Below are 917,500 nucleotides of genomic sequence, written 5' to 3'. Positions count from 1 at the left end.
ATTTTTGACTATTGAAAAGAAAAATGTCTTTTATGAGGATGTTGCATTTTAAAAATACATTTATGACACAGGTCCAAAACACAAACAATACTTTCTTATGACCTATAAATGAACCCATAAATCATTTGTCTTTGTATGTTTTCTAATGTGTTATTTAGAGTATGGCTTAATCAGCAATGCAAACACTTCATTTCAGCATGAGGTGGAATATCTTGACCGTGTCACTGTGCAAGCATCCAAATGGGCATTAAAAATCTTTGCTTTTAGATTGGGTCATTTACCTTTTGTCACAGAAACATTATCCAAACAGCTGCATGACAATTGTGCCTCCAAACCACGTAGTTAAAATAAACAGCCATTTTAAAATATTGTGTTTCCCATAACACAGGAATAGATATTCTCACCCTGTGAAGATCAGTGCTATGCCATAGCTCGATGGCAGTCTGGTTACTGTGTGTGCTTCTTGTATTTTTATTGATTTAATATTAGGCCCCACAACACAGACCCCATTTATTTAATTAGAGTGCCCTTACATTCCTCTTCGGAGGCGTGATTAATTGAATGTACACTGTATGAACTCGTACTATGATTAATGAAGGCCACACAAGACCAAAACTTTCCACTGTTGCCAAGCTGCCTTCAAATTTAAGGTAATCTGGGTTTTGTCTGGAAAGCAGCTTTGGTGCTATTTTCATGTCATTGTTAAAGAGACTTTTATTTAATTTTAATTTTAATCATTTTGTCAGATTTTAAGCAGCCAACATACTGACCAAAAAGGTTTTAATCTTGAACATGGTAACGGAATTTAGTGGACAGTACCAACCATGAAAATATTTGTCATTTACTCAAAATGTCATTTCAACCCTATATTATATTCTTTTTTTTTCCATGCATGAAACACAAAATTAGATGTTTGGCACAATGTCCAAGCTGCTCTTTTACACACAAAATGTGTGAATGGAGAGTTATGCTGTCCAAAATGGACAATGATGCACAAAATGTGTCAACTGGTGTCAGCATGCTACTGAGGAAGTTAAAATGTTAATTTTTGGATGAACTTTGTTTTTAAAACTCAACATTTGTTCAGGGCAGATCTTGGTTGTCCTTTTAAATTCAATGACCTGTATTTGCTCTGTGGAGTCAGTATCAAAACTGTTCTAAACTTCAGAAAGTCCTGGGTAGCATTACAAGTATCAGTAAAATGGCTGAGCTGACACTAATACTGAGAAGCATTGTAGGGGAAAATCTAGCAGGATTCCGGAACAACAAGGCCGTATCTGGCTGTCCTCTCAGCTTTCTTGTGGCAGCAAGATCACTATCTGAAATGCAAATGTCAGTACAGTTCTATTGCACAGGCCTTGGTTGCCCAGAAATATCAAAAGTTATTAAAGAAGTAAGTTAAGAGCGTACAAAGTAAATTACGTTGAGAGAGCAATGTACCAGCCAACACTCCCAAAAATCTAGGGTTGTTAAAAATATTGCAATACCATGAAAGAGAGTGTTGGCTGGTACAAGGAAAGGATGGTGGGGTTAAAAAGTAAAGCCAAAGGTTTATCCTGACTAGCAAGATCTACAATAATAAGATTTATCCTGCCATTAAATGTAACCATAAAGCTAAGATAAGATTATGAGCAGCAGACTCTGATGGTGAAATGGAAAACTATATTGTGATTGATCATCTTTAGTTTAAAGCTAAGTAATATCTTTAAGTTGGGTCCTCATGAAGACTAATTGATGTTTTTAGACGTGCCAGCCAATAATGTGCAAACTCCATTAAACAACCCCAAAAGTTCAGTAGAATTAAAGGCTTCAGACCAATATTAAAGAAATCAGTGATGGGCAATAAATAAGAAGTAGTGACTCAAGTAATTTTTTCATTTACACGACAATGCCGTTTTGGGGGCCTGAAAATTCAAACTTTTGAAAAAGGGAATCAAAGTGCAAGTTTTTGAAAACAATACAATTATCATCTCCGTGTAAATTACAGAAACTTCTGTACTCTGAAAACGCAAAGGAAACACTTTTCCATTTTTAGTACATTGTTGTTGTGTAAACATACCCTCAGTTTTTCCCAGTTCATTTTATTTTTATTTCAGTTACCAAAAATATTTCATTTTCATTTCAGTTTTTCTCAGTGGTAATAACAGTGAAACTGCAATGGTCAACATGTGTATGTGAAGTCCACCAAATCATCTAAATAAGTCTAAAGTTTCAAAAGGGTGCTCAAGAGTGCCCCCTATGTGGTCGTTATGTGCCCTTGATGCATGCTTTTACCTAATCTATAGACTAAATCAGTTAATGTAAATGAATCATTTAAAAAACAAAAACTGATTCATTTGCACATAGTGTCTGTGTGACATAGACATTTTTGCAGTAAAATATTTAATATTTAATTCTGTTGTTTGCCACTATGTTTTGCCACAGTGCTTTTAGTTGCATTCAGGGCCGTCCTTAGGGTGGTACAACTGGTGCGACCCACGATCCAGAGGGCCCTGCGTCAAACAGACCGAGGGACAAAGGAAAGTGATCACAAATGGACCGAGGGGGAACCACACACTCCGCACACCCCCCCACCCCCACTCCCCCGGAAAGCAATCGCGAATGGACTAAGGGGGGCCCTGCTTCCTCTAAATCGCACTGGACCCCTCCCCATACTTGGGATGGCCCTAGTTGTATTTAGTGAAAATTTACCTTTTCAAGGTACCTTGATTATCATATTAACTCCTCTAAAACTGCAGAATATTTTCCATGGAAGAAAAAGGAAAATTAATACATTCAAATTCGAATAGCTTGTGCTCCCTGTAAAATGATTTTAGATTTTCTGTCAAACTGTTACCTACTATAACCCAAGCCTCCTCCTTACTTTAAAAGACAAGTGTTCTCAGTGAAGTCTGTTGTGCTGGCAAATCTTTTATCAAAAGAAGTTCAAAATCTTCCAAGTTTCAAAAAGGAACAGACATCTACACAGCCCCCAGCTCACGACTGAACCGCCTTATGTTCAGAAAAATTCTTAAGTGTCTTTACCATGCCCGCTGGGAAATTTGCAAAAACCATCCCGACAAAAAGAGAAAGAGGATGAGCGCAGAGAGTAAAAGCACAACAAAGTAGAGGGGGTTAGACAATCAATAAATAAATGCTTCAAAGGAGATACCTGGGAGAGAGGTGGGATCGCTTTAAACAAGAAAAAAAAGGGATATAGAGAAAGGGAGAGAGAGAGAAAAATTGATTTTCTGTAATGGTTTCTGTGCCACACTCTGACACGATTATGATTTAGCTTCTCTTATTGGCACGGATTCAGGCCATGGTCAAAGCTCATCACTCACATTAATTAAACTACACAATCAATTGCTTGTTTAAGAAAATCACTATTATACAGCATTCATATTCCTGACAGAAGCTTCATAAAGGGAGTTTATTATCTTTTAGCATATGCTACAGATGGGATTTCATCTCTTGAGTCTCAAGCCTTGCCTCAAAGTCATCTGTCTTATGCGCTAAAGGATTTGGTTGACAAATATATCAATTCCAGAGAATTCCAGAGTCAGATTACGCTGTTTGACAGGTAGAAGGCGTGATAAACCCGAAGTGAATAACATCTGCTTATGGTGCAGTCTGCCTCCTCCGTTGTTTACTTCTTTGACATTCTTCTCATGGGTAACAATTCAATCTAAAAGCCCCTGTAACCCCTCACCTTGCCTAAGGACACCCACTGCACCTTCGCCCAGGAAGCGGCTTCGCCCCTCGGGCTGCTGGGTTTTTTCAATCAGGTTACTCCTTTCCCTCAGACATGCCAACATGACAGCTGACCTTCACAAAAGTATAGCCTTGGCCTTTTTCTCGTCCGAAAGTGGTTTTACTGTTATCCGGTGATGGAACGCTTTAGCCTCCGAAAAAGGAAAAGCGGAATGGACTTAGACGAGGGGGGAAAGAGCACGAGAGAGTGACACAGAGAGACAGATAGATGGAGAGAAAAAAAAGCGGTCTGGAGAATGATTATCCTAAAACCGGATTCCTTTTTGGGCAAAATTGGTCTTTCGGAATTGCACTTTTCTCAAATTGCTTGACAGCCACTTCTTCCCTGGGAGAATTTGTTTTGAGAGGAAAAATACATCGCACAGTTGGCGCTTTTGGCAAACTGCTGTAATTGTACACCAAGAGGCCTTCTGTTTAGAGTGCACATATGACAATAGGTTAAACACTGTCTTGCAGTTGAGGGCCAAAGGCGGTGAATTAACTAAACAGTTGAAAAACCCTGCATCTTATAACCAGCCTAACGTAGAACATTCTCAATCATTTTCAGTGTAAACACACCTCCTTGCTATGCAAATTGGGCTCATTATAGATGCTTTATCCACAAAACACAGCCTGGAAGAGGTAATGTTGCACTATTAAAGCAGGTGGTAAACAACTTCTTTTTAAAATATTTTCAATTAATAATGGTGTCAGTATTTCATCAAATGATGCTCAAACCATTTATCCTGTGGTGGAAATTACATTTTATTTTGTATTTATACATGTTTGTGACAAGCAGGGCAGGGCGAGAGCCGTGAGGGAACGGCGCGAGGCCGGTGGCATGATTGCTAAAGAGCGTCACCTGTGCTTGGCACCGGTCTCGTATCTCTCACGGAGGAGCTCCGGAAGCATAAATGGGGGAGCGATGACAGTGAAGGACGAGAGAGGACCAGGCCTGGACTTTATGTTATGTTTTATTATGTTTGTGTGGCCGGCAGTCGGCCATGAGGGACTGCCAGCATTTTACTTTCATTTTGTGGTTGTTTATTTTATATTGTTATTAAAGTTTGTTGAACGCTCGCCGGTTCCCGCCTCCTTCTTCCCATAACAACATACCTTGTTACAATGTTCTTTTAAATAAAATGGCCATCTCTTTTGTCTTGCTATACATAATTTTATGGCTAGCATTTTATGTATCCTAAATATACACAATTAAAAAATATTGTCACACTTTATGTATAATTTGTCAAAATTTAAGCTTGATTAGAAATAAAATGCAATTAAAATATTGATACTTTTCTCATATAATATGTCACATTTAATCTTATAGAGTTCACTCAAAAAATAAAATTCATCTTTTACTCAGTCATGACATTCCAAACTTGTATGACTCTCTTTCTTCTGCAAATTACAAAAGAATATTGAACAATGTTGGTAACCAAACCATTGGTTATCATTAGCTACATTTACATGAACCCAAATAATCAGTTAGTAATTAGATTGATGACTTAATCGATCGAAAGGCCTTCATGTAAACACCTCAGTCAATCCGACTGAGCTTGATTCAAATAAAATTTAAATCAGATTGAAAGGAATGGTGTGGACCTGAAATAACTGATGAATAGGGGGGAAAAACTAAGCTTTGAAAGGTGGGATCAATAGATTTTGAAAAACGCTGTTGACATTGTTGATATTTAAAATCAACCCAAACAAACCCACCCCTTTCTTCATTGCTCCACCTCCAAAACTCACACACTCCAATCCTAACCACACTGCTCCGAGTCAGTCTCGAACCCCGGCTCGATCGCTGCTGGCAGGCAAGGCGAGTGCACTAACAATGACACTAAACACCACATTCTCTAGCAGTTGTCAGTGCGCAGTGGTTTACCTGCACAACTCTCACTAGCTGGCCTCTGTTACACACGCAATGCGAGTGGATGTCTGTTTATCACAGCTGACGAGCAACAAAATGTTTCACAAAAAATAAAGCGCAGTTGATGAATAAACAAATGAACGTACAGTACACAAGAGTAAATACAAAGTGTTCGTTGCCAACAGCACAGAAGCTCCAGACAATCAAAACCCAGTATTACTCACATGTGAAGCGGGATGAAAGCAGCCTTCGCGTCTGTTTTCAGGCCTTCCCACTTAGCTCTCTCCAGCGCTGGAAAGCTTTTCTAATATAAACGCGGGTCTTAAAGCGCTTGCCCAGTCATAAACCTTCATTCCAGTGATATTCTTTTGAGCTCTTTTGGATTGTGTCCCATCTCTCGTTCTGCATTTTTCCCCCCTTATTTTCAAATCTCCCTCTTTTTAGTTCTCTCTCCTCGAGCGTCATACACCCCCTAATGCGGAGTGGTTACATGTTTGTTGTTGGTGTCGGCCCGACTAACTTCCAAACAGTGTTTTTGAAATTCTACTGACTCCACCTTTAAAGGATTAGTTCACTTCTAAATGAAAACTACCCCAAGCTTTACTTACCCTTAAGCCATCCTAGGTGTATATGACTTTCTTCTTTCTGATGAACACAATCTGAGAAATATTAATAAATATCCTGATGTATCCGAGCTTTATAATGTCAGTAATCTTTACCAAACGAGTATGAGCTGAAGAAAGTGTCTCCATCCACATCCATCCATCCATCCATCATAAACATACTCCACATGGTTCCGGGGTGTTAATAAATGTCTTCTGAAGCGAAACGATGCGTTTGTGTAAAAAAAAAAATATATATATATATATATATATATATATCCATATTTAACACGTTATGAAGTAAAATATCTAGCTTTCGCCAGACTGCCTTGCGTATTCAAATTACAAAGAAAATGTAAACTTCCGTAAGTTGAATAAGGAAGGCATAGGATGTAGCATAAGCTTTTTGAACTGCAAGAGTTTTACAATTTCTTCATAAGTAGAATACGGAAGGCGGTCTGGCGGAAGTCATATACACCTAAGATGGCTTGAGGGTGAGTAAAGCTTGGGGTAATTTTTTTTTTGAAAGTGAACTAATCCTTTAAATGCTTGAATATGACTATCTTCTCAAACAGATTAAAAAATACCTTGCTTGATAAATGTCTTGATGTGCATGTTTACCGGAGCCCTATTATAATTAGGTCTGAAATTGGATTATATTCATTTAGAGTGATGAAAATTTGTATATGTAAACAAAACTACTTACAGTGTTACAAAAAAAAAAAAAAACATTTTCAAAGTATACAGTTTTTCTTTATAAGAGGGCAAAATTGTTGCTTGTGGCAGAAATTTCACTACGACTGTTAAGTTGGCCAGATCGCGGTAGTCTCCACAATCTAGAGCTCAGAAATGCAAGTTCAGGAACTGTAGCATGCAAATTACATTCAGCAAATATTTTGTCACTAAAACACCAAAGACAACGTAGCAAATGATCTGATTTTAGCAGCCACAATTCATTCAATTAACCCCCCACCCCCACAAGTTCTTTTTATAGCTATTATAGTGTGCACTGTAATGATCTCACCTCGCAGGGGTCCTTTATTTTCATCAAATGCCAATGCTACAAAAGAGGAGTATATGGATCTCTCTCACAGTGGACACTTGTTAGGGATTAAACAATCTATAGCACTCCAGATGTGACCCTAGTAGTTTCTGTCAGGCGGCAATTCCTGTGCAGAAGATTAAGGCTCTCAGGAAAGCATGTCAGTGTAAGGTCAATCGAATCCATCTCCAAAACACACTTACTGTCGCTTAATATCACGCTGAAGATATCAAAACATTGCTCGCAATCTATCTCGGCAGATGTCTGCTTGTGTTTTGGTTCAGTACGGGGTAGTGGAAGAACGCAGATAATAAGCTTAACTGAAATGACAGCACACATTAGGTTCAGCGGCTGCAGACTTTGGAAAGTTTTCCATATGTCTCAGCTAAATGTGCATTCAGTCTAGAACTAAGGGAAAACCGATGCAGGCTGTCGCTTTAGTACAAATATGGGCTGTTACTCATGAAGTTCCCCGTTGGCTATACTTCATTACTGACCTAATGAGCCCAAACAAACGAGTAGAGAGCTCTAGCCCCGCTAACAACAGAGCACACTTTAGCCTCGCAGTTGTGCACCATGCTGAACGCTGTATGACTGTAGTCCATGGTGACTGAGCTGACTCAGGTTGCTGTTTCTGCAAAATTTGGTTGGCCTTATTTACACGTTTTGGATTTGTTGGCATTCTAGATCCAGGAACACCTCAAATGGTCAGCATTTAAATAACCTTTGAAATATTATTAGAATTGTCATTAAATACCGTTTTTTGTGAGCTAAGATATCTTGCTATATCTTTACATATTGGAGTAAACTGTTGAAATTTTGCTGGGCTACACTTGCCACACTTGCTAATTGAACTTATACTCTCAATCCTTTCTTCTTCTTTCTTTTACACTTCATTCAAATTAGCACTACATTTACGTTAGCATACTTGGTGTGTATTGATCTCAGAATCTAATATGCACCAAACACGCAGCATTCCAGTACAGTAATTTTGAATAAAATAAAGGCAGTGAGAAAGTGTTGATACTTCTGTATTATTAAGTTAAATTAGTCCCAAGTGTGACACAAGATGCAAATTAGTTCCAAGTGCACAAGATCCAAAATTTATGATTACGACTGAATAAGGTCATAAAAGACAATTCATATAAGTTAAATTAATTTTTATATTAAAGGATTAGTTCACTTCCAAATGAAAATTACCCCAAGCTTTACTCACCCTTAAGCCATCCTAGGTGTATATGACTTTCTTCTTTCTGACAAACACAATCGTAGAAATATTAATAAATATCCTGAGGCATCCGAGCTTTATAATGGCAGTATGCATTACCAAACGAGTATGAGCTGAAGAAGGTGTTTCCATCCACATCCATCCAACATAAACGTATTCCACACGGCTCCAGAGAGTTAATAAAGGCCTTCTGAAGCAAAGCGATGCATTTGTGTAAAAAATATCCATATTTAACAAGTTATGAAGTAAAATATCTAGCTTCCGCCAGACCGCCTTCCGTATTCTTCAAAAAGCTTACGCTAATTGTTCTACACCTTCCCTATTCAACTTACGGAACCGATGCGACGGCGGTTCCATTTTTTCCCGGAAGCTAGATATTTTACTTCATAACTTGTTAAATATGGATTTTTTTTTTTACACAAACGCATCGTTTCACTTCAGAAGGCCTTTATTAACTCTCTGGAGCCGTGTGGAATACGCGTTAGGTCAACTCAATTAAATTGAGTTGTCGATTTCCCCATTACTAAATAGAACTGAGGGAATCACTTTCCTCAAATCATTTGAGTAGTCTCAACTTATTAGGGTTTACAAGTGTATATATTATATATATATATATATATATATATATATATATATATATATATATTATAAATAAATAAATACATAATTAGTATTATATAAATACACATGGATGTATTATATACACTGGTATATTACATGAACATTTTAATTCATATATATATATAGAAACACTTCAGTATGGGCAACAATTATCACTTTTATCACTACAACAGCTAACTTACTAACTATTAATAAGTAAATTAGTAGTTTATTGAGGGATATATAATCCTCTAATATGAGCTCAAACCGTATTTATATTTACAGTCAAACAGTTTTATTATTATTATTATTATTAAGATATTTACTGTCTGGAAAATATTTATATTGAAATGGCTTGTATTTATTTCTCTCTTTATTCAGATTATGATTTTTTTTAAATGTTATGATTCATAATTTTTATGATGGATTTTCATATTTCATGATGAGAAGTCTGGGATGAGAGTAAATAATAAAGGCATTGTAAAAAGTTTAATCTTTTAACCATAGAAACACATCTACTAGTAAAACTAGCACAGCACACCTTTTGACAAAAATGTGTCTTCGAAATAAATCTAAATCCAGCTCCACCTTGGCATAAAATAGCTTGTGGGAACGTTTTCTAAGAAATTATTGTCAGGCACCTCAAATTCATAGCTCAGCTAGCCTATACCCAGCCCACATCCCATCTCAGATGTTCCCTTCTTTCTGTTCAAGCTCCCAGAAATTCTTTGAAAGGGCTGTCGTTTCTCTAGTTCTGCTGCAGCAAACTCACCCTCTGCTCAAACACCGTATTAGCCCAATTGGCATTACCCTCAATAACATGAAGTACAGTGATTCATGCAAAGGCAGTTTTTCAGTGGGACATGCCATTGCCAACTCTTGTTAAAGCTCAGATATTTTTAGTGGTTCCTTTTTTCATCTTGACACAAGCCAGTTGAGGGAAAGACTCTCGTGGCAGATGTTGGCTACATTAGAAACAAACTGAGATGGTGTCAGTTGGAATGTAATGACAAAAGTTTGATGACATTTATAATTTAGGCCTGCTTATGAAACATGCACAGAGATGGTAATGAGCTTATAACAGTATCCTGAATTTTTGCTTATATGTTAGTCTTTCAAAATATGATGTTTCCTCTAGTGATTGTGTCAACTGAATTTGTTGGCTTGACATATTCTAGCCTCATTTGGCAATAAGTAGGGAACAGCTCTGATGTTTCCATTCATTCATAAACTCAGTACTGCCCTCTGGATTATGTGTTCACATCTAATTCCACTGACAAACTTTATTGCACTGCATATGATTAGGAACACTGTAAATATTCGCATACACTTATGTTCCAACTAATTAAATGTAATTTAATAAAATAAATAAAATAATGAGAAAAAGAATTAAATATAATGTAAATTTTATATGTGAAATATATGCATTCGTGTGCATATTTTGTATACATGTATGAATAATTGTAATTTTTAATTAACATTGTTTTATAATTGTGTTATTGTTTTATGTTAAATAATTTGTTTAATGAATCAAGCTTCCTAGCTTCTTAATGCAGCTCAGATGTAGCGTAAATACATTTACACTGGAGTTGCAATTGCATAAATTATGAGATTGTTTTAAATTTTGAATATACAAATATAAAATGATGAAAAAATGAAGTTCCCTTAAGATGTAAAATACTGAAAATTATAAGGTGACGTCAAGTCTTAATGAGTGAGTCACTGAATCATTCATTCAACAGATTTGTTCAAAACAGTTGATTCATTCAGTAATGAAGAAGGTGAATAGGCTTGTTTGAGATGCATCAGTGCTGTGCAGACCAATCGGCGTATGATATCAAAGTACCGCGAGAGCGATTGGAGAGCATATGACTCCTCATGCTTTTCATGCTCTTGTGGCGTATACTTTGATGTCACGGGGATCGGCCTGCACAGCGCCGATGCATCTCGAATAAGCCTAATTTCTTCATGAATAGGCCATTGAATCATTCACTCAAATTATTAATTTAACAGATTAATTCAGTAACAAAATACCATTGTGTGTTGCTCAGAGATGTGCAAAGCTTTGGTGTGTGGCTTTGTTTAAAACTATTTATGTTCAATGCAAGTCACTTAATATTAACCACTTTTATTAAACTGTTGTACAAAATCCATATCACATTCGTAACATCATATATATATATATACAGTGGGTACGAAAAGTATTCAGACCCCCTTAAATTTTTCACTCTTTGTTATATTGCAGCCATTTGCTAAAATCATTTAAGTTCTTTTTTTTTTTTTCCTCATTAATGTACACACAGCACCCCATATTGACAGAAAAACACAGAATTGTTGACATTTTTGCAGATTTATTAAAAAAGAAAAACTGAAATATCACATGGTCCTAAGTATTCAGACCCTTTGCTCAGTATTTAGTAGAAGCACCCTTTTGATCTAATACAGCCATGAGTCTTTTTGGGAAAGATGCAACAAGTTTTTCACACCTGGATTTGGGGATCCTCTGCCATTCCTCCTTGCAGATCCTCTCCAGTTCTGTCAGGTTGGATGGTAAACGTTGGTGGACAGCCATTTTTAGGTCTCTCCAGAGATGCTCAATTGGGTTTAAGTCAGGGCTCTGGAACAGTCACGGAGTTGTTGTGAAGCCACTCCTTCCTTATTTTAGCTGTGTGCTTAGGGTCATTGTCTTGTTGGAAGGTAAACCTTCGGCCCAGTCTGAGGTCCTGAGCACTCTGGAGAAGGTTTTCGTCCAGGATATCCCTGTACTTGGCCGCATTCATCTTTCCCTCAATTGCAACCAGTCGTCCTGTCCCTGCAGCTGAAAAACACCCCCACAGCATGATGCTGCCACCACCATGTTTCACTGTTGGGACTGTATTGGACAGGTGATGAGCAGTGCCTGGTTTTCTCCACACATACCGCTTAGAATTAAGGCCAAAAAGTTCTATCTTGGTCTCATCAGACCAGAGAATCTTATCTCTCACCATCTTGGAGTCCTCCATGCGGGCTTTCATGTGTCTTGCACTGAGGAGAGGCTTCCGTCGGGCCACTCTGCCATAAAGCCCCGATTGGTGGAGGGCTGCAGTGATGGTTGACTTTCTACAACTTTCTCCCATCTCCCGACTGCGTCTCTGGAGCTCAGCCACAGTGATCTTTGGGTTCTTCTTTACCTCTCTCACCAAGGCTCTTCTCCCCCGATAGCTCAGTTTGGCCGGACGGCCAGCTCTAGGAAGGGTTCTGGTCGTCCCAAACGTCTTCCATGTAAGGATTATGGAGGCCACTGTGCTCTTAGGAACCTTAAGTGCAGCAGAAATTTTTTTGTAACCTTGGCCAGATCTGTGCCTTGCCACAATTCTGTCTCTGAGCTCTTCATGCAGTTCCTTTGACCTCATGATTCTCATTTGCTCTGACATGCACTGTGAGCTGTAAGGTCTTATATAGACAGGTGTGTGGCTTTCCTAATCAAGTCCAATCAGTATAATCAAACGCAACACCTGAGTTAAATATATGAGTGTCACAGCAAAGGGTCTGAATACTTAGGACCATTTGATATTTCAGTTTTTCTTTTTTAATAAATCTGCAAAAATGTCAACAATTCTGTGTTTTTCTGTCAATATGGGGTGCTGTGTGTACATTAATGAGGAAAAAAAATGAACTTAAATGATTTTAGCAAATGGCTGCAATATAACAAAGAGTGAAAAATTTAAGGGGGTCTGAATACTTTCCGTACCCACTGTATATACTGGATCACTGGATCTCCCTATATATATATATATATATACAAACCAAAATTTATTCAGACACCTTGAACATTTCATTCATTAATACAGTTTATTCACTATATTTAAAAAAAAAAAAAAAAAAACGGGACTAAATTTGTTACAATGTTGCATTTTCTTCTTGGCACGGTTTGCTTTCACATGGCAACATTTCAAAGGTACCAAAATGCGTTTACGCAAGTCATATGCGAGTACAACTGTCCTCTTATTGGTCAGAGTTTTCTCTGCATCATCCACCAAAATGATTGACAAGTTCGCTCCATGAGCTTATTGTGGCTTTATTTGTAACTGTCGACACACACACAACACTATATGAATGTAGCTGTCATTTCCGCTGTTAAATCATATACTACATTCATATTAATGCTGCGACAAATTCAAACTGGATCTCCCTGTGCTGTCTATAGTAGACTGTGTCTGTCTGTCGAGACCATATATGAATGTTATAATAATGCAGAGCGGGAATCAAGGTTTCGTCAGGATAGCATTCTTGCACGGAGAAGTGCAATTACACAACATTTAAGATGAAGAGGCGCTCTTTGGTTTTCAATTATGATAACTAATGTGCTCACTCACAGAATCAGACACTACTGTTTTTTATATAACACATTTCCATTATGAATTATAATATTGGTTCGTTGGGTCGGATTGCTTTCACATCTCAATGAACCACTCTAGAGTTCGTTTGAAAGTGTACCGAGACCACCTCTTCAAGGAGGTCTCAGTACGCTTGTTTGGTCCGCTTTTTGTGCACACCCGAGTGCGATTACTGTATTCACATCTGCCCAAACAAACCGCACCAAAGGGAATAACGAACTCTAGTGCGATTCAAGCGAACTAAATGAGGCAGGTGTGAAAATTATGTCAGATAACACTTAACATGCAAAACATGGTCAGGTCAAAGTGTCTGAATAATTTTTGGTTCCAAATTTTTATCAATTTTACTGGTAGTCCACTGTATGAAGAATTTTTCGGTATAATATGTCACATTTTACTTTATTTTGCTATCCTCACTTACATAAATGAAAACTTTTAGTGTGTCAATACTTGTTCATGTTGTTTTCCAAAACACTAGTGCTACTATTGAGGTGGGATACGGGTAAGATTAGGAACTGGTTTAGTGGTAGGTTTAAGGGTGGGTTAAGGGATTAAGGGGTAAGGAAAGGGTCAACAGTGTAATTAAATGATAAATAGATGTTATTACATAAATGGATTATAGATGTAATATGCAGGCATCTTTTTCAAAAATAAGTACAATGTAAAACACACACACACACACACACACACACACACACATACACTATATTGCCAAAAGTTTTGGGACGCCTGCCTTTACGTGCACATGAAATTTAATGACATCCCATTCTTAATCCGTAGGGTTTAATATGGAGTTGGCCCACCCTTTGCAGCTATAACAGCCTCAACTCTTCTGGGAAGGCTTTCCACAAGGTTTAGGAGTGTGTTTATGGGAATTTTTGACCATTCTTCTAGAAGCGTATTTGTGAGGTCAGGCAGTGATGTTGGCAAGAAGACCTGGCTCACAGTCTCCGCTCTAATTCATTCCAAAGGTGTTCTATCGGGTTGAGGCAGAGATGTTCACAAGTCTTTAAGCTAGAGTCCGAGTCAAGTCTAAAGTCTTTATCACTGGAGTCTGAGTCAAGTTTGGAGTCTTTTGTCACGAGTCTGAGTCAAGTCTCGAGTCATTAAAAAAAAAAAAAAAAAGAAATCTCATACTCAAATCCTACTTTTTATCCTAGTTGTATTATATTGAAAAAATAATATGATTTTTCTATCATCTGTTATGTTTGTAATAAAGGTCCTATGATGTAAGGGATAATGTACATCCAGCTTATTATATCGTCCTGGCAACACGAGTAGTCATTTTCAATACAGTCAGTAAGTGGATGCAAGATGGCGCCAGTGAGTCACGGTTTGTTATACAGCAGTTTGTTTTACAGCTTCGTTGTTATTGACAACAGTCATTATAAAAAGTCAATGTAAAACTGTACGCATGCTGATTGTGATATGTTAAAATATGAGCTTTAAGTAATAAATGGATTAACATCTCTTTCTCTCTCTCTCTTATGGACACACATTAAGAAAGAGAAAAGCTGCACTATGAAAAAAATTATAAAACGAAGCACTAGGTTTAAATATTTTAACAGACTGGTGATCCAAAAGAGCCATGCAGCTACGCCACAGTATAATAGCTAGCTGTGTCAGTTAATGTGACTAACCTTTTTGGATGTGATGTCTCATAAAATTTGATGATGTTGTTCCGGTGTCTTTAATTGTTTTCCCACATTTTGTGCATCTAGCCGATCTGACATGTTAATAAACCCAAACAAAAGAACACAAGGCACGGTGGCTCCCATCATGTTTCATATGAGACTCTTATGACATATCGGAGTTTACGCGCAATACATGGACATACATAATCAAATTCTATGACAAGAGTCCGGTCTACCGCGACACATAGGGAAATATATGTGATGCAGATATTATAAAACCATTCAAACAAAACACAAATTCTTTATTTATTATATCAGTAGTTAAGGGTAAAAGACTTGAGTTGTTTTTAAAATATTTACGAGTCTTTTGTGTCGAGTCGAGTCAAGTCAAGTCTGAAGTCATTTAAGGTTGAGTCCGAGTCAAGTCTGAAGCCTATTAAAATGCGATTTGAGCGCGACTCGAGTCCGAGTCACTAACTCGAGTGCCCATCTCTGGGTTGAGGTCAGTCAAGTTCCTCCACACCAAACTCACTCATCCATGTCTTTATGGACCTTGCTTTGTGCACTGTGCACAGTCATGATGCAACAGGAAGGTGCCATCCCCAAACTGTTCCCATAAAGTTAAGAGCATGAAATTGTCCAAAATGTCTTGGTACGCTGAAGCATTAAGAGTTCCTTTCACTGGAACTAAGGGGCCAAGCCCAACCCCTGAAAAACAACCCCACACCATAATCCCCCCTCCACCAATCTTTAAACTTGGCACAATGCAGTCAGGCAAGTACTGTTCTCCTGGCAACTGCCAAACCCAGACTCGTCCATCAGATTGCCAGACAGAGAAGCGTGATTCGTCACTCCAGAGAACACATCTCCACTGCTCTAGAGTCCAGTGGTGGTGTGCTTTACACCACTGCATCCGACGCTTTGCATTGCACTTGGTGATGTAAGGCTTGGATGCAGCTACTCGGCCATGGAAACCTATTCCATGAAGCTCTCTACGCACTGTTCTTGAGCTAATCTGAAGGCCACACAAAGTTTGGAGGTCTGTAGCTATTGACTTCTGCGCACTGTGCACCTCAGCATGCGCTGACCCCGCTCTGTGATTTTACGTGGCCTACCACTTCGTGGCTGAGTTGCTGTTGTTCCCAATTGCTTCCACTTTGTTATGATACCACTAACAGTTGACCGTGGAATATTTAATAGTGAGGAAATTTCATGAATGGACTTATTGCACAGGTGGCAACCTATCACGGTACCATGCTTGATTTCACCGAGCTCCTGAGAGTGACCCATTCTTTAACAAATGTTTGTAGAAGCAGTCTGCATGCCTAAGTGCTTGATTTTATACACCTGTGGCCATGGAAGTGATTGGAACACCTGAATTCAATGATTTGGAGGGGTGTCCCAATACTTTTGGCAATATAGTGTATATTATATATATATATATATATACACACACACACACACACACACAATAAGTGCATTGTATCAAATTATTAATTTAAATGATATGGTACATGATAGTTAAAGACATTTAATATAAAGTGGGACTGAGGACTCAGCATGACACAGATATTTTAATTTAAAATTCTAAACTCAATTAAAGGGATAGTTCACCAAAAAATGAAAATTATCCCATGATTTACTCACCCTCAAGCCATCAACCATGTAATTCTTTATTTAAACCAACAAATAATAGGTCCAAGTGAACAAATGGCTGAAAACTTGATTGTGAATCGTTTTGTACTGAATGCATTTACTGATACACTTGTATTATTATTTTTCTGTCTTTAGAACTAAAATCAGATGCTAAAGATACTAAATACCTGGCCTATAGAATGCAATAATTATAAATTAATATGAATAAAATACACAACCAAATATTATTAATAATGTGTTAGGCACTGTAGACTCTCTAAGGGTTACTTTGCTAATATTTCACAATGAAATTAGGTATATAGTATATTTACAAATATTTGTCTGTACCACCTGACAAAAAACACTTTGAAATGTTATTTAACAATTAAAACTTGTTTAAACATATTTCTGTCATGACAGCTCTCGGAGTGGGTATGACAATGTAGATGTGTTTGGTCTTGGCGGAATAGATCTGCTACGCTGCTGCTGCTTTATTGCTGCTGCTGCTGCAGAGCAAGTATGGGACTTGCTACTGCCAATACATACACGACACGCTGCTGTGAGCAAGCAAGACATGCTGCTGCTGAACAATATAGCATACATGAATAACCCATAGCAGATCTATACAGGTGGAATTGGGGAAGGTGGAGGGTTTCTGAAGCGTGCTACACTGCTAAGCAAATGCTAACTCATGTATTTAAAGATTAAGCACGCAAGCTCATTGGCTACTAATACAGCAGGAACCAATCATCTGTGTCCTATAGATAATGATGTAATTATGAGCAGGTTGAGTTAGCTAATAGGACCTATTAGCCTGCCCATTAGAGTTTCATGCCAGAATTGTATTGTTCCTGACTCAAGGAACAATACCTGTGTGTGTGTGTGTGTGTGTGTGTGTGTGTGTGTGTGTGTGTGTGTGTACTACTATGGTTGCATTGAAAATGTCCATCACCCATATCATTTAAAAATCATTGCTCTTACAATGACCTATATGTTATCGGTTAAAATTTTACGGTCCAGTTTGGTGATGGACTAATCTCCCAAGCTCCACTCCCATGCTTAGACTTTCATCTCTACTAGACATCTCCCCTTGCCAAGCAGATACAAAGAAAGAGTTGGCCGAAAGACTCTGGCCCAGAGGAGGCCACTGTCAGGATGCGTTAACCTCACAGAGGTTGTTGGCTTTTCTTTGCTCTCAGAGGTGAAGCAGCTTTATGCCGCAGATATAGTTCTGTTCCTCTGTACATTTAATGAAAAATCTTACTCCGACAAAAAGCACAGTATTGCATTTCAGCCTACCCCAGAATCGTGAAACTGGGAAATAAAATCATTGAAGCTACTGAAGAGTGTAGAGCACATTACATACATTCAGGGGGGATTTCACTAGGAATGAATTGCAGCCACTGAGAGTGTAATTTTAGCAACTGATTAACAAAAGAAATTATGTAAATGAGATAACCGTGAAAATGACAAAACAATTTTTTTTTTTTTTTTCACAGTTTTTATTAAAGTGTTCATGAAACATAAGTTGTGACTGTCTTGTTTTCCCTATTGAGATTCTTGAACAAGAAAAAATGTAGGAAGGGACTAGATTCTGTCCATTGGGAATTGAATGGAAAAGATGTCATTGTGAGGGGGAATGGAATTTATTTGTGTTGTAGATTATGAGGGCATTTAAATTTTGGTTGCACTTTATTTCGATGGTCCACTTTAGACACTTTACTAACTATATAACTTTGCAACTATGTTAACTAACTATCATTAGAGTATTAGTAGACTGTTAGTAGACTGTTAAAGCCCAAAGTATACTTTAGCCGTCTGCATTCTGCAATGGTCTGCGCACTGATGTGTGACATAACGTGTGACTATTTTCAGATAGATCAATCATAATAAATAGCAATATTCCATAATTAGAATAGAATAGAATAGAATAGAATAGAATAGAATAGAATAATTCCATAAATAGAAATTGTCCATTTTGATTTTATGACTTTAATATTTTATTGATATAATTTTAATTAAAACGCATATATGTATATATTTTGCCCATTCATGCATGAGTATAAAGCTCTCAAATTTTTATGTTTTAAATTTTTATTAATATACAGTTTGTCACTTGATACAAATCAAGTGATACACACTCAGTTTGTTCTTGATACAAATACTGTTCTGCTCTATGTGTGCTGTATGTCCCTCGGCTGTTTGTCAAAGTTTTTATTATTATTATTATTATTATTATTATTGTTGTTGTTGTTATTATTATTATTATTTATTGTGTTCTGGGCATGAGCAAAAAGTACCAATAAATATATGAAAAAGAACATTATGTTTTAGAAACCCTTGAAAGAAGAGTCGGGAAAATGGATAGTCTTTAGGCCAACCATGACACAGCATGAGCAGGAATTCAGTGGTGGTATAAACGGATTCTTCTTTTACAATTTATGCTACAAGTGTTTAAAGAAGGTAAGGTGATCTCAATGCACCCACCACCTTTGTACTGTATGAACGAGAAAGAGAACGGCAGGAGAGGTGTATGTAAAGCAAACACACACACACACACACACACACACACACATCTCAATCCCAGGAAGCGGTGCATGAAATATAGAGCCGTCCTACTTTCTAAAGGTTGTAATTAATGTAATGCCCCATCCGCGATCCTCCCCGCGCCATTTCCACCCGACAAACGGGAGGATCCTGTTAGCTCTCCACTAATCCAGCTCAGGGTGGCACGGTTCCCAGATCATCAGAGTGGTCGGACACAGAGAGATTACCGCTAACTGAGGAAATGCGGGCCAGGCCTGTGACACGGGCGCTTTTTACACACATTCACGACTTCTTCTACAGCCTAACGCCATCCTTACACCGTGTCCCAACCAGGCTCTATGTATGCGACAGCGGTCTTTCACCTCAAATCACTAAATAATGAATATCTTCCCGTCACTTAGTCATCATTAAATGCTGTCAGTCTTCAGACAGAGCGGATTCAGACACTGTTTCTTTACAGCTAAGTGTTGTACATTTTGACACTCTTATGTTACAACTGTGCTTTCATCAGTTCATTTCACAGATCTTTTTTTATGCTTGATGTTTTTTCACGTTAGGCTTTATACATGTTTTACTTAAGTGAAGGAGGTTGTGTGAAGACATTTAAGTCCGAAGACTCTTAGAACAACCAAAGTGCTTTTATTTTTTTACTCCCCTGCATGTTGTGAGGACTTTTCCCTATATGTAATGCAGTGATACATAATTCTGCACTACTAGAGATGGTTTTGCAGCAGTGAGGTGTTTTGCACAGTCATAAACTCACCATAAAATATTTTCAGGGTTTGATTTAAAAGTAACTAGTTACAATGAAATGCTGTATTTGGCATACAATATGAATGCAAAATCAGTTCAGGCCTGACCATTTTCTGACATAAGACAAGAAATTACTATAAAAAATGACCATATTTCATTACTGTGTTTCATTTGATGTCACCATTATGATGATTAGCGTTCCCTTTAGCTGGGAGGTTGGACCTGATTTACTTTTAATTTTCAAATTCTCCCAGGCGGTGTAAGGGGCTATTCATACAGAACGTTTTTTTCCTTTAAATTGCGAGACGCAGGAAAGAGCATGCATGAGCCACTGCAAGAGACAAAACACAAGCACAGTAGTCAAAAGACATGCGACAAGTGCATGTTTACATAGAAAGACAATGGAAAAGCAGTGCAGTGGAATACAAAAACATGTTCTGTGTTAAAGGGATAGTTCACCCAAAGATGAAAATAATGTCATTTATTACTCACCCTCATGTCATTCTACACCCGTAAGACCTTCGGTCATCTTCGGAACACAAATTAAGATATTTTTGATGAAATCCGATGGCTCAGTGAGGCCTCTATTGCCAGCAATGTCACTGAAGATCCAAGATCCAATAAATGACATAATTTTGGGTGAACTTTAACTAATAGTGTTGAAAAACAAAGTTGGTTCCACTGTGATCCATGGAGGAAATAAGATGATTGACTCTTGAGTCAATACATAACTTGCAGTCAACTAATAATGCACAATATATTGGTACCCATATCGATTATTGTTTGATATTGAATTGTATTCAATTATATTGCATTGATACGATATTTAATTGTGCATTCTGGGAGGGTTATTTTTTAAAATGTATTCTGTTACAGTTACAAATTACTTCATGAAAAAGCATTCAGTAATGTAATCCAAGCACCACAATATGAAAGTAATGTAATCTGATTACTTTTGAATTCCTTCAAGGTCACATACAGTACGTGAATAATATCAGGTAAAAAGCAATATCATCAAAGTATTTAATTATCAATTTAAAAATAATAAAAACTATTAAAACTAAGCAATTGTATCTTGTTTCACTAGAGATTACAAAGCCCCATATATATGTATATATTAATATAAAAGGCTATACAGACATCTAGTAGCTACAGTATGGTATTACAGATGGTTTTATTTTTTATTATTATTTCTTTAACATGTACAAGGAAAAAAATAATTATAGTTTATACACAACATTAAAAAAGTATACACCATCTATATATTAGTCTATTTTAAAATACACGTTGCAGTGGGAGTTCCCCATTGTGGGGATTCTTTCTACATTTCCAGCTCATTTTCTTCTAAAGGAAACACAACAACAATCATACAAACTATGGAACTAACAAACACTAAATTTTAGCTAACATGATTTCTGTGCTAGTCATAACTGCAAATGTTTAAGTTGAATGTAGAGTCCTTTGTTTAAGACAGCGTCTTCATAGCTGGAAGGCATAATTTACGCCGTTCAACCATGTTGTTTCCTTTTTCCCCTTTGAAAACAAAATAACTGTGAAATTTCCAGACATGAAAACATTTTTCCCCGCAAAGCGTCGTAATTAATAGGCTTGTTCAAGATGCATCACGCTGCGCAGACCGATTGGCATATGACATCAAAATACCGCAAGAGCGTTTGGAGAGCATACGACTCCTTATGCTTTTGAATCACTCTCGTGGTACTTTGATGTCATACGCCGATCGATCTGCACGATCGCCGATGCATCTCGAATATACCTAATAACTTAGCTGTGTCTCAACCTGCGTCTGAGGAGAATGATTAGACCGGTGTTATTTGCACCAAAGTCCCTTTAAGACAAGTCATTTCACTCGCCAGCCATCTTTGAAACACCCCTCGGGCTTTCAAGTGCAGCTCTTTGAATGGGGAAACATCAAATTCTCAAAAAATGTTCGCCAAGCTTATGATTAAATTTCATATTTGAAATTACCAATGAAATCTGACAACAACTGTCTCATACATTTTGTTTCTAAATGCTTGAATCATAACAAAAAAATGCTTTTTTCAGGCTAGACCAAGCTAATGCACATGCGCAGTTTCTAAAGCAACCGGAGCTTCTAATAGCTGCAGTGACTCGATGACTTTACCAATCAGCGACTGGCTCTTTTATTTAAAGGGCGGGACTTATTCCGTCATATCTTTCTGTATATAGTCTTTGTTTGCGCATGCACCAGCAGGAGTCATGACTGGCAACAGAACCAGGAACTATAATCATTCAGTGCTTAATATAGTGTTATTATCTTAAAATACTAATTTATTTCTTCTTAAATGAAACCATTGTAATGCTGATAATATTCCCATTTTTTACAAAATGTAACTGTATTCTGATTACTGACCTAACTGTAACAAATTACAGTTAAAAAGTTTTTTTGTATCCTGATTACGTAACGTTGTTACATATTTTCCGTTACTCCCCAAATCGAGCGCAGCGTTAGTTCAGTCAGGCCACGTAGGCATAGTGCTGCGACCAGCTGACGCGGTCAGCTGTCAAATCGCTCCAATCACTACCATTCTCCTATTAGACACGGGACATATATACGTGGCATTACTGCTCGGTAAGTATGCTTAAACTGCTCGCAACCCTCCCTCCCTCCCCATTATAAGCATGAGTATATTACTGTGCACCTTCTGGTTGTCGTCTTCTTTTGTTTCAGATCACTGAGGCTTTCAAGTCCCGGCTGGCATGGACCTCACTGCTGAGAGACACTCATCCTCATAACCAAGCTACAGTATAGACATCCCACTGCCATATCTACACGATTACCATGTTCGCTTTTAAAGACATTACTAAGTGTCTTAATTGTCTATGTATTTCCAAGCTGATGGTTCCGGGGGGTTAATGTTAAAGCTCTTGTATGTTCAATTAATTCTGGAGCAAGCGCCCCCATAAGGAACCATACCGACAAAGATAAATTGTGTTTCAATAAACTCAAGTAACTTGTATATATATAGGGGTTCACCAAGCAGTAATCACAGAAACTGAGAAGTGTGTGTATATATATATATATATATATATATATATATATATATTATACTTATATATTATACTTATATATTATACTTGCGCATTAGCTTGGTATATATACAGTATACTGTATATACACCAAGCTAATGCGCATGTGCAGTCCTAAGCACTCGTCTCAGAACACTGACTGTTTTTATAGCAACCGGTGCTTCTAACGGCAGTTGCAGTGACGCATAAGTTGCGTCCCAAATGACTCACTATACACTTTGTACTTATGCACTATGTACTCATCCGTGTAGTGTGTGAATTTTATCAAATTATTTTGTGTAACATATCTGGAACATTTACTGGAAATTCAAACTAAAACTTTGGCAGACTGAGATGCCTTTATTCATTCTTGTCTTTTTGCAACCTCTCTGTCTTTCCATTTCATTCTCAGTCTTTGTTTTTCTTTTTTAAATTTTTTTGATGCCCCTTGTATTTATCATACAGTATTTTATACAGCTACTTGAAGGCACAACAGTAACCACAGAAACTTTTTCAAACCTATTTCTTGATTTTATCTCTGTCTTTTTTCTGAGAGTGTCACTGACTTAAGAACATTTAATAGAGGTTTTTCATTGCTTGTTCTTTGTGGCTTTTTTTATTCCACAGGTTTGCTGTATAATTACTGTATGAAGGTTATATATATTAAGTATAATATAAAATAAAAATATTTTAGCTGATATAGAGCAGCAAAATGTAAAATAGCAACCTTACACTGATATTCAGGCAAACAAGTGTGGCTTCTGTATGTCTGGTGTGTTTTTTTTTTGTTGTTGTTGTTGTTGTTGTTTGTTTTTTTTGTAATGAAAGGAAAGCTCATGGGAAATTTTCTACCAAACGTGATTCTGTTTTTTCTTTAACCCTGTGTGGTAAGAATTATGTTGGATGTATATTTATGCTACAAAATATCTCTAACAATTAAAATCAAAATGTAAAAAAAAAATGGAAAGGGGGTGGGGTGCATTAATAATTATGGGGTGGGTGAGTGTACTTGTCAAAGAACCACCCGACGCAAAGCAATGCAGCTTTTCTCTCTACTAAAAATGAAGCTGTGAGTTTAATTACTTCAAAAACAGAAATGTTACCCCCTTGTTGCTGGAAAATACAATGTAGCGATTCAGTAGCGAGGCTATTTTATTAATAGCAGCGCTGATATTTTTTGTGCTCTCTCTTGCTCTCTTTCTCTCTCTCTCTCTCTCTCTCTCTCTGTGTGTGTACATATATGTGGTCCTGGTAAACTCTATGTTATTGGGGATAATACAGTATGTCCCCTCAAAGACAACAATATCTGAAATCCTTGTCCTTGTGGGGATGAGGAAAAAGCTTATAAATCATACTAAGTGATGTTCTTGAAAAATCTGTGATGGGTAGGGTCAGGGTTAGGTGACAGAATATACCGTTTATACAGTATAAAAATCATTATGTCTCATGTATGTAACTATTTTATTATTAGCAGCATTGATAACGCAGCATGTGTGTGTGCAGTGCGATCTCTCTCCATCTGTGTGCATGTGCACGTGTGTGTGTGTCTGTGTGCTTGTGTGCTTTAATATATGTGTGCTTTAATAAGAACAGTGATTAAACTGAGTGGAACTACCTGTGCATTAATGGTTTTAATTGACACCTTCAAGCCAGTCAGAATCAAGTATTCAGACAGACCATGGTATAATTCAATATAATAATTATATAGTTATATAGAACTACAAAACTGAGTGAAATATCATATTTTACCTAAAGCAAACTTTCTCACTGTTGTCAATTGGAACAGCTGTGTGTGCACTCATCTTGCCATTACCATAAAACTTGTTCATTTTGTTTGAGAAGAACATTGAAAAGCGCATTTTCTGTAAAGCTGTAAAATGAAGTTAAAGGGGGGGTATCACACACTGTTTCTGCCAATCTCATGTTAATCTTGAGTACCTATAGAGTAGTAGTGCATTCTTTATATCTCCGAAAAGTCTTTAGTTTTATCATATTTATAAAAGATAGATACGCTGTACCGAGTCTTTCCGAAAACAGCCGAGTGCCTGGAGGCATGCCATGTGAGCGGAGCTAAAGAGTGACAAGCACGCACAGCTTTTACGTAGCGATTGTCTGCAAGCTATCAATGGTCGGCTAAACAAATGTATTTAAACACACACAATACACCATTGCATTATCCCTGGATAACTTCTGAATCACAATAATGAATATAGCATATAGTGAATGACGAATAATGAATTTATGAATTCACTACGTTTGTGTTGTTTACATTATATGCACTTAGGCGCCTATTGTCAACAGAACAGACATTTGAAGCAGTTTTACTCACCACCTGCGGTTCTGACTCATGACCGGGATCATTACCGCTGTGACCGCTCCATCTTTCAGTTTCAAACGATCTGTAAATCCAGCGTAAAACAGGGCCTTGTTTATGAAACCATAAGTGCCGATCCTGAGGGCTCAAGCAGCCATGGAAAAACACGAGATATTCTCCATTCATTTTAACCAATAAAAAAGTGATTGCAACTATTTTTCTATGGTTATTTTAATAACAAATATCGAGAGCGCATCAATGTAATGCATGAGCACAAAACTTTCAGCTCCACTTAACGCTGGGTTCTTTGGGAAGCAAGGTTATCTTTCCCTCACAATCAAAAACACACTTCTTTGGCGACATTGTTGATTTCATGAAGTCCTGTGACCTGTGCAGCACTGCCGATGACTTCTGTAAAGCCGAACGCGTGTTGATGGGTGTGCTCTTGCTCTCTCGCTCTGGTCGACATGTGCGTGCACTCTTTTCCGGGAGAAGTGCCCATACAAGGAATTCTGACCTTTCTGATGTCACACAGGCACATACTCGAAAAAAAGACTGCAAAGTTTATGAGTATTTGGAAGAGTATTTTTGGCACAGAAATACTCTGTCATATGTCCAACTCATGTTTTGATACTTTGCCCATGTTAAGCATGAGAATCCAACTCTTTAACAGTGTAAATAAGCCCCCCTTAATCAGTTAGCAACAACATCTAATTATCAAAATGGAGCAAAAAAACAATGCCAACAAGTGTTTAACAGAGCACTATGTGGAGTACTTGCAGGGGTCTTCTCTGTAAAAGCATCCCCAGAAAAATTATTCTTAAACAGGAAATTCAAAGGTAATGTGGCTTAATAACAGCATAGTTACTTGAAAATGTGACCTTGGTATTGACCAATCAGAATCCAAGACCAAAGCAATCTGTTTTATAATTCTCTATATTCCCATAAACTCTCCTTTCTTTATTAACCAGGTTCTTTCTAAAGGCAGCACGCTATATTTTTCCATTACACACACAGGACAACCTTGAAATTAAAAGAAAATAAAAGAAGAGAAATCAGTAAAGTCAGCCGAAGACAAGCTGGAAACATCACAAGCCTGCACAGCACGAAACCTAAGTGTTAGAGGAGGTCTTCCTTGCCAGCCCGGCTGTGAGGTGTCGTAATCAATTGAATGTTCCACTGAGAAGAAACCCCCGAAGGCCCTCCATACCCAGCCAGAAGTAGGCCGCTGTGAACTTTCTGCAACGCTGCCCTCGAAGACATGTGTCTTAATTAAAACCTGGGAGTTGTTAGGTCCTCCAACTTTCTCCTTCTCTCCCCCATTGGCAGTCTAGTGCAGCACAGCCTCTCTAAGGGCCTAGAAAAGGTGCCTCTGGAGGGAACACTCTGGTCTGAGTTTGCCAGTGACAGGAAGCTGCTGTATTTCCAGTCCCAGTAATCATCTGCTTTCGTTTGCAAAAAACTTCACATGAATAAACTAAAGAGGATAAGTTGATAAGATCCACTGCTAGAGGTCATTTGGTCTTATGTCTTGTAGCCAAGCACCTCTTTGCAGAACCAAGTGAAAAGCAGAGGTCAAGCTTTCCAAGATGGCTGAGGTCAAATACACTCTCTTTTCATTTGCTTTATGAACTTGAAAGCAATAAGTTCCTCTGTGATGACCACAGCTCTGCATGCTGCTAGGATAAAAGAACACATAAATGGAGGCAGTGATGTTAAATCAAGTTGTCAGCAGACATAAAGTTGCCTCTGGTGCTTGAATGAGCCCCAGGCGCTTTTGTTGTGGATTTGAAGAGCTCGCTATCTCATTTGCTAGCTTGTTAAGTTGTACTCTACAATTCACCAATCAGTAAAAAGTTCATTGGCATTGAAAGATCATTTAAGTCCTGTTAGACGATGTAGGTGTTCGGTATCGTTACTGTGACTAAAGGACTTTAAAGCTTTGGCTTCTGAAGTCACTGTTCAGATTATCAAATCCAATAGGTCAATGCACCACACAGGGTCCTTTTTGCTTTTGTAAAGCAGTTTGAGCTGTCAGGAACTCATAACGCTCTTTTATCCCTGGAGATTTTTATTCAGGAGGCTTTCCATAGCAATTAGTCATTCATTAAAAGTATAAGCAATTCCTGATGAGACAAGCTTTGATTTTAGTTCTTTTGAGGGGCTTCTTTTTTTACCACAGTTACTACAGCTGTTGCATGTAGATTCAAAACACAGGCCTGTTAATGTTTTGGGAGCTGCTTTAGGTTATTACCGTCAAGCAATTTATGACTTTAATGTGTGTTAGCCCCGTCATTTTAACATGTAAATTTACTACAAATAATGATTCATTTTTAACTACTAGACAAACACATTAAAATTCTGCAAAACCAATTAAAAATACAATATATTGACTAAAGACACTTTTTGTAGGATTTTATACATTTTAATTATAATAATGTAATGTATTTTTTTCTTACTGAATATTTATTTAATATATATTTGTATTATTTTATCATTATTTTTCTTAATAATTAGATTAATATGTCATTAATTTGATTACATTTTCTTTTAATTGACAGGTGTATATTATCTCTTGAGTGGTGTTGTATCAGGTCTTCAGTATCATTTGTTCTAAAAATGACTTTGTTTGCTTTATTTAATTAAATATATACCTGAATCTGAATTACTTTGACAAAGTCTTTTTTATTGTTTTCATTTTGAACAATTTGAACAATTATGAAACTCAGTGACCTATTCTGTATTATTTCGACATGAAAATAATTAATCACCAGTGCAAATTATGGTTAACAAAGACTTCCAGTGATGCAAGTCTTTTAATTACAGGGTTGTGGAAACATGCGTTCCACATTAGTGCAGCAATATGGAATTAATTCAAGCATATTTATCAAAGTGATAAGCCATGATTGGTTTTAATTGGTTTCACAGCCTTCCTCATCTCTTTCCCATCTTCCAAACATCCCAAAGCGGCGTTCCAAGAATAACTCAAGGAGTTACAACAAACAACAGAAGATTATAATTGATACAATGATTATATGTTTGATTACAGGACCACAACACTTATTTGACAGAAAGAAGAGAGGATTTAAATAAGAATGTTAACATTTCCATTTCTTTTTTGCTCATTGTTGCTGGATCCATTATTTGGTGCCATGATGTGAGGAAAAACAAATAACCATTTCCTTCTATTTCAGAGTATAAGATGCTACAACAGCAAGAGTGAGGATTGGGTCACAAGCCGCACTGATTAAAAGTCAAAAAGGTCCCTCCATTCTGATTGGACAGCTCGCAGGTGATTAGCAAAACATTCAAGAAGCTCCTGTTTGTTGGCTGCACATCAAACAGCCATGAAATTCATCCGTTTCCTTGTCCACATAAAAAAAGAGACTGAGAGTGACATTGCCAAAAAATATCATTAATAATAACAACGACTTGGTGAAGGAGATCAGCTTACGGCCATTTATCTAGAGATGACAGCCGAGGAAGCGCTGAGGAACATAAGTTTTATGAGCCTGGATGGTATTTTTACGCAGATGCTACTTGACATGCAGTTCACGGTGAGGGTTAGCCCCGGACCATCAAATTATGTGGCTATTCTTGTAATCTTCAATTTCTTCACGCTGCCATTTCTGAAAACATGTCATATTCTTTGTGTCTCGAGCATGAAGACAAACCTGTGTGCAGTTTTAAAACAGGCAGCTGAATTCTTAGTAATTTCACTAGCATAATGAGAAATTATCCAACAGCGTTATCAATGACGCTCATATGTGACATATGCCTTCCTTTATCTGTGGACAAATCATGATTGCTCACCAATGATTTTCAGTTTAATCCCGTAATCCATGAGGTCACATGGGTCACTGATAATAATTGAAGCTCCTTCAGAAGCATACAAAGGATGTAGATGTCTAATTGTCCTGATATAAAATAAAAAAAAAAAAAGAGTTCACCGGTCCAAGCCTTAATTTCATTTTGATGATGTTACGCCACTCTTCTCGTTTGTGGTCTTAACACAACAAGTCTTTCTTTGGTGATGCTGGAAGTTGCACTGATAAGACTTTCCTCCAGACACAAGGGAATAGATATGGATCTCTCCTCCTGGTATTTAGCTTTTAGCGGAAAAAGGGATTACCTGCCGTGGCCCAAAAGCTCTCAAGCTCTTCAGAGTGATTCCCCTTCTAATCGTCCAAATTGAAAAAGTATTTATAGTCAATCTGGCAGCCTGTCTGGGACCAGATAATCAGATCTGGGACGTGCTTTTGTTGCAATTAGTTTTAGGTTGAAGACCCTTGTGCACATGCACCTGCTAGTTTGTATTAAGTTGGAAATTTTTACGGAAATTTACTGCAGAGACTGAAGCTGCAGTGAGTTCATGCTGAATAGTGGATTAATTAATAAGATCGCAGACTCCCTGAAACACCTGTTAGCAGGTAGAATTAAAAGGACCCCAATTGTCATTTAGTGCAGATGTGATTTTCTGAAGAAGATCTGAATAGTTAAAGGGTGTTCTGTTTGCTATGCACTTCTAGGTGGTTACTAGGGTGTTACTGAATATCTGCTTGTTGACCTGAGTGATACAATTCGCCATAACATTCTGATGCCGAGATATGATCCTTCTGATCCAATGATTTTTTTTCTCCACCTGATTTTTCATAGTTCTTATCGACAAGCTGAGACATATACATGCAGAAATGCAATGATTTGTTCCAGTAACATCAACAATCAGGTCGGTTAACATTGTAAGTCTAATAGCTTAGAAAAGGAAAAGTAAAAACCATTACAGTTGCAAGAAAAAGTATGTGAACCACTTGCAGAATCTGTGAAAATGCTAATAATTTTAACAAAATAAGGGAGATAATACAAATAATACCCCATTAATAAGTATGTGAACCATTGATCCTTAATACCATGTGTGGTTACCTGGATGATCTACGATGGTTTTTGTGATGGTTGTTCATGAGTCCCTTGTTTGTCCTGAGCAGTTAAACTGAGCTCTGTTCTTCAGAAAAAATCTCCAGGTCCTGCAGATTCTTCAGTTTTCTAGCATTTTTTGCATATTTGAACCCTTTGCAGCAGTGACTGAATGATTTTGAGATCCGTCTTTTCACACTGAGGACAACTGAGGGACTCAAACACAACTTTTAAAAAAGGTTCAAACATTCACTGATGCTCCAGAAAAAAACATGATGCATTAATAGATGGGGGGTGAAAACATTTGGAATTTGAAGATCAAGGTAAATTGTATTTAATTTGTCTTTCGGGAAACATGCAAATATTTTCTGTTGCTTCCGAAGGGCAGTACTAAATGAAAAAAAAAATTATATTCAAGCGAAATAAGAAAAATTTGGACCTCTTCATCCTGTTCAAAAGTTTTCACACCCCGATTCTTAATGCATCGTGTTTCCTTCTGAAGCATCAGTGAATGTTTGAACCTTTTTTAATAGTTGTGTTTGAGTCCCTCAGTTGTCCTCCATGTGAAAAGATGGATCTCAAAGTCATTCAGTCACTGTTGTAAAGGGTTCAAATATGCAAAAGATGGTGGAAAACTGAAGAATTTTTGGGACCTGGAGATTTTTTCTGAAGAACAGAGCTCAGTTTAACTGCTCAGGACAAACAAGGGACTCATGAACAACCATCACACAACAAAAAAACAATCGTAGACCATCCAGGTAATGACACACAGTATTAAGAATCAATGGTTCACAAACTTTTGAACTGGGTCATTTTAATAAATTCAGCTATTTTTTTGTCTTATGGATTATATGTAAACATCTTTTATGTAAAATATCTTACTCAGGACAGTACTAAATAAAAAATAACATGCATTTTTTTATGATCTCTCTTATTTTGTTAAAAATTTCACAGATTCTGCAAGTGGTTCACATTCTTTTTCTTGCAACTGTATATAGGTTTACTGTTTAAATTAAAACATGGACAAAAGTTGTGATATTCCTTCAAAAAATGATGTATTATTGTTATTATTATGAGAAGTACTCTCTACTGTAATATATTACTAGTCATAATTTCTTCACGTTAAAACTTTTGTAGTGAAGCCCTTTGAGTTTCTGTGTGTATCTTACAATAGTTTTATCAGATGAAATATTAAAATGTCCATATGGGAGAAAACATTTATTTGTGAGCAGGAGAAGAATGTTTACCAGCTTGTTTACAGTGGAGTATGTGGACAATTTTCTTTGTAATCATTCATTCTGTATTCATATTCAAGCAATAACATGTTAAGTGTTCTGTAATCTCCACCTACACATATCACCTCTCTGCACTCATAGTCAGATGCTGGACAATTTCTATGTTTCTTTATATGGTCTACACTCATTATTTACACTGCCATGTTCTCCACATTGTCCTTTATACATTATATCATAATTATTCAGCGGGGTGACTAAGTGGAGCCACAGAGCTCCCTCTACAGCATTGGCATGCAAATTTGTATGCTTGGTTCTCTTTAAGTTATTGTTGGTTAAGAGATTTGTTAAGGGAAGTCTGCTTTACATAACATGCCAGCTGCTTTTGTTCATCTGTCTGCAGAGCTTAAATCAAAAACCCTTGAGTGGGGGTTCGCAGCAAAATGACCTATATATATATATATGTGTGTGCTTGTTTTTGTTTCAATGATAAAATTAGCTGTTCCCGTTTCTTTATTCAAATAAAATTGGTGGGGCTTAAAACAGAAGTGTATCAAACTAAATGAAAAGCTCATTTTAGATCCCTTTTCCTGTAGCAGATATGCCTTGTATAATCCATAAAATTATGTATTTTTTGATACATCCATTATGTAAAATTAACCTGTATGTAAAATGAATGCGTCTTCATTTCAGCATGAAATGAACATTCACCTTGTTTTCAAAATGCATACTATATGTGCACAATTCATCCTAGTAGGCTTCATTTTAAAATGAATTTTTTCTTTTTTTTCAAAATGTCAAAACTGGGTCTTCAGATGAAAATGACAAACTTCTCTCTTATGATGTATGCCGGACTTCTCCAATCATTTAGTCCGCTTTGACCCCACCGCTCCACAATCGACTGCAAGCTCGTATTCACTTTTGAGTGCAACGCCACATCTCAAAATGCAATCAACCAATTGAACCAGAGTTTTTTATTTTTTTTTGGTAAGACATTGTGTTGCACTCAGATGTACATCATAATACATAAGAAAAGATCTGTTGCTACCTCATTTTCATCAGATTGAAAAGAATCATTCAGATTCATTCACTGACCTTTTCGACAAATTACATTTCGACATTTTTTACACCACAGTTCTGCGCAAGCGAGTCATTGAGTTATTCACTTAACTGATTTGTACAAAATATTAAGCTGTTCACAAGTCTGAGTATGTGTTCAGACTTGGCAGGTTTAGTTCAATTAAAACAATCTCTTGTGCGATTGCTCTGTTGGTGCAGTTCATTTGAGTAAGTGTTAAAGGGTTAGTTCACCCAAAAATGAAAATTCTGTCATTAATTACTCACCCTCATGTCGTTCTACACCTGTAAGACCTTCATTCATCTTCAGAACACAAATTAAGATATTTTTGATAAAATCTGATGGCTCAGTGAGGCCTACATCGCCAGCAATAACACTCCCTTTTTCAATGCCCAGAAAGCTACTAAAAACATATTTAAAACAATTCATGTGACTACAGTGGTTCAACCTTAATATTATAAAGTGACAAGAATACTTTTTGTGCACCAAAATAACAAAATAGCGACTTTGTTCCACCCATCTAATGATGGGTGATTTCAAAACACTGCTCCATGAAGCTTTGAAGCTTTACGAATCATTTGTTTCGAATCAGTGGTTCAGAGCACCCAAATCCCATGATTTCAGTAAACGAGGCTTCGTTACGTCATAAGTGTTTTGAAACTTCAATAGTTCACTTGACTCTGGCAGTTTGATACGCGCTCCGAACCACTGATTCGAAACAAAGGATTTGTTAGCTTTGAAGCTTCACGAAGCAGTGTTTTGAAATCACCCATCACTAGATATTGTTGAACAAAGTCGCTATTTTGTTATTTTTGGCACACAAAAAATATTCTTGTCACTTTATAATATTAAGGTTGAACCACTGTAGTCACATGAACTGTTTTAAACATATTTTTAGTAGCTTTCTGGGCATTGAAAAAGAGAGTGTTATTGCTGGCTATGCAGGCCTTACTGAGCCATCAGATTTTATCAAAAATATCTTAATTTGTGTTCCGAAGATAAATGAAGGTCTTACGAGTGTGGGACAACATGAGGGTGAGTAATTAATGACATCATTTTCATTTTTGGGTGAACTAACTCTTTAACCTTCTAACCTCCACCAAACAAGCGGACTGAGGCCCATATTTTCAGGGGTGTGGTTCTGGTGCAGTTCCACACGGACATCTAAAGGAACACTGCACCGACAGACACTGACCAACACGGACAATCACCAGATTACGTCACTTCTCAGACATTCCACAACCCGATAAGCACCAATTAAAAATGTTCAGTCGGCGAAAACAAGCTCCAACGGATGCCGTCTGTCAGCGTCTGTCGGTGCAGTATGAGTTGGCCTTAAGACATCTAAATGAACCAGAAACAGGAGAGAAAGAATGCTCAAGCATAACTGTTCATATTCTTGTCATAAGAGCTACATTGCCCATTACAGTTCGGTACAGGCAGCAGATCTTTGTTTGTGAGCAATTCCTGACGCTGTTTTGACTCCTTTACATATTTTATAAGCTCTTTGCGAGTTCTCAGCAGGTAAAAATACCATCATATAAACACACACAATGAGCACATTCAGCCAAACACACAGCATTGTTTTGGATGTTGTTCAGTAAGTTCTGTCACAACATCATAACGTCATAAAAGCTGTCCAGTCAGGTTGTGACCGTATCCTTTTCTGTGTTAAAAATGTGTGTGAATGCTAAGCGAACCAGGACTTAATGTATTGTTATGTTTTTTGGTACGAAACCAAGAACCAAGAGAACAAGTGTAAACTCACCCTTAAGTAATATCCTTTATTAAAAACATGCAAGCAAATGGCGGCCCGGGTTCAGGCTAACCTTGTTTTTGCACTTACCACGAGGAGCTCCGGGTTTTCTTTTACCTCATTTACATAAAAAGGGATAATGAGGCGATGTCATGCTGTCAATTAAAGGCCTAGTTATCTTCTCAATTGGCTACTCGTGGCGTAGCCGCAAGCCCAGTTGTTTAATGCACCCGTGATCGTATTAATTCTCTTGAGAATGCAGGACCACTGCGGAGGTATTCTAAGAATAACGTCTGAATAACCCTCAAGCTCCAGCCATTGTGCTTCGTGCTCGTCTAAATGCACACGGCCATGACCGCTTTTGTAAGCGTGTGCCCAATCACCATGGCAGCCAGGGTGTTTTGTCTCCAAATGCAACCTTTCTTCTCGCATTGCCAGATAAAGGACATTAAAGTGGTAGTTTGTGTTGCTATGACGATTAGATTCCAAGCACTCGAAAAGAAGACTAATATAGGGGAAAGAAAAACATGAAAGCTTCGCAGGGGAGATCTGGGGATGCTGTCGAAAACGCGCTTCTCCACTTTGGACCTGGGGCCATTTTCCCAATTACGCTGCCATCCCCTCTAACAAACCCAAACGAATTGACAAGGATCTTGATGGGCAAGGTTTAATTAAGCTAACGCAAGCTCATTAGGCAGCCAGGCTTAAGCAACGGCAAAGCTCTAAAGGACCTGGAATCGACAGGAGATTTGGAAGTATCCACAACGTCTTTTGAACTGCCTCCATTTTTGCAGGGCTCATTTTAAAGACCTGCTGTCTGACTAGCAATGCCTTGCTACTCCCACACATAGCATGCCAGGAAATTGAGCTCTTGGAAAAAAAAAAAAGAATCTGATGAGAGCGTGGTGAAATTGAAATCACTGTTGTATCAACCCGAAACGACTCCCTCCCGTTGCTTTTGCATTATTCCCTCGATAAAGCAGCAGAATAAGTTTCTACACACGAAACTGTGCTTTGATCAGTAACTTTAAGCTATGTGATCCCATCTTACATCTCTCCTGGATTGTTTTATGTGAGAACGGATGTGCGAGGAATCCACGCAAGCCTGGCGCGAGTATTTTTCGCGTGTCGAGGGACGTCCCCTCTGTCGCCCTCTTGGCTGAGAGCAGCGTTGCAGCGGCACCGTATGTGTGTGTGTCATTGTGTTACAGCGAGTGGTGATTAATCACACAGTGACTCTTGGTCCCACAGCTGCGCCTGCTCAGGGTCTGCTGGGGGTGCAGCAGGGTTCCTGGGGACGTCCATAGTGGCCGAACCTAGTCCATTTGACATCAAAAGATAGCGGCCAGACACCTCACTTAAATCCCAGCTGTCACTTCCAGTCTCCTCCGACAAGCCACTTCCCCACACACAGCTTTGACAGGTCCAACACAATGTCTTACAACAAGCTTTTAGGGAAAAACATATCTTTCAGAGCAAAAATAACATTGAATGCAGAACCATCCTCTCGCTAGGTTACTTCTTATCATTGCTGCATCTTATCTAGGCTAAACGCTAAACTGATGTTTGAATATACTTTTTAATAACGCCTCAGGGCACACAACAGCAGGTCCTTGAAGAGATGCTATGGGAAGGCAAAATAAAACTATGCAATGTCAAAGGTTTAATACTCTCCTCAAGCTAGATAAGCAGAACCGAACGACTGGAAATAACTGCGTACGTGATGTCTATATGCGCCAAGGACATCGCCAAAGTACTGTCATTTCAACCTGATTGTTGATGTTACTGGAACAAATCATTGCATTTCTGCACGTATATGTCTCAGCTTGTTGATAAGAACTATTTTATATTACCCAAAAGAGGGAATACTACACAGTGTAGCTCAAAAATCAGCCTGATCTCAATAGTATTTATAGGTAGGCTATTGCTTGAATATTGCTTGTTTCTTAGCTAGCCTGCATGAATGCTTTAAAGGCCTGCTGAAGTGTCTTGGAACGTGCAGCATTATTCGATATGTTGACATCATTTCAACTGAAACAGGAAGACAGGGCGATATATCGAACAGCCCCGCCCCCTTTTTGAAATAGCCAATAGCCTTTTGTTTATATCACAGCTCGGCCAGAGCCGTTAAACTCAGTTTCCTTTTAATATCTTACCATCTAACTCATCCTAATCTCCTCTATATCACTTTAAAATATAGCATTCTGTGCAGAATTTAAATGGGTCCGATACCTTTCGTGGTCTGAGCCGACTCGCGGATATGATCCTCTCTGTGCTCTCGTGTCCCTGGGCCATAGCAGACTGTGCTCGCGCTTATACTAACGTGAAAACGGACTTCATTCGCGTCAATGGAAAGCATATTTACACTGTCTGAATCGTTCCCTATCCCCTATATAGTGCACTATGTGCACTTTACCATGTAGAAACTAGTAAATGTGTGAACAAATGACCAATTTCAGCCGCAGCTTCATTGTCTGTTGATAGTGTAGGAGGGGGCGGGACTTCAGATTCTAGAGAGCATTTGATTGGACAGAAGATTTGATGAGAAGTGCGATGTGATGTCATGAAAATTCGTGATCCATTTTAGCGGAAGTGAGAGACTGTAAGTTTTGAATGCTTATATCTCCTAAATGCGAATTTTGTCATTGTTTTGGAACACACCGGCTTATTCATAACATTAAGGCTAACATTTTCATATTGAAAGCTAAAAAACTTTAATGTGAAAGTATGTGCCTGTACAATATGGGGAATATTCTGTAGTTTTAAACTTAAGTGACAGTTGTGTAGCAGTATGTGTGATTTAAGCTTTTAAGACCTGTTAGCAGACTGATAATTACAAGGTTGCAACTTTCCAGGATCATACTAACACTAAGGCAAATGTGAGCAGGGTCTCAAAGTTGGCTGCTTTATGATATGCGCTGCATGTGATTGTGTATGTTATTTTTGCTGCCTGACGCTCACACATAGGACTTGTGAAGTGTTGCCTGTAAGTGTGCAGATATACACGGATTAGCAGGTGGTCATAAGAAATTAATACTTAGACCAAGTAATAGAGTGATGAAGAAAAAATCATAGCACTTTCATAGTAGTTATATTTTATAAGCATCAATTTTTGTCACATATTATTCTTCCAAAATTCCTTATAGGAATAAAAATTAAAATGGAAGCAAAAGAAGATGAAGAATTTGACGTGAAATTATTTCATATTCATCTTGACTTCATATAGAATTAATGAAAGAGTTTGCATTAATATCTAAGGCTTTTGACTGCAGATCTCTGAAACTTTAGACTTTGTGTCTTGGGTTCATCTTTTGGAGGCAGTGGTTTCGTCATTAATCTCTTCGTCCATGGTGGGGAATGAACTCATTAAAGCCTGTGTTTTCTTTTGTGCTGGCACATCCTCCGAATTATTAATGCTAAGCCTGCCCCGTGGCACACAGCAAAGCTTGCCAACAAACTTACCAGTTAATCTAGCATCATTTGCTTGCTAGTTACAGTTTTTGTCCATTTTTGGAGTACTCATTTGGTATAACATGTTCCACAAGTGTCTGCAGTGTTGATTGGGACTAATTTTATTTATTGGGCCCTTTGGTCCATGGAGAAGGGTGTGCTTAATTATAATGATTTATTGTGCAGTAATCAGTGGTTTTATGGGCTAGCTGCAGATATATTTCTATTTTATAATTATGCATTATATTCAAACCATCCTTTGCAACATCTTCATTTGTTTGGTTGCTGTCGTCTTTTTTTTTAAATATGATCATTCATTGTGTATTGAGATATTTACTATACCTGACATTATGAAAACAGCTTTGCGAAATATGATGAAAAATGTACAAATGAAATTAATTATTAATAATAAATTAATAACTTGAAAATATTTATTTATTTATACATTTATTTACTTACACTTGTCCACAGATGATAACTAAATACTATATTTATATGTAAGAAAAACTGAAATATTATATATCTTTTAAGGAATCATTGCTACTATGTCTCGGAAGATTAATTTTAAAATATACCTCATATTCATGAGAACAAAATCAAATCAGGCAAAATCAGTGTTGGCATCTTTCCATGATTCATACAATCTGGTGATTTTTTTTTTTTTTTTTTTTTTTTTTTTACATATAATTTAAGTAAATGTGGTTATAGTTTCTGTCATAACCATTATATGCCAACCTAGTTTGTAAATAAATTATTAAATTGATTTAAATCATTTCTCCTGAAACCATCCTGTAGTCTCAGTTTATTCATGAATGATTATGTGCTATAGAATATCTTAAACAATTATCTTCAACCACAAACATGAATGCTCATTCCTGAGCCTAAAAAAAACAAACAAAAAAAAATAGAAAAAAATTCAATAGAAATAACGAACCCCTCGGAGCCGAAATTAATCCCTCCATTTAAAATGGAGCGGCTATTAACAGCTTGAGGGGATTTGAACTGTGAGATGACTTAATGGTTGATTTATTTGTTGTGTGTCTCAAACAGCCTGACAATGTTGTCATCCATTTTCAAAAACCCACCTGCCTCACTGTTCCATTCTGTGGGGCCTTGCATTATATGTCGAGCAGAATAGTGTCACGCTATCTGATAGTTATTCATTTAAGATGTTCCACTGGACAGTCCCCTCCCTCCTCCTTTTCTCTCCCCTCCTCTCTTGTTGGAGACCTGTCCCGCTTGCTAAATAGAACAGAATTCAGTTTGTTCCGCTATGGGAACCCGCCATCAAATCCCCTTCTCACCATCCACATGGCGGAACTATCGGACAATAGCACTCTATTCAAGGGAGCTTGGGCAAAGTGACACAAAAATGGTTTCAATGCCATCAAATTGATTCACCAAACCTGGAAAGCTCTTAAGAGGGATATGGGAGACCATGTCAAGGTGTTTGGGTGAGAAGACACAAGTGAGGGAAAGTGGTGGGACAGTATGTGTTTGTAACATAGTAGGCCACTTTTTTCAGCTAAGATGCAGAGTTAGCTAGCTGGGTTTTCATAAAGCCCCTTTAACGAGCGCCATTATTAGCCATCATGTGGCAGCCCCCACACCTGCCACTCCAAGCATCCATGCTAGCCGGTCACGCAGACGGAGAGTGGGCGGCTAATAACAAGAGGTGACAGAGAGGCTATGTGAAGTGCCTGCTAAAGCTGCGCCATTTACATTTTCAATGCTAACCACCAATCTGAAGTGCTAACTTTGGCGAAACCTCCACCACCACATGGATTCTTACTAATAGTTTGTTTCAGCCTACGAGCTGAATGGAATGGTAATTGTAGGAAAAATTATTGCTTTGAATCGTGGTGCGATTTATGGGGGTGTTTGCGGAGGGTCTGACCCCTTAATTAAGGCTTGAACCACCCGAAAAGAAGTCAGAACAAAATTATTTTGTGCATAAAAATAGGCCCTCGTGTATATATTTCAAATGTTTCATTATAGCGATAAAAGTATGTTTTCACCTGTTGCTAATTAAACACGAGCAAACAGAAGTCGCATTTGCCTCAGGAGGTAACTATACCAACAGCATGTTGCTCTCACAGTTTACATCATGTGATCAGTTTTGGCCGGTATGTCGACAAAACATGGCATGTGGTGACATTCACTATAAAATTACAAATATATCACTAAAAACTGTATAATATTTGATATTTTTCTAACTGTGCAAGTGAGATGTGCTATAAGAACCTCAACGGATTGCAAATGTAAATTCGTTTCATATGGTTTTGAAAACTTTTAGACAATAATCAAGGAAAAGATTCATTTAAAGACATAGAAAATATTAAAATTTAAAAGTAATATAGTTTTAAATATTAATGTTTAAAAAGTTGTTTTTTTCTCTATACCTTGAATAGTGTACACTACTTTAATCATTATTTTCAATCATTTTTAAATATGTTTTGTGAGTAGCATCATAGAATTTTTTTACAGCCTGAACGAAACAGTGTTAATAAGCAGTGAAGCACTTCCGCTAAAATACTTTTTAAAGAAATAATAACAAAAAAAAAAAATTATATACAGTCAAACCAAACTTTATTCAGACACCTTGAATATTTCATTCATTAATACAGTTTATTCACTATAGTTTAAAAAAAAATGGTAATAAAATATGACAAGATCTCAGAGTTAAACTGTGTCAGAAAAAAATAATCTTAATTATGTCAGATAACACTTAAGCAAAACATGGTCAGGTCAAAGTGTCTGAATTATTTTTGGTTCCAAATTTTTATCAATTTTACTGGTAGTCCACTATATGATTGTTTAAAAACAGCCGATGATCAGGGCCGATTATATCCTGTCAATCAAAAGGGTGCGGAAAAACGTGTTCAGACTGCAGCTTATACATACTGTGTGTGAAGAAAATCACTCTTGTGTTGAATTTCTTCTTCTTCTTGGCGGTTTGCAAACCAGCTTTTGTGTTGAATTTTAAAGCATTAACAGTTTACAGTCTTTTTGACCCTATGAATCACCCGTATTTCAAGCCAGGGTTGCCAGGTCTGCGTTTTTATTTTTATTTTTTGCTACATCAAATATTATTTTGTAGCGCCTCCCATCCAATAATCGCAAAAGGCTTTCTGCTTTGTTACTTCTGATAAGAATAAAAGTTTCAGTTTTCAAATTCTGTCCATTTTATCATGAAATTCAAACAGTAAATGGCGTTTTGACGCTCTTAAATGTGACATATCAGATCGCTGTAATGCCTCAGCTCAGGCGGCAGAGCGGAGTGCGAGTCTTTTCTTCCTCTTCAATACAAGTTATATCTCGAAAAACATGCATGATCATCAGATGAATGTTGAAAGATATAGCCTAGTACAACTTACCAGAATGTATCACGTCCCATGTAATCACTTTATTTGTGCTTCAACCGCGGAAAGACGTCAATAAAACAGCTTGTGAACAATATGTCACATCATGTCACATTTACCTCAGGAATGTTTTCCAATGTTCACAGTTCCTTAGCTATCTATATATAAAAAGCACTAAAGAGGAGCTTATTTACTGTTAATTATGTTTGTGTAAATTTGCCATGAAGACAACAAGTGCTTATGAAAACTACCTTATGTGATGCTAAGTTTTATACAAACATTTCAGTTTTTATTTGAGTGCAATTATTATATCTGAAAATAAACAGCAGCTGAATAATAAACTTATGTTGTTAATTGTAACCTCTAATATTGTAGTGTACCAGATGAGAGCCTTACCTGTATAATAATATATATATATATATATATATATATATATTCAGGAATGAAAAACATGCTCATCATTCAAGAGATGTATTCAGAACATTATGTATGAATTACATTTTGAATGTATTTTATTTGTCACTGCCCTTGAGTCATGATTAGTTTGTGAAAGCAATGCTTAAAAACACTTTTTGTTCCCTCTCTTCTTCAAGGTCTTCTTCTGTTTAGATCCTCAACTACATGCACAGAAAACTCGAATGAAGAGCTTCCTAAGCAGCAGATGATAAGCCAGGCTTTTTCTGCAAGTCTGTCCCTCTCAGGCACAGAAAGGCTTAGTAAGAGAGAAGATGTAGTCTCTGACTGCGTAACAAGATCAGGACAGAGTTTATGATCCTGTGGGACTCCCCTCATTCCTGTCAATGACGCGGAACGCTTGATCCCGTGGCATTAGACCTCCCTGTTTGAGTTAATACCCCGGGAAAAGCTGTTTTATTCTAGCCTTAGAGTATAATGCTTCCGCAAGTGTGTGAGGTTGAGTTGTGGAGGCCTGGGACCACAGCTGGTCATCGAATCTGCCCTTTGTAATCCTTTGTATCTGTTTTATCATCAAATAAATATACTCCTAGGGGGAAAAAAATAAAGAAAGGCCAAGCCCAAAATGGCTAAATACTAAGCTTTTATTGTTTTAACCACTAATTATTGGTCAGGAAATTAGCTAAATTTAAGCCAATGTACTACTTAAAAAGCCATTGCTGTCTCAGAAAAACATCAAAGACAGAATGAAGTTTTTGTGTGGAGCGATGAATCACAATGAAACACGAGTTGCATGGTGATGCTCCAGAGCGGTGTCTTCGAAAATCTGCTGAGAAATATAATAATAAATGCATCTCTAGCACAGTGAAGCATGGAGAAAGAGGTGTCATTGTGTAAGGGAGCCTTTTTAGCTGCTGGTGTTTGTGAGCTACTTCACTGTGAAAAGTCATTTAATGCTTTGCAGTACAGGAGAATATTGCAGAATGGCTTGCTTCCCACAAATGAAAAGTTGCTATCTAAAGAGGAATGATCAGATGTTATTTTTTAACAAGACAATGCTCCTGGCCAAATTGCAAAGACAGCCAAGAAGTGGCTTGAGAACCATCAGTCCATCAGGCTCATGTTTTGATCCCTATAGTGAATACATGGTCTCACATTAAACTTAAACAAACTGGGAGACATTTTTCAACTCATGAACTGTCTGAAGCTATTAACATTGAGTGGAACAACACTGACTGATTTTCCTGTAAAAAGCTGTTGGCAAGTTGGGGAAGCCTATTCCGTGCCAAATTGCTTTATCTACAGTATTTGTGCAATTCTTGCTAAATTCCTGACCACGTGACCAGTGATTTGTTATTAAAATAGTTAAAACCACTAAATATTTAAATAGGCTATTATATATATATATATATATATCAGTGTTTGTGAAACTGTCATGGTTTTTAATGCATCATACACAGAGGGGTCCATCTGGACCTTGGTTTGAATGGCAGGTGATCCCTGCATGCTCCTGCCACACATTTCCCCTCCCATATGGATGTGGTTGTGGCTCTTTGAGAGAGTTCACACAGTGTTTTGGCTCTGTGACTTTGCTTTGGAGAGAATGGCATCAACTCGAGAACTCAACTTGACAAGCTTGTTTTGTTTGCTATCAGAGAGACCATTAATGAGATGGAAGCCACAAAAAGGCTTGAGATCATGCATTTGTGGGTGAGAATTTACAGCATCACCCCAATGGATTGAGAATGTGTACAATGCATGCTTGCATTTGAAAGTGCGTGTGTGTGTGTGCGTGTGTTCACTCTTAAATGCCGCCCAGTAAAGGCCTTTTTGCAGAGTCAGACCCCAGTCAATTCACCTCCAATTACTGACAGTCTTTACCCTTTGCAAGGAAAATGTCACAGTATTGACTCAACATTGTTTCTCCCTTGTGGGTTGCCGGGCAGATTTTCAAAAGCACTTTAATTTTTCTTCTCCTCTTTTAAAAGATACATAGCATTTATTAAAGTTATGAAATATAAATTAGAATGGCTATTCCAAATGGATTTATGTTTTGTCTTTTTCATGATATGCATCCTGCAGTAACCCGTTAGGACACGCAGAGCCCTGTCGGTCATTAATAATAGTGTTATTTGCTCATCACTTAATGTTAGAGGAAGTTTGGGTAGTGAATCTTTGGGTCACTCAACTGTAACATAAAAAACTCAATTAAATCATCTAGATGCACATAAAGTAGTCTAAACCATATCAACATAAAAACAGCCAAAATATGGAACATATAAGAGCCAGGGTGCTTCCACAGGGACACAGCATCATGTCTGACCTGTGTCAGGTACTATTATTTCCATTCTGTCATCTCTCTCAAACTATTTTTATTTCTCTCTCCATTGTTCTGTCATAAAGTCCATTTGACATTTCTAAGAGCCCTTCAAAAGAGATCACTGACAAAAGCACTACTAAAACATAATTAAATATTTCATTTATTTAGTGAGAATACACTTCTGTTTTTCAATGAATTTTAAAGGTAGGGTAGGCAATTTCAGAGAGGCTAGAAATAGCAAGCTAGCTTTAAAAAGCATTAGATCCCACCCTCCCTTCAGAGCGTTCTCTAAAGCCACGCCTCCTCCAAAACACATGAACGCACACAACAGAGTCTGCAAAGTGTCACTAGATAAGAGACAGCGTTAAATTACCTCATGTCTCAAAGCACATAACATTACAATAATAATGAACGTAAACAACTTACAGAGCTCTTACTTGTACCACCTGACTGCTGCAGATTCATTTCGGCGTTGATAGTGTTGACATAGAAAAGCATAAATCCAAGTCTGAGGACATGAACAACTCCGGATAGAATGTCACTGGTTGCCATCTTGTAATTATGGTTACGACATGGCGTGAACACAGCATAAGCTTGTAGTTTTGGTTCAAGAGGAACTGTAAAAGGCGGCTGCTGTTTGTGGTGCTCGGTGACTGTCTGTCTACAACTCTGCATAGGCTTACGGAACGCGCTGATGACGTGTGATGTCTGTGCGGGCAGGGTGCGCGGAGGTATGAAAATACATATGTTGACAGGCAGGTACTGTAGGACCAAATGCAATGATTGGACGAACATTTTTTGGTCCTGAGACTTCCACAGAAGATATATGTACATTTTAATATGTAGACCACTTCTATTATTGATTGCTATCAGGATGTGAAGAGAGTTTCAACCAGAACAACAAAAAGTGTTTATGAAACAAATTTTAATGTTACTTTTAATGAAGTAAGATGCTTTTTTTCCCCAGAATGGTGCAGTTACGACATTTACCAGCAGGGGCTAAGTGAACTAGGAGGGCTGACGGCTGGAGGGGCCACTCTCATTTATTGGTTCTTAACCTTGACTCAAAGTCTCACACCTCAACCCTATTGTGCAACATAATATTCAAAGCCACCATATAGATACTTCAGGATATTTCCAGTTTTTAACATAAAAAAAATGACTCACATCACCATCACCCTAAGTGTTGTATCAGAGTGATGTTTGCTAAAATTTGTTGCCAGTTATCTACCAACACTATACCACTGTATCATGTTTCACAGATAAGTGCACTGGTTTTGTGGTTTTCAAGTGTTCTGGGAGCTGTCTCTCACTACAGGAAGTAGACTTGTAGCACACTAAAGAGTGAGGACGACTGACCTGAAGCTCTAACCAAAAGTGCAAAAGTTCACCAATCGAGTGCACTTGTTCATCTTCACCCCAAGAATATTTATGACATTGGCTGCTCTCTTGGTTCTCACGCTTTGTAGATTTTACTTGGCAACAGTAAAGTCTAAAGTGATTCTGTCTGCATGTTTGCGCGCTGACAAGAGCACTGGAGCCAAACAAAACATGCCCCCTCATGATTCAGAGCTGTAAAAAGCGAACAATTTACAACAAATGATCTGAGCCACTGCGATCTTGTTAACATGCACCATCTACTTAGTCCGGTCACGATTCCGGCCTGATTAATTCGTCACTCTAAAAAGAGAGGATGGGGAAAAAAAGAGACAATGATGAGGGTGGGGGGTATCTCACTGGAGATGTGACCCAAGATGAGGAGACGGGTCACCACTGCGCTAGTGATAGTTACGGTATCCTTGGACAAACTGCGAAGGACAGAGGACGGTTGTCCTTCTGAAGAATCCTGAAAGACATAGGCTTTTAGTTTCTCCAATAGTCCTCTTCTATTTGAAGTGCACAGTATTTGAGACCATCTAAATGCTAATGTACTTCTAAATGTTGATTTGACATTGATGACTCATCCTGCACTAAATTTTTGTCCAATAAAATGCTCCCTCTTCTTATACTAAGTAGAGCACAAAAAGTATTCTCGTCGCTTCATAGCATTAAGGTTGAACCACTGTAGTCACATGAACTGTTTTGAATATGTCTTTAGTACCTCTCTGGGCATCTGAAAGTGTTAATTATATTGCTGGCAATAGAGGCCTCACTGAGCCATCGGGTTTTATAAAAAATATCTTAATTTGTGTTCTGAAGATTAACGAAGGTCTTACGGGTGTGGAGCGGCATGAGTGTGAGTAATTAATGACAGAATTTTCATTTTTGGGTGAACTAACCCTTTAAATAGAATTCAAATTGCACACTGTACTTCCTTATCCTTCTAGTAATAGGACAAACTTGAGAAGGACAAGAGAGGACAGTTAGTCTCTCTGAATCCTGACAGACATAGGCTGTTAACTTCTAGTTCTATATGTAAAGTATGCAGGTTTTTTGAGGTCGTGGCCTAACAGACAATGATTAATGACCTGGTGCTGTGTTTGTGAGAGGATTTTCAGTCAGCTCTACTCCTCGCTGTCTCTCTTGCGCGCTCTTTCACTCTTTGTCCATCAATCTGTCTGAGCTCCTTGCATGCACAGTCTGACTAAAACTTAGCTAAAGGTCTGAAAGAACAAGACAGTGGCCTCGGTAACAGATCACAAAGGTGACAGTTCCATAAAGATCAGTTCCCACAATGTTTTTATCGCCCCACATTTGAATAGTGCATGGATTCTTTGTAGAAGTTTGCTTCAAGTCAAAATTAACTATTTACTTTGTTAGTGCACATTACTAATCTTGTGGTAAACAATTAATCCATGCAAGTTAATCCACAGAAACAAAAAAGTTTGTCTTCATAATCTTTGGTCAGAATCTGAAAATTTGCATTCCTTCTCTAATGACGTCAGTTTGACAGCCTGTCCTCTATTCAGTATTCTGTTTCACTTTGAAATGTGTCACAATAATGAAGTCAAGTCACAGCTTTTTTTTGCATGGACTTTAAACTCAACTTGGGCCCCAAAACGCCATGTGGGACTCACATTTCATGCAGTTTGCTATATTTTCATGATTCATTTTCATTACTCTATGAATAAAAATAAAAAAATCTTTCACACAATTAAAAAGCACTGAAAGAAAAGTAAACATCTGAAAACAAGTATAACAAATAGTATCAAAAAATTAGCATCTTAGCAAGCTAGCCATTGCCTTTTTCAAAGACTTCAATACCATCAAAAGATTGTAACTTTTTACACACAAGTTTGCATTGAAATGTCTTCCTCATTTCTGACAATTTTAATAAAAGCGAGAGAAAGAAACTTTGCGCTTTTACAGGGGTAAGTAGGAATGATAACCTTAGCAAGGAGATGCATCTCTTCAGCAGCTCACAGCATCTCAGAGGATTGTGATATCTTAATCTTTGCATAGCACTCATTACTAACACAAACAGCTATTCAAAGATGATGTAGCAGAGTGATATCATCATAAAAAAAGCCTGATAGCACTACTCAGTCCCACTTGGTTTTGTGAGTCAGTCACAGTAGCATAAATGGTGCCAAAAGTGGACTAAACAGAAAATGTTTTATTTGAACCATTTCAGTTATTCTAACTAAGGGAGTAATTGCTTATCAAGTATATCAAAACCTCATTATAATCTGAATAATCAATGCTGGATGTCAAGTTCAACTGCAGTTTTTCTTCATTTATTTTTTTTTACTGATATGGCAGTCCGCTTGGACTACTGACACCTAGTGGCGTGGATGCAGCATCATACAACGGTTTTCAGGTACTGATGCCTTTGTTTTTAAATGTGCTTTTAAAAGCAAATCTTGATTTGACTAGAAATTCACATTAAGCCATGATCAATTTATTCAATGAGCAAAAGGGCCCAAAACATGGGTATTTATTAATTTACTGAAATGAAGCTAGAAGTATTTGACTGGTCATGTGATCTCAACATGTCCTAAAAACTGCTTTTATTAGGCTACTAATTTGGCTGGAGTCTTCATTTCATATAATTAACAATTAGTAGAAAATGGGGTAAGACTACTGGTGTATAATAACTCTTTTCCAGGAGCAGGAATCCACCCAGGGAAACCCAAGTGACGTATGATATCAATTTTAGTAAATTATAATTTAATAGAAGTTGTCATAATTGTAAAATATCTACATTTATCCACAATTTATTATTTTTATTTTCTTGGTCATGGCTTATCTTGCATATAGGACATCAAGTGTACCACGACTGCCAGAGATGGGCAGTATTTTAATTAAATGTATTTAAAATATGTATTCAATTACTTTTTAATTTGTATTTTCCTTAAAAAAAGAAAAAATCAAATGTAATTAGTAATTAAATACTTTGAGAGAAAGTATTTTGTATTTTAAATACTAAAAATACATTCAAATATGTTATTTTACTCTTGCATACAATAACTTTCATTACCAGGCTTAAAGGTAGGGTAGGTCATTTTCGGAGAGGCTAGCAATAGTGAGCTAGCTTTGAAAGCATAAGATCCCACCCTCCCTTCAGAGTGTCTCCAAAGCCACACCTCCTCCAAAACACTTGAACGCGCACAGCAGGGAGCAAAGGTGTCACGAGAGACGGCATTAAATTACCACATAACTCAAAGCACATAACATTACAATAGTAATGAACAAACAACTTAAAGAGCTCTTGACCAGCACCTGGCTGCTGCAGATTCATTTCAGCATTGGTACTGTTGCCATTGAAATGCATAAATTCGAGTCATGGACCGCTCCTAGTATAACTTCACGGCTTGCCATCTCTTAATTAAGGTAGTTATGGTGTGAATGCAGCATAAACACACGGGGAGTTGGCATCAGTGCTTGATGGAGGGCGTGTCTGAAGCTTGGTGCTGACATGACTGTCATAGTGACAACAGCCAATCACATTACTTTCCGGTGTTGCATGACTGCAATTGGCTAGCGTCTGCGCTAGGGTATTTGCATAAGGTGATCTGATTGGCTGACATTTGCGTTGGCGTTTGAAAAGTTGAGAAATTTTTAAGCTTGTTCGAGATGCATCGGCGCTGCGCAGACCGATCGAAGTATCGCGAGAGCAATTGGAGGGCATACTACTCCTTATGCTTTTGAATCGATCTCGTGGTACTATGATGCCATACGCCAATCGGTCTTGCGCAGCGCCGATGCATCTCGAACAAGCCTTTTAACTTCTGCCATGAGCAACGCGAGTGAAGCGACCCACAATTCAGTTCGGCAATGCATGACGTCACCCATTCAAAGTAAATGAGAAGCGTTAACGCCAATGCCCTGTGTGAATGCACCATAAAAGGTGGCTGCTGTTTCGGTTGCTGAGCTTGTGACCGATGTCTGTCTTACTTTGCATAGCAAGGTCAGAAGAAGGTAAAGAATCTGCTTTTGTGCTCAGTCAAACTGCTAAAGTATCTAGTAAAATGTACTATCAGATATTATTCACTGAATGTCTTTATAGGACAGAAGATTAGCGCAAATGGCTAGAACTTGTGAATTGACTTGCTAGCTAAAGCATGACGTGTGCTGTCTATGTGCAGATCGCAGTTATATCCGCGGGCGCTGCAGATAATACCCGTGGACTGGTAGGTCAAGTAATAATAATAAAAAAAATTAAAAAAACATTGATTAATTAAAAACACAGTCAGTCGTGTCTGAAACGAATGTAACCATAAGTATATTCGGTCTGTGCGTTCGTTATTAAAGTGACAGCAGCCTAATAAACCAGCTGCTGTCTGTCATTAATGTTAACCAAGCAACAAAAGAAAAAGACAAAATCACTCACTGCTCCTGACTGAATAACTTTAGCATCTTTATAAGGATCATCAATCTATATTTAATTGTTACAGTGAGCACTTCAAATGATTGTGTACATTTTGTTTGTATTTTTGTATTTTCAAATTACAATTTACAGCAGTATTTTGTATTTTATTTAAATACATTTGATGAGTAAGTATTTGTAATTTGTAACTAAATACTTTTTGATGTATTTGTGCCCATCTCTGAGGACTGCTCCTGGTGCCTCTTCAAAAAACACAGGTGCTAATGGATGGTTTAAAAGAGCAAGGATTACTGTTGTGAACCCAAGAACTCTTTCTACACAAAAAAAAAAAAAAAAAAAAAAAAAAATCAAAGACACCCACATGCACACAGCAATCAGAAATGCAGCATGTGATAACAAATTTCTGTTAAACCTGTTATTAAGGTCACAAAAAGTCTGCTTTGTATTTTGCCCGTGTGAGTGTTTGCAATGGAGTGACTCATGTTTGCGAGGCGTCTTAAGCGGGAAATAAATATCGCTCCGTGAGGAGGCAGAGAAGTGAGCATTTATTTATTTATTTTGGTTTATTGATTTAGTCTGAAGAGGAAGAGCTCAGCTTCCAATCATCCCTTTGAATTATAATGAAATGCGGTGGATTGGAGCGTGCAGCCAATCGCCAAGAACTACTAAACGAGGGCAACCATTGAGTGATCAAAGTAATAAATTTAACCAGAAGAGCGCTTCTCGTTCTCACTCACCCTTAATTCACCCAGCCGACACTCACGTAAATGCATTTTCAGAACGTGACTTAAATGAGCGCTATGCCGTTTTGTCCCAAATCTTATCAGTATGCACAAAAGGCCACAGTGTCCCCCTGCGCGGAGTATGTAAAGAATCCTGCATTCATGGATACTCTTCCAGCAGTTTAGCGATTCAGACCAGCTCCTGTGGGAATGGGTTAGCCTACAGCTTGCTATGCAGAAGGCTGCTGCATTAAGCAGTAGGATCCCTTCATTAAGCACAAAGGTTCTTTTATATGGACATACATTTTAACGTAATCTGGTTTGTACAGGTTCCGCTGCTCTGTTAATATTTAGGTGTAATTTAACCTCTGTGTTCACATGTGCACTCAATGTGGTGCCTGTTTTGTGTCAAACGGATCTGAGATTGATGTTTTCATTCATTTTAATTGCAAAGGCAAACAATATTATTATAATTGTGCACACTTCACGATACTTATGGATTCCTAACTCTAAACTTTCATATGTAACTTGACCCATAGAATACCTCTCAAATCATGTAAAAAGTGCACTATTACTTTTTTAAATGAATACCTGGCAGACAATATCCATGCAACAGCCTAGCATCAGGGAAACACCCTCATGTCGATCCAAACCTGCATGACTTTCTTTCTTCCGTGAAGTCATTTAATTCTGTCGCTTTGCCCACTTTGGATAAGCATTTAAGATGCTGAACTTAGAAAATAAGTGCCATGATTTGTTGGACATGTTTAATTTTCATCAAGAAGACTTTGTAGCTTAATTAATCTCTCTGGCTCGCAACTCACTTCCTCGCACCCTGTCACTTCCTCCAACCAAACACAAACGTCTATTTGTTAAATCAATTATTCCAGGGAGGGAAATGAGGCATTTCACATACACATAAAGTCAAGAAGGAGAATGGGGATGTGTTATATGCAGGGCTGTCAATTTAATGTGTTAATTTAGTTAATGGAAGAGAATTCATGGGCATTAAAATGTAGTATAAATTTGGTGCTCATGGCATGAGTTACTAAAAATGTCTCTGCATTCACCTATGTTTAAACTGACAAACAATGAAAACTTAAGTCGACCTGACAAGGAAATATAACAAACAGTATTTTGACATTTAAAGCAACCTTATATCTATTCAATGATTCACTTGTCTGCCATAATAATATAATGTGTTAAAGTGCACTTTCATTTTCTCATAATATACATTACACATCACCACATTTCTCAAAGAGTCTAAAACGACTCATTCGAATATTCAGTCTCACTAAACCCCTCCTTTCCGTGAGCCTACTCTGCTCTGATTGGTCAGATGGCCCAGTCTGTTGTGATTTGGTCTACTGCTTACAACATGTGTCAGAAACGAAACGCCATTTACCATATCTGAATTGCTACGCCGAAAGCTTCCTCAATCCTTAGTAATTTGACACACTGTAAGGACAGTAACGATGGCATCGTTTTTACGATATCGATTTGAGTGATGATGAAACATTGGAAGAACTAGTTATTCAACCAAATCTCCATCGCAAAGACGTCTTGAGCAGAACATTTCTCAGTGGTAAGTTTTTACTCAGTTTGTCATACATTATAAGATGTTGCAATTGTTGCTTTAACAAGTGTCCATCAACAAACCAATTTGTATATTTCTAATTTATTGAGGTGCACATGTGGGAACTGTATTATTAACTGTATCAATAATAGTGCGTACGTTAGCCGAGCACTAACATGAATGACTGATGTAACATTATAGATTTTGAACACTCAGTAGAAAATAAATTTTAGGGCTTTTCTCAGCAAATATTGATATATAAATGTAATTAATTAAACTAAAATGGATTAATAGTGCTTGTTGAGTATAAGTGTTTGTGAAGTGTGGAGTGGAGTGTGAGTGTGCCTCTTCTCAGGGCAGATAGCCACATGAAACAGAGAAACAAGCAGCATGGATTAGAAAAGGAAACTAGGAAATGTGGGATTTGCCCCATGGAGCTCTGGAGGAGAATTTGTAAACACCAGTGCTCTCGAATGTTGTCCTTGGCCCTTTCTCCCTCTGTCAGTGCAAACACAGCCTTAGGCCCCCCAGGAGACCTCATCATCACACAAGGAGAGACACTAGGAGAAAGAAAGAGGCGTGTAGCAAAAAGTCCTAAGCATAAAAAAAGAATAAAGAGTTTTGAGTAGAATAGTAATCAGTGTTAATATAACAACAAAATTACTGATGGAAATGTCTAATGGCAAATGTTTTTTGTTGTTATTGTTTTATATAAGGGCTGTCACATTTAACCCACTTGCCCCACCCTACGTAGGTCATCTGACATTTCATACAGTTGATTGATGATGAATATGATGTAGGGCAACAACTCACTGCATGATGGAGCCTATAGAATGTTGTTAGAATGTCCCTAAAATTCATGACATGGGGGAAAAAATGCTTCCCTTGAGCTAAATTGCTACATCATTTGTCTTGATTGTTTCGTCTTGTTTGTGTCTTGTTATATTGTTAACCCTTGTGTATTTATACCCCAGTGCTTTCCCATGTTCTTTGTCAAATCTTATCCTTTGTGGATGTTTTGTTGGTGTGCTCTGTTCGGGTTTCCCTTGTTTTTTTATACTCTCAAATATATAAGTGTCTATAAGTTCAAAACGAATTGAGATATTTTAACCAAAATTGGCACACATATGTATGGACACACTCTGAGGGCACCTAAAAAAAGTAGTGAAGATCGGGCAATAGGTGGCACTATAACTGTCAAAAAACCTTTAAAAAACATATTTTTCCTTAGTAAATTGCCTGAAACTGTCATTTGGTGCCACCAGATGGCAGTAGAAGGCCATTGATATAGTTCAAGGTTTCAAGGTTTCAAGGTTTTGTCATTTAAAATCCCTTTTAAACTATATAAATCCTTATTATAACATTACTATTCACATTTTATCAAGGTTTACCACTTCATTTGTTTTGCAATTATATAACATTACAATTACATTGAGACCTGAAAATTATGATTTGTAAAGGGGAAACCTGAAATAAGCATTTTCTAACCTATCATTGATTTCAGATATCCATATCTGCAACAAAATGTGTGTGTAATTAATGAAGTTTAATTAGTGGAGTTAACATGGAAAATGTGCTTCAAACAAAACAGACACTTTTAAAATGAAAGTGAGCCAATGACTGGTCCTCTGCTGCCACCTGCTGTTTAAAATAGTAATTTTGTCATACTACTCACTAATATTGTTCTATAATTCATATTTAGACTTAATAAAGTCATTATTTAAACATTTACTATCACTTTTTTGTCAAAATTCGTCATTTAATTTCCATTTGAGTATTAGTTTTAACAGTTGTGCCACATTATAAGTAAAATGAAACCTGAAAATGACGTTATACTGAGATTTGCAGAAAACATTGTTACCCATCATGTATTTCAAACACTGAATCTACAAGAAAATGTGTGTGTCTGTGTTTATGTATGTGTGTTTGTAAGCATGCTTAGTGTGTATCAAGTATTATTGTTTAAGCCTTTTCTTTCTCTCTGTTTGTTTTAACATATATCATAGCTGTTCCTCTATGATTTAAGTGGATACATGTTTGCTAAATAAAACTTAATATCTTGTTATGCATATGTGCGTAAAGGCCTTAAATGCTTGAACCCCGGTAAATGCTTCTTGCAGCTTTAATTATTATTATTAATAATAATAATAATAATAATAATAATATTATTTATTGCTCTCCTTCGTTTCACCTAGCATTACAACAGCATAAATACTTCAATATATTCATTTTGTGCTATATCCTTACAATAGGGACTGTATTCACTTGCTATATCAAACATATAAAAGATTCAACATAAAAAATTCCTGTGTAGATTATCATCAACTAAAAAGTTATTTTTGTTCATTAAAATTATATGCCATCTCAGTCAGAGTTATTGTAAAATTATACTATTATAAAATTATACTATATCTATTTAAAATAAAATAAAAATTTACCTTAAAATGTATCTGTCACGGGTTCACCAGGCTCCTCTGTCAAGCACATCCAGCGCTAACTCTCACCTGAGTTCTGATCACCTACACCTTCATCAGCACACCAATCAAGAACAGTACAAGAGCACACACCTCACAGTCACTCATTGGCTGCATCCAAAAACTTAGGCAGCTGACTTGTTGCTTCGCTGCCTTATAGGCAATAGGCTTGTTCGAGATGAACTACACCAGCCTGCCACCGGCTGGCGAGATCTGCCAGTTGCAGGCGGGGGAGGAGTACAGAGACGGACATCAGGTTCGACAATTCATGCTTTCCGTAGTGTGCTGAAACAATGTCATTCATGGCAGACCACGCGATTTTTGCATTGATTGTAGCCGAAGAAGTGGATGTGATTGAAATTCCCATGTTTTGAATATCAGATATTCAATATCAAGATTGGTTAAATACAGGAACTTGTCGCCCTTGTAATCACAGAATCTGACCAATGAGAATAAAGTGTGTCGTCATCAAGGCTTTCACAGCCGACTTTGCAACTTTGAGCGCCTGACCTGGGTGGCTGATCTTGTTTTGCTCTCACAATACTTTGATGGCACATGTGATCGTAAGGCGGCTGCAGCGCCGATCAAAGTTGGAAACATTTTTTCTAACCAGAATGCATTGCTTTTGTCAGGCGGCAGCCGATCTTTGTGGCACCGCATGAAGTCGATCAAGCCTAATGACTCTGCAGGCAGCGTTTGCAGACAAAGGTACCTCACGAAACTGATTTCTGACAAACTTCTGAGGCAGCGTAACAGTTTAATGATCTACAGCAAAATAGAGCGAGCTTTGTTGAGAACTAAACAGATATTTAATTACTACAAAGTAATGTCTCGCTAAAAATGACATCAGAAGTGGAAAACGTTGGTCAAAAATGTACATTTACACACAAACTGACCAGAAACCGCAACTTTCAGACACCATCTTTTCTTTTTCTAGCTCAGCTGTCATGAATGGAATGCATAGGATTGTGGGATATCAAAGGCAGTGAAGGACACATCTATGCTGCCTTCAAAAATGAAGATGAAGGTATCTCAGGAGATAGGAAGTGAAGCTAACATTGGATTCAGACATGCCTTGATGCCTTCCTACCTTAGAATGCAGCCTCTGAAGGCAGCATTTTTAAGTTTTCGGATGCAGCCATTGAATGGTCTCCAACTTGGATTACCGACTCCTTACCTACTCTACTCACATTAGAAGTCTCCTATTATTTCCTAGTGAAACGCCAGCGATCTCCTAGTAAGAATCCTAATATCTACCTGTGATACTCCAGCGATCTCCTGTCCTGCTCTATAATTTATTACTTAAGCTATAATTTATAACTTGTTTACTTACCTGGTTACTTACAACTGTTATTGCAGAGGTGTGTGCTCTCCCATGCCATCATGCTCCAGTCACTGTATCATTGAAACCTGGTAAAGAAAGAAAGTCTCTGACTCAAATCATCTCAGACTTCTCCATTACATCATCTGTTTCAATAAATACCTGTTTGGGTTGAACTAACTCTAGTTCTCTCAAAATCAGTATCAGGGTTTCCAAAATATTAAACACTGGTCATTCTATTTTTTAAAAGCCCAACTTTAAACATAACCATTTGTGGATCTTTATTTTCATTCTTTATTTCTCACAATTGGTGCAAAAAATTAGCCAAAAGTGTTCTCTCCTTGATCTGTGTGTCTATAAGTGTAATTGTATGGAGCAGAGCTGAGGTCATTTCTGTCCTAGTTGGCATTTTTAGACAGTCGTCCCTGATGACCATGTTTCAGTGACATTTAATCATTCATTTATTTTTCTTCACAGGCTGTCATTCACACAGGGAATCCATTGGAGAGCTAAGCTGAGGACATTAAGACTAAATGAAAATGTTCTCTGCATTTTTCTTATTTCTTTTTTGCCTGAAAACACATAATATGATAATGTTTCCCCAGCCCTGGGGGCCAAATTTGATGCTGCTTGATGGTGGAGCACGTTTTCTGACAGGTGAATTAAAATATCAAAGCTGTATTCACGATGTTGCGTGTGCGTTATTGTCGCCTGTTGTTTTTTGTACTTATTAGAGAGTGTATTCAAATATCTAACAGCTTGTCAAACATGGAAAGCAATTTTCATTTACTTTATCTAAATATTATGCAGAATCAAGTACGTGATGTACACTCTGAAGTGGGGAAATAGACAATTTCTAGGCTCATTTGAGGTAGAGGAAGGCAAGCCTGGCTGGTTCAGTTTAAATCACTTTGCTCTATCTTGTCATGGGACACATTTCATTAAGCAGACCAGCTGGGGCAACGGCGTGCGATGCATCCGCTGATCCGTCACACAAATACATCTCTCTCTCTCTCTCGCTCACTCACTCGCTCGCTCTATTTCTCCCACTGACAGAGTGTGAGTGATCGGTGTCGATCCGTCTGATGAGATGACTGACTGCTAGGACATATTTATTTCCCTCTCACCCTCCTACTCTCACCCTCCACCTTCTCTTGGCTCTGTTTATTTGTTCATCAGACTCATATGTTCCAGTTTCAGAGCCTAAGTCAAGCATACAAATGTCCTTTATACACTGCTCAAAAAAATTAAAGGAACACTTTTTAATCAGAGAATAGCGTCAAGTCATTTAAACTCCTGGGATATTGTTCTGGTCAGTTAAGTAGCAGAGGGGGTTGTTAATCAGTTTCAGCTGCATTTGGTGTTAATGAAATTAACAACAGGTGCACTAGATGGGCAACAATGAGACGACCGCCAAAACAGGAATGGTTAAGGCCACTAACATTTTTTTTCCCCTACTCATCTGTTTTTTTTTTCACCAGTTTTGCATTTGGCTTGGGTCAGTGTCACTACTGGTAGCATGAGACGATACCTGGACCCTACAGAGGTTGCACAGGCAGTCCAACTCCTCCAGGATGGCACATCAATATGTGCCATTGCCAGAAGATTTGCTGTGTCTCCCAGCACAGTCTCAAGAGCATGGAGGAGATTCCAGGAGACACGCAGTTACTCTAGGACAGCTGGACAGGGCCGTAGAAGGTCCTTAACCCATCAGCAGGACCGGTATCTGCTCCTTTGTGCAAGGAGGAACAGGATGAGCACTGCCAGAGCCCCACAAAATGACCTCCAGCAGGCCACTGGTGTGAATGTCTCTGACCAAACAAACAGAAACAGACTTCATGAGGGTGGCCTGAGGGCCTGATGTCCTGTAGTGGGCCCTGTGCTCACTGCCCGGCACCGTGGAGCTCGATTGGCATTTGCCATTGAACACCAGAATTGGCAGGTCCACCACTTGCGCTCTGTGCTTTTCACAAATGAGAACAGGTTCACCCTGAGCACATGACAGACGTGAAAGGGTCTGGAGAAGCCGTGGAGAACATTATGCTGCCTGTAACATCGTTCAGCATGGCCGGTTTGGTGGTGGGTCAGTGATGGTCTTGGGAGGCATATCTATGGAGGGACGCACAGACCTCTACAGGCTAGACAATGGCACCCTGACTGCCATTAGGTATCGGGATGAAATCCTTGGACCCATTGTCAGACCCTATGCTGGTGCAGTGGGTCCTGGGTTCCGGCCTCGTGTGGCGAGAGTATGCAGGCAGTTCCTGGAGGATGAATGAAATTGATACCATTGAATGGCCCCCACGCTCGCCTGACCTAAATCCAATAGAACACCTCTAGGACATTATGTTTCGGTCTATCCAACGCCACCAGGTTGCACCTCAGACTGTCTAGGAGCTCAGTGACGCCCTGGTCCAGATCTGGGAGGAAGTACCCCTGGACACCATCTGTCATGTCATTAGGAGCATGCCCTGATGTTGTCAGGCATGTATACAAGCACATGGGGGCCATACAAACTGAGTACCATTCTTAGTTGCTGCAATGAAGTTTCAGCAAAATGGACTAGCCTGCTGCATCATTTTTTCACTTTGATTTTCGGGGTGTCTTTAAATTCAGTCCTCTGTAGGTTGATAATTTTTATTTCTATCAAACGATGCAGCATCCTTTCTTCCTAACACATTACCTAGTCCATATCAGTATAGATATCCAGCATGATATTTTTCCCCATTGAGATCTGATGTGTTTTCAGTGTTCCTTTCATTTTTTTGAGCAGTGTACTATTATTAATAGTCTTTTCTAAGACAAACATCACTACTCGTTTTGCTTACTCTAGGCTTAGTTGTTTGAAAAAAAAAAATAACCTTATGATGCATAATTCCAATTTGTGCTACAGACATGGATGATGCCTCAAATCATGTGGTTTGCTGTGAAGAGGTGTGCTATTACTTTTTTAAGCAAAAGGATATACTGGTTTCGTCTGTAGGACAATGTAAATTCCCAATGCAACAAATTCCCATAATCCAGGGTTTCTAACCTGAAGTCACTACCCCCACCAGGGGTCACCAAGATCATAGTTGCAATCAAACTTTTTTGAAAAGAGAAGAGTAAATGAGCGTCCATGTAGGGCATGTTCTTGCAATACTGAATATTTCAGTAGTTTATACATGCGTCAGAAGGGCGTATTTGGTCTTTGTGTCATGTATTGCTGTTTATTTCTCTGTGTAAGACACTGTATTAAGTTCAAAGACAGTTCAACTGTGAAAAGAATGTCTTGAGACTGCTGTGTTATGTTCCATTCCACTGCACTCCGTCTGTTTCAAATGCAAGAAAGTGTCTTGTGTGAATGGACTCTAATAGATCAAAAAGCCATGACTAAATAGCAGGCAGAATTCAGCCCCTGCCACATAAAAAATACTCTGGTTTCTTTCTATGAAAACTTGGCATGCAAGAGGAAATTGATCTAGGGGGAAAAATATCAGGTGTGCGCCATTCAGAATTGAATTGAAAATGTCTTTGAAATTCCAGTATAAATTCTTGAATTTGAATTGAGGTATAGCAAACAGGATGCAGAATTGCAATTTGAACTTAGGATAGGATTATAGGCCTTTATTGATATTTATAGGATAAATGGATAGATGGACTGAAAAACAGATGGATAGACTTTTTTTTTATTACGTCTTATATTATATCTTATATTATTTATATTACGTCTATTAAATTTTTAAAAGACGAAGGGCGGAAGAGCACTTAATTTCCCAGAATGCATTACTTCTTCATTACGTCATTCAAATTCCAATTCAGCATCCTGTATGTTGCAGACAATTTAATTAAAATTCACACTCATGAACTGAAAGGTAGCCATTTTGATAATTCTGAATTTTGAACAACCTGGTCATCCACACAGCAACATGCTAATGTGTTAGCTCATGTGCGAACACGCTGGACACCTTACTACACAGCTGGTGAATTGTGATGATGAGTTTTCCATGGAGAAGCACCACTCAAATTTTCTTTTAAAGCATAATTTCAGTGGTAGATACTATAGCTCCTCTTTCATTCTTTTTAGTACTAGCTCCGATGACTTAATTTAGTCTAATTGGAACAGGCCAGCAGCAGGAGGTGGATGAATTTAAGGCCCATAGCTAAGAAAGGTCAGAAAAGGTGAGTAGACTGGTACATGAATGAAAGTTTTATGGTTAATAATTAAAGGGAATGCTCTGAAGCAAATTTAACATGAGGCACTTCTTTCATCTAGTAAGTCCTTATACATGAAAGGCCAAATATGTTTGCGACAGTTTGCATCTGTAAATTGTGCACAGGTATCTCAACGGAATATCTGTTTCCAAGTCTGACATATAACAAGGGTTAGTGTTTATATCTTAAGAGATGTCAAATATCCCTCTGAGGGAGAATAGGAAATTATATTCCGCACCTTCTGCTCCCGCGGGAGCAAATACACAATGAGCCCTACCATTTCAAAAAGAATAAGCAATGATTTCCCTCAAGGAATCACCTCCTGTGCTTTTCCTTATGGAGGATGCTATGCTAGGGGACATATGGAAGGGGGAATATAAACAGAGAAGAGAGAACATATGAGTCACAAGCTCACTAGAAGAGAATTCTGTCAGAAGGAGGGACAGGGGAAATGGGAGAGGAAAGGGTGAGGTGAGATGAGGAGAAAATGAAATTGGAAGTAAATTCCTCACCAGGCTGGCATGTTACAGGACAGAAGAAGAGGAAGGGTGGGTGGGACAAATAGAATGAGGAAAGAGGAGGTGTGTGATCGAGAGATGGTGGCGAGACTGTTCCCTGAGCCAGCTGTGGAGTTAATCCGTTTAGGGGCCAGGAGATCAGGGGAATTGCGTAGAGGTGTGTCTGGGTCAGGGAAAGGCTTCTGCAGCGGTCCTGCAGGTCTCCGACACGCTCCGGTCCAACATGACACTTCTGCAAATTGATACCACACTGCCCAGACTCCAAACTGAAGACCTGGCGATCTGAGGTTTGCGTGTGTGTGTGTGTGTGTACTGCCCCTGACCCTCTTTAGCGGAGTATAATCCAAAAGCCTCAGTGGGTCGACTCCTCAACAGCACCAGATGTGAGCCTGAAACCCGGCTGATACTCAGCAACCCGCTAACCACTCACGTGTTAACTGACTTTTAGAGGACATCCAATCAAATGGCAACATCTAGGTTGATTCTGCCAGTAGAGTATCTGTCAAAATAAGCCAGCTGCATCAGTGAGTCAGTGCTATGTGAAGTCCAAGCACACAGGCTGGTATTGACGCAGGGATAGTCCACCCAAAAATGAATATTCTGTCATCATTTACTCACCCTTATGTCTTTCCAAACCCGTGTGACTTTCATTCTTCTGTAAAACACAAAAGAAGATGCTGCAAAGAATGTTTTTTGTCCACACAATAAAGGTCTTTCATCATAGGAAAAAAACCCTGATACATTTCTAACTTCTTTATGTTCCACAGAAGAAAGAAAGTCACACAGATTTGGAACACAGATTTCACTCAATGGTGGCTCAGTGGGTAACAATGTCGCCTCACAGCAGGAAGGTCCTCCGTTCAAGTCCCGGCTGAGGCAGGTCACCTTTCTGCATGGAGTTTGCATGTTCCTCCCCATTTTGGGCTGGGTTTCCTCTATGAGCTCAAGTATCCAAGTGGTGCTTACTGCTGAGCCAAATGACGTCCAGCTCTCTCTGGATAAAATGGGTGGAGCTTGACCTAATTAGGTTTAGGGACAGGGTAAGGTTAAGGTGTGGCTCCACCCATTGTCAGGCTCCACCTATTGGCTCAGCAGTGAGAAGCCTATTCATGTATTACCCAAAATCCAGAACTTGTGGCCTGAGATGCTGGGATAGGTTCCAACATTCTCAAGACCCAACATAGTACAAGCAGATGGATGGACTAATGGATGTTAGTATGTATGTATGTGTATATTGGGAAAATATGCCAGACTGCAGAAGTAAAATGGGTTGCATTGCAATAGCATTTCACATTGACTTCAGGAAAGCTCAGCCCTCATTGGTCCTGTGCTGCAGGGTAACGTTAAATCAAAATGTACTGCCGAAAATGTATTTACCATTGAACAGACAAAATTGGCCGCAGAGAGTGTCTGCTTAACGTTATAAGTGAGGATGAAGCGATCACTGGGGGTAATTGTGAAAACATCTAAGGCCAGTGGTGTTTAATGGACATACACCACTGGCCTATGCATGAAAAGCTAGCCTTGCTCATTTGCAAAATCTCTCTCTTCTCTGGTTTGCTGTTTACCCCCGAGGTGCCACATTGCTCCCAATCTGGTTGTCTTAGTCTAGGGTAAACCCTATTAAAGGCATTCAATACCAGAGGGAATGCAGAGCTCCCAGTGTGCTAACACACAAACTCAAACACAGACACAGCCAGACAGCAGGCTAAATCTCTCAAACACCTCTACTCACCAGCCGGGCTGTAGCAGCGCAACATCCTATTCAGTTGTTTTGACACCGCTGTCAACATACGGTTAGTCCCACTGTGAAACTTTGACAGTAAATATCATCACGTGGGTAGCAAAGAGGTCCCGAAACCCATTCCCTATAATTAACATGTGCTTTGTCTTGGTTAGCAACAGTGGTCCACAAAGAGTAGATTGTGCTAAAGGAACAAGTCAACACACATGACATATAAACTGAGCAGAACTGCGGCGAGTGATGAAAGAATTATTCGGTATGTGTGGAATTATACTGATAAAATCTGACGAAAACAGCAGCAATTTTAAAAGATTACACAGGGGAGTGGGAGGTCTTTATTCACGATGGGTTAAAGCAGGGCTGCCAAAAACCGGGGGGAGCGGTTGGGTCTAGGAATGGTTAGAACAATTCCATGATCAGAGAGCCAACACCCCCAGAACGCGATTTTGAAAGGGCCCTGAGGCAATAAGCTGTCCAGGGGGCCCAGAAAACCTGTTGGCACCCTTGGGTTAAAGGATAGATCACCCAAAAATAAAAATTCTGTCATCATTTATTCACCCTTGTGGTGTTCCAAACCTGTATGACCTTTTTTCTTCTGCTGAACTCACAAGAAGGCATTTTATCATGTTTAAAGGTAGGGAAGGCATTTTTTATATAAACACTTTTTTTTTTATACTGGATGAAACTCTCTTCACATCCTGATAGCAATCAAAAATATTGATTGCTATCAGGATGTGAAGTATATGGTGTTCTAAATATTAAAACATGTACTGTACATATATCTTCTGTGGAAGTCCTACTTACCTGTCAGCATATGTGTTTCCATACCTCTGCGCACCCTGCCTGCACAGACATCACACGTCATCAAAAATTGAATAATATTTCAACTTTTTTGTTCATACAATGAAAGTAAATTAAGTCCAGTGTTGTTTTAAGGCAGGAACACCAAGCCGACTTTGTCGAACTAGTGGCGACGAAAGCAGACGGCGGGGTTGGCTCACATCGGCAACGTCTGGGTCCAGAGTTGCCCTGACACTAGGGCTGTGACGGTAGGCATGACAACCACACCACCGCGGTGGTGAAGATGCCACCGCGGTCATGCAGTGTTACCGGCGGTAGTGTGACGTATATATATATATATATATATATATATATATATATATATATATATATATAAAATATTTTTTAGCAGTGACGGAAAAAATCTGCAGCCTGTCCGTCATTTTGACAGATTACTGAGGCTGATGTTCCCTGAATTCCCACCCCTGTCCAGTTGGTGGTGAGTGCATTCCAGTGTGGCAGCAGAGCGCGAGTTCAGTCTCCAGAATAAAATGAAAATGATACACACAGGCGAGCACCCAGTTTAAGTCCATTTTATAATAATAAAGTTATAACACTTATACTTACTTACATAATTGAGTTTTGACTGGCTTTTCTGAGGTTTAATGTTACGTGACATTGTTGGCAACACTTGATTGAACTGACGTGATACAGATTTCGGTAAGCTACTGTATCTTTCAACATATTTTTTGATTTTCATTCATGTTTATTTCGTTCTGTACAGTAGTAAAGAGGAAAGGATGATCGCATTCACTCACGATCCTCGACAAGTGTTCAAGATGAAAAGTGACGCAGTCTTTGATCAACTTTCTTTTCATAACATAAATAAATGCATAGCCTTTGCCTATTTGCTTATCCTGTAAGTTCGTGAATAAAAATGAAAATGTGGACGAAATCAGAAGCTATTAAATGTTTTATAAATATAAAAATTAAAATATTTGATTATGACGGATTTTTTTACGATCCTGTCCATCAAAATGATGGCGAAACGCAAGTCTAACACAACCTCAGATATATATATATATATATATATATTATATAAAAAACCAACCCGGACCCCATCACCGCAACACGGGACCTTGTTGGTGATTTCCCACTGCGGTAGTAAAAAATTGCCACCGTCACAGCCCTACCTGACACACCAAACCGATGCTGGACAGCCGACGGCCAAGTAGCAATGCCTTTCCGTACCAGCAGGTGGCAGTAGCTGAACAGCCAATCAGAATGATCAGATGACCCGACGAGCTCCGACGCCAATTCAACATGTCAAATCGGCTGAAAAAAAGCCGACGAGGACCAAAAACTGCCCGACGGCCGACCGTTGGCTTGGTGTGTTCCTGCCTTTAGACCTCACTCAAAAACTTGGGCCCGCCCACTTTCATTGTATAGAAAAAAGCAGTGTGAACGTTTTGAGAAACTTCTTCTTTTGTATTCCACAGAAGAAAGAAAGTCATACAATGTACACAGTGATTTGGAGATTTTATTGCTGCTTACCTACATTTCCTTGGAAAAGTCTCTTTTGAGATCCTTGAGTTGAGTTCTTTTACACATAATAGGGATGAACTACAAATTTCACAGTCTTTTTCTCAAAGGAAAATGGCTTGTGTGATTGGAAAGAAAACTCATCTCAGCTCGCCAGCAGCCCTATGGTGGAAGGTCAGGTCTCAGCCAAAGCAATCCCAAAGACTGAGTTTGGCTCATCATCTCGAAACACAATCGTCAAATAAGCAAGGGTCCACTATTGCGGTTTATCTCTGCAATGACCAAAGTCATCATGACAACGGGCTAGGAAAAAAAACGTATTTACGAATCCAATTACTTAAAGAATACTTTCTTTCAAGAGGTGAGGGGTTGCGAAAGTGGTCCCAGTTTGTGGTAGAATCAAAGTGGACGATATTCATTCCTGGAGCCAATTGCATTTTCAAGTCAAAAGTTCTGCGCCAAAGACTGCTGCTGGCCTGGGTGAACAATCACTTGGCATGCTTGTCCTATGACTGATAGCTATGAATCATTGTCTTCGGTCTTTGGATAGTCAGTGCATTTGTCACACATAATGACCACACCTAATTGGCCTGGGCTGCTATGCAACAAAATGAGTCATAGCAAATATATCTAAAGCCATTGAGAACATACGGTTTAGTTTAAGAACATTAGCAAGACATTACCTCCTAGTACACCTTTCCATGTATTCACATTTTCAGAAGAGCATGTCTCAGCCTTATAGTGCATCATGTGATGTAAAATTGCAAAAAGGAAAAGTACATCATTAAAAAGGGTTGCGAGGTACCGAGGACTTTCTTTGTGCTCTGAATGACTGATATGTGCTCACAAAAGAGCTCTTTGACATGAATACCATGCTTTCAGTAACAGCAAGAAGAATTTTCTTTCTCTTATTCTATACCTTGACTCACTTTTGCTGTCTAGGTGTATCGATGTACTATGAATCATCATCAGGTGCTGCATGTAACTGCTATGATTGCCTGGCTACAGCCGTGATTGGCATGTTAAGGACAACATACCTCCTGTTGTTCGCTACATAGATCAGGTCTGATTAACCTTGGCAGGTTGCCAATTTTCAATATAAGTCATAGGACCTTTTTAAATTAGCTGACAGACAAACCAATCCCAGACTGAGTTGTAATCCTTCTTTTTGGTAAAGTCTAAGGGTTTCATTGTTGCCTAGTACATATTATGTGAGCACATGGCCTTATTGTGTGGTTTAAACAAACTAAATTGAAAGGAAATTAAATACTTAGAGTCCTTTAAGATGTTATTTAGGTTCATGTCACTGTAAATGTGTCATAAAACACTTCAAAACTTTCAAAACTTAGTGAGCTGCCAACAGGGGCAGCATTTTAAGGCATCACAGTTGTGCTCCCGACACAAAATCTGTCACAAAAAGTAGGCGTCTTGAGTTATGCCGAATTTGAAGGCAGTATTGCTTATGTCCTTCATATTGCTACCAGCTACAGATGGCAGAAAGGATTTGTTAAAAAAAAAAAAAAAAAAAAAAAACTGTTTTTATTTCTTTCTCTAGAGGTGTCCAGTCCTGCTCCTGGATGACCACTGTCCTGCAGAGTTCAGTTTCAACCCCAATTAAACACACCCGAACCAGCTAATCGTGGTCTTACTAGGCATACTAGAAACTTTCAGGCAAGTGTGTTTAGGCAAGTTGGAATTATGGAAAATTATGTTGCTTTGAAATACAAACCCGATTCCAAAAAAGTTGGGACACTGTACAAATTGTGAATAAAAAAGGAATGCAATGATGTGGAAGTTTCAAATTTCAATATTTTATTCAGAATACAACATAGATGACATATCAAATGTTTAAACTAAGAAAATGTATCATTTTAAGGGAAAAATAAGTTGATTTTAAATTTCATGGCATCAACACATCTCAAAAAAGTTGGGACACGGCCATGTTTACCACTGTGTGGCATCCCCTCTTCTTTTTATAACAGTCTGCAAACGTCTGGGGACTGAGGAGACAAGTTGCTCAAGTTTAGGAATAGGAATGTTGTCCCATTCTTGTCTAATACAGGCTTCTAGTTGCTCAACTGTCTTAGGTCTTCTTTGTCGCATCTTCCTCTTTATGATGCGCCAAATGTTTTCTATGGGTGAAAGATCTGGACTGCAGGCTGGCCATTTCAGTACCCGGATCCTTCTTCTACGAAGCCATGATGTTGTAATTGATGCAGTATGTGGTCTGGCATTGTCATGTTGGAAAATGCAAGGTCTTCCCTGAAAGAGACGACGTCTGGATGGGAGTATGTGTTGTTCTAGGATATACCTTTCAGCATTGATGGTGCCTTTCCAGATGTGTAAGCTGCCCATGCCACACGCACTCATGCAACCCGATACCATCAGAGATGCAGGCTTCTGAACTGAGCGCTGATAACAACTTGGGTTGTCCTTGTCCTCTTTAGTCCGGATGACATGGCGTCCCAGTTTTCCAAAAAGAACTGCAAATTTTGATTCATCTGACCACAGAACAGTTTTCCACTTTGCCACAATCAATTTTAAATGAGCCTTGGCCCAGAGAAAACGCCTGCGCTTCTGGATCATGTTAAGATATGGCTTCTTTTTTCACCTATAGAGTTTTAGCCGGCAACGGCGAATGGCACGGTGGATTGTGTTCACCGACAATGTTTTCTGGAAGTATTCCTGAGCCCATGTTGTGATTTCCATTACAGTAGCATTCCTGTATGTGATGCAGTGCCGTCTAAGGGCCCGAAGATCACGGGAATCCAGTATGGTTTTCCGGCCTTGACCCTTACGCACAGTGATTGTTCCAGATTCTCTGAATCTTTGGATGATATTATGCACTGTAGATGATGATAACTTCAAACTCTTTGCAATTTTTCTCTGAGAAACTCCTTTCTGATATTGCTCCACTATTTTTCGCCGCAGCATTGGGGGAATTGGTGATCCTCTGCCCATCTTGACTTCTGAGAGACACTGCCACTCTGAGAGGCTCTTTTTATACCCAATCATGTTGCCAATTGACCTATTAAGTTGCAAATTGGTCCTCCAGCTGTTCCTTATATGTACATTTAACTTTTCCGGCCTCTTATTGCTACCTGTCCCAACTTTTTTGGAATGTGTAGCTCTCATGAAATCCAAAATGAGCCAATATTTGGCATGACATTTCAAAATGTCTCACTTTCAACATTTGATATGTTATCTATATTCTATTGTGGATAAAATATAAGTTTATGAGATTTGTAAATTATTGCATTCCTTTTTTATTCACAATTTGTACAGTGTCCCAACTTTTTTGGAATCGGGTTTGTATTCTATATAAATACATTTTGCCATGACTTGACTAAACATACATATAGTTTGTTCAATACTGAAAAGTATTGATAAAAATAAAGTTAAAAATAATTAAAACAGTATCTGACCCAAAATATCTGTGTGCCATGTATATTAATGCAAATAAAAGATTCATGTTGTGTCACATTTAAGCTCTTGGCAAACATGCAACAAGGGATAATATTAACTTCATGAGCAGTCGCAGCTGATGTATTTCTTTATTTACTAGCAAACCATTTTCTTTGGAAAACTTACAGGTCCTCTGGCATGATCCCTGTTTTGGTTTTCTGTGAGAGCCCCTTGTGAAGCTCCTTTAGGAGACTCTTAATGGAGCAACAGCTGTGCTGTAGCAGTTCCTCATTTAGATCACTTAGGGCCTGTTTCCTCTCTCAGCCCTTGAGTAAAGCACAGCCTAGCTGTTCTCTCACTGTCTCCTGCCCCCTGACCTGATTGCCAAACTTTTGTAAATAGTAGAAAGTAGATTATATTCTTCTTCATTTGTCATGTTCCTGCAATAATGAGGACACCATCTAATACACTACTGAATAAGGGTTGGTCAGGCCTGTCTAAGTGAGTAATTCAGTTCTACTGTAGCTACTCAAGTGGTTCATACATTTTGTTTAGTGTAGTGGTTCACATGCAAGAGGCCGGAACCCATTTGGAGGCTCCAGAAAATGTACCAGGGGCCACAAGATGACTTATGAGGATTTAAAGTAAGTATTTTTTAAATTTTCTCACTTTGGTGAAAATATAGCACCAAACTTTCTAGCAGACCATTTAAACCTTTTTCACTGCAGCATAAAGGTCTGTACAGACTGATTTTTATAGACTACTGTGAATCTCATTCCACACCTGCCCACTCCCACAGAGCGGTACACATGGTCCCTGCTCACAATGAATTTGTTCCTGGCTGAACCTGCTAATTTTAGGTCCCATTACTGTAATCCTGAATTTTATTATTTATTTCTTTTCAAAAAAATGTCAGTAAGACTAGTGGCCTTTAGTATTGAAAGCTACACATTTTTATAGCCTTATATTAAATCTTAAAAAAAAAAAAAAAAACATCCTGATTAGTCTCAGCCTCATACGTCAAGCCCACAGACCGTTGGCTGAACGTCTGATGTATATGGCCCACTTAACTGGAAACACTTTTCGAAGTTTCGATTTTCGAAGTTGTCATCTGGTTGGTTGAATTCTACAGGATGTCCGAGAGACGTGTGTGTCGCGTTCTTTAATGGTCCGCCTGGAAATAAATGCTGTGACTCCAAACCTCCTCGTGGAAGAAGAATGCCGTCGTGTTTACAACTGTGACAATGAGTGCCACCAGGCTTAACTAAACGGTGGATTTTCAAAAGTATGTGAAGTTCGCGGCTCCATTGTTGCAGTAAACTTGCACAACGTTCTTGAATTAATAATTTATTAGATGCACACTAGTTTGTTATTGTAGGGACATCGACTTTACATTTTCACGCCCCTAAACATGACGTGGAACAAAACAAACTGTGACTGGTTGTGTTACATGTCAGACAAACAACCTCTTGGGTGGTCCCTGCGATAGAGTCTAGACTTTCTGCCATCAGTCTGAAGGTCTGGCTACGCGAGACTACATCCTGATAGCAATCAATAATAGAAACGGTCTAAATATTAAAACATGTACTGTACATATATCTTCTGTGGAAGTCTCAGGACCAAAAAATGTTCGTCCAATCATTGCATTCGGTCCTACCTGCCTGTCAACCTATGTATTTCCATACCTCCGCACACCCTTCCCGCACAGACATCACACGTCATCAGTGCATTCTGTGAGGCTATGCAGAGTTGTAGACAGACAGTCACCGAGCACCACAAACAAACAGTAGCTGCCTTTTACAGTTCCTTCTGAACCAAAACTACAAGCTTATACTGCGTTCACGCCATGTTGTAACCATAATTACAAGATGGCAACACGTAATGTTCTACCCCGAACTGTTCACATCCTCAGACTCGGATTTATGCGTTTCTATGTCAACACTATCAATGTTGAAATGAATCTGCTGCAGTCAGGTGGTACAAGTAAGAGCTCTTTAAGTTGTCTATGTTCATTATTATTGTAATGTTATGTGCTTTGAGGCATGAGGTAATTTAATGCCATCTCTCATCTCATGACACTTTGCAGACTTTGCATTCATGTGTTTTGGAGGAGGCGTGGCTTTGGAGACACTCTGAAGCGAGGGTGGGATCTAATGCTTTAAAAGCTTACTTGCCTCTCCGAAATTGCCTACCCTACCTTTAAATTGTAAATGTTTAAATTAAATGTCAGAATTGCAGTCTGTTTGTTTGTGTGGCTCAGACACAATAACATGCAGCAGTTATCACATTTGGGAAGGGGGCTTGTGACCACTCATAAGTAAAAATAAATAAACTTTTTTTACAATGATTGATGTATTTTAAAATGAATTGTGTCTGTCCCTTTAAAAAAAACATCAGAAAAAAAAATTAAACACCACTTACCGACAGTGCACAAAGGATGTCATTACAGAAGCCTGTTATCAAGTATTGTTGAAAGCCATTTTAAGGGATTGCGCCCACTCGTAGAAAATGAATTGTGTCCTAGAGCTGCAGATAACTTGTTCCAAACAGCTCTCTGTTATACATCCCTCCCCGCCATCCCCTCTCACTTTTGCAGTTGTGTGTCTGCCGATGGGAAAAGTCTCCTCACCTGTTAGAAGGGGGAATGAATGTTAACGTGAATTTTAATGTATAGTGCTGTACAACGGATGTCAAGTTGAATTGCAATATAAATCCAACCAAATGACCACTGGCTACCTTGTTTATTAAAAAAAAAAAAAAAAACAAGAACAACTAAACATCATATTAACTGCTAATTGATTGGATGATTGGTTGACTGACTGACTGACTGACTGATTGATTGATTGATTTAGAATTGTGTTATCTTTATTTAAATATCGGACTTAAAATTTTCAAGTAATCATTTATATTCATTTGGTTTATTAAAAACTAGACCAACTAAACAGTATAAAATGCTGATTTTTATTTATTTATTTACTTCTTTATTATAATGGACGCATCACTTTGCTTCAGAAGGCCTTTATTAACCCCCTGGAGTCGTATGGATTACTTTTTTTTATGGATGGATGCATTATTTTTGGCTTCAAAATGCGGACCCCAATTCACAACCATTATAAACCTTGGAGGACTAAGGATATTTTTTAATATATTTCCGATAGTGTTCGTCTGAAAGAAGATAGTCATATACACCTAGGATGGCTTGAGGGTGAGTAAATCATGGGATACTTTTCCCTTTAAGTGTGATAATTTGTATACTTCTTTAAATTTTTAAGTGATCATTTATATATATTTTTTTTTTTAACCAACATATTAAATGCTGCTGTTTTTATTATTACCATTACTATTAAATTTAATAGTATTTAAGTGTGATCTTTATATGCATCTTTGACTAATATATTAAAAAACTTTTTTTTAACAAAGAATATTCATTTGGTTTATTAAATTTGGTTAATTTTATTTTATTTTATTTGTGATTATGTATATATCTTTGACTTGCAATTAATTTTAAGTATTGCACAGTAATTTATTGAATGTTAGTGGGTTGGTTGGAATATGTCTCATCTTAAGAGACTGGTAAACATAAGTTTTTCATACCCATATAACCTCTAAAAGTGTGGGTGGATAAATTTGCATCACCCCATGTTTTTCAACCAGCCTAATTTGGAAGAAAAATGATTGATGGACCTGTCCTTGCACGACACTATAAATGCCCATGACTATATAATATTAGTATGCCATTCACGGATTTATCACCCCCTAAAGTGTAAACATTGAGCATCCCATGCTCCATCAAAACATTGAGAGCAGTCCGCTCAGATCTGTCATTCTCTTTCCAGCTCAACCAATGGCGTAGGTTTGGGGCGTGGCTACTGTAGCAGGCGGAGACCATAGCTGATGTGTTACGTGGGAAAACAAATTCAGAGTCAGTGAAATCAGATATGGAAATAATCTAATGTGCTCAAATGAATGTGACTAGCACAAACAAACAGAACAGAATTCAGTGCCATTAGGACAAAACCGATTAGGCAGAATGATTGAGGTATTTTCACCATAAGAATAAAAATCCAAGCCAAAACCAATTTCTTCTCTATACTTCTCTGCACTCAGCCTTTTCAGCTCCAATATGAGCGTAGGAGACTCATGGCCCCTACTGAGGGTCACCTGGGCCTTTAGTCAGAAACCCTCAACCGCGATTTCATTCACAGCCCTTGAACACAACCCGCAGTTAGCACTCAATGGCAGTCACTCAACAGACACAAGGGAAGTACCTTTAGAAAGAGCTTTCACACTTTCCAGTTGTAAATGGTAGGAACTTCTGTTCCTCCTTGACTTTTTCTTTGGTTCTGTTTTAACCTCAAGCCCACAGAGTATCTCAAAAACCATTGTAAACACCAGACTCACAGCAGAGGCTGCTCAGTGTGCACAAAAAGGAAGTATCGTACATCTGCCAAAGTCCGATTAGCACATTTGTCACTTCATCAGCAGCCCATATGTTCTTATGCAAATGGATTTATGTATATTATCAGTCCAATAATGTTATAATGAAGATTTGTAAATGGAGGTTTGCCCATAGGAAGCAGCTGGAAAACTACCCCTGAATGATTCCTATCGAATTTCAGTTTCCAATAAACAACTCTCTCATTTCTCAAGCAATTAAATGCTTCATCATTTAAAACCAACAGAATGTGATTTCAATGATATTATTAAAAATCGAGATGAAGTTTCTGGTCCCTCTGGTGTTGAGATTCATTTTGAGATAATCTCATTACCTTTCCATTTAAACCTTTGAAAAACTCTTTGTATGAAGGCAAAAATTGAAAGATATACCTCAGGGGATGAAATAAAACCAGGCTTTGTTGAGTCTGGAAGTTGTCATGGCTGAAGATAGGCTTCACAACTAGCAATGGAGTGCTAAGCACTATTTGCTGATGCAACTTATTACGAGTGCTGTCCTCCTGGAGCAACTTGAGGTTAAGTGCCCTGCTCGAGGGTTCAATGGTTCATAGATCAACTCTTGCGGGGTTTGAACCTACAGCTCTTCTGTTAGATCATTAACCGCTAGGCTTTGTTAATTTCTTTGACCTGTCGCTATGTTGGCATCCCGGTGCTGCTAATATAGCATAAAAGGAAACTGTGATGTAAGATTTCCTTTCAAACAGAAATGATCAAACAGCTGCCAAGGTTTACATAAAGAGTGAGGGAGTAAAATGAGCTGTGATTTCCCAGAGTGCTCCGCTAACATGCTAATGAAAGGCAAATTCAAAATGGCATACTATTTTCATCCTCAGAAAGCACTGCAGTTTTCAGACAAGAGCAAACAATGGAATCACTTCATAGAGGGCCCTTCGACAAAGTCGTACAGACGTAATTGCTTTAATGACCAGCTGAAAAGAGCAGTTGCCTTTCCTGCATTGACTTGCTTCCTTTTAAAACAGGAAGTTAGGGTCAATAGATATATTACAAAGGTAAACTGTGTTTTCTACTTGCTATTGTTAGTTATGCAGTTCATATTAGTGGGAGGGGCATTTTCATAGCGAGCATTTGATTGGACAAAAATGTGGACACACCCACAAGTGACTCATTTTTAGGTGTTCGACTTGGAGCGGCGCTGTGCAGACCAATCGGTGTATGACATCAAAGTTCGAAACGATTCGAAAGCATAAAGAGTCATCTGCTCTTTAATCACTATAGCGGTACTTTGATGTCATACACGATCGGTCTGTGCAGCGCCGCTTCAAGTCGAACACACCTAATATTTTTGGTCTGTTTCCAGGAATAGAAAGACATTTTAAATGCATATATCTGTCATATATCTGTTTTTGTTTTTTGTAGTTTTGAAGGTAATATGTAACATTTCAAATTAAAAATGACAGTGAGATTATATGGCACAGGGTGTACCAAATGTGGAAAAAAAAAAAAAAAAGGCACATGTCTCATCTTTGGGAAACAATCAGTCTAGATGCAGCACAGCTGTGACCAAGGGAGGCAAGGGATTTTGTTTTAGCGTTTCAGCAGGTTCAAATGTACCAAATGATGGCTTCAAACTCTTTAATGCCAGATTAAATAAGTTAAAAAAAACTGCTTTAACCAGAATTACTTTCCTTTAAGGAGTCAATTGAAGCTTCACAATTTTATTATGTCAAGTTCACACATGGGTATGTGGTTCACTTGGGAAAATGCAGGTGAACCTGTTTGCAATGGCTTCTTATTTTAATCTAATATATTATGCAATCTCAAGCATAAGCTTTTCCAGCATAAATCCAACATAAGCTAACCACCTTTTTTGTTAAATAAGGAAATGGCTAGTTGTACCTTCCAAGACAATAGCAATAAAGCCTCACTCTTCAGGTTCTATCACTTACCACTTATAATATCACAGCATTTGAATTCAGTCCATGATGTTCCTGTGAACACACCTGTGCTGAACCTCAAAGATTTGATCCACTTTTCACAGGGTGCTGCAATCAATCAACTCTTCCATCAGATCTATTCTCTAAAAATGGATCACATAACACCGTTTTCCTCCTGTGAGGTATTATTTTGCATGGCCAGTTCCACAAGCATAGGTAAGCATATTTAAGCCTTGATTAAGATGGTATAGTTTAATGGTAGTTTATATTGTGCTTTCTGTACTGCACTGCAGATTGAAAGTGAGTGTGCACACTTAAAAGTTATCTGGTGCTTTGCTGCCATCATGTGGTTACACATTGTCATTTTTTGGTTGTGAACACATTGGCTTGCTTTTTATGGGTTCATGCAACAAAGATGCTGAAGCCCTATTGTTTTTGCTCCGATTTTCTTATTCTTTAAACTCTTAAAGTATCTGGGCATCAGAAACTATAGATTTAGAGAAACTTGTTTTTATCACCAGCAGGGTGGACTATTGTAATGGACTCCTTGCTGGCCTTCCCAAAAAAGACCATAAGATGGCTGCAGTTCATACACAACGCTGCTGCCAGGATTCTGAGCAGAACCAGAAAATCTGAACATATCACACCAGTCCTCAGGTCTTTACACTGGCTTCCAGCTACATTTAGAATTGACTTTAAAGTCCTATTACTTGTTTATAAATCACTACATTGCAGATACCTGTATGCTCATTGAATGTAAACAGATCACTCAGATGATTAGGATCAAGTCAGTCAGAAAAAGGGTTGGGAATCGAAAATCCAATTCTGAAATCAGATACTTGTTATAAAATTAAAATTTTGATTCCTCTTCTCAATTCCTTTGTGTGCATTTTAATATGACTTTAGACCCACGCACTGTATTCTGTGCTGCACCTACATCCAAAGCGCTTGCACAGAAAGCCGCCTCTCATACTGTATAGTGACATCCTGAACGAGTTCTGATACTGATACTGAACGAGTTCTCATTCCACATCTTTTTGCACTTAAACAGACAAATATACACAAAAATATGTCAAAACATCCTGGTAACATTTTACAATATGGGTGCAATATAGTTCATGCTTAACTAATGCACAGATAATCATGTTTTAATGTATGACTCATGAAGAACTAAACCATTAATTAATGATTACTGCATCAGCAACTAATAAAGTTTCTATATGATTAATAGATTAAGTAATATATGAATTGTTATTAATTAAATGTGTCATTATGTAATAATTCCTTAATACATATTTTTATTAACTAATAGTGTAAGTTAATGTGTTAATTACCACAATGGTTTGAAGCCATATACTTCAACTTCCAGTTATCTGCTTTAATTAATCATTAACTAATGATTTGCAAATCTATCATTATATTATAACTTTACTTGTTGAGGCACATGACTATTAACTAATTGTTAGCTAATATGTCATTATGGTTTTGACATCTACACTAAGCCATGGATTTCAATTTCCAACTATCTACAACTGTGATTCCACTGATGAACTGCTGCATCCAGAACCTTGTTGTTCATGGCACAGGAATGTGTCACGTTAAGCTTGAGGTCTAGTATTCAAAGGTGGAACACTGAGAACATGTGGCTGGACACTGCTATTTCGTAACACTGTGTCAAGACCGGACAAAGAGAATAGAACCCATTATAATCAGTGATAGTGATGCTACACTGGATGCGGCACGACGCAACACAACACAACACAACAAAACGTCACTTCTGTTATGAAGGACAAATGGACTTGCAATGGTTTGTCATGTCCAGTGTAAACAACTGTTGCGGTACAACTCAATAATGGTCGCGACCAGTTTAAACACAGTGTAACAGCGGTCAGTAGTTCAGATTCTGGTGTGCTGATATTTGTGTGCTGCCCAACTTACCCATCCTTCAAACACATTCTCTGACATTACACTCACTGCATGTGCAACTGTCAAAACACATTAATTACATATTAGCTAACAATTAGTTAATAGTCATGTGCCTCAACAAGTCATAACATAATGATATATTTTCAAATCATTAATTAATGATTAATTAAAGCAGACAACTGGAAGTTGAAGTACATGGCTTCAACCCATTGTGGTAGTTAACACATTAACTTACACTTTTAGTTAATAAAATATGTTATTAAGACACATTTAATTAATAACAATTCATATATTACTTAATCTATTAATCATATAGAAACTTTATTAGTTGCTGATGCAGTAATCATTAATTAATGGTTTAGTGCTTCATGAGTTATACATTAAAACATGATTATCTGTGCATTAGTTTAGCATGAATTAATGCATATCAGTGCACCCATATTGTAAAGTGTTACCAACATCCTTGTAAACACAGTCGGTTATGTCTTAAAGGTGCAGTGTGTAAATTTTAGCAGCATCTAGCGGTGAGGTTGCGAATTGCAATACAGAGAAGCTACGGTGGCCAACACAGGACACACATGTCATCGTCTGAGACAGCAGAGAGTAGCTAGTCAATCAAACGCACTATGTAGAGCAGTTTGTCCGTTTAGGGCTACTGTAGAATCATGCCGGTGCAAAATGGTGACTTAACATTAAAAAGGACCCACATGGTGTGCATAGATAGAAATGGCTCATTCTACGGTAATAAAAACATTACGGTTCATTATGTAAGGTCTTTATACACCACTGAAAACATAGTTATGTATATTATATTGCATTTCTGTCAATAGATCCTCCTAAAATTTACACATTGCACCTTTAAGTTAACGTAAACTGTTGACAAAGAAAACGCATGTATATTGGATCCGTGCAGCTCTTAAAGTGACAGAAGCCTAATAATCCTGCTGCCGTCTGACGTTAATCAAACAACAAATGAGAGAGAAAATTCACTTGCTGTTCTTTACTGAATAACTTTTGTAACTATAATTGTAATGTATATTTTATTTATAAAGTGCAGTTAATTTACATTTGAATACAGTTTCTGTACCTGAATATCTGAAAATCTAAAAAACACTGTTTATTTCAATCGTATCTTTGTTCAGTTGTATTTATTTGTGCGATAGCTAATTTATTTGGGGGTTTTTTTAATTAGTGCTTATGTCTTTAATAATGCTTGAAATTTATATTAGTTAGGCTAGTTGTTTTTGCTATGGTATTTTTAAACCATAGCCAAAGTTCCTTGTGTAAGTGTTCTTTAGCCTGTTCATTTTTGTTCATGGTATTCAGCTACAATGAAATGTTCTGCAATAAGACTTAGAATAAATTTGAATTTTTAACCTTAATGGAATCGAAATGAAATCCAAATGAGCACTGTGCTACTGTACGTCTGACTGATTGCACTGTATCTTATCTGTGTTTTATAACTGTTTTAATACATTTTAAATCTGTTTTAATCGTTTTTATTCTTTGCTTTTATTGTTATTTCTTATGCATTTGTTGATTTATTTTATTTATTTATTTTTTTTTTAATGTAAAGCACTTTGAATTACTGTTGTGTATGAAATGTGCTATATAAATGTGCTATATAAATAAACTTGCCTTATCTTACCTGTCTAAAAGCTGTTAAAAGACTTCTTATTCATTGATTAGTTTGGCAGATTAATGATTTTTTTTTTTTTTTTTATAATCGGCATGGCCCACATTGAGTGAATTTAATTCCGAATGCAACAATCAATCTTTTTGGACATTTTGAGAGCACACAACTAATTTTGTCAAATTCTACCTAACATCGATCTAACTCTACAGCTGTTTAATTGAGACACTTTATATTCACCACTCCTGATATGGTGTTACCAATAAAAAAGAAAGTGGAAAAATGTTACATAACCTGACCTAAAACGCCTTCCTAGACAACCAGTTCTGCATAATCATCCACATTCCAGATTTAGGAGTGATAAACCAAGGCCTAATTATTCAGTTATATAAATTAGGCTACATTCTTGTCAAGTCTTTGTAACAGGGAAATACTGATAGCTGTACCTGATATAAAAAGTAGTTTCAGAAGAAGAAAGTTTTGCAGTGTATGACATTATAACACAACACTAATGTGACGCTAATATGTCTTTAATTCAGTTGCACAACATGAACACAAGGGAAAGCATTAACCTTCCCATGTTCTTTCTCTAGCCTAACTGGGAGACTGAAACCGATCAAAGTGTGCACAAAGGTCCAGCACCTGCAAAGATCAATGCAGAGATTAGTAGCGGAATTGGAGAGCAGAGATGGTGACATTTGCTTTGCCAGTGCTGCCTTTCCAATAAATGAGAATTCCCAGATAACAGTCTACCTGTTGAGGAGAATTGATCACCTGAGTTTGCTGAGGCAATCCTTATTGATTTCGTTCAATCAGCACACATGCAGTGGTTTTACAGACTAAGATGATAGATTCAGTGAAGTCCACACAGCCAATTACTACTTCTATTAGGTGTGTGTGTATGAGAGAGAGATTGCTGCAGGAAGGTTGAGGCACATATACAGTAGATGCCAACCTGAGAGAAATTACAAGATGCACAAAAAAACAATGATGAATGTTTCATAAAAACCAAGCTAACCTAATTATGCTGATAGACAGATGCAAAAACATACAAACAGTGGCACCAAAGAGTATTTGGTTGCTTAAACCACTTTTAGCCGTTTATCAATGTCATTACACACAAAATATCAAACCAAATGGCATCCAGATCTTATGACAATATAACGTCAATTGGGAATTGAAAGTGATCTGCATTCCAAAAGGGTTACAAAACAAAAAGAGCTATTTAATTCTTTTGTGTGTAAAATGCAAAGGCTGTTGGATCATCAGAAATCATAAGGAGTGACTGAAACTTGTTGGGTGGGAACTTAGAGCTCTTGGTTGCACAACCATATGCAAGATCCACCTAAACTACTGCTTCACCCTATTATGATGTTATGAAACAAGAATGTACACACCCCTACTGAAGTCAAAGCTTTTGTTTTGTTGTAAATAAAGGCAAGTTATGCCGGACAATTTAAATAAGAGCATGAAAAAATCTGCTTTCAAATATTTCAGTTTGAAATCAGCTGTATGCAATTTTGCATTTTATGGAAAATGTTTCTTCAATAATTGTCAGTCTTGGATCTTAGATGTTTCTCATATTTACAGAGCAAGTAGCTATGGCCACAAATGGGTTCTACAGCCTATCATCTTCTGCTTTAAATAATTTAGAACAGGTTTTTTTGTTGTTGTTTTTTTCTCTCAAATGTGATGATTTCTTAACCCCCTTCCTAAAATATATAAGCATAAATCGACAAATAAAGACCTATTTATATTGTGTAAGTATAAATTGTGAGCATACATTTTAAATTAAATTACATAAACCAGTATATGTAATTGTTTATTTATATATTTTGTTTTTATATTTTTGCCATGGTACTTTTTTTTTTAATACTTTTATAAGGATGCATGAAATTGATCAAAAGTGACAGTAAAGACATGGAATAATGTTACAAAAGATTTCTATTTCAAATAATTGTTTTTCTTTTAAGCTTTCTATTCATCAAAGAATCCTGAAAATAATCAGTTTCCAGAAAGAAAAAAATAAATAAATAAAATAATCGATAAACGATTTTCAAAATCGATAATAAGAAATATTTCTTGATCAGCATATTAGAATGATTTCTGAAGGATCATGTGACACTTTTTCTTTTTTTTTTACTGTATTTTGGTCAAATAAATGCAGCCTTGGTAAGCATAAGAGACGTCTTTCAAAAAATCTTACCAACCCCAAACTTTTGAATGGTAGTATATAAACCTGTAAATATATAATATAATATACCTATATATTATATTTAACCTAAATATATAAACCTGTAAATAGGCTGTGGCCTCATTCAGCAGGATAATGCGCCCTGCCACAAAGCAAAAATGGTTCAGGAATGGTTTGAGGAGCACAACAATGAGTTTGAGGAGTTGTCTTGCATCTGTGGGATGTGCTGAACAAACAAGTCCAATCCATGGAGGCCCCACCTAGCAACTTACAGGACTTAAAGGATCTGCTGCTAACATCTTGGTGCCAAATACCACCGCAAACCTTCAGGGGTCTAGTGTAGTCCATGCCTCGACAGGTCAGGGCTGTTTTGGTAGCAAAAGGGGGACCAACACAATATTAGGAAGGTGGTCATAATGTTATGCCTGATCGGTGTATGCTAGCTTACATCCTCCAGTGAGCAACCTTCAGTAGATGACACAATCTGTTGCTAATTCAAGAACCCTACAGTGAAAACAGTTCAGAAGTGAGTTCTTGTAATAACACTAACGCTGCACATTTTATACAGCATGTCTCCCTACACACACTGATTCAGCTCAATGAATCAAATTTCCCTTTTACTGACACAATGTAACAGGATGATTTCACCATGTTTACAGATGCCGCAATAATACTTGCAATATGAAGTGACACCACATTAATCATGTTTCTGTGGAGCTATCCTCAATGTCTTTCTAATACCAACCTATTTTAGCCAGAAACCCTTGTGACGGCTTTGATTATGTGCAAAAAATGTAAAGGTCTTGGTTTCTTCCTTTTTTTTATATGTAGATTTTATCAGCCAATCCATGCTTAAAATGTTAAATAGAAACTTTGTTTGCGAGTGTCATATAAATAAAAAAGAAAAAAGTGAATTTTATCATTATCATTTATCATCAACATGCTTTATTGTAGAAATTAGCTTCTTAGTTAACTAATCCCTAGTAATGTGACTTACATTCATGCATTTCTTTTTTTTATCTTAGGGGCCATTTACATGACACCATTTCCAACTAAAAACATAAAACTTTTTATGGCTTTTGGCCTTTCATTTACACGACAACAGCGTTTTGGGGGCGTGAAAATGCAAACTTTTGCAAATTTCAAAGTGCAAGTTTTTGAAAATGATATCATCTCCATGTAAACTACAAAATACGAATTTGTGAAAACCGTGATGTCATGTGCATGTGAATTACGTGTTCACTCTATAGGCACGTATGTTTTTTCAAAAAGTGACCATTTTCGCCGATCCGTGTGAACGGGAATAATTTTGACAACATTGTCGACTATACACCAAAAATGCAAAGGAAAAACTTTTACTTTTTAGTAGGCCTACATTATTATCGCGTAAAGGTACCCTTAAGCAACTTACACTGCATTCAGTGCATACATTTTATCCATAACCTTTACGTTGCTGGCATCAGGGTCCACTGTGTGAGCTTTTGAAAATCGCAAACACAAGAATTCAATGTAAGACTTGCTGTTTACATTTATTAAAATATTTATATTAGCTTATTATAAGCATTAACTGTTTGCATTGCATTTGAGCATGAATCTTGTTAACAATTATTATATAATCAAAACTTAGCAACCAGTCCTCACGAATTGCAGAAAAACAATGGAAAAATTCAGAGTAATTAATGTTTAGGTCATCAGACTATGTTCTCATTCTATTAGGGCGAGGTTTTTTTTCCGGAGATTTAGAGGACTTTGCTTGTGCAGGTAACTCAAATTCTCTTGCCAGTAGATCACCTAAAATTTATAACAAGCCTATAAACTGAAATGACCTCATTTCGAACTCCAAATATGCAACAGGTCTTATTTAGCTTGTGATCTACAGTATAAGTAAATTTAATGTTTCTTAGAAAATGACAACCCATTGCTTGTGACCTCAAGTGACTTTAAAAGGACAGTCAATTATATTATTATACACATGTACTGTACATGCTTATCTGCATTTTACAGTGACCTCAAATGTAGCTCATCCAAACAGAATTGTATCATCCAATCAAAATGAGATCTATCTTTTTTATAATAGTTTAGTTTGTGCTAATACAAATTATGTAATGTTATGCAATCATGCATTGTGTGTAAAACTATTGGCCTATTATGCATCTGAAAAGTCAAGAGCAGTCATTGTTTTAAATATAGCCAAAGAATTCTTTCACATACTTTGTTCACATATGGGTTTCTTTGGGGCACTTTAATGTCAAAGGGGTTGTTTTTTTTTGTTTGTTTTTTTTTACTGATGATCTAAACAAAGAATGAACTAATTTTAAACCATTTTATTGAGTGAAAATTACATAAAGTTGCAATTGTTGTGACATTGTCCTTAATGACCAACAAATTTGCACCCCAACAAAGTTTTTAAAATGTAGCGTGTAGCTTTTCGCCAAGAAGACAACAGAAGAACATTCCTGAGATGGAAAAAATTAGATGTGAAGTGTGAAGAAAACAAAGAAAAATCAAAGTAAATATATGTTAATACATAGTTCATTCATGAAACCCTAACACTGTGTCTACTCTAGACCCGACTTGCATCGCGCCGCGCCGCATCCAGCGTAGACATTATCACTGATTATAATGGGTTCTATTGTCTTTTGACGCATTGCGTCACACCGCTCGCGTCCGGTGTAGACACGTGCTGTGTTCGAAATCGCCCCCTATACCCTCATTCACTATTCCCTACATTACTCCACTAATATAGTCCACTTGAAGGAGTGAATGAAACGAGTGAGTGAATTCGGACACTGAGTGCACCGGAAGGGCTGCCGATTTGGCATAGTTTGTGCTGCTGTTTAATAATCTTTTGAAATGTAGCAAACTGGCAGCTCCAGTAGTAATGAATATTTATGTTGAACTAGCATGTTCAAACCTTTTAAACGATTTAATGATTAATTAAAAATGAATTGATACCTGTATGATAATGCTGGACCAGCGCGGTTTGGAAAATGAATGAATGATTGATTCAGCTGCGGGCGCCATCTCCTGGTAAGACGCGGGAATTCATTCAGCGCGCGACTCTCAAAGTGCATTATGGGTATTCTCTAGCTGTTGAGCGTGCATCGGTTGTACACTCGTTATTGCGGTGCATTGTGGGATTGAATGAGTGCATTCAACATCGTCCACTATGGTTTCGGACACCACTACAAATGGCTGTCCCCTCAAATAGTGCCCTATTTAAGGGTATAGGGCCGATTTCGGACACAACCACGGAGTAACAGAGCAGAGACTGGTTCTTCTAACGCTGTGGCGTTAGCCAATCAGGCGTACTTCCTAATCCACGTAACCATATATTTTTACCTTAGCCTGTGATCGCCTTGCTGCTCGATTATGAAAACTTCTCCCCAGCACCACCTGTAGAGATCTGCTATGGGGGTTCTTATATATTTTCTTGCATCAGCATATCCTTTATATATGTTTTTTTAACTAAGCTGTTTAAATTCTTGTATTTGGTAAGCAGTAACGTAGCAAACCTTGTATGCCAAAATCAAGCATATGTACATTCCATGCCCCTGGTTAAAAAATCCATTCCGAGAGTTGTCCTGATAAATATTATTATAATATTTCCAAGCACGAAAGCTATAATTTAGTCAAATTATGAGAATAATAAAAAAGTTTTATTCCAGCCATTTTATTAAAATGTTCATGATTTTCATAAAAAACAGATTTCTCCTGTGATCCATGTTCACTGTTGGACTTTTTAAGTAGTCAAATTAACAAAAAACTAGAGACAGTGTGAAAAGAAGAGTGTTCACAACACACATATTCAGCTAAATGAGTGTGTCAGGTAGGGGTTATTTTCTGTTTGGTGTTTTATATAAATGATACAATGTCACAGAACAATTTTGCCTACAGTTTACAGATGTTGCAATAATATTTGCAATATGAAGTGACACCACGTTAATCATGTTTCTGTGGAGTTATTCTCAATGTTTTCTGTAATAACAACAGATCTTAGCCAGGGTGGCCCGGGGCCAAGAAACCTTTGTGACAGCCCTGTTAGTGTGCAAAAAAGTGTAAGCTCCTTAGTACAAACCTTGCAAATAATAATAATAATAATATTATTATTTGGCAATTTTTAATCCAAAGTAAGTTATATTGCATTCAATGTATTTTATCAGTTGGAAATATACTGGAAATATACTTTTGTTTCAACATTTAATTAAAATAATATTTCCAAATGTGCATGATGCTCATAAATAAACTCAGAGAATTCTCTTGTTATTCATGTTTACTGTTCACCTTTTTAAGTAAATTATATAAACTAGTTAGAGTGTGAAAAGTCATGACTGTTTTGTTTTCTCATTCCCTCGTTACTCATTCAATGGAAAATAATCAAAATCAATTTGAACTAACGGATGGTGTAACGTAACACGTAACGCTTCTTGAAGTTTGCAATACTTTCGTTGAAAATGAAAATACGTCATTCATGTTCATTCAGTACACCCTGTGCTTTGAGCCTTGAACACATGCTCTACAGAATAAGCTCCACCCTTTTGAGAGTGCTTTAAAAACCCCTGAGAAACAACACAACACTAGAACACATGCTTTTGTTTGAGTAGGGTGAGAGTGAAGGTTTGTTGGATGGCAAAGAGTGATGTTTACTTCTCATAACTACTTCTACCACGCATTTATTTGGCCTTGACCACGTTTCTACATTCAAAAGTTCAAGGAAAATCCATTTCATCGCGTCTTTCATTGACTGGTGAGTGAAGGGCTTTATCATTCTGCATGTTTTAACACTGAAGACTACTAACCATCTGTTGTTTTGACCTGACACTTTTATTAAAATGAATCGTTTTTAGTAAATAGATTCACCCAAAAGTCTAAGATCATTCTTCTTTCAGTGTTTACTTCAACTTTTACTTAGGTTTTTTTTTTCTTTTCCAGCAGACATTTCACTATCAACAATCATTTTCATCCGACGTTCACCTGACTGTTCTCCAAAAATGAACATCACAAAGTAAGTTGAGTAGTTCAATGCACAACAGAATGCATGTGATATTACAGAAAGTAAGCTATTTGCTTTACTTAAGTTACAGTGTAAGATCAAATAAATTTGGGGATATTTGATTACAAAACTTTGTTCCACATTGTCAGAGACCACTTGTGAAAATGCTTTATTTTGCGTTTTTAGAATTTTAATATAAATTCATTGCATTCTTTATTATAAATGTTATACTATAATTATGAATGAAATTCATGCTAATTGAAAAACTCTGAACTGTCGACTTGAAAATGTTTTTTTGCAAACTTAAAAATAAAGGTTCCAAAAATGTGTTTTGCAGCAATGTAATAAATGTATAAAAATTATTTACACCCCAGATTACAATAAATAACCTTTATTTTTAAGAGTGCATAGTTAATATATAATTTTTCATAACAAATGAGTGCAGAATTTCCAGGTTTAAATTAGATTTGATTATATTTTTAATGTCACTTCAGACTTTTTGAACCCATTGTATGTCTTTGTATTTTCAAGAACCCTATCTTCTCTGTAATTGTCTAACATAGCTTTTTCTCTGTGTGTTTTTACAGACCATATGGATTCAGCAGTTACTCTTTCCCTGAGCATGTGATGCCAGTGGAATTGGCCATGCATGCGCAGGTTAGCCCACCGGTGTCTCAGCTCCTTGGCATGTCCGCTCTCAGGTCCTCTTCATCCAACATATCCTCACCGGAGCTTCAAAGAGCAAGACTTTCACCTCCTTCCCCATCATCTTCACGGTCTTCCTCCAGTTCTAGCAGCTCCCTGTCCTCGTACTCTCCTGGCCGCGGCACACTACGCAAGAAGAAGCAAGTTGTATTTGCTGATGCTAAAGGTCTCGCTCTTGCCACCGTGCGCATCTTCACCACTGACCCTTCGGAGACGGAAACTGAAGATGCCCCACAACCAGAGGAGAGCGTGAAGGCTAGAGCACCCATGCAGAGTGCGAGACTGCGACTGAAGCTTGGTTTTCCACAGCCTATTGCAGACCGTGCAAGCTTGAAGGAAACCTTAGTGCAGTTGGAGAGCTGTAGCTTGACCGAAAGGGTGTTGAGCGGAACTGTACGGGTCTGCAACATTAAGTTCGACAAGACTGTCGTTGTCCATATAACTTTTGACTCATGGCGAAGCCACAAAGAAATTGCATGCACTTATGTGAGGGAACCACATGCAACTTTGGAGACCGACTTGTTTGCTTTTAATGTGTCTCTACCATCTGAGCTGGACCCAAAGGAGCGCGTGGAATTCTTAGTGGTGTTCCGACCCGGCAATAGCAATTTGAAACTTGTAGACAATAACAAAGGTAAAAACTACCAGATTCATGTGGAAAACATGGCACCGGAACCTCAGCTAATGACGCCAAGCAGGCGGAACGTTGTGGAAAACGTGGCACCAGAACCTCGGCTAGTGACACCAAGCAGGCGGAACTTTGTGGAAAACGTGGCACCAGAACCTCGCCTAGTGACACCAAGCAGGCGGAACTTTGTGGAAAACGTGGCACCAGAACCTCGCCTAGTGACGCCAAGCAGGCGGAACTTCGTTATACGAAGTCCTCAGCGTCTTTCAGCATGGCCCGGGGTCAAAAGTCATGATCTACAGAAGATGAAAATCCTGCCATGCAAAGGCCCACATTACCCGGACCGTCTGGTACTCAGGACCTGGGGAAGAATGGCAAATGTTGCTCCGTTGTGTTAAGATGGGACTGAGACACATGTGCCGTCCACATTTCTACTTGATCTCTATTAGATTTAATTGCGAATTCAACGAAGTACAAAAATGACTTTTTTGCACCCCAGTGTTGTACATATCCCTTACTTGAATGGACTATCTTGTTCAGTGCTTGCTAGTTTGCACATGCTGCTGAAGAAGTGAAATGTGAATGTTTACTATGATACTTTTATATAAGTTTGAATTAGTTTTAATTTGCACATTACACTTAATAATACAATAACAGAAGTTTTATGGGACTCTCTTTCCCTATTGTCACCTGCCTTTCCTGTGTCTGAAGAGGTAAATTGATATGTAAAAGTGAAGCATAAAAGAATCCTTTGTATATATGTATATATAATTATGTATTTATTTTGAAGTCTCTCATTAAAAAGAAACTGCTTTCCATGAACTTTTGTATGATTTTTTTGCATGATTTATCTTACACTGCAGGAAAAAAAACTGCAGGAACTGTGTCATTCTGTCAAGAGTTGTTGAGCAACATTGTAGCAAAAACAAATGTTGGGTACAAGTTAGTATGTGCCTGAGGCTTTTCATGCCTAAACTGGTCTCATAACTTAATGTATTATATCAAGACACTCCTCGGGCCTATTATCTAACTGAAACCACACCTAGCAACCAGCATAACAATTAGTGTGAAAGAATGTTCCAGATGTTCTCATGGAATAGAACATTTCATACCTTCAGTTCTATTGAGAATGTCAACAACAGCTTTTACACATGACTCCTGTCAGATTAACAATGTAAGTTAAATAATAATATATTAGGTTACACTTTATTTCAATAGTCAACTTTAGATATTTTACTAACTATTAGTAACTCTGCAACTACATGTCTACTAACTCTTATTAGAGTTTTAGTGGGCTGTTAGGTTAAACAGTACAAACAATAATAATGTGAAACATTATTACAATTAAAATAACTCTCTTTTCTTTTCTAATATATATTAAAATGTAATTTAAAAGCTGTATCTTCAGCATCATTACTCCAGTCTTCAGTGTCACATGATCCTTCAGAAATTCTAATATGCTGATTTGCTGCTCAAGAAACATTTATTATTATTATTATCATCAACGTTGAAAATAGTTGTGCTGCTTAATATATTTGTGGAAACCATGATATATGATTCCTTGATGTATAAAAGGTTTAAAAGAACAACATTTATATGAAACAGAAATCATCACTTTTTGAATGTTTATTCAGTCATTGAGTCAAATGTTTATTTATTAACTGTTATGATGGATTCAGCATGTAAAGAATCTTTTCACTGACTCAAAGTGAGTTCAAAACAAGTTTTTGAGTGCAAGTTTAATTAGCCGTGCAGGCAACAGTCAGTAAAAGATATTGCTAGATCAATATCTTTGTTGTTTCTGGAACTACATTCTAAGGGAGGTTAGAGTTTATATTAAGTTTAAAGTTGAAAGAATGTTGTTAGGAGGTAGGAAAAAAACTATTAAATGTAAATTAATCAACTGACTGCTGTGGTTGCCAAAAAAAATAGTTTAAAATATGGTGACAATGTTTCCATGAAAGGATGTTAGTGCCTGTATATTTTACGGTTTCTAACCATCATGTTTAGAGGACCAGCCTAATTAAATCTGTCTTTTATCTTAAAATAACCACTATAATAACACAGCTGGTGAAATTGAAGTCCATACCCTTGCCCTTTGAACTCAAGTTCATCAAAAATGTATACAGCCTTATCTAACCAAGCATAAAACACCATATAACTAACAAAATAATGCAATAAACATTATCTAGACAAAATAACTAACACAAAACACCATTTCTGTCAGAACCACTATCGTCAAAGATGATTGACAATTCCCACAGTTTGGATTGGAGGTATGGTTCTGTTCTGGGCAACAACTCCCTGCCCATCCATGCAGCCTATGGATAACCCCTCTTTGGGTAAACAGAACAGAGGCCAAGTCCTGACTGGACGAGAGGAGGAGCTGGGGATGGAGGAGGGTAATTAGCTCCTGAGCAATGCGATAAAGCTGCTGATACTGAATGGACCTTATATATAGGATGCTGTGATAGGCATCATATTCCTATAGGTAGACACAGATCAGCTGAGAGTCAGCTGATGCGAGTTTGACTTCATGACCTGCCAGAACTAACGCTAAGATTCATAATGTGAAAAAAAATGAAACATGAATATTTCAGGTGCTGTCGTCACTCACAGTAAAAATCAATGAATTTTCCAAGATGCCACAATATCGCGCAGCCTCTGGTTGTAAGATTTAAATTCCCAAATAAATGGTACAACCTTCACAGGTAAGAATGTGTTGGGGTTTTTTTTTTTTTTATATGGCCCTATATAGTTTAGTCCCATAGATATGAGGATCTCAAAGCAGCACCATGTTCAAATTGTTAAATTTTACCCATTTTCAGTGATCAAACCAAATGTGGTTCACTTTGCACCCAGCTGATACTTATTGCATTTAAAGATGAATGTCTGAAGAATAAATAATGTTTAAACTAGAATTGTATCTTGTTTCCCTCTATCAAAAGAATTGTATAAAACATAACTCTCTGAGTTCCAAAAATCCACTGGAAATGGTAAAGTTGGTTGCACATTAACTTGCTCTTAAAAGTGTATTTATAATAATCTATATTTGAATCAGTTTTAGGGATATCTGGAAGAATGGTATAACCTTCACAGGTAAGAATGTGTTGGTTTGTGTTTTTATATGTATTAACTTATTATTACAGGTTTTTATACTATGGTAACTTTTTTTAATTCGTGTTAGCTGACACCTTTGTCTTGTTGTATTGTGTTTAGAAAAATCACCTGCTGAAGTCAGTTGCAGGTGATTTTCATACATGCATATAACTAGGTTGCAGACGCACGCCCTGATTTCCTGAGTTAGACGCGTTCCTGGGTCAACATATTTTGTTGATTCTGGTGCAACATTCCTGTCTGAAAATTTAGTCCTAACCTTATAACTACTCCTAAATATAAGGTATCCCTAAAATCAGAGGGAAACGATAGGGGAATAACACTGATATAAAAGCACCTAATCCTGGTTATAAGCCTAAACTTGATTTAAATTCTAAACTTGTCCCTCAAATCTGATTGGTTGATTGGAATGTTGTTCCAGGATCAACAAAGATGATGATCCAGGAACATGTTGTACTTGGTGAAATCAGGTTCTGCATTGCCACATACAGTCAACTTGCTGTAGAGTGTTCTAATGTTTTTGTGCTAAAATTGAGAACATTATCAAAGACCAGATAACTTTGAATGAACATGAATGTTACTGGAATAACGTTTGTTCATAACTTTGAGAGAACCTTGCAAGAATGTTAGCCAAAGTTCTGAGAACGTTCCCTGTTAGCTGGTTACCTTTTACAAATTTTCAAAGAGGGACCCATTTATACAAAAAAAGCATAATTTTAAAATGAGTAAAATTGAATTTATTGTTAAATGAATTTTTCACTCTATATAAGGTAACTTGCAGTGAAATAATTACTGCAGCATTTTTGCAATCTTTTCCCATTAAAATGACTAACATTTTTACAATGTTATAATTGTTACAATGCATTTCCTCACACAATACGTTCAATTAGGGCTGCATAATCCTATGGTCCTCTTAAAGGATTAGTCCACTTTTAAATTAAAATTTCCTGATAATTTACTCACCCCTATGTCATCTAAGATGTCCATGTCCTTCTTTCTTCAGTCGAAAAGAAATGAAGGTTTTTGAGAAAAACATTCCAGGATTTTTCTCCATATAGTGGACTTCAATGGTCTCCAAATGGTTGAAGGTAAAAATTACAGTTTCAGTGCAGCTTCAAAGGGCTTTAAACGATACCAGACGAGGAAAAAGGGTCTTATCTAGTGAAACGATCGGTCATTTTCTAAAAAGTTTTTAAATGTATGCGCTTTTTATAAACAAATGGTCGCCTTCGAGTGGTTCCGCCAAAACCGCACTTCCGTATTCTTCAAAAAGCTTACGCTGTATGTCCTACGCCTTCCCTATTCAACTTACGGAAAAAATGGAACTGGCGCCGCGTTAGCTCTGTAAGTTGAATAGGGAAGGCGTAGGACATACAGCGTAAGCTTTTTGAAGAATACGGTAGTGCGGTTTTGGCAGAACCACTTGCAGGCGATCATTTGTTAAATATAAAGCGCATACATTTAAAAAAAATTTAGAAAATGGCCGATCGTTTCGCTAGATAAGACCCTTATTCATTGTCTGGTATCGTTTAAAGCCCTTTGAAGCTCCACTGAAACTATAATTTTTACCTTCAACCGTTTGGAGACCATTAAAGTCCACTATATGGAGAAAAATCCTGGAATGTTTTCCTCAAAAACCTTCATTTCTTTTTGACTGAAAAAAGAAATACATAAATATCTTGGACGACATGGGGGTGAGTAAATTATCATGAAATTTTAATTGGAAAGTGAACTAATCCTTTAAGCAATGGATGTCCTGAGAATACCTCTGAAATGGGTCTTCCCTCCTTCACATTATTTCCTCTCCTACATGTTCTGTGCTTCTGTGCTTTAGAAATATAGAATAAGAATTTGAGGTTGAGTTGCATGAGTGTATAGCAGTGAACACCACTCTCTGTTCTCCACCTCAACTCCAGCCTTGATTTCGTGATATCATTTTTTTTTTCTCCGAATGGTCCAGCCCAGAGGACTGGAATGCTGTAGGCGTGACAGTCTGTCATACAAACCTGTCCCTTGTATTTCAGAGTGTATTATGAAAACCTGTTTGCACTTGAATGATGTAAGAAGCTAAGCTAATGGAATCCCTTCACAAAGGTCCAGACATCAAGCCTGTTAGTGAAGTTCACTGTGCACAAACAGTGAAGCTCTCCAGGGCCTTGTGATCAGTGGTGTAAAGCATTTGAGTAAATGGGTCATTCCGTGTCAAATCAACCAAAGTTCGGAAACTTCCCCAGCTCAAATTTTTTATTTTGTTAATTTTTTTTCCTGTAGAAAGACAAACACAATTAAAGCTGCAAGCAGTGATGAAAGGACCCTCGCACCCGGGGCCACTGCCACCTGGTGGCCTTAGAAAAACAGTGAACAGTGGGCGACATGCATGTAAGCGAGTAAATACAGGAGAAATATGGCAAAGTCATTTCGACGTGCCACACTTCCTGCTTCCAACAGGTGGTGCTTTGACTATAACTGAATATTGCCATGTAGAGGTCTTCAGGCCAGGACTATTATCAAACATGTGACATCTGGAGCAAATCGGACATTGTATGCCTGAGTTCCAACAACTTCCTTTTTCGTGTCGTTAACTGCATACATTAGCACTTAGCCAAGTGTTGCATGATTTAACGTGTTTCTAGTATGTTTGGTACTTCATCGCGTATACAAATGTGTTTCTGGGAGTGAATCACAGTGTAAAACATGACATTTCCTGTTCCCACCGGTGGTGCTATGACTGTAACTGAATATTGCTAGGTAGATGTCTTCAGTCCAGGACTCTAATAAAGGCTGTTTCTCAATATGCGATCTTGTGTCCTTGCTCTACCTCATCATCAACCGTTGAAGTTCAGTTACAATACTCAAGAACGCAAGAACAGAGGACGCATGAAAGTACCCAGATGTGTTCTTGATATCGAGGATGCATCGAATGCAGACTTGAGAGAATCGAACCGTTTAAAATCCCAGAAGACGCTGCGGGCGGTCGACATACGGAAGCCTGCAGGCTTTAAAGTTCTCGTTCTCACTTATGAGATTCCCGCTACAAGCTCGCATATACGTGACGGCTCGTGAAAATAAACATTTGTCCGTTTGTTTTGCTTAATTTTAATAAAGTGATAACCTGAAGAAAGCCTGCAGTATTTTTATTGGAATATAAAAAATAATCTTAACATTGACAAAGCATGTAACACAAACGCTACTCATTTTCATAAATACACGCGGTAAAATAAAAAGATAAAATTATATGAAAACAATGTCTATAATAATATGAAAGAAATATTGTAATAGGCTATGGCATTTGTTTGTGGTGTTATGTTGTATTTATTGTGCATTAGCCACTTATAAGATGCTGGGACGGTCAGTTGAGCAACAGTAACGTTATAACATCATTTTCAACACTCTCAAATGTATCTAATATGATAAACAGATCTGCATTACCTCATACTCATGACCGGAAAAGCGGAAGCGGCGCCGGCGACTGTGGCATAATAAAAGTTCCGCTGCTCGCGAGGCGTGTGTTGCGCAATCGCTCCAGCAGCCTCGTTCAACTCCCACAACACTCGGTCCTGCTCTGCTTCATACTACAATAACGTTAACAGTCGCATCCATGAACATGATTTCTTCCCGAGTCCTATCCTTATTCTTTTGCACCGTCCGTTGAGGGGAAGTCCACATGTCCCAAGATTCCGCGCTCAAACTTGGCGTCATCAAGCTACGCCTTTGTTTTGAATAGGCCTCTAGCAGACACAATTTTTACATATTGTACCTTTAAAAATCCCAGAAGACGCTGCGGGCAGTCGACATACGGAAGCCTGCAAGCTTTAAAGTTCTCGTTCTCACTTATGAGATTCCCTACAAGCTCGCAAATATGTGACGGCTCGTGAAAGTAAACATTTGTCCGTTTGTTTTGCTTAATTTTAATAAAGTGATAACCTGAAGAAAAAATAAGTTATAAAAACATATAAAAAATAATCTTAACATTGACAAAGCATATAACACAAAGGCTACTTATTTTCAAATACACGCAGTAAACAGATATAAAATTATATGAAAACAATGTCTATAATATTATGATAGAAGTCTTTTAATAGGTTATTACATTTATTTGTGATGTTATATTGCATTTATTGTGCATTAGCCACTACTTATAATATGCTGGGATGGTCAGTTGAGCAACAAGGTCATCTCAATTCTCACAAGGATGCGTTCTGTGTCCTCGCGTCCTTCCGAGTTCGTTCTTTCAAGGTCGCCTGGCAAGACCGGACTCCACGAGAATGCAAGTCCGTTCTCTGCATTCTTGGAATTGAGAAACAGCCAAAATGTGAAGTTTGGGGCAGATTGGACATTGTATGCCTGAGTTACTTCCTGTCAGGCCGCCACAGACATGCCCTTCAGCGAAAACTCAAGATCTTCGCAATTTAATGTCGCAAGGGCCTTTAGATTAGACTGACCAAATATGATGTTGATCTTATTAAAGTTCTAGGAGGAGTTATTTAAAGTACAACATCTGGAAATGGCAAAAACTGCCAAAATTTTGCAGAGAAAATTCAAAATATCTCACCTCCTGTTGGGTTTTCAGATTTTGCACCTTTTTGTAGGTATTGGGCTATTGCATGTGTCTACCGAATTTCATACTTGTCCATGAAACATAGAGCGAGGGGTGCTTAATTGAAATTTTGTAGGTGGCGTTATCGAGCCATTTTGCCACACCTAATTCTGAAACCCATATCAGATGTAATTTTCACCACTTCAGATGCTTGTGTAAAGTTTCATGACTTTTCAAGCATGTTTAGGCCCTCAAAATTGTAATTCATTTCGGAGAAGAAGAATTGACTGAGCAATTACAATAGGGTCCTCACACCATCGGTGCTTGGGCCCTAAATAGTGACGAAAGCCAAAATTTTAAATGTCACAAATGTATATTTATTGAGTAATTCACATTTTGTAGAGGGGTGTAAAAATTACTTTAGAAAGATGGCATTGTTGTTATTTTATTTTTTTTCACAGATATTGGTAGGTCTATTAGTAAAATCTGTTGACTTTATCAATCTTTGTTTCATTATAATGCCAACGGTGACAGTTCAAAAGTGGCAAAAAGCACTTCCTGTGCTTGATGGTTCAGTCCCAGAGATATGGAGATCTTAATGCGGTTCCATGAGTAAATTGTACACATTTTCCAGTGTTTTCCAGTGTTTTTCCAGCATTTTCCAGTTTTTGGATGAAGCCACTCATTACATTTTGCATGGCACCTAACTTTTTCTGTAGCAGTTTATTTCTGCTACAAAAGAAGTGATATCGCCATCTACAGGGCATTGAATGTACTAGGTGTTTTATATTTGAAATGAGGACATAGCTGCAGCCACTTATTATGACTATTTAATTTTACTTCACATTATTTTACTTATCCATCATATTGAAGATACCTTTTTGAAGGATATTGGTTTACTTATGCCCTTTTTGAGCACTTGAGCTTAACTGAGACTTGAGTGTTTGTAGACATTTAAGAGGCTGTTGCGTTAACCTTGATTTATTGCGATATTGAGGTGTTTAATCCTTTTTGATTCCTCACAAATCAACCGTTTCTTGTTTTTTACTGGCATGTCTCTTTGGTGTTGAAGACTAGTGCATCTTTGAGTGTACATTCAGTATGAGTAAATTAAGTATTCTTAAAATTAGATACTCTACTGCCTGGTTTCACAGACAAGGCTTAAACTAATCCCAGACTAAAATGCATGCTTGAGCTGTTTTAAATTAAAGCAACTTGCACTGACATATCTTAAAATATGTCAGTGCCATTGTTTTGTCTCAAGGTGCATACCAGGTATGTTTATAAAAGCTACTTAAATGTATTAATTGAACTAAGGCCTAATCCTGGCTTAATCAAAAAAAAAACCCTGTCTGGGAAACCAGGCCTAAGACTACTCAAGTCTGTAATTTTAATCAAGTAGCCTATGATTTTCAGGTAATCTTTACACCTCTGCTTGTGATTATGGGGCCCACTAAAGTTCTCCATACTCTACCCCACTTATTGGGCCTGCAGGAAGTGAACCCTCACATTGGATATGTGAATGTAAGCAATGGCCCTGAGTACAGATAATAGCCTTCATAAATCAGTGGCAATTACTTAGAGGTCATTCAGTTTCGTCTTAAACTTCAGATTTAAAAACATTCAATTGAGCTTACATACAGTGAATCCAAAATTTTGAAACAACATAGAAGATATGATTAAAAATAAAAATAAAATTTAATTTTATTATTTTAAAGAAATAGTATTCAAATAATCATATTAAAATAAAATATTAAAAATATTGTTATATATATATTTTTTTTACTTTACTAATTTAGTTTAATTTAATGTGTGTGAGAGAGAAAATATATTAAATAGTAAAAATATGAAATAGAACAATTTATTATTATTACAATTTACAATTTTATTATTGTTATTATTACAATTTATTATTAATTAGTAATATTAAAATAATCATTCAAATTAAATAGTTTTTTTTTATTTGTCAAAGTAACAATTTTAAATTGTCAAAGTGACATAAGAATGACGTGGCGATTATGCATTTGAATGCATAGGCCATTGTAAATCTCACTTTCAGATGGAATTCACTATATGATTTTTATGATGTGATTCATTCTTACAGAAATTAGTGAAGTGACATGTGAAGTGACATGTGACATGTGGCCAAGTATGTTGACCCATACTCGGAATTTGTGCTCTGCATTTAACCCATCCAAGTGCACACACACACCGTGAACACACACCCGGAGCAGTGGGCAGCCAATGCTGCGGCGCAGTTGGGGGTACGGTGCCTTGCTCAAGGGTCTCACCTCAGTCGTGGTATTGAGCGTGGAGAGCGCTGGACATTCACTCCCCTCACCGACAATTCCTGCCACTCGAACCCATTACCTTTGGGTTACAAGTATGACTCTCTATCCATTAGGCCACGACTGCCCCAACTGCCTGTAATTCTGAGCAGAATTACAGGTTCTGCTCAGCAGTCACTGGTCTTCTGACATTCCTACTGTATAAACCATCACCTCTGATTATATATATAAGTGAGTTCTTAGACAGGCCAAACAGTCGACAACACCTCATTTACTGGGAGAGTGTTTTAGCATGAGAGCAAACAAATCATGGTCACCACAGTAACCCATACACATTTAAGGACAAACTGAAAATAAGCAACTAGAACATATGAAATTATATATATATATATATATATATATATATTTCTGGTTTCCCATAGCCTGTTCATTGTCTTGTTTCATATTCATATACTATTTTTTTCTCTCAGTATATGCCACAAAAAGCCCCCAAAAAAAGCTTCTTTTTTTTTTTAAGTTTTGCATAATAGCTAAAGCTACTTGATATTATCCTTCATTCTTCCCATAGAAATGAAAGGGTATCTATGGTCACCGTATGGACCACCCACATGTGGTCTTTAGTAGAAAAGGAGAAGCCTTTCACACGAGTCTTCCCTCTTTCTTCTCCTGCACACTCTAAAACAGGGACAGGGGAATCATTGTGGGACCAAGCCACCCGGACTGAAGCAATATTGCGTAAATAGATACCGCAGGCATTAAAGTAAAAGGTTTCATGCCTGGATGGTGTGAATCGAGTTACAGCAAGTATAAGGCAGGGAAAGCCACTATCTATTCTCCACCTCCCATGGCTCCAGCCTTGATTTCATGACAAGTTATTGTGATTCGTTCAGCCCAGGGTAGTGAGGCGAACACACTGGAATGTCCTTGTATCTGTGGGAGTTTGTCATTCACACCTGTCCCTTGTCATCTGCGGTGATTTATGCATTTCCGAAGTGTCTCCCCCTCTAGCAGTTTATGTTTGTAATGATGTCAGAAACAAACCTGTTTTACTCCCAAACGACCTGCATCAACAACCACCTCATTCTACTCACAAACTCACATGCCATCCTCTATTTGGGTGTGTATTTAGTTGTCGGCACATATTGTCCCAAGGACACACTTAAAACACTTTCTTTTTTTTTTTTTTTTACATCATTCATTTAAACAATGTCTAAAAGTGCACAGAAGAATTCTGTCATTTTTCAATAAAACATCATGGACATTTCCACCATATTCATCACAAATACATATTTGGTATGATTATATTCTGAACTTATAATTAGAACTTATACATTTTTGACATTAGCATTATCGGCAACCTAAATAACACACAGCTAAATAATATTGTCAAACTTCATTTGTGTAATTTACAAAATTTCAGCTTGATTGGAAATTATGCTCAAAAACATTCAGATTTTTTTCTTCATGTCGCATCTCAAGTGCTTCACTAATAATGTTGTGCTGAGAAAAAAATCTGTGTAAAAAGTTATAAAATATAAATCACAAAAATATGTAATTGTTTATGCTTATTTCACTCTTTAGATTATAGAAGTTTACAAAATATATATATATATATATATACTACTTTCACACTGTCAGTTTTTGGGATTGACAACCGCATTTATTTACAGGTGTGAGTCTCGAAATGTCCCGTTCACACAGCAACTTGCAGTAGCATCTCAAATAGCCTGTCTGTATGAATGTGTAACTAGAGTCAAGCCCTTATTCTCTTACCAGTAACCATAGCGACAGTGACCAAAGTAATATCAAAGATGGCGACGTCCATAAAACTGAAAATTCTTTTTGACACAACAAGTGTCCAATTGAACCACAACTCGAGTTCATCTGTCAAAATTAATTAACCGACAGAAGCTTCAATGTAAACACGCGCCAACTGGACGCATTTAATCGTTGCACTCGCAGTGTCTCGTGCATGACATGGCATTTGAGTCACACATAGAACACAAAACTGACGGGAGCTGCTCAGGTGAAGAACAGTGACTGGATCTAAAACCTTCAGATGACACACAGCTCATATCTCCATCGCAGTAAGTTACCAAAAGTGAAACCACACACACGAAACCCCCTTAGCATACCGGCTGTCTCGCACTGTATGCAGGGGCGAACTTAACCAATAAGCGAGGTAAGCAGCCGCTTAGGGCCCCGGGGAATTAGGGGGCCCCCGACAAATACCAAGAAGCCTATATAAATCATATATTACTTATTAGTTTTCTATCATATATTGTATGGCCTGTATATAACCAACAAGATTTTAACGTTATTATATCTGCTCGTAGACGTAGAGAAAGAGCGCGCAAGAGTAAGAATTTGCAAGCAGAAGACGAGGTTTAGAAATTAGACAATGAAACGCAGCTACTAAAGTGAGCAGGATATATTAAAATGTAGCACATGTCATGGATTCGGCAGGTATGTATTCATGATACTAAGTGGGGCAGACGGTCTCAGAGCCCTCCCTAGCTCTACAGCGCCCCACAAGTTTCCAATGTAAATCTGTGGTGAAAAATGGAACTGCGGCGCCCTCATATAGGGAGCCATTTGGTGAGATTTCTGGCTGCCCCGCTTATTTCCACGTGACGTTACCTCACGTAAACCTCGCTCCAGATCAAGACGATATCAGTCCGCTTCAGATAAGTGTCTGCATCAGGTCAGTAACTAGTTGGCTTGTCTGTTCTTCCTATGTGGAGTAGCGTATTAAATTAATTAGAGTAGGCCTATAAATCCTTTAGTTTAAACGTGCTCATGTGAATAGCTTTTATATACAGTAGTTTTGTTGTGTTTGTGTTTTTCTGAGAATAGACATGACTGTTTTCTTCACTGGAATTCCTATATTACTTGAAATATTCTAAAACAACATTCGGAGGCAATGAACACTACATTAAGGCGATCAGCATTCTATGCGTTTGTCGTGTGTACTAAAATCTGCCAATCATCATTAGAGCGCCACCCTCAGGCTGAATAACGCAAGTACATTAGACTTCTGCCAAAAGTGTTTCTAATGTGTTCAGCAATTAGAATACAAAGCTTACAAAATGTTTATTATAAACTAGCGCTAAGACCCAGATCTGCCCTACCTAAATTTACGGTAAAAATATATATAGAAAAAGAGTGTTTTAAGTTTGAAGTTTGACTGTTGGACCCCATACCTGGACTCGCGTAGGACCCCCAAATCACTAAGTCCGCCCCTGACTGTATGACGTGACAGACAACTAGTTGTCCACTGCGGTTCCGTTCACACAGCAGCGCATGTTTTCTGAGAATGCGGTTGTGAGTTCGAAATAACCGCACTGTATGTGAACGTAACGGTATTACGGACTCACAGGTCGGAGCGTAATGAATCAGCGTGTCGAATCATGATTAGGATCCCGTGTCAAACCGCCAAACTGCTGAAATCACATGACTTTGGCGCTCCGAACTACGGATTCGACACGCTGATACTTTATGCTCCGAAGCTTCCTGAAGCAGTGTTTTGAAATCGGCCATCACTAAATAATTTGTTATTTTGTTTTTTTTGGCGCACCAAAAATATTCTCGTCGCTTTATAATATTAATATTGAACCACTGTACTCACATGAACTGATTTAAATATGTTTTTAGTACCTTTATGGATCTTGAGAGAGGAAATGTCATTGCTCCCTATGTAGGCCTCACGGAGCCATCGGATTTAAACAAAAATATCTCAATTTGCGTTCCGAAGATTATGAAGGTCTTACGGGTCTGGAACAGCATGAGCGTGAGTAATAAATGACAGAATTTTCAGTTTTGGGTGAACTAAGTTAACCCTTTAATTTTTGTTTTAAATACATATATTTTCTTAATATCGATAATAAAAACTGTATCTTGAGAAGCAAATCAGCATATACGATATATAATTAGCATACAGACCCCAAACTTTTGAACGGTAGTGTAAGAATGCTCAACAGAGATTTGTGGATTTGGACACTGTATGTAATCTCTCTCTGTAATCTCATCCTCTCATGCTAAACCTCTGATTCATATGATGATGTCTTATCAGCAGCTGTATTCATGGGAACAGATCGCCTACCTACAAACATCTCGTCTGCTCTCATTGTGTGAAATTGTTTTTTTTTCAACGTGGATCAGCCATCATCTGCATGATGAAATATTACTATACGTCATGTCTTCTCACAGCAGGGACGAATATGGTGAAATGCTGCATGCAAACAGTAAAACACTTACTATCTGTAAGACATTATCACGTCATACAAAACACTCTATAATGCTTTGTTTCTCATTCAACCATTATGCCGTTTTAATTTTCTAGTCCCGAGATACCACAATCATGTCAAGGAAAGCCTCTCATTCCTCCACCTCCCTGAACTCTGATTTCAACACAAGTTTTGGTGATTTATTCAGCCTATGAAGCAGGCAGACTGGAATGTCTTTGTGTGACAGTTTGACATTCATATCTCTCCCTTGTCATCTGAGGTGATTTATGTAATTCAAAGCATTTCCCCTCCCAACCAGCTTGCATTTTTTAATGTTCGGTCTCTGTGTGGACTGCCTTATTAAATATTATATATGACTCATCATCATACTTGGTGTCTTAGCACCAGCTGCACAGATACAATGAGTAATACCGTTCTTAGACAGGGCTTCATTCTGACAGAATGATATATTACGTTATGTCTTCAGGAGAGGAGGAAAATTGCTGAAGATTCTCAGGTGTATTGGGAAGATCATAGGTGCATGCTGGGATGTTGATGTTCCCTGAGTTTAGTTAAACTCCCCAAAGGCTTCTGGCTTAGTGCCATATCTTCTTTTGCTCTTGGCAAACGTGATTCCCTGAATGAGGCTTCTCTGTGCTTTAGGAATTTCTATGAAAAGAAGAGACAAATCTCACGTGTTCAGATTCAGTAACCTGATAGCACAAGGGAATTGGGGGCTTTGTTGTCATGGATGCAAACAGGAAAGGAGAGGGACAGAGGAAAGGAACAGTAAAAGCACGTTTGTTTGTTTTTTGGTATGTCCTTTAGGCTACACACATGTTCTTTGATGCAGGAGGTAATGTATTATATTGCCAATACAAAATGTGTCACGTTGTAACACCTGGTAGTCAAAGAATTACTGAAACGCCAATGACCTAACCAAGGACACATGCAATGTTTTTAGACAATGTTACAGTACAGTACAGACAATGTACTGCTCAAGAAACATTTATTGTGTACAATTGTGCAAAATATTTGTGTACAATATATATTTTTTCAGGATTCTTTGATGAATAGTAAGTTCAAAAGAACAGCGTTTATCTGAAATATAATCTTGTGTAACATTATAAATGTCTTTACTGCATCCTTGCTGAATAAAAGTATTAATTTCTTTAATTTCTTTTCAAAAAAACAAAAATAGATAAAGATAAATGCTGTTCTTTTGAACTCTCTATTCATCAAGGAACCCTGAAAAAACGTACACAACTGTTTTCAACATTGAAAATATTAAGAAATGTTTCTTGTGCATCAAATCAGCATATCAGAATGATTTCTGAAGGATCATGTGACACTGAAGACTGGAGTAATGATGCTGAAAATTCAGCTTTGCCATCACAGGAATAAATTACTTTGTAAAATATATTCAAATAGAAAACAGTTATTTTAAATTGTAATAATATTTCACATTACTGTTTTTACTGTATTTTTAATTAAATAAATGCAGCCTTGGTGATATTGATCAATATACACATATGTATATAAAGCAAGCACTTTGTCATACTTGTCCATGGCCAAACTGAAGGAGAGTTATATGAGTCAGAAACTGTTGCCTCGCCTTGTCTTTTTGTTATGGGATGGTATCAGTTCTATTTTCTGTCCGTTGCTGGAGAACTGCCTATTCTCCACCTTTTCTATTAGAAACTCATACATTCACCCTCCTTTAGAATTCCACTGACGCAGATAGAAAGGTTATTCATAAATTCACATTCTTTTTAAGGTCAGGACATTTACTTCTGGACAGTATGGTAATACAACATGACCTGGCTAAATGGCGTATAATCTCGTTAACGCTACACATATGCAATCTTGCAACTAATCAAACCAAGTTTAAAATGTTACCAAAGTGAATAATAATATCTATGTTTTGGCAGTATCTTGCAATAATCAAGAAGGTATTCCTTTTTCTTTTCTTTTTTTTTTCAAACTGTTCTGTTAAAAGTTGCATAGATTTTGGTAGCATAATCAACAAATTTTAATCAATAAACGATTATAATTAGCACTTATACATTTTTGAAGAAATCAAAAAAGATACCAGTTTGTCAGCTGATTTGGAGATTTGTGATGTACACGAGACTTTTCCCACAGAAGTAGTCCTATTATTTTTCTAAGTGGATGTCTGGAGAATACCTTAAAACGAAGGTAAAGTTCATGACATGTATCTGTCAGGCTGATGTGTGAAATCAAGCATAGGTCCCGCCAAAATCTCAAGAAACTTGACTCAATTTCAAGACAGCCTCAGGTGTATTTTAAACTCCCGGAATTATCAGAAATATCTGGTTAACTGCTTCTTGAAATAAAATTTAGTTTATAATCTTGTTTAGTTTAAAAGTAGATATATTTTGTCTCTTTTTCGTCTTTGCAAGTTCAAACAAATATGTCAGACCATTGTTTGCAATTAATTCATTTTATCATATCATTGCTTTTAATAAATTATTACATGACAATGCTGAATGGATAAATATGTTATTTTCTTCAATAAGTTAGGCCTAAATATTGCATGAGATTGTAAACCTTCCTTAAAACCTTCATATGGATAAAGTTTATTAGAGCGTCTCCTAGTGGTGAACTTTTAGATTACAACAGCTATGATGGAACCTAAGAATTTGTTAACCTTAATTGTTCACAAAAATACTCAAAATATATCTCAAGAAATTTCCTCAGAACTGGAAAACTAGCAGCAAGCAACATTTAATCATGAATGTTAGCTTGACCAATGCATGATATCCAGAGTTTGACTGACATCCACAGACGTACTAACCTGATTATACACTGAAGATAAAAGGATTTCTCAAGTTAAACCTCACACTTTCAATTTTAAATGAGTCACAAATGGCTACAAGCAAATTATGTCCTTGGCAGACACTTCTGCCAAATTGACCTGCAACAAAGCATTTAAAGAAACGTCATTTAAAACATTTGAAAACAAAAGGTTTGAATGTTCTGGAATCCAAACATTCCTGCTGATTTTGATGTCTGTTGTTTTTCCTGCTTTTTAAGAGCATTTTAAGACATCAATTGCATGTGTTTGTGGCCTCATTAAGCTAATAATGAGGAAATGGCTTATAACGATTATGTCCAGATAGCCGTTAAACCTTCAAACAGATCATATTTACCTCTTTATTTAATACTTAGGCCTACTATCCTACAACTTCTCATGTCTTATTGGTTCACAGAAAATAGAGGACAAGGACATCCATAATCAGGTCGTTCCCTGTCTGTGCTTTTCAGCAGGTGTCAGGAGGACGTCTGGTACATTGAGTCCCAAATCTTGTATAGTGGTGAGGTACTGACATTTTTTCTGAACAAAATTTGAAACAATTTCATCTGTTAAAAGTGAAAGTTTTCAGCCAGCAGATCCAATGTGAAAGGTATTAATTTTTTGTTTGCCAAAAAGTAAGTATTGATGCTTGTCAAAGAAAAATTTAGCAGCTGTATATGAATCAAAAGACATGACACCTACAGTACATCAATCAAATGTTTGGACACATTTGACTAAATTTATACAGTATTTCTCATGATTTTAACAACCTTTGATATAAAGGTTATGCGTGATGATAAAGAAATATTTTGTAAACAAACATTAAATTATTTATTTTGTCAGATATGAATTTCTTTATTATTTTTTATTTACATTTAAATTGCTTAATATACACTCTTAAAAATATGTGGATGATGCTAAATACAGGTTTAAACGGGGTCTAAAAAGTTTTGAGCTGGTCCACGATCTAACACTTCCAGAGATAGTCGAAAACACATTCGACCAGATTGCTTTCATATAGGCCCTGTTTCCACCTGGTCTTAACATGCATTTTGGTTGATCAAATTACAAGTGGAGGAGGGAGACACATACTAGTTTACACCTAGTATTAGAATCCGTCTCTTTTGTCCACTTTTAACCACTTCTGTCCTGATTTCTTCAAGGGGAGGGTAAATATGCGGGTAAATGTATGGGTTTTTTCAGATCTTTTGACCTAATGGACAAAATAAGCTCACACAATTTACATATGAAAGCTACCGGAGATGATGGAAAAACATATGGAAAGTATCATCTTTCCTTTCTGCTCTGACAGCCGCAAGACTGGCCATGAGTGCATGTTAGAATTCAGGAATGGTGAGAGAACATTGTGCTTGGTACATTTATTGTCTTCAGACCATACTTGGGTCTTCAGCCGACAAAGTTGAAATCCCATCTGGCTAGCGCCCTTCCCATAATGTTTACATTAGGTCAGTAGGCGGAGAGTAGGCGGTCTTTAGTGGCTGTTCGAACACATTCGACCACATGAGCATTTCCACTACGAAAGCAATCCAGTTGAATGCATTTTCGGCTACCTCTGGAATTGGTCGAATGTGGCTCATGTAGTCGAATGTGTTCGAACAGCCACAAAAGACCACCTTCTCTCCGCCTACTGACCTAATGGGTCCTGATGTAAAAAAAAAAAAAAAAAAAGGCATTGAAATGTGCGTATGCAATTTTCCATGCACATATTGGGATTTATAAAAAAATAAACTATCAAACATATTAAATATGTGCACACCGTATGGACATTCAGCTATGCTGCCATTCTGGATTGCAGAAAAATAAGAAAAGTAAAATAATGAAACACAAATGTAATGTTTATCTAAAGTCATTTTTGTTTTTTGGTATGGTTGAATTGGATCATCGAATGTCAGCAGCAAACACAATGGTTAAAGTGAGATTAAATACATCAAGTATTTCACCGTTTTTATTAATTTTGAGGAAGCTTGCGTTACTTATCTTAAAAAACGAACTCATATAATTTGTTTTAAATTTAAAAGCAATGCGTTACTTTACTTTATTAGGTACTTAAAAAAGTAATCTGATTACGTAACTCGCCTTATTTGTAATGCATTAGCGTCAACAGTTAGTTAACATTAGTTAGCTGTTATGCTGTTAGTTAAAGTGAACATTAGTGAGCAATGCATTTGTTACAATATTTATTAATCTTTATTAACATTTGTTAATAAAAATACAACTGTTCATTGTTAGCACAAGTCTATTAATTAATACAACTTGATTTTAATAGTGTTGACGCAGATGTTGAAAATAACATCAACTAAGATAAATGCTTTACAAGACTTTTTCATTTTTAGTTCATGTTAATTAATGTAGTTAACTAATGTTAACAAATAGAACCTTATTTTAAAGTGATGCCATATTTTGTCAAGAACATTGTTAGGATATTGATCCTATTTACTGACAAAAATTTTTAATTTGTGCTATTAAGCCATGCACACATGCACACAAACAATGAATAATGCAGCACTATGTAGCCTGATTGGAGGTTTTGCATCAGCACTCCTATAAACTGTAATTTTCTTTTTTGAAATACACCTACATTGTAGTCAGACCTGTCTGCACTGAGTACTTTGCGTCATGAGTGACCTAAAAATGAGTAATTTATATCCATCTTCTGTGATAGAAGTTCCAGAACACATTATGGTTGTAATTTACTTAAGCCTTTATATGACCGTGTAATTATATGAGTAACTACTGAGTAATAACATTGTTTTCACTTGAATATTTTCTAACAATGTGATAAGTAGGCCAAGCAATGACCTTCTTTCCTGGCTTGTCACAGTTGTAGGCATAGGGTATGTTGTATGGGTGGTCCAGGATGGACTAGCATTTATGCATTGCATAATCTTGTGATGAATTTGACAGCATCTGTGAAAGAAATTGATCAAATGTTAGAATGCTTATTAGCCAGTTAATGATAACCAGAGGCTTATGCAACAAGAGTCTGATCCTGCGAGATATGACTGTAGTCCTCAACATTATCATGGAGAGGGATTATAGTGGCCCTATAGAGTACTTCAACACTCAGTTAATGCATGAATTTCAGTGCATTAGAAATCAAATACCATGGCATCTGCAAACAAATTGTGCTTTATCTAACTTCACTTTTCAGAGTTGAAATTACACAATGAATTTTAATCAACTGGTCTCAAGGTGCTTTTTAGTGGATTTATGCAGTCAGTTTGCCCAGGTGTTGTTCATCACAGTAACTAACAACTATGACAACCGTAAGTGCCCTTGAAAACTTTTCAGAGCGATGTCAACTGAAATAGATGCAACTAAAAGAGATGCTCTATCAGTTCTCAAATGTTTTATACACTCTTTAAAAAAAAAGGTTTAACCCCCCCAAAAGGGATTTTTCTCAGTGATGCCAAAGAACCTTTCGGTTAACTTTTTTAAAAAATATTTTAACCCTCTACAGCACAGCATTGCCCTCAGGCAACGGAAAGTTTTCTTAAACCCTATGTTTAGTAAAAAAAATTTTAAATGATTACAACCAATTAGAAAGGTCGAGAAAGGTGTGGGAGTCACTATCAAGCACCATTTAAAGGTGGGACGTCCTGTTTTGACACCATGGTCACAGGAGCACATGGTGTGAGAAGGCGGCAAGATTATTTGCTTTAGTAATCTTATTTAAAATGACATGAACAGTACATAAAAAATATGTGTGTGTGTGTATGAAGGTGTAGAGAAGACTTTTGTCAGGTTTTATGAATTTTTTTTTTATTTTGCATGTTCAGAAATTCAGTTTTTCTTTTCGTTGCCTCAGGGGCAATAAGGGGTACTTTTCGAGGATGTTTTGGACAATACCTCACATTGGCCATAATGTGTTATAAGAAGGAAAGATGCAGGGTTCCTGGGTGTGCAGGAACACCCAAAGTGAAGTGAAAAAATTGTAACATACACCTCTATTTCACAGCAGAGAAGAAGTGCTTTTTGAAGTTTCGCATGGAGTGAAATCTTATTACATGAAGTACATTATATGGCATGACCTATGCATGTATCAAATTCAATATATCAATGTCTTTCAAGTGTTTTTTACTTAATGATTTCTTGACATTTTTTAAAAAAAAATTGATTTTGATGATAATTTTCTCTATGATTCTGTATGATTAAAAAAAAATTATCAATAAAATGTTCCCAAATGAACCAAAAAATGATGTGGAATTTTTTTTTTTTTTTTTTCATGTGCCATCAACGTGTGCAGTAGAGGGTTAATAATCTAAAAAAATAAATAAATACATAAATATTTCACTATAAAGAACCTTTTGTGCAATGGAAAAGTTCCATGGATGTTAAAGGTTCTTCAAGGAACAATGCTTTATTTTAAAGAGTATATTATTAAGGGGGATATTTTGGTCTACCTAATATCCTGATGACTTTGAAGTATTTTTGGAAGGTCCCGAGAATTTGCATATGCTGCAGTACTTAATGTCCAAAGCCAGAATGAAGGGCATTCATGGTTTCAAGAGCATAAAATTGCCACAACTCAATCCACCCTAATGCCATTGTAAATGCGATAATGAAACAGAACCAAAATTGGTGGAATCATTTATTAAATATGATAATTTCAAAGAACATAAGACAGATTAAAAGTTAAATCAATATATTTGCAATATTTATTTTGTTCTGTTCTAATAAAAATGTAGAAGATTAAAAGATGGATTTAAAAGATCAACTTTTTCATGAAATTGAAAAAAATGGATTTAGTTTCTTGAGTGAAACATTTTCTCAAACCCTGCAGTTTTTCTAGATTTGGGTCTCCAACGCAAACTGCTGATAACAGGGCCTTTTCTGGCTGATAATCAATATGCTTCCTAATAATATATTCATATTTATCTACACAACTATATAATTTTTAAACACTGAACTAAACAAAATAATAAACATGTCAAGCTCTATTTACACTCATTTTCACATTCAAAATCACCTCTTCTTGTCCATATACTGGTTTAGATTCAGTCAATTTGGCCCAGTTCCACCGAGTAATGGTTTTTAAAAGTGTAAAAGTAAAAGTACAGATATGTCCTGTACCTCTAAGCTATTTCTATGTTTCTGGTTAGTCTATACCCAATAAGGTGGGATTTTTCTCTAAAGTGCATCTCTGTGCATCCCTATTTACAATAATACATACTATGTAAGATATATCAGAGGTCATATAAACTGAGTGTTTGAAATGGCCATGTTTCTCAGATTGGCTTGTACAGCAGGGTTGTGACATATTTCTTCTTATACCGGTGGGTGGCACTCAGAACCATTACGCCATCCTGTCAGAGAACCAGACAAGATACAGAGTCATCACAACAGACTTGAAATCAATACCGGTTCATCTCACAGAGCTCTTTAAGTTGATTTTTTACCTTAATGGACAGAGCATACAGGTGATTAAGCATGACGTGATTGGGCTCAGGGAGCAAAGCTGGATCACACTGTTAGAAAACAAGAACATATTTCCATTAGCCTGAACTCATTTCCATTGGCAGCATCTATTTTGAACCTTACAATGCAATTATGCAAATGAAACACTTTTAAGTAAAGCATAAAAATAAAATTAAAACAATAACTGTAATTACATCAGGGTTTCCCAATCTGGGTCTCGATCCTCAAAAGGGGGTCATCTGGACTACTTAATTTTAGTAATTTATAATGGGAGTCTATACATTTTTTGACAAATTAAATAACATGATTTTTTTATATAAATTTTCCATGCCTTTTTCAATAATTCAAATTCAAATCAATTTGCCAGTTAATCATTTGATTGTGATCAATTGTGAACCACTGAAAAGAAAAGAATGACTCACATCACTATGACTTGCAAGCAAGTTTTATGGCCCGTTCACACCAAGAACAATAACTATAATATAAAGATAACTATAACGATAACTACATTAGCATCCACACCAGTGGACGATATCGTTCTGTTTATTCTAAGTGCGCTGCAGTTTTGTCGTCTGTCGCTTTAAATGCTCAAGCTCTTTAAATCAGGATGGATGCTGATATGTTGTCAATGAATGTTTTATCGTTCATCAGCTGGGAAAAAAAAGCTCTGACAGTGATTCTAACAATAGCATTTCTCTGTGACGTTATAGTATTGTGTGGACTGTGCTATTCTTTTATATTTAGAATGATTTTTGAACTATATCTTTATTGTTATAGATATCGTCCTTGGTGAGAACGGGCCTTTTCTCTATACAAGAGCAATATCAGTAGATTAAATATTTTAAGTGTACATAATGTTATCAATTCTAAAGTTATAGATAGAATTATGTATATTTAAGCATAATAAAAATACTTATTAAAAACAAAATCAATTAATTAATTTTCATAACTTTTCCAGAGTTGAACATTTTATTTGTTAATAATATCTACTGATACTTTTAGAGTGCAATGAAAACTAATTATACATTTTTTTCCCCTAAATTCTTTGTTGTCTGGTTTATTTTTTTCTGGTTTCTGTGTTTTATGATTTAACACAAATTAGCTTATAAAACTTTGGTTTAATTAATCTTTAAAAATGTAATCCAACTCCTTTTTTTTTTTTAAGTGCTGCACGTCTTGCACTTTTACTTTAAAAATTACAGCAAGTATTGAAAAAAAATAATCTTTTAGTTGTGAGATATTCCTTAAGAATAATTTTTCAATAAATTGTATTATTATTATTATTATTATTATTATTAACTATTATTATTATTAAGAAGTAAATTTTACTACACAATAGTAATACATTTCTGTCGTAATTTCTTCACATTAAACTGAACTTTTTGGCGGTTTGTAATGAGTTTCTGTGAGTATGTGCAGTAGAAAAAACACAGATCGTGTCGACTTCATATTATTTAATAATGTGATTTAGTAATCACAGACACTAGTCCAAATATCACGATTTGAATTTTATTAAATGTAAAGCCCTACTTTTGATATATACATTCCTTGAAATTCCTTAAAGGTCACCTATTATGCTAAATCCACTTTTACAAGGCGTTTGGATATAAATGTGTTAGCAGTGTGTGAACACAACCACCCCACAATGATAAAAATCCACCCACTTTTTTTTTAAATCCCCATTAAACCGAAGCAGTCTAATTAGACAAGCCGTTTTGATTCTCTGAGTAATGTGACGTCACATTACTCATGCCCCGCCCACGGCCGCTGATTGACAGTCCTGTATTACCATGGTTGTACGCTGTCCGCCATTTTCTCCACGGTAGAGCAGCTGTATTGACAACAATGTCTGGTAAGTAATTGAGATGTTTTGTTGTTGGATGTAAGAGTGAATATAACAATCTTCATTTACTGACATCTGAGCCGCTGAACGCAGTGGATTAGTTTTATTTTTGAAGGGAATGCGCCACAGATCTAATATGCACATACGATTTCTGTAACGTTGCCTGCTATTTACGTTCACAGACATAACTGGCTGTGTTTATGTGAACTGTGTGTTTTTGACAGAACCTTGTGTGTATTTGACAGTTTAAACAAAACAAAAAATGTGAAAGAGAAGTCACTCACGAGACTTGACGTCTGACAGCTGTGTGTGTGCGCTTCAGATAAGTGCGCTCAGCAAACAATCCATTAGAAGTTTAAACTGATATCGCTTTAAAACTCGTGGAAATAATAAACTTTAATGATGAAAGAAAAACTGCTATCCGTGAGAGTGATCGCGATATAGATGATAATCAAAACCAAGCAGATGTCTTGTTAATATTTGGCAGAGAATCCGATTGAGGCAGTAACTGTGATCGTAGAGAGGGGGCGGGGCACAAAAGCTCATTTGCATTTAAAGGCACATGCGCGAAAACAGCCTGTTCGCGACTGTAGTCAGAAATGGGTATTTACAACATGGATTTATAAAAGATCTGTGAGGTATTTTAAGCTGAAACTTCACAGACACATTCTGGGGACATCTGAGACTTAAATTACATCTTAAAAATGGGCATAATAGGGGACCTTTAAATTTCAGTAAAAATGGAAATTATGACATTAATTCCACAATTTTCAGTTTTTTCAGAGTTTTCAGCATAGCAGAGATCATAGGGCCTTAAATCAAATCAAATACTTTAGTAGAGAATGGTACTATGATGGTAATCTAATCTGTAATTTTTGCAGGCCTAATGCAAGGTATTTTGCAAATACTCACTGAGATGCCTGTGTCCTTATTGAGGATGACCTGTAGGAGATGAGGGGGCAGGATGGGGGGAGATTTGAATTTCTCTTCCTGTTTGGGGACATAAGAGTCCTGATGGTACGGCCCAGGAGGAGAGCTGGACAGATCTATAATCAATAAAGACAATGTGTCACAACAACCCATGACTGACCGTTTTGGTCATTTTCAGTTTTTTGTGATTAAACAGCGCTAAGATATGATGAAATGAAATGTGGAAATGGTTGTGTTCAAACCTGACATGTCAGAGCATTTCTGTGAATCCACCATGAGTGCATCAAACACCTCAAAGTCTGTCTTCTTCACCTGGATGATATTGTTGACCGTGCCGAGCTGGTTGGTCACCACAGGCTAAAGAGAAAAAAAAAGGTCATTATGCTGGTTTTATAGTACTAATGGACGATGATGACTGATGTCTCTGTCACCTCTGTTGGGTCATGTGTCCACTGTCCATCCACGAAGAATTTATACTGGTGTTCACCCTCAGGCAAATCTACAATTGCCACAAAGTTGTTTTGACTATTAAAGAAACAGAGGTAAAAGAAAAATAATAATGTTAAATGAATGGATTTGAAGTTTATTCTAAAGAAGAAGACTTCTCCACTTGTTACGTACCAGTGTTACATTAGTATTATTTCTGTCATGACAACTCTCAGAGTGTTTGGCATTGTAATGGATATGACTATGTTGATGTTTTGTCTTGGTGGAATAGATCTGCTACGCTGCTGCTGCAGAACAAGTATGGGACTTGCTACTAACAATACATACAAAACACACTGCTGTGAGCAAGTCAGACATGCTGCTGCTGTACAAAATAGCATACATGAATTACCCGTAACAGATCTATACAGGTGGAGGGTTTCTGAATGCACACTGCAAGTGCTACAGTGAATGCTAACCAAGTATTTGAAGGTTGATAGAGCAGGAACTAATCAGCTGTGCCCTATCGAGAATATGTGATTGCAAGCTGAATGAATTATAAGGACCTATCAGTCTGTGCCATCTAGAGTTTCATGACAGAACTTTGTACTTATATATATTAATATTAGCTATATATTTTAATATTTAGTTTTAATTTTATATATTTATTTTTTTACTTTTTTAATAGTTATAGACAGGGCTTGACATTAACTTTTTTGCTCACCAGCCACTGTGGCTAGTGGTTTTTCCAAAGTTACTAGCCACTCAGCACTTTCACTGGCACAATTTTGCTGCTGGGAAATTACATTTTATATGATTAAAGTTGACTTTGGCATGCTTAAATTACTTGATTTTGAGTCATTTTACTTGATTTAAAACCCTTTCCAACTTTCAAATGCAGACTGATCACCCAAAGCAAGACTACATGGTATCAGCTGGTATGTACAGGTGGGCAAGAGGTGGGTAGTATGACCATAATATGAGAAATTTTATAAGTTATTTTTGTTAGGCTATATAAAAAGAACAAAGAAGCAAATTAGCAAATTACAAATACAATAGTAAATTAAAAAAAAACCTTTTTTTTCAGAGACAGTAGGTTAATTTAACATGTATACATTTATTTAACATCTTTTGTTGTTTGATTAACATTAATGACAGACATATTTAATTAGGCTGCTGAATGCATGGATGTAATATACTGACACATATCCAGTTTTTACCCACCTGTTTACGTCCACTTAAGCCATAACCGACTGTATTCACACGAGATACTCCACACGATGGACATTTTGACATCTGTGTGTGCATGTATTTGACTATTCAGGCGCAAGGAGAACTGATCGTGCGCGCGACACAGAGAGAGAGAGCGCACGCGAAAGAGCACTTCTGTTGTGTGTCATTTAGCGCAATTCCGCCTATCCTGCCTTCACTAACAGCAAGTTAATCAATAAAGAATTGTGATTGAAATGTAAGTTTATGATACGACGAGCTTGGCTACCTTTCATCTGGCTTTAGACTGAAATTATATTCAGCCCGCCAAAGTGGCTAGTGGGAGTGGCTGTCTTACCCGCCACAGCTGAAATCTACCCGCATTTGGCAGGTTGGCGGGTGTTAATGTCAAGCCCTGGATATAGATAATGTTAACTGTTATGTACCTCCTAATCAAAGGAATCTTATTGGTCCAATTATTAAAAGAGCCAGAAATATAGACTTCTTTTCCAGCTCCTGTCCACCGAAACACAGTGGGTCGATCTAAAGTGAGGACCTTTTCACTGGTCTCCAGGTCTGGTCTCCAGTCAATAAATTCCTCTTTTTCTAATGGTGCCTAATAGAAAATTAAAGACAGAACACATGGTCATCATATCTGGATCATGATATCTTCATAAGCGAACAGATAATGTGAGCCAACACGCACTTTGATGTCCTCCCCATGAAAAATATCTGCATCTTCTGGGCTGTCCATCAGGATTTTAGGACGGTCTCCTTCCTTTGTTCCTCGACTGTCCCTTCTGTGGGACTTTTCCTGGCCCATGCCCGCCCTCTCACTGCTTGTGTTCCCCATAGTGCTCTTAACAAGCCTTCCCAGAGGTCACACAGGGTGAGCAGCCAGCTGGTTGTGCTCAAAATTATCTGTAACCCCAAACAAACACCACAATAGTTTAAGAAACATGGTGATCTTAATGTCATGCATCACTAATCCTATATGTGACCCTGGACCACAAAACCAGTCATAAGTCGCACGAGTATATTTGTAGCAATAGCCAACAATACATTGTATGGCTCAAAATTATCGATTTTTCTTTTATGCCAAAAACCATTAGGATATTAAGTAAAGATCATGTTCCATTAAGATATTTTGTAAATTTCCTACCGTAAATATATCAAAAATCTATTTTTGTGAGTGGATATGCGTTGCTAAGGACTTCATTTGGACAACATTAAAGTTGATTTTTTTTGCACCCTCAGATTCCAGATTTTCAAATAGTTTTATCTCGGCCAAATATTGTCCTATCCTAAATCTCAATTTCAAAAACTTCACCCTTATGACTGGTTTTGTGGTCCAGGGTTACATATAACACATGGATTTCCCCAGCAAACATGGAACATTCTCAGAACTTTAGCTCATGTTCTGGCAAAGTTCTCTCAAAGTTATGAATAAACATTCTTCCAGTAACATTAATAGAACATTGATCAAAGTTATCTGGTCTTCAATAATGATCTCAAAACATTATTTATACTTCGTTCATGAGCATTTTTTCTGATTTGTTTTAGTTGGATGTTCGTCTAATGTATTTAAACATTGCTACTTACTACTTGTTTCAGAATGTTCAGAGAACATTCAAAAGTAACATTTCCATAATATTTGCAAAATTATATAATGGAATGTTTCTTTAAAGTTAAGCAATATCCAAGCAAAAAAAGTTTTTAAAACATTTAAAATACTGGATGTTTTGAACATTCAGGGAATATTTAGAAATAACATTTTTGTAACTTAATGGGAATGTTAGCAAAATGTTCTTAGAACATATTTTTGTTAGCTGACTCTTTATAGTTCTGAAAGTCAAGCTTGGTTCTGAATTCACTTTTACTGCTTTTTCTACACACTTTCTTCTGCAGTAAATTCAACTTAACGTACAGACTCTGATAAGTCTGTCCCCATTAAATGGCTTGATAAGAGAAAATTTTCTTTCTGGCTGTACTGCCTATTAAAACAGGCCAATTTAATTAATGTCACAGCAAAATCATGATTTGCTTCTTGCTAACGTTAATCAGTTGCAGGCGAAATTTGTAAGTTAGGAAGAGAAGCATTATCATTCTTTTGGAAAATTTCATTGGACAAAGATTTTGTATATGCCCATGATGCAAGATACATTCAACATCATCAAATTTGCAGTAAGTCATCAATGTTTCAGGTCCATTTTGCCATTAACATAAACAGCAAATAGACATGAACTAAAACCAACCATTTAGATTTCATCTTTGATTGGGTCTTTAGGTGTGCTATATAGGTTTTTAGATTTTAAAACATTACACTTTAAAATCTTTGTTGAATTAAACTGAAAAAAATGCTGTCAGGTTATTGTAATTTCTGCATACTAACTAGTGATTGGTCTTAATCAAACATCTGAGTTCGTAGTCCCATGTGGTATGAAAGTGTTTTTAGGTTATTTATCTTGCAAGCAATGGCATTTCTCCTTCTTTAAATATGCAAAACGAATTTACACTTACTCAACAAAACAATATTTTGACAACGTTGGCAGCACCATTAATTTAACTGCGTATTTCATTGCTGAAGCTGGAGACCTCAGGAACCTCGAGGCACAATTTCTATTGCTGTATTTTTCCACATGGTTTTAGAAAACCTTACTCTACTGCAAGGTCACACGCTCTCAAATGAAGTCTGGCAAAAAAAAGATAAAGGAGAGCCAGTAACTTAACCTTCAGGTTCAAACATATGAAAGAAGATGCATCGTCCTAATATAAAAAGCAAACCAATCGATTTGCATTTAGTGGCAGCCTTCATCTCAATTTCAATATCAGTCTTTACTATGATGGAAAAATAATGCAGACGCTTTGACTGTGAAACTATGTAAATCCCGTTATATTGATATTAGAAACAACCATACGCTGTCGCGCGCCACCCTGCAACAACACTGTAGTAGTGCTATATAGTTAGCCGCATCGAGCATTCTTATCGATTGCAAGATTGCCACAAATTTTTCATTTTTGAAATAATTTAATCACGGTTGCACAATTCTAATGCGACAGGACTTACATTCTCTTTTGCGCAGTACCGTATGAATTCGCGACCGCTACTTGCCCTCGATCACAGTTATTTCGTCATTTTTTCATTCACGTTGCTTATCGTCACACACTCAACATCCTCGCATCCACTCCGCCCACCGCGGACTATAACTCCACTCCGCATGCGCAGCTTCAACTACGGCCGCTAGGGGGAGAGAAGCAGCTGTTTCTCTGCGCATGCGCGTTTCTTACAACAAACAAAAGCTAGTGGAACACACAAATACAGGGCGCTCCTTATTCTCTAGAAGCTAAATCTTTATGAAATTTTGCAGTCACAAGTGTGCATCAGTTATTACATTTGTTTTGTTTTTTTCCATGAAAGGTCTTTTTGTTTGTATTCATGGCATTTGAAACGAAATATACCTCGGTATTGTCCATATTGTCTATGGGAATATGTGTAATGTCTATTAACCGCCACTGGATGGACACATTTAACCATCACTTCACCACCTGACCGCAACCACTTTTCCAAATGAAAGATCAAAAGAGATGGTGGTCTCGAGAATTAAACGAACCCCCCATGTTCTTTTGTCTTTTTATTTAAGAACTCAAAGATCTCTATATTGAATGTGTAGCCTACATAATAACAATCTTCTCGAACGTAGAGTGTGCATGGCGTGTACATATCCACATGTGTACATGTAAGTTTTCTGCAGTTAATGCTTTTCTTCAGTCTCAGTGTGTCATCAGATTCATTGTGAGTGTCATGCAAAGTGTAATTACTCCCCCACTGGTTTTCCCTCTGTCATAGTCAGTGTTACAGACCAACCACCACACACACACACACACACACACACACACAAATTCGTTCTCCTCTTTCTCACCCTCCCACTTAAACATTCAGTGAAAAAAAATGCTGTTCTGAGTGTATTAAAAAGGAACATTGCTGTGCAAAAACAAGAATGTATAACATCTTTTACTTTGCTAGGCATTTGCTGTGCTTTTCTGGGTGGAGCAGTCGACTTACCAGGCAACATTTGAATATCAGAATTTGCATTTGTGATCCCCTTCAAGTTCATCCTATTAGACAGCACACCGTTTTGCTCATACACAGACACGCACCAGAAAAGACTAGTGGGAGACAAGTAGATATCAAACCAACATGGCTTCAAAGTCAGGAAATGTAGCATTTTGAGGTGAGATGTCTATGTCTCACTTCCTTTTAGACATGCTCTACTGGAGCTATTTACATCATTTATGATGATAACCTAGATTTACATCAGTATATAGTCTACCCATTATTTCTCTTTGTTTTGGCCATACAATAGCGAAACAGATGTAGTGAAATTGACTGATGAGATAGCCTACTTTTGGTCTGGTAAATGATCTAATGCAGCTCTTGAAGTAAAACCAATAGGTGTCAAATGATTCTGCGTAAAGAAGGAAATTATAGACAGAACTCTGTGGCACTGAATTCATGATCAGCCTGTGAAGGTCAGGAGTATTTTTAAGGTTAGTGCGTCATATAGACAAAAGGAGGTCAAGAGAGTGCCTTATAGCTGAAAACGCTGAAAGAATTGGTTGAATATTTCATGAAATGTGCTTTTAAAAATAGAGACAAAGATGCAAGGCTAGACCACCAAGACTCCATCAGCTGCATCTCCTGCTCCATCTGATTAGTGTGTGAAACTAAATGTAGTAAAAAGGAAACTGGATTTTCATCTCACATACTATATATATATATATATATATATATATAGGCCCTATATATGAATGTATATGTGTGTGTGCGCGTGTGTTTTTGTGACATATCAGTACACAAATTTGTATAATGACATGGGTATGGCGTATTACAAGGAGAGGGTGACTTATGAGGACATTACCCCATGTCCCCATTTTTCAAAAGGCTTATAAATCATACAGAATGAGTTTTTGTGAGAAAGTAAAAATGTGCACAGTTTCCTGTGATGGGTAGGTTTAGGAGTAGGGGTAGTGTAGGGCGATAGAAAATACAGTTTATACAGTATAAAAACCATTACGCCTATGGAATGTCCCCACAATTCACAAAAACAAACCTGTGTGCGTGCTTGCGTGCGTGCCTGTGTTTATAGAAATATATTACAGGTATATAATTTATAATGTATATTACATCTTAATGGTCCTAAATTAAGCTTAGATTTATTAATTGGCATACATTACATGTATGTTGTATATATACAAGAAAAAAAAAACTGTATTTGTGTTTTGGTAGAAATAAAACCCCTCAGTAAACATATAATAAGGGCAAAATAATAAGCTTAATTGCAATGAAAATGCAAAATATTTTAATGGACCTAAATCAAGCCTAATTTCCTTAAAAATTATGTGCAAAATATAAGTTTTTTATTTTTTTCTGTTGATTTTTGACCTAAGTGTTGTTTTTAATAAACCCTGTTGGTCTTTTGTAGTTGATGCTATGTTGAAAGTTGATGTTTTATTTATATCTTCACTTCAAAAAATAAGCATGACAAGTGTAATGCTGCTTTAATTTTTCTTCTTACTAGGATTTAGGCTACTCTAACAACAAATTGACTTCTGCTCTTGAATCTATAATTCACCTACTGACATTCCAAGCTGGTCTATGAGAGCATCAGATGGGTGCAGAGGAGACACTGATGTCCGACTGTAGAGAGTGATAAGGATCGGCCTTCTGCCAGACTGTCCTCCTTCTCATCGTCTGAGCAGCTGATTGATGCCATCTACCGCGCTGTGATACATCTTCACTTCAATGGATCATTGCTCATGACACTTCGGAATCAAAAGAAGGTGCTATCAGGAACTGCGGCGAGTGCCAGACTCCAGACTGACATCATCATGAGTTTACACTATTTAATGTGAATCCAGACGAAGGAGCATCTCGGCTCATATAGGGTAATATATATTAAAAAAACAGCAACGTAAGCTCAGTGTTCGCTTGAAGTTCTTCAACATAACGTTCCAAATGGTACTCTGATATTTTCAAGAGAATGTCAGATGCAGGACAGGCCCCATGGGACAGAGCAGAGACAGTGACGCTGTGCACTCACAGATGTGTAAAAAGCTCCCTGCCAGGGGCCGTGCCTGTCACATCTGCTACTGCAACTTCCCTTAGTGCTCTGAGCCGAACTTTTATTAGTTTTATTAGGACCATCACCATTTTCAGCTGTTTCATTCCGACGAATATTTTGTACATCATGAGGACATCAAAATTGTGAATTTGTTTTGAATTCCCTATAGTAAAGAGCATATAGATGGAAGTGAAATTTACTAAGCAATTTGTTATCTTTCTATCTAGGGTGCTTGTTGGCTGTCTAGGGTGCTATGAGTGCTGACAGACAGACAGATAGATGATAGATAGATAGAGTTCTCAATAAATGACTCAGACCCACACAAGTGTAATTTTTTGGAGTTAACGTCATGCATTTATTTCCAGCGCTACCAGCAAAACTTGAAGTATTGCACAGTCCCTTGAAATAACTGCCTTGCACAATCCAATACAAACGTTCTATAAGCAAATACAGTGGATATGACCATATAAACGAGCGGATATGTTTCATACCCCTCAAACAGTTCGATATAATGAGTGTTAACCCAGGTGCCATTTTACAGGAGTGTGCATGATTTACGGCTGAGAATATAAAAGGTTTTAGATATTAGAAAGTGTTTTCATCTGCACCAGATCTAAGAACAATTTCAACGTGATCATACTACAAACATAAAGGGAGAGAGGAAGGAAGAAGGGAGGAAGATCTCTGAGTCAGTTTTGTTTAGGCAGTAAGTTCTAAACCTGATTGTGAAGATTTTCAGGGCTCTTAACATTTCAATGAGTCTTTTGGAAGATTGTACATTTGCATCAGCTATTTTAGGTAAACACTGAGTAAAGTCACCTCTACGGGTGTTACGTTTTTTACAGACCCAGTAAAATATAATAATTCTGAAACTAGTGAGTTAAAGAAACATCAAATGAAAAATAAAATAACAGGTCATGACACAAAGAATGCAAAGAAGGATTATGGTCTTATGATGCAATTCTTATTAAGCAAATTATAAAATGAGATCTTATAATACCTTGTAATTGCAACTTTACATTCTACAATTGAATTATTTTTCATTATTTAGACTTTTTTTATCAACCTAGTGAGATGCTTTGCTATATATTGCCTACATAGGTAGGACAGAATCCTGAAATGAAACCTTAAAAGTGACCAATTTGAATTGCTTTTCATAGCAACTATGATGATTGAATGAAGCACACAGCTTAGACTTGACTGACAACTGATTTCAACAGTCAGGTATTAGCATGTTGCTAAGCTAACTATACCAATAGGTATAAAAATATATAACTTAAATATTGGGTAAAATAGTATTTTAATTAGATCTTTAATTAGATTTCATCAGTATTTTATTATTGAAATAATCGTACCTATTTTAAGGAAAAATTAAGTAGGTCTGCCTTAGAAAGAAGCATAATTATGGTGAGACTTGACTGATTTCAATGGAGTTTGAAATTAGCATGTTGCTAAGCTAATGACATAATATTCTTAAAACTATGAAAATACATATAATACACAGATACTGGGTAAAATAGTTAGATCTTTACTTAGATTTTTTTTTTAATTTGTGTTCTTGAATCGTGATTTTTGTCAAAATTATGTATCTTAGAAAGTTTCATAATTATGATAAGTTTGGATGTTGCTAAACTAACAAAGAAATATTTTAATAACTATAAATATACACAAACAAATACCGGGTAAAATAGTCCTTTTTAAATTAGATTAAAATATTTTTATAAACTTTTTCATATTGATTTGCTAATTTGCTGCCTGTACATTTTGGAATAGATTTTGCATCAGAAACATGCCTATGGTGCCTTAAAATACTGCCTAAGTCGGCAGCTCGGTTTTAGAAACGAACCAGAGAGACCTTATTTCACAATCCAATCAATTCCCCATTGTTAGACATCAAGTTCTGCCCCAATTTTCCACATTACATATCCTGTTCACTCAGAAATACAATATGGAAGTAGAAAATTAAGAATGACAACTTCTCATAATTCTGACTTGTCAAGTGACTGAAAACTCGAACTGATGTCGATCTTCTTACTGTAGTATCTTAATTACAAGTAGCATTTGTCTGTCAATAACAATTTTACATTTCCTTTGTTTTCACTTGACTCAGCTTAAGGCCCCTGGCAGTCTGGAAGCTCCTTGGCCTGCATGGTCCATGATCCATCCCTGAATGTATGTGAATAAATACAAATACAATATTTCGTATAATATATATGTATACTGTATATAGTATCAATATATAGCATCTCACTTTGATTCTTGTGTGGCACTATTGTTGCCCACCATATTCACTATATATTCATATTTTATGGTGACTGAAATTAGATCAGCAATGATCCGACAATTGCTCACATAATGATCCCACAACTCATTCAGCTAGAGCCACAATTCGAAAATGGTACAACACGTCAACATCGAAACACTATGCAAACACTGTGGTGCTGTAATTTTGCTAATGTGTGACTGTTTCTCACAGCAGTTTCTCTGATTGAATTTTCAGTCACAAAAATCAAAATCATACAAGTTCGTGAAAGCTGTATTCTGAAGTGGTGACAGATGTGCTATTGTTCAAGAGCGTTGAATTTGTCAGTGTGTCGCTAGATTGTGTCGTTAGAGGAAAAATCCATCGATGGCTTGTACAGTCTTTGAGTGTGGTGGCGTACTCATTTGCTTTCTTCATTTGACACTTATGTAACTCTAGGTTTAGTCCTCTGTACCTCCTACTCGTGAATCTGGACCCGGGAAGCCCCTCTGGAAGTCTCAGGCTATGTGGCCGTGGTTAGAGTGGCAAACGGATGTGCATGGCTGAGCTGTTGGGCCTGGCGGCCAGGATATAGATAGCGCTCTCCCTCAGGAAGTTGTCCCAGGTAACTGGTCTGGAACACATAATGGTACAATTAGTTAACTGAGAAAGTTAAAACCATTATTAAACCACTTATAAAAGCCAAATCTTGACACCTGGGATAATTATAGACCTATTTCAAACCTTTCTTTTATGTCAAAAATTCTAGGAAACTATGTGTCCGTCCAATTCTCCTGACAGAGACATGAAGAATTCCAATCTGAGGAGTTATACTAGTGGTTGCTATGCTGTTGCTAGGTGGTTGCTAAGGTGTTCTGGATGGTTGCTAGGGCTTTTGTGCATGGTGCCTCGGGTGTCCTATAGGTATAGAGTTCTGGTTGATTGACAGAGCACTGTTAGGAGGTTGCTTGTGTGTTCTGGATGGTTTCTATGCAGTAGCTAGGGTGTTAGGCATGATAGGGTGATTTAGGTGGTTATTAGGGCAATCTGGGTGGTTTCTATGCTGTTAGGCAGGTGTTTAGCAGTTTCTAACATGTACTTGATGGTTTCTAGGATATTTCTATGTGGAGAGTTTCTACTAGAGAGTTCAGATTGATTGACAGGGCATTGGGTGGTTGCTATGCTGTTGCTAGGTGGTTACTAAGCAGTTGCTAGGTGTTCTGTATGGTTGCAAGGACATTTCTATTAGGTGCCTAGGATGTTCTAGGTGGTTACTAGGGTGTTCTGAGTGGATCTCTAGGGTATTACTAGGTGGTTTACTAGATAGTTCTGGTTGATTGACCGAAGTCCATTTAAGACAAGTCATTTCACTCGGCGGCCATCTTTGAAACGCCTCTCAGGCAAGCAAATGCAGCTCCTATCTCTTTGAATGGGGAAACATCATATTCTCCAAAGATGTTTGCCAAGCTTTCAATTAATTTCATATTTAAAATCACAAATGAAATCTGACAACTGTCTCATAAATTTTGTTTCTAAACACTCAAATTATTCGGGCTGGATCAAGCTAATGCGCATGCGCAGTTCTAAGTGCATGTCTTTATAGGAAGCGCACGTCTGACTGTTTCTATAGGAAACGGAGCTTCTAACGGCCACCGCAGTTTACCAATCGGCGACTGGCTCTTATTTAGAAAACGGGACTTATTCGCCATATTGCACATTGCACTTTCTCCCGAGTGATGCGTCTTGTGTTATTCTATAGTCTTTGGATTGACAGGGCATAGCTAAGCAGTTGCTAGGGTTCTGGATGGTTGCTAAGGCATTTCTACACAGTGGGTGTAGAAGTGTGTTCCACGTGGTTGCTGGAGCATTGATAGGGGGAACTAAAGAGTTCTGGTTGATTGATTTAGCACTTCCAGGTGGTTGCTAGGGTGTTCTGGCTGGCTTCTTTGCTTCTTCTAGGTGGTTGCTAAGTAGTTGCTAGGGTGTTCTGGATGGTTGTTAGGGCATTTCCAGGTGGTGCCTGAGTGTTCTAGGTGTTGAGTTTTCTGGGTGGTTTCTATGCTGTCGCTAGGCAGTTGCTAAGCTGTTGCTAGGCAGTTGTTAAGCAGTTCATAGGGTGCTCTATGTTGTTGCTAGGGCATTTCTAAGTTGTTGCTAAGGGTTGCTTAGCATGTTTTAGGTGGTTCCTAGGGTGTTCTGAGTGGTTCTCTAGGACATTGCTAGGTGGTTACTAGATAGTTCTGGTTGATTGACAGGGCATCGCTAAGCAGTTGGTAGGGTGTTCTGGATGGTTGCTAGGGCATTTTTACACAGTGCCTAGGGTGTTCCAGGTGGTTGCTAAGAGCAGTGATCAGGGGTTACTAAAGAGTTTTGGTTGATTGACTTAGCATTTCCAGGTGGTTGCTAGGGTGTTCTGGCCAGTTTCTGTGCTGTTGCTAGGTGGTTGCTAAGCAGTTGATAGGGTGTTCTGGATGGTTGTTAGGGTGTTTCTAAGTGGTTGTTAGGCAGTGCTTAGGATGTACCTACATGGCTCAGATCCCTCCTTTATTGTAAGTTAATGACTTGGGATGAGATTTGATTATTATGGGAGCATAGTTTTGCAGTGTATATTGGGTGTTAGACCATCTACATTGTAAGCGAACACACACACCAACCTGTTATCATTCTCCATGGCTTTATCTCTGCTTCTCTCGCTGCTGGAACTGGCAGGACTGCTCTCAGATATTGGACCAACATGGCTGATACTGCAGATGAAGAAAGCAAGCTGAAACACACGCTTTTTCATTCAGTCTCTCCCACACAGACACACACACTACTGGACAGCTCACAGCAGGCAGCACTTCTACCGTCTCAGGGTTTTCACACTCTAATTTGTTGTTCTCACAACACCTCAGAGCCCAGAAAGACGATATACCCAACCACCGGCAAGACAAAACTAGTCCACTCATGTGCAGAAACATGCATTCAGGACTTGAATTGAAATTCAAAATGCATTCTCAATTCAATTCTGAATGGCCCACAACCCTTGTATATACAGTGGTCTCACAAACTGTAGACTTTGCGTGCCATTCAGTACACTGAAATGATCTGACAAACTTAATTGATTGAAATAAATTTATTGAAACAAGAAATTCTGGTAATTAAGTTTAATAACGTGTGAAGTGCAAGTGCAACCATGACCAGAGCCTTGAACAGTGACCCAAACATCTCCTGCAGAACTGGGACCGCTCAGAGTCAATACTGTCTGCTTTGATCTCAAGCCCTCAGTTGATTTTAATGAGCGAAAATTAGGATGCAAGCTTAGTCATGCCATGAATGAGCCAAACATACACACAAACACCCACAACCCCATGCACCCGCACACTCAGGCCTGCTGTTCCCCTTAAAACTGATGAAAAATATCCTTAAGGGTTTCTCTGAGGGGAACAAAAGCCCCTCTTTTGATCTTGATAATGGGAGGACAAGATCTCATTTAATACAGCCATTACAGTCAGAAAATACACTGTTTAGCTTTGATATTTTTAGCCACTGATTCCTTGGCCTCCATTATGGAATATTTAGTAATTGAGGTGATAATGATTATAATGAGAATGATGGTGATGGCAGGGAATGTAAGGTGTTTCCAGGGGAGGCCCATGCAGATCGAGCGACTTACCCCATACTGAACAAAGGGGAACACAATCCCATGAGTCTGCAGGGCAAATGGACATTCAGCAGTGGTGAAAAGGATGGGATGATTGATGAAAAAAAAAAAAAGCATGGAGGATGATGTCAAAACAGACTGTCCAAATACTGAATTCACAGATATGTTGATAAGTCAATCAAAATTCATGTTTAGAAAAGTAAATAAATTAATCAAAAGTGACTGTAAAGACATTTATATGTTACAAAAGATTTCTATTTCAAATAAACGCTTTCTGTTCACCAAAAAATCCTGAATAAAATCGTATCACAGTTTCCACAAACATATAAAGCATCACAATTATTTTGTTTTATAGCTCATTAAAAAAAAAAAAAAACATAAATCCATTAAGTATCAACCTTGTCTCAAATGTTTCTCATAAAATTCATCAGGAGAAATAAAACTAGGCACAAATGAGACAATTGTTGACATACAGCACCACTTAAAATGAAATTATATCATTATAAATTTAATTCAATAAATATAATTATACATATATAAACTTAATGAAATGTTATAATTAAAAATTATAAATAAAAAAAAAATGAAAAATTTGGTTTAACCTCTCCATTTAACCTAACTTCTGTCTAAGAGAAAGATTCTAAAGACATTAAAGACATCTCATTTGTGATATTTCTTTCTGGGTGATGGCGCTTGAGGAATGAAGGATTCAGAAGGACAAATGATCCATTTGAGGTACCTGGCTCCATTTTCCCCCACAAATCTCTGCAAAAATACATCATTCTGACTTTTGGGCTCTCAGAGCGAGGTTTGAATTATGATATAACTGGCAAACTGTGCTCTGTCAAAGTTAGTCCTTGATTTTAGCCTGTCATTGAGAAACTTTTTCCTTTCCACAGATGACTTCCACCACCGGTTATATCATCTAATTTACGTTATGCATTAATCCCAAAGTCAGAACTGTCAGCAAATGCACTGCTTAAATGATTCATATTCCCTTGGTAGAGTTCCTGAATGCAAAGTTAGCCAGTAATTCAAGAGAAGAGATGGGGGATACATGCTAATAAAGTGAGAGCAGTTAGCATTGGCTAGCAGCTCGTGGAGGCATTGGCAGCTTGACATTGCTATAAAAACTGCCAAGCTTCATCTGATTTGTTGCTCCCAGAGGCCAGGCAAATTGGACGAGTCCCTGAAATGATTTTGAAGTGTTTGTCTCATTGTTGATTATGTAAGTGGCTGTGATTGAGAGCCGTTCAGAAATGTCCCGCTAACTATGATTAGCCTCAATGACTCTCATATAATTGGCTCACCTGACATTGCAGGACTGTGATTCTTTGTTAATCTTGTGAAACCAGGAGGTTTGGGCTCTTCTGGCTTCTCCGGCGGTAATGATCCCATCTTTGTCCTGGTCTACACTCTGGAATATGGCCCGTGCCCGATCCCTCTCCTTCGCTGTGAGGATTCTCACCAGCGAATTCTGGATTGAAAAAAAAAACAGAATAATTTCCATATTGCTTTTGGTTGATTTCTTTATTGTTTGTTATAATTTTCTATAATCTGAACATTAAAAATGCTTATAAAACAGATAGATACGCTTGTAAATTCTGATTGGTTGTGCCATGTGTAAAGCTGTTTATTCTTATAAATGCACACCTCGCATGTTAAGTTGCTACGTTGTTTGGTAAACGTAAACACAATTAGCAAGTTAGGATAATGAGCTATATTACTCACAAAGGATTAAATGTTTCTTGAGCATCAAATCAGCATATTAGAATGATTTCTGAAGGATCATGTGACACTGAACACTGGAGTAATGATGCTGAAAATTCAGCTTTACCATCACAGGAATAAAATGTTATATATATATATATATATATATATATATAGGAGTTTTGGATCAGTCACTGATGAACTTGCGCTATTTGATTGACAGCTCCAGCACATGCTGTTTGATTGACAGTTCTAGCTATTGTAAAGGGAGCGTTCTTTGATCGCTTTCTATATATAATTTGATCACTGTTTAAATAACAGATTATTTTCATCCTACTAAGAGAAACAACGTGAAGTTGACCGTTCAGTCACTGGTTTGATTTACTGACACAAAGACAAAGAACATCTGACTGTACATGAAAAATTACATATCAAATCAGACATTAGAATGAACTCAGTTACTTACATGTTCCTGCATTACAGTCGAGTCCATATCGTAAAAGTCTATTTACAAAGCCTGCACTGAAATTTACTAAAGAATCCACAGTAAAATGTACCGAATACAAATAAATAAAGCTCAACTGAGACATTCACATTGGTGAAAATAAATAACCATATTCCTAGCATTAGGATCCTTTGAAAGTTAATGTTATTTTTAGTCCTGTATCGCTCTTCTCTCCTCCCTGTCAATCCTCCCACACACCAGTGGGCGGGGCTAACGTTGCAATGATGAAATAGACATTTTTTCCTCATTCAACTATGATAGATAGGCACATTCCAGGATCAGTCATTAGCTGGGTCTGGTGTCATTAAAAGCTTTTATTGGATTAACAAACTAAAAGTTTTCAGTTCTGAAACTCACAGGATATTCTTATAGTACGATGACCTCTTATATAGTCTCACGTAGCCAGACTGATGGCAGAGGTCTGGACTCTATCACAGCTTTCACTGGCCAAGGACCGCCCAAGAGGATGTTTGACTGACATGTAATGCAACCAATCGTAGTTCGTTTTGTGGGGCGTGAAAATGTAAAGTCGATGTCCCTACAATAACAGACTGGCGTGCGTCTAATAAATTATTCATTCAAGAATGTTATGGAAGTTTACTGCAACAACGGAGCCGCGAACTTTCACATACTTCACATACTTTAGAAAATACAGTGTTTAGTTGATCCTGGTAAGCGCTCATTGTCACAGTTGTAAACACGACGGCGGTTCTTCTTCTACAAGGGGGTTTGGCGTCACGGCATTTGTTTCCAGGCGGACCATTAAAGAACGCGACACACATGTCTCCCGGACATCCTGTAGAATTCAACCAACCAGATGACGACTTCGAAACTCCTGAAATGTTTCCAGTTAAGTGTGCCATATGCATCAGATGTTCAGACAACAGTCTGTGGGCGTGACGCCTGAGGCTGAGACCATGATGCTGTTTTGTTCATAATTGTTTATGCAATTTACTAAAATATATTTGATATAAACATTAAACGTTATGCACTTTTTTTACAGACAGTCATGATAATTAATTGCTTTGAATATACAATTTAATGCACTGCAATAATATTTTGCTCATTGCGCCCTCTTGTGGCCTTGGAGGACAAGCCAAAAGCTTTTTTTCCCTAACTGAAATCATGCCTTTTAAATTCAAATATAATTAGAATATTAGTAGCATTTGATTAAAACAATCGAATTTAGTTTTTTTAGTCATTTTGACAGCCCTACCTCAGTCCGGAACTTCTGCAGCACTGAAAGTGACTCGTGGTAGAGGAAGTCAGACCACTCAATCTGACCCTTCTTCTCTGGATCCAAAGCTGCAAACTGGGCCAGAACTTCCTCTTCCTCCTCATCGGTCAAGTCTCTTTCAAAGAGCTGCTTGGTCACAAAGTGCCTGTACTGCAGGAGTTCATCTGACACCAGGCACGACTCTGAGCAGAAAGTAGGTGAGAGGGAAGTTACAGCATCATCAATCAATGGAAACAGTTCAGGCCTAATTACAGTACTGATGTGATAAATTAGTAAACTTTTAATTAGCTTCCAGTTTACTCCACAAAGTCACGTATTTAAAGCACAATTTTAACAAAGAGGCTGTTAAAATGAGACTGAGAAAAACACCTGGAATGATCTTGCACTGCTTGAAGGTCTCCATCAGACTGTACATCTCTTCTTCAGTAAGCAGCAGGTTCACATTATCCTGAGGGATGAAGAGGAAGAGTCTTTCAGTTCTGGTAGAGCAGGCACTTCACTTTAAACAGAATATTACATTACACTGCTTCCTTTCTTGTGTACTAAATGTTGAAACATCTGTTTCAGCAGGAAATTCATTTTTAATACTAGTAATAAAACAATAAGATAAGATGAGTGTACATTCACTGCTAAAATGTAAGATATTTAGAAATGATTTTAGCATGTTTAGGATGATGATGCATAATCCAATAAAATAATAGTAATAATAATAATAGTATTAAGTGAAATAAATTGAAACATTTGCTAATTTAGTGACTGCACAAAATTGAAAATCATGAAAAGGTAAGATGGGGCAAAAAGCCCTCTGACTATAACAGCTGACATATATATATATATATATATATATATATATATATACATACATATTCACGGATCAGTATTATTCAATGGCAAATCATATAATTTAAACTCAAAATGAAATTAAATAAATCTCACAAATGTTGATGTTCAGTTAAAGTACAGTTGACAATTGATTAAAATTTTCAATCTATACTCACAATATCAGGGTTATTAGTTAACTAAAACCAAAATCATAAAAAAAAAAACAATTTTCGATATTTGAAATATATTAACTGAAATAAAATAAAATAAAATGAAAAAAAAAAAACATTTTATTTCAGCTATAAGGCAACATTTCTCATTTTCATTTAGTTTAACTTGATGTACTAAAATAACCAAAACTGAAATGAAAATTAATAAAAACTATATAGACATTTTAAAGCAAATATGTTTTAAAAATAATGGGGGGAAAAAACTCACAACAAAATTACCAAAATATCAACTAAAATTAAAATGAAAATATAAAACTAAAAACTCAATTCAAAATATTAATAAAAACTATAATAGTATCTCAATGATACTAATACTGTGTAACTGAATATTTACTAATTAATAATACTAATCACATACTATATATCAATATTTGCTGCAAAAAGCCCATTATCTGCAGGCAGATTAGTAAATCATGGGCTGGATATTACAAAAAGTGGTTTATTTGATTAGAATTATTCTAATTTAACACATTCAATCGACAACCCTTGTAAAAAGATTTTGAAAAAATGACTTGAGAAAAACATCCTGCACAAAGCCTCTAGGCCCTTCAGACTGAGCCTTAAAAACACTGTTACATTAATTATCTTCAGCAGCAGGTGATTCAATCTTTCTCTCTCCCTTTATCTTTCTAAAAAGGCGAACAATCTCTGAACTAAGGGTAATGAATGGTCTGACTAACTCGGCTCTTAAGGAAACCTAATGAGTTTGAGGTGTAAGAGGTGCAGGATGAAGCTCTCAGTGATCAAATGACAGCTTGTCCTTTCATATCAAATTCAGAGCGAGATTTCTTTCCTGGCTCAAGCTCTGCCTTCAAACAAATGCTGTCAAAGCCCAGTAGCACTGGGAGTAGCTGTATTTTCAATCAGCTTTTCTCAGCCTGATGAGAACTCATCTGCACAATGGCACTAGAGCAGATGGGGAGGGTAAATCTCAGAGGTTCCTCCATTTCCTGTCAGCAGTGACTGTGGGATACACTCCCCTTCTGAGGATGATCATTGAAATGAGATTGGATTTCATGTGTGTTGTGTTATCAACGACCAATTCTCAACAGACACCGGTCAGAGACCCCAAAATGAAGAACAGATGTTACAAAACAATGCTTAGTGAGAGGTGGGATTTACTGTCTCTAAGGCCATAAACATACTCTGTGCAGGTACACAGATGCAAATGTTTGGCAGCCCGTTGTTCATATCTGAGTGGTAGCTTATCTGATCCTCTGGAAGTATGTGATTTGAAATATGCCGTTTTTGCTCATGGGTGATCAAATTTGCACTTTTTTGTAGCCAATAAATGCCAGGTGACTATGGAGCCACTGACTGGCTGAACGTGAGTTCTTGTGGTGTCACTAGCGGCTACCCTAAGCTGTGACGATAAAAGCAGTGTTTAAAAAAACTCGTATTCAGACATGCCTGACACTCAGCCTCGAAATGAGCCAATTTCCCAGAGTATATGATTACATGATGCCAGTTTTTGCCAACTCATTCTTAGCACCGCTCCAGTCACTCTAACAATATACGTTGAACTGAGTAGTCTCTTTTGTACATGTCCAGCATGCTAGTGAATTGGTTTTTCCAACCGGTACATTGAAGCAAACTGTCCAAAAGAATCAGACTTCCCATCACTACTAAATAGCAAAACCTTGACACCGGACTGAAATATCGCCATTAAACCAGATATTCATATGTACTTAACTGTGCGGTCATGATAATGAAATGTCTGCAAAATTTCATGGACAAAAAGGTCCATTGTCTATTGTCAGTAGTGTGTTGATTTATGAAGCACACCAAGCAGCTTCCTGTTATAAGTCTAATCATAACTCTCGCACATTCACGGAAAATAGCTTACTTCCACATTGCAAAGTAATTTGGATAAAAGAAGGTAGTTTTTACTGCCCCTTGTGGCAAGGTTGAGAATGCAACATACATTTTGAAACAAAACAACAATATATATTCAAGCTTGCATATACAGTATATTCCACAGAGGAAAGTTATATGGATTTGGAACAACATGAGGGTGAGTGACTGAGTGATTGATGACTGAATTTTCATTTGTAAGTGAACTATCTCTTTAGACCTTCATGTCTGCTGAAACTCCAAGACCTGGTTTCACAGACAGGGCTTAGATTAAGCCAGGATTAGACCTTAGTTCAATTAGGACATTTAGGGCCAGATTTACTAAATGGAGCAAATTAGCGTGAGAGCGCAATTCCACAAAGGAGCCAATGGAAGTGGCGAGTTTTGCGCGTGATCTACTGCTGACGTGCAAATTAAAGAACACAGTCAAAACGCAATCTACCAAAAGCAGTGCAAATTAGCACTGGATCGCAAATAAGCAGACCTGATGCTCATCAGGTGCAGGTCGACACAGGCGCAACTTGTTACATGTAATATACGGTTAACGCCTTCCTCTGGCATTCCAAAGAAATTAATATGAGTGGAAAATATTTTCTCCCTTCTACCACATGCTCTTTGTTCTCTGCAGTGTCTCCTCCTAGCAGCAACAAGTGCAGCCATGTCGCAAATGGGTTAAGACATGCTTTTTTGGGCGTTAAATAATGGCGCAAATACCAGTAAACTGACTAGCACAAACATTAGTAAATCGCGTTGCGTGATTCATTTAAATACTCTCCTCCCATAAATTTTGCGTCTTAAAGGGAAACTCCTACAAATGCATATGCAATAAAGTTAGCCTCAAAAACAACTCAGTCCACGCCTTTTCAGCGCTAATTTTGAACCGTGTCTTTAGTAAATCCCGAAAGTAGTTTTTTAACGCCAAAAGAGGGTTTGCGCTGGCGCAAGCTGTTAGTAAATCTGACTCTTAAGTAGCATTTATAAGCATGCCTTAGAATAAAAAACATTACTGGTGTGGTTTTTGAGACAAACCAGTGGCACTGACAAATTTTAAGATATGTCAGTGCAAGTTGCTTTCAGTTAAATCAGCTCAAACATGCATTTTAGTCTGGAACTAGACTTAAGCCTTGTATGTGAAACCTTGGGCAAGAGATTTAAATTCTTCTGGTAGTCCAAAAGATAAAACCAGTGTAAAGAACACAAGCACAGCTGGACTGGCCACAAAACAGAGAAAGAAAACAATCCAGCAGTTTCAGCACAATGCATCACTGCTGGGTGACATTTTCAAACCACAAACCTCGAAAGATGTTAGAACAAGAGGAGGAAAAAATTATTAATTATGTCCTTGCAGAGGGTTCAGCTAGCTAGCAAGACAATACACAGCTTATTCTTATTCCTATCCTTATCCCATTGTGTGTACATGTTGCTTCAGCTCACAGTTTTCAATCTTGATGTTCCCTATCATCAATGACTTTTGAAGTTCTTTATAAGCATATCTCCACACCAGGTGCATGTCATATCAGTTGGAGCTTTTATTGTTGTTTTTGAGCAAGGAAGGGCTGTCATTATCTAAATTGTCACACGGCTAATCACAGTGCTGATTCTATTGAATGGCGAATCCCACATTTGACGCCAAGTGCCAAAATCAGTTTGACAACCTGGACTGGACTCTTAATTAATTTTCCACCACGGTCTTCTTGTTAACACTTACTGATGTTAAATTTCATGCTAAGAGTTCCCTATGGCGCTATCATTTCACATTAAGCCCTAATTTGTCCCAGTGCACTGAAATACACTTGAAAATATTGAATGGTATTACATGAAACAAAACATTTGTGTCCCTTGAAAGTTATACGACAGCGTAATCCCCAGTTTTAACATCTCTAGTCCTCGACACACACACACTCACGCACACATGTGGATTAGGTTGTAGCGAGGGCAGAGTGAGAAAACCAGACACATAAGCTGTGAATTAGCCCTCCAAGTAAATACGCGCCAGACACTTCGCCAACAACAAGCCGCTTCACATATTGTTTCGAGGGTTGTGTCCACAGCTGTTAATGTTTGCAATGCAGCATGGGATACAACCCATTTGATGGTGTGAGTCTAGCTGGAAAGCAGCGAGTGCATCTGGAGTGTGTAGCAGCAGCCTCAGAGTGCTACAAAAATGTCTTACTCGCTCAACAAATGATTTAAGCATCAGCAGGCTGTGCGACTAAGATAAGCGCTCTACTTCACTTTGAAGGATGCTTGCACGCTTTGACAGCCCACTTTGTAATTTTAGTGCCAGACTCCTCTGACGCTGGGAGAAAGAGCACTTTGAACCGAGCCCAGACTCTCTAGCATAACACAATCATCTTGACATGCTCATCTCCAAGCTGACCTTTGGGAGGAGCTGCACAGGTTAAGGATCTTTGAATATATGTTGGGCAACAGGTGGTCTATATACTTGATCACTTTATCAGCACTTTTTGAAAAATAAATAAAAGAAGCCCTAGTTCATCCCTGGTCCGTATAAATGCTTCACAATAAATCATTATTGTGCCTCTCAACTTTGCTCTTCTGTTGACACATCTATAGGTGCGGTCTTATAGCAATATCATTCCATGCAACCAGAAATTTCTAATTTCTAATTTCGGGTTTAAAGGGTTAGTTCACCCAAAAATGAAATTTCTGTCATTAATTACTCACCCTTATATAGTTCCAAACCCGCAAGACCTTCGTTCATCTTCGGAACACAAATTAAGATATTTTTGATGAAATCCGAGAGGTGTTTTATCTCCCATAGAAAGCAATGAAATGACCACATTCAAGGTCCAGAGAAGTAGTAAAGACATCATTAAAATAGTCAACGTGACTACAGTGGTTCAGCCTTAATGTTATGAAGCAATGTGAACACTTTTTGTGTGCAAAAACAAAACAAAAAATAACGACTTTACTCAACAATTTTTCCTCTTCCTTGTTAGTCTGTTACACAGTTGACGCAGTGAACGCAGTGCAGAGCTTCCGTGTTTACGTCAGAACGTAAATGTACGTCAGAATCTATCTATCTATCTATCTATCTATCTATTTAATGTAACTGAGTAAATGGCCCAATCTAATCAAATCCCAAAGAATATATTCAAAGTCATTCATTACCTCCCTCTGAATATTTCAATTGGAAATACATCATGTTACAGAAGTGGCATGCACTGTGAATGCTATTTCATAAGGCATTTTAAAGGAATAGTTCACGCAAAAATGAATATTTTGCCATTTTATTACTCGCCTATTGTTCTAAACCTGTGCGATTTGTTGTTGTTGTTGATGTTTTTTTTACTGGAACACTGAAAAGTTTCTAAAGAATCTATATGAATCTTTTCCATACAATGCCAGTTCATAGTGACCAAGTCTCTTGATGCATTCAAAGCACTGCTTCCTGGGAAGTTCGTATTAACGAGGTAGGAAGTCATGTTTACAACGTCAGGTGCATTCAAGTCATTTTCAGCGGTGAACTTTCTTTTAATTAACTACACAAAAATACAACTCCATACTTTTAGAAAATAAAGAACAAAGAACGTGCATCAAATGTTTTTTTTATGTTTTTAATTAATTTATGAAGTCACTGTAAACTGTAAACTTTGTTATATTAATTTGATATATTACAATGCTATCATATTTTAAGCAGGCAATTGGCTTACTTTGTTGTAAATAGAAAAGCCTGAGGATATCACTGCTACATACCTTTAAGTATTGTGGTATTCCACAATGTTTATCACTGACACAGCCCCAACTCGTAAATATCAGGGCTAAAAAAAATCCTGAGCTTCCCACTCGTATTAACAACACTGTGCAAAAATACGATCTTTCTGACTTGAACATACCATATGGCACAATCATGTTGTAATTTCTGAGTAAACTGTTCCTTTAAGACAGCCGCACAGATAAATATAGGCTAAATATGCCACTGATTCCTGCAGAATGGATCATTGTTACAGTCTGAAAGACATATACTGTGCAGTAATATCTTGGAAACAATTTCAAACAGCCAGTGAGTGGAAATGTGCTTGTAAATATGTTTGTATGTGATTTTTTATGTATGTATTCATGAGAAAGGGTTGAGAGAACTCACGCAGTAATAGCAGCTCCAGCCAGGTGGTGGTGTGGGCTGTCTCTCTCATTTCCTGCAGGGCTTCAGTGCTCAGGCAGCCCATCTCCTGCAGACAGCCATCGTGAAAGACCCGCGTGCACGTCCGACAGGGGAACAGATCATCTGCCGTCCAAACCTCACAGACCTCACACATCTCATCATTGACGGGCTGATCGCAAAACAGAGGGAGAGAACACAGATAAATCATTCCTTACTTAGCAATGAGACTGTTATTGATTCACTGAGAAAAAGGCCCTAAAGCGCATTGAAAATGCATAAATACACATGACAGGAAGTGTAGTGACTCATCAATAAGTGAACACTTCTATAATCAAATTTCTATACCTCCCTGCATTAGTTACTTTCCATTAAAGGTCACCAAATATAATAATAATCTCACTTGACATTCACTGCTCATTTAAAGTCTCCCATGGTGCACAGGGCTACAGCATCTGAATCTGCATGAGGTTTACTTTCATGTCATGATATAAGGACGTCATGCTGGTTTCGATGAATGCAGCACAAGATAATGTTTTATTGGTCCCAGGAGATAAATTTATTTAAAGTGTTATAAATACTAAACTGTGATAGAATACAATACAATACAATACAATACAATACAATCAGTTTGCTCTTTTAAAATGGTTGTCCCTTTATCTTTACTGCTTTAACTAGCAGTACTGGGGAACTGCAGTATTACTAAAGTGTTGTTATTGTTAACTAAAACTATTAAATATCATTTTCATAAACTGAAATAAAGCTTACATAAAATAAATTATAAATATTAGTTGAAAAACTTAAAATTAAATAAACTACACTAAAATTTGAAATGCTGTCTTGGCAACTAACTGAAATAAAATAGGTTAAATTTGAAGGTCTAAATTTACTAAAAGCAAAAACTGAAATAAATTAAAGCTAAAAAGAAATATAAAACACTAATAATGACAAAAGGACTAAAGCACAAAACCTTATCTAAAAATCTAAATGAAAACTGAAAATATAAAAATAAAAGCTAATTGAAAATATTAATAAATACAATAATAGTTGGCAGATTATTATACAAGATGGCAGTTTAGGAACATACTGTAGCTTAGCAGTGGTTAACATAGCTTGTTGTTTGCACTATTTCCAAAACAGCGCTTCTAAAAATGTTCTTAAGTTAGGAGAGTTGTTACATTAGTTGCTTTCCAACAGGTATAATGGGATAGAATCTACATCTTCTGAACTGTCTGCATCTTGCATCATCTTATTTCATTCTGCTCATCTTTGCTGTATAGCGTGCCACCCATCTAGAGACAGACTGTGGAGACTGGACATTATTGACAACCTGTCACATTAATGCAACTCAGGGTCAGACATTTTAAAGCCTTGGAAACATGTAGAGACAAAACTGTAGTTCAAAGTTTATATAATTTTTAAGGTCTTTTGATGCAGACCCAAGTGTCTCTACAGGAGTTTAGTTGGTTTGAGAGCTGCTTTCATGATGAGTCACTGCCCAGTTAGAGCACTACTGCTGCTAGTTCTGGAATTGGTATGACGCAAATGTACAATCAGAGCTAAATATTACAAAGTGAAAAGAGACCTGGAAAAAGGGGAACTGAAGGAGGTGGAACTGATCTCTTGTTCGTACCAATCAGCCAAACCAAGCATAAAAAAGTAACACGTACACACAAAATTTGCTTTTCTAGAACCACCCCTCCAGAACCATTGCCAACTAATAAGCTTAAGTAATTAGTTCCTTTGCTTATCAAATATAGGAGCATTACACACTTATATATATATATATATATATATATATATATATATATATATATCGTGGCACTAGGAGACCAGGGATCAAATACTTGTCAGGCATTCCAAATGACAACTTTTCCTATTCTTGCATAGGTACCAGACACACTTGCTCTTCAGGTTGTGACATGTGTCTCTGAGGAGAGTGATGATTGTGATATGAGCGCGGGGGAGAGTGCTGTATTTAGAACCGGGATGATCAGAAGAGCCAAAGGACGTCACCTTGCCAGTGTGCCTCTGAATCTGACTCAAGCTCTGCATCAGTATTCTGAGTCTGATTGGTGTTTAACTGCTGGAATGGTAGTGGACCTCTACTCTCCATTAAAGGGTTAGTTCACCCAAAAATGAAAATTCTGTCATTAATTACTCACCCTCGTGCCGTTCCACACCCGTAAGACCTTTGTTAATCTTCGGAACGCAAATTGAGATATTTTTGTTTAAATCCGATGGCTCAGTGAGGCCTGCATAGGGAGCAATGACATTTCCTCTCTCAAGATCCATAAAGGTACTAAAAACATATTTAAATCAGTTCATGTGAGTACAGTGGTTCAATATTAATATTATAAAGCGACGAGAATATTTTTGGTGCGCCAAAAAAAACAAAATAACTACTTATATAGTGATGGCCGATTTCAAAACACTGCTTCAGGAAGCTTTGGAGCACAATGAATCAGTGTATCGAATCATGATTCGGATCGCGTGTCAAACCGCCAAACTGCTGAAATCACGTGACTTTGGCGCTCCGAACCGTTGATTCGATACGCTGATTCATGATGCTCCGAAGCTTCCTGACGCAGTGTTTTGAAATCGGCCATCGGTATATAAGTCGTTATTTTGTTTTGTTTTTTGGCGCGCCAACAATATTCTTGTCGCTTTATAATATTAATATTGAACCACTGTACTCACTGTACATGAACTGATTTAAATATGTTTTTAGTACCTTTATGGATCTTGAGAGAGGAAATGTCATTGCTGGCTATTTTGTTAAGTGAAATAAAACTGAAATAAAATTAAAAAATATATATATAAATATTAGATTAAAAACTTTAACTAAATGGAAATTAGAAATGTTGCATGCAATTGACTGAAATAAATTTAAGTTAAAGCACTAACTGGAAGTAAATAAAAACTAAAACTAAAATAAATTAAACCTAGTAATATTTAAAAATAACAAAATCTAATTAAAATGACAAAAGCACATAGCAAAATTACTAAATAATAAACTAAAATTAAATATATGTGAATAATATGTGAAAAATCCTGTGCTCGAACAAATGAGTTGAAATTAGCAAATTTTCAAAAATGAGTTATTTTCATTACATTCTCTATTAAAGAACCTTCAAAATGATGTATGATTTGTTGGAATAGGCTACTACACCTGTTTGAATTTGATAGAGTCCGCAAAGTCAATTTTAAGAAAAATCGTGTTAAAGTTTTCTGAAGGTTCCAACGCAAAATTACCTAGCAACCATACCTTAAAATCCCTGGCAATAACATCAAATTTGGTACACACTAAGTCAAAACCAAATATCTATGGGAAAAATATATATTCAACTTTTTTTCCATGATACCACAATTATTTGATTAACATTAATGAAACAGACCTACTGTACCGCACAGATCTAATATAATGTTACACATCAGATGTTTTTCCCCAACAGGATCACTAGATGAGGGCTTAATGAACTTAATGAACATAGCATGCTTTATTTAAAAAAAAAAAAAAAAAAAATTAATCTTACAGTTTCTCGGTAGACAATCATTCATAGACTTACATTGAATGATTGTCAATAAACGTTTAGAAATTCACACTCCAACCATCAAACTATTTAAATATAAACACACATAAGAATATGTTTATTCTGTTCTTATAATTACCTAGCAACGTCATAGCAACCACCCAGAACACCCAGCAATGACATAGTTAACCACTTTTAGGCCATTAGCAACCAGTTAGGGACACTCTAGCAACCAATTCAAAACTCTTAAATCTCCTGCTTCTCAGATTTTTCTTCTGACAAAACGACCCCTGTAACCGCAGATATCTCAAACTGTGCTCAGATTTACCAAGATATCAAATCTGCAATCAAACGTTAGAAATTGCACTATGAACTCAAACATTTCTCATCAGATTCTTCCAAAATCAAATAATCTGATGCTAAGTATTGTAGTTCTTTACTCTTATGACAAAAAAGGTCTATTTTTATTTCTCCTAAGGTGATCTAGGATATAGTTTATTCCCCTTTGCCAAAGTAAAAGCAAAGTTTTTCCTTTATCACAATTACATTCACCAGCTGTTCTGTTTTTCTTTCATGGCAGTTCTGTCTGTTTGTTTATTCATTTTCCTGAACCATATTTCAACATCAGCAAATGCATCTAGACATAACTCACAAAGACAATCCAAATTGCATCTCATTCTGCCTGCTCTTATGTCTTTTATATCTGCAGAGAGAGAGACTGGAGGTAATCAAAAGCGTTCTGTTGAGTGGAGTTGTGTGGAGTGGCTCTTCGCTGGCTCACTATGAGGCATGGCCCCATCGCCGCAAGCTCCAGTGACCCCAATTAATTTCGGACTGATCCCAGACGCCACTGCAGCTCCCCCAGCCAGGTTTTTCCTTCACAGCCTATACCCGCTGCCCACACACTGTCAACAAACCTGAGCTGCCATTTAGGCTGAGCTGGGATCAGCTTCCCTAACTCATAATCTTGACATTTTCTCGTGTATATGCGTCACAGAGCAGGTTACAGCTCAGAATGAACCTCCACCAACCCGCCCTCCACTATTTTAGTTGAGTTATTCATTCTCATAAAGTTATGGAATTTTCATGGAGTAAATAACCATATATGTACGTCAAGAGAGGTTGTGCTTGAGGTGTGGACTCCTGTTTGAAGATTGTTGCTATAATGCCTAATTTTTAAGCATGGTGTCCACTACAGTCGAAAAAAATATATAGGAAAAACTAAACAAAAAAAATGTTAATGCAAAATAAATGAAAGACTATGTAAAATAATAATAATAATAATAATAAAAAATAATAATACAAATACAAAAATTTTATTATAATAACAATAATATGCAGTTATCATTATAAATATATTTAATTATCCATTCATTCATTTTCCAAACAGCTTAGGGTCGAGGGGATATAATAAAATAAATAGAATTTTTAAAATATTTCTAAAGCAATTATTAATCTTAGTTAATGTTAGTTTCAACATTTCTTAATAAATTATAGAAATCAAAAGTTGCATCTGTTAATATTATTTATTTAAATATTTTATTACCTAACAAAGATGAATAAATACTGTAACAAATGTATTGCTAAGGATGTTTATATATTAAATAAACGAGAAATTTTTTACAGTGAACACACTTATAATGACAGATGAACAGGAAAGCGGGCAGCACCATAAAGAAACTAAATTAATCTTTTATTATTATTATTATTATTATTATTATTTACAAATATGGATCCTTTCAGCCATTTTACCTGCTCTGTTTGCCCAAGCGAGACGTCTACCGGTTGATCGTCGTTGACCTCTCTCTTTGGCCGCACAAACGCCGGAGGAGTGAGCTGATGTGCCTTTTTTAGATCCTCAGGCTCCACCCCCTTCCCATCACGGAGACGCCCCCAAGCCTCCTGATTGGCTTTATGCTCCTCTATGGACGAAGCTGAGGCCTGCTGATTTGGTGATGACCCTGGTTTGCTGTCCATGTCTTTCTGTTCAGTGTGGTCTTTGTTAGCCTGGTGGGATCCTTCAGCAGATTCATCCCCGTTCTCAGGCTATGACCTCTTCAGTCTGGGCCGCAGCTGCTGGGGCCGCCCGATCCTTCAGACCATCTTTAAATGCTGACACCACCACGCTGCACTTCTGCACCTTCTCCACCTGCTGCTTCTTGGACATCAGCACACCCATGGCTGCAATATAGTGACACAACATTAGGCATTATTATATCATATCAGGCTATGCACCTATGCTGATCTTTTCAGCAGGGTAAGCTGCAAATCCTACATTATATTAATATAGTAAAGAGAGGCAGACTTGCTGCATCGCTGTTAGCACCCTGTTGCATAACAAATATTAAGGTTGAAAACAAGACATGTTCTATCGACTTTGTCTCTAAACCATTGCTGTGGCAAAATACGCCCACATGCTGGATCAAGCAGATTTTGTGAACTACAGTGAATGTGTTGCAAACCACCTCGCTAGCGCTTTCCTCACACAGATCTCTCATATGACTGATCACTGGATAGATTTTCATATTGATGTGCTGCAATCACAGTTCATCATATTAACCACAGTAATGGCAACCTGTGGATAAGTATATATAAATTCTATAAATATATAAATAATATATATATATATATATATATATATATATATATATATATATATATATATATATATAAATAATATATATATATATATAATTCTACACTGCAACATTTTTTCTTTTGTCAAATCAACTTAGATAATTAATGTGGTTCAGATAACATAATATTTTGAGTTTCAGTTGATTAAATCAATTGCCTTCATTGTATTAACTCAAATTTTTCATTTCAATGAACTGAAAATTTCAAGGCAACCAGGTAACTTACTTTTTTTAAGTTAAACCGACAATTCTTTTTTTTACATTGTAGTAATTACCATTTAAAAAAAGTATCTTATGCTCACCAAGCCTGAGCAAAAATACAAGATACAATTTAAATGAACTGTTTTCTATTTTAATATATTGTAAAATGTAAGTTATTCCTGTGATCAAAGCTGAATTTTCAGCATCATTACTCCAGTCTTCAGTGTCACATGATCCTTCAGAAATCATTCTAATATGATGATTTGCTGCTCAAGAAACATTTCTTATTATTATCAATGTTGAAAACAGTTGTACTGCTTAATAGTTTCATGGAAACCGTGATATTGTAGAATTCTTTGTAGAAAGTTCAAACGAATGGCCTTTGTTTAAAATAACATTTTTGCATAACAATGTAAAATCTTTAATGACTTTTCTTCCAAAATCAAATTCAACTTCCTTTGGGGTGCATCCATTTCAATTCCGATTCACACTTGTTTTACTTGTTTTGCAATTAAGTATGGATTCACAAATTCACACTTAATTGCAAGTGAGCCAATTCTCAAATTCTGAAGTTGAACCCTCCTCAAAACAAATTAATAATGTGCTAAAATGAATTTGAAGTGTTTTGCTTGGTCCATTCCATCCTTATGTTGGACACTGAGCTGAGATTTAGCTTGTCCAAAGCAGACATCACATAATCTTGAATGCTAGCTCCTTCTATTCAGCCTTTAATCAGGGTAATGGTGTGAAACTGCTTCAGTTGGCATTCTCTCACCTTCTAAACTCAAAGCACAGCATGCTTGTGAATTTCAATAGATATTTCCTTCTCCCATTTATTCTTAACTATCAACCCAAGCTTTGACCCATCACGTTCTTCTCTCTGTGTACCCACCTAAATAAGCCACACTGTAATATCGCTGTTGTCCCTGTAGGCACCGTACAGAGAATGAACTTTAATTATGAGTGAAATCAAGGAGGCGTTCCTGAGCCTCATCTCATCAAAGGCCTGGGAGTGATAGAAAATTTTGCAGTAATTACCGCTGGCTTTATGATGTATTTTACCCTGTTACAGCTCAGTGTGTTCTGGCACTCGGGCTGATAGATGTCACATCAGCTGGCTGAGGGAGGTGTGGTTTAATGTCTTGTCACTGAATTAATTTATGTGTATCTTTTAGGCACAGTTTCAAAGCTGTCAATAAACAGCATATATTACTGTCTAAGAATAACATTATTTTTCTCTTAAGTCAATGAAAAACTGCAATCTATCTACCCATGTTGAGGAAGCTACTTTAAAACTGTATCTTGTCAAACAAACAATTTTGTTTTCAGTGGTTAAATTACAGTCAGGCAACCGTTCAGAAAACAATCAAGATTCCCAATTAGGTGACAGAATTAAACAGCATTTATTTATTTACATGAAATACCAATACAGTAAATTAGTTCGCATTTAGCTTATTTATTTACATTTGTATTGTAAAATTGATGATTAAATATCTTATTATTGTATGCTGCTACAACGAAGAAAATCAATCAAATTAATCAGTATTTTTTTTATTTTTAATTATTATAAATTAAAAAATGTTTTATATATACATTTATTTATACGTTTTTGTTTAGTAATGTTTGTTATCTGATTTATTTTGAACTGGTTCATTTAAATAAAGTGACTAGAATTAGACTTCACAGAGCTTCATATGTGGGCATTTTTTGAAAGTCTGTGCATTCAATAATGTTACCAAAATAGCAATGTTTTGATATTACAAAAATGTCACAATGTTACAAAAATTGTGAAGGATGAGTTGTCTCATTACACTGCATGTCAGTGTTGGGGGTAACACATTACAAGTAACACTAGTCATGTAATCAGATTACTTTTTTCAAGAAAATATCTGAGTTACTTTTTCAAATAAGTAACAAATGTTTTCCAATTTATTGACTGAAAGCTCTCCTGTCCCCATGTTGAGTGAAATCATTAGTAAGTGCAGAGACGTTGTGTGCGCTGGGTAAACATGATGGTTATTGTAGTTCTAGACTAAATGTGAACATCCATGTACTCAACTCACTTGCACAAAACTGATTCAGTATTCAGTATTTTCAATTACCATGACCCCACCACTTAAGAAACCCACTCTAAATCCAGCACTTTTAGAAAACTACAGACCGGTATCCCTTCTTCCATTCATTGCTAAAAGATTTGAACGAGTCATGTTCAACCAAATCTCTACCTTTCCTACACAGAACAACCTTCTGGACAACAACCAATCTGGTTTCAAAAGCGGCCACTCAACTGAGACTGCCCTGCTCTCGGTTATTGAAGCTCTGAGACTGGCCAGATCCTCCTGTCAACCCTCTTGATGAAGGGCTTCTCAGGAACCGCACTCCAATGGTCTTACCTCTCAGGTAGATCCTTCAGGATGTCGTGGAGGGGTGAGGTGTCTAATTCGCAACATCTATCTATGTGGGTGCCTCAGGACTCAGTGCTTGGACCACTTCTCTTCTCCATCTACATGTCATAATCTGTCCTTCAGATTTTTTTTTTCCTATCACTGCTAGGCTGATGACACACAACTCTACCTCTCATTCCAGAAAGCTTCTCATTCTGAAGCGTCAGTTACGCTTTTCTCAAAAGTTGAATAAGGAAGGCGTAGGACGTAGTGTAAGCGTTTTGAACTGCGAGAGTTTTACACTTTCTTCATAAGTTGAATACTGAAGGCGGTCTGGCAAAAGCTAGATATTTTACTTTATAATTTGTTAAATATGGATTTTTTTCTTACACAAACACATCGCTTCACTTTAGAAGGTCTTTATTAACCCCCCAGAGCCGTGTGGAGTACGTTTATGATGGATGGATGCACTTTCTTCAGCTTCATACTTGTTGGTCCCGTTCACTGCCATTATAAAGCTTGGATGCGTCAGGATATTTATTAATATAACTCTGATTGTGTTCATCAGAAAGAAGAAAATCTTGTAAATCTTGGGGTAATTTTCATTTTAAAGTGAACTAATCCTTTAAATAACACAAATATAATTTTTGTATTAACCAATGTTTTGGCTGCTGAACTTCGATGATCCAATTCAACCATACAAATAAGAAGTTGATTCACACCATTCTATATGCTTGTATGTATGCTTGGACTGTTAAAAAATTAAATATAAACAGATATTAAATATTCATATTCATATATTTATATTAAATCTAAAATATTAAAAAAAATACAAACGAAAATGATAACAATACAATAAACTATAACTGTGTTAAAAAAAACTGTCAGCTTAAGGTAGCTACAAGTATTAAATGCAGTTAAATATCAAAATATCTCCAATATCATATACTAGAGTTGTGTGGGGTGAGGGTCAATTCAACACAACCTGCTGTGATGTCACAATCGTGTTGCACTGTGGTCTATGGATCTGCTTGAAGGGTATATGTTGAGTAGACTCGCTCCCTCAGCCAAAATCGAGAGGTCGAGGGTCTGTCCAAATAAACTTTTCTCGCCCACTTGACGAAGTTGAATGCACTTCAAAATGGCGGCGGGGATTCCCCGTGGGCATGTGCTTGGGGAATTTGACAAATCTATATCTATAAGTGTGAAAGGGCCTTTACATTTGCCAAAATAGAACTTTTTTTATTATTATTATTAAAAAACAAACAAGCAAGCCCAGCCCAGGTGAAAAAGAAAAAACCCACAAAAGTAACAATGCATTACTTTCCATAAAAAGTAACTAAGTAACACAATTAGTTACTTTTTAGGGAGTAATGCAATTTTGTAATCCATTACTTTTAAATGTAACTTTCCCCAACACCACTGCATGAAGCCTGGTCTAGCTTATGTAACGAAACCAATGACAGCTTATTTTTGGTGATGCTCATAGGTGCATACATCTGAAAAAAATACGTTCCTTTTCAAAAGTACTCATTGTATCAGCCTGGAAAAGTGTAAATGCAATTTTGTTTCCCGGCAGACCTGCACACCCCGACAGGCGGATATTGCATAGAAGCCAGGCAATCAGTTCATGGAACTGGTGATTTCAGCCGGCAATATGCATCAGTGCATGAATGGTCTGAGGCTAGAACAAAAACTGTGACTTAGATGTACTCTATGACTATACAGTGGCAGATGAAGAGTCCTCAGAGACAGGAGGCAGAGGAAGAAAGAGGTCACTGCAGGTCGCTTCTTGGAGAATAAAAGATGAGAATCTCTCGAGCTACAGAACCCCTGTAATAACGTCTGAGTCAATCCCTTTGTGAAACTCTTATGAAAATGACTTCTGGCTAGAAATCCCACTGCATCCGAACTCTCAGCACAGATTATAACATGTTCATTTCAGTGATGACTGGTGCTTTCAGACGCAGGGGAAGCAATTACTGCTGAATTACTAAATGAAAATAATTGACCAGACTCAAATTACATTTTTTGTTTATTTCTTATTCATTTTTGTTCATAAATGATTTTAAAATTGATTTTTACACATTTTTATTTTTTCTCTCTCTTTATAAATCTAATGTAAAGAACTTTAATTTAAAATAAAGTTGCCTTGCAAAATAAATTATTATGAGCAGAAATGTATGTCATACTCACAACAGACAAGAAATCAAAATAAAGCTATACAAAGCTAATATACCTTTGTATTATAATAATATATAAAAAAAAAAGTATGTATCCAAAATAATGCTAAAATACCTCTAACATATGTTACTGGTATTGTCATGCATGCTTCATAAGTGCATGTTATTTCAAAGAAAAAAAGTTCTTCCTTCGGAATCATCAGAAAGGTAATAATTTGCTCCACATTTGAAACACCTTTCCTTTTTGACCAATGTCACGTCCACTTTTCACAATCCAATCAATTCCCAGTGGATAAAAAATTAAGTCTGACCCTAGCTTGTTTCTTGTTAAAGGGTTAGTTCACCCAAAAATTATTCCATGATTAACTCACCCTCAAGCCATCCTAGGTGTATATGGCTATCTTCTTTCAGACAAACACAATCGGAGATTTAAAAATATCCTTAGACCTCAAAGGTTTATGATCGTAGTGAATGGGAGCCCACATTTTGAAGCCAAAAAAAAATGCATCCATCCATTAAAAAAAAGTAATCCATACGACTCCAGGGGTTAATAAAGTCCTTCTGAAGTGAATCGATACGCTTGTGTAAGACAAGTATCCTTATTTAAAACTTTATAAAGCAAAATAACGAGCTTCTGGCGCGACAGCCATGCGCATTCGACGTACGTCCAAAAAGAGTTAACTTCTGCGACGTAGTACACAATGACATGACATACTACGCATTGTATGTTGATTCACTTCAGAAGGCCTTTATTAACCCCTGGAGTCGTATGGATTACTTTTTTTTAATGGATGGATGCATTTTTTGGGCTTCAAAATGTGGGCTCCCATTCACTACGATCACAAACCTTTGAGGACTAAGGATATTTTTAAATCTCCGATTGTGTTCCTCTGAAAGAAGATAGCCATATACACCTAGGATGGCTTGAGGGTGAGTAAATCATGGGATAATTTTCATTTTTGGGTGAACTATCCCTTTAAATATACTGTTTCACTCAAAATCACATCAGATTATAGAAATAAAATGCTTTAGGAAGCAAAATGACCAGTAAACAATCTGGTTCTTAAATCTTTGCCTGAATTTTGCGAAAAGACGCCATTTGTATTCTGAGCCAAACTTGTGAATTTTAAATAAAAGATCTGCTAATGTTCCATTTTGTGGTGAATTGACAGAGCTGTAACCACTTATTCAGGATTGGGGAGGATGAAATGTAATAATTAGAGAATCAGCCATTGAAAAACCCATATTGGTGGACGTCTCATTTGAATATGGAGGTTTTTCCCTCGATGTCTCTGGTGATTGACACCTGAGAAAGTGCTTTTTTCTGTAACAGATGGGCTTCCATATGTGATTCGGCAGATGGATTTTATTAAATAGACCTAAATGTTTGTCCTATATCCAATACCTAAGATTTTAAATGTATCTGTTGAATATTAAGATGTTTTACTAATGAAAATAGTGCATTACTATAGCTGATGCAGGCTAGATATAATTAAAAGCACCTAATGGCTTAAAATACCTCATTAATAGTTTTAAAGGTCTTATAAACAGAAACAGGTAGTATGTAACACCTCAAGGAATACATTAAATAAATTATTCTTTATTAAAATCCCTGCACCTAAAGGATGCACAAAGTCAGCAATCTCACAGAAATAAAAGAGAGGAATAACCTTCCCATAAGCTCGAAGGATGCGGTGTAGTTTTGGGCAACAGCTGTCTCGCCAGCACAGCTTACTAACAGGCCAGCTAGACTTCCCTGAAAAATTTAGATGACTCGACTGAAAAAGAAATGAAGTTGGGGGAGGCGGGGAGACGTATGAAAACTCACAAATGCAAAGCCTTATGTAAAGGGCTCTGCTATATCTGTCTCTCTTTACATGGCATTTGACACAGACTCAACACTCACATTATGGTCCTGAAATTAAACAGTGATTTGTGACACTTCATCTAAATTAACTGGTTGAGTATTTCTATATAATAAAGATTTTTTTCAATCACTTTGGCTCAATTCTCAAAACAATAAGATCAGATCTCTGAACTATTAGCTTGTTGTTCACATCATATTCGAATTTGTTATTGTTTTAAGCAAATTGCATATGTTTTGGCATGTGTGCAAGTAAGTAAGTACAATTGTTTGTGCAATAACTAAATGCACATGATAGTTTAATCAAAACTAATGAGTTGATTCTCAGTGAAATTGTCAAGTTTGTAAGCATATATATGGAGTTTGCCGAGCAGATTCACTACCATTTTTGAACATGGAGGAACGTCAGCAGCATCTACATTTGTATTTATACAGTACATTTATTTTTTTAGAAATGTGTCACATGAAAACTGAAAATTCACAGTTGCTTGTTGTGGAAGAGCAATAAGAAGATACATAAGAATGTGTGGTTGCATTTGTGGAAGACATAATAGAGTGTGTAAAAATGAACAAGCAACTGTGAATTTTCCGTTTATATGTAACACGTTTCTACAAAAATAAATAAATAAAACATTTCATTTTCTTTTTGTGTACTACAGAATTGACTTTTTTACATACTGTATCTCAAATGCTCAATATGATACACAAGCATTTAGCTAGACAAAACTGACAGTCTTGTATAGTATAGAAAGCAGTCAGTGTCAACAAAAAAAAAGTTGAACAAACATGAAATTTGTATATAACAAATATTTCCATGGTGAAAAAAACATCTAAACATTTTGACCAGTGTGGTTCATGCGATAACAAAAACACTTTTTATTTTGGTGGTATTAGCCAATTTACTGACACATTAACTAGGTTTTGAAGCATGAATTAAATGTAATTGAATGTTAAGACTGTTTCAAAAAATGTGCCAAATGCGAGAGAGAAAAACTGTATTATACAAATTAAAAAAAAAAATTGAGAGATTGTGGTCAAGAATTATTGGCACCCTTGGTAAATATTATCAAAAATGACTATAAAAATAAATCTGCATTGTTTATCCTTTTGATCTTTAATTCATAAAATTAGCAAAAATCTAACCTTTCATTAAAGGAAAAGAATTGAAAGTGGTGGGAAAATCAATGGCTTTAGTTGATGGTTAAAAAAAAAAATTTAATTGGTAACAACCTGTAGAATTGTGGTTGATTAAACTGGTTAAATTTAGGTATTTGAACAAATATGCAGATTCAAGTAGATTTTAATAAGGTGATTATAAAAACTACATTTATTTCATTATGTGATTCCCCCCACCCCTTCAATTCTTTTCCATCAATGAAAGGTTAGATTTTTGCTAATTTTATAAATTAAAGATCAAAAGGATAAACAATGCAGATTTATTTTTACAGTCATCTTTGGTTATATTTACCAGGGGTGCCAATAATTCTGACCATAACTGTATATTCTATACTAAACATGTCATAGAAGAGACATGTTAGTACGTTTTACTTTTGTTTTACTAAACATACAGGGGGATAGATGGACTGAGACAGATGGATAGATAGATAGATAGATAGATAGATAGATAGATAGATAGATAGATAGATAGATAGATAGATAGATAGATAGATCCTTTACAATTAAATTAAATTACATTTATCTTGAGAAGGATTGGTTATTATCTTGCTTTTAATATCATGTTGACATTGCTTTTAATATCATATTGACATACGTGTACTGTGTGAAATCATATCTCATAAAGTGAGGCTGTGAATTGGAGTTTATAGCCAATTTATGTGAAGGCACCGGGGACACCTTGGCGTCTAATTATCATTCTGTGTGAGGCATCTGTCTGCACAGATGTTCAGCAGAATAGTGGCTATGGTTTGCTACATTTAATTCATATAGAGACAACCCTTGCTTCTTAAGTGTTCAATTAAATTACATTTTTTGGCATACTTATTCTCTCTCTCCCTCTCTCTCTCTCTGAGGAAATAATCAAAGAAGATCAAATAAAATATCCACCCTGTCTCTTGCATATGTATTAAACTTGATTCATTTTATTGAATCAATTCATTTAAATGAAGCAGCTCGAAAACAGATTAACTGACTCCCTGCACAGACATTTGAGTGGCATTATACATCTTTTTCCAATATACCAAATAGGATCAATAAAAAAAAATAATAATAATAGCTTCAATACTGTTAGCCTTTTATTAGTAGCTTGCAAATTAAATATTTTTTCAAAACGTTAGCGAGCGCAGTACAGATGCCGATTTGTGAACAAATAATTATTTTGAGTTCTTTTTAGTTTGGTTCAGAAAGACAGTCTGAATGAATCATTCATGAATCGGACTGATCCAGATCTCGATGATCTGGGTCCTCTCATGATCCATAAATTAATTCAGAAGCACCAGTCACCAAACAATTGAAAAAATAACTTGCATGGAAAAAAACAATGTACATTCTTGAAAATATCTACATTTTTGCAGAAAGAAATTCATATGGCAACACATGGGTGACTAAGTTAAAGGGTTAGTTCACCCAAAAATGAAAATAATCTCATTTAATACTTACCCTCATGTCGTTCCACACCTGTAAGATCTTTGTTCATCTTCGGAACACAAATTAAGATATTTTTGATAAAATCCGATGTTTCAGTGAGGCCTCCATTGCCAGCAAGATAATTAACACTTTCAGATGTCCAGAAAGTTACTAAAGACATATTTAAAACAGTTCATGTGACTACAGTGGTTCAACCTTAATGTTATGAAAAGACGAGAATATATTTTGTGCGACAAAAAAACAATATATAGTCAATTTCAAAACACTGATTCTAAACTAAAGATTCGTAAAGCTTCGAAGCTTCATAAAGCAGTGTTTTGAAATCGCCATTCACTAGATGTTTTTGCATAAAGTTGCTGTTTTTTTTTTCCCTTTATAATATTAATGTTGAACCACTGTACTCACACGAACTGCTTTCTGGGCATTTGAAAGTGTTAATTATCTTTCTGGCAATGAAGGCCTCACTGAGCCATCGGATTTTATCCAAAATATCTTAATTTGTGTTCTGAAGATAAACGAAGGTCTTACGGATGTAGAACGACATGAGGGTGAGTAATAAATGACATCATTTTTATTTCTGGGTGAACTAACCCTTTAAGACATTTTTGGTTGAACTATCCCTTTAAATTAATTTAAGTGTTGAGCTAAGGTTTCAAAAATTCAAACATTTCAGAAGTTACACTTGTTTACTGTAGCAAAACATCAGAGTTTGTCTGAATGTCACTGTTTCAGATGCATTGCACCTACATGTTCACCAGCCTTTGTTTTTCCCTTTAATATTATTGTAATACCATGTTTCACAAATCGGCTTCGCACTGTCAAGTTGTCGCTGACTTGAATCCCAACAATCCCTGCCTTTCATGCACTGCTCCTGTGGGGAACCGTTCTCTGAATAGGACGGCGACAAAGCATTCTTTTTTCCATGGGAATGCTTTCCATTGATGTGAATATCCCATCCCCAAAGGCCTGGAACTAATCACGCTAACGAGTTCACTAAGGCCACCTTCTGCCAGTGATTGGAATCACAAACACCCACCGAAAAAAAAAAAGCAGCCAAAAATTAAAAAACAAAATCGCCAACGCTCTCTGTAAAGGCTAATGAGTAATGTGTAATGAGTAAAGTGATAAAACACATAATCACGTCTATCTATGCAAAGAAAATTTATGAGTGCATATACGCTTTTGTATGCCATTTCATCCCATAATGCCTGACCTTGGACACTCGGTGGCCCAAAAGTAAAGTACGCTGGCCAAACTATGAGTATAGGGAGTTGAAATTCCACTCGCACGCCGGCCTATGGGCATGGAGGCGTCGCAATGTGGAGGAATTTGAATGTAAATGCCTCTAGAGAGAGGAGCCCCCACGTTGGCATTCAGTTGCTGTCAGGCACAGAGTCTGTGCCAGGCAATCTTCTGAGAGGAGTTGACAATGAGCACTGTGAGAGAGACGAGGGAACCTAGAGTGTCTGCAGGGTTCCAAAGCTGACACTCATGGTGCATTGTGGGTAGAAGGGTAGACAGGAGAGAACCAAAAGGTGGAGGTCTTGAAGTGCTAATGTCAGAATTTATGTCAAATAGATCAGCTGAATCAATGCTAATACTGAACCATTACTAATAGAAAACACATAACTAGAAAGGCCAGAAATAGAATATAATGAAATATATCAAACGTTAGATAACATTTAGTCCCGAACACGCATTAATTGTTATTATCAATAATATAGTTTCTTATATGAACAAAAAAAAAAAATCATTGTTATTATTATTTATTTATTATTTTTATTTTCATCAACAAGATCGGGGGGGTATTCCAGAAAGCAGGTTATGTGACATACCAGGTTATATTCCAGGGTTAGTTTGCTTAAGAGATATTCAGATGCGTGTTATATAATTAATATAGTAATGTTAATGTAACTAAATGATATATATATATATATATATATATATAGAAAAATTTGAAAAATATATAGATTGAAAAATGATTGCACAGACACCAAATAGGTGGCGATGAACATACTCCGGGTTGGCTGAACTTACTCCCGGATGTGTTTTTGAAACCAGCATACCTAGAGTAAGCATTTTTTATTAAGAAATAAATTAATTCAGCAACACAAGGGTGACTAAATAAAAGCAGATTTTTCTTTTTTGAGAATGAATTATCAATAGTAGCAATAATAAACTATTATTATTGGTGGTAATGATGATAAAAATACTTGTTGTTGTTGTTATAATTTGTATTGATAGTAATAAGAGTATAATAATACCAATTAATATTAGCATCATTATTATTATTGTTATTGTTATTGTTGTTGTTGTTGTTATTATTATTATGCAAGTAGTACTACAATAACATTGCTCCTTAATTCTAACATAATATTACTTACAATATTTATTAAATTATATTACACTTATTAATATAATACATTTAAAATAATATTACTAATTATTAATATTAATGATTAAAAATATTGATATCTAAAACAAATAAACAGCATTATGAATGAATGAATGACTATCAGTTGAAATTCTGTAAGATCTACATGATCTTCCCTAAATTTGGACTCAGTCCATCGCCTCAATGACTACATAACACTCCTGGGCTGTGACGTCAGAGGTGATGCACAAGGGTCTTACAGAGAGACTGCAATTGATCCAGCAAACTTACCTCTGCAGTGCTGCTCAAAAGAGCATATACACTTCATCACGCACAAGTTATCATGTGCAACGAAATCTTAGGAAAATTTCACTGCATCCACTACCGTACAGCAAATATGTAACGTATAGCAAAAGTTATTGCGTAAAGTCTGGCTATAAAAACAGCCTCATCTTACATTTCACAGTGGAAAATGATGCAATATAATGCATGGCTCTCTCATCCACACCCGTCTAACAGCTCTGACCTAGATCGGATGGTATAGCTACACTGGGTATTTTTCTACACCCACACAAAACTGATGCATGAATGATCCGTCTCGTGATATTTACGTCCATGCACAGTAAGTTGCGTGCGTTTATAACCAGCATGTTATGAATCCATGTTAATATTCTATGTTGCTTACAATGCACGTTCTGCAAGATTTGCTAATTGGTGTTAAATGTGGACTGTGAAAATCACAATAGTCTTGATTTACTTAGTAGCCTAGCTATAGTTAGAAAAGAACTAAGACTAACCTGGAGGAAATTGGACGGTGTTCCGGTACTTAGGACTCGATTTCTTCTGCTCCTCTCACGCGCTGACAGCAGTCATTTCAAGCGTTGCTTTCGTCAGTGAAGGCTATAATCGCGGCGGTCACTGTACCACAGCCTACTGATGTGTGTAACCCGGGCAAACAAATACCCCGCAGCCGAGAAAATAGCGTTGGTTGTGAAGCGCGAGCTGAAGGCGCGGAAGCTGGACAGCTCCAGTGCTGAACTGTGGAGTGAAACTTTGCTCTGGAGACCGTACAGCTCGTGTAAATAAACACAACCCGGGCAAAAAGTTGTCTGCTGCTTCAGCTGACTAACCCACTAGATTTGCGAGGGGCCAATGTTCTTCGAGCCTCTTCATGGAACTTGTTTTCAGCCTGCAAATGGAGACGTTTCATTGGTCTGTTCAAATGACGTTGGCACTGGGAGATGAGATGAGCCAATACACGAAATGTGCATGCAAAAACAGCTTACAGCTTACAAATGAACATATATTACCTCGTTGATTTTACGGTTGTAATCATTACATTACTTTATTATAAATATTCAATAACAAATATGCCTACCTAGAAAACAGGATGTACAAGCTATTAATTTAATAATCATATACGGTTAATTTAACCCATTTGTGCCTAAATTTTTCTGAATGGTTTCATGCATATAGTCCTGTTAATAGTGTCCTATGTGAACATGTTCTGCATTTATTTTCCTCAGGTTGTTTTTTTTTTTTTTCTTCTTCTTAAAAATCGTATTTGAATGTGTGGCAACTATAGTTGCCGGTGGGCAAATATGTTGTATGCACCCCTTCAATGTCAAATTTGAATAGGAGGAGAACATTTGGCATCTAACTCGAAATAACTGCTTTCAACAGATCAACAGATCAATCAAAGTCAAAGAACATTCGGTGTAAAGCCAAAAAAGCTGCATCTAGCTTATAATCTCATGAATATGAAAACACAACAACCAACAAATCCATTTGTCTTAAAGTGGTGGAACATAGTGCAGACCAAAAAGTGCAGCCATTAATTTGCCCCAACAGGGCATTGTGAATCAAAAAGTTAAATTACATTGTTCATTAGAAAAAATTACATATATATATGTGACCCTGGACCACAAAACCAGTCATAAGTCACACAGGTATATTTGTAGCAATAGCCAACAATACACAAATTATATATTTTTTTCTTGTATGCCAAAAATCATTAGGATATTAAGAATCATGTTCGTGAAGATATTTTGTAAATTGTCTACCGTATATATATCAAAAATTTCATTTTGTGAGTGGATATACATTGCTAAGGAGTTCATTTGGACAACTTTAAAGGCAATTTTCTCAATATTTTGATTTTTTTGCACCTTCAGATTCCAGATTTTCAAATAGTTGTATCTCAGCCAAATGTCCTATCCTAACAAACCATTCATCAATGGAAAGCTTATATATATTCAGCTTTCAGATGATGTATAAATTTCAATTTCAAAAAATTGACCCTTATGACTGGTTTTGTGGTCCAGGGTCACATATAACAAAAAATAAATAAATAAATAAAAATAAATAAATAAACAAATAACAATATATATATAATATATAACAATATTACATATAATGAAAGCAAAAAGCACTAAACAAGACCAATAACCTTGATTTATTAACCCATTACACACAGTATACCCCATTTCCCCATGATTTATGTACTTACAAGTCATTTGCCCACCGGCAACTATAGTTGCCGCTTGGACTTTTGACTAAGTATACAAAAAACTATAGATCTCTTGTAAGATTTGTCTTGTTTGGATGATTCTAGAGACCTTCATGATTATGTAGATATATATATATATATATATGTCAACAAAATTAATTATTAGTAACATGAAAATTGCCTTTCTTTGAGAGGGTTGCTTCCTGGAAGTAGAGGTAGGAAGTTGACAACCTCATGTGACAGGAAGGAAGAGAATACCTTTTTTTTGTTCTTGAAATCCTTTATTTGGTTGTTTGCTTGCATGTCATTGAGACATAAAACATGAATAACATCTAGAAAAATCCTTACAAAAGGATAGTTGTCATTTAAAACTATACACTGCGGCAACTATAGTCGCCGGCGGGCTTAAACGGGTTAACACACTTATGCCCAATAATGGCCATCAATTTGTCTTAAATATCCTAATATATTCAGCAAAATTTAAACAGTAAAACAATTATGCAAAACAAAATTAATGACTAAAATAAAAAGGTAAAAGTTAACATACAAAAATATCAAAACATTGTTTTGGTGAATAGATATTGTAAATTATTAAAATAAATGAGCAATATCACACGACTAGCCATGCGTTTATCAGCTCGGCTGTATGAGATGCCGCAGGCCAAGTGCCGTAGGTAATCACAGCGTGCTGATATACAGCCATATCACACGGCTACGAGTGTGATATTGCATTTACACGACAGTTCGACGGCACGAGTGTGTAAATAAATAAAAAACAACAAAACATTGTCTTTAAAAACCCTCTTTTGTGAGGAACTACTTCCTTCCGCCATGGAAATAAATCTCAGTAATAAAACGAATGGTTCCGGCAATTGATTCTGATTGGTTGAGCCGCATTCGAAGCCGTTGTAAAATTGGCGAAAACATACAGCTGACTGCATTACAAGAATCGCTGCGTATGTATGTTGCTGCGTCTGTCTTAGCAACCACTCTTAGCAACATAAACATATGTTTGTTTACTGCATTATGTAGAAGAGTATTGTGAGAGAGATATCGAGTGACCGATTGTATTACCTGCATTCAGATTTAGCATTTTCCTTCAGGTCAGTCCTATGTTCATAATAAAAAACCCATTTGAATTTGCTGTGATCTTGTCCTTTTAACATTTAATGTGTTTTCCTGTGCCCTGCTGACACTGACAGTCAAAGTTTTTGTCATTTGCGTCTTGTTCCGTGTTCACAACAAATGTCAATATAAAAGTCTTTGCCACTGAGTGACTCGCTCATAAAGACAGTCTTTGCCTGCCATCTAATGGCGTAATAAGTGTAACTTTTGTTGCTGGTCAGGGACTATTTTTTCCAGCGGAAGGAAGCCTTTTTAATGATTTTACTTAATCAAAGTTGCATTGATACATATTTTTTGGCTGTAATATTTGTATTGTGTGGTAACCGTTTTATAAAAGCAATAAGCTTTTTGCTTTAGTTGACAGTTTAACAGTTGAGCCCAACTCTCCGTTACTAATTCTAAAACGTCACTTTAGAACTAGTAACGAAGGAACGTTGAGTCGCTTCATTGAAACTCATAGTAATGTGTAGAGTAGAGTATTATGAGAGAGAGATCGCCTGAGTGAGTGCATTACCTGCATCTAGCTGATATTCTTCAGGTCAATCTTATATTCATAATCACAAAATCAGTTTGAATGTCCGCTGAGGAAAGCGATCTTTGTCCTTTTAACATCAGGCTGTCATCACTCCCATGACAGCGCTATTCAATGCATTTGTCAATTTCATCTTGTAAGATTTTGTTTAAAGTAAAAACAATATCCTTGTTTCCTTGTTTCAGTCCATTTCAATATAAAAGTCTTTGTGACTGACTCACTCATAAAGACAGTCTTGGCCACAATCTAATAGCATGTTAATGTAACTTTCACTGAAGTCAAAATCACTAACGGACTCTTTTTCAATACCAAAAAAATATGGCATGTTATTTTTATAAAATATTATTTATTGAAGAATAATATTTAAAATAACAACAATAGCCATTATAACAGTACAAGAAGTAAAATAGGAAATAAACACAAACAGTTCAGTCAAACGTACAAAAGCAGCGCTCTAGTTAGTACAGGATTTAATTTCAATGTAAATATAAAGTTATGAAGCTTAATATAGCCTTTAAGTCAAATCTATTAGCTCTGGAACAAGTAATAGATAATAAAACCAAAGATTGCCTGTTTGATATACCCAAAACGAATTATACCTCATGTTTAAACACTATCCATATAAGAGCCAGCGACAATTTCCCGAAGATGAAGCTGTTCTCTGTGGGTACATGAGCGCTGAACAGTCGCTGACGGCCTGGAGCTCGCTTCTCCAAAAGCATCTAAACAAATTTTCAAACAGGCACTATGTTTACATATAAATCGCATATCTGAGGTCTAAACAACTATGTTCTAGCCTAAAAAACTCTTAAAACATTACAAAATAACAGTAGTATCTATAAAAATACGGTAAGTTGACTCATCCGCCATGACACTCGCTGCGAGAATGCTGACAGTGGAGTGATTCAAACGGTGAAACATTCCTGTGGCGATACTGGTAGAATATCGCATGGCTGGAAAGACTTCTCAGTCAATCAGATTCGAGAACCAGAAAGAACTGTTGTATAAAATTATATAACATATGAAGATATGTGACAACTTGCCCCAAACTTAAACATATTAAAAATCCCCCAGTTCATTTAACTTTTCAAAACAAAATAAGTATGTTCATTATAGATTTTAATGAGAGACCTCAAACTTAATAAAAAAAAATAAAAAAAAAATCATAATATTGTATTAAATTGAAGGTTTATTTTACAAAACAATTTACAAAATTTATCATCTAATCTTTAAACTTTTGTTGATGGGTCAGTGGGGCACAGGTAATGTTGATGATAATAAAAAATAATCAAGATTTTATATACAAATTTACATATATGTATAAGGGAAGTGTATAATTTAGGATCTGTAACTGTAACCTTTTTTTCAAATTAATTTTGAAAAGTAATCCATGTCTTGTTACTAATTTGAGGTCATACATCTCCATGTAGGCCTATAATAATTATGAAATGTATATCAACCCAACAGTAATAATTATCATGAACAAAATTAGGTTGAGGGGTTATCACATTAGATTTGAATAATAAATTATCCTAACACCTCTAATTTGTCACTTTTTCCAATTTTGTTCTTGTTTGTACAGGTAATAATTATGACCACCAAAAGTTCATGGGTTATTTTTGAATCGATAAATGTTTCCATACACCTTCATCAAGATCCCAAATACAATGTCTCATTTTGATCCTGCGTAGGCAGTTATGTCCAACACTTCCCAGTATGTGGTCCCAGTGCACGCTGGGTCAAATGGAGACACATACATAATTAATGCTGAGGTAAATGTACATTGAACAATGGATGCCCTAGGGATCACTACACCTTACTGACAAAAAGGAAATCAAAGAGAAGATTGTGAGCTCATAAATTAGATCCTGTAACAAGCCCAAACTCATGTTCAAATGAATATTAAGTTATTGATATAAAAGGAAACATGTAGAGGCTAATGATGCTAATGAGGCTTTTTGTGGGGACATTTTAGCTGATAATTAAATGGCATCTGAGGTCAATTGGTGTAAACAATTTGTGTTTTTAATTGAAGGAATATTCTGGGTTCGATACAAGTTGCGCTCGATCAGCAGCATTGTGGCGTAATGTTGTGGCATAAAAAGTTGAGCTTATCCCTCATTTTTTTTAAAAGTAAAAACTGAGGTCACATAGAATGTAAGTGAATGGGGCCAGTTTTTCAAGCATCTAAAAGCTGAAATGTGAAGTTTATATTTTTAAGCACTAACATTAAATATTCTCATAAAATGTGTATTAATAGATATAAAGTTGTTCTCGTCATTTTTATGGTTGTTTAAGAGTTTTATATTGTCATGGCAACAGAAAATTGTAAAATTGGATAGAACTTTACACCAAAAGGTTAGTAAGCAATGTTTTAAACTAAAATAATCTTAACCAGTGCTGGGGGTACTGCATTACAAGTAATGTTACATTACCATTTACATAATCAGATTACTTTTTTCAAGTACTAGTAAAGTAACACATTGCTTTTAAATTTATAACCAGTGTTGGGCAGTAACTAGTAACTAGTTACGGTAATAATATTACATTTTCCAATAACTATGGTGTAGCTAATTACCAGGCTTGGGAGGCTTACTTTAAAAATGTATTCCGTTACAGTACAGTATTCAGTAACGTAATCCAAGTACCACAATATGAAAGTAATGTAATCTGATTACTTTTTGATTACTTTTGGATTACTTCAAGGTCACGTGTATTAAAAAAAATTTAAATGTAATTTTAATTATTTCTTCTCAATTTCTGCAAGTTTTTAAATTTTACAAGTTCCATACTTTTGAATGGGTCTCAACAATAAAAATATTTTAAAAATCTGATAAATTTTCTATTGCAATATTATTATCATTTTCTTCTTTGAAAACAAAATAGCAGCGAAATTTCTATGAATTGAAAGCGTTTTCCCCGCGGGCAGCATCGTTTCAACTAGCAGCAGTGATTCAGTCTGCGTCTGAGGAGATCGTAGACGGGTGTTATTTGCGCATGCACCAGCGGGTGGCTCGCGCGAGTCATCACTGGCAACAGAACCAGGAAATACTGTAGCCTATAATCAAGCAGCGCTTAATACGTGTTATTATGGTAAAATAATGATTTATTTCGTTTTAAATGAAACGATTGTAATCCTGATAGTATCCCCCCTTTTTTCAAAATGTAACTGTAATCTGATTACTACGTTTTTTGACGTAACTGTAACGAATTACAGTTACTGGATTTTTGTATCCTGTTTACGTAACGCCGTTACATGTATTCCGTTACTTCCCAACCCTGCTAATTACTAATAAGATGGTTGCACTTTATATTACAGTACGTGTACAAACATGTACTTACACAGTCATTACCTAAGAAAGTACTGGTTAAGGTAACTACATGGGTTAAGGTTAGGTTTAGGGGTAGGATTAGGGTTAGTACATAGTTATTACCACACTATTGTAATTACTATAATAAGTACATAGTATGTCCATGGGGAACTGGACTGTAAAATAAAGTGCTACCAATAAGATTTCAGTAATAATATTACAGTTACCATCCATAAAACAGCTTGTTACTTAGTTACTTTGATGCCTCAACCCCTACTGATTTGAAATCCAACAATCCAATAATTCCTAGATGTATTTACATAATTTTCAGGAATCGCACAGGCACATGAAGTCACCAGTGCAGCAGGAAGCTTGGAATATGGAAAAGCTTACATTAAGCAGATGGAAATATTGCCATTACATTGATTTTGTCAGGAGAAAAGATGATCTGAACACCATTGTGTAAGTTGTGGCATTATGTAAGTTGTGGCATTACTTTACTCTGGCATTAAATGGCTTGCCCACCCACATCCCTCTGATCCCAATATAAATTATATTAAAAACCTTTTTGGAAAATGAACTTATGTGATTTCTTTTGATCAAATAGATCATGAATTATAATCGTATATGGATAACAGAGAAATTAGCTACAATTAGCTTCAAGCTACACATGACAATTAATGAGATTAATACAACACTTTTACTTAAAAGTCACTATCAATCACCATTGAGTGTTTGTAATAACTTCTGACTGCGATCCAATGTGGATTCTGGTCAAATGATGAGCGAGAAATATGTTGTTAGTAACATTTTAGTAGAATTTTGTTGGGGAAAATACACAATTAGATCTTCTGTGGGGTGTGAAGGAAAAGTACAACCCGAATTGGCCTTTGCAATTTGACGTTGAGGAACATTGTTTTTTTTCCACAATCTTTTTACGCACTCTTTCACAGCTCTGTTCATCTTTACTTCTGAGAGACCCTCTCTAAGACATCCCTTTTATAGCTAATCATCTTACAGACCTGATATCAATTAACTTAATTAGTTGCTAGATGTTCTCCCAGCTGAATCTTTTCAAAATGTCTTGCTTTTTCAGCCATTTGTTGCCCCCATGCATACTATTTTGAGTCCTGTAGCAGGCATCAAATTTGAAATGAGCTCATTTTGTGCATAAAATTGTAAAATTTCTCTCTTTAAACATTTGTTATGTTATCTATGTTCTATTGTGAATAAAATATTGGCTCATGTGATTTGAAAGTCTTTTAGTTTTCATTTTATTCAAATTTAAAAAAACGTCCCAACATTTCTGGAATTTGGGTTGTAATATAACTAATAGTGTAACTAATTACTGTTGCTAGAAAGTAATAAGTAAAGTAATAATAATACTTTTAAAAGGAGTAACTAATGAGTAATAGATTACTTTTTTTGAGTGACTAGCCCAACACTGTTTTTAACAAAATATCTGAGTTACTTTTTCAAATAAGTAACGCAAGTTACTTTGTTTTCCCATTTATTGATTGACAGCTCTCTTGTTCCTATGTTGAGAGAAATCGGGAGTAAGTGCAGAGGCGTTGTGTACGCTGTGTAAACATGATTGTTATTGTAGTTCTAGACTAAATGTGAGCATTGCTTATTCATTTCACTTTTGGTGTGAAAGAGCACTTATATTTGCCAAAAATAGAACTTTTTGTCATTAAAAAACAAATACGCAAACCCGGCCCAGGTGAGAAAAAATAACTCAAAAAAGTAATGTAATGCATTACTTTCCATAAAAAGTATTAACACAATTAGTTACTTTTTTAGGGAGTAATGCAATGTTGCAGTGCATTACTTTTCAAAGTAACATTCCTCAACACTGATCTTAACACATATTTTTTCACTTCTGGTGGCTAAACTATTAAAACAATGAATATTTTAATGTTTACAAATTGGCCCCATTCACTTACAATGTGAGCACCTCACTGTAACCTAGATTTTAGCTTTTTTAAAGAAAAGGAGAGAAAAGTGGTAATTACTTTTTGTTGTCATCAACATTATGCCAAACGGTTTACTGATTGATCTTAAACTGATAGCATATAGCTTGTATATTTTAGTCGAAAGTCACTGTTTTTTGTCATGGTAAGTGCATAAAATTGAAATTTTGTCTTTGTATTTGCTTCATTTTAAAACATGACACACGATCAATAGCTGGTTATAGTTCAGGACAGGTTATGTTTTTGTTTTGGCTGGCGGCAAAATGCTACATCTTTGTCAAGTTGTGAAAAGATGTCATAAATGCAGCAAGGGCAGCCAAACTTCAGTCTTTCAACAAGTGCTTCATGAGCCCTTTAATATAGACAAATGTTCCTGACAAAAACACAGGCACAGTGGAGCCAGACACGGTGCTTTCACAATGTATCACAGGGAAGACAGCAGTTGCACTAGCTCCATCACCATTAGCAGCCCATCCACAGCGTGATCTCTCGACCATTAGTGTTCATTTGGCGGGACTCTAGGGAGGAGCTCGCCATCAGGCTCTCCGCTAACAACCAGATGAATGAGAATGCAGCGCCAACAGACACTAGTAATGGAGACTTCTCTTTTGATGGCATTTGTTGTGGACTGTATATGCCATGGTTCTGACCCAAAAGATAAATATGACACACTGTGGTGTTCTAGCCACTGTTATAAACATTAATTTGCATCACTATGAAAATATGGCTCTAAAAGGATGTTTTAGTTTCTCTAAGGTTAGAAAGCAGAATAAATCTCCATTATGTTCTTCAAAAAATATCCATCTGAACTTTAAAAACAACCAGCATGACATTTTTTTTACCGATAACTATAAACCTATTTTTTTACTGTTAAATATAAACTCATTTTTTATACAAATTTCATGTCAAATTAATGATGTGACATTGTTAGTGCCACATTCCACCAGTAGAGCTACAGGAAAAATGGAATAAAACAAAATATCTATATGCAAAGTTCACACAAAATTCAAATAATCTATCATCATTTACTCACCCTTGCAATTTGTTCAAAAGAATGGGAAATTGCTTTATGATGTGCACAAGTGACTAGATGATGAGGAGGCTGAACAAGTAGTTTTGAGTATTTCACTTGTGTTCTGAGAAATGCACCATAGCGACTGAGAAAACTGTAAATAGCAAAACATTTAAATAGGCCTAGTTTTTGAAGTCAACCACCTATTGTGATGTAACTTCTTGAATTATATCCAAACTACCAGACCTTAAAGGTACACTATGTAACTTTTGGCCATTTAGCAGTTAAAAAAAAAAAAGAAAAGAAAAACATTGTTTTGCTTGTGCTTCGGCTTTGTGCGGATGAATGTTTAAAGTTCAGGGTAGAAGGTGGTAGGAACCGGAGAACGTTCAACAATAATTTAATAAATAAAATAAACAAACAACAAAATGAAAGTAAAGAGGCAGTTCCTTACGGATGACTGTTGTATAAAAACACAACATAAATAGTCCAGGTCTGGTCCTCTCTCATCCTTCACTGTCATCACTCCTCCTTTTATCCTCCCAGAGCTCCTCCGTGAGATTTGAGGCACTCATTAGCACTCACGTCACTGACCTCACTCCATTCCCAGGGCTCTCGGCCCCACCTTGCTTGCCAAAATGATCCTTCACAATAATGCTTTACAATGAACCCTGTTAGAGAGCTACATAATTTATCTGTTCAAAAATATACCTTACCTGTTGAGTAATAAAACACATCTCTGCATCACTTTTACAACATTGCAAATCCCTAATCTCCAAAATGTTGATTTTCTCTGTCGCATACTCTTTTTGCAATTAGACTCCTCTTTTCTGCTGTTTTTTTTAAAACGGAAGTTAGAAATTTAGCATGCTCCATGTTAACCTTTTTCACTCGTTACAACTAACCTATACCACTCCCACACCATACACGTGTCAAAGTAGTGTGACGAGACATGCATGGGCGAGTGACTTATGAATGCAATTTCCCTCAAAAACAATCCAGCCCAGTCTAAAATATAAACACTTTTGATAGGCTTGGTGAATCAGGGTAAGAAAAAAACATATTTTGGAAGAAGGGTTGATGTATTAACTATTAATTATTTTATTAAATTTGGTTAATTTTGAAAAAAAAAAATTACATAGAGCACCTTTAACCCTTTGACACATATGATCACATTGACACATATTTCTAGGAAAGGCTGGATGACAACCGCAAACAGTGTGGTGACAACACTGTAAAAAGTAATATGCTATATCTACTCAATAAAATTGTAGCAACAGATTACAAGCAATATTATTAATTAAATTCAACATATAAGAATTGAGTTAGAATTAATCAAATCAATTCCTTAAAAGTCAACCATTTAAAATGTGTAAAATTAGCAAACACCATTACAAACTGACATAAAAAGCAAAGAGTCAAACTGCCCAACTAAATAAAACACTGATCACCATAATAGTGATCAAACATTTTCAATAAAATAAACATGACACAAGAACACAAGAATCAACATCAACATCTAAACTTCTGTTAATTCTTGTGTTTCTCTTTCCTTCAGTGATTCTGCTTATCATCATCAGGTGTCTTCAATGTTGGCAATAAAAAATAAAGAGTTCTTAATTCATCTTTGACACTGTCTGTTATTCAGATATTTTTGTTTAAATTTTACTTAAATTTTACTTATTTTAAATGGTTGACATTTAAGGAATTCATTTGATTAATTCTAACTCAATTCGATTTGTTGAATGTAATTAATAATATTGCTTGTAATCTGTTGCCAAAATTTTATGGAGTAGATATAGCGTATTACTTTTTACAGTGAACTGGAGAGACAGTGGAAAGCATGGAAAGATGGCAACCTGGGGCAGTGAGGATTAGCACCCCAAACTGCAGCCACACAAAGCTACAGAAAAGCCCTTCTGAGATCACCCAGCTCAGGAAATAGCTGAAGTCTTTAAAACACAAGTACAGGAAGGCGAGAGAGTAGGATGGACAAGCTCTCAGGAGCTTTAGGACATCCTAAGATGAAGCTCATCTCTGAGATTCACTCAAGGTTAACCAACATCTCAGTGACACATACAGCAACAGTAGGAGGGAGGAACACCTTGCCCACCGCAAAGAGTTAATTACACCACCTGAACCCTCCATCCTGTTTAACATCAAGGAGCCCACCCTGGTAGAAGTCAGGGATACAGTTAGAGGAGCGCTAAGTTGCTCAGATCCATGGCAGAGTGGAGTGCCATACAAAGTGTAAAAGCATTGCCCGAGATTCCTGGAGAGGCTGTTGAGACTCATCAGGGTAGTATGGTGGAGGTAGCCAAGCAGTGGAGACATGCAGAAGGTGTCTGGATACCAAAGGAGGAGACATCATGCAGTTCCGCAACATCTCTCTGATCAATGTGGAAGGCAAAATCTTTTTTTAAATTCTTGCTAACTGCCTGACAGTGTATCTCCTAAGCAGTGTTGGATGTAACGCATTACTGTAATTAAATTACTTATCCACTGTAAAAGTAAAGTAAGGGATTACTGTTCATTTTAGGTAATTTAATTACAGTTACTTACAATGTACTTGCGTTACATACTGTAAATTAGTTCTATATAAATCAATATTGAACTTAAAATCTAAATTTGTCATCTAAAGGTAAAAGTGAATGCTGCCTCTTTAAAATCGTTAGCTGTAGTGCAGTTGAGCGCACCAGTTGGCTGCATAGTCGCTGTCTGAAGGTGTCGGCAGAAGCGAGTGGCTGTTTTGCAGAATGGAAATATTCCAATTACTTCACTTTTTGACACAGGTAGGAAAGAACATTACGGTAAAATGTCCTAGAGAGAAAAAACTACTCGCGCACTCTCTGAGAGACGGTCTTCAGTCAGTGCGCTCTCAACCAAAGCGCGCACACATAGTGGCCTCTCGCGAGTGTCAGATTTTCGCGGTTTATTACACATAAACATTAAAATACACACACAGTTATGTCAAAATTTGCGTTGGTTATGTGAATGTGAACAGCATGTGTAACAGCATATTGTCTCCGTCCATTAGGTCTTAGTGACAGCAGCCTTTAAAACATGCTACTGTCTACTATTGGCTGTCTGTATTATAAATGATAATCAAACAACAAAAGAAAAGCTTTAATAAGGATTAATCTATATTCATTTTATACAGTTATGACTATGCAGAGTTATTTTATATTTGTTTATTCAATTTCTGTGGAATTTTTACTTACTAGCCTACTATTATGCCAAAAATATAGGCCTATAGCATTGTTTTATTTGTCTCTTTAAATGTTTTTACCGTGGTATCGACTTTGGTACAACATACTATAATACTTAAATTTTTTTATTAACAAATAGGGATGTTAAGATACCAAAAATGTAGTAGTCGTTACCGATACCACCAAAAGTGCACAATACACGATTATTGTGCACTTTTGGTGGTATCGGTATCGAATACTAGATTTTTGGTATTGTGACATCCCTATTTGTTAATAAAAAATTTTAAGTATTATAGTATGTTGTAATAAAGCTAAAATGTTTTAAAAAGCTATAAAAGGCTAAACTATTCCATGTTTGACTTATATTTAAATTATTAAAAGAGTTTCCTTTGTCTATCTGGTCAAGGTTTATATGGATTTTAAGAAGTAATTAGTAATGAGTTGAATTACTTATTGAGTAATTAAATTACTTTTCAGACAGAGTAATTAGAAAAGTATTTTAAATACAACATTGATGATGTAATTAGTAATTAGTAATTAATTACTTTTTTGAAGTAACTTATCCAACACTGCTCCTAAGGAATTCCTACATTGATATAGTGCAGAAAGGAGGAGTCCCAGATATGCCAGGCTGTATAAAGCACACAGGAGTGGTTACAAAGTTCATCCTGCGAGGCAAGGGAAAATAAAGGAGACTTGGCAGTAGTTTGGCTAGACCTTGCCAAGGCCTATGGATCCATTCCACACAAACTTGTGGCAACAGCACTGACAAGATACAAGAGAGGATTAAAGACATACTGGATTACTACAATAGTTCAGTTTGAGGTTCACCTCTAGGACAATATCTGCATGGCATCGCCTAAGGAAAAGCATCATCACTGGTTGCACCATATCAGTGTCCTTGTTTGCCTTGTCAAGTCAGCAGAAGTGGAATGTCCTGATCTGGCAAGCATCAACCTCCGATCAGAGCCTTCATGGAAAACCTGACTGTCACAGCAACATCAGTGCCAGGATGCCGATGGTTCCTCCAAGGGCTGGAAAGGCTCATTACATGTGCGAGAATGAGTTTCAAGCTGCCCAAATCCAGGTCCTTGGTCCTGAGGAAGGGAAGAGTTCCTTCACAGGTGGCTGGGCCTACCAAAGAGCCTGAGCAGCATTGCACACCAACAAGCTGCAGCTTCCTTTCACCAGCCTGACAGAAGAATTTAGGGGGTGCGTAAGATCTTACTGCACGTAAGAGCACCTTGGCAGAACTTTGGAAGTCAGAACCAGCTAGACTCAAGTTTCTGATTAATTTATTGTATGATGTCCTTCCATGCCCATCCAACCTCCATTGCTGGGGTTTAGCTAATACCCCAGCATGCCCACTGTGCCTGGCAAGAGGTTCCTTAGAGCTCATATTGAGCTGCTGCCCTGAAATCATTGGGAGAGGGAAGGTACCGCCATGAGCCGGTGCTGAAGGCAGTAGCTGATACCATCTGCATCGCAATCCAACAGCTCCCAACAAGGCACAACGTCGCATTTGTCAGGGCGGGAGAGAAACCTCAGGTGAAGTCCAGGGCCTCAACTGGGCTGCTAGCCTCAGCTTGTGATTGGTAGCTGAAGGTTAACCTAGGGATGCAGGAAGTTTCCAGAACACATTGCAAGGACAACACTCAGGCCAGATTTGGTCTTAACATTTGACTGTTCCAAGCAAGTGGTCATGTTGGAACTTACTGTCCCTTGGGAAGACTGGATAGAGGAGGCCCAAAAGTGCAAGAAGGCCCAGTATCTTGAACTGGCAGAGGAATGTAGAAGGCATGGGTGGAAGGCCCACTGCAAGCCCATTGAGGTGGGCTTTTCAGGACAGTCTCTATATCGGACACTCAGTCTCCTTGATATTCGAGGGTTGCAGGAAAGAGGAGCCATCAAAGAACATCATAGAAGCTTCAAGGGGGCTGTGGATCACCCCGATCCATGGTGTAGTTGCTACTTGGACACAAGCCAGGGACTGATCACCCCCGGCTGGGTTGCTCAGGCAAGGGTGTCTGATGATCTAAGATCCGAAACACCCTACGACCCTGGGTTCATCACTAATAATGTGTCCAAGTTGCACCACTGGGTGTTTCAGAAACCTGCTTTTACTCTATTATTCTCCCGGTTCACTGGCCACTTACTTTCATGTATTTCAGGAGTAGTGGATGAATTTACATGTTGTAAATCCGACAGATCCGATTCTCTGAATTGTGGTGCAAACTAATATGGCGGCATCCATCGCACATTATTGATCAACTAATATGATCATTAAAAAGGTGTTTAAATGACAAAACACATTCACTAAATATCAGAATATCAGATATTTCATAACATAGTTTACAAGTTTGTTACAAGTGAGTATTCTGAATAAAAAAGGAAAAATGAAATAAAAGCGATAGGCTACAACGTTCATACAGCTCTATTGTGGCTGCGGTGTGTCTCATGACAAACTCAAAAAGGCCCACGTTCTAAAATAACGGTCGCTTTAAAAAACCTCACGCTGGGGCTTCAGCTACAATATTTTAAACTTATGTGTGAAATGGTTAAATATGAATATCATTACTGTATTCAGCTTTTGATATTTCTCGCTTTTTGTGTGTGTGTGCCATCTGCGCAATATAAAGGACAGTGACGTTTTACCATTTTCCTCATTGGATTTAAATTTTGAATGTCACTATAAAGAATCAATTCAGTGACATTTGGTCTTCACTGTATATGGCTAATTCTACATGCATAATTAAGATATTGATGTTTAATTCTGCCCTACACAACACCACGAAACATCAATAAGATTTTCAGACAAAATACCATATTATGCATTCATCATCTTGTATAGTATATTTGTGAAGTTTTCACTTCTAGACCCTCAGGCCCTATGAACAGACTACAGGTCTCATCCAACTTGAAATCCTATAATTACTACATGAGGGAATTTGTGCAATGTTTAGAGTTTTGAATACTGAAAGTACAGGCCAAAACCTCTTTCTTAACACCTAACAGCAAGAGAATGGGTTAAAGGCTATTTCAGTTCACTGTTCTGTGTATTTATCGATTTCATGAAGTGACGTCATGGATGCTGTCTGTGATTATGGTGAAGAGTGGCTAACAAAAAGCTTTGGCAGAGTTAAAGTAACAGAGAACAGCACAGTTTTGAAGAACAACGAAAACAAAATACAATCTAATGTTTAAGGCATCTGAAAATGCACAACCTCTCTGTTTCTTTAAAAAAATTTTTTTTTTTTTTTGCTTGTGTGGTTGCACTGTATTTATCCTATTTTTATTTTTTAGGTGTCAGCTGAGCCAAATCTGCCTTGCATTAATTTGTCTCCTGCTGTAATGTTTTACCGCAAAAAGGAAAGCAGGGCAAAACTGTAACGAAAAATGAATGAATTCAAATCTGGCACACTGTGAGGCATGCTGAAAAAAAGCATGATTCTGATGCCAAGTTTGTTGCCTAGCAACTCACTCCCTCTCTCTCTTTCTCTCTTCCTGAGTTTAATTCTGTCCCATTTGTGAAAATAAATAGACAAAAAAAAATCCTTTGCATTTTTCGCGTGATGTCAAAACGATCCCTGTTCACACGGATCTGCGAAAATTACTAAAAACGCTGTATTGTGCATGACAGGCCAGTAGTTGGCGATGTCACTTTGTAAAGAAACTACTCACCTATAGACTGAACACATAATATGTATGCGCATGATGCCAAATTCACATTTTTGTAGTTTACACATAAATAATAACCATATCGTTTTCAAAAACTTGTACAAAAGGACATTGTCATGTAAATGATTGGCCAAAACGTATAAACGTTTTCCATTTTTAAGTTTTGTAAATGCCTCCTAAAGCTCATTTCTCATGCTGTCCTTGCTGGAAGATCCAAGTTAATATAGTAACTAGTTTCCAGCTGGTCATTAGTTGGTTGACCTGACAAGCCACCATCTTTCTAAAACCAGCCCGACTACTATGACTAAGCTGGTAGCTGGTTTGAGTTGGTTTGTGACCTGCTAGAAACCAGCTATAAATACCAGCTACCACCAGGATTTAATGTCACAAGTTAATATTCAACTCACTGCATCCTCAATGTTTGGCCTCTACCAATAAAAGTCCAATTAAAATGCACAAAATGTAATTTGTTTTCCAGTACTTTTTTTTAATTTGAGTATCTGTGTCCAATTGATTTGTTCAATGTATTTAAATTAACAACAACAACTAAAAAAAGTTATCAACTTTTGGCCATGCAAAAAAGAAACAAAATAAAAAGTTTTATGTAACGGGCAGTGCAGTTTCCCTGCATTTTCAGAAGCAGGATATGCCTTCCTGCTTGGCATAATCAAATGACTTTGTAATTGTATTACAGCAGCATGCTGAAATTTGATAGAGACAATGGCAATATTTCCTCCTTTTCCTCTTCATCCTGATTCCTGCAGCAGCAGTCCAGTAGTACAAAAAACTCTTATGCAGAGACGCTTTGGTGAAGCCACAAAATTTCCATTAAGAATTTATAGTCAGAGGCAGTGTTGGGGGTAACGCATTAGTAACTTGAGTTACGTAATTAGATTGCTTTTTTAACTAGTAAAGTAACACATTACTGTTAAGTTTAAAAAATACCTGAGCTACTTTTTCAAATAAGATTCAGTATTACTCAAAATTAATAAAAACAGTGAAATGTAATCTCAGAATATTATACAAACCTGCAGTAATTAAATATATTAAATCACACAAACATACTTTATGTATTTAATCTCACTTTATTAACCAATGTATTTGCTGCTGACCTTCGTTGATCCATTTCAACCATACTAATAAGCAAAAATGACTTTAGATAAACATCACATTTGTTTATTTATTTTTTTGCTGAAATAAGTGTTAAACTTTCTTCTCCTGCATCTTATTCATCTTCAATCCAGAATGGCAACACACCTGAAAGTTTTTTTAAACTGTGAACTGTGAACACCCAGCCCAGGTGAGAAAAAATAATGCAAAAGTAATGTAACACATTACTTTCCATAGTAACGCAATATGTTACTTTTTTAGTTAGGAACATGATATTGTAATGCATTACTTTTAAAAGTAACTTTCCCCAACACTGGTCGGAGGTACGTTGCTTTGATTTGATAGCCAATGGATATCACACAAGAAGCAATGTGCAAACTTTGCGGAAAAGTTATGCCGTTAAAAGCTTAACCTCGGTCAGTATTCAAAGTGAAAGTAAAAGTGACGGAGCTGCCTGACGCTGCATTAACGGAGCATTTTCTCTCAGAGACGAATTTCAACATAATACGCTGATAACGGTATATAATTGTCTTAATTTATTCCATTATTTCTCTTGTGGCCCGTACATATAGTGAAACAAATGAGAAGAATGGTATTTCGTGTTAAACAGCTTGTTTTTTGTTTTGTTTTTTAAGTTGGTGCTTGAGTAGCCTAAGCTGCTCTTAATTTTCATTTATGACTGCAGTGTTAGGAAATATTATAGACTGTTAATAATTTTAATTATAGGTCTAATTCATTGAATAATAGACCTAAAAAATGTTTAAAACATTTTCAAAGAGGAGCTGATAGCCCAATCTTTTATTATCCTCACAGCACATCAGTTATGCGGTGATGCGCTGTGAAATTATTGCGGGGCACATTTATTTTTAATATTAATTTAATAATAAAAGTAGCTTACCTAATAGTAATAATAATAGACTAGAAGAATGTAACGGGCTTACATTAATTGGAAATGCCAAATCCTCTTAATATTGACAATATTTGTCGGAGTAACGTAGCCCTCAATCACGCTGCAGTGTTTGTGAGAGCTGCCGCCTTCTCCACCCCAAGCACAGAGTGAAATTCTCCGACTCCGATACAGGAAAAATAAAACAGAACTTATAACATTGGGGCTAATATGTTAGCAAGCAAGCTGCTGGTAGTTCTGGACTACAGTCCTTAAAGTTAACTACAAGTAAGCGAACCTTCAACCAGCTGTAGCATTATGCCAGTTCCTGACGGTTCTATGCTATCCGTTGTTTCTTTCACTAAGTGAAACAACACTTCATAGTTTACTAGTAATATATAGTAGGCTAAATATATGGCCATAGGACTTTGAAATATCAGAATTTAAGCCTTAGGCTACCTTTATCTCCCAGGACTGTTGTTGAATCTTCCAAAAGTTTCAATTCACATGCGGCAGCAGCACATTCCACCGCACCAATAACACAGGTCTGCCCGCGGACGTGCCTGGCTTTAAATCGGCGCTACTAAACACGGATATCGGCCGATGTCGATATATTAAAAAAAGACAAATATCGGCCTGATATATCGGTCGACCTCTAGCTCGAACAGCCAAAAGTTGATAGCTGACCAGCCGACTCCTAAGCAAGTGAGATGGCCTCGACCACCCACTTGCTCATCCTCTGCTTAGATGCAGGGTAACCTTTCCTTGGTGACCCGAAACAAATGAACAGCTGTTCTAATTTTCTTCACAACACAATCACACAGAGGCATTCCCACAGCGTTTCCGACGCAGCTCGAGTTCCCTTGAAAGGGAACCACAGATATAGGAGGCAGATATGTGACAATAACCCTTAATCAATATGATTTAGAATTTAAATATGAAAAAAAAATAACCATGAATTATATGATTTATATGCTGATTGATTCCTATGCCAAAAACTAATATTAAAAATTAAAAATTGTGTGTCAATTATAAGATGCTATATTGTATGAGAAAACCTTGCCGTCACTTGCCACCAACATTTTTAGTCTCTAATATCATGGCAACACATTATACTATCATGTTTCTCAAGGAAGTTTTTCAACAGATAATTCAAAGACTGTCTTGGGAATGAAAAACCAAAGTTGTTCCGTGAGTGGGCGTTTGTCAGTGACTCATTCCAGAGATAACAACCAGAAAACCTTTAACATTTATTTATTTATTTAAATATGCTGTTGAGTTCGTGTTTACAAGGTATTATGTGGCACATTATTTTCCTCAGAGTAATTGGGGGCAGATGGTTATATATCGGTTATGAGCCCAGTCTCTAATTGAGACTTTCCCATAAGGTTTTTAATTTTAAGACATGTTTATAAGACTTCAGACATGGTATTGATTCATTCAAAAAGGTGGAAATGACAACAAATATCATCATTGACCCATTTCCTTGAGCTGCTAGACTACCCCATGTGTGTTTCCCCCTCAGTTCAATCTGGCAGAGTGTTTTATTTGCACCTCTGGAGGTGGAAAGCTGTTTATAAACTCTCCAGCACAACTGCCTCCATCTGCCGCTCCCCAACCATCCACTATAGATCAAACCCAATGGATCTGTCTGCAGTGATTTGATTGGAATGGTGACATAAGCTGGATTTGGGAATGTATGACCTTGACAGAATTTTATGCAGAGCTTAAATGCAAGACAGTTTGGCAAGATGAGCTGACATTCAGCCAGTGTGGAGCACAGATATCCATTAGAGGTGTTAGAAAGGATGGCAGGCTGAGTCTCTGTCAGCAGTCCGGTCAGTTCCTTTTTTTAATTATATGTCTGTGATGGCCATACAGTTATAGTACTAGAAAACATAGCAGCAGCATAATTCATATATATATATATATATATATATATACCCTTAACCTGCAAGACATTTTGATGCTGAGAACAACATTTTATGAAAACAATTCATCAAAGGCATCAGTAAACTATTATACAAAGTTTATTACTACACATTTGAGTGACTCTGAGAATGTAAAGTTGATGAAAAATGAAAAAAATCAAACTGGCTCTAAACATTCATGCACAAAATTATTCAACCCCCAAAAGTTAAATTTTGTACAAAATCTTTTATTCTTTATAACCTCCAATAAATGCTGCCTGTAAGTGCTTAGAAGCTTCTGTCACCTCTCTACTGCAATCTTGGCCCATTCCTCGCTTGAAAAAGCTTCCAGATCACTGATAGTCTTTGGTTTCCATGTTGCCACTGCTTTCTACAAATTCCACCAAATATTTTCAATGAGATTTCAATCTGAAGACTGTACAGGCCACTCAAGAATATTCTACGACTGATCCCTGAACCAAGCTTATGTGGATGTATACTTAGCCTATTGGCTAAGAATGCAAATACAAGACTCGTGTATATATATATAAATATAGCCCTTGGCTGTCTCCACATTTTCACAGAAGATGGTCATGGTGTTGTTGGGGGTGTATCAAAGCATTTCTGCAGGATTTTAGATTACTGCCTTGGGCTGACACTACTTCAAAAATAGTCATGCTCTGGATGTTTTCACAATCCTTACCTAGAGGCAGATATGTGGTTTTCGGCTCATATTTAAATCTATGGGCTTTTAAATGTATTTTTGGTTTCACTCACTGCCTCTGAAATCAGATATGGGAGAATGGGCAGTGGGTAAGATGTGCCAGTTGTCCATCCCCCACCCCCACCCCTAATGTAGCAAACTACATAATTTTTGTCACATCACCATACATTCAAAATGGAACATTTTTAAAAAGCTGCCTGTGATCAAGAGACGCACATGAGTGATAAGCATGCTAAAAATGTTTTGCTAAAAGGTTTTTGTTTTGTTTTGTTTTGTTTTGTGCATTGGAGTACATTTAATCTAGGTCTAAAAAACTATTATGTTAGATTGCCAATGTATAAAGCCAAGAATTACATAGCTGAAGAGTAGACATGAAATATCAAAGCATATGGCATAAATCAAGTCAGATGATTTTGAGTAAACTGTGTCACTGGCTCAGATAGCTACTTAGTCCAAACAATTTCTTATTTTGTAAAGACCACATCAACTAAATTAAAATATTAAATCTTTGAAAGTATTCCTATTTTAGTTTTATAAACACGTGTAACATTTGTAACATTTTACAACAGTTGCAAGGCAAGTTGTCATGTTGCAGATACCCTGAAGTATAATTATCCAAATCAATTTTTACTTAGGTAAAGGCGACGAAAAACTTAGTTGTAAACTAGTCATGTACTTAGTTTAGTACTGTTACACTTAAAGCATACTTAAAAGTATACTTTTATACACTAAAAGGTACACCAATTATGCTAAGTAGTATTGAAACAGTACACTTACAAGTACACTACTAATACATTGATATTAGTATTCTTACTACATAAAGTATACTTAAAAATATACCTAAACTTTACTTAAGTATACTTAATAAAATTAACTTGAAGTATACTTATTTTTTGTAAGGGGCACTTTTACTTAAAAAAAAACCTTTCTATTGTTTTTATTCCGAACTGTGTTAAAGTGCCCCTATTATGATTTTTCGAAAATTACCCATTCATGCAGTGTGTAATATAGCTGTTTGCAAATGTAAAAGGTCTGCAAAGTTTTAAAGATCAAAGTGCACAACAAAATAAAGTTATTGTCTCCTAAAAGAAAGAATCTATTCTGAACTGCGGAAACAAGTCGTCAGCAATTCAGTTTCACTTCTTGTTACATACCTATGTAATAATGTAACAAATTTGCATAATGGAACACGCTGTAAGCAGCAGACCAGTCACAACAGACTGGGCCATCTGACCAATCAGGGCAGAGTAGGCTGGTGGTATGGGGGTTTGGATAGACCGAATCTACGAACAAACTGTTTTCAGGCTCTATGAGAAATTAGGTGATGTGCAATGTATATTATTAGAAAATTAAAGTGTTTTCTGACCTTGGATGCTATTGTAGGAGGCCTCCAAAACAAAATTATGAACCTTTAAAATAGCATAATAAGGGCACTTCAAAGCAAGCTGAAAGTGGTATTTCAACCAGCATGCTACGAAAGGTGTCTCTTAGCAGCACAGGATGAGGAGACTGAAAACCAGACACTGTCATAACCTACTTGTGCAGCCCGGGCCTCTGAAGACGTGCATGAGCTGATTAATTAGAAATGAACTGACAAGGAAGACAAATCCATTCTCATCCGTGTGGGCCTGAGGAAGGGCTCTCGCTTTGTCTGTGGCTGAATCGAAGTGAAGCTTGCACATAAATCAAAACTCAATCAACATTTTATTCTCAGGGAAATATGAATTTTAAAACACCCCTTAATAATGCTAAGGTGCCTTTTCATCCTTTTGGGTATTTTACATAAAACTTATGCTGTCTGCATCTTTAATTTATCATGACAGCACTTCACAAAGCTTACAGTTTTAAAACAGGAGGTGCTCTTAAAACTTTAAGTGCATAATGGAGTGAAATGCAAGAGGGGAGGGAGGGAGAAGGGAAAGAGAAATGAGGAGAGACATCAACAATCATAAGCTGACGTCAATACCTCAGACAGTTTACTGTAAGACACATCCCTATCATAGTTCGGCTAAAAGCATATCTGTAATATTCATATTAAGAGCTTTCTTTCAAAACTATTAGACTACTTACCTAACACAGAGCATAGCCATACATTAAAATGAGAGACTGCCACTACCTAACTCTTTTTAAACATCTTAATGACTGATGACTTTGTATATATGCCTACATCACTGTAATTATAAAGATGTGTTTTTATATATCCATCCTATTATAAATCGTGTTTTTCACTGAGAAAATTTCCTCTGTTTTCCATATAAAAGTGGAAAATACCTGACAATGCTCGGTCGGTGAAAACCACAGCTACACTACTGGACCAAACAAGCGGAAAATACACAATTAAGCTGATCTCATTTCCACCTCCGCACATCCTCAACAATTAGGCTACACAGCGGATGTCCCCGGAGATGACTCGACGCTATTGCAGTCATCATATACTTCACTGTGGCAAACTGACGGGAAGCTGGAAAAACACTGAGCGGATTGAGTTTTAACGGCACATTATAACAGTACTGGATGCAAATATGTTGTGATGAAGGTAATCAGACACGCTTAGGGCTTGAGACGTTCTGAAACAACAGATAATAAATAGTGAGACATCAGCTGGAAACCAGAGGACTGTGGTGCACTTCAGTTTTAATGACGGTATATATTATTCATTAGTTTTATTCATGAATGAGATTTGGTTGTGTTTCTATTGAGTTTAGCCAATTTTGGCAGCCAATTATGAGCACTAATATAGGTTACTCCCTGATAAACATTAAAAAACACAGAATAATATCATGGGAATGACTTTGAAGCTCAAGTAGCTAAACTGAACATGGAAGTGAACATTTGGTGGGACAGTTTTTTCACAAGGTCTTTTTGAAGACCCTGTGAAATCACTTTGTGTGCTGTTTTTTCCTGTTGATGTATAGAGAGTGCAATTTTTTAGCGGCCTTAGTTCTATTTGTATTGAGTATGAGAACCAAACCCACCAGCTATGAGGTGAATAATGACATTACTAACTTTTATTAGAAGCAAAAAAGTATTTTATAATTGGACAAAAAGGTACAAGACTGCATACTTTATGCTTTAATGAAAGAAAGAACTACAATCCCATGAAGCATTGCGAATGACATAATTAAATTAAAAACATGGTAAAATATAAAACTATTGATATAAAGATGTAAAATATGCATATACACAAAAATATTTAAGTAGTTTGAGAGTGTAGATAGACTGACACAATTACGTCATTTTCACTGGTGCTAAAGATTCTTCTTTGCAGAATCATGGGTAATGTAGTTTTTCATCCAGAATCCTGCTGTTAAGTATGATTATTTAACAAATGAATTAAAAACAATGGGGGCTGATGGCTTCAACAAAAGCATTAACCATTGTTAAACAACATTAAATTGTCTTAAAATTAATATAGATGACCTCTAAACTAACACCCAAATTAAAAGCCACAAAATGGCTCTTCAAAAGCAGGATTGAGAAAACACTGCTTGCGAAATATACATACTTGTTGGGGCATTACAATTTCTGATCTCAAGATAGTCCTATTCTTGCTATATAGAAATTCCATAGAAGATGGAAAATAATTATCTTTTCCCAGGGCGTGACAAAATTACTGGATATCATGTTTTTGTTTCTTATGGCTGTTTCTTGAGAAACTGAAAACTGAAAATCAACCAGGAAATCATTTCCAAGATAAAGGCTAGAAGCACTGAAAATTACACCTCTTGATTTACCTGCAAAAATACACCAATAAAACGCTATTGCAATAATATGTATTTTAGAAAACTGTTCATGATTTTTCACAGAAAAAAAAAAGTATTTTTAGGGAGGCTGCTATTAATTTACAGCCTAGTAAAAATTTACTTAGAATGTCTACTTTCACAAAAGTTAAAAAAGTATTGGTAACACTTTACATTAAGGTTCCCTTTGTAAAGGGTTTATAAAGGTGTTTGTTAATGAGTAATAAGTCATTTACAAATGCATTATAAATCATTAATAATGCAGTTATAAATGCATGAATAAAAAGGGCGACTTTAATGCAATACCTGCCAAATAGTGAGCCGTTTTTAACTCACATGTTATAAATGCTTAATAAATGTATTTATTCACACTTATTTAACTCAAAACCAGATTAACCTGGTTAATTTCATGATGCAACAAAAATTGACTATCATAATTAGACTGAAGGGTGTTGTATTTGTGCTTTTCTTATTAATATCTCATGACTGCCACTTGTCTTACTATGTTGCTTACCAGAAGTTTCTGTCTTACCCATGATACTCTCCAAAAAGGTCCTGATGCCTATCCACAGCAGTGTATAAAAACTGATTTCTTGTTTTTTAAAGATGAAATTCCAACTTTATTTTGAAAATAAAACAAAAGATAATAACCATAACTTGATTAGATATTAATAATGAAAAATTTAATTTCAGTATTAGTTACCTGTAAACCTTAATGTAGGGTGGACACTTGTGAACCATTTATTCATGAGTTATGAACATTAATAACCTGTGAAAGTGAACCTTAATGTAAAGTGAAAACCTGTGAACCATTTATTAATGAGTTATAAACATTAATAACCTGTGAAAGTGAACCTTAATGTAAAGTGAACACATGTGAACCATTTATTAATGAATTATAACATTAATAACCTGTGAAAGTGAACCTTAATGTAAAGTGGAAACCTGTGAACCACTTATTAATGAGTTATAAACATTAATAACCTGTGAAAGTGAACCTTAATGTAAAGTGAACACATGTGAACCATTTATTAATGAATTATAACATTAATAACCTGTGAAAGTGAACCTTAATGTAAAGTGGAAACCTGTGAACCACTTATTAATGAGTTATAAACATTAATAACCTGTGAAAGTGAACCTTAATGTAAAGTGAACACATGTGAACCATTTATTAATGAATTATAACATTAATAACCTGTGAAAGTGAACCTTAATGTAAAGTGGAAACCTGTGAACCACTTATTAATGAGTTATAAACATTAATAACCTGTGAAAGTGAACCTTAATGTAAAGTGGAAACCTGTGAATCATTTATTAATAAGTTTCAAAAATTAATAACCTGTGAAAGTGAATCTTAATGTAAAGTGAACACATGTGAATCATGCATTTATTAATTATTAATGTACACACAGAAGATAGTATTTTTTTCTGATGAAATATTTTATTTTTGATGCATGTATTAGTAAACAACTTTAAACTTGAAACAAAAAAGTTTAAACTTTTCTTTTACAGCACAAAATTACAGAGCATGACTTCTCATGAAAAGTGGCTTATGCAAGTAAACTGAAATTAAAACATTCAGAGAAGCAATCAAGTATTCCAAAAAAGACAATAAGCATCACATCTATAAGCCAAACATATTTGATACAAGCTGAATAAAGGCACCTAAATATGTATTATTTTATTTAACAGTTGTGTAAATCATTAAATCAATGACCAAATGCACCGTTAACAGAACATTAGCATATTTGATGATGATATCATGATAAAGGCCACCATAACTTGAGGATATTTGGCTTTGGCCATCCGCACTTGCAGTAACGTACCTGCGCGGGAGCGCCGGAGCGCCGGAGCGGTTATAACACAGCGATTACACAAATAACATAAACACTAGAAAAACATAGTCTGCGATTTCACCTCAGTTAGCTAACCCATCAAATCAGTAAACACAAAAGGTCACATCACTCTTTCAGGGTTACATCACTAAGCATGCGTGTTCTGGCGTGTGACAGGAGTTGGCGCTAGTGAGCATCCAATAAAGCCTTGCCACTTTCATGAGAAGAAGTGGCGCAGTTACCAGTATTGTTACGACATGCTCTGAAGTGAAATTTTGTGTTTTACGTTACTGATTTGATGGGTAAGCTAACTGAAGTGACATTGCAGACTATGTTTTTCAAGTGTTTATATTATAATCGCTGTGTTAGTTTGTATATTATATGTGTAATCGCTGTGTTAGTTTGTAGTTATATTAAACAAATAACCGCTCCGGCGCTCCCGCTTCTGTCGCGCGCAGGTACTGTATGAATGGCCAAATACTAAAGTTACAGTATCCTTTATCATGATATCAAGAATAATTATGAACTGCTTATTAATATTTCAACAATAAAGTATGTCACCAGGGGGGAAAAAATGATCTTCTGTGTGTGCTTTAATAAATACATGATTCACGTGTTCACTTTTTACATTAAGGTTCACTTTCACAGGTTATTAATGTTTATAACTCATTAATAAATGGTTCACATGTGTTCACTTTACATTAAGGTTCACTTTCACAGGTTATTAATGTTTATAAGTCATTAATAAATGGTTCACAGGTTTCCACTTTACATTAAGGTTCACTTTCACAGATTATTAATGTTCATAACTCATTAATAAATGGTTCACAGGTTTCCACTTTACATTAAGGTTCACTTTCACAGGTTATTAATGTTAATAACTCATTAATAAATGGTTCACAGGTTTCCACTTTACATTAAGGTTCACTTTTACAGGTTATTAATGTTCATAACTCATTAATAAATGGTTCACAGGTTTCCACTTTACATTAAGGTTCACTTTCTCAGGTTATTAATGTTTATAACTCATGAATAAATGGTTCACAGGTTTCCACTTTACATTAAGGTTCACTTTCACAGGTTATTAATATTTATAACTCATTAATAAATGGTTCACATGTGTTCACTTTACATTAAGATTCCCTTTCACAGGTTATTAATGTTTATAACTCATTAATAAATGGTTCACAGGTTTTCACTTTACATTAAGGTTCACTTTCACAGGTTATTAATGTTTATAACTCATTAATAAATGGTTCACAGGTTTTCACTTTACATTAAGGTTCACTTTCACAGGTTATTAATGTTTATAACTCATTAATAAATGGTTCACATGTGTTCACTTTACATTAAGTTTCACTTTCACAGGTTATTAATGTTTATAACTCATTAATAAATGGTTCACAGGTTTCCACTTTACATTAAGGTTCACTTTCACAGGTTATTAATGTTCATAACTCATGAATAAATGGTTCACAAGTGTCCACTCTACATTAAGGTTCACAGGTAACTAATACTGGAATTAAATTTTTCATTATTAATATCTAATCAAGTTATGGTTATTATCTTTTGTTTTATTTTCAAAATAAAGTTGGAATTTCATCTTTAAAAAACAAGAAATCTGTTTTTATACACTGCTGTGGATAGGCATCATGACCTTTTTGGAGAGTATCATGGGTAAGACAGAAACTTCTGGTAAGCAACATAGTAAGAAAAGTGGCAGTCATGAGATATTAATAAGAAAAGCACAAATACAACACCCTTCAGTCTAATTATGACAGTCAATTTTTGTTGCATCATGAAATTAACCAGGAATCTGGTTTTGAGTTAAATAAGTGTTAATAAATACATTTATTAAGCATTTATAACATGTGAGTTAAAAACGGCTCACTATTTGGCAGGTATTGCATTAAAGTCGCCCTTTTTATTCATGCATTTATAACTGCATTATTAATGATTTATAATGCATTTGTAAATGACTTATTACTCATTAACAAACACCTTTATAAACCCTTTACAAAGGGAGCCTTAATGTAAAGTGTTACCAAAGTATTAATTAAAAGTTTTGATATTTTATTGATTTTTCCTAAATACATGCATAATAGCTGTAAACACCCATTTAAGCACACATCCACACAATAGATGGCTTGGCTGGGATCACTGGCACAATGTTTGACAAGGGCAGAGGAAACTGAGCTTCGAAAGGAATAACATTCCTAGAGGTATTTCCTATACAGACAAAAGAAAAATGTCCCAAAACCATTATCCAGCTTGATTCAATGCCCCAGATGTCATGTAAAGCCTGCAGGCACACTGTCTAAAGACAGCCAGATTGTGCCCACTGAATGCCACAGCTCACCCTAAGGATATGTCTAAAATAAAACAAACAACCACAGCCCTATAAATACTTTACCAGAATAAAACTTTTATAATGGCTTTCTTATTCATGATACAGTGCTTTTAAATAGACATAAAACTACTGACTGCTTGCCTGTGACGCTCAGGGATCTTTTGCATTGTTTTCCATTATATCCTCTAATGCAAACTGTTTATGTTTCTGGGAACTCAAAGCATAATAGAAGCCATTGAGATTTTTAATGTGGTCTGCAAGTTCACACCCTATTTCTTCAATTGAACATTTGCTTTACTACCATATCTTTTATTCAGTAAATATTTAGAGTGTTTATTGATCAACACCCTCTTGTCCTTTGCAGTAGAACAGACTGACCTTTTCTCTCAGGCATCTCTGGCAGCTCTCTCTATGACTTCCTGCTGTGTTAAATCTTGTGGACAGATTTGTGAAACTTTCCATCCAAATTTGCGAATTTAACTTATGCACAAAACTGGAATATCACATAAAACATTTTCAAATAAAGCACCCTTTCCTTCTCATGTGTTCAAGAGAATGAAACTATCACTTCCTGAGAAATTGGTGCAAAATATCTGTAATATAAATGGAAGTTGCTGCAATCGAGGAAGCCACTGTGGCTCTTTTTTCCTAAATCTTAAATGACTTGCGCCTAGGAGCATGCAGATGCAACGCAATAAACACTGTCATGGTGTTTTGGTGTTCTGGGATGTCATTAAACCAAAATCATTTTGATGACAGACTTTGCCTCAGGCATTAAGAATGATCAAACCAACATTCGAGATGCTGTGCAATAAGATCTTTTGCTGGTTAGTCCAGATATCCAATCACATTCTCTGTTGAGACAATGTTTTTTGTTACAAATCGAGGGATTTTTTCAGTAAACATATATCCATCGTAGTTTATGCGCATGTCTTCTCATTGGATAAAAAATGCATATGCCTCAATTGAGCACATTGGTTTTTATGCACATTTCTAGAATTTATGAGCATCGTGGCATTTCTATCCAGCGATTTTTATCCGATATCCAAAAATGTGCATAAAAATAGGTGGATGGAAACAAAGCTAGTGTGCCATTATATTTTTTAAGTCACCATTAAATAAAAATTGACAACTCTTGTTTGTTTTTTATGGAATATTGCAGTATTTTTTTATAAATGACTTATCTATGGACATAATTTTTTTAAAGTCATGTTCCCTCATAATCTTTAATCAAAATAAGTTCCAAAATAACATCACATGATTGTTGACATACCATTAAAGATGCAATATGTAAGAATTTTGCAGTAAAATATCAAAAAACCACTAGGCCAGTGTTATATATTTTGTTCACTTGAGTACTTACAATATCCCAAATGTTTGCAACTATTTGTAAATCGTGAGAAAATTGCAATTTTAACCAAGGCTCCAGGACGTGTGAGGAGTCGCCAGTCAATGGCGTCATACCCGCGTTACCCTCGGTTTCTCGGTTTTATTTTGTAGAAACCATGGAAACACCAAAGACAATATTTACATATTTTAATAGGCAAGGGAACAACTGTTTTGATATATTTACAGAAAACTAATTGTTGTTATATAGCTCAGCACGTTTAGTCGTATTGTTTAAATCTAATTTTCTTGATTTTTTTCGAGTACCATGCTTTACCATGCCTCAGAGAAAAACACTATTTTGTGAAGTAGCTAACATTGCATAAGCAGATGCAGCTTTATTTTTAGTAACAGTAATACAGCATTTTCTCCATCATACAATATGTTTTAAAATTAATTGCATGCCATTTATCAACACAAGCCATCCAGCATTTTATATGATATTCTAAAATCGATTTAGCTTACTGCAGTGTGCAACAGTGTCTCACAGCAGCCTCCGAGAGAAACGCTTAGAGTAACGTTATAACATTTTCAACACACTCAAATGTATCTAATATGATAAACAGAACTGCGTTACCTCATACTCATGACCGGAAAAGCGGAAGCGGCGCCGGCGACTGTGGCATAATAAAAGTTCCGCTGCTCGTGAGGCGTGTGTTGCGCAATCGCTCCAGCGGTCTCGTTCAGCTCCCACAACACTCGGTCCTGCTCTGCTTCATACTACAGTAACGTTAACTAGATGAGTAAAGTTCGTAGACAAACTTTAAGTTGGCTTGAAAAAGCCTAGCCAGAAAGTTCGGAGTAGTTTTAAAAGCTTGAAGTTTGAAGGTTTTCAGTTTGAAATAGTTTAAGTTTTAGTTTAGTAGTTTAAAAGCTAGATATGTGTGTGTGAGTGAGTGAGTGTGAGCATGTGAGTGTGAGTGTGTGTGTGTGTGTGTGTGTGTGTGTGTGTAGTTAGTTAGTTAGATAGTAAGTTAGTTACATAGTAAGTTAGATAGTCAGTTAGATAGGAAGTTAGATAGATAGATAGATAGATAGATAGATAGATAGATAGTAAGTTAGATAGATAGTTAGTTACATAGTTAGATAGATAGTTAGTTCATTAGATAGTTAGTTTATGAGTTTAAATGGTTTATAAATAGTACATAGAATGGCAGCTTCATTGAGTCTAATGGGCTTCAGTTTGTTTTGATTTGAATTTGTGACAGTTGGAGGTTGATGGAATGTTCAGATTTTCAGTGTAAGTCTATGGGAGTTTTCCCGAGTTTTGATCAGCATTTTTAGGAAAACCGTAAGTCGGATCAGTTTGAAAAGATATATAGCAACCCGAGTCAGAACAGTCTGAAGGTCTGAGCCGAGTTTGGTGGTTGTAGCTTTAAAGCTCTAGGAGGAGATACTGTTCAAATTTTTGGTCAGAAGAATAATAATAAGTTTATATAGCAGATCAGTAAGTTGGCTTTTTCAAGCCAACTTAATAATCTCATCCATGAACATGATTTCTTCCCGAGTCCTATCCCAATTCTTTTCCACCGGCCGCTGAGGTGAAGACCATGTCCCAAGATTCCGCACCCAAACTTGGCGTCATCAAGCTACGCCTTTGTTTTGAATAGGCCTCTAGCGACCTCTAGCGGACAGAAAATATTACATATTGCACCTTTAAATCCCATGATTCAATGCTTATTCAAACATATTCCATTGGTATGGTACATCATTAGTTTCTACATGAGAAATAAAAACGATCGTTTTGCGTATTTAGTTGAACTTTGTGTAAAAATGTCTTACCTCTTGATAGTCCAGTGAATTAACAAGCTAAATACACTTCGGCTGGTATAACTTCCGGTCAGGGCTTGGCAACAGGTGGACTAAGGTGGGCACTGAAAAAAGTCTGTCTGGCCTCCCATTAAATCATTGTTCACATCTTTAAGATCACTGCTAGTAAAACAAGGTCACCGTGCTATTAGCATGCTATTAGCTGGCTTTGACTGTCCTACAGCTGCAGCCACAGATGAAGTCAATAAATATGAAGATAAAACATGTCTTCTTATCTATGTCTTGAACATTTTTCCTCGTCATTCCTTAGTTATCATAATGACATTGGGTAGAAACACCATATGGTCAGGCACTTCAGTTTAAATGTCACTCTTTGTCTGTAGAAAGTTCTCAGTGTGGCTTGACAACAGTTGTAATAGCACAGGATTTATTTTGGGCTTCTTGTTTTAAATCTCGAAGCCTGATATGTTACCTAAAGACCCCTCTCATGTAGATGAAGTTTGAGAGGAAGTTAACCACAAAGCTTTATCTGAGATTATCGAGAGTTGTGCCTTTTTTCCGCAGGGGTGTGTAAATTCATTTTTAATGGTTGAATTATCTTGTACTATACAGTTAGAGCAAGATTTCACTGTGGGCAGGACTACCGTAGTCTACCGTAGTCTAACTAGTTAAGAGCAGTTATGTCTGTTTATATATTTATATACACTACGCTATACAATTTTGGGGTCAATAAAATTTGTTTTGTTTTGTATCTTGGAAGAAATTAATACTTTTATTCAGCAAGGATGTATTTCATTGATCATAAGTGACAGCAAAGCCATTTATAATGTTACAAAAGATTTCTATTTCAAATAAATGCTGTTTTTTTAACTTTCTATTCATCAAATTATTTGAAGGGGAAAAAGTAGCACAAAAATATTTGTTACATGTGCAGAAATATTTGTTACATGTGCCCTGGGTCTGTGTTCATCAATGTTTTCATATGGACTCCATTTCCCACAATTCCCTATCTAGAAACTAATCACACACTCACACCTGTTTCTCATCAGTGACCTTTATAAGCTGCATTCCAACACACACACAACTGAGTATTGTTTAGTCTAATGTTCGGTATGTGTTATCCTTGTTTCTTTGCTCTGTCTTGCCTAGCTGGTGTTTTTTGACCCTGGACTGTTTCCTTGTTTTTGATTGTTTGCTGCCTGCCTTGACCATTGCCTGTATTTTTTGGATTACTTTGGATTTCCTTGCCCTGCCTGTTACTGTTTGCTGGTGATTGACCTACTGCCTGTTTGACTATGCTCTTCTTGTTAATAAAGCCTGCACATGAATCCACAACTACGTTGTCATGCTCCCCTATGTTACAATATTAAGCAGCGCAACTGTTTTTCTCTTGATCAGCAAATTTCTGAAAGACCATGTGACACTGAAGACTGGAGTAATGATGCTGAAAATTTAGCTTTGCATCACAGTGTTACGTGTAGCCAAGGCATGGAAAAATTGAGAGAGGAGGATCCAATTGTAGCACTCTTAAACTTTTATTAAAAAACGAAACAAACAACTGAAACAAACTGAGGGCTTCAATACACAGGCTAAATAAGGACCCAAACAAGACCCAGGTGAACATAATGGCTGAATCCCAAATGACAGCCTAAACCCTCACGATCTTCCTCTGAGTTCACACTTTCGTGACGTAATGAATGCTGGGTAAAGTCCTCTGCGTAGCTCGCAAACTTGTGGGCTCAGCTGAAGTGTAAATCGAGGCCGCATAGCGGCTGCAAAAGGAGCACTCGCGGGCACCCTTCTGAAACCTAAAATGATGAATGGGACACCCTACGGTTTCATGGACTTAAGGGACACGTGTACGCAGCAGCCATTGTAAGTCCACAAGACCGAAAGTGAATAGAAGTGTGCCATTTGGGTTTCAGCCAATATGAAACCAAGCAAACAGGAACTAAACACAGGAAGGAAACCCAGGAACCAAAGGAAACACAACATAAGAGTACCCAAACAGAACATAACCATTAAACACAGTAATAAATTACATTTTAAATTAAAGCTGCAAGCAGTGATGAAAGGGCCCTCGAATCCATGCCACCGCCACCCAGTGGCTTTAGGAAAACAGAGCACGGTGGGAAATATGCATTTAAGTATATAAATATAAGAGGACAACATCAGTCATTTGTATTTGCCACACTTCCTGCTACCAGCTGGCGGCAATATGACTATAACTACATTTTGGCATGTAGATGTCTTCAGGCCAGGGCACTTGTCAAACATGTGAAGTTTGAGGCAGATTGAACATTGTATGCTTGAGTTACAACAACTTCCAGTTTCATGACGATAATAGCAGGCGATATCTATGGACTTTTAAGGTAATCAGCTAACCTAGCTAGTTCTTTATATTTTATTAATTTTAAATATCTAAATATTAGTGAAAAGAAGAAAAATCAAAAACTTTCGATATCAATGATCATATGCGATGGACAACGGTTATGCTCTGAAGGTATCTTGAGTAAAATGGCTCTATATTTAACAAAGCACATACAAAAGACCCTACAAAGGATTCTTTATCACAAAAACCACACATTCATTTTCTAATCCAAAGCCTATAAAACATGTTTTTTGTCAGTTAAGGCCTAATTATGGATTGTAGTCACATTTTAAACACATTTCTGTGTTTAAAAAAAAAGCCATTAAGGCGCAAGATGGATGACACAAAATCCACATAAATACAGCAAACACCATCTCATCTCCTTGCTCTGCCATTTCAGGGTTCAACGATGCTATAAATTTCTCACCATTATTGATCTCTTGTCTTTTTCTCAGGAAGTAAACTAGAGCAGGAAAAAAGGCTCTCACTGTTCCTCAAGCCTATAGTCGCTTTGAGTAGTTTGTGTAATGGCACCTGACGGATAAAGAGTTTTAGAGAGCCACTCTCACAACGTGTTTTGTGCTCCTCCACTCCACCATCAATAAGAACAAAGACACTCTTGCTAATTCTACTATCATCACTTTGCTTTTGTAAGGTTTCCAGGGCTATATGTACATCTGCATGGCACTTAAGGGAATTACAGGAGATGTAGGGCCAATCAGAGAATCTATTCTACTGTCATGAGACTGCAGAGTGTCCATCAATAAAACTGCATCAATTAGACAGGAAACTTAAAGGAACAAGTCACCTAAAAAAAAAAAAACTTATCCTCATGTCTTTCCAAACCTGAATGGATTTCGTTCAAATAGATTTTTTTAATGACAAAAATGAAAGTGCATAAGGACTGAAGCTGTCAAGCTCCAAAATAACAAAACAAAACGCACCTCAAACAAGTATATTTCCAAACAGCAGCTTTGAAGAACACACCAAAATTTAAAGGGTTAGTTCACCCAGAAATGAAAATTCTGTCATTAATTACTCACCCTCATGTCGTTCCACACCCATAAGACCTTCGTTGATCTTCGGAACATAAATTAAGATATTTTTGATAAAATCCGATGGCTCAGTGAGGCCTGCATTGCCAGCAAGACAATTAACACTTTCAATGCCCAGGAAGGTACTAAAGATGTATTTAAAACACTGTGACTACAGTGGTTCAACCTTAATGTTATGAAGCAATGAGAATACTATTTGTGCGCCAAAAAAACAAAATAACTTTATTCAACAATATCTAGTGATGGGCGATTTCAAAACACCGCTTCATGAAGCTTCGAAGCTTTACGAATCTTTTGTTTTTCAAATCACTGGTTCGCAGCGTGTATCAGACTGCCAAACTCATGCGTTCAGTGGTGAACCATTGAAATTTCGAAACACTTATGACATACTGAAGCCTCGTTTACTGAATTCACATGACTTTGGCAGTTTGATACACGCTCCGAACCACTGATTCGTAAAGCTTCGAAGCTTCATGAAGCAGTGTTTTGAAATCGCCCATCACTAGATATTGTTGAATAAAGTCATTATTTTGTTTTTTGGCACACAAAAAGTATTCTCGTCGCTTCATAACATTAAGGTTGAACCACTGTAGTCACATGAACTGTTTTAAATACGTTTTTAGTAGTTAAGTTGTTATTCACTGAAAATCTGGTTCATGAGAGAAGTAGCAAGGTTGTGAAAACCATTTGGATTGAATCAGACTGATTCAGTTCTTGAGTTCAACTCACTGACTCAAATTTCAGTCACACAAAGCTATCAAATGGCTTCTTGGAGTAGACTTGGAATATAAGTCACATGGCTTACTTTTATGATGTTTTTTTGTCATTTTGGAGCTTGACAGACCCAGTCCTCATTCACTATATTTGAAAAAGACTGGCAAGGATATTATTTAAAATACACCTCATACAGGTTGGAACAACATGAGAGTAAACAATGACAAAATTTCATTTTTAGGGTGAATTGCTCATTTAAACACCCTTTGAGAACTCTGCATGATGTACTAGTGATAACCCTGAACCTTTGCATTTGGAAATATGAGCAAATTATTGCTCTTTCAACATCGACTATTATCATAATTACAGAGGGAATATCAGAGAACGCTTAGTACTCTTTTTGTACGGCTGTTCAGCCTTCATCCAATGAGTAGAATAGCTACATGGCGCGCAAATGCGGGGGAGGAAGGTCGTAATTGGCCTGTGAATAGATTTGTCATTAAGAGGCGCGGTAGGGGAGACCCCACTCATGGTCCTCCTGTGACACATCTGCCTGATTAATAAGGTCAATAAGCCAGCTACAGAGATATTTTTGTGACCAGTTGGTGTTTTTGTCCTAAAAGTAGTGCTAATCAAAGACATTGATTCTGTATACATGAGAGAATGATTGATCACTGCCAGATTGATTATAAGTCCAATTATATCCTTGGGATAGTGTAAATTGATAGGCCATGTAAAAGAAAATCAACATTTATGGCATGTCTCCTGGTTTCATATGATACATTCTCAAGGAAAGTCAAGGGAAAACTGACACCTTTGCCACAGTAGTCTAATATGTATCTATGTATAGCCATAGCTATTCATAAATGTTAGAATATTCCGTTAGAATGTTCTGTTGAGATTGACCTTCATATAGGGAGTCCCATGCAAAGACCTTAGAAAATATGTGCAAAACTAATAGTAATTAACCTCTTATTTTCCTCTATAATTCTTGTATCATATGAAAATATGAATGTAGCACGGTTTCCAGAAAAAATATAATGCAGCACAACTGATTTCAACATTGGTAATAATAAGAAGAAATGTTTCTTGAGCAATAAATCAACATATTAGAATGATTTCTGAAGAATCATGTTACAATAGACTAAAGTATTCATGCTGAAAATTCAGCTTTACATCACAGGAATAAATTATATTTTAAAAAAATGTACTAAAATAGAAACAGTTATTTTAAATTGTAATTATATTTCACAATATTACTGTTCTTACTGTATTTTTGGTCAAATAAATGCAGCCTTTATTAGCATTAAAGGCATCTTTCAAGAACATTAAAAAACCTCTAAACTTTTGTATATAATCATCTTTAAAATATTAGGATGAGGTCATGAAGTGTCAACCTTATACTAATGTTTTTCAAGCTATTAAAATGATCCGAAACAGAACGTGCCTGCCACAGTATCTCCTACTTTATATTCTTTCTCCTGTTCTGTTTCTATTTCCTATGAAGGTATCCATCCACTAGGTTTCTCTATGAAATATTAACATGACGCGTGCAAGGGTGACTCACCTCTGAAACACAATTTATCTCTCATTTCAAACTTCTTTTCAGGAGTAGAGAGATCGTCCGTCTGGTGGAAAGTGTTGTATAGTGAAAACATTGACCCAGGGTTACCCGAATTGAGTCGAAAACAGTCTTTTATTTTGGTTCAAAATATGTCAAGTATTGCTCTGAAAGACATTTTGGTACATTAGATCAAATTCAAAGGCAGATAAGTTCAAAACTGACATAGAAATGCAAGCAAAGAAAAACAGACACTATTCTATATGAAATGCTAAGCTTAAGCTAGGATAAATCTTTAGCTGCCCTGTGATCCAATTCATTTATTAATCCATTCGATTAAAAAATGATGTGTCCCAGATTAAAGTACATAAAACGATGCAGAAGAATACAAGGCCAAAGCTACCACAGCAGCTTTTAAATGTATGGCCTTTAATACATTTAGCTGTTGGTTTAAGGGACGGCTGTCATTCTACACTGTCCTACAAAGAAGTAACAAAAAAATAAAATTGTGAAGAAGAGAAAAAAAGTATATTTTATTTTACCATAAATGCTTGTCATACATTCAACAGTACTCTTGAATCATATTTCAAAGACAATAGAAGTAATTTTGAAGAAGTGGGTCAAAAAAGCATTCTTATTGCTTTTAATATAAAACATATGTCAAATAACATGCAATTAAGTGTCTATATTACAAACAAAAACATTACATGCACTTTAGTATATTATTGCCCAAATAACTATTCTTTTTCTTCTTTTAGTATGTTAAAGGGCATACCTGTAGTGCTTAGTATAAGTAAATTGGGATTCAGCCCTGGTCTCTTGACCAGTGTGGTGCATTAGCACACATGTAGGGGGGTCCAGGAGCTGTGCTGAATGATCTGACCCCACAGGCTTCATCCATTAGCTCTAATGTGCTTCGCTAGTCCATTTAGCCTGCTAACCCCCACCCCCACTCTCTCTCTCTCTCTCTCTCTCTCTCTCTTTCACTCTCTCTCTCTTTCCCTCCGATCATTCCCTTTTCTCCATCAGACTTCTCCTCCAGGATACAGAAAGAGAAAGCAGGGCAACAGAGACCGGCTCTTTTATTCTCTCCCAGGTCTGCTGGGCACTGAGCAATTCTGAGCCTGGAAGACTGAAAGAGTGGGAGAAAGAGAAAAGACAGCAACAAAAAAGAGATTCTGAGAGGATGTTTGAGAAGCATTGACTCAACTCAAAGAGGAATGAAAGGAAAGAAGAAAAAAGGGGGGGGGGGGGATAGAATACAGAGGCTGTATAAAGGGCAGAAAAGTCAGTTGAGTCAGTGAGACAGTTCCTTTCAAATCTTAAAGGAACAGATGACCCAAAAATATCTATCTATCTATCTATCTATCTATCTATCTAATTATCTACTGTCTGTCTGTCTGTCTATCTATCTATCTATCTATCTACACTGTAAAAAATGAATGTGATTTTAACAGTAAAATATTGTAAAAACGCTACGGAAAAAAATTGTAAATAGGTTAACAGTAAGTTCCCGTACTATATACAGGGGAAAACTGTAAAAGCTCTTACCAGACATTTTATGTAATTTTCACAGTAAAATGCTGTAAATTTTACAATTTTTAGAAGTAAAAAAGAACAAATCAATGTTTAATTTACAGTCAAAAAATGTAAACTGATATTCCCACAATTCCCTGTGTGACACTCCACATTTGAAAGTATTTTGATTAAAAAATCATGTTTCTTAATAGTTTTTGTTATCAGTTATGTACATTAGGGTTTTATGTTACATATTCTGTTGTTTAATGAATGTTTATTGCATTATGTAAGTGTTGTGGGTTACCATGATGGTGTTTTGCATTTGCGTGAATGACTCTTTGTACCCTCTTTACATTAGCATATACTTCAGCTAGTGGAAAAGGTTTTTGTGCTGAACTCTGATTCTTCATGTGGCTTTCTCTTTTATCAACTGCATTATTATGGTAGTTGTCAGTATATGTTAAAGGTACAAAACAGATTTTAGTAGTAGTGTGCATTGTTGAATTTACTTGTTTACATTCAAATTTTCTTGTTTGTAAATTACAGTTTTATACTGTAAAATTCATAGTTTGTTCTGTAAATGTGTTTACAGTTTTTCTGTATTTTTTACAAAATTATTCTGGCAACCACAGCTGCCAAAATTATTTTGTAAAAACTATGGAATATTTTTTACAGTGTATCTATCATCCATCCATCCATCCATCCATCCATCCATCCATCTATCTATCTATCTATCTATCTAACTTAATTTTAATTTTTGTTTGGCCCTCAACAGAATTCAGTGATATTTCATTTCAGTAATCAGTGCATTCCATGCTGGAGGGCTGCAAAGAATTCTGTGGCATCTGGATTGTGGGTTTCTGGGTATTTCTGTGCACATTTGTATATGTGTGTATATGAGTGTTTGTGTGTACAATGCCACTGTCCATGGGGTAAAACTTTCTCCTAATCCTTCAGAAAACTGGAATCAACTGCAGCTTCATCACACAGCTGAAAGCAATGGTCTAGATTAACGCCCAGCTGATGGGATGTCACAATGTCTTCTATCACATGCACAGAGCTGATATGACCTCATATATACACAACATATTCATATAATTGTTTAAATATTGCACTCTTTAAAACAATATATAGTGTGAAAAGAACAACAAATCAAATTTGGGGGGATGGGGGGGGGGGGGTGTTCATATAGCACACTGGCATGGCTAAAAGATGCACTGCTTTCTTGTGTAGTTCATTATTTTGAAATACTTCATAATCATTGGTGAAACTACAGTATATAGAAATTATAGATACTTTAAACGCTTCATACAATCAACCATTTTAAAGGTCACTTCTGCTGCTTGAGCTCTCCATATGTGTATGCTGACTTTTACTTAGATGCAGCACATGTGTGAAAGTCAGGATCCCTTTACAGTCACAAGGACATTAGTATAACATCACTGAAAAAAAAATTCTGTTAAATTTACGGTAAAAAACGGCTGCTGTGGTTGCCAGAAATTTACCAAAAAAAAAAAATACAGATTTAACTAACATTTACTGTAAAACTTTGTGATACACTGACAACCACCAAACACAGTGGTGATGAGAATCACATGATGAATCAAAGTCCTTTTCCACAAGCTGAAAAGGACAGTGTACTAATATATAGAAGGTGCACACAGTGTCATTCACACAAACACTAAACACCATCATGGTAACACACATGACATTAAAAAAAAGCAATAAACATTAATTTAACAACATTAGATGTGACCCTAATATACATAACTGATAAGAAAAACTCAAAACTATTTCAATGAAAATATATCAAATGTGAAGTGTCACGCAGGGAATTGTGGGAATGTCAGTTTACGTTTTTCACTGTAAATTATACAATGACTTGTTCTTTTCACTTTCAAAAACTGTAAATGTAATGGTATTTTACTATAAAATTACATTAAATATACAGTTAGATCTATTACAGTTATTCACCATATAAAGTACAAAAACTTTCTGTTAACCAATTAACTGTTTTTCACCATAGCATTTTTACAGTCTTTTACCGTTAAAAACACAATCATTTTTTACAGTGTACTGTAGATCATGTGTTAGATAAAATCCCTGTAGTTACTGCCAGTATACCTTTTTAAATGGAACAAAATAATTATACAGTTATTTTGTTTTTAAGAATGATTTGTTTTAAGGTCATTGGTTAATTTTGAGATTATGTAAATGGACCAACAACAAACAAAAAAAATCATGCAAACAATTTTCATATTTAAAATGTAAAATCTTTTATTTATATTCCAAAATATAAAGAGAAAACGTAGAAAAAGAAAAACATATTTTCATTCAATGGCTCAGGAAAAACAGTAACTTTATACAATGTAGACAAAATACAAACTCAACAAATGGTGGAAATATTAGCTTAAAATCTCTTCATGTAGACCAGTGGGGGAAAGAGTTCACATTTTTTTTACAAATAGCTCATATCTTTCTATGACAGTAGATTCACACTTTGACCTGCTCTGCTAGAGTACACATGTAGTAAACCTGAGAATTAGCATTAACTATTAAGGATGAGTGTTATCAGCTATCTGTTCTAGGATCAGTGCCATACATGCACATTGTGTGAGAGAAGGCTGGACGTGTATGAATCTGATTCACTGGTGTTTCTGTTTCTTTCCTGTAAGAAAAGAGAAGAAACATGTGTTGAGTTCAAAATGTTATATTATGTTTTGTATTGTGATTTATGTTATGTTACATTGTTATGTATCATAAATGTTATGTTGTGTTCTTAATGATATTTTTTTGTGTTGTTTTCTATTTTGTTCTAAATATTACATTATGTCTTCTAAATATGTTCTAAATGTTATGTACTAAATTGCCGCGTTGTATGGTATGTGTTGTGTTTATGTTATGTTTTAAATGTTAATGTTACATTGTTATGTGTTCTAAATAAATGTTATATTATTTTTGTTATGTTATGTTCTAAATGTTATTGTTACGTTACATCTTCTAAAGGTTATGTTTTAAGTATTAAATTATGTTGCTGTGATGTTAAAAATGATGTCTTTATGCTGCTATGTTACTGTATGTTATGTTTTGTGGTGTTGTGTTCAAAATGTTATATTATGTTATGTGTTATGTCTTATGTTATGTTCTAAATGTTATTGTTACATAACATTATGTGTTCTAAATGTCATGTTGTGTTATATGATGTTGCTGGGATGTGTTCTATGTTACGTTACGTTACATATTGTGTTGTTCAAATAGAACTTAAAAGCACACATGTACAATTACTGATATTTGATGATGAAATAAATACAAACACATACCTTTCGATTTTTTGGGTTTTTGTGGTGCCAGTATTTGGTCAATCAGTTTGCTTACCCAGTTATTCTCACTGGGAAAGGGTGCACAGAGCTTCAAGCCCTTCTTTGTGACAAATCTGTGGAAATGTATTAATTTTTAAATAAGTAAAATCCAATACACCTTTGTCTGTAGAAGTTTTGAAGCATTTTGAAATGCATGTAATGAGGCTTACATAGTGGCAGGAACTCTGCAGGCTCCATCACCGGTCTGAATGGTGAAGGTCGTCACCACCCTCCGTGGGATGTGGCGGTCGCTGGTGGTTAAACAGCAATCCTCTGCCCCATCACCAAGAGCTGTGGTAGTTAAACAGTGCACAGAATGTTAATCATTAGCAATTTACATAGTCTTACCTGCTAAACAATGAAGAAATATCCAGATTTTCTTTACAGATAGTTGTATTATAAATTATTGTAAGGATATTGTAAAATAAAGTACTTGCATTCTTGTTCATATTTAACCTTCAGATATGTTCAAATCAATTTTAAAACTGATTAATTTAAACCTCTTGCATAAGGATATTGCTAAAATAATGGTAAATTTTGCCTCACCTGTTGTAGACCATAGACTGATGCTTAATATAAGCAGAGCGCCTGCCCATAATGTCATAGAGTTAGAGAACATCATGTTGTCCCTTTGTATGTGTTATTTCACCTGTGCTCAACAGATATGTGCCTCACCGGTGCATGCACTCCTTTTATATGATTCTAAACAAACTTTCACTTTCTTTATCCTTCAAGGCAACCGTTTCCTGTAAATCCATCCCTGTTAAAAAGAACCCTTTCACCTTCTTTTGTTCGAAGACGCCTGCCAGGCGAGATCATTCATCTGAAGCGAAGGGAAAGTTTCGACATGTCTTCAGGGTTTTAAAATGTGCTTATCAGTGTCACTGCCTCATGAGAAACAAATGTGGTAAAACTAAAGTCGTATTAACGTATGTCACTCTTAGCTGGAGGGAACAGGTTCACAGAAGTGGCTTTTGGACAAATTAGATGTTGCTTAAATTCCACAAAGTGATAACTCTAGTATGCATTAGCCCACTGTTAGATTTCATCTCTCTTTTAATCAGAAGTGTCCACACTGATTTTTAAGTGGATTCAAATACATAAATTAAAAAATAAGAGCTTGCAGCTCTGTATTGAATTCACATTTGCTCATAGGACTGCAACTAAAATAAAATAAATAAAATAAAAAAAACCCAAAAAAAAACCCTCAAAAAACAAGTGCATGCAGCTCTGTATTTAATTCACAATTGTTCATATGTTTTCAACTGCTCTTATCTGCATACATGTATCTGGACAATCAATGCCTGCAGTATCGGTTATGAACACACTTTGCATGTGAACATCTGATGTGATATTATACTAATTATAGTCATAATGATATGGATCATCTTTATGACTCTTTTACATAACATATTAACTTCTTTTAAAGAAACATAACTTAAAATCAAAGCTGGCAAATTCTTACTAAACCACACATTGTTTGATTGACATCACTACTAATTTGTTGGTTCGTATACTTTTTGGGTGTAGCCCAACATAGAAGCTGCAAGAACATGTATCCACTATTGCTGACAGGTAAGCAATGATTGCTGTTGGAAAATGTTTGAGAATTATTATGTAACTTAGTATTTTTTTAATAACGTTGCATACCTATATTTTATGTTACTGTAAGAATTAGCATTATTTTGTTCTACAGTTCTCTGCTGTGTTTTAAACCAGAAATAAAGAAATACTTATTTTCTGTATATTTCTAACCTGTTCAAAGCAGCTGAAGTGTGAAGCATAATATCGTTATGCACAGAGGTCTGTCTTTTGGCAATACTGGTAGTGTTATGTTTCAGGCATGCATCTACATGTGGATGCTAAATATATGCATGGAATACAGCCAGCAAAATGTCTAAAGGCCTCGGACATGTTAATTATGCAGAACTACATTTTTTTTTTTTTTTTTTTTTTTTATGGCCCCATATCCTGAAATCCTGCTCGATTAACAGCTCCTCAAAGGCTGTAGCCTCCACACGCCAGCCAGGTCTTTCATTCTGTGATGTGATCCGAGTTTAACTCATGAGCCCTAAAGAAGCGTGAAGAAGGAAACAGATGACTTTGATCCTCTACTTGAGTTCAAGCAGTTTAATTTTTTAACTACAGCTGCATTCAGTTTTCACTCATCACTTCAGGATTGTCAGGGAATGAGCCACATGCCGTGTCACTTCCTATATGACGGCTCACTTCCACCTGGGCCGGAGCAGCTTTAGCAGGTCCAGAGGTAATCAAGCTGCTTTGTCTGATAAGGAGGTGATTAGGAAATTACAGGCAATCAGGAAGGCTAGTCAAAGATTGCGATGAGCGTCTTCTCATGTTACAGCACCAAAAATGAAATTTTTTAAATATGAAATCTATAAAAAATTATATAATATAAAATACTTTGAATACATTATATATATATATATATATATTATATATATATAGTTTATTCACTATAGTTTAAAAAAAAAAAAAAGGTAATAAAATATGACAAGATCTCAGAGTTAAACACAAATTTAAAAAAATAATCTTAATTATGTCAGATAACACTTAAGCAAAACATGGTCAGGTCAAAGTGTCTGAATAATTTTTGGTTCCAAATTTTTATTAATTTTACTGGTAGTCCACTGTATGAAGAATTTTTGGATGTAATTACTTTATTTTGCTATCCTCACTTACATAAATGAACTATAGTGTCCTGCACCCACTAGTAAAAATATATCAAAAATGTCTGAATAAGTTTTGGTTTGACTATACAAACATTATTTAGCCTATATCATATCAAACACACACACACACACACACACACACACACACACAGGTTTGTTTTGCTATCAAAGTGCGGACATTCCATAGGTGTAATGGTTTTTATACATTCTGTCCCCCTACACTACACTACCCCTACCCCTAAACCTACCCATCACAGAAAACATTCTGCATTTTTACATTTTTATTAAAACATTTAGTATCTTTTTAAAGCTATTTTAAATGTGAGGACTCATGAAATGTCCTCATATTTCATGTTTACGTCGTAATACCAGTGTAATACCCATGTCATTATACAACTTTGTGTCCTCATAAATCACAAAAACGCACACACACACACACACACACACACACACACACACGTATACAGTGCCTAGAAAATCATCATAGCCCTTTGAAGTACAGTACTTTACTTGTTCTACAGCTGAAATCAAAACCAAAGTCCCTTTAAGACAAGTAATTTCACTCGGCGGCCATCTTTGAAACGCCTCTTGGGCATTCAAGTGCAACTCCTATCTCTTTGAATGGGGAAACATCAAATTCTCCAAAGCTGTTTTCCAAACTTTCGATTAAATTTCATATTTGAAATCACCAATGAAATCTAACAACAGCAGTCGCATAAATTTTGTTTCTAAACGCTCGAAGCATGACAAAAAACTATTTTTCAGGATGGATCAAGCTAATGCGCATGCGCAATCCTAAATGCGCGTCTCTTGTGTCTCATTTCGGAGGTGCGCGTCTGACTATTGGCTGAATCCCAAATGGCACCCTAAACCGGGTGTGCCTCATACATCCTGTAAAGTGAAGCTGCAGGCTCTTTGATCACCCCCTGGTGGCTTGATGCAGTACAGGTCATAAACCCCGCCCTCTCCATGTAAAGGAAAGGCACTTGAGTCAAAAAAAAAAAAAAAAAACTCCACTTCCAATAACATTTTCCGAAAAATGGTTTTGGTCATTTAAGGTAGTTGCTATCACGCTGATATACAGGTGCTGGTCATATAATTAGAATATCATCAAAAAGTTCATTTTTTTATTATAAATTATTTTTAAAAATGAAACTTTCATATATTCTAGATTCCCTACATGTAAAGTAAAACATTTCAAAAGTTGTTTTTTTTTAAATTTGATGATTAGAGCGTACAGCTCATGAAAGTCCAAAATCCAGTATTTCAGAATATTAGAATATTTCCTAAGATCAATCAAAAAATGGATTTGCAAAACAGAAAAGTTCAAGTTCTTTAAAGTATGTTCTTTTGTGCACTCAATACTTGATCGGCAGGACATATTACAGCAAATGACTTGCTCCTAGCACAAATTACTGCATCAGTGAAGTGTGGCATGGAAGTGATCAGCCTGTGGCACTGCTGAGGCACTATTGAGCCTTCAGATCATCTGTATATTGTTGGATCGACTGTTTCTCATCTTTCTCTTGAAAATATCCCATAGATTCAGGTCAGGCATGTTGGCTGGCCAATAAAGCACAGTAATATCATGGTCAGCAAACCACTTGGAAGTGGTTTTTGCACTGTGGGCAGGTGCTAAAGTCCTGCTGGAAAAGGAAATCAGCATCTCCATAAAGCTTGTCAGCAGATGGAAGCATAAAGTGCTCCAAAATCTCCTGGAAGATGGCTGCATTGACTTTGCACTTGATAAAACACAATGGACCAACACCAGCAGACGTCACGGCCCCCCCAAATCATTATTGACTTCAGAAACTTCACACTAGACTTCAAGCAGCTTGGATTCTGTGCCTCTCCAGTCTTCCTTCAGACTCTGGGACCATGATTTCAACATGAAATGCAAAATTTACTTTTATCTGAAAAGAGGACTTTCGACCACTGTTCACTGTCCAGTTCTTTTTCTCCTTAGCCCAGGTAAGATGCTTCTGACGTTGTCTCTGGTTCAGAAGTGGCTTGGTAGTCCTTTTCCTGAAGATGTCTGAGTGTGGTGACTCTTGATGCGCTGACTCCGGCTTCATTCTACTCATTGTGAAGCTCTCCCAAGTGTTTGAATTGGCTTTACTTGACAGTATTCTCAAGCTTGCGGTCATCCCTGTTGCTTGTGCACCTTTGCCTACCCAATTTCTTCCTTCCAGTCAACTTTGCATTTAATATGCTTTGATATACACTCTGTAAACAGCCACCCCATTCAGTAATGACCTTCTGTGACTTACTCTCTTTGTGGAGGGTGTCAATGATTGTCTCCTGGACCATTGCCAAGTCAGCAGTCTTCCCCATTAGTGTGGTTTCAAAGAACAAAAGATACCCGGAATTTATACTGTAGGGATGGTCATTTAATGAAACTCAAATGTAAATATTCTAATATTTTGAGATACTGGATTTTGGACTTTCATTAGCTGTACGCTCTAATCAACAAATTTAAAAAAAAAAAACTTTTGAAATGTTTTACTTTACATGTAGGGAATCTAGAATATATGAAAGTTTCATTTTTTAAAATAATTTACAATAAAAAAATGAACTTTTTCACGATATTCTAATTATATGACCAGCACCTATATATTAAATTGTTCGTTTTTATGATAAGTTTGATTTTAGCTAGCAATTTGATGTTATAGAAACGGGGCGTGTTGTTATGATTGACAGTTGTAATTGACAGCTTCTCTGAGGACTGTCGATGGGGGATTGAAGATAGATAACTAGCTATTAATTTTCGATTTCTGTGTTATTTCACACTGACAAAATGAGTTGTTCAGCAGTAAACTGTACTAACCAACCTACAGGATCTGACGGATCACTTAACTTTTTGGGTAACATTAAATGTGGGCTTTATAAGCTAATTAATAAATGTTATTAGATAAGATAACACGCCTAACATTAGCCGTGTCAGGAAAAAGCAGGTGAGCGTTATCTAGCAGTTACTAATTATTTTTATGGGTATAAAATAATAATTAGCAGGACAAAACTAATGATAGCCTACTCTAATTATTTATTTAATTATCTAATTAACATGCGCACTCAGCAGCCATTGTAAGTCCACAGGACCGAAAGTGCATAGAAGTGTGCCATTTGGGATTCAGCCCTTCTATAGGAACCGGAGCAGTGACGTGATGACTTTACCAATCGGCGATTGGCTCTTATTTAGAAGGTGGGACTTATTCCGCCTTTTTGCGCATTGCACTTTCTCCCATTTGAAACAATATGAGTGAAGCGTCTTGTGTTATTCCATAGTCTTTGTCAAAACTTTTTTAGCTTTACTTACAAATTTTGCATTACAACATCAAAGTAATGAAAGAATAAGCAACATTTCTGAAAATTAATTAAAAAAAATTAAAAAAAATGAAAAACTAGAATAACTGAATTGGAAAAGTCTTCAGTCCCCTGATTTAATACTTCATAGAGCTACCTTTTGCTTTAATTACAGCCAGTAATCTTTTTGGATATGTCTGTACTAGATTTGCACACCTAGATTAGGGAATATTTGCCCATTCTTCCTTGCAGAACTGTTCAAGTTCAGTCAGATTCCGTGATAAACTGCTCTTGTCAAGTCCATCCACATATTTTCTACCAGATTTAAGTCAGGGCTCTGACTTGGCCACTCAAAGGTGAGTTGGAAGGTGAATGACCTGCCCATCTTCAGCTGTCTAGCAGAGGGACGCAGGTTTTCCTCAAGAATTTGGATGTACTTGGCAGCATCCATTTTCCCTTCAATCCTGACCAATTGCCCAGTCCGCGCTGAAGAGAAACAACCCCACAACATAATGCTGCCCCCATCATGCTTCACAGTAGGTATGGTGTGTTTTGGGTGGTGTGCTTTTCGATGTACCATTGTTTTGGTTAGCTTTCATTTACACTGATAACAGATGTACATTTGAAAGAGATGTTTTATCTATTTTCTATCAACAGATATAGACTTGTCATAAGTTCCGAGCAAGATTTAAGAAATATTTGCGGTTGGTAATTGGCCAAAGTTGTTTAACTTGCATTAGGCTCCAATAACAAAATGTTCTGTTCGTTTGGAGGTTTAAGTCATTGTGCTCATGATGATCAACGATCAATCTTCCTTGTATAGACTCGCCTACGTCTCAAAACGTTTGTTTACACTGGAGGCTCAAATTCACTTTCCTTCAATGAACAACAGAAAAAAAAGTCAAGCCACTTCCCGCAGTCAGGTTGTGCACTTGCCAGATCTGTCTGGAATCCGTACAAGATAAACTCATTGCAGAAATCTACAGGTCTCCAGTTTGATTCTTATCATTGATGCCCTTAAGAAATGAGTTTCAAGTTAGTCACGTATACATAAATCTCACAATTATAATTAGTATGCTGGCTGGGTTAAGTTTAACAGCATTTTCTATTACAAAAGCGTTATATTTGTTCTTAATATTGAGATGAATATGCATATGTCTACAGATATAGATAAATATGAACTGACAAGGAAAATATTCACAGGGTTATGGAATGAAGCTATGTTTGCAGAAATCCCCTTTTGATTGCCAGTTAAAGTTACGTGGGAGTGCCATTTTCAAGAAGTCATCTATCAGGTATGCAAGATTTTATAGATCTTTCTCTGCAGATAAGCAGGATATTCCGAGCACACTTTGCACCCATATCACACACTGGACCTGAGGCCTGATTTTAAGCATATTCAGAAGCGCTGAAGGTATTTTTGTGATAAATAATAGCATTGGTTTGTTAAATGGAGTTTGGAAATTTACCGTCATGCTCAACAGGACGTTTCATGGATAAAATGTGTTTAATCTCTCATCTTTCCTTGTTTTGAATCTGTTCTTTATGTTTGTGTAATGAGTCTGCTATATGATATAAGAGATCTTTGTAGTTCAGGGACAAAGGACACTGGAAAGTCCGTAAGATTAGTTTGTTTATGTTTCAACCACAGGTGGTTATGGGTAATTTCTTAACATGACAGACAGGTATTTCCCACTTTGATGTAGGGCACAAAGGGGGACGTCTTTTGGTGGCCACCTTGTAGGCTTGGATAATTGTGCTTTGTAGGGGTGGAAATGTGAACGGTTTGTTTTGTTTAGCAGGTTTTTTTTTTTTTTTTTTTTTTTTTGCATTGCTGTCACGTGTAACAAACAAAATGAAACTGGTGGGGAAAGCACTGATCATTTTTAAATAAATAACCAGGAGCCTGTTTCATAAAACAAGTTTACCAAATAAGCTTATTTCAGTTAGTTGATTTGGTTCAAAATAATCAGACTAACAATAAATCAGACTAATTGAAATAAACCTGGATTCTTTGGTAAACTTGTTTTATGAAACAGGCCCCTGGTTGGGATCCTGCAATGCGATCAGAAACATCACGGGTCATTCCTACTAGAACATTTTCATGCCCTAATACATAGGATAAAATATAGAAATCATATTCATTTGTTTTCTTTTATTATTTCACTACTTTGATTGGATGTTGTCATTTTTGCAATGTCCCAGGGCACTATGTACTTCTAATATGAAAAATGTACAATTTATTAGCAAATCATTTTTAATTTTTCTGTTCAAAATGTTTAAATCAAAGCATGTTTTCTTGTAAATTTTCTTCAGTTAATCCATCCATTACTTTCCATCCTTTTGGTCTTTTGTAAAATAACTAACGATATAATGTTTAATAACAAAATCTAATTCCTGAATCAGTGTTTTTTATTTATTTTTTTTATTATTATTATAGTTTTATTATTTTTTTAGTTTTCATGTTAATTTCTGTTTAATTGTTTGTCATTTCATTATGTGCTTTTGTCATTTTATTTGTTTTTTGTTTTTTTTTAATATTGTTATTGGTTTCATTTACATTTATTTTTCGTTTTATTTTTGTTTTGTTCCATTTTATTATTGTTTTTATTTAATTCCTTTTAATAATATAAGTGCTTCAAATTAAACTTATTTAAGTTTATTGCCAAGGCAACATTTCTTGTTTTCCTTTAAAGTTTTTCAACTAATATTTATATTTAATTTTAGGTCAGCTTTATTTCAATTAACTGATATGTTTTAGTAGTTTTAGTTTCAGTTAACGATAATAACCCTGTCCTGAATGACATATTCCAGGAGGTGACTCCATTTTCGGTGGGGAAACAATAGCACAAACTTCAGTAGGTATTAGCAATGTATTTGATGAATTATATGTTTTGTCTCATTTTAAACATTCATATCTGATATCTCAATTTAAAAAAAAAAAAAAAAAAAAAAGAACATCAAAGTTAACCTACAGTTGAGACCCTAATGTAGTATCTTTAGTTTTGCTTGTAGTTCTCAAATGCCTAGTATTTATGATCTATCCAAATCGTTATATTTACATTATAAACATTACCACAGACATTTACTTTAGACTTTGTAGAGTCCCTACCTGTTAGGTGGGTTTCAGTGCAGTTTAAGATGCCTCGATTCTAAACAAAGCGCTATTTCCCTTTTCCAGTAATGTTTGATAAATGGGTCAGCTCAGGAAACAGTGCAATATGTGCTGGAAAATGGCTTGTTTTCAATTTTATATTTTCCTTTCTAAAGGTTACAGCTGAACTTTCAATAAATTATTTTTTGCCACAGGACCAACAGACCAGAGCCATAATTGAAATCTGGGCAACACGTAATTTAAAGTCATTATTCTTGTGCTTTATAACAAAAATACAATTTTATTTAACTTTTTTCCATAACTGAATTTAATGATTGATCTGGTAAATGTAATAAAAGTACTGATAAAGACTGTAAAAGAAATAAACATCTGTCTTAACTGTTGTCAGAAAAGTCACTCCCTTAAATGTAATGTCAGAAAGGTTAAACTATTATTTTAAAGAGGAAATGTCATGGCATAACTGGGTTGAACATAAATCACATGGACAGATACATTCTGTTTGTTGGTCATTCCTGAGCTTAATGGCCACTTATGCAAAAACAACTACCTATGAAAATGACAGGGCACATTGTAAAGAGTTTACCCTGGCACTTACTGACCGTGGATGGAATCAGATTTCATAGGTGGTTTTTAGATAAAACAGTGCACTCTGCAGGACAACAGCTGCTCCTGCAAACACAAAGAAACTAGAATGCACACACAAACAACTATTTCAAATTGTACAAAATATTTAATCAATTTTCTCCCCTTTATCAATGAATTTTAGGACAATTACAATGATTTCTTTCACAGTTCTAATTCAATCATCAGCCACACATTAAGATGTTATTAAAAGCCACTGTATGGCTTGACAGTATTTTGTTTAAAAAAAATTAAATACAAAAATCAGCCCCTCTCACACACATACAAATGCACCAAGCAGAACAGAATATTATATTGCATTATGGCTAAATTAACCTGAGCATATGATCATGTAGTTATCTTCCCCATGCATTTCTCACAAAAATGAGATGAGTAAAATCATTTAATCCATTAGTGAACTAAATATATGACAGCTAAATAAATAACAGTCAATGCAAACTGAATGAACACAAATTTCATTCACTAATATCAAAGAAGGCAACCGTTAAAACTAGTGACCTGATATCTAGGTGAAGAATTTACCTAGCCAAAATAAAAAAATAAAAAATAAAAAAAAAACACAACATACATGTTATTGGTTCAACCCTGATGCTTGTTATTGCTAGGGAATAGACAGGACACCACATTAACAATGAGCTGTTACCAACCAATGTTCAAGCTTAAAAAAAAACAAAAAAAAAAAAACACAACAAAAAGCTGGACAATAAAAGAAAAAGAAAAAAATCATCAATAGTTCAGTCCACTGCTGAAATTAATGATGCTCTCATGCGTGAACTTGTAGCTTTTAAAGAGACAGTTCAACCAAAAACCAAAAAAATAATTCTGTCATCATTTACATTCCAAACCTGCATGACTTTCTTTCTTCCATAAACACAAAGGGTGTGCTGTAGCAGAATGTTCAAGCTGCTCTTTTCCGAATGCAGCACTTTTCAGAATGTTCAAGTGCTCACCATTCCAATGAATGTGAACGGTGAGCACAATTGTCCCTGGTTACAATCCATTATTACTGCATGGAGCAGCTTGGGCAGCTATATCACGACATGAGGGTGTAAATGACGACAGAATTACATTTCAATTGAACTAGCCCTTTAAATATTTTGGTCAGTGGGGGGTTTTATGAGTTCACACCATTGCAACACTGTGGATTTCATGTAGCCCTTCAGTAAAATAACTTACAATATTCTCTTTAATGACCTTGTGGAACATGGCAGTAAAAAAGCATGCACAAAGATCATCTCCCTTTCTCTCTCTCTCTTTCAATACAAAGGCAGCAAAGCAACCAAAGCCAACAGTTCAATAGCTTATTGAAAGCATAATGACTGTTGCAGTCTTCTAAAATGGCTTTTATAAAATAACTTCGGTTTATTGACTTCTCTCACGTGTTCAAAAATGAGGAGATGCTTTAGACCTCTTTGGTCCAAAGTCAGATACAAAACAAATCTGGTTTCCATCTGTATGGTTGGCAGTGGAGTTGAGGAGAATGACCAGGTCACATCTCTGAGAAGTTCTAGATGGGGTTGTGGGGGGCGGAGTAACAAGTGCTACCTGGAGTTCTGAGGGAGGAGTTTCTTAAACAGTCCACCCACTGACATGTCCACCCTCATCACCATGGCAACCCCCAGAAAAACAAACATGCTGCCCACGATGAAGCCAGATGCCTCAAACATCAGTCTGCCGAAAAGAAAAATACAGCTTAGGATGCAGTTATGAGGAGTGTTTTTTAATAATTAACTTATGCTGCAGTCACGCAGTGTCATAATTACTGCAATTACAACATGGAAACTACTCTGGTTTCTATGGCAACACTCAAAATGCCACAATGGATCCCTGTGTGGGTTTGTTCATAATGACAGCAAAATAAATTAACCTCTTGTGAAAGTCAGAGTTGTCAAAACTCAGAATTTATATGTCATAGTTATAATTCAGGGTTAACTTCATCTGTTTAGAAAGCACTGCACTGTAAGTATATGCTGACAGTTAACTTGCTAATCCTTCTCAACATGAAAAGCAAGTGCTGCGTGGGTGAATTTTAGTTAAGTTTTAAAGGACCTTGTAAAAAACAACATTGTCAAACAACACTAAACTATTCGTTCAACCCACCAACAACTCCATTTCAAAAATGTGCACGTCAAATCAGTTGTTTAATCAATACGTTAAAATAAGAAAGAGATAACAGGTTAAACAGAGAAAGAAACAATGAGTTTTGGGTGCAAACTCACTTGGGTGCAAACACTTTCCACACCATGAGGTGTCTCCTTAGGATGGCTGCAGCACAAACCGACGCAAAAACCTAAAGGTAAACAAGTTATTTATCATTTATTTTCCACTTAACAAAACTTACAAATCACATTAGATGAGAATACACTAGCCAAGTCTTACACAACTCAACACAAATGACATTCACAAAACAAAAAACTTCTTATTAGAACAATTCACATCTGGAGAATGAACCTAGCCTACAAAAAATTATCACTGTAGAATGCCATTTCACTGTAATGGAGATCACAGAAACATATTGTTTTGTTTTTCGTGCCTGACTTAACGTGAGCATAATGCAATGTGAACGTAGGTATGATTTAAACGCACCTGTGCTCCATTTACAAAGAGGTAGCGTGCAGCGAGCTGCAAGAGACCCGAGCTGAACTTCTGAGGGTTCTCTCTCAGTCTCATCTCCATGACAGCGTCCTCGCTCTCCTCCGCTCCTGCTGAGCGCGTAGATCGGGTCCCACGCACCTCACACACCAGAGGCCAGAACAGCAGCAAAGGACAGCCAACTGCATGTGTGAATTAGTTAGTGATCATTAGAAATGGAGAGAATGAATAGACAGAATGGAAAATCTTATAAGCTTATAAGATATGACTGCTTGATCAGTATGCTGATACAGAAACATATCGAATGTGAATCATGTTGAGGGTATCCTGCACCTACGCTAAGTTCAAGTTACCTGCAAAGATGATGTGAGAGGAGAAGGTGTTGAGGGTCACCAATGAGGCAGGAAGTACAGTGCCTGTGTGACCTTGAGGAAAACCCACAAATGCAGCACCCCATTGAATGGAGGGAAAGGTTGGGAGGTGTCCCGTAGCATGGAAAAACTGGGCAGCCGCCAGAGACCATGAAACCACTGGAGCCCATGGCACACTGAAACCATCTGGAAGGGTTAAAATAAGAATATTTAAGGCATCAGTAGTAATAGCTTAGCAAGGCATAAGGTGTGAAGGTAGAAATGGAGTGCATCTTACTGGAGTGTTTGTGCAGGCTGGAGAGAGTGGTGCTACATGCGTGGATGTGCAGCATAGCTGCGGCCTCCAGCAGGAGAAGCAGGAAGGCAAGGGCCATTCCCTCTGGATGGAGTAGCAGAAGCGCCAACCCCAGGAGTCCGCACAGCAGGATCAAGGGCGCCGAGTACACTGTACCGAGCCCGTAAGCCTCCACGGCTGGCCTGCTGTCTGCTTCGCCACCTTCCGTGACCCCGTCCTCCAGCGAGTGTCGGATACGCTGATACAGCTGTGGTATAAGGTGGTGCAGTTCAGCCTGTGGACTGATTCCCGTGCTGGCTCGGTACTTGGGGGGTGGCAGGGATGTTCCTCGAGAGTTCAACGGAGTCCTTGACTTGAGGAACACAGTCATGGGATCCACCCACAACAGGAGCAATCCCAGGCTCAGTAGGAAGAAAGTGGTCCGCGGCAGGAACACCTGGGCTAGGCCGATTAGCTCAGACAAATTCCGGAAGGTGTCCTCTGGGGTGGCGCTCACTGCCCAATGCAACCCCATGCAAACACAGGCCAGTGGTAAAAGGAAGCAGGCCGAAAACACAGTCGCACTGGAACAGTTAAGGTTCCCGTAGTGTCTGAGCCAACGATGTAAAAGATACCCCCACATGGCCAATGAGACCACAGAGAGGACATAGTGGAGGTTACGCAGTTGGCTGTCCTGTACACGTGAAAGCGGGGAGAGGAAAGGTGAGGGCTGGCAGGTGCCCTGCTCCTCTCGGCAATTGTGGAGTGAGAGGGATAGGTAAAGTGATCCAACCATTACTCCCAACCACACCAGCAAGATGGTGGCCTCCCGTCTAACAACTGAGGACGGCAGCGCTGTTGGGAGCAGCCGAGGTGGCTTCTGGGTGTCTGGTGGAGGAAGCGGGACCAGGAATCCATTCCAGTTGAGACGGAGAGGAACATATACGCTCAACGTCAAGAGCAAGAAGGTAACCACGTGGCCCTCGTAGATGACGTAGCTGTCAGAGAGTAGCGAGGCACAGCGCAGGAAAAGCACCAGCAGGGCTGGCGTGAGGAGGCCAGAAGCTGACCACCTACCTCTTGGAGAAACTCCACGAGTCCTCCATAGAAACAAAACCTCAGAAGAAAGTGATGCAGCTCCCAAACACCACGAAAGCTCCAAATAACCTTGTGTGAACAGCTGACCTGCAGCTACTACTAGTCCTACGACCAGCCCTGAAAGTATGGGCAACTTCAGCAGGCCCTCCTGAATTACTACATGAGACAACTCGGAAATGACGTAGCACAGCACACAGGAAACCCCTAAGATTAAGAGCCCAGCAGCCATTTTGAAAGGGTTGAAACGGGCCCAGGAGGCTCTACAAGTCTCCCTGACAGCTGTCAGATAGTTCTGCATGGAGACGACTAACTCAAGAGAGGGAACATGACCCTTGTGGACAGCGGCCAAGTACTGGGAGGAAATGTTTGAGAAGTCAGCCCGCAGTTGAGACAGACTGTCTGGTGGGATGTCTTTGGCCATGTTAGAGTAGGTCTCCAAGAAGCGGTTTACCTTCACAAAAATGGAAGAATCAGACAGAATTAAGCTAAGCTCAGCATAATTGTTAAACAAAACAAAAAAAATTAAATACAAAGCAAAGGAGGCAAAAATACTAGGGCTGGCCCCTAATATTTGGCTAATCATTAGTCGACTAAAAAATTTTATTAGTCGGTTAGTCACCGAAAAAAAACTCTTGGCGAAGTCATGCAGTCTGTGAGGGACAGATCGTTAACAGTGGTCCTTGTGGTAAATACAGTATGTCTGGAAGAAAATCCAAATGTTCGGCTATCGCCGTAAAAAAATAATAAACCAAAACTCAGTGTATACTTGCCTCACAGCAAGCCTTATGCGTGCACTTGGCGCTGATAAGGCTATGTATTATGTACAGGCAATTAACGGTTCATTATTTTTATTTATATGGCTTTTTAATATACATGTGCGATTAGTCGACTAATCGCTTAAATGAATGACTACTAGTTGACTACAGAAATTTTTAGTCGAGGGCAGCCCTAAAAAATATAATTGCACCTTAAAACATAGGCTAAGAGAAATTTCTCTAACCTGTTTGACGTTAATCCACAGCGCCTCAGCCTGGCTGAGTCCTGTAGGTGCACCTCGGGAGCCATTCTGAGGAAAAAGTGGCAGAAGAACTTGGCCCACACTGCTATAGGGAATGGGAACTCCCAGCAGCAATGCCAGGGTGGGCACCAGATCAGTCTGAGGTACTACCTCAGGTTCCACCTACAAATATAAACATGCTGAACTCCAAATGTATAGAAAGCCCAAAGATGTAAAGTATAAATGAAAAATTCTGAATGTAAAATATACGGGTTATGCCTCTGACTTAAAGGGTTAGTTCACCCAAAACTGAAAATTCTGTCATTAATTACTCACCCTCATGTTGTTCCAAACCCGTAAGACCTTCGTTCATCTTCAGAACACAAATTAAGATATTTTTGATGACATCCTTGAGCTCTCTGACCCCTCCATAGACAGCAATTTAATTACCACTTTCAAGGCCCAGGTACTAAAGACATCATTAAAATAGCCCATGTGACTACAGTGGTTCAGCCTTAATGTTATGAAGTGACGAGAATACATTTTGTGCGCAAAAACTAAACAATAATAGCGACTTTATTCAACAATTTCTTCTCTTCCCAGCCAGTCTCCTATGCTGTTGACGTGGTAAGCACACCCATTATTGGCATCACATGTATGCGTCATGCTGCTCACATGTACAGCGTCGGCCAATACTGAGTCGGCGTTCTGACGCAGAACCCAGAGGCGCTGCACTGTCTATACAATGTAAAAAAAAATAAAATAAAAAAAAAGTATTCTTATCACTTCATAAAATTAAGGTTGAACCACTGTAGTCACATGGACTATTTTAACTAAGTCCTTAGTACCGTTCTGGGCCTTGAAAGTGGTAATTTAATGGCTGTCTATAGAGGGGTCAGAGAGCTCATGGATTTCATCAAAAATATCCTAATTTGCGTTCCGAAGATGAACAAAGATCTTACGGGTTTGGAATGACAGAAATTTAATTTTTGGGTGAATTAACCCTTTAAAGGGGACCTATTATGCAAAATTCACTTTTGCATGGTGTTTGGACATAAATGTGTGTTGGCAGTGTGTGAACACAACCACCCTGTAATGATAAAAATCCCACCACTCCTTTTTTTTAATCCCCTTAAATCATAAGCAGTGTCTCAGAACATGTCGTTTGCAGGTTCCTAGCAATGTGACGTCACATTAGCCACAGGAACCGCCCACAAATGTTGACAGACACTGCCGTTTTAACATAGAACCGCCCTGAGCGAGTTCACAGTGAGTTGTACACAGTCCGCCTTTGCTGCACTGATGAGAACGTCTCCCAAGCGTTTTAGGTGTTCTGTAGCTGGATGGATTAATCCACATAGCTCTCTCCATTTACTCCCTAAATCTGAGCCGCTGAAGACGAGGTGGATTCATTTTGTTTTCGAAGAAAATGCTCCCTCAACTCTACCGAAATTTGTTTATGTCTGCGCGAATCATTTCACACCAGACTGCTTTGTGAACGAATGTCAATACAAAGGAACAATACAAAACAGAGGTTGTGCTAAAAAGTTGTTACTTATAGGATAGGATAGATCAGTACAAACTGTTTGTGATCCAGCTTACAGTCTCCAGTGATACTGGATTCGGCATGTAATGAAGGTGAGAGCACTTTACTACAGTTCATCGGAGTTGATTTAAGGATATAAAGTTTACCGGTTTATGAAGCACCACCCGAAAAGGCATAAGGTCTTTATATATTTGTTTTCTGTTAGTTGTAATGAGTGTTTATGTGTACTTCGCTGTGTATGTTGATGATAATGCAAGGGAGAGAGAGAGAGCTTATGGATAATATTTTAATGCACACTTGCACTGTGTTTTATTAAGCTCTTACAGTGATTTTCTAGAGTGAAAACAGCTCTTGAAGCTCCGCCCTCTTAGGCCGAGCGCAGCAGCTCATTTGCATTTAAAAGGGCACACATTGAAACGGCGTGTTTCTTCTCGGCCCCAAAAAGTGGCAATTTTAACATGCTATAAATTCTCTGTAGGGTATTTTGAGCTAAAACTTCACATTCACATACACACTCTGGGGACATCAGAGACTTATTTTACATCTTGTAAAAGGGGCCATAATAGGTCCCCTTTAAAGCTCTTGTGCCATCAAAAGTGTTAAGACTTGTTTACATAATCGTTACATTTATACACCAACATGTTTTATTTTATTTTATTATACAACATTAAGGTCTCTGCACTTATGTGTAACAACTAAATAACTGATGCTATTATCATGCAACACAGACCAGAAGTGACTACAGCCTTACTACAGTACTTTTTTGTGTGTGCCACTCCAAAATATTCTCCATCTGGCCACCCAGATAATTTTTTCCTGGACACACCACTGGTTGTTAAATATAGACAAATTATAACAGTGTCTTTTACCTGGGAGCCTGGTGCTGAAAATAAGGGAGAGGAACTGTAGAGAAACAGGGCAGCATCTGTTTCTTTCTGGCTCTCTCCACCATGATCCCCAGTGTCCGTCATTCCATGATCACCCATCACAACCAACAGGGTGTCGTTCTTCAGACGCTTTATCACTGACCTGGGAGTTAGTGGTGAGACAGCAGCAGATGGAAAACAAATGCACAATGCAAGAAAATATATTAATACCAACATGGCAGAACATGGGTAGATGAATAAAGATGCAGCTAACCTGATAACTCCATCCATCTGGGAGAGTTTCTCAGCCATCGCAGGGTGATCTGGGCCAAATCTGTGCCCACAGTGATCCACACCCAGGAAGTGAGCAATTAACACGTCCCAATCATCCCCCTCCACTGAAGAGAGCAAACAAAACCTCTTAGCCACTCATTTAGGCACTGTGTTTACAGTGTAAACATGAGATGTGTACATCTATTTACAAGGTAAACAAAGTGAGATGTTAAACCAACCAGGCAGGTTCCTAATTGATAGGCTAAATGATTTCGCTTACTGGTAGGATAAATGTTTTGCAGAATGCCATTGTCCACAGTGTGCAAGTCCTTCACATTGAAGGAGGGGAAGGGCAGAGATTTGTGGAACTTCTTGGGGAAGAGACTCACCCATGTATCATCCCCCATAAAAACGACTCTCTTGCCTTTAAACCAGGAGAGAAAACACACAACAATTAACAAATGCTCTAGCAGCAAAGCTATAATTTATGATCATTTCAACCTTAACATTAAGATTCATTTAATTTAATAAAATGGTGACTTACTAAATACAAATTTCATTAGTTGCAATAATGCATTCTAGCAAACAACAGAATTATGAAAATATACTGCAATGTTATAAATATTGATTTTTAGCAAATCTCATAAATGCCACAAAAATAGGCCCAAGTCACATTTCATAGTAAAAATCAGAAGAAGAAAAAATACACAACCGTTCAGAGGTTTGGGGTCGGTATGATTTTTTTAATGATTAGAAAAAAAGTCTCTCATGCCCACCAAGGCTACATTTATTTGATCAGAAATAAAGTAAAATTTCTGCACAGTAATGATAATTGGTGGGAAATGTGAATAAGTGGCTTAAAAATAGTCATAATGTGGGTAAAAATTCTGAGTGGTCATAAAATACTATAGTCTTTATTTACAACCTCTTGACAGGTTTGATGAAAACAAAAATGACAGTTGCAGATTCACTCACCCACTTGGCCCAGCTGGTGCACTAGATTGTCTTCCAGGATGGCATTGGATGCAAAGTTATTTCCCACATCAATGAACGTGGGCAGGGAACCTGTCGTAAAGCCTTTGATCCTCTGCATGGTAGTGGTGGGCGGATCGGCCCGAAAGGTGTAGAGTCTCGCTTGTGAGGGGTGTGATGATGCCATCTCATCTAACACTGGCAGCTTGTTCTCAAACGGTTTGGGTGCTGTGTTCTCCGGATCATAGCGGGTGAAGTCGGCCTTCAGGGCGTCGATGATCAGGACCACTGCCCTACGAAAGCGAGGCTCGCTCAGGCAGAAATCTCCTTTCATCTGGGCTCCTGGAGATAAGACGTCTGCACAGGTGCTCGTTCTGTTGACCTCCAGCCTGACGAGAAGGAAGCCTCCCACAAACAGGAAGATGCCCACATAAAACACTGAGCAGACCCAGATGAGGGCCACCAGAACAGGAAGTCTTCTCATTCTAGACAAGACGAAGATAGAGAATCACATTATGGCTCATTGTATAATTGGGGTACATTTCACATCAACAAAAAAAAGAACAAAAAAAAAAAAATGCTTTCTCAATAAAATTACTACAGGTTCAGGCTATATATTTCATCACTGTAACATTTCTGCTAGTTTCCAAGTTTAATCATTAAACACTTTAAAATTACAAGAGAAACAATGTTTTTCATGGTGAATTTGTCAGCTATGTTACAGACAAACTCTATGCCATATTGTTTTAAATTAATTGTAAGAATCATTTTTTGCAGATATCAATGTGATATTCACAGCACAGTCAAGGATCAAGGACAAGAAAATGTTATCATAAATTTTAATATAAACTTGGCTTAAAGACAATTTTGGTAATTTAAACAGATGTCATGACAAACTCCCAAAAGTATTTAGATTTTAAAATAAATTTAATATAGAAAATGTTGACTGTAATTGATGGGGGATTTTTTCACCGAGACCCACTCAATTCAAAAACAGACAGAAACTGCAAATACTGTAATTTAAGGCAATTCCAAATAAACTGAAACATAAGGTACACAAAATATTTGTGAGATTATAAAATGCTTTTCTATGCCTTTTCTAAAGAAAACTGTTTCTGAATAAAACTGAAGAAATAACATAGGCTAATTTATCATCAAAAGACACAAAATGTACTCGAAATTGTAGAATGACTCATTGACATTACATTTACACATACAGGCACTTAGTTCCCTAGCTAGATACCGCAAGTGCATTCACTGGTCCCAAAAATGTTGTCTATGTAGGCAACACACTAGGTTTTGAGACACAGACACAACAAGCATAGTAAGTCAATACTGAAACAACACTAACCTTTAGGAATTTCTCTAGCGAAATGTAATGTGAAATGTGCTGTAAGTTTACCAGGCCAGACTAGTATGTACTAAGGAATGCACTAGAAACTGAGTTCATAAATGCAGTCGAGTGGCTGCTGTTGTATTCATATGTGTGTGTTGCATGCTTACACTACTGACCTTGCTTCTCTGTGTTCGTCCTCTCTCTCTTCAGGAATGAAAATGTACACAGCGCGTCCACTGCAGGGGGACTGAAGTGCCGCAGGTTAACCGACATCTGGCAGCGATGCTATCAGAGCCTCAGTGCTGCTATACATTCGGTGACATGCAGCTTAATTCATATCGATATTGTTTTAATATTGGTCATCTCGCAGCCCGGCTTCCACTTCCGTCGACATGCGTAGTACGCCGGACGGTCACGGGTAAAGGCGACTGTCAAAATAAAAGACACCACTTACTGATGTTCAAAATAAAAGACTCTCTGCTTGCGCAGAATCTGTTGTACTGGCTCGAATGTATGTCGATTGTAGTAAAGGCAGGATTTTTATTACTATATTAAACTAACTTATTTCAAAATATTTTTACGGTTTTAATTAACTAAACTTAATTTGTCCTAAACCAACTGTCTCCAAAACTATACTGCATTTATTCTGGCGTATCATTATACATTATACCTGGAACATGATAGATTATTTATGAAAATTATTTGTAACATTTTCTTTCATGATTTTTTAAATTTTATTTTATATTTTATTTTATTTTCAGGAATATTTAAAACAAAGTTAACACAGCATAATACATCTGGAACACAGAATATGAACAGAAGATTATTTTTCAATTCCTCACATCTCGTATTTTTTTCCATCACCACGTCCCTTTAGGGGCTCTGTACTAATGGAATACCAATGCTGAACAATATTCCATTACTTTTTGATTTTACTCTAGTTTTATAAAAAATAAAGGCCTCGGACCTGTGCATGTCTGGATACATGCATACTGGTGCATCTGCACACACACACACACACACACACGTTCATGTACACAAACTATTTTGAGTATTTCTTTTTCACAGCGATGAATCTGTGAGGCTTAGATCAATGAGGCCTACAATCATTTTTTTTTTTTTAAATAAATACAAAGCCTGTCTTAACTGAAAGAAAACAAGTTGACAAAAATATTGAATCCAATATTTGGTGATTAAATAGTGTAGAAGTGTTATTTGTTGTAGGCCGGTCATTTTTGACTGGGAACCACAGGTGTCACTTTGTGCCATTTTGTAATAAATAAAACCAAAATAAACCATTTAAAGATTAAAGCATATGTGATAAAAAGTGCACATTTTTCTTTTTCATTTTTTGTTTTGTTTTGTTTTGTAAAATTAATAAAAAATTATCCACAAATAACGCTTTTTTCACTCAAAAACTGAGGTGCTCAGGTAAATAAGGCCTATGATTGATCAGTTCCAAAAAGTAATTACAAAACCTGTCCTAATTGAAAGAAAACAAGCTGACAAAAAGATTGCACCTAAGATTTGGTAAGGTAGCATAACGAGAGATTTATAAGTAATTTTTTGCAGGCCAGTCATTTATGGCCAGGAAATGACAAGTGATATAGGGTTTATATATACATATTATTTTAAAGACTTTTCAAAGCTCTAAACAGCCTGCTAAGGCTAGTGAAAGCGAACCTCGTCTATACTGGCGTTTCCACAGCGTTTCAGAAACGATCTCCGTCTACACTACACAGCCGAAAACGCATGTCACATGACCGATCATGCACACTGGGCATGCGCGTACAAGTGTAAACAGTTGCCTCTTGTGCATGTAGGCAGCTGCAGTATTAAAAAACTGCACAAGTTTAACTTTACAGTGGCTGCTAAAAAAAAATACAACAAAGCCAGCAAAGATTGCAGTTCAGTCTCCGTGTTATTGTTTACACGGTTGTCAAGGATACGCAGAGCGAATGTGGGCAGCTACGCCATCGTTTTCAAAAGTCTCCGTTTTGGTCCGTTTATACTGAAATGCAACCCCCGGCGTTTTCAAACTAAAACGGGGTCTGCAGCGTTTTTAAAAGTCTCCGTTTTCGAGGTTCGAAAACGCCAGCGTAGTGTAAACAACAGGTGTAACCATAGCAAAAGTTATGTTTTAAAACAAAAACGCACTAGTGTAAACGGGGCCTAAAACGGAGTCTGCAGCGTTTTCAAAAGTGTCCGTTTTCAAGGTTCGAAAACGCCGGCGTAGTGTAAACGACAGGTGTAACCGTAGCAAAACTTAAGCGTTTTAAAACGAAAACGCACTAGTGTAAACGGGTCCTAAGTTTTAAGTAAAATAAAAATTATGTACACATGTAACGTGTTCTGTTTTGATTTAGTTTTCACTGTTTCAAGTTCTGGTTTGCCTGTGTTCATTGTTCACTTTGCTTATTAGTTTACATGATTGTTAATTAGTTTCACGCACCTGTTACTGTTCAGCTAATTTCCACTCCTTGTGTATTTAAGCCCTTAGTTCTCCCCAGTGTTTTGTCTTGTGTTAACATTGTATGTTTGCTTAGTGTTTATTATTCCTGTTCCTGTATTGTCCTGAGTGCCAGTTAATTGTAGGCTATTTATATATATATATATATATATATATATATATATAATTTTCCGTCGTAGTGTTTACTGACCAGCATAGCGTGACAACACATATGTTATTGTGCATCAGATGCTGCATGATCACTGGTCAGGTGCAAAACAGGTTGTGACATGTACTGTGCGTGACGAAGGACAAAAACCTTCACTCCATGCAGTGTTTATTTTAAAAACACTACCTGAATGAATCTGTATTTTGTATTAAAACAAATCAACTCAGTTTCACCATGAAATGCTATTTGTGTTATAATGTTTGTGATTTCTCATGTTTTTTAACGTGGACATTTGGAGAACATGTGAAAAGTGCTAAGAAATTGTTTTGTTGAATTACAATTTCTACATGGCAGCTATAATGATTATCTCAAAACAGATTAGAAATATAATGTTGGTGACTTGCTAACATATAAAACTATTTAGCTAGTAGCCCAGAGTTACTTTTTTTCCAAAATGAGACATTAACTTAATCCTTTTATCATTCACTTTAGAAGAGTGTTTAGAACACATACTCTCACACTAAACACAACAACAAACCCATGTGCCAACTGCAGTGACATCACATAGAGCACAATCAATCATTTCCTTTACTAAGATGCCAAACACACCAATCTGGAGAGGAAATGACCTTTTACTTGTGAAAACACAAATTAACATCCATCCCATTCTTACACCAGTCACCACTGAAAACAACAAAGTAATGTCTGATCACAAAGTCAACAATGCAAGTCATTCATTGAAGGAATAATGCCACATCTGTGTGTCGGGCAAGAGGTGCCATCCAGCTGTTGGCAGGTAAACAGAGACGAGACTGTTCCTCCAGGGCATGTGATGCCGGACAGCATATAAAAAGTGGGATTCAAAGGCACACTGGCATTGGGCACACTGAAATTTAGTACTTTGTTTCAACTTGTTCGGCATCCACCCCTTTCATCCAAGATGAGAACTGGTGTACCCATAATCCTCTTTGTTGCAGTGGCAGGTTTCCACAATGGTAAGATTACAATATAACAACATTTGTGCATTGATGTATGTCTAGATCTGTTTGTTTGTTTCTTTGTTTTTTTTGGAACAAAAATGTTGAATACTAACTAGGCTATATCATTATTTTATATTATTAGATATTCATTAATATTATAATAGTGATATATAATATGTAATAATATTAATTATAATATTTTATGTTTACATAAAGATTTACATAAACATATTTTATGTTTGTTTTGCTTTTGGAATGATCTGTGCTTGTTAATGTTGATTTTTCAATAAATTTACATCATTAATTATGCATCCTGGATTAGCTGGCCAAATAGAAATTATTTTCTTTTCTTTGTTTCTTTTTTTTTTTTCATTATCATCATCTGTACATGATCCACATGTGGAATAGTCTAATATGAAAGCTGTGTATGAGAGAAATTAAAGTATAGCCTATAGCTATGTTTACATTTTTGTGTTTGTAGCGATTTCAGCATCTCTGGAATTTGACGAAAGCATTAAATCGCTGGAAGAGAGAGGTAGGCTATATATTCAGCTTGTTTTACATGTTTTTGTTGTTGTCTTTGAATACATCCTGCAGTCAAAGTTTCAGAAAGAGAGAAAAAAAAGAGATAAATGTAAACTGAACACCCGTTCATTTTGTCTGCCCTCAGTGTATGAAGAGAACATTACGACAACACAACCAGGTGGGTCATATAGTTTCCAGCTTGGTTTGCTGGAAACCTTGTGTAACCTCGTCATTTTGGAGGTCATTCACCACTGACTCACCAATGATATGATTTTTCACAGACAGTCTCTTGTATATCTCCTGCACATTTACTTATCGCAGTGTGCTGAGATTCTCACAGGCTGGCGTTATTTTATATCTGTTTCCTCAGATGAGTCGGAATATGCGTCTGCTCGTGTGAAAGGTACATCTGGAGCAAATCAAAAGCTGATCGATTCAAATGTTCAAATGTGTTTAGGGCCATTTACTCACTCTCAATATTCTTTGACTCAGTGACAGAAGATATCTTAAGAATGACTCATATGGGTGAGAAAAGTCTTGTTTTGTTAGAGTCTGAATCTTTTGAAAATGTCCAAAAAATATTTGTTTATTTCCAAATTTGTCTTGAAAACTTTAACAGATGGAGAGACAGAGACACTAACATACAATACAGGTAAGGGAATTACTTTTTTAAGACTTTTTAGGGCAGTAAGTATCTTTAGGAAAGATATAGGGCAGTACAGAACATAATAGATGACAAATTGCAGTACAATAAATGTAAACATATATGAAATATATGTAATATAGATAGATATATAATTATTCTATCTATATTCATTATTAAATAATGAATTGAATGTGATGAATATAAACATCATTATTACAGAAGAGGGAAACGATGAAGAATCAGAAGCTATGTGGCTCTGTTTATCTCCATTTTGTTGCTCAGGAGGATCATTGTTGAAATATGAAATAATTGCATATTTGTGCTCATTAACTGATTTTTACAGAGACAAAAGTGCTTGAGAAGAAAGATAGTGATGGTAAGATGAAATGTATCTACTTCCAATTATATATTGGATTCAGTTTGATTAGATTAAATTAAACTTTATTGCTAATGGAATGCAGTTTTTGCATAGGCTATTAGTATAGCAATATATGGTAATATTCAGTACAAATGACAAGGAGTATAGTCATACACTGTCTGTTTTTTCTAACTTTATACTTCATGAATAATCCTCACAGATGGAGAGACAGGGGCACTAACAGACGATCCAGGTAAAGAGAATGACATTTTTCAGAACTTTATTTCCTGGAAAGATATATATATATATATATATATATATATATATACAGGCTATATGGTAATTTCTGCAAACAGGGCCCTTTATTTACTTACTTGCACTTGCACAAATAATTAGTGAAAATGTTGCTTGTGAAGCTTTGAGATGCCAAAATAAATATTATATGAGCTGTTTTATTTTGTTCATTTTATATGGTTTACAATGTGGGACATGTTTAAAATATGGGACACAAATAAATGTTTTGGTCATTAAAATGAGTTATAAAATAATGTAAAAAATGTCCTTAATATAATAAGAACAGATTATGTCAAAATTATGTTACTGTCATATGATTTAACTGTTGGCTACAGGAAGGTCATGACCTCTGAGGTGGGACAGGCCAAAATTACCATGTTATGGTGAAGATACAAATATTAAAAACTAGCTCAATTTAAAAGTTAATTTTGTTAGATAAAAGTTTTTCGCTTTTTAATTTAAACATTTTTAAACATTTATAATCTAGAAGTTAGGAAGTTAGTTTTTGCAGTTAATGTAATGAAATACAATTACATAAAAAAAAAAAAGTCAAAACCCTCATGTCTTTCAATTAACTGTATAATGTTCTTTCTTTTTTATGGATACAAACTGTTAGTGTACTCAGGCACATGTGACGAAACACTTATGCAATGTTTGTTTTGACGTAGGAGCGAACACCGGAAGTGACGAATCCGTAGGTACGTGTGTATGAATGGAAATCCATTCATCACCACACGAGGGCGACAGTGTGTCACTTACAATTCAGACTGAGACTAGTTTGAAATAAGATAATGTGAACTGACCGCAGGTTGTGTTGTGTGATTTTGTTTATTTAGATAAAGACTCTGAGGAAGACAGTAAGTATATTCATTTAAATTATAGTATAGTGCAAGCAAAGACACCAGGAAAGCACTGTAAATTATATATAAATTATATATATGTTGAATGGTGTGGCTAAGCTGTAGTGTTTCCCTGTGTTATGTAAAGTTATGTAATACATGTCTCTTATTGCACAGGCTCTCAACAAAAGACAGGTAAACGATTCACGTTACATTATTTGTATCCATAATTTAAGGTGAAAAACAGTTAGTAGTCTAAGATGTGTCCTTTCATTAAAATGTAATGATTTTATTCATGCATGACTTTTTGACTTTTGCACTTATAATACCTTTTGATAATTTACCTATTCTCTTGTAGTCTTCTTGTTTCTAGTCCCTCACTATTGTCCTCTTGTTGTTTTAGCGCACAGCGAGCAGACTGAAGAGAGTGTGAGAAGTGCTGGTGAGTTGTGTGTTCTCAGTACTTCTTTTCACTATCTGTTATTTCAGCAAATGAAAAAGAAATATATATATATATATATATATATACAAAACGATGTTTTAGCCTCATTGTACTCCATTATAGACAATGTTGAGGGACAAATCTTAGAAAATGTCAAATATACATTAATACATTTAAAAAATACAACAATTATATTTTATCTGAATGTGACCTTTCTTTCTAGAGGATTTCAGTGAGGAAGATTACGAAGAATACTAGTTGCCAAGCTGAGTGTGTGAAGGGGCTGCATCTATGTAATATCTTTTGAACCTGAATGTCATGTCTTATAAAGCATATTGCGAAATTGCTAACCTGTGTACCACCTGGACAAAATCCACTGCATGTATGAATGCATGCGTGTCCCGCATGTTACCTTTCACACACAATTTCAAAGATCACTACTTTTTTTTAAATAAATAGTGTAAACACTGATGGTGTCCAGCAGTCATATAATGATAGCCTGCAGGTGGGTGTAATAACAGATGATTACATGGCTTCTTACAGGCAACAGTCTGAGTAGCAGATGTAGGTGGTGTTAGAACATATCTAGGACGGTTATCCAGGTCAGCGCCGTCTACACTCCCTGGGTGCTCATTTTAGCTTTATTTATATCATCTGCATTGTCCCAGCTTATTTTTGGACCAAAGATGCAACGTTGGCCATCTCCAAAAATACCATTAAAACTAGATAAAATTGGATACTTTAAAATAGCCATCTGAAAATATTCATGTAGAGTTAGAGAAACATATACTCTAGTATCTATAATAATTCACAGCAAGATCAGTAACATTACATACGATTTTATTATTGACTCAACACTTTTGCTTAGGGGTAGAGTATACCGAATGAGGAAAAAAAAAAAAAAAAAAAAAAAAAAGTACAAAATTATCGGCATAAATTATTTGCTAAAATTATATAACATGTGTATTGTTGTATTAATAAATAAATATATGTAGGCAGAAGGAACATGATCTTTCAATGGTGAAGTTAAATAAACAGGCAAAGACAGGTGATAATCAAAAATTCATTTTATTCTCTCATCCCCAAAGCGCAATGGACAAAATAAAACACGTTTTTTTTTCCCCTCTTTGGTAACAAAAAAACAAAACAAAAACAAAACAAAAAAAAAAACATCCTTAAGGCAACTACAGCAACTATGTAAGGTCTAAATGTGTAAAGTTCATAACCAAATAATCACTCTCAAATGGTGACTTCACAGCAATGCAGATCCTCACCACCAATAAAGGAAAGCTAGGATCTTTCTACACCACTGCTACCTTCAGACCAAACCATCATTTAACACCACTGTCCCACACCCTTCTAATAAATAGGGCAAGTCATTTGTGTTGCTGTAGGGGTTGCCATAGCAACCCAGTGTAAAATATATACATACGTTTGTATTGGTATACATTCCTCAGAAGTACTACAGAAGTAGGTCTATGAGAAGGCTAGAGCAGATGAGCTACACTATCCGACTGGATTCCATCAAGTTTTACAGAATGGTCTCCAATCCAACGAATGTAAACTTCACTCACTTCATCAATGTTCAATTCACTGTGTCTGATGTTAAGCACCACAGCAAAACATTACTGTAATACACTCAAAGGGAAAGAGGCTCATTGGTTGTTTTTAAACAAAGAGGTTCATTTTTGCAGGGGACTTTTTTTTTTTTATATAATTAACTTAATTTTCCAAAGAAGAATTTTTCGGTCCCTGGGCAGCATTATACTGGTAAAACAAGAGTTTGGGCATCCTAACACTTCATCCAACAGCAACCCATGGTTACTGAACACAAAGGGCCATAATCCACCGTATGGAGTTCAATTGTCTACAGCAAACATTTGAGGATGCGCTGCATTTAAGAGAGTCACCAATAGCATACTAATTACAGCAGTGCTTTAAGGAAAAGCTGAATCTTTGCAGTAGCTGCTGAGATTTTTAACTGTATATCCAAGCACGGGTTCGTCCGTTTTAATTATTTGATGCTGGGCAAAGCAGAGCAAATATTAACAGCTCAATTACAGTGGTGCAAAACACCAAGAAGAGTTTGATGTTCTGTAACCCATTAATGAAAAGAGGACTAAAAGAACAATAACAGATCGGCAGGACTATAAATGTTTCTGGAGACTGCTTAGTTTATCAAGAGGCCCGTTTTGTAGTGTAACCTACAAAAGAACTAAAAATAAAATTAGACATCTGGAAAAGGACACTGAAATTGTATTAAGGAACATGATGTGAGCAACTAATTTCCTTTGCAAATCAACCCTCACAAGACTGTCCTAAAAATGTGAGTATCATAAGGCTCTATTTGTGAGTTAAGTCAGGCCTGCTTAAGAAAAACTGGAGAACTCGTGCTTACCGAATGTATAGAAGGAAAACAGAACTCAATTGCTCTTCCCCAAATTCTTCACACCGAAAAAACACTTCTCTAGGGAACTCAAATGACGAAAGTAATGAAAAATGCATGTCAAATGAAGGCTAATACTGCATTGTAATTGTTGTTTTTTTTACCTTAAAAAACCCTTTAGTTCTGTACATAATTACATAAAACAAAAACATGGTGATTTGACATATGTACAAGAGCAAATTTAAATGGCAACCATTCTAGTGAAGACTATAAAGACATTTTTTCCCTGGCCTATGGCATGTGACCTGGTGCAGTGCAATGCACACAAATCATCAATACAGGCTAAAAATGATGCAGCCAAGAATCACAGGCTCTATCGAAAGGGGCCTTTTTCATCCCCCACTCATCACGAGGATGACAGGAGGGAGGAAATTAGAGAGAGATGGTTGAGAAGGGAAGGTTGAGACATGCCCTCCACCTCTCTCTGGGGATCCTGGTTCCTCCTTAAGAGCAGAGAGGGAGGCAGAGAGGACTTTCAAGGCCTCACAGAATGACATAAGTGAACAGGGCCATGATGGCCGCGCTGATAAGGCCAGAGATGGGCACAGTGACAAACCAAGCCATGAAGATGTTTCTAAACAGCCGCCAGTCCACTGCCTTCTTGGAGCGCAGCCAGCCGACTGACACCACTGACCCAACCTGAAGAAAAAAAAAAATATATATATAAATAAATTACACCCTCCATCAACAAGCTGTAGTTATATCAATTTCATTCAAATAGTCTCCGACTAGGACTTGCTTTGCATCAGTTTGTTTTGCATACAGGCCCATCTTACCTTGCAGTGAGTGGTGGAAACTGGAAGACCGATGTTGGAAGCAACCACAACAGTGACGGCTGAGGCAAGCTCAATGCTGAAACCACTGAAATTAAGCAAAGTATTGTTTAGGGAAGTCTAGCAATTAGGATGTTTTGCTCTGTACAGCAGGTGTTGTCTGATATTACAACATGGGTGTGTGTTTATACCTAGACGGGGTGATGGGGGTCAGGTCCTTGCCCATGGTCTGGATGACTCTACGGCCCCAGACCCACAGACCGACACAGATGCCCACTCCTCCATACAGCAGCAACCAGATTGGAGTTGGTGCACTTGATATAACAGACCCACTCTCATAGACCAGCCACAGAGCAACCAGGGGACCAATTGCATTACTGAAAGCAAAGAGGTAATGCATTTTCAAATCTTGTTTTTAAAATCTGTGAATTTTAAGCACTGTACAGTTCAATGCATCAGCATTACCTGACATCATTTCCTCCGTGAGCAAAAGAGCCAAAACAGGCGGTGAGAATTTGCAGGAACTGGAAGAGCATCGACACCTCAGGTCTGTCAGCATCGGCTCTATCCTCCTCCAAAGAACTACGGCTACTCCCAGCATCATCGTCAACAATCTCCAAAGTGACCTCACCCTCGCCAAGGCCTTCAGGTGCACCATTCTCTGCCACTGCATTACAGTAACTTGTGTAGCTGTCCATGCGGACGCGCTTCCTCTCCTGGGTGCCGGCTTTTTCCTTGTCTCCGTCTTCGGAAGCACGGAAGTCAGCTTCTTTGGGCTTGATGTCTCCGTACATGCCGATGATGGCCATGGTGTAGGAGGTGTAGCTGTTGTTACGGCGGATGGGCCGGTCGCCACCTTCCCCCATGCAGTCTCCCACTTTTGCCAGATGGAGTTTGTGCAGCAGGTCCTTGTAGAGGCCAGAGTCCTTGTGAACTGTGTGGTACTGAGAGTAACCGTTGCTAGGAATTTGACTGGGGCCGGTGGTAAAATGAACGTGGACCGTCTTCGGAGCTCCTGAAGACAGAATAAAGTCACATGATTTATAAGTAAACAGTAAGCGTATGTCATAATTGGCATGGCATGTGAGGTATGTGAGGTATCACACCCTAAAGACTTACCATTGCCTGTCTCTGACTCTTTGCAGTCCTTCTGATCGGTGTCATCTGAATCTCCAATGTCAAAGGTAACCCTGCGCTCCTCAGGAAGAGGTGGGGCCGAGGGGGTGATAGAGGACAGGGCACTGGACTCCTCAGGGACAGGTTTCAGGATGGGACTGTGAGCTTCATGCAGCTCCCTCTTCTCCATCAGAGGACTCTCAGAGGGACTGGAAGACTTTACTTTAGCTGTATATCAAATAAGATAGAATAAAGATAATGGTCAGCTCTATGCTTGCAAGCTAATTTAGAAAAAGAAAAAAAAAAATTATATATATATATATATATATAAATAAAAAAAAAGGGAAGCAGAATTTTCTTAAGAATAAATTTTATAAAGAATTTATACACTGATAAATATTACAATGTGTAATGTAAAACTAAATACTTTAAATTTTCTACACTTCTACTCACAATAGTTCTGACCCTTGAAACCCCTATTCTAATATTTATTATAAATATTAATAAACTTGCATTCTATTTATCCTCTCAATCTACCTATCAATATTACCTATCAAAGTATGAGCCATATTATTTGCTTTATTTCCATATCATTGAATGCATTTAACCTACAGGTTGAGGGCTTTATTGAATGCATACATTTAACAGTTTTTCAAATAATTGTATTAACATTAAATTGAGAACCCTAATTAGTTGAGTAAAGGTACAAAGGCTGGTAAGCACTTTACTTACTGGCAGTTCACATGGCCATCACGAGCACTCGATTCTATAAACTTTAAGAGGCAAACACTCTGTTTGCTTAAATGGTCACTATAACCCTACATTTCAAGGACAGTCTGATGTAACTTGGTCCATCGTCCACTGAACTGCTAAGTGGTGTCAAAGCACATGTATTCTATTTTATGAGCAAACGCCACCTTAATCTGTAGCTATTCACCTTAGCCCAACGAGACCAAGCTACTTCCGTCAACACCTCAATTGGACCATGGCTATTCCAGTTCACTAGCCAAAGACCAATTAGTGGATCACTATGACCCAATTAGGTTGTCAATACACAGCCAGACTATAAAGCTCTAGATAGACAACACTAGATGGCTTGGTTTGTTTGGGTTAAAGAACCATATTACAACAAACAGACTGTCTTAATCTAAAGCTGGTATTTCTTGAAAGTGCAGTTGGTGTTAGAATGTTTTAAATGTTTTTGTCATGTGAAACTGCTTACAGACCTGCTACAAACCATTCTGCTTAAATTCAGTACTTTTGCAGAGCATGTGCAAGGACACAGAAAAAGGACAGTTTACACAAAGAAAAATTCAGAGTTGTCAGAGCTTAACTTGCATTGAACCCGGAACATTCCTTTAAGAGTATACTGTCTTTCTAATGACTGATTAAAACTGCTGTCCACTGCCAGAATCTTTAATCTGTAGGGTATTATCCTCACAAACACCTGGTGCTAGGACTAAGGCTAATAAATCTTTCATGAGCACAGATTGCTGCCCAGACTTTTATAAGGCCTGAAAATTTCTGATTTAAAGTGTGTACATATTTAAATAAACCTTAAAAGGTTGATGTATTGTTATATCTTCAAGTACAGTGCAACAATATATCTGTAATAGGCCTAATGCAAACCCTTGAGGTACCCCACCCATTTAACATTTTCAGTAGTCTACTTGGCATCATTTAAACTACCCAATTGTGCACTGGAAGTGACATTGAGCATCTGGCTATGACTCGTAATTCTACTGCGACTGATTACACTGATTTTATGATTTTCATGGTTAGAATAAACAATTACAAAACTGAAAGATAGATACTTACATTCGATCTTCTTCTTGAGCCGAGGGCAGACAACAAACCAAACGAAGATGCCGGTGAACAGGCCAAAGCCGATGGAAATGAGCAGCACTCCCCACCAGGGCAGCTTATCGAATCCCAGCACTGCAGTCCCATCATTCACAGGGGGAAAGGGACCAAAAGGGGTGTCGAGGGAGAGGAGGGGAGGAAAGGAAAGGTGCTTTTGAGACAACAGGCAGCATGTGCTACCAATAACACAAACAGCATTACGGAATGGACAGGGACAATGTGGAGTTCTGGTTGTTAGTAATGGTGTTGGAGTTGAATATTAAGACATAAGAAGCAGATTCACTGCATTCAGAATTTGCTTACACACCCTTTCGGAAATAAAGAAATGCATATTCAGAGAATACTAATTAGGCCACTGGTTCCCATTTATCATTTTAGGTTAGAAGACTTATGAAGAGTTTAAAAATTGACTTGCTCCACTTTTTTAGGAGTCCATAGCAACGCAAACCAAAACAACCACTGCAACCAAGTGTCAAATATCCTGGTCACATTCAGAATGCAAGCACAAGGCTTGTCCTCTTACATAACACTTCAGGTGAGATGTGAGTGCAAACAGCAGCAAAATGTTGCAGTGACACAAGACAGCTCACAAGGCCAACATACCACGTTCAACAAGTGCAGGTGCCTTAAAAGGCTACTGCGGCAAGATATCACCCCCACCTCTTTGGAGGACGAGTGGGGTAAAAAAAAAAAAAAAAAAAAAAAAAAAATATGTGATCACTCCTGCAGAATGGTTATGTCTCAGCCAAGACTGCGGTGGTAGCTGCGGTAATGAAGAATGTGTGCTGCATGTTTAAGAAAGAGTGCTGGCTGAGCAAGTCGGCCATTTACAAATTCCCCATGGGGTCCAGAACCACAGACAATGAAATGTGTCAACATAAGTTCATGGGACCAAAAAGGGTATTGGAAGTATTTAGAGCAAGACTTTGTCCAAATAAAATGGGAAAAAAAGGCTTTGGTGGAGCAGGAATGTGAAAAATAAACAGAAAGAGAGGTTGAGAGATGAAAAGGACAGGGAGCAGTGGGGCATAAATTCCCGTGCCTTGCCACATGCACGTACTACTGCAGGACGCTGCAGGGCATGCCGTGCCGCTGTGTGCTTTGGTTATGCAACTCCAGTTCAATCTCAGGAGACAAGATTCAAGGAGAAGCACCATATTCTTTGAAGAGAGCACTGAGGTAGATAAGGGAGGAACAGCTGAACTTTCCAACTCCCGACTTACTTAGCAGCATCTAAAGGAACAGAACAGGTGTGGCCAGCGGAGGTGAGGGGGTGAATGACGTAAATAAGAGAAAGGCCAACGAATGGGGCCCCAGTTATAACATAGGGCTGGCTGGCACATTTCCTGCTCAGTGTGTGAGAAATGCAGCCCTGCGCATGTGGGTTAGGCAGGGAATGCATTCACGCTTGCATCAACGTAGTTTGACAAACACTCTCCCAAAAAAGGGGAGCTGCCAGACCACAACCATGCTGTGGGATGAATGAATGGAAGTGGATTCATTTCCTGCTTTACCTCACAATAAAATCTGCTATCCCATGGCCTTTATTACACAATAACATGGGTTGTTTTCCAGGCACTATACCTCATTCTGGTGATGTGTTGATGATGGTTTATTAGTCATTGTGCCAATTACTGCAATTGTGGCCTTTGACTGCCTTGTGCCTGTTGCAAAAGTTACACACATTTTTTGATAATTAACTAACATGAAATAAACTTTTATGGTGTCGTGATATTCTAACTTCGTAGCACTACCAGAATGTCGTTTGATGTGGAGACACACCCAGTTTTTTTATCCATGCCACCAAGTCTGGCATCGGCAAATGAATCTGGTGCTTCAAACAAAACTTTTTGACACCGTAAACTGTTTGGAGTCATGCTGACTAAGTCTGGCCAAATATAAAAACATTCCATTTCAAATCCACAAAGTCTGTTATTGCTGCCTTTCGTGTTTGCTTTATATCCCCAGGGAAACGAAAACACCCCACTGTCTGTTTTTCCAAAGAGGAAGCAGACCGGAAAACAAGCATAGACGTACTGGGGGCGGGAGGGTGTAGCCAATCATTATGGCCCTCGTTATTAACATAAGAATATGAGTAATACAAATTAAGGCCTGAATAATCTACACAACTTTTAAAATATGAGAGATTTTAAAACACTAGGCATCAAATACTTTGTTGCAGAGAAAAAAAATAGGTATAATACACTAAAGGACCGAGGACAATACACCACCAGGGACCGGATTCACAAAAATCTTCAAGAAAGAAATTTCTTAAAACAAATTAAGGAATTTGTAAGGATGTTCCTAAGTGCAATTCTTGAAAAAACCTTAAGTTCTCAGATATTTTCTAAAGAACATCTCAAGTTTTTTTTCTTAAGAACAAAATTACAGGCTTTGGTGTTATCTGATCTGAGTGCTTATTAGAGTGATTTTTGTAGCTTTGTTACTGAATTTCGAATTCCACAAAAAGTCATGTCACAAATAATCATGACTGATCATTGTTTACATTATCTACTACCTGAATTTTGACAACTAGTGTCGACAACTCCACAGTGTAAATCGGGACATAAGTCATGTAGTTTATTCCAGCCTTTAAGTGTAGTCATTTTGAGAACTAGCTGACTAATTAAAAGTAGAAATCTGAACAAATAAAACAAACAAATAATTGTTTGCCTACTTCAGTCTCAAATGGTGAGGGCTGCTGGTATTAAAAACAGAAACAGGGTTTGTGTGTCATCTGTATTTTGCATAGGGAGAACTTTCCAGGCACTGTGGTTGCTGAATGACCGTATGTCTGTGTGCTGAAACTGAGGGTGGGGGTCGGTTAAAGGACATGATTAAAGTGTTGAGAGCCACCATGTTAGGGAAAGCCTATATCACAATCCAAATTAGTTTAAATGGGTTGAACATTTTGTACAGTACTTGAGTTAAAATGTGTCGTCACCCTCATACTGCACAAACAGTTAAAATAAAACTAGAAGAACAGGCAGTTCCAAGTACCAGCGCAAACACAATGCTTCAAGGAAACTCCACCTAGTCATATACTGACTGAATTTTTACAGGGCATGTGTGCTTGCGTTCAGCGCCCTTCAGAACACAAAGGAGGTCGATCAACAATTCATGACATGCCGCATGCCTCTCAACCCCCTGGCGAGTGCTGGTATTGTCCTGTCCTGTCTTGGGAGAAGCTCTGCATTAACTGAACCTGAGCGAACCGCCTTAAACAGGTTGAGAGTGGGAGGAGTGAAGGGACTGTATCTGGTGATCTGCTGATTTTAAAGCTAATCCAACAGCAATGACATGGCCAAAGATCAAGATAAGCCTATGTTAAGATGGCTCTGTTACTATGTTGACCTGAATTGTGAGTGAGATTGTGAGAGGAAACATGCCCTTGTCCTGATGCATTCAGACAACTCACATGACATGTGTCAGCTAATGAATTTGGCTGAAGAGAAACCTAATTCTAATTGACTCAGAGTCCTGAAGTGACATTGCAATTATTAGGTGGGCTCTAGAGGACAGCCTTTTAATTTTGAGATACTATAAATCTTTTAAAGTCATTAGAAACTATACTCAGTGTTGTTAGATGAAAACCCACTATGCATTATCTGAATGGACTGATCATTTAACATTAAAAAGTCAAAAGTTTTGTAACAAACTTAGTCATCATGAAATCAAAACTGACCCCATTTACTTTGTTAGCGCACATTACTAGTCTTGTGGTGAAGAATTAATCTGTGCCAGTTAATACACAGAAAAAAATGTTTGTTGTGGTCATTTTTAATCAAAATCTGAAAATTTGCTTCCGCTCTGGAATAGCGTTCCTTCTCTGATGACGTCCGTTTGATGGCTTGGGTTGAATATCCTTAAAGGGTTAGTTCACCCAAAAATGAAATTTCTGTCATTAAGTACTCGCCCTCATGACGTCCCAAACCCGTAAGACCTTCGTTCATCTTCAAAACACAAATTAAGAAATTTTTTGATGAAATCCGAGGGTTTCAATTTCTTCTTTTCTATGTCAGTCTCCTACGCTGTTGACATAGTGAACGCGGTGCAGCTGGACCTCAAAAATGTGCAATGACGTTGCTGCCTATGTATTGTTCAGAAACTCTCGGATTTCATCAAAAATATCAACATAAGGATGAGTAATTAAAGACAGAAATTTCATTTTTGGCTGAACTAACCCTTTAACCACTCCCCTCCAACCATCAGTCTGCTATGAATGAGGGATGGAGAGGAGGTGTGTTAAAATAAAACCCTGCATTGTATTCAATATTCCATTTCACTTGGAAATATGTCACAACACTGAAGTAAAGTCGGTTGCAACTTCCGGTTCACGGGGGCTTTAATTTTACTCAAATATCTGAGTACTAAACTCGAGACTTTTTTTTTTTTTTTTTCAAAAAAAGCACACTGGCATCCCATAACTAAGTTGTATAACTATAGACTGTCCAAATAAGAAAAAAACTTGATGCATTAGGGTGTCTAAGGCAGAATGCGTGTGTGTTGCTATATGCATGTGTGTATGCTGCACCTTGCCGTGCCTACGTAAAGAGTGCCCGCCTGGAGTGCATATGTGTACACACTCCGAGGCTGCATATCGCGTCATACTCTGGCCTGTAGCCTTCATTTAATGGCCCAGGCCAGTTGACTTCTTGAATTGTTGAGCCCTGTAGGTAAAAGGAAACAAAAAGGAGCAAAAGTTGCTCATTTAATAAGGTTTCAATTTGAAAGGCAAAATTATTCAGAGCTCAACAGTTAACAGCACTCAAAAACATAGTGCTTTCTCTACTGAGGCAGACGGTTCTTTTTGATGGGCGAGAATTCTTTATTCCACTGTTTTTTCTCTCCTATGACGGAGAAGGAAAAAACACTGACTGAGGTCATGAATACAGACACCACATGTCCATGTCATGAGTGCTCCACTGAGTTCTCCAGAGCCCACTGGTTAAACACTGCTTTGCCTTAAGCACTGTAAACACAGTCTAGCAGAGTCTGGGCATCTGGTTAGGATGTTAATGGGCATGAAAAGGGCAGAAATACAGCAATACTCACATGGTGCTCCAGTAAACATTATGGAGAACAGGTTGATTCCCATTGTAACAGCATAGAAGAATGGCAGGGCCCTCAGACCATTGGGCACTGGATCCTTCTGCAAAGGACAAAATACAGACTCTTAGCCAACAACCTTGATGTGATATATTACATTCTTCTGATTCTACAGCTAATTAACTCATTAAGACCAAGCTGGAAAGATAAGATCATTCTATTTACCTTTTGCAAGATGAACATACGAACAAAGTAAAAGAGAATGGCAGACATGATCCCGGAAAGGACAGGCGAGAGGAACCACGAAGCAACTGTAAGGGAACAAAGAACAATGAACTGTAATTAAACTAACATACCTCCAGTTTCTTGACAACCATCTTGATCATAAAGTTAAATGACAAATGGATTGTCATGCAGCTGACTCACCAATTCTAAGAATCTCCAGCCATTTGACTCCCTGCTGACCTTTGGCGACCAGTGAAAAGCCAATGGTAGCTCCCACGATGCAATGGGTCCCAGAAATAGGAAGCTTCAGAAAAGAAGCAGCCAACTGCCACACAGCAGAGCCTGATGAGTGGTGGGGGGAAAAAGCACACTCAAAAAGAGAAACCTCAAATTGTGCATATAAAAATCAGTAATAATATATAACGTACAAGCACTTCATGAGCTACTCACCAAACATAGCGCTGACTGAGCCAGCCATCAACACATGCTCTGAGCCGTTGTACATTGTCACGTCGATAATGCCTTTGCGGATGGTCTCGCTGACCTTGGCTCCAAGCAGTACAGAGCCCAGCGTCTCAAAGATAGTGGCAAGAATACAAGCCTGCCTAAGAGTAACTACACCTGAACCCACTGCCGTACCAAAAGAGTTGGCGACGTCATTAGCACCCACTGAAAAGGCCAGGATAAATGCTATGATGAAGCCTACAATTAGGAGCCATAGATAATCTGATGTATTGATTGCAGCATACCCTGCAAGGGTGCTCAAAAGCGTTATCGTGGCCAAAGTTGTCGATACCATTGTGCGCAGATGGTTTTCAAGTTATACAGAAACAAATTAACTTCACAATCTTACAGGGAAAAGAACCAAATATGTATAAATAATTCTAGCAGCAGCACACTGGATATTTTATCCCCAGAAAATTGAGGTACTAGTGTTTCTAAATCGGTTTTCTGCCTCAGACCTACCTTCGCCCTTCACTAAACCAGCAAATCAAAGCAATTCAGACACTAGAGAGAGAATCTGCACTGCTCTGCTCTAAACTGATGTGTAACGTTAAGGGAGAGGGTGGAGTGAGGGCCTATTGCTATCCTCTGAATAGACTAGATCTGTTACAGTTTGTTTTGGCTTGGGCAATTAGGCAGACAGAGCGGACATCCATTGTGCAACAGACACGATGGGTGAATGGTAGCTCATTCCTGAAAAAAAAAAAAAAAAAAGAGGAGAAAGTGGGAAGGTTCCCGTGTTACTCAATTTCACTGCAGAGGGGCCAGAACTTAGACATAAGTCTACTCTTACACACTAAAGCAGTATTATCAGTACTTTATTTGCCAGAGAGGGGAGCTGAAGGTCTCTAGAAAACTCTCACTGTATAGAAAGGGGGCGCATCGAGAACAGACAGCATGAATGCATGCCTGATCATACAACAAAAACTTTTAACAATACATATATATGCCATCCGCTTATCCATGAACTAAAACCAATGTCTATTTGGCTTTTTGACTACAATCATCAAGTAATAAAACAATCAAAGTAATAAAACGTAATACTAAATAGCCAATCGGACTAGTTTGTTTTACAAGCCCGAGAACGCACCACTTTGATTAATATTTTAAGCTATTTGACAACAAATAGAAACTTGCATTCAAATTAAGCTGCCAGCGCATCCGTGTCATGTGGCTTTCCAGTACATTCCGGCAATGCAGCCTTTATTGGCAAAGAAAACGCAGAGAATAAATGATGAAACGCGTTTGACTGTCTGTCACTGTAGGGCTGTTCCAACCAGTTCTCCCCGCTCGAGCTAGACACGCACTTCCTCGCTAACGTTAGCTTGAGGAACCAAATCACTCACGAACAACCCTAATTCGTCGGTTTTTAAGCCGTTATAGATTCGGTGCTATTTTTTTAATGAAAATTAAATAGTACACTACTTAAATAGAACAATTTTTGTTAGGCTTTTGAGGTTAACAAGGCGATATTTATCTTTTCTGTGCGCGCCGGCTTCGCACTACACGTGTCGTCATTCATTCACACCCGCTAACAGCTAATATGACGTTATAAATCATAAGTACTTAATTAAAACATTCCAAAATAACCACAAAATAAATATTTTATACATATAAACAACATTTATCGGTGACACCGTATTATTTACTAATCTTAGATACGTATGATTTTTTTTCCACATTCGACCACCTCGAGTCAGCTGACAAAGCCACGAGCTCGCGCTCATTCTAGCCGTTCACAAATAAAGAAAAAAAACGTCGATGAGAAAGTACGACAAATACCACTCAGTACCAATAGAATAAGAAAAAATATTTTTACTCACCACTCAAAGAAAACTGTCGATAAATATCGATTTAGATATTTTTGACACAGTAGCCCGCCCAGTCAACTTCCCGTAGACGCTTTCCGCGCGCGCGGGGTAAGACACGATAAATGCTCTCGCTCTTTCTTAAGCACTAACGTCGGTTAAATAAAGTAAATTCAAAGCTTAAAGCTACAAACAAGACACTGCTGATTATTTTGAGTCCTTGATAAAATAAAAATTCGCAATAAACCGCTTTTAGCCGGCTTCAGATGATGAGTTCCTGCTTGTCCACGCAAGACATATATCACTGGACTGTGAGGGCGGGACCGTCGTCTTCGGTTGATGGTGGCGTCAAACAGTAAACCCCGCCCTCTGACCTTATTCGGCGAATTCGGCAAAAAAAAAAAAAAAACGAGTATTTACTTAACCTTAGACTTTTCAACCATTGCCTACTAGTACTCTGTAAATTTATAATCTGAAAAATGCCTGGATGCTGATTTTGCATTTCAAATAAATATTCAATATCTACCCAACAAATACTTTGCTTTAGATGTTTACAGATGCTGGAAAAGAATGTTCTTTTTGTAAATCTATAAAAAGTATTTGTTGTCTGTTTTTGATTTTTATGTTATATATTTACATATGTAAATTATATATTTTATGTTATATATTTACATTTTGTCTGAAAAAAATGAAGTATAACACTGTTAAAGATTTGTGAATATGAGAATAAAAGTACTGAGAACACATTAAACTATCATTTTGATTTAGTAATTTGGTAAAATTTTAAATCTAAAATAAAATGATATAAATAGGACTGCAGATCGATCTGTTGTAATTGGTAAATTATATATTCAAAAATGTCTGTCTCTTTAATATGGCCTCTTAAATCAAGGTAGGAAAAGAAAGTTTATTGTACAATGTCCGAATCTCTCTCTCTCTCTCTCTCTCTCTCTCTCTCTCTCTCTCTCTCTCTCTCTCTCTCTGTGTGTGTGTGTGTGTGTGTGTGTGTGTGTGTGTGTGTGTCTGTACACACACACATACATATAATGTATACTGTATATACAAAGAGATTCAAATATAGCAGGTTTGGAACTATATATAAAGGTAAAACTGGCCTAAATTGTTGTCTGTTGGTGATGATTAATGGTCATGTGTTCAATTTTCAAATTTCAAAGGCGTTTCCTGTTTCCCGTAGTTGCATCCCCTTTAACTCCTCTAGTCTAGCATGTTGTCATTATGGGACAGATTAGAAGAAGCTCTATGAGAGCTATGCTATAACTCCCCCATGTGGCCACAGCAAAACAGCAAGAGCATTTCTACCTTAACTGATCCAGGGGCCATATTCACAAAACATCTTAAGACTAAAAGTAGCTCCTTACTTGCCCATTTAGGAGAAACTCTTAAAAATAATGGGCGTCAGTCCTAATTTTAGTCACTAAGACCAAATCACAAACAATCCTAAACTGGCTGTTCTTGGCACTCCGCCACAGCAATCTGCCCAAAGACTCTGTGCACCATTGAGGCAAAAGGTGATAGAGCCTTGGGTGCTGAGCCTTCTACCCCTATAAATGCAATAAATATATTGATTTATAGATTTTAATCTGCGATGACATAACATAAAGGTTTGTTTGTATACAGGCAATTGGGATTGAATGATAGAGAATAAAACATTGCAGACAATTTAAAAAAAAAAAAAGAATGTCCTATCACAAGTTCACACTTATAAATGATTGAATAGAGTAAATGAGTAAAATAAGCGTATTTGGCGTGCTGTCCGAAGGGAACGAGGGCTCCGGGCTCAGAATTTAGCCCAAACCCAGGGTACTCCCCCATATCCCCGGGTGGTAATACGAACCAGCCGAAAGTGAGGAGTCGGGGTGGGGGAGGGATGTTGAGGTAATTAGGTGAGTCGGCTGTGTATACAGTATATATGCCTCCTCTCGAGCTGAATGGATAGACAATTTGAAGGTGCTCCTCCCCGAACTTTGTTTATAAAACATCATTCGCTGCTTGAATCTCTTGAGATGCACACATGCAAGAGGCTAACAATTAGCTGAACATATATACTTGTTTCATTAGTGACACTTAACCTACATGTTAAAATCTTTATTTGGTTATGGAAACATTTTTTTAAAAAAACCTTTATTTGAATATGGCAACATGATACCTTCTTTTACAATATTTCTACAACTGAATCACTGACAGAAACCCCTCTCCCATCAGCCAATCACTGTGGCCATAGTTAGTAAGCGTGCTGATATCATCCATAGCAATGAGGTCAACCCCACCCTTTCTCTTAGCAAGACCTTTCTCTATTCCTTAGTAAAAGTTGGTCGCAGCAGCTTTTTGAATAGGTTTTAAGAGGAAACTCTTAACTAGGAACTTTTTCTGCTATATTTAGGAGAGTGGTAAGATAAAATGTTTTGTAAATACGGCCCCAGGTGCATTGGATTTATGTATTTCAAAAAGGGCATTTATTGCCCATGTTAATTAATTAATTAATTAATTAATTAATTAATATATAGATAGATAGATAGATAGATAGATAGATAGATAGATAGATTCATTGCAAGTTCTGCTCTGTCACAAATCCTTTCATTATAACCAACAAAATACTGTATGAACATGATGTCAATAAAAGATTCATTGCACTGAGTGGAGTAGACAGCTTCTTTAATTATAACGGGAGTTTTCGCAGGAGTGCAGCTTTGTGTACAAAATTTCTGGATTGACAACTGTATTTAAATGCGTGAATGAATGCGATTGACAGTGATAACTATAGATAGCAATGGACGGAACAAAGCAATCTGATACTGTATTGTTAAATTATCTGTGCATTAACTCTTGTACACCACTTTTTCTATGCAATGTGTTTTAATTTTATCACTAACTTTTCAAATAAGTCATTTGGTGACTTTTTACTTATGCATTTATAGATTTTTAAATATAAAATAGTTCTAAGCACTTTGTTTTATGATCTGTCAGTGGATATTTTGTTTTTCATTAATAAATAGGATAAGTTACTAACTGTTTGCATTTACTTTGGATTTATTGTCAGTGCTGGACTTGCAGTTCACCAGGGTACTTTGTGTGTGGATAGATAGATAGATAGATAGATAGATAGATAGATAGATAGATAGATAGATAGATAGATAGACAGACAGACAGAGACGGCAGGCGTGAAGTTTAGTGAACAAATATAGATTGAGCCTACGCATGAATTTTACAAAAAAAAAAAAAAAAAAAAAAAAATCATAGTTTTGATGACAACTATTACTCCAAAATGAGACGATAGTAATAATATATAATAAGTAGGTGTGTCCAAGCTTCTGACTGGTAGTGTACATATGTACTTACACTAATTCTAATTACTATGCATGAAATAAATTATTCGCCAAGTCATTTCATCGTTACAGCACATACCAACCACGTGGTGGTAAGTCTGTTTAACCTTATAGTTGTAGAGGACCTTTACCATGGGTTGACTTAGGGTGAGTCATATGAACGTGCTGGTTGATCCAGGGTCTAGAACAATGAAGACAGACAGCCCTATCACCCTATCAGAATGAGAGGTGCATCCTCGACGTAAGAGATAGCCAATAATAACTCGCAAAGACGGAGATGGGCGTGTTCGTCATGCTAACTGGTACTCCACTGGAGAGGTGTGAGGGCATGAAGCTAACGCACGAAGATAAAAGTAAGATTAATTTAACGATAGGAATGCGAAAATCAATTTAGCTGTTATAAAATACTGGGTATGATATACCGTTAAAACATTCGAGTTGTTTTTGTTGATTTAATCACAGTTTGCCTGCGATGGCATGTCGATAAAGCTTGGCTAGCTAGTCAGTTGCTCGCAAATGTCAAACTGTTTGTTTATCTAGTAAATGACTATTACAGCGTTTCATAATATGAGATGAAAACACGAAAAAATTCGTTATTTTGCTCTCGTGCATTTCAGCTGTCGTTAACTAGATTGCAAGATAATAGCTAGTGCATGTCAACTTGACATTGGGTTGCACTTGTTATCTGAGTCCTTTTACCACATGGGAACTAATTTGTATAGTAAATCATTGCTTTTTAGCTAATTCGGGGCGTTTTAAAAGTGCACAAAGTCTCATTCTAGATAATCGGTTCGTGGTTCTAGAAACGAAGATGTTGTCCTCCGTCCAGCATCGCCCTGTGTGTAACATAGGGGCCAGAGCTGTCCGACTGCAAAGCTTTAGCACTTTTAATCAAAGTGGTGCGGTAAGTAGCAAATCGTGGTTGGGTGAGCGCGTGGGCCTGCTGCTGTCATGGCTCCAAAAAGCGGGAAGGGGAACGAACAAACTGGCCTCCGAGAAAAAGAAGAAGGAGAGACTATTGTCTCTCTTCGCCAGCCACTGCAGTTTTGTGACAGGCCAGAGGCTGAGAAGGGCTCTTCAGATAGGAGAGCTGTACTCAAACCTGTACTCTGAGAGAAGCAGGTGGACACTCGTGAGCAGCATATGGCGGCGCCTGCAGAGCAAACACGCCCCCACTGGAAAGCTCATAGCAGCACTGGCTGGAGTCTTCATGTGGGAAGACGAGAAGATCCGAGATGATGAGCTGAGAAGGTACTTCCCTCACTTATGGAGTGTTTTATGTTGCATTAAGGTGCTTTATGTAATTATAGGAATACGACACATAATGTCTTACCATTTTCTGACATTCACTTTGCTTAAAGGTGCAGTAGGTGATCTGGGAAATGCTAACGTTAGCTTGCTAGCATTGAAAGTATAGGATCCCACCCTCCCTGCAAATCAGTGTCCACAGCCACACCTCCTCCAAAACACATGAACGCACACACACAAAGCTGCTCTCGGCAAAGGGTCACAAGAGACGGCGTTAAACTACCGCGTGTCTCAAAGCACATAACGTTACAATAATAATGAACGTAAACACCTTAGAGAGCTTGTACCTGACTGCTGCAGATTCATTTTGGTGTTGATACTGTTGACATGTATAGTATATGCATAATTCCTAGTCTGACTGAACAGCTCTGGTTAGAATGTTATGGGTTGCCATCTCTTGATTACAGTAATTATGGCATGAATGCAGCTTAAAAAAGCCAGTTGTTTTGATTCGGTAGGATCTGTAAAAAGTGGCTGCTTTTTGTTTGTGGTGCTCCACGACAGGTCTGTCTGTAAGCTGCATAGCATGAAACGCGCTGAAGACATATGATGTTTGCACAAACAGGGTGCGTGAGGGTATGTAAAAACATACGTTGACAGGCAGGTAGGACATCGTATTATTTCATTCGGACCGAATATAATAATTGGATGAACATTTTATGGTCCTACGCCTTCCACAGAAGATATATATTTATAAAAATGTCATTTAGACTGTTTAACATAGTGATTGCTATCAGGATATGAGGAGACTTTCACCCAGTATAACAAAAAATATTTCTGTAGAGAATCACCTATTGCATCTTTAAGCTTTTGCATCTATAATCAATCGTGCCTTAGCTTTGTAAGCATCAAAATAGAGACAGTGGAGCGGCCCGCTCTTTTATTAATCAATCGGAAACACTCTCTACCTATTAATCACTCTTCGCGTTCAGGTGTACTGACATCGAATTGGCTGTGGGTTTTACAGTGTAGCAAAATGTTATTTAAACACGTTTTGTATCATTTCATGTTCTTATTTTAAATGAACTTGTTTGAATCTGTGCTTTAGGTGTGCATGGGAGCTGCAGGCACTGGAGGCAGTGAGGAGCCAGAATGTGACCCCAAAGACAGCCGTGCATGTGGATCCCGGCTGGGAGGTGGTCATGGAGAAGAAAAACTTCAGAGTTTGGAGGAGACCTATCGAGAGTAGCCATCTTTTTGAATACAGAGGTACGTTTTAAATGGTAACATTATGTACATTTATTGTGTCAAGTGTCATTAATTAGTAATCAATACATTTTTGTAAATTTATGTGTGTTTTAATATGTTTGTGAATAGGATATTTCTGCTAGGGCATGTGCACCTTTAAAGACTTTGTTATTTAACTGATAATCATAATAACCATTTGTCTAATCCTATTCAAATAATCTATTTGCATCTTTACAGTGTTTGGTTCATATACAGACGTCACCCCCCGCCAGTTCTTCAATGTTCAGGTACTAAATATTTTAATTAATTTGAAACTTGTTCAGTTTTATTTCATTGTTCCAGCAAGACAAAAACGACTTGTATGATGTACCATTTGTGTCGGGTGATTATGTGCTTCAGGATTGCTCAGCCTTTCCATAGTCTAAAGCCCAAAGTGTACTTCGCTTCTTACATGTATACTAGGGTATGTGTACAGTGCGCCTGACAGCAATTTCGGTATCGGCACAGTACTCCTGCACTATGTGTGCAACTGTTCACATATGCGTGAAAAACGAAGTATACTTTGCACATTACATGTTTCAGGCATCACCTGCCTTGCACTCTTGTTGTCGATGATGATTTATCTAGGTGCATGCGGTTGGTATTTGAATGTTATATTTAGACTCTCCCAAATATTTCCCTTCACTTCAGTTGGACACAGAGTACAGAAAGAAGTGGGACGCACTGGTTATCAAACTGGAAGTGGTGGACAAGGATGTAAACACAGGCACCGAGGTCGTTCATTGGGCGACGCATTTTCCAGTAAGCTATGAATCCAGTTCTCTGCTGTGTTCTGTCATAACAAGAAAAAAAAAAACGTGTTAATTTTGCAATGGACAGTGAGTCCGCCTGCTTGAATTAAAGAAAGTGTAATCTAGTGCTAGTTGACAAGATTTAAAAGCCTTTAAGCTTAATCTTCTTTATTCATTTGAGAAGTTGCTTGGATGATTCAAACTTAAAAATCTTAATAGGTTGACATTACTTTAAAAGTGCGAAGCAAAAAAAAAAAAAGTAAACATACTTTTTTGAAAAGTAAAGTGGACATTTAAGTAGAGATGCACAAAAGCTTGGGTCTGTAAGATATTTAAAATGTTCTTGAAATAAGCCTCTTATGCTCATCAAGGCTGCAGTTATTTGATCAGTAATATAGTAAAAACGTTAATATAGTGAAATATTATTTAAATTTAAAAGAACTGTTTTCTATTTGAAGTAGGGATGATCATAATTATGTGGTTGACCGACAGTTAGAATTTTGACTGATTAATACTATCTATATATACTATAGTAATTTAAGTAATTTTTCAAGATATTTTTAAACATTTGCTGCATGGTTAAAAAAATAAGCTACACTTATAAAATTGCCAAAAATGTCTTATCCTAAACTTTTGAACAGTACTATATATTGATTCTAATAACAGCCAATGTATCACATAAGCATACAGTACATAAATTATTCAAGGACTTATGGGTATTTAAGTTAACAACAGCCTTGATTGTGTACTTAACCAAGTTGAGTATAAAATGACAAGAATAAGAAATACATTAGTTGTCTTAGGGGCCATTTACACAACATCGTTTTTTAACAAAAAAAAAACATAACTTTTTATGTGTTTTGGCTGTTTACATGACAACGTTTTGTGAGCCTGAAAATGCAAACTTTTGTAAACGCGTCAAAGTGCAAGTTTTTGAAAACTATACTGTTATCGTCTCTGTGTAAACTACAAAAATTGCAAATTTGTGAAAACTGTGCCGTCATGCACATGCATATTACGTGTTCAGTCTATAGGCGTGTAGTGTTTCTTTACAAAGTGACGTCGCCAACTACTGGCCTGGCATAAATAATACAGCATTTTTAATCGTTTTTGCTGATCCATGTAAACATGGATCATTTTGACAACGTTGTCGTCTGTACACAAAAAACAAAAACTTTCCCTTTTTTTTGTACATTTAAAAAAAAATAATAATTATTTGATGTATCTGTTAGTATTTGCAGTGTTGTTTAATAGCCAGTGATGTAGTAATTTAGTGACCTTTCCTTTGCAGTATCCTATGTACTCCAGAGACTACGTCTATGTGCGCCGATATCAAGTTGATATAGAAAACAACTTAATGATTTTAGTCTCCAGGTAAGTGTTGTTGCCATTTTTATTGGCATTTTTTAGTAACATTTGAATTAGTGTTTATTGGTTTTAGTGTGTCTCTTATATTAAGTGTGCCTTCTTTCTCCACTCAGAGCTGTTAAACACCCCAGCGTCCCAGAGACCCAGGAATTCGTCCGAGTGCACTCTTACCAGTCTAAGATGGTCATCCGCCCACACAGGTCATTTGACGAGGTGAGAACAGGGAATCTCTTGTGTGTCAGTGTGTCTGCGGTTGGTCTTAGCATTCAGTCTTAAGCTAGTTATGTTGTCTTAACAGAATGGCTTTGATTACCTGCTGACCTACAGCGATGATCCTCAGACGGTCTTCCCTCGCTACTGCGTCAGCTGGATGGTGTCTAGTGGTGAGCCATCTGTCTTATTCACTTAAACTTTGTTCTGTAGTGTGTGCTCCTATTTCGGCATTTAATATAACTTTTTTTATTTATTTTTTTTATTTATTTTTTTTTATTTATATAAGTGGGTTATATCCAGGGTCTGAGTTTACCTTTTGCCACACCTGGCAGTGCTGAGGGAATTGAAAGAAAATACAGGCCATAAATGTTACAATTACATTTTCCCCCTTTACTTTGAATAAAAAAATAATTTAATATATAATCTAAAAAAATAATTAAATATAAAATATATTGTGTGAATATATATTTATATTTTAAAGAAAATAATACTTATTTAGCAAGGACGCATTCAGTTGATCAAAAGTGACAGTAAAGACATTTATAATGTTACTTATTTCAAATGTTTTTTTTGAATATTCTATTCATCAAAGAAGAAAATATATCACTGTTTCTGCACAAATATTAAGTTGATGATAATTGATGATAATAATAAGAAGAAGAAGAAGAAGAAGAAGAAATGTTTCTTGAGCATCAAATTAGCATATTAGAATGATTTCTGAAGGATCATGAGACACTAAAGACTGGAGTAATGATGCTGAAAATTAATCTTTGCATCATAGGAATAAATAACATTTTACAATATATTCAAATGGAAAACAGTTATTCATATTAGTATCACAGTTTGGAATTTCACAGATGATTTAGCTGTCCTTGAATTCTGTCCTTTCTGCAGCTGCTGTTTCTTGACACCTGTTCGCATAGATTTCATTTCCTCTCTGTGTCCCACAGGCATGCCAGACTTCCTGGAGAAGCTTCACACCGCTGCTCTCAGAGCTAAAAACATGGACTTCGGTCTCCACGACTACGTCAGCGTCGCAAAACCTACCCAACCCACCCAAGAAAGACTAGGAGCTGACAATGCTCACACCAGAGGCTCAAGCCAGATCTACGCCTGAGCATCTGGCCACAGCGATTGATGTACTGTGGCCAAATGACCCAGAACAGAATATATTATTAATTGAAGCCACAAAGAAAACCGAACCATCTATTCCCAAAATTAATTTATGCCATTTGACCAACTGCACTAGCTGTCAAACTGAGCGCTCGCATCCCTCACTTTTTGTGCTTTTAGTTTACTTCCTCTTCCTGTAGTGTGCATCTATGCCAGACTGCTGAGATGAGCCAAAATAATGCCGTTATTAATTGTAGACACTCATACCAAAGCAGTATTTCACTGCGCATTTCTTTATATCACGATCATCAGAATAGATCATATAGTTGAGATGCTGAAAAACAACAGGAGAACCGTGTACACGCCCCAAAAAAGCTTATACCCCCCCACAGCTTATACTGTGAACTGCTCTCAGCAGAACCAGATTGACTCCCCATCGTCCTTGTTTACTGTGTGAATGTTCATTGCCAGTAAAACCCAAACAGCCTTCATAGGATCACCAAAACCTGCTCTGGAAACAAAAGAGAGGTGTGTCTTATGCGAACCGCAGCATCCTCACGGACAGGCTGGACTTCCTCCTGTGCTCTACAGGGCTGTTTGAAGTCTAAAACATCTTTTGTACTCTGAACTCCAGCAAATGAGGACGCTATGAGAGTCAGCGATGCTGACTGACTCCATATTGTAATAAAAAGTGGAAGGGCAGTCTGCTAGTCGGCATTCAAACTCACTGCAGGATGGATTTTGTCCAGGTGCAAAGAGTTATGGGATTTTTTTTTTTTTTTGTGATTGGGAATCCACTTTAATGGTATTGTCTGTATTATACATGTTTATACATCAAAAAAAAAAAAAAAAAAAAATCGGTGGAGTCAAACTTTGCTTGTTAATGCAGATTACACCTCAAAGTCATCCTGCAGACATAAATCAAGTTTCCTGTTTTTGTCTCCATCCCATCATTTCATACTGATATTTGTAATAACACAGCAGTGAAGTTACAGATACAGTAGCACTTCAGTTTGCTGTGTGGAGAAAAATTTAAATCATCTGAGGAAATGCAAAGGTACGTGCATGTTGACTTTTGTTATCCGTTTCTTTATGGTTTCTGCAGAGGGACAATTAAGATGAACGCAGATCTATTGAATCCCAAGGTCAGACGTTACTTGGTGGATGTGTGCAAATATATACTCAAGTATGGCATCCAGATGTCCTCTGTTTGAATGAAGCACTTAATAATGGCATGACACTTTCTTGAACATATTACATCAATTTCCTGTGTTGCATATTACATGTTACAGGAGGGGTAATTAAATTTGCAGTGGAATTATGTCCCAAAGAATACATACTGTTGAGTTAGGCTAGTTGGTGGACATCCATATACCCAAACATGTGACTTTTTGCTTTTGAATATCTGTCCTATTCACTCTTGTATCTTATGAAATTGTAAATTCCCTCTTTTGTTTGTATTGTTAGTTTTTGTTTTTTTTAATTCAGCCGAAATACCACGCCAGGTTCATTAAAAAAGATGTGGTCTGAATGTATTTGTGTATGTTTAACACCTAGATAACATTGCCTGTTTACATCCCACTGTTTAATAAAAAAAAAAAAGGCTGCAAAAATTTTTATTTTTTTTTGTTTGTATGTTTTGATTTATTGAAGACAAACTGCTCTGTTATGGATGGTGATCATGTTTAAAACTAATGCTCACAGTGGTCAGTCAAAGGTACGTTTCTGTTACTAAGGAATATTTCAGGTTAATAGAAGTTACGCTCTATTTGCATCTGTGGCATGTTGTTGATTGCCACAGAAAAAGGCTCATATAGCATAACTCCTTTTTTTTTTTTTTTTGGTTCCGTAATACATACAAATGCAAACTTTCCAGTGTCATATATTTTTCGTTTCCCAAAAGTAACAGTGTTAAATTACGTCCAGGCAATTTGACATGACTGTCCTAAATGTGGTTGTTGAGTGTTTAATGTTTCATCATGCTATTTCATCATGTTGAAATCCCAGATATTCTCTAGTATGCTGAAAAGTGCACTTGATAGCATTTTCACTTTTTCTAATATCTAAACTAGAAGCGTTCTACTGTAATCTCAAGTGAAACAGAATGAATGTGTGAGAGGTCAGGAGCATGGGTTTGTTTTTGCTCTAATGTGAAAATGATCCATCTAAATCATTAATTGGTGAAAATAAATTAAATAAAATTAATTTTGAGTCTTGTTTCATTTTATTGATGTAGACAATCAAAACAGGTTACTAGTGAGTATGATGTTTTTATAACTTTCAATCATCAACTTCTGGTCACAACAGACAAAATTTGTTACTCCAATACAAACTAATAACTAATAGTTACTCTAATAATATCATATTTCATTGATAGATTGTATTTACTTAGTAGTAAACATATTTATTAATAGTGACGATTGCTAAGGCCAGCATTAGTATTATTATTGCTCATATTGAGGGTTGATCTAAACATCCGGATACCTTAAATTACTTTGCTATGATGTGCTGAATGATTTTTGCCCAGTGGATGATAAAATAGGCAAAAACTAGGATAGCAACTACTTAGCATAACTGCACAGCAAAGCCCTGGCTACACCCAGCAATGTGTCAGCAAGCTTTGCAACACCAATGACATTCTATTGTAACAGTAAAAGTCTAGGTATATGCATATGGATATGTGTGTTGCAGTTGTTACTGTTCATCATGCACATCACACCCAGACCACTGACTTCTTCAGCATATACTGTATATACCGACAAAGTACATAATGGTTGTCATGGTTGTTCTTTAATTACATCACATTTTCATTGGCTGGAATTCTCTGGTAGCTGTTATTGATGGATTGCATCCATAGTTACAAATTCTTTCATCCACATTATGATTGCAATGCATCTTTTTGACCCGCTTGACAAATCAGTTAAAGTGTTCAAAAGCTTCATAAGGTGCTATAAACAATGCGAGCTGCTCTCCTGTAGAGGTTGAATTTCAAAGGATTAAATAAAAGATACTTGTGCAGAGACAGATGACACAATAGCCAAGCAGAGTCCATTACTTTGAAAATGACTGGAGCTGAGCAGTGCAACCTAACATGACCTCTGACGGTAAAACAGAGTGGTTCATTCATCTGGAGACTGACTGTAAATGCTGCTCTGCAGTGAGCTCCACCCATCGTGACCTCCCTGACTACATCTAAGATTGCATTTACTCGAACAAGACTTGCATTACTAAAGCTTTTTTGCCCAGATATTTATGTTTCAATAGTTAAAACGGTGACTAATGTGCAAAATTTATCCATTCATTTTCTAAGGATGAATGGGGATGCAGCTAGACTTGGGCAGCGTAATCGCCTTTTTCATAGAATAGAATTGAATACACTTTATTGTCCCATTTCTGGGAAATTCATCTTGGACAACCATGACAAAAGGTTTTTAAACTAATTGTAAAAAAAAAAAAAAGAAAAAAAAAGAAGAAGAAGAAGAAAGAGCGCTACTCTGAACACTGGGGGGCTGGTTATGTGTTCCCCTGTGTGCCTATAGTTATAAATGGAAATGGAAAGGACATAAAGAAAGAAATGTCAAGCCATGGCATCAGCTTTGTTGAGGAAGTACTCGTTGGCAACAGAACTAACACTTTTGACCACAGTGTCACCATTTCCACTCCTTGTTTCGTTTTTCTAGATAATGATCATGCCACACTCAGCACACAAAACAACACAAGGGATTTTATTCTTTAAAATACTCTTGTTTGGGACAAGAACATTACACTTGTCAGACTGGTGCACAAGGTTTGATTCTTTAAATTGTGGATCTAAGAGGAAATGAACAAAATGTAAGAAGAAAAACACAGACGAAAGTGCACACAAGTCTCCAAAGTGCTTGGCACAACCATGGACAGAAAGGGAACTGCATGGTTAGATCAAGCACAATGGTGTCCTGGGCAAAGTCAGTAGAAACTCATTCAGGTTCTGGATCAGTCACAAAAGACAAGACGGAGAATGGTCCATGTGTATTAAAATGCTGTTCAAAATCATGCAGATTACAATAAGGGATGTCTGGGAACAGGTCAAGGCTCCAATCTACGTAAGGTGGAAAGACAAACTCATAGATCACTGGTCGAAGGTAATTCAAAAAGACCATCAAAAGATCAAGAAGTTGTCATGAAGAGTCTTCTTCAGCCATCCTTCGATGTTGCATCTATTCTCAAAAGGATTATACTCAGGTTTCCAAAAACTGGAAATCACTGGAATTCGAGAAGAACAGTATCATAGAGGTTGTTGCAGGTGATTACCGAGAGAAACTGTCCCACACAATGGGAGATGGGCTGAAAAGGTGTTTGTGATAGACTGCGACTAAGGATCTCTGCAAAATTAAAAAAAAAGGGAAAAAAAAGATTAGTCATAGGTCACGTTCTCACTGCAGAGATTCGCAGGCACCGCCCTTCCTGCGCAAAAACTGCGTCAAACCCCACCCTCTCCGAAAATCGTACACGTCCCTACTACCTATGCAAGTCGACAAAACTGTAAATTTTCTAAAATTTCAGTAAAATACTGCAATGGAACCCACGAGAGCTCCAGAATGGGGGTTAACAAATGAGAGTGGTTTGGTAATCAAATGAGTTTGCTGTCATTCAATTGTTCAGAGGTTTTCAGAAAATCTATAGAAATAGAGTTTGTTGGAGCAATGGTTGTCTTGTTAAGGGACATCAATAGATCCTTAGCTTGACTTGCCCAAATTGACTGCTCTAGGGGGCAAATAAGAATAAACTACCAATGCCGCTTTCTTTTGCAGCTTGCCAATGTCATCTATCCCTCAACAATTGGACCTTAGGACAAATTCTGAACTTTTTACTACAAAATCTCTTGCAGTAACTTTTCCTAAGGTATCCCAGAGTCTCTTAAAAAAAAACTGCCTGGATTCTGCCCATCTATCTGGGTGGTAATCATATTACCCTCTTACTTGCCATGCCCCAAGGGACATTTTAGTGGGAATGGGAAGGATGGGTGCGCTAATCAACTCTAAAGGTCGGACAACTGAACCACTTAGCATGATGAAATGGAAGGAAACAAACATTATCAAGGATGATGGTTTGGGATGTTGGTGGAGAATGGAGGGTGAGGATCAGAAAGAACAGCTGATAAAGTATGAATGGATGAAGACATTGTCTACACCTATATTCTTCAACAAGTTTCATGGTACGTTTGGTGTCTCGCTGACCCTAGAGTCTATCCTTCTACAAATTTATAGCAAACACTACTTCTTACCCAGTTGGTTCAGCAGCATGTTTCGCCACCCTCTTGCGCAATACCCTTTGAAAATCTGTTACCTTGAAGAGGACTTGTCCAAAATGCTCAAAACAAATTCCAAGACTGCACTGAAACTGTTCGAAGGAATTGTCAGCGCAGCTCTGTAAGAAAAGAAAAACGGTTAAGACATTCAACAACTTTGCGCATTTAGGACTCTCACCTCAATCTTGTAGAAGACCATCTACAAGAGGGCTTGTAGAGGACCTTCCAACAGGTTCCTAGAGAGATGGATGTCCTCAAAGCAAATCTTCATGCTGTGACCAATGCCTCTTGATCTCGGCTCAACGGAAACTAAGATCAGCTGAGGGCGAAAAGGAGCTGCTGTTCTGAGCTGGGTGTCTGGACTGGACCTGTTAGCCAGACTGAAGGCAAATTGTCCAGGATGTCTCTCCTCCAACACCCCCCATACTCCGCCCCTCCCTCCGCCTTGCTCGGGGGGGGGGTCATACAATATCACCCAGGATAGGTGGGTTGCCGAGGAGAAGTTGGGTGGTGTGGGCCAGGGTATGTGTCATTGGGAGGGGGTAGAGGGTCCAGTTCCGCAATTCATAAATATTAATACAGAGTCCTCCCTCTTGAGGAGGGGGCAAATTCTTTAATTTTGTTAGAGGGGGAAGCGCTTTATTCACTTAATGGCTTTTATTAGTGCCCGGACTTCAACTCTTTCATTAGCTAAAGTGCTGCTATAATTTACAGGGGAAAGTGCAGCAGGGGAAGATGGGTGGGGGAAGGGCGGAGCTTGATGGGTGAGCACTGGTTCCTCTGCCATAGGCATACGTCCCTACCATCTAAAAAAATAGACTCGGATCAATGCCTGAATATGCCTCCATTTCATCTCCATGAACTCAATAACCTCACCAGAAGAAACGAATGCCAGATTTTAAGCGTTTGCTGACGCTGCGCTTTAAGTTCTCGATGATAACATACTGCATCTTTCAATTACGTTTTCCTTGAGAAAATTATTTATTGTACTGTCCGCATTAGCTATTGTTTTGTGAAAAGGTTGACTGGAATGATGCTTTTTAATCAATCATTTAGAATGGAAAAAGACGGGACCGAATAATTTGAGTGTACATAATTTTAAAAAACAAGAACACCAACGAAGCATTCAGTGCATCCTTTTCTAGATGTTTCGAAAAGGTAGATCATTTTGCTGTTTAATCTCAATTGATTTGAGAAACCATTTTGCACTGCCACAGCTTAAAGCAGACTGCCCAATAACTAAAAAGTAATTGTATTGTGAAATAGATGTAAGCATTTGAAGTCATCACAAGATGGCCTTCTATAGGGAATTTTCATGTTGTTTGTGATTACTGAATAAGCATTTTAAGAATTTGTTCTATAGAGATTCTTACAAGCACTCACAAAGAGCTATTACTAGCCAAGGGATATAGTACATCAATGTAACTTCTTGAAATATGTGTATTCACTATACTACTTTGTAATTTTCTTGAGTATTCCAGGTCTGAAAATCACAAATAAAAAGAAACTTGTTATCCAAAAGGTACTTACCATAAGAATCGTTTTTAATTGTAGTATTGTTGACTTTGTATTAACACAATTGCAAAAGCAACAAAAAGGCTTTTTGGCTGATTAACCTTTGAAGCAGCTTGCACTCATCACACATTCATAATGTCAAATGTCCCTAGTGAGTGGGGCAATTTAAGGGCATCAGTGTTTCTGACTGGGTGTGTATCATTCCCCATTCGTTTCATCCGCTAAGTGGCCTGGTTATCCTGAGTGATTGATTGTCACAACGGGGGAGGGTGTTATATGTGACCACGAGACTACTGGATTAAACCATATGAAGTGCTGTTTACTGACTAGATATCTCAGTTGATTTTGTTCATCAGGTAAACAATGCTGACAATTCAACAAAAAGACTGTAATCAAATGTATTGTCATGCATAACAGTCACATTTAGACATCCATGGATTTTTATACTAGGGTTTTATTGAAGTTCATTTTGTTTTGTAGCCCACAGATGCACTTATTCTATAACTGCATTCAAAACATTTCTGATGCCAAATCAAGCAAAATTCAAATGAGGAGACATTTAATATGCCCAATGCATTTGTGTGATTTATAGTAATACTTTGTCAGAGTCAAAAAATAACAACATTGGTGCCATGGGAACCTTCGGGGCATTTAGAAATGTCTTATTACTTCTTATTTGAAGTGTATTGTTCATGCAAAGCATCAGAGTCTTTTTATTTCTTGACCAGCTGGATTACATCCTCATCTTCTAGCACATGGTCTTTTCCGACTTTCTGCGGGTTATGCTTCACTGACGACCCCCACACCAATGCACTGCAGAGAGAAGAGAAAGAGATGATGCTAGGCACGTTTCAACACAGTAGCATTTGTTTTACAAATGTTTTACAAAGACTTTTAAATCTTCCTTCATTGACAAGGCACATTTTAAAAAAAAACTGCACCAAATTCATACCGACAGGTTATAAATAGGAATACACCGAATGTTCGGCAACCAAAATTATTCAGCCGAAAATAGCAAAAAAAACAACAAAAAAAAAACAAGCAGAAAAACAGCACTTTCAGTGTTCGGCCGAGTAAGTGAAAATACAGAAATAAATTTTACCAAACAATGATGTTTTTGAAGACACGACCAAATAGCAACCAGAGTAAAGTGAGGCACGTAGGCTTTATAAATGCAGCAAACATGTGGGCAGTGTGGAGGCATTTTAAAGTGTCTGAGAAAGACGCAAAAATGGCCGTTTGCAGAGACTGTTCTGCTGAATTGTCTATTTCATTATCTCTGAGTCATCACTGTTTTAAAAGGAGCAACTGTCAAAAAATGGCAATATTTAAATATTTAACGATTCTGGTCCTAGGTACTTGTCTGCTCCATGCACAAGCACCGACAGCGAGAGACTGTTTAACGCTGCATCTCATGTCACCGATGAGAAGAGGAAGTGACTTTCACGTGAGAAAGCAGAGAAGCTACTTTTCATAAAGAAGAACCTGCCACTTTTCCTGAAGAAGTAGGCTAATAAGGCCTATGTCTAAGACGGTTATTCATTTGATATGGGTTCATCCACTTTTTTGCACTCTTTTCAATGCACTTTTTACTGCACTTTCTAGTTGTAGGTGTACAGAATATGTTATCTGGCTAAATAAAAAAGATTTTTATTTTACTAATTTATTTTAATTTATATTGTGCTTTGTTGGTATAATTTCTGCTGGAATGTTAAAAAATGTTCAGTGTTAAATAATATTCTTAAATTGTAGTTTTGTAATTGATTGTTTCTTTGAAAAGCAAGACAAAACAGTAAAAAGCACATTTTGACTATGTAATTTCTGCAATGGTGAAAAAATTGGCAAAATAAATGGGGTGAAAAAAAATGTGAAAAACCACATTCAGGATTCAGTCTTTGGCCAAGCGTTTCATTATATTCAGGTTTGGCTTAAGCCAAGAATTTTCATTTCGATGCATCCCTAGTAATAAAGACTTGCTATTTTGGGGCGAGTCACTTGAAACTAACAAAACAAAAAACAAACAAACAAAAAAAGTCCTTCCCTAGCGCAGTAACAGGTTCTGCCAAAATACTGTAGTTACTACAGTTACTGTTAATAGGAATTAAAAACTGTTACCAAGTACTTACACTAATTAAATAGAAAATTAATAAAAAAGCTAATTAAATTATATATAATAAATTAATAATAAGCCATACATTAATAGGGGAGTCTCCTTTAAACAGTGTGAGTTGTACAAAAACTGCGGTAACTATGGCATTTTGACAAAAACTAGTTACCCTGACAAATTTTTGAAAGGCTTCTTAAACAAAAAATATAAGAGATATAACCATATAAAATAAATTGTTGCACCTTTTGTGTTCGGTCCAGTTTTGACCCAGAAGTGAACTGTGGCTTTACACATGAAATTAAACAGTTTTTTTTGTTGTTTTTTTGTATACAGGTGTATACAGTTTTTTTTTTTAATGCATCAGGAGCATTAAATTTGAGATTGTTGATCTGATTCTGTCCCTTTAAAAATCAGTGTTGCAATTAACAAAGTATTAAAAATATTTTATTTTAGTTGTATAAACAGTATAAGTAAATAATAAATAACAAAATAAAAAATAAATTTTAAATGAAAAACCCTTAAGTTTAACTTGAAATACTAAAATTACTCAAACTAAAATTAAAATAGAGCTAAACAGAAATATATATATATATAACTAATATAATGACAAAAGCAGCAATTAAAATAAAAACTGAATACATATATAAAAAAATCATTATAAATGTTAGTAATAGTATTATAATAGTTTATAATAATATGAAAATAACAGATACTAAAACTCATAAGAGACTAAATATAAAACAAACTAAAGGACATGTCAAATATCAATTTATCCAAGTAAGAATAAGATGCAATGTCTTTTTTTCTTTTTGCAAAATTAAAGGCTCTTATGCAGATTTTAGGAACAAGGTTTTCCTAACCAAAGGCAGTAACGCACTGTACACTGTAACCTTGGAACTGAGTTTAAGATACTGTGCTCATGTGTGAGAAATAAAGATAATCAGTGCTGCCATTACATCAGAGCCATTTGCTATCAGGAATTTAAATCGGATCTCAACACAAATGAACAATGACGTACAGAATTAAAAAGTAAATACATAAATTCTTTCCATTGTATCTGACTCATAGTTTCAAAGCAACCTTCACTGAGCGAGAACAAATCAATGAGATCACCATTTCAAAAATCAAAGTTTAAAACTATACAAGAGCCTCCTTAAACATTTCTGAAGTCACTTACTATTTGAACTCTTTGATGAGGTTTTTGTGAATCTTTAAGCAGAAGTCCTCAACAGATGTCTTTCCATCTGGAAGCACTACAGGTGACGTGTAATCAGGAAGCTGTCCTTTTGGCTTTGTGTAGCTGTAAAATACATCAATATATAAAGCTGTGGCCTTATGATACATAGTGCATATTGTAAACTTTAAAGTCTGGCAGTGAACACTATACAGTAGAACATTATGATCAATTTGTGTTCACACAGGGTATTTTCACACAGGGTATTTTCACACAGGGTATTTTCACACAGGGCATTTTCACTGAAAGTGACATTTCAGCAGACAATGTGTACAGCAAATCATTTATTTTCATTAGTGCTTGCAAGAAACTGCTCCAGAAAGCATGTAACTTAGAATTTGGCCAGAATTTTGACCAGAATAACTAAGCATGCAAACCCAGAATGCATTGCAACAAGCTCAGCAGAACACGTAACTCACATGCGCACTAGTTGCAGGTAGTCCCAGATCTTTTCCAACAGGTCGTCAAAGTTCCAGCGGTGGTGAGCTGAGATTGGCACACAGTGAGGGATTTTGTAGATAACATCCAGCTCCTCAATAGAGATCTGGTCGATTTTGTTGAGTACGTAGATGCAGGGGATGTAAACCCTGGAGGAGAGGAAAAACATCCATGTGGGAAATCACTTCTAAAGTGAGAATGCCTGAAGATGGAGGATGTGAATATGGTCCTACCGGTTTCCCTCCACCACGTCAATGAGGTCGTCAGCTGTAGCGTCGCTTCGTAAGGTTATATCAGCGTTGTGGATCTTATATTCGGAAAGGATGCTTTTCACAGTCTCAGAATCCAACTCACTTTGAGCACACTAAAACATAAAAGCATGACGACAACTGTAAACACAACTGATCTGATTAATAACAGACACTAAGAAAGAGATATTAACACTCTATTGAATACAAAAGAAGTAAACAAAATGGTTCATAATGATGAAATGACAAACAAAATGTTTTTCTGGTATGCTTCTCCATGTCTTAGTGAGTAAACTAACATTTCAAAATATTAAAGACATAAAATTATGTTCATGTTATGAAGAACTGTTTAAAATCAGCATAAAAAATTGGTATCATCTTTTCTTCTCTATTGCAATGTATATATGAGTGGAAAGGCTTCTCAAAAGGGGAAAGAATTGTGGGACAAGACTTGATTTTGTCCATCAGGAATCAATTGGCTCATGTCGTTTTCTAGTTGCTATGATCTCATGTGAGTAATAGGTTATTGGAGAGAAGAGGTTACATCTTTTATGACATAAAAAAATGATGTGCAAGGATATACTAGACACTGCAATATTCAATATATATATATTTTTGTATTGTTCATTAAGTATCTAACCTATTAGCATTTACTTAAATATTAATTGCTATTTATTAAGCTAGGAACAAAGTCTATTAGATTCTACCATTCAGTAGGTAGTGTTAGACAAATGTCTATTATTATAAACTGCCTTAATAGAAATAGTTTTTAAAAAAGGAAAGTCATTCAATTCCACAAATATTTCAATAAATTAAAACTTCTTTAATTAATTTTAAATTAATAATTGAAGAGTTCAGATGCAAAAACCTCTAAGTCCGTCGGACATGTTTTCATTTAAATTAACATTTTTTACCAGGCTACTATGTTTAAGTTCAGTAATTTCACTTTAATGGCAATGAAAAGGTTATTAGTCAGTTATTGAAATGCCTTATTTTCAAAATAGTCACATTAGTCAATTCATTGGTATTTAACAAATTTGACTGTCTTTTGCTACAAAACCAGCTAAATCCATGTGTGTTTTTCTGCAAAAACCTTTAAGTCCAGGTTAATCTCTAATCCATTTCTGTCAGTTTTACAGCAGCAAAAGGAACACTGTTCACTTGCTACTCACGAAATCCTGTCATTGCCACTGTAACGATGGACAAAACATGATAAAAACTTGCAGCTCGGCAATTGAAAGCCGGCTCATACGCACACTGTCATTCATCTTGAAATCATATGAATCGATTTGTGGTTCTTCTGGACTTAAGAGACTTCTGCTGACAAAAGGAAGCGCCGTTTAGCGGTTTCTGATGCTGCAATTTTGTGGATTTGAAACAAATGTATTTGATGAACATATACTATGTGCAGAGAGCGTTCGCTCAATATCATTATCTCATTTTTGACGGAGGTGGCGTTTAGCGGCTTTTGCATCTGAACTCTTCAATTGTAACTTTCTATTTTCACACATCTCCAGATAATATAGCTAAAAAAAAAAAAATATATATATATATATATATATATATATTTTTTTTTTTACATTTAGGCTCATTTTATGCAAGAAAATGACTCAAACTTTAACGTTTTTTATAAATGTAAGCAATATTGGGTTAATAGCACACTGAAGTCATACAGTAGCTGTGAAGTTGATTCCACCCTTGTCTTTCTTCTTGAAGCCAATATTTGGTGGTTTCTTGTTAAGCCGGATACCAAAACCTTCCAACTCATGTTCAATGAGCTTCTTGTGTCCGAGAGGCTTCAGAACGTCCAAGACGATCAGGATGAGGTTGCAGGTGCGAGCAACTGTTGGAAGGAGGTAAGATTAGGGAAACGCTAAGATCAGAGCACACTTAAAAAGACAGAAGTGCACTGAAAGTGTTGTCAAATAAGAGTCTGTAGGTTAATGGTTTGTTACCAGCAATGACTTGTCGTCCTCTGCCCTTGCCATCTTTGGCCCCCTCAATGATACCTGGGAGATCCAGAAGCTAATAAAACAAATAAAAATGGGCAAACTTGAATGTCTCATTTGTTTTAGTCATTTACGAAAACTGTAAAGATTTGCAAACCCACATTCCAGGATGTTAAAGTCAAGGGAAAGGGCCTCAATAAACTATTTTGACAGAACACTAGGGCTGGGTTGAAAATATTGATTTCTCGATTTTAAACTCTTATTCTGATGAACCGAAATGATTCTTAATATTTTAGTCTTGTGCTTTGTTACTTTGATATGAAAAAGTCTTTTAAATTCTGTCAATTTTATTACAGAATTCAAATAATAAATATCAAACAATTGGTGTTCTTTAATATGGCGTCACAAATTTCAGCCGCCTCATTTCAAGCGGCACATGAAATGATAATTTCTTCCTCTTTACTATTAGTTATAGCACAACATAAACATGAATGAACATCAGAAGGTATGTTGAAAGATACAGTACAACTTACTGAAACGTATCATGTCTCATGTAATTGCTCAATCAGTGTTTCAACTGTGGAAAGACGTTAACTTGTAAACAATGTGTCAGCTTGTAAACAATGTCATGTAACGTTACATTTACCTTAGAAAAGTCATTAATGATTGTAGCTCGATAGCTTGAAAAATGAACGCTAAAGAGGAGCATTTTGATAAATATATGCGCTTATATTTCAAAAAAGTAACCGGAGTAGAAACAATGATATCACTAAAAAGTTATTATCATAAAACCTGCATTATGTGCAATGTAAATGTTTGTATATAAGTCAGTTGTTAATTTTAAGCTTTAATTTTATAATGAACAAAATGATGGTTCCCTGTATAGTACAAGCATTAGTTGAGAGATTTTTTTTCCTTGAGAATAACTAACATGTACTGTACCTAATGTACATCCAAATGAATTAATACAGAATCGAATTGAGATCGGAATCGAAACGCAAACTTGTGAAACGAAATCGAGTAGTGAAATTTGTGTCAATACCCAGCCCTACAGAACACATTATTGAATGTCACAATTACAATCACTCTGCCTGGTATATGATGAACTAGTCCAAAGAGTTTCACCTGAATTTTAGCTCCTTTATAGCGGATCACCCCTGGTACAGTTGTCAGTGTGGTGAACTCATAGGCAGCTACCTCAGAATACACACCAGCCAAGTTACTCAGAAGAGTGGATTTGCCCACTGACGGGAAGCCCACAAAACCTATACGGGCATCACCAGTTTTTGCCACATCAAAACCTGAAGGGAAAAAAAACCATTCAATCACTCAGGACCTCCTTATAAAAGCAGGTGCGTGAAGCTCTTGGGACAAGATATTGTAGCATCTGCATGTGATGATGGAGCAGCACCGACCCTCTCCAGTGCCTCCTCCGCTGCCTCCTTTAGGAGTGATGAGCTCCCTCCTCAGTTTGGCTAGTCTAGCCTTCAGCAGGCCCAGATGATGAGCTGTGGCCTTATTCTTCTGAGTACGAGCCATCTGCAGCACACAGCCAGTTCATAAAACCGCATAGTTACAATGACAATGTCAAGACAACAGATTTTCCTAGCTTTTACCATTATGTAAGATTTAACTGATCGGTTTGTTTAATCTCAAGTTCATTTATGAAATGCAGCAGGATTCACTATTGAATGGGTTTGGCGCTAAAGTGCTAACGGCTACATTTCACACATTACTGTAGTTGTCAACCCACCTCGTTCTCGATTTCGGCTATCTTGGCGAGTAAACTCATTTTGGCGTTGGTCCTTTCAAAGTCGTTACTCGAAAAATAAAAAGTTGATGTTACTTAATTAGTTAAGCAGCTTGTTGGCTCAAAAGCACACCGTTGACATGCTTTGCCATGAGTTAACGCCACGCTCTGTTCTCGCGATATTTTGCCTCTTTCCCGTGCCTGACAAAAGGGCTCCACCTACTGGAAAAGAGTGAATACTCCCAGTCAGTAGTGTTGCCAACTTAGCAATTTTGATGCTACATTTAGGAACTTCTCAGACTACCCTAGCAACTTTTTTTTCTTCAAAAAGCACTTAGCAACAAATTCAGCTATTTTTAAAAATGTATTTGGCAACTTTTAGCAACTTTTGAAAAGTGACTTAAACAATTAAAAAGGCACATGTTTTCATCTAAATTACACAAGAGGACATCATTGAACAGCTAGCCAGCCAAGCAGCACATCAGCCTTTAGAAAGCTCAAGAAAGATGCCTAACAGTAGCCTACACACATCATATGTGAATTAAGTTGATAGTTGCAATTCTTCAATAATAATTGTTTTATGATACATTATTAGTTTGTACCTATAATTGTTGTTCAGTTAGGTACACTGTAAGAAAACAATTGTAGAAAAACAAAAAAGGTATTGGTAATTTTCTGCCAGGACATTATCTGTTAAGTTGCAACCCTAAAACACAAAATACAATCCGTAATTTAAAAACACAAGCAAAACGCCTGTGAAAAATCAATACAGATAATTTCTTCATTGACACAGTATACATTGTGCCCTATTTTTACAGACTTTTCTTAAAGTGTAGCACACTAACTACCAATACACTGCCTTAAAACTACATTTTTTTCAAAATGTTTAGTTTTACTAGTTAATAAGAAAATAGGCCTGCATAAAATGTAATTGTTAAAAAATGTGCAACTCTTCATTAATTCAACATATTTAAAAATAAAAATATCTGATCATAAAGATGTTTATTAGCTACTTTTACAAATAATATATATGTTTATATTCATCACGCAATTAAATCACAACGTCATTTAGCAACTTTTAGCAACAAATCGACCCTCCTTTAGCAACTTTCCCTGAAAATTACTTCCACTTTTTTTCAGAGAAATTAGTGAAGATGCTATTATAGATATTTTGGAATACCAAGTATAAATGTCAATACAGACAGATACTGAAAAAGGTGTTCAGTCTTTGTGACAACAAGGCTCTGTTACTACCTTTAGGTTCACCTGGGAAACTCGTACCTCCAAGCTGGGCGTTCGTATTACGACGTCACGCATTCAAATCGGAAACATTAACAAAGCAAAATAATAATATTGTGAACAATAAACCCAAATAACTACATGTGAATCTGTAGCCTAGTGGTGACCGGAAACTACAAGAAATATAGGCTAATTGCGTCTCCATTTGCCCTAATAACAAAGAGAGAGAGAGAGAGAGAGAGAGAGAGAGAGAGAGAGAGAGAGAGAGAGAGAATATGTCGAAAGATTGATTTCGTTGATCAGAAGAAAGATGTAGGCCTAAAATTTGCCCTCACTCCCTCAGTCGTATTAGATAGGCTACACTCGCGAGTCGCGCAGCAGAGCTAACTAGTTTTCTGTAATTTGATGCCAAGGTAATATAACACAACGTACATTTTAAATGTTAAACTATAACATATCTTAGCCAATTAGAGAACTTAGAGGCTGCTCTCAACTAACAGCGCGAGAGCTTGGGGGCAGGACTACCTTAGCAGACGAGCGCTTAAGAAAACTGTATGGAAAGAGACACTTGTCCGCAACCTGAAAAAAGCTGCTTCACCAGGCTTATCAGTAATGTAGCCTACTTTCTTTCTTTCTTTTTTTCTTTCTTTCTTTTTATTTTGTTCAACTTATGATTTAGGTTCTAGCTATAATTAATTATTTAGTATTAAATATACATCTCAAAAGCTTTTAATTGAGTTTGTTATCATCAATTAGGCGTAGGCCTACGTTAGGGTGGCCTGCCGTTTTTTTCTTTGTTGACGAATCATAAAAAAATGTATTATATATTAGAAATGATATAATTTGTAACTACATTCTCTCTGCGCTGTTCAGTGAGTCGCGCATTTTTGGCACACAGATTTCAAGAGTTGATCAGCTAAATAAAACAGGCGGTGTGCCAAATAGGTAGGCTAGGGGTAGTTGTGACAGCAGATGCAACGTAAATTAATTAATATTTAATATGAAAAAACTAATTCCACCGCACGCAAATGTATGCGTAGGCAGAAGAATTAAGCTATGGCCTGTAGGGTTTGTGTCGAGCCATTCATTAATCTGGTTGTTTGATGAGAAATAGACCTAGATGAAATGTCCGAGTTAAGAATCCATACAGCGGTAACTGATGAACAATTCTGTTGCGCGGAACTGAGAAAGAACTGCTGACAGCAGCTTGACCTTCACTGTAAATACATTCTCTCCCGCTGTCCAGTGCGTCGCGCAGCTCCAGCAGAGATTTTTAGAGTTGGTCAGCTAAATAAAACAGCGGTGTGCCAGATACATAGGCTAGGAGTAGTTGTGAGAGCAGATGCCACGTAAATTAATATTTAATACAATAAATTAGTATTTCACGGCACGCGAATTTATGTGTAGGCAGAAGAAAGCTCTGTCTAGGTTCTGCCCTGGCACGGATTGTGTCGAGCCATTTATTAGTCTGGCTGTTTGATGAGAGAGAGATTAAATGTAGTTGCAATAAACTCTGTAATAATCCGTAGTATCGTATACATCGGATACTATATTGTGTTCCGCGGAGCTGAGTTCTGGAAGAACTGATGAAGCGGTTTGATCTTTGGTTGACCAATCAGCGGAAAGGGGCGTTTTATTCCCGCCCATGTATAGATCGAATATTCAAGCTGTTTATCCATTTTGGTTTTATTGTTTTTCCATTTGGCGGATTAGAACAAAGTGTGATTAAAACAAAATTAAAAATATAAAAAACGACTCGAGATTTATTTATGCTCATGAGGAGGGTCGAATATGTGATAAATGAACGGTTTCTTCGTTTTTCCGTTTATAGGACAAAAACAAGAAAACAAATTATACGAAGGTACACGGACCCTACACGGTCTACTACTGTATGTTTGATATTTCATGTTTGCATATGATGGTCAAAAAGCAGGCTGAAAGCTGCTGTTGTTTTCTGTTTTTACAAAGCATTTGCTGTTAATAATAGCCTATTAGGCCTACTGGTGTTATTTATTGCTAGGCCTATTACTTTTTGGCTAAGAAATATTTAGCATTTTCTTATTTCTGAGTATATAGGATGTGTTTAAGATAAGTTTGTACAACATTTGCCTTAATATTTCAGGCATATTTCTGCAAAGATATTTAACAAATTGTTTTACATTACACCATGTTGATCACTTCATGTGTAGTGCACTTGGAATGGAACCTTTTTTTAACCAGATTGTTAATAAAGAGAATGTTACTTAAATCGTATTGTAGTTAAGTTGACTAGTTAAACAGTGGTTAAAAAAAAAAAAAAAAATCGGTCAATCGTTCTGAAAAAATCGAGATTTTTATTTTTTTTGCCATATCACCCAGCCCTAGTTTACAGATGTTGTAATAATATTTGCAATATGAAGTGACACCACGTTAATCATGTTTCTGTGGAGTTATTCTCAATGTTTTCTGTAATAACAACAAATCTTAGCCAGGGTGGCCCGGGGCCAAGAAACCCCTGTGACAGCCCTGTTAGTGTGCAAAAAAGTGTAAGCTCCTTAGTACAAACCTTGCAAATAATAATAATAATAATAATAATAATAATTTGACATTTTTAAATAAAAAATAACTTATATTGCATTCATTGTATTTTATCAGTTGGAAATATACTGGAAATATACTTTTGTTTCAACATTTAATTAAAATAATATTTCCAAATGTGCATGATGCTCATAAATAAACTCAGAGAATTCTCTTGTTATTCATGTTTACTGTTGACCTTTTTAAGTAAATTATATAAACTAGTTAGAGTGTGAAAAGTCATGACTGTTTTGTTTTCTCATTCCCTCGTTACTCATTCAATGGAAAATAATCAACATCAATTTGAACTAACGGATGGTGTAACGTAACACGTAACGCTTCTTGAAGTTTGCAATACTTTCGTTGAAAATGAAAATACGTCATTCATGTTCATTCAGTACACCCTGTGCTTTGAGCCTTGAACACATGCTCTACAGAATAAGCTCCACCCTTTTGAGAGCGCTTTAAAAACCCCTGAGAAACAACACAACGCTAGAACACATGCTTTTGTTTGAGTAGGGTGAGAGTGAAGGTTTGTTGAATAGCAAAGAGTGATGTTTACTTCTCATAACTACTTCTACCACGCATTTATTTGGCCTTGACCACGTTTCTACATTCAAAAGTTCAAGGAAAATCCATTTCAGCGCATCTTTCATTGACTGGTGAGTGAAGGGCTTTATCATTCTGCATGTTTTAACACTGAAGACTACTAACCATCTGTCGTTTTGACCTGACACTTTTATTAAAATGAATCGTTTTTAGTAAATAGATTGACCCAAAAGTCTAAGATCATTCTTCTTTCAGTGTTTACTTCAACTTTTACTTAGGTTTTTTTTTTTTTTCTTTTCCAGCAGACATTTCACTATCAACAATCATTTTCATCCGACGTTCACCTGACTGTTCTCCAAAAATGAACATCACAAAGTAAGTTGAGTAGTTCAATGCACAACAGAATGCATGTGATATTACAGAAAGTAAGCTATTTGCTTTACTTAAGTTACAGTGTAAGATCAAATAAATTTGGGGATATTTGATTACAAAACTTTGTTCCACATTGTCAGAGACCACTTGTGAAAATGCTTTATTTTGCATTTTTAGAATTTTAATATAAATTCATTGCATTCTTTATTAGAAATGTCATACTGTAATTATGAATGAAATTCATGCTAATTGAAAAACTCTGAACTGTCGACTTGAAAATGTTTTTTTGCAAACTTAAAAATAAAGGTTCCAAAAATGTGTTTTGCAGCAATGTAATAAATGTATAATTATTTACACCACAGATTACAATAAATAACCTTTATTTTTAAGAGTGCATAGTTAATATATAATTTATAATTTTTCATAACAAATGAGTGCAGAATTTCCAGGTTTAAATTAGATTTGATTATATTTTTAATGTCACTTCACTTTTTGAACCCATTGTATGTCTTTGTATTTTCAAGAACCCTATCTTCTCTGTAATTGTCTAACATAGCTTTTTCTCTGTGTGTTTTTACAGACCATATGGATTCAGCAGTTACTCTTTCCCTGAGCATGTGATGCCAGTGGAATTGGCCATGCATGCGCAGGTTAGCCCACCGGTGTCTCAGCTCCTTGGCATGTCCGCTCTCAGGTCCTCTTCATCCAACATATCCTCACCGGAGCTTCAAAGACCAAGATTTTCACCTCCTTCCCCATCATCTTCACGGTCTTCCTCCAGTTCTAGCAGCTCCCTGTCCTCGTACTCTCCTGGCCGCGGCACACTACGCAAGAAGCAAGTTGTATTTGCTGATGCTAAAGGTCTCGCTCTTGCCACCGTGCGCATCTTCACCACTGACCCTTCAGAGACGGAAACTGAAGATGCCCCACAACCAGAGGAGAGCGTGAAGGCTAGAGCACCCATGCAGAGTGCGAGACTGCGACTGAAGCTTGGTTTTCCACAGCCTATTGCAGACCGTGCAAGCTTGAAGGAAACCTTAGTGCAGTTGGAGAGCTGTAGCTTGACCGAAAGGGTGTTGAGCGGAACTGTACGGGTCTGCAACATTAAGTTCGACAAGACTGTCGTTGTCCACATAACTTTTGACTCATGGCGAAGCCACAAAGAAATTGCATGCACTTATGTGAGGGAACCACATGCAACTTTGGAGACCGACTTGTTTGCTTTTAATGTGTCTCTACCATCTGAGCTGGACCCAAAGGAGCACGTAGAATTCTTAATGGTGTTCCGACCCGGCAATAGCAATTTGAAACTTGTAGACAATAACAAAGGTAAAAACTACCAGATTTATGTGGAAAACGTGGCACCGGAACCTCAGCTAGTGACACCAAGCAGGCGGAACTTTGTGGAAAACGTGGCACCAGAACCTTGGCTAGTGACACCAAGCAGGCGGAACTTTGTGGAAAACGTGGCACCAGAACCTTGGCTAGTGACACCAAGCAGGCGGAACTTCATTATACGAAGTCCTCAGCGTCTTTCTGCATGGCCCGGGGTCAAAAGTCATGATCTACAGAAGATGAAAAACTTGCCATGCAAAGGCCCACATTACCCGGACCGTCTGGTACTCAGGACCTGGGGAAGAATGGCAAATGTTGCTCCGTTGAGTTAAGATGGGACTGAGACACATGTGCCGTCCACATTTCTACTTGATCTCTATTAGATTTAATTGCGGATTCAACGAAGTGCAAAAATGACTTTTTGCACCCCAGTGTTGTACATATCCCTTACTTGAATGGACTATCTTGTTCAGTGCTTGCTAGTTTGCACATGCTGCTGAAGTGAAATGTGAATGTTTACTATGATACTTTTATATAAGTTTGAATTGGTTTTAATTTGCACATTACACTTAATAATACAATAGAAGTTTCACGGGACTCTCTCCCTATTGTCACCTGCCTTTCCTGTGTCTGAAGAGGTAAATTGATATGTAAAGGTGAAGCATAAAAGAATCCTTTGTATATATGTATATATAATTATGTATTTATTTTGAAGTCTCTCATTAAAAAGAAACTGCTTTCCATGAACTTTTGCATGATTTATCTTATACTGCAGGAAAAAAAAAAATCTGCAGGAACTGTCAAAACAAAAAGAGCTATTTAATTCTTTTGTGTGTAAAATGCGAAGGCTGTAGGATCATCAGAAATCATAAGGAGTGACTGAAACTTGTTTGATGGGAACTTAGAGCTCTTGGTTGCACAACCATATGCAAGATCCACCTAAACTACTGCTTCACCCTATTATGATGTTATGAAACAAGAATGTACACACCCCTACTGAAGTCAAAGCTTTTGTTTTGTTGTAAATAAAGGCAAGTTATGCCAGACATTTTAAATAAGAGCATGAGAAAATCTGCTTTCAAATATTTCAGTTTGAAATCAGCTGTATGCAATTTTGCATTTTATGGAAAATGTTTCTTCAACAATTGTCAGTCTTGGATCTTAGATGTTCCTCATGTTTACAGAGCAAGTAGCTATGGCCACAAACGGGTTCTACAGCCTATCATCTTCTGCTTTTTTTTTTTTTTTCTCAAATGTGATGATTTCTTAACCCCCTTCCTAAAATATATAAGCATAAATCGACAAATAAAGACCTATTTATATTGTGTAAGTATAAATTGTGAGCATACATTTTAAATTAAATTACATAAACCAGTATATGTATTTTTTATTTATATATTTTGTTTTTATATTTTTGCCATGGTACTTTTTTAATACTTTTATAAGGATGCATGAAATTGTTAAAAAGTGACAGTAAAGACATGTAATAATGTTACAAAAGATTTCTATTTCAAATAAATGCTGTTCTTTTAAGCTTTCTATTCATCAAAGAATCCTGAAAATAATCAGTTTCCAGAAAAAAAAAAAAAAAATCGATAATCGATTTTCAAAATCGATAATAAGTGTTTCTTGATCAGCATATTAGAATGATTTCTGAAGGATCATGTGACACTGAAGAATAGAAGATTAAAATAGAAAAGTTATTTTAAATTGTAATTGTTTGGTTTTTTTTGTTTGTTTGTTTGTTTGTTTTTTTACTGTATTTTGGTCAAATAAATGCAGCCTTGGTAAGCATAAGAGACGTCTTTCAAAAAATCTTACCAACCCCAAACTTTTGAATGGTAGTATATAAACATGTAAATATACAATATAATATACATATATATTATATTTAACCTAAATATATAAACCTGTGAATAGGCTGTGGCCTCATTCAGCAGGATAATGCGCCTTGCCACAAAGCAAAAATGGTTCAGGAATGGTTTGAGGAGAACAACAATGAGTTTGAGGAGTTGACTTGGTCTCCAAATTCCCCAGATCTCAATCCAATCGAGCATCTGTGGGATGTGCAAACCAGTCCGATCCATGGAGGCCCCACCTCGCAACTTACAGGACTTAAAGGATCTGCTGCTAACATTTTGGTGCCAGATACCACAGCACACCTTCAGGGGTCTAGTGAAGTCCATGCCTCGACGGGTCAGGGCTGTTTTGGTAGCAAAAGGGGGACCAACACAATATTAGGAAGGTGGTCATAATGTTATGCCTGATCGTGTATGCTAGCTTACATCCTCCAGTGAGCAACCTTCAGTAGATGACACAATCTGTTGCTAATTCAAGAACCCTACAGTGAAAACAGTTCAGAAGTGAGTTAGACAGCATGTCTCCCTACACACACTGATTCAGCTCAATGAATCAAATTTCCCTTTTACTGACACAATGTAACAGGATGATTTCACCGTGTTTACAGATGCCGCAATAATACTTGCAATATGAAGTGACACCACATTAATCATGTTTCTGTGGAGCTATCCTCAATGTCTTTCTAATACCAACCTATTTTAGCCAGAAACCCTTGTGACGGCTTTGATTATGTGCAAAAAATGTAAAGGTCTTGGTTTCTTCCTTTTTTTTATATGTAGATTTTATCAGCCAATCCATGCTTAAAATGTTAAATAGAAACTTTGTTTGCGAGTGTCATATAAATAAAAAAGAAAAAAGTGAATTTTATCATTATCATTTATCATCAACATGCTTTATTGTAGAAATTAGCTTCTTAGTTAACTAATCCCTAGTAATGTGACTTACATTCATGCATTTCTTTTTTTTATCTTAGGGGCCATTTACATGACACCATTTCCAACTAAAAACATAAAACTTTTTATGGCTTTTGGCCTTTCATTTACACGACAACAGCGTTTGGGGGCGTGAAAATGCAAACTTTTGCAAATTTCAAAGTGCAAGTTTTTGAAAATGATATCATCTCCATGTAAACTACAAAATACGAATTTGTGAAAACCGTGATGTCATGTGCATGTGAATTACGTGTTCACTCTATAGGCACGTATGTTTTTTCAAAAAGTGACCATTTTCGCCGATCCGTGTGAACGGGAATCATTTTGACAACATTGTTGACTATACACCAAAAATGCAAAGGAAAAACTTTTACTTTTTAGTAGGCCTACATTATTATCATGTAAAGGTACCCTTAAGCAACTTACACTGCATTCAGTGCATACATTTTATCCATAACCTTTACGTTGCTGGCATCAGGGTCCACTGTGTGAGCTTTTGAAAATCGCAAACACAAGAATTCAATGTAAGACTTGCTGTTTACATTTATCAAAATATTTATATTAGCTTATTATAAGCATTAACTGTTTGCATTGCATTTGAGCATGAATCTTGTTAACAATTATTATATAATCAAAACTTAGCAACCAGTCCTCACGAATTGCAGAAAAACAATGGAAAAATTCAGAGTAATTAATGTTTAGGTCATCAGACTATGTTCTCATTCTATTAGGGCGAGTTTTTTTTTCCGGAGATTTAGAGGACTTTGCTTGTGCAGGTAACTCAAATTCTCTTGCCAGTAGATCACCTAAAATTTATAACAAGCCTATAAACTGAAATGACCTCATTTCGAACTCCAAATATGCAACAGGTCTTATTTAGCTTGTGATCTACAGTATAAGTAAATTTAATGTTTCTTAGAAAATGACAACCCATTACTTGTGACCTCAAGTGACTTATTGTTTTTTTTAAAAGGACAGAGTCAATTATATTATTATACACATGTACTGTACATGCTTATCTGCATTTTACAGTGACCTCAAATGTAGCTCATCCAAACAGAATTGAATCATCCAATCCAAATGAGATCTATCTTTTTTTAAATAGTTTAGTTTGTGCTAATACAAATTATGTAATGTTATGCAATCATGCATTGTGTGTAAAACTATTGGCCTATTATGCATCTGAAAAGTCAAGAGCAGTCATTGTTTTAAATATAGCCAAAGAATTCTTTCACATACTTTGTACACATATGGAAGAGTCACATATGGGTTTCTTTGGGGCACTTTAATGTCAAAGGGGTTGATTTGTGATGATCTAAACAAAGAATGAACTAATTTTAAACCATTTTATTGAGTGAAAATTACATAAAGTTGCAATTGTTGTGACATTGTCCTTAATGACCAACAAATTTGCACCCCAACAAAGTTTTTAAAATGTAGCGTGTAGCTTTTCGCCAAGAAGACAACAGAAGAACATTCCTGAGATGGAAAAAATTAGATGTGAAGTGTGAAGAAAACAAAGAAAAATCAAAGTAAATATATGTTAATACATAGTTCATTCATGAAACCCTAACACTGTGTCTACTCTAGACCCGACTTTTATCGCGCCGCACCGCATCCAGTGTAGACATTATCACTGATTATAATGGGTTCTATTGTCTTTTGATGCATCGCGTCATGCCACTCGCGTCCGGTGTAGACATGGTGTAACCGAGCAGAGATTGGTTCTTCTAATGCTGTGGCATTAGCCAATCAGGTGTACTTCCTAATCCACGTAACCATATACTTTTTACCTTAGCCTGTGATCGCCTTGCTGCTCGATTATGAAAACTTCTCCCCAGCACCACCTGTAGAGATCTGCTATGGGGGTTCTTATATATTTTCTTGCATCAGCATATCCTTTATATATGTTTTTTTAACTAAGCTGTTCAAATTCTTGTATTTGGTCAGCAGTAACGTAGCAAACCTTGTATGCCAAAATCAAGCATATGTACATTCCATGCCCCTGGTTAAAAAATCCATTCCGAGAGTTGTCCTGATAGAAATATTATAATAGGCCTATTTCCAAGCACGAAAGCTATAATTTAGTCAAATTATGAGAATAATAATAAAAAAAGTTTTATTCCAGCCATTTTATTAAAATGTTCATGATTTTCATAAAAAACTAAGAGAATTCTCCTGTGATCCGTGTTCACTGTTGGACTTTTTAAGTAGTCAAATTAACAAAAAACTAGAGACAGTGTGAAAAGAAGTGTTCACAACAGTGGCTTCCAACCATGGCACTAACCTTAACACACACTATCAGACACACATATTCAGCTAAATGAGTGTGTCAGGTAGGGGTTATTTTCTGTTTAGTGTTTTATATAAATGATACAATGTCACAGAACAATTTTGCCTATAGTTTACAGTAGGACTGGGCGATTTTTCCGATTTTTTCGATTAATTCGAATGTAATGTTTTGCCTCGATTTTATTATTTTTTAAATCGAGAAATCTTGATTTTGAATAAAAATGTTAGCAAGCGTTACAATTAGACATGTTGACAATACAGCAATGAAAACCGCATTAGGAGAAGAAAATGATCCGACCTCATGATGGCGCCGGCGCGCCTGATTAACCGCTCTCATGTGACGCTCTGTGAACGTAGAAAACATCACTATTCTGGCTGTTCATTCAGAAATGCGTTATTGCGTTATATAAAATGAGACGCAGGCAGTGGAATGAGAAAAAAAGTCTAAGTTATTAAACGCGAGTTTACATGTCTTTTTTTTTTTTTAACTTGACCGCCGTGTTTTTAGAATGCCGTTTCAGGGGTGAGACGCTGCAAAAGACGCAAGCGAGACACAAGTGCAACACCTAAACATGTCCGCCAAACATAAAAACAATAGGACAAATAGCGCAATGGAATGCAAAAACGGTCCGTGTGCCTTCGGATAATTTGTTTTCTCGTTTTTGTCTTCTAAACGGAAAAACGAAGAAACCGTTCATTTATCACATATTCGACCCTCCTCATGAGCATAAATAAACAAATCTCGAGTCGTTTTTTTATATTTTTAATTTTGTTTTAATCACACTTTGTTCTAATCCGCCAAATGGAAAAACAATAAAACCAAAATGGATAAACAGCTTGAATATTCGATCTATACATGGGCGGGAATAAAACGCCCCTTTCCGCTGATTGGTCAACCAAAGATCAAACCGCGTCATCAGTTCTTCCAGAACTCAGCTCCGCGGAACACAATATAGTATCCGATGTGTACGATACATTTGTACGGATTATTACAGAGTTTATTGCAACTACATTTAATCTCTCTCTCATCAAACAGCCAGACTAATAAACGGCTCGACACAACCCGTGCCAGGGCAGAACCTAGACAGAGCTTTCTTCTGCCTACACATAAATTCGCGTGCCGTGAAATACTAATTTATCATATTAAATAATAATTTACGTTCCATCTGCTCTCACAACTAGCCAAACTATTTGGCACACTTATTAGCCTACTTATTTAGCTGACCAATTCTCAAAATCTGTTTGCCGGAGGCTGCGCGCCGCACTGGTGAGCGCGGAGAGAATGCATATAAGCTAGTGAAGCGCAGAGCAGAATCGATTCAAGGGTCAAGTCAAGTCATCTTCATTTATATAGCGCTTTTTACAATACAGATGGTTTCAAAGCAGCTTCACAGTGACAATAGGAAAATTAATAGAAAGGGTTTGTTTTGGCTTTACAGCAGCTCTAAGATAAAGTTTATCGAGCTAAAGTTTTTGATTGAATGACTTCCGTTGTAAAAATCATTAATTATTAACTTAGGGGACGCTTAAATGACACCTTTTTAACTGAAAACAGAACAGAAACAGAAACTTTTAATGCGTTCTTGCCGTTCATTTACGTGTTTAAGGGTAGACTATGAAATAACACTTTGAACAATAAAGCCAGAGATTAATATACTTTTTTATAATTATTTATTGCCATTACCGTCATAAATTAATTAGTCAAATAAGGCTACCTAGATTTTTTAAATAGCTATATCTTATTAAATATAGGCCTATGCCATCTCTAAATTTAAAATCTTAAATTTAGTCAGTAAAATTAGAGTTTGTTTCAACCTTGTGCTGCAGACCCAGCCGGCATTTCAACGTTGATTCACCGGTGAATCAACGTCGGGTACCATGGTTGAATCAACGTTGGATTACCTTTCGGTTTTGCAAATTGGATCAACGTTAATATTGTGACGTTGTTTCACCGTTGAAATTACGACGTTGTTTCACTGTTGATATCGCGTCGTGCTTTCACCGTCTTATGGTTGAATTAATGTTGGATTACCTTTCGATTTTGCAAATTGGATCAACGTTGAAAATGCGACGTTGTTTCACCCTCTTACCTTCAACATGGATGAATACACTATTTTACATTAAATTACAATCTAGTTTGCGTTTGTACTAACATGACAATACTAAATAATTACTATACATGCACTAATAAATACTAAAAATACAGTATAAAACAAATAAACATCTCAACTTTGCAATGTTTAGAGGTAATATTAAAAACCTGTAGCATACAATATGAAAATGAAAGGGTTATTTTTCTACAATTACAGCACAAACCTTAAATCTTTTTCTAGCTCAAAATGATGCAAAGTAAAATCTGTATTATGTACCCACATTCATGTGTACTATACATTCAACCAGATTAAAAAAAAAAAAACACTTTTTACAAGCACAAATTCTTAAGTATTTTAATTATTATTTATTTTTTTATTTTGAGAACATCATATGCAGTGTCTGACAGTATTTTGTAAGACAGATAGACCTCAGTCCGTCTAGAGATGGATTGCACTCCATAAGAAAACTGTAAATTTTAAAGATAAATCAAGAAATGCAGTATTCATCTTCCTACAAAGATGGTTGATGCTGTGGACCAGGGACCTTGACTTGTGTTGACTGTGGTGGTTGTGAATGTGATGACTGGCGAAGGATGTCGAAGAGGGAGGGTACCGATATTTCTGACCTGGAACTGCTTTTTGTGCAGTGGAGGTGCATGGAACAGTTTGGAATGGACACAGGCAGGAGCCTGCAACAGAACCGTGTTGGTGGAAAAGGGGTATCGGAGCATGTGACTGCCTGCCTGAGTTTTGTTAATAGCTGGAGACAGCATCAAATTTGACAGAGGCAGCCACCTAGTAATTCACTATGCAGGAAAAGCCTTGTTCAGTGCTTGGACACATAGTGTAGTTGTGGTTTGGGTGATCCAAGACAGTCGTAGCTCAAGGTCCTTTCTGATGCCGTCCCCTCCACTCTCTTCACTTGTCCACTCTCTTTACTGCTGTGTATATTAAAAACAAACATACATCAAAACATATTATCATTTTAATACTTACACTTTACACTTTTACATTCAGTTGCATCTACCAATGCAGGTTTATATTGTTTCCTCTGGGGGCTCCATATATTACTAATTATATGGAGAAACATTACACAACAGAATCCTATCTATACTTTGTATTAAGTAAATCAATTAAAATCAACCTAAGTACATTTATATTCAATTAAGTAATCGAAAAATCACAAAATGTTAATAAATCAACTAGAAAAAGAAGTGAAAGTGATATAGACAACAATCTCTTACCAAATTGCCAGTAATCAGACAGATTTGGTGAATCTACAAAAAGGAAAGAAATGGTTCACTGAAAAATCCTTAAAATCAGGAATTTAATTTTTACTATAGACCTTTTCATATTTCCAGGTTTCTCAGAAGCGGAAGTCGTTATAGTTGGGTAAAAGTGGCGGTGAATGAGGGAATAAATTAAATATATTTTTTGTGTTCCAATTTTCTCAAATAGCAAAAGAAAAACTAAACAGTGTTTTCACAACTTTCAAAAAGATGAAAAAATAGAGAGAGATTGATGTCAACTTTACCGTCACTCCCATAGCTGCTACAGGAAATCGTATTGGCTATAAGTGAAATACACTAGAAAGTCTTTCAACAAACAAAGGTGGATCTTTAATTTCTTTATAATGTAAATGTATGTTTCAGAATGGGGCATTTGTATGATTTGTACATATAAATAACCTAGTCTGTCTAACTGCATCACTATATACAGACATTACAGGTCAAACCATTCTGATGTTCTTTTTATCTAAATAAACAACATATTATATGACTCTTAAAGGGTTAGTGCACCCAAAAATGAAATTTCTGTCATTAATTACTCACCCTCATTTCATTCCAAACCCATAAGACATTAAGTAAGTTCATATAATAAGTTCATCTTCAGAACACAAATGAAGATATTTTTGATGAAATCCGAGAGCTTTCTGACCCCCGACTGCAACGTAATTGCAACTTTTGCAGGCCCAGAAAGATAGTAAAGACATTAGACATGTTAAAATAGCCCATGTGACTACAGTGGTTCAACCTTAATGTTATAAAGCGACCAGAATACTTTTTGTGTGCAAAAAACAAAAATAACAACTTTCTTAAACAATTTCCTCTCTCCGTGTCACTCTCTGATGCTGTTCATGTGAGCACCACAACGCATTCACGTGAAGCTGACGCAGAAGCCGGCCAATAATGAGCTGGCCTTCTGACGTAGAACCTGGAAGTGCTGCACTGTGTTTACTACGTTAACAGTGTCAGAGACCGACAGTAGAAAAGAAATTGTTGAATAAAGCCGTTTTTTTTTCTCCGCACACAAAAAGTATTCTCATCGCTTCATAACATTAAGGTTGAACCCCTGTAGTCACATAGACTATTTTAACGAAGTCTTTACTACCTTTCTGGGCCATAAAAAGATAATAACGTTGCAGTCTATGGAGGGTTAAAAAGCGCTCAGATTTCATCAAAAATATCTTCATTTGTGTTCCGAAGATGAACGAAGGTTTTACGAGTTTGGAACAACATGAGAGTGAATAATTAATGACAGAAATTTCCTAAATGCCCATTTAATAACAGGTTTTGGTACCCTCCCTACATATAAGTATATAAAGGATGAAAGCCTGTTGTGTCAGTCTTTTGATTTGTGGCTGTGCAGCTATTGTGAAACTCACCATCTTCATGTACTGAGTGTGAATGGCATCAAGGCCTTGTCCTGAAGAATCTCAACACCATCTCATGAGATTACATCTCATCTGGTAATAAGAGTAAGCATAATTTTAAGAACTCTAATGATATCTTTACCCCCTGATATTGCATTGGTGATATAATTCAAACATATCAGAGGCAAAGAGTATGAGCAATGAGTAAGCTGGCCAAATTTCCGTCGAAAATATCTTACATGCTTAAAGTTGTCGACCCCCTGAACCACAGTCAGCATCTATAAGTAGAAAGTATTTAAGTAAAAAATAAAAAATACATAAATGTATACAAACAAATAAATAAATACCTTTGAGTGGAACAGTATGGCGTCTGTCTCACTAGCAAACGTAACTACAAACAGACATAGAGAAATACAATAAAATAGATTAATGACCATGATATCCTGTTATATTAGTTAAATAAATGATTCTAACTACAAGCATTATAACATTTCATTTGTCACCAATGTTCCCTCATTTAGCTGATTATTTAGCCTACAGGCCTTTCAAGGACAATCTCACAGAAACAACCTGGGGTTAATGATTTTAAAATGTGAGACTTCTTTCAAAACCATTTAAAAATCTTACAGACCCACAACTTTTCATCAGTAGTGTACTGTATGATTGAGGTTTTGCTTACTATAGTCATCTGGTTCATAGCCTTTGACAGGAGGTCGCTCAGGTCTGCTGGGGTGCAGGAGGCCATCAGCATGGAAGGATCTATAGGAACATAACATGCAATTTGTCACAGAGCCAACATTATTTAGTATAAAATGCCAGGTTTATTAAAAGGAACCAAGCTAGAGCAGAGGTGGAATGCAGAAAAGAGAAAGAATAATATACACAATATTAAAATATATATATATATATATATATATATATATATATATTACTTAAGATAACAACATTTATATTTTTAGTTTTAGAATTCAGTATCGTACATGTAGTGTCACTTACGTTTGGATGTCAAAGACTTCTTAACTAATAAGAAAATTGTAGATGCATGGTGATATAGGTTAGATATATTGTGAAATAAATGCATTTTAAAGTATTTAATGAGCTCAGTTCACCTGTTTTTCCTCCTCTGTCAGCTTCCCCTTTGTTGTAGAGGGGGTTTTCTGTCGCCCCTGAAATTGCAGAACATTTTTTATCCATATTTGTTTACCATTAGAGATCAAAACGTGTTTGAAATAGTTTCAGTTAATTTTCGCGCTCCATGTAAGTGACGTCACCGATTAACGGTACAGCAACTTTAACATTAAATAAATTAGTTTACTATCATCCATTAACAATTTGCCAGCAAAACCTTTACAAAGCTATTATAACATCTCATCTACACATAAAGATGCGATTAAAAGCCCAAACTTTCATTAAACAAGAGCTCAAAATACAGAGTTAGTAGCCAAACGCTTCTGAAAACGGTTGAGATGCTAACGGACTTTTTCCGAAGACACTAAATAATTTCTTTTAAGTAAATATTCAACAAAAGTGTATTAATTACACGTAAGAAAGGTATCAGGAACAGTTATATATATTATTTGTGTGATTTTATGGACTAAACTTACCTAAAATCAGTGAAAACAACAGCGAGACGGAGTCTTGCTGCTTGACATTTCCCCGTTTCCATGGTAACTCAGATCCGCTCCAGGCTCTGGCGTTTACTATCTAGGTAGTCTCGTGTAATCTCGCGATATCTCTTCAGACCGCAAAAAATGAAAATGAGCATATAATTTCTATTTTCTGAAATATCGACGTACCAACAAACTGACACAGAAGTGGCAAAATAGGCCTGAATCGACACATTTTTATTTCATATACATTATTACTATTATTATTATTAATTATTATTATTATTATTATATAATATGGTTAAACACTTGTTTTTTTTAAGGTATAGTCTGAGCTTATTTCAGCATTGATTTATAAGTGATTTTCTTAACCTATTTCAACCATTTTACATTTAATAATTGTTTCACTGTTGGAACATCAACTGACATTACTTCAACCATATTTCAACGTTGAATTTCGGTCATGTGTTGACTGGGCTTCAACCGTTTAGCATTCAATGTTGTATCAACGTTGTTTCACTGTTGAAACATCAACTGACCTTATTTCAACCACATTTCAACGTTGAAGGTCGGTCATATGCCGGCTGGGGAGGTGGCATAGCAGCATCTGATCTGAATTTGCTTTTAGATGTACACAATTTAATGCTGCTCAGAGAGGTCCGTAAATACATTCACACAGCAAATACACAATGCAATGACATTAATTTGATGTTTTAAACAAAATGCTTTGAATACAGAAACATGAAATAAATTACAAGATGTAACGAATATGAAATATCGCCAGTAGGTGGCAGCAAGTCACTGTGTTAGTGAATGAGTCATTTTATTCAATCGATTCGCTCGAAACCTGATTAATTCAGTAATAAAAAGGCTGTATGGTTGGTAAATCACCGATTTGTTCAAAGACTCGGATTCATTCACGAATTAACTAGGCTACTCTGTGCGCCTTATGTTGCGAGTCGCACAATGATCTGTGACTTTGCTTTAGAAATTTAGCTGGCAGAAAATATAAAACATTGTTTTGAGGGACATCAATTAATACTCAGTGTTAATGAAATAAACTCAGTGTATTGCTCAAAACAACAGTCAGGACTGCTGATCTGCACTTGAACTTCACTACAATGTAATATACCGATTGTTTCAAGGGCTCAACAAGGTAAAATATAAATAATTCACATTAGCATCTTCATGTTACTGCCATGTGACTAATCACCGAAAGAAATATGCCACTTTTTTAAATTAGCCTACCAACAGGCCATTTCCTATTGAGGACGTTGGCATTAATTGGAGAATTATTCTCATTCTAGAAAGTAAATGATTGGGGGGAAAAACTGTATACGCCCATGAGAACACGATGAGTAGTCAGTATTTTTTGTTGTTTTCCAGAAGAGAAAAACATTTTACAGCCTATATCTGCTAACCATTAGACAGCGTCAAAGCTTAGCTAACACGACATATGCAAGGGACTACTTCATGGAACATATAAAACATCAATGCTCAAACACACACTTTTCTGTTAAATAGTTTTGTTTTATTGTTTATATTCATTTTGCATACAGTATTTAATCACTCATAGTTTCTATGTTGGTGAAATTGCTGGATCCACCATCATTTCGTTAGGTTCTCAAACCCCTTAATGACATTACACTCTGGGATGTGTTGTTGCTGGGCCAGGTTATGAAATGCACCAATATATCCAACATGAACCCATCATATATCTTTAGAATCTAAAGTGCACAGATCTATCAATAACATGCTATCAATAAATGATAGTAAAGTACGGTGAACCGGTCATATTCTCTTCTACAATGAAGTCTTGCAGTAATCAATTCTTTGCATCAGACAGAGAGTTGTGTTCACATTCAGAATGGTGTGAGACTGACTGATTGGAAAATAAGCATGAAAGTCCTTTATTTTGATTTGTGCTGTGGATTTGTTTAACCTTTAACACCAGTCTGAAAAAACAGAGGATTCACAGGATATGCCAGAGGGCCATCCCAGAGAAATCCGTTACAGTACAATGGTACGGTTCAGCTTACTGGGAAATCGTAAGGTTTTCCAGAGGACCATCCATTTCCCTACTTTCTGCCCATTTTGAAAGCTTTGGTTCTACATTCCACTTACACACTCAAACACAGATCTTTACTACACATCCTTCGAGAAAGACATACGCATTTGGAGGTGTGCTTATCCTCATTAATATACAAAAATAGGCATTTCCAAACATATACAAGATAGTTGCTGCTCTTAAACAGATCTACAAATAGATCTATAAATAGCATCCAGTAGATCTCTTCTCGTTTTGAAGACTGCTTAAGTGTAGAGCACACAGTGAACCGAGAGAGTTTCCTCTCAGCTGTTCCATAGAGATACGTCAATTGCAGTTGGAACTAATGGAGAGTTTGAAACGTTGGTGCAATAACAGCAGCGATCTAACATCTACATTGTAAGCACAGTCATTTCAGTTGAGGTCTCATTGCTGCCCTTGCCGTAGCCTACACAATCAGTATCGTTGTACATTCTGGCCATTATCCTATGACTAAAGGTGTCTTTTTATTTGAATGAGCAACATAAATTCATATTATAGTCAGTAAGCATTGAAGTGCAATGATAAAAAGTGCAAGTATAGATTCAGATGCATTAATTTCGAGAGGAGTAAATTGTTCGCAACGTGGCCCCCGGAATAGTCACTTTTAGAGGCCTTACAACAGAAGAACACTACAGCTGATGCCGTTTCTAACCTAAAAGATATATGCTTTCCTTTGAGAGTGTAAATCTAGGGTTTTTCGCTATTTGGACAGGAAGGGGAAGCATTCCTCATCTGCCCATCTTGGGATCAGACATGCTATTAGTTCCTCAATAAAGAGTTATTAATGCCTGTTGATTCAAGAAACAGGTCAGGTCTCATTCACATACGCAGAGACAGACAATTCGGTAGGAAGCACTAGTCGGGCACCATTCAGTGCCATTTGAGGTCATCACATTGCTTTCCTGAATTAAGTCCCCCGGAAGGACTTGCTCACCTGATCTTTCCATCATTAGTTACTGAGAAAAGTCTCTCTGTGATCCTGTCAACAGAGAAACAGCATCATTTATTGATGTAAAAAAAACAAAACAAAAAACAAATTGACAAGATATGTGTGGAAGTTATCCATTTCAAACGCATTATCCCCGGTAACCTCTGATGGAGTCATCAGAATTTGGATAATACTTTATTGAAACCATAAGGCTTTACAGTAAAATGCAACTTGGCCATATGATGGCGAAAGACTTCTCCGGAGATGCCGGCTGGGCTGGCAGCTCTAGCTGCTCTCGGAAGAAGTGGGCGGCGCGGTGGAGGACGATCTGCGCCGGGAGACGGACTGCGAACGCTCGTGGCTGTTTTTGTCGTACGGCTGGAGTTGCACCTCCAGGAAGTCCCGGTGTTGCTGGCTGATCACCTGACTGATGAGGCCTGGAAGCGCCTGTAAGTTGCTGAGCAATGTCTCCAGTTTGGTCTCCAGCAACGCAATCCTCTTTTCCATGTCCTCACCTCGCTCGTTCAGGTCCGAGACCAGGTCGTACATGATGTTTTGAGTCTGAGATGAAGCCAGGAAAATGTCATAATTAACAGAGATTCATAAAAGATTGGTCGAATAACCTGGTATTAGCGCTGCATGTCCAGTATTTTTTAATTGATAACAATGCTAAAATACAACTTTTAAAGGGATAGTTTACCCAAAAATGAAAATTCTGTCATCATTTACTCACCCTCAAGTTGTTCCAAAACTTTCTTTGTTCTGTTGAACACAAAGGAATATATTTTGAAGAAAGTTTGTAACCAGGCCACTTTGAGGCACCACTGACTTCCATAGTAGACAAAATAAATACCATGGAAGTCAATGGTGCCCCAGAACTGTTTAGTTTCCCACGTTCTTCAAAATATCTTCCTTTGTGTTCAACAGAACAAAGAAATTCATACAGGTTTGGAACAACTTGAGGGTGAGTAAATGATGACAGAATTTTCATTTTTGGGTGAACTATCCCTTTAACTGCGAGGCAATGCTTGCTATTTGCTCACACGAAGGTGTGGAGAATGCTGATGATCAGATTGACAGATATTTTTTTACAGATTTTCTCTCTTTTGCCAATATTTTTTAAATCAATACACAGGCAATAATCGGTCTGACAAATGTTTACCAATATTCACAAAAGCTTAAATATCAGAAAAAAAAGAAAAAAAAAAAAAAAAAAAAAACATTGACAAAAGTGCAAATATCAATCAAACCAATTATCGGCCTCTGTACCTTAGCAATGCATACTGCTTAATCTTTTACAAATATTGGGTTAAACGACAAATTGTTTGGTTGGGGGTTGGGGGGGGGAGCAACTAAACAGTGTTCATGGATAAAGTAACTTATTTAATGTGTTTTTTTGGATAACTACACATCTTTTTGACTAACATCCATTTTGTCTCAAATTATAAATGTGTAACAGTAATTAATAATAATTAGTAGTTATTCAAAATGCATATTATGTTTGTTGTAGTCTAATGCTCATTTGGTTATGTCAAAAAGCAAAAATAAAGCGATAATAAAAAACCCAGCATATTGGCTTCCATACACTTAAAAAATAAATCGCTACCAGTCATAAAAAAAAGCAATAACTCTGCTTAGGTGGTCTCTCTATATTTAGCACATTATTATGTGGTTGCTAGGGAGTTCTTTGTAGTTGCTAGTACAGTATTCTGGGTGAATGCTTACTGACATAAATCAAAAGAGTATAACACTGATGTTCTGGTCTCTAGATATGGCTCAGCTCCCTCCTTTAATTTAAGTTAGTGTGTTTTTTTTCTCCCGTTTTATTGTCCACCAGGTAAAAATCATAAGGCTGATGACTTAGAAAAATAACAGCACACCTTTTCTCAAAAAGCCACATGATTTGAATCACTAATCATGTCTATAGCACAGACAGTGTGTGACAAGTTATGCAATGAAGTTTAATACTTTGGCTTAGAGGTTTGTTCAAATCCCCCACCCTAAGTATGTGCAACAGTGACACTTGCCTTAGCAATCGCCACTAAATATGAAGAAACTGCTTTAATAAATTTTTAAAGAAATTGCAAGAAAATGAAATGGAGGAACTTGAAAAATCAGAAACGGGTCACAGAAGTTGCAGACGCGCCGTATCAGGGCCTGCGGGCTGTCTGAAGGTTGCAGAAGCACTGCAGCTGCTTAAGTTATTTTAAGCTGCATTATAGGATTCATTGCCACTGGGTGCAGCTGCTGCCATGATTAATGTTATACCGCCCTCTGATGGTGAGAGGCAATTACGGCAATGATAAAAGGAGGCAGAAACCAGTATGAGTCATATCACATCAAGCTCTGCCCCAATGTCACCCTCTCCGTTTTTTTTGGGAGGTGCGGGACAGGAGGGTAATTGGGTAACACTAACTAATGACTCTCACGACAAATCCCAGACAGAGGTTGCTGGGATGTGACCACTGCGGATGTTTGAATGTCACGGCTTCAGCGTGCAAGCGTGTGTGCACTCATGCGAGAGGCTGTTCGAGCTGACTCATCAGATCTCAAGTGTATCCCTTTCCCAGGTTGCTGTGGGTTTTGCAGAGTCAGGCTGGCAGCATGCCTGGTGTTCCCCAAGGCTCGCTCTTAAGTCCGACTAAAAAATGGCCATAAGGGAAGTGCAAATGCAGCGCTTCAAATTTATCAGGCTATTTTAACATCTCAGGTATCCCATCAGTTTTGTTTTTTTTCCTCAGGAGATGAAAGCTTTTCCGGACCATTAAGCAGCATGATGAATTGCGTATAGCAAGAGGGAAATAAATAACAAAAGCGAACGTGAGAACAATTCGTAAAGGAAAAATAATAAATTAACTAACATGAACCCAAAAATATGCTTAGTTGCTCTCTGTAAGGAAACAAATGATCAGTACCATATACAAAAACCATATTGTAGACGAAACATAAAGAAACAAACAAGCAAATCAAATTTTGAAATCTCGTCTGTTCATTTGACACCTGTAGACTTACAATATATGTGAGCTTTAGTATTTGTACTAAAACACAAACGGGCCTCCTATTTTTTCATCATGCATTAGTCATACATTCACTCAAAGGTATCTTACCTTTGCAAGGTCCACTAGAGAGTTTGCTTGGTCATTCAGCTTGCGTTGCTCCATTTTTACACTTCTTAATCTGAACACAAGACCATTCAGAGCCCAATAGTGGCAAGCGGTCAGTATAAAAATCTTTTGACAGGTTCTCCATTCACAAGCCACACATTTCGGAAGCACTCCTAGGACATGCACAAGACATGAGGAGAGAATGCAGGGATTGAAGGAGGACTGAGGCGCATGCAAGTATAAACTTCAGTTGGAAGAGGTTGTGGGCGAGGAAGGTCTCTTCATTTTTGAGGGATATTCTTTTCCACACCTCTTACAGGAACAAAGCAATGCTGCTACAACATCTAATGGAAATTATGGAAATATAATGACCTTATTTTTGCATACAAAAGTACACCGGGGCTCTGATGAGAGACTTTTTGGTTAGTGAGGTAGGGATGAATTATATATTAGAAACCTTTCAAAAAAAAAAATGTACAAAATTTACTTAAATTTCTTATAAAATATTTACAAAACTTTACAAAATTTACAAGACAAACCAGTCACTTCTGGTCCTAAAAAGAAATTTAGAGTTTAGTTTGAAATTTAAGGGGGGGAAAAGGTGAAAATCACGTTTACCGTAATAAACTTATGGTAGAAGTCTATGGGGCCAGGCAATAAATGTTAAAATATGTACCCCCGGTTTCACAGACAAGGCTTAAGCCTAGTCCTAGACTAAAATGCACGTTTGAGCTGTTTTAACTGAAACTAACTTGCACTGACATATCTTATAATATTTTAGTGCCATTGTTTTGTCTCAATATTCGCACCAGTAATGTTTTTTTCTAAGGTACCTTTATAAAAGCTATTTAAATGCAGTAATTGAATTAAAGCCTAATCCTGGCTTAGTCTAAGCCCTGTGAAATCGGGCCACAGTGTATTAAACTTTAAACAAGTTAAAACAACTAAAAAATTGCTTACTAACCTTATTTATACAAAGTTTTATCCATTATTTCATGACAATGTACAACCAGTGAACCTGGTAACATTAAAAATTATATGTGTAAGGGTATGAAACAACATTCAAACATATTTACATTTATTTATTAAAGGGGTCATGACATGGATTTGTTATATTATTTTAATATGTTCCTTGAGGTTCCCTTATAAGGTTAATTAAGGTTTTTTTTTGCACAAAAAAATAAATATATATATGCGAAAAAACTATTATTTGCTACTTTCATACTGAGCCTTTGAAATGATCTAAGGGGCAGATCCTTTAACGGCTACTGTTATGATTGAAGTGTTTTGAAAACATTACCCATATAAAACCGCCATTTACAGACAAAACATCATAAAATCATTTGCTTACTGTTTATGATGCAGCTGCTGTCAGATCTAATACAGTTGGCTGCTTCATCTTTCAACAAATTTTTTTTTTTTTTTGTGAACTTTCCATTGCTGTGCCTTGTTTACAAAACAATCTGCAGTCAAATGCTCCGATGAAACATATAATCCTCTGACGAGATCCGAGACGGCATTAAAATAAACCATCCACTTGTTTTGATGCTGGGATCCTTCTGCAGTCTGTACAGAGATGCAAAAGAGCTGTTTAAACTGGACGTGTCAAAGCGAACGTTCTTTCACTCCTAAATTTGTCCTGTTGCAACAGCGCATGGAGTACATCAGAAACTGAAAGCGTATCTGTATACTGTATCTAGTGTGGACAGCATCAGTGATTATAATGGGTTCAATTTGCTTTTGACGCGACGCTCACATCCAGTGTAGGCAAATGTCAGCGACTGAATGCCAGTGGGCGGGGCCTATGGTGTGATGATACAGACTATTTGTCGATGTCCTGCTGTGCAGGCAATCATATGCAAATGTATTTGCCTGTGTGACATCACAGATCTTGTAATATCAGAATGAGCTGTTTTTGGAGCTTGATTAAATAAATGCTTTGTTTATAACAATGACGTTTAAAGCTATGAAATTTGCAGGATGTTTTAATGATATAAAGACCTTTTATATGTCAAAAGATCAAGGCAAATTTAATTTCTCATGTCATGACCCCTTTAAGTGACATAACAGGCATGCTTACAAACAATGAATATCATTTTATGTTAAATTGCTTATAAGAGAAATAAACTAGTACTTCGCTAAAAGGATGATTTATGAACTTTGTAGTTCAAATAATTTTTTTTACAGAAGTGCTTTAACAAAAATATGAGCTTCACATTCTGCTTTTAAACCCTTCTGAATACCTTGCCCCATAGACTTCCATTGTAAGTGCATTGCTGTAAATGCAGTATTTATTTATTTTTTTTAAGGACAGTCTAAATTATTTTTTGTGATACTCGACAGCATGTCCATAGAGTGTCATTTGTTTTGAACCTGGAACATTCCTTTAAAATAACAACTATGAATATTGGTTTTGTTATATTTTAAACTGATCAGTGTGTACTGTAAGGAAGTGGAGATAAATAGCCTTTAAGAACTGAATACTACATCACACAGCTTTGTAAACCAACCCTCTCACTCAAATCCATACTACTAGCATTAATTATTCATCTCCTCCATTTAATTAGGTTTCATAGGAACTACTTATCTTCACTATACATTAAGTGCTTTCTTCTCTCGTTCTCAAGGGCATAGCAAACAGCACTCTTGCGAGACGTGTGCTAGTAACACACACAAATTGCGGTTTGCAGTATGTTTCCAAACTCACAAGGGAGAAACACAAGAAAGCTGTACTCTGTTCTGGGGATTGAATCACAGCTGGAGATATTTGTAATCATTGCTGAGAAAGAGCAACATTTAGCAATTCATTGTGGAGACTGACACATTAAGCTCTGAGTTAAACTCTCTAATTAAACTGTGAGAGTTTCATGACACAGATCAGAGAGGAGAGAATATGGGCGGCCTCTGGGGACTGGATGGTGATTGGCCCAGATGTAGCAATTTCCGTCCCGGAGAGCTGCATTAAGAGTGTAGTATACTGATACAAAGGCTGCAATTCTGCTGCCAACCACTGGATGGCGCAAAAAAGCACCACATGTCCAAGTCTGTCCAAAGATTACTGAATGAATCAAACAAAAACAAGGCCAGATCAGATTTTACCACTTATTCAAAAGAATAAATAAGGAATTATATTTTGTATATAGAAAATTAAACCTGTTTTTAGGACCATTAACATTGATTGGATTGACATTTTCATCACTTTTTACCCTCAAGTTCTCATTACTGTAATACATCAACTTAATTTACTTTTATGTATATAATATAAATAATTTTTAAACATTTATAATAATTAGAATGTTATAGTAAAAGTAATTCAAGCAAACAAAAAGTTACAGTAATAAAGGCAATAATATATTTTGATTTTTTTATATTACATATATTTAAATATTTTATAATATAAAATAGCTTATGTAAACAAAACAAAATTTAGTTATACAATGATTATTTTCAGTTTAAATCAGCATAAAGGCAGTAATATATTTTTGTTTATTTTACTTTACATTAAAACATTTTTATAATATATTTTGTGTGAAAAAAAAAATACTATAATAACATTTTTATTTGAATCAGCATAAATTAAAGCCAATAAATACCACAATTTGAAATAAAAACAAATAAATTAAAAAAAAATTTTTTGGTTCCATTATGGAAATAATAATTACTAAAGAAACTGTCATGAAAATAATGTCAAAATCCTAATGGTCCTAAAATAATTAGAATTTTCTTTAAGTAAAACATAATTCATTTATTTATTTATTTTGTGGTGAAATATGACTGGGACATTCCCACAGCAATGGGGAAACCAGGCACTTCATGTACTCAAACATAATTGTTTTTTTTGTTTTTTTTTGTTTTTTTTTTTTTAATTCGTATTGTTGAAATACTGCTGTACAATAAGTATGTCTAGAGAAAATGGCTCCATTAAGGTTCATTTTACAGTTGGATGACCGATAGCATTTAGAGAGAGAGAGAGGACCTACATGTGATCGTTAAAGACATGAAAAGCTTTTCAAAGCATATATAACTAAATCTAATTTATTTGGAGGGCCTTGCACCACATTTCTATGTCTATTGTGCTAATGCATTTGGCAAGCGTCCGGTTTTGACATCACGGGTACATTAGAGAAAAGCGGCAGCCTACATGCTGTACACGAACCAAGTTTCATTCATGAGGCTCTTTCTGTTCAGTGAGACGGGTGTGTGGTGAACATAAGCTCCTGCTGGGGCAAAGGGAGCAGTGCATTTTGGGATAAAAGTCATCCAGAGGCTCCCTCGGGCACCTGCTGACCTTCGCGTCTGAGAGCTCTTGTTTGCTCGTACAATCCCACACCGAGACATTGAGCTGTTTCTGTCTCTTTCTCCCTGTGTTCGTTTTCTTGCAGTCAATCTGATTCACCACATGCTGGTCTGGGCTGCAGTGAAAAATTTAAATTGTTCATAGCAGTGCCGTGGAGCTGAAGCAAACTTCATGCACGTTTGCCTCGCTGCATAGGCTTCATGAAATAATTCAGAATTTAAAATGCCACAGCTGACTGCGGCCAGAGGAGATGTGAGGACACGTCCATTAGGACTGGCAATATTCAGAAGCTGATTTATCCACATTATGACTAAGGACTTGGTCATTGCCTTGGCTAACATCTGCACAGTTACCGGTCATCCAACTGGGAAATGAAGGGGTGGTGGTGGGGTGTTTGAAGGGAGGAGGGTGGGATATGCGGAGACAAATGTTTTTTCAGGAGCAACTAGGATTCCATGAGCCCAAAGATGCTTACAGCCGTATGAAACAGATCTGAGAAACAGGACATAAATTAAACATTTCAGGAAAAGTCATTCTTCGACTCATGGAAGCAAAGTAAAGTTTTTAATCAGTGTCTGTCTGATTAAACGTCCCAAATAATCACATTCATGCAACAATGGAAAGAAAACACCCTCTATTATTGATAACTGGAATTCACTAAATAAAATGCTAATGTATAGTTGGTTTGGTTTGTTTGTGTCAGCGCTGGTTTTAGGACAGTGCAGCTGAGAAATGCCTAAATGCTAATTGAGTGAATTTCACAAAATCTCTAGGTCACATTCCAGCTCAAAATCAAAAGAATAATTTTGTAACATAATTCAGAAATTTGGCATTTTAACATTATTTTCATGATATTCATTTAAATCAAGTTAGTACAACAAATACTATCATAATATATATATATATATATATATATATATATATATATATATATATATATATATATATATATATATATTTATTTTTGACACTATAGTAATGAAAATGATATACTTAAATGCCATGAAAATACTGTTACACTTAAAAAAAAAAAATTGTTTAAATCCTGAAAGTCCTAAAAATAGGTAATGTGAGCAATATATAAATTATAATTTTTCTTTTGATTTTAGAGCAAAAACTTGGACATGCTCTTGACAATTTCTACCAATTAGCAATTGTGCTAAAAGGTAAAAAAGTTTATTGTCCTTAATTGTTTCTAATACTCTGCTTGTTGAAAAAAAGAATCCAAGTTTTTTTTTTTTTTTTTTAAGTATGTGCAAGTAAAACATTTAATAATGCCTGATACACTTCAAAAATATTTGTAAATTATTTTTAAAGAATGAATTTCACTTATCAAATGAGGGCGTGTACATTTTTTTCTTCTCAGGTCATTAAATAGAAATACAAGCTCTCATTTGCATGCACACAACAAATCTGTATCTAAAGGTGAGGCGAAGACTTACTTTCGAGCTCTATTGCATTGTGTTGACACAAACAGGAAAAAAAGGAAACATAAAATAGACAAATGAATTATCACAACAGTTAAAATGTGGCATGATTATTGTGTTCAGATCTCCCTGCAACCTCCATCGACACAGACAGTAATCAGGTGAACATCAGCTGTCCCCAAACATTGACGTCCCCAAAATCCAAACAAGTCCTTTCAGCACATCATCCACAATCGTCCATCCTATTTGCCCTTTTCTGCATTATCATTTTCTGGATAAGCAAAAATAAGAGTGTTTCCGAACAAGATTCCAAAAACATTCCCTTCTGCCCCGCCTCATGTCTACCATTGTTAAACTTACCAAACTACAAGCTACTCAGAATCCTAAGCTAACCTTTTAAAAAAAGTAGTTAGCTACTAAAATAGAAAAAAAAGACAACTACTATGGCTACTTTCACCCATGAAACCACATTATATTGCAGTAAAATTGGTAGATTACCTTTTTTAGTAAATTTACCACATTTTCATTCACACATGCAGCAATTTTCCATCTTTTATCCGTATTGCTACTCCATATGGCTGTTAAAACTCAGATGTCATTAACAAACAAATTTACTCTACATACATCAAAAAACTCAGAATCTATAGGGGCTGCTTACACGACACCGTTTTCAACTTTTGGCCGTTTACTTACACAACAAAAGTGTTTTGGGGGCCTGAAATTGCAAACTTTTGAAAACAGGTTTCAAAGTGCAAGTTTTTGGAAACGATTCCGTTATGATCTCTGTGTAAACTACAAAAATGTGACTTTGTGAAACCGGTGACGTCATGCACACGCATATTATGTGTTCAGTCTATAGGCGCATAGTGTTTCTTCACAAAGTGACATTACCAACTACTGGACTGGCATGAATAATACAGCGTTTTTAATCATTTTCACAGATCCGTGTGAACGGGGATCGATTTGACAACATTGTCATCTGTATGCGAAAACCGCGAAGGAAAAACTTCCGTTTATAGTACATTGTTGTCATGTAAACATGCCCTAAGGGATTCATAACAAAGCAGTTAACTAAATATTAAAAGAAAGACATCATAAAATGACATTGCGACAAACAGCAATATAGCATTTAATAGCATTACACCATAAAAGTAGCTTGTAACTGGAAAAGCTAAACTATTTTGAAAATTGACTTTCGAAAAATACTACTGCAAAAATGAGTTTAGCTAGGGGCTAATTAAAAGTAGCGATTGCACTGCACGACTTTTCCATTGTTTTTCTATGTAAACATGCACTAGACGGATGTGTTTGAAGGTTGTGCTCGTCTTTTTCAGTGTCTCGTTGCGCTCAAGTTCAACTTTTAAAAATTCTGTCTCTAGACCTCGTTTTTTTCCCATTTCACTGCCCTGCATGTTTTTAAACACAAAAACTCGTTCTGATTGGCCCCTTACTTTTCAACACAAGTAGCTCCGCCCCAAACTCACAGCATTGGTTGAGGCAGATGATGACATACTGGTTTTGAAAGCACCACAAATCCATAATGTCTGTACTCTTTGGACACTCAACCTTTATCTTACACCATAAAGTAAACCATCACACTTTAAAAAAACTTTCAAAGTCACATTTTAAAGCTTAAAACTTAAACACCTGAAAAACCAGCAGCTTATTACTGGAGCGTGTCAGATTGTGTCTGACCTTCATTAACGCGGCAGATGCACTGTGTGCCAGTCTTGTGCCGCTCATTTAGCTAACGACTCCCTGGCCCAAGTGTGCTGATCCTACAGACCCCATTGACGATTAAAGCAGGGGCTTGGTGGCACAGCAGGTGGTGCATGGGATGCCGCACAAACAGGCTTAAGTTACACAGCTGGCACCACCCACGCAACCGCCTGCCCCTCTCCTCACGCTCCACACGCGCATACCATGGACGTTCTTTCCTCGTCCCCAAAGCCACCACTCGTAACCTTCATCGTGACTCCCCATCATCATCGCCCTGTCAACAGCGCATTTGCTTATCGCAGTCTGACACCTGTTTCCACAGCAAAGGACAAACAGACCTCCAAAAGCATGATGTGTTCCTTATTTCCTGTGTGGTCTCAGCATGTGTAGGACATCTAAAGCGTACCTTGGCCTGAAGATGGCCTGAAGATAATTTCAGCGCTATACTAGACTTGCTATCCTAGAACTAATGCATGATAAGAACGGCTTCATTAAGTGGAAATCGATCCTAGTCGTCCTCATTATGCAAAACGGCATGATTTCCGTGTTAAAGGACACACGTCGGAGCCATTAGGGAAGACGGAGCCAACTGGGAAGTTTTACATTTGGTCTGCGACGGCAGTTTCCTGTCTTTATGGGTTTGGAACTAGGCCAGGTGCTCTTAAAACATAAAGGACATTGAACAGAAACAGGGAAAGTGAATTAAAGAAGAAGACAGAAAACCACAAATGTCTGTTAAAACTGGCGTGCGCACACCTGACCGGCCGTATTGATGCTCACATATAGTCTAAATGAAGGCATGTGAACACATATACAACCATAAAAACACAAGAGCACACATTAATGGTTTTGCAAGAGCCGGGAGCAATTTGACCATTAATCTGTGGTGTCATCATGTGTGAGCAGTAGCCTGTGGTTTATGTGCCCTGACTGAACATTAGCCACTTGCCTGTATTCCCTACATCTCTGCTCCAAGCAATCACAGACTGTCTTCTTTCAGCTATGCATGCACCTATAAAAAGAGCCAGGACATTGTGTGTTTCAAGTTTCCCTCAGCGTTATTAGTTGTGATGTATCACGCAAGCCACAGCCCGACGGCATCTAATTCCATCTTGTGGCAAGAGTGAAACAGAGCAGACAAATCAGAAGTTTGAATACATTGTTTCTATCATTAGCAACTTTACATAATGAACCAAGGTGATTGAGTTATCGAAGAAAAACTGATTTTTAATTTTTCTGAAGAAAATTTTCACTACCATGATGCAAGAGTGATCCGAGTTGTTCTGAATATGTTGATGAATCATTCTGTTTCCAAGTCTAAGGTCTAAGGTTTGCTAAGGTCTAAACGGTGGTTGCTAGGGGTTCTGTGTGGTTGCTAGGTTGTTAGGGGTTCTGGGTGGTTGCTAGGGGTTTCTGTGGTTGCATGGTTGTTCCACACGGTTGCTATGGTCTACCTGGTGGTTGCTAGTTCTAGGGGTTGCTATAATGGATGGTATCTTGGAAATTCAGATAGATAGATAGATAGATAGATAAAAAAAATGCGTCTCTAGATCTTCGACTCACCACGTCTCGGGTTTTTAACAACAAAAACGCGTTCTGTGTGACAAGGCCCTAACTGATTGAAAGATAAAAAGTGCATTCTTATTTCAGTGTTGTTATTTAAGCAGAGTTTAACATTCAGTTTAACATGCATCAACAGCAAACCAAAGAGGGGAAGGGTTCAACTGAACTATACATATGTATTTTAAACACTTAGGCCCTGTTTACACTAGTGCGTTTTTGTTTTAAAACGCATAACTTTTGCTATGGTTACGCCTGGAGTCTACACAACTCCGGAGTTTTTGACCCTCGAAAACTGAGACTTTTGGAATGCTCCAGTCTCCGATTTAGTTTGTAAACCTTGGGGTTGTGTTTCAGTGTAAACGGACCAAAAAGAAGATGTTTGAAAACGAAGGCGTGGCTGTCCACATTACGCCGCTGGAACACGACAATAACAGACCAGAGCCGTGTCTCTCAAAGGCTCTGTAACAGACTAACCTTGACAACCGTGTAAACAATAACATGGAGACGGAACTGCATGCTTTGCTGTCCTTTTTAGCTACCATTGTGCAGTTAAACTCTGCATTTCATAATACTGCAGCTGCCTACATACGCAAGATGCAAGCTATTATTAGAGCAACTGGCAACTGTTTACACTTGTACGCGCATGCCCAGTGTGCATAAATGGTTATGTGATATGCATTTTCGGTCGTGTAGTGTGGACGGAGATCGTTTCTGAAACACAGTGGAAACGCCAGTATGGACGAGGATCGTTTCATTTTAAAACGCTGTTAAAACGAAAACGCACTAGTGTAAAAAAGGCAATACATTATGTTCTTGCTCCACCCATTTCGGTCCATTTCATGCATATTTACAAGTAAATATGAAGATATATATTCTTGAAGATACATTAAACTCCCCGTAATTCGCACCTTGCAAATATTTCAGCCTATTTTCGCTTGTGATTAGGGCTGGGCGGTATGGCCAAAAAATTATCACTATAAATTTTTTTATATTAGTCTATATTGATGATTATCACGATAAATATCAAATCTTATAAATGGTCAGATAAACGGTCCATGTGGCGCAGTTCAAATGAGTAGTTCTGCTTTTGGTGCATAAACATTATATCGAAAATGAATCTAACTCAAGTTAACAATTTATCGACAAAAATTTTATCGCGATAATTATCGTTATCATTTTATTGCCCAGCCTTATTTGTGATACAGATTGAAGCGCCTCGTGAGCATATCACGCACATTCTACAGCCCTTAATCGAACTTCTGCACACACAGCCGTATGCTTTTTAATCAATGCATGAATAGTAAAAAACAGAACACTATCTGTGCCTAAATTCTGACTGGGTGGGCAAGACAGACATTTGGTGGGCTCAGCCCACCCCTGCCCATGCCTAGATCTGGCCCCATTCTAGGTGGTTGCTGGGTCGTTCTGTGTGGTAGCAAGGGCCTACCTGGTGGTTGCCAGGGTGTTCCATGTGGTTGCTAGTGAATCGGAAAGCTTTCTAGGACATTTCTAGGTCCGTTCTGGTGAGTATGAAGTTGCAATGTGATTGCCATTAAATTCTAGGTGGTTGCTATGAGTTTAAGAGGACATTACTAAGTGGTTGCTAGGAGGCGTGTTTGCAGTTTGATTGATTGCTAGGGTGTTCTAGGTGATTTCTGAGTGGTCCTGTGTGGTTGATAGGTTCTATTTGGTGGTTGCTAGAGTGTTCTGAATGGTCACTAGTACGCTGCTGAGTAGAAGGTGGGATGTTGCTAAGGTGTTCTGCATTGTTGCTACAAAGTTAGGGTGGTCGCTTACTGGTTTGTCTTAGTAAACACTGATGAAACAAAGGCAGAACAAATGAAGGGAATAAGAAACTACAAATGAGATGAATGTTTTCTGCAAATGTTGGTGCAAATTTTTATCAATGTTTTTCATTTTTCCGATTAAGCTAATTATGCATAAAGAACATCTTTCAATAATGAATATTTGTCTTCATGGGCATGGTTGATTTAGCTAATTATAAAGACCAATGCGAGACAAAATAAACAGAAGGGATTCAATAATCTCATCTAAATGCGTGAAACGTGTCCCCTCAAGCTCAAAACTGCGACCATACATTTCAAAGCTTAACAGGAAACAAATAAATCTTATCGCTGAAAAATGATTTAATGTTTACTTTATAGCTAGCGTTAAACTGGTCACAACACTAATGTCATAGAGCAGATGAAAAGTGGGACAGAGTGATGAATAAAGTTTAAATGAGGAGAGAAAAGAGAGAAAGGAAGAGAGAGTCTGACAGAAGCCTAAAATGAAAGGCGGTGAAACTCGTCCCTTGACACCTTCATGAATAGTGAAACAGGAGTAAAGGACGATAGGATGTGCTCTCCACATTCGTCATGGTTTCCAGTTGCTTTAGAGATGCTCCTTATTCAATATAAGCTTACACGGCCCACAATTACAGCGTTAGTTATGGACTTCAAAGCCATTTCACTGCTTTGATATTGTTGCTTTGAGATATACACCTAAATTCAGCTCAGTTCAATTACAGTATTTCCTTAGGTCTTGTTGAAGAGTGTCTCCTGATCATTTTAACCTTTTTAAACGTTTTGTTAGAGCACTTTTTGAATTAAAATATACTTTCGCAAAGATTTTGTACTAAACTTCTACCAGCAAACATTTTGCAAACGGCATTAGTAAAAACAATTGTAAGCATGAGATACTGAAATTCTGTTTAATAGAGCGAAGGTGATAATCATGGTTGATAGCTCATACATGGCTGATATTAGATTATACACGCTATTTTGACTATATAAATTAAACAAAACACTAAAAGTTAATATAAATCGTTTTATACAATTTAGGCATCACAACATTATAATGTACAACATAAAAAAACATAAATATTTATTTTGAGATTTGCTAAAGGTTACATTTAACAGCATTATTAAATTATTAGTGTTTTTAAAGATTACCTTTAGAGTAAGGATTTTTCACTAAATTTAAAACTATCTCCAATAAAAGCTGATAACCTTTTAAAACTTTGGGGTCAGTAAGATTAAAAATATTAATAATACTACTACTACTACTACTACTACTACTACTAATAATAATAATAATTTTTATTCAGCAAGTAAGTGACAATAAAGACTTATGACGTTACAAAAGACTGCTATTTCAAATAGTACTGTTCTTTTGAACATTCTATTCATTAAATAATCCTGAAAAAAAGTTTTACGTCACAGTTTCCACAAAAGCAGCAAATCAGCATATTAGAATGATTTCTGAAGGATCATGTGACACTGAAGACTGGAGTAATGATGCTGAAAATTCAGCTTTGATCACAGGAATAAATTACATTTTTTAAATAAATATATATATTAAAATAGAAAACTGTTATTTAAAGGGTAATAATGTTTCATAATATTGCTGTATTTACTGTATTTTGACCAAATAAATGCAGCCTTTGTGATCAAAAACACTCAAACTTTTAAATGGTATTGTGAATGGTTCTGATGTATCATGCATTTCTACTATTTTGACTCATTATTTTGATACACTGATATGCTTTACATACATAAAAGACTATTTTATTTAGTTTAGAAGTTTAACATAACCTACTCTCATTAAAAGACAAAGATAGTAGATTAAAAAAGTGTTAGGTGGAGGAAATTATATGTAAATGTAAATGGTAAAAGTCAGTTCAGAATGATGAAGTCTCTTTTACTATTAATGGGCATCTCAGCTGTTTGGTGGAGGCTTACAATACAAGATTTGTAATGTTTCCTTTAATGTTTCACATTGTATTTCTGAGAAAAGAGAGTTGCTGTGGTAAAGACTCATGGTAAAGTCCTTTATAACCTAACATTAAAGGCCACGATTTCAAACCAGTATCTCTGGGAGTGGCTGAAAATAAAACATAGTGAAGAAACGACAAACCCAGAAGGTTTCAGCTGAAATGAGGTGGGTTTATATTTTCCCTTCTGGGTATCCCAAATAATCAGTCACTGGATGAGTGTGACATTTACAGGGCACTTACGTCCTCTTTTAGATGGCTCATAAATACCAAGAGTGAGACTGATGGGAGAAAAGCAAGTGTCCTCACTAGTGCCTTACTGAGGGCTGAATTAACTCTATAATGGAAGAACAGAGCATCAATACAACGAGCGATACTAAATATCTCAGATCAGCAAAACAAATATGGTACAAACGGATTTACCCATTCAAACATGACAAAAATGAATCCATCATCAGCGGCTCCTACACTGGGCTACAGGTGTCAAACAATTCAGAGCTGAAACCGTTTAACTCGCACTGAAAAACAGACACACACACAAAGGGCGCAAGAAGTCCTCAAGGGTCTCCAGAGGTCTGACTTACTGGTGAATGGCTTGAAGGAACTTGCGTTGATGTTTCCTGACTTTGGCGTGGTCCATCTTTCTCACCAGCTTGGTGTTTTTATAAATGAGCCACGTCTCCCTGAGAACATTAGCAGCTGTGTTTTTCACCTGTGGGAGAGTTAGCATTGTATCATTCAGCACTTGGTTCTGCTGAGGCGTCCTGGGCCCCAATGTTTAAACGTGGCTTACTTGGTTTGCATAATATGTTTTAGGATAGTGTAAACATGGGATTTCTACTTGAATAGTTAGCTTACTAGCAATCAAACAACGTGATTTAGCCAACTAGCTACTCTTTTTGATGCAACAAAAGTGAATGGGACAGGGGCTCAGGGACAGGAGCTGCAAAAATGTCAAAAAAGCACCATAAAAGTTCACCGAGGACATCAGCTTGACCAACATATAGCAGATAAGAAACTGCTTAGGAAACCTGTTTGAAAACAATCCTTTTGGTAACACTGTAGAGTGCAACTGTCAGATTCCAGAAGTAAAAATCCCATTCATTTTTCTTCCCATAAGGAACTGATTTTTAACGATAACTTATAAATTGTCTTATAAATTAAAAAGACAGATATACTGTGATCTGCGAAGTTTTTAATCAATGGTATATTCTTTTGGCTTTTTTTTTTTTTTCAATAATTGTGTTCAATGTGAAAAACTACATTATCCATGATTCTGCAAAAACCTCCACAAATCAGAGAATCGCGATGAAGAAATTCTCTTTAAAGAACTTGTAAAGAACTCTTTAGCGTCCACCCACTCCCATGAGGCACTGCAAATGACAAGTCAGTTTCTCTATATTTCCCTATATTTGCAATGCTTCATGGGATTGTAGTCCTTTCCCTCATTAAAGCTGTTAATTACAAAATCTTGTTCCTTTGTCTTTTTTGCTTTAAATCAAAGTTTGAAGCACCTCATTGCTGGTTGGGTTGCTTCATGGCTCATAACTTTTATAACTTTTTACCAATTTTATTTATTTATTTATTTTTTTAAATCCCTATGGGAAAAATACTTCCCGAAGCAAGGCGGCTCAAAAAGTGGACGGTCACTGTTGTCCTCTATTGGTAAGATTGTAATTGACTAATCTTTAAAGGGATAGTTCACCCAAAAATTAAAGTTCTGTCATCATTTACTCACCCTTATGTCGTTCCAAACCTGTATGAGTTTCTTTCTTCTGCTGAACACAAAAGAAGATATTTTGAAGTATGTTGGTAACCAGACAGTTGACGACAGCCACTGACTTCCATTAGTTCCAGTAGTTTTCCTACTGTGGAAGTCAGTAGCTACAGTTAACTGTCTGGTTACAAACATTCTTCAAAATATCTTCCAAACTCATACAGGTTTGGAACGACATAAGGGTGAGTAAATGATGACAAAACTTTCATTTTTGGGTGAACTATCCCTTTAAATTTGGTCCAAAACTTTGGTTTATACCTAGTTTATGTTAAGAAGCTTATCTGGCTAACCAAGTAAGCCATGTTTGAAGAATGAAACCCTGAATATTTAGCCTATTTCTTGACATGTCCAACCTATTTCTCACAGTTCTGTCAGGCCAACCATTATTACTGATGATTTTCTCAAAAAGCTTATAAATCAGCTACTGAATTTTGTTTATTTTTTTGTATCAAAATACTGTTCTGTAAGAAGAGTGTCACATTAGATTAATTCACACATTTTGTTTATATTTAATAAATGCATCTTATTTTCCACTTTGCATAAGCTGGATATTATTTTCACAGGTTTGCAGGGATTAAGAATAAACTGTGACATAAGATGCCACAAGGCTAAAATTCTGGATTTCAGACTTACCCTTTTTGTCAGCTGGGTGTCCATCATAAAGTTATGTACATGTTTTTCGGCTTTGGTTAATTCCAGTTTTTTTGCAACCACAGCGACTACCAAAGCAGTGCATCCGGCACCCTGACAAAACAAACACAAGCCTTAAGCATTCTGTCAAAAACAAATGTATGTTACACAAAGATATGGCATTTACCATGATGCCGGTTAGGAGACAGACCCCCTTCCCACAGTATGTATTAGGAACCATATCTCCATATCCAATCGTTAGAAAAGTTATTGAGATCAACCACATGGCTCCAAGGAAATTGCTGGTTACATCCATGTTGTCATGGTATCTAGTAAATGTAAAATGACATATTAAAAAAAACAACTACAATATAAATTGACTGACTTAATTGTAAGTTAATCAATCAGCCATGAAAATTGTGCTAATTTGTCTCACATTATACATGTAAGTAGTGCTCACTCCACTATAGAGAATTGGACATGCTGTTGTTGCTGTAAGCTAATACTTAATTGGCTAATTGAGGGATCTAGCTGAGTTGGGACACAACTGACTCAGTTTCCAAACCTATTTAACTGCTGTTTAAAAGGTTACGCAGCACACAGGTCTGCGACGTGAGAGATTTGATACTCCATAGGGTTTAACAGGTTGAGAGAAAGGCACAGTAGTTTTTTTTTTCTTCTGAAATGATACATTTTGATACTTAAAACTAGTGACCTAGTAACTGTGAATTACTACTTCTGTACAACTGTATATAATGAAAAAAATGTAATTGTGTGTATGTGTATATATAAATTCAGTGTCATTTTCTAAAAAAAAGGCCACCTATGTAATTCACAACATGAATTCATAATAATAATTATATATATACATATATATATATATATTATATATATATATATACATATATATATATATATATATACATATATATATATATATATATATATATACACACACTGGATTATTACAATTAATGGCAAAAGGAAACTAAACTGATATTTCCTACTGACACACTATGGCAAAAGATATAAATAACTGGCTTAAAACCAACTTTTTTGTGTGAAAATACTAAGACTTTTGCACAGTACTGTATATAATCTAATTATTTTCATACAATTTAAAGTCTGACTTCAAGATCTTATAAAAATCTTCCCACGAATATTGACTTCCATTTACTACTGTCAGAGCAACAAAGTGGGCCACCTTTCGCACGCCCTCACAGTCCAGGCGGCGATGATCCATAGAGAAATGGTGAACACCAGCAGCACTGTGCCGGGACAGATAGTCATAAGGGTCTTCATGACAAAGCGTGTGTTGAAGTTTATCTTGTTGAGGGCACCGATACTGCGTGATGAAGCATCGGTAAAAAGTTTGCTATGCAGCAGCATGACACGAGCAATGAGGTACAGACGAAGAAACATGGGAATGGACAGGATGATATCCACGTCGGCATCCGTCTTGGAAGGGGTGTAAGAAAAGGCTAGCCGTGCTGTCCACGTGAAGGTGTAGTTGCCCGGGATCGGGTGTATGGCGCACACCAAGATCTCCAGGCAGATGAAGAAGATGCGTTCGTAGGTCATGGCTATCCTCCAGTCATCTGCGGCGTTGTCCACCATGAATAGCTATTTGGAGAAAACAAAATTTTACAGTAAAGCTGCAGAAGCAAGAAGGAAATCAATTTCATGTTCCTCCAGAAATGAAAAATAAATAAATTTAAAGAATAAAACAGTACAAGGTAAGAAACTTAATTAAAGATTTTAATTTTTAAGTAATATTTATGTAATAAATGTAAACTAAAAAAATTATTCTATGAAAATAAGTCAAAATATCGTAAATATTTTTGCACCTCAAGCTAATTTTACTTTAGCAGTGAGGATTTATTCAGTGAACCTCATTTTTCCCACATGACTGTATTTTCAACCTCGGCCTGTCAGCTTCTGCCAAGGTGCATTGCTCAACGGCTTCTTTCATGTACCAGATACAGCCAGGATTTTCTCCACTTGACCAGCGGCTCTCAGCCACACTGCTTTTTTCTACTCTTGCTACATAGAAAATTGCTCTCCTTCCCCTTCTCCCCAATCCCATAAATATTTCTGCCCAGTATGGATTTGATTTGCTTCTCAATAGCACAAATGTTACTCTTCACTTTTTTAGCAGCCTTGGATCCACAAGTATTTACAATGCATAATAATGCATAATATTAGTAATGTAATAGTAACCTATGTAATTAAAATGAATTTCAATAAATAAAAATATTGTTAAAAAAAAAAAAAAAAAAAAAAAAAATCACACTTTATTTGTTGTTTGTCCCATGTAGTAGACCATTTTTGTGCCATGGGTAATAGGAGGATTTTTCACCTGGGTACCACCGCAAGTATATTTCAAACCTGTGGGAAGCACTGTAATGAATCAAAAACAAGGGTAAAAAAATAACACTATTCACTTGTAGTTACTGATTTTTTTACTCTAGGCTAAAACAATATATTTGAAGTTTATTGCAAAATATTCAGATATATACAAATATGTTCAAAGTTTGAAGGCCTGTTCACACTAACTTTCCATTTCTGACACCAGCTTAACATGGAGAAAAAACAAAGTCACACAGTATTTTCATGTTTTCAAACTGCCATTCAGATTTTAGTATTCACTATGGTGTTTATCATATAATACCAAATACAAGAGTACAGAGACAAGAGAGCCGGATTCTTCCTCTGCTATTCACTATCGCTTAGGAAAATACTTTGTTTGTAAATGCCACCAAGTCCTAGTTTTATGTAACAGCAGTGTCTCCAGACCACATGACCAAAAGCACAACTCAGTTTTAGTCACAGTGTAATGGAAAAGAAGGAAAATGGAAAACAGAGATTAGAACTCACTTGACAGCATGCTAATATTCATGCTGGATGGAACAGACGCATTAACTACCATTCAATTCAAATTAAAAAGTTTATCGCACCAAACATTTGTGTTGGGAGTGTATGGAAACTTTTACATAATTTGCAATGCTTCATGGGAATGAGCAGTCAGAAACTAATCTAAAGGCTGGTGAACTCTAAAAGCTTTTTAAAATCGTATCAGATTTTCAAAATGTGAGAGACCACAATCATGACGATAAAAAAAAAAAAAAAAAAGATTTAACAGTTTTGTTCCTACAGTGTGTGGAGTGTCGCGAATCGCGATGTAAGCAAGACAGCCACACCACACACTAACATATGCCATTCACAAACAACCAGAGTCCCAACTGTGAACACAAGAAATCTTGCAAAATCTCTGATGGTCAAACGTGACTTTAGAGTAAACAAACATGTCGCATGACAGGCAAGAAGAAATGGCGATAATAGTGTTTGGACTACGTTTAACAGAAAATTCACAGGAAAAAAAGAAAAAAAAAAAGGTTTGGATGATGTTGCGTTATGCTTCCTTCTTCCATCAGCTCACTTTCTGATTGGGTATTGTTTTGATAAATCTACAGAGTGTGTGTGCCTTTGTCCTCGGGGATCCCCCCACACAACAGGATTTGAATCACTCTTACCACACCTCACACAGGACTGCCAACTTTTGAGCTCAGCTTAGAGTGAGAATTATTGGAGTGGGGTGACACAAGAACAAGATCACAAGAAGTGTATTTTGACTGTCAAACATTTGGTAAATGAACAGAATTTCATTTGGATTATTGACAACTAGGGGTGTACGAATATATTGTGTCACAATATATCGCAATACAAAAATGCAACAATATTGTATCGTGGATAGTGACAATATGCGTTGTGCATAATTCACCCAAAATGAAAATTACTGTGTGAGAAAAAAATTCAAGTTTACAGAGCTTTAGTGTCAGTACCATATTAAACCACTATATATAATGTTGAATATAATGTACAATAATGCAATGGGGGAATATTTGTGGGTCCTGATAATGCCAAATGTCTTATGTTACCAGTAAAAAGTGGCCTACATTATTTTAAATATATATCTAGTCAGTGACAGTGCAAACATATTCATCTAAAATAAATCTGTTTTTCAGCATTAGAATCATGAATATTTTTATTCTGGTGTTACCATTGCCCTGTGCAATGGGTTACTAGCACCAAGTCCAAGCCTATTCATTTCCACCCCCAATGTAATACCAAATTTAGCATTTTAATCAACAATACAACAATATAACGTTACGTGACATACTGTTTAAAAGCTGACGTCTTTCCGTGGTTGAAACACTGATTGAGCGATTACATGAGACATGATACATTTCAGTAAGTTGTACTGTATCTTTCAACATACCTTCTGATGTTCATTCATGTTTATTTCATGTTGTAACTAGTAGTAAAGAGGAAGAGATGATCGGTTCAAGTGCCTGTCAAGCCAGATTAAAGAGAGCCAAAACCACATTTATTGTTTGAATTTCATAATAAAATTGACAGAATTAGAAAGCTGACACTTTGTTTAATATAAAAAATAACCTGCTCTGTCTTGTCTGTCAGCGCGTTGTCAGTGAGTCCTCTTTGAATCTTGATGTATTTTTACATCAGGGCTGAGGGCTGCCCTCAACTAAAGATTTTTCTGGTCGACTAGTAGTCGTTCATTTTAAGCGATTAGTTGACTAATCGCACATTTATTAATAAACCATATAAATCATAATAATGACCCTTTAATGCCTACATAGCCTAATCAGTGCTCAAACACGCATAAAGCTTGCCATAGCGCTCCGGCAGAAGTAATGATTATGAATGTGTCAGGGAAAAACAGAAAGGAGACTGCTTTAACATTTTAATTATTAATTGATAAACTAGTGTTTTCTGTATTTTTGGCTGCAATGATGAAGTCAATGATGCTGACTCTTCATCTCCGCAGTAGTGCACGCACCTATATGCACGTTTCATACGGATTACATAACCTGAGAATATTTGTTTTCCATTTCAATTGGTTTATTTAAAAGTAGACATTTCACTTTCTACAGATATATTTTTCATGTCTGTGAGGCAAGTTTACATGGAGTTTCGGTTCTTTTCTCTTTTTCGGTGCACTTAAGTTCACAGAGAGAGATGGCAGAAAGCGCACCCTGTTTGCTTTCATTATTTTACAAAATCACAACGTTTTGTTGTTATTGTGAATGCACACAAATAAAAGTAGACCCTTTACAGACTCAAAAGATGTATTATTCTTATCTGTATGACCAAAAATGACGGAGTATTTTAAGTGCAAGTGATAGTATCAGCGCCTCCATGTTAGCTGTCTGCCTGTGGATTTTTTCCCTGCGACTAAGCGACTGATAAAATGTTGGTCGACCAAGCCTCTTCTCGTCGACTAATGGTTAGGCGACTATTAGGGGGCAGCCCTAATTTTTACTGCGTGAGGATATTTGAGTGAGCAATTGAGTGAGTCTAGCTCTGAATGTGTGAGAGTTGGCAGCCCTGCCTCACACCACAGGAAAATCTGATAAGATAATGTGTACTTTACCTAGGATTGTCAGAATGGGTGGAATTGGGCCCAAAATCGGCCAGATTATCTTGTAGTGTGCGGGTGCCTTAATTGGTTGAGTTCTTTTCAGCATTATGGGGAGTGTAGATCTTCATTAGGAATTCTTCAAAAAATGAAGTTGAAATCACACTGATCTTGATATAGTAGGTCTGTCTTGAGGCTTGAAAGATTTATATGTTATTGTTAAAAATCTACTTCAATTTTGAGATAATGAGTGGGATTTTACTTCCAGAAGTGGTCTGTTGCGCTCAATCGTCAGATACCTGCCCTCCCTGATGTTCTGTGCCGATCATCTGCGGTTTCTTCCTGTGCATTCAATCATCTCAAGGTACCCGACAGCCAACATCAGCGAGAGATATTTCACCAGAGTGGTGCAGTCAGCACAATTCAAAGGCTTCGGCTGACAGACTTTATCCAACGAGACTGTGGCTATCTGATATGAGAAAAGGCGCAAATGATGAACCCCTGATCCAATATGTGCAAACGGGTTTCCTGCCTCCTCACAGCACCAGGCTATTTCACGAGTAATGGGTTTATGCGGTGCGTAACTGAATTATACTTTAATATGACTCTTGCTTGAGGCGTTGAGAGCTTGCTTCAGTACTGTCCTGTGGTTTTCCCCTCACGTATAGTAGCACACGTATAAAACCTTAACGTTCGGACAGTTTAATCACATTTATGGTCAGTTATTTACTCAACCTGGTTTACTGGATCCACAGTATCTGGATCATATGGGTGATGTTTGAATAAATCAAATAAAACCTGGCAAAAGATAAATGAAAATTTTATAATATAAACTGACAACCTGCCAAATAACCTTGATTTAGACTGATTTCCTAATCTCTAAATTCCTCATTAAGAAAAACAGCTCCACTTCTGGAGGCAAATGAGGTTAATAACCCAGATCATTTATTCAGTGATAATACATTAAAACATTAAGTAAATCTGAGTGGTGCTTGACCATACAAAAGGGTGTTGAAGTGACTGCCAGTGCATTGCTATGCTGTTGTTTATAACATCTGAGTAGTTATTGGCACATTGCTATGCTAGGATGTTCTGGCTGGTTGCTAGGTAGGGCATTCTGTGTGGTTTCTTGGTTGCTGATTCTAGCTAGCTTTCCTCTCTTCCAAAAATTGCATGATTTGAAGTATTTATGCATTTGTTTTAACAGTAATTTTGCTGCAAATATAAAATTAAGTGACACTGTGAATATTGCAAGTGATTTTTTTTTTTTTTTTTACTTTTATGTTTTGTATAACAAAAACATTAGAGTTTGGCTAGTTTTATTCATTTCCATGGATCAGTTCAAACTGTTCAGTGAATTGATTCATAACTCAAAATGACCTTTACACTCTATGAGAATGCATAAAATAAACAGCAATATTTATCTATTATATATTTACTGAAGTATTTTAATGTATGAAAATGCCCAAATGTTTTTTTGTATTGTCATATTAGTGTATAAAGGGCCTAAATAAAAAATGATTATATATAATTCTTCATATTTTTTTATTTTTACTGTATTTTACTTTTTTACATTAAATGTACTTGGCTACAGGTTGAAATGATGCTTTACCTGATAGAATAAAAAACATTTTATAGCCAACATATATACTGACATATTGAATATCAAAAAAAAAAAAAGCCTGAAAATTTTTGAGATTGAAAAACACTGAACTCTTTTTCCCAGCCTTAGTATGAGCAATAATAATTAATGGTAATAGTAACTCTTGCTTTAGCAATCATCACTAAAAAATCTTGAATCATTCACACAGAAAATAAATCCTTCATGCCTCAAAGCTTTTAGTGTGTGTTTTTTTAGCCAAAAGACTAATGACAAAATGAACATCTCCAGTTTAGACCCCTGTAGTACCACCTACACATGTTAGTCACATGAATCATACCGCCTCAAAATACGACACTAATCCCTCATATTCATATGACACACATGCAAACATAAAACACACACTCCTACAACATATTCTAATTCCAAAGTATCAAAATAACATAAAAAACATGGGATGCTCCCAAACATAAAAATAGCCCTGGGCAAAATGATCAAGCCTAATCACGTTTTGGACTCTCATCTACACTGACTCATGACAGAAATCGTAAGGCCAGAAGAAAGGGAGATTTTAGACCAGATAAGACACATCAACTGTCTTAAAAGGCCTGACAATTGCCAGAGATGCTGTAACATTAACCAGCCTGTCTGTTAGTTTAGGCTGTTGTTCGACTTTCCGTGCGAGTGTAACTTAGACAGCGAAACACAAGCTGCCTTTCCGAACGGTGACAGACGCTATCTTACTCAAAGCTTAGCAACAACAACAACAACCAACAAACCACATAGCCTGCACTAAGGATGATAAGCGTGAAGCTTTAATTTTGTTTATATGGGCAAAACATGACACGAAGACACCGCTTTTAACTTACTAGCTTCAAAACGGAGCAATTAAACATTTAAAATGGGTTATGTAAGGAAACCTACTTGGTAGGTAAAACCAATTATGGTAATGGATGACCTGCAATACAATACTCAAGGGTGCTTCACCTTCAAGCATCCAATATTCCAACCGAGTGGTTGAGTAAGTAGTTATGGAAAAATGCTGAATTTGACAACAGAGGGGAAGGTGCACATGTAATGGCCTGGTTACAACAGCTAAGGGTCGACCAGATAACCTCAACAAGTCCGAGAGCATGACTGCGGCAACCAACTCAACCAAGACAAAGCAGAAGTGCAAAATATAGAAAAATAATCATAAAAATAATAATTGAGTAAAAAATGAACAATTGTACATTTATTCCTTTCTGTTAAATAATTATGAGGAATTTTAGTAAAATGGATTGGTATTTTTATAGGGCTTTTGAAACTAAATTTCTTCAATGACAATTATTTTAGTTTAGTTTTTTAAATAGTAATGCTTGCTTTAGAAATCATCACTAAAAATCTTGATTCATTCGCACAGAAAAAAAATCCTTCATGCCTCAAAGCTTTTTAAAAAAATAATCATAAAAATAATAATTGAGCAAAAAACAGACAATTGTAGATTTAGTCCCTTCTGTTAAAGCATGACGAAGAATTTTAGTAAAATGGACTGGTATGTTGTAGGGATTTTGAAAAATGTTTCTGTCTGACAATTATTTTAAGGTATAAAAACTGGTGAAAACATTTTTTATAAAGTTTTTCAATACCTTAGAATTTAAACTTAACAATAATAATATATTTTATTTTGCATTTTTAATAATGTTATGTTTATGTAGTAAAAACAGCATTAGAGTCTTTAAGTTTGATTCATTTACATGAACCAGTTCAAGCTGGTTTTATATTATATATATATATATATATATATATATATATATATATATATACACACACTGAAAAACATGCCTTGATTATTTTTAAATAACTTTTATTGTAATTTCTCATTGTAATGTTCTTTGAATCCCCCCTTTAAGTAATTACAGAACAAATACATGAATACTGATATAGATTATATCTTTAATATATCTATAATATACAGTCAAACCAAAAATTAATCAGATATTTTTGATATTTTTTGATATTTTTTTACTAGTGGGTGTAGGACACTATAGTTCATTTATGTAAGTGAGGATAGCAAAATAAAGTAAACTGTGACATGTTATACCCAAAAATTCTTCATACAGTGGACTACCAGTAAAATTAATAAAAATTTGGAACCAAAAATTATTCAGACACTTTGATTTTTTCTGACACAGTTTAACGAAGGTCTTACGGGTGTGGAATGGCATGAGGGTGAGTAATAAATTACATTATTTTCATTTTTGGGTGAACTAACCCTTTAACTCTGTGATCTTGTCATATTTTATTACCTTTTTTTTTTAAACTATAGTGAATAAACTATATTAATGAATGAAATGTTCAAGGTGTCTGAATAAATCTTGGTTTGACTGTATATTACATATATATTTGGGTTAAAAGTTAATATGACATGTTTAAACTTTTGCTGGAAGCTACAAGATTTTATTATGGGAATTGTATCACTAGTAATGAAATTATAAAATGTATAATTAAATAATTTAAATATACACTATACAAGAATTTAGTTGAAGACTCATCAATATTCAGTATTTATATAATTTTTCTTATCAAGTCTATTAATGTTAGATTTACTTTTGACACATTTATATTCTTGTATGAAAGAAGACTACAGGTAGATTTGTAGTAGTAGCTCCATCACCCCCGGTCTCCTCTAATACAGTTGCATTAAGTCCTATGAGATACAGCGCTCAGCCGAATGATGGATGCAAGGATGACTCTGGCAGAGCATGTGGATTAATGAAAACCGCAATAAAAAAAAAAATGGCCTAAACTGATCAGCGCAGCACAAGGTCGATGGCTCTTTCTGAAGCAGCAGCACTCACTGTTGCCTTACTAGACCTGAACTCTGTTAAAACACAGAGACAACAAAATAATCTATTAAACACGTGTCCATACAGGGGGCTTGGTGCTTTGTGCTCCTGCTGACATTTTGCCTTGCGTCACCTTGACAAGGGCATGGACAAAAGGTCGTCTGCCTTCGTGCTATCCGTCTGTCTACTAGGCAGCAGGGGTTGGTTACTGGTTTCAGAAGAGCTCAATATAACTAATGGAGCATGGCTCAATATTTAATCTGTGTAATGTAGAGAATGGGAACATATATCTTGTCGCTAAGAAAAGAAATCGCTCAATCTCATTAGAGAATTAGGTAGAGAGGTTCAGCCCAATTACAAATTAATGCAATGGTTAATTTATGATATCAAAGTGGGTCCTAAGAGGCCACTTTGCTAAGTAAATCCTCAGTTGTAGGTTGCTTTTAGCTTTCAAGTTTCTTTGAAGAAAGACCCGCATGCTTTCAGAGTTTGCATTTGTGTAATTGAACGCTGTCAGGAAAATATGACAGCTGTTGTATTATTAAGTTAACGGTAACCCAATTTAACTCTGTGTGTCCAGTGATTTAAATTCAAAATATATAGAATAAAATACAATATAAAAGCCACTGGTTGTCTCAAAATTGTTTAATCTTAAACTTCTATACTGTAACTTAGCTTAGAGAAAAACACAAGGGTCACTGGTAGCTTCTTATTTTAATAAGCTGAAACCTATTTTAACTCTATTTAACATTTTAAATAAAATATGCGGAACTGTAGATCCTATTCCTTCTACTTAAACTTTTTTGCACACTAAATTCAGATATGACAATTATTTTTTTATAATGTTAAAATGATAATACCTTAGAATTGTCTCTGAGCTAAGTTACAGTATATATGCTCTACCATTTTAAATAAAATAATTAAATTAAATTAAAACCATGAAAATTAAATTAAATCAGCAGTTGTTTCAAATTAATTTAATTTAAAAATACTATTTAAATTAAATCAGCTGTTGTCTCATTAATTTAATCTAAAAGAAAAAAGCTTCTGAGTTAATCTCATAATATCTATACTGTAATCCAGCTCAGTGAAAACTCAGGGGTCAGTGGTGAAGGATGGATACGTGACACTCGGCAGTCGTCTCAGGTAGAGTTAGTTGTCACAGAAAAAGGTAGTGCACATCCTCTATAGTGCATCAGTGCTGCTCACGTGCACTAATCACACGTTTCTGTCCTATACGTCGTGCACTGACAATACAAGTGTTAAACACACTGGAAAACAAGTGATTCGTGGTTCAACTGCAGCTAACAATCATGTATCGTTAAAAAAATTGCTGCTACAAATAAAGTTTATTAGTTAAAAGAATGAAATACCTATATTTCGTATCAAATATGGCAATGATGTGCATGTATTTCTAATGGGTAGGACCCCGGCTGGTCTCTTTAGAAAGGCACATATTTCTGGTAAAGCATTCCCATGATTGATGTCCCTCAGAGACTTGTGGGCCCTAAATATTACAGAGCACAACTGGCTCATGAATACACACCGTTATAATTCAACACTGTGAAAAGTAATAAAACTGCTCAGGCATTTATGGTTGCAGAGCCAGGGCTCTTAATGGCTTTTTGGGGGGGGGGAAATTTGCATGCATATTACAAAACAGTGATTTTGTTTCATGTACACGTCACGCAGACATGTACAAACACACCCATATATGTTTCTATATACTGTGACAATTTTATATGTGAGATTTTAAAACATTTGTACGCAGAGCACAAGCATTATTGTATTAAAGGGTTAGTTCACCCAAAAATGAAAATGCTGTCATTTATCACTCACCCTGTCGTTCCACACCCGTAAGACCTTCATTCATCTTCGGAACACAAATTAAGTTATTTTTGATTAAATCCGATGGCTCAGTGAGGCCTCTATAGACAGTAATGTCACTGAACTTCTCAAGATCAATAAAGGTACTCAAAACATATTTAAAACAGTTCATGTGAGTTCAGTTGTTCAATCTTAATATTCTAAAGTGACGAGAATACTTTTTGTGTGCCAAAAAAACAAAATTATTCGTTATTTTTTTTTTTTTCAGTGACATTACTGTCTATAGAGGCCTCACTGAGCCATCGGATTTAATCAAAAATAACTTAATTTGTGTTCTGAAGATGAACCAAGGTCTTACGGGTGTGGAACGGCATGAGGGTGAGTAATAAATGACAGAATTTTCATTTTTGGGTGAACTAACCCTTTAAATGAACCATACAACCCAAAATGAAATGTTTCACATTTATGTTGTTTTAAACCCATATTTTTTCATCCGTGATATACATGGATTTGTCAAAGATATTTATATATATATTTTATCTGTGCATGCATTTTCTGGAAATTGAACGCATGAGCCTGGTGTTACAGCCAGCATGTACTACGTTTTGAGCTTTTTGATGAGAAACAAAAGTAATTTTTAGAGTTTGGCACATCTTGGCAGTATAAATCAAATCATCATCTAAATCCATTGTATGGAAAAGAGCAGCTTAAACATTGTGCCAAACATCAACCCTCTACGAACACAATGCAGCTCGAGTCGCCATTGGCTAGTAATTTTTTTATTTTACTCGCCAGACTTTTTACATGGAATATAAGAATAATGTAAATGAAAAAATTCTACATAATATAAAATATAAATATAATTTTTAAAAACTATTAAAGACAAGTAACAGTCTGTAATAAGAACAAATAATAAAACTACAAGCAATAGCACAAATAAACACAACAGAATAAACACAATAGTTGCAAATTAAATAAACTGTGCTTTTCAGGTTTTTCAGGTTGATCTAACAGTAGTTAGATACAGATTAGGTACATTATGTACAGAAATTGAATAATCAAATGTAAAATAACACTGCATAGTTTTCACTGTAGAAATTAAATATAGATTAATCCTTATTAAAGTTACAAAAGTTCAGTCAAGAGCAGTGAGTGATTTTTTTGCAGTGAGTCTATTGTTTGATTAACATTAAAATCAGACAGCAGCAGGAATATTAGGCTGCTGTCACTTTAAGACACAATGCACAGATATACTGATACTGTTACACATGCATTTTCTTGTGTTAACGTTCACTTAAGATAACCGACTATGTTTACCAGGATACTCGCCAAAACGGACATTTTGACATAATTTTGTGTGAAATTGTCTGTTTAAGTTCAAGACGTGAAAGAGCTCAATTCAGTATTCGAAAGTTAACTCGCGCGAGTCTGACAGAAAGCCGAGTCTGATTTAGATCTCTCACTGTGAGTGTGCGTGTAAGAGAAAATGACAGAGGCTGCTCTCAGCCAAGCGATGGTGCATAAAGCTCAGCAGGCAATACAATTACCGCAGTTGCGTGTTATGAAGTCAGAATCGCAAGATATAAACTCGCAATTCTGAGAAAAAAAATCAGAATTGCGAGTTTATATCTTTCAATTCTGACTTTATGACTTGCAATTCTGACTTTATAACTCACAATTGTGAGTTTAGAACTCACAGTTGCGAGTTGATATCACGCAATTCTGAGAAAAAAAGTCACAATTGCAAGATGTAACCTCGCAATTGCAAGAAAAAAAAAGTCAGAATTGCGAGATAAAAAGTCGCAATTACTTTTCAAAAAAAAATTTATTCAGTGGTGGAAACAAGCTTCCATAAAACACAAGGTCCTATCCGGTAAGTTGAAAAGGTCCACTTTCTACAGCCTGCATTCTCTTCATCAGTGCGACAGAGGTAATTGGCCACCAGAATCTTTTATGCCTAAGTTAGTCTGGTTTTTGTTGTTATCAGATTGCATGGTTTCTCATTCCTCTGCTATGCCAACAACACCTAATTGCCTCCACCTCAATGGCCACAGTGAGAAAATCTCAACATGGCTCTTTGACATCTCAGGTGGATGGCTATTCATCACCTGCAATTTTGACAAACTCTAAGTTTTTCCATCCCTGTTGAAGGTCAATGTATTTTCATCTCGTTTCGTCTCCCAGCGCATCAAAAACCCTGAAGTCATGCTGGATCACATGTCTGATTGAGCAACTTCACAAGTCATATTTAAGAGAGGTTTATTTTATCATTCATACGGCCTTCTCCGGCTTAAGTCATTGTCAACTACATTACGGCAAATGACTCACTACTGGTTTGACTTTACCCACAATGTGACCTTTTACAGGAATAACTCACTTGAAACTTAAAATTCTATCTCACCCTTATGTTGTTCCAAACCTGTAAGACTTTCTCTCATCCGTGGAACACATAAGATGTTTTGAAGAATGTTCATGCTGCTCTTTTCCAATTAAAAGTGAATGAGGATGGATGCTGTGAAGCACCAAAATGACAAAAAGAGCCATGAAAGCAACATAAAAGTAGTCCACATGATGGATATTCTCAATATTCGTATGACGTCTCATCAAACATATGATGTCAAACCTGGTGTGATTTGTCTTAATGCACAGTTTTCCAATATATATACACACAACTAAGCTTTGCTAGTAGTTGTATGCATGTTTATGGTATATTTCGGAGTTATACTGTATGTAAAGGAGTAGCGTGCACATTCTTCAAAACATCTTTTATGTTTTACAGAATAAAAAAGTCATACAGGTTTGGAATTACATTAAGGAGTGTAAATAATGATGAATGTTTTGCCATTTTTGGGCGAATTGTCCAAAATGCATGCTACCTGGTCATCAACTGAAATCTTATGTTATGCCTTTGCACAGGTGACCCTAAACACACACACACACACACACACACACACACACACACACACACACACACACACACACACTATTAACTAATAACACTTTCTCCGTTCTGCCAATAGCACTACAATCTTGTTGGCACTATGTACTTACTGGCAGTACAAGCTTATTGGCGCTCTTTGGCCTTATCTAAGTGCTTGATTTATATATTTTGCCATTAACGCAAGTAACAGTCAAAACCAATATATCCATTACGGTATGACAGCTTCAACCAAAATAAAACATAAATAAATAAATAACATACTCATTAGCTAGTCCTTTTTGGTTGTATTTTTGCCCACAGCTGTGCAAATCAAGGAGTTTAACTGACAAGGTGAGAAATTTAGATTTTTCATTTAGACAAAATGAAAAATCTATGACAATTTATTTAAATATTTGTGTGCAAAATATGCAAACATTCATATATAATAATTAAGCAAAAAAAAAAAAAAAGTACTTATTTTTAAGTTTAAAAAAAAGGTGAAATTAGGCTTTTACGGACATGAAATTCAAACCCCAGGCAATAAACTGTGTAAATCAATGTGAAACTGACATGGTCATCTGTGATTAAATCCTTTTGGCTAATCTGTCCATCCCACAAGAAATTAATAGTGATATTTCCCTATTGGACAAGCCACACATGGTTTCACTTCATAATAAGCCTGTCCGATTCAACTTGAATGAGATATTGAATGAGATGTGTCTGTTTGCAAGTTGAATTAAATAATAATAAATGAATAAATCATTCCTACAAGGTTCCCACAATTTTGACAACTGGATAAGGTTTTTAAAAAAATCGTTTTATAATGCAGATAAGTTAATTTATGATATAAGTAATTTTAATTTTATTTTCTTATTCAATATTTTATTTTTCATTATTTTATTCGTCTCCCAGGCTTGCAAATCAGTTTTAAAATTCACTCAAATTTCCTGGTTTTATATGACCATGGGAACTCTAAAAGCATGAATATGAAAGGAAGAAAAAGAAAGAAGTGGAATAAATCAAATAAATCTTTGATGCAACATTTCTCTGGCTGCAGAGTATTTTAAGAAACATCATGGAGACTGTTTAGAAATTTACAGTATTTCATTCTCGTCAGTAGAAGCTAAATGGCATCTTTTGTTGTTAATGCATTACTTAATGCAAAGAAATGCATTACAATGGAGATATGGATGCTGAATTGCATAAAATTCACCAGTAATACAACAATTCACTGATGCAAGGTCATAAGACTGAGTGCTTTCCAAGTACTACGACCATCAAGTGAAGTTCTTTCTCTCAACAAATATGGGCAAAAAACTGCCTCAAGTGCAGATTTGGACCTTTACTAATAACAATATGGAGACATTGTACTGAAAGCCTCCATACCTAATCAATAAATTACATTTCTGTTGAGAAAGCACAAGATCAAGTCCATATTCAGCACAGTTAATAGATTATGAATTTCATGTTATGCTCTGGTAGAGCATATCTATAATGATTCTCTGAAGATTAATAACTACTCAACATACTTTATGAGGAATTCAACCTGGTCTTGTCTATTCAACTAGCTAATAAACTGTGAACAGCTACTGTTAAGCCAGGTCAACAAGTCACTGACAGGATTTCATGGCATGATTCGATTAAGTCAGTGGGAAATGGAGAGGATGCAGTGCTATTGAAGATAATCTGATTGTAATTCTATGGTAATGGATATCATTTCAAGCGCAATGTGTTGAGCATTACTCTGAATGTGTTAAGAAACTCCCTGACTCTTATGACAGCAGAACCTTCTGAAAAAAAACAAAAAGCAAAAAAAAAAAAAAAAAAAAATAACACAGTAAACAGCTCTTTCTTATTTTTGAGTAAGTTACCTGGATTTCCCTGGCATGATATATGATAATCAACCCAAGAAGAATGATTGTAGAAAGGCTTATCAGGCATTTTAGGGCTAAAGAATACAGTGACTCCTGGAAAAAAAGAAGAAAAAGACAATTGGATTAGTCAGTTTAAACATACACCATGATTGCATATTGATTCAACGGCAAGCTGTAAAAATATCACAGCAACACATCACAATGTTTTTTAATGATTATGAGACTTTGTACACTTATGTGAGTGCTTGGATTAAGTTACACCTTCCTGAAAGTGGTACCACAACATAAGAACTAATGCAAGCGCATTTGACACCATTACAATTTAAGTGAAATTTGACTTTAATCTTACATGTCACCATGTGGAAACATATTTTCGTTCAATTTCTAACTATTCAAAACCACAACATACTGCAAGGCAAAACAATAACATTCTGTTTTTCAGATTTTCCTGGGGTTTCCCTCACAGGGGAGACATATGAGTATATGCTCCTCAGATTGCACTATTAAACTCATTCTGTACATTTCTTTCAGATGTGGATTTTTCTGGTGAAGTTATTAAATAGCTGTTTTTGTATCTAACATTGTTTTACAATAAACTGAGAATATATAAATGTTGTCATTTGGCAACTATGTGCCAAATTGAATTGCATTAATGCATATCCTCTTTGGGACCTTTATAGACGCATATATAATTCTATATTTATAGTAATACAAATGCATTTACAAATAAATAAAATATTTATGATTTTTTTCCCCAGTAATATTGTACAGAAAGTCCAAGAATGGTGTACAATTGACTTTTAACAGCATGGGCAAATAAGTAATAACTTAAGTTAATAATTACTTAAGTAAGAATTTGAGTTTCAACTTGATAAATGTACAAGAGTTAGTTCCTGTAATTTGGTTGGTTGAGCTTCCCAGGAGTGCTGATATAACATTAGGACATTTCACTGTTTGTTTGTCTTTGCGACATTCCAGTGTTTTCTTTCAAACAGAAGCGGAGTTGTGTAATTTTTGTTTATTGAGCTGGTGTTTAAATGCAATTTTACCTGCAGCCAAATCACAGCCATGCTGATATAGGCTTCCTAACGACAGCACTTTTTTCCTGTGTAATAGCTAGGCTATAGCTTAAATATGTAATTCATAAAAGAAACTTTAATTTAAGGAGGAGAATTAGAACAAAAAAAATGTTTCTGGCTATTTTCCATTTCGATATGGCATAAGAGATTTTTTTTTTTTTTTTTTGGTGGAAAGTGGAAAAACTCTTCCATAGAGATAAAATGCCAAAGCAAAGCGAGACGTTTTTCCAGAAAACGTGACCTTGCCACAGTTCTCCATTCATCCATCCGCACCGCACACTTTCCAAACTTGTAGTTTTTCCTCGCTCGCCAGCAGGCAGACTCGACTTAATGAATTCTGACCTAGATGGGGGACCTGCAGGATTTGGGGACTATTAAGTTACGCACCTTTCCGTAGGCTCCCCACGAGAGTTCAGTTTCAATGACCATCACCACGATCCCAAACATCCCAAAGATGAGCGCGTAATCGCTCAGACGCTTTCTTTTCTCAAACAAGGCCCTCCTGTGCCCGAGCTTCTGTCCGATGTTCTGGTTCTTTTTTTTGCCCGATTTGCTGCCGCTGTGGCTACATCCACCCCCTCCTCCTCCGCCGCCGCCTCCTCCTCCTCCTCCTCCGTCCCCCGTAGCGTAAGGAATGAGGGTGGTGGAGTTGTTCTCCGGCTTAGAGGCGAGCGTGTCGGACGCGTCCACCGCAGAGACTGGCTGCAGTGGCTGGGACTCCGAATCAAACTCGTGCAGGTTTCTGCGGGACGAGCTCAAGTTGCTGAGCGGCCGCATCACGCCGCCGTTGTATCTGCAGCTGCTCATGGCTATTTGGGTGTAAGAGTTACTCTCTCTGTGGCTGCTGGCCGGACTGCCCCGAATTTGCTGCCGGTTGTGATCGCGATGAGGATGGTGATGATGATGATGATGTCTGGATGAACTACCATGACTAGAAGGCGTGAACTCGCTGTACTGAGCGCCTTGCCTGGTTGAAGATGAGACGGACGGTGTCCTTAAAGTTCCCAGCGGCGTCCCGTGGAAATGCTGGCTTTTTCTCGCATCCTCGCAGGTGGAGGAGTTGTTGCAGGTGCAGTGCCTGATGGAGCGCTCTTCCTCCCGTCCGCAGTAGTGCTGGTGCTGGTGCTGCTCTGGATAGAAATCGTTCTGCAACTGCAATGGGGTTTCCATGTCAGAGCTGCTGTTTAAAGCAGAGCCCCGTGCATGCACCCTACCGAGGGGGCGTTGTGATGAGTAACGGAGGATAAAAGCTGGCGCGAGGATGGACCCACGTCGGCTTCTGTAGAAGTGCGAGCGCGTTTCCGATTGGTCGAACGACCCAAAACAACTGGACTGACGTCACGCAAGGAAGGTGGCAACATGCGGTTCAAATGTGCAGACATTCACAACTCACTGCTCTTGGCTGTTTACTCAAAATCTTTGGAAAGATACTGTATTCATATATCATAATGATTTTCAGACGTATTCTTTGACTTATAGGTATAACATTTATGGTTACTATAGCCTATACATTCATGTTTTATTGTGAATGCAAATTATGTGCAGAAATTGTAAAGATGTAGGCCTAGTAAAAGTTTTTTTTAAGAATAATTAAGCATTATGTTGATGCAATATCAAAGTCTGTCAACAAACAAGTAATCAAAACTCAAAAATTCACCACAATGATCTCTTTTGTGTTCTTTACTAATCTGTTTCTATTTCTTTATAGGTCTAACGTTAATCATAACTTGATTTGTTTTAAATATGCAGTTTATATAGTCAAATTGGTGCATATTTAATAATTCAGTGACTGTGAGCTACATTTACAATAAAGATAATGCATATAAGCACATAGCACTTATATACATCTGTTTGAAGAGTCTGAATGAAACATATCAGTCTTGTTCACAAGGAGAGAAAGAGAGAAATGAATTATAAATCTGTTAAATAACTCTTTTTTTCTCTATAGCTTGATAAAGGTCATGACCAAAACGGAGGAATAATTTAAATATCTCTGTAGTTGTCATTTGTGGAGAAGATGCTTAAACATTTTTCCTGGAGCATGTTAGATCTGTAGGCACGCACATTTTAAATAAAGAATAAAATAAAAAGTAGCCTAAATGATTCAATAACTCACTAATAATTCACAAAAGACTTGGGGTGCGTCCGAAATCACATACTCTCTTGAGTAGGTACTCATTTTGAATAATTACTTTGCGGCTGCTAAAAAAGTACGTTCTATATAGTATGAGAGTGTGTAGTGTGAATATAATCTGCACGTGCTACATTCGCCATGTTGATCACGTGACCTACCAGTGTCAGTTGCATTGCTTCACTGCCATTCACAAATCACCTCCCGTGGCCTCATGGGATAATAATTCCTGAAGGAGAATCCATACTGAAGGGGGAATCTCCTCAACCACCACCATTGTGCAGCATCCACCTGGATGATGTGACGGCAGCCATATTGAGCCAGAACGCCCACCACACACCAGCTTATTGGTGGAGAGGAGACAGAGTGATGAAGCCAATCAGTATATTGATTAGGAGGCCATGATGGACAGAGGCCAATGGGCAAATTTGGCCAGGATGTTGGGGTTACACCCCTAATCTTTTCGAAGGACATCCTGGGATTTTTAACGACCACAAAGAGTCAGGACCTCATAGTAAAGTGTTCATCGAATGCACACTTCAGAATCTCACCTGAAGTAGTAGTTCATCCGGGTATTTTTTTTAAAAATGAAATTGACATGACGTGTAGCCAAGTATAGTGGAATTTGTGCTCTGCATTACACCCATCCAAGTGCACACACACACACCTGGAGCAGTGGGCAGCCATTTTTGCTGAGGTGCCAGGGGATCTAATTTTTTATGTCTACTGTGAATTTGGAAATTCTACTTTTGTCACATACTGTTCTTCGCCAACTATATAGTAGGGAAGTATGTGATTTCGGATGCAGCCATTCACTTGTAATGATGTTACCTGCAGAAAGTATCTGAATGAATTGTTTTAGTGAACCGATTCAAAAGATCCGATTCACTGGCATGAATCAAAATCGCCACCAGTCACAGACAGTAGGCTACACGTGCACCTGACTATATCCTTAAACCTGGTTTACTCGCGGGACGGACCTTTTAAACAGTAGAACACCACAAAATTAGTAAATAATAAACAGGTTCATTTCTACACTTTCCCGAGAAAGCCAAACTGGTTATTCCCAGCGCTTAAACAGCAGGTTCCTTTTCAATGAATGTCATTCAGATCGTTTCATTATATTATCCGTCTGCTCAACAAAACGGTGTCTAGATCCACTGAGAATCAGTCCGCTTATGTAAAGCCTTAATATGAAGAGCAGCACGTGTGAAACAGTCGCTGCAGTTTTACCGCAGTCGCAGCACGTCACCTCGCAGCGTCAGCAGCATCTGAAAACCCTTTGTTATTGTTGTCTCGCCTCTTGCCAACTTGCATCCTTATGAAGCAAGATCAAGCGCTCCGGTGCACAGGACTGCTGTCAATCAAATAACCAACTGCTCACAGTCGGGCATCTCATTACTATCACGGAGTCAGAGTTTGAATGAAAGGAAAATGACTGGATGTATGAATCGGAAACTAGACTGATTTACTTGTAAACAGCGCAGGTTTCAACTCAGTCGTTCAAAGACATGTGATGGCTGTATACTGCTGCATTCTCCCACAGAAAACGAGTTTCTTATCCGTTTAACTCGGTTATGTCTCGTGTTTTAATTTATTTTTATTTTATTCATCAAAAAACGGATGAAAAATAACTAAATTTGGGTTAACTATTCCCTTTCATTTACTACACTATATAAGTATGTATATCAACACATTCATTATTATAATACATTATTAAATACAGACATATAATAATAATTAAGATACAATACATTTGTAATGTATTAAAGTTCAGACTCTTTCTTGGTCCCCTGACTACACGTGCGTTCCTTCACGGCCACCGTAGTTACAGATGTTACAACCGGTTAGCGTGTGATTACACCGTCTTCATTCATTAAATACATTAGACACAACACAACCGGTGAAATATCCCAAAGACTCATAACGTGCAGGAATACTCCTAGTTAAGCAGGGTTATCTGCTCATTATCGATGACCGAAGCCGATGCGAGGCTGTTTATTGACAAAGCAATAATTCATTAGCTCGCCGTTGAGCGAATGCTTTGTTAGAGAGAAATGCCATTCTTGTCCAAAAATCAGCTCATTACAGTTGATAGATAGTGAATTTGGGGTACGACGAATGATTGTATCGATTGAGTTGCATGGCATTATGCGTGAACCTGGATTTAGCTGATGTTAAGGCATAAGAGTGAACAATGAGGAGAAAGAAAGGACCAGCATCCTCAAATCATGTGGATCTCTCGGGTAGGCTTTGTTAAAGTTTACAGTATGAACTTGAGATAAGACCCTTTTCTTTGGCTACCATAATGAATAATGATTTAATAATATTTTATTTAATGTAACTGGTCATCCTACAATAGTTACTAAATAAAAGAGCATTAACTTGAATGTGCTACACATCATAGCAAACCTATGATAAATAGATGAAGTATGCAAATATTACAAAACGTCATCGCCGTTGATTATATACAGTCAAACCAAACTTTATTCAGACACCTTGAACATTTCATTCATACAGTTTATTCACTATAGTTTAAAAAAAAATGGTAATAAAATATGATTAAAATATGAAAAAAATTAATCGTAATTATGTCAGATAACACTTAAGCAAAACATGATCAGGTCAAAGTGTCTGAATAATTTTTGGTTCCAAATTTGTATCAGTTTTACTGGTAGTCCACTAAATGAAGAATTTTTGGGTATAATATGTCACGGTTTACTTTATTTTTCTATCCTCACTTACATAAATGAATTATAGTGTCATGCACCCACTAGTAAAAATATATAAAAAAAATATACAAAAAATGTCTGAATAATTTTTGGTTTGACTGTATGTGTGTGTGTGTATATATATATATATATATATATATATATATATATATAATGTATGTAAAGGGCATGCATTGTGATTTTGCCACCGTTAAGGATATGTTTAATTCCAACAGAGCCAGACACTATCATTCCAGAGACTCCTGAAACCAAACGTCCATCAGGATCATCTCTCTCCATTGCCCTTTCTGACTCTGACTCTGACATTGAGATATCAGGCAGTTCCATGATGCCAGTTAGGTCAGTAATCAAGTTCAGTATTTGTGCTTGAGGCAGAGGCATTGTAAATATAAAAAATTACATAATATAAAGCACTCCCTCACTGTAAAAATATTTGTAATTTTTTTATAGACGCTGTATGGTAAAATCCTGTTAAAGTCAGCATGAAATGAAAGTTGCAATAGTCTTTTTCTTCCCTATTGTGACGTATATCCAAGTGAAAAGGCTTCTTGAACAGGAAAAAATATAGGGTGGCACACGATTTTGTCCTTGGGGAATTGATTAGATGGTTGTGATTTGCTATTGGTCGATCTCATGTGATTGACAGGTTGTCCTGCCCTCTAGTCAGCAAACATTTCTTTAGAGAAGAGATGTCACTGCAAGAGAGAGTGATTGAATTTTGATTAAATATTACGAGGGCACAATAATTAAAAAAAAATGAACATAAATAAATTATTTATAATAAATACTGCAATATTCCATAAAAAATAAGAATTGTCAATTTTGATTTCATGATGACTTTAATTGGTTAACTATAAGTTACCTTATCATATATGGTGAAAAACTGTAGATGGTTTAACATTGCATTATACAGTATGTAATTTTACTATAAAACGCTGTCAAATTTATGGTTTTTGAAAGGAAAAACTATGAATTGCAATATAATTTATGGTGAACAACCATAAAAGGACATTCAAATCCTTGAGTAATCACATGATTATATTTTATATAAATAAATTCTCGTTTTTGTTATCAGTAATTGGGGTAAAATTAGGATGTTTTGCAGCCCTAAATTCTAAAACGATATGCTTTATACTTTATACTTTATAGATCAAGGCAAGTAGAGCCTAAGAAAAAAGCGGCATCATCTGAGGATGAGATATCACCATCTGACGAGGAGGAAGTAACTGTGGTGAAGATGGAGAGAAGGCTGAAGCACAAAAGAAAAAGATCTACCTCACAAGCGCTACAAACACAACAGAAGGGTTCACAAATGGTAAAAACAACTATTTTCTAGACCCAGTGTGACAATTTTGGTTGCATTCCAGCCATCGTTTGGGTTGCATGGCAATAATCATGTCATTGACGTTTTAGGTGACCAATAGGACGCATCCCTCGCTCCTGAAGACATCTGGGACAGCAGGTACAGATGAGCAGATTCACTCCATCAATCTGAACTGCTCCCATGATAAAAGCTCATTGATCGCTTGGATGGCTTCAGTATTGCTGAATCCAGCTGAGTATGAGGTGAAAATGCATTTGCTGCATTGATTCATGTTTTGCTGAGCCTTGTTGACATGCTCTCCTTTTCAGCGTCTGATTCGGTCCACGAGAGGAGACAGCAGCATATGTGTGGCACTTCCCAGGAGAGCGACAGCTCCCATTGTAGCAGAAAGAGGCGGGCTTCTGAGGTGAGCTCAGACACAGTCATTGGATTAACGTGGGTCGTTCCCTTTCTGATCCTCTCAATACTGACAGCAAGGAATTTTGTGCCGCTGCAAATCCACCAAGGCTAAATTGAAAAGAGTGTCCCGATCAAGGACACCAACAGTATGTCTTTCTACCTGTGATATCAACTGCCAGGTTACGGTTAATGCCTTTTCAAGATGATTTATTAGTCTATTTGTCATTTGTCATTGGCAAGACTATTCCATTTTCATTACCCACAACTGAGGTGCCCTTGAGCAAGGCACCTAACCCCCAATCACTCCCCAGGTGCCTCAGCAAAAATGGCTGCCCAGTGCTCTGGGTGTGTGTTCACGGTGTGTGTGCACTTGGTTGGGTGAAATGCAGAGCACAAATTCAGAGTATGTATGGGTTACCATACTTGGCTACACGTCACGTCACAAGACACTTATTAGCAAGTAAAAAGCTTTAAAAAAAAAAAAAAAAAAGAGAAGTAAAAGTAGACAAGGAAAAACTTTATAAACATCACAAGGGGTTACTGATGTATTTTATGTTGTAGAATAAAACATTAATATATCTTCAGCTTGTGTTAATCACAGACCTTATTCCAAAAATCTGTTCATAAAACCAACTGACTTCAGGATGATGGGAACGGAAGTGCTAAAATGGGTACTCGTTTCTGGGGTTTGGCCTACAAAAATACATCATCCCTGCAGTAATTTAGACCACAACAGTGTTTTATGTCTCATTAGATGGATGCTTCAGAGGAAGAGGGGCTTAAGCCAAGATCTAAAGATCAGGAACGTATGCTGAGAAAACTCCAGAGGAAGTTCCCTCATTTGAACAAGAATGTGAGTCATCACTGTCAGAAGTTAGCCATTTTTGTATGTAAATCAGGTATTTGTTTGAGCTTGAGGGCTAAAGTTGAAGTGTGTGACTTCCCACAGGAACTCAGGGATGTGCTTCAGGAACACAACTGGCTTATTGAAGATGCCTTGGAAACACTACGAATGTTCTCTGATCTTGGTGAGGTTTGATGTGAGATTTATTGTGTACAGCTTTAAAAGCACATTAGATGCATCTGAATATGTCTACTTCACTAAAGCAGTATGCCAGTTGTAACACGGTTCTCATTAAACAATAGACAGTGGACACTTTACTATCACATGAGGCCACTGTAGAGGAGTCTTCATAGTCACAAATGGCAGAGAATGGTGTTACATCTGACATCGTAGATCACGACAAAGATGACATGATGGATGTAGTATGTTCGAATAGTATACAGGTGCTGGTCATATAATTAGAATATCATCAAAAAGTTGATTTATTTCATTAATTCCATTCAAAAAGTGAAACTTGTATATTATATTCATTCATTACACACAGACTGATATATTTCAAATGTTTATTTCTTTTAATTTTGATGATTATAACTGACAACTAAGGAAAATCCCAAATTCAGTATCTCAGAAAATTAGAATATTGTGAAAAGGTTCAATATTGAAGACACCTGGTGCCACACTCTAATCAGCTAATTAACTCAAAACACCTGCAAAGGCCTTTAAATGGTCTCTCAGTCTAGTTCTGTAGGCTACACAATCATGGGGAAGACTGCTGACTTGACAGTTGTCCAAAAGACGACCATTGACACCCTGCACAAGGAGGGCAAGACACAAAAGGTCATTGCAAAAGAGGCTGGCTGTTCACAGAGCTCTGTGTCCAAGCACATTAATAGAGAGGCGAAGGGAAGGAAAAGATGTGGTAGAAAAAAAGTGTACAAGCAATAGGGATAACCGCACCCTGGAGAGGATTGTGAAACAAAACCCATTCAAAAATGTGGGGGAGATTCACAAAGAGTGGACTGCAGCTGGAGTCAGTGCTTCAAGAACCACTACGCACAGACGTATGCAAGACATGGGTTTCAGCTGTCGCATTCCTTGTGTCAAGCCACTCTTGAACAACAGACAGCGTCAGAAGCGTCTCGCCTGGGCTAAAGACAAAAAGGACTGGACTGCTGCTGAGTGGTCCAAAGTTATGTTCTCTGATGAAAGTAAATTTTGCATTTCCTTTGGAAATCAGGGTCCCAGAGTCTGGAGGAAGAGAGGAGAGGCACACAATCCACGTTGCTTGAGGTCCAGTGTAAAGTTTCCACAGTCAGTGATGGTTTGGGGTGCCATGTCATCTGCTGGTGTTGGTCCACTGTGTTTTCTGAGGTCCAAGGTCAACGCAGCCGTATACCAGGAAGTCTTAGAGCACTTCATGCTTCCTGCTGCTGACCAACTTTATGGAGATGCAGATTTCATTTTCCAACAGGACTTGGCACCTGCACACAGTGCCAAAGCTACCAGTACCTGGTTTAAGGACCATGGTATCCCTGTTTTTAATTGGCCAGCAAACTCGCCTGACCTTAACCCCATAGAAAATCTATGGGGTATTGTGAAGAGGAAGATGCGATATGCCAGACCCAACAATGCAGAAGAGCTGAAGGCCACTATCAGAGCAACCTGGGCTCTTATAACACCTGAGCAGTGCCACAGACTGATCGACTCCATGCCACGCCACATTGCTGCAGTAATTCAGGCAAAAGGAGCCCCAACTAAGTATTGAGTGCTGTACATGCTCATACTTTTCATGTTCATACTTTTCAGTTGGCCAAGATTTCTAAAAATCCTTTCTTTGTATTGGTCTTAAGTAATATTCTAATTTTCTGAGATACTGAATTTGGGAGTTGTCAGTTATAATCATCAAAATTGAAAGAAATAAACATTTGAAATATATCAGTCATGACAGTATATATTCATATAATGAATGAATATAATATACAAGTTTAACTTTTTGAATGGAATTAGTGAAATAAATAAACTTTCTGATGATATTCTAATTATATGACCAGCACCTGTATACGTCATTTCAAAACATACTTTATAAATAGAAACAGTTACAGAAACAGATAATTGGGTTTGAGAACTGAAAGTTTGGTGCCCCAAAGTGCTGGTATATGATGGTAAAACCGACCATCTTTTTTGCAAATTTTACACAGGTGAAGTGTTTAGTTTTTTTAGTGCTGGTCTTAAAGTCACAGCAGCCTAATAAACCAGTTGCTGTGATGTCTTTCATTAATGTTAATCAAAGAACAAAGGTAACAGAAAAAATTGTAGCTTTAATAAGGATGAATCTATATTTAATTTATAATTTATGTGTTTAATAAGTGTTCGATAAGTGTTTGATAACTTGATTCAATTTCTGTATATTTCCTACCTGTTAGACAGGTAGGAAGGCCACAGGTAAATATGACATTTATTATAATAGGTTTATGTAAAGATTGTTTTAAGTTGACTTAAATTAAAAGTTATTTTTTTAAAGCCTAATAAATGTTGAAATTGATAGCTTTCAGTAACTGTAATGTTGAATGTCTATAATTAATGTTAAAAAAAAAAAAAAAAATCATAGAGACATCAGTACCAGTAATAGTATCAGTGATATTGGCCTTCATTCATAAAAAGATGCCATTAAACAAATATTTAAAATATACTGTCTTTAAGTTGTTTCTACATTAATTTGGAGAGTAACTGTGAAATTATTACAATATAAAATGTTAATTATATATTTTTTTAATCGATTGACAGCATTTTTTTTTGTTTGTGCTTCTAGTGACACCAAATTGCAAATTTATAAATATTTATTAAAATGTATTTATTTATTAAACATGTTGATTTATGAATTATTTATAAACTATTAAATGAAATGTTTTTATTTATTTTGCAGTATGTTTCTGGCTGTTTTTTTCTTTGTCCTAAAAAACAACGGCTATAACAGTGGTCTTGAACTCTGTACTGACACGTATTGTGGCAGAAGCATCACAGAAAAAAAAAAAAAAAATTAAATTAAATATTTAAGATTTTACCTAATGTCAACTTATGGCCACATTTTTTTTCCATTCAGAAAAAGATTCTCATGTACAATTTTAAGTGTTTTTAATAGCATAAATTTAACAGAGTGTCTATTTACACTAAGTGCAAATAGCTGCCCTTGTTGGCAAATGCTATATACTAGCTCCGCCCACCAATGTCTGGTTGGGCCACTTAAGTTTTAAAAAAGACGCTTGGAATTTGACGTCTTCAGAGGCGCAGCAGTAGAAAGTAAGGCTTGCAGACCTGGCTTTTAATGCAATCGACCCGGGTTCGAATCTGCCTTTTGCCAAACTCACGTTTATTTTCAATAAAAATGAAAATAATGTTCTAAAATTGGAAATAAACTGCGAATGAGTGTTTAATAATTTTAAAAGTGTTTATTGGGTAGGGTTAGGGGAAGGTGTAGGGCTTTTATTCTCCCAATAAGGCAGCATCCATTTAATAATTTAAATAAATATAATCATTTACACTCTATGATATTATTGCATCCTGTTAATGTACAAAAATACTGAGGTGCAAATAGTATCTGCCAATATAAAGTATAGATAGCATCTAATTACTATTTACTCTTATTGCAAAGAACTGATACTTTTACATGGTGTAAATAGAATCTATCATTATTTTCACCTAGCGTAAATAGCATATCACTAAGAAAATGCTGCTATTGTCACTTAGTGTAAATAGAATATATCGCTAAGAAAATATCTTAGTGCAAATAGCCTCTGCCTAAATTTAACTGCTAGTTGCTTGACAATTACACAATTGCATTGAATTTTGGATAAAAACATGACAGCATATGAGAACAAAGATTCAATGTAAGTGTCATAATTGTCCTAAAGCCTACATTCTTTCTGTACATTTAGTGGTCGAGTCTGAGGATGATGCCTCTCAAATTTCCATTGCTGCCAAACGCACCAGACGGGTCGCAAATACCCGCCAACAAGCTCAGGTTGTCCAACTTCCCAGCCCACCCCAAACAAAACTACGCAGACCTCTTCACAGGACCAAAACACCTCAGAGGAGAGCAAAGCAGTTGGCAGTAACAAAAAACGTATACGTTAGCTCGTCGGAGGAGTGCAGTGACTCTGAAGCCTCTATGGTGAATGTATTACTGGACTCTGACTCTGACCAATCAGATGAGACTCTATCTAAACTCAAATCTGAGATCCTCAGCTTCTTTCAGACCGCTTCTGCGGATGAGCTCACACTCATTGCAGGATGCTCTTTGAAGAAGGCTCAGAAAATCACCGAGCTGAGACCCTTTAAAAAGTGGGAAGACCTGGTGAGAGCACTGTGCATTTTGCTTTCTGTTTATAACTGCCAGAACATTTAGGTCATGATCAAAGAGCAACACTTTTGCACATCTCTTTCTCAGAATGATGCCATGCACAGAGGAAATGGTCTTTCCACTGAGCTGCTGGCAGGATGTCGAGAGGTTCTAAAGGAAAGGGAAGTTGTTAAAGGTCTCATGAGCAAATGTGAAGAGATATCCGTAAAACTGATCCAAGATGTGACCCAAATGATGAACAATGGCCCGGGCTCTATGAGCCAGCCACAGATCCTCACCAGCACGTAAGATTTAACATCATAGATTGTGGCAATATTGGCATTTTCGTTGTGGAGTGATAGATTCTTTTAATATTTCTGTGCATTAAATATTTTTTATGTTTTTGTCTAGATTCCAGTTGAAACCGTACCAGCTGATTGGACTGAACTGGCTGGCTTTACTACATCAGAACAAACTTAGCGGAATCCTGGCAGATGAGATGGTAATGGAATAATAGTCCTTTAAATCTTTAGTGATATTATTAATATGATCTGAATGTTCATTACATAGCAAGGACTCCACATTTAATCACTAGGATGTACTTTATTATTTTAGGGTTTGGGGAAGACTATCCAGGCCATCTCGTTCCTGGCCTACCTCTATCAGGAAGGGAACCAAGGGCCTCATCTGATCACTGTTCCTGCTTCTACACTTGGTGAACAGAGCAATGTGCATCTAAATAACCATCAACATATAACATCAAACTATCTGTGTCATCCTAATTTGTTGTTACTTTTACAGATAATTGGGTTCGGGAACTGAAACTTTGGTGCCCCAGTTTCAAAGTGCTGGTATATTATGGTAACATACCACTATATATATATATATATATATATATATATATATATATATATATATATATATATATATATATATATATATACAGCTAGCTTATTTTTCCAAACATTCCCTGCATCTACCATTGGTCAAACAAACTTATAGTCCCGCCCCAAACTCACATTGTTTGGTTGAGTCAATGCTGCTGTGTTTGGCTCGTTAGGATGCTGAGATAAACCAAAGCTTTGATAGCACTACAGTGTTTACACTTTTTTGGGGAGAAAACAACCTGAAAAAAGCTTTATTTACACCTTAAAGTAAAGAGGAAAAGGTTTTAGCATGAAAAAAATTACACACTTAACTTTTAATGCAACATATCAAAGAAAATATTGATGTCAATCTAACTGATTTATTTCGGTAGGGTCTGCTGAGGATCGCAAGTATATGCGCTATGAGATTCTGAATCAAATAGTGGATTACAACATCATTGTCTCCACGTGAGTATCGAAGTTCAAGCTCTCAAAAGCACCCGTGGTTCTTGTCCTGAACCCTCAAAGAAAGAGTCAAGGCGTCATATCCTTCATAGACCACCTGCATGCAAATCTGAGAAGGGTACCAAGCACAAGGTGCCTGGGGAAATATGTATCTTTTGAACTTTGTCATACACACGGAGCCACAAGCCATGAAGCTAGCATAGAAAAAAGCACCCTTGTTAAAGACATAATAATGATGAAATACTCAGCGTTTGAGTGAACGTGAAAAGGTCCAAGTAAAATGACCCTGTCCCATTCATTATTTATGGTAATGAAACATGGCTGTGCCTCATGTTCTGCCCCTTAATACCTCAGCTCATTAAATGGTCTCTTGTGCACAGTTACAACCTGGCTATTGGAAATAACAGTGACCGCAGCCTGTTCTGCAAGCTCAAGCTGGAGTATGCCGTGTTCGACGAAGGCCACTTGCTGAAGAACATGAACTCGCTGCGCTACCGACACCTCATGGCCATCAACGTAAGATCACTATAAGTTGCCTGTATAGCTGTTGTCCGTAGCAACGTGTCAGTGGTCATTAAGAATAAATGCCTTGAGCTCTATTACAGCCACATGTCTGTTTTTGTAAAAGCAGGACTGTATGCTGCCCAGATGGGGTTAAACTGCCTTTGCCCTCTCAGACACTCAGGTTTCTCCTCCATTTGTGCCCCCCCAGGCCAAATATCGTCTGCTGCTCACTGGAACCCCACTGCAAAACAACCTACTTGAGCTCATGTCCCTGCTCAACTTCATCATGCCCAGCATGTTCTCCAGCAGCACCTCACAGATCTCCAAGATGTTCTCCATGGTAGAATTTGCATACACCTTAATGTCCATCTTTTATCCACCTTACTTTCAACGTAAGAGCAGACATGGCCAATTGTACTTGATATTAAATGTGTCTGGCTTCCGGGTGTCATCTGCTTCTGGATACTTATAAAACAGCTTGTTATGCTACTTGATATTGCAAACTGGTATTTCTTCATATTCTGAGGAATCATATTATTTTAATGTATAGTAGTAGTTATAAACTCACTGGTTTGTAGTGCAAATAGTTTTACCGTTACTGCACTTTGTTATTATTCTATTTATTTCCAGCTAATAAATTGGACATTCACAGAAAATAGTTTACTTCCATATGGTACCCTTGTTAAAGACATAATAATGATGAAATACTCAACGTTTGAGTGAACATGAAAAGGTCCAAGTAAAATGACCCTGTCTCCATGTTGCTAAATAAGGTGGATAGGGTTGATATTATAGTTGTGGTTGTTAAAGCAATCATCCCTCTTTAGGGATGCATCTTTATTAAAATTCTGGCTGATATTAATTGATAATTATGGTCAATTTAAATTTTAATACAATTTTGTCTAAAAAAACTAAAATAAAACAATAAAAAAATTAAAATGTATTATTTTAACTTTATAATGTGAGATATAAAAAAATATATATTCATTTTGAGATTATCTAAAGATTAACAATTAAATGTAAAATGGGGAAATGAGCATTCAATCTTTGCAGTTTCAATTATATTCAATTACAGTGTATTATATCGATCAATATACAGATAAATGTGATTAAATCTGCTGATAACCGATATTGCACTGATTTTTTGTGCATCTTTATCACTATTGCTTATACTTAGGGACAACATAAATGTGGGCTCACACTTATACAATGTTTGGCACAAATTTGCCATTTGAGTTGAATTTCTGGGAATTCAGAAGATTTATTTTGTCGTTTTTTTTTTTTTTTTTTTTTTTCTTAAAGTTTAGCACAAGGATACTTGAGTTTCATGGTATCACTTCAATCAATCAACCACCTAACAGTCTCCTAAAAATCAACCAGCATACCTTAGTAACACCCTAGCAACTGCCTAGCCATGCCCTAGAAAACACTTAGAACACCTTAGCAACACCCTAGCTGTCTCTAGAGAAAGCACTCAGAACACCCTAGCAACCACATAGCCATGTCCTAGAGAAAGCACCCAGAACACCTTAGCAACACCCTAGCAGCCACCTAGCCATTCTCTAGGGAAAGCACCCAGAACACCTTAGCAACACCCCAGCAACCACCTAGCCATGCCATAAAGAAAGCACCCAGAACACCTTAGCAACAACTTAGCAGCCACCTAGCCATTCTCTTGGGACAGCACCTAGAACACCTTAGAAACAACCTAGCTGTCTCTAGAGAAAGCACCCAGAACACCTTAGCAACACCCCAGCAACCACCTAGCCATGCCGTAAAGAAAGCACCCAGAACACCTTAGCAACAACCTAGCAGCCACCTAGCCATTCTCTTGGGAAAGCACCCAGAACACCTTAGCAACACCCTAGCAACCACCTAGCCATTCTCTAGGGAAAGCACACAGAACACCCTAGCAACCACCTAGCCTTGCCCTAGAAAGCACCCAGAACTCCATAGCAACACCCTAGCGGCCACCTAGCCATTCTCTAGGGAAAGCACCCAGAACATCCTAGTAACCACCTAGTAATGACCTAGAAAGCACCCAGAACACTTTAGCAACATTTTAGCAACTAAACAGCAAACATCTTGCCATTCCCTAGAAATCACTTAGAACACCGTAGCAACACCCTAGCAACCACAAAGCCATTCCCTAGAAAACACCCAGACCCCCTTAGCAACACCCCAGCAACACCCCAGCAACCACCTAGCCATGACCTAGAAAGCATCCAGAACACTTGTTTGTTGCGACCATCCAGAACACCCTAGCAACCACTTTGCCATGCCCTAGAGACACCCTAGAATCAAGACCAGCACCGCTCCAAATTTCTTCAGTAAATGTAAAACTGTAGTTCCAGATATTTCTTTGATCTGTCTCCACCAGAAATCTTCAGAGGAGCAGAGCAGTTTTGAGAGGGACAGGATCACCCACGCCAAACTCATCATGAAACCCTTCATCCTCAGACGTGTGAAGAGCGAGGTGCATCAGCATGCATAGTCCATAAGCATTTTGCATAATGCATGTGCTCTCGGAATGCATGCCAATGTGGAAATCTGTTGGACAACATCTCAAATGCATTATTCAGTCTCACGAGCAGATGAGGCACTTTGCTTGTCATGTCGACCCTCTGTGACTCTAGGGCACTCGAGTGGTTCACTGACAGATGATGATGTGCCCGACAGGTCCTGAAGCAGCTGCCTGCCAAAGAGGAGCAGGTTGAATTTTGTGCCATGTCCGAGAGGCAGCAGGAACTCTACAATACTCTTTTCCACAAACTGAAGCGATCCAGTAATGGGGAAAGTATGTATTTGAGTTGGTTGGTGTTATAAATGTTCTGGCTTCAGTATTTGTGAACCATAGTTTATTAACCATGTCTTTCTGCAGAACGTGAGCTGACCAATGTCATGATGCAGCTGAGAAAGATGTCCAACCATCCGCTTCTTCACCGGCAGTATTATACCACAGAAAAACTCAAAGCCATGAGCAAACTCATGCTCAAGGTCTGAGATATTTTCATATGAAGTTTTACATTTTGATGAACTCCACATTAAGTTTAGATCTTATCAGGTCCAGATGGAATCGGTGGAATTGTTAGATTTTCTGGCTGATTTTAAGTAGGTCAACAGTGCTCACTATCGCAAGTCACTATCGTTTTCAGCTTATTCTGTCCAAAAACCATCCATTTATTAGAATTATTTATGAATGTGAATAATTATTATATAATTATTATATATTATGAGTATGAATATTTTACTATTATTATTTTTATTGATAAATAATAATATTAATTATGATTATTATTAGGCAGCTGTGGAAAGTATGCATTTAAAGCGGACCCATTATGCAAAATTCACTTTTACATGATGTTTGAACACAAGTGTGTGGACACAACCACCCTGTAATGGTAAAAATCTGCCCACTCCTCTTTTTTTATAGGTCATAAAACAGAAATATTGGTCAATCTTGACTTAGTGTTTCATAAAGAACTGCAGCAGGGAATGAGCACAATTAGGGCAGATATTTATTGCAATTTTATTTATTTTTTTATTTTTTTTATTGTTACGTGTGTATCTTATCTGAAGAGTCTGTGTGTTTTACCCTTAATTGGCTGAAACATTCCAGGAGCCAAGTCACCGTGATGCAGATCCTGCTCTCATCAAAGAGGACATGGAGGTGCTCTCAGACTTTGAGTTACACCACCTCTGTCAGCAGTATTCTGCACTGCAGGAATACCAACTCGACACAGACATACTGCTGGACTCGGGAAAGCTCAGCCTCCTCGCACAGCTGCTGAACTCCCTGAAGGAGAAGGTTGGGGGAAAACAGATTCCTGTTATGTTCCGCAGACCAAATTACATTTTCAACAACTCCTCAGAGTATAATGAAAGTTATTTACCTGTGCAGAGAAATGCACTGTGTTCCAAATTACACCATACTGCATACTGTCAACTACAGAAATAAGTATTAACTTGGTTTTCAGTACAGCACACAGTAGACATCATCATATTCCAAACCCATACAACTTTCTTCTGTGGAACACAATAGAAGACATTTAGCAGAATGTTCATGCTGCTTTTTTCCATACAATGAATTTGTCTTCATCCTCTCATTTCCATCAGGGTGGTCACTTTCTTTCTCTTTCTCCCAGGGTGATCGAGTGGTGCTGTTTAGCCAGTTTACAATGATGCTTGACATTTTGGAGGTGTTCCTGAGACACCATAAGCACAGATACAACCGACTGGACGGTTCAACCCCCATGAGTGACAGGTAAACACACTTATATGTCCAATGTTGCTGAGTATAGGAGTTGAGAGAATCCGCCCTTCCTCCCTTCAGATCATCATCATATATGTCCTTCTGGCATCGACTCAAGTCCAGACTCATGACAGGAATGAGTGACAGTGGTAATGTTGGCAGTTTGTGATGAGGTGGTCCTGATGTTTATTGTGTCTCGTCACAGCTGTCGTAAATCAAGGATGGTGTCTCCTTTACTGACTCAGTGTTCTCCATCTGTGTCCTTGAAGACTTTGTTGTAGTTTTGTGGAAACAGACTATTAGCTTCCTATTCTGGCCAAGAACCACATATTTTAGACAGGAAGAGACCATTTGTTTTGTTGTGTGAAAATTATGTTTGAGCCATCGTGTTTTGTGTTCTACTTGTGCCGTTATTGTTTTGGCAGGTGTGGATGAGTTTTTGTTTTGGGTTTTTTTTGCAAGTAGCTGTATGATAATCTGACCTTTAGACAACCTGATGTTATAATAATATAACCCATTTAATGGAAAAATTAATGTTATTATTAATTTATACTACTTTGATTTTTATTACAATATTTTATTTGTGCCCACAGAGGCTGCATTTATTTGATCAAAAATAGGGTAAAAACAGTGATATTGAAAACTATTACTACCAATTTTAAATAACTATTTTCTAATTTAATATATTTTAAAATGTAATTCATTCCTGTGATCAAAGCTGAATTTTCATCATCATTACTCCAGTCTTCAGTGTCACATAATATATCTAACATGCTGATTTGCTGCTCAAGAAACATTTATTATTATTATCGATGTTGAAAACAGTTGTGTTGCTTAATATTTTAGTGGAAACCATGATACATTTTTTTTCTTGAAATTTATTTGAAATACAAATCTTCTGTAACATTAGAAATGTTTTTACTGTACTTTTGATCAATTTAATGCATCTTTGCTTAATAAAAGTATTAATATCTTACAAAAAAACTGACCTCAAACTTAAACGGTAGTATACCTGTGTTCTTCAAGAGATTGTGCTCTTAAAGGGTTAACTCTTTTTCATAATCTACTGTTATCCATTTAATTTAGTAGATGTTAAAAATAGATTAAATATCAAACATTGATACTAATGAATTAAAGTGCCCATATTATGCTTTTTCGGATATTACTTTTCATGTAGTGTGTAATTAAATATAAGTGAATGTAAAAGGTCTGCAAAGTTTCAAAGATCAAAGTGCAGGATAAATGGAGTTATTGTCTCCCAAAAGAAAGAAGCGATTCTGAACTGTCTGAAACAAGTCGTCAGTAATACCAGTCTTACTTTCTGCTTGAACCTACAGTCAAACCAAAAATTATTCAGACATTTTTTATATGTTTTTACTAGTGGGTGCAGGACACTATAGTTCATTTATGTTAGTAAGGATAGCACAATAAAGTAAACTGTGACATATTATACCCAAAAATTCTTCATACAGTGGACTACCAGTGAAATTGATAAAAATTTGGAACCAAAAATTATTCAGACACTTTGACCTGACCATGTTTTGCTTTAGTGTTATCTAACATAATTAAGATTAATTTTTTCTGACAGTTTCAAATTACATCTGACCAATCAGAGCAGAGCCATCAAACCGCTTCAGACACTGTGAGAAAAGAGGCTATGTTGCAACATTTATAACGACAAAATTTAAAGTGTTTTTGGACCGTGGATGCATGTAAACCTATTGTAGGAGACCTCCAAAACAAAATTAAGAACATTTAAAATAGCATAACAGGCGCACTTGTTAAAAAAAAAAAAAAAACAGATCTCAACTGATAACCGGTATGGCACCAATATATTGTGCATACTGTGCAAGGTAGATGTCCACCTTAATTGAATTATTGTGGTAATGACGTAAAGGGGAAATACTTCCCATTACCAAAATGTGTGACCAACCACACTTCGTTTTGTTGTATTCATATAGATCACCGTCTTGTTCCATCACCATTATTTACTTGGCCAAACTACTTAACCCTATGATTCACGGGAACTTTTGCTACTGTTAGTACACTGTAAATAACTTCAAATGTCAGGTGTCTTCTAAATGCTAATTAAGTAAATGTACAGTAACAGTAAATCTCACTGGGCTTTTACAGAATTGGGCTGATTGACCAGTTCAACACAGACCAGGATATATTTGTGTTCCTGCTGTCCACTAGAGCCGGAGGGCTGGGCATTAACCTGACTTCAGCCAATGTGGTCATTCTTCATGATATCGACTGCAACCCTTACAATGACAAACAGGCAGAGGGCCGCTGCCACCGGGTGGGACAAACCAAGTAAGAAACATTCCACATGTTTGTCCTACAGTAGTCTTTTCTGTAGTTTCACTGCTGTTTTATATCTGAGTGCATTTGTCCCGTTAAAGGACGGTGAAGGTGATCAAGCTGATAAGTAAGGACTCCATAGAGGACGCCATGCTTCGAATTGGAGAAAGAAAACTCAAACTAGAGCAGGACATGACCGCAACTGCAACTGCAACTGAGGAGGGTGAGAACAGTTTAATGAAACTCACAGGGATTTTCACCTTTGTTTTTTTGTTTTTTGTAAAATGAATACGAATATGCTTGGTTCTTCCAGATGAAGAGGACACATTACCTGATGATATGACCTCGCTGCTCAAAGCTTCTCTTGGACTCTGAAATCTTGCTCAGGCACCAAAAGTACTGTGATATTGTGACACTTGACTAATTCTGAAAGAAAAGAAGTACTGTTTTTCCTACAACACCTGCAAAAAATGCAAGGTTCAAATGAGCAAATGTTTACATTTCTACTGTACTGTAATGTTGTGGTGTTTGTTTGATTCTTTTTGTGTTTGTGGCGGTTTAAATCTGTAGTTGTTTGATTAAAAAAGTGAATGTTGATGAATGAATTTTTGTTTTGCAAATAAATTTTTGTTAATTTGCTCATTTCCGGAGTTAGTCTTGATTTTGTGTTTTTGATCTCGATCTGGGTCTCTCAGATGAGGTCACAGTCAGTTTCCGGATGATAATTACCTCAGTCGTGGATCGACACAGTATCTTCACCTGTACAGAAAATTCCATGAGAATCTACTGAATTCCATGGCCCTGATTTAGCTACTGTACAGTGTGACTAAATAAAATGCTTCAATAAATGAAGCATTTTTTCTATTTCCGTTTATTAAAATAGACAACATTAGACTTGGACTAACTAACAGTAAAATCCACTCATTCTTGGAAAGAAAAGTTTTAAGTTATTCATAGTTATTCACCTATACTCTCAAAAATAAAGGTGCTTTATTTGCATTTATAAAGTACCATAAAGTTCCATAAAGTACCTTTAACATCCATGGAACTTTTCCATCACACAGAAGTTTCTTTATATTAATAATCTTAGTGTGAATGTTCTTCACACGTATAAAAAAAAAAAAAAAAAGTACTTTTAAGAATTGTTCACTGAAGCTCTTTAGGGAATCCAGAATGGTTCTTCTATCTGTGGCATTGGAACCTCATTTGTAAGATATTTTAGGTGCAGACAAAATATTTTTACACCCATTATGGGTCAATCATTCGTGAGAAATGCTGAAGAGTTTCTCTCTGACGAAAGTGCGTGGACGAATCACAAAGTGCCTTCTGCGCGTGCGTGTGTTTAAATGTTGGCGCGATCTGACTCCATATCCTTTTCTGAAATATATTGATCAATCCCATAAAAAACATAGGACAGGTAAGTATCATTAATTGTACTTATATTTCCTTTGTAAATTGATAATGTTGTCGATTTATCCACAACTTTGTCGTTAGATTGAGACCAATACAAAACGCGACTGTCCTCTGTACTTTTAGTTTCTTTAATATTTACACTGATGAAGAAGAAGTGTTTGTGGACCATGTTTTATGTCTGTAACAAATCTTTTAGACAGAAGAAGAACTGTTAAACGGTGTTTTAGGAGTGCAGTGCGGTCTGTCAGTCACTAGATTTGTTGTTGTTGTTGTTGTTGTTGTAAAGCTGTTCAGCCAGCGCGATATGCGTCAAGTCACGTCATATGTGAGTTCATCAAGACAAACAAAAATAAACGAGGAAGAACAAATGATAAAGCCTTCCATGAAAGCTTTAAATGTAAACATTTCGGCCTTATCAAGAGTAACGTTAGATATAATTTGACTTGTGACATGTCTTGTGTAACTTACTTGCATTCTGCAGGGTTGCTAAGACGATGCTAAGCGGTTGTTAAGGTTTTAGCAGTGTTTGTTAATGTGCTCTGAGTGGTTGCTGGGTTATTGGTGTTTAGAGGGTGGCTGTTGCTAAGCTGTTCTAGGTGGTTGCTAGGCCGTTGCTACGAATATCTATCTTGTTCTTAGGGTGTTGCAAGGCGGTTGCTAGATAGAGGAGTTACACTCCTAAGCGTGACCTGTCTTTGAATATATGCTCTTGTTGACCTCTAATCTTTTTATCTTCTTTTTAAAGAAATGAATCACTGTGAGCTTGAAGAAGTGACACAACATATTAACAACAAAATTTCTATGATTAAAAGACTCCTGGAGCTTCGAGCTGTTGGTAAGCTGCCTGCATTTGCTGTACCTGTTACTAGTGATGCGCTGAAATCTATTTTATTTTACAAAAAACAAAATTACTTTTCATTTAGCTGAAAACTGAAAATAAAGTATTGCTTATTACATTGGGGTAACTGGATAACTGAATTCCCAGAGTGTCATGTTCTCATGTGATAAATTTGACCAGTCATAGTAAAGTTATTCAGCAACAAGCGACCTTTCAAATATTTGAGCTAAACACGTTTTACATATTACATCATTTTTGTTCATGTTGAAGTGTATCCAGACTGCTGACAGTCAAAACATGCCAGCGGAGAAGCGCTAACAGTATATAGACCCTTTTTTTTTTTTTTTTTAATACACATTTCCAGGTTTCTCAGAAGTGGAAGTCTTCATAATTGGGTAAACTTTTATAGCAGTGATTGAGAGACTTCACTAAATATATTTTTTGTGTTTCTGTTTGCGCAAATAACAAAAGAAAAACTCCACAATATTGTTTTCACAACTTTCAAAAAGAGGGAAAAAAATAGAGAGCGATGGATAACGGCAGAGAGAAAGATGTCAGTTTTCCCATCAGTCCATATAGCCGCTGTATTAGAAACACCCTCACAGCAGCGTTAACTAGTTTTTTGTCATTTGATGCAAAGGTAATATAATGCCAAGTATAGTGTTATAAATGTACATACATTTTTATTAAAAAAATGTATGTAAATTTTTTTTTATATAAAAAAAAAAAAAAAAAAAATGAAAATATAAAAAACTTTGCAGGATTTACAATATTGATGACTGGTAAAATGTGTCATCACAGTCTGTGAAAAGGGTCTATTTAACATCACTATTTAGGCCCTCCAAAATTATTTTCTTTTGTTGTTTTGACCGAATATTTCGGGTGCCGAAATTGCAGTGCATCTCTACCCGTTAATCTGAAATAATGAATAAGTTCACAACCTGACTTATATTTTGTCATTTTATATTGTGTTCCTTGTTGGTGGTATGATTTGTTATGGTATGACTTATGTGAATTTTCTTTAGCAAAAGATCCAGACAAACGGGGGACCCTTCTCAAAATCGAACAAGAAGTCACTGCCATCAATGAGCTTCTTGATCGCTTTGAGAGATATGTGGGCCAGCAGAGAGACTTGCTGAAGCATTTGAAGGTGTCTATGATATTTTTATTAATATTTACTTTATAAAATCTGTAATTGTAACATTTAGTGATGGGAGAAACTGAGCTTTTTCTGAATCAGTTGAGCCAAGTTTTTATTAATTTTGAAAGCGCATATGTTCAAAGCTATACATATATATTTTTCTTCTCTTTTATGAATCTTTTAATTATTTTTCTAACAGGATCTAGAAGGGTTTTTCCAGGAGGACGTACAGGATGCCCATCACCTCAAGAACAACACCCCTCCGCACATGCCCAAAAGGGGCCAACAAGCAGCTCCGCAAGGGTATTTCCTATTTTTGTGTCTATTTCCTAACTATCCTACAGTGGGATGGTGCCTTATTCAGTTTGCTTCATCATTAGGAAGCTTCACAAAAATCTCAAAAAGATAAAGCCTTAGCCAGCTTCTGTTTGACTGAAACTGATGAGTTTGGCTTTTTTTTTTTTTTTGTCTTCAGAGGAGGACAGGTGGCAGTTCAGAGCAGGCAAACAGATGCGCCCCCCGCCCCTCAAGAACAGGTGCCGCCCAGGAAACCTCTGCGCAACCAGATCAAAGAGATGGAGTTCATTACCGTCCCAGAGTTTGACAGCATACCACCGTGAGTCCCTCCACAAATGTCTAAACAAACTCTGTGAGCAAATATAGTAAGGAACAGTAAACAGTAGCTGTGTTCCAAAACACCAGTGAGCCGCCTAACTAGACAGCATAGCAAGATCCTGATGTGAAGGTTGTTTGACTTCATGCGGCACTGCAAATATCGTTAGTGTAGTTCATCTTGAACAAGCCTGTTGTCTTTTGACAATCCCAGAATGCACTGCGATGAGTTTTTTGTTCAGTTCCAAAAACATATGAAAAATCTTTTTACAAATTTTACCAAATATTTATGCGTCCTATACAGTTTTATGCTGATTATAGCATACTGTTGGCTTAGCAACATGCTACCACCAAACTCTATTGAGGGCAACAGTGGCCGTCCATTTATTCAGCGGCCTTGGTTCTGGAAGTATGTTTCCCATAGGAATTTTTACAGTAGTACAGTAGTAACTTGTACTTGGCCTTTTGAAAAACTATAGTTCTTGTAATTGTCTTGTAATATATTTATAGAATTTGTTACAATAAGGATATAATTACAGGTAAAAGCAGCCTATACACATAGAAACTATAGCACAGTATGCCACAGTTGTAATATAAATCTTTGGTGAAAAATCTATTCCCTTAACAGATAATCTATTATAAATTCTACAAGTTAGTCAATTTACCACAATAAATACAATAGGTAAATTCTAGTAAAGGAGGTCTTTCTATTTTATGTTGGTGCAGGATGATGTTTTCTCAGCGTCGCGATAGGAACGGCTCGCACAAATCTTGTCACACTTTTAGAGCGCATTGGTGAACGCGCGCATTGGTGAACGCGCGCATTGGTGAATTTATTTAATTGTGCATTCGCGCGCCACGCATGCACAATTAAATAAACTGGGCTTCGGTCATGTTGCGCAGATAATTGGTCCGTTCCGTTCGTACGGGAACTTGGTGCTTATAATAGTTCAACGCGCAATGTATAATAGCCTCCTCCATTAATTGCATATAGAGGGACAAGTTATCCCTTACTTCTCAGCGTGAGAAATACAAGGTGTGGCGTGTGAGCATGTGAAATGGTTGAAATGCGTGTGTCTCACGGTGGATGTGTGAGACTTGAGAGCCCTGGTAGTATTAAAGTAAAAATACCACAAAAATTGAATAACCAAATCTAAAATAATAGCATAGCCATAACTGTGTATAAATTAAATATAGAATAATCCTTATTAAAGCTTTTCTTTTGTTACTTGATTATCATTAATAGAAAGATGGCCATTTTGACATAACTGTGTGTGTATTTGAACGTTTATGTGTAATAAGCCGCGAAAATCTGACACTCGCGAGAGGCGGCTATGTGTGTGCGCTTTGGATGAGAGCGCTCCGACTGAAGACCGTCTCTCGTGAATACTTCATAGTTTAAAATCGCTTGAATTCATAAATTGGCGTGATTTAAAACAATGTGCACTAAAGTCTAGTATTGCACCGTGCAGCTCGCTTGCAGAGCAAAGTCAACGTGGATACTATGGATGTGGAGCCATTTTTTCATTTAGGGATAGAGAGAGGGAGAGAGAAGACGCGGTACCGCTGAATCGCTCACACTATTTGTGAAATTATGTCTCACAGAAAGTTTTAAAATTACTGATTTGCTCTGATAGTCTGTTTGGGTTCAACCTACATGCTATAGTGCATAAATGTTCGGTACCATTGGTACTTACGGTACTGTAGAAGAACAAGTACCATCAGGATTTTAAATTGTTGATACCAACTTTGTACCGAAGTATCGGTTCTCATGACATCCCAATAGTTTCTAAAGATAAATGTTACATTGTACAATCTTCATATTCCATATTCCTACTTCATATTACATTCCTGCAAAGATCACAGAAAATTTAGTCGCAATTGCTGTCCTGCGGCAAAACAGTGAGATTTTGCGAATAAATGATCGTGTCAGAAGATTATTATGTCTGGTCTCTCTGTATCGTGAGTGAGCTTCGTTTTACGCATGTGCACTAAGATGATTTAAGTGTCTTCTGATGTTTCATTGTGGATAAGAAATTTTTGATTTTCAATTTCTTAGAGTTTCTTCAACTTCACTTTTGCTGTCACAGGTACATGAAAGGCCGTGTGACGTATGACCAGCTGAACGCAGCGGTGCAAAGCATCAACACAACTGTGACTGCAAAATACAAGATCCTCCATCAGTCAGTCAAAACCCTGAACAACGTGTCCCGCACACTCCACCAGCGCTTTAAAGACCAAGAGACAAAGGACACCAAGGGTATCACAGTTTTATCTGTCTGTCTGTTCTGGAGCCGCAGTTTATTTGACCTCATTTAGCTCTGCAGTCCATCATGTATTAACAGTCTTGTCATATCGAGAATTGAGAGTCAACTGTTTGCTCCAAAAAACTAACTCCACAGGCACATTGAACTGGTGTTATAAGTGCTCTGATAACTAAGGTCATTTATCCTGGTCTGGTATTTAATAAGCTCTTATGGGCTGAAAGAGGTCATCCATCAACGCTTTTTGTGTCCCACAGGTCAGTTTTTCATCGTGGAGCAAGACATCAGAGAGTTCACCCAGCTGAGGGTGGACAAACGGTTTGTGGGCATGTTGAACATGCTACGCCACTGCCAGCGTCTTAAGGAGGTCCGAGGCGGTGGTGTCACACGTTTTATCCTGCTATAAGGGTCATCTCCATCACATCACTTTGAATGGAGTTTTAAAAGACACTCTGCACTAAAGGATATGTTTGTTTGAGAGCTGTTTGCCGTGGGATGATCTTCAGCATCCAAATTGTTTGTCAAATCATCATTATGTACATTAAAACCTGACGGAGAGATGGATTTATGTGTAAAATATGTTCTGTTATTAACTTGCCTAATGAAACTTTCACATTTTGTTCTACAACATAAATTACACACAGTTAAACATCAAATTTTGAAACCGTTGTGTGCTCAAATATAGCACAAAAACTCATTATTTTGCTGAACTAACGTCTCTTCAATTATTGTCAACAACAGACTTAATTTACTCATAAATCCTGTTCTAAAAACCCATTAGATATTCCCAGGAGCGCCGCATGGTGAATTTGCATTCCAGGTCGGCCTACAAATTGACATTGTGAATACACAGTTGATGTTGTAGATGGGTCACTTTATCTGTGATGATGAAATTATAAATTGATTGCTGTATTATTTATATTGGTGGAAAGTGGAAAAATATTGGAGCTCAAATAAAATTGTAGTATTTGTAACCACATCTAAAATGTCAGTGTCATTTCAAAAAAATTGGCGATAGTGCTGTATTGACATTTTAGTATTATTAATTTTTGTAACTGAGGGACGTGTGAAGATGAATCCGACCTGTCAACTTTACCCCGTTTTCTCACCAAAAACTCAACCAAGCATGAAAAGTTACACATCAACAGTAAGTTAGACATTTCTGTTCTTGCTTTGTCATCTTCATGCGCTTCTTAAAAAGACATCAAGACTCCCTGTAGAGGACACTGCACTTTCACAAACGATGACGGGTGCTTTAAAACAACTGGTACTCTAACTGTTAAATTACATAATAGTATGATTGTCCAGTTCATTTTCATCAAAAATCGTTCATGTTTTGCAGGCGAGAAGTCCTGTGCTCGTTGCAGCCATTTTCATATCAGGAATAGGAGGGACCTTCCAGTATGGCTTCAATATCTCCGTCCTGAATTCCCCATCACTTGTAAGTACCTGCGTTGTTTAGTTATAAAGTGTCTTAGGGTGATTTACTGTCTCTCTTGAGCTGCAAATAGGGGGGTTGGAAGTAATCAGTATTAATCACATGCATTTATGCCGCTGTCTTAAGATGAGACATTCCCAAAGGATCAAAGAATCAATACATATCAGAGCTTATGAGTTGGTGCTAACCTGTGAAATGTTGTGGTTCAATAAAATGAAATGAATGACATAATCAACTGAGGCTTGTGCTTACATTGCAAGTTTATTAAAGAGCTGGTGAACAGCACCTGCCAGCAGCGTTATGGCCACTCTCTTGAGCCCTGGGAGCTGTCGCTCATCTGGTCCTTCATTGTGTCCATATACTGCATCGGAGGACTGGCTGGAACCCTGTGTGCTGGACATCTGGCAGGCATGTATGGAAGGTAATGGAAGTGCATCCATATAGCAGACATCCCAGTCAGGTCATTGTCTGATGCTGAATGAAGTCACCCTAAAATAGAAGACATTTTTGGATTTTGTCCATATAATGAAAGCCAATAGGTTTCAGTTTTGTTTTGCATGATATGGATAAAACCATTCAAAAGTCTGGGGTCACTATGATTTTCTTTTTTCATGTTTTTGAAAGAAGTCTCTTATACTCCCCAAGGCTGCTTTTTTTTTTTTTTTTTTTTTTTTTTTTTTTTTTAAATCTAAAACAGTAATATTGTAATATGCTGTTCAAAAGTTTGGGATCGATAAGATTTTTAAAAAAAAATGTTTTTAAAAGAAAGTCTTAAGGGGGAACATACAGCCACTGATATTTCTTTAAACCAGTCTATCCTAGATTAAGCCTCTTCAGGTTATGTTCTGTTCCTGTAACCCAGATGGCAGTGCAAAACATTTAAAATGTTAACGCTCTGGCTCATTTTAATATTCCTTAAAGGGATAGTCCACACAAAAATGAAAATTCCCTCATCATTTAGGCCCTGTTTACACTAGTGCATTTTTGTTTGAAAAAAAAAAAAACACATAACTTTTGCTATGGTTACACCTGTCGTTTGCACTACAGCGTGTTGCGTTTCATCGTGTAAATAATAACATGGAGACTGAACTGCAATCTTTGCTGGCTTTGTTGTCATTTTTAGCAGCCATTGTGCAGTTAAACTACCTACATGCGCAAGAGGCAAATGTTTACACTTGTACCCGCATGCCCAGTGTGCTTAAACGGTCATGTGACATGCGTTTTCGGTCATGTAGTGTAGACAGAGATTGTTTCTGAAACACCAGTGTAGACGAGGATTGTTTTCATTTTAAAACACCGTTTTAAAACAAAATCGCACTAGTGTAAACGGGGCCTAAGTCACCTTTATGTTGTTACAAACCTGTCTAAATTTCTTTTTCTTCTGTTGGAAAAAAAAAAGATATTCAGCAGAATGTTCATGCTGCTCTTTTCCATACAATGAAAGTGAAAAGTGACCAGGAGATGACAAGCTCTAAAAATGACAAAATGCATCATAAAATTATTTCAATATATAACTTGTGCACTATATTTTTAATGCATGGCTTCGAAAACAGTGTATATAGACTACATTTATAGTGTTTTTGGAGCCTTAATAGCCCCTAGTCATTATTCACTCTTATTAAATGGTAAAGAGCAGCATAAACATCCTGCCAAACATCTCTTTTTGTGTGTGACAGAAGAAAAAAACGAGACGCATTAAACATTTTGCTGGACAATTAATTGTTTGCTGGACGATAAAAACCTCTCCAGAACCGACCTTAGCCACCCCTGCTATAGAAGCTTACATGGTGTTAAAAAAGGAAAGAAAAAAAGAAGAAAAAAATCACACGGGTTTGAAAAAACACGAGGGTGCATAAATTACAATTTTCATTTTTGGTAACCATTACATTTTAGGTCAATTTTAAGTATTTAAATTCTTATACAAGGAGCAGCGATTAAGTGTGTTTGTACAGTGTGTGTTGTAACCCTTCATAGGAAGACAACTCTGCTTTTGAACAATGTGGTGGCAATCTGTGGAGCTGTCCTGATGTTGTTGAGTAAAACCGCCCTCTCGTTTGAGATGATCATGGTGGCACGTGTCCTATATGGCCTCAATGCTGGTGAGTTGGAAAAATCTGTACATGCATTTTCTTGATTTTTATGATGTGTTTTCTTTCTATATAAACTACTTGAGTGATGTCTGTGCAGGTGTGAGTTTGACTGTCCACACCATGTATATATTGGAGTGCGCCCCCAAGAGGCTGCGTGGGATGATTGGTGTGTCTGTGGCCTCTTTTGTCTCATTAGGGAAGTTCTTCGGTCAGCTGCTTGGGATTAGGTGGGTCATTAACAGCAGGTTCATCTTCCTGTAACATTTTCTGTTACTTTCACTGTTCATGTGTTAACCAAAAGAATACTCAAATGGTAGTGCTTTATTTTACAGTCCTGTTCCACATGTGCATTCTATGTACTTATTATACCAATTACAATAACTGGGTTGTAACAAGGTACTAACCCTGAACCTACCCCTAAACCTAACCTTAACCCATGTAGTTACCTTATATTACTAGTACATTCTTGGGTAAGTACATTGTAAGTACACTTTAAGTACACGTACTGTAAAATAAAGTGCAACCACTCAAATAAACATGTCTTCATCATACATTTTTTTTTCTAAAGATTTGAACTATAAAACTTTGGGGGGGGGTGTGGTGTGTGTGTGTGTGTGTGTGTGTGTGTGTGTGTGTGTCAGCGAGGTGTTAGGCACTGAGGAGCGCTGGATCTGGCTGCTGGCCTTCAGTGGGGTGGCTGGTCTCCTGCAGCTGCTAACTCTGCCCTTTCTCCCCGAGTCCCCACGGTACCTCCTGCTGGAGAAGGCAGACAAACACGGCTGTGAGATGGGTCAGAACCACAGACACCTTCTTTGACATTTACACATACACTACCAGTAAAATGTTTGGAATAATTACAATTTTTAATGTCTTTGAAATAAGTCTCTTATTTTTAGTATCATTACTCCAGTCTTCACATGATCTTTTAGAAATCATTCTAATATGCTGTTTTGCTGCTCATTTATCAGTTATTATCAGTCTTCAGTTATTAATAATGGTTCTTACTGTTATCAGTTTTGATTCTTTGGTGAATAGAAAATTGAAAAAAACAGCATACATTTGAAATAGAAACATTTAAAATATTTTTGTATATTTTCTGTACTGATATTTTGTAACATTAGAATTGTCTTTACTGTCACTTGATCAAAGTGTTTATTTATTTTTCTTTAATCTTATTTACCCCAATATTCTGAATAGTGTATCGGGTTTCCACAAACATTAAAGGGATAGTTCACCCAAAAAATGACAATTCTATCATTTACTGACCCTCAAGTTTCTTTGTTCTGCTGAACACAAAGGAAGATATTTTGAAGAATGTAATCAAACAATTGTGGGGCACCACTGACATCCGTAGTATGGGGAAAAATACTGTTCCTTAGATCTTACTCTGCCTGCGTGTGCGCACGCGTGTGTTCTTGTATACATGGTTAATGAGGACACAAATGTGTATAATGACATGGGTATTACAACGTAAACATGGTTTATGAGGACACTTCCTGTTTCCTCGTAAACCAAATGGCTTAAAAAACATACTAAACGGCGTTTTTTGAAATTCAAAAAATGCAGACAGTTTTCTGTGATGGGTAGGTTTAGGGGTAGTGTAGGGGGACAGAATGTACAGTATAAAAACAATTACGTCTATGGAGAGTCCCCGTAAACCATATACGTGTGTGTGTGTGTGTGTGTGTGTGTGTGTGAGTGTGTATGTCTTGATGGTTTACAGTTTAACCCTTTCATTGCTGTCCTTGTTTTGCCTGCATTAAAGGATAAGAAATCTCTTAGGCCTTGTCTTTTTATGAGTTTGAATATCAAAATAAAGACATATAACCTGTTCAATTGTAGTGCAACATAGATTTATATAATTAGTTTAATAATTAGGTTAATTAAAAAAAAAAACACCTTAAGATAAATACTGCTGGACTTACAAAATTTTTAACTGAAATGATAACTTCACACTCACTTGAAATTGTCCTATGACATGAAATTCATCTCAATTTAAATGATCTTATGAATGTGGCTGTTGTTGTTCGCGGTCATATTCGCACCAACTGGCTGCAGTAAATGTGGCATATTCAAAAGACTTTGACATAGTCTTTTTACATTTACCCGCTTTAAAAGCATTTTGCCAGTCGTGGACAGTTACTCTGTAGCCACTGGGGTGGCGCCAGCGCCGTGGCTTGTGCCCGTCATCGCTGCTTGCAGCTATATTTTTAAATTGTAATAATATTTCACAATATTACTGTATTTTTGATCAAAATAAATGCAGCCTTGAGGGCATAAGAGACTTCTTTCAAAAACATAAAAAAAATCTTACCAAACCCAAACTTTGTGTGTGAAAACGGTATTTGTAGCTCAACACATTTCATTCTCTTTAATTGTACAGTGTGTATTCTGACAAGTTGTTTGACAATGTTTATGGCTCAGCTCTGCGTAGGCTGTGGGGTGCTAAAAAGGACCCTGGACCAGAGATGGAGGAGATGTTGGCTGAACACACCACCCTGAAGAATGTGAAGATCCAGGGGCTCATGGACCTCTTCCTCGACCACAACGTCCGCTGGCAGCTCCTCACCATCCTTGTCACGTTCGTCACTCTGCAGCTCTGCGGCATCAATGCTGTGAGTCACAAAAAAGACGTGTTGCCACAGGCACCTGCTCAATCTAAAAATGATTGAATCGAGAATGCTTATTTTGTCAAAAAACAGAGCCATATGCCACACAGCACAGAGAACACATTATGAGAATTTTCTTTCCTCCAATTCTTCTTTTTGAAGAAAGCCACCGTAATTATTTTCATTCAGTTTCAAAGATGAATAATAGAACTTAAAGATATTGGTATTCAAATGGCCTGTAATTTATGTCTTTGCAGGTCTATCTCTATTCGTTTGATGTGTTTCAAGCTGCTGGTATTGCCCAGGAGGACCTGCGCTATGCCGCCCTGGGGACAGGCCTGTGTGAAGTCTCCACCTCCATTGCTTGTGTGAGCCGCGCTTTACCACCTCAACCCAGAGCCCAAATTTTTCATCTAAGCTCAAAACATGATGTGACCTGGTTTAAAGGAATCTTCTGTTGGTTTTGTGTGGTTGTTTACGGTGTTATTTTTATCCAGGTGCTGATTATTGAGAGTACAGGGAAGAGAGTGCTTCTCTTTAGGGGTTACCTGTTCATGGCGGCCTCGCTTGCCCTGCTTACAGTCGCACTTTACCTTCAGGTCTGGTTATTTTTTTTCAAGTCTCATTGTTTTATTGCCATTATATGCATTGTGTGGTTAATTATTGAATTAGAATACTTGTATAGTTGTATGTATGGCTAATAATTTAGTTATTAACAAGAAGAGTGCTGTCTGTGATGCGATTTAAATTGCAGCTACATTTAAAGGGATAGTTCACCAAAAATGTAAATAAATCAGCATTTATTTAATCTCATTCCAAACCCATTTGAGAAAGAGATGTTTTGCAGAATATCCAGCTGCTCTTTTCATATAATTGCTAAAAATTACATCAAAAATGACAAAAAGCATCATGAAAGTGGTTCATATAACTCATGTGCTATATGATCCATGTCATATTACAGATTTGTGTGAGGAACAGACTGAAATTTAAGTCTTTATTCATAGAAAATCTTTGCTACAGCTTTGAAATCTCAGGTTGCTCTTTTTCATATAATGAAAGTGAATGGGGGCTGGACTGTAATCCATGTCTTTTGAGTTTTTAAGTCATTATTCGCAGAAAACCTTCACCACAGCTCTCAAATGCCAAGTTGCTCATTGTATGGAAGTGAATGGGGACTGCAGATGTCAAGCTTTAAAAATAAAAACAACAACAAAAAAAAGTTATAAAAGTACAATGATATTACATATAACTGATGTGCTTTATTTAATGTCTTCTTAAGTCATATGTTAGTTTTAGGCTGAAATTTAAGGCTGTTATTCACAGAAAATCAACACATTTCATGTTGCTCTTTTAATATAATGAAAGTGTATGGGTACTGGAGCTGTCAATCTTCAAAATGACTAAAACGTATCATAAAAGTACAATATTATTCCATGTCTTCTGTGATCAAATGATTGTTCTGTGTGAGGAACAGACACAATTTAACTCATTATTCACAGAAAACCTACATATATCCACATATTTTGCATTTCATCGAAGAAAGAATGTCATAAGGGTTTTGAACAACAATTTTAAGTGGATTATTTCTTAAAGACAAATCAGGCAAAATAACATGATGTACATGTCAAAGAAAAACAAACTAATGAGCATTAAATGAAATGATATTTTATGACTAACAAGTCACCGTTTATATTACATGAAACTATTCATGAGATTGGATTTGTCTGGCTTTGTTATAGGAATTTGTATCCTGGATGCCATATTGCAGCATGGTCCTTATTTTCAGCTACATTTTCTTCTTCTCTAGTGGGCCAGGTACATCCACACATTTTTCTCTTGTTGTGTGATGTTCAGAGTGCATTTCGACTCTTGTTTGTGGCTCTGTTGTCTCAAAAATACTCTTGTGAATTCTCTCCTCCACAGCCGGTGTGACAGCACCACTTCCTGGTGAGATTTTCACACAGTCTTATAAACCTCCAGCGTTCATGGTGGCTTGCATCCTCAACTGGGTCGGACTCTTCCTAGTGGGCATGTTGTTTCCTCTTATAGTGGTGAGCTGGTCCACTTTTATAATTTTAATAGTTTTATGACCTATTTTTTGCTAAGAAGTAACACAAGCAGAAATTGTACATCATTTTAAGCATTTTTCAAGTGTAATCTCACATGAGATGAAGTCTCTACTCATATAAGTAGCCTTATAAAAACATGGAGCGGGTTTCCTTATGAAGGCTGCCATTTTTAGATCACATGACCATTTGAATTACTTTTGACTTAATTTTGAGCGACTACTCACTTGTTGTCCAACACTTTCACTTATCATTGCTTAATGTGAACTGTATTTTAACAGTGGAATCTGTAACTGTGAAAACATGCTTTTACATACATCCACACCACTAGATGTCAGTATAAGTGTAAGATGACGTAAACCAAAAAAAATATAGAGTGCACCTTTGAAAACATGCCTATTTGCAATGTTATTTAGTTTTTTTTTTTTTTCACTAATGTATTTCTCCATTGCAGGAGCATTTGGATTATTTCTGCTTCCTCATATTTTTTGTGTTCTGCTTCCTCTCTGGTGTTTTTGTGTGGTTCCACGTGCCTGAGACAAAGAATAAAACTGTTCTGGAGATCACAGAAGACTTTAAGAGAATGCACCAGAAACGCAGACACTCACTACAGTCCAAACTGAGCTCAATACACATCAACGATATCCAGACCACCATATCTACCAAGCTTTAGTGCCAGAATAAGTCATGTAGTCAAATCAGAAGCTGACCAATAAAAAGTTATTTTACACCCAATATTCGTTCGTTTTGATGGCTGTTTATTCTGTTGGCAACATCAAGTGTGTTAAACTGTAAGCCACATCCCATTTGTAAACTCAAAATCTAATTTCAATTAGAGGCGAACTGAATGTTGAATCAATGTATTTGTATTTTGTCACGGTGAGGGACACCAATTCAGGTTTGGCCTGATACAGTTGTTGTGGTGCAATGGCTTTATTGACATTGTTCCTTGGATGGTTCAGTAGAGTGATTAGTAAGCCTTGAGTATCTGTTGAATCCTCAGAGGTGTGTTGACCTCTTACCACACCATAATACTCAAATTAAATATTGGACTCCACCAAAATGACTATATAATGTGTCGTCTCACATAAATCATCCATTCTTATGAGGCTTACCCAAAATAGTCAGAAAATTGCTTTAGGCAACTAAATGCATTTTTAGTACAAGCATTAAAATAACAAACTGAAATAAAAATAAATTAAAGCAAAATAAAAATAAACTAATAAAGTTGGCCAAAAGCACATTACAAAATTATCTAAGAAATTAAAATGAAAACTAAAAATATAAAAATAAATGTTAATTCAAAATATTCCTGAGATTGGATTTTTCTCTTTTATAGGATTTGGATGTCCTGGATGTCATATTGCAGCATGATATAATAAATTATTATTAATAAAGTATATAATTTGAAACACGTGACAAGATTGTATATCAGTTACTGAGTGTAGTTATAGCCACTGTGACAACTTGCCCCGGCGCGCTCTCTTGTTGCGAATTTGAATAAAGGGAGGAACACTGCGCTAAATGAAATATTGATGCGCGGTTAATTGTAAATGCTCATGAATGTAGTCAGCTCGGTAGCGCAGTATCGATTGTCAAGTGTTTGGGCGCTGAACGGGACCTTTGCGTTCTGAGGCGAGTGCGTGTGCCTGTCTGATAACACAATCTACGTGCTCGAGCTGCGCGCTGTAGCCTGTCGACAGCGACCGATTTCAAACTTCACAAATGTTCGCGTGCACCCCACATACGCCCAAACTACGTACATAGGGTTTCTGTTTACAAGCCAAACCCAAGGTAAATTCACACTGGTGATGTCAACATCATGATACAATTTAAAGCGCAAAAAGGATACCGTGTCAGTTCAGACTGCTGATAATAGAGTGATTCGTGGAGCGCGAGCGAACAGACACTAGCGATGGAGCTGCGCAACGCGAAAAAAGAAATCCATCACAGGTAAGAACGGGTACTTTTACGAAATCATACAGGTGAAAATACTAGCCTTTAAACGGCTTAAATGATCTTCCGAAACACGGGTCTGTTATGCTGTATGCTGTTATTTATTCATATTTTGAATTTATGTGTTTGTGTTTTTATTTAAATTATGTTGTTATGCCACTTTAATACCACTTTTCTCTCGTCGTTGCAGCAATTCTTAGCAGTTCTCTTTATTCAGTATTCTTCTTAGAGTTGTCATATATCAGGCTCAGGGACATTTTTTGAATTTGATAACAGTAAGGTCATAATAGATCCACTGACAGGCTTTGTTTCTTGCCTCTCATAGATTTACTTAAAGCATCATACACACTTACACGTACCTGGGCCAGTGCTACAGATAATATCTAAACAAAATGTAACTAAACATTAATAACACAGTCATATCAAATTAGTCATAGCTACATCTTACTGGGACGAAATTATAAAACAATTTCTCAGGGTTTTTTTTTTTTTTTTTGGTTTGCTTTGCTTTATTTTGTTTATTTGGGTACACTTCATTTTAAGGTGTCCTTGTTACAGCGTAATTACACAATTAAGTTCTGAGCAATATTAATACTTAGGCTTGTATGCATAATGTACTGCTATTAATAAGTACATGTAAGGTGTAACAAGGACATAAAGTGTTATATTTATTTATTTATAGACTACATTCATTCATTCATTATTTGTTTCATTTATTCATTCAGTACTTATACTCTTATAGTTAGTCACAGATGACAAGTCACTCATCTATTTTAGATAATTAACTGTGTTTTTAATCATCAGAACTTGAGACATAGACTTGAATGAGTAGTTCACCCAAAAATGAAAATTCTTTACTCACCCTCACTTCGTTCCAAACCTGTATGACTTTATTTCTTATTCTGAACACAAAAGAGTGAGTGAATGATGACAGAATTTCCATTTTTGTGTGAATATTCTTTTAAGAATTCATGCGTGTTGTCAACTATGACAACAAAAGGTTGCATATGACATTGCGAACATGACTATCACAACCTGTTTTACATCTTCAACTGAGCCTGAGTGAGTCAATGAGACAATTTTATACTCACTGTAAAGAAAAAAAATGAACAACACAACCTGATGCATTCACATTTTTAGCTTCTCTCCACTGTAAAAATATATATATATTTTCATGATTTATTACACCTTTTTTCTTTTTTCAAATCAGCTTAGATTCACTAATGTTGTCCAGATAACAATATTTTGAGTTTCTGTTAATTCTCCTTCATTGTATTAACTCATTTCTTTAGTTTCAATGAACTCACAAAACCCTGCACCCACTAGTAAAAATATATCAAAAATAATTTTTGGTTTGACTATATATATATATATATATATATATATATTGTTTTAAAGGACAGTTAATATGTAAAGTGAATGATGCTATCTTTGCTTCTGAAAGCTCAATCGTCTTGTAAAGCTAAGGCATCTGGGATATATAATTTTAGAAGGTTGTACATATACCTCAAAACTTGACACACAAACCTCAAGAACAGACAGTTAACATGTCTTAACATCACAACACAACAAATAATTAACAATAATGACAAAACAACAACCAAAAAAAAGATGATCATCAAACAGCATAACAATAGTCCTGTAATAGTAACCATAATTTATTCCTGCTGCAATGCATGCAGGGAAATCACAAACCTTTAACATTTCAGCAGTATTGTTCAGTTTGAAATTCTTTGTTTAGGCAACTGTTTGAAACAAAATTTGGGGGAATTGGTCTGGTTTTGGGGGAATTGTTGGTCTTTTATGCAGTTTCAAGTAACTCACATTTCGTAGTAGCTATCTGTGACTCAAAATGTCCCGTAAACTGGAAACCATGTTGTTGCTTTTTTTTACAGTGCAGATATAAAATATTTCAACCTCAATTCTTTCTTATATTTAGTATTAGTTATCTGTTGAGCTTGCAACATTTAAAATATCATTAAATTTAATCAAGTTGCATTGTCGTACTATATTTAGATTACTCAGTCAGTACTCTCCATTATAAATATAAAAACATGACTGGTTTACATTTAAAAAAATTGCCAAGAAGAAAGAGTGCCAGTTGGCTGTTCCTTCACCCTACGTCTTTACGTCTTTTGAACGGCAGTTACCTCACACCAGCTGGACTGATGTCATATGCCAGGGACCTGATAAGAACAGACCTAAACTGTGCTGACTTGATATATAGGACAGTGTGATAAGCACTGCACATGCTTGAATACAAACACTATGTAAATGACCACTTTTTGGCTGTATAGTGTGTTCTTGTTGCTCAGCTGATAGAGCATGGCACTAAAGTCTAGTCAAGTTATCTATATTTCTATAGCGCTTTATATAATACAGACTGTTTTAAAGCAGTTTCACAGTAATAAACGATCAATGATGCAAATTTCATAACATATGATACAAATTCAGTTCTGCTGTAAAGCAGCTCTAAAAAAAACTATGGTGTCATTATTCCGCTCAGGTCAGTTCACTGTTGATTCAGTTCAGTTCAATAACTGTAAAGTTCATCAGTTATGAAATTAGTTAAATTCAGTCATAAGCAGCTCATAGAGACTTCATAGAGACAGGAACAAAACTGAGCGTTACTGACAGACTGGGAAGAGAGGTGCGGCAACAATGTAAAATATGTGAAAAATAATGTTTTTTTTTTGTTTTTGTTTTTTTGAACATTCAAGCATGAAAAGCTATTCTAGTAGACCCCTTAAAACAAAACAAGAATGACATTGTAAAATGGCATAATAGGTCTTCTTTAATGCAGTGTAAGTGTTCTGTGGATAAAAGTATGTGCCAAATCGATAACTGTAAGAAAGGTATGACCTACCAATCAAATAAATAACCTTCTGTCTTTCCCTTCAGGGTGTTTGTGAACCGGAGTTTGACACTTGAAAACATCAAGTGCTATGGCTTTGACATGGATTACACTCTGGCAGGTGAGTGTTTTTATAGTGCCTTTGGGACAAGTTGTCAGACTATGTGTGAAGTGCTTCTTTCACATCAACTCTCTTGTTTTCAACAGTGTATAAGTCTCCAGAGTATGAGAGTCTGGGCTTTGAGCTGCTCAGGGACAGGCTGGTGTCAATCGGATATCCACATGAGCTGCTGGGCTATTCTTACGACCCCACCTTCCCCACACGGTAAGCGCTGCCCCATTAATGGGTCTGGATTAGGCTATATTGGGTCAGTGAGCTCATGGGAAAGGCTTTTGAGGGTTTCTGTGTGGCGGTGCAACCAAAACATTGACTGTGTTTACATGCACATCATCTTCTTAATATCCGTATTCTGGTTAAGGCCACTAGAGTTTACGTTGCGTCACAGAACTTTGTTATTCCACTGATTTCATTGATTTTGATGGGAATGGTACGTCACAAGGGGGAAAATAGAAATGTAACAGTATAGAAGAGCGCAGTGAAATTCAAAATGTAGGTCAGGAGAATCTTCACTGCAAAAAAATATTTTCTTCCAGTACAAATATCTAAACTTCCTTAAATCAAACACTGTATAATTTTTTTTTAAATCTGTAAAAAAAAAAAAAATGGATATTATACTGGCAGAAAATTACCAGGACATTATTCAGTAATTTTATGGACATTTCCGTTAACCCTAAAACACAACGCAATGAAGTTCAAAATTCAAAGCACAGGTAAAACACCTCTAAAAAAATAAATTAATACAGTACATTCTGCCCTATTCTTACGGATTTACAATTACTTGAGAAGCAAAATGACTTAAAACTTTAAGTTTTAAGTCGACTTTACGCTTAAAACAAGAATAAATGTCTAAGCAAAATAAAATGGTTTTCCCTTTAAAAACAATTTCAAGTTTCACTTTTTTTTTTGATACATTGTTAAGTAAGGAATAATTGACAAAGGGCCATTGAATTCTTAGAAAATAATGCACACCCGAGGTGGTAATGTGGCCGTCACTTTCTTTCTTTCGCATTATTTTCTAAGAATTCAATGGACTGGAGTCAATTATTCTGCTTATACTACGGTTACCACACCTCAAGACACTGTTCTGATGTTGTGTTTCAAGACATTTGTCAGGTTTTTGTCCTTAAAACACTCTTGTGTGTGGGACTAATTTCTTACACATCTCATCCCAAGCCTCCGTTGCTAATTCCAAAACGTCATTTCAGAACTAGTAACGGAGGCTTGAGCCTTGATAGCAGAATAATACCGTTGATACAGTTATTAACACAGTTGAGAGAGAGAGAAAGAGAGAAAGAGAGAGAGAGAGAGAGGGAATAAGCAGCATATGTGAATTAGCCTACCTGATCTGTGCATCTCTCATGGCATATTTTGTGGCAAAACCATGACAATAATTTGTTGCATTCATTCTATTATTTACTATATTTATTTGCTTGGTCGGTGTTGTTGTGGGTTTTGGTTCTTTTGCGGTTGTAGGCTGTAAGGACCTTTTGAAATAACTGAAATCATTTGGCGAAGTGATATGGAACTGCAATGCGGTCAAGACCTGCCTGGAACTACTTTAGCCGTGCGTTTCCCTGAAAATAACTGCACACCTTAGAACGTTGGTCAACCAATCAGATTTGAGCATTCAACAGCCGGATCGGAACAGTCTTGAGGTGTGATAACCGTAGCATAAGCGGAATAATTGACTCCGGGCCGTTGAATTTTTAGAAAATAATGCACACCCGGGGTGTAACCGCTTCGCGTCGTGGCCGCATTACCACCTCTCGGGTGTGCATTATTTTCTAAGAATTCAACGGCCCGGAGTCAATTATTCCTTACATATTATTCATATTATGGATTAAGAATTTTAAATTAATAAAAAAAAAAAAAATAGAGCTTAATAAAACTTTTTGTATAAATCTTAATAAGGAAATGGACCATTTAGTTTGTGTGATTCGTATTCATAAATTTAAACATATTTTAATTTTTTTTTAAATGTATGAATACGAATAACATAAACTAAATGGACCATTCCCTTGTTCTGTTAAGATTTATACAAAATGTATTATTAAGCTCTATTATTTTTTTTACTCATTTAAAATTCTTAATTCATAATATGAATAATATGTAAGGATTATTCAATTCAATTTGATTTGTTTCGTAAATCTAAAAAAAGTTATAACATTTTTTGTGTAGAAGTCTTTTGTAACATTATAAATGTCTTTACTGTCACTTTTGATCAATTTAATGACTTCCTTGCAGAATAAAAGTACATTTTTAATAAAAAAAAATAAAGAAAAAAAGATCTTACTGACCCCAAACTTTTGAACGGTAGTGTATATCATGAGATCAGTACAATATGAATTGATCTTACTAATATAAGATTGAGACCTTAATTTTCATTCTGAATGTTTGTAATCACTTTTAAGCCTAATATAAACCATTCATGCGAGATTTTGTGAGTAACCATACAAATAGAGATGTCCTGCGTTACACTAGTCTCAAGGGTCTCATAAAATCAAGGTTGCTTGAGGTCATTTTTGAAATGCGCTGAATACCAAACGCAGACAGTTTAACTCTCTGCTCAGTGATACTGCTGGGGGAAAATATAAATATGAATGAACTCTTGTTTTAACTCCTAAGAGGGCCATATTTTGCTATAAATTATTCACTTGTCTGAATGCTCCCAGACTCTTTCAAACGTTCTCTCTCTTTCTCCTTTCCTCTCCAGAGGCCTGGTGTACGATACTTTGTACGGTAACCTGTTGAAAATAGACTCCAATGGAAACATCCTGGTGTGCACTCACGGCTTTGAGTACCTGAGAGGGTGAGTGAGATGATTCATTGTGGCACGAGTCAATGGTGTATTGAGTGAGAGTTTGCTCGCAAATGCTCCCTCAACCTTTCTCTGACAACAGAAGATTCCAACAAAGTAGAATGCTGCGTGGGACAAAACATTCAAGGGAGGCAGGTTGAAAGCCAATAAACCGAATGTGAAGGAACGACAGTGTTGAGAGCTGTTAAAAACAGATAAAGAAATACAAGGATCTGTGTAGAGAGACTATAACAGCAAAGCAAGACAATTTTGTGTTTAACAATTAAAGGAAATACACATTAGCAGGGAAGGGGCTTCACAAAAAATGAATATAGCAATAGTTAGCCTAAACTTATCTTAATCACTCTGATTCATGAATTAATCTGTTTTCTTGAATTATAACAATACAAGCTTACAGATTTTTGTAATTGACAACAAGTTCTTTTGTATATGTTGACTCACCTGCAAACAAAGAGGGAAACACGCAGATGCAGATTTTTTTGAGGGACAAGTTTACAGTTTATGTCAAGTTTAGGCTTACAACCAGGTTAAGGTGCTTCTACATCAGTGTTATTTAGCATCATTTCTCTTTGATTTTAGGGATAACTTACGGGTAGGGTTAGGTTTGGGGTAGGAATATGGTTAGGACAAAATGTTCGGACCAGAATGTTGTTCCATGATCAACAAAATATGTTGATCCAGGAATGCGTCTAACTCAGCAAACCCAGTCTGTCTGTCTGTCTATCTATCTATCTATCTACAGTTGCAAGAAAAAGTATGTGAATGTTAATGTTAATAATTTTAACAAAATAAGGGAGATAATACAAAATGCATGTTATTTTTTATTTAGTACTGTCCTGAGTAAGATATTTTACATAAAAGATGTTTACATATAATCCACAAGACAAAAAAAATTGCTGAATTTATTAAAATAACCCCATTCATAAGTATGTGAACCCTTGATTCTTAATACTGTGTGTGGTTACCTGGATGATCCACGACTGTTTGTTTTGTTTTGTGATGGTTGTTCATGAGTCCCTTGTTTGTCCTGAGCAGTTAAACTGAGCTCTGTTCTTCAGTGTTCTGATTCTTCAGTTTTCCATAAGAAAAATTTGGACCTCTTCATCCTGTTCAAAAATTTTCAAAGTGAAAACTTTTAAACAGGATGAAGAGGTCCACATTTTTTTTAATTCATCCTGTTCAAAAGTTTTCACTTTGAAAACTTTTGAACAGGATGAAGAGGTCCAAATTTTTCTTATTTCGCTTGAATATCATTTTTTTTCATTTAGTACTGCCCTTCGGAAGCAACAGAAAATACTTGCATGTTTCCCGGAAGACAAATTAAATACAATTTACCTTGATCTTCAAATTCCAAATGTTTTCACCCCCCATCTATTAATGCATCGTGTTTCCTTCTGAAGCATCAGTGAATGTTTGAACCTTTTTTAATAGTTGTGTTTGAGTCCCTCAGTTGTCCTCCATGTGAAAAGATGGATCTCAAAATCATTCAGTCACTGTTGTAAAGGGTTCAAATATGCAAAAGATGGTGGAAAACTGAAGAATTTCTGGGACCTGGAGATTTTTTCTGAAGAACAGAGCTCAGTTTAACTGCTCAGGACAAACAAGGGACTCATGAACAACCATCACACAACAAAAAAACAGTCGTGGATCATCCAGGTAATGACACACAGTAATAAGAATCAATGGTTCACAAACTTTTGAACTGGGTCATTTTAATAAATTCAGCTATTTTTTTTTGTCTTATGGATTATATGTAAACATCTTTTATGTAAAATATCTTACTCAGGACAGTACTTAATAAAAAAATAACATGCATTTTGTATGATCTCTCTTATTTTGTTAAAATTTTGCACATTTTCAAAGATTCTGCAAGTGGTTCACATACTTTTTCTTGCAACTGTATCTATCTATCTGTATACTACCATTCAAAAGATTGGAGTCAGTAAGATTTTTTAGGATAGAAATTAGTGCTTTTATTCTGCAAGGTTGCATTACATTGATCAAAAGTGACAGTAAAGACATTTATAATGTTACAAAAGATTTTGATTTTAAATAAATGCTGTTCTTTTGAACTTTCTATTCATCAAAGAATCCTAAAAAAGCTATCACCAACATTGACAATAATAATAAGAAATGTTTCTTGAGCATCAAATCAGTATATTAGAATGATTTCTGAAGGATCATGTGACACTGAAGACTGGAGTAATGATGCTGAAAATTCAGCTTTACCATCACAGGAATAAATTACATTTTAAAACATATTACAATAGAAAACTTAGTAATAATATTTCACAATATTACAGTTTTTACTGTATTTCGGTCAAATAAATGCAGTCTTGGTGATTTCTTTCAAAAACATTAAAAAATTTTACTCAACCAAACTTTTGAACTGTAGTACATTCTAAAAGAAATGCAGGGTTGTTTCAACCCATATTTGGGTCAAATATGGACAAACCCAACCATTGGTTTAAATTTTTTTAATTAAAATTTTAAACTAAACAGTTGGGATTGTCCATATTTGAACCAAACATGAGTTGAAACAACCCAGCATTTTTTTTTTTTTTTTTTTTAGTGTATAATAAAATATTTTATATGTCATAAAAAAAATTAGTTTGACCTCCTAAGGTGGATGAACAACAGGGTTAAGAATTAAATTTTTTTTTTTTTTTTTTTTTTTAAAGTTTAGTTCCATTTTTTGTTAAATGTCTAGTTTGGGACCCAACCACTCTGAGACACAGATGAAGTAATGAACTAATTTTAGTAGTATATTTATATCCAACACCTGGCATAGAAGAGTGGTGTATGAATCTTGTTAATGAGGTTGTTGGTTTCCTGGTACGGCTTTCTTTAGATAGATGAAAGAGTTTGAGGTTTAGAATAGGCATAACTAGCCCATTGACTTCTCTCCTTTTACAACATGCCACCAGATTTACATGTTCATCTCTGAAAAGATTTGAGAACAGTGGCAGCATCAGGACGGAAAATCGTTTTTGTTATTCACAAACTTCAAGAAAAACAAAGCATGTGAGTATCCTCACGCATGATAAAGGGTGTTTCATCAGACATGGGGTATTTTGGGAATGGTTTTATTTAGCAGGGATCAGTTGTTTGAGAACAGTAGTTGTTAGCGGTCTCTCAAAATTGGCTGCTGTGACACATTAGCAGGGCAGATCAGTGACGGAGTGTTATTGTTTCGTCACAAGCTTTCCAATGCTTTTGTAATACATGGTTTGTCAGGAAGCTTATTTGTCTGCTAGTATTCTCATTAAGATATGTGTCTGTTTGCAGTGAACAGGTTGATGAGTATTATCCAAACAAGTTCATCCAGAGGGACGACACTGACCGCTTTTACGTCCTCAACACTCTCTTCAACCTTTCAGGTATAATAACACTGACACATTTAAATGTTCGAGTGAAAGGATGACCGATCATATTAACATGATTTCTCCCTCTCCTGTTCTCAGAGACGTATCTTTATGCATGCCTGGTTGACTTCTTCAACAGAACCTCCAGATACAAAAAGTGAGTAAATTGTTCTTAACTGCAACAGTTATGGCTCTTTTACAGCTTCACTGTCTCTTAGTCATGAGAATGATGTTTATGATTTATAGTATTTGCTAAGGCAAGCATCACTATTACTCTTGTTTATGCTTAAGGCTTGAGTTTTCAAACCATTATCATTTTCAGACTGTTCACATGGCAGACATTAAAACCCAGAACACCCTAGCAACCACTTTGAATACATTAGCAACTGCCCTATAGCAAAGTCCTAAAAAATTGCCATCCCTGTTGAGTATATACCAAAATGAAAACTTAAAGTGCCCGTATTATGATTTTTCGGGTTTTTCCTTTCATGTAGTGTGTAATACAGCTGTTTCTGAATGTAAAAGTTCTGCAAAGTTTCAAAGATCAAAGTGCAGGATAAATGGAGTCTATCAAATGAAAGAAAAGACGCTGTAGGTCACATGACAATGATAACATGGCAGATGTAGTACGTCCGAATTTCATTCATACTACACGCATTCATATTATTTAGGACATACTTTTTTAACTGTCGCAAATTAAGCTTCAAACCAAATGTAGGACCTACTATATAGTATGCAATTTTGGACACAGCTGCTGTTTTCTGTGCTGTGAAAGCCAATCCAGTTCACATGCACTTCCAAAGGATGAGGACTCACGCTCAAATTGATACGGTAAAACCGACGCCATTGTTACTGTTTGTATCACAAATGCTTGGATGGATGTAAACCTATTGTAGGAGACCTTCAAAACAAAATTAGGTACATTTAAAATGGCATAATGGAGGCACTTTAAAAGATGCCCAACTCATTTCTAAAATCTGTCTTACTTATTATTCCTCTCCCATTTAGTTGCCTGAAAGGGTTCAAACATGGTGACTTGTTCATGTCACACAGAAGCATGTTTCAGGACGTGAGGGACGCCATGGATCACCTTCACGATACGGTAAACTTGACCATTTTCACTTACATTTTTGTGTAGATTATAAAGAGCTGATCAAGCAAAGGACGATAACTGTAACTATAAAGTTTATAAAGTTTTAATTATCATTCTAATTCTATGATAATAGAATTCCACACTACAACATTAACAATAATGACAGAGAGGAACGGTATCATTGGAATCACTTTTAGAACAATTTTTCTCAATTGATGAACAATAAAAACATTGACAGTCAACCAGAATCCATCAGACGACAAAACTGCAGCGTGTGCTTCTAATAAACAGAATGTTATCGTTTGTTAGTGTGAATGCTAATATAGTTATCGTCATAGTTATCTTTATAGTTATTATTCTTGGTGAGAACGGGCCTTAATTTAATGATTTTACTTATTCATCCTCAAATGAATGGAATATAGTTGGAAAGAAAGAAATTAATTCAAGACTAGAATATAATCATTTCCTCTCTCTCTCTCTCAGTCTGTCTGTCTCTCTCTCTCTCTCTCTCTCTATATATATATATTGGCAGGGCTTGACATTAACTTTTTTGCTCACCAGCCACTGTGGCTAGTGGTTTTCTAAAGTTACTAGCCACTCAGCATTTTCACTGGCCACAATTTTGCCAGTCAATTTTGCAAATCAAGACTCAATTTTATATCAGCTGATATGTACAGGTGGGCAAGGGGTGGGCAATATATGAGAATATAAAGCATAATATGAGAAATTTTATATGTTATTTTTGTTAGGCTATATAAAAAGAACAAAGAAGCAAATTACAAATAGTTTATTATTATTATTTTTTTTTAAATCTTACACAGTAGGTTTATTTAACATGTATACATTTATTTAACATCTTTTGTTTTTTGATTAACATTAATGACAGACAAGTATTTAATTGGGCTGCTGAATGCGTGGACATAATATACTGACACATATCCAGTTTTTACCCACCTGTTTATGTCCACTTAAGCCATAACCGACTGTATTCACGCGATAGCCTACTCCACACGATGGATTTTTTGACATCTGTGTGTGCATGTATTTGACTATTCAGGCGCAAGGAGATCGCACACGCGAGAGAGCGCTTCTGTTGTGTGTCATTCAGCGCGATTCCACCTATCCCGCCTTCACTAACAGCAAGTTAATCGATAAAGAATTGTGATTGAATTGTAATTTTATGGTACGACGAGCTTGGCTCATCGTACCATAAAGGCTGTATGCTGAAATTATATTCAACCCGCCAAAGGGGCTAGTGGGAGTGGCTGTCTTACCTGCTACAGCTGAAATCTACCCGCATTTGGCGGGTGTTAATGTCAAACCCTGGATATAGGAAATTATTATACTGTAGTCTTGAAGTAATTTCTTTCTTTGTAACTATATATTTCATTCATCTCAGGTATTTATATATATTTCACAAAAAAAAATTTTGCTATTTAAAAAATGAAATATTGTTATCATGTTATTTAAGGGTGTCGCAATACACCGGTATTGGCGATAACTGTAATATTTAAAATGAACAGTACACATGAAAATATGACACATAAATATTCCAGCGCCAGTATCTGGTGGACATCCCAACCTTAACACTGGTTGACACCTGTCATAAAACATTAAAAAAATGTCATAAAACACAAGCAGACACCTTGCTACTGCCGCAAACAAGCATATTGTCGGATATGATAGACGAGACACTCTATACCTGTACTCCAAGAAAGTTAGCTCATCAGTGTGGAAGTTTTTTGGATTCCGCAAAAATGATTTGTTCATCACCCCAGTCTGCAGGACTTATCGATCCACAGTGAGCGCATAAGGGAGCAATATACCATCAACCTGTTCACCCATCTCCACCTCTGTTATCTTGCAGATTTGGCCACTGTACAGGGAGTAAATTGCAATTATTTTTCTAGTCCTGAAACGGGAAATCTGTTACCTGCTGACGCTTTTCTGTGTTTTATTATATTTACATCCCATTTAGTTCAAAAGTGCGTTCATTTTGTATAAAAACGTATGGATTATAGTACGCTTACTTTAAATATCTTTTTTTTTCTTCTTCTATTTTTCCCCAAAAAAGGGCGATGTGAGCATTATAGAACGCTAAACTTTTGCATGTAATTTATGTTTCATTCATAGTCGACATCGAAGGGTGTCCTAGCACAGAAAGTTAGAGAATTAACACACCATTGCGACAGTATATGGTTTATCTGTGTTCTTCAAGCCATCTCAGGTATTTTCAAGGATAATATATATTTTAATGCAATGCCAGTTGACATTGGTTTTATGAGTGTATAGAATACTATAAAATAATATAATTTCTGCCGCGTTCTGTAATAAGAAGCCACATTAGTTCACAGAAGGAAGTTATTTCAAACTGGTTGCCATTAAATGCAATTGTTCCTTTTTTATGCAATGGTGTGATTCTTCCAAAAAAAGAAAACATGAATTTGACTGATAGCATTATTATTTTTTTTTTTCAAGATTTCTATAGGTATTGCGATATATCGTTATCGTACTAAACTATTGGTCACTACAATCTTGTAGTGAACAATCCGAAATTGTTACAGCCCTAATGTGTATATATATATATATATACATACATACATCAGGCATAGACACACTAGAGTCATTATTATTTTTGTTCTTCAGGGCACTCTGAAGGAACGAACACTGAAGAACTTGGAGAAGTATGTGATTAAAGATGTAAGTAATAATTGTATGCTAATCATCATTAATGCTACATCATTATAGATTATATTATAGATTTGTATGTACCAAAAGAATCATATACATATGATTTTGTTTAGCCTCGTCTTCCTGTGTTACTGAACCGCATCAAAGAGGTCGCCAAAGTGTTCCTGGCCACCAACAGCGACTTCAATTACACTGAGGTAAGGAGAGCGCCAGCTCCCTAGAAATTATTTAAACTGCCACGGACAGGCTGCATATCATTGCACACTATCATTAATATTCATAATTGAATTTTAATCACACTGTATTATGTCTTTTCTCAAATTAGGCAATTATGAAGTACTTACTGGAGTCCCCTGCTGGCTTTAAGGTGAGCAGCATGACTATTCTCTGACTGACACAATAAATACTACTTAGTATCATTTACTCTAAAAATATTGTTTGTGACTATTCTTGTTTGCACACATAAAAATTCTGAAATGATTCATGTTGTCTAGAGCCCCAGGAAACCCTGGCGCTCCTACTTTGACCTGGTGGTGGTGGACACTAAGAAGCCCTTGTTCTTTGCAGGAGGGACAGTGTTACGACAAGTTGACACGGTGGGTTCCTGACGTCTGGTGTGGTGTGCATCAGGCAAAAATAAGGAGTTTTTGATAGCTTTTGATGTAAAAGTTAGTTGTTATACACAGTTAATAACAATGAGAATATGGGTGAATCTTAAGCCTGTCAAGAAAATGTCTAGCTCCTATTTCACCCCAAAACCAGAAAAAAACTGTAAACAAATACAAACATTAGACTTTGGATAAAGAAAGAAATGACTCAGTACATTTCCCCCCATTTTTCTTTGTAGTGAATTGAAAAGTCTTGTCCTCAGTAACATAATGTGGTAACACTTTATTTTAGTGATCTTGTTACATGTTACATGTAGTTACTATAGAAATAACTATAAATTATGCACATTATTACACGCAACTAACCCTAACGAAACCCTAACATGTTAATTAATATTATACTCAGTACTTAAATGTATAATTACATTGTAACAAGGACATTGTAAAATATAGCGTAACCTAATATTTGTACCATTATAGTGGGATTTACTTTTATATATGCTGATTTAAACAAAATTGTGTCCAAGACAAGATGATTCTCACTGTATAGTACATTTTCCAATATAGTTGTGCATGTTTGTCATAAACATTATATGTAATAATAATAATAATAATTATGTTATAATCATCAAAATATCCTTAAAAAATGTATCAGTTTCCACAAAAATATCAACATTGATAATAATGAGAATTTTTTTCTTGAGCAGCAAATGATTTCTGAAGGATCATGTGAGTAATGATGCTCAAAAACTCAGCTTTGCCATCACAGGAATAAATTACATTTTAAAATAGATTCAGATAAAAAAGTTATTTTAAACTGTAATAATAATTTCACAATATTACTAATTTTATTTTTGCTGTATTTTAAATCTAATAAAAATGAGCATTAGAGACTATAGTTTATTAACATTAAGTCACTTTATGTTTAATGAAATATCAGGAACCATCTTGTTTGAGCTTGGATTGTACTAAACTTCTCATCATTCCCTGATGTAGGACACTGGTAAGCTGCGTATTGGCACATACACAGGGGACCTCCAGCACGGGACAGTGTATTCTGGAGGTAATGCCAGAGGATTATTCACATGTTGTTCTCATCATCATCATGATTTATTTGCTATAGGCTTGCATGAAGGCACTCCTTTTCCTTATGTCAGTTATCCTTATTCAACCCCTTTCTTAGGATCTTCTGATATTGTCTGTGATTTGCTGGATGTTAGGGGCAAAGACATCCTCTATGTGGGGGATCACATCTTTGGAGATATTCTCAAGTCAAAGAAACGTCAGGGCTGGAAGACTTTCCTGGTGGTTCCAGAGCTTGTGAAGGAGCTTCATGTGTGGACAGACAAAACCAGTAAATAACACCTTTAAATTTTTATTATTTGATTAAAAAAAAAATGGATTTAAAGCATGAAGTTGACAGCTGGGGGCTTAAAAATACTGTCTCTTGTGTCTTTTTACAGGTATGTTTGAGGAGTTAAGACATCTTGACATCTTCCTTGCAGAGTTATATCAGTAAGTATTAATTTTTCTCTGCCAAAAATCAGTGCAATACTAGACATGATGGATAGATGGCAGTATAGTACTCCATATACTTGCATTTCTGTGCAAGTTACAATCTAGTGTTGTTAGTTGAAATTAATTAGGTTAATCATTAATTATATTACATTTAGGCTTTTATTGTATAAATCGTCTCTTTGATTTTTTTTTTTTTTTTAAATTGCAAGGGACATTTTTTGGGGGACTTAGAGACAGCAAAACCTGAAATGCACACAAACAAACATTAATCTGGTGTTCCTCATTTAGGGGTCAAAAGTGGGGCGAACACTTCAAATATTCTTTTTTTTCCCCCCCAGTAAAATTAATGTAATATAATTTTGTTCAGTAATATTTTTTTATTTAATATTTTGTATTTTGAGGGAATTGTATGGCACTAAGTAATATTTATGCAATAATTATGCTCCATTTCTTTCCATTTTTTTTTTTTTTTTTTGCAATACAATTAATCTATACAAATTTATTTATTTTTCAATAATTTTTCAATAACCCTTCAAAGGTGAGTTCACCCAAAAATGAAAATTCTGTCATTAATTACTTGCCCTCATGTCATTCCAAACCTGTAAGACTTTCGTTCATCTTCGAAACACAAATTAAGATATTTTAATGAAATCTGAGAGATTTCTGTCCCTCCACTGACAGTCTTCGCAACTACCACTTTGATGCTTCAAAAAGTTCATAAAGAGATCATAAAATGAATCCATGTGAATTGAGTGGTTTTAGTCTAAATTTTCTGACGAGACACGCTTTATATGATGAACAGGTTTAATTTAGGCTTTTATTCACCTAAAAATTCATCAACGCACACATCAGTTGTGGTAAACGGAAGCTCAAACATGCTTGCTTGATGTGTGAGAACCAATGAGGTTCATTCTTGTGTGTTTGAGCTCATACCATTCCAGTGTTGGGGTAACACATTACAAGTAATGCCAGCTATCTAATCAGATTAGTTTTTCAAGTAACTAGTAAAGTAACACATTACTTTTAAATTTACAACCAAATATCTGAGTTACTTTTTCAAATAAGTAACTCAAATTACTTTGTTTTTCCATTTATTGACTGACAGCTCTCCTGTCCTCATGTTGAGAGAAATCAGGAGTAAGTGCAAAGGCATTGTGTGCGCTGTCTCTTTGCTGCTGACCTCCAATGATCCAATTCAACCATACTAATAAGCAAAAATGACTTTAGTTAAACATCAAGTTTGTGTTTCTTTTGTTGTTGTTGTTGTTTTTAAGTAAGAGTGATGAACATTCTTCTCCTGCATCCTTTTCTTCTACAACCCAGAATGGCAGCACAGCTGAAAGGTTTGTTTGAGCTGCGCCTTCTACTGTACAGGCGTGAATTTGCATTTCCTTCAGCCTGAGGCTTATTTGTTTTTCCTATGTTATTAAAAAACAAACAAGCAAGCCCAGCGCAGATGAGAAAAAGGAACGCATAATTAACATAACATAATACAATTAGTCACTTTTTAAAGGAGTAACCCAAAATTGTACCATTCTGATGAAGTACAACATTTAAAAAAATAAAACATAAAATTTAAAAAAACATAAAATTTTTCAGTTAAAAGTGACCAAAGAGCACCAGAGGGTTAACACTGAATGACACTGAACTCTTTAGCTGACCTCTCATTTTATCCCATCAGGCATTTGGACAGTGGAACTCAAGAGTGCCCGGATATTAGTGCAATTCAGAGCAGGATAAAGGTGAGTTCTCAGGATCATCATTATTTACCTTGATGTTTTCACATTTAACCTGTTTTGTGGATTTTCTTCATGTAAAAAATGTGTTTTGTGTTTAACAAAATTGTATACGCTTACTGGAATATATCATTTTTTTCAATATGCTTTATAGATGGTGACATACGGCATGGATCTGTGCTATGGGAAAATGGGCAGTCTTTTACGCTGTGGTTCCACAAAAACCCTCTTTGCCAGTCAGTTACTGCGCTATGCAGATATATACTCAACCACCTGCCTCAACCTCTTAAACTACCCCTTCAGCTACCTCTTCAGAGCCCCACACGTCCTGGTACACTTTACAATAAATTATAAATAATATTTAAGTACGATCTGTTATAAAATTATAAAATTAATATAAAATAATATAATTATAATAAAATAATTATAATAAATATATATATATATATATTTTTAAATAAATTATTTATAGTACTATTTTAAGGCTACTAAATTGCTCTTTAAAAAAAAAAAAAAAAAAAAAAAGGTGCTGATATTTTTATGACAAACTTTCCAGTGTATGTGTTAAATGAATGTTGTGTATCACTCATAACAGTTGCCACACGAGGCCGCTGTGGAGTCTCAGACCAAGGAGCAGATCACAGAGCTGTCAGAGCACATGCTCAAAAGCACAATCATCAAGGTTTGAATGGCACTCTCACTTTCAGTTTTCCTTTTTATATTATAATTATGAATGTTTTGTTATATTCCTAACATGTATTACACTCAAACATCACAATTTGCATTAATGTTTTAAATGTAATGATATTGTTTTCCCAAGTTTTTGTTCTAAAATGATGCTTTTTCTTTGCCAAGCGATTTACATCAATTCATCTTTTGCACACAGCGGCAGTGTGAGTGTGACGATGGCGACTGTGGTCAAGATGATAATTGTGCCCGAAATAACCCAGCTTCATCCACAGAGACATAAGGACTGATGTTTTTATTTTTTTATATTATTGCTGTAAATATGAACTTTTTATTTAATGTGCATGTTGTACTTTCACAGTTTCCATTCCTGCCTTAAAACTGTGTATTGATATGCAGCACTTGTGTGGTTGGTTTGCAGTTTAGCTTGAGTATGACTCTGGCAGAAATTTGTGATTAAAAGGAATTTGCATGTCTTATGGTTTAAGTTAACAGCTGTTGTTTGTAAAGCAAGTGTAAAATCCTTATTTAACCATTTTATAAAATTTTTATATTCTGTGTTTTTAATTAAGAGCTTTTATAAAAGTATCTAGCCTTTAGTACGTCAGTCATAAAGGCATGAAAACTAAAGAACAGGGTTGCAGGATTTTGAGGTCTCATTGGTCAAATGTTTATTTACTTTTGTTTTTCATATCATAGCATATTATACAATAATAATAATGCAGAGACTGACATAGCCTATAATAACTTAAACTATAAAGTAACTCTAAAACTGTTTCTATATTCTGCTTATATGACTGATTTAATATATATATGTTTTGTTTATGTTTTTAGGCTTCTGTTTTTCATAAGCATAATGAATTGACAATTAAAGAGCTTTATTTTAGACTTATTCTGTTTTCATATTTATTTCTACTTTGATTTACCTTAAATATTGTTCAGGACAGACGCATGTGAAAGTTCCTGTTATGAGTTAAACTGGAGTTGTCTCTGTGTAGGAGCCTTTTAAACGATAAATTAGATTTTTTTATAGACCATATAGGAGTCGAGGAAGTGTACCGAAACGGCAAGTTCATGAAAACAGCTGAATAAATGCATTTTTTAAAAAAAAAAACGTTTAATCTATGACGAGTAAATTAACACACGGACATCTTCAGGAAAATCTCTGTAGGTGTCCGTAAGATGGCGGCAAAGACTATAGTCTGTGCGCGCGACTTGAATGGAGAACTTTCATTTTATCATAACCAGCTTCTGTTAGAGCCTGGTTATTAAATTAGACAGTATGCCTTGACTTTGTATAAATAACTCATTTATAACACACCGCTACCGTGTTCATAAATCAAGATATCGCGCTATTTTGTTTTCATTTCCGCTGCGTCGACCAATTTCAGCCTGAGAGAACTATAACCTGGCGAACAATAGGCCTACCTCCCCCCCCCCGCCAAATGACCACAAAACCTTCAGATATTTACCTCTACAGGTACAGCTTAAAATATATTAAATGATTATCATAAAAATTTAGAATATGTATAGGTATGTACACAGGTTATTGCTGTATAATTTACAGAGTAGCCTAAATGAAGCATACTTACGATTAAACTCAACGAAAATAGAGTGTTATTGAAAACAAAGTATAATTCACATGGATGCCTGTAGTCCGATCCCAGCCAGATTAATGCTCCCCAGGAAAACAAACGCCTGGGCTTGCATTTCCGTAAGTAGGCCTACACTAGATGTCCCATGCATGTTAATGAATGTCATGTGACTTTTTGTAAAGTATTAGAGGCAGTAATCGCTTTTTTGTGGTGATAACTATTATAGGCTATATGTTTGTTAAACTAAATTTATTGTTTAACTTGAACCTTCTCTTTTTAATCTAACACTTACAGTCATACAACAAACATTATTTTGACACTGAATTCATTAATATACCCGTTTACTGAACCGTTTTTATTTTCGAAAAAAATTTAGCATTCGACCCTGTTACTGCATGATTTTTTTATTACAAAAAGAAAATAACATTCCTTACAACGAAGTAACATATCATGAAGCAAATAATATCATCCCATCTGTTCTTTCACTGTAAAAACAGTTGTTCTAACTAACCTTTTTAGTTATCTTTACTTAATGTGCAACAATTTGTTGAACTTAATTCAATTGTAAAAATCTAGTAATCTGTAATATTCACATGTCTTTGTTACTCAGAAAAACCAAGTTAAGATTACTTGATTGGTTTGAGTACCTGTTTGTAAAGCAAAAAAGCTTTTGAGTTGAGGCAATTCTTAATAATATTCATTCATTTCCTCCACTTCTTAAGTTATCTTTCTCCATAGTTGCCTTTGCTCATTTTCCAAAGTCATCTTGAATGTTTTATTGTCAATACATCTGAAAATTTTGAGAACAAGTAAGTTGACTTCATAAATTGATGCTGATTTCCTAAAATGGTCTTGCCACCATTATGGTGATTAGTGTGCCCTTTGGTTGGGCACTTCATTTATATAATTCTCTGATGCAGACAAGAAATATTTGTGATTTCAAAGGAAGAGAAATAATAAATAGGTTGCTTTTAAAAGATTGACTAACTTCTCACTAAAACTAACTAATCAACATTCCATGTTGAATTATTAAAATCATATTGCTAACACCTTTATCATAAACACCATATTGTGAAACATCAAACATTTAAGGGGGCTGATCACTCTCTAGTTGTGCTAATATATCAACCAACCTTGCTTGAGTCACACAGACATCAGCATTCAACATGCAAACAATGATAACCATTAAATTATTTTAAAATAATAAGACTCTGACCATTACAAAACAATTTTATTTTCTGTCTTTATTGTTCTAATACTGACACAAGACTGCAAATAAAATTGTCAAATAAAGCCAAAAAGCAACTGCTTAATTTATTCATGCTGCAATGCATTCTGGGAGTACACTGTTCCTCAGATCACAAATACAACTTAGTTAACAACATTTAAGTAACTGAAGCCCAAAATAAGTAAGGAACACTTTTAATAGGTTAGTAAATAAGACTTAAATTATACTTGATAAAATTAAGTTAAGCTTGGTTAATTGAATTAAGGCAACCGGTGTGCACAGTTTAATTAAATAAACTGAACAAATTTGTTTTTACACGTAAAATGAGTGAAAATTATATTAAGAATTGCCCCGCCTCAAAAACTCTTTTGCTTGACAAACTAGTACTCAAACCAATCAAGTAAAATTAACTTAGGTTTTCTGAGTAACAAAGGCATAGCATGTGAATATTACAGATTTTTACATTTAAGTTCAACAAATTGTTAAGTAAAGTTAACTAAAAAGGGTTAGTTAGAACAATCGTTCTGGATTTACAATGACTGCATTTGTCAAGCTTCAATCATTCAACCCTGTTATTACAAGAAAAATGATCAAACAAATATTTTCCATTAACTTACGGGAACACAAGTCTGTCATTGCCTACAAACCAGCACTTGGTAGCAGTCAATAAAAATGAATAAAAAATTGCAAAACCACATAAATCAGGGTTTTTAACTGCCCCGAATGTGGGTAACAGGGTTGCACAAAACCAATATAAAATGAACATAAAATAAAACTCATATAAAATTGATCATGACCTGAGGCTAATGACAAACATTGGTACTTGATTTTTAAGAATTTCTGACACTACCATTTTCCTGGAAAGTGCCCAATGAATACACTTAGATAAAATATAAGGTCTCCAACAGAAGACTTTAAAGGCTTTGATCAATAATAATGATGGATAAAACGGGTTTTCTCTATAAATCTCAATGTGTTGATCGGGAAGTCTTGTGTACACTTGCTATATTACCGTGCTAAAGCCAATTAGTATGGATTGATTGATCTTTAAAGGTAATGGGATCTAATGTCACACAGACTCAATTTCAAACAGATCTATCTAACCACATTTGAGTTTTCTGTAAAATTAAGTTACTACATCACAAATTATACAGTGCCCTTAAGACACCAGACTGCCTATGGACAGTTTCATATCCGCATTCTGGCGGCTTGGTAATCCTATAGGCCTATAAAATGAGGCCAGTTAATTAACTGTTAATAACACATTAAATTGTTTAACTCAAGTGGTCTTTGACCCTTTTTGAGCGACCTTCAAATGAAACTTGATAAGCACAAACAGAGTGCAATTCAGTAGTAATTAACTTGTTACATAATGTCTAACACAGTTCAAACAGGTCAAAACAAGGCGTAACTGGTATTAAAACCAAACACACTCAAAATTGTACGTTTTTTCTCCATATTAAAAAAGCAGTTGTGACATCAGATTGAAGTATACGGATGAGCAGATTATTGAGCAACCTGCTTGTGAGAAAAGCGACAGCACCTCGTGATGATGTGTCCCGTGCGAAATAGCACCACAGACACATATCATATCCCATTCCTCACATTCCACTATTTCCCAGCAACCTTTGCAAACGTGCCCCGGCAAGTTGCATTCGTTACTGAAGTATTTGAGGTGCTCCGGTCGCTAAGAATTTCCCACCCCGATGGATAAACAGGGTTAACATTTAACCCAAGGCATATTCTTGTGCTACTGCCTTGGTGTAAAAACTTTGAGGAAGATTTGTTTTATCACTTAAGAGCTTATAACACATTTATAGCCTTAACATAGAGTTTCTTGTGAATTTATGATAATAACCTATGCTTTAGTATTCTTCACTTCAAGCCAACAACAGCATATTAGTATAGATATGGGGCAAGTACAGACACCTTGTGTAGTGACTCGCCTCTCGCATATAGGCCCGGTATGCATGATTCAGAGCCTATAGGGTTGATTCACTCAGTTATGTTAAGGACTGTCTCAGAAATGCCGAGAGACACGTTTAGCAGTCCTGGGCCCCTCTCCTGACCATCCCCCACCCCTATACTCACAACTGGACTTGCCTCCCTGCATTCCACTGAAAACATTCCCTTCCCCCTGCTAACCTGCGACAAGGGAGGGTCCGACCCGTGCACCTTTATTTCGGCCCTTTAGCTCCAAACTAAGCCTGTCGCATGGCACGATAACGGAGCCAAAATGGTGTGGTCATCAAAACAAATGACGACTGAACTCAGCTTTAAGTCCAAAAAGAACCGATTTTATTTATCAAACAAGTGCATTACACCAGTTACAGTTGCAGGGTAACGTAAGGGAACAACCTGAGCAATTTGGCACTTGTTTTGCAGCGTCCCATGACCGGTGAGCATATCAGAGGCTAAATGCTATGACAATACTATTGCACTGCTAGAATGGATGGTACAGTAGTGCAACATCGTCAGAGCAGCTGACCTCAGCACATCAGCATGTGGACAGGGGACAGCCATCTTCTATGGCCAATGACTGTTTGCCCTCCACTCATTTTAGTATAGTATAGTATAGTATAATTTTATTTAATGCCATGTCAGCTTCTGAGACTATTTTCATGGCAAAAACTCAATTACAAAAATACAAATATCACATAAATACAATAAAAACCAAGCAAACAAACAAACACAGCAAGTAATATGATACAAGATTTTTTTAAATTAACATATGGTAAAAATTCTAAATCCTTTTCACTCAAAATCTTACTAAATAAGTCCTTAAGTGAACTAACTTCATAAAAGAGCTTTCTACTTGCATTAAAACCGGGACAGTCCAATAGAAAATGTTTAATAGAAAAGGGAGTCTTGCAGAACATGCAATTTACATTCTTTACTTTCTTATAATATTAAATAAATATATGAAAAATTAATTAAATAAATAAATAAATAAAATGCAGCCACAAAAAAAAGTAATGTAACAATATTAATATTATAATAAAATTACAAAAAATTTGCAATTTTTATTTAGTTAAATTGCTTCCAGTTATATACATGTAATAAGAAAAATAGTATGAAACTGATTCAAAGCAAGTTTGTCAAACATTTATATATGCACAAAAATTATTTTCAAATTACTTTAATAGGCCTTTTGCTATATATATATATAAAATATAATGCAGTCACAACAACTAAAAAAAACAATAAAAAGTATACTAATAATACAATAATATTTATAATTTTTAGAAAAACAAAAATGCTGCCCCAAAAACTAAAAAAAACAAAGTAATATAATAGTATTATAGTATAATAGTATCACTATGATATGTAATAAGCAAAAATAGTGTTTTCATGAAACTGATTCAAAGAAAGATTGTCAAACATTTACAGTTTGGAAAAAAATTGCACAGTGTGTCAGCTTTCATGTTTTTACAGGTTTCCAGTGCACTGACTGTAGCTCCACATGTTAAATAATGTCAAACCACGAGAGGGGTGAGAGGTGAAGGAAATAGAGGGAGGTGGAGGTCTCTGTTCTATCAGCCAATGCCCTTTTAATATTGCACTGCTCTTCTGATTGGCCAGTAGTACAACAGAAAAAGGGCAATGGACAAAACATGGTCAATATCACCATATAATCCTTCCCTCATCATGTTTGATCAGTTACATTGCATTCAGATTTCTTGTTCTTGATTTCTATACATTTCATGCACTTTGGTTAGAAAATCAAAGGAAAGAGCAGTGAGCTCTGAGCAGTTCATTCCTGCTTCATCAAAGTATTACTCATAATAACCAAATTATTCTACAAAACTGGAACTAAATGACTGCAACATCAGCTAAACAATTAAAATAACACAGTTACAGTAACATTTTACCACTGAAAGCACATTTTTTCCACATCTGTTTCCTTTATGATTTGCCTCTGTGGGCTCTGCTTTACAATGAAACAACTAATTGCTTTAGTTTTGGGAATATGTCAGGACTTCTGACACTCTCAGTTTAGAACAGAAATAATCATAGTATTCCTGAAACAACTGCAATGTGTTTAAAAAATGTTGAGACCTTGATAGTTGTGCAAGATAGTGAATTCGAAACAAAGTTTAAAAAAGAAAACAAAAACAGAGAGAGCCACTTTAGATTTTTTTTTTTTTTTTTTTTTTTTTTTTTAAATATCAATGGTGATTTTAATTCAGGTTTCCCACACTTTCCCAGTGAATTTCCATAATACATCCATGACTTTTCCAACCTTTTATAAAGACGGAATTAGAATTAAAATAATAATAATAATAATAATAATACTACAGACACAACACAGTGTTTCTCTGGCTTAAAACTGCTTTTTATAACTAGGCATAATCAAGCTTTAGATTGACTACAGAAATTTCCACAACTTTTCCAGGCCTGGAAATCACTTTTCCCTGATATTTGGTTTTCCAGGACAGTGGGAACCCTGTAAGGTTTAAGAAATTATGCGACTTTATAAACTTTAAAAAAAAAAAAAAAAAAAAAACACATTTAAACGTGTTGCTTTACAGTGGTGAGAGCTATAAAAGTGAAAAAAAAAAAAAAAAACACTTTAACAGGTTGCTAAATTTGCATTAACATTTTCAAAGACTTGTTGAAAACCGTAACAAACTTTACGAATTAATACCCAACCTTCATTAATTGCACAACAATTTATATTCTCATTAGATGCATTCTGATCCAGTTAATAATAAATATTAAGTCGAATTAAGCGCCCTTTGACACTTTCTCATGTTTGTTTTGATTCGGATTAAATGTAAAGCATCACTAGACAAACTAAACTTCAGCAGACAAACGAATTTACATTTAATAACGGTGGTGTTTACATAACCTCACATTCATAGCGTTTAAAAGGGTAATTCGTACCTGATCACACTATCAGCGCGTGTATTTAAATAGTGGTAATTCATTCAGCCTTCTCCGTTTTCTCAGACAGCAAACATTGCGCGCATAAAACGCAGCATACTACAGAAAAGATATCGTACCCAGGGTTTGATGGCACACGGTCCTGATGCGCATGAAAATGAGGCGAGTGGATTGGTCCCATCCATCCAAACTCTCCTTTACGCCCTACAGCTCCCGCCATTTCCGCCCAATCATCCCAAATGCATGAAGAGCACATAGTGAACCCCAAATTCATGAATGGCAGCGAACCAAGGGAGGGACACTCCGTCAGAGAAAAAAAAATGAAGAGGGAGAGTGAGAGAAGAGGAAAAGTTGAGTAAAAGGTGCAAAACCTGACCGTCTTCTTCTTCAGTCCTTTTTCAAATGGCAAATGTATAAATACTCTCCGTTTTCGAGAGCGCAAAGTTAAAATCTTATCGCGCGATTCAGCGAAATAAATGAGCAAATATAAAGACGCGCGGCCTCACGGCCATCCAGCGTCAGACTCCATCTTTGACTAGTTGACATTCAGATCCAGCCGAAGCAAATGCCTCATTTGCATGCGCGGCGCTGATTGGTCTGCTGCTGCGCTAGTCTCTGCCGTGCGATGAGCCATTGGTTGAATTCTCAGCTCCTCGGCGCTCTGACTCGTGATGTGATTGGACGCAAAAAGGATACCGCCGCTGCATAATTTAATTGAACAACAAATACGCGACGCACTGTCTCTCATTCACAAATTTCCCATCGCCGCCGTCCGCTTATCCGGGATAATACTGCTGAAATACATACGTTATAATTATCTATTAAGACAATTACTTTAAATTTCCATTTTTCATTAACATCCAACAGTTTTAATGCAAAATAATACTTTTGAATTTGATAGGTTTAAAGAGTTGTTTATGCACTAGGCCTATTTTACACAGAGCTGTGAACTATAGCCTATAAATGAAAGTTCAGACCGTCTTGATTTCATGTGAATAGATTTACATGGCTGGTGTAAATAACCAGAGCTGTGTAATTCCATTTTACCCTTTAAAAGATTACGTTTCATAAGACATGCATCTATGAAGTAGGCTACACAACATTTGTTTTCTGTTTTATTAAGATTACTCTGTCTAGTAAATCATAATCACATGTAAACATACCAGTATTCAACACAGAATAAGTGGCCGATTCACATTATAAAATTGTAGATTTTAAAGTAGCCTATTTTTACATTAAATGAATCAAAGTATAATAAGAGAATAAAACAAAAATAGCCTAAATTTATGTATTGGCTCGGTATATTTCATATTGGCTATAACTGCGATCAGGAATCAAATCTGTTTAACTTTTTTTTCCTTTAGAAAAGGTATGCTGAAAATATACATTTTATTCACATAGGCCTAGTATATTTACATGTTTAATTTTTGAAAAAATATTTGGAGGTTTATAGAAGAAAACTGCACAGATGTCTTAACTAAAAACTTGAAACAATTTTTTTAAACATTTCACTTATGAGGCAACCATTAGACAGATTGTGGAAGATGGATCAGAGGAAGCAGGTCCATTCAGATTTTGTGGGCGGAGCCACAGTGGTGGGCAGGTTCTGGGAGGAGCTTGAGTCACCAGTGAGCTTTGATTGACATCTGGAGGAGGGTAGTGGGCTGTGAAATGTGGCATTCTTGGCCAAGGGAGCTGAAATAATGGTATTGTTTGGTGAGAAAGGGCCCATTTCACCCCCCTTCCCCTCTCTCTGTCCCCCAATCTGAAGGGATCTGATTGTGCGCTTACTCTGTTTAAAGTGTTTGATGTGGGCAATGCATTCAACAGGCTGCAAGGAAAACTAGAAGGGATGTTCTGCCTCTGTCTTTCAGTTGGCCATTTGAACTAACAGAGATACACCTCGCCTTCTTGTTTTACCACACATTATCAGTAGCTTTTTAACAAGGCACACTAATTGACATGCTTTTAATCAAAATTTTTGCATTAATAAATAACAATTGTATTTTAAACCATTAATGACTAATTTTTGCTGTCATATGTTGCATTCTGTAAATCATTTGAATTCATATACACTCTAGTTTCGACAGAAAACGTATGTTCTGTAGGCGGTTTCTCTTTAAAGGCTGTAGGGTTATCATGTCACGCTGTTCAAGGGTTGATGTTCAAATGAAAAACATGCACATGAAACATCAACAGTCACGTCTGTTGCTTCTTTTCTAACATTTTACCAATACATAAATCAGTGCCTGAAAGTACCAATTTGTTTTTATAAAGGTCAGTGGAAATGTATTTTGTATTTGTAATTATTTTGAAAAGCACAAAAACTGTTAAAAGAAATCATTATTCTAATTCAAGGATCATGTCAACTGTTCCTTATATTTGTATTCAATAACAACATGTTTGAAAACAATCAAATTAACACAGTACAGGAAAATAAATCCTGTGGAGGAAATAAAGCTGTGCTAAAATACTTTATTAAACTTATACATGTTATTTACTGTTTAATATGTAAAATATTCGGAGAAATAACAACAAAATTGCAGCTGATGTAATTCTCAGGGAATGATTTAGAAAAGTGTTTAAATGATTCAGATATCTAATTCTTTTTAATGGATTTCATCAGTCACCTTTGATTTAGTATGAAAGACAGGCTTTTTTGAGTACAAATGTATAACTATATTGTTTGTCAAACTATAATTATAAAGCAAAATTTATAGCACAAAAAAACAGATTTACACAAAAACAAATCCACATGAAATAAAATACATTTTTATGATTCAAATTAAAATAGTAAATACAGACATTTATAATTAAATAACATAGTTTTAAAAAGATTTCCTTTGGTAGAAAGCTATTTTACATTTCCCTGGAGTTGAACTGTAATTTTCCATTTGTCAACATATATATGTCTCTCTTCAGGGGTTTGATTTAATAAATACAAGCTGAGATAATTAGAGAACATGTACTCTAGTTGTGTTTTATAATTTGTTTTTTCAGGGTTTTCATATCATCAACAGATTTTTTAATTCTTGCTAGATCACCAAAAAGGACGAAAACATGTATATATACAATTTAAACTTGTTTTGTAAATTGTCTCTGATAAATAATTCCGAGTTTAGTTTAGATCATTCAGAAGTCCTTAAAAAAAATAAAACTAAAAAACTAAAATACACTGTAAAAGTCATATTTTTAAAAACATTTCCCACATTTTTAAAAAAAAGTAATTCTTGTTTTAAACAATGTTAACAGAAACTGTAACATTTTGATTGTTAAAGCAACATTTTGACTGTTAAACACTTAAATAATTTTCATAATGCATCCCTGGTTCATCTGCAGCAGTCATACCTGAACACTGCAGACAGAGAATACGAGACCTTTCAGACCTGTGAGGTAAAGTTTTGTTATTGTTCTTTCTTTCCCCCAATTCCCTTCCTCCAAAAATGTTCCTCCCCTCTTCCTCTGCCCTTTAACCTTTCCCTGCCTACCCTCTTCTTCTCCATCCCATGCCTCTATCCCTCTCTCCCAACAGGGAAAAACTGCGGTGATAGTCATTGATAATTTCCCTGAGCCCAACAGAAGGTTAATGGATTAGCTTCTTCTATCGCCATCACAGTGGGTGGTGACATGGACGATGGGATGCGAATCCCTTTGAGATTCACCACTCTTTTTGGAGTTGAGACCCCACCTCCGGTAGCCTATATACTGAGACTTTTCTCCCCCCTGTTTTGCCTTAAGAAGTGTTCGCTACCCTTTCCACCCCGAAGCGGGTGTGCTAAGCGCATGCCCCGCATTCCAGCTGTGTGGGTGGCGGTCCAGAGCAGGGTAAGGAGTTTTCAAGCTGAACATGACACCAAACATCACTGCGCTTTCTATAGGGGGATTCCAGACACACTCTGAGCTTACATGCTTGAGGTGTGAACATTCACAGCAAGGAAGTTTACCTTCATTTTGCCTTCCATTACCTTTACACACTGTCCTTTATTCCTAAAACCATTCACTATGGTTGATGTAATATTTCAGTACTAAACAAGAAATTGTGAGGAAAAATCAACACAGTTATAAACTATAGAACAACTGGATGTTTGTAGCATTAGATGGAATATTTAGAAACCAACATTTATTTATTCAGAAATCAACTATGATGCTTCCAAGTGACATAGTAATCTAAACTCTTTTGGGAAGTTGACATTCTCTGATGTGTGACATGCTTTAAACTATTTTAAACAGCATTTTGCTCATTGTTTTGATATGCTTATACATTCACTGCCATTCAAAAGTTTGGGGTCGGTAAGATTTGATAATGTTTTTGAAAAAGTCTCTTCTGCTCACCAAGTCTCCATTTATTTGATCAGTTAAAACAGTAATATTGTGAAATATTATTACAATTTAAAATGACTGTTTTCTATTATATATTTTAAAATGTAATTTATTCCTGTGATGATAAATCTAAATGTTCAGCATCATTACTCCAGTGTCACATGATCCTTCAGAAATCAATATGCTGATTTGCTAATATGCAAGAAACATTTATTATTATTATCAATGTTGAAAAGAGTGTTCGTTGCTTAATACCTTTGAGGAAACCATGATATTTTTTTTCAGGATTCTTTGATGAATAGAAAGTTCAAAAGAACAGCATTTATGAAATATAAATCTTTTGCAACATTATAAATGTCTTCACTGTCACTTTTGATCAATTTAATGCATCCTTGCTGAATACAAGTATTTATTTCTGACAAAAAAAATTGTAACTTTTTAACAGTAGTTAATAATTTTAAAGTTGGTAATTATTAAATTGCTAAATTAATTATTAAATGTTTCTTTCAGGTTTTTTCATATTTTTTAATAATTATTTTACCCTATAACTAGTTACCTTATAAATATATGTTGGGTTCTTTATTATATTATATTATATATGTCTGGAATATTGGTACTTAATATAAAATAATTATTAAACTGTATAATATATATATATATATATATATGAAATCGTTAAAAATGTCAAAATTATTTTTCAAAAGGCTATTTTTTTTTTTTAATTCATCTAATGCGACAACCACCTAAGAATGTGTATAATTGTGATTCTGTACAATGGTGACCAGTTTCAACAACTAAATTATACATTTCCTATAAATTAGTCCATGGTCACATTATGCATCAACTACCCCAAAAAATTGGGTTTCTTACATCACTTTCAACACTACCTTGCTCTGTGAGGTTCACAGTACTTTCAAACCCATGTGTTCCTCAGTAGCTCCTCCAATCCATTAACTAAACTTCAGAGGAATTCCTCACTTCATTTCACAGAATATATGCGGAATGTACACAGGGGTCAAAGGGCAATGGGCTAGAGGGAGCCGCTCCACCCCATGCAGGGGCGAGCAGACCTTATTCAAACAAGCCCCGAGGGTCGAGGTGAGGAGCGTTTGACGTTACTTTAAAGATAACCCATAACATCACCCTGCATCACGCAGAATCAAATACTGTAATTGTTTCTTACTAATTTTGTGGTGCTGATTCCAAAAATAGTGTCTGTTTTGCACTAGCACATTACACTTTTTCACAAAATATGATGTGCATTTTGTAGCATTTTTGCTTTCGACAACCATTTGTAAGATAAAGAAGTCTTGTATTATTAGACAAACTGACACAAAGACATGATTTATCTCTTCCTCTGAACCAGGTTACAACTATTTGTTCAGTACTCAGCTGATTTTCCCATTATTTTATGCCTAATCCTGATTTTAAGGTTAGAATTATGGCCAGTGACAGAAGAAAATGCAAACATGACCCAGATGTTTTCTGCTACATCTGTTACATCCAAACAGTGACAGAAAATTATGGATTTTGTGAAAATAAAAAAGCTTATTTGTTTATAAACTTGTGTTTATGTAAAGTTCTTTGACATTAGTATTTGAACATTTTTTTCACTACTTTGCAGATTGTAAGTTAAATGCATTTTGAATACTTCTTTTTGTCATTAAAACCAAAACTTTTAATGACATTTGACTGCTTTTGTTATTTTAATAAGTGCATTAAAGCTGGTGTAATTGATTACTACTTAGAAACTTAGATTACTTAGATTATATAGATTACTTAGATGATATTACATTTTAAAACACTTGTAATCAGACCTTTTTATTGATTACATGATTACGTTATTGTCACAATGGCAGCAAATTATAATTTGTTGATTCTCCATATACTACTTCTGTTTTATCTTTTAAATTTTCCTTTCTAAAAAAGCTACTTATATATGTTTAGAAGTTCTTCCAGGTTTGTGGAATTGCACACACAGACCAGCCACTAGTCATGTGACTATCACTGAAAACTGAGACCCACACAGCATTTGATCACTGGATTTACAGAAATCATTTCACTTTTAAGAAGTGTTTTTCTCAACATTGCATATCTAATCAGCTCCTGACGAACACATCCATTATTATTTGATCACTCACTGAGTCATTTAACCATGTATTACTGTTTTAGGAAGGCTTTTGTCTTTCAAACACACACAAATTGACATCATTTCATATTTACATGCAATGCAGGGATTCCCCAACTTTTTTGTCAGCTGAACCCCTTTGACCTAATATATTTACTATACTGAGATTTTAAGTTAATAGGTCAATAATAATAACAATAATAATAAAGTACATGGTTTTCTGATGTCAGTTAATGGTCACAGGACCTGCAGGAAAACAAATAAAATTGTTTTGTTAAAAAGTCTTTTATTTTGAAATTGTTTTTATTTTAAAAGTATTTATTTTTAATTTTACATTTTTATGATGTAAATAATAGCTTTTCATTAAACTCACAAACCCCCTGCAGTTCCTCCACAAACCTCAGTCTGGGAAAGTCTAATGTAAGTCTAAGACGTAATGCAATATTTAATGCACTTCATGTTGTTGATAACAAAGAATAGAATATATTCTCTCTTTGTATTATTATATCAATGTACAAGATTATCCTGTTCAAATCAATGTGATAAACGAGTTTCGTCAAAAGTAATCTAAAAGTAATCCAAAGTAGTGATTACATTACCTTAAATGTGTAATGTAATGGATTACGTTACTAACTAAATTTTTTGTAATTTGGAATCAATAACCAACTACAGTCTGTAAGTAATTTAGCACTGTTGATATATATATATATATATATATATATATATATATAATTAAAAATCTTTTTTATTTTGTGAAAAAAAAATTGTGTGTGATGAAAAGTTTTTATTGATATTTTTATATTTGATATTTTAACTCAGCATCATCAAATTAGGTATTAGGCTTTTTTTTTTGGGGGGGGGGGGGGGGGGGGGGATGCAGGGCTGTGTAATCAATACAGACGTCTTTCATCAGACCTGCACAGTAACTCTACACCCATTTTATGAAGTGCACCTGTGTTGTAAAGCATGTACTTCTGTACCATAAGAAGCAAACAAACTAGTGCTTCTACAAATCTCAGGCTCTTTACCACGGAACACCCTCATTGTCTTTCCTTTCATTTAATATTACACTTGCCTGTTTCTATGAATGAATAGGTGTGTGTAAATGACATCTGTTCTTTCCATTCAACACACTCCCCGTCTGCAACACAGCCATTTTTTCCCACAGATAACATGCTACAATCCACACCGTCCCAGTGGAATCCTGCACGGCCACGGGACTTTCGAGCCTTTGGGTGCTCTGGCCAATACGTGAACAGGGGTGGACCCTAGAAATTCCATGGCCCCAGCGTCTCTCTAACACTTGCTTGACCTTATCGACCCCCAATAGCCCCCCTCACCCACAACCCTGATGCCCTGACTGAGTTTTCAAAGGCAAGCTGATTAACCCTACAAAGACTGCTGTTTTATATTTGATACATTCATTTATAAGAACTCTAAATTATCAACATGAGCAAAACTTTCCTAAAAAACGTGCACATACTGCCTTCTGTCGCCTGATTGATACTTTTTTTAATAAGTAAAAGGCATTTTAGTATAATTAAACGTCCACCTTCAGGTCGTGGTTCATGTGTCTTTTACTGTGAAATCTTTACTACTTCTTAATCAAGTAAACATAACTTTCATATTGTTAGTAATTTCAAGATGAACACTTACTGGACTGAAGCAACTTACAGTATTTACTTGATCACATATATTTTTTAGAAAAATCATGTTAAAATGTGAGTATCAAATACAATACATCAGGCTTTTGAGGAATGCTTATTTTTCCATCATCATTGCATTACATTATATGTTTTGCCCCCCACAATTAAAACTACAGAGCTTTGATCATAAAACTAAGCATTTAAATATCATCTTACTAAGACATATTATTTGAAGATATAAAGTGACAAATCAGTTTATATGTAATCATTTACAAATTTTATGTAAGTTGTCTGCTATACTGTTAAAAAAAATCTCATTGTTTTACATTACAAACTATAAGAGTTTCATCTTACTTTTTAGTATAAATAATATCTGTATTAAATTGCATATTTTTGCTCAGTTTGGGTGTCTGAATAAAATTGAGGTGTTTTTCCTCCTCGAGCGTGAGCACATATTCTCACTATCATACAAAACTAACCTAAAATGATAACATCTAAATTAACTGGAAGCCAAAAATATTATTTCATGTTGCTGAATTAACCTATGTTAAATTTTATAGTTTTATGGGTTAAATCAGACAGAAATAGCTTTTTAAGGTAACACTTTTTTACAGTGTATAAGATATAAAAGCCTCATGTATCAAATATAATACAAAAAAACTTTTGTGTTCATATTTTACACGGTTAAAGGGTATTTTTTCACATGTCTGTTTTTACAATTTTAGTATGAAACTGTAAGTGTATAATGTGTTGTTTTGTTATGTTGAAACATTTTCTCCGTATCTTACTATGCAGAGACGTTAAGACATTGATTCTTCTCAAAAAGTCAATCATATTAAAAGCACAATCAAAAACCTACAGGCCTGTTCAAAGTCTTTTTTAAAAACCAAATGTTAGATTTGTGTTCAAACAAAAGCTGTATTAAGAAACTTTAGACTAACCACCGCTCACCTTCTTGTTAATCTTTTTACACGAACACTAGTGTGTTACAGAGAAGTCAGCAGAGCTCAGTAAGCCTCGCTTGTGTTTGCACTAGCTGATTCAGCGCTCATCACATGAATGGGCGGCCATTTTCCCTCAACGCGTCTCTGCATGAGAAGTGACGTCACAATCTAGCGATCACGCGTCAATAAATTGATCAGTTAATTATTAACGCCAGATGGGCAATTCATTTAGAAGCATATTCTTAAAAAAATTTTTTGTATTAATTTAGTAATTGTATAGGTTATAATCTCAACATAAACGTACTGGTTCCATATTTAAGTTTGGTTTATCAAACAAATCTTATTTAATTATACTTATTCTAGCCATACTATTCATATATAATAAATAGTAATATCCACAGAATCAAAGAATAACGGAGGCAGCTGTTGTATCTGTGGTTGTAACAGTCAGCTTCAGTGAGGTTACAGTGCCACCTTATGGACGCAAAGTGAACGCCATAAAAGAGTTTATCAAATGCGTGACTATTCACAATAACATAAATGGCATATTTTAATGACTTCTAAACCATAATAATGAGCACTTTAGACAAGCTTTAAAAAGTTGAATTACCTGAAAGACCATCCTGGACCAGGAACAAATACCAGCTGTGGCCGGTTGCATAAACTGATGGTAAATGTTCGTCGTCTAATTTTTTTTCCCAAGACTGGTCCTAATGGTTTAAGATCAGTTAAAAGTTAATAATAAAAAGTTAGATCGGTCTAATTTAAATAGGAAAAGTAAGACTGATTTCCCCTTGTTTAATTGCAAGTTAGTCGAACTAGTTCTTACAGTCTTAACATAATGGCTAAGTTTATGCAACTAACGACCAGCTTGGACCATCTAACAGAAACCATACCAGTTTTTCCCCATCAGGACTGTACTACAAGTGTCTTAACGCATGGGAATAAAATTAAGATGATGACAATAATTATCCTGAAAATAATATTTCTCTCCTCTTACTGGGAATTCATGACATATTTGTGGATTATTAGGGTCTTTTAGCAGGCTTTTTTTAATGAAGATCAAATTTTAATATATTTTGAATAATTGCCTCATCTCAAACCACTCAATTTGTGATAATATTTCCCACAACTTTCGAACTCAGTTAAAAAAACCAATAACATTTAGGTTACTTACCTCCGCATCATCATCATCCAAGTGATTTGTGAACTCAGCCCTGATATGTAGGTATGGGTCACGTGACGCCCCCTCTTTCAATGCACGTCTACGCAATTTGGGCCGTTTTGTTGTTGGCCAGAAAAAAATTATTTACGACATCAATACTTAAAATAATGTTAGGTTTGTTCAGACCCCCAACGCGCGATAAAATGATTAATAATAATATTAATAATAATAATAATAATAATAATAATAATAATAATAATAATAAAGAACAACGAAATATTAGTAGTTAGGCGAACATGACTACTACTACTACTACTACTACTACTACTACTACTACTAAGCAAAAAGCACTAAATAATAATAAATTAAATGTCCTGTTGCTGCACTAGGAAAGGAGACCACTTGAACATACAGTTAGAGTCATGTTTATTTACAGCAGAATCCTGACTGAGGAGAAGAAAAGGAAGGTTATGAGAGCTGAAATGTTTCCAGTACAGCTCATTTGGATCCACATTTCACTACACCTTTTAATTTATTTATTCAAATTTTTATACAGAATCCTTTTGGCTATTAATGTTGATAGCCAAACAGAGCTTAGCGCCCTCTACAGGCAGGGAGAACGATGGAAGAAAAAAAAGTTCGAAGTACAAAATGAAAATCCACAGCATTAAATGGGAAAGTTGAGAAAAATACAAACAATGGGGAAAAACAAAACAAAAGCAATCTTCCATTTAAAAAAAAAAAGAACATCTGAGTTTTTCAAAACAATCACCATGATCGTCATTTATATTGTTCTCTTTTTTTCTTGTAATGTCTATAAGGGTGGCAGAGGGACAGAGAGGAGGTTTGTGGGTAAAACAATGTCCGTGATGCTCAGGTTAACTGTGTCCCAACGCCAGGCAAACGTTCATACTGAATATTCAGGCAACGCACTGCCAATGTTTGTGCGAGGTCCATGCCGGCCGCAGGGGTCAGGGCGGTCCGGAATCATTGCCCCCCTCTCCGTTTTATAAATTCTCTTGTGCGACTGTTTGTCCACGACCCCGTGTCTGCGTCTCAGAGTTTCAGAGTGTCGCACTAGCGCGAATGCCCTGAAAACGCAGCTTTGAAGAACGACACGCTGTACAACTGACATGCAAGGCCAGACAACTAACAGATTAAAAAAACAGGTAACAACAGGTTTAAAAAACAAAACAAAACAAAACAAAAAAAAAAACCCAAAAAGCAAACCTCAACAGACCGAGCCAGCAAAATGCATTATTTTCTACAACATTACACACACACACACATACACTCAAACCCACAGAACTCACTCCTCAATTCCAGTTTCATCATTACGGAGCCAATTGTTTTGAAGGAATGACTACAAACAAAAATTAATGCTTAAAATACTAATTGGGGGGGGAATTGGCCTTAAATAATGGAGCTTAGTACAATCCTTAAAGATTCCCTCCAGGAGCGTGACAGAGTTCATCTTCAGTGGTCCATCCAGAGCCCATGGAGGTAATGGCATACATTCATACATAAACACAGACATAATCACAAGCACACCCTTCTCTTCAAGGGCCAACTTGCACAAATGGTCCATATGCGATGTTTTATGGAAGAGGATGTACATCACGCAAAAAAGTGACCTAGGCTGAGCTGTTAGACTCATTCATGGGGAAAAGAAAGGAAAGAAACAAAAATATTTCCCATCTGCGTGTTTCGTTTATGACTCCGTTGAGATCTAAAAGCCCTTGCCCTTGTTCGCACACGCACGCGATCTCACGCACACCTCGACATGATAACCCCTAATACATGTGTACACATATATACATAGAGCTGTACGCCTCCACAATTTATAATGCATCATTTCTGTATATGCCAAGAATAAAATCTTTCTAAATAAAATACATGTTTCTGCGAAGGAAGGGGTTGTTAGAGAGGGAGACGGGTGGGAAGGGGGTGGGGTGGATGCGGGTGGGGTATTATCAGAAAGGGAAAGAGGAAGAGAGAATGAAGGAAGGAAGGGAGGGGGGGGGAAACAACGCTGTCCTCTACTGTGTGCTGGTCCCTTATAGGGTCATCGTCATCCCAAGCTGTGGCAGAATCTACGTTCCTCATCCACAGTTCGTTTAGAGCAGTAAATAATAAAGAAATCTCAGTCTGTAAATCCATAATGGTGCCAAACGGTACAAATGGAAACACACTTGGAGCTCAAAGGGGCTCCGGTCACGTCCAGACAAAGACCGATCCGGTAAAGTGTGGCTGAGTTAAGTAGAACAGGAAAGGGATGATGGGATAGAAGTAAGAGAGAAAGAGAGAGATGGCGTGACAAACCTGGAATGGAGCTGAGAAAGAAAAAAAAAAAAAAAGACAGATACTATAGTAGGATTGAGGAGCATGGAGACGTGTGGAGCGCATGAATCCATCTGGCAGTGAAGTCCGCGTACATCTGTTCATCCGCTGGCTGGAGGATGACAACAGGAATGAGGGATGACGAGAAGACGAGTGCAGTTCCTCTCTTCCGACCTCTCTTTCTCTCTCTCTCTCTCTCTCTCTCTCTCTCTGGTGGGTGGGTGGGTGGGAACCTGTGCTGGTCAGAGCAGCATCATACCTCCAGGAAGCGGGAGCTGCTGGACTTGGCATGGAAGGGCTCGGACCACATGCGCCGCAGGTCTCCCTGTGGAGTGACAGACATGGAAACAATTACCATCAATTCACACTGAAAGTGATGTCACATGACAAAGACATAGCTACATCGTCTCAACTTCTGGGTTTAAATTTGTCTTCATGTCACCATCACAGGATGTGAGGTATTCTTGTACTATAGTACATCAACGACTGATCTGTGTCTCATAATTATTCATGTGACTGCGCGTCCTTATCCTATGAGAAGACTCCTAAGTTAATTATTCACGACAACATGCGTTGATTTCCTCTGACAGCCGTTTCAAACAGTGAGATCGCATACAGTAAGTGAGAGATCAAGTAATGGGTCAAAATGAGTGTTCGTTTTTGCTTTGTAAGAGTTTCTGTCGCATAAGTTCTCTGTGTCTTTGACACAAATGCGATTCAACCACATTGTGAGTGTAACTGGTCTTTATGACCCTTTAACCGATCAAAAGGCTTATTAAAAACACCGCAAAAATAAGCCTTAAAAGTTATTAAAGATGCAACAGGGTGTTCATATATATTTATTTTCAATACAGAGAACAAATGCAAACGGCTGTGCATTTATTTTATAGCTGTCACAGGATATTTATGTATTTGTGTAATTTATGGTGAACTTACAAAACCATGTGCATATTGTGTTGAGTGTAATGGTAATTTGCAGCGTGCATTTGTGGGAAGCTTTGATGCTTTTAATAGGAGCGAAATATAACTGCCTGAATCAGAAGCTATCGCTGTTGTCAGCCTCTTCCCCCTCCACTCCGCAGCTCACCACGCTCACTTTTGTAACTGTGGTGAGAACTGACTACTGCTGAAATGCGGTTTCATGACCCTTTAATGAACATAAATTTCCATCTGCATCCTAACTCAAGCTACTACTACTTTCAAATGTGCAAGAGCCAAAACATATAATATTAATATTGCAGCCTGCACTGCAAACTGTTAAAACCACAATTAACAGTCTGGTTTCTACAGCTTTCACTTGGGAGCAAAAACCTGTCTTTAAACTTGAAAGAAAAAGATTTGACATTTATTGTCATAATTATCGATATCGACTGACATGAACATTTTTAATCGGGATTTTTTTTTAAATGAATAAATAAAATAATAGTACTAATGATAATAAACAGCAGTAATAAATCATTTTAAATTACTATTATTATTATTATTATTATTCTTCATTTTTATGTAAAAGATTGAAGATTTTTTTCTTTTACATTTTTCATTGGCCTATATTAAGTTTTAATTTACATTTGAGCATAAATTGTCGACCTATTAAAACAAATAATAGGTCAATTTCATTGTTATTATTTGTAATTTTACTATCTTATTTGTTGTTGTTATTATTATTTATTATTATTATTATTATTATTATAAAATATTGACCAACTAAACATCTGTTGACGACCATATTTATGCACAGAAATAAAACTGAATATATACTAAACTAAATGTTCAAGTACAAAATATAATAATAATAATAATAATAATAATAATAATAATAACCTATTCAATTATTTATATTGTTAAATAGGTCAATTATTTTTAATGCACAAAAATGTAAATAAAACTAAACAAACATTTTTCATTACATAAGTCTAAGAAAAAATATATTGTTCCAAGTAAAAAATAGAATAAAATTCTATAATAATAAAGTTAAATCAGAAGATGTTCCCTTATTTTTTTTGGTTTAGTAACTTTTTTTTTTTTTTTTTTTTTTTAATCTTTCTTGTAAATATATTGTATATAATAAGTAGCATTTAAAATATAATTTCCCATCTGCTATATCTGGTTTGTACGTTGTTTAATTCTACACGTTTAATTCATTTGTCTATGTGAATGGACTCATGCATGTGATAAAAACATCCTTTCACAACAAAATAAAATGTCCCAGTGTCCTTCATTTCTGCACATTCATTTGACCCATTATCTGAATATTACAGTAAGTGCACACCAGAGATCACAAACGTACTGCCACAAATTATAGTAAATGTCAGTGGGACTGCGGCAGCATTACAGAAAGTTACAGATAATTGTGCCATTTTTCTCAGTACATTTAATGTGTCACGTCAGGTTTGACAGCCAGTCCTATTATATTGTTATATTCTGAGTTACAAGAGGCTTGTGCATATAAGTGTTTATGCTACCATCAATATTGTTCTTACACAAATATGCAAGTTAAAAACAGCACAAACCTGTGCAGATCAATTTACACACACCATAATTATGTCCTCTTGTTGTTAACGCCTATTCACTTAAACACAAACATTTTTTCTGTTGTCAACAAGCACACACATGTTTACTTTGCCTCACCTTCTCTACTGTGTTTGCACAACAATCAATATCGTTATTAACAGTCATAAATGTTTCAATAATATGTTAAATTGTGCAGAAGCGCTGACGAAAACAGCACAAACCTGTGTGGTTCTCCTTACACCAATTAACACACACACACACACACACACACCACACACCACACCACACCACACACACACACACACACAAACACACACACACAGACAATTTAAACAGGACACCTACGTGGATAAACAGCTTCCTGTTTGAGAAGATGAGATTCAAATCAAATTTGTTCTAATGCTAATTTGCTTTGCCTACTTCTGTTTTTAGGCACAAACAACATTCTTTAAAGACTTTAAAGCAAAAGATTTTATCTTCTTGATGGTTATCACACATCCAACAAGTACTACTGCATACTTTGACACCAAAGAAGTGTAGTGTTTTAAACAGTCATATGGCACATTATTTTAGTCCATTGTATAAGTCAAAGCTGGTCAAGCTCCATCTAGCTACTGTAACAGCATTTCAACTTGCATGTGTAAAAACATTTCCAAAATTGTTCGTTTCCATGGAAAAGGGAGGCTGCTGCTATGGCGACGGCACTACACAGAACTGATCATATTATGTTGCACATGCAGAACAAAACATCTGCCACAGTGAAAAGAAACCGGCGTAAAATTGAAGCCTCAATAGAAGGAATGTGAAGTACCCGCAGAGACGTACATAGGTGTATGCGCTAGCACATAAATAATGCAGCGCAGTGTTATGGATATGGCACACACCCTGCTCAAATAACCGGACAATAATCTGATATAGATTTCTGCATTGTTTCTGAGCAAGTGAGCAAATGACAATTCTGTGAAATGAAGTCGACTCTGTTTTGACGTTCCTAGAAATGAGGCATATCGCATCCTTCTGGAATTTCTGGTGTTGGCACAAACTGACATACCTTCAGGTAGGCCATGGTGAGCAGAGGCAGCAGGGTGAAGGGCACCAGGTACAGTAGGGCAGGCTGGGCCGCGCGGTGAATACGAGAGGCCACCGTTGCAGTCAACAGACCTGAGAGTGGAAGAGAGAGAATCATCAAACAATGAAATAGTCAACATGCAATCACTGACAAAAACAGCTAGACTAAAATGTAGTTAAAAAAATAAAAACTTGACAGAAACAAAGTTATTTTGGTCAGGAAAAAAAAAAAAAAAAAAATTACAGACTGTTCTTAAGCCGCTACAAGCTTTCATGTTTGCGGTTGCCAGATTTCAAGAATTTAAATCCTCCGATCAGAGCTTTCCTGTTAAAAGAAAACTGGTGATTTACTTAATCTTTGCAATCTGGCAACCATGCACATGCGCTTTCTCTACACTACAGAAGAAGCGGGGATGATCTGAAAACACTAACAAGTAAGCTGGAGTTTAGGATAAAAGGTTATGAGGATAAAAAGATAACCTGCGTGGATAAAAAGTTTGGTGAGTGGCAGAGAGCGGTCAAAAGGTCAGAGATGCTCAACTTTATGCAGATATCAAGCAAAAAACTCCAGGGTGGCAACCAATTGATTTGAGAAGCAGGTGGTGACATCTGTCACAAGTGTTTAAAATATGCTGATGGTCCTCACATTTCTGCTGGATTAAGTGCTTAAATCATAATGTTTCCACATTGTATGCATTAAAGTTGTTATATGAAGAGTTTAAATGTGAAAGCCGCTAAATGGCATCTCCGTCAAAAATGAGATGATATTGAGCGAATGCTCTCGGCACCTAGTATATCAAATACTTCTGCTTCAAATCTGCTAAATCCCGGAATCAGACAATTTAGAAATACTGGTTCGTTGGCAGAAACCGCTAAACATCACTTTGCTTTGTCCGCAAAAGCCTCTAAGACCACAGAAGAACCAATCAAAAGACACAAATCAAATCATATGATTTCAAGATGAATGACGGTTTGCGTATGAGCCGGCTTTCAATTGCAGAGCTGCAAGTTATTATCATGTTTTGTCTATCGTTACAGTGGACAGTGGTCATTGTTGTCCAAAGAGGTGGACGTAGAGTTTTTTTTGGGGAAAAATAAAAATAAATAAATAAAACCAATGAATTGACTAAAGTGACATTTTTGAAAATAAGGCATTTCAATAACTGACTAATAACCTTTGCAATGCCATTAAAGTAAAATTACTGAACCTAAACATAGGAGCCTGGTAAAAATGCTCATTCAAAAGAAAACATGTCAGATGGACTTAGAGGTTTTTTCTCTTCATATGCATATTAAATATAGCAGTTTTGACATGTATTTCATTGTGAATTTGCAGGCTTTGATTAAATGTTTTTGAAAATGGCACTGTATCTTTACTTTGGGCATTCGGAAACAAAATTTGCATTTTTCCAACTGTAATTGTGTATATGTGATTATATTGCCTGTGTGCTGGGGGAAAACAAACAAACAAAAAAACATTAAACAAAGAGGTGTTGTAGCGTTTTGAGCAGAGCTATGCCACTGTAGTGTACATTCACGTCAGTGTGCAATCAAAATACAGTGCACCTAAATCGAGTGTGAGAACTGAAAAGAGAGGGATTATGACACGGAAGAAAACACAGAAATATTTCTGTCGCTGTTTTAGTTTCTGTATATACTTTTTTTTTGATGTTTACCCATATTCGTATTGTTTTGTCTGTTCTAGAGACATGTTACAGCTTTTTGATAAAGCTCTAAAAAAAATCTCAGCAAAAGTTGTGTAGTGTATTTCAGCTCTTAAAGAATACTTAGATGCAGATTTTTGGTCATACCGCCCAGCACTATAATAGGCCGATAGATAGCAAGACGGACAGACAGAGAGACGGGTAGAACAACAGACAGACTAATAGACCGATCAACAGACCAACAGATTGGACAGATTTCTATTGATAAAATATTCTGCTGTAAATTCAAGTTATTAATCACAATGCAAATCACAGTCTTAAAGGGATAGTTCACCCAAAAATGAAAATTCTGTCATTATTTATTTACCCTCAGGTTGTTCCAAACCTGTATAAAAAAATCTTTGCTCTGTTGAACACAAAAGATGATATTTTGAAAAATGTGGGAAACTGAACAGTTCTGGGGCACCATTGACTGCCATAGTATTTCTTTTCCTACTATGGAAGTCAATGGTGCCTGGTTACAAACTTTCATCAAAATATCTTTTTTTGTGTACAGCAGAACAAAAATTTATACAGGTTTGGAACAACTTGGGTGAGTAAATGATGACAGAATTTTCATTTTTGAGTGAACTAGCATTTTAATAGGAGGGTGTGTTTGGATGATTAAGTTGTGATACATACCAACAAAGTAACCAATGAGGGTACAGTGGAAGTAGGAAACCCGTTGCATGCGGCCGGACATGTTGGCAGGTCCGGGCACTTCTCCAGTGGCCTGCTTCTTATAATTGTCGTATCGGAGCACGAAACATAGCAGCAGGCCTGGCATGACGATATCGCCGATGCCCAGCATGGAGAAGTGGCTACCGGTGGAGCTGGGGAACACCAGCTTGCCGGGCAGGGAGAGGCGTGGGACGTCCCGTCCCATGCCAGGGCCCAGATGTAGTTTGCGCGAGAGTACGTCAAGGGGATTGTCAGCAGGTTGCGTGGCCACCTTCACCATCACGTTGCTGTTGAAAATGTAGGCGGAGAAAAAGACCTACGGGAGAGGGAGGGAGATGAGTCTGAGGGACAGACCAGCTTGCCCTGCTGTTTTAAGACGCTGAGAGAGAGTGATGTCAGGCTTGTGTAAGCGTGTTTGGAGTGATTTTCTACACTGAGGAAAAGGTTTGACAGTAAGCACCGGGGTGGGATGGGGAACACGTTTCAGGATTTGATGTACTAAGGGGTTGGTGTCATCTAGTGGTTACAATTCTGTAATGGCATCAAAAGGTTTGCACCTAAATGGCACTTAACCCCAGGTGCATTTCTTTAAATAATAAAGCTTCTGACTTGCAAGCAAGTAAGTAATCCGTCTTAACAGGATTCCTTGAATGTTTTTGTAACAATCTCGTGAGCTGCAATTACATTTTATGACATCAACAGGGTGGAGTAGTACAGCAGTATATACCATGTGATGATAGATATGTGTCAGTGTTAATGGACACGATTGCTTTATATTATTTGCACGTGAGAGTGACAAAGAAACATTGAAGAATGTGTAAAGAGCAGGATGTTTCCTGAACAGTCAAGACAAGGAAGAACTTTTTACTAATTTTAATATTCTGGGGCCCATGAAATATTTAAGAATGATCAAAAATGCTGGAGCTGGTTGGCAACACCTTAGACTGGTAGTGTGTGTATACGGTTACTGTGACATTAGTCATGGTGTGATTTAAAGACTTAACACCATTCCTAGAAACCAGTATGACTTGCTGCATTAATTTGCTTACCCAGAACACATCATAGATGAGGAGGCCTGACAGCAGCAGGCATGACACCTTGAGACTAGGCAGCCGCACAAATGCGATCATGGCCACACAAAGACCCATGGCAAGTGCTGCAGGGAACAACACCACAATATTATGATCAAAATAACACCACTCCATTCAGAAAAGGTGGTAACAGGTAAACCAGAGGACATGTTTACATTTTCTTCCCACACACACGCACACACACAAACACAGAGTTACAGCATGCTGACGCACCGTCCATGAGCAGCCAGTGGCCTGTCAGAACCCAGATGAGGACCAGCATGACAGAGAGAGAAAAAGACAGCAGCTCTGCCAACGTGAAGCGGCCACAGCAGCCGAACGAGATCCTGGAGACAAGAGACACGCTGGCTCACATGCTGAATACACTACCAACCACACGTCACTTGGTTGGGACATGAGGCTCTTTTTCACACCCCAGCATCTGATTTCTCACACAGTTGTCCATTAATACACAAGAGGATTGTTTCACCCAAAGCAAAAAGAACAGATTCTAGATTACATTGTGAGATTGAGCGAAGCCGAAACAAATCCCTACGAACAAACACGAGCATTATCGGTTTCAAAAAGATGATTTTAAAAGCTGATTTTGTAAGATTTGGAGCATTCTATCAGACAAAAACTATCTTTTAAGTGTTAATAAATTGCATTGGGTGTTAAATACTATAGAATTTACTATAGAAGTACTATAGAAGTCTGACATTCTTGAGAATATTCTCTTTTTTATGTTCAGCAGAAGAAAGAAATTCATACAGGTTTAGAACAACTTAAGGGTGAGTAAATGACAGAATTTTCATTTTTGGGTAAACCAGTGGTTCTCAAATTTTTTTGGACATGCCCCCCTTTAAACCTTAAAAAAAAAAAAAAAAAAAGGAGCCCGCCACCTGACTACCAAATAATTTCACTAAAAGCTATAAAAATGAAAAAAAAAAAAAAAAAATTAAATTGAAAAACATGCAATGAAAAACGCATGCAATAGTTTGTCGCTTGCAATTCAGAACAACAATATATAATCAGTGGCTGCAGTGAGCTCTTTTTACAGCATGTCACGAGCTCAGCTTCTTGTACGTCTTCTCGTCACCTCACTATGAGAACCCCTTTTGGCTAAATAAAAACTTATTTTTTTTTATATACACTGGGGTTCATATGTCTATTAACACCTGGAAATAAAAAGTTTAGGAATTTGACAAATGTAAACTTATGATGTAAAAAACAAAGAAATATTTCAAATCTGTGCAATTTCTAAGTCAATATTCAAACCTAAGCAAATTTGTGACATTGACTGTGCTCACTTCTGACACACTCAACAAATTTAAAATAAAGTGGTAAAAAAAAAAGTTATTTATTTGTTCATACTTGTCGTCCCTTTTGATATGTGTTGGCATCCACATAATGAGAAAAAGAAAATATAAGAAAATAAAGTAAATAACAGTTATTGTTAACAGTTACAGTTCTTTGTTCAGAAAAACAGGACAATTTATTTATTATTGCTAAAAGGTTTACATTTCTATACACATTATTATTATTATTATTATTATTATTATTATTATTATTATCAACATTATTTACATTTAATTATTTTAAACAAAAACAATAATAAAAAATTACATTTTTACTATTATTTATAAATATCTGTCATCAGTTATTCATCATTAGACATTATGTAGACATGCTAATGAGGGACACATTTAACTCAATGAGTGAATGTCACAAGATTTTTATCTTAATCCCAATAAGAAATGGTTTGTTGACATGTGAACTGAGGTAACTACAGCAAACCGCTCTGATGAGTGAAAAAACATTTCTTACTTGTTCTGTGGGGAGCAAGGTCTGGTCAGATACTGGCACATCGGCAGCAGTAGGAATGCAAATGCGATGGTTGCTAGAACTGTTGAGGAAAAACAAACAAAATTACGTAAATATTACTCAAGCATGCTACAGAGCAGTGACATGGCACAGCGTATGAACTAGGTCAGTGTGTGAGAAAGGAGCGGTGGAAGGTCACTGGTGTGTTTGCATGTGGCACGTACCTGCAGTGCATATGGTGAACACCACCTGAACAGAGTCAAAGAAGAAAAACATGACGAGCAGAGACACTGAGGCTCCGATGGGCAGGAACAGCGCCTGTGTGGAGTCTATGGTCTGAATACCTGTGCAAACACACATTCTTATTAGAGGATTCAGGTTCTGCTCAGAAGAGCATACTAACATACTACTGCAACAGCATACTATATCCCATAACGCACTCCTTCCATTTCTAGTGTGATTAATGAAGTAGAAGTAATTATAGCCGTTTTTAATCACTTTCTTGGCTCATGACTAGTAACTAGTTCAGGACTCACTGTTGTTAGAGTTGGCATTGTTGAAAGAGCCATTGGTAGTGGGGTTTCCATCCTTGTCCTTCTCCTGGTTCTCACAGTCCATGTTTAATGACCTGTGTGGACAGAGACAGTTTACACACAATCTTCAATTTCTCCGGTCCCTAAGTGAACCACCAGTGGACAGAACCAGGATGCCTAAGCTTTATGCTCAACGTCTGAGGTTTTGACAAGTCACAGATGGCATATTTAATTTGAAGACAAATGACAGTCCTTTTAATAATGATACACTGATCATGATTTTTGTATGGCTGATTTTTTACAAGAAAATGGGCCGTTTTCAATAACAGTTGTTTTTTTGTTTGTTTAAGCAAATATTTGTTGTTTATTTGAACTATTACAGGCCAAACTGGTGTTAAACAAAAAATATCTGTAGCCATTTGAAATTAGACAGAAACACTGCATGAGCAGTTGTTTTTTTTATTTAAATATGACTGTATAATTTCAAGATTTAAAGCAAAAACAGCATGGTCTGACTTTAGCTTTGTGCAATTATGCTACATAAGACATAGCTGCACAAAACAAAAACAGAAGACGGACTGAATTAAAATGCAAATTCGATCTCTGACGGTAGATGGTGCTTATGGAAAAGCAGCGATATAGCGTTCCCTGCACTTTTAAACACTACTTTAATATGTATCATATGGAGGGAAGCGGAAAAGAAAATCCCATCGAAACTTTTCTGAAGACAGTCAGTTCTCTTGAGAGATACATTCATATAAACACCCACCCCAACTCAATATTTATATTTTTCCAATATTTTGAGCATGGCGAACAGTGAGCTTGCTGTGCATGGTCCAGTATTTTCTCTGCTGGCATGTCTGTGCCCTCCACTCCTCTTTGCATCTGTCTTCAGCATGCCCCATCTCTGGCCTGTGTTAACATCCTGTTTACAGACTTTGAAATAATTTCTCAAAATGTAATTTGTGCTGAAATATTACGATGCAGCTTGTGTATAAGTCCGGAACAGAGATCTTCCGAAATAAAAAAATAATATAAATAAAAAGGTCGGTTGCCTATTGTGTGTTTGGAGCAAAAAACTTTGACCGCTGCATCTTTACGTTTTAATATGTCGTACTGTTTTAGCCACATCTAACTTTCAGAGTCCATGATTATGAGTGTTGTTGTCCACTGAAAATTTGGAAAGATATATTTTCAAGGCTTCATCAGACGAACAATCGACACTTCTGTACCTGACAGCTTCATGTTCTTTCACAACAAATTTAATTTGTCATCTAGAAAAACAATGCCTACTGATTCATTCAATAGATATATTTAAAAGGCCAAGGTTCCAAGAGTAAAGATTTTTTTTCTGGTAACACAGGCATGTAATTTTGATGTAGCCAAAGTTCATTGGCTACATCAGATAAACAATACATTTTACAAGCATTTTAAAAATGTGTGCCAGAAAAGATATATACACATACATATACATATATATATATATATATATATATATATATATATACACACACACACACACACACACAGTGGGTATGGAAAGTATTCAGACCCCCTTAAATTTTTCACTCTTTGTTATATTGCAGCCATTTGCTAAAATCATTTAAGTTCATTTTTTTTCTCATTAATGTACACACAGCACCCCATATTGACAGAAAAACACAGAATTGTTGACATTTTTGCAGATTTATTAAAAAAGGAAAACTGAAATATCACATGGTCCTAAGTATTCAGACCCTTTGCTGTGACACTCATATATTTAACTCAGGTGCTGTCCATTTCTTCTGATCATCTTTGAGATGGTTCTACACCTTCATTTGAGTCCAGCTGTGTTTGATTATACTGATTGGACTTGATTAGGAAAGCCACACACCTGTCTATATAAGACCTTACAGCTCACAGTGCATGTCAGAGCAAATGAGAATCATGAGGTCAAAGGAACTGCCTGAAGAGCTCAGAGACAGAATTGTGGCAAGGCACAGATCTGGCCAAGGTTACAAAAAAATTTCTGCTGCACTTAAGGTTCCTAAGAGCACAGTGGCCTCCATAATCCTTAAATGGAAGACGTTTGGGACGACCAGAACCCTTCCTAGAGCTGGCCGTCCGGCCAAACTGAGCTATCGGGGGAGAAGAGCCTTGGTGAGAGAGGTAAAGAAGAACCCAAAGATCACTGTGGCTGAGCTCCAGAGATGCAGTCGGGAGATGGGAGAAAGTTGTAGAAAGTCAACCATCACTGCAGCCCTTCACCAGTCGGGGCTTTATGGCAGAGTGGCCTGACGGAAGCCTCTCCTCAGTGCAAGACACATGAAAGCCCGCATGGAGGACTCCAAGATGGTGAGAGATAAGATTCTCTGGTCTGATGAGACCAAGATAGAACTTTTTGGCCTTAATTCTAAGCGGTATGTGTGGAGAAAACCAGGCACTGCTCATCACCTGTCCAATACAGTCCCAACAGTGAAGCATGGTGGTGGCAGCATCATGCTGTGGGGGTGTTTTTCAGCTGCAGGGACAGGACGACTGGTTGCAATCGAGGGAAAGATGAATGCGGCCAAGTACAGGGATATCCTGGATGAAAACCTTCTCCAGAGTGCTCAGGACCTCAGACTGGGCCGAAGGTTTACCTTCCAACAAGACAATGACCCTAAGCACACAGCTAAAATAAGGAAGGAGTGGCTTCACAACAACTCTGTGACTGTTCTTGAATGGCCCAGCCAGAGCCCTGACTTAAACCCAATTGAGCATCTCTGGAGAGACCTAAAAATGGCTGTCCACCAACGTTTACCATCCAACCAGACAGAACAGGAGAGGATCTGCAAGGAGGAATGGCAGAGGATCCCCAAATCCAGGTGTGAAAAACTTGTTGCATCTTTCCCAAAAAGACTCATGGCTGTATTAGATCAAAAGGGTGCTTCTAAATACTGAGCAAAGGGTCTGAATACTTAGGACCATGTGATATTTCAGTTTTTCTTTTTTAATAAATCTGCAAAAATGTCAACAATTCCGTGTTTTTCTGTCAATATGGGGTGCTGTGTGTACATTAATGAGGAAAAAAAATGAACTTAAATGATTTTAGCAAATGGCTGCAATATAACGAGTAAAAAATTTAAGGGGGTCTGAATACTTTCCATACCCATTGCGTGTATAATTTATATATATATATATATATATATATAATATATATATATATATATATATATATATATATATATATATATATATATATATATATATATATATATACACACACACACACACACACTTCCCTATATAATAAATATTTGTAAACACAGGTTCAAAAGATTTTTTAATGTTTTAGAAACTCTCTTTTGCTCACCACGGCTGCATGTATTTGTTAAAAAAAATACAGTAAAAATATAAATATTACAATTTAAAAGAACCATTTTCTAATTGTAATATATTTTAAAATGTAATTTATTCCTATGATGCAAAGCTGAATTTTCAGCATCATTACTCCAGTCTTCAGTGTCACATGATCCTTTTTTCATGATTCTTTGATGAATAGAAAGATCAAAAGAACAGAATTTATAAGAAACAGAAATCTTTTGTAACATTATAAATGACTTTACAGTCACTTTTGATCAAGTTCATGTATCCTTGCTGAATAAAAGTATTAATTTCTTTAAAAAAAAAACCCTCCAAACCTTTGAACGATAATGTATATGTTGTAAAAAAAATATATTATTTATATTTCCCTACAGAGAAGAGAAAGGAAGTTTTCATATAAACATTTTTCATTAAAACTTTTACTCATTGTCATTTTCAATAATATATTGAAATTATACATCTTATATTATATTATCCATGACAGCTATAAATTCATTAACTTGTTTTGAAGACTACTGATAAACTGATTACTGATCAGTTTAGAATTTTATTTCAAGTCATTCTCACTATTTCAGCACAAACTAATGCGTCAGCCAGCTACATAATTGGAACATGACGTTTAAAAATCAACTTAATTCAAGAATGCTCATAAAATCATACAGTAGAATACCAAATGACTACGTTTGTACATGCAAAACATGCACACGATCAACAAATATAAAATTTTGTGGCAACAAAGCACTGGTTCAATCCTAATTGCAGAGGCCTGAGGTCTGCAGCAGAAGAGATGAGAGCTCACCTGAAGCTGCCATACACGATGAGAAGGATGGAAATGAGGAAGGTTGACACCTGGCTGGAGTCCACAAGGGAGTACGCCCTGAGGAGAGGAGAAAGGAAGTTATTGTTTTCCACAACAAAATAACAACAAAAGGATGGGTATGTCATACATCGGACACAGAGATCGTCACCCTGTAACGACCCTTCCTGGTTCAAACCCTGCACCTGAATGTGCTCACTATTCACACCACCAGCTATTGACCCAAGTGTGTGGGTGAAACATGAATCAAAGCTCAGCCTGGTTGAGCTGTTACCAAGTTGTGTATGAGAAATGTCTCATGTTACGGCATTCTCACCCTCCCAGAGCTCCGCCGAGCGTCTTTTGAGACCTGCTTTTGCTTTTGTAAATAACAAGCTTTTATAGAAAGAGGTCAGGGTTGTACGCTGTGTGCTAAGCAGACTCTTAAAATATAATTACAGCGAGCAAGTGACAGTTTGTTCGCTGGATAAATAATGTGCGACTGTGAACAAAAGCAGTGGACTTGATTGTGTGCATAATGCAGAAGTATGTATGAATAAGGAAAACGAGAGCAAGAAAAAGTAGGACGGAGCTCTGACCTTATCCTCAAATGACACGCTTTACTATGGACAATAAATGGTTTGAGGAAAAACACATTAGTAGTCACACACAGGCCTAACCTCGACTCTATACGTAATGATCCAGAAACACAGAATAGATGCACATCCAGACTGTAGAAGGGACAAAAAGCGAGGCGAAGAGGACGAGAGGCGTTTGTGGATGCGGGTGTGACGGGCTGCCCCTCAGCTTCGGTTCAAAGGCAGGCGTGAGGAATGTGTGCAGGCCCTGTGAGGGCCGTCTGGCCCCAAAAACCCTATAAAACAGCTCAACTGAGCTCTGACTGCCACAATGTTTCAAAATCACAAGTGCCCACTGGGAAAGAAAACCATACATGTAAGGCTTAAATGTGGTTATTTAGCCATTCCATTAAAACTGACTTTATTATCTTGAATTCCTGAGGTTAAATAGACTATTTGCATAATTAGTGGCATTTGCTAAGGCAAGCCTAGACTTGCATGGAAGAAAGGATCCGACCAGAATATTATACAGACTTGGAGGTGGGCTCTTTTGATTTAGGCTAGTAAGCCACCACCTACCAACCACCCAGAAACACCCTAGCAACTTAAAATCTACATAGCACCACTCGCATTTTCTTATGCAACCCCCTGTTATTTTATAATCCAATACTCCAGTGCGTGTGGTGGCAAGACTATTGAGAAATACAAACAGACGAGCTCAACAAACATATTGTGTATTGTGGTCAAACATTAAATATGAGTGCATATTCAATGTGAACATCCTCTTGATTATTTATGTGTTTTATTACCCACTTCACTGTTGTAGGGCACAACGTGCTTCTATTAACCAAATGTAATTTTAAGATTCTTTGTATTGTGTTTTGTGCACATAACATGAAAAGAAAAAAATGGTACATCATGAATATTGCACTGAACACAGTTTTTACATTCGTTTATGTTATTATAGTAATGGAAAATGAAAGAAAACAAGTGTATTAGTAGTTTTACATACTGGCAATAAATGTATTTGCACATTTCATAATGTTATGAGATTAATGTAACTTTATACTTAATATCAGGGTTCCTACACATTTTCCATTTCAAAATTCCATACTTTTCCATACTCAAATTTCAAGACCTTCCAAACGATTTCTGCCATTGGTAAGCCTCGGTCTCCTTTTTTATGTTTAAATTAGTGTTTGATTGTTGAAATAAAGTTTTGTGTTTAGTATTCACATCTAGGCCCTTCTCTTCCTAAAACCACTTACCTGTGTGACTTTTGTTGGGGATTAATCTACAATTACTAATATATTCTCTGTTTAACAGGGTGGCATAGTGACTTAATTTGTTTCCCTTTCCGACCATACCACTCGCTACATAGGCGTAAATATTTGTCTATTAATTCGATACATTTACTTTATAGACATCCTTCTGTGATTTATCCATTCTGGTCATTGTTTGCTCTGTTGTCGGTATTGGTTGTTGGTATCGAAGCATTTCTACAGAGTAGCCTACGAGTAACCTACACAAGCGCAGTTTCTTGATTTTAAAGGGGTCCTGTTATGCTTTTTCAACTTTAGTTAGTGTGTAATGTTGCTGTTTGAGCATAAAAAAAATATCTGCAAGGTTACAAAGCTCAAAGTCCACTCCAAAGAGAGATATTCACTCACAACACACTTTTCAAGAACAACAAAAAACGGCTTATTGGGATTACAACATGCTTCTTCTGGATCTTGTGAAGTCACAATGCCACCCATTTAAATAATCCTGGTTAAATAGGCCTGGTTTGAGCTGCACTAGAGAAGACCTGATTTAGTAGCTTGTTGTTGCTTGTTGTCCACCCTGGATCCAAAACTACCTTACTAAGGTGGACAAACTTAGAAAACAGTGGTAAAAAAGTATTATTTTATCGGTGTGCTGCACATTTCACGAAGGACAGCTTCCAGAATCAAAGAGTACAATGCCCGATACGCACAAATGCATATGGAGCAATACCCATTTTCTCTGTACAATCAGTTGTTTATGGATCACAACCTGTAAGTATGTTTTACTATTTCTTGTTGTGTTATCTATTAACCCTTTAAGACCGGATGGACCGCCTGCGCTCCCATCTGCATGTCTCTTTTTAATAAAAACTGAACCCATATAGGTAGCACAAAAATTCTTTTTGCATACAAAACCAGAGACTTTACTCGTTCAGATGAAGCCTCCCACATGCTCCTGTTGCGTTGTTTTCAGTCTGAGTAATATGCGTTTACAACAAAAACAGCACAGCCGCTAACTGAATACAAATATGTAGATTTCACGTGAAAAGTGCACAGATCATAGAAAATGGCACATCATTATTTAAAACAGATTCTCACGATTAAAATGAACCCAAAATCAACATAATATATTGCGTTGATCACAAGATATTACTCACGGAATGATGTAACATACTTGGCTAAAAACATGTCTCTCATCTTTCCGGTATGCAGTGTGTATCCAATGTTCCCTGAACCATCCATGTTCGTTTTCCAACGTGGAATAACACAAAATAGATATCATTTTAAAGCTTAGAAACTCAGCTTTTTAATGCATCTAATCACTAAAACTCCTAACGAGTGCTGAGAAGTGCCTCTAAACCGGAGTTTACCACCCGTGGGTGCCATCTGGCTGCGAAAAAAATGAATAACACTTTATTCAACTATACTTTATGCTATCACCACAAAATTTGAACCAGATACAGCTCACATATAGTAGAGCATCACCAACCTTATTGCCTTCCTGAGTTATTCCATGTCAAGTGAAAAAAAAAAGAAAAAAATTATAAAAAAAAAAAATTATAAAAAAAAATTATTATTATTAAATTATTTTTTGTCTTTTATCAGCGGTTTCTCAGCATGAAAATGTCCAAATGTAATGTAATTTATATTTTCAAAAAATTTAAGAAGTGTTCTATCAAATGATACCTACCTTTTGACTCTCCTTGCTAAGTTTTGGAGTCATGAGTCTTTACTTTTGTGTATGTCGCTCAGAAAAAAAAAAAAAAAAGCCTTCAGGTCTTAAAGGGTGTAAACAGTTCCAATTATAAGTTATGTTGGTGCTATGACGTAAACAAATGGCAAACTGTTTGATTCTGCTAGCCTGCTAGCTAAATTACAGTGCTGATGTAGTGTTTAGCTCTTGCTTTTGTAAGAACGTTGACTGATGTTCACTGATCCTTAGTAACTTGCCACTCTGAAACGTCCTGGAAAATCCATGCTTCCAAAGGTTCTACACGATCCTTATGTTCGTAAAAATTCTCAGGGTCTAAATTGGGCTCGAATTAGTATGGCAAAATTGACACCATCGTTAATACTTACAACTGAGCAGACTAAACTCAGTTATGGTAAGGGGCGTGACATATCCGGAACATGCTCTAAGCGGTTCACCAATCACAACACACTGGGCCAGTTAACCAATCAGAGCATATTGCGTATTTCCAAAGGAGGGGCTACATCGAAACCGGAACTAAATGGGGCATTGGAGACAGAGCTGCAATAATGTAAAATAATTGGAAAAATTATGCATTTTTTAAACAAAGCATGCAAACATGTTCTAGTACACCCTCAAAACAAAATCAAGACTTTGAAAAAGGAAATAATAGGACCCCTATAATCGGTATGGAAAACTAATTACTATTTGGTTATGTGTATCACTGCAACTGTTAAAATATACATATAATACATATAATTTATATACATATAAATGACAGGGTTTTAGATTTTAGCTATAAAAGGTTTTAGCCCACCACTAAGAATTTTACCTGAAAAGTTATTTGAAAGTCATAATACTTCTACAAAAGACATAAAAACTGTATCAAAGACAGGTCCAGTAGCGTGTCATTGAAGTGACTGAAAAACACTGGTCTCTTTATTCTTATTTAGACAATTCATTTATAATTTTAAATGAATTAAATTTTTAAAAATTGTTTCAAGGAGCTGTAATATCGGTGTGATATAATATGATAGACAGTGATTGAAAAGAGGTTTCTGCAGACGTCTCTTAAGGGTGTGTCCTGGTAGATTACATTTGCTGTGATTTACATAATTTTGTCTCTGAATCCTCCCAGGGTTCATTCCTACACCAGTGCCATACAAAGGCCTTTTGCACACAAAAAAAGAAGGTATGCACAACCTTTCATGTCAATGACACACTTTCAGATTTGACTCCTGCCAGACATTTCAATGGTGATTTCAGAACACTGTCCCTGCTGTTCTGTTCACTTAAACTAACAGCTGATTGTTGCAATAGACAGTCCCTGCAAATATACGAAAGAGGGCAGGGAGACAAAACACATACTATACAAGACTTAACTATATAGTCACTAATTTGATTAATTAGCTATGGGAAAAAAATAACATGTTAAAATTATTAATGCATTTAACGCACCCACCCCGGCCCAGACCTACTGTATGTAGTTCATCTTACATTTCATACAGTTGATTGATCACAAACATGAAGCAGGTCAACAGCTCACTGCATGATGGAGCCTATAGAATATAGTTAGAATGCCCTAAAATTCAAGATAAAATTCAAAAATGCCCCGTACGAGTTCTTGTTTCATATTTATATCATGATATAGTTAAGCAATATGACACTGGTAACGAGTGCAATATCACACGAGTGCTGTATTTGTCCTGAATAGCATGAGTGCAAATGTGATATTGATTTTATACAACAGTTCAATATATAAGAAGCTAATATTGTGTTACATTTTAGACACAATACATTATTGTAAACCCAAACAAACAATACTATAGACCGATTTCGTGTGGAGCAGCATTTACTGTGAACGGAGCTGCTCTGAGATGCATGTAACCTGCACACATGTAATACATTGAAACGCATATATTTGTTTGATTTAATCGCAGCCTTTGTGATTTCAAAATAGCACTATGCTATGTTATGTTAAAAAGTTTTAATATATTGTGCAGCCTTAGAAAACAGTCTAATAATGCAGTTCATGGATTCTTGTCTATGGAATGCGACACTTCTGCTATTTTGCCGGGTAAACAACAGGTAAATTGTAATCGAGGATTTTGGAGTACTCAAATTTAACAGAAGAATCGTGACAGCTCTAATCATACATTTACAAAAGTTTCATGAATGAGGCTCAATGTGTGATTGAAAAGACAGTTTTGTGAAGCTGTTTCATACCTATAACATGATAAATGCTCTCTCTGGGTCAACATCGCAGATTTGAATGTTTCGCTGTGATTATGTCAAAGGTTTAACAGAGGCAAATCGTTGTCATTTAGGAATGAAATTGCATGGGTGTTTGAATCGAGATCGCAAACTTTTAACGAATAATCATGCAGCTCTGATATATATAGTAAAATTTCACAGTTCCCGGTACCAATTTTGGTACCATAGCAAAACTATTTTATTTTTAATAGTTTATTTAACCATTTAACCATTAAAGGGACAGTTCACCCAAAAATGAAAATTCTGTCATCATTTACTCACTCTCAAGTTGTTCCAAACCTGTATAAATTTCTTTGTTCTGCTGTACACAAAGGAAGATATTTGGAAGAATGTTGACCCCCATTGACTATCATAGTATTTTTTTCCCCCTACTATGGTAGTCAACTGGGGGCTGAGATCTGCTTGGTTACAAACATTCTTCCAAATATCTTCCTTTATGTACAGCAGAACAAAGAAATTTATACAGGTTTGGAACAACTTAAGGGGGAGTTAATTAATGACAGAATTATCATTTTTCGGGTGAACTATCCCTTTAAATAAATGAAATGAGTTAATGCTGTTAATAATTAAAAGTAAATAATACATTAGACCATTAGCATGGAGTCTTTTAATATTTGTCAAATTAAGTAAATATTGCATAAAAAGATCAAATCAAGAGTAAAACAATGAAACATCACACGTAAGAACAAGTGGCAGGTCTATTGCAGTTACACTGCAAAATTTACATATCAGACATATTTACATATCAGTTTTTTTTTTGTCCCATCCGTTATCGCATTGTCAGATACAGTTCTGCGTTTTAAAATGGTTGTCACACCTAAAATAGTGTGTACTTAGCAGCATAAAAAAAAATAAAAAAAAAAACTTTTATTCAAAGTATGACAGGTTATACAGAAAGCGAGCAAAGAGCTCTCCCTTTATAATTAATGAAGCTGATATCACTTCAGTTCACCCACAGCGCAAGCTCACTGACTTGAGTGAAAAAAAAAAATTGTCTATACTGCACAATGAATCTCTTATTTACACTGTGTTTATAGTCTGTTGGTTTGCCAGCAAACAGAGCTAACACTGAACAAACTCTGCCGTATTGAGTGGATTCTGACATAAACACCTCTGATTGGCCATTGTGTTCACATGCTCAACAAACATTGCAGGGCTCAATGCTAAGGCTCTTTTCTACTGTCCCACAACAAAAAATTAATAAAGTAAAAGAAAAGAAAATGGGCCTATAAAATAAGGCTAATTATTGTTTTTGTTGTTTTTGATACATGTAACCTTAATAAATAAGATTATAACACCATTATAACACCAAAAGCTACTAGATTAACTCACTTATTTTAAATATTAGTAAACAGTAAGTAATAAAACAAGAACAAATAATCAAATTACAAGTAATAGCACAAATAAATACAACAGAACAAATATAAATGAAATAAATGGTGCTTTTGAGATTTTTTATGTAGGCTTAAACATGAGATTTTCAGGTACAGAAATTGCAATCTAATAGATTAAACTTAATTAAAGTTAATCAGTCAAGAGCAGTTACAGATGCATAAATGTTTTGAAATGTTGAAAATATAAAAGTTAAATACTGTTATTTAAAAATTATTTCTAAAATGAAAAAATAGGCTACTTTAAATATGAAATTAAACCCACCAGGAGGCGGCAGCAAGTCCCTGTTAATGAGCGAGTCATTGAGATTCAACCAATTCATTCAAATGGCTGATTCATTCAGGAAGTGTTGCTCAAAGATGCAAAACAATGCTGTGGACTTTGTTTGAAACTATTTTCGTTGGCAAAATAGAGCGAAACAGGTGATTTGGTGTCTAAAATGCAAGTCACTTATTAATATAAACTGCTTGTTTATTAACCCTCAAAAACCGAGACGGCCGGCGGCGGCCAAAAAGAACTATCGTTCTAAAATGTTTAATAACTTTTGAACCGCTAATCCAATCTGTATGCTTTAAAATGTACCGTAAAGATTCTCGGTTTTCCAGTGATATCGCATTTATCTCATTCTGACATTCAGAGGCTCCGTGGTGAGACTGGTTACGTCATCAAAATCTGCAGCATTGATTCGTTAAGGCAATGCATGTGGTTTGTTCCTCTAAGCCAAACAGGAACAATTGTTGATGCCTAGTCCCGCCTCCTATGCCCAGATTGGTTCAAACCATCATCATCTCAACCAATAAACATAGGTTTTGGTCATTTGAACCACAATACTATCATGTTTCTTTGGAAGTATGAATAAGCGCAAAGTGAAAGTATTTGCATGCGTGTGTATCTGCGTGTATGAAAACAAACACAAAAATTACAGATTTGAATGAGAAAACATGTTACAAAGCATGACTTTGACATAATATAAACCAAAAATGAGGATAAAACAGTTTCACATCGGATAAGTTATTGCAATTTATGTTTTCAAACGTGTCTCTACGCAGTGAACCGGTGCAATCAAATGCGACGCGAATGTGAGGAGTACAGCCACAGGACTGCTCTGTTTGGTTGTTATATTATCTGAATACTTATTTTATAGTTTGTGAAGATCATCATTAGTAGTTCAGTTGAACTACTTATCTCTCTCATTTTGTGTGTATTTTGTGAAAAAACCTTTGCACTGTTTTTATTTTCGTTGCACAGGACAATTTTCATAATTGTTTTCATTACTTGCAAACTATTTGTTTTTATTCATGTTCAGATTGAAAATATATTTCTTTAATATGTCACTTTTGCTTTAGTGTTCTGTTGTATAACATTTTTTTGTATTAATTTTACTCCCTGGTCTTTTTGGACACACATTATCAATAAATAAAGTACACCTGTTTATCCCTAAAGAGTAATACTGTAGTTTTATCTAGAGTAATATTGTAACAAATGGCTATAACTTGCTTAGAGATTGTTAAATTTATACAAAATTTCATCTGAAAGTTTAAAACATCCAAATATAACTTTTTAAAAGAAAAAATCCAAACTTCAGGAGGTTTTGTGTGAGTTTACAGTGAAAAATACTAGATTTTTGCTGGCGTTTTTTTGAAATTCTGGGAATTTTATCCATTCTCAGACAAAATAAATGTAAAATTGGCACTTTAAATGAGCTAAACTGAAACTTCAAGTTGTCCTGTTTAAAATGATATATGGCACTTGATGCTGACTGCTAGAATGGGTTAGAAAACCAGAGAAAAGTGCAGGTGAGTCAGGAGCCCCAAAAATGCTCTAGGTCTTTAAGGGTTAAACTGTACGTTGTATAAAATCAATATCACATTTGTAATCGTGCTGATATTAGGAGAAAATAGTGTAATATTGGTTAACTATATTAAATTATATAAATATAAAAGACATACAGGGGCATTTTTGCCCCTTATCTTGAATTCTGGGGTCATTCTAAATGCATTTTAATAGGCTAAATCACGCAGTTATGCGTGCACTTAGTGGATGTGTTTTTGTTTGGTTTTTGTAAGGTGAGGGACATACTCGATCATGTCAGATCGTTAAATCAACAATTACAATATCATAGATGATATAGAACGCACACCCCTACAACACCGATCAGGCAAGTGACTTTTCCGTCAACTGTCCCGAGAATCGTTTACATTGGCCCTGGGCCATCAGGCAGTCCTTATTGTCGAGCCCTGCATTAGCAACAATGCTCAACACTGCAACACCTATCTCTGACACACCCATTTCAGGTCTTGCTGTCTCTACTAATGAGCACATGAGTTGAATCAGGTGTGATATATGAGGGAGACATACAAAATGTGCAGGGCTGGGGGTCCTCAAGGACAGGTTTGGGAACCACTGCCCTAGAGAACACTAGTTAGGCCAAGCAAGAAACAGAAATCAGTGTAAATCAAAAATTATGACAAGCAGAAACAAAGGCATTTCCCACTACAATTTAAGTCCTTTTTTAAAAGCTATTTACTGCATATTCAACATCAGGGCCCAATTCATTCTGCTCTGAGTCAGATTGCTCACTTAGTGCATGTATGTCTGAATGAATTAACAGCCTATTGCCAGCAGATTGGCAGAAGTGGCACCATGCCACAGCTTTCAAGAGCAGGCATTTCCCTCTCTAGATCTCATTACCTTATTTATCTTTCACAGTGACATATGACCGCTGATACCTTAAGATTACACAAATTTGTAGGGATGCACCGAAATGAAAATTCTGAGCCGAAACCGAAACTTCTGTATGCACTTGCCCGAAAACCGAAAATGACTTTTTTAAAAAAAGAATTTTTTTTTTTTTGTTATTTTAAATTAGTTTTTTGTATAATTATATTATTATTAGACTTTTTAATAAAATTCAATCATTTTACTGAATCTGAATTTTAAAAATAAAAGCCAAAATAAAATGACCACACTTTTATTCAAAGTATCACCAAAATTGGACAGAAAATACATTAAAATAATATTAAATAATCAATATATTAATATCAATATATTATTCTTCATTTAGTTCTATGCAACAGAATAAGATTTAACTAGGGCTGCCCCCAACTAAAGATTTTTCTAGTCGACTAATCGCACATTTGTAATAATTTAATTATTAAATATATTCCTCCCCTCGCATATGATACCGCGCTCAAGCACACATAAATCTTGCCGGAAAGCACTGGCAAAAGTAATGATTATGAATGTGAAAATAGCAAGGAGACATTCTAATTATTCATTAATAAACTAGTGTTTTTTGAGTCAGTTTCAGCTGCAAAGATGAAGTTGACGATGCTGCCTCGTCATCTGCGCAGTAGCCAGTGGATGCACCTTTAGAGAGAAATACACCTTTCATACGGATTACATAATCATAGAGTAGCCTATTTGTTTTCAATTCAGATTGGTTCATTTAAAATTAGACATTTCAAGCTTTCTATAGATATATTCCTTACGTCTGTGAGGCAAGAAGGTTAAACACTGAGTTTTGGTTCATTTTTGTGACGCGCTGCAGTTCAGGGAGACCGAGACAGCAGAAAGTGCATTCTTTTTTTGTCTTTATTTTACAAAAGCACAAGACCCTTTACAGTTTGGAATTATGTATTACTCTTATCTGTATGACCAAAAATGACGGAGTATTTAAAGTTAAAAAAAGATGCAAGTGATGCATTTATCTAGGTTAACATTAGAGCGAGCGGCCATGTAAAGTTACTACTTACACGTTTCAAATGATGAGCCATATTTGAGGCTGATGGATGATAGGCGAAGTAAGAGTAACTCAAGTAAGAGTAAATAAGTAGTTTGCTGAAAAACTACAAGTTATTGCGTTACAAAGTACTTAGTATTATTATTTTTTTATTTTTACCCAAAATGTTGCAAAGTGAGCACTAAACTCTCTGTAATGTCTATTTCATTCATACTGGAAGATGGAGGACGCTCTCGTGCTGAAAGTCCACACCTGAGACTTGTAGAAGTATTAAGTGATGTTCCAGTAAATTCCTTATAAACTATATCAACTATCTCTACAGCTGAATAACATGGTAGAAACGTTTTTTGACTGATAAAACAGACAATAAACACATGATTGCGATGATATAGCCTCTGTGTTTATCAGTGTTCTTCAAGCCATCTCAGGTATTTGCATAAGAATGATGTATATCTATATTGCAATATTAATCCAAGGCTTGAAATTGTGCCCATTTTGGTCGCATATGCTCCCTAAATTAAATGTGTGTGACCTCAAAATATATTTGGGATCATTTGTGCGAGTGCAAATAATTTTGAGGCGCAACCTGTTTTCATTTCTATACAAAACGTTTGCTATTTACTGCACAGTATGTGCCTGCTTAGAGCTGATACAGTAGCCGGTCCACCGTTCTATCACATAACCAATTAAACTTCATCTTTAAAACAGATTTTAGGTTGGTTAATATTAGCATCAATCACTCCGTTTCACTGCGCTCTGTAGTATTTATATTTATAACATGATAGTTAAGCAACATTACATGACCAAGAGTTACAGTTTACCTGAATATCCCGAATAAAAACATCACGATTGAAAATTATTTCATACAACAGTTCAATAAACTGTAAAAAGTAGTTAAAATTACATCACTTACATTTTAGATGCAATATTGACTGTTTTTGTTCTGTTTCTGCAGCGAAATATAGTTCCAAACAAAAATCACAGCAGAACCATAGTGCATTTCATGACAACATAATCGTGTTTTCATTACTAAATGATTCAGCGTTTTGAACGAATCGGTTGAGTCAAAGATTCAATGACCCATTCATAAACTGCCTCATTTTTTATTTTTTATCATCCGTTTGAATGAATCGTTTGAATGAATGACTCAATGACTCACCCATTAAGACGGTCACCTGCTGCCACCTACTGGCGGTTTAGTTTTATGTTAAAAAATATCATTCTTTCCAACATTATTTATTTGTATATTCAAAAAAACCAAACAAACAAACAAACATTTAATGCAGTTGTAATTTTTCAGTTTAAATTATTTAATTTGACTGGTAACAGGCCTATAGTGTCTTATTATTCTAACTGAATTTATTGATCATTCTAACTGAATTAATTGAAAGAATTTAAAATGAAAGATAAGCATACATTTAATAAGATTAGGGGAAAAAAAAAAAAGCCTTTTATAAAAGGAAACAAACAAACAAAAAAAAGCCCTCGGGGGAAATATCTCAAATATGCAGATTTAAATGTCAGCTGATAGAACACTGACGAGAATACTGCTTCAGAATAAAATTATATTTACAACACAAAAAACCTATTTTTTTACTTGGACAAGTGAATGATGAGGCTTTTTAGTTGTGGTGCTTCTGAATTTTTGTGGTGCTCCTAACTTTTTGAAGTTGGGAGCACCAGTGCTACCAAGTAAAAAAGTTAATTTCGAGCCCTGTAATGGACATAAGCTGTATCACAGTATAAAATTGCATAAAATAATATATTTTCTGTCTCACTCTGTGTCAAGAAGCAACATGTGACCACAAAGCAGCACGTTATTTCAAACATGACTGATAGTGATTTTGGAGCATACTGTGATTTTGTATATTTTGGAGCAAAACGGATATTAATCTCATAATTGTCATGTTTGACACTATGCTAAGCAAATATACTAGCTATCCCTGTTGTCAGAAGCGATTGTTTTATTACTAATTTTAAAAAGTAAGTCTCCATAAGATCATTTAAATGTTTTAAGTAAGATAAATGAGAGGGTGAGAAGTTTGATCAAAGAAATGAGGTCCTAAAGCAGTCTGAATAAAAAAGTGCCAGTTAAAAAAAAAAAAAAAAAAAAAAAAAGTTACCATTTTAAATAAAATGCTTTTTTCTACCGAGCATGTGCTGGGAGTCCGCTGTCACTATAGTAACGAACTACACTTTTACGTGTATCTGACAAATAAACCATGCGCTCTTATTTCAATGTTGTTGAGGTTATTTCAGCCTCATACAGAGTTTTATGAGCTTTACCATTCAACTGAACTGTGTGCATGCATTTTAGACATTTACATTACGTTCGTGCTCTCCAACCATGCAATAACTGTGACTTGCATGAGCCGAGTTTTCAACTGCTCAGTGCTCTGGTAATATCACTGGTATGACCCCAGGAGCGATCAATTTAAAACCAGAATAGGAGCATAAATCATAACTAACATTCACTAAAATATTGAAACGTTAGCGTTTCAAAAATGCTAACACCAGCAGTTGACTGTCAAAGTGCGGTTTGAACGTCCCGCCCCCCAGCTGAACTGGAAGTTTTTAGTGGTTTCACACCTGAGTCAGATGTGCCTGTCATTGCCTGAAGCAATAGTTTGAAAAGTGCCTGTCAAATGCCAGCTCTGTTGGTCTGTCGGCACCTTTTTCCAAAGTAATGTACTTTTGGTGGTCCTGATTAGTAAAATGACCGTTTTTTTTTTTTTTTTTTAAAGGATTTTTCACAATTTTCTTAAACTATTAATTATGAGTATAATGCATTGAAGTTCATGTAGGCACCTCACTCATTACTTGTCACTTTTTAGCGGCTTTTTGTATCTGATTTACAGTACACTAACAGTAACTCCAGCCACCCTGGACAAATCTAGGGATAAGTGCTTTGCTTGAGGCTTTAAACACTCAGCTGTCAAGCCACATCTTTCACCATTAGGTTAACACTAGTTAAAGTCACATTATGACTTTAGTCAGTTTGGCATATAAACATTTGAAGAAAGTTTATTGGTGCTTCTATCTGACCTTTCACATTATATTAAATACAAGGCTACTGTCATAGTACTAAATAGATCTTTATACTGAACACATTCTGTCTACCTTAGGCCAAAACAAAAACATTCCCAGTGCTTCTTTTTCACTTGAAGTCAACATTCATTTACAAACAATTTTACTTTCATGATGTATTTTTGAGCAAAAAAAAAAAAAAAATCCATTTGGTTCATTAGGACGGAATTGGATAGTGTAAAGTGGGTGTTTTAAACCAGAAAAGAGCCAGATCCTGAAAATACTGGCAATTTCAAATATTGCCAGCACAAACTTTTAAGAAGGCTTCTGACCAAAACATGCAGACTGAAGGTCAAATTCACAATCAAAAGCATCAACATTTCCCATTGGTAATGTTCCTTGTTTATCCAGATAATCATTATTTGCTATTATTGCCATAAAAAAGCTTTTTGAATATTGGTTGTTAAACACACTACTGTTCACTACTGCCAATAAGATTCTTTTTTTTTTTTTTTTGAAAGAAATTCATACTTTTATTCAGTTTCAGCCAAAGTATATAGATATAAATGATACTGTGCCAACCTGGGAAAAACTTCACAGTTTCAATTTACGTTCAGTGTAACACATTAATTCATTGACAGAAACAAGGACTGCTGAAAATGTATTCTGGCTTCTTCAAACTTTCAGAAGGCTAAGAGTGGAATGAAAATATTGATTTATCGATTTTAATCAATTCTCATTTTTATGAACTGATTTTGATTGTTAAATCTAAAGAATTGTTCTTTTATTCTAAGCGGTTTTCAGTTGATGCGTGAACAAAACTTCACTAAACATTATTTGTAGCGCACCTCCTAGGCAAATAAACCACAATAATCTTGTGCTTTGTTACTTTTTATATAAAACAAAATCTGAGCTTTCAAGTTCTGCCAATTTTATTAGGAAATTCAAACAATAAATACCATTTTGGCACTCTTTAATGTGGAGTGAAAGATCGATGTAGCGCTTAAGTTCAAGCGGATCAGCAGCGCGGAACGCAAGTAAACTGATCATCTCTTTCTCTTTACTACTAGTTACAGCACAAAATAAACATGAATGAACATCAGAAGTAGGGCTGTGCCTGTAAACTCGACATCACCGCAGTGGCTAAGTAGCACCGGTGGTGATACGCCAAAACACTTTTTTTTGTATGTAAATGCTGAATGCTGTTTTACATGAATATTATGACACGAGTGAACCACAAAGCTTTGTTTACAAAAGAAGTAATAGGTTAGCAATTAAATGTTAAATCACAGCCATGGAAACAATTAGATTCATACTGAATGAGAGGTACGTGAGCTCATGAATTTAAGCACTGCTAGCTTTGTTTTTATTTTTGCGATCTGGTCACCAAATTATCAGCGAATTTAACAATATTCCATTAGACATGGAATCTCTTGTTTCTTTTCCCAAATCCTCGCTCACGTCCATTTTCGCAGGGGATTATTAATGTTTCTTCCTTTGGTTTGCTTTTAATTATTCCTATTATATTCACAATCTTTACTGTGGTAAAGTAGAAAAAACACAGTAGGACAGATAACTTTTTGCTTGCACGTCAAATTCTACGTAACATAGTTTGCACTTGTTGTGAGACTTTGTAAGGTGCGTCAAGTTTATCTGTACAGCGCATTTCACACACGCAGATGATTTTAGTTTGCATCTTTGTGGGGAAATATAAAACAAATGTTTTTTAAATAACATTTAACTTTCTTTTATTATTCAGGTTACCATTATTTACTTCAATGTTTTACAGGCTGTAGTGTGTTGTTTCACTGACGGAAGTGCTAAAATAAACACCCACTTCTGTTACCACCGCTGATAGTTGGGCTATTACCACTGTGACAACCCTAATCAGAAGGTATGTTGAAAGATTTCAACCACGGAAAGATGTCACAAAAAAAAAAACCCAACATTACATTTACCTCAGAAAAGTCCATAATGGTTATAGCCTGATAGTTGGCTAGACAAATGAACTCTAGAGAAAAGCATTTTGCAAAATATGCACTATTACATTCATTATATTATGTAACCTGTTCTTTAATACTTAATGTATGTTTGAATAAATTAATCAAGAAAACAGTTATGACAGCCACCATTTAAATTTCAAAAAGCAAATTGGAAATTAATTATATCATTAAAAAGTTATTATTATAACATTATCATTGAGTGAACTGAGTGAGAATTGAGCGGTTTAGTCCAAATTTTCTGAAGAGACGCGATCACTTTATATGATGAACAGATTGAATTTAGGCTTTTATTCACATATAAACACTCATCAACTCACACATCAGTTGTGGTAAATAGAAGCTCAATCATGTTCGCTTGACATGCGAGAACCAGTGAGGTTCATTCTTGTGTGTTTCGCAGCACGTTTGAGCTTCCGCAAGAGATTTGTTCTCACGCATCAAGCGGTTTCGGTTGAGCTTCAGTTTATGTTCACTGATCTATGTTTATATGTGAATAAAAGCCTAAATTAAATCTGTAAATCTGTATAAAGTGATCGGGTCTCTTTAGAAAATTTAGATTAAACCACTAAATTCATATGGATTAGTTTTACGATCCTTTTATGAAATTTTTGAAGTGTCAAAGTGGTCGTTATGTAGCTGTCTATGGAGGGACAGAAAGATCTCAGTTTTGATCAAAAATATCTTAATTTGTTTTCTGAAGATGAACGAAAGTCTTAGATACATGTTTGGAATGACATGAGGGTGAGTAATTAATGACTGACAATTTTCACTTTTGGGAGAACTAACCCTTTAAGAAAGGGGTGTCTAAACTCAGTCCTGGAGGGCCACTGTCCTGCAGAGTTTAGCTCCAACTTGCCTCAACACACCTGCCTGGAACTTTCTAGTATGCCTAGCATCTTAGCTGTTAGATTAGCCGTTCAGGTGTGTTTATTTGGGCTTGGAGTTAAACTCTCCAGACAGTGGCCCTCCAGGAGCAAGATACCTGATATACATTTACCAAAATGAATCTAAATCGAATTGAATTGTGGAATTTGTGTCAATGCCTAGCCCTAACTATCAATACTTTTAATATGACCCATTTTAATCACACCATAGGCTAATGATAAAGGCATTAGAAGAAATGTTAAGTGCATGTCATTTTGGCTTAGCCTTTAATGACAATTTCACTTACTATAATTGTCAAATCTGGTACTTGTTTTGCAATGCTGTGGTGGGTAAATGTACTCATCTGTTAGCTACTGTGGTGGGTGACCTGTAAAGCGTCTCGGATTGACATTTTATAAGAAACCAGATGTGTAGAAGCAAAAACACATGCTAGAAGAAACATTTCTTTATATCTTGAAGTCAGATGACAAAAGTCATCAATGTTCACAATACACGCGTGTGAAGAGTTTACACTTTTCTTCACATCAGCAGTTTTTAATGCATTATATTGACATATAGCCTTAATATAGCATTATATTGACATATAGCCTTATATATTTACCAGCCACTGTGGCTGGTGGGTAAAAAAGTTTGTTTTCCCACACTTATCACAACCCTGGTTAACATGGGTTAAAGCTGTACTTATTCCACTTCTCAATATATCAATTCATACCGCATTGCAAATTCCTTCCAAATAAGCACATCTTTCTTATGACCTTAGCCCTCGGTTTCACAGACATGGTTTAAGCCTAGTCCCAGACTAAAATGCTTGGTTGAGCTGTTTTAACTGAAAGCAACTTGCACTGACATTTCTTAATATATGTCAGAGCCATTGTTTTGTCTCAAGATATACACTGTTAATGTTTTTTTCTAAGGCTTGTTTATAAAAGCTACTTAAACGTCCTAATTGAACTAAGGCCTAATTCTGGCTAAATCTAAGCCCTGTCTGTGAAACCAGGCCTAGATGTCTGTATATCAGACTAAGCAGACAAGTTGAAATGTCATTTAGACGCAAAAACGGTCAACTATATGGCCTACTGCACTGGTGTCACACTTAACTTGGAGCATTAGTTATAAATGAATTGGACAGTCGAAGACATTTGTTAATCTACGGATTATAGACGTATACTAGGCAGATTGGTTATGCATAAAAACAGGATTAAAAGAACCAACATATTTTAAAGATCAAATGAATTAAATGTCATGGGCATTTTTACATGAAAAAATAATGCATTTTGAATATTAATGTTTCAAGTATACATATTTCATCAAAATGAAGAAAATAGCCTATTAAAGACAAAAGACCTTGCTTAGTTGCCATTACTCTTTTAAATGGATTAGTGAACTTGTTCACATGCAAACTACTCATCTGATACTGAGAATTGTAGTTATGTGGCAAGCGGTCAACGAATAAATACTGTGTGTTGTGTATATTAACTACAGTAGCGGATATAAGTCAGTGTGACAGATCACTGATAACGTCAAGTGTGCATTTACTTCAACTAAATTAAAGAACTGCTAAATACACAATTATAGGCAAATCATAACAGTTTGCTGTCTGACAACATCAACTGACTAATACCATGATTCTTCAGGCAAACAAAAGTCATTCAATGCCGCCCAGCCAGCCCAGCCATTAGAGATGCAGACGGTTATGAACTACACGCCAGTCAAACTTCCTGGAAAGTCCTTTTCATCAACCAGGCCTAGGATAACCGGATAACTAGATAACTAGATAAATTTCACTTATCTGATGAAAATAACAGAAATCATCTTCGATCAGTATCAGCTACAATATTTATGAACAATATTTATGAACATGCCACATTTGACCTATTCACTTACAGCCATAAGAAAAATTGTAAATATATTGTATATAAAGGCATTTAATCTAATATATGAGATATATCTATATACACACACACTTTAAATATTGTTTTGACTATTAATGATTTTATGTTCTGAATATTATACATATTTTACATATAAGGGTGCATAATGTTTGCAACAGAAAAAAACCCCCAAAACAAAACAAAAAAACACTCAATATAGGCCCAAAACTCATTGATTTGGTGCTCCAAAACATGTTATTCTGACCACCAAATTTGCAATCTATCTCCAGCTATATCATTTCCTAGCCTAAAAGAGTTAAAGAACGAGGCACATATTGTCATTCATATTAGCCAAGAGAAGACGTCATGTGTGAGCTGAAAAGTGTTAAAATGAAAGAATCAGAGTTCACAATGAGTTGAATGCCTTGTTTACACATCATGGCCGTGTTTCAAAACCTAGTGTGCTGCCTACCTAGAGAGCATTTTAGGGCTCCATATCCGCATCACACTGACGCCCGAACCGATTGTCTAGGTAGTCAGCTCACTGGGATTTTTGAAACACAGCCTATGTCTTGCATATACACAGCTCTCTTCCTTAAAGACAGGATTAGAGCAGCTAATGAGCTAAAGCACCATTACCACGACCCAATCTATGATTACCGGCTAGTGATTCACATGAGAAACGATGAAATAATGATAAAATCAATTAAATTATATTGATTTAATAATGTTTCAGATTGCATTGGTCGTGTTAGCACTTTAGCGCACTGCATTTCCCTTTGTGCCACTACTGAATCAGCCGTATTGCAAATAAACACATAAACACGACAGGAAATACGTATTATTAATAGCATAACGATTGTAAATAATTTGTGAGGTAAAGTAGATCAAATGAATGCTGGTCTAACGGCGGTTGAGATTAAAACACCAAACCCGTATATAAAGGGAGCTAATGGGCTATATTAGACCCAAAATACGCCTCGAACCTTTGCCGGAGCGTAATGCAGCCGTTTTAACGGCAAAACTGAGGTAAAAATCACACCTTTCAAGCGCTGACAGTGGTTATATGTGTGTTTTAAAGCGGGTTAAATGTCGGTGTTTTGTGTCTGAATGGTTATATTTGCTGGCACTCACCAGGAGTAGCTCTGCTCCGCCATGTCAGTCAGTCAGTCAGTCGGGCAGCGGCTGAGGACTGAGGTTCGGCTCAAAAGACGAGATTATCTCCTCCACACGCGCACGGTTTCGCCTTCTTCACTGAGCCCCCTCCGTTAACAACATGGCGATGTGTTTCCTTCGGCAGCTCGCAGCAGAAATGACAATGATTGTGGCTGTGCTGCTAGCCGAGGCTAAGAAACAAAAGCTGTCCGGGAAAAAAACCGAAACGTTTCGCTGACTTCAGTCGGCTGTCTGTACTCACAACAGGCCCCGCTTTCAAAGGCCCTCAGATGAGCTGCAAACCCATCTTGGGTGTGCATGCAGATTGCAGAGAGAGCTGTGTGCTGGGTTTGCCCAATAGCTGTAATGGAAGCGCACGGATAGCTTTGTTTTCTATGCCGAGCGCGCGACTGTCGCCCCTACCAGAGAAGTGCGCGTGCACGGCTTTGCCCACACAGATGAGATTGAAGGGACAGGCTCTGCCACTAGGTGACATGCAGTATTGCAGCTTCGAGTCGACATGGACAATTGGCTTAGCTGAAATAATATAGTAGGCCTACATCTAAAACAGAGTAGTATTAAAAAGGCCATGGAGCTGCATAATTAGCCTTGTGATGGAGAGTGTAATCTCTTTATTTAATTTTCTCATTTTCTCAACGATGTAAATAATACCGCTCTATATAAAGACTACATATACTGTTATCCTTGGTCATCATCTAACTTGTGGGTTGCTGTTTTCTAGCGAAGACTGCAGCTTGTTTTTTACTCCACTAAACATTTCTCAGGGTAATTTCTTTTTGAAAATTAGTTTCTGTACAGACACTTGCCTACAGCGTTATTGCATATTTCCGCAATTATTGCATATAATAAAAATATACAGTGCAATGAGCATGTGTAGCGGGGCATATTGCCACAACATTTTAGCAACATTTAAAGGGTAAGTTCACCCAAAAATGAAAATTCTGTCATTAATTACTCACCCTCATGTCGTTCCACACCCATAAGACTTTTGTTCATCTTCGTAACACAAATTAAGATATTTTTGATGAAATCCGAAAGCTCTCTGACTCAATAGACAGAAATTTAACTGCCACTTTCAAGTTCCAGAAAGGTACTAAAGACATTATTAAAATAGATGATGTGACTGCAGTGGTTCAACCTTAATTTTATGAAGTGACGAGAATACTGTTTGTGCACAAAAACGAAACAAAAATAACAACTTTATTCAACAATATCTTCTCTTCTGTGTCATTCTCCTACGCTGCTCAGTATTGGCAGACACTGTTAATGTGAGCAGCTCGACGTATGTGTGTGATGCTGACAAAAGGGCCAGCCAATAATGGTCCTGACTTAGGGTGCACTCACACTAGGCACGGTTGCCTTGAACCGAGCGCGATTGTCCACCCTCCCCACTCCCCCGCTGGCTCGCACTCACACTTGCACTTAACGTTCCAGGCCGGAGCACGCTTACGTCTTATACGATGCAACTTTTTGAATGGAAGAAAACAGGAAGAAATGCACTTTCGCTAAGATACTGCCTAATATAGGCTATTTATAATTTATGCCATGCAGCGATTTTCAAAAGCACGTATCAGAGGATTATTACGAAGGCAGCTGACGTTAATGGAGGAATTTGCAGCTTTACTCGCAAACTACAATTCCTGTTCATCAATAAGCTGAGAATCAGACTCGTTATAAACCCAAATACACTCAAATTAATTACATGAATTGATAAGTGTACTATCAAAGTAGTAATAAAGATGTTTGCCGTCATAATGATGACAGTAGCGCACACAAAAATAGTAACTGTTCCATGCTCTGGCACGGTTAGCGCTCACACTGCATGCGAACCGCGCTCGAGAACAACTGAACCGTGTCTGGCCCACCTCTTCCAAGCGGGCCAGGGCTGGATAAACGAACTGCGCTCGGGCACGGTTCAGAGTGCCTAGTGTGAGTACACCCTTAAATGGGGGGTCAGCCTGTCAGTGCTCAGACATACCACTAATTGGTCTGCATGGCTGTTGTCTCAGAAGGAAGCCTCTTCTAAAGATGATGCACAAGAAAGCCCGCAAACAGTTTGCTGAAGACAAGCAGACTAAGGACATGGATTACTGGAACCATGTCCTGTGGTCCCAAGATAAACTTATTTGGTTCAGATGGTGTCAAGCGTGTGTGGCGGCAACCAGGTGAGGAGTACAAAGACAAGTGTGTCTTGCCTACAGTCAAGCATGGTGGTGGGAGTGTCGTGGTCTGGGGCTGCATGAGTGCTGCCGGCACTGGGGAGCTACAGTTCATTGAGGGAACCATGAATGTCAACATGTACTGTGACATACTGAAGCAGAGCATGATCCCCTCCCTTCAGAGACTGGGCCGCAGGGCAGTATTCCAACATGATAACGACCCCAAACACACCTCCAAGACAACCACTGCCTTGCTAAAGAATGTCTCCAGACCTAAACCCTATTGAGCATCTGTGGGGCATCCTCAAATGGAAGGTGGAGGAGCGCAAGGTCTCTAACATCCACCAGCTCCGTGATGTCGTCATGGAGGAGTGGAAGAGGACTGCAGTGGCAACCTGTGAACTCCATGCCTAAGAGGGTTAAGGCAGTGCTGGAAAATAATGGTGGCCACACAAAATATTGACACTTTAGGCCCAATTTGGACATTTTCACTTAGGGGTGTACTCACTTTTGTGGCCAGCGGTTTAGACATTAATGGCTGTGTGTTGAGTTATGTTGAGGGGACAGCAAATTTACACTGTTATACAAGCTGTACACTCACTACTTTACATTGTAGAAAAGTGTTATTTCTTCAGTGTTGTCACATTAAAAGATATAATAAAATATTTACAAAAATGTGAGGGGTGTATATCAGGAGCGCTTACTCTGAGGAGGCGTCTCCTCAAAAAAACTGGATGAGAAAAGAATTGATATTACAACAAATAAAATAACGCAAATATTACAAAATGTGACATTAAAAAGTGTAAAAGTCACACATTTTTGTTAAGTAACAGTGTCTTGCCTCCTCTGTCCGCATTGAGTTAAAACAGACAGCCCTAAAGCGTGAGGTGGGTTTAGTGGGGGGTATTGAGAATGAATGGTGTAAGTCACATGAGAGGAGGCAATGCCTCCATCACGCTTTGATTGGATATGATCGGTTATGATTGGTTCACGTGATAAATCCTGCATCTTGTTTTCGTGCGCACTCTCATCGGCCTGAATGAAGACAATGATGGCATTAATAGGAAGACTATTAAAAAGTAAGTAAACAACATGATGACTGTGGGGGGTTTTAGTGAACAATCAGCTTGGTGAAATTAAAGGTACATCTTCGTGTCTGTGACCAGTGTGTACAAGCTTGATGACTTCTGAAAATAAGTTGACTATTAAAAAGAAAAGCTGAACATTAGTTCACAAATACTATTTTTTAAATTGTTACTGCCTTTAGTTGTTATTTTGGAATAAATGTAAAAATGAGTAAAAACACTAACTTGATGAAATTTATACTTGATGTTATGAATAGAACATAGTTATTACAAAAATACAAACAGAATTGTATTTGGTCTCTCTTTTTATGTAATGTTTATTTAACCAGGAAAATTAAGAATAACAGACATAAATTTACATTTGATACAGTATATGAAAAAAAGTGTGATGACATTACTCACTCAGAGAGAGAGAGAGAGAGAGAGAGAGAGAGAGAGAGAGAGAGAGAGAATAATTGTTTTTACATTTGCTATTTTTTTAAGGAATATTAGTAAAGGAATATTAATACAGACAAACACTTGCTTACACATATCATTGATTTTTTTTTAACATTTGTTGCATATTTATGTATTTGCATAGGTACTATTAAATGTGATGTGATGTTATATATTTAATAAGAAAGTAAATAGCAGGTTGTATAGCAAATTGCAAGTTTCACATTCTTTATTCATCATACAAAAGGGGCCACAGATTGCACTCAGGCTTGTTGTTTTGGGTTTTTTAAGAAGACATACTTCAGTTGACACTGAACAGGACAAAGTTTTAAACTATATTGTTTTGATCCAAATTATTTTCTACATTCAGTTGGTTTTATACTAAACAGTCATTTTGGTTATTTGATCACCATTGTAAAAATCCATACCATGTATATCTGGAACATTTTTTGGCAAGGGTCAAAGGAAGTTTTTACCTTGAGTTTGGTTCTTGGCTTAGTTGTAATCGGCTGCTATTTGTATGGCAGAGGTTATACTAAACAGATGGTACACCAATTATGGCTGCCTTTCCTGAAAATGTTTTGTGCATCGGGTAAATTATCAGTGACTCAATAAGAGGTCAATAAGAGGATACAATGGAAATCTCCTGCTAATACCAAAGCCAAAACTACAGGAAAGGGCACACCATTGTTCTTTTTTCACTGGCCAGAAGCTCAAGTGAGTGTAAAAGAGCTCAACGGCAGGGTCTTTGTGGATAAGGTATAGAGAGGAGTCGGATAAATCCACCCCCCTTGGGGGCTTCAGCCTGGGATTACAAAAATCAGCAAGGAGCTGTTGTTCCCAGAGATTATTCCCAATCTGTCCCTGTAACCACAACAGTTGCTTAGAGAAGGAGTGTCAGCGACCAGAGCCCAGTGTCAGCGACCCATTGATTCTTATTTATGGTCTCATCTGTAGTACTGCTGAGAGTATAATCTTGACCCCCCTCCCCAATCTACCCTTTTTATTTTACCAAGAAATGGAAAATGTACATAACATATTAGATTAGATTTTTTACATTTTCTGAAGGGTGTTACTTGCCCATTTAAAACTCACTGGGTAGTTGTTATGGTGTTTCTATGTGGTTGCTACAGTGTTCAACTGTTCTATCATCCACTATTTAAAAATCGTAAATGCAATCTTTTAGAAAAGAAACAGCACACCCTTCCTCAGCAAACCATATGTTTTAAAGTGTCATTGATATCTGTAGCACAAACAGTTACACTCCAAATCCCTGACTCTTATAGTAACAATAGTAATAGTGTTGAAAGATCAAAACATTTTAAATCAGACTTCTTTGTTTGGGAAGTCCTAGCATTTTTACAGCCCCCTGAATGCTTGACAGATTGCATGCAACACAACGTATGCCATGGTCGTATGATAGTTTAATATTGTTTATTAAAACTGTTTAGGTTTTGATATCTTTTGAGACATTTATTGTGCATAAAAAACACGCCTACTTCCTCTCATGCCTATTTACAGTATCATGTATAACCACTAGATGGCATGCCAGTGAAAGGGAAAATCAAGCATCGATGACCAGTGAATGACAGTGTTGGTGAATTCAATAATCATCATTTTCCTAAATATATTTACACAACCTATCCAGTGCACCTTATTAGTAATTGAATCAAAATGACTTTTTAATATGGTTTTCATGTATTCACCCTATTGTAACTAGAATAATGTCTAAATCAATATATGCAGTCATATTTCTTAAAGGGTTATGAAACACATTTTTGAGAGACAGAGGTGTTAAACATTATGAAGGACAGTGTTAGCAGGGCTACATGATTTGGGGAAAAATTATTTTGGAGATATTTCTGATAAAAAATGGAAATTGCATTTTAATATATATATATATATATATATATTTAAGAAAAATATAATAATACTAATAATCATAATTTTATTTTACAATACAACCTATTAATTTTCAAACGGTAAACCACTGAGCTTTCGATTTGATAGAACACCGCAGGGAGCCCTTAAAGTCGGCGTGAAGAGGAAGTTGCGATAGTCTTTTCTTCCCTATTGTGACGTACAGTATATCCGAGTGAAACAGCTTCTCAAAAAAGAAAAAATGTAGGGTAGAACTTGATTTTTTCCATGGGTAATTGATTGGATGGTTATGGTTTGCTATTGGTGGATCTCATGTGAGTGACAGGTTGCCCCGCCCTCGCGCCAGTAAATGCACTATCAGAGAAGAGAAGAGATGCTGCAAGAGGGAGGGAGAAGTTATTTTGATTTAAAGGGTTAGTTCACCCAAAAATGAAATTTCTGTCATTAATTATTCACCCTCATGTTGTTCCAAACCGTAAGACCTTTGTTCATCTTCAGAACACAAATTAAGATATTTTTGATGAAATCCCAGAGATTTATGATCCCCAAAGAAAGCAACGTAATTAATCCAGAAAAGTACTAAAGACATCGTTAAAATAGTCCACGTGACTACAGTGGTTCAAGCTTAATGTTATGAAGCGAAGAGAATACTTTTTGTGTGCAAAAACAAAACAAAAATAATTACTTTATTCAACAATTTGTTCTCTTCCCTGTCATTCTCCTATGCTATTTACGTTGTATAGACAGTGCAGCGCTTCCAGGTTTTACGTCAGAACTCCAACTCATTTCATTTTTGGGTGAACTAACCCTTTAAAGATTACAAGGACACATACATTTAAAAATAATATTGATGTGCACGGATAAATCATTTATAAGAAATACTGCAATATTCCAATGAAAACAAAAAACAAAACAAAAAAACAAGAATTGTCTATTTTGATTTCATTGTGACTTTAAAGCTTCTCTTTTGTTGACAGCAACGGGTTTATAAGTACTTCTCATTAAAAATTTGACCGATGGAAGATTTAGAAAAGAACTGATTCAAAAGAGTGATTCATTTGTGAATCTGGCATCTTTAGTTTTGACTTGATGAGGTCAATAGCTCTGTGTATCATCGCTCTTTAGTTACATCTTCATGTTACTGTAATGCTGGGTTTAAAAGTTTAAGGACATGCCACAACAAAAACTAAAATTAAATATTATATTAATATTAATTTTTATTTCAGTTAACAATTTTTTAAAATATAGTTTTAGTCTTAGTTTATGATACTAACTGCTCCTATCAAGCATATGCCATTTAGATTAATGGTTTGTTGTGAGGCAGAAGTCCAGCATACATCACCAGAGAGAAGTCTGTCGAGGTCAAAAAAAAAAAAAAAAAAAAACCCGGCATGGATTGATTGTTCACAATAATATCTATAATATGCATTTAGAAAATAGATAGGATGAATTTTCATTTTTTTTTACTTCCTCCTTTTTTTAAATTCTGTTTGCTGATGCTTGTGGTGCAAAAATACTATAAACACATTGTTACAACTGTGTATTACAGACAAAGTGAAAGTGAGTACATGGTTAAGAAGAAAGGAGGGTAATGTGTTAGCTGTGGCACGCTATCTAGGTCATAACTGGGGTGAGAGTGTACCTTTTCTTATCATGGCTTAAATAATGGATTTCTTTATAGCCCGCTGACAATGCGAGGACTAATGATCCTCATCTGAATCAACAGGCATCATTGGACATCTGTACCCATTAGCGCACTTGCACCACTGTCAATCTGGTTTAAGCCTTAAGTGGAAAAAAAGACTGTTGCCGGGAACTGAACACTATTAGTTGCTGAAACTGCAGAAAGAGATGGAGGAGATAGAGGCTCATCGAGGTGGTTGACTATCAGATGCTGTACTTCCTGTGCACAGCTGGGGTGCACCTATGCTCATGCACCCGTACTGATACAAAGCATCTGATTACGGATCACATGCACCTGCAAAACCAAGTGGAATTAATAAAAACAGACCACATGCAAGAAAAAACACCTGTGATGATTCATACATAGGCTAAATTATATATATATATATATATATATATATATATATATATATATACATACATACAGGTGCTGGTCATATAATTAGAATATCATCAAAAAGTTGATTTATTTCACTAATTCCATTCAAAAAGTGAAACTTGTATATTATATTCATTCATTACACACAGACTGATATATTTCAAATGTTTATTTCTTTTAATTTTGATGATTATAACTGACAACTAAGGAAAATCCCAAATTCAGTATCTCAGAAAATTAGAATATTACTTAAGACCAATACAAAGAAAGGATTTTTAGAAATCTTGGCCAACTGAAAAGTATGAACATGAAAAGTATGAGCATGTACAGCACTCAATACTTAGTTGGGGCTCCTTTTGCCTGAATTACTGCAGCAATGCGGCGTGGCATGGAGTCGATCAGTCTGTGGCACTGCTCAGGTGTTATAAGAGCCCAGGTTGCTCTGATAGTGGCCTTCAGCTCTTCTGCATTGTTGGGTCTGGCATATCGCATCTTCCTCTTCACAATACCCCATAGATTTTCTATGGGGTTAAGGTCAGGCGAGTTTGCTGGCCAATTAAGAACAGGGATACCATGGTCCTTAAACCAGGTACTGGTAGCTTTGGCACTGTGTGCAGGTGCCAAGTCCTGTTGGAAAATGAATTCTGCATCTCCATAAAGTTGGTCAGCAGCAGGAAGCATGAAGTGCTCTAAAACTTCCTGGTATACGGCTGTGTTGACCTTGGACCTCAGAAAACACAGTGGAGCAACACCAGCAGATGACATGGCACCGCAAACCATCACTGACTGTGGAAACTTTACACTGGACCTCAAGCAATGTGGATTGTGTGCCTCTCCTCTCTTCCTCCAGACTCTGGGACCCTGATTTCCAAAGGAAATGCAAAATTTACTTTCATCAGAGAACATAACTTTGGACCACTCAGCAACAGTCCAGTCCTTTTTGTCTTTAGCCCAGCTCTTCTGACGCTGTCTGTTGTTCAAGAGTGGCTTGACACAAGGAATGCGACAGCTGAAACCCATGTCTTGCATACGTCTGTGCGTAGTGGTTCTTGAAGCACTGACTCCAGCTGCAGTCCACTCTTTGTGAATCTCCCCAACATTTTTGAATGGGTTTTGTTTCACAATCCTCTCCAGGGTGCGGTTATCCCTACTGCTTGTACACTTTTTTGTACCACATCTTTTCCTTCCCTTTGCCTCTCTATTAATGTGCTTGGACACAGAGCTCTGTGAACAGCCAGCCTCTTTTGCAATGACCTTTTTTGTTTTGCTCTCCTTGTGCAAGGTGTCAATGGTCGTCTTTTGGACAACTGTCAAGTCAGCAGTCTTCCCCATGATTGTGTAGCCTACAGAACTAGACTGAGAAACCATTTAAAGGCCTTTGCAGGTGTTTTGAGTTAATTAGCTGATTAGAGTGTGGCACCAGGTGTCTTCAATATTGAACCTTTTCACAATATTCTAATTTTCTGAGATACTGAATTTGGGATTTTCCTTAGTTGTCAGTTATAATCATCAAAATTAAAAGAAATAAACATTTCAAATATATCAGTCTGTGTGTAATGAATAAATATAATATACAAGTTTCACTTTTTGAATGGAATTAGTGAAATAAATCAACTTTTTGATGATATTCTAATTATATGACCAGCACCTGTATATATATATATATATATATATATATATATATATATCAGGTCAGTTAAGCTCTGTGACAGGAAAAGTTTGGCCCATGAATGTGGCTCGGGAAAACCTTCCTGGACTGTTGACATAAAATAGATTCCTTTCAAACACACAACAAACCCAATACTGTGCTTAACTCACGAGATAAGATGTCTGGCTTTGCTAACTTCACTTCCCTTGAGTATAAAGTTTCTGTCTATGTCAAATGGGCACCCTGGTTACCCATCAGGGTATGAGATATCACTGTGCAGGACGTTGAAAGTCTGCATCCCCTGGGCGAGCAAAGCTACTCAACAACAGACACGCAAAGGTTTTGAGACCAGCGCAGAACACAAACGTCACACCTGGCTGCTTTAGCACTTAAATATTAAAGGAATATTCCTGGTTCAATACAACTTAACCTCAATCAACAGATTTTAATGTTGATTACTAATTAAATAATTCTGACTTGTATCTTTTTTCAGAAATTGAGGTTATGTTGAGGCACTTACGATGGAAGTGAATGGGGCAAATTTTTGGAGGATTTGTGAAGATTATTTGTAATTTTATAAAAAAATTACTTTCTGTTGAAATGTGTGTTTTATTTGTAAACATTATTTTTGTGGCCATTTTAAGATTTTAGTTCTAACGGTAACACTTTACAATAAGGTTTATTAGTTAACATTAGTTAACTACATTAGTTAACATGAACTAATAATGAACTGCACTACTACAGTATTTATTAATCTTTGTTAATGTTAATTTCAACATTTACTAATACATTATTAAAATTAAAGTTGTATTTGTTAACAGTTAATGCACTGTGAACTAACATGAATGAACTATGAACTGCTGTGTTTTTTTTCTTTTCTTTTTTTACAAAGATGAACAAATACAGTAACAAATGAATTGCTCACGGTTAGTTCATGTTAGTTAATACATTAAAGGGTTAGCTCACCCAAAAATGAAAATTATGTCATTAATTACTTACCCTCATTTCATTCCACACCCGTAAGACCTTCGTTCATCATCAGAACACAAATTAAGATATTTTTGATAAAATCCAATGGCTCAGTGAGGCCTGCATCTCCAGCAATAACACTCCCTTTTTCAATGCCCAGAAAGATACTAAAAACATATTTAAAACAGTTCACGTGACTACAGTGGTTCAACCTTAATATTATAAAGTGACGAGAATACTTTTTGTGTGCCAAAAATAACAAAATAGCGACTTTATTCCACAATATCTAGTGATGGGCGATTTCAAACCACTGCTTCATGAAGCTTTGAAACTTTACGAATCGTTTGTTTCGAATCAGTGGTTCAGAGCACCAAAATCTCATGATTTCAGTAAACGAGGCTTTGTTACATCATAAGTGTTTTGAAACTTCAATAGTTCACATGACTCTGGCAGTTTGATACGCGCTCCGAACCACTGATTCGAAACAAATGATTCAAAGCTTCATTAAGCAGTATTTTGAAATCACCCATTACTAGATATTGTTGAATAAAGTCGCTATTTTGTTATTTTTGCCGCACAAAAAGTATTCTCGTCGCTTTATAATATAAAGGTTTAACCACTGTAGTCACATGAACTGTTTTAAATATGTTTTTAGTAGCTTTATGGGCATTGAAACAGGGAGTGTTATTGCTAGCGATGCAGGCCTCACTGAGCCATCGGATTTTATCAAAAATATCTTAATTTGTGTTCCGAAGATGAATGAAGGTCTTACGGGTGTGAAACGACATGAGGGTGAGTAATTAATGACAGAAATTTCATTTTTGGGTGAACTAACCCTTTAACTAATGTTAATAAATGAACCTTATTGTAAAGTGTTAACGGTATAGCATTGTCAAGTTGAAATATTGGATACACAGTAAATTTACACACAAAAGGTTAGTAAGCATTTTTTCATGTTAACATTCATATTGTTTACGTTTTGTGTCTATACTGTTGAAACATTGACAATTGTAACATTTACGCCTTCACTTTACGCCTACGGATTCACTTCCTCCAGTAAACCATATTTTTGGAAATAAAAGAAAATCAACATACAAGTTCTGTCAACTGAGCTTAACTTGTTAAACTGGAATATTCCTTTAAAATTAAATACATTTTCACAAAGGTTCTTCACTAAATGTAGCATTTAGCAGCCCAACGTGAGCTAGGGTGTTTCTGATTCTAATCCACAATTCCCTATGACGTGAATCGGTGTTATTTCAGTATAACTGAGATAGAATTATAGTTTTTTTTATGGTTTTAGTTTAGTTTTAGTTTCAGTTAACTATAATAACCCTGACGTGAATAATATATATTGAGTATGCATTCAGCGCTAGCAAGGGTCTTGATCTGCACTTTTCATGTGCTTTTTTTATGGGGTCTTTACACATAGCAGTATCCTCTAAATTAGTCTGTATAATAATGAAAAATCCAGTGGCAAGTTGTGATGCATCATGAGGCCTTTAGGATGTTGGTGTCTGGGTGTTGATGAGCTGCTGTCAGGAGCGCCTGTGCTCCAGGGTTCTGTGGAATCCGGGTGAGCTGACACCGAATCCACCGTTGATATAAGAGCCTGATCAAAGCCGCCCTGTTTCGCCTGAGCGATTTTCACAGGATTACGGATTAGGGAGACAGGACGCAACAAGAGAGGCGCAGAGACAGGCAGAAAGAGAGAGGGGAAAGATGGAGAATAAGAGAGACAGACAAACAGAGGGACAGAGACTGCTATAATTATGTGGAATCAAATGCTGAATGCAGAAATGCTTAGTAAAATAGTTGTGAAATGTGTTAAACCTAAAAAAGACTAAAATCATAAGCACAGAATCAACCCGTTTTATGTAAATGTATAAGGGATAGCACAATGACAGCAAGCCATTGAGCCCTTGAAAGTATTGCTACACTAAGCATTTTTTCTAGATCTTTTTTCATACTACATACAACATTTCCACCTAACAAATAGGGCCTGAAACTATATATATATATATATATATATATATTTTCAGTGCATACAGTCAGATGAAGAATACAGTCAGTCACGAGTGATCTAGTCTCGCATAGCTAGACCTTCAGACTGATGGCAGAAGGTCTGGACTCTATCACAGCTTTCACTGGCCAAGGACCGCCCAAGAGGACGTTTGACTGACATGTAACACAACCAATCACAGTTCATTTTGTTCCGCGTCATGTTTAGGGGCATGAAAATGTAAAGTTGATGTCCCTACAATACCAGACCAGCGTGCATCTAATAAATTATTCATTCGACTTTGAAACTCGAATTGAATTTCATAATGAGCTTTTCCCCCCATTTTCAGTTGTTTTACTTCAATGAAAGGTTAGAATTTTGTGAATTTTTTCAATGAAAGATCAAAAGGATAAACAATGCATATTTATTTACACATATTTACTAAGGGTGCCAATAATTGTGGAGGGCACTGTAACTGAATGTCTGTGACATAATGCCCCCTTCCACAATTTTTCAACACTGTTACCAAAATGTGTAAATTAAACCTTGGTTTCTGTGATTTGTTTTTTTTTTAGCAATAAGCATTAAATAAACATCAAAATTAAAGTCAAAATAAATAAATAATAATTATAAATATTAAAATGGGTTCTGTGAAAGAACAGACTTGCAAATAACAGTGCTGCAAATTTAATATACATTAAATTATTCAGAATTCGCTGTCTAAGGCCAAATATTGTTTTGTAATTGTTGATAAACTCATATTTAAATTGAAGAAAAAATACAATTTTTTAATGTGGGAAATTCCAATTAGCACGCAAAATGACCACAGCTAAATATTATATTTTTGGTCATTAAAATTACTTAATATTTAAAAATGATTGTACTACAATTATTTGAATGTCAATATAACTTCCATCCATATCGACATTTGATGTGTTTAAAACTAGATATTTTTCATGCAAGGTTAATCTTACATTGATAATACTTTATAAAGCATCCGTTTTCACAAAAAACAAAACATAATGTTTGTGCCACTAATGTCATATTTAACGATATGTGTTTTGGAACTACAAAGCAGATATTTCTCAATGTCGTTCTTTGCTTGGTTCGATCTGATAAGACACATAAGCCTGAGGCCACGTCTTGCATCTGCGACATCTATTTCCCCTGAAACCCTTTCAGTGCGGCCCTGTATCCGTCATGCACACAGCACAACCACAGGTTCATTAGGGTTGTACTGGTGCAGTTGTAATGCACTGAAAGCTATTAAACATGGTGCAAGCAACTGAACACATGGGTCTTGAATAGCTCTAATTAAATAAAATGCTGAACCAATTGGAACTGAACCTTTAGTAATATCCGTGCAAAGACAGTTATTGTGAATTGCATCCCAGCGTGCATGAGCAGATTAGGCAAGCGGTTTCCTTTTATATGTGACTGAACAAAATATATATATGAAAATGTGGCCCACATAATTTTTTATGCCTTGTGAGATCAGATCAAATGCTGTATTCAAGCAAGAAGACACTTACGTTGTACATAAACTCTCTCATAGAGATGCGAGGGCCAATCCTGTTGTGTGACATGATGGTTTGCACAGAATTTTTCATATGCCAGACTTTTCCTTTTGCCTGCATGGACAGACTGCACACACATCACTCCTCCCACAGGAGAGCTGTTTATAGAAATGTACCATCAATTCTCAGCCAGAAGACAAGTATACATGCCCAACAACATGTACTTTGCTTGCTACTAAACATTACAGCTCCCTATTCATAAGGCCCTCGTATACTCATGACAAAGTTCTTTTTTCCTTCTCCACATAAGGGTAAAAAGAAGTTTGAAATACTTTTGCAGTGATGTAGCCTACTGTTAGTGAACATCCCGGTGCCGCCCTCATTTGAATATGTAAATATGTACTGCATGGTTTCCTCTCAATAACAAAACAAACACACAACAAAAATGACAGTGGTGAGAAAATAGCAGTAAAGAAATCATCTGATCATAGGGATGTAGATATGTTTGCATTAGCTCTGCAATTCATCACGTCATGTTTATTTGTATAGAATTTTATGCAGATTGCTTTAAAGCAAGCAGCTTTATGGCATTAAACATGAAAAAACAATGCAGTGTCTCTTTCAGTTAGAATCACAACTTCTGTTTGTACTAAAAAGTAGCTCTTCAGTGTTTATGTTTTTACTCACATCTGACCTCGACAGACTGAACAGAAGAAATGAACCAGAGACTTCCACTACAAAGAAGGCGGAGCCTCAGAGCCACACCTACTACGGTGTAATTGCCATGGACAAATGGTAGTTCAAAGTTGCTTTTCTAGAAAGTTTGCTATGGCAAGCTGTTTCGAACTCCTGAAACAAAGACATGGCATACTCTCTTGAGTAGGTACTTATTTTGAATTTGGTATGAATGTAATGCGGATGTACTACATTTGCCATGTTGTTATTATCACGTGACCTACCAGCATCAGTTGCGTCTCTTCACTGCCATTCACAAATCCTCTCTCGTGCCCTAATGGGATAGTAAAGTGTTCATCGTATGCACACTTCAGAATCTCGTCGGAAGAGGTAGGTCGCTACTTTTTTATGAGTACTTTTCGGACACAGGGTACAACGGGGCTAAAGGCGCCTTTGATTTTATTTTCCTTTAAACCACTAGATGGCACAAAAATTTGCCGCAGCACTAAATACCCGCTTTTCAAGATGCATGTGTGCAAATTTGTCTGATCCTTGACGTGTCGTGTGCAGCAGCGCAAAGTTGATTCTGAGGTAGTGTGATCTAATATTTGATGTTTTTTAAAATGATGTGTCAAAAATTATCGATTAAATTAATGTTTATATTTTCAGACAAAGGTCGTAATGATTTTCAGTTTTGTTCAAGGTAATTAAAGGAACAGTTTTTCAATAACGGAAGAATATGTAAAATTATGGTATTTGGGGTAAAAAGCGCACCTGCTGTTTGGGCAAAAGTAACAATAATTAACATGATAATAAACAGCTGGCTGATTTTTCCATTTGTTGACATGTCATCTTTTGATTCATATGGTAAATATCATGTATCAAATTGGTGGACACCTTAGAGATATTGCCCATATTTATAATGAAACAATTATATTTAAAATATAAAATATTAATCATATGATATAGGCTAATAAAATATCATTTGTTGTTACTACTTTAAATCTAAATTAAACATTATGGGATCTCCTTCAATGCTTTCAGAATCTTTACTTTTTAAAATAATTATTTCTGTATTTTTAAAATATATTTTTATATTAATATTTTAATGACAGTATATTTATTAAACAAAAATGAATTATTTTATTTATCAAAATAAACAGAAAATAGTACAAACTTTGCTAAAGTGATTCTTTTGAACAAGTATTAACCTGACATTATTTTTACCCCATGTGTGGGGTAAAAGGCCACTCTCACCACCTCATACATGTATTAGATTTTTAAACAAAATGAACCACTTTTATGATTTATTTTCACACAAAATGTGTTGCTCCATCAATGTTCAATACACACATATATATTTTTTCTGCAATCATACACTTTGAGAGTAGTGAAAAGCACATTTGTTCTTAAGGTGTACCTTCAGCCCTGTTGCACCCTACTTCTTTTGTTGCATACTGTTTTTCGCCTACTATATAGTAGGGACTTATGTGATTTGGAATGAACCCAATATTTTTTTTGCCCGATTTCATTTGAAATGATGCCACACCAGTTCGTTCTTTGATTTTGCTTGAAGTATATCAGAGCCTTTATACTTCAGGCCGCAAACATTCACACCAGGCTAATTTAACCAGGCCCTGTGTTACGATCATTATGGTTGTACAGTTGTAATTTTAATCCCACACAAACTGACCATGGCTGTGATGTTCAGGTCCATGGAATGTAAACATTTCATGCTGATTTTATTATGATTTATGTCTTTAGTGGTTCACTGTTTTCTTTTAACACTGATGCCTTTATGTGTATATGTGATTCCTTTTGCACCTGATAGACTTTAATTCAGAATATGTGCACTATTAAGTTTCACACGTCTATTAAATTCCAGTATGGTCATTGTATGAATACATAGCATGCATTAGCATATTGCTATTGCTAACAATGTGATACTCAGAGCAACATAGCAAACATAGCAATGAGCAAAAACACAGTCAATCTATAATTAAATGAAACCATTTTTTGTTGATGTTATAAAAATGAACAATATTTTTAAGTCAACATTTCTCTTGCATCGATCCAATTTGAATGATTTTATTTCACTGTGGGTTTGCATTTTCCACAAAAAATACATGCAAGGCCTTACAGTTTAGCCATTGAGGTGATGGGGTAATTGAAGGAGGCAGAAAGGTTTGAGGAAGGAGAACCTAAAACATATTTACTGCATTTACTTATTTAAATGCAATTTGGTATCAATGAATTCATATTCCTATTTCCTGTTTCCTTTAGTAAATTATTCTGAAGTGAAATCACGTTGCTGTTACCTGGCGTTGGAATGACATGTTTGACAGCTGTATACAAAGGAAGCAACAGGTCAGCGGCACAATCTGATATAGGATCAGATGTCAGAGTTTGCTCATTAATCATCCACTGATGCTCACACATGATCAAAATCCCCAGCACAATCCTTGCCACAGTCACCTACAAAAGAGACTGACAAAAAGACCACCATGTAGCTAGAGAACCCATGAGAATAGCAGCATGTGCACCCAGTTGTCATTTTGTACGATTGTATGATACACTGCCAGAAAAAAATGTGCAAAAATTGTACCTTTAGGGGTACAACAGCTTATCACTGGGCAGTATCCTTAAAGGGACAACTTTGTAACTTAGAGTAATATACCCTTACAATAAACCTTGTACCACTAAAGGTAACATTTTTGCATTTTTTTTTTCCCCCGAGAGTGTATAACCCAGGTAAAATCTTTTGTGAAAGACCAAACATGTCTTCACTTCGTCGAGTCTAATACTCATCGCAAAAGCAGTCAATCAGTCCTCAGTAATTATGTCACACAAAGCAATCAAAGACTACTGATTTTTACTTACAGCAAGAGAAATCGTAGCTAAAAATTCCCAAAATCGTAGCTAAAATCATACAGTGTTTAAGCTGAAATGTACTTTAAAGAACAAGGATGAGTTGCACCTTCATGTTCCCTACACCTCCCTAAACGTGTAGTGCAACCAAACGTGTACATGTTAGTGTCCACGAAGGGTTGTTTGGGATGCAAGGCGCAAACGCACTGGATGTGGTCCTCAGCTGCCTGGGGTGAGGCAGAATCTTGTTGCCTCAACAGGGGGCGGGAGGTGAGGGGTGGGAGGGGGAGCATGCTCCAATCACCCACGAGCCACTGCTGGATATTTTATTTGTCAGCACATCTATCCGTATAAGCAGGGGACCAATGGCTGCAGAGGAAGTGGTCCTTCTGTCACAGAAACAGTTGGCACAGAAGCAACATATTACAGCATTATCCAACCCCCTCCTGGTCCCTTGCCGTCATCTCCTCTCTCCCCTTCAACTCCCTCCTTTGCCTCTATCGCTCGCTCTGTATCATTTTCCTGCAAGCTCTTTCAGCCATCAATGAAATCGCAACCAACCCTGCTGTGGACCGACTCTTGCAGCTGGCCGAGCAAACCAGCAGTGCAGCAGAACATCTGCCATATCCTGCATGCACACAGATATCCCTCCTTATTCTCCATTCATACCCGTCATTCTTTGCAATACGCCTTGTATTTTTTCCTCCAGAGATCTCTCTGTACCCCGCTCTGCTTTCTCTTTTTCCTCAGGATTTAATCCTACTAGCTGTTTTCCCCTCTCTTCTCCTCTATCCCCACTGACTCCTCCCTCCGTTGCTCTCATACTCCCTCACTCACGAACGAACACACTTGAACACAAGCACACATACATACGCACACACACACACCCTCCTCCCCCATCGCTGCAGTGTCTCTTAACTGCCTTGGAGCTAACAAGAGGGGAAATAGCACATCGACAATTATAAGAGGAGGAGAGAGCACGACACAACGAAAGAGTGTCAGTGAATGAGTGCATGTGTGAGAGGAGATTCAGACGGATCTGAGGATGTTGGCGATTCAGGAGTAAAGGGACGGACCGCGCGCTCCCTCTGCCTCCCAAGCGAATGTTTGTCTGCAGTGTTGCTGGTGAATGGACTGCAAGCAGTGAAACGGTGAGGAAATCTTTTCTTTTTTTAGTCTTCTTTCCATACACCCTTATTCCTGTTGTTACACCAAGGCTAGCTTCCCTAGTAGTGTCCTTGGGTTTGTTTTTGGCTTGTGAATGTGACCGTGTTTAGTACCTCAGGCAGGAGAATGTTATTTTCCTCCATCTCTGTGAGGTGATGCTCAGGGATGATGCTAAAGCAGCCCCCCTGAGCCCTGGATTGGTTTATGAGTGTATGTTTGAGGACTAAACATCTTCGGTTTCTTGCCCACGTATCGTACCTAGTGATTCAGCTTGTGCAATGTTAAATGGTCACATATTATTGAACCTCAAATGGAGCAGTGCACTAGGTGTAGTGTGTTCATGCCACGCTCTGCTGGCTGGTGAATATGGAAGAAGCTGAATAAGGTGCACACCCCGTGGAGAGACAGGGCTGCTGTTTCTTCTCCTGGCGGTGTACCTAAAGCCCCGTGTCGATATTCTCCTTTCGGCCATACTACTGCTGATCTTTGACTCCCACTACTCCACATTAACCAACGATGCATTTACTCCCCATTGATCGCCGTCAGTGTGTTGGCCCGAGTGTTTGCGTGAGCCAGCGACGGGTTTGCGATTCCCCCGTAGGCAGGCCCCCTTCCCTTCCCCAGTGTCATTTAAAGCATTTTTGCTCTATCTAAAATTCCTGGGATTGTTATTAGGGCAGCGGAGGGCGGTGTAGCCTAGTGACAGGGTTGTGCGTGCATGTGTGCGAGGGAACCTGCACAGGGAGGGGTTAGGTGGCTGGGGTGGGGGTATAATGGTGGAGAGATAGTAGGGGAAGAGGGGCGGAGGATGATGCAGTACAAAAAATGAAAGGAGAAAGAAAGTTAAAATATATCCTAAGAGGGCTTTGCAAGAACCCGCCACAAGCAAAGGAACGGATGTACGGGGTGGCCCACGGACCCATTACAAATGAAATCTCATTAAAGTCTCGATTGTTTCTCCTAAATAGCAATGAGATTAAAGGGAAAGCAAATTGCCTCTCTTGTGTAAAGAGAGCTTGCTTCTCTTGAGTAAAAGACTCTGGTAATTTTGCACTTGCATGTATAGAGTTTCTCAGCATTGTCTCAGACTGTGCTCCGATTTGCCTAGATGCTAAAGTCAGAAGTTTTAATATAAACTCAATAATTTCTCATAGCATTCCTCTTATACCGAATAATTTGAGCTATGATATCCACATTGATATCATTGTTTTTACACTTACTCTGTTAACAATAGTCACATTTGTGTCTATACTCTTAAAAACAGAAGGTTCCAAAAGGGGGTTTTCAAAGCGATACCATAGAATAACAAATTTTTAACCAACAGTGCTTAAAAGAACCTTTTTTTTTTTCTAGTATTAGAACATTTTAATAATCTAAAGAACCTTTTTTACACTCTAAAGAATCTTTTGTGCAATGGAAAGGTTCATGGAACCACGGATGCCAATAAATAACCTTTATTTTTAAGAGTGCATTTTTGTTTCTCTGAAGAAATTTTGGGAGAGACATCTCAGACAAAATCCTTAAATGAAATGTAGCTGAGAACTCCTGAGCTATAACAGAGCAACCGTTGAGCAGTATAATTTTCCTCTGGGGAGGTTTGGCAAGGCCAGCGAACAGTTATGCTAGCTAAGTTCACTTCATTACAGCATAATAGCACTGGTGTTGCTCATAGAGTGCTAATATAGTAAAGATGCTTTGTTACTCAAAAAGACAGGAAAACAAAGATTATGCAAAGATGAGCAGATACAGCCAGTGCTTCCCGCCACCCCCCACAACCCACAAACTGACCAAACTGCAGGATGGTTGTGCAAGATCAGCTAAGTACCAGTTAATATTTGTGCATCCTGTGCTGTCGTCTGATGTGATGGCCGTTATGGGAGGCGTACCCTCATTTTATTATTGCTCCTCATTTGCTTATAAGAATGTGAGGATAATCATGGATGTCAAAACACAGGCATCAATGTCAGTGATATTCAAACACTATAGACGTCAACAACAAAATGATCACAATGAAAGCTCAGACTCAAATGATGGTTAAAAATAAACTTCACAGCTTAACACGCTACACTTTGAAAACCAGGTAGCTCATTTAACTGTGAGCCGAAATTGTGCCGTAAACAAAACCATCTAAAGCACTGAACGTCGGATTGTTATGCATTTGGGTCATGTTTTAAAAATACCTGAGCTTGCCGCTTTGATAGCAGAGCACGCATGCACACGGATTTCATTTTAATTTATATTTTACAAAAGAAAGTCATTACATTTATTATTCAACAAGCTTCTGTCACTGAAGTGTTCACTGGAGTGTTTAATTTGTGGGGTCATACTACATGAGTATGATGGAGACTAAATAATTCTGTCCATGTTATATGCCTTAAAAGAAAAAAATTGTATGCAAGAAAATAATCGGGAGAAATTGTAGTCCACATTGACAGGAACATTCTTGAAAGTGAAATGCCAAAATATACACATGCTACTTTCAGAGCGAATGCTTGAATGATCATAATAACCAGTTTTTGGCTCTACAGAAGTGGTTTGGCAAAACACCTCGCTGCTGACCTTACATGCTCTGATAGCCAGCTGTTCATTAATGCTCAGAACAAATCACACATCTGCCATTGAGGATACAGTTTCTAAAGGGTACTGCTTATTAAAACAGTAATTAGTTTTATTTATCATTCCTGACGTATTGTTTATGATTCCTGACTGTTTTGCAGTAAAATGTGTGACATTTTTAAAGGTTTGTGGATTAGTCAGATCATTAATAGTGCTAAAAGCGAATGGTGATTATTTAATAGCTCAAATGTGCAACATGTTAAATCTACACTCAGGAAGTCTGTCAGTCCTGTGACTCCATCACAATGCTGTCTTTATAAATTTATCATCATTATGTACTTAAAGCTGATGTGTGTAATTTGTTAAAATGTCTTTTATCCCAGTTTAATGTGCAGAGTGTAGGTTGACTTAACAGAAAATTGTTAACACATGTGGCACTTTCAGCATTTCACTGTTTGAGCGTTTTGACATAGCAACACTGGCTCAACCAATGGTGTCAGTTTGGGGCGGGGCTATCTGTTTGTCTAACCAATGGAAGACAGACGGAGTGTTTGGAAACTGATTTGAAAAAAAGTCAATATCTGGTGCCACTAATGGCATAAATATTGGCTTTTTTGCACGAATTAATTTTTTTTTTTTTTTTTCATAACTTTAAACTTTATGGTCATTATTTACTCACCCTTATGTTGTTCTAAAATATGATTATTTCTTCTTTAAAAACAAAAGATGAAATTCTGAAGACTGTTCTGGTTGCTCTTTAACATGCACTTACAATGAGTGGAGACTGAATCATTCAGGTTTTGTGAACTGGATCTTTTGATTCATAAAAAGATCTGACTCAACATTCATTCATGAATCAGACATCAGTACTAGTAAAGACTTCAAATAACTTGAAATATAGTGCACTGCTCAAATGATATGGACCATTTTAAATGAACTTTTATGGTGATTTTGCATCCTTTTTGAGGTTTTAGTCCCCATTCATTGTAATTTCAAGAGGAAAAAAGTGACCAGTACATCAAATGTTTCCTTTTGTGTTCCATGGAATAAACTATAAAAGGTTCTGATTAATCATTGCAATCCCACCTATGACAAATAATAATCCCTCGTTTCAGCTGGAGTTTCCCTTTAAGTGATATCATATTTAAAAAATGCAGCGTGCATATTGTGCAAGACTTGTCTTCTGACATAGATTGGCTAGAATTGGAGTAGCTACTCGGTGAAGTGGACTGAAAGGGCTTTTCTCAGTGAGAGCATGGAAAATCCAACACTCTGACAAGTTTAGGGTCAGGAGGTGACCAGGCCCTTATTTTACGGAAACACATGTGAGAGAGGCCCTTTGTTGAATTGAAACAAGTCATTAGCTATAATCAAGTGGTCTGCTTATAAGAAGCACTGTGGGATTCTATATGATATAGGTCACATCCAAGTCTTAAGTTGGTTCTGTTAAGGTTTAAAAATTGCTAGAAGAGTGTTAGAAGATTCAAAGTAAAACCAGGAGCTTATGCTCATACGGTCTGAGAGAAAAGTTGCTATTGAATGTTGCCCAAATTGTTGCCATAAGTGGAAGAGGCTTGACTTCATTTTACTAAAACAGGCCTTGCCAATGCCATTCCCATTTGAACAAGGATATATTCTTAGTGATCATACACGATAAACATCATACTTGTAGGCTAAGGTGTTTACATGTTGTTGCTAGATGATTTCCAGAGTGTTCTGATTGGTTATTTATGTTACAAGTCAAAAGACATAAGTAGAATATATAAACTTTATGTTTTAAATGAAGCCACCCTCCCATTCACGCTAAGTTTAGATCTGTATCACCTTTACATGTTTGGTTGTTGCACCTTTATCCATGTTCATTTACAAAGCAAAGTGATTTGGCATAAAAGCACAGTTGTCATGACATCAGCAGGATGAAATGGATCCGACAGTTAATTCTGTAGTCAAGATCACATTTCTCCTGATGAGTCAACTCAGTATTGGCTTTTGTGTACAGTCGTTATCAGCAGTTTGTTCCACAGTGCAGTTTTGCATATCACAAAGAAAAGGTTTCATAATACTGTGTTAAATGTGCAGGAGGAAGTAGGTTCGAGAACTGAAATGACATGTTCTATTTTGGCTTTTGGAAACAATGTTATCTTGGACTTGATCTGCAGTAGATAGAATATATTCTGTTTATATAAGAATATTTACACGAACTAACAATGACAAATGCTTCCAAAGCATTTATTAGCCTTAGTTAATGTTAATTTCAACATTTACTAATACATTATTAAAGTCAAGAGTTGTGTCTGTTAATATAATGTACCTGAGCTAACATGATCTAACAGTGAACAGTTGTATATTTTATAGTTATGTGTGACCCTGGACCACAAAACCAGTCATAAGTCGCACGGGTATATTTGTAGAAATAGCCAACAATACATTGTATGGGTCAAAATTATCGATTTTTCTTTTATGCCAAAAATCATTAGGATATTAAGTAAAGATCATGTTCCATGAAGATATTTTGTAAATTTTCTATCGTAAATATATCAAAAATTTATTTTTGTGGGTGGATATGCGTTGCTAAGGACTTGTATTCCTTTTAAAGGCGATTTTCTCAATATTTTGATTTTTTTGCACCCTCAGATTCCAGATATTCAGACAGTTATATCTCGGCCAAATATTGTCCAAATATATCATAACAAATCAATGGAAAGCTTAAGTATTCAGCTTTATATGATGTATAAATCTCGATTTCAAAAAATTTACCCTTATGACTGGTTTTGTGGTCCAGGGTCACACATATATATTTTTATACTCACTTGTTTTAAATTTTTTGGAATTTCAAACAGTGTGTGAGAGCACTGCGACATGCTATATTTCATCTTTTGTTATTAAAGAATTATTTTATTAACTATTACATGTTTTAAGACTAAGTTTTATGTCCTCGTTAAGTGAAAAAACTGCATGGAATGTTTGTACTTTTATTGAAATGCATTTGTCACACAATTTAAGTTAACTGAAAAAAACAATGTAATTAAAAATGATAGTTTAAATTAAATTTTGAATTAAACTAAAAAATATTTTTATTATTAGCCTATTATTTTAGAGCAGGTTAAATGAAAAAATTGGATTATGTAAATATTCATACTTTTTACAGAAGAATTTTTATTCCACTAGTATCACGAAATTAAACTGCAAAAATAATGTTCATTTCAAACAGGTTTCCTGAACACTCCCCCTTCTGCCACTGGTTGGACAAATAGATAGTCCCGCCCCCAAATTCACTTCATTGGTTGAGCCAGTGTTGCTATGTTGGGCTGGTCGGAATAGAGAAACAGAGCCAGTTTTAACACTTTTCAGGGAAATCAACGGTTTACTTACAGTCATCTTTACATATTAAACTGGAGTAGGTGAAAGTATTTAAACAACTACTAAAATTACCAGAAAAATAGAAACATATTTGCAAATGTTACATCATGTTTTGAAACTAAAGGTGTAAACATGTTGGATGAGCCATTGGTCAAGCGGCTGTATGCAACGTCTGGCTCCATCACTCGGAAATGGCACTTGGCAGGAAGAGGAGGCACGTACTCTTATCTAGGTCAGCAGGTATGGGGAGAGGGACTCAAGAGGTGTTTGCATTTTTTTGTGCACACACGCCACCAAGGGAAGTGGTTTTATGAGCTTTAAAAATACCTAGAATAAACAATGGTTTAGCAATACCAGAAAAAAAAAAACCAATACCTGAAAAGAAAAAAAAAAATCACATAATAATGTAATGCATCATAATGACATGTTCAATTATGAAATCCAGCATATCAACTGCTTATTCGCAATTTATTTAGATGAATTTATACGTGTGCGGTCATTTAATCACATTTTCTGCTTGCGTGAACCACATCCAACTTTAATAATGACATAAAGCAGATTTTAATGTATCATTCAGAGTTTGATGAACTGAGAGGTATTTTCATACAGATTATACAGTTAGGGATTATGCCATTTGTAGGAATGGATTGAGAAACCCTGATCTAAAGTATTGCCATCACACCTGATAGGAAAGAAATCACAAAAATCACAAATCTCTTGAAAATATTAAATATTTTACTTAAGTCTCCTGCTTCCTAATATCCCCCCCCCCCCCCATATATATATATATATATATATTACATATATTTTTTTTACATTAATTATTTTTGTAATGTTATATACACTGTATACCACCATAGTCTTACTGTATGTAAACAGTTTGCATCTCATTTGCATCATTTTTTATTTCTAAGAAAATTAAGGAGACTCATCTGAGGCAAAGCTGATGCTTGAAATGAATCATTACTCCATTAAGCCTGCCGAACTATGAAAGAGCACCTCTGAGCGATGCAATTTTCATCCTACAGTATTTGTGTGTGTGTGACCGAGCGTAGATGAGCTAAGAGGGTCCTCTTTTCTGTTCTCATTACGCACAGAGCATCATTGTATTCGTCTGCATGGCCATAACAGCGGTCATATGACTGAGGGGTAGGTGGAGGGGTGCCACCACCCCATGAGCTCTCCTTCAGTCATATGACCACTGTTATGGCCATGCAGATGAATACAAAGATGCTCCACAGGATGCATAGGGTTTGAGTCAGTCTAACCGTGCTAATGTTGTCATATAAATAGGCTGCTACCTGAACTATTAAAGCTAGATGATAGTCAAACTGCTGTGCTAGCATACTGCTACAGTTGCGTTTTGTACATAGGGGAATATTCCAGGTTCAATGCGAGTTAAAGACCGCATGTAATTGTTTAATGTGTGTCTTATTTCCTGTGTTGAGTTGACATATGCTTCTATTGAAACAGGAAGTTGTGGTGGGACATGTTAAACAACTCGTCTACCTATGCTTTAGCAATGTCACAGTGAAACGTGACTTGCTGCTTGCTATTCAGTTGCATGTGGTACTGAGGGAGGGACATTAACATTCTAGAAAGCATTTGATTAGATAAAAATCTGTGTAGTGCAAGAGGAGTCATCAATATTTTTCTCCGGTTTCCGGAGTCGACATGAATTAGAAAATTCACCCTATTTTCTAAATGCATGTTAGATCTTATTGTGAAAGATTCATCCATGCATGCGTTTTTATTTTTTAATTTTTTTATTTGTTTTGACGTAATTTTAAATCAATATGTCATAAATGGTGAAAATCTTCTGGTGAAACCTCAGACTTCTCTCTGGTGACGTACGCCGGCCTTCTCCATTCATTTGGTCCACTTAAACCCCGCCCCTTTCTTATAATCGACAGCAAGCTTGCATTCGGATCTGCCTCTATCCAATCAACAACCGGATAAAACCATCTGTTTCACTTGGATGTACATCATAATACAGGAGAAAAGAACTGTTGCTGCCATTACATCGTGACTTAATTTCAGTAATCTTGTGTACATTTTACTGTCATTGTATCATATGATTGATTGATTGATTGATTGATTGATTATTAAAATAATTTATTGTCAAAATTATTGTAATCAACATTATGCAACAACTGTCGATATAGCCAGTATTGCACATTTCTTCAAAGTCAGGTACATTCATGTCTGACAACCTTTCATAAGCGTCATTCTGGCCAGTTTTGTGCCGATACTCCCCCTCATGGTCTGTGTTTACAGTGAATAGTGAAATCACACCCCAGCTAAGTGCAGCAGCTAGGGCTAGCGCAGAGATAAACCAACCCCTCCCTTCAGAAATCTGCTGTGCCTCAAAACGGCTCATATCTTATCAAAGCCTGAATTTGAACATTACACACAACCAAAGCAGTCCTAGAAAACCGATTAGCAACATGTCGCTTTTGAGCTTGATCAGACCTCTTTTGTATTCCTCTATTTGACAGCAGCTGAGGTTAAAAGGTTGTGGACAAACGCAGACTGTTAGGCTTGGAACTTAAAGTCCAACTGATAGTTGGTACACCATTTCCCCCTCTTCAGTGGTTTCCCTTATATAGACGGTTCCCATTAGCAGCTATGCAAAAACATTCACAGTACACAGACATGCATTGTCAGGGCAAGAAGCACATGTGACTGAAAACAACACTTTTAATAGGGGCCAGAACATGCCCCTGCCTCTCATGGGACTCTTTATGACAAAAACAGATCGGCTATACAGTCGCCCACCATCAACGCCATCCCCAGCCAAATCAAAAGTCCTCTGTTTTGGGGCCGCTATTGACTGAAACACTGCCACTCATTGTTTCTCCTGATGTTTGCACTGTGGTACAACAAAGCTGTGTCCTTTGAGCAAGACATCTTGGGTCAGTTTTGGGCCATGAGTGTACAAAGCTTTGGACAAATGTGATTGTTTGAAGCTCATCATGTGACGCCCCCACACTTATTTCCAATGCATACGATCCCTTCATCCAGATGCGATGAAACGCATATGCCTGGAACACTCTGAACTTCATAAACATGTTAAATATTCTACTTTCCGCAACGCTTCACTCCTTTTTGTATTTACCATAGTGCGCATAAAAACCTTTTTAAAGACCTTGGCCAAAGGCCAAAATTAACATTCACAGATTGCCAAAAGAGAGAAAAAAATGCTTTTGGCAAATAAATAAACGTTGCAAGTTAGCTGCATGGCAACTATCTTGCAAATTATGCTGCGAGTGCAACCAGTCTCATGAGAAAACATAACTATTTTACAAGGTGGCGATTTCGTACAATGTGATTTGTACATAAACATGATTTTTTAGAAAGAAAAAAAAAAACATAAGCATGAAGTTCCACCTCTAAACCTAATTCTCAGTTTTTCAAAACATACAAATGAGATTGTAAGAAATTATATACGAATTAGCCACCAATTAGCCAAAGCAGTATGAAAGTGGCAAGTGACACAATGAATGAAATGCATTGTTTGTCACAAACATAAATGAAAAAACTGCTAAATTATTCCATTGTCATACGCCCAAAATGTATTATTTAATAAAAGTGTGGTGAAAGTGCTTACGCCCCACTGAGGGTTAGGTTTAGGGGTGGACCTTTATGCTTAAATTTTTTTTCCCCCTAAAAATTTACGTTTCCACACGAATCACAATGTATAAATTCATACAACTAAAAATAAAATAAAGCCACCTCGTAAAATAGTAACATTTTCTCATGAGATCTGGTTGCACCCACAGTATAATATACCAGCTAGATACCATGGAGCTAACTTGCAAGTAACTTTTATTTGAGGCTGAACTGTTCTTGTTTTGTGGCCCCTAGACTTTCCAAAGTTGAGCTTTGCTTATAGACATATATCTAATTGAGCCTGCAGTGAAGCTCAGTGGTTTATTGAGATACTGTGACTTCAGGCAGAGATAAGAGGAAAAACTCTGACCTTGACTGATTTAGTAATTAGTCATAATACAGAACGACTTCATCCTGATAACCCGTCGCTGTGTCTCCTAATTCGTTCTCATAAAGCTTTGTCTCACTTCTTCACCTCACGCTCTTTGCCAATCTTCACAACCTGTCATAATGAAAATCTTCTAAGCGCTATTACTTACAGAAAAGGGCCTCTATCTCTTTGTCTCCTTTATCCAGTACTCGGGCTGGACGTGATTCTAAGCACTTGTCCCTTGGTAGGCCTAGTATCTTGTCAAAGCAGAAAGAAAGGAAATTAAGCAGAATCTGTGATAGAAAGTGCTCAAAAGATAGGTTGTACTGGTAACCCACCAGGCATGACCTTAAAGGAATAGTTTACTCACAAATCATAATTCTGTTATCATTTACTCACCCTCATGTCATTCCAAACCTGTAAATTTTTGTTGTTGTTGTTCTTCATAGAGCACACAAGGAGAAATTTAGCAGAGTGTTCACGCTGCTCTTTTCCAAACAATGAAAATGAATGGGGATCAAAGACTGTCATGTAAAAAAAATGATAAAAAGCATGATAAAAGTCATTATTCATTGATAATCTTGTCTGTTGCAGCTCTAAAATCTCATTAATGTTCACATATATTGGGAGATGTCATTCAAAACGCATTTTTTTTTGTGTGGAGTCCTGTACATGGTTAGGAAATTTGTTCATTTGACTTATTAATTTGTTCCCTCGTTTATTGTGGCCGCAATTTAACTTAAAGTACAAGTACAAGATGGCAATGATTTACCTTAAACGAGGGATCACTTTGATAAGTTGTGGAAATGATTTAAATATAACAAGGGAACAAATTAATAAAACGTGGCCAGAAATTAAGTCGTCGTGGGATCGAATTCTTAATTTATGGCCAGAATATCTAATTATTTCATGACAAAAAATTGTAGATTTGAGACCTGTCAGAGAAAAGTATTTTGAGTACTTCTGACTTAAATTTTTATTTTTTTCCCTCACACAAATCTATTGTATGACAAAAGATTTTAAATATAGCACTTGAGTCATGTGTGCTAGACTGCATTTTTGTCATTTTTGGACATTGACAGCCCCTGGTCAACATTCACTTTTATATGGACAAGAGACACATCCTGCCTAACATTTCCTTTTAGTGAACCATAACATGAGGGTGAGTAAATGATAACAGATATTTCATTTTTGTATGAACTTTTATTCCAAAATATTATAATGATGCTATTTGGGCTACATCGGATGTCTTGCATAATGTAAGGCTTTAAATGCAGCGTGCTGAATATCTCTCAGTCTGCGACCTACATCTATCTTGTTTCTGACGTAGGCAGGTTCCTGTACACCACCAATGAGTCAGAACCCCAGAAAGAGAACGCAGATTCCTGTCTCAGCTGGAACACTGTATGTATGTTAGCCATCGTTTTACCTCGTCCTCGTCCATCTCACTACCATCTAGCGGCAGAGGGGCAATCCTGTCACAGTGATATCCTGAGTGGTATTTCTCATCGTAAATGAGCGGGGTTTGTCATTTGAGGTTTTGTGATGAAATGAAAATCTTCCCCTGTTGGAAATCTATGTCTCAAATCTCAGAAAACATTCTCAGAAAAACCCAATGACTGTTGCGTCTCACTTCCATCTGATGTTGTTTCAGTTTTTGTCATCTCTGTTTTGCAAAATCTACCAGGTTGGTTTATCCTTTTTCGGTCATTGGTAGCTCTAGTATGGCTAAGTTTCAGAGGCAATCAAACCATTATTAGAATATGGGAAGCTGACGTCAAAGTCACTATAGTAGAGCTACCTGACTAAACGAGACTGACACGATTTAAATCATTCATAAATTTATTTAACAGTCGCATTTAGGAAAGTATAAATTCATGTTACATTAGTTTAGACAGTTTCTGGTTTAATTGAACAGCATTTACTTTTTATCAACAGGCAACCAAGATTATAATTTTGTAGGTGTATACTATTTTTTTTAAACAATGTTAAATCAAAGTCTCATCAAGTTTCAATTAAAAACTAATTGTTAATTAGTCATTGGATTGTATCTTTCAGTAAAAACACCATGTGTATTGATGGTAAAAGGTATCGAGGAACAGCTTTAATTAAAATTAGATGACGTCACTTCAGGTTGATTAGCAAACCAAGTTTCAAGCATTATAAAGGGTAATCACAGCAACGTGCCTCTTTTCACGTGAGTCTTACTTGCTCCCTTGGTCAATATGTCAGTGGTATCAGACTCCAGAATAGCAATTAGGTCAGTTGTGTCTGAATGTGTGTAACAGTGTTAATCAGTCAGTGCTAACCACATGCTAAAGTGACAGAGTTCCACAATTGCATTAGTGGCTTGAAAACAATTTGACCTGCCTTGTTCTTTATTTTATTTTATTGATTTTATTTTATTTTTTATGAATTAATCATTAAAGAGAGCAGTCCTTCTATTGTTTCATGGCTCTGGCACTAGCGCAGTGTTGAATGTGTTGCATCAGAATCATTAGCTGTAATTGTTGTTACAACTGTGGCAATCTTTAAAAGCTGACAAGTCATGCTGGGTGTGTGTGCTGCTTCTGGGGCGTTAGCGCTCTTCAGGGGTTTAGTGTACTTTCTGTACTGAAATTTCATATTGTGACATCCATTTTTTCATAATGAGCCATCCCTGACATTGACATTACTGTTTGCTCTGCCACTATGCAAAACCTAAATTTTAATCACAATATTACTTAAAGTTTCTTGTATGAGTTAGTGGTCTAGTTGATTTTGCTACATTAAGGAGAATTTCCACTAAGTCTCAACTAAGTAGGATAGCAGTATGCTAAATAGTAAGACAGTATGCTAATTAATAGCAGCTTGCTTGCAATCTTACCATATTCTATGATATCCCTAGTGGAATGGTAGCTGTTTTCTAGCTGGTCATTAGCTAGTGCAAGTTAGTTGTTAGCTACAGTGCTATTATGTTCCAAAAACCAGGTTGACCACTTTATACTTTCACCATTGTAATAATGTTTAAATCTACTTGATAAGCTAGTTGGTCTGTAACTACACATCATGTGATACATATTGATAAAACCAAGCAGCACAACACACTTGTAGTCAATCAGCAGTAGGGGACGTGTCCACTCATTATGAGGGAGGAGAGAGAGTGAGCAAGAGGGAGATTTGAAGAAAGACTGTAGAAAGAGAGATGGCTGAGAGACATTACAAAGGAGAAAAGCTCAGAGGAATATCACGGGGGAAAATGGTTATGATCAGGCAACAGCTTTAAGATCTTAGATTAATATTAGAAAAAGATTAATATTAGAAAAACTTCCAGTGCTGGAGAGACCTAAGCGGGAAGGCCTGAAAACAGTCACCGAGGTGGCTTTGTTCCTGCTCCACACAGAATAACATTAGTTTTGCTATTTCACATAACAAAGATATGCTGCTGTTGTAATGTTAGCTCTAGTAAAAGGGCAGTTTTAACTGTCATTGTTTGAGTGTCATGGTGTGCTGCTGGCGACTAACAACTAACTCTTGCTTGTATGATCCTTTTGTGGACTGTATGTTGTGGACTTCGTCATCTTCACTTTATTTTTTGTGAAGCATTATTTTGCAAGCTTTAGCTATGATAAAGAGACATCCACCCTTACATTGTGTGTTTGTGCATTTTGGGGACGGAGCAATTAAGGGATGGGTGTGTTTGTTTGGGTTCAAATCAGATATAAACAGTGTTTCTCAGAAATCGCTTACTGCACCTTTCAGGCTGGAAAGCACTACACAACTTTTAAAATCTGTATAGTTTTTAAAATGATTACTGACAAAAACTGAACATCATACACAAACGATCAAGGATCACACGCTACACGACTTTCAAATTGCTTTGAACACAACAAACTCACACAGAAACAAGAGTTTAATTGTTAAGAGATGCGTGACAAATGAAAACAATATAAGTTCTGATATCAGCTCAAAATATCAAACATGTATACTATTCTCCAACTAGATGGGATCATAGTCTGAGTCTGCGCCCATCATACACTACCTGATTTTCTGCAAAATCTGTCGACCCTGACTACTCAAAATATTTAGGCTGGCTCTTTCATTCTGCATCTAGGTTAGACTTGTCCAAATTGTAAATCAGGGCAAAAATCTGTACAAAACTCATGTAGTGTATTCCAGCCTTTCAAAAGAAAAGCTCTGATTTGGGGATTTAAACACTTGACATCTGGCAACCCCAAGCATGAACGCTCATAAAAGCTTGTTACCAATGAAAGATAATAAAAATATAAATGGTGCTGAAGGGATGGTGTATTTTTGGAGGCCAAAACCTGGAAACTAGTTCATATTTTAGCACTTCCGGTTCCATTTTGCTTGTCTTGAAAAAGGCAGTTGATAAGTCACTAAATGTGACCAAAGAGGCTGTCAGACATTAAATGTCATCAGGTAAACTTATCTACTTACTAGTCCGCTTCCACAGCCTTGTTGCGTTTATAATTATTATAACTATTATAACTCTAACTTTCAGAGTAAATGTTTTTGAACAAAGACTGAAAGAGTTGTTGGAAGCTTAATGTTGATGTCATGCGACCATGGTGTAGTTCGATTATAGCCTATGTTTAGCTTTTAGCGATTGTATTTACACTCCAAAATTCATAAAAGTTGTGTTAATTTGTGAAGATTATCATGATGAACAAAATATGCAAGAATCATAAACATTTGTTGGTCACAGAGATCCAAAAGCCAATGGAAAAATCATAATAGATTTTTGTAGAGGGTGGTGCGAACTTCCAGGTTGGCCTACAAAAATACGTAATCACTGCAGCGCTCTATAACCAGTGGGCCAATATTGCAGATGTTTATGCTTAATTAATTGAGAGAAGCAAATCATGATTGCAATTAAAATACAGCCCTAGTTATGAGTATGTTTGTGGCCTATATGCTCTCCATTTTAATTACATTACTCTATTAGAGAAACAATTTAATTGAAAAAGATTGTATATGTGATTTTTCTATAAAAGCTACTTATCTTCTATCTGCACTCACTTGTAAAGTGGACTGCGCTGGAATTCGCAAGAACAATTAAATGACTGATTTGAGTCATGCGTGTTCCATTAAACTCTCTGACGTCACACGATGCAACTCAGAGTTCTCCGCTGGCCAAATTGAAACCCTGTGTCTTCAATCCAAAGATGAGAAATGAAAAAAAGCAAAAAACTGAACACTACAACAGGAAATTCTCCCTAACGGCACTTAAAAACGATTGCAATAGCGGTTGTAAGGCATTGCAAATTCCCCTCTGATACACATCTCCTGAAACAATGATTGTTCTTGTGACAGATGGTTGAAATCAAGAGGACAAATTAAGGGAAATGGTATCTGATTCTAACATTGTTTGGTGAATTGTATGATTGTTCACTGTTGTCAATGTGATCAAAGGCTGCATCTGTTCTGGTTGGTATGTGGTCTCAGCTGCCCACTGACACAGTAACCCAGGACTCTTCCTGTTGTAGCTCAATAGTCAAAAACTGATGCACGATTTGAGAAGTATAGATTAGCGCGAAGTGGATTAATAGTTTTAGAGTTTATATCAGACATATTAATGCTTTAGCATTTAGTACTTGTATGTTTGACACAACACCTCAGGAATCCTCATCTCTCTCTCATGTGAATTCAGTTTGCATTACTGTGGTTTCCTTTTCTATGATGCTTTATTAATAATACAGAAAGATGAGATGTGCTAAGATTTATGAGCCTATTTCATTGAGCAGGGATACTGTATGGTTTCTGTATAACCGTTCTCGAATTATTCTGCACTGTAATCAGTTAGTGTCAGTAACTGGGGCATGAGTCATTGTGGAGGAAAGACAGCGGTGTGATATATAGACAGCGACCCTCCCTTAATAGTGTGCCAGAATACCAAAGGGACGGAGGGTGGGTGGAGGGGGGAAAGGGACTGACGTCAAGCCGTCCACAACACAGATGGCAGGACTGAACTCTCTGGGTCATTTTACTTTATATATGGGAGGGGAAAAGGTCACAAGTTTGTGGAGGTTTGTTTGAACAAATATTGTATATTTGGTTGGGTGAATTTGTCTAGATTATATTTGACCCCAATTTTTTTTTCTTGTTGGAGTATAAGGATTTTTTTCGTGAAAAGTTTGCATCATAATGTGAAAACAAATCTAATTTTTCATCGTAATGTCTTTCTGTATCTCAGTCAGTAGAGCATGACACTAGCAATGCCAAGATCATGGGTTTGATTCCCAGGGAAAGCAAGAACTGATAAAAATGTGTATTTTGAATGCAATGTAAGTCGCTTTGAATAGAAGCATCTGCCAAATGCATAAATGTAATGCAAAGTAAATAAACAAAATTGATTTATATTGATTAAATTTATATAATTAAACAACAGTAATGAGATTTTTTTCACATCCTTTGTGGACATAAAAATCCTTTGTGGAAAAATTAAAATCAGAATGAATTAAAAATCAGTACAACAATTACATTGTTAGACATGAGTTACTTACACTTGTACCTAACAAATACATGTACTGTAACAGAGTCGACACGTATCACCATTTGCAACTCATTTTACTTCCATAATGTGACATTTCTGAGTGAAACAGTATATTCAATGAGAAAAAAAATGTAGTTTGCTCTGCATAAAACAATGCATAAGTTGATATTTGGCAATTGGTTAACTTTACCAACAGGAATTAAGCTGTTGAACTGAACTCAATTCATAATTGATTAACTTTGCAACATGACATGTTTGACAAGATTTTTGACAAGGCTTCATGCTTTCAGTGCCCTTTATGTTTGTTTTTGTTTGATTGCTAGGTCGCATTTAGCTGCACAAATCTGACATACAGCCGTCAAGATCTTTTGATAGGACTACAATTAGAATTGAATTGAATTAACTTAGCTATTGAACAGAACTGAAACAACATTGAACTAAACTGAGCTGGGCAATGACACTATTATCTTTCCAAATAGCTGCTTAAAACTGAAATTTAATTTGTTTTATAATTTGTGAATTTTACAAAATGAATGTTTTTTTTCCCCCTGTTCATTAATGTGAAGCTACTTTAAAACAATCTGTATTGTATGAAGGGCTATATAAAGAGATGTGACTTGACTTGAATATAAAGTTAAATTGAGCAAAAACATAAAAATCCCAAAAAGGTTCTTTCAAATCTGTGCATCATAAAATAACCATAGTATGCTTCACTTAATTTGACACAGGTTTCCTGCTCTGTGAAATGTATGTGATATTTGTCAGACATATATGAGTTGGGCCAAGATTGTATCCCAGAGAGTTACAACTGGCAGGCAGCCTTACATAACACAAGCATTCATCAATAAGACAGAGATGCCATTGCGTGTTATATAACAATCTATTTTTATTGCACAAAGCTGGGTTTGTTCTGGGGAAAGAGAGTAGTCAGTAGTGGCCAGGGTCACATGGATGACCAACTCAATAAAAAATATGACCTCAGTGTTCCTCAAAATGCATTCATCTGACAGGTACACAGACATTCATTTGTTTCAGACTCTCCTTTTTACAAACTTTTTCAGTGTCTCCAGAGGAACAGTCAGTATCAACAAAGTCTGTCTGTGCTAGCCAAGTTTGTCCCCCCGCGCTCACGTCAACATGAAATCAAAATTTACACTTTTTACAATTCAGTCAATTCCCAGCGGATAAAAAAAGATTAATTTTGTTTTCATTTAATGTTTGCTTTGCTGTGAAAATAGCTTATAGAGGTTATAAGAGGGTAGGGGTGTCCGATATATATCGTCTACATTAAAATCGTAATTGTTGTTTTAATAATGTGCGATCTGACATTATTGAGTATGTCCCTTACTTTGCAATAAACAAACAAAAACACATCAGAGTCCACGTGTTAGCAAGGGCTGCAGACAGACAGATGAATAAGATCAGGATATCTCAAATGCAGTTCAAATGCAGAGTTTAATAAACATTCAACAGGCAAAAACAAACTAGTGCTAACACAAGTGAGACTGAACAAACACTGAGTGAAAATGAGGAACTTAAATACACATGGTGATTAACTAAAAGACGAACAACTGTGATGATGCTTAGTGTCCATGGCAACTGATGAGTGTTGGGAAACTCAAACAAAGAAACAAATGTGACTAATGACAACAAACTAAAAGTCCATGAAAACTAAACTAAGAATAAACACAACAGAATAAGTGTGACACCATGCACACACTGCCTGATTTAGTCTATTAAAATGTAGTTGTCATGATCACCATGTTTGTCTTTGGACTTTTGTTTCACTTCCTATCTCATGTGCCATTAATTTTTTTTTCAACTTGATTTGCTCCTTTATTGTTTCCACAGGTGTTTAGTGTACCCCTTGTTACCTTGTTAGCCTCATGTGTATTTAGCCCTTGTGTTTCTCCTGTTTTTGGTCTGTCTATGTTTTGGCCTGTTGCTGTATGCTTTGGTTTTCCCTCATGGTTCTAGTTCTCTGGTTTCTTTTGCATCTGAATCCCTTCTCTCCTGTACGGTGGCCCAGTAGTGCACAACCCAACAATATATAAACAACACAACAGAAACAAGCCACAACAGAACAAAATCAGCACAACACAACAGAAACATGCTACAACACAATGAAATCAGCACAACTAAAAGGAAAAAAGCCACAACACAACAAAAATGATCCAATATATATATTCCTTTGCCACTTACTGACGCATTAATAAATGTGGCGCTTTGTCTTTTTTAATTATGCGCTGTTAGAGTTGAATGAGCCAAGGGATGTAATGCAGGGTCTAATGATCTAACAAAATCGAAATTTTGATATCCAATATATTTTATGAACCCTTGAAGTTTCTATGGGGCAAAACATTATCATTCTATTGCACAATCAGCCCATTTCACGGTGCCGTTCTATGAAGGTGCGTTAAAGCTAACATGCAATCTTTATACTAGTGATAATGTACTAATGACCCTCATTTTGAACAATTTTTACAACATATTTTTTTATGAACTCTTGAAGTTTCTGTGGGGCAATACATTATTATTCTATTGCGCAATCAGCCCATTCACGGTGCTGTTTCGGTGTGTCAAAGCTAAACATGCAAGCTTTATACTACTGTAGTGGTAACAGCCTAACAAAATCCGAATTTTGAAATGTTTTTACTGTACCAATATATTTTTTTATGAACACTTGAATTTCCCATATGGGCCAATAGAGCCATCCGTTGCGCAAACAGCCCGTTTCACTGTGCTGTTTCTTAACCATATATGTGTTAAAGTTAACATGCAAGATTTATACTAGTGGCAGTGGACTAACAAAATCCAAATTTTTAACAGTTTTTACCATACCAATGTTTTTTCATGGACCCTTGAACTTTGCACATATTATTACTGTTGATTTCATTTCACAACGCTGTTTCTCACAGCCATGTAAATGATGCTTTAAATTTTGGGCTTTGTATTAGAGGTAATGAGCTAACAATATCACTAATTTTAAATAGCTTTTACTGAACAAGGCTTTTTGAATGACACTTTAAATTTGCATAGCTATATAAATGACTTGGCTAATAGTTTTTTTTTTTTTTTAAATGAGTACTACAGTAAAATGTCCAAAATGTGGATGTTGTTTGACCATTACCTCTGGTATAAAGTCCTTAGCTTTAACCACCCTCTAAAGTGGCAGAGAAAGGAAGCGTGAGCATTTCCGTTGTGTTGTGGCTTGTTTCTGTTGTGCTTGTGGCTTGATTTTGCGGTGTTGTTAACTTGTATTTGCTTTTTGATTTTGTGCACTACTGGGCCAACGTACTCCTGTCATCTTTATCCACCCAATGTAACTACAGTTTGAATGCCCCCAAAATATGGGGGCACCAAATTCGGAGTGTCTATTTACACTAAGTGCAAATAGCGTCCCTTGTTGGCAAACGCTATTTACATTAGCTCCGCCCACCAATATCTGGTTGGGCCACTCAAACTTTAAAAAAGATGCACAGAATTCAAGTCTTCAGTGGTGCAGTAGTAGTGAGTAAGGCTTGTAGACCTGGCTCTTAATGCGATCGACGCAGGTTTGAATCCGCCTTTTGCCGAGTTCGCATTTATTTTCAATAAAAATGAAAATAATGTTCTAAAAGTGGAAATAAACTGCGAACGAGTGTTTAATAATATTAAAAGTGTTTATTGGGTAGGGTTAGGGGAAAGTGTAGGGAGAGTTTTTATTCTCCCAATAAGGCAGCATCTATTTAATAATTTTAATGAATATAATAATTTACAATCTATGATATTATTGCATCCTGTTAATGTACAAAAATACTGAGGTGCAAATAGAATCTGCCAAATAAGGTAAAGATAGCATCTAATTACTATTTACTCTTATTGCAAAGAACTGATACTTTTAAATGGTGTAAATAGAATCTATCCCTATTTTCACCTAAATAGCATATCAGGAATGCTGCTATTGTCACTTAGTGTAAATAGAATATATTGCTATTTTTACTTAGTGTAAATAGCATATATTGCTATTTGCACTTAGTGCAAATAGCCGCTGCCATTCTCCTGTATGAGTTTTTGTCTTTATATTTATATCATCAATATAGTTAAGCAATATCATACGAAGAGTTGCATTTTTTCCCAAATATCAGCACAATTGCAACAGTGATATTGATTTTATACAGCAGTTGAATAAATAAGAAGGTAATATAAAGTGACTTACATTTTAGTCATCATATTACCTTTTTTTTTTTTTTTTTTGCATTTCGACTACGAAAATAGTTCTAAACAAAGCCACAGCAGAACTGCTTTGCGTCTCTAAGCAACACACAGTGCTGTTTCGTTACTTAATGATCAATCCTTTTGAACAAATCAGTTGAATGAATGATTCAGTGACTCACTCATTAAGACAGGCTGCATCCAAAATCGCATATTTCTCTACTATATAATATGCGAAAAACAGAATGTGACAAAAGAAGTATGTCAGAATTCACAGCACTCATAAAAGAGTAGGCAAAAAGTACCCGGATGACCTATTACTTCTGGCGAGATTCTGACGTGCACATAAGATGACCACTTTACTATCCCATGAGGCTACGGGAGAGGATTTGTGGCAGTGGCAGTGAAGCAACGCAACTGAAGCTGGTAGGCCACGTGATCATGACAACATGGCAAATGTAGTACATCCGGATCACATTCATACTACACACATTCATACTATATAGAACGGATTTGTTTAGCACTTGTGAAGTAATTACTTATTCAAAATAAGTACCTACTCAAGCATTTTGACTGTGGTTGTACTCTGTGTATGTCATTTCGGACACAACCACAGTCAAAATGCTTCGTTCCTGAATGAATCAGCTATATTATAAATCGATTGAATAAATGACTCAATGACTCACTTATCAACAGTGACTTGCCACTTCTGTGCCACCACCTCTGCATTGCAAAGATAGATTTTGTTTATACTGATTTAATTTTATTGGTAACAGCCCTGTATTGTATTATTATCCTAACTGAAATTATTGATTAAATATAAGAATTTGACAGAAAAGATGACACATACATTTAATTAAGTTAGGAAAAAATGGCGATAAAAGGTAAAAATCAATTTAAACTTATTGGAAAAGTCTATTTTTATCACTGCTAACCACTGCACAGAATATGAAGAATATCACAAATTTTAGAAGTCTGCTGTCATAAACCTGCCAAGGTAGCAGCACAATAACACACTCAGCAAAACATTGTCTAATTATCATTATCAACAAAATGCCATAAAATATTGAGATATACTTTTTTGTCAGTATCGTACACCCCTATAAGAGTGTAATTTTTTATATAGGTAATTTGAGTTTCAAACTAGTTTTGTGTTAATTTTCTCTTTTCTCTAATTTCATAAAACTACACAACTCAAACATATTGCACAAGAGTATGACACTGAGCCTCCCTCCCATGAGCAGCTTTTTGAAAAACCATTATAATTATGGGCGCATTAATATCAGGAAATATGTGGGGCTGACAGCAGCTGATCTCTGGAGGCGAAAGGGAGCCGGTGGGGTCAAATTACCTCAATGCTCATGAGAAAACATGAGTCTGACTTAACTGTGAGACCTCTTGTCATTCTCCATCCACTCACACATTCGTTCACAGCCTTAGGACACATTTTTAATACACATTGCCAATGCATTTCTGATACACAGAACCAAGCATCATAAGCATAATGTTTTGGTTTCTAGGTTACTGTTCTGACTGATACAGTGACAGTGTTAATTTAGACATCCAAGCAGGGTCATGTTACGAAAGCGGAAGTGGTAAAATGAGACTTGGTCGGGCACATTCTGCATTTCTTAACCATTCCAGCTGTCATCCTTGGTCTCCAACAACAGCCATTAAATGTTGCAGAATAATCAACTATCATAAATATACTCCAATTGCCAGATTTCCTCTGAAGTAATTATCTAAAATGGTATTAGTTCTAAAAGCATAACCATTTGACTGATGTAATGCTGAATTGGAAGAAATGCAGAAATGAAATCAAGCATGCTTTGAATATTTATGATACTTTCCACGAACAGGGTACAAAATAGGGCCCTATTTTCAACAAACTAAATATTGCATAAACTGTTTTATTTTCTATTTACACGTATGCATTTGGCAGATGCTTTTATCCAAAAGTGATTTAAATTGCATTCAAGCTATACATTTCTTCAATTCATCCCCTGGGAATTGAACCCATTGCACCTTGGCCAGAGATGGTTTTATTATTGGGAAATAGCAGGGTCCATGGCTCTACCATTGGAAAAAGCATAACGATCATCTTCAATCACATGTGCTTTGAACCAATCACATTACAGCTTGCCTTAAAGTGGCTTTGGCTTGGCGTTGCTAATAGTTTTGCGCTACAGGAAGGCTCATTTAAATAACTTTAAATTCCAGCTGTAACAATCTAAAAATAACTTTAAATTAGCTTTTTCTGTAACACTTTTTTGAGTTTGGGATACAAATGAAAACCCGCTTTATTCTAGAATAACAGATTGTTCATGGAATAAACAAAAGAAAAAAATAGCGTGTAACATTATAGGCAAATAATTTTAAAAAATACCAGAATGCGTAACAGGGTGGCAAATTGATCTAATTATCTCCCAATAGGGCTTTTCACACTGCGCTTAACACCAGGGTAGGTTTTAGATTGTTACAGCTAAAATGCTTAGCAACAGACAACAAATCACGTCCCTCATATTCATGTGCTTTTGACAGTCACGGAAACACTACAAATTGTATACTATAAACAGCAACTTCAGAGAAAAAATGTTAAATGCTGACAGAAAACGTGACGTGAGTGAAGAAGAGACTGTACATTCCTAAAGAATGTAGGAATGAAACAATGTGAAACGGCAGTTTATGAATACCCAGGATTCATTAAAATACCCAGGTAAATTATGATCAGTGTGAAACGTGAAGCAGAATAACCCAGGATTTTGCTTACCTGGGGTTTAGAATGACCCAGGTTTAACTGTTTCAATTTACTTAGCTATTAGCTATTTAAAAGCCCTAATTGTGGCTAGCTATTTTTCCCCCCTGATAAACTCCCATTAAAAAAAAGAAGAAAAAAAGATTATTTTTTTTCTTACAATAACTTGGGTAACAGGATTAGTACAGGAAAGTTAAGCCATATTAGTGCAGTCAACAATAACTGCACTAAGATTATTCAATCGTTTTTCCATCATACAGGAAGTAATGTCACTTTGACGTGATGCCACTTCTTGGGTTTCACAATGTCAGGGAATGTTACATTTTTTGTAATAGGAGAAAATCATGTGGTAACAAGTCAGATACAGCTAAATATTAGGTTTTTGATGAGACAAAAAGTCATCATATTACCTGTTTTTTTTCTGCATTTCGCCTTTGAAAATAGTTTCAAACAAAGCCACAGCAGAACTGTTTTGCATCTGTAAGAAACACACATTGCTGTTTTGCTACTGAATGAATCAGTCCTTTTGAACAAATCGGTTGAATGAATGATTCAATGAAAACAATGAAGACATTAAGATGGCTGCATCCAAATCGCATATTTCTCTACTATATAGTATGCGAAAAACAGTATGTGACAAAAGAAGTATGTCAGAATTCACAGCACTCATAAATGAGTAGGCAAAAAGTACCCGGATGACCTATTACTTCAGGCGAGATTCTGACGTGCACATAAGATGAACACTTTACTATCCCACGAGGCCACGGGAGAGGATTTGTGAATGGCAGTGAAGCAACACAACTGACGCTGGTAGGTCACCCACTTCTTGGGTTTCACAATGTTAGGGAATGTTAAATTTTTTGTAATAGGAGAAAATCCTGTGGTAACAAGTCAGACACAGCTAAATATTAGGTTTTTGATAAGACAAAATAGGTTAGGCCTACAGTTAAAACGTTTTTTTTTTTTTTTTCTCAATTAAATGAAGGTCAGTTATTACAATTGTTTGTCATTTTTATTTTAATTGTTAGATACACTCAAGAAGGCCTAACTAGATTTCATTATAAAAAATTATTTTACATTGTGGTGAATTGGTGGCAAGTTTGTACAATTTTTATTTATATGAAAACATTAGAATTTAGAAAAAAGTAAACCCTTACTCTAACCTAAACTTCAGTGGGGCATAAGCAGATTATACAAAAATGAGATGGTACGAATTCTTACGAATTTGTCAAAATATGAAATAGTTATGAATTGCCATGAGTGTGTTGGAAGGCCTCAAATCCTCCGAGGTCAGACAGGCCAAAATGACCCTTTAAGGATGAATATTTGATGTTTTATAAACTTGCTTATAAAATTTATTCATTTATTTAAAATATGATAATAGTTCTCAGAATATGAATACAAAAAATGTCATGGGACAAAAAAAGTGTACTGTATTTGGAGTGTACATTCAAAAATTACAGCCCTGCTTTGCTAACAGAACAACTAGCTGAACTTGAACTAGTTTGAATTTTGAAACATCTTTTGAATCATCCTGTGCTGTTAACAGAAAAAAAAACTCCTCATATACCTTCCTTTTTGTGCATTGTATTTTGTGTTTCTTTTTCCTGTCAAATCCTGCCACACATATTTGTGCAATAATCTTTCTAAGAGCAGGATTCTGTCTGTGACAGATCTTGGAGATATTCTCTCTCTGTGCGACCAGTCTAGGAAATGTAATCTCTGCCGAAACTAGGCCATGGCGTGATTTCACATTTGTTACACCGCCAATAGCACACGGCCTGTCACAAAGAGCATCCATTTATTATGCTGTCCCTCAGGCACTTCTGTTCTAACAGATCACCTTTAGAGCTCATCTACTCCCCTTGAAAGTACATATTTCATTATGAATTGTTTTAGGGGTCACATCATATTAAGGGTCCGTTTATCCATATATTGTTTGCTGGGATGCTTTCAATAATGGATGGCACAGTACGTTCAAATGGTGTCAGACTGAAGAACAAGGTGTTATGCAGGGATGTGAAAAAAAATGACTGGTAGGGATTTTGGAATGGTTAACTGTGAGTGACTAAAACGGATTGAATTTTAAAATGTAGGCCTATATCTAACCCTAACCTTAACCCTAATAATAAACACGATTTATACATTTCTCTGAAGAAATGGTTTTTATGCTTGGCTGCATAAAACAGCCATGAATAAATAAATAAATAAAATAGCCTAAATGCTGTTATACAATGGGGTTATTTAAAGGGTTAGTTGACCTTAAAATGCAAATTAAGTCATCATTACTCACCCTGGTGTTGTTCAAATGCCGTATGCCCTTCTTTCTTTTCTGGACCGCAAAATGAGATTTTTTTTTAAAAATATCCCGCTCACCCTCATCCATACAATGGCAGTGAATAGCGACCAGCATCAAGGTTTTTTTTTTTTTTTTTTTTTTTAAAGGCGCCGGAGTATCACAGAATGATCCCACGCAATACATGTCAGATGTTCCAAGTGTTCTGGGGGTATACGATATGGTTTAGTAAAAAACAAAATTAAATTTAATAATATTTAATAAAAATCCTGACATTGAAATATAATATGACCTTGAAATACAAAAACGCGACATGAAATATAATCCATGTAGGCCTTCTTTCTTTTCCGCGTTGACTGGATCCGTTGTGCTCGTCACAACAATACGTTACCGCGTTCACATCTGTCAACTGTCATTCTAGCTATCATCTGACAACCGGAGTTCCGGTCCGGAGATATTTATCTCGGTAAAGAAAGTACACGGATACTTTTTGGGGATTTCTAAGAGTTTTACTAAATCTTTTTCTCAAAACTTGTGTGCTTTATTCTGAGCGAGTCGGAGTCGGCGCTAATAGAGTATCATGAATGCTCAGATGTTCACAAAAGACTTAAGGCAAAGGTCAGGATTTTCGTTAATTAATACATTAAATTTAATTTTGTTTTTCACCAAACCATATCGTATACCTCCAGAACACTTGGAATATATGACGCGTGTTGCATGGGATCATTCTATGATACTTATGCATATTTTTTTTAAAGCTTAATACTTGATTCACTATATCCACTGCCTTTATAGATGAGGGTGACCGGGATATTTTTAACGGACGAGTGCTAGTAGAACATTTTTTTTTTTTCCCCTTTCGTGGTCCGAAAAAAAAAAGAGAATGGCATTAGAACATCACCAGTGTGAGTAAATGATTACTTAATTTGCATTTTAGGATGAACTATCCCTTTAATGGGGCGGCTAAACATACAATATAATCAATATAATTAAAATATTAATAGATAAAAATGTGTAGGTAAAAATACTGACCCAACTGGGCCAGCAGAAAATATCCTTATTGTTTAGCCCTGCCATACAATTATTACTAACCATTTTCTAAAGGGGTTTGTTGCATTTATTACATTGGAATGAGTTGGAGTAAAGCACCTGTTGGTCTGAGCCAGTTATTTTCCACCATGACAGTAAATAAACAGTCCACCTGCTATCAGTTAGCTCAGTGGTTGTGGCTTTGGGAAAGGGAAAGCAGAATGGGCGGTACCTTTTGCTTCAGGGAAGGACATTCATCTCACATCTGTTTCCGTTTCACACCCTGCCTGCCTCTGCTTGTGTGCATGTGTGTGTGTGGATGTGTCTGTTTGAGAACAAATGTGTGTGTGGGCTTTGTGTGCTGGATCACCTTGGCAGACCTGAATCTATGGTCGCAGAGAGATGCAGATGACAAGGGAGTGCGTGATGAGACAGGTTTACCATGGAGAAGGTTAGATTTTTGATACATAACGAGATCTGAGGTGTGTGTTTGAGAGTTTGTGAGAAAGCAGAAGTGTGTAGCAAAATTATATTGTAGAGCTAACAGAGGCTGACTGTGATAATGACCATGTCTGTTCATCTTTTGCTTGAATGTTTTTGTTACTTGAAAGCAATTGGTGTGATTTTTCTTGAGTTTGTGATGAGTATGAACATGTACATTTGTTTATTCTGCATGTGCAATTCAAGTAGGCCTATTTTTGTTTGTTGAAAAGATTTCTGTATGCAAGTCAACAAGTCACATTTTCAACAAGTCAAAGTCAACAGTAATTCAAAATGGACCTATTTACTTTCATTATAAGGTTACCAAAAAGTTTGTCTACTTTCTTTGATTTTTGTCTCACATCATCAAGGCCATGTAGCCAGTTACCTATTTGCAGTAGGCTTTATTTTAGGGCACTGCTGTAGGTAAAACAGCCTTTTTCTTAAATTCCAGTTAACATTAATATAGTTCAAATTACAGCAATAATAGCAAATAACGATAGAAGTGTTATCATTGGGATGGATTTAGGAGCTCTTGATGGCAAACTTTACCTTCAGCTGCATGCCCTGGTCAGAAAGTCTCCTTTGGGTGCCAGCAGTGTTTCATTCAGGTCTGACTCCATCCTGGTATGAAATGCCCACTTCTCACAATCCAATCAATTCCTTATGGACAAAATCAAGTCTTAGAGTTTTTTTTCTCATTGTATATTCTGTTTTACTCAGAAATATGTCACATTTACAAAGTTAAAACTTGGTTATGAATGAATGCATCATCTTGACTTTAAAGTTAAGAACTGTGAAGTGATTAATGTTTAATTTTGTGGGAACATCATCCAGTCCAGAAGGTTTAGGAATGTTTAAGATCTTTCTGATGGAAACTTTCATCTTATAATTCTTGTTTTTAGTTGCCCTCCTTTCTGTTTCATGATTACTAATATCTCTTTTTTTTTTTTTTTTTTTTTACCTGCAGGAACGTGGGCCTTTAGCTGCCTCACTGGCTTATGTAAGCAGAACGATCTAGTACACAGTCACCCAAAACAGTCCACAAGAACAAAGGTCTGACATTCCATCGTACGAAAGTGTCTGAAGAAAATTAAAGGAGGTAGGAGTTGTCTACAGATGAATCAGTCACAGAAATACAGGGAAGCACACTGGACGCCATGAGGGAGGAGAGCGAAGGAATTTTACGATTTCGACTTTCTCTCGATGAACATTGACAAGTTCACTTAAAGCCCGCCGTGCTCAGGGGAGAGAGTCCCCTGATATGAACCCCAAGTCCTTGGGATCTCAAAGGCAACTGCCCTTATGCCAGGGCCTGAGTGGGTCTTCCACCATGTCATGGTAGCATTGTGCGCCAAAAAAATCAACCCTTAAAAAAAATCATAAACTGTAGACTTGAACAATGCAAGTTGTCTAACATCAATCTGAAACAGGTTTCCAGCAAAAGCTTCCTCTAGTCTCCGCTCAACTGTATCAACGTATCTTATTTACATTGCATACTTTTTACCGTCCACTCTCTCACTCCCTGGGATTACCAGCTCAAGTCCAGGTGCAGTCAACCATGGGGTGCCGGCAGAGTTCGGAGGAAAAGGAGGCCGCCCGGCGCTCACGGCGCATCGATCGACACCTCCGCTCAGAGAGCCAACGGCAGCGACGTGAGATCAAACTTCTACTGCTCGGCACCAGCAACTCTGGTAAGAGCACCATCGTGAAGCAGATGAAGATCATCCACAGTGGAGGCTTCAACCTGGAGGCCTGCAAGGAATACAAGCCCCTCATTCTCTACAACGCCATCGACTCACTCACCCGCATCATCCGTGCCCTCGCCACCTTGAAGATCGACTTCCATAACCCCGATCGAGCTTATGACGCAGTGCAACTCTTTGCCCTCACCGGGCCTGCTGAGAGCAAGGGTGAGATCACACCAGAGCTCCTGGGGGTGATGAAGCGCTTGTGGGCCGATCCAGGGGTCCAGGAGTGTTTCTGCCGCTCCAATGAGTACCATCTAGAGGACAATACGGCCTATTATCTAAATGACCTGGACCGCATTTCTGCCCCAGAGTACATCCCAACTGTTGAGGACATTCTGCGCTCACGAGACATGACCACTGGCATTGTTGAGAACAAATTCACCTTCAAGGAGCTCACCTTCAAAATGGTGGACGTGGGTGGCCAGCGTTCAGAAAGGAAGAAGTGGATCCACTGTTTTGAGGGTGTGACTGCCATTATATTCTGTGTGGAGCTCAGTGGCTATGACCTCAAGCTTTATGAAGACAACCAGACGGTAAGGAAAGCCCAATTTTGTATTCTGGTCATTTACTTTGGCAAGATAATGCAGGCAGGGACACATGAAACCAGTGTTATCTGCAATAGGCTACATACATCTTTACAGTAAATTCATCCTGTCCGTGGCACTGACAGACAACTGCTTTTTATCATCTCACTTCCACATTTCCTGTAGTGCAGAAGCTTTCAGTCACATTGAAGCTATTCAGAGAACTAACAGTACCCTGCTAAAGACCAGCATAACTTGTTGTGTTTTAAACACTTATGTTCTAACCCAGGGGTAGGCAAGTTCGGTCCTAGAGAGCCGCTGTCCTGCAGAGTTTAGCTCCAACCCTGAAAAAAAACCCTCACCTGCCTATAGCCTTAGTAATCCTGAAGAGCTTGATTAGCTTGTTCAGGTGTGTTTGATTAAAGGATTAGTTCACTTTGAAATGAAAATTAGCCCAAGCTTTACTCACCCTCAAGCCATCCTAGGTGTATATGACTTTCTTCTTTCTGATGAACATAATTGCAGATATATTAATAAATATCCTGATGCAGCCGAGCTTTATAATGGCAGTGATAGGGTTCAATGAGTATGAGCTGAAGTGCTTCCATCCACATCCATCTATCATAAATATGTGCTCCACACAGCTCCGAAGTGTTAATAAAGGCCTTCTGAAGCGAAGCGATGCGTTTGTGTAAAATAAATATCCATATTTAACAAGTTATGAAGTCAAATGTCGAGCTTCCACCAGATCGCCTTCCGTATACAAGTTACGAAGAAAGTGTAAACTGGCGTCGCGTCAATTACACTTTTTCCGTAAGTTTAATAGGGAAGGCGCATGACGTAGCATAAGCTTTGTGAACTGCAAGAGGTTTACACTTTCTGTGTTGAATACGAAAGGAGGTCTGGCGGAAGCTCGATTTTTGACTTCATATCTTGTTTAAATATGGATATTTCTTTACACAAACGCATCGCTTCGCTACAGAAGGCCTTTATTAACACTCCGGAGCCGTGTGGAGTACACGTTTATGATGGATGGATGTGGATGGAAGCACTTTGTTCAGCTCATACTCATTGAACCCTATCACTGCCATTATAAAGCTCGGATGCGTCAGGATATTTATTAATATTTCTCAGATTGTCTTCATCAGAAACAAGAAAGTCATATACACCTAGGATGGCTTGAGGGTGAGTAAAGGCTGGGCTAATTTTCATTTCAAAATGAACTAATCCTTTAAGGTTGGAGCTAAACTCAGGACAGAGGCTCTCTAGGACCGAACTTGCCTACCCCTGTTCTAACCAGTTGGGGACTAAACTAGCTTAACCATCAAGACTACTTTGGTCATCTAGCTTCATCAGAAAGACAATGCTGGGTGACCAGCCTTGCCAAGGCTTATCAGCAGGCCAGATTGGGAGATCACCTGGCCTCCCAGTTAAACACCAGCTTGACCAGTGGTGCATTTCCCATACAGCGACATAACTTGCTGCCTAACTACTATAGTATGATGCATAGTTGGAGAAATTAACTAGCTAGTCATGACTGTTTCCCAAAACCGTAGTAACTTCATCCATCTTTCCAACCACACTAACAGGAAACTCTGCGTCTAACTGCAGGTTGAGAGCTGTCCAACCAGACAACTTTGCGATGCTGTTTGCAAATGTTCCTTGGTTTTGGGAAACACTTAATCATTTAACTATTTTGGTAACAACAGAATTTGCGATCATAGTTTGCTAACCGTGCATTTGGGAAATGGATCCCAGACTGGGAGACCACAGTAAACTAGCTTAAACCAGCAAATTAGCTTAGGCTTTTTTAAGCAAGGTGGACAACCATTGAAATCCAATGCTAGCATAAGCTGGTCTTTACAGCAGGCTCCCCGTGAATAAATAGCAAATGATATTTACAGAGTAAACCTGATTGTATTTGCCTCTGATGTTAATTAAAGGTGTGTTTGCGTCAAGACTCGGAATTAACTTTTCTAAACAGCCACCTAACTGCATACATTCTCTCTCCATGTGGTGAAGCTAATTGCTTATCAGTGAGTTCAAAGACATACCTATGTGCACTACGTTAAACCTTTTCCCTCGACTCACAACAAGAACTTCCAAGTAGTGCATTTGCCTGGAATATCAATTAGCGTTGGGGAGTTAAAAATAAAAGTGTTCTGTGAGTCTTGGAGGGAGGGGAGGGGGGATGTACAAAAGTGATAATTGAGTTCACAGTGCAAGGTGTCAGGGTGTACCCGCGAGAATCATCAGATTTAGCGCTGGGGAAAATCACTGATGTGATGGGGGTCAGAGAAGTTTTGTGTGTCTTCTGCTAGAAAGTTTGAAACAAAAAGGAAGTAACAAGTCAAAGAGGAAGTGAGGAAACTGAAGCAAGGAGTTAGTGTCTGGCTAGGGGAGTGGCGAAAAGGAATATGGTGAAGGGGGAAGGGCGGACCTCCTCCAATAGCTTTTGCGGAGTTGCCATCTTATCTAGTTGAAAACCATTGCAGCAGTTAGAGATACAGCCTGAGGTCATCTTCAAATATGATTTATTAGCTCTGGCTGCACCTGTTTATAAGGTGTGTTGCTCATTTTCATGCTGGATTTGGATTAACTCAAATGTTTTCTTTGACTTTAAAGTCAACATGATATTAAAATGTATTGTTCTTTCAAAACACTAGTTCCTGTTTTTACAGTAATCTGAATGAGCCATCGATTAACTTTAGGGTTAGAATGTAAATATTATGTTATGTGAAATATGTTATATCATGGAAGTAAAATAGCTGGCTAATGTCATTTAATGTTGATTTTAAGAGATACACAGTAAATAAATATGATATATCAGGTCATTTTTTTCTGTTCATAAGACAGATGTTGTTGCTATGCTAAGTTTTTCATTCTCCTTGACCATCCAGGAAAAGCTCATGGAAAATCTGGGCTACAAAGCGCCTCGCAACTTTTGTAAACATACGCTAACAGCTAGATGAGCGTGTGTTTGAGCTCCAGGGTCTGGGGTGAGCCTCTGAATTAGATTACTCAATAAGCACTCATCTCTGAACTGGCCCACATGTGCTGCAGCTTGTGTTCTGCCAATCCGCTCTGGTTCTGCCAGTACAGAGCAGAATTTCTAAAATGACACCCTCGCCCTGCATATTCACTCACTTGCACATGTCGGATGAGGCAAGGGGGATCAGTGCGCTCACCGAATGATTGAGTCGGACTGGCAGCGAAGGGTTTTAAGCAATGCTCCGTGGTCTTAAGAAAGTCTGTCTGAACGGGCTGTCAGCCATAGGGAGAAACACGAGCATTATAAGAGAAGAGCGATGATGCTCTGAATGTTGATAATAGGAGAAAATCTTGGTGACTTGTGTGTTAAATAGACATGGTTGGGCTAGTGACACTAAAAGCTTTTGCACTACAGTAATGTGTCTAGACAGCCACTACTGTATATAGGACTGCAGATTATAGTGTTGATTATAGTGTTTTTTTAATATTTAAAAATGTTTTAAAAAATTACCATGCAAAGTTGTGTTTTAAATTCATCTCCTTGTATATATATAGTGCTGCTTGAAAGTTTGTGAACCCCTTTCAGAATCTGCAAAATGTTTATTATTTTAACAAAATAAGAGGGATCATACAAAATGCATGCTATTTTTTATGTAGTACTGTCTTGAATAAGATATTTTACAAAAAAGATGTTTACAGTCCACAAAACAAAAAAATATAAAGATATATAAAAAATGAACCCGCTCAAACGGTTACATACCCTTAATTCTTAATACTGTGTATCATTATCTGGATGATCCTTGGCTGTTTTTTTTTTTTTTTTTTGTGATGGTTGTTCATGAGTCCTTTGTTTGTCCTGAGCAATTAAACTGCCCAATGTTCTTCAGAAAAATCCTACTGGTCCTGAAAATTCTTTGATTTTCCTGCATCTTTTGCATATTTGAACCCTTTACAGCAGTCACTTGTATGATTTTGAGATCCATCTTTTCACACTGAGGACAACTGAGGGACTCACAATTATTAAAAAAGGTTTGAACAATCACTGATGCTCCAGAAGGAAACATGATGCATTAAGAGCTGGGGGTTGAAAACTTCTGAACTTCTCCCTTCGGAAGCAACAGAAGATACATGTTTTACAATTTACATGTAAAGATACAATTTACCTTGATCTTCAAATTCAAAAAGTTTACACCCCCTGGTTCTCATCATGTTTCCTTCTGGACCATCAGTGAATGTTTGACCTTATATACCTTATATACAGTGTGTATATATATATATATATATATATATATATATATATATGCATATATGTCTGTGTGTGTGTTAAAGGAGATGAATTTAAAAAACAATAAATCATTTATATTTTGAACCCAGGTTTTATTTCTTGCTCACTGAAAACCCTATTGAAGTTTTCGATAAAGTATAAAACTACTATACAAGTATTGTTTTTTGTCTTTGGTCATGTCTTATCTTGCCTAGGGCACGATGAGAGCCAACATTGCTGCCCCCTCAAAAAATAAATAATTAATAAATAGCTACATGATGCCCCTGGCCACATGAAACATGTTTGTAAGATGTTCCGAGGCAAGTTTTCCATAACACTGAAAACACTCAGTACCTTCCCCAGATAATAAATTATCTATGTATCCTCGCTCTTGCAAGTCTCATTTCCAGCTGTCATGAGCTTTGCAAAAAGCAGTTTCATTCAGGCGTAAGTGGAGTGATATTTTATAGATTGTCGTTTACCAGAATTCTGCTAAATTTCAGTTACCGCATTAAAATCCCACATAATTATTTTCACCATCCTGTAATGCCTGCCATCTCTTGAGTGTGCTAAAGCTCGCAAAGCTGACTAATGCTTTGAAGACAGACCATATTTGACCAAGAAAACTGGCAAGAGTACTTTCAAGTCATTTTTTACCTAATGAAAGCAATTTTACAAATTAATTATCTAAAATTCAATAGATTTATATTAGAAATGTCCTTTCTGCTGTAGTCCCACAGTCCCCTATTAAGGGAAAGCATATTCCCACACATCTGGTACAAAAGCTTTCCAGTAATTCAGTGCCGCAGATGTAACTTTTCAGTTGTGATTCACAATCATCTAATTCTGCTGGGGACTTCAAGCAACAGTTGTCAATTTTGTGGCATGGCACATTTTATCTTCTTTTCCCCCTTCAATATCCCTTTCTATGTTCCTTTTTTTGACCCAACCCTCCCTTAAAAAAGGTTTCCATGGCAACTGTTGCCAAGCAACAGAGCAGTCAAACGCTCCTAATCCTGTGCTGTTGACAATGAGCTGTGAGCGGGAGAGGGGGGTTTACGTGATGCTCGGCAACCGGAGAGAGGGTAGAAGTGTGCTCGTGCAAGCATTGGAGAACGTGTGCTTGTGCCGAGATGGATAGCGCGAGGAACTGCATTGCGCAATAGACAGTCGAAGCAATGCAGCTCCGGTGCCAGTTGGCTGGGAGGAGTTGGAGAGAGACTCAAGATCTGGGTCACGGGAGGGATGCTTGGCCAGCATGGAAGGATATGTATTGGCTTTGATGAAGTTCATTGATGGAGGACTTCTACCATCTCTCACCTTATATGTGTGACACCATCCAGAGGCACATTAGTTTTTTTTTTCTTCTTCTTTTTTGGTCAGATTTTTTACTAGAGAGAACATTTTAAATACTGTAATCATTTATTTACACTCATGTTGTTGCAAATCAGTATGATTTTCTTTCTTCTACTGAACACAAAAGATATTTTGAAAGATTTCCATATACAATGAAAAACAAAGGACTGTTTTTCTTCAAAATATCTTTTGTGTTCCACAGCAGAAAGAAAGTCATACAGGACTGTAACAACATGACGATGAGTAAATGATGACATAATTTTTGGGTTAACTAATGATTTGAACAAAGCTTTAAGTATTAAACTTTAGTGTGTAAATCGTCCCACATCGTTTGTGCTACAGACTTAAAAAATACCTTAAAATGTGTGACTTGTGAAGGAAAGATTATGGTTTTAACTTTCCTTTTTTAAACTTTTTTTCATACTTATTTTTTAAGGATGAGCCACATCTTTTCTCCCTATTGTGACGGATATCTGAGTGAAACTTCTAGAACAAGAAAAAATGTTGGGCGGGACTTGATTTTATCCATGGGGAATTGATTGGTTGGTTGTGGTTTGCTATTGGTGGATCTAATGTGAGTGACCGGCAGGATTTTTCCTGGGTCCAAAATGGTCTTCGGTGGTGGTGGACGACAAACACAGTCATCCACACACACAGTACAAAGCCCAGTACTAACAATAAATAAATATAAATAATTTATAAATAAAAAAATAAATGCAAAGAAATGGTTTGTAATATTAACTTATCCTATTTATTAATGAATTAAAATATAATCACTGTCAGGACAGATCATAAAACCAAGTGCTTAGAACTATTTTATATTTAAAAATCTGTAAATTTCAACATAAAAAGTCACTGATTTGAAAGTCAGTGAATGACAAAGTAACACATTACATAGCAAAAGTGGCAGGTCTATTTATTTGGTAACACTTTACACGTGTTACAAGGTTACACTTTGCAAAAAGGTCTCATTTGTTAACATTATAATGTATTAAGTAATATAAAATTTGCAATGTGTAGTTAGCAGTATGAAAAATATATATTATATGCAGAAAGCGAGCAAAGATCGCTGCTATTTTAAGCACTGAAGCTGTCAATTGCATTGCGAGGTACACAAAGCTGCATTCTTACAAAAACTTCTATTATAATCAATGAACCTGTGTGTCTACGCTGTGCAATGAATCTCTTATTGGCGTTGTGTTTATACTTTGTTGTTTATAATGAAAGGATTCGTGAGCATGCAGCAATCACACTAAACAAAAGCTCCGCCCTTTTTTTTGCAGTGTTGTGTGGATTCTGACTAACTTAAACGCATCTGATTGGCCATTGCATTAACGCGCTCAACATGTTTGTCATATGTCTGTGAGCTCAACGCTGGAAAAAAAACGTTGTAAATAGAAACGCTCACTCAAACACTTACGGGAGCATTTTACTTCAGAACGGCAGATATTGTCACATTAAATTATCAAATACGGCCACCAAAATATTTTCAATGCAGGAAAAACCCTGGTGACAGGTTGTCCCGCCCTCGTGCTAGTAAACATGTCATCAGAGAAGAGAAAAGATGTTGTGCAAGAGGGGGAAGTTATTTTGATTAAAGATTACGAGGACACATTAATTAAAAAAAAGAATAATGATGTGTACAGTTAAAGGTAGGGTAGGCAATTTTTGAGCGGCTAGCAATAAATCGGAAGCCACGCCTCCTCCAAAACACATGAACGTGCAGGTCGTGCACAGCCAGAGCAGATTCAGCAAACCGTCATAAGAGACGGTGTTAAATTACTTCATGTCTCAAAGCACATAACATTACAATAATAATGAACGTAAACAACTTACAGAGCTCTTACTTGTACCAAATGATTGCTGCTGATTTTTTTGCAGATGCAGAATTTCTGCATTGATAGTGTTGCCATAGAAATGCATAAATCTGAGTCTGCAATGACTGGACGAAAAAAATTGTCCTGAGACTTCCACAGATGATATATGTACATTTTTTAATATTTAGAACACTTCTATTATTCTATTCAATCATGAAGTTTCAACCAGAATAACAAAAAAGTGTTTATGTTAAAAAAAAAAAAAAAAAAACCCTTACCATTTATAATAAATACTGCAGTATTCCATAAAAAATTAGGACTTGTACATTTTGATTTCATGGTGACTTTAAGCTTTAATTAGCATTCTGAAAGCAACCCAAAATTACACAGGGCAACTCACTAACTAACCAATTTTGACAGTGAATGGCAATTTTGAAAAAACTGCATAGAACACCCAAGCAACATGCTAACAGCCACCCAGAACACCTTACCAACCACTTCGCAACATCCTGGCACCAACAATACACTGCATCAGGGCAATACAGACAAGCACCTCTCACATTTTGTTCTGAAAATGTAAAAATCTAATTCTAAATGTTATTTTTGATACATTATACTGCAGGCATTGCCAGTAATGTTGAGTGATGCTTCAGACACACTGACTCTCATCTTTCAATTACTGATAAACATGGATGTCAGTGAAAAAAATCCATAGCTATCCAGGCAGCTATACGGAGCACCGCACATGACATGCAAGAAAAAAAAGTAAATCGTGAGCACGATTTACTAATTCATTCCCTTGATTTACTAAATCGTGCGGACGTTTAATATGCACACGATTTATAGCAAATCGAGGGAACGAATTAGAAAATCGTGCGCACGATTTAGCCTACTATTTTTTTCCTGCATGTCATGAAGCTTTGAAGCTAACAATGTTAGCCACATTAGCCGAAATGACTCATATTATGATTGTGAACACATTAAGTTGGTAACCAGATTTGACACTGAGTTTTAAAGATAAGACAAACGATGAGACAATAGCTTCAGAGTCAGCTCTATGCTTCCTACTTTCATACATTTTTATGAAAATGCTATCAATTCTTCAACATAGGCTCACTAGAAAAACACGCCTCTACCTACATTTTTGCAAAACTCTAAAAACGTACCTACTGTATACACACATTTCACTGCAGTTTCCAGATCAAAAATGAACACTAGCGGCATTAAACCGCCAATAAATTAAACTTTTATTCCTTTTAACAAAAATTATGATTGCAGGGGCAGATTGTTGATTAAGAAAGACTTAATTTCAGACAATTCCTTGCGCAATACTGTTATGCTATGACCTCAAAACACTTTTTCCCATAGTGCATTATTTGTAAACTAATACATTTTGACATTTGCATCACATAACCAGCTTCATGTGTGCAACTGCACGTAGCGGACTTGCTTAGTCACCTGGTACAGCATAGCGATGTGGAGCGTGGAACATGAGTCATGATGAAAGAGCTCAAAGACTTAGAAGAAAGCCAAATGCGTTTTTATCTCTATACATTTGCTTTGCTTAACACTATCGATATGCTTATGGTAGGGTTTAGTGTAGGTAGTGTGTTATCTTAAAATGCAACAGAGCATTAACCTTTTAGCGTCACTCACAGACATTTTATTTCCAAACTGCCATGATATGCCAGTGTCACGTTCATCTGTTTCGTATAAAGCTGAACACGCTTTTAGCGTCACTCGCTGAACATTGCACAAAACATGCAAAACCCTCGTAATTTTATTTTTGCAGAAATGTTGCCACAGCCACATTTTTCCAGTGAGCCTGGATTGTAGTTCTAATAATAATTTAATAAAAAGAACTGATAACTAGAGGTGCTTCTACGATGTAATACAGCTAATCTTTGTATAATGTTCTTATCTTCAACAAAGGAAATGGGAGCAGGGTGGGATAAAGAGAACAGAGACAAATGTGAGACGCAAAGCGTGGCAATTACGAGCAGGTATGGTGTAAATGTACTTTACAGCTCTCTCTCATTGCTACTGGGGCTATTAGAAGACTAGACAAGAGTCATTTTCACTCAGCTTCAACAAAATGGATTTGGAGCGAGACGTCTCAATTCAACAGTTCTTATTTACAGGAAACAAAGCATTAATACACTGTTGAACCTCCTTATTAATATTTAAGCCTAATGAAGGCTTGTGTCTGGAGCGCGCAGGGAGAGGCCAGGCGTCACGCTGCGGCGTGTGTCTCGGTGGGGGTACCCCTCCCGCTGGCTTCCTGCCTCCTTTTCTCTTTCTTTCTCTCTCTCTCTTCTCCTTCCATCTCTCCCACAATTGGCTCTGGAGAAGGCTGTAGTTGGAAACACCCTGTGCTTCAACAAAGCATTTCCACCCTATCCCCTGGGCTGCCCGATTGCTTAATGGACACCTTAAGATCTGCAGGGACGTTTGGCTAATGGTGTGACCTGATTTCAGAAAGCTCAATTCAAGGCCATTCGAGGGCCTCTCTCTGCAGGAATATGAGTACACACTTGGGCCTCGGCGCGAATCGCAGCCCTTAGCAGTCTGACAGCCAGCTAAATGTTACGAACAAATGTTTATCTTTGTTTACAACAGAGGGTTTTTTTCCAAATAATCAAATTTGTGTGTGCTATTTTTCAAATATTACATGGAGGATTACTCACACTACAAGATATCTCATCCCCATATCTCACTTCCTGCCCTACGTGACCAAAAAAGAAAAAAGCCAACAAAATGGTACATATTCCCCAAGAGTGTGCTTTTTGTCCAATTATTACATTTTTTCTTCGTCCTTAAACAATATTCCTGTCAAATAAAAGTCTTAACCATATCCAGACCCTAACCTAATAGCAGGTAGATAAAATGATGTTGTCCCCCTTAGTTGAAATTTCTATCCTAGAATCGTCATTTGAGCACATTTAAAGTTATTCTTACTCTTCTGATTTTTAAACCCTGAAATTAGGAGATTATTTTATTTACAGCCAAGTTTTTAACAGTAAGAATGAATTTTACTGAAATTTGTGAAAAATGCTATATAAATACATTTCGGTCATGACAACTCTCAGGATAGTTTATAAAACATTTTATTAATGTAAATGGAATGTACTGCTAACTGCTCACTTAGTGGTTTGAAAAAAGTGTAGAGTATTTTTTAATAATTTGCTTTGGCGTCAGTATATATATTTTGAAAATAATTATTTAATTTTGGAAAAGTGTTGTCTTCAATATCATGCCTAAATTGTTTTCTTATACAGTATAAATGAAGTATTTATTTAGACATTAAATATGTAGCTGCCTTCTTCACAAGGGAATCGCCCTATTTGCGGATCTTTGACATAAAGTTTAAAAAACCTTAAACCCTAACACTCCTATCTGATTGTTGGATGGGTCTCCAGGACCAGTAAGAATAACCTTGGTGCTGCACTAAGGCAAAAGGAGACAAAAATGATGAGTCCCTGTGATGAAGTCTTTCTATTGTCTTCATCACAGCAACTATTCCTCCATCGTTTTAATATAGTTCACCAATTTTACTCATAACTTTGTGAAACCCACTTTCACTCTCTCGTAAATGATCTTGTGATTTGCTTAAAGCACGATGATGTTTTGTGTAACCTTTCAAACAGCGGCCCAGTCTTCATATCAGATTCCTCCCTCGGTCACAAGCTGCTCGTCCCAGCCACGTGCCTGCAACCATTGCAGCTCACGGTGTGGGAGGGGGCGGAAGGGTGGATCCACCCGCATACACACTTACACAAAATGTGGTAAACACTAGTGGTAAATGCACAGATAATCAATAACTGCTTAATATATATATTTGCTAGTACACTTCTTGTGACTCTAGTAGACTTAATGTGGTCTTATAGTCTTACCTATGCAGCTAAAGTAGATTATGTAGTAAATTATGTTTAGTAAACACTATAACCTTTGAAATATCTGCAGAAAGCACATTTTCGGGGATTAAAATGCATTACTTGGATGGATGATGGTATCGTAAAAGGCTCAGCTGATGTCGCCAGCAAAATGGTTCTGCGCATTTCACGGGTGTTATTTACATCCTGTCCTCTGCCTTTGTTTTATGGGCATTACCCTGGCAAACACAGCAAGGTAATTGAACATGGGCAGGTGACTAATTGAATTAGATAGGGAACTCAGCGGGGGCTAGAGAAATAGAGGTTAATAACCTCGGTTGGCCATATGATGCCTGCTGAAATTGACATGATTCTGTGAGCTGCTTTTGCTGGTTGTTTCTCTTAGGGATTTTGTGGTGTTTGGCTTTTAATCTTATTTTGGATTTCTTTAATGTTTAGAACCTTATTATAACGTTTAATCTTTGCAGAAAGTGACAATTATTTTTAACAAGTCCTGTTACGGCACTAAATATTGATACTCAGTATTTACAGAAAGCTGGTTCTCTTGTTACCTAATCATGTTTCAGATAAGGATATGTGTCATCATTCAAATAATACTGAAAGATTTTTGCAAAAAATAAATAATGAAATAATAATAAGGTTAGAATGGAAAAAAAGTTGAAACCCCTTGTGAAAAAGCACTTTAGCATATATACATATATAATTTATTTTTTAATTTTTTTTAAAGTACATACAGAAATAATATAGCTACTTTAAAATAATTTAATTCAGTGCTAACTGAAAGTAATGTTTTTAGACACGCAACTGCATGTTAATTGCCATGAAATGAAATGCATTATAGTTTAAATGTATTTTAATTGCAGCTAGCTGAGTTAGCTAACTGTAGAGTGCTTTTTTGACCCACTTAAAGGTTTAGTTCACCCAAAAATGAAAATTCTGTCATCGTGTACTCACACTCAAGTTGTTCCAAACCTGTATGAGTTTCTTTCTTCTCTTGAACTAAAAAGAATATATTTTGAAGATTGTTGGTAACCAGACAGTAGACAGTAATCATTGACTTCCATAATAGGAAAAAAATACTATGGAAGTCAATGACTACCATCAACTGTCTGGTTACCAACATTCTTCAAAATATCTTCTTTTGTGTTTTACTTTTAGGTTTACTTTACAAAGTGCACTTTTTAAAAGTGTACTTAAGTGTGTAAAGAAACAGTCATGAAAGTGAACTCTCTTTAAGTACAGTTTAGTGAACTTTTATTTCATTACTACTATATTATCTGCAACTACAGATTTTTAACCCTATATACGTTCAAGATTTGACGTACACTACAAGTGCACACTACTTCTTTACAAGATAAGATAAGAATGATTCACTGATTCATGAATCAGCCTGTTAAGGTAACTACATGTTTATGTCATCTGAAGGTATGTTGCTAGATGGTTTCTGGGGTTTCCTGGATGGTTGCTTACTGGCAAAAAAGCCTAAACTGAGCTCTCTATGAGATTATCGTCCCTCACTTTTTTGACCCATTGTATTGCCTGCTAAGGGGAAATTGTAATTCTGATGGCTTAGAAAAGTAATAGCACACTTTCCCTCAACAAGCCACACAATTTGAGGTATCATTCATATCTGTAGCACAAACAGTGCTAGACGAGAATTTTCATACTTCAGGTTAGAGGCAAGTTCAAATTCCTAAGTATGCAATAGCAAGTTTGTGGGAGTTAAACCACATCATCTGTCCACTGTTGCCACAACAATGAATGGCCCTGCTATAGTGATATGTTGTCCTCACATTGGGTCATCTCTATTGACATTCAGCCCATCGTCTAGATCTAGAGTGTCTCTGGGAACTTAATATATTACCCTGTTTGCTCTCTTCAAGGTTAAAGGCCACTGATTTCATCAACTTCAGAGGTTTTCCCCTCGAGGGAGCCAGATCCCTTTTGTTAGCACTTCAACTAACTATTTCTTGTCTTCGGTTTCCCAACAGAGCCGTATGGCGGAGAGCCTGCGTTTGTTCGATTCCATCTGCAACAACAACTGGTTCACCAATACCTCGCTCATCCTCTTCCTCAACAAGAAGGACCTGCTGGCCGAGAAGATCAAGCGTATTCCGCTGACGGTCTGCTTCGCTGACTACAAGGGCCAGAACACCTATGAGGAGGCGGCTGTGTACGTGCAAAGGCAGTTTGAGGACCTCAACCGCAACAAGGAGACCAAGGAAATCTACTCGCACTTCACTTGCGCCACTGATACCAGCAACATCCAGTTTGTGTTTGACGCGGTGACGGACGTGATCATCCAAAACAATCTCAAGTACATTGGGTTGTGCTAGGACGAGGGGACGGGGGAGAGGGGTGACAGGTGCGGCAAACAAAAAACCCTTTGGCGAACAATGAGGCTTGTCTGTCGATTGATCCAGGCACCCTCAAAAACGCTTGTTGAAACAGGAAACTCGGATGAGGCCCAGAGGAAGGCTACATGCTGCCATCCTGCTAGATTTATCAATGTCAAAAAAGTAAAGGTCAAGGAGGATTTTACAAGGTTGGTATAAATGTGTTTGCACTGAACATATGACTATGTAGACACACACACATGCATCGTTACGTTTGTTCACACACAACGGACTTTGGGATCAGTTGTCAAGCACATGTTTGACATGGAAACACTGGAAACAGATCTCCCCGCTCCTCTCTTCCCTGAGAAATAGCAGGAATTCTTTACCATCTATTAAAGGGATAGTTCACACAAAAAAGACAAAAAGTCATTATTTACTCATATCATTCCAAACCTGTATGACTTACTGCTTTCTTCTATGCAACACAAAAGGAGATGTTTAGCTGAATGTTCATGTTTCTCTTTTCCATACAGTGAATGTGAATGGTGAAATGACAAAACAAACAAACAACAACAACAACAACAAAACACCATAAATGTAGCATAACATGTGACTTGTGTGATTATTATTAAGGAATACAACCATATGCACATATTCAAATTTGGTGCATCGCAACTGGTTAAGATACACACTAGCACTACAATTTTTATGTCAACTGAAGAAAAGGTGAGTGTTTGCCTCAGTAGTCAAGGCACTGATCAGGGAGTCAGCCATTTTAAGGGCTGTCTCAATCGCTAAATCCTTCCAGTGCATTGAAACGTTTGCTCCTTAAAAAGTCCCACAATGCACCGTGAAAACCAGGGAGCATGGATGCTCACTGTGTTCCCTTAACGGAAGTGCTGAAGCGCAAAACGTAAATCACCAACTCACTACACACAATGCCATGCAATACAAACCATTATTTAATTATATTTCAGCATAAACATACATCTCTAGGCAGGTAATGAACATAATCTAGCTAACAATTATAATTTTTTTTTTAACATCTGAAATGTTGCACATATATGTAACAAGCAAAGTATTTATCATAATGTATTTTAAATAACATTTAAAAAAATTCTGTCAGAAAGTCATCAGTTTTGCTGTTGTTCATAAATACCAGTAGTGATGTTGTACAATGTTGTCACGTCGCTGGAAATAGAGTCATCAGTATCCCAGTGTGTAGTGAGCCAGGGTTCTTACCGTCCTTACCAGTGCCTGAATTCATATACACGATATACTGATTCACGACCTGGGAAGCTAGGGAGCTAATTGAGATGCACCCTATGAGATTTTTAACACTTTCAATATAAAATATAATATAAAAATATAATATAAAAACTATATTCATTGTACTATATATTCATTATATCCATTCATTGTCATTGTGTGGAAAAGAGTGGCATGAACATTCTGCTAAATATCTCTATTTGCATTCCACAGAAGAAATGAAGTCATATAGATTTGAAGTGATATATGGGTGAGTAAAGGATAACATTTTTACTTAAAGGTGAACCATTCCTTTAAATTTTGTCTTTCTTTTTAGGTTCTTTGATTTGCCTGATTTAAGTAATGCTGCTTCTGGAGAGGATATAAAGAGTTTATATGAAAGTATAATTGTATATTAGAGGATAAAGGTGGTATCCTGAGAGAAAGAAAAAAAATTATGATGTCATTTGGTTTTGCTTCAAAGGTGAAATCTGCCGCTGTCTGAATATGGAGTCAAATGGCATTTTTACTCACATTCACACTGTAGTTTATTTTTGGTGGTCTGACCCCTAGGAAGCAATCTATTTTCTTTTTATTCTGTTTTCCTTTAGCCTAAATAGGATGTAATCCAGAGTTTTTAGAGCAAGCGTCCTTCTGTCCATGAGAGTGTTACACTGACATGAACATTAAGTGTTTCATAACGATCATTCCAGATTCAAAGAAAAATAAACAGTGCCAATATTAATGTAAATAAAAAAAAGGCCCGCCAATCATGTTACTTTTTCGGTTTTTATGGACAAAAAAGTATATATATATTGAAACATTAAATATGCATGATTTTGTTACTTTGGGATTTTGATAAATTATAGTTTGATTTGCTTTCTTATATTTTTAGTTTTACTAACATGCTCCAAAAATATATCAAAGTCAAACACTGTGTACGATTGTACAGTTGTTTCCTGCAAGGTATTTATTGAAAAGAGTTTTATGTGCAGAAAGATTCATTTTACGTCCAGCGCACCCTAAACTCAGCACGAAAACATAAAAAGAGGATTTACTCCTCAAATTTTGTCTGCAACAGAAAAAGAGAGAAAGAGAGAGAAATGAATATCTATAAAAGAGCAGATCTTTTTATCCTGGTGTCATTTTGAGTGGACGTTGTCCGCTGTATGTGTAAATACTATGTGAGGTACACTTCGTGAGACAATGAAAAAAAAAAAAGAAATCACTTTTTAAGATGTAGGGCTGATTGACAGATTAAAGGGGTCCACCCCGCTCCAGTCCTCCTCCTGTTCTGCTATGACGATGTACAACAAACCCAAATAAGGGCTTCAAGATTGATTTTACAGGATGTCCACCAAAAAGAAAAAAAAAAAAAGGAAACAAAGAAACAGATAATAAAGTATAAAAGAACAATAATAGTGAATAAAAACAATTATGCAAATGTTGTTTGTTCTGCAGGTTTGTTTCTTGTGTTGGGGTGAGTGAGGCTTCAGTAACTCTTTGTCATCGAAGTTACACATAATGTCTTGTGTTTGACACATAATATTTTCTGCAATGCAATCTAATATACATACATATATATATATAAAAAAAAGCCTATTTTTAGAACCATTAGAACATTTTTGCTTTGTGGTATTATTATTGATGACAATAAGTTTGACATTTATTATGACAATTAAAAACACCTTTCAGAATTTATACTACTGTAATGGAAAAAAAGGATATTAAATTCTAATGTATTTACATAAATCTACATAGCACCTAAAGTGACATGGTGGTGGACATGATTTTGTGTTCCCTCGCAAAACTTTTGTGTTCCCCCAAGAATCTTTGCGTTCATATGCAAAGTATTTGCGTTCCCCCGAGAAACTTTGCGTTTGTTCGCAAAACTTTTGTGTTCCCCCAAGAAACCTTGCGTTTGTTTGCAAAACCTTTGCGTTCCTACGAAAAACTTTGCATTCGTTCGCAAAACTTTTTCCATTCCCCCGAGAAACTTTGCGTTCGTTTGCAAAACTTTTGCATTCTTTCGCAAAACTTTTTCCATTCCCCCGAGAAACTTTGCGTTTGTTTGCAAAACTTTTGCGTTTGTTCGCAAAACTTTCGCGTTCCCCGAAAAACTTTGCATTCGTTCGGAAAACTTTTTCCATTCCCCCGAGAAACTTTGCGTTCGTTCGTAAAACTTTTTCCATTCCACCGAGAAACTTTGCGTTCGTTCTCGAAACTTTTGTGTTTCCCCGAGAAACTTTGCGTTCCTTCGCAAAACTTCTTCCGTTCTCCCAAGAAACTTTGTGTTCGTTCGCAAAACTTTTGTGTTCCCCCAAGATACTTTGCGTTCATTCGCAAAACTTTTGTGTTCCCTCGAGAAACATTTTGAGTTGTCTGCGAGTGAATGCTAAGTTTCTCAGGGGAACGCAGAACATTTGCGAGAGACCACAAAAATAAACATTGAAATATAATTTTTCCTCCCATCTCATACTGTATTTTCTTTTTTTCCATCACCATTTTAGGGGCTCTGTATAAATCTAATTGTAGTAGGCTACAGTATATATTTTTTTTTTTTTTAACATGTTAAAAAAAACCCCAAAAAACACCATATTATAGTAATGACATCAACACTAAGAATAATGGGGATTACAAAAATAAATAAATAAATAATATTATTAATAAAAACCAAAGGTTCCAGACACATGCTTAATTATTACTTTTTTTTTATTTACTATTTACTATGTGCAGACTATATTTTCTTGTTTTCATTTTCTTTTGTGGGTGACATTCACTATTTTCACTGATATATATCCATTTATTTAAATTCCACATTTTTGCCTGTACTTTACAATAACAGCATTTAATACTTTTAGAACATAGCATATATATAGTATACGGACTGCACTGGAAAATATAGGCCTAATCCATGATATTATTTGCTGCCAGCTGACCTGCTAATGCAAGACAATACCAATATGGTCACCGATATGCATCCCTTTTTTTCTATATGCATGTTTTCAGAGCATCAACAGCATATCAGCCTCATTAAATGTTAGCAGCAATAACCTGGGGCAGCTAAGATGACTGTAGTGAGTGGCCACATATTGCCTCTATGATAAATCATTTGCGCACACATGTATTGAGTGCTATCATTCTAATTCAATGGCATATGCTGCAGGCTGATGCATTGCATGTAATCCATGAGGAAATTGTTTCTTCCTGCTTGACTGTCCCTGGTCATCAGATTCTAGGGAATGTCTTAGTCTGTTTCAAATCAGACAACAAAAGCTCAACGCTGCTTTTATTTATGGTGCATTGCACCACGGCAATCAACATGCTAATTAAATGTGCAATTAAATTATTTTTCAATTGATTTATGTCTGCAGAGAGTTTGTCTGAGTAGTAAAAAGAACTGTGAGAGTAAGAGATGGACCCAACAGAAGATGAGGGAGAAAGAGAGGCTGGAATGGTCTCGCATAATGGACCAATTAGTGGCCAAACCTTGGATGACCCCTCATTGTTGCCAAACTAACACGGCCCATTGTTTATCATGCACTAATTCTAGAGTACTGAGACAAAACAGCCTACAGAACTGATAAAAAAAAAGTTTATTTACCAAGGAAGCATTCTGAATTGATATGTTCAAGTTGTTCAGAGCTATTTAATCATGTGTGGGTGCCACCTCCTCTATTTTATCACAAAATGTGTTTTTCCTTGCCACTTACTGTACAACTCCTTATGTATTCACACTGTCAAAATATAAATATTAACAAATCTACATTGATTAGAATGAATTGAGAATACAGGATGCTTTCAAACTGACCTTCAGCTCCATCATTTGGAGAAAGTCTAAAGGGGTCATATTAAAAAAAAAAAAAAGTTTCAATAAATAAAATCATATTTTATCACCAGTGCCCCCTCCGTTTTTAGGTCAAGTGGATTGAAAAAAACATCCCAAAAACAACAAAACCATAAAGTAAGTAGTACCTTTCATAATTAATATCAGTTAACTCGTCCTCTACTGGCAAAACTCGGCAAAATTCGCCACAATCGTCAGAATGTGTCTTTTACGATTTTCTTGCAGCAACACTGCATTTTTTTTAGTCTGTGTGGCCCATTTTTTATACAAACAATTAAAGACCACTTAAGAATTTCAGTATTTACTGAGATATTTATTGTAAATACATATAAACCTCAGCCTTTTGTGAAAATGTCATTGGTTTAGTCGACAGCATGCATGACTGCAGTAGCGCATGCACACGAACTCAGCGTGCGGTCAGGGAATCTGATTCACATTCTACTTGTTGAACTCATAGCCTAGATGACTTATGGAAAGAAGACCTTCAGTATGAATACTAATTTTTATACTAATTGTTTTTATAGATGTTTATATATATATATATATATATATATATATATATATATCTTACAGCTGTGAAACCTTGCCTATTTTGAAAATTAACCTCTTACTGTCAGGATGTGGACATGCTGCTTTAAAAGACAGACATTTTTTTATTTATGTATTCTGCTGAATACTATCTTTGCTAGGAATAATATTAATAATAATAATGTCTCTCACCATTGTTTATGAGGCGTGTGGTAAGTGTGGATCTTGTCAAGACCCTGGAGTTTCTCTGGGCGTGGCCTTGAATTTCACATGTAAAGCCGAGGAAAAATTTAAAAGAGAAGATACATGACATGGATGTAGTCACACATATTTCATGATTTTCTAACCAGAACTGCAAGGGGAAATGATGTGCCTGTCACTCAGAAGACAGTTTGCCCCCTTGAGACTGTAGTTGGGCCTACTGGTTTATGCCACAACTGTGACCAATGTGACTCTAGATTATTGAAAGAGTACATTTGCCCTGAAAAACAGAAATAAACAGATGAATGCTACAGCAACGCCAAGCAGGAGGGCCGGCCAGTGGAAGACCTTGTGACTGTCATGAGCAGCAGGGAAGGACACACCGCAGCGCAGAGACAGAGGAAAGCACTCCATTTAATTTCATTCTTCAGAATGGTAAACATCGCTTTCAAGCTTTTGAGTCTTGACAACAAATTGGATTCAGAGTTCAAATCATTCACAGGGACAAAAGTGATATGTTACTTTGACATAAGGTAGTTGGCTGAAATTCAGCCAGGTCACATTTCACATTTACAAAGCTCACATATTTGCATTAAGAAAATGATGCCTATTTTAGGACCATTAAGATCATATAAATATATTTTTGGACAAATAAGAACATCTCTCTTTACTATAATACATCTGGATGTGATTTCTGTAAATTATTCCCAATGGTTATTCAAATTAGATTCTCATTACTGGAATACAGTATTTCTCAATGAAAAATCAGTCAATAAAATCAATTTAAATCAGCCTAAATTAAAACAACATAGCGATCCAGCAAGCATGATCTATAAATATGACTGAAATAAAAAAAAATAAAAAAAATTATAATATATATATATATATATATATACATATACAGGTGCTGGTCATATAATTAGAATATCATCAAAAAGTTGATTTATTTCACTAATTCCATTCAAAAAGTGAAACTTGTATATTATATTCATTCATTACACACAGACTGATATATTTCAAATGTTTATTTCTTTTAATTTTGATGATTATAACTGACAACTAAGGAAAATCCCAAATTCAGTATCTCAGAAAATTAGTAATGACCAATACAAAGAAAGTATTTTTAGAAATCTTGGCCAACTGAAAAGTATGAACATGAAAAGTATGAGCATGTACAGCACTCAATACTTAGTTGGGGCTCCTTTTGCCTGAATTACTGCAGCAATGCGGCGTGGCATGGAGTCGATCAGTCTGTGGCACTGCTCAGGTGTTATTAGAGCCCAGGTTGCTCTGATAGTGGCCTTCAGCTCTTCCGGATTGTTGGGTCTGGCATATCACATCTTCCTCTTCACAATACCCCATAGATTTTCTATGGGGTTAAGGTCAGGTGAGTTTGCTGGCCAATTAAGAACAGGGATACCATGGTCCTTAAACCAGGTACTGGTAGCTTTGGCACTGTGTGCAGGTGCCAAGTCCTGTTGGAAAATGAAATCTGCATCTCCATAAAGTTGGTCAGCAGCAGGAAGCATGAAGTGCTCTAAAACTTCCTGGTATACGGCTACGTTGACCTTGGACCTCAGAAAACACAGTGGACCAACACCAGCAGATGACATGGCACCCCAAACCATCACTGACCGTGGAAACTTTACACTGGACCTCAAGCAACGTGGATTGTGTGCCTCTCCTCTCTTCCTCCAGACTCTGGGACCTTGATTTCCAAAGGAAATGCAAAATTTACTTTCATCAGAGAACATAACTTTGGACCACTCAGCAGCAGTCCAGTCCTTTTTGTCTTTAGCCCAGGCGAGACGTTTCTGACGCTGTCTGTTGTTCAAGAGTGGCTTGACACGACAGCTGAAACCCATGTCTTGCATACGTCTGTGCGTAGTGGTTCTTGAAGCACTGACTCCAGCTGCAGTCCACTCTTTGTGAATCTCCCCCACATTTTTGAATGGGTTTTGTTTCACAATCCTCTCCAGGGTGCGGTTATCCCTATTGCTTGTACACTTTTATCTACCATATCTTTTCCTTCCCTTCGCCTCTCTAATAATGTGCTTGGACACAGAGCTCTGTGAACAGCCAGCCTCTTTTGCAATGACCTTTTGTGTCTTGTCCTCCTTGTGCAAGGGGTCAATGGTCGTCTTTTGGACAACTGTCAAGTCAGCAGTCTTCCCCATGATTGTGTAGCCTACAGAACTAGACTGAGAGACCATTTAAAGGCCTTTGCAGGTGTTTTGAGTTAATTAGCTGATTAGAGTGTGGCACCAGGTGTCTTCAAAGTTGAACCTTTTCACAATATTCTAATTTTCTGAGATACTGAATTTGGGATTTTCCTTAGTTGTCAGTTATAATCATCAAAATTAAAAGAAATAAACATTTGAAATATATCAGTCTGTGTGTAATGAATGAATATAATATACAAATTTAACTTTTTGAATGGAATTAGTGAAATAAATCAACTTTTTGATGATATTCTAATTATATGACCAGCACCTGTATATATATATATATATGAAAACTTCAGATGCAAAAGCCTCTAAGTGCCATCTGAAATTTTCTTATAAAATGGGCATTTTTATCAAGCTTGTATGTTTATGTTCAGTTATTTCACTTTAATGGCAATGAAAAGGAACTACTAATTGCCATTAAAGTGAAATTACTGAACCTAAACATACAAGCTTGATAAAAATGCTCATTTTATAAGAAAATTTCAGACAGCAATTAGAGGCTTTTGCATCTGAAGTCTTCATATATATATATATATATATACACACACACACACACACACACACACACACACACACACTTAGTGCTGTCAAACTAACATAAAAGTATGCGTTTATATATGAGTCAAACAAAACAGACTTTATTTAGAAATCAACAGGGAAACATAGGAGATAAACAGAGGATACTACAGCTACACAGACATAAAACATTGATGAGATCAGACAACCAACTGAAAGAAACAGGGAGTATAAATACTAGAACAAATGAGGGAACTAATGAGTTAATTAACAGAACAGGTGAATGGGATAACTAATCAAACACACTGGGAAACTCAGTCAAACAGGCAGACAAGGAAGACAGATATATTTATTGTTACATTTTACTATAGGACAATATCCTTGTTATGCTATGTTTATCTATGACCTTTTATTATAAATACAGGAGAAAGGGATTAAAATTTAGGTCATTAATAAAGCAATCGCAGATGAAATTTTGATATGTGTGAGTGTAATTAATCTATTAAAGACAGTGACCCATAAATGTTCTCTCATGTTTGTTTGCCGTATGTATAAAAGTCTGTGAGAGAAAAACAGACAATTTCTGTCTCTAATTAGCTATGTTGCATATGAGTCCTTACAGAAGTCCACAAGGGTGTTGTTAATATGTTCAAGACATCTGATTGTCTTTTTTTACTCCATTGAACCTGCCAGATGCAGGAATTACTGCACTATATTTGTTGCCATTTGTCTGTTTAGTTAACAACAAACATGTGAACAAACCAGTTAACAAGTTTAATTGAGCGGAGCCTGCATTCTCGGTTAATTGTTAAAGCGGTCAACTGGGAGTTCATTGAACACTTTATTGCCTGTGAGGCACATCCAACCCCAAAGCCTTTTCTGAAAACACATCATAATATAGGCATCACAGCACATACACATATAGGATCAATTAGAAATGAATCAATTTAGCTTCACATACTTTCAGACTGTCCATCATTATCGATGGCTGTAAAATGGAATAAGACCAGCGGCCAGAGTGAGCTTTTCAACCTAGTCACCTTTGGCTTTAGTAGCCTGGCCTACTGACACTGACCTATCTGCGGCTCTCTCCAGCTCAGCTGATCTAAATGTGTTAAAACTACCATGCTCATTCTTGTTTTAAAATGACATGTGAAAAGAAAGGTGTTACTAAGGGGAAATCTTTTCAAGTGTATCGAAAATCCATCCCTGAAGCACCATGCACTAAGAGCGCAATCTAACTTGCTTGGCATGACACAGCACTCTCGCTCTGCTCACCAAAAGCAGCGGAAGGGGATTTGCTGCCACCCTGCGGTCATTCAGTGTAATGCGCACGACTGACAGGTCAAAGCTTAAGGTCAAATATACACACACATTCACACAGTTTAGTAATGAATGCATTATGCAGTGGGACAAACTAATAGCATTATATATCACATTCTATATTATATAAATTATACTAGATTAATTTTTATATTTCACAATTTGGTCACTGTCAGTTTAACCAATTAGAAATCAGCAGTGAAATCACTATTGCAAGACCAGTAGTTGCAAGTCTATCATATATTAATATATCAGAATAATATATATAATATATAATAATATATCACAAATCTATCATATGAATCAGCAGGTTGTTCTTTTTAATTTGATATATAAGATCCAAGCTTTTCATCTAGCCTAAAAATAGAAATAATCAAGGCAAAAATTGGACGCACAAATAGTAGACAGTGTATCGCGTCTGGACACGGTGTAAAGCTCCCCCTAGTGTACAAATGTTGCGTTACTATCCTGATGTTCGTAAAGTGATAGTAATTATATTATATATTATAGATTTGACTGCACTGACACTATTGGACGAGAACTGAACTGAGCTGGACGATGACATCACTGTTTTCTGCAGAGCTGCTTTACAGATGAAATGAACTAATTTCATCTTTACAACGGAACTGAATCAACACTGAACTTCAGCTGAACAATGCCGCTATTTTCTTTTAGAGCTGATTGAAATTCATTATTCGTATAACATCAGAATCGTGATATGGCCATTCGTGAGTGGCATATGATTCTTATCTTTGTTGGTAAAAGCGATTATTTCTCAGGGTGAAGGTTATTTCTAAGTCAGTGGGAAAACAAAATTACGCCACTAGGTGGCGACAAGTGAGTGTCTTTTTGACATTTCGTTTAGTGCAAGTAAGTGCCTTTTTGACATTTAAAGGGTTAGTTCACCCAAAAATTAAAATTCTGTCATTAATTACTTACCCACATATCGTTCTAAACCTGTAACATCACTGTTTATCTTCGGAACACAAATTAAGATATTTTTGATGAAATCAGTGAGCTTTCTGGCCTCCGATATACTGCAACATTATTACCACTTTCAAGGCCCAGAAAGGTAGTAAAGACAGCATTAAAATAGTCCATGTGACTACAGTGGTTCAACCTTAATGTTATGAAGTGACGAGAATACTTTTTGTAAACAAACAAAAATAACGACGACTGTGTATTAATAACAGTCTCCTACGCTGTTCACGTCGCATGCGTGTGATGCTGACGCAGGAGCTGGCCAATAATGAGCCGGCGTTCTGATGTAGAACCTGGAAGCACTGCACTGGGTTTACTAAGAGTTGTAAAACTAATCATTTGTATTTCTCTGATGTATTGAACATTGCTGTTGTTGTGACTTTTGCTTAAGTATATATAGGTTGAAGGATTTGAGGAAATTGCAAGAATAATTTATTGTTATAGTCTTGAAAGCATCAATTAATGTCATGGTTGTCTGACGAAGATAGTTTTTTTTTTCTGACGCTTAATATGCTATTCTGACACAAAAACATACAAAATATTTTGTTAAAAAATAAAATGTCGCAGAAATATTTGCAGGAGGCTTAAAGGTGCAGTAGGTAATCTAAATGCTAACGTTAGCCTGCTAGCATTTAAAAGCATACGATCCCACCCTCTCTGTAAATTGCCGTCCAAAGCCATGCCTCCTCCAAAACACATGAACGCACACACACACACACAGCTGCTCTCGGCAAAGCGTCACAGGAAACAGTGTAAACCTACTTCATGTCTCAAAGCACATAACATTTCAATAATAATGAACATAAATACCTTAGAGCGCTTGTATCTGACTCCTGCAGATTCATTTCGATGTTGATACTGTTGACATGGACGAGTCTGAATGAACAGCTCCGGGTTAGAGCATCAGGGGTTGCCATCTCTTAATTACGGTAGTTATGGCGTGAACACAGCATAAGCCAGTTGTTTTGATTCGGTAGGAACTGTAAAAGTGGCTGCTGTTTGTTCTGTCATCATTTACTCACCCTCAAGTTGTTCCAAATCTGTATTAATTTCTTTCTTGTGGCTGAACACAGAAGAAGATAATTTGAAGAATGTAGTTAAGCAAACAGTTTCTGGTCCCCATTGACCATAGTATTTTTTTCTATACTATAGGGACCAGCAGCTGTTTGATTACCCACAGTCTTCCAAACACCTTCCTTTATGTTCAAAATAAATAAATAAATAAATAAAAATAAAAAAATAAAAAGAGTAAATAATGACAGAATTTTAATTTTTGGGTTAACTATACCTTTAAGTTATCTCATCGCGTGACGCTACATGTGATGTTTTAATTTTTGAGTTGTTAGCTATTTTGAATGCATTTCAGTTGATTTCCAATGGCCAAAAGATACACGGAACCATATACATGCTTTTGAATGTGTACATTGATTTTTTTTCCTCCTCGAGCTCCAAGCGCGTCCATTAAATATTTCCTGGTTTAACGCATGTTGCCGTCGCATGGCGTATCTCCTACACCACGTGATGGCGGGTTCCGGCTAGTGGTTGCCATGGCGATGACTTGAGGATTTGATGCGGAGACTCGAAGCGCATTCGGCAGGAATTAGACTGCGCTGCAGGAATATCCGTGAGTACACGACAACCTATTCATTTTGTACAGTCTCAGCAGGTCTTAATGCGTCAAAACGAGATTAGCAGTGTTTTAAACGATTTTATGTATAGAGAAAGTATTAACTGCGCAGTTACAGCGCTATATTGTGTTGCCATTCTCGTACAACAAATGCAGCTCTGCTTATTTAGTGTTTATAGCGAATTTAACTAATTTAACCATGAAGACCGTAACCACAGTCTTCTGTATGAGATACTACGCTAAAAGACATCTACAGCATTTCTGCACATCTGCAGTGTATTAAAGTTAAAATGATGACTTTGCTTTATATAATACTATATCTAGTATACACTTATTGTATAAGGTATGCAATATTAAGTTATTCAGGTTGGTGTAAATGTACAGAGTAAACACATACAGTAGGTCTGATCTGATTGTGCTGACAGTGTGTGTCTTTCACAGGCGAGTTTCCCTAGACAACCTGCTGACAAGAAAATGCATTTCAGCCCTCCTGTCAGCAGAGACAGGATCATATCTACATTTCCAAAGGTAGACTGTCTAAAGTCACATTATGTTAAATATTTACAGGTACTTTAATTGAAGAGATCATTCAGTATTTGACCAGGTTAAATCATCCAGTCTGATTCATCTTGCATGTCGTACTATGGGAAATTCAGCAAGCATTTTGTAAACTGTAGCGAGCACATCAGATTAGTATATTGAGAAAGTGTGACATCCATATAAAGGGGCCTCACTGCAGATGAATCCATCAGGATCACAGGACTGCAGCTTATTCTGCTGAAATAAAAAACCTTCCCACAGCTACTTCGTGCAGTAGTTTTCTCAGTAGTGGGGTCATATTAAGGGCAAATGTCAAAGTCAAAGTTTATTTATAAAGCATTTTTTTTTTAAAAAACAGCAAGTGTTTATCAAAGTGCTGTACACACAAAAGAATAAAAATATCAATGATACAAACAGTCAACAACACAAAAGAAGACAATAAGAACAATAAAAAAAAGCAGCTCTCACATAGCGTCAAATGCCAGACTATAAAAATACGTTTTTAGGCTAGAATTAAAAAAGCAAGTGTTTGAGCCTATCTAATGTAGAGGGGCAAAACTATTCCAAAACTTCGGGGCCGCCACTGCAAATGCTCGGTCACCCCTGCTCTTCAACTTTACCCATGAGACAACTAAAAGCAAATGGTCAGCAGACCTAAGTGCTCTTAGGGGAGCATACAGCTTGATCAAGTCGGAAAGATATTTAGGTGCTAAATCATTAAGAGATTTAAAAACAAATACCAAAATCTTAAAATGAATCCTAAAATGGACAGGTAATCAGTGAAGAGAGGCGAGAACGGGTACCCTATTTACTTTCTTAGTGCACATTCCTAGCCTTATTGTGAATGATTCCAAAATGCAAAGTAATGAAACTGACACGGTTTCAACATACTAAACAAAACTACTGTTCTTACACAGTAAATGACCCAAAGTATATGGTATTTCATGTTGTTTATAACAAGAAGAGTTGGTCGGCATTTATTAGTTGTGCCCTATTGTTCTGTAGTGTTATAATCCACAAGCCTGCCTACAGATGAAGGATGACTGGGATACAAAAGCCAAGATGGCTTGTCAAGACCGGGCGGCCCGCCTGCAAGGGTATGTATGTATGTATGTATGTATCTATCTATCTATCTATCTATCTAATCTATTTCTATTTTAGTATGCAGTATTTAAAACATAATTTATTAATGTTATGGCAAAACTGAATGTTCAGTAGCCACTACTCCAGTCTTCAGTTTCACATGATTTTATATATATATATATATATTAGTTCAATAATATATTTTTTATATATTATCTTCCAGGTATGACAGGCTTAAGATGTCAAAAGCAGTAGTGGTTGGAGATCTGAATGTGGGAAAGACATGCTTAATAAACAGGTAGAGTGTACATGTTTAATTTAAATGATACATGTTGTATTTTTCATCAACATTAAGTTCCATTATGTTCTTATATATCATAGGTTCTGTAAAGATGTGTTTGAGAGAGACTACAAGGCTACTATAGGTGTTGACTTTGAGATTGAGAGATTTGAGATGTCTGGGCTGCCCTATTCTCTTCAAATGTGAGTAGTTATTTTCTGAACGATTTAAATAACACATCTGTTCATTTGAGCAACTTTCATGTGTTTTATATTTGATTTTGCACATTACAATATTTGTAGATGGGACACTGCTGGCCAAGAAAAGTTCAAATGCATTGCATCAGCATATTACAGAGGAGCTCAAGGTAAAATGTAGGTTCTCATTTAATTCCCTAGATACGAGTTTGTTTAAACCCTAATATAATCTTTTCTGTTTCTACTTTAAAAGTTATTATTACTGTCTTTGACATGGCGGATATCAAGACCTTGGAAAACACACAGTAAGTAATTTTTTGGAGATTGGGAATATGTCAGTTTTTAAATAATTATTAATATATTTTTTAATTATTTCATTTATTTATTTATTGTTTGGTTGTTTGTTTCTCAGACAGTGGTTATCAGAGGCACTGAAAGAAAATGAACCAAACTCTTGTTTTGTTTTCTTGGTTGGCACGAAAAGAGACCTCCTGGTGAGAATAGTCCCACACACAAGCATTCATATTTGCATATGTATACATACAACATGCAAAGGCTATTAAAGGGGTCCTATTATGCTTTTGTACATTTTCATCTTTTTTTAGCGTTTAATGTTGCTGTTTGAGCATGAAAAAGGTCTGCAAAATTATAAAGCACTAAGTCACTGCAAATGTTATTCTAGGAGACCCCAAAAACAAAACCAAGACAAAAAGGGCATAATAGGTCCTCTTTAAAGATTCCCTGTTGTCTTTATGTGAAGTCTGCAGAAGAGTGTGAGAGAACAGAGAGGGATGCCATAAAGATTGCAGCAGAAATGAACGCTGAGTTCTGGTCGGTGTCCTCAAAAACAGGTACATTCTAAAGGGATAAGAATATTACTTCATCTAGTAGTTGCAATTAGAGACATGTGTGAGATGATTTTTCAGTCCCGCTCCCGTAGGATTCTGTCCTGCTCCCGCCGCCTCCTACAAAAATATATTTTACCCTCTCCCACATAAAGTATACATGTCATTACATGTCGCCTAGCCACAACCTACACATCCCAGCATAAACACTCCCGATGAATTATTTGTTATTAAAGCATCAACATTCACAAACCACTGTTAATTTAACATAAAAGCGTGTAAGTGTTGGCTACTGCGTGCATGGTTTGGCATGGCAGAATGCCAATAATTCCTATAATTCCTAAAAAACGGACATCTCGGTTCATCGCGATCTCAATGAGCTCAGTTATAACAAAGACTTATATAGAAAGACTGTGCACTCGTGTTATTATGAATGGGGAAAGTGCAATGCGCAATATGGCGGAATAAGTCCCGCCTTCTAAATAAGAGCCAGTCAGCAACTGGTAAAGTCATCGCGTCACTGCAGCAGCCGTTAGAAGCTCCAGTTACTATAGAAACAGACGCGCTCTTCCTAATAGAGACGTGCACTTAGGACTGCGCATGCGCATTAGCTTAATCCAGCCTGAAACATGCAATTTTTTTTTCATTATTCGAGCGTTTAGAAACAAATTTTATGAGACAGTTGTTAGATTTCATTGGTGATTTTAAATACTGTATGAAATTTAATTGAAAGCTTGGTGAACAGCTTTGGAGAATTTGATGTTTCCCCATTCAAATAGATAGGAGCTGCACTTGCATGCCCGAGAGGCATTTCAAAGATGGCCACCGAGTGAAATGACTTGTTTTAAAGGGACTTTGGTTATAATCAATTGGTTATAATCAATGAAGCTGACTGCACAATCAATCTTTCATAATGTCGTCTACTACACTTTTTTTGTTATAATCAGAGGGTTCGCCAGCATGCAGAATTCAGCACTGAACAAAAACTCTTTATGAGCGATGAGTGGATTCGAACTTAAATACATCTGTTTGGCCATTACGTTCAAGCCATCAACACATATGTCTGTGATTGCTTACATTGCACAGCGCTGCAAAAACATGTTATAAATAGAAACTTGCGCCTGTAAATCGTTTTTATTTTTATTTTAGTTGTTCTTGTTGCTTTTGTGGAATAGATGAATAACTTAATTTATTTGTTTTTAGATGTTTTATTTTTAGATATTTCTATTTTGCAGGAGTCCCTTGAATCGTTTTATTCTCCCACAACCCACACACGAGTACCTTACTGCCCGTACCCACACTCGACCATTAAATCTTGACCCGCGCCACACTCTGTTGTGTCTGATCCCACGGGAGTGCAGGTCTCTAGTTGCAATGTCCATTACAAGAATTATAAGACGGTTACTACATGTACAGTTCAAAAGTTCAAAAAGTTCAAAGAGACAAAAATAAGAAGGATCATAAAAATTGCATGTTATTTTTTATTTAGTATTGTCCTGAATAAGCTATTTCACATAACAGATGTTTACATGAAGTCCACAAGACAAAAAAAATAGCTGAATTTATAAAAAAAATTGCTGAATTTATAAAAAATGACCCAGTTCAAAGGTTTACATGCCCTTGATTCTTAATACTGTGTGTCGTTACCTGGATGATTCATGACTGTTCTTTTTGTTTTTGTGATGGATGTTCATGAGTCCCTTGTTTGTACTGAGCAGTTAAACTGAGCTCTGTTCTTCAGAAATCCTCCATGTCCTGCAAATTCTTTTATTTTCCAGCATCTTCTGCATATTTGAACCCTTTACAACAATGACTGTGTGATTCTGAGATCCATCTTTTCACACTGAGGACAACTGAGGGACTCAAACACAACTATTACAAAAGCTGCAAACATTCACTGATGGTCCAGAAGGAAACACAATACATTAAGAGTCGGGGGGTGAACACTTTTTGAATTGGATGAACAGGATAAATTGTACATTTTTTGTCTTCTAGGAAACATGTATCTTTTGTAGCTTCCAAAGGGCAGTGCTAAATAAAAAATATGATCTTTAAACAAAATAAGAAAAACTTGCACTTCATCTTCTTGTTTAAAAGTTTTCACCCCCCAACTCTTAATGCATTGCGTTTCCTTCTGGACCATCAGTGAATGTTTGCAGCTTTTGTAATAGTTGTGTCTGAGTCCCTCAGTTGTCCTCAGTGTGAAAAGATGGATGTCAAAATCATACATTCATTGTTGGAAAGGGTTCAAATATGCAAGGGGTATGTAAACTTTTGAGCTCAAAAGTAACTGTTACTACTATTGGTTTGAAGGGGAGAATGTCCAGGAGTTTTTCTTTCGCGTGGCAGCTCTGGCCTTTGAGGATGCCATTCTGAAGGACTTGGAGACAGAAATCAGCACCGCTCAGATCGGAGATGGAAGTATTCTCAGTAAGTGATTACGCACTAAAATCATAAAACAGAGATGTTCGCTTATGTAAATGTAAATATTGTGAGGTGTAAGATGATGTGGCTTTGTTATTTCAGATGATAAAGCACTGGAAGATACACAAGAAAAACCAAAGAAGAAGTCCTGTTGTTGATCCTGGATCTTTCAAGAAGAAAAATGACCAATTTGTATTACAGAACAGAATAAATATTTAACATAGTTGAAAAAAAAGTGTTTTCCCTGACATAACCAACCTCTGAGTTGGTGCATCACTAATGTACTCTCTGAGAGGGACCACCTTATCAGAACACACATAAAAATAAGGGACTGATAACCAATATGAGTTTGATTTATACTGTAGTGTTAACATCAGTATTTTGTACTGCTCAATAAACTGCCATTTAATGATTATATTGTATGTTATATTGCAACCTTTTGTACTTTTTTTTTTTTTCCCTTTTGGCAGGCGAAATAAACATACATTGTAATTGAACACAGCTTATTAAATTTTTAATCATTATTTATCTTTACATTACCCAAGCTTGAGAAATCTACATGTTCAGCAGTAATAGAAGGAAACATGCTATTTATCAGTAAAGAAGCATAGTTCGACGATGTAGAAGCATAATCATAAAGTGTAACAGATGGCGGCATAGTAGATTTGTCATTGTACAAATAAAGCTAAATTACATTTTTTTTTTTTTTATCTTCTGAAATAGTAAGATATTCACTTTGAAATGGTATTCTTGATGAAGACAGAAAAATGCCTATGAACTCTGCCTATATTATATTATATTATATTATATTATATTATATTATATTATCGAGGCAGTCTGTATTTAGTTATGACTGAATCTCCAGCACGCTATGTGGCGCTGTCCATCTCTATACTGTATACCCAAAGAAGCCACTGTCCACTTATGCTGCCTTCACGTGCTATCGGAAATTTTATAATTCCCGCTTCAGAAGTGATTACGAGCTTGTTGCATTCAAGTGCTTTGTTGTCGGAATGAACAGGAATAATGGAGGACACCAAGTTTATACTTGCCTATTTATTGGGAAAATCTTATTCAAATCAAAATTATATGTAACTGATCACCCTCTCCTGCGTCTTTCTCTCTTAAACTGTCTGCTAATTTTCAATCTGGCCGTATGTGTGGTGGGGGTGCCCCAGAAGTCCTGCTGCTGTCTGCCTCTCAGACAGTGCCTAGTTTTTGCTGCATGGTCTGGGTGGAAGGCCCTCATCACTCCTCATCACTATTTTTTAAGTTCCCATTATTTCAGCTTTTTAAATAATCATATTGAACAGCTGAACAGCATTACCCATGACTCTGCAGAGAAATCTCCACCAGTCAGGGAATCACAACAATTAAATTGCACTAAAAGAGCACTTTAGCACCCGCCTACTTATCCAGTATTTTTTAAAATTCATGTCTCTTGCAATGCTTCATGGGATTGTTGTTCATTCCATAATTAAAGTTGCTACACAGTCCTGATTTTGCAATACTTTTTTTCAGTTCAAATCAGTTCTTTTACTTCAAATCAGTTTGTAATGTTGATTCACCTCATACCTGGTTGATTTGGTTCATGGCTTATAACTCTTTAACATAGACTTTTTTTTTTTTTTTTAAATCCCAATGTGAAAAAAAAAAAAATACTTCCAGAACCAACTCTGTTGAAAAAGTGGGTGGAATTTTTTCATTTACTGGTGCCAGTTGATACTAGATATTTAATTGTTCCTGCTCATGGAACAATTAAACATTATGTCAAAAAGTGATTGAGAAATATTTAAAACTTTGCACTATTTCTAGGTCTCTAATAAACCAGTGACACTGAGCATGTGAATTCCTTTGTCAATATGGTCACATGTTCTTGCTTCTATTGAACTTAGCTTTTCATTCATTATTTATGAAAAATTGAATTAAATTAGAAAAATGCAAAATTCTCAAGTATTCTCGAACTTTTGAACCCCACTGTAGATTTGATATATATTGAAGATCTCAGTCCAAAATTGATGTGCTCTCCATCTTATGTAGACGTGATGATGAGTCTCCAGTGATGACGGCCCATCGGGTGTTTGAAGAGTTCATCTGTCAACAACTGATGCAAGGCTACCAGATCATTGTACAGACAAATAGGAAGCCACAGCCTGCTATAGTCCCACCTTCCAGCAGCAGCCCACTTTATTCCAGAGGTACATCCAAGACTTGGAAGTAAACGTCCACTGCTATGATTTGGTATTTAAAATACTTTTCAACATATCTGCTTCACGTATGGAATTGTTTTGAAATCTTCCAATGTTTGCCATACATATTTAAGTCAGAGTCTGATCCCGAATCAGAAGACAAACCTAAACCTCAACACTGTAAAAAAAATAATAATAATGATTTGTTATCACAACTTTTTTTCTTTTGTCAAATCAACCTATATAATTAATGTGGTTCAGATAACAATATTTTGAGTTTCTGTTGATTAAACCGATCTCCATTGTATTAACTAAATTTTTTAATTTCAGTGAACTCAAAATTTCAAGGCAACCAGGTTACTTACAAGTTTAAGTTAAACCAACAGTATTTTTTTTTCTATAAAAACACAACAACTCTATAAGGTCAAAGATATAAGGGAAGAACGTGCGGTTTTGGACAAGTAAACATTGTTAAATGTACAGTAAAAACTGCCAGGTGTTAAATTAGAGAGCAGTTAACAATTTGACAAAAAACAAGGACATGATTATGAATCATCAGTTTTGGTCTTGGGTTTACAATCAGTTTAGGTGCTAAAACAACGTACTTTAATTTAAAAGGACAGAAAAAAAAAATATTGTATTGTACTTCCTGCCATCAAATCAAAGTACAGTAGGCAGCTATAAGGAAGAAAGGGGTTTTGTTGAGGACATTATAAGGAAGTATTGAGTGTTTCAAGAGGAACTTTGTAAAATTTTACAATCTGATTAATCACATTTAGCTTGATGTTAATAAAAAGTAACATTTCTGTCCACAGAATACAGGTCTAATATCCTAATATCCTGAGTTGGATGATAGTGATGTGATCTTTAACCAAAGAAACCCTGGAAAAAGATGCAGACGGCAAGGAGGATAATAGCGTTAGCGTTGACCACGTTTCTCCATAGAGGTTTCTCAGTGGTGTCAGTGAGCTTCAGCTTCATCTCTGCCTCCTGTTCTTTAGTCAGTTTTGGGGCATTGCCTTGATCAAAGCCACAGAACCAGTTGTAGGCCTTCTTACAAAAGCCTGGTTCCTCACGCATCTCTGCAGGGTCAAGAGGCAAACGGAAACGGTTGTTATTGGTTTTTAAAAGCTAATATGTTACATGTGCAATGTGATTTACACAAATAAGATGTGTCTGGACAATCGTCCTTTGTTTTTCCTAGAACAAACAACAATCTAATCAAATAATCTTGGCTATAACCGAGTCTCAGCATCAAACGGCACACCCACAGATGTCTACAGTCCGTTCACTGAGCCACGTGATGCTCGTTGCACACAAAAATGGTGAGATGTTACTTATTAATGATTATGTGTTTGGTGGCTTGTGCAGATGTACCTTCTTTTTCCATAGAGCTGGAATCCTGTTCTTCAGTCCAGTCATCTAACTCCAGATCTATCCTCTCCTCAGTGCTGTTCCTCAAACTCCAGCAGAGTCTGTACAGCTGCACAACAACAAGGGGCCACAGAATGAGGGGCCGTGACAGAGAAGTTGCTTTTTTATAGAAAACAGTTATACACTTGCTTTATAGACTTCCATTGTCAATGCATAAATGTCAACTGTCTGTCTGTCTGTCTATTGATCAACTTAATGCATCCTTTCTGAGTAATAATTTATTTAAAAAGAAAAATCTTTTTAACCCAAACTTTTGAACTGTACTATGTTATAGTGTATATACTGTAATATGTGTATTTTAAGTGAAATAAGAATATTTAATATTGGTAAAAAAAAAAAAAAAAAAAAATTTAAATGGAAATTATGGTACAGAAGCGTGATTAAAGAACAGTGTATAAAACTGAAGAGTTGTGGTAGTTTTGTTATAAGAAGAGCTTACATGTTTGTCGTCAATGGGTTTGGTCATGAGGGAGATGACCAGTATCAATACACAGGACAGGGTGAAGAGGATGATTGCAAAATACAGGTAGTGCACACCGCAGATGATCGTGGGACAGTTACTGGGGCTCACGCAGCTGCCCGTGCCATAGGCAAACTCGGGTATCATACGCGCCAGACCCACCAACAGACCAATACACAACCCGTAGAAAGCGCCCTGTGAGGGAATATCAACATTATGTGTCAATAGATAAAAATGAACAGCAAGATTTTGATTTTCTGGAAAATGTTGACTGGTTTTAAGAAAAAAAAAAAAAATATATATATTTTTTTTTATATCAAGCTGAATTTAACAAGCAAATGGATATAAACCAAAAAGGTTGGATACAAGGCAAAATATATAAAACTGTAAAATGTGAAGAATTGACTCACTGGTTCATTGACTCGCTTGCAGAAAATGGCGAGGGTGAAGACAGCAGCAATGGGCGGAGCCAGATAACTGGTGACAGATTGCATGTAGTCGAAGAGCTGGCCGCTCTGAGCCGTCTGAACGATGGGGATCCATGCGATACTCACGCCGATCAGAAACAGCATGAACACCCTGCACGCATGAGCAGGCATCTCAGAGCCTATTCACATCATTTTCTGTCCACAAGGTCAGAAAATCAATATCCAACACATACAAACAGACACGAGAACACACCTGCCAGCGAGCATGAGCTCCTTTTCTTTGGCTTTGGGACGGATCTTGGTGTAGATGTCCATGGTGAAGAGTGTGCTGGCGCTGTTAAAGATGGAAGTGAGTGAACTCATCAGAGAGGCCAGCATGACGGACAACATCAAGCCTCTGAGACCTTCAGAAACACACACAGCAGTTTAGACCCATAACACCATACATATCTATCAAAGCAGCCTATTAAAGATGAAAGAGACCGAAATAGAAATATCAGGATCTTACCGTTTGGCATCAGGTCCACCACTAGTTTAGGATAAGCAATATTACTGCAGCCCACACTGGTTCCACAGTAGTCGTTACACTCTTTTGGATCCACACATGCAATCTCATCTAACACAAACAAGAGAATACACACAAACATTAGTTTCACTAATAGTCTTTAACTGTTCACTGACCTTCTGATGCACATTGCATACAAAAATGTCACAAGAATGGGTGCACATTACTTTTGGATTGACAGAATTTCTTATCTCAAAGTCCACATACCATTTCCACTAAAGGGAATTGTTGTGGAATCACGAATTTCAGATTTACCCTTCCTGGAGTGTCACATCAAATAATGCTATTTGCATTCATTTATTGATATTTTAAATTAACTTTTATTATATACGGTCAGTTTTCATTGTAATTTTAGTTTAAGCTTTAGTCATTGATATGTTTGTCTGATATGCAGAACTGACTTTTAATTATAATTAATTACTGCTTTTCAACAGAATTAAAACTATTTATTTATTTAATTATTTATTAGAAGGATAAAAATTTGTAATTTGTAATTTTAATTTTTCATTTCCATTTTAGTTTTAGTAATTTTACCCCCGGTTTCACAGACAAGGCTTAAGCCTATTCCCAGACTAAAATGCATGTTTGAGCTGTTTTAACTGAAAGCAACTTGTACTGACATATCTTAAAATATGTCAGTGCCATTGTTTTGTCTCAAGATGCACACCAGTAATGTTTTCTTCTAGGGTACGTTTATAAAAGCTACTTAAATGCCCTAATTGAACTAAGGCCTGTCTATGAAACCGGGCCTTAGTATTTCAACTTAAGCCTATTTTATTTCAGTTTTTTAAATTTATTTCAGCTTCAATTGACAAAATTTGTGTAGTTTTAGTTAACAACACTGCGTCTATCAAAAACTGTGGTTGGTCGACATTCGACCTGGGGTGTGTTTCCCATATAATGACGTAACTCACTGCTTAACTACTATAGTATGATGCATCGTTGAAGAAATCAACTAATTAGTCACAACATTTTCCCGAAACCATATTCTCGCAAATTTGTCGTTCAACCACACTGGATAATGATGTCACGCAGGTGGTGGAGTAATAACTTCTTAGGAATACGACGCCTATCACAGCATCCATATATAAGTCCCTAAGGCTTCCGGTATTGTTGGCAACATGCTGTTGCTTAAGCTTTCAGGTACTGGTAACATGCTCGTGGCTTGGCTCATTCAGGTAACTGCATTTTAAGGAAACATGGCATTCAGATTTTCGCAGTCAGTTTGTGTTGGGGGATTTCAGCATATGGTTTTGTTTTGGAGGGTTATTGCTGCTCTCCCTGCACATCCATGCAGCATAGCATGGATAAGAACAGAACCATATCGTCAATTCAAACTCTATGCAATTATCAATTATATTTGACAGGTCATGTCAGTCAAGCTTGCATTAGCTGACTCCCTGGTGACCCAGGTCAAACTATAGGAATATGATGCCTATCACAGCATCCATATATAAGCTCCTCAGTGTTATCAGCAGCTATCACATTTCTCAGGAGCTAATTACCCATCCCCAGCTCCCCCTCTCGTCAGTCAGGATTTGGCCTTCTGATTCCCCTGAATCAGACGAATTCTTGAAAAATATGTACATGTTAAATTATCGACATTAATGATATCTGCATTTGTTGGTTCTGTTCTGTTTACCCTAGGGGGGTTATTGTTGCTCTCCCTGCTCTTATCCGTGCTAGGCTGCATGGATGCAGAACAGAACCATACTGCCAATACAATCTCTATGCTATTATCAATCATATTTGACGATAGTGGTCCTGACAGAACTGTCTTTTATTTTGAACAATATTCAAAATAAAAGATATAGATTTTACTGAATGTCAGCTTGCTTATTTTGCTCAAGATAAGGATTTATTAAGTCCACATCATTCAAACAAGAAACTATGCTTCTAACCACAGGTCGAGAGCTGTCGTTCCAACCACACAACTTCGCAATGCTGTTTGCGAATGTTCATTGGAACTATGGATTCGGGAAACACCGACTTGTTGAACTATGTTTATTACGATGGAACTTGCGCCCATAGTTGGCTAATGATGCTTTTGGAAACACACCCGTCTAATTAGGTGGTTATTTGCTAAAATAAGATGCTAGCATATTCTGTGAGAAATACACGGACCAGACTATTATTTATTCTGATGGGCAAAAGTCTAGTTATCTGAGACTAACAAAGCCTATTGGCTAGATCACCTCAAACATTAAAGTTGCCATATAATATCACTCAGTCAGGATTCAGTCAACATATTTACTAACATGTACAAAATAGTTTATCGGTTTATCACCCGTCTCAGCCAGGATGCTGTCAAACCTTCTTACCTGTGTACAGTACTCTGCTGATCATACCAGGGAAAATCATGATGAACATGGGCAGAAGTTTGAGATAACCACACAGGATGCAGCCACCTTTCACATGAGACAGGCTCTTGGCAGACAGACAGCGCTGCACAATCACCTAAAACAAGACAGAGTGTTTGACTGCTCTCCTCAACAAGATGGAGTCTCTTCTGCTCACCAAGGATGCATTTATTTGATAAAAAATACAGTAATCTAGTGTTGTCGGGCAGTGTGTTGAAACTCTGACTAAACACCAAGTTAAACCATAGCCAATGAAGACAGAGTCGTAGTAAGGTTAATCATTTACTGTCACTCTTCGTCATTAACATGTTGCGGTGAAAACTGTAATAAAACAATACAACAACAATGTCCATGTCTTGATTAATCATCCAATTATAAATGTCTGTAACATAAAAAAATCACTGCTGTTCTCACTGTAGTATAGCAGCTATACTATTAGCATCACTGTTAGCTTGTTCTTAACTTATTAAACGTAATCTTTTTAACAAAATCATTACTAATATATAATCTTTAACATGTCTAATGTCACTGTGGAAAGCGTGGGAGAGATGATGGTTAAGGGAAACGCCTCTCATTAATGAAATCTAACAGGTGTTCTCATTTTGCAGTGAGTCAAGAGACAGGATAAAAAGCAGGGCTTGGAGAGAGTGAAGAGGGCTCCCTGGGGAGCGTGCTATGCTGTCTTGTGCCGTGCCCAGAAGACACGACTGTTGGTTTGAAATTTCTTTTGTTTAAGTGATTGCTGAAAAGCCCTTGTGCTGCCTATTTGTTTGTTTATAAAGAAGTGTGTAAATAAAAGGATAAATTCTGTTGAACAGCGGCTCGCAGACCCTGCCTCCCTTATTTCCACACTGGGAAGACAAAAGTTTGTCACAGTGGTGCGGAAACCCAGGAGCATTTGAGGGAATACGCTGTCATGGAGTCCGCGCCGCTGGGTCAGTTGGTCAAGTCTCTCACCAACCTCCACCATGCACAACATCAGGCCCACGACTTCACTGGCCCGATGATTCCCGGCCTAGAGGATGGGGATTTCTTCTTCAGCCCCTATATCCTTTTCATCCCCCTCTCTCTCGACTCAGCTGTGGGAGGAGGGTCCTGCTGCTGCCAGTGTGGAGGGGAAGTCTGGGCCGCTCTGCTGGCACTGTGGGGAGCCTAGGCATTTCCGGGATAAGTGTACATCCATGGATGTGGATACACTAATCAAGGTCCCTGAGGTGTCACTGAGCGCCCCCAATCGAGTATTATATACCTGTAAGTACTGGGGGAAATACCTATCAGGCTTTGGTGGATTCAGGTTGTAACCAGACCTCCATCCATCAACGCCTGATGCAACCTGGGGCATTGGATACGAGCCGCATGGTGAAGGTGAGGTGTGTACACTGGGACAGTCGCCAGTATCCTATTGCATTGGTCATGATTCAATTGGGGGCCCAAAAGCATAGAGTCGAGGCGGCGGTTAATCCCCACCTCAGCCACCCAGTTATTTTGGAAACGAATTGGCCATTATTTTCAATGTCATTAAGGGTTATTTGTAAGGGTGGCTCCTGCTGAAACCAAGCCGACTGGGACGTGAGAATTGCTGGGGCTGGTGAGGTGACCCCAGGTCCATCTGGAGCTGTCCCGGGGGGAGGTGACTCGACGGAGAGTGAGGCTGCAGCCTTTCTTCCTCTCAGGGACTTCCCCCTGGAGCAGTCTCGAGATGAAACATTGCGTCATGCATTTGACAATATGAGGTTGATTGATGGTAACCTCTTGGAGCCCGGCCGAATTCTCTCGTACCCATATTTTGCGGTGATTCGTGATAGGTTATATCATGTGACGCAGGACGCGCAGACAAAAGAGGATATAACCCAGTTATTGATACCAAAGGGCCGTCGGGAAATGCTTTTCCAGGCGGCCCACTACAACCCAATGGCCGGGCATTTAGGACAAGATAAAACACTTAACTGTCTCATGGCCCACTCCTATTGGCCGGGGATGTCCGCAGGTGGTGTGTGGCATGTCGCGAATGTCAGTTGGTTAATCCACCGGCCATCCCAAAAGCGCCATTGCGCCCTCTGCCGTTAATTGAGGCCCCTTTTGAAAGAATTGGCATGGATCTCGTCGGGCCATTGGAGCGGTCAGCAAGAGGGCATCGCTTTGCATTAGTCATGGTTGATTACGCAACGCGATACCCGGAAGCAGTGGCCCTGCACAACATCTCTGTGAAGAGTGTGGCGGATGCCCTCTTCCGAATTATCTCCCGGGTGGGGATCCCAAAAGAGATCCTCACCGACCAAGGCACAACTTTTATGTCACATACACTTTGCAAAATCTACAAATTATTGGGAATTAAATCTGTGCTTAAACTTAAAAATAAGATTCGTAAGTTTGTACATGACGACGCAAAAAATTGGGATCACTGGTTGTCGCCCCTGATGTTTGCGATACGTGAGGTTCCCCAAGCCTCCACAGGGTTTTCCCCATTCAAGCTTCTATATGGGCGTCAGCCACGGGGAGTGCTCGACATCCTTAGAGAAGCTTGGGAGGAGGGACCTACTAACATGAAGAACGCAATTCAGTATGTGTTGGACCTGAGAGAAAAACTCCATACACTGGGGCGGCTCAAAATGGAGAAATTTGGGAAAAACACTTCCCTAAACAATAAACTCCCCTCAGAGGAAGAACATCCCCATCACAATATATGTGACAAGTGAATCTGTTTATGTCTCCATGCGTCTTTTACTTAAATATTGATCATTTTTGCTAATGTGACCCTGAATCACCCAATTACTAAACTAGGGCAACCAAACATGATCTTACTAATGGGCTGTTGAACTAATTTAACCGTGGTTAGTCTATATCTGCTTCTCTTTGCTGTTTGTGTATCTTTTCTAATTTAGTGGGGACTAATCAGAGGTCTAACTAAAAGCATGTCTGTTTAAGCTTAAACTCGCTCTGACTTATACAAGAAACACACTGTTCATGCTGAGAAACTCAAGATAAATGCAGTTTATCATTCAAAAGTGGACACAGAAGACATTTGTCAGTTGTATATGCGTGTGAATGTCTTAGCATGTGTAGGATAGGGGTGGGACGGTTTGCTGTAAAAAAATAAAAAAATAAATAAAATAAATAAAAAAATCGAACCATTCGTTTCTCCACCCACGGTTCAGCACACGCTTGCACTGTGGTTCATCCCAAATCTGATGACGCATCTATAATATGGTTTATTGAAAACAACAACGTGTAAAACAGACAGACGGATTCGGCTAATGTACGTTTCAGTCGATGGAGTTTCCCAATACATTCCAACAGCGATGATCAAAAGAACATTGACAAAACAGTCACTCATTGTAAACAAATGTTCAATGATGTGCCGAAAGCTCTATGACCAGTCCTTTACGCCGTCATCGTCATCACCCGGGTGTTGATAGCGCGAGCGCAGATGAGACCTGAACATGTCACGTTGCTATCTGTGTTTAAACTAAACTCATTTAAACCGTGCCAATTTAAACATTCATTCGTAAGACGCGAAAGAGAACTCGCGCGCGCTGTGAGGAGATTTCTGCGTACTCATCCGAAGCGCATACATGGAAAGCCAAGTCACAGTGCGCAAATACTCTCGCACAAATTCTCTTTCAAGTCTTGCAAATGAACGGACAAATTCACACAAAAATTAAGTCAGCATGCCCATCTTAGCGAGTATCCTAACAAACATAGTAGGTTATGTCTTAGGAGAAAAACGAGACAGACAACGCATGTGTATCAGTGTACTGGATCTTTAGATTATGTCTTAAAGGGAAAGCAGTCTAATATTCTGTTAATGTTAATCGAACAACAAAGCACGAAGAAATCACTCTTGACTGAATAGCTTTTGCAACTTCAATAATGTTTCATCTTTGTTTAACTATTCAAAGAAGTTTATATGCAGTGTTATTTTATATTTGATTACTTTATTCAATTTCTGTACCTGAAAGCTGTTAGATACCTGAAAAACCTGTAAAGCATTGTTTATTTTATTTGTATCTTAGCTCTCATGTATTTATTTGTGCTGTTTCTTGTAGTTAGATTATTTGTTTTTATTTTATTTATCTTTATTTCACAACTGTCCTGTTTTTTTTACTGAACATAGCACATACCGAACTGTACCGAAACCGTGACTCTAAAACCGTGATACAAACCGAACCGTGAGAAATCTGAACCGTCCCACCCCTAGTGTAGGACATATAGACCTCTTATCAAACAATGCCTCTTATGTCCAAAAATCCCTTTTGCGCGCACAGAATAAAGCAAGACAAGAAAGTAGCCACAATCTAGAAAGTGTTATTGCACAGATATGAGTCAGCAGCCTTGATAAATGGATCAGTACCTGGTCAGTGCAAAAATACCAGCCAGCCTGGATAGTAAGACCAAAGATCATTCCAGGCCAGGGCAGATCGCCGGTAATTGGGTCTCTGAACATGTGGAATGAGTCTGCACGAGGGGTGTAGCACGATTCACTGATGTTTACACCCACCACTGACGGGATCGCATTCATATAGCGGTCCTTGAAGTTCTCATAGCCTCCGACCTCAGTGAACGCTGAAAGAAAATAGTTGATGTTGAAGCAAGTAGTTGTTTAGCAGACTTGTTTAATCCAAAATGTTTAAAGTACAAAAAAAGTCAATGGACGTACCAAAGCCCATGAGAATGAATGATCCCACAACCATGATGACGGTCTGCAGGGTGTCTGTGTAGATGACTGCAGCTAGACCACCTGTAGAAGAAACAGTGAAAGTGAAACTGAGCGACTGGAAAAAAATCAAGCTCTTAGAAATGTACTTTTTGCATTCCTGTTAGTTGCTTTTTTACTTCTATAACATTGTCGAGAAAGTATAAATTTAATGACTACAAATGCTATGCGGTTGCTAAGGTACTCGGTGGTTGCTAAGGCGTTGCTGTGTGGTTGCTAAGGTACTTTGGGTGGTTGCTATGCAGTAGCTAGGGTACTTGTGGTAGTTGCAAGGGTGTTGCTAATTTAATGACTACAAATGCTATAGGGTACTCGGTGGTTGCTATTGTGTTGCTATGTGGTTGCTAAGGTATACTGGGTGGTTGCTAGGGTGTTCCTGTGTGGTTGCTAGGGTACTCAGCGTGGTTTCTAAGGTGTTACTATGTGGTTGCTGGGGTTTTCTGGGTGGTTGCTAGGGTACTTGGGGTGGTTGAATTATCACATTGCTAGCATGTTTCAGACAGATACCATGCTAGTTGATAGATAGATAGATAGATAGATAGATAGATAGATAGATAGATGAGAATGGCAGATCATATAAAATTAATGAATAAAAAGGTCTCTTACTGTAGAGAGTACACTTTCGTGACTATATTCTTAAGTAATTATGCTGCATTAAAAGCTTGGTTACTTAAGGTGTCCTTGTTACAGTGTAATTATACAAATAAGTTCTGAGTAATATTAAGGAACAACATGTAATTACTATATAATTAGGGTTAGTTGCTTGTAATTATGCATGATTTACTGTTATTACTATATAAAGTGCACATAAGATGTGTAACAAGGACACTAAAATAAAAAAGTTACCAAAAGTTTTACTTTAAAGTACATTTTCAAATAATGTTTTCATAAGCTTTTGTCATGCTTTATTTTGAAGTGTTGACTAAGTGTAGTGTACTTGATTATAATTTTAACTGTAGTGTGTTATTTGAAATTAAATTTAAAGTTAATATATTTATAATATATTACATGTACATTACATATAATATATTACATTAAGTTGCAGCTTCATTACTACTAATTACTAGTGCTGTCAGTCGATTAAAAACATGAATTAATCATACATTTTTTCTATAATTAATTGCTATCAAAAACTTTGGAGTTTTTAATATTTTTATATTGTACTAATTACAGAGTTACTCTCCAAATTAATGTAGGAAAAAGTTAAAGACAGCATATTTTAAATATTTGTTTAATGGCGTCTTTTTATGAATGAAGTCCAATATCACTGATGCTAATATTGATACTCTATGAAACTTATTTTCTCTTAAACATTAATTATAGACATCCAACATTACAGTATAACTAAAAGCTATCAATTTCAACATTTATTAGGCTTTAAAAAATAACTTTTAATTTAAGTGAATTTAAAACAATCGTCACATAAACCCATAATAATAAATGTCATTTACCTGTGGCCTTCCTAGCCGTCTAACAGGTAGGAAATGGAATAAAGTTATCAAACACTTTACAGTCTTCACTGCATGAATTATAAATGAAATATAGATTAATCCAACATTAATGACAGACATCACAGCAACTGGTTTATTAGGCTGCTGTGATTTTAAGACCTGCTGCTGCTGAACATGACATGACGATCTGACGTGTGTATCATTTTCGCACAACTCTTTAAGGTCTTTTAAGACATTATTTAACTCATTTAAAGGGTTAGTTCACCCAAAAATGAAATTTCTGTCATTAATTACTCACCTTCATGTCGTTCAAAACCCGTAAGACCTTCGTTAATCTTCGGAACACAAATTAAGATATTTTTTATGAAATCCGAGAGTTATCTGAACCACACATAGGCAGCAAGATCATTGCACCGTTCAAGGCCCAGAAATGTAGAAAAGACATAGTTAAAAAAGTCCACGTGACTACAGTGGTTCAACCTTAATTTTATGAAGCTACGAGAATACTTTTTGTACACAAAAACAAAACAAAAATAACGACTTTATTCAACAATTCCATCTCCTCCCTGTCATTCTCCTACGCTGTTTACTACAGTGCTTCCAGGTTCCACGTCAGAACACCGATTCATTATTGGCCGGCTCTTGCGTCAGCATCACACGCATGCATCGTGCTGCTCACGTGAACATCATCGGCCAATACTGAGTCACCGTTCTGACGTAGAACCTGCAAGGGCCGAACTAAACAGCGTAGGAGAATGACAGAGAGGAGACAGAATTGTTGAATAAAGTCTTTTTATTTTTGTTTTGTTTTTGCACACAAAAAGTATGACACGAGGGTGAGTACTTAAAGGATTAGTTCACTTTCAAATGAAAATTACCCCAAGCTTTACTCACCCTCAAGCCATCCTAGGTCTATATGACTTTCTTCTTTCTGATGAACACAATCAGAGAAACATTAATAAATATCCTGACGCATCCGAGGTTTATAATGGCAGTGAACAGGGGTCACAGGTATGAAGCTGAAGAAAGTGTCTCCATCCGCATCCATCCATCATAGCGATCAAGCAAAGTGATGCATTTGTGTAAAAAAATAAATAAATCCGTATTTGGATTTATGAAGTCAAATATCTAGCTTCCACAGACCGCCTTCCGTATTCTACTTACGAAGAAAGTGTAAAATTTAAATATGGATTTTTTTTATTTTTTTCATTTTTTATTTTACACAAACGCATCGCTTCGTTTCAGAAGGCCTTTATTAACCCCCCGGAGCCGTGTGGAATATGTTTATGATGGATGGATGTGGATGGAGACAGTTTCTTTAGCTCAGGAGACACTTGTTGATCCTCGCTCACTGCCATTATATAGCTCCAATGCGTCAGGATATTTATTAATATTTCTCCGATTGTGTTCATCAGAAAGAAGAAAGTCATATACACCTAGGATGGCTTGAGGGTGAGTAAAGCTTGGGGTAATTTTCATTTGAAAATGAACTAATCCTTTAATGACAAATTTCATTTTTAGGTGAACTAACCCTTTAAGACTGCTCTTATGATGATACTTGACGAAACGTGCATTTTGGCATAATTCTGTGTGTTGTTGTTTGTTCAAGCGAGAAAGAGAACTCGATACTGCCGCCATCTTTCTGTGCAGACAAGTTGTGTGTGTGTCATGATCATATAATGTAACGCTAGCCAAATTATGATGGAAAAACGGATGCTGAGTTAATTGCGTTAAATATTTTTAACGCGTTAAACTGAAAAAATTAATCGCATGCCTTAATGTGTTCATTTTGATAGACCTACTAATTACAAATATATTAAAATACATGACATTGCATTTAACATGCAGTTAAATGCCCCAAAGATTACTTTTAGCTTGCACTTAAGTAAATTCTTTTCACACTAAAGTTATGAAACAGAAGAGGTGGCTCACAAATATAATTGTAAAAGGCTTTGACAGAAATGACAAAAACTTGAGCAGGAGAGTTGGTCAGAGATAGCTGTACGTCAACACTTAACCTTTTGAGCAGTACGGTCCCACATGTGGGATTTTTATTTTTAATGTTCAGTGACGTCACACAACTGCCAGATCCAAACTGTGCTTTCGCGTTTGGCTAGTGCAGAGCCAGAGATGGGCGCGCTCAGCGCTTGTTATATATCACAACTATGCAGTGTTTTATTTACTACTTTATTTACTATTGCCGACGTTTATTCATATCAGACACACATAGTGGGCCCAAGTAACTATAAAGTTTACTCTATTTTTCTCCCAGTTCACCGGGCACTAACATGCATGTATTTCAGGAGAAACTGACAAATTCATGAGCTGTAAATCCGACTGACAGGACTTTCTTAACTGTGGCGCAAACTAAGATGGCGGTGCCCATCTCTCTTTATAGATCAAGATAAAGATAATTTATAATGGTTTTTAAACTACAAAACACACTTACACATATTTGAGAATCGGAATATCAGATAGTTGATGACATGGTAAGCAAGTTTGTGAATATTTTAAATAAAAAAAAGGGAAAAACAAAATAAAAGCAATACATCTGTCATACAATGTTATTGTGGCTGAGGTGTGTCACGTGACAAGCATGACGCGTCGTCATGGAAACAATAAGGGCAAACATTCTAAAATAACGGTCACCTTAAAAAAAACTCACTCTGGGGGGTCAGCTAGAATATTTTAAACATACGCGTGAAAGGGTTAACTTGAGAAACTTTGTTTATGCTGGACAGGATGGCGGTGGCCTGAGGATCAGGCACAGGACTGGAGAAAATTATGGACTGAAGATGAAGAATCACTAGAGTAAGTTTGTATGCAGAAAGGCAGCTGGGCAATAACACACATAGTGGTTGACGAGACCAGAATCTGAGTGTTGGTGAAGTGCTGGTATTTATGTGTGACAGTAACCCCTCCTCCACAGGCGGCTCCTGAAGACTGAGATGGCGATGACGGGGGCAGCCTCTACCTCTGGATGCAGGATGGCTAGGGTGGTTGGCATGGAACTCAGTTAGCAGGGACGGGTCAAAGTTGTCGTCATGTGGTACCCAGGATCGTTTCTCTGGACCAACTTGCACAAACCTTGCACAAACCGAGTGACACTGGGTCATACTGGGCCACCAGTAACGATTACGGAGGAGCAAGAAGGTTTGCTGGCTGACTGATTGTCCAGAGCCCGGAGATGAATGAACCGAGTCCATGAGGGATAATCGTAAGGTGATGATAGGAATATGCATCCCTCAGGACCTCCCTGCGTAGCAGACTCTGAGCGTGTGGCAACGGTGATTTGGTCATCTAGTTATGACTGGATAGGGCTCACGATCCAAGGTTGGAGGCGCTATGCAGGTCCAGCTTTGTGAAGATGTGAGTGCAGCAGAGCTGTTCCAAGACAGAAGGGACCAGGGGAAGTGGATATCTGTATTTTACGGTCTGTGGGTTGAGAACCTTGTAGTCGATACATGGCCTCAAGCCTCTATCCCTTTTAGCCACTAAGAAAAGGCTTGAGGCGGCAGGGGAAGTGGATGGATGAATAAATCATTGATTGAGCGCCTCTTCAACATACTCCTCCATGGCCTTCTGTTCCGGGATGGACAGTGGATAAACTTTACCCTTGGGAAGAGTAGCATCACGTAGCAGGTCCATCGCGCAGTCCCATGGCCAATGTGGAGGTAATTTAGTTGCCACTTGCTTACTAAAGACATCCTGGAATGCCCGGTACTCCTGGGGCATTTCCTGATGCACCGATGATTCGGGCCTTTGATGGAGGTAGAACTGATGGTAGCATTCACTTTTGTAGGTCACCTGAGGGAATCAGAAGGAACTTGTGGACATTTGATACATTCTTTAAAACAGTCATCGCCCTATCAAAGAATCTCTCTGTTGGACCAGGAAATAGTGGGCGAGTGTTGTTGCATCCATCATAAACCATAAACAATATTTCCTCAGAATGCAGACATTCGATGACTGTCGGGGTGCAGTGGTCACTGTTACTGTAGTAGAACATAAATTGAAGATTTTAGGAGGTAGACGAATGGGGGATTCTGGAAGCAGATGTCCGCTACCATTAGAGTAAAGGCACAGGTGATTGTTAATGCATCGCTGGCACTCCGTATGGGAAATATGAAAAGAGTCAAGCTGTATGGGTTTGGTGTTTGGTGCTGGAGGTGCAAAGGGTGATGATGCAGGCGAAGGATGCAGCGGTGCAGTGTCTAGATTACATTGAGCAATCCAGATGGATCGTTGGATGATATTTTCTAAACCCATTGTTTCGTCATAAATGGCCATCTGTGCATGGATTGATGGAGCGAGACACTGGCAGTAAGCGGTGATCAGTGCTGCTTCGTTCCATCCACTTGGTGCTGCGGGAGTTCTAAACTGCAGTGAATAGTCAGACATGGAGGAATGCCATTGGTGGAGATGGTATAACTGATCATGAACTGAGACACTGACTGTGTGACCGAAGACCTCCTTAAAATGGGTAGCGAAGGCATCGCGTGACTGAGGCATTAGCTTCTCAAAGGGTCCTAGCCCATTGCAGAGCTCGTCCAGACAATACAGAAATGATGTAGGCAATTTTGGCACGATCAGTTGCGAATCACTGGGGTTTCTTGTAGAAGAAACCCGCTGCAATCCTCCGCCACACCCGACTAGGTCGCTGGTTGGGCCATGGGACCGGCAGAGACATCTGAGGAAGAATCATTGACTGATGGATAGCCTGTACCAGTTCTGTGTGAGGATCAGAGGGTGGATTACAAGAAGCACCGCTATCCATATTTACTTCTTGTGGTCTGGTCTTCTGTCACGAAACAGAAGAGGAGACTCACAAATATGACTGAAACAGGCTTTATTGACAGAAATGTGCAAAGGCAAACTTGAGTAGGTGCGTTGGTCAGAGATAGCAGTGTGTCAACACTTAACTTGAGAAACAGTCTTTAAAGAGGTGTTTATGCTCGACAAGATGGTGGTGAACTGAGGATCAGGCACATGACTCTAGAAAATGATGGACTGAAGATGAAGAATTACCGGAGGTAAGTTTGTAAGCAGAAAGGCAGTCAGGCAGTAACACTGTAGTGGCTGATGAGACCAGACACTGGTCTGTTGGTGAAGTGATGGTATTTATGTGTGGTCGTAATGAGGTGCAACAGGTGTACTGAGTCAGAATTTGGGCGACTGTGATTGTGTGGGAGGAGTTATGGAATCTGGTGCTCAAGGTGTAGCTGAGTCTGTGGCAAAAGTATATTATTTCAATAATAAGTACTCTTTTCAAAAGGAAGCTAAAGTGTGCATCTTTTTCACAATGCTGAACTATCCTGCATGTCCTGATTTTGCAGTTAGACGTGTTCCTGGGTCAACATATTTAGTTGATCCTGGGACAACATTCTTGTCTGAAAATTTTGTCCTAACCATATCCCAACCCCTAAACCTAACCCTACCCATAAGTTATCCCTAAAATCAGAGGGAAATTATAGGTGAATAACACTGATGTAGAAGCACCTAAACCTGTTTTTAAGCCTAAACTTGACATAAACTGTAAACTTGTCCCTCAAATCTAACTGGTTGATTGGAATGTTGTTCCAGGATCAACAAAGAAGTTGATCCAGGAACATTATGTACTTGGTGAAATAAGGTTCTGCAAACTATTCTTGCCTTGTCTTGAAATATCAAATTATCTGATATTTTAAGAGACATATTGTGTCAGGGTTCTGTCACTTCGGTCTAGTTTACTCTTGATTTTGTGACAGAGCCCTGAGTCGTCTTGTCTGTGTGCCTTGTTTCATGTTCGGAATGTGGTTTTTGGATTCCAGCACTCATGTTTAGTTTGGTTTCAATTCCGTGTCAGGGTTCAGACACTCACGCTCCATGTCTTGTCTCTCGTGTGAGCGCACGGGCTGTGTGTTCATTCACTTGCCGTGCACTCTTGTCTCATGTGTTTTGTCAGTGCTTGGTTTATGTTTTCATTGGCCAGGCACTCGTGTTGTTGCGTCCTGTGTAGCACGCAACTTGTGTTTTTTACTGGCTGCAAGCTTTCATGTTGTCATATTTTGGGTGAACATGCGACTTATGAGTGTTCTCATTAGCTGTGTGTCTTGTTCTGTTTGAGCACATGGCTCCTGTCTATTGTCTTAACCATGCCCATCTGGTTACCTGATTATTGGTTCAGTTCCCCCACCTCTGCAGGGGTCCTCTCTATGATATAATTTCCTGTAGCCTATTGCTCTTTAATGCACATTTTTACATGTTGGTCAAACCACATGACTTTGGTTTGGCTGATAAATGTTTCTCAAAAAAATTATTGGTAGCTTTATTTACTTTATACACTTTATTTTACAGTCCTGTTCCACATGTACATACTATGTATACAGCTTCACTTTTTTTTCCTTGAGGTGGTTCTAATTGGTATAATTTTGTATAAAGTTGGAAAGTAATAGTAATGATTTAAGTAGTATTTTGTGTGCTTTATTTGGCAATTTTAAAGTAAAAGTAATCTGTTTTGATATTTCAATTCTAGCAGAAAAAAAATATATTGTTAAAAATAGAGTTAAAGACCTCAAAGACTTGAGACTTGACTTGGACTTTAACCTCAGGGACTTGGGACTTGACTTGGACTTGGACAGCAGGGACATGTGAGCATGTCTGACTTATAGTAGTTACAATAACTGGGTACTAACCCTGAACCTACCCTAAACCTAACCTTGACCCATGTAGTTACCTTATATAACCCAGTACATTCCTAGATAAGGACACTGCAAGTATGTGTATGTGCACATACTGTAAAATAAAGTACTGCAAAGCCTTAGCAAAAGCAATTTAGCAGCCACAGGACCATACAAACACTCTCAGTAAACATTTACAGCTGGCAGGATCATGTCTGATTTTTTACAGTTTATTGGTGGGCTGCTTTGTTCCTGAGATAAACCTATTACACAACATACCATGGGGTTGACAGAAGTTTAAAGTCACAATGCAGCTTGCCTTGCACAGTCTTATCATCTATTGTCAGTATGGGCAATTACTCATAACACATACACATCACGCTACAATAAGCATCCCACCGTATCATCCTACAACCCTGGACTTTACTCTCTGTTGTATAAACTTCAGGGACCATATAAAAACAACGCATGGAATGTGGGTATAATGCAAATATGCTGTATGCAAATGATAAATGACCACTATATTTATATATATGGTCATATACTATACAGTGCAATGTGTCAGTGTAAAGTATGCAGTATTTATGTCAACAGACCTGTTACTGTATAAAAAGCTGTAATCAGCAGCAGAATAATCACAGCCAGGTAAATGTTCAGTCCCAGAGCCTGGTTGATGAAAACGCCTCCTGCAAACATGTCCCCCTGAGAGGTGGAAAATTAAGAAGAATTGTGTGGTGCAATTGTTTGAACTGTCCATTTCAAAAAAAGGTCTTTATCTTTATAATCTAAACCCATTTTAGTCTGACTTCACATGGCAATAAAAGATATTTCCACATGGAAATCACTGTTGTTTTAGACTACAACTTGTGTTACTGAAGATTTTTATGTAAAGATTATCAGCAAACTAAATGCAGAGGTTAGACAGACAGCAGCATATTGTGAAAATGTTGGCAAGATCCAAGTGATTTTTCAGTTAATCATTGTCAATAGACAAATAAGGGGGAAAATGCAAATGTAAGGTAAAACTTTATAAAAAAGCATAAGGAAAAGTGTATATTTTTGGTCTTTTAACTGGTTCACCATTTGGTTACAATTTATTTTAAGCCTTCAGAAATGTATTTCTTGTACTTAATGTGTGTATGCAGTCTCTCGTAATTGGTCAAAAAAGCTGCATTCACAATTCATCTGCATTCAGCATTCATTGTAAAGGCTGAGACAGATTTTGAACTTACAGAGATTTTGGTGAAAACGTAGAGAAACAGGGACAGCACGGAGAGGTAGATACGGATACGCTGCCCACCAAAGCGTTTCTTCAAATACTCCGGCATGGTAACGACCTGCAGATAACATCAATAAAGGACCATAAAAATGATACCACAGAGATAAAGTACACATTCATCTTGTGTTAATAAGCAATATTTGAAAGATTTGTTTTGTAATGCTAGTTGGAGAGGAAGAAATGTAAGCATACCCCAGCCTTTATGTAGATGGGCACGAAGAGCCATCCCATTAAAATCACAACAACAAGAGCCTGAGAGAGGGGAAAAAAAGGATGTAATTACAGATTTGGTTTGATATTTTCTACACATAATCCCTTCAGTGTTGTTATTGTTAACTACAACTAAAAGGGTAATACTTCACAATAAGGCTTCATTTCATAACCGTAGTTAACTACATTAGTTAAAACTAACAGCATTCATTAAGTTAATGTTAATTTCATTTACTAATTAAAATCAAAAGGTGTATCTGTTGGAGTGTATCTGGTGTATCTGTTAGTTTTGCAATGTGAACAACTAAAATGAACAAAGATTAATAAAATCTGTAAAAATATTTTGGTTAGTTCATGTTAACTAATGCATTAACTAATGTTAACAAATGAGACCTTGTTGTAAAGTGTTACCACTAAAACTATATAAAAAAAAAATGTCATTAATTAAAAACAAATGCTGAAATAAAATAAAAACTATAAACCTAATAAGAATTATATTAGAAATATTGCCTTGACAACTAACTGAAATAAAATAAGTTTAAATTAAAGTACTTAAATTACTAAAACTTTCACTGAAATAAAAATAAATGAATAAAAATGAATAAAAATGACAAAAGCACATAACTAAATGACTGAAACTAAAATGAAACCTGAATATGTAAAAATAAAAGCTAATTTAAAACATGAATAAATACTATAACAATATATAAATAATATTAAAATAGCTCTGATGTTTAATTGGTTTTTTAATATATTCTTAATATTTTACCTTAATAATAATAATAATAATAATAATGCATAGTATACTTTTATCCTTCTAATAAATAATTATATTATTATTTTTTGTGTGCAGACATAAAATAATAATTCAAAATCAGTTTTGCTTATCGGTCATTTTTATCATTATAAAGGATTAATTATTTTACAAATTATTAATTGTAAATTATTCCTTAATCATTAATAAAATATTATTTATAGAAATGCAATATTGCCGTAATATAGTTAACTTATATGAAAAAATACTTTTTAAACATTATTTTTTCTGTTTTAATGATCCATATAGTCATAAATTGTACGCTAAAACATAAATTCCTGACACACATCATAACTATTAAATATCATGAATGTAATTATTAGGCTTTTTTTTAAACATACATTCAACTCAAAGCCTCCGATGGCGACACCAGCAGCTGCTCCACTTCCTGCTAGTCCCACAAAATGTCCACTTCCAATGTTACTTGCAAAGAGAGAGGCTCCAATCTGAAAAAGTTTAAGATGCTTTAAAACAATCTGAGTGTCACAAATGCACTGGTCCTCCCCTCACGCACAGACTCCATTTCCCAGCATCTCTTCTGGTTCTCACCTGCACTAAGTCAGCCATCACCCACACCTCCCACTGATTATCACCTCATCAAGACACATACATAAGCACTCACCTCGCCTACCCTCATTGTATTGTCTCGTCATTCACTAACAGTGTATGGACTTACCTGACTCCTCTTCATCTGTGTTAACTGCCTGCATCATATACTTATCTGCTCAAGACAAAATATACCTGCAAAAACTAAAGGCCCATTCACACCAAGAACGATAACTGTAAAGACAACTATAACAATAACTATATTTGCGTCCACACTAACTAAAGAAGCTGCTATTTCAAAGTCTGTACAACATGTCATTGAACATGTTTCATTTTTTTGCTGTTCTTGTTACATTTGCACGGCTTTAACCAGTAGATGTCCTCAGCATGCTATGTTTTGATTGAATCTAGCTAGTGTAATCGTCTATCCTTGACTTGTCAAACAGTGGTAGATTTTTCTGGGCCTTGGCAATTAACTTCCGCAATACCGTCTGCCATTTTAAATGTGCGAGCTCTTAAAGGGTACATAACACACACAGTTTCTGCCAATCTCATGTTAATCTTGAGTACCTATAGAGTAGTATAGCATCCTTCATATCTCCGAAAAGTCTTTAGATTTATCAGATTTATAAAAGATAGATACGCTGTACCGACTCTTCCCAAAAACAGCCGAGCTCCTGGCGGCGTGCTTTTGTGTAGCGTGCTTTTGGTTTTCTTGTGCTTTTCTGCTCCCAAATTAGGTGGTCCTTCCAGAATCATAATTTTCATCCTTCTCCTGTCTAGACTACAGTGAGACCATCCCAAGCTCCCTTTTCTCTGCCTATCCTGAGTTAACCAAAAAGTATGTCAAAGAACCATCAGAGTCTCCAACCATCATGGCTGCCACGTCAGCATCTCCAGCCATCATGGCTGCCATGCCAGAGTATCCTAATATTCCTAGATCCAGGAAAGCAACATCTAATACTATGGATCTTACATCTTAATTAGCAGACCCGCCAATTGTGTCCGTACTGGTGGCAATAAAAACAGGCTCAGAATTTTTAAAGCATGCTATTCAGAGTCAAAAGGTTTCAACACAATCAAGTCCGTCATCACCACTCCAAATCCCAGAGTAATCCCTGAGTAGGAACTCCAGAGTCTGTTCCAGAGAAGGAGACTCCAGAGCCCAATGCAGAGAGATTCCAGAGCCCGTTCCAGAGAAAGAAATTCCAGTGTTAAGGGCATCCATCCACGGCAGCCAATCAAAGTTCCCTCATCATGGCTACGGAGGCCGAATTAAGCTCCCTCATCACAGCCAAGGGGGCCGATCTAAGCTCCCTCCTCACGGCCACGGAGGCCAATCTAAGCTTAGTCATCTCAGCCACAACAGCCGCTCTTATGTTTTCTATTTATATTTTCTCTGTTTCGCCAAGTCGGCTGTGGTCTTCATTCCAAAAGCCCATCCCTCAGCAGGCACTCCAGAGGCCTGTCTCTCAGCTGACATTTCAGACATCCGTCTCTCAGCTGGCACTCGAGATGCCCGTCTCTCAGCTGGCTCTCCAGACATTCTCAAGCCAACTGGCTCTCCAGGGGTCAGCAATTCTAACCAGGGGTCAGTTTCGTCTGCTTAGATGTGGTGGTCTTCTGCTCCGCCCTGGGAGTCTTCAGCTGTCACAAATGCGCAGGTCCTTCTTCCCTCATGCACACTCTGGACTCCATTTCCCAGCATCCCTCTTGGTTCTCATTTGCACTTAGTCAGCCAACACCCACATCTGCTGCTGATTATCACCTCATCAAGACTCACATAAATACTCTCCTTGCCTACCCTCATTGTCTGGTCTCGTCATTCACTGCCTGCTTCATATCATTATCTGTTCAAGCCTTCATATACCTGCAAACACCAAGACTCCGTAAGTTAAGTCTGCCATTCTACATGCCATCTGCTTTATTTGTTTTAATAATCATAAATTACCTGCATTCCTGTTGTGGTTCATATTATATTTACTAATAAACAAACATTTGATAATCAGTGTGACAGGTTAAACTTAATCCATATCTAGGTGATCCGCTACCTTTTTGCATGTCAGAATGGTTACAAAGACATTAGCAAAGGATTGTTGGAACTGTATGTGAAGTGCCTTGCTGCACAATATAATAACTCTGTCTACTGTTTGACTATTCAATTGTTAAGTCTGACGTCACGCGGCAGCGCTTCCGGGTCCAAACGCTCTATCTCATACCACAAGAAAACAACAAACGGTGCTAATACACACACACGATGTGGTGTAATACTACCAAAAAATTATAATCATAACCTCCATACCAAAATCCCAGATGGCCAGACAGTGATTCATCTTTTATAAATCGTTAAAATATTAATGTCTGTGATGCTGTGAGCACGGAGACTGTTGTGTAGACTGTAAGTATTTTAAATGTTTAACTTTTTAAAATGTTAAATGTTTATTATGAATAAATAGCACTCATAAACGGCCGTCGAGATGGTATTCTCAAGTGAAACGAGTCGAGGCTTGGACCCGGAAACGGCGTTCCTTACGTCATGACTTAACAAGCGAATATCTGGCAATACAATCACCATAATGATAAGCTATAAAAACTGCTTCTTGTGCACAACCTGAGATGCAACTCAAACAATAACGATTGGAACAATGAACTTTGTAATAACAAAAAGCTTCAATTTTTTTGTTTAAAGTGATAACTTTAGCATGGACCAAAGCATGACAGCTCCATTCAAAACTGCATGAACAAACCATATCAGCTGTATTCAATTGTGGGTCGCATCTGGCATGAGTGCATTTATTCACCTTATGGAATCAAGGTTCTGAAATGGAGGGGCAGTTAGGGTCATTATCATGCCATATCTGTGATAAAGCGAAATCACTGGTCATGATAGATACAGCTCATACTTTTATGGCCGTTTCAGTCTTGCATAGCACATTATGACAAAAATTCACCACATTTTGCCCACTGATTGTTCACTATTGATGTGGTAAATGATCAGGCAATGTAATTTTGTTTATGTCCATCACATTTGTAACACAAAACAAAATGATTTTAATCTTGGTCATCCAGCATCTAAGTCCATTTCCTTACCGGCCACCACACCATACTTCGGCCAGCCAGGAAAAAGCCTCCTACTGTGGCTCGATTGGTTCGTACCATTGCCTTTGAACAGAAAGAGGCATTAAATTCAGCATATAAAGAATTACATACACTAAATGTTTTAGACAAAATCGCATTTGACTTTATATGGTGTCATACCTGCAGACACATTTCACAATAACGTATCATATTTGCAGTCTGAAAGTATTGATGGATTGGCGTTCAATGGCATTGTTTGTTGTTTGATTAAATGTTTGAATTTTCACAAGAGGTTTTATATGGATTTACATGGATAAAATTATATGGATTTCCAATGTGCAAATGCAGATGGAAAAATATAGTGTTATCAAGAAATGCCAGTAATAACTATGCCCTCAATTAAGATGTGTACCAAAAATTCATGAGTTGATTTGAGAATATTGTAATGAATATGGGTAATTTAGTAATAATTTCAAAAAAATATTTTTAGTGTTTAATAGATATTAATATCATTAATAGTTACCACGTATTAAGAATTCTAACAAAAAAGACCATTGTAACAATTCATTTGCCTAAAAGATTTAAGCATTTTTTGCAAAAAAACACCCTTGTTGCATTGCAATTAATACATTATATTATACACTTTGTGCAAAATCAGTCATAATCAACATTTTTTCTTCAGACTTCAGATCTCACACAGCCATTGTACATTTATTTGTTGACGCAAGGTTAACAATTCACAAGTCTGTCAATGTTAGAAAAATGTTGGTTGATAGAAACCCCTGGCCACTTACCCATATTCCCACAGCCAGAACCACCAGAAAATATATAGCAATCACAGAGATGTCCGCTGGATTGTTAATATGAACGGTGACATTTCTTCTATTCTCATTGCGGAGAAAAGAGAATCCAAAATAATCTGCCCCCATTTTGATGGTGTTTGAAGCAGGGCAAGTGTAGCACCACACACTGTGTGACACGATGGTAAAGACACCTGGCTCAGACGTTCACTTGCAGGTGTGTGTGTGTGTGCGCACGCTTTTACTTTTATGTGTCCGTTTACGGATGGGTGTGACCTCCTCAGAGTTAATTATAAAAGTGTTTTTGTGATTTACAGACAAAAATCTGAGATTGAGAGTCATTAATGATCAACTTACCAGTATATAGCAGAAAGTGTGAGACTGGGTTCCTGTAAAACGTAAAAGCACATTTCATCAACCACATCACCTGCAACTTAATTAATGGGTTTCATTGATTCAGCTAAAGATCAACTACTGCAATTTATGGTCCAGACATTAGTGTACCTACTGTAACACTAAAAGTTATAAGGACACCCTGAGCAGTTGTGGCCTAATGGTTAGAGAGTGGGACTTGTAACCTGAACTTGTGTGTGTTAAAAACTCACTGCTGTGTGTGTGCACTTGGATGGGTGAAATGCAGAGCACAAATTCTGAGTATGGGACACCACTACATGTGACGGTGAAAAGTGGCATTGCAGCTTGAAGACAAAAGAGAGTGAAAATGGTGATGAAACATCAAACTAAATTTTGCATACTGGGCTCCAGCACTACAGATGGATATGAATGGATATGAATCACCCTTCCATCCTGAAACAATACAATTGGCAATATCTGTTCTGTTCTACTAAAAAAGTTTTAATGGGAGCTCTGCACAGTGCCTGATTAAAAATGACTGAAAACTGCTTTAGTCTCTTAGCATAGCTTTAACAAGCTAAGAAAGATGCACTGTCTGAAATCACAGGTACTACATTTGGTTTGAAACTTGCTTCATGACTGTTACAAAAGTACTTTCTATATAGTGTGAATGTGTGTAGTATGAATGACATTTGGACGTACTACAACAACCATGTTGTCACTGTCATGTGATCTACGGCATCAGTTGTATTGTTTCACTGCCATTCATATATTCTCTCTCAAGGCCTCATTGGATGTGCACTTCAGAATCTCACCAGAAGTAGTAGGTCATCCGGGTACTTTTCCCCTAAGGTTTTATGAATTCTATGGGTGTGTCTCAATCAGCTCCCTAGCTTCCTAAATCATTAATCATTATATCATATACACCAGTTTGGGCACTGTTAAGGACAGTAAGGATGCTGGCTCCGTACTCATTCTCATTGTACAACATCACTACTGGTATGTATGAACAACAGCAGAACTGGTATCTTTTTTACATTATTTTTTAATGTTAAAGTACATTATGATTAAAACTTTACATATACGTGCAACATTTCAGCCGTAAATAAAATATAATTGTTCACTAGATTAGCGATGTATGTTTATGCTGAAATATACTTAAATAATGGTTTGCGTTAAAAAAAAAAAAAAAATCTATCGCATGTCGTAATGTGTAGTGAGTTGGCTCACGTGATTTGTTTCTCACTTAAGAACTTCCATTAAGGGAACATAGGGTGAATCCGAAATCACATACTTCCCTATTATATAGTAGGCAAAAAACAGCATGTGACAAAAGAAGTATGTCTGAATTTACAGTACTCATAAAAGGGTAGGCAAAAAGTGCCCGGATGACCTACTGCTTCTGGCTAAAAATCTGAAGTGTGCATATGATGAACACTATCCCATGAGGCCACAGGAGAGGAGTTGTGAATGGCAGAGAAGCAACGTAACTGACGCTGGTAGGTCACATGATAATAACAGCATGATGAATGTAGTATGTCCAGATTACATTCATACTACACACACTCATATTAGACAGAACATACTTTTTAACAGTTGCAAAGTAATTATTCAAAATAAGTACCTACGCAAGAGAGTAAGCTATTTTGGACGCAGCCATAGTAACCATCGATGCTCCCTGGTTTTCATGGTGCATTGTGGGACTTTTTAGGTAGCAAACATTTCAGTGTACTAGAACAATTTGGCGATTGAGACAGCCCTTAAAATGGCTGACTCTCTGATTAGTGCCCTGACTACTGAACTACACTCTTAGAAGAAAAGGTTCTATATAGAACCCTAAAGGGTTCTATCAAGCGCTTCATATTTGGAGCCCCTAAAAGGTTCTACATATAACCCTTTTTAAGTGTTCCATCAAAAGAACCCTTTTGTAACATACAGGAGCGTGACAACGTAGTAGGTCAAAAACCAGCAAACAGTAACAGGAAGGGCAAGGCAAAAGAGTAATCTAACAACACAGGCAATGGTCAAGGCAGGCAGGCACTGATTCCAGTCATAAAACAAGGAATCAGTCCAGGGTCAAAAAACACAGGCTAGGCAAGACAGAGCAAGGAAACAAGGAATAACACACAATGTGTGTGTGTGTTAGAATGCAGCTTATAAAGTGTCACTGATGGGAAACAGGTGTGAGTGTGTGATTAGTTCCTAGATGGGGAATTGTGGGAAATGGAGTCCATGACAACCTTGATGAGCACAGACCCAGGGCACATGTCACACCTTTACGGTTCTTTGTAGACAAGAAAAAGGTTCCATATAAAACCTTTGAGGGGTGAATTCATTATCATATTTTCATGTTTTGCTTCTGCAGGAGTGGAGGGGACATCATTGCTGTGACAGTGGAGAAAATTAGCCAGAGAAACTGCGCTCCTGCAGTAGCGGAGAGTACATCACTGCTGCAGCAGTGGAGAAAATTAGCCAGAGAAACTGAGCCCCTGTGGGAGCGGAGAGGACATCACTGCTGCAGCAGTGGAAGTTAGCCTGGAGAACTGAGCTCCTGTGAGAGCTGAGGTGACATCACTGCTGCAGCAGTGAAAAAATAGCCAGAGAAACTGCGCTCCTGCAGTAGTGAGGAGGTAATACTGCTGCAGCAGTAAAGGCGAGGGAACTGGGCTCCTGCGGGAGCGGAAGGGACATCTCTGCTGTGGCAGTTGATGAATTTAGCCAGAGAAACTGAGTTTCTGCAGGAACAGAGGTGTCATCACTGCTGCTGCAGTGCGAGAACGGAGTAGGTGAATTCATCAGTTTCTCCCGAAATATATGCAAGTAAGTGGCTGGTGAACTGGAAGAATAATACAGTAAACTTTATAGTTACTTAAGCCCATTATGTGTGTCTGATATGAATAAATGTCGGCAAATTATATTTGAATGGATTGTTATTGCTGCTTCCACTGATGTCTGACATCAGTGTGTATTTTATAAATTCTAAATGTATTGTTTTACTGGTGCTTATACATATTTAAATGTCTGAAACCTTAAAAGAAACATTATGTGGCTGAAAACACTGCATAGCTGTGATATATGACAAGAGCTGAGCGCGTCCGTCTCGCAGCCAAAGCGCGTAAGCACAGTTTGAATCTGGCAGTTATGTGACGTCGCTGACGCTTCCAGAACCTCAAATGCCTCAAAATTGAAAGCACTCACTGCCGGACCCCAGGGAAGCGCTCAGTCTGTCAAACAGGTCACCTAGGGAGAAATAGCACAGGGCTGCTACCTCTAGTCTCCACCCATTTATATAAACATAGGAAAGGAAGCTCTCCTGCACATAGTTTCAGACTGCATAGTATAGAGAAGTGAGTGGGGACACCAACACTCAGCTTCCATAACTGCAAAGAGCTACCATTTCTAATATCACATAAATGTGGTGGCAATAGTGCCTTTATGCCCAGCATGAAAGAGTTAATCGCTAAGGAGTGAAAGAGACTGCTTAACTCAGTGCAAGTGCAGCAGCACGGGAGCATAGTCACATCCCCTCAAAACAGCACTGTGAATAACAGAGGGAGAGCATGTATGCCTCCTCCAGCATCCAGTATGCTTTTATCCAAGGAAGCACAGGCTCTAAGATATAGCGAGGAAAGCTTGCTTGTATAGACAGACAGCTCACCTAAGCGCAGACACCAATAATTCTCAAGGTAGGATGGGCAATAGGAAAGGAGCAATACACAAACTAAGCTGGGGTAAACTGCATCCTCTCCCAGCTCCTACACCTGGTGCTAGGCAGTGGGAAGAATATAAAAAAGCCTCAACCTCGCATTCTAATACAGAATCACAAGGGAAGTGTGCCCATATCAACCTCACACTTCTCAATGAAAAACATGGGGCACTTTAATGAGAAGTGTGGAAACACTCTGTAGTGATCACCAAACTTTCACTAAAACTCTCATCCCAAAGCCAGAGGAGATGCAGACAAAAATGAGGGAATACGGTGATGTAGCCTAGACTTATTCATCTGCAGAATAAAATGACACACTAATAAGCAGACCACCACTGCCACAGTACGTGAGTCGGACTGAAGCTACAGCCTGACTCACATAATCCAGTGTAGCGTCAGTTCTGGCAGGTCACGTCAGTCAAGCTCGCATCAGCTGACTCCCAGGTGACTCACGTCTACCTATAGGAATACGATACCTATCATAACCTAGCATCCTGTAAATAAGCTCTTCAGTATTCAGTATATATCAGCAGATATCGCATTTCTCAGGAGCTAATTACCCATCCCTAGCTCCTCCTCTTGTCAGTCAGGATTTGGCCTTGTGATTTCCCTGAATCAGACTAATTCTTGAAATATGTGTACATGTTAAATTATTGACATTAATGATATCCGCATATGTTGGTTCTGTTGGTTCTTGGTTCTGTTCTGCTGCTCTCCCTGCACTTATCCATGCTAGGGAGTTCTTGTCCAGAACAGAACCATACTGCCAATACAAACTCCATGCAATTATCAGTCATATTTGACGATAGTGGTCCTGACAGAAGCTTTGGTTAAAGTCTTAAGTTCCCATTATTTCAACTTTTTAAATAATCATGTTAAACAGTGGAATTCCTGCTAGAAAAACAGCATTAATCATGACTCTGCAAAGAAATCTCCACCAGTCAAGCAAATTGCACTAAAATAACACTTTAACATCTGCTCACTTATCCAATATTTTTTAAAATTCATGTATTTCACAATGCTTTATGGGAATGTCGTTCATTCCCTAATTAAAACTGTTACACAGTCTTGTACTTTTGTCTTTTTTGTCTAATTTTGCAATACTTTTTTTGCTTGAAATCAGTTTGCAATGTTGTGATTCACCTTATCTGGTTGATTTGGCTCATGGCTTATAACCTTTTAAAGTCCCCCTGTGGTGAAAATCAAGTTTTTAATGTTGTTTACATGTCTATGTGGTGTTTTTAAAATGCTTTAAGACAAACCATGTGCAAATTCATAAGTCAACAGCATTGCTGAGTGTAGCGTCTGGACCAATCAGACACACAATTATTCATTGTATTTAATGAATAATCCAGAAATTCTCTCTCTCCCAAAGTTCTGTGAACCTATCCCCGTAAACTGCAACTAGCATCCCGAATGAAGCTAACACACGGACAGAACCAGGTGTCCTGTTACAGGACACAAGAACACTGATAAGTTTTATTGCCGTCAGGAATGTGCAGACTGTGACTCTGACTTATTCTTTCTGAGAAGGACAAATAAACCCTTTTAATCCTATATATTCTTTATATAACCACTTGAGAAATGTATAAACATGTATCCAATTTTCCCATCTCATGATTTTTCTTTTATAGGCTTTGGTCTACGTATTAACTCTCTCTTTTGAACTCTTTTGGTATTATTGTTTCAGAGTTGCATACTATGGTTAACTAAAATCACATGGGTAGCATGTTTGGTATCGATAAACTCCAACTTTCATTTCCTATTTGGTAATTTATGTTACATGTTGCTAACTCTATGACACACTAGTATTATAAGAATCTAGAAGATTCTTCTCTCATGCATCCAATCCAGTATCTTGCTACAGAACAAAGACTCGTAAAGTTCCCTCCGAGGGAACAACTTCTTATTGGCTCAGTCACCTTAAGAGGGTGGGCACCTTCACACTTTAAAATCACTGATCACAAGATCACAGGGCTCTTTTACTGAGAAAACTCTGAAGTGAAGATGATGCTAAGAAGTTAGAAGCTTCTAATGAACCCCAAGCTTGTGCCAAGCTCCAGCCTAGACTTTTCATTCACCAAAGATCCTCTGAATCCAACTGGTTCTCTCTCGTCAAGACAACAACAGCAAAGAACAACTGGAGCCTCAACAAATTGCATCAGGTCAAGTTTAATTTAAATTGTCAAGACATGCAAGCAGGACTTAAAAACGAAAAAAAAAAAAAAAAAAATCAATCGTTTCTGACACTACGGGGATGGCCTGCCAGGCCTCGGCCCATGTGGCGAGGGGCTGAATTAGTTCTGGCACTAAGTCGCTGTGAGGGACTGTGGTGCATGTGTAGGGTGGAAGAGGAAATATGCTCTCTTTTTGAGTATGTTTGTTTTTTATTTTTGTTGCTGTAACAGCGGTGCACTGCCAGGGCATTTGAACAGGCTCTGTGCAGGCAACAAACATTTTTTCTTGAGTACCCGGAACTGAACGGGGTGACAGAAAAACTGGGCGAGGCATTTTGGAGGGTGGTCCGGCCGCGGCGGGACTTAGCCTCCTCCTCTTCCTTTCTCAGACATCAGGCCGACTTCTGAGGTGCAGGGTCCAATGCTATCTTGGGCCGGGGTCCCTGTTGCACTGGAGGAGGGTGACGCCTAGCAGAGCGTGCGTCGTCTGTGCTCAGACCCTGGCGCGGGCTTAGTGGCTGGCGACTTGTCTTTGGGCGGCTGCTGCTGAGCTGGCGCAGACTTATGGCGGCTCGAAGCAGAGGAGCTGGAGCGTTCTGGCAAAAAGTGTCGCATGGCCTAGGACGACTTTTGTGCCGCTGTGAAGCGCTCGCCGAAGTCATCGACGGCAGGCCCAAAGAGGCCAGTGTGGGAGATCTGCGAGTCAAGGAAAATGGCCTTATCTGCGTCCTTGATCTCCATCAGGTTGAGCCATAAGTGGCGCTCCAGCACCACCAGGCTGGCCATCGAACGCCCAATAGCCTGAGCTGTGGTCTTCTTGGCGCGCAAAGCCAAGTCCGTGGCGCTACGCAGCTCCTTAAAGGTGGCTGAGTCGTGTCCAGCCTCATCCAGGTCTCTGAGGAGCTTCGCTTGGTACACCTGGAGTACCGCCATGGAGTGCAAAGCGGAAGCTGCTTGGCCAGCCGTGGTGTACGCCTGTCCAGCGAGGGCCAAGGAGGTACGGCAGGGCTTGGATGGGTGGGCGGCCTTCGTCTTCCATCCAATGGCGGTGGGCGGACACAAGTGTGCGGCCACAGCTTCGTCCAAGGGAGGCAGCTTATCATATCCTTTCTGCCCGGCGCCGTCAACAGAGGTGAGAGCGTGAGAGGCAGAAGGATGCAGGCGGGCAGAGTAGGGAGCACGCCATGACTTTGTGAGCTCGTCATGCACCTCAGGAAAGAAGATCGCTGACCGCAGAGGAGGCGCTTGACGACGTCCAGGCAGGAACCACTCATCTAAGCGGCTGCGTGTGGGTTCCTCAGGCACAGGCCACTCCAAACCGAGCTGCTCAACTGCATTTGACAGCACCCGGGTGAGCTCCGAATCAATTGACGCTCTGGTGTCAATCGGCTCCAAAGACGGCAAGGGGGCGGGGTCAGGAAGCAAGCCCGACCACTCATCGGCATCCGAAGCTGCCAGGGACATGCTGTCGTCTTGCGGCTCGTGATCAGATCCCCCGAACAAGACCAAGTTGCTCGCGATGGCAGAGGGGCGTTGGTCTGGGCGGGAGAAACGGATGGGGGAAACCTCTCCTTGTGGAGAGAGTGAGGCACGCGAGACCTAAGCCGACGTGAGCTCGCTCTCGTCCGAGCGCTGGGATCCTCCGCCCCGCTGTTTTTTCCTCACAGGTTCCCGGGAGGAAGAAAACGGGAGGGCGCGAGGGGCGGAGTCGCGTTCTAAAAAGAACACTATCCGCGAGCGCAAGGAGGCGAGACTCATGACGTGATTGGTTACTCTGGCTTCTGCGTGTGACTGGCCCAAACATCGCACGCACTCATCGTGTCCGTCATCAGCGTGCAGAGGGGCTCTGCACGTGCCACAATCGTGGCGCGACATTTGAAGCAACATCGCAGAAATTTGCTTTTTAGAAAAAAGCTTTTACATGCAACGAGTTGCAAAGGATACGCCGTGCACTCGCACGAACTGCAGGCGGCTCGGGGGCGAAGCGCTGACCAGGCTGCTAGAAAGCGGCGTGTGAACAGAGCTGCTAGAGAGCGGCGAGCTGATCTGGCTGCTTGCGAAGTGGCGGGCGATCAGCGCTGCACTGGAGCGAGCTGAGCGGCGAGCTGAGGCGGCGAGAGAGCTGCAGGCTGCTCGAGGTGGCGGCTGCTAGAGAGCGGTGAGCTGCTTGAGGCGGCTTCAAGTCTCGTAGATCAAGTGAAGAGATGATATCTGCGTCGCTGAAGGAGAATGAATCGATTTGCCACGGTGAGACTGCCGGTTATATAGCCCGAGACCCCGCCGGGCTCGTTCACCATTGGCTCGCGCGTTCCGCGCCGTCATTGGTTCGTTTTCTTAAACTTATGAACCAATGCACGAGCAGTTCACACTTCGTCATCCTTCACATAACAGCACAGTCAGGCGGTGGTCACGGCAGATTGTATTACAGAATTGAATTGAGCAGTGTAACGTTTTATATGTTTGGTTTATTGTATTTTACTTTAGTTATTTAACAGGCTGCAATATCAAGTAAGCAATGCAAGAATTTGTGTGCGCGCGAGGTGCCGGCGCAACCACTGGAATTTTTTTTCCTTCTAAGACAGTAAACTGTACTCCATAATTTATGGTCATACAGGTAAAAGCAAGACATAATTCATTCATTTACAAAAGACACTATAAACAAGAATAACGAAAACAAGAAGAATATCTGTTTCCTTTCCTAGATCTTTGGAGTGCGCCACAATGAACCACTTTCGTTTTGTTTATCTGACCTAATTATGTAGTGAAATATCGCGTAGCCTAGGCCTAATTCCCTTTTATTTTGTTATGTAGCCTATAGTTTTATTCTGTTTTCTCCATTCACAGAAGCGCTGTAGATGCGTGATGTGGCGTTGTGTGAACTCATGTTCTACATATCCTGCAATTTTGGTTGGTTTCAAAACACACAAGAAGCTGCATATTACTTGACATTCATTTTCACTTAAATGTAGGCCTAATGCTTGACGGTTGGTGACATCATCGGAAAAAATAATGCCAGGGCATTGCCATTGTGACTTATCTAACGGACTTGACAGCTGAGCCTGAGCGCGGGCATTTCACACACTTTGGATGCGTCAGCGTCACATTTGCATAGGCTGTACTATTTGACTACGTGATTGGTTGACTGCCAAATCAAAATATTAAACAGAACGATAAAATAACGTTATTAACCGGTTAATGGCCATTTCAAATTAGCGTTTCTGTTCAGAACGATTAAGTTTGATTTAGTTTCCGTTTCTGGTTACGTTCCGGTCAAAATTTTGTTCATTTCCGGTTTTCGTTTTCGTTCCTTGAACCGGTTCAGAGCCCTGCATGCAACTATCAAACTTAGTCTCATTATTTGATACATTAAGTATCCTTACCCCTTTTAAAGAAGGGCATGTTAGAACCAAACTGATGGTTTGCTCAAGGCTGTTGATCTGCTGAATTTCAAACGATGCTGTAACTTCTTGCTTTCCTGTATTCTGCTTCATCTCTCTCTTTCCCTTGGTAAACTGTATGCATGTATGTGTGTGAATGTTAGAGTAGTTTAAGTGTTTAGTCTAGTTAATAAAGTCTTGTTCATGTCACACGTAAAGTTGTCTGTGTTTCATGCTCATATACTGGAGTCCCTAATCATGCAGATCCTGACTACATGCTCTGAGTAGTACAGTACAATAAGAATGTTATTTCCCATAACCTGAAAATGAACATTTCTTAGAATTAATAAACAATTAACACTGAGTGTTCATTGGCCAAACAGGTTAATTGATTGTAATATTAATTTTATTACATTAAGTTAATTTTATTTTATTCCAAATATTTATAATTAATTATAACTAGTTATGATTAATTATTCACATTTCTTTGAGCTAATTTGCTACATGAGAATGTTCTATTTAAAACTGTAGTGAAAAAAAGACAGTCTAAACCCGCGGTTTGAAATTGCTGGTGTTTCTGACATCACAAACTACCCTGTAACCAATCACGTCAAAGTACCGGCGGGCTATAGCATATCATTAACCATGACGATCTGAAGCAGGAGAGTCTCTAGTATATCCTGGTATATTTTTCTGTTGATATAAAAAAATCAGGTAGATTTGGCAATATAGCGTGTGTATGATGTATATAACTTTATTATGATGAACTATAAGCCTTTCTCAGTGGCGTAGCGCAAATCCGCGGGGCCCCCTTGGAAATCTTTCCGTTTTAAACCAAGGCGGCGAGCCAATGGATATCACACAAGCAACGTGCAAACTTTGTGCAAGAGTTATGCCGGTGAAAGAGTCTTAACCTCAGTCAGTATTCACTACAGAAAGTGAAAGTGACGGAGCTATAGGCATTTGATGCTGCATTAACGGAGCATATTTTCTCAGAGATGACGAGAGACGAATTTCAAAATAATATGCTGATAATGGTATAAAATTGTCTTAATTTATTCCATTATTTCTCTTGTGGCCCATACATATAGTGAAACAAGTGAGAAGAATAGTATTTCGTGTTAAACAGGTTGTCGGTGAAGTCGGTGCTTGAAGTAAATCTGCTCTTAATTTTGTTAATAATTTTAATTTACATGTAATATAATTAATTATATAATTAATTGTATAATAGACCTAAAAAATAAATAAAAATAAAATATTTTCAAAGAGGAGCTAATATCCTAATATTTTATTATCTTCACAGCATGTCAGTTATGCGGTGTTGCAAATTATTGTGGCAAATTTATTATAATATTCATTTATTAAAGTAACCTAATAATAGACTAGAATAATGTAACAGGACTACATTAATTGGAAATATCAAATCCTCTTAACATTGCCAAAATTTGATGGTTTTTTTTTTTTACAATATCTCTGACTATCGTCGATACATGATCATCGTCTACTGATGCAACCCAGCACAGGGGGGTTATCGCGGGGTTATGTTATGTGAACCACAATAATTATCTATAATTATCTAAGTTTATTTGACAAAAGAAAAAAGTTGACATGAATCATGAAAATAACTGTTTACAGTAGGCGTTACAGTTATAATTGACAGGTTATCTTGTGGTATTTCATGTAAATTTTCAGTAAAGTGAAAGTAAAGTAAAGTGATTTCAAACGATGTGTAACAGACAAAGCAACAGTGACACATGGGCTGTGCCCAAAATTGCCCCCAATACCCTTAAATTTGGCACTATTTGAGTGAACAGCCATTTGCAGGTTTCTGAAACCATAGAGGACATTATCGAGTGCACTCATTTAATCCCACTATGCACCACAATAACGAGTGCATCAGAAGACTTGTACAGAATGTACAGTAAAAACTGCCAGGCATCTGTTAAATTTGATACTATAGCAGTTAAGAACGATTTGACAAAAAACATGATTATATAAATGATCAGTTTTAGTCTTGGGTTTACAATGAAAGTCAGTTTAGGTGCTAAAACCAATGTACATTAATCTGAGTAATCACATTTAGCTTGATGTTACTGAAAGGGAACATTTCTGTCCACAGAATACAGGTCAAATATCATTAACTGAGTTAGATGATACTGGTGTGATCTTTAACCAAAGAAACCATGGAAAAAGACGCAGACAGCGAGTAGGATAATAGCGTTAGCGTTGACCACGTTTCTCCATAGAGGTTTCTCAGTGGTGTTGGTGAGCTTCATCTTCATCTCCGCCTCCTGTTCTTTAGTCAGTTTAGAGTCATTGCCTTGATCAAAGCCACAGAACCAGTTGTAGGCCTTCTTACAAAAGCCTGGTTCCTCACGCATCTCTGCAGGGTCAGGAGACAAAAGGAAAAGGTTTTTATTGGTTATTAACCTTTTATGACCGGCAAGTGTCTCTCTTTAAGAGCCAATAAAAATGATAGCACAACAATTCTTTTTGCATACAAAATCAGAGACTTTATAATAAAACATTATAATAAAAATTATATATATATTTGTTTGTCTTTTATTAGCAGTTTCACAGCAAGAGAATGTCCATTTGTATTGTATTTTGTATTTTTTAATGTATTTTCTAAAAATTTAGAAAGTGTTCTATCAAATGATACCAACCTTTTGACTCTCCTTGCTATAGTTTTGGAGTCATGAGTCTTTACTTTTGTGTATGTCACTCAGAAAAAACAACTCTAAACAACTCTAAAAATGTCTTCAGGTCTTAAAGGGTTAAAAGCTAAAATGTTACATGTGCAATGTGATTTACACAAATAAGATATGTGTCTGGATCAACATCCTTTGTTTTTCCTAGAACAAACTACAATCTAATCAAATAATCAAGGCCATAACCGAGTCTCAGCATCAAACGGCACACCCACAGATGTCCACAGTCCGTTCACTGAGCCACGTGATGCTCGTTGCACACAAAAATTGTGAGATGTTACTTATTAATGATTATGTATTTGGTGGCTTGTGCAGATGTACCTTCTTTTTCCATAGAGCTGGAATCCTGTTCATCAGTCCAGTCATCTAACTCTAGATCTATCCTCTCCTCAGTGCTGTTCCTCAAACTCCAGCAGAGTCTGTACAGCTGCACAACAACAAGGGGCCACAGAATGAGGGGCCGTGACAGAGAAGTTGCTTTTTTATAGATATAAAAATACAGTTATTCACTTGCTTCATAGACTTCCATTGTCAATGCATAAATGCATAATCTATCTGTCTGTATGTGTGCTCAGGAAACATTTCTTATTATTATCAATGTTGAAAACAGTTGTGCTGCTTAATATTTTTGATGAAAAAATACTTTCCCCTCAGGATTCTTGATGAATGTCTTTTGTGATATTATAAATGACTTTTGTCACTTTCGATCAACTTAATGCATCCTTTCTGAATAAAAGTAATAATTTATTTTAAAAAAATCTTTTCAATGAATGTTATAGTATATAATGTGTATTTCAAGTGAAATAATAATAATATGTAACATTTGTAATATATATATATATATATATATATATATATGGAAAATACAGAAGCATGATTAAAGGGATAGTTCACCAATAAATGAAAATTCTGTCATTATTTTACCCGACCTTATGTTGTTTCAAACCTGTCTGAGTTTTTTCTTCTGTTGAACTAAAAAGAAGACATTCTGAAGATTGTTCGTAACCAGACAGTTGATGGTAGCCATTGACTTCCATAGTAGGAAAAAGAATACAATGGCTACCATCAACTGTCTGGTTACCAATCTTCAAAATATCTTCTTTTGAGTTCAACAGAAGAAATAACAGGTTTAGAACAACATAAGGGTGAGTAAATGATGATAGAATTTAGAGGGGTGCACTTTAAGAACAGTGTATAATACTGAAGAGTTGTAGTAGTTTTGTTATAAGAAGAGCTTACATGTTTGTCGTCAATGGGTTTGGTCATGAGGGAGATGACCAGTATCAATACACAGGACAGGGTGAAGAGGATGAGTGCAAAATACAGGTAGTGCACACCGCAGATGATCGTGGGACAGTTACTGGGGCTCACGCAGCTGCCCGTGCCATAGGCAAACTCGGGTATCATACGTGCCAGACCCACCAACAGACCAATACACAACCCGTAGAAAGCGCCCTGTGAGGGAATATCAACATTATGTGTCAATAGATAAAAATGAACAGCAAGATTTTGATTTTCTGGAAAATATCTTGACCAGTTTTGAGAGAAAAAACTTTTTTTTAAATATCAAGTTGAATTTAACAAGCAAAATGGATATAAACTAAAATACATAAATGGATACAAAATATAGAAAAATGATGGATACAAGGCAAAATAAATAAAACTGTAAAATGTGAAGAATTGACTCACTGGTTCATTGACTCGCTTGCAGAAAATGGCGAGAATGAAGACAGCGGCAATGGGCGGAGCCAGATAACTGGTGACAGACTGAATGTAATCGTAGAGCTGGCCGCTCTGAGCCGTCTGAACGATGGGGATCCATGCGATACTCACGCCGATCAGAAACAGCATGAACACCCTGCATGCATGAACATTTGACATGCTCAAAAGGTCAGAAAATCAACATCTAACACATACAAACAGACACTAGAACACACCTGCCAGCGATCATGAGCTCCTTTTCTTTGGCTTTGGGACGGATCTTGGTGTAGATGTCCATGGTGAAGAGTGTGCTGGCGCTGTTAAAGATGGAAGTGAGTGAACTCATCAGAGAGGCCAGCATGACGGACAACATCAAGCCTCTGAGACCTTCAGAAACACACACAGCAGTTTAGACCCATAACACCATACATATCTATCAAAGCAGCCTATTAAAGATGGAAGAGACCAAATAGAAATATCAGGATCTTACCGTTTGGCATCAGGTCCACCACTAGTTTAGGATAAGCAATATTACTGCAGCCCACACTGACTCCACAGTAGTCGTTACACTCTTTTGGATCCACACATGCAATCTCATCTAACACAAACAAGAGAATACACACAAACATTAGTTTCACTAATAGTCTTTAACTGTTCACTGACCTTCTGATGCACATTGCATACAAAAATGACACAAAAATGGGTGCACATTACTTTTGGATTGACAGAATTTCTTATCACAAAGTCCACATACAATTTCCACAAAATGGATTTGTTGTGGAACGATGATTTTCATATTTACCCTTCCTGGAATGTCACATCAAACAATGCTATTTGCATTCATTTATTGATATTTTAAATTAACTTTTGTCAGTTTTCATTCTAATTTTAGTTTAAGCTTTAGTCATTATGTCATGTTTGTCTGATATGCAGAACTGATTTTAATTATCATTAATGCTTTTCAACAGAATTAAAACAAAATTATAATTATTTATTAGAAGGATAAAAACATACTATGCATTATTATTAAGGTGCGATATTAATAAGATATTAAAGAACCAATCAAAACATTCTAATTATTTAGTATTATTTATATAGTAACAGTATTTATTAATATTTTGAATTACCTTATATTGTCATTTTAATTTTAGTTTAAATTTTAGTCTTTTTGTTATGTGCTTTTGTCATTTTTATTATTATTTAGCTTTCATTTTTTTTCTGTTTTAGTAATTTTAGTATTTCAAATTAAGCTTATTTTATTTCAGTTAATACAACATGTTTAATTTTCATTTGCTGTAAAAAATGTAATCTAATTTTAATTTCATCTTTACTTCAAGTAACAAAATTTTTATAGTTTTAGTCTAACAAAACCGTTACAACTTTTTCCAGAAACCATATTGTCGCAAATTTGTCATTCAGCCACATTGGTTATTAATGTCACGCAGGTGGTGGAGTAATAACTTGTTTCCATTTGAGATTTTTTGCTAAAATTACAAGACATGGCATCTGAGGACTAATTCTCTTTTTCTTTTCTTTTTTCTCTCAGTTATTTTGCTTTATTTCCAGATTCAATCACAAGCTCGTTCTTACGTACTAGAGCACATGCACACTCTTCAAAAATGGCGTTTTAAATTTCTTGACAAACTAAAAGACGTAAATGACAATGTATATATTCAAAATAAAGGATATAGATTGTACTGAGAGTCAGCTTGCTTATTTTGCTCAAGATAAGGATTTATTAAGTCCACATGTCAGGGAAACAAGAAACTATACTTCTAACCACACAAATTTGCGATGCTGTTTGCGAATGTTCTTTGGAACTATGGTTTCGGGTAACACAGACTTGTTGAACCATGTTGATAAAGATGAATTGCATTACTTATGAAAAAGTAATGTGTTACATTACTTTTGTGTTACTTTTTCTAACCTGGGCTGGGCTTGCTTGTTTGTTTTTTTAATAATAACAAAAAAAGTTCTATTTCTGACAAATGTCAAGGCCCTTTCACACCATTAGTGAAATGAATAAGCCCCAGGCTGAAGGAAAAGCATATTTACACCTGTAAAGTATGGGCACAGTTAAAACAGAATAGGATACAGGAGAAGGAAGTTCAACACACTTATTTCTAAATCTAATTTAAAGTAATCTTTGCTTATTGGTACAGATGAATTAGGTCATCAGCAAAGACATTGGTTAATAAAATGAGATTAAATACATAAAGTATATTTGTGTAATTTAATGTAGTTAATTAATATAGGTTTGCATAAAATTCTGAGATTGCATTTCACTGTTTTTATTCATTTTGAGGAATACTGAATGTTTCCGTGCAAGTGAGATGAGTACATGCAAGTTCACATTTAGCCTAGAACTACAATAACCATCATGTTTATACAGCACACAAAACACCTCTGCACTTTATTTCTCTCAACGTGGGGTGCTGGGCACAGGACAGCTGTCAGTCAATAAATGTGAAAAAGTAACTTAGATATTTTGTTGTAAATCAAAAAAGTAATGTGTTACTTTACTAGTTACTTGAAAAAGTAATCTGATTACATAACTCAAGTTACTTGTAATGCATTACCCCAACACTTCCCGTCAGGTGCCAATCTTTCTTACCTGTATACAACACTCTGCTGATCATGCCAGGGAAAACCATGATAAACATGGGCAGAAGTTTGAGATAACCACACAGGATGCAGCCAGCTTTCACATGAGACAGGCTCTTGGCAGACAGACAGCGCTGCACAATCACCTAAAACAAGATGGAGTGTTTGACTGCTCTCCTCAACAAGATGGAATCACCTCTGCTCACCAATGCTGCATTTATTTGATCAAAAATACAGTAAAAGCAGTAATATTGTGAAATATTATTACAGTTTACAATAACTGTTTTAATAACTGATTTAGTTTATCCGGTGATTAAACTCCAGTCTTCAGTGTCACATGATCCTTCAGAAATCATTCTAATATGATGTTTTGATGCTCAAGAAACTTTTCTTATTATTAACAATATTGAAAACAGTTGTGCTACTTAATATTTTTGAGGAAATCCTAATTTTTAAGCATTCTTTGATGAATAGAAAGTTCAAAAGAAACATTTATTTGAAATAGAAATCATTTGCAACAATGTAAAAGTCTTTACTTTTTGATCAATTTAATGTGTCCTTGCTGAATGAAAATATTCATTTCTTTAAGAAAAAAAAACTTACTGAACCAAACTTTTTTCATTCTTTTTTCATTTCTATTGATTTTTTTCTGCTTGTCATTTTGTTCAAAATGGCATTTATACTTATACATTTCACATAATACATAGGACATTTAAGGTATCATAATGTCCCACCTAAAACATATCAGGCACCCTGGGATAGAATGATCCACAATCACCACTGCATAGAACAATAAAAACATCTCAGGTTACGTTCCCTGAGAACAGGGAACAAGACACTGCGCTGAATACCCTATAGGGGAACACTTATCAAATCACCGCAATCGAATTGGCTGGCGACAGCCTATGACGTCACTACTAGTGCGACCCTAACGCACATAAAGGGCACCTAGAGAACAAGTCATCCACTTATCGTCTGAAGGTACTGTTCAGCAGACAGCCCCGAGGCATGGCAGGGAGTCGCAGTGTCTCGTTCTCTCAGGGAACCATGGTTACATGTATAACCTGAGACTTTCCCTTTCGAAAGGGAACTTGCACTGCGTTGAATACGCTATGGGGAACTAAATACCCATGCCGCCATGCTGAGGGGAGTGTATGCCAAAGAATGGCTGTGACAAATGTCAAAAAAAGCAATTTCAACTGAAATGCCAGAACCACTCCCAAATGGTCACGAACAGGCTGTCAGTGACAGCATTTTCTTACGGCCACAACACAAGCTATAAGCCCCAAAGAGGCCTCCAGAAATATCCAGAAGCCTACCAAGGCCGCTCAAAGGCTTGGAACCAACAACTTCAAAAAGAAGGGGTCTCTTTAAGGGAATGTGGCCAGGGAGCCAAAAGGATCCCCGGCCAGTCACTTCTCAGGGGAGCAAGTCGACCCTGAATGCCGCCAGGGAGGCTGACCTGGTCCTACTTTTCTACTAACCTAGTCTGGCCAGCAACCTGTCCAGAAAGAGGGACTGCAAACTGGCACTAATCAACTCAGACCGGATCGTAGAGATGGGCATCCTGGGGAGCAGGACTCAGCATAGTGCTTTTCAACCTTTGCAATTGAGGGGAGATACTCTGCTCGACCAAGGATCTACAGAGCGCTTCTATTCAAAGCATTGTGGAGGCTGGGTACTCTACATAGGGTCCCTAATGAGAGGCGTACCTCCAGCTCCAACAGGAGCTGATCTACCAAGGGAGTTCTTACTACAAGAATCTCTTAAACCTTTCAGACCAACTCAGGGGACGAGATCCTCTACAGGACAACCCACTCAGGAGAGGGGAGTACCTACAGCCTAAAATACTGATCTACCAGGGAGGTCTCATGAGAGTCCTTCGACCTTCTGACCAGACCTCGGGAGCGCAGTACTCTAAAGAACGACCCTCAAAGCGAGGGGAGTACAAACTAGACTCAACCGAGACGAGTATTGACCAAGCTCAATGCAAGTACCAGGGAGGCTTCAGTAGAACCTACACCCTGATATAACTCTAGGGAGTCAGGATACTCTCTTAGCTGGAAGTGCTAAGGGCCTGCTCGACCCAGAGGATCACCTTCAAGGTGGCCCGCTCGAGGGCCAACTACTTGGTAGCAGATCTAGAACTCTAGGGCTAGTATCAGGGAGGCTCGACTGGAGCCTGAGCTACCTGATATCTGTCTGCTCAACTCTTGGAGGCCAGGACACTCTTAACCAAAGTGCTAGGAACCTAGCTCAACCTGGAGGATTGCTTTCAAGGAGACCCAAGCAGGGCCAACTACTTGGTAGCAAATCTAACTCTAGCAGAGATAGCCACTAGAGGTATTGCAGCCTTGGAATACTCGTTCGCATTGCCATAACGAGCAGTGTACTCAGCATATCACTTTCTACCCTTAAAACAAGGGGAGTACAAATCTATGCAACTGGGCTGACGAGGAGGCCTCAGTTAGGGCCTACTACTCCAGCATAACACGGCCACAGGCCCGGGGCTAATGCTTGAGCTCTAAGGGAGCGTGCTCAACCTGTCATGAAAGGAGGGAGTACTTGATGCGCTCGACCTGAGCATCACTGGTGTTGGGCACATACTGTATGGGGCACAGAGCAGATATTGAAAAGCTCCTCCCCTTTTTTAAAATAGCCAATAGCATTTAGTTTATATCACAGTTCGACCAGAGCCGTTGAGCCGCTTTAAAGGCTCAGTTTTCTTCTAATCTCTAACCGTTCTCCTCCTAATCTCCTCTATATCGCTTTAAAATATAGCATTTTGCGCAGAATTCAAATGGGTCTAATACGTTTTGTAGTCTGTGCCGACTTGCGCATATCATCCGCTCTGTGCTATCGTGTCTCTGGACTGTAGCAGACTTTGTGTGTGCTGAGGTGGTTCATGCTGAAAATCATTGCAGAAAAAAAGCTGTGTTGTTGTAAAGTGCCGGATGAGCAGAAAATGATAGTATAACGGAGAAATGTTTTGAAACTGGCAGAGACGACAGTGTAGGGAACAGCACATTTCCAGGGCCCAGTTTATGGCCAGGGCCCTCTCTGTCCATAACAGTGGACAAGGATTGCTACATTTTGATTGGATCTTGGTGGACTAACACAAACAAACTGTCCAATGCCATCAGATAAAGATGTAAGGACAACATCCAGACACCTCTTAGAGGGCAAGAAGAAGACCTCCGGTACCATACCTGGGAAGGAAAGGACTTCTCATCGGTCCACACGCAGTTTCTGCCCTTCACCCATTTAGAGACTAATTCCTAATGTTGGTCTGTGACTGCCATACAAATTCCTCAGGACCTCAGCAGCAGTGGGTGAAACAAAGAGAGACCACAATGATCCATCCGAATCCATTCATAACTATGTTTGGAAACCTTGAAACTGACGTAATCTACACAGATCCATTTCATACTTGTTCACAGAAATACGTAATCTCAGTGACAGCTATTTGTAATGCAACATCTTACACAAATTCAGCTGTTAATGTACAAATGAATGAATGCATGACAGTTCAATCTTTTTTCATCTTGTTTGGACTCTATTTGTTTAGAATATTGCCAAAGGTATTCTGTTGGTGATTTTGAAAGTGAGAAATGCATTGGTAAACTTTAAAGACACTTCAAAGACTTCCAACTTTGTGATTTAAGCAAATAAGTTCCACAAGGGAAAGAGCAGTGGGCCACATTATGTGTGTCCCCTCTGATGCCAGCAGATGTCACCACCATCAGACTCAACCATGTGAAACATAAATATCATGTGCATTAATAACAAATAATCTTTCATTTATTTGTTTGATGCATAATAAGGTTCTTCACCTTATTATTTTCAGAGAAACAACAGCTTATCTTTCCATAAGATAACACAACTCTTCCATAGCCACACCTATAATCACTTGTATTTTATGTATTTTATGCACTTTATTCCTTTTTCATTCATGGTATTCATTTAGTAGTTGTGTTAGTTATTCTTGTTTATCTTTTGTTAATAAAATTTATTTTATTACACGTGTGTCTTCCTTGTGCTGATAATAAAGAAGAGGTTCTACAAGTTAGCAATCTCACCAATCTTTCAGATAAATCAGCTGACCAATCCACTTTACACTAATTCTAAATTATTGAACAGCCTTCTGTTGGTAATGTTCTCATACTGCCAAGGTAAAAGACCTTGACTGACGCCCTGAACTAAGAGAAGGGGGAAGTAGTTATCTGATGTACTCATAACCACACCTTAAGTGACGCGTGATCCAAAAATCACCACGTCAGCAGAGACGTGAGTACTATTTTACTTAGCGTCCTTGGATGGGCGAAAGTAAAATCACTACAACAGTATGGAATAAAGCTACGTATACCAGCCTCCTATGTTTCTGCCATTGCCTCATTGGAAGTAATCCAACACGTGGTGGCTACACTATGTCATGTGATAAATAAGACAACATCTGTATTGCAAACCCCTCCATGCTGCGGTAGTTGTTGTTGCTTTTGGCTTATGCCTACCAACGCAATGTCATTGCCATAGAAACCAAAGCAGATATTCAGGAAAACGAAAGACCGGCATGGACACACAAATCGGATCTGTGCAGTTGAAATACACAATGTGGACATCCATAATTTTAGATCAGATTCCAATCGGATACACAAATAATCGGATTTGGACTGACAGTGTGAACATAGCCTAAAACCAGACTTCATTCGCCTCAATGGAAAGCATATTTACACTATCTTAATCAATCCCTATGCTCTATATAGTGCACTATGTTACATTAACCATGTAGAAAATAGTAAATGTGTGAACAAGTGATGGATTTTAGCTGCAGCTATTTATGATGTAGGGGGCGGGACGCTTCAGATCCTAGAAAGCATTTGATTGGACAGAAAATCTGATGAGATGCTGGGTGATGTCATCAAAATCATTGACCCGCATTGGCGGTTCATATATCTTCTAAATACGAATTTTGTCATTGTTTTGGAGCACACTAGCTTATAGATAAGAGTAAGGCTAACATATTCATACACTGTAAAACTCAACAAGTTCAGAATACTCAAAACATTTGAGGAAACGTATTACTGCAAGTAAACTAACTAATTTTTTTAAGTTAGTAGAACTTCAAATTTTTGTGACAAGTGGGGCGGGGCCGAGAGTCATGGAAGTGGAGCAAGACCAGTTAAATTTTAGATAGAAAATAACACGTCATTCATAACTATCAAAGAGACTGTTATTATATACTTGCATGTATATAATCAAACGACGTACAGTATATATGGTCTTAAAAGTTTTGCAGCCCATCCTCAACCTAACCACAGGCTCTACTTTTCACCACAGTTGTAACTCTACAAAACTAACATAACAGAACCCCCTGTGAATCACAACATAACCCAACATTAAACACTAATGTCTCCCTATGTTAATCTTATGTAAAAACACACAAATAACAATTTCAACATTTATTTATACAGTCTGAAACAGACTAAAACAAGAAACACACTGTTCATGCTGAGAAACTCAAGATAAAATTGCAGTTTGTTATTCAAAAGTGGACACAAGACATTTGTCAGTTGTATATGTGTGTGAATGTCTTAGCATGTGTAGGAAATATAGACATTTTCTCAATGTCTCTTATTTCCAAAAACCCTTTTGTGCACAAAGAATAAAGCAATACAAGAAAGCAGCAATTTAGAAAGTGTTACTGCACAAATATGAGTCAGCAGCTTTGATAAATGGATCAGTACCTGATCAGCACACCAGTACCAGGCAGCCTGGATAGTGAGACCAAAGATCATTCCAGGCCAGGGCAGATCACCAGTAATTGGGTCTCTGAACATGTGGAATGAGTCTGCACGAGGGGTGTAGCACGATTCACTGATGTTTACACCCACCGCTGACGGGATCGCATTCATATAGCGGTCCTTGAAGTTCTCATAGCCTCCGACCTCAGTGAACGCTGAAAGAAAATGGTTGATGTTGAAGCAAGTGGTTGTTTAGCAGACTTTTTTTAATCAAAAATGTTTAAAGTTCAAAAAAAGTGAACGGACGTACCAAAGCCCATGAGAATGAATGATCCCACGACCATGATGACGGTCTGCAGGGTGTCTGTGTAGATGACTGCAGCTAGACCACCTGTAGAAGAAACAGTGAAGGAAAAACAACTGAGCAACTGAAAAAATCTAGTTCTTAGAAATGTACTTTTAGCATTCATGTTAGTTGCTTTTTTTTTTTTTTTTCTTTGATAACATTGTCAAGAAACTTTAAATTTATAGACATTACAAATGCTATCCAATTGTGAAGGTACATGGGGTGGTTGCTAGGGTGATGCTATGCGGTTGCTAAGGTATTCTGGGTGGTTGCTAGGGTGTTGCTGTGTGGGTGCTAAGAAACTCTGGGTGTTTGCTTTGCGTTTGCTAGTGTACTCAGGGTGGTTGCTAGGGTGTTGCTATGCTGTTGCAAGGGTACTCAGGGTGGTTGCTAGGGTGTTGCTATGCAGTTGCTACAGTATTCTGGGTGATTGCTAGGCTGTTGCTATGCAGTTGCTAGGGTACTCAGGGTGGTTGCGAGGGTGTTGCTATGCAGTTGCTGAGGTACTCGGGGTGGTTGCTAGGGTGTTGCTGTGTGGTTGCTAAGAAACTCTGGATGTTTGCTAGGGTACTTGGGGTAGTTGTTAGTGTGTTGTTATGCGGTTGGTAGTGTACTCAGGGTGGTTGCTAGGGTGTTGCTATGCTGTTGCAAGGGTACTCAGGGTGGTTGCAAGGGTGTTGCTTTGTAGTTCCTAAAGTATTCTGGGTGATTGCTAGGGTGTTGCTATTTGGTTGGTAGGGTACTCTGGGTGGTTGCTAGGGTGTTGCTATTCAGTTGCTAGGGTACTCAGGGTGGTTGCTGATTGTTGCTATATGGTTGCTAGGGTACTCTGAGTGGTTGCTAGGGTGTTGCTATGTAGTTACTAAAGTACTTGGGGTGGTTGCTAGGGTGTTGCTATGTGGTTGCTAGGGTATTCTTGGTGGTTGCTAGGGTGTTGCTATGTGGTTACTAGGGTACTCAGGGTGGTTGCTAGAGTGTTTCTATATGGTTGCTAGGGCATTCTGGGTGGTTGCTAGGGTACTTGGGGTGGTTGTATTATCACATTGATAGCATGTTTCAGATAGATACTATGCCAGTAGACAGATGATAGACTACAGACAAGAAAAGTATTAGGTAGCACAGAAGTAAACAGTGGCAATGTTTAATGAACTGGAAAGAGCACATAATAAAGGGAGCTGAGAACATGAGGAAAAGGTGACAAACGAGGACTCATCAAGAACTAAACAGGAGGGCGTGGTAATTGGAAACAAGGAGGTGGGAACAGAGAAGCACATGGCCAACACAAACAAAAACACATTAAACAAAGACAAGGCTGACAGAACTGTCAGAGGAGACAGTTGGTCAGAGATAGCTGTACATCAACATCTAACTTGAGAGTCTTTAAAGAGGTGTTAATGCTGGATAGGAATAGCAGTGGGCTGAGGATTAGACACAGGACTGAAAAAAAATGATGGACTGAAGATGAAGAATCACTGGAGGTAAGTTTGTATGGAGAAAGGCAGTTGAGCAGTAACACACCATAGTGGTTGACGAGACTAAACTTGTTTGAGAGCCTCCTCAACATACTCCTCCATGGCCTTCTGTTCCAGGATGAACATAGGATAAACTTTACCCTTGGGAAGAGTAGCTCCAGGCAGAAGGTCAATCGCACAGTCCCATGGCCGATGTGGTGGTAATTTAGTTGCCAGATGCTTACTGAAGACATCCTGGAATGCCCGGTACTCCTGGGGTATTTCCTGATGCACCGATGATTCAGGGCTTTCGATGGAGGTAGAACTGATGACAAAAGAGTTGGTAGCATTCACTCCTGTAGGTCTCCTGAGGAATTCAGAAGGAACTTGTGGACTTTGGATACATTTTTTAAAACAGTCATTGCCCCAACTGAAGAATCTCTTGGGTTAAAATAGAATGATGTGTAGTAGTCACTGTTACTGTAGTACAATGTAAATTAGGAGGTAGATGAATGGTACTCACCGCTGGGTGTGGTGTACGAACTGGGCATTCTGGAAGCAGATGTCCGCTAGCACCACAGTAAAGGCACAGGTGATTGTTAATGCACCGCTGGTGCTCCAAAGGGGAAAGATGAAAAGAGTCAAGCTGTATGGGTTCGGTGTTTGGTGCTGGAGGTGCAGAGTGCGAGGATGCGGGTGGAGGATGCAGCGGTGCAGTGTCTAGATTATAGGCAGTGAGATGTTAAGCAATCCAGATGGATCGTTGGATGATATTTTCTAAACCCATCGTGTCATCATAAATGGCCATCTGTACACAGATTGATGGAGTGAGACACTGGTGATAAGCAGTGATTAGTGCCGCTTCGTTCCATCCACTTGCTGCTGCTTGCATTGGTGGAGATGGTATAACTGATAATGAACTGAGAGAGCACTGATCATGTGACTGAAGAACTCCTTAAAATGGGTAGCGAAGGCATCGAGTGACTGAGTGACCAGGGCATTAGCTTCTCAAAGGGTCCTAGCCCATTGTAGAGATCATCCAGACAAAAGAGAAATTATGTAGGAAATTTTGGCACAATCAGTTGCGAATTGCTGGGGTTGCATCTCAAAGAGAGAGCACTGCAAAAAAAAAAAAAAAACACTGCAATACTCTGCCGCGTCTAATTAGGTTGCTGGTTGGGCCATGGGACTGATCGAGACATCCGTGGAAGAAGCGGTGACGGGAGGAGGAAGTGCCTGATGGATAGCCTGTACCAGTTCTGCGAGAGGATCAGAGGGTGGATTACGAGAAGCACCGCAATCCATATTTACTGATTATTGGTTCAGTTGCCCCACCTCTCTTCCTCGTTATGCTCTTTGTTTGCTGCTCTATTTATTCTCTTTGTATTTGCAGTCCTGTTCCAGATCGTCGTTGAATGTTCCCTCTTGTGTGTTTCCTTGCCTTTTGTCAAGTCAAGTCAAGTCTTGCTACCAGTCCTGTTTTCTCCCTTGGGGGAGTTTTTGTTTGTTTTTGTCTTATTTTTTTATTAAATAAAAAGCCTTTTCTGCATCTCTAAGGCCTCGCCTCACCCCTTTACCCACAACCCTGACATATTGACCATCATCCACAGTCATGAGGGCCTGCAGTGGTCCTCTGTGTGATATAATTTCCTGTAGCCTATTGCTTTTTAATGCACATTTTTACATGTTGGTTGAACCACATGACTTTGGTTTGACTGATAAATGTTTCTCAAAAAATATTGGTATCACTTTATTTTACGGTCCTGTTCCCCATGTACATACTATGTACTTTTAGTAATTACAATAACTAATAACTGGGCACTAACCCTGTGTCATGATCCCTCCCTGTGTTCCCTGTGTCTCCTCTGTTGTTTGTGCACCTCATGTTTCCCTGCTGCTGTTCCCCTTGTTTGTTGCCATGCCTGTGTCTCACTCATCCCCTGCAAAGTATTGTTTAGTGTACCACTGCAATTCTGAGCATTCCCCTGGTTTAATGTTTTCCAGTTCTTGGATTTATTGCCTGTCATTGGATTTCCCTGTCTGCCTGTGTGTTCCTGTCTTGTTGTCTGTGTGGACTGCCTTCTTGTGTATTTTTGCCCCTTTTGCCTGTTTTCTTGACCTGGAGTGTGGATTACCCTTTAATAAACCTGCATTTAGATCCTCAGCCTTCGTGTCCCTGTGCAATCCGTAACACCCTGAACCTACCCTAAACCTAACATTGACCCATGTAGTTACCTTATATAACCCAGTACTTCCTAAGGTAAGTACACTGTAAGTACTGTAAAATGTGCAACAAAGCCTTAGCAACAGAAGTTTAGCAGCCAGAGGACCATACAAACACTCTCAGCCACAGCTCATGTAAACATTTACAGCTGGCAGGATGATGTCTGATTTCTTACATTTTATTGGTGGGTTGCTTTGTTCCGGAGATGATCCGGAACAAATATTACACAATACAGATATTACACAACATACCATGGGGTTGACAGAAGTTTAAATTCACAATGCAGCTTGTCTTGCACAGGCTTATCATCTATTGTCAGACTGGGCAATTACTCATAACACATCACGTTACAATAAGCATCCCACCACATGATCCTACAACCCTGGACTTTACTCTCTGTTGTAGTATAAACTTCAGGGACCAAATTAAAACCAATTTTGCATCCCTGAAATAGTTAAAAGAAATGGAACACATGGAATGTGGGTATAATGCAAATATACTGTATGCAAATGATAAATGACCACTATATATATATATATATATATATATATATATATATATATATATATATATATATATATATATATATATGGCCATATGCTACATATATACAGTGCAATGTGTCAGTGTAAAGAATGCAGTATTTATGTCAACAGACCTGTTACTGTATAAAGAGCTGTAATCAGCAGCAGAATAATCACGGCCAGGTAAATGTTCAGTCCCAGAGCCTGGTTGATAAAAACGCCTCCTGCAAACATGTCCCCCTGAGAGGTGGAAAATTAAGGAGAATTGTGTGGTGCAATTATATTAACTGTCCATTTCAAAACAAGGTATAATATATTATATAATATATAATATATTTCCACATTATTTACACTTTAAAATATCTGTACAATGATTATGGGCTCAAGTCCTTTCAGATTCTAAAAGATGAATTCTCTCTCCCAGGATTCTCCTTTTTCTTGTACTTAAGATTGAGATCTACGCTGAAAGCGTATGGTGTACCCTGGTCGACTAAACTATCTCTTCATCCTATGATAAACTGGATAGATTCTAGTATGGATTCTAGAGGTATTGTGAGTATAATTTATAAATCACTTGTGGTACGACAGTACTCAAATATTCTGACTGAGGGCTTCTGGGAGAGAGAACTTAACACCGTGATTGACTGGGACACTGTTTGGAGAAATTGTTTTGTTACCTCAAAATATCCAGCTCACCAAATGATTCATTATAAGTTAATCTATAAGGCATATGCCACCCCCTGTTTATTATATAAAATGAAAAGAAAGTCTGACCCCTTTTGCCAGCTATGCAGCAGTGCAAGTCTAGATACATATATGCAAATGTTCTGGGTCTGTTCTCGAATCGAGTTGTTTTGGTCCTCGGTGCAGGACATATTGACTGATCTTCTAAAGACTCAGATCCAAAAGGATCCACTGCTTTTTCTTTTGTTGGACAACTCTTCACTATCACTGTCTGTCAGTCAAATGAGGATTCTGTCTGCTGCCCTTACTGCTGTCAAAAAGGTTATCCTGAACTTTGGGTGGAGCCATCTATTATTGTCAATAGATAAATAAGGGGGAAATTGCAAATGTAAGGTAAAACTTTATATAAAAGCATAAGGAAAAGTGTATCTCTGTCATATATTCCCCTTGCCTTGTCGGGACTTTTGTTATATTTTGTTATATATCTTGTGTGCCATGTTTGTAGTTCATTGTAGTTTTTCATGTTGATTAGTCTCCCCAGGTCGTTACCTTGTTAAGCTTGTTCCCCCCATGCATATATAGGCCTTGTGTTTCTCTTGTGTTTTGTCAGTCGATGTTTGGAGTTTCTTGTGTTTGGATGTTCCTGCATTTGGTGTTCCTTGTGTTTTCCCTGTTTTGGACTTGTTTCAGTTTGTTTATTAAATGTACTCTACTGCACAGATCTTCACCTTTGCCTGCTCACTCTCCCAACATTACAACATCTTTTAACTGGTACACCAAATGGTTACAATTTATTTTAAGCCTTCAGTAATTTATTTCAAATGTTCTTGTACTTGACGTGTGCATAGTCTCTCATAATTGGTCAAAAAAAGCTGCATTCATAACTCACCTGCATTCATCTGGATTCTGCATTCGTTTTCTGTACGTGCTAAGACAGATTTTGGACTTACGGAGATTTTGGTGAAAACGTAGAGAAACAGGGACAGCACGGAGAGGTAGATACGGATACGCTGCCCACCAAAGCGTTTCTTCAAATACTCCGGCATGGTCACGACCTGCAGATAACGTCAACAAAGGACCATAAAAATGATACCAGAGAGATAAAGTACACATTCATCTTGTGTTAGTAAGCAAGATTTGTTCTGTAATGCTGGTTGTAGAGGAAGAAATGTAAGCATACCCCAGCCTTTATGTAGATGGGCACGAAGAGCCATCCCATTAAAATCACAACAACAAGAGCCTGAGAGGGGAAAATGAAAAAGAGTTTGTAATTACAGATATTTGGTTTGATATTTTCTACACATATTTCCATCAGTGTTGTTATTGTTAACTAAAACTAAAAGGGTAACCCTTTACAATAAGGTTTCATTAGTTAACTACATTATTAACTACATTAGATAACATAAACTATAAATGAACAATACTACAACAGCATTTAAGTTAATGTTAATTTCTACATAACTAAAATTAACAAAGATTAATAAATTCTGTAAAAAATATATTGCTCATGGTTAGTTCATGTTAACTAATACAAATAATGTTAACAAATGACTTTGTTTTAAAGTGTTACCCCTAAAACTATTAAAAATTATTTTCATTAATTGAAATAAAGCTGAAATAAAATAAAAACTGTAAACCTAGTTAGAATTACATTAGAAATGAGATACATTGCCTTGGCAACTAACTGAAATAAAACTTTAACTGAAATAAATATAAATTATAACTAAATGGGAATATTAAAAAATGAATAAAAATGAAAAAAGGCACATAACTACATGAATGAAGGCTAAAACACAAATTCATGACACATCATAATTATTAAATATAATAAATGTAATTTTTAGGCTTTTTTAAAAACATACATTCCACTCAAAGCCTCCGATGGCGATACCAGCAGCTGCTCCACTTCCTGCTAGTCCCACAAAATGCACACTTCCAATGTTACTTGCGAAGACAGAGGCTCCAATCTGAAAGAAGTTTAAGATACTTTAAAACAATCTGAGTGTCACAAATGCACCGGTCCTCCTTCCCTCATGTACGGACTCCATTTCCCAGCATCCCTCCTGGTTCACATCTGCACTCAGTCAGCCATCACCTCATCAGAGATTATAGATTATACCTATTAAGAGAAAAATTAGACTCCTTTTATATAGAAAAGGTTAAAGGGGCCTTCATTAGATCTAGGGCCAAATGGCTAGAAGCCGGAGAAAAAACTTTGCATACTTTTTTAATTTGGAAAAAAATGAGCCGAACTTAAAAAAAATTCCTCTTTGTATATTGATGACACTGTTATATCAGATGACAAAAGAATTTCAAATTTTGTTTCAGACTTTTACCCAAAAATTATATACATCATCTTTTAACCCTGATTCATGTGATTTATTCATTAACAAGATGCAAACCTTTACTCCTAGTATAAGTATAAATAACAAAAACCTTTGTGAAGAGATGTCATTGAAAGAATTAGATATCATTAAAAAAAACACCTTTTAACAAAAGCCCAGGACTCTATGGTTTACCTTATTTTGAATGTGTTCAATGAATGTGCAGCAAATGGAGAACTTACAGAATCTACGAAACAGGGAGTAATTACACTAATTCCAAAACCAAATAAAGACATTTTGCACTTAGATAACTGGCACCCAATCGCACTGCTTAACTTTACAAATTGTTAGCGTCTCTATATGCCAATTGGTTAAAACCATGTTTGGAGGAAATCATATCTGTCACACGGTCTGGATTTATGAAGGGAAGAAATATTTCAAACAATATTAGACTGGTGTTAGACCTTTTAGATTATTCAGATTTGGTAAATGAGGAAGCTCTTATTTTGTTTTTAGATTTTTGTAAGGCTTTCGATACCATTGAGCACAATTTCATGTATCAGGCCCTTTATCACTTTGGTTTTGGCCCAACCTTTACAAATATGATGCACACATTCTATAATAATATCTCAAGTAGTGTTTCCTTATCCAGTGATATGTCTTCTCGTTTTGTTATCCAAAGGGGCATTAGACAGGGATGCCCTATTTCCCCATTTTTATTTTTATTAGAAGCTGAAACTTTAAATCTTTACACTGTGCATTGCTCCCAAATTAAAGGTACTGAGATAAGAGATTTCACTTTAACTATTAGTCAACTTGCTCATGACACTTGTTTATTTTTGAAAAACAAAGATCAGGTCCCTGTTATTCTGGAGGCACTCAAACTGTTCTCTGATGCCTCAGGTCTATCTGTGAATCAGTCTAAGAGTGAGATTATGGCTGTACACCAACTAGAAGACTCATGTATATCTGGAATACAGGTTAAACAGGTAGTTAGATACTTGGGTATTGTAATTAGTAAATCAGCCACAGAGAGACTTACAGAGAATTTTTCACAAAGATTACAAAAAACAAGAAGTATCTGTTGGCTCCAAAGAAATGCATCTATTCAAGGTCGTGTATTGATTTCCAAGGCTGAAGGGATCTCCAGACTTGTATATCCTGCATTGTCTCTTTATGTAGATTCTAAAATGTGTGCCGCAGTTGATAACATTTTATTTAAAATTTATCTGGAGAGGCAAAACAGAGTATATTAAAAGGAAAACCATAATCAGAAGTGTATCAGAAGGAGGACTAAATGCTTTAGATTTTGACACTATCAATAATATATTTAAAATTAATTGAATCAAGCACTGTCTTTGTGAAAATAACCTTCCATCTAAACTTCAAAGAATGTGGTGGTCTTAATTTTCTGATTTTAAATGCACTAAACTAAGGTTTAATTTTTGTTGCAGACTTGATATATAGGTCACCTGACTGATTTAATTATAATAAATTTGTGAATTATCTTGGGACAAATGTATCTTCTAAAGAATATTTAAAACTCATTCATTGTATCTCACCGAAACTACTCTATCTTATAAAAAAAAAGAAAAGATGTATAATCCTGTAATTGGTTCTCTTCCTACTCTGACTGTTGGGGGCCTTTCCATTAGGGATAAAAAAATTATAATAATAATAATATGTATATCAGAAGAATATTAACCAAAGAAAAAAGTGCTTCACCTAAGGCAATGGTGAAGTGGAAACAAGATTATCACTCCCTTGTTTTTCAGAATTTATGGTCAGATATAAATAAATATGTAATTCCTAATAAAGTCAAAGAAAGTAACTTTAAAATAATAAACAGATACTATCCATGTAATGATTTTATTAGTAAGTTTAAAGAAGGGTTTTCGCCATTATGCAGTTTTTGTAAAGAAGAAACTGAAACAATTGTACACTTATTTTACAGTTGTAATTATATCAAATTATTTTGGTCCCAAGTTTCTTTGTTTCTTTTTGAGTTATTTTACAAGTTTGTGTTGGAAATCTCAGAAGCGAAGACCAGGATTCTTTATTGAGAACACGTGCTGTCGGTAGCTGCAGTCATCAAGTCTAACTAAGGCAGTGTATACATGATATTTTATAGGCATTCAGTGGGCAGTCCTTAAAGGTGTTGCCCTTACACACAGCCTTAGAAGTGACCGCTAAAACAAAAGCATCTAAAGACAATACAGGCAATTACCCCCGACTATGTAGATAATAGTACCCCAAGTGGTATAAACAGTAGCTGGTCACAACAACTAAGACTGTGTAAACATTCACACATAGTTTGACTCCCAGTAGGAAGATCAAAGACTGACAAAACAACCTCACTGGAAACTCTATCAGTAAACTGATGCCATCATGTTCACCTTGAATGCCCTCAGCATAACAGTGTCATTCAAATGCATAGGTGCTAATCCAATCAGTCTGACAGTATCGCCCAGACTAAAATGCATGTTTGAGCTGTTTTAACTGAAAGTAACTTGTACTGACATATCTTAAAATACGTCAGAGCCATTGTTTTGTCTCAAGATGCACACCAGTAATGTGTTTTTCTAGGGCATGTTAATAAAAGCTACTTAAATACCCTAATTGAACTAAGGCCTAATCCTGGCAAGACTAATCCTGGTCTGTGAAACCGGGCCTTGATGTATTAGAAACATTATGATTTGTGATATATTGTCACGGATGGTGCTAATATAACTCATGCAAACACGAAGATGAAGAATACAAGGCAGTCTTTAATAAATCCACAGAGAGAGGACCGTAACACACATCCAAACAGATGAGACCCGACAACAATGAACAGAAACCAGGGAACTTAAATACAGGTGTAAATGAAGGTGATTAACGATACACAGCTGACAGTGATGAAGACTCAACTCAGAAACCATGACAACAAACAAGGCAGTCCAAACAGAGGTGACTGTGACATATATGATGCAGAATTTTGGTTTTATTGTTTTATAGATTCAAATGTCTTTGTATTCCCCTATTGTTATCTCAATTAAAAAAAAAAAAAGCGAGGAAACAGATCTGCTCATGCGTGAGGTTAAAGTGTGTGAGCAGACCATCTACTGGACAAGCTGGATTCCACCAAAGCATTTTTATCTTTATGCACACAATAATTTCACAATAAAAATTTTTACGTTCGTTGTTATGCTTCTATTTTTAATATTTAGCAGTGTAAAAGTATCCCAATCCCAGACGTGGCAACAATGAGCCGAGCGTCGTTACATGGCTAGCGGCTGTGTGACAGACAGCTGACAGTTGAACGAATAAACTAGTCAGAATATAGTTGAGGAATAACGTGAATAACGAGAATAACGTGAGGTCGTATTTAGTTTTATATATATATATATAAAACTAAATACGACCTCACGTTTTATACGTTTGCAGCCTCTGAAACTTCCGTCCGTCATAAAAATTAATTCGGATGGTTCGATTTTCTGCATTTTTCGCATCCGTAGCAAATATTTTGAGGGGTGTTTTTGACAATTGAGAGACACCAAATGACGAATATTAAAAAACGAATACGACAGTTTCGGACTCAGTCAGGGTGCAAGGACCTTAAACTCGAGGAGAAATCAAACAAATGAGCGCTGTTTTCTAAAGTCTATGAGCGCAGCACACACAAATAAACTAAATTGACATACTGCAGTTAAATTTCAAAATGTGGTGTTTTTATATTTATAACATTTTAATACAGTTCAGCAACATACATCACACGACCTGACGACCAAGAGAGCTGACAATTGACCATCACTTAATTTACCATCACCTCGCGATTGAAAATGTGACACTGATATGACAGTTCAACAAACAAGTTAATAATATTAAGTCACTTACATTTTAGACGAAATAATGACTGTTTTGGTCTATTTTAGCAGCGAAAATAGATCCAATGAATCCAAACAAAGATCACAACATAGCGCATCTCACAGCAACACTCAATCGTGTTTTGAATGATTCAGTGTTTTGAACAAATCGTTTGAGTCAAAGATTCAATGACCCATTCACAAACATCTGTCTCATTCTTGATGAATCAGCCGTTTGAACGAATCGTGAATGAACGACTCAATGACTCGCTTAATAAAACCGCTTATCACCTGCATTTGCGCTCACTATCGACAAACCAATCAAATTTGTTCAAAACTTTTTTTTTTAAATCAGTCCAAACACATTTTAATTTTATTCAGGAGTTATGTATATACAAAACTATAACTTTTTATGACAGTAGTTTAGTGATAAAAAAAATGTGCAATTTTTTTTTTTCAGGTTTTTTTCCCTCCCATCCTGTATCAGTATCTTTTTGGGTACTTTGTAGTTGTACTGAGTATCAAAGATATTTGCAACTTTTACTCTCTACTTGACTACATTTTTGAACAAGTAAATGTACTTTTTACTCTAAATTTTGCATGGCACCTAACTTTTTCTGCAGCAGCTTGTTTCTGCTATAAAGAAGTGATATCAGCATCTAAGGGCTTTGAAGGTACTATATCTTGTGCTTTTTAGCCTTTACTCACCTAAAATTCAATATGTCAATAAGACTACTTTACGTGAATGTGAGTGCATTAGCAGGTAGTTGCTGAATCACAGGTGTTTGATTTGGGAGATGAGGTCATGACTGCAGCTTAAACCAGCACATACAGTGCAAGTAGGCTTTGACTATTTAATTTTATTTAATATTATTTTATTTATCCGCTATATTGACGAGACCTTTTTGAAGGATATTGATTTACTTATGGCCTATATGAGCACTTGAGCTTAACTGAGAGTTTGTAGACATTTAAGAGGCTGTTGTGTTGACCTTGATTTATTGCAATATTGAGGTATTCAGTTTTATTTTGATTTTACAAAACAAACATGATTTCTCATCTTACAAATCAGTTGTTTTTTGTGTTTTCACAGGCATGTCTCTTTGGTGTTGAGCACTAGTGCATCTTTGAGCCTATATTTAGTATGAGTAAAATACTTCAGTACTGTTAAAATCAGATACTCTAAGACTTTTACTTTTAAGTTGTTTTGGAATTGGTGACTTGTAACTAGTAGTGAAGTCATTTTCATTTTAAGGTATCTGTACTTTTACTCAAGTATGGTTTTCAAGTACTCTTCACACCTCTAGAATCTATCTTCACATTCTGCGTAAAGATTAAGACAACTCACACGGATGAAGATTTACACACAAGACTACAGCCAACAAGCATGTACATCTGCACCTGCATGAGAGGATTAACTGTCAATACCAGCAGGTGGTAGTAACATTAATCAAAGAAATCGAGCATATAGCATTAGTTCTGGCAGGTCACGTTAGTCAAGCTTGCATCAGCTGACACTCAGCTGATTCACATTGACCTATAGGAATACGACACCTATCACCACATTCGTATATATATGGTCCATTCAGTATTATCAGCAGTTTTATCGCATTGCTCAGGAGCTAATTAAATGGCAAATTCGGTGGGCGAGAGACCACTATGAATTGTGTAATCCGGAATTTAGCGAATTGACATGGATTTCACTTCATGTTCAAGTTCTTGAACAAACACACTAATTCACCGCATTGATTATAAGCTGCTCGATTTCTAAGTGACCTCTCATCACACAAAGGGAAAGGATATCAAGAGGAGATAAAGAATCCATGTAACAGCTGGCTGTATTTCACCCTCCATAAATCTCAACGTCTTCACAAAGCAAAGCTAAGTTTCCTTTTTAAACTTTCAGTGCTTCCCACATTTTGTGGATGGGAAAACATAGATTGCGATACCTGATGTGATTAAATTTCAAAAGGCTATAACTTCATGTATGCGCCGCAAATTTCAAAGTTTCTACCTGCTCATGCAGCGCTCAAACTGCTTCTAAGTGGTGCGCAATCAGCGTATACTAAAGGCATACTATAGTGCATGTTTATCCTAAGCGATTGCTTATGCTGATATGACTAATGCTGTTCAATATTGACAGAAGTTTACTTTATGGTATTGTAAAATATTGTAAATGGTTGTAAAACATATATTATTATCTACCTCATCTAAACTTGAATGAGCAGCCGCAATAGTAAGCATACACATTTCAAAATAAGAGTCTGGGTGTATTTAGGTCTTGTTCATAAATAAGTCACTAAAAACCTGGTTATGATTTGGTTACACAACTGTATTTAATTTGATTCAAATTCAATTAATTTGTATTCATTTCATTTCTCGTTAATTCGAAGTTAACTACTGTAGCTTCTGACCATTTTTTTTTTTTTTTTCGTGCTGTGGGTAGAAGGATTTTCCATACAGCTACAAGTATTTCAAATCTGTGGGAAGCAAAGGATTTTTAAGGCATCTGTTTCTTAAGGTTATCCAGCTTGTTCCTTAAGCTTTTGGGTATCAGCCACATGATGTTGTCTTAAGCTCATTCAGGTAACTGCTTTTAAAGGGGCTTGCTGCTCTCCTCAGCTGCTTGTAAGAAGAGCACCCTCGCTGCTACTCTCCTTCTGTACGGGGCATGCTGCTCTTCTCAGATGCTTGTAACAGAAGAGCACCCCTTCGCTGCTACTTTCCTCCTGTAAGTGGCATGCTGCCTCCAGTTTGCTATTCAGAGGGATATGCTGCTCCTTTCCATTATGTCCTATTGTCTGTCCATCTTTCCAGCATACTTTTTTCATTCAGATTTCGCAGTCAGTTTGTGGTTGGGGGGTTGTCAGCATATGGTTTTGTTTTGGGGGATTTTCGCTGCTCTCCCTGCTCTCATCCATGCTAGGCTGCATGGATGCGCAGGGCGTTCTTGCCCAGAACAGAACCATACCGCCAATACAAACTCTATGCAATTATCAATCATATTTGACAATAGTGGTCCTGACAGAAATCAAGCGTTAGCGTCAGTTCTGGCAGGTCACGTCAGTCAAGCTCACATCAGCTGACTCCCAGGTGACTCACGTCTACCTATAGGAATACGATGCCTATCACAGCATCATATATAAGCTCCTCAGTATTATCAGCAGCTATCGCATTTCTCAGGAGCTAATTACCCTCATCCATCCCCAGCTCCTGCTCTCGTCAGTCAGGATTGGCCTTATGATTCCCCTGAATCAGACTAATTCTTGAAATATGTGTATGTTAAATTATCGACATTAATGATATCTGCATGTTACTGGGCAACTGAGAAAAACTGTAATTAATAATTAATACTGAGAGTTCACAGAATGAACTGATTGACTGATTGTAATAATGTAGCTACATCAAGTTAATCTGATTAACTGATTCAAATATTCATAATTAATCATAATGAATAATCATAATGAGTTATGAATAATTATTAATATTTCCCCTTTTGAGCTAACTCGCAACAGAGGGTACTGCTTTATATCTGCTACACCTGCATCATATTTTTATCTACTCAAGCCTTTATATAGTACCTGCAAAGACCAAGACTCTCTAAGTTAAGTCTGCCATTCTACATGCCATTTGCTTTATTTGTTTTAATAATCATAAATTACCTGCATTCCTGTTGTCTGCTTTCCTGTTACATGACACTGAGTTGTGGTTCATATTATATTTACTAATAAACAAACATTTGATATTCAGTGTGAGGGGTTACACTTAACAGCAATCCATATCTAAGTGATCTGCTACCTTTTTGCATGTCAGAATGGTTACAAAAGTCATTAGCAAAAGATTGTGGGAATAAAATATATTAACTCTTGTCTACTGTTTGACTATATCTGGCAATACAATCACCATAATAAGCTATAAAAACTGCTTGTGCACACCCTGAGGTGTAACTCAAACAATAATGATTGGAACAATAAACTTTGTAATAACAAATAAAAAGCTTCAAACATTTGTAGAAAGTGATAACTTTAGCATGGACCAAAGCATGACAGCTCCATTAAAAAAACTGCATGAGCCTGGCATCAGTGCATTCATTTACCCTATCATATGATATCAAGGTTCTGAAATGGGGGGGCAGTTAGGGTCATTATGAGGCCATATCTGTGATAAAGTGAAATCACTGGTCATGATATTAGATACCTAATCAGCTCCTACTTTTATGGCCGTTTCAGTCTTGCTTAGCACATTACGACAAAAATTCACCACATTTTGCCCACTGATTGATCACTATTGATTTGGTAAATGATCAGGCAATGTAATTTTGTTTATGTCATCACATTTGGAGCACAAAACAAAATGCTTTTAAGCTTGGTCATCCACCATCTAAGTCCATTTCCTTACCGGCCACCACACCATACTTCAGCCAGCCAGGAAAAAGCCTCCTACTGTGGCTCGATTGGTCCGTACCATTGCCTTTGAACAGAAAGAGGCATTAAATTCAGCATGTAAATAATTTCAGACACTAAATATTATAGACAAAATCACATTTGACTTTATATGGTGTCATACCTGCAGACACATTTCACAACAACATAACACATTTACAGTCTCAAAGTGTTGATGGATTAGCATTCAATGGCCTTGTTTGTTGTTTGATAAAATATGTTTGAATATTCACAAGAGGTTTTAAAATTGTATGGATTTCCAGTGTGCAAATACAGTTGGAAACATATAGTGTTATCAAGAAATGCCAGTGATATCAATGCCTCAATTAAGATTAAGAATGTATGAAAAATACATTGATTTGAGAATATTGTATGAATGTACTGTATGAACATTTTTAAATAATTTAGTAATAATTTCAAAAAACTATTTTTAGTGTTTAATAGATATAAGTATCATTAATAGTTACCACATATTAAGAATTATAACAAAAAAGACCATTGTAACAATTAATTTTCAGCATTTAAACAAAACAAAACAAAACAAAAAAACACACACTTGTTGCATTGCAATTATCACATTATATTATAAAGTTTTTGCAAAATCATTCAGAATCCTCATTCTTTCTTCAGACTTCAGATCTCACACAGCTATTATACATTTATATGTTGACACAAGGTCAACAAGTCACAAGTCTTTCAATGGTAGAAAAATGTTGGTTGATAGAAACCCCTGGCCACTTACCCATATTCCCACAGCTAGAACCACCAGAAAATATACAACAATCACTGAGATGTCCGCTGGATTGTTAATATGAACGGTGACATTTCTTCTATTCTCATTGCGGAGATAAGAGAAGCCAGCATAATCTGCCCCCATTTTGATGCTGTTTAAGCAGGGCAAGAGGAGCACCACACTGCGTCCCTCTCTGACACAATGGTAAAGATTCTTGGCTCAGACGTTCATCTGCAGGTGTGTGACCATGTGTGTGTGTGCATGTGCACGCTTTCACTTATATGTGTCCATCTACAGATGGGTGTGACTTCCTCAGAGTTAATTATAAAAGTGTGGTTGTGACTTACAACTGTCAAAAATCTGAGATTGAGAGAATCATTAATGATCAACTTACCGGTATATAGCAGAAAGTGTGAGACTGGGTTCCTGTAAAGCGTAAAAGCACATTTCATCAACCACATCGCCTGCATCTTAATTAATGGGTTTCATTGATTCAGCTACAGATCAACTACTGCAATTTATGGTCCAGACATTAGTGTACATACTGTAACATTGGTTACAAGTTTTGGCCTAATGGTTAGAGAGTTGGACTTGTAACCTGAACCTGTGTGTGTTCAATACTCACTGCTGTGTGTGTGCACTTGGATGGGTGAAATGCAGAGCACAAATTCTGAGTATGGGACACCGCTACACGTCATGTTACTTTCACTTTTTTCACTGAGGTGAAAAGTGGCATTGCAGCTTGAAGACAAAAGAGAGTGAAAATGTCTAATGAAACATCAAACAAAATTTTGCATAGTGGGCTCCAACACTACAGATGGAGCATTAATGGACATGAATCACCTTTCCATCCTGATGCGATACAATTGGCAATATCTATTCTGTTCTACTGAGAAAGTTTTAATGGGTACTCTGCACAGTGCCTGATTAAAAATGACTGAAAACGTCTCGGGTTAGGACTGTAACCCTTGTTCCCTGAGAAGGGAACGAGATGCTGTGTCAGAACGACACTTTGTGGAATGCCTCCAGTGTGACATTGTCTGAAGTACGTATTGAACTAGTCCAGTCTTGATTGATGTTGCGTCGTGACGTCACATGTGACGGCATACACGGAAGCTACAAAGGGGAGCCGGCACACAACAGTGTTAGCATCTGATAGGTTGAAGCAAGACGTTCTCAGGCACTCAGGGGGTGTGGCAAAGGGACACAGCATCTCGTTCCTGTCTCAGGGAACAAGGGTTACAGTCGTAACCCGAGACGTTCCATTTTGAGGGAACGAAATACCCACTGCCCTGATGAGGCTTGTCAGGCACAACTCAGGACATGAGAACTTGATAACCCTGCGTGGAGGGCAGACCCAAGCTGTAGTATCTTATGAAAGTGTGTGGGGAGGCCTAGCCAGCTACATCACAGACCTCTTGAAGGGTAACCCCCAATAACAGGGCCTTGGAGGATGCCACTCCTCTAGGTCGAGTGAGCTCTGATCAGGAGAGGTGAAGGCTGCGCGCGTCAAACGCTGAAGAGATAGCCTCCACAATCCACCTGCTAATCGTATGTTTAGAGGGAGGGGAACCCTTCTTAAGTGACCCAAAGCACACAAGTAGCTGGTCTGACTTCCTCCAAGCTGAGGACCTACGTACATAGGCTTCCAAGGCTCTAACAGGTCATAATAAATGTAGCTTCTCATGATCAGCTGACATGTGGTGGAGGTTAAAAAGCCTGTAAAATAACAAACCGTGCCACATTAGACGGAACCTTGGGCACAAAGCCCGGTCTAGGGTGGAGAATGGCCTTGACCCTCCCAGGAGCAAATTCGAGGCAAGAGGGAGCAACAGAAAGGGCCTGCAGGTCCCCAACTTTTAATGGACATAATAGCCAGCAGGAAGGCCACTTTGAAAGAGAGAAACTTCTTTGCCACCTCGTCAATGGGTTTGAAGGGTGCCAGGAACCACTGCCAGGTCTCAAACAGAAAACATGGCTTGGATGACAGGCCTCATCCTCTGAGCACCACAAGGGAAAGGAACAATAAATGTTTCCCCAGAGGGCCATCACCTAAAGACATGTGGAATGCAGCTGTGGCCACCGCATAGACCTTTAGCGTGGACCGGGAAAGACCATCAAAGTAAAAGCTTTGAAGGAACTCCAGCACTGAAACCACTGGGCAGTTAACTGAGTCCACTTGTCATTCTCTGCACCATAAAGTGAACACCTTCCACTTTAAAGTGTAAAGTTTCCTCGTGGAGGGAGCTCTAGAGTTTAAGATGGTCTCAACAACCTCAGTAAAAGACCAGTGCTCAGAAGCTGATCCCTCTCAGGGGCCAGACCCATAGTTTCCACAGCTCTGGCCAGGGGTGATGAATGAGACCCCTGGATTGAGGCCGCTGGCCGCTGGCCGCTGACGTCTTGAAGAAAGTGCCTCAGGGCTAGAAACACAGCCATCATCTTAAGCCAATCTATGTGCCTCGAAAGATGAGGCCCACTCCACAGACCTCTGGTAAAGCGTCCCTCCGTGACCGCCCCCCAAACTGTGAGGGGTGACATTTGGTCTCATTTGGTTCTCATCCTTTTTTGGGCCAGCGCCCCCTATCCATAATCCAGGTCCCTTACCGCCCAGCACAGTACCTGCACAGTACCAAGACGCCTGCAATTTTGTTTATTTACAGCTAGAGCGCCAAAAGTTACGGACTGCAGCTTTCATATATAATTAAAAAGCATGTCACTGAAATAACAGATTTGATTTGACTGAACAGTGGCAGCGCTTAATTTGTGCTGGAGCAAGCCGGAACAAGCCGGATCCAGATCCAGCACCTCATTTCGGGGATCACCCATCTCATATAACACCAAAAGCGGTCCATGTCTGTTTTGTATTTTCCGACACATAAGCAACATATAAAGCAGTGAGTGTCAAACTTTTTTTAAAGAGCGACCCTTTTTTTATTTTTAAATTGACACGACCAATCCAAGTCAAGCCAAGCATAAGAATACTAAAATATATAATATACATATACAGAACCAGAATAAAAACTTATAAGTAGCAATAAAGAAAAGAAAACAAATTCATTTGAAGTAAAAACCAGTGTTCTCACAAAGCCTACCTCTCTCGTTCGGCACAAATTCAAATGTTTCCATATTAGCAATGTATTTGGATGCTGATCATTTATTACGTAGACTAGGATTTGTACTTCACTCCCGTTTCAATATCGACGAAAAAAAATCATCCTCTTCACATGAGCAAAAATGTGCTTTGCAGTTTCAGCGGTGGTCACGCTGAACAGCACAGATAGAATACTACGGAGTATTTAAAATGAGCAGTGTAACTTTTTATATGTTTGGTTGACTGTATTTTATTTTGATAATGAACAGGCTACGATGTCAAGTTTGCAATGCTGGAATATGTTGTGTGTGCACGCGAGGCGCCGGCGTGATCACTTCAACTGTTTCCTTATACCAGCAGAAACAACTTAAAATAGTCTGTAATTTACAGATATTATTAAGTAAGACATTATTCGATACTGCGAAGTTTACTTTTATACACTCACACTAAAAACTACGGAAGCCCTAAACGGCCATGGATTATTATTTTTTTCTATCTTGTTTTGTCGTGATCACGACTTATTTTCTCGTGATCTCGCGATAACAAAAGTTGTTTTGTCGTGATCACGACTTAATTTTCTCGTGATCTCGAGATAACAAAAGTTGTTTTCTCGTGATCACGACTTAATCTCTGCTGTAAATTACACAAATGTGCCAACAGGTGTCAGTATATTATCAAATATAACTGATGATGTGCAGTAAATTTCCACTTTACTGTAGTTCATATTGGCCCAGATTGTACGAGTTTCGGACAGAGAGTGTCTTCGTGATCGCTTTATTTTGTGCAGTATTGTGTGCGTTAAGTAATTAACTTAACTGTTAAATGCTTGAATATGATTATTTTGCTTGAAAGTGTATCTGTTATCGTTCTGAGTGCATGACTCGCCACAGTTTCACGACCGCAATAGTTCGGTGTGATACTAAACTTATTGCTTATTAAAACTAATTTTGATGTCACTGTATAGTATTCTGTTTGCACCTTATTGTGTATCTTTAAGACGCCATTTTAATCATCGCAGTTTCAGTGTTCGTTTCACTCACTCAATGTATATTGATAAGAAATATGATTTATAGCCTATGTCATTTAATTCAGTGATAGTGTGTAACCTATTGTATTTTCTACATTTCTTTGTTGGAAACAACACACATACATAAACACTCTTCTCAAACAGCATCCCAAGATTGTTTTAGCCTATATCAACTGGATTAAAGTTTTGTTTTTTGGAAATCTGGAGTATTGCACCTCTTTTTAATGTTAGGCTAGTTTCTTTTGCTTTGTTAATCAATTAAGTCAAATATATTTTGCATATTTATTCATTTTAGACTATGATTTTATGAAAACAAATTTTGTTATTTTTATTTTATTTATCCTGTCAACCCATTTTTTATATCTCTTGACACAGGGTTTGAAAACCTGTGATATAAAGAATGCATATAAACTTAAATGTTTTATATAAACTATACATATAAACTTCGATGATGTTTTCTGAACATTCGCATGATATCTTGAAGGGAACTTGTCGTGATGGAGACTTCAGAGAGAACTATTTGTGTTGTTGGACATCGTTTTATTAAAATGCTGTGAGGAGATGCAAAAGAACTGATGAAATATTGGTGGTTAAACGCGTATATGCCCATACACTGGCAGCCTCCGACGCGATCGCGCACAAAATGACTACGAGTTTAAACATCTGAATTCTATGTCGAGGGCTGCGTTTGTCAGACTTTGTTTGGCCTAATGCATAATGCCATGGTGTTTTACGCACAAATGGTCACAACACACCATGAGTATGCCAATAAATTGTTTCCATCACCTTAATGCGCATTTGAACTAACACCAAACTCAAGATAATCTGCGTCTGCGCATTGAATTTATTTGATAATTCTGACATTATTTTCGCATGTACGTTTAGGATTTCTTATGCGCATTTTCAAAACGTACATCAAAATAGTTGGAACCCATTAACAATAATACCTGACCAGTAAATTACTTGGTGAACAAAGAAAACATTTTGGCATTAGGCACTGGCATTAGTTAATGCCTAAAAATGTAAAAGGTTTACCTTATAAACAGAATTTAGTTTAATTAATTTTAAAAATCGTCACCGGAGTGAATGGAAACATGATTTATTGAAAATATTTGAAAATATAAGTGGTTCTTAATTCAATACTTTTTTAATGGCTTGTCAACTTTCCATTTCTCTGCTGTGTAGTTCTAGCCACCACCGCTGGTCTATGACTGGAAAAATACATTGCAAAAGAAACTGTACATAGCTTACATGTCACATTAAACTGGCAGATTTTAGAATGTTGTAGGCAATTCTTTTGCAAGTAATTACAAGTTTAATCTTGTCTTGCCTGGATCTTTGGTGTAAACTCGTAAACGCCCCCCAAGAACACCTGAACACCCCCCTGTCAAAAATCTTGCTTCCAACGCCCTGGGGGCGCCCCCATTGAGAAACACTACATTGGAGTCTCAGTGGAGCCAGCGCTGCATCCATTTCATGAAGGTGCAAGGGGACAGAGCTAGACCGAACGGAAGAACCCGATATTGGTACACTTTTCCCCCGAAAGTGAACCTCAGGAATTTCCAGTGTTGGGGAAGGATAGATATGTGGAAATACGCATCCTTTAGATCTATGGTGACAAACCAGTCCTTGGATCTGATTTGACTCACAATAATCGGGATTGTTAACATCTTGAATCTAAATCTCCTCATAGAACGATTCAATACCCTGAGATCTATAATGGGGCGTAAACCTCCATCCTTCTTGGGAACTATGAAGTACTGGCTGTAGAACCCGGCTTCCCTCTCGTGAGGAGGAATACACTCTATGGCCTCCTTCGTTGAGTGGGACTGAACTTCTAGTTCCATCACCTGACCCTGCTCGGGGCTGACAACGGTGTGCTCCATTGAATTTTGGTGGACAGTACTCAAATTGAATTCTGAAACCTCTCTTGACCGTACGCAGGACCCATTGAGATACTAAGGGGATCAGTCTCTCAAGACTGACCTTGGGTGTTGTGAGTGATATAAGTTCAGTGCCCTTCAGTGCGGCTGGCCGGCAGGGGAAATTCAAACAATTTTTTTTACAGGCCTCATAAGAGGGAGTGAACTCGATAGGGCCACAACAATATTGGGCAGACACTTCAATTTTCATTCACTGGAAACCGATGCATCACGAAGCGCACAAGGTGGTGGGAAGCAAACATCGATTTCCTGAGGGCTCCGCAGAGGAGCGAGATGTTGACGCTTCACCACAGGGGGGAATGCTCAAAGCATCAGGAACACTTCCCTAAAGTCTTCCTCGCCTGAATGACAGTCCTCAGATCTGCCTTCGGCTTGGAAGACTTGGGTTGAGAGTGCTGTTTCGTCCCCCAAGCTCTTTGAGGTGGGGCACGAGAAGCAACACTCTCGTTCTGCTGTTGCAGGTGTGAGGAGCTGGCGGCTGATGTGTGAGGCTACTCCCTGGCAGCAGCCCCACAAGATCTGGAACGACGGCAGAGGATCCCTGTCCAGAGAAACCTGGCAAGATATGTTCTTTGTGTTAGAGGTCTGCGCGAGTGCACCTTCAGAGAACATTCAACCTTTGTGATAGGATTTGGGAGGAGAGACGTTCTGAAACGGTCGTCAGTCAGCGTCATTCTGTTCTTGCACGGATGTTAAAAAAGATTTCATTTTGCAGTATAGCTAGCCAACAGTTTTCGTTTATATGTATTTTTGGCTTAGCCTATAGTTTTGAGGGACATGTTGTAGGCTATTTAATTTAGCCTATTTTTTTTCTGTGATATTTAGCCTATTCCTATTCAGATATTCTTTGTGACATTGTTTTGTCTGACATTTTTTAGGGTGTTGACAGCATCATAAGACAAATAACAAATAAAAATCTTGTATATGCTATGTAACATTTTATATTTGTTATCCCCAATCACTCTCTTTCGTTTAAATGCGAACCCGTCGGGTCGGGAAGAAAATCACTATATGCGGATAGCAGGTGAACACAGAGTTAATTTTAGGCGGGAGCGGATGCGTGCGGAATAGAACCATGCGGGAGAGGGTGGGAGCGGGACGAAAAAAACAGTCCCGTGCAGACCTCTACGACAAAGTTCTTTAATATCATCGAGCCCGACCTCCCCGCTGTCATCCATATCTTTTAAAAGGTCGACCCACCGCCATATATGCCTTACCCATCAACGCAGATGTGGTGCGACAGGGTTTGGTGGGTAGCGTCAGAGCCTTAAGGGATGACGCAGTGTCAGGTGAGAGATATGAAGCCAAAGTCACTTCAACCAGCAGAATCACCCCATAGCTATTCTCTTTCGAGCCCAGGATGGAGGAACAGTAATGGACATTAGGGCTAGATAATCTGGACGATAATGTTTTATTCCATGATCTCGACACCTCAGTGTGGAGATCGGGAAAGAATGGCAGATGTGAAGGCTGCAACTGAGACTGCAGGAAGCGTTCATCGAGTTTACTTTTCTTATGCACTTCCTGCTTTTCTGTTAGTGACTCGATGTGTAATTTGACCATTGCTCAGGTCATAACCTCCAGCAGCTCTTCAAAAGCAGGAGAATGAGGTGGCAAGTCCTCAATTTCACCTGCCTCGATGCTTAGAACATCTTATTCCTTGGAACCAGATAGTTCTGGTTAGCTGCAGCTTCTTCCACAGTAGGTGGAAGAAGCTGCAGGGTGGGCTTCCAATCCATGAACGAGAACATCGGAGCTGGTTTCTGAAAACTGAGGAAGGGCCAAAGCCATCTCAGCCTCCTCCACCAGCTCCATCTGTGACCCCTATGATCGTAAACGCTGCGCTGCCTCAGCAGACGCGGGTCCCGAGCCACGGGGAGCGCGAGCCTGGCCTGTTTCCTCATCAAACAAAACCAGGCGGGAGCGGAGCTTTCTGAGCGGCAGCAGCTCACAGTTTGCACAGACAGCACCCTCGAGTGCTGCCCATGCATCCTCCGCTCCGAGGCACATAACACAAAGCAAATGTGTTTCTCCCTCTGGGATATAACATGGACAGGGAGACGCACACTGCCTGAACTGCCTCTGACTCACCATAATATACTGATAAGATATGTATAATACTTATGCACTGGACAAACAACACCAAATAAGACAGATAAGTTTCAACACAGAACGCTTTCTGAAGAGCAGAAGCTAACATTGTTGTGTGCCGGCTCCCCTTTGCAGCTTCCATATATGCCGTCACACGTGACGTCATGACGCAACACCAATCGAGATTGGACTAGTTCACTACGTACTTCAGATGCTGTCGCGCTGGAGGCGTTCCCCAAAGTGTCGTTCCGATGCAGCGCAAGTTTCCTCTCAAGGGAACTGCTTTAGTCTCTTAGCATAACATTAACAAGTTAAGAAAGACACATTGTCTGAAATATTACATTACACAGGTATTACAGGTGCATCTCAATAAATTAGAATGTCGTGGAAAAGTTCATTTATTTCAGTAATTCAACTGAAATTGTGGAACTTGTGTATTAAATAAATTCAATGCACACAGACTGAAGTACTTTAAGTCTTTGGTTCTTTTAATTGTGATGAATTTGGCTCACATTTAACAAAAACCCACCAATTCACTATCTCAAAAAATAGAATACTTCATAAGTCCACACGTACACAGGTATTTTTTATAAATGGAGTTTATCGTGTCCACACAAGCACAGTTTTAAAAAAAATCTCCATCCACATGAAAGCGCAAAAACACGCTATGAAGCGCTGTCAAAAGCCATGTTGGCCAATCAGAAGCCTGGAAAAAGTTTATTACCGGTTTAGTAGGCTAACAACATTGTCATTTTTTTAAGCATTTTATTACTATTACTATTATTATTAATTCCATAAACCAGAACAATACAATGAGACATATTCATTCAAAGTAAAAAAACAGTCATAAGCAGTGACCTGCGTAGTATTGCAATCTGATGGCTCTTTTCCACAATATAATGGGAGAATTGTGCATGTATCTGTATACATGTTATAAGCCCTGTTAGCACAGTTATTAGCAGCAATATTTTGGCTATGTCCATCATTGCAAAGACTCGTCTCACATAAACAAAGGAGATAGCAGGGCACCGCACAATCTGACGTCAAACAAAGGAGATAACAGCGCGCACTACGATGTCACTGGCTAAAATCTTTGGTTTCACCGTCTACATGACAACGCTGTAAAAAAAGTTTCTAAAAATCTTCACCCTGGCCGGAGTTTTCAAAAAAGTTTGGTTTTAGTCACTGGATACTGCGTTTGCATGTGGACGAACAGCCAAACCGCATAGAAAAAGATGCAGTTTTGAAAATACCCCTGTTCGTGTGGACAGGGCCTATGTCTAGTGATGCATGTTTATGCTGAAATATAATTAAATAATGGTTTGCATTAAAAAAAAAAACAAAAAAACATCTATTACATGTCATTATGTGTGGTGAGTTGGCTCACGTGATTTATGTTTCTCACTTCAGAACTTCCGTTAAGGGAACATAGAGTGAATCCGAAATCACATACTTCCCTACTAGTAGGCGAAAATTAGTACGTGACAAAAGAAGTATGTCTGAATTCACAGTAGGCAAAAAGTACCCGGATGACCTACTGCTTCCGGCTAAAAATCTAAAGTGTGCATACAATGAACACTATCCCATGAGGCCACGGGAGAGGAGTTGTGAATGGCAGAGAAGCAACATAACTGACGCTGGTAGGTCACATGATAATAACAGCATGGCGAATGTAGTATGTCCAGATTACATTCATACTACACACACTCATATTAGATAAAACATAATTTTTTAACAGTTGTGAAGCAATTATTCAAAATAAGTATCTGCTCAAGAGAGTAAGCTATTTCGGACGCAGCCATAGTGAGCATCAATGCTCCTTGGTTTGGCCAGCCTATCAGCCGGTACTGAAAATAGCATTGGCTATTTGACATGCAGTCCGCCCATACCTATTGATTGAACTGGGGTATTCACACAATACAGCCTATCGGGCCTTCAGGTAAGACTGACTATTGGTTTATGTAACCCGGCCCGTCACGTAACATGACCTATATGGGTCATGTTTTTTCTGTATTTCTGTGTTAATCGGCCTTATGTAGCCTCTCACAGCCATGCTACACGGCCTGTCTGGGAATTCACACTACACTGCCCGCCGGGGCATTAACATTACAAGGCCCGCTGGGGCATTCACACTACACTGCCTGCCGGGGCATTCACACTACATGACCCGCTGGGGCTTCCACACTACATGGCCCATTGGGCCTTTACATTTCACAGCCCATCGGGGCATTCACACTACACGGCCTATCAGGCCATCAGGTAAGACTACTGTTACTGTTTTATATAACCCGGCCTATCATGGCCCTCTACATAATTGGCCTATTATGGCCTTTCATCGTTCTATTCACATAATTGGCATATTGTCGCATTTGCGCCTGAAAATTACTGCGTGCGACTGTGAAAAAGTATTTAGGAGCACCAGTGCGACTGACCCGAACAGGCCCAGTTCTGCAGGGGTGCTAGAGGGTGCACCCTCAGTTAAAACTAATAACAGCATATTGCGTACTCCAGTGCGTATTTGTGGCCAATCAGAGGCGTTTAAGTTAAATTCCACTCATCAAAACGCTGGAGTTTGTTCAGTGCTGAGCTATGCAAGCTTGTGAATCCTCTCATTATAACGAACAAAATTCAGACAATGTGAATAAGAGATTCATTGAGCAGTGTAGACAACTTCATTAATTTTAAGGGAAGTTTGTGAGATCGCGATAAACTGAGATGAGTGACAGCTTTTTAATTAAGCAAGTTTGCAAAGGTAATATTGATTTTTGTTTAATACAACAATTCAATAAACATGAAGTTAATATTAAGTGACTTACATTTTAGGAACAGTATTGTCAGTATTGCTGTATTTCGTCAACGAAAATAGTTCCAAACAAAACCACAGCTGAACCGCAGCGCATCTCCGAGCAATCACAGCGGTGTTTCGTTTATGAATGAATCTGCGTTTTCAAACGAATCTGAATGATTCAATGACCCATTCATAAAGACAGTCGCTTGCTTTGTTCCTGAATGAAACAAATTGATTGTATGAATGATTCAGTGACAAAGAATGTGACTTTCCGCCCCTTCTGGTGGTTTTAGTTTCATTGTTAAAGTATAATTTCAGCTATTTAAATCATTTAATATTTCTATATTCAAAACCATCTATTTAAAACATTAATCTCATATCATTATCATGAATTTATGCATTCATGCCAATTCTGGGCCTCATTAAACAGTCTGTAAATATACCTAAATGCCACCTTTTTGTTCTTTTATGCAGTGCAAAGATGAATTTTGTTGATACTGATTTTGTTTGATTGGTAATGTAACATGAACGGCCTTTCATGTATTATGAACAATGTGGTCTTTCTGTGTTAATTGGCTTAACATAGCCTCTCATGTCTTTAGCTTTTACAATCATTTATCACACAGCCTATCGGGGCCATCAGGTTAGACTGATTATTGACTGATTATGTAAACCGGCCTATAGTAGCCTTTCACGTAACATGACCTATGTAGTTTTTGTGTGTTAATCGGCCTAATGTGGCCTCTCATGCCCATAGCTTATACTGTCATTTGTTCATAAATATTTACTATTTATGCATTCATTTGTCACAAAATTTAATACTAATTTTCGATTGCTCTTATAGGAATTCCAGTTAAGAAAAGCCTCAACTGGTGGGTATCAATTCGAATTTCTTTTTGAGGGCTGGCTCCACCCCTGCCTTCATCTTCAGGCAGGATCAGCCGTATCTGCATACCCAGGATTTGGACTAAGGACAGTGCCTACGCCAGAGAACTTTTCTATACAAATAATCATGAAACATTGTAGCTCACTACCACCTGTAAATACCTTATGGAATAAATACCATGTAAACGTTCACATGCCCTCTGAGTCTTTTGGGTAGAACTGTAATTATGGATAAACCTTCTATAAAAATTAGCAAATCCCAAGAACCTTTACAATTCCTTTAACGTGGTAGGACGTGGCCACTCAGTGACTGCCTAGACCTTTCCCGTGTCCATCTCCACTCCTTTATGACTGATCTTGTAGCCAAGGAAGGTGGTACTTGAGATGTGAAATTCACATTTCTCTGCTTTGACATATAAATGGTTAGCCAGTAATCGAGACAGGACGCTTCTTATATGATGGATATGTTGCTCACATGTCTTTGAGTAGATCAGAATGTCATCAATGTAAGCAATAATCTCATTAATGAATGATTGGAACATGGACGGAGCATTAGCCAGGCCATAAGGCATAACAGAATATTCATAGTGCCCCCTGATGGTGATAAAAGCTGTCTTCCATTCATCACCTTCTCTGATTCTAATTAGATTATGAACACTGTGCAGATCTAATTAAGTGAAAATGGTGGCTTCACATAACTGTTCTAATGCAGAGGGAACTAATGGAAGTGGATACCTGTTACCGGTAACTGAGTTGAGACCACTGTAATATATGCAGGGGCGTAGACATCCATCCTTATTTTCAACAAAGAAAAACCTGGATGCCGCTGGTGATGTGGAAAGATGGATGAAACCAGATTCTAAAGCTTTTTCAATGTATTTCTCCATGGCTTGCGTTTCTGGAATGTTAATGGATATACCTTGCTCTTGGGGGGTGCTGTGTTTGGTAACAGTTCAATTGCGCAGTCCCAGAGACGATGAGGAGGTAACTGGGTGGATTTGTTTTTTTCTGAAGACCTCATTTTAGTCAGAACTGAACTCCAGTCCCCAAGTTCAGTTCTGAATTGGCTCCAGTCCCTGTGTCTAACCAAGCCCCAGAGTCTTTAGAGCATGCAACGCTGGTCATTATGGCCACAATTTTGTGTCTGTTTGTGGCACACACATCAAATCCAGCCCACGAGCCCACTCCAGCCCATGAGCCCGCTCCAGGGTGGCCTTAGTGGCCAAACCTGGGGTCAGGGCCAAGGCCACGGAGGCCGCACCACCATGGCCTCTTGAACTACCTGCTCCACCATGGTCCCCTGAGTCTCCAGTGCCCTCGGAGGCTCCAGCGCCGCCCTGGTGGCCCCCTGAACTGCCGGCTCCACCCTGGCCCCTTGGACTGCCGGCTCCACCCTAATCTCCCGAGCTCCCGGCTCCGCTCTGGAGGCTTCACTCTCACCCTCCCGGCAAGACTCCATGGCGCCCACACTTCCACCCCTCAGATGTATTACGGCGCAAGGACGCACCTTCCGGGAAGGGGAGGATACTATCACATGTCTGTTTGTTTTGAACTCTCTTTGATTTTCATTGGTTCCTTTGTTCCTTTGTTCAGTTTCCCACCACTCCTTAGTTGTCATGGTCACCTTAATTATGATTATTGTTTACCAGTTTGTAGTTTGTTTTCCTGGTTATTTTCCCTGTTCCTTGTTCAGATTTCTCCATTAAAATTTCTTGAATATATCTCCTTCGTCATGCATTTGAACACTGCAACCCTAGCGTGACAGGTGTTGGGGCCGAAAAGACAGGAGCGGAGAATGATTTGTTCCAGGATTTCACAATCTTATCGTGAAGCTCGGGTAGAAAAGGAAGGCTCAAGGGCTTGGGACATTTAGGACCCAGGAGGAACCACTCATCTAGCCTGCCAGGAGCAGGCTCCTCCTTCTCAACAGACCACTTCAGCTTTAGCGTGGCTGTGGCACAGGTCAAAACGTCTACCAGCTCACGATCAATGGGAGTGAGGGAGTTCAAACAATGTAAGTTTATAAGACAGTATGTAAAACTATGTGAGAAAAAAAAAAAGTATTTAATATAATAAGCTACTCATTCAAAAGAGTAAACACAACTACAAGACAAGTATACTTAGAATACTTAATTATACTTTTAAGTATACCTTGATCAAAAGATTGAGTACAAGTATTGGCCAAATATAGACTTTTCTGTCAGTATAAGTCAAGTATACAGTACTTAAGTTTAGTTTTAAGTATATTCATACATAAAGTATTTTTCTGAAAAGTACATAAAAAGTAGACTGAAAGTATATTTTCTAATTTTTTAGTTTAAAAGAAATACACTAATTGCACACTTGAATATACTTCTTTTTCGTAAGGGTACCTTTAAAGATGCACAGATTTAAGTTAAAAACAGATCATATAGCATAAGGTCTGGTTTACAAAGAAATCTTTGGCTTCTCAACAATTCCTTTGAAATAAAATCATATATCATCATGGCCATGAACATTTATCTTTAAGATATAAGGTCTTAAAGTCATAAACACCCAACCTTATGCATGGCCTTCATCTTATTATTATACTAAATAGATCATGCTATGCAATTCCTACATATCACTATTATGTAAGGAATAATTGACGACGGGCCGTTGTATACTTAGAAAATAATGCACACCCGAGGTAATGCATTCGGGTGTGCAATATTTTCTAAGAATTCAATGGCCCGGAGTCAATTATTCCGTTTACAGTTATCACACCTCAAGACACTGTTCTGATGTTGTATTTCAAGACAATTGTCAGGTCTTTGTCCTTAAGCCTTGATAGCAGAATAATACCGTTGATACAGTTATTAATGCAGTTGAGAAAGAGAGAGAGAGAGAGAGAGAGAGAGAGAGAGAGAGAGAGAGAGGATAAGCAGCATACAGTATCTCACAGAAGTGAGTAGGGGAGAGCGGGGCACAACCTAACGCTTTTTGACTTTCTCAGTTTGTGTAAATCTACTTAGGGTTCAGGGAATTTCTTTTGTTCCACATTAATTTCACACATGTCTGGTACAAATATGTGGCTTTGTTTCATTAATACAGTGTATACTTTTTTCTTTATTTACCCCGAAAGAAGGGAAGTGAAATGTGACAACATGCCCCCTAGGTGGGGCACGTTGTAACATGACCATATGACAGCTAAAAATTTTATCTGACTTAATTAAAAAAATATACATGACAAACTAAAATATTTTGTCAATAAATGACAATAATTATTTTTTTTCATAGAAAATAATAGCATTTTTTTTAGAATTTCAAATTTAAATAATTTTGTAGTTTGACTATGAACACTCTGTAAAACACAGCTGTGCAGCACTGGTCAAAACAATACACCCAAACAGATGAAGAAACATATCCAGACATTCAGAAAAACACAGAGCTGAACAAAAACACTCCTCTCCCTCCACTCACAGCTCTCACAGAACACGAGATAAATAGACAAGACAGTACAAATGCTGAACATTTCTTGAAATAATATTTTCTGGATGTTCAGGTTCTTCCTCTCAGTCTTTATTCGCCTTTTTTTTCATAGTTTATCAACATAAATTCATAAAAGTTGATTATGCCAGTTGTATCATAACTGTATAGAATAGCATAGTTCTAATAGCGGGGCACATTGTAACGCAGTGTTACAACGAACCTTATCTGCGCAACTGGAATTTAAACCTGGTTAGTGTCTTCTGATAGTTAGTGAAGCATTAAAGAACTACCCAAACTGCTAAACAACTGATTGGAGATTAATATCAGATTTGTCTAATTTTAAATAAAAACAAAAAATATAGATGAAAAATTAGCTTAAGTAAGAAATTTACTTTTGCTATTGTTAAATAAATGTTCAGTGATATCTTCCAAAGATTTTTTAATTTTGGCGCAATTTTTCCTCTATATATTGTCGATATGGCAACTAATAAATACGCTAAGTTTCTTCATGCTAGCGTGTGTGGAAGTACTTAAACCACGTGTGTTACAACTAACCCCGCGTTAGGTTGTGCCCCGTGCTCCCCTACACCCCTCACATTTTTGTAAATATTTTATTATATCTTTTCATGTGACAACACTGAAGAAATGACACTTTGCTACAATGTAAAGTAGTGAGTGTACAGTATAACAGTGTAAATTTGCTGTCCCCTCAAAATAACTCAACACACAGCCATTAATGTCTAAACTGCTGGCCACAAAAGTGAGTACACCCCTAAGTAAAATTGTCCAAATTGAGCCCAATTAGCCATTTTCTCTCCCCGGTGTCATGTGACTCGTTAGTGTTACAAGGTCTCAGGTGTGAATGGGGAGCAGGTGTGTTAAATTTGGTGTTATCTCTCTCACTCTCTCATACTGGTCACTGGAAGTTCAACATGGCACCTCATGGCAAAGAACTCTCTGAGGATCTGAAAAAAAGAACTGTTGCTCTACATAAAGATGGCATAGGCTATAAGAAGATTGCCAAGACCCTCAAACTGAGCTGCAGCACAGTGGCCAAGACCATACAGCGGTTTAACTCAGTTAAGGACAGGTTCCACTCAGTCGACCAAAGAAGTTGAGTGCACGTGCTCAGCGTCATATCCAGAGGTTGTGTTTGGGGAAATAGACGTATGAGTGCTGCCAGCACTGCTGCAGAGGTTGAAGGGGTGGAGGGTCAGCCTGTCAGTGCTCAGACCATATGCTGCACATGTCCTGTGGTCTGATGAGACCAAGATAAACTTATTTGGTTCAGATGGTGTCAAGCGTGTGTGGCGGCAACCAGGTGAGGAGTACAAAGACAAGTGTGTCTTGCCTACAGTCAAGCATGGTGGTGGGAGTGTCATGGTCTGGGGCTGCATGAGTGCTGCCGGCACTGGGGAGCTACAGTTCATTGAGGGAACCATGAATGTCAACATGTACTGTGACATACTGAAGAAGAGCATGATCCCCTCCCTTTGGAGACTGAGCCGCAGGGCAGTATTCCAACATGATAACGACCCCAAACACACCTCCAAGACAGCCACTGCCTTGCTAAAGAATGTCTCCAGACCTAAACCCTATTGAGCATCTGTGGGGCATCCTCAAACAGAAGGTGGAGGAGCGCAAGGTCTCTAACATCACCAGCTCCATGATGTCGTCATGGAGGAGTGAAAGAGGACTCCAGTGGCAACCTGTGAAGCTCTGGTGAACTCCATGCCCAAGAGGATTAAGGCAGTGCTGGAAAATAATGGTGGCCACACAAAATATTGACATTTTGGGCTCAATTTGGACATTTTCACTTAGGGGTGTACTCACTTTTGTGGCCAGCGGTTTAGCTGTGTGTGGAGTTATTTTGAGGGGACAGAAAATTTACCCTGTTATACAAGCTGTACACTCACTACTTTACATTGTAGAAAAGTGTTGTCACATGAAAAGATATAATAAAATATTTACAAAAATGTGAGGGGTGTACTCATTTCTGTGAGACACTGTATGTGAATTAGCCTACCTGATCTGCGCGTCTCTAATGGCAGCAGTGTCTCTACTAATAGCGAAACTATAAGTTTATCTCAAGAACCGCACAGTTATTACCTTGCTGGTGAGTCATGTAGGCCTATCTTAAGTTGCTAAACTATTTTACTCTGATGAATTCATCAGAGCAGCGCTGACCAAACGTTTCTGTGCGAGTGTGTGTCTGTACGATACAGTACGTGTGTACGTTTGAAAGAGAGAGAGAGAGCGTGTGAGAGCTTTCAGGACATGACAATAATTTGTCGTTTTCATCCTATTGTTTACTATATTTATTTGCTTGGTCGGTGTCGTTGTGGGTTTTGGTTCTTTTGTGGTTGTAGGCTGTAAGGACCTATTGAGATAACTGAAATCATTTGGCGAAGTGATATGGAACTGCAGTCAAGACCTGCTAGAACTTGAGCCGTGTGTTTCACTGAAAATAGGTGTGTTCAACATTGGCTGGATGCAACTGTTCGGCGAGAGTATCAGCATGCAGGCAGGAAGGAGCTGAACACTTTCTGCTTCTCGTAGTGACGCTCGCGCTGCGATTGCATACTTTATCACAGCTGAAGTGAATTAAATGCAATATTTGACTCATCTCTGCATAAAAAGGAATTTTTACATAATCAAAAAGAGCAAAATTACACTGACCAAAGGTACACTTAATACTACTTATGTAATTAATGTCCAATAAAGTCTTAAAAAAAATAAAAAAAGACTGTGCTTCAAGGTCAATAAGTCTTTCAAAATATAAGATAATTTGATGTTTTTATGACAAGCCAAAGTTAGTTCAGGGTGTAATAAGTCGCAAAAGTCATGAGGCTCCACAGAGGTCTTCTCTATGATGTCATTTCCTGTTTTGTTTTTTCTGCATGTTGGTTGGACCACGTGACTTTGATTTTTCAGTAAGTTTTTCAGATATTAATAAGAAGTGTTGTTAAAATATTATTCGTATTATTATAAATAGTAAAGATTGTCAAACTACTATTTTCTTATCAAGGATTTTTCTCTTTTAATGAGGTTTATTTATTTATTATGATATCAGGACAGTTGTCCTGGACAGCCTTCATATTAAAATGAATTTTAATTCAGCTTCATTTGACAACTCTATTTACAAATATATGTATTTTACAAAGTTGCAATTTTGTACAAATCCCTACAAAGTGATTCACAGGAAAACTTATGTTTTGTAATAAAAGAATGTAAGCATTAACCTGCTACCTCTAAACTAAACTCTCAGTGGGGCACAAGCAGGTCATACAAAAACATATGACTGAGTTAGAGTACAAAAACCAATATTGTTAATATCTATCTATCTATATATATATATATATATATATCTATATATATATATATATATATATATATATATATATATATATATATATATATGTATATGTATATGTATGTATATGATTGGATATGATTGGTTTGTGCGATAAATCCCGCCTCTTGTTTACGTGCACGTTCCGCGCGTCAGTTTGAATGAACAAATGATTGGCGTCAATGGGAAGACTAATTGAAAAGTAAGTAAACAGATCACCCAGTTAGATATCACCGCTTTATGTCATGTCAAAATCAAACTTGAAATGGACTGAAAGCATGATGACTGCGGGGGTTTTTAGTGCAATCAGCTTGGTGAAATTAAAAATACAATTCGTGTCTGTGACAGACGGTGTTTACGGAGCATGACTGATGATCCAAAATAGCCTAAGTTAAAAAAAAAAACATCAATACACAAATAAAATATATTCATGTTTAAATTATTATTGCCTTTAGTTATTATGTTGGAATGAATGTAGAAATGCTTAAAACACTAATTGGATGAGATTGACTTGGTTTTGATAAATAGAACATTTATTACAATACTGTAAAATTACAAAATAGAATTGTATTTGTTTTCTTTTCTTCTTTTTTGATGTAGCCTAATGTAATGTTCATTTAACAAGGAAGATGTGTCAACGTTAAGAGTAATGCACATGAATTTACATTGATTCATAAATAAATAAAAAATTTGCCTCCTTATTTCAGAACACCACTGCACGCCACTGGTTCTAAGGTACCGGAATTTGGCACCGATTGATTTAATGTGAATCGGTGCTTGGTAGTACCGACGTAATTCAGCCGGTGCGTTCGAGTTCGGTACCCAACCCTAATTATTATATTATATTATATTATATTATATTATATTATATTATATTATATATGATTTAGTTATGACTCTGAATCTCCAGCACGCTATGCGGCGCTGTCCACCTCTGTATTGTAAAGCCGAAGAAGCCACTGTTCACTTAGTTCAGAAGACAGTGCAAATGTTACATTATTTTTGGAAGATATGTATTAAACTATGCACCGTCAGTTTATAATTAAATATCGACCCTCTGTCTCATAAACCTGGGTCTTACAATATGAAAAGGTCTTTGCAGAGCGTCCTGGAAGAAATGCGTCACGCGACTTGTAAACAAAAAGCAAGATGACGGACTGTCATGAGTTTGATTGTGCTTCCTAATTTGGATATTTTTCTCCATGTAAATGTGTGTGTGGATGTACAACTTAAGACAACAATGACGGTTACCATGAAGGCAAACAAGTCATACAAGCTTGTGGTGCACAAGAAGGGCTTTGGAGGCAGTGGTAAGAATTTTGTTAAAACGTAAAAATTGAATTAGCTGGCTTGTGTTTTTGCATGCATCTCTCAACACTCATTGTTTCTCCACAGATGACGAGTTGATGATGAATCCTAAAGTCTTTCCTCAGGTTAAACTGGGGGATATAGTTGAGATTGCACATCCAAATGATGAGTACAGGTGAGAGGAGCTTTCTGGTGATTTCAGGTCAATCTCACAGAAATAGACTGCCGGTCAAAGTTTGGAGTTGTGAAGGTTTTTAAAAGTTTATGAAAGAAGTGTCTTATGCTCACCAAGGCTGCATTCATTTGATCAAAAATACAGTAAAAACAGTTATATTGTGAAATATTATTAGAATTTAAAATAGCTTTTGTTTATTTGAACATATTTTAAAATGCAATATGTTCATGTCATGTCAAAGCTGAATTTTCAGCATCATTACTCCAATCTTCAGTGTCACATGATCCTTCAGAAATCATTCTAATATGATTTGATGCTCAAGAAACATTTCTTATCTGTGATACATTTTTTTTCATGATTCTTTGATGAATAGAAAGTTAAAAAAATAACAGTCTTTATTTGAAATAGAAATCTTCTGTAACATTATAAATGTCTTTAATGTCTCATGAATCAATTGAAAATGTCCTTGTCAAATAAAAGTATTGATATTTATTTTTTTAAAAGATCTATCTATGGTAGTGCATCATGGTTTTCACTAAAATATTAATCAGCACAACTGTTTTCAACACTGATAATAATAATAAATGATTTCTGAAGGATCATGTGACACCGAAAACTGGAGTAATGATGCCGAAAATTCAGCTTTGCATCAAAAGGAATACATTACATTTTAAAACAAATTCAGATAGAAAACAGATATCTTAAATTGTAATAATAACGCGCAATATTACAGTTTTTATCATATTTGTGGTCAAATAAATGCGGCCTTGGTGAGTGCAAGAGACTTCTTTCAAAAACATCATAAAAAAAAATCAATTGTTTTGACCGCCAGAAATGAAACTGCATTGTGAAAAAAATTTAGAATAAAAAAGTCTTATTTTGTCTCAGTATTTCTTTGATTGTCTTGTATATTATACAATATTGTATAATGTATTGTAAGTTAATATGTTTCTTTATAATAATTTTGTATGTTTAATCTCTTTGTATTAGTCCTCTGCTGCTGCAGGTCAAGAGTTTAAAAGAAGACCTGCAGAAAGGTGAATTTTAAATTACTAATTAGTGCTTAATTTTCTGTACTAGTAACTGTTAAGCAGCTGCATCTCAGTGTTAATTTTTTGAAGTGTATTTGTCCACAAACAGAAACTATCAGTGTAGATCAGACAGTGGCTCAGGCCTTCAAGCTTCGCGCCTACCAGGACGTCATCATCAATATTGTTGATCCAAAGGTATTTTACACAGAAATAGTCTTTATTGCACAGTCCTACTATTTATTTAGAGACTATATTCACAATATAGCACAGCCTCTCATACCTTGTTACCTAAATACTCCATTGAAATTTAACAGGACGTGACTTTGGATCTGGTGGAGCTCACCTTCAAAGATCAGTATATTGGACGAGGAGACATGTGGAGATTGAAGAAGAGCTTAGTGAGTAGAATTTGCAGAAATGAGATGTAGTAAAAATGAGATATTAATTTTTGATGCCTTGCAATGGTCTTAATGACTCCATGATGTTCTTTCAGGTGAGCACATGTGCGTATGTAACACAGAAAGTAGAGTTTGCAGGAATCAGGTAACATCCATTATTATAGGCAGTCTGTAATACTTGATTGTGATTGGTCAATTCAAGTATTCTGCAGACAGAAGTATTATCTTGTATATAACATACACAACCATTCAAGAGTTTGGGGTCAGCAAGATTTTCTTTTTTTTTTTTAAGAAATTAGTACTTTAATTCAGCAAGGACGTTAAATTGATCAAAAGTGACAGTTAAGACATGTAATGTTTCAAAAGATTTCTATTTCAAATAAATGCTGTTCTTTTGAACTTTCATCAAAGAATACTGAAATAAAGTGTATAATGGCAAAAACTGTATTAAAGATTAATAATAATAAGAAGAAATGCAGCAAATCAGCATTTGAATGATTTCTGGAGTAAAGATGCTAAAAATCACGTCACAGGAATAAATTACATTTTAATATATATTAAAATTGAAAACAGTTACTTTAAATGGTAATAATATTTCACAATATTACTGTTTTTACTGTATATTTGATCAAGTAAATGCAGCTTTGGTGAGCATGAGACTGTTAAAAATATTAAAACATTTTACCAATCCCAAACTTTTGAACAGTAGTATACAGGTGCTGGTCATATAATTAGAATATCATCAAAAAGTTGATTTATTTCACTAATTCCATTCAAAAAGTGAAACTTGTATATTATATTATATTCATTCATTACACACAGACTGATATATTTCAAATGTTTATTTCTTTTAATTTTGATGATTACAACTGACAACTAAGGAAAATCCCAAATTCAGTATCTCAGAAAATTAGAATATTGTGAAAAGGTTCAATATTGAAGATACCTGGTGCCACACTCTAATCAGCTAATTAACTCAAAACACCTGCAAAGGCCTTTAAATGGTCTCTCAGTCTAGTTCTGTAGGCTACACAATCATGGGGAAGACTGCTGACTTGACAGTTATCCAAAAGATGACCATTGACACCTTGCACAAGGAGGGCAAGACACAAAAGGTCATTGCAAAAGAGGCTGGCTGTTCACAGAGCTCTGTGTCCAAGCACATTAATAGAGAGGCAAAGGGAAGGAAAAGATGTGGTAGAAAAAAGCGTACAAGCAATAGGGATAACCGCACCCTGGAGAGGATTGTGAAACAAAACCCATTCAAAAATGTGGGGGAGATTCACAAAGAGTGGACTGCAGCTGGAGTCAGTGCTTCAAGAACCACTACGCACTGACGTATGCAAGACATGGGTTTCAGCTGTCGCATTCCTTGTGTCAAGCCACTCTTGAACAACAGACAGCGTCAGAAGCGTCTCGCCTGGGCTAAAGACAAAAAGGACTGGACTGCTGCTGAGTGGTCCAAAGTTATGTTCTCTGATGAAAGTAAATTTTGCATTTCCTTTGGAAATCAGGGTCCCAGAGTCTGGAGGAAGAGAGGAGAGGCACACAATCCACGTTGCTTGAGGTCCAGTGTAAAGTTTCCACAGTCAGTGATGGTTTGGGGTGCCATGTCATCTGCTGGTGTTGGTCCAATGTGTTTTCTGAGGTCCAAGGTCAACGCAGCCGTATACCAGGAAGTTTTAGAGCACTTCATGCTTCCTGCTGCTGACCAACTTTATGGAGATGCAGATTTCATTTTCCAACAGGACTTGGCACCTGCACACAGTGCCAAAGCTACCAGTACCTGGTTTAAGGACCATGGTATCCCTGTTCTTAATTGGCCAGCAAACTCGCCTGACCTTAACCCCATAGAAAATCTATGGGGTATTGTGAAGAGGAAGATGCGATATGCCAGACCCAACAATGCAGAAGAGCTCAAGGCCACTATCAGAGCAACCTGGGCTCTTATAACACCTGAGCAGTGCCACAGACTGATCGACTCCAAGCCACGCCGCATTGCTGCAGTAATTCAGGCATAAGGAGCCCCAACTAAGTATTGAGTGCTGTACATGCTCATACTTTTCATGTTCATACTTTTCAGTTGGCCAAGATTTCTAAAAATCCTTTCTTTGTATTGGTCTTAAGTAATATTCTAATTTTCTGAGATACTGAATTTGGGATTTTCCTTAGTTGTCAGTTACAATCATCAAAATTAAAAGAAATAAACATTTGAAATATATCAGTCTGTGTGTAATGAATGAATATAATATACAAGTTTCACTTTTTGAATGGAATTAGTGAAATAAATCAACTTTTTGATGATATGCTAATTATATGACCAGCACCTGTATGTATAACTAAAAAAAAAAAATTGTTTTATCATGATTTCAGGGCCCAGGCCAGTGAATTGTGGGTTAAAGGAGAGAAGGTCACTTGTGGCTACATTAGCGAAGATACAAGGGTAAGACTGTCTCTTTGGAAATGCAGTTAGTGTTATTATCCATCACTGTTTTTTTTTTTTTTTTTTTTTTTTTCCCCACATGTCGTGACTGTTTTCTCCACCTAGGTGGTGTTTCGATCCACCTCTGCGATGGTTTATATATTCATTCAGATGAGCTGTGAGATGTGGGACTTTGATATCTATGGTAAACTTTTTTTTTTTTTTACTATTATGTATATTTGAAGAATAAATCTGTTATATAAAATCATATAAGCTGCTGTCTCCATTCACAGGTGATCTTTACTTTGAGAAAGCTGTCAATGGTTTCCTCTCAGATCTGTTTGCCAAATGGAAAGTGAGTGTCAACTTCATCACTTTCCAGTAATAATGTTATAGCTGCTTATATAATTGGCCTTCTGGCATGTTGTTAACATGTAGCCAATAATTTTAGGAGAAGAACTGCAGTCATGAGGTTACAGTGGTGCTGTTCTCTCGTACCTTCTACTCGGCCAAATCACTGGGTAAATGATTCATATTTAAAACACTGCCTATGTCGTATAATTTGAATATTAATAATTGATAACATAATAATTGATTACGTGTCTTTCTTCATGTAGATGAGTTCCCAGAGATGCAAAGAGCATCAGTCCGACAAGACCATGAGGGGCGGTATTATGAGGATTTCTACAGGTTTGGAAGTTCATTAATCATTAAGACTTGCAGCTTTCTACTGGTTTGAGCAGCAGTCCTTATTTTCATTCTCTTCCAGAGTGGTGGCCCAGAATGAAAGACGTGATGAGTGGACGTCTCTGCTCATCACCATTAAGAAGCTTTTCATACAGTATCCTGTGCTGGTGCGTCTTAAAGTAGCAGGTGCGTATGCAAATGCAATCCAAATGCATTCCGCTCCGTCTCAAGCACAGTTGAGTGTGCAGGCCTTTGGCCATGAGCGTGGAAAGGCGTTTGGGCTAGTGGACTTTGTTTTCAAGTGCACAGGTCACTCGCACATGAACTGTTGTATGCACACAGTCCACGCAGATACAAAAATTGGGCTAAACGCGGATGGTGTGCACAGACATCTGCAGACCCTCTTGATGACGAATACTGACTAAAATTACATCACACGGACAGTACGCCGAAGACCGTCGCAGAACACGGATGGCCGAAGTATATTTTGGGCTTTATGCTCACCAAGGGTGCATTTATTTGATTAAAAAATACAGTAATATTGTAAAAAGTATTATTACAATTTAAAATAACTTTTATAACTCTTTTCTATTTGAATATATTTATTAATGTTAATTATTCCTGTGATGTCAAAGCTGAATTTCTGAAAATTCTTTGATAAATAGACAGTAATTATTTGACAACAACAATTATTTGAAAAAGAAATCTTTTGTAAGATTATAAAAGTCACTTTTGATCAATTGAATGCATCCTTTCTGAATAAAAGTAATAATTTCTTTAAAAGATCTTAGAATATCTTCTTATAACATGTTCTAAGAATAATATCTTATCTGTGTGTTTTGAATATGGTATTATTGCAATTCTGTGAACTAGCACTAGCAGATTGACATACATATTTTTGTTCTTGTCTCAATATTGCAGATGGATACCCATGTGGGCATAATTCCACTTCTGCTCAGGGAAATTATCTGGAAGCTATAAACTTATCTTTCAATGGTTTGTATTTGTGTATTTAGTCCATTGCATGTCTATTGTCTTTTACCCTTGGCACTTGGGTAGAGCTGTTTGTCTTGATATTAGCATCCTGATTCATCTCTTTTAGTTTTTGATAAGCACTACATCAACCGTAACTTTGATCGTACGGGTCAGATGTCGGTGGTCATTACTCCAGGAGTGGGCGTGTTCGAGGTGGACCGCTTGCTCATGATCCTCACCAAACAGCGCATGATCGACAATGGTCAGTGAGTGCGCTGTACAAATGTTGTTTGTCTTGTAGCACTGCAGTGGATGCTAATGGTACGGTATCTTCTTAACAGGCATCGGTGTAGATCTGGTATGCATGGGAGAGCAGCCTCTCCATGCTGTTCCTCTCTTCAAGGTTAGCAAACATCATATTAGGTTTGACATTTGAGCATAAAATCAGATATGAATGTTTTAGTACCTTTAAATGGGGTGAAAAAAAACATTTTTGTATTATTTCTATTAGTTACATAACCGCACAGTGCATGGAGACTCCAGAATTGGCGATGACTACAACCTGCCTCACTGGATCAACCACAGGTGAGATTTGAGAGTTGGTCACTAGGGTATACTGGGTGGTTACTAGGTGGTTGCTTACTGGCCCAAGTTACCCACTTTTGAGTGTCATTGATATGGGCTGGTGTCCCTTCACCCATTTTCAGCATTTTTTTCATCTATAGAGATTTTTATTGTATAGTACAATATTAATAATAATATTAATGTATTTTATTAAAACATTACATTACATCAGTTTTTTTTTTTCATTTATGTTTTAAGGTGCAGAAAGTGATATCTGAGAAACACTGTTAATATTTGAAATCAGTAAATGCACAAACACGCAATGCAAGAGTGGATGTCTCTTTATCATAGCTGAAGTGAAGCAAAATAATGCATGAAAATAAAGCGAAGATGATGAACGTCAAGGAAGAACAAGAAATGAACATACAGAACACAAGAGTATATACAAGCAAGAGTTTGTTGTTAGTTGCCAGCAGCACACCAGCTCCAGACAAACGACACACTAAACTGTCCTGTTACTATAGCTAACATTACAACAACAGTATATCTTGGTACTGTGAAACAGCAAAACCAGTGTTATCCAACCTCGCTGTCCATTTTCAGGCCTTTCAGGTCTCTCCAGTGCTGGAAAGCTTTTCTAATATTAACGCGGGTACTAAAGGTCATTAATATTGCCTGATCATAACCCTTCTTTTTCCCTGTGATATTCCTCTGAGCTTTTCTCTTTTGTAATATCTCTCAGCCATCTCTTTTTCTACAGTCTTTCTTCAAATCTCCCTCTTGCTCACTCTCTCTCCTCCCCCATCATGAGTGGACACTCCCCCTACTGCTGATCGGCTACAAGTGTGTTGTGCTGCTCGGTCCAATCCACTTTGAACAGCGTTTCTCAGAAATCACTTACTGCACCTTTAATTTATACAGTATACAATTCTGCTGTGCAGCACCTTATTTGACAAAAAAATAAAAATGCAATGTTTTGTAAATTAATTGTTATATTTTCATTACATTTTAAAAGATTATTATTTAAATTGTTAAAGTTTTATGAATTCATTTCATTGGACACCAGTTTTGATGATAAATTTGTAATAAATCATGCAACATAGAATTCAGAAAAAATAAAATGGAAAATAGAATTTTTGGGGTTGGGATCGGATTTCATGGGGCTTTAAATTAAAAGGTAGCTTATACTGTGGTGTTTGATTACACTTATTCTTGAGGTCTAACAAACATGTGGAATGCATTTACTTCCCCAATAATGGAATGAAATGAATATTGTGATGATATTTTTGTCCATTTCACCCAGCCATAGCATTAAAAGATTCACAGGTTAATGCAGATAAGCTCAGTATAATAAATGTGAATTTTACAGCTTTTACACATCAAAGAGCCAGAACTCATGCAGCTGTTTTACACCACGGATCAAGCTGGCTGGAAAGAAGGTTAGAAATATCACACTTCCACTGACCTCGTGACTTTGTAACATTGTTATTACAAGAATGACTTGATGCTTGTAAAACTGCTAATGAAGCTGCTGTCACTCTGATGCCTTTTCATTTTAAGGCTCAAGCTGAAAAAGCCAGAAGCAGCAAAGAACATTGTAAGTAATTTGCATCACTTGTAGGTAGTTTAAGGTTGTATATGGGTTTGCCGTGAATTGACTTGAGCTGGATTTGTCTTGCTCAGCTCTTGGTGCTCCAAAAGATGCTGAGAACAGCCTTCCGATCCAGGTGGACTATGATGCGTACGATGCTCAGGTCTTCAGACTTCCTGGTCCCTCAAGAGCCCAGAGGTCCACCAACTTCAGGTACATTAAACAAATGAAAATCCTGTTGTTTTTCATTTTTGATCGACTTCCTCCTTTATATGGCAGTTTAAACAGTTACCCTGTGATCATGTGTGTCAGGTCGAGTCGGGACAGGGAGTCAGCCAGCAGGAAAAGCTGGGCCTCATCAGATGTCGGTGGAGGTATTGTGGGCAACTCTCCCCCAACAAGGCCTACAGGACCAGATGAACAGAGGAGCCTGGCATCAGATGACAGTTTGGGACACATCTCCAACATCCTGCTCATCCCACGTCCGGCTCAGGGCCAATATGAGGTCAGCAGCTCCCTCGGGTACACAAGCTGCACAAGAGGTACAGAACCGTTTAGAGTACACCTGTGTGTTGAGGTAGACAGAAACATCTGGTTGATGCTCGCTGCTTCTCGCCTGTCTCATCTTTGCAGAATTGCTGGAAAAGATGGTAGAATCCCAGAGGGACTCCAGTGCTCCAGGCCGCTTCACAGTGGGCAGTGCTGAGTCCACCCTTCATGTACGGCCGGGGGGTTACACACCCCAGAGGGCCCTCATCAACCCGTTCGCCCCCTCACGCATGCCTATGAAACTCACCTCCAACCGTCGCCGCTGGATGCACACGTTTCCTGTGGGTAAGAGATAAATAGTGGAAAGTGAAAGTGACATATAGCCAAGTACGGTGTCCCATACTTGGAGTTTGTGCTCTGCATTTCACCCATCCAAGTGCACACACACAGGAGTGAGTATTGAACACGCACCCGGAGTAGTGGGCAGACATTTTTGGGGAGCGAGTAGGGGTTAGGTGCTCAAGGGGTAATGAGAGTGGTAAAGAGCACTGTTCATTTATTCCCCCCACTTACATTTCCTGCCGGTACTGAGACTCGAACCCGCGGCCTTCGGGTGACAAGTCCGACTCTCTAACCATTACGCCGGTTTCACACCGCAGGCAAAAGTGGCGCGTGAGCAGTACATATTTTTTCCGGCATGCATGTTAACCAATGGATGCATTCACACTGGGAGCAGGAGCAGCTCGTGAGTGTCAAGCAGGAGCATCGCGTGAGCAGCAGTGAAGCTCAATTAAAGTGAAAGCACACTTCTGATTTTAACAAGAATTGGAGTATGTCAGAAAAGAAAATTACGAATCAAAAATATTTATAGAAGATTTTCCCTATTAAACTTGTTTTTAATTATTCGGTTTGGGTGAAAGTATGGTGTATTATAAAAAACTAAAGTAAAATAGCCAGAAAATGTGATATATAAACATTTTTTTTAGTTATTGCACAGACGGGTATATAGGCTCTAACACTACCCAAATCAAACGAGTTTGTGCTCTTTTTTTTTTTCCGCTGTAAAAAAAAGACGTAAACGTGCACGCGGCAGATGATGTAAAATACAAAGCTATGGATGACACAAGGCTTTTATTTATTTATTTTTATTTATTTTATTTTATTTTTTTTACGTTTACATGCAAATGTTGTACACCTCCCCATGTTAACAAACTTTCAAGACTATCAAGTTTATAAATGACCAACCTATAAAAACAAATTTATAGTTGTCTTTGTAAAGAAATGCTCACTTTATATGTAGCTTGGAGCTGCTGCTGAGACGCTGTACAAACGCTTCCAGTGTGAATACTCGTGTGTCTGCAGCTGCAGTGACGATGTAGTTACTCTCACGCGCTGCTCAAGCACCGCTCAAGCTTGCAGCGTGAAACGGGCGTTAGGCCACAATTGCTACATACATATGATACTTGATTCTGATTGGTCAATATTATGCATAATGACCACTAAACCGTCACTAGAGTCTATTCTCTACATGTTTTTATATGATGTTGTATGGATGTTCAAGGTCCTTCTGGAGAGGCAATCCAGATCCACCATCAGACACGACAGAACATGGCAGAGCTGCAGGGCAGTGAGCAGAGAGACCCAGCTCGTACCTCTGCAGAGTTGCTGGAACTGGCCTATCACGAAGCCACGGGAAGGTCAGTCACGCAAAGATGAGTGAGAGGTTATTTGGAGAGAAAAATGAAGCAACATGATACAGTGAGAGTCTAATAATGGTGTAAATGTGTGTTATAGCAAGCGGACAGCGTCACGTTATGCAGGAGAGAATGGACTGTACATCAGCGGAGTTCCTGACAATGTATCTGGAAGCCCAGCTAGTAGCAACAGCACTGGTGCATTACTTTCCCTTACATAACCTCTTTATTATACAGTGGCCCTAAAAGATATTTAGACACTTTATGATGATATGAATGTTAGAGTGACTCTTATGAGTTGATTCTTTGTAGTGAATCAAAAATATATAGCACAGCAAGTGTAGTCTGATTCCCAAACAAATGACTTGGTTCTTTGTTATGAATCAAAAATATACAACATGAGTGGTGTAGTCAAATTTCCAAACAAATGAATCTTGTTATTTTGAGGTGAATCAAAAAACATGCTGCTGATTCTCACTGACTGATTCTTGAATTAATTACTTTTGTGAGCCATTCCTTTTTAGGTTCTTTTAAGGTTCATGAGACTTAAATTAGTGTAGTTACTGACTGGTTGTTTGTGTAATTAAAAGTACACGCGAGTTAAGGAGTGAATTAAGGCACAATATGTAAGATTTTTGGATTAAAATATCAAAAAACCACTAGAGCAGTGTTATATATTTTGTTGACTTACAGTACAGTGCCTATATAAAGTCATCATACCCGTGTGAAATAGTTTATTTGTCGTACAGCCTGAAATCAAACCCCATTTAAAAAAAAAAAAAAAAACCCTTTTTCAGCTTTATTTACAATTTTTGCCTTACAATATCTAGTAATAAAAGAAAAAGCAACAGTTCTGAAAAATAATAAAAAAACTAGAATAACAGGTTTGGAAAAGTCATCAGTCCCTGATTTAATACTTCATAGAGCCACCTTTTGCTTTAATTACAGCCATTAATCTTTTTGGATATGTCTGTACTAGCTTTGCACACCTAGAATATTTGCCCATTCTTCCTTGCAGAATTGCTCAAGTTCAGTCAAATTCCTTGGTGAGCAACATTAATAATAGATATTAGATTTAATATTAATATTTTATTAGACAGGTGAGCAACTGTTTGGATACCTTTATTGACAGAAAACTAATCATTGTTATATAGTTCAACACAGTCTTATTGTTTGAATATCTTGTTTCTTGACGTTTTTACCTAGCACAGTGGTTCCCAAACTGGGGTACGCGTACCCCTGGGGGTACGTGAGGTGACAGAGGGGGTACGCAAACAAAATTTTGCCGTTCATTTAATTCTTCCCTACCTTAAAATAACATTAAAACCGATCATGTATTTTCTAACAGGCACAATGCCGTAACTACATGACATCCAATCAAAATACCACACCTTTTGCGGTCAAATCTGACAGCGTCCATTTCCACATAAGCAGCGCGCATATGGGTGCAGAGTCTGCTGTCCTTAGCAAATCGTGCTACATTACTGCCGTTCTTGACAATGTACCTGCAGATTTAGCACTTACTAGCATGAAGAACAAATAGCCTGGCACAAAAAGTGCATAAAGATCAATTTAAGATTCAAACTCTTGATACAAAACATAGCCTACCTTTTGTGAGTTAATATTAATATTATACGAGCAAGAATGCAAATCCAAATGTCCACACAACAGTTCAACAAACAAAAGGGTAATATTAAGTGATGTTCTTCACAGTATTGTCAGTATTTTGCTCTATTTTGCAACGACAGCAACGGCAGAACTGCAACACAGCGGTGTTTCGAGAACGAATCTGCGGCTTTGAACGAATCGTTCGTGAAAGTCATGATTCACTGATTCATTCATAAATAAAGCCACTTCGTTGAACGAATGACTCGATGCCTCACACATTAAGACAGTGACTTACCGCCATCTACTGGTGGTTTTAGTATTTAAAATAACCACTTTTCACGTTTTTAGCATTGCATATTTCTTTTTTGAATTTTTTTTTTATTTAAAACGTTGCTAATGTTGTAAAGGTATTCATAAAGATAAAAAATGCACTAGAAAGTCAATTTAGGGGGCAAATATTGTCACTTAATGGAAAATGTACAATCTAAGTGGAAGAGAGGGGGTACACAGAAGGATGGTAAATGCCTCAGGGGGTACTCCACTCTAAAAAGTTTGGGAACCACTGACCTAGCAAAACAGCGCTGCGTTACCCCACAAATTTAATTGTTAAATAAAGTGACCTGTATGAGTAGTAATTCAGCACTTGTAGCTGTTTCGTTAGAATGAAATAAAGTAACTGTATTTAACTTAACTGTAAAAAAAAGTTAGGGAAGAAGGAGGCGGATGTTAAGTATAACTTTAATTGTAAAATAAACATAAACTGACATAAACTGACTGTGGCATATAAGCATAATAAAAACAACAGTGTTAAATGTTCCAGGCTCTCGGACCCACCCTGCTTCATACCACAGTAAAGTTAATAAAATTTTAATACATTAGCTTATCCATGAACATGATTTCTGCCCGAGTCCTGTCGGATTGCTTTTCATCGGCTGTGGAGGTGAAGGTGACAACTCTTATGATTCCACGTTCATACACGGCATCATTAAGCTACCCCTTAGTTATTGTTTTCACTAGACAATCTTTAGCTGCAAAACTTACATACTGTGCCTTTAAGAATTACATTTCTTAATGCACCATTGATAACCCAGACTTGTTTGAGGAATCAGAAATCCTTATGATTTCCACCCCTACGTAACATTCATACATTTGTAGGTATGACTACCAAATGCTTTTTTGGGGCCACTGTCATCCCCCCCCCCCACATTTCTTTTATTACATTGTCTGGAATGAATCATCAAATGACTTGGATGTTCTCTGTAAAAACCAGAGGTTGAGTTCATATTGTTGTTACTGCTCTTGCTTTTGTAGGAACACCAGTGAACCGTGGTTCTTTTGAGGATTATTCCAGCATTCTAGATCCGAGTGAGTTCTTTCCCATCAGTGAAGAGACTCAAAAACCCATCACATCTCCAGTATCAGGACATAATAAAAATAATCTGGTCCTTGGCAGGTTTTAAAAATTGGAAAATAAAACCCCAGATGAACAAGAACACATGACATATCACACTGTGTCATTGTTTATTTAACAAAAAAAGAGGCCAAGATGGAAAAGCCATAGGTGACAAACTAAGGACATGATTCAATTTCTTATAGATCCACTTTTAGCTGCAAAAACTTGAAGTAATCATTTTCTGTATGACTTTATTAGTCTCTCACATCATTCTGGAGGAATTTTGGCCCATTCTTCTTTACAATGTTGCTCCAGTTTATTGAGGTTTGTGGGCAATTGTCTATGCACAGCTCTCGCCACAGCTTGATGAGCCACAGCGGGATGAGGTTTGGACTTGACTGGGACATTGCAACACGTTTATTCTTTTCTTTTTCAGCCATTCTGTTGTAGATTTGCTGGTGATTTTCAGATCATTGTCCTGATGCATGACCCAGTTACGGCCAAGCTTTAGCTGTCAGGCGGATGGTCGTATATTTGACTCTAGAATACTTTGATATACAGAGGAGTTCATGGTTGACTCAATGACTGTGAGATGCCCAGGACCTGTGGCTACAAAACAAGCCCAAAATCATCACCCCTCCACCAGCATGCTTGACTTTTGGTTTGAGGCATTTGTGCTGATATGCTGTGTTTGGTTTTCACCAAATTTGGCACTGCATTATGGCCAAACATCTCCACTTTGGTCTTGTCTGTCCAAAGGACATTGTTCCAAAAGTCTTGTGGTTTGTTTAGATGCAACTTTGCAAACCTAAACCGTGCTGCCATGTTTTTTTTTTAAGAGAGAAGAGAATTTCTCCTGGCAACCCTTCCAAACATGCTATTCTTGTCCCATCTTTTTCTAATTGTACTGTCATGAACTTTATCATTTAACATGTTAACTGAGGCCTGTATAGTCTGAGATGTAGTTCTTGGGTTGTCTGCAATCTCTCTGAGCATTACACAGTCATTTGCTGGGATGTCTTCTCATGGGAAGATTGGTGTCTGTTTTGAATGTCTTCTACTTGTCAATAATCTTCCTCACTGTAGAATGATGGACTTCAAATTGTTTGGAAATGGCTGTATAACCCTTCCCAGATTGATGCCAGCAACAATTGCTTCTCTAAGATCATTGCTGATGTCTTTCCTCCTTGGCATTGTGTTAACACACACCTGAAGCCTCCAGACCAGCAAACTGCCAGAACTTCTGCTTTTCTAGAAATGATCACACTTGCTGATGATCAGTTAATCAAAGACATTTGATTAGAAGTGCCTGACTGCTACTTACCCTCTTCGTTCCTATGTTAACAGTAAGGGTGTCCTTAGTTTGTCACCCATGACTTTTCCATTTTTTGTTAAATAAATAATGTCACGGTGTGTGACATATATGTGGTGTTGTTCATCTGAGGTTTTATTTTCCAAAATTTAAGACCTGCCAAGGACCAGATGATTTTTTTATTATGTCCTGATACAGAAAGCCATGGAATTCAATAGGGTGTCCTAACTTTTTCACTCTCTCTCTCTCTCTCTCTATATATATATATATATATATATATATATATATATATATATAATATGTGTGTGTGTGTGTGTAAATAATATACATACATACATACAGTGCACAGCAAACTTGACAAATTCAGCAAATACTCTTTACTTAGAAAACATGTTAGGGTTCTTTAGAGATATAATGTTCCAGCAAGTCTGCTTGATCAATTACCAAAGAAGGATGTCTAAATTATTTAGGAAAATAAGATTTTTTTGTCAAAGTAATAAAATGTTGTGTTGCTAAAGTGAGTACACCCTCCTGAAAGTTACTAAATAATTTTTTTCTGGTGTAAGTTTAAGGCAATTTTTGATCAACAGGTAAGAATGTTGAACCAAAACATTTAAAAAGAAGTAATTTCTTGACAGTTAAAAGTGTAATATTCTCAGAATCATTCTCAGACTTAATGCTGACAACAATGGAACCACTTGGGAAAGAACTGTCAGGAGACTTATTTCTTAGTATGACAGAGGACAGTGATTACCAAATCATTGTTTTAAGTGTGAATAAAGCAAAAGTAACAGAAATTCAAAAACAATGGAATTGTGACAAGGCCCCTGAAATAATCAGGCCTTCATTTGAAGCTTTCATTTTGTGATGAGTGATAAAGTCAATTAGCCTTTTCTAAGACTCATATTTACAAAATATAGACTTCTGGGAATCCATACTCTGGTCACCTGAGACCAAGTCAACCATTTTGGATCTAACAGCATCCAAAATGTTATAGTGTTGCTAGAGGAGGAGTACAGTGAGAAGTGCCTGGTTCCCACAGTGAAGTTGAGTGGTAGTAAAGCTCTTATACAGGTGCTGGTCATATAATTAGAATATCGTGAAAAAGTTCATTTTTTTATTGTAAATTATTTTAAAAAATGAAACTTTCATATATTCTAGATTCCCTACATGTAAAGTAAAACATTTCAAAAGTTTTTTTTTTTTTAAATTTGTTGATTAGAGCGTACAGCTAATGAAAGTCCAAAATCCAGTATCTCAAAATATTAGAATATTTACATTTGAGTTTCATTAAATGACAATCCCTACAGTATAAATTCCGGGTATCTTTTGTTCTTTGAAACCACACTAATGGGGAAGACTGCTGACTTGGCAATGGTCCAGGAGACAATCATTGACACCCTCCACAAAGAGAGTAAGTCACAGAAGGTCATTACTGAATGGGGTGGCTGTTTACAGAGTGATGTATCAAAGCATATTAAATGCAAAGTTGACTGGAAGGAAGAAATTGGGTAGGCAAAGGTGCACAAGCAACAGGGATGACCGCAAGCTTGAGAATACTGTCAAGTAAAGCCGATTCAAACACTTGGGAGAGCTTCACATTGAGTAGAATGAAGCCGGAGTCAGCGCATCAAGAGTCACCACACTCAGACATCTTCAGGAAAAGGACTACCAAGCCACTTCTGAACCAGAGACAACGTCAGAAGCATCTTACCTGGGCTAAGGAGAAAAAGAACTGGACAGTGAACAGTGGTCGAAAGTCCTCTTTTCAGATAAAAGTAAATTTTGCATTTCATGTTGAAATCATGGTCCCAGAGTCTGAAGGAAGACTGGAGAGTCACAGAATCCAAGCTGCTTGAAGTCTAGTGTGAAGTTTCTGAAGTCAATAATGATTTGGGGGGGGCGTGACGTCTGCTGGTGTTGGTCCATTGTGTTTTATCAAGTGCAAAGTCAATGCAGCCATCTTCCAGGAGATTTTGGAGCACTTTATGCTTCTATCTGCTGACAAGCTTTATGGAGATGCTGATTTCCTTTTCCAGCAGGACTTTAGCACCTGCCCACAGTGCAAAAACCACTTCCAAGTGGTTTGCTGACCATGATATTACTGTGCTTTATTGGCCAGCCAATATGCCTGACCTGAATCTATGGGATATTTTCAAGAGAAAGATGAGAAACAGTCGATCCAACAATATACAGATGATCTGAAGGCTCAATAGTGCCTCAGCAGTGCCACAGGCTGATCACTTCCATTCCACACTTCACTGATGCAGTAATTTGTGCTAGGAGCAAGTCTTTTGCTGTAATATGTCCTGCCGATCAAGTATTGAGTGCACAAAAGAACATACTTTAAAGAACTTTAACTTTTCTGTTTTGCAAATCCATTTTTTGATTGATCTTAGGAAATATTCTAATATTTTGAAATACTGGATTTTGGACTTTTATGAGCTGTACGCTCTAATCATCAAAATTTAAAAAAAAAACTTTTGAAATGTTTTACTTTACATGTAGGGAATCTAGAATATATGAAAGTTTCATTTTTAAAAATAATTTATAATAAAAAAATGAACTTTTTGATGATATTCTAATTATATGACCAGCACCTGTATAGGGATGTATGAGTGCTGAAGGTGTGGGGGAGTTTTGCTTTATCAATGCTGTCATGAATTCACACACCACTGTGTGATGTAATACAAAAACTTGAAACCGAAGATGCTACCCTCTCCTCATTCTCTGCATTGTTGGGCATTTTTTTTCAACATGACAATGACAATATGCATTCTCTCAAGGTGAAAAACCTTCTGTGGATCTTTTGTTTAACCCAATCTTAACACTCTTGAGCACCTATGAGGGATTCTGTAGAGGCGAGTTGAGCAACACTACCCATTAAAGTGCAGGGCATTTAAGGAGGTCATCACCCAGGAGTTATACAGGACAGATGTGACAATTTGTCATGAACTTGTACACTCTGTGCCAAGAAGGGTCAGAGCAGTATACTTAAAATTATGGAGGACATACTAAGCCCTAGAATATTATACATTTGTTGAATTAAATCTAGGGTGTACTCATTTCTGCAATCCTTAATTTAAAAAAAAATTGGCTAATTTGCTTATTTTACAGATATTAATGACATATATTTCTCTGCTTTTATTAAGTATATGTTTAATACATTTCAATTTTGCCATCTTTCCATGAATTGTATTAGTGATCATTAAGAAAATACATCTTTTGTATTTGTTCAGAGGGGGTGTACTCATTTATGCTGTGTAATGTATATACCCTCAGAAATATATATTTGTTAGCTGCAATCACATAAACTCATTCATATTTCGAATGGGAGGGGTTTTGACAGGAAATTTGGGATCTATGGTGGAGTGATTTAAGGTATTTAAGTCTGGGTTCACTCTTAGGAACTTAAAATTGGGTTTGTCTATGAGGGAATCGCTGTTCTTTATCTTTGTATAAGGTTGTTTGGTTATCTCAAGCCAGTGTGGTGTATCAAATCAGTGGAGCTGAGTGGCTGTGTTGTTTATGGGTGGAAGTTTTGATGAGTGAAAAAGGTGGTCCTGGTCCACAACCTCTGGGGGAATTCACTGAATAGTTGTGCCACTTTAGCGTTCAATATTGCCTGAATCTTATTCACACCCCACGCGCAGTCCAATACCATTATTGTTTAGAATTTTTTTAAAATCTCAATTAAGAACAGATTCACCAACACAATTGTTTACTGAATTGTGATTGGTCTGTTCTTTCTTGCATCGACTGTAGTCATCTTAAGGTGCCTTTGCACTGCAAAGACTTCTGGTTGCAATTTTGATTCATTTCATTGACTCCAATCTTCAGAATCTATTTACTGATTTGTTTAGTGACTTTTTCTGCAGGTTACATCATTATGCCAGTAGGTCTTTTTGTGTTATGAGTGAGACCCTAATTCATAAGTTCATGAACGAGGTGTCTAGTTACGCTATGTTAATCGCCTATTGATAGTCACAAATAAGAATTGAACGTTTGTTCGATTAGGGTGTAAAGATTGTAAGCTAAGCTAGAACACTAATCGGCTAATGATATTCAAAAAAAGGTGTTTTAACATTTGTTCAAATAGGATGTAAAGGATGTAGGCTAAGCTAGCATATTAATCGGCTAGTGATATTCACAAATAACAATTAAACATTTGTAATGCACAGGTGCTAAAACAATAATTAAACATCAATACAGGTGGCCGCAATTCATTCTTAGTGAATTCCACCTCAGATTTGTCTGGGATTTCTGGCTTTCTCTCTGTACCATCCGTCCCCTTTCCTGGGGATTCCTCTATTTCCTAAATTCCCCTTTCCGTCTAATCAAGTATCAAACTTCAATTCTCTCCAGCTCACAAGCTTTGTAACCCTCAAAAAAATCACCAATCACAAGTATGTAGAATGACACTGCTGCGCTCAGATTCTCACGCATGCCTTGCCTGAAGACTACAATACTGGTCGTCTTTTCTGCCAATTGTGTGTATGTACAGATGGCCATTCACACTTATTACTCATCAGTGATGTCACAATGCTCACAGTGCCTTTATTGCATGTTAATTTTGCACGTAGTAGTCACTGTAATTTCAGTTCAATTACGACAATAATGGTAACACACTCCTTTTTCTTTTCCCACTTTCTCTGTCTCTCTTTATCCTTGTTGTTCTGCGTGTTGGTATGTGTCTGTCTGCCTGAAATGGTTCACCCTCTCTTCTTCTGCCTCTTAATCTCTGTTAATTTTCAATCTGGCCATATGTGTGAATGTGCTTTGGATGTGGTCTGTTGTGTCCATGTGGTGTGTGTGGGCCGCTCTGTGTGTTTGTGTGTGTGGTGGGGGTGCCCCTGAAGTCCTGCTGCTATCTGCCCCTCCAACAGTGCCTAGTTTTTGCTGCACGGTCGGGGTGGACTGGAAGTCCCTCACCACTCCTGCCTGCCTCCCCCTCACGACCGATTACTTTCCCGACCGCCAAACCCTACAGAATGACTACACAGAGGGCTGCTATGACCTGCTGCCACACACTGACCTGGACAGGTACAACACATTAGTTGGGTGGTATAGGTTAAAACATTATGTCTTTAATATTATTTTCAATGATATTTTAAGGGATGTACAATATATATCAGCACTATATCGGTTATCAGCCGATATGCTTTGGTTAAAGTCATGCGTTCCCATTATTTCAGATTTTTAAATAATCATTGTAAACTGGTTCACAGATTTAAAAAGGATGAAGAAGACAGGTCAGCGAGTTTCTCTGTCTCTTTTAGTCATCATGCACTTGACCCACACATTACCGCTCGTCTCCTAACTTGCTCTCCCTGTGCAGACACCACTTCACCGTGCCCCCCTCACCATATACCCCTACCGCTCTTCTCAGGCCAGGGAGCCCTCCGGTCGCCCCCCATTCATAGAGAGGAAGTCGGCCACAGCCGTCTCTGTCCCCGGTCTATGGACCACCTTGAATTTAAAGGCTGTAAAGCCAGATACCAATGGGTGACCCGTGTGTTAGTATCCTTCATACGGTGGAGCCAATGGAAGGGGGTGTGGTGTGAACAGAGGGTGAACTCCCTTCTCAGGAGGTAATAACGGAGGGTGAGAATGGCCCAACGGATGGCTAAACATTCCTTTTCCATGGTGCTGTATCTAGTCTCTCTGTTGGAGAGCTTACAACTTAGATTCAGCACCAGTCGTTCCTTTTCGCCGACCACCTGGGACAGGACAGCCCTCAGCCCCCTGTCCAATGCGTCTGCCTGCAATAAAAAGGGGAGATCAAAATTAGGAGATTGTAAGAGTGGCCTGCCGCACAAAGCAGCCTTTACTGTGGTTACAGCCTGTTGGCACAGCTCCGACCACTGGAACGGATCTGGAGCTTCCTTTTTAGTGAGATTAGTCAGATGGCTGGTAAGCTCAGAATAATTAGGCACAAACCTTATATAATATCCCGCCAGCCCAGGAACTGTCTCATCTCCTTTTTCGTCTTAGGACGTGGGCAGGCTATGTGTGGGTCAAGTGCATGATGATTAACACCTGTCTCTAATTCCAGTAACTGCTGGAGAGACGGAATAAAAGTGGCTCGCAGACCTGGGACAAGAAGAGAGTTGATGGAAATAATTTTGGGACGCACCTGCCTATGTCCCAAATGGAAGCCCAGATACCGTATTTACATATGCCCAATAGCGAGCTGAACCTAACCAATAAAGCAGCTTGTCAACCCGTGGTGCTGTACGCGGTCCGTGTGACCGGGCAGGGAGAAATTATCTGCAAAATCTGCTTGCAATTTGGTTACAGCGGTGAGCTGCGCTGGTGAGAGGTGGTCTCCCACCGAGACCAGAGCGTGCGGATTGACTGGGACAGCTGCTTCTGGCCCAAGATCATCCTCTGCCGAAACCGCTGTCGCTAGTTCAACCAATGTCCTCCTCGGTATCTCCAAAGATCCCCTACTCGATGCTTGACCGCGAAGGGTCCTTGCCACTTTGCGAGTAATTTAGAGCTGGATGTTGGAAGCAACACAAGCACTTTCACTCCTGTTGAAAATTGACGTTGCCGTCTACCCCTGTTGTACAGCTGACTTTGTGTGTCCTGCGCCTGGAACAAATTCTCCATGAAGAGCCGCCCCAATGCGTGGAGTTTTACTCTGAGGTCCAGGACATGCTGAATTTCGCTACTGCTGTTTGAAGGCCCCTCCTCCCAAGCCTCTTTAATGATGTCAAGCACCCCATGGGGCTGCCATCTATTGAGAATCTCGAATGGGGGTAGAACCCAGTGGAGGCTTGTGGGACCTCCTGCACCACGAAGAATAGGGGCTCAAGACATTTATGACAATTTTTGGCATCTTCCCTTTAGGGATTGCACCAACTAATCGACTTTAATGCTCTGCCGTGATGCTTTAAGCTTGACTTCAACTAGTCGCTGATCATGGCCTATAGAGGGCGCAACAGGATAAGAAGTCCACGTTTACACTCCGTATCCAACAGTGAATGACAAGTAAATGCATACTCAGAGAGTGCTCCACAAGATATGTTTGATTATACCATCTGGATGATCAATATTGATCGGGTGAATGCATGTTTTAAACAGCTTATTGTACACGTAAGTTAATTGCCATTCTAAACTAATGCAACTATAATGATCAGTCTATATAATCCTACCTACTTTGAAGGGGTACTAACTGCAGTGGAAAAACAAACAAAGTAAAGCAGGCCGAGTAGTACCACGCAGTGGAAAAGCGCAATTAGTAACTAAAACCCACAGTTACCCACTATTAGTAAAGAGACACTGCTAGGTAGAATTAATTCACACGCAATAACTCTTTCACTAATGCATTCATATAAATGTAATATTTACTGTGCTACTTTATCTGTGTCTGATTTAGAATGAGCAGAAATCTGTGAGAAATATAACGACCCATAGACAAAAGAAGTGATAAAAATAAGCTGTTATGTGGGAGCAATAGCCTTGTGGGCAGCACTGTGTCATATGCCATAGCTGTGCACAAGGCGACCTACATTTGAGTCAGGGTCAGGCTTATTTGTTCATTAATGACGTAATCAGCGACTAGTAGACGTTGACTTAAAAAAATCTGTCGTTCTACCCCTACTTCCCATACAAATTTATGGACCATTGATTTTAATGTGCGATTAAATCGTTCTACCAGTTCTACTGTTTGTGGGTGATAAACACTGGTGTGAATCGATATAATGTCCAAAGGTCTGTATAATTCGCTTAATGTGCATGACACAAACACCATGCCTTATTTAGTGAGAATGTCTTTCGGGATTCCCACTCGGGAGATAATACGAAACAGCGCATCCGCCACACTTTTTGCAGAGATGGTGCGTAACGGCACCGCTTACAGATATCATGTTGCATAATCCACCAGAACTAATGAAAAACGACGTCCACTTGCTGAATGTTCTAATGGCCCAATGAGGTCCATGCCAATTCTTTCGAAGGGGACCTCTACAAAAGGCAAAGGGCATAATGGTGCTTTTGGAAAGGCCAGTGGGTTCGCCAACTGGCATTCACAACAAGCCACACACTACCAGCAGACGTTCTCGTGAATGCCCGAACAAAAAAATGGGGCCGTGTTTTTTCACCCCCTAAGTGTCTTGCCATCAGATTACAATGAGCCGCCTGGAACAGGGATTCCTGACAGCTTTTTGGAACTAATAATTAGGATGCGTCTTCTTTTGTCTGGGCGTCTTGGGCCACCCAATGCAAACTGTCCCTTATTATGGCAAGATAGGGATAGGAAAGCGGCTGATCAGGCTGGAGCTGGAGTTGATGATGCGGATCCTATAAAACGCATGTTTGAGCGTTTCATCACGAGACTGCTTGAGAGGAATGTCATCCAACTTAAGGTGGCATTAGCTCCGCCCTCATTCTTGTTTCCTCTGAGGCGGTCTGTTATGTCCCCACCTTCATAACTGGACACCTGTCCTGGAAATTACCCAGGTTCGACCAGCCCAGGCCTCCCCGCCACCCCGGCTGCAGAAAGTTGGCCAAGCGACCGATTTAGAGAAGGGAGGGATAAAGGAAACACGGCGGTGCTGGTGCTATCCGACACTCCCCCACGCATTCCAGGTCTGGAACCTGGGGAAAAATCTTCCCTGCTGTGGCTGTCAAGGGGGCGCGTTGCTCAGCAAACGGAATGTGGACAGGTTAAGACACAGGGGAAGAGAAAGAAAAAGAGGGAGAAAGGCTGGAGAGAGAAACAGCCGGAAGGGGCTCGCTGACCCCTGGGCATGCCACCAGATGGTCCTCTGCAAGCTCCGGATGACCAGCCGGTCCTCCTCCTGTCCCTGGGCCAACAGACAAATGCGATCCTCCTGCTTCAGTCTGAGGTCCATGAGGGCATGGTGTTTCGTCTGGTGGAGATTGGTGAGTGACTTGACCATCTCCGCAAGTGCCGTTTATTGTGCTGGCTGCATGGCGGCATGCCATGGTTTGTCCCGGGTTTCAGGCACCACTGTAAACTGGTTCAAAGATTAAAAAGGATGAAGAAGACAGGTCAGCGAGTTTCATATTCTCTTTATTCAAGTTCTCTCTAAAAACGGAAATAGCGCTCCTGTGCACTTCAATAACAAAATCATAAAATAACACAACTGTATCCACAAAGCACGTCCATCAACTCTCTCCTTGTCCCAGGTCTGCGGGCCACTTTTATTCCATCTCTCTGCCAGTTACTGGAATTAGAGACAGGTGTTAATCATCATCGCACTCGCTCTTCCAGTGCAGACACCGCTTTACCACGCCGCCCTCGCCACAATCATATTTAACAGTGTTATTTGTAATGAAAAATTGTATTAAGTTAGAAAAATGCAACATTCTCAAGGATTCTTAGACTTTTGAACCCTACTGTAGATTTGATGTATATTGAATATCTCAGTCCAAAATTGATGTGCTTCTCCATCTTATGTAGACGTGACGATGAGTCTCCAGTGATGACAGCCCATCAGGTATTTGAAGAGTTCATCTGTCAACGACTGATGCAAGGCTACCAGATCATTGTACAGCCAAACAGGAAGCCACAGCCTGCTATAGCCCCGCCTCTCAGCAGCAGCCCACTTTATTCCAGAGGTACATCCACTGTTGGACACCTCTCAGCTCTGCATACTAGTTGGTTTATGAAAAATAGACTTGTCTTCCTGTCATAAATCATTCTCCAGTCTAATTCAGGTGAGAGATTTGAAGGTCTGCTTTTCAGGGCTGGTGTCTCGGCGTAAACCAGAGGATGAAGAGAGTCTTTACTGGCTCAGTATGGGCAGAACCTTTCATAAAGTCTGCCTTAAAGATAAGATCATTACCGTCACCCGCTACCTCCCAAAGTCAGTTGACACTTTTAGTAATTCAGATTCAGTTCATGTAATTTCTTCTTCTAGATATGCCTACAAGTGTGTTTTTCTTTGTCTTTAGGTATCCTTATGAATCCACACAGATTCAGTACAGCTACAATCTGTGCCCTCCACATGCAGACGCCAACTTCCTGCCATTCTGGGTTGAGTTCAGCCACGAGCGGCTGGAGGAGTACAAATGGAACTACTTGGACCAGTACATCTGTTCTGCTGGCTCAGAGGACTTCAGGCAAGTGGCTTTACTAGCATCACGACTCTGACACAAAACCTATGTATGTAGATCCCCACAAGATCCCATTCCTCTCTTCTACAGTCTTATTGACTCTCTGAAATTCTGGCGCACACGCTTCTTGCTGCTGCCAGCGGGTGGAGCCAGGCGAATGGCGGATAGTGAGGGTCACTGGGACGTGTATGGGGAGGGAACGGGGGCAGGGCGAGATGGCTTCTCTGGCACTGGGGACTGGTCTCTTTTGGACGGATTTATCCGCTTTTTGGAAGGCCTAAACAGGATTCGTCGGCGTCATCGATCTGATCGAATTATCCGTGTGAGTGCACAGCTACAGGATAAGCCCAAATGACTTATTAAAGGGATAAAACCACCATCTGGGAAATAAATGAACAATTCTTATGTTTATTATAGAAAGGAGCTACTATTAAAGGCCTGCAGGTGACAGGGGCCCTCTCATCCTACAACCCAGAGCCTATAGCACCCCCTGTGGGCAAAAAGGGCACCTCTGCCCTCTCTGCACTTCTGGAGCTGGATCAGACACAGAAGTGAGTTGTGCAGGCAGATTTCTGCAAACCAAAGGAAATAAATTAACGTGGTGCAAAATCAATGAGAAACAAGTGTTTGTGTGTGCCAGAAACAATGAGATTTGAAGTTTTATCTAGTACCACTTATGGTAAAGGTTTTATAAAATGCCAGAGATTTTTCTAATGCTGGTGAGATGTCTTTGATCTGCAGGAGTTTAGAAGAGCAGCAGCTTGCTGCTCAGCATGGTGGGAAACCATGTGGACCTTTCAGTGAAGCTGCCAGCGTTGCCTTGACAACCACCTATGTCGATAGCCCCCGTAAGGTGAGAGCCCAAGGCAGACCACCGAACGGACTAGTTTCTGGCTTTGTGTATGTATGCTTGTGCTTTTGAGTGGGGTAAAGACCTATTGTATTTGTACTATATGTATCGCTTGCTCTTTCATCATTTTTAATTTATTTATTTTTGTCTTATTTTCGCCTTTGTCTGCTTGGTTTGAAGACTGATCACAGTATTTGAAGCAGAATAAAAATTTTGGTATAAAATACAACTATTATAAATTGCCACAATAATGTAATGTCTTTTAATTAATAGTTGCATATATTGTAATTAATTCAGTACAACATTTTTAATCAATTGACAGCCTTACCTCATTTAGTTCTTTATGTCTTCCTGTTGACTCGGTATTGAATCTTAGACATTATTTGCAGTGGGTTTATGTTTTCCTGCTCTTTCGTTGCCTCTTCCTCTTCCATTACTGCCTTGTTCTTGCTCTGATCTCTGGGGGTTATTTTCTCTCTTTCTGGTGTTTTCCTCCTAATATGCTGACAGGATGCTGCCTTCATTTTGGACTTTATTCGTAGTCCACGTTCCTCCTACATCTGTCACTCTCAGGTCAGTCACTACCCCCTGCCTGCTCTGTGAAAGCTGTCTGTCTCTTGCAACGCACGTGTGTGCATATAAACCATGTGTGCATGCCTGTGTACTTGTCCAACCTCTCACTGGCATTAAAAATGTGAAGGTTGGTGTTTCTTTCTGGTGTTTTTATAGTGATAATGAAGAGTCATTCCTGTTTGTCTATGTATACTCATCATCACACTCATAAAATTCAAAAGAAATATTAGATTAATTAGATTTACCTTATTTAACATCTTAACCTCTATGAGTTCTGCTGTAGACTGAACCACTCCGGTTGGCCAGTGGAAAAATGCATGTGCACTTTGCATTCAATCTCACTTCACAACTTGTGCTCATTTAGAATACTGCTAATCTCACATAGCCAGATTTTTGTCTAGCGGCATACAGTAACTGTTCCACATTGCAGCTAATTCTGGCCAGGAGCAGATGGGAAAGGGCTATCTGACCAACATGTAAAGCACTTATCACAGTTTGATTTTTTTTATTTTTTTTTAACATGATATTTAGCAGCAGGTAAAACTAAAATTTATGATACCATGGCAATAGAAAAGCATGCAATAAAGTGGTAAATAATTCAAATAATATTATAGTGGTCTTTGAAAATAAGTTATAAAGACAAAAACAAAGAAATTGGTAGAAACCTGGTACCTTGTCAGTACCGCTTTATATCCTGCCAGACTGACAAAAACGTACTTTTGTGAATTGTATATCAGCCAGTCATTCAGTCATTCAGATTTCATTCAGCTGGTGGTTTTAGCCAGCTTTTGGCATTGTACTGTGCAATATGCTTCATACAGTCTGTCATGGGATGTTTTATCTGATACTAGAGTACCACAAAGATGCATTCCTGCCAGTCACTGAATGCAGATAGCTTGAAGATTTCTCATAATTTTGCATCTTTGTCAGTCTTGTTTAGTTCTGTTTTGTACTTGTTTGCATGAAGATAGATGACATCAGATGTGCTAGTTCATGTGCAGGAAACACAGGAGTGAAGGCACACTGCATTTCTACACTTTATCTGATACATTCCCAATGGATTTCTCAGCTGCCAACTGAACAGGTTCCAGCAAATCCCATTGAGGGTGGGTTGTCAGACAAAGGAGGCAACCAACCAGGTGAGAGAACATCTGCTACATCCCAGGCCACAGGAGACTCAACCCCAGGCACAGGTTCAGAGACTGGGTAAGAGAACACCTCACTTTATTCTAACAATCAGAACATGGTTTCCCATATATTCTACTCAGAATGTGCCACTTTCGTGTTGCATTGCAGGGGGCAGTCAGGGTCCAGTAGTTTGAGTCTTTCCTCATCTTCCACACTAATGGAGATACTGGAAGCCATTAAGCATCCCACGTGAGAGTCTTTGAATCCTTAATTATTTATTAGTCTTCTATTATGTCACCCATGTGTGATCTAAATTGACTTCCTGTGTTTGCAGCACTGGAGTGCAGCTTTTGCCAGAGCAGAGAGGCCTGCCTCCCAACTGCTTTGTCAGTGCTGAGGTTGTACATTGGCTGGTGAGCACTGTGGAGAATGTTGCCACACAGGGCATTGCAGTAGAAATCATGCAGGTAAAACTGAGAACATTGCAGAAGTCACAGCAGTCTGTGTTTGCATTTAAAAACTTGACTATCTTCCTGACGCTCCTATAGAAAATGTTGGATGAAGGTCTAATTACTCATGCCTCCGGTGATGCCATGCGAACCTTTGTCTATGGCTTCTACTTCTACCGGATTGTGGACAAAGACAGCGAGAAGGGTAAGAAACAACTTGACTGTCAAGATTGCTTCGCTAGGGGTTGCCTAGCTGCTGTAGAGTTGTAGATTGTTATCCATCTGTATCAAGGAACATTCACATTGACGGAGATTTGCAAAGCGACTAATGTCATTCATTTTCAATGAGAAGTGGTGATTTCTGGGGACACAAGACAGTGACCCGCAGTGATCTGCCATCTGATACCGCTGGATTCTGAGGCAGAGTAGGAACACCTACTAAAAAACAACAGCACAGTGACACTGCAGCCTCCAGTGATTTTTTTTTTTTCAGGTGGCAGATCATGTGAGCATCACTGTCTGCAAATCCCATTGATAGCATGACTGTACCCTGGTGCTTCTACCCTCCATGAAAACAGACCTTTATTCCCTGCAGCCCCTACAACTCAGCTGCCCCCAGCTGGAGCCAATGTATGGTCTGCCGCAGCTTTGGAGGACTTCGCCCTATTCCAGAGGAAGTGGTTTGAGGTGGCCTTTGTTTTGGAGGAACGTCGGCCCTGTGACTTACCTGCCTTCCTGCTACCCTGGTTGCCCAGCCGGCCAGCCTCGTACGCAAGTAGGCATAGCTCCTTCAGCCGCAGCTTCGGAGGACGCAGCCAAGCCGCTGCACTGCTAGGTACACACAGCCGGTTGTGACCCCAGAGCAGCCATGCTCTGCACCTTAAGGCAGCATGCCACACTCGTTCCCCCGAAAGTTAAGTAAGGCTAGTGAAGTGAATGAGTCACACAAAGTCAAATATTTTCTTCTCATATTACTAAAGCATTCAGACACCACCCATGCCATCTACTAGTCACTAAACAACAATGTGCAACTTCCACAACTCAACTAACTTATATAGATGGATGTTGCAACATCATCACTGTATAACTCTAAACAGCGCTATATTCTTCTCAGGAAACACCAAGCCAAGCTTTTGATTCAATCAGGAATTTTTAACATATTCAAATCTAATCATCTGACTTTGTGTGACTCTTCTCCATTCCAGGACTGCATGCTGTTGTAGAAAAGTAGTCCACCCTTAATTCATCCTGTTCATTCCCACAATGCCAAAATCATGTTGATGACATCATGACTCCCTTTCAAACTGATTGATGTAGACAGTGTTTGCAAATCTGCTATTATAACAAACCCAATTATCCATCAGTCAGTGTGACGGTACATGCACTCTCCAAATGCTGTGGTTCTACTCAATCGGGGCACAAATTACTTTGCAAGCTCCTCAAATCAGAGCATGCACTGATGCCCTAGTACACCAATCAATCCACTGTTTTGAGTAGTGCATGCTGTGGTGAAATAGTGGCTGTGGTCCAGTAGTGCTGTGGTATGGGTTCTTCCTGCTCTCCTCCATCTGTCCTGTTCTCGCTGGATGAATTATGTTCCTCCATTGTTCCCAAACCTGAGCAAAGCTATTCTGCCAACCCATCGCCTTTCTGCTTATTGTGCGATGCACTCAGCTTTCAGTGTTTTTCTGCCATAGAAGCTTCATACATCTTATTTACCTTTAATACGTTGCATGATGGAAAATCATCCCTGATCTGAGAATCATTATTTCAATTCATTCACAATGTTAGATGTCATGAACTAAGCACTAACTGCCATAAACTCCATCACAATTACTCTTCATTGACCTGTTTATGGTCTTAATGACTCTGTGCCTGACCTCTTTGTCATTTCATCCTCTTGGTCATTTCTACTCTTCCTGTCTCTCTCGCTCTGTTTTTACCCCTCCTCTCTCAGCCGCCACAGTTCCAGAACAGAAAACAGTCACCTTGGATGTTGATGTGAACAATCGCAGTGATCGGACGGAATGGTGCAGTTGCTATTACCATGGCAACTTCTCTCTCAATGCTGCTTTTGAAATCAAGCTGCACTGGATGGCTGTCACTGCAGCCGTACTCTTTGAAATGGTAAGCATAGGATGAATATAGCTGGCTTTGAGGTGATTGATGACAGTTTTATAATATCAGGACAAACAATCATAGTCAACTAGATGGTATCAAGAAAGGGCACAATCATAACATGTAAGTTTGAGATATAGTCCTAAAGCACTGCACTCTTCTTTTTCAGGTGCAAGGCTGGCACAGAAAGGCGGCATCTTGTGGATTCTTGCTTGTACCTGTGTTGGAGGTGCCCTTCGCTTTGTCATCGTACCTATATGGTGACCCTCTCCGTGCTCAGTTGTTTATCCCCTTAAACATCCAGTGCCTACTAAAGGAGGGCTGTGATAACCTGTTTGAAGGTGAGGGCAGGAAAAGTAACAATGTTGAAACATGAATGACTCTAGCAAATACATTAGGTTTGTCCCAATTTGCATAATTATGCACTATTCTATGCCACTTTATAGTATGAGTAGTGTGTTCACATTGAAAAGTCCAAAAAGAAAAAGTGCACTTCTAATACCCGGATGATGTGCTTAACTAAACAATACAAAAAAAAAAAAAAAAAACAAAGTGTGGAATGTTGGACACGTTACTAAAAAAAAATATATATATATATATATATATATATATATATAATATATATATAATATATTATATATATATATTCTGGGTAATATTCTGTTTTGTATATTTATAATCAACATTTCTATCCTTTACCATCTTGGATGGATTGAACTCTTCACAATGCCTATGTCATTTATGTAAGAGATAATCCACGGCTAGCTGTCCATTTAAACTATTTTAATGCACAACGTGGAGGCAAAGAACCCCCAATAAAAAGCAGAGAGTAGTCGCGGTTATTTTCGTCAGTTACGGCTCATTAGATCTAACATTCTGCCCACTTGGAATCAGACACAGATAAAGTAGTGCATAAGATTACATTTATTTGAATTAATTAATTTGATCATTTATTTGAATTCATTATTGAGAGATGAGATGAGAGATACTTGTCTATATTAACAGTGAAGCTGTGAGTTTAATTACTTCAAAAACAGTGATGTGACCCCCTCGTTGCTGAGAAATATAATACAGTGATTCAGTAGCAAAGCTATTTTATTAATAAATAAAATAGCAGCATTGATAAATTTCCTTATAAATACCTGTGCATTAAACTGTTCTATTGCACACCTTCCAACCAATCAGAATCGAGTATTCAGACAGACCATGGTATAATGTAAAGTAGATGTATGATATCCTCCATTACAACACTGCTTTACTTGTTTAGGGTTTGAGCCAGAGACATACTGGGACAGAATGCAGTTGTTTCAGGAGGCCATACTCTCCAGGTAAAGAGAGCACAGAATTAATATTTCAGTGTCGCCACTGCTCATTCTTAGGGTTAATATTTGAGCAAACTTAAGCACATATAGTTAATTTACAGTTAAATTTAGTTTATTCTTTGGAATGGTATTGATCTGTGTGCTCATATTGAAACTACTTCCCTTTTTTTGAAGGTTTGGCTTTGTACAAGACAAGTTCTCAGCATCGGCTTTTAACTTTCCATCAGAGAACAAACCCCAATACATCCATGTAACAGGTACATGCTTTTAAGAATAATATAAACTGTGGTTGGAAATACTATGATAGAAATCTTTCTTGTTTCTTTATTCTTTCCATCTTTTTGTCTTGCTGTTTCTATCGCTATCACTCGGAACTCTTTATCCAGGTACAGTTTTTCTTCAGCTGCCTTACTCAAAAAGGAAATACTCCAGTGGACAGCGGCGCCGTCGTAACTCCACCACCTCTGCCAGTCAGAGCCTGTTTGGTTCTGAAGAGCGAGTGGGCTACAATTGGGCCTACAATACCATGCTGACCAAAGTCTGGAGGACTGGCGTGCTGGGGGACGAGAAACTGGCCGACCGCCTGCTACGAGATTTCACAGACTTTTGTGCCAACAAGGACAATCGACTGGTGATCTTCTGGGAAAGTTGTGTGGAGAAAATGAACGCCAGTGCCCCTTGAAAAAAGAGAATGGAGGAAAGGCAATAGATACTGTCAGAGAAAACCGAGACAGTTCGCCTCTGCTTTAAGAGCTAATGTACTGCTGCTATCATCTAATCAGAGAGGAATAAACAAACAGCCTCATCATAAAACACTCAAATGGATGAGTCATATGTTTTCAGAGTGTCAGCACATGCACCTACAATGCTTTTGGCCCTGAAGCCATCACAGTTTTTAATGGGTTTGAGTGAACAGCAGGTCTTCAGTAAGTTGTACATAACAGGATCAATTTTATCCATATTATTATCATCATTCATATTATCAGACAAGCCTTTTCTCTTTTCTAATACAAGTCTTTGGAAGTTTGGATTGTTTTCAGTGGACATTTTACAGAAATGTTGTGAATTCTTTCTGCATTTTACAGAAATATTGTAAAATGCTATTGAAATGTGCAAATTATATAAATTATGCTTTTCTTGTCAGCTGACTGAGCAGAGTTTGCCTTGATTTTGCACAAGCAACAGTAACCAAGGTGGGCGGAGTTTATCAAATGTTCTTTTAATATCGGGCCAGTTGTATAAACTGCTAAGACTAGTCTTACAACTTTTTTTTTTCTTTAAGACTGTTCATAACTTATTTAAAATCAGTTAGATAAAAACGTAGATTGGCCTAATTTGATACTGAACACTCTGAATGCCCCTTGACTAACTGCTAGTGGGTCATACTAGATCTTGAGACACTGTCTTTACATAATGGCTATATAATGCTTGGTCCCATTGATGTTCATTTTCATAAGCCTGGCTCCATGTTTAGATTTGGGTAAATTGTTTTTTTCCTGAGAATTAAGAGCTTAGTAAAGGGGTTGATCAGGAGTTAAGAGATGATGCACATCTGTAAACACCTTTGCATTTTGGTTATCAAAGTAAAATCAGTAGTTAAGTTGAATTTTAAAATAAATTAAAGATATAATAGATCCAACTTTCTTTACATTATCCCCAAGGTCAAATTGATGTAATAAAGCCCCACTGTTGTTATAATGCAGCAACTGCATGTTTTCAGCAGTAACGTTGCACGGACATCAGCCAGTGCACGGATAAAAACGTGACCTTTGTTCACATTGAAAATACGTATCTGTCCACATCAATCCATTCAGGTCTGGACAAAGATTGCTAAGGAGGCATGTCTATGAATCCCATGATCCTTTCATCATCAGTTTTTGGACAGACAGAAGCATCACTTCATTTGAATGCGGAAGAGTTTCTTATCGCGCGCATGCGCGCTGTGCTGCTGCATTGAACAATGCAGCAAACTTCACTGCGCAGGTGCGCGGCTGCAGGGCATGCGGCTATTTTTAGAAAATGACGTCACCGTGAAATACAGCGAGTGCGCGCACCCCCCTCCAACTCCCCCTCCACCCTGTTCGCTGGGATTGACAGGACGCTTGCAGCAGCAGCAGCACCCCACACGACGAAAGAGAAAAAAAGAATCGGGCGAAACTTGGAGGATATCGAGGGCTGGGAGGGGAAAGACAGCGTTACAAAAAATATAGACATACAAAAAATATATAAATCTGCAACTTCAACCTTTGGCTCGCCGTTCCAACCTCACGTGCGCGGCTGCTCCAGATTTTGCTCGCGCCTGTGTGCTGACCGGAGCGCGCTCTATCTCGCACAACCAGTGTGTTCTGCTGAGAAACGACCGAACCCCGGTGCGAACCGACAGCATTTGACCAGAGAGGATGGCTGATAGGGAACAACTGATCCAAAGAGCCCGTCTGGCGGAGCAGGCGGAGCGCTATGATGACATGGCCTCCGCGATGAAGCTGGTGGGTCATTATTAATATACTTTCATGCACAATCAGCCCTTAAGAGCTTATTGAAAAATAATATAGATGCATTGAGAGTTTTTTTGTTAATTATTTAAATAATGCTCAAATATAGGTACATTTCTAGTTTATACAATTGAAGAAGCTTTCGCTTCTGTCACGAGCAGGACCTCTTTGTTATATATAAAATGTGCGGTGTTAAAGGGACAGTTCACCTCAAATGAAAATCCTGTTATAATGCATTCACCTTCATGTCTCTGCACCTTCATAGCTTTCTTTCTTCCCTGAAACAAAGGGAGATGTTAGGCAGAATGACAGTCTAAGTCACCATTCACTTTCATTGTATGGAAAAATAGATGCATTGAAAGTGAACGGTGACTGAGGCTGTCAGTAAGTAGCACTAGCATTCTGCCTAACCTCGCGTTTTGTTTTTTGTAAAGGAAAAAAAGTAATGGGGGTCTGAAACCACATGAGGGTGATAAAATAATGAAATGATTTTAATTTTTGTATATATTATAATTTAAACGTTGGGTAAAAACAAATGTGCATTTAAAAATTAAGATAGATGATAAGTAATCAACAGACAAAAACGGGACGGATGACGCTACATAATGCTAAAAAATTGTAGGTTTCGGTTCGGTATCGTGTATATCAATTGTTACAGTGGATGAACATGGGCGGCGCTATGACACACTCATCCACATCCATTGTGTATGCGTGTCTCTGAGAAAATAGAATAAAAAAACAAATTTAGCTAGGTTTTAAATTATGAACTCTGTTATGTATTCATATAAAACTTACATTGTCTCAACTGCTCATTTTAATTTATAGTCACAAAATTAAACGAAATATGTGTGCCAGCAGTGCAGCATCAGCTGTCTGGTTTGACATCTGAGCACAAAGGATGAAAGTCAGTCAGTCAGTTAGTGTGGGTCAAACAGGACACAGTTGCTTTATTCAGTGTATTATTTTTTTATCCTTTACGTTATTACTATGAGCAGCATCACCCTAATCACCCGTTTTGATAAGATACTGTCATTATTATGCCACTTTGGCTGTTTGACATTGACGTATTCATTATAGAGTTCTCATGGTCATGGTAAACCTGGAAATATCAAGGAATTTTGAAATAGTCAGACCTGGAAAAGTAATGGAAATTATTACAGTTCTAAAAAGTAATGGAGGTCATGCCATCAAAAATAATTCATTCAAAATTGCTGTTTGAAAGCAAAATGTCTAAAAATTATTTAACAATCCTTATCCAGTGATCATAAATGACATGATGTTAATGTGCAATAATGTAGTCACAAATGTTTGGGTATCTTATTCACATTGCATTAGAAATGCGCAACATATTGGATAATATTAGGAATGCGCAAAACGTTGGTTAATATTAACGCTTTTCGTTAATATTACTATTATTAATAATTATAACAGTCTAAATATCAATTTTGGCTGCAATAACATCAGTTTTTTTTTTTTTTTTTTTTTTTTTGTTCAAACAAACCTTTTCTATCCCAGGATAAAAAGAGTTCTTGTAGGCTGATCAAATTTAATTAAGGTAATTGTTGTACACTAAAATTAAACATTTTAGGCAACATTTACTAACAATATTTGAAAACAAAATTGCGCATTATTCTTTATCCAGGATCTTGATAGATATGATGGTCAGTACAGCACCATAATGTCCCTATTTCAGACAAATATATGTTGCGAATATAATTGCGTTTATTGACCCAACATCTGGCCTTCTGCACCATCAGGTCACAGAATTGAACGAGCCCTTGTCCAATGAAGACCGCAACCTGCTCTCGGTGGCCTACAAGAATGTGGTGGGGGCCCGGCGGTCATCTTGGCGTGTAATATCCAGCATAGAGCAGAAGACGGCGGCGGATGGCAACGAGAAGAAGCTGGAACTGGTGCGTGTCTACCGAGAGACCATCGAGAAGGAGCTGGAGTCAGTGTGCCAAGACGTTCTCACCCTGCTGGACCAGTACCTCATCAAGAACTGTGACGACACCCAGGTAGAAAGCAAGGTCTTCTACCTGAAGATGAAGGGCGACTACTACCGGTACCTGGCCGAAGTGGCCACCGGCGAAAAGAGGGCCTCTGCAGTCGAATCATCAGAAGGCGCCTACAAAGAGGCTTTCGATATTAGCAAGAGCATGCCGGCCACCCATCCCATCCGCCTGGGCCTGGCGCTCAACTTTTCCGTCTTCTACTACGAGATCCAAAACGCACCCGAGCAGGCCTGCCAGCTTGCCAAGGAAGCCTTCGATGACGCCATCGGCCACCTGGACAATCTGAACGAGGACTCCTATAAGGACTCCACGCTCATCATGCAGCTCCTGCGGGACAACCTCACCCTGTGGACCAGCGACCAGCAGGACAGCGAAGGAGGAGATGCCAATAACTGAGAGATCAGCCATGTCCGCTCTCACTTCTAGCTGTAGTAGCACCTGTCTGTCCCTTCTTTGATGCTACATCTTATTTCTCTCTGTCTGCTCCTTTATTCTCTCTCTTTCTTCTCCATTCCATTTTTCTCGTCTCTTTGTGACACCTCAATGCTCTTCTTTGGTTCCTCAGGGCAGCCCTTCAGACCCTTGATTGCTCTCTCACCTGTTTTACCCCTTTTCCTCCAACAGGATGCCGGTACCCAATCTGAACTGTTCCACTGCAGAAAAGGTGGTTCTGGGATGAAAATTGACGTTGGCCTCTAAAACCTGCTTGTCTTGAACCTGGAACCGACAATGTCACATGTCCGCAGCAAGATTTCAAAAAAAATACAAGACGCAAAACAAAACTAGCCCCCAAAGCAAAATATATAAAGCATTCAGTTCACACATATTGTCATTTTATTCCTTATACATTACTTGCGATGTACTCTGGATGTTAGAATGCATTGCAATTCTTACTGCAACCTGATTCTTACTGCAAGAATCGTAAGCAAATTTGAAATGCTTTATTTACAAATATCATACAGGCAAATTGACTACTATGAAAACTACTATGAATTTTAATATATCATACTCATAAATGCAAGGATTCAAATTACATTGAATGTTCAGATGTATTCCTAAATGATTCATAACAAATTAAAAGGATTTTAGAATATATGCACAATTTGAATCCTATTAATTTTGTTAGTTATATATTGCTTATGATATAAGGACGCTAACTTAAATTATTTTGGATGTTCAAATGTATTCTCAAAACACAGCATATAAAAATGTAACATTTTCTTTTGTTATATATTTGTCATGATGTCCTTAAAACACCAAATCAAATTACTCTGAATGCTAATATATATTGTCAAAAAAAAAAAAAAGACAGTGAAGCGGCATGTTTATTTGTCAGTGGTCAGTTATGTCACTTGTTCTGCCCTCAAGCTGGTTCTAAGAACATTTTGGTGGAAAAAGGGGTATATATTTACCCTTGTTTGCTCTGTTTTCCCACCTACTCCTGTTCTTCTATCCTTGACCTCTTTTTCTGTATATGATTCTCTTCTTTCCCCCCACAAAGAGTCACTGATTGCCTACTGGGGCTGTATTACAGAAACTTCCTATCTTAATTCTTGGCTGAAGATTTGAAATAGTTCTGTTTCCCAAGTGAAATTAACCTGGTTACTAAACAGATAAGATAGGATTGTAAGTTAGGATGCTTCTGTAATACAGCCCCTGGCCTCCAAGTGACATTTAGTGTGTACTTGTAAGGACTCGATCTTCGTAGAGACTCTGTAACTTATTACAGGATGAGATCTTGAGTATGTGGCACAGTATAGTGCTAATGTTACACCTTACTACGTTGTTCTTCTTCTTCACTTGTCTTTGATCTGTACCTCCTTCACTGCTTGAATGTGTTTGTCTGTCGTTCCCCCAAGCTCACCTTGTACATCTTGCTAGCCCTGTGAATTGTGTATATCTGCTGATCTCGAAACAGTATGTCGTCATCCAAAATGTGGGCGACACTCTGTTATGAGATGCAGTGATCAAGAGTCTTTTGATTAGGATAACATATGCAAGGTTATGACAGAATGACATTAAAGACATTGCTTACCATGGGAACTCTCAAAATGCAGTTTATCTCTGGCACTTTATTATGGTTACACTCATTTATTACAAACTTTACCCTGTTTTGAACTCTTTCACACACACATGGCTTGACAAAATGGTTTTCTTGCTTTTAGTCAACAATGATCTGCATTCACAACACAATCATACGACTGTTCTTAACTGTTTCACGTTTCGGCAAATCTCATTTATATGTTTTGTGCAACCTGCTCATGCCCCACTGAGAGTTTGGTTTAGAGGTAGCAGGTTAATGCTTACATTCTTTTATTACAATACATACGTTTTACTATGAATCACTATGTAGGAATTTGTATGAAATTGCAACTTTGTAAAATACTTGAATGTTCTTGTGAAATAGAGTTGGCAAATGAAGCTGAATTCAAATTAATTTTAAATGAAGTCAAAAATTTCAGTGTGATACAATTGTCCTGATATAATAAATAAATAAGCCTCATTAAAAGAAAGAATTCCTTGATGAGAAAATCTTTAAGTAATTTGGCAATCTTTTATTACTATTTATTAGAAAAAAAATAATATTTTAACAAAACTTATTAATATTTGAAAACTTGATGAAAAATCAAAGTCACGTGGTCCAACCAACATACAGAAAAAACAAAACAGGAAATTACATCATAGAGAAGAACTCTGTGGACCCTCATGACTATACATCAAGGTCAATAAGTCTTTTAATATATCAGATCATTTGGCCTTTTTATGACAAGCCAAAGATAGTTCAGGGTGTAAAAAGTCATGTGGTGCGACTCCCCAAAAACTTAAAGGTAGGGTAGGCAATTTGTTTTAGAAACACATTTTGTTATACTGGTTAAAACTCTCTCAACATCGTGATATATAAAAAATAGAAGTGGTCTGAATATTAAAACATATACATTTATCTTCTGTGGAAGTCTCAGGACCAAAAACTGTTCATCCAATCAGTCCAAATGCAATGATACGATGTCAAGTAAGAGCTCTGTAAGTTGTTTACATTCATTAGTATTGTAATTAGGGATGCGCCGATACCATTTTTTTAAGGACCGAGTACGAGTACTGATACTTTTTTTTTTCTAGTACTCGCCAATATCGATGCCTATAAATTTATTAATTTCTCTCTTTTTTTTTTTTTTGGTGATGTTGCAGTTTTCCAAGCACAACACAGTGATACTAATGAATGTAGGACAGATTCTTTATTGTTACTCTAATGAAAAAAGTAATTTTTATGTGCTTGTCACAAACTTAAAGAACAAAATTTTCACAGTGTCCAATAACCTTCAAGGGGCATAATTACCAATACATATAATTGTTGTTATATATAAAGGAATTTACAAACAAATTACAAACAATACAACAAATACTATAGAGATACAAATTAAATAAACTTGTTTTTCAGATACAGTAGGTTTATTTACCATGTATACATTTATTTAACATCTTTTGTTGTTTTATTAACAGTAATGACAAATACAGGCTATGGTCCCTTTAAGACCGAATCCATGGATACTGACACATATCACCCAAATGTTTACGTCCACTTAAGCCATAACCGACTGTATTTACTTGAGATACTCTACACGATGGACATTTTGCCAACTATGTGTGCATTTGACCATTCAGGTGCAAGGAGAACCGATCGCGCGCTGTCTGAGAGAACTGGGATCGTGCGCAAGAAAGAGAGAGAGCGCTTCTGGTCTTTCAGTCAGCGTGATTCCGCCTATCCCACCTTGACTAATTGATAACGAATTGTGATTGAAAGCATGCAGTTCGCAATGTGTGTGTTGTCATCATTTATTTCCACACCTCTGAGGCTGACATTGTTTCTGCTGCTGCTGCCAGTGTCTCTGTGCACGGAAAATTCTGTCAGTTATGTCACGTGAGGTATCGGTCTTTGGTTTCGGGGGTATTTTTATGAGTACAAGTACAAGTACATGAGCTTGGCATCCCTAATTGTAATGTTATGTGCTTGGAGACATGAGGTAATTTAACGCTGTCTCTCTTCTCGTGATGCTTTGCAGACTCTGTTGTGTGTGTTCATGTGTTTTGGAGGAGCCGTGGCTTTAGAGAACGCACTGAAGGGAGGGTGGGATCTCATGCTTTCAAAGCTAGCTTGCTATTGCTAGCCTCTCTGAAATTGCCTACTCTACCTTTAATGATATTAATCAATTAACAATTCATATTTGTTTAAAAAAAATAAAATTTTCAGATGTGCACACTCAAGGTATAAGGAAAAAATGTCACTTTTACATGATTATTGCACCACATGACATTTTATGACATCATCTGCATAGGAAAGTTGTTTCTGGGGTGGAGCATGTTGATGGAAGATGCCTAAATCTTGGAGCCACTTCTGAGAAACCCATTAGTCATCTTGTTCTTTTTGATTGTGTAAAAATTCTGGCACAGATGTCTTTAACAGACCATAAATAGTGATATGCAAGACTTATATTGTATGATCAATTTATAATAGTATAATTAAGTGAATAAAATGAAGGCCGTGTAGAAGGTCGGTGTTTATAACTATAAGACCTAACCTCTTAAAGATAAATATTGAGATATGAGATATGATGGTGTTTCAAAGGGATTGTTGAGAGTTGATAAATCCAATGATGTCTTTCTCATCCAGACCTTATGCCAAATGATCTGTTTTTAACTTAAATCTGTGCAACTTTAAAGGTAATCCTTCAATGTCTGGACCAAAAGAGAGCAGACTATGAATTTCCCTGTTAGATTTCCAGAGCAAACAGGATAGATCATAGACATTGAGATTTGGCTGCTCAACAAATGGTATTGTGATATAACCAACAAGACATATATTCATCCACTATCTGAACCTGAAAATGTTCAAGGCATCATTGGTTAATGATTGATTCCTTTAGCCACAGTTAGTGTGTTCTAGCAGGTTTCTAAAGAAATGTGGTTATCTAATAAACTAAAAGATAGTGGGAAAAAATCATGCAGTTTCCTTGTTGATACACCCAAGAATGATGTTTCGACAGTCTCAGTGGCTATTGCTCTGTTATAGTCATTAGTAAATCTTACATTTAAAGGGATAGTTCACCCAAAATTGAAAATTCTTTCATCATTTACTCACTCTCAAGTAGCAGAAGAAAGAAATTGATACAGGTTTGGAACAACTTGAGGGTGAGTTTATTTCCAGGGTGAACTATCCCTTTAAGCTTATCCTACAGTAGAGGATAAATGCAAAGGATTTATAAAAGTTACACTTTGTTGTGTTCCAAAAGTTGAAAAAAAGAGCATGTAAGGGGTCAAGATTTGGTTGATTAGCATGATCCTGTTAGCTTCAGCTGGCAGATGTTAATTAATGCTGCTCAGTATAATATTTAACTGTATAATTACACTGTAACAAGGACACCTTAAAATGAAGTTTGTAAAGACAGTAGTTGCTAGTGAAGGTCTTGAGACTGTGAGCGTTCTTGCAGTGCCTTTAGCCAATTGTGGTGCGTCACATTTATCGTTGCTTAGTGGGTGAAGTCTAGTCATTTCAATAGGAATCTATGTGATTTAGAATTTTGAGTAAGGGCGAAAGGTTTCCCCATGCAGATTCCACTTTGTTTTTTTACACTGATTTACACGTTGACCAACAGAAACAGCTCATTATTGGCCAGCTCACATGTACAGCGTCAGCCAATACTGAGCCGGCGTTCTGACGTAGAACCCGGAAGTGCTGCACTGTGTTTACAACATGAACAGTGTAGGAGACTGACAGGGAAGAGAATAAATTGTTGGATTTTTGTTTTTGCACACAAAATGTATTCTTATCGCTTCATAATATTAAGGTTGAACCACTGTAGTCACATGGACTATTTTAAAGATGTCTTTACTACCTTTTTGGGCCTTGAAATTGGTTATGACGTTTCTGTCTATAGGGAGGTCAGAAACCTCTCAGATTTCATCAAAAATATCTTAATTTGTGTTCCGAAGATAAACGAAGGTCTTACGGGTTTGGAACGACATGAGGGTGAGTAATTAATGACAGAAATGTCATTTTTGGGTGAACTAACCCATTAATGCTATGCTAAGCTGAACCTGAAAACACATAGGGAAATGTTTAATTTCACAAGTATTAGCTTTGGTAATTTAATGTGGTATGTAATTAGATTATATAAATTCTACATGATATTAATTCACGTATTTTCATGATTAAGAATAAATACACTTCAAAGCATTTTTCAGTCATTTTTAATCAGGCACTGAACAGAGTAGCCTACCCATTAAAACTTTCTCAGTAGAACAGAATTGATCTTTCCAATTGTATCGCTTCGGGATGGAAGGGTGATTCATATCCATTAAATGTGGTATCTAGGAGCCCAGTATGCAAAATTTAGTTAGATGTTTCATCATCCATTGTCACTTTATTTTGTCTTCAAGCTGCAATGCCACTTTTCACCTCAGGGTGTCCTTGTAACCAATGTTACAGTCTGTACTCTAATGTCTGGACCATAAATTGGAGTAGTTGTTCTTTAGCTGAATCAGTGAAACCAATTAATTAAGATGCAGGTGATGTGGTTGATGAAATGTTCTTTTACATTTTGCAGGAACCCAGTCTCACACGTTCCCCTATATAAGTTAATCATTAATGTTTCTCAATCTCATATTTTTGACAGTTCTAAGTCACAAACACACTTTTATAATTAACTCTGAGGAGGTCACACCCATCTGTAGACGCACACATATAAGTGAAAGCGTACACATGCACACACACACACACACACGGTCACACACCTGCAGGTGAACGTCTGAGCCAGGTGTCTTTACTGTCGTGTCAGAGAGGGAAGCATTGTGGTGCTCCACTTGCCCTGCTCAAACAGCATCAAAATGGGGGCAGATTATTTTGGATTCTCTTATCTCCGCAATGAGAACAGAAGAAATGTCACCATATATGTTAACAATCCAGCGGACATCTCTGTGATTGTTATATATTTTCTGGTGGTTCTGGCTGTGGGAGTATGGGTAAGTGGCCAGGGGTTTCTATCAACCAACATTTTTCTAACATTGACAGACTTGTGAATTGTTAACCTTGCGTCAACAAATAAATGTACAATGGCTGTGTGAGATCTGAAGTCTGAAGAAAAAATGTTGATTATGACTGATTTTGCACAAAGTTTATAATATGATAATATATGATAATATAATAATTCCAATGCAACACAGGTGTGTGTGTTTTTTGCAAAAATGCTGAAATCTTTTAGGAAAATTAATTGTTAAAATGGTCCTTTTTTGTTATAATGCTTAATATGTGGTAACTTAATGATACTTCTATCTATTTAATGCTAAATATTTTTTATTTTTTTTTTTTGAAACTGTTACTAAATTATTTAATTTGTTTCATACAGTACCTTACAATTATTCTCAAATCAACTCATGAATTTTTGGTACAGTCTTAATTGAGGGCTTTGATATTACTGGCATTTCTTGATAACACTTTATTTTTCCACCTGTATTTGCACATAGGAAATCCATATAATTTTAAAACCTCTTGTGAAAATTCAAGCATATTTAATCAAACAACAAACATGGCCATTGAACGCCAATCCATCAACACTTTGAGACTGCAAATGTGATATGTTGTTGTGAAATGTGTCTGATCCTGTAGGTATGAAAGCATATATAAAGTCAAATGCGATTTTGTCTAAAATATTTAGTGTCTGTAACACTTTATATGCTGAATTTAATGGCTCTTTCTGTTCAAAGGCAATGGTACGGACCAATCGAGCCACAGTAGGAGGCTTTTTCCTGGCTGGCAGAAGTATGGTGTGGTGGCCGGTAAGGAAATGGACTTAGATGGTGGATGAGCAAGCTTAAAAGCATTTTGTTTTGTGCTCCAAATGTGATGGACATAGAAAAAATTACATTGCCTGATCTTTTATTACATCAAAAGCGATTAATCAGTGCACCAAATGTGGCAAATTTTTGTTGTAATGTGCTACGCAAGACTGAAACGGCCATAAATGTAGGAGCTGATTATGTATCTATCAATAGCATGACCAGTGATTTCACTTTATCACAGATATGGCATGATAATGACCCTAACTGCCCCTCCATTTCAGAACCTTGATATCATGATAGGGTGAATGAAATCTTTTATGGGGCCATAATGCACTGATGCCAGATGCGACCCACAATTCATTACAGCTGATATGCTTTGCTCATGCAGTTTTTATGGAGCTGTCATGCTTTGGTCCATGCTAAAGTTATACAAAAGTTTGAAGCTTTTTATTTGTTATTACAAAGTTCATTGTTCCAATCGTTATTGTTTGAGTTACACCTCAGGTTGTGCACAAGAAGCAGTTTTTATGGGGTGTATCATTATGGTGATTGTATTGCCAGATATAGTCAAACAGTAGACAGAGTTAATATACTCTTAAAACGCTTCACATACAGTTCCACAATATGCTAATGATTCTGTAACCATTCTGTCATGCAAAAAGGTAGTAGATCACTTAAATATGTACTTCTTTTGAGTTTAAACCTTCACATTGAATATCAAATGTGTGTTTATTAGTAAATATAATATGAAGCACAACTCAGTTAGATTGTTTTAAAGTTTCTTAAACTTTTTTTCAGATTGGAGCCTCTCTCTTTGCAAGTAACATTGGAAGTGGGCATTTTGTGGGAATAGCAGGAACCGGAGCAGCTGCTGGTATCGCCACTGGAGGGTTTGAGTGGAATGTATGTTTAAAAAAGAAAAATAGTAACACAATTAAAAAATATATTATTATTTATTAGAAGGATAAAAGCATACTATGCATTATTATTATTATTAAGGTAAGATATTAACAATATATTAAAGAAGTAATTAAACAGGAATCAGTGTTATTTTAATATTATTTATATAATGTTACAGTATTTATTATTTTTTAATTAGCTTTTATTTTTACATTTTCATGTTTCATTTTAATATTATTTTATTAAGTTTTAGTCATTTTATTGTGTGCTTGTCATTTTGATTAGTTTTTGATTTGTTTTAATATACTTATTTAGCTATAATTTATTTTTTATTTCAGTTTTAGTAATTTAAGTACTTTAATTTAAACTAATTTTATTTCAGTTAGTTGCCAAGGCAATATTTATAACATTGTTAATGTTAGTTCACATTGCAAAACTAATGATAGCAGATACAACTTTTGACTTTAAATATGTATTAGTAAATGTATAAATTAACATTAACTAGTAAATTCTGTAGTAGTATTGTTCATCTTTAGTTCATGTTAACTAATGTATTTAACGAATGTTAACTAATGAAACCTTATTGTAAAATGTTACCCTTTTATGTGTAGAAAATATCAAACCAAATATCTGTAATTACAATCTCTTTTTTCATTTTTCCCCTCTCTCAGGCTCTTGTTGTTGTGATTATTCTAGGATGGCTCTTCGTGCCCATCTACATAAAGGCTGGGGTATGCTTACATTTTTTCATCTCCAACCAACATTACAGAACAAATCTTTCAAATATTGCTTACTAACACAAGATGAATGTGTACTTTATCTCTGTGGTATAATTTTTATGGTCCTTTGTTGATGTTATCTGCAGGTCGTGACGATGCCGGAGTATCTGAAGAAACGCTTTGGTGGGCAGCGTATCCGTATCTACCTCTCCGTGCTGTCCCTGTTTCTCTACGTTTTCACCAAAATCTCTGTAAGTTCAAAATCTAAAATCTGAGCCCTTACAGAAAAGTACAGGTATCAAATGGCAATAGAATGGTACTTTTAGAGGTAGTTGACATGCAATACTTTTGGGATACTTTAACATACTATCAGCAGTGTAACATGCTACACTCAATCAAAAATGATTTTAAACAGCATTTTGCTATTTTGTTAATTATTATGAATGCAGCTTTTTTGACCAGTTATTATGAGAGACTATATGTACTTTTTTTAACACATCAAGTACATGAACATTTGAAATAAACTTCTGAAGGCTTAAAATAAATTGTAACCATTTGGTGTACCAGTTAAAAAACCAAAGATACTTTTTCTCTTATGCTTTTATATAAAGTTTTACCTTACATTTGCATTTTCCCCCTTATCTGTCTTTTGACAATGATTAATTGAAAAATCAGTTGGAACTTATGAACAATATATTGCTGTCTGTCCAGTCTCTGAATTTAGCTTGCTGATAATCTTTACATAAAGTCTTCACTAACACAGGTTGTAGTCTAAAACGACGGTGATTTCCATGTGGAAATATCTTTTATTGCCAGGTGAAAGTCAGACTAAATGGGTTTAGATTATAAAGATAAAGACCTTGTTTTGAAATGGACAGTTCAAACAATAGCACCACACATTGAAAAATTGTTCTTCCATTTCTACCTCTCAGGCGGATATGTTTGCAGGAGCCATTTTCATCAATCAGGCTCTGGGACTGAACATTTACCTGGCCGTGATTATTCTGCTGATGATTACAGCTCTTTATACAGTAACAGGTCAGTTTTAATGTAAATACTGCATACTTTACATTGACACTTTGCACTGTATAGCTAGTATATGACCATATATACTGTATATGACTCTATTTTGTATATATATATATAAATATATGTGACCCATGCTGGCAAAATGAGTCGGAATGCGCACAGGCTAATTTAGAGCTACAGGCAAAACAAGTGAAAAACGTCTATTTTGGTCGAAATTAAGGTTTTCACAAAAATTAGTTCATTAAGCCCACGTCTAGCAATCCCAGTGCTCCAAATAGCAATTAAAAACATCTAAAAGTATCTTTATTTGTACATTTTCTTTTTCTGAGAGGAGTACCTTACTTTGACCATGAAAAATGCCTTTTTTCTCTGCTTGCTTCTCGACAACTGGCGCTTCCCCTCAGCACAAGTTTGGTATTGTTGTAAAGCACAGCATTCCAACTTTGTGAATGAAAAGGTATGGGTTTTTACTTGGTTTGTGCCAAATTTGGTGGTATTTTAAGGTATGGTTGCAAGATGATTTTGTTTTGGAACCTTCAGAAAACTTTAACTCGATTTTTCTCAAAATTGACTTTGCTGACTCTATTGACTTCAAACAGGTGTAGCTCAGTCATTTTTTGTCGGATTCCAACAAATCATACATCATTTTGTCATCATACATCAAGTTTCTTTAATAGAGAATATGAGAACAACTCATTTTTGAAAATTTGCTCATTGCGACTCATTTTGCCATATATAGTGGACATTTATCATTTGCATTTCATCTTTTAAAAATCATTTCAGGGATGCCAAATTGTTTTTATATGGTCCCTGAAGTTTATACTACAACAGAGAGTAAAGTCCAGGGTTGTAGAACCATGCAGTGGGATGCTTATTGTAGCGTGATGTGTATGTGTTATGAGTAATTGCCCATACTGACAATAGATGATAAGCCTGTGCAAGGCAATCTGCATTGTGACTTTCAACTTCTGTCAACCCCATGGTATGTTGTGTAATAGGTTTATCTCAGGAACAAACCAGCCCACCAATAAACTGTAAGAAATTAGACATGATCCTGCACGCTGTAAATGTTTACATGAGCTTTGGCTGAGAGTGTTTGTATGGTCCTGTGGCTGCTAATCGCTGTTGCTAAGGCTTTAGAGGCCGAACCATAATATCAAGAAATATTAATACATCACTGCCTTGCAAACAATTTCTGAATTAAAATTCATTTTGATATTTTTGAGAAACATTTATCAGCCAAACCAAAGCCATGTGGTTTGACCAACATGTAAAAATGTGCATTAAAAAAAACATTAGGCTACAGGAAATTATATCATATAGAGGACCACTGCAGACCCTCATGACTGTGGATGAAGGTCAATAAGTCTATTAAAGTACTTAAGACAAGACAAGGTTAGTTCACCCTTGTGAAAAAGAAGTAGTAGTACTGAAGTAGTAGTAATGAAGCTGCAACTTAATACATTTAAAATATATTAGAGTTGTCAAAAGTACCAACTTCGGTACCAAGTCGGTACTGAAATTTTAAAAATGTGATGCTTTGAGCTCTGTTGAGCGGATTCGTAAACACCTCTGATTGATCATTGTGTTGACGCGCTCATTGGATATGTCTGTGATTGGCTTCAATGATCAACACTTCAATAACATTGTAAATAGTTATCAATGACTCTCTTTAATGAGCGCTTACACAGATAAACACAGGAGCTCCTGCTCCTGTTCCCCCTTTTCAAAACACTTTCAAATTCAAACACTTCCGCATGCTTTCAAAAGCTCCCATGCGTTGATCATTGTAACCAATCACAGACACATCCAATGAGCGCATCAACACAATGGCCAATCAGAGGTGTACAAATCCACTCAACAGCACTCAAAGCGTCACATTTTTAAAATTTCAGTACCAACAAAGTTTTGAAGCAAATTAGTGTACATTCAACATTCAACATAATTAAACACACTTTAGTTTTACAAGGGCGGGTTGTAAAATTATGATTAAGATGCACACTCAAATGTATTTAAGGTGTAAGGAAAATATCTGGTTACACTTTATTTTGATGGTCCACTTTACTATGAGTAACTTTGTAATTACATGTCAACTAACTCTCATTAGTGTATTAGTAGACTGTTAGTTTAGGGTTAGGTGTTAGAATTCAGGTTAGTAGAATAATTTGACATGAACTTGCAAAGTAACTTATAGTCAGTAGAATGTCTGTTGGGGACCAACGAAATAAAGTGTTTGCAGATATTAAGCAGACAGTTTACTAATACTCTAATGACTGCTAGAGGACATGCAGTTGCAAAGTTACTTATAGTCAATAGAATGTCTAAAGTGGACCACTGAAATAAAGTGTTACCAAATATGTCATTACTTTAGATGGTGACCCCACATGACATTTGTAAAGTCATTCAATTTAAAGTTTCTTGACAATGTTATAAAAGTAAATTTTCAGTTGATTTTCCTTGAAAAACCTTTACTGTTTCTTCTACAGGTGGTCTAGCTGCAGTCATCTACACAGACACCCTGCAGACCATCATCATGGTTGTGGGATCATTCATTCTCATGGGCTTTGGTACGTCCATTCACATTTTTTGTACTTAAAACGTTTTGGATTAAAAAAAGTCTGCTAAACAACTACTTGCTTCAACATCAACCATTTTTTTTTAGCGTTCACTGAGGTCGGAGGCTATGAGAACTTCAAGGACCGCTATATGAATGCGATCCCGTCAGTGGTGGGTGTAAACATCAGTGAATCGTGCTACACCCCTCGTGCAGACTCATTCCACATTTTCAGAGACCCCATTACCGGCGATCTGCCCTGGCCTGGACTGATCTTTGGTCTTACTATCCAGGCTGGCTGGTACTGGTGCACTGACCAGGTACTGATCAATTTATGTGTGTCCACATTTGAATGACAAACTGCACTTTTATCTTGAGTTTCTCAGCATGAACAGCGTGTTTCTTATTTTAGTCAGAGCGAGTCTAAGCTTAAACAGACATGCTTTTAGTTAGACCCCTGATTAGTCCCCACTAAATTAGATAAGATACACAAACAGCTAAAGAGAAGCAGATATAGGGGCTGTTTACACAACACCATTTTCAACTAAAAACTAAAAGTTTTTCATGCAGTTTGGCCATTTATTTACACAGCAATGGGATTTTGGAGGCCTGAAAATGCAAACTTTTGAAAATGGGATTCAAAGTGCACGTTTTTGAAAACAATACCATTATCATATCTATGTAAACTACAAAAACACAAACTTGTGAAAATGGTGCCGTCATGCATATTATGTGTTAGGCATAAACAGACATTAACAGATTCACTCATGTCACATATATTGTGATGGGGATGTTCTTCCTCTGAGGGTATTTTATCGTTTAGTGAAATATTTTTCCAAAAAAGTCATATCAGTCATATCGGCAGATGTTTATGTTTTCACGAATAGTAATCAATAGTCTTTGTTTGTACTCTGGCACTATAGAGAGAAAATACAGCAATAAACGTCATTATAAATTCATGACGTACATTACACATACGTACATTAAGTATATTCAAAATAGAAAGCAGTTATTGTAAACTGTAATAATATTTCCCAATATTACTGTTTTTTTCTGTATTTTTGATCAAATAAATACAGCCTTGGTGAGAATAAAAGGCTACTTTTAAAAACATTAAAAAATCTTACTGAACTCTAACCTTTGAATAGTAGTGTATACACTGAACAACAACCATAAATAAAAGTACAAACTCTAAATGTTTAAATCAGCAAGCCCTTGTAAACTATTTAAACAGTCATTTACACAGCCAATAACTGGACCAAACTATGCCAAGCACTAAAATGTTCCTCTGGGTTATTCACACAAACACTCTGTCTTGTTTTAGGTGATTGTGCAGCGCTGCCTGTCTGCCAAGAGCCTGTCTCATGTGAAAGCTGGCTGCATCCTGTGTGGTTATCTCAAACTTCTGCCCATGTTCCTCATGGTTTTCCCTGGCATGATCAGCAGAGTACTGTACACAGGTGAGAAAGATTGGCACCATCCTGGGTTGTGTTTCCCGTACAACTACCACAGTACCATGCATCGTTGAATAAATCAGCTAGCTAGTCACGACTGTTTTTAGTTTGCTAAAACTAAAAATTAAATAAAAAATTAAAGCTAAATAGAAATATAAAATAATAAAAATGACAAAAGCACATAATAAAAAGACTGAAATTTAAACTAAAATTAAAATGACAAATAAAAGTAATTCAAAATATTAATAAATACTATGTTACTATATAAGTAATGCTAAATAATTTGCATGTTTTAATTGGTTCTTTAATATCTTATTAATATCATACCTTAATAATAATGCATAGTATGTTTTTATCCTTCTAATAAAAAATTATAATTTTGTTTTAATTCTGTTGAAAAGCAGACATGAAATAATTAAAAGTCAGTTCTGCATTTCAGACAAACATAACATAATGACTAAAGCTTAAACTAAAATGACAATATACTGACAATATATAATAAAAGTTCATTTAAAATATTAATAAATGTATACAAATAGCATTATTTGATGTGACACTCCAGGAAGGGTAAATCTGAAATTAGTGATTCCACAACAATTCCCTTTAGTGGAAATGGTATGTGGGCTTGAGAAAATCTGTCAATCCAAAAGTAATGTGCACCCATTTTTGTGACATTTTTGTATGCAATGTGCATCAGAAGGTCAGTGAACAGTTAAAGACTATTAGTGAAACTAATGTTTGTGTGTATTCTCTTGTTTGTGTTAGATGAGATTGCATGTGTGGATCCAAAAGAGTGTGACGACTACTGTGGAGCCAGTGTGGGCTGCAGTAATATTGCTTATCCTAAACTAGTGGTGGACCTGATGCCAAACGGTAAGATCCTGATATTTCTATTTCGGTCTCTTCCATCTTTAATAGGCTGCTTTGGTAGATATGTATGGTGTTATGGGTCTAAACTGCTGTGTGTGTTTCTGAAGGTCTCAGAGGCTTGATGTTGTCCGTCATGCTGGCCTCTCTGATGAGTTCACTCACTTCCATCTTTAACAGCGCCAGCACACTCTTCACCATGGACATCTACACCAAGATCCGTCCCAAAGCCAAAGAAAAGGAGCTCATGCTCGCTGGCAGGTGTGTTCTCGTGTCTGTTTGTATGTGTTAGATATTGATTTTCTGACCTTGTGAGCAGAAAATGATGTGAATAGGCTCTGAGATGCCTGTGTTCATGTGTGCAGGGTGTTCATGCTGTTTCTGATCGGTGTGAGTATTGCATGGATCCCCATCGTTCAGACGGCTCAGAGCGGCCAGCTCTTCGATTACATTCAGTCCATCACCAGTTATCTGGCTCCGCCCATTGCCGCTGTCTTCACCCTCGCCATTTTCTGCAAGCGAGTCAATGAACCAGTGAGTCAATTCTTCACATTTTACAGTTTTATATATTTTGTTCCATTTTGCTTGTTAAATTCAGCTTGATATAAAAAAAAAAAAAAAAAAAACATTTTTCCCAACTCAAAAACAGTCAACATTTTCCAGAAAATCAAAATCTTGCTGTTCATTTTTATCTATTGACACATAATGTTGATATTCCCTCACAGGGCGCTTTCTACGGGTTGTGTATTGGTCTGTTGGTGGGTCTGGCACGTATGATAACCGAGTTTGCCTATGGCACGGGCAGCTGCGTGAGCCCCAGTAACTGTCCCACGATCATCTGCGGTGTGCACTACCTCTATTTTGCAATCATCCTCTACACCCTGTCCTGTGTATTGATACTGGTCATCTCCCTCATGACCAAACCCATTGACGACAAACATGTAAGCTCTTCTTATAACAAAACTACTACAACTCTTCAGTATTTTACAGTGTTCTTAAAAGTTTAGTTCACCCAAAAATGAAAATTCTGTCATAATTTACTAACCCTTATGTTGTTCCAAACCTTTCTTTTTTCTGTTGAACACAAAAGAAGATATTTTTAAGAATGTTGATAACCAGACAGTTAACGGTAGACAATGAATTCCATAGTATTTTTTTGCCTACTATGGAAGTCAAAATGGCTACTGTATTTTTATATCTATAAAAAAGCAACTTCTCTGTCACGGCCCCTCATTCTGTGGCCCCTTGTTGTTGTGCAGCTGTACAGACTCTGCTGGAGTTTGAGGAACAGCACTGAGGAGAGGATAGATCTGGAGTTAGATGACTGGACTGAAGAACAGGATTCCAGCTCTATGGAAACAGAAGGTACATCTGCACAATCCACCAAATACATAATCATTAATAAGTAACATCTCACCATTTTTGTGTGCAACGAGCATCACGTGGCTCAGTGAACGGACTGTGGATGTCTGTGGGTGTGCCGTTTGATGCTGAGACTCGGTTATAGCCATGATTATTTGATTAGATTGTAGTTTGTTCTAGGAAAAACAAAGGATGTTGATCCAGGCATGTCTCATTTGTGTAAATCACATTGCACATGTAACATATTAGCTTTTAATAACCAATAACAACCGTTTCCGTTTGTCTCTTGACCCTGCAGAGGTGCGTGAAGAACCAGGCTTTTGTAAGAAGGCCTACAACTGGTTCTGCGGCTTTGATCAAGGCAATGCCCCAAAACTGACTAAAGAACAGGAGGCAGAGATGAAGCTGAAGCTCACTGACACCACTGAGAAACCTCTATGGAGAAACGTGGTCAACGCTAATGCTATTATCCTCCTCACTGTCTGCGTTTTTTTCCATGGTTTCTTTGGTTAAAGATCACATTAGTATCATCTAACTTGATTAAGAATCGTAGACTTGTATTTTGTGGACAGAAATGTTATCTTTTAGTAACATCAAGCTAAATGTGATTACAGATTGTAAAAGGTTACAAAGTTCCTCTTGAAACACTTAATACTTCCTTATAATATCCTCAACAAAAACCTTTTCTTCCTTATAGCTGCCTATTGTACATTGATTTGATGGCAGGAAGTACAATACAATATTTTATTTCTGTACTTTTAAATTAATTTACATTGTTTTTAGTACCTAAACTGACTTGTAAACCCAAGACCAAAACTGATCATTCATATAATCATGTCCTTATTTTTTGTCAAATCGTTCTTAACTGCTGTAGTATCTAATTTAACACATGCCTCACAGTTTTTACTGTACATTCAACAATGTTTACTTGTTCAAAACTGCACGTTCTTCCTTTATATCTTTGACATATTATCTAGTCCACTTTGTTGTATGTTTCCTGTAAAGTCTTCTGATGCATTATGATCAAATCAATGCAAAGTCTTTTTCAGTGACATTTTTAAGCTTTCTCATCTACCAAACTCCAAAAATTATTATTATATGGTCTTATTATTTGGTAAGATTTGATTTTCTTGTAAGTTAAAATATATATATATTTTTATCTGGGACAAGATAAGATATTTTATTTAATAATATTAATATTGTTGCCATGGTATATATCATATGTACTCTGTAATATATTAATTTAATGTTCTTTGTCTTCATTGTAATAAAAATGAATGAATTTTAGTATGTATGTGTTTATTAAGATGCGCATGTAAGAAGCCAGAATCAAGTTTAAAATTGCCGAAATTACCACTGAAAACAATGATATAAAAATCTAAGTGTAACGTGACGTGAGCAGACCAGTTCAAAGGCATGGGAGGAAAGTTAATATTTAATTTTGCATGAAGATTCTATTGATACATCTGAAATCAAAGTCCAGGACCATTGTTGTTTCCTTCAGCAACTCAAGACACAATCAGTGATCTATTAGTGTGATTCAGTGATGAATTTCCCTGAAGAAGACAAAGGAAACTTTCATTTGGTGGATTAGTTTCACATTTTAGACATGTAGACAATTCTGTTGAATAATTCATGCAATCTGTTCACCATTTCAATACATCTGAAAATGCAGTTATAACACTGAATATATACATTTAAATATTACTATATAGTTATATGTCTGAAAATATAAATGTAAATTTGACTACATAGTTATAACTTAATTTATTTGTTAGTTAACATGAACTAACACTTCAAGCCTTTATTAATCTTAAATGTTCATATCAACATTTGCGTATACATTATTAAAATTAAAAGTTGTATTCTGTTAATATTTAATGGAATTGACCTAACACGAACTAACAATGAATAGTATATAGTAGTATATTTATTAACTTTAACATTAACAAAGATTAATATACTAATACAAATAAATACTGTTAAAAATGTATTGCTCATTGTATATATAAATGAGAATTTTTTTTATTTTACATATTAAATAAGAAAATAAAGTCCTTCTCATATGACATTTTTAACAGTAACAGTAAATGCAACTATGACTACCTGATTGATTTAAAACATACAGCACTTGCACTCACATTTGCATTTAATACAGTTCTCGACTAATTTGATGTAATAAATGTAATTTATTGTATATGTGTATTTTATTTCCATGTAGTTTTTTTATTTTTAATTGATCATTTGCAGCTGTTCATTTTTAATTGATCAACTGTTGTTTTTATATTGTTGGCACACATTCAATCACTACCTATCTACATCTATTTTACATTTGCTATGGCTTGTTTTAGGGTGTCAAACTACTCTTGGCCTCTCAGCTTGAGGCCCCTGGCACAATTAGCACGTCATGTAGTAAATATGAGAGAGACGCAAACACAGGATTACTCGAGCAACTAAAATGATAGAGATGCCTGAGACATTTTGAAGTGCCAAGTTGTGTAAAAACACAGTCTTTGCATTGCCTTCCTTGTAATCCTAACATTAAGAAAGCGTGGATGAACTTTATTTTTTAACAAAGTTCCAGTCAGATCATGTCTATTCGTTTGTTCGCTTCATTTTACTGTGGATTCGTTTTTAAACCACACACAGTTCTATGCAGGCTTTTCAGAGGGACTTAAAATAAAACAAAGCAGTGCCCACTATATTGGAACCGACAGTAATGTCGCAACACAAGTGTCAGTAACAGTGTTCCCCATTCAGTCAGTCACGTTACGTCAAACTGACGTCATGGGGTCTCGCCTGGGAGCACAAAGTGGGTCAAAACGAGCCAATAAACACTGGCCAGTGAGATTTGCATGCCGAGTCACACTTACTCGGACATACGGATATAAATAGGACAGGTGTTACTCACTTCATTTATAATTTGCTTCGGAGCCGAGTGGTTGTGAAAGCGATCGCTCATTCTATTCACCTTCAACAAAGAGAAAATTTCTGAGCAGAAAGAGCCAACAGCAATTTTTATTGCTAAACAGGAGTACATCTCCGAAAACAGCTATTTTAATTGCTTCGTTTTGCTTGCAGCTCGTCAAGGGATCTCTCCGCCGGTGTGACGGCGCAGCCAGCAGTGTTATGCAATCCAGCTTGCTGTGCACAGAAAGTGCAGCACTTCACACCTTGGTGCTTCGCCGTTCAGAGCAGTTTCCTTAAAAGAGCAAGCATGGTCGATCAGCGTCTTTTTCAATACGTGTTTTCGCTCGTGTGTTTCTGGATGCAGTTGTTTACTGTCTTCATCTAACAGCCATGATCGCTGTCTCACATGTTGGGCAGACAGCATGCTAAGAAAGCGTTCGTGGATGCTATATGCTCTCACTGCGAGAGCATATCCATGTTTGCACTGTGGTCGCGACTCTCCTTCTTTAATACAGAGGCACGAGTCCTCTCGCTTTCTTGACACCCCCATCGCCCAAGCCGGCCTCTTCAGCGAAACTGTCGAGGACTTTGCCTAGCAGTTCTGTTTTGTCACATTCTCAATAAAAGAGCAGTTTTCAAAATCCTCTGGGCCATACTGGGTCTATTCTGACAGTGAGCAACATTCCACTTCCTCACTCTCAGCCACACCCTCTTTCACCAAGGCCGGAGAGTCCGCATTTTGAGGATGCACCGCCTCCTCACACCCCCCTGCCCAGTCCCTCAGGGGACCCACGGAGCCAGGTAAGTGCACCACACTCACCGCCTTTACTCCGGGACGCTGTGCTTTCCGGGTTGGGCCCCAGCGCTCCTCGCTGCCCCCCACGGGTACATCTGTTGTCTCTTTGGTGCCACTCGTACGGAGCCTGGCTAGCGCATCCCAGTGGGTCCCACTGGCTCACTCAGACAATTAGACTCGACTATGCAATTCAATTAGCCAGGCGTCCCCCCAGGTTCAGCGTCGTCCTGTTTACCTCACTGGCAGGCAAAGACGCCCCTGTCCTGCATGCAGAGATTGCAGTCTTCCTGACGAAGGACACAATAGAGCCTGTCCCTCCGGCCGAGATAAAGTCAAGATCAGATTCTGCTCAGTTTATGCTGAACTGCCTGAATACGATCAGGCAGAAGACAGCGGTTCCACTGAAGCAATTTTAGAGGCTTCTTGGGCATATGGCATCTGACTTTCAGCCCTTGGTCAGACCTTGCCTTTCTATGGGCCAGTTTCCCCCTTAGAACAAGTGTCCAGGCATATTGTTGTCACAACAGATGCCTCCACCTTTGGCTGGGGTGCCATATGCAACTAGCATGCTCCCTTGGGCTACTGGACAGGACCTCAACTGCAGTGGCATATCAAGTGCCTCGAGTTACTACATGTAGCAGTACTCCTTGCCCTGCTCCGATTCCGACTGTAGCTGCATGGCAAGCATGTACTGGTCTGGACAGACAACACATCGACCGTAGCTTACATCAACTGCCAAGGTGGTCTGTGCTGGCCGATGCGCTGTTGTTCTATTCCCTGACTGACGTGACCCTCAGCACGGATGCACTGGCACACAGCTGGCCCCGGGGCCTGCGCAAATGGAACCCCTACGTATGGTCTCTGGACGGGACGCGGAGGACTTAAGTGACCTACCGCCAGCGGTATTTGACACTATCACTTCAGCTCAAGCCCAGGCATGCTTATGATTTGAAGTGGAGTCTGCAGACAAAAAGCGGTGTTTTTCCCAATGGGAAGACCCCCAGAAATGCCTGGTCGGCCATGTGCTTTCCTTCATTCAAGAGGGCTTGGAGCGGATGCTGTCCCCCTCTACCTTGAAGGTGTATTTCGCCACCATCGCAGCACATCATGATGCTGTTTGAATGCAGGTCATTGCATGCACGCAGAGCTTCAGCAGTTCAGAGCAGCTTTTTGTCTGCTTTGGAGTTCAGCAGAGAAGAAAGGCTGTCTCCAAACAGAGGTTGGCCCACTGGATAGTGGATGTCATCGCCTTGGCGTACTAGGCCCAAAGCGAGCCGTGTCCCCTCAGAGTGAGGGCTCACTCCAGTCGGGGTGTTGCCTCCTCCTGGGCGTTGGCACATGGTGCCTCTCTGGCAGACATCTGCTGAGCTGCGGGCTGGACAACACCTAACACATTCGCGAGATTCTATTATCTCCAAGTGGAGCTGGTTTCTTCCCATGTCTTGGGTAAAAACAGGGAATGTGCAGAAAGTATGGCTCGGTGTCTTGCTTGCAGCACCATTCCCCTTTAACCCTCTGGAGTCAGGAAACGCGCGTTTTGTTGGATTTTTTCACATTGCAGAAAAACAGACTTAAAATACTCCGTCATTTTTTGTCATAGAGACAGAAGTAATATATCAATTGAGACTATAGAATGTCTTCTTTTATTTGTGTACACTGAGAGTAAAAACAAAATGGTGTGCTTTTTGCAAAATAAAGAAAACTAACATGATGCATGATCTGTCGTCTCCCTCTGAATGAAGTCCAATCTGATAGTTCTCAGAAAATGAAGTGTAACTTAGTGAATACTAATCACACAAAAATGAGACTTATGTCTAAAAAAACGTTGAAATGTCAGGTTTTAAATTGTGTAAGTCAAATCAAAAACAAAAATTCTCTGTTTATGTAATCTGTATGAAAATAGAGACATGTCAGACGTCCGTGAGTCAGCTCATTATCCACTAATTCGGCCATGCCCATGGAGCGAGCGCTATTCAGACGCAAATTCTGAGGCAATACATGTATACATCGTCGCAATCGTGTATTTATTATCTTCAAAAGTGTCTATCTGCATGTTATAGCCGATGGTTATAGTGATCTCTGGAAGCCTCTGTTAGTTCCTGGAATGTCACATGGTATGCCTCTTCTTCATAACGAGTCATTTGTGGACTAAATGTGCACTGAGTGCCCTCCGGCTGCAAGTATGAATTGAAAACACAGTATCCAGCGCTCATAGTGATGACAATAAATATTGAATAAATATTACTCCTCTGTATAGAAAATTGACATAAACATATGAGAATCCATCAATATTTCTCCAAATGTGCATGCTTTTAAGCTAAAAGCCTATATGAAATGCCATAGAGGTAACATGAATGTTCAGACGCTTTGCATTACAAAAATACATTATATTTTAAAGTATGTTCAAATAAAAAAAAAAATATTTTAAATTGTAATAATATTTCACAGTATTGCTGTTTTTTCTGTATTTTTGATATACAGCATGATGTGCATGAGACTTATTTTAAAAACATTATAATAGAAATGTGTCCAATCTTTTGACTGGTACTGTAATTTAAACTATAATAGAGGCCTATAATTTCTTCACATGATGTGCAATAATACATGCATGAAATCACAAAAATCATGTTTTCTGGACATTATAATAACGTTAATACAGCTGATATGATCCTGTTATCAGAGCGTTTTTTTCACATAGCCTACCTGACTGAAAGGGCTCATTATGCGGCTCATTATGCAGCTCATTATGCGGCTCATTATGCAGGTCTTTGTCTTCTCAAGTGTGAATCACAGCATTATTCATGAAGATTCACACCTCCATGCATACTGTGTGTCTTGACAAAAAGTGTCTTACAAAATTTTAATCAATATATTGTTTTACATGAACAAGTAGGCAGGATAATTTTTACATCATTTTGAAGCAAAAATTCTAATCTACAACCTTCAATACCCAGAAGTCTTGTGAACACATATTTAATATTTGTTTTTTGGCCTTATTTCAGTGACTTAAGTTTTTTGTTTTTTCAATAACCACGCATAAACATTATTCCTTTAAAAATACAAACATATACATACATGTTGCTCACATATTATGGTAGCCTAGTTCGTGCTGAATGACACCTTTTCCATTAATATGTTTATGAACAACTGAAAAAAGCACAAATGTCAGGGCATGTCAAAACTTCTCCAGGTCCCCAAATCAGCCTCAGACTCCAGAGGGTTAACAGGGGGATACGAGCTTCTACTTGCTCTTCAGGTAAGTTCCCAACTTGGTGAACCCTGAATTGAGTTCCTCCAGGATCCTTCGGCAGTCAGACATGGTGGATGCATCTGACGCCAGGCCCAGTGTGCATCGTGTGCATGCCCGGCTGATCAGCCCTTGAATATGATGTGATTCCCCACTCAGTAATCCCATATGTGTATTGTCCACGATTCGGTTTCCCTGACGGTAAACCTGTGTCTTTACCTGCCCTGTCTCTGTGCTGGTAGTAGCTCCTCCCTGGCTAGGTAGGACCTACTGCAGAGATCTTCCATATGTAGCACTGCCCCTTGGGTCAGTCCATATGTGTACCTCCACACATTACCTCTCTTCAGGCAGGGTGTGGTCTCCATAGCATTCCCCTCCTTTGGGACTAGGCACGCCCAGCGTTATGGTCATGACTCAAAAACAATGGGAATTGAGTTCTGAAGCATTTGGCCCTGCCCGTCGTTCCCAACATGTCAGAAATCATTCTCGTCCGATGAAGGAATCTTTGCCCCTATTCTTTGGCCTAAGGAGCGATTCTCCTCCGCCTAACACCGCATCAGATCCCTCAACGTTATCTCTCAAGTGTCAGCCCAAAAACAAATGGTCCCATCACACTGAGGTGAAATTTCCACAATCCTCCCCCGTATCTTTCTCCATTAAGCTCGCTCAATAATTCCTGCCATACAGAAATGGACTATAAGGCCCGTCGAGCACCAAGCTCGCATCTTGGGCAATGCCGCCCTCTTCTTGCTAGGAACAGGCCTTCCTCCAGTGTTAGGCCACCACAGCAGGCCCTCAGCAAGCCGCGCCACAGATTCAGTCCTTGCCAGCCCTCGCTCTCCACCCCCATTGGCTCAAACCCGTAAGAGCACAGCTCAAATCCAGTCGCTAAACCACAAGCACTGTTTATGTCACCATAATACTCAATTTGATTGGGGGAATACACATTTTAAACAGTTTTTCTGTACAAGTGATTTGCTGTTCTAAAACTAACGCGCTGCTCCTTGTAGCTGGCACACCACGTTCAGCTCGCACGCACAGTTGCATACAGAATCATCGTCATCGTTGTCCTGCGATTTCTCAACAAATCTCTCAGAACTAAAAGTTAAAGCATATATGTATTTCTGTTTTGAAGTAATTTAAACCCTCAGCTTTACCATTGGTAGAAACGCCACACAGACTGATAGGATAAATTCACACACACAGTCGTTCTCTCACTAAAGCATTCAAATAAATGTATCTTTCCGTTCCACTCTATCTGTACATAAAACCGTGTTTCTTCCATTTGTCTATCTAACCTTTTCTTCACTGCTGCAGCAGTGATGTTCTCTCTGCTCCTGCAGGAGCTCAGTTTCTCTGGCTATTTTCTCCACTGCCGCAGCAGCAATGTTCCCTCTGCTCCTACAGGAGCTCAGTATCTCTGGCTATTTTCTCCACTGCCGCAGCAGCGATGTTCCCTCTGCTCCCACAGGAGCTCAGTTTCTCTGTCTATTTTCTTCACTGCTGCAGCTGTAATGTTCCCTCTGCTCCTGCAGGAGCTCCTTTTGTCTGTCTAACTTTTTCTCCACAGCCGCAGCAGCGATATTCCCTCTGCTCCTACAGGAGCTCAGCTTCTCTGGCTATTTTCTCTACTGCAGCAAAAGTGATGTTTTTGTAGCTGACTAATGAGTTTTTGGATGCTGAACGGCTTTTCTGAGGTAAATGTGACGGGAAATGTGATATTTTTACAACCTGTTTATTGACGCCTTTCCACGGTTGAAACACTGATTGATCGATTACATGTGACGTGATATGGATTTCGGTAAGTTGTACTGTATCTTTCAACATACCTTAGGATGTACATTCATGTTTATTTCATGTTGTAACTAGTAAAGCGGAAGAGATGGTCGGTTCATGTGCGCTCTGCTTGAACTGAAGTGCTACAGCGATCTGTCACGCCACAGAGCGCCAAGAAAGATCGTGACACCTGGAGAGACACATCTATCTCACTCCAGTCTATGGGAAAGTAGCATTTTCTATTCTTGTGAAGTTTATTGTGCTTGCAATGTTTTTGTTATGTGCATCTTTTCTGCATTATGTTGTTTATAATGATAAGAGAGTATTCGCCAGAGTTTACATTCAGAAACAAGTCAGTGAACGCTGACACAACATCTTATTTTGATATCCTTCGGGGGGATCAAGCCTTCATTAGGAGGGTTAGGCTTTCTTTGCTAGGTGGCGCCCATTCAGCACTGCAAACTATGGTACAAGACAATGACTAGATATGATGTAACATGAACAAATACTGTAATGCTGCAATCTTCATATTTATAGGTAATGCTCCATATTACGGGTAGACTGCTTTCTTTGGCTAGAGCCTGTGCACTTTTTGTTGTAAACGCATATTACGCAATTTGTGCAGACTCATTAGAGGGTGAAAACAACGTAACAGAAGCATCTTGAAAGCTTGATCTGAATCTGTAATGTCTCTGATTTTGTATGCTACCTATTTGGTTTCAGTTTCTATTGGCTCTTAAACAGAGACACTCAAACGGGAACGCAGGCTATAAGTTTTAAAGAGTTATACTCATATGGTGTATGCGTGACTCCGTAGGTGTGACTCAGCATTCAAATCTTACTGTTCAGTGTTCATTGGCTCATTTTGTTACCACTTGGACTTGATTGGACTCCCAGGCGAGACCCCATGACGTCAGGGAAGGGGGTTACATTAGTAACCTTACATTAGTAACATTTTACCATGTGTCACTAGTGCTTTGTCTGTTACAGATCATTTGAAATGTACTCAGTTTACAAACACCACAAGTTAACCACCGAAATACCGCAAGTTGACCTTCACTGAACTCAAATTTTAAGGCAACCAGGTTATTTTTTTAAGTTAAACGAACAATACTTTTTTCTTTTTTTTTTTTACTTTATTTGCCACAATCAAGACTTATAAAGCATATACACATATATTTTTCACAGTTTGAAAATGTTTCAACTATGTAACGAGATAAGCCTTTCTGCACCTTCAAAAGCAAGTCGCCAAAAAAATAGTGAGAGGGTCAAAAACAGGATAGAAAATAGCAGATTTCTTCTAAATTAGGATTTTTCATTATAAACATTATAAGTGGACCTCAAAGGAAAAAAATGCAGTTCATGCGCCCTTATTAAAATCAAATCAGAATAAATGATGTTTTATTAACAAAATTCGGGAGGAGCAACGTTCAAATAATCTGACTAATCATCAACATATCTACCCAATCAGCATGAGTGAAAGCATATATATTGTGACGAGATATCACTTTCTCCCCACTCGTCACCCCTGGCAACGCTAATTATGGGGAACACCTGGCAATCCCAGGTGACGGGGATGAGAAAATCACCCAGAGGGAGATAAAAACACCACCAAGGAAGATGAGGGGAGAGCCGTATGGACTCTCACTGGGTGCGTTACTAACCTCTGTGTCTTTTCTTTACCTAGAGAGTGATTGACTTCCCCAAGTGAGTGTGGATAACCCAGCTAGTTGGCTAAACTACCCTCTCTTCGCTGGGCAAGGAGGAACTGCACTTCTCCCCACGGAACACTTCACCTGCACGTAACACAGAGACTGAGTTTGATTACACCTAAACTTGCACTACTTGACAAAATAAAGATGCCTTCCGGGGTGACACTTCACTGCATTCCGTGTCTGTTCTCCTCTTTTCCCACAGTGGAGCGCTACATTGGTGGAGAATGCGGGCAGGAGACCCCAGACATGAGGATCCTGGTGAGGCAGCCTCTCTCCCTAGTGTGGGGGATGTAATCCGTCATCTTGCCGAAGTGTCGATGCGCCAACAACAGTTATCAGAACGGCTTGTAGCAGAACAAAATGATTCCCTATGTGTTCTTTGGGATCCGAGAAGTGCCCCAAACTTCTACAGGCTTTATCCCGTTCGAGTTACTGTTTAGACGACAATCCCGTGGGTTGCTAGACATTGCCAAGGAGGCCTGGGAGCAACAACCGCACGATGGTTGAGCATGTTCGAGAAATGAGAGAAAGAATTGAATGGATAATGTCTCTGGTCAAGGAACACCTGATTGAATCCCAGCGTGCCCAGCAGCGACTCTATGATCGGCCAGCGCAGCCCCGGGAGTTTCTTACGGGCGACCAAGTCCTGGTCTTAGTTCCCAATTGGCCTGTAAATTCCTGGCCTCTTGGCAGGGCCCGTACACCGTCATTGAGAGAATCGGACCTATAAATTATAAGCTACGCCAAGCCGGGAGACGAAGAAATGAGCAGATCTACCATGTTAATCTGTTAAAGCGGTGGGTCCCGGAGTGGCCGGCAGTGGCCCTGATGGCAGACAAAGCTGATCCTGTGGTAGACCTGAATCCGCAGCTCCCGAATCTCGTCGGCAAGCCATTGAAGAGGAGGTGGAAAAAATGCTCCGACTAGGGGTCATCGAGCCTTCCTCCAGCCCATGGTCGAGCCTGACTGTACTACTCCCCAAGCCTGACGGCTCCTTCTGCTTCTGCAATGACTTTCGTAAGCTAAATGAAGTGTCGAAGTTTGACAGCTACCCCATGCCTCTAGTGGATGAGCTCATTGAACGTCTTGGTAGGGCCCAGTATATCTCCATGCTGGATTTAACAAAAGGTTACTGGCAAGTACCCCTCTCCACTTCAGCAAAAGAGAAAGCTGCCTTCAGTACTCCGTAAGGGCACTGGCATTACCGGGTCTTACCTTTCTGCCTGCATGGGGCACCAGCAACCTTCCAAAGGCTGATGGACAGAGTGCTCCGACCACACCAGTCCTATGCAGCCGCCTACCTGGATGATGTGGTTGTCCACTCTGAGAGCTGGGAGGAACATTCACGTCGACTGAGGGAGGTGCTGACCGCGCTACGTTGGGCTGGACTGGCGGCTAAACCTCAAAAATGTCATCTGGAGCTTACGGAGGCATGATACCTGGGTTATCGCATTGGAAGGAGACTGACTGAGCCACAAAAAAAAGTAAAAAGTAAAGGCCATCAGGGAGTATCCCCGACCCTCTACCAAGAAACAGGTACGTGCCTTCCTAGGGTTAGCTGGATATTATTGATGTTTTATTCCGGGTTTCTCTCCTCTGGCTTGCCCCCTTACAGACCTGACCAAGAAGGGCCAGTCAGATAAAGTGCAGTGGAATGATAAAGTGCAGTGCTTTATGTCCCAGATTTCTCCCTGCCATTCGTCCTCCAAACGGATGCCTCTGACACAGGCCTAGGAGCCGTGCTGTCTCAAGTGGTCCAAGGAGAAGAACATCCTGTAACGTTCATCAGCCGGAAACTTACCCCTGCCGAAACACAGTATGCAGCTGTTGACAAAGAAGCCCTGGCCATAAAATGGGCTGTCGAGGAGCTCAGGTACTATCTTTTAGGTCGTTCCTTCACCCTGGTGACAGATCATGCCCCTCTGCAGTGGATGGCAAGGGCAAAAGACAGTAATGCTAGAGTCATCAGATGGTTCCTGGCTCTTCAAGACTTCCACTTCTTGGTCAAACATCGAGCCGATTCCGTCAATGGCAATGCTGATGCACTCTCCAGGATGTTCTCTGGCTGGTCAGGTCTGGTAAGGGTCATTCCCACCCACCCCTTCCTACGCAATAAAAACTTAATCTGCTCACAGGAAACCCACCTGCAAGCAAAGGAGGGGGGAATGTGACGAGATATCACTTTCTCCCCACTCGTCACCCCTGGTAACGCTAATTATGGGGAACACCTGGCAATCCCAGGTGACGGGGATGAGACAGTCACCCAGAGGGAGATAAAAACACCACCAAGTTTACGAGTTTACACGTACATGAAATCAAAATAAAGTAATTCGTATAGTAATTTATGCGTATTTGACATGCTGTCCGGGGGAGGGCTCCGAGCTCGGAATTTGGCCCGAACCCAGAGTACTCCCCCTCCTTAACTGGGATAGAAACCAGCCAAGAGTGAGGTGATGGGGTGGTGGAGGGATGCTGTGAAACTTGTCGCGGGATAGAGGTGAGAGACGGCTTTATATACCGGCTTCCTCTTGCACTGATTGGTTGATTACCTGAACGTGCGCCTCCCGAATTTTGTTAAATAAAACTTCATTTCATGAGTTTACACTTACATGAAATCAAAATAAAGTAATTTGTTTAGTAATTTATCTGTATTTGAAAAAAAAAAAAAGCCAAGTAAGCGCAGGACAGCAATCATTAAAACAAAGTGAAATCACCCAAAAAAGTGAAGGGCACGAGAAGGTATTTGCAAAAATCTAGCTTGACCGTTCGACCGGGAGGGCTCTCGCAGCATCCTTAATGCTCAACGGCATCGGACGGGTAAGCCCCACCAGCAGTTGAACGGTAAGCTCTTGCTTACGGCGCGAGATAGTACGAGCATGAAAGCTTCTGTTGACCAACGACCCAGGGTTTGAATTTGTTGTTGTGAAAGACCTTTTTGGGTGGCTGTGGTTGCTGCGCCGATACGGAAAGAATGACTTGAGAAATGATTTGCTGCGATACCGGACTGGATGAGAACTGCTTTAAGATGCTTTTGGAACCAAAATCTTGTGGCGGGATGATTAGAGTCGTCGGCGAAGAGTGGATCGAATGAGGATTTGATTAAGGAACGTCTGTACTGCAGGTAATTTGTGAGAGAATGGTACGACTAAATGGGAGTTGGCAGATTGAGAATGTAAATGAAGTGACCCTTTTTGCTCGATCAGTTTTACTTTGTTTAATGAAAAAAGATATGGTTTCGTTATCTACAACCTGTAAATCTGAAATTGAAGGGTGGATATTAGTGTCGAAGTTAGACGTGACTGTTAATTCGGAGCAGCGAAGAAAACCGAAGAAAGCCAGGATGAACATTGCTTCTAACGTGCGGGCGGTGTTGATGGAATGGTAGCCGAGACGAAGTGTGGAAATGCATTTGGTGAGTATGTCGATAGTAATAGGCTGTCTGGTATCCGGGCGGGTGGGATGGGTTCTTTGAATTCCTTTGATGAGAAGGGAAGTTTGAGAGTTATTTATGGCGGAGGCGGGCTTACCGTAAGCTAATTTATGGAAAAACTGAATGTCGATTAGATAGCCTTTTATGGACCCGGCTTGGAGGCCTTTTACACTGTTAAGGTGAGATATGAATGATGTAATGGATAGAAGCGAAAAATCGGGAAACGGCAGGTTGTGAGAGAGGTGAAAAGTTTTGAAAGATTTCCATGCTGTGTAATACGTTTGGAGGGTTCTAGGTGAAACTGCTTGGTATTAATAGAAGTGTCCAGAAGGGATTTTAACGGGTGATTTATGGGAAGATCAGCTGAGAATAATGAGGGACTGGGGTTGGAAGTGGATCCGCTTCTGGCGCCAGCGTCCTGAATTTCTGAAAAGAGAAACGGGAAAGAGAGTCAGCAATTTGATTTTTGGAGCCTGGAATGTGTTTGGCAATTATAATAAACTGATCCCAGGCGGAAATCCAAATGAGGCGTCTGATGAATGGCATTAACGCAGGGGAGTGAGAACGGCCTTTGTTAATGCAGTGTACAGTGGCTTCGTTGTCGCAATGAACCAGTATGCTTTTAGATTAGTCTTCCAGCGCATGAACTGAAGACGTGAGGGCGAGGAGATGCGCGATGAAGGGGCGACCTTGCGGAATTATGCGCATAGCAAAGTTTAGGTGGCCAAGCAGCGAGAGAAGTTCGCGTTTGGAACAGTTCGTGCAGTCTAGAAGATTGGACGCAACCAAAATGATTCTACCGATTTTTTCCTTAGGCAGTGAAGCCTGGAATTTTACAGAGTCTAAATTGATGTCCAGACACTCGATGGATGTGGTTGGACCCATTGTTTTCCCCTGAGCTATCGGAATCCCTAGCTCTGCGAAAACATTTTGCACCATGAGGAGATGTGCTGCAGGGATGGCGTCATGAGGTGAAATGATTAAGAAATCATCAAGCAAATGAAGGAGATAAGGAATTGAATAATTATTAGATAGAATCCAACATATGGCTTCAGATAGTGTGTCGAAAATTTTGGGGCTGCTTTTGCAACCGAAGGTTAAACGCACGGCAAAGTACAATTTATTGCGCCAGCGAACGCAGAATAAATGCCATGAATCTGGGTGAATTGGCATTACTCTGAAAGCTGATGTGATGTCTACTTTGGCCAACCATGCGCCGCGGCCAACGATTTTAATCATTGTTATTGCTTGTTCGATATCGTGGTAATGAAGAGAAAATTCCTCGAGTGGGATAAGACTATTGATGCTTGGAAACGGGGAGTTGTGAGGCGCTGAGAGATCGATTATCATGCGTTTTTTCCCTGAAAATTTCCTAGTAGCCACACCAATGGGGCTGATACGAAAATGCTCGAACGGGGGCATTTCGAATGGACAGATCATTCGATTTCCTTTTTGATTAGTTTCTCTACTACTTCAGGCTCTGCTAGAGCAGATTGAAGATTATCGCAGATGATATTCTGAGTAGTCTGACATTCTACCCCAGGTTTAAAACCATGTTTAAGACCAGACAACAGATAATTTGTAAAGTTAACATCAGGGTGATGAGATAATTCATCAGCTATGCGAGAAATATTCACAGGAGTCAAAAGATAGTTTTTTGCACTTTTATTTACAGATTTCAGTACCGGACATACAGTGCGGGCGTGGGCGCCGCCACAGTAGTTGCAGATATGAAGATAGCGGCAGCGTTGTCTTGGGCATTTCCCTTTGTTGAAGTTATTACATACTTGCCTGTTTGCTGCTACGTTTGTGACCTGTTATTGAAAGCGTGATCCTCCCTAGCGGGTCGCGGAACATAGCTAGTATATTTGATCGGGTTCTGTTCCGGGCAGGGTGGATTTGAGGGATTAATTTGAGGGCATGTCGTGGTGGGATGGTTAACGGATCTGCAAATTGCGCATGAGATGTTTCGGTATCCGAGGAAAACTCTGTTATGGAGATCGGTGTCCAGCGCTCCCCAATAAGGACACTGATTCCATTGTGAAACGCGAACAGCGCATTTAGCAGAAAAGAGTTTATGGTATGTATAGAAATGGCTACCCCTATAGGACAGTGACAGCTACGCTATGATGGACAGATAATCATTCAGCTCACGCCGTCTATGGGGAAAAGCAGAGCATATTCTTTCAGTATAGCGACTGAAAGCAATACAAAATTCCGCCAAAGACAGTATGCATGAGGAGGTCTGTGTATTGTTTTTTAAAGTTACGGAAATTATCACCGCAGTCCACCTGGCAATTGGACTCTGCTGGAGGAAATAGGGACAATAAAGAGCCCAAATCCACGCCCGCACCTGCAAGGATTTGTGCTCTGATATTGTTCGCCACTGGAGGAGGTTCTGAGGCGACGGCGTTTGGAGGAGCTGGTTGTGGTGTTGCTGAGAAGAGAGAGAAGGGAGATCAAGTATGCAGAGAAGTATTGGGGACAGGGGGCCGGGGCTGCGGCCATTTGCGGAGGCATCCTCACGCAAAAATCGGCTCCCGGGACAGGTGGAGGAGCAAGAAAAGTTGAGAAGGTGGGGACGGGAAGGGGAAGAAATGACATCAGCGCTTGTGCCGCTAGCGGAAGCATCCTCACACTAGGGTGAGCGCTTGGAGCTGCGCAGCCCAGGCTCGCTGAAGGCCTGCGACGGCGTGACGCAGGGGAAGGACCCGGCACTGCGTGGGAGGAAAGTGGAGAAGCTGCTGGACGCGAGGTCTGGGCCCGGCAGGCCTTGCTCACTCGAGCAGATGAAGTGGAAGCTGTAGGAGAAGGGTGAGTAGATTGCAGAGAGACATACAGATTGTATAGTTCTTCTTTATTTAATCTTCATGAGAAGTTTACATCTGAATTCATCAGGGCTTGTCTCAACCCTTTAACAGTCCATTTCCCTATGCCAGGGATGTTTGGATGGACCGGCGTGGAGGTAGACGCAGAGGAAGATGGTGGTTGTCTCACCGGCGGGGGCGAGGGGAGTCCTCGGCGTCTTGGCGTGCGTGGAGTAGATCGTGTGAGCCGGCGTCCCCCGGGGGCTCCATGATGTTAACGGTTGGAGAAGGATCATTCCTTGGAACGGCGGGTTGAGATGGAGACTCAGTGGTGACGAATGAATCATCATCCGAAGGGAAGAGCTCTAACTCAGACATGACAGCAAGTGGGCGGGGCCAAATGCTGTAAAACTTGTCGCGGGATAGAGGTGAGAGATGGCTTTATATACTGGCTTCCTCTTGCACTGATTGGTTGATTACCTGAACGTGCGCCTCCCGAATTTTGTTAAATAAAACTTCATGAAGATGAGGGGAGAGCCGTATGGACTCTCACTGGGTGCGTTACTAACCTCTGTGTCTTTTCTTTACCTAGAGAGTGATTGACTTCCCCAAGTGAGTGTGGATAACCCAGCTAGTTGGCTAAACTACCCTCTCTTCGCTGGGCAAGGAGGAACTGCACTTCTCCCCATGGAACACTTCACCTGCACATAACACAGAGACTGAGTTTGATTACACCTAAACTTGCACTACTTGACAAATAAAGACGCCTTCCGGGGTGACACTTCAATGCATTCCGTGTCTGTTCTCCTCTTTTCCCGTAGTGGAGCGCTACAATATATAGACACAGTCAACTCACCCATATTCCTCGACAGTTTTACAGCATCCCTCCACCACCCCATCTCCTCACACTTGCCTGGTTACTTTCCTAACCAGGAGCCCTCTCCTAGGACAGCACGCCAAATACGCATACTATTACGCATACTATTTACTATCTGATTATTTGTAAGTGTGAACTCGTGAATGATAATAGTGTGCAACACAATGTAAACAGCAACTGCAAGGGTATTGCCTTTCAAGCATTCAGGGTAATAGCAATTAAATCAATTTTCCATCAAGCAGACAAGTAAAAACTAGCATTTGTGGTAATGTTAGCTGTATCCTATATGCTAAATAAAGCACAAGCCTTTCCTCTCACTTCCTGCATATGAAATCTGTTGTGAATGGTATGTTTGTGTGTGTGTAAAGCTGAATGGTCTGCAGAAACGTTGGACTGCATGACTAGTGATGTGCTGCAGGGGGAGCAAGGTTAGCTTGAGCTGCTATCTTCTTTTGAATACAGCTGCCAGAAAAAGCTTGTATGAGGGGATGTTTTTATTCAGTGAAACTATACACATGCCCTTAAACTACACATTTCTGTGTGTAACTCATTAGATATGAATGAAACTTTGAATGTGCAGCTTTATGAGGGGAGTATTCACATGTTTCACCTTGTGGATGCTAAAAAAGGCTGGAAAAATCCCATAGACTTACACTGAACGGCCCATGTTATATCTAGAGACCAGAGACTCAGGAATGAGACTATTTTGACCCAGAACAACCAAGCGACCCCCTAGTGACCACTCAGAGCACCCTAGCAACCGCTTAAGACATAAATGCATCATGTTTTGTACTCTGTAGACACAAAATCTTGTTGATGTTGTTTGTGTATGCACATACATACGCAATTCTCCTCTCAGTGCTGTGGATTATCTGTAGGTCAGCACAAGGGCATGTGTAAAGCTAAAACTGATGAAAATCTCAGTCTGTTATATAACACAATCCCCCAGTCCCAGCATCCCCCATGTTGTTCCCGCTCCGCACAGATAAATAATGCACTACTGCAGACCTACTACCCTCTTCAAACATCTTACACCTGTACGTTTGCGCACCACATTTAATTAAATATCACAACATCAACTGTCAGCCTTTCAGCATCATAATTTGTATTGTATGTTTTTGTATTGTATCTCTCAACCTGTCACCTGGTTGTTTAAAATGTCTTTGCTTTGGTCTCAAAGCGTGAGAATGATCCAGAGCGTATACAATGACAAAACACGAATGTTCTATGATCGCATGTGTGTAGTTGCATCTGTACACTGTTCGAGGCAGAGAGAGTCAGAGTAAAACAAAGAGATGGATGGAGACTGAGAGAAAGAGAGCTTGCAAAGGGAGGGGGGATGAGTTGGGGTATCTGATTGGCTAGATTTTTTTCCTGGTGAAAACGTGATCCAGCCTGCAGAGGCACTGCAGCAGAGAGAAATAGAGAAAGAGAGAGAGTCTGTGAAGAGGAAGAGTCGAGATACTCACAGAAACAGAGGCAAAGCATGCACTTGTGAGTCAGAGAGTGTGTGTGCGGGTGTGTATGAGTGTTTGTAAGAGAGAGAGAGAGAGAGAGAGAGAGAGAGAGAGAGAGGAAGACAGGGAAAGACATCTGGCTTCACTGAAAGATATTGCATAGAAATAACATACTAGTAAGAATGCCCAGTAAGAAGAGGACGGACAGAGCGTGAGAACATTGAAAAAGAGGAGAGCGGACGCAGAGAACTACGAATCCTCTTACACAACTGACTGACTGGGTGAATGAATGAATGAGTGAGTGAATGACCAAGGACCATCACTGGACAAAAAGAGCCCATCGTGGACAAGAAGAAGAACAGAATGGTGCTTTGTGACGCATCTGACATCTCGTCCTCCATCTTTCCCGTCCTACACCCTTCCATCCATCCTTCTTGGAGACAGGCAGTGAAATCTTTCCTCCGTCCTCTCGCATGCAACAGGAGCATCTGATGCGATTGGCTGTGCTTAGAGGGACGAGATAGCCTGAGACAGCAGCAGAATCACAGGAACTTTGTGTCCCCATGTGAGGAAGACATTAAGATGTTATGAATTGACTAAACCACTCTTCCAAATCCAGAGACTCGCCACTAAATGCACACTAGAAACAACTAAATACAGGTAAGCATGCTTAAAAGGGTGTATTATTATAATATGCCCAAATGAGTTTGAACCTTTGCATGAGCATCTTAAATGTTATCTAAATGTATATGGTAAAACAAGAATGTGCAGTTTTTCCTTGAGGTATTTCTACCTAATAACTAATATCTAAAATTCAACAACATAAAAATATAATATTGGTGTAACCTAATACGTTCAGGTTAAATCATTAAAAAATATTTTTGACTTGAATTTAATTATGTATAGTATATATGTATACTATATTATACTATGTATATATCATATTTTAATAAATATATAATCTTCTATAAATATTTTCACTTGAATTTAATTATATATATTTTTAATATACATATTTAATGCTATTTGATTTATATTTTTAGTTAATATATTTATTATAATATTTTATAATAAATGCATAATATGTACATTTTAAATATTGTATTGTAATACAAAATCTAAAAATATGCATAGATATATTATTAGATTCATATACATAATCTAATAATTGATATTAATCTAAAAATCACATTGATGAATAAAGGTGAATGTAGGTGTTCAGTAGTTTTGTTCTTTATTTGTCAATTTGTCAATGTGATTTTTTTTGTAGCATGTGGGTTTGTGCATCTCTGTGCATTTGTGTGTAACAGTAGTGTGTCATATTTCTGAATTTCTGGGTCCCACATCCTCACGCAGGACTTACACTTCAGCTCTTGTGTGGCCGTATTGACCGTGATGTGGAATAGGGCAGGTTGCAATTCACTATTGCATGCACACATAAACACCGATTCCATCAATGACTCACATTATCCGAGTGGGCATCTGATCACATGGGGCTACTATACACCGACACATATACTATCCAATATGTGTGGTTAAGACAGAGAAGGACCTGTGCTTGAGAGTGTTATTGTGTGTGTGTGTGTGTGTGTGTGTGTGTGTGTTGCATGCACAGGCGCTGCAGTCCGTGTGCTGCGTATGCTGCTCTGGTTGCATAACCGCCGCTGCTGGCGCACCCCTCCCACGACACTGCACTAAAAACTGCTAACACAGATGCACACACTCCCAGAATACTAATAAGCACCAAAAACTTGACCAAACACCCAGAAGTCCCTGTCTGCTTCCTGTAGTGTAGATTCAGCCCCGACACAATGAAGATTCAGCAATCGATACTGTCCGTCAATATCTCAAAGGAGAAAAGCAGATATATCTGTCTGTGCACCTGAGGTCATGCCAACATCAGCCGAAAATAATGACTTTGTATTGATAAATGTTATTGGTACTTGTTGTTGGTGTCACCATGTAGTGATGATGGCAAATTGTTTACCCCTGATTGGTAAAATCAAATACTAGATGATTGATGTTAGGATTGATTACAATTTCTGATATAAATTCCATTGTGATTCCTTTAAGAAGTGACATTTTTAATTCCACTGTATCCAGTAGGATATTTATTTTTTATTATATTTGGAATTAGCTGGTGTTCCAATTTTGTTCCTTTTGCATTATATAAGAAATAGGCAAATTATGATAGAAATTGCATTGACATTCCATTAAGATTTGGATGGAAGCTGAAATTGTATGGAAGGAGATATTCCACTGGTAAAATTTCTATTGTCCAGTTTATTCTTGAAGACACAGTTGCAATCTAGCCAGTCTGTCCTATTATAGTTTCATCCCATTAGGATTGCTTCCAAAATATGATAGAAATCATTAGCATTCCTTGTGGATGTTTTGACAGACTTGTTGGGGTCATTGATCATTTTGCATAGCTATGTTGAAAAATCTATGTTATAGTGGTAAGAAAAGTTCAGTTTAATCATTAGCCAGTGTTTTGTGATGATTAAGATTCACTTAGCTTGCTTGTCACTCATCTAATGCTAACCTTTTGAAGCTAATTGGTTGTAGTGTATGCTGTTTTCTCACGATCGGCCAGTTTCCAACATTGTTAGTAATGATATTTTCGACATGTCTAGTGAAACGGACAAGGTGATCTATGTCAACAGAGGCTAAGGGAACAAACAGTCTCTCTCGTGAATGAACTGTGGGTAAAATGGCTGACGCCTGCTCTGAATGACAGCCACTGAATTATTAAACACTGCTTCCTTTTCGCTAAAACTAGCATGACCTGCATTCTCTACAGCTGCTCAGCACACACAAAACAGCCATTACATTGAGGATGCAAACATAGTCTGACAAAAACTTGATCATACTTATCACGCAGTACCAAAAAAAACCAACATCCGTCCATATTTTCATCATCCAGAATCATCTCACAGTTTTAACTAACAACTATAAAAACTCAAGATCAGACAGAATTCTTAAAGAGATTGTAAAACCTAAATAAATATGGAACATAATCATATATTCAAGCCAAACATCATATTCTGTAATCTTATTTCAGGTAAAGATAAACCTCATTGATGTCACTTTGAAACAGAAAGCTTTTGTAAACCATGCTTGCATTTTCAATCATGGTTGTGTTTCTGACTCATTTGAAGTATTAAAATCTCAAACCAAGTATTTAGCAATAAATTTAATGACTAGGATCAGACAAACATTTGTGTGTTTTTTTTAAAGTAAGTTAGAGTAATTCAGTTTTTTTCAGCTCTCATATTAGCATATTGGTGGTTTCTGCAATCTCATTGGTGGATTTTAAAACCAATGGTATTCTTATCCATGGATAACACTGTGCAACTACAAAATAAAAATACAACACTGCACATTTGTAATAAAAAAAAAAAATAAAAAAAAAAACAACTATTACCATAGTTCCAGCATTTATAAACCAACAAATAAACTGCATTTGTATTTAACAGCTGTATAAATTAAAGATCAGACAGGATTCATAAAGGGGTTGCAAGCCCTAAACAAATATGGAATATAATCACATATTCATAGAATCCAATCATCATAGTCTGCAATCTTATTTCTAAGATAACAGGCAAGGATAAACCTCACTGATGTGGCTTTGAAAAGGTCTCAGAAAGCTTTTGTAAACCATGCTTGCATTTTCAATCATGGTTGTGTTTCTAACTCATTTGAAGTATTAAAATCTCAAGCCAAGTATTTAGCAATAAATTTAATGACTAGGATCAGACAAACATTTGTGTGTTTTTTTTTAAAGTAAGTTAGAGTAATTCATTTTTTTTCAGCTCTCATATTAGCATATTGGTGGTTCCTGCAGTCTCATTGGTGGATTTTAAAACCAATGGTATTCTTATCCATGTATAACACTGTGCAACTACAAAATAAAAATACAACACTGCACATTTATAATAAAACAAAAAAAAATTACCATAGTTCTAGCATTTATAAACCAACAAATAAACTGTATTCTTATTTAACAGCTGTATAAATTAAAGATCAGACAGAATTCATAAAGGGGTTGCAAGCCCTAAACAAATATGGAATATAATCACATATTCATAGAATCCAATCATCATAGTCTGCAATCTTATTTCTAAGATAACAGGCAAGGATAAACCTCACTGATGTAGCTTTGAAAAGGTCTCAGAAAGCTTTTGTAAACTGTGCTTGCATTTTCAATCATGGTTGTGTTTCTAACTCATTTGAAGTATTAAAATCTCAAGCCAAGTATTTAGCAATAAATTTAATGACTAGGATCAGACAAACATTTGTGTGTTTTTTTTAAAGTAAGTTAGAGTAATTCAGTTTTTTTCAGCTCTCATATTAGCATATTGGTGGTTCCTGCGATCCCATTGGTGGACTTTAAAACCAATGGTATTCTTATATATCCATGTATAACTGCGCAACTACAAAATAAAAATACAACACTGCACATTTGTAAAAAAAAAAAAAAAAAAAAAAAAAAAACTATTACCATAGTCTTAGCATTTATAAACCAACAAATAAATTGCATTTTTATTTAACAGCTGTACAAATTAAAGATCAGACAAAACTCATAAAGAGGTTGCAAGCCCTAAACAAATATGAAATACAATCACATACTTATAGAATCCAATCATCATAGCTTGCAATTTCTAAGATAACAGGCAAGGACAAACCTCACTGACGTGACTTTGAAATGGTCTCAGAAACCTTTTGTAAACTGTGCTTGCATTTTCAATCATGGTTGTGTTTCTAACTCATTTGAAGTATTAAAATATCAAGCCAAGTATTTAGCAATAAATTTAATGACTAGGACCAGACAAACATTTGTGTTTTTTTTTTTTTTTGTTTTTTTTTTTTAAGTAAGCTAGAGAGAGTTTAAATTCAGTTTTTTTCAGCTTTCATATTAGCATATTGGTGGTTCCTGCAATCCCATTGGTGGATTTTAAAATCAATGGTATTTTTATTTTTTCATGTATAACATTGCGCAACTACAAAATAAAAATACAACATTGCACATTGGTAAAAAAAAAAAAAAAACTATTACCATGGTCCCAACAATTATAAACCAACAACCCAGACAGCAACATAGTTTGGCCCAGAACCGGCCCACATCTGATACATGTTGATTACACGCAGACCAGACCTGGGCCGGATCTAGCCTAACACTATGTTGCTCTCAGAGAAATAACTAGCTTCTTTCTTTAACTGCTGTACAAATTAAAGATCAGACAGGATTCATAAAGGGGTTGCAAGCCCTAAACAAACATGGAATATAATCACATATTCATAGAATCCAATCATCATATTCTGTAATCTTATTTTTAAGATAACAGGCAAGGATAAACCTCACTGATGTGACTTTGAAATGGTCTCAAAAAGCTTATGTAAACTGTGCTTGCATTTTCAATCATGGTTGTTTCTAACTCATTTGAAGTACTAAAATCTCAAGCCAAGTATTTAGCTATATATTTAATGACTAGGATAAGACAAACATTTGTGTGTTTTTTTTTTTTTTTTTTTTTTAAGTAAGCTAGAGAGAGTTTAAATTCAGTTTTTTCAGCTTTCATATTAGCATATTGGTGGTTCCTGCGATCCCATTGGTGGATTTTAAAATCAATGGTATTTTTGTTATTTATTCATGTATAACACTGCGCAACTACAAAATAAAAATACAATATTGCACATTTGTAAAAAATCTATTATCATGGTCCCAACAATTATAAACCAACAAATAAATATAATCTTTCTTTAACAGCTGTAGAAACTTAAGATCAGACAGGATTCATAAAGGGTTTGCAAGCCCAAAACAAATGTGGAATATAACCACATATTCATAGAATCCAATCATCATATTGTGTAATCTTATTTCTAAGATAAAAAAGTAAGGATAAACCTCACTGATGTGACTTTGAAATGGTCTTGGAAAGCTTTTATAAACCATTCTTGAATTTAAAAAAAAAAGACTTTCAAAAAAAAAAAAAAAAAAAAAAGGAAAAATGTAGGGCGGAGACATGGAGCTATCCTTGTTGATTTGATGGAGGCAGATCTCAAGAAAGGGGTGGGGTTTATGAGGACAAAATAATGTGAGAGGTCTGATGTTTCACTGGAAAATCAAGCTGTGAAATTTTGTTTAAAAATTATGAGGTCAAAACATTTTTTTAAACATGAAACATATGCATGTATAAATAATTCACAATAAGATCAATAACATGTGTTTAATTGATTTTCCATTTAATGTAGACTTTAATAACACACAGTATTTATCAAATTATGATTTAACAGTTCAAGTTGAATTCCACTTACATTACCGTTCTACAAATGCTCATAAGAAAGTTTCTATGAGAAATTATCAGTAACAAACTTTTTGAAGTGTCTATGAAGCAGCATAGTTCAGTTCCATTACATGATGTGAAAATATTTATAAAAATATTTATAATAATATTCATAACAATACACACCTAAATCAGTAAATTACTAAAAAGCAGATAGTATATATCATAACATTGACAGTGTTTGACTTAGATTTCATATTTATTCAGGTTTGATGATAAATACATGTAAAGTGTAAATGACTTTACTTTTATATATATATATATATATATATATATATATATTTACAATTTGTAATGTTCTCCAATTTTCACAATACACATTTCAAAGCAGATTTACAGAAAATCATGGTGTTAATCTTTATAGTATCTTAATAACTTCATGCCTTATAGTCACATTTAGCAGATTACCATATTTAGCTGGATGATAATATTTTTTTACATTTTGCAGTGATATAAACAATCAAGCAGTTAAGATTTGCTATATAACATCACTTATCATGTTATATTTAATGTATAAATTAATGTAAACATTAAAAACTGTATTGACATTTTTAAAATATTAAATGTCATTATAAATAAAAAAAAAAAAAATTATAAGGCCTTTAAAAAGATCTTTTTCTGACTATTTTTTTTTAATGATAAATGCACATAAGTGGGTTTGCATTTAAGATGTTGATTGTTGATATTGTGTTTCAAAAACATGCACTTTATGTACAAACATGAGTGAAATTGCCCTGTGACTGTATGTGTGAGATTTGCTTTGGCTGTAAGGGCAGGGCTCAGGACAGTATTTAGAGACAGAGGTGAACAGCTGATAGCATCTCTGGCACAGGACATGATGCTCTCTTGCTGAAAGTCCCACTGCACAGGTGGAATGTATCCAGAGAGAGAGAGAGAGAGACAGGCGGTAGGGAGAGATGTGCTTGTGGAATGTGCAGGGTGGTACCTGTGTGTATTTTTGTTGTGTGTTGTATGTGTGTGTGTATTTGTGGGAGTGAGCAGGGTATGAGGACAGGAATGTTTCAGATATTTTGATGACTGTGCGTCCATCTGTTTGCTTGCTTTCAGTGTTGAATATCGCATTCTGTTCATGATGGAAGCTAGTGGAGATTTCCAGTGATTTTTACTTCTGTAAGGTGACATTTTTGAGTAAATCAGGGTATTCAATATGACAGGTTCAAGAAAAGCATTCATGAAAAGCAGGTTATTTGCCAGAATGAATGCGAGTTTGCTAAAACCATCATATAACTTTATCCATCTGCCTAAATATGGTCTCTGTTGATTTCATGTTCGCTTTAGATGTGAAGTGTTTCATTTACACCCCTAGAGTCAACAAACAGAATTGTAAAATGAATGACTTTTTCAAACAGTTTTCCTAAACACTCCCCCTAATCTGCCATTGGTCACCCAAACAGATAGTCCCGCCCCTAAACACTATTGGTTGAGCTGTTGCTGTGTTAGGCTGATTCTCAAACAAACAGAGCAATTTTTATTTTGATAGTTTGAATTTTCCAGAAAAAAATTACCTTACAATGCTTTACTTATAGTTGTCTCTGCATATTAAACTAGGATAGAAGAAGAAAGTATTATAGCCTATAACCTTGAAAAAAAAACCCACAGTAAGGCAAATTACTTGTGTATTTGTGTCAGGTGGTGCCAGAATGTACTGGAATGTGATGTCTTGACAATGTGATGAGGTAGTGGATAAACTCAGGAATGTTGTTGACAGTTACTTAATGCGTTCAGTTATTGAGCCTTCTTTTGAACACATATTTCTGTATTTTGTGTTTTAGAGGAAAAAGTAAGTATATGGAGTATCATTAATGAACATTACAAAATAATATTAACTCCACATTATTAATATGTGAAGAAGCAATTAGATTTCACTTATCTACAGTGCAACGCTGCAGGAACATAAATCAAGTGACCAACAAAATGTCACCGAACATGGTACCATGTAAATACCTGTGTATGAGAATATAGTAATGATTTAGTATATGATATCAAAAATAGTATAACAATCTGAGAACTACCATCACTCTCCTCGTAAGTAGATCATAGATACCATTGGCTTACGATGCTTTTGGGAAATGGAGCCCAGCTCATCTCAGTTATTCGCTGTCTCTTCATCATTCTCTCTCTTCATTATGTTTTGTGCTGACAGGGTCGAACACACACATGATTTCATTAAGCGCAGCAGTGCTGTGCTGAGCAGCAAACGGTTGGCCTGCTTTAATATGTTATCTGCTGTCTGTCTCTCTCATGAGCCTCTTACATAACGGAGGAGCTTGTCTTATCAAATATGAAATCCTGTGTGCAATGGTAGAGGAGAGGCTGAACTGCGTTTGCTCATGACAAACAAAAAAATTAATAGCAGTTAATCGATTTGCAGGGCTAAAGTGTTTTGGACACTATATTGACTGAAATTGTAGAATATACAAGCACACTGGAGAGCACTAGACTCAAGTCACATTACAACAAAATCTTTTTAACACCAACAAAAAAGTACCAAGGGAGTCATTTTTACAATAGTAATAACCTATGGTACTTTTGGGGTTCCATGTAAATACTTTTGTGGTGAATATGTTAATCAAATGGTATATAGCAAAATACCATGGCATTATAAACTGATACCATAACTATATTGCACAGTACTTTGTTAGAAGGAAAACAAAATCATGAATAAACCATAACAAAAATCAATTTTATATATCTTTATATATCTTTTAGATATCTTTAGACCAGGGGGCCACGAGGGACTGTTTAAAATGTAAGGGAATTTAAAAAAAAAAAAAAAAAAAAAAAAAGACAACTTTTGTTTTTTTGTTTTTTGCAACAATTCATTTTGTTTAATGCAATAATTTATGCAATATGTTTAATTATTTTTTTATTTATTGTATTCTATTGAAAGCCCTAGTTTGTAACCATAAGAAAGGAGAAAAAAAAACAAATCTGCATGTGACCCTGGACCACAAAACCAGTCATAAGGGTCAATTTTTTTAAATGGAATAAATAAAAGCTGAATAAATAAGCTTTCCATTGATGTATGGTTTGTTAGGACAGAACAATATTTGGCTGAGATACAAATATTTGAAAATCTGGAATCTGAGGGTGCAAAAAAAATCAAAATATTGAGAAAATCGCCTTTAAAGTTGTCCAAATGAAGTCCTTAGCAACTCATATCCACTCACAAAAATAAATTTTTGATATATTTACAATAGGAAATTTACAAAATATCTTCATGGAACATGATCTTTACTTAATATCCTAATGATTTTTGGCATAAAAGAAAAATCGATAATTTTGACCCATACATTGTATTGTTGGCTATTGCTACAAATATACCCGTGCGACTTATGACTGGTTTTGTGGTCCAGGGTCACATATAGGAAAAAAGTATAGAAGTATTTATCTCCTATGTCATGATTATTATTTTTCTCACACAATAGAAATGCATCTTTATTCATGACAGTACATACCTGCCATAATATTTCAGGAAGCAATTGACAAATCCAACTCAAAAACCAACTCAAATCCAAATTTCACGTATTTAGTATAATGGTAGGATAATGTACAGTTCTCTTTGTGTTGGGGTCCTGATCACCCTGTTGGGGTTTATTTTTGTTATTTATATATGTTTAAGGATCTCTAAACAGAAATGTCTGAAGGTTTGACAATCATATCACCCATCACATCTCACAGTTTCCAACGCCCATGCACCAGATGACTATGCTGATGTCAGAAAGATTATTCACACCTTTGTGTGTGTGCATGTCTGTGAACCAGTGAGAGCGCATGGTTATTTTTGGCTCTGCCTCACAGCTCTGCGGTGCCGTGGCAACTCGAATGAATGTGACTGACAGTTACTGGCTGATTGGTGCTTCTGTGACCTCCAGAAAATAAAGGACAGTTTTGAGCCACATCCTGTGTTCACATCCTAATTAAATTATTGTAAACAACTAAGCCAATGAGAGAGATGGGAAATAGAATAAACACAGGTTATGATGAGGAGTTATTAAGTCTGAGTGGTCACAACAGCGTCAAGAAGCTGGTTGCAAAACAAGCGTGTTTTGTGTGCTCGCCTGCGCATGTTCCAGTGTGTGGGTGGGTGGGTGGGTGTGTGTGTGAGTGGAGGTCCACGTCTGCGGTTGGAGAAGAGTGTGAATCTTCAGAAACGGGTGGATGGGGGAGGAAAGAAGAATGCAGATAGTGGAGAGACGCCATAATCTAGCATAATCTAGCTAATTCATGTCATGTCACGTATGATTCCTGTGCTAAATTCAATTAATTACTTAATTCTTGACTGCTAAAATACATTTTTAGGTGTTTAGTATAAATACATTCCCAGATATATCTGCAATGCAGGCATTGTCCTTTGACCCAGAAAGGCATATTCTCTGACCTGTGATGTACTATGAAAATAATTTGCTTGTGTATTGTTAAAAAAGTACAGTTGTGTCCCAAATCACACACTGTACACTATGCACTTTCTATGCACTATGTACTCTACCATCTAGTGTTTACATTTTATTTTGTCATTCAACATCAGTCTGGTAGCCCTTTCCCTTTGCTATAGTAAAGCTGTGATAGTTGAGTGCATGAAGTGTCCAACATTCCACACATTGGGTACATTTTTCATATTGTATACTAATATAAATACACATATTTGCACACAGGGCTCTTACTCATTTAACCAAAATGGATCCATAAATGACATATTGTTTGATAATAGCAAAATACTATACATTAGGCTACATTATATTGGCTACATTATATTATTATTCCCTTATATTGTCTTACAAAATATTGAAGAGAAGATAAAGCATGTTCACACAGCAACAGAATATGGCTGTCAGTTCTGTATTTGAGTGATTAATATGGTTATATATACACAGTTTGGTTATTTACCGGAGTGACAACCGCATTCTACTTTATAACTATGTCTGCGCTTGAATCAAATGCTTCACTTAAATATAAAAGCTGCTGTCTGTTAATTATGATTTGACAGGTGAACTTGCACTGTTATTTACATCACCATCTTTGATATTTACTTTAGTCACTGTTACAGTTGATATTATTGATAGAATAAAAGGTTCTTTTGCTCTTTCATACAGACAGTATTTGACATTTTGTGGTTGTCAGTTCTAATACAGTCTGACAGTGTGAACAAAAGAGCACTGCATGAAAATAACAAAAATGGTGGGCTAAATGTGTAGCGGTAACTACCTTGAAGTCATCCATAAAACTAAATTAAATTATTTACTGACACTCATGTCATTCCAAACCTTTACAATAAAGAGAGATTTTCAGTTAATAATTACTTATATTTTGTCTTGTTCATCACACAGTGCTATCAAAAAGCTTCAGAAGAGTGGCAAAATAGTGCATACTGTACATTTATGGTGCTTTGTTGGTGTGTGTTTATTTTTTGTCACTTAATATCGGTGGTCTTTAAACTCTCCTTTTGTTTCACAGAAAAAAATAATAAATAATGACAGTAAATAACAATAAATTGATGTCACTACCATGTTGGTTGTTTTAATATGATGTCACAGCAGGCTTTCATTAATTTCCGAGTTTCCAGTGTGTAATTACGAGACCAAAGACTGTTTTTTACTAATCAGAATCTGGTAATTATGGTAAATCCAACATGATAAGAACATACTATTCCCCTCTTCGAGCCAGCAGAGCACTGTGATGTGACAAACTATGCTCCTGTGATAATCATTAAAGTGCTGTCACGCGCATGCAGTGTAAGCAGCTTTGTTAATTTAATGGAAGCGTTCTATTTTATCACATAAGATGGCTAGCACAGTGTGGATGTGGAGTAAAAGGACGCATGTTCTCTCTCTACCTTTTCTGCTGCATGTAGGTCAGCTTCCTCTCTCTGCTTCTTTCTCCCTCCCTCTCTTTTTTCTCTCTCTAGTACATTCTCTATCATCACATCATGCACAGCGTGCAGAGAACTCTTACAGATGTGTCAGTGTGCTCACCACTGTTAATAAAGCACACACACATTCACAAACCACACTTAACTGCAACATTTTTTTTTTTCTCAGATGATAATTCTTTAAATTGTTACATCCTTTCTCACGCTCACATAAATAAATAAAAAAAAAACTAATGACATACTACAACTAAAACGGATCGTTCTGGTCCTGGATGCTGACTGGAAAATACAGCATATGAAACATACTGTATATCAGTGTCCTTAATATTATTATAAAAAAGCAATAAGATACTCAAACCATGCTACTTTATACTGTGAATATATCACTACTAAAGAGGTTGCAGGGGCTGTGCTTCATGCCTAACAACTCCCTTAAGCTGTGACAATATTCACAAACTATTCCCAAATATGTCACAATACAAATGTGAATCTAAGTCACTCTGGATATAATATCTAATAAATGTAAATATAGCACAGTGTTTCATACCTTATTGCTTTAAGTCAACGTGAAATCAAAACATGTAACATTTTTACTTAATGAAGACTTATTATAAACAATTTACTGGCAGCCTAAATGTTTCTCTTCATAATCTTTATTCCGATATGTCACACCCACTTTTCACCATACAATCAATTTATGCTAAATTAAATCAAGTCCCGCCCTACATTATTTCTTGTTGAACATCCTGTTTCATTCGGAAATATGTCACATTCTGGAAATAAAACGGGCTGCGAACAGCTATTCTCATTGACTATAAATAAGCACTGGCAGCCATTTTAGAGTAGTGGGATTCATAGTGTTGTGTTGTGTTGTGGTGCATGTATAGGTTTATAGCTGTAGGACAGATTGTTCTGTGGTCAGGTCCTCAGTCTCTTCCTCCACAGTGCCCATGCCCCACAGGGCCCCAGATGGCAGCTGGCAGATAAAGCAAGGGAATTTTTTAGACTGGAAAAGATGCTGCAGGGTTCCAGATAACTGCTGTGAATGGACATGTTGCGCAGATCACAGTCTTTTGCACAGAATCAGCTTTTAAATTTTCTTCCTCCAAATTTGCCCATTGCTGTTTTTTAGCTGTAGATGACAGGACAATTTTTTAGACACTGATCCCAAGAACACAGGCAAATGGCCTGGAAAAGGCTGAGCTGTGTCCTTGCATTAGCATCACCTGAACTGCTTTATTTCTTTCCTCCAGGAAAAGAAACAACACTACCTATGAGTCTGCATATCTGCGCCACCCTGGGAAAAGTGCTGGAAGCAAGTAAGGTCTGGCAAGACTCCTGAGACACTCTCAGACCTGTCACGTCACCAAAAAGTGGACGCACAATCTGTCAAGCTCAACACAGACCTCTTAAGTAATTCTGGTCTTTTAAGGACTGGGAGAACACCTTCCAGATCTTTCCTATGCCACATGAGCACCTCCCTGAAAAGACTTATCAGAATAAAGGTCAGGGAGGTGTAAGTGCACACAATCACGAGAAGAAGCAAGAACAGAGCATGGTCATACCACAACGGGGACCTGAAACAGGAAGAAGGTTGTGACATTGAAGTGAGTGTAGCTTCTGTTCGGCTGGTTGCATCAGTTCCTTTCTGAAACTCATAAAGCAACCCATGAGAAAGTCTACGGACGTTTGGCTAACAGTATTAAACAACAGCATTTCTTAGTAAGATCCTAAGATTCTCTTCAAGGTACTCTGTGTTTAGGTCCTTATTGTATTTATGTCCAAATAAATGTGCTGTAACAGTGAAAACACTGAAACAATTGCCAACATATCTTCTGATCTTGAGTGTGATGCACTTTGTAGTGTTTAGACATTTATTTTGTAAGAAATAATATCATTGAATATCCTATTACATTGAACTCTCAATTGTGCAATATCAGTGAACAGGGTGTAAGTCATTGCCTCAAAACTTTGTAAACCACTAAAGCCACAAGCTGCAACTTCTTGTGACATCTGAAGCAAGACACAGTCATCTGTTGTCCTTCAGGTCTTTTTATACTGTGCACTGGCTGGAAGTCTTTGCCCATCTGTGCCACATAAAGACTCAGGGTGACGCAGCCTGTGACCAAGGAGGGGCTTTGAGACAGCAATGGACAAACCCATCCGTCCTCATGTCCCCTGCAATGGCTGAATGTCCTCCCCCAGTGCACTGAAGACGTTCTCTGCAGGACCGTACACTACACCCAGTTCCTCTAGCCAAGAGCACCACCCCTAGGAGTGAATGTCCTGCCTGCGGCGCCAACCTGTGACCATCCCTATGGACACCGTCAAGATCATCCAGTCGGAGAAGTTCCCTCGGGAGTGTCCGGTCCCCGTGACCCAGCCTCGCTACGCACCACCTCCCCGCGTGGCCTGGGATGGAGGAGGCGAGGGCGAGGTTATTGTTAACCAGGCATGTGGGGACCTGTCCATGGAGGTCAATGGGAACACTGTGGTCCCACCCAGACCCCTAGTGTCTCCTCCTGCCCCTGTCCTCCGCCGTGAAGCCAGTTATCTTGCCCAGCGCAAGGCCAGCACCTCCGACATCTGCTACCATCAGTTCCACTACAAGATGGACGACGTAATCGTCAACCAGTATGTGCTCCGTTCTTCCTCCACCTCTTCCTCCTCCTCCTCCACCTCCTCAGGCCCAGTAATGCCATGTGAACCACTGGACTGCCCCACGTGTGGACACACCTATAACTTTGCTGGCAAGCGGCCACGTATCCTGTCCTGTTTGCACTCGGTGTGTGAGGAATGCCTGCAGATCTTGTATGAGTCCTGTCCCAAGTACAAGTTCATCTCCTGCCCCACTTGCCGCCGCGAGACCGTGCTCTTCACCGACTACGGGCTAGCCGCGCTGGCCATCAACACCAGCATCCTCAGCCGGCTGCCGCCTGATCCAGCGGGGACCGTGCAGTGGGGCAGCGATGGTGACCGCAGCTGCTATCAGACGGTCCGCCAGTACTGTCAGTCGGCTTGCACTTGCCACATTGCCAACCCTCTTTCCTCCTGTGGCATCATGTAGACCGGAGAGGGCTGATGACCGGCACAACTCATCCCAAAAGCTATCCACATCTGAAAACCTTGAGTCACACACATTCACCTTCTCCAAAGGGTCACAGATGTATCTGTATATTTAATAGCACAGGATGCTATGTGGACTTGAAGTGAAAAGGACACTTGTGCGCAAAGACAGATATGAAATATCAGAGTAAATGTATTTTATGTATGAACTGATTTCCCTATAGCCCTCGATCTCTTGTTTGGATGTGTTCGTCATTGACATCTCTTTACATGGGAATGCCAAGGGAAGTCTATCTCCCCCCATACTGGGTATAATAAAGACCAATAAAGAATTTAAAGTCAAACTTTTTGTTTGGTCTAAACTTTTAGTAGCTCATTTAGGTGCTGTAAGCAATTCAGCTATTTTGCAAACATTTTCTAAACCTGAGCTGCATCCAAAATCACATACTCTCCGAGTAGATACTACTTTTCAATAAGTAATTTCTTGCGATATAATATATGTATATAATGTGTTTAGTATAAATTTAATCCAGACATGTTGGGATAGTAAAGTAGTAAAGTCACGGGATAGTAAAGTGTAGGGATGTGTCCAAAGCCAAATACTATGTTCAGAAAGGAAATGACGCATTCTACAGAGCCTCTAAAAGGACATGGAGAAAAATATGAGATGGGAGGTAAAAATATATTTCATTTTCAATGCTTTTGCATTCTCTCGCAATTATATAGTTGGGTAATTATATTGTATATAATTTGTGGGTATCAGGGAGCCGCTATCAATATGCAGGAAACTGAAATCACTTTTAAAAAAAGAGCTTGCTTTTCACTTTCACGCTTCGAATTCGTGATCACGCATACTCTGTGTATAGGGAGCGGCGGTACTGACCGCACATTTTACAAGACATTTGTCAATGATGCTCAGGATCTGTTGTGCACCAAATTCCGCGCCATCGTCCTGTCAGTCATCTCTCCTTACTCTCTTCATGTGATGAGTGAAATCTGATGTACTGTAATGTAACCGACTATCGCAGCAAGCCTAACTTTGTCCCTTTAGGGGCTCCGTAGAATGCGTTACTTATTACTTATACGCATTTCCGAATACGGATTTAGGCTTCAGTAAAGTGTCCATTGGATGCGCACTTCAGAATCTCAGTAGCAGCAGGTCATCTGGGAACTATTATACATACTGTGAATTCAGACATATTACTCTTTTCACATACTGTTTTTCACCTACTATAAGAGAGAAGTATGCAATTTCAGATGCAGCCTTAGTCACTGAATTAGGCTGCACCCATTCCTACAACCATACGCTCATCTATCCAAAACCACACCCTCCTCATGTTAGCCAACCTGATGTCAGGAAACCCAAAAATCATTTTTAAAAAATTTAAAATCTATTAAAAAAAAAGATCTGAAAAAAAAAAAAAAATCACTGACCTGATGGAGATGATTGACATTACAAATATTTACATATACACATATTTATATATATTCCACAAGCCAAAACAAATGATCCTGTTAAAAGGTTACATACTAAAGTTCTTAATATCATGTATTGCCTCCTAAAACATCAATGACTGTTTGCAGCCTTTTGTGATAGTTGTGTATAAATTCATATTGTGCATATTGTGGATAAATTATTTTGTATTGTGGAATATATTAAAAACTGTATCTCTTTTTATAAAAACTGCTAAATATCATATTCTGCTAGGTGAATGTAAACTTACTGTATATGAAAGGATGTAAACTTGCAAACACATCTGTATATTGTATATTTTATTACATTATTTTGTATTAAAACACTTTACACTACGAAATAAGGTAAAAGAAAAGTTGTTTTAGCAGCAAAGGTTGACGTACTGAGAATGACCATGATAAATGATAAATGATAATATACTAAAAAAAAATTAAAGATCCAGCAGTGAAAATTAAACCATTGCAACAATTTGCATTGCATGCAAATATACCATAGCAAAAAACAAAAAGTGCATTGACAATTCCACAGAACAATTAAGTACATGAAGATTATTAGTAGTACTAGTACTAATACTAGTACTAGTACTTTATTTAAGTGCAAAGTACTTGACTGAAACACATAGGCCTGGTTTCACATACAGGGCTTAGATTAAGCCAGGATTAGGTCTTAGTTCAATTAGGACATTTAAGTATCTTTTATAAACATGCCTTAGAAAAAAACATTACTGGTGTGCATCTTGAGACAAAATAATGTCAGTGACATATTTTAAGTTACAATATGACAGTACAAGTTGCATCAAACATGCATTTTAGTCTAGGACTAGCTTAAGCCTTATCTGTGAAACTGGGGGAAAGTTACACATAATAGTGCCATAATCCTCAGGTAAATGGATGGTGTGTATGACTGCTTTGAAACACCATCACTGTGACCTGAATGTCAGAGACGTGTGGTCATCCTTCTGCTCCTGAAAATGTTTGGCAGTTTTGTCTTCTTCTTAGGCTGAACGCTTTGAGTAAAGACACATTTATGAAGATATACTTAATAAATCAACATTAACAAATAATAATAAAAAAAAAAAGATACAAAATCAATAAAACAGGGATCATATAAAAATCAGACTTTGATTTATTTGAGTTCTTACCTTTGACTTTCTTTGTCAGACTGTTGTGTTCCCTGCCTTCGAAATGATGTAAATTTTAGCTTTTGGATCTTACTTAGCTTTTTGTGTTCATTTTCAGGTTGCTGGTTAAACAAAGAGAGGAACAGTGATATTATAATAACTTTCAACATCCACATTTGCTGCTTACACTACTACTAATATTAAAGGGATAGTTCACCCAAAACTGAAATCCAGTCATTATTTACACCCCTTATGTTGTTCCAAACTTGTATGAATTTCTTTTTTTCAGTGCAACACAAAGCACAAAATAAAAGGTTTAGCAGAATGTCTGAATGTGGATGAGAACCAAGGGCCTGACTTTATAAATCATTATAATTGCACTATATATAAGTCTTCTGAAGACAAACAATAACTTTTCTCTGAGGAAAAGACAGAAATTAAAGTCATTATTCAATAAAAATATCTGTTGTGGTCAACATTCCAACAATTTTTTTAAACAGTCTTTTATAAATAACTCCTTTCATAATCATACAAGTTTGCGAAAAACATCAGTGTGAGTAAATTAGTTTTCGTTTTAGGTCAGCTTATTCCTTTAATATCTATAATGTTTTGTTCCACTCAGTGTTCACTTACAGGATCTTTATCATCAGGCTCCTCGACTAAGACATCTGCAATAAGATCGTCTCGAGCAAACCTTGCTCTCCCTGTAGGACAGACATCTATTTTTAACAGACATCCACTAAAGCCAGAATGTCTTTTTTTAACATATATATGGATTTAAACTAGAACTGAGTTCATCTGTCAAAAACGGTTAAGACTCACTGTGACGGCCGACGGCTTGAGTGTCAGATACTGATCTGTGCCGAAACCCCATGGGTTCCTTTAGGCGTGACGATCCACTGGTTGGATCTTCATGACCCAGAATCTGTAAACTTTGACTGTCAGGATAGCTTATTTCCTCCTTGTGTAAGCGTACACACTGAAAACATTCAGTTAGAGAGTTAATGTGCTGGAAATATGAGGTTTCAGTTTACAGGAAACAATAAGAAGTCATTTTGACACATGACACCACTTTTGACAAATCGACTTGAGCTTGGCAGCAAAATAGAACTGGAAAGTCTTGAAAGAGTTATAAGACCTAAATTAGCAGCTTTTCTATAATATATCAGTGTCTCTAACCTCTATTTCAGCATGCTGACTCTTCAGGATCTCCACCTCCTTCTGCAGGCTGTGGTTTTGCTGCTGTAGCTTTGCGATGTTCTCCAGCATCCTGCACACCTGCTCCAGGTACAGCAACCCTGGAGAGAGCTTGTCCAGCCTGTATTGATCACCGTCTGCAAACTGCTGAGACAGAGAGATCCAGACCTGTATTCATTAAGATTCCCAGTGTTGTGAACAGTACAGCTTTTATCATCTAATTTGGTGGGATATAAAAGGCAAAAGCTAATCAAAGAACACTATTTGTATAAAATGAAAAACATGATCCCTGTTCTAGATTCAGATTTCTCTGATCTTAGTACTAAATAGTTTACAGATTATAGTTATGAACTTATTCGGAGCTGTTCGGAGCTGTTTGAACAAATGAATATCTCAACATAGGGAAGCTGAGCTTCTGAAGTCCCATTAAAGGAAGTGAATGCAAATAAAAAACGTTAAAGCAGAAGTGCATGATTTCTGTATTACTCACATCATCAAACAGATTTACTAAAATAATGACTGACTGTTCTTAATCAGGTTTTCCGAAAACTCCCCCTCTCAGATATTGGTTGAATAAAGAAATAGTCCCACCCCCAAATGTATACAAATTGCCTGAACTGTTGCTGCTCAAACAGAGTAATGTTTTGATAGCGCCACATTGTTGAAACTTTACAGAGAAATCAACTGACAAATGGCTTGTAATTGACTCTGCATATTAAGCTGAGATAGAAAAAAGTATTTTAACATAAAAACACAATTCACCTTTAAGAAAGAGCAATGAATATTTATATCTGAATACACACTGTAAAAAAATATTTTCATAATTTGTTATCACAAAGTTTTTTCTTTTGTCAAATCAACTTAAATAATTAACGTGGTTCAGATAACATAATATTCTGAGTTTCTGTTTTTTTAAACCAATCTCCGTTAACTAAAATTTTTAATTTCAATGAACTCAAAATTTTAAGGCAACCAGGTAACTTACTTTTTTAAGTTAAACCAACAATTCTTTTTTACAGTGCAGATAGTAAAGTAGTAAAGTAGTAAAGCAGGCCAGAAAGTTTGAAAATGTTTTAAAAGCTTGAAGTTTGAAGGATTTCAGTTTAAAGTTTAAAGTAGTTTTAAAGTTTAAAGTTTGAACAGACAGACAGACAGATAGACAGATAGATAGATAGATAGATAGATAGATAGATAGATAGATAGATAGATAGATAGATAGGTTATATATATGTATATCTTAAATACACAAGATTTACAAACGTTTTGACCCCCTCAATGTAAGTTTATGAGACTTTTATGATTTTCAATCTTAATTTTTAGCAAATCTATAAGATCAATTAGAATAGATATAGCACACTACAGTCTGAAGGTCTGAGCCGAGTTGGTTGTAGCTTGAAAGCTCTATGAGGAGATACTGTTTCATTTTGTCTCAGAAGAAGAAGAAGAACAAGAAGAAGTTTAAATAGTAGATCAGTAAGTTGGCCTTTTAAAGCCAACTTTATTAAGATATTTTAACTGAAAGGTCGAACTGGTTTCAAATACACACACACACACACACACACACAGAAAAACTGACTCAAAACCTTACAGTTACTGAAATAAAGAGTGCAGTACGTCAAAACCCGGAAGACTAATTCGCCACTGGTTCCCTCAAGATTTCCATATGGTGTTTTATAATAGGGTTTTTTTTTCAATTTATGAGTAAAATAAAGCCTGTGGTAAACGTAACTTGACGATACTTTGAAGTTTTGTTCTACAACATAAACTGCACACACCCATACCGGAAACACAAATTTTGAAGCAGTTATGTTTATTTTTGAAAACGTATGTGTCTAATAATTAACTAGAAGACACTTTGAGGTATGAGTGTGTGCAGTTTACGATGAAGGAACCAGGGGGGAATTAGTCTTCCAGGTTTAGACGTCATTCCTACACCACTCCACAACCTTCGGGACTGCTTCCTCATGTAACAACTAGCCCCTCTATACTACTCTCTTTCAAAAACTGAAATAACTACATAACTATAAGAACTCTCTGGTGAACATTTAACAACCAATTTCTTTTAAAATTACACAAGAATAACATTTGTTATTTCCTTATTAGAATGAAAAGATTGTTTTGGTTATGGTTCTATAAAGTATTTCTTCTCCCTACTGTTCCCATCGAAGCGATAACGTTCAGACATGTCCCGCACAGATCTCTATCATTCCTCTTATCCTGCTGGCACCATTCCAATCATTCCTCTCTCACCTGAACCGACCGGTTCACAGTCTTAAAGCACTTGTTTAACCTCTCATGACACAGATTCGCACCAGACATAGAAAAGATGTCTAGACTGTGCATGTACATTGTGTGAGTTCAAGACAGATTCAACACGTGTTTCGGCGTGATTATGTACCTGAGCTAGTCATAAAAGGTTAGGCAACTTGAGGACTGCTTGTCATTTCTTGACCATGAAGACTCACATGACATGGGCAAAGTGCATTCGAGCTCTATACTTTGACCTCGACCATTTCACCTGTTGTTACCAGTGAGATTACTATGTAATTTTTTTAAGGAAAAGTTGTGCATCATAATTATGTTCGAGCAATTTTTTGTCTAAAATGTGAAAAATATTATGAATCACATGAATCACTTAAAAGACCTAATATATATACTGTAAAACATTTTCAGCTGGTTAAACTTAGAAATGAAAGTTCACCTGCTGCCTTAAAAATGTGAGTTAACCCAACTAAACATAAGTTAACTCAACTTGAAGATAATCTTTGTTTCAACTCACAAATAGTCAAGACAATGCATTACTTTAAGTTTAAATTTTAACTTAAAGTAATGCGTTGTCTTGACTATTTTTTAGTTGAAACAAAGCTTATCTTCAAGTTGAGTTAACTCACATTTTTAAGGCAGCAGGTGAACTTTCATTTCTAAGTTTAACCAGCTGAAAATGTTTTACAGTATATATATATATATATATATATCATATTATATCAAAATACAATAATAATGAATGAATATTCATTTAAAAACTTAAACTTAACAAATACACAAATTAAATGATGATCTGTTTGGCCTTTTTGTTTGCCATTTTATCCAAGACATGCAAAAATACAGTGAATGCAGGAAGTCTATAATGCATATGACAAAAATGTGTGCAAATTCCAGGTAAGTAATGTTGGAGTGTGAGGAGCGTAAGGAGTGTCTGATGTCAAGTGTGTGACATGAAGAATGAGCACTATATGTCATGTTCATGTCAAGTGCATCTGAACACTGTAAAACATTTTCAGCTGGTTAAACTTAGAAATGAAAGTTCACCTGCTGCCTTAAAAATGTGAATTAACTCAACTTGAAGATAAGCTTTGTTTCAACTCAAAAATAGTCAAGACAACGCATTACTTTAAGTTAAAATTTAAACTTAAAATAATGCATTGTCTTGACTATTTGTGAGTTGAAACAAAGATTATCTTCAACTTGAGTTAACTCACATTTTTAAGGCAGCAGGTGAACTTTCATTTCTAAGTTTAACCAGCTGAAAATGTTTTACAGTGAAGCAGCTCATAGCACGTGTTTACAGGTGGAACAGCATGATTACATTAGTCATAAAAGTGATTTATGGCAAATAAAGAGATGTGCTAACCAGTGTTCCCTATTATAGCAAAATGGTTTCACTGAAAAGTAGGCACAAGCAATAAAATAAAAATATAACATTAAAATTTTTGTATTTTAGATTTGAAGACATTTTCTATTGTACTGTGAGGTATTAAAAACAAACATCTTTAAAGGAAATAGATTCTGACTGCTTACCTCCAACTGGCTGTCTACTGGTTGGCAATGTTGGTCGTATTTAATACGTTTTCTGTACAGATCTGCTTTTATGGGATCTGAAGGTTGTGAATGTGTTCTCCTTGGGTGAGCAAACCGATGATGTGGTCTGGAGCTGGTTGGGTGATAGCTGGTTGGAAAAGAGGCCGTGTGACAGCGATACCGTGGGCCAGTGGGCCCCCTTTCCGTCTGATGCAAAGGTTCTCTCCATGAAGGTGGTTCTGTCCTTCTCAAGGATTGCTCCACCTTCAGACATGTTGTTTTTGGAGCCACAGAACCGAGAGAGACACATGAGGATGAGGAGGAGCAAATAGAAGGAGACTGGGATGAAGGTTGGACATCATTCACTGTAGAGCCAGAAACTGGGTGTGATTCTTCAGATGTCAGTGCACTACATTGATGAGAATGACAGGGACTAGTTGTACTAACCGTCTCAAATCCTGAGTCCTCGGATTCTGATTTTACATTGGATAGTGGGACGGAGTTCCTAGACACTGAGTCTAATCTGTCCACACCAGCTCCTGACTGAAAGTGTAAATCCGAGTAGCCTTCGGTCACCCAACTCTCAAGGAGATTCCCAAAATTCCTATATAGGTTCATTGATAATGAATTTCTCTCTTCAGGTACTCAGTTTCTCTCCCCAGGCTCTCGTAGTCAATCAGAACACGTGAATCTCCTCGCAGCACCTTGACTTTCTCACAACTGACTAGAAACTTGCAGGTCGGTTTTTGTCACATTGAACTAAAAACACCTTTCAAGGGCCGCCCACATTCCGACTCTTTAGCTTCTCAATCAGCTTCTGACAACTGCTCCACTTCTGGTGCCGTTCCTAAAATCCTGAGCTCATGTTCATTGGCAGATCTGTCAAGACATGTTGTGAGGGTGTTGAAACTTTCACAAAGCCCTTAAACAAAGAAACTGCTGTCATCCTGAGAAGAATAAGCAATGGTCTCCATAGCATTGAAAAGATCACAACTAATCCGACACAAGGCCACCATAGACATAATAGAGAACAAGTACCCCAAAAAATGAGTTTGGTCCCCCAGTATTCAAGACATGGTTAGGCTCTTGATCCAACATAATATGATGGTAATATGATGGCTTTGCAAATGCATAAATATACAGAACACAAGAGAAATGCATAAAGTGTATTTGTAACAATTTAATGTTAAGCATTATTCATTTGGTAACCGTCAATACTGGTCAACAGAACCAACTTGGAGAAATAGTACTTTCATTTTTTTCTCAGCCATTTTTTCCACATTGGATATAATTTATATATAAAACAAAATGCATTGAAACTAGGACCATAGAGTTTCATTCATTTCACAGCTATGCAGGAGTTGTACAGAGGAATAGACATTCCTTTTCAGTGATAACATCAGCATTCCTCTCTGTGTAGGGAAAATGAAAATATGCAACTTCAGAGAAAAAACTGTTAAACATTAATAATGAAACATGCAAAGCAAATGGATGGTGCACTCCTAGGTTTATACTATGGCAATAATCTGTGTTATTAACTTTATTATATTATGGCATTATGATTGCACATAATTAAATTGTACTTCAATTAAAGTTATACTGTATAGGCCTATTTATTTGCACATGTTAAGGTATCAAGAAGAAACTGGCCACAGCAAGGTCATCGCATTTCTTTGCATTGATGTCCATTGACTCTTTAAGGGGATCCAGACCTCAGGCCACCTGCACTGAAAACAATGGTTGGTAACACCTTCTATGAAGCCTGTATTTAGAAATGTATTATAAGGGTATTCTTAATGCATAATAATACATGCATAATGCCTTATAAACAACATTATAATATGCTGTATCATCTTATAAATAATCATAACAACAGTTACAATACATTATAACACTTACCTATTTGTGGTTATAACTTAAGAGTGCAATGCATTATAACACCAGATGAAGCCTGCATTTATAATGCATCATAAGGGTATTCTTAATGCATTATAATACATGCATTATGCCTTATGAACAACCTTATAATGTGTTTTATCATCTCATGAATAATCATAACAACAGTAATAATTACCTATTTGTGGTTATATATTAACTATTAAAACTATTAAGAGTATGATGATGTATTACACACAATAAATATAATTTTATCCACTTAAGTTATAATGGATTATATATCACATAGTTTTATATATTTTACTTTCCCAAGTCTCATATCTTAATATTGTTTAAAATCTGCACAGTATCATACTACATCTTATGAGTGGTCTTTTGCTGCTTAAAGTAAAGTGACAAAAACAAAGTCTATAACCACAAATAAGTAAGTATTATTACTGTTGTTACGATTATTCATGAGATGATACAACACATTATAAGGTTGTTTATAAGGCATTATGCTTGTATTATACTGCATTACGAATACCCTTATGATGCATTATTAATCTGGTGTTATAATGCATTGTACTCTTAAAAGGTATAACCACAAATAGGTAAGTATTATAATGTATTGTAACTGTTGTTATGATTATTTATAAGATGATACAACATATTATAATTTTGTTTATAAAGCATTATGCATGTATTATAATGCATTAAGAATACCCTTATAATGCCATTATAAATACAGGCTTCATAGAACCATTTGTTGTTTGCTTTTGGGATCTGATAGACCGTTTGGATCAAACTGTAAAGCTCAAAAGAAAGAAAAGAAAGAAGTCTGTGCACTATATTTCAAGCTTCTGGAAACTGTAGGCAACCATAGCTGATTTAAGTCGTTATTTAGGGTACTGATTGTTTTTTAATTGCATTGATAGGCTACGTTTATTTGAGAACTGCTGTGACTGAATTATTGAATCAGTAATTTGGGAACAGCATAGTAGCCTACTTTAAGTATTTATTGCGATTATAAGACAAATACATAGTCAACATTGTAAAAAAAAAAATTCCCGGTCTAACGTGAACTAATATTACGCAATTGTATGTGTTTTGTCACTTTTGAAAAGGGAAGCGTTAAGAAATCTCCTTCTGTGTTTTGACAAAACTAAAAGCATGTGGGACTGGAATAATGACATTAGTTTCTTTTTGGGAGAGGAGAACTACCCTTTAATATCATGTCTAAAACAAATATCAGTAAATAGGCTTTTGTCCTTTTGGGTCTATTAAATCATTTTATGTATGGATAACGATTAACATTTTTCATTAGAGCCATAGGCCTATTCCTTTTTGTGGCTGAATATCCGGGTGCATTTCTCCTACTACCCACAAGAGGCTGCAGCATCACAACTAACTGACTGGTCATGTAACGTTATCTTTACCAGGTCAACCTACAGCACCAGCCATGCGATTTTAAACTTATCGACGTTTAGAACTACTGCTGATATAGCAGAGTTTATCTTCAAACAATTTAATTGGACTTGTGGTGTAAGAAAACTTATTTTCTGTTCGTTTATTAAATAATTATTTTATTTAATTTAGGTGGCTGCACACTTTATCGAGTCCTTTCATTCTTCACGATGACTAGAGGACACTACGTCACGTAATTACGCGGTCTCTGACATAATAATGGCACGTGGACGCTCACCTTGACTCCCTCACTAGCAACCGTACACAACATTCACAACTGCTGCGGGTTTAACAATATGGAGCAGTTTCCTCCAAAATTTAGTAAAGTGCTGGTGACACCTGACCCGCAATACATCCCAGGGTGAGTTCTCAGTTATTTCTCTGAATTGTTATTAAATTATTTGTTTCTTTTTTTTTTTTTTCTCCAAAAGTTAGCAGCGGTTGTTTTTTTATGAGTTTGAAAACGTGAACTTTCTTTATTTTCAACGATAGTTTATGTATGGGTTCATGCTGAAATAAAACCTACAAACCTTTCTAAATGTACCTTCAAACGAGGCACAGTCAGCTGAAGCATTTCTACTGCCAGCTGTCACTGTCCGTTTGTGACCATTGTAACCTCTGTCTGTCTGCCTGTCTAAATGAATCGATCAATCAATTGATCAATATCACTGGTAATTACAATACTGCATCAATGGGTGTTTCTCCAACTTCACTAACCTTTTTTGTCCCCCAGGGGATTTCAATCTCCATCATTCATATAGCTTTTTTCCCCCCAAATGCTTTTTCCCAAATGTTTGTGTCTTATTAATTTACTTTTGACTAAAGTCCACCATAAAAATGCCATCCTAGATGTATTTGAGTTCCTTTCTTTAGATGAACACCAATGAAGATTTTTAGAAAACAATCCATCTCTGTCATGTAATGCAAGTTTATGGGACCCCCAAAGCTGACACTTCATAAACCATGCAAAGCAAACACAATGGTAATCCATACGACCGCAGTTGATGAAACAATGTCTTCTAAAGAAAAATGATAGGTGTGTGTAAGAGAAATACTAATATTTTAAACTTTTTTTAAACAGTAAACCATCGCTTCCGACCAGCTATCATACATGGGTTCATGAGAGAGTTGTGAAGCACTACACGTCAAAGCATGTTGTGAAGCATGACGGAAGTGCATTCTGAAGCTCACATGAAGTCCCGTTATTTCTCACTTGAGTTTCACAACACGCTTACATCACGCGTCATGACTTTTTTTGATGATAGTGACTTTTCCCCCCCAAAAAAATGTTTAAAAATGTTATTTCTGTCACAGAATGCTTTTCAAAACAAAACTTTGAGACATTGTGGAAATGACATTGTGATGGAAATGTGTTTGCATGCATGTATGTCCACTTGAATTTGAATTTCTAAAACAAAATGGTTGACAAATCATTAGATATCATTACATAATCATTATTCCCAACATCTGCTGATGGTTGTGTGTAGGTATGCAGGCTACTGTCCTCAGCTGAAGTATCATGTGGGCCAGACGTATGGTCAGTTAACAGCAAAGCTCCTGACTTCCCCGGAAGTATCTCACTCACAGAGGCTTGTGCTTCATACTGGACACCTCCCATCCATAGAGAAGGACACAGAGCCTCACGATGAGATCTGGCATGGAAGCAGCAGGAACCTGGAGACAATGATACCGGGATACACAGGTTATGAGCAGTTTGGGGGTTCGCAATACTTGGTGTCTAGTTTGCAAATCTGTTAACATGCACCATATCTGTCTCTGCTTCAAGGTTTTGTTCCATTGCGCCAAAATTACTTCTGCAAAACATATGCAGAAACCTGTCGAGATGCACTATCGGAGTTCAAACAGGAACAAAAGAAGAGACGTCGTATAGCTTCTGCTGACCTCTCTTTTGCTGTCAGCAAAAGCGTCCCAGACTTCAAAGTAAGCTGTCACAGTCGGTTCAAGTCGGGGGGAGCTCCTCTTTCGGGGGGAGCTCCTCTTTTACAGCTCCCCTGTGTAGGGTCACCCTGTTTAATTATACATGCTAAATATCCAGTATCAAAGCAGGTCGAGTGTCACATGCCTGTAAATGAAAGGAAGTACTGTTACTAAACAAGCTCTCCAATCAGGACACCACATGATTTCAGGCAATTATCACCTCATTGTGATGAAACAAGCTGTGAAAGTCCCCTCCCCTGATTAGATAGATAGATAGACAGACAGACAGACCTTTTCCAGCTTGCAATATCTAATTTTGAAATCAAAGTTGAATCTAATGGTTGTCCTTTGTTGTAGCCCAGAAGACCGGACAGCCCTCTGATAGCAATATCTAAAGATCCTGCCCCTTACAAGGCCCCGGACCCCTGGAAGCCACAAGGCTCCCCATACCACATGGAGGATACCAGCCCACATAAGTATTTCATCTCAGGTTAGCCAGAGATGGGCTTAACAAGAAGCAAATTACAGTGTTTTAATGAATTTTGCACCAATGTGTAAAAATTGTCATTTTGACAGGTTTTACTGGCTATGTCCCTAAAGCCCGGTTCCTCTTTGGTACTGGATATCCCATCATCACCAACAAGGCACTGATCCAGTTTGGCAAGGAACTGAAGGCAGGTCAGACCTCCCTCAACATGCAAGAGGAATCGTCCACCAGCTTGCCTCTGATACCCACAATATACCCCTCCAAAACAGGTCTCCTGCCCTCCTATACGGGCCACATACCAGGTATGTGAAGATAGTAATTACTGTATGTTTTTTCCAGAAATGATGCTTTCTTTTCCAGTAGAAGAGCAATGGAAAGTTGTCATTTTGTCAACAGGGTACAGATTTCAATATGGCCATACATTTGGGCAGCTTACCCATAATGCTCTGGGTCACACTGGTACACAGAGGAAGAACACAGGGGGAAACAGACTGAGCTGAAGACCCAACCATGCAACTGAAATCAGTGATCACACATAACTCATCTAAGGACAATTAAAGTTATGTGGGTCTTCTAACAAGCAACATGTAGCTGTGGAGTTAATGTTGTCATATTTAATGAGATTCACCATAATAACTTTAAAAGTGGTGGAATTGGTATGGTTTAGTATTAGTATACAAAATCATGCGATGCATTTTACAAATTCTTCTGGTACACACATGTAAAAAAGCACACAATACAAACATTAATGACTCAACAAATCTTTATTATCACAAGGTTCCAATCAGGCACAATTTTAATATCAGGAAATAGAAAAAACACTGCTGTTAAAACTCACTCATAATCAAACCGTCCTCTTAATGGGCTCTTGTCCATCTTTGCATCTCTAACATCAGGGCAAATGTGGTCATCAATAAATATCGCTACTTAACTAGTCCTGCCGTTAAGTAATAAATAAGTAATATAAAGCTACTCAGCATGCATATTTATCAAAGAAAATTGCTATATTAAATAGATTTCATTGTGCAAAAAAAAATGCAATAAAACCAGCAGTTGTAATTCACTGAATACGAAAAAGGAAAACTACAGTATTAGTTTTTTCATGTGTATACATTTATGCTATCATGCATGGAAATCGCTAGAAATAGAAACTATTTTGAATAGGAATGATAGGTATGAGGAAATGTACTTTTTTTTATAAAGCCACATAGTTGAACAGCAACAGAAATGATATGACTAGATGACATGACAGCTAAAGACCTGAGACAGGGATAAAGTGCAGGGATTGGTTGGAAAAGACTTCTGGGGACCTCAGTTCCAGTTTTGTGCTTGATTGCTGACAGACAATATATGTCCATGTTATATACTCTGCACAATACTTTGATTGTGTTATTAATTTAATCTAAAAAAAAAACTTACTGAATATTTTGATACCTTTTAAAGACAAAGTTATAATACAAATTCTCCTGATTGGTAAATCACTATGGCAACATTCTGTCCAGGAACAGATATGGTGTGCTTGCACTGGGTTGTACAGAGTGCATCAGTTCACTGTGTAAGGTTAAAATGTCATTCAGGTGATTTTTTATTTTGGATTAATTGTGCTTCTACTCTGTCTAGCTGAAATCAGACTCCTTGTAGGTTCTTAAGAGTTAATATTTCATCTTTATTTGCTGTTCTCTGTCATGGTTAACACTTAGATGAGCCTCTGGCCATTTCCTTGTCCACACTGACTGTGCTAGCAGATCCACTTTTGATGCACCAAGCTTCAGCCATTCTGAGGGCCGCCTAGAAGAAGACAAATGTTCTGATATAAAGACAACCGAAGTTAACAAAGTGAATTTATTTTGAGGAATGACAGCTACTGACCTACTTCTCGGAGATCCACTAATGCTCTTTTGCGCCTTCTGTGGCCCAACTGGGGTTCCAACTCCAGAGCCAAAGAGTCTGGCCCAACGCAGCTCACTGAAGTGTTTGTCCTCCAGAGAACTTGTTGAAGATAGTGGCATCTCAATACTTTCCATTTCATTTCCTTCATATTCTTTCTTCTGTGTTCCACTCTCTGAGGTGGGTGTCTGATTGATTCCAAATCCATCAGTTACCCTTTTACTAACATCACTGTGACATGTTGAACTTCTGCTGTTCATCTGGATAGAGCTCATCTGAAGAAACTGAGCTGACTGGGCAAGAAGCCGATGAGGCAGAGGTGCTCTGTGCTTTTGAGTTTCCCTACTTTGAAGGTTATGTTCAGGTGGCAGATGGAGGTCAAAGGGCACCAGGGAGAGTGGCTGCAGCAAAAGAAGCAGCTCATGGAACAGTGGTCCATAAATTGGCCCCTGGGCCAGAGCCAAGAAACCCCATTGGTGATAGTGTTCCGTTACAACATCTTGGAAAGAATTGAGTATAAATTTTAAAAGTATAAAATGCAGTAAGGAATTAAGTATTGTGATAACAGACAATACATTCCTTTACAGTTGTCGGTAAACATCGTACTCACCTACGCAAGTGTATAAATGATGGATCCAGAATTCCATAGCACGCAAGCTAAAGAGCAATATGTTCATTAGCTAACTGCACTGTGTCATAACTTTTTAACAGATGTATTCAGCATTTGACCTACTTTAGCAGATCTATGATGAAGGCACTGAGCCGCATGCGACTTGATAACTCGGAACATTTTTTTACCACAGATACCAAGCTGTCAGGCAGTCGGGTAGATGAGCCTATGAAGAAAGAAACACTGGCAATCATAAAAAAGACAGTGTCCAATCAGATTTTGAGGGCACTTGAGAATGAAGGTGTTTCATTTTCATCTGACTGGCTCCCACAGACCTGGTTGTGCCGTGGCTTCTACGATGTTCCATAGTTTGTTGCGTCGCTTTCCAATAATCAAATCCAATTTATATGCTTTCAAACCATCTTGAAGAATGTTCTGGATTGCGGGGTAGAGCTGTTTAAGGACAAGGTGGCTGATTGTGGTGCACAGTGAACTGTTTCCCAGTCTGATCTGAAAACAAAATAAAACATTTTAAGAGATCAGATTGAGACCTCTCAGTCTGCTACAAGTAAAAGGACTCTCTGTCTGTACATAAAACTATATACAAAACAATTTTGCCTGGCAGTCTAATTAAAACCCATGGGTAATATTTGACATTTCTGTTGTATTCAACATCTATCCAAGATATTTTGCCCCACTTTCCATATTTTTTATTTTTTATTTCTTTGACTCCTGATACTACCTTTTCCCCTGGGTCTTGTCTTGAGTTGAAATGAGCTGTTATTAGATCCACTGCCAAACTCACAGCTTTCAACATACCTGCAGAGAAGCAGAAAAAAAATGGTAGGGATGGGAGTGAGTTAGAGATTTAAATTAATTCTGTAAAAAAAAAAAAAAAAAAAAAAAAAAAACACACATTCTGCTTATCAGCAGTGTTTCTGATCCCTCAACGTTCGACCTGACACTTTGTAAAAGAATTTAAGACGCAATAAATATTTACATGGAGCAAATTTAAAATGCTGTACTTTTAGGTAATTTCTATCAATCCCTCTAAAGTACCTGAACAATTGTAAATGAAGATACATGAAACCTACAAAAAAAGGAACATACAGTAGTACACACATTTGTGCTCACATAGAAACACGCTGAGTGTGTTAGCCAATCCAAGGCAGTGAGTTAAAAGTAGGTCACATTTTCCCCTTCAGGGAAGCAGAGGCAATGCTGCAGAGATCCACTCTCTATCTTTCTGTAGCAGAAGGGATTTTTACCTTCAATGGCAGTCTGAGACAGAATTGTACTCTGATTTTCTGAAGTGTGTTTTGCATTTGGAATTTCTATGCGATAAATGCTACTGTAGAAATGTTCATATTCACATAGCCCATACATATCATGGGCACATTGCTATACTGAATCACAAAATACAACATCATATATTGGCAATTGATAATAATTATCATGTAAAAATGTAAGGAAATATGTGAGTTTTTAGTAATGAAAAAATATATGCAGAATAGGATTATTTATCATCTCACTTCTCTTGTGCAGAAGATCAATTGAAAGAATATCTGAAGGGGCTTCTGGGGAAAGGCAGAACTCCTCAGGGGGTCTGTCAGTCATGGAGAATGAGTCACTGTGTTGACGTTCCCTCATAACACCTGTAGAGTTGAGGAAGCGTTCATAAAATTTGACCTAAATACATAACTTCTACCAGATTCACAAAACATACACAATTTGTCTTACCATTACACTGTAATCTAAAAGAGGGAGCATGTGCTTGCAGTGCCCACCCTATCCCAGATAGAGGGGTATATATACATCATATAAGAGAAGAAAATATTTAGTATAAATATAAGTGCGAAGTTGCACGTTCAACACACAAACATCCACGTCAGTACAGTAAGTACAATAAATCGAAACATCATCATGATCATGATCAGTGACACTTACAAGGTGATCTCCTTGGCCCAAAGATGTAGTGAGTGTTGGTCTTGGGTTCTTCATTCGTGCAGACCTGTGATGCTGTTTCAAAAGGCCAAAGGGATTTCTGTCCAGTGCCGGGTAGAGAGATGAGGGAGGAGATAGATGTCAAGGAGGTGACTGAGGTAATGGCAGGGGAGGAGCTTTGATGTAAAGGGTGGGATGCATCCAGAGGATCTGTGGTCTCCTGAACAAGGGGAACCTGCTCAGGAAGACAACTCTGAGAAGCTTGTTTTCCAGACCAAGATTGTTTTTGACTTTGACTTGAGCAGGCCTTTGGACTCCCGTCTGTTTGCTCTGGGCTTTGAGGGTTTCTTGATCTCATATTTGGACTCAAATTTCTGTTCATTTCTGTTCTGTTCATCAAGTCCTGGTGAATGAGCCCTAACATTGTGCTGGGCTGAGTACAATGGGGGCGGTTATGGGGCAAAATAGGACTTGATGTGCAGGTGGAACAACTGTCTGAACTGGTTGCTGCCTCCAGGTGAATGTTAGAGGAACTCTCAAGAGGTGAGGGTTGTATATGGAGTGGATGTACCTTGCTTTTGCAAGTAGCTTTGGATGGACCAGGCTTGCTGTACTTGTGGATGATGTACTGATTGAGAAGAGAACCAAGAGTCTTGCTCTGTTTTCCTGAGGGTGCCTGAAGCACAAAGGGCTGGATGGGGAGAAAGGTGGGCCTTTGTGCTTTTGTGTATCGCACAACTTCTGGGGATGAAGTACATGCACCTGTAAACACAGGAAAAAGTTGTGGAAAACTGTTGTGGTTACTCTTTAAAACAAAGAACTGAATGCAAAATTATAGGGTTTTTCTAGGTTTTTTACCTTCTGGATTGGACTGACTACTGCTGTCAGTACTCAGTGACTCTGCTGCCATCTCTGAATAATCCTGTTTCTGGATGGAGGAGAGATTATGGAGGAAGTGTGAGCCTGATGGATCCTCTATGCTCTTAGATGATTCTCCATTTCCCTTCTTACTTCGGACAATTTCTACAAAAGTGGTGGCATGTTGCCTAGACAGAGGTGAAGATAAGTTTGTGTCTAAATTGCTGGGACAGCTGTTTTGTAGGGCTCCCAGCTTCAATAAGGTAGAACATTTCTGGCTGCCAGTCCAGCTTTGAGACTGAGTAGTCTTGGTGTAATTACAACTACCATGTTCTCTTGAAGCAGATTGACAAGTTTTTATGTGTGCCATTGTCTCTTTTGTTTCCTTAGATTGGTCCTTAGCGGCTCGTCTATTATTCTTCGCTTCATCACCCTGAAAAAGTTGGAAAATATGTGGTTTCACTATTGTGGATATTACTCAGTAGATTAATTATACATAAAGATCAAATAATTTGGCTATTCAAGGACAGTATATATGTTACACATTAATCCCTTAATCAAAACCCTGAATCTAGGAATTACCTTAGGTATGGTACAATAATGGCTTAGATACCTGGTGTTCACTTTGGTCAAACTGTGGCTTCCTCCTTTCATCTCCCGCTGAATGTCCAAAAAGGAAATATTCTGAAGGTGGAGAACAGCTTCCCTGGCTTTGAGTCTCAGAGAAACTGGTCAAAGAGGACCAGGGTGGACTGGGTGAAGACTGGGATGATAGGTCACATGTCACTAGTTTATAGTAATTCTGGGTGGAACCTGCTAAACGTGCCTGACTCTGCAGACACATGGTGAGGTCAGAAATTTCCATTGATGGGAAGCCATCAGAGTTGGATGGATAGATGTTGCAGTTTGGATCAGTGCTGTGAGATGACCAGCTAGGCAAAGGGTTTGAACTGTCTTGTAACATTGCACCTGATCCGTGAACAGGACTATCTAGGCTAAGTGGAGTTGCAGGAACTGCATTGTTGGTTTTGTTGTATATGGCACTGAAGTTAACTAGTACTCCATCTGAGCTATTACAGGAAGAGTCAGTGATATAGTCTGTTTGGTTTTGAGTAAAGGATTCAATAAGATTTTCAGTTGGAGCCCAGCTTCCAGGTTCCTCAAGAGTTTGCTTGCTAAACTCTTCCTCATCACCCCAATCCTGTTCATCACATTCCATTAAAACAGGGGTTCCTTTGCTATCCCCACAATCCCTGCAACATGTTCCAAGCTCTCTCCCTTGTTCTTTGTTTTCTTTGGCTTGGCTAAAAGGATTCATATTACTCTGAGTCACATTTCCTTGTAGTTGAAGGGATGACCCCTCATGGTACTTATGCAAGTTGTCTCCATCCGAGTCCTCATCCTCTTCGTCCTCATTCACTTCTGATTCAGGGATGAAGAGGTTTTGCCATCTGGCATTACTTCTGCAATGGGATGGCTCTTTATTTAGTTGAGGACTGGACGATGGAGAGTTCTCTGACAAAACACAAAGCACTGGGAACGATTCATAGCCTCTAGAATTTTCAGTCACCTTCTTTTCTGCTGTTTCTGTTGAACTTGACTTCCTTGTGTGGCTTAGACTGCCATAGTCAAGTGCTTCCCTCGGCAGATCTCCTCTCTCAGGTAGGGATATACTGTGGGTTAAATTCTGAGAGCGTGGCTGCCTAGATGTCTGTACCGAGTTATATAGGTGCCACCCAACAGAGTGGCCATGGATGTGGCACACAATCAGAGTTTCTCCTGACTTTGGGGAGACATCCATTTTCTAAGCACCAGCGCTTTAAAGCATCAGTCTTTGCATAGCAGGCTGGTTAAGTGACAAACACAGTGAATGCACATCTCAAAGGAATCTCTTGTAACCTCAGATGTCTGCATTTTCAGTGCTTTCAAGCAAAAATCTAAAGGAGAAAATAAGCATTCAGTGGATTAGCTATAATAATGCTTTCACATAAATCATGATTCCATACTTTACCAAGCTTAAATCCACTTTTCAGTATAAACCAATAAATCACACACATTTGCTTGGATATGTTGATGGGTGCTTCCCATTAACCACAGAAGTTTTGAAATGAGACTACTTGTAATTATGGAAACTTCATTATTATAATATATCCCAGAGCAGTCAGAAACACAAATGCAAAAACACAAGCATGTTTGTTTTTTGTGTCTTTGTAAGGACAAGCTATTGAGTTCAGTTTTTTTATGCTCATTTTATTTTCTATCCCCTAACTCCAAATCTTATGATCACAGAAATTTTGAAATGTTAATTAAAACATTATTTATTATGTTTATTTATCTGGTTTCCTCACAGGAACGTCGGCTAGACCCCACAATGTATGTTAAATCTGAACATACGCACACACACACATTTACTTAAACTATCTAAATGAAAACATAGTATATAAATTTCTCATTATGAATCATACTGACTAACCCTTTGAGATTTTAAAAGACAGCATTATTTAACTTGATTTATGAATAATTTTTCCAAATGAGGACATGTCAGAATGTCTCAAAAAGAAAAATGTCATATTTTGCTAACTTCTGGTGATACTTTTGTCACCAAACTATAGCTTAGTAAAACAAACACTGTTATTTAAAAGATACTGAACAATTTATTTGTCATTTTAGTATATTAGTTAAGTTAAATTATTTTAAATTATTTGACCTCTTTCTTCAAATTCCAGCCCTAAAATTCTGTGTAGTTAACAGTAAATCAAGACCCTGTGGTCAGGCTGTTAGCACTGGCAACTGCATCAACTCACCCAGCCGTAAAGCTCCATCAATCCGAGAGCCAGCACATAGTCACTCTCATTCTGTCTGTACAGTAACTGGAGCAAACACACCGCATGATCACAACCTAATGCTCTACATCCACTCAGCAGAGACTAAGGAAAGAAAAATAAAAAATAAAAAATGAAAAGATAGGAAATGGGTAACGTCCCTCTTGCAGTTCCGCTTTAGTCACACTTTTCTGCTCTGCACTTCTCACAGCTCATCTGTTCCTCATACCTTCCCTCCTCCCTTGTACAGTGGTTCTGAGCCCCACAGTCCTATAGCAACAGCATCACAGACCCCACTGAGCATGCTCAGTGGTTTGTTGTTGAGGGATCATATTTGAGGGGATGGCAGATTTGTCTCTGCTCTCAGCATGGGGGGTGGGTGGGGGGATTGAACACTGACTCATAGAAGACTTGGAACAGAAAATTGAGATCCTGAATGAAAAACTAATGTTTTAAAATTAATCAGATCTCTCACATAGAAAATATAATGGTAGAAAGCCCATTTCCTTCGAGAAGCTTAAAGGAATATTTCTAGAAAGGAAATTCTGTCATTTACTCACCTTCATGTTATTATGGCTTACTTTCTTCTGTGGAACTCAAGAGAAGATGTTTTGAAGACTGTGCTGGTTGCTCTTTTCCATGCAATTACAATGGCAACTGGAGCTTACAAGCCTCAAAAAGAGACACAAAAGCATTAAGTAAGTGGTCCTTATGACTCTATATTCCAAATCTTCAAAAAATAAAAATAAATAAATAATAATAATAATAATAATTTAAGGAGCAAATTTGAGGAATAAGTCATTATTTATTGATAATCTTCCTATCCATTGAGCTGTTAACTTCTGCGACCGGAGTTATTTATGAATCTTGAAACATTAATTTCATAATTTGGGTGAACCAATCTTTTAATATTTTATAATCTTAATAGTTATGCCTTTTAATAATGAAGGAGCTGTATTATACAGGATCTTTGAGCTAGATTACAGGAAAAATTGGCTGCCACAGTAATCATCTGTTTTGGTTGATCTCATCCACCCCTACGTCCCTCTAGTAATGAGTTGAAAGATGCTTGCCTTTGATGACGCATGGATATGGATAATCTCACAAACATCTGGTGTAGGCACTGCTAGGAAAGGTGGCTAAATCCTTTCGCCTGACTGCCTCTGTCTTTCAGTTCAACAACCCATTGGGGAAAAGCTCATGATTGTATCCACCCTACACATGGTAAACAACAACAAGCTCATCAGATTATATATCAAAAAGCTCACTGGCTTTTCTGTTAACCTACTGACCTAAATCAGTATAACTATAAGATGTCTCAAAAATATTTTTATGCCACTGTTTTGAATCAAGAACAGCTGTAGCTTATACTAAATTATGCATATATGCAAATGTATCTGTCACATTATATAAGCTAATATATGCTAAAGGAAAATTGTACTCTAAATAGTATTTTAACCCTTGTTTACTGAATAGTATAATAACTAACTGTACAGTAAATATAATTGTCTGCATCTAATGTTTTGCATAGGTTGATGAGTACACATCATTCAGAGCTTCATTAGGACAAGTAGCCTGTCACTCAAACCTCCTGTACATTTTCATCAAGCTCATCCAGTGCACTCAAGCAGAAAACAATGACAAAAAGAGCCTTGTTTTCTTGTAGTCATTTCGTTTAGATATGGACATGAACAAAACATGATGATAATCGGAGCACTGGGCTCAATCAAATGTCAATGTTTGTCAGTCAGCATACTTGGAAGAAAGCTCAAAACTATGTAACATTGTTAGTAAGGACAAGCTTTACGAAGTGTTCTTACAGATGCAGTTTCCAAAAGAGACATGTTCTTGTTAACATTTTCTTTATAAGAAAATACAAAGAACAACAAAAACACTTTTGCTGCTATTGAGGTGGGATACGGGTAAGTTTAGGAGAGGTTTGGTGGTATGAGTAGGTTTAAGGGTGGGTTAAGGTGTAAGGGAAGCGTCAACAATTTAAGTATGAATGTAATTACAGACATTAATTATATCTGTAATTACATGCATTAAGTACAATGTAAAAACATGTATGTACACAATAAGTGCATTGTATCTAATGATGAAATGTTATTACATAGTAGTTAAAGACTTAATTTTAAGGAGAATGATCAATGAATTTGAATTGCTTAAAATATTTTGTTCCACAAATGCACTGAGCTCAGTACTGTACATTTATTACTACAATATACTAATAAAATAGATTTTAACTGTTTCTTGGTAAATAAAACTATCAGACAAATACAATAAAATACAAAAGGATTTTCTTAAAGTTTATTGTATATCACTAATCAAGGCACATTTGCATCTTTGTACAAAACATGATAAAGTAGAATGTTAAATCAATGCATTTTGGAGACCATTTCAAATATTAACTAATAAAAAAACAACAACAAAAGAAACGTACAAAACATCTACAAAATTGTCATACACAATTAAAAGCACTTGAAATCTGCTTGCATGAAGCTCTTCTTGAATAATCTCTAGGCCTCTTTATGTGTGCACAGTTCTAATGTCCTAAAATTAATATTTTATGTCCTCTGGTCTTAATAGGAACCATGTGGGCGATTTGAAGTGTTTATGTGTGCGTAAGTGTTGTTAATACAACGTTAAGAAACTTCAAGTTTTATGACATGATTTTCAGCTACTAATCACAGCTAAAAACAGCATCTTACTTATTCAGAGCTTCACAGGTTCACTTCATCTCACTTATTCCTATGTGAAATATTTTTAAGCCCAGCTAAGAATACTTCTCCAAATACCCCTTTATTATGCAATATTACTAATGCTGAAGCTTGACAGTAAGTCCTCACAAGTGAATATACAATAGAATAATGGCCTTTAGGGGCTCTGAGCCTCCTCGAATATGGTCCGATACGTCTGGGGTGTGCTGTCAGCCACCGCCGTCTCACTGTGGGAGAAGAGATTCGGTCTGGTCTTAACTGGGATACGCAGGAAGCGTCCAGAGGTGACAAGGTCTCCATAACCACGGGCATGAGAGAAAGCATAACCGGATCGCCGTGTGCTGATTCGTCTCCGGGGGAATTTGCGAGGAGGCGGCAGAGGGACAGCTTTGGCCTGTCTGACTTTATGCCGCACCTGTAGAATGGAAGAAAGATATAAGAAAATATACAGTAAACAGTGAGTCGATGAAGAAGCAGGAAGAAGGAAAAAGAATGAGACTCAAATTATGTTTATGAATGATTCCTGCTCATGAGATTATGACCCCACTGATCATGGATTCCAGAAATAACCTTGACATTACACCTCAGCGTGAAGCAGCCGCGCCACTGCATCCCACAGCTCTGACTCATTCTACACATGCGTTCTACTCATAAAGGGAGGAAGATCTCACATTGTCATCCTGTTCAGTACTGACGCATTGCCTGAGAGAGTTTGAATGCGCTTTTAGAACAGAACTACTTTAAACAGTAAAAGGAGTGAGTGATGCCGGTCAAGGGCCATCACACGATATTCTTATGGAAAAACCAATTCAATTTTGTGTCTCTTAGGTTCATATATTGCAATGTTGTTGTCAAGACCGAGACCAGAGTCTAAATGTTTCAGAGCCCATGGTCTCACACTATGGTATCAAGTACAACAACACTGATAAATTGTATTACTGAAGGAACTGGTTGAATCACCCACCTTGTCGTTGATAGTGGGTTTGAGTTGGATAAAGAGGAACCGTTTCGCCACCACAGGCAGTGAGCACAATATGGTGGTCAGTAAGATGGTCAGCCACACGTTCGGCTGGTTTAGGGAGTTTCTTGCAGTGCCTGAGAAAGATTGAGTCATTTGGAGCCATTTAAAACACACATAAATAGTATGAGCAGATGTGGTTAGGAATGGATGGACACTGACCAGTGAAAGGAAAAGAGGATGTGAAGATCAAGTACATGCCGTTGCTGTACATGGTGAAGGTGACGGCAAAATACACAGACAGACTGCCCCACAGGAAGAACTGATTCACTGCTGTCCAATAGTAGGTGTCCAAACCCAGCTTAAACACACATAAACATGGTGTTTGTGTGCATGAGTATGTGTACACTACCATTCAGAAGTCTGGAGTCAGTAAGGTTTTTTTTTTTTTTTTTTTTTTTGGTTTTTTGAAAGAAATTAATACTTTTATTCAGCAAGGATGCATTAAATTGATCAAAACAACAGTAAAAATGTTTTTTATGTTATAAAAGATATCTACTTGTCAAAAAAAAAAAAGTATCATAGTTGGTTTCCACAAAAATATTAAGCAGCACAACTGTTTTCAACATAATAATAAATGTTTCTTGAGCATCACATCAGCATATTAGAATTATTTCTGAAGGATCATGTGACACTAAAGACTGGAGTAATGATGCTGAAAATTCAGCTTTGATTCAAGAACATATTTCTTTTTAAAAAATATTAAAGTAGATAACAGTTATCTTAAATTGCAATATTATTTCACAAATTTTTATTGTATTTTTAATAAAAAAAATTAAACCTGGTTAAGCAATAGAGAACTCTTTCAAAAACATTTAAAAATCTTATCGACCCCAAACTTTTGACGGTAGTGTATACAGTACAGTGACCTAAAAACTATTGGACACTCAAGCCACACTAATAAATGTATGAAATACAATACAAACACATTTTTCTAGTAAAACATTTTACAAAAAGTAGTTGTTAGGTTGCCAAATATGTCCAAATAATTTTGGGGTCACTATAAAGTACGTGTCCAATATGAACTGGGTGATTAAAGATTAAATTTTTCAGTCATCAAATTTTTTGAATATAAGACCTGAATATGCATTAATACTGTTGTGCAATTTATTTATTTATTTATTTATTTACTTATTTAGTTAGTTTTGTATAGTGTTGAATAAGAATTTACCTGCACGCTGACGGCAATGAGCAGGCAGGTCTGCGCCAGCAGGGCAAAGGACTGATAATCTGCAATGTCTTTGCCATCATCTCTGACAGTGTCGCACATGGCTGCCCAAGGGACGAAGAAGAGGATGAGTGAGCTGTAGCAGCTGTGCAGCAGGATCCTCGCGAAGGTCATCTTACTGAAATACTGGTTCAGCTGACCCGGAGCGTACAGCTGGGGGTACTGGAAACTCCAGCGGTCATTTACGTCCTGCACATGCACACATGTTCATGAATGAATTTACTTTCATGACGCTGAATGTAGCATGCTAATCCAGGCTAATCCATATTGATATATGATGACATACTTGATCAAAAAGACTGAGTCCAATAACAGGTAAAGCCGTATACATCAGGTTGTAGAGCGTAATGAACCACTCATCGTACACAGTCTACAGAGAGAGCAGAACACAGAAATTAGGAACAAACTGGCTGGGTAATTTGTAGAATTTATGCTAAAACATTCTGAAATTCATGGAATTAATTTTTCTATTCACATTTTCACTCAAATTGTTTTGCTGATCATTTAAATTTTTAATTTATATTATAATGAATTCTTTAAAAATATATATTATATGAATAATTTTATAAATATGTAATATGATAATGTATAATTTATAATTATTTTTAAAACATTTTTAAATGAACTTAATTATAAAACAAAAAACCTCTAAAAATGTAAATTTAAAATAAATGTTAATGTAATTTAATGTATTAAATTAGAATGTAAATGTAATTATAAGTATTCCACTTGGACTGTACAGTATATATAATATAATTTAATGATATCAAATATAGTACACAGAATTGCTGAACTGAAATTAAACTCAATATTACCTAAAAATCAGTACATTTTGGAACTAACGGTAGGTAGGTGTACATTTCGGCAGTTATTATGACAAATTACAAATATGACAAATATGATTTCAAATATTTTCATCTCACCTGTGCAGAGAAGCCGCAGAAGAAGCCGTACCAGAAGTGGACGAAGGTGAAAGTGAAGTTCTTGTAGAAGAAGTAGCGCAGGAACTTACACATGCGCAGATAGGACCAGCGGCCGTGTACCAACAGGAGGCGCTGGAGGTAACGGAACTGGGCGAAGGAGAAGTCACTGGAGAGAACTGCCTGCATGCCTTCCTGCCCACTAATGCCAACGCCAATATGGGCAGCTATAGAGGTCATGAGGAGTTTTTAAACAGACAAGTAAGTGATTGTAAGTGATTTAGCATACTTGTCTTAAGTTTACTGTTTATGTCGTAAATTTCCCAGTTTTGTCACTGACCCATTGTTTCTTATGAGCGCACATAATCTTACTCTTCCCAGATCACTTTCTGCGTCTTTTACACTCATGTCATCTCTCTTTGTGAGAAACACTCACTTTTGATCATGCTGACGTCATTGGCTCCATCTCCAATAGCTAGAGTCACTGCATTCTTGTTCTTCTTGACAAGTTCCACCACTTGAGCTTTCTGAAGAGGGGTGACCCTGCAACAGATGACCGCTTGGCACATACATGCAGTCCTCAAGAGCTCCAACTGCATGTCCTTCTGCAGAGCAAATGCCTGGGCACAGAATATTGGGAGACACAAGGATTAAAACAGTTTCCTACTGATCAACTGTTGCGTTTTATTAAAGAGCTTATGAGGAATGGATCCTCTTTTCGATTAATAAACCAAGGTTAGATTTCTCTTACCAGACTGTGGCCGTTAATTACCAGTCCATATTCCCCATCGACCTTCTCGTCTTCCACCACCCGAGATTTTTTACCCAGAAGTCTACTCTTCTGAATGGGTGGCTCATCTCCTGATTCTGGTGACATCTTTTTCCTGGCATTCCTGAACACAGAGTATGGATCACTTCATTTCAAATGTGATCCATTTGAAGTGGTTCAGAGCAAGGGTGTCCAAACTTGGTCATGAAGAACCACTGTCCTGCAGAGCTTAGCTCCGACTTGCCTCAACAAACTTTGTATGACAGTGGCCCTCCAGGAGCAAGACCGGAGATCCCTGGTTTAGAGATAGAGAGATGAAACTTACACAAGTTCCTCTCGCACTTCCTCTGCTGTGTTGGCGGCCACTATGAAGATCTCTTTCATTTCCTCTCGAAGCATATTACAAGAGTAACCAATGTTCTCAGCCGTCTCTGGGGGACATTGTAATGATTTGCATGATGAGTGGCTGGAAATATCAACTAGACCAGCACCAAACCACCATCACATAAACTGGTCTTTTGAGAAAGTTCAACAGCCATTAAAAGCTCAATTTGTCGTAAATAATTTGAGTGAACTCACCCTGTTTGTCTCCTGTCAACACCCAGATTTTAATGTCAGCTTTGGCGAGTTGCTCAATGGTCTGAGGCACTCCATCTTGAAGTTTATCCTCAACTGCAGAAGCACCAAGGAGCTGAACGCACACATAAACATACTTCACGTAAAAATAAATACTCAGAAATAAGAGAAATCCCAATGACTTCCATTTAAGGAGGAACATCTAGAGAAGCAAACACCATAGCAACGCTTTAGCATTCTGTGTGATGGTGATTTTACCAGTAAATCCTTCTCGATCTCTTCATAAATAGCATCCAGTTTTGCCTCGCGGTCATCCAGTGCCGTGCTGGCCTCATGATGTCGCTCTCTCCATTCCTCAAACTTGTCTTCATCTAAGTCCTTATAGGCCAAAGCCAGTGTCCTCAGACCCTCTCCAGCATATTCCTGGGATTGTGTTCGTCAAACATGAGTAACTGACACAGAGATTGACACAATCTCATGGAAACACAAATGTAACTCACGTTAAGGTGTTCTGTGGTGACCTCCATGAGTTTGGTGGATGATGGATGTAGCCTCTCGAAGATAATTGTGTCGGCTCCCTTACAGTAAAGTGTTAGTTTGCCCTCTGGATTACGAACTGAAGAAACGCAAATATACTTGACAATATTGTACTGGAGATTGTTGTAATTCAGAATTTTTTACTGTACTGCTTAATTCAGCTTCAATAACAGTCTCACCAATAACAGACATCCTCTTGCGGACATTGTTGAAATCCAGCACTGCCAGTAGCTCGTAGGTGATGGGAACTCCCATCTCCACCACAGAGATGGTCTCTGGGGTACGAGAACGAAATACAAAGCCAAAATTCCTTGCTGCGGTGACCAGAGCCCCCTCATCTGGAGACTGAGCCTGGTAAAATAGCTCTCCTGTGGAGAAAGATAGTGTTCAGATGTCTTTATACAGATTAGATTAGGGTCCATTTCTCACTATTAACTATGACTTTTGCCTCAATAAACTCCTAATTACTGCTTATTAAGTTAGTAAGGTAGTTAAGTTTAGGAATTGGGTAGGATTAAGAGATGTAGAATATAGTCATGCAGAATAATCCTAGTAATATGTATGCTAATAAGAAACTTTAATAGTGAGAAATGGATCCTAAACTAAAGTGTTACATTCTGGTCTCAATTTGAGATAGATAGATGCATTCATAAATTGTTACAACACTCTGTCCCAGATTTGGTTGAATCAATGCAATCTGTGTATAGATGTGTTGAGAATCCATTGTGAATAGCTAACAGTGTTGTAGAGCATGCACTAGGTGGCACTCACCTTCTGTTTTTTCCTCAGGCATGACAGTATGGCAGAGCGCCAGCAGTCGGAAGAATGACTGGACCTCTGGAGAGCCCAACTTCACCGCTTCCACCAACTTATGGTCATGGAACGAGAACTTTGGGTCGGCAAGAGAGTTCCAGGAGAAATCGACCTTCTCTGTCTTCTATAAATGAGGAAGAAAATGGAAAGAATGAGTAAGGAAAAAAAGTTTTTTGTTGTTGTTGTTGTTGTTGTTGTTGTTGTTTTTGTTTTTTTAAGTAATTCTTAGGGGAGTCACTAGAATCACTTTTTACTCAAGTGAATATTTATGAGAAATATATTGTCAATTTTGTAACCACTAACCTCAGTGACTTCAACCCTCTGCCCAGCAAAGTCCACAACCTCACCTGAGGAATGTAAAAACAGGTGAATTAGTGTATACCTTGTAGTTAAAATTGTTACATGCAATGTAACAGCTCTTTGAGCTCTTACCATATGATTTTCCATTGATGGAGCACCTGTTGAAGGTCATGATGTTCTGGGTCAAGGTTCCTGTCTTATCAGAGAAGATATATTTGATCTGACCCAGCTCCTCATTGAGAGTGGTTGTCCTGGCCTGGGCTGGTGTGTCACTCTTGACATGGTACATTTTACGGTCCCAATCAATGAAATAGCTGTTGCCTAGACGAAGGATCTCGACACTATTGACAGGGGGACAAAGATCAATAGCATTTTGATCAAACTTTATATAAACTATTATGTACTTTAAATACCAACAAGACTATGGATTTACTGTGTAACTACATGCAATTCCCATGTTCCCTGGAAAATTCCCACATTCACTGCTAAGTATAAGATATGGTTAGGTTTAGAAGTAAGGTTAGGATTAGGATTATAGGGGATAGAGTTAGATTTTGGGGAAATGGTTGGGTTACGACTTGGAGTAAACTTAACAGTGTAACTACAAATGATGCAAAGTAAATGCAAGTACTTTAAATGAAAGTATAAATACACCAACATGTATGTACATGATAAGTATATTGTATCAAATGGTTAAGTACACAGTAGTTAAGGTCACCTAATATAAAGTTTGACCAGCATTTTTAGAATTTTTCTTTCATTATAAAATATATTATCAGCATAATTAAGGTTTAACTAAAATATTTATCTGAATTTCATAATTTTATTGATGTATTTGGTATCTCTTCATTTTGCATCATAACTTATTTTGTTCAAAATTGTTTAAAATTTAGCAAAAATACATATAAAAATAATAATAATAAAATCCCAGATTTGTATGAAGTCTCAGACGTTTTGACCTTACTGTCTGTCATTATAATGAAATGCATTATAACATAATATATGCAGATGTTTTTAACTCCATGTATTGAAGATATGTAATATGCATGCAAATAACCAGATCATTTTGATTTAATATAAGTTAATATAACTTCTGACCTGACATAGAGAGAGATGGGCACTACAGTGTTGAGGATGATGACGTAGGACCAAAAGGTGAGAAATGCTGAGAGAGATGCATTCGCCCCATCAGCCCTGGGGAGGAAGGTAATGAAGGAATTCCCTTCCTGGTATTCCCAAATGGCATTCCCAATGGACAAGATGGTGCACATGAAGGCCAGAAAACCAAAAATCTAACAAACAAATGAACAGGATTTGAAATGAAACATAACAAACACAAAACAAAATGTTTCTAAAGATATTTACACAAATCTACTCACAAATATCACCAGGACATTCATGAGGTGATCAATGCTGGTTCTCTTGAAGATGGATTTGCCAGAGTTCTGCATGAGCTTAGTGTCAGGACCTAGCCAGATTTGGACAGAGCTGTTAAACTATATCATAATCTGAGAAATTTTGAGCCAGATTTACTGACAGCTTGCTGCAGTGCAAACCTGGTTTTTGGTGTTTAAAAACTACAGTCGGGATTCACTAAAGACACAAGGTGAAAAATAAGCAATGAAAAGGCACGGACATGTGGCTGACCTTACTGCATATGTAGGAGTTTCATTTTTAGATGCAGAATTCTTAGGATGAGAGTATTTAAATATTTAAACCTAGCGGTTGAGTTAAATGTTTGCTGGGCAGTTTTATTTAACCCAACTATTGTTTAAAAATTCCTAGATGGCTGGCTTAAAATGAACCCAAAATAGGTTGGAAATTAAACAGACTCATAATTACTAGAGGCAACACTAATTAAAGGTGAACATTTATTAATAAGCAATTTAATACATGTTTATTGTTTAATTATTATTAATTAAACTTATTAATAAATGTTCATTTATTAAACACTTTAATAAATGTTCATTTCCAACATACTTTGGGTCCATTTAAAGCGAGCAAAACAGTCATTTTTAAACAATAATTGAGTTAAATAAAACTACCCAGCAGGCTGGCCAAACATTTAACCCAACCGCTGGGTTAAAACAACCTAATTGCTGGGTTTGTCCATTTTCAACCCAACTCGGGTTGTTTTTAACCCAGCATTTTTTTTTTTTTTTTTTTTTTTTTTTTTTTTTAGAGTGCAGCACATGGTAGAAGGGAGAACATTTATTTGGAACGCTAGAGGAAGATGTTATCGTTGCTTTTAGTAGATTGCATTGGTCATAATAGAAATGAGCCGCTGCATCTGTATTCTTAAATTTGCGTATTTTCAGTAGACCACCTGCAGAACTTTCCACTCCCATCTGCACTTTTATGGGATTGCGGTAATTTCCTCACGCTAATTTGCCCTGTTTAGTAAAACTGGCCCTTTGAATATAAGCATAAGGGGACGTTCACACAGAACGCATTTTTCCATTCCACTGCACTACTTTTCCATTGTTTTTCAATGTAAATATGTGCTAGACGGATGTCTTTAACCACTGTGTCTCGCGTCTTTTGCAGCTTCCTGAACATGAAACGGCATTCTAAAAATGCGGCGCTCAAGTTAAAACGAGTTCAACTTTTTAAAAACGCGTTTCTAGACCTTGTGCTTTTTTCGTTCCACTGACCTGCGTCTCATGTTATTAACAGAAAAAAATGCGTTCTGTGTGAACCGGCTCTAATACGCCCATTTTCAGTATGATTCCGCACCTCCAAACACCACCAGGCCGAAGCACCACTCTGTGTTTCTGAGAGTACATCCTCTGAGCAGAATCCTTTCATTATCCAGAGATAACGTCTCTCGTCCCACCGTCAGAGTTCCTGTGAACTTATCCAGACGGTTGTTTGGAGGCTCACAGCGCACCTCACCTGAGACACACAGTATATAATTAATACACAGACACCAAACAGGGACAAATTATGTCTAAATATAGTAAGTTATCCCAAATACAAATTTAGAGCTCTGAATTTCTAAACACTAATGTGATTTTAAACAGTAGACATTCTTTTTTACAATTCAATTTTAACAATGTCCTAGCAACCACTCAGAACACCTTAGAAACTACTTAGCAATGCCTAGCAACCTGATATCATGCAGTTATATTATAAGCATGTGTCACTCACCATTGAATGCTGCTAATCTCTGGATGTCATTGCCCAGGTCTCCTGTGATTGTCAGAGCTTGTTTCACCTTCAGGTTTGTCTCTCTGTGAGGCACAGGGAAAGAGAGACTGATGATGGCTCTGGTACACAGTTATTACAGATAAAGTCCATGTTTACATGCACATGCTCAGTTACTGACCCATCCAGCTCAGCCGTCTCAATGTAGATGAGGTTGAGAGGTTCACTACTAGAGAGCAACAACAGATCAGCCTAGAGCACAGGAAAGAAAAAACAGAGGCAAGTTCATTTTTTAAGTTGCTTACTTACTTGTAATGACTTATAAAATAATTAATCATGTTTTTTTTTGTTTTTTTTTGCACTGGACAAATGTTGGCAATTCATAGTTTTCATGTGACATCACAGCCTTATAGAAACACCCACCTAGAGGGCAAAACAAGGCTTTCCTCTATTGCCCACCAGTCATTTTTACTAGGTTTGTAGTAAGTACTAATGTTGAAAGACAGATATTTAAAGACCAAATTCAATATACACATTATTGATGATGCATACAGCAAGTAGATGATCCCAGAATATAAACATAATGCAGTTTCACATTAAGTGTTTTCCATAGAAAACCATTAGAAAAGGCTGAACCATTCAGTGCGTTGCGTTCATATTCTGGGATCATCTGCTCGCCTATAAGTATGCATCATTAATAAGATGTATACTGAATATGATCTTTTACCTTCACTGTTTTTAGTACAATAAGGCACTTTAAGGGTTTCCCGCTGTGCTTTTGTCATTTTTATTTATAGTTTTAGAAATTTAAATACTTTAACATGTTAGCAGCCAAAGCAACATTTCCCAATTTTGTTTCAGTTTTTTAAGTTTAACCTTTAAGTTTTTCATCTAATATATTTTATTTTGTTTCAGATTTATTTAAAAAAAACAAAAAAAAAAACACTTTTAATAGTTGTAGTTAACAAAACAACACTGTTCTGGCTACATCACCAGCTGTTTGTGTACTATAAATTTATCTAAATAAATAAATTGTAGCTTTTAATATCAAAACTATAGGTTACACTTTATTTTACAGTGCCGTAGTTACATTGTAATTACTCAAATAAGTACTGAGTACTATTAATTAACTACATGTACTTACTATAGAGTTACAGTTAGGGTTAGAGTTTGGTTTAGGGTTAGTTACTTGTAATTCTGCATAATTTACTGCTATAGTAAGTACATGTAGTAATGTGTAACTACGGCACTGTTAAAATAAAGTGTTACCAAACTATAAACTTACTGTGACAAACTCATTGTTTTCCAACTTGACAATGTCGCCCACTTGAACATTCATCCATTTTTCACTTTTCAACCTGTTTGAGAACATGACATTTAATTCACTACCAAATTCATTTTGGAAAATACATTTGGGGAAAAATATATGATAAAAGTAACATCAGATACACAGAGGTTGAACTTACTCTCCATCAATAAGCACTTCCACTTTTCTGTTGTTCACATGATTGTCGTTCTTGTGTCTGGTCTGTGTTGTAGGGTGAACATAAAACACAAGGCAACAGAGAGACCATATGAAGGGACAGTCACACTATTGTCTGTACTGGACATGGGCAGGAAGTAGACTCACAATGTCATCAGAGAGATCTTTGGCTAGAGTTATAGACAGCACCAGCAGCAGAGGAACTACAGTAGTGAACCAGGACAGAGACGAGATTTGAGGAATCAGCTGTACAACACAAACATGATGAAGTCTGTTAGAATTCCTCTCATTTTATAAAACTTATTTAAAAAAACAAATGCTTTTGTGTTTTCAGAGCACAATTTTAAGATAATAATATGGTAATCTAGTTTCTATTTGACTGGTTACCTGTAAGATGAGAAGAAAGACGAAGTAGGCATTGGCCAGTCTCTGAAACTGCTCAAACAGATTGAGAGGGAGGAAGGTGAGGACGTTGTACTTGGAGGTCTTGATGGCATTGTTCTGTAAGGACACATACAAGAAATGCTCACAATAGGCTTCAAAAATTGAAATGTTTTTAAAGTGCTCCTATTATGTTTTTTAGCTTTCATGTAGTGTGCGATATAGATGTTTGTGAATGTAAAAGATAAAGGTTGTAAGCGGTAGACCAATCACAACAGACTGAGCCAAATGACCAATCAAAGCAGAATGGAGCAATTACAGCAGACTGGGGGCACGTTCAAGCTCAAACCGGTGCGCAACGTTATAAGGTTTTCGGATTGAATTACATGTTTTTTGGAAACAGTGTTTAATGGTGTTTGCGATAAGTTTTCTCTTGTTTGGTGGGTATGTCAAAAATGTCAGTCCAATCAGCAGCAACATGTATATAAACCACACGGTATTAAAAAGACATCTCGCACAATGGGTCCAAGTAAAGTCGTTTACAAATGTGTCTGCTGCAGCTCGGTACACGCAACAATTGAAGACATTAGAAGACATGTTTGTCGTAAGAGTTTTATAGTAAAAATATAGCATATCAACATGATGTAGTTGTTTATATTTTTTCTCTTTTATTCTGGACGGCAAGGGCAGTGACTGTAACATTGAGCGTATTTTGTAGTATTAAACACGTATTTATACCAATTTCATCAGACTCCGAAAATTCTTCAAAAAGAACACAAAGAATGACCTTCTCAGCTGCCATAGTTGCAGCTATTGCGTCAACAAAACAGGGTGTTCAACGCACCACCGTTCCCATTTAAAAAACGTTTTGCAACATTTTGAACGCAGCCTGGGTCAACTGACCAATCAGAGCACACTAGACCAATCAGAACAGACTGGGCCAACTGACCAATCAGAGCAGAGTAGACCAATCAGAACAGACTCGGTCATCTGACCAATCAGAGCAGAGTAGACCAATCACAGCAGACTGGGTCATCTGACCAATTAGAACAGACTGGGCCATCTTCCCAATCAAAGCAGAGTAGACCATTCACAACAGACATAGCCATCTGGCCATATTATGAAAAAATTCAATTGTTTTTTTTACCTTGGATACATGTAAACCTATTGTAGGAGGACAAAAAAATAGGAACCTTTAAAATAGCATAATAAGGGCACTTTAAAACAAGTAAATACATTCCTACTCACCGCATACTTAAATGACAGGTTGAATTCCCTGTCATTAGCTCGCAAATGCCTCTCCTCTGAAGTAAAAAAAGAAACAAAAATACAAATAGCATTATTTAAAACATTATGGAACTAGAAAGTTTTATTTCAAGCTTCAAATTGTGTGTGCAGTGTAGCTGTTATACCTTCTACTTTCTTTTTCTTCACGTTAATTCCACAAGCAGACAGCAGGGAGCCCATGTTTCTGTGATCAAATCATCACGCTGATAAAGAGAAAACAAACCATGAAAACACATATCAAAAAATAAAGTAATAAAATAAAACTAAAAATTAAATTAAATAGTTCTTAAAAACATCAAACACAAGGAAAACTACAAAACTTGAAATTGCTTCAGGATCTTCTAGTATAGAATAAAGAGCTGTGTAATCTCAAATAGGGGCCGGTCAGTTGTATACAATGCGTAGCAGTACATAGCACTATACTGTACTGTTCTATGATCTATTGTGTTATGGTCTTTGATTTAGTTGAATTTGATTGGTAACATTTTGCAGTAAGGTTCTATTTAACATTAATTAACTACATTAGTTCACATGAACTAACAATTATAAATCCTACTAAAGCATTTATTAATCTTAGTTCATTTCAACATTTACAAATTAAAACCAAAAGTTGTGTCTGTTAATATTCTTTAATGGACCGGAGCTAACGTGAACTAACAATGATCTAACATTAATAAATATGGTAACAAATGTATTGTTTATTGTTAGTTAATGCATTAACTAATGGGATCTTATTGTAAAGTGTGACCATTTGATTTAATAGGTAACAGTCACGATAATTGTTTGAATTGAGGATTTATTTGAATTATTTAATTTATTATTATTATTATTATTATTATTATTAAAAATGATCCATCTATCCAACTGCTTGGTATGTAGGGTCTCGGATGGATATATTATAAATTATTTGTCATTGATAAATTACAATTTTATATGATTTAAAGAAAAAAATATGCCCTCATTTAAGTAAAAAAATGCCCTGAAAATAAATAAATGCGACCATATTTACGTGTTTGTTCTGTAACAGTCTATAGGGGTTTTCTGTAATAATTCAGGTTCATTAGTCTTACAGCTGAATTGAGGCCAATTCACATTACAGCTCTTCCAACAAAACTTACATTAAAATCAGACAAACGGCAGGTTGGATAGAGTCTCATTGTGCATTATGATATCTTTCTGTTGGTGTGGTTAATGATAAACTGGCAGAAAGTTCAGTGTATTTTACAGCTCGTCTTATCAGCACAGGTTATTGATGAGAGGAGCATGTATTTATAGGCCTCCACACACATGTAGCCATGCTTCCTAATCTCATAGATTATTTACCTGTCGGCCATTTTCATAGATGTAAGCATTTGCTCATATAACACTGAGACATTCAGCTCGATCTTAAATAAGGATAAATAATTCTTGTAATTACTATTAGATGCCTCTAGATTATCATATTTTTATCTACATGTCAAAAATAAGACTGAAAATTATTACATAAAAATACTGTACCTAAAAAAAGCTATATTGTATCTAAAATGAGTTCTTTCCCCATTCACAATAAAACTGACCCATGTGAAACCAGTGAAAAGTGTTGTGTACGGCCACTCACAACCCTGAACATTAGACCAAACTCACATACCTTCATCTCACTCTTTATCTAATCTAATATTATCATGGCCCATCTTAAACTGGGATCGCTCAAAAGTCAACACATTGCCAACGCCCACGTAAAGAATCGCTGTGAAGTTGTAAAAGTTAATTCACTTATTTCCAGGCAAAATATATTTAACATAACAGCATCAGTCTTTTCAAACACAAGTTCTCAAAAATACGTTAACTTTCCTAATGCATGTGATCAAATGAAATGCTAACATTAGAAAATAATGACACTGCAATATAAAGTTCCTCATTATTACATCATATTATTATTATTATTATATGTTGTTAAATTTATTATTAAAAACCTGAAGCTGTGGCTGCTATAACATTAACATAAAAAGTGTTGATGTTTCTGGCATTATGGAGGGTATTGTGAGACTGTATCATTTTATGATATGTTAATAAACCAACAGACTTAAGATAAAATCATTTGCTTAATATTTTGATATATAATATACACCCTAATGATACATTGGAAGGCTACATTATTACATTACTAAGTTCAAAAATGACTTTTTGAAGGCCTTTTTTAGGTTCTAAAACATCTATAATTGTTATATTCTATCAGTGTGACACAAGTGCCACATTGACAAGTAAAAGTTCAATGACCATAACTAATGTTGGCGGTAAATGGCGTCGGTCTAGAGACCGGTTTCCCCTCGACACCAGGAAAACACTCGACCCTTCACCATCTATATTCAAGAGTCAACAACGAAAATTACACACCCTTAAACGCACAACTTAAAACTCACCACCTCTTCGCTTTTGACAAATCTACATTCTTCTCTATGTATATACTGACACAGGTATATGCTGTTTGTCACATACTTGTTATAATGTTCAGTATTTTTTAAACAAAGCACACTGCACTGCAATTGCCTTTAGCTATTGTAAATAAATAACTTATTGTACTTTATGAGTGAAAAACCTTCCTCTTGAAAAAAGAGAAAACCTTACAAGATTAACATACCCCCTCAAAAACTCACTAAACATGTATAAAATGATAAAGCTGCACCAGCTGAAGGTATCATACCTGAGTCACACGTCTGCCATCCAGGATCCCTAGAGAAACAGCGAAGTTTCAGAGTAAACCACCACCCCATAAACATGCGTGGAAAAGGACACACAGAACCTCACTACAGTTCCCATAATGCAACTGCAAATCAGGTTCCTACTTAGAGTACAGGTGAAAGTTAAGGGTGTAACCTGACGTCAGGAAGAGGTTTCCAGCTAGGGCTGGACGGAGCCAACGGCTGCAGTTGTGTCCTATGGAAAGGGTTAATGATTGGTCGATTGCGTATGCTTGAAGGAAATGGAGGGATTTTACAGTGTAGCATGTCCAGGGACAGACGGAAAGCAAACAGTGGATGATCTTTGGACTCTGCTGAGCTGGAAGAGGGAAGCTGGTAAAACAGTTGGATGAGGGCTAGACGTGGGCCAGTCACTAAACCGTCTAGTGTCATATAATGAAAAACCTTCCAATCTCATTTACGTAGTTTAGCTCAAATTTGGATAGGCATACCTAGAAGAAACTAATTTTATTACTCAAGAGAAGACAATTCTTCTATTTAATCAAATTGCTGTAAAGTACAAACAACTGACATACATTACATAGATCTCTTTCCTATTGGTACAGATTATCAAAACACTACAAAACAGATCATGCTCATGTTTACAGCATACTATATCAAATGTCAGCTGAAGATATGCAAGAAAGGGCTGATTTATTACCTCTTTTATTGATACAGATTACAAAGACAGGGCAGAGGAACAGGAAATGTTGCAAGCCGGATTAAAACACAAATTTCCTACATGAGCACCATTGCTCAATGTGTCGGCACGTGCGGAAACCACTAGGCCACGGCGTCAATCTATATAGTGTGAGACTGAAAGGAATAGTTCACCAAGGAATTAAAACCATGGTATTTACTAACCCTGATGTTTTGAACCTGTATGATCCGTGGATGACAAAAGAAGATAGTTAGGCAGGATGTTCATGCTGCTCTTTTCCATAATAAAGGGAAATGGGGACAAAAAGGGAGAAAAAAAAAATACCATAAAAGTTCATAAAAGCAATTGATATTATTTGTTCACTATATTGTAAGTCTTCTCAAGTCATACGACATGTCTGTGTGACAGTCATTTTACTTCATTTATTTAATTTTTTTGTTTTTGCTGTAGTTCTGATTGCACTTCCACTAGGGCTACGATATATCGTTTTAGCACTGATATTGCAATGTGCGCATCCGTGATTGTCACATCGAAGGATGTGCTGTCAAGTATAAACAGTCAAGCGATTTTAAACCATTCGAGCACAAGACAACGTAAAAGAGAACTCAATTCAGAACTTGTGCGCTGTTTTCTGTGCGTGCACAAAGAGCAGCACAGACAGCACACCATCACCGAATTCCATTCTCTTCCACATCTATTTGTGCTTGAACGGACACATACACGCAAAATCATGTCAAAACGGCCATCTCGGTGAGTATCCTCGTAAACACATTCACTTATGGCTTATGTGAATGTAAACAATTGAGAAAGAAAATGGATGTGTATCATATATATACTGTTTAGGGGGCAGTTGTGGTCTAATGGTTAGAGTCAGACTTGTAACCCAAAGGTCATGGATTCGAGTCTCAGTACCGGCAGGAAATATAGGTAGGGGGAGTGAAAGAACAGCGCTCTTTTTCACTCTCATTACCCACAACTGAGGTGCCCTTGAGCAAGGCACCAAACCCCCAATCGCTCTCTGGGAGCTGCAGCAAAAAATGGCTGCCCACTGCTCCGGGTGTGTTCACGGTTTGTGTGTGTGTGTGTGTGTATGTGTGTGCACTTGGATGGGTGAAGTTCAAATTCCGAGCATGGGACACCATACTTGACAACACATCACATCACATCACTTTCTCTTATATTGGATCCATGTATTTGGTCTTAAAGTGACAGCAGCCTAATATTCCTGCTGTGTCATTCATGTCAATCAACAAAATACAAAGAGAAAATCAAAATCTTTTGTAACAAAGATCAATTATATTTAATTTATGAAGACTATGCAGTTATGTTACTTTACATTTGATTATTTAATTTCTGTACCTGAATACTGTTAAGACTTACCTGAAAAACAAAAAGCACTGTTTATTTAATTTGTATGTTTATTTATTTATTTTTTCTATGCTTGTAATTTGTCTATTAATGTCTTTGCAGATTCACTGCCCTACAAAATCACCCCAGTCATTCTAGAATGATTAATTCTTTCCAAATAGAGCTATTCAAGTCATCTGGTGAAATGGTTTTTCCATGAAATTTTTTTTTCCAATATTATGCAGCCCTAACTTCCACATACTCAAATTTGAGATTGAAAGCGAATGACAATTTTCAGTGAATAATCATTTAACTAAGCAAATAAATAAACAGCTCATCACACATTTTTTTCCTTTACATAAATGACATCAAGCAAACATTAGTTTAAGATACTTTATACATAAAGTCATTTGTTGGAGTGTGCACATAAACATTTTAATAACACATTTTCCTTGTCAGTGACTGTGTACAATACCTATATAACTTCAAAAATGTGAGTAAACTCATTAAGTCCCAAACATGTCAGTGATTATTGTCAGTATTGTTTCAAGAGTTTAAAAAAAGGTGAGAACTTCCACAAGTTGGCACAAGGAATGTGTATATTACAAAGAGTGACAGTTCTCTTCTAAAATACAGTCCAAACACTGCTGGCCTAAACAACGGTAACAGTATATAAAGTGACACAGAGTTAGAAGTGAGAAATGTACAGAAATAAATAACAGGTTTAACAGTCACAATAATGATTGGCAATATTAACATACATTTTACATATTGGCAGTGCTTGTGAAAAATACAATAATTTTTACATTGAAATTTGGATTAACAAGGTGAGACTTTTTGCACAGGCAACAAACGAAGGGACAAACTGTCTTTTTCCTGTTTGTTTTTGCAGTTTGAGTCGTTTCTGGAAAAACAAAGCACAACACAGTACAAAATTCCTCAAATGAACAAATAAAGAAAATAAATCAGTCAAACAAAACAAAGAAAACGGAGTAACAACAAGACTTCACAGAAAAAAAGACAATCATCTTTACTTAAAAGGAAAAAAACAGAAGTTAAAATCATTTAAATAGAAAATATCAGAACAAATAAAATAAGGCCGCTTTGAAATGAAAACAAACAAAACTCAACATTATCTTTAATTGATCAGTGATCATATTTGAGCTTGATCTGATATTTGTTAACTTTCCCTCTCCAGTTGATGCTGATTTTTCAGCGTTCTCATTCCACTATATAAATATAAAGTATTGAAAAGTATTACACGACTCCCCATTAAAGCATTCACACATTTTAGCTTCAATACTGTCCGATGCTGCTGCATTGTCTTTCGATGGACAAAAAAAAAAAAAAAAAAAAAAAAGTGTAAATGTGAACTTGAGATTATTGCTGCCACTTACTGGTCATAGACAATGGCTGAAGTACCGCTCACTTTGAAATGAATGGGGACCGTAAGAGGCAGAAGATTTGTGGGCTGAGGTGCAAACAGGTCATCCATCTTTTGAGCGTCCGCAAAGCCTGTAAGAAAGGCACACTTTCGGCTGACGGATGTGTCACGTGCGAGCTGACTTGGAAATGATGTGAAATGTACATGATCTCTCTCTACAAACACTTTTTTTTTTTTGGACTTGTCGGTTCTGATTACTTATTCTGATTCATGCAACGAATCACGCCACAACACCAAGTGAATGAGATCTGGCCCCTAGGAAAGTAACACACTGTCTTAGGAGCCACAACATTCAGAACAATCATAATCATTACATTTCAACCTGACACATTCACAGCATCAACAAAATAAGGCAATAAACACATGGCAAAAGGGGTTACAGAGAAAAAGTGCATGAATAGGTGTGGAATTTTACAAACTAATGACCCGACACATTTACAGCGCCATCTAATGGTCGGAGGTCAAATCTCAGATTCAAACATTCTGAATGCTCGTAGGACCTTAAGCCAGGGATAGACGCAATATTTTTTCTTACAAACAAAATGTCTGGTTTTACTGTTGTGTACTGTTTACTGTTATTAAATTAATGAAAGGTTTGAAAATGGCTGAATCATAAAGTGGAAGCATCTCATAAATGTCAGAGTTAAAGTTCACCCAAAATCAGTTATATTTTACTAGTCTATTTTAATGACATTTTATATTATTTGCATTTTGAAATTATTTTGTATTATTTATTCTATATTTAATATTTTATAATATTAATTGTATTTTTTAAATAGTATTCACATAATATATTAATACATCATAGTATTTGTTGTACTGTCTTCAATAACTGTAATTTTAATTTTACCAGTAATGAAAATCAACATTGCAATTATTAGTAAAACAATTAATAAATAGAAATGAGAATTTAAGGTCTGAAATGAAATAATAGCAATGTAAAAACAGTCCTAAAACAGGCTTCATTTTATAAATGTATTAATTTCTTACTTTTATATTAGATTTAATTGTATATTTCAAGGAAATGTGGTCTGTTTTTATGAGATTCACCCAAATACATATTTCTAAAAAGAAAAATATCTAATGGAAAAAAAAAACTCCTAATTAGGCAAAACTGAGGTACAATACAACACAGCACTGTATGTCTATCCATCACGGTCTTGTTTTTCATAAAATATGGCATCTACCCTGACTAGTCCTTTTCTAGTTTGTCAGTGGCTTGGTGTGTGAGTGTGTTTTTCATTGTATATCAACATATGAAAAAAATTAATTGTTGATTGTTTTTATCAGGATGACTCCCCATTCACTTTCAGACTAACAGTGCTCTTTATAAAATGTCACATGGCCACTGAAAGCCCTTCTCTTTTGGAAAGAAGTGGGTGTCAGTGGGCAGCAAAAACATTGGTGTGGACACAGAAAGGTGACAGTGTTGACATCCAGCCTTTGTTTATCCGTTCAACAACTAAAAGAGTTTCAGATTGCCTTCGGCTGTCAGAACGTCCTCACCTCCCCTCCTCGGCCGAGCGGGTCTCGGACTTGAGTTTCACAAACTCTTTGGCCACCTCGTCACCCGAGCGCTGGGAGAGGATGCGCATGACGGTGAGGCCCGTGTCATCGATGTGTATCCGTGGGCCCAGTGGACACCAGCAGGCGCAGCTGGCCCTCGGTGCGACATCACGCAACTGTATGACGGCGATACCGACCACACGGTCCGCACGGCCGAAGCAGTAGTCCTTCACACAAACCTGCAGCTCGTAACACTCCGGGCCATCCTCATTTCCAAGAATACTGCAGAGAGAGGAGGGATTCTTTATTTATTAGTACTAATTACTATCCATCTATCCGTATATATCCATCCATCCATCTAATCTACCCATCTGTCTATCTATACACCCGTCTGTCCATTTTCTATCTATCCATCCATCCATCCATCTATCCATCCATTAGAAATCCATCTATCTAGGAATCCATCTATCCACCCACCCATCCATCCATCTATCCTCTAGAAATCCATCTATCCATCAATCTATCTATCCTCTAGAAATCCATCTATCTAGGAATCCATCTATCTAGATATCTTCTATCTAGAAATCCATCCATTCATCTGCCCATCCATCCATCCATCCATATCTATCTATACCTATCCATCTATCTAGAAATCCTTCCTTCGTTCCTTCCATTCATCCATCTAGAAATCCTTCTATCCAGAAATCCATCCATCCATCCATCATCATCCATCTATCCATCCATCCATCTATATCTATCTATACCTATGCATCTATCTAGAAATCCTTCCTTCCTTCCATCCATCCATCCGCCTATCCATCCATCCATCCATCCATATCTATCTATACCTATCAACCTATCTAGAAATCCTTCCTTCATTCATTCCTTCCTTCCATCCATCCATCCATCCATCCATCTATAAATCCTTCCTTCGTTCCTTCCTTCCATCCATCCATCCATCCATCCATCCATCTAGAAATCCTTCTATCCAGAAAATCAATCAATCAATCCATCCATCCATCTATCCATCCACCACTTAGTAACATCTATCTGTCAGGCCTTTTCAACCATCAGGTGTTTTATTTGTATTGATGCTTTGGCAATTCATCATCATTTTCTCTCTTTCAATAATTGTGAAAGAGAAAGAGATGCATCCATTTTGTAGTCTCATTTGATTCCTCACGCATCATTGTTTAATGTACTGTTGTTCATTAATCTAATTTGTCCTGAATGACTAGGTTTTGCACTCACAAATGGAAGGTCTCATTGAATTTGGGCGCCCAGCTGTTGTTCTTTGATTTGGTGGTAAATCTGCGCTTCTTGTCGCTGAGATGAGGGCCAATCATGGTGACCTCCACAAACGGCCGAAACATCCCAGATGTCTGCCACTTCAGATCGTTTGCAGCCACAACTAGATAAAGAGAAATGTGATTCAGAAAATACACTTGTGGAATAGACAAAGCTCACTTAAAAGCAATAAAAATGCAGTAAGACATACCTTTAACTGTAACTTTATGCTCTCCTGTGCCTGGGTGAGTAAAGAGGTCGATCTGTATGGATACTTCCCCTACTGGTTTATCAACTCCTGAGCCTAAACACACAGATATATTTACTTAATCTTTTTTTTTTTTTTTAAATTGAGCAAGTTATAAATACTATAACCTAACCAGAAAGAAAGAAAGCTTTCTGCAATTTCATAATAATAAAAAAAATTAAAAAAAACTTTATTTACATTGTTTTTACAAATGAGGAAGCCCCCAAATGTCCCCAAAAGGAGTTTTTGTCAGGTTTAGCTCACTTTTAAGTATCAATTTGTCGCCAAAATATAGTTAGGAAGGTACACTAACACACACAGTGAAACACAGGCCTCACATGCACATTGGAGGAAATTAAGAAAAATTCAAGCATTAGAGAAATGGAGCAGAAAGACATATCAAATTTACATAAATAGGAAGTGATGACAATGACAAAAGGGAATGCAGAGCCTAAATTACAGTGGGAGATCTTGGCAAATCTCATCAAGAAATGTGACCCCAAAGGTCAAAATTAGATTTTTGTGGCTTTTAATCCAAGTTAGCATTTGGCATTGAAGACCATTTTTGCATCCAAGTGAGGCTGTGTCCTTCCTAGTCCAGTCCTTTGGAGGCTTGTAGTCTAGAGTCCTCCACGGCATTAAACGCTAGAATGAGACGGTCTAGTAAGTGCGCATGGCTACATCATAAATGTTTCCGGAGCTTTTACGGCACAAAAATACTATTAAAATTATAATTTGAAAAATACTTTATATATATATATATATATATATATATATATATATATATATATATATAAAAAATCTTTATACTAACTGACTTTCTATTAATGCAGTAGAGATATTTACAGCCATCTCTGGTCTCCCTGTGGTTTACATTATGCAGAGTTTAGCATTATGTGATTACAACAAAAAAGAAAACATAATGCCTAATCTCCAAAATCTTTTTTTTTCTTCTTCTAGCATTACACAGTGAAACTGGATGAGCCAATTCATTTTCTGTTAATTCTTTTTTGATGAATTGGAATGCGTGCAAAGGATTGTAGGTGACTGGAGGACACAAAGGATACACTTGTTCCATTCTTCAAAATAAGCCGAATGAAGGATGCAAAATGAAAGCTGCCTTCAAAGGATCCTTCACATTGAGACATACTTTGCATATCTTGACTGGCATATCATCAAGCTTCAGTCTTACTAGGATGCAGCCTTTCTGACTGAGAAGCACCCAATGTTTATTCAACCTGCACTTATGGGCGTGTCTCATTTTTTTTATTTATTTTTTTTTTTTTTGTCCAATCAAATGCTTTCTAGAATGAATAAAATACCAGTAATACCACATGCCTCTGATAAAAAAAAAATCAGGGCCCATAGCTGTGACCTGACTTAAGACTTTAAAAATGTTGCATCCCAACTTCCTGGAAATACATCAACACCGGAAAAATCATTAAGCCATTTCATGGGGTCTTTAATGTTCCTAAAATAGGCTTCATTTTCGTCATGTGAAATAACATTTATTTATTTTAAGTTTTGGATTAAATATGACATGGTGATTGTGAGATTCACCCCATAAGAGGGCAAATGAACCCAAAACACATGTAGGAAAGGATCTGGAGAAGGGGGCTGTGATCATTCGTGAGAGGGTATTTGGGTCTCAGGGAGTCTGTGGTAACCTACCCCTGGAGGGCTGTATTTTCTCACTAGGTGTTATCCTCATACCCTTCCCATTATGCACTTGGGGCAGAGACAGAGACAGAGGCAGAAGCAGCAGTGAAAGAGACAACGGTCAAAAACAAAGAATTAAAAACAAGAATAACAACAAAGAAACATGGACAGTAGCCACATTAAGCAATGAGAGACAGATAAAGCTTGAAGAGATCAAGAGGTTTCTGTAAAGTACTCAAATGAGGTATGTCTAGAGTAATCCATAGCTCAATACTGACACCTAATGAAGCATTGTTTAAACTAATCTTTAAGACATCAAAAAATATTAACTGAAGATATGAGAGAGTGATCAGTGAAGTTATCTCATTATATGGAAAAAAACTGAACATTATTCAAAATATCTTCATTATGTTCCACGGAAGAAAGTCAGTCATACAGGTTTGGAACAACATGAGTGTAAATGATGACTGAATTGTCATACTATTCCTTTAATATTGATATTATGATGTTATATGTATGAAGATAGAGTAGGTGTGTCACCAGATGAGTGTTCATGTCTGTGTGTTCACCTTGAGCATGCTGAGAAGTAACAAACGTCTTGATGAGTGTGTCAGTGGTCTGGGTATAGAGGGACAGTGCATGTCTCAGTGAGGACAGTTCAGGACTTTTCTCCAGGAAGGCCTTCTTCAATCCATTTCCTCCAGCATGGAAGTATTGCTGCAGAGGATAGAGAATAATCAAAGATTAATTTTGAAACAACATGGAACTTTACAGCTGCTTTAAAGAAAACATTATTTATACCTTTATGGTATCAAGGGCCACGTCCATGACTGCACACTGCTTGGGGGTCAGGCTTTTAGCATCACCAGACATGTGATCCTGCAGAGGCAAAAACAATTAAAAAAAAAAAAAAAAAAAACAATACAAAAAAACAAAACAAAAAAAAAAAACAACCTCCAACACAAACCAAAACTCTACAACAGTTTCCTCATCACCTCAATGGACAGAAGTATTTGAACATTAAATAGATGTCCCTGACTTGTAAATAAGAGGCAGTGATCTTTTAATGTTTTTGGATTTCTGATATCAGAAACCTATGGAAACCTATGGAGTAAAATTAAATAGTTGTAAAGTTGTTGCATATATATTCACAATTACAAGAAATAAAGTTGCAATGACTAGAAATAAAGCTGCAATTACGAGAAGATTTGCGAAATATAATGTTACAATGTGGACATTTAAATCAGAAAAACAAGAACTAAAGTTAAAAAATTACATGAACAAAAATCTACTTTTGTAAAAAAAACAGAATAGTCTTTAATAGAAATCCAAAGATTTTGAAATGATCTGTTTTCAGTAGTCTTGTTGCACTAGGTAGGAAGTTTGGAGTTCTAAAAAGTAACAGAATGGGCCCTATTTTAACGATCTAAGCACATGGTCTGAAGCACATGACGCATGTGCGCTTAGGGCATGTCCGAATCCACTTTTGCTAGTTTACCAACGAAAAAAATGGTCGGTTGGCCAGGCGCATGGTCCAAAAGAGTTGTACCTAGACTCCTAATGAGTCATTGGTGTGTTTTGGGCATAATGAGCAATAAACCAATCAAAGTCTCATCTCCTATTCCCTTTAAAAGCCAGGTGTGCTTGCACCATGGCGAACTGCTATTTACATGGCGGAATACAGACACCCTCAACCTGACGAGTCAGTTTAAATACATGTGTGTATTGCCACGAATGGACAAATAATTAGCTAATTTCATTCGTCATTACTGCAAATAGGTAATTCTGATACATGCAGTGACTATCCATTATGACATGTAGGCAGTTTTAATCTTTTACATTGTAATCCTTTTATTTTTAATATTTGGCATGTTTGTGTGCTGCTGCACGTCCCTGTGTGTGTAACAAGCAGAGTGTACGCGTGTTGTGCACCCGCCTATTTGTGCATATTACTAATGCGCCCTTTAAATAACAAAAAATAAATAATTACTGCCCCATTGACTTTAGACCAGGTTTTTGATGGTCAATGGCGCAGTTGTTTTCCGTTTCCTCAAAATAGCAACATGCCAACAATGCACCTGAACACACCTCATTTTCAGACCAGCACGCCCATGGGCAAACAGATGGGTGCGAGTGTATTTGCTATTTAAACAACGTGGGTGCTGGACGTGAAAATGACAACTGCGTCAGGCTGAAACTAGCAAAAAACACTTGCGTTACGTGTATGATAGAGCCCTATGAGACTAATTTTTCATGATCTGACTCCTTTTAACAATAGAATGGGGTGTAGAGCAGCAATATCAGAAAGATACAGAAAAATACAGGCCCACAGTTTGATGGGATATTTAGTTTAAATAACCAAATGCACAGTATATGATGTATGTACATGCATGTGAACATGTTTGAGTGTAGCAGGGACAGGGGGTACAGAAACATGTAGATAGCATTTAAATTGAGAATCTTCATATATATATATATATATATATATTCTGTTGCTGAACTCTGAGCTGGTTTAAAGGGATCATAGTCATAGTAAACAAGCCTAGAGCGGTACCTTGAGTTTGGAGAGCTGACCCAGTTCTTTGGCCGCTGAAAATATCATTCCCTGGCAGAAAGAGATAAACGTGTTACAGCTTTGGAGTGTGTGGGGAAATCTGTACACGTAAAACATGGATTTTACATGTTAACATTTTACTTTAAAGACAATGTATTTCTTACAGGAAGGATTTAAAAGGTTTCAGTCTAGAATAATTGCTATAGAGCCACTGGCTTTTAAAATGAAGCATTTGGGCGCTATACTGTATAACCTTTTAATGGCAAACTAAAGAATCGCTTGATTTAGACAGCTTTGTCTGGAAAAAGTGTGAGGATCTCTTGCAGTTATGCAGGTCTTACAAAGGTGTCATTGCCCTGAGGAAGGATGATGGTCTTCTCAAGACTGTTCATCACAATCCTCCACAGCTCCTTCAGCACTCTCTTCAGCACAGTTTTCTCACACACTGAGGCAAACAGCATCAAACTGCGCACAAATACACACAGATCAGGACAGGCTTCAGGTACAATAATAATAGTTTCTGTACAGATGAGGAGAATTTCACTCACTTTGCATCCAGGAAGTCCATCAGCGGCCGCAGCATGTTATCAGAGTCTGCCTCCACCTGATTTCGGCTGTTGGCGTTGACGGGACCTTTGATCTGGTACAGCAGACTGGCCATCTGACGCATGCAGTCATCAATACGGCTCTGGAAACTACAGAGGAAGATCAGAATTCAGCATAAAGAGAAGAAACATGCTGGACTGAAGTAAGAGGGGACATGCAAAAGTGTGAAATGAATGTCTTCTTTTCAATTTAAAGGGTTAGTTCACCGAAAAATGAAAATTCTGTCTTTAATTACTCACCCTCATAGCAAGTTAACTTAGACTTTCAAATGCCCAGAAAGGTACTAAAAACATATTTAAAACAGTTCATGTGACTACAGAGGTTCAACCTTAATGTTACGAAGCAACGAGAATACTATAGTATAGAAACCTATAGTTGTTTATTAATATTACGCCGTACTTAAATGCATAATTACACTGTAACAAAGACACAAAATAAAGTGTAACCCAGTTTATTTTTTTCCTGTGACACAATAAAAATACTTAATACAGTAAAGAGAACTACTGGGAATAATACAATGCTAACGAGATATAATATTTTTATTAAGCACGCTTTTCTACTAATTATTTATATAATGCAACTGTGCAGTATTTAAATTGTGAAGTATTTATACATCGTAGCGGTATTTCTTGTGCTGCCTTTAATTTATGCTGAATATATTAAAATTAATTAATAAATGACTAATAATTGTGCTGAATTTATGCTTTCATTTAAAAATACAGTAAAAAAAATACTATGCTACAGTAAATGTTTGGCCACTGGAAAAGAGAAATGGAGAAAATGTGCTGAAAAAGTGTCAATGCAAAAATCTTAATTTCCTTTATGTAAATCATTATTTATTTTTTATTTAGGTTTTACAATGTCCGTTTTCGTGTGATTCACCCATGTGTATATGATATATAAACACTGACGTGTTTCCGAAGGTGCTGCTCAGCTCGTCCAGGACGTTGTTCAGCTTGACCTGTAGATCATTCAGGATGTCACTGGCCTCTGTGTCCAGCTGCAGACACACAAACAGCTCTGATTAGTTCAGTGGCTCTCCAGCATCACAACATTTCAAGAAACACCATTTCAGCCAGTGCACATAACCCCAGTGCTTCACTGATGGTATGGCAGTTCAAAGGGGGTGAAAAATAACATTGTTTATGGTGATGGGGCAAAAAGAACCTGCTAAAATCCACACAGTCCCAGTGAGAGGAGAAGGGGAAATGAAGAAAGACATAACTGGAGTCCTCTATTGTATATGTGCTCTGTTTATGAGCTCTCAAACACACACGTGTACCGTATGACAGCACAGGCTGTGTAACCCACCTGTTTACTGCTGAACGCCACCTTCAGAAAGAGCAAAGTAAAGGAACATGTTTAACTCTCATTCATTTCACCAATTATGTAATAATCCCATAAATTGACTAGACTAATCAGCTGAATTGAAAAAGAGGAAGGGGTGATGGGTATCATCATTCTGTTGAACTAAAGAATACTATTAGTATATAATGTCTGAAGGATGTAGTATATACTGCAGATGGAATACAGTGCTGCAGGGATGACACATTTTTGTTGGCCAAAACCCAGAAACAAATTCGTATTTTAGCACTTCTGGTTCCATCGTCCTGAAGTCAACGGGTTTTTTGAATGGGGTTTTGGTTTACATGCCTGAAATAAGGTCTGTAAACACAAGCACAAGATATTTTCATGTTTTATTCTAAGACATAAAATACATCAGCAATACCCTCTTGTGATTTTTTTTTTTTAAAGCTTTTACTTATCTTGAAAAAGGTGGTTGCTAACAAGTGGCTCAATGGGAATATAGAGGTTGTTGGGACATTAACATAATATTAACATTAATATTACGTTTTTAAATAAAGACTGAAAGAGATGGCCTAAAAATATATCATCACTGCAGCGCTCTATACTGCTGAACTTATGTTCACCCAATCATGAGCAATAAAAGTTAGGGGCATTTGCATTCGATCGTCCTATTGGCCCAAAGTGTTGTTGCTCTAGCACAATCAACCAATCACAAAATGTTCAACAGTTGGTCATACGAATGCATAATCTCGCATTCTTTCAATGAAATTAATGGTTATTTTTGCTTGATTTCTGGACCAATAGGAAGGTTCAGACACAATCTGGATCTATTAAAGGGATTGCTTAAATGAGCAAGTCTGAGCCTCACCTTCTGCTCCCTGTCTGCTTTCTCAGGCTTTTCATAGATATAAAGAAATGTTGTATAATTATGTACCAAGTGCAAATCAAGATCAATTTTTGAATGTGTAATATGCCAAAAAGTACATTTACATTCAAATTCAGGGACAATTTAATCACTTTCTAAGAAGTGACTAAAGGGACTCAATACACACCTTTTCCTCAGAGATCTCCATCTATGGGCAGGGTTAAGAAAAAAATCAAAATCAAAATCAAAATCAAAATCGGTCTTTAATTGTCCACCTCTCATATAGGGCTACAGTTAAACAATTACTGTGCTGTTTAGGGAGCAACACTAGGGTGATGGTTAAAAGAGTGAATATCAAAATGAAAATATGATATTCCATTAGGCTCAGAATATTAGTTACTCATAAAAGAGTCCAATTTTTGTTCTTTTTCAACAAATAGTGCGAAAATGATTTAGTACACCTCAGGAGGTTAAACTAAAAATAATATTGGTTTATTTTATATTTTTTCATATGAGGTGTACAGTTTTGGAACATTTAGAAAATTAATACTAATTTAAACATTAAATACATAAACTTTACCAAAGAAAATGAAGAACTATTTCTTTATTGTGATTATACTGTGTATTATATAACATATATACATTGCAATTATAAACTACTGTTCAAAAGATTCTCTTATGCAAGGATGCATTTACTTGATCAAAAACACAGTAAAAATATTGTGAAATTGTTTAAAATAAATGTTTTCTAATTTAATATATTCTAAAATGTAATTTATTTCTCTGTCAAAGCTGAATTTTCAGCATTATTATTCCAGTCTTCAGTGTCACATGATCCTTCAGAAGTGATTCTAATACGCTGATTTAATGCTCAAGAAATATTTATGTTTATTATCAATGTTGAAAACAGCTGCTTCATATTTTTGTGGAAAACGTGTTACATTTCTTAAAGATTCTTTGGATAGAAAGTTCAAAGAACAGCATTTATTTGAAATATATTTTTTTGTAATATTATAAATGTATTTTATTTCACTTTTGATCAAGTTAATGCATCCTTGATTAATAAAAGTATTAATTTGTTTTTGTTTGTTTTTTTAAAAAGAAGTTCTTACTGACCCCAAACTTTTGAACAGCGGTGTACATTACATAAAAGCTATTATGTAAAGCCTGCTATTATTTATTTGCCCCTTATTCGTTTGAAATTTAGTCTGTACATTCAGGTTGACGATTTGAGATGATTTTGGAGCTTGTTAGAGATTCGTGGAAGGTATGAAGAGAATGTAATAAATTCCCCTATAAGACACAGACACAAATGAAGGTCACAGTGAGCCACTGTTTAAGGTTTCATGGGTAGAGGGGCTGAGGCTCAGATGGGAGTTCACACACAGTTCAGACACAGTCTGATCAGAACAGACTGATGGCTGCCGGCACTCAGCGTGTCTGTGGGTTGGAACGGGGCACTTGGGAGATTGCTGGATTAAAAGGACAATAACGGATGAAACACAACCATGAATCCAGCACGCATGATCCAATAACAAACCTCCTGTAACTCGTCCTCCTCATCCTCACTCTCTTCCTGCTGGGAACAGAAGCCAGATCATACAGTCAGAACTGAAGTACTGAAGCTAATGCGTGCCGCCCATACAAATACGAGCCTCTCGTAATGTACCACCCTTCCTAAGCAATGAGCTGTGGAGAAATCTGGCCAGCAGATGTCACTGCAGAGTAAACCTGAGATATATTTGATTTTTGTCTTTTTCTGAGATTGATATACGTACAACCTGAAACATGGAAATGGGACAAGCTCCCTTCAGAACCACCTTATAAGCTCTGTTATTACATGAAAAAGAAAAAAAAGAAAGAAAGAAAGAAAGAAAAAGAAAGGTGGACGCTGCTTTACTATTGCTAAGTAAATAATATATCTCCAATAGAGCAGAATCATTAAGCAATAAAGAACTGCTGAGAACACAAACTTCTCACTGTAATAAATAAATATTTTGACTTATTTTTCAGTAAAAACATACATTATAAAAACCTAATAAATGTAGTTCAAAAGTAAAATTGCATAAGATATTAAAACTTGATTCAGAAAATATACAAGAAAATTAAATCTACAACAAATCTAACAAACTTATATAAAGTAAAAGGAAAATAAACAGATCAGCAATGTGGAGAGTTCGATGCCATTGTCTCATGCAAGACTTCACTAATCCTTAACTAATCAGCCTGAGACAGACTCAAACTAATGCCACAACACACACACACACGTTGGGCTTCCATGTTTTATGGGGACTCCATAGACATAATGATTTTTATACTGTACAAACTGTATATTCTATCCCCTAACCCTACCCACCACAGAAAACTTCTGCATTTTTACATTTTCAAAAAACATCATTCTGTATGATTTATATCATACCACCCCCCCCCACACACACACACTAACCTTAGTCTCTTATCCTCCCCAAATGAATATAACCAAACAAGTTCAAAGTCATCTGATCCAACAGGAATCATGACATCAGGGTTCTAATCAAGCAAACATTCCATACAAAACACAAGCAACTACTCTACTTTCAAAACTACTTTTTAAAAATCTTTTCTAATTTTAATTTTATATAATCGGTTTCACTAGAATGGTGCTTGGATGGGTGGCAGGACTGAAATTATTTATTAATGTCTGGCACAATTACATCTAGCCTATTTGTACCCACCTCGCCATCTTCCGCATTGTCTTCAATAACCTGATTAATAACAGATCAAAGCGAAATACCTTTAGGAACACACATATACATGTGTATTTTGGGACACAACATTTCTGTGTACCCACCTCCACCTCCTCCTCCTCCTCAGGGGCCACTACTGCATCCAACTTTATTTTAAAAAAAATATTTGTTAATCACATATGCTATATATTTCTAGAGTCTGCTATCATGTTGCCTATGAGAAAATTCAAACCGTCAGACTGAAAATCATTCACAACAGCTAAAATACTACTCTACTTTTCCTACCAACTAAAGAGATTAATTTTTATAAATTCTAGAGAGGTCTAGTCATACCCTGGCTTCCTCTGTGGCAACCTGATGAGGAAAGACACAAATGCTGCTTTAACATCAGCCAAAACAGTAATGAATGCACTTTGTTATTTATATAATTCCCAAATGAACCTGCAAGCAAAATGTTAATTGTATAAAAGACAACACGACAACGCTGCATCAAGCCCATCCGGATACAACTGGGAAAGAGTTCTGTTAACATGCTGAGAGAATACAGGTCCCTGATGTCCTCTGATGTCCCAGACAAATGAGGAGAGGACAAATGACTCCTGTGCTTAGGAAAGGTCACCTTTCTCTGCTGCTCTCCTACCTGTTTGGCACCCATAGATTCAAACATCTTCTCAAGCTGGACACGCAACTGCTGGACATTATTCATCAAGACGCATGGCTGAGGACAAACAAAGAGACACAGAGAGATTTATTAAGGAAAAAAGGACAAAAAACATATACTTTAGCCTGTACTCAATAAATGTGTTAAATGCAAGCAACCAGAGGCAAACTAAATATTTTAATATCAACATGGATGTGGAAAATAAATAAATAAAAATTGTAATTAACCTAAAATATTCATAAGTATTAAAATTACTAATATAATGTAATATAATGTAACTAATATAAATATATGGAATCAAATATATAATATATAAAAAGTATAAGATGTATGCACTGTATTTATTATATTCATTTATATTTTTTTATATGATAAGATACAAGCATTATATAATAGTATATAATAAGATTTATTTAAATAAATAATAATAAATATATTCATATTTTCATAATAAAATGAAAAATGGTTTATGACCATGTTATAACGCCTGTTTTTGGATAATCCAAAAATCCTTCACAAATGAAAGAGCAGAGAGAGAGATGTATTAGAAAAGACAGCAAACAGCTAACAGAATGTCAATGTTAACTACCAAGAGAACAACTTACAATCTTCTCCTTATCACAATAGGACGGGAAGCTCTTCTTCAAAATGGCACTGTACTGCAGGAGGACTTTGTCAATGGTCTGTGAAGACAAAGGAATAAGAACTGAGCTTAACGTTTTTCAAAAGTCAAAATGTCTCTGTAATAGCATTACCAAACAAACAAATGAAAAAGCAAGCTAACATTTCATGAAATCTAGTAGAATCTCTCTGGGGCAATCTCAGCACTCTGTGCTCTGTGCTTGCTACCATGAAACTGCTGGACATCAGCCCAATAAACTCTCCACATGTCTGATAAACATTCTTAAGGGGACTATGCATTTCTATCAGAGACTTGGTCTGGGGACTGCCTGAAGCTTAATGGAAAGGGCTGCATTAAGCATTTTCATTTGATTACAACTGAATCTCATTCTTTTAGACAAATGTTTTTGCTCCATTGATATTCTTCATCTGCTCTGCACCAAGATGTCCTTTGGCTAAAAAGGGGCCATTCTCTCCGAAATCACAGATAATTCTAGAAATGAGAAAATACTCTTGACAGTCGGCATTTGTTCTGACATGAATCTATTTGTAATCAGATTAGGAGGGACGCTGGTCCACCTTGGCGAAACGGCGGCTGTAGAGGGCCATGACTTTGGGGTCGGGACACTCCAGTTTTTTGATGATCTCAAAGCTCTGGTTGAGCTGGGTGAAGACGTCCACCACAGAACAGGAGAAGAGAGCATGCTCTGACGTCTGCTGGAACTGTAGAGGAGATATAAGTACATCATTTAAAAGCCATTTCTATTCATTTTTGTGTCCAAATGTAACATTCTGCAAATGCCAAATGCACTTGAATTTAAAGGTCAAGGGCAAAGAATGATTACTGGACAATTTGAATTATGTATCCCTCATTATGCAGACACAAGGGTGAGCTGATCCTGTAACAAGCAGGAAGAATCTCATTTTTGAACAAAACACCTAAAATTAACAAAATTGCTCTGAGCAACTTGCATATGGCAAAACTTTTGAACTCTTCAACAGTTTTGAAAGGCAAAACAACCGGTTTGTGGGCACAAGAGGACAATTAAGCCCAAGAAACACTTCTGTGATGATAATGTGTGAAACATAACAAGCTATTAGAGGGAAATTACACTGAAAAACATCTTACTCCATCTTTTTTATCTCTCTCCAGGGCTCCATGCATGAACTCCATGGACACATCCTCGTTCTCATCCAGCCACTGCAGCACAAACTGCTGGAACCACCTGGAAAACAAAAGACATAATGTGAACAAAAAATGCTTTTGCTTCTGAATGTGTTTGGTAGTTGAGGTGATGAAGAGCTCACTCACGTGGGGTATTCGGGCACAACTCCCTTGAAGGCTGGTAGATCCTTCACATATTCGTTATACAGCCATTTGACCTTGAAGTGTAGGTTCATGTAGTCTGCGCTCTTACATAGTCTGTGTTTCTCATGTTCTATGGAGCAAGAATATTTGAATGTCAACAACAAAATTTGGTGGCTAAACAAAAAGATAGGATGACGCACAAGATTTAAGTTTGAAGTTGAAAGAAGTTGGTATCTCTGATATACCATTTCAATGGACAGAACTGTTACTAACCTTCCATGGCGTATTTCATATCCTGAGAGAACTGATTCCACATGACCTCTGCACTCAACTTCCCAACGTTCAGTTCCTGAGGAAACCTGTGGAGAAACAGGAACAGAGAGTCACATGTAGGCAGGACATTCGAGTTAGATTAGGTGTTTATACATTCAGGTTTGTGTGCACACTCACTGATTTAGGACAGGGGTGTAGGAGTTACGGTCCTCCTCAGTGATGGACACAATGAGCGTGATGAGTTTGGGCCAGAAGTCTAAGTTCTTGATGCTCGGGCCCTGATCTTCAGGGGTGCACTCGTCCTTATGCTGGCCAAAAAAAACAAAACAAAACAAAAAAACATGAATCATTTACATGGTAAGATAATTAATTAACTAATTAAAATTATTATTATTATTATATAAATTCAAATGATCATGTCATTTTATGAACACAACAAGAAAACTACACCAAATCATTCTGTTGAAACACTTCAAGATTAAAATACATTTTTAATTAGTATTTTAAATTATTAAAAATGAAAATAGATTTAAAATGTAGTAATTAAAAAAGTTACCTTTAATTTTAATTATTAAATTAAAAATTATTTAATTTAATTGTATTACATAAAAAGAAATGTGTGTATATATGTGTGTGTGTGTGTGACAAGAAAAAAAATGACATAAGAACAACAAAATTACTAAATCTAAACTAAAATTAAAATGAAAACTGAAAATATATACACTTTTAACAGCAACACTGTTTGGTGACGTTAGTGGCAGAGAAATGGCACACTTCAGCTTTAAATCTTGAGAGTATGCATAAATGGTGGATGGTAGAGGAGTGACTGTCTAACCGTATCTCCAATTTGAGGATATTGGCGACTGTACAGCTCTTGACAGTTGTTGAAGATGTAGTCGTACGTGGAGTTGAGGCAGGCTTTGACACAGTCTCGCACAACCTGACTGGCTCTCGGGGGACTTTGCAGTTCCTGGACCTGTCCAGAGTAAGGTGGTAGAAATTATATATAAAGGACAAAAGGCTTAAGAATCAAAAACTGGTCCTATTTTTTTTTTTTTTTTTTTCCATTCTTCACCTTCATTCTGAAGAAGGTGATACTGGTCAGGAGGTCCACTGTAGATTTGAGGTCCTGTAAACGTTCCTTGCTGCTTGCAGGAAAGTTGTTCTGAGAAACAGAGAGACAAACACTGACAACCAGCATCTTATGAGCTAAAAATAGGTTGTAAATGAAAAACCACCAAAACTCACTCGATACATTGAGAGGTCAATGCGCAGGGAATTGTGCAGCTGATCCAAAAGCTTGACAAATCTTTCTTTCTGTTAAAAGAGAAAAATGAAGCAAGCTTTTCAGCCATCCAGGACATCGTCAGGAAATACTGAATTGAGGCATATTATGATATTTTATGATACAGTACTTTTGTGTCCTTTTAGGACATTTATAATATGAACTGACATCCACTTTTTGTTGTCATACAGATGGAACAACATGAGCTTGAATAATTGATGATTTTGAGTCAACTAACCCTTTAAGTGCTACTGTGAATATGGCATTAACAAACCTTATTTTTGTCTGCAACTTAAGAATAACATTAAACAACTGACACTGTTGTCTTGTGACTATAATTCAACATAGGCTCACTGGAAAAACTTGCCTCTACCTATATTTCTGCAAAACTCCAAAAACGTACGTATACAGTACATACAGTTCAATGCAGTTTCCACATGAAATAAACACTAGAGGCAGTAAAACACAAACAACTTTTATTTCTTTTCACACAAGAGTAGATTATCGATTACTGTTATGACCTCAAGACACTTAGTGCATCATTTGTAAACTAATACATTTTGATGTTTGCGTCACATAACAAGCTGCATATGTTTGGCTATTCTGATGTAGTAAACTTTCTCTGTAGCTCACCTGATACAGCACTGCACTTGAGAGGCGCTTATGTACAACTCCCGTGAAACACGAGTCATGATAAAAGAGCTTAAAGACTTGTAGAAGCAAGCTAAAATGGCATGGTTGCTTCAGCAAATGTGTTTTTATCTCACGTTTGCTTCTGTTAACACTATCGGATATGTTTAGGGTTTTGCGTAGGTGGTACATTATTTTCAAACGCAATAGAGCATTAACCTTTTAGCGGCACTCACTGGACAGTAATTTCTGAACTACTGTAATACATACAACAACTAAAGTAATAAAAAATTGCCAGATTCACGTTCATCTGCTTTGGATAAAACTGAACGCACTTTAAGTGGCACTCACTCGACAAGAAGCAAGAAGCATTGCAATATCAATTTGCAGAAATTTCACCACAGCCATGTTTTTCCAATGAGCCTGGGTTGCAATAATTACAACTTGCAATTAGCTGAAGTGTTCCAATCCATAACGGTGATATTGAATTGTGTGTCCCATGGCACTTTACTTAGCTGGTCTATCGATACAAGATAAAGAAAGACTGCCAACAATAGACACCTCCATTTTCAAAATGGTCTTTCGATTTTGTCTTTCGAATTTCCTGGTTGACGACCTGAATATGTTTAATAGTTTAGTGTTAACACATTAAAACTGTCAAATCTTTATCTGAAGTCAACTCAATCAACAAAATGCAGTAAAACAAGCAAACGCCAAATAAAAATTTATTTATTTTTTTTTGTTTTTTGTTTCTGTTCTATAACTTTGTCTACTTCCTCCATCATTTAGAAGTATGTTTTTGCATTAACACAAGTTGAACTGTTACCATCAAGCTTTACTTCTCATCTATCCACTTTGGAAGCTTTAATATAGCATTAGGGTTCATAAATGACCAGAAGTTTTGATTATTCAAAGCATTTTTATTATTCACACTGAGTCAAGATGGCAATTGTTCAGTGTTTTTAGTTCAGTGAAAGCTATTAGCTCATGCACTATAAAAAATAAAATTAGTTGCAAGTTGCAATTAAAATAAAGATTACTGTAGTACATTTAACAAGAAAATACTACTTCAGTATTTCTATTTCAAAATTTAATGTTTAATTCAATGTGTTACTTGCCGTTTCTTTGTAATTTTCGGTGAAATTTATTATCAATGTCAAAGTAAAAAAAAAAAAAAATTCAAAGATATCCTACACCAAATTCCTTTCAATGTACTTCATCTTTGCAAAAAGCTACCAGAATTATTTACTTTGCATCTAAGGGATTTCAATAAGTACATAAATAAATAAACAAACAAACCCTGTGTCAAAAAACAGACTTGGTGTGAACAGACCTTCAGAATGGACTATATGTATGTGTTCTTTACAATCTGAATGTTGTTTGATAGTTGAACGTACCCCAAAGTTGGATGCGGAAAATCTGTCGCTAGCAGAGACATTGGTGGATGCAGTGGTGTGGGCGTAGTAGGCGTTGATGTTGGCCAGCAGGGTGCTCATCACAGCAGGGACACCAGGACACATATACTTAGACGAGAGACATGCAAAGTGCCTGTAAACACAAAGACAGGGGAGATGCAGAGAATAAACAAGCTTCTCCTCACATGTACGCATACACTTTGTGCAAAGAATGACAATCGCACTACTCCAAAACCACTATAGGAAGCATTTTTAGGCCTAGGTACGCTGTCGACATAAAATCACCAAGTTCATACTGCCATCAAAAAAAACTAGACATTTTAGACATGACATTTATTCTATTAATCCCAGAATGCACTGCAACAAGCTCAGTGGAAAAAAAAAAAAACCCAAAATGGCGGACGAGGTGAGAGACATGTTAATTATAAAGAAACCTAATAAATATGTAGCTAAATGTAATTAGAAATGCAATTAAATTAATGAAGCTTTACAAATCAGTCACTTATATGCAGTTTTAGTATATTTATTTTTAGTTATTTTGGAACTTCAACTTAAATTAATATATGAGACATGTTGCTTTGACAACTAGCTGAAATAAAATAAGTATTTTTTCCCCCTCAATTATTTTATTTCAAGTAATGTTTTTTTTTTTTTTACATGGATTAGTTGAGGTTAACAACAATAACCCTGCTTATAAGATTCCATGATGGCTAGGGTGCCTATGTAGGCAACCCACAAGAGTTTGGAACAGTGCTATACAGTTTGCAACTAGGTGAAATAAATTCATCAAGATGAAATGTTGAACTGAGACAACCTCCACACTTTTGGCTCTCACTCAGTGGCAATGGCTCTCCACAAAAGGTCTGTCTGAGAGGCCCCTAGTTAAATCACTGCTGATTGGCTGGGTAGAAGGATCTGTCATTGCTCCAACTGGCCTTGTGGCCCATTCGGTGTGAAATATGGCCGCTTGCGTGTGCTTTATTTGAGCGATGTGCTCAGTTAATGAGCATCTCCTCACACTCCTGACGCCTGATCGAGACTGACTCATACTAATGCCATTAACAACCACAGACACGAACAGCACTCAGGAGTTCATTTCTTTACTGCCCTTGCTAGCCAAGATCCAGCTACTGCCACAGAGATGATGACTGTATTTATTTATCCCTCACTCACCTTCACTGATTATCATATTATATTATATCTGAGCTGTAGTTTTCAAATGCTAAAAATTTCACACAACTGATATCATAACTAGTTATGAACCATCGCTTCTGTGCGATTATCAGGTAAACTGACAAGTACCGTGTTCACCCTCACAACCTCATGACTGTCTCTAATAGTCTGTAGGTAACCAAAACTTAGAATACCCAAAAAAGTCCTAAAGGCGTCATAAAAAGAATCCATGAATTTTAGAAATACAATAGCTTTACATAATGAACAGATTCAATTTAGGCTTTATTCACATATAAACAAACATACATAGAGCGCATCACATGTAATAAACACGGAATCTTGTGTGTGTCACTCTAACACAAACCTCATTGGTTCTCAAACATCACGCATCAAGTTTGAGCTTCTGTGTTTACCATATGTGATGCGCCTTATGTATATGTGCCGATCAATGTTTAGACATGAAATATCTATAAACAATGTTTATTATAAAAGTGATTGTATCTCTTCACAAGACTTCTCGACTCATTTTATGATGCCTTTATGTTTTGGTTACCTGGACTTTCAATTATCTGGAAATTGATTTCATTAAAAATATCTTAATTTGTTTCAAAGATACTCCAAAGTAATACAGGTTTAGAATGATGTGAGTGAATGACAGAATTTTTTATTTTTTTTTAAATAAATTAAATATTCGTATGAATATAGCAAATAAAAATAGGTGGATGAGGGGAAAGAAATATGAAGACAATGGACAACAGTATGGATGGAGGATTAATACATACGTCATGGCTTGGTAGATGGATTCAATCCCATAGCGCATTGCAAATTCATCCACTATCTCTTGCGGCACGTCGTCAAAGTAAACCTTCCAGGCGTCATCGCCACGGGCTTCTGGGATTTTCACCACACCCTGACCGAGGACATCTGTGATGTGATGAAAGAGGTTCTACGAGAAAGAATATATATATGAAATTATTGGTGACTAGAACCCAAAAGACTAACATCAACTGTGACTGATAATGACAGATTTATGCATTTAAATGCGTCAGGCAGATGCTGTGGTGTTTGTGAGCTGGTTGTGTTGCTCTACCTCATGCAGACAGGTGTACTGGACATGGTAGGGGGCCACTTTCTCTTCACCCTTAATTTCGACGCTGATCTGAAGACGGATGGCACCAGAAACAGCAGACTTGTCCGTTCTTTTCTCTGTGGTGTGAGATATGGATGAATAATTACTGTATGTGCGGAGATATTTAACCCAAGGGAACAATGCAGTAAAAATAAGTGCTCAGGGTTAAATAGATAGGATCTGAATGTATTTGTTTGTTTGTGTGTTTGTGTTTGTGTTTGTGTGTGTGTGTGTGTGTGTGTGTGTGTGTGTGTGTGTGTGTGTGTGTGTGTGTGTGTGTGTACAATAACACCTTGCCAAATGACTCTCTTTATTAGTGGTGATTGCTAAGGCAGTTTTTTTAATTGAAATTTCAGATTTCAATAGTACAGTACAACAAATAAAAAGTTAATTATAAAATAATAAATAGGTTAGCCATTCATATTTACTATATTTATAGGTTTCGAGATTTTGTTATCTCTCTTTACCTGAAATGTTGTATTTTTTGTCATGCATTTCTATTGCGAAATACACTGCCCGGCCAAAAAAGAAAAAAAAGTCACTGTTTGGATTTTAAAGGGATAGTTCACCCAAAAACAAAAATTATCCCATGATTTACTCTCCCTCAAGCCATCCTAGGTGTATATGACTATCTTCTTTCAGATGAACACAATCAGAGATATATTTAAAATATCCTTAGTCCTCCAAGGTTTATAATGGTTGTGAATGGGGGCCCGCATTTTGAAGCCAAAAATAATGCATCCATCCATAAAAAAAGTAATTTATATGACTCCAGGGGATTAATAAAGGCCTTCTGAAGCAAAGCGATGCGTTTTTGTAAGAAAAATATCCATATTTAAAACTTTATAAATTCCAATAACTAGCTTCTGATGACGACCATACACAGAATGTGCACGGATTTGCGGCGGAAGAGAATCCTTTGACCTGACACACAACGTAATGATGAACACGGAAGCGCAGAGGATAGAGCAAAACAAATCACCGGTCATAGATTGTAAGTCTAAAATGATAATTTTTAAAAAGAAATGTCAGAGAATTTCGATATGAGAGAAGAGGAGCTTAAATTTGTTGCACAGCCCTATTTGTTTGAACAGCGAGAGGCGTCTAAGCTTGCACTACTCCTACATCCTGCGTCATACGTCGCGTCAGAGGATTACTCATTTGGTACAAGTCGACTTGTGCCAGAAGCTAGTTATTTGAATTTATAAAGTTTTAAATATGGATATTTTTCTTACAAAAACACATCGCTTCACTTCAAAAGGCCTTTATTAACCCCCTGGAGTCGTATGGATTACTTTTTTTTTTTTTTAAATGGATGGATGCATTATTTTTGGCTTCAAAACTTCACAACCATTATAAACCATGGAGGACTAAGGATATTTTTTAAATGTATCTCCGATTGTGTTCGTCTGAAAGAAGATAGTCATATACACCTAGGATGGCTTGAGGGTGAGTAAATCGTGGGATAATTTTCATTTTTGGGTGAACTATCCCTTTAATAGGCAAATACTTAAGAATCTATGAATGGATCATTATTACAGTGATTATTATGTTTCTAGCATGTTTTATGTTTGGTAACGGTTCTTTTAACCCTAACAGATTGAGTGTGTAGCTTTTCATTTCTTAATTAAACAACCATGTTGGAAGATGTATCATGGCCATATTCCAGGATGACAATGCCAATAATCACCAGGGATAAAATTGTGAAAGAATGGTTCAGAGAGCATGAAGAACCATTTTCACACATGAATTGGCACCTCTGAGTCCAGACTTTAATTCCATTGAAAGTCTTTGGGATGTGCTGGAGTAGACTTTACAGAGTGCTCACCTCTTGAATTGTCAGTACAAGATCTTGACCAAAAATGTATGCACCCTTTGATGGAAATACATGTTGTGATGTTATTTCCATCAAGAGGAGCATCATTTTTGGTCAAGATTTTTTATTGACAATGCAAGAGATAAGCACTCTGTAAAGTCTACTCCAGCACATCCCAAAGACTTTCAATGGAATTAAGGTCTGGACTCAGAGGTGCACAAGAAACAATGAATCATACACTTGAAAATTGATTGTTAATTCACAAGCACAGCTGAAATAAAATAATACGCAGGTTGATCTTCATGACCACGCCTCTGATGTTTACATCACATATTTTATCACTTCTGTACTGTAGATGTTCCAGAACCAAATGTCATGAAAATCATTTGGTTTCAGTAATTTAAACCACTACTACAAGTTTCACTATAGGTAGAACTGGTTCTAACTTATAATAATCTTACAATTAATATAAAATAAAGCAACAAGTAACAAGTCACAAGAAGCCGTGCGTTACAAAGATGTTACCACGTTACCAACTGCAGCAACAAAATGTGATTAAAAATGATTAAAAAACAAATTTTAATAATAAATTAAAATGTTTAATGAACATTGATCTAATAAACACTGCTTTTGCCAAATAATATTGTTCATTATACTAACTGTAAGACTATCAAGCCAGTGTTATATTTGTAGTATTTATACACTAATATAGCTTTTCTTCATATTTTGAAATAGCTTTTTTTCTTTTTATATTTTCAGTTTTCATTTTAATTTTCCAAGTATTTTATGTGCTTTGTCATTTTTTTAATATTTCAGCTTTATTCTCAGCTTTATTAAATATTTATGCAGCTTTAATTTATTTCAATGTTTATTATTTTCATGTTTAATACAGTATGTGGCTTTTCTCTCTCCAAACAGAAAAATCCTTTGAAGGTCTTTTAATAGAGACACTGGGTTCTTCTCTCCCTTACCATTTCCCCTGACAGGCAAATTATTGGGATAATTTATATGTGTCGGCTAAGTGGAGAATTTCCAACTGGAGTGGGCTACATAATAATCAAGGAGGATATCTGTTCTGAAGGAGGGAATAGAGAGAGAGAAAGAGAGTGAAAGAGGATGATACGGGTAAGAAACAGACAAGAGGACGTGAAGCTGAATTACTACTATTGAGAATAATTGTTACAGCAGATGTGGTGGCCAGAGATTCAGAGGAAGACGATCAGAACAGTAGAATGGACTGTAAAAATGAGGACAGCAGAGATGAGAGAATAAACAAAGGGTAGATCCCATCAGAATAATAGCGAGACGTGAAATGAAGAAGAGGGAGAGATAGAAGCAGAATTTGGAGCAGTGGATTTCATGGTTGGGACGTCCTGGAGGCCTCTGGGCTGCTGCACACTGGGGTAATTGGGCGAGAAGGGACGTGCTGTCAGGTTGGGAGATGTGGGTAATGGAGTACACACACAAATCTTGGAGGGTCACGTCCACTTAGAGACAGGCAGAGAGGTGGGCTACACTTAGTGGTCATTCATCATTATGAACAATTGCCACAATGCAATAACATGTTACTTGTACCACAGAGAACTGAAATACATTTGCATGATGTCAGAAGACTGTCTAACCACATTATGGTTACAAAAAAACATACCAATACGAACAATAAAAACTCACATTTTTTTATATGGAAAAGAGCAGCGTGAACAAAATTCAAAATTTCTCCTTTTATGTTCCACAGAAGAAAAAGAAACTCATATGTGTTCAGAACAGTAAGGGTGAGTAAATGACAGAATTGGCATTTTTGGGTGAACTATCCCTTTAATACCAACAAGTCTTACAAGTCAATGTGAATGTTTTGTGCTCTGTAAGTGCCTTGGGATTAATATTTTAGTAACAAAATAACCTTTTTCCTTTTATAGTGAAGTCAAAGCACGGCACAGAGGTTTTTCACAAAAGACCAAACACATTAAATAGATGCATCCAGCCACAATGACAGCACAGTGTCATCTGAGGAGACGCTTTATTCTTACAGCTAGTTTACACTGACTCAACAAACCAAATTCTGTTGAGTCAGTGTAAAAATCAACATTACAATTGTTTCATTCCAACTTCTGAATCCAACAACCAAGTTTAGAATAACTGAAATGTTGCCAGCCATTTGCGCAGAGTAAAGCAAGTCAAGTTCCTGCATATCCTGCAGTAAGAACAGAAAATCTTGGATGCAGGAGACATCAAACAACCAGTTAAATTTAACCTGTTTTCCTGAACTTCTACTTTACTGCAGAAAGATAGACAGAGCAGAATCAGGACAAGGTGTAGGCTGATCTGAACCTGCATTTCCCACATCAGCACTAAAGCTCAACATACAAAAAAAAAAAAAAAAGAATCACAGACACAAAAACAAACAAAAAAAGCTTACCCAGGTTGTACCAGACATCCATTTCTCCACTCAGCGTGCGCACCTCAATGATGCTTTGGCCCAAAAAGTCGTCAGATTCCCTCTTTAGACGCTGCTTCACTCGCGACTTTATGTCGTCATCTTCATCCCAAACACGAACTTTGATGCGATCTGAGGAGTTGTGGCATTCACTGGAAGACAGACAACACATATACATCTGTGTTCAAGATCAGAGACTAGTGATGCACTGAAATTAATTTTTTACCGAAACACCAAAACAGAAATTAAAGTTTTCATTTAGCTGAAAGTAAAAGATTTTTATATTAATCAATTTGTTGTTAAAATATAAGCATTTAAACAGGGCTGTAATAAAAACTTGATTTCATGACAGATTTATTCAAACATTAACATACATTAAATGAAAAAGTGAAAAACAGATTACGTAAAATATAATGAATAAGTAATATAATGCATACATTTAGCTAAATGCTCCTCTCTAGAGTTCATTCTTCTAGCTAACTATCAAGTTTATGGTCATTGAATGGCTTTTTTGAGGTAAGTGACATTGCGTACAAGTTGTTTTATTGACGTCTTTCCACTGTTGAAACACTGATTGAGCGATTACATGAGACATGATACATTTCAGTAAGTTGTACTGTATTTTTCAACATACCTTCTGATGTTCATTTATGTTTAAGATTGCTGTAACTAATAGTAAAGACGTAGAGATTATCAGGTAGTTGCTTTCTGGACAGACTGCTGCAGTGTTTCTCTGAACTTGTGGAAGGTTTTCTATCTAACAATAATCTAAAATTCATATTCCAAACTCAAGGTACAATTGGACTGAATAATATTTAAAGCAGACCAGTGGCTCAACCAGAGCCTGTTCACTCAGACAAGTTTATTTCGTTACTGAAAAGAGATGAGACTGAAATCTGGGTGACACACATTCTAAGTCAGAAAGCCTGGGGCATGAGGAACAAAGAATGACACTTAAGACACTTCCATCAAAGAGATGGTCTCTGATTGGTCGAATTATACTTACAAATGAAACTTCTCCTCCCAGACAGGATTGAGGTTGCCGTAGATCGTCTTGGTCCTCTTTTTGGTTTTACCCACCTGGACGGTCACATAGGGGTCACTGGAACCTGTCTTATCTTTAGCCTGTAGCCCTTGAGCACAGACAACTATAACCAAGAAGATGGGAAGTCATCAAGGTATAGATAAGAATTTGTGTTGTGCACCATTTAGAACTGAACTGAGACTGCTGAATTTTAAATAGCTGAATCTGAATTGAATTTGAATTGAGTAGAGTTAAAATGGAATCAAATTGTGACTATAGGGGCTTTCACTCCGAATAGTTCTAGGAACTTATAGTTATAGGAACTAGCCACTAGGATTTCTCCCCGGGGCCATGTTCCTGGTTGCATTCGCACCGGCTATAGGAACTGTGAAGCGGCCGTCAGCGGCGTCTTTAAGCGTGGGATTTACAAACCGATGGATGGAATACGCCATGATCGGAGCTGTTTGTTGTGTGTCAGGGGTTTCGTGATAACGGAGATGGAATGTAAACGCATAATTTACGCAACTGAAAGAGCAAAAAGTGGGGCTAAGAGACGGAATCTCCTATGACAACTTTCAGTATTACATATCATTGAGGCGGAGAAAAGAACACAACCCCGCAGACAACGGGTAAATGCCGTTATCATTGTTTTCCATGTTCGTGAAGTAAATATGTTTACACTGCTTTTTAAAAATGCCGGGTGCCTGTGTTTGACATGCGTTTGACCAATCAACGTACACTCACGTCAGTGATAGTTCCTATAGTGCCGGTTTAGACCCTACTCTGAAGTAGGAGCTAATTTAGTTCCCTAAAAGGAGTTCCTAGAACCAAAATCGTTCCTAGTTCCTGTGGTGCGAACACGGCAAAATCCGGGTACTTCAGCCAATAGTTCTAGGAACTATGAAAAGGTTCCTCCGGTGCAAAAGCCCCTCATGACAATGTTAATGATCAATGTTTGAACCTGTGATGGTGATCTTGGCTGACCACTTGGAGGTTCCATCCAGGACACTCTGCTTGATAGTTTTCATCTGCTGAGCATGGATGGCCTTGCTGACCACAAACACGTCTCGAATGACCTCAAAGATCTCAGGCTTGTTCCTCTCACGTATCTTCATGCGATCCTTCATGGCCATGATGATGTTCTGAGTGCGGTCCTCGGCACCATGTTTGGAGCTCTTTTCAGCCGCGCCTGAATGAAAGAGGAAATTATGGTTAACAACGTTTTACTTGCACAGATCTGAAGAATGAGATGGTAAATAAAAAAAGAAAACAAATAACAAAAAAATCATATTAATAAATAATAGTAATTCTATTCTATTCTATTATTATCTCAGATTATTATATTATATTATATTATATTATATTATATTATATTATATATTAATAATAATTAAAAAGTAATTAAAAAAATGAAATGTGAATTCTAAAATTACAATAAAAATAAAAAATAAATAATGTGCATGTAATTCATCAAGTAAATCAAATTTTTTTCATTATTTTATAATGGAATTCTATAATTAAACCACTTAAAAAAATGTATCATGTTCTACTTGTAAAAAGTCTTCCATATTAATTCACACTAAACAACAACTTTACAATATGACAAGCTCATAAATCCAATAAGCGCCCTGTCTCATAAAATATATGTGTGTGATGATTATTTTACTGTGAGCATCACCTCTAAATCATTTTCTTAATTTTGGTTAATGGACCTGTCAACAAGGGAGATGTCACTAAAGGAAGTCCATTTGGGTAAATGAGTTCAACAGGGCAGATGTCTAATAGAATAAAAATAGAGTGTTTTGATAGGACAGAAGCTCAAAGGAGACTTTAAGTGAAAGCACCAGTAACCAAGGCTGTGTCTGAAACCTTGCAAATGTAAAATTCTCAGGCAGTACATGAAGGTAGGAAGACATCAAGCAGGTCTTTTGTTTCAGATATAGTACAGGTGCTCATACTTACGCTGCAGGCAGTCTGCATTCAGCAGCTCCTGACACTTCTCGTGACACTTGACCCCACACTCGGTGCAGCGCATGCCCTGCCTTGCGATGCCCCAAAGAAGTCCCTCACACTCGTAACAGTAGGTGGGCGTAGTGGCCGTCCACACCTCAAAATTGTGAGGTGTGGTACAAGAAATTGGATAGATTAAAGCTTGTAGCGTTTTCTTATACACATGGTTCTTCTGTAGAAGTGAAAGAGTTTGGAGAAAAAAGTAGATAAACATGCATTTAGAAAAAAAAATAATAAGATGACTGTGCATTATATGGTCAGAGACAGGAAGACGTTTAACTAACCAGTTCCTCATCTTTTATGGAGGAGCGTGAAGCCATCGCAGATGCAATGCCAGCTTTCCTGGCCTGGACCAGAGACTATCATACAAAGAACAGATGTTAGAACAGTGCAAAACCACACAAAATCCCATAAAACACCCCTGGTGAAACAGATATCAGAAGCCAAGTGGTATCCAGATGGAATCCAGATCTAAACCTAAGAGCAACTAACTTCAAAACTAGGGGTGAAGACTATGGGAGTCCCAGAAATCAAAAGGGAAACCAATGTCTGTGCAGTGAAGGAATGAGGGGTTAATGAAGAAATCAAACTATCACTAGGAAGCCTGGGTATGAACAGTGGCATCTACAGTAAAACACCCTTTAAAGTAGAATCAAACAACCCACTTTAAAACAGCCCTTTGAAAGTGATGGCCAAAACATGTTAATGTATGTTGGAGGGAAAGTAGGTAAACTAATTAAAGTAAACCAGTGGAAAGGACTTTTTTTGCTTGCTTGTACAGTATATCAAATAAGGTTGTAATGGTTTGCAAATACATTCATTAAAAACCGTTTTATAATATAGTATTTATACATTTAAATTATTTTTGTTTTTGCATGTTTGAGCAATTATAGTATAATTGTAACACCCTGGAAAAAGTTGACTATTCGTTAAATTAATTTTACACTGTCAATTTTTCTAGCTGTGTATTTGCAAACTATTAGAGCAATACTGATCCCGTGGATGCAGTATTATCTTGATATACACAAAAAAATAGGTTCAATGATACTGTATGGGTTATTCTGAAAACTTACCATAGCCTGATCATGCAGAGTGAATGCATTCAAAAGAGTTGTAGAGGTTTAAATGTATGTTTTCATGGGGAGGAGAGAGATTAGAGAGTTGATTTTACTTCACTTTATATCTTTTTGAGTCAGAATTTAAAGTTGTAATGGTTGTCAATTGTTGTTTATGAAATTGGTAATTGTTCTTAGTCATTTTTGTCTAGATTGTTTTTTTTTGTTTTTGTTTTTTGGAGACTTAACATTGTCGATTAACTTATTATAAAACTGAACAAGTAATATTTTAGTAAAATTGGATTTGGATTGATGATGTTTCTATTGGGGAAAAACACCATTTTGAGAATTATAAGAACACAAGTAGCTTTTCTTCATTTTAATTCAAAGTGGAAAGAGTGCTTACCACATCGCTAACCAGAGGAATAGCTTTCTTCTTCCGCAGGTCTGGCATACTGTCAATTCCAAATATTCCACTCCCATTTCTGTGGATATCATCACTTTGTAAAGGAGTATTTTCCATGCTCAATAATTAATACACAGACAATGAACACATTAATAAAATGCCACTAACTTCTTATAAATAATTCTATATACTCATAAATAATTCCATTACAAAAATGAGAAAAAGTAAAATGTTAAAGTATTAATAAAACCTTAAGAGAAACTTACCCAGCTTTAACCCAAGCATGTCTGGAATTATCTCCTTTTTCTTTGCCCTATGGCATCAAAAATACAGTTTAGAATAACCAATGTGTACAAGGGCAGTCAATTACAAAGATCGAATAAAAACAATAAAACTTGAGCATAACCTAAGAAAAATGCAAAGGACACAGGATTGGTTGAGTTTTACCAAAAGGTCTTAGAAAGCAAACCAAAACAAGACAACCAAAAACAAGACTTTAATTCCTCATTGATGAGGAATCCTTAAATCCTTAAAAATCTGATCCAAATGACTGACATGCAACTAATCAGATCAGAGAAAAAGATGAATGAAAGGGGAAAAAATAAATAAAAATTTAAAGCACACACATACTCGTAAAGCACAGCAGAACTTGCCAGCTAATATGAATTAAACCCTTAAGTTTATTATAAACTTTCAGGATAATTATATGATGGACACAAATAAAAAACAAATAAACAAAAAAAACAGTTTTCATTTAATGACAGAAATGAGTGAAATCCTGACATTCACCAAACTGTTCCTGTGTTTCCATCTGAGGTGAACCACTTTTGTAATAGCATGAGCATTCTTCCTCGTATAAATGGACGTACAGCTGGATAGCTGAAGTTCCCCAAGGGCATGTGGTATGTTTCAACTGCTTTTAAAAGCAACAATGCAGCAAGACGAAGACCAACATTTCAAATTATCAATAATTTAAAAAGATGGCAAATCACATTAAAGTAAGTAAAACAAAATAGAAGCAAAACACCACATGTAACCATTAAAAGACACACTACATTGAGTGTTTAAGTCAGACAGAAAATACAGCAAAATCAAGAAAAGATTTCACACACATTACAATAAAGAATGTGCATTCAAATAAACTTTGGATGAAAAACAAAGAAAAACTGGCGTTAATGAAAAAAATGAAATAATGACTAAGAATTGACCAAAACATAATCATGACCTGATCATCTTCCCTGCTTCCCTCTGTAAGACAGAGCAGGATAATAAAGAAAAAAAGAAAAGAACATTCGATAGTGTTAAAATTAGGGAAGATTCACAGACAGTAGGAACATTTTGTTGATCTTAATTTCATTTATAACCAACAAAAATAAAGACAGCTTTTTGAGTTCTGAACCCAAAAAAAAAAGTACCTTGTTTAAATTCCTCTTCAGAGAAAGTGTTCTTTGAGGCATTGGCAATCCTGGATAGTTTATGTCGATGTCTCTTCTCTTTAAGCACACGTTCAATATTGGCAAGGCACTTTTGGTGATGAGGGTCCTCAAGGGCAGGTTCATTGTCAAGACTATGCTCCGCCTGTTTTGCATTAACATCTGTCTCCAGTGTTCCTGAATTAGTGCCCTCTGGACTTATTTTGGTATTACCGGTGCCAAATGCCATTTGGTGATCATAAGACTCAACAATTCCTGAACTCAGACCTGCATGTTTTGGGCTAAGCTCTGGAATACACTGCAGACTGGAAAGTTTGTGATCTGTTATAGTTTCCTCTACAGTATCTGAGTGGTCTACTTCATAGTATTCAGTTGGAGTATGTGAAGGGGAAATCGTGCTAGGAGTAGACACTAGAGGATCAAAGGCTTGAGAATTACGCCGTTGGTTTAGTAATTCCAGCAAGTCCTTCCCATGGGAAGAGGCTTCGATGCTCTTATGAGGAAACACACTGAGATCTAAAGTTGCACCATCAGAAGGTACAACAATATCTACATTTGACTCACCAGTACTCTCCTCCTCAGGGTCATTGGATTTGCAGGGACTTGAGACTACAGACTTGGTGTCCTCATCTAGACACTGGGGTTCAGGCATGTCAAGCTTCGTCAAGGCTCCCCTTAGAGCGGAGTGGAAGGTTATCATGGCTTTATTTATCTTTACAACATCATATCCTAGATTAGGTGGCTGTGACTCTTCAGTATCTGTAGTTTCAGAGTAATCTGGGTCATACTGATCCTCAGACACACTTGGGCAAACCTCACCTGGCCACTCTTTCTCCGAGTCCATATCACAGAGGCAATGCTCGCAAGAGGAGTGTAGATTTTGGCAACCGTCATCGTAGTCTGTCATTCCAACAGTTGAACAACTAAGGCTTCGGGATGGCCCACTACATGATTCATCAGCATATGCGTCCATGGTGTGGTATCCAGAACTTCGGGAGTACATGCAATTTGATGTGCAGTCACAACCAACGTCACCAACAGTCTGATTCTTAGGATGCCTCCAATCTACAACACTGGATGAACTGGATGGAGAGTCATTATGGTTTCCAAACAGTAGGGATAGGTGTTCAGAGCTACTTCGTGATGAATGACACGGTGTGCTGCTGGTCTCGCCACCATTGTACCTGTACCATGTATCTGGGTGTCCAACAGTTTCCAATTCATCTGCACTGTTCTGGCAGGAGCAGTAATCCTCCTCACTCCATCCAGTGTCTCCACTCCATCCTCCTTCTCCACTCACGCTCAACTGCATTTCCGAACGTCTCCAACCACTGTTGTGTTGGTCAACTTCCCTAGATTGATAACTTCCATCTGGATCACGACTGTTAGAACTGTGACCTGAGGATAAGGAACTAGTGCTTGTAAACTCTTGCCCATAAACTCTTTCAAGATGGCAGTAACTGGACTTCTTAAATCTGGCAGAGGGGGCATTCAAGTTGTCAGAAATCTTAGGATTGTGTAACTTGGCTCTTCTAGGTACATCTCGATAATCAGTTTCCACATCCCATCCTGACATGGTAGGTCTGGCCGTTAGAGGTCTACCTTCATTCTTCTCCAATTTTCTATGCTTTACTATTGGGCTATTACTTCTACTCTGTGGGACTGCAATGGCATTCTGCCTACCTGGACTCCTTTGATGAGCCACAACTCTTCGAGGTGATGGATGCCCTACAGCACCAACTGAGTACAGCTCCTCAATTTCCAGCAGTACAGCATCTACACAGCAGGACACCTCATCTACTGAGCCACTTACAGATGTCAGGTATTGTCTCAAATCTGATATCTCCTCTTGGATTTTATTAATCCCCTGCAGTTCCTTCAAAATGTGCTCCACTATGGTGCTTGAGCTGCCTCCTCTTGTCTTGTCTCTGTCCTTAATTTTGCTTGGTTTATTATCCATGGCACCTCTTCCATCTACACAGCCACTGTCTTCTGCTTGGTCTGTGGGCTCTAATGCAGGGCCATTCATTTCCATGATGCACGGGATTGTAATATTGCCATCACTATTACGCCTCCCCTGCTCAATAAATGAATTCTTGGAGGTTTTAGAATGACTTTCAAAACTACGCTGAGTTGAGAGATTACACTCATGAGTACAGGGGTCTCTCTTTATGCCACAGATGAACATATCCTCTATCTCTACAGGAGAGTGGTGAGAGTCATAGGCGGTGTTTTCCCCTGAGCCCTGGAGGAATTTCTGAATCTTCTTGCGTAGGCTCCGACTGACCTTGGGACTCTGGGTCCGCTTCTTCCCAAGGTCTCTTTTCTTAGACATTCTTTGCTGTAGTTCACCCGACCCATTTGTTTCATCTTGCTCATTGGAACGGCTCCGTGATAACATCCCTTAGAATCAGCTGCACCTCAAGTGCTGACCAGAACCTTGAAGCTCTGGTACATGTGATTACAGAGCTGTTGCATTTCACGTTCAGAACACAAGGATGTGCTTTTCAGTCAAGATCATAACTGAGCTTCAGGCACACCTGACATTTGAGAACAATGACATAAACAGATTAATACAATTTAACAGACATCTTTTGCAATGTTATTAAGAGTGCAATGCATTTCATCAGTTCAATTTTAGCATGCATGTAAAAGAATAAACATTTACTCTTGTTCATGGCCATTTAATCTTTTGCACTTCTGCAAATAAACTATTGCTCTTTTCTAAAACCAAATGAGTTGTCTACAGAGCTACTCCTAAAGGCCATTACAAAATGTATGCATTTTAATTGTGCAGACTACAAACATGCTTTATTTTAGTTAAATTCTAAGGCATCAAGAGCGTTATTTGTGTGGCAGAGTTGAGTTGCTGCCCATGAAGGCCATTCCAAATCAGTTGGTTAGAATGCTGCATATTTGATTACGTACTGTACAGTAAGTACACAGGTGAGGTGCTGAATGTAGTTTCATAATTTATACTAATGAAGACTTCGACAAAAAGTAATGCTACAGGCAAAGGTTATCACAACTCTCACACACCCAAGTAAAAAGTCATATTACAGATAGATGGTAAGAGTGAGTATATCTGGATCTCTGCCATGTAGTGAAGAAATACCACAAGAGGCTAAACGGATTTTACAACGGTGCTAAATCCCTTTACACTGTTTACTGTGACTCGTCAGCTGATACTGTAACACTGGCCTTAGCTTGTTGATAAAACTAGTCATTCTACAGTATGACTATAGTTAAAATGTATGCATTTAAAACAAAGCACTGCAATGGTCTTGGTCTCCAGAAAACAGCTCAATAAACCATATAAGTTGCAAAGTTTTAAGTGTTTAATCAAATAATGTGATCGTATGCCAACTCTAATAACATTTTTTTGTTGAAGCAATCTGTTGTAGAAGTCCAGACATTGCCAAACTGGTGAGCCATATTCCACACAGAATACAACATATTATCTTCTTGCCTGTCAGCTCTTCTAACAGTAACTGTTACAGCATGGGGAGGGTGACAGCCCAGCTGTATTCACTGTGCATCATGATTGTTAAGCAGAACCTGCTGGGTCTAATAGCAGCTTCATCCCATTTCCTGCCTGTCAGGACAAAAATGTTAGCTAGTCTCGTATAGACTAGGCTGTTCAATTTTTGCTTTTTTATTTATTTATTTAGACACACCATATTTAATGGTTTTAAGTAAATACTACACTGCAAATATAGGTTGCTATATATCATATCAATATATCTATATATCATATCAATATATTATGATTGTAAATTAGATATATTATTATGTTAGGTACTCATCTTAGAGTTTTGGACACCATTATGACCTTAAAGGGGACCTATTATGCAAAATTCACTTTTTAAGGTGTTTGAACACAGATGTGTATCCACAGTGTGTGTAAACAATAGGGATGTAACGATTCACTCAACTCACGATGCGATACGATTCACGATACTTGTTTCACGATACAATTTTCTCACGAATTTTTTTTTAACAAAATGAAATTTAAGACAAATTATAAATGAAAAAGTATTATTTTTATTATTTCTAAGACAAAATGCTGCATATTTCTTTGTGAAACTGAAATATCTTGGGTCAAATAACAAAACTCAATTTAAATTTTAGAACTAATCCCAAAAAAGTCCCTCCAATTAGATCTTCCAACACTGTTTTCTCGGGAGGAGGTTTGTTTCGGCTCAGCTCCTGCTGTGTCTGTCTGGTCAAGAGGCTGCAGATATAAGAAGTAAAATCTAAGTACAACAGAGACCGAGGTTTCACATCGCTATAAAGGCAAGATTTTAATATTTGCTATAATTTGTATCTTTACACTTTCAAGAATTACTTTTGAACACATTTAGAAAAAAATGCTATAATAATTTACGTTATTAAAAAATCTAGTAACATTTTACAGTAAGGTGTCATGTTAACATTATAATTATATTAACTAACATGAACTAACAATGAGCAATACATTTGCTGCAGTATTTATTAATCTTTTCCTTAATGTTAGTTAATAAAAATCCAGCTGTTCATTGTTTGTTTAGTTCACAGTGAATTAACTAATGTTAACAAGATATTAATCAAATGTTGAAATTAACAATAACAAAGATTAATAAATGCTAAAGAAGAGTTGTTCAGTCTTAGTTCGTTAACTAAAGTAGTTAACTAATGAACCTTATTGTAAAACGTTACCAAAACTCTATGTACACATTTAGAAAGAGTACAACAAATAAAATTAACTGACCTTAGCACAGCACAGCTTTCTCCTTCTGTCTGTGGAAAACTTACATCCTTTCTCTAACTTTAGATGAGGCAGACCAGAATAACTTTCTACAACGGAAAACGACCGTATCTTTTGCCATGAAAACATAGATCTTGCATTCGTTGCCGACTGCTATTAGTGTGTATTAGTGTGTTATTAGTGTATATTAACATCATCTTGCGGTATCTGCACCTTAACGCTTTCATTTTTAGTCTTTGTAAATGCCGCCAATCCTGTATTTGAATAAGGATCTGAATGGCGTTCCTTCTGTGATGACGTCAGTTTGACGGCTTGGGTTGAAAACGCTTAAACCACTCCCCTCCAACCATTAGTCTGCTATGAGCGAGAGATGGAGAGGAGGAGCGCTAAAGTAAAACCCTGCGCTTACCGCTGATGCTCTTGATGCTCGACTTGCTCGCTGCTCTCGTGCCTGTAAAGCACGGCGTCACAGTAATCAGCTTCAGCAACAGCGCCCCGTGGTTTAAAATGTGTATCGTGATTCGTTTAACATCTCAACCGACTTGAATCATCACATATTTTCATCGATTTTCAACCAACTCGTGGTCGTTACATCCCTAGTAAACAACCAGCCTACAATGGTAAAAATCCACACAATACTTTTTTTATAATCCTCATTTATCATTTTCAATCTCTCAGAACACACTGTTTGATATTTCCCCCTACTCCTACATAAGAGTAGGGAAACCCCGCCCATGACTGGTCATGATCTGCCCTGTTAGCATAGACACACCCCTGAGTGAGAAGCACAGAGTCCGCCATTTCTGTGTACTCGCAGTATCAGCTAGAGATATACAAAGTCTGTGGCAAAAAAACATTACAAATGTTCTGTTGTTGGATGTACCAATTAACATACGAGGCTCCATAGACTCCCGCCATCTGAGTCACTGAGGACACCGTGGTTGAAGTTATTACTTAAGGATGGATCAGTACAAACTGTACGTGATCCTCTCTGGAGCGATACTGGTCACGGCAGAGAGAGAGCGCGCGCACTTTATTACAGACCATCGGAGTTGTTTTACGGATATAAAGTTTACCAGTTTATTAAGCACCCCTGAAAAGGCATAAGGTAGGTCTGTATATTTGATTACTGTTAGTTGTAACGAGTGTTTTTGTGTAATTCACTGTGTATGTTAATGATAATGCAAGGGAGAGTTTATAGATAAAAGACTTTAATGCGCACTTCTTGTACTGTGTTTTATTCAGCTCTTATGGTGATTTTCTGGAGTGATAACATACGCGTCATCTTTTTTGTGTGATGTACAATAAACTTCATAAACTCATCAGTAAAGATTTGGCCATCATTCGAGACGGGTTCGCTACAACAGGCTCGTACTAATAGTGGATAAAAGCAAGATGACAACATAAGATATAAACGCACTTAAACTAAACTATACCTGTTCTGTCTCCATGTAGCATATTCTCTGGCTCTGTAGGCATTATTTTCAGACTTCGATTTGAACTAAACAGCTACAGAGAGTTTCTGACATAATTAGGGCGTGAGATTGTTCTGTCACTGGAGCTCGGAGCCTCAGCTCTTGAAGCTCCGCCCTCTTAGACTGTGAGCAGCAGCTCATTTGCATTTAAAGGGACCCACACTAAAACGCACGTTTTTGCTCAACCCTAAAAGTGGCAAGTTTAACATGTTATAAAAAATTCTCTATGGGGTATTTTAAGCTAAAACTTCACATACACACTCTGGGGACATCAGAGACTTATTTTACATCTCTTAAAAAGGGGCATAATAGGTCCCCTTTAATTGCTTAGTGGTATCACGTAAATTTATAAAGTCTATTGTCAACAATGATACAAAATCTTTTATATCCAGTAATGATACAGGTTTGTAAACAAAATGCACCTGAAACCACAACTATTTCATGTAATATGTGCTAGCAAGGAAAAAAAAAAAATCATACAAGGCAGTCATTGAAATTCAGAGACTGTCCTCTGTGTTATTCTCCAAAAGCATTTAATGGCCAACATGATCTTTACTGTGACTCCAACAATGAGCGTTTAGGTTGGCAGCTTTCAAGGGCACATTTTGGCTGGCTGCCATATGACTGCAATAGGCTAAAATGAATGTCAGGGACAGCATGTTTTATGATGGATTTTTAACTTAACATTTAATACAGATACAGGAAATGACATACTTTCGAATAGAGCAATTTAAGTAATATATTAATTAGTTTAGTTAAAATAGCTTAAGTTAAAATTCTACACAATCAATGTGCCCTAGTTTTGCCTTTTTACTTTTATGCCACAAGAATACTCTGAATTTAATAAATTATATTTAAACATTCCTATTATAATTTAAACCTCTGCCCAATTTCAACCTAACAATTGAGCTGTGCGTTCACATGATAAGAGCACAGCTGACAGAAACTAATAATTGACACTCTTTGAAGGACCAATGAGGCCATAACTGATATGTGACTAAAAAGGCCTGGTTAAACTTGCTGGAATTAAATGAGATTGTAAACCAATTTCTGTGAGATTCATTCCACAGATAGCTCAGGTATCAAAATATTTCATATTTCTACCCAATTTGCGATTCCAACCAAGAGACAGATATAGTATAAGCCTCAGAATTTCTAATAAGAAACTCCTCAACTCTGCCACTGCTGCACTGCACTGCTCAGATTAATTATCACTCATTACTAATGCTGTGTCTGATTTACCTACAATAAGTTAAGACATAATATGATAATTCAGGACTCGACAATAAGAATGACTCAATGCATCAGGCCAGTGTGAAATATTGTGGAAATTCTGCTGACTTCTGGTAATTTAAATCATTTAGCTGACTGACATCGATTAGAATTTGTCAAATCTGCAAGAATACATACTGGTCAAAAGTTTGGAATTACTATAATTTCATTACTACGAAATTATGCATTAATATTCTCAACAAGGCTTCATTTATTGGATCAAAAATTGGATACAAATATTACAATTTTAAATATTCAGATATACTGATTTGGTGCTCAAGAAACATTTCTTTTTATTATCAATGTTGAAAACAGTTGCTGCTTAATATTTTTGTGAAAACCATGATACATTACCATTTAAAGGTTTGGGGCAGGGTTTGACAATAAGGACTGCCCGATGGCCCGGGGCTAGTGTTGCATCGTCATGAAGATGTGAAAGAGAACTCAATTCGTTACTTGCATGCTGTTTGAGAAGTTTTGTGCGTGCATCCAAAGCGTGCGCCCAGAAAGACAGCACGCAAATACTAAATTAAGTTCTCTTTCACATCTTCTTATGACTGAACAGCCAAATTCAAACAAAATTATGTCAAAATATAATGCAAAATATAATGCCTGTATTGCTTAGTATCCTCGCAAACATAGTGGATTATGTCTTAACTGAACATAAACAGTTGAGAGATAAAACACATATGTAACAGTATATTGGATCCGTACATTAAGTCTTAAACTGTCAGCAGCCAATATTTCTGCTGCAAACAAAGTTATTGACTGAATAACTTTGGTAACTTTAAGAATTAATCTATATTTCATTTATACAGTGAAGACTGAAGCATAAGACACTTCCTTAAAAAGACATAAATATTAAAAGAAAATCTTAATTATTCAAAATATTTGACCAGTAGTGTACAAACATTATTGCAAATTTAATCAAATCAAAATAATTATTTAGAATCACTCATAATACAATAAATTACAGATATACATAAATAAAGCACTGCCCTACACTTTTTTTCTCATTAAAAAACCTGTTTCACTTGGAAATACGTCACATTATAGAAGTAGCACGGGTTGTCAAATGCTTTTCAGTTTGACTTTAAACTTCAGGGACTGAACCAGCAACCTTCCGCTTACCAGACCCTTTTTTTTTTTTTTTTTTTTTTTTTTTTTTTTTATAAGAGTTTTAACCAAGACCAAACCACACCAATCAGGAACAAATCTCACAAAATGTCCCAAAGTAGGTGCTCTGCCCTGTCTGCCTTTTCCTCTGCAGTCAAGAAAGAATAAGTTAATTGATTTTTTTATTTATTTTAAATTAGGTTATAAGTAATAGCACTTCTAATACTTTCTATTACTCCTGTTGTTATGTCTCTGCGATCACTTGAGGTTTTTTGAAAGGCATAAACAAGCTGAGAACTTATCAAACTACACAGTTAACAAAAAAGCATTCAATTACTATTATGATAAATATTCAGCCTTTACTTTATAAAATACCATACTGCATTCAACATTTTCAGGTGAACCTCATGAACAAGTGATCAGGACTTATTTCATCCCTAGACCATTAAGATGCAAAAAAAAAAGGTTCTAAAGGTAAAATATGACCCCAGCATTTCTTGACAATTTTCATAAAATTCACCCTTACTGATCTTCATCAGCACAAGACCAAAAAACTACACAAAAAAAGTACAAAACTTACCTCAAAGGAGAAAAAAAAAGACAAAAATCAAGTTTCAGTTTCTTTGAGGATTCCAAAACACCCAAACCACCTGCAAATAAAAAAGCTTCCGGATTTCAAATTGTTGACCTAATTAACACTCCTGTTCAGCAAGAATTTATCCATTCGGCTGCTTTGGCAATCCAACACATCTTGAGCATAAAAGCAGACACAACCCTCTCCACACACTGACATCGGCACAGTTGAGCGGATTCCAGTCTAGGCTAGTGTGACAGTCACAGTGGAGCATCTCTCCCTCAAACAACCTCCTCACTCTCTCTCCCTCACTCGTTCTCTTTCACGATGTCCTCTGGCAATGTATTCCAGCACAAAGCTAATCTGGAATTGTCAAAATGCCAGCATTCCATCTCTCTTCTTTTTCCCTACTCTCTTATCGGCACTGCTGTGTACCCACCTCCTATTAAACATTTGAATGTTACAGTGCACTTTGATTTTCAGGGATAGTGTACGGTCAATGAACCAAATAACAGAAATATTATAATACTGCTCAACAATCCTCCATAACTATATGGTATGATGTGGTACAACATAATGTTAACTAAAAAATACAACCAATGACATCTATAAACAACTTTTCAGTAAAACGCTAAAGACCATTTAGGGGATTAGCCAAATGGTATTACACTGTTAAAGCAGAAAGGTGTGTAAATCTAGTTTAACCGTCTTATCTGTGTTTGATTTATGGCTGTAAGGAGGCATAAGAGGCTGTTTTACAGCTAAATCTCCTTTAATGCAGATGTTTATTAGAATAAGCTTATCTGGAATAATTCCCTATGTCCTTCACTGCACAACAAATTTATGTGACTAAGCAATGTGCTAAACCACACCCATTGTCTCCACTGTATTAAATTAGCAGCTTTTACATAAGCATCCACAATAAGTCACAAGCAGCAATCACTATAATGGAGCCTCAATCAAGAGTGCTGTATGTGAAACCACTTAATTAGCACGAGCGGCGCTAGGTTATCAGAATAAATTACTACACTTGCACAAATTCATAGTCATAAGGACATTATACATAAAAGTAGACATTCTGTCACATAAAATCTTATGCAGGCCCTTTTTATCCCAAGTAATCTTGAAGTTGGATTTAATCTGATTTGCCATTATGATTTTGTGACACTATTAATTCTGACTTATTAAGACTCAAGGTGATCAAGCCACAAAAGTGCCTTGCGATGTTAATTTATTTCTAGTGGCTCACACACTCAATTTTGTGTGCGGTCAAATGAAAGAAATGAAGGGGGAAAACAGCACAGTTAATTACTGGCTGTCAAGACGAGAGAGAAAGAGAAAAAAAGGGGGGAGAGAGAGATAGAGAGAGATGGAGAGAGAGAAAGGGGGTAACAGGGCTACATTTACAGAACAAACAACAGAGCAAGGAAAAAAAAAAAAAAAAAAAATGTATTTATTTATTTATAAAACGTTCTTAGTTCTTGTCCTTGATTCTGATTGGTCAATAGCTGTGTTTTATTCACGATAAAACACGGCTATGACCGCTTCACCCAACGGTTCTGTGTATCACTGCACAACACCTTTAGCAACCACTCTTAGCAATATACTCTTAGTATGTTCTCAATTGATATTGCTCATTGAAGCTTAGAGTATTATGTAGAAGAGTATTGTGAGAAAAAGATCGAGTGAGCGATTTTAATTACCTGCATTCAGATTTAGCATTTTCCTTCAGGTCAGTCCTATGTTCATAATAAAAAATCTGTTTAAATGTCCGATGTATTATCTTGTCCTTTTAACAGTTAAAGGGTTTTACCATGACTGACAGCGCTAGTCAAAGCATTTGTCAGTTGCGTCTTGTTCCGTGTTCACAACAATTCAGTCTTTTCAATAAAAAAGTCTTCACTACTGACTGACACACTCATAAAGACAGTCTTTGCCGCCATCTAATGGCGTGAAAATGTAACTTCTGTTGCTGTTCACGGTCAGGGACTATTTTTTCCGGCGGAAGGAAGGCTTTTAGAAAAAGTTTACTTCATGAAAGTTGCATTGATACATATTTCTGGCTTTAATATTTGTATTGTGTGGTAACCATTTTATAAAAGCAATAAGGTCTGAGAGGCTAGTGCTGTATTGCACTTCGCATCGTGCCTAACAATGCCCTTCAGCCGTGACTTATTCACGATACAGCACAGCCTCTCGTACCTTATTGCTTACATATAGTAAAATGTAGTATGTAGTATATCATGGCAATAAATAGCCAATAAATAGCCAATAATTATTTTAATGTAAAGGAAATATACCAATAAAAGGACCATCTTTAACATACTACATTCTACTACTTCTGATAGACATAACCAATAGCCCTGTTTTTCACTTTGTGAACTTCCCCAGAGTCAATTCCCCAATTTCTTTTAACTAGTCATTAAATACTTTAAGACACACACTATCTCTAGCTTCCTGCCTCTCTATGCTTAATTACTCCGAGACTTTATCAGAGACATCAGACAGCAACTCTTCAGAGCCTGACCTTGGCCCTTGCAGATTAATGCTGTGAGGTCTAGGCTAGGAACCCAGCATGACTTGCCTCGCTGATACAGTACCATAGTGGATTACCACTCTCATTGCATTGATGAATTTACTATGCCCCAAGTTTCAACCAACCCAACAACAAAATACAGATAATTATTTTCAAAAAGTCTAAAAAATACATTTCTCATGTTTAAATCGTATATGGTAAAACTCAACCAATCCAAAACAGATGTTTATGAATGAGCTGATAGGGGTTGTGCAATTCATACTTACCTACTAGAAAGAAATAAAGGTAAGTGGATTCAATTCAAAAAGATAATTTTATAACAGATCGATAAGATGCTGGTAACTTGTGCAGGTTTATAGGAAAAAAAGATATGTGGTAGTGTTTGATCTAAAGTGTGAAACTGGATCAACTGAAGAAGGAACAGACAAAGGAGATGGAGGGTATGAGCTCCCTACTATACCTCCTTAAGCTGAACTCTCACTTTGTTGATTGCCTTAAGCCAGCGCACTCTGGATGGAGAGAATGGCAAAGGTAATCCATCATCCCTGAAGCTAGAAAAATAAAACATCTTATGAAACTGAATTCATGCTATTGAAAATATTTATTATACCAAATGTACATTGTAAAATCACTGTAAGCCAGTACAATATATGTACCTTTTGAGAGTTTTTTCAGGCATTTTGTCCACTTGAGAAACCACCTCATTTTTTATGGTGCTGCTTATACCCTTTCCATTTTCTTGGGAGGATTTCAATCCCTCATCTTCCCCCGAGGAAGTATGTCCATTGGTAGGGTGATGCCCATTTCTGGATGGCCGGTAGCCGGTACTGTGGTAGGAATGGTAGGACTCCTCTAACTCTGAACAGGCAGCACTCTCCTGACCAGTCTCACTAAGCTGAGAACTAGCTTGACTGAGATTGCCTGAAGATCCAAAACGACTAGAGTCCACAGGGCTAGTGTGTGTGAAAGAAAGAAAGAAAGAAGAAAGAAAGAAAGAAAGAAAGAAAGAAAGAAAGAAAGAAAGAAAGAAAGAAACAAAGAAACAAAGAATTTACATTAGTAACAAGTGAGTTACAATCACTGAGATTTTTAAAACTACTTCCACTGCATTTGCAGGTCTACACTCCAATTAAGAAGCACAGTAAATGGTACACACAGCTAATGGGAATACAAATTTACACAGAACCAAAGCACAGTTACAAAAGTCACATTGCAATGAGAAGAACAATCACACGCTGGGAAAGCCACCATCTTCGTAAACTAAAGCTGAAACTAAAGTCAGTGAGTGTGTTTACATGCACATTTATATTCTTAGTCTGCATATTCTGATAATGATGAGTCCCCAGGAATTTTTTATTGTGTTTAGAAATTAGTATTTGAATATTTCAGACAGCATACTTTTGTATTTTACTATTACAATTTAAAATACTTCACACAAAAACAATTTTATATATATTAGCCTTGTTAGAATTGTGACTGTGCATGTAAACTTAGTGCAACATAAATGGTTTATGAAACCATTTATTATGCTGCTACTAGCCTTTTTGGAATCAAAAGGTCCTTCTTTTCCTGCTGTAATCCTGAAGAGACATCTGTAGAAGGTTGGGTCTGGATATGGATTTCTAATTCTTTTTGAGGAGGAGGATCAGGAGTGGAAGGACTGAGATTGGGTTTATCAGTGTTATTTTCTGGGACAACAAATTCTTTATTTTGGACTTCAGAATGTGCAACAATTTCTTGTTTAATGTCAACAGGGTGTGTGATTTCACCATTTTCTTCCTTTGAGATAAAACTGCCATGCCCTATTTTAGCAGTTGTACTGTCTTCAATATGTAGTTTATTCTCCTGAGCTTTAGGCTGGGTTGTAACAACTGGAGGTGTTTGTTGCTTAGGAGGTTCTGGAGTTTCTTTCTGCCATGGAAAACCAAATTTTGTTCCAAATAAAGATGTTGACATTTCTTCTTTTGATATAACTGTCTTCTCCTCTTGAAACAGGCCTGCTGAAATTGACTTAAATCCAGAAAGAAGCTTGCCACCTTCTGTGTTTGATATTGAGGGTGGTGAAGAAAAGAAAGATCCAAAAGACTTTCCAGTATCTGCAGCTCCAGCCATGAAACCAAACTTAGGTGGTGTTAAACCTGACATGCCAAATATGGACTGAGAAGGTTCTGATGATGGAGGGTGTTGAGCTATTTTTGAGCTACTGTCTGCTGCAGGTACTGATTTGTCTGTAACCTTTGCTCCAGGTTCAGAAACAATGACAATATTTTTCTCATGTATTACTTCACCATCAGTAGGCTCCTTAACGACAGTTCCAGCTGGATGACAGCTGGAAGCTGCCGTTGGATCCACAGTTGCAACTGTTAAATTACTGAAAGTATCATTAGCAGACATTTCTTTCACAGGTAAAAGGGTTTCTACTTTATCTTTTTTATCTTTGTCTCCAGACAATGTAACATCCCCAGAAGATGACAGTGAATCATTATGTGCACTCTGATCTTGGACTGACTGAAGCAACTGAGTAGAGGTAACAGGTGATGTTTTGTCAGCTGCTTTTGGTGCTTCTGGTGATTTAAACATACTGAAAAGATCATTTTTTATGGACTCTGTGGGTAAACTACTTGGAAGGCCAAAAAGTGATGTTCTTTGTGTGGTGATGTTTGGGTGTGGTTGTGAGAAGAGACCACCTGATGAATTTGTTGCTGAACTGGCACCAGTGAACAGTTTAGACATAAAGCCACTAACAGCTTCAGCTGATGAGTCTATGACAGATTTCTGTTGTTCAGGATGTTTAGGAAGTCCGTCAGAGCCAGAGGCATTGGGCTCTGTTGAATCACCCTGTTTTATATGTTGAGGTTGGCAATCTGTAGTCTGGATTTCTGTTTTTGTACTCTGCCCTGAGTTGGAATCAATATCCTTTGATAAAGCATCTCCAGGCACACTAGAATTATTTAGGGTAATATCTAGGTTATTCCCTTCAACAATTATTTTCTCAACAATGGGATCTGAGCTTTTTTCAGTGATATCAGCAGAGACTGAAGCCATGGAGGCTGCTTGTTCTTCATCGGCCAAGGGTATAGAGTGCTTGGAATCATCATTCTGGGGTCCTGATTTCTTTTCCTCCATGAAGCCCACATTTGACAGGCCAAAGCCCACAGTCTTTGATTTATTATCCTCAGTGGCATCCCCACGAGAGAATAATGATGCAACCTTCAACAGCCCATCAGTTTCCAGTGGTTTTGTTGTTGGTCCTGATTGACTAGGTGAAGGTGTTGAACTAGGACCACTGAACATGGAAAAAAGACCTTTTCCAGGAGCATCCTTAGAAGCAACTCCAGATAGAATACCTCCTAATAGTGAAGACGACTGAGGAGTGGTCTGTTGTGGACTTGATCCACCAAACACAGAAAATAAACCTTTTCCTGGCAACTCATTAAAGACAGAAGGACCTGGACCATTACTCTCAACTTTATGCTCTGCATTGACTGTACTAGGCTGTGAACTTGGTCCAGAAAATATAGAAAATAGATTCTTTCCAGGAATTTCCTTTGATCCTGAAGCACCAGAGAAAATCCCACCAAGCATAGATCCAGTCTGAGAAGGAGCATTTTGAGAACCTGGCCCAGAAAACATTGACAACAAGCCTGAGGTTGCACCCTCTTTTGGTGGTACTACACCCTCAGCTGAAGAATCCTCCTGGTGTGCTGGTGACTTGTTTGATTCAGAAGATGCCAAACAACCATCAATTGCTGGCAATACATCTTGTAGGGGTTTTGGTGCTGATACAGTTGGATCACAGCTTGGTTTCTCACTTGGCTGAAGTGTAGCCCCACTGAGCTTCGACAAAAGATCTTTACCAGGGGATTCATTTGATAGTAGCCCACTTAAAGGTGAGGAGGGTTGAGAAGACCCTGGAAATGAAATTTGACCAGTGATAGTAGGAAAGTATTGACCTTGTGGCTCCTTTGACTCTTTACTATCAAGAGAAATAGAACTTGACACTGAATCTGGTTGTTGTGGGGATTGCTGATGGCTAGGTCCATTAGACAAGGAGGGTATTTCACTTACTGATTGCTCTTTACATGGCCCATTAGGTGGGACAACAGACTCAGGAGTCAAGCCACCCTGTACAGCTCTTGGGTGGCTGGCTGTTCCAGACCCTGCAAGTAAACCCTTTGATTGACTTTCATTAGGTGGTTCCTTTGTAAGAGTTGCTCCTGTTGCAGGAGAACAGACAGATTGTGGTGGAGAAATATGTTTAACTTTCTGCTCATTAGTAGGGACTGGAACTGGAACTCTGGTGGGTGGTGGTTGTGAGTTTTGTGCTCCAAACATAGAGAATAAGCCTTTTGCTGGACTCTCATTAGAGCTTGATGATCCACCTAATATACCACCAAAAATTGATCCTGCCTGTTGTGAAGAGGTTTGTTGCCCTGAACCACCAAACATAGAAAATATACTTTTACCCAGGGGCTCTTTTGGTTGCCCATTCCCTTGGGGTGCAGGCTGAGTGGTAGAGCGTGGTTGTGATGTCTGTTGGAAGTTAGGGCCACTGAACATAGATAGCAGTCCTGTTACTGGTGTATCTTTTGGTGGGTCAGCTCCAGAGCTAGGCGAAGTCTGCTGAGTGCTGGAACCACTAATCATAGAGAGTAATCCCATGGCTGAGGTTTCCTTTGGAGGGACAGTGTCAGGTGTTTGTTTTTGATTAGAAGAACCCAGTTCTGTTGAAGACTGCTGTGTACTAGTGCCACTGAATAAAGAAAATAAATTCAGACCTTGAGTCTCTTTCGGAGGAGCAGATCCTGGTGTGTGAGTTTGACTTGTGGATCCAGATTGTGGAGAAGTCTGTTGAATGCTGGAACCTCCAAACAAATTCAGGATGTTTTTGCCTAGTGGCTCTTTTGACGATGCACCATCCATTGATTCTTGAGGAGAAGCAGATCCAGTTTGAGATGGAGTTTGTTGCTGACCGGAACCACCAAATATAGACAGCATCCCTTTGCCTTCCTCTTTAGAGGCTGTGGTCCCAGAGAACATATCCACAACAGAGAAACCAAATAACCCACCAGACTGTTTGGAGGGGGCTTCTGGTTTTGTCTCCCCAGTTGGTGGCACAGTTTGAGATCTCCCTGGTGTTGGTACCTTGTTAGCATCGGCAGAAAATATCTGAGATGCAGACACACTCCTTCCCTGAAATGACTGTGATACACTAGGTAATTCTGACAGACCATCTTGTCCAAAGGTACTTACTGTTTGTTGTTTCTGAATTCCTTTAGGCATTGTTGTTGTTTGGAGGCATTCTTTGTTTAAATTGCTTATCATAGACGTTGATTGCAGGTGTGAGGGAGAATGTTGCAGATTTGTCTTTGATTGTGTGGGAGAAGAACTTTCTATGTTAAAAAAATCACCTATTGACCCAAAAAGGCTAGACATTCCAATTTTGTCCTGATTTGTGGTTGAATCTTTTATGCCAGCAGAAACAGATCCATCTTTCTCTGGTTGTCTAGATATTGGCTGAGTGGATTTAGAGGGCCTCTGACTTTACCTCCTCCTTTCCCACTGCTGTCTTGAAAAAGTTTAAAAACCCACCCAATTGCTCAGATGGCTTTCCACCATGTGTATCTACTGGCTCAGAAACGTCCAGAGAGGCAGATTTGGAGGTTACACTTGAGCAGTCTCTTGAAGTTGTAGCAGTAGAACCAATGGATGTTAAAGGAACAGAGGACTGTTGTGACATTGTAGCTTGTCTAGCCAGTTTGGGTTTCTGAGATGAGCTTAAAGCGGATGCACCTTGATGAATTTTGGAAGCTGGTGACTGTGTTGGAGATGTTAGTGAAACTCCAAATGTTGTTGAAATTGGTTTGGATGCCAACTGATTTGTACTCTCTGACTGAGTTGTTGCACAAGTGTCTTCCTTTATGATCTTTGATTTAAGACTCTGAAAACCTGTTGAGATAATATTTTTGGCTTGCTGATCAATAAGTCGAGTTTCGGGGGCTTTGATAAATTTGCTTTGAATTTGTCCTGGGTATGGAGCATCTTTGGCAGGAGGAGACCTTGAGGCAGTTGTGTTTTTGGCTGATTCTGAATCTGAGTTTTTGCCAACAATGGAGGACAGAAATGACGATATTTTCTTAATGGATCGATTTGGCTGCTCCTCTCCAGGCTGTACTCTCTTTCTCCACTCTTCTTCTGAAACATCATCTATATGCTTTACTTGTACTCCTGTGGCTGAATGGCGCCTCTGTTGAGGCTGGTAGCAGCTGTAGACACCTGTGGTAGGTGAATTTGTGATTGGGGTAGCACCAAATGAAATAGAAACCTTCTGGGATAGCAGTTCTTTTATTCCTCTACTGTTGAGATTTGCACAATTGTGGTTGGCACCATAAAATGAGAGGTCAACAGCTTCCTGAGAAGGATCCCAGTAGCCACAATTGTTCTGGAGCTGTTGTTTTGTATCCATCTTAACCTTGTTGAATTGATAATTGGAAAAGTCCAGAGCTTGCTGTCTTTGACGAAGAATGGAATCCTCAAACATCTGAGAGAAACACTCTAGGTTCAGATTCATGATTTGGTTACCTTTTCTATAGGCTGCTGACAAGTCAAGAGGTGCAGTAAGAAGTTCAGCTTCACTTTGGTCTTGCCCTGGAAGCCAAATGAGCTCATCTTCATTGTAGAGAGGAATCTTAAAACCACACACTTTAACCATCTCATTATACAACCAGGCACTAGGATAGAAGTCCCCTGTATTTCCCCACTCTTGTTCTGGGGCGCATGCATAGACATATTGCCCTGACTCATCCGTCAGTAGGGCATAAATATACTCATAATCAGTGTAGACAAAATATCCACAATCTCCATCATCTGCAGGCCACCACATCCCTTGGTCCAAAAGTGAAAGCCATTGCTGGTACCACTCTGACTCCTCAAGATAAACATGTTCCTCCATATCAATGTTGCTTGTTGAAGTGTAGTTCCAATGATTTGGTGTTGTAGCTACATTAACATAGCTTCCATTATTCCCAGGTTGACTGAAAATCTCTGATGTGCCTTGATAGATATACTGTCCATTAGCAGAGTAAGAAAGATGTGGAGGGGTTTCTGCAAAATATCCTTCATGATATGAAACACTGTTTAGACTGTAGCAACTCTCTGCACTAAACGAGTGGCACTTGCCAAATTTAGCATTATTTTTCATGCTCAAATTCAATACACCTTCAATCTCTTGGCTACTAATCACATCCAAACTGTTATGGCTATTCCATGCTCTCAGTCTCATTGAACTATTGGGAATATCTTTGGAATACTCCGGTTGATTATTGTTCTCTACCTGGCATCTCATCCATGTCTGAGTAGGGCAATATTGTTGATTAACATCCATATTTATATTATTGAGACACTGAGAAGATTTGTGGACTTCATCACTAGGTGTATTTCCATGTCCATCAGGATAACAGCCTAATGACTGATCATTCAGCTGTTGCCACAAAATAGATTCTTGGATCCATGAGTGTTCATCGTTGGGACTAAGTCCCAATGCATATGAAGAAGAGCCTTGTTGGTAACCATACTGTTCAGATATACTATGTAAGGATGGATAACTCTGTCTTAAATATTCCTGTGACATTACTGCTCGAGTCGGGTGACCAAGAGGGGGGCTACTAAGATTTTCAGTGCTATATGAAGTGTTTCTTACTTGACTTGAACGCAAAAAGTTTTGTGAGCTATATAAGAGGGGTAAATTACCAGTGCTATTTGATGTGTATGGAGTATGATTTTGTTGTGACCTTGCATAACTTGCTGGTGTCCTCAAATCAAGACTCTCTGTGTCACAAATGTTAGGCACATTTTTTAGGTCAGATACATTGTGACTCAAAAGTCCTATAGAATGTGATCCTTCCACAGACATGTCCTCCATTTTGGCAGGGGGAACCTCTGTTGTAATCCTGCTGAATATTCCAGATAAGAAACCTTGTTGATTAGTGGGCTTTTGGTTCTGTATTTCAGCTTGATTCTGAGAGGGTAGTTGAGGTAGTTGTCTTTTTGATTGACCTTGCTGAGTGGAAAACTCTGTTGGTATGTGTTGCTGCTCCTGTTTCTGCTCAAATGAATTCTGTCTGTTTGGTGATACGTCTTCAGGATGTGAGGATGTGAGCTTACTGAGAAGACCAGACAAAATTCCTGACTGAGAGGATGTATCTTGCCTTGCCACAGGAGAACTCTGTTTTGTCACAATCGACTGCTGCAAACAAGCATGTTCATTGTTTTCCTTTGTATCAAGTGGTGTATTCAGTTCCTGTGACTCAGTAGAGGATATTTTAAGAAAGGAAGAGAAGAGACCACCTGACTGGGGTTTTTGTTTAAATGAATTATCTTGAGATGAGTGGCTTTGTCCCATCACATTTGTTTTTGGCTGGAGTGGAGAGGACTGATTGTTATATGCATGTTTTTGTTGTGTTGACTGAGAGACAGAAACATCTGATGTGGCAAACCTGAAAAGGTCAGATCGAAGACCATCTTGTTGAGAAGGTCCTTGATGGGATAAACTTTGTCCAGGGGCATCTAATATGCCTTTCTGATGTTGGTCTGATAGCTGATTTTGGATTCTGGACTGCTGAGGAAGGTTGCGACTCTGTCCCTCTGCAATATTCTTGACAGGATCTTGTTGAGAACTCACACTTGATATTTGTTGCTCCTGTGACATTTTTGTTTGAGTGTCTGACACCTTGTCAGTAGTGGCAAATCTGAAAAGGCCAGACAAAATACCCCCCTGTTGAGGTTGTGCACTTGCAAATTTTGACTTTTGCTCAGAGAATGGACTAAGTTTTTGGAGAGGTCTATGTGTCGATTCATTTTCTGTGGAGGAAACATTTAACAGCCCTGAGATAAGAGGATTAGATGCACTTTGCTGGGGGTGAGTTTGGTTCTGTTGATTTATTATTTGAGCAGACTGACTCTTTTGTTGTGACTGATTGAATTGAGTACCTGCTGTCATATCACCTGTTGAAGCAAATTTCATGAATCCTGAGAGTAAGCCTCCTTGTTGTGATTGATTAGGAGATGCTCGGGCATCTGATGCATCATCAGAGGCAGCTGATTTAAACAAACTAGAAAATGGGCCCTGACGTTCATATTGAGATGTTTTTTGCTCTGTAACATGAGGGAATTCAGTTGGACCAGGATGTTGGTGCCTAAATTGCATCTGTTCTTTAGCAGAAACTGGTTTCTGATGTTGCATCCTAGGTACATTCGGATTTGACCCTGGAGAAGGTGGAGAGCTCTGAATATTAGGCCTTTGGGTAGGTGGTGTAACAGGTTGCAGATCTTCGGTTGGTGCCATCTTAAAAAGACTAGAAAACCAGCCTGTTTCCGTGTTCACCTTAGCCGTTGCCTCAAGGGGTTCTTTATGGTTCTGTGTTGTTGATTTTGTATGGTCAGGAACTGAAGATGGAAATACACCTGTAATTCTGTTTGTGGCAGGAAGAGTTTGATCTGTCTTAACTGAATTTTGTGACATACTTCTGGTTGTACTTAAATCCTCACCAGTTGCAAACTTAAGAAATCCAGAAAACAGCCCCCCTTCTGCCTTTTGAGGTTGTGGGACAGATACATTGTCAGATGAGACAAAAGGCTGCTTTATTTCTGAAGGTTTTTCTATTCTAATGTCTTCCGCTGATCTGAAGACAGGAAAAACTGTCTGTGTTTGAGTCTGAGGAGGCACTGGATGTCCAGGTAAGATTAATGAACTGAGAGATTTCTTAAAAGGACTAAAAAATCCTGACTCCTCGGCTGATTTTTGTGTTAGAGGCTTAATGTGCGTTTTCTCACTATTTATCGCATTAGAGGTAGTTTTAGGCATTTTAAGGTTTTCGCCATTAGCGACTTGATATGCATTTGACATTTTACTGTGATTTGTATTGCCATTCAAAACTCTGGACTGTTCACCTGGCTTCTTTTCCCTTGCATCAAAATCTTTCTGAAAATAACTTTTATCCATTCTATTCATAACATTTTCTCCAGTGAAAATGTTCCCATTTTCCAGCACTGAATTCACAGAGGATGGTATCTCTTTGTGAGCTGTGACAGCACTGTATTTGTTGTACTCATTTCTGATTGGTTGAGTTGACTGTTCTACCCCTTGTAAGTTGGCATCAGATGGCTGGGAAGATGAAAGAGATAGCATTGAAAACTTCCTATCAGACTGAGGATCCTGAGTAGGTGATACCACAGCTACTGGTGTGGGACTTGCAGACTTTGGCATGAAGGAAAACAATTTTGATATACCAGAAGTAACTGGAACACTACTTGGTGCCTCTGATTGTTCAACAGACTTAGACTCCACTTGTTTTGAGCTTAACACAACTTTATCTGTTAAAGAGCTAAATAATGAGCTCATGGCATTCTTCATCCCTGCCACTCCATGGTCAGAAGCACCACTTGAATTTTGTTCTTTGGCATCTATGGGTTTTTCTTTTACTTCCTTAGAGGTGATCCCTTGCTCATCAACAGATTCTGTTCTTGCACTACCCTGAGATGACAGCCTTGATTTGTTAGACTTGGGTAAGGATCCATATTTACTGATCTCCTCTTCTTTTTCAGCTAGATATTCTGATACAGTTTCAACCAGGCACTGCAGTTCATCCATAGGATCAACATATTCATCACTAGGTTCCTCTACAGGAGACAGCATGACCTCTGGAGCCCATCCACCAATTTTACACTTTCCACTTTTCTTATCACGGTAACCTTGAAGCCTCTCAGTTTGGCTGCCATATGTTGAGAGATATCCATAGTGGCTGTAATTCCTCCTCTCCTCACTCCTGAGTGCCTTAGCTAAAGAGGTCATTTCCTCTAACTCCTCCTCAGAGCCAATGGAATATTGTAGCTCATCTGAGCCCTCAGAATCAAAGCCTACATCTTCCCTCAGTCTAGCTGCTTCTTCCTCTTGATATGCGACATAATTCTCCAGTGTGTTTTCTAGCTTGTTTTTGGCCCACATTCTAGTTTTGTAAAGTAAGCCATTTTTGTATGGTTTCAGGCATGGCATCATGTTTTCATCAGCCTCTTCCATTTCTTTCACTTGACGCAACACAAGCTCGCTTCGTTTTTGACGAAGAAATGCAAGATCGGGAGGGAAATGCTCTGCTCCGACATGCTCCAGTCCTCCTGGGTCACGGATTTTTTTCTTTCGCCTTCGGTCAATAGTGGCATAGCCTTCTGGGTAAGCAGAATTTAATGAAGCATTTTTATTTTTTATTGGAGACAGCTGGTTGACTATAGGGTCATTGTAAGCCTTTTCAATATGAACAAGATCATCTTGTCTGTCATGCTCCTCAATCCATGTCTGTTTCTCGCTATCAAGGAAATCACCCAGGGTACTTTTACCCTGTGGTTTGTATTTGATCTCCCAATCCTCCACACCCATGCCTGAATCTACTGGGACAATCCTAACTCTACCCCTCTGATTAGGAACTCTAGTGGAGATTAAAAAGGATGGAAGAGGATAAAAAAGGTAGGGGGAAAAAAAGGAAGAGAAAAATGTATTTCAACATTAGAGATAAAAGCTGCTGACAGCAAAAACATGATAATAGTGATGCACTAAAGCAATGACAAAGCTTTGCAGTTTAAGTAAAGTTGTACATTCCTTATAATACCATGAAATGCCTTTCACCTCACTGACAAATAGATTTTTAATACCCCCCTCCCCCAACCATAACTTAATGATCACAAGAAATACAATCTCTCGTCTGTATTTTTTTAAAAGGGATCTGATGCAATAGAATTATCCGGATTAACTCTGTGCTGGGCCACACAAGAGACTCTGATTAACCACAATCTCGGAATACCACATTTCAGTTTTTTCTCTTACACAAATCACAAGTCTAATAGTCTAGAAATCCATTCTCAGATTGCAAGTTTAAATGTTGAGCATAACAAACAAGGATGATCTGCAACCAGCAGGATATTTGCCAGAACACAAAACAATGAATCTAAAACAAACAAACAAACAAACAAACAAAAAAAAAAAGATAATTATAAAAAATATTTATATTACTTAATATATGTTACATATTTTTTAGAACTGATTTATTGACATATCTGTCCCAAAATCATTACGTTCAGTGCTAAAAGTGTAAAACAGGTGCAGGTGTACACAAAGTAACAAGATAAATAGTATGCATGCATGCATACTGTACTTATAGTAACTGAACGTACCTGCTTGCATGGTGATCCCTATAGTCAAATTCAAAGCTGTGCAAAGAGTCAGCACAGGAGTCCATGTGATGCTGAAAGCGTGGCCCCATGGGATACTGGTGAAGTGAAGAGTTAGGCTGGGCTGTGGTGTGGTAGCGGGGAGGCAAACTACTGCTTGTCTCACTCCTATAGTCACTGTCTCGATCATCCACCGCACTGTCCAGGTCATCCAAAGCTAGATAGGGTGAGGCAGAAAGGTCAGGATGGAAATACCGCAAACACAGTGCCCTCAACACTTATTGGCACCCTTAGTATAATATAAGCAAAGGCGGCAATGAAAATAAATCTGCATTGTTTATACTTTTGATCTTTCATTCAAAAAATTCATTATGAAATAAATGCTAGTTCACGTTGGCCACAATTATTGGCACCCAATTATTGCAACGTCCTTTTCCCAAGATAACTGCTCTGAGTGTTCTTCTAAAATACCTGATGAGTTTGGAGAACACCTGACAAGATATCAGAGACCATTCCTTCATACAGAATCTCTACAGATCCTTCAGATTCCCAGCTCCATGTTGGTGGTGCTTCTCTTTAGTTCACTTCACTCATTTTCTTTAGGGTTCAGGTCAGGGGACTGGGATGGCCATGGCAGAAGCTTCATTTTGTGCTCAGTGACACATTTTTGTGTTGGTTTTGATGTTTGTTTTGGATCATTGTCCCGATGGAAGATCCAATCACGGCCCATTATAAGATTTCTGGCAGAAGCGGTCAGGTTTTGATTTTAATCTGTTAGTATTTGATAGAATCCATGATGCCATGTATCTGAACAAGATGTCCAGGACCTCCAGCAGAAAAATAGGCCCACAACATTAAAGATCCAGCAGTATATTTAACCGTGGGCATGGGGTACTTTTTATCCATGTGTGCACCAAACCCATCTGGTGGGTTTGCTGCCAAAAAGCTCTTTTTTTAGTTTCATCTGACCATAGAACCAGGTCCCTTTTGAAGTTCCAGTCTTGTCTGACAAATGAATATGCTGGAGATTGTTTCTGGATGAGAGCAGAGGATTTTTTCTTGAAATCCTCCTGAAAAACTTGTGGGATGTAGGTGCTGTTTGATCATTTTCTTTAGGCTTTCTGAGACTCAAGACGCAATTCTCCAGCTGTGATCCTTGGAGAGTCTTTGTCCACTCAAACTTTCCTCCTCACTGTGCATTAGGACGATATAGACACACGTCCTCTTCCAGGCAGATTTGTAACATCTTTAGTTGATTGGAACTTAATTATTGCCCTGATGGTGGAAATGGGGATTTTCAATGCTTTAGCTTTTTTCTTATAGCCATTTTCTATTTTGTGAAGCTCAACCATCTTTTGCTGCACATCAGAACTATATTATTTGTTTTTCTCATTGTGATGAATGATTAAGGGAATTTGGCCTTTGTGTTTACACATAATTATACTCCTGTGGAACAGGAAATCATGGCTGGACAATTTCATGCTCCTAGTCACCCTGGTGTGCTAAAAAAAAAAAAAAAAATTAAATATGAATGGGAATATACTTCAGAGATATCTTACTCATAAGAATTTCTAGGGGTGCCAATAATTGTGGCCAACATGTATTGGAGATAAACATGCATTTCATAATGTGAGTTCCCCCCCACTTTCAATTGTTTTACTTCGATGAAAGGTTAGAATTTTGTGAATGTTTTGAACGAAAGCAAAAGGATAAACAATGCAGATTTATTTTCACAGCTGCCTTTGCTCATATTTACTAAGGGTGCCAATATTTGTGGAGGGCACTGTATATTATATATATATTATATATATATATATATATACACACACACACACACACACACACACACACACACATACATACATACATACATACATTATATATATATACATACATACATATATATACACATACATACATATATATACATACATATATATATATATATACATACATATATATATACATACATATATATATACATACATATATATATATATATATATATATACACACATATATACATATACACACACACACATACTTATGTATACATATATATTCAAATAAATATATAACAGATTACTTGAAAATTGTAAAACTAAATCTTTTTGATTATCCAAGTGAAATCAAATGTGTCTCTCTGAAACAAAGTAGCCACACAATATAAAAGAGTAGAAGGAAGTAAATGCAGGACAACTGAAACAGGGAGCTCACAATGTACACAAAGAACAAATCATTATCTCAACAGGGTAAAAATTCAAGGAAATTTGGGAAAAAGGTGCATCCCATTTAAACAAAGCATCCAAATATTTATGTAAATTACGGTTTCCTAGAATAGAATGTGTGCAATGCATAACTAAGGTTTTACAGGATGCAAATCTACACTGCGGTCAAATAAATATTTTAGAAACTGAGCAAGATGTACAAACAGGAGTTTGTCTAAAATTTGAAAATGGCATATACAGAGTATGTAAAAACCTCTAAAACCTATATCATCCCTTATTTACTTGGAAGATGCTTTTCATGAAGCATTACCCAGTAAAATAAGGTGAGTCTAAATTTTAATCATATAATTAAACTATCAGGTTTTTATGGTCAAATATTTTCAGCTATTTATTTTTTTTTTTTACACCTTTTTAAATATTTCAACACAATTTTAACATTAAAGAGCTTGTTATTATAAACCTAGCTGCCAATATTTACATTTGCCATGCAAAAAAATATTTATAAAATGTAAAAATCTGTGTAAAATCTGTGGGGTTGTATTGAGATTTTATCTATGCAAGTGTGCCTGCAAATCTCAACACTTAGGGCACATATAAAAGTACAGAAGTAATTTTAAGGGTCCAGGGAAGTTCTAGGGAATAATCTAGAGTAAAGGGTTACTATATGTAGAATAACATACTCTGGCTGTCGGCCCATCCAAAATAGTTGCCTGGTGAGGTTAAAAATCAAGAGTGAGAGAAGATGTGCAAAAACAAAATCATTTACAAAAACTGACATTTTGGTTCTAATGTGAATTTTCTTGTCTTTGATACAAATGCAAGATGCTTTAGTGAATATATGTAAACAGATATGCAGTGAACAGATTGTATGTTAACATATACACTACTCGAAGGTGACAAGAAGAGGCATGTGAAGATAAAGGAGTGAAGCATCATGCATGATGCCGTGGCTCCATCTAGTGTGAGATGTTGTCACTCACAGCATTGAGAGGCAGCACAGGGCAGAGGGCGTCCCGCTACTTCATCCTGTAAGGGAAACTAACACAAGGAGAGAAAAAGAAGAGGATAAGAGTAAACATGAAAAAAGTATAAAGTATGCTTAGGAAACTAATTGTTAACAACCTCAGTTACTGGACATGCATATTCCAATAAATAACCATTAAATTGCATGCACATCCACTGCAAAACTCACTTCAAACAAATACAATATGATATATATCGTAAAACTGGTTAATTTAAGGACTACCTTTAATTGGCTTGATTTTGCAGAAGATGTCAATTATTGGACATGGATACATGATTACACTGATAAACATCTGCTGTAATAATAATTATATTTTTATTTCATTAGCGAACCTTTCCAAAACCCAAGGTCGCTTTACAAAACAAGAAAAAAAAAAATCAAATATTAAATACTTGGAGTATAACATGTCACACCACAGGACATGTCAATTTCAAACTACAAGTATTTGAACAGCATGCTGATAATTGTTTAAAAATAAATCATGCATGCAGTTTTTATGACCTTGTATGTATTAGAGGGACTACATGGAATATTTGTACTTTTGTACTATTATAAATTGTCACACCACAGGACCATTTAAAATGAATCAGTCGAGGTCTAGACACATTTCTTATACACATAAATATTTAGCAAAAATCTTGATGATGATTATAACGCAAGGTCATGGACAATTACCCATATATATGTTTTATTAATCTGGTCACATTAATAGACAGCAAAAAAAAAAAAAAAAAAAAAAAAAAATCACTGCTCAAAGTACACACACATGCTGATCCCATACCAATCCTGTGACGCTAATTATTAGATAACCAAGAGGGAAACAGAGGAGAAAAAAAAACATATATATATATAATTAGACCTGCATTTATAACTCACAGACTACAACAAATCCACCTACATTATTTAATATAAGAATTTATAAGTGCAAAAAGTAAGTAAGAATAGACAAACTAAATAATGAAAAATTAGATAATGACAAATTTATGGTGTTTTACAAAAGGGTGATGGTGGTTCAGATATAAATGATATTCACCCAACTCAAATTACAGGACACCTTCAAGTAATAACATAACATTTTAAAACTTAAAAGGTAACACTTTTTTACAATGTTCTCCTGTTAAATATGTTACACGTAGTTACTATAGTAATACTGACTATAAATTATGCATAATTACATGCAACTAACCCTAAACCAGAACAAACCTTAAATCTCCCTAACCCTATGGTAAGTACATACTTAAATGTATAATTACAGTGTAACAAAGACACCTTATAATCAAGTTTAACCACTGAAAATTAATATTACTGAATAGTTTACAGCTCTATGGTACAAATACTTTTAGCTGTCAGGGATGACGTGTTTTTAAAGCAGAAAGTCAAAGTGAGATATTAAAGTGGTACATTAAATATGTTAATAACCATTTAAAAATATAATAGTCAAAAATAAGATAATTGGATGATATCAAGTTCAACAGACATTTAAATATTTTTAAATTCATTCATACACTTTCTATTTCATAACTAGTGTTACAATTACCCACAATCTCACAGCTATGATCTTGAATTTTTAGACAGAAGAAAAATAATGGTCATCAAAAATGTAATTTTTTCTCTCAAAATGTATCTAGTCTCTTTAGTTATGCTCATATTACTCCAAAGTAAAATACATAATGTAAGCAATGCTAAATAAAGTAATTTTGTGATTTCTGGTAAACATCGTCTACACTTTGCTTTCAAATGCAAAACACAATGTGAATGCATTCCTAAAATTGTCATGCCACCTCGTCAATCTCTTCTCATTAAATTATATGGCAACGACATTCAGCGTGAACTGTTGTTTGGGTACTAAATCCCCATGTACTGAAATATTGAAGTCATGCTGTTGTTTTGTTGCACATGCACAGGTCTTACCTCATCGTGAATGCCCATAGCATTGATGCGTTCCAGTTTGCCGGTCCAGTATCGAGCTTCATCCTCTGGGATTTCTGCAAAAGAGGTAGTGAGTCATGAGTGTTGCAGTCTAAGACATAAAACTTCATGCAAACCATATAAATGTGCTAAGACGTTATGATTATGTATTCAGCCCTTTTAAATGTATAATGAGCTACTTGGCCGAGGGACCTCAAAAATAGTTCGGCAGTTTAAAAAAAAACACATTACATGACACTTCACTTTAAAAGCAAGTACAGGGACAAAGGGATCTTGTGCTGTCCAACTAAAGCTCTATTTATTGCAAAACATTAAGGGGCATGAAAAAACATGGTTCTTTTAAGAACTCAACGGTTCACTGAAAGGAACCAAATATGGTTCTTCTACTTCAAAAACCCCTTTTGGAAACCTTAATTTTTAAGAGTGTAGGCATTAAAGGGTTAGTTCACTCAAAAATGAAAATTCTGTCATTAATTACTCACCTTCATGTTGTTCCACACCTGTAAGACCTTCGTTCATCTTCAGAACACAAATTAAGATATTTTTGATAAAATCAGATGGTTTAGTGAGGCCTCCATTGACAGCAAGATAATTAACTTTTTCAAATGCCCATAAAGTTACTAAAGACATATTTTAAACAGTTCATGTGACTACATGTTATGAAGCGATGAGAATACTTTTTGTGCCAAAAAAAAAAAAAAAAAAAAAAAAAAAAACCTTTATTCAACAATATGTAATGATGGGGGATTTCAAAACACTGCTTCATGAAGCTTCGAAGCTTTACAAATCTTTTGTTTTGCAGCAGTGGTTCAGAGTGTGTATCAAACTGCCAAAGTCATGCGAATGTTTCGAAACACTTATGACATAACAAAGCCTCGTTTACTGAAATCACGTGACTTTGGCAGTTTGATACATGCTCCGAACCACTGATTCAAAACAAAAGATTCGTAAAGCTTCGAAGCTTCATGAAGCAGTGTTTTTGAAATCCCCAATCACTAGTTATTGTTGAATAAAGTCGTTCATTTTGGTTTTTTTTGGCGCAAAAAAAGTATTCTCGTCGCTTCATAATATTAAGGTTGAACCACTGTAGTCACATGAACTGTTTTAAATATGTCTTTAGTAACTTTCTGGAAAAAGTAACTAAAGTTTGAAAGTGTTAATTATCTTGCTGTCAATGGAGGCCTCACTGAGCCATCGGATTTCATCAAAAATATCTTAATTTGAGTTCCGAAGATGAACAAAGGTCTTACGGGTGTAGAATGACATGAGGGTGATTAATTAATGACATAATTTTCATTTTTGGGTGAACTAACCCTTTAATAAAATTCTAGTATGTGTAGACATACTTTGTGCAACCATTTAACAAAAAGTCATACAGGTAGCAAAATAAATAAATAAATAAAATAAATACTGAAATCTGTTTATGTGTTTGCAGCAAAGAGACCATATAAAGCACATTCATATGTAGAAACCAGATTAAATCTTAAAGTTTGAAGGATAAGAGTCTTTTATGTTTTACAGTCGTTATCATAGCTACACTTTAATAAGAATTTTTCGAAGTTGTGAATAAAACAAAGATTATTGGAGTACGTTTGACAAGAAAATATTATTTAAGCCTTTCTACTTCAAAGTTTCAATGTGCTGCTGTTTCTTAGAAATTGCTAGTAAATTTCACAAATAATTACAGAGTGAACATTTTTCAAAGTACGTCCCTCACCAATGGTTTTTTTTTTTTTTCTTTTTTTTTTTTCACTGTGATTTATATTTATTGATCACTGAACAATCAGATCCAATTTCATTGCCAAACGAAAATGCTGTCAGCCCTGATTTGAAAACAATTTGGAATTGGTTGCAATGTGAACAAAGCCTAAGATACTGTGTGCAGTGTCCTTTGAAGGCACATGGGATACTGAACACGAGGAGTAGCAGCTTCAAAGTGCTCGGATAAAACAGTCAGGCTTATGAATGGGATCAATGGCAGGTACCCAGGCCAAATGCGCCGCTTACGAAGGTTCGACCTTTCACATCCCAACAACCTGCACCATCGCTGCACTTTATTTACAGCCCATAGCTCCACTCACAATGAAGACACAGCTGGCAAAAATTTAAATATTTTTGTGACACAAAAAGGTGAAAATCAAAGTGATAATTCAACCAGCAACTGAATAGCTCAAGTCTCCTTTTATCTATCTGCTGCATGGATTCTCAGGAAACAGTGCCATTCATGCCTAAAAAGCTTCTTTTTTTTTTTTTTTTTTTTTTTTTCCTGTTTTTACATTTTACCATTTCATTTTTAAAAATTACAAAAGTTACCCACTATTTAACTTCATAACAGTGTATACTGGATAAACACATTTTGGAGAGACAGTTTGATAACTGTTTTATTAGAAAGAAAGAAGCTGCCTGAAGGAGATTCACTCAACCCTGATGACATTCAACAAATCAATGAAAAGCAAAAGCACCAGAGAGGCAGACGGGATTGATCTAGCAAATCTGGTCAAGTTTTTCATATTTTCATTTTTTAAAAATTTAATACACATTTATAACACTATATATTGTGTTATATTACCTTGTCAGTAAATGACTGAAAATGAATTAACTTTGCTGCGAAGCTGTCTCTAATAATACGCCTGAGGGAGTGACGGCAAATTTCACATTCAATTCAATTCAATTCAATTCAATTTATTGTCATTAAGCCAAAGTACGAATACAAAGCCAATGAAATAGAGTTAATTTCCAACAAGGATGCAGAATAAAATAGCAAGTATTCCACGTAGTGCAAATTTCACATCTTTCTCTCTTCTGACAAATGTAATCAATATCTCTATATTTTTTCCCTCTTTTGGAAAATCGTGGAAACTCTATCAATGATTAATGAATTTTTTTTTTTTTTGCTTTTGCTATTGGAACAAATAGTAATACAAAATTACATTCACTGTCATCTCCCATTCACTGCTATAGAAGTTCACCCAACTATGACAACTTCCGCTTCTGAGAACCCCAGAGATGTGAAAAGGGTCCATAAGATGCATTAAAGGGGACCTATTATGCCCCTTTTACAAGATGTAATAAGTTTCTGGTGTCCCCATAATATATCTGAAGTTTCAGCTTAAAATACCCCACAGATCATTTATTATAGCTTGTCAAATTTGCCCCTATTTGGGTATGAGCAAAAACACACAGTTTTTGTGTGTGTCCCTTTAAATGCAAATGAGCTCCTGCTCCTAGCCCCCTTTCTAGAAGAGGGCGCAGCTTTAACAGCTCACGCTTCAGTTGCTCAACAACAACAAAGCTAGAGAATCTCACACAGCCAAAATGACGATTGTCAGTAACGGTGTTCAGCCTTACATTGTTCAACCCGGAGTCGGACACTGATGGAGAGACTCAGGAAGAAGTTACAACTTTTAGAATGCAAATGGACGTTTCTGAACTGGTTAGTGGATAAATTTATGTAGTTGCTGTGGAGTTGATTCAGCTCATCAACTAGCATGTGCTGTCATGTTAATCTTTTGTGCAAATCCAGCATTGAGTTGACCCTCGTTTGTGAAGCAGTCCGGCGTAAAATGGCCGCATGGTAACAATACTCTACTACAACAACTCTTCCTCTTCTCTAAAGCAGCCCAACATGGCCTCACCCTATTTGTTGCCTGTTCCCGGGGGCAGGGTTTATGCAAATTTTAGGGTTTGTGATGTCACCAACCCGGGAAGAAGCTAGTTGTAGTCCCTACTAGCCATTTGTTGTAGTCCTCAAAAAGCAATTACCGCAAAAGAAAATATCTCCCTTTGCATTGAACTTTGAGTGTTGTAACTTTGCAGATGTTGTTTATGCTCTAACAACAACATTGCACACTAACTAAAGTTTAAAAAGTGAAATCATAATCAAGGACCCCTTTAAATAACACTTTTTTTTTTTTAATAATACAAAGGAATTTTAAAGAGTGAATCTTACCGAAGGGCAGTTCAAAGCGAGTGTCTAGCAGGACTCTGTGTGGTGTTGGGTTTTTAGTCCCATATATCTCATCTGCCTTCATCAGAACTTCAGAGTCCAGAAATATCCATTCGCCAGGGCCCTCCTGTTCAAAGGAAAGGTAATTCATTACATTAAACAGCATGAACATGCATAGAAAAGAGAGGAATATTTAGAAACACTTGAATTAATGACTAAGTTCACTGAAATTAATCTGTGTGATACAACTAAAACATCCCATAGGAAATGTATTTTAACATGGAATGATGTAAGATATTGTTAGAGGTGAAGGAACTCCTGACCTCCTCTGAATGGCAGATGCTTTTGAGCGGGATCCAGGCTGTTCCTAACATGGTGTCCCAGATGAGACCTTTGTTCCACACCTCTATAATGAGGCCCAGGTCCAGTCGGCTGATCTCACTGAAGCCCACAAATAGAACAGAAAGATGCTTCAATAAAGAAAAGTTTTTTTATTCGTTTCAGTCAGCAGTGTGTGTAACTGTTGTTCATGTTTAAGCGCCTTATAAAATGCCTGTAATATATTTACATAGTGTAACATGTTTTGCTAATAGTTTCTTGAAGGAGCTTCTCTTTCAGCTGTAAAAATGTTACAGAACCGTTCAAAAGTATAAATGTAAATTAATGAAAAGTGATTAAATACATTAATAATGTTACAAAATGTTTCTATATGAAATAAATGCTGTTTTGAACTCTCTATTCAGCAGAGCTGAATAGAAATTCACTGAAAACTGGAGTAATGCTAAAAATTCAGCTTTGCATCACAGGAATAAATTACATTACATTGTTCTACTGTATTTCATCAAATAAATGCAGGCTTGGATAAGAGTCTTCTTTCAAAAACATTCAAACTTTTGAACGGCAGTATATATGTGAAGACAAAGGAAGCAATGTGTTAATAAATGACCTTCCATAAACTTGCACCACCACTCCAGTGTAATGAGTGCCTGATCTCCATATTTTTACAGTCTGTGGGGCACTTCACAACACCACCAAGTGGGAAAGGACAAAAGCAGCCGAAGCAGCTCTAATAAGCTTCATCTTCATTGTCTTTTATAAGATCCCAGGTGCAGTGTAGGACTATTCAGACATAAAGATTAAGATGCATGCAGTAAAAAGGGAAAACAAATTTGGTTATTTATTTCATAATCACATTATGAAATAAATGTTTTTCTCCAAAACACGTTTGCCACAATTATTGGCACCCTTTTATTCAATACTTTTTGCAACCTATAACAAGATAACAGTAACAGTTCTTTTGCAAGATAACAGCTCTGAGTCTTCTTCTAAAATGCCTGATGAGTTTGGAGAACACCTGACAAGAGATCAGAGACCATTCCTTCATGCAGAATCTCTACAGATCCTTCAGATTCCCAGCTCCATGTTGGTGCTTCTTCTCTTCAGTTCACTTCACTCATTTTCTTTAGGGTTCAGGTCAGGGAACTGGGACGGCCATGGCAGAAGCTTCATTTTGTGCTCAGTGACACATTTTTGTGTTGGTTTTGATGTTTGTTTTGGATCATTGTCCTGATGGAAGATCCAACCACGGCCCATTATTGAATTTCTAGCAGAAGCGGTCAGGTTTTGATTTTTATCTGTTGGTATTTGATAGAATCCATGATACCATGTATCTGAACAAGATGTCCAGGACCTCCAGTAGAAAAATAGACCCACAACATTAAAGATCCAGCAGTATATTTATCTGTGGGCATGGGGTACTTTTTATCCTGGTGTGCCCCAAACCCATCTTTTTTTTTTAGTTTCATCTGACCATAGAAGCCGGTTCTGTTTGAAGTTCCAGTCTTGTCTGACAACCGAATATGCTGGAGATTGTTTCTGGATGAGAGCAGAGGATTTTTCTTGAAACCCTCCCGAACAACTTGTGGGGATGTAGGTGCTGTTTGATAATTTTTTTAGGCTTTCTGAGACTCAAGACTCAACTAATCTCTGCAATTCTTCAGCTGTGATCCTTGGAGAGTCTTTGGCCACTCAAACTATCCTCCTCACCACGCATTAGGATGATTTAGACACGTGTCCTCTTCCAGGCAGATTTGTGACATCTTTAGTTGATTGGAACTTCTTAATTATTGCCCTGATAGTGGAAATGGGGATTTTCAATGCTTTAGCTATTTTCTTATAGCCATTTTCTATTTTGTGAAGCTCAACAATCTTTTGCTGCACATCAGAACTATATTCTTTGGTTTTGCTCATTGTGATAAATGATTATGGGAATTTGGCCTTTGTGTTTCCTCATGTTTATACTCCTGTGGAACAGGAAGTCATGGCTGGACAATTTCATGTTCACGATCACCCTGGTGTGCTAAAAAATGTAAATACAAATGGGAATATACTTCAGAGATATTTTACTCATAAAACAAATTGTGGCCAACATGTATTGGAGAAAAACATTTATTTCATAATGTGATTTTCCCCCCACCTTCAATTCTTTTCCTTCAATGAAAGGTTAGATTTTTGCAAATTTTATGAATTAAAGATCAAAAGGATAAACAATGCAGATTTATTTTTATAGTCATCTTTGATCATATTTACTAAGGGTGCCAATAATTCTGACCACAACTGTATTTCAAATACAATCACATGAATTGATATTTAACGCATATATCAGGTGTGTGTATTTTGCTCAGGGCTCATGAATTTGTTCAAATTACTATACAAGTGCTGAAGTCTGCATAATCATATACAGTGTGAAAATTAAAATAAATGTTTGCGCTGGTAGAATCGTGCTCCAATAACAGCGGCTTCACACCATCTGCCAACAGGATGCAAGGCTTTCTACCACTGAATGAGAAAAACATGGCTTTTATCTGCCGCGCTGCTTGTTATAAATAGAGAAGACCAAAGCACACATGTACGCGGCAACTAAAGAGGAGCATTTGGAAATCCATTCATAATTAATTTAGGCTTTCAATTGTCTCCAAAGTGCAGTGAGGATGAGATGGCTCTAGACCCCCAGAGAGTACCTTGTTTGCTTATCTGCAATTTCTCTTTTTTTGCACGTTCATTTTTCAGAACATGTCGAGCGGCGATGGGCTGAGTAATTACTAATTGATAAGTTGCTATAGAGACAGATAGAGCTTGCTGACGCCACATACGCACACTAAAAATGCAGGCCCGGAGAGACGTCACGTCTAAAAATCACCCACAGGGTCATACAGACGTTCACACAGAATAGATGAACTTGTGACACGTCTAAATGATAGAATAACCTTGCCCTTTGATCAAACAAACAAATGAGGAGCTATATAAACAGCTGTAATCCCATCGGTGATGCAGTTATATCATCATAATTATTTAAGCTATTCAAACAGGCTCAGAGTGAGCAAACAGACAAAAGTGTGCAGGTTTCTTAAGCTTAACCTCAAAGGACATGAATTGCTTGGAAGGAAATGTATGCAACACATGACTGGTTTTGAATATTGCTCAGCTAGGAGCTATTTTATAAGGAAACACTGCTACAAGACAATGTTTAACTAATCTTGAGTTAATGTGCACTAAAATTCTCTAATAATATTGCTTATTTGATTTAGTGGTTTATTCAAATCTCAAGTTTAACTTATTCCTCATCATGTGTGTTAAGGACATGAACGATGCTTCAAATCCTATGGCTTGTTGAGGAAATGTTTGCTATTAAATAAAAAGTGATAAGATTTGCAATTTTCACCTGGTAGATGAAAAACAAGCCCAAAAAAAAAAAATGCCTTAACATTACTTAAATATCACATATTACAGAAGCTACAAATGTTTCTCTTTTTTTGTTTTCAGTTAGCATTCAGTTAGTAAGCTAACACCTTAGCTTACTAGCTTAGCATAACTTTTTAAGAAAATGCTTGTTTAAGTAGCACAAGATATTATCTTCTGTAATATGTGATATTTAAGTAATTTTTAAGGCATTTTTGGGGGGGGCTTGTTTTTCCATCTACCAGGAGAAAATTGCGAATCTTATCTTATCACTGAAGCCTACTATAAGTTATTGTAAATGCATCAACGAAAAATTATTGTTAATGAGACGAATCAAAACGTATCATTCATAAAACACAATTTCTCTGTAAATCTTTTGTAAAAAAAGATCTTACTTTAAAGTGATCAAATGTTACAGGACATTTATAATGTTACAAAAGATTTTATTTCAAATAAATAGTTTTTTAAAACTTTCTGTTCATCAAAGAATCCTGAAAAAAACATGGTTTCCACAAAAAATATTAAGCTGTTTTCAACACTGATAATAATAAGAAATGTTTCTTAAGCAGCAAATCAGCATATTAGTATCACGTGACACTGAAGACTATTTTAAAACATTAAATCAGATATCAGTTTTTTTAAATAGTAATAATATTTTAGTTTTACTGTATTTTTGATCAAATAAATGCAGCCTTTATTGAAAAGAGACTTTTTCAAACTTTTGAACAGTAGTGTATGATGCATAAATAATGGTATTGCTTTGAAATGGATCACATGTGATGTACTGATTCACTAATAAATGACTGTTTCTCAGTAAGACTTAAAAAATCTATTCAGACAAGAATGTAGCACATAATATATAATCAAGTAATCAATACATAATCAGCCTCTGCTCATCATCCATCAGCCTGTCTTGGTCCCAGAGGGCTCAAACATTATTTAATTAACCTGGATCATGCTGCTTTTAAATGTTCCTCTGAGAACAAAGACACACAAAGCTAGGCTAGGTTTAAGGGCTCTGTTCAATCACCAGGACATCTGGCTTTCTGAAGTTCCATTAGGACAAGAACGCATGAAGTCATCAATGGGAACGAGGGTACATTATTGTCCGTGGACAAGTCGGTAGCTTAAATTAATTAGGCCTGGGACAAAATTGCTCCACAAGTTATAAGGCAAATTTTCAGCATTTATTTCACCATGATGTGAGGTGGCTACATATTTCAGAACTGCCTTTATGCATCATTGCATCTTTACCCAAGAGGACTGTAAGAATTTATCCATGTTAGGCACTTCATGCATGTTTCTCAAAGGCCTGATGGATTATGATCGCAGTAAACATTCCATTACTAGATGATATGGAGGTTTTCCTGTGTTTTCACAAGCTTGAGAATGAAATAACCAGTCAGATTCTCCAAGCAAAAATCCCTTTCAAGATTTCCATAGAAAAACTCATTTGTTTATACTGATTTGTCAACAGCAAACGCTTCTGTAGAAACTTTAATCAGTGTGTTTTTTACTTCATTGTTAAAAAATTGTTTAATTGACAAATTCCTGGGGAATAACTACACTACACATAATTCTGAAGCAAAACAGACCAATCAAAGTTGCTGTTACCACTCAAACTAGAACTATATCAAAAACCTCACCACTGACCACACATTCTCTTAATGCACTGTAAATGTGATGTCACTTATGTGTATATATCTGAATATTTATTCCTAAACCAGCTTACTGTATATATAAAACTAATGATTATAGGTCAATGAAAATAAATAAAAACAATTTATTATTTATTTGTTATTTTCAATGACCTACAGTTATTATTTTTATATGCATGTCATTGATTGATTACGGGATGAGTGATTCATTCATAGTTTTAACTGAGAAAGAAAATATTTTTAGTAAGTAAACAAAAGAAATGTGTTGACTAGGTTTAGTTCCACTGATTTAGATTGATAAATACACTAATATCTAGTGTGTAATGTTATAAAAGTATATAATGTTTAATAATCAAAGCAAATTCAATACATGCAGAAAGCACTACAAGTGTGAAACCGCAGTCCAGATAAGCTTAAAACTATAGACAACCAAATTCCAGTAACTATATGCAAACAAAGACCACATCCAACACAAGAGCACATGGATGTAATGTGAGGACAGGGCGGGAATCTAAATAAACACATCTCTGAGACAAAAAACAAATGAGCGACAAGGAACACGGAGCCAGTTTCATTTCCTGGAGCAAGCCACCTGTCCTTGGCATAGAGAAAAAAGTTCTCTGGATAAGAGCCATAAAGCCAGAGTCAACATTGTTGCTATCTAAACTACATTCTTTTCACATAGTTTTGTTTATACGCTACTTTTTTTTACTATTTGCAGGCAATTTAGGTCACTTTCAAATGTGATTCTAAATCTGCAACATATCTGATATCTAGTCATCCTACACTTGTATCCATATCCTATACTCCCTTTTCTTCAGATTTTTTTTTTGTCATTGTTATAGGTAACAAATAGGTAAGGTCATCACTGGGAAACTCCAACATGTGAATCATGAAAGAAACTATTTTAAGACAGAAAATTACACATTTCACCTTTAAGGAACTAACCGGGTCTAGATGTGGAACGTGACACACTGACAGTCAAATTATCGGGGATGTTTTCTTGGTGGCTGAGAGAAGCTCATTAGTTTGCCAACAAAAGCTTTACAAGCAGAGTGTGTGTGTGGTTGCCAGGTTAGATATCTCTCACTGCTGCGACAGATGAATGACTAGTGGAAGAAATCCAGACCCTCAACATAGGACATTTCCCTACCACCTTGTAATTTGTCAGGACATTAGCAACAACAGACTGCTGTCTGGTAAGTGCCGTTACAGCAGCGAGTTGTGATAAACGAACTTACAACATGAAGTCCTGCTCCCAGCACGGCTGGTCTCCCCGCACAGTGATGGTGGTACTCTTCACATTTTGCACTTTCAGCGTCACATAGGCATTGAATTTATCTAGAAATAAAGCAGAAAAAGCATGTTTATATACAGTTTTTTATGAAAATAATTAGTGGTGTTTGCAAAGTAATTTAATTGGATTGGAACCCTAACCCTAAGTATTTTAAGACCACAATGAAATTTAAAGGCCAAGATACACCAAGCCGATGTCAAAGAATCAGCGGCAACAAAAGCTGACCGTGTTGTCGGCTGCATCTGGGACAAAAAGCTGCGCTTGAACATACCGCTAAGACCATAGCTGACTGCCAACTAGCACATGCGTTCTGCACCTGTGTAGTAAATCTGTCTATATCATCAGGTATCAAAAGTCTATATTCATCATTCAAAAAGAGAACAAAGCTGAAAAAAAAAAAAAACTGAAAACAAAGTAGCACTTGCTTACCATTTTGAATATCAATCATGCTAATCACTTCTTCATTCGAGGCAGCTCATGCTGTTATGAAAATATTCGCGTACTTAAATGCTCAGGTAAGATGATGTAAAATTAGAACAGCCTTTTGTCTGTACTGTCTTGACTTCTTTTGCTCGCTTTCATCACTTGTGCACCGAGTTGTTAACTAAACTGAACAGCCAATCAGAGCGATCTCTCTCACCGACGGTCTCTCTCACCGACGGTCTCTCTCCCGACGGTCAACATTCTGAATCGGGCGAACTGCCGCCGACGTGAGCCAGATGTGTGGAACACACTGCAAAAACTAGCCCAACAGATGCCTAACATTGGTATGTCATGGTCCTAAACTGGAGTTGTGAGGCTTACAGTCCATGTTTATTAGCTATGAGGACATCTATATATTAGTGTATTGCTAACAAATTAAAGGGTTAGTTCACCCAAAAATGAAAATTCTGTCATTTATTACTCACGCTCATGCCGTTCCAGACCCGTAAGACCTTCGTTAATCTTCGGAACGCAAATTGAGATATTTTTGTTTAAATTCGATGGCTCCGTGAGGCCTACATTGGGAGCAATGACATTTCCTCTCTCAAGATCCATTAATGTACTAAAAACATATTTAAATCAGTTCATGTGAGTACAGTGGTTCAATATTAATATTATAAAGCGACGAGAATATTTTTGGTGCGCAAAAAAAAAAAAAAAAAAAATAACGAATTATTTAGTGATGGCCGATTTCAAAACACTGCTTCAGGAAGCTTCGGAGCATAATGAATTAGCGTGTCGAATCCGCAGTTCGGAGCGCCAAAGTCACTTGATTTCAGCAGTTTGGCGGTTTGACACACGATCCGAATCATGATTCGACACGCTGATTCATAATGCTCTGAATCTTAGGAAAATTCGAAAAATTAGGAGTCATCCTGCACTCATGGGCGTGTCCATTTTTTTTTTTTGCCCAATCAAATACTCCCTCAAATGAGAGTTTTTGACCCAATTTTTTTTTTTTTTTTTTTTTTTACCAAAATGAGTGAATAGCCACGATATCTATTTTTCTTTTGCATAGCATGTGCAGCTCCATAGTCCAGTCCCACCTTCTTATTTCAAAACATACATCAACATAGAAAAGAAAATTGTGCAATTTCATGGGGTTTTTAAACTTTAACATAAAACACATCCCTCACAGTTTGTGCTACAGAAATAAATTATACCTCAAACCATTTGACTTGTGGTGTGACATTAATTTTCTGGCTATTTTGACTCCAAAAACCCACTAGAACGTGCTGATAAACAGATAAACAGAAACACGCAAAAAAAAAAAAAATGGAGTTGCTCACATTAGCAACTGCACAGCAACTGTTTTGCATACTTCTAAAGTAACAGTATTGACACAAGCAAAAAATTAGTATGTGCGCATGCTGGTTGTTCAAGTTTGCCTGGGAATCCCAAGGCACATGTGGCAGGACTGTGACTAAATAAAGCCTGAGCAATAATGCTGTAGTGCTGAGTGAGAGTAAAGATTAGTGTGATTCCCCTCCCCCAACACCAATGAGAGACAGACAGAGCCCTGACCTCCATAATCTCACATTAGATCCTCAACAGAGGGGAAAAAACATCACTTTAGCGTCAGTTCTTTGGGAATTTTTCACTCACATACATCTGAAACGTAATTGACCCCAGCCGTGTTGTGGTTTCATTTGGTTTGCCTAATTTTATAATTAGCTAAGGCAAGCATCATTACAACCATTGCTCACGCGTAAGCCTTCAGATACAGTTAAGAGGGTCTGCAGGGGTCTTTACTTCTTTTTTTTGCATGCTTCTGAATGTTGGTCGCACCACATGACTTTGATTTTAATAAGCAGTTTCCTACAATATAACTATTTTTTTCTAACAAATAATAATAAGCCATTCTACTTAATGCTACCTTTTCAAGAATTTCAATCACTTAAGGAGTCGTCTTCTTTATTATGATATCAGGACAGTTGCACAGCCCTGACATTTTTAAGTCTATGGTGCCCCCCAAAGAAATATTAAAATAAATATAAATTCAGAAATTAAAATCCTCATAAAAGAGTTAAATTCAAGTTACTGTATATGAATAGCATACTTAATGTATTCCAAACAAATGCATGCCATGTAATTGACTCAAGTAAAGCATGCATATAGGCTACAGAATATTTTCAAGTCAAATTCATAAGGACGATCCTTTATATACATGCAAACAAACATGCACTAGTATCGACTGCAGAAGGATTACTGAGACAGTGACATAACCAACACTTCATTTCCTGTTTGCTAGCGATGGGGGCCGGCCAACACGTGCCCGATGATACACTCTGCCAGCGTGCCACCCACTGCTCTCCTCCCACCCTAACAGGCATCTAAACATTCACGAAGCTGACACAATATTATTGTGACACATTACATGATACCTGCTATATTAATGCGTCAAGTTTGGTGGGTGAAATCATGTTCACTTTTCTTATTGACCATTGCTGTTAACAGTGAAGTCCATAACATTTTATTATAGAAAAACTCTGCATGATGGCCATTTATTTATTTTTTATTAGGATTGTACACATAATTTATTAAAAAAAATTATCATATTTACAATTGTAATAATTACCATATTTAAAATATGTAATAAAAGAATAAAAATCTATAATAGTAATAATAATAAATGTTGTTGTTATCATCATTGTATTTCATTGTCTTATATTTTTATTGTATTTAATTGTATTAATCACACTACATTTTCATGTCAGTTGACATCACTAGTATTTATACTAATAACGTACTGTATCTATTACTTTATTAAAGCACAGCTGGATCTTAATGTCAATAGGTCTAGCTCATGAGAAGTGTGGAAGGGACGTCAGCTGTTAAAACAGATCTGATAAACTTTGGTGCTTCACTGTGTTTGTTTGCTTGTTTCTACAGGTTTCCACAGAGACAAAGAGAATCAGGCCTCTCCACGACAACAGAACTTAAACCATTAGACACAGGGGTCAAAAATACCATCCAATCCATTCACAAAGATAAGAGACTCCTTCTAGAATGAACAGGTGCTTGTCCTACTTTAGTATTAAAGTCAACATGAAATAATAAATATAAATGACCCTATTTACTTTCTTAATACATGTTCCTTGTCTTATTATGAATAACTCACTAGTGTATTCGGTTATTCCAAATTAAAGTGCCCCTATTATGCTTTTTTGGACAGTACCTTTCATGTAGTGTGTAGTATAGCTGTTTGTAAATGTAAAAGGTCTGCAAAGTTTCAAAGATCAAAGTGCAGGATAAATGGAGTTATTGTTTCCCATTCCAAAAGAAAGAACCAATTTTGAACTGCCTGAAAAGACTTGTCGGTAATTCCAGCATTACTTCCTGCTCGAACCTTTGTAGGTTTGTAAAAATAATTTGCACAATGCCAGCCTATTATCTTCATTGGTTGCCCACAAACACACCATCTACTTTGACCCTCAGACTCTGTAGTTGTAGCTGAGGCTCATGTTTGTGTTGTCGACATGTTGAGAAGATGCTGTTTTCTGCAAAAGCAAATCCACTTTGCATGAACTAAGATCACAACAGACTGGGCCATCTGACCAATCAGAGCAGAGCAGGATCTAAGAAGGGAGGGGTTTAGAGGAACTGAATCCTTTATCGAACCCTTTCAGGCATGAAAAGAGTGATGCTGCAATGTATATTATGAGAAAATTAAAGTGTTTTGCATAATCGCAAAGTTTAAAGCATAAAAGCAAAGTTTGCTTTAGAGCAATGATTGATTGACAGATTAGTAAGCTGTTACCCAGGACATATTAGGCCCAGGGCACATTAGCATCAAAACATTTCACAAAACGATGCTTGCTAGGTTTCAAAAGAAAAAAATAAAAGATACGTTGTTCAAACTCAAATATTTGAAGACTTTCTGGTAGTTTTAGGGTCACTATATATAGGCTAGCACAATAGCAGTTCACTAGTATCGAAACTCTTGGTCATTTATATCGAAATATCGAAACTCTTTGGTCATTTTTGAGCGAGATGCTAACGGTCTAATCAGATTCAATGATCTATGCTAAGCTATGCTAAAAGTGCTACCGCCAGACCTGGAGATCGGCTGAATGGATTCGAAAACGGTAAAACTCAACTGTTAGGGGAGTTGTAAAATTGGCCTATTTTCAAAAATAGTGGCGTGTTCCTTTAAAGAACTTTCTGTGTAAAAACATTATGAAATCCATTCTAAGCTTTGGCTCCAACCAGGAAGACAATGGGGTTTACAGGAATTAATCAATCAGCATCTCGAGAGACAAAACTATGGCATTATGCATCACACCTGGGTAGATTAGCAGAGAGCTGCTTTTCATTCAGTTGCCAATTACGGATTCAGCACGTCTCCTGATTATCCATTATGTTATAGCGTAGGAGAGAGCGAGGTAGGGAAAAGCTATATCAAATGAGCAAAACTGTAAACTGTAAATTTAAATTATACTGGTCTCACATAGCTAGACTTTTGACAATTAGGATAAAGTATACCCCAGATTTAAGCTTATTCTGGCCAAGAACCATCCACTTAGGCAGGAAAGGTCTCTCTGACTAACATGAAAAGTGGCCAAACAGAGTTTGTTTCAGTTTTTTGAGTCTTTTAGCATCTGACTTATCTGAAATGCCTGATATTACAATAAAAAAATGGTGAGGGGAAAAAAAGAAATATCACATCAGTGATGACTTCAACCAGATACAACATAATTTAGCAGAAAAAGGGTGTAGACTTCTAGAATTTCTGTACATCCAAAAGTGAAATACATATTTAGTTTATTTGCTACTAAGTAAACAAATAAAACTCTGAATATCCTACTTAAATAAACATTTTAACTACATCTGTCAGAAGTTTCATGGGAACATGATGGTTTTACCGTTTCTTCATGACTGAACAATGCCATCATTCATTATTGACTCCAGTTGAGTTTTCCGATAAATTAGTTAAAGGTAGCGTACAATCGAGAGCTGACATTTCCGTTTCACAACCCTGATGAATCTTGTATGATGTATGGGATGGATTTGCAGTTTGTATATGCAGGTTCACATGAGGGATTCTTGTATGTGTGCAGTTTTTTGCAGTTATGCTATGTCAACAAAGAGTTTCTGCTGAACAGTGGTAGACTAAGGAAAAATACTTAGTTTTCCTCATTTACTACTGTATCTGTGGAAAAAGATATTAAAGGGTTAACTCTGCCAAAACGTAAAATTCTGTCATTAATTATTCACCCTCATGTCATTCCAAACCCGTAAGACCGGCATTCATCTTCAGAACTCAAATTAAGATATTTTTGATGAAATCCGAGAGCTTAATGAGCCGGCATTCTGATGTAGAACCCGGAAGCACTGCACTGTATTTACTACGTGAACAACGTAGGAGACTGACATGGAAGAGAAGAAATTGTTGAATAAAGCTGTTATTTTTGTTTGCTTTTTGCACACAAAAAGTATTCTCGTCACTTCATAACATTAAGGTTGAACCACTGTAGTCACATGGATTACTTTAACGATGTTTTTACTACCTTTTTGGTTGTAACGCTGCAGTCTATCAGAGGCCAGAAAGCTCACGGATTTCATCAAAAATATCTTAATATGTGTTCCGAAGATGAACGCAGGTCTTCTATGTAAATTCCACTCTCTTAATTAATATGAGGTAATAATTAAACTGCATGGATAATAATTATAACAGATTATTGATAAATGCTGATTAAAAGTCTCGTTTCCTTACTTGCTTCCTTATACATTCCCGGCCTTACTGTGCATGATTCATTTGTGTATGCTATTCCAAACCAAAAAAAGTTTTATCAAAATGTAACTACTTGTTCCGACTCTAAAACTACTGTCCTTTTTGTGCTGCTGTCATAAATCTTGTACTTTTTAAATCTGGTACAATTGTTTAAACAATTAAACATTTACTGAAAGTTATATACAATATGCTAACCGGTTTTGAATATGAGAGATGTGTTTCAAAGCATTACAATACAAATTCTACTTGCAGTTACACATCTTTAAAAAGCTCTAAAACACGGCCTAAATAATCTTGCAACACAATCCAGCAATTTCTGTCTAATATATAGGTCACACATTTACACATTTAGAGGCAGGATAAGCCTGGCTCTTGCAGAGCAATTGTAGTGGTTTTAGAGGGGTAAAGTAAACACTCTCCAGCAATGGAACACAAAAGAGCCACCTGTCACAGACAGACAGAGGCTGACAGGCATATTCTCCAGAGACTGTTTACTCTCTGATACAATAGCGCCAGTGACACAGTATTGCAGTCTGACATGTGCCGAGCTGCATGTTTGTTTAAGTGATGGCGCAGAGCAATTGGAACATTCAGGATTGGGTGTGATCTGAGTTAAGAGTGCTCAAGACTCCCAAAGGGAGCGAGCGGCCCGCCTGTGTTTCATTCAGATAAACCGGCTTTTTTGCTTTTATTATCCCACAGGGACTGTCTATTTGTTTCTATTCTGTTAGTGCAGAATTTAAAGGAAATGAGATGCAAACAATTAAATATATATATATATATTTAAATATACCTATTGTACTCCAAATGTACTCAAACTTCATCTCACAATGTCTAAATATTATTTAAATATTTATTTTTGTCCACAACAACACTGATCCCCATTGATTTTCATTGTATGGACAAAAACCCCCACAAAGGGCCAGATTTACTAACAGGTTGCGCCAGCACAAACGCTCTTTTGGTGTTAAAAACTACTGTCAGGATGTACTAAAGACACACAGTGAAAAATTAGCTATGAAAAGGCATAGACAGTTATTTTTGCGACTAACCTTATTGCATATGCATTTGTAGGAGTTTCCCTGTCAGACGCAAAATTTATGGAAGAAGAGTATTTAAATTAATAACAGGTCAATAACAATCAATTAACTGGTATTCGTGCCATTATTTAAACATGGAAAAAGTGTGTCTTAAGCCATTTTGCGCTTGACATGACTGTGATAGTTGCTGCGAAGAGGTACCGCATGCAGCATGTGGTAGAAGAGAGAGAATTTTCTCCACTTGTGTTGATTTATTTGGAATGCCAGAATAAGACATTATCCGAACATACTGTTTGTATGCAACCCCACGCTAATTTGCGCTGCTCTTGGTCAAAGACTATAGATATAGAAAGACGGTTCACTCCTATTAGTTATGAATGGGAGAAACTGCAACGCGCAATATGGCGGATTATTTCCCGCCTTCTAAGTAAAAGAGCCAATCGCTGATCGATAAAGTCACTGCGTCACTGCAGTTGCCGTTAGAGGCTCCGGTTTCCATAGAAACCTGAGACTCGCGCATAAAACTGCACATGCGCATTGGCTCGTCTAGCCTGAAAAATAGGCTTTTTTAACACTATTTAAGCATAAGAAACAACATTTATGGGATGGTTCATGTCAGATTATGTTGCTGATTTGAAATATGTAATTTAATTGGGAGTTCGCCAAGCAGTTTGAGATTTCAGGATTCCCCCATTCAAATAGATAGGACTTGGTCTTGGATGCCCGAAATAGCTGCCCGGAGGCGTTGCAAATATGGCCGCCGAGTGAACAGACTTTCCCTGAAAGGGACTTTGTCTTGGTCGATTGCTTTGGTCATAATGGAAATGAGCTACTGCGTCTTTGTTCTTTAATTTGTCTGTAGATCACCCGCAGAGCTTTCCACTCCCATCTGCGCTATTATGGGATTGCGGTCTCACAGTAATTTGTCCTGTTTAGTAAATCTGGCCCCAAGACACTTTTTTTTCAAAAATATTTTCTATTGTGTCCACAGAATGTGCAGGTATCCAAAGCACATCATCCGGTCACTGGGGTACCTCAGGGATAAGTTCTTGTACCCTTCCTATTCTCCACATACACATAATTGCTGTGATCCATTATACAGGCACATGGTTTCTCCTACCATTGCTTGCTGATGACACACCACTCTAATTTTAATTTCAACTAGACGATCCCACAGTAGCTGCATTGATCTCAGACTGCATGGCGGACATCTCAGCATGGATGAAAGAACATCACCTGCAACTCAACCTAGTGAAGAGCTTCTCGTCTTCCCAGCCACTCCGACAATACAGCACAATTTCACCATCCAACTAGGTTCATCAACAATAATCACATTGTGTTCGGCCAGGGCAATCTTTGATGACCAGCTGACCTTCAAAGACCACATTGCAACAAAAGAACCATCATGTAGGTTCGCACTTCACAACATCAGAAAGATCAGCCTCTTCCGAATTGAGCATGAAGCACAACTTCTCGTCCAGGCCCTTATCATTTCTAGGCTGGACTACTGCAATGCTCTTCTGCCTGGACTTCCAACATGTGCAATCAAACCACTACAAATGATCCAGAATGCAACAGCTAGACTGGTCTTCAATGAATCCAAGAGAGCCCATGTCAAATGATCTTCTCAACCCTATCCAGACAGCCGAATCTCTGACAACGTTTAAGAATCAGATGAAAACTCATCTCTTCTGTGAGCATTTCGCTGTATCCAGCAGGAGAAAAAAAATCTATGCTTTCACAATTCATTAAATATGTTCTCACTATTCCTTAATCCCTCTCTGTTTTACCTTGTGCTATTCTGAACGATGACTGAAGTTTTGTATTGCTGCCACTTCTCATGTTTATTGCCTCTTAAGATTAATCGCTTGTTGTATTTCCTCATTTGTAAATCGCGTATAATAAAAGCATCTGCTAAATGAATAAATTTAAATGGAATGATATGAGGGCGAGTTAGTGATGACAGTAGTTTATTTTTGGAGTGAACTATCCTTTTAAGAGTTAATTTCAGATTTAAAACATTGCCCAAGGCATAAATCATTCGATTTACATATACGCTTAGGGCTTCACACCTCCCTCTAGCCAACGTTCATACTGTGCAAATAACCACAGTGTAAGGCATCATGTGATGTCCCATTACAATCCAAAACCGATGCAGAGCAGTTTTGTTCCTGTAGATTATAATTTTCAGGATAACTCAGTACTAACACAAGCCACCTTCCTGTCCTGTGACACAGTATTCTGGCTTATGGGATCCATGTGAAGGCCAACAGTGTGGGGATTTGCAGATGAGGAGGGTGTGGGGATTTGGGCTTAACCTACTCTGATCTTACACACTAGCTCACAAGCTACAAGCTCTGGGACTCAGACAAGATGAATAACATGAGTGCAGAACCAATTATCAAATGAACCTCTGAACCTTCATGACTGCACAATGAGAGAAATCAAGGAAAGTTTCTTCCTCAAGGATATCATATAAATGAAATGTGATGTGAAATACCACAATACCACACTGAAATACCACACTGAGGGGTGTTGTATTAGTGTAGATTACACAAAAAATAAAGTGTAAAAACAAACACACTGTCCAAGAATTCTGAAACCAAGAAGATTTACATAAGATTTACATGGCCCAGAAAAAAAACAAATATTGTTTTTACATAATTCTGAATTGCATTTAGAAGAACAGAAGTACATGTGAGAATTTGCTTACCTGGAGGTCCTTGGAGTTTGGCTTTCTTAACTGAAAGGGGAAAAAAAAAAATGGTCAGAAAGACAAAATAATTACATTATTATTTCATGAAAAGAGTTACATATTGTACATTGGCATGAGAAATAAAAAATATTAATGGGATAGTTCATCCACTCTTGAACTATCCTATTTTATCACATTTTGTCTTATTTACTCACCCATATCTTTTTTAGAAAGACATGAGGATGAGTAAACGATGACAGAAGTTTAATTTTTTTGGTGAATTATCCCATTTAATTTTTGGCTTAACCTTCCATCAGAGAAAACACTTATTGCTGAGCCCAAGTGTTGTCTGTGTTTGGAATTTCTAAGCAAAAAACCTACGCAGTGATTTCACTCCATGCGTTTCTTTAGATAGACATTATGTTCACATCTTAATTTGACACGCTATCTAATACAAAATCTATATGCCGAATGGCGAATTGTTACACATAGAGTGATTCATTTGTGTGCAGTCTAGGTATACAGACATACAAATACATATATTGCACATATGTATGAATGTATTTACTAATATCTCATTTATTTGTTAATTTGTTCATTTATTCGTTCATACATTTAATTGTTCATTTATCATCATTACAATTTATTTGTTTGTTCATTTGTTTGATAAATCAGACCAGAATAGTGAAATAAAAGCTGCAACTCCTTCAACACTATTTCAAAAGTATCCCAAGATGCACCTCATGAAGCTGAAAAATCAGAAAATGTTCAATTTGTCACAAAAAAATGAATGCCTTTAGCCCCTACATTTATACTTATTAAAGTTACAAAAGCGATTCAGTCAAGGGCAATGAGATAAATGACACAGGCAGCAGCAGGTTTATTAGGCTGCTGTCACTGAATGCACTGATCTAATACAGCCTACTGATACACATGCACTTTCTTTCTCAACTGTTTACATTCACTTAAGACATAATCGACTGTGTTTACAAGGATACATGCGAAGACAGGTATTTTGACGCATACAAGTGTTTATTTGACCATTCAAGCTCAATAAGGCACCAAAAACAACTCAGTTCAAGACTCACGCTATATGAGCAGTGGCTTCGTGTGCGCGCCTCTTTTACAGTGCTCATAAACAGTCTCTCAGACAGTGCACACATATACCGAAATGAGTCCTCTTTCACTGTTTATTGCACTTGAACGATTTAAAATCACTTGTTTTTAAACTGCAAGTTTTAAAACGCATTCAAATGATACGCTTTTGTAACGGTGCACAACAGGTACGTCGTCACGTGAGTGTAACCGCGATAGAGACAATAGTCCAAAATCCCTATACCGGTTGACAAATTTCTACCCATTATTCGTGTCTACCGGTATATCGCCCACCCCTATTGGATAGCTTGGATAGATCTGATTATTAAAAAGAGTGTAAATGCTTTCCAAGATGCATATGAGTCTAATAGCAATCTGATAGTTTAAAGGAGGTGGTTTGAGAGCCATACAACAAGACTAAACCCAATGAAGGTGTAAGTTTGGGAGTCCTGCAATCCACATGTGAGCGGGAAATCATGAAAAATATAGAGAAACTGTGATTCTTAAACACTAACTATCATATGAGTCGAGTGTTCAAGAGAGATTCACTGGCCAGCATTAGCACAATCACAGATGTGAACTCATGACTAAGCGTGTGGCTAAATGTAAAAAGGCCCACAGAGGAGGTTTTGTCAGTATTGCAAGATGGACTTGTGCTAGTCTTTGAAGCATCCCTTACAAAGGGCTACAGTTTATAAGCAAATCTGAAATGGTCATTGTTTTCCAGCAAAACAAAACCTGTAAAACAAAACAAAAAAATTACAAAATTACTTCAAACCATATTAATTCATGAAAAACTAATTGTAAAAAAAAAAAAAAAAAAAATAGATGTTGGCAGGGCAAATGACCTGCAGAAAAAAAAAAAAATCCTTATTGCAGAGCCCTTGTGCATTCTGTGTTTGGAAAACAAAACCCACATTTTGAACAATACTCCTGCTTCTGTGTAAGACCCTGCGCACAGCCATACAATAACTGTTATGGGATTGAGCTGTGATTTAGAGCAGATTACTTCTGATAGATGCTTGAGCCCCGTGTGCTGCCGTGGCTGGATGAATATGCCAGATGGATGCTGGGATTGGACGGCGGGCTGAGAGACATCACAGTGGATTACTAACGCATATTGCTGTAACCTCGCGCTGAATATATCTGATGAGACGTAGCGCACACAGGAACACGAGCCTCGTGGGACATGATGTTGAGATTAAGACTGAGACACAAAGGTTAACAATGCAATGAGGAACACGCATGCAAGAAATAGAGTTCCCAAAGTGTCCATTTCCCAGAAAGCAAATCTGGCAATGACCATTCTGTGTGTTTTGTTTGGAAGTCTGTGTGATGGAGGATATCAGAGTGTGTGACTATTTTCCACATTTCTAACTAAGCTGAAACGGATGTTAGGTTTTATTAAGGCCCTGGGGTATGGGTCACTGTGTCAATGGAAACTCATCGCTCATTACTGAGGGGTGCTAATAACGGAAACCGATGCATGACTTTAGATTCAAGCCTTCCTGAGATGCTGTGTTTAGACAGGGGGTGGTTGGACAGGAACTTCCTGAGAGTCTCCTTTGTGGAATGTTAGGAAGTCCAATCTCCTCACATTTATTCCTGAATGTACTTTAGCTTGTGAACTTCCAGTTAGCCTGCTAACAAAAACCTGTTTAAACCAGCTTACTGTAAGCTGTCTCCCAGTCTTGCCTTCCAGCCTGACCATCTGAAGAGGCCAAAATCCCTAAAAAACCAACTAGAGACCAACTAAGACCAGAGACCAAATAGCTTAGACTGGTTTAAAAGAAAAAAAAAAATCAGATAAGGTAGCTAGTAATGTGTGCTATAGTGTCTTGGGATTTTGGGAACATCATTTCAACAGGCATTCAAAAATATAAACATTTGTTGGCGCAACGGTCTAGTGGTTACCACACATGGATTCTGCAATGCGGAAAATGTGGACAGAGCCAAATGGCGGATTCGAACTTGGGTCAGTTGCGTCAAAAACAAACACTACTCGCTTTTTAGCCAACCGTCCAATCAGAGTGGAGGAGGGGCAGGACAAATACACAAAATTTTTGCTGTACAACGACATGAACAAGCAGAGAACGAAACAAAATGGATGAGAAATAAATATTGCTGGTCTCTGAACATACAAAGCAAGTACTCTACATTGTGTTGACATTTTTAGTCTGAAACAAATTATCTGCGAAATCAGTTACAAGTAACAGTGCCGCGGATATTCCGTATCATAGCAACAAAGCTTCTCAACTGAAAAAAAACGCTGCTCTTAAGCGCTCACAGCTAGGCGTTTTCAACAGAGCGCCTAGCGTTTTCAGCTGGCTAAAAATGCTTTGGTGGACACACAGCCTAACAGTAGTGGTTGACCAACATGTAGTTTTCAATAGCCGATATCTAAAGAACAGGGTGGCAAATTGCTGATATAAATAAAGATTTAAAATAATACTTACTAATGACAGCAAAATAGATGTACAAAAATTGCTGAAATTAAATGAACATTTATTTAACACATTATTTGCTGAGAATTTGCTAAAACTAATGAACTAAAACATCAGCTACAAATCATGTGATTGAGATCGTTTCTGCAACTTCTCAATCTTTACAAAATGACTAGACAAATGGAAAGCAAGAAATACAGTGTATAAAGCAGGAAGTGGAATCTGTGTGTCATACTGTCGTTGCCGGTGCGTATCGTTTACTTTCGACCCTGGAGCCAGCGAGAAAGATGCTGGATGACTGGATGGAGAGAGCAACAGATGGCCAGAGGATTACATTTGCAATCCCCCCACTCACTTCAGTGCGCGGACTCACCGTCAGACACACACTCACTCATTACCTTTGAACCACAATGATTAAATTAAAGAGTTAAATTATAATATTTTAATTATTTGATTTTTTTCTCCCGAGAAAGGTTTCTTCTGAAATGTAAAAAAAAAATGCTGTTTGGTTTTAATGGGCATAGCATTAGCAGCAAAAGTTGTACTATATTTACATTTACCTGATTTCAAAAGATCAAAGAAAATATGATGATATAACCCCCTTTATGATTAATTACAATACAGGGAATGTCCCTTTTCTATGGAAGTTAAAGGGACGGAATAAAAAATAAAAAAGGTAATTGCAACTTGTTTCACAATTCTAATTTTTTTCCTCAGAATTGTGAGATTATATCTTGCAATTCGGACACAGTTATAAAGTTATAAAGAAAATATTCCAAGAAAAAATATCAGCTTTTTTTTTTTTTTGCACTTGCCAGTTTATATTTCACAATTCTGTCTTTATAATTCTCAAGTGCAAGTTAATATCTCACAAGTCAGAACTGTTAGATTTAAGCTAGCAATTGTTTGTTTGTTTTTTTTACAAGCTTCCATACTTTTCTTATTAAAGACAACCTGGCACGACATTCAGAAACTGTTTTTCTTCTGCAATGAACAAGCTATTTCAAAAAGAAAAATTTTGGATGGATTTTATCCATCAGGAATTGATTGGATCATGAAAAGTGAATATTATATATGAGAATGGAGTCTGCAACATACGAAATTATTTAAAAACAGAGCACCTTAAAATAATGTCAAGAAAGAAGCTGTACACACAAAAACAAATGTACAGCACAACAAGTGCTGGGTAGATTAATTACAAATTGTAATCGGATACTGATTCCAAATTACATAAAAATTATATTTAGTAATATTTCCATTACTTTACACGTTTAAGGTAATATAATCTGACTACTTTTAGATTACTTTTGACCTAACTCGTTTATCACATTGATTTGAATATGATAATCTTGTACCATGTTGATATAAAAATACAAAGAGAAAGAAAATATATTCCATTCTTTGTTAACAACATGAAGAGCATTAAATATTACATTACGTCACGGTTTCCCAGACTGGGGTTTGTGAATTTAATGAAAAAATATTAATTAAAGGATAAAAATTTAAATTTAAATAATTAATTTTAAAATAAAAACAAACAATCAAAACACTTACTAAAAAATATTTTATTTGTTTACCTGTATGTCATGTGATCATTAACCGACATCAGAGAATTATGAACTTAATTCTATTATTATTATTATTATTATTGACCTAACTTATTCACTTAAAAATCTCAGTACTTCAAATAAATATATTAGCTAAAAGAGGATTGGGGAATCCCTGCATTGAAATTATGTGAATTTGCACATTTTAATGTGTTTGAAAGACAAAAGCCTTCCTAAGACATACTACATGGTTAAATGGCTCACTGGGTGATAATTCAAATAATAATGTATTTGTCAGAAGCTAATTAGGAATTAGGAATATCTTAGGAATAGCGATCAAGCGCCTCGTCAACAGCCATCATATTGGAGAGCAATGAAATATGAAGCAAAAGATAGCAGACTTTAGACACATCAGAATATTTCAGAAGATAACAACAGAGATATTGTCCTCTTCTCTTGTATTGTAATCTGCTATTGGTGAGTAGCATCCCTGATCATTTGAATATTCACTCATGTTATAAACATCAAATAATATAGATTTTAATACAAATTCTTGCGCTTTGTTCACCCTAGCTAGCCTAGTGGTGATGAAGAAATAAAGAGAAAATGTCATTTTCCATCTAAACATATAGATTAATGCGTTAAAAAGGCATCTTTGACCGCATCTCATCTGCTTTTTCAGTTTCTCGCGCCGCGTTTTAAAACGCCATGTCAAGTTCAACTTCTGAAAACACGTCACCTGACACCCTGCGCTCTTATCCATGTTGTTTGCGTTTTAAAATCACAAGTGCGTTTCTTCATTTAGCTCATTACAGGATACATAGACGTAAGTACGCCTATATGTCTATTAGACTGTAGTCGGCAAGTTTTAATAAACCTTTGTTGAAAGAGCTGATAAGGTAATAATAAAGGTGTTAAGCAAAATTGATAGGCTACTGTGCTTAGTAACTGTGTATACCTTTCAATGAGACCTTGTAAAGGTATAGTTTAAGTTAAAATGGAAAATTTAAAAAGTAAAATGCAATAAATGCAGGGTATTGAAGTTATTAAGTTATTGATGTACATAATTTTTTCTTAGCACCCCCTTTGAACTGTTAAGCCCCCCCTTAAGTTTTGTGTACTTAGGGTTAGTGAAGTGTCAATCATTATCATTAGATTAATTGTTCATATGACAATGTGTAGTTAAAGATATACATTTTTAATAAAATAAAACATTAAAACACACATATAACCGGATGATTAATTCTGTTCCTTAAGTAATTCATTCGGCAAAAGTGCTGAACAACAATATTCAAATGCATTCTCTGCTTTCGATAAATGATTCAAATGCACTAACATCATAAGGTACCTTCATTCCCACATCAGGGGGTCACAAAGAGTAAGCAAGTGAATGCAGTAGAGATGCAAAACCCAGCCATGCATGCATGCTTCATAAATACACACAATCCATCAACACAAGTGTACAAAGCCGCCTATTCAATAGCTCTTTTATCTCTTTAATTAAACACAGTGACCACAGCAGATCAGTAGCCCATAAGACTCTAATAAAGACAATCTAATAAATGTCTGCAAACGTGCACTAGTTTGATTATTCTGCAAAGCCACAACAAATGGGTCCAGTGATCGAACCGAACCAGTCACACTAACAAACGTAGGTCCATGTGACCCCACACGGGTGCTCTTTGTGTCCGTCTTACGTGGAGAGAACGCTCATTTGTGCGTGTAACGACATTACCATGGAGATGGGCCTTTTGTCTGAACAGCAATAAATAAAGAAACAAAACCATGATCCTGATGAAAGAGGTGGATGGTGAGTCAGGAAAGCCGTAATGTATTACCTGTGTTTAGGTTAGTCTAAACACAGGTAATACATTACGGAGGACAATATTTGGGGGTTGTCTACAGTTCTGCTCATGAGTTTACATACCCCTTGCAGAATATGCATTAAAATTTTGAATTAGATGACGGGGTAAATTGTACTTATTTTGGCTTTGGGGAAACATCTTGTGTAGCTTCTAACACAAGATATATATATATTATATAGTGCCCTCCTTAAGTATTGGGACAGTAATGACAAAATTGCTCTGTTAGCTGTGGTGTCAAGACATCTATAAATTAATTATGATTAAAAGATTAATATGAGACAGAAGTACAGAATGTCACATTTTATTATTGATTGTTTTAACACAAATGTTTATACAGCACTTTTAGAGTTACATCCCTCTGCCTAATGTGAGCATAAGTATTGGGACGGTTTAACTTAAAGTAAATGTAAAAGTGTAAAAGCTAATATTTAGTTGTAAATCCCTTGCAAGCAATCACAGGAGCGAGTCTGTGACCCAAGGACATCACCAGACTCTTGGTTTCACACTTTGAAATGCTTTTCCAGGCCCTTAATACAGCAATTTTCAACAGTTGCTTGTTTTGGGGAGATTCTGCCTTTAGTGTGCGCTTCAGCTGGTGAAATGCTTTAACATGATAATACTACGAAATGTTTCTTGAGCATCAAATCAGAATGTTAAAATGATTCTGAAGGATCATGTGACCCTGAAGACTGGAGTAATGATGCTGAAAATTCAGCTTTGCAAAACAGGAATAAATTACATTTTAAAATATATTACAATAGAAAACCTTTTATTTCTGCATTGTGTAAGTTAATTATTTTCTTTCATCATAAATTATATTATAAGCATCTCAACAATTTATATGAATCTAACACATTTTGAAATAACGTATGTCTTTGTATTTAGTTTGTCTTCTTTTTGCTGTAATGAAGGTAGCACTCATGCTGCCATGGACAAGTTTGTATTGTATTACATCAGATTATCTGCAGCTAGCAGCATGTTTCTCTGCTGGACACATATTGTAAACGCTGTACTACTGGGTTAATGTGCTTCCAAATACTCAAATCCTCCTGTTCCAGTTAAGTTTACAGGAAAGACCAACCAGGAAACTACATCACAATTGAAAAGTTTTCGAACTGGTGATCCACCAACAAAGCTAAACTTCAACTGCAAACACATTTTGTGGGAGTAAAAGGTGTAATTTGTGAAATCCGAGGACACCGTAAGTCTGTTGAGAAAAGGGCTGTGACCTTTGTAAACCTTAAAAAGCTCTTGTGAGACACGCTGAGGAATTTAATTACAGTTCGTTTCCTGCACAAGCATTTCCTTTGTCTCTCTGAATAATTGACTTGTTTGGAGATCCTCACTGAACATGTTTCTTATGCAAGTGTTGGTATCTGTGCAAATCTACTCATCTCCACTCATTCTTTCTGTTTTACTTGTATAACTTCAATTGAGACACTGTAAATCAACACAGGTTCCTGAGGAAAGGATGTGATGGGGTAGTAAAGGGCCTTTATGGTTTCCCTTTGACAAGGAAGGAAAGTCTGCTGCAAATAAATCCTGTGGTGGCACCTAAATCAAATCAAACACCACACTATTCCTAAAGGGGACCTGTTATGCAAAATTCACTTTTATAAGGTGTTTGAACACAGATGTGTGTCCACAGTGTGTGTGAACAGGCAGCCTATAACGGTAAAAATACACACACTCCTTTTTTATAATCCCCATAAATTATAAACAGCCTCTACAAACAAGCAGTTCCTCCTACGTAAGAGTAGGGGGAAGCCCCGCCCATGAATGGCGACGATCTGCCCTATTTAGGGCTGCACGATTTATCGCACGATACGAAAAATAACATTGAACTTAAACGCGATTATCGCTTAAACGCGATTCTTAGCTCGATTATGAAATCACAAAGGCTGCGATTATTTTTTTTATGCGCAGCTTGTCAATGAAAAGTAAGAAATGTATTCTTATTAAAGCTACTAAAGTTATTTCATCAAGAGCAGTGAGAAAGCCAGGTTTCTGTGCGTATGCTTCGGATGTGTGCACTCGGAAAACCATTTATCAGGAGTTTAAACTGTTATGGCTTTAAAACGCATGCAAATAATTAACTTTCATGATGACGAAGAACTGCAATGTCACGTGAGCATGGCCGCAATAGAGATGATGATCAAAACCAAACAGATGTTTGTTAGCTCTTGGCAGAGTATCCGATACACAAGATGTACAGGCTCCGCCCTCTTCTGGAAAGCAGGGTGGGGGGCAGCAGCTCATTTGCATTTAAAGATACATGCACGAAAACAGCATGTTTTTCTTTCCTTATAAATAGGAATTTATAACATGGTATAATAAATGATCTGTGGGGTATTTTGAGTTGAAACTTCACAGACACGTTCTGGGGACAACTGAGACTTAAATTACAGTACATCTTTTAAAAATGGGCATAATAGGTCCCCTTTAAAGTCACCATGAAATCAAAATAGACAGTTCCATTTTTATGGAATATTGCAGTATTTATTATAAAGGATTTATCTGTGCACATCTTTTTTTTTTTTATTCATGTGCCTTGTAATCTTTAATCAAAATAACTTCCCCTGCCTCTTGTAGCGACGTCTCTTCTGTTCTCTGATAACGGGTTTACTGGCACAAGGTCGGGACAACCGGTCACTCACATGAGGGTGCTCAACAGCGAAAAAAAAAGTTCTCTCACATAAATTCACACGAGAAATTCACGCAAGCGTTTACGAGATATTTCGGTTTATACCATATGCACTGTGATTGGCTAGATTAGTTCCACATTGTCGTTGCACTGGACACACTACAAGATCACATAGCGATACTATCAAACAGGTTTGAAAACATTGTTGCGTCTGTGACTGCTCGAGACAGGCTCAGATCACGTCGCTGAACTGCACACGTCAGTGATCACAATGAGCACTGATTCAGCCGTGATACAGGGAAAATTGTAAATCTGTCTGTGACAGCAAAACCCAGCCAAAAGTTGTGAAGTGTAAGTCTACCTTGAGATTGACCAATAGCAAACCACAACCATCCAATCAATTCCTGAAGAACAAAATCAAGTCCAACCCTACATTTTGTCTTGTTCGAGAAGCCGTTTCACTCGGATATATGTCACAACAGGGAAGTAAAGACTATCACAATGATTGGTCGCATCGTAAAATGTATTTGCTGATTCAGTTGGTTTCATGTGTCTTCTTTTGTCAAACAGCCCAATCACTGTTTAAATCACATTAGCCTGCCCTGCACCTCTTCATAGATGTGGATGAGCAATCAGTGTACAGATCCCATCCCACCCCCACACCCCACTCAGCCTTCAAGCTATATTGTGTGGACATTAAGCAGAGACACTTTCCCCAAAGACAGCAAGCATTGCGCATAGAAAAGAAAGAGGAAATGATGGAGATGTTGATCTGTAACTGGCCAGTGGCCAAAGATAAAAGGAGAATGTCCATCTCTGAAAGAGTATGAAAGCAGATGACACACAGTGTTTTTGATCTGCTTTCCTTCAAGAGGGCCTGATGAGCAAGCATCATTTACAAAATACTGCATACCAACTATTCTAATTAAAATAGTCTTCAATTAATAGCTCAATTATAACCACTAAACATAGCATTGGAAATATTAAATAAATAGTATTACAATAAATATTAAAATATATACATGTATATATCTGTATGTCTCTATATTATATAAATATAAATTATAACATACAATATTAACATGTTAATATGGTTTTCAATTAAATCACAAAATATAGTATTTAAAAGATTAAATTAAAATTATCTATTAAATATTAAAATGAAAATTATACATTTCTATATTTTATACATATACAAATAACAGGTAAAATATTAAGATGCCTTTTTTTAATATTTTAATTCAATATGTTTTATTTAATTTATTTCATTTAATTCACTGTGAAAATTAGTATTTACTTATATTAATACTTACATTATTATACTAATTATATATTAAAAAAATAATAATATCATGTTATATTAAAATATAACCATACACTCTATAATTTTGCATAAAATATTACAGATATCCTATCATGTATCGTGTAAGTATTTTTAAATCAATCATTTTAAATCAATCAATCAGTTTCAGCTACTTTTTTTTCTCAGTAAATCAAATTTATTCTTTATTTCCCACACTGCTTATTGGCTCTTTGTTAGTAAGTTGTCTGTAATGTTGTTCTGAATAACTCCAACATCAAATTGATGAGATTTTTTCATATTAAAAAAAGTTTATATAATATTTGGAAATATCAGTTCTTTTTAATACCTTACAATATTTTTAGAAATGTATTATTGTTGCGCTGTCTGTTTAGGCTGGAGAACTGTATTACATCATGACGCCAAACAGCTGCTTCCCTCGAGCTATATCATACCTACAGCAAACCTCAAATTATGTAATATTTCAGACAGTTTGATCTTGACATCACTTAATTTAAATGAAATTTAAATCATTTCATGAAAACAGCAAACATTACCGAGAAAGTAAATAATAAGATGTTCATAGTTTACAAAAACGCTCGCGTCTCGGAACTTTTAAAGAAACAAAACACCTGCTGATTGCATGCTGACAGGTGAAAATATATGCACTGAGTTTGAAACCACATTTAAAAGAGCACTCACCTCTCACGCAGAGGAGAGACATGGCAACCGAAGTTTTCCTCTTGGATAAATCCTGTCAGTGTAATCTAAGTTCTTCTCAGCTGTCCGGTGACATTTCAGATGATGCCACAAGTTTGTTCCTCGTCATTAGCGCACTACTGAGGGTAGATGAAGCACGGATGCTCGAAGGAGTAACTCAGCACTATCCTACAGGTGACGCGTACTGACTCAAATGTCCCATCGCCATGATCAAATTGTATGTTTAGAAACTCACAGAATAAGAGGCGGGGCTTGCAGGGATTTTAATGGCGTCAGAATTGCCCCTGACCCAGAGGGCGGGGTTTGCCGGACTGTTGACCAATGGACGAGCTAATGGGTGTGGTTAATGGCCACAAGGAGTGAAGGAACAGGTGTGACGCTGGCCTGTTAACACGTCAGAAAACTTGGATAAATATTTTTTGCCATTGTACTTATTCAGTTATATTGCAGTATACAGGATTTATCAATGAAAATATTCAGTGCTCAAGACATCTCACACTTTTATGGGAAAATGCAATTTTGGCTTCACTGAATATTCTAAAGATGATAAAAAGTGCTTTTAATTAATTAATTAACTTGTATTTTTGACTTTACGAATAAAAACCCGACTAAAGTAAGGCTGTAGGCTACATAGAAAGTATTAGAGAAAGCTATAAAGACTTTAAAAGTTTGTGAGCACAGTATTTTATTTGATATTTTATGCCCGATTTATATCTGATTTTTATATTATTACCCCGCTGCCACTTTATTTATTTATTTATTTATGAAGTTGCTTTTCCTCTTTTTTTCTCTTGTTCTTTTTTCTGGTTTATTTTTGTATACATATATTATGTTCTAGTGTTATTGTAGTGTCACTGAGATGCTATTAGGCTACAGTTTTTATTAATATTTTGGACCAGTTTTTATTTTTTATATTTTCCGTTTTCATTTTTATTTAGTTAAAGTTTAATAATGTTATTGTGTATTTGTTTTGTCATTAATAAAACAAGTTTACGTTGTTTTATTTTTATTTTATTTTAGTTAACTTTTGTTTTATTTATGGTTTTAGTTTCAGTTTTAGTTTTAGTTAACTATAATAACCCATGTGTTCAGTATTTGCATTTGAACGACAGTGCATGTATAATGTTATTTATTTAATATATATAAAAAAATGTGGGCTATAAATGAAATTTTCTCTTTCACAAATATGTAAGGACAGGAACCTACATAATAACTAGACTCCAAACTAAACTGTAGTTAGTTTAGAAGTGCTAACATTTAGCTTGGAGTTAACCCATAATTTTACTACATATTGCTTATATTTAATTTAGCAAAACCCACTTTAGATTGTTGCACATTTGTCGATTATTCTGTTATTAGTAAATTAACTTTACATTTTAAAACTACAAATCTCCAATGTGACTGTGGCAGTATTATTTATATAGGCCTACTATTATATTAATTATAATTTTTATAGATTTTATTTTATTTTTATATTATGTTTTCATTTTAATTTCAGTTTAAGTTTTAGTAATTTTGTTATGTGCTTTTGTAATTTTCGTTTAAGTGTTTTTATGTTTCAGGTTTTTTTTTTTTTTTATAAAATCTTTGTATTTCCTTTTATTACAGCTTTATTTCATTTATGAAAAAAATAATTAATAGTTTTAGTTTTGGTTAACAATAACAAACCTGGACTGGAGCTGTTGATGTGACCACATTGCACATTCATCACAACAAATTATCATTCCCACTTATGCAAAACTATATTGATGCAGTACTACTACAGTAGTTTAGTAGTAGAGTCGTTTATGTTGTTATGTAGTGTTTTGGTAGAAGTAGGCCTATACATCGAAGGGAACTTTTAGCCTAGAAGGCATTTAGCCACTAGAAGGCATTTAGCCACATTGCACCCCAGAGAAGTTATATAGCTATAGCCTATGTAAAAGCTTTCTGCACATCATCCTCTAAAAGCTGAATTAAAAATATGACAGCCCACTAGTGGATGATTTTAAAAAAACAAACAAAAAAAAAAACACTAAATATATATTAGTTTATAACACAACAATATTAAAAAATAGAAACATTCCTTAAAACATTTAAACATTCATAAACATACTGGTGTGCACAATAAAATGTTATAATTTATTTGTTATATTTCACACTCAGCGCTCAGCTACAGACAATCCGAACGTGTTCCCGGAACCATATATTAAAAGCATTTGTTTCCCTCGTAGACCCGGATGTTTGTAATTGACGCACGCTCGTGATGTTGTAACTTTAATTTCCGCAGCTGTAAGAGGGTCACGTTTGTAGTGTAAGCTTCGGAAGAGTTAATTCAATTGTTAGAGACATCTTCCACTTCTGTTTTCCTAAGGCTGAAAATGCTCAGGACGGTGGTGTGTCGGGCAGGGAGCGGCCTTTTAAAGGTAACACACGTGCACTGTTCTTAGGAGTGTCTCTTCACTGCTTGACACTTCAGCTGAATTCTGTCACATATTTAATTTAGTGAAGTTCTATTCGAAATCAAATAGATATAAATGAGTTTGTTCGCACGTTTACTTCGAGATAATTTTCAACTGAAAATGAATTTCTTTGAAGACGTAATGATTGTAACTAGCTACTTGTTTCATCAGCCTTACATCCCACATTACTGTGTACGTGAACTTCAACTTTAAAAGCCTCACATGAATGATGGCTGTTTTCAGTTATATTTAATAACTTTTGTGATGTCAGAATGATTTATTTGCCATTTCAGAGATATAGCGGAATTTATCTTGATCGACAGCACAAAAAGTACAAGTAGTACCAGAAGAACGGGTTGTACACACTATATTTAGTTGTTGTACAACATTTACTACACTACACAGTGCTCAAAGTTTTAATAAATCCTATGTTTTAATAAATGTATTTTTTTTTCTTATTCATTATGCATATATGTAGAATTTATATATACTTTTATATATTTATAGAACATTATATACATTATATATTTAAAGAACATCTATTTATTTAATATTATTTAATGTTTATTTATCTTATTTATTTATTAAAAAAAATTATATATATATAGCAAATAAACTGTATAATGATAATTGTTTTTGTATAATGTCTAACTTTTATTTAATTATACTATTATTAATAAATATAACAAATAAAAACTTTTTCTTATTTTTCTTGAGTGTTACATTTATTTATAAATAATATTAAAATAACATACAAATGTTAAGTAATTTATACAAATATGTTATTATTAATAAATTGTTCATAATCATACGAAAAATATATAATGTATTTATATATAATACATTTACTTGCATTTATGCAAAAATAAATCATATATATATATATATATATATATATATATATATATATATATATATATATATATTAGCCATGTAATTTGCTTTTTTTTATACCACATCTCATTGCTTTCGGTTTCTCTTCTGTGTACAGCATTCACGTCAAACAGTGCCTGCGTTGTGGAGAACTCAAGCTCAGCAGCGATGGGCGTCCAGCCTTCCTATGAACACTGTAGTTCTGTTCGTACCCCAGCAGGAGGCTTGGGTAGTGGAGCGGATGGGCCGTTTCCACCGAATTCTGGAACCAGTGAGTTATCATCTTTTCTCCATGAATAGCTTGAGTGTATTTGAATCATTTACATTTAAAATATTTTATTTCCTTGCAGGGTCTAAATTTTTTAATTCCAATCTTGGACAAAATTAGATATGTGCAAAGCCTCAAAGAGATCGTGATAGATGTGCCAGAGCAGTCAGCAGTTTCCCTTGGTTAGTCACAGGCATTCTAATCTTTTTCACTTTTTCACTTTTATGGGTTATTGAGATGAATCAAATGTAATGTTTTGCTTTTAGACAATGTGACTTTGCAGATAGATGGAGTTTTATATCTCAGGATACTTGATCCTTTTAAGGTAAGTACTTTGCAGCTTTATTCCAGTATTTCTTTAGGCTTTCCTCTCATAATGTGCTGTTGTTCTCGTCTGAAGGCCAGCTATGGTGTGGAGGACCCAGAATATGCCGTCACCCAGCTGGCACAGACCACAATGAGATCAGAGTTGGGAAAACTGACCCTGGACAAAGTGTTTAGGGTATGAATGCGAGACAATCTGTCATCAACTTACACAATATTGTTTAACATTCATTTGCATGCTTAAGGATCATTTTGTCCTTTGACAGGAAAGAGAGTCCCTGAATTCCAATATTGTCCACTCGATAAACCAGGCATCAGATGAATGGGGGATTCGATGTCTTCGATACGAGATCAAAGACATTCACGTTCCTCCACGGGTAAAAGAGTCTATGCAAATGCAGGTATGATGATTTACTCTTCAACTTAATCTCATAGACCTAAAGGACTAAAATGAGCACCTCTCAATCATATGACTGATGTGATATGAATCACGTTCAGGTTGAAGCCGAGCGGAAAAAGAGAGCCACCGTTCTGGAATCAGAGGGGCACAGAGAGGCGGCCATCAATGTGGCAGAGGGTCGCAAACAGGCTCAGATTCTGGCGTCTGAGGGACAGAAGGCTGAACAGATTAACAAAGCTGCTGGTGGGTTTTTTTTCTTTGGTGTGGAATAATGTTAGCAGTAGAATAAAATATCTGAAGTTCGATAACACACACACACACATATTATATGTGTTATTTTTTAAATATTATGGTTATTTGTTATTTTATATTTATTATTATTATTAGTAGTAGTGAATATAAAATAAACATAAATGGATAAATATAATAATAATAAAATAATTGTTTGTTTACATTGTTATTATTGATTGCTACATTTATTTATAATAATAATAATAATAAATAATTACTATTATAATAACATATAACAAACAAATATAAATAAATTGTGAAATAATTGGTTGTTTAATTTAATTGTTTGTTTAGTTATTTATTTATATTAGAAATATAACAAAACATTTTCTTATTATTTTTAATAAGAAAATATAATAATAATAATAATAATAATAATAATAATAATGTTACATGTATTCATAAGTAAATATATTGTGCAGATTACATGTTCATAATTAAATTATTGATCAAATATTCATTATGCCCACTGGCATATTAATGATCTTTTTTTTCCCCCCTGTACAGGTGAAGCAAATGCTGTTTTGGCTAAAGCTGAGGCAAAGGCCAAAGCCATCCGGCTGCTGTCCGAGGCGCTCACTCTGCAGGTACATCTCACGCATATTATGAAGAACCTTCATAAGAACTCCTATCATGCTTATAAACATGACACTGTATCTTAGTAGAGAGAAATAAATTCTTCAGTCATTCAGGTGTGTAAACTGTTATACCTGAGATGAATATAGTGAGTTCAGTCTGTCTTACAACAAGGCATCTTGTCGATGTATCATAACTGTATCTGTACAGAATGGAAACGCTGCAGCATCTTTAAGTGTGGCCGAACAGTACGTCTCTGCTTTCTCCAACCTGGCCAAGGAGTCCAACACCATCTTACTGCCCTCAAACACAGGAGACATCAGCAGTATGGTCACTCAGGTATGGCTTCATTCTGTACCGGTCCAAAGTTAGGAATAATTATGATTGAATGTTTTTGAAAGAAGTCTCTTATGCTCACCAAGGCTGTATTTATTTGATCAACAACACAGTAATATTGTGAAATATTATCACAATTTAAATATTTTTCTATTTGAATATATTTTTAAATATGTGATGAAAGCTGAATTTTCAGCATCTTTACTCCAGTCTTCAGTGTCACATGATCCTTCAGAAGTCCTTGTAATATGATTTGCTGCTTAAGAAACATTTCTGATTATTATCAATTTTGAAAACAGTTGTACTGCTTCATATATTTTGTGAAAACTCTACTAGGTACTAGGGATATTTGAAAGTTTTGGTATATAAGAAAAAAAAGAATTTAGCTTTTATTCAGAAAGGATGCATTAAATGGATCAAAAGTGACAGTAAAGACATGTATAATGTTACAGTAGAAACATCAAAGAATCCTGAGGGGAAATGAACCTATCACAGTTTACACAAGAATATTAAGCAGCATAAACTGTTTTCAACATTGCTTATAATAAAAACCATTATTAATAATGAAGCACCAAAAATATTTGATAAATCATCATATTATAATGATTTATGAAGGATCATGCGACACTGAGGACTTGAGCAATTATGCTGAAAATATCACAGAAATAAATTACATATAAACAAATAGAAAGTGGACATTTTTTTAAATTGTAATAGTATTTCATAATATACTTCTTTTGAAAACATTTTGACTGCTAGTGTATATATGGCACATAATATTCCTTAACAACAGTAATTTTATATTAAATAGTCCAGTAAAAAGTCCAGTTGTCCCTAGTTGACATGTATACCTCATTGTTCTCTACCGTCTTCAGGCCATGGCGATTTATGGAAGTTTATCGAAGACAAAAACTCAGAGCACAGCAGGCAGCACGCCCCCTGAGACCTTAGAGGTGACCTTGGAAGGAAATACAGTGTCTGAAACAGAAACTGCACAGAAATACTGATTTGAATCTCATTCTGGGACGGAAGACACAAACTGATACCTTAAAACTGATTCCAGTTGTAGAGGACTGATGTAAGAAAATTGAAATTATGATAAAATAACAAGCACTTTGGTGTTCTGGAGTAACTACACAAAGTAGTTTTATTGTGTGTTATTTTTTGTTTCTGCCTATTATAATAAATTTGGGAGGTTTTGTTTCTCCCCTTACCCAGTTTTTGTAAAGTTAAAGGTCATTCAACATTATTCAAAGGTTTCTGCTATTCATATTTTCAATAATACAAATATTTAAACAGGTAGTATTAATATTCATGACATCCAAATTAAATGCGAATGAAATGATGAACTGCAGAACATTGGTAAATGTTGTATGGCTATAAACCGCTTTCTCCAGTCTAATCTGATGTATTTTGAGAGAATTAAGGTACATCACATTAGTGAAATTTCTGTGAAATATTTTGTGGGCGGAAAAGGTCAATTGTCTGTTGTCAAGTGTAGCAATATACTGTATGGAGCACATCTTACACAGAAAGTCACTTTCAAACCAGGCAGGTTTATGTTGGTCAATGCAGAGAATTCTCTTCCTCGTGAGATTCCCGATGGCATCGATTCCTGTTGAAATGACTGGATTTCGTCCATGAAAATTCACAGAACAGTGGTAAATGTGACTACAGCTTTACACATGTTCATACAATAGAAGATAAATATTTCATAAGACAAGTGTAATGGTATTTCCTGCATTTAGAAGTGTATTACAGCAACCAAAAAAGTAGTTTATAAGTCAGGGCTATAGCTACTTTTACATTATTTTAAGTAGAGGATCACGTACAGCTATCGGTGATAATTGCAAAATAACTGTGAAATAAACCAACTGATGATTGGTGATCAAGATCATATGCTGCTTGTATAAAGCTTGTTTTGAACCTGAACATTACTTCACTCTAATATACCATGGAAAACTATAGAAGCTTGTTTCCACCACCACAAAAAAAGGGCTTTTTTCCTCAGATTTGTTAGATATAAACTCGCGATTTCAAGTTTACAATCTCACAATTCTGACTTTTTCTTTCCTTAGAATTGTGACACTTTTTATTCCCTGGTGGAAACAAGCTTCCATAAAAAAAAAACATGGAATGCAAGGAGAGTCAAAACCTTTGTCATATACACTCATTTCACAGTCTTGAGGCCACTAACATACAAACATTTGTTAAGAATATCGTGTAATTCGGATAGATTCAAAGTTTGGACACTTAAAAACTGCATAAAATAATGCATTTAATCGCATTTTAAAAGACATGAACCTTTATTGCAAACATATTTTGATCTTCAATCAACATAAAATTCTCATTCTTAAGTCCCATCAATATCAATCATCCATTTGTTCTTACAGAAACACTCTTCATTCATTTCTTAACACTGTTCCTCCTTAATACAAGAATAAAAAAAGAAAAATCCCAAATATGTAAACAGAATGAAATCAGTGTGTTGCAGGAAGGCAACAAGCAAATCATCGATAAGAAAGGCTCATTTGCATGAAAAACAAAGTTAGAAGCTCATATCAAGCCCCAGTCCAAATGTCAGTAGTCTGTATACTTGCCAGAATGCCAGGAGTGTGATAGTCTGTGCAACTGGGGGAAAAAAAAAATACTTCTGAAGGTTTTGATCCCTTATTCTCCATGGTGATCATTATTAAATTTCAACTAATGTAATGCAAAAAAAACAAAACAAAACAAAAAAAGAATTGGGGAGGAAAAAAAAAACCTTCACTTTGGTCTGCAGAAATAAAATCAAGTCACATCCATTCTTTTACATTTAAACTGTCATTCAAATTCTTTTTTTTTTTTTTTTTTTTGCAGTTTTGAAAACCAAAGGCACTTTAAGGCACCAAGAACAATTAACATATTAAACGCAAATGTGCAGGAAGAACAAAATTATAAGAATTCAAAAGAGTTTCGTATGCACATGCATCAAAGTTATAGGTCATTGAAACTGTATTCAAATGAAACAGGTGATCTAACATTGTAGTTTTAACATATCTGTGCAAACTTAGCACATGATAATGACCCTCACCACACACAAACACACTAGTAGCAGTAGTATCAATCAATATGTATTATTACTTTGTTCCATTTCATTAAAAAAAAAAAAAAAAAAAAGGCGTCTGTAGTGCTAATCAAAGTGTTCCTACATACTGTTTCTCATCACAAGCAAAGGTTATTAAAAGAGTTAAGTGGGCAATATACCCAGAATCTATCACATAAACGTTCACTATTACAGTGAAATTTTACAGCGCATCCTGGGTTGCTCTTCCTAAAATGTACCTGAAGGACACAAGAGTGAATCCCATGAAACCTGTCTAGAACACAGGTCATAACACAAAACAAGGGAAAAATATTGTTTTGTAATTAACATCATGGTAATATTAGTAGTACAGTATTTAATTTGTCATTTTTAATTTGTGCTTTTATTACAATATTTCTGTTTAATGTAATATGGTTAAATTCTATTAATGAGAATATAAAAATCATCAATGAGAATAAAAAAACTTCCTGACATAAACATCCAGACATTAATGAAAATAAAAATGTGCTTAATTGTGATGAAATATTTTACAATGCAACCCAACAAGTTCATAACAGGTTTCAAGAGATTCACCCACAAAGACAAATGTAGACAGACTGCGTACAAAAATTGTCAAATCATTATTTTCTCTATGGCTTTGTAGTCTGTGAAACATGCTGATTTACCCGTAAGTGTTCTGTACAAAATGAAAATGTACAAATCTATTGTTCAGACATCTATAATAATAAAGATACTAGTAAAAATACTAGTATAACTATTTTTTGCAGTGAAGTTATTGTGATTCTACTTTAAATGCCAGGCCACTGCTAACAAAATCATTGTTGAATCTCAAAACACTGACAAAAAATATAAAATTTATAAAAATCTATGAATTATAATAATATTATATACATACAATTTATATATTATAGTACATTTGTAGTACAGATCAAGGTAGTATTTGTTATACTGAATTGAACTTATGTAATGATACTGAAATTATTCCACATTACAGTAATGAGAATTATAGGGTGAATATGCTTCATTGTACTGAAAATAATGTTACTTAAAATAGGTAAAATATAATTTCTTATTATTGGGGCAAAATATTTTTTTTAATCAGATTCACTTAGGTCATAACCTCAAAAAAAACAAAACAAAAAACAGCACAGATCTGCCTTACATAAATCCAATCTGTCATCTCCATAACAAAGTTTATGACGAACCGCACTGCTCTTCCCTCAAAGTTCACCTCTGAGTCGGGTGTGCAGATCCTCCTGGTCGATTTTGCCTGTCTGCTGGTACCAGCGGTGATGGGAGAGCAGGGCCAGATTACGGGCGGAAATAGCGCTCATCTCCATTGCACTGGCCGCCCACTCCACGGCATTGAGGTAGTAAAGGTGCTCATGGAGGATGAAGGGAGGGGTCCTGCGCTGCGGCGGGCTGTAGGAGGGGTACGCAAGCCAGCGCTTCTCTGACACGGAGTCCCAGGAAAGGAAGATTTGCTGCAGATGCTTCTGAGAAAGAGGCTGGGGGGAGAAGATCTTCCATACTTTTCTTTGGCTAGCAGGGCTGGGGCTGTAGCCCTTGGGAATCTTCACCGGGTCCAGAGAGCTCAGGCTCTGGATGTCAGGAGGCTTTGTTATCCAGCGTGAGGACATCGGAAAAGAAGAAGTCTTCCGGCTTGTCTGTGGTGCCCAGAAAGGACACATTGAGCAGACCGTGGACCAGCGTGGCCACCGTTTGGTGGTAACGGCCAGGGAAGTGGGATGGAATGGGTGGAGAAAAGCCTAAGAAGTTGATCTCAGACACGTCCTGGTGGAGAGGTGTGGCAACTACAACTATGTCGTACAAGGCATGGGCGGCACCAGACTCACCAACGTAGTTCACCTCATAGAAATTTGTTACTGAACCTGCAAGGACAACAAAAAAAATGGATAAATATGACCAGACTGTGGAGACATACATTACCATTCAAAAGATTTTAAACATTTTTTTTGTCTCTTATTCTCACTGATGCTGAATTTATTTGATCAAAAACACAGTAAAAGCAGTGATCCTGTGAAATATTATTACAATATGTTTTAAAGGGTAATTTATTCCTGTGATGCAAAACTAAATTTTCAGCATCATTAAATCATTCTAATATGCTGAAATGCTCATCAAGAAACAATTATTATCAATATTGAAAACAGTTGTGTACAACTTTTTTTTTTTCAGGATTCTTTGATGAATAAGTTCAAAAGAACAGCTTTTATTTGAAATAGAATGTTTTGAAACATTATAAATGTCTTTACTGTCACTTTTGGTCAGTTTAATGCATACTTGCTGAATAAAAGTGTTAATTTCTTTAAAAAAAAGAAGAAAAAAGAAAAGAAAAAAGATCTTACTGACCACAAACGGTAGTGTACATAATATATAAAAAGATTTACTATAATGTTCATAGTGAACTGTACCAGTTTTAGATGGTCTCATCTTCATAGAGATGGTAGTCACACGAGCTGGAACAAGTTCGGCTTTGCTGTGATACAAAAGTCCGGAACAAACCAACTTATTCCCTCCATCCACTGCCCACAACCCTGGCTCGGCTCCTGCTAGTGCAACAGCACCTACAAAAGGAATATGCCATATTCACACACTTCTGAATGTATTAAATCAGTGCTTCACAACTGCTTTTGTTGTAGGACCAGATATTAGTTAGACATCAAGATTATACATCAGCTTATACAGATATCAAGTGTTGACCCAACACAACAACAAATTTGTGGTACCAAATTAACTATAAAAATGCAAACTTTGCTGTTACATAATTAGAGCACATGTTCTCTATGGCATTTGAGTCAATGACATAAGTGTGTACATGAATACTTTTTTTTTTTTTTTTTTTTTTTTTTTTTTAAATGTATTCATGTTAGTTTCATATAATTTTGAAAAACTTATAAAATATACAATTTTCAAGAAAAGCATAAATTTAATGACTCTAAAAATGTCATGTGGTGTAACCAAGTAATAACATATTTTCCTTACACTGCAAATACTTGTGAGTGTACACACCTTAATCATTATTTTTAGAAAAGTTTTAAATACATTTTTCAACGTGTTTTTTTTTTTTTAGAAATATCATGAATAGTAAATATCATTACGTTTTTGAGGAGTCGCACCACATGACATTTTTCAACCTGAACTAACTTTGCCTTGTCGTAAAAAGGTCAAACTATCTGATATTTTATTATACAAAATGACCTTGACAAATATTCATATGATTTTCCTGTATGTTCTGCACACTGGTTGCACCAGATGACTTTCTTTTGGCATAAACATCAAACATTCCAAATATTATATATACACTGCCTGGCCAAAAAAAAGTCGCTGTTTGGATTTAAATAGGCAAATACTTAAGAGTCTATGACTGGATCATTATTGTGCTGTGATTATTATGTTTCTAGCATGTTATATGTTTGGTAAAAGTTCTTTTAACCCTAATTGATGTAGTGATGTAGTAACTTTTCATTTCTTAAACAACCATGTAGAAAGACACATCATGGCCATAGTCCAGGATGACAAAGCAAAGATTCATCAGGCTCAAATTGTGAAAGAATGGTTGGGAGGGAGCATGAAGAATCATTTTCACACATGAACTGGCACCTCTGAGTCAAGATCATTTTGTCAAGATCTTGTATTGACAATGCAAGAGGTGAGCACTCTGTAAAGTCTACTCCAGCACATCCCAAAGACTTTCAATCAATTTTAGGTCTGGACTCAGTTCATGTGTGAAAATGATTCTTCGTGCTCCCTCCCAAACATTCTTTCACAATTTTAACCCTGATGAATCTTGACATTGTCATCCTGGAATATGGCCATGATGTGTCTTCCTACATGGTTTTGTGAGAAATGAAAAGCTACAGACTCCAAAAAAATCCAAACAGTGACTTTTTTTTTTTTTTTTTTTTTTTTTTTTTTTACAGGCAGTGTATTTTAATAACTGTTTCACTGCTTTAATTCTAAAATAATAATAATAAAAAAATTATGCCAAACACCTGAAGTTATTTTTCACTTGAATTAATTTTAATGCAGAAATTAAAAGATGCTCAATATAGAAGAGTTATATTCAAATGAATTTATGTATAAATAGCATTTTTAATGTATATTTGAATAAATAAACAGATTCAGACCCCAAAAATGTCACAAACATCCTATATAGTATAGACATACCCGCAAATCCACTGATTCGGACACTTTGGCCATAGTTGACTCGTGTGATGGGTGCTACCATTTCATTGAGAAAGACCTGAGAAAAGCCCTCAGCCAGCATGGCCTCTTCCAGCGTCTGATTGACCAGAGTGAGGAAACTGTCTCCACCCATAGCATGCAGCAGCTTCTCCATGCTGGAGAATGAGTAGCCAAACTGCTGGTACTGATATATCCTAGAGAGGACAAAAACGGACAACAAAAGGACCTTAAGAACTTACTGGTATAATCATTCTATTCCTCACTAGATGAAAGGCAACATGACAGACAAACCTCATAAACTTGTCCAGTATGCCCTCCACCCACATATGCATTCGAATGAAGCTGAATCCATATCTCCACAGCATGCGTATGAAATTCACGATGAACCAGTCACTCTCTTCAAAGGTCAGCTCCTTCCCGTCAAATATAGCCAGTTTAGAAGCTACATCAGCACGAGGTGACATACCTGATCAAAGAATATCACATAAGATAGGCCTTTTCACACTTAACCCCGGTTACCGTCATTCTAAACCCCACTTTTAACCCCAGGTAAAGGAACGTTTCCCACTTGTAATTTAAAAGTGGGGTTAGCACCACTTTTTACCCGAGGTTATGAAACCCTACTCCAGAGCAGGGTTAGCACTGCTTTTGCACTGTGTAACCAGCCTCTGTGTAACTGTGCACTGTGTGGTGCCAAACGTTTGCAGTGTGAAACGATCCGGTGTTAGAATATAACAGCTAGATGCTTAGCAACAGACAACCAATCAAGTGCCTCATATTCATGTGCTTTGGGCAGACACCTGGGTAAATTTAACTGGATTAACTGTTTACCCAGGTAAATTATGATCAGTGTGAAACATGAAGCAAGAAAATGATGGTTTTCAATGACCCAGGATTAACTATTTCAAGTTTGAAAAGTGATACACTTTCGCTTTGCCAGAATAAACTGAAAGTATCCAGTTGCGCATTTTGTAGAAGAACATCATATGACTTTAAACAGGAAAATCTTGAGAGGGAAGTGGATACTGACCGAGTCTGTCCAGAAAATACTTCATGTGCAGGTTAAGGGGGTGAATAATGGATCCCCCTATCTCATACTCGTATCCTCCAATGTTCTCAGTGGCCAGACGCCCTCCGACAGTCCCCGCCTCAAACACTTCGATCTTCACTCCTGGCCCAAACTCTTGTCTCAAGAAAAACGCAGCTGCCGTGCCTCCAATACCACCCCCAATTATTGCTGAAGAAGAAATGAACATTTAACCCATCAGATCCCACCAAACATGCCCATTAGCCCTATAAAGTCTACAGTCTCATATTTGATACATGAATTTCTAAAGACTAAATTAACAACATGATAAAAACTTTTTACACAATTTACTACATGCTTTCTGTCATGTGATTGATATTTCATAATTCTTTTTTGGCAAGTAAAAGGCCTTTTAGTGTAATTGTAAAACATCCCCCTTCAGGTCATGGTTCACATGTCTTTTTGCTGTGGGAATCTTTAAAAAAAAAAAAAATGTATCAAGTAAAAACAACTTTTATATTTTTATTAATATTTCAATATGAACACTTACTGGACTGAAGCAACTGAGGTTTACTTGATTAGAGTGACAACTGATATTTATGTACATTTAAATAACATATAAATAACATCTGCATATAAACATATAAATAACATCTGCACCAAATTGCATTATTTTGCACAGTTTGGAACTCTGAATAAAATTAAGGTGTTTTTCTCCTCCTTGAGTGTGACCTCAAAATTCTCACTCGTACTCGTACTATATGAACCATAAAAGCCTGGTGTATCAAATATGATAGAAAACATAAAACATATGCAAACTTTGGTAACACTTTATTTTAGGGTCTTTTAACTAGTTGCTTATTAGCATGCATATTACTAGAATATCGGCTATTTATTAGCAATTATTAAGCACATATTAATGCCTTATTCTGCATGACCTTATTCTACATTCCTAATCCTACCCAATGCCTAAACTTAACAACTACCTTACTAACTATTAATAAGCAGTAAATTAGGAGTTTATTGAGGGAAAAGTTGTAGTTAATAGTTTATATGTGTTCCCTATACTAAAGTGTTACCCAAACTTTTTGTTTTTAGATTTTCTTTTATGTTTTGGCTAAAGGTTCAATAAATTGTTCCATTTTAAAAAAACTGAGTTTTCTGACTATTATTTCATAGTCAGTCTTTAAAAGGTTAAACAGTCTTACACCTACTCTTAGATCTTATAAAGAAATGAATAATGTGAATTTGACCATACCGATTTTCTTGGGTGCCTCTCTGACTTCAGGAGCAGAGGCAAAACCCCTGCGCCCAACTTGACAAAGCCCAAGAAAGAGGAGAGCCTTCACCGAAAGGTGTCTCAGAGCCATTCCAGGGATTTAGTGTTTCACAAATATTAACATCTGAAAAATAAATGGCATGAAAATAGGTAAATGTTGCATTTACATGAGATCATAAACTTTTCATATAGGAAATGTACTTTGGAAGAAGGTGGATATATAATTTATAGATAACACTTTACAATAAGGTTCATTAGTTAACATTAGTTAACTACATTAGTTAACATGAACTAATAATGAACTGCAGTTATACAGCATTTATTAATCTTTGTTAATGTTAATTTCAACATTTACTAATACATTATTAAAATCTTGTTAACATTAGTTAATGCAGTGTGAACTAACATGAACAAGCAATGAACAACTGTATTTTCATTAACTAACATTAACGAAGATTAGTAAATACAGTAACAAATGTACTAACATGGTTAGTTCATGTTAGTTAATACATTAACTAATGTTTAACTAATGAACCTTATTGTAAAGTGTTATACCAATTTATATAATCCAACAGCAAAAGTCAGATTCTGCTTTACAAGACAAATCACGCAGCTTGCTTCCAGATTCATATTTTTATTATCTGGTTGATAAGTTAGAGCTCAGAAAAAATTTCTATGAAGAAATTTCCATGAATTTTCAGGGATGTCAAATGTGACACATTGCTGCAAATTGTTTTTTTCCTAACATTAAGTTACAAAGAACTGATTTAAAAGACGATTCAGCAATTCTTTTCGTTACAACATGACGGTCATTGTGTGGTCCATGACATGAACATTACATTCTAAAACCTTTTTGACTGAAATTGTCTGCTGCTGGCCAACACAATATTTTTTAATAATAATTAAACATGATTCATTTTGTTATTCCTAAAGTTTCAATAAAAGTGTTCTTCAAAAAAAAAAAACAATATTTACATTTTCATTTTACATTAAAAATGTTCATTTGCATCTCGTAGCTGAAACTGTTTTAGCCGTTTTTAATAAAATGCTATGTATTAAAACCAACTCTGTTCTGTGTACATGTTAGTAAAACAGTCATACAAGCATATTTCCAATACGTCTTATGTGTCACACTTATGCTTTTCGGCCCATGAGTGAAAACCTTGATTCACTGCAATTTACTCATCAGTTGCAATTAAATGAGTCAAGTCGTTGACTCAAGATTCGCTCAGACTTCAGTTTCTATTAGTTAACAGTTAAACTATTCACTAAAAAAGAACCCCCCACCCAAAAAAAAAAAAAAAAAAAAAAATAGATTCAAACATGCCCAAACAAATCCATGCCCATACAGTAGAGGGTGCAGCTCAAAGAAACCTTTCAGCTGTGCTGCCATTCTGGATTGCAGAAGAATAGGATGCAGGAAAATGAGAAGTATGCAATTTTGAAAGCTGTATCCAAAATTGCATACTTCCCTACTATATAGTAGGCAAAAAAAAGTATGTGAAAAAAGTAGTATATCCAGCGAGATTCTGAAGTGTACATATGATGGACACTTTATTATCCCACGAGGCCACAAGAGAGGATTCGTGAATGGCAGTGAAGCGACGCAACTGAGGCTTGTAGGTCACATGATAATGACAACATGACAAATGTAGTACATCCAGATTACATTCATACTATATAGAACATACTTTTTTTAACGATTGCGAAGTAATTACTTATTCAAAATAAGTACCTACAGAAGAGAGTTTGCTTTTTTGGATGCAGCCTCTTACATCAGCAAATAAAATAAAAAAACACAAATGTGATGTTTAACTAAAGTAGGCTAAATTTTGCTTGTTAGTATGTAACTCACTGTTTTGTATGTAACTCATATTTTGTTGTAAATTTAAAAATAATGCATTACTTTATGAGCTAATTGAAAAAGTAATCTGATTACGTACCTCGCGTTACTTGTAATGCGTTACCCCAACATTGGTAATGAGAAACCGTAACGAGACATTGACTAAAATATTTCGTTTCTCGATCTTTTCGTTTCGTCCTTTTTAGTGAATGGTTTAACACGCATTTAACATTGAATCATCTATGAAAACGAATCTCGAGAATCTTGCGTTCAGTTCAATCGCTTTGCGCTCCGTCTGTTTTTGAACACAAGCATATGGATAAATCCAATTTACAATTTTCGACAGTCTGCTAATAATGTCAGCTGTAATATAAATCTTTAATCAATAACATTGATAATAACTGCTGTAGTCAGAGAGGACGAAGTACAGTTAAGTCTCATCGATGCAAAACAAATGAGATAACATTAAAGAAGTTTATTGTTAAACTATTTAAGACTTTCATGCCGACATTACTGTCATGCATGTCACGTAACGTTACGCATAAGTTTACGTAGCTGTCAAAACGCCACACATCTCACCTGTTTAAGGGTCTGGTGGAAAAGTTAAAATGTGTAAAGGTAATAAACTGCGTAAAACAGGTGCGTGAAGTCCAGCAGCCGCAGATTCGTCCTTTGGAAGAAAAAGTACGGAACCGGAAATAGGACGGACTCTATGGCGGAAGTGGCGTAATAAGTAGCAGCATGCTTAGGTGTAGTAGGAGGTGACCTTACTGTAGTATTATTGCAACATTTTGGTTTCAATTCAAACAAATGCATTTTTAACGTTTTAGTGATGATTTCCAGGCCTTGTTAGTAAAACGTGTTCGTTTTGATTCATGGCTTTATAGAGTCGCTGGTTAAAGTAGAAGCTGTGTAAGTGGAAATTATAGTAGTTGATGTGAGATCAGGAATGGCAGAGGCACAGCAGGCTCGCGTGCAGAAGGCAGTGGAGGACATGGTTCAGAGTCTGGAGAAAGATCACATCCGGAAGATGCAGGTGACCTTCAGTTTTTGTTTTTGTAAAACCTAAAATAAGAAGTAACTGAGCTGTGAGGGACAAGATGCTGATATGTGAACACTGTTGCTCCTTGTGGCTCAACATTCACTTCGGGGTTTTAATGATATATATGTATATATCTGTTTAAAATGATTAGGAATGATTAATTCAATATTCAGCAGTATTGTGAAAATATTATTACCATTTATAATAACTGTTTTTATTTGAACATGTTTTAAAATGTCAGCAGCTATTTTCAGCATCATTAACCCAGTCTTAAAGTTGTGTCACATGATCCTTCAGAAATCATTCTAATATGCTGATTTGATGCTCAAGAAACTTATTATTATTATCAATGTTAAAAACAGTTTTTGCTGCTTAATATTTTAGGGAAACCATGATGCATTTTTTTCAAGATTCTTTGATCAATAAAAAGTTAAAAAGCATAGCATTCGAAATACAAGTCATTCATAATATTATAAATGTATTTACTGTCGCTTTTGATTAGTTTAATGCTGCTTTGCTGAAAAAAGTATTAATTTTTCTCACACACACACATATAATTTTAATTATGTAAAATGATTAAATATTAATATATTATTTATATACAATTGATTTATACAATATTAATAATTATAATTAATTTACATTATTATTAAATATTTTTCAGGGCCGCATGTTCCGCTGCAGTGCAGAGTGTTGTGAGCGTCCTGGTGAATCCATGAATCAGGTGCACCAGTGTATAGAGCGCTGCCACACACCGCTGGCTAAAGCTCAAGGACTGGTCACTAGTGAGCTCGAGCAGTTTCAGGTCAGTCGACTTCTGTGAGATCATTTACTTTTTAATCTTCCAGCTGGACTAGTGTGATATGAAGGATCTATTGATTCACCTATAGGATCGTCTCACGAGGTGTACGATGAACTGTAACGACAAAGCCAAGGACCTGTTTGACTCCGGGGCGAAGGAGCCTGCTGTGCGGGCGCTGATGGACAGGTGTGTGAGCAGTTGTGTGGACGAGCACCTGAACCTGCTGCCCAGTATGATGCGCAGACTGAAGGACAGCTTGAACTCAATACCTCAGTGAAGCTCAGATTATGGTCGAGGCTGTAGAATATCATTCTCGTGGACTCGCTGGTTTACTAGAAAGATTTGCTTTCGAGAATGTTGCTCTTTGCTGTCACCTCATTGTGAGTTTTTGGTGAGTGGAATGTGTTGATTACTGTCTGTAAATGTTTGTGGCTTTTGTACAGACAATAAATGTGATGAAATCAACTTGCTGTCTGCTGAATGTGACCCAGGGAAAAAAAAACTTGTTTTAAAAATAGAAAATTAATTCTTTTTTTAGAACCATTAAGATTTTTTGTATTGTGAAATAATAAAAATAATATTTAAAAATATTTTTATTAATTATAAATAAAAATAATTAAAAATTGTTATATAAAATATAACAGATATAAATAAAAAAAACATTAATATAAAATATAACTTTTTTTAATTATAAAAATATTTATTATGATTAATACACATCTTGGTAGCATTAATTGTTCTAAATATTAAAAATATTTTATTATAATTTAAAAACCATTTATATTTTATATAACATGCATTTAAATAAAATATATACATTTATATTTAAAAATAAATATAGCTATAAAAATATATATGAATGAATAATACACGTCTTGGTAGTATTAATTGTTCTAAATTAAGTATATCATTATTAAAATCATCTGAAAATTCAGGTTCAATGAAATGTTTTCCATACTGCATAAAATGTGAACAATTTCTTCCATCAGAGCTGTTTTAATGTACATCTTGTAAGGATTTCTATCATATGATGCTTTGGTCCAACAATATTTACATTTAACCAAAAACACATTGTGTATAAAAATTAATTGGACACCTGTGGAAGTCACTTCAAATGCCCTGTTGGTAAACCAACACATGCCTGTTCAACCTTCACTGTTCCAACATTAGCATGCATTGACAAAAAAACAACAACATGTATCACGTTAGCACCAATTTCAAACGACTGTAACAGTACAAAACCGATATTCAGTCCTTTTTTTTTTTTTTCTTTTTTTTTTGTAAAGAAAAAAAAGGTGGGAATGCCTGACCAATTAACAACCTAACAAGAGCAATGAGAAACATTTAAATAAGACAGCTTCCAAACAAATACAAACAGAATCAAACAGGCAGAAAGAAAGTGAAGTACAAAACCAAGAGCACTTACTCTTAGCTCTGCTGCTGATACATAGCAAATTATTTAAAAGGCACCTGACTATTTACAAATCAAGGTCACAAATAAAATGAATGAAATAATATACATGAAGCTAACAGAACATAAATAATAAAAAGGAGGCTCGGTTAAAGGCTGGACTGGTTTATGCAGTGTTGCGTCACGACCCACTGCGGGCGATGCTGCTCTCTGGCTCTGGTGTGTCACCTCTCCTCTCATTGGACGGAGAAGTGTAGAGGAAGTTACAGCACACATAAAGAGGAAAAGACAAGAGCCGGCTGTCCAGATTCATCACCACATATTCCTGTGAATGTAACACAGAGAAGTACTTCAGTCAAGTAACTGGAAATAAAATTATTTTATATTTGACATTATTATGACAGAATACCTGGTCCTTTTCGAGGGTAACAAGCTGGTAGCCAGTTGACCGGCTGCAAACCACTTTTCCACTGCCATCAAAGGAAGCAAGGCGCAATCTGAAAAAATAAATAAATATTAATAAAATAATAATGATCAAAAATGAAATGTTTCCACCTTGTTAAATACTAATATATTTAATATATTTTTAATAACTATTTAATTATAGTTTATTTAAACATTAAAGGGGGGGTGTAATGCTATTTCATGCATTCTGACTTATTTATACTGTAATTAATTACACCATCAACGCGTTTCGTTCGGGATACGGAAGCCGAGAGATTTTTCAACAATGGCTATGTCCCAGTTCAGGGGCTGCACCCTTTGAAGGCTGCATACATCATTGAGGCAGTCTCATTTAAGAAAAATAACCGTTAGATTGCAACGTTAGAAAGAAATGACAGTATTTTACACCTCACAACGAATATCAGTCAATTTTATTACAGATACTTTTCTTAAATATGACATCCTTGATGACGTATGCAGCCTTCAAATGTGACCTCCGGAGGACGCAGCCTCCGAAATGAGACACAGCTCCTGTCAACAAAGGAGTGTGTTTTTGGTTGTGAGGGAAAGATTACTTTTTTTCAGCTTCCCAAAGAACCCAGAGTTAAGGGAACAGTGGATGAAGTTTGTTTTTCCGGGGCAGCAACGGAGTTGTGCACGTATGTTTGTTTGTTCCCGGGATTTTGGTGATGAATACTTTGTAAACAAGTCCCAGTTCGACACTGGATTTGCAGATCGCGGGTGGTGAGTAAAACTGCATCAGATGTCTGTGTTTTGTTGGCAATCGGCGCATAAGTGCATAAAATGTAAACAACACGAACGTTTTTGTTCCCTTTTTATTTATAATGATATCGCAGCTAGCAGACGATCTCTACGCAAAAGCTGCGCACGCTCGTGACTCTTTAGCTCTGCCCACGGCACTGACGGCAGGCATGCCTCCAGGAGCTCGGCTTTTTTCGGAAAGACTCGGTACAGAGTATCTATCTTTCATAAATATGATAAAACTAAAAACTTTTCGGAGATATGAAGGATGCAATATTACTCTATATGTACTCAAGATTAACATGAGATTGGCAGAACCTGTGTGTGATACCCCCCCTTTAACTTATAAAATAGATTAATTATTAAATATTTTTTCATTATTAATTATAAAGTAACTGAAATTATTAATTATATAATAATATTCTGAAAAAAAAAAAAAACGTTTTCCACCTTGCTAAGTACAAAATTAAAAAACAAAAGAAAAAATATTTTTCATTATTAAAAAAAAGTTACATTATTTAATATATATTTAATTTAATAATTAACCTATTAAATAAATAATTTATTTATTTCATATCTAAGTAAATGAAATTATTAAATAATTTACTTAACATATTCAAATTATATACATATTCATTAACATTATTTTATAACAATTTAAGTTTTACAAACATATACAGTATGTGTACAAGAAAACATTATTATTATTATTATTATTATTATTATTATTTGTAGTTTAGACAGTCTGTAGGAAGACATTTAAGATAAATTGTTATATTATTCATTTCTTCATAATATAATATAATAAAATATAATGTGAGAAATAAACGTGTAACAGCTCACCGGTACGCAAGGTGGCGTCGTGGCTGTAAGCTGACAGCGCCCCCACATGGCTGACTGAGGGTGTTTCTCTTAAAGATTATGAAGCGATTGGTGTAAGTCACCAGCAGGTCAAAGCCATAATTGAACCCCGTCCATCGCCAACAGTACTGTAGAGACAACAAAAATACATACATTTCATTCAAAACAAAAACATACAGTAAAAGATGCAATATATTGTATAGCAAGTGTTCAACTCACATCTCCATCTTTGGTCAGTTTTCGTCCACAGCGCATGCTGTTCAGCTCAAACTCCTCTTTATTGGCCTCTTGTGGTCTGTAACAATCAGATACACTCATTTGCAATTCAAACCACAAGTTTAATGTTCAGCAGCGCAGGTGTTTGGATGTTCTCTCACCCGTTATCATTATCATGTTCTGTCCTCAGCATGGCAAACCACTGCTGTTTGTACACTGTGCTCAGCCACTCTGATAAAAACACAAGAGGAAGTTGGGTTAATATCCACCCCGGCCCCACTAATATCAGCCTCAGATAACAATGGACAATATGATGTCGTTGCAGGACAATATGATGCACATTTTCTCAAAAATCTTTAATCTGACTGGATTCATGCAATTTCTGGAAGTCAAAAGTGCACCATGAAACTCACCAGGCGGTAGGATGTTGTCTCGTTCCAGCATGCGGGCAGAGGCCAGGTCATTAATGATGTACTGCAAGCGGATGAGTCTGAAAACGGGGACGAAGGGCATCCCATCATCTGTGTTCAGAAAGGGCTCCTCTTCTCCAGCCTCTGTGTACGATTGTGGCAGTTAGAGGAAGATTATATTAATGTGTATAAGCATTTGTATGCGTGGAACGTACCACTTCTTCGTTTACACAGCCAGGCATCTGCATCGACCAGAAGTTGTTTGATAGGACCATCCCAGGATGGATTAAGCTGCAAGAACATCCACTGAAAAAGAGTAAAATAAAAAATAGAGTGTAAATGTGATGTAATTTCAGTGCACTGCTAAAAACACCATCTTAACTCTATAGAGCCCGACATGCAGTACCTGCAAAAGTTTGGAAAAATGTAAAAAAAAAAAAAAAAAAAATTCATGTTTTTGAAAAAAGTCTCTTCTGCTCACCAAGACTACATTTATCTGATAAAAAATACAGTAAAAACAGTAATATTGTGATTTACAATGTAAAATATCTGTTTTATATTTGAATGTTAAAATATAATTTATTCCTGTGATGCAAAGCTGAATTTTCAGCATCATTACTCCAGTCCTCAGTGTCACATGATCCTTCAGAAATCATTCTAATATGCTGATTTGCTGCTCAAGAAACATTTCTGATTATCAATGTTGAAAACAATTTTTGCTGCTGAACACTGAAGACTTGATAATAATATTTAATACATACATTTCTAATTATCATAATACATAAATATATATTACATATATAAATTATTAATAATAAACATTATATATGAATATATATGTATATGCAACTTGTTCTGTCATTATTAAAATCTCACTTATTTTCACTATAACAATGTTCTTGTTCTACTAACAGTATTGGTGATTACCAAAATTATTTTTTATGTTTCTGTAATGGTTAATCCACATAAGTATGTGTAAGCTCTTTAGTCACAGTAATGCTAAAATATAATTATTGGTGGGATTTTACAAAAGTTTAATCAAAAGCAAGTCTTTGGGAACAACTAGAAACTATTTGGAAGTCAATAACAACAGAGACTGTGGAAAAGTACATAAAAACAATGCCATCAAGAATACAAGCTGTTATCAAGGCCAAAATAAAATATATACATTTTTTGGTTATTATGTGTTATTTGCATAATAAATGACATTTTTTTTTTTTTTGTTGACAGATTCCTAAAATATTTGTGTTTTCTCTTTATTATGACAGGTGGTCTAATAAATTTGTTAAGCACTGTATGTGTGTACAGAGAGAGAGAAAATTATATTTTATTATATTATATCTTGTTAAAAGTATATTTAAATTTTTAATTCATTTAATTAAAATGATTATAATTATGTCATGTAAAATACCCCTCAAATATGTGTTACATCATATTTGATACTCAAATGTTCTATAATTAATGTATGAAATTTTTCTAGAAAGCACAAGTTACTTAAATCCACCTCCACATTTTTGGAAATATCATTAACAATATATTTTTTCTCTTTATATTGTTGTTCTTTAGTTATTATTTTCTCAAAATCATCAAAAAATTTCCAACAAGACATGTGCAGATATTTAATTAAATTTATTACATTTCCTTCTACTTCCTGAAGCATGCTTAAACCACCAGGGGGCAAAAGACATGTTGATCATATACAAAATGTTTTTTTGGGAAAATATTATCACCTACTTTTTTCAGTGCTGTGTAGACATCCATCTCCACTTGCATTACGAACAGATCAGAGGACTGAATAAGCTGTTCCATAATTTCCACCCTACACACACACACACACACACACACACACACATTAAATGAAACCTAACATTTATAAGAACTAAACCTTCAAATGAGGTCAGACACAGATGCATATAGTAAGACTGTACCCGAGCTCCTTCATTAGGTCCACATTCTGATGCGTCATGAGGTTATTGAGGAGCCACTCTAAACACCTGCAATACATAGAGAACATGCAACCAGCTCATTATGTCGCAAGCGTGTTAGGGAATAACGAAGGAAATCAAACAAGACTACTGACTTCTTCATGACGGAGTCCAAGCCGTACATGGTGGCCGAGTTATAATAGCTGCACACGGTCTTCACATTCACGTTCTCCTTCATGGTCTCTCCACACTGCTGGATTAATCCATCCTGGGAAAGACATAAAGCATGTTATTAAGGATGACACTAGAAAGACAACCTGCACCAGTGATTACGGATGTTAAAAGTGTAGTGGGTGGCTATTGGGGTGATGCTATATGGTTGCTAAGGGGTTGCTAGGTGAGTGATTCTGATTGGCTTGTATTTGTTACTTTTTGCAGCAGTGAGGATTTTTTATGCTTGTCTTGTCAATCCAGTAGTTCACATTTCTACTTGCCCTATCAACGTTTGCACTTGTTAAAAACACAAGAATTATATCATACTATAAATATAAATTATTATTTACTTTTATACATTTTTCACACAAGCTCTTTACAAACAAATTAGGGTCTGTAAGGTTTTTTGATGTTTTTAAAAGAAGTCTCTTATGCTCACCAAGGCCACATTAATGATTATTATTATTATCAATATTTAAAACAGTTGTGCCTCTTAATATTTTTGTGGGAACTGTGATACATTTTTTCATGATTCTTTAATGAATTGAAAGTTCAAAAGAACAGCATTCATTTGAAATAGAAATCTTGTACAACATTAAAAATGTATTTACTCTCAACTTTGATCAATTTAATGAATCCTTACTGAATAAAAGTATTAATTTCTTTCAAAAAAAAAAAAAAAAAACATATTGAGACCAAACTTTTGAATGGTAGCTCAATAATACCTAGAAATTATACAGTTATTATAATCAAACTGGAACTTTAAGACAGCCATAAATTCATTAACTTGCTGAAAAATAAAAGCATAAATGACAAAAAATTACAGATTTGTAATGTTCAACCCATTCATACAGATATGACACTATGACTATCAAATGTAATTCTTGCAATTTCATCTACCTTATGGATTAAATAATTTTATGTAGCTAACAAGTTGACAAGCAGAATTCACAACCACATTTTTGCAAAGCAAACGTTTGCAATTAATAAAAATGTGATGGGGCAAGTGACAGGCTGAAGCTGCATTACAGAGAAACCTCACGTCTTTATGGATCAGACGGTAGACATACTAACCAGCTGAAGCATACAAGCAGCAGCGAGAATATTAACAACCCGACTTGGTTTGATCAACACGTCATCCCTGTAGAGTGACCCGAACACCACTTGCAGGGCTACAGATGGAGAAAAACACAGGGTCAGGATATGAATGTTTGGTGTCCACAATACAAAGACAACTACTTAAATTTGTTCATTGCATCAAGGTGGTGTTAAAAACACATTCTCAGAATCCTCACCCTCAGTGTCAATATTCTGGTCTGGGATCTCAAGCTCAATAACCATCATGTTAGACTCCTTCCAGGATCCACTGAACATGCTGGAGAAATAGCCAGACTGTTTCCAAACAGGAAAATGAGAGGGGAAAAATGTTTTAAATCAAAGCAAAATTTTTCCTGTCTAAGTACTCTGTTATTAGGAGAACTGAACAACTGGACCAACCTGACACAGATAAATTTTATGAAGGTTCCACTCCTGCCCCAGGGCGCGGATCTGGATGTCACTGTTTTCTCCATTCAGGAATAGTGTCTGGTAGATGTACTTAGAGGTGCTTTTCAACTTCTTCCTGTCCTCAGAAAGAAGAATGCAGACAAAAAAAACAAACATTAGACATATTTTAAATATAACCAAACAACACTAATTAATTATATTAATGTGACAATTTCTTTTTTTAACACTTTTACTCAGTGAGGATGCATTAAATTGATCAAAAGTGACAGTAAAGACATTTAGAACTAGATTTAAATTTAAAATAAATGCTGTTCTTTTTAACTTTCTATACATCAAAGAAATTATTTCCACAAAAATAACAATCAGCACAACTGTTTTTAACAGTGATGATAATAAGAAATGTTTCTTGAGCAGACAATCAGCATATTAGAATTATTTCTGAAGGATCATGTGACACTAGCTATGTTTCCATCCAAAGTTAGAATATCACATAAAAAATCTGCGAATTAAGCAGCATTTCAAGCCCATGTGTTCAAGAGAACGAAATCGTCACTTCCTGAGAAATTGGTGCAAAATATCTGCAATAAAAATGCTGCAATCATTGAAGCCACGGTGGCTCTTTTTTTGTACATCATAAAGTACTTGCAGACAGAAGAAACACACTCATGTTTTCTTGCGGATACATGGTGTTTGTGAATACAATCATGTCAGAGCTCTGGGAGGTCATTATACCAAAACATTATTTTGATGACAGGCTTTTGCTCAGGCATTTCAGAATGACCAAACCAATATCTGAGATACAGTGCGATGCGATTAGTCCGCTGGTTAGTCTAGTTATCCAATCACATCCTTTGCTAAGGCAAAATCACATGAGCTTTTTGTCACGCATCAAGGGATTTATTCAGTTTCCATCATAGTTTATGTGCATGTCTTCTTCTCGGATTAAAACATTATCTGCCTCAATTGAGTGCATACGTTTTTATGCACATTTTTAGAATTTATGAGCATCTTGCTGTTTTCATCTAGTGTCTTTTCATGCAATAAAAAGATTTGATAAAAATAAATGTATAGAAACAGCTATTGAAGATTGGAGTAACGATGCTGAAAATTCAGCTTTGCCATCACAGGAATAAATGACATTTTATAACATATACAAATACAAAAGTTATTGTAAATTGTAATAATATTGCACTGTTTTTTTACTGTATTTTTGATCAAATAAATGCAGTCTTGGTGAGCATAAGAGACTTATTTCAAAAAGAAAAACTTCCCAAACTATTAAGCAGCAGTGCATGTTTTCTGACCTGCGTGGCGTGTCCAGCTGGCTGTCCTCTTCCTCCGGCTCGCTGTCACACTCACACCGTGAGCTGCGTTTCCTCTTCCTGCACTCACAGCTGTGTCTGTTTCCAGCACACTGCCTCTCCACAGCCTCTTCTGGGCCCCGGGGCGACGACTGAAAGCGGCTCCCAAGTGAACCCATGATTATTCAGCCTACAAAAAAAACACTACTCGTTTAGTCATGTTACTGAACTGGTTAACAGGACCACTGACGTGGCATGACAACTGTACAACCAATGCATTTCAACTTGGGTAGCACCTGCAGAAAGTCTAAAAATAACTCAATTTAAGCACTGTATGGGTGTCAGGGAGTGAAGTCAGGTGACAGGTGGTGAATGAGATCACTTTCCACTGCTTAATTTACTTAATTTGCAATATCTAAAGTTATGTTGCCTAAATTAATGTTATTTAATTCTGTAATGGTTTAATTCTGGTCATTTGAAGCTTCAGTCTGATGGTTTAGTACATAAACAGTGACGTTACGCGTCAGTACGACCATTATATTATTTCAACATCATGAACTTGTTACTTTTCCATAAGCTGTACATTAAAGACGTTTGTATGTTAAAAAAAAAAAAAAAAAAAAACACCACAAATCTCGCCTCTTGTAAACACTCACCACACGCTTCTGCCTCTCAAAACACTGGACACACCCTGGATTCTGCACATCAAGCGCTGTGCAAATGCATTATTAGGCGTATAATGAACGCATATTATGGCTGTTAATGACCGTACATCAAAATCGGCTGTTAAACGTATAATAAATCAGCAGTTTGAAACAAAAGCAGACTGACAAATAGCAAACAGAGGTATGTGTCTCTCCTCCACGTCACGGTTGTCAGTGATGATCATCGGGTGCTGCTGCCACCTGCTGTCGCGGAGATGCAACAATCCTTTCTTTTTTACTTTTTTCAGACTGAAAAAGAACTTTTTTTTGATTTTGTGAAAACATTTAATTCTTTAAGAAAATAAAAAGAGAGACTGTGTTCTTTTACGTCACAAAAACTATGTATTTTACTGCAGTCTTGTTTAGTGTAATTCTATATTATGTTGTCTTGCTCCTTTTACATTTTGTTTATCTTTGTTTCATTATGTACTGTTCTTCTCAGTGCTTATCTGGTTGTCTCTCTACCTTGTATTACATATTTGCAATAACCATAAAACAATAAATATTAAATTTATTATTTATATAAATTAATTTAATTATTTGTAACACTTTACAAATAATACACTATATTTTCATAATAAATACACTTTACACAATGTCTCATTTGTTAATATTAGTAATGTACACACTAACGTGAAATAACAGTGATAAATATATTTTTTACAACATTTATTAATCTTTGTTAATTTATAGTACAGTTAAATACAGTTCATTTTTTCTTCGTGTTACTTCACATTGCATTAACTAATGTTAGCAAACACAATTTTGATTTCAAAAATGTATTAGTAAAAGCTGAAATTAACATCAACTGACATTAATAAATGCTGTAAAAGTATTGTTCATTCTTAGTTCATGTTAACTACTGTAGTTAACTAATGCTAATAAATTAAACCTTATCTTTAAAACTGTGAGCTGTGTCTCTATATTTTAAGACATACGCTGGGACATTAAAGTTTACTGCATAACAAGAATGGCTCTGGTATTCAGCTGAGATATTTTCATTCACTCTGAAATAGAAATAAAAAAAAAAAATCCACCAACAAACCACAGCCACTGACGTGCTCAGACCACTAGAGGCGCTGCTCGTTTCCAGTTCCCCCCTTTGATGGGCGGGGCTTAGGACGGAACCAGCCAATGAGCGTCCAGATATCGACATAGTCGCCTACCTTTCTGCGGATAGCTAACCTTTCAGGGTGCTGTGTGTCTGTTTGACACGTACCTCACTCTGAAGTGTTGTAATCTACCTATGTATCGGATGTGAAAGAATTTCGGTCGGTTTAAGACTGACAAAACGTTTGTAACGTTTAGTGCAGACTGGTTTCATAACCTGCAACATGGAGCCAGGGGCGAGTGACGCGACAGCAGGTAAATACTGTATTACTACAGTAAAAGTGGCATAAAGAGATGGATATAATACTATAAGATAACTTTGCATAACATTATCTTTACTATGCATCTGATTATTTAGGGTGTACATAACGTCTGATTAAAAAAAAAAAAAAGTGTATTAATAGTGTGAAAGTGTAGATTTAATTTGATTTATCTAGGTTGAGTCGAAAACAATACAAGTATTGTTTTGTAGTATTGTAGTATACTACTAGTGTACTAATAAGAAATTGTATTCCTCAGAGGTTACTTATTTATAGCTTATGCGTTCTCAGTTTAGCTTTATTCAGGTAACTTTGTCTCAGATGTTTCTCCTAAAATTCTTTCAGTGAAGTGACACTGACAAATACAAATACTGATATAAATATTTGCGTATAAAGCCGTAAAATTAATATGGTCAGAATATCTCAGATTATTTTGATTCAAAATCAACAAGAAATATTTGAGTTCATACAGAAAACTGGCATCTTTGAGACATTTTTGAGATCTCTTCTGAAACTCTAGGGGTGATGTGTGTCAGTATAATTTTTTGTTTTTCTCAGGAGAAAAATCTGAGATACTGGAGACTTGTGATAAATCTCAATTCACTCTCAGTTTAATCTCATTGCTGATTATGAGAGACAACTGAGATATTAATGAGATTCTTTTTGTCACTTCAGCAGGTGCTCCATACGTTGAACCGTCCATTGCAAAGAAAAAGAACAGTAAGGAGAACAAACAGGCAACCTTGCCCCCTTCAGAGCAGACTAGCACCATGAAGCGTCTCTTTGGCTTTGAGAAAGAAGACGTGTCCTCATGGCATCGGCTGGTGTGTCTCCTCAATCGCCCCACTGACCCGGCCTCATTGGGCATTTTCCGTTTCTTATTTGGTGAGTCCTCGTTTAGTGATTTTTACAGCATCCATAATTCCAAATCGTGGTTCAGGTGTTGATGTGTGCTGTATTTTCTCAGGTATGCTGATGGCACTGGACATCACCCAGGAGAGAGGCCTGAGCCATCTGGACTACAAGTATTTAGATGGGGCGCCAGTGTGCCGCTTCCCCCTCTTCAACTTTCTGAAGCCCCTTCCCATGGACTGGATGTTCTTTGTGTATTTTGTTATGTTCCTTGGTGAGTTTCTCGAAAAACTCTCTATGAAATGCAACAGCGACCGCCCACTTTTCTAGTGGCCTTGCTTCTGGAATTCTGGAGTTACCTTTCATTTTCATCATAGGCATTTCTAAAAAATTCCTTAGTAAAGAGTTTTTGACTTTGAACTAAACCAACCTGCTCTGAGATGTATAATTTCAAAACAATAACACAATATAAAAATATTGACTTAATTATATTAAAATATGAATTTTATAAATATTAAATATAATTATGTAAATTGTAAAAAAAAAAAAAAAAAAAAAAAATATATATATATATATATATATATTATTATTATGTATACACATTATATGTATACAGTTATTCATATTTTTAATTAATTATTCAAATATATTTTATTATTAATTAATACAAATATTTTTTTGTAGGGATTCACAATCCGCACTATCCACACAATCCAAGTTCTTGGCCGATATTGAGAGTTTTTAAATTTATCTCTGTCGATTTTAGTTTGTACATGTCTCTATTTTTTACATTTAGATTACTTTTTCCATCATTTAACACACTGAAAGTTAATCTTTAAAAAACATAATAAAAAAAACTAAATAATTTAAAATAGCTTAATAACACTGTTAAATGTAATCTTTAAAATTAATATCTATGTTTTATACTGTACATTGTAATGTTTTGATGCCTAAATTCTGTTGTAGCATTTAACATTGGATTTTGTTTTTAATTTATTTAGAAAAACAGTATAGAATTGTATTATTGGCCATTTATCAGTGATCAGCTATTGCTGAAAATAATTATTGGCTTATTGGTGTCGGCCAGAATGGAGAAATTAAATGGTATTTTTATTACTAGAACTCATTGTGTCATTTGACAGATGTGAACACAGTATTTCTTTAAGAAGACACAAGACTGATCATGCACTCTTGTGTGTTTTGTAGGCGCTGTTGGAATCATGCTTGGCTGTTTTTATCGCCTTGCCTGTCTGATGTTTATATCCACTTACTGGTACGTTTTCTTCCTGGACAAAACGACCTGGAACAATCACTCTTATCTGTACGGACTTATCGGTTTCCAGCTCACGCTCATGGACGCCAACAGATACTGGTAAGGCTACATTTCCTATACAGTGGCCCCAAAAACTTTTTAGACACTTAGCTCATACTAAAAAAAAATGCATTACAAAACAAAACATCAATCCAGGAGTCATTTATTTGAACAAAATAGCACAAGTGCACTTTACAAGCAAAACATTGTTTTAATGCAGGTCATTAGATGGACTCCGAAACCCCAGGAAGAGGAACGCCCATGTACCGCTGTGGAACTACACTTTGCTGAGAACTCAGGTCAGCTGATGTATTTAGATTTGAAACATCTGAAACATCCCTGTGTTGTAGGACATTATCTACATAGATAAAGTTATGACAAGACAGTGAATGTGCATTGCCTTTGACAGATTTTCATAGTGTACTTCATCGCTGGAGTCAAGAAACTTGATGCTGATTGGGTGGAAGGGTACTCTATGAAATACTTGGCACACCATTGGTTATTTGACCCTTTCAAGTGAGTATATTAGCCTCCAACAACATCTGCCCTAGCATGACACATTGTTGTTATGGATCAGTATCATGGCTATCATGCAAGTCTTAGTGCTCAATTCTGATTTATCGCTCAGATCTGATTTTTTTTGTTTGGCTGTTCACAATATTTTTTTAAATGTGGCCAATATCAGATTCAAGTGTGAACTGATCGCAGTCCCAAACTGACCCGCATGCGCAAAAGAACAATAACAAGATGGTGTGCAGCACAGTCATACGGAAGTAAACACAGAGGTTACTGAAGTCAGCATTCACATGTTCATTTATAAGCTGATGTGCACAGTGAATTCGTGCACAGTTTTCCCTCAAGTTTTGCTTGTATAGAGCTGTCACTGTGATAGACCTCACCATCCCTTCAGTGACTACTGTCACAACTGTCTTCCATATTAACCGACTGACCAAAGAACCACCGGTATGTAAAAACTTTAGAGTGACTCCTGTCAGCAAATAATTGTGACAAATGTCGATCTAGAGTGACGTAAAAGTTACAATGAATTCCGATATGACTGTTCAGATTGAGGTTGCATTGCAAAACATACGACCTGTGTCTGATTTAGTACCACACATGGAAGTGGCCCAAATTGGAATCTAAGGGTGTGTTCACACTTGGCATGTTTGGTTAGATTTAAACAGACTCTGGTGCGATTGCTCTGTTTGTGCAGTTCATTTGAATAAGTGTGAACGCTGCCATCCGAACCCTGGTGCACATCAAAAAATCGGACCAAGACCCATGAAAAGGTGGGTGTCGGTCTGCTTTCAAACAAACTCTGGTGCGGTTCGATAGAAACATGAACGCAACACAGACCAAAGACATCTAAACAAACCAAAAACAGGACATTATGTCACAAGATGCCACTCTAAAAAGGACAGAATGCTTAAACATACCTGTTTTGTTTTTTTCATCATAGTCGCGATGTCACCCATCACAGTTCGGTACAGGCGTCTCCTCGCAGCAGATCTTTGTTTGTGTGTGTGACGGAGACATTCCTGCCGCTGTTTTGACCCCTTTACACATTTTATAAGCTCTTCATGAGTTGTCAGCTCCATCATATACCATCATATGTAGGCTATGCACATACAGCGAGCACATTTAGCATTGTTTTGAATTTTCGACAAGTTCTGTTACAAAATATATATTTTTTTGTATCTTTAGGTTCAGTGTTAAAAATGACAGTGTGAACGCTAAGCGAACTACGACTAAATGGTATTGTTTTCGTTTTTCTTTTTTTTGTGCTGTTCACACTGTTATGATAAAAACAGTTTTGGCCCACTTTTGCCTGCAGTCTGAACATAGCCATATTTTGTCTAGGCCTGTCGCGATTATTTATAAACCGTCTGATCGTGGTTATTTGATCTAATCAAAATTATTTGAGATAACCGCAATAATTGTGCAGATTAAATTTCAATCATTTTATTACTTTTTATTATATATGATTCCAAGTTAATCATAAAAAATTAACATATTAGGCTTGCACTGTAAGTGACACGAACAAAACCATATTAAGCTGATAATTTCAAATGATAGTATGACAGTTAATCGTCAGCACAAAATTCATGATTATGACAGACCTAATTTTGTCTTTTTTTCCTCTCCCTCACTCTATTTCAGACTGATCTTGCCTGTTGAATTGGTCAGTCTGATGGTGGTCCATGGTGGTGGTCTGATCTTAGACCTCACAGCTGGCTATCTGCTTTTCTTTGATGCCACACGTCCTGTTGCCATCTTCTTTGTCAGCTATTTCCACTGCATGAATTCCCAGCTCTTTAGCATAGGTAAAAATGATGCTAAAGGACAAGTTTACTCAAAAGATTTGAGATTATGAAGCCTTTATGATCTTTATTTTTAATCCTCAGGAATGTTTTCTTACACCATGTTGGCCACAAGCCCTCTCTTTTGCTACCCTGACTGGCCTAGACGCTTTTTCGGCCGTTTCCCAGAGTTTCTCAGGCCTGTACTGCCCCTCATCTCTCTTGCCCCGAGTCCCAGCTCCTCCTGCGTGTATCCAAATCCACCCAGTGTGTCCAGAGAGCAAGAAGAGGCCCATGCTGCTGCCAGACCCACCACACCGAGCTTCAAGCACAAGTTTAGAGCCTTCTTCACCATCCTTTACATCACAGAGCAGCTCTTCTTGCCATACTCACACTTCATCACACAGGTGATTTTAAACTGCACTATGTTGTTTAAGTGCAGTTTGGTCTAGAATGTTCACTTGATCAGAGGATACAGCGCTTTCACAATCAATGTAAACACAGATAGTGAACCAAAGCAAATATCTGCACAAACCTTTGGAAGAGGAATCACATGCCTTGCTGGGTAGAGACTGTCATGCTGAGTATGTGTAGATACGTCAAGGCAAACATCACTTTTACTATTGCTCATACTTATGGGTAGAGATTTGAACGCATTTCTACTGTAATCCTAAGAATTAAACACTGGCATGTAACTCATCATGCTATAGACATGAATAATACCTCAAATTGTGCATCTTGTTACGTACAATTGCTATTACATTTACATTTAAACAAGCAAACTTACGATTTGCACATGGCAGACAGTAAACTGATGAAAGAATCTTTATAGTCCTACATTGAAGGTGGGATCTGAGCCATGTCTAGAGGATGTCATACAGACTTGGTCCAGTAACCAACCACCTTGCAACCACCCAGAACACCCAGATAGTCCACTTAAAAACAATTTTTTTAAATAAAAAGTTAAATTGTTACGTTAATATCTAAATAAATGATGAGAATTATTATTATTTATAATTATTTAACCTAATTACATAATTTAACTTTTATTTAATAAATATTATTAATTATTTAATTATTTATAAATATTTAACTTAATCACATAATTTAACTTTTATGTAATTTATTATTATTTAATTAATAATGATAATTTAACTTTTTATTTTATTATAAAAAGAATGATAAATATATAGAAAAAATATAAAAAAAAAAAAAAAAGACAAAAATTTAATCTCTGTGCCATACAGGGCTATAATAACTGGACAAATGGACTGTATGGCTACTCATGGGACATGATGGTTCACTCTCGCTCACACCAGCATGTCAAGATCACCTACAGAGATGGCGTAACAGGCGAGGTTGGATATCTGAACCCTGGAGTGAGTCAAAACTATTTTACAGAAATATTTCAGGGTAAATACAGATTAAGCTCTATTAGTCATTTCCTGTGATAATCAACATGCTAGTGCTACAAATGCCATCAATAGAGCTTAACTTGTTTTTAGTCAACAATATCCTTTATTTCATTTAAATTGTACCACTACATTGTTATGCTCTTCTTTTATATATGCTTATCTTCTCATGTGATTCCAATATGGTGCAGGTTTTCACTCAGAGCCGGAGATGGAAAGACCATGGAGACATGTTGAAGCAGTACGCGACTTGCCTCAGTGAAAATCTGCCACGTTTCAATATCTCAGACCCAGAGATTTACTTTGACATTTGGGTGTCCATCAATGACCGTTTCCAACAGAGGTTAATAATGATTATTTATTGTGTGTTCAATTTACACTGCTAGAAGTTCTTTGATTCATACAGACAAAAGGATAGTCCAAGGATCTGACATCAAAGTTTAAAAGCCTTTATTTCAATATGGCTCTCCTTCTGTCTAATAGGATTTTTGACCCACGCGTTGACATCGTAAAAGCTGATTGGTCACCATTCCGCCCCAATTCATGGCTCATGCCACTACTCGTTGACCTCTCACCATGGAGAACCAAATTTGAGGAGATTGAGGGGTCTTTAGACAACCAGACTGAGGTGGTATTCATTGCTGACTTTCCAGGTATGTATCTCTGTGTTTTGTTTTGTTTTTGTTTGTTTGTTTTTTACTGGAATACATTTGCTTAATTTGCCCACACAGATGCTCAGTTATTATTGATGTGACATCCACAGGCCTTTATCTTGAAAACTTTGTCAGTGAGGATCTTGGGAACACCAGTGTTCAGGTCCTGGAGGGTCAAGTGAGGGTTGAAATAGTGGACGAGAAAAAGAACTACAGTTTACAACCAGGAGAAAAGATGCAGGTACAATTCTCCATTCCTCTATAATGAAACTCTGATTTGTTCCTCTGTAACATTTTTAAATTTGTACTATTATATTAATGTTTGTATCTATATTGACACATTTCATTATTGTGTATTAAGATTCCAGCTGGTGCGTACCATAAGGTGTACACTGTGTCTGAAGGGCCATCCTGTTACATGTACATTTATGTAAATACTACTGAGGCAGAGCTTCAGAAAAACTTCACAAAGCTTTCTGAGCTTCAGGAGAAAGTGCGCAATGGAACGGGTAAGTCACTTTTCGGTTACATGGGAAAGCTTTGATTTCAAAGCTATTACAAATTCCTTCAGATTAAAATATTTCTTTGTCATTTACCAATAATTTTCACATGATCAGATTATTCTCTTTAACATAGTTACTTTGATTTGTGCATATTTATTTTTCAATCCAACACTGCTGTTCACACAAACTATATGAATTCAAATTAAATTCAGTGTAAAAAATAAAAAATAAAAATAAGCCACAAAACAAACTGCAACAAAACCCAGAACATCTTTATTTACAATATGAACAGATTTTTTGTAAATATACTTAAGTGTTCTTTTAGTATTTATTATTTATATACTATTTTTATATTTACAGCTTTTACTGTAATTTTTATGTTTGTCATTTTTATTAATTTGTTGTTGTTGTTGTTGTTTTACATTTCCATTCAGATTTACTTACTTTTTATTTCAGTTTTAGTAATTTTAGTACTTCAACTTCAACTTATTTCAGTCAGTTGCCAAGGCAACATTTCTAATTTTCTTTTTTCAATATTATATCTAAAATAATCTAAATCTAATATTTATATTTTATTTCAGTTAACAAAAACAATAGTCTTTTCTTCCCTATTGTGGTGTATATCCGAGTGAAACAGCTTCTTGAACGAGAAAAAAATGTAGGGCAGGACTTGATTTTGTCCATTGGTAATTGATTGGATGGTTGTGGTTTGCTATTGGTGGATCTCATGTGAGTGACAGGTTGTCCCGCCCTCACGCCAGTAAACGCCTCATCAGGGAAGACATATTGCTGCAAGAGGGAGGGGAAGTTATTTTGAGTAAAGATTATGAGGCACGTGAATTTTAAAAAATTATGCACGTGGATAAATCATTTATAATAAATACTGCAATATTCCATGATAAATATAAGAATTGTCCATTTTGATTTCATGGTGACTTTAACAATAGCAACACTGGTCTAGTTCAAAAGCTTCTTGCCTTTTGTAGTATAAGATCTTTATACATCAATGGGGCTAAAAGAAGCCATTTTATTTTTTGTGTAGCTACCCTAAAGAAGCAGACATAACAACTTGTTGCTGTTTCTAGAAACAGAGCCTTTGCCTCCTGAGCTGCAGCCGCTCATCACTGGTCTCGACGACCAGGACTCAGACAACAGCGTGATCGACCCTGTAGTACGAATCTTCCTCAAGCGGCAGAAGCGCATGCAGGAGGTGAAAAAGCGTCGAGAAGCTTCTGTGGTTGAGAGGTTCCAGAGATTTGCCTCAAAGAAATACTACTCGATTAGACGAGGGTATGTGGAGGTATTAAGTGAGATATTAAACGTCTACAATCATGACAGTACAAATGAATTGTGTTATTTTGGTTCATCTCTTAAGGTTCCTGATGACAGCCATCGCTTTGCGTAACCTGGCTGTAGGTTTGCCACCGCTAGAGCAACTGACAAGAGAAGTGGCCTACGCCAACCTGAAGGAACCCGAGAGCGAGGCCAATCAAGATGAGCGTCTTAAAGACGAGGTGGGCCACGGAGAGCTGTGAGAAAAGAGACTGTTACTGAGCTGCTGGCTGGCAGCAAATGAACAAATGCTTTAGTAGGTCAGTATTTTTGGAGCATTCCAAGATTTACTGTTTACAGTTTGGTCATTTTTGTCCCCCCTTTTAAGCCCAAAAATGAAAATCTTTTACACACCCTCACGTTGTTCTAAACCAGGGGTTCCCAAACACATTCCTGGAGCCTCCCCAGCACTGCACATTTTGCATATCTCCTTTATCTGACACACCCATTTCAGGTCTTGGAGTCTCGACTAATGAGCTGATGATCTGAATCAGGTGTTTGATTAGGGAGACATGGAAAACATGCAGTGTTGGGGGGCCTCCAGGAATGTGTTTGGGAACCCCTGTTCTAAACCCATATGACTGTTAAGATTTGTGAATAATTATTAAAATGGTCCTGTTCTTAACATGGCCCTGTCATATGGCTTCAAAAGACCTGGAATTTACTGTAGTGCACAAGTCGTAAAACACTATTTTACAGTACCTTATTCTGTTTTTTGGAGTTTGTTCAAGTTTGTCTTTATTCAACTTTCATTGTATGGGAAAAAACAGCGGGAACAGTCTTAAAAAATTCTCCTTTTGTGTTCCAAGGATGTCATACAGATTTGGAACAGTGATGACAGAATTTATATTTAGAATTTTTGGTTGAACTATCCCTTTAACTTTTCTCTTTTTTTTTTTTTTCATTCCCTTTTAACTGGTTACTGATATTTAAGTAATAATGACACTAAGATTTACTTGGTCCTTTTTTAACAGAGTCTTTAAAAGTAATTGGTGAGTTTAAAAGCAATTAATTTACCATTACTTTTTCAGTATTAAAAAAAAAAAACTAAATGAAACTTGGCCTTTTGTGAGAAGCTCTTATCTTACAATTCACTCATTTGTGCTTAAGGGATCCTGCTATGTTTAATCTCAAAATCTTAGAAATGATCAGGCCATCTTTCAATTGGGAAAATCTTGGCAGTAAAAAGTGCCAAACATGGACAGGTACTTAATTGTTGTTAATGCATAAGTTTCATTATGCAAAATGCTATTTTTGAAAGCTTGGTGGCCTAAAACGTTTTATGCAACATGAACTCAACCTTCTTTTATATGCGAACTGTTATTGTGGGATTGAGAATGCAAGAAAGCTGTTGGAATTTGTATGTGTCAGTTTTTGAATAAACAAAGTGCAACACTAACCCAACATGTCATTATAACAGGCTTGAGAGGTGACAAAGTATAAATAGAATAAATGTGTGATGTTTTATTGCTATCAGGTTTAAAATGATATTCAGTTACAACTGATCTTTTCACCCTTGTTAAAGTGCAAGAGACAATCCAAAGTGTCAACAATAAAACAATGGAATGGCACATCATCCACACACAGAATTAAGACATATAAATGAAAACAAACACTGAAATTCTGTAGATCTGCTTGAAATGGTACATAAATCCATTTTCATTTGCTGTTAGCTTTATAACATTTAAAGTTGAACAGCTGTCTCATATAACCTGTCAAACTGCATTATCTTCACCAATACAACTTCCATCAGTAGTGTAAAAGCTTTTAAAACTAGTGTTCACATGCTTTCATACTACACACTGAAGTTCCTAAAAATTTTAGACTAATATTAGTCCAGACTAAATTGCATTTACAAAGAAGTTAACCCACTGAAAAGGATTTACTTAGCTCCAGGTTAGCAAAGCTAACTTGCATGGTAAATTAAGTTCTTTTTTACTTTTAACAGTAACTCTTTTTCACAGTTCTGGGCTGGACATAAGATATATATATATATATATATACACACTGGCTTTACACTGGTTTGGTTCACCCATTACTTCCCTTTTTGCAAATTATAAGCTGGTAATCAACAATTGCCACATCAAAAAACAAAAAGTAAATAACGTTCATACAATAATTCAATAACAATGTTAAGGTTCAAGGCTCTTCCAACAACTTCCTTATTTGATAAGTCACCTCATCTTGAGAAACATACAGTCAGTGGATGAGAATCCATCTGACCTCATATATGACACGAGGAGAGATGTGCAAATACATGCGGAGGTACTTCTCATATTAAATGAGACCTTGATTCGGCAGTCGGCAATATGAATATGTATGTTCACTAAAACGAAATCTCAATTACTACATTTGCAGAACACAAAAACAAAACAAAATCTCAAGGAGTGTTGAAACCAAACTACACTCTAAAGGCTGTAATGAGTGAGTCTGTTAAACTGGTGCTGCGTGATTTAGTGTTGGTGTATGAATATGAATCCTTTTTTCATCCGTGAACTTGTGATGCCGTCTGCAGTGCTGAGATCTACCTCGGCTGGAAGTCTGGATAAAATATTCCACGTATCACACCTTCAATAACCATATTTGAAAACGTATCTGCAAACAATTGAAAAGCATTCATTGAATTTATATGTCAAATAATACATATGCAGCGTTTATTACAGGATTGTTTTTGCAGGGTGTCTTTCAGTAAAATACTATTTATTGCAACAAGACTCTGAAGCTTTAACTACACGGTGACAAATGAACAGTAATTAGACTGCTTGAAGTCTCAGCTCAGTTCAATTCAGATATAGTAACCTGTGGTTCAGCGAGTGCATGAGTCATCTAAAGCCGGGCACACATTTAACGACTAGCTAAAACATTCTAAAATTGTGCTCAACACACAGCGATTGTTTCCCCTCCAATGTAGTTCTTATAGTAATATGACCCGTTGCGCTCTGTCTCACTGCCTGTATCCACTTTTGTGTCCTTAAACATTCGTTTTTTGGGGTCGACAGCTTATAAAAACTTAGTTCTGGGTTTTTTAGCTTGTTTGCTGTACACCATGTCACATAGCAGCTTTTAGACATTGTTCTATTTTTTGTTATAAGTCAGAAATGACAAGGAGGCAGCCTCATGCTATATAAAGTCAATGGGGACTGTTGGATTGTTTTTTCCTCCCGATGGGTGTGTTTTCATATTATGACGCGTGTCGCTCTGTCTCTATGCTGAGCCGGCATTCTGCACTGCGTTCATTGCATCAACTTAAGGGTTTAGGACGACATGAGGGTGAGAAATAAATGACAGAAATTTAATTTTTGGGTGAACTAACCCTTTAAGTTCAATATCAATATACACACATATATACACACTACTGAAAAGAAAACTTTTATTCAACAAAGAGACATTAATTTGATCAAAAGTGACAGTAAAAACATTTATAATGTTGCAAAAGATTTCTTTTTCACATAAATGCAGTTCTTTTTAAATTTCTTACTCAAAGAATCCTGAAAAAAAATGTATCATTGTTTCCATTAAAAATATTAAGCTGCACAACTGTTTTCAACATTGATAATAAGAAATGTTTCTTGAGCAGCAAATCAGCATATTAAAATTATTTCTGAAGGATCATGTGACTGAAGACTAGGGTAATGATGCTGAAAATACAGCTTTACCATCACAGGAATAAATTACATTTTAAAATATTGCAATTCTAATTATTACAATTAAAAAGTTATTTTAAATTGAAATAATATTTCACAATATTACTGTTTTTACTGTATTTTTGATCAAATAAATGCAGCCTTGGTGAACACTTCTTTTAAATACTTTTAAAGACCCCCTGTGGTGAAAATCAAGTTTTTAATTCTGCGTACAGTCGTCCGCCGGAAGCTAGTTATTTGAAATTATAAAGTTTTAAATATGGATAATTTTCTTACAAAATGCATCGCTTCACTTCAGAAGTTTATTAACCCCCTGGAGTCGTATGGATTACTTTTTTAATGGATGGATGCATTATTTTTGGCTTCAAAACGTGGCCCCCCATTCACAACCATTATAAACCTTGGAGGACTAAAGATATTTTTAAAAAATATCTCTGATTATGTTCATCTGAAAGAAGATAGTCATATACATCTAGGATGGCTTGAGGGGGAGTAAATCATGGGATAATTTTCATTTTTGGGTGAACTTTTTAGGGATAAAATTATTGACTACAGGGGAAAATCTTACTGAATCGTCAGTATATACATTTAATATTTATCTATATTTTATGTATATTATTTAATATATTTATTTTAATATCTATTATTTTTTTATATATTTTAATATATATGCTTAACAATATTTTTGTGTATCTGTCACTCCCAAAGACCAGTGAAGGAAACATGAATGCACCTGCATTCTTAAAGATGAAAAACTTAAAGCTGAAAGATGTTTACCGTTGGTGGCAGGCAGCAGATAGGGATCCCTCTGGAAGAGAAGTGCTGGTTGATGTGTCAGTTTACTGCAGTGTTTGGAGAGGAAAGGTCAGAGAGAACAGAATGACTCATACTAGTTCAGCTTCTGATGACAGTGTTAAAAACATAAAGCTGACTGTGAAATTCATCACGAGGGTGTTGTCATTTCCCAGGCAGCGCAATAACTTCTCAAAAATGCGTTTATAAGAGCACGTCACACATAAAATGCTTCTGAAATGGTTGGATTTTTACATTCTGTGCTTTTTTCAGATGTAAAAATTGCAAAGCAGCCGACATACCTTGATTCCTCTGATTCAGTTTCAAATGATCTAAACAGAAAGAATAATCACTTTAACACACGTTCATTGTACAATGATCTTTTTTGAATTACTATATTGAAAAGTCTTTGTTTGTCTAAAAGTCTGCTTTCTAAGGCCTTTACTTCAGACAAAATTACACACTATAAAGCCTTACCCACAACTCTCAGTTTTTGGCAGTGACGGGAAATGGCGGATATTGAGGAAATCCAAGAATATCTTTGGAAGAACCTCATTTTCCATGATTATAGTCTACACACACATGCACAAAAAAAATCAAATGGTTATTCCAGAATACAGGAAAGGGGCTGTTTGTCACTGTGTGATTTCATTTGTTCTGCAAACGGATCAGTACCTGGAGGTAGAGCTCTAGTCCCTGTCTTCTCTGCTCAAGGACCTTAGGAACCCAGTTCCTCACATGCTTTGAAGGGATTTCTGGAGGTTTAATAGTCTTTTTAAGCTATGGAAATAGTAATTAGGGGGGGAAAAACATGTTACAAACTGCCAGCAGGCGTCTCTAGAGTTTACATACAGGGCAAGCACATTCTTCAAGTGGAATTTCTGCATTTTGCCAAAACTGTAAATTGCGTAAAAGTCCACTTCATCTGATATTTGATGTCAAATATCCTCTTTCCTCAGTGTACACAATCACATAGTCCTGATGTACTGACGCACACAATGTACTCAACTACATTCTTTCTGACCACATACAGTAAATAACATGTACAAAACTAAAACATTCTGCTGATCTGAGAAATTTGCTGAAAACTTGCAGTTGTTTTCCAAGGAACTACTTGAGCAACACTGCTTTTTCACATGTACATGCGGTTATATAATAACAATAATAATAAATATTGGCACTTCTTTGGAATCACCCTGGGATGACTGTATGAATGTTTCAGGACAGTCCCACTTCGCAGTAAAAGTCAAAATATATTAGTTAATGCATTAGATTTCATGAATTAACAATGAACAAACATTTTTACAGCATATAATTTAGGATATAATTTAGAATATATATATATATATATATATATATATATATTATAATTAACAATGAGCAAACATTTTGAGCATATATATATATATATATATCCTAAATTATATGCTGTAAAAATGTTTGCTCATTGTTAATTATTTAATAATAATACATATAATATGTAAGCAATAAGGTACGAGAGGCTGTGCTGTGTCGTGAATAAGTCACGGCTGAAGGGCAGTGACTTATTCACGAAACAGCACTAGCCTCGAGTACCTTATTGCTTTTATAAAATGGTTACCACACAATACAAATATTAAAGCCAAAAATATGTATCAATGCAACTTTCATGAAGTAAACTTTCAATAAAACCCTTCCTTCCGCTGGAAAAAAATAGTCCCTGACCCTTGAACAGCAACAGAAGTTACATTATTACGCCATTAGATGGCGGCAAAGACTGTCTTTATGAGTGTGTCAGTCAGTAGCGAAGACTTTTATATTGAAAAGACTGAATTGTTGTGAACACGGAACAAGACGCAACTGACAAATGTCACGGGAAAACCCTTTAACTGTTAAAAGGACAAGATAATACATCAGACATTTAAACATTTTTAATTATGAACATAGGACTGACCTGAAGGAAAATGTTAAATCTGAATGCAGGTAATAAACTCGCTCACTCGATCTCTTTCTCACAATACCCTTATACATAATACTGTAAGCTTCAATGAACAATATCAGTTGAGAACATATGTTTACGTTGCTAAGAGTGGTTGCTAAGGGTGTTGTGTAGTGATACACAGAACCGTTGGGTGAAGCGGTCATAGCCGTGTTTTATCGTGAATAAAACACAGCTATTGACCAATCAGAATCAAGGACAAGAACTAACCGTTTTATAAATTATATGTGTATAATATATATATATAATTTACGTTAATGTTAATTTATAAATACATTAATTATAAACACATTTAAATATGAAATATAGCCATAATATAGATAATTTTTAAAAATATAAACAGAAATGGAAGTAGCATCAGATCTTTTCTCGGATGGCCATCCGTGTGAAATGTTGTAGTTTGGAAAAGTACCTGGAAAGTTTATATCTCTAATATGATTAAGTAAGCCCATTTTTAAATTAAAAATAAAAATGATCCTGTTACTTCTTCCATTTCTACATTTTCTGACATTGATGGGACATGCTCATTCTGCTGCTGTGTATTAGAAGAAACAGCTGCAGTTTATTTTTTATTTTTGACATTGATGAATTCTGATCTGACTTAAGCTCTTTCATTATCAGGCCTACAGAAAACCCTAATCATTTATCTCTTGAATGTGTTGCCAATTTCTTTATATTGTATGCAAAATGTTTCATTCACAAACAAAAAGGTCTAATTCTCCTTTGTGCCTCAAACCTTCTTGAATACAATTCTCGAATTTCATGCCCAGACTTACGCAATAACAAAACTGCTAGACTTTTGAAGCCTTATGAGTTTATTAAAAGATTTGACTGAATTTTTATATTTTTTATGTTGTGTTTTTTATACGTGTTTTCCCCTATGTATTTCTTTCATATTTGACATGATTGCTTACAACAAAATTTACAACTGAGTCATAACGTAATTAAGAGGAATAAATGCTGCAATAAATTGTTCATCTCTAGTTTGTGTTAGTTACCGCGTTAACTAATGTTAATGTATAGATCCTTGTAAAAATGTGTTACCTGAAGGCTTTCTGACATACAGAAAAATAAAAATAAATTATCATTGTTGTGGTTGAGCCCTGGATACTCACACTTCTTACAACTAATGAATGTTAGTTTACACCACAATGTGCATTGCCAGTTTCTTCTGATCCACGTTTTTACTACCAAATACATTATACCATTACGTATTTTATTGCAGTGTGATAAAGAGTACTGTTAGCAGTTTTAAGCGTGCTTACCATTTTATGCAGGGCGTGAAATTCACTGTATCGTTTCTCAACAGTATGCTGTCTACCACACATGAGCACCTCGATCTTAAAAACCTGGCAAGACAAAGTGAGTTTCCATCATTTCCTTCAAATATAATACAGTCTATTTGAATAAACTGAGATGGCTCATAAATATCAGGATGAATTTACTTTAAATACAGGATATATCAAAACATAGAGATCATTTATTGGCATCGTAGGCGCGGTTGGAGTGTTCAAACGCGCCCAAACATGCTCTAAGTAGTCAGCTCACTAGGTTGAGACACTGCCAAAAAGTCTACGTATTAACCGACATTTATTGTTATTCACTGAGGTAAAGTCTAATGTTTATTATTAACGTTTATCAATGGAAGCGTGTTTACACCCGCTGGCTCATTTTGAAAGTAGCTGTTGAACTCACCGTGTAGCCCTTCTCCACGTTACTGCCCTCTGATCGAAAAGACGGGATTGACACTTCTATAGGATGCATGATCCAACGAGATTTGTCAGTAATTATGTGGCACACCAAGTCAAATAACTGTAAGAGATTTTGGTGGGCCCTACGGTGTAATTTTACTGGTTGTCGAGTTCACTGAACGCCTGACATAAGAATTAAAAATATTCCACGCGCTTCTTCTCCATCGCAAGCAGGAGGTTCAGCGGTTGGTCTGCAGATGTAATGCTGCCACCTATCGTTCTGACAGAGAATACATCAGAATAACACATTGCAATACCGGAGGCTGCATTTTCAGGACCATTTCTAGGATGCAATGATTAAAGCAATGATTTAGTTGTTAAATTGATTAAGTTTAATTTATATATTGTCCTAACCAAACCCTAGCCCTAAACCTACCCGTTGGTAATGCTACTGATTAAATTTAATTCATATATTAACCAACCCCTAGCCCTAAACCTACCCATTGGTATCCCTGTTTAAATATTTAAACTAGATGGCGCTGTCACAAAAAACTAGGGTCCTAGAAATGCAGTCCTGAAACTGCTGCGGCCCTAAAAGTGCAGCCTCCGGTATTGCAGGCAGATAATATTGCATTGCAACGATGAGCTTGATTTTCCAGCCATGTCAGGTAGCTAGTTGGGATCTGTTCCTTTAAATGAGTAAAGATGGTTGCTGTTGGAGATATGTATTGTAATAAATGCATTTGAGGTTTCCAGTTATATCTGATTGTATTTTCAATTAAACATATTATTATGACTGATTTTTATATCAGTTGTCAACATCATCTATTCAGCTCGGTTACCAAAGTTACTGTAAGACAAATGATTAAAGGACTTTAATTTGATGTATGTCGGGTTTCCATTATGTTGTGAACTGTTTATCTGCTTTTCTGCTTCCTTTGTTTCCTTTCTGTTCTACTGATGATGCATTAGTTTGTCATGGTCATGGTTATTGATAGGGCTGGGCGATATGGCAAAAAAATAAAATCTCGATTTTTTTTAGAACGATTGACCAATTTCGTTTTTTTTTTTTTTTTTGTTTTTTTTACTGTTTAACTAGTCAACTTAAAAACTTAACTACAATATGATTCAAGTAACATTCTCTTTATTAACAATCTGGTTAAAAAAAGTTCCATTCCAAGTGCACCACACATGAAGTGATCAACATGGTGTAAATGTAAAACAGTTTGTTAAATATCTTTGCAGAAATATGCCTGAAATATGAAGGCAAATGTTGTAGGCTACAAACTTATAAACACATCCTATATACTCAGAAATAATATAAAATAAGAAAATGCTAAATATTTCTTAGACAAAATGTAATAGCAATAAATAACACCAGTAATAGGCTATTATTAACAGCAAATGCTTTGTAAAAACAGAAAACAACAGCAGCTTTTATCTGCTGTCACCATCATGCAAACATGAAATATCAAACAGGTTTACCAGTTTTTGCATTCCATTGCGCTATTTGTCCTATTGTTTTTATGTTTGGCGGACATGTTTAGGTGTTGCACTTGTGTCTCGCGTCTTTTGCAGCGTCTCACCCCTGAAACGGCATTCTAAAAACACGGCGGTCAAGTTAAAAAAAGCTCAACTCGCGTTTAATAACTTTGCCCTTTTTTTCTCATTCCACTGCCTGCGTCTCATTTTTATAACGCAATAACGCATTTTTTTTTTTATATTGTATTTTTTTTTCTCTTATTATGATTGCAAACATTATAAAGATGACATGAAATTATATACAATTTTGTATATGGTATACAACATGTATCCACATTATGTACAATGTCATCTGAACATACAGAACAAAAAAAAATATGACATTAGCAAACAGAAAAAAATAAAGAAGGAAAAGAAAAAAGAGGGTAAGATATTAGTTTACATTTCAATTAGAGTATACAAATTAAAATCATTACAAATTGAGGTTGTTTTTCTTGCTTTCTTAATTACAGAGGATGAAATAGTGTTAAGGTACATTTTAAATTCTTTAAAAAAAAAAACAAGAAAAATTGGTTTGTTGTTAGAGAATTTACATTTATGGATATAGAATTTGCCAAGAAAATAAACGCAATAACGCATTTCTGAATGAACAGCCAGAATAGTGATGTTTTCTACGTTCATAGAGCGTCACATGAGAGCGGTTAATCAGGCGCGCCGGCGCCATCATGAGGTCGGATCGTTTTCTTCTCCTAATGCGGTTTTCATTGCTGTATTGTCAACATGTCTAATTGTAACGCTTGCTAACATTTTTATTCAAAATCGTGATTTCTCGATTTTAAAAAAAATAATAAAATCGAGGCAAAACATTAAATTCGGAAAAATCGCCCAGCCCTAGTTATTGATTGCTTTGATCACCTGTTTGTTGTTCAGTTTGTTATTCTTGCTTTTTAAGCCCTCAGTTTAGTTCTACTCAGTATAGTCCAGTATTGTCTTCGTCTTCACACCAAAGCTATTGCATTTGTCTCCTCCTGCAATTTGGATTATCTTATTTGTTTTTGGTTTATTATTAGTGTTTTTGGTTTATTATTAAAGTTACGGCTACGATTATATCCACCATCTCCTCTTCCTTGGCCTGACAGGTCGTATATATATACAAAATATATTTTACATTTTTAGAAAATAAAGAAATCACACAAAACTGTGTTCAGACACATCCCAAAATTTTACAAATATTGTAAACCTCATATAAAACATTTGTAAAACACAACAGCACATATAACATTTATTTTAACCACCTGAGGTGGCCAAACAACATTTTATGAAGTTTAAGCACAATTTATGATGTTATTTATCATAATGTGACAATACCAAGTCAGAATACAAATAAGACAAATTCACTTTATAAGGCTGAGTGTGAAGTTTATTCAAGTAATTTTCATTTCATATATAAAACGTGTTGCAGTAATATGAGTATCTATATATAAATATCTACTTAGAATACACAACAAAAGCATCGCTCTAGCACAAAAAAGCATGTTTTAGGTAAAAACCCCAGTGTGGATCAACATCTGAAGGTTTAATTTTTATATTTGATCAGTCTGAGAGAATGATGCAGAATGATTTGGGGAATATGTGGTTTCTCTGCAAACTGTGGCGGTTTCTGGCAGTATAACCAACATTTTATCCAATTTTTAGGAAGAATCCAGCACAATATGACCCTGGACACTTATAAAAACATTGTTTTTGTTTAATAATTTTTTTAAAGAAAAAAAAATGAATAATGCAATTCACTGTAAAACTGTACTTATGCCTCAGGTTTTTATATTGTGTGGCATAGTCAACACTAAAATGCCCTGCTGATTATTGGCTCTCACAAACAGGAAAGTGGCCCATGACCGCCGTCCATTTATCTGTTCACTATGTCGCAGGTTTTTTATAATCAAACTTCGTTTCTGATGATCTTTCCCTATTCCTTATTTAGTAGATTCTTAATACCTGAAATAAACCAAAAACATTAATACGTTACATTTAACTCGATGCAGTTGCCCTAGTCATTTGAAATATTTAAAGGGTTAGTTCACCCAAAAATGAAAATTGTCATCATTCACTCACCCTCATGTCATTCCATACCTGTAAGACTTACGTTCAGAACAGAAATAAAGACTACCACTTTGACACTTCAAAAGGTTCATAAAGATTTAGTAAAACTAATCCATATGAACTGAATTATTTAGTCCAAATTTTCTGAAGAGACTCGATCGCTTTATATGCTGAAAATATTTAATTCAGGCTTTTATTCACATAAAAACATTTATCAGCGCACACATCAGTTATGGTAAATGAAAGCTCAAGCACATTTGCTTGATGTGCAAGAACCAATGAGGTTCATTCTCGTGTTTTACACAGCACAATTGAGCTTCCACAAGAATTAACAAGTTTTATTCTCGTGTTACGCAGCATTTTTGAGCTTCAGCAGGAACCAATGAGGTTCATTTTCGTGTGTTACGCAGCACATTTGAGCTTCCGCAAGAACCAACGAGGTTCATTCCTGTGTGTTACGCAGCAGGTTTGAGCTTTCGCAAGAACCAGTGAGGTTCATTCTCATGTTACGCAGCATGTTTGAGCTTCCGCAAGAGGTTTGTTCTTGCATGTTAAGCAGGTTCGGCTGAGCTTCTGTTTATGTTCCCTGATCAATGTTTATATGTGAAAGCCTAAATTCAATCTGTTCATTATATAAAATGATCGTGTCTCTTCAAAAGATTTTTTACTAAACTTCTCAAGTTATATGGATTAGTTTTACAATCTCTTTATGAACTTTTTGAAGCATCAAAGTGGTAGTTGAGTAGCTGTCAATGGAGGGACAGAAATCGCTCAAATTTCATTAAAAATATCTTCATTTGTATTCCGAAGATGAACAAAAGTCTTACGGGTTTGGAAAAACATGAGGGTGAGTAAATGATGACAGAATTTTCATTTTTGGATGAACTTTGAGGTATACTCACTGCGAAATATGACATCCTGAAACATAAACGTAGTTTCCGGTGTAACGTACTTCACAGCGCACAATATTGTTACTGTAGTCCGACTCTGGCACCTGGTAACTGGGATTTACACTAACCTAAACCAGAAAGGGAAAAACAGGCTGGAACTCAGGAACAAGATATTTCTTGAATACAATAACTCAGTAACTATTAATTTGATTAAGGCCATAAACCTTGAGGATGTAGTTTCCAGGTTTCACATCGGTAATATCTATCCATTGGCAGTCGATGTCGGCATTGTAAGTGTCATAACAACCTGGACTCAGACCCTGGAACAACAACAACAGTATACTTTCAGCACATGTAAAATGGTAAAGGTATGTAATTTGATGTACCTTGAAGTACAATGTAAAAAACTATTTTTCACAAAGTACTATGGTGTTACCATATCATGCCATGACTGAACTATGGTACTGCTATAGTAAGGTTAAAGGATCAAACATGGCATGAAACAGAAGTTACAATAGTCTTTTCTTCCCTATTGTGATGCATATCCATCTTCTAAAAGAAAAAAAAAAAATGTAGGTTGGGGCTTGATTTGGTTGTGGTTAGCAACATGCTAACCTCAAAGTCTTTTGAAATCAGTTGTGACTCGAGTCTGTTGTGCTTTTCATGAGAAGGAATATTCTTATAATGTACAGAGTTGCTACCAAAGCAGAGCATTCCAAATACGTCACATATGAGGTTTCATTTCAGTTCTGTAGTTTTGGAACAGAATCATAAAAATATATACATAAATAATTACTTTAAAGTCACAATGAATTCAAAATGGACAATTCATATTTTTTTATATATTAAAAAAAAACGAATTGTCGTATTATATAATTTACGTATTATATTGACGTATTTATTATAAACGATTTATCCATGAACATCTATTTTTTTTAATTCATGTGCCTCGTAATCTTTAATGAAAATAACTTCCCCCTCCTCCTCGCAGCGACATCTCTTCTCTTCTCTGATGAGGTGTTTACTGGCGCAAGGGCGGGACAACCTGTCACTCACATGAGATCCACCAATAGCAAACTACAACCATCCAATCAATTCCCCATGGACAAAATCAAGTCCTGTCCTATATTTTTTCTTGCTCAAGAAGCTGGATATATCGCCATCTTGGAATTATAAGGTACTAACTGCATTCTGAGCAGTTTTGAGATATTGACCTTCAAAGTTTTTGTGAATACCTGATGTGAATAACTCAATTTTGACACAAATGTCAGATAGAACCTTATAAATCCAAGGTGACAACATGTCACAACAGGGAAGAAAAGATTATCGCAACTTTCGTTTCATGCCGACTTTAATAAAAGAATGTGACCTGAGTGTGGGAGGTGCAAGCGTATCGTCGGTAGTAGCCGTAGTCACAGGACGTGTCCTCAAGACAGAAACTGGCCTTGTGTCCTTCTGCAACTCTTCTCTGAGAACTGGCATCCAGCAGGTCATAATGGCTGAACTCATCCATGCTGTGGTAGTGCCTGGAGACAACAAAATCAATCAGGTTATCATCACGCATGATTTCCAACCGGTGCATTTCAAATTTTGCCTGCCTCTGGGAATTGCGTTGCTAAGTGGGCTAGTTAATCAGATTTAGATTGCCTGCCATTCGTTTTCAACGCTTTAATCCAATTAATGAATTTCCTTAACACTGGGACATGTATCAGAACTTCAGGCAGAGAAGAATGTTATGCGGAGCCTTTCCAGATGAACTCCATGGCCAGTGTGTGAGCAGGAATTTCCACCACACCAGCCTCTGCTTAGTTCACCGCAAACAGTTTCAATGTTAAAAGGACAATTCACACAAAAATAAACATTGTCTCATGATTTACTTTTATTTTTTCATGTTTTTTTTCTTTGTTTGTTCAAAAATGAGAACATATTTTGTTTTCCATGCAATTACAATAAATAGGGACTTTTGAGCTTCAAAATTGCAGCAAAAGCACCACAAAAGCATTATAAACGCACCATAAAAGCTTCTTCCTAAGCCATTCGATAGCTTTGTGTGAGGAACAGAATGAAATTTAATCTTCCCCTCCAGTAAGCTGTTAATTTGAAAATCACTGCTACCAGATCATTAGCTATGTTTCCATCCACCTATTTTTATGCGCATTTTTTGGGATATTGCATAAAAAAAACACTTGATGGAAACACCAAGATGTGCACATAAAAAAACTTTCGCATTCAATTGAAGCAGATAATTTTTTTATCAGATAAGAAGAACTACAATGGAAACACATTTACCGATAAAACACTTGATGCGCAACAAAAAAAAATGTAATGTGACTTTGCCTCAACAATTTCATTGCACTGCATCTCAATTGTTGGTTTGGTCATTTTGAAATGCCTGAGCCAAAGTCTGTCATCAAAATGATTTGGTATAATGATGACCTCCCAGAACTGTCTCCGAAGAAATGCGAATGCATGACTGCATTTACTGCGCTCTGAGACACTAGCCATTTATGATGTAGGATAAAATAGCCACAGTGGCTTCCTCGATTGCAGCAGCTTCCATTTTTATTACAGATATTTTGCGCCAAGTTCCCAGGAAGTGATGATTTTGTTCTCTTGAACACATGTGATGAAACGGTGCTTTATTTGCAAATGTTTTATGTGATATTCCAATTTTGCATAGTATAAGTTAAATTTGCAACTTCAGATTGAAACATAGCTATTGAGTTGAACCAGATCAGTCTGATTTGTGAACTAACAATTCAGATTTGTGAGACTGGATTATTCAGTGATTCGTGAACTGAATCAATAATTAATTGAATAAAAGAACAATCAATTCACAAATCAGACATTGCTACATAAATGACTTCAAGAGACTGTAAATAATGCACATAAGTCAAACAGACTACTTTTATGGTGTTTTGCATCATATTTGCAGCTTGAAAGCTCCAGCTGCCATTCATTGTAATTGTATGGAATAAAAGCGACCTGCACATTCTTCAAAATCTGTCCTTTTATGTTCCACAGAATAAAGAATGTTATACAGGTTTGGACTGAGTAATTGATTCAAAATGGTCATTTTGGGGTAAAAATTTTTGAGCAGGAAAACTGCAGTATAGCCAAAAACACACTTAATAGTCTCATATTGGATGATTCAGTAGCCCCAATGTAAAGAACATTCTGTGCAGTAAGAAATAAATAAATAACAGGCAAGAAAAGCAGAAAATGGTCATATTATGACACGTCAAATAAATGCAGATCAGCACACAGGCCTTACGCCCCATTTATGCGCAAGACCTAAAGTCATTGTATACACTGGAGCTTGTCCAAATGTACGCCATAGTTGGTGGTGAGACGCAGCTTACTTCAGGATGAAACTATGCAGTGAGCTATTACTGACTCGACTGAAGCATAAGCAACAATACTGGGCCTCTGCTAAGTGTTTTCATTTAGACAAGAACACAGACCTTTTTCCTTGTAAAAACAGCACCACCAGCACTAGATTCAGATAAAACACTTAAACCATGATAAAGCCGCAAATGAGCTTCACAATCATGCAGGAATTCAGTTCATTGCAACATATCTTCTGCCTTTAGAGTTCTTAATAGTGGTCTGTGATGCATTACTGAAGATGCAAGTGAGAAAACTGCAGAAAATGCTGCAAATGGTTGGACCTGTCAGAATCAGACTTACTGGTGGCAGCTGTGCCATTCCCAGGTGTAGCGCGGTCTGCTGGGAAGAAAGTCGGAGGTACCTTGGTTCTTGACTCGCTGCGGGAACCTCAGCAACATACGTGTATCGTAGTCTCTCACGCTGGACCTGTATGCAGTGCTGCTCAACAAAAACAGCGGTTACAAAATATCAGACATTCTTTGAGTTTCTCATATTGTTCTAGCAGCTTTTAGAATGTGTATCTTGGCCCCGTGGCCACATTTCAAGCGCGCATGGAACAACTACAGATGCATGTTTCCAAAGAAACACTCCTTTTACCGGACTAGACTATATTCTTGTGTGCCCCGGTAATGTGTTTCGCAGTCAAGCATGTGATAATTTTTCCATGTAAACAGCTTTATGTGAAATCTGTTTGTACAGTTTCTCACTTCCCATCGTGGCAGGACTTTCGTTTAATTCTTTCCCCTCTCACAGAACTGGTTTGAGTTATAGGATGTTCGTACCACATGGGTTTTAAATAAGTTCTCATGACTCATCTGTTACACTCGGAGGAATGCGAGTGTACTAACTCTCCTTCTCTGACTGGAACCATGCGCCAAAAATCTTGATTACGTTCTTCTGTTTTATATCAGTAATAATACCTTGCCAAGCAGTTTTCCTCAGCGGCGCATCTGAGATTGTACATTGGAACTCTTTGCACGTAGGCGGATGCTTGAATGTAGTATGGGTCTCCCACAAGATCAGGCAAACCTATGAAGCACTGAAAAGTTTTATTAAAAGATACAAGAAAATGCACAGAACTATAAAAATAACAGCTTAAACCAGATTGACCACTTGACAAATGCCCCAAAACCATCCAATCAGACCACCCTGAGCAGCCAAACAACTTTCTTTTTTTTTTCTCTTTTCTTTTTTTGCTGCAAAGATGTCTTTATTTTAAACTAACAGTTTTAATTAAATTAAAAACACACAATTATGCAGTTAAAATACAAGAGGTGGTTCCGATGGCGTCATGCACATTTTTTTTTTTTGAGTGATCACCAGTCCTGCCTTACTTGGTGCCAAGACTTTTAAACACTTTTTTAACTGTATAGTTTTCATATAGCTCCAGTGATGTATTTTCATTTAGCCAGTAATTTTTTTTACTCTATTTGATTTCTGCCATAGCATTGCAAAACACTTTTAACCCACAATAATCATGCAAATTAATTAATTAATTTGTATTATTTATTTGGGAAGTTACCATTACAATCCACAAAAATATGAGGTGTAACAATTACCAAAGGTAGATTAGATAGATAGATAGATAGATAGATAGATAGATAGATAGATAGATAGATAGATAGATAGATAGATAGATAGATAAGAAAGAAAGAAAGAAAGATAGAAAGAAAGAAAGAAAGAAAGAATCGGTCTTTACCATACTGGAAGTATCCTGTGCCATATCCCGGGCGCTGTGCAGGACGGGGTCTCTCGTACGTGTCATAATAGTTATAATACGGGTTGTCCGGGTCTGTAGACTTGTATGGGTTGTAAGGATCATCTCCGACCATCACATCACCGGGTCTGTCGGTGCCGTTGACCGATGTTTGCAGCTGATCCGTGTGATTCCTGCGGCCGTGTGATCCTCTGGCGCGCGCTCCATCGCCACCTGATAACCAGCGCGAGGCACCACCGCGCGCACCGATACCTGACGGCAAACGCGCGGACCCGCGGTTCTGGGAGGGTCGTGAAGAAGAAGAAGAAGAAGAAGAAGAAGAAACAGCTGACCCGTCGGTTCTCGTAGCCGCATCATCATTGCGAACGATGGCTATTGGCCTGGCTTGCGTCTGCTCTTTGTTTCCATCTCGTTTTAACGGTGGCTGATATTCCGAGCCTTGACTTAAAATACTAAAGAGTTTGCCGTTGTGCTGCCATTGTATGGTTTGTCTGAGAGCTGCCGCTCCAGTGTTGCCCTGACGCTGAGAATGACCAGTTTGTACTATGCAACTTAATATACACACATGCGCAAAGGCGTAAATTAATTTGTCAATTAAACTCGTACTCATTTTTATGTTTAATTGGATTCTCCAGTTGTTCTGCTTTCCGGATGTTCCAGTAACTGAATTGGGGGAACAAAAAACTGGGCTAAGTTGTGCTCTTTCATAAAGCTTCTTTGAAAATAATAATAATAATAATAAATTAAATTAAATAAAGTGAGACTTACATAACGGAAAGGTGAGATCTCAATGCGACCTCCTATTGCTCTGCATTTGGACTAACTGATGCGCAAGTGTAAGAGGGAGGAGGAGCTGATTTTTAAAGTTTCTTGTTATACAAGCTCCGGTAACGGAAAAGGCCCGTTCTTATGAAACTGTAAAACGTGAGCTTCAACATGTTCAAAAATAAGACAAAAACATGCAAAGAATTTGGGGGTGGGGGGTCTTTTACACCCGTGGAAAAATATTTATTGCAATTTTCCAATAATTTTTTATTACATTTCCAATCATGCTCACATAAAATTAAATAAATGTGAGCATGATTGGAAATGTATATATTAAAGGAAAAGATGTTCGCGATAATAAAAAGGAAACACCTTTAAAAATCTAGTGTAAATATGTGCCATGTATTTTCAAAATAAAAGTATAGCCTACCTTTATATATGTTTAAATACTTTTTAAATATTTGTTTAAATACCAAAATATATGTTTAAATACTTTTTGTTACTTAAAAATTAAAAAATTTTGGATTTACATTTTATTTTCTGACTTTTTATTATATTTTTGGATAACTTAATAGATCCAGATAGAAAAAAAGAGTTTCACATCATTAAATATTTCCTTCAAAATGTGATTAACAAAAGATGTTTGTGGAAAGATAGAAATGGTTTTCATGCTGTGTTGTGACAAATCCCTCTCAGTCTGACTTTTGGATGAACCTTTAAGAGGCACTTCAAAAAAAAAAAATCTTGGCAAAAAATGTCTCCACATATCATTGTTCTCATAGAATAAGGCCTGCAAAGTAGGCCTAAGCAAAACAGATTTACAATATGTTGTCTGTTCAGGAAGTTGTTGCTCATAAAACAAAATCCGTTTTTTATTTTCCTCCTATCACTTTCACTAAATCCTTTATGGCACTTTTCTGAAAAGTGAAAGCAAAGTCATGTGTGGGGCCTTCACAGGTTTACAACATGCTACTTTAAACATCACATGTGCTTAGTTACAATAGGAGTCTTGTTGGAAACTGTTCTATGTTCGTCACATGATGCAGTGTTTATAACATTCAATCATAAACGCACCTGGGCCACCCAGTCCTTAACGTAGATGTCTCCTTCCATTCTTTCCCTTAACTGTACATGCTCTTATCTGACCCAGCTACTGCCTTATACTTTCCCATGAGCAATGCATCCTATGGCTTGCAAAGGGAGCATAATTGCTAGTTAGAAGAACTTAATCAATGGTCTTCAAATTCTGTGTCTAGCCTCTTAAACCACTCATGCCCAGTGACAAACCACAAGGACCAACATTGCAGACCTTCCCAAAGTCTTTTTCTCTCTTTTCAGTGGACCAACAGAGAAAATCCTTTAAATTTAAGGGTTCACTGAATGTGTATCATCCATTACATAGATAATATTTCATTGTGGCCTTCGCTCTGAACCCATAGACTACATATTAGCTGAGTCAACGTCAAATAAAGCTCTGGTAGATGAGCTACTATATATATCATCCACGAGTGCAGTGAACTTCCATACTGCGGACACTAGAGGGCACATTTTAACTTAACAAAAGTCTGGTACTCTTCTACAGACATGTTAAAAATTTGCTTAAAGGGTTAGTTCACCCAAAAATGAAATTTCTGTCATAAAGTACTCAGCCTCATGTCGTCCCAAACCCGTAAGACCTTCATTCATCTTCGGAACACAAATTAAGATATTTTTGATGAAATCCAAGAGGGTTTTTTTTTATCCTCAAAGCAACGAAATTACCACATTCAAGATCCAGAAAAGTAGTAAAAACATTGTTAAAATAGTCAACGTGACTACAGTAGTTCAACCTTAATGTTATGAAGCGACGAGAATACTTTTTGTGCGCAAAATCAAAACAAAAATAACGACTTTATTCAACAATTTCGTCTCCCCCCCTCTCCCCACGTGACCAACACGGAAACAAACACGGAAGCTCTGCAACGTAAATAGCATAGCAGAATGACGGGAGAGATGAATTTGTTGAATAAAATCATTATTTTTGTTTTGTTTTTGAATACAAAAAGTATTCTCGTCGCTTCATAACATAAAGGTTTAACTAGTCATGTTGACTATTTTAACAATGTCTTTACTATTTTTCTGGACCTTGAATGTGGCAATTTCATTGCTTTCAATGGAAGATAAAAATAAAACCTCTCGGATTTCATCAAAATATCTTAATTTGTGTTCCGAAGATGAACGAAGGTCTTACGGGTGTGGAATGACAAGAGGGTGAGTAATTAATGACAGAAATGTCATTCTTGGGTGAACCCTTTAAATTAATCCTAATATTTTTTTAAATATTAAAATGTTCAATGTTATTGTAATATTTAATGTATATAATATTAATTTAAAAAAAAAAATCAGAATTTTATTTTGAACAAACTGGAAGAAGGAGGGAAAAAAACCACTTCCATGCAAACTAACCTGCGCAGTTTCATAGGCCTACTAGGTGAACGGGTGATTTATGTCACAGTTGGAATGCTACATCGACCAATCGGCATCCAGGAATCTGTTTTATAGTCTGCACAGCAGCATGTTATGCGTTAAAGCCGTGCCATGCAAAATGTTCTCCAGTTGTGTCATCAATACCCATCAATCAGTTAAGTGTTAAGAACCGTATCAGTTAAACGTTTGATTTATTATAATGATCTTGAGAAAATCTATATGACACGCACACATATTATAAACTCAAAAATGGGCCATACGAACATTATGACCTCCCTGAACCGCTGAAACGTGCCAGCACTGCAGGGCTAATTTTGCACAAAAATGGACCTCTGCCCAAAATTTCTTGGAGGTACGTGAGTCTCAGATAACAGTGTGAAAACGCTGCATTTGGTTCAAGAGGCTATGACAAGAATAAAATGAATGTATAGGCTACATGACAGTAACACTTTAAAATGGCAACGCATTTTAAAATAAAACCCTAAATTCCAGTCCTCCTCCATAATCTGCTGGCGCATTCAAAGTGATATAAGAGTTTTTTTTCTTCACAAGGACTCAGGGTAGCCTATAAGTGAACGAAGCGCAGACTCAGAATATCTGCTCATATTCCACAAGGCCAGATTCAAACGTTTTAATAAAACCTTGCATTCCAGTGTAGCTGTCTGACATATCAACTGCAGTCTGTCTTTGTGAAAGAAAAATAGAAAACACTTTGTTCTCGTTGTCCCAGAGCCACATGAGCAGAACCAGCTGTACTGGGTCGCTGTTGTTTTTCGTACATCACCCGGTACGTTCAGCGCCTGGGTTTCCCTTTCCTCTGGCAGCGGTCGCTCTTGCTTTCTTCACAAAGTAGAACCACATATGAAAGTAATTAACCCAGTTCCTCTGTCCACGTTGCTTGCTTTCTCTTCAGTTGATAGGCTATGCAGTCAAAACCGTCTGGTGAAAACAGAGACGGCCTAAAAGTAGTGGTCACAGGGAAAGCAGGAATGTGAATCATCTGTCAGGCACAGAATTGGAACGCGTCGGTGTTGTCACATTAGCGAAATTTCGCAGATAAAAAAAAAAGTCCAATAGGCCTATAGCGACACATGAATCACCGCTCACACAGAAGTCACTTTATGTTTGTCACTGCAGGTAATTTGCTTATACGAGAGAAATCTGCTTGGAAAAAAAATTCACTCCCGATAGTACGGATTCCTAATGAAATGACTGGATTTCGCTTGCGGAATTAATGTGAACGTACTGCGCGGAGCAGAGTGAGCGTTTTCAATTAATGGACTACTTGCATTGAGCCTCGTGACGCACATCCGGTTTGAAATAATACGGCTCAGGCCATGTCCCAAATGGCACCCTAAACCCTCATGGTTTTCCTCTGAGTCCGCACTTTTTTACAACGTAATGCCGCTTTGACTGCCGGGTAAAGTCCTCTGCGTAGCTCAGTGGCCCTGTCCCAAACGGCACACTTCTATGCACTTTCGGTCTTGTGGACTTACAATGGCAGCCGCGTGCGCGTGTCCGTTAAGTCCACGAGACCGTATGTGTCCCATTTGTCAATTTTAAGCTTCAGAAGGGTGCTTGCGAGCACCCCCTTTGCAGCCGATATGCGCCCTCGATGCGCACTTTTGCTGAGCTCGCTCCGCAGCAGACTTCTTCCCGACAGTCAAAGCGAAGTTACGTCACGAAAGTGCGGACTCGTAGGAAGGCCGTGAGTGTTTAGGTGCCATTTGGGACAGGGCCAGTCTTGCGGGCTCAGCAGAAGTGTGCATCGAGGGCGCATAGCAGCCGCAAAGGGGGCGCTCACGAGCACCCTTCTTTAAGCTTAGATGACGAATAGGACACCCTACGGTCTTGTGGACTTAACGAACACACGCACGCAGCGGCCATTGTAAGTCCACAAGACCAAAAGTGCACATGAAGTGTGCCATTTGCGACAGGGCCTCAGTTGTTTCCGGTTATATATATTTTCAATGCGTCGTTATCACGTAGCTAACTAAACGGCTCTTAAAATGAGAGTCTTTGGGATGATTTTAAATTCCAGACATATTCAGAGACAGGAGAAGAGATATTCTGATGATTACCGTGTACTGACTTTTCCAAACTCAAAGGAACTTTAAGTTTTAATCCAACATAAGCCGTGATTTTTTTCACCACAGGGTGTGAGCGCTCTACTAGTTACGAGCCGTAATAAGTAGAACGCGGAAGTAGTTGTGCAAGTAGTCCATTCCTATGGAAGGCCCTGTACCAAATGGCCCTCACGGTCTTCCTCTGAGTCCGCACTTTCACGACGTAATGCCGCTTTGACTTAAACCCAATCGATTTACCACATTTCAGAGGAAAAGGAAGATGTTCCTCTATAATATCAATGTTGTTTTTTGTTTTCAAAATGTTCTGGGAATGTTATTTTATAAATGTAAAAAAAAAAAAAAATAATTTTTGGTTCCCAAAAATAACCAAACAGGAATCAAATACTAACATTAAGGAAACTTTTGGAACTTCGAAATTAGCACATGATCAGACTTGGGGTACATTTACACGACAACGATGTACTGAAACCGGAAAAGTCCTTTGTGTTTCCTTTGCATTTTTCACGTACAGAAAACAACATTGACAAAACAATCCCCATTCACACGGATCCTTGAAAATGATTAAAATGCTGAATTATTCATGCCAGGCCAGTAGTTGGCGGTCACTTTGTAAAGAAAAACTACGCACCTATAGACTGAACATGTAATACGCATGCACACGACATCATCATTTTCAAATTCGAAATTTTGTAGTTTACATGGAGACAATAATGGTATCGTTTTCAAAAGTTGCGTTTTCAGGCTCCCAAAACACTGTTATCGTGTAAATGAACAGTTGAAAACAGTGTTGTGTAAACGACCCCTAACATGGGAACATTCTTCTACACAAGCAGCTAGTTTGCAATAGGCAAAAAAAACAAAACAAAAAACATGAATTTGTGAAACCGGTGACGTCATGCGCATTACGTGTTCAGTCTAGGTGCATAGTGTTTCTTTACAAAGTGACATCGCCAACTACTGGCCTGGCATGAATAATACGGCGTGTTTAGTCGTTTTCGCAGATCTGTGTGAACAGAGATAGTTTTTTGAGGTTGTCATCAAAGGAAAAACTTTTCCGTTTTTAGGACATCGTTGTCATGTAAACGTACCCAAAAAACAATTAATCGATTTCCTACATTTCAATGGTAAACAAAGATCTTCCTCTATATTACTATCACAATGTTGCTTTTTGTTCTCAAAATGTTCTGGGAACATTATTTTTTTTCTATAATGTTATTATTTGGTTCCCAAAAATAACTGAATGGGAAATTAGGGGAACGTTCTGTACTTCGAAATTAGCACATGAACAGACTTAATAAACTCATTAAACTGCGAGAAAATCCCAATATATTTTTGAGGATTTTTGTTTTTAATCTAACATTACACTGCCCATAAATTCCTATAATAAAACCTTTTAGATCATAAATGATCTAATATAATACATCTATACTATTTGGACAAGTATCCAAATAAACTTGTAACTCGACACAGCTCATTTCACATAATTTCCCTTGCAAAAAAAAAAAAAAAAAAAAAAAAAACAGCAGGTTTCCATTACTCAGAAGCAAGAAGCGAAGCCTTAACTGGTATTGTGCACATCCACACTGGCCTACGTGGCACTCGGCACGTGTAGGCTGGATTAGGAGAGAATTCATTGAGAGTGAACAAGGGGAGGAGTCCCTCTCTCCTTCAGAGTAGTAATGTCTTCCCATCTTCTTTCTAAACATTTCTGTCATTCCCTTTGGGTAATTTTTGAATTCCCTCATTATAAATCCTATGGAATAGCAGCTGCTTATGAGTAGGAGTAAACCACAATGTTATCATTGGTGGTGACAAAAGAAGAATTCAAAGTTATCCCAGACTTTTGGCTAAACATTTCCCCAGAAATTCTTCTGAACATCAGTGGTTTTGAAGTCTGGCTTTGTTTGTGTCTTTTTTTCTCATAATAGGGTGATAATGTAAGTTGTTGAAAGGCAGCTGAAGAAAATAGTGTTTAGTCTGAATGGCTAATACAAATATGGACAATAGGGACAAAAATAATATTGTGAATGTACTATTAGCTAAATAATCTAGACAATATGAACCTATTTTCACAAAACATTCAAATCAATTGTATTTTCAAAAGCAATATTAAAATGTATTATCTAAAGGGCTATAAATTTCCTGAAAATGCACACATACTGGCCCAATGTAAATATCCACATCCAAATGAAAAGAACAATGGGTATGAAATATCATGAGTTAATAAGTTCGAGGTAATACGGTACTTTTGTCAGATGACCTCATCATGATGCATGTTTAATTGAGCAAACAACATTCAGTTGTTATAATTAAGTATTTTTTTAATCCAATAAAAATATTTTAATTTATATGAGGTATGATTAAATAATGATGCAAGAAAGAGATGTTAAAAAATGCTGCTTTTTAACATCTTCCATCACACTAGAAAATATTGCTCCTTCAGGTGTTCTAGGCAAAAAAATAAAATAATAATAATATTATATACATGCTATATACTGCAACAATAGTAAAAGTGCATGCTATTCACGACACTGTCAGTCACTTTTCACTGCAGGATGTAGTACTAGCTCCACCTGTTGGCAAAGATCTGTAACTGTATCACTTCGATTTCGTAGAGATGGTCCTCACTGCAGAACACGAGATCCAGGGGGCGAGGATCCAGATCCAACTCCTCCCACTTTACATATCCCTAAACCTACCCGTCTCCACCCCCTGGATTTGGATCCTGGATCTCGTGTTCTGCACTGGTTTGCAACTTGTTCATGTTCAATTTTAAAATCATCAACTTTTGGAAACATCTTATATTTTAATTGAACATCTTATATCCTTTTCTTAGTACTTTACTTTTGCAAACAAATTAATTTGTTCTCTCTGAATCGGTTCAGTCTTCTAACATTATTTTAGGGATCATACAGAAGTGTTAGGAAACACACAGAACAGGCATAGTATTTGGACAGATAACAGATTATCTTTATCTTAAAATTATCTTTATAAAAAAAAAAAAAAGCAACTGGGCCATTTAGGCCATTTTTGTCTACAAATACCATATCTAACCCTAAACCTATAGTTTAACCCAGGGGTTCCCAAACACATTCCTGGAGCCTCCCCAGCACTGCACATTTTGCATGTCTCCTTTTGTCTGACACACCCATTTGGAGTCTCGAATAATGAGCTGATGATCTGAATCAGGTGTGTTTGATTAAGGAGACATGGAAAACATGTATGGGGGGGCCTCCAGGAATGTGGTTGGGAACCCCTGGTTTAACTTAGACCTTTAATCTAATTTGCTCTTGTTTGCTAGTTATATTAGTTATGCTAACCCATTCACTACAATAATCATACCAATCCAATATAAGAAATATATGATGTCCCAGTTTTGCAACTAACACCTGGAAATGTGATTTGTGGTCCAAGTGTGCTTTCATATTATATTATTCCTTTTTTTATCTGAATTGTATAGTGGAGTATCTTGTGTTAGCATTTCTAAACTGCCAGTATCAGAAAACGTACTACCACACTAATGTTTATTTCCAACAAATACGCTTGTGTAAATCACCCTTAATGCACAAGGACTGCGCAGCCCAAAAACATAAACACCAATAACTGCAGTAAAGCAGAGCTTTGAGACACATCATGTCAAGCAAATGACATGACACACAAGTAAAAAAACCGAACAGTGTGCTTAAGACAATGCTGAAGATGTAACAGATGTTCGTGCATCAGTCAGTTAACTAGCCTACGTCGCTACACCGACTTCTTCCTCCTCTTCTTTGGTGCGTTCCAGCAACTCGGCGTATCTCCTTCTGTCCTGTAGTCCAGGGAGATGATGTAATGTGATCTTATTGGATTGCTTAAGTACAGCATCTTGTCCTGCCAAAGCCAGGATCTCGGCCACAAGGAACTCCAACACACCGGTGAAAAACACTGCCCCTTCTTCGTCGACTGTCTGCGCGAGCTTTCCGTCGCTGAATGTTTGCTGAAAGTGCTTGACTGGAAACACGAGACCTGCACGTGCGGACAGATCCGTGGCGTGCTTCCTTTTCTTCTTCATCGTCAGGGAAACACAGTCTTTAACCAAAACACAGTTAACATAAGTCATTTGGACGTATTCATTTAGTTTTTATTTTACATGTTTTATAGACTTGTTACTTCCTCAAACAAATGTTCGTCTTTGGACTGATCTTGCTATGCTGCCCTCCTGAGGACCGGAATATAAAGTGTGTTCACGCCATGTCGGACGTAGGCTAATTACCGTAATTATGGTTCTCTTATGTGGCTCGCTTAAATATGGTTTGCTCTTGGGAAGTTCGTATTTACGAATTAAGAGTCAGTCCTAACAAAAACAATAAAATGTTTCTATTAATTAATAAATTAGGCTAACTTAACTGGGAAGACTGGCCTCTTGTGGACTATCATGATGCACAATAATTAAGATTATATTTTGTTTTATTTTCATTTTTAATAAATATGTATGTAACATTGACCTATGTGTCATATTACCCTGGCTGGCATTACATTACTGCCTGCAGTAATTTATCTCTCTATATCCTCTTTTGGAACGCTGTGCACAAACAGGCCTAATAGTAGATTTTTCTTTCCCTGTTGGTGCAAAATCCAAAAATTATACTTGCCATGGTCTCATCTAGAAGTTTATTATGTTATAGTTTACTTCTGAACCAAGAAGGTGAGAAGTAGAAAGCTGTTCAGCTTAGCCTATAGTCCTATAAGTGGAAGATAATTAGCATTTGCCTGCTATAGGTTCCGGATTTTTTTAGAATAGAAGTATTGGCTTTATGAGTAGGCTAACAAAAGGTCTGTGGTTAACGTTATTTGAAAAGACTTTCATATTTATGTCTACAGTATTGATTACACACAGAGCTGTGTAGTAACTGATTATATGTAATCTGGATTACGTAATCATATTCCAAAAATGAAGTACTTGTAATTAGATTATATTACATTTTAAAATACTCATACTCATAATCACACTACAGTTACTTTTTATTGATTACATTGATTACATGTTATTCCCACAATGGAAGTAAATATATATAATTATTTGATTCATAATTAATTGATTCTCCCCACTACTTCTTTTTTTATCTTTTTTTTTTTTTTCTTTAAGAAGTGTTTTTCTCAACACTGCAGCATTGCATCAACTCCTGACAAACACATTCATTATTATTTGAATGATCACTCACTGAGTCATTTAATCATGTATTACTGTCTTTGGAAGGCTTTTGTCTTTCAAACACATTAAAATGTACAAAGGCACGACATTTCATATTAACATGCAATGCAATGGATTACGTTACTAACTACAATTTTTGTCATGTAATTTGGAATCAGTAATTTGTAAGTAATCTACCCAGATCTGATTACACAGTCATTTTTTATATGTGAAATTTAAAGCCACTATTTTTTTAAAAAAGTTTTGAATTAGCAGCAAAAAGCATTTTTTTTTTTTTTTTTTTTTTGCATCTGGTGATCAGAGTCTTAATATTAAGTCACAACAACTTGTGGGTAGTGTGGTTATATTCATAACCTTTTTTCCTTATGTTGCTACAGCCCTGTTCAGTTGATGCTGTAAATGAGAATGTTTCCTGTGGTTAACATTTGTAAAGAAATGCTTCCCCGTGCCGTTCATGTCACACAAAGTCAAACTAGGTTAGCAGAGATCTGCATACTAAAGCCGCTGCAATTTCCATAGTAACAGTTAATCTTAGGCATACTGAATAATGGAATAACTGCTGAGAGTAATGAACTAATGAGCTTTGTTTATTGATAATTTTGTGTCAAAAAGTCTAAACTTATTTTGGAATTTTTTATAGCCTATAGTAAACAGGACAGACATAATTATTTTTTAATTATAAAAAATAATTGTATAATTATTTATAAAGAGTAAAGTTGCATATTGTTGATCATATTTTAATTCATTACACTATTTAACACTATATAGGCTACACTAGGGCTGTATCAACAAAACCCATCTTACCATTTATCAAAATCCATTTACACTGCAATTAGCCTATGCCTAAATAATGTTATGAGTTTAATGTTCTAAATATAACAGTTTGAATATGGAAATATGAAATGTTGGGGGAAATGAACTAAATGATACTAAAACCTCCAGTAGGTGGCGGCAAGTAGTAAAGTGAATCACAGATTACTCAACCGATTCGTTCAAACCGTCTTATTCATGAAAGAAGCAAGTGTCCAATGACTTAATGAATGGGTCATTCACCCGATTCGTTCAAAAACGGCGAATCGTTCAAAAACAAAACACCTTGTGTTGCTGGGAGACGCAACGTTTCGGATCTGTTTGGAACCAGGCTATCGTTTCATTGGCAAAATAGAGCAAAAAAAAGTTGAAACTGACAACGTTGTGTTTAAAAACTGCCAATTCATATAATCAACTTATTGTTTAATGAACTGTAGCTTATGTGAATATCACATTTGTAATCCTGCTGATATTCGAGAAAAAAAAATAGCACTCTCATGTGATATTGCTTAACTAGCCTATAAACACAAAATAGCCTACAACTCATACAAGGGCCATTCATATCTTAAATTTAGAGGGGCATTTTATTAATTTTGATGGCATTTCCGACCTTGCACGACGCTATTTTACGTCAATCAGACCAGCTTGCTTGTTGTTATAGCTTAACTGATGGCTAAGCTGGCTGATTTGAGATGGTTTAATAGTGGTTCAGTTTCACAGCGGTGACAGGACAAACATGATCGTTACCTCGCTGTCACGGTCCGGGAGACGTAGATGCCTCTCCGCAGAGCGCTGTGGTTGCTTTTACAGGTATGTCGTGACTCGTGCGGCTCGAAGAATTATTAAGAATAAGTTGTAGGCTAGGCCTACACGCTTAATTGAGAACTGATGTCACGGGACAAATTTAAACAAAAACTATACTCGGGATCCATATGTGCACGTGCCTAAGATTTTCCCTTTTGGTTATGCATTCACACTCACCATGTATAGAATGTAGAACAAGCCCGATAAATGAATTGATATATACAGTTTTTTTTATTATTATTATTATTTGTTTATTTCACTTTACTTAAAGCATACACAAATATAACTGTCACAGAATGGACTACAGAATATTTTTGTTGCAATCTGACAACAAAACCAAAAATATCATCATACAGTGCATAAAAGAAATAAGTCAGTGCATGAGCGGTTACATCTGTGTTTCTAAATTATGAATCATTTAGCTTTAAACAATTCAAAATCCAAACATTAAATATAACTGAACCCTTAATTTTGCATAGCTAACATAGTCATAGTCATCTTATTAATAAAAAACAACAACAGAACCAACTTTCCTTTAGAAACCACAGTAAGAAAGAAATCAGTGTTTTAAAAAACAATGAAAAGTAGCGGATTTACAATTTGCATTTTATAGGCTTTTTCTGGTTATTCTTATCCGCAGGATATATGCATTTACACGCAACTGCATTTAAAATAAATAAAAACAACAGCTACATGAAAGGAAAATAGTAATGCATTATAAGTAATAGTCTCAAACAGGGAAAAGAATATGGCCAGAGAAATAGCTGGACCTGCCTATACCATTAGCACCCCGAGAAGTCTCTATCCACACACGGTCTCCACTCTGTAGGTTCAAAATCACCTTCCCTTCAGCTAATGATCGTGTACCAGCGCTCACTGTTTCTGGAGTTAGCTGTACAGCATTATCTTTCTTTAAGGTCACAATGCCCAAATTCCGAGTTCCTATGACTGAGAACTGGAATTCATATACACCAGGTATCTGGCAGACGAACAACCCTGATTTTTGGTCATAATGGTTCTGTCCATTGTAAAGGACCTGACTGAACACAATCACTTTAGCAGAGAAAGGAAGGGTTGTGCCAACAGAAGCAAAGAAGGCAGAATGTTGTCCTGTGGTATTAATGGGAGGTCCTGGAGGTCCAGGCGGGCCTGCTACACCTCGTGGACCTGGAAAAATGAAAAATTAGAGAAAATGATCAAAAATCTTTAAGTGATATTGATAAAATACTGAATATCTTTTTTATTTTAAATTTGCATTAGTTGTTGTCTTGGCTCTGTTAGTTCTGTTATCTGGCTGGCTTAATAATACAAAAAAAAAAAAAAAAAATGAGCAAGGTTGGCAGCTTCATTGAAGGAATATTTAGAAGGCATGTTTGATGTATGTGCTTACCAGGTTCCCCTGGAGGTCCTCTGGGTCCTGGAGGTCCTTGGAAAGACTCTGTATCTGAGGGTTAATTCATAGATGTTATATGTTTGTACTATAAGTCTAACTGTTTGCATTAAAGGGAAATAAATCACAGTTTTAAATGCGAAAGAGGCCCCTAACCCAAGCAAAATACCTTGAAGCATGCAAATGGTAGAAAGAAAGACTAAACAGCTTACAAAGGTTTGGTGCAGTTCAGATGCAGTCATGAAACACTGATTGACAGTTGTGACATCCAAACTGCACCAGTCCAGTGAACAGCAAAGAAGAAACTACTCAAGCCGTGTCCAGTTTAGAGATTTTGCAGTGAATTAATTGTCATTTTAAGCTAAATAATAGATCATGTGCACAACATCACTCTTTTTGATTGCAATTAGGAGAAAACAAACACTTGTCTAACCTCATTTCCAATGTCTGAAATGTTGATGTCACCGTCACCTGGAAGGCCAAATACCAAATCACAGGTAAACTAAACCATGGTGACCATGCGAACAGTTTATAAAATGTCTTCAATACCTGATATGTGCCTATACTACCATAAATGAGGTACTTTACAAGCACATAAAAAGGTAGTAAGAAAGGCAGAAATTTGCAGTCAGAAGAAGAAGATTTATGTATGACCACATAGCATATAAGCATTTAAGAGCTCTTATACTATGGTGCCTTACCAGTTTCAATCCAAGGGTTGAGGTCTAAGGCAGGGATATCCCCACAGTTAACGTAACTGGCTGAACTGGTGAAGCGGAAAGGATCAAGGGGAACTCTGCCAATTCCAGTGTTGTCGCAGATGATGCGTGCCAGCGACACAGAGGCCAGTGATGCTTTTTGTTTGTTGGTAAACACTCCTTTGTTCTCCCACCATAACCTGAACACACCGTGCCATTTGGCATTAACACCTCTCAAACACATACTAGTCTCATAGACTAGGCTTAAATCGGGGTTGTCCAATCCTGCTCTTGGAGGGCCAATGTCCTGCAGAGTTTGGTTCCAACCTGCCACAGTGCCACATTTACCTGGAAGTTTCCCGAAGACCATGCATGCATCTCAATCAGCTCCCTAGTTCAGTAGTCAAGGCACTGATCAGGGAGTCGGCCACATTCATTTACATGATATACTGATTCACGACCTAGGAAGCTAGGGAGCTGATTGAGACGCAGGGCTTGATTAGCGGGTTTCAGATGTGTTTAATTAGGGTTGGAGGAGGATAGTGGCCCTCCAGGAGAGGGATTGGACACCCCTGGACTAAATACACAGAGATCTTTACCTATCTCCCTGGCGAATGTGCTGGAACTGTGTAGAGATAAGGCAGGCAAAAACTGCACCGACACGACCACCAGGAACAAAAGGCTCAGCCACGCCTCCCAACCAAATGTCTATGTTCTCAGGGGTACCATAAAGCTCAATCAGCCTGCGAGCCAATTCAGTGTTGTTCATCACCACAGCCAATTCTTGCACATTCTGAGGGGCGGACAGTCCACAGAACCGACGCCATTCATTATAGCCTTATGAGGAACAACAGATGAATATCTGGTTAGTCTTCTCTAAAAAATGCAGCATGAAGCTGAGTTGGCTTTACATGGTTTGGTTTAATGGGTTCCAAGACTTGGTGTGCATGTTGTGTATGAGTCCAGAATATTTACCTGGTATTGCATGGTCACGGCTTCTTTGCAAATTGAGGGCGGCCAAGTCCAAAGCAATGTGGGCTGTAAAGGCAAACAGTCTCTCTCTAAGAGCATCCACCATCATGTGGTCCTGCGTATTCAGTTTTGCTGGCCGACCAATCAATCCACGTAGCAGAGGATCGATGCCCCCTAAGCAAAAATAAAAGCAGAAATAAAATAAGAAGACTGAAAGAAGACAGTTGTAGCAGATTTAGGACTAGGTGTGCTGCAACAAGCCTCACAAACTCACCCTCGAATATCACCCTCCATGGCGAGAAAAAGGCCTCATAGAGGGGCACACTTGGAAATTGAGGATGGTTCTGGTAATTTTCATCAAGACGAGGAATGATGGGCTGGATGGCCAGGTGGGCAAAACGGAAAGCTGCAGTGGCAAAGACATTTGCAATAGTAGGGTCCACATTTTCATTGTAACCTGGATATAGTCCAAGGTGTCTATTGTAAGCATCAGGGCCCACAATTATCGGCAAGTATTCCTTAATCACCAAGATCTAAAAGAGAAAGTATAGGTTGATCATGAATATATATTGTACCCCACATGTAATTGCTTGTGTTAATGCATTTTTCATTGAGTGTCTTTACCTGATTGTAGGCACCCACAATTTTTCTTGCCTCTTGATAAAGGGTTTCACTACTCCAGGTAGGATTGAGTACATGGAGGGCCCGAGCCAATCTATTGTGCTCCCTCATGAAAAGTGCGTGTAATGAAGTAAGAGCAATGTTCTCATCAACACGAACATCCCCTATACACATCAAGAGTTCATTAGCATTTGCCACATGGAGTTGTGCAAATACCATACATTTTAGATGTTGGTTTTACCAATGATGACTATGCCCAATAGTTGCATTTGAAGGCATAAGATTTTCTAAGAAAAAGTTACTGACCTGCAATGAAGCAAGGCACCTCTGTTAGGGTGGTGTCATTGAGGGTTTTCCTACGCGTGGCACACATTTGGCTTTCTACATTGGTGAAGGGCAGGTGCTCTCGTCCATTGTCCTGGAACTGATTGTTGACACGTAGAAGACCATTATCATTGGTCAGGTCTCGTAGTTCCTTTGCTAGCCCATCCTCTGCCCCGTAAACCTGTCCAGCATCTAGGAAAGCTGTTAGAGCATTGATCTGTTCCCGAACTTTGGGCACCCCACCAAAGAGATAGGCAGTGTTCCCAGAACCACAGGCCGGTGACGAACGGAAGAAAGGGAGACAGGTGTCAGGACGCAGGCGTTGATCTCCTGGAGGGACCTGTTTTTTGACATTAAATGCAACATAGAAGATAGTTATTATACAACAACAAGAGTGGGACAATCTTTGACAGAAGGACAATCTTTGACTGACCGGAATTGGGAAGCAGGGTTCAGAGCGCTCACAGCTCTCATCACAGTTGAGGCCACTGCTGAAGGACCTAATGCTGGGTGAGGTGGGCGTAAAAGTCAGATCGTGGTCAACCCATTGCCCAAAGATAGTAAGCATGAAGGTAAAGTCACGATCACTCTCTACGTCAGCATCTGCAGTGCTTAGAATACGATTGGAAACCAGTCTGACCTGGGATCAATGAGGAAGACAGAATTCAGACATTATTAACTAATTGGTGGCCTACTTGATTGTCAAGTAGACTTTAGTAAACTATTCATAATCATCTCCATCATACCAGGGGCAGCACTACACCATTGTGCAATCTGTTGGGATCCCACCCTTTGGGCTGGGAGATGCTATCCTCATAGCGAGCAGGCAACCAGCGGGCAAAAGGGGTGTTAGATGCACCAAAAAGTGGGTTCCTCCTGGGAATTATAAATTTAGTTGTTTAGCTAGGCAAACACTGAGCCTTTGAATAAGACTACTCTGAATAAGGAGGGAAAGCCGGACCTGTTGTTGCAGACATTGGTGGCAGTTCGATACTTATTTATGAGGGGTGTTGTCCTACAAGAAGGGGGCTGAACTTGAGCCGCACAGCCTGTCAGACGTGTAATCGTGTTAAGCTCTTCTAGAGTGAGCAGGTCTAGGGGAAAACACATAATGACAGTTTTTAGCATGGAACATCAGTCAGTGATGGATCTTATCTGAGCTTTGCAAGTTTTTCAAAGTTTTTTGTCCTCATACCTGTAGCATTGATTGACCTCTTGTGTGCATGATGGGCTTTCTCACTGATCAGTCTGAGAGTTTGCACCATGTAGTCTGCGGCTCTCACAGCCTCTCGTGTCTTTCGAGCTGGCTGTTTCAGCAGACGTAACTTGTCGGAAGGCTTGATGACATCTCTGCGCACCCTTGCTAAACTCCTGGAAGTGAGGAGTTTTATAAAAAAAAAAAAAAGATCAATGACTGGGATGATGGCACAGTAATATTAAGTAAAATTCTTAGAAACTTTACTCACTCATCACGAGAATACTTGTAAGCAGCATCTACTATTTTCTTTGCTTCCTCAATTGAATCTAGAATGAAACGTCTCCCAGGGCTCTCTTCTTCTGCTAAAAAAAGAAAAGGGTATTACATCATGATATGGCCCTAGAAAGGCAAATAATGACTAATTTAAGTGAAACCTGTAAATTTTATTAGTATTATTATTTTTATTTTTAGATGGTAGATGAATGAACTTCACTCAGTCTATAGATATTTAATAAAATTCTTGATTTTTCTTTACAAATGCAACAAAATTCAGCAATACACAGTAAGTGACATATGTATGTGCGATATATAAATGTACATGAAATTTAATCTGGAAGATGGATGTCACACCAGTTGTAGCTTAAATGACTGAAGAGCACAATACTGAATTTCTTGCAACAGAAAAACAGGTGTTTTGATATGATTTGATTTTATGTTGTTAATCATCATCTATTTAATTTTTGATGGCATGATTTATTGGTAAACTTACCACCCACTGAAAGGGCACAACAGCACCCCACCACAAAAAGAAAGGTGAGAAGATTCATCTCTGAAACACAAATTGAAAGAGTGACCATGTGAAAGACATTGTTGCACTGTTTTATGCATTTCAAAAGATGCATTTTGAAGATACATTCTTCTACATTTAAGTGGAAAAAAAAAAACTTTTAAAAATGCTAAAATTCTATTTTTATACTGTAGTCATTTGCAGTATAAAAATTAATATAACTTAATACTGACATAATTTGTTCTTATACTGACAAATTCACAATTGACAATTAAAAAAACAACAGTTTAGAATAAGAAGTCTATTAAATTTAACAATTATTTACTCTAAATGCATTCTTTGCATTTGCAATCAGCATCACATAGTTTCATGATACTACTTTTTAAAAAAAAAAAAAAATGCAATAAAACTTATAAATAAGTAATTTAAAGAGAAATTTTGCATTTCTCACCTGGTGACAGGTCTCAGGCTCTCTGGTTCTGGACTCAAGGCTCAGAGTGTGTTGTACTGACTGGATGGAGCAGACGTGCTTTTATATGGTCCCTCATCCTCAAACTTTTAAGCATCATTGTGGGAGTCTTAGGCGGAGAAACAGGTTTACTTCCTTCTTCCTTTTCTCAGTAAATGCATTTACCATATATGGAGTTTGTTTTATTGATTTATGAGGTGACAGTGTGACACTTATTTACTCTTCATAATTCTACATTACAGGAATGCAAGGACTATAGTTACAGATTTATATATTTAATATTTAAACAAATATTTAAAGGCATATTTCACCAGAAATTGAAAATTCTGTCATCATTTACTCACACTCATGTCATTTCAAACCTGTATGCCTGTCTTCTGTGGAACATAAAAGATAATATTTTGACAAATGTCTTTTTTTTTTTTTTCTTTGCCCAATGCAGATCTATGTTGTTTGGTTACCAATATTTTTCAAAATATCTTCTTTTGTGTTCAGCAAAATAAAGAAAGTCATACAGGTTTGGGTCGACATGAGGGTCGATATTTACTATTTTTAAAAAATAAAAATTTCCTGGTTAAAGCATGATATAATTTTTTTAGATAGTTTATATGAATATATACATGATATACAATATTCACCACGAGATAAAATGTTTCGAAATTGTAAGTTGTCTGTGTTTTGATGTCATTTATTTCAGTGTACATTCAGATTACACTACTAGTCAAAAGCGTGGAAACACTGACTCAGACTGACTCATTCTTTACTATGGTTATGTACCACATTTTAAAATAATACTCATAAAAAAAAGAAATATTGGTAACACTTTATTTCGATAGTCCACTTTAGACATTCTATACTGACTATTAGTAACTTTGCAACTGTCAACTAGCAGTCATTAAAGTATTAGTAGACTGCTTATTATCTGCAAACACTTTATTTCGATGGTCCCCAAAAAACATTCTACTGACTATAAGTAAATATGCAAGTACATGTCAAATTATTCTCACTTTCTCACTGATCAGTCTGAGAGTTTGCACCATGTAGTCTGCGGCTCTCACAGCCTCTCGTGTCTTTCGAGCTGGCTGTTTCAGCAGACGTAACTTGTCGGAAGGCTTGATGACATCTCTGCGCACCCTTGCTAAACTCCTGGAAGTGAGGAGTTTTATAAAAAAAAAAAAAAGATCAATGACTGGGATGATGGCACAGTAATATTGAGTAAAATTCTTAGAAACTTTACTCACTCATCACGAGAATACTTGTAAGCAGCATCTACTATTTTCTTTGTCATGTCAAATTATTCTACTTACTTGAACCCCTTGAACACAAAACCCTAACCTAACAGTCTACTAATACTCTAATGAGAGTTAGTTGACATGTTGACAAGTTTATAGTCAGTATAGAATGTCTAAAGTGGACTATTGAAATTGGAAGTATGGGGATTATGTAGTGACAAAAATGCCAAACAAAATAAAACTATATTCTATCTGCTTAAACGTCGATTACAGCTATAGACATTCTCACAAACAACTTCCTGATTTTTAAACAATATTGAAAAAATGTATGATGGACACTTGTGGCTGCTTTTCTTTCATTATCCATTCCAGTTCATCTATAATAATAATAATATTAATAATAATTAGTTGCTTTAAAAATCATATTCATTCATAGACAATTCATATTGTCCACAAAGCTAATTTTAAGCATTTAAGCACAGGACTTTTAGAGAAAGTTTTTAAGATCTCGAGTAACATAAATTGAATCAGGTGTGTTGAAAGTTTTGACTGTTAGTGTATATTACTGTCATTATGTTTCTTTTATTTTTCTTACATTAAGTAAATCAATAAATCTCGACTGTGCGACAGCCAAACAATAGTTTAAATTGCTTTACAGACGTGACCTATAATCTCTGACTAAGATGCCAGGAAGTTCTCATGGAAAGAAACATTTCCTTCTCCAACTCTATATTTATCAGTGTTAGGACTAACGTGTTTTTTTTGTTTGTTTTTACCAGCACTGCAGATGTCATAGAGTTTATGGCATCAAAGCATGACACAGTGAATCAGAGTCTGATTATAAAGTTGTTTTAAAGCATTTCTAAATGTTTCCGATTGCAGAATATTTCATGGAAAGCATGCCAGTAACAAGATATTTAATTTTAGCCTTAAACCTATAGACTTCATTTATCACATTATTATTATTATTAATAGTGTTATCAGGTCACTTGATTTTTGCCCAGTGCCCTACTTTTTATTGGGCGCAATCATGATACATAAAAACATAAATGAAAAGTTTCATTTTTGTTTTTCAACACTTCGACCTCCATAAAACTCTTTCATGATTGCAGTCATATCAAGTTTGATTTCATGTCATTTTAATTGCATGTTTTACTACTAAAAGTAAACACCTGCATATTTGAAAAACAACTGATTCTTTTTTCTTTCATTTTTTTTTTTTTTTTTTTGGTCTTGCATTAATTTTCTTATAGAGATATGTTGAAAGCATAGAGGAACTTACTTCACTTTGTTGGCTAAGTGAAGGCAAACCTCAAGACAAAATTTTCAACAGACACATTACTATTAGATGAACTACCAACTGTCACATAATCACTCCATTCTGAGACTCTCATGTTTATCAAGTAGTTACTTCTCGCATCAGTCAATTAAAACTTACAATTTAACATTTAAACAAAACTTTTGACATTAATAAAGCTTTCTAAAAAATGAGACGTTTGTGATTTGATCTATTTTATCAGATAAAATAAATAGATTAACCTAGATGTTTTAGTTCATGAAGTGACACAGATAAGGTACAGTAAAAAAAAATCTCATTATGTGTTTTTTATTGCTAAAAGAAAGTATATGAAAGTGTCACAGTTATGTTCAATTAGTTTCTGTTTTCATGGACTTTTAGGTTATTTTCAGTCACATGTGTTCCTTTGTTCAGTTTCCTGCCTCTCTTTAGTTGCCATAGAGGTTCATTTAATTTGCATAGGTGTTAATCATCAATACCCTCATTTGCTTTGTATTTAAGTTGCAGTCTTTTCAGTTCCTGGTTGTCTGGTCATGTCTATGTTAGAGGTTGTGTTTTGTTTGCCTGCCTGTTTGGATTGCCTTTGAAGTGGATTATTAAAGACTTTTGAAACCTAATCATCATCTTCTTGTTCTTCCTTCAGCCTTTTGTGACAGAAAGATTATTAAAGCTTGAGGATAATATTTTACTGAAAATTTGTTTATTAATGATGTCATATGATGATGGAAGTGACTAAACACACTTTTGGAAATTATTGAAATTGTTCTGTTTGGTCCTAGTCTGACTTCATCAGATGACAACCTGACACAGACAATACAACAAATATGTGACCCTGGACCACAAAACTAGTCATAAGGGTAAATTTTTCAAAATTGAGATTTATACATCATCTGAAAGCTGAATAAATAAGGATAGGGCAATAATTGGCTGAGATACAACTATTTGAAAATCCGGAATTGCTACAAATATATCCGTGTGACTTATGACCGGTTTTGTGGTCCAGGGTCATATTTATCATAAACAGAAGGCCTTAAATTAATTTACTGAAATTTATTAATTTATGTTATGAAAAACAGTGGAGTTTGACTAGACACACAGTCCTTGATGGCAACAACAAAAGATATGGAAAGTGTTTCCTTCCTTTCAGAAAGCAATAAACCTATTTATTATCGTAGCTAAATGATTATATCTGTATAGTTGCATTTTATTATCTTAGGCAATGTTTTTGCTGATGTCTGTGATCCAATTTAGTGCCATGACCCACCATTTGTGCTTTTAACACTTTGAGTTACTGGGTTACAGTACAGGGTTAACAGAAAAAAAACTTTTTTTATCTTCTTTTTTTCTACATGCACTCCACTGCTGACCGTTGCATTGCATCAGCCCATGTATGTGGTTTTATGGTTTGCTCTCAAGTACTTCTCTTTCTGTGCCTACATTTGGCAGAAAAGGGAGAGTGGGGTAAGATGAGTCAGTGGGTGTCAAAGCATATTTTCCTTGCCTTGCTGATACTTTAACTAATATTACCGCATTATTTAATGTTTAACAACAAAGTTAAAATGGCTTGAGAATGTAAATGAAAATTAACTGTTGACTTGTAAACTAATGCAGGAAATACTATTACATGACAGGATTGAGAAACTTTACCAGAACAAAGTACAGGCCAGTTTTCAATGAAAAATCAAGGAAGAAACACCTTAAAGACAAACAATTGAGGATTTTCACCGTGAACTTCTGGGTTTCAGAAGTGAAGAAACCTCAGCTTCAGGCTGGTGAAACACAAGGAAGGAGGAACTACCCAACAACCTTCATGTTGTAATTTTGAATGTTGGTAAGTCTTACAAAGACAACCATTGTCTTAAGGCCCCGATATACTCACAGCAAAGTTCTTTTTTGTTTGTTTTTTATTTAGGGGTGAAACGAAGTTCAAAATACGTGAGCAGCAATATACTGTTATTGAACATCTAGTCTTGCATAGCCAGACCTTCAGACTGATGGCAGAAGTTCTGGACTCCATCGCAGCTGATATGTAACGCGACCAATCACAGTTCGTTTTGTTCCACGTCATATTTAGGGCCTTGAAAATGTAAAGTCAATGTCCCAACAATAACAGACCGCTGTGCATCTAATAATTTATTCAAGAATGTTGTGCAAATTTACTGCAACACTGGAGCCGCGAACTTCACATACTTTTGAAAATCCAGCATTTAGTTGATCCTGGTAAGTGCTCATTGTCACAGTTGTAAACATGATGGCTTTTTTTTTCCACAAGGGGATTTGGCAACACGGCATTTGTTTCCATGCAGACCATTAAAGAATGCGACACACATGTCTCCCAGACATCCTGTAGAATTCAACCAACCAGATGACAACTTTGAAAATCCTGAAGTGTTTCAGGTTAAGTGTCCCATATGCATCCTAGTACCCCAGAGTGCAGTCTGGACAAACTCACATTGTTTGAAAATATTGATTTATAAAGAAAACGGATATGTTCCTAATTCTGAATATGTGAATCTTTGTGTAGGCCAAGGTGGAGTGACGGGATCAGCGGCCAGAGGCGGATCTATATGTATACAGTGCCCTCCACAAATATTGGCACCCTTAGTAAATATGAGCAAAGGCGGCTGTGAAAATAAATCTGCATTGTTTATCCTTTTGATCTTTCATTCAAAAAATTCACAAAATTCTAACCTTTCATCGAAGTAAAACAATTGAAAGTGGGGGGAAACTCACATTATGGGTGACTAGGAGCATGAAATTGTCCAGCCATGACTTCCTGTTCCACAGGAGTACAAATATGTGTAAACACAAAGGCCAAATTCCCTTAATCATTCATCACAATGAGGAAAACCAAAGAATATTGTTCTGATGAGCAGCAAAAGATTGTTGAGTTTCACAAAATAGAAAATGGCTATAAGAAAAAAGCTAAAGCATCAAAAATCCCCATTTCACCATCAGGGCAATAATTAAGAAGTTCCAATCAACTAAAGATGTTACAAATCTGCCTGGAAGAAGACATGTCTATATCGTCCTAATGCACAGTAAGGAGGAGAGTTTGAGTGGCCAAAGACTCTCCAAGGATCACAGCTGGAGAATTGCAGAAATTAGTTGAGTCTTGGGGTCAGAAAGCCTAAAAAAAAATGACCAAACAGCACCTACATCACCACAAGTTGTTTGGGAAGGTTTCAAGAAAAATCCTTCTCGCTCATCCATAAACAAACTCCAGAATATTCAGTTGTCAGACAAGACTAAAATTTCAAAAGGGACCTGGTTCTATGGTCAGATGAAACTAAAAAAAAAGAGCTTTTTGGCAGCAAACTCACCAGATGGGTTTGGTGCACACAAGGATAAAAAGTACCCCATGCCCACGGTTAAATATACTGCTGGATCTTTAATGCTGTGGGCCTGTTTGTTTTGCTGGAGGTCCTGGACATCTTGTTCAGATATATGGCATCATGGATTCTATCAAATACTAACAGATAAAAATCAAAACCTGACTGCTTCTGCTAGAAATCTTATAATGACCCGTGGTTGAATCTTCCATCAGGACAATGATGCAAAACAAACATCAAAACCAACACAAAAATGTGTCACTGAGCACAAAATGAAGCTTCTGCCATGGCTGTCCCAGTCCCCTGACCTGAACCCTAAAGGAAATGAGTGGAGTGAACTGGGGAGAAGAAGCACCAACATGGAGCTGGGAATCTGAAGGATCTGTAGAGATTCTGTATGAAGGAATGATCTCTGATCTCTTGTCAGGTGTTCTCCAAACTCATCAGGCATTTTAGAAAAAGACTCAGAGCTGTTAGGAAAGGTTGCAATAATTGGGTGCCAATAATTGTGGCCAAAGTGAACTAGAGAAAAACATTTCATAATGAGCTTTTTCCCCCATTTTCAATTGTTTTACTTAAATGAAAGGATAGAATTTTGTGAATTTTTTAAATGAAAGATCAAAAGGATAAACAATGCAGATTTATTTTCACAGCCACCTTTGCTCTTATTTACCAAGGGTGCCAATATTAGTGGAGAGCACTGTATATATATATATATATATATATATATGATGGCATTGTAATGAAGATGAAAACCTTGTCAATGTCAAAATGACTTAGATGGCTAATCAAAAGAAGACAGGCATGAATTCCAACGCAACGCTTCAGTTTTAGCAGTGCGTTGTAAGAGTGCACTTGTCACGGTTGGTAATCCGCTGTCTCATTCTGGTCTTGTGTGTTTGTGTGTGTGTGTGTTTCGTCACGCTGATTGTTTCATGTGGGCGTCACCGCTGATTATCAGTGATCAGCGGCAGCTGAATGTCATCTACCAGCCTATTTATTGCCCTGTCTTTCGTCTCATGTTTGTCAGATCGTTGTTGGAGATTCCCCGTGCTGCTTCCTGTTCTCCTCGTGTGTTCCTCAGTCTGAGTCGAGTTCATCGTGTCGTGCTGTTCCGGTTCCAGTCTCGTTTGGATTTCTCACCTGGTGTTCTCCTTTCACTCCGGGTACTCTACACACGGTCTTCACTCTTCTGTTCAGGATTGCCCATCGAAGTCCCTGCGTCACCACTCTCCTGCTGGCTGCAACGTGTTGGACTTTACTGTTTTCTCAATAAAGAGATTTTTACTTGCAACTTGCATCCGCGTATGATTCCCGTGACAGAACGATCTGACCAACGTTATGGATGCAGCAAGTTCAGCTTCACTAACTGAGTTCATCAACCACAGTATCGCTCCTATGGACCAGCAGCAGGAGAGTATCACCACCACAGGGCGCTGTGCAAGCGCTCGTGACACAGGTGTCCGAGCTCTCCCAACAATTACAACTTCTGAGAAATCCCACTGCGCCGCCCACACCGCCAATTCCCCCCACACCACCGGAGCCGGGTGACCAACCTGAGCCACGCCTACCTGTTCCTCAGAGCTATGCTGGTGAGCCCAATTTTTGCAGAGCCTTTCTTACACGGTGTTCTATGCATTTTTCCCTACAGCCCCGGACCTTTGAGAGAGAAGAGTCCAAGGTGGCGTTTGTACTCACCCTCCTCACGGGTCAGGCGGCACTATGGGGAAAGGCGGTGTGGGAGAACAAGGATCCATGCTGCACCTCGTTCCAGGCACTCGCCGCCGAGATGAAGAGGGTCTTCGACCGTGCGGTGGCAGGCAAGGACGCTGCCAGACTCCTCACGGAACTAAAACAAGGTGATCGTACAGTAGCTGACTACTCTATCAAGTTCAGAACGTTGGCGGCAGAGTGCAGATGGAACGAGGAGGCTCAGTGGGACATGTTCCTGCATGGGCTGGCCGACCATGTCCAAAGGGAGATTTACATCTTGGACCTTCCCCAGAGTCTCAATGGACTTATCGACCTGGCATTGCGAGTGGATGCTCGTCTTAACCGCCTGGAGCGGTACACTCATCCTAACCAAAGACTCAGAGGCGCGGAAGGTCGATCGATCAACGAGGGAGACACAGTCGGTCCCATCACTGATCCCGAGCCCATGCAGGTAGGGAGAGCTCGGCTTTCCCGGGAGGAGAGAGAGAGGCAGAGGTCCCGAGGACTATGTCTGTACTGCGGAGGAGCGGGCCATTTTTTACATGCGTGTCCAGTAAAAGAACAAGCCCGATAGTAATGAAGAGGCTACTATCGGGTGGGATCTCTGCCGAGAAGTCCTCACCATCCACTCTCCTTCTGGTAAGACTGAGATGGGCCAACCACACACATACCTGCCAAGCCTTACTGGACTCCGGAGCCAAAGGTAATTTCATGGACATTCATTTCGCTCAGAAATTTCATCTCCCCATCACACCTCTCACCAGACAGATCTCCGTTAATGCTCTCAATGGACAAGAACTCCCCAGCATCTCCCTTACTACCGGTCCCATAACTCTTACTATGTCAGGCAACCACACTGAAACCATCACATTTCTCCTTATGGACTCCCCTCTGGCACCCATAGTTCTTGGTCATCCCTGGCTTAATCAACACAACCCCAGGGTGGATTGGCGCCAGCACTGTGTTACGAGTCTTGTCTTGTGTCTGCTTGTCCGTCTGTGTCTGTTTCTGTGTTTCAGGAGAAGGCAGCAGATTTATCAAACATGCCCATGGAGTACCTAGATCTGAAGGAAGTGTTCAGTAAGTCCCGTGCTGCTTCTCTCCCTCCGCATCGTCCCTATGACTGTGCTATAGATTTACTGCCAGGTAAGTCTCCACCTAAAGGCAAACTTTACTCTCTTTCTGTTCCCGAGAGGGAGGCCGTGGAGAAATATATTTCTGATTCTCTAGCAGCAGGGTTCATCCGACCTTCCTCTTCTCCAGCGGGGGCAGGGTTCTTTTTTGTGGGGAAGAAGGATGGTTCCTTGCGACCTTGTATTGATTACCGAGGACTGAACAACATCACGGTAAAGAATACCTATCCTGTCTGATGTCTTCAGCCTTCGAGAGGTTGCAGGGAGCATCCGTTTTCACAAAATTGGATTTACGTAACGCTTATCATTTGGTTCGCATTCGGAAGGGGGATGAGTGGAAAACCGCCTTTAACACCCCCAGGGGACACTTCGAATACTTAGTCATGCCCTTCGGGTTGTCCAACTCCCCGGCGGTTTTTCAGGCACTCGTCAATGACGTGTTGAGAGATATGGTTGACAAGTTCATATATGTCTACCTGGATGACATATTGATTTGTTCTTCTTCTCTCCAGGAACACGTTCAGCACGTCAGGCGAGTGCTTCAGAGGCTGCTAGAGAATGGGCTTTTTTGTCAAGGCGGAGAAATGCGATTTTCATGCACAGTCTGTTTCTTTTCTAGGATACATCGTCTCGTCTGAGGGAGTACGTATGGACCCTGACAAGGTTAAGGCTGTGGTAGATTGGCCAAGTCCAGATTCCTGTAAGGCCCTACAGAGGTTTCTGGGGTTTGCCAATTTTTACCGCCGTTTCATTCGCAATTTCAGCCAACTAGCCCACGCCTCTGACCGCCTTGACCTCCCCCAGAACGACGTTCAGGTGGTCCGATACAGCTGAGGCTGCATTCGCCAAACTTAAGAGCCGCTTCGTTTCGGCCCCCATTCTCATAGCCCCTGATCCTTCACGTCAGTTCGTGGTGGAGGTCGATGCGTCAGAGGTGGGGGTAGGTGCAGTTCTGTCTCAACGTTCTTCCACAGACGACAAGATGCATCCCTGCGCGTTTTTGTCCCATCGTTTATCACCCGCCGAACGTAATTATGACATTGGTAACAGAGAGTTGTTGGCGGTCAAATTAGCGTTGGAAGAATGGCGTCATTGGTTAGAAGGCTCGGGGGTACCTTTTATCGTTTGGACTGATCATAAGAACCTAGAATATATCAGGTCTGCTAAAAGACTTAACTCCAGACAGGCTCGGTGGGCACTTTTTTTCGGACGATTTGATTTTTCTCTCTCGTACCGCCCGGGTTCCAAGAATATCAAACCCGATTCTTTGTCACGTATTTTTGATCCTTTCGAACGCCCGTCTACTCCTGAGTGTATTTTACCCGAGACATTAGTGGTCTCCACTCTGACATGGGAGGTCGAATCGAGGGTCAGTACAGCCTTAGAAGGGGTAACGCCTCCGCTCGGTTGCCCACCAAATCGATTATTTGTGCCAGAGGGGTTACGGTCCGACGTTATCAAGTGGGGGCATTGTTCCAACGTTGCTTGTCATCCAGGAGTCAATCGCACCAGTTTTTTGGTCAAGCAACGATTCTGGTGGCCATCGATGGCTCACGACATTCGCAATTTTGTTTTGGCTTGTTCGGTTTGTGCCACTGGTAAGACTTCCAATCGACCCCCAGATGGGTTACTCCAACCGCTGTCTGTCCCTTCGAGACCCTGGTCCCACATTGCGCTAGATTTCATTACCGCCCTCCCACCCTCCCAGGGAAAGACGGTCATTTTGACCGTAGTGGACCGGTTCTCGAAGGCGGCTCATTTTATTCCCTTGCCTAAATTACCATCTGCCAAGGAGGCAGCGGTAACTGTTGTAGATCACGTCTTTCGGTTACATGGCCTCCCAATGGACGTGGTTTCCGACAGGAGTCCCCAATTTGTGTCCAAATTTTGGCAGGAGTTTTGTAAGTTACTGGGTGCGACTGTCAGTCTGTCTTCGGGGTTCCATCCTCAAAGCAATGGCCAAACCGAGAGAGCCAACCAGGATTTGGAGAGAGTGTTGCGATGTTTGGTATCCAAGAATCCTTCCTCCTGGAGTCAGCAACTCTCTATGGTTGAGTACGCTCATAACTCGTTACCAGTGTCATCCACAGGCCTCTCTCCGTTTGAATGTAGCTTAGGTTACCAGCCACCTATCTTTCCCAGTCTGGAATCCGAAGTCGCGGTCTCCTCCGCTCATACCTTCGTCCAGAGGTGCCGCCACACTTGGAGTAGAGCCCGTGAGACTCTCCTTCAGGTGGGGGCGCGCACCAAGGCTAAGACCGATCGCCACCGGTCGAAGCCTCCCGTATACGTCGTGGGTCAAAAGGTGTGGCTTTCTACCAAGAACATTCCGCTCCGCTCCGTATCTAACAAGTTAGCTCCCAAATTTATTGGCCCGTTCCCTGTCACCAAGATCATTAGTCCGGTGGCTGTCCGACTCAAACTTCCTCCGGCGTACAGGAGAATACCGCCTTCCATGTATCAAAGATTAAATCCGTGTTTCATTCACACATTAATCCGACGGCCCCGGTTCTCCCACCGCCACGACTCGTAGACGGGGAACCTACATATTCGGTAAACCGTATTCTGGACTCGAGACGGAGGGGACGCGGATTCCAGTACTTGGTGGACTGGGAAGGTTACGGTCCGGAGGAGAGAAGTTGGGTTCCTGCTAGGGACATCCTGGATCACTCCCTTATCGATGATTACAATCGACAGGTAGGTTCGTCTGGGAACGCCAGGAGGCGTTCCCAGGTGCCCATCGAAGTCCCTGCGTCACCACTCTCCTGCTGGCTGCAACGTGTTGGACTTTACTGTTTTCTCAATAAAGAGATTTTTACTTGCAACTTGCATCCGCGTATGATTCCCGTGACAGCACTGTAAGATGCAAGTAGCTAAATATTTAATATTTGATAACTATTTTACGATAGAAATGTTCAGCAACCCACAGTATTTTACGATAGAAATGTTCAGCAACCCACAGTATTTTACGAAAGAAATGTTTAGCGACCCACAGTAATACTACTCAAACTGCTCAAACTACTGCAAACTACTCAACATTTTTATATTTCACTGTTTCAAAAATATGCTTACATGATTTATGTAAATCATAACTGAATGCGACAAGACGAGAAACGTTTTATGTACATACGAATAAGAGTGAATGTGTGCATATTATATATATATAATTTGCAAATAGTTTAGGCCTACTTCATAACTTCAATAGACCTGAAACTTTTATCATTCTTATTTCTTTTTCTTTATTTCCTTAAATCCCTTTTAATCAATTATTTAATTACTTTAAATAAAAAGACCAATAACACCCCCCCCCCCCCCCCCCCACCCCCCATTCAAAAAAAAAAAAATCTTTCGTCCCCCCCAATGTTCAAGACATGGTTATGGCCTTAGTTCAGGTGTGTTTGATTAGAGTTGGAGCTGAACTTTGCAGGAAGGTAGATTTCCAGGAACAGGACTGGGCACCCCTGCTTTAGGTGATAAAGACTCATAAATAAGACAATAAAACTGAAAACAATTTATGATAATAAACCTCTAATTCCTACGAACATAAGTAGGTGACTGGAGATGTTTACTGCAGGTCACAGGATGATAATAGAAGATTGAGTAATGCGATATGTGCAGCATGTTTGTTTGTCAATGTTCAATTTGTCGATCTGCAGTAGTCTTTACCCACTCTGTTGTGAAAAACATCCATACAAGATGTTAAGAGAAAGCTTCTCATATAGGCTAGTGCTGCCCTGATCACTGTGTCATTTAACTGGCCCCAACATTTAATGTGCATAGATACAAATAATATGTATTACACTTCAAAGGGTAAAAGAAACACTTTTTATAGCCTGTTGTAAATGAGCAACTTACTGTGCCATGTCATTCTGTCAATAAATGTTGGCGAGAACAATAAGTTACAAAATTTCAGGAGTTTATTTAGATTGCTTGGATTTACTGCTTTTGAGAATGAAGGTGCACCGGAGTTCAATAAGGAAATGTCAAAGGAAGTCTTGATAAAATATATCGGACACATTTTATATTGTGCTTAATGACGTGGGTGTTTTGAAAATTAACGAACAATGCATTTTATATATCTATTTTCCTAGTTGTGCAACAGTGGGTTTCTTAAGAAACCCAACTTAACCACAGTTGCACAAAGTAGTTCATATTTGGTGCTGTGAGAACAACCATTTGTGTTTTTTGCTGTTATATATGTAATACAGTATAATTTACCAATATGATATGTGGACAACAAATCTAGTACCCTTCAAAATGCAGCAAGATCTTTGTATAGCACTAATTAGTTGGTGAGTATACAAGAGTGAGTTTTTTTTTTTTTTTTTTTCTTCAGGATTATCAACAAGTATACAAAAATATACAACCCTATTAACAACAAAATCACACACACACAAAAAAACCCACACGTACAGAGCCAGGGGTAATACTAATTACATTATATAAAGTAAAGGTGCCTCAAAAGGCACTTTTATTTTAAATAAATATTCACAGGGTAAACGCGATGTAGCAATTTAAAGGATATCTCTTTAAACTTGTCTGTGATTAAATATTTATTGGGTAAAGCCCACATGCTCTTTCAGGGAATATCATGAAGATAATTACTCCAGTGAAATACAACAGAAGGAACAGTTGTGATATCCTTCTGAAAAAGATGTCGAATCTTTCTATTCCTGAAAGAAGGACTGAGCGCAAAGCAAATATTCCCTATCACTGTTTCACAGGGATTAGTCAAGAAAATAAAGGAGGGTACAGAATCAATTTTTTTAAAGTGCAGTAGCTCCACTGGGAATGGCGTCCATGGCAAAATCAGGTGGGGTGACAGGAATACAATATTTTGTTAAAAACTCATTTTACTGTTAAAATCAGATACTTTAAGACTTTTACTCAAGTCGTATTGGAATTGGTTACTTGTAACTTGTAGTCGAGTCATTTTCGATGTAAGGTATCTGTACTTTTACTCAAGTATGGTTTTCAGGTACTCTTTACACCTCTGTAGAAAACACAAATATAATCAATAGCAACAGAGATCTGTGAATCATCTTTTAGAAAGAGTGGTGTCGTCTGCTAACTGGCTTATAAGAATATGATTATTAGCTATATTGATATCTTGTTGTAACAAAGTTCGTGGATAAGGAAGGAAGAGGACAGGGTTGGCGTGACTGCTGACGGTGGTTTTTATTATGAAATTCACACTCAAACAAAACGTTGTGCTCACAGCACACAACACAAACAACTTTCCGTAATAAACTATATATCTCCAGACATGTATTCATTCAGGCGTCCACCGGTCAGCAGTCCATCTCTCTCTCTCCCACTTCTGTTTATCCTGGTGTTACATAGGTCTCTCCAGGCCAATCACTGTAACAAGACACAGGTGTTCGTCATTTGCGCTTAACCCACTCACTCACCGCTCGTCTCCCAACTCTCTCTCCTGCTGCAGACTTCGCGGAACCACGCCCCCCTCGCCACATACCCCCACCGCCCGACTCAGGCCGGGGAGCCGTCCGGCGTTGTAAAAGCTGTCTTTTCTTTGGATAAAGGTGATAAGGGGATCTGCCAATATCCCTTCGTTAAATCCAGTGTCGAATAAAAGCGAGCTGTACCGAGCCGATCAAGCAATTCGTCAATCCGCGGCATTGGATACGCGTCGAATTTCGACACAGCGTTCACCTTGCGATAGTCCACACAGAAACGAACTGAGCCGTCCGTTTTCGGAACCAAAACTATCGGGCTCGCCCAATCACTGTTGGATTCTTCTATTACTCCCATTTCAAGCATCGCGCCTAATTCTGTCTGAACCACTTTTTTCTTGTGTTCAGGCAAGCGATACGGCCGGCTGCGCACCACCACGCCCGGCTCTGTCTCGATATGGTGCTGAATAAGATTCGTACGACCGGGTAGGGGCGAGAACACGTCTGCAAACTCTGTTTGCAACCTGGCTACATCAGTGAGCTGGGAGGGCAAGAGATGATCTCCTCCCGGGGCCAGAGCGAGAGATTGCGTTTTGATATTCACTTCTGCCCGAGATCATCTTCTCCACTCACTACCATTGCCAGCATCACTGATTCTGCCTCATTCCATTTTTTAAGGAGGTTGAGGTGATAAATCTGACGTGCCCCGCTCCTATCTGCCCGTACTACCTCATAATCGAGATCTCCAATTTGCCTTGTGACCTCAAACGGTCATTACCACTTTGCAAGTAATTTAGAACTCGAAGTTGGGAGTAATACAAGCACTTTATCTCCCGGTGAAAATTTACGTAAATTAGTTCCCCTGTCGTACAGCCGGCTCTGTTTGTCCTGGGCCTGTAACAAATTCTCCATAGATAGCCGCCCCAAAGTGTGGAATTTTGTTTTCAGGTCCAGGACATACTGAATTTCGTTTTTGCTTTGAGATGGTCCATCCTCCCAAACTTCTCTCAGGACGTCTAACACCCCACGGGGCTGCCGTCCATAAAGGAGTTCGAAGGGGGAAAAGTGGAGGCTTGCGGGACCTCTCGTACAGCGAACAACAGGGGTTCTAACCATTTGTCGCAATTTTTGGCGTCTTCATGAACGAACTTACGAATCATTGTTTTTAAAGTGCGATTAAAGCGTTCAACCAGCCCGTCGGTCTGTGGGTGATAGACGCTGGTACGAATCGATTTAATGCCCAATAAGTCGTACAGTTCGCGTAATGTACGTGACATAAACGCCATGCCCTGATCAGTGAGGATCTCCTTCGGTATCCCCACTCGGGAGATTAAACGAAACAGCGCGTCCGCAACACTCTTAGCGGAGATGCTGTGGAGAGCCACTGCTTCAGGATATCGTGTTGCATAGTCCACCAGCTCTAATGCAAAACGATGTCCTCTTGCTGATCGATCTAATGGCCCGATGAGGTCCATGCCAATTCTTTCGAAGGGGACCTGCATTAATGGAAGGAGGCACAACGGCGCTTTTGGAGAGGCCGGTGGATTTACCAACTGACATTCAGGACAAGACGCGCACCACCTGCGCACATTCTCGTGAATGCCCGGCCAGAAAAATCGGGTCATGAGACGATTTAGTGTTGTTGTTTGACCTAAATGCCCAGCCATAGGATTAGAATGAGCCGCCCAAAAAAGCATTTCCCGACGGCTCTTTGGAACTAACAACTGTGTTGTATCTTCCTTTGTTTGAGCGTCTTGGGTCACTCGATACAACCGGTCTTTTATAATTGCAAAATACGGATAGGAAAGCGCACAAGCAGGTTGGAGAGGCTGACCGTCGATGGAACGGACCTGTTCAAAAGCATGTTTTAATGACTCATCCTGAGACTGCTCCAGGGGAAAATCATCGCGCTCCGAGAGGATGAGCCTTCCGATTTCACTCCGTTCCCCTGAGTCAGAACTCAGTGGTCCCCGTTCAGTCTCTCCCAACTGCACGCGCACCCCCCCCTCCGCCGTTTTTTTATCCCAAGAGACATCCGCGCATAAACAACCCAATAACTCCCTAAAAGCAGACCAATTCGTCCCCAAAATTAGCGGATGCCGGAGGTGCGGGTTAACTGCAACCTCCACACTATGCTTTTGACCCCTAAATTGGATAATGACAGGCATTAAAGGATATTTCACCACGTCCCCGTGCACGCACCGCACCTGAACCATGTGGCTTGTATCCAATGTCTCAGATTGAATCAGGCTTTGGTGGATCGAGGTTTGGTTACATCCTGAATCCACCAGAGCCTGATAGGTACCCCCCTTAATACTCACAGGTATTTGGTACCAGCCAGCCTGACCGGGGGCAGCCTGCGGGACATCCGGGACCCGGATCATTGCCCCCACCTCCATCATCGGACACCTGTCAATAAAATGCTCCGGGTCCCCGCAACACCAACAGGCCGGCCCAGACCTCCCCGCCGCCCTAGTGGCAGGAAGTGGGTTAAGCGGTATCCGTCCCGGCCGAGGTCAGCCCCGCCCCCCTGGGCGGGACTCGAGGACTCGAAAAAGGGTCCTGACCGGTCCCACCCCGCCCCTGGGGCGGGACTCGAGGAGGGCCTGGCGGACGGGACCTGGGTAGAGGGACAGGTCGAGAGTGAGAGGTAGATGGAGAGGAAAGAGGATGGGAGAGAGAGACAGCTGGTAGGGATTCGCCGACCCCTGGGCACGCCACCATCTGGTCCTCCGCGAGTTGGATGGCTGAGTCCAGCGACGTCGGTCAGTGGCACTGGACCCACTCGGCTGTCTTCTTAGGGAGACGAGTGATGAACTGTTCCAGTACCACACGGTCGATGATATGGTCGACGTCGCTTCCCTCAGCCAGCAGCCATTTGCGGCACGAGTCCCGGAGCTGTTGGGCCATCACGAAGGACCGGCCGGATTCGCCCAGCTCCAGTGATCTGAAACGCTGTTGGTGTTGTTCTGGGGTCCGGCCGACCCGCTGGCCCTCTTGAGATCGTCGAAGACCAGGAGGTTCTGCACGGGCAACTGTTGCGCGGCCACCTGAGACTCCCCGGATAATGGTCGTTTCTCAAGTCCAGCAGGGCCTGATGTTGCTCTTGATGTAGGACCGCGAGGGATGAGATGACATCCGCAAATGGCGAGGAGGACGGTGTTTGCATGGCGGCGGCTCTCCATCTTCCTTCCCGGGTTTCGGCACCAGTGTAACAAAGTTCGTGGATAAGGAAGGAAGAGGACAGGGTCGGCGTGACTGCTGACGGTGGTTTTTATTATGAAATTCACACTCAAACAAAACGTTGTGCTCACAGCACACAACACAAACAACTTTCCGTAATAAACTATATATCTCCAGACATGTATTCATTCAGGCGTCCACCGGTCAGCAGTCCATCTCTCTCTCTCCCACTTCTGTTTCTCCTGGTGTTATATAGGTCTCTCCACGCCAATCACTGTAACAAGACACAGGTGTTCGTCATTTGCGCTTAACCCACTCACTCACCGCTCGTCTCCCAACTCTCTCTCCTGCTGCAGACTTCGCGGAACCACATCCCCCTCGCCACACTTGTAAACTACTATTCAGCAAATAAGAGGTAAAGAGCTGGGATGCTATTACAAACAGGTAAGGTGAGACCGGGCAACCCTGGCGAATTCCTCTGAACACTTCAAATCTAGGAGAAGTACCAAATTTAAGATTAATTGAGCAGGTAGGCCTACCATTTTTATATTAAGTGTGGATAGTTTTGCAAAAGAAATCACAAAAGCCAAACTTTAACAGAGATTGTAAAATAAATTTGTGCTCAAGAGAATCAAAAGCTTTATAAAAATCTAAAAAAAGAATAAAACTCTCCTCCTTGACCAATTCGGCATAGTCTAACAAATCTAAGACGAGACAAATATATTATTAGCAATATGATTTTTGGGATAAAACCTGACTGGGTTTCATCTATAATTGAGCCCAGCACACATTTAAGTCTATTGGCCAATATCAAAGCTAAAATCTTATAATCACAGTTTAATAGGCAAATTGGACACCAGTTATCTATAAATAGAATGTCTTTCTTAGGTTTGGGTATTAAAGTGAGTAGGCCTTGTGATAATGTTGGAGGAAGTGTTTCAAATTCAATGCTTTCTAAATAATTCTCAAATAAGAAAGGTACTAGTTCTTGAGCAAATATTTTGTAAAATTCGTCCGTCAGCCCATCGGTACCCGGAGACTTGTTGTTCTTAAGAGCTTCAATAGATGCCATTATTTCAGCATATTTATAGTTATATCTCTGTCACAGGTGATTTTCTCATCAATAGATAAAGTCTTAGTCCCCTTCATAGTAGTATAAAAATTTGCACAAAAAGTACCAATTTGTTTAGGGTCAGAAGAAACTGTACCATTAATGTTCAGTAATAGTCCACTTTTAAATTAAAATTTCCTCACCCCCATGTCATTTAAGATGTCCATGTCCTTCTTTCTTCAGTCGAAAAGAAATGAAGGTTTTTGAGGAAAATATTAGAGGATTTTTCTCCATATAGTGGACTTCATTGGTCTTCAAACGGTTGAAGGTAAAAATTACAGTTTCAGTGCAGCTTCAAAGGGCTTTAAACGATACCAGACGAGGAATAAGGGTCTTATCTAGAGAAACGATCGGTCATTTTCTAAAAAAAAAATTAAATGTATATGCTTCATATAAACAAATGATTGCCTTCAAGTGGTTCCGCCAAAACCGCACTTCCGTATTCTTCAAAAAGCTAGCGCTAAATGTCCTACACCTTCCCTATTCTACTTACGGAAAAAATGGAACTGGCGCCATGTTCGTTCCGTAAGTTGAATAGGGAATGTGTAGGACATACAGCGTAAGCTTTTTGAAGAATACAAAAGTGCGGTTTTGGCGGAACCACTTGAAGGCGATCATTTGTTTATATAAAGCATATACATTTAAAAAAATTTTTAGAAAATGACCGATCATTTCGCTAGATAAGACCCTGAAGACCATTGAAGTCCACTATATGGAGAAAAATCCTCTAATGTTTTCCTCAAAAAACCTTAATTTTTTTTCGACTGAAGAAAGAAATACATAAACATCTTGGATGACATGGGGGTGAGTAAATTATCATGAAATTTTAAATGGAAAGTGAACTAATCCTTTAATATAGTTAAATTTCTAGAATTATTCTTTTCCATTCTGAAGTAAGCTGTACTTTGCTCTCCCTGCTCAAGCCATCTTCTTCTAGAGTGAATAAAGGAGCCATCTGCTCTGTACTTGTATACTGAGTCTAACTTAGTTTGCAATTCAGCAAGTTCTAATAGCTCAGCTTCTGACAAACCATCCTGAACTTTGTTATGAAGGGATACTATTTTAGAAATGATAGTGTCCTCTTCCTGTTATTTAAGTTTAGTTAGATGACTGCCAACATTTCTGGCATATTTTGCCAACTTTGCATTTAAGAAGCTCCCAGTTCAGACCATAATTATTTATTTATTTATTCTTTGAGCCAGTAGTATTTAATCAAAAATAAAATTTTATTCTTTAATTGGTCATATGTAAGCAAAGAGGAGTTAAGCTTCCAATAAGATGCTCTAGGACCTGGGGAAATATTGGCTGAGGAAAGAGGGGATTGAAGAAGAATGGCCCTGTGATAAGTTAAAGGGGAGGGAAGAATGCTAACAGCAGCATTAAAGTTCTTGACACACTGAGATACAAGCCAGTAGTCAATACGAGACTGTCTTGAACAACTTTTGTTACTCCAAGTATAAGACTTAATATTTGGAAATGTTTCTTTCCAAATATCGATGACATTAAATTTGTCCATGAATATTTTCAGTTTAGAGTTAACAGAAGTGGCCTGTCTAGGTGGTAGTCTGTCCAGCTGGTTATCGGGCACAATGTTAAAGTCTCCCCCAATAAAAACTAGGGCATCTGGGTATGTGTTGAGCCACAACAGAATTGTTTCTTCTATCACTTCAAACAGCAAGTCATTCTCATGAGTGATATTATAACCATATATATTAATAAGTATTACTACAATATTATTTAGGCAAATTACCAACAGCAGAAAATGTCTACAAGAGCGAGGTTGATGCATGTGAATGTGAGTATTGAGATAAAGCGCATGTTAGGATCCACTAGGTGGCGCTTTGCAGTGAAAGTTTAATTTGCAGCTTGCGCTTTCCTTTAGAAACACTGGAGCATATAGTGAGCCTAATATTCCCCCTAGTGGTCAGTTGAGTTCCCTTCGGGAGTTTATTCTCATTAAAGGTTAGTAAGTACAAGTAAACAGAAGCTCTGTTGACATCACCAGCATCATCTACACTACCTTTCAAAAGTTTTGGGTCAGTGAGTTTTTTTATTTGAAAAAAATTTAAATATTTATTCAGCACGGATTCCATGTCAAATAAATTATGTTCTTTTGAACTTTCTATTCATCAAAGAATCCTGAAAAAAAAAATTAATCAGGGTTTCCACAAAAATATTAAGCAGCACAAATGTTTTGATAATAATAACAAATGTTTCTTGATCACCAAACCAGCATATTTGATTGATTTCTGAAGGATCAGTGTGACACTGGACTGGAGTAATGATGCTAAAAATTCAGCTTTGACATCACAGGAATAAATAACATTTTACAATATATTAAAATGGAAAACAATTTGTTATTGTCAGGATTATGTATGTTTTAAGTTGGTCTTTGATCTGTTTCCCTGTTGTATGAGTTTGTTAATTGTTTCAGTTCTCCTTGTGTGCCTGCCTGTTTGTCTTCAGTTCAGGTGTGTCTAGTTTATTAGTCACTCTGTTTGCTGTGTATTTAAGCCCTTAGTTTCAGTCCATTCTTTGTCTAGCTTTGATTGTTACATGGTGTTTGTAAGTTACTTTGCTGGTGTGTTTTTTGTTTTTTTTTTTTTGTTTTTTTCCCCTGTTCCTTGTTCCTAGTACTCCATTAAACTTTCTTGAAGATATCTCCTTTGTGCGTTTAAATACTGGAACACCAACCTTGACAGTTATATACTATATTGCCAAAAGCAGAGGCGCAACTGCACATTTGCTGAGTGGTATGCAAGATCATGGTTGCCCCCCCCCCCCAAAAGAAAGAAAAAAAAAAAAAAAAGAAACAAAGGTATATAATCGTATATATTAATTATATTACATATTATATAATATTACCAGGCACTAGCATACACACACACATAATATATTCTGTAGTACAGTGGCAAGAAAACGTATGTGAACCTTTTGGACTTGGTTGGTTTTCTGCATTAATTTGTCATAAAATTGTCATCTGATCTTCATCAAAGTCACAAGTATAGACGAAACACAATGTGACACACTACAACACAAAAAATAATTTTCTTTCATGCCTTTATTGAACAGAACTTGTGACTGTTTTTTTGTTTGTTTGTTTTTTTACCAGGATGTCCCACATCTGTTTTTTTAGTGTTGTGGTTGTTGTTCATGAGTCCTTGTTTGTCTTGAGCAGTTAAACTGCCCACTCTAAACTTTTCACTTACTTTTTTAAAGACATGATTATATTTTTGTATGTTATTATGTTAACTACATTGTGTTTGTCTACTTGTGACTTTAATGAATATGACATTGAGCAATTGATATGATCAATTAATCCAGAAAATCCAAAGGATTCACATTTTCTCACATTTTTCAATTTTCTTGCCACTCTATACTCTATCCCCTAACCCTCACAGAAAACTTCCTGCATTTTACTGTCGATTTAACACGTTAATTAGATTAAATGTAGTTCCAAACGTAGGTTCGGGAGGAGCCTAAACATTCAGTCCTGTCAATCATCATTACGAGCATATATAAGCAGCAGTCACTGCGTCATCCCAGCGACAATTCTTCCTGCATCCCTCCTCCTCCCCTTCTCCTCCTCTATTTCTCTTATTCTCCCTCTATGCAGTACTGTTATAGGGGGGTTTAACTCGGAGCTCGAGCCGAGCCTCAGGTTCGAGCCTCCTTCGAGGACAGCAAGCCAAGTTTGTTTTACCATTAACCATTCAGACTGAATGGGCAGGCGAACTTGTGAATTATGGTAAAAAAAAAAAAAAACTAAAAAAAACCACGTTAAAATTTTTAATGCACTTGCCCCGCCCCAAACCTATGTAGGTCTGACATTACATACAGTGTTTATAATGCAGGACAACAACTCACTATGCGATAGAGCTTATAGAACGCAGTTAGAATGTCCATAAAACTCAAGATATTGGAGCAAAAATGCCCCTTATTAAGTTTTTGTCTCATATTTATCATATGAGTTAAGCAGTATCACAAAAATAACCTATTTCAACACGAGTGCTGTTTTTGTCCCAAATATTGTAAGTGCAAAATGCAAATGCAATACTGCTTTTATACAACAGTTCATTAAGTTTATATTGTGTTATTTTAGACAAAACTGTTCGTCTCCACGCAATAGAGTACCTCAGGGATGACGTATTTTTGTAGGCCAACCTGGAAGTTAGCGGCGCACGGGTTCCCTCGATCGAAAACCAATGCATTTTTCCCATAGACTTTTGGAAAATCGCAAAAAATAAGCTCTGTGTTTAACAAAGGGTTATGACACTTACACGTTTTGTCTATCAAGATAATCTTTACAAGTTAACACAACATTTATACATTTTGAAGCCTAAATAAAGTCGTCAGATATAAAAAGCTAACAGTAGGCTATAAACGGACTACAGCACACCATGGTCGCGGATCAACATCACCACCACCAAGCTTCCTCAAACTTTATTTAGAAAACAAGTTTATTTAAAAACATGCTCGCTGATTATGATCTGCGCTGTGTATGAATACTTATCCACTTTTTCATGAGAAATGCTGTCCAAATGTCCTGTTTGTCATGATGACGTCTAAAGTCCCTGCCAAAGGATGTAGTCCCTTTTAGCAATTCGTTAGCAACTGCCGTTTTTAAGACACAATAAAGGTTTAAAAAATCACAAGCGGGTTATAACTGGTGTGTTTTATGTCATAGGTCAAAGCGTGAAAATATGTAGAGGCTTTGTTAACCACAAACCTTATTTCAGGCGATTTAGCAAAAACCCATTCAAAAAACCCATTGACATCGGGGCGATGGAACCGGAAGTCCTAAAATGCTAACTCGCTTCCGCGTTTTACCTACAAAAACACGTCATCCCTGAGGTACTCTAGACCTTATGCACCAGAGAAACAAGCGCGCCGCCATCTTTAGAATATTGTCTTTGAACTTCCGTTTTTGCGGTAGCTCTGTATATTTCTATGGCATCGCTGTTGAAGAATAATTAGCTGGTGAAGTGGATTTACCTGTTGTAGAGTTAATGAAAGTTATCATGAGCATTGTTATGTTTAAAGCAGATGTCTTAACAAATGTCAGTAGACCAGGAAGATTTTAAAATGAGCAGTTCTTTCATAAATACATAAGATCGCTGTGAAAATACAAGCCGGAAGTCAAAAGACAACGAGCGCAACGCTGAAAAGGGGCGGGGCTACATACGGTCTATACACAGTAGTGTTTCATTTCTGAATCTGCGTTTTGAACGTAACAAAAGTGATTCAGCGGACCATTCATAAAAGAGCGGCGCTACACAGACCGACCGGTGTATGACATCAAAGACTTACAGTGATAATGATAGGTTATGCTTACCAATTTCTTGTTATCCACTTTAAGACACTGTTTTTCATTTTCTTTTTTACGTTTTCTGTTCTGCGCCCCAGACCGCTTCCCTCCTCTGTCCATTTTGGACATGTGACTGTCCGTAACAGAGCAACGGCTCTTGTCGAAATGGTGAGCAGTTGATATCACTTGATATAATTTTTTTTTTTTTTAAATAATTTAAAATGCTAAACAAACATTATTTTTCAACAAACATCGTTTTTAAATTTATTTTAAACGTTTTATTCAAAAAGATTTTCAAAGAAGTTTTGGCACAATGGCGCCCCCCTCCGTGCGGCGCCCCTATGCACTGCATATACTGCATACCCCATTTTTGCACCACTGGCCAAAAGTATTGGGACACCCCTCCAAATCATTAAATTCAGGTGTTCCAATCACTTCCATGGCCACAGGTGTATAAAATCAAGCACCTAGGCATGCAGACTGCTTCTACAAACATTTGTGAAAGAATGGGTCGCTCTCAGGAGCTCAGTGAATTCAAGCGTGGTACCGTGATAGGTTGCCACCTGTGCAATAAGTCCATTCCTGAAATTTTCTCACTATTATTCCACGGTCAACTGTTAGTGGTATCATAACAAAGTGGAAGCAATTGGGAACAACAGCAACTCAGCCACGAAGTTGTAGGCCACGTAAATTCACAGAGCGGGTTCAAGTGCATGCTGAGGTGCACAATGCGCAGAAGTCACCAACTTTCTGCAGAGTCAATAGCTACAGACCTCCAAACTTCGTGTGGCCTTCAGATTAGCTCAGGAACAGTGCGTAGAGAGCTTCATGGAATGGGTTTCCATGGCCGAGCAGCTGCATCCAAACCTTACATCACCAAGTGCAATGCAAAGCGTCGGATGCAGTGGTGTAAAGCACGCCGCCACTGGACTCTAGAGCAGTGGAGACGTGTCCTCTGGAGTGATGAATCACACTTCTCTGTCTGGCAATCCGATGGACGAGTCTGGGTTTGGCGGTGGCCAGGAGAACGGTACTTGCCTGACTGCATTGTGCCAAGGTTTAAGATTGGTGGAGGGGGGATTATGGCGTGGAGTTGTTTTTCAGGGGTTGGGCTTGGCCCCTTAGTTCCAGTGAAAGGAACTCTTAATGCTTCAGCATACCAAGACATTTTGAACAATTTCATGCTCCCAACTTTGAGGGAACAGTTTGGGGATGGCCCCTTCCTGTTCCAACATGGCTGCGCACCAGTGCACAAAGCAAGGTCCATAAAGACATGGATGAGCGAGTTTGGTGTGGAGGAACTTGACTGGCCTGCACAGAGTCCTGACCTCAACCCGATAGAACACCTTTGGGATGAATTAGAGCGGAGACTGCGAGCCAGGCCTTCTTGCCAACATCACTGCCTGACCTCACAAATGCGCTTCTAGAAGAATGGTCAAAAATTCCCATAAACACACTCCTAAACCATGTTGAAAGCCTTCCCAGAAGAGTTGAGGCTGTTATAGCTGCAAAGGGTGGGCCAACTCCATATTAAACCCTACGGATTAAGAATGGGATGTCATTAAAGTTCATGTGCACATAAATGCAGGCGTCCCAAAACTTTTGGCAATATAGTGTATTTCTTTATTTCTCAGTGCCATCAGATACTGTCAGTCAGGAATGCTCAGCTGAGGGAAGGAATGAACACTAACACAAAGTTCTATGGTCAAGCTTCTTCAAAATTTATTTTTGAGTTTCTGAAAGGAGTATCAACCCATATGTGACCCAGGACCACAAAACCAGTCATAAGGGTCAATTTTTTGAAATTGAGATTTATACATCATCTGAAAGCTGAATAAATAAGCTTTCCATTGATGTATTTGTTAGGATGGGACAATATTTTGCTGAGATACAACTATTTGAAAATCTGGAATCTGAGGGTGCAAAAAAATCAAAATATTGAGAAAATCGCCTTTAGAATTGTCCAAATGAAGTCCTTAGCAACGCATATCCACTCACAAAAAAAACTTTTGATATATTTTTACGGTAGGAAATTTACAAAATATCTTCATGAAACATGATCTTTACTTAATATCCTAATGATTTTTGGCATAAACGAAAAATCAACAATTTTCACCCATACATTGTATTGTTGGCTATTGCTACAAATATACCCGTGCGACTTATGACTGGTTTTGTGGTCCAGGGTCACATATGATTCTCATCCAATAGAATTAAATGTTACCTTATTCGGGTTACCGGGATACTCCTAGCTCTCTGCATCCCGTCCTGTATGTATTCAGTCTTACACACACATGCACTAATAATGAATGGTCTAGAAACATGACAAATATTGGCTTTTTTTTTTTTCAAGTAGTGTGATTAAGCAACATTATTTGTCGAAGCACAGCTTTCTCATTTGCACAGTGAAGGGTCTATGTTATCAAGGCTGGGTTGTGCTTTTGGGGCGTCATATATAAAGGGTAGTTCCTCTTTGAACTGAACCTTCTTGTCGCTATATACAGGGTCACATTTGAGAATTTTACATTAGTTCTTCTAGCCAAGGTGACTGAAGACATGACTGCCTTCAAACTGGAGTTCCTCTTCTTCACTGCCCTTCTGGGTTCAGGTAAATAAAATATTATGATGATGGTAATGTTGATATGTTCTGTGTGAATGTCTATATACTTTTGTAGTGCTTTTTTAAATGTAGAATGAATGTTTGATACTGAATTACAAATATGTACTAATAGTGTGACAAGAAATATAATCAGATAGTATCGTTATATTAACAAGTTTGCCTGATTTCAACCAAAATTTCCCCCCCCCCAAATTTCTTAGTGATATTTGTATACTGTTATTTCATTTCCAAATACATGCAATTTGTTTTAAACCTTTGTTTTCATCTTCAGTTTAGTCAAGGTTCATTAAAAGTTTTTTTTTTTTTTTTTTTTTTTAACAGTCGAAATAAGATCTGTTGATACAACAGGCATGAAGAATGTCCCGATGGGTGCGGATGACACTGTGGTGAGTTTTAGGAATCCTAAATGTTTTGCTTTTTTGTTGTTGATACATACTGACTTTTTAAACAAAAGGTGACCCAACCCTGTCAGTCTCCATTTCAAACACAGGTTGGACTGAGATTAATTTCTCGTCCAAATATTAGTTTTGTTTCTTTAAAAAAAAATTACATCCTGGCTGAGCAAAATTATAAAATGCTAAAATGTTAAAATGTCATTAACACATATTGCACATCCAGAATTATTCTGATTAGTTTATAAACTCCCATCCATCACAATTTTTCATATTAAATTCCTAGTTTGGTTTTTAAGACAGATGCAGCTGACTGATTAGAGAAAATAGAAGTTATAATTTTCATATCCTCAAACTCTTTCACACATCACCTAAAATACACTAACCACAAACTTTTAAGAATACCACAGGTCTCACTTCTCTTTATTTCTGCACCCTTAAGATTAAACATTTGATAAGATAAAACTTACATATAAAGCAATGGACACTATGCCTTTGAATATTCTACAATATCTTGTATTCCGTAGATGGGCGACATGTGTCAGGACTGCACTCAGATTTTTGAGCTCCTGAAGGACCTCGTTTCCAATCAAGACTTCCAGGTCTGATCTCACACACACACACGCACACACACACACACACACACACACACACACACACACATATAAAATGGTTTTTCATGTTTTATGTGGACTTTCCATAGACATAATGATTTTTACACTGCACAAACTGTATATTCTATCCCCTAACCCTACCCATCACAGAAAACTCTGCATTTTTACATTTTCACAAAAAAAAAAAAAAAAAAAACATAATTCTGTATGATTTATAAGCTGTTTTCCTCATGGGGACCAAAAAATGTCCCTACAAGATCGAAAATTACTGGTATTACTGTCCTTGTGAGGTCATTTTGGCCTTACAACGTAGGATTTACCAGGACCACACACACACACACACTTGTATATGTAGTTTACGGGGACTCTCCATAGACGTAATGGTTTTTATACTGTACAAACTGTATATTCTATCCCCTATACACTACCCCTACCCCTAAACCTACCCATCACAGAAAACTGTCTGCATTTTTTGAATTTCACAAAAACAATGTTTAGTATGTATTTTAAGCCATTTGGTTTACGAGGACACACGAAGTGTCCTCATAAACCATGTTTACGTTGCAATACCCATATCATTATACACATTTGTGTCCTCATAAACCATGTATACAAGAACACACACACATCCAGACATGTAATAGTGTATAATAATACTTGGTCTCTTGGCTGATGTCTGAGATACAGTGTTTTACTTTTATCTAGGATAAACAGATTGAGGTGAGAGCACTGCACTGAAAATCATAAATTTACAATCACCGTCAAAGCCTTAACATGACTGCAGCTTAATTTATATCAAATTTGCATGTTTCAGCATGTTTTAAATAGTATTTCAAATGAATAAGGAAGTTGTATTGGAAAGCAGAAGTGTATTGCTTCTGCTCTTTTTATGGTGTCATTTTTTAATTTCTCACTCACAAATCTGGTGAATTTGGTCTCTGTGTATTTCTCACCTAATCCACTTTACCACCTCTTGGTCAGATATGGACCTTAAACGACCCTGTATAATATCTGTACTAACACATCTGACTTACAATTAGCTTTACATACAATATACAATGACAAGATGTTTTGTCCTCTTAATTCGCTTATTCAGTTTTAGACTCAAAGAGTACTTGTTGAATAATGATTATCACAAAAAAAAATTACTTATCCCTTGTTTTCTTTTTCAAAAAATGGAGGTTATGGTGAGGCACTTACAATTAAAGTAAATTTGGCCAAATTGTGTAGTGTTTTACTGCAGAAATGCATAATTGTATAAAACACCTCCATTAATTCTTCTGGTAAAACTTGTGTTTCTTAAATTATAAAGTTGTTCTGATCATTTGTATGGTTGTTGTGTTGTGTTGACATGGCCTGAAGACATCATGATCATTTACGTCTTGTGGTTGTACTTTTGAAAAGGTGAAACGGTGAATCATTTTCAAAGTTTATGAATTTGCCTCATTCACTTCCATTGTAAGTGCCTCATCGTAACACAGATATACTACAGGCATCTTTGGCAACAACAATTTTTTTTTTTACTGGTCATTTTTACTGGATGTATGAGTTCCCTTTTAACTCACACAGATGTAGAGTCATCTCAGGTGCAGTTTATCACTTTAACTATGAACATGATCTTGGTAACACTTTACAATAAGGTTCATTTGTTAACATAATGTATGAACTAACATGAACTAGCCATGAGCAATACATTTGTTACTGTATTTGTCACAGTGCATTAACTAATGTTAAATTTTGATTTTAATAATGTATTAGTAAATGCTGAAATTGACATGAACAAAGATTAATAAATGCTGTAAAAGTGCAGTTGATTATTAGTTCATGTTATAAGGTAGTTAACTAATGTTAACTAATGAACCTTATTATAAAGTGTTACCATGATCCGCTAACGTTAAACAACTAGAATGTGTCCATATATTTTTGTTGGTAACACTTTACAATAAGGTTCATTAGTTAAACATTAGTTAATATATTAACTAACATTAACTAACCATGAGCAATACGTTTGTTTCTGTATTTACTAATCTTCGTTAATGTTAATGAAAATACAGTTGTTCATTGTTTGCTAATGTTAACAAGATTTTAATAATGTATTAGTAAATGTTGAAATTAACATTAACAAAGATTAATAAATGCTGTATAAGAGCAGTTCATTATTAGTTCATGTTAACTAATGTAGTTAACTAATGTTAAATAATAACCCTTATTGTAAAGTGTTACTTTTTTGTTTTATGGTTTTGGCGAAATGTTGAAAAGTTTGAACATTTGTTTGAAAAATTTATTTAAAATAAATGCTACCTGGTTTGATATATGTATCTAATGTAATGGTGTTCATACATTTTTAACCCTACTCCTCTCCTTGGGACATTTTGACCCAAAATTAGTTTATTTTAAATGTTTAAAAATCAGGTGTTCATCTGAGTGGTCTAAGTGGTCTAATGTTTGTTTTTGTGAATTGTGGGGACATTCCATAGGTGTAATGGTTTTTATACTGTACAAACCGTATTTTCTATCGCCCTACACCAACCCTACACCTGAACGTACCCATCACAGGAAACTGTGCACATTTTTACTTTCTCACAAAAACTCATTCTGTATGATTTATAAGCCTTTTGAAAAATGGGGACATGGGGTAATGTCCTCATAAGTCACCTCC

General features: G+C 37.2%; 39 protein-coding genes, 3 long non-coding RNA genes and 6 other non-coding genes across 86 annotated transcripts in view; 19 read left to right on the top strand and 29 right to left on the bottom strand.

The window, feature by feature from the left end:
* The first annotated feature begins 84,650 nt into the window (after positions 1-84,650).
* On the top strand, positions 84,651-87,204 carry ppp1r3c2a (protein phosphatase 1 regulatory subunit 3C2, duplicate a). Of its 2 annotated transcripts, none has more exons than XM_051910277.1 (3): positions 84,651-84,803; positions 84,992-85,061; positions 85,637-87,204. In XM_051910277.1, the coding sequence occupies exons 2-3, from the start codon at positions 85,048-85,050 to the stop codon at positions 86,778-86,780; spliced, it is 1,158 nt and encodes a 385-aa protein (XP_051766237.1). In that variant the 5' UTR covers positions 84,651-84,803; positions 84,992-85,047; the 3' UTR covers positions 86,781-87,204. The 2 variants fall into 2 exon arrangements, with proteins under 2 accessions (XP_051766237.1, XP_051766235.1); XM_051910275.1 differs by having other exon boundaries at positions 84,989-85,061.
* On the top strand, positions 84,657-268,338 carry LOC127521197 (protein phosphatase 1 regulatory subunit 3C-B-like). 4 transcript variants are annotated; one of them, XM_051910281.1, is made up of 3 exons: positions 84,657-84,803; positions 266,190-266,259; positions 266,837-268,338. In XM_051910281.1, the coding sequence occupies exons 2-3, from the start codon at positions 266,246-266,248 to the stop codon at positions 267,921-267,923; spliced, it is 1,101 nt and encodes a 366-aa protein (XP_051766241.1). In that variant the 5' UTR covers positions 84,657-84,803; positions 266,190-266,245; the 3' UTR covers positions 267,924-268,338. The 4 variants fall into 4 exon arrangements, with proteins under 4 accessions (XP_051766241.1, XP_051766240.1, XP_051766242.1 ...); XM_051910280.1 differs by having other exon boundaries at positions 266,187-266,259; XM_051910282.1 differs by lacking the exon at positions 84,657-84,803 and adding an exon at positions 265,821-265,997.
* prkab1a (protein kinase, AMP-activated, beta 1 non-catalytic subunit, a) lies at positions 107,968-116,447 on the bottom strand. Of its 2 annotated transcripts, none has more exons than XM_051910284.1 (8): positions 116,283-116,447; positions 113,922-114,136; positions 113,662-113,831; positions 112,012-112,105; positions 111,823-111,937; positions 111,563-111,696; positions 108,789-108,857; positions 107,968-108,695 (listed from the first exon to the last, which is right to left on the bottom strand). In XM_051910284.1, the coding sequence occupies exons 2-8, from the start codon at positions 114,066-114,068 to the stop codon at positions 108,618-108,620; spliced, it is 807 nt and encodes a 268-aa protein (XP_051766244.1). In that variant the 5' UTR covers positions 114,069-114,136; positions 116,283-116,447; the 3' UTR covers positions 107,968-108,617. The 2 variants fall into 2 exon arrangements, with proteins under 2 accessions (XP_051766244.1, XP_051766246.1); XM_051910286.1 differs by lacking the exon at positions 116,283-116,447 and adding an exon at positions 115,736-115,902.
* phf24 (PHD finger protein 24) lies at positions 119,666-141,416 on the bottom strand. Its single transcript, XM_051910283.1, is given in 8 exon segments — positions 119,666-122,213; positions 124,234-124,323; positions 126,533-126,699; positions 128,654-128,856; positions 129,044-129,122; positions 135,689-135,709; positions 135,711-135,875; positions 140,989-141,416. Coding segments are annotated over 8 exon segments (1,047 nt in total). The 5' UTR covers positions 141,214-141,416; the 3' UTR covers positions 119,666-122,116.
* ccl19b (chemokine (C-C motif) ligand 19b) lies at positions 196,016-197,848 on the bottom strand. The gene is made up of 4 exons (XM_051910289.1): positions 197,670-197,848; positions 197,294-197,414; positions 197,085-197,197; positions 196,016-196,432 (listed from the first exon to the last, which is right to left on the bottom strand). The coding sequence occupies exons 1-4, from the start codon at positions 197,743-197,745 to the stop codon at positions 196,410-196,412; spliced, it is 333 nt and encodes a 110-aa protein (XP_051766249.1). The 5' UTR covers positions 197,746-197,848; the 3' UTR covers positions 196,016-196,409.
* pigo (phosphatidylinositol glycan anchor biosynthesis, class O) lies at positions 206,945-217,635 on the bottom strand. The gene is made up of 11 exons (XM_051910272.1): positions 217,378-217,635; positions 215,869-216,350; positions 215,174-215,317; positions 214,895-215,018; positions 214,624-214,783; positions 212,212-212,391; positions 210,117-211,662; positions 209,822-210,025; positions 209,463-209,650; positions 209,096-209,166; positions 206,945-208,547 (listed from the first exon to the last, which is right to left on the bottom strand). Exons 2-11 carry the CDS (start codon positions 216,347-216,349, stop codon positions 208,418-208,420), a joined length of 3,228 nt encoding a protein of 1,075 aa, XP_051766232.1. The 5' UTR covers position 216,350; positions 217,378-217,635; the 3' UTR covers positions 206,945-208,417.
* On the top strand, positions 220,649-224,374 carry si:dkey-200l5.4 (uncharacterized). 2 transcript variants are annotated; one of them, XM_051910287.1, is made up of 13 exons: positions 220,649-220,814; positions 221,281-221,334; positions 221,470-221,502; positions 221,695-221,727; positions 221,817-221,849; positions 221,944-221,976; positions 222,314-222,346; positions 222,549-222,581; positions 223,291-223,320; positions 223,459-223,479; positions 223,639-223,656; positions 223,865-223,903; positions 224,127-224,374. In XM_051910287.1, the coding sequence occupies exons 1-13, from the start codon at positions 220,760-220,762 to the stop codon at positions 224,159-224,161; spliced, it is 450 nt and encodes a 149-aa protein (XP_051766247.1). In that variant the 5' UTR covers positions 220,649-220,759; the 3' UTR covers positions 224,162-224,374. The 2 variants fall into 2 exon arrangements, with proteins under 2 accessions (XP_051766247.1, XP_051766248.1); XM_051910288.1 differs by lacking the exons at positions 223,291-223,320; positions 223,459-223,479.
* On the bottom strand, positions 224,953-238,005 carry slc20a1b (solute carrier family 20 member 1b). The gene is made up of 11 exons (XM_051910273.1): positions 237,703-238,005; positions 235,826-236,572; positions 235,577-235,717; positions 235,376-235,461; positions 235,157-235,253; positions 230,057-230,176; positions 228,242-228,466; positions 227,588-228,137; positions 227,314-227,499; positions 227,126-227,210; positions 224,953-226,988 (listed from the first exon to the last, which is right to left on the bottom strand). The coding sequence occupies exons 2-11, from the start codon at positions 236,172-236,174 to the stop codon at positions 226,833-226,835; spliced, it is 1,995 nt and encodes a 664-aa protein (XP_051766233.1). The 5' UTR covers positions 236,175-236,572; positions 237,703-238,005; the 3' UTR covers positions 224,953-226,832.
* Positions 241,311-249,217, top strand: stard7 (StAR-related lipid transfer (START) domain containing 7). Its single transcript, XM_051910274.1, has 8 exons — positions 241,311-242,282; positions 243,388-243,548; positions 243,765-243,814; positions 244,218-244,328; positions 245,610-245,692; positions 245,800-245,899; positions 245,985-246,069; positions 246,850-249,217. Exons 1-8 carry the CDS (start codon positions 241,843-241,845, stop codon positions 247,014-247,016), a joined length of 1,197 nt encoding a protein of 398 aa, XP_051766234.1. The 5' UTR covers positions 241,311-241,842; the 3' UTR covers positions 247,017-249,217.
* On the bottom strand, positions 254,249-261,753 carry drg1 (developmentally regulated GTP binding protein 1). Its single transcript, XM_051910278.1, has 9 exons — positions 261,544-261,753; positions 261,206-261,329; positions 260,916-261,091; positions 259,797-259,866; positions 259,515-259,684; positions 257,827-257,957; positions 257,575-257,742; positions 257,099-257,221; positions 254,249-254,627 (listed from the first exon to the last, which is right to left on the bottom strand). Exons 1-9 carry the CDS (start codon positions 261,580-261,582, stop codon positions 254,528-254,530), a joined length of 1,101 nt encoding a protein of 366 aa, XP_051766238.1. The 5' UTR covers positions 261,583-261,753; the 3' UTR covers positions 254,249-254,527.
* A 6,770-nt stretch (positions 268,339-275,108) lies between the features above and the next one.
* On the bottom strand, positions 275,109-279,094 carry LOC127521484 (uncharacterized). Of its 6 annotated transcripts, XR_007932376.1 has the most exons (8): positions 279,026-279,068; positions 278,531-278,587; positions 278,418-278,441; positions 278,101-278,180; positions 277,769-277,812; positions 277,661-277,699; positions 276,013-277,514; positions 275,109-275,709 (listed from the first exon to the last, which is right to left on the bottom strand). It is a non-coding gene; the product is annotated as an uncharacterized LOC127521484 (long non-coding RNA). The 6 variants fall into 6 exon arrangements; XR_007932375.1 differs by lacking the exon at positions 278,418-278,441 and having other exon boundaries at positions 279,026-279,094; XR_007932374.1 differs by lacking the exon at positions 279,026-279,068 and having other exon boundaries at positions 278,531-279,002.
* Positions 279,095-280,537: 1,443 nt separating this feature from the next.
* Positions 280,538-320,355, bottom strand: kcnn2 (potassium calcium-activated channel subfamily N member 2). 3 transcript variants are annotated; one of them, XM_051911005.1, is made up of 9 exons: positions 318,293-319,976; positions 316,824-316,919; positions 301,542-301,960; positions 300,525-300,666; positions 300,341-300,451; positions 298,515-298,642; positions 290,886-290,897; positions 285,153-285,255; positions 280,538-282,606 (listed from the first exon to the last, which is right to left on the bottom strand). In XM_051911005.1, the coding sequence occupies exons 1-9, from the start codon at positions 319,073-319,075 to the stop codon at positions 282,331-282,333; spliced, it is 2,070 nt and encodes a 689-aa protein (XP_051766965.1). In that variant the 5' UTR covers positions 319,076-319,976; the 3' UTR covers positions 280,538-282,330. The 3 variants fall into 3 exon arrangements, with proteins under 3 accessions (XP_051766965.1, XP_051766964.1, XP_051766963.1); XM_051911004.1 differs by lacking the exons at positions 285,153-285,255; positions 290,886-290,897; positions 318,293-319,976 and adding an exon at positions 320,198-320,355 and having other exon boundaries at positions 282,424-282,606; XM_051911003.1 differs by lacking the exons at positions 285,153-285,255; positions 290,886-290,897 and having other exon boundaries at positions 282,424-282,606; positions 318,293-319,973.
* A 1,495-nt stretch (positions 320,356-321,850) lies between these two features.
* Positions 321,851-338,704, top strand: smarcad1b (SWI/SNF-related, matrix-associated actin-dependent regulator of chromatin, subfamily a, containing DEAD/H box 1 b). Of its 2 annotated transcripts, XM_051909118.1 has the most exons (23): positions 321,851-322,282; positions 322,984-323,107; positions 323,918-324,083; positions 324,182-324,230; positions 324,401-324,498; positions 325,246-325,344; positions 325,441-325,519; positions 329,268-329,686; positions 329,780-329,976; positions 330,083-330,173; positions 330,287-330,386; positions 330,473-330,532; positions 330,930-331,005; positions 331,383-331,518; positions 331,715-331,846; positions 333,887-333,982; positions 334,186-334,303; positions 334,388-334,503; positions 335,126-335,314; positions 335,652-335,770; positions 337,892-338,074; positions 338,164-338,285; positions 338,376-338,704. In XM_051909118.1, exons 1-23 carry the CDS (start codon positions 322,234-322,236, stop codon positions 338,435-338,437), a joined length of 2,880 nt encoding a protein of 959 aa, XP_051765078.1. In that variant the 5' UTR covers positions 321,851-322,233; the 3' UTR covers positions 338,438-338,704. The 2 variants fall into 2 exon arrangements, with proteins under 2 accessions (XP_051765078.1, XP_051765079.1); XM_051909119.1 differs by lacking the exons at positions 321,851-322,282; positions 322,984-323,107; positions 323,918-324,083 and having other exon boundaries at positions 324,194-324,334.
* Positions 325,898-594,913, bottom strand: LOC127520703 (uncharacterized). The gene is made up of 2 exons (XR_007932181.1): positions 594,516-594,913; positions 325,898-327,014 (listed from the first exon to the last, which is right to left on the bottom strand). It is a non-coding gene; the product is annotated as an uncharacterized LOC127520703 (long non-coding RNA).
* ska1 (spindle and kinetochore associated complex subunit 1) lies at positions 339,319-345,316 on the top strand. The gene is made up of 7 exons (XM_051909131.1): positions 339,319-339,479; positions 340,221-340,310; positions 341,339-341,463; positions 341,654-341,757; positions 341,930-342,070; positions 344,157-344,326; positions 344,588-345,316. Exons 1-7 carry the CDS (start codon positions 339,335-339,337, stop codon positions 344,734-344,736), a joined length of 924 nt encoding a protein of 307 aa, XP_051765091.1. The 5' UTR covers positions 339,319-339,334; the 3' UTR covers positions 344,737-345,316.
* slc2a11l (solute carrier family 2 member 11, like) lies at positions 345,487-353,268 on the top strand. Its single transcript, XM_051909126.1, has 12 exons — positions 345,487-345,597; positions 345,673-345,771; positions 346,029-346,189; positions 347,743-347,867; positions 347,956-348,085; positions 348,500-348,648; positions 350,283-350,473; positions 350,725-350,835; positions 350,965-351,066; positions 352,207-352,282; positions 352,391-352,518; positions 352,988-353,268. The coding sequence occupies exons 1-12, from the start codon at positions 345,574-345,576 to the stop codon at positions 353,204-353,206; spliced, it is 1,515 nt and encodes a 504-aa protein (XP_051765086.1). The 5' UTR covers positions 345,487-345,573; the 3' UTR covers positions 353,207-353,268.
* nt5c2l1 (5'-nucleotidase, cytosolic II, like 1) lies at positions 354,227-372,872 on the top strand. 4 transcript variants are annotated; one of them, XM_051909121.1, is made up of 19 exons: positions 354,229-354,486; positions 357,391-357,464; positions 357,551-357,668; positions 360,178-360,273; positions 363,571-363,662; positions 363,747-363,804; positions 364,656-364,749; positions 367,387-367,440; positions 367,545-367,628; positions 367,757-367,798; positions 367,926-368,027; positions 369,036-369,102; positions 369,223-369,393; positions 369,503-369,554; positions 370,832-370,900; positions 371,239-371,299; positions 371,448-371,624; positions 371,889-371,975; positions 372,180-372,872. In XM_051909121.1, exons 1-19 carry the CDS (start codon positions 354,449-354,451, stop codon positions 372,261-372,263), a joined length of 1,620 nt encoding a protein of 539 aa, XP_051765081.1. In that variant the 5' UTR covers positions 354,229-354,448; the 3' UTR covers positions 372,264-372,872. The 4 variants fall into 4 exon arrangements, with proteins under 4 accessions (XP_051765084.1, XP_051765085.1, XP_051765081.1 ...); XM_051909124.1 differs by lacking the exons at positions 371,889-371,975; positions 372,180-372,872 and adding an exon at positions 370,663-370,694 and having other exon boundaries at positions 354,227-354,486; positions 371,448-371,584; XM_051909123.1 differs by lacking the exon at positions 370,832-370,900.
* sppl3 (signal peptide peptidase 3) lies at positions 390,303-426,094 on the bottom strand. The gene is made up of 10 exons (XM_051909127.1): positions 425,626-426,094; positions 405,768-405,845; positions 401,627-401,718; positions 401,315-401,434; positions 401,094-401,172; positions 399,501-399,613; positions 399,246-399,352; positions 398,158-398,512; positions 395,796-395,905; positions 390,303-392,558 (listed from the first exon to the last, which is right to left on the bottom strand). Exons 1-10 carry the CDS (start codon positions 425,646-425,648, stop codon positions 392,487-392,489), a joined length of 1,149 nt encoding a protein of 382 aa, XP_051765087.1. The 5' UTR covers positions 425,649-426,094; the 3' UTR covers positions 390,303-392,486.
* Positions 443,813-489,910, top strand: gnaz (guanine nucleotide binding protein (G protein), alpha z polypeptide). Of its 3 annotated transcripts, XM_051909130.1 has the most exons (4): positions 471,069-471,254; positions 471,813-471,910; positions 472,254-473,567; positions 486,871-489,910. In XM_051909130.1, the coding sequence occupies exons 3-4, from the start codon at positions 472,845-472,847 to the stop codon at positions 487,213-487,215; spliced, it is 1,068 nt and encodes a 355-aa protein (XP_051765090.1). In that variant the 5' UTR covers positions 471,069-471,254; positions 471,813-471,910; positions 472,254-472,844; the 3' UTR covers positions 487,216-489,910. The 3 variants fall into 3 exon arrangements, with proteins under 3 accessions (XP_051765089.1, XP_051765088.1, XP_051765090.1); XM_051909129.1 differs by lacking the exons at positions 471,069-471,254; positions 471,813-471,910 and adding an exon at positions 443,813-444,119; XM_051909128.1 differs by lacking the exon at positions 471,813-471,910 and having other exon boundaries at positions 471,066-471,254.
* Positions 488,886-495,406, bottom strand: LOC127520702 (uncharacterized). The gene is made up of 2 exons (XR_007932180.1): positions 490,484-495,406; positions 488,886-490,420 (listed from the first exon to the last, which is right to left on the bottom strand). It is a non-coding gene; the product is annotated as an uncharacterized LOC127520702 (long non-coding RNA).
* rab36 (RAB36, member RAS oncogene family) lies at positions 499,299-505,583 on the top strand. Of its 5 annotated transcripts, none has more exons than XM_051909133.1 (11): positions 499,299-499,714; positions 500,159-500,245; positions 501,263-501,354; positions 501,564-501,638; positions 501,722-501,823; positions 501,923-501,987; positions 502,071-502,122; positions 502,230-502,311; positions 502,500-502,668; positions 504,976-505,092; positions 505,189-505,583. In XM_051909133.1, exons 2-11 carry the CDS (start codon positions 500,192-500,194, stop codon positions 505,242-505,244), a joined length of 864 nt encoding a protein of 287 aa, XP_051765093.1. In that variant the 5' UTR covers positions 499,299-499,714; positions 500,159-500,191; the 3' UTR covers positions 505,245-505,583. The 5 variants fall into 5 exon arrangements, with proteins under 5 accessions (XP_051765093.1, XP_051765094.1, XP_051765092.1 ...); XM_051909134.1 differs by having other exon boundaries at positions 499,305-499,714; positions 501,263-501,366; positions 502,578-502,668; XM_051909132.1 differs by having other exon boundaries at positions 499,308-499,714; positions 501,263-501,366.
* LOC127520692 (sodium/glucose cotransporter 1-like) lies at positions 507,578-532,301 on the bottom strand. The gene is made up of 15 exons (XM_051909120.1): positions 532,068-532,301; positions 531,286-531,357; positions 527,991-528,095; positions 526,818-526,877; positions 526,579-526,683; positions 525,943-526,048; positions 517,180-517,260; positions 516,874-517,085; positions 512,484-512,619; positions 510,106-510,213; positions 509,851-510,001; positions 509,580-509,748; positions 509,149-509,364; positions 508,653-508,758; positions 507,578-508,357 (listed from the first exon to the last, which is right to left on the bottom strand). The coding sequence occupies exons 1-15, from the start codon at positions 532,200-532,202 to the stop codon at positions 508,143-508,145; spliced, it is 1,977 nt and encodes a 658-aa protein (XP_051765080.1). The 5' UTR covers positions 532,203-532,301; the 3' UTR covers positions 507,578-508,142.
* LOC127520701 (sodium/glucose cotransporter 1-like) lies at positions 543,374-560,913 on the bottom strand. The gene is made up of 12 exons (XM_051909139.1): positions 560,854-560,913; positions 560,624-560,728; positions 559,124-559,229; positions 554,755-554,835; positions 554,448-554,659; positions 548,714-548,849; positions 546,590-546,697; positions 546,336-546,486; positions 546,088-546,256; positions 545,638-545,853; positions 544,720-544,825; positions 543,374-544,070 (listed from the first exon to the last, which is right to left on the bottom strand). The coding sequence occupies exons 1-12, from the start codon at positions 560,890-560,892 to the stop codon at positions 543,856-543,858; spliced, it is 1,644 nt and encodes a 547-aa protein (XP_051765099.1). The 5' UTR covers positions 560,893-560,913; the 3' UTR covers positions 543,374-543,855.
* On the top strand, positions 590,580-622,966 carry depdc5 (DEP domain containing 5, GATOR1 subcomplex subunit). Of its 6 annotated transcripts, none has more exons than XM_051909115.1 (42): positions 590,580-590,957; positions 591,043-591,130; positions 592,121-592,167; positions 592,271-592,356; positions 592,476-592,559; positions 592,655-592,704; positions 594,933-595,002; positions 595,108-595,186; positions 595,275-595,336; positions 595,433-595,502; positions 595,599-595,671; positions 595,751-595,854; positions 596,590-596,664; positions 596,771-596,905; positions 596,985-597,046; positions 597,155-597,228; positions 598,577-598,646; positions 598,768-598,804; positions 598,891-599,011; positions 599,111-599,340; positions 599,432-599,632; positions 600,849-600,984; positions 601,082-601,179; positions 603,901-603,954; positions 610,154-610,337; positions 614,728-614,885; positions 615,013-615,133; positions 615,222-615,389; positions 615,474-615,705; positions 615,801-615,934; positions 616,125-616,236; positions 616,744-616,806; positions 617,876-618,012; positions 618,103-618,183; positions 618,269-618,401; positions 618,483-618,588; positions 618,979-619,158; positions 620,341-620,510; positions 620,671-620,842; positions 621,769-621,829; positions 621,998-622,080; positions 622,210-622,966. In XM_051909115.1, the coding sequence occupies exons 1-42, from the start codon at positions 590,810-590,812 to the stop codon at positions 622,503-622,505; spliced, it is 4,845 nt and encodes a 1,614-aa protein (XP_051765075.1). In that variant the 5' UTR covers positions 590,580-590,809; the 3' UTR covers positions 622,506-622,966. The 6 variants fall into 6 exon arrangements, with proteins under 6 accessions (XP_051765075.1, XP_051765074.1, XP_051765072.1 ...); XM_051909112.1 differs by having other exon boundaries at positions 590,581-590,957; positions 610,181-610,337; positions 618,979-619,218; XM_051909111.1 differs by having other exon boundaries at positions 590,581-590,957; positions 618,979-619,218.
* Positions 622,967-623,873: 907 nt separating this feature from the next.
* Positions 623,874-628,382, top strand: ywhah (tyrosine 3-monooxygenase/tryptophan 5-monooxygenase activation protein, eta polypeptide). Its single transcript, XM_051909138.1, has 2 exons — positions 623,874-624,309; positions 626,073-628,382. Exons 1-2 carry the CDS (start codon positions 624,223-624,225, stop codon positions 626,724-626,726), a joined length of 741 nt encoding a protein of 246 aa, XP_051765098.1. The 5' UTR covers positions 623,874-624,222; the 3' UTR covers positions 626,727-628,382.
* A 4,705-nt stretch (positions 628,383-633,087) lies between these two features.
* Positions 633,088-644,332, top strand: slc5a1 (solute carrier family 5 member 1). The gene is made up of 15 exons (XM_051909110.1): positions 633,088-633,344; positions 634,086-634,157; positions 634,959-635,063; positions 635,732-635,791; positions 635,926-636,030; positions 636,712-636,817; positions 639,295-639,375; positions 639,471-639,682; positions 640,687-640,822; positions 641,582-641,689; positions 641,794-641,944; positions 642,049-642,217; positions 642,409-642,624; positions 642,943-643,048; positions 643,344-644,332. Exons 1-15 carry the CDS (start codon positions 633,210-633,212, stop codon positions 643,556-643,558), a joined length of 1,977 nt encoding a protein of 658 aa, XP_051765070.1. The 5' UTR covers positions 633,088-633,209; the 3' UTR covers positions 643,559-644,332.
* A 17,709-nt stretch (positions 644,333-662,041) lies between these two features.
* On the top strand, positions 662,042-677,707 carry rnf208 (ring finger protein 208). The gene is made up of 2 exons (XM_051910506.1): positions 662,042-662,720; positions 675,551-677,707. The coding sequence occupies exon 2, from the start codon at positions 676,579-676,581 to the stop codon at positions 677,362-677,364; it is 786 nt and encodes a 261-aa protein (XP_051766466.1). The 5' UTR covers positions 662,042-662,720; positions 675,551-676,578; the 3' UTR covers positions 677,365-677,707.
* LOC127521990 (U8 small nucleolar RNA) lies at positions 665,028-665,147 on the bottom strand. Its single transcript, XR_007932505.1, has one exon. It is a non-coding gene; the product is annotated as a U8 small nucleolar RNA (small nucleolar RNA).
* LOC127521985 (U8 small nucleolar RNA) lies at positions 665,555-665,687 on the bottom strand. The gene has a single exon (XR_007932500.1). It is a non-coding gene; the product is annotated as a U8 small nucleolar RNA (small nucleolar RNA).
* LOC127521986 (U8 small nucleolar RNA) lies at positions 666,086-666,218 on the bottom strand. The gene has a single exon (XR_007932501.1). It is a non-coding gene; the product is annotated as a U8 small nucleolar RNA (small nucleolar RNA).
* LOC127521989 (U8 small nucleolar RNA) lies at positions 666,632-666,759 on the bottom strand. Its single transcript, XR_007932504.1, has one exon. It is a non-coding gene; the product is annotated as a U8 small nucleolar RNA (small nucleolar RNA).
* LOC127521984 (U8 small nucleolar RNA) lies at positions 667,299-667,431 on the bottom strand. Its single transcript, XR_007932499.1, has one exon. It is a non-coding gene; the product is annotated as a U8 small nucleolar RNA (small nucleolar RNA).
* Positions 667,846-667,979, bottom strand: LOC127521988 (U8 small nucleolar RNA). The gene has a single exon (XR_007932503.1). It is a non-coding gene; the product is annotated as a U8 small nucleolar RNA (small nucleolar RNA).
* A 1,412-nt stretch (positions 677,708-679,119) lies between the features above and the next one.
* Positions 679,120-685,678, bottom strand: si:dkey-106l3.7 (uncharacterized). 2 transcript variants are annotated; one of them, XM_051910504.1, is made up of 6 exons: positions 684,953-685,678; positions 681,137-681,301; positions 680,780-680,936; positions 680,591-680,661; positions 679,979-680,079; positions 679,120-679,843 (listed from the first exon to the last, which is right to left on the bottom strand). In XM_051910504.1, the coding sequence occupies exons 1-6, from the start codon at positions 685,568-685,570 to the stop codon at positions 679,774-679,776; spliced, it is 1,182 nt and encodes a 393-aa protein (XP_051766464.1). In that variant the 5' UTR covers positions 685,571-685,678; the 3' UTR covers positions 679,120-679,773. The 2 variants fall into 2 exon arrangements, with proteins under 2 accessions (XP_051766464.1, XP_051766465.1); XM_051910505.1 differs by having other exon boundaries at positions 681,137-681,298.
* Positions 685,679-688,244: 2,566 nt separating this feature from the next.
* On the top strand, positions 688,245-691,653 carry fam166b (family with sequence similarity 166 member B). The gene is made up of 6 exons (XM_051908493.1): positions 688,245-688,655; positions 689,782-689,996; positions 690,081-690,235; positions 690,590-690,722; positions 690,809-691,021; positions 691,116-691,653. Exons 1-6 carry the CDS (start codon positions 688,591-688,593, stop codon positions 691,217-691,219), a joined length of 885 nt encoding a protein of 294 aa, XP_051764453.1. The 5' UTR covers positions 688,245-688,590; the 3' UTR covers positions 691,220-691,653.
* On the bottom strand, positions 691,465-700,993 carry LOC127520429 (AP-4 complex accessory subunit RUSC2). Of its 3 annotated transcripts, XM_051908489.1 has the most exons (13): positions 699,070-700,993; positions 698,823-698,945; positions 696,632-697,955; positions 696,019-696,451; positions 695,164-695,922; positions 694,957-695,004; positions 694,749-694,871; positions 693,959-694,035; positions 693,552-693,726; positions 693,340-693,442; positions 693,217-693,263; positions 692,589-693,105; positions 691,465-692,507 (listed from the first exon to the last, which is right to left on the bottom strand). In XM_051908489.1, the coding sequence occupies exons 3-13, from the start codon at positions 697,817-697,819 to the stop codon at positions 692,372-692,374; spliced, it is 3,606 nt and encodes a 1,201-aa protein (XP_051764449.1). In that variant the 5' UTR covers positions 697,820-697,955; positions 698,823-698,945; positions 699,070-700,993; the 3' UTR covers positions 691,465-692,371. The 3 variants fall into 3 exon arrangements, with proteins under 3 accessions (XP_051764449.1, XP_051764450.1, XP_051764451.1); XM_051908491.1 differs by having other exon boundaries at positions 692,347-692,507; positions 692,593-693,105; positions 698,823-700,993; XM_051908490.1 differs by lacking the exon at positions 694,957-695,004 and having other exon boundaries at positions 698,823-700,993.
* Positions 700,994-701,136: 143 nt separating this feature from the next.
* atp8b5b (ATPase phospholipid transporting 8B5b) lies at positions 701,137-716,890 on the bottom strand. The gene is made up of 29 exons (XM_051908492.1): positions 716,873-716,890; positions 716,700-716,728; positions 714,145-714,222; positions 713,981-714,036; positions 712,739-712,852; positions 712,499-712,597; positions 712,335-712,396; positions 712,154-712,226; positions 711,050-711,120; positions 710,872-710,954; positions 710,458-710,616; positions 709,101-709,189; positions 708,820-709,013; positions 707,854-708,062; positions 707,725-707,768; positions 707,380-707,545; positions 706,788-706,976; positions 706,572-706,687; positions 706,330-706,494; positions 706,075-706,186; positions 705,821-705,926; positions 705,478-705,619; positions 705,163-705,346; positions 704,730-704,953; positions 704,093-704,176; positions 703,750-703,995; positions 702,741-702,879; positions 702,525-702,655; positions 701,137-701,975 (listed from the first exon to the last, which is right to left on the bottom strand). Exons 3-29 carry the CDS (start codon positions 714,197-714,199, stop codon positions 701,718-701,720), a joined length of 3,570 nt encoding a protein of 1,189 aa, XP_051764452.1. The 5' UTR covers positions 714,200-714,222; positions 716,700-716,728; positions 716,873-716,890; the 3' UTR covers positions 701,137-701,717.
* Positions 716,891-719,123: 2,233 nt separating this feature from the next.
* unc13bb (unc-13 homolog Bb (C. elegans)) lies at positions 719,124-813,164 on the bottom strand. Of its 2 annotated transcripts, XM_051908488.1 has the most exons (40): positions 812,926-813,164; positions 801,347-801,376; positions 791,321-791,420; positions 785,007-785,124; positions 784,687-784,810; positions 780,720-780,793; positions 778,765-778,822; positions 775,560-775,773; positions 763,997-764,293; positions 763,801-763,891; positions 750,454-750,500; positions 750,188-750,266; positions 749,011-749,085; positions 748,679-748,898; positions 747,678-747,905; positions 746,699-746,840; positions 745,675-745,844; positions 741,404-741,519; positions 741,096-741,259; positions 739,123-739,273; positions 737,059-737,127; positions 736,886-736,975; positions 736,646-736,786; positions 735,988-736,118; positions 735,811-735,896; positions 735,541-735,667; positions 735,358-735,454; positions 734,808-734,951; positions 734,213-734,290; positions 733,587-733,664; positions 729,359-729,379; positions 728,959-729,047; positions 727,990-728,136; positions 727,783-727,906; positions 727,442-727,492; positions 725,689-725,766; positions 725,457-725,604; positions 723,193-723,285; positions 722,946-723,105; positions 719,124-721,976 (listed from the first exon to the last, which is right to left on the bottom strand). In XM_051908488.1, the coding sequence occupies exons 1-40, from the start codon at positions 812,945-812,947 to the stop codon at positions 721,691-721,693; spliced, it is 4,758 nt and encodes a 1,585-aa protein (XP_051764448.1). In that variant the 5' UTR covers positions 812,948-813,164; the 3' UTR covers positions 719,124-721,690. The 2 variants fall into 2 exon arrangements, with proteins under 2 accessions (XP_051764448.1, XP_051764447.1); XM_051908487.1 differs by lacking the exons at positions 729,359-729,379; positions 763,801-763,891; positions 763,997-764,293; ... (6 more) ...; positions 801,347-801,376; positions 812,926-813,164 and adding exons at positions 751,413-751,435; positions 751,603-754,160; positions 760,811-761,242.
* Positions 813,165-815,150: 1,986 nt separating this feature from the next.
* Positions 815,151-819,669, top strand: stoml2 (stomatin (EPB72)-like 2). The gene is made up of 10 exons (XM_051909369.1): positions 815,151-815,348; positions 816,376-816,528; positions 816,608-816,707; positions 816,792-816,850; positions 816,926-817,027; positions 817,116-817,250; positions 817,348-817,492; positions 818,048-818,127; positions 818,327-818,455; positions 819,328-819,669. Exons 1-10 carry the CDS (start codon positions 815,304-815,306, stop codon positions 819,457-819,459), a joined length of 1,080 nt encoding a protein of 359 aa, XP_051765329.1. The 5' UTR covers positions 815,151-815,303; the 3' UTR covers positions 819,460-819,669.
* A 1,070-nt stretch (positions 819,670-820,739) lies between these two features.
* Positions 820,740-830,604, bottom strand: pcyox1 (prenylcysteine oxidase 1). Its single transcript, XM_051909368.1, is given in 8 exon segments — positions 820,740-823,159; positions 823,161-823,429; positions 823,973-824,125; positions 825,729-825,940; positions 826,038-826,212; positions 826,777-826,983; positions 828,032-828,176; positions 830,475-830,604. Coding segments are annotated over 7 exon segments (1,530 nt in total). The 5' UTR covers positions 828,144-828,176; positions 830,475-830,604; the 3' UTR covers positions 820,740-822,757.
* A 79-nt stretch (positions 830,605-830,683) lies between these two features.
* Positions 830,684-832,204, top strand: fam136a (family with sequence similarity 136 member A). The gene is made up of 3 exons (XM_051909370.1): positions 830,684-830,931; positions 831,602-831,742; positions 831,828-832,204. The coding sequence occupies exons 1-3, from the start codon at positions 830,845-830,847 to the stop codon at positions 832,014-832,016; spliced, it is 417 nt and encodes a 138-aa protein (XP_051765330.1). The 5' UTR covers positions 830,684-830,844; the 3' UTR covers positions 832,017-832,204.
* Positions 832,205-832,715: 511 nt separating this feature from the next.
* gmcl1 (germ cell-less, spermatogenesis associated) lies at positions 832,716-841,695 on the bottom strand. Its single transcript, XM_051910892.1, has 15 exons — positions 841,445-841,695; positions 840,792-840,978; positions 839,479-839,602; positions 839,277-839,373; positions 839,056-839,153; positions 837,924-838,036; positions 837,772-837,837; positions 837,578-837,662; positions 836,059-836,149; positions 835,847-835,987; positions 835,595-835,664; positions 835,437-835,512; positions 835,200-835,345; positions 833,560-833,647; positions 832,716-833,475 (listed from the first exon to the last, which is right to left on the bottom strand). Exons 2-15 carry the CDS (start codon positions 840,965-840,967, stop codon positions 833,332-833,334), a joined length of 1,515 nt encoding a protein of 504 aa, XP_051766852.1. The 5' UTR covers positions 840,968-840,978; positions 841,445-841,695; the 3' UTR covers positions 832,716-833,331.
* A 921-nt stretch (positions 841,696-842,616) lies between these two features.
* Positions 842,617-852,625, top strand: ggcx (gamma-glutamyl carboxylase). 2 transcript variants are annotated; one of them, XM_051908917.1, is made up of 15 exons: positions 842,617-842,857; positions 843,538-843,747; positions 843,830-843,988; positions 844,921-845,086; positions 845,247-845,325; positions 845,436-845,542; positions 847,187-847,350; positions 847,432-847,733; positions 848,574-848,705; positions 848,930-849,081; positions 849,222-849,391; positions 849,502-849,632; positions 849,753-849,900; positions 850,980-851,184; positions 851,270-852,625. In XM_051908917.1, exons 1-15 carry the CDS (start codon positions 842,827-842,829, stop codon positions 851,427-851,429), a joined length of 2,316 nt encoding a protein of 771 aa, XP_051764877.1. In that variant the 5' UTR covers positions 842,617-842,826; the 3' UTR covers positions 851,430-852,625. The 2 variants fall into 2 exon arrangements, with proteins under 2 accessions (XP_051764877.1, XP_051764878.1); XM_051908918.1 differs by having other exon boundaries at positions 842,641-842,857; positions 843,541-843,747.
* A 45-nt stretch (positions 852,626-852,670) lies between these two features.
* Positions 852,671-859,651, bottom strand: snx24 (sorting nexin 24). Of its 2 annotated transcripts, XM_051908920.1 has the most exons (7): positions 859,336-859,630; positions 858,906-858,989; positions 856,338-856,442; positions 856,140-856,234; positions 855,965-855,994; positions 855,648-855,712; positions 852,671-853,821 (listed from the first exon to the last, which is right to left on the bottom strand). In XM_051908920.1, the coding sequence occupies exons 1-7, from the start codon at positions 859,402-859,404 to the stop codon at positions 853,751-853,753; spliced, it is 519 nt and encodes a 172-aa protein (XP_051764880.1). In that variant the 5' UTR covers positions 859,405-859,630; the 3' UTR covers positions 852,671-853,750. The 2 variants fall into 2 exon arrangements, with proteins under 2 accessions (XP_051764880.1, XP_051764881.1); XM_051908921.1 differs by lacking the exon at positions 858,906-858,989 and having other exon boundaries at positions 859,336-859,651.
* Positions 859,652-862,211: 2,560 nt separating this feature from the next.
* loxa (lysyl oxidase a) lies at positions 862,212-869,833 on the bottom strand. Its single transcript, XM_051908919.1, has 8 exons — positions 869,679-869,833; positions 868,893-869,573; positions 868,114-868,222; positions 867,494-867,631; positions 865,173-865,329; positions 864,028-864,123; positions 863,816-863,931; positions 862,212-862,808 (listed from the first exon to the last, which is right to left on the bottom strand). Exons 2-8 carry the CDS (start codon positions 869,518-869,520, stop codon positions 862,802-862,804), a joined length of 1,251 nt encoding a protein of 416 aa, XP_051764879.1. The 5' UTR covers positions 869,521-869,573; positions 869,679-869,833; the 3' UTR covers positions 862,212-862,801.
* Positions 869,834-877,964: 8,131 nt separating this feature from the next.
* Positions 877,965-878,279, bottom strand: LOC127520299 (histone H2AX-like). Its single transcript, XM_051908276.1, has one exon. The coding sequence runs from the start codon at positions 878,277-878,279 to the stop codon at positions 877,965-877,967; it is 315 nt and encodes a 104-aa protein (XP_051764236.1).
* Positions 878,280-881,258: 2,979 nt separating this feature from the next.
* Positions 881,259-888,795, bottom strand: mpx (myeloid-specific peroxidase). Of its 4 annotated transcripts, XM_051910661.1 has the most exons (16): positions 887,475-887,601; positions 887,006-887,065; positions 886,505-886,598; positions 886,234-886,409; positions 886,000-886,132; positions 885,785-885,914; positions 885,472-885,678; positions 885,021-885,378; positions 884,718-884,878; positions 884,368-884,626; positions 884,097-884,267; positions 883,721-883,958; positions 883,125-883,321; positions 882,857-882,894; positions 882,424-882,477; positions 881,939-882,200 (listed from the first exon to the last, which is right to left on the bottom strand). In XM_051910661.1, exons 2-16 carry the CDS (start codon positions 887,061-887,063, stop codon positions 882,186-882,188), a joined length of 2,289 nt encoding a protein of 762 aa, XP_051766621.1. In that variant the 5' UTR covers positions 887,064-887,065; positions 887,475-887,601; the 3' UTR covers positions 881,939-882,185. The 4 variants fall into 4 exon arrangements, with proteins under 4 accessions (XP_051766617.1, XP_051766619.1, XP_051766620.1 ...); XM_051910657.1 differs by lacking the exon at positions 882,857-882,894 and having other exon boundaries at positions 881,259-882,200; XM_051910659.1 differs by lacking the exon at positions 882,857-882,894 and having other exon boundaries at positions 881,259-882,200; positions 886,505-886,595; positions 887,475-887,564.
* Positions 888,796-913,585: 24,790 nt separating this feature from the next.
* sftpba (surfactant protein Ba) overlaps positions 913,586-917,500 on the top strand; it is an 11,109-nt gene continuing 7,194 nt past the window's right edge. The window contains exons 1-4 of one of the 2 annotated variants that reach the window (XM_051908464.1): positions 913,586-913,823; positions 914,157-914,221; positions 914,755-914,829; positions 915,547-915,561. In XM_051908464.1, the coding sequence (XP_051764424.1) occupies positions 913,772-913,823; positions 914,157-914,221; positions 914,755-914,829; positions 915,547-915,561 (207 nt within the window). In that variant the 5' untranslated portion in view covers positions 913,586-913,771. The remainder of the gene's footprint in view (positions 913,824-914,156; positions 914,222-914,754; positions 914,830-915,546; positions 915,562-917,500) is intronic. The other variant, XM_051908465.1, reaches the window with a different exon arrangement.

The sequence above is a fragment of the Ctenopharyngodon idella genome, chromosome 10, assembly GCF_019924925.1.
Source record: "Ctenopharyngodon idella isolate HZGC_01 chromosome 10, HZGC01, whole genome shotgun sequence".
Lineage (NCBI taxonomy): Eukaryota > Metazoa > Chordata > Actinopteri > Cypriniformes > Xenocyprididae > Ctenopharyngodon > Ctenopharyngodon idella.
Note: the sequence above shows the minus strand (reverse complement) of the source record. Positions and strands in the feature narration are given on the sequence as shown.

Coding starts and splice junctions, on each gene's coding strand:
- atp8b5b (XM_051908492.1), bottom strand. CDS start 714,199: ATGGGCTCCCTGCTGTCTGCTTGTGGAATTAACGTGAAGAAAAAGAAA. Junction 710,617..710,871: donor GAGATTAGCAGCATTCAATG/GTGAGTGACACA, acceptor TGTGTGTCTCAG/GTGAGGTGCGCTGTGAGCCT. Junction 703,996..704,092: donor GACTCAGTCTTTTTGATCAA/GTATGTCATCAT, acceptor GTGCATGTGCAG/GACGTAAATGACCGCTGGAG.
- kcnn2 (XM_051911005.1), bottom strand. CDS start 319,075: ATGGAAACCCCATTGCAGTTGCAGAACGATTTCTATCCAGAGCAGCAC. Junction 301,961..316,823: donor ATCATGCCAGGGAAATCCAG/GTAACTTACTCA, acceptor TTCTCCAAATAG/CTATTCATGGTGGACAACGC. Junction 300,667..301,541: donor ACTGTGAGGGCGTGCGAAAG/GTGGCCCACTTT, acceptor TACATTTACTAG/ATACCATGACAACATGGATG.
- LOC127520299 (XM_051908276.1), bottom strand. CDS start 878,279: ATGAAGAAGAAAAGGAAGCACGCCACGGATCTGTCCGCACGTGCAGGT.
- rnf208 (XM_051910506.1), top strand. CDS start 676,579: ATGTCCTGCCTGCGGCGCCAACCTGTGACCATCCCTATGGACACCGTC.
- LOC127520429 (XM_051908489.1), bottom strand. CDS start 697,819: ATGGATGTCTCCCCAAAGTCAGGAGAAACTCTGATTGTGTGCCACATC. Junction 694,872..694,956: donor TTTTAGATTACAGTGTAATG/GTAAGACAAATT, acceptor TCAACTCTACAG/GTGTTATGAGGGAACGTCAA. Junction 693,264..693,339: donor TTCATCATAGATCTGCTAAA/GTAGGTCAAATG, acceptor ATTGCTCTTTAG/CTTGCGTGCTATGGAATTCT.
- ywhah (XM_051909138.1), top strand. CDS start 624,223: ATGGCTGATAGGGAACAACTGATCCAAAGAGCCCGTCTGGCGGAGCAG. Junction 624,310..626,072: donor TGGCCTCCGCGATGAAGCTG/GTGGGTCATTAT, acceptor CTGCACCATCAG/GTCACAGAATTGAACGAGCC.
- rab36 (XM_051909132.1), top strand. CDS start 500,192: ATGCATTTCAGCCCTCCTGTCAGCAGAGACAGGATCATATCTACATTT. Junction 501,824..501,922: donor CTGCCCTATTCTCTTCAAAT/GTGAGTAGTTAT, acceptor CAATATTTGTAG/ATGGGACACTGCTGGCCAAG. Junction 502,312..502,499: donor GCACGAAAAGAGACCTCCTG/GTGAGAATAGTC, acceptor ATGTTATTCTAG/GAGACCCCAAAAACAAAACC.
- si:dkey-200l5.4 (XM_051910287.1), top strand. CDS start 220,760: ATGAGAACTGGTGTACCCATAATCCTCTTTGTTGCAGTGGCAGGTTTC. Junction 220,815..221,280: donor AGTGGCAGGTTTCCACAATG/GTAAGATTACAA, acceptor TTGTGTTTGTAG/CGATTTCAGCATCTCTGGAA. Junction 221,335..221,469: donor TAAATCGCTGGAAGAGAGAG/GTAGGCTATATA, acceptor GTCTGCCCTCAG/TGTATGAAGAGAACATTACG.
- prkab1a (XM_051910284.1), bottom strand. CDS start 114,068: ATGGGGAACACAAGCAGTGAGAGGGCGGGCATGGGCCAGGAAAAGTCC. Junction 108,858..111,562: donor ATAAGGACACAGGCATCTCA/GTGAGTATTTGC, acceptor GTTTTCTAACAG/TGTGATCCAGCTTTGCTCCC. Junction 108,696..108,788: donor TGTATGCTCTGTCCATTAAG/GTAAAAAATCAA, acceptor GTTCTCTGACAG/GATGGCGTAATGGTTCTGAG.
- ggcx (XM_051908917.1), top strand. CDS start 842,827: ATGGAGCCAGGGGCGAGTGACGCGACAGCAG. Junction 845,326..845,435: donor ACACTTTGCTGAGAACTCAG/GTCAGCTGATGT, acceptor TGCCTTTGACAG/ATTTTCATAGTGTACTTCAT. Junction 847,734..848,573: donor ACTCACACTTCATCACACAG/GTGATTTTAAAC, acceptor TGTGCCATACAG/GGCTATAATAACTGGACAAA.
- slc20a1b (XM_051910273.1), bottom strand. CDS start 236,174: ATGGTATCGACAACTTTGGCCACGATAACGCTTTTGAGCACCCTTGCA. Junction 230,177..235,156: donor AATGTTTACTGGAGCACCAT/GTGAGTATTGCT, acceptor ATGGGACTGCAG/TGCTGGGATTCGATAAGCTG. Junction 228,138..228,241: donor AGAGTCAGAGACAGGCAATG/GTAAGTCTTTAG, acceptor TTCTGTCTTCAG/GAGCTCCGAAGACGGTCCAC.
- fam136a (XM_051909370.1), top strand. CDS start 830,845: ATGGCAGAGGCACAGCAGGCTCGCGTGCAGAAGGCAGTGGAGGACATG. Junction 830,932..831,601: donor ATCACATCCGGAAGATGCAG/GTGACCTTCAGT, acceptor AATATTTTTCAG/GGCCGCATGTTCCGCTGCAG. Junction 831,743..831,827: donor GTGAGCTCGAGCAGTTTCAG/GTCAGTCGACTT, acceptor ATTCACCTATAG/GATCGTCTCACGAGGTGTAC.
- LOC127520701 (XM_051909139.1), bottom strand. CDS start 560,892: ATGGGATGGCTCTTCGTGCCCATCTACATAAAGGCTGGG. Junction 546,257..546,335: donor GAGCTCATGATCGCTGGCAG/GTGTGTTCTAGT, acceptor TCATGCATGCAG/GGTGTTCATGCTGTTTCTGA. Junction 545,854..546,087: donor GCAAGCGAGTCAATGAACCA/GTGAGTCAATTC, acceptor ATTCCCTCACAG/GGCGCTTTCTACGGGTTGTG.
- loxa (XM_051908919.1), bottom strand. CDS start 869,520: ATGAGTACGAGTTTAATTGACAAATTAATTTACGCCTTTGCGCATGTG. Junction 867,632..868,113: donor GAGGAAAACTGCTTGGCAAG/GTATTATTACTG, acceptor TTTGTTGAGCAG/CACTGCATACAGGTCCAGCG. Junction 864,124..865,172: donor CTTGCACCTCCCACACTCAG/GTCACATTCTTT, acceptor TTGTTGTTCCAG/GGTCTGAGTCCAGGTTGTTA.
- sppl3 (XM_051909127.1), bottom strand. CDS start 425,648: ATGGCGGAGCAGAGCTACTCCTG. Junction 398,513..399,245: donor TCATCTATGATGTGTTCTGG/GTAAGCAAATTA, acceptor CCTCTCCCGTAG/GTCTTTTTCTCCGCCTACAT. Junction 395,906..398,157: donor CCTCATTGGTTACTTTGTTG/GTATGTATCACA, acceptor TTCCACTCTCAG/GTCTGTTGACTGCAACGGTG.
- slc5a1 (XM_051909110.1), top strand. CDS start 633,210: ATGGGGGCAGATTATTTTGGATTCTCTTATCTCCGCAATGAGAACAGA. Junction 641,690..641,793: donor GGTGGACCTGATGCCAAACG/GTAAGATCCTGA, acceptor GTGTTTCTGAAG/GTCTCAGAGGCTTGATGTTG. Junction 641,945..642,048: donor GAGCTCATGCTCGCTGGCAG/GTGTGTTCTCGT, acceptor TCATGTGTGCAG/GGTGTTCATGCTGTTTCTGA.
- LOC127520692 (XM_051909120.1), bottom strand. CDS start 532,202: ATGGGGGCAGATTATTTTGGATTCTCTTTTCTCCGCAATGAGAATAGA. Junction 526,049..526,578: donor ACGTTTTCACCAAAATCTCT/GTAAGTTCAAAA, acceptor TCCACCTCTCAG/GGGGACATGTTTGCAGGAGG. Junction 512,620..516,873: donor GGTATTTTTGCACTGACCAG/GTACTGATCCAT, acceptor GTCTTGTTTTAG/GTGATTGTGCAGCGCTGTCT.
- ska1 (XM_051909131.1), top strand. CDS start 339,335: ATGCTGAAGAGTTTCTCTCTGACGAAAGTGCGTGGACGAATCACAAAG. Junction 340,311..341,338: donor CCTGGAGCTTCGAGCTGTTG/GTAAGCTGCCTG, acceptor AATTTTCTTTAG/CAAAAGATCCAGACAAACGG. Junction 341,464..341,653: donor ACTTGCTGAAGCATTTGAAG/GTGTCTATGATA, acceptor TTTTTCTAACAG/GATCTAGAAGGGTTTTTCCA.
- mpx (XM_051910657.1), bottom strand. CDS start 887,063: ATGAATCTTCTCACCTTTCTTTTTGTGGTGGGGTGCTGTTGTGCCCTT. Junction 883,322..883,720: donor CACATTCGCCAGGGAGATAG/GTAAAGATCTCT, acceptor CGGTGTGTTCAG/GTTATGGTGGGAGAACAAAG. Junction 882,201..882,423: donor AGGACCTCCAGGGGAACCTG/GTAAGCACATAC, acceptor TCATTTTTCCAG/GTCCACGAGGTGTAGCAGGC.
- drg1 (XM_051910278.1), bottom strand. CDS start 261,582: ATGAGTTTACTCGCCAAGATAGCCGAAATCGAGAACGAG. Junction 261,330..261,543: donor TAGCCGAAATCGAGAACGAG/GTGGGTTGACAA, acceptor TGTGTGCTGCAG/ATGGCTCGTACTCAGAAGAA. Junction 259,867..260,915: donor ATAAAGGAGCTAAAATTCAG/GTGAAACTCTTT, acceptor TTGTTTTATTAG/CTTCTGGATCTCCCAGGTAT.
- ccl19b (XM_051910289.1), bottom strand. CDS start 197,745: ATGATGTTCTCTAACTCTATGACATTATGGGCAGGCGCTCTGCTTATA. Junction 197,415..197,669: donor CAGTCTATGGTCTACAACAG/GTGAGGCAAAAT, acceptor TAACTACCACAG/CTCTTGGTGATGGGGCAGAG. Junction 197,198..197,293: donor TGCAGAGTTCCTGCCACTAT/GTAAGCCTCATT, acceptor ACATTTCCACAG/ATTTGTCACAAAGAAGGGCT.
- snx24 (XM_051908920.1), bottom strand. CDS start 859,404: ATGCATCCTATAGAAGTGTCAATCCCGTCTTTTCGATCAGAGGGCAGT. Junction 855,995..856,139: donor CCAAAAACTGAGAGTTGTGG/GTAAGGCTTTAT, acceptor CTTTCTGTTTAG/ATCATTTGAAACTGAATCAG. Junction 853,822..855,647: donor TCTGCTGCCTGCCACCAACG/GTAAACATCTTT, acceptor AATTGTTTGCAG/ATACGTTTTCAAATATGGTT.
- gnaz (XM_051909129.1), top strand. CDS start 472,845: ATGGGGTGCCGGCAGAGTTCGGAGGAAAAGGAGGCCGCCCGGCGCTCA. Junction 473,568..486,870: donor TTTATGAAGACAACCAGACG/GTAAGGAAAGCC, acceptor GTTTCCCAACAG/AGCCGTATGGCGGAGAGCCT.
- stoml2 (XM_051909369.1), top strand. CDS start 815,304: ATGCTCAGGACGGTGGTGTGTCGGGCAGGGAGCGGCCTTTTAAAG. Junction 816,529..816,607: donor TCCACCGAATTCTGGAACCA/GTGAGTTATCAT, acceptor ATTTCCTTGCAG/GGTCTAAATTTTTTAATTCC. Junction 817,251..817,347: donor AAGAGTCTATGCAAATGCAG/GTATGATGATTT, acceptor AATCACGTTCAG/GTTGAAGCCGAGCGGAAAAA.
- unc13bb (XM_051908487.1), bottom strand. CDS start 754,021: ATGTTATCACGGAGCCGTTCCAATGAGCAAGATGAAACAAATGGGTCG. Junction 745,845..746,698: donor TGGGAGGAGAAGTTTCATTT/GTAAGTATAATT, acceptor TCTGTCTTCCAG/TGAATGCCACAACTCCTCAG. Junction 727,493..727,782: donor CTCAGGGCAATGACACCTTT/GTAAGACCTGCA, acceptor TCTTTCTGCCAG/GGAATGATATTTTCAGCGGC.
- nt5c2l1 (XM_051909121.1), top strand. CDS start 354,449: ATGGAGCTGCGCAACGCGAAAAAAGAAATCCATCACAG. Junction 368,028..369,035: donor TGTTACGACAAGTTGACACG/GTGGGTTCCTGA, acceptor TCCCTGATGTAG/GACACTGGTAAGCTGCGTAT. Junction 371,300..371,447: donor CAATTCAGAGCAGGATAAAG/GTGAGTTCTCAG, acceptor TATGCTTTATAG/ATGGTGACATACGGCATGGA.
- si:dkey-106l3.7 (XM_051910504.1), bottom strand. CDS start 685,570: ATGAACCTATATAGGAATTTTGGGAATCTCCTTGAGAGTTGGGTGACC. Junction 681,302..684,952: donor CAGTAGACAGCCAGTTGGAG/GTAAGCAGTCAG, acceptor TCTCTGTCTCAG/CAGTTTGCAGACGGTGATCA. Junction 680,080..680,590: donor AGCCTGATGATAAAGATCCT/GTAAGTGAACAC, acceptor TTGTTTAACCAG/CAACCTGAAAATGAACACAA.
- pigo (XM_051910272.1), bottom strand. CDS start 216,349: ATGAGAAGACTTCCTGTTCTGGTGGCCCTCATCTGGGTCTGCTCAGTG. Junction 214,784..214,894: donor CAGATGGATGGAGTTATCAG/GTTAGCTGCATC, acceptor ACTAACTCCCAG/GTCAGTGATAAAGCGTCTGA. Junction 212,392..214,623: donor TTTCAGCACCAGGCTCCCAG/GTAAAAGACACT, acceptor TTATATTTGTAG/GTGGAACCTGAGGTAGTACC.
- gmcl1 (XM_051910892.1), bottom strand. CDS start 840,967: ATGGGTTCACTTGGGAGCCGCTTTCAGTCGTCGCCCCGGGGCCCAGAA. Junction 839,603..840,791: donor CAGCTGGACACGCCACGCAG/GTCAGAAAACAT, acceptor TTCTGAGGACAG/GAAGAAGTTGAAAAGCACCT. Junction 839,154..839,276: donor CCAGAATATTGACACTGAGG/GTGAGGATTCTG, acceptor CTCCATCTGTAG/CCCTGCAAGTGGTGTTCGGG.
- smarcad1b (XM_051909118.1), top strand. CDS start 322,234: ATGAGGAGAAAGAAAGGACCAGCATCCTCAAATCATGTGGATCTCTCG. Junction 324,499..325,245: donor GAAAGAGGCGGGCTTCTGAG/GTGAGCTCAGAC, acceptor ATGTCTCATTAG/ATGGATGCTTCAGAGGAAGA. Junction 335,315..335,651: donor TGAACTCCCTGAAGGAGAAG/GTTGGGGGAAAA, acceptor TCTTTCTCCCAG/GGTGATCGAGTGGTGCTGTT.
- stard7 (XM_051910274.1), top strand. CDS start 241,843: ATGTTGTCCTCCGTCCAGCATCGCCCTGTGTGTAACATAGGGGCCAGA. Junction 245,693..245,799: donor TTAATGATTTTAGTCTCCAG/GTAAGTGTTGTT, acceptor TTCTCCACTCAG/AGCTGTTAAACACCCCAGCG. Junction 245,900..245,984: donor CACACAGGTCATTTGACGAG/GTGAGAACAGGG, acceptor TTGTCTTAACAG/AATGGCTTTGATTACCTGCT.
- fam166b (XM_051908493.1), top strand. CDS start 688,591: ATGGAGCAGTTTCCTCCAAAATTTAGTAAAGTGCTGGTGACACCTGAC. Junction 689,997..690,080: donor AATGATACCGGGATACACAG/GTTATGAGCAGT, acceptor CTCTGCTTCAAG/GTTTTGTTCCATTGCGCCAA. Junction 690,723..690,808: donor ACATAAGTATTTCATCTCAG/GTTAGCCAGAGA, acceptor TCATTTTGACAG/GTTTTACTGGCTATGTCCCT.
- depdc5 (XM_051909111.1), top strand. CDS start 590,810: ATGAGTTTGATTGTGCTTCCTAATTTGGATATTTTTCTCCATGTAAAT. Junction 596,665..596,770: donor TATAAACTTATCTTTCAATG/GTTTGTATTTGT, acceptor CATCTCTTTTAG/TTTTTGATAAGCACTACATC. Junction 618,589..618,978: donor GGACAAAGACAGCGAGAAGG/GTAAGAAACAAC, acceptor TATTCCCTGCAG/CCCCTACAACTCAGCTGCCC.
- slc2a11l (XM_051909126.1), top strand. CDS start 345,574: ATGACGGGTGCTTTAAAACAACTG. Junction 350,836..350,964: donor TCTCCACCTCCATTGCTTGT/GTGAGCCGCGCT, acceptor ATTTTTATCCAG/GTGCTGATTATTGAGAGTAC. Junction 352,283..352,390: donor CTTCTTCTCTAGTGGGCCAG/GTACATCCACAC, acceptor TCTCCTCCACAG/CCGGTGTGACAGCACCACTT.